Below are 938,713 nucleotides of genomic sequence, written 5' to 3'. Positions count from 1 at the left end.
GACAATCTAAATTTCGTCCACCCACCATCCCAAAATGTATTTCTTCCACTTTACTGATTCTAATGATCTGAAAATTACCTGAGTTTCTAGTAGGGACTGAGCACTACACAATCCTGGAATAATAGAGAATTTTATTTAAATTTGTTAAGTAGTAGCACCTCCACCCGAACGCCATCAGACAATTCAAAATTTAGTAAAAACGAAAATAAAAATTTATTTCTTCCAAATTTAATGATTCTAATGATCTGATATTTGCCACAGTTCTAGTAGGGAAAGAGCACTACACAATCCTAAAGAATATAGAATTTTATTTCAATTTTTAAGTAGTAGCACCTCCACCCGAACGCCATCAGACAATCAAAATTTAGTAAAAAACGAAATAAAAATTTATTTTTTCCAAATTTAATGATTCTAATGATCTGAAAATTACCTGAGTTCTAGTAGGGACTGAGCCCTACACAATTCTAAAGAATATAGAATTTTATTTTAATTTTTAAGGAGTAGCAGGTCCACCCGTACGCCATCAGATAATCAAAATTTAGTAAATACGAAAATAAAAATTTATTTCTTCCAAATTTAATGATTCTAATGATCTGAAAATTACCAGAGTTCTAGTAGGGACAGAGCACTACACAATTCTAAAGAATATAGAATTTTATTTCAATTTTTAAGTAGTAGCACCTCCACCCGAACGCCATCAGACAATCAAAATTTGGTAAAAACGAAAATAAAATTTATTTCTTCAAATTTAATGATTCTAATGATCTGAAAATTACCTGAGTTCTAGTAGGGACTGAGCACTACACAATCCTGAATAATAGAGAATTTTATTTCAATTTTTAAGTAGTAGCACCTCCACCCCAACGCCATCAGACAATCAAAATTTAGTAAAAACGAAAATAAAAATTTATTTTTTCCAAATTTAATGATTCTAATGATCTGAAAATTACCTGAGTTCTAGTAGGGACTGAGCACTACACAATCCTGAATAATAGAGAATTTTATTTCAATTTTTAAGTAGTAGCAGGTCCACCCGTACGCCATCAGATAATCAAAATTTAGTAAAAACGAAAATAAAAATTTATTTCTTCCAAATTTAATGATTCTAATGATCTGAAAATTACCAGAGTTCTAGTAGGGAAAGAGCACTACACAATCCTAAAGAATATAGAATTTTATTTCAATTTTTAAGTAGTAGCACCTTCACCCGAACGCCATCAGACAATCAAAAGTTGGTAAAAACGAAAATAAAAATTTATTTCTTCCAAATTTAATGATTCTTATGATCTGAAAATTGCCAGAGTTCTAGTAGGGAAAGAGCACTACACAATCCTAAAGAATATAGAATTTTATTTCAATTTTTAAGTAGTAGCACCTCCACCCGAACGCCATCAGACAATCAAAATTTGGTAAAAACGAAAATAAAAATTTATTTCTTCCAAATTTAATGATTCTAATGATCTGAAAATTACCTGAGCTCTAGTAGGGACTGAGCCCTACACAATCCTTAAGAATATAGAATTTTATTTTAATTTTTAAGTAGTAGCAGGTCCACCCGTACGCCATCAGACAATCAAAATTTAGTAAAAACGAAAATAAAAATTATTTCTTCCAAATTTAATGATTCTAATGATCTAAAAATTACCTGAGCTCTAGTAGGGACTGAGCCCTACACAATCCTAAAGAATATAGAATTTTATTTTAATTTTTAAGTAGTAGCAGGTCCACCCGTACGCCATCAGATAATCAAAATTTAGTAAAAACGAAAATAAAAATTTATTTCTTCCAAATTTAATGATTCTAATGATCTGAAAATTACCTGAGCTCTAGTAGGGACTGAGCCCTACACAATCCTAAAGAATATAGAATTTTATTTTAATTTTTAAGTAGTAGCACCTCCACCCGAACGCCATCAGACAATCAAAATTTGGTAAAAACGAAAATAAAAATTTATTTTTTCCAAATTTAATGATTCTAATGATCTGAAAATTACCTGAGTTCTAGTAGGGACTGAGCACTACACAATCCTGAATAATAGAGAATTTTATTTCAATTTTTAAGTAGTAGCAGGTCCACCCGTACGCCATCAGATAATCAAAATTTAGTAAAAACGAAAATAAAAATTTATTTCTTCCAAATTTAATGATTCTAATGATCTGAAAATTACCTGAGTTCTAGTAGGGACTGAGCACTACACAATCCTGAATAATAGAGAATTTTATTTCAATTTTTAAGTAGTAGCACCTCCACCCGAACGCCATCAGACAATCAAAATTTAGTAAAAACGAAAATAAAAATTTATTTCTTCCAAATTTAATGATTCTAATGATCTGAAAATTACCTGAGTTCTAGTAGGGACTGAGCACTACACAATCCTGAATAATAGAGAATTTTATTTCAATTTTTAAGTAGTAGCAGGTCCACCCGTACGCCATCAGATAATCAAAATTTAGTAAAAACGAAAATAAAAATTTATTTCTTCCAAATTTAATGATTCTAATGATCTGAAAATTACCTGAGTTCTAGTAGGGACTGAGCCCTACACAATCCTAAAGAATATAGAATTTTATTTTAATTTTTAAGTAGTAGCAGGTCCACCCGTACGCCATCAGATAATCAAAATTTAGTAAAAACGAAAATAAAAATTTATTTCTTCCAAATTTAATGATTCTAATGATCTGAAAATTACCTGAGTTCTAGTAGGGACTGAGCCCTACACAATCCTAAAGAATATAGAATTTTATTTTAATTTTTAAGTAGTAGCACCTCCACCCGAACGCCATCAGACAATCAAAATTTAGTAAAAACGAAAATAAAAATTTATTTTTTCTAAATTTAATGATTCTAATGATCTGAAAATTACCTGAGTTCTAGTAGGGACTGAGCACTACACAATCCTGAATAATAGAGAATTTTATTTCAATTTTTAAGTAGTAGCACCTCCACCCGAACGCCATCAGACAATCAAAATTTAGTAAAAACGAAAATAAAAATTTATTTTTTCCAAATTTAATGATTCTAATGATCTGAAAATTACCTAAGTTCTAGTAGGGACTGAGCACTACACAATCCTGAATAATAGAGAATTTTATTTCAATTTTTAAGTAGTAGCACCTCCACCCGAACGCCATCAGACAATCAAAATTTAGTAAAAACGAAAATAAAAATTTATTTCTTCCAAATTTAATGATTCTAATGATCTGAAAATTACCTGAGTTCTAGTAGGGACTGAGCACTACACAATCCTGAATAATAGAGAATTTTATTTCAATTTTTAAGTAGTAGCAGGTCCACCCGTACGCCATCAGATAATCAAAATTTAGTAAAAACGAAAATAAAAATTTATTTTTTCCAAATTTAATGATTTTAATGATCTGAAAATTACCTGAGTTCTAGTAGGGACTGAGCACTACACAATCCTGTATAATAGAGAATTTTATTTCAATTTTTAAGTAGTAGCACCTCCACCCGAACGCCATCAGACAATCAAAATTTAGTAAAAACGAAAATAAAAATTTATTTTTTCCAAATTTAATGATTCTAATAATCTGAAAATTACCTGAGTTCTAGTAGGGACTGAGCACTACACAATCCTGAATAATAGAGAATTTTATTTAAATTTTTAAGTAGTAGCACCTCCACCCGAACGCCATCAGACAATCAAAATTTAGTAAAAACGAAAATAAAAATTTATTTCTTCTAAATTTAATGATTCTAATGATCTGAAAATTACCTGAGTTCTAGTAGGGACTGAGCACTACACAATCCTGAATAATAGAGAATTTTATTTCAATTTTAAGTAGTAGCACCTCCACCCGAACGCCATCAGACAATCAAAATTTAGTAAAAACGAAAATAAAAATTTATTTCTTCCAAATTTAATGATTCTAATGATCTGAAAATTACCTGAGTTCTAGTAGGGACTGAGCACTACACAATTCTAAAGAATATAGAATTTTATTTCAATTTTTAAGTAGTAGCACCTCCACCCGAACGCCATCAGACAATCAAAATTTAGTAAAAACGAAAATAAAAATTTATTTTTTCCAAATTTAATGATTCTAATGATCTGAAAATTACCTGAGTTCTAGTAGGGACTGAGCACTACACAATCCTGAATAATAGAGAATTTTATTTCAATTTTTAAGTAGTAGCACCTTCACCCGAACGCCATCAGACAATCAAAAGTTGGTAAAAACGAAAATAAAAATTTATTTCTTCCAAATTTAATGATTCTAATGATCTGAAAATTGCCACAGTTCTAGTAGGGAAAGAGCACTACACAATCCTAAAGAATATAGAATTTTATTTCAATTTTTAAGTAGTAGCACCTCCACCCGAACGCCATCAGACAATCAAAATTTAGTAAAAACGAAAATAAAAATTTATTTTTTCCAAATTTAATGATTCTAATGATCTGAAAATTACCTGAGTTCTAGTAGGGACTGAGCACTACACAATTCTAAAGAATATAGAATTTTATTTCAATTTTTAAGTAGTAGCACCTCCACCCGAACGCCATCAGACAATCAAAATTTAGTAAAAACGAAAATAAAAATTTATTTTTTCCAAATTTAATGATTCTAATGATCTGAAAATTACCTGAGTTCTAGTAGGGACTGAGCACTACACAATCCTGAATAATAGAGAATTTTATTTAAATTTTTAAGTAGTAGCACCTCCACCCGAACGCCATCAGACAATCAAAATTTAGTAAAAACGAAAATAAAAATTTATTTCTTCCAAATTTAATGATTCTAATGATCTGAAAATTACCTGAGTTCTAGTAGGGACTGAGCCCTACACAATCCTAAAGAATATAGAATTTTATTTTAATTTTTAAGTAGTAGCAGGTCCACCCGTACGCCATCAGATAATCAAAATTTAGTAAAAACGAAAATAAAAATTTATTTCTTCCAAATTTAATGATTCTAATGATCTGAAAATTACCTGAGTTCTAGTAGGGACTAAGCACTACACAATCCTGAATAATAGAGAATTTTATTTTAATTTTTAAGTAGTAGCACCTCCACCCGAACGCCATCAGACAATCAAAATTTGGTAAAAACGAAAATAAAAATTTATTTCTTCCAAATTTAATGATTCTAAAGATCTGAAAATTACCTGAGCTCTAGTAGGGACTGAGCCCTACACAATCCTAAAGAATATAGAATTTTATTTTAATTTTTAAGTAGTAGCAGGTCCACCCGTACGCCATCAGACAATCAAAATTTAGTAAAAACGAAAATAAAAATTATTTCTTCCAAATTTAATGATTCTAATGATCTAAAAATTACCTGAGCTCTAGTAGGGACTGAGCCCTACACAATCCTAAAGAATATAGAATTTTATTTTAATTTTTAAGTAGTAGCAGGTCCACCCGTACGCCATCAGATAATCAAAATTTAGTAAAAACGAAAATAAAAATTTATTTCTTCCAAATTTAATGATTCTAATGATCTGAAAATTACCTGAGCTCTAGTAGGGACTGAGCCCTACACAATCCTAAAGAATATAGAATTTTATTTTAATTTTTAAGTAGTAGCAGGTCCACCCGTACGCCATCAGATAATCAAAATATAGTAAAAACGAAAATAAAAATTATTTCTTCCAAATTTAATGATTTTAATGATCTGAAAATTATTAGAGATCTAGTAGGGAAAGAGCACTACACAATTCTAAAGAATATAGAATTTTATTTTAATTTTTAAGTAGTAGCAGGTCCACCCGTACGCCATCAGATAATCAAAATTTAGTAAATACGAAAATAAAAATTTATTTCTTCCAAATTTAATGATTCTAATGATCTGAAAATTACCAGAGTTCTAGTAGGGACAGAGCACTACACAATTCTAAAGAATATAGAATTTTATTTCAATTTTTAAGTAGTAGCACCTCCACCCGAACGCCATCAGACAATCAAAATTTGGTAAAAACGAAAATAAAAATTTATTTCTTCCAAATTTAATGATTCTAATGATCTGAAAATTACCAGAGTTCTAGTAGGGACTGAGCACTACACAATCCTGAATAATAGAGAATTTTATTTCAATTTTTAAGTAGTAGCACCTCCACCCGAACGCATCAGTCAATCATAATTTGGTAAAAACGAATAGTCCGGGAGCTAGCGATCAAAACAACTATCTCATTTCATACCGGCTGAAAATTTGAGTATAGATTACTGAAGACATGTAATTAACAGAAACCCACGTCTGGCAGGCCAGCGCTGGGGCAAGGGGCGTGGGGGGGGGGGCGAATAGGTGAAAAATAATGTAAAATTTTCTCATTTCATACCGCTTAAAACCTTCATAACTCGAAAGTTGACATCCACACGAGTGTAAAAATGTGCGTCTGGCAGTTCCGGGGTGGGTCAAAGTACGTCTGGCAAGGGTTAATCACATAAAAAATCATAAAATTTAATCTCATTTCATACCGATTAAAACCATCATACATCGAAAGTTTACATTTAAACTAATGTAGAAATCTACATCTTCAAAAGGCCGCCAGACGTACATTACCCCACTCCAGAACTGCCAGACGCACATTTTTACACTCGTGTGGATGTAAACTTTCGAGTTTCGAAGGTTTTAATCGGTATGAAATGAGAAAATTTTACATTATTTTTCACCTATTCGCCCCCCCGCCGCCGCCCTCTGCCCCAGCGCCGGCCTGCCAGACGTGGGTTTCTGTTATTTACATGTCTTCAGTAATCTATACTCAAATTTTCAGCCGGTATGAAATGAGATAGTTGTTTTGGTCGCTAGCTCCCGGACTAGAAAATAAAAATTTCTTTCTTTCAAATTTAATGATTTTAATGATCTGAAAATCACCATAATTCTAGTATGGACTGAGCCCTACACAATGTTGATGACTGGAGAATTTTATTTATTTTTTTAGGTAGTAGCACCCTCACCCGAACGCTATCAGACAATCAGAATTTGGTAAAAAAAATTTTTCTTCAAAATTTAATAATTCTAATGATCTGAAAATTACCAGAGTTCTAGTAGGGACTGAGCCTTACACAATCCTGAAAAATATAGTATTTTATTTCAATTTTTAAGTTTAACATTTAAAAACGAATTTTTAGTTGAATTTTTATATAATAATAATAATAATAATAATTCATTATTAAAAGCGTTATATGTATTACATTTTTTTTTAAGAAATAACTAAATTTTAAAAGATTATTAATTTGAAATCGTTGAAAATTATTTTCTTAATTCCTGTGAATAATTTAAATTTAATTGTTCACTCTTAAAATAATTGTACTTTTTATAGGATAAAAAAATTAAGAAAATAATTGAATTTTTTAAAAATTTAGAAGCAGGATTAGAATAAAAATAAATATTTTTGATTGCAATCAGAAAGCAGTGAGGGAAATACTGAATCAACTAAAAAATATTTTTTCGGATTTTTATTCGTTAAAATTAATTTTCGATTAGTACTTTTTTCAGATATTAAAGTATTTTGATACATTTTTAAAATTAATTATTGAGTGTGAAGGTTTTTTTTACCTTTGCGAAGTTAAGGAAAAAATACACAAAGAAAAGGGTAGAAATAAATAACAAGAAATTTTTTTTTGCACGTATAAATTTGGATATTGTTATACAACACGTTGAGTCTTTAGGTACAGTGATACGTAGACGTTAACAGTCTGATCGTGTATGAAAAAACAGTCGTTACAGAATGAATAAATAAATTTATTGCTGTACAACGACTTGATTTTAATTTTCGAGCTTTAATTTAAAGACTCTAGCACCCTTTTTCATTCAATCGACTTTTTATCTCTTGTTTCTGTCATTCATTGCAATTTGATAAAGAAATACAATCTTTTTTTTTATACACGTGATAAATTATTTTCTCACAATAAATGTTTTTGTAAGATTCGTTTCTTGTTACAAGAGCGGAAAATAATTAATAATTAATAATTAAAATTAGTGGGATTTGCTTATAATAACTTAAAGTTTGTAGAAAGTAATTCTTTTAAATTTATAATAATGATACTTAATCGTAATAAAATTAGTAAAAATTTAATAAATACTTAGGCTGTGTTTTGACTCTTTCTTTTCAATCAAATTTTCGTTTAAAATATTGTCCTGTGAATTTATAACATGAAGTGGAAATACTCGTGGTTTTTGGATTTTTTTTCCAGTTCGCTTATTGGTGTTTGGACGAGTATAATGAATGTAATATGATGTATATCCCAGATAAAAGTTTTTTTTGCATATTCAAGAAATGTCCCAGTTCTTTCGTCATTTTAACTTTCAGTTTATTTTTCTTGTTTTTTTGATTAATGGAAAAATTTTTATTGAAATAGAAAATTTTGTACAAATCCCTCTTCTAATGAGGTGTAAAGAAATTTTAGTTTAAATACTTTCTACTTGTTTAAATTGTCTAAAAAAATTTCTACGATATTGAAATATTGAGAGTGAGGTACTTTGGACTTTTTTTGAAAGTTTTTTTTAAATGAAAGCATTTCTACTAGAAATTTCTTTTTTACTTTATTGGCTATTGTTATTTTAAAGGCAGACAATTTTTCTTTAAATTTGCAAAAAATTCTTTGGGATATTTATTCTGTGCGCGTCTATTTTGCGACGCATCGCAGTACCATATATTCAAAATAATAACTTTGTACTTATGATTATTATCTTTTCTACGATATACATTTACATTTATTCTAATTGTTCTAATACCTACGGTGTATAAACAGAGGAATCGCTCGCCTATTTTTTTTTCTTGCACAAAAACTCGTGGTCTTTGTGACACATTAACAAATTTCATAAAATGTTGTTCCAGGCGGATTCTTATACATTTTTTGGTTCTTCTTATTTAAGAGCAAAAAGCATATTTTAACTTAATAGCAAAATTACCAAAATGGTATTTTTTTAACATCGAAAAGAAAGATTGAAAGGAATAATAAATGCCTTTCAAGTTACTAGAAAAAAATTCCAATTTTATCACATTTTTTTACATTTGGTATTCAATATTATTTTTTTTTATAAGTAGTTCGAGTTTTGTGCTGATTGAAATTATTAAAAATTAGAAAATTGTAATTTTTCTTTAGCATTTTTTGTTAACAACTGAAATAAATGGAAATAAATTTTTTTTTATAGAATAGAGAGCAGAATTTGCATTTTTTTTTTGGTTTACAAAATAGATATTTTGCTAAATTTCTATATGAAAACGTCAAAATTGAATTAAATCTAAACGTGCAATTATAAAAGGTGCGCCAGGACATCTTCAATGGACGCATACATGCATTCTTTCTCTCTTATTTTCTCATCCTATTCACTTTTCTCTGCTTCACAATTTTCAAAAATTTATCACTATACGATAATGAAAAAATTTTATCACCTTTGCAAAAATAGTTTAAATTTTCTAAAAATAATAATTACACTTCTTATTTTTATTTTGTATAATACTGCTTTACTCCTCCTTAAAAATTAATTTACTCTGTTGAATGAAGAAATTTTTTATTCTCAATAATTTAATTAAATCATTATGTTAATTATTTAAAAATTTAATGCATTTTCGAAAATAAATGTAAAAATAAATTTTCATAATTTTATACTGAAATAAAAAAAATAATTGTATAACAATCTAATTATTCTAATTTTAATTATTTTTATTTGAAAGTAAAGGCATTGAAAAAAAAGTTGAATAATACTGACAAATAAAAAAAACCACGAAAAATTTTCTTAAATATTTTTTTTCGTCATCGTTGTTTATGTTTAAAAAAAAAACTTCCGCTTTTTTTCTTTTCTTTGGACCCAATTGAATGCCCGTCCAGTATGGTTAATCGTCGCACCTTCTTTCGTACACAATAATTGCTGCAATTTTTTAACTACAAATTATCCATTATATAATCGACAAAGTCTTCGGTCGAACTACATTTCTTTTATTTTTTATTTTATTTCATTTTTTTTTTTTGATTTTTTTTGCCGGGGGCGAGGGTAACAACATTAACGCCAACGTGTAATTTATTCTAAAAACGACATTTCTTTTTAATGCATTTCTTCTAAAGCACTAAATGAAGGAATGATTAAACTGAAATCATTTACTTTCATCGCACCTGAACTTGATACTTTGAAAATAAGGCACAACAATTTTCGACTCATATTGTTGGAGTGAAGTTTTTTTTTCTTTTTTTTACAAGAACAACAAATATTTATATTCTATTTATTATTTTTTTTTTATTATTATTCTCAGTGAAAAGACAAAAATTTTATTTTGCAAATAGAATTTATTAAATTTTGAATGTAGAAATGGAGCTTTTAATAATATTAATATTAATAGTAAAGAATAAGACAATTGAATATTTTAAAAAAATTTATAAATAAAAAAAATTACAAATTTTAATAAAATAAGTTTTGAATTACGATTAAGTGGCGAATAATTATAAATTCTGTCCTCTCTTGAGAATAAATGCGTGACACGCTCTGAAGAAAGGAGAAGCACAAAATTTTAGGTTATGTTAGTAATTTTTAAAATGAAAATACAAAAGGAATCAACTCTTAATATGAAGCACTGATATTTAAGAATTCTCTGCACTTAAAATAATAAAAACTGATTTTAGTATTAAACAATTAAGGAAACTTTTAATTAAGATAAAAATAACACAAACATAACCTTAAAATTTTTTTCTAGTTCTTTCTTCATTGTTCGTCGTCACATATCAGCAACAGTTCATTGTCTATTATTAATGCCGGTTTAATTAAACTGGAATCAATGGATATGAAATTGTGCCATATAGTAAAATAAATATTAATTTCTTTTTGTCGAAAAAAATTCCAAAAAATATTAATTTTCATCAAAAAGAAATAATTTTATTTTTTCAATTAATTTCTTTCAAATAATTTCTTTATATTTAAGATATATTTTAAAGACAAATAATTTACGACACGTAGGCTTCTTAAAATTTTTTTAATACTTTTCTTTTTTTTTGCAAATTATCATCATCTACTTACAATCTTCTTTTATAAAGAAGTCTGAAAAAAATTTTTTTTTCTCAACCCCCAAAAATGTTTTCAAGAATTATCATTAAGACAGTGTCGAAGAGCAATTTTTCCTTTTATTTATTCAATTCAATAAAAAAATTGAATATATAAATTTAATTGTATTATATAATTATTACACAATTTGTCAATTGAATAAAATTATATAATCTATAATTTCAAATCGAACAGTCTTTTTTTTCTAAACAATCACTTTAAGACGAATTTGTATTCTTAGTTATAAGTCTTATTTTTCTAACTTCATTAAATGAGCACAAAAATGATATTGATCATTTCAATGAAGCATCGAGTATAATTATTTTTTTTTCTTCACGATAAATTTGATATAGGGTGACGTATTTCCTATTGAAATTGACTGGTGACGATTTGATGAAATTTTTTTTGTTTTTTGCAAAGCAAGGATTAAAGCTTTTTTTACATATAGGAAATAGATAAAAATAATTATGGGAAGATAGAATTTTTTTTACAATCATGTGACAAATAATGAATTTCTTATTTTTAACTGTTTTTGAAAAACTATTCTTTCATTTATTATTTTGTAAGAAAAATTGATATTTTTTTGTCTATAACTAATTTTTTCTTTACTAATATTCTAAATTTGAATTACAAATATAAAGTAAAAATTTTTACTTTATCTTCCGATTGAATTTTCGTTTTCTTTAATAAATTATTCGTTTAAAAAATTTTCCTCTTGTCTCAACGCGTTGAATTTTTGTTTGTTTGTTATTTGTTATGAATAACGAATGTTAATTTTTTTTCTAAATATATTACAACTATGATTCGATTGTACAAAAATTTATTAACTCGTGTTGAAAAAAGAACTGTATGTATTTATTTTTATATCGTAAATTATTACAATTTTCATTGTATTAATATAATATATAAAAAAAAAAAAAAAAAAAAAATCTTTACTCTATTAATAATTATAATAAATTTAGAATAATAAAATTAATTATAAATAATGTTAATATTTAAATTTGAGTAAATTGTAAAGAATAACGAATAAGTTTAAAGAAGGAGTAACTTTTTTTAATTAACACAAAGGGTAAAAATGGCGATTTTATTGTCATTCGTCAGTGATCCGTCAGAATTATTATTATTTCAATGGTTTCTATTGAAACATTTATTAATTATTAACATTAGTAAACATTAATAACGAAGTCAACTACTGTTTTAAATTGTAATATCAGTCATTTTATTAACATTTATTCATTATTTATTGTTTCCTTGTCCAATCACTGTTTAATACTAATTACTATTTTATGAACTTGTTTTTTTTAATTGTAAATAATTAAATTAATTTCAATTACTTGTTAGCCATAAATCAGCTTTTTTCGAATATTTTTCATTTTTTCACTCTTTTCACTCTTTTTACTTTAATCGAATTTGAAAATTAATTAATAATTTAAGAAAATAAAACTCTTTGCCATACTTTTCTATATTCAAAATTAAGTCTTATTTGAACAGTTTCAATGACAAATTTCTAGCAGCAAAAAAAAACAACTGCTGACTAAAATTCAGTTGAAAATTCAAAAGACATTTCCCAAATTTAATTCATTTTTATCTAGTTCTTATATGTACGCCTTTCATTTTTTTATTCTCTCGTAAGACTGCCCCGCCTTAATTGAATGAATCGGATTTTTTTTTTGATTCTTAAATCGGGACATTAGAGTGTGAATATCATTTTGACATTTATTGATATTTTTTTAAGGACTCTAGAGACTCGATGGCGAGTCAAATTTTTCAAAGAGTCGATCCCCTGTGTTGTCCTAAAAACGCATTAACAATCAATGAACAGTGTTTTTTTATGTAGTTTTACTTTTCCCTCTGACTTTAGAGAAAAGTTTTTTCATTTTAAGATCGTATTCTTTTTTTTTGTCATTTTTATTTATAAGAACCGATTTTTTTTATTAATCTATTTAATCGGTTGTCAAACAGATTCCTCGGTTATTGATTTTGGCAACACCATTTTATTGCTGAAAATTAAAAAGTTCTGCAATTTTAAGAATGAAAGTGATAAAGCGAAACAATTTTAAAAATCGGGTTTATTAATAAATTAGTTTTGCACAAGATGCAAGGTTTTTTTTTATAATGAAAATATGTTAGTAACAATTTTCTAAAATTCTGTACGGTTATGTATATTCTGATATATGAGAAAAAATTATAAATCTAGCTTTGAAGATAGCAAAAATCGATCGCGATTAATTTACCGATACTTGATAATAATATTTTTATACTAATTGAAAAAATTTTTTTGCTATTTTTACCATTAGTCGGTAATACAGATTTCTTTAATGGCCCATAACCATCTGTCGGTAATTTATACCTCTTGTTTTATCGACACTCAACTAGATTACTAGAAATCTACATTACCGATCGATATTGAACTGCCCTAATTTAACGACCGTACTAATTAGTGCCTTATTACCATCGGTCGGTAATATATAATCGACGAAAAAGATCCGAGCTGTCGCATGTCGATTAGAATATACATAACCATATAAAATTGATCCCCTAAGTCTACATGAAAATGAGACGCATTGAGGTGTATGTAAAATTAATTAAATTTGACAAAATAAATAGAATCGATATAAAAGTCGACAATTCCCAGAGACAAGAATTGTAAAAAAACTAAAAACACAAAATGAAAATTACTTAATACAATAACTGAAGGATGAATCTTGATAAATTAAAATTTAAATAAGCAAATTTCATCTCTTTAGTGAATATTTGTTTTTTGAACTAAAATTGGGCTTCAAACGGTTTCCAGTAGAATTTAAATTGAACTTAATTAAGGCGACTAAATTTCTTTTTCAATTATTTAATAAAAGATTTTTAAAAAGTGGGTATAGTTTTTGTCTTAACATTATTTTCGCTTGTATATGAATGAGTTATGATATTAGAGCGAATGCAATACATGAAGCAACAAGCATGATGGCTTGACTTATTGTGTGTGATATAATTTGAGTCTAGCCCTACCAACAAGATATTTTACTTGGCGACGCCGGATATCCTTGAGTCGTCTTGCATTTCAACCACAATTGTGTCAGGATCCGGTACCCTATTTGCTGAGATGCATCCATTGGCAATAGTTGTTGGCAGGATAGTCTCAGACTAAAATTAATAGATTGCAACTGTAGTGGAGAAATTAATTTCACGGAATGGAAGGAAGGGATTTATTGGTAATTTAATTTTTTTAGAGGAGGGAAACGACATTGAGATTGTGAAGCAATTGTTTTTTTGGCTTTATTAATAGTGATAGGTGAAGGCCACAAAGAAATTAGGGACAAGTGATGACTATAAAAAAGAATTGACCACTTTACGAGAAGGACAATTGATGACTTTGCGAAAAAGGACAACTGACCACTTTAGAGGACAAGTGGTCACTCTCAATTGTTTTTATTAAAAAATAATTTGCTTTAGATTTTGTTATACAGATTTTGTTATATTCTGTAAAAAAAACAAGTGTTCACTTTGGACTTTGACATGTTAAGAAGACAAGTGGTAACTTTAAATTTAAACTGACCACTTTGAAAAAACAAGTGATTGTTCTTAATTTTTGGGGTAAAATGATGTACATTGACATATTCTTTACAAAAGACAAGTGATAACTTTACAACAAACAAGTGACCCCTACCAATTTGGAAGTGAACACTTGTTTGTTGTAAAGTTACAATAATAAGTCTAATTATTATCAAAAGGACAAGTGTTAACTCTCAAGATCTGAGAAATTATTTGGAAATAGTCTTTTTCTAAAGAAGCTGTGAAGACAAGTATCAATTTTGCCTTGTAACGACTACTTTAAATTTGATTTCAAATTATTTACATAGATAAATATTTATTTTTACTTTTGGAAGCCTTTATTAGTTTGTTGATTATGGAGCACTATTTGGAGATTCCCCCCATAAGTGTCAATGCACCTGACCATTTGTCGCGGTACACTTTTTTTGTCGATTTGGATCCTTGTCGGTATGGTAATGCTATGGGTCGGATAGAAAACTAAGTTGATCATTAGGGTTTTTGCAAAACTGCATTTTTCAAAGGAATTGTGTTCTTTATCCAGAACATAAAATTTAATTAAAATTTACTTATGGAAATGATTGAAAAGAGTATTTTTACTAACTTGATATGCTGCGGCATCCAGGGCCATTAATTCCTTTTTCGATAAATGTTCTACAACGGCAGCTGCGTAACAATCTCCTAGCATGTTATTTGTTGTCCTCACTCGATCTCTGTAATTAATTATTGGAAATTTAGTTCTTTCGAGAGGATGCAATATTTTATCAAACGTAGGAAGTACATTTTAAGACTTAGAATATTATTATTTTGACTTAGCTAGGTTTGACAAGTCTGCCAAAGAGAATAGTTACAGAAAGTAAAGAGAAAATATTCAAAGACGAAGTTGTATTTTATTACTTACACAAACCAATCAATGGCAAAGAGAAGAGAAACGTCTTGTACTGGTGCATCAATGGCACTGAGGACAACTAGAAGTAAAACCAACGCTGCGCTTGGTACAGAAGCAGAAGATACCGATGCTGCAGTCGAGGTTAAGCTGCAATTAAAGAATTCAATTAATTCAATTAATTACCTGAAGTTAAAAAGTTCGGAAGTGACAATAAATGAATAAATACTAACATGACAGTGATAAGTTCTCCAAATCCAAGAAAAATGCCATTCATCTGAGCAATGAAGATGCTTGCAACAGCCACAAACATGGCAGTACCATCCATGTTAATATTGCATCCAATGGGCAAAACGAATCTTGTGACCCTTGGGTCAACCCTCAATTTATCCGTCATCAGTCGAAACGTCACAGGAAGTGCGGCAGCCCTGTGCAAACCTCGATTAGAAAAAATCACGAAAATTCCTTTCGTTAAATTAATAAGGATGAGGCTTCCTCGTACACGTTGCACACCGCTTCCGGTCATTCTGGCCATTTATAACTATTTATTATATATTCTCAAAAGTGAATCAACAAATTACTCAAAATATTGATATTCTAACTTTGAATTCTCTCCAAATTTTGTATCAAAGATTAGACTAATAAAAAGTGTGCGCAAGAAAACTTGGGGCCAAATTGTGTAAAGAAAGAAAAAGTTGATTTTAGCAAAAATTTTGTTTCTCAGCCAGAATGACCAAATTGTGGAAGGTACTGAAAATTAAATGCAATAATTAATTTGTCGATTCGATAGTGGGTTGTCGTCCTCATTTATTAAAAAAAAATTTACAAGTCGATTCTGAAACAGAAAATTTCACATCTTCGTTTGCGGCCATCGTTACTTACCAGGACCCCTAAAGAGAATGGACCACCTGCAAAAGGCCGCGTGCCGCGCGTTCTAATACATCATCATGATATCAAACAGTGAGACAACACTGTTGAGACACACAGTCTCTCAGGCACAGTATAACAGAGTATTCTTTCTGGAAAAAGTTAATCCACACACAAGAAATTTTTGAATTAATGTACCTTGCTTGCTGTGGTTATAATAAACTCTTCGACTCAAAGTTTTTTTTTTTTTGCAAATACCCTCCTCCGATCAAAATTTACGAAAAATCTACTGTCGTCTTTTGTCCTTCAATCAAGTTGGGTAACAAAATTTTATGTGAGAATCAATAAAAAATTTCTCAGTAGTGGTTTCCTGGATTTCCATTCTCGGGACTTCTGTCTCCTCCGGCGAAAATTCTCCCGTGGTATATAAAGGTACTCTATGTTTAAATCGTCAGTTTTTAAACGAAAATTCTAACAGACGTCATTCCTGAACAGTCTTGTAGTTTGGGTATTTTAATTAGTTGCTCCTTTTTCTGAAACTGTCGATATAATATTTCTTCGACCATTTTGACCGGAGGTTGACAATTCCGTGAAAGATGATAAAAAAATATTTTTCTTTATCAATTTGTTCCAAAAAAATGATGATAATTTAAAGGGATTGAAAAGGATAGGATTTAGACGGACGAAATTGCGTATTTATAAGTTCTTTTTTCTACTTTTAAAAATTATTTGTTTAGATGTAGTTGGAATGTGGGTTTAGTTTTTTAGAGAACGCTTACTGTTTTAATCACTCTTCAACTGGGAAAATAATCGTTCGTACGCAAAAAAGAAGAATTAGAGAATTATTAAAAAGAGATTCGATTAAGATAATTAAAAGTAAACGTTCCGCTCGTTCCATTCTCCTCTTACTGGACATCCTCCTCATCATCATCATCATCATCATCATCATAATTCCTGCAAGAATGAAATCGACGCGAACAAACGATATTTTCCCAGTTCATCATCGATCATATAATTATTTGAAAGACTTAAAAACGACATTTTTTTTATTAAACTGGAAGCCTCTTCCTGCCACCTATCAAATTGGCAGCAGGATGACGAGGTGAACCTTCTAGGCTTCCACACTTTTCAGTCCAGCTAACACGGAGTCAGTCGACTCGCGATGTTACTTTACCAATTCTGGTTTCGTAACTCGCCTCAGTCATGTAATTTGTCATCCATATTTTTAGATTCATAATTCACTTTGGTTTTTCTATTTGAAGTCAAGCATTATTTTATTGCGTTATTGTTCTGTTACGTAAAACTGGACTCTATATTCTTTTGCTAATAATTTATTTAGAACTTTTTTGATTTGAGTTTTAATTACAATTAAATAGAAATCACCAAATTAATCTTAGTGATTAAATTAATTAAACCACAGAACGAATTGAATTATTTGATCTCTTAAAGAAATTCCAGAACAGTTAGAATTTAATTAAAATTTTTAGCTTTAGAAAAAAGGTTCATTCTATTTTCTGCATAAGAAGTAAAATATATCTTCAGTTAATCTTTCCATGGCTCTAAACTCTTGACTAATTTTTAAGTACGTTTGGGGTAATTCTACTTTCTAGGGTAACAATTTTAAAAAGAAAAATTTCAAAGAAGAGTCCAGTTTTGTCGAGATGACCATTACATTACTGATTTAATATTCATTTTGACTCCTATTGAATAGGATCGAATATGGAGACGACATCCTAAGTGCCAGCCGGGCTGCATACCTCTCTCGTGTTCTCTGGGAGATGGCAAACTCCCATGGTGAGCAATGCGAATGCCTGGGAGGGTTTTTCGTTAGTGATAGACAGGATCAGACCAATTTTCACAGCAAAATGCAATGAAAACAAATTTTCATTGCAAAATTAAATTTTCCCTCTGTTATTTATTTTGTTCGTACGAGAATAGTAAAAAGAAAGCTGTGAAAAAAAGTCCATTCGATAACTGGAATGGAATTTAAGGACCGCCATGGCCTCGCAAAGCCTCCTCTTGGCTGGCTGAAACATACTCTCTCTCATCAATCGTCTCTTATGGGCACACTTCAGCGTGTACTCCGAGAGGACCAAGGAAAATTAGACCGGGGATTTTAAAGAAAAAAACTTTTAACGAAAAATTGAATTGACTAATTCAAAACAGAAATTAAAATTATAGATCTTGATTGAAAACGGATTCAAAAAAGGAAAAATTAATTACAATTCGAAAGAAAAGTATTGCTCGTTGATAAATTAATAAATAAGGAAGAAATACAAAAGTAGAAGTTTATGGAGAAGATAAATTATAGAAGTATATTGAAAAGAAAAAGAATTTAATTAAAAAGACTTTGTGACGTGGATTTAGTAAAGGAGTGATAGAAGCAAAGGTTAGATTAGAAAAGTGTTAATGAAGATTAATTAGGGTCATCAATGAAAAGGAATGATAATTGTTTTTTTGAAGAGGTGTTTGGGGTGTCTTTTTTTTGGTGAAAAGTGGAGGATAGAATCGAGGCCCTGAGAGGTTTCGGCGTGATGGTATCGAAGGCAGGATGGGAACCGAAGGTCGTCGACTCACGTTGATGCCATGGCGAAGGCGGTGAGAGTACCCTGCGCGAGGCCTGTGTAGAACTTAAAAGGATTCTTCCTCACGATCGACAAATAGATCAGCTGCATGAACACCAACTGATATAAGAAAACTCCAATCACAATCGTCACAATGAACCATGCCAATTGAGACATCACTAGACTCAAGTCATTCACTCCTAAAATCTTGCCAGCGATCACAGACGTTATTCCAATCGGAGTCATCCTGTAAAGAAAAAAGTTTGTTTAGGGTTTTGGGTGTTTTTTGGATAGGAGAAGTTATGAAGATTATTGTGAATGAGAAAAGGTTTGTTTATTAAAAATAGTTATGCAAAAATTAGGCAAAGAGACTTTATATTAGGGAGACAACTGACAACTTTAGAGAACAAGTGATCACTTTTAATTTTCTTGGTAAAAAATGATGCCCTTTATAAATTTTTTATAGTCTGTAAATTATAACAAAAATATGATTGATCAACTTTACGAAAAAGACAAATGGTGACTTTGTAAAAAGAACAACCGACTACTTTACGGAAAGGACAAGTGATGACTTTGTTAATAGGACAATTGACCACTTTAAGAAAAGACAAATGGTGACTTTGTGAAAAGGACAATTGATCATTTCACGAAAAACACCAGTTATGACTTTATAAAATAGACAATTAACCACCAGGAAAAGACAAATGGTGACTTTGTAAAGAGAACAACCGACCACTTTACGAAAAAGACAAGTGATGACTTTGTAATAAGGACAACTTACCACTTTAAGAAAAAGACAAATGGTAATTTCATAAAAGGGACAACTGACCACTTTACGAAAAATACAAGTGATGACTTCGTAGAAAAGAAAATTGACTTAGGTTTTTTTAAGAGTTTCCCAAAAGTAAATGGAGCTTTTCTGAATGATAATGTCTGCACTAAGGTTAAAAAGTTTCCAGAAAGAAATTTTTTTTTCTTTTGAAAAGTATTTCCGGCTTTGATCCTAGTGAGACCTTCATTGGTAGGTTCCTCCCATAAGTAGCAATGTATAAGACCATGTATCGCGGTACACTTTTTTTGACGATTTGGATCCTTGTAAGCACAGCATTGTCACGGGTCGGTGTCTAAGACCAAATGGCCCTTATGTGACAAAAACATAACTGTCTCGTTCGACTCATTGCATAACTTATTTGCAAATAGAAATTGAATTTAAAAATAAAATAAACAAAAAAAAACAAAATACTTAAACATTTTATAAATTCAATCGTTTTAGTATAGCAGCAAAAAATTAAATATTTCGTCTCTTGACGTAATTTGTTTTTCAAAGATTTTTTTAAATCAGCACTTATTTAGAAAATTACAAAATAATATAAAAGCAAAAAAAGTAGATTTTTTTGGCGATAAAATAAATAGCAAATAATACTTGCCACATAACGGTTGAAACCATTCTCATGATGACCTCGAAGACAGCCTTAAAAAAGTCTATAACAACTTGACCCTTTTCACCCAAAGTGCCAAGAAAGGTTCCAAAGACCAAGCAAAAGAAAACTATTCCTAAAGTATTGGTTCCACTTCTGTATTGGATAACCCTCATCAATTCCTCATCCGGTGGTCCTTCAGTACTTTCAAGTCGTTCTGAATAGTTTTGAAAGAATTGTTTCTTTGGAACATACACTGTATGAGCCTGAGGAAAAAAATTTTTTTTTTAATTCTCGAATATCTAAAAGAAATAATAAATTTTTTTTATTAGAACATATATTTTTCTTTTATTTCTCACCTGTTGAAAGGCTGCTTGAAAGAGATTTTCTGGAAACATATTTCTGAAATAAAAAAAATTCTAAATTATATATTTAGAAAAAAAAAATTTCAATTGAACGATTTTGCAAATAATGTTCAGTCACTTACGAATAAGATACTTGCGATCGATGATGTTGTGTCTATTTTTGTTACCTCTTTTAAAGCTTTAATTCAATATCATAAATAATTCCGCTTGAAAAATTCGAAAAACGCATAAATAAAGAGATGTGATCATTCTTCTCTTAACGGGAATATTTAATCAGATTTCTATCGCACGAAAATGGACAATTGAATTTTTGGTGTAGAACTAATTTACCCAGCCATTCATCTGGAAAGTGTCTCTCGAAATTTCCGGGCTATCATTTTGTTTCACGTTAAATGTTTTGTATACTTCAATTTTTTTTCGTATTTTTTGTCAACTCTTAATATTTATCAAAAATTGGAAGCAAGTTCATTATTTTATTTTGTTACCAATAATTATTTTATTTATATTTATCTAGAGAATATTGTCACGATGGTTCTAAGATTTTCATTCAGAAATCTTAGTGTTACAAATTTAAATATTAGCTAACTTTCAATTTTCCTAAATTCTCTTCTATCAATTTGTCAAAAAATATTTCCCTCTTGTTTTACAATTTCCCGAGAAATACTCTCTCAAACTCCATCAAAACTTTCTTATTACAAAACTTTTAATAACATTTAAAAAAAACGTGATTTCATAACATTTTTAATCCAGTTATAAATAGACTACTTGGCTCTTAATCTATCAGTGCAAAAAAAAGTCAAACTAAATCCAAGTTCACGAACGTGAAATTGCGCGCAATTAAACCAGAAAGTTTAAGGTCAAACGTTGGCGTGATTCGATTTTTTTCAAAAAAAGTTTTAGATTGTATCTTAAAATGTGCAGAGAGATAGCTGAGACTTCTTTCCTTAATGGAGTTGCAAAAAGAAAATAATTCTCTCTAATGTCTAATATTGACAATTTGGATGATAGAGAAAAAAAAATTACAGAGAAAATATTTTTTTTTTGGTTTCTTGAAATAGGGCCAATTTGGCACTGAAATGTGATCGTACCTTCCAAGATCTAAAAGACTGTCCAAAATGTTGACCGCCCTCGCTTGCGTTGAGGGTGCAATCGATTCTTTAAGACCAGGATCGCCAGGATGAATAAGAATCACAAGAATGACGCCAATAATTGCATTCAGTAATGACGTCAGAATAAAATACACGAGAGTTCGAACGGCAATCATTCCATTCATTCGAGCATTTAAACTCGCAGAACCTTAAATAAAAATTATTTACTTCATTATTCAATTATTATTCAATTATTTTTTATTCAATTACCTATTTTTTTACTTATGGGTTTTTTTATCTTTATTATATTTACTTATTTTTGTTTTGAAAAATTAAATATATTATAAAGACTAGAATTTATTACAATTTTTTTTCATTGAGTCCAAGTTTTTTTTGCACTGGTCCATGTAATTTGTATGAGGAAAATTGATTTTAAGATTGAAAATTTTGGCACAAAAGTTATTTTTTTTTATTCTAAGGACAAAAATAGGTCGAGTTTGAAAAAAAATATTGAATTTGCGTTTTAAAAATTTTTTAGTGTTGATTCTCTAAAGGGGTTGTTAGGTTTATATGAAAGATATATGATCGTACTTACCAGATATGAGACTGGCTATAACTAGAGGTAAAATCATCAATTTCAGTAACCTCATAAACAGCTCACCCGGATAACTAATTAACATCACAGCATCATCACCGAGGCCCAAAGGACGCAGGCCAAACCCTGTAAAATAAAACAAGAACGCAATTTTAATAATAATTTTTAATTTTTTTAATATTAATTATTTTTATACCTAATTAATTTAATAATATTTATTTTAACACCTAATTATTTTAATAATTATTATTTTAATACCGAAATATTTTAATATAATTATTATTTTAATATCCAATTATTTTAATAATTATTTTTTCAATATCTACTTATTTTAACAATTATTATTTTAATTTTAAAAATAATTAACTTAGATATAGAAATAATAAAATTTTATTGAGTTTGTAAATTAATTTTTTTTTTCAATAGAAATTTTTCTAACAATAGTTGCCTTAATAATTTGAATTAAATGGACTCTTGTTTTCATTCGAATTTCATTTTTCTAATTAAATTGAAAAAATATCAGCGAAACCAAATTAAAGACCAGAAATTTGCTAAATGCTACATTATTTAATGTACGTTAATTAACAACTGCGTATAATTTTTGTTACTTTCTTTATTAACTAAAACGAAAAAAAATAAAGAGAAAAGTCATTAAAGTAAAATGTTGAAAATAGAAAAGAAAATGGAATTTTTTAATATCTTAATAGTTTTCAAGGTAAAATGTCGTCAAAGAAGGTTTAAAAATCAAGGTTTCGCGTTTCAAACCAAGCGGAGAGGAATAGTTATAGTGCGCGAAAAGGAAATTGTATTCATACTTCATTATTTGTTTGAGATTTTTGATATAAAGCTGTCAGTCTTTGTCATTTTAAAGATTAATATTCTTGGACACGAGTGGACAAAAAAAAAATATTTAGAATAATTTTTGCATGACCTATTTTATGCCACGTTGACCATCTACTATCCTTCTTTTTATTTTAATGTCGAGGAAAAAAAATGATTTTCTATTTTAGAAAGAAGAGAAGAAAATAATGGATAGCATTTTTCTTTTTTTTGGTATAATTTTAGTTAAAAAGTCCATTTAAAGATACATTATGTGTGTATTACATAAAGCTTTCAGAGTTCGTAAAAAACATCTCGTTTCTAAAAAAAGCTTTTTTTTCATCACAAAAAAAGGAATGAGAATATCTCTCAAAGAGAAACGTTCTCTGTACTTTTATTATTTCCTCATTTTTATCATTATTATTATTATTATTATTATTGTTTTACTTTACTATTTTTGTTTCTTTACTTTTTCTTTTAGTTTACTATTCATATTAGTCTACTTTTTACTTTTTTATCTTTTTTTATATTACTGTATTTATAAAACTTTACTTTATATTAATTTACTTTTTATATTAGTTCACACGCCTCGGCATAAAAATATCCATAAGGAAAGTAAATTAAAAATCCGTTTATAGTAATAGTCAAACTTTTTAAATTTAAAGTCTGATTATAAATAATTATAGAATTACGAATATTAAAGAATATTTTAAGATTCAATATGGAGATGCAGGCTTCCACCTGCGAACGCCAAGGTCACCGCCAGATGGCAGTTTTCTTCTTGGAATTTATTTATTTCTTGGAATTTCTCCTGACACCTGGTGGCGACCTTGGCGTTCTCAAGTGGAGAGATTCAATCTCCATTTTATTCATCTGAAACTATTTTATAATTACAATTCATCTATATTACTTTATTCTTGATATTACTTAACTATTTATATTATTTTTCTTTTTATATTAATTTCATATTTCTCTTTTGAAAATTTTTAATTTTTAATATTCTTTATCACATGCACAAAAAATTAAAAATTAAAAATACTAAGTGTAGAGAAAATAATAATAATAATAAAGATTCAAAAATTAAAAAAAATAGTTAAAAATTACAAATAAGAAAAGCTGCAAGGGAAATAAAAAATTTAAAAAAATAATTAAAAATTAGAGAAAAAAATTAATGAATGGAATGTGAAAACAAATGAGTCAGTGTATTTTAGAGAATTATCGTGTTAGGCACTTGGAATCGTTTCGTGCTTGAGTAGTGATTGGTAATTAGATGAGAGACTTTGGAATGAAACCCTGAAAAATTGATTGACACCTTTTAAAGAGATAGCGTAACTGGGTTTTACGTAATCAAGACTAATTTCGAACTGGGTCATGCGTGTCGGAAAATTCACTAGTATTCTATATCGATATTGAATGTGTATTTATATATAACAATTTTTTTTCGATTGTAACTCGAAAAGGACGTTTGGGGTGATAGGAAACGGATATGTGCGGTATATAGATTGTTATAGTTGAGGGGTTTGAAACGGAAATTTAAAAGGGTATAATCGTTCGATCTTTTGCAAACGAAGGCCTTTGAATCGTCAGAAGCCTGTGATTAAGAAGCCCTCCTTTCACAATAGTTTTAAAGCCAACAAACTTTAACCTACGATCTTTAATGTTTTACGAAAGAGTTTTTTTTTCATTCAATCATTTTTTTTTCTTTACTACATTATATGACAGTATAATTTATTTTTATTTTTAAAATTTAAATTAATTAATTTTATTAAAATAAATAAATTAATTAACTTTATTAAAATAAATAAATTTTATTAAAATTAATTAAAAATTTAAAGAACATTTTTTGTCAGTGTATGTATAATTAATTTTTTCTTAATTTACTGCTACTTTGCTGGTTTCTGTAGATTTTCTAGTGAAAATAATATTTTTCCTTTTAACAAGAACTCATTAAAAATTTCATTAAATTCGGATCAGGTTAGCTAATAAAAAACTGCAAATGCTGTTCATAAATCGTGTAAATTCTCTGCAAAGTAAACTAGTGAGAGAAGAAGATAAATAAAAAATGTTAAATAAATAATAAATAAAATATATTTAAAAAAATATAATAAATAAAATAGTAGTAAATAAAAAAATATAATAAATACAGAAATACTTCCTCTATGAGGAGGTAATAAAACAATAGTTAAATAATAAAAAAATAAAAAAAAAGTAGAAAAGAAGGAATAAAAAATACGTAAAAAATATTATAAGAGAAACTTTTATGAAATTACCAACAATTAATAAATAGTAAATAAGAAATGGTAAATAGCAGAACAATTAAACACAAATAAAATATAATAATTAACCAATAAAAAATTAAATGAGTAAAAAAATAATAAATAGAAATTTTATAGAAATTAAAATAAATTACTTACATAAATAATAATATAGAAATTAATTAAATATGAAAGTAAATAAAAGTCAATGATTTGCAATTGTGTTGACAATGTTTGAATGCAACAATATTTATCTTTCTATTATTTTTTTTTATTTGTTTTGATCTCATTAAGTGTCTACTGTAGGCATTCATTATATTCACGTTTCGTTATTTTATGATGGTAATTATTATAGTTTTTTGTAATTGTGTACTTTACAAACTTTATTGCTGTTTATTTTTCTAATCTACGATGTTTACTTCAATTTATATATTCTGTCATATAAAAATTATATTGACAGCTTGTTGAATCAGTTAACAATATTAATAATATTAATAAATAATAAAATAAAAATTATAAAATTGATTTACTATTAAATTCTGCTATAAAAATTTCATTTGAAAAATTTAAGTGATTATATTGATCATTAATTTTTTTTTTATTTTTGGATTGCATTTTCAGTTTAGGATAGTCACGCGAGAAATGCTCTCTCATATTATAGGACTAAATTTATTAGTCATAAACGAATTTATTAGACATATTGAATATATGAGTTGAATATATGAGGATTATTTTTTTTAAATAACGATAGGTTGGGAATTTAGTGTTTTAACGAAGGTTAATTGGTTTGCCGAATATTGATGATTAGGAAAATTAAAAACGTACCATTCTTTCGGGTTAGTATATAGATACAGTACTTTTATGAATTTTAATTTTTTTAACCTTTCGTGAATTTTTTTCATTTTTATATTTGTTTGTTAATTTAAATTTATTATTTATTTATTTGCCATTTAGGCCCTTTTTGTATTTCTTCTTTAAAATAAAAAAATAATACTTTAAAAGAATTATGAATGGGAAAAAAGTTTTTAAATTTTTAGTACTGGATTTTTTTTGCAATGATACATAGTATTTTTTTATTTAAAAAGCATATTGTTAAAAATGTTAATGAAAATTAAAAAAAAGGAAAATTCAGTTCATTTTCATGCTGGGAATTAATTAATTTAATTACATAAATAAAATTACGGGTACGTGGATATGAATTTCATTAAAAGTGTACTTGAAATTTTAATTACGTAAATATGTAAAGAGGGAAAAATAATTCAATTTTAGATTTGAATTTAATAATATCTTGAATATTTTTAGAACCTACTTTTTCTATATTTTACATTTTTTCTTATAGAAATATTTTTTGAAACACGTAAATGTCAATAATTTTTAGTAATTTATTAAATTTTTATGCTTTTATTTATTTTTTTTATTTATTTTGAAATTTTTTTTTATTTACAACATTGAGTAATTTAATGCTTTTCAAAAATCGTCATGTATCACGATTTTTAAATTATTTTTATATACTTTTATGCAATTGTCAGCTATATTAGATTCGCCATTTTAAATTCTTTAAACGGGTGACTCAATGTCTAAACATCTATCAATTTTTAAGAAATTGTCGCACATATTTTAAGATATATTAAAGATCTGTCATTTTTAATTTTTTCAAAACGTTAATGTTAATCCAAGTACAAATTTTAGAGTCGATTTTCAAAAAAGCGTCGCCATATTGGATCCGCCATTTTCGATTTTTAAAAATAGTGACTCAATGTATAAAATTCTATCAATTTTCAAAAAATCGTTGCCATGTTCAATTTGTCCGGAACAGGCATTAAAAAAATGTCCAATATGCAATGAAACATTTGTAAAAATGTTTAAATGTTTTGTAATCTTCATCTTTATGAGATCCGCCATTTTGAATTTGAATATTCTGACATCAAATTCCTAATCAGAGACCCCAAAAACCTCTGAGTTCCAGGCAAATTATATCTATTTTTAAAAAAGTTGTCCGCCATATTGGATCCGCCATTTTGAATTTTGAAAAACTGACATCGAATTCGTAATTAGCGGGCAATCATGGTTGATGCTCAATTTTTTTAACCTCAGGAAAAAATTCAGGATTTAATTTCTAGTTGACATTTATATTTGCATAATTAATATATACAAATCTACTTTTTTATGTATTATAATTTATAATTTCATTCATGCATTTGAAAAAAATTTTTACTATGTTTTGTACCTATTTTAACGGGTATAGTTTCAATTTTTATTCTTCCGAATGAGTAAAATCCGTTAAAAGTTTATTAATTACTTATCAACTACTTTTAGTAAAAGATTTTGTATCATATAATTAAATTCCATCAATTTTCGTCATTAAAAAAATTATCAATTGACATTTTGGAAATATTTTGACGAGGAAAATAATGTATCTATATCAATAGAGCTCTTATATTGAAAAAAAAAAAACTGAAAACAGATTATTTCCTGTTTTAGAATTTTTTACTTTAAAGGATAAAATAAAAGTGTTCTTTAATGGAAAAAGAAGGGTTGCGAAGCTTTATTAATTTAAAAACATTGTATCTACTTTACAAAAGCATTTATTTACAAATGGTGGAGATTTTTATCATTTGTTAGTTTTTTGGTAAAGATTTTTCACTTCTTGGGATGATATAGGGGTGGTGCTTTTAATAGGGTTGTTTTTTGCTTGAATTATGGGATTTATATTTGTAAATAATAGATACAAATAATTTTTTAAAATTAGATTATTCGTTTGATTAATTTTTTTATGAATGGCTCTGTTTAGAAACATGATCAAAGAAAGGGATGATTTTACCCTTTTCCCCACTTGTATAGGGTGAATGAATATTTATTTCTTGTTCCTTATGAAGTAATGAGAGAATTGATATGCGAATTTTCCCTGTCGGATCGAAAAATCGACTATTTTTAACATTGTCCTTTGAAGAGTACATACTAAATGAAAAGAGATAAGAATGTTTGTTAATCAGATAGATTTTTAAAAATCCGTCGCCATATTGAATCCGACATTTTGAATGTCATTAGAAACGTATCTAAATTAAGAAAAAAGAAAAAGAGATAAGAAATATCTCACCAAGAATCACTCCAAGGAGGACTCCCGACAATGTAACCAATAACAGTAGGTTTTCCCGTATCCATTGGGTGGTATCTGCCGTCATCTTCCTGGGACCCTGCGAGGCGGAGACGTCCTGACCACCCATTTTGGCGAAGAGGTACTCAGAGAACCTGGAGGACGACTTGTCCTCCATCTCTTCACCAGGCGCCCTGGCGGAAGTCGAGGATCCCGCGGACCCTGGCTCCTCTTTTCCCGATTTTTTCCGGCGTACTGCTGGGCCCCGGCAGAACCACGATGACGAGAGGTTGCCGTTTTGGGGATCTTGTTGTAAATCCGCACGAAAGGACCAATCACGACTACCCACCAGGCGTCGGAGAAGCCTCACGGCCTTCCACGATCCTATTGACTCGATCGTCGTACCGGTTTATCGATCTCCCTACAAGGTTCAACACACGGGACTATCTAGTCCCAACAAATTTTTTTTTTTTGGGAATCGGCAAAAAAAAGAAAAAAAAAGTTTAGAAAAAAGAAAAATTCCTCCGAAAAAGGCAACTGGAGAATAAATCTCTCACTTCTCCCTAATTATTCGCGGACCCGAAAAATACACTTTTACTCGAGAGGACAAAATTTTTTGAGATGCGAGAATCCTGCCCAGGTAATCTCACAACCGGTCGAAGTACTTCACACCGGTGCTGAGAGAAAGAGATTCGTTGCGCAGGGTCAGTTACCCCTTTTGAGAAGATTTGTATATTTGGTCGTTAAATTTTGTCTAGTGGTAAAAATATTTAAATCTTTATTTCGTTTGTAAACACCGTTGACTCTTTTCTTTTGCAAATTCGTAAATTAACGTTCTTCCTTTTTTTGATGAATCGATGAGTTAAATATTTTTGATTAGCGAAAAAAAAATGTAATGAGGTTACGCGACGTGTACCTCGCGAAGGATGAGCCCTGACTGGCCATCAAGTGTCGGCCATTGCCGTATTGATTGGCAAAGCTGGCTCTGGCTCACTCTCAGATTTCAAGAAAGTTCTCTCGCATGCGCCAACTTGACAAACTCGGTCGCTATCAGAGAGAGAGGATACCCCAAGGTATAAACGTGTACCACGCATTGCATTCAACCAAAGTCGCTCGATATCGTTGATATCACAAGGACGAATCGACAATTCATAGAGAAACAGGAAATGGCAACTTGCATTTTGAGATGGGAACACATCAAGGGTAGAAATAATTGATAAAGTCTTTTCGTAGATAACAATTTTCCTCGTGTTCTATTGAATATTCTATTCGTCGTTTGCTTTCTTCTATTTACTATATTTCCTTCAGTTTAGAATTATTACAAATTTTATTCTTCTTGCAAAGTAAAATTAAAAATAACTTTACATGGAATTTTCTACTGAGCCGATGCTCTTAAAATTCAGTATCTATTAAGATACCAAATTTAAATTCAACGCCAAATTCAATACCATGTATTTAATGTATTTAGAAAGAATTAAAATCTAGGAAGAAGGGTTCGTCGATACAAATGGGCAAAAATTAAATATATTTGTGAAGCGGATTCGAAAACATAGTTACAATTGAGTATTGTTACAGTGCCATCAATCATTTTGCTCTTGTTTCTTGAAAATTTAACCCAATCGATGTATATTGTATAATCTGTGAGTTCAACAGTCGATAAAAGTAGGTCACTTGCTCCAAATATCTCAAGGACGGATGTAATCGATAAGATTTTATCAACCCCATCTTTTTCTGCGAAGGGTTCCACTATCTCTGGATAGAGGGAAACATACGCCACACTCGAAGCTTATAGACTATTCTATTCCACCCCCATAACATTTTAAAATCTAAAGTAATATTTTTAAAATTCAAAAATGGCGGATCTAAAATTGGCCTAGATGTCAATTTTTTCTTGAAAATAAAGAAAGAAGAATTTAATTTGTTAGGCTACTTTAGAAATTAACAATTTTTGGTAAATTTATTCTTTAAAACAGATTTTGTTTTAGTTTAAAGGTATTCAAATTTAAAGTATTTCAATTTGTTCGAAATGATTATTTTATTGACAGTTTGTGATTACATAACCTGTTATTTCTGTTTTAGGTTTGATGATACTCGGGAATTTAAGCTATTTACTTAAAAGAATTATTTATTTTCAAATTGATTATTTTATTGACAGTTTGTGATTACATAACCTGTTATTTTCCTTTTGGGTCTGATGATTCTTAGGAATTTAAACGATTTACTTAAAAGAATTATCTATTTTCGAATTGATTATTTTATTGACAGTTTGTGATTACATAACTTGTTATTTGCCTTTTGGGTTTGTAAATCCTCAGGAGAAAAAAAGCTAATGTTCACTTAAAAACATTTTGCTTTCTTCATTTTAAGTGCACACCATAATTTATTGTAATAAATTAAAAATTATTTTTGTTTTGAATTAAAACTGTAATTGAATGAAGATTTTTCAATTTTCGTCTCCTATAAGTTGGTGAACTTTGTGCTTCTCATTGGATTCAAATAAATAAAGTTAAGTTTTAATTTCCTGCAAAAATAACCTTTACCCTTTTCATCACTCTTGTTATATTTCAATCAGATGATTGTATTGCCTTCAGCCAGAGTGTGAGAGAAAAATGCGAGAAATTGAAGTTCGAAATTTTAAACCATGGGAAAAGTAGGAAAAAAAGAATTCCTGAATAGACCCCTTCGGCAAACAATTTTCACTAGCGGTGTATTGCGAAAGCAAATTGAAAATAAAAATTTTTTGATCTTGATTCAAAATCGATGGAGTGAGAGAAAAATAAAAAATAGGACAAGTGCACTCCTGTGCAAATGTATATCTATAAAATATATTTTCCAAAAGTCCCTAAACAAATTATATAAAAAAAATTATTCTGTCGAAAAAATAATTAAAACACATCGGAGAATAAAAATATTTTCAATAGAATTTTATACATTTTTTACGAAGTTGACTTTTTATCACAAAACCCTATTGTAATTTAAAATACGTTTTCCGAAAATAAAAGTTTGTATTGTTATAATAAATAAATAAACTCCATTTGTTAAAATATTATGTTTTACGGTATTTTAATTGTTAAGAAAATGGTTACCAAGCACTCCGTTTTATTGTTTATTTATTATTATTCAGTTTCAACCAATATCGTTCAAGTCTTTTGTTACCAGTTATAAAAAAATGTAAAAAGAGAGTAAAATTTTAAAAAAATTTAATTATTTCTTGGTAGATAAAATAATGTTGTTAGTGAATAAAATTCCGCTACTTCTGATTAAACTTCTTGCAGAGTGAATTTTTCCATATTCAGTTAGTTTGTGATAATTTCTAACAAATTTTAAAATTTATACTCTCAGGTTTCTCTTTTTATCGAGTTTTCATGTTTGCACTATAAACATATAATTTTTATTATACTTTTATTTATGAATTTTAATTTGCTTTTTAACTTAACCTATTTATATCACGATTTTTATTATTATTAATTTTTTCCGATTAATTTTATTACTGAATTTTAATTTTATTTAGTTTATCCATGTATGAATGTTGTTGAATGAATTTTTAAATTTCGTCCTAGATGCCAAATTTTTTTGTGGAAGTAAAGAGAGTAGAAATTAATTTGTAGGGTAAATTTAGAAATTAACCATTTTTTATTGTTTCTTAGGAGTGGTAAACTATTTGTGATTACATAACCTGTTATTTCCCTTTTGGCTTTGATAATTCTCGGGAATTTAAGCTATTTACTGAAAATAATTATTTATTTTCGAATTGATTATTTTATTGACAGTTTGTGGTTACATAACCTGTTATTTGCCTTTGGGTTTGATGCTTCTCAGGAATTTAAGCTATTTACTGAAAATAATTATTTATTTTCGAATTGTTTATTTTATTGACAGTTTGTGATTACATAACTTGTTGTTTGCGTTTTGGGTTTGATGTTCCCCATGAAATATGATTAACATCGACTATACTGACGAAGCACCAAATCTAGAATGATGACGTGTTGTACAGAAGTAAGAGCGTCGATTTTTAAAGACAGTCGCGCCCCTAGTGGTCGATTTGTGGACTATCTTTACGAAATCGACGGTCGATAATACATATTTATCGCTGTAGTGTTTTTTTGATTATTTTTTTATATATTAACCTAAATTTTATTATTCTGGAAAATTTTACCCTCCCACAATATCTAGATTAATAGAATTGATTCACAAAATGAATTTCGCGGAAACAAGTATGCCATTGAATAATGTAGGGGTGTCTTGTAACAGGAGAGAATACGAGTTTGAGAAATCTGATTCCTCCCGTAAATAATTGACAAAGAAGAATTAGTATTAGGTCGAGTTCTCAATGTACCTACGTTGTGTAAGTTATGTCACGCCTGAGAAATGAATAGCGCAGTACTACTAATCATGATTGTTTCACATTGACCTCTTTCAATTTTAATATGTTACCGGAGTTTCAAAGTTATGGTTTTTTTAAATCAAAATAATAAATATTATTTATATTAATATTAATATTATTATAAATATTAGAAAAATAACTAAAACGATTCCTTTTTTTAAATTGGGATCAGAAATATTCTCATTTAAAATAAAATCAATAATTAATTTTATTACTCGAATTTTCATCAAATTAGTTCCAAGTCTTCTAATTTCTGTAAATTTCTAGTGTAGAGAGAAAATATGTCGAGTGAATAATTTTTGACGAGAGAGATTTCTCTTTAATCATTTAACAAACAGGTTGTTTCTCGGTTTACATGTGACCCAAAATTAATCAAATGTTGAGGAATTTTGTCCTAATAACTCGGGAGATTTGTGATGAGGGACCAACGACATTGATTTCCTCTTGGTTCTTAATGTCACGTTGGAATCTCAAGGGCCGATCTCCAGAGGAAATTACGTAAAGGCACAGATGCAATTCGTATTCCCGACGCAAATGGGATGGCTTTGAATCTGTTTCCCTTCAATCCCATACTCCAAATCAAAATCTCAAGGACGGCGCTCTTCTTCTGCAAGAAGTAATAAAATAACAGTTATGTAATTGAAATTTCTTGCTTAAAACGAAAAAAATATTTATTGGTGTTTCTAAACATATTTCGAAAAATAATTTTACTATTTAAAGATTTCTAACTAAAGTTTTATTATTTGTTTTACTATTTACTTTTTTATTAAGTTCTGCATCAAATGCTTAGTAAACGTTAAAATCGAAATTAACTGAAAAGTAATTAAGAATTTTTAATTTTAATAATTATGTAAAATAATTTTTTTTCGCAAGGTGGAAATGAATTTTTTTCTAGGTAATTAGCTTTTATGAATACGTTAAATAGAGCATGTTATCAAGAAACGTAATTATAATTTACAATCTTACTCTCTAGAAACGAGCACTTTAATATAGGCAAATTTACGAAGTCTTAAGATTTCAAGCTTTTATATAATTAACTCTCTATGTAAAAGTCTCCTTCAAAATTGACTTTGAAGAACCATTGGAAATAATTTAAATTATTGACTCAAAATGGAATTAATTATTTATGAGAAAATTAGCAAATGAAATAGAAAAAACAAGTTCAATAGGGAAACGTAAATAATTATTATAATTCTGTATTTCTTTTGATATCTTTTGATATTTTATAATATAATTGTGAATATATTCAACGTTTTTTAATTCCTTCTTGTCGATAACGAAAATCATTTAAAAGCAGATAAAGAAGTTGCTTGATAGATTAGCATAATTTATGAAACGTCTGTCAACCGTGCTGGAGATGTTGAATTGGAAATTTTTAAATTGACGACAAATGTTACGGACAGTTAATCTTTAAAATAATCTTCGAGAACGATAAGGTAAATTGATGAGCAACGTGCTTTTAATTCTAGTGCTTTAGAAATAGGGCTTTATCTAAATTTAACAGGGTAACATTAAAGGTTTAAATAAATATGGGTATTGGTCCTCCAAAATTATTATTTATCGTAGGAAATAATTAATTCCCTTGAATTACTTTCGAGAAAAATGTAAAGTTTGGTAACTAGCATTCCTCAAGTTAAAATTTAGAGTATTTCATTAGAATTGATAATTTTATTGACAGTTTGTGATTACATAACCTGTTATTTGCCTTTTGGTTTTGATGATTCTCAGGAATTTAAGACATTTACTTAAAAGAATTATTTATTTTCGAATTGCTAATTTTATTGACAGTTTGCGATTACATAACTTGTTATTTGCCTTTTGGTTTTGATGATTCTTAGGAATTTAAGACATTTACTTAAAAGAATTATCTATTTTCGAATTGATAATTTTATTGACAGTTTGCGATTACATAACTTGTTATTTGCCTTTTGGGTTTGATGTTTCTTAGGAAGTAATGAAGTAAGTAACTTTATTTTTAAGTTAGCACCAAAACATTTAAAATCAAAAATATTTATGTTATTTTAAATAAATTGAAAAAATGAAAAATGATTTCAATTATGAAGTTGACCTATTAATCTAAAAGATTGTCGATCAAAATCGAAACAAGAATCAGAATAAAAAGGCACTTTTGATATCGAGGTCTGGCCCCTCATATCTGCACCTGACCTGGTAACTTGGGGATTAAAAAAAAGAGACGTAGCACTTGTTTCGTAAAGAGACGAAAGAGGATGTAGGAGGAAAAGAACGAACACTTAAGTAGGGGCTGACGCGGCTTTACGTGCTGACATAATGGCCCTTGTCTTGCTTCCATCATACAGTCTATTGCAAGCCACCTACGATTGTACCGACACTTCCGTTCACATCTTTTGGCGGCAAGATTTTATCCCTTATTTCCCCCGTCACCAACTATTTCACATCTTTTTTTATCACTTCTTTAACAAGTCCCCTAAATTTTCCTCATAATGTAACACTCTTCTTTTTTTAAGTATTTGCCTTTTTCTCGTTATTTATTTGTTCATTTTTTTCATCATTATTTTTTAATCCATTTATTATGAAAATTTTTAATATTTTTTTGATTGGTTATTTAACATTCTTTTGGGATGCAACTCGAGATGCAATATTTAAGAGAGAAAAGTATTTTCTGACAACTGCCGAGTAAAGTGAGTGGTAGAAACAAGTAGTATGAGTGGGATTTTGGTCAGACGAACGCATGTCAGCGCCATGTGGAAATAATGAAGAGTGTTTTAGACTTGAGTTTAGATTTGCTAAGAAGAATGAAGATTTTAATTTTTTAAAAATTTTAGACGCTTTTGATTAGGGTCTTGTATGAAGTATTTAGCATTTTAAAAGGGAGAGTAAAGTTATTTTTACGATCAGCAGAAAAAATGAGCTAATGTATACAACAGGTGGATGACGATTATCAGGTCGATGGTAACCACACGGACTTTGTAAAGGTATTTAGGAATATTAATAATGGGATTCTGCTAAAAAAAACTCTCCTTGTTATTTTTAAGAATTTTTAATACTCATTTACTTGGACCATTTGTATAAAGTTTTTTTTTAAATCCTTATGTGAAAAGAGTAGATATGGAAAGTAGGTAAAGAAAGACATTGTCTAAATGTTATTGAATAGAGATAGAAAGAAAAAACGAAAGGCCTGACCCTTAATACGGGTAATAATGGTTATAAAACCATTTGTAATAAAATTTGGCTGCAGTTTTCTTATTGTTGTTATTTTTTATTTTAATATCAACGGCAACAAGTAAGAAGCACCTAGAAAGTATGAATAAATACCTAGTAAGTAAATACTTAAGATTGTCATTTTCTCGCTTTACGAGCACATCTTTCGACACCTGTTGGATTTCTTTTCGTTCAAGATAATCGAAGACGTGGATTTCGAATGTTACCGTTTGATCTACTCAAGTACTTAAAGATACTTGCGGATCGCTTTGGTTACCTTTGTGGTACGTTGTTAAAGCTACTTTAGATTTTAATGAATACGCATTGATTTTACAACTCTCGTTCGGTTGATGTTTGATGTTCGAATTAACTTCCTTTGAGGGGTTTGATGATAAGTTTCTTTGGCGACGCTGATCATTGTCTAAGATCTTAAAAGTTGCTTTGCACTTCTATTCTTTTGGAAGCTTCTTCTAACTTTTGGGGTTACGATTTTCAATCAAAATAATTTTGGTGAAAACTAACTTCGGTTGGTTTCCCTCTCCTAATCCAACTTCCAATATCTCACTGATCCTAATCAAAAGCGCTTAGATAACCCAGAAGTTTATCTGTTCTGAGGGAGAGTTCCGAGTAAGAGACACTTTATATTTCATTCAGTGAATTGCAGTACTAATACTCAGGGGTGTTCTATCTTAGTCACAAGGGATTAGAAAACTCCCGTGTCAAACCGAGAGGCCACATGGGGACATCTATCCTTGCGGAAATTGCCACATAAGTAACATCAGCTCTTCGACGTTGGTCCAGAGTAACCGCATCCCTTCGAGAGACGTAAAAAGTAAATATATCAATACTGGAACACCGATTATACGGAGTATTTCGTCACATGAACCTTGTCTAGTTTTCTTCATTAAGGGACGTAGTATTTTCGTGGATTGCATTTCAATTCATTCGAAATGCTTATTTTATTGACAGTTTGTGATTACATAACTTGTATTTTTCTTTTGGGTTTGATGTTTTTCAGGAACAGTAAGCCATTTACTGAAGAGAATCTGTGTATTCAGAAAAAAATCACCGATTTCTATCCAGACGCCTATCTGTGAATCTAGATCAACAAAACGGATTCTACTCTTATATTTCTCATGGGACTATCTGACGAGAAAATAATTTTCAAAAATAAATGAAAGAGTATCATATATTCTAACAATAATTCCAATCCATCCCAATTTACACATTTGTACAAAGTAATACAACTTCATATTCCAGAGATAACTATTTCCACAAAATATTTCCAATCTAAGAGAATCAAATATCTCTTAATTAAAATCAATGAAATTGAAATTTAATATAAATTCTCCATCTCCACAGAGTTTGACAAAAAAAAATTACAATTGAATAATAGAAAAACTTAAAAAAGAATCAGAGTTTAGATTGTAAAGAAGCCTTTTGTGATCCTTTGACGATTTTCAAAAGTAGAGAATTGACGGTAGTAAACAGATTAAATTGTAGTATCTGTAACATTTGTTGGCATCAACAGTCCTTCTCGAATTTCCAATTCAATTTTCAACAGTGTGGCTTTCTCGACAATGTCTCTAAGGGACCACTTTCCAGCCGTCCATTCCTTTCCGTCTCATGTATATGCCCAACTGTGGCAACTCGTTTCAAACTTGCTTCTAATTAATGGCAGGTGAAGAGAGAATATCAGGGTATAGAAGAGAAATGGGAACTTAGGTAAAGTGTTTAATATCATGTTTAATTGAAAATAATACTTTTAATGAAATCAACAATCAAGAGGGTTGAGTTTAAAATCTTTTCATAAAAGCAATGAGAATATAATTCCATGTTAAATTAAAAACTAAATTAAATTAAAAAATGTAATACTATCTCGAAGAAGGAAAATTAAATTTCAAAAGTATAAATAGTTAAAAAAAGCCTTGCAAATGCCAAAATCTATTTTAAGTTTTCACAAAAAAAATGGATAGCTTTTGTTTTAAATTCGTCTAGATAGCAGTTTTTTTTGTTTTACTTTTATCTTCTTTATTTTGTTTTTAATTGATTCTGGGATAGGAAAACATTTATTAAAATCAATGGATACTAATTACGTGGTGTAATCAATTTTACAGCGTAATTTTTTTTGCAGTATCAGAGAAATTTTAATGAGCTCTAAACTTTATTTACCTTGAAATTTTAAATTAAAATGTTCATCAAAAAGTAAATTAAGGAATTTTTTTTATTTTCAAATTTAAAAGACCTTTTGAATAAGAGACTGAAGAAAATAATTATACGTCTGAAAATAGCTGAAAGAATTTCTAACAACGAATAATAATATATATAAAGTTTAAATTTTACTCTTTAACTATAAAGATTAAATATAATTACATTTGTAAACGGATTCTTTTGTTTTCAATAAGAATTAGATCATTTTCGGTAAATTGGGTTTGAAATAATATTCGGTTATATTTTTTTATATAGAATAAAAAATTATTGAATATTGACAAAATAAAGGCATTTATGTTTTACAGTAAACAATGTCAGTTTTCCAATATTCTTAACTAGGTTTTCTAATATGTAAGGTGCAAAACGAAAATTGAATAAGGAACGTTAAATTTTAGTGCACTTTTATTTTTTAAGGGTTTACAGTACAATGAATGCACTGATTATAAAAGAATTTTTTTACGCAACTATTAAACGTTGTTACTTTTTCCATATTCATTTTTAGTACCTACATCTAGAAATTCTCTTTATACTTTTATTTATTATTTATACTATTTTACAGTTTTAACAATATACCAGGCCCGCTAATAACAGCATAAAGAAATAGATTAATAAATGTTTTTAAAAATTGCAGAGATATGTTGAATCTCGTTTATCAGTTTTTGGGTACAAACAAATGTTTTTTTGTAAGGATACCAAATAGATTTATTGACAGTTTGTGACTATATAACTTGTATTTCTCTTTTGGGTTTGATGTTTCTTAGGAGAAGTAAGGTGTTCTGATTGAGATTTTGTATAATTAAAATAGTTTAAGTTAGGATGCAGTCAATAATGGCACAAGTAAGTAACTATATTAAATTAAAGAGGAGAGTCTATTAATTCGGAGAACTATCCCCAGTGACCGTTTACCTCAAAGGTTGCCGGTCTTCTATCACTTTGAGATTGAGACACCAGCTTCTACATTCTAAATACCGACCTTCCTTGGTCCTCAGTGAACCGCATGAATTAAGGTGCTTTTCTTTTATGTTTTTTTCCACAAAGTGAAAAGTAATAATAGAAAACAATATAATAATTTAAGGGCTTTGTTTTCATTCGAAGTGATTCTTTCAATTATTGACAGTTTGTGATTATATAACCTGTTATTTGTTTTGACTTTGAAAATCCTTAGGTCAAGTAAACAGTTAGAACCGTTCACCTTAAAAATTTATTAGGGTTTGGTCAGTTTTTTCCAACGCAGAAAGATTAGGACTGATTGTTGACATTTTCTTCTCACTTATTTTCGTTACGGTCACCAACAAAGATAATATTTCTTTTCGATTATCGTCAAATTGTCTTCCGCTTTATTTCGAGGTGCATCTCCGACTAACTGGAACAAAAAACCTTATTTCTTTTAAAAGAAAAAGTTTTGAAAATAAATCTAAAGCAAATATAAAATAAAACCTACTAGAAAACCCAGATAAATATGGAGAAAAAAAATTAATAACATAAAAATATAATTGTATATAAATAAAAAAATGACATGATGGACCCGATAAATTTTCATTTTCAACGAATGATTTTGAAAGTGCAATAGTAATCTCGATCAAATCAGTATACATCCCATGGGATTTTTTCGTTTTCACCTTTACGTCCACTATATACATGTAATCGTGTAGATTATCACACGGGAATTTCAGTCACGGCGAGCTCTCGTTCATAAATATGAAAAAGGTAGAAACGAGAACAGAATATGTCGCGTCGCAAAAAAACTCTATAAGTGGATCTGTGTCAGGATATAGCAGATTTGATTGCGCTTTTTGCAAAAATAACTACTTCTCCCGAGGTTCTTTTTTTCACTCTCTTAATACATACTTCTAGTTTTCTTATCATCTGTAATTTTCATCCGAAAATAAAATTCAACTTCTATATATATATATATCTGTATGTATAGTAGGATCTCTGTTCGGGCGTATCTTGTACGTTTTTTTTACTATCTTTTTTTCGTAACATCTACTTCGTTTTATTAACTTTTTTTTAAAGACAGTATAATAAAGGGAAAATTACTCACGAAAATGGGGGGAAAAAATTGCTGTAAAATATTTTAGAGATAAGGGGAAATTTTTTTTGGGATCTTTATGATATTTTTGGAATTGTAGAGTAAAGGGAAACAACCGTTGTATATGGCTGCTGTTAGAATAATTATAATATAATAATTATAACCTAGCAACTGCTAGGTTCACCAGCGTGTAAGCGACAAAAATTAAAAATCTACATTCAACATCAGTTTCAATTTAAAACAACTAAATATTAGTTTATAACAAGAAGTTATGGTGTAAACTTCAAATGGAAAAAACAAAATGTTTTAAAGTGAACATTAGTTTTTTTCCCCTGGGGATTTTCAAACCCAAAACAAATAACAAGTTATGTGATCACAAACTGTCAATTAATGAAGTAATCATTTAGAATGAAATCAAATTTTTTAAATTAGTAAAACACAGTTTATCAGTTATGGTGTAAACTTTAAATGGAGAAAACAAAATTTCTTTAAGTAAACATTACATAGTTTTCTTTTTCTGAGGATTTTCAAACCCAAAACAAATAACAGGTTATGTAATCACAAACTGTCAATTAATGAAATAATCACTTCGAAGGAAATCAAATTCTTTGAATTAGTAAAAATTTAAAAATTCAGCTAAGGCTTATGAAAATTACACAATTTTTAGTCGCTATTCTGAATTTTTCAATTTTGTCTTCAGACTAGGATTCAACAACCCTAAAAATGTAGGGGAACATAGTCAGGGTTGGACCACCTTTCGAACTTAGTTTATAACTTTTATTAAAGAAATAAATTTTGGCAATTGAATTATATTGTTGCAAAAGAGGTAAACTTATATGCGTCTTATTTAAAAAATAGTAGTGGTCCAACCTTGACTATGTTCCCTTCTAAATACGGTAATACCGCTATTTGAAAAAAAAATTTTGTTTTAACATTCTCGGCACAAAGAGTGATTAGAAATTTAGGAAATAAAAAAAAACTTAGAAAATACAGAAAGTAAAATGTAAAAAGTAATTTAGACAAAAAAAAAGTTTCGGTCATTAGTGTACTTAAAATAAAAAAAAAAACCCCGTTTCTTTGACTATATTCTGTTTTCAATTTTCTTTTTGTTTCTTTTTTCTCCTTTTCTTTAAATGGGGTGGGCTTTTATCTTTATCAAAAATAGAAAAAAGGAGAGAAAGAAAAAAAAATCAGTGAAACCAGATAAGTCGCGTCTGCGCTTGATAAAGCTTCCAAATAGAAGAGGCCGTAGAGTTTCCTCATGATATCAGTGTGCGGACCGCCACCACGCGTCGCGGCTGCTTTCGTGCAGTTTCCTGTTGCCAATTTTTTTTCCTCTCTTCGCGCGAGTTTAAAAAATATGAAAATTTTTCAAAAAATTGAAAGAAAAACGAGAAACAATGAAAGTTACACTTAACATCGAGAAATGTTGTTAAAATTAAAAAATACCTAGATACAATTAAAATTCAGTTTTTAGAGGAATGCAAAAAAAAAATGTTACTTAATTTTTAGGGTACTAATAATTAAAACAAATAAAGTAGAAAATAATAATTATTTAAATTTTGTAGAAAATTTACACTTGAAATGATGAAATTTTTTTTTAGTTGATAAAATTTTTTTCGGGGGAAATTTTTATCCTTTGACAATTATATTGAAAAAAAATTTCAATTATTCAAGATGTGTCACAGACAATTTTTGTTTTAATTTTTAAACAAATCGATGGGGGAAAAATAATGTGAAATACTCGGTGGTAGTTTTAACTCTGATGTCCGCTAATTTTATTTAAATACGTTTTTTCTCATTTCTTATTTCCGAGGATAATTATTTTTTTGTAATTATTTTTTTTATTAATATTATAATTATTATAACTAGTTTTATTATTATTTCTATAATTTTTAATGTTATTATTATTATTTATATAAAATTTTTAATTTTTTTTTTTAATAGTAATATTATTATTTCTATTGTGATTATTATGAAAAATCGTAATAAAAATAATGGTAAAGAAATCTTATTAAAAATCTTTAAAAAACATTATTTTGTGATTAAATTAAAAAGAAAGTGAAAATAGAAGAAAAAAGAAATCTTTGGCATTTCAATCTGAATGATCTTTTTATTCGATAAAATCGAAAATAGGGCTAAAGTTATTAAATGTATTAAAGCTAACAAGAAAAGGGAAGAGATTCACTTGGAGAGTAATCCTTTTTGGTCGTTTCTCATCAGCGATATATATCCAAGAAGCCTCCCTCTCTATCTCTTGCCCCCCCCCCCCTCGAGTCTAATCCTTACGACAAGATTATTATAATGCTTTTTGAAAGATAAGCAAAAAGAGAATAAGATAAAGAAAGTTCTGTTTCTTAAATTAAAAAAATTTTATTTTCAACATTTTTAATGCGTCTTTCAAAATATGAAACATCTCAATAACTAATGACCCGGAAAAATGTTGTTGAATTTATTTTTAATTCCAACTTTTGAGGCACATACTGATTTTTTTTAGATTAAACTTATTCACCTTAATACTAAGAGAGTAAGAGAGATCCTGCTCGTTCGCCAACTTAGGATTACTGCGCGATTTATAGAGTCTTTTCTGAAAAGCTCCTCTGTCACTAAATTCCTTACGAAAAGTTTAATTACCTTGAAACTCGGGGAGAATTGTAATTATTAATTTAAAGAATCTGAATTTAGGGATTTTGTTTAAATAAATTTTTCTTTAGGAGAATTTATAATATCAATGAACTGATTTTAGGGAAATTGGTATAAAAAAACAAAAAGAGATAAAAAAAGAGGGAAAGAAAGAAAAGAAAGAAAAAGAAAAAAAGAAGGAAAAAAAAAGGTAGAAAAATATATCTAAATCCAGAGAAAAGTTTTATCTCTAACGACTATGACAGAAATTCTATAGCCATCCATATATGTATATATGTATGTGACATAATCTTTAAAACTTTGGAAACTGTTCGAAGCATATTCACAACTCTGAGTAGCCCAAAGGTATTTTCACAATTTTTTTTCCAACTCCCACCATATATAGTATCACAGATTTGAGAACGCAAAAAAGTGCAACTTTAGCAGCGAACAATTGCAAAAACTACACGTGACAAAAAAACTGGAAAAAAAATTCTTCTCACCTTCTATTGAAAAATTGTATTTCTTCTTATTGCGCCTCTTCTTCAATTTAAAGAGAGAGGATTTTATACTTTCAATTGTTTTCGTTTCAATTCAGTAAAAAAAAAAACTCAATAATCGATTTGCTTGTCGCAGTTTTTGTTCTAAAGAAATGTAAAATTAAATTTTATTTACAATTTACTTCATCTTTATTTATCTTTATTATTTCTAGGGTCTTATTTTGTATATCTGTGTTTAGATTTTGCGGACTGTGAAATGTTAGACTACCTGTCGCACTGTTTGCCTGGTTAATTATCTTCCTGTCTATTTGTCAGTGATTTCCTTTGATGAATTCCACTTGTGTTCGGTCTTTAGAGGAAAAAAATACTCTTCGAATTTTATTCTCTAAAGTTTGCGCTTCTTTTACGAGATAAATTGAATTTATTAATAAATTCCATTTTTATCTGATCCCTTAAAATAATTTCGATTCCTTTAGAACATTCGATAGATAAAACCCTCGATAATTTGAATATTTTCCATGCCCCTTCAAATTCAAATTATCGAGAGTCGACTGTAATAATTGTTTTTTCAATTTTGACTGGAACAAGGAAATATTTTTATTATGGAGTCTAGGGTTAATTTCCCTTTTTTTAAAAAAATTTATAGACAAATGTACCACTATAGATACGCAAATAATCTCATTTATATTCTATGTAGTGATGCACGTTTCTATCACTATTGATACTTTAAGTGACATCATTACTTACTCACGCCAAAGTGCTTTGGTATCAAACCAAACTGTAAACATGCATTATTACTAAATATTCTAAAATTAAAATCCTTTCGCACTTATTTCGAGAACATTTTCATTTTCAATTATTTTATTCATTTCATAACCAATCCTTAAATATGGATAAAATGAATTTTACGATACTTTTTTGGTAAAACTGTTTTTTTTTTTTGCTTTTTCCAAAAAAGCGAATTTTGATATTTTTAAACTAATACTTTGTAAATAAATAAAAAGTTTATTTTTTCAGTGTTTTCTATTAAAACAATTATTTCGTATTCATAAATTTAGATTATCGTTTCTCTTTCCGAAAAAAAGAAAATTTTCCCTCTTGAAGGATTATTCATTTATATATTAACGAATGGAAAATTGTGTAAGATCATAAGGATTATAGATTCGAGAAAAGGGCAAGAAGCGAAGCGTAATTCGCTGAAAGGTCAATGAAATTTACGAGCTTATTTTGCAGCAATCCGTCAGGAAGCAGTAGCTATTGACTGGGAGTTGCATTTAAAATTAAATTATAAACATGAATTTGATGTTTAATCGTCAAATTACTGAATTATAGGCAATCTTGCTTTTTAAATAATAACTACTAAAGTGAAAAAATCTTTTTTAAACACTGTTGAGAGTCAATTATTGTTTTATTAATTCTAAGGTTTAAAATTAAACTTGACGACTAAAAAAAATTGGTTTTAGACACTTCACCAAACTGACAAAAATTACATTCCAAATTTTTTATTCTCCTCACTTTTTCCTAATTTTCATCAGAAATATTTACTTCTTTCTTATTCTACGCTAATAAAATTGAATTCCTGCGACGAATTTTATTATTCATCAAAGAATTTCAATATTTAGAAAAATAATGTAATTCTCGCAAAGAATTTTATTAAACTTTTTAAATAATTTATTTCTTTCGACTAATTTTATGCAAATTCTTATTTAAATAATTGAATTCCAGAGAAATTTTTATAATTCATAAAAAAAAATTGAATTCTTACGAAGATTGTTAGAAATTTTTTTTTAAATAATTCAATTCTGTTTGGAAATTTTATGAAAATAGTAGATTTTGAAAATCATTGAATTGCGAAATTTTTGACAATAATTGAATGTCTGTGTGGCATTTTATTAAATTTTTTTTGAAAATAATTGAATTCCTAAAAAGCATTTTATTATTTATGAAAATAATTGAATTCTTACAAACGATCTTAAAAGGGAACTTTTACCATTTAAAATCAATGCTAAAAATGCCCTTTTAAGATCCGGAGCCTCAATTGTAGTTTGCAAGGAATTTTATTAAAATACCCCAAAATAATTTAATTTTTGGGAATAATTTTGTTACTTATCTATATAATTGAATTCTTTCAAAGAATTATTTATGTAAATAATTGAATTTTTGAGAAGAATTTTATTAAAATCTAAAAGAATAATTGAATTATTATAAAAAAATTTTATTAAAATTTTATTTAAAATAATTGATTTCTTTCGAACAATTTTATTAAAATATTTGAAAATAATTAAATTCATGTGAAAAATCTAATATTTTTGTAAATAATTGAATTCTTCTAAAAAAAGTTAAAAAGCAACATTTTTTTTAAATAAAAAAATTAAGTAATTAAATTTAATTACTTTTGATAAATAATTTAATTCCTGTGAAGAATTTTATAAAAAGTTTTTAAACAATTGAATTCCTGTAAAGATTATACTAATTTTCAAAAATAATTTAATTTCTGTGAAAAATTGTATTGTTTTTTGCAAATAATTAAATTTCTGCCAAAAATTTGATTGTTTTTTGAAAATAATTGAATTTCTGCGAAAAATTTTATTGTTTTTTTCTAAATTAATTGAATTTTTGCAAAGGATTTTAATAAATTTTGAAAATAATTGCATTCCAGTGTAGAATTTTATTAAAGCTTTCAAAAATATTTGAATTCCTAAGAAGAAATTGATTTATTTATTAAAATAATTGAATTATTGCAAAAATTTTATTAAAATGTTTTTAAAAAATTGAATTTCTGTGAAAATTTTGTTATTTTTGAAAGTAATTAAATTCTTCATAAGAATTTTATAAACATTGTTTAAAATAATTAATATTTTCGAAATAAAATGAATATTATATGAAAATTTTATTTTAAATAATAATTGAATTCTTCTGGAAAACTTTATTTATGATAATAATTGAATTTTTTGATTAATTAATTTAAAGTAGTATTAAAAATAATTGAAGTTCCTTGTTAAACTTTATTATTAATGAGAATAATTAAATTCTTGCTTAGAGAATTTTATCAAATTTTTTTTTTAGAAATAGAAGTTCCATGAAAACTGTTATTATTTGTAAAAGTAATTGAATTATTGTGAAGAATTGTATAAAAATTTTGTTAAATAATTCAGTTTTTTGACATTCTTTTGAAAATGCAATTCTAAATTAATTGAATTCCAGTGGAAATTATATTATTTATGAAAATAATTGAATTTGGAATATGTTTTTGAAAAAATTGAATCTTTTTAAAGAATTTGATTATAATTTTTGAGAATTGTTTTTTGATTTCTAGTATTAACGAATATAAAATAAAATAAGCAGATGTTGTTTGTCGACTTTACAGAATTTTATTTTATTTATAGTGATTATTTTATTATTTGACAGTTTGTGATTACATAACTTGTATTTATTTTTTGTTTTTAAAAATTTCCAGGAATAGTAAAAAAGATGTTGCTTTATTAATTTAAAGAATTTTTAAGAAACAATACTTGACAGTTTGCGAATACATAACTTGTTTTTATTTTTTCGTTTTGAAAATTCCCAGGAATAGTAAAGAAGACGTTGCTTTACTAACTTAAAGAATTTTATTTTATTCAAAGTGAATATTTTACTATTTGACAGTTTGTGATTAAATAACCGTTATTTATTGTTTGCCTTTCAATTATCTTTCACGGCATAGACAGGACATAGAATTTCATATACTTTCACGATTTTCCATGAGGAGCGCTGTTCACCGTTTGTCTAAAATACAAAATGTCGGTGTCCATAGTCTAAACAGCTGATAACGTCGCATTTCACTCTTTTTTGTGTGTCTTTCATAACATTCTTGTGAATATTAAGAAGTCTGGTATCCAATTAAACATAATTATACGCCAGGAAACACTTCCCTTGATGACTTTTGTATTTTCATAAATGATAGGTCCACTGATATGGTCGGCTTAATTATACGAAAGTGGAAATACCTTCCTACTTGCGAATTTACACTAGAATTGAATGCAGGAAAAGCAAAACTTGTTGATCTCACGTTCTGATGCAATTCTCTAGTAAATTTAGATTCTCTTTAATTTGTGAATAAAATAATTTTTATTTTACTATTAGAATAAAATTCTAATTCTGAAATTAATTTTTCAATTTTTGTCTAATTTGCTCGAATAAATAAAATATTGTCACTATACTCTGAAGGAGTTAAAGTAGATGTACCCAGACAGATTAATACCAGAGTTGACATTTTTTCATGATTTTAGTAGGGAGAAGTTTTGTAAAATCGTTGAAAAAAGGTATTTTGATATAGTTTCGAGAAATTTTTTTATCGTTTCATATTTTAATAATAATTTCAACAAGTTTGGATTTTTTATTGATTTGAGTTTTAATTTTGAGTACAGGATTTTTTTGAACGACAAAAAAATAGTTATACTTTTGTTAAACAAAGAGGAAATTTTCTTTTTGAGGTTCTTGAATACTGGTAAAAGGCATTTGAGGCAAGGTGAAAGGGGAAGAAAGGGGGTTCATTGTTTTATCTGCTGTGTCCCAAGCAATTGGAGATAGAGATACAACTATTTTAGATACAGATATTCGTATAGAGTAATAGCCATGACGTAATGGCTCTTTTACCACGGCTTCAATACACCTCGATATAGTAATACGTACAATGATCTTTATATACATATACAGTACCTGTAGAACCTACAACCCAAGCTACATATTCCAGACTATACGATATTCTGTTTTCAACATCGATAAACCATGCCTGTCTAATCCTTTGTCTTTGCCCATCTTTTAGAATTAGGTCGACCCACATGAAATCTATACGTATATATTCCGTTGCAAAAACTAACTACTTCCAGTCAGTGATTTGTCCCAAAAGAATAAAAAAAATAAATAATAACAGAGAGCGGAATTTTTTTTTTGTTTTCCTTTTTATTTGGGATTTTAATGTCGACTTTTTATTCTTGATACGTATTTTTTCATTTTAACAAAACGACTGTTTTTTTTGTTTTTATTTTATATAAAATGAATTGAAACGCTCTGTGATTTTCGGAAGTACTTTTTCCTTACTTTTAGGAGATTGGTAAATTATTTTTAATTATTAGGTATTTAGAAATTTTTAGTATTAACTTCTAATGGAATTGGTAATTAATAATTAATAAATTATATCAAGTGTGGCGTTTTAACATTTTTAGCTTCTTCTGATTCGCTACTGAAACTGGAAGGCGTGGCTAAGGGGGAGTGATGGTAATGAGAGAAAGTGAGAAGCTGCGGAACCTTTCACTCGCACTCATTGACCCCACTCCTACGCAAGGCGTGGCTTCATAAGAGTGGGGCAATAGGAGAGAGTGAGAGCCAGTGGAACGTCTCACTCACTCTCATTGCCTCCACTTGTCTTCAAAGCTTTCGTTATGCTAACTCTTCCAAACCCGTTAGTTAATATAACGTTAATTAGAACCAAAATTAATTAACACCAGAAACTAAAAACAACTCAATAAATTATTTAACATTGGTAAAAAATTTTAAACACAGAATATTAATGTAACTCTAGTATTACGTACTATTCACTAATTCACTTACTTAACTTTATATATTTACTCAGATTCAGTGAGTGAATTTACCAGTAAGTTAAGAATGTTTTAATTCACTGTAGAACGTGTCGCATCGAAAATATTCTACGATATGATGAACTTAAATTTTCCTTCTTATTTAGGAGGTGTAGGCAATATTATAATCGAAGTATACAATATGGACAATACAAACCATCTGTACCATAGTTCCTTTGTTAATGAAGAAAACTTTGAGGACTTAGGTAATAATATCGGAATATTACCATCGATTTAACGCTAGTCTTTTTTCCATCACCTTTTATATCAATTTCAACAGTAAAAAATAAATTCTCTTCTTGTAAATTCTCTTTTAAATTTGTTTTCTATTTTCCCATGTCTTTAAAGTGTCATGTATACCGGAGACTCCATCAGTACATTATATTCCTGCCACGCGTCTACTGGGTACAGACATTATTAGTATCTCCTGACAGGAAGAGAGAAGAAGGTACCATGAGCACGTGCGAGAAAGTGTCAGTAATCGAGTAAAGCCATTAAAGATACTAAGATAGGAAGTTCGTGTGTGTGTGTGTTAGGGCACTAAAGAACTAAAGATAGCTATGGACCAAAAACATCCACATGGACTTACTTTGTGAATTGTTGCTTCATCTCTATACCATCTGTGGCATTCGTAATGTTACTCTCTAGGGTCATCAAAAATAAAGGAAAAAAGCAAAACAGTTTTTCTTATTCATTAAATCGTTATTGCAAGAAGCTGTAAATTTTCTCTCTATCTTTCTCTTCAAGCTAGTAGGAACCTTCCAGGTAGATATCTTGAACCAAATTAGTTAATTTCACGACCCAATTCTTTTACCTTGGTAAATTTTAGAAAATCCCATTAAGTTAAACTTTGCAGTCTTTGACAAAAGATCACTAATAATTATCCATAAAAAAAGAAAAAGCTTGAGAGAAATATACTTATAAGAAATTTTCGTATTATTATTCTAGAATTTTATAGAATATATATACACAGTGAACAAGCGGAAGTCCTTCACGGTTGACGATCTCAAACACCATTGGTTTCCCGGAAATTGAGCCATTTGCCACGTCGATGTTTCTGCTTGCGACAAAGTACTCTTTGTGAGCAAGTTTTCTAGTCAACCCCTATTTCTCTCTCATGTTTCTGTAGAAAAAACGATTTCAAACGAAAAACAATTTTCAGCAATGCTTCTTCTTTTTTTTAATATAAACTTGAATATTATTTCTCACTTTTGCATATAATGGAGTATTAATTTGTCGCTTTAGTAGATTCTAGGTGAAAAAAATACCATATCTCTCTTTTTTTCGATTCACAATTTGTGGAATCATTTTAATCCATATGAAGTATTATTGGATGAAATAAACGTAAAAAATTTGATTTCCTCGTTATACGTGTGCAACTGTTATTCGTATATTTTCCCCCATCCAGTTGCGATGAGAGGGAAGCTTTTGCTAAAGTTCTTTCATTAAAAGAATGAAGGAAAAAAGGTTTTTTTTCGCTTATGTAGAAAAAAAATTTTTGCGTTAAAATTGGAAAGAATCGTAGAAATGGAAAATAGGTGCGTGAAGGAGGAACTTTTTTCTTTGCAGAAAATTACCAGATAGCACGTAATCTTGTAAATTCATCATGCAAATCTTCTCAAGGTGTCATAACGAGATTTAAAAACTCAAAAGACTAAAAGTTTTTGTTTGACAGTTTGCGATTACATAACTTGTTATTTATTTTTTGAATTTGAAGATTCCTATGACTAGTAAAGACGTTCCTTTACTAAATTTTAAGATTTTTATTTTATTCAAGGTGATTATTTCATTAATTGACAGTTTGCGATTACATAACTTGTATTTATTGTTTTGCTCTTTGGGTTTAAAATTACCGCTTTTTTTGTTCAACTTTTCCCATCAATATTTGCAATTAAAAAAAATTTTTTTCAAGTGTAAATTACTATTATAAAAAGAAATGGTGAATATAAAAGATTAAAAAAAGTCCCCTTGACAAAAATAGGAAAAAAGAGTGTATAGAGAACTGTGACGGAGGATAAAAATTGTGGACAAAGGAAACAAAGTGAGAAGGTGAAAAAGAAGAGGAAGAGGAAAGGAACAAAAAAAAGATGAAAAAAAGAAGTGAGAAGGACAAAATGAAGAAAATGTCAAGAACGTTGAAAATGGAGAATATTGTGATGTTTTTTGGTAGATGAGAGCGACTAGTTGGGACGGAGTTGTTTATTTTTTGGTCGCTTTAAACGCGACTGATTATGTCGCGTGCTTGTAAGCATTTTTTTACAACGTTTCCCTTCGTGATCCTCTTCTTGCCCTTTCATCGTCCACACCTCATCGTCCTACTTTTTAATCTTCTCTGTTTCTCAAGTCAAGTCTTTTCGAGCGAAAGGACAAACAGTACAAACAACACTAACGGTATCTCACTTTCTATAACTGAAAAGATGGGAAGATACGAAGGAAGAAATGTTGAAACTTTAGACAATCGTAAGAATTTAGCCGAGGACAATGTACTTTCATATAGAAATGCCAACAACAATAATAATAATAACAATGATAATGATAACAACAATACTATTGATGATGTCGTCGGGAATAATGATAACAGATCGTTACTTTCTTTGGAGCAAACGACAAAAGACTTGACAAACAATGATCGATGTCGTTTTAACAATTGTTCGGAAAATGTCGAGTATAACGGATTTCCGGTCACTGTTCTCAACTCAATTTCCAACGTTAATGTCAGCAATGTGAATTCTGAGGATTCGAGCAGTGAATTGCCGTTCACCGGTTTTGAGAGTCTCCACAAATTTCCCATTAAGGTAAAAACGTAATGTTAGTTGCACTCCTATTCAACTAATGAGAGTGATTTTCGATCTCATTTTTTTATTGGAATTTTCAGGGACACTAATTGGGGAAACAAAATACCAGTTAGCACGAAAAGTTGATGTAAAAAATCATTGGGAATTTTTTTCCCACTTCTAATTTTTTAGGAAACAGTACAGCTTCAGCAATGATAGAACTTTTTAGAACTTTTTGTTCCACTTGGAAAATTTGCTTATAAAAAAGAATAACTCTAAAAAGTGCAATTTTTTTAAAGAAGTTAATCTAAAATGGTAAAAGTTTATAAGCTCTTACACAACTTTAGACATTACTTAAATATTATAGAAAGTTTCAATCATTTTGGCAAATATAATCTTTCGTGAGTTGAAAAAAACTTTCGTCTTAAGTGTAAATACAAGCAAGTTAGAATTTATCTTTCCTGATTTCTTTCCTTACTGAGAAATACGAGAAAAATAATCATATTTTTCTGACGAAACCCAAATTTACCTTCCTAAGAAAAAGGATTCAATAGTTTTGCAAAAATTTTTTAAAGAGAACTTTTGGATTAGTAATTTTGCAACTTTCATGATACTGAACTAGTTTTATCCTCTTTAAATCGAAGATGAGAATTTTCTAACTCTCTCGCTCTCTTCTTTTTTTGTTTGCAGATAACTCAGAAGCCCCCTTATGGCGCGAGTGGAGAAAAGTTTGACAGAAGGCACTTTGGCCCTTCAAAGTTGGAAATTACAAGGCAAGCGTCAAATATATCAACATTAGAAGCCATAGAGGCATTGCCGGATTTGCCGATGAGTCCAAGTCGTGATGTTGTGCCCCATCGAAGAAAAGGCAGCACTAAAGAAATTGTTGATATCGGTGAGAATAAGGAACTAAGGGAAGAGGTCAATGGGGAAGAAGATAACTTCACCCTCAGCTTTAACGACACCTCGGAGACCTTTTCCACTGAGGACATTGTTAACTCGAAGAATGCTCAAGTGTCGACAATTGCAAGTGTTCCGATAACAACCAGAAAGATGTCTTGGTTACCTAACTTTCACAAGAACTTAAAAAATGATGGTGATGATAATTATCGGAATGGAAATTGGTCCAAGAATTTTCCTCACCGAAAAGTTAATTTAACTATTTTGGGTCTTTTTGAATTGACACAGAAGAATGAACCAAGACCTGAAGGTCCTAGTGAATTACAAGCGGCTAAATTAGCGATTGACAAGATTAATCAAATGGAGCTACTTCCGAGGTTTCATTTACGACTTCATCATAATGATACTCAGGTTAGTGATTTTATTTTCAAATCTGTTACGATATTTTAAATAAAAAATTTGACACCGTACAGAATATTTACAAACTTATGGTATTGTAAATAAAATTGTTTTAAAATTGGGATTTGCCAGTATGAAAACTTTGACTATAGTCTTCCATGCGATAAAGGGAGAAGGAAAATATTACCTGGGTTCTTGGAGTTAATTCTCAGTTACAAAGGCTATTTTTTAAGGGTTCGTATTGTTTGAGGTAATAAATATATTATAAGGACTTTTAATAAAGATGTTTTGGATTGGAAAATTTTTAGGACTAGTAAAGAACTTGTCACTGATTTAAAAAATTTAGTTTATCCAAAGCGATTATTTTATTATTTGACAGTTTGCGATTACATAACTTGTATTTCTTTTTTTATTTTGAAAATTGACAGCAGCTTGCAGTAAATCTCAGAATTTTCGCACAAATTGGAACTTGAATTCTTGCTGAACAGATGATTTGGGATAATTGCTGTCTCAACAGTTGAGCAGTTTTCTGCAATAAAAACCAAGTGACGTTGCTCTACTTACTGTAATACTGCTAGTATCTCAACAATTTTTTCCTTCAGTGTCCCTATTGATGACCATCACTCGACTGTTAATAAATCAGTTGTACTTAGAAGAGGTCCTTCCTAAGTCGAATACAACTCCCAAAAATAGATTAGGCAAAGATTACTAATAATTTGTTTGTAAACCTAGTACTTAAGTTTCTTCAGAAAGCTTTTAAATGCGTTAGGCGTTAGTCCATAGTCAATAAGGCGATAATCCCATCAATCATAAACTGACACTGCGGTCATCATTAACCCTCACCAGCCCCCAAAAGAAAAGGGGGATCCTAGAAAATTAAATAGTCCACAAATGTCAAGCCTTTATTGTACATATTAATCAAACAAATGTAGGTACATTATTAATACTATTCTACAATAATTTATTAATTCAAAATTAGATTTCAAATTAAAATCAGAAATCTAAATTTATATTTCAACAATTAGGGATGATCCATTTTATCTATTTCATACTAAAGCTTTTACAAAAGTAAATTATAGTATGAAGAATTTAATTATAAAATTATATTAAAGTAGAAAATAAATGAAAGTAAAGGATATACTCATACTACACTTCTCAAAGTGAAAATAAATTAATTAAAATAAGTTGAAAGTAAATTAATTAAAAATAACTAATATTAAAAAATAATATCGACAAGTCCGATGAGTTTTAAAAAAAGGTACCCAGGAATAACAGATAATAAAAAAATTTCGAAAAATTATTAAAAGAGGTAAATCATATGCGAATAATCTTTTCTTTTTCAAAGTTCCTCGTGTGAAACATGACTTTTCATCTATGAAACCCTTATAACTATACAGACGTGGGGTTGTTCTCGTAACAAAACCTCAACCTGGTTTTAGTTAGAAACTGCTGTCGAATGCACATTGTGGGTGGGAAAATTTGAAGACCTTTTCAAGCTTGACCTGTGACTTATAGGGGCGCTAATTAACTTGCTTTATTTGTTTGATCAAACATATAATTAGTTTGATGGAAATATTTAATTAACTCATAGAATTAGTAGATTCTTTTATTAAAAAAATGCAATAACTCGTACAAATATTCTTATCTAACAAATTTATTTTTACAAATAAGAATTTAAAAACAATTATATTTACATAAAATACTTCTTAAAGAATTAAGTTAAGAAATTTATTATATTGAAAAGTTGATTCATTTTTCAAAAGAAAGTGAAATTTTTATAAAAACTTTCTGTTAGGGTTGAGAGTGAAAATACAATTACGAGTTTTATTATTTATTTTTAATTATTACTACTTTGATTTATAAATTATTATTAATTAAGGATAATTAAATTAATAATTAATTTAAATAACAGTTTGAGAATCTTTACTTAATGACGTATTGAACTTTGTTAAGAAGGTGGCTTTCCCTGGGAGTCACTTGGAGCTTTAGAAAGTCACTTCAGAATAGAATAATTTAAAGCTTTACATGCGATTCGTTCTAGAGGATTCAAATTTGAATGATGATGAGGTCAACTAATTTCACTTGACTTCGCATATACTTTTAGTAATTTAAAAAATGTATATACGTTTCAGCGTTTTTTTTCTGTTAAATTTTGTACTATTTTACAGTCGGAATAATTTTTAGAATTTTATTTTATTTTCATCTGATATTTTACTACTTGACAGTTTGGGATTATTATTTATTTTTTAGGTTTACAAATTTTTAGGACTGGTGAAGCAGTCGTTGTTTTGCTAATTTGGAGAATATTATTTTATTCAAAGTTATTATTTCACTAATTGACAGTTTGTGATTACATAACTCGTTATTTATTTTTGGCTATGAAAATTTATAAACCTGGTAAAGCAGACGTTGTTTCTTCATTAAAGGAAGTTTATTTTCTTCTTGATTAATTGACAGTTTGTGATTACATAATCCGTTATTTATTTTCATCTTCATGAATTGACAGTTTGTGATTACATAATCCGTTATTTATTTTCATCTTCATGAATTGACAGTTTGTGATTACATAACCCGTTATTTATTTTCATCTTCATGAATTGACAGTTTGTGATTACATAACTTGTTATTTATTTTCATCTTCATGAATTGACAGTTTGTGATTACATAACTCGTTATTTATTTTTGGCTATGAAAATTTATAAACCTGGTAAAGCAGACGTTGTTTCTTCATTAAAGGAAGTTTATTTTCTTCTTGATTAATTGACAGTTTGTGATTACATAATCCGTTATTTATTTTCATCTTCATGAATTGACAGTTTGTGATTACATAACTTGTTATTTATTTTCATCTTCACGAATTGACAGTTTGTGAGTACGTAACCTGTTATTTATTTCTTGATCATGAAAATTAATAAACTTGGTAAAGCAGACGTTGTTTCTTAATTTAAAGAATTTTATTTTATTCAAAGTTCTTCTTCATTAATTGACAGTTCTGTAATCCGTTATTTATTTTTCGAATTTGAAATGTCTTTTCCCTGTGAAACCAGACATTACCCTAATTTTAAGAATTTCATTTCATTCGAAGAGATTACTTTTGTAATTGACAGTTTGAGACTACATAACCGTTATGTACACTTTGATGTGAAACTTTTTATGACTAATAAGATTTAATAGAGTCCTCAATAGGATTAGGTAGTAGAGCGAGTAATAACAACGTCATTCGGGAACAAGCACGAAAACGGGAATGAAAATAAAATGGCCGATTTCTTAAGATCTATAAGCGACCTCCCTTCATGAACGATGATTGTTTACCATCCGTCGATAACATTGTGACCACTTATCATGTACGACACTTTGGACGTTGTTAATTTCCATAAAGTATTGTTGAATTTTTTTTCTGAACTTTCACATTTATTTCCTTTTTTTATTGTTTTCCCGTATGTTCTCCCACTAAAAGTAGACCTTGAAGTGCTCTAAAATGTTTTCTGCACATATATGTAAAATTTACATCTTCTATATTCTCGGTGTGGAAAATCAACCCTTTACTTTATTTTTCTGTCTACTTGAAGTATGCATGGATTTGTGAAGAGCGAATAATTACGAGAACTTCCGTAATTTAAGCAATCTTGGCGATCCAGTTCTCTAAAATGTTCATCTAACCGCATGTTTAAATAGAAATTTTAATTTCACATTTTTTAATTTGTATCTACAATTTTTTTTTTTTGGTAAATTCTACGATTTTATCTACTTTTTGTCGGAATATTTTTTTAAAAAACATTTTGTTTCATTTGTTACGGAATTTATTAAAAAATGTTTCCTTCTGCTTTGTAATTTAATATAACGCAGTTCATTTTTTGGAATGTTTGCTTTTATAGAGACAAACAAGACTACACTTTTGTGTTACTTAAAATAAAAAAATAGTATTTCTTTTAATAAACTATGCAAGAATTTTTCTGTAATGTTTAAAGAAATATAATTCTATTTTCATCTTTAAAAAAAACTAAACACTTTTTGTCAACTCGGAAATAGAAAATTTTCATTTTTGCAAATTTTCGTACATTTTAATCTCCAGCTTGTTTCTACAGGCGAGAGAGGAAATTTTTTTTTAAAATGTGTGTATATATAATCAATGTAAGCAGAACGATGCGATGCGCGTTGATGTGCCTGCAATCTAACAAAAAAAAATAAATAGTACATACATTATGCAACATATATAGGAGGGAAAAGTAAATGTTTGTTAAAAGAGGGAAGAAAAATAATTTTTTTTCTTCAAAGGAAGAGATCAAAAGTACTCAGATTTTTACGTTGTTCTCTGATGCATAAAATATACATGCATTTTGAAATGTGAATAATTATCTTGTTAAATTATTCATTTCTGTTGTCTGTTGTAAATTTATTCGGCTTTTACCAAGTTGTTTCTTAAAGTAAATGAAATATTAAATGAAAGAGTGATAATAGAGCTCTTTCTAAATTATGTGTGTTAATTCTGTTTTATGGGGTTTATGTAAACTTACATAATTTTAAAAAATGGGTTTTATGAGCTTTTTCTTTTCTTTAAATATTTTCAAAGAGACTTGTTGAATGTCGTTAGGTGTTTATTTGATAAACGCCTGCGAAAATAGTTTCTGATTTTTCCTTTAGTTTATATTTTACATACTACTTAAAATTGTACTTACAGTTATGTTTTTAAGAAATGATATAAATTTTATATTATTTTAATTACTTTAATTTACTTTAATTATTACTTTAATTATATTTTGTAGTTAAGTGAGGAATTTTCTGCTTTTCAAAAAGGGGATTTGCAAAACAGTTTGCTTTGCAGACATGTAAAAAAATTAATTGCTTCAATATTCTGCCTATTCGACAGGATGTATTAATAATTAATATGTAACAAGTTATATACAATTTATTGATCAATAAATTAAATCGCAATATGATTTAATTGATTGGAAGAACCTTAATTGCATTTCGTGATAGAATCATTCAAAATGCAAATATATGTAAACACTTCAGTCATATGTAGCTTAATAACCCTAAAGTGGTATTACCATCGTTTTCTAGGGTAATACCCTTTCAGGTGCACTTTTTTTGTAGTCGAAAGTGGAAAGTCTGCTAATCTAGATACCTGGATTAAAATCCAAAGTTATGTCGAGCTAACAGCTCATGTTCTGGTCGACCCATTAAAAACCACTCTCGTCTTAGACTGGACTATTCTTTAACATACGAAACTGGAAGCAGAACCTCCGCGAGGTCTGATTAATTGACAGTTTGTGATTACATAACCTGTTATTTTTTAGTTGATTTGAAAATTCCTAATCCTGGTATAACCAACGTTGTTTCACTAATATGAACAATTTGATTTTATTCAAATTGATTCTTTCATTAATTGACAGTTTGTGATTACATAACTTGTTATTTATTTTGTAGACCCAAATCAGAAATCCTTAAAGACACTCTTCAATTCAGTATAACTGTTCTTTTTCCATACTTTCAACCTCTTGCCCCTGGAACACGCGAGTGACTAACATCTGGGTTCTCTCACTACAATCTTGCTAATTCTCTCTACTTCTATTGCTTGGCGCTTTCTACAATTGTTTTATTTCTATTTATTTTTATTTATGTCTGTTTTTATATACTTTTACATATTTTTATTGATATTTTAGACAAATTTAGATTAATTGTTAGACAAATTTAAAATGAGAGAATGAAAATGAAAACCCTGTGGGCATTAGGATAATAAAAGGATGTTTGTCGTTACAATTTTGTTCAATTTTTTATCTTCCATCAGTAAACGAACATTTATATTGATAAACTTTTGTTTTAAATTTATATTCAACATATCACGAAGAATAATTAAATTGAAAACAAAATTAAATGGAAAATATATATTTGAGAAAAAGAAATGTTCTTTCAAGCTGTTAAGTTAAAGTAAAATTCCACTTGAGTTTTATTTTGATCGACACAAAACTCGATACAAAACTAATTATTTCCTACTCGAGTTTCATGCGAATTGGAAAAGTACTGATATATAGTAATAAAGAGCATTACTTATAATTCTATTGTAATTGTTTAGGAAAGCTTTTATGTTTATTGCACTTTTTTTATTTTAAAAGGCAAATCCTTCATTTATAACCAATTTGTTAAAATCTGATTGTAAATAAAATCTTTTATAATTTCTTTTTATTATTCTTAAAAATTGTAATTTTATAAATGGAAGACAATGAATTGTCAATTACTGTTAGGGAGGTCCACTTTTTATTTTAGGTTCACCCTAAATAATTATTATTACCCCAACAGTAAGATAAAAGTTTTTTTTCATTTTCAAGATGCTAAATAATTAACACTGCAGAAATGTCATTATTAGAAGGTAAAAAAAATTGTTTACAATTGGAAAACAAATTTTTTTCTATATATTATACAGGTCGGGAAATTTTATCATGTATTTTTAAGAATACGGTTAATTTATTCTCAATTAATCTTATATTTGGAAAAGATTATATTCACTGTTAGGAGCATACGTACTGAAATCTGAAAGTTTGACAGAATGTCACGTACTTAATGTATAGTGCAAGTTTACATATTAAGTTACTCAATATATGTGGATGAATATAATCTAAACAAGATCTAGTATTATAATATATGATTTTAAAAATTTGAATAAAAAATTATGTAGTCGAGGAGGATTTATTTAATTTAAACACGAATTTATTATAAATTAATAAAATCAAATTCCGTACTATTTTACTGTTTCAGTAATTTTAAAGAATTTTAATTGATTTTTATTATTTAATTTTTTCATTAATTGACAGTTTGTGATTATATAACCTGTTATCTATTTTTTGGATTTAAAAATCCTTAGGACTGGTAAAGCAGACGCTGTTTCATTATTTGACAGATTGTGATTACATAACCTGTTATCTATTTTTTTGGTTTAAAAATCCTTAGGACTGGTAAAGCTGATTCATTAATTGACAGTTTGTGATTAAATAAACTGTTATTTATTTTTCGAATTTGAAAATCCTCAGGACAAATGGTTTCCGGAATCGTGTAATGAATCTTCGATGATATTAGACTGTCTCAAATATATTGACGCCTAACACTGGTCTATCGACTAAGTCTGGTTATTAGCGACTGCTGCGGGCTATCTACCTTCGAGGGTCAGAGAGCCCTTCACTAATTGTTGTATATCTCGAAAACTATTAATTGCATTTGCCTGGGATTTTTTGAGAGTAATTTCAAAATATGCTACTTTTAGGAACAGCAACAAAAAATGAATTTTTTTAAAATGCTGGCAGCCCCCTTTCCCTTAACATCATTGACTGTTTGGAATTTTTTTTTACAAATTTTCGATAAACTTTTGTTAAATCCGAATCCAACTAATTTCTTGTTTCTCCCTTTGTCAGACCACATTCTTTTATGGGAGAGCTTTTAACCGATTCTGTATTCACGTTGAACTACAAATTCCAAAATAGAAATCTCGTGTGATGCATGGAATTTAACGTTCTCGGAATATCAATTCAGAATCATTGACGTGTAAGTAAATCTTCAGGATCGTAGAATCTTTGGCCTCTGAATTCGCTTCAACAATTTTGCCTTCACCTTTTGCTTCCTCGACTCTGTCTTTCTTTGTTTCCTAAGCAAAAATTTTTCCACTAACATTACAGAACGACAATCATTTTCAAAGCATGAAAAATGTACTTGTTTTCATAGGAAAAGAAATTTATTGTAGATTTTGAATTCTTCGATCTGCTTATTGAAAGGCTGCTGTTATATTCTCCTTTTGTAGAAAAAAGTAAATATTATCTCTTTTAAAATAAATCCCATCGCACATGCATAAAACGTCATTTTTTTTGTTGATTTATTTTCGTTTTATCCTCTTGTATAAATTTAACAAAAATAAACTTGAATTTTTATTATGAAGGGACTATCGCCTAGAAAATGAAAAATTTAATATTCCATTTCAATTTTTCAAGTGATGCATACGATATTCTTCAGCGGAAAGAAAAAATCTTTACACAAAAATGATTTGAACTCACTGGCAATGAAAAGAGTAATTTGAAAAAATTCATAAAACATTTATTTCTACAGAAAGAAATGCAATTTAATCTAAAGAGATTTTTATTGAATGAGACGTGTCTGGGAATCTAGTGTTGTTGTAATTTTAATAAATTTCAATTTTAATAAAGGGATTTCAACAAAATGAAATTGCATGGTGTAAGTACTCACACTGTACATAATGTTTTCTTGAATGTTTTTATAAATATTTCATTGGGAAAATTGAATTATTGTTTTGTTATTTGATATTTGTAATTTAAAATCAAAATTTTTTCAAAAAAGGGGAATTACTTTATTTGACAGTTTAGGATAGTTAACCGTCATCTGTATTATTTTATTATTTGACAGTTTAAAATAATTAACCGTTATCTAAATTATTTTATCATTTTACAGTTTAGGGTAATTAACCGTTATCTAAATTAATTTATTATTTGCCAGTTTAGGATACTTACCCATTATCTAAATTATTTTATTATTTCACAGTTTAGGATACTTAACCGTTATCTGAATTATTTCATTATCTTTAAAAGTTTAGAATACTTAATTGTAATCAAAATTAATTTATTATTTGACTGTTTAGGATACTTAAACGTTATCTGTATTATTTTATTGCTTGACAGTTTGGAAAACTTATTCGTTATCTAAATTATTTAAAACTTTAGGATACTTAACCGTTATCTAAATTATTGTATTATTTGACAGTTTAGGATACTTAACCGTTATGTAAATTATTTTATTATTTGACAGTTTGGGATACTTAGCCGTTATCTAAATTATATTATTTCACAGTTTAGGGTAATTAACCGTTATCTAAATTAATTAATTATTTGACAGTTTAGGATACTTAGAGCCAGTTTCACCAACTTCCGATTAAAAGTTAATCAATGATTAAAGACACTGTAAAGGCTTCTGATTGGTTAATCAATCAACGGCCCTTAACCGTTATCTAAATTATTTTATATAACGTGATATGTCCGTCATTTAACATAAAAATGAAATAAGTAATTAAAAAAGTAAACATAAAAATGTATTTTAATTGAAAAAAGATAAGATTCATTCTTTATATAGAAGTGGAAAACTATAAACATTCTCGCTATCACGAGATAAGTTGAATGTTGTACCTTTCCTGGAAAACATAAACTTCCTTGAAAAACCGATATCATTCAAGGTACGACACACGCTTAAGCGACGATGAAGTTGTCGATAAAATTTTACATAATGACGGCGTTGGAACCATTGAATTTCTAACAAAAGCTACAGTCGATACACACTCCAGAATCATCAAATGAAAAGAAAAGGTCACAGTTATTATTTGTAAGTTTCAATTAGGTCACAGAATACAACTGCAATTGTATGTGTGTACATAGCATCTATCTGAGTTTTTAAATAATTGTAATATATTCTATTCTATTATTTTTAATCATTACAATTTTTATTATGCTATTTACAATTTTTTGCATTATTCAATGATTATACTTAGTTACCGTATATAAAAAATCTGTATAATTAATTATTTTTTATTATAAAAAATTAACACTAGTTATTTTTCTAGATTTGAAATTTTTTTAGGGAATTTAATTAATTTCGTTACAATTGGATATTATAATTAAGGTGAAGGCGTTAGGTTGTTAAATCTTCAAGTTTACTGAAATTGTCCAATCAAATAAAAAACAGAGTAAATCCATTGACTTTGTGAAGTTAAAAACACAAGGATATTTGAAATCGTGTCAAAGAGTTTTGTTAACCTATATCGAATGCATTGAATTAATAATAAAATTATTCAACCCATCTGAATTTGTTTTATTATTTTTAAACTGACAGTCTATCTAATTCTTTTGTTGAATGTTTTCAAAATATAATTTTCCAGTCCATATGAATCAAGTAATAAATTAAAAATAAGTAAACTAATAATTGTAATTAATTTGAAATTTTCTTCTTGAAAAAAGAAGTTGACAATTACTTAAAATTCTATTTCTGTAACAATATAGACTACTGTTATTCATTTAATTTCGCGGCAGTTTGATCGTCAAAACTTTTCGATTATGTGAAACAAAGTTCTAGAAAGTGTCCAAGGTTCTTTGGAGCTAAAACAAGTTGAAAGTAAAACAATTTCAACAGCTTTGAGCATTACGGACATCTATATATGTATTTACTAGAGATATCCTCCAAGCGACGGATAGGAGAATAGATGGGAGATTATAACCCCGTTTATTGTATTATGCGCTTGTCTTGCGACTAAACTTTTAAGCGCCGAATAAATTGTTCCTAACGTACATAGAACATATTTGTAAAAAATGTATTCAATAGGAGATTTAAAGTTGGTTTAATGCACCGAGATTACACATGGAAGTGACACTTTTTGTTGACCTTTTAATACCCATAACTTTAAAATTATATCAAAATCATTATTTTACTTAATTTGTTTGGTTGCCGGTTGATCAAAGATTTCTTAAATGAAATATGGCTGAGGTAAAAACGGTACAACAATAATTTCCTAAATGAAACGTAAAATTGATAATTCAGCAGAGCCGTATTACCTCGTTGCCTTATTTGAACAGATTCAGTGTTGATTACCTTAAGAAAAAAAGAGGGAGAGGTTTTATCAGCAGCAGGGAGTCGAAGCCCAGCTCTTAATGATAAATCGTCCAAGCGCCCATCCTGCCGGAAGGACGTTCCGAAAAAAAGGCTTTTAAAAAAAGGGAATTCAACTTTTCTTTTCTGGCACTCTTTGGGGTTAAAGTAGACGAAAAGACGAAAAAATACATATTTTTGACTTTTTAAAATAATAATATTAAACCATTTTTCAAAGCCTTCAAACTTGCTATGTTTTTAAACAGTGAAAAAAACATTTTTTCGTAAATTTAATGTAAAATCCCCAAAAATCAATATTTTTTGACCGGACAAGTCTCTTTCCCTTCAGAAACGTTCAAAGAATGAAACCTAATTGTTCAATTAAAAAAAAATTCATTTTTAATATTGTTCAGTATATCTGAGTAATACTCAGGCGCGAGTCCCTTCGAAATTGCTCTATAAAATTAATATGGAAGCAGATAAATATAAAACTAAATATATCGTTGGAAAGGTAATGAAACAAGCTTTCAAATGATGTAAATATCGAGTCTTTAAATTTATAAACCTGGGCTAGGCAGTCTCTTAAATAAAGCGAAAAGCGTCCTGCCGGCAGGACCGGGCTTTGTCATTCTGTGACTAAAAATTATGTGAATTTTTGAAACATGTAACTTCTTCAAACTACCCAGCCCTTAGTTTTGAACTTACAAGCTCGATATTTATATGCGCTGAAAGCTTGTTTCGTTACCTTTCCAATGATATATATCATTTTTTATTTATCTGAATCCATGTTAGTTTTCTTTAGTGATTTCGGAGGGACTCACCTGAGTCTTTTTCGTCCTGCCGGAAGGACGTTGGACTATCTATCATTAAGAGCAATCATAATTACAAGCAGCAGAAATTAACATACCAAATTATTATTCTCCTTCTGTTAGCACTCCACGATCAAAATCATCAGAAATTTTTCCTCATGTCAGCAGCTCAACCTTTGAATGAACACTGTCCCTGTCTGTCCGTTTAACTTCTTAATCCATTCTCATCCCCTCCAGTTTTTGTCACAGAGTTATTTGGAAAAAGAAGAAAAGGAAAAGGGGGTGGAAGATATGAAGCGAGAAGAAAAGAGAGTGAGAGATATTGAACTATAAGGAATGAGAACAATACCTCAGGTAGAGAAATAGTAAATAAAAGAAAATGTAAACAAACTAAACTTTGGGCAAATTATCATTGTGCCCTTCAAGACATTCAAACAAATAATGGATTATATTAAAAAATGTTTAAACAATATATAAACAGAGTATTTAAACCGTTACTGTATTTTATTACCTTAGTTGGTCCAAAATCCAAATCATCAGTAAATAATTACATCTTGAAAAAATTTTATAGTTTATGCTAAAGTTCTCCTTCCATACTGTCAAAAACAGAACTTATTCAAAGCAAGCGTTTTGTAATCTATCATTCGTCCCCCTATTGACAACTTTCTGAATGTCGTAAGATTTGACCGTCTTTGAAATTGCATCTTCGATCCTTTGAAGACTTTCTGCTTTCTACGTTTCCAACTTAGTGTAGGATTTGCTCTCTTTATTGATTATCTCGCTCTCTATGCCAGAAGGAATAATACTGTAGATGTTTTCTCGCTGCTGAAGCAAAAGCAGGAAAAGGAAGCACTTCTAGATTGTTGAATACAAAAGGCTAGGTGTGCTTCCTCTTTTGTTGAAATCTATCCTTTCCGCGATGACCTACGCTACTGCAATTTGTCGCTCACCCTCATAATCCATGCTCCTTTAATCATCCAAATACGACTGGTGATGAAACTTCCCGTCCACTTTAAATTGTAAATTATATTAAAATTATAATATTTATATTTAAAACAAATAACCATAAAATTGTATCAAAACCATTATTCTACTTAATTTATCTCCAGTTGATATAATGACAGCATGATTAAATTTTTAAAAACCATACAGTTTGATAGTAAAGTCGATAAAACAAAATCAAAATCCACTTTCCAAACCTCCGGACTTCTTATCTAATCATTAACATTAAGAAAAGATATTTATTTCCAATCTTTTTTATAAATCATAATATACAGAATAAAGTTATTTCAAAAAGATCAATTTCAGTGAAGCGTATATTTACATCAATAAATTTTTAAAAGAAACGTCTCAAAATGGTAGCATTTGCCATACGAATCTGAGATTTGAATTTCAAAATAAATATTAAAGAATAAAGTCGAGAATCTTTGACAAGTACGAATTTGAATCCTTCTTTGAAAGAGAATAGAGGAATATCGATAAAAATCCCTATTGGTTTCCTCTACTTTTAAATCTAAGAATCCTGTTCCACATTTCAAAGTGATGGAATGTCTTTTTTAAACTATACCTTGTATAATTAATTCAAACTAAAGAGGCGGAAAAGAATCCCTTGATACAAAAGAATATCTCACAGCTGGTCATTAAAGCCACCACCACCACCACTACTACTACTACTGCATTTAACTTTGCACCTGTTTTTATGCTTTTAAATACTTATAATCAGAAAGAAAATTTCACAAAATTTAATAAAAAAAACTAAACGTGTTTAACAAACCATTTTAATTCAGTGGGGAAAGAATTTTCAAAGAAAATAAAAAGTTTATAAAATATTGCTACTCTAGGATTCTCGTTTGTCAGAAACTGTAAATATAAGATAAAATTTATTCTCGTTTAAAAAACTTTTGTACAAAGGTAACTTTTTTGAATTTTACTCATGTTCCTGATATTTTCTCACCATTCTTTTAATTGTATATATTAATTTTAAAAAGTTTGTGACATTTATATAATTGCTTAATTTTTTTGCTTCTAAAGACGGAGCATTATTAATTATTTATAGAAGAATAAGTTTTTGGATTTATAATTTAATGATTTAGAAGAGATTTTTGGCCAAATAATGAAAATGACGTAAATTTTCAAGTTATTAATTATTATTAGAGGAGGAGCACAATCAATAGAGTTTATTGAATGAATTTCAAGAAACACCTTCTTTGAATTAATATTGTCTCTATGTGTTCAATGGTCACTTTGATTAATTAAATTTACCAAACTTCAATAACATTGAGTTAAATTCCACACATTGTCACCTAGATTATTTTATTATTAGACAGTTTGTGATAATTATCCGTCACATATACTATTTAATTATTTGATAGTTTGTCATAATTATCCGTTACATATATTATTTTATTATTTGACAGCTTGGAGCAATTAACCGTTATCTACAGTATTTTATTATTTGACAGTTTAGGATACTTAACCGTTGTCTAAATTATTTTATTAGTTGACAGTTTTGTGGCATTTAACCGTTACCTAAATTATTCTAATATTTGACCGTTTGTGGTACATAAATGTTATCTATATTATTTTCATATTTATCAGTCTGCGCTAATTGAACGTTATCTCTATTACTTTAATACTGTTCAGGTTAAGGATGTGGTTAAAAACACGATTTAGAATATTTCACTCAGTGGCTCAAAATTTTCAAAACTAGGCGAAAATAAAATAAATTCCTGTTTAGGTAGTTTTAATATCCAACATAGGTCGATATGTCTGCTGATGAAAACTAAAGTTTCTGTCGGTCAAAGTGAGAAGCTGGATTTGAAAACCAGTTTTCCCATCGTGCATCATATTCGTTGTTTATTTCGGAACATATGGAAGGCAATTTTGAGTAGTGCCTCATTTTGTTAAATTGGTTCGAATATTAAACTTGCGATATGGATTCTCTAACTAAAGTTAATAAATTTAACGTATGTTAAGATAGTTTAATTAAAGTTAATAATTCCTTTGTAGAAAAATTGCAAATCTCTTGTTGGGTTTTGCTTAAGAAAAACAGTAATTAAATCAGAATCCTAAAAATTCGTTTAGACAGGAAATATATATTCTAAAATGTTCTACTTTCGAAGATATTTAAAAATTAACGGGCAAATGATAGAGAACTAAAACCAGTGATAATAGAGACAAAAAGCATGCTCACTTGTGTTTGATAGCAGAAAAGTGGAATATTAAATTTTGTATTATCTAGAATATGGTCCATTGTGTCTAGTTGTAGAGTCAGACGTCAGTATTTAAAGTTCACTGGTTACTTGGCAGATGGAGACGAATATATATAGAGCGCATACTACGGTAGTTTAGCCGATGTCGACTACAAAGGGAATAATCTAATAATTCCACAACGATATTCATGGTTGCACATGTTTATGTCATATCTTTGGGTTCTCTAGAAATGATAATAAATCCTTAGTTTACAGGCAGGCGCGGTCATCCATATACTTTAACGCTGGTGTCTGTCGTTAGTTAACTGCACAATACACGAAATCTACTGTATAAAGATACATAAATTGCTTTCTCCACTAAAATACACACTCGCTCATTAAGCTTTCCTTATATACGATACTCTGAAATTACTTTGCTATTGCAAAACAATCTGTACATGTATATAAACTTACAATTTTCCTCTCAAGCTACTTGGATGAAGCTTCACGAAGGGATTATTTGCTTAAGATGGATTACTAAAACGAATAGTTGCCTATGGAAAATTTACTGCTGAACTTAATTCTCAGCAATTAGTCACGCTGATCAATTGTTTTGAAACAAGTTTTCCATTACATTCGGTTTTGTTTTACATAAAGAAAATCCAAAAATTTAAATACTATTTATTGACTTTTAGAATTTCTAGTGACGAAAGTAAATTGAAAATTAAATCGTATTTATTTACAGTTTATTGTTTAAATTATAAAATACAATGTAACTAGACAGGTTCCTAAAGGAAAATTCTATAGTAGTTACATTTTCTTTATCCAGTTTACCTTTTGTTAATTTCATGCTTCGGTTTTCAGAAAAAATGTAGTTATTAAGCGGAGAAAAATTACTTCCGAGAACATCTCATTTTTTATGAGTCAAAAGCATGTAATAACAAGTCGATAATCTTCTAGAAAAATAAAAGGAGAAAATTAAATTTCTCAAACTTCAAATTTTAACAAAAGAATTTTATGTTTTGTATGATATTCTACACCTTCCTTTAAAGTTTCAAAACGAGAAGAATATTTGATTTTGAGAAATCAGAAAACCAGATAAAGTAGTATGTGTTTTTGTTCTCTTTGAAAAGGTAGTAAAAAAGGAGAATAAAAAAAGACAGTAATATAAGAAGAGCAGGGTCCGAATCAAGGTTGGATATGGGGTTGAAAAACAGAAGAATGTAGGGAAAAGTGTATGTACACGATACTAGAATCGATGCTGACCCAGCAGGTGTTGTGTTAGTTGTTAGCGTGTTGATATTCCTCTTCTCTTTTGTACTCTTAGCTAGTAAAAATTCTGATATTTTATAGACGCTCATTCGTTATTCGCACAAAATTCAACATAACCGAAGGAACTGAAGTTGAGGTAATTTTTATACTTGAAACAAAAACGGCTAGTCAGCACAAGGAAAACATAGATGCAATATCATTTGTATGCTATAATAATGCTACTGCAGTTTATAAGAGACAAGCTAATGTAACATAAAGCGGAAAAATGGACTTCAAATTTATCTCTAGAAGTAGTATCTTACTTTTTTTGACAAGTTAGAGGAAAATGTTTTTGGATTTATTTTGTTTTCATCATTTCTACAAATGAGTAAAATCATAAATAACAGAGAGAAGAAACTAATAAAATAATTTAGATAACAGTTAACTATCCTAAAGTGTCAAATAATTTAGATAACGCTAAAGTATCAAAATCTGTCAAATAATTTAGACAACGGTTAAGAATCCTAAACTGTCAAATAAAAAAATAATTTAGATAACGGTTAAGTATCCTAAACTGTCAAATAATAAATTAATTTAGATAACGGTTAAGTATCGCAAACTGTCAAGCAATTCTTTTAACTAATCTAATTGATGTCCATTATTGTAAGTAGAATAGAAAAATAATTAAATGACAAAAAAATACCCATTTTAGTATAAATTAATTAAAGTTTAAGAATATTAAAAATTAACAAAAGTTTGTTAACTCCTAACTTACTTTCTGGCGTGCAGTAAATTTTGTATGTGTTTTCATGTTAATTTTGAAAACATTGTAATTAGTACTATGGCAAAGTTGCCTAACATTTTTTTTTATATTTCATTTGTCCCTTGATGGTTATAATGATTTTTCCATAAAAATTGAAATAGAAAATTATAAATGAGTAAAATAAAATTCCACTTTGCCTAATTAGATTAATCAGTAACAATATATATAAAATGTACTTTAATGAATTTAGAAGTCTATTAAAAATAGTCAATGACAATGATAGATTGTCAGAGTTTCAAAAGATTTCGAAGTGATAGGAAGAAATATTCGTCAGACTAACAGCCTTGCGAGTAGAACGAGTACATCTTTAGTCAGACATTAACTATCCTTTATTCTACGTCCCATGACTATAATTTTATTCAGATTAACAGATATCGATAATATCTTTTCTGAATTTAATATAGAAATCTTCTATCACAATTTCACATTTTCTTTCATAAAAACTAGTATTTTCTCTAATATCTTCGACTCGCACTTCCTCCAAACTGCTCTGCTGCAATTGAGAAAGAAATAAAAATTTTCTCCTATTATCAAACGAATCAAAGAAGTAATAAATCTTTTAGCTATAAAATTACTTCGAAAATGACAATTACACTGCAACTGAATTCTGACATTATTAATAAAAAAAAAAAAATTTCCAATCCACTGAATAATGAAAACATAGTATCTTAATAAATAGACAGACTCTTGATTTGTTTAATTAAACTTTTTCTTTTATAACTAGCATGATATGTGTTTGGTAATGGGAACATTCTGTATGTAAATACGATTCAAAATACAATCAGCAAAACAAGACTGTAGCGAAAACAGCAGAACTAACTAACAGAAATGTAAATTATAACAAACTCTGTGAAACAGCTTTTGTTACATGTTCCTTTTTACATTTTGCTTTTTGCAAATTAGTAAAAATGAAATAGACGACTGTTAAAGTTTAATGTGAAATTTCTTCATTTGCAATAATCATTTACCTGATGTTATAAATAGCAAATTGTAGAAAGTATTTTTAGTTAAGACGAATCTGAAATTTAGGAGTATCACAGTTCAGTATCAAAAAACGCAAGTACTAGCAACAATAATAATTTATTTATACGATTTGTTATTTTAATAAAAAAGATCATAAATCTATAGGCAAGAAAACTTTACTAAATTGCTCGTATCAAAATTGAGATTCTCTATTTGTGAAAGTTAAAATAGTAGCTATGAACCAGCGTTTGTTCTCGTAACTTTCGTTAACTGTTTCCACTATATGCATCCAAGCGACATGACATACGGTCCACTATTGCAAAGCAGTAATTAACCGCGAAACTATACAAGTGAGTAATTATTGCTGAAACATTTTGCCATAAATGAAATAATGCAGAAGGAAAAATAAAATCTTACCCTATATTTATAAATTAATCGTTAACGAAAGAAATAAAATTACTAATAATCAGTGATAAATATTTTTTAAAAAATAGTCTCATAGAAAAGAATAAATCTGAGTACATCTGGGATTTTACTGTTTTTTCTCATAATTTATAAAAATGTTTCATTTATATTCGTAATTTTATATTTTGCATTCATTGCATAACTTACATTCCGTTTTTTATGGTGAGGAAAAACGTACATAACTGTTTTCTAGTATTTGGTTAAATTCAGCATTCGAGGGGAATTTAACGCTCGCTCGAAGAGAGTGCAATTTTACTGTTCTACAATTCAGGTATTTACAAGAGGAAATGGAAGCCAGCTAATGGAAACATGTACACTGAACTTCTAATGTGTTACGCGATAGTAAACATAAAACACTTTTCTCTAGTTTTCTTTAAAATAAGTCCTTAAGTAGACTTTCTATTTTCTTTTGACTTCCCTTTTTATATTAAATAATTTTATTATTTTTTAAATTACGAACTTATATTAAAAAATAAAATGAAAATTATAATTGTTTTTTTTAAATGGTGTAGAAAATAAAGAATCAGAAGTTTTATGGTCCATCTTATCCCAATAGACTAAACTTTAAGAGAACTATTTGACTCAACAGTGATATTTTTTATCGAATCTTTTTTTCTATAAATAAAAGAATGATCTTACATTTTAAACCAATGTCACGTACACTTTTTTTTTATGAATCGATATTTTACTTTAAGAAAAAGGGTGTTTGGACCATTTCAAGAGACACATTTTCTTCTCTTCTCGGGACATAATACGTTGTACCATCGCACCTTATGTGAGGTTTTTTGAAAAAATTTGTTTCTATTCTACCATCTACGACCACACACATACAAACGAGATTCAATTCGTAACCATAAAGGATAGTACAGTTGCCTAAGCATTGAAAGTTTCCGGAACATTTTTCAAAGTAATTGGAAGAGTATTTTATCTTAGAATAATCCCTCAAAGGAAAATAAATCGTACAATGGGAGGTTGAAATTAGATGGACAGCACTTTATAGTGAAAAAAAGATTTTTGAGTACGCTTTTAGGTAAATTGTGAAAAGTAAAGTCTTTAATCTTTTAGCAGTAAAATTATTATTATTATGACATGTTGCAACTTCATTTTAAACGAGGAATCAAAACGATAACGTTTTGATTCCTCGGTAAAAATGAAGATTCCTGAGAAATCTTGGGATGAGGATAAAAGTTCATTATTCTTATTTAAATGTCCTTATTATTATAACAATTAAGTATCCCAAACTGGCAAACAATAAAATAATACAGATAACGGTTAAGTATCCTAAACTATCAAAAAATAATGAAATAATGCAGATAACGGTTAATTACCCTAAACTGTCAAATAATGTAATAGTATAGATATCGAATAAGTGTCACAAACTGTCAAATAATATAATTAATTTCTGGTTCCGACCAGGTGGTTGAACCCATATATATATTCGAGTGACGAATTGCTATTTAGAATATTTGGTCATCGATGTTCAGATGCAAAACTGTTGAATCGATTTTGCTTAGGCTTCACAAGAGAGAAGGTTTCAAATAATTATGTCGACTTGCATAAATATAATCTCATAAATATAAATATAAATACAAAACACATCCCAATTACGTTACATATAATTTGATTTTTACGGATCCTCGAATTTTTGCAGTCAGGGTCTAAAGTCATTAAAAGGTCACGTATGTGACATTTTCTTTGTGAGAATTGAAAATAACTTTTTAATTTTAGTAATTGAGAAATCAAAGAGGTAAAACTTTGTTGCATCTGGAATTCCACTTTTTTGCTTTATCACATGTAAATATGTAATAGTAACAAAGAATTTCTTTCATTCACAAATAATATATATTTTTTTTAATATTGTTAATTAATTTTGCATGTTTTCTTCTTTATCAAATATGGAAATAGAATTATTTCTTTTTGATAACAAATTATTCACATTTTATAATTTTGTTAATTGTGGGACGGAATTAGGACGCTTGACAGAGGTGCATGTCCCCCATGCGCAGGAGACACAGTCACACTAGGGACATAGGACAGAGCAAATCGTTGGTTCTTCGATGTGGTCCTTCATTTGACAAATCATATAAAAAGCAAAAAAAAAAAAATTATTGTAGCCGGGATTCTACTATCCTAATACAAAACCAAAAGTGAATGGTTTTCATTTTTATTTATTTCCAAACATAGTTTCCTAACATTTTAAAAATTCTCTAAGAAAAATAAAATTTTGATTGGTTCTAATGTACCTTTTACTTAAAAAAGAAGATATTTATTAACATTGTTAATACAAAATATATGTTATGTATTTAGGATCCCTATTTTGTTAAGTAATCGTATACATTTAAAGGGTAGGTAAAAATATTGATTAAGAAATGTAAGCTCACAAACATCATCTAATGTACCGTTTAGTGGTCCTTGTAGCACGTTTAGTCCATTTAGACTCTTGACAGAACGTATTTTCTTAGGAAATGAGTCAGCAACTACTAACAAAGCTTCAAGAGAAATGGGCATTGCTATTCTGTCACTTTGAATGAGAATTAATCATTAATCACCATAAAGGATATTTAGTACCGAAATGCTTCCAAAATTATACTATATCTTTATTAAATAAGTTACTAATGGTTCTAAAATATCAATTTCTATAACAAAACCGAATAAATCTTTTAGACATTACAGCCAAAAAAACTCGATCATTTATAAAAAAAAAATATTCAGACGTCAAACAGTTGATTCAAAAATAAATCAATCTTAATTTTTTTCCAGAATACTCCCACACAGTAGATTTTTTCTAAAATTACTTACATCGAATAGGCAAGAAATTGTTAAACTACTATAAAAAAAAGAATTCCACTTCATTAAAAACAATGTTTTCTTGGAAAAGAATTTGAAAATTGTTCATCTACAAATAGTTTTATGAGAAAAATCAGACATAAAAATTTTTAGCTATAAAAGGAATAATTTACCAGCACCATATGTTTAGGAAATAAAACAGAGACTGGCTTGTGCTGGAAAATTGGGCACGGTTGATTTTTATATCTTTTGTTACAAAGTTAATATTGCTTGAAAAATTTGTAATAATTCATAATAATTGGATGGGATAATTGATTTATATGGTAAATAGGAAAATTTATGAATAATAAAATTTTACATCCGTTTACAAAATTTGATGGTAGTGTTAATTATTAAGAAAATATTTTTCATAAATTTTTTGTCCATAAAGTATTGTTATAAAAAAATATAGAAAACCCCCATTGTGTAATTTCACGGTAATATATTGTCTCTTCTTGTGCGGTCGGAATCGAGATTTTGTGTTTTCTTTTTGCTCTTATAGTTTTATAGGTCAATAAATCTACTGAGCAGTATCCATGAAAAAAAAAGAGGCGGATAAAACTAAATATACAAATAAATCAGATAGGAATAATTTTTCTTCATTAAAAATTAAACAAAAAGAGAGAGTAGGATATAAGAAATACCGGAAGCACATGAATATTTCATAGCAACATGTGACAAAAACAACAACAAAAAATGAGGGGAAAAAAATAATAATTAGGAGACACTGTTATGGTATACTGTGAAAAGTTCATTTTCAGTTGTATATGCAAGAGAAAAGATCCTCGACCTCGTGCGAAGAAAACGACGAGAGGCAAACTTTTGGCCTGCAGCTCAACGTTGAGAACAACTTTGATTGCTTGAAACTTTGCTGGATGTTCAAAGCCTTCTATATACGTAATATGTTATTTTACCCACCTTGCACTAGCAACAATTGTCTGTAGTAGATAAGCAGTGCCGGTTCTATATACAGATCCCTGCACCGACATGTTACCGACACTTTTAGCCCAGACTCAAACCATTTATCCAAGACTCAAACCCTTGGGTGGGGGTAAGATCTTGATGATTAGGCGGAAATGACGTCATACACATTCCTGCACCGACACTTTTAGCCCAGACTCAAACCATTTGGGGGAGGGTGCGATTCAGAGGCGGATATGACATCACGGGGGAGGGTGTGATTCAGACCATGATGCTGAGATGGATATGACGTCACACTTCCTAGAATTTTTGCTTGTGTAATTTGATATATTCTTATCTAAGGAATTTTTACCATTTACTTGTTGTTTATAATGTCTTTGATTTATTGCTTCCGGTTTGGGATTTATCTAAGGAATTTTCCCCACGTGTAATTTGATGCCTATTTATTTCTTGGAATTATAGTCTTTATTTAAGCTATTGTTTTACATGTAATTTGATATCTTGTTTATTAGATTCTTATCTAAGGAATTCTTCCCATGTACTTGTTGTTTATAATATCTTTGATTTATTGCTTCCGGTCAACATTTTTAGTACTTTTCATAAGAATGCTTTTGATCTTACCGCAATTCTATTTTTACCATTTACTTGTTGTTTATAATGTCTTTGATTTATCTAAAGAATTTTTCCCACATGTAATTTGATACCTATTTATTTCTTGGAATTATAGTCTTTATTAAAGCTATTTTTTTACATGTAATTTGATATCTTGTTTATTAGATTCTTATCTAAGGAATTCTTCCCATGTACTTGTTGTTTATTGCTTCAGGTCTTATTATACAGTTTATTTATTTTGTTTTGACTAAGTTTTATCTAAGGAATTTTTTTACAAACATTTTCGGTACTTTTCATAAGCTTTTAATCATACCTCAATTCTATGAAATATATAATTAACTTCAAGGTCAAATAAGTCATATCTTGTGTATATAAAGAGAGCAATTTTTCTAAACGAAATCATTCCTTCAGTTTAAATCGGCTGATAAACATATTATTAGCAAAGCATAGTGAAATTCAAGTGCGATTAAACAAATTAATACAAGAAATTGATAAAGTTAAAAGTTTTATTATAGTCTGATCAGAGTTAATCATTTTAGCAAAAAACTAAAAGTTTCAATTCAAGTGATAAAAATGAATTTCGATAAATTAAACAAAGCAAGCAAAGTTATGGAAACTGATAAAAGCTCCAGTTATTGTAAAGATTTTGTGAAAATTATGAACGATGCTTTTAAAACATTAAGTAAAAAAACTACAACAGAGGAATTAAATTTTTGGATAAATAATAGTGTAAAGAACATTAGATTGCTGAACAAATTGTTAAGAAATGGATCCGTGTCATGTGGAGAGAAAAGAAAGATTTTGTCAACTATTGGACTACTGAAAGCAAACAGCAGAAAGTTTAAGAAATTAAGAAGAACAGGAACGGGCTTATTTAAAAAGGATGAGAGATGGATCAGGTGGGAAGAATTAGAGAATGCTTTTGAGAATCGAATTAGAACAGGTGTAGTTATAAATTTAAAACATAAAAATATAGATAGTTTTCTAAGTGATGCAAAGAAAATGATTATTTCTCGATTAAAAAATGCATTTAAAAAGACGGGAAACATGAAAGTTAATGTTATTCTTGCAGCAAATTTTAGTGCTCTAGAAGAGGGTAGGGAAATTGAAGATATTAAATATTTCAATACTAAAAATTCAAAAATTTTAGAATCAACAAACTTTGATGAATGGTTTGATCATAAAATTCGTGAAAAGCTTCTAGTTAAGATTGATGATTTTCAACAAAAAAAGTCAGGTTGGTCTTTAAATGAAATTATAAATTTAAGTGTTAATATAAATAAATATGTCCCTCTTGCGGCTGGATACTCAACTTTTATTAGAATGCCAAAGTTTATAATTGATAAAAGAGCTGTGATTAATGTTAAAAATTTTGATGAATACTGTTTTTTATGGTCTATCATTGCACAACGATATCCAGCTGAAACGAACCAGAATCTTACAAGTTCATATCCTCACTTTAAAGATACTGATTTAAAGTTTGATGATTTTGAATTCCCCATTTCTCTGAAGGATATACCAAAATTTGAAAAATTAAACAACCTGAGTATTAATGTTTATGGAATTGATAAAAGCAGTAATAAAAAGAATGAAATTGTTCCACTTTATTTAAGTAAAAACAAATCAAATGAACCTACTTATCATTTGTTAATGATTGAAAATACTGAAATTGATTTAGACGATGATGATGATGATAATAATTTTCAAAATAACAAAATTTATCATTTTGCATTAATCAATAATTTATCTCGATTAGTAAATTCACAGATCTCAAAAAACAGTCATAGAATGTTACTTTGTGATAGGTGTTTATGCCATTTTGTACACGAAAAATCATTTAATAATCATAAATTGGATTGTGATAAAATAAACAAGTGTCGAGTAATTTTGCCTAAAGAAGAGGATAAAATTTTAAAATTTAAAAACTATAGAAATAAAGAAAGTGTTCCCTTTGTCGTGTATGCTGACACTGAAAGCCTCTTAGAACCTATAGCAAGTACACACACAAACACATCAACATACCAAAAACATATCCCGACAAGTTTTGCTTTCTATGTACATTGCAATTTCGACGAATCACTTTCAGAATTTAAATCATATCGGGGTCCAGATTGTGTTGATTGGTTCATGGCTGAATTAAAACAATTGGCTGAAAAAGCAAATACTTATTTTACAAATATTATTCCAATGGAAAATTTAACTATTTTACAACAAATTCAATTTGATACAGCAACAGTTTGTCATATTTGTGAAAAACCTTTTGAAAATGATGACATTAAACACCGCGACCATTGTCATTTCACGGGAAAATATCGTGGTCCAGCACATCAAGGTTGCAATGTAAATTATAAAGATTCGCATGTTGTTCCCATAATTTTTCACAACTTGTCAGGATATGATGCACATTTCATTATTAAAGCTTTAGCAACGTCTTTTGAGGGTGAAATGAAACTGTTACCAATAAACAAGGAAAAGTACATTTCATTTTCAAAGTATGTCAAAGGCACAAAAGTAGTATTAAGATTTCTGGATTCATTTAGATTTATGCCCAGCAGTTTAGACAAATTATCCTCCTATCTTGAAAATGATGAGAAAAAAATTACTAAAAAGTATTGTAAAAATATGGACGAGTTTAATTTATTGACAAGAAAAGGAATATTTCCTTACGAATATGTTAGTAGCTGGGAAAAATTAGAAGAAGGACAATTGCCAGTAAAAGACTCTTTCTACTCTAAATTAAATGACGCTTATATTTCAGACGAAGACTATGAACATGCTTGTAACGTATGGAAAACGTTTAATTTAAAAACAATAGGAGAATACTCTGACTTGTATTTACAGACTGACGTTCTACTACTTGCCGACATTTTTGAAAATTTTAGAAAAACCTGTTTTACAACTTATAACTTGGACGCGTTACATTACTATACTGCCCCAGGACTGGCATTTGACGCTATGCTCAAGTACACAGACATAAAACTTGATTTGTTGACAGATGTAGAAATGTTGCTTTTTATTGAAAAGGGAATTAGAGGTGGTGTTTCACAATGCTCAAACAGATACGCGAAAGCTAATAATAGATTTATGGAAAAAGATTTTAATCCCTTAATACCAGAATCTTATATCATGTATTTCGATATAAATAATCAGTATGGTGCTTCTATGAGCGAGAGCTTGCCATATACAGATTTTGAATGGTTAGAAAATTATAGTAATGACTTTTTCCTAAATATTCCAGATGATTCTCCTGAAGGATATATTCTTGAAGTAGATTTAGATTATCCAACTCAACTTCATGATTCACATAAAGACTTGCCCTTATGCCCTGAACATTTCATACCTCCTCTCGCAAAATGTACAATTCCTAAATTGATTCCAAATTTATTACCAAAGAAGAACTATACAATTCACTATAGAAATTTAAAGCTATATTTATCTTTGGGAATGAAATTAACTAAAATACATAGAGTTTTAAAATTTAAGCAAAAGCAATGGTTAAAACCCTACATTGATTTAAATACCGAGCTTCGAAAAAAATCGAGTAATGAATTTGAGAAGAATTTTTACAAGCTAATGAACAATTCCGTATTTGGCAAGACAATGGAAAATGTTAGAAAACACAAAGATGTTAGATTAATAACAAAATGGGAGGGAAGGTATTGCGCGAAAAATTTAATTGCTCAACCAAACTTTCATAGTTGCACCATATTCGATAAAGATATGGTCATTATTGAGATGAATAAAACAAAGGTATACTTTAACAAACCAATTTACATAGGATTCACTATTCTAGACATATCAAAAATAATAACATATGATTTTCATTACAATTACATTAACGAAACTTTCAGTGATTCTGCAAAATTACTCTACACAGATACTGACAGTCTTGTTTATCACATTACAGTACCAAATTTTTATGATTATATTAAAAGAGATTTACATAAATTCGATACATCCGATTATCCTGAAAACAACATTTATAATATACCACTTGCAAATAAAAAAATCCTGGGTCTTATGAAAGACGAAAATAACGGTAAAATTGTAGACGAATTTATAGGTTTAAGATCAAAACTATATGCATTCAAGTTATGGGGTGATGAGGAAGCTAAAAAGAAAGCAAAAGGGGTAAAATATTCAACTTTAAAAAAAATAGGTTTCGATGATTTTAAGCATACTCTCAATGAAAATGAAAACCTGATCCGATCTCAGCACTTTATACGCAGCAAAAAACATGAAGTATTTACTGTCAAACAAAATAAAATTGCTCTCAGTTGGCAGGATGATAAAAGAATTTTGATACCAGGGAAAACTGACACCTTTCCTTGGGGTTACCAACAGCATGATCCAATGGAAATAGATGAAATTGATGTATAAAATGTAAATATTTATTTAAAATGTAGTTTGTATTAGTTCTCTGCTATTCGATTTATACAATTTTTACAATAAATTATACTTAAAAAATATTGTAATTTATTATAATAAATAAATGTATTTAAAATAAATGTCGTTTCTTATTCCTGAAAACAATAAGGTTAGGTTAGAAATAATAATTACAGTGCAATTGATATTTTATAATTTTATTGAGGAAAAAAATAGAATACATTTTCAACTAAAATACTCAAATATTACAGTTTTTGCAGAACCAAGTTTTTAAGTTTATAACATTCTGAAGAGCACAAGTAAAAGTTTTCTTGTTGATTAAATGTTTTGAACAAGTTCCAATACATGTTTCAATGTTTAATTTTTTTAATGAAGGACAATTTAAATCATTCATATCGATAATTTCTATACAATGTTTTTCATCGATTAAGCTTTTTAACCATTTTTTCTTCTCTAAACCTTTAACATAAATTGTCTTTGCTTCTTTAAACACATTTTCTAAAATTTCTTTTAAATAAACGTACGGTACATCACCAGCATTCCAACGAATACCATGGAAATTATTTTCTAACCAACGATTGATATATTTATATTTGTTTGTGACGCAATTCCATGGACAAGGAGGTTGGAAAACCATATTTATTGGTATTGAATCATTATTTACAGAAACTATAGCTAATTCTTTTAAAACAAATTTATTAATTGGCAATTTGAATCCTTGCACATCTATCAAGTACTGCATTTTTAAATCAACTAATCTCATTACGCGTAAAGAGTTAAATATATATAAGCTTAAAGTTAAACAATTTTTTTGACAATTCCACTGATTGGTTTATATTCAACGATGCGGTCATGCAAAACTAAGCAATAAGCTGAAGTATTGGCGGGAAAATTTTCTTTTGATTCAAATTCTAAGCGGATATCAACTGGTCCACTTTTTAAAGACTCATTTTGTTTTGAACAATCTACTACAACTAAAGGAGCATATTGTAAAAATTCTTTTTTTGATAAAATTGGTTGAGACTCTTTACTATAATAAGATGCTTGAAAATTTGTAAACATTTCATATAAAGTAGAGTACTGATTTCTACCAATATTCAGATTCATGTTACCATAAGGATAACATTGTGAATTTAAAAATAATTTTACATCAGATAAATCACAATGATCGAAACAACTAGAGTTTTGAACTGTATTATTTTTTCTGTTTCTCTGAAACCCTAATACAATAAATCTAGGTTTCTCTAATTGACTTGAAGTTTTTACACTCCAAATATGCTTAGGAGTAATTGGTAATAAAGGATATTCATACAATTCCCAAGTTCTAAAACTTATTGGAATAGATGGATCTTTTTCAATATATTTTAATAATTTAAACTTTCGAGCATCTGATAATTTTATGTATGGTAATAACCATTCAATTTTTTCAATGACAATTTTAAACTCTTCTAAAGGTGCTACTTGCAACACTGCGTTAGCATCAGTTCTTGATCTGATTAAAATAAGCTCATGTTTAGCGTTAATAATAACTTTTTGGTAATCTTCAGCAAAACCAAAAATCATACTCAGAGGAATACAAACATCAAAATAACCTTGTGCATTTGTTAAGGTTGGTTCATTGGTAAATTCTAACCAGCCAACATTTTCAAGAAATTTATTTTGACTAGCATCCAGAGAAATATAATTTTTCATTAAACTTGTAAGACCAACATTTTTATTTTTATCAATTTCTACACCATTAAGTTCATACTTTGCTTCTTCAAATAAATGACATATGCCATTAGAAATTAAATTTGTACGCTCTAGAGCTGTTCCATCAGGTTTCACAAGTTTTCCAGTGATGTGAATCGAGCTTTTGCTTGGAAATAAGCAATGATCCTGATTCTGTACCGTGATGCGGATTTCGTCACTATTGTTGTATGTGATGATGTGTATGGTTGTTGCGCATGAACTTCATAATGAGCAATAGATTCATCAAAAATTACTGGTGAATCAATATTTAAAATTTCCCCTTCCATAGCAAATAATAATACGTTGAAATACAAAGGCACAAATACAAGTAAAAATAACCTTAAATCTCTTTTTTACTCTTTTCCTTTTTTTACAATCTTTAGACCGAGATTTTTCAGTAGTTGCAGGTTCTGAGGTGTTAATCTCTTCAAGATTCGCCGACGACTGATTTGCTTCTGGCATGGTGTCTTAATTTTATAACCAAAACCAATCCTTTTTCTATTATTAAAAACAATACCCATTATTTTAAGGATTTAATATGAAGCCTTATTGTTAAAGTTTCCCCTCGAAAATTAACTAAATTTCCGTCTTGGTCTACAATTCGCAACTGAATATAGTCTATTGTCTTGACAGCGACTGGCAAGTAAATGACGTGATTTGGTACTTCCACTATTTTATATCTTGGTGGAACAATAGGAAAAAATTCATGAATTGTATGCACTTTTTCACCATTAATGTATGCTCCCGTTGTTATATTACATTCTACTCTTAATGAATTTATTTTAATGATTGATACTGGTTGATCAGACTCATGGTATTCTTGAGCTTTTAATTTGCGAGGAGAAAATCCTAACAAACTACCTATAGAATCATTGGGTTTAAAATTAATTTCTTCATCACAATAAACTGTACATTTCAATGTATTATTGTTTGGTTTGATTCTAAAATTAATTCCTTTATTTTTTAAAATTAAATGCAAAACTTGATCAATATCACTAACTTCATAACTTCCTGTGGGTATAATAATTTCTTCATTTCCTACGTAAAATTTATTCTTTCCAACATCTATATTAGGAATAGAATTAAAAGTTAAAAATTCAACAAGACCAAGAGCATAATTTTTAAAATTAGACAACTCTATTGGTGGAAAAAATTGAGATTCTAAGATGGAAGAATTTCCAGACAACGTTAAAATAAGTGAATCGTCCATGATGAGGTCAAAGTAATAACTAACGTTTAAACTAAGAATATCATTTATTTATATGCAGAGTATACAAATCAGGAATATTCAATTGTTTACATAAAAATTTAAGACATAAATGTCCGCATACATATGTATTATAGTTTTGATATCGTTTATGATTATATTTTATGCTACCAACACCAAAATATTTAACAAGATCCGAAGGTGGTCGAAGATTACCAAAGCTATCAAAATATATGATTTTATCTTTATTCTTTTTATATGCACACCAATGTGTACCGGGACCATCTTTATCATCTAGATTTATTATTGCAAATTCATTTTCTTTAGGACCACGCATAGGTAGTTCATTTCGCATAAAAACTCCTCGAAAATATGGAATTTTAAACTTTTTGCAAATTTTAGTAAATCTAAATCTGTTAGCGCACGGTGAGGTAGCTTTACTTCAAGTTTTTTGACTGGCATCCTTGTCCTAATTTGTAGGGTTTTAGATGAAGGCCTAGTCCTGCTTTATATGGTTTTAGAAAGAGACCTTTTCCTAAGGCAATAGATTCCATTGTTTGATTATGTCGCTTGCTTTCCTCTAGTTGACGTTTTGCAGAATTTGCATCATTTACAGCTTTTGCTATGCCAGCTGCTCCCCCTGCTAGAGCCCCTGTTGCACTTAAACCCGCAAACAAAGGAATAAGAAAAGGTAAAATTCCTCCCACTTTAGAAGGTATCGGTAAAATGCGAGGTTTATTAATTTTTCGCCTGCCACCAGCAATTTTAACTGCCAAACGTGCACCTTCAAGTGCTGATTTAATAGTAGACTGGGCATTTGTATCCAATTTCATAGATTTTTTAGCTGCGGTTACAATCTTCCTCAACGTTGATTTTTTATTTTCTCTCTTTTTCTTCATATTTTCTTTTGACTTGATTCCCATACCCAATTTTGATTTGACCTTCATTGCATTTGTTATTGCGTAAGCTGCGGCTCTTTCACTATAATTTGCGTCAGGAGCAAACACACGATGCCAAGCTTTATCAGCAAGTACTCTATCAGCTGCGTTTCTCGCTTCTACACTTTCCCTATTTTTTGAATAAGAAATATCGTGCTCTTTACAAGCAGCGTCAAGAGGGTTGACTTCTGGATCACCTCGTGCTAATCTCTTTGCTAATTTTGTTCCTGGACCACAGTATTGATAGCCAGGTATATGAAGTTCGAAAGGTAATTTATTGATAATTTTATTCAAGACACCTCTACCTCGTCTTACTCTTTTCGAAGTTTTCTTTAAACTAATTTGTTTTTTATTTACACCCATATTTATATTCTTTTCGGTAGGAAAACTTTTTCAAGACTAAAGTGGAAATCTATATAACCAATGTATTTATAGTTTTTTGTCATTTGACTACAAACAGTCAACCTTTAATGATCTAACAAAAAAATTATGACAGTAATAGTCAATTATCACAGTAATAGTCAATTATCCCAATTGCCTCCGACAGTAGGAAACGTGGACCTTGCCCAAAGCATGAAAGAGTTGACGATCGACACCAAATCGCAAACCTCTCCTAAAAAACTAGACCTAGCAATCAGATGCTGTAAAGTAGCATGGACCTTATTTTTGGACTTGCATGCAAACGTTACAAGCGTCTACAGTGAACTGACATTGAAACTATTAAAAACCTTGTATTTATAGTTTTAACCTCAGTTATCGTAAGAATGGAGTTCGAAGCACAATCGATTAAATTACCAGTTTACAATTTTGACACTCTTGTTCAAGATTGTAATAAAAAAACAGATAATCGTCATGGTAATTTATTGCCAAATAGTGTGCGAGCAATATTTTGTGGACCGTCAAATTGTGGAAAGACAAATGCTTTACTTGCTCTTCTAATACATCCCAATGGATTACGATTTGAAAATGTTTACGTGTACTCAAAATCGTTATATCAACCAAAATACAAATTTTTAGAAAGCATTTTGCAACCAGTAGAGGGTGTTGTTTACTTTCCATTTAATGAACATGCGGATGTTGTAGAACCAAACAATGCGTTACCAAACTCAATATTTATATTTGATGACGTAGCATGTGAAAAACAAGATAATATTAAGGCCTTTTTTGCTATGGGAAGACACAAAGCTGTGGATTGCTTTTATTTATGTCAAACATATGCGCGCATTCCAAAACATTTAATACGTGACAATGTTAATTTACTAGTTTTATTCAAACAAGATGAAATGAATCTTAGACATATTTATGATGATCATGTAAATACTGATATGACATTTATGGAATTTAAAAAACTTTGCAACTCTTGTTGGAAAAATAAGCATGATTTTATAGTGATTGATAAAGATCGTGATATCAATGAAGGCAGATATAGAAAGTGTTTTGATTGTTTTATAAAATTAGAGAAATGATATTCTTTATAAACAGTTTCATTCAAGGCATTGGTCAATCAACATGTCTTCTACACACTTGAAACATTTGCGAAAACAAAAAGATATTCTTGGTCAAATTGCAAAAGCCAGTGATGCTATTCGACGAAAGCATAGACTGATGAAATTGGGCAAGGAAGAAATTGAACAGACTTTAAATAATACCTTTAAACCTATAGTGACACCAATTCAGAAATTAGTTGACGACATTGAAATTGTTAAACAAATTCGACCAGTAAAAATTGAAAGAGAGGGAGACCTTCCTTTAGAGTTTGAAGAAGATCAAGAAGTTAAGAGAGAAAATGATTCATTTTTAAGAGATGACTTATCATTTGCAACAGCTGCTGATGATGATGATAACGGTGATTATGACGATGATGATGATGGAGATGATAATGGAGATGGAGATAAATCAGAGAAAGATGGTGCTATTTTATATCTTCAAATGTTGGATGAAAAGGGAAAAGATTTAGATGCTTCATATGGAGTTCGTAAATTATCTAAAGGCCAATTAATGATTGGTAATTCAGGAATAAATTTTGAACAAAATAATATTAGTGTAGCTAATAAAACATATCCTGCAACGAAAGGTTTACTTAAGCTTTTATTCAAAAAAGTTCCAGAAGAAGCTGTTTTAAGTGTAGTTGATCGAGAAAATTATAAAAATATTGTAATATCAACTAATGCTCATAAAAAATATTACAAAGCAGATGGCGCTGTTAGAGATAAAAAGAGTTTAAAATATCTAAACTATATAGCAGTACATTCTGGTGAAGGTTTAATTCCAGAATATATGACTCAACAAGAAGATACAAAAATTGATTATGTCTATTGGGATGATCCTAATGAATTGGTTGATCGTTTAAGATTGCTCTTGGCATCTCAAGCAGCTGGAAATCCCAGTCATAATAATGAGATTATATCAATTATTGAAGAGTTGAGAGAAGCTGGAATTGTTTATTAATTAACAGTTGTAGAAATTTTTATCATTTTCATGATGAGTATTGACATATTCGGACGTCAGTTTAAAAGCACAGAAACTTCAAATCGAGGTCCACCAGGACTTGGTTTTAAGTTGACTGGTGAAGGAGATTTTAATATTGAAAATAAGAAACTTTGTAACGTAGCTGATGCTGAGAGCAACAGTGATGCAGTAAACTTGAATACTGTAAACAAAGTTATTGAATCTAAAACGAACGCCATCTATGATGTAATCGGTTCTGTGAGAAATGATATAAATGACAATGTTGTAAAGATTGCAGAGATAGAAGATTTGATAAAAAAATATTTTGAAAATCTAAGAATCAGTATTGAAAGAAATATAGAGATGATGTCTACCAGCAAAGAGATTATTTTACAATTAGACAGCAGACTGCGCACACTTGAAGGTAATTAACAATGGAGGATCAAAAACTACAGTTGGTGAAAGAGTTACATAAACCAGCGAGAAGAAATTATAAGCGAAGAAATGTTGACATTCGAGGTATTGACGAGACTTGGCAAGCTGATCTTGTTGAAATGCAACCTTATGCTAGAGAAAACAAAGGTTACAAGTACCTGTTAACCGTCATTGATACATTTTCAAAGTTTGCTTGGGCTGTTCCAGTAAAGTCCAAAAAAGGTGAAGATGTGACTGCGGCAATGAAATCTATTTTATTTAAAAAACGTATACCAAAAAATTTGCAAGTAGATAAAGGAAAAGAGTTTTATAATTCACAGTTTGAAAATCTCATTAAAAGTTATAACATTAACTTGTATTCTACGCATAGTAATTTGAAAGCGTCAATTTGTGAGCGATTTAATCGTACTTTGAAGAATAAAATGTGGATGCAATTCAGTTTACGCGGTAATTACAAATGGATAGACATACTAAGTGATTTAGTAAATGCGTATAATAATAGTAAACATCGAACAATAAAAATGAAACCAATAGATGTAAATGCTGAAAATGAAAATAATTTGTTGTTTGATGTATTTAAAAAAGTTGCAGTAAACAGGAAATATAATAAGAAATTTAAAGTTGGAGATAGAGTACGTATAAGTAAAGTTAAGCATGTTTTTGAAAAAGGTTATACGCCAAACTGGACTACGGAAATATTTACTATAAGCGATGTAAAAAATACTAATCCAATAACATATATCTTGAAGGATTATCAGGAAAATCTAATAAGTGGATGTTTTTACGAGCAAGAACTTTCTAAAGTTAAATATCCAGATGTATATTTAGTTGAAAAAGTATTAAAAAAACGAGGATCTAATGTATTTGTAAAATGGTTAGGTTTTGATAACTCTCATAACAGTTGGATAAACGAATCTGAATTATAATATATTTAAGGAAGGTTAAAATAAAAATAAATTGAATTGTATGCATTCTTGTATTTATTTATCCTCTCTTTACAATAATTTACCATTTATACATTGAATATTTGACATTTGTTGAATAGCTTCATTTGATATTTGTTTACAGTGAAATGTGACAAGTTCCAGCAATAATGTCTCTAAATTTAAAACATTAGTTCTTCCCATCATTTTTTGAAGTATTCTACTGTAATGTTTTTTAATAAACTCTGTGGCATGTTTTGTAGACTTTACATTATTTTTAAAGATTAATTCTGCAATAAACTTTACAATTATATCTTTACTATACTGCAAATTGAATTTTGATAGTTCTACATATTTTTGTTCAACACAAGGAATAAGTTCATTAAATATTGCAAATGAAGTTTCACTAAATGTAAATGATTGATCTAAACGCTCAATTGATATTAAACGATATGTAACACTAAAACGTATTGTAAACGTTTCACAATCCAGCACTGTTGCATCACAATATCCGTTGAAAAATCGTATGATATGTTTTACTGCATCACACAATAGACGCCATTCTTGAAGCTTCAAAGACAAACCTTCACCAGAATGTACTGCTATATAGTTTAGATATTTTAAACTCTTTTTATCTCTAACAGCGCCATCTGCTTTGTAATATTTTTTATGAGCATTAGTTGATATTACAATATTTTTATAATTTTCTCGATCAACTACACTTAAAACAGCTTCTTCTGGAACTTTTTTGAATAAAAGCTCAAGTAAAAAACCGGAAGCAATAAATCAAAGACATTATAAACAACAAGTAAATGGTAAAAATTCCTTAGATAAGAATATATCAAATTACACAAGCAAAAATTCTAGGAAGTGTGACGTCATATCCATCTCAGCATCATGGTCTGAATCACACCCTCCCCCGTGATGTCATATCCGCCTCTGAATCGCACCCTCCCCCAAATGGTTTGAGTCTGGGCTAAAAGTGTCGGTGCAGGAATGTGTATGACGTCATTTCCGCCTAATCATCAAGATCTTACCCCCACCCAAGGGTTTGAGTCTTGGATAAATGGTTTGAGTCTGGGCTAAAAGTGTCGGTAACATGTCGGTGCAGGGATCTGTATATAGAACCGGCACTGCTTATCTACTGTCTGTCGTTTCGTTTTCAAACTTCTGCTATACAAAATGCGAGTTTTACGATATACAAAAGCTAGTTTTACTACATACGAAAGTATTCTAATTACAGTCTTAATATATTTTTAATTTCATTTACTTTGAATTGAATTTTAAAGCAGATGTAAAATATACTATGACTTTTAAATCTCTCCTAGTCTTTGTTTTAGAAATTGTTTTTTATCTAATTAATTTTTTCTAAGGTACATCTAATTATTTTAATTTTATTCTTAGGCATATCCTCCTGATTAAGCACCACATGAATTATAGGACTTTTTGGGTCCTGAGATCCAAAAAACAAAAAGTCGACTAAAGGGGAAAACAAGAACCTTTAATTATATTAAAACCATTATTCTACTATATTTCCTTAATCCAAGTTGGCTAAACAATTGAAGAATGTTTCTGAAAGGATAAAAAGAACCATTTTTTGCGATAAAATAAAATTAATTCCTAATTTAAACTAAAACTGATTTTTCAATCAATCTAACATGAAAATTAAATTTTTATTGCTGTGAAAATATAAATTTTATCTCTCGTATGTTTCTCTTCCCCATTCCTTATTTTCTCTGTGCTCTTACAAAAGTAACGATTAGTGTAAAACCGAAAAGTCCACTATATTTTATCGTATTTTCTTTTCTCCTTGTAAAGCACTTTAAAAGAGGAAAAGAAGCTTGTAACATTCAATAAATAGAAGAGCTAAAATGTTTAAATATTTTTTGAAACAATAAAGTCAAAAGTAATTGTTTTACGTAAATTGAAAAAAAATCCATAAATATAGCAATCTTTTGATAAAGTTAATAAATTTGTTTCTTATAGACATAAAGGGAAAATCGAAATTAAATCATGCACAAAAGGCAAAGAACATTTTTATACATTATAAGATAAATTCGCTAATTTTCTTTCATTTTTTCTGATTTCCATATAAATTAAATATCACAGGATTATCATTCTGGATATTGGCATTGCAATTCAGAACGAGAGATTTAAAAATTGCAAATTAGATACTCGAAAAGGGACAAGTCGATAAATTGAATTATACCATTTGAAAAAAACTTTTAAAAGTAAAATTCATTTTTTATCATCTGCTGAGAGTTTTCTAGTAAATTATTCGTAAGGGAAATAGTTGCTTTAGTAAGAAAGTTGAAAATATAAATTTTCTTAGAAATTTTTTTTTTAATTTCATATAGCTTATCAGAAAGGGTAAAGCAGAAAAGTTTTGTTATTCAACCACAAAAAAAAATCTCGTTAATCTTTATCGCAAAACAGTGCACATTCATTTATCACCATTGAAAAATAAATTGCATGTAACAAAAGATAATTGAGCATTTTTCTCTCTCTCTCTCATTCCTCTTTCTCTTTATATCTTGTTCAACGAATTTATTTTTATTGCTTGATATTAAAATGCACAAACTTGCCTTCGGACGATACAATTTTATTTCGTGCACCGTCAGCAGCTTGAAAATGTTCGGTGAAAATAAATCATTTGTCTGCAATATTGTTTAAAAAGGTGCTCTCATGCGTATATTTTCTACAATTTGAGAAATTTTTTTTTTATCTATTTATAAATCACGGAATTCCAATCAACCTAACGAATATATGTGAATTTTCCCCAAAAAAAGAGATAAAATATATAGTTGAAGCGAAACTTTAAAAAGCGTTGTAAATTATCTGACGTAAACAATACTTAGATTGCTTCTGACATGGGATGATTTTGTTTGTTGTCTACCGATAGTTTTTTTGTATGCAAGATATCAAGTTCCGGTTGGTACCAAAATGAAGCTTGACTCTTTCCCTAACTTTTATCTCATTACGAGTATAGGCTAGGATAAATATTTAAGAACGCATTTTATGACTTTAGGAATTTGATAATCTTAACATGTAAACTTTGTTTGAATTCAAATGGCCATAAGTTTTTTTGTATGCAAGATATTAAGTTCCGGTTGGTACCAAAATGAAGCTTGACTCTTTCCCTAACTTTTATCCCATTACGAGTATAGGATAGGATAAATATTTCAGAAAGTTTTTTATGACTTTAGGAATTTGATAATTTTAACATGTAAACTTTGTTTGAATTCAAATGGCCATAAGTTTTTTTGTATGCAAGATATTAAGTTCCGGTTGGTACCAAAATGAAGCTTGACTCTTTCCCTAACTTTTATCCCATTACGAGTATAGGATAGGATAAATATTTCAGAAAGTTTTTTATGACTTTAGGAATTTGATAATTTTAACATGTTAACTTTGTTTGAATTCAAATGGCCATAAGTTTTTTTGTATGCAAGATATTAAGTTCCGGTTGGTACCAAAATGAAGCTTGACTCTTTCCCTAACTTTTATCCCATTACGAGTATAGGATAGGATAAATATTTCAGAAAGTTTTTTATGACTTTAGGAATTTGATAATTTTAACATGTTAACTTTGTTTGAATTCAAATGGCCATAAGTTTTTTTGTATGCAAGATATTAAGTTCCGGTTGGTATCAAAATGAAGCTTGACTCTTGCCCTAACTTTTATCTCATTACGAGTATAGGCTAAAATAAATATTTAAGAACGTTTTTCTTGTTCGATGTCATCTTTGAGCACTAAAAAACACTCACTCGCGGTTATTCAAATTTATCCAAAAAATGCAATTTCGTTAAACTTTTCAAAAAATTTTATCCAAAAATGTCTATAAATATTCAAACGGATACAAAGGACTCCAACAGCGAGGTGTTACACGACCCGAGATAAATTCGCAACTGAAGAAATATCTGTCCCTTCGTTGACTATTAACGTTAATTGATTTTTAATGAGTTTTTAATTTCTTAGAAACTCTAAAAAATTATTTATCAAAGATTAAAAAACTGTCGTGATAATATCAAAAATCTTAAAATACTGCTAAGCTTACTGAATACCCAATTCTCCGTAAAATATAAATGTATAGATATTTTATTTAAAACCAAAATCTATCTCAGTTCCTTCTGTCGAGAAAATATTCATTGACTGAAAGTAACGAAACAATGTTTTCTGCTCTTTTAAAGCAGTTTAAATTTTTTATTTCATAATTGGTCTGGTTTTAATGCTCTCTGCTTTGGGTACTTTTTAAAAATTTACTCTCTACAATCATTCTCCTGCAGTATTCAACGATTCAAGTTCTTTTTTTTAAGGTAATATGAGGCAAATGAAATTATAACTGCTTACGGTAATTTATTAATTTACTGAATACGTAAAACTTTATTCAAGTATTAAAAATTGATGGCAGAATCTTAATTATGGGCATTACGTAAAAATTATTCAAATATTGAATGACAAAATTTCAGAGTGTTTAAATAAATAGTAAATATTTACTTAAATACTGTAAAAATTTGCATTTTCATTAATTGCATATTTAAAGGATTGTATTTTATTTTCATGTTTCAGTGTGATCCGGGAGTTGCGGTTGATCGTTTTTTTCATGCGATTTATTCGTCGAACAAAAATAGTTTAATGCCCCTTCTTCTTGGAACGGCGTGTTCGGAGGTCTCGGAGACCCTTGCAAAAATTGTTCCCTACTGGAATGTCGTTCAAGTTTCATTTGGGTCAACGACACCTGCTCTTTCAGATCCAACAGAATTTCCACTTTTCATACGAACCGTTGCTCCCGACTCGAGTCATAATTCTGCAAGGATAGCGCTCATCAAACATTTTGGCTGGGACACTGTTTCCGCTTTCTCGCAAAATGGAGACATGTACGCTTTGGTATGTAAAAAAAAATTAAATAATTACAATTTTTAGTATTTAGAGAACGGTGAAGGGATATGAAAAATTTTATTTAATTAATTTTACAAACAAGAAATTCCTATAAATTATTAATATTTAAATGGAAGTAAAAATTTTACAAATGCGGAAGAATTATTAATTTTCGTGTAAATAAAATAACTTTTTGAATATTTGTCACATTTGGGGCGAAATTTTTTCTTGTGCCACGCCTGACTTAACCGGCCAATCAGCGCGCGAGCGATCCCCACTACCGGACGTCACTCGGTTCCCGGTATCCCCTTCCTGACGGACTATAAATACTGACGCGTCGCTCGAAAACTCTCAGTAGTCGACACAGTCTTACCTGAAACGGTACTCCAACAAACCGTGGGTTTAATTCCTAAAGGTTATTGTCACCGACGAGGGAATACGCGATATTATCGCAAGAGGTAATTTTGCAACAAATCGTTTGTGCAAAACGAGGTAATACCGCCAACATTAAAAATAATTTCGTTTTCGGTTCATAGAGGACGTTAATTTAAAAAATAAAAAATGTAATCTTTGGTATATCGTTGGTAATAACTTTTATATTGTATCTTTAAATTTGAAATTTTTTACTTTCTTAGGTCTTCTCATTTCATAAATTAGATTTCTACCGTTAAAAACCAAAAAGAGAACGTGGAGAAGCACAAGAAGTTAAAAGATGATAAAACAATTATAATGACTTCTCTTGAATCAAACGAAACACAATAAAATACCTTCATTAGTTTTCAATTGTCTTTCCATCCGTCTTGGAATTGTTTCATTATATACTTCGTTTAAATTCTACGGGATAAAGATCAAATATAATTATCCTGATTTTAATTTGAAACTAATAGTACTTCACAATTAGGTAGAAAAAAAATTATTTTCACCGTAAGAATATTATTTATTAATCACATATTGACATACCCTAATGAATATGTATCTGAACTTTTTTAAAATTCTGCTGCAAGCAAATTGATATTTAATTTCAATTAATTAATTACACATCGAAATGCATGGTGACAATGTGAATTTATTTAAATTTTCCTTTATTAAAATGAAAATAATTGAGTGATGAAATAATGTATTTTTTGATCTACATTTACAGTAATTATTAATGTGAATGTAAATCATTTTATAAATTTGAAATAAAAGATAGTAATTATAAATAGAAGGGAGTAAATAAAATAATATAAATGATTGAAAAAACAAATCTCCAATTTCGAGAAGGTTAGGAATGCACATTTGCCATTTGATAGGAACTGCTTACTAACCTAACCAGGGAAAATGCTTTGCATTCTCTCTTTGTAGAATTCAGCATGTCCTCCTTTACAAGTGCGGAAAAGGTCACTGAGGTTGGCTCTGAATAAAGCCACCAGTTGGATTCTATTCGAATGGGAATTATGCTTTTTCGAAACTTGTGTGCACATCTCTACCTCACACCCTCTTTTATTCTGATCTCGTTTTGTTACAGGCTGTGAACGATCTGGTCACAGAATTGGAACAGGCAAACATCACGTGCACTGCTACTATCACGTTTGCTGAAAATGATTATAAGGAACAGCTGCGGACCCTCAAGGTATGATACGTAAGATAAAAAATATTTCTATATCATATAAATTTAATGTATCGTAAATTTCTTTTATTTTTTAATAGTACAACCCCTAATTATAACTAACAATAATAAAAGATACAAATCATTCGTTTGTGATGAAAACTGAATATTCAAAAATCTTCCAAGAAAGTGTGTAAAGATTTCTTAAATTAAAATCTTGATAATTAGTTTATCTTTTGCTTGCCAACGTTGCGAGAAATAGTTCTTGAAAGATAATTAACCAGGCAGAATCCTTGGCACCGAAATACCGTGATGAATTTCTATTGTCATCAGAGGAGCAATTTTCTGATGTTCATTCAACAAGCAGATGTTGTATTTTAACTAATAATTTCAACAAGTTTTCGTCTGAAAAAAAAATTAAATTAACTAGAATAATTAGTGCAGACAATCACAAGTTAACAATTTCTTTCAATCACTAAAAATTTTCTTAGAATCATAAAATACTTTCTTTTTCTTTTTATTATACGATTTGTAAGAAAAGTTTCTCATTTACTTGCAGGACTTGGATACGAGAATAATCATTGGAAGTTTTTCACCTAGGTTAGCGCCGCACGTTTTTTGCGAGGTGAGTTGAATTCATAATACTCTGTAATTAGTTTTCAAAGTTTCGAGTTAATAAATTAACCGATAAAACATTGCAAGAACCAGTGATTTCAAAATCAAAATAAAATGTGTACGTTAAATGATTTAAATAGAGGGGAAAAAATTTAAATTCTATTTAGAGAGATATTGCTGCAATATTCAAATTGTATCAAAACCATTATTCTACTATAAATTTTTAAAACCTGTATTGTTCTCTTTGAATTATTAATGATAAATAAGTGAAAAACAAAGAATAGCAGCAATTATTAATTAATTAATTATAAATACAAAACTTTGATGCTAAATTAAATTTACAAACACTGAAGTTCGCGTTTCATCCATAAAATATATTTTAATTCCAATGGAATAGAATTTAAATGAAATAATAATAGTAGCTTTTCAAAATATATTCACTGGTTAAATAAAAAAATATTCGGAATAAAACTATATATGAATAAATATTTTTTCTCTGGTTCAACACATGAAAAGCAAATTCTTTGTTGCAGTTTAATTTTGAAGCTGAATTGGTGATGTAAAAACAGTCAGTTACAAACTTGTCAAGCACTCTTTGAATGAAATAAAATTTATTATATTTATGAACTTGTTTTTACTATCAGGAACATTTTATCTGCTGCAATATTTGCAATGTTTATAAAAAAAAAACTTGTGCTTCGAGATAAAAATGAAAAAATTATATTCTTAATTAAATACATTTTTTTAAATTTTCATATCGGGACGAAAAAATCGCGAATCCCTGAAAATAAAATATTTAAATTAAACTTCCCTTAAAATGAAAGAGTGCACTGAATGTCAGTTTAAAATACAACCGGAGTGAATTTATTTTAATATATAATTTATATTAACGTCTATTATAATTTATTAGATAATGAGGGCACGTAGGAGATTTTGATTTTATGGTTTTAATATTATTACCACTAGTCCTGTGCTCTATGCGTTATTACCTGTCCAATGCAGGTAGTAAATTTAAGTGGACCAATGAATACCAGAGACAGGCAGTTGATTATCTCATAAATAGCAGCTTCTCCAAATACAAAATAGAGTTAATATTATTCTAATATAATATATTCCGATATATAATTTGTTCATATATGTGACCGCGTCAGAGAAAATGGACCTTATGACCAAAAATTTTTTTTTGCATTTTGTTTTAAGGACCTTACAATGTTAAAAAACATCTAAATCTGAAAATCGATTTTATTTGACATAAGGTCCCTTTTCACAGAAGCGGTCACATATACCTGCGAAAGTTTTTTAAAAATTCACCAGTTTAATAGATGACTTTTAAAAATACCTAATAGAATAATCATCACTGTAAGAATAAACATTATTTGATAACTGAGGTCAGAGTATACAAAGAAGTGAAAATATTTCAATGCTTTAGTTACTATCTAAAAAAGGTTGATTTTAACTAGGTCAAATATAATTAAATCTCTTGTTTCATCTATCGCGGTTTACTGACTTCTTTCACTTCTCTCTTGTTGTTATTTTTGCTTTTGCTGTTGTTTTTTCTGATTTTGCTTCCTCATGAGGAAGCTTTGCATTGGTGACGATTTTCAATTTTTCAAAAGAAGGCTATATGGACTCATTTTCATCTAGAACATATGTATATTCAATTATGAGCAAATGTCCAGATGTATGTTGTTGTATTTTTTGAAATCATTTTTTTATTTGTTAATATTTTCATTAATTATTCTCAAAATTACATTCCTGACAAGAAAACGAATCGATTGATGTATACGAAGTATATATGTAATCAAAATTTATAAAATTAATAAATATTTTTCTTTTTCCCAAAAAATTCAAATTTTGTATTTTTTTCATAATTTATTTAATATTAATAACCGATTCTATGGGATAAATTTAATTTTATACATATGTTTAGATGGAGATTGCTAAAATTTTGTGCGTGAATTACGTCACGAATTTCTACTTATATATTGAGGAAGCTAAATGGTCATGAAATAAACAACTTGTTTATTGAAGTAGACAGTGAATGAATTTAAATAGTTTTCATCTGTAATTGAATTTTTCAAGTATATTGTACACCCAATTTTCAAGCAACTGAATTTATTTTCTCTCAAACGCCGCACAACTCTCGCTTGTAAATTAAATCACCAAAATGCTATTTTATGATGCGAATCACTGATAACCACAGATGTTTATTGAAAAAAAATGTTATTCTGAGAAAAAATATATTTCAATGAATGGAAAAATAGTTTTATAATAACAATTTTGTTATTATTATAATTGTAAATTAATTTATATTTGACAAAAAATAATTAAAGATATAAATTGTTTATATATCAGATGTTTAGGGAAGTAATGTATTCTTGCTAAAATAGTAAAAGAAGAATGAAAGTACACACGCTAAATGATTTGCACAATCCAATAACTAAGCGATTACCTACGCCCATTGACATCCAGCTATCGAAAGCTATTGGATTAGTGCCACTTTCAACCATAATGGCTTACGTGAGACAAATCGATTGATTCGTTTGTAATATTATTTGATTTTAATGGAAGATAACGAGAGGTAGTGTACACATTTGTTTGGCAAATATTATCCAAAAAGAGTTAATTGCACGAGCTTTACTAACATTTATTTAGTCAATTTTTAATCACGCTCTGTTGCGTAGGGGTTTGAAATTACCATAAAAATTAAAAACGCTATTTTATATTTTCACGACATAGAAAATTGTTTTGCAGATAAAGATTTCAATGATTAATCTTCAAATTGTTGTAAGTGTCAACTAAAGGGACCAACAAGTACCTTTGAATTGTATCAAAACCATTATTCTACTACATTTGGTTCGTCAAAGTTGAACATCAAGAAAATACCAAGAAAATAATTACTTATTCTGTAATTTATCTTTATTTAACTAGAAACATAATTCCCCTATTTAGCAGAACTTAATTAAACTTAATAAATAAAAAATATTTAGTAAATATTAGTGGACAGAAGCCCTGACAATATATCGGAATGTACTGTCAAATGTGACTTTTGAATTGGATAAATCTGGACATTTGTAAAGCGTGACTGTCTCATTAACCTGGTCCGTATTCGATTTTCTGTCACAAAAGGTCTGACCACTTTAGTGGTGAAATCAAGTGAAACAATGGCAGGAATTGCGGTAAACTATCGACCATCGGCTGACCGATAAGCGGATAAACAAATTGATTAATAACGATCCCAGAAGATTGCTTACCATACAGATTGAAATACAAACCATAACGATGTTTATCCTTGATAATTACTTACAGTTTCGATATTAAACTAATCAACTTAATGATAATTAATACCACTAATAATCTACACTATTAGAAATAATTATTCTACCATTTTCAGATTATTTTAAATTAGAAAACGATACTTATTTTCTGTTCTATTTAAAGAGTATAAAGTTGTTCCTACAAAAACAATATTGCGAAGTAATCAATATAAACAAATTTAGACTAGATCAAATTTTTGAAAAAAAAAATCTATTAGTGTCGATCGTTCCTTTTTCTCGTATTGAAACTAAAAGAAATGTCAATCAGCTCTTTAACATTTTTTTCTTCTTTAAACGTTCCATTTTTCAGCCCTCGGTAGTAAACGTTTCTGAAGTACCGTTACCTGCTGAGAGAACTATTATTATCAAAAGAAGGGGGTAAAAAGAGATGAAGAGGTTTCTGAAAGAATGACGATACTTGGCAAAGAGTCACAACGATAGCGGAAAACAATACACACATAGACATGCGTATATTTTTCAGAAAACGTGGAGAAAATTTTCCTCTTAACGCCTTCGTATCATTACTCTTCTATGACACCTTTATCTCCCACACTTGTCAGCTATTAATATTTCTGAATTCTCGTCACTTTTTCAAAGAAAAGATAAATACATATTCTCTGCCAAAGAATATATCTTGTGTTAAAAATCACTTTCTAGAAAATTTTAGATCGTCAGCTATTAATATAATATTCTTATGTTGAATATTTACAGTTCTGAATTCTTTATGCAGTTCTGAAAAGACAAATTTATTTTATCATGTTCTCTCCAAAGACGGGTATAGTAAAAACTTGTTTTGCAGTTTTTAAGTTAGTATCGAAATAATTTTCGATAAATAATTAATAAATAATTTTGGAATCATAAATAATGTTGGTATTTACCTGTAGGAATTGGTAACTAACAACTAACTAACACTGCTGTTAATTTGTGCGATTAGATTTTAAAATGTTAGAAAAATGATACTAGGCGTCATGATGGTAATTTCCGATAATAGGCTACGCAGGGTTATTTGCATATTAATACCTAACGTCATTAAACATGATCTAATCGGAGAGGGTATGATACTATATTTCTGTTTTAATTTAATAACAGTTTAGATTCATATTAGGTGTATGTAACACAATGGGAAAATGGAATCGAAATTCGTTATTTATGTAATGTCTGTAACTTCTCAATTTGTGCACCCTTGTCTTTTGCTGTATGGACTAGCATTACAAGTGTCACTCTATAGAAATACTCTTAAAACCATCACTGTAAAATGCTAATCAACTTTGAATATTAAATCATCATTAGGTTCCATTTTAATCATCATTTATTTATCAGTCTTTTTGTTGCATTTGCGAAAAGAATTTGTCAGTTCTGTTTTGTCAGCGTCCCATTAGGATACTGTTCCGTCGAACTAACCTAAATGTGTTTCCGGATTTAATTTTAATTACTAACAATCAAAATTGGGACGGGGTTTGGTAAATAATTAAGAAACAATTCTATTTTGAAAAGATGGAAATGATGCACGAACTTTCTAATATCTGAGTCTAGTGGTCTCTTATTACCTTGGAATAGCGGGTGGTAGTTCTTAGCTTGCGTCGTCCAAGTACAATAGGATTTGCTCTCTAATGGTCCTTTTCACAGGGAAATGACTCCTTAAGTGGTGGCAGGTTAACAAATTATGACTTATGTTCCTCGTAAATTTTCTTTTACGTGAATTATGTATTCACAAAACTCGAACAGGATTTCCGAACACCTTTAAAAATTATATTAAAACCATTATTCTACTATATTTGATTGGTCAAAATTGGCCCAAACCATCAAAAGATATAATTACATCATTCTAAAAGAATATTCAATCCATTACTATAGTTTAAAATATTAATTGTAATCTACGACTTCAAAATTAGGTGTACTCGCATTTGCCCGAACAATTCACTATACTGGGTTTCAATAGTGGAACAAAGTAGACGGGAAAATCTCTTTTGAGTACACCCGGTTTTATCGACAGCCAAGTTCTAATGGTGTGTATTGAACAATAATCGACAGTGCACATCATTATCCCTTAACGTCAGACCTCCCGCTTGATATATCTCGAAAGTAGCGAAAACACCAGGCTATAGTGACAGTCGAGGCGGGGTCACCCATCTGAGTACTAACCGCACTCAATTGAGTTGAACCCTCATGATCGTAAGTCACTGAGTTTCACTACCGAGCTATAACCATCGGTTATTATTATTTTACATTAAACTATACATTATATTGTAATCTCGTTAAACATAATAATGCGGGGAAAATAAGAAAAAATGCCAATATTTAAATATGGTTTACATAAAATTATTATAATGAGGCGCGATAACGATTATGCGTCAATTACACCGAACCTAGTATCACGTACAGAAGAGCGTGGATTTTAAATAAAATTAAAATTTATTTAAAATAGATTTTAGACAGTTAGCTTGATTAATGAAGTTGGTGAGGTCTGACTTATTTTTATTGTATTAGGTTAGGGAACTTTGTCACAGTTTTTATCTAGTAAGCGCACAAAAAGATCAAACCTTTATTCCTGTCATAACATTTAAAAAAATTAAATTTGAACTAAATTTATTTTCAAACTGTTAAAAAAAATTCATTCGAGTATTAAATTGGAAGGATATATTCTAATATTCTAGGCCTGGAAATTGGGTATGCACGGAGGAGATTACGCTTGGATCTTGCCAGGAGACACGATAGACCTATCAGGAATGACAGGCGATTGGTGGCACATTAGGCCAGACAACTGTTCTCCATCTCAACTATTACAAACCTTGGATGGTCTCATTATTGTAAAGAGCCACGGAGCGATATTGAGTGACGATATTAGCCATTCAGGACTGGTAATTACTTAAGATTTTCTTTTAAAATTAAAACATATTTCAATCAATGTAACTGCTTGATTATAAATTGAAATTTGAATTTTACAAATTACAAGTAAATGTCAATATGAAAATTAGTTGTCACTGGAAATTATTGTATAATTATTTCCATCTAGTTTCTAAATAAGTAATAATGTAAAACGTATCTCAATTTTCATCTAATACAACAATGAACAGTAATTGGGGTATTGCAGTGCAATAATTAACCTACGCTTATTAGTTACAGTAAATGAAACCAATTTGCTTTGTTTATGTATATATGTTTTAATTTATCTCAGCTACTATTAATATGAATGTTTAATACAAATTACACTGAAAACTCGAAAAATCATAGTGGGAAATATTTCATTTTTTTAGCACTATAAACCAAACTTTATTTTATAAACTCGAAACAGTTCAGATAACAAAAAACTTTTCCTCTATCCCAGAAAAATAACTCGATTCTCTATTCTTCCTTTATCTAATTTGCATATTTACTCGTTTTCAGTACAAAGTTTGTAAAATTATTATTAGATATAAATATACCAGATAATTTTGAACGAAATAATAATACGAATCCTTACTGGATATTCTTCTATTCATTAATTTCTAAGTCTTTTAAAATAATTCTAAGTGTCGATATAAAACAAAATCTTGAAATGTGTACCATTTTAGCCCAGTTTTTCTCGAGATTGTTTCAAATTTCGACAATTTCTCTGTATCATCATTGAGAGTACAAAGAGAATCCCTCTCTGAGAGAAATTAGAGCAGTAACGTCGGCCAAGCATATATAGACTGACAGTGGTGCATTGTTGGTAATGTCGGTATTGCTATAAGGGATATGAAACCATCGCCACTTCGCGCGATTAAAGCTTGAAAGAAGCGACGAAAAATGCCGAGGGCCATTTTCAGTTGAAATGCTGCCCAATTAGGCTAATGAGGAACATACCTGTCTGTAAAACGAATTCCAAAATCTCACAATATAGTGAATCACTAAAATTTAAAGCTCTCGTTGACTTTTTTTTTTTTGATCAGAATATTGCAATTTGCTTTTAGACATAGCACTCCAATTCGTAATTCAACTTGACAGCCGATTTCCTGAAGACAAATTTATTGACCATTGATACAAATAAGATATCGCTTTTGCACTGCTCGTTTCATTTCATTGAAACTATTTTACTGCTAACCATAAATAAGCTTTGAAATCAATGATTATTCTCTGTTTGCTTTCTAATTTTTCTTTTTTTAAGTTTGTAATTTTTTAGCGCCAGGTTCTTTTTAAATAAATTTTTGATAACCAGAAATTATTTGTTTAATGAATAAAATTTCTTGCTTTGTACAGACGAGTTCAGAGTTTACAGCTGAATTGGCAAAGCGAGGTGTCACAGTGTCACAATACGCTGCCCAGACGTACGATGCTGTTTGGGCTGTGGCTGTTGCTATGAATAAATCCGAGGCTTTCCTGAACAAGAAAAATGTCAGCTTTGCTCAGTATTCGCATAAACGACAAGACCTCGCATATTATCTTCTTGGACAGATGAAGGACTTACATTTCAATGGAGTTTCGGTAACTACACAAATATTAGAGTAACAATTAATATCCTTCAATATTTTTCAATAAATGCATACGATACAAATTTGACTAAATTTCTGAAAGCAAATAAAAAACTAGTTATAGCTCTAGGTGTGAATTTGAGAACGAATCCCTTTAGTGAGCAATAAAATGTCCATCAAGTTGTGAAAGACAAAAGAGCTTACTTGAAGGAAAATATAGGATTAATAGCAGACTTATTTTAAACATTAAACTGTGTAGTGTGCATTCATCTAGAAATAACGAGTTCCGTCAAGAGCTTAAGAAAGTTCAAAGTAGTCTTCTTCGGTATTAACTTTGGGAGTAATTAATGAAAGAAAACGTAAAATGAGAGTTTGCAGACTTATTGAAGGAGAAATTATGATCTCATTCGAACGATTATTTAAGAGCATTTAAATATCGTTAAGTATCATAGTAAATAATTCTTAAGTGACAAAATTCTTTAGAATGATTGCAAATAATTGCATACGTTAAATATACTTATTCATTTTTACATTTACCAGTGGATGGAAATATTAATTTGAAATTAATTACAAATTTCAGGGTCCAGTATCGTTCGATGGCGCGGACCGTGTGGGAATAACAGCTTTCTACCAAATGCAGGGTAAGTCCTTAAATTTGTTACGTCTAAATTGGTGGTGGTTTCGAACCTCTAGTAATTATCTCCATTAGAATTAATTCCAAGAACGAAATGAATGAGAATGCCATTCAGGAAACTGATTCAATTTTCAGTATAAAACAAAGTACACAATGCAGTATTATTATTTTAAAAATCCATATTTCAAAGGCATAACTAAAGAAGACATCAAGTACCTTTAAAAATTGTATCAAGACCATTATTCTACTATATTTGCTTGGTTCAAGCTGGCAAAACCATTTCCATTAAATTGGGTTGCAATTTGTAATAACGATCAACGTTCAATCACTAAACAACCTAACTAAGTTGAGAAGCATCCACGGATTTTAAAAATTATTTTTTGTCAAGAGAATCATATTTCTAATCTAATTTCGAAATCTGTTCTTGTCCACTAATCCAAAATCTCTTTCACCGATAGGCCACTAATCGATCCAGGGTCAACAAATACTTGACCCCAGTTATGTTCTCTAACTGCTGGTTCTGCTCGGGAGGGACATAAAATATGAATAATTTAGAGATCTGTTCTTTTCCGGAAGTCCAAAATCTCTTCCATCGATAGGCTGCTAATCCAGACCCAAGTTATGTAGTCTAACTGCTATTAGCGCTGGTCAGTGACATAAAATACAAATTAATGATTAATGATCTAATCGGGTTTTCGGTTTCTCACGAATTATTTTTAAATAGAAATCCGTTTGTGTCGAATATATTTTCAAATTAAATACTTTTTAAAGTATAGATTTCAATCCCCTTCTCATAGTAATATTTTTTAGCGATTAGATACAAACTAAAATTTAACAGGAACTGGATTTTTGCCATTAAATGTAGCTAAACATAAAGGATGTTGATTGTCACTCACACGTGTAACTGTATATATTGATAAAGGCATAGGAGGCATACAGTGACAATGTGGCCACGTAACGATGTTACAGTTAGTGCTAAACGGAAATACGGTCGAATGATTCCATTGAGACTTCCATTGAGAAACTCATAGTCGTTCGATAATGAGCTTAAACAGAGCAGAATCAGATATCCTGAACGCAGCTGGCAGTTGAGATTAGTAGCTAGTCAATATCAGAAAGACGCCATTTTCTATTGTGAATCAAGCTTTCAATGTCGAAGTTCAAATTGCAAACTCAATTCAAAACAAAAGGGTTTATTAAGTTCACGAACACTTAATGCAATCAAAGAGTTTTATTTCTCATCGAAAATTTTCACAAAAGAGTTAAACTTCAAAATCGAATTTCCATTGTTATCATTTTCTTAAGTTTTTTTAAAGGGATGATATTAGAGCTAAATAGTAAATATGTAGAGAAAGCAAGGAATCTAATAAAATCTTCATATAAGAGGGAATGGGAAAAGCTGGCAACAGCTGCGGCGGGAAAATCTTCTTATAAACGTATAATGATACAATTACATATTGATAGAAAAAAAAGTATCAAAATTCTTTTTAATAAAGTATGATATACTTCCATATTTTCGAAATCTAACAAAATATTAAAAATATTACCACGCAGTCTCATAAACAAATCATTAATAAAACAACTTTGTAGAAATATAAATTCAAAAAAGTGTTAGACACTATATTTGAAAATGAATTTAAAACTAAAATAAAGATCAGAGTGTTATGTAATTAAAAATAGTTTGTTAAAATTGTTTCATAAAGTTGATGGGAGTTTTAAACATTCTCTAGTAACTTAACAAAGTTTAGAGTATATCTAATAGGTTTCCTGAGGTAAACGATATACGTACTATCTTAGTAGATAGACTTATGGTTTCAAAGTACAGAGACGATGAAGTTTATCGCAAACTTCATTTGTATGTGAATGGACAGATCTAACTTTATTTTCAACACATTCATCAACCATTCACAAAGTCATTCAATTTCACACTGCCATTCAATTTAATTAAACAAATCCTTGATAAAATCAAGTGGACCATTTTATTCGTGAATGAATAAAATTTTACAAAATGTACAGACTCATTAATTGACTTTAGATTTAGGGGTAAATTAAGAGAATGTAACATTTAGATCTTCAAATTCAGTAACTGATGATATTGCTTGAAAGCTGATGGTCTGTGGTCAATGTGGTTGAGCAATCTTAATCAGAGTTAGGAGTTTGATGTGTTGTAGTTAGGAAAGGTTTTCCACAGTTTCCGTATTCTCGAGTAATGAAGTCCTATAAGGGTGTGACAATTTCAACATGAGATTTAAATTATACGCTGAGAGAGACCGTTTTGATTGCAGAAATCTTTCGATGTGGGGCTTACTGTTCTGATGAAAAGTTTAGGAAATGTTCATTGGGATTACTAGGTTTCAATTTTTGGATGAGAATAACTTTTCCTTCAAACGGGATAGTCATCAATCTGTAATGTTTATGGCTTCTAAAGTTAAATTCAAAAATTTTGCATCACTTTTAAATTAATAGTTACTTTAATTCTTATTTTTTAGGAGTACAGCAGTGATGGTCCTGCAATTAGGAGATGTAATGTTTAACCTTACACGGATTGTAAGGGACGACTAAAGTGGACAAGTACCTTTAAATTGTATTAAAACCATTATTCTACTATATCTGCTTTGCTCAAGTTGGCAACACCATTAAAATAATGAGAACAATTCATAAAATTTGATTACAAATATGTTAACGTCTGCCAATGGTCTAATATCTAATTATTCGATTGTGCAAATTACAAATGCATTTTCTAATTAAAATTGAGAATTAGATTGTTTCATTTCGGATCTTCCATCTGGAATAAAAGATGGTTGTTGACAGTAAGGGGTATTGTATTGTAAGGGGCAACTAAAGGGAAGAAAGTACCTTAAATTATATTAAAACCATTATTCTACTATATTTACTTTGCCCAAGTTGGCAACATCATTAAAATAATTAAAACAATTCATAAAATTTGTTTACAAATATGTCAACGTCTAACAATGGTCTAATATCTAATTATTCGATTGTGTAAATTACAAATGCATTTTTTTCTAAATGAAATTGAGAATTAAATTGTTTCATCTCGGATCTCCCATCTACAATAAAGAATGATTGATGACTGTCACAAACATCAGTACATTATTTCGATATTTTCAGAAACTACTTTACCTAATTTCTAAGATCATACAACAGAACTTAGAAAATTAATTTAAAAAGATTCAGAACAGGAAGTAGATATTAGTCATAAAATTCAAATCACTGAATGGGGATAAAAAGAAGAAAAGCATTCTCTCAAGAAGAGTCAGGATCTTATTTCTGAATAGATGGTATGTTTTTCTTTTTCCTGCATAAAATAAAGATTGTCTCACTGTGTCTAGTGAAGTGGAGTTAGTTGATATCTGTCTGTATGTGGCAACTTGTTCTACTGTCGCGCGACTCAAGCAGATTCTGTAGTAGATCAGAGAAAGGGAGAGGAGAGGAAAAAGGATGAGCGCAACAGTCGATCCAATTTGTTGAAATATCAGAGGCTTTTCACAGACCTACTACTACTCCCCATCCTTGTTTATAGAGCTTGTGTCAAATCGATGCTATCGATATTGTATCTTATTTACATCACTTTCTCGCCTATCCAAATGTATATAAATAAAAATAAAAACAGTTTTATATATCTACATTTTTCTTTAAACTTTCTTTTCACTTCATCTCGATTTGGTGACACAAAAGTCCTATTATTATTTCTTACTGAAATGAAAAAAAAATCAAAAGTGATTTTAATTTTCTCTTTTGATGATTATTCGTAAATTTTTTGTTGCTTTTAATTTTGATTGTATCCTTTAATCCTATTACCGAAAAATTTTATTAAATTACGAATATTTAACATTCGGGAAAAATTTTATATCCTGATTAATTGGGAACAATTTCAGTTACAATTTTATAATTTACTTTTCTAGATTACAATTTCTCGTTTCAAAGATATCCCTTACTGCTTTTAATTGAACAAAAAAAACTTGCAATAATTTATAATTGGAGAAAATACGGATACAGGTGAAAAGGATAGAATGTTCGTCCATTAATTAAATAGTAAAAATACCGTCGGAGAATTATCTTGTAACGAATGAGGTACAAATGCTGTTTAATTGCAGACTTGTTTTAGTTGTACATATCTATCTTTTAATTGAAAAAAATTCGAAATGACACTACATAATTTGACATCATGTTATTGATGAACTATTTTTTACTTTTGACAGTTTGTGATTACATAACTTGTTTTTTTTACTCATGTTTAATTAGAAAAAATATTTTATTCAAAATATTAAATCTATTGGCCTAAATTATATTTCAATGAACTTGTCATAATTTGAAGTGTTGCTGACATTACGAAATTCTACATCATCATTTTGTGCGATGGTTTCATTTCAAACTATTGTTATCGTATTTTGAAATAAATGGAACCGAATATTAGATTTCAGTAATTATGGATAGCGATGTAAGTTAGAATTATTATCGATTGATTAATAATTTATAAGTTGAGGAATGTGCTGTAAGAATTTTCGCTAATGATCGTTCGACCCAGAATTATAAAGTGAAGTTTTGACAGTTTAAGGGCACGAACACCGGAAAGTGTTGCGAAAATCTTATTTCACACCACTTCCGTCTTGGAATTGAGCGCTTGAACTCTAATTTAAAACTTTAAGGGGAATACAGAGTACAATAGAGGCAAAAAGTTACTCCAATTTTTTTCCTGGTTAGTTTCACACTGAATTTCACATTGAATTTAAAATCGGAGAAATAATTTTGGGAAATTTATGAAAATCAGAACATGTGATTTAATCGCCATCATTCTAGACGTTTTGGAGGAAATTTCCTTTACTGCTACAGTAGTGCAGGTCGGTGAAGAAATTTTCTTTTCAACGTAAGTGGAAGAAGCAATTTCTTGCTGATTCATTTTTTTTTCTTCAAGCTTGTAAATTATGTTAAGCATATCAATTTCTCTTACAGTTACAATATGAGACTCCTGACCTTTAGAAAATTTAATTTTTCACATACATATTTCATTTTTTTTCTTTTTCTTACTCTTGGCGCCACTTCTGGTATTTGGATTTTTTTCTGCGTAAAATGAAATTAACGATCTGTTCAAAAAAAATTTTTAGGCAAAAAGAGAACAGTGATACTTTTTCAGCGATCATTAAACTTTGAATTAAGCTTAAAAATTGTGACTCTCAACTCTTTATCGGTCCGATGCACCCTCTTGATTTTCATTGAGCCCGCATATTCCCTTAAAAGCTCGCTAAATTTTAGTACGAATATTCGCAGTACTCTTTAATTGACCTAGATTTCACACTGGCTAACTTACCTTGTTGAGCGGATACGCGTTTACGCTTTATACTCTTTCAGACAAGTTATGGGTATAGCTAAAATTCATTGTTAAACTTAGACTTTTGCATTGCAATTATTAAGTTTCCTGTACGGTAATTCAATATCTCATTTATTTTAATAATTCAAGTTGAAATGATTTTTTTTCTATTCTACTTATAATTTTATTTATTTCAAATATCACAATTTTTTTTCTCCTTTCCATTTGCATAAGTCTTCAATTCATGAGTGGAAAATTTTAATGAAATATATACGATTTAATGACAGTTAATTAGGGGGAAAAAAAATTTGCAAGCGATGAAAATTTAAATTAATGAGATGTTATTCAAGATAGAATAAAAGTTCACTGAATGAATAAATAAATTTTGTATTAGAATTATGAATACGCAGAAGGAAGAGAGTTGAATATTTACTGTTTTTCGTCATTGAAATTAAATACTAAAACATAGATTCAAGTGTCGAGGAAATTGTGAGAAAGATATGTGAAATTCTGAATTATTTTTAGTTTGGATTAAAAAATTAATTTCCTGAAATAAAAATGTTGGGAGGTAGCAATAATATTAAATTTTCGAATTTACAAAGAAATGTTTAAAGTTATTTTTTTGATTATAATTTTATACACTAATTAACTGAACTTCTTTCATATTAATCTGAAATTCATTTTGATTTGCTTGGAAATCAATTTCCCAAGGGGAATGTGTTTTGGAATTAAAATCCAATCTGGTCTGTTCAGTATTATTTTGAGCTATTGTTTGATGCAATTTACAAATCTGTTTTCAACTTGATTTGTGCAGCCATTCCCCATTGATCCTTGTGGTCAATTTAAAACCCACTTTCCGACATAAATCGAATTTACGACTTAATTCTTTTTTTGATTATTAAAATAATTCGGTTTTTTTATGTCCTACTATTGGGTTGTTATCAGTTCCTTTTGAAACACAATACAGTCGGGCCGCAGAACTGTACGGTATCCTAGAAATAACCCCTCCACTTGATTTCAAACTGTACGCTGAAAAAAAATTGTTTTAAAAACTTTGTAGCATTTCGAAATGTTTAAGAAAAAAGACTAAATTTATTTAAACATCACCATTATTCTTTTCTTAAAAAATGATACTACCTATAAAAATGAAAATTCAATTCGAATTTGAATTCCTCACAAAATGGAAACGTAATTTCTCACAGTGCAACTTTAGCTCATAGAATACATTTTCATCGTTAACGAATTTTCTATGTTCAAAGGATAATGATATACAGTAAACATCAGAAGATGTTAGGAGTAGAGAATTTTAGATGTAAATGCAATAGAATAGAGAGGACTAACTAGTCAATCACTTAAAACAATTTCGGTACTGTATGTACATTTCGTTCTAAGTAAATCTAAAAATACATTAAATAGAAGTAGTAATAAAAAAAAGAATATTTATTTTCCAAAAAAGCATTTGTAAAACATTGTATACGCAAATAGAAAAAACCGAAATTTAAGTATCTTTTTTCCCTCGCATTTTTAAATCTCCAACCTATGTAAATTGCTTCTGCAATTTCGATCAGTGAAATGAAAAATTTTGCTTGAAAAGCACTCGATAAATCGAGTGGATTTTGCGATATCCTTCACCAAAAGGAGTACAACGTCCATTAGTCCTTTTTCTGCTTCTCTCGACGATTTTAAAAGCAATAGCCGCTTTTCATTTTAAAACTACACTGATACTTTTCAAGACTTTGAGATGCAAGATAATTGATTTTACTTGAAATGGTTCGTCTAGTAATTCTCATATATGGTACTATTAAAGGGATCTGTCATCAAGTCGAAACTGTAATACCTATTCCCGCGGAGAGCTATCGATCAATTGCAAATCCTTTTTCAACAAATTTTATTCATCAATTTCTCCACACCACTTCTATGTGCAGAAAATATCGAATTCAAAGGAGAGAAAATTGTTTTTTTATTTTATTTGTTTTTATTTAGAGAATAGACTTTTGTAATTGATATCAAATCAATTTTGTGGTATTGTAAATAAAGATGTTTTATTTATATAATTAAAATTTTTCCGAAATTAAAAAATTTAGTTACACTTTTGAGAATATAGAAATTATATTAATACAATTCCTTTTTTTTAAATAACAGGTTCCTAAAGATCTGTTTGATTTTTGTAATTATTCGAAGTGTTCGTAAAAATTCTTTTAACAGGACAAAATTAAACAGACTTGAGATAAATTAATGACTAGGGTGCACATCTTGATTTTCAAAAGTCAAGAGGAACTAAAGGGGACAACAAGTCCCCTTTACGACAAATCCCAAGTATATTAAAACCATTATTCTACTATATTTGCTTAGCACAAGTTGGTGAAAGTAAAGAAAATTACAGTACAGTACACTTACATTTGTGGGACACTACTATGTCCCACATAATATTGACGTCCAAAAGTTAAATAGGTTAAAATTTTCATTAAGTTTATGAAAAGTTATCTAATACTTTGTTTTTAATTTATGATCAAACTTGCCTTAAATTTCCATTTGTTATTCTACTTGCCATAGTTTATGAATTAATTCATAAATTGTCGACAAAGTGGGGATTCAATTTGTCATACCACACTAATCCTAATATGAAAGTAAAAAAAGGTTTCACTTTAAATTTCCAAATTTCCAATATACAAGAACTTAATGGATATTCCACATCTAATTTGTCGATAGGAACACGCTATTACGCCTGGGAGGCAAAAATGTTTAAAAGTCCCATGAGATATATGACGATATGTGAAACGAAATAGATGTGTTTCTTTTGGCGAACAATTTTATTTATCTCGATATCAATATTTAGATTGGAATATACATGCATAAATCTATATTTATGATATGTCATCTTCTAGAATCTAGGTCTGAAGATTATAGTAGTGTATCTAGTTGAGTCGAAGTAAAAACTTTAGAACTCGAGTCAGAGTGCATTCAGAGGACTTTTACAGGATTCCAGGTTGCATTTCATGATTCGAATAAATATATGGTTTCTCTTGATATTTGATAAGATTTTATACCTTTTCTATTCTCTATTCAAAAAGATTTAAAGTGTAACAGAAAAAAAACAGCTTCTCTCCTGAGGAAAAAAAAATTCCATTTGCTTAAATACGTGGAAATAAAAAGCTATCTTTATATAATTCTCTTTTATATCTATTTAGAGATATAAATTGAATGAAAAATTAGATAATAATGAGGGTATTTTTATAGTAGTTTAGCATATTTGAAATGCAAATATTTGTGGCAGGAAATATTGATGATTATGCTGATCCTCTTACATAATTAATTAACTTAGTGATTCAAGAATATTTAATTCTCTAGCATTTACTAAAAATAATATAAACTTTTTAGGAGGAATAACAAAATTTTGACCTCTCGAATTTTTCTGTTATTTTTGTTATTAAATTCCATAACTAAAACTTTAGATCAAACTAAAAATTTTAATTTCACATACAGGATTAATAATCTTTTATATTCCGAAACAAATTAGATTTTTTGGAAAAAGGAGAATTTAATTAACGTATGAAATTAAAATTATCAAATAATGTAGTAGAATATAGAGTGAAATTAGGAATATGATGCGTTGCACATGTTCATGAAGCGATTTTGATGCCAAAACAATAGCAGTTCACAAGAGCATTATGATTAATTTCAATTGAAATAAAGATCTGTGTAGGTATTCCATCATTGTTAATTATTTCGTTCCTCTTGATTGGTTGTCAGAAAAAAAGATGATTTGCAGTGAGATAAATGTTTTTTTTTTTTTGGCCACAATGAAAACTACTCTGGCGAAAATAGTCTTATAGGTTTAAACATAGAACTAGGTCGTTCGATTTTTCTCTGTACGTGAGAGGTTCCAATACACCTGCTCATGAATCTCTAAGAAGCATTACATCCGTTTTCCCTTCCCCCCTCCGCTCTTTTCCCTTTGCTTTATCTTGTCTAGGTTTCTATTCTATTCTCTCTGATACACATACATATAGAACTTATCTTCCAGATGAGATTCTAGTGCTGGAAAAATCTTTCGAAAATGCTGATTAGCAATCTCGTCACGTATGTCGTTTGTTGTCTTTAAAGAGTCAGAAAACGTTTATATAGAAAACGAAATTGGAGCTTAGTGCTTCCAGTCATCCTAGGTGAATTTTTTTTACACCTTTATCTAGACTCGAATTCCATTAAATGAATTAGTTCTTAATTTAAATTACTGCTTTTAATTCTAATTACTTCTTCCATTTTTAAATATGATAAAAGTTTGGTTAATAATAATCTGTAGCGAATTACAATTGTTGTGGTGATTTAATCTAATTTCATTATAATTTCTGGCACTCTTCTATCGATAAGTTGCCAACTTGCTCAGGGTTAATAAATGTTTGGACCTAATTTAAGGATAAGATCCTATTTAATGCTGGGCATTTAGATAATATGTGAGCTACTGTTTCGGTACTCATCTTACACAATCTGCACATAAGTGACATTCGTCTGTCTATTTTATGCTGATCCTAGTTCAATAGACAATGACCCTTGAGTGTTGGGTACTGGCTCCAAAAGAGTTCGCTTGCGTTTCCACCCCAATTCCAATATCTCCAATTAGTGAAGACGCGGAAATCTATTAAAAGGATGAGTTACGGAGAGTCCTGAATCTGAACGGCTTTTTTCAAATTTCCCTACAGGTGGTTGATGTGCGTGGGAGAAAGCGAGAAGAGATTCAGGTACTATACGACAAAGGTGGACGTAGGAGGAAGCCAATTGTAACAGGAGACTATGTTCAGCAGTTCTAATAGTTCGTTCTTCTGTATTGGAGTGTTCTATATCCATTTTCAATTATAGACAATTGCATATTGTATTTTCGAAAAGGGATGCTGTAACAAAGGTTTGGTAATCAGTTTGAAAGTAGATGTTAAACCAAATACTTATAGTTTTATAATTTGACACTCCAACCTGATTTGAAAATCCGCTTCTCAGTTTTAGCATGAATCTCTCGTTATGTGAACTCGAGTCCATAATTAAATTTTCTGCAGTGTATCAACCGTTTTACTTATTTTATTACCAAATTATGTTTTGCGGCTCTTCTATTAATTATATCAGTGCATTTTTGCCGTTTTGCTGAAATTAATTCCTCATGAGATAATTATTATAAATTCGATTACTTTTGATATCGGTTATTAATTAATTAGCCGAAGAGAAGTAACAAAGAATTATTTCGTTGTACACTAATGCTAGATTATAAATAAATCTATTAATTATTTTCAATTAATACGCCACGATGATGTGTCAATTGAGAGAAAAAACTTATTTTTCAGGTCACGATCAAAGAAGAATAGCCATATTTACACCTGATGACGGACAACTAATAATGAACTGCCCGGGGTGTGCAATCACACGATGGCCAGGCGGGCATCCTCCAGTAGCCAGGAGAGTTTTTCGGTATCTCCTTTATTATTCTATTAAATTTAGCAATTAGAATTAACCTATTTAATATTAATTGTATATTAAGATATTATTTTGTTTGGATTTGTAATTTTAGTTAACGAATTTCATAAAAATCCATACTGTCTCTTTTATATATTATTTATTAGCTTTTCCGTCGACGGTTTCCTCAGATATATTTAAACTGAATTTACATACAATTATTAGTGAACGATTTGCACCTAAAATTATTCAGAAGATTATTATTATTCCTAGTAATTAAGAAATCGATTTTTTTTATAACTTCCATTAGATTGAGAGTTGTGACCGTAGCACCAGCGGCTTTTCTCGTCGTCACATGTCTCTCCAGTGTTGGGGTCACTTTAGCTCTTGCTTTTTTGGCCTTTAATCTACACTTTCGGAAACACAAGTACGTAAACTTAAATTACAAAAAAATGCATAACAAAATGTGCGGTAATTTATAATTTAACTTACCCCCCAAAAAATTGCCATTAAACAAAGTTTTATACCATTTTAAAAAAAATTAAGACACGAAAATTTCTTTTCTGGGAAAAATTCACAATTAACTAAAATGAGATTTATACAGCAATGTTGTAAAAAATCTTTTTTTCCCCATTAGCTCAATTTTCTAATTTAGGAAAGTTAATTCAGTACTGAAATTTAAAAGGATGATGAAGAAAAAAAACAAAGTATATTCCTAAGGTTATCTAAATGTAAATTAAGCTCTCGCTGACAAAATTATTGTCCCCGAAAGGAAATTCATCTGATCATTATCAAGTGCTTTAAAGGATCTGAAATATATCTAATGCACTTTGGAGCTTTATAAAAGTAAAAAAAACTCTTCCTTTTTTTTCCTTGCGGAGGAGAAATTGCACTCAATAAGTTGCATATCTGAAATGCTTTTCTTAATTTATTCCACATCGTGTACTTTTTGCGAAAAAAAAACATCAAAGGAACAATTAGGGGAGTAAAAAAAACTGTTACAAACTTTAAGGAAATCTTGTTAGATAGAAATTTATGTATCAAAATATAAAGTAGACTGAGATAAGAGGTTTGGTACAACGAGATACTAAACAAGATATTAAGCAATTTGGATAGTTTTATAAAAGACTCCTCCACTGTTACCTTTGGAATTTCGAGTCTGTTTCCTCCTTTTAAGTAATTATAAATGTCGTAATATTTTTAACTGATTAAACCCTAGTCTTCGTGCAGATTAATTATGAAAAAAAGTTTATTCACTTTAATTAATTATTTGTTTACAAAAAAAGAAAATATTGTGCAGCAGCATTTAATAGAAAAGGAAAAAATTTAAATATTTAAATAAAAACTAAAATATTGAAACTTTCGTGGAATTGATGAAAAGAAAAATATCTAGTTAAAGATAAACTCTTCAAGAAGAAAGTTTTAAGTCAATCCGTATAAAAGAATTTCATTAAATTCACAAAGAATCAATATATAGTTTCTTATCTTCTGTCTCAACAGGAGTATAAAGCTTTCAAGTCCAAGATTGAACAATATGGCGGCAGTTGGTTGTGGTTTAGTCTATGGAGCAGTGGTTTTACTTGGTCTCGATCATGCAACTTTACCTGACAGTGATGATTATTTTCCCGTAGTCTGTACAGTTAGTATTATAAATTATTTTCCCCCACTAACCAATTCCCTAAATAATTTACAAATCTTTTCAAAATAAGCATCTGATTTTTAAAATAAAATTTTCCTTTTAGGCAAGAGTTTATCTTCTATCAGCGGGATTTTCTCTAGCCTTCGGTTCAATGTTCACTAAAACTTATAGAGTTCATCGAATTTTCACCAGGAGCAGAAGTGGAGTCGTGAAAAATAAGGTGAATATTTAATAAACTTTTCAAAAATATTATTATTGGCATGAAATAATATTAAAGGAACAATTTTGAAAATCAATATAAGTGAGAGGACTTTTTTAATTAGAGAAAAATTTTTAATTAAGAACAACAAATTTACAGATTGTAATAAGAAAGTTCAATTAAAAACTAATTCGATGTCAATTAAGTACTATAGAATGTTTTACTAACAAATATACACAACCCAAGTTAAAAGTAATAAAAGTAAAAAAAACCAACTAGAAAATCTGCAAACTCTGAGAAATAAGAAAATTTAATTAGAATTTCTAACAAGATATTTCTTTATTCAATCGTGGGAGTAACGAATGAACATTGGTTAAGGGTGTAGATTTCTTTTCATGTGCTTCCAGGTCATTATTTTCAAACCGTTAAATAATAGTTGTATATTTGAATTGAATTTTATAAATTATTCTCCAGTTGATTGTTTATATGAACAATAATGCGAGTATTAAATATATATCCCCTTTGGGCAAACTGGTTTTAACCTTCATTTCCAAAGTAGCATGTAATCAATAATTCCCGGTTAACAATAATTACAGGATTATACGTTTCATTTTACAATTAAAAAGCAATTGATTTAGAGAAAATCATATTTATTTACATAGTTGTTTTTTTCCCTCCGTTGTTGAAGTTAGTTGATATTCTATTAATCGATTATCGGAAGAGTAATAAATGAAACAATTTTATTTGTCGATTGAAAGATGGCTCATCCTATTTAGGCTCCGGACGTAGAACATACAAGTCACAAACTTTCTTAAAAATAAATAGGTTTAAATTTCCATTAAGTTTAGGAAAAGTTGTACTAATAGTTTGTTTTTAATTGATGATCAAACTTGGCTTTCATTTCTATTAGTTATTTTACTTTTCATAGTTGCATTGAATTAGAAGTACCAGCCGATAGGGAACATGAGTTCTTGTTCCATTCCTGGTGGAACCTTCAAGGTATTCACAATGAAAATTATATTAAAACCATTATTCTACTATCTTGGATGGATCCAAACTAATCCCAGTAAACAAAAACTAATTGAAATAAATTAAAAAGAATTCACAAAGAGCTTCAGTGAATCCCGCTTTGTGACAAATACGAATTGCAGCTATGTTGCAATTTTCCTGAATTCGTCAAACTGTATTGAAATTCCAAACCTTCTATTCTTACTAATTCAATGGACAAGTTTTGGGGCCTTTAATTTTTTTTAATTCGCCAGCACGAATTCAATGCATGCCTTGGTCATTTCTTTCGAATGCGAATTCGTTTGCACAAATTCAGGCAAATTCAATCGAATTCAATCGAATATACAAAAAGCTTGAATGAATCCCGCTTTCTACCAAAAATCTTAATTCATTTCAATCCGTTTGAATTAGTTTTTTTTTACTGGGATGTAAATCATCAAAGGATTTTCTGAAGTACACTACTGATCTAAAACCCAAAACATGTATTTAGTGATAGTTCTCTTTTAGTCCTGGTGCTTTTTACTACAATCGAGATACAACAGAAAAGTTTGACCTCTAGGATACATTTCCGCATTTATTTGATAACTATCCAAATGTACATTTATACCCCAGGAGCCAATAAACCAGCAGTTTAGTAGAACCTTTGCATACTTTTCCTTCTACTTTGATTGAAGATAGCTTAGGCGAACGGAGCACTAATAAAAGTGGGCTGCAATCTAAAATTGCGATTACCAACCAGATAGGCGAGAAATACCTAAAAGGGTTTTAAAAATTTATATTCAAAATTTTAAGTTACATAAGAAACCCAAACATATTGACCTAATATATACCCAAAATTGTAAAAATTAAAGAAAAACAAATCTAAATATTATATTTAAATTAGATCTTGTTTTGTTGCAGCTGCTACAGGACACTCAATTAATTAGTCTAATTTGTGTATTGCTTTTAATTGATGGACTCGTGGTCACTTTGTGGGTTACGATGGACCCAATGCAACGGCATCTTCGTAATCTCACTCTCGAAATTAATCCACAGGAAAGGGGTGTCGTTTATCAACCTCAAGTTAGTCAAACCTTTCAACTATAAATTTTTTTCACTTCCTTAATATCGACTGTAATCTTATAAAAGACCGACTCTAATTTTACGTCACATTTAGGTATTCTTTCTTTTATAAAAGTGGTTTTACTTTCAGAGGTAATTTTTCCCTTGTGGTATTCTTCTATTTCAAAGGGAAAAAATGTTTTTCTTTGAAAAATGAAGCATTACCAACTGAAGGTTCTAATTATCCCACAATTTGAGAAATAATAATAAAATATATTTTTAAAAGGTACCTGCAAAAAAGGGGGTTCTTGAGGTTAAAAGTAATTAAACTTAAAGGGGAAACCAGAAAACAATTTGGAATTTTGTGAAAGTAATTAATTCCCTTTCACTCTTTACTGAACACGAATAGAAACTTGTAAATTTGACACTTGTCCCTGAAAACTATGTGACTTTGTGAGAACATCATGGTAATTACTCTTAATGAGCAGCGGCAAATTAACCCTTTTCAGGTGGAGGTCTGTCGATCTCAACACACCAATGGTTGGTTAGGGGCACTTTATGTCTATAAGGGTTTACTCCTCGTTGTCGGTGTCTACATGGCATGGGAAACAAGGTAAACATTTTTTCTATTTAAAAAAAAAGTATTTTTCTAAACTACCAAACATTGTTTTGAAATAAGAGTTCAAAATCTTGTTTCCATACAAAAAAAAATTCTCGAATATTTTAAAAAACTGAAAAATCTTTAAAATTGAAAGAATACAAAATTGAAAAGTTTTGGAGAAAAAAATACATAAATAATAAAGGTATCAGAGAGTTAAATCGTTTAAAAGCTCGATCGCCTTAAACTTTAAAAGTGGAACGCTTTACCTAAAAGTTAGAAACATTTAAATTTAGATGTGTTGCAATTTCATAGCGTTTAAACTTTGATTTGATTTATTTGTGACAAAACTTTTGACCTTTCCTGTTCAAAAGTGATGAAATGCAAAAAGTTGTAATACAAAATATAGTTCCCGACGATAACGGCAATACGAAAGCTTTTAAAATACACTACTTTAAAAGTCCATAAAATTCAGTCTTTTTGTACATACATATCAAAGGATAAAATTTTCGAAAAAAGAACTTTTTTATAAAAGCCATTTTAATAGTTGACTTGTTACGAATTAATAAACTTTTTTTAAAAATTACTCACAGATTTTTTCCAATGCAAAAAAGAGGACTAAGATAAAGTGTATTACAAAAGTTTTTTACAAAAGTTTATTAAATATTTTATTTAAAAAGTTCAAGTTTATTAAATATAAGAATATATATATATAATAGTTAAGGATATCAAGTCACGTCGTAAAAAAAGTTTTTTAAAAAAGAAAGGTAGGTACAGGGACATTTAAAAAAAATATTTACAAAGGTTTTTTAATTAAAAATGACCAATTGTAATTGTTCAATTTTTAAAAGAGTTCAACATTTGTCAAATAATTGTTTGATTTCAGACACGTGAAAGTTCCAGCATTAAACGACTCGCAATATATTGGAATGAGTGTTTATTCAGTAGTAATTACTTCTGGAATTGTAGTAGCTTTAGCGAACTTGATATCCGATCAGGCGACACTGGTTTTCGTCACAATCACTGCTTTAATCTTGGCTTCAACGACAGCCACACTAGCTTTACTATTTCTACCACAACTAACGAATATCTTGTCCGGCGAAAGAGCGGATCCTGTCATTCAGAGTTTGGGTCTCAAAATTGAATGCAACACTAGAAGATTTGTCACTGATGATAGACGGTAACTTTAGGTTTTTTTTTAATCCTACTTGTATTACTCGTTTTTACTTTTAGTAAAAACTAAAGGGAACAACCCTTTAAATTATATTAAAACCATTATTCTACTATATTTACTTTGGCTAAGTTGGCAAAAGCATTAAAACAATTAGAAAACAATTGTAACATCGTTACAATTTTTTGATTCTTAGTACACATTATTATATTTTTTCGAATTTTTCATAAATCCTTATTTCCGCGTATTATTTCTGCAATTTTTTTTCCTTACGCTTCACGTTTCTTGTGGCTCGTAAAATGTATCCAGGATTAGAAAAAATTGTTTCCGTCAAATTTAATATTTTTCATGAGCGGATTTAAGGGAACTCAAAATAAATAAATCCAAACAAGAGATTAAGTTGAAAAGATTTAAATGTTTCTGATTTTTTTCTTTACTCGTGTTATTGCTTTATTTCCAGTTAGTCTGCAGGAAACTCGATCATTTCTCTTTCCTTTGAATATATTTTTATATTAAAAATGATCTCGGCAGGAGTTTAACTTAACTTAACTTTAATAAAGAAGGGTACAAAGGAGTAATTGAAAACAATTGATTAAAAGTGGGAAATATGATCTTTCTGTTAGGTTCTATTTTCAGTTCCTCAAATCAGTGCTTCTAAATATAATATGTTTGACCTTTAGGGAACTGCAGTATCGAGTAGAAGTGCAAAATCGAGTTTATCGAAGAGAGATGGCTCAGCTGGAACTTGAATTAGCCAGATTGGAGAAACAATTAGGCCAGGAGAATGTTGATCCTTCGCAAGGTTCCTCCAGTGCCTCGATTCCACAAAGGAATCCAAGCATAAGTGGTGGCCTACCTCTTCTATTACTTAGCGTTCTACCACCAGTGATTCCAAGAGCTAGCTGGCCATCTGCCGATCCTTCTGGTGAGACCACTATTCCTTTCAATATATTCTCTTTAATCAATTTTGTATGATGCTTCTCGCTATATATACTGATGTAACTCTCAATATCGTGCAAACGTGAAAAAAAAGATAAATCAATTACACAAAGAACCAATTACCCTAAAAAAAGTATTATCAAATTCTTCTATTCGGATTGTAAATTTAATCACTCTTCTAAAAAATATTTTCAATAAAACTATTTTTTCCCAAAGGGAAAAGTATTAATACTGATTTATTAGTAAATATTGAAAATTAATATTTCTTGAAAAATGATTAAAAAAGACTTCTTTACTTTTTATTTCCAATTGGGATTAGGGTTAGAAATTGTCATCCATTATTCGGGAGTAGTTAAGGGGAGATCTTCTGATTATAATTGGAGACGAATCTGACAAAGAGTCTTTCACCAGGAAGGTGAATGGGAAACTCATGATATTTGCAACTTGAATTTACTTACAAAGGGAGAAATTCAGCAGACGTTGAAATATGTTCTCCGGGAGGTAACAAACCTTACATAGGTGTTATCATACACAAATGATATTTGTCATATTTTTAGGGAAACATATTGACGTTCAACAAGAGCTTAATATGTCAAATTATTCGATTGTATAAATTACAAATCTTTTTTTTTTTAAATAAACTTGAGAATTAGATTGTTCCATCTTGAATATTTCTTCTTCATTGAAGGATGGCTTCTGACTGACAGAAACATTTGACGTCTAACAATGACCTAACTATCTAATTAGGATTGGAACTTTCAAGTTTTTATTGAATTAAATTACATATATTCCGGTCTGCATGATTCAGCTCGTAATTTTTATCTGAAATAAAGAAACCTAATTGTTTTTGAAAAAAATACTGTTTTTAGTGATCAATTTAAAATTACTGTCCCGTTGGTATAAAACTGATTATCTTAATCTAATAAAAATCTTCAAACATCGTTGCCTAATTAATTTTTTTTCCCCATTACAAACGAAGGAAATAAAAAGTAAAGTTAGCAGTGTATCGAAAAGTATATATGATGTGAGAAAAAACAATATTTCATAAAACTTAGACACACAAAAAGGAAGCAATTTAAAAATTCATCTTGATTCTTAACATTAATCATGTCTAATAATGCGCGAAGTGAGAAATTTTTTAATTTCACGTCTGTACGATGTTCTTTTTTTCTTTTTTTGTTAAAACAATTAAAAAGTGGGATAATGGTTGATTAATGCTATTTTCACTTATTCGTCGTTTTCCCATCATTTAGGTATCACAAAAAGGTGACATAATATTCGTATATTGCACGCACTTGCCTGCAATTTCATTATAATTTCTCTATTAGATCAGATATCACAAGTCACACTCTAATAAAAATTGATTGCTCGGAAAGAATTTTATTACATTTTCCTTTTGGCAAAAAATTTGCAAAAGTAATTTTTTACTCTATTCGTTTTAATTTAATAATAAATTCTTTGTCCCTGTGACAAAAAACGAAATTTCGCTTTTAATTCTACATTCCGAAATGTCGATTCTTTTATTCAAACGCATATTTAGAGTGTGTGCAACAAAAAATTACTATCTATATTAGTATGGCAATTTGTATAATAAACAAAAAGAATATTAATAAAAGTTAGTTGGTAGTAATCAATATAAATTCTTATTTCTAGTATTAAAAAATTCTTTATTAATAATAATTAACTTCTTAAATTATTATTAATTTATTTATTCAACAGTTTTATTATACATTTTTGCTATTATAAAAATATGCAAAACATTAATTATAAGATGCATCGAACATTTTATGCTATGTTCGAAAATGTGCATGCTACAAATTTGTACTATTAATCTCTTTGACTGATAATTTAGTCTCATGATAATTTATCATTTAAAACAAGCAATTAATATTTACAAATAAAAAAATCAGAACCTAATTATAATTTATAATAATCATATAAAAAAAATTTCACAATGAAATTTTCAAGGGATTAAAAGTATAAATCGTTACATGATATAGAGGATGAATATTTCACATAGATAATATTATTGCACCAGGGCATTTCAGTAGTTGAGTGATTTGGAGAGAATTTTAGAAATTTGTAGATAATGAACATAAAATTAATTTAACTAGTTCGAATAAAAATCTTCACTTTGTCTTACGAATTTTCAGTGGATTTTATGAATTGTTTCAAACCGTAAAACAATGAACAATCAAAAACTTTGCATCTATTTCCACTAAAATGCTTACAATTTATAAACAGTTTTTTTTTCTAAACTCAACAATGCACGTTTGCCAGAGTTAATAGTGGGAATTGCGATTATCTTTCTACATGTAAATAACCGAAACACTGAATTTAAAAATACTGAGAAAAATTTAGTTCTTTTTTGGGAATTTACGAATTACGAGAAATCAAAATATTAATTTACAAAAATTCTTTGCTCTCAGGAACGTTCATAAGTTAATAATTAATTTACTTTATTTCTAATTTCGAAGATGGAAAGAAGGTGACATATAGGAAATTTTCCTATAAAGTAGCCCCATGGAGAATTGATCGGAATTTAGAGAATAATTTCGTTGAAATGCCAATGAAAATCTAACGGAATTCCGATGGAATCTTCATGGTCACTTTCCGAGGAAAGCTCCATTGAATTGCATGGATCGCTTAAATTCCTGTTTCTGCATCTCATCACCATTTCAGAAATTATGATTCATTTTTTTGAGAAGATAACTATTCTGACTTAATTATTTCTTGTGAGATATGTTTTTGCTTCCGCAAGAACTAATTGTTTTAAATTAGTGTCACGTGGAATCGCAACCTTTTGGATGGTAATAATTGACACAATGTCACACTCGATAGGGATTACTTTGTTAGACTGGGTATAGTTTAGTTTTTTTTTATTTGCACAAATTTTTGTTCTTTTGCAAATCGTGTCTTTTAACGGCACTACACGATCACGAAAATTACTCCCCGTGAATGTAGGCATGCGACGAGGTACCGTAGCGTTTAGCAGTCAACCAGATCTCCCAGACGGTGGTCCCAGGAGAAGTTTGGCCGACATTTACAAGCTTCACCAACGAAGGGAAACAGAGGGACCAACTCGTCTTGGAGTATTTCAACGCCTAATCAGCCTCTTTGGCAGTCGACCATCCAGCAGAAAAGCTTCTACTGCATCATTTACTGGTAATCAAATTTACGCTTTTGATTTTTTTCTGCATAAGGACTTTTGGGAAATCCAACTACAGATACCTTGAATTCAATGTTGGGTTATGTTATTGACGTTTAACATCTAATTATTCGATTGTGTAAATTACAAAAACCTTTTTCGAAATAAACTTGAGAATTAGATTGTTCCATCTTGGATCTTCTATCTTGAATAAATGATGACTGATGACATGTCACAAATATATTGACGTCTAACAATGTACTATCCTCTGAGACCGGTTATTAGCAATTGCCGCCGGCTACCTGTCCTCGAAGGGCAGTGAGCCCTTAAGTAATTGCAGTACATCTCTAGACACATTAATTAAATTTACTTTACATTACTAATATTTTCCAAACATACTATTTTTGGAAAATGTAACAAGAAATTTTATTTTTTGAAGAAACTGACTACTCCCTAAACTCTTCATTAGGGAGTAATATCGATTCACTAGCTTTTCAAGTAAATCAATTAAGACATAATCTTTAACTTATTGTAAATTAAATGATTATGAACCCACCACGCAACTCGGTCCGAAACACAGTGAACGGTATGACACGATTTCGGCTGTAACTTTGTCATTTATTGAGTTGTCGACTTGAAATTTTCAACCACACATTCATGAGACGTCAGACATCAAGAAATTTGAAAACTCCGTTTTTGATCATACTAGGTGCTCCCTGAAATAAAAATTGTTAGCCATTATTTCTCAATTTACAAATATAAATTAGAATTGATATTAAATAAAATTTAAAAGAATCTCGAAGCAACGGAATTAAAACTGAAATTCTATTTTTAGAATTGTTTCTAGCGAAAATACGAGAGGATTTTATGATAATTTTCAAGTATCTCTTGTCACTGAATGTCGAAGCCATTCCGAGTAGTATTAAAACGTTGCCCATGTGTCTCTCCCTCTCACACTCTCACTTGAAATAGAGATCTACTATTTTGACCATTAAGCCACTGGGTCAACAGTATATTGACATTAGTGTATGGTTTGTAGGTGTTGCATCGGCGTTGAGAGTTCATATGGGATACATTGCTGGTTTAGTACCAGGGACGAAAGCTGCTTCAACTTATCAAGTGGACGCCCAGGGCACTCGTTCTCATCTTCGATGCGGGTCAGGACCAATAATTAGCATTACAAGTGAGGAAGATCGCCGACTGAGCCTCGGGCTTCGGCGTAAAGAAAGCTCCGAACCAAGGGTCAACTTTATCCTTCCCTCTCGTAAGTTTACAAATTCCCTTTTACTCTTTACTTCGCTTAATTGACTACTCCAACCTCACAGGTTTGGATATGAAAAAAAAGGAACGAAAAATTTAAAGCTAACTACCTACTGAATATAAAGTGATAGATGAATATCAAGGAAAAATTAATTGAAAAAAATGTGTAGAAATAAAAATAACTTTTTTTCTTGAAAATTCGTTATTGATGTTAAAACAGTTAGTTGTGTTAGCTAAGCTGATAAAATTTACATGTCGGAGTATTCAATTTGTACTGTTTCGTCACAGAACCTAGAGGTACCGTTAATTATAAATAATACATTATTCATCATTAAAAAATAATACCTTTTTTAAGGGAAATCCTACTTTAAGGGGCCTAACAATAGCGGTCCGGGAACCTTTACTAATTCGTTTAATATTTAAATTTTTATGTGAAGCTCCGTCTAGTTATCATAACAGAATTTATTTGGGAAATGATTTGGCAACTCTGGCTTCTAACGTATCCTACTAATTAACGATCAAGGTTCGGTGACAATTCCGACAGATGGAAGCACAGCCAGACAGATAATGAATAGATTTATTACTTTACGGAACTAGTCTAGAATTCATCCCATGATCTATCGTGATAGATGTCATTAACACTTACCGGTGATGATATCTGTTGAATTAATTTTCCAATTCGTGGATTTTAATCCTACATGAAAATTTCTAATGTAGAACTGTATCAACAGATTCGAGCACGAACAATTTTTCGTCACGTGAGAAGATCCGAGGCTCCCCTCGATTTCCCCATCGGATAGTACCTGCTAACAGCCTCGGGGCAATTTCCTCATCCTCCGCAATTGTAACATCAGGACCCCATCGCTGGCACTCAATGGAGGACGCATGGAAGCCTAAATTTACAGGTACACCTCGTGGATCATTTCATCAAAACAGTGACGTCTGGGCAACACAAGAAGTTGGAATTCCCCTCAGTGAACTGGGCAATACCTTCCGCGGTAGACGACCTCCGGACTATCAGTCCCTAAACCTGACAATTCCAGCAGACTCTGACGTCAGTCCAGAAGACGCAAGACTAGGTAGCGATCTTCGAAATCTCTTTCAAGAGAATGATGCATCAGAAATTAGTAGTCCCATTGAAATGGAGCAAAAACATGTCCTGGCAGTGATCACATCACCAACAGCACTCAGGATATCAAATGTAATTGCTGAACTTTCAAGAACCAATGGATCAGTTGTGACTGTAAGTAGTGCTCAAGAAAATGGTTTGAGTGTTTCGAATGATGAGTGTACATTAAATCAAAGTTCAAGATTAACGCGAACTAATTCAGAGAATCAAATTTATGAGACAGTGGATTTATCCACGTCAATTGAGGATCATGGACCCACAGCCGTTTAATTTTAATGAGTGTGTTCCTTAGTCGACGTGCCAAAAAATTAGGTTCACAGAAGATATTCTCGGATGACAGTCTATTAGGAATAATTCCTAATATTTATCTTGCATGAGGAATTCTGAGGGACCAAGGCGCTTAATACTCGTAAGCCACTGAATGTTACAAGTCCAAATTTTTATTTCTTTCATTTTTTTTGTTTTACACATTATTTTATAAAATAGGATTTCATTTGACGACCAATTTCCCGAATATAAAAGTTGAGACAACGATGAGTCGCGTCGACTTTTTTTTCAATTAACAACCGGACGGGAATTGAGATGATTGCGCTATTAACCTCTGACTCGACCCCAATAAACAGGTAATGAGAATTTCTACTTTATCAACTTACGATAAAAAAATTTTTACTTTATCAACTTGAGATAAAAAAATATCTAAATTATCTGGGAAAATGGTCAAGTACCATATTTTTATTTTCCCATTTCCGAGAGCGCATAATAATATTTTTAAATTATCCTTGAAGTACTTCTGTGAACCAAAAAATAAATGTGTTCAATAGTACCAAAAAATCCACCGTTTTTAGTACCTGTGCTATTCAAGTATTTTAAAAATGTAAAAATTTGTGAAAAGAATTTTTGCTCTGCGTGGTACGCAACATGAGTAAACATTCAATATTTTCATGCTTCTCGATAAAAAATGCATAATTTCATTATAAAAGACTATAAAATATAAAATCGTAACTTTTTCATGAATCTCCGGAAATGAATTTAAAAAATTTAATTTCTCTCCTTTTTTCTCAAAAATAGAATATTTATGTTTACAAATAAAGTAAGAAAAAATAATCAATTTTATCTAAATTTGATTAATTTAAATATAAAAAAATTTATTTTTCGAAGATTCAGGTAAAAAAAGAACAATCAAACTATAAAATAATTACTATTAGATATTATTTCTGGACTTTTTCACATTTTTTCATCAGTCTCATAATTAATTATAAAATTTTATTGTAAAAATATAATATAACTAAAAGGAAAATTGTATGCATTGTAAATTAGAGAAAGCAGAGACAATTTAAATATTGCGAAAAGATAATTTAAAAGAGAATATTTCGAAATATTAAAAATTGAGTGAATAGAAAAGTAATGTACGATAAAAGTGTTATTTGGAAGTTATGTTACCCTGATGCGAAAAGAACGGTCTGGAAAAATTCAACCGTTGTTCTTCAGATTTATTGCACAAACAGTATTCAAATAAATAATTAAGTTTCATTTTCTATTTAATCATTTTTACTCTCTAAATTTGAATCAGCGAAAAGTCGCTGATTCACCAGCCCAGAGTATGCAGCTGATGAAATAGCGTATATACACTGATGAAACAGCGTATATGCACTGATTTTCCAGCGTATATACGCTGTTTCATCAGCTGCATACTCTGGGCTGGTGAATCAGCGACTTTTCGCTGATTCAAATTTAGAGAGTACTATTTAGAAAAATTGAAGGGTTCCATATAATTAAAAAAAATAATAAATAGCGCAACGCTAAGTGGCGATTTTAGGGTAACATAACCTCTCAAGTAATTATTAAAATGTACTAGAAAAATAAACTGGAAGGATAATAATTTATTACAAATACTGAAAGGAATTTAAATCTGAATTATTTTGGTAAGAGTTCTAGAGATTTAACGGATTTAACAAAAAAAAATTGAATTTTGAACCATGTAAATTAGGACCCCCTCCACTTAACATCAAAATCTGATTCTTTGCGCATGTGCCACACTGGAAAATGACGCTTCGGGAACTTTCGTCCGTTTCCGGCATCAACCGCCAAACACTCGTGAAACCCGGGAAATTTGAAAATTTTTAAACTAACTTTCACTCTAATTCTGTTATTTAAATTTCTCTCAGTGTAATTCTACAAAAAAATTATATTTTACAAACAGTGAGTCATTAAAAAAAGCGATTCAACATTTTCAAAGTGTATAGTATTAGAAAAAAATGTAATCATTTTCAAATAGTCTCAATCATAATGCTCCATTCATTTCTCTCAATCATCAAAACTCAAAATAATTTTGTTGTTAATTTACAAAAAAAAATTCTCATATTCTTGCTCGAAATGTGTTTAATAAAAAAAATCTGAAAATACAACATTTTGCAAAAATGTCTTCTCATTTTTCTTCACTGAAAAAAATGTTAAAAATCAAAAGACCAAGTTTTGTTGAATTAAAATTTTTTTTATTTACTTTATTTTCATTTTAATACCTCCTTAACTCTATATCTTAAAATTTCCAACAAATACCTAACTAAATACAATAATGGTTTTTTTTTGTTATTATATACACAGTGCGAAGTGGTGTATAAAATTGGATATCTAATTATGAAATAAAAACATTCACTCTCTAGCAAATATAGAATATATGTACAATGCTTTTTGAAATTAAATCGTGAAAAATATATCAACGTGATAATCACGATTTTTTCTGTTCCGTATTTTTTTTTTCTTATACAGTTTACAGATATATTTTTTCATAAATATCCAAAATAATGCTATTCCAGCTTAGAATCATTTAACATAACAAAAATTCAGTATGCAGCTTAAATAAAACTATGACAAAAATATTGTTCGTCATATTTTTTTTGTTATAACGAAACACAAAAACCATGAATGTACAAAAGAAATCTACTTCTCTGAAAAATAGAAAAAAAAGAAAAGGAAAATTTCTTAAAATTCTGCACATAACTTAACAATCATTTATAATATATTTGAATTTAAGGAATTGAATATATCGCAACAATTTTTTTTCTATATTTATAAAAACAAATTATTGTGTAAAAAATAAAAACAAAAAAGAAATTAACTTAACTTTTTCTTAAGTATAATATTCTATAAAACATTATATGATCATCCATTTACAACATTTACGCAATGTTTTTTTTATTCATACAAAATTTTTTAAAGAAAAACAAATGTCCTTTTTAAATCGTCAAATAAAAAAAAGGCTTTTAAAAGATAACTATTAAAAATGTACATGAAAATTTAATAGCCTTTAAACTTCTGTAATTCCTGTTATTCTTCTCCAATTCCCATCTGAACGATAATTTTTGTTTTGCTGTCGCTTTAATGAACCGACACCTGAAAAATTAGAGGTTTATTTTTAAATTTATGTAGGTACAGAATAAAAATTTTTTCGTAAATATCGTAAAAAAAATTTATGAATTATAAACTGTTTTTTAAAAATTAATTAATTTTTTTAAAAAGTAGTAATAGTTTGCGTAAGAAAGTTTTTAAAGATTGTATTTTATTTGAAAATAATTAAGAAATTGATATAATTTTTTTTCAGTGTCTATATTTGTCAGTAGAAAATTGATCAGAGTTGTAAGAGTTCCCCTTTTACGAAAAAACGTCTAAAATTGCAAATGGCTGACAATTTATACGATTCGTGTTTGTTCGGGCGGACTCGTGTAAGCTCGTGACTGATTCGTCGCAAACACGAACATGCACGAACCTTGAAAATTATTTACCGTCCGCGTCTACACATCAAATGTGAGTACATTAATTTTATGATTTCTTTAACTTACAATTATTACTTTAAACTAGCAAATTTTACGTAAAATTCTTTGCAAAAATTTAATTATTTTTAATATTTTAAAAATTTTGATTAAATTCTTAATGATGTTACGTCACCGTAACCTATTTTCAATAATAATAATAATAATAATTTGTAGAATATTAATTAATAATAATTATCATAATAATAATAATAACTATAATAAAAGTTAGTAACAAAGATTGTTATTTACATATTATTATAAATAGTAACTATAAATAATAATAGATAAATATAACAAATAACAATAATAAATAATAACATAACAAATTGTAATAATAAATATTAACAATAACGAATGAATGAATGAAGAATTCTACTTTATCAACAATTAGTGACATCTATCTGATGTTCTTTAAACTCTTTGGTTTAAAGTTAGGTGTTTTCGATAAATAATTATCAATTTAAATTAATTTTGCACTGAAGAAATAAGCTGCGTATAAGAATGCACTGAATGTCTGCGAGGATTTTTATTATCCCTGAAGAAATGCGTTCAAAACCGGAAAAATGTCAGGTCACTTAGCAAAAACTAAGATAATTTACCTAGGTAAATTATCTTAGTTTATTATCCAGTAAGGGTCCTAGTGGCATTTTGAAAGAACTAAAAAATCACATTAGTAAGAAAAGGCTAGTCATATCTTCGTCTTTTTCTTACTCATGGGATTTTTTAGTTCGTCCAAAAGCCACTAGGACCCTTACCTAGATAAATTATATGTTAGGCGGAAATAACACTTTCTGAAATTGCCAATCCTGAGTTTGAGTCTAATAAAACTGGAAATAGAGAAAAATGATTAATTATAGTAAATAGTAAAAGAATACTTTACCTCAGTCTCTAATGAATTAGTAGCTAAAATCTGCTTATCGTCCTGATGTTTCGTGGGGTTTAAAGAAATACTCGCACTTCCACAACAAGCATCATCAGTCTGTGTAGTCATTTTCAATTTCTTCTCCGTAATATTTAAATTCTTCTTGGCCTCCATTCGTTTTCGATTCAAAAATGCCATACCATGAACCCTCAGGTGCTTATCAACAGCAGCTTTATTTTCAAAAACAGCCATACAAACGAAACATTGATTCTCATCAGCGATCACTTCCTCCTCCTCTTCTTCAGTGTCCTCAAGATTTTCCGGCGCAAACGAAGTATTTTGCAATAAATACGTAAGTGGATCGTCAATAGCATGAAATGCCTTCAAATGCATTTGAAGACTCGGTGCAACAACAAAATTTTCACCACACTCCAAACACACCAAATATCGCCCCTTTATTCGATGACTCTTTGAAATATGTTGCCTCAACTGATCCATATCAATAAATTTCACATCACATTTTCTACACTTAAACATACCATCATCTTCCAAAACTGATTCGGCTTTAACGCAAATACCAATTGATTTTTGATCAATTTTCTCCGGTGATTTCGGTGTAAATCGACTGCGTCTCTTTCGTTTCCTAGGGCTGGTTGCATCGCACTTGAATTTTTTACAGAGAATCTCCTTGTAACCACCGTCAATATAATCGGAGGAAATTTTCAATAATTGTGGATTAAGTTCAGCGAATATGTATTCATTCGGATGCCAAATATCGAAGTGTGCTTTTAAAACGGGCCATGAGGAATTTATTAATTTACTGCATATATGGCATTTAAAATCTAAAGCAGTCTCTTCGTAATTCAATGGTCCGTTAAATGCAATTCTACTCTGTTTCCGTTTTCTCACACGTCGTGTTGTTTCGGTAATTGAATGATTCTTTAAAATATGCTGTGGAATTCTCGCCAATGGTGGTGGTGGTTGAATGATTTCTATTTTAAAATCCTCCTTTAGATCACCATCTAAACGAATATTTTCCATAAGGTTATTTCTTCGTTGGTAATTTATTATCTCACTAGAATTACTACTATCATCATCGTAAAGAATCTTCTCCTTAAGATTAAATTTTTCGTAATTATTCTCATAAACATTGCTTGTTAATTTTTGCCAATTACTTCTTCGCCGCTTTTGTCTCGTTCGGGTCCTAACTTCATTTATAAAATTCGAACCATTTTCCATATTTTTAAAACCTTTTAACATTGGTAATGATTTTGAGCACTCCTGTTGTAACGTCGTTGTTGTTGCTTCCATTCTTTTCGCCAGTGTTTTGAAAGTTCGACTCATTTTTGCCTTGAGGTCTTCTAATGCACTAAAATCGTGGACTTTACTCGAATTTTCCTCCGACTCCAAAAGATTCTTTTCTCCCTGACAAGTATCGTCAATTTGTTCTTGTTCTGTACCGACAATTGTATTCGAATTTCCAATCGAAAATTCAATTTGTTCAGTTGATGATTGAGTATTTGATGGATCATCCATAATTGGTGATTGATAATCAAGAGTTTGTACATTTGTTTCTTGTGAATATTCACTATCATTTGATGATTCAACAGGTGGAAATTGATAATCTTCCGAAGATTCATTTTCTTCTAGAGATTTAGGTTTATAGGATTCTTTACATTTAATCGAACACTGAATATCTATTTTTAAATTTTGATTTTTATTACCAGCACTTTCGTTTGTCAAAAATTCTTTGTCTTTGGTTAAAAATTGTTTATTAAGAATTGAAAAATTGTTTTTTGGTAAAATTTCCTCGTCCTTATGCCTGAGAATTAATTCGTTACTCTTGTTAGTAACTCGACTGTAATTTCCAGTGGCAATGTTATTATCATTAATATCCTCGTTATCTCCAATAGATGAAACTTCTTCAATTACTGCTAATCTGTCTTTAATTACAGTCGTATTATCACAAAGAAAATTCTCATTATCCTTAATAACGTTTTCATAATCATTTAAATTCTTATTAATATTATTATCTTGTTTTAAAAAATCACTGGAATCTTCATTTAAATTCTGCAAATTATTACCTTTAGGGACAGTATTATTTAAATTTTCAGGATCATCAGTTTTGTCGTCCTCGTTCTTATCTCTAGTGTTCGTTCCCAAATCTTCTGTAGATGGAATGAGAGGGTTAACATTCTTACATTTATCGATAATTTCCTTTGGAGTGTTTGAATCTCTATTAGCTTCGTTTGTACTTGACGGTCTGTTGAATTCCGTTCGGATAATTTTCTCACCCTCGTTAGAATCTTGTGAATCTTCATCATTATTGGAATTTTTGATGCTGCTGCCATCGGGAAATTTGTCCTGTTTACTTTTATGTTCAATGTTCGTGTCGAAATTATCATTACCATCATCGTCATCAATTGTGTTGGGTTTATCATTAGTAGGGTCTTCGTTAATATTTATTTTTTCTTTGTTGACGTAAATACTAGTTTTACTGCTGCTAGTACTATTGTTACTGATGCTAATACCATCTTTACTGCTATTGGTGTCTTCCTTGCTAAAGATGTTAATTTTAATGATGCTGTTGTCTCTGCTGATGATATCTCTACTGCTGCTGTTGGCACTATTGCTGCTGTTGTCTCTAATGATGGTGTTGTTTTTACTGCTGTTGTCGCCACTAACATTGTTTTTACTGCTATTGTCACTAATGCTGCAGCTGTCTCTACTAATATTGTTTTTACTGCTGTTGTCGCTAATGCTGCTGCTGTCTCTACTGATGATTTCGTCTTTACTGGTACTGTCATCTTTAGTGCTATCATCTTTACAAATAATGTTGCCTTCACAGACGCTAACAGATGCTTTACAGATATTATCGTCACTGTTGGCAGTATTTTTACATACCTCTTCTGGGTTCCCAATAAAATTCTCGTTATCCCCACAAATGTTTGGCTGCCTTTTATTAACTTGATTCCGTTTCGAAGCATCTGTACTCTGCTGATTGACACCTTCCGTTTCTTGGTCATCTCCTTTCTCCTGATTATGGTTTCCTTCAATACCTTCCTTTCCTTGGTCACCTATTTTTACTTGGTTGGCATCCCCTTCATGTTCCTCTTTCTTTTCTTGATTAGCTTCCCCTACTTTGTTGGTTTCTTTTTCTCGATTAATTTCCTCCTCTCGATGAACAATTTCTTCTTCTTGGTTGGCATCTCCTCTTTGGTTGACATCTAATTTCCGTTGATGGAAATTCTGCCTATTTTCACCAACAACTTGATTACGTTCATCCAAACAAACATTGCTTGTAATTTCTTTGGTCTTTGGAAAAGTTTCTCTACTTCTGATGTCCTCTGTACGTTCTCTAGAGATTTTAGAACACTCACTAACAGTAGTTACCTCTTGTTCTTCACCACCTTTGTTAGGATCTCTCCTTTCTCTATTAGTGCTAATTCTGGAATTGTCGTCTTCTGTACTTTTATTTACATCTTTCTGGTAGTCATCAATCTTTTTATTTTTCTCGTCAGGCTCAGCTTCTTGGGTGTCTTTTTTGCTGACATCTTTATTATTGCCTTCTTTACTCTTATCGCAAACATTTTTCTCATCTCGATTGCTATCATCAGCAAACTGAGTCTTAGCAACAATAGATGCTTTAGCAGTACCAGGTTTATCAACATCCGTAACAGAAACCGTTTTCTCCAGTTCGATAATTTCTACATCAGCCAAACCTCCTTTTCCTCCTCCGGTCAACGAACGTTTCTCTAGTAAAATTTCCTTCACCTGCGAAAATCCCTTTACTTCACTTTTCTTACCCGAATCATTAGCATCCACTTTACCATTTTTAATCTCAACACTAGATATTTTCTTCGGCGACAATGTAATTTCAATCACCGTATTCGCCTTTCTCTTACGCGACTCCTGTGACTTTTTCAATAAAGAATCATTCGCGATCGATTTCACCTCAAGTATCTTTGGCATCGTATCATTATTCGTATTTAAATTGGCAGCTTCCGATCTTACGTCAACAATCATTGGCATACTTGACAATCCTCTATCCGTATCAAAATCCTGAGTTCCCTTTTCAAAAGCCTCGCGTGCAATTGTTCGCGTATTGATTATCATCGGCAGTACCTCCTGATTAACATTCACCTTCAGCGCCTTTTGCACTTGATTAATAATATCCTTCGTTGCAAACCGTGACAAAAGTAAACGATGATTCGTCATCACATGTTCTCGAAATTCTTCCATTACAAATTTTGATGCATGTCGTTTGGTGAAGGGACAAAAGGGACATTTGTGAAATATCTGATGCTCAACACCGACATGATCGATTAGATGCTTCGTGTAATTCTCCTTCAAAACAATACAATTACCAATCTTACACATTATTATCTCAACCATTTCCAATTGATTATCGCCTTTTAACATTGCATCATGTTCCATTGTCAAGTGATTTTGATAATCACTTTCCAAAAACGAAATCGCTTTACAGTCCGAACAGACATATCCCCGTTTGCTGTGCATCAGCAGGAAATGTTGGGTTAGCGCTTCCAGAGTTGTCAGACCATCGATTCCACACACTTTACAACCAAAGAACCAATTTTTCATTAGTGGGTGAAAACATTCCAACCAAATGTGCTTTTCAACTTCTTGGAATGTGTCAAACTTTCGACAACAGTCGGGACAGACGAAAGGGGAGATTTTCGAATGATAGTTACGATGTGCTACGAAGCGGGGCAATGTTCCCTGGTGGGTGTTACATTTCGAACAGAAACAATTGTAGCACTGACAATAGAGTGCTTCGTTATCGGACAATTTAGAAAACCCCGGTAGATAATTCTTCGGTTTCTTTAGCTTTGCACACTGGGGGCATTTTTGCATAGGTTGTGATTTCCAATTGTCGAGAAATTTATTATCAGACTCGTGTTGAAGTTCAAAAACATGCTGAAGAGAAACATCGTCGATATTTTGAGGGATGTTGAGAATCTTTGCCTGTTCGACGGAATCGGTTAGAAGGGCGATAAAACGCTCATGATCGTCGATTATTTTATCGTCGGTTAATTTCATAGCTTTTAGGAATTCCTGACTTAGGGCGTTAACATGATCGATACGTTTTTGTATATCCTTCGTTCGGAGATAGGGAAGAGTGTCCAATAGGTTTTGTTTGTACTTCATCAGATTGTTTTTTGTATTCTTGACACTGGGTAATGACTCGAATAGGTGGAGGTACAGCTTTGATGCTACGACTTTGATCGTTAGGAGTGCCTCTTCACTTTCGGAGATATTTTTCATGTTGAAATCGCTTCGTGATTTGATATTGTCATAGGGTCTTAGGAGCGATAGATCTTCGTCGAATATTTTCGAAAGGGATTCGCAGCTACTAGTGGATAGTTCAGAAGGTGAGGTGGATGGAGTCAGAGGGGAAGAGGCGATATTCGTCACTGATCTGTGGAGTTTTTTTGTCGTCAAAGCAGGGAGGTCGAAAAGATTCGGAACCTTACGAGCCTGGGTGGTGGGTTTTAGAACACTTGCCGAAATTCCAGTTGGTTTTAGTTTATTCGTCTGTTTGATGACGAATTTCTTGCCTGATTGGAAGAAGACTTTACCGTCGTATGGTTGGATCTTGATGTTTTTGGAGTTTTTGGAAGCTATGGGAGTGAGGCTCGGACGAAGTTTTGGCTCCGGGGGGGTTTTTGGTGGGTACGTCGGATTTGTAGGGGATTTCGTTGTTTTGAAGACCTGTTGGGAAACTACTTGTGTTCGGGAAGTGACGGAAGGTTTTTGATTTTTGTTCGCCTGGGGAACGTTGACTTTGACGCAATTGGCGCTTAGGGTGGGACCGGTTGTTAAAGTTTGGGGCGAATTCTTTTGATACTGATTTATTTGATTGGAATTTTGTTCGATGAAGACGATTTTCTTGCTGTTTATGACGTCGGGCGGTAATTGGCTGATGATGGAGGAAATATCCAAACATTTCTCACTGTGCACGGTGAGAATTTTGGTGTTTGCTTTATCAGGACATTGCGCCCAGTTTGATACCGGTTCACTGGCGAATTTCTTGACGGATATTTTTGGACCACTGGCATTAGTATTAGTACTGACCGTATAGACCTTATTGCTTGTCGTTGACGTTGAAACGGGAATTATCGGTTGTTGCGAAGCCTGCGTCGACTGTTTGATAAATTGTCCAAAAGCGTTTCGCCTTCTTCCGCTGGAATCCAATTCTTTGGATTCAGAACTTGAATTTAAAGACCCATCATTTTTTGAGACTGAAAGTGGACTTAAACTTGGTGGCGACAAAAGACTATTCGATTTATAAACCGAATGACTCGGACCACAATCCACAAATGCAATATCAGTTGGAGGTCGATACGGAGAATTGCAATATCTCACGGGAATATTATTCGCAGGTACGGAAACAGAATTAATACCCAAACGTAAGGAATCATTACCCGCTGTTTTAAAATTTACCAAAGAATTTTTATTCGGACTCGGAAGTTTTCTACTCACACTGTCAGTAAAATCGCGTTCACGAAAAGTTTGAATAATAATCGATAAACTCAAGGGTATTTGATAATTATTGGTATTCTCGTCGATCACTGGTGGATCCCACCATTTACCGTCGAATTTCTGATCGCGTAGGAATTCCATAATGTGAATACGATTGAGAAATGCGTATTCCATGATTGCCTTGCAGGCCTTCTCTAATTTTGGATGTTCCTCTTTTTTAATGTCCCACGGTAGTGGCATTAGCATTAATTCGTTAATTTCGACAGTCGACACGTCGTGTTGCTTGAGATGATTGAAAAATTCACACTGATTGTAAAATATTTTAATTATTGCGGCTTTTTGACCTTTTTTCATACCCTTCGAGCGTAAATAAGTGCGACGATTGTATTGTGTTGAGACACAATTTCCACACATTGGACTATGCAGTGGCACGTGATCGCATTTTCCGTGAAAACAAGATTGACACCAGTAGCCTAAGATCCAACTGCGACGGGACATGTGCTCTTCTAAGGTACTCGGAAAACGAAAGCTGAAAAATTTTTAGCAATTTGGACATTTTATTTTTTATTATTAAACATAATTGAATTTTTGCGAAGAATTATATTACTTTTAAAAATAATTGAATTCTTGAGACGAATTTTATTAAAATTTTTTTTAAATAATTGAATTCTCGTGAAAATTTTTATCAATTACAAAGAATTTCATTAAAATTTTTGAAAATAATTTACTTCTTTGAAGAAATTTAATTTAAAATGTATTGAAAATAAATAAATAATACTTAAATTGTAATAAACAAATCGTAGCAAAGGTTTTGAAAATAATTAAATTTCTTTGATGAATTTAATTTTAATAAAATTTTTAAGAATAATTACATTTTTCGAGGAATTCCATTAAAATTGTATTAAAAATAATTGAAAGTCTGCGATGAGTTTTATTATGAATTTATGAAAATAATTGAATCCCTGCAAAAAATGTTATTATTTATGATAATAATTGAATAATAATTTATGAAAATAATTTGTAAATAATTGAATTCCTGTGAAATTTTTATTATTTATGAAAATAATGAAATGTTTGCGTTGAATTTTATTAAAATTTTGTTGAACTAATTGAATTCTTTTAGGAATTATTATTAAAGTATTAGATATTGAAAATCATTCAATTGAGTAAAGTTTTTGAAAATAATTAAAATTTTGCCAAGAATTTTATTATTTATGAAAATAATTGAATTCTTCGGAAGAATTTTATTTAATTCTTTTCAAATAGTTGAATTCTCGTGAAAAATTTTATTATTTGGAAGAATAATTGAATTCTTGCGAAGAATTTTATTTAATTCTTTTCAAATAATTGAAGGTTCTCGTGAAAAATGTTATTGCTTGTGAAAAGAAAATAATGTAAGTATCCAAATTAGTAGCAAATTTTCAATATTTGTTACTTGGAAAATCGTCAGATTTTACTTTATTGTTTATAAACTTCAATTCAATCAGACTTCAAGTAGGTCTGTTGATTTTTAAAGAACTAGAAACAAATTGATAAAAAGTCTCCTATTAGAAAATTTCTCTTTTCTTAAAGAAAAAAAACGATAAATTTTCTAAAAGATTTTCTTAAATTCATCCCATTTGTGGGATTAATTTCTCGCCCTTATTTTTGAGGTTATGTTAATACTTAAAATCTTGAAATCCATGAAATTGAAATTAGCAAATTAAAATAGGAAAAATTCAAAGACTCCTCACCTATCTTTACATTGTAGACATGGATGAAATGTTTCCGATTGATAGTCGGGTAATCTTAATGGTTCCGGAATAGTTTGAGGCAAAAATGGAGCATATGGAATTTCAAATACAGCTTCTTTCACACTATGAAAGTAAGCAGGACCAAAAGCATGAGCTGTTTTATTACTCTTTTTTAAAACAGGAGTAGAATTTGAACCCCTGTCCTTCTTTTTTTGTGTCGAAGAATCATTTTCCGTATTTGCGGATGAATTGTTCTTCGATGTTGGTTTAGGGGTCAATACAGTGGAACTCTGCGAAAAAAATACTTTTAGATTAAAATAGTTTATTTCAATTTATTTTAATTTACTTATTATAAACTTCTATTTATTCTTAAACTATTCAAATTTGCTGATAAGAAATTTTTTCGGTAGGATTAACTTTTGGGTAGTACTTTTAATTTCCCCAAAAGAGTTTTGTTTTCCGCAAATTAAAATTAACATAATACGTACCATTTTTAAAAGATTTATTATCTTATTGTTGTTATTAGAGGAGAGACCTCTTGGGAAATGTACTGTTCTTCATTTCTTTTTTTTCCTGCTGTTTTTCCCCCGAAAAAAATCTGGATATAACTGTAAACGAAAAAGAATTTTTTTAAATGGACAATATTATCAAAGTGATTATGATCGAAAGGATCGAATAATAATTTAAACTTACCGATCCAGATTTCTCTTTTTAAACACACGGGAATATTGAAATACTCCTGCGTTGTGTGTACAGTTTTTTACTGAAAGTAATAAAAGCTTATAAAGCCATTACACCATTTCGAGCCAGAGGAGAGAAAAATAATGTTGTGTTGAATTTCTTTAACACCCGTTATAATCGAGAGACACAAATATAACGAGTGTCTTGTTGGAAATTTAAATCAATATCTCCTTTAAATTGACTATTAACTATTACCTGATTAACGTGAAATTCTACTGAATTCAATATTATTCTTTTTTGTATTACACATTCACATCAATGTTATACACGTTATACACTAAACACTATACTCTCTCTCAGCGGCGTGAAGTTAGCACAACACAAGACCAAAAATGCGCATGCGCAATATTAGCAGCCATATTAAAAACCAAACTCAAATTTTACATTCTAATAAAAAAGGCTAATAAACGCTAACTTGTATTTTTTAGTTAATGCAAAACTTTAAAATAAATATTAATTTTACAATTAAATAAATTAAACCTTGTGAAACTTTGAACTTGAATAAATAATTAAATATTACCAAACGCTTGTGTCGTGTCTTGTGTTGTGCTAACATCACGCCGAAATAAATTTTTTCTTGATCCACTTTTAATTATTTTATCAAAGACAAAAAAAAAGAAACTGAATAAGAAAAAAGTACCTACAATAAATTCTCTGAAGCAAAAAAAAATCTATTGCGCCAATAAATTTATTTCACTCCATTTCATACAACTTTTACAAACATCATATTATTTAGAAGCAATATAAAAAAACACAGTATTAAAATCCAAGAAAAAAATGTACAAAGAAACTTATTGCTAAATATTATATATGTATTTTTCGATTGCAACTTTTAATTTTCACGTCCTTTTCTGTAGAGGCTGTAGAGCAATTATATTTATTGAGAAAAATGTCCATCTTTCGATGTTAATTAAATAAATACAAATAATAATCAATTACAAAGAAAAATTAATAAAATGTAAAAATTAACCATATATAAATCTTAAATATTTCGGAAATAATTATTATACATTGTAAATTACAGTCGGGGGTTTTTCTCGCAATAATGCTTTTGACATAAATTTTGTATATTAATATTTACACATGAAGCGTGATTATTATTTGAAATTCGTCAAAAATTATTTACCAAGCAAACTAAAATACTTCTCGATCGAATTTTACTAAATTATTTTATTTATCATAAAAGAAAAGAAATTTTTATTAATAATTAATAAATAAAACTAATAAAAATTAGAAATTTGGCAAATTATTAAAAATTTTATTTATTTGTTTAAAAAAACGAAAGAAGTGGAATTAATAAAAAAGGCTTATTATTCCTACACGAGGTAAGAGTTTTGTTAATGTAACAAATCTAGGAAAATTAGAGAACATTCGATCGAGTCGCATTGATTTTTACTTATTTTAAATTGTATATTTATCTCATTGGCATCGAGGACATGGAGGACATTGAAGTCAAGGATGATGGACCAGAACTTAAATTTAATTTGTCCAACTCCTCGTCTGCCTTGTTGTTCTTTAAATCCTGTTGCGTGTACAAAAATTTGTTCCATTCATCCATTCTCGGATGCGCCAAATGCTGAAAATTAAAAAATTTATTATTTATACAAAACAATTCTTGTTTCATTTGCTGTTTCATTTCTGTTTAATTCTTATTATAAGAATTATTATTTTCCTTTATTTCATTTTTTTATTTTATATTTATATCCATTTTTATTATTATTTATTTTCTAAATAGTAATTTTACTTTTTATGCGAATTTATAAATTCCACCTTTTTTGCTTATAAAATAAATTCGTAAATTTTGTATTTTCAGAATAATAATTTCATAATAGTATTTTAATTTTTTTGAAAATAATTGATTTTTGAAGAAGAATTTTACTACCTTTAAAAATAATTGAAATTTTCGCGAAATTTTCACCAGAATTTTTAGAAATTTTTGAACATAATTGAATTTTTTTGAGGAATTTTAATAAAATTTTTAAGAATAATTACATTTTTCGATGAATTCGATTAAAATTAAATTAAAAATAATTGAAATTCTGCGATGAGTTTTATTTTTTATGAAAATAATTGAATTCCTGAGAAATTTTGATTATTTTTGAAAATAATTAAAATTTTGCCAAGAATTTTTTTTAAAACTTTTGAAAATAATTGAATTTTGGAGAAGAATTTTATAATTTCTAAAGATAATTGAAATTATGAAGAGAATTTTTTTTTAATTTTTGAATATAATTGAATTTCTGCGAAGAATTTTATTACTTTTAAAAATAATTGAATTTCTGCAATTATTTGTAAATTCTCCAAAATTCAATTTTTTTAGTGTTTTTAACTAAAATTCTTGTATAAACCAATTATTGTTACTAATTAATTAAATATATATTAAAAAATTTAACTAATTTCAGAAGAATTTGAATTATTAAAATTTTTTCAAAAAATCTAAGTTCTTTAAAATTTCTAATTAAATTCATTCAAAATTGAAATTTTATAAAATTTTAAATTGAAACCAATTGAAGATTATTTATTTATGATAATTGTAAACGCAACTCTTTTAAAATTGAATTAATTTTGAAATATTTAAGTAAAATTATTCTTTAAATAATTTCTAAGTACAATAATTTTAGGACAGTTCCTCAAGAATGAAGTTATTTAAAAAGAAATGATTGGGTATAATGTAATATTATTAAAAATGATTAAAAAATAATTGTCTTACTTCTGCAACATCATAAACCCAAATTCTTCCAGAATCGTCGCCGACAGTGACGTGAAAACCGCTTGGCATCCAGGAGACTCGATTCAATGCGGGACAGCCGTCGACAATGACACTAGCGGCAGGAACTTCCGTGTCCTGATTCAAGTTCCACAAATCGAGTCGTCCCGAGTCGTCGACAACCGCAAACAGAGCCGGATGTGTCGGGGACCATGCGACATCATAAACATAATCTCCATTATGCTCGAACGAATAAAGTGGTTTATTCTCCTTTAAACTCCAGAGTTTTATGGTCCAATCGATCGACGACGTGAGGAACAAATGTGAAAAATCAATTCCACCCTGAACAGCGTGAGCGTCGATTCCCGTCACTGGTCCTTGATGTCCCTCGTACATTTCCGTCACTCCTGCTTTTGTTCCATGACGACATGCTGAAATTAACATTTTTTTTTATAAATTCCCTTCTTTTTTGCTCATTCCTTCCTTCTACGACTTTTTTTCTTTACTATTGTAAAGAAAAAGAATTATTAATTCAATTTTTATTTTCCAGTCACTCACCCGAATAGACCATTCCGTCTTCGCTTCCAACGACAAAATTATTGACATCGCCGTGAGGAAATGCGAGACACGTGACGGCAATTGATTTCGATTGCTTCGCTTGTAATTCAAGTTTCTCCTGCGGTTGTGACAGCATATCTAAACTCCAGGAACACATTTTTCCATCGGTCGATATGCTGATTAAATTGTGAGCATTTTGTGTACCAACCACACTTAGACAATAAACTGGATGCTGTAAATAATTCCACATCTCTATTAATTTTATTTCTATATTAATTGTATATTTTTTGTAATTAATTCCCAACTTATTTAAAATTACACCTGAAATGACTCCATTTTTTTAAGTTACTTTTTACATTCTTTTCTAATTCTAATTTAAAAAATTTACCGTGTGAGCACTCGCAGATAATGGCGTGCGTTGAATAGGCGTTCTCTTTTGCACTCTATTGTCCCAAAGTACAATTTGCCCCGAATATGTACCGCCTAAAATTAAATTTGGATGAAATCTAGCGAATGTCGTCGACATCACTGGCGATTGACAATGAAATATAAATTCGGGTGTTGTCTTTTTAAATTTTGTGTTCCAAATTAAACAAACGCCATCGGGATCATTGGGACTCTCGTCATTATTGTGATAAGACGCTGCCAATAATTCCGGAAATTGTGGTGACCAATCCATCGATGTCACACAACGATTTCGCGACCAACGCTCACAATAAAATGATCTGTTTAGCCACAGTCGTTGATGACTCTTCTCATCCCTGTAAAATTTAAATACAAAAAAATTGTGTTTAATCAGGGTTGCCACAAATATTTAATTTTATTTTTCCCTGATTTCCAGACAAAATATTCTCACTTTTTCCTGACCCTAAAAAATATTCTGATTCACTCTAAAAATTATTGGAAACTCAAAAGAATGTTCTATTACATTTATTTACAAATTTCATTAATTGTAAAATTATTCAAAAACATCAATACTTTTTTTTTAAATAAATATTTAATCATTATTATTTTTCCGTAGAAATTAAAATTCTTCAATACATTCAAATTTAAATCTTTTTGAAATTCAACAATTTATAAGAATATTATTACAAAACATAAACATATTATTATAAACATAAAGAATTCAATTATTTTTAAAAAGTAGTAAATTTTCTCAAAAAAAAATTCAATTATTTGAAAAAATTGTAATAAAATTCGTTGCAATAATTCAATTATTTTCATAAATAACAAATCGATTATTCGGTAAATCATTTTTTTAATCAATTTTTATTAGAAAATTCTAAAAGAATTCAATTATTTAAATTAAAAAATAAATAATTTATTGAATAATTGAATGTTTGTTAAAATTGAATTCTCATAAAGAATTTTATCAACAAATTTTTAAATAATTCAATTATTAACAAATTTTAATGAAATTTTTAAGAATAATTACATTTATCGAGGAATTTGATTAAAATATTGTATCAAAAATTAATTAAAATCCTGCGATAAGTTTTATTATTTATGAAAATAATTAAAACTTTTCCCAAAAATGTTATTAAAATTTTTCTAAAATAATTGAATTTCAGTGAAGAATTTTATTATTTATAAAAATAGTTGAATCCTTGAAAAGAACTTTGTTAAATTTTTTTTAAATAATTGAATTCATGCGACGAATTTTATAAAAATCTTTTTAAATAATTGATATTTTTCGAAAAATTTTATGAAATTTTGTATATTAAATAATTGAATTCATGTGAAAATTTTATTATTTATGAAAATAATTGAATTATTTCAAAGAAATTTATTAAAAATTTTATAAATTATTGAATTCCTGTGAAATTTTAACAAGAGTTTTATTAATTATAACAATAATTGAAATTTTGTCGAGAATTTTTAAAGAAAATTTTTAAAATAATTTAATATTAAAGAATTTTATTATTTATAAAGATAATTGAAATTTTGACAAGATTTTTTTTTAAATTTTTGAACATAATTGAATTTCTGCGAAGAATTTTATTCCTTTTGAAAATAATTTAATTCTTCCAACGAATTTTATTCAAGTTTATAAGAATAATTGAATTTCGGTGAAGAATTTTACTATTTCTAAAAATAATTGAATTCTTGAAAAGAACTTTGTTAAATTTTTTTTAAATAATTGAATTCCTGCGACGAATTTTATAAAATTCTTTTTAAATAATTGATATTTTTCGAAAAATTTTTTGAAATTTTTTATATTATATAATTGAATTCCTGTGAAAATTTTATTATTTATGAAAATAATTGATTTATTTCGAAGAAATTAATTAAAAATCTTGTAAATTATTGAATTCCTGTGAAATTTTGCCAAGAATTTTATTAAAGTTTTTAAAAATAATTGAATTTCGTAGAAGAATATTGTATTATTTATAAAGATAATTGAAATTTTGACGAGAATTTTTAAAAAATTTTTGAACATAATTGAATTTTGGAGAAGAATTTTATTATTTTTAAAGATATAATTGAAATGGCCAGAATTTTTTTAAATTTTTGAATATAATTGAATTGTTGCGAAAAATTGTATTACTTTTGAAAATAATTGAATTTCTGGAATTATTTGTAACTTTTCCAAAATTCAATTTTCTTTTAGTATTTTTAACTAAAATTCTGTTATCAATCTAGTATTTATGAAAATTGTAAAAATGATTCATTAAATAATTTATAAGTCATAATTTTATGATAGTTCTTGTAAAATTAAGTTATTTAAAAAGAAATTATTGTCTGAAATAGAAAAAATTCAAGGTTTTGTATTAAAATTCGTGGTAATTTCATAGTTTACGAGGCAAACAAAAAAAACATCAAAATTCAGAGTTTTTTCATGAATTTTTAAAATTCAATTTTTTCCAGTACTTTTACTAAAAATCCCTGACTTTTCCCTGACCTGTGGCAACGCTGTTAATTCAGAAAGAAAAATTCAAAAAGAAAAATTCAAAAAGAAAAATTCAGAAAAGAATAGAGAAACTAAATTTGAAAAGAAATTAAACTCACATTCCATCGTCTCCGTCCATTGTTCCCGTGTAATCCGTGTAAATATCAACCGATTCTCCTAGAGCCCTCTCGACAATTCTACTCGTCCGGTCCAAGAAACGTTGAAAATCTTCTGACAAAATTATCATCTGCTTCTCCTCTTCACTCAGTTCTCTCACTAAAATATTTTCAAGAAATTTTCGCATTAAATAAATTTTCTAATATCATGAAAAAAGAAATAATAAAAAATTAACAGAAAGAATAATTTTCTTCATACCCTCTTTGGATTTCTCCTTCTCCTTTTCCTGTTCGACTTGTGTGACTGCTGGCTGAACTTCCTTAACCTGCGGCAATCCATGGGGCAGTATTCCGGGTGGCAATTTGCTCTGGAAACCGTCGAGGTGCGGCAGGCTGTTCTCCTCGTCCTCGGCTTGGCCATCATCATATGTCAAAACTGTGGTGAATAAGCTGGTCCCACAACAAGTACCCTAACTTTGCCACGACCCTACACTACTATTTCTAACTCGACTAATTTTTTTCTTTTCTTTCGTTTTATTTTTCTTTTAAATTCAAATCCTACACAATTCCTAATTAAAACTACAACTACTTTATTTATTCGAAAAAATAAAATAAAAATAAATTCAACAATTTCTGGAATTCCAATATCCAAATTTAAAAAATCACAGAAAATCGTAACTTTATTTATCTAACTCTAGATTCAAAAATATAATTTACTAAAGTTAAAAAAAAATATACAGAATGCATGCTAAGGAAATTTGTATAATAAAATATCTAAATATTCTTACATATTAAATTCACAACAAGCATTAACAATGAATAAAAATTTCATCAACAAAAATACGAATAATTTTTTTGGGGAAAAAGAAAAGTTTATTTTTCTTTATAAAAATACTGATAAAACACTCGGTATGCAAATTTTTCAAAGCAAAACTATTTAAAAATGAGCATTATTTATTATTAATATTTTTTTGTAATCAAAAATGGTCACAAAAATCATGCTACCAAGTCTATTTGAATAAAAATGATCACAAAATTTTTCGAAAATTAAATAATGAAAAAAATTACTTTCAATTATTGTTAAATAAATAAAATCAAATAAAAATCGAGCAACATTAAAAAAAAATTAGTGGAAAAAAATCAGCGAACTAAAATTGAATCACTATTAATTACTTAGATACTTTAGAATTAATTTACGATTAATTAATTTGTTTATTAATCAACAATTAAAATTATAAATAAAAATAAATAAATAATTTACTATAATAATCGAAAAAGGATAATTATAATAATAAATAAATAATATTATGAATTAGCGAACCGAAATAAAATCAATAGAGATAATTAAAATACTAAATATATTTTAATAATAGCAAAAAAAAATTGACGAACTCAAGACAGTGAACAAACAATTTTTTTCGTGAGGGCATGCATCAGGATTTGTTGTGCACGTAAAAGATATAAAAAAAAATAAGAAAAAAATGAAATCTTTCACATTCTCTCTCTCCACCCTTATTGTCGAGTCATTTTTATAAATATAGTTATTCATATAAATAAAGTTATTTTTATAAATGTAATTTCATTCATAGAAATAAAATTATTATTCATACAAAAATTTTGGAAATGAAAATAAAATATTTTCAATTCGACAATTTTGTGCTTGTGGTATTTTTTAATTATTTAAATTCATTCGAAGATTTCTAAAAAAAATTATGTTTAATAATTAATATAGCATTAATTATAGTTAATGAAAATAAAAAAAAATAATTTTTGGAAAAATTACCCTCATAAAGAAAAAAAATTATATTTTTTTCGAATAACGCAGCTTCCTGAGCCTCATGCACCATAGAGGAAAAAAACTTGTATACAAACAACTAAAGACTAATTTAAGAAGCATTCTATAGATATTCAACACAAACACTTGCAAATTTTTTTTTTTTAATTTCTTCTAACTACTTAGTATCTACGTGATATTTTTTATTTTATTTAATTTTAAAAAATGCAAAAGAATTTTTTTTTCTACGAATCTCAATGCATCTAGATAAATTAAATTTAAAGAAATGTTTGTTTTTTTTTGCTTGAGAATAATAATAATAATAATATTGAGGGAGGAAATTAGAGTGCAAAAATATTGTGAAAAATTGAATAAGTTAAAAAGGCGATTCAAGAATCAAGGCCAGATAAGATCACCTACCTGTAAATTCGTCCTCCCATTCTAAACCAGGATTTAGATTGTACTCGTCTTGAAGGAAGGAAAAGAAAATGTCGATAAGTTAATTTTTATGTTTTCTTTCAATAATTTCTCAAATAAAATCCAAATCAGAGGAAAACTATCGCTGCATATAAATATTTTTTTAAATATATTTAAAATTATTTTTTCATGAATTTATTTTCCTTTTTTGAAATTTTAATTTTTAATGACGAGGAAAATTCATTTTCTGGAAAGAAAAATTCGAATTTTTCAAATTCTCCAAAAATATTTGCAAATATTTTCCAAAGGAATTTTTACGATAAAAATTTCAAATAAATTTCTATAATAAAATTATAAATAAATAAAATAATTAATTAATTATTAATTATTAATTATTAATAATTAATAAATTTTGAGCCTATCTCTAAGAATTTGAAACGTAAATTTTCATAACGAAATTTTTGAATTAAATTTTCATAAAAAAAGTTTAATAATAAAATTTTTAAATCAAAAAATTTCAAAGAAATTCAAATATAAATTTTTATATAGAAAAAATTATAATAAAATTTCATTATAAAATTTTCAAATAAATTTCCAATTTTAAAAATTCAGGTAATGAGTGAATTTTTTAGACAGATTAAAATAATGAAAGTGATTAGAAATTTTATAAATTGAACGAAATGACAATAATAAAATTATTAATTAAATTCGAAATTTATCAAAATAAAATCAATAAAAACAGTTATTTGTAATTAATAATTATAATTTTTTCTATAATGAAGCGATAGTCGACCAGAGAATTTTGGAATAAAATCGTCAATAGTCAGTGCTAAATATCTAACTACGTGCAGAACGTTTCCCCTGTAAAGCGATTAATTAGCATTTTCATCCCAAAAAATCAGCTCATTGCAAACTCCCAAAAAATCGGTTAATAAAGCTTTTCTTCTTTTTTTTCTTTTTTCTTATCAATTCTATTTTTTTTTCTTCTTTACTATTTTTAGCGAAATAAAATTTTCCTCTCCACCATTTACAATAATATGCAAAATTAAAGCCTTAAATATTGTATAAATACTTTTTTCTTGCGCCAATTAAAGAAATTAATTTTCTTTTTTTCTTTTTCTTAGTTTTCAAAGTTCGAGATTATTTTTTATTTTTAGGCTCAGTCTTTGAAAAACAAAGGAAATGTGGAATAAGCCAAAACAGAATTAACAGAACACAAATAAAAAAAAGGATTGCAAGCGAAGGATGCATGAAACTCTGACATCTGGATGAAAAAATATTCACAAGAAATTTTTTTTAACTCATTTTCATTTTAGTATTTTCTCTTCTTTTTCCCTTTTCTCTATCAAGGAAAATTCATTTTTAATTCAATTTCTCTGATGATTTTTTTTATTTTTCTTGCAATTAATATTTAAAGAAAATTTCTCAATTCATTTTTAATTCAATTTCTTTTTTTTCGGCAATTTTTTTTTTATTTCTCTCGCAATTAATATTTAAATAAAATTTCTCAATTCATTTTTAATTTTTCCCTTGTTTTTTTTTGGCAATTTTTGTTTAAAAGCAAAATTTTATTTTTCATTTAGAAAATAAAGTTTGTTTATTTATTTATTTGATTTAAAAATTATTTATATTGTAAATAAATAAATAAATGAATTTGCAACCGAATTTCGATTTTTAGAAGAGAAAAGAAATAATTTTTTCTTCCCAAACATTTTTCTTTTTGGAGACAAGGAAAGCAGTCAAAATACCTCGTTTTGAGAAAAGTTTTTCCAAGATTTTTATTCCTTTTGAAAAAAAAATTTGTAAAAAAGAATAAGAATTCAACATTTCCACCACTGAAATTTTGAGTGAAACAAAAGGAAATAAAAATAAGTCCCAACACCTTAAATAATTAAAAAATGGAAAATTTTAAGGTCCCATTAAAAAAACCACTTTGAGAACTCTGGAAGGTGCGTTAAGTTGTGACAAGATTTGCCAGATGGATATTTCCTCAAGGAGATATTAAAAACATTGTGTTGTGTGAACATTAAATGAAATTTTTCGTTTATCTATTTACACACATGAAATAAATATTTTGTGAATATTTATAAATTTTCCAAATATTTTGTTAATATTTATAAATTTCCTAAATATTCCGTAAATTTTCTAATATTTCTAAATATTTTGTTAATTTTGTAAATATTTTCTTAATTTGTAAATTTTGTAAATATTTTCTTAATATTTGTAAATTTCCGTAAATATTTGTTTAATTAATTATAATTGTTAATTTACATTTTTTTTCTCTTATATCAGAGAATTTATAATTAAATTCAATTTGTTTCCAGATGTGTCGAAGGATGTAAATTGGATTAATACTGTGTGATGAAAAAAAGAGATGAAGTAAAATCAATAAAAAAAACAACAAATTTTTTTTTGGAATTTCTAATAGTACATAAAAAATAATAATTTTTGGTAAACGAAAAATTGAAGATAAGGACAAACAAATACTAATAGATAAGGACAGAGCCCAATATTATAAATATTTTTCTCTTTTTTCTTTATTATTAATTTATTAATATTAAAAATTGGGTGGAGAGTATTAAAAAATTTCTCTCATCATTAACGAAAAAAAATTGTTTCTAATATTTAATAAAAAAATTAGAAAAAAATTAATTTTCTTTCTTGACATTGGTAGCCAATCTCATGACTGATTAAATATCTCGTTCATTTATTATTAAAATTTCCATTTTACAGTGGAAAAATAAATTAGAATGTGAATTTTTTTTGTGCAAAGTGCAGAAATGATCGAAAACCTATTTTTAGAAAAAGAATCACAATATTTAAATTTTTATTGATGAAAACTTGTCTTTTAAATTTGTTTCTACGTTTAGTTTTTTTTGTATAACTTTATTAATTGTTAATATTTTCTTTTTATTATTTTCTCATTTTTTTCCTTATTATTAATATTTTTTTGGTAAATTTCTTTCACTAATCTATTTTCAGTTATTTTTCAAATCTATTTTCAATTCTCATTTTTTATCTAATGAACTTTTTTCTTATCCCATTTTATCTTATTGAATTATTGATAAAAAGACTAAAGAAAAAGTTTTAAAAAAAGTTGTTAATAAATAAAAAAATAGTTAATTTGATTTCTATGAATGATTTCTAAATCGAGCCTAATTTTTTTTTTTTTGGTGGAATCCAAGAGAAATTATAACTTACCGTAATAGTCGAATGCATGAGCTGAAGAGGGGAGGGAAAAAATCGCACTTAGTTAAAATTTGATACAAATATGTTACACACTAAAAAAATTACCTCTCTAAATTCAGAATATTTGGTAAATTTTAAAGTTTGAAATTAAATAATACATTTGGGATAATTTCAATAAACATTATAGAGAAAAATAAATCCTAATTAAATTCATGGTGAAAAAAATCTACAGAAATCGAAAAAATTATTTATTATAATTAAATTATTTAAAAATAATTTTAAGAAAAATTAATTAAATTATTTTAAAATAATTTAATTATAGGATGAATAATTTTTTTAACTTTACAGACTGAATGTAGAGAGGTGAATACAATAAATAATTTTTTTTTTCTTTGAAATAAAAGTGTTGATGAAGTGTCGAAATGTGACCTATGCATCAGAGGAAACGTACATATTCAATAATATTATATTTTTAAATTAATTTAATTCACTCTATGTAACCGAATTAATAATTAAAAAAAAATTATACATAATATTAAGTTACATAGAGCACAATATCTCACGTACATGGCTTGTCACACTTATTCTCCACCCCCCTAAGTTACTCCTATGTCAAACAGTTTTAAAAAAAAGTATTTAAAAAATCTAAAAAATAAAATAAAAAAAAAATTTTTTTCTAAATTTCCATAAACAATTTAGTAAATTTTCAAAAAAAAAATTTTAACTACCAATCGTTTAAATATCAAAAATGAAATCACCAAATAGAGAAAATTTTCCATAACCATTTTAAAGTTAATGAATCAAAAATAATAACTACTGATGAAATCTAATTGATTTTTTAGGCAAGATTGACACTTTTTATTTGTATTTTGCATAAAAAGGTAATATTAGTAAATATTTATTTTTTCTAATCTATCAAAAGCATAAAAGCATTTATCATAAGCAAGCATTTTAATTAGAATTGATAATTTTTTTTTACATGGAAGCAGTGGATTCAAAAAAATAAATTATCACTAGGACGACCGTGATTTTTAATATAAGAATGAATTTTTTTTTAATCAACGGTCAACCTGAGTTATTTACCAAAAACTGAACATAATTTTACTTTTAATTATTCTTTGTTTCAATTTAATTTGCATTATAGTGGAGGCAACTATATTTAAATTTTTTTCAATATTATGTGAAAATACAAAACAAAATTTTTTTATTTAAACTTAATAATATTTCATTTAATTTTTTCAAATTTTAAATTAAGAAAATATAAATATTTAGAATAATGATTAAAAAAATTAATGGAAACATGAATCAATTGATTAATAAAGAAGAAATAAATAAAAATACTTCCTCTATAAGAAAGTAATTAATGAAGTTAGTTATTAATTAATAAAATTATTAATTAATAACTGAATAAATAATTTGTAATTTTTGATTTTGTTAAATGAATAAATAATAATTAATAAATTATTTTAATGAATAAAAAGTCAAAATTTTAAGCCTCTCGTATAAATACAAAATAAATATAAAAATCTGTATAACCACTTCCATTAAAAAAGGAACAAAACAAAAAAAATTGTTATGTTATAACAGTTCATTTATTTAAGGGCCGTAAGTTCAAGTCTGATTTCACTGAAATTCATTTTCAAGACGAAGAAATTATAGAGAAATAATTTTTATCAATAGTAGAAAATTTTACGAAAATGGAAAAAAAATGAGAAACTCAAATTAAAATTAAGAAAAAAGTTCACAAGTTTTAATGGCAAAAATAAATAAACGAAGAAAGTAAAATCTAAAATCATTTAGGATCAACGTAAAATTAATCTGAAAAAATAAAAAGGAAAAAAATTCTCAAGCACTAAAGACAAAAAACGAGAAATTAAAACTCGAAATTATTGAATTTTAAGAATACATTTAAGGAAAATTAATAAAAAAAAATTTTAAATAATTATCTCAGACGAAAGTAGAAAAAAATTTTGATAAAATACGAAAAATGCAATAAAGTAAAAAGTAATATTGACGAAAAAAACAAAAATTCGTCAGTTAGGTAGAAATTTAAATATAACAAGTCGAATTCTATTTTTCTTCAGTGCTCCAAAAAAATATCCTCAATTCAGGCCTTGGATCGTTTTTCATTTCATTTTTTAATCGATTCAAAGTACAGAGTCCAAAAACAAAATCCAATCCAAGACCTGAAAATTCAACAAGAAACAAGAAAAATTAACGGCAAATTTAAAACAAATAAAACAAACTTAAATAAAAATGTAAATCTAAAAACAAGTACAGAAAAAGTACCAAAAAATTACAGACAAAAAAACAAAAAGAAAAAGTGCAGAAAAAAAACAGAAAAAGTGCAGAAAAAACAGAAAAAGTATAGAAAAAAAACGGAAAAAGTACAGAAAAAATACAGACAACACTGCAAATTGAAAAAAAATGCAAAACAAAAAAAAAGTTGGACAACGAAAGAAGGGTAAAATTCAGATTGAACTCATCAACCCTGAAAAAGTAAGAATTCCGGAAAAGGGTGACATTCACGTACCTAGGACTATGAGATTGTTAATAATATTTGTAATAGTTTACAGGGAGGTAAAAAAGTAGACAGAACATACATAGGTAGTTTGGTGCAGACCCACCTTTCCTGGGACGCCACCAGTCAGTCTCAAAGTATCCTGCGGAGCAAGAATGAGTTGGTGTTGATGTTGTACAGGAGTACGCGGAAGAGGAGGCGGACAGTCCTTGTGTCCAACACCAGTAGAATTGAACGATTGTAACGCAAGACAAGGGAAGACGCGCACATTTAATAACACCGCTTTTTTCAGTTGCAAAAAATACATCAACCCGATTTTTTCCTTTTTTTCTTTTTTTTTCTTTTTTGAAAAAAAAACATTCCAATAGGAAAACTTTCACAAAATCTCTGAATCTTCATTTTCAACATTCATAATCAAATAATTAAAAATTAAAATTAAAATCAACAATTAAATTTGCAATTAATTAAAACAATTGATAACTACTTTTTATTGATTGATAAGAATGAATTTAATTTTTATTTTATTAAAAAATTATTCCCCATTTTCTAAAATTTGTTGTCTTATTATTTTTTTATTAGCAATTTAATTAATTTTCATTAAGACGACAATGAATTATTTTTTACTATTTTACTATTCACAATCAGGAAAGATTAAGAAATATATTTTTAATTTCATGGATAAAAATTACTTTAAATTTTAAAAACGAAGATTTAAAATCTTCGTAAGATTTTAAAAAATGATTTTTTTTTTTGAGAAAAATGATAAAGAAGATGAAAATGAATAACAGCGATTAAATTTTATTTTCTTATGAAATGTTCAGTTTTCAAAAAAAATATTGTGCTGAAAATGTTTTATTTTATGAACTCTAGTAAAGTAGGTGGTTGACGATGAAGTTAAAAAAATACGAAAAGAATAGAACAACAAATTATTTCCTTCACAATGTCAATTTAAAAAAAAATTGTTTTTAATTCCACATTAAAATATGAAATTGAAAAATAAAATATATAAAAAAGTAAGAGAGAAATTATTTAAACAGAAAAAAAATTAAGACAAAAAATTACCATCTATTTTACGAATAAAAAAAATAAGACAAAAATTAAGAAAATAAACACAACAATCAGAAAAAAGTTAAAAACTTTAAAATATAAATTGTATAAATTGTATAAATTGTATAAAATGTATAAAATTATAATTTAAAGAAAAGAAAATTGACATTTTCGTTACGACAAATGTTAGAAGAAAATAACAATTAATTAGTTACTTCAAAAGACAAATTAGAAAATGCAACTGAACGGCAATATATTAAAAATAAGAAGAAAAGAAAACAAAACTTTTTCCTCTTAAAACTAAAATCCAAAGCGTTATTAGTTCCCAGAGCATTAAAACAAAACCAAAACCAATGATAATTTGTTATTCAAACATAAAACACAGCAATAAAAAAAAAAGTTATGTAGACGAATAGAAAAAAGGAGAAAAGGACAATAAACAATAAATTTAGGTGAAAAACATGTGTGAGGTATTGTGACGCCTTAAATAATCAGAAGAAATTTCTATTCTCATTTACTTTGGTTTGTTGATGATGTAAATCTCAAGCATTGAGAAATGAATATAAAAAAGACAGATGCATTTAGATACGTAAATGAATTATGAGAAAAACGAAATCATAATTATACATTTCTTATATGATATTAAAATAAATTATTATATTAGTGTCAAGCCTTGAAAATGCATTCAAGAAACAATCACTTTGTTAGTTACAATTGAAAACTTTGAATAATAAACAAATTTAAAAATATAAAAAATAAAAATACAAAAAAGAAAATAAAAAAATACAAAAAAGAAAATAAAAAAATACAAAAAAGAAAATAAAAAATACAAAAACAGAAAATTAAAAACTGCAAACAAAGAAAATTGAAAACTACAAACGAAGAAAATAAAAAATTATAAAAAAATAAAAATTCAAACTTGGAAAAATTGACAATATAAGAAACATTTAATATTAATAAAGAAATTTCTATAAATAATTCTATAAATTAACAATTACTTTTATTTTTTTACTACTTTTAAATATAAAAATATCAAATTATATTCAAGAAATATAAATTAAAAAAAAAATTAAAAAATAGAAAAAATCTGAGAAAAATTAATAATACAAAAAGTTTCTAAAAATGAATAAATGTTTAAGAAAAATTACATGTGAACATTTTTTTTTTGTTAAAAAACAAGGCTCAACAAAGGAAAAAATGGGAGTCAAGTGTTTATTAGACAAAAAGTTTTGTTGTGTGAATATGTAAGTTTCCTCGCCAGTTAAATAATACGAAAAAAAAATCAACGAAATAGGAGCAAAAAAAAAGAAAAATCAAAGATAAACTATCATTGAAAAAAAAATATCAAAAGTGACAGATGATTAGTCACTTGACAATTATTTGCAATTTTTGTTAGAATATTAATCATTAATTAAATAATTAAATAATTAATCATTAACATTAAACACGGATGCAGTTGAAATTAGTTCTCCTATTCTACGTGCATCCATTTTCAGTGCTCCACCCACTTTACCATTCTTTTTTTCTTTTCGCAGCGATTCGACTTTTCGAGTCAATTCGTTTTTTTTTTTTTTTTTGGTAAAAAAAACCGTAATTAAGTACAAGACTAGATTTACGAAAAGAGATTTTTAAAAAAATATCAGAAAACGCTGCTCTCTTCACGAAAGCAGCGTTTTCTGATATTTTTTTTAAATGAATTAAACGTACGTGTCTTGAAATGTCATCTTTATAAAATTTCGAATAAATAAAATGAAATAAAATGAAAAAAAATGAAGTAAAATTGGAGGAGAATTTAAGTATTTTTTTTCTTAAATGATACGATGCGAAAAAAGTGTTTTTTGGGAAAAAAAACTCACCGTCATGAGAAGCGTGAGCCACCTGAACAGTCTGTGTTTGTTTGCTATAAACTACCGGTTCCTTCGGGGGAATGTTCGTGTGAGCCACTGAGACGACAGTCAATTCTCGATTTTTCCTCCGGGTTGCGCTAATTGAAAATTTGATTTTATTACATCTTCGAGTATTTTTTAATTTAATTTAAATTGAATTTAATTAAACTTCAATTTGTGGATTTTTAATTAAATTTTCGTTTTTTCTACCTTTGAGCAGAATTAATACTAGATGGCTGTAGACTAACGTCGGGAGTTGCATTATTACTTTGTTCTGGTGTCGATGAATTCATACTCGACAGACTAGATAAAACGTCTAAAAAAAATGCATAAAAATTTTAATTATTTGAATAATTATTTTAATAAGTGAGTGTGGAATATTTATTTTACCTGAAACGGGCGCAACTCCAAGAGATGAAAGCATGGCATCCAATTCTTTGCGATGGTCCTTATCAGGTCCAGCTGCGCGAACCGTTGCTTCCTCGACCTAAAAAAGAAAATTGCAAATATTACTGTAAAATACTAATTAGAATAATATTTTACTAAAAAAATAATTTTAAAAATAAATTCACTAAAAATAAGTTTATATTCTTCTTCCCTAAGATAATTGTAAACCATTTTTGTAGAAAAAATGTAAAATTGGACAATTTTACCAAAAAAATAAAATTTTACCATTTTTTTTAGAAAACTAAGTGAAAAATAAAAATTAAAAACAATAATTTTACATCTTTTTGCTCCTTTTCTCTGCGGCGCCTTTCTTTTTCTTCTCTAATCGCCTGGAGCTTTGCCTTTTTTCTTTCCAGTTCCGCCTTTCGGTCGGACATCATTTTGACAATAAGCTGCTGAAAAATAAATTTTAATATTAAAACATTAAGTCTAAAAAATTAAATCTTTAAGAATTCTCCAAAATGTTAAAAATAATTCTAAAAAATGTATTATTTTTTGTGCCTATTTGAATTTTTTGAAATATGTAAGTGAAAATATTGACGTATTTAAAATTTCAAAAAATTAGAATGGAAAAATTCTAAAAATTTCTTTTTTCTAAAATATTTTTAATATAATTTTTAGAAGCAAATTTTCATTAATTTTCATATTCATAAATTTACACTTGATTTTTCATCAATTCTTTTTTAAAATTCAATTATTTTTACAAAATTTGCAATTAAATTTCTTCAAAAGTTGATTTTCAAAAATTGTAATAAAATACTTAAACAAACTAAACTATTTTCAATTAAATTTTACAAAAATTTCAATTATTCCAAAATTTTTTAATTATACGTATATTTTTTTTAAAATTTTTATTATCGTAAAAATATTATTCAAAAATATAATTTTAAAAAATTTGTCTATAGTTATTTTTCACACTATAAAAATCGAAATAAGTTGCATTTTATACTAAAAATATGGTACTTTGTTACATTTGGAAAAAAAGTCGAAAAAGTCGCCTTTTTTAAAAATAAGTTGAAAAAAGTCGCATTTTTTGAAAATAGTCGAAAAAAGTCAAAATATCCGAGACCTGAATTTTGTATCATTTTTGAAAAATCCAGACAGGTTTTTATGAACACTTAAAAAATAATTTTCGGAACAATTTTTTCATTTTTAAACGATTAAAAAAGAATTTTGAAAAATTCACCTACTTTTTTTATAAAAATTACAATCTGTAATGAAATAAAATACCACTTATTTTTTCAATATCTAGATATAGTCAAATTTATCCACACAAATAAATTGCACTTGTCTCGCGAATATTGATTCTTTTTCCGCATAGATTTTTTACTGCAAAAAAACGAATCTCAACTATTTTACACTCTTTAGAAACAATTAATGAAACGATCGTCGTGAGACAAATTATTTAATTGCAATGACCACATTTTGACCTCAATTATTGCAAGAATTCAGGTATATGACAGAAAGGAATGATTAATTATTATTCATAATGCATAAATCACAGGAATTAAATTTTTCCGACAAGGTGAACAGTGTTGAAACAATAACTGAATTCTACTTGACAAATTATGATTTTTCGGACTAATTAATAAAAAGATTTTTACCTGTTATTCACTGTTTGTAAAAAGAAAAAGCACCTGTTTGTTTTTTTTGATAAATAAAGCCGAGAAAAGAGGAGAAATGTCACTTCACATTCTACGCCCGATTATCAACGCCATTTTCACGAATCTTCTGACGTTTTACGACTCTAGTCAAAAGATCAACGTTATTATTAAAATATGGATTTTCTTTAAATGCTTTAAATTACATAATATTATATATATACGTAATTATTTATGGGAAAATTGTAAAAATATTTATGCCCATATTTATTAATCCTTTCTTACCTTTTTATTTACGATATTCTTGTTATCTTGTTTATTTTAAAGAAAATACACAAACCGGATGTTAGTGTTGCTGACATGCGCAAAGTTCGTTAATTGGTTCAAAAGCGCGCGCAAATTCGAAATAATTTTCATAATTTTCTGAAAAATTTACCATACAGTTAAATAAGAATTTAAAATAAATTAATTGCTGATGAATAAAACAAATAATTACGTTTTGTAAATATAAATTTTTATTTATATTTAATAAAATAAAACCTACTATTCATCGTTTTAAATTTCTATTTGAATTTCCTGCTTTTGTCTGTTTTGTCGTCTGCTATTATTGTAGCAAAAAGGACAGAAAACCAAAAACAATTGTGTTAAAATTATGGAGTGTTGAGAGTTTTAATTATTAATTTCTAATAAAGTGTATAAAAATGTTAACTAGAAGAGTTGCATTGTTACAACAATGTTCACGCTTAAAGGCAATTTATTTGCGACAATCGACAAAAGCAAAACTTGATGAAACAGAATTGGCCTTTCCGGAGAGGATACGATTTCCAATTGCAAAAGCAAAACTTCCAAAGATTAAACCTATGTTAAAAGAACTTTTCATTGGAAAATTTAATGCCGATTTATTGACTTATCCCGAGGTGAGCGATTTATTTTTACAATTATAACAAGTGATATTGTGCACTTGTCACACGTGACATAACCTCACTTTTGTTTTTTTTCCTCGAAAATGTAAATTTTTTTGGCAAGTCTTTAAATAAGTATGTATTTATTTACAAAATAAATCTTTTTATTTATTCTCTTTTCAAATGATTTCGAAAATATTTTTCGAAATTAATAACTACTCTAAAAAATGCAATCTTTTACATTTTTAATTGAAAAATCATTAAACTTTCAGCCCCAGACAGATCAGCGTGCAAACGAATTTAACGAGTGGTTGAAGACAGTCGAGGATTATGTTAAAACAATTGACGGCGAACAGGTGTACAATAGCCCCTCATTTTCCACCGAAATACGTGATAAATTCAAAGAATTGGGAATTTATGGCGGTCGAATACCATTCGATTACGATGGTCTCGATTTATTAGATTCAGAATATCTTCGACTCATTGAAGTTCTTTCAACAGTGCCAAAAGTTGGTATCAATTTTCTTGAATGCAACAATTTTCCAGTGGAATTATTAAAACAAGAAGCAACAGTAGAACAGAAAAATAATTACCTTAGGAAAATTGCACTAGGTGAATATTATCCAGTAATTTGCGCTAACGAATCTTCCGATCGTATCGATCCCGATAGTCTTAGTGCCACCGCTTATTTGTCCCACGATGAAAAAACATGGATTTTAAAGGGACAAAAACGATTCATTCAACAGGACAATAATGCAAATCTTTTTATTGTTTATGCACTTGCACGTATTGGTGGCGATGCACGTCGTTCACCAGAGACACTTTCAGCATTTTTGGTCGAGAAATCAGTTCCAGGAGTTGGTGAATTAATACCAATAAAATCGCCCTGGCTGGGTACGGAGAATATGTTTTCTGTTAATTTCAATGAGACAGTTATACCATATGGGAATTTAATTGGCGAAATCGGTGGTGGAGTGAAATCGTTGGAGAATTATTTCACTACAAATTTGCATTTCTCAACGGGCGTTTATATTAGTTGTTTAAGGAGTTTTCTAGATTCGTTAATTAAACATGTGATAAAGTACAATATGCACGAACGTGAGAGTGTGAAAAAAATTGTTGCAAATATAACATTATCGCTGTATGCAATGGAAAGTATTGCGTATTTAACAACATCATTTGCAGATTTGTACAATGATCAGGATTTAATTGTCGAGCAAGCCGTGGCAAAGGAATTTTGCAGCACAGAATGCATTGCAAGATTAGCCGAAGGTTTACAAATCTTAGACTCTCATCTCTGTGCAAATACATTTCCATTCGAACAGGTATTTTTTGAAAATTATTACTTCGCACTCGATAATTAATTTTAATTAATTTTTTAACGTAGAATTTAATTTGATTCCTAAAAAGATAAAGAAATTCGAATTTTTACAGGTGATGAGAAATCAAATGTTCGCCATTCAAGGAAATAATGATTTAAAAACCTATATTGGATTATTGGGCATTCAGCATGCGGGAGTTGTGTTGGGCGATGAAGTGAAACATATGCGTAATCCCTTCGAATATCCTGCGACATTAATGAGAAAAGTCTTTCAAATGGAAGAATCATTTCCAAAACTTCAATTGCAGGGGAATCTTCATCCTTCGTTTCAACCACATATTCACTTTCTCGAGGAATCAATTGGCAGAATGATGAAGGCAATTAAGGTAACTTTAATCAATTATGGTGCAGAAGCGGTAACAAAGGAAATTGATATGCATCAAGTAAGTGAAATTGCATCATTAATTTATGCAATTACCGCCTGCTTTGGACGTGCATCGAGATCATATTGCATTGGTCTTGAAAGTTCAGAATACGAAATGCAAACATCAATCGCATTTGCTTATAAATCCTATTATAGAATTAAAAAACTTTACGAGCAACTTCTGGATGGCGAAGCTAAAAATGGTAATCTATTCTATACAGCAGTTGCAAATCGTTCCTACGAATTGAAAAAGTATATCTTACAGAATCCTCTGACAAAAAATTGGTAAATTACTTTTTAAAAAATTTTTTTTTTTTTTGTAAATTTTCAAAATATTTTGAAATTGTGAAAATAAGGCAAATTGCATTTTAAAACAATGAATGTAAATAGTATATTAATTATGTAGCATTTAAGAAATTTCACGTAATAAATATGAAAAAATGATTTAATTTTTGATTTTCTTGGTAAAAACTAAAAAGAAGAAAAGTAAATTAGGTCAAGAAAGTATATTTTATTTTAATTACATAACAACACAGGTTGTAAATATCAGATGTAATTGTAATAAACTGCGCTAAAGTTTAACACGTGAAATCTAATATTGTATTTACGTAAAAATAATAGAAATGACGGCCTCTAAACAATTCTTTTCAAGACCAAGAATTGAAATATAGCTGATAATTGCTTTTAAATAAACTATAATATTGAATTCACTAGCAGTCACTAGAGAAAATAATTTTCAAGTCGAAAATTTCTCTTCTAAAAATTCAAAATTTTCAAGTTGTCAAAAAAAACTTTTTTGTATTTTTACTGGTAAAATAGAACAAAAGATTTCGATTTTGAAAGAAACGAATAGAAATTTATTTTTTTAAATAAAATATAGTTAAACAGCATAAATTCTATATCTTTTAAAATTCAAGTTCAGATGCTTCTGGAAGAAATTTTCTATTCCATTTATATTGGAATAAATTTTTGTTTTACATCTCTTGATGACAGAGAAAATCAAGCAAAGTTGAAATTCTTAATAAATAAATTTCTAGAAAATATCTGCCGTCAAATAGGAACGTTCCAAAAATTCAGTTTCAAAAAGATCTCTCAAAGTCTCAAGTATGAAATTTCTGTTTTTTTTTTACTTAGAGAATTTCGTTTCGATTATTTGTTTTAATTTTTCAATTCCTTTTCTACATTCAATTTTTAATTTTGCGAATATTCTTTATTTAAATATTTTTTTTCAAATTAAATTAATAGTAAAATAATTAAAATTATTTTTAAAAGAATTGAATTTAAAAGAAAGAAATTTTAAATAGCAACAGATTTTTCTAGAATTAAAAGCGAATAAATATTTATACAGAGAAATTTCATTGAATTAGTTTTGTTTTTCTCCCCAGATCCGTTGTACACTGGACGGAACTTGGTTTAATGACGGCAATATTGTAATTAACAACTCTTTTTTTTTTACTTTGTCTAATTTTTGCGTAAATTGAAAAACGTTGAAAATTTGTCTAATTTTTAATGTTATTACAGTCTTTCAGCTTGAACAATGACGTGTTCTTCCCGATAGGAATCGGTTGGCGACCAACAACTTCTCACACAAGTGAAAACCAAGACAGTTCCGAATTCAATTTGAAAATTCAATTTCGTCTCGCTGCGTGATTGTATTTTTAATTTTTGAATGATGGTCGGTAAAATTTGAAGTTCGAATGTCATTTCTTCGCCGCAATGTCGACATCTTCCCACACAACCGCCCATTGGATAGAGCAATAAAGGTGCGCTATTATTTCTCGAGTATCTTTTTGTTAAAGAAGAAAAAACAATTTATTATTTTATTATTTATTTATTTATTAAGTTATTTTAATTATTATTTATAAAATTACTAATTGTTCTTTTACCTTAAAATTTGTCCAGGATTTTCTTGTATTCGCGTAATGAGTTCGTGAAACATTTCGTCGCCATGCTTTGGAATGCTCTTCTCATATTTCTCGACACCAGTGTCGTTGGTGGTTTTTGAATCGGCCGATGATGATTCGGACATTAATGAATCGGGATCATTTTGTTGATACTCGAGAAAGAGATCGCGTACGTGTTGAGGCACTTCCGTATGGGAATATTCTTCAATCATTGAGATGAAAATTTCGACGAAACTTAATAAATTCCTAGAATCGCTGTGATGAATTGGTAATGGTGTGACTTCCTGTAATAAACTAATTAGGTCGCATTGCGGTTGTGTTGGTGTATCAATGCAAACAACTTCACTTTCTTCGCCTTCAATTTCCGCAGTTGCATGAAGAGAATCAACTTTTCCAACTGCTCCACCCCCCACTGGCGATTCGACACTTGTTGGACTGGAAAAAAAAATTATTTTACTTTCGTTAAAAAGAAATAATTAACAATTTTTTATTTTTTTGCCAGGTAAGTTATTGTTTTTTTGGTTTATAAGAAAATTTGTCGTAATTTACAAAATTACACAGTAATTTTGCATTTATTTCAATTATTATTTTCCGCAATAAAATTTTATTATGTGAGGTAAATTTTACTACTTTCTTAGTAAATTTTGGTGAAAAAAAAAATTCGTAAAATTCTTGTATAAAAATTATAAAATGTTATCTCCCTAAGTAAATTTTTGTTAAAAATAAAAAAATTCCTTTTCGGGATAAATTTTATTATTTTGGTAAAATTAGTAAATTATTAGTAAAATTTACCTTCCAAATTGAATTTTAGATAAAAATTAATAAACTTTACTTTGAACAATGAATTTTATTATTTTGAAAGTAATATTGATTTATTATTTATTATTATTTATTTTTATTATTATTATTAATTTATTTACTATTAGTCTTTATTTTTAATTATTCTTTTATTTATCAATTATTTACTGTTTGCTCAAAGAAATTATTTTATTCATTAATTATTATTTTTTTCATTAATTATTCACAATAATTTATAATAAAAAATAAGTACTAATTAAATTGAATATTATTTTAAGTAATTAGTTTATTTATTTAATTTAATTTCAACAAGTTGGTAACAATTGATTTAAATAGTAATAATTTATTTTTTGTTATTCCTTTATTTATTTATCATTACTCTTTTATTTGTTAATTAGTCAATAATTAATTAATTGATTAACAATTTTATTATTAATAAATCACTTTAGATACGAGAATAAATTTTTTGATTTACAAGTATCGAAACAAATTTTATTTTTGTATTTAAATTCAGAATTCACTGATTTGAATTTGAATTTTCCCGGTAGTTTGTCCAACCTAAGAAAATAAATTCAAAGATCCAATTCAAAATATATTTATTAATTCCGGTATTAAATACTTTTTTTCCTTTTAATTCTACAAAGTACGCAAGATAAATAAATAAAAGAATCAATAAAATTAATTTTTTTACTGTTTAATTTGTTAAATATAATTAGTGAATTTTGAAAAATTCGCCGTTGGCGTTGTACGGTTGGCTAGCCTGATTCAATTTTATTTCCGGTTTAGAACGCTTCTCTTTCCTCCCACCATCACCGCTCATTGTCTAACGGATTCTCGGAATACGCGGGCGAACGTGACGCACAAATCGTGAGTAAATTTTTCGATATTTTTCAATATTCTCATAAAATTACACGCTATTTTCATTATTTTTCCATTTTTTACTATTTCTGATTAAGAGACGAATGAAAATTTGAGAAAATCAACGCCATTTGAGTGAAACATTATTCCGTTTCCTTTTGTCATGGCATTTGAGTCATTTATTTTTGTGTGGACTTCTTGTTCTTTTTTGTCGCCTCTCTCGGCTATTTTTTCTATAATTCCATTAGAAAAATTGCGTCCAAGTTAATCAAATTTCGTTACTTAATAATTTATTATACGAATTTCATTCTTGACCTTGATAAAAAAAAATTTTTTCGACAACAGTTGATTTTGTCCAGAGTGGGGGAAGGCAACAATTGAAATTTCATTCTTGATTATTTTTTTATTGATTTAAGGTATTAGAAGAAAATTCATAATAAATGAATGCAAAAATACATTAAATAATCAAGAAAAAAATTATTTCCCCCACGAAATTGTTAAATTTATTAGAAATACCGTTATTTTACATTTGAAATACGTGAGTTTTGCGCGTTCATGTTGGCAAACCTGACCAGACCGACGCCATTTTAGTTTTGCTTCTAGTGTCTTTCGTCTCCAGTGCGTTCCCAGCATTTTCCGTTAGCATCCGCGCAATCGTAATCGTTATTTCATCAAGTTTTCTTTGTTTTTTGCAAAATTAAGTGTTATTAGTAATATATTTCGCGATAATTATGGTTTGGATATCAAAAACGTGAGAAAATTTGAGTAAAGCGACGCCAATTGTGAGCAATGTCCGCGTCTCATTGCTCATGGCGTACTTTCATTGGAATCCAAGAAAAAGGTTAACTTTTCCTAATTCTTTTTTCCATTGTTGATAGGATTGATAGAAATATTGTTGAATAATTAATTCAATTGTAAAAATGTAATAAGTTGGGGAAATTTGGAGTATTATTGCACAAAAATAATTTACATGTATTTTGAGGTTATTTGTCGTACTTTGTCAATTTAGCGGGATTGGAGTCAAAAGACAAAGACAAGTCGGCATTTTCTTGGTTTTTCGTTAGTAAAAGTAAAAAATAACTTTGAAAAATGATTAAATAAGTAAACGAATTTCGCAGTTATTAATAATTAGCTAAACGGTTATTAAATTTTGTCGAAAAAAAGTTTTCTCTGCCATCTTTCCTTTTTATGATGTTCCATGAGTAGATTTTGTCGAGTGGGGGGAAGGCAACAATCGTAATTTTTATACTTGTTATGGATGATATATGTTAACATTATTTGCTCAATTTTCCTATTAGTTTCGTTATTTAACAATAGAAACATTGATTTATTTAACGTCGCAACGAAAAAATTTTATTTCACGGAATTATTTTTTTTTCTCCATTTCTTCAAATTGAATAAACTATTGATTTTTCTCAAATTCTTGAAATCTAGAATTAGAATTTTATTTCAAAAAATTGACAGATGGGATAATTCGACAAGTAATATAATAAAAATTTATTAACTTATCTGCACATTGATTCGGGGAAAATATTTATTTTTATTTTACAATTCTTTTAACCTTGAAATTGTTTACTTGTTTATCTTTCCAATAATAATAATTAATATTTTTAATAATAATGTTCAATTAATAATTTTTATATTTATATTCAATTAATATTTTTATTATTAATGTTAATAATTTTTAATTTCAAAATAAATTACTGTCCGCAAAGGGATTTGGTATTAAGATTTTTTAAAATTTTTATTTTACAGACGGAAAATTCCTGATAGAAACAATTGGAAGAAAAGTAAAGTTTCATTAGATTAGAAATAGTGATTTTCAATTAAAAAGTTTATTTTAAATTAGTTTAGTAGTTAGTAGTAATTTAGACGAAAAAGTGGTGTTTTCCTCTAATATAAAAAAAAGTGTTGGAAGAAATTGAAGAAAAAAGTGATGTCTCATCAAGGATAATTAAATTTTACAAGGTTAGTGAATTTTTCTAATGAATTTTTAATATTATTTTTGTTATTTACCTGTTTGCGTTTGGATCGTCGACTCTGAGATCCGAAAAATCAACATTTAAATCGTCCTCGAAACTTGAATTTTGTCTTGTGAATTTAAATTTATTGGGATCATTTTGAAGCATATTATTTCCATTTTCCTCGGGTCCATTATCATTCCAAGTATCACCCCAATCGTCCTCGTCGGGCAACCAACTCGTTGTTGGTGGAATTGCTAAACTTCCACATTCCATTGATTCGGAATTTGTCGATTCATCGAGTGATTGTACTTTTAAACATGTCCAACTCTCATTATGATTCCAACAATTTGGATTTGTACAAGCGAAAATATAAAGTGTTCGATGATATTTGGAATTTTCTAATGGGGCGTAAATTTGCAATGCCAAAATTTGATGTAATCCACACAATCGACACTGGGGGGAGGTTATCGTTTTGTCATTGTGCCAATCCTGGAAATTGAAAATCTAATTAATTTTCTTTTAACGCAAGAAAAATTTTATTTTTCAATTTTCTCGAATTTATTATAGAAATAAAAAAATAATGAAACTTTAATTTGTACTTTGAAATTTCTATGAATTATAGTTTATTTTAATTATTAATTTAAAAAAAAATAACTTTTTGTACTTTAAAAATTTTACTTACTGGTTTCCCACCGATTTTATCAGTCATAAAATTGACTAGACTTCGATTTTTGTCAGTAACATATTCATCCTCAAAGCCAAGATAAATTTTCGTCCTTTTGTCAAAAGCCATTTGTTTCGGAAATTGTTGTTTCTTTTTGTTTGATTATTTAAAAATTAGAAGGAAAACAAAATAATTACGGAAGACTACGTTAATAACAATTGACACTTTGAATTTGTTTTCTTTTTTTTAGAACAAAAAGAGCTTGTTTTGCAAATGACAGCTGAGGAAATTGTGTATATTTTCTAAAAGTCTTGCGTCGACAGCAGGCGTTTACGCTTGCGCTTTTTCCTCTCGTGTCTTTATCGATTTTCTAAAGCTAATGGTAGAAAAACATGTCAAGGGATTTCACGTAATAATTTACAAAAGAAATTTATATTTTCTCTATGGGAAAACTTTTAATTTACTTTTCACCAAGTTTCACATTTTCGAGACTGAAAACATTTTTAATAGGTTATGTTCTCCACGTGTTTGGATTTTTTTCCCCTCCCTCTCTTCTTTCACTTTGGTGTCGATTTAAAATATCGAACTGACTTTGAAATCTTGAACATTTAAAAAATTTTGGTAGATGAACTTTTGACTTATGTTTAATATTTTCACTTTCGAAGACGAAATCGACGAAATAGATAAAATTGTATGATTAATAATAAATAATTTGTTATTCTTTTGAAACAATTTTTATTTGTTCAAAAAATTATCAAAAGCTGTCTTAGAAAATAAGAACGTTACATAAAAAAACTGAAATTAACGATAGAAAATAAACTTAATAAATTGTTTTAAATTTAAAAACATATTTACATTAGTTTAAAACATAAATTTTTACAAAGTCATAAGAGCCCGTTTTTGTGCTCGTTCTTTATTTCTTCTTATTTTTTGCTTCTCCTTTCGTTTATGAGTTGCATCGGTAAATAATTGAATTCCCTCTTTTTCCTCAATCGAGTGACGTGTGTGGAGCATTCCATAAAAATTAAATGCAGTCGTATCCTGTTTTTGAAGAAACGAAAAAATAAAGTTAAAGAAAATTTCGATAAATTCAGAATTTTAAATTTTAATATTTTTTATTATAGAATTCAATTTTTTAATTTTCTAAATTTTGAAAAATTGTCTTGTAAATTAATACTTACTCGAAGGGAGGTGATTTGTTGAATTGAAAGTGTCTTAATTTCCTCGACGATTGCCAAAAGATTGGCACTTGCCACAATTGGATTGTGATGTGTACGAATTAAAGTGATGGCTAATTTTGACACTATTTCCGCTTGATATTTTCTTTTTAGTAATTTTGGCAACATTTTTAGTATATCACATGCTACCGAAAATGGTAAAACATACAAAGCTTCCTCTAAATCGCTGAAAATTCATGTTTTAATTAATTATTTTAATTCGTGTTTTTTTAATTTAAGGAATACATAATATATTTTTAATAAGTTCTTTTTCTTACCTGGCACGAATTCTTTTTACTGTTTCTAAAAGATAGTCTTCCACTGTTTCGCACTGATACATTTGCATTTGCAAAGGTAAAGGAGGTGGAGGATTTGGAGGTTCAACTGCTAAAAGTTGATCTTCGTATTCTTTTGATAGTTCTATGCATTCCAGTAGTAAATCTGCCTGTAATTTGGTAACAATAATATGGTTGTAATAATATGTGGATTTAAAACTGAGAATCGAAAAATATTTTAAGTACAAATAAATATTCAAATAGAGAATAGAAAAAAAATATTTACTCCTTTCTCGCTAGAAACGGTTTTTCTTGAGGGCAAAATTTGTGCTTTCTGTCCCGGAACAACAGTATTTTCCCCCGTGGCCAATTCATTTTCCTGTCGTTCTCTCTCTTCCTCGGCCTCGTCTTCCAGAACAAGAGTTTCTTGCGATCTTTCATAAATTCTCACGACTTTGTCTGATCCGCAGGAAGCGGCGAAAACTCCATTTGGAGAAACTGTACAATTCCAAGCTTCGCCCGAATGTCCCTAAAAATTGTTTTTCAAAATTATTTTTTCTAATTGGAATTTAAATTTTATTTGAATTTAAATTGTTCTCTACCTGGAAGGTTATAATTTTTTGGAAACTGTCTGCGTCCCATTCCTTGAGTTTTCCGTCTTTGCCGCACGTGAAGAAATAATGAGTCTTGGGCACGAATGCCAAACCGGTGACGGAATCGTCGTGAGCGAATATTGACTTGTGACAATCGCCGTGATCCATGCCCCAAATTTTTATATTACGATCAGCCGAACCAGTTGCAATTAGAGTTGAATCGCTCGAAATGTCCATACAAAGCACTGGGAGTTTGTGTCCGTAAAGAGAAATCCAAAACTGAAATTATTTTTAAGTAATGAATTCGAAAAATTAATTAAAAACTTACAATACAAAAAACTACTTCTAAACTTCTATGTAGTAATAAAAAAAATGACTTGAATTAGAATAAAATTAATTAAAAATAGATAAAAAAAAAATTAGAAATATTGAATAAAAAATATTAAATTTGTAATTCACCTTGAATGTGTCGAGGAAAAATATCTTGACTGTCGAATCGAGAAGTGCGACAGCAACAAATTTATTGTTGGGACTGATTCTCACGCACAAAACGCTTTCTTCTAGTTTTAGTGTTCGTAAATGTACAACTGAGAGAATTTTTGCTTTCGACTCACTATCAGGATCGTTGATTAGTTCAAATTGCCAAAATTTCACTGTTTGATCTCCTCCACCACTGGCAACTCCTTTCTAAAAGAATAATTATCAAATAAAGTAATTTTATCCAGTTTTTTCTGTAAAAGTTTCTTATTTTCCTTACCATATCGGGAAATAAAGTAACACTCCAGAGTTCTTTCGAGTGAGCGGGAATTTCTTCTAAAATTTCGCCCGAAGCAATGTCAACAATGAGCATTTTTCCATCTTTCATTCCAACAATTAAATGTCTATCTCCGGGGACAAATGTCATTGTTAGCGCATAGCCACATGTCACTGTTCGTAAACACGCTAATGTTGGTCTGCAAATAAAAAAAGAAAAAATATTTATTTTGTGAATTTAGGACAAAGAAGAAATAAGAAATTAATTTCTACCTGTTCCATAATTTAATGGAATCGCTGCTTGCAGTTGCCAGTGCTAAATTATCAGAACTGAAGCAAATTGCCCGCACGTCTGTTCGATGTCCGTGACTAGTTAGAGAACGGAGGAAATTTATTTCGCCCTCCTTTTTTGTTATTATTTCGGTCGAATAAAGTTCGATGCTGTTGAAATTTCCTGCAACGCAAACTCTTAATTCGTCACTTCTTCCCATTACTAAATCGACACTCTTTACTTTATTAGTTTGCCTCATATTATTCGCGACTTTTATTTCAATTGTGGGAAGTCTTTTTAATTCGTCTTTTATACTGAGCTCTGTGGAGACAATCTCTGACAGTCCTTCTCTAAATAAAGAGAAAATAACAAATAGAAAAAAGTTAAATAGAAAAAGGAGGAATATATTTGGAAAAAAGAAAAAAAATAATTATTTTGGGAAAATATTTTCATTCTTACGCGACAGCTTTCTTCCTCGCCTTTTTCACTCTTTTTCCCAATTTCTCTTTTGCTTCCTCTTCCGACAGAATGTAAAAAAGTTCAACAGTATTGTCAGTGCCATGACAAGTAATTACCCTTTCTGTCAAATCCGTTCGAATCGAAACGAGTCTTCCTCTACCGGCTCTAGTGATGCTTCCAATTTTTTCACATCGTAATGGATAATTCTGAAGAAACGAACATTGTTAGCAAAAAAAACAATAACTAAAATAAATGAATGTAGAATTTTTACCGTGTCAGTTGTATCTTTATCGTCAGTTATCATTAAATTCTTCAATGTATTGGAAATTTCGAGTTCGGAGGGATCGACAAAATATATTTTCCAAACACGTAATTCATTGTCACTGCAGCCGGTTATTAAATATTTACCATCTTTCACCAAGACGAAGCCCCACACCTGAAATAAAGAATTTTAAATTAAATCTACCTATTAATTAAATTAAATTATTAATTAAATTAAATCTACTTTTCTATCTACTGCAATATAGAAAATTCTTAATTATTTTTTTACCTCTGAACCGTGACCGACAAGTGTTCGGAAATTGTGTTCCGTGTCAAGATCCCAAAATTTCACGAAAGTGTCTTTACTTGAACTTATGAGAATATTGTGATGGTTCATAAACGACAGGGCAGTAATAATTCCTTTGTGTCCTACCAATCGGCATATTCCCGTTTCTGCCACAACGTCCCATAAAATAATATCTGTGTCCTGAAGGAATTGTTTTCATTTCAAAATATAGAAGATAATTAATTTGATCAAGTTAGAAAACAATTAAAAAAGGAAAATTGAATCATACTTTTGAACCGGATGCTAATCGATGTCCCAAAGAATCATAAGCTAATGTTGTTATTTCCGAACGATGTCCCACTAGAATACTGATATTTTCTCCAGAGCGTAAATCAAATGTTTTTATTGTCCCATCTGCATATCCGACTGCAATGTGTCTTTTATTTGGTGACGCTGCCAAATGCGTGACATCTGATTTTTCTCCCGACAACACTTGAGCCTAGAATATTTTTACGTAATTAGATTAATTACAATAGATAAATTTATAATAGGTAGTTTAATAATTAATAAAAAGGGTGAATAATTCATTAAATAAATGTAAAAATAAATAAATAAATAAAGCTAAATAATTAAATAAAAACATAAGTAAAGAAAATAGAGGTAAATAAACAGTGAAAATAGAAATGAATAAATATAGATAAATAAAAGTAGATAAATAAATAAAAGAATTTGAAATACTTTTTCTCCAAGTCGAAGATCCCAAATAAAGACATGTTCACTTGCACCGGCAGCAACAAATCTACCTTCCTGTCCCTCTAATGTCACAAAAACAATATTACAATTTTGACTGGCGATAATGTTTAAATTTCCTGCTGGAATATAGCGTAAATATTGTTTCGTCAAACCCATTTTATTTCTTTTATGTAAACTTGTTATGAAAGTAAATTTAAAGCTTTGATTTCAACATTACTGGATGCTTTTAACTTAAGTTCACTCTTATTTCTTATTAAACTAAAATATTAAACTGTAGGAGGAATATTATAGTGATAAATTATTTATTGAAATTAATCAAAACACGTGTGTCCAAGACAAAAATTGACCACGTGCGTTTACAAACTTTTTAGTCATGAATAATTGATTTCTTTAAGATAGGAAACTTTGGTTAGAAATTCAAAAACTAATGGTGTGTACACACTGTAACGCTCACCAGGGTATTGAAACCCCTCTTCATCTTGGCGTGAAATTTAAATTTAGCAGTTGAACTAAAATCGTTTTTTTAAATAAATAATTTGGATATTGTTAATTTTCGAGTTAGAAGATATTAATTTAATTAATAATTTTTTTAATTAATAAATATTATTAATTATTAGAAATTATTATATAAATTATTGTTCAGCAAATTGCAAAAGCTTTTATTTTCAAATATCAACTTTAATCTTTGAATAATTTCAGATTCAACATTTTTTAAAATTCACTTATTAATTAACTAATTAATTATTATTTTCTAAATAATTTTTAATTAAATTTTTCGAAAGAAATCAATTATTAATTTAAAAGTGTTTGTTCAATTTTTTATAAGAATGCAATTATTTTTAAAAAATTGAATAAAATCTTTTCGCAAGAATAATTAAATTATTTTTTATAAATAATAAAATTCTTCACAGAAATCTATAATTATTTTTCAATACGATTTTAATAAAATTTCTCTCAATTATTTACAAAAAATTTAATAAAAATTATTTGTTTTCATTTTATTTCTATTTTTATTTAACATTTATTATCAATAATAAAAATATCAGTTTTTCGGAAAAAGTTGTATTTATTATTGTTATTACATTATTTACAACCGTAATTTCAGCGCGTGATATCAATAATATAAAAATTTACAACATTAAATGTATGTTTACACGAAGAGTTTTATTCATTATAATATTAATTATTAATAAATGTCGTTATCACATAAAAGATAATTTATAATATATCTTTTTGTCAAAAGAGAATAATATATTTGAATATAATAATTAAATATTTCTTGCAAACAAAAATATATAAAGCTACATTATTATTATTATTTAATGAATTAATTTATGCTTTTTCAATGATTTGCGTACTTCTAATTTCCGATAATGTAATATCCAATATTAAAGTTTTACATATTTTTAATTCACGTAGAAATAATTCAAATGATTTTGATGGACAATTTTTCACTGTATTTCCAATTTGAAAAACATTCTTTGCCCACGAACAATTATATTGTGAACAATTTATAATAATGTCGTCAACAATTTTATCTTCGGGACGACCGCCATCACTTTTCACGAACAACACCGGCAATTCTCTCCATACATTTTAAATGTATACGCAATGGTCCATTGTAATTTGGTAAATTAAATGCTCTCGATTTTAATGTCACTTCAAATGGTGATTCCTCCAATGTTGCAATCACAACATCCATGAAATTTAAATCCCAACTGATGTGAATTAATTTTAAATTGTCAATTACTGTCGTATTTCTAATGCTCCCGTACATTGTTGCGCTATTCTTTTCCTTTTCTGCTGTTTAATCAGCGGAGAAAATAATTTTTGTTTTAGTGATTCTTTAATTATTTTTAAGGAATTTCAATTTTTAATTTTAATTTTTAATTTTTAATTTTCAATTTGATAGTTTAAAATTTTTATTAAAAAAAAAATTATTTTTAATAACATTTTTCTTTGAATGCGATTTGTTTGTGAAAGAAAATAATTTTTTCTCGTATGAAATTAAAATTAAAATTTTAATTATTTTGCAACGTAAAATTAGTAAATTTATTCTTACCTCAGTTTCTCGTGAGTTTTGTAATAATTAATAAAATTGTTTGATTAAAATTAATTTGAGTTAATAAAGAGACGTTCTCAACGTTTAGAAATTTTGATCTCTCGCTTTTGTCAATAATTTCAATTATAAGTTTCTAACGTGACAATAATATAATAACAGAAATCTATCTCACTTTAAAATGGAATTTTTTTCTATCAACGAAAAGAGAGAGAGAGAGAGAGAGAGAGAGAGAGAGAGAGAGAGAGAGAGACAGAGGGTATCAAATGGTATAAATTGAGAAAATATTTTGTTTTCACTATTATGTATTTACAATCAATGAGAATGATAAATATAGGGGAATTAAAAATAATAATTCACGTCTTAAATTTTCGTGGGAATTTTAAAAATATTTAAGTTAATGTAATTGTTAAATTATTCAATTTTTGACAATAATGTTGAATTTAAAAAGAATAAAAATATTTATTTGTTTGGGAAAAAATTTGGAAAAAGTTTTTATTAATAAATAACTTTTCATATCGTATTAAAGAATAAATGGCATTTTATTAATTTATAACATTTATAATATATTTAAAAAATAATTAATTACAATATTTGAGAGAGAGACAGAGATTCCATTTGAAATTCACGCATGAGATTCATACATTATAATAAAATACAAGCACAATTTTTACATATTCTCATTTTCTGTTGTAATGCACCTTATTGTACTAACATTTTCATAAATCTTGATTTTTGTATTTTTTTGTCATTGTTTGATTTTTGTAATTGTGAAAACACAAATTTTGATAAAAGGGTAAATTTTTCTTGTGATTTCAATTAAAAATGAAGATATGACAATATTCTTGAGAGTGACCTTAAAAGCTATTGTGATTTAATTTAATTTAAAACTTAAAAATTTTTGGTATGGAAAATTATAAGTTTTTTTTTGGGAAAAAATTCTTCTATTATCCTTTGAGCTTGACGAATCGCAAGAACACTTGTTCTAATGTTGCTGATAGAATTGTGAAATCCGTTATACAGGAATATTTTTGTTGTAATCGTTTCATTAAGTCGTACATTGTTTTCCACGTTGTCTCTGAATTTTTCACGTAGTAGGTGATGTTACTCTGAAAAAAATTTTATTTCTTAATACAATTTATACAATCGTTAAAAATCTTAAAACAAATACAATCCTTCCTGTATCAGGAAGCAAGATGTATTTTTAAAATTAATTCTTCCACTATTTTTAGTGATATTATTATAGTATTATATCATAATATTTCGTATTGTATTACTAAAAAAAATAGTGGAAGAATAAAATTTATTTTTATGTAAATTCTTTTGTTTTCTTTTACCAAATGCACGTCGCGAATTTCACAGTTTATAGAATTTTCTAGATCATATTTTAGTGCGTTTGTTTGAGCATCAGCATGCTCTGGATTTAGTTCTATTATAATATTGTATCCAGTGCCGAAACGTTGTTTCAATTCCTCACTTGTACCGATACAAACTAGTTGACCTTTCGCCAATATGGCCAATCGTTTACAAAGAGATTCACATTCCTCCATACTGAAAAATAAAACTTTGTCATTTTTTGATTTTGCTCTAAATTATTAAACGTTTTTTTTTTGGTACATAAAAGACCACATCTCCAGAATAAAAATTTTCATTCTTGAAATTAAATTTTGAAATTTTGAACCTTAGTCTTAAGTCTTGATTCGCAAAATTAAAATTTCTTTTTAAACTCCACTGATGTTAACTTTTTTTTAATTCAAAATCGATCCAAGATTTTGCCATTAGTAAATTCAAATTTCTATTTTCGATTTTGAAAAGTTTATAAATTATAAATAGTATACCAATGAGATGTGAGAATAACAGATTGTCCGGCTCTCAAAAATGATTTGAGCATATTCCAGAATGATTTCCTTGACGCTGGATCAATTCCAATTGTCGGTTCGTCCAATAATACTAAATCGGGATGACCAATGAAGGCCATGGCAATATTTAAACATCGTTTATTTCCCTCACTGTACGTGTAACATGGTTCAGAGGCACAATCACTTAAATCTAAAATAGAAATAACATTTATTTTTCTAGAAATAATCGATAATTTCTATGTATTTAATGATTTTTTGTATACTTAATCTTTTGATCCATTCCTCAACTTCGAGATTAACTTGATTCTTTGGCATTCCTCTTATTTGGGTAAATAATCGAAGATGATCCCTTGCATTTAGTGAATCAATTAGAGCCGTATTTTGAGGGCAATAGCCTATTTGTGATAGATACTGTAAAAAGGTTAAAGATCTTGTATCTTAAATTTAAATATCAAAAATCAAAATTCTGAATTTGTCATAATAGTTTTTGATGCGTGAAAATGTATTTTTGGTTGTTTGGATGAAATTACCTCTTTTCTGTCAAAGTTTATACCGTATCCTTTTAAAAACATGTCACCATTGTCCGATAATTCTTCACCAGTGATTATTTTGAAGATTGTACTTTTTCCCACACTGTTAACACCTAATAATCCGAAACATTCGCCAGATTTAACGGAAAAATTAACGTCTTTTATTATTTGTTTTGTTTTCCAAGATTTATTGAGTTCGAAGGCTAGAAATGCAGTATCATCCTCAACTCTTTCGGTGACTAATTTGTTTGCTTTCTTCGAAGCACCTTTAAAAAAAATTGAAGAGAAATACAATATTTTAGAAGGATTAGAACATTTCAAAAATTTGTTTTCTAATTTGTTTTCTTACATTCTGCTTTTAATTTATTGACTTCAAATCCGACTGTATATTTTTCCTCCTTAACTTTTTCATCCACTTCTTCATTATTTGTTATTTGGGGCTTAATAAAGTATTTCGCGTACAATTTTTGAAAGAATTTATTCTCTATTGCTGCTAAAATGCCACAGTAGAGGAAAGGTGTTAAACACAAAAATGTTATACATTCTTCTAATGGTATTTCAGCGTGAGAGAATTTTGGATCTTTTCCGAAATATGGAAGACTTTTTTTACAGGAACCTCCATGGCATTCCAGATCTGTAGTTGATTATAAATTTTTATAAACGATAATTTTTTTTTGTAAATGATTTCGAGTTTGAAAATTTGGAACAAAAAATCAGTTTCTTCTTACCTTCGCAATACTCTTCAAAAAAGTGATCAGCAATGTCATGTTGCACTAGATAGCGACAATGGGCATTTTCAATTGCTGTCGTTAAAAATGCAACTTGACCGTGAAAGAAACTTATGTGAGGAATAAGTTGAAAGAAACGTTTCTGTACTTGTCGAAAATGGAAGAAAGTACTGTGCCTTCTTTCGTAACTTTCACTCTCGAAATTGTAGTAATACGGATAGGATTCAAATTCCAAGAGCCAAAAGAATCCCTCTATCAAAACTGTGAAAAATACATTTTTCTCCTGAGTGAATAATATATCAAGACGAATGTTTTTTAATGTGCCGGAAAAAATTGTTTTCAAAACTTACGTAATAGGAATGGCATCAATCCTAATGTGAAAACAACATTATTCTTGGACATTTTTGTGTAACTAAAAATATACGTCATTGGTAGAGTATTAAGGGCAAGCAATATTAACATCAATGTTATAATACCTGCAAATAAAACTTCGATTTCAGTATGCTGAAAATCTCATTTCAATTTTGATTTTCACCCAAAAATCAAAATATGGATCAAAATCTTTAATTTTTATTAAATAATTATTTTTAATTAAAAAAAAAGTATCTTACCCAATTCGGTGGACCAATAAACTTCCAGGCCAACGACATGGTCGACAATTGAAAGTGCAATGAGACAGAAAATAATTAAAATGAGAAAAACCACGAAATCGACGATAAATTGACAACCCCAGTAAATGTACGATGGAATTCCGGTCATTGTTTGCAGGTGTTTTAGGCCAGAGGAAATTTCTTGCGATGGAAATATTCCAAAGAATGCTATAGCCGGAAATAGGAAGAATGTGAATAATAGTGATAGTGTAAATAAATCGTACGAGGTGTATGATCTTAATTTTGGTAGAGGATGATCTGATATACTAATTGTATATTCATCTCCAGATAATGTTTTCAATAGTGTATTTGATATGATATTCATTCCAATCGGTAGACTGAAACCTGCCGTTTCTGAATAAAGAGCATTAGCATTTAGTGATCTTCCAGTCATGTTGAATTCAATAGCGGTCACTAAATTATTACGAAATGTTGTAACATCCTTTGATGAAAATTTTATCAGTGCTAAAAAATCATTTTATCGTTAAAATATTTTTCACCTATTTTTCTTTTTTTGGAAATGAAAGAATTTGTCTATTTTTACTCACCTTCGTTCATATTTGTTGTTTGATCAATTTCTTTCAATTTTGCACCAAAATGACTGATGTACGATATTGTTTCTCGACTAAAAGTCTTATTATTTGTGGCAAGCCAAACTTGTGGTTCATTATAGATATCTAGGGCCATGTATTTTAATTCTTTCTCTGTATTCATTGAGGAAAAATTCATTATCATGAATATGCAACTAATTAAGGGGAAAGCCATCTGAAATTAATGTTTTGATTATTCTTTAAGACAAGCGGAGGAAGGAATTATTTTATACACTAAATGATGCTCACCATTTGGAGGAAAATTTTCAAATTTCTTCTAATGAATGTGACATTTTTTTCTATTAGTGCAAATGCAGATTGTCTTAATAGTTCCCGGTCTTTTAATTTATAGGCTGAATTGACGAAAGGTCGAGTCAAGTCGATATCTTCTTCTTTTTTCGTTACTCTAAAAATGGTGAGAAATTTTTTGTTATTATTATTATTTTGTATATTAAACACTCCTTTTGAAATATTATTTAAAATTTGGAAGATTAAAAAATTTTTAATAGATACAGTTAACAATTAAAGAAGATAAAAGTCCTGTTAGTAATTCAAAGATACTGTTAGAATTTTTCCGGGAAGTTAAAAAATCGCAACAGGAATATTAAATTTTATGAAATAGGAAAGAAAAATTTCTTACTTTAGGACAACTTGTTCTAGTGTAATGAGTGAGACTTTTACGGATATAACACCAAATTCCCTCTTTTGATTTTCAATTCTGTCCAAAGATTCGAACAATTTTTCCGAACAGGGACAACAAAGTGTCATTATTTCATCTTCTAATTTCAAAAGTTCACTTTGTACACCCAATTCTTGTCTTATTGATTCTGTATTACACCATGTTGTTACTGAGAGTGTTACTTCAATATTCCCTTGACCTGTAAAAAATTTATTGGATACAATTTCATATTTTTAATTTTCTTCTCTTTTTTTCTTTTTGTTTTGTATGTATTTAAATAATATTGTAATAACATTGTATAAAAAATAGTTTTGTAGGAATATTCAACCGTATAATTTTTTCAAAAATGTCGATGTCCCGTAGCCTTTTAATATTCCTAGATGAAGAATTGCTATCTTGTCACTTAGTGTGTCTGCTTCTTCTGTATCTTTTGTACTGATTAAAATTGTTTTCTCCCCTTTCATATCCTGATTATTGTTAGAGATTATTATTTTATTATAAAAAATGTTAAATCATTTTTATGCAAATAAATATTTATAAGATGAAATGAAAATTCTGATAGTCACCAGTAGCATATTCCAGGTATTTCTCTTACTCTCTGAATCCATTCCTGATGTTGGTTCATCCAAAATTAAAATCTGTAAATTAAATTTTAAATTTGATTTTTAATTTGATTTTTTGAGAAAGGAGGGGGATCTTACTTTTGAATCGCATATTAATGAAATTCCAAGACACAATCTCCTTTGTTCGCTGAAAGATAATTCTTTGGGAAAAGAATGTCGTTTATCATAAATATTGAGTCTTTTCATTAATTTTTCAACGTTGAAAGATAACATTTTGCGTTCATCTTCTGATTTGTTTATTGAATTGAGCTGTGAAAAATGTGATTTTTTTTTCTTGAAATGGAATTTTTTTTGAAAATATAAACAATAATATTTATAATGCTTATCGTGCATGACTCACCAATCCAAAGAATTCGATTTGCTCCATCACAGTTAGATCAAGAAAAAACATATTTTCCTGAGGGCAAAAACTTAAGTCTGTTGAGGAATATTTAAAGAAATCGTTTATTCTTTTACCGTCTATAAAAACGACTCCTTCGTTTGGTTCGGAAATTCCTAATTCAGAAATGCGGAAAATTAGTTTTCTTTTGAAAGTTGAACAAAATCTTTTTCAGTTTTGAAGAGAATTTAAAAAAGAGGCATTCAGAGTTGCGTAAGAAATGAAAAATATTGTTTACGATAAGAACCTGTTAATATTGACATCAATGCGGTTTTTCCCGATCTATTACGTCCCAATAATGTTGTGATTTGACCTTTATAAACATCCAACGATATTCCATGTAAAGCATCATTTTCCTAAATATAATTTTAGAAAAATGTATAAATTTTCTGTTTTGATGAAAAAATTATAGTTTCTATAGGTGAAGAAGATTATGCTCTTGTTTGAATTTTATCGATACCTTTTTATTAAAGAAATTTGTTGTATATGATTTTTTAACATTTCGAACTTGAATACCAGGAGTGAAAATACCTTTTGGTACGTTTTCAAAAGGTTTTCCATCATCATTTGCATAATGAAATTCATCTAATTCTTCCTCTAGTTCCTTGTAAATATTCTCCTTTTTCTGTAAAAGAGAATTTTGATTATCTTTTTTTTTTTTTGTTCTTTTATAAAAATAGAATTAAAGCGTCGAAGAAATTTTGTTTTTACTTGTAAAAGATAAAATGGATGATGCTTGAGTCCAAATTTTCCGGGGAATACAACATTAACGTAAACAGATGAAACAAAATGCAGAACAGTGCCTAGTAGGGAAAAAATTATCATAACACCAATACTTCCTGCCGCCGAGTAAGGTACATCTGAAACTTTAAACATGCTGCTCCATTGAACCCCAATCGCTAAAAAAATATTTTTTATTAATTTTTAAATCTTGATTCATTATTAATAAAAGTGTATTAACACTCTTAGTAATAATTTGATATTTTGGAAAAGTTGATTGGTTAATGAAAAATTATTCATCGCTGCAAATGTGCAAACTTTGTGTTTTTAAATTCAATGAGGTTGGAAAAAAAGTTAGTGATTGTAATGTGATCAAATTTCACACTGCATAAATTTTTTTTCTGATAATTTTTTGATAGACGGTGCAAAATTACAGGCCTTGGATTGTACAACAGATTCTCGAGTTTAAAAATTGTTTAAATAATTTAAAAATTAAATCTGATCATTATTTTAGATTAATTTTAACAAAATAGGATACGATTTTTTTGAAATTTAATTTTTGGAAGGTTTTTTCAGTCTATTTGGACAAAACGCAATTTTTCATATGAATAAAGAACGTTTTGTAGGATTGAAACACCTTTTTTAAAACTTAAAGACGATTCGCGTAGGTTTTTCGAAAAATCCACGTTTCTCAAAATCAAAATTTGGATTTTCAAAATCAAAAACTTTTTTTTTTAGTGTCGTCATGGTACTCGTTTCCAACTAACATAAGATCGAAGATTACAAATTTTCTATCATAAGAAACAAAAAATGATAAATAAATAATAAATTAGTAAAATTAAAAATAACTTTTAGAACATTTTGACTTGAATAATTATTTTTACACCCGAGGCCTCATATTATTGCGATCGTGTATCAATTATTTTCTCTATAGAATCATTTTCATAATATTATAGAAATTATTTATTAAAATCTATACCTAATATTTCATAATTGTCCATTTCTTGAAACATTCTGAATAATAATATATTCGGAAAAACGATTCCCAAGTATGGTATCAATGCAAATATATAACTATCTATTAAATCCGCTTGAAACATAGAAGATCCTACGTACAAGATAGAAATAACAATTTCCATTGTTAGAGCTGTAATAAAGAGCATAGCAAACAATTACAAAAATACAATAGTTTTTTTATAATGACGTATATTTATATAGTATTGTAGTATATTTTTTTAATTCTACAAAAATTGTTTACTTATTACTTCCTAATAATTATCTTCTATGAGCATCTTTATTTAAAAAAAAAATTGCCTTATTTCAAAATTTTATTTTGTCAACTTTGTTAATATTTTTTTTTAATACAGGAAAATATTCTTTCTTCAAATATAATAATTTGATTAAAAAAATTTTCAAAAAAAAAATTAAAATTAAAAAAATTAAAATTTTTTTAAAAAAAATTTTAATTAAATAATAAGAAAGTAAAAATTCAAATTAAATTAAAAAAGTAATAATTGGATAAAAAGTATTGAAATGAAGAGAGAAAAAAAGTAAGAAACTTACTCTTTGAAAAATAAGAGGAGAAATGCATTCCAAATGCGGTTAAATGCCCAAAGTGGAAAATGAAAAATAGCCAAATAATGAATGAATTTCCATAAGAAAGTATTGGATTTTCAAAACATTGTGTCATTACGATTATAATTAGAGTTGAGAAAAATATTCCCTGCAATGTACCAGTGACTAGCCAACTGAATAAATTCTCATAAAACTGTATTCCCTTTAAATTCATTAATATCTGGAAAATCGGTAATTATTTTCATTTTTTTTTTGTTATAAAAAGTATATTTTTAAATTGTTTTTAAATAATTAATGAAGAATTTCCAAAAGTTGATTACTAACATTGACTCCAGTGTATTTCTCCCTAGCAGAAAATGAAGCTTCTGTAATTACAGTTATTAAAAATAGAACTACCGCTGATGTGGCGAAGAAAAATCTTGTAACTTCATCACTTGTACGTAATTGTACTTTATTGTAATCTGGAAATCGTTGTATGGTTACCTACGAAAACAATTTCTTTTTCCATAAAAAAAAAAATTGAAATTCTTTTGAAAATTCAATTTAAAAACTTTCAATTCATTTCATTTCAATTTTCAATACAATTTAAAATTTAGCTTTATGTTTTAAAATTAAAATTATAAATCAAACACTTTTACTTTAAATTAAAAATTTAATTTCAAAATATAAAATAAAAATGCAACAATATTAATTATATAAATTAAAATTACTATTTGAATAAAATGTTCAAAATAATTGTATTTTTTAAATAAAAAAAAAAAAAAAACGGAAATGATTAATTAATGAATTTTCGAAACAATAGAAACGTTTTTCAATTTTTACTTTGAAAAAATTCTTTTTTTATTCAATATATAAAACTTGTTTCTGAATGTAAAATTCGTATTTCCCGCATAGACGAGACACGTGCAATTATTATTTATGCTATACGGTCATTTTATAAAATGTTCAATAACAAAGAATTAGAGAAAAATAGTGTGAAGTTTATCTCTGGTCAAATGAATAGTAAACTAACACTATCAGAAAATAATTTTCTCTTAACGTCACACGTGCACTTTTTACTGGTATATAAATCAAAAATTATCATCATATTAAATTTCGAATATTATGTAAAATCTTGTTTCACTATTTTGTTTTTTTTTCTTTTAATATATTTAATGAACGTGCATTTTGCAGCTTATCACTATGAAAAATTTTTAATATCAGAATAAATCACTGATGAAATTCGTTATAAAACGTACATTTTATGGTATATTTTGAAATTTTTAAATTGTACGATTTTTTTAATTGTACAATTCTTTTAATTGTATAAGGAAATTTTAATTAATTTAATTTTTATCGCAAAAAGAATAATTTGTTTTATTTAATTTTCTGAAATTTGTTTTTTTTTTTTACCTTGGGTGTAAAGTAAGGATTTTGAATAGAAATATTAATGAAGGATTCATCGAGACACATTTGAGTTTGAATATATGGGATTCGATTGGTGAAACATTCCCGTAGATAATAATGACCGTAGCCTTGAAATATTCCTCCCAATGAATTAGTCGGTGTATCGAAAGATGTTCTCAGTACATAATCAAGTTCTTTTTCGTCGTATGTATGTAGAAAAACAATTGCAAGTATTTTTACATCATACATATCGAAACCGTGCTCGTATGAATAATTTTTCAACATCATTTCTTCTGAGCTAAATGAAGTCACATCTGAAAAACCATGTTTTTTTTAGTCTCGCTCTCATTTTATGGTTTAAAAATTTTTTAAATTCCACTTCAATCTTTTCTATTATTAAAAATATTTTAATATTTTAAATTTTCTACTATAATTTTTTATTATTTAAAAAATTTTAATTTTGCTTCCTCATAGAGGAAATATTTTTTAATCTTTTGTGATAATTGACTATTAATTATGTAAACTGAATTTTTAATTGTTTAATTAATTTTATTTATACATAAATAAAAACGCATCGATTATAAATAAGTAACAATAAATTAATTCATTTTCTTGGTTTTTAACAAATAATTAATAGTTTGAAAATACGTTTTTTTATTTGAATATGTAATTATAATTTAAGAATAATTATTATTTTCAATAACTATAATTTAATTGTAATATTTATATTAATTTATATTATAATAAAATTAATATTTTTAGTCAATATTTATAATTTATATATTCAGTCAATATAAAAATTACTCCAAACGGAGAAAGTGATAAAAATAGAAAAAGTTTTCCAAAACAATTTATTTTTCTGAGAAATATTTCTTAAATAAAGTATTTGAGAATAAATTTGCAAAACTAAGTTTTTGAGACTTTTTTTTAAATACAATATTTGGGGATTTTGACAAAGCACATTTATATAGTTTTAAAAAAAAAGTATTTTTTGTAGTGGAAAAAAATAATTTCTTTCATATCCTTCCTGCATTCGAAAGTCACGAAAAAATTAAATATAAACTTTCTATACTTTCACTTCCATTTTTTTTGTGAAATTTTGAAGAAATTTTTCAATTGACGATTTTATTTACACATTTACTGAAAAATATTTTTTTTTTAACTTTTAAACAAATAAAAAGAAATATTTTGTTTTGGAAATGATGGAAAATTATTTTATTTGTACTAAATAGTTTTATTGTTATTTCGAACATTTCTTATAAGATAATCGTAAGAAATAAATTTAAATATTAGAAAAATGAATAGAAACTGATTCAATTGAAAAAATAAAAAAAAATAAAATATGTAGTAAAAAAAAGGTGGAGATATTTTTTGTCTTATTGTTGAGAACTTTTCAATAATATTGTTCATTTTTTAACAGAAATTAAAAATTCTTGAAACTTGAATGAATTTATAAAAAAAAATTTTTGTGGAGGAATTTAAAAAATTTTTAACTCAAAACATTTTTCTTATTAGAAAATTTAAATTATTATTTGTACAGTGAAAAAAAATTTATTTTATTCAATTAACCGATTATTATCAATTAAATATTTACTTGAATCAAATAATATTTATTGGTTTCATTAAATTGTATTTGAACCAATAATTTCAGTATTTGAAGCAAATATAAATTATGAACCATTTAATTAACTCCAATAAATTTCATTTGATTTATGTAATTAAATATTTAATTGATAATAGTAATTTGTTATTTGAATCAAATAAATTTTTTTTCAGTGTGTAGTAAATAAAAAAGTGATTTTTTTGTTTATATTTTTTGTTTAATTATTTTTTTTGTTTATATACGTACTGTTTGGTGAGAGCGAGAGACATTTAACAGTTCGATCTATTAATTGTTTAGTAAAATTATTTTTTGGCGTATAATATAAATGAAAATCCTCTAAATCCTTTAGAAGACTTTGTTTTGTTTCAATATCATAATAAGTGACTAGTTCATCTTCCTTTGAATACCATCGTGGCGATCGTACTTTTTGCAATAAAACAAAAATACACAAGGGAAATAAAATTTGAGCAAAAATTATTTGCTTCCAATGCCTCTTACGAGTTAAATAATTCTTCCACAACAATGTACGTAAAATTCTCCACTTCACTTCCATGATTTTTTGTTTTAAATAATATTTTCACTCACTTGACACTTCTTTTTCTGTATATATTTTTAAATTAAAAAAACGAAAAAAGGAAAAAAAAGAAAAGAGGGGAAAACAATTAAAACGAAAGAAGTAAAAAACGAAATAGAAGAAAAAACATAACTTATAATTTCGCGGTGTTATTTTTAAAAATTTGAGTAACACACCGCGTTTTATCACTTCGAGTGCATAAGCACTACTGCCAGAACACTTCTCTAACCGATAACATTTATCTATATACAAAAAAAAACATACACATGCGTAGAGATTAGGGTGCCTTGAAATGCATTAAAAATATCCAGATTTAATGGGGGAATTACTAAAAAAAGATTTTTTTTTTCTAAATTTTGAAATGCGTGGAATTAATTAAGAGTGTCATTTTTTTGTTTTTTTTGAATGGTTGAAAGTTTTGTGTGCGAGAGTCTTCTTAGTCATAATATATCCCGGTGACCTTGAAAAGGCATTACGTCCGCAAATATATAGTATTACGACAATTGCGTAAGAACGTATTTTAAGGTCGCTACACATTAAGAAATTAGCTTAATCGCGAGATGAGCGTTGTGGAGAACAATTTTCTTCTATTAAAATTGGTACATCTCTTATATTAACTGTTTTATATATCTTATTCTTGGATATGAATTCTCGAAAAATTGAAGAATTACTGAATAAGGATAATAACAAATTGTGTTGATGATATAAATAATAAGAGCACGTTTTGTCGTTTTTTTTAAAGGGATACGTGAGAGAAATATTGCGTCGAAATATTTTGTTAAAGAGATAGGTCCATGTGTTGGGAGGCACTGTGAGATAATCGAGAGGGCGCCTTCAAACTGATAATTTTCTTTAATTATTGATACAATAATTGTAATTAACGAACCGCATTTTTATTTATTATTATAATTTTTTTTTTTAAATGAAAATTTTATTTTTATTTCTATTATTTTCTTTTTCAAATTTTTGATTTTTTTACTTTTGGTTCTATATACTTGGAAATTTTAATTCTAACCACTCTGAGGAAAGGAGTTTTATTTTAAATTTAATTAGTTGTTGACAAGGTTAGCAAGTTATAACAAAAATGGAAAATTTTTTTAAACTATCACGATTCATAGAAAATTGTAATTGTTGAAATTATTCTCAGTATTAAATTTCTAGCAAAAATTATTTAAATTTAAGGGAAAAAATATGAAATTTATCAAAAAACGATCAAATTGATATACTAAATAGCATTAAAATACCAAAAAGCATTAAATTGATAGCAAAAAGTATGAAATTGATGAGAAAAATATTAAATTGATTTTCATTAAAAAAATGTAGATTAATTTAATATTTTTCGTGTCAATAATTTGGTAATTTTAAAATTATAAGCAGAAACCGCGGGAATGAATAAAAATTAAAGTCTGTTGATAAGTTATCACCAAAAGTTTATCCAGTGTTGGTAATAATTTTGAATTTTGAAAAATAACACAATTTTTTTCGAATATTTATTTAATATTATATTTAATAATAAAAATCAATATGAAATTTTAATTTTTTTTTCTTTTTCAGGTTTATCGTTATTGGAAAAATTAAAATGGAATCGTTCTCTTCAGATGCAGGATGCATAAGATCTTCAAAAAAAAGGTAGGATTTTTAAATATTAAATATTTATTGTAGTATCTGAAATTTAAAAAAAAAAGTAATTATTCCTAATTGCAATAATTGTTATATGTATGTATAACAGTTTTTTTTTTTGTTAGAGACAAATTATTTCTAATCATTTTAGATTTTTTTGAAAAAAAAATGAATTTTTTAAAAACGATTATTTCGAGATTTTGGCGATAGAAATATTTCTTTATTATGGAGAACAGATTTTGTTTTTTGATATGATTTTCTATATGACTGAGAAAAATATTTAGGTTGTATAGGTATTTATAGATTTAAAAGTGCAATAGTTAGTTGCCATTCAACTGTTTTTTATCCTTTGAAATTGATTTTCGTTTTTACTTTCAATTCGCTGGAGGTTGAATTTCTCGTTCCCAAATGTGATGTGTTCCATCGCCTCTTTTCAAGCACGTTGCCTTTATTAATTCTTGACTTGGTTTCTTCAAATCATAGGCCCAGCCGATAATTGCAAACATATCAATTAAAAATGTTGTCACATTAACGCCATAAGTTGGTAATTCCTGTGCACGATAGTCCCATGGAAAAACGTGGTGATAATTGTGCCATCCTTCGCCTAACGTTAGAATTGCTATTGCTTTATTTTCCACTGGTGTTATGTTCCTAAAAATTTTATTATTATTATTATTTGATTATTGCTTCTTCATGGAGGAAGTATTTAAATTCTTTCTCACATTTTTTCTGCGAATATCAAAATTGAGACGAAAAACGAATCAAAAGTGTAACACTTTTGATTCGTTTTTCGTCTCAATTTTGATATTCGCAGAAAAAATATGGTGTTTTAAATTTGACACATTTTTATATAGTGAAATTTTCCTACTTATCGTAAGGTTTCATTCCCCAAAAATGTGCGACACTATTTACAGTGGACGTTATGTTTCCCACCATAACGAATCGCATAATTACTGACATTATTGATATACGCCAAGTTTCGTTCCATAAATATACGGGAAGAATTGCGGGTACGAGAAAGCTGCACGTTATCATTATCGGATAAGCAAACCTTTATAAATAAATTTGAAATTAAATTTTTTTTTGTTTCTTTAAACGTATTTATACGTGTGCTCTCTAAATCTGAATTAGTATTTTTTTTTACTAATTGCAGAGTGCGGATTCGTTTACCAAATAAATAGCAAAGATTTTACTCATTTTTGAAAATAAGTCGAAAAAAGTGGCATTTTTTGAAAATAGTGGAAAAAAGTCGTAATATCCGAGGACTGTAAATATTAATTTGTAAACGAATCCGCACGAACTCTGTTTAATTAGGAAACTAATTACAAAACTAATAATTCAGATTTAGAGAATGATAAGTCTTTTAGTTTCTAAATTTGAATATACTTTTCACCATATTTTAGAATCCAATCATTTTTCAAATCGCTCAAATCTTGTTTCTTAAGTTGTTTAATGAATTCCGGATGTTTTCGTAAAAATAGCCAACCCAAGTGGGAATAGAAAAAACCACGTTTTATATTGTGTGGATCGGCATCAGTGTCTGTAAATTTGTGATGAATACGATGAAATGCTATCCACTCCATTGGTCTTAACTGCAAAATTAATTTAATTAAAAAAAGTATAATTAAAATCAATTAATATTAAAAGTATTACAAATTATTTTAATATTAAAAATCTAAAAAATTTAATTAAATTGCAAGTAAATTTAGAAAATAATAATTTTTCATACCACTCCATTTGTGCAGTAGCATAATAGTAAAATTAATCGAAGAGGCCATCTAGCTTTGTAAGCACGATGAGACCAGAGTCGATGAACACCTCCTGTCTCCCCAAATTTTGCCACATTTGCTCCAAGCAGAACTTTCATTCAAATGGAAAAGAAAATATTAAACTACAATCTTTTATACATTGAACAAATTTAGAATTCAAATTTTAACTAAAGTATTAGTATAATTACTAATGAAAAATATTACTCTAAATTTGAATTAGTTAAATGTTTGCTAAGAATTAGTGATTGATTTTTTGCTTTTGAATTAACAAACTTTATTAATAAGTATTAATTTCTACTAATTTAATTAGTAATTACTATAAATAAATTTACTAATTAAATAGTAATTTCTACAATTAGTAAAGTTTACTAAATTAAAAGCAAAAAAGTCTGTCGCTAGATCCAATTAGTAAACATTTTTAGTTTTTACTAATTCTTTAGAGTTTAGAAATATACATTTCAAATTAATTTTTAATTATAATTAGTAATTACAAATTACTAGTAATTATCTAATAAATAAAATTTTTCGATTTTTGAAAGACGTATAAAAGGTAAAAGAAAAAGACTCTTTTACTTTTTTAGAAGAAGAATTTACTAAATATTGAATTACTACTAATTATCATTATTACTATTCTAATTACTAATTAAATTAAATTATTAAACTCCGAAATGTCGTCTTATTAAAAAAAGATAATTTTTCCTTTTTTAATTTTTTCTATCATCTTCCAAAAATCGAAAAAAATTTCTTTACAAATATTATAATGGAAGGAAAAGCTATTTCAAATATTAAATTATTAAAATTATAATAATTAAAAATTAATTTGAAATTTATGGTATTATTTTTATATTTTTTTCCTCAGTATACGAATATTTTTCTTTCGTCGTATTTCAATTAACTTACGCCACAAAAATGTCATTTTCGATGACGTGTAAGGAAAAGTGATGAATCCATAAATTGCGATAACATGAACAATTATTAAATATATAAAATGTGACCAAACAATTTTTGTCTTAAATTCAAACAGTCCAAGTGCTTTCTCGACTTTTTCATTAGTTTTATGATTATTATTATTATTATTGGTCTCAGTAATTGCTGTCATTCTTTACTTTTTGCACTGCTGTTTTATTTTTTCTCTGAAAATTTTTCTTTCACTTTTTTATTCGCATTAAAAATTATTTTCTTTCACTGTTAGAGAATTTTTTTTGTTAATTTTATTAGTACTTCGAAGGTACGCATTTGAATAAATATTAATAAATTAATAGGTAATAATATTAATAAAATAAGAAAATAATAAAAATATTAATAAACTAATAGTAATAATAATAATAAAATAATAATAAATAAATAATAATATTTATAATATTTAAATGAATTATAATAGTTATTTAATTACAAGTATTTAATAACTTCTTTTTCAATGATTTGAAACTTATTAGGAAACAATTCCTCAACTAACAAGAATTAGTTATGTCGATAGTAATTATTCAAGTCGAAAGTTGTACCTTGCTGATAAGCGCACATTATAATTTTTTTTCAAGTATTTCGCGTCTCTGATAAGTGAAAAACTATTTTAAAAATTTATTTGCGTTAAACTTTACGATACAATATTTGTATTAGCTATTAACCTTTTTCAATAATTAACGAAAATTTTTCGTTTCTCAAGGATTGTGTTTTTTTCGTTCGATATAAAGAACACTTTTTTTTTATAATGAAAAACATATATTTTCTAAATAAAGCGTTTTATATAAAGTACGATACATATAAAAGAATTGTATAAATCGCTTACCTAATTTTTAAACATTGATGCTTTTTAAAAAAAAAATAAACAAGAATATAGAAAACTAATTTTTTTTTTAAATAACTTGAAATAATTATTTTGAAATATTTTGAAATATTTAAAGCGAGAATCGGACGAAGAATCATTTAGTCTAATTCCTTTTTTTCTTTGCTTATTTTATTTAAATTAAAAATTTTTAGTTTGGAAATTTTTTCGAGTGTTTTTCTCAAAAGAAAAAGTGCAAACTTTGAATGTGTTTGTCCGATTCTTTCTTGGAATTAAGATAAATCGTGATGATTTCGTCGTCATAATAATATATATATTTCTTTTAACACATTTAAAATGAACTAATAACAAACAAAAAGAAAATAATTTGTCGATAAATGCGGAAGTCTTGTTAATAAAATGATAAACGTAACGAATTACTCCTTTCTAGATATTAATCTTGTTTCTAAAAGTTGATTTTCGTAAACTTTGATTATATCAGATTGTGTTTCTTCTTCATCTGTGGGAAGGGTTAGTTTTCCTTTCGGCTCTTCGATTTCTTCTAGGCCACCTATTTTTTTTGGAAATACGTACAAGTTGGATTATTTAATTATAAACAGATTCTCTCAATTGCTTATCAAAATTTTTTAATCTTAAATTACGAATTTCTTAATTTAATTTAAATTAAATTTTCATAACTATAAAACATGAAGATATCGATAACTCCGAGTCTTCGACTCGGAATCATCGATTTCTTCATGTTTTATAATAATTAAAGACGACAGAGTATCATTATCAATTAAATTATTATTTTAAAGAATTTTTAACTAAAATTCTTCAAATCGATTATTTTTAATAATTTTCGAAAAAGTTTTTTAACAATTTTCAAATTCATTTGTTTACAATATTTAATTTTACGAAATTTCAATTATTCGTTAATTCTTGAATTAAATATATATTAGAAAATAAAAACTTGAAATAATATTAAAAAAATTCAATTAAAAAATTTTTATTAGAAAATTCTACTAGAATTCAATTATTTAAATATAAATAAAATGCAAATAAATAATTTATTGAATAATTGAATGTTTCTTAAAATTTAATTTTCATAAAGAATTGAATTTTATTTTATCAACAAATTTTTAAATAATTGAATTTTTTCGACGAATTTTAATAATATTTTCTGTGTAATTTTATTTTATGTAATTTAATAATTATATTTTTCGAGAAATTCAATTAAAATTGCATAAAAATAATTGAAATTCTATTCAAAATAATTAAAATCCTGTAAAAAATATTATTATTTATGAAAATTATTAAATTCTTGCAACAAATTTTATTACATTTCTTTTAAATAATTGAATCCCTATGAAGATAACTTTTGCGAAGAATATGAAAATAATTGAATTTCTGCAATGATTTGTAACTTTTCCTAAATTAAATTTTTTTTTCGTGTTAAAAATAGGAAAAATTTAGATTTTCAAAGATTTTTATTTGAAATCTTTTCAAAATCTAAAATTTTAACTGAAATCCATTTTTAAATCAATTTTTATTAGAAAATTCTACTAGAATTCAATTATTTAAATTTAAAAAAACAATTTTTAAATTTAATTTAATTTAATTTGATTTAATTTAAATTTTAAATTTAAAAACAAAATTGCATGTTTTTTAAAATTTGTAAATAATTGAATTCCTGTGAAATTTTTATTATTTTATGAAAATAATTAAATATTTGCGTAGAAAAATTTTTTTTATATAATTGAATTCTTTTGGAAAATTTTATTAAAATAGTAGATATTGAAAATCATTGAATTGAAGAAAATTTTTAAAAATAGTTGAATTTCGGAGAAGAATTTTATTATTTCTAAAGATAATTGAAATTTTTGTAAACTTTTGAACGAAATTGAATTTCTGCGAATAATTGTATTATTTTTGTAAATAATTGAATTCCTGTGAATTTTTATTATTTTATGAAAATAATTAAATGTTTTGCGTAGAATTTTATGAATTTGTTTCTAAATAATTGAATTCTTTTGGAATATATTTTATTAAAATAATAAATATTCAACATAATTGAATTGAGGAAAATTTGTGAAAATAATTGCAATTCTGCCAAGAATTGTATTAAAATATGTATTTTTTATTGTATTTTTTGCAAATAATTGAATTTTGGAGAAGAATTTAATTATTTCTAAAGATAATTGAAATTTTGATGAGAATTTTTAAAAATTTTGGCACATAATTGAATTTCTGCAATTATTTGTAATTTCTCTAAAATTCTCCAAATTATATTGTACAATTTACGAACTTTTCGTCCTTTTTCTATCAAATTTGCATTTATTTCATTGTTCATTAATTTTGCATTTTATTTATTTTTATTCAGTTATTTATTAAATAATTTTCTGTATTTAAGAAATAACTATTAATGGTAAATATTTCAATAATTTCTCCATTTGGAGTAAAGAGAAAAATGGAAATATTAAATTTAACTCACGTAAAATTTGAATCGTGTACTGTTTTGTAATCGGATGCGAATCGACGACTCTTCCGAAGATAAAGTTCGAAATTTGCGGTGTGTAGTTCTCTCCCATTTTGAACATCTAGAAGAGAAAAGTAATAATTATAAAAAATGATCTTAATTCAATTTGGAATGTAAAAAAGAAAAATTATTACCTTGAAAGCAATAATATCCCTCACTTGTGCACCTTTCAGTAAAGGTGGACATTTTTCCACATCAACATTTTCGAAATTAACATCAAAACTCTTTTCAATTTGCGTCACAATGTTTCTGTCAGATTCCGTAAGATTTTCGACATCTTCATTAATAACAGAAACCATTTTTGAGGGTTTCATAACTTGTTTATTAACTTTCGCACATGAAAATGTCAGGGGTGTTGAACATTGTTTTAAACTTAGGAGAGCATCCAAACTGTTTGATGATGATGTTTTACTAATCGGAGATTCGATGCATTTATTTTGAAATTCTGCTGTATTTGAAACATTATTAATTGGTGATTTAATTTCTTCGTCTTGATTACTGAAACGAATGTGTTTACCACTACCTAATACAATTTGGTCGATGATTTTTGGTTTTCGTTTATCCTCCAATGGAGTTTTGTCAATTTTTGATGTTGAAGTGTCGAGTCTCTTGATTCTCTTTCGTCGTGATCGTTTTCTTTTTGCTGGTGTTGCTGTATCGAAACTGTAATCTTCTGTCATCATACTGTCAGTTTCTTTTGATTCCGCCGGACTACCGGCTTCTGATTCTTCTAGAAGACTATGATACATTGTATTGTTTGTCGTTGTCCCTGAAAGAAAATTATTCTTTATTTTTTCCTCGGGATTTCTTGTTTTCTTTACGATTTTTAGTTTTTGAAATAAAATTTAATTAGAATAAATCCAAACCTGGTATTGTATTTCCAGAGAGAACGGTCATGTTGGCATCTTCGTTTGAATTATCTGTTTGTACTTCTTTCTCATCGAAGGTGCTGACTGAATTGTTATCATTATTTACTACAGAGGTTCCGGGCATAAGGCTGTAAAATTAAGAATTTTTTTTCGAAACTTAATTGAGAAATGTTGGTAAAAAAAAGGGTAAACTTTCAAATAAGAGTGTATTTTAATAGATTTTTTTAATGCATCGATTAATTTTAGAAATTAATTTTTATTTTTATAATTATACTGAAAAATGTAATACGCCCTTAATATAGAAAAATGATGATAAAAATGTCTGCCCGGCTCGTGTAATTTTTGGAAAGAGAAAAAAAATGGCGACTGGAAAATTTATTCACTGGAAATGGGAATTTTTTTTTTTTTAATAAAAATTATACGCACGTTATGAGATTATCATATTGTACAATGCGAACGTCTTCCTTGCATGGTAGATACGTTGATTCGCATGAAAGATAAAAAGATTCCTGAATATCGAAGACTTTTGCAATGTGATCTTTCAATTGTTTGATGCATGATGTCCTTGATGTGTCGACAAAAATCCAACTGATTTTACGAATATCTTGAAAAAACTTGGAGAGATCAACTTTAACGCGAAAATTAACTTTTGTTTTATCCATTATTTTTTTTCTTCTCTTTTAAAATGAAAAGAAAATTATTATATTTAACAAAAGAAGGAGAAAGAAAATCGAAAGACTTGACTGCTACTACTGCTAATAAATACCGGTAAACTAACCTAAACTGACGAATGAAAGTTGTTTCTTGGTCACGTGACATTAGGTTCTGTTCACATTGTCGCATTTAGTTCAAAATTTAAAAATCAAATTCAAAGAAATTATTTTTTGATTTTTTTAATAACAAATTAATTTTGTTCGATTAAATTTTAAAAAGGAAATTATTCAATTTTTTTAATTAGGATTGGAAATTAATTTATACTCAGCAGTGCAGGAGATAATAAAATTAGTTTTTATATATTAAAAAATTAGAAACGGTTTTTAATTTTAATGTAATAATTTAATTAATTTGAAAATATTTTTAAAATTTTCACGTAATTCTTTAAAATTAGTAAAATAATAAAAAAAAAGTAAAACAATATTAAATAAAAAATTGAAAAAAAAATTAAATAGAAGACTATTTAATTTTTTCTTATCTAATTTTTAAAAATATAAAAAAAGTAAAAATTATAAATAAACAAATAGAAGAAAAAATCAAATAGAAAAATATAAATAAATAAAAATTTTTTTTTATTCATGAACATGAAGCTAATATTTATTTTTTTCACATCGTATTTACAACAAGAAATTACAAAGTCATAAATTACAATAATGAATATTATATTATAAATAATTTCCAATTATATTTTCATAATTAATTTTTTTTTTTACAATTTTTTTTTATCCTTACGAATTGTTTATTGTAACAATAATAAAATTGTACTATTGAACAAAAATATTGAGCTTTAAATTAAATTAAATTAATAAATTGACAAAAGACAAATTTTTGTATTTTTAATTTTACAGATTTTTAATTAATTAAAATTTTTATTATATCGTACAATTTCTTTAATCGTGAAAAATGTTAGTCAATATTGGCGAAATATTAATTAAATAATTTTCAAGTAACATTTTTTATAATTTTCATAATTATTTATTAGTAAATTATTTTATATTATTTATTTAAAATTAATTATTAATCTAATTTATAGACTAATTTCTAATAATTTTTTTTTATTTACACACATAGTTGTATGCGTATAGTCTATTTTTTATAAATAAGGAAATTAAAATTTAGAATTAAATAATAAATATGTTTAGGTAAAGTTTATCGATGTCATTATTATATCTATCTTTATTGAAAAATTAATTAATTAATTTAAATTATTTAATTATGTTACACATAAATATCTTATATGTTATTTTTTTGGATTTTTATATTTCGAAATAATCATTTATGGGGCTGTAAAAGATGTCCATATTTTGCAGTTCTAATTTTTTTTTATTTTCTTTTTGAAGATTAAATTATACAAAAATATTGTGGATAGAAAAAATATTTGAATTCTCGTAAAAATAATTAAATTCCTTTTTTTATTATTGTACTTTAAACAGGTAATCGACATCAATATTTTATCTTTGAATTTTTAATTGTATAATGTATAATTTAAATTAAGATATGAAATATTGGCAGTTTTTCAGTTTTTGATAATATTTGACAAATTTTATAAATTGATTATTAAATAAAAATATTCAATTTGTTTTAATATGAAATAGTCTGTTGAGTACAAATTGATTGAAAAAAGGTATTTTATTAAAAACAAAAATTTTTCGATATTTAAATTAATAATTATATTTTTTGAACGTAATTATTAATAATTCAATTATCAATCAACAATTGATCGATTAATAATTCATTATTATTATTAGGATAATTGAAAAAGTTAATTATGAGAATAATAAGAAATAAACTCAGAAAATAGTGGGAAAAAAATTGTAAAATGATAAAATAATAAGAAAATAGTAATAAAATAATAGAGATATTAACTATTTAATTAATAATTTCGTTAAAGAAGTAGATTTGGTTTTTAAATTACCATATGAGATTTTTTTTTTTCTTTTTCTTTTTTTTGTTCCAAAATGACCGCTTTTATGAGAAAATTTTGCGACCTCGTCTATATATATTATGTATATATGTTTCTGAAAGACTTTTTATTTGAAATTTTCTAAGGAAGTTTGGTGACAATAGAATAAGTAGTTTCATGTTAATTAGAAATGCTTTTTAGAAGCCCGCATATATATTTATTTGAAAACAGGTAATTTTTCAAGAGTTTTTTTTTTAAAGTAGTCAATTAGAATAATGAAAATAATTATTTTAGCTTATTAAAAAAATAAATATTATATTTTAACGCTCAATTTAATTTAAAAATACTTTTCTAAATTACACTATAATACATTATCCACGCAGAGGAATTTTTTTATTTTTAAATTTGTTTAATAATAAAAATAATTATAAAAATAATAATAAAAATAATAATAAAAAAAATAATAAAAATAATAAAAAAATAATAATAATAAAATAATGATATCTAATAATAATTATAATAATTGTAATAATTATAATAACTAATAAAATTATAATTATTCTATTTATAATAATTGCTATTGTAATTTTAATAATTAATTAAACATAAAGAAAACATCCAGAAAAAAGATTTATTAATAAGAGTACCTCTATTTTTTAGTAAATTTTGGGGAAAAAAATATACAATAAGATTTACGCAGAAAATTAAATAATTTTTATTAACAAAATAGAAAGAAAATCACAGAGATCGTAATGAATGTCAACAGTATTAATTTTTTTATATAATAATTACTTTTTCACACGTTTATATAATTTTTTAAAATTAAAAATTTGATTATTTGTAAGAAAAAAAAGTTTATACTGACTTTTCTTCCAATATAATTATTTTGCCTTCAATATAAATAAAAAATTGTTGATAATTTTCTTTAGATTTTAATAAATCTTTTCTCTGGGGTTGGTCCACGTAGATTTAAATATTATTTATTCTAACACATTTGATTGCGATTGCAATTAATATATTTTATGTTGCGCGTTTGTGTTCCCGCTCAAGTATATATTGACTTTTTTTACATCTCTGCTAATAAAGTTGAAAAAAATTTTATTCGAAAAAAAAGATCATTCCAGTTTGGAGTATTTTTTAATTTAATTAAAATTAATTCTTTGAAATTGAAAATTTTACATTTGTCTAATTTTAATTTCTTTTAAACATGAACTTCATAATAATAATACGATTATAGAAAATTGATAAACAAAAATTCTCTAAAAAAATTACCTGCATTTTCAGTGTCATCTCATTTATTAAAATTGAAAATAAATTTATTTATTTAAATAGGCGAAAATAATAATTTTTCTCTTGGTTGTATTTTTTGAACTTTTCTTTAGCAGAGCATTTATGCTATATAGAATAGATTTTTATTTTTTAAAGAAATTTCGTTTCTTTTTGGTATTTATTTTTATGTTGAATTATTGAAATGAAAAAAATGAACGATTGATTATAATTTAATATACATTTCTATAATTGTTAATAATGATTAATTATTATTATTTGTGATGTCGAGAGAGAATTTTAGATTTAATGCAATTTACACTGTTAGAAATGGTTTACATCATTTATTCTGCTTTGATTCAAATTTAATAAATTAATTTTCATCGTAGAAGTAATAATTATTTTTATGTTTAGCGTCATTTTCCCCACTCTTCATTTTTTGGACGATTTGATTGCGTGCGCTGTTTGGGAAGGGGGGAATTGACCAATCGTACTTTGCGACTTGCGCGCGCAATATGGTAAACAAAATTATGCTTTTTTCGGTCTCTGATTTTTAAATTTATTGAAAACGAGTTTTTAATTAAGATTAGAATCAAAGTATGAATTAAAAATATTCGTAGGTTAATATTAAAATAAATGTTATTTAAAAAATAATTTTTTTGTTTGATTAAAACTTTCTGACAGTGTAAGATGTTGATACTGACGTGACATTTATTCAGAATAATACTCTAATTGTGCTTTCCTGTAAATTTGTATTTTATTCAAAATTAATTTTTCGTTAAAGTTAATGCAGTCAATTTATTTATTTATTTTTTGAAAATTTACTTTACATGTAATTAATAGTCTTTGAAAGTTCTTGTATACAGTTGAGTTGGAAATTTTGAAAAAAATTCAAATTTTGGGGAAAATTTGTTTTATGGGCGGTATGTATAATAATGTAGTTGTTTCTTTTTTACGATAGAATGCATGAGTTTCGTTTTGAATCCGCTCGTTCGCTAATTTTTTGTAAATGTTGTAATTGTGTGGCTGTTGGGACTTGAGCGCTACTTGTTCTCGAATTAAGATGCTGAGGTGGCGGAAGTGATTGTCGACGTCGTCGTTGAAGTGCCGGACTTAAATTGTACTTGACTTTTGCTTGACTCAATAGCTCCTTGAAAACAGTGGAAATTTGTAAATTATCCTTCGCTGATACCTCCACAAATCCATTGCTCCATTCGACAGTCACTAATTCTCTTGTGTGCTCAGTCTCCATCTGAAAAGAATAGCATTTTTATTTTTTATTTTTCAAATTATAATTTAATTTGTTTATTATAATTTAGATTGTCTATTATAGTTTAGTTTGTTTATTGTAATTTACCTCTTCGTCGTCTTCTCTCAGATCGATTTTATTGCCGACAACAACAATGGGGACATTTTCGCCCTTCTTATCGATAATTCTTTGTCGAAGGGCCACCAACTCGGTGAATGTGTTTTTATCATTGACATCGTAAACGAGAACAAATGCATCTGCCGATTGTATGCGCATGTCAAGCATTACGGGAAATTCGTGAGTTCCCGAGGTATCGCGAATATCAAGAATTAATTGAATTCCACTAACATCGAATTTGGCTCGATGCATTTCTTCAACTGTACTCTTGTATTTTGGCGTGAATGTGTTGAATAGAAATTGATGTATTATCGCTGATTTTCCAACTTTAGGCGCTCCCATTACAATTATTTCGTGTTTCAATTTACTCTCCGTCACCTTTCTTCCACTATCGGCCTCTGATAGTCTTTCATGCCTGAAACAAAGTGTCTTAATTGAGAATTCAAAACAACTTTTTTATTTTTATCCAAAGTCTCAAAATTTGCAACTTGCACATGATTTATTTTGGCCACAGAGTTTTGAGAAAAAGCCAAATAAAGCTCAAATAAAAGTCGTGTACAAATTCGTGACCTGAATGATATAGAATAAACAATGAATGATTATTATTCTTGAAAAGAAGAACTAAGTCTACCGAAAAATGATATATTTTCCGATAAAAATGGACTCGATCAGAAAACGTGAGGAAAAAGATATAAAAGTTTAATGTATATAGCACACACATAATACTGATCGCAACGGGGCTTGAAATCCTCGTTTATACCCTTCCTATAATCCTGAAACGACTCTTGATTACCACCTTTACTTTTCCCTTCCTTATTCCATTGAAAGGATTATTCCATACTTGACAGACTTCGCTTTTATTCAGAGAGAATATTTTTTCCCCACCTTTCGCACTTCTCGTCTTTTCCATTACCCACACAAGTCTATTTTTCAAAGACAGTATAACTTTAATTTCGAGGTGTATTGAGAGGCTGTATCATCAGAAATGAAAGCACATCTTTTGTGCGAGGAACTTGTAATAAGGAAGAAGGTCGGCCTCTTTAATAATAAACATTCGACATAAGATATAAAGGAAAAGGGGTAGTTTTTTTTTCTCCCTCCTCTAAAACTACCGAGGGAGGCGAAAAGAAAGAAAGAAAGAAAGAAAGAAAGAGGGTTGACGAAGTATGATGCCGGGGATATACTGTTACTCGAAGCACGTAATTCCCTGGCGTCGAACAACCTCGGTAGTACGACGGTCTTCCTCGTTCCCTTTTAATTAATTGAATTAAATTAAACGAGCTCCGCATGCAAATACCGTCACAGTTTAATGCGTCGCCCGAGATACTGCGATTTGTTTAACGAAGGGAGAAGAGAGAGAGAGAAAGAGAGAAAAACGAAAAAAAGAAATTTCCTGAGAAACAACTCAAGGGGAAAAATCCTTCACTTGTTGCTCTCTTTTCCAGTTTTACGACGCACAGATTTTTATTTTAGCTTCATACCATAAATACAACCATTCCTCGGGAATATTTCATGCGGAAGGAACATTCATTTTTAAATTAAATCCTCTGTATAATTTACTTTTCACTTTCATATCTCTCTCGGTTCTTTTCATCCCCGGAAAAATAAATTCCACTAAAAAATTGTCGTCTCATTACTAAATCCCTAGTAGAAATTTGTCGTGGCATGACTAGATTTATTCAAGTTACTGTACAGTTTTAGTCATGGAAGTTTAATCTAGCTTAACTGGCGAATTACTAGACAGCTACTGTATAACACTGTTAAAGAAAATATAAAGTTGAACTTGGTTATTACTGCATAGAAGTCCTGTACAGTTATTTTCATGGCACTGTCGAGGCGTTCCGAGAAATGATGTTCCAAAGTTTGTCGTGGCGTTAGCGCTACCGCCAGTTTCAGTAACTAAACAGTTGTGTATTGACATTTTCGAAATATTTTCTATAAAATAAATCTTTTGGTTTTACAGTTTATAGTTTTTATAATTTTAATTTTGTTCTTTTATTTTACTGTTGACAACTAAATAACAAATTTTTTAAATTATTTAATATTAAAATTTTGATTTAATAATAAAAATTTCTTTTCAATCAAAATTTATTTTTAATGAAAATTCCTTTAGAAAAAAAAAAATTTTTTAAAATTCGCTTCAATTAATTGAGTTAATTAAAATAACTAATTTTTTAAATTCAGAAGACAATTTCTTTTCAAGATTATATACTCTTATTATATGTATAAATATTAATTTAACAAACCTGTTACATACAAAAAGTTAGAATTGGTCCAATAAAGTGAGGTTATGTTTTACATTGATGAATTGACGTTGACATATGTATAGCTCTCCGATCTGAATAACAGAACTGTCTATAATTAATGACAGTAGACAGTAACAATTTATTACTAATTCCTTACGGAAAAAATAGACATAATTCTAGTTACACCCGCGAATTATTTCTTTCAGTGTATACTCTGATGTATTTATGGAAAATGTCTACACAACACTGTTCAGTTGCTGGACTGACGGTAGCGCTAACGCCACGACAAACTTTGAAACATAATTTCACGGAACGCCTAGACAGTACCATGAGAATAACTGGACAGACAGAACTTCTATACAGTAATAATCAATAAGTTCAACTTTAGAGTGTTATGCAGTAGCTGTCCAGTAATTCGCCAGTTGAGCTAGAAAAGATGAAAAAGGGAACTGCTTTACCTGCCGGTAGAGTATGGTTCTTATTTTTCCGGAATCGTCCATCGACTAGAACGGCCGTGATGCGTAAAGCGTGCGTTTAGGTATTTCGTCCCAGTGTGACCCGAGTTCGCTCCCCGAAACCGCTAGATATTTTTCGTTTGAACTGAATTAATTCTTCATATTAGGGTTTACTTATAAGTTTGTAGTGTGATAAAATAATAATATTTATTTCAGTGTTGTGCTTAATTAAAGGAAAAAGTGAATGTTGTTTAATGTAAAAAAATGACATGTGTTCAAGAATCAGTAATTTTTATATTTTTTTTTAATTATGTAGTTATTTAAAAATAATTTTACAGATAATTTATTATAAATCATTTATTATACGGAACAATAGATACACCAACAGTAAAAATATAGTTTCGTAAAATTTTAATTTATTTAATTTGTTGACAAAAAAATTTAACGTTATATTTTCAAATTTGTACGTGTTTAATACGTAACGTCAATATAAAGAAAGTTTTGACATTTCCAAGTGAATTATTTTGTATAGTTTTTCTACAGGACTGATGATCAGAAACTGTAAAATTTGACTGGACAATAACTTGAAGAAATTAGCGTGACATCACTTTATAGTTTTTAGCCAGTTTAACTGTAAAGTGCCTCGAAATTTTCCAGTGGAACTGTCCAGTGCCCTTAAAGATACTATGACAAATTTCTACTAGGGATGTGATATTCTATTTTTTTATTCAATACCAGGGTTGACACACAAATTTACTTTTGTTTTTCCCTGATTTCCAGTCAAAATTTTGACTCAAAAGAAAACAAAAAGAATTTTGAATATGTTTATGAAAAATTTATTTTTAATTATCAATTTTTTTGTGGTGGATAATTTTTTAGTTCTTCAAATATGCATATATATTGGCCCCCCTCCTTCCCATTAAAGCGTTACGTTATTTAAGTACGGCCCCTTAAACTGTAGGCTTAATTTTAAATATTTTGAAAATCAAAATTTGGATTTTCAAAATCAAAATATGTATTTTTTTAGAAACTTCATCGACATGGTACTTGTTTTCTACTAAAATAAGGTCGACGATTTCGAATCTAACATAAAAAATAACGAAAAATAACATTAATAATAAAATTTTAACAAATTAAATTGAGTAAATGTAAGTTAAAGAATTTTTCGACATTTGCTGTTCGGTTTAAGCACTTATTTGATGTCAGATTCGAAATCGTCAACCTTATTTTAGTAGAAAACGAATACCATGGTGGTAGAGTTTATAAAAAGCACCAAATTTTGATTTTTAAAATAAAAAATAACGGAAAATAACATTAATAATAAAATGTTAACTAATTAAATTGAGTGAATGACTTATTTGATGTCAGATTCGATATCTTCAACCTTAGTTTAGTAGAAAACGAATACCATGATGATAGAGTTTATAAAAAGCACCAAATTTTGATTTTCAAAATTCAAATTTTGATTTTGAAAATAACATTTCGAAAGCAAACCTACAGTTTATAAGCAATACTTCATCGACATGGTACTTGTTTTCTACTAAAATAAGGTCAACGATTTCGAATCTGACAACAAAAAGATCGAAAAATAATAATAATAAAATTTTTCTACTTTTCCTGTCGATTTAAGAAACTAATTTTTAAAATTCTATTCTAATTCTTTTATATTTACGATTCTTTTTTTTTTTGCAAAGAAATAAATTTTTGCCAATAATAATAATTGTAAAATTAATTATACTAATATATTTGAGATGACTTTAAAAAAACTGTCAAAAAATTGAAAATATCTAATGTATTTTTGAAAATATCTTCAATGTCAATAGTTTTCTGAAAAACATTTCTGTGGGAATCTGAAATTAAAAATATATTTCTTCTGAGTAATAATTCAAGGTAAAGTTAATTTAAAAAGACATTTGAGATATGTATTATGCAGAGGCTTTTAGGAAATAGCTGACTCCTTAGATTTTATTAGCGCGGTTCTGTAAAAAAACCACTTTAAATTGCATCCATAAAATGGTTCAAACTTTCTTCAAACTTAAGAGGTAATCAGTAATTCTTTTGGATGGATCAAAAAAATTATTTTTAACTTTTTCTTTTCTTTTACATATAAATGAATAAGAAAGAATGTAATTATTGAAATTTATTCTCATTTATATATGTAATTTTAAAACTTTCTCGTAAATCTAAATGATTTTTTTTATATTTTAGAATTCGAAAAATGTTGTATTAGAAAAAGACTATAATTGTTTTATACTTAGTAGAAAATGTATACAATCTAAATTATAAGTTTTCTACTAATTAAAGAGTGGTGCGGATTCGTTCACCATTTAAATAGTAAAAATTTTAGTAATTAAATTTTACTAATTTAGTGGAAATTTCTAATATAATTGTTGAAAATTACTAATTTGATAGTAAAATATCTATTAAATGAAAAAGACAGAATTTTAGATAAAAAATTATTATTTATTTGAATTACAATTTTTTGATAATTCAATAATTATATAATATTATAATAATAATAGTAATATATTATACAGTATATAGTAAACAGTAAATGATGGGAATTGTGAGAAAGTTTCATGCTTTTACTTAATGAAGGTTTTAACTGATTAAATTTCTCATTAACCGGGAAAATTTAGTACATAAACTTGTGCGACGTAAAAGCCAGTAAAAAATTGAATTATTTTCCCCTCCAAAAAAGAAAAAAGTTGCATTAGATTCACATAATGAGAAATCTTCCCTAAAGTGCGCTAAAAATAATCTATAAGTATTAAGAAAAGGGTCGAATGTGTTATATACAAAAAAATAAAAGGCTTATCCTTTCACACCCTTGGCTTTATTTTTCTTCTTTTATCTTTTTTCTTCTAACAAGCGGTAAAAAGAAAAAAAAGAAATGAAAAGAAAATGAAAATGCGCAACTAAAAGAAAAGGAAAAAAAATTAATAATTCAACTTTTATTATAAACAAAAGTATTTTTAAGTGACATTAGTAAATAAATTTAAAATTCTGATAAGTTTTCCAAAGTCTTAAATTCTTAAAGTCGCTGCGGGTTTCTAGGTTACATTTTGCAAAAAAAAAAAAAGAAAAGAAGCTTTATAGAGAGAATATTAGATTTCTGCTTGAATAACTTAATTTCTCATATAAGACGCAGTGCCGAGATTTTATATAATTGAAAATTCTCTTTGTTAATGAAAAATCTCTCTCTGTTTTTCGATGATTATTCAACAAAATTAATTAGCGATTTAATGGTATTATAACATTTTTTGTCTAATTTATTTCATTATAGTTCCTTAATAATTTTATTATATTAATAAATATTTTTTATTAAACAAGTAATTAAATTATTTTTTTTACATTTCAATATTAAATATAATAATAAATATTATTACTTAATAATTATTAATATTATAATATTATTACCAATTATAATTTTATTATTATTTCATTATTATTTCATTATTATTATTATTTTACGATTATTTTTATTATAAATAATAATTGTTAAATACTCTACGCAACATGCGAAATAATTTTTTGATTGTATAATTTTTTTTCTCATTTTTTTTTATTCCTTTTCTAATTCACAGTTTTCTAAGGATATCAAATTGAGACAAAAAACGAATCAAAACGTTGCTTCGCAACAATTTTGATTCGTTTTTTTGTCTCAATTTGATATCCTTAGAAAAACTGTGAAATAATGAAAATTTGAATTTTGAAAATCAAAATTTGGTACTTTTTATAACCTTCACCTTTCGAAATTTTATTTTCAAAATCAAAATCAAAATTTTCAAAATTAAAATTTGGTGCTTTTTATAAACTCCACCATCATGGTATTCGTTTTCTACTAAAATAAGGTTGACAACTTCGAATCTGACATCAAATAAGTTCTTAAACCGAACAGGAAATGTTGAAAAATTCTTTAACTTACATTTACTCAATTTAATTTATTAAAATTTTATTATTAATGTTATTTTCCATTATTTTTGATGTCAGATTCGAAATCGTTGACCTTATTTTAGTAGAAATCAAGTACCATGTCGATTGAGTTTGTAAAAAAAAATACATATTTTGATTTTGAAAATCCAAATTTTGATTTTCAAAATGTTTAAAATTAAGCCTACAATTTAAGGGGCCGTACTTAAATTACGTAACGCTAAGGAGAGGGACCAAGATATCCGTATTTGAAGAATTAAAAAATTATCCAACACAAAAAAATTGTTAATTAAAAATAAATTTTTCATAAAAATATAATATTAAAATATTATTTAAACTATTTTTTTGAAATACACTTACCTAGGAGTTCTGTTTGGCGGATTATCTTGACCGTCTTTAAAAGAAGCTGGTTGCAGACTGAGACGTCGCCTAAATTTAGGGTGACCCTTCATCACCCGTGCGTTTTTTGTCCTGTGAAAAAGAGCAACTCATTTAATACGAATGACCCTCTATTAGATAACAAAAAGTTCCTTTATCATTTGTTGAAAGGAAAGTCTCTTTTTCCCATTTAGAGTCACACAAATATTAATCACCTTAATAGTGCAAATACTTCAAAGTCTTATATAACACAGAGAGAACGAGTTCAAAATACGCAGAAAAAAACTTTTTTTTTCAAATTTATAATAAATTAAATAAACAAGAATTTTTTAATTTACAATTGACTATAGTAATAATTAAACAATAAAAATAAGTCGAAAACTTCTATTAATTTTTAATTTATGAATAAAATAATAGTCCCTAAGCAAAAAAAAAAAGGTCGTAAATAAAGAAAATAAAAATGACGTCATATAGATTCATAAAAATCAATTAATGTGCACGTGTGCAAAAAGCTTTTTGAAATTTATTATATTATTTAATATTCGATAAAAAGTGCAAACAAACAAATATTTGCTCTTGAACAAAATGTAATATAAAAATATATATATAAATTGTATAGAGATATTTTACATAAAAAGGACTCATATTCATTGTCAAAACTAGAGTTTTATATATATGTGTGAAATATCTTTTATCTCTCGATTTTGTCCATATAGGAAAGGATTTGGAGCAGAAAATATCGATAGGAAAATGCTTATTATGGCGGCACGTGACGGGAAAAATACATAAAATTGCCGATATATTTGGCAAAAGTATGAAATAAAGTATTCTGACCTTCCTCAATTTTTAAACTCCTCTAGTGGGTAAATTTGTAGCTTTTTTCTTCTTTTCTTTTTAGTCGTTTGTCAATAACTTTCCCTCGCTTTTGATAATTAAAGTTTGTTATATAAAAATGATGGTATTTAATTATTATTTTTACAGTAAATTTAAATTAGTGTGAGAAAATAGTGATTCAAAAATAAATTAAATGGTCAATTTACACTACTTTAAATTCGCTAATACTAAAAATTAAAAAACTATTCTCAAAAATTATAATCAAATTATTTAAAACGATTCAATTATTTTCAAACAATATTCGAAATTCAATTATTTTCAATAACTAGTATTTTCATAAAATTTCGCAAAAGAATTCAATTATTCATTAATAATAACATTTTTCATAGAAATTCAATTTTTTAAAAAGAATTTGATAAACTTCCAAGCAAGAATTCAATTATTTTCATAAATAATAAAACTCATCGAAGATTTTCAATTATTTTTAATACCTATTTTAAATTAATTAATCGAAAAATTCAATTATTTTCACAAATAAAGTTTTCTACAGGAATTCAATTATTTTCAAAAATAACAAAAAAATTTCACAGAACTTCAATTCTTTATAAACTTTTTAATAAAATTTTTTGCAATAATTCAATTACTTTCATAAAAAATAAAATTCTTCTTAGAAACTCAATTATTTTTGAAAATTTTAATAAAATACTTTTCAACTATTCAATTATTTTCATAAATAACAATATTCACAACAAGAATTCAATTACTTACAAAAATATTAGAATTTTTCACAAGAATTTAATTATTTTCAAATATTTTAATAAAATTGTCCGAAAGAAATCAATTATTTTAAATTAAATTTTATTAGATTTTTTTTGAAATAATTCAATTATTCTTTTAGATTTTAATAAAACTCTTCCCAAGAATTCAATTATTTCGATAAATAACAAAATTATTCTCGAAAATTTAATTATTTTGAGGCATTTTAATAAAATTCTTTGCAAAATTCAATTATTTTCATAAAATACAATATATTCATCAAAAGAATTAAATTATTTTTAAAAGCAATTAATTTCTTCTTGGAAATTCAATTATTTCAACAAATTTTAATAAAATCGTTTGCAAGAATTCAATTATTTTCATATAAATAATAAAATGCTTTTTAGGAATTCAATTATTTTGAAAAAAAATTCAATATAATTTAATAATTCTTTGTAAAATTTAATTACTAATAATAACTTTTCACAATTCAATAATTTTCAATATCTACTATTTTCATGAAATTTTCAAACAGAATTCAATTATTTAAAAAATTTTTTGTAAAAATTTTCGTAAGAATTCAATTCTTTTCATGAATAATAAAAAATTTCTCAGGAATTCAATTATTTAAATTAGAATTTTGCATAAAATTATTCGAAAATGTGAAATAAAAATCCATATTGTGAATATGGAATAAAGTATATATTTTTGATAAAAGAATGATCGTAAAATACTGTCAAAATGAGTAAATGCTGAAGCCAAGATTCTATCTTTTTACTGCTGCCGCTCGAGTGGTTAACTGCGTATATGATGTTGATAAAATAAGGGTTTGTGAAAATGGACAGATGAAATGTTTTCTCATCTCTTTTCTTTTCATCCGAAATAAAGTTTTTCCTGATTTATTTTTAGTTTGAGTGCATGCCAATGTCTTGATGTAAATTTTTGCTCAGGTTTTATTGGAAATTAAAGTGAGATATTTTGTAGTAACGAATTTTTTCCAACGTTCATAAATACTCAATAGAAAATATTATTTAATTCGTTATTTTTTAATAGAAATTTTCGATTCTTTGTGTTTTTGGTTTCTAAATAAAAAGCTGTTTAAAAATACCTATCTTTATTCTAAATTTGTTCTAAATTTATAATTTTGGTGGCACAAAAGTAACACTATTAGAATTTTTCTAAGGATATCAAATTGAGACAAAAAAAAGAATCATTCAATTTTGATTCTTTTTTTTGTCTCAATTTGATATCCTTAGAGAAACTGTGTAATTTTGGGGAATTTGGAAAATAATTTCAAAAATTCAGGTTATAGTTAAACATTTTTCACTTATTTTTTTAGAAAAAAAAATTCTTTCGATTGTTCTATATATTACATAAATTGTAAGAAAAGAAATAAGATTCTCTCACGTTTTTGACTTTTCAATTATTGGAAAACACTTGAAGAAAACGTGATATAGTTTATTATTTCCATTTTTAATAAGATAAATCAATTTTTCTTTTTTTGGTTTTAAATCTGCGTGATTTTTTTTATTGGTAGCATTTAAGAAATGAAGATATTAAAAGTTTATCTCTGGAAAAGTTAAGATTTATTTCTTTTTTTTTTTTATTAGAAGAACCGTTTAAAGCTTCACTTCAATTATTTTTCTTGTTAACCTTTTTCTCTCGTCTATAAAAAGCGTACGTTGAATCGGTTAAGAAAACGAATTTCCTTTTATTGACACTCTGCTTAATAACGAGCGAGGTTAACGTTCTTTACGGTTTTAGCACGATTCAACGGAGAGATTTATATCATGCGAGACCAGAGACAATTTCGAAAAGAATGCGATACGTCATAAATATACTATTATAAGAGAGAGTCTTTCTTTTTTATTTTATGAGAGGGATACTTGATTCACGTTAATAGTAAAAAGTCATGACAAATTTATCGCACTATTTTTATACTGAATTTTACGCTTTTTACACTATTTCACACTATTTTACACTATTTTACAAAACTATTGAATATTTATTAAGTTTATAAGTAATTAAATAGTAAAATAGTAAAAAAAGTACATATTTGGCATTTATGTTTTCAAAAAAAAAAACCTTTGCCCTCGACGGGATTCGAACGCACGACAAATTTACGCTTTTTAATGCTTTAACGACTACGACCAACATTAATAGTACGAATTAAAATCAATTAAAATACAATTATTTAAATATTTTAATAATCGAATATAAAGTATTTAATTACCTATCATTATCTAATTGTAATTTAATAAATTCAAATCTTTATAAATAAATAGCATTTATTTATTTATTTATTATTTAATAACAATTTATACCAATTCGATTCAAGAGTAATATTTCGATTCAGGAGAACAGTGCGATAAAAATAAACTGTATTTTAAAATGAAAAAAAATGCTTCGATTTAAAAATATATATATAAAAATATATTCAATAAGAAAAAGTGAAAAAAAGAATTTAAGTGCAGGTGACGTTAAAATTTTCAGTAAAACAGAGCCGGGAAGATCTGCATTCAACATCAGATTGAAATACAAGAGATCGAAAAATCTTCATCCGGAAATGTAAATTAAATTGGTACGCGAGAAAATCTATTAAGTTTCAATGAAGATCGACCTTTTCTTAATGCATCGCGAGATAGAAGAATGAAAAAAGCAAAGAAAAAAAAGAGAATAGCGAACGGCATACAAAAAAAATTAAGGAATAAAAGGAGAAAAAAAATTAAGGAATGAAAGGAAAAAAAAACTTATGGATTGAAAGGAAAAAATATTTTTTTAAAAAGGAAAGAAGAAAAAAAATTTCAATATTCTTTATTATTGAATCTAATCAAGTTTTTTTTTTTGATCAGAAAAGTGTATTAAACATCTAGAGAATTCAATATAGATGATATTTTAAAGGGAAAAAAATTGGTCCTCTGAAATTGTAAATTATTGCAAGATTTATATTTTTCCAGAGGGGGTGAGGATTATTTTATTGTTAATTAATTATTTAACACGTTTTTGTCTGTAAGCAGTCTTCTACGTTATTAATTATAAGCGATATTTCAAAAAAAAATAAGGAATAGGGTTTATAAAGTTTTTAACGTTTTACAAACTAGAAACTTTTATCCATAGGAGAAATTATGTTTACTCGGCTTTCCAAGCAAGTAGTAAAGAATATAAATTTATAAAATATGCTGTAGACTTTTTAAAACAAAAGATTTCAATATGTGGCTCAATATGTGGCTTTTTGCAATTTCTATTCGATATATCAATTTCCCAAAGTAAACATTAAAGTATTAGTTATGTAAAATAAAAAATTTGGTAGAGATTATAATGCTATTGTTTTTAAATTGCTGATTTACAATTTTGTTTACAAATTTTACAAAATATTCTACGTGTTTTCATAAAATTTCTCAAAGGAATTCATTATATGTTTTTTACTTTTGAAGAAATTTGTAAATAAATGTAATATAACATTTTTTTGAGTATCTAATAATTTTTGGAGTGAATCAAAATATTCTGCAGGGTCAGGGAAAAGTCAGGGAAAAATAAAATAAAATTTTTGTGGCATACCTGATGAATATAATATTCCATTTATTTTAAAGAAAGTCTTTTTGTACAAAAAAAAAACCAAATTTTGGGTCTTGTATGTGAAAAGACTAGAGAAGTTGAAAATTTTCGAAAATGGAAAATATTAATTACACAACTTGAGGATGTTGGAGAAATTCACATTTTTCTCGTTTATGTAACCCAATTTTTAACTAAAGAGTAAAGAAATTAAATCCATGAATATAGAAAGTTCATTACTTGTAAAAATAACTACATTAATTTTTATGTCCCTCATGAACTTTAAATGCAATTTCGAAGTTTAAAACTTTGAGAATTGATTGACTTGATTAGCATACTTTGAATATTTCCAGTCACGTTAGCATCTCTTATGCTTTGAATAATTAAAAGTAAAATTATTTTCTTCCATCCAATTTAATTTTTAGAAAAATGTATTAACACTAAACTCCATGGGTCAAAATTTCCACGACTTTTTACAATCATTCTTCATTATTTACAAATTAAAAATAAATCTTTTTCTCCCTAAAATAATTTTACAAAAAATATACTCTCCAGATTCCAATTGGGAAAAATGTTTATTAATTTGAATTAATGACTGCATTTTTTTAATTTTGACTGAATTAGTAAATTTTACTAATAAATTAGTAGAAAATGCTATTTCTTAGCACTAATTCAGTTAAAATTAAAAAAAGGCAAAAATAAACATTTTTACTAAATTAAAATTTAGAGAGTAGAAAAATATTTTCTAAAAAACCTCCCCAATAATGAATAATTAATATCTACACGATTAAATATACAAAATTATTGTCTCTAATGCGAATATATAGAAATTATCAACATTTGAGATGCATCAGGAAATTGACGTATATTTCATATTCAAATCCTTTCGTCAAGTTGATCAACGATTCAAATGTATAATTTCAGTCGTCAGAGACAAAAGCTTTCAAGTCTTTACTGTTCATTTTAATATCAAATGTTTATTATAATTTTATATTATTATTATTATTATTATTAAAAATATTTAATTATGTTAATAATAAATTATAATCATAATATTAATATTCTACCCATATATTGATTACATAAAAAAGTTTAAAAACTTACAAGAGTACAAGAACTGAATACTACATGGTGCTACATGGTTTTTGTTTTTCCTCATTTTGTTTGATATACGGTAGGCGGGAAATTTCATTTTCAAACAAATAACTATTGTACTAGATTTAAACACAATATACTTCATCAGTCATCCTCCAGAGAATATTATTGACGCACATAAATCGTTCTTTTCAACTTCAATTACCCATGGGTATAAAAGTGTTTCTCAAAAGTTTATTTTTAAAGTAGTTTTCTCATTTTTATTATAAAGAAAAATCGCATTATCGGCAATTTTAAAAATAGAAAATCAAACTTTAAGATTATTTTTGATAAATTATGACCTTTATATCAGGGATTATAGTTTTTCTCCCCTTTCCAATCTAATTCTCATTTTTTTCTTCCCCCCTCTTCTTCTAAATTTTATCAATCCTACGATACAGAAAATAGTCTTATTATATTTTCTCCCTAGAAAAAAATCTTCTTTGTCCCTTTTTTAAGTTTATCCTATACTTTAATATTTTTATATTCTTATTAATTTATTAATTTAATATTGGTAAAAATAAATTTGGAAATTATGAAAATTCATTAAAATTTATATATTCTTTTTGGTAGTCAATTTTCTAAAAAAAAGAAATTAAATTCTTTGTTGAAATTTAAAAAAAAATAATTGTTTTTTGTTTATGAACCGTACGAGCAGTAAGAAAGTTTATTTTTTTCGACTACTTGATTGATAGTTTGATTGATTGATATGCGTTAAATGATTGTAGTGCGACGATAAAAACAGACATGTTGATCATTTTCAAACGTAATTGAATTTTTAATTGGTTCACTCGGAATGATTGTTGGTCCATTGTGCTCGGAGTTTTAATTTTCTTCAATTTTTATTATTTATTCTTTTTTTTCTTTTTGAAAAAGAGTGGAGCTTTACCAAGAACAATTAGTCATATTTTACTAATGAAAAATAGGAAAAGTTCTTGAAAATTACTAACAATTAGTAAAATTTTACTAATTCATATAGATGAGAGAGTCTATAGTTGTTTGATAAAAGGACTCAAGTATGTAGTGTGTCTATAATACAGGTAGTCGAGAAACGATTATGTGCAGCATCTCGAGACTAATTCTCTCTGAAACGATCTACACCACAATATTATGACATTATGATACACGCGTCCTCACATATTATTATGTACATACAATTTGTTGGAAACATCTGCTGTCAGCATGTTTCAATCAATATATAAACGCAAAATACCTATAAATTTTCAAAGAATTCAATTCTTACGAAGATTTTTACGAAAAATTTTTAAAATAATTGAATTCTGTTTGGAAATTTTATGAAAATAGTAGATATTGAAAATCATTGATCATTGCGAAAAGTTTTTAAAGATGATTGAATTTTACGAAGAATTCTATTAAAAAATTTGCCAATATTTGAATGTCTGTGGGAAATTTTATTAAATTTTTTTGAAAATAATTGAATTCCAAAATAGCCTTTTATTATTTATGAAAATAATTGAATTCTTGCGAACGATTTTATCAGAATTTTTTAAAATAATTGAATTTCCAAGAATTCCAAGAATTGTTAATAATTGAATTCTTGTGATGAATATTGTTATTTATGAAAACAATTGAATTTTGCAAAGAATTTTATTAAAATTCCTAAAAATAATTGAATTTTCGAGAATAATTTTGTTATTTACCTTTATTAATTGAATTCTTTCTAATAGAATTATTTATGTAAATAACTGAATTCTTGGGAAGAATTTTATTAAAATCTAAAAGAATAATTGAATTATTTCAAAAAAAAATTTAATTAAAATTGTACTTAAAATAATTGATTTCTTTCGAACAATTTTATTAAAATATTTGAAAATAATTGAATTCCTGTGAAAAATTCTAATATTTTTATAAATAATTAAATTCTTCCAAAGAATTTAAAAGAAAACATTTTTCTAAATAATTGAATTCTTCCAAAGAATTTAAAAAAAACCTTTTTTTAAATAATTGATTTTTTTGAGGAATTGAAATTCAATTGTTAGAATATACATTTTTGAGAAACTCCTGTAAAATTGTATCAAAAATAATTGAAATCCTGTGATGAATTTTATTATTTATGAAAATAATTAAATAGTTGCGAACGATTTTATTAGAATTTTTTAAAATAATTGAATTTTCAAGAAAAAATTTATTAATTTAAAAATAATTGAATTCTTGTGATGAATATTGGTATTTATAAAAAAATATTGAATTTTGCAAAAGAATTTTATTAAAATGACTCAAAATAATTGAATTTTCGAGAATAATTTTGTTATTTATCTTTAATAATTGAATTTTTTTGAAGAATTATTTATGTAAAGAAGAATTTTATTAAAATTTAAAAGAATAATTGAATATTATTTCAAAAAAAATTTAATTAATCTGTATTTAAAATAATTGATTTCTTTCGAAGAATTTTATTAAAATATTTGAAAGTAATTGAATTTTTGTGGAAAATTCTAATATTTTTGTAAATAATTGAATTCTTCCAAAGAATTCTAAAAAACATGTTTTTTAAATAATCGATTTTTTCGAGGAATTGTAATTAAATTTTGAAGAATAATTACATTTTTTAAGCAACAATTCCTGTAAAATTTTATTAAAAATAATTGAAATCCTGCGATGAATTTTATTATTTATGAAAATAATTGAATAATTGGTAAGAATTTTATTTAATTCTTTTTAAATAATTGAATTCTCGCGTAAATAATTTTATTATTTTATAATTGACCCTATAGGGTCAATTAAAAGCATTATATATAATGCTTTTAATATTCAATTATTATCTCAAATTTTTACTAAAATTCATTTTTAAACGAGTTTTAAAACAATTTTTATTAGAACATTTTAAGAGAATTCAATTATTTAATATACAAAAATGAAAAAATTATTGAATAAAATGAATGTTTCTTAAATTCCGGAATTTGGTTAAAATTGTGTTAAAAATAATCGAAATTCTAATGATGAGTTTTATTATTCATGGAAATATTTGAATCTCTGTAAAAAATTTTATTATTTATTTAAATAATCGAATTATTGCAAAGAAATTTATAAAAAAAATTTGTAAATAGTTGAATTTCTGTGAAATTTTTATTATTTATGAAAATATTTGAATTCTATTATTTTTAAAGATAATTGAAATATTTTGACGAGAATTTTTAAAAATTTTTGAACAGAATTGAATTTTTGCAAACATTTGTAACTTCTCTAAAATTCAATTTTTTAGTGTTTTTAACTTAAATTTTTCTATAAATACATGATTTTTAATAATTAATTAAATATATATTAAAAAATTATATAAAACTAATTATGAATCCTGAAAATTTTATTTTTTCTAGTACTTTAATAAAAATCCCTGACCAATTCTTTTTTCCCTGACTTTTCCTTGAATTCCCTGTTTATCATCGAAGTTGTATTTATAGTTTTTGGAAAAGATTTCAATTTTCAATTTTGATTTTCGAAAAGAAATTTTCGAAAGTGGAAACATTAGATGTAAAAAAATGTGAAGAGAAGTTTTGTAATTTAGTTGAACTTCCTCTAGACATTTCTAGTTGATTAAAGAATTTGCTGTAAATGCTTTTTCCATCTAACTTGATAAATATTCAGTTAAATGGGGATACAAAATTTGAGATGAAATGCAGGAAGCGAAGACAAGGGTGTCATTGAAGATAACGAGTTCCTATTACTCAGGGTCAGAGAGACAGAATCTCTGTCCGTTGCGGGAGTTATCTTCATTGATCTGAGGGTAGAAGAGAGTTATAGTGGATTCATTGGATAAAGGGCAAGATGAGACAAAACCACAGCAAAGAAAATTACCACAGCTCAAACTATGCAATAAGAGTTTTCTTTGACAAAGTACTTTCAACAAGAATTCGTTTTACGAAAAATTATCATTTTTATTCTCTATTTTATTTATTAATAACAAAAAATTTAGTTTTATTTCGGTTTTAAAATTTTTCTGGTTATATTGATTCAACTAATTGTTTGAAATTTTACTTTTCAAGTTGTACAGGAAAAAGTCTGTAGACAATTTTAAAAAATGCATATTTTCCTACCCGCAGGGACTCTCTCTCTTTTCCTTAGTTTCAGTTTTCTCAATTTTCAAGTCGTGTGGTTATGAATAAAGAACTATAGAAGTAGGAACAATGGTTTTGGCGAGTATAAAAAATTCGGTCAAGTCCATACGTCCTTTGTATCCTTAATCTTAACTTAAGGATATTTCGAGTTAAAGTATATAAAAATTTCATTAAGAAAAGTGCTGTTTAAAATTCCTCTTTTTTTTATTGAAAATCGCATATATACTTGAGATTGGAATTTTTTCGAAAATTTTATTTCTAAACAGAAAAGGAAAAAAATAATATATAGTAGTAATAATAATACAATTAAAAATAGTAATTGCAGAAGAAACGTGAGAGAATTATATTGATTTTCTATAGTTTCATCAGTTTAATCAAGTGTAGCATAATATCCAAAAGGTGTTTCTCGTGAAAGCTTCGTATATAAGGACCCTAAAGTTTTGAACGTTCATTTGAACGAAATTTTTTTTTCTTCATTTAACAAATTTTTCTCAATAATCCTGTTTAGAATAGTAAATAAAACAAATATCAATCAAAAAATTCCAAAAATATTAATATTAAGGGTGAAAAACCACCCTTAATCAAATAACCCATATATGCATAATAATAAATTGCACAATATCACTACTATGCGTTCGGATATTTTTCTAACAACAATTCCAAAAATTCTCTAAAAATATACCAATCAATTTCCAAGAAGTTAGAATGCTCGCTCGGACCCCCAAAACCCACCCCTAATTTAACATACTTAAAAATAATATATAAAAGCCCAAAAGCGAGAGAATGCGTTCGTCTTTCTTTCTGAAAATAATTTTAAAAATTCCCTAAAAATATACCAAGCAATTTCCAAAAGGTTAGAATGCTCGCTCGGACCCCCAAAACCCACCCCTAATTTAAAATACTTAAAAAAAATACATAAAAGTGCAAAAGCGAGAGAATGCGTTCGTCTCTCTTTCTGAAAATAATTCTAAAAATTCCCTAAAAATATACCAAGCAATTTCCAAAAGGTTAGAATGCTCGCTCGAACCCCCAAAACCCACCCCTAATTTAAAATACTTAAAAAAAATACATAAAAGTGCAAAAGCGAGAGAATGCGTTCGTCTTTCTTTCTGAAAATATTTTTTAAAATTCCCTAAAAATATACCAAGCAATTTCCAAAAGGTAAGAATGCTCGCTCGAACCCCCAAAACCCACCCCTAATTTAAAATACTTAAAAAAATACATAAAAGTGCAAAAGCGAGAGAATGCGTTCGTCTTTCTTTATGAAAATATTTTTAAAAATTCCCTAAAAATATACCAAGCAATTTCCAAAAGGTTAGAATGCTCGCTCGAACCCCCAAAAATCACCCCTAATTTAAAACAATTAAAAATAATATATAAAAGTCCAAAATCGAGAGAATGCGTTCGTCTTTCTTTCTGAAAATATTTTTTAAAATTCCCTAAAAATATACCAAGCAATTTCCAAAAGGTTAGAATGCTCGCTCGGACCCCCAAAACCCACCCCTAATTTAAAACAATTAAAAATAATATATAAAAGTCCAAAATCGAGCGAATGCGTTCGTCTTTCTTTCTGAAAATAATTTTAAAAATTCCCTAAAAATATACCAAGCAATTTCCAAAAGGTAAGAATGCTCGCTCGGACCCCCAAAACCCACCCCTAATTTAACATACTTAAAAATAATATATAAAAGCCCAAAAGCGAGAGAATGCGTTCGTCTTTCTTTCTGAAAATAATTTTAAAAATTCCCTAAAAATATACCAAGCAATTTCCAAAAGGTAAGAATGCTCGCTCGGACCCCCAAAACCCACCCCTAATTTAACATACTTAAAAATAATATATAAAAGCCCAAAAGCGAGAGAATGCGTTCGTCTCTCTTTCTGAAAATAATTCTAAAAATTCCCTAAAAATATACCAAGCAATTTCCAAAAGGTAAGAATGCTCGCTCGAACCCCCAAAACCCACCCCTAATTTAAAATACTTAAAAAAATACATAAAAGTGCAAAAGCGAGAGAATGCGTTCGTCTTTCTTTATGAAAATATTTTTAAAAATTCCCTAAAAATATACCAAGCAATTTCCAAAAGGTTAGAATGCTCGCTCGAACCCCCAAAAATCACCCCTAATTTAAAACAATTAAAAATAATATATAAAAGTCCAAAATCGAGAGAATGCGTTCGTCTTTCTTTCTGAAAATATTTTTTTAAATTCCCTAAAAATATACCAAGCAATTTCCAAAAGGTTAGAATGCTCGCTCGGACCCCCAAAACCCACCCCTAATTTAAAACAATTAAAAATAATATATAAAAGTCCAAAATCGAGAGAATGCGTTCGTCTTTCTTTCTGAAAATAATTTTAAAAATTCCCTAAAAATATACCAAGCAATTTCCAAAAGGTAAGAATGCTCGCTCGGACCCCCAAAACCCACCCCTAATTTAACATACTTAAAAATAATATATAAAAGCCCAAAAGCGAGAGAATGCGTTCGTCTTTCTTTCTGAAAATAATTTTAAAAATTCCCTAAAAATATACCAAGCAATTTCCAAAAGGTAAGAATGCTCGCTCGGACCCCCAAAACCCACCCCTAATTAAAAACAATTAAAAATAATATATAAAAGCCCAAAAGCGAGAGAATGCGTTCGGCTTTTGATCTCAAAATATTTTTAGAAATTCCCTAAAAATGTACCAAGCAATTTCCAAAAGGTTAGAATGCTCGCTCGAACCCCCAAAACTCACCCCTAATTAAAAACAATTAAAAATAATATATAAAAGTCCAAAATCGAGAGAATGCGTTCGTCTTCCTTTCTGAAAATAATTTTAAAAATTCCCTAAAAATATACCAAGCAATTTCCAAAAGGTAAGAATGCTCGCTCAAACCCCCAAAACCCACCCCTAATTTAAAATACTTAAAAAAATACATAAAAGTGCAAAAGCGAGAGAATGCGTTCGTCTTTCTTTCTGAAAATAATTTTAAAAATTCCCTAAAAATATACCAAGCAATTTTCAAAAGGTAAGAATGCTCGCTCGGACCCCCAAAACCCACCCCTAATTTAACATACTTAAAAATAATATATAAAAGCCCAAAAGCGAGAGAATGCGTTCGTCTCTCTTTCTGAAAATAATTCTAAAAATTCCCTAAAAATATACCAAGCAATTTCCAAAAGGTTAGAATGCTCGCTCGAACCCCCAAAACCCACCCCTAATTTAAAATACTTAAAAAAAATACATAAAAGTGCAAAAGCGAGAGAATGCGTTCGTCTTTCTTTCTGAAAATAATTTTAAAAATTCCCTAAAAATATACCAAGCAATTTCCAAAAGGTAAGAATGCTCGCTCAAACCCCCAAAACCCACCCCTAATTTAAAATACTTAAAAAAAATACATAAAAGTGCAAAAGCGAGAGAATGCGTTCGTCTTTCTTTCTGAAAATAATTTTAAAAATTCCCTAAAAATATACCAAGCAATTTTCAAAAGGTAAGAATGCTCGCTCGGACCCCCAAAACCCACCCCTAATTTAACATACTTAAAAATAATATATAAAAGCCCAAAAGCGAGAGAATGCGTTCATCTTTCTTTCTGAAAATAATTTTAAAAATTCCCTAAAAATATACCAAGCAATTTCCAAAAGGTTAGAATGCTCGCCCGAACCCCCAAAACCGACCCCTAATTTAAAATACTTAAAAATATTGTGTAATTGTCCAAAATTGAGAGAATGCGTTCGTCTTTCTTTCTGAAAATATTTCTAAAAATTCCCTAAAAATATACCAAGCAATTTCCAAAAGGTTAGAATTGTTATTTTTGAAAGTTTATTCTTGAAATCTAATTTTAAATAAATATTTCAAAATTAATTAAATTTTAAATAATTTGCGTTTACAGTTATCATAAGTACAGATGATTTTTAAAAGATTTTAATTTGAAATTTTGTAAAATTTCATTTATGAATGAATTTAATTAGAAATTGTCTTAAAGAACGTGGATTTTTGAGAAATTTTAATTACCTATTCCAACTCTTCTGAAATTAATTAAATTTTTTAATATATATTTTTAATTGATTATTAATAATAATGGATTTATAGAAGAATTTTAATAAAAAACACTGATAGAAATTGAATTTTAAAGTAATTACAAATGATTGCAGAAATTCATTTATTTTTAAAAGTAATGAAATTCTTCTGAGAAATTCAATTATTTCCAAAAATTGTATTAAAATTCATGGCAAAATTTTAATTATTTTCAAAAACTTCTATTAATTCAATGGTTTTTAACAAATCTACTACTTTAATAAAATTTTCTAAAAGAATTTAATTATTTAGAAAAAATTTTAATAAACATTTAACATTTCATTATTTTCATAAATAATAAAACTCATCGCAGACTTTGAATTATTTTTAATACAATTTTAACAGAATTCGTCGAGAAATGAAATTATTCTTAAAAATTTGATTAAAATTCCTCAAAGAAATTCAATTATTTTAAAAACCTTTATGCTACAATTCATTTATTACAATTTAAGTATTTTTTTCTATATAAAGTTTTAATTAAATTGATTCAAAAAATTTAATTATTTTCAAAAATTTTAATTAAATTCTTTGTAATAATTAAATTTTTTTTCAAAATAATTTTAATAAAATTCTTCATAGAAATTTTAATAATTGAAAAAAATTTGTGAAAATTAAATTCTTTTTAATGTCTAGGGGAATGTAGTCAAGGTTGGTCTACTTTCTAGGTAGGCCATCGCGATTTTTTGGACAAGTTCACTAGCGCCACCTACGCGCATGCTTGTCGAAGCTTGTCTTAGTAAAACCTAACTTTTTGTTCAATTACATTTTCGGAGAATCGAAAATTGTGTTTTCTGTGACGTCGGTACAAAAAAAGCTCAAAAAAAGTTTTGTGCATAATGTGAAAAACCATTAATAAAAGATAAAAAACAAATTGAATCGTCAAGGCAAGTATGCAGAAAATTTGTGGGACTCATGGTTGAAAGGAAAACAAAGTAAAAAATCGAATCCCGAAACGTATTTCTTTATGGTTACAACAATTCGGTAATGTTACTTACTGTCAAGGTCGGCCACTATGTGTTTAAAATGCGCAAAGATGACGACGAGCTACTTCATTTGCAAAAACTGCAATTCTGTATAACTCATAATATAATTGATCATCTTATTAATATTTTTATTTAATTTTATTAATATTATAGTGCAAAATTTTTTTTATTTATATTTATTTTTTTATATTGTTTATTTGTATTATTTTGTTATTTCATTAAGTTACAAACTGTAAACAATAAAGAATCAATTTTCCGTAACTCCAAACATGTTATTTTATTTTTTAAAGATTAATGCCCTTTGAATTTTAAACATGGCCGACCTTGACTGTAATGGCCAACCTGGACTACAAATTTTTTTTTTTTAAATCTTTATAACTTTTTCATTTTTAAACCTGTCAATTTACTTTGTACAGAAAAAATGTTCCTATTAAACAGGACTTTCCAACCATATACTTCAATTGTCCAAATTCTTTTTTAAAAAAAAGTTATAAACAAAAGTCAAAAAGGTGGCCGACCTAGACTATGTTCCCCTACTATTTCAATAAAATTTTATAAAAGAATTCAATTATTTGAAAAGACATTTTAATAAAATTCATTTGAAGAATCCAATTATTTTCAAAAATTAATAAGATTCTCCGCAGAAATTTATTTTGTGTTCAACAATTTACAAAAATTCTCGTCAAAATTTCAATAATCTTTATAAATTTTTCTCTAAAATTTAATTATTTTCTAAAATTTTATTAAAATTCTTTTCAAAATTTCAATTATTTTCGAAAACTCTTATAAAATTCCTTGTGTACTTCACAATGTTTTAAATTTAAATTTTTTATAAAAATTGTTTTCAGCATTTGTATAGTAGGGTAGAGTGGGGTAAAAAAGCCATGGTGTAAAAAAGCCATTTGAGTTTTATTTAAAAACTATTAAGCCGATTTATCAGCTGTTTAGAATATAAATACTATTAGGTAATACGCAACTTTTGAATCTAGTTTGAATGTTGTACCTAGATTAATATTGTTTTTATTGTAATTTTAATTTTTTGTTGCTTTTTTGAAAACATTTTGGTGAACTTTTCAAGCATATTACAATCTGATTAAGTGAACGAATAATAAAAATAAATGTTTGTACATAAGGAGAAAAGTATACCGAAAACGTATACAATGTTAATTTTTGGAAATTGAACTGAATTAACAATTTATTTTTGCTTTTTTAATAACTGGTCTTGGGTGTAAAAAAGCCAGGGCAAAAAATCCATTGAATATTTTGTGAAATTCACTTGTTTTCTATTTAAACTAACCTTCTTATTTTACAAAATTTCTCGTGTTTATTTAATAAAATTAATTAAATACGACGAAAAAGTAGTTCAAAGTGCATTAAAAAAATAAACAATGAATAAACGGTTGCAACGAAATATGTTATCTGTGGTGAAACTTAAAGAGAACTTCTAAAAAAGGTACGAAAAATTGGCAGTGCAAATCGAAAACAGGTAAACTCAATATAATTTTCAATTTTGCTTGCTAAAAACTCTTTCATAATTATTAAAATATTTTTCAAATAAGACTATTTGTCATATAAATAAAGGAAAACTATAAAAATACCTAAATTGATAACATGTTTTGCTAAAATCGTAGGGTGGCTTTTTCACCCCACCAGGTGGTGCAAAAAAGCCACTTGCAGTGCTTCCGTAAAACTCTTATAACTTAGTCCTTTCATGAGATAAAAAATATTTCCGTCAAGAATTTTCAAGCTTAATAACTAAACTTTCAATAACAATTGGAAATTTGAGAAAAAAAATTTAAATACAGATTTTACAGCATCAAAAGTAAAAATGTGGCTTTTTTACCCCACTCTACCCTAATCAAATATTTTCAAAATTTTATAAAAACTTAATTAGTTTTTTAAATTCCTAATTTTTTTTAAATAATTATTTTCAAATATTTTAATGAATTTTCTGACAATTATTTAAATTTTTTTAATCATATAATACAGATTTAAAAATTCTTCAATAATTGTTTTAAAATATTTTTAAAAATATAAAAATTTAAGAAGATATAAACATTTTATTAAAGCGAGTTGGTACTGAGACAATTCAGCGACTTTAAAAACGCGAAGCTGAGCCAAGCTGTGCCGAACGTACTCAAGTTATATTGTGTCCTGTTTCGAGTATATTCGTCAAAGCTCGACTTCTGTCGGCTTCAAAGCCTCGACACTTTCACATATACCGCGAAGTGAAAGGAGAATCGTCAGCGCTTTCAACAATCAACGTGTGCCGCATGGTGGGGGAAGGCTACATTCTCTCGATTCCTTCACGCGGGACTTTCTTGAGCATCGTGCCTCTCGAAGACTCGACAAAATCAAGTCTCCCCACTCCGCTCTGTAACCAGCTGTTCTGGCAGACAACGGAGGCAAACGGCTCCCACTCTCGCGGTAGAATTTCTCCTTCCAACATGCTTACTGCTTACTCCCACAATCATATGCCAGACTTTCGCTCTTGTCCGTGAGCCTCTTTTTCGCTTTTCTTTAAGCACTAGCAGAGATGCTATTCGGCGAAGGAAATCGTGTTTACTTATTCCAAACTTATTTCTTTTTGAAAAAAATAATACTTTGTAATAAACATTGTAATTGTCTAATATTAATCATGATAGTTTTTTTCATTTCTTTCAATAAAAAATTTAAGTTTTGTTAAAAAGTAGGTATTGTAACAAAAAAATTGAAATTATGAAGATTGTTCTATATTTTCATTAAAATTGTGAATTAAAAAATGAGTCGCCGGAAAGTAAAACCACACAAAAAATTTCCACAGACGTTTCAGTTGGCCTCTGATGGTTGAGGTTGACAAATCGATTATCAGAAAAAATAATTTTTGAAATCGCTTCCTTATTGGAAATTGGATTCCACATAATTTTTCTTCCATAAAAAAATTGATAACTTACCATTTTCAAGAAAAATGAAAAAAATGGATTTTTTCAAAACACATTTTTAATTGAATTTTTGACTTCAACTCGCTGTAAAACATAAAGTTATGAATATTTTCTTTTTATATTTTCAGGGAGTATAGTTTAAACTATCTTTAAAATAACAAACTTTGGAAGAAAGTAAAATATTTTATTTAAAAAAAGTTATTAATTTTTATCATACACATTGTCAAAATTATTACTTACAATGTTCGAGAGCTTCGTTTATCTGAAAAATTTTTAGTGGTCGAAAACTTCCAGTGAAGAAAATGTTCATTAAGGTGTAATAAATATTTTTGCCTAGTAGTTTCACTCTAGAATTAACCGTTTTGTAAATATTATTAAAAGACTGTTTTCTGACCAACGCGAGCGGCTATACATAAACAACCTAGACTCCTGACTCGCGCGCGTTTGTCAGAAAATAGATAAGCAGTTTAAACTATACTCGTTATAAATATCAAAAGAAAATATTCATAACTTTATGTTTTAGATCAAGTTGAAGTAAAAAATTCAATTAAAAATGTGTTTTCAAAAAATCCATTTTATTCATTTTTCTTGAAAATGGTAAGTTATCAATTTCTTTAAAGAAGAAAAATGATGCCCAATACAACTTCCAATACACGGAGAAAATTTGTTCCTTACATTTTACCGAATTTTTCAATAAAGTTGGGATAAAGTAGCATAATCGTAATTTTTAATAATTTTTATATTATTTTTTTGGTAACAATATTTAAAATCTAATGTTTATTATGTTTATTATGTTCTTTATTCCTTAAGAACTAGTACTGTAAAAGTTTTAAAAAAATTGAAAATGAACGTTTAATGTAAATTAAATAAATACCTCCTTGATGGGCACTAACGTTTCAGGAATAGTTCGGTAAAACTTTCTTGACTTGCCGAAAGTGTTAATTTTCAGGAATAGTTCGATAAAACTTCCTTGACTTGCCTAAAGTTTTAGTTTTCTGGATTAAAATACTTTATTTCAAGTGTCCCGCAGTCAAATGTAAGACTTTCACACTAATAGTTGATTTTTCCATCTTATTTAGACTTAATTAATAATCATTTTATTATTACACGGAAAAATGTTTGGACTATCGTCTGAACTATGCATAGTAATATAATTATATCTTAACCTGCAGATAACAGATTTGTCACTTTTGGGTTTGATGTTTTGTGAAATCTTAGTAATTGTTTTCTCTTATGCGTGGGGTACATATGTTGTACCAAATTAAAAACAACATACGCTCAATACATATTTTAATTGCGAATATGAAAATTGATTAATTAATACAAAATAAATATTTTATTAAGCAATTAATTCGAACATAAAGTTCAGGTTAAAAAAATTAATTCAGTCTTTGAAATTATTAAAAAAGGACTTCATTAAAGGTTACTAAAAATTTTGTAAATTACAATTTTTATTTTACAAAAAATCTAAATATGGTTATTTATTTATAATATAGATTTTTTGTATATATTATTATTTTTATTACAAAAAGATTAAAAAATTTTTGTATTTTTTTAACAAAAATAATGTTATTAAAAATTAGGTTAACTTCTATAATTTAAAATATATAATTTTTGAAAAATTAATAACGTGCTTATTATAAATAAATTATAGTAATTATATAGTTTTGCATATTATACTATTGTCCTATATTAGTCTTTCATTGTTGACGGAAGCTCCTTTAAAATGTTTTTTTAAAAACATAAAATTAAATCTATTATTGCGTTATATAAAGTGGAATTAAATAAAAAAATAATTAGAATAATTTTGAATTACCTTTAATACTTAAACGAAACCTTAAAAAATTAGGGAAATTGTTTAAATTTATAAAATTTATCTTTTAAAGTTTGCAATTTCAAGTACTCTGCACAATTTGTCGAAACACTGTTATTATAAAATTAATATATATTTATTTTCAACTTTAATGTTTAATAAATTTCCACAGATTCTTATTCAGCAAGTTAAGGAAGTCCTTTTATACATATTTGCAATATAAATAAATTTTAACACTCAACATTTTTAATAAGATTTATTTGAAATTAAATTATTCTTAAATACAAAATGAATAACAGTAATATAACATTTCGTGATGCCAGAAATGATAAATATTAAACTATAAACCGTAACGAGGAACAAGATAGTGGGTTTTATTTTTGACAACAAACAGTAATGGGGCTATCTTGGGTAAATCAGTATATTTAAGTACTCTATTTTCGATGCTATTTTCGTTTATTATATACGCATGGAAGTGATGATCAAAAGTTATTTCTTCAAATACTTGCATATCAAAATAAATGTCATTTTGTGAATAAATGATGTTATTAATTTTGCCAAATTCAATTTCGCTATTTTCCATGTTTAAGACTAAATACGTTCCGATACGATATAAAGTGTTTTGAATTTCCACCTGTTCATAATTCTCTCTATTATCATTTATTTCCTTTAGTGAACCAAACTTAATTGTTTCATCAAATGTTAGAGAATGAACCATGTGACCCATTTTTAATGCTTGCTTAGTAACAATAGTTTTCAACAAGTTTTTTGTGCAAGAAGTTGATTCTGCAGTAGATTTTAATAATCGATGATATGACTCGAAACGCATACCCCAAAATTTGACAACCGGCCCATGAGTTAACAGAATTTCCGGATAATGTGTTAAATTATGGAACTTTGGTTTTAATTTACCATACAAATTAACATAACCATCATTTAAATTTTTAATAATGAATTTTAAAACTTCTGCATCTGTACGAATCACTCGTGGTGACATTAAAATATCTAAAATTTGACGTAAATTTTTAAATAAGTTCCAGTGTTCATCTGATTGTTTAATTAAATCGCCTATAATTAATCCTAAGTATCGGACAAGACAAAGCATTTCTGATGCAGAGAAATACATATTAAGTTTCTTTTTGCCTTGTTTGACTTTAATTAACGGGGGCCTATTTGAGTTTTCTAATCCAAAATCAAAATTCCTGACTCTATCATTTAGATTCTCTAAGGTGAAGTATTTTTTTTCAAAAATAAATGTATACAATATACCGCCTAATACATATTTACACACGCCTTCCAGAAAATCATGCATCAGGTCAACTGAAATATTTTCAGTAACATGAAATCCACGGATTTTATTAAAAACGCAAGATTCTTTAATACCAGTTTTTCCTTCGTCATGTAGTGCAGTATCTTTTTCGTAATTACTTTTATTTCGGAGCTTCGACCTATCTTCACTTGTAAATTTAGCGTAATCATCAGAAGAAATTGTACAAATTCTACAGCAATATTTAGCGACAAACGATTCAACAAAACCTAATATTCCATTTAATCCCAAGTTATCACCTAGAATCAAAACTACTTGAAATTTGACTCGCTTCGCTACATTTCCAATAGTTATTGTAATTCCTTCTTCCCATAAAAAGTTTAATTCATTAATCAGAGTTTTAAAAACGTTTTCATTGGTACTTTCTTTTTTTTCTGAAGAATAAAATAGGGTTGAAAAAATTATACTTTGCAAGCGACTAGCTATATGGGGAGGTAAACAAGCGATAGTTACATAAACGGCACCTAATTTATTCACACCACGGTGACTTCCTAATGCATTACCTAATTCCAGATCATCAAAGAATATGTAGAGGGGCAAAATTGTGTCAACAAGAGAATTTAACGCATATTTTTTTTTCCAAAAATCACCCTGAATTATGTTTGTAATAATTTTAGTTTCTTTCGACAGATTTTTAACGTATTCTGTTATACCATTAAATATGCCAGGTATTTCAAGAAAAAGTTTTAGACTATATCGAAGGGGAATGTGAACACCATACATTAAATTCGGAGTTAAAATCTCTTCATTTTCGACAATTGTGGTTGTGAAAGTTTTGCCAATTGGAAATTCATGAAAATCAGGAAAAAGGCCTCTCCTTTTTAAAATTGTAAAGCGTTTCACTTCAGTGTCAACAGCGTCAAAAACATTAGTGTATCTTTCGAAACAATTGTTTATCTTATCAAGAGAGTTCGGTGAAATATTTTCGTTTTGAAGTATATCTAATAGGTCCTTTTTTAAAGATGGTATGTAAGCATTTTTAATGAAAGTTTTAAGATAATCAATAACATCTTGCACAATTTTCCTTGGAAATCCTGGATCGCCATAAAGTGCCAAAATAAATCCCAAAATATGATTCAGTATAAAAATATAATCCATTTTTCTTTTCAATTTAAAATTGAAATTAAATTTCAACAATCAACACGACAGCTTGCAGAAGTTATTGGATTTTTTTGAGATCTGAAATAAATTTTATCACAAAGGAATTAACTTTTTTGAAAGTTAAATTATAAATCGCTTGATCAAAGAATGACCACACAGAAGCACAGAATGGTGATTGTCTTTGCAAAGCTATAAGGCATTTATAACAGTCTTCAATTGCTTGGGTGCAATTCGCGTATACGTATTTTTCGTTATTTAACGAAATGTAGAATTGAGCATTGTCTAATTGGCCAACGCAAATCACATACGGGAGAACTTCGACATCACGCTTTGACAACCATTCTTCGAAATCTTTTTGAGCTTCTTCTAAATTATGTGCTTCCTTAACATGTAAAATAAAACAATTTGAGATCTCTTCTTTAGTTACTTTTTCTTCTTTTTTACTCAAAACTGTTCTTATGCACAGAGGTAACAGAAAAAAGGCAAGGATGTCATTGTGAGTACCTTAAAAAAAATTCAATATTATTTTAAATATTCTTTTAAATATCTAATACAATTTCAAAGCATTTTACGACTATCAAGTAGACTTATTATGCTTTAAATCTTTTTCAATCTAGCTGCACTTATATTTTTTCAATTTTATTTGTTTTTAAACAATTTTATTTATTTTATTAATTTTATATTTAAAATATTTATTATTTGTCAATTTAAATATTTGAATTTATGGCATTGATAATCCAAGTCATACCAGCCTTGATTAAATCCTCGTATTCAATAAGAAATTCTTTAATTTGCAAAATTCTTGACTGCTTGCAATTAAGAAGAATTTTTTTTGCTAGTTCAGGCCATTTAGTGGAAAACAATGTTGATAATTCCGGAATTATTTTTTTTGGTATTAAACTAGTGTTAGCGTATTTTTCAATAATTTTTTGAAAATCTGCTTCCAACTATCATGAATAAAAAAGTACAATTAGTATACTGTTAAAAACAAATTTTATAAATTATCAGGGAAGTATATATTTCAGTTAAAAGGTGAAATATTTTAAAACAAAAAATTAAAACAGTATAATATATTTACTAATAGGATCCCATGAGGTGAGCACAAATTCAAAAAACTTCTAAAGTATTTTTTAAGTGTCAAAGTATTTTTTTTGTTCTCTTTATGGGATAGTAAATGAATGCGCTTTTCATGTGTCTCGTCCCATAATTTTAATTTTGTTGCCAATGTACAATTTGGAACATTCACGTCAGTTGTACAGTTTAAAAAATCTTCTTCATTATAAGTTGATTTTTCCTGAATTGGCTTATTTCCGATCAAAAGTGTTCCAGCAATTCTTAGATCTTTCCTCACTAGTTTATAATGGTTATAAAGCGATCCTCTTGCGCTTAAATTCTCATTACTCTCGCCTTTAGAATGCGGAATATAAAACAAATTTATATCTTCTGTTGGGAATAATTGGTGAATTTCTGATGCCAGCTCCAAAAATCGAGAAGGTTTTATCCTAGAAACAGTTTTTTCAATAAATATTGTTATAAAGACTTTTTAATATTTCCATAATGAAATGCGAAATTCTATGTTAAAAGAATGCTTATAAAAATCGACATGTTTTTATTATTTAAATAATAATAGTAACAAAATAAAAATAAATAATAAATATAAATATTTAGATAAATAAAAAATATTATAAACATATTTCATCTCCTAATCTTACTTGTAATTTATTGGATCGTTCTTCAGTTCATCATAAATAATTAAATTTTTAAGTCTACCGTGATCTAAAGCTTTCGAATTTTTATACACCCCAAGAATAGTCTGACCCTCCAAAGTAGAATTTAATAATTGGAAGATATCATTCTTTACAAAATCTAAAATAGTCGTTAAAATTTGTGACATTTGTAGATAACCAAAAAATTTAACAAATTTTTAATTATAGTAATGAACTACCTGAAAAAGTAACTTCTGAAGTGGTAACTACACTATTTGTAATACCAACATTCTCTTCAGAATTAACAGTAGTACCTAATATTTCGCTTGTATTTTGTGCCTGAAGAATATTATCCGTCTCAGATTCATCAATGAAATCAACTTCCATTTCTTCTATTATCAAATCTATATAGTAATAAATTAATACTTTATTTATTAATTTATTTAAAATTGACAAGAATTAAATTATAATAGTAAAATAATTACAATATAATATATATTTCATAAAAAAACATGTGTATAAATTAATCTAAGTTTTATTTATTATTTATAGATATTTTTATTTAATATTCAGCTTATTATTAGTAAATATAAAAAAAAATATCGATCTTAAAAAGGTTTTGCTATAAATGTATAGAATTTTGCATTTCATTTCGTAAACAGAGAAGAAAATATGGTTATGTTTTATTCCAATTTTTAGAATGTCATTTAGGAATTTTCAACATTTACTAAAAATACTTACCTTTGTAAAATGGATTTGATTTTTCAATCTTATTTTTTAAAAAGTTTTCCATCTTTTTTATTGCGTATTGTCCACAAGTTGATTTCTATGTTTTTGCACGGTGGTTAGGATACACAACTATTTCAAAAAAAATAATTGCTGCAGTCATTTGTTGTTGGTAGAGAATTTACATTGCTTCGCGGGCAATATACGTACCAAACAGGACATCGAAAGTCCTAAAGTGACGTTTCCATATCTGTCTTCTGTTTTATGCAACGAGAGTACTAATAAATGCAAATAATACACAAAACATTTTTCCGTGTATTTAAATTAAAATTCAATTAATTCATTATTTTAAAATTTAAACACTTATTAATTGCCAAATATGTAATAAATGCTTTTAAATCATGTAAAAAGAAAATATAAAATGGCAATAACATACTTATTTTTTTAACATATAATTTATTCATTTTAATTAAATATGAATAATAGTAAGTAAGTAAGCAAGCAATCAAGAAAGCAAGTAAGTAAGCAAGTAAACATAAGTAAGTAAGCAAAAAGGAAATAAATAAGTAAGCAATTAAACATATAAGTAAGTATGTAAGTAAGTAAATAAGTAGGTAAGCAAGTAAGCAAAAAGGAAATAACTTGCTTGCTTACTAGCTTACTTTCTTATTTGCATACTTACTTGCTTATTTCTTTCTTGCTTACTTTGCTTACTTGCTTACCTACTTATTTGCTTACTTCCTAATTTCCTTCTTGCTTACTTGCTTGTTTCCTTTCTGCTTACTTACTTCCTTATATGCTTACTTGCTTACTTTCTTATTTCCTTCTTGATTACTTTGCTTACTTGCTTATTTCCTCCTTTCTTACTTTGCTTACTTGCTTATTTCCTTCTTCATTACTTACTTTCTTATTTGCTTACTTTCTTACTTGCTTATTTCCTTCTTGCTGACTTGCTTATTTCCTTTTCGCTTTCTAATACCTCACAATTATTATTTAATACTTGCACTTTTAATATGCATATTTTTAATTTTAAACACAAAAATTTGAGAATAATAAGGATTTTCATAAATTATTGTTTTATTCCATTAAATACAAATTTAAACATTTTTCTTTATAATAAAAAAAGCATAATTTAAAAATATTTCATAAATTGACCTTGAATATAGTTAGAAATGATTCATTAATATAAATAATTTTTAATTTTGTACAACGATAGTTTATTAATTTGAATCTTTCTCACAAGCGGTGAGACTTTATCTTACGTTTTACCGAACTATTCAATACATTGCAACTCGTCAGTTTTACCGAAGACTTTATCTTACGTTTTACCGAACTATTCAATAAATATGAATGTAGCGAGCACTTGGCTTACGTTTTACCGAACTGTAAGTGAAGCGCTAATACATGTATCGTGAGCTTTATGATTTTTACATTATTTTTCAATGCAATTTCTTTTACAGTCTAGTTCTTGAAAAATTACTGTTTTGACACTTCATCCCAGTTTTACCGAACTAAATTCAGTAAAATTTCAGGAATAAATTTTCTCCGTGTAAGGAAGTGAATTCAAAAATTATTTTTTATCATAATCGACTTGTCAACCTTCAGAGACCAACTCAAACGCCTGTGGAAATTTTATATGTGGTTTTACTTTCCGGCAGCTCAAATTAAGCTCAGGAAAACGGAAAATATTCCAATCTCGTGTTTTTCTATTCATAAATAATACAAATTAATTTTTCGTAATTAAATTATAACATTAAAGAGAGAAGAAAAATTTTGTACAATGGATAGTAAAAAATTATTTTGAAAAAAAGAAAAAAGTTTCTGTTATTTGTTCTCTTTAATGAAGAGAAATTATAATAATTTTTTAAAAGTAAAGGAAAAGAAAAAAATTTCATATTAAAAACATTAATTTTATTATTTAATTTAAAAAAGTATACTGTTTTATTAAGATGTAATAGATTTTTTAAAGTTTTTAAAGAAAAATTTTTTTAAACAACATAGACAAAAAAAGACTATTGCATTCTAAATCGGCCTTAAATATTTAATGAAATTTATACCTAATATTATTAAAACTTATTTTTTAATTTCTACTACAAATTTTATGTATCACAAATTAATGCATAAATATTTATAAATTGTAAATTTAAATTGATAATTATATGCCCTCTATGAATACAAACTAAGAATTAAAACTAATTTTAATATACTTGTTTATAGGGTGGAGTACAGAGACATAATTTCTTCAAAAGATTTAGAAATACGTTGATTATTGAAAGCGTAGAAGATTTTCTTTTCGTTCTTAACCATAGACATATTAGAATAGACTGCGCAAGAGGATTCAAATTCAGCTTGTGATATAGAAAGAGACATCAATGCGTTCGACCGAGACGGATAGAGCAGAAGAACCGATTGTCAGACTCTTTCTAGCGCACGGCATGCTTTGGAGTGAGGGAGAAAAAAGAGAGTTCTTACGCTCTATCCGTCTCTTTTCATACCACCGGCTTGCTCCTCTCATGGGAATCATGAAACTCGCGCAGTCTATTCTTATATGTCTATGTTCTTAACCTTCTTAACTTCTGGGGAGTGTGGCGGGGCTTCAGAGTCGACAACAGTCGAGCGACGCCGAATATTACCGAAGTAGAACCTAGTACGAAATACTATCTCTGTCGACACTCGACGGCCGCCTCCTTTCCTCGTCTCTCATTCTCTGCTATCTCAGTTCAGTTCCCTGCCTCATTTTTAATTCATTATTACAAATTTTATGTATTTTTTGTGTATTACATATACAATTAAACTTACACAAACATAAATATAAGGAATCAGAAATTCGGGAACGAATTATAATCATTAAAAATTAGTATCTAAAATTCGGTTAAAAATATTTTTTTTTACAGTTACAATTATTCATCCCAAATAATGCCCCGTCGATCTAAGACTTGAGAGCAATAAAAAGCGTTTCATTCATTCCATGCAAGACACCTTTCCTTCGGTGTATATGCGCAAGTGCAGACAAAGAGAGAGACTACAGAGCCGAGCTTTGCCGAAAAAACCCGATGGTTGCTTGTTCTTAACTACAATTTTTGACTTTCCTATCCGCTTTTCTCGACAAAATTCATCTCACATTATAGACTACAAAATCAAAATTTACTGCAATTATTTGACATACACATTTAAATTTTCAAAGATATACAAGTGAAAATATTGATAATATAATTAAATTTTAAAAAAATTTCACTGAAAAAAATGACAACGTCAATTTTGACATACAAGTACATGGTTAGGATGTATAGCTGAAACAGCAATACTGTATTGCTATTCCCATTAAAATACAGTATTGGTGTTCTCCACATACATATTACTGCCTCTCACATACATATGGCCGTTCTACGCTGCGTATGGCTGAAACAGCAATACTATATGGCAGTCCCATATCCACCAAAAAAATATGTGATTTTAATATAATGAGAAATTTTAGAAAATAGTATATTTTTAAGGAATCTCAATTTTAGACAATTACACAATATTTTTAAGTATTTTAAAATAGGTGTGGGTTTTGGGGGTTCGAGCGAGCATTCTAACCTTTGGAAATTGCTTGGTACATTTTTAGGGAATTTTTAAAAATATTTTGAGATCAAAAGCCGAACGCATCCTCTCGCTTTTGGACTTTTATATATTATTTTTAAGTATTTTAAATTAAGGGTGGGTTTTGGGGGTTCGAGCGAGCATTCTAACCTTTTGGAAATTGCTTGGTATATTTTTAGGGAATTTTTAGAAATATTTTCAGAATGAAAGACGAACGCATTCTCTCGCTTTTGGACTTTTATATTTTATTTTTAAGTATTTTAAATTAGGGGTGGGTTTTGGGGGTTCGAGCGAGCATTCTAACCTTTTGGAAATTGCTTGGTATATTTTTAGGGAATTTTTAGAAATATTTTCAGAATGAAAGACGAACGCATTCTCTCGCTTTTGGACTTTTATATTTTATTTTTAAGTATTTTAAATTAGGGGTGGGTTTTGGGGGTTCGAGCGAGCATTCTAACCTTTTGGAAATTGCTTGGTATATTTTTAGGGAATTTTAAAAAATATTTTCAGAAAGAAAGACGAACGCATTCTCTCGATTTTGGACTTTTATATATTATTTTTAATTGTTTTAAATTAGGGGTGGGTTTTGGGGGTCCGAGCGAGCATTCTAACCTTTTGGAAATTGCTTGGTATATTTTTAGGGAATTTAAAAAAATATTTTCAGAAAGAAAGACGAACGCATTCTCTCGATTTTGGACTTTTATATATTATTTTTAATTGTTTTAAATTAGGGGTGATTTTTGGGGGTTCGAGCGAGCATTCTAACCTTTTGGAAATTGCTTGGTATATTTTTAGGGAATTTTTAAAAATATTTTCATAAAGAAAGACGAACGCATTCTCTCGCTTTTGCACTTTTATGTATTTTTTTAAGTATTTTAAATTAGGGGTGGGTTTTGGGGGTTCGAGCGAGCATTCTTACCTTTTGGAAATTGCTTGGTATATTTTTAGGGAATTTTAAAAAATATTTTCAGAAAGAAAGACGAACGCATTCTCTCGCTTTTGCACTTTTATGTATTTTTTTTAAGTATTTTAAATTAGGGGTGGGTTTTGGGGGTTCGAGCGAGCATTCTAACCTTTTGGAAATTGCTTGGTATATTTTTAGGGAATTTTTAGAATTATTTTCAGAAAGAGAGACGAACGCATTCTCTCGCTTTTGCACTTTTATGTATTTTTTTTAAGTATTTTAAATTAGGGGTGGGTTTTGGGGGTCCGAGCGAGCATTCTAACCTTTTGGAAATTGCTTGGTATATTTTTAGGGAATTTTTAAAATTATTTTCAGAAAGAAAGACGAACGCATTCTCTCGCTTTTGGGCTTTTATATATTATTTTTAAGTATGTTAAATTAGGGGTGGGTTTTGGGGGTCCGAGCGAGCATTCTAACTTCTTGGAAATTGATTGGTATATTTTTAGAGAATTTTTGGAATTGTTGTTAGAAAAATATCCGAACGCATAGTAGTGATATTGTGCAATTTATTATTATGCATATATGGGTTATTTGATTAAGGGTGGTTTTTCACCCTTAATATTAATATTTTTGGAATTTTTTGATTGATATTTGTTTTATTTACTATTCTAAACAGGATTATTGAGAAAAATTTGTTAAATGAAGAAAAAAAAATTTCGTTCAAATGAACGTTCAAAACTTTAGGGTCCTCGTATATATCGCGTTTCTAAAGCGAATAATCGATCGTATGTCAAGTGCTCGTGTGTATTTTAGCGTTAGAGACGATATACCATAGCTACCGCGTTCTCTAATCTTTGTTGAAATCTTTCCCCAGAATGCAACGTCAATTTCAAGAATTTTTTCATGCTTTCCTGTTAAAACAGAAGGTTTGAAGGAAAAAAAAAAATAGAAAATTGCCGCAGTAAATTTCTTATTGGTTCAGCACCAAGACAATCATATAATATTCTCTCTAATATATGTGTAGGTGTATTCCTTCACTGAACTCTGTACTTTTCAAACTTTTATATTTTACCCGGAAGAATGTAAAAATAATCGTGGTTAAATATTATTCACGGAAATATTTTAGTTATTTCTCCATAAATGTAATGTTTGTTTAAAATTATGTATTTAATTAAACTTTTCTTCCCTCTCTTCCATAAAGTATAATTATGAGACTAAATGTTCTCCTCCAAATGTAGGATTGCGAGAAAAATTTAATTTTGTTTCTCCCTGATGACTTTTCCCTGATTTCCAGATAAAATTTTCACTTTCTCTGTCCCAGGGCTTCGCACATATATCTACTAAAACCAACTATTTACTACTTTTTTACAGTTTCCCATGTAGAAATTTCCCTACTTGTCCCTACCAAATGTTGGATTCTGATTAGAACCATCCTAGAAAATCTAGTCTAGAAAAATCTGTCAAGAACCTCGCTAGATTCTGACTAGAATCTCTAGTCTACAAAAACTAATCGGTTTCCAATCAAATTCTAGTTAAAGAATTATTATTACTAATTTTGTTTTATAAAGAATTATTATTAATTGATATTATTATTTATTATTTTAATAATTTAAATAATTTAATAACTTTATAATTTTTTAATTTAAATTATTATTAGATTATAAAGAATTATTATTAATTGAAATTATTAGATAATTCAGACTAGAAAAACTCACTAGGACCTTATTGATTTCCAACTAGCGACAAACTAGTGTACAAGTAATATACATAAATTGTCTTTCTATAAATAAATATTTTTATGAATTGTCAAAAACATTTTAAAGTATAATTGCACTTACATATATTTTTAAATAATTATTTTTACGGATAATATTACAATATTTAGGTAATAAAAATTAATTATACTCACATAATTAATATTTATTTGTGTCTTATTCTTTTAATTTACTTATTAAATAAAAGATTTTTATTTAATAAAATTGTTTTATTGGAATTTTATGTAAGAATGTTCTACAATATTAAAAATTGGGTTTCAAATATGTTAAAAAATGAAATAATTAAATAGTATGCAAAATTTTTTAAAAAATAATGCTGGTAAAAATTATTTAACTAGAATTTGATTGGAACCCGACTAGTTTTTCTAGACTAGAGATTCTAGTTAGAATCTAGCGAGAGCCCTACTAGAGATAGGGGCAAATGGTGAATTGCTGCACGGGATGTTATTTAAGCGGAGGTGCTTCCAAGCTATCACGGCCGGGAGGTATGTGTATCCGACTGGAGTCCCCAAGGTCCAAGGTTCGATCCCCCATGGGCACGAGATTTTTCAACTCAAGTTTCAGGTTTTTCGTGTACAACATTCATTAATAACGTTAATATGAATGAAGAATTCAATTATAAATAGGTTAAGTTGAAAAATAATAATTTTTAAAAGTCAACTAGAAAATTCTAGTCGGGGCCCTATCAACACACAGCTAGTTTTAATACTAGTTCCCGACTAGATATTCTAGCCTGTACCCCATCTGCCGACCGTTATGAAAGTAGTTGGGTTCTAACGATTTTCTCTAATCAGTTCCCCACTACAGATAGGGAATTCTGGCTAGGACCCCATAAAATTCCAATCTCAATTTCTGCATGGGTTGCTATTAGGATACTTTTTTACTACTATTTATAATATTTCATAAAATTTCTCGAAAAAAATCAATTAAAAAACTTTTTATAAAATTCTACCGCAAGAATTCCATTATTTTCACAAGCAATAACATTTTTTACGAAAATTCAATTATTTATGAAAATTTACGCATAAATAATAAAATGCTTCTTAAGAATTCAATTACCTACTTATTTTAAAAATGTTAATAAAATTCTTCACAAGAATTCAATTATTTTCCCAAATAATAAAATTTTTCACGAGAATTCAATTATTTAAAAAGAATTTTTAAAAAAATTCTTCGCAAAAATTCAATTATTTTTATAAATAATAAAATTATTCTCAGAAATTCAATTATTTTTAAGGAAATTGATACATTCTTGAATTCATTCTTCAAAATTATTCAATTATTTTCACTGATGATAAAATTCTTCACAAGAATTCAATTATTTTCCCATTACAATAAAATTTTTCATGAGAATTCAATGATTTAAAAATAATTGAATAAAATTCTTCGCAAGAATTTAATTATTTACATAAATAATAAAATTCTTCTTAGAATATAGAAATTCAATTATTTTTCAAAAATTTGATAAATTCTTTGAATTCTTTCTTCAATTTTTCACAATTATTCAATTATTTTCTCAAATAATAAAATTTTTCAAGTAAATTCAATTATTTAAAAAGAATTAAATAAAATTCTTCGCAAGAATATAATTATATTTCATAAATAATAAAATTCTTCTCAGAAATTCAATTATTTTTTAGGAAATTGATACATTCTTGAATTTTTGTTGTTAATTCTTCGCAATAATTCAATTATTTTCCTAAATAATAAAATTTTTCACGAAAATTCAATTATTTAAAAAGAATCAAATAAAATTCTTCTGAAGAATTCAATTATTTCCATAAATATAATTAAATTCTTCTCAGATATTGAATTTTTTTTAAATTGATTAATTTTTTCTTTAATTCTTCACAATTATTCAATTATTTTTCCAAATAATAAAATTTTTCACGAGATTTTAATTATTTAAAAAAAAATTAAATAAAATTCTTTGCATAAATTCAATTATTTTCATAAATAATAAAATTCTTCCCAGAAATTGAATTATTTTTTAGAAAATTGATAAATTCTTTATAAGAATTAAATTTTGAGAAACATTGAATTATTCAATGTATTATTTATTTTTGCATTTTAATAGTTGAATTTTCTAATAAGAATTGATTTATAAACGAATTTTAGTTAAAATTTTGAAATAATTGAATATTAATTTAATTTTATCAAAAAATTTTGAAATAATTGAATTCTTACGATGAATTTGGATATAAAAAATGTTAAGAATAATTTCCTCGTGTGTGTGTGTGTGTAAAATATCAGTGAAATCGTGCGTGAATTTTCTCGTTGGTTGAAATCACAATTCCTACAAGTAGTTCCTTTCCTTTCCCCTATCGTGCTACCGCCTCGCTCGACAATGTGTAAAATAAAGGTTCAACTTGTAGAAAGAAAGGACTGAGGGTATATCAACCACTCAGTCGGACAAGTCGATAAATCCCAAAGGAATAGAAAAAGAAGTTGAGTGAGTTTTATGGAAAAGCGGTGAAGACGATTCTTTAAGGGGGTGAAAAGTGGGACGGGGATTATTCACGTCTAGAGAAGCTTATTTCGTCTAAAAAAAGGGGGAAAAGCGAAAGAAAAAAAGGGGAAGCAGAAGAAAATAGGAGAAAAAGGAAGAGAATGCAGGAGAAGAAAGAAGTGAATGCTGAAGAAAAATGGAAAGAAAAGAAGGAAGAAGAAAGAGAAGAAAAAAAAGAAGCAGGTGAAGAAATCAGAGAAAATGAAAATCAAATTTTTGTAGCAACTCTGCGAGCAAAGAAGAAAAATAGAAAAAAGAAGAAAAGGAGAAAAAGTTTTTGCGCCTTAGAGTCGATGCGAGACCTGATGGAAAAAAAGTAGAAGAAGAAGAAGTCGATCCCTCCTCGCAGTAACAAGTTTCATGAAACGAAGAAGAGAAAATAAAATCATGAACAGCATCGAAAAGACAGTCTCGAAATCTACTACCACCACCACATGACGTGGAGTAAAAAAAGAAGAGAAAGAGGAGGAGAAGAAGAAAGGGTTGTGCATCGTTCCAGTGGACACGCTACGATGCGACACGACGTCGCATTGTCTGCTTCTGGGGAAAGAAAATCCCCGTTTGCCCCCCTTTTTTAAATGGATCGGTTGCAATACGATGAGCCCCGAGCCCCGACAGTGTGGAGCCAACCCGAGTCTAACTTCCCGGTCGTTGCTCTACTTTTTGCCTATATATGCATCGTAACGTCACTGCATACACAAACTTACGATCCTTAGAGTCACGCCAACGTATATTTACATTTTATGTACTACACAAAAGGTTTTCATTTTAAGTACTTCGTTTCGTCCAAATCGATTAGCGAGCATGTTTATGTATATGTGTGTGTGTGTGCTGCTATTTTTTATCTTCTCTTCTCTTATTTTCTCTTTTCCTTTTTTCTCTTGAGAGCCAACAAAAGAGAGGGAAAATTACCCAAATGTTTCTATTAAGCGCAACGCACTCTATTCCATAGGTCAAATTTCACTTGAATAACATTTCATTTTGTTTAATTATTATTTAAGACTAGGCCTAGTACTAAAGATGTTTATAGTAAAAAATATTTGCATATTGTATATGTTTTTGACTAATAAACATCGTACAAGGCTTTTTAAATAATTAAACAATTAAATAATGACAATTCAATTACAACAACAAAATTTAATTTTACTACTCTAAATAATATTTGTGAGTGAGTTTCAATTTATTTCAAAATTGGGAAATAGAATAAATTTTTCGATTTCAAAAAGTAAAAATTATTCAATTAACTACAGTGAAACCTGTCGGAATGCAACTCGATTTTTCAAATTTTATTACAGTAAACAATCCTTAAAAAAAGTGTTTTATAATTTAATTTTGTAATATTTTTACAATATTCTGGAACTAAGTGAAAATAATTCTTGTTGAACATTTTTGAACACAAAAAAAATATTTAAAATATAGTTCCATTCTGACAGGTTCGACTGTATCCGTATTCTTTCAGCGAGTAATCGATATCTTCATGTTTTATAATAATTTAATAATTAAAGATGAATGAGTGATAAAATCATTATGTTATATTACAAGAATATAGTTACTGTAACTTCTAAAAAATTATAAAATATTCAATTACATATTATCTAAAATTTATTTTCAAATCAACTTTTAATTAGAAAATTCTAGAAGAATTCAATTATTTAAATGCAAAAGTAAATTATTTATTGAATAATTGAATGTTTCTTAAAATTTATTTCTTATAAAGAATTTTATTAACAAATTTTTAAATAATTGAATTTTTTTGAAAAATTATATGAATTTATTGAAATTTAAATAATTTTCCGAGGAATACGATTAAAATTGTATTAAAAATAATTAAAATTCTTGCGATGAGTTTTATTATTTATGCAAATAATTGAATTTCTAACGAGAATTTTATTATTTATGATAATCATGAAATATCTGTAAAAGTTTTTAATATTTATGAAAATAATGTAATTGTTACGAAGAAATTTATAAAAAAAAATGTAAATAATTGAATTCTTGTGAAATTTTTATTATTTACGAAATAAATTGAATTTTATTGAAACTGAAATTCATTTTTAAATTAATTTTTATTAGAAAATTCTACGAGAATTCCAATTATTTAAATAATTGATTTCTTTTGTCAAATTTTAATAAAATTTTTTAGAATAGTTCCATTTTTCAAGGAATTTGATTAAAAATGTATTAAAAATAATTGAAATTCTCCAATGAGTTTTATTATTTCTGAAAATAATTGAATTATTAAGAAGAAACTTTTAAAATATTTGTAAATATTGGTAGGAGGACAAAAGTTCCAAAAAAAAAGTTCCAGAGAAAAAAAGTTCCAATAATTCTTTGTTCCAAAGTCAAAAAGTTCCAATAGTTCTTTTTTCCAAAAGCCAAAAGTTCCAATAATTCTTTTTTCCAAAAGCCAAAAGTTCCAATAATTATTTCTTCCAAAAGCCAAAAGTTCCAATTATTTTTATTTCCAAACATTTTTTGTAAAATTCAAACTTCGAGTTTGGAAACATTTTCATGCTATATTCACGGCATTCTACTATTTTGTTTACATGTTGCTATGTGAATTTTATGTTTATTCAGTTTTTCAATTCATTTGACGTTTAACGTCGTTGTAACCTGTATTTTTATATTATATATTTTGTTTAATTTTTTTATAAACGTACATACAACATGGGGGTTTTTCGATTTTTTTAAATATATTTTTACTGATTGTATTATTTATTTACATGTATTAAATTTTTATATTTATTTCTAAATATATTTACGTTGGCACTTGTGTACTTTGGTGTTTTCAAATTTGGAAATTATTGATATTGGAAGTTATTATTTTGGAACTTTTTCACTTTGGAACTTTTTTAAATTGGGAACTTTTGGATTGGAACTTCTGGTTTGGAACTTTTAAATTGGAACTTTTGTCCTGTGAAATTTTTATTATTTAGGAGAGGAATTAAATGTTTGCGTAGAATTTTATCAAAATTGTTTTTAAATAATTGGATTCTTTTGGGTAATTTTATTAAAATAGTAGATATTGAAAATCATTGAAATGTGGAAAATTTTTGAAAATAATTGAAATTTTGATAAGAATTTAATTAAAATTTTTGAAAATAATTGAATTTTGTGATAAGAATTTTATTATTTTTGAAAATAATTGAATTTCTGCAATTATTTGTAACTTCTTGAAAATTTAATTTTTTAAGTGTTTTTAACTAAAATTCTTCTATAAATCCATTATTTTTAATAATTAATTAAATATATATTGACAAATTTAACTGATTTTAGAAGATTTTGAATTATTAAAATTTTTCAAAAAATTTAAGTTCATTAAAATTTCTAATTAAATTCATTCAACATTGAAATTTTATAAAATTTTAAATTGAAACCGTTTGAAGTTAATTTATTTATGAAAATTGTAAACTCAACTCTTTTAAAATTGAAATAATTTTAAAATATTTAAGTAAAATTATTCATTAAATTTATTTATTTTATGATAGCTGTTCAAGATTTAAGTTATTTAAAAAGAAATTTTTGTCAGAAATTAAAAAATAGGTTTTGTATTAGAATTCGTGGTAATTTTATAGTTTATAAGTCAAACAAAAAAGACACAAAAATTCAGAACATATTTATTGCTCGCAATTTGTTAATCGATAGAATTCTAATTTTAATAAACAATTACCGAACTAAATAAATTGAAGCATAGATGATTTGTAAATATATTTTTATTGTTTATTGTTACATGTTTGACTAGATTATTTCCTATATGTTAAATATTGTCGGAGGTTGAGAGAGTAAACATTGTAGGGAACTAATTTTGACTTTGTAAATGAGTAAAGGTTATTCCTTAAGCTAATATATAAGGCAACTTTCAAACTCATTTCTATTTCCAAATTTCATTTACTGTAGTTAAACATTTAGTGGGAGTTTTGAAATATAATTTTCAAAAATTTTCAATCCTTCTAAGGTAAAATTTATGAAAAAACTATTTTAAAACTTCCTTTACTTGGAATTCTTTCGGGAAAATATTTCTAAATATTTTCATTTACAGTTTTTAGAAAAAAAGAAACACAGGATATGGATTTTTCGATTTTTAATAAAACAAAAATTCATATTCTATAGATGAATTTTCCACCACATTTAAATTACATTTTCAATCTATAGACGTAAATGAATTTTCAAACTACTGTAACACAATTGATATTTTGAGGGATTTAGACACATAGGTACATGTGTGGGGTATATGTGTGGGACAAAGTTGAACCGCTGTAGTTGATGTTTAAATTTAGTTTATCGGATTAGTTTTAAAATAAACCGAGAAATTTTCATGTATCCTCAAATTATATTAAATATTATATTTAGTGTAGAAAAATTATAATTTTTTATTACATACTTTTTTATATATAAATTATTATTAATCTTTAAGTTCATAATTTCCCATCATTTAAAAACTTTTCAATTTAAATAATTTTTTTAAGTTAAAAGTATAAAAAAAAGAAATTTTAAGAAATTTTTTCCTTTATAAATTGTTATTTATAAATAAATAATTTAATAATTTAATAATTTATAAATTATTGAATTAATTTATTTATATTAATTATATTATAATAGAAAATAATTTTTGAATTATAAATTGTAATATTTATATTAAAGACAAATTTATAATTTTATTATTTTTTCATTATTGAAGTATTGCAATCAATGCTATTTATTAATCATTAAAGTATACTGTTTAAATAGATAAATAAATAATTTTTATGAAATTCAAAAAAACGGAAAGAATTTAATTATTTTGATAAATTTGGTTTTTTTAAATTTTAATAAGTGTAATATAAGAATAATTCATATTTATCAAGAATTTATCACTCTAGATGAAAGATAAAATAGATTAAATTAATAGATCGATAAATTTACATCCTAAATTAATAATAATTAATGAAAATAGTAAGAGTAGTAAATTAGTAATAATATAATACTACAGTAATAATCATAAAAATAATAGTAATAATGATAATAATAGTAGTAATAATGATAATAATAATTATAATCATAATAATGATAATAATAATCATAATCATAATAATGATAATGATAATGATAATAATAATAATAATAATTTAAATGAAAAATTAGAACATAGAATATTTCTCGGGGGCGTGCAGTTTATTTTAATTAAAAATCATAAGACTGCCTTTTTCTTGTATGTGTGCAATCACGTCTATACAAAAAGAAACTACATAGAATATATTTTTTTTATAGCCAAAGGCATTTTTTGCGTTAATCCTCTTCTTCGTTATTTTTCTCTTTTATATCTGAAAATCGTCGATACTATAACGAGTGAACTATATTAAATTCAAAACGTCTTTACGAATTTTTGAAAATATATTGCAAGATGTAAGACAATCTTCTTTGAAGTTATCTATTCAGATTTCTTGTTCCATGTAAAGTGGAAATTTATTGTTAGCGATTATATTCGAGAATTATTATTATTATTTTTATTATTATTATTATTAATAAATTATTATTTTTTATTTATTTAACAATTTATACGGACTTACAAAAAGAAAAACGTCCTTTTATTAAATCTAAATTACAATTTATTATATTATTAAATTATTATTATTTTTGTTGTATCTTTGAATTTTTCTATTGTTCTTTTCTTTTAATAATTTTTTAAAAAACAAAATTCTTCTATTCAATGTAATACAAAGTTTATGTTCGATGTTTTCTCTAATTTGAAAAAAACGAAAATTTTAACAAGTAAATCGTTGTTTTTTACGAGGAAAAAAAATGAGAAAAGTAACTTTTACTATATATTATTTTGTAGTAAAATTTAATTCTCTCGTGTTTTTGCTCTCATTACGTCAGCAAATTTTTATTGTTTCTAAAATTAAATTTTTCTATTATTTCCAAAGTAAATTTTCACATATTTTTTTAAGAATAAATTTTACTAATCTTGAAACGTAAATTTTTGCTATGTTCGTAGTAAATTTTTACTATTTCCAAAAGTAAATTTAATTATATTTTTTAGAGGAAATTTTCCTATTTTCGAATGTAAATATTACTAATATATTTTCGGAGCGAAGTATAATAAATTTAGTATAAAACTTAACAATAATAATAATAATAATAAAAAATAATAATAATAATGGAATTTCATATGGAATTTCATTTTTTTCAGAAAAGGAAATTTTAACTCTTGGAAAATTAGACTTTTATAATAGAAAGTTATATATATATATAATTTATGAGAAAAATATTGAATCAAGACATTTATTTGATTTCAAATTCATAACGCGAAATATAAAAGGGAGAAAAGTTGAATGGAATGAGATGAGAAGAGGATAAGCCTAAAACTTTTCTCCTGCAAACTCGTTAATAAAACAAAAAAAAAAAACAAAAAAATCAGATCAACTCTTAAATCCATTAATCTTTTCAACTGTGAGTTCTTTTTTTTAAGAGCTATTGAGTATATTCTTTGTATTGACGCCATTTTATTAAATTCAGGAAAAATTGTTTATTTCAATGCCGAAAGAAATTGCTTGGCAAAAGAAAAGTTTTATTATCTATGTTATTGCGCATTTATTTCCTTTTGAAAATCCATCGATTTTAAAGTTACTTTTAGTTACAATAATGAAAAGAGAAAAAATATTATTTGAACCATATAATCGATTTGTTGACTATTATAAAGAAAATTACTTGAAGGCTGAAGAAAAATTTATTTTATTCAAATAACCGATTCAAATAACCGATACACTTTATTTTGATTCAAATATAAATAATTTGACTCAAATAAATATTTATTTGATAATTAAAATAAACTCAAATAAATATTTATTTGAGTCAAATTATTTATATTTAATAATTTTTATTTGAATCAATTAAATGGTATTTGTTTCAAATATAAAAATTATTGATTCAAATACACTTTATTTTGATTCAAATATAAATAATTTGACTCAAATAAATATTTATTTGAGTTTATTTTAATTATCAAATAAATATTTATTTGAGTCAAATTACTTATATTTGAATCAAAATAAAGTGTATTTGAATCAATAATTTTCATATTTGAAACAAATACTATTTAATTGATTCAAATAAAAATTATTTAATTCAAGTAAATATATTTAACTGAAAATAGACAAGTAATCGATTGTTTGAATGAATAATTAATTTTTTGTCAGTGATGAAGCGAATAATTTTTTATAATTTAATTAGTTGGTTAATTATAGTTATGTTGGATAAGTATATCAAAAAATCAACGAAAGAAAATATTTATTATTATAATTTTCCCTAAATATAAGAGGAAATTAAATTTTTTTTCTATTTTACTATTTATAAAAATGTTAGAAAAATGGATATAATCTTGATTTTATTCGGGTCATGCTTCTATCTTTTCATGTGCGGTTCTTTCTTTATACCCAAGGGACTATCTTGGTTTTATAGCACGTCTGCATTTTGGGAATACAATAAAAATCTCCGAAGGCCTGTTTCTTTTTTTCTTTTGCTCTCTCTCTCTCTTAAGTTTGATTTAAATTTTCATTCAAATCGATTTGGTGTATATTTTTCCTTTCTTCGTTTTGTTTTCAACGACTGTATAAAATACTTTCATCATCTTCATTTTATTCCCTTCGGAATTTTAATTAAAAAAAAAAGAAAAAAATTCAGAATTTTTCAAATTTTTTTTTTAACTTTACATTTTTTTTACTCAAAAATTATAAAATTTATCGGTTGGGAAAAGTTATTTTCATCTATGATTCTTTTTTCTTATGAAACGAAAAAGTTTTTTTATTTTTTAATCTTTTCATTTATCATCGAACACTTGGGAAATTTTTCATTTCGTAAATATACTTGAGTTTGAAACTTTGTTTTGATTAAAATTTATTGAGAAAGAATCTGATGAAACGGAACGAAAGATTTGAATTCGAATTCGAATTTTGTATTTTAAATGAAAAAAAATTGTATAAGTATTTTATTTAACTTTTAAAATTCTTTGAAGTTTGGAAAATTAAATTCTTTAATCAAATGGATGAAAATTTTTCTTTTTTTTTAAAATACGAAACAGTCGAATCGGACTTACTTTTTACCTGACGCGACTGATTGTCGTTTGAAAAACATTAATTGTGGTTTAAAAAAATAATTACGAAAAAAATAAAATATAGAAAATAAAATTTAAAAAAAGGACGAAATTTTATCCTACATTTTTTTGAACTTGAATAAAAATAGTTCTTTTTTATTTTGATACATAAATAACACAGCCACACAAAAAAAAAAAAAGTTCTGATTTGGGGGTCTCACTATGTAGACTTTATGTTTTTTGGGTCGCTGAATCTGAATCCGAGGTCCATTTAACCTCATCAGATCAGGATTTTGACATAACCTCAAAAAACCAATATGGCGGACACATTTTTGAAAAGTTCATTGGATTCGCTTCAAATTCGTTACTCGGGGGTTTTTGGGGTCGCTGATTACGAATTTGAAGTCAGATTTCAAAAATTCAAAATGGCGGATCCAATATGTATGTGTCAGCCATATTGGATCCACCATTTTGAATTTTTGAAATCTGACTTCAAATTCGTAATCAGCGACCCCAAAAACCCCAGAGTAACGAATTTCAAGCGAATCCGATGAATTTTTCAAAAACGTGTCCGCCATATTGGATCCGCCATTTTGAATTTTTGAAATCAGACTTCAAATTCGTAATCAGCGACCCCAAAAACCCCCGAGTAACGAATTTGAAGCGAATCCAATGAACTTTTCAAAAATGTGTCCGCCATATTGGTTTTTTGAGGTTATGTCAAAATCCTGATCTGATGGGGTTAAATGGACCTCGGATTCGGATTCAGCGACCCAAAAAACATAAAGTCTACATAGTGAGACCCCCAGATCAGAACTTTTTTTTTTTTTGTGTGGCTGTGTAATTCTTGTTTTGATTAATGAGTTTGTCTGGATCCCTTATAGAAGAAAAATTACTTTGATAAAAGTTGTTTTCCTCTCATTCTTTATCGAGGACTTCTTTATTGTGTGTTATCTTGCCCTTTCTTCTATTCTTCAAACTAAGGGATCAAAGTTCTTATCAGGAATTGCATTTCACTAGGAAACGTATCATTTTCCGGTGAAACTTTTGCACGCTACTCAAAAGCAGTGTGTGTGTGTAAAAGTTTGCATTCTTTGCGTGCTTTTTTTTCTCCCTTTTTTTATCTCAAAAACATTTATGGGATAGAATTTGATATACGAGAAGTGAGGGGAAAATACGATTATTGGCTTATTGGATCAATTTTCGAATTAAAAGTAGAAAAAAAATACAGACCATCTTGTTTATGAGTAGCGTCTTTTTTGCGCCATCTGTTGGACAGTTGGGGAAAAATATTTTGGCGCGAAATTCAAACTCAAATTAAATTTATTTAAATATTTAAATAAATTAAATATTAAATTAATTATATTAAATTAATTTGAGTTTGAATGTCGCGCCAAAATATTTAAATTTGAGTTTGAATTTCGCGCCAAAATATTTGAATAAATTTAATTTTGAAAACTAAAAAAAGAAGTAATAAAAAGTAAAATAAATAAAAACAATAAGACGCGGAATAATTACGACTTTTTTTTAATCGCCTCCTTGAGATAAAAAATAAATTCTTTCAGAATTTGGTAAAAATTTAAATGCCAACTGCATAATAATGTTTTATATTCTTTTCTCCCACAAAAAAAGAGAAAAAAATGGTAAAAGATAAAATATATCGCGCGGTGAAAATTTTCTTTGAAGAGATTTTTTTCCATTTAATTTTAACAGAAGAAAAGACCGGCTTTTAAATATGCATACATGTGATAAGTGCAATTTCACTGAAAGTAGTTTTAGCTAATCTTTTCTCTTCAAGAGAAACTTCGCATGTTCTAAGAAAAAGTTTCTTTAAAAGATTGTATTTTTAAAAGAGTTTGAAAAACGTATGTATTAAATTATATAAAAATGTGAAATACACTGAGAATAATGTATGTGCAGTTAATTCTGTGAAAAAAAATTTTTTTGGGGGGTAAATTTGATTCTTTTTTAATTTTTAAAATTTTTATACTTTTATTTGTTTGACTGCTGTAATTTTAGCTGATTCGAATAGTAGTAAAAACGAAACGACGATTTTTTTTCATTTTAAAGTCGCCACGAGAAATATTTTTAATTTCCAAAAATCAAAATTTGAGATCTCAAAATCAAAATTTGAATTTTTTCTAAACCCCATCGATATGGTACTCGTTTTCTACTAATATAAGGTCGAGTATTTCAAATCTAACATCAGAAGGTTCGAATAATAACAATAATAATAATAATAATAATAATAAAAAAAATAATAATAATAATATTAATAATAATGAAAAATGTTATAATAATTTCAACATTCGGAAAAAAATTTAGATTGAAAAATTATATTGGTTTAGATTAAATTTGTCTTGAGAGTATATATATGGAAAGTGTGACAAAAAAAAGAACAAATATATCTGAAAAGTTTACGTAATATACAAATTGAAAATGGCGTGAAAACAAAATGTACAGATTTGTAAAATTGAGTTTGAAATTTATACATTTTGTTTGAGAACAGTTTCATGAATTTCAAATTTATTTCTGGGTTTGTATATAAATTTATATAGGAAAGTGTATATATAGTTGTTAGTCAAGGAAGGGTGGAGAAGGGTTGAGAGGGGGGGTGGGGGGAGGGAGTATTGGATGAAAGCTTGAACAGATAGCTGTCAAATAAATAAAAATGATTCAGATAAACATGCTTTCGATACAAACTGACGTTATAGTTTCACTAAAATGAATTTTCACTTAATTGGATTTTCATTAATTGAATGATAATTACCCTTCTATTATTACTCGCGCGCACACTCTTTATTTTCCATTTCATTCATTTTTGATCATTAAAATTTGCGTGCTTCAAACGTGAAATGCTCTTTCTTTTTTTTTACTAATAAAAATGATGTTTTTATTTATTTTATTATTGTCTTTTTATTTTTATTCTTTGTATTTATTTAATTATTTTCTATTATTATAAAATTGTATTTACTTCTACAAATAAAATTAAAATATCTTTGTTATTTATTAAATTTTGTTTTGTTGTTTCGATTAAAAAACAGTGGTAGGAGAAGAAAAAACAAAAAGTAATTATTTTGACACCTTTTTTTTTAATTATACCAACTGCAATCGAATTCAAATAAAAAATAAAATTGAATGACACTTAATCCCTAATCGAATGCAATCTAAAATCTGAAAGGAATTCGTACTTTCTAACTGACAGTATAATTGAACTCGATATTGGTTTACGGGTAAATAAATCTTCTCCCAAAAAATTGTAGAACGAAAATAACACTAAAAAAAAGAAGAAAGTTAACAAACAAATAAATAAATAAATGAAAAAAAGAGAGAAAAAGATTAACGGTTGGGAGAGGAATGAAAATAGTGTTAGAGAGATGGAATAATTGAGGGAAGGGGAGAGGTTGCCTTTGTGATAGTATTTTTTTATTTATTTTCTTTTTTTTCGAAGGGACGTGAGTTTCCTTCTCGTGGAATGACAAATTGCATTTGGTGATTTTAGTGTTAAGTTTTCCTTTCTGATAAATCACCAGGATGATTAAATCGATTTTTTTTATAGAAAAAAAGGGAAAGAAATTTCTTTACCTTTCCATTAGTATAATGGGGGTTCTTTTTATATTAAAGGGACACTTTTCAGGTGAATTTAAATGTATTTACAGTTACGTCAATTAATCATTCTTTTTTACTCTGGAAAATTTTTTATTAAATTTGGAAAAAGTTGTATTTTTGTAAATCTATTTTTTTTCTTCACGTTAAAAGAATTTTTTTCATGATTCGACAAATTATTATAATTGCTATTAATTATTATTATTATTATATTAAGTATTATTAATTTTATTATTATTATTATTATTATTATTATTATTATTATTATTATTATTATTATTATTATTATTATTATTATTATTATTATCCAATTAAGGTTCTTAAAATAAATTTAAATAAATAAAAAATATTTAAATAATATTTGCTTAGATAAAAATATTTTTTATTTTAAATCATAATAAAAATTAATTTTTCAATTTGCAGGTGTGTAGAATTTTTTCGATGAGAGAGACAGCTGCTAATGTAAGTTTTTAAAATTTATTTATTTATAGCATTTTTTAAATTTATATTGAAAAATTATATAATTAATATTTGTCGAAGCATTATTGAGATATTATATATAATTTCTCTATGTGTTCTTTTTCACTCCTGACAGTAAATCGAACGTTATAAAGTAAACAAATTGATATGTCAATTTGTATGAAATTAATTATTTGCGTAAATTTTTTTTTCTCTCGGTAAATTTTGAATTTAAAGGGAACATTAAATGGCAAATATTGGATTTTGAAATTATCATATTAAACAATAAAGTCAATTAACAGTGAAGTTACTTGTTCAGTAAACTAAACTTATAATTATCTGTTTCATAATAAAAAAAAAAATTTTTCAAGTCTTATATTATACAATGCGAATATATAGACAGTTAAAGGGACATTTTGTCGATTATCAGTTTTAACTCATTATTGACGTTGAAAGTAAAAAAGTTTTAATCTTTTCTCACCATCTTCTGCACCTGTTGCAGCAATTACAGTTGTATATCGCGTTTATTATTGATTAAATCTTTTTCTTTTTGTGTCCTTGAATTGAAATTGAAAATTATTTTCTAAGGGAACAATAAAAATATCTAGTGTAGAAATATTTTCTTTTTAAATACTATATACCTACGTGTAGGACATTTTTTTCAAATTTTTCAATGAAAATTTGTGACGAAAATTTATTTTTTATTTTTCCGTAGTTTGAATTGAAATAAATAAATAAAAGCGGAATATTAAAATTATTTGTGCAATAAAATAATTTAAATTAAATAATTTTATTTTATTGTTTTATAAAATGTGTTATATTGCTGAATTTTTCATGACTGCAGAAAATTTTTTTTCGTATTTTTTTCCAATAAAAGCCGAAATATCAAAATATAATAGTTTTTTCTACTTGTTTTAAACAATAGAATCGAGCAATTAAGAGTAAAAATCAAGTTTCACGGCAATAATTATTTTATATTTGTATACTATTTAAAGAAAATTGTTTTTTTTTTGTTATTACCAAAATTATTCTATATTTTTTTTTGCTTTATATTTGGAGTAGAAACCCCTAAAAATTAGATAGGTATAAAAAAGCAAAGAGCGATTTGTTTGCTTTTGAAAAATTTCAATTTCTCCTCTCGTTCGCTTTTTGAATAATAATATAAAAAAATGGGTTTGAAATTTTTAAAGAATCGATTCGCGACGTCATAATTTGCGTCATACATTTTTTTTGTTTAAATTATTATCAGAAAATTGTTGAATAATAATATTATTAATTAATCAATTAATGTATTATTATTATTTCTTATTTATTTTTTATTATTTTTATTTTTTTTATTATTTTTTTATTTTTATATATATATATATTTATTTTATTTTTTTTTATTTATTATTATTTTTGATATACATATTGTAAATTTACGTATGTATGTAGGAATATATCAATGTCTATACAAGGGGTAAAAAAAAGAAAACATTTCACCAGACTTATGGTATTAAAAAAGAATGCAGACATAAGATTCTCATCACGTAGACTGAACATTTGATGGATACCATCAGCTTTGGTATAGCAGCTTGTATGAAATTGCACTGTGTGTAAAGGGAAATATTAATAAAGAAAAAGAAAAAAGAAAACAAAACTTTATTTCACGAACATTACACAATCGAAAAGGAATATATAGAATTTAAATTAACTTAATAAATATTAATAAAATAAATAACAAATAAAGTTTTTGTATTTTTTTACTATTTTTATTTATTAAATGTTTCATTCAATACAAAATATTTAATAATTATTAAACTATTGAATATTAAATAATTATTCGAATATTAAATATTAAATTAAATAGTTATTCGTTGGGGTAATATTGCACAACTACATAATTATTTTATAAAGCTCGAGAAAATTAAAATGTGAATAAAATTTTCTGAGAAAAAATACGAAAATTAATTATTCATTGGAACAAACAGAGATATAATAAAAATAAAAGAATTGAGTCTTTAAATTATAATGAAATAGAGAACGAAGAAAAATGTGTAACTTTATAATTATTGAACATTGTTAATTTCAATGAAGAAGTTCGTTTGAAATTATTGTCGCTGTGAATATAAAGGTGTGAATAAAAAGTTTCATAATAAGAGCAATTTTTTTTTTTCGTAACCTAATATCAACGTGAGGGAGAATATAAAACATGGAAAATTTGAACTCTCTTGACTCGGAATACAATCTGAAGTTTATATATTTAAACTCTATGTACATATACATCTACGTTTATGGTTCATGAAATAACATGAGCAAAAATAATAATATAAAGTCTACGGTTTTTTTTGAGAATAATGAGAAATTGGAGGAAAAATTTCATTGCTGGTCTATTTTATTTTCAACGTTGAAATAACATTTTTCTGTGTTAATATACAGTTAAAAATGAAGCTCTCACAAAAAAAAGTCAAATATTGCGGTCATCTATTTTATTCTTTTATTATAGAGGAGAATGAAAAAAGAATTGTCTGAATGACATTTGGTTCTTTTGTTGAAATGTTTCTAATTTTTTCTTTTTGTTTTATATAAAATTTCTGCTTTAATTAATCTATTACAGGTTGAAAATATTTTCTTCTTTGTTATTGCAGAAATATTTTCTTTTTTGTAATGGCAGCAAAAAAAATTCGTTTTAGTTAAAAATATTTTTTTTATGCAAAATGATTATAAAATTTTTACAGTTTAAATGCAATTTAGTAGCTTAAAGTTTTAACCTTAATTTTATTAAAAGTATATAAGCCAGATAAAAGTTTTTACGAAAAAATTTCAGTAGTAAAAAGAAAATTTAGTCAGCCAATAGGTATTTTAGTGATAATTCAGTAGTAAAAGGCGTTTTTAATCAGACAATATTATTTGCTGATATTGTTCAGTAGTAAAAGACGTTTTTGGTCAGACAACATTAATTGTTGATATTATTCAGTAGTACAAAATAATTTAGTCAGCCAATAGGTTTTTCAGAATTTATTTAGTAGTAAAAGACGATTTTGGTCAGACAATATTATTTGATGGTATTATTCAGTAATAAAAGGCGTTTTTGATCAGACAAAATTATTTGCTTATATTATTCAGTAGTAAAAGACGTTTTCGTCAGTCAACATTAATTGTTGATATTATTCAGTAGTGCAAAATATTTTAGTCAGACACAAAAGTTTGCAAATATAATTCAGTAGTAAAAGGCACGTTTAGTCAGACTAATGTTTCATCGATTAATTTCTAGCAGTATAACATAAATTTAGTCAGACTCAAGAATTTACAAATAAATTTCAGTAGTAGAAAGCAAATTTAGTCGGACCTACAGATTAATAATTAAATTCCAGTAGTGTAAGATGAATTTAGTCAGACAAAATAAATTTGTAAATATCCTGTAGTAAAAAGCAAATTTAGTCGAACTAACAAATTTGTGTGTATGAATTTCAGTAGTATAAAATATATTTAGTCAGACAATACTGTTCCTTGATTCAATTCAGTAGTAAAAAGCATATTTAGTCAGACAAAAGACAAAATTTTCTAAATATTATTCAAACATTCCCGAAACATTTTTTTAATGTTCAAAAAAACATTTATTATTATTATTATTATTATTATTATTATTTTTATTTTTTTTACTAGTTAAATAAATAAATAAATACTTATTATTAATTTTATTTTATTATTACTCACATGCTTTAAAATAGTTTCGAGTTAGAAATAAATAAATAAATATTAATTAATTGAAAGCTAATATTTATTCGTTATTAAACTCGAAACAATTTTGTTTATTTGTTTATTGTAAAAAGAAATTAGGTAATTATTTTTTAGGAATATTTCTAATGAACATCAATCGTGAAATACATCAGTTAATTTATGCCTCGTTGAGAATTAGTGAAGCGGAAATTTCACTGTATTAGCTTGTAAATATCTTGAAAGTTTGTAGTGCTCTTCAAAAAAAAAAAAAACAAATTTACTTTCCACATGAATAATTTTTGAAAAGCCTAGTAGTTTACTGATCGCCAATTACATTATTTTATTTTCCGTATTCAATGTTTGTATATTTTTCAATAATTTATTTCATTTACATTCATTTGCTTTCCTTTGAATATTTTATTTAAAAATATTTTCTAAATTTTCTTATTCCCTCTCATTAGAAATTAATTCTATTAAAATTTAACTAGAGAACCAAAAGAAAAATCTTTATGATCTTGAAATAATTCAAAGAGAATATAAAAAAATGGAAATACATATTTTTATTTCTAAAAATTGATATTCGATCTTAAACATGAATAAGACGCGCATATATGATTGAGTAAAATTCACGGCAGCTGATCCATATTCTATCAGCATTTAGGATGCAAGCCAATCTATATACCTGTATATATGCATAATGTAAGTGCCCCACCCGTGTAGAAATGGTGGTCGGGTTCTAGTGGGGACCTCACCAGTTTACCCCATTTGAAAAAGGGCTCCAACTAGAGAAACTGGTGGGGTTCTAGTCGATTTTGTCACGCTCTAGTTGATAGGGCCCCGACTAGAAGTTCTAGTTCACTTCTACCGGTTTTAAAAATTATTATTTTTCAACTTAACTTATTTATAATTGAATTCTCCATTCATATTAACATTATTAATGATTGTTGCACACGAAAAATCTCGTGCCTATGAGGGTTCGAACCTTGGACCTTGGGGACACCAGACGGATACACATACCTCTCGGCCATGATAGGTTGGATGGACTTCCGCTTAAAGTACATCCCGTTTGGAAATTCCGCCATTTGTCCCTATCTCTAGTAGGGCTCTCGCTAGATTCTGACTAGAATCTGTAGTCGAGAAAATCTAGTCGGGTTCCAATCTAATTCTAGTTAGATGATTCTTACAAGCATTATTTATTAAAAAAGTTTGCATATTATTTGATTACTTAATTTTTTAATTATTTAAACAAAATCTTTTATTTATTAAGTAAATTAAAAAAGAATAAACCATAAATAAATATTGTAATATATTATTTATTATTATATTATTTATTATTATTATTATTTATTAAAACAATTATAGTAAATATAAAAATATAAAAAGTAATGTAATAAATTAGTTATGTTTAATTTTTCAATAACGTTATAGATATAATTAATTCATAATATTTTGAATTTTAGGGAGTTATTATTCATCACTCTTATTTAACTCTGCATTCCTAATGATAGTTAATAATAATTAATTATGACATTATTGAAAAATTAAACATTACTAATTGCAGTGCTTTTTATATTTACTATAATTATTATAATTATATTATTCAATTTATTATTGTAATTATAATATTATAGCATCTTTTTAATTATTATTAAATACTTGCATTAATTGTGAAAAACATTTTAAAGTATAATTGCACATACATATCTTTTTAAAAAAAAATTATTTTTACGAATAATATTACAATATTTAGGTAATAAAAATTAGTTATACCCACATAATTAATATTTATTTATGTTTTATTCTTTTAATTTACATATTAAATAAAAGATTTTTATTTAATAAAATTGCTTTATTGGAATTTTTTGTAAAAATATTCTACAATATTTAAAATTTTGTTTAAAAAATGTTAAAAAATTAAATAATTAAATAATATGCAAAATTTTTTAATAAATAATGCTAGTAAGTTTTTCTATCTATTAATCTGAATTATTTATATCTATAGAAAGATAATTTATGTATGTCATACTTGTACACTAGTTTGTCTAGTTTGAAATCGATAAGGTCCTAGTGAGTTTTTTCCAGTCTGAATTATCTAACTAGAATTTGATTGAAGCCCGACTAGTTTTTCTAGACTAGAGATTCTAGTCAGAATCTAGCGAGGTCCCTACTAGAGATAGGGACAAATGGGGAAATTTCTACACGGGCAATTATAAGCCACATACCAATTATTGACCCCTGAGCGTAAGGTGAACTAATACAGTTAAAATGATTAGAATTTAAGATAATATTATAGTTGTAGAATTTTAACCTGTTTTTATTCCAATAATCTTTCTCTAATATTGATAATGCTAAAATTTAGAATAACTATAAAGGTACGAAAAAAGAAAAAAAAAATAAAGGAAGAAAGCGGAAACTTGAAAATTAACTTATCCATTGGGAGTATACAAATTACTTCATTTATGTTTGTAATTTATTACGAAACATTTAATTAGATACGTTATAGGACTGTTTAATCAACACTTTGTTTAAGATACACGGTATTAATTTGCATTTTTAAAATAAATTGCTGTAATTTAACACAGTAAAATAAAACAGAATCAACGCGGGAAAATAAATTTATGTGCAAATGCTCCTTTTTATAATTTATTATAAGATGTAATTATAATAATTTGCAATATTATATTATTCAGTAATATAATATTATTATTTTATATTTTATATAATACATTATATTATAATGTATATTATAATAACAATGACAATAATTTAAAAGTAATATGTTGATTGCACTTGTTTTAATTATCTCTTAAGACAGGAAAAAATAAGAAATTCTAAAATCTTTTAATCTGATTTTTTGTACAAAGTGAAAAAAATTGTAAAATCACAAGTTTTCTCTCCTCTTAAGTTTCATTTTATATACTTTTAAAACACGAATTAGTTGAAGATTAACATATAATTAAAAGTCTTTTAGTTTTTGCTTTCTCTAATAATGTCATCGTCTCCATTTACTCGTGGATTTTAAAGATTTTCCGAAAGAAAATTCAATTTTAAAATGTCAACAAAGTAGTTTTTTTACTTTAATTTACATTTTGAACTCTAGAAATTTGAATTAATTTTAAATAACTAATTTGATAGGAAAAAATCTATCATTGAATTAAATGAATAATTAAAATAATATTTAAATCTTGTTTACGATAAATAAATAAATAAATAAATAAATAAGGCAATAAATAAATATTTTTACTACATTGCAAAAAAAAAATTTATTTTGATATGTTTCAAGTACTGAAATTATAGGTTCAAATACAATTTATTTGATCCAAGTAAATATTTATTTGATAATGTAATCTGTTATTTTAATCAAATTTTTTTCAGTGTAATTATTAAATGAGTCAAATTTAATTATTTTCTTATTTATTTACTACACTGAAGAAAAATTTATTTGATTCAAATAACCGATTACTTGACTATTATCAATTAAATATTTAATTGAATCAAACAATATTTATTAGTGTCAATTAAATGGTTTAATTCATATTTGCTTCAAATACTGAAATTATTGCTTTAAATACCATTTAATTGATAATAGTCAATTAATCGGTTATTTAAATCAAATATTTTTTTTTCAGTGTAATAATTAGTTATTAATTTATAATAATGAGTTATTTAATAATTATTTATTTTCTACTACTAAACAGCCATTTTTTACTAGTATTTTTACTTACTACTATTTTTTACTAACTTAGTTTTCACTAATTCAGATTTAGGAAAAAAAAGTTACAAACACTTTTCATCGAAAAAAGGGTGACATTTACTTGAAAGTAACCATAAAAATTTATATTATATACAAATTTTTTTTCCCCTCAAATGCGAAAAACGTGTAAAAAAATATTTATCGTCTGAAAAAAAATCTCGTGAAACTAAAAACAAAAAATAGAACAATAAAAATTCTTCTGAGTTTGAATAAAATTTTTTATGTATTTTAATAAAAGTTTTGACAAATTTTGACAAGTTTTGAGAATTTTTGTCAATTTTTTTTTTATTTACTGTGTGTACTAAAAATGTTTATCTATTTTCTGTCAGTGCTGACGATTAATAATTAAAAATAGGCCCTTACAGTTTTTTTTTAAAAATAAATTTCGAGATAAATTTTGAATAAGTGAAGTTGAATAATTGAAAGTGTAAATATTAGTTCGGGGGTGTTATTAAGCTTATGAAATTGATAGTGGATTTTGACCGTAAATTCGAGATTGATGGGAGATTAATGTCAGGCGTGAAACAAGACTGCTATATAGAAGTTGTAAATTGAAAATCCATATTGCATTTTATGTAATTCCTTCTAATACTATGGATCGTTCACTTTACACGATTTTCTCACAATCGCCGAGTGAAAAAAGTAATAATACCACGAGAAAGTCCACTTCAATGCGGGATAATCCTTTATTTTATCAAAAAAAAAAGAAATTTGTTTCTTGAAATGTAAAACAAAAAAAAAAATAAAATTTTACTAAAATTTAATTTACAATTTAATTTACAATTTAATTTACAATTTAATTTACAATTTAATTTAAAATTTAATTTACAATTAATTTACAATTAATTTACAATTTCAAGACAGTTATTAGTTGATTTTTCAAATTATTTTATTTCAATTATTTTATCTATATTATATTTTTTACATTTTTTTTACTATACTTTTTATTTTTTTACTTTATAATTTTTACTCTATATTTTTAGTTTATTTTGTACTTGTAATTTTTTATTTTTTTGCTTCATTTGTCAATTTTTATTTTTGCTGTAAATTTTTTTGTTTATTTTTTACTTCGCAGTTTTTTTAATCAAATTGAGACAGAAGACGAACCAAAATGTTGCTTCGCAACACTTTTGATTCGTTTTCTGTCTCAATTTGATATCTGCAGAAAAACTCTGTTTATATATTTTACTTCATTTTTTACTTTATTCTTTTACTTTATTTTTCATTTTATTTTTTACTTTTTTTACTTTATTTTTTACTTTATTTTTTACTTTATTTTTTACTTTATTTTTTACTTCAATTTTTACTTAAAAAATGTACCTGATGTAAAAAGTAAAAACAAAAATGTAAAATACAAAATATACCTAAAGTAAAAATACACAAAAGAAAACAAAGTCTGAAACCTTTTTCATTTTAAAACAAAAATAATTGAAAAGAAAATTATTTTTAAATTTAAAACTACTGAAGTCCTGAAGTAATAACTTTTGGACTTAAAACAATACTCTCAAGGCTAAGATTCAGTCGAAAATGTTTCTAAAGTAAACGATTTTAGTCAAAAGTGGACTGAAAGTAAGATTTATTTTTTATAAATAAAGAGTAAAAAATGAAGTGAAAAATGTAAAGTAGATAAAAAAAAGTAAAAAAAAGATTTTTAAAAAGCTCCTAAATTTCAAATAGAGAATTTTCTTGTATGTATATATTTTAATTTTCTTTTTTTATAAATAAATAAGTAAATAAATATTGCAAAAGTGAAAAAAGCAGAAAATTGGGATAAAAGAAAAAAAATTTTCTTTTTTTATAAATAAATAAATAAGTAAGTAAGTAAATAAATAAATATTGTAAAAGTAAAAAAAGCAGAAAATATAGTTAAAAAAAAGAAGAAAATGTCCTTTTTTATAAATAACTAAATAAGTAAATAAATATTGCAAAAGTAAAAAATGAAGAAAATTGGGAAAAGGAAAAAAATAAGTAAAAAAAAGTGGAGCAAGTGTGAGAGTCGAAAAGGATCTAATCATCATAGTTGAGGTAGGATTGAAAGGACCGAAGGAAATAGTTCATTCGTCCACGTTATTTCCGGTGGCGGACGAAAGGACAGACTTTGCGTCGCATCGCAGAATTATAAGGGATAGGGCAGAGGGAAATGAAACGATCGACTGCTGCACTTTGAAAACAGTAAAGATGTATTTATGTATGTATATTTATGTACAAATATATATTTCAAAAACATATATAAATTCGTCGTCCAAGTAAAATCTCTGAATTTCAGTCAAATTAACGCAACATTAATTTTACTAATTTAATTAAGAGTCTACACATTCGAGTCTCAGGTCGTTAAAAAAAAGACAAATCACTCACTTAATTACCTAATGAATATACAAAAAAAGTAGGAAGTAAACAAAAGTTTATTTTTTATCACGCTTTTCTTTTTTTCTTTTATTTATAGTAATGAAATTTGTAAATTTTTTACTGCTTTGAATATATATAGAAATTAATTACTCTTCATTTATGTGTGGATGTAAAAGTCTTTCTGTCAAATGTACACTTTGAATTGAACGCATTATATTTTTTATTAATTTTTTATTATTGTTGTTTATTTCATTATTTATAAATATTAATATTATTGCTATAATTATTATTGTTCTTTTTACAATTTTGATTTTAATTATTGACTATAATAATTATTATTGTTACTATTATTATTACTATTGTTGTTGTTGTTTATGTTGTTATTCATTTATTAGTATTTATATGGACATAAATAATAAATATTAGTAGTAGAGGTCAGTTTTAGTCAGACGGAATTATAGACAGTATACTTTAGTAGTTGAAACCATATTTAGTCAGACGGACTTTAGACAGTAAAATTTAGTAGTTGAAACCATATTTAGTCAGACAGGTTTTTAGACAGTAAAATTTAGTAGAGGACACCATATTTAGTCAGACGGAATTTTTTACTGTAAAATTTAGTACTTCAAACCATATTTAGTCAGGCGGGCTTTTAGGCAACAAACTTTAGTAGTTCAAACCTTTTTTAGTCAGACAAAAGGTGTAACAAATAATTTCTAGTAGTATAAACCAAATTCAGGCATAAAAATAATTTTTTAATATTTAGGTAAGTGGTAAAAGAGAAATTTGGTCGGACAAACCATTTTTGAGAATAGAATTAAAAAGTAAAATTTATATTCAGTTAGACCAACGTTTCAGCAAACGAACTTCAGTAGTAAGAAAGGAATTTAGTCAGGCGAAAAGTTTCGCAACTGTTCTTTTAGTAGTAAACGACAATTTTAGTCAGACGAAACTTTTAGAAAATCAAATTAAGTAGTAAATTACATATTTAGTCAGACGAAAAAAAAAAAAAAAGAATTTCAGTAGTATAAGACAAATTTGGTCAGACAACAAATTTTGCAACAATATAATTCATCAGTAGAATAAAAAATGTAAGACCAATGGTTTCGTAAATTTATTTCAGTAGTATAAAATATATTCAGTCAGACGATATTGTTTTTTGCGGAATTCAAGAAGTAAATAGCAATTTTAGTCTGTTAAAATGTATTTGTTTGAGAAATAAACAGAAAATTGGTGTAAAACAGAAAATTCAGTTAAAATGGTTTTGTAATCTTAATTTCAGTAGTAAAAGACAGAATGAGTGAGACAAGTTACTAACAATTTTAAATTCAGTAGTAAATTATTAATAATTTAGTCAGACAGTACTCGCAATATTATGGAATCAGTAGTAGAAGGTTAATTCAGTCAGACAATAGTTTTTAGAAAGTAGTCCAAATCAGTAGTAATAATCAAGTTTAGTCAGACAAATGTTACAATTCCACTTTTTTCAAGTAATATTTAAATAATATAAATTAATTACATAAAAATTTAATTAATTTTTTTGAAATATTGTCCTCTTCTGTCTCTCTGTATTAGAAATATACTTTTCTTTGCACCTAAATTTATTTCTTCGCAGATTTATGAAATTATGAATTTTAAATATAAAAATAAAAATGCTAAGATAATAAAATATTTTTAAAATTTTATAATTTAAATTTGTTTGTATAATAATTTTATAAAATATGATTACAAAAAAATTGTATACTTAAGCAGTGTTTTTTTTCCATTTTTAGTGTGTTGAACGTGTAGCCATAGAATATTTTAAGTATCTGTATTTATTAACAGCTTAATATCAGGGCGGAGAAGTAGCATTTATATCAACAGAATTATAAATTTAGTTGGAGAAGTTTTATCGCTCATGAATAAAATATTTCTCATTGGCATATTTTGACTCTATCTAAAAGGAAGTAGTTTCTTGTTGAACTTTTTTTATTCGCCTTATGTGCTTTATAATTTCTTATTAGTAATGTACATCGTACATATTATTATTATTATTATTATTATTTTTATTAATTATTAGGATTTTTATTAAAATTATTATTATTATTATTATTATTATTATTATTATTATTATTATTATTATTATTATTATTGTTATTAATTATTAGGATTTTTATTAAAATTATTATTATTATTTTTGTTATAATTATAATTTTTATTACAAAGTATAATAATAGTAAAATTTGCAATTTTTATTATTTATCTTAATTTAAATTATAATTAAATTATGTTAAATTTTGTTATTGTTAGTATTGAATTTATATATAAAATTTGGTTTAAAAAGAAACGAAAATTAATTATTACACAAAGTATAATTACGAGGCAATGTATAGTTTAGATTATGGAAATATTAATTTTATTGCATAATCAGAATTTTCCTTCTACGGTGTATAATATTAATTAATTTTACATGTGGAAATTTTGATTTTACATTATTATGAAAATTTATCCTCTCATCTTTATAGTCGAATTTTATTTAGTACCTAATTAATTATCAAAGGGCATGTGTAGATAATTATAAAAATGAGGATTTTAAAGAAAAATAAAATTTTTACAATTTCTGATATTGTAGTTTTTTCTTGTTTTGTTTTTTTCTCACAATAAAGAACTTGTATAGTGTTGTTTTTAACTCTTTTCTTATAAACTGTGTAACAAAACAGTAAAAAAGTTTATTTCTGTACCATCCGCACAACTTTTCTAATTGCTTTAGTAATTCCTTTTTTTTCATCGTATTGTAAGTCATCTCTGATTTTTTTTTTATTTTCATTTGTTTTTAATCAAACGAACTATTTTCTGTTCATTAAAATCAGTTGTCGTGTTCGTTTATTTGAATTATAAATTAGTTGTAATTTTCTGTTTACAAGAAAATTAAAGTGACAGTATAAACACAGGAGAATAGAAGTAAATTGTCAGGAGAGATTGGAAAAATTATTTTCCTTTTTTTAAAGAATCTTTTTCTGTGATGAATAAACAATATTTGGTTCTAATGATGTGCAACTATCGTTGTTAAATAAATATTTATATTTGTATAGGATAACTTTCTATTTAAATTAATTATTATTTGCATCAAAAATATTGCTTTTAATATTAATTTTAATTTAATTAAATTTCGAGTATTTTTTTTTTATAATTGTATTTAATTTTCAAAAATTAATTTTATTAGGTACTTAATTACGTAACAAAAAAAGTACACGTTTGGAAATTTTCTATTGAAATAAAAATCAATAAAACTGTCAATATTTACATTTTGATAATGATAAGAGAGAAAAGGGGATTTATATTTCGAAATATAAACTTATAAATGCAATTAATATTTGATTTCCAATCTAGAATGAGTGAAAATTTTGATAAATTTAACAATTGGTATAGTTTTCATACAATCGGCGATAAAATGTAATCTCATAGTTAATAATAATCAATTGATACGTGCGATATATTTGTTTATAAAGTCATTTAATTAAATTTATCAATTTTCGAAAGAAAATTGAAAAAATATGATTTTAAATTCAAAAAAAAAATATTGACAATATTTATAATAATAATAATAATAATAATAAAAGCAATGATTAATAATAAAATAAAAAAATAAATATTTTTGTAAAAAAGAAACCCGAAAATAGTTTTATTTCTTTTTTTTTGTTCTTTATTCGAAAATTTTCTGGAACTCAATATTTTCGTCGCTAGTGAGGTTTCTTTATAGTATAAGTTTTTCAAACATGACAAAATATGAACTTTCAAATTTTCTGTAAAATTTTTATTTACATTTTATTATTTCAATATATTAAATTCTCTACTTTTTTTATCTCTCTACACAAATGTTTTCCATTACTTTAATATATTGTATATTTAATGAGGAAAAAGGAATTTTTAACTGCAGAGAGAGTATAAAAAATCGATAATTCAAGTTTTATAAAATCACCATAAATATTGATATTGGATTTTATAAATAATGGAAAATTTTTATTTAAAAAATTTTAAATTCAAAAAATTTTCTAATATGTAATTTAAATTTATTCGATAATATTTAAATTTAATAATAAATTTGATAAATAAAATAGTATTAAGTAAAAAATTTTAATTATTATAAGAATATTCATTAATTTTATAAACAAAAATTAGTTTTTTAATAGTTTTAATTTTTTAATTTAAGTTTTAGTGAAAAAAGACTAAAGATTCGTAAAAATTATTATTACTTCGAATTAGAGGTTCAATTTTTACTAATTCAAATTTAGAGAATCAACGCAAAAAAAATTTAATTTATTACTAACTTTTACTAATAAATGAAACAAAAATTTCCTAACTTACTACTAATTTTAATAATTAAATACCAAATGAAAAAGGAATTTTCTTTTTATTAAATTTATATTTATTATTATATAAAAATTTTACCTAAGCAATTGTTAATTATATTTAATCAGAACGTACGAAGATTTTTATTTGTTGGAAAATTTTTTTTTTTTTTTTTGAAATTAAAATTTTATTTGTACCAAAAAACATTTTTAAGTTAAAACAAATAAATTTATTTGCATCAAATAATTTTTATTTATATCATAAATAATACTTATTAGTATCAAATAATTTTAATTTTTATAAAAAAATGGTTAGTTGTGTCAAATATTTTTTAGCTTGTATCAAATAATTCTTATTTCTGTCAAATAATTTTTATTTATATCAAATAATTCTTATTTGTATTAAATATTTTTTAGTTTTTATCAAATAATTCTTATTTGTATCAAATAATTTTTATTTATACATATAAAAAAATTGTTAGTTGTGTCAAATAATTTTTATTTATATAAAAAAATTGTTAGTTGTGTCAAATACTTTTTATTTATATCAAATAATTCTTATTCTTTCAAATAATTCTTTTATATAAAAAAATTGTTAGTTGTGTCAAATATTTTTTAGTTTTTATCAAATAATTCTTATTTGTATCAAATAATTTTTATTTATATAGAAAAATTGTTAGTTGTGTCAAATAATTTTTATTTATATAAAAAAATTGTCAGTTGTGTCAAATACTTTTTATTTATATAAAAAAAATTGTTAGTTGTGTCAAATACTTTTTATTTATATCAAATAATTCTTATTTCTGGCAAATATTTTTTATTTATATCAAATTATTCTAATTTGTTATTAATTATTTGAATCAAATAATTTTTATTTAACTCAATAAAATGATTTAATTCTAATTTGCTTCAAATACTGAAATTAATTTGAAATTAATTCAAATTAAAAAAATAGAATTTATTTTATTGAAATAAAATTTGATTTGTGTAAATAAAAATGACTTAATTCAAGTAAATATTTACCTAACAAGATTATTTTAATAAAAGAAAATTTTTCTTTTACTTTTTGGATACCCTACTTTTTTTTATTTATAAATTTTGTCTTTGAGACAAATTCAGAGTGTTATAAAACTTTGGAAAATGCACGCGCATTTGTGTTTACATTCGAAGAGTGAGTGAATAACAAGAAAAAAAATGAACTCGAAAAATTGAGCGTTTGAAAATTTGCAAACTGGGAAAGAAGAAATCATAAAAGAAGCGAGTGTCGAACTTACCTGAGCGAGAGGGTTGAAGAACCTGTTGGGGGTCAACAGGTAGCGATGTAAACAGTGGAGGATTTTATGTTGACAGGCTTAATAGGAGGCCGGTGCGCCGTTATAAAGTCACAATTAATGTTTTCTTATCAAATCCTGGGAGTAGATTTTATTTGGAAAAATAGTGCAAGAATTATGTTGAAACTATTGTGTGTTTGTGTTTTCTAACGTGGTTTTTCTGTGTGTTTCTGGTGAAACTGTCGAACCGATTTTTCGACCAAGTCAGTAAAACGGACGAGCTAGCTCTGTCCGGTTCTCCTTCGCCGTACCGGGTGCTATCCTCATAGAACGCAGCGGCTGCGCTTTATCGTTGGCCTCCTCTGCTTCCTTGCCTTTGCTCCTGTTTATCTTTTACTTCTTGTATATATCTGCATACATTATATTGTATGACCTGATACGATTATGACACCTGTATATATACACAAGGTTTGTCTGTTGTCTCTCTGGCTCATTAACATTTTTATCTTCTATGTTCGTTGTGAGGAAAGGGGAAAAAAAGTGGATGGCTTTTTTTTCACCTTCCACTCCTCCAGGCACCTTTTTTTTACAAGTTGTTAGTGATTTAGATTCTTTGTCTTATGTAATTCAGGAATTTTCATACAAAATAAACTTCCGTAGTTGCCGAAGGTCCTGACTTGTGAAAAGTAATTTTAAATCCCTGACTTTTCAGGGATTTTTATATTAAAATTAGTGGAAAAAATTAAATTTTCGTAATTCATTTTGTGTCGGTCACTCACAAAGAGACGTGAACTTTTTGTGATTTTTAAAAATATCCTACTGACTAGTCGACTTTTTTTGAGCCTTGTCGAAATATCGATCCGTACGATTTATATCAAGTATCAACTTGACAGTTCCCCATACAGTTAACTATATTATCATTTAATTGTTGTAATGTGCAACCCATTATATATCAGCTTCTCTCCTAATATTTACTCACTACTTCATGGGGATATTCTATTTTCTCTCACTTATGCTATACAATTAAGTTGTTTTTTTTCCTTCCCCTCGAGAAGAAATTTTATCTTCAACTATAAAACTAGAACTAGGTAAAATAGCATTATTCCAAAATTATCTTAAACATTCCCTTGATATTTAACTCTTTATTCAAATATATATTTATTTCATTAATAAATAAATAAAAAAAAGAGAGTAGCTTAAAGTGCTAGAAATAATAAATTCTACCAAAACCTACTATTTACTAATTTTTACGTTATGCTACTATTTGGGTATTTTTCCGTTTTTTTCAGAATTTCAACTACTTTTAATTCGTTAATACTAGAAATCAAAAAATTATTCTCCAAATAATTATAATCAAATTCTTTAAAACAATTCAATTATTTTCAAAAAATATTCGAAATTCAATTATTTTCAGTGTATTTATAGTATTTTCATAAAATTTCACAAAAGAATTCAATTATTAAAAAAAATTGATCTAAAATTCATTCAAAATTCAATTATTTTTTTAAATTTCCATGCAGGAATTTAATTTATTTAGAATAGCATTTGAAACTACATAATTTTGAAACAATCAATTATTTAACAAAAATTTTCATAGAATTCTTCAAAATATTCAATTCTGGACTGCGGGGAATAAATATAAATAAATAAATAAATATTTCAAATAGGTACCTACTTTCATTAATAATAATCATTTTCATGGAAATTCAATTTTTAAAAAAATGTTTGTTAATATTCTAAGCAAAAATTCAAATATTTTCATAAATAATAAAACTCGTCGAAGAATTTCAATTATTTTTAATACTACTTTGTATTAATTAATCAAAAAATTCAATTATTTTCACAAATAAACTTTTCCACAGGAAGAATTCAATTATTTAAAACAATGTTTATAAAATTCTTATAAAGAATTTAATTATTTTAAAAAATAACAAAATTTTTCATTGCAATTCAATTCTTTTTAAGCATTTTAATAAAATTTTTCGCAATAATTCAATTATTTTCAAAAATAACAAAATTTTTCACAGTAATTCAATTATTTTGAGGCATTTTAATAAAATTCTTTGCTTCCATTATTTTTATAAATAACAATATTTATTACAAGAATTCAATTATTTTTAAAAGTAATAAAGTTCTTCTTGAAAATTCAATTATTTAAAAAAATTTTAATAAATTTCTTTGCAACTGTTCAATGATTTTCATAATTAATAAAATTCATCGCAGGATTTCAATTATTTTTAGTAAAATTTGACAGGAATTGATCAAAAAATGCAATTACTCTTAAAAATTTAATTTCGATTCCTTGAAAAATTCAATTATTTAAAAAAAACGTTTTTTTTAAATTCTTTGGAAGAATTTAATTATTTACAAAAATATTATAATTTTTATTATGAAGAATTCAATTATTTTCAAAAATAACAAAATTTTCCACAGAAATTCAATTCTTTTGAAACATTTTAATAAAGTTTTTCGCAAATCGCAATAATTCAATTATTTTCATAAATAATAGAATTCTTCTCAGGAATTCATTTATTTTTAAAAATTTTAATAAAATTCTAAGCAACTATTCAATTATTTTTATAAATGATAAAATTCATAGCAGGATTTCAATTATTTTTAATATAATTTTACTGGAATTGCTCGAAAAATGAAATTATTCTTAAAAATTTAATTTCAATTCCTCGAAAAAATCAATTCTTTAAAAAAATGTTTCAAAAAATATTTTTTTTAATTCTTTGGAAGAATTCATTTATTTACAAAAATATTAGAATTTTTCACAGGAATTCAATTATTTTTAAATATTTTAATAAAATTGTTCGAAGGAAATTAAATTTTTTTTTAAATAATTAAATTATTCTTTTAGATTTTAATAAAATTCCTCTCAAGAATTCAATTGTTTACATAAATAATTCTTCGGAAGAATTCAATTATTAAAAATAAATAATAAAATTATTCCCGAAAATTCAAAATATTTTAAGCTCGATTTTGAGGCATTTTAATAAAATTCTTTGCAAAATTCAATTATTTTCATAAATATCAATATTTATCACAAGAATTCATTTATTTTTAAAAGTAACAAATTTTTTCTTGGAAATTCAATTATTTAAATAAATTCTAATAAAATCGTTCGCAAATTTTCATAAATAATAAAATGCTTTTTAGAAATTCAATTATTTTCAAAAATATTGAATAAAATACTACATAGAAATTCAATTATTGTCAAAAATTTTAATAGAATTCTTTGTAAAATTTAATTATTTATAAAAACTTTTCACAATTCAATGATTTTCAATATCTACTCTTTTCATAAAATTTCCGAACAGAATTCAATTATGTAAAAAAATTTTTGTAAAAATCTTCGTAAGAATTTAATTCTTTTCATGAATAATAAAAAATTTCTCAGGAATTCAATTATTTAAATTAGAATTTTGCATAAAATTATTCGAAAGAAATGAATTATTTAAAATTTTCTATAAAATTCTTCTTAAGAATTAATATATTTTTATAAATATTTAAATTCTTTTATGAATAATAAAATTCGTTGTAGGAATTTAATTTATTAGCAGGATAAGAAAGAAGTAAATAATTTTGATGAAAATAAGGAAAAAGTCAGGAACAAAAAATATAGAATGGGATTTTCGTCAATTTTGTAAAGTGTCTAAACGAGTTTTTTTGGTCGTCAAGTTTAATTTTTCGATAGTTACTTTTTTACTACTTTTTTTTAGTCTGAAAGGTACTTTTTTTAAAATTAATTATCGGGGTGCAAAGTCTGTAAATTGCTTACTTGTCCCCATTAAAAAAAGTAGAAAAAAAATAATAAAAAGAACGAATGAAAACCAAAATTGTTTTCATTACTTTTAGAAGTAGTATTTATTGTTCCTCTTCACTGTGTAATTCTCATTGTTCCACGAAGTGAAATTGTTAAAAAAGAGTAAATTTCCTTTTTTAAGTATTAAGATATACTTGTCTCTCCAGTTTTCTGGAAAAATAACTAGAGCTGGAAATTTAATTATCTCTGTCTAAATGTATAAAAGAAAGAATTTTTATATTTAAAAAAAGTTCCCAAAAAATAAAAAAAAAGTCTTTTATAAAAAAGATAAAATTTTCTATAACAAAATTAAAAAAAAGTACATATTACAATTTTGAATATCAGAGTGATTTTAAACTTTAAATGAATAGTGACTGCAATCAGGAAATTATTATCGGTGACATTGAAACATTAACCCTTTCATCATCAATTTTTTTTTTATTTAAATAAAATTTCAAAGCAAGAACTTCGCTGCATAGAATTCATAGTGAAATGTAATTTAGAAAACTCGCACATCACACTAAACGTATCATACGCTAAAAAGTAGTCTTTTATATTGAGAATACAGATAAATGTTCATAAAAAAAATATTTTTACATTACAGATAAATATAGTCTTTTCTTTCTTTTCTTAAAAATACCATCAACAGAAAATTATAGTAATTTTTTTTATAAGACAGAAAATTACATTTAGACAAAAGAATTTTTAGATATATGGAAATATTTTCTAATCTTTTTATTTTATTTATTTAACATGTAGACAAATAAATTTAAAAATATAAACATAAAAAAATAAATTAAGACAATAAAAAATGAATGAGAACAAAAAATAAATAAAGAGAAAAAAATACATAGAAGTAAATAAATATAAATTAAACTAATAATTTGGTTAAAATAACGATAGTAATTTAATAAAAATACAAAAAACTGTAAAAGACAGGAAAAAACGATTAGACAACAAAACAAAATAAAATACTTAATTAAAGTGATTAAAAAGCATAAAAACTTTCGAGTTATTAATTTTCCAGTATGAAGTTAATTTCTTTAATTGTTTTATGCGCGTACTTCTCTCTCGTTTGTTTCGTTGATTAAAGCTTTTAAAACCGTTTTCCTTGTTTTCATCGCATTTTAGACGCAATTTCCCCATTTTGATTGAATTTTTTTCAATTTATCCTCCTCGCGCATCATTTCTGTCGCAAACACTAATAATTTACATATACAATGTATATGTACCACGTACCTATATACACTGCATATATAAATTTCAAAAAAATAAATTTCCCTTTTATCTATTGTACTCGAATTCCTCCATTATACTATACACTCGTTTTTTATAGTTTAATTTGGAAAAAATTGAAAATATACCTACACATTTTTCATCTCTGTAAATTACACGCGAATGTAATAAATTTATTATTACAGCAACATATATTTTATTTTCAAAGTTCAACATCAGAATTTTTGAATAAATTATTATTTTCAGATTCAAAATTTTTAAAAAAATTGTTAACTATACTAAATAATTTTATTTTTATAATAAAGGCACAGATTATGTTTAGTGTATGGTCATTATGGAAATTAAATTCAGTGTGTAAAAGTTATATGTCTGTGATCGTAAAATTAAAGTCGTGTAAATCACGTTTAGTGAACTGAAAGTTAATATATTTTATATGTTATATGACGTAATAAGAGTGCACTTTAGGGACGAAGAGAATATCAAACTTTCTATAAAGTAAAATAATTTTTTAAAGTCAAATTCACTATTAACATTAATAATAATAATAACGATTAAGAATAAAGGAAGTTTCAATTAAAATTTTAGTAATGAGGTTTAATATTCATTACGAAAGTTTAAAACTAGTTGCCAGAGTTGTAAATATAACATTATAACTCATTACATTATAAATTATAATGTTTAAAATTACGTTAAAAAATATATTGATTTTTCTCTCTCCAAGAAAGAAATAAAAATTTTTTTTTTATTTATCATGCGCAATGTAAGCTTTAAGGGGACGAAACTTTGCCATTAAAGTTCAACTTTAATGGAAGGTCTCATGTTGGAAAAGAATTTTAATTATTATTATTATTATTACAATTTTAATTACAAACATTTATTTCGCCTCTTTATATTATTAAATATAGCATAATGTACTAATTATAATAATTTAATTTAATTATAATATAATATAATTATATAATTAATATATAATTATATAATTATATAATTATATATAATTATAATATAATTTATATACAGTTTAACAGAAACGAAGATTCATTTTTTTCACCATTAAAAATGTAAAAAGAAGTTTTTCCTTTTTTGTTGATGGAAAAAAAAAAAATTTTCAAAAGAGCAAAACTTTGAAGAATTGAAATAAGCTTTATTATAAATTGATTGAAGGTAAATTATCGAAAGATATTAATGGAAGGTAGTATACCTTTGCTTATAGAACATGTTTCATCAGGTTCTTTTTGATTAATGATTCCCTCACTTTTCTTGAACCCCATTTCTTTTCTTTTTTTCATATGATCTCTTTTTTTCTCTAATATTTTCTGCGATTTTTCATTTATAGGTACCAATCTCAATGTATTTAGACCAAAAAAATAATAATAATAATAATAAAATCAAAAGTAAACGAAAATTTAGAATTAAAATTGATTATTATTAATAATAAGAACAACAGTAGTTAAAAATAACAATAAAATAATAAAAATCAAAAAATCAAAAATAATAAAATCAAAAATAAACGAAAATTTAGAATTAAAAGTATATTTTTAATAATAATAAATAAATAACAATAACAGTAGTTAAAAATAACAATAAAAACAAAATTAAAAATAAATGAAAATCAATAATAAAGTTATTAATAATAACGACGCAATAACAATAGCTCAAAATAACTAATAAAAAGAAAATAAAAAGATAATGAAAAATAAGAGAATCAATAATAAAGTTAATGATAATTAACAAAAATTTACAACAATAAAAAATAAATAAAGTAGAAAATTAAAAATAAAGAGAATTGAAAATCAATAAATTGAAAATAATAAAATTTCCCAACAATAATTGTGATAATTATATTATTAACAAATTAATAATTAACGAATACAGAAAATAAGTTTAGAAAAGAAATTTGTTGTCCTCTCTATCCAAATTTTATTGCAAGTACATATCCATTAAATTCCTAGAAAATCGTATATCTAAGTTTTCCTCTCTTTTTGTTTTTAAAAGAAGAAGAAGAAGACGAATAACTCAATCAGAGTTCTCCGAAACAAGTTTCACTATTACACTTTGGAAAAAGAGTAGCTTCTGAGTTGTTAAAAAAAAAGAAAAAAATGCCATCCACTTATTTTTTTCCTATCTTTATGAATATTTTAGTTTCGAGAGGAAAAAAGGGGCAAAAAAGTAGGATAAAAATGTTTTGGCTGACTAAAACTGAGTTTTACTACTGAATAATATTAGCAAAATCTATTTGTCTCACTCAATATTGACTTATACTACTGAAAGTCTTTATTGAGCATTTCGTCTAACTAGATATGTAATTTACTACTGAATTTTAAATTGCATTTGATTTTTTTTTCTAGGATTCTGTCTTTTACTACGGAATTAATGTTAAATGTTATTTTGACTAAATTTTGTTTTTACTGGTGAAATTTACTCGTTACACCTTTCGTCTGACTTAATATGCTTTTACTACTGAAATGCGTAAAGAAACAATATCGTCTGACTAAATATGTTTTATACTACTGAAATTAGCAGAAAAATAATATCGTCTGACTAAATATGTTTCATACTACTGTAAAGTAAATTTTCAAAGTCTCTGGGTCCGACTAAATTTATTTTTTACTACTGAATTACATTTGCAAGTTTTTTTGTCTGACTAAATACGTCTTAGACTACTACTGGAATTTAATTAAGTTTGGAAAAAAATTGTCTGACTATATTTTGACTTTTACTACTGAATTATATTCCTTAAAAGTTTCGTCTGACTAAATCGACTTTCTACTACTTTATCACACGACATTTTTGAAAAATTATTATCACAAGTCTCTTTTTAACGAAAGTGAAGAATTTTTTTTCTTTTTTTTTTTTGTTGCGTAAAAAGAAGGAAATGAAAGAAATCTCAAGTTTCACTGCGTGTATATATATCGTATGTGTAATAGTCATTGAAACAAATGGACAAACAGAACAAGCTTCATTTGCGTATATGATCAATACACAATGCTTTCATCCTCTAACGATATGATTCGACAGACAGAAAGTGGATACTCAGTGATTTGTCCATCAACTATCGAATTCTACGTTACGATACATACTTCACGTTGTTTCAATTTCAAAGCGAGATTACGTATATCAAGATCCTTAACATAATTTCAAATCCCATTTATATATATATGTATGTGATTTTCAAATTGAAAATTATGATGGCATAGAAAGATGGACATTTTTCTTAAAGTCTATTTAGTTATTTAGAAAAATAAAATATATATAAAATCTACTTTTTAAATTTGAATTCGTAAAAATCTTTACTGACTTGAAATAGTGACTGATTGAATTGTTTTTGAATTAGAATTTTATTAAAATTGTTTTTAAATAATTGAATTCTTTTGGGTTATGTTATTAAAATAGTAGATATAGAAAATCATTAAAATGAGGAAAATTTTTGAAAATAATTGAAATTTTAACAAAAAGTTTATTAAATTTTTTGAAAATAATGGAATTTTAATGAAGGATTTTTTTTATTTATAAAGATAATAATTCGGATTTTGACGAGATTTTGTTCTATCATTTTTAAAATTGCTAATTTTATTTTAAAAAGTGAGTGAAAAGACAGCTCAGTAATAATATAATAATAAAAATGAAAATAATAAAAAAGTATAAAGAAATTTTAAAAAAGTGCTTGAAATTAGCAATAGACTACTATACTGTAATTACACACATTATTGTATGAAACAATTAATAAATTAGCCGCATGTAAATTTGCGTTTAAAATTAATTAGTTGAATATTTGTGATGAGAGACATCCACTTTATTCTATTAAAATAATGATGCGACTAAATTCGAAAATGCGAGACGAGCGAATGTTTAGGTGCCTCTTGAATAGACACATAATTCCCTTTATGTAAAGTATATCAAGATACATTTCTCAAAGGTTTTGCATATAAATCGCAATTCTAACGAGTGTTTACATTATCAACAATTATGAATGCATATAATTAAAAACAGTAAACAATTTCCAGTGTATATAATTACTGAAAATGTTTTCAAATGTAAATAAGTATCCACACATACAAATCATGCATTAAATTTTATGAATTTATGATTCTATGATTAATGGACGTATTTAAAATTGGTCAAAACTTTAAATACAAAATTTCTGTCGCGTGTAAAATTTAATTTTTCGAAGTGTATAAAAAAAGAAGAATTCTTTAAATATTTATACTTTTAAAATTTGAATTAATAAAAATGTTTACTTAATAAATTAATAATAATAAATTAATAAAAATTAAAGACAATTAAAGGTAGTCGACTTTTTTTAATTTTGACTGAATTAGGAAATTTAACTAATAAATAATAACTTGTACTAATTTATTGGTAAAATTTACTGATTCAAAAGCAAAAAGTCAGTCTCTGATTAAAATTAGTAAATATTTATTAATATTACATTCTTAATAATTAAATTCGGGTAAAATATTTACTAAAATAATAAAATATTAAAAGTTAAGTTAAATAAAAGTTTGCGTAGAAAATAATTTTTTAAAAAAACACTTTTTCAGTAGAAATTCCAGTTAATTTCAATTAGTAAAATGCACATTTTCAGATTTCAAGAATAATTTTTCTCTTTAAAAGTAAAATTTTCTCACGTGAATTTTGACCTAAATTTGTTCATTTCAACAATCATCCACTTTTCTCACCGCGTGACACACTTAAAATGAAGACGAATTTTAAGTATGATAAATTGATACTTAAGATTTTCAGTGCCGGCTTCTCAAAAGCTTCCTTTTATCTCAATCAATTTTTAAAATTAATTAGAAGAGAAATCAAATCGATTATTAGTAAATTACATCAAAGTTCATAAATATAGAAAATAGTAAAAATAAATGGAAATTAATTATTTTGTTTGATTATTAATCGTTTATATTATTTATCATTCTTTATATAAGAAAAATTATTAAATTATTATTTATTGAAAAATAATTTATTAAAAAATATTACAAAATTATTTATTAATAAATAATTAAATATAATTTATTAAAAAATATATAATTTAATTAAATTGAAAATGTTTTCGGGCAAAATTGTCTTTTTTTGTGAAATTATCTTCTTTGTACATAGAAAAAAAATTATTCTCTTTCGAAAATCTCATTTAACATTGCAATGATTATTTCCTTCGAATTGTGTGTAAAACTAGTGTAGAGGAAGAAACTTTGAAATGTAATTTACCTCGTTGGTTTTTATATACTTTTGACTTTAAGTATTTTCAGTTTACAACTTTGTCCTTTTAAAAAAAGAGAATAGCAACGTTTAAGAAAAAGAACTCTCAGTATAATATATATCATTTCAGTATTACAAAGAAGGAAGTTTTATGATTTAATTTATAAAGAAGAATCGTAAAGGAAATTTTTGCAACGTGTACTCTTTTGCGAATTTTAATTCATTTTTCTTCTTTTCTTATTATTTTATATAAAATTTATCATTTTTTAGGTCAGTTTTATAATAATAATAATAATAATAATAATAATAATAATAATAATAATAATAATTATTTTGATCAACAAAAGTTAATTGTATTGAAAAAAAGTAAAAAATGAAGAATTTTACGGAAAATTTAGAAAATATTTTTTATTTTCAAACATAACTTTGCTATTTTTTATTCGATTTTTTTAAAATTTAAGGAAAATTATATTATAGTTAAATTAATTAGAACTTATCGTATTTTGAAAAAATTGAAATTTAATAGTATAAAAATGGTGCTCTAAACCAAATGGTCCAAATTTTATTGTTAAATACTTTATAATAAGAAGAATTATAATAAGAAAAATTAAAAAGCGATTACGAGGAATTATCATGTTAATTACGAAATCATTCCCTCGATGAAGATTCAGGAATGGAGAAGAGGGAGCGTGGGTGGAAAGTAATCCAGTATATTCTGGGATTACTTGATATATTGTTAAATCTGTCAGTGAAATTTCCATTACATCATCACAGATTGTATACTATTTCGATTGGCAAAATTCCTCTCGAAATAAGTTTCTATTTTTATTACTAATATACATTGACATCATTTTTGTATGATGAATAGTTTATTTTAATTTAGAAATTAATTCGGGAAAATTGATTCAAAAAGAAATATTCTTTACTTGATCAACTAAAAGTATAATAAGATAGAAAAAAGTATAAAAGATACTTGATCTAATAAAAATTGTAGTAAAATAAAGTATTGATCAGACAAAAAGAAATTTCAGTAGTAAAAGACGTGTTTAGTCAGACGAAAAGTCTTTTGAATTTAATTAAGTAGATTAGAGTGAATTTAGTCAGGCGAAACGTTTAGGGTATAACATTAAGTAGTATAGATCATGTTTAGTCAGACAAATGTTTTATCAACAAATTTCAGTAGTAAAAAGTATATTTAGTCAGGCAGTAGGTTTTAGAATTAAATTCTATTCATATTTTTTCCAAACAATTCAGTAGTAAATGGCCTTTTTGGTCAGACGAAAGATGTCTTCTGACTTAAATTCAGTAGTAAAGTGAAAATTTAGTCAGACAATAGTTTTAATAATTAAATTCAGTAGTAAAAAGTACAAACTTTTTGCCAAAAAATTAAAAAGTTTAGTTAGAGAAAAGTTTGTACTAATAAATTTCAGTAGTAAGGAAAAAATATATCCAGACAAAAGTTTGTACTACTAAATTTCAGTAGTAAAAAAAAATTAAGTCAGACACAAGTTTTTACTAATAAATTCCAGTAGCAAAAGTACGTTTAGTCAAAAATATGTTAACTAACAAATTTCAGTAGTAAAAAAAAATTTAGTCAGACAAATGTTTTTATTAATAAATTTTGGTAGTAAAGGAAAAATTTAGTCAGACAAAAGTTTTTACTAATAAATTCCAGTAGCAAAAAACTATTTAATCAGACAAAACTTTGAAATAACAATATAATTCTACTTTTGCTAAGATAAATATTTTAAAAAATTATCAAGAGCATGGAGAAATATAATGAAATAAATCAGAAGAATATATGAAAACTAAGTAAATAAATAAAACACTGAAATAAGATTTTGAAAAAATAATTAAAAAATAATTTTTATCAACAATTCTTATAAGTCCAAAAAGCGAATTTTTGAATAGCAGGTTCATTTACTAAGATGTTTTTATATATTTTGAGAGACAAAACTTGAAGATAAAAAAAAAGCTCAAAACTTAAGAACATCGAAAAATCTCCTACAGATGTATAACAAATGAATGAGGTCTGACCTAGTTTTATCCTTTGTACTACTTTAAAATTGGGACGATTTTGTTCTGGGTCTGTGTTCAAAAATAAGTTTTTCATATATGAGATCAAAGTGCATTATTCTTAAATCCTTCGAGAGCAAAATTATATATCGAGTTGGTGGTGCTGCTGCGTGTAAGTGACAAATGTTGTTATTGTCCGCGCGCGTAGCCAAAAAATAAACTTTAATTCATTTAATTCTCTACATAATCCGTATGATACCCGGAAAAAAGTAGTTTTACAAACAAAAGTTGGTAGTACTTTAATAGAATTTAAATATTTTGTCCTTTTCTATTATAAAAATATAATAAATATTATATAATTATTTAATATTTTAATTAAGTGTTTAATATTTTAATTTTAATTAAGTTAATTTTGTACTTCATTACTTTTGATTCGTTTTTTGTCTCAATTTGATATTTGCAGAAAAACTGTTTGACTATATTTCCCAAACGTTTTACAAATTTTAGTTTTGAATTTTACTATAAAAAATTGTTTGTCCGACTAAAGTTGGATTTTACTACTGATTTTAAGAACCCTAATGACAGAATTCTGTTTTTACTACTTAAAATAATTCGTTAACTCACCATTCGTCTGACTAAATATGCCTCTTACTACTGAATTCCGTAAACGAAATATAATGTCTGACTAAATATGTTTTGTACTCCTGAATCTATAAACACAGTTTTACGACTCAATTTATTGTGTACTACTTAATTTTTCTTGTCAAGAATATTTTTTCTCACTATAAATGACTTTTACTACTGAATTGAATTGAGAAAAAAATTCGTCTGACTAAATTTGCCTTTTACTACTAAATAAATAATAATTACAAAGCGTAGGTCTGACTAATATGACTTTTACTACTGAACAACATTCAGCTGACTAAAGTCGTCTTCTACTACTAAATAATAATTGCTTAAAGAAATAAAAATAGAAAAACGTATGTCTGACTAAAATGACTTTTACTACTAATTAATAATAACAAGAGTTTTGTCTGACTAAATAAGCTTATTACTATACTGGGAATCATGTTAGCAAATTGCATTAATTGCATTTGATTATAATTACACATTGATTGAAATTAAAAATGATTTGATATCTACAAATAAATATTTTTTTTACTATATCAAACAATTTTGCTTCTATATAAATTAAAAATAAAAAAAGGTTAACAACCCAATGGGAAATTTACAACTGGCGGAGTACTGCGCCAGCACTGGCAGTACTGGCAGCTACGCTGACAGACAGCACTGGCATAACTCTGGGATGATAACGCTGTCTAACGCTGGCGAAGTACTGCCTGCCAGTGCTGCCAGACAGCGCTGGCGCAGCACTGGACCAGTGCTGGCTGAGAATATTGCCGCAATAAATGACGTATTGTTATTAATTAGTCGTAAATTAATAATTATAAAATAATTATTAATAAAATAATAAATAATAAAAAAAATAATGAATAAATAAATAAATAAATGCCGCAATAAATGACGTATTGTTATTAATTAGTCGTAAATTAATAATTATAAATAATTTAACAACAAAATGGTAAATAATATTAATAAATAGTTATTATTCATAAAATATTTCTCTTCTTAAAGAAATTGTAGTAAAGATGTAGACTAACAATGGATATAGTAAAGGAAGTAGAAAAAAATTGTTTATAACATTTAAAAATTAAATAATAAACCATTACAGTAAGTGTGCATTAGATTTTTATATTTTAGTACCTAACGATTGGAATCTAGAAATATCGCAAACCTATGAAAATAAACAAAATTGCTGACGAGGGGAATCGAACCGACGACCTACGGACTAACAGACTAACGCTCTAACCACTACGCTAACGACACATGTGTACAGTAAAGTATTAACATCTCAGTATCATTCAGACATACAATTATTGAGTCAAAGATGAGAAAAAAATAGGGATACGTTAGAAATAATAAATTGAAATAAAATAAATTAAACTAAATTTTTAATAATTAAATTAAATTACTTTACTTATTGCATTTAACATTTTACGTAATTCTTAAATTACGTGGTAATTTTTTAATAATTTTTTATTCATAGTAAGAAGTATAATAGTATTTTAATAGGAACCAAATTATTATTGAGATTAAAGTTTAAATTTTGTTTATAATATTAATTTGTTTAAATAATTTATTATTTACAAAGTTAGACAATTATGTTAAATTAATATGATTAAATTTATTAAAAATAAAAAATGAACAACTGGAAAGTAAAATATTAATTTTTTTCAATAAATTTATATTTATAAACATTCATAAACTTTTATTTTTTATAATTTTTTTCAAGTTTATGTCAAAAAAGCAATGATGGCAAAGAGCGTTGTAAACAATTTTTCTATACTCAGCCAGCACTTGCCGCCGTTGCTTGTCCAAGCTTTGGCGAAACAAAAATTCTGTACTGCGCCAGCACTAATTGTCGAGGCTCGGCTAGACTACGCCGAACAATCGTCTGAGTACTAAGCCAGTGGTGAACATCGGCACTACACTGGCATTTCCCATTGGGAAGAGATATTTCAAAAATAAAAAAAATTAATTATAAAAATTGAAAAAAAGTGTTCCTTTTACTTTTCTTTCCACTTGAGCACATTATACGAGTAATTTTGATGATAACATAGAACCACAGGCTTTCACTTATTTACCAAATTCATATTTAGTTCTGGAATTAGCAATATTATCCGTGGAATTTCGATTGCCTCCTCTATAGTATATTAATAAATACATAATGAGAAATAACCACTGTCAAAATGGCTGCGACCTAATACCTTTTATATATATATATAACTTAGAATTGTGTTTCAGAGACTAAAGGTGTAGAATTTCTATAGTACCTTCCTCGATAAGGAGTAAAATTTAACACGTACTCCAGGAAGGATTTCCTTTCTTTCAATATCGAAAATAATAAAATAATATTTAAATAAAATAACTAAGTTTTATGAAAGGTAAAATTTTTTTTTTATATTGACATAATTTTTTATGATGAATTGTATTTTCATTTTAAACTCATTCGGAAAAATTAATTCAAAATGAAATATTCTGAAATAAACTTTATCAAATAAAAGTAGTAGTAAAATAAAGTATTGATCAGACAAAAAGAAATTTCAGTAGTAAAAGACGTGTTTAGTCAGACGAAAAGTCTTTTGAATTTAATTAAGTAGATTAGAGTGAATTTAGTCAGGCGAAACGTTTAGGGTATAAAATTAAGTAGTATAGATCATGTTTAGTCAGACAAATGTTTTATCAACAAATTTCAGTAGTAAAAAGTATATTTAGTCAGGCAGTAGGTTTTAGAATTAAATTCTAGTAGTACATATTTTTTTCTACCATAATTCAGTAGTAAATGGCCTTTTTGGTCAGACGAAAGACGTCTTCTGACTTAAATTCAGTAGTAAAGTGAAAATTCAGTCAGACAATAGTTTCTGTAATTTAAATAATCGTATGATAATTATTTAACATTTTCTACTATTTTTTTCCGTAAAGTTAGTTAAAAATTTAAAAATATTTTTTATCATATTTCTACTCGTTTTTCTATTTGAAAGATTCTCTACAATTGTGCGATACAGCGAAACAAATGATTTATGATTTTTTTTTCCTTTTTTTTTTTTTTTTGAAAGAAGAAAAATATGTAAATGAGGAGGAAGCATTGTTGACTGAATGGGAGAAGAGTTTTATAAGAAATGTGAAGTGAAAAAGAAGTTTTAAAAAGAGTTTATCTTGGAGATTTGAGAGTTTGGTTCCCTAATGGGAGGAGGAACATTGGCTCACAATGTTTGAAGGAAGGGAAAATTCATTTTTCAAAAAGCAACTTCATGCACGTGATCCTATCAAAAGTTGCCTTAACTTTACTGGCAAAATAAAAAAAAATACATTTTTATTCTTCAATTCTTGAGTTTCTAATTTTTATTTCCTATTTGTAAAATTTACAAATTTAAAAGCGAAAAAGCCAGTCACTAATTCAAATTAGTAAACATTTTCAGTTTTTTCCACTTTAATATGAGCCTCCGGAAAGTATAACCACACATAAAATTCTGACGCCCATTGAATTAGCATGGCGGTCAGAATTTTATGTGTGGTTATACTTTCCGGAGGCTCATATTTGGAGAGAATTTTTCTATAACTTCAAAATAAAGAAATATTAATATTTCTATAATTCTATATTTTCTGATATAAAGAAATATATTAAAAATATAAAAAATATAAACAATATAAAATATATTTAAATATATTTATAAAAAAATACCTTTTTAAAATCGTCGGATCTTTTTTTGCCTAACTTTCCCTTTTTTAAGATATAAAAACTCGTTTTTAAAAATTTTTGTTTCCCTCTAAAATATTCTTTTCATTTCTTGTAAGTTTCGCGTGAGTTAAAATTAATTTCACTTTATTTTAAAGTTCCACACAAAGTTGTAGCAAGAAATTTAGATTTTAATTGAATTCAAAATAAGTTTCTAACTTTGCCAACATATCTGTAATAAAGGCGAGAAGCTCCAGGCTAAACTCGAGAGTTCAAAAAAGGAAAAAAAATAACAAATTTATTGTCTTTGAGTGTAAAATCTTTCTTTTTCTCTCTCCCTCTAAAGCTTTTCTCTTTGATGAAAAGAAACAATTTTCTTTTTTTAGTTGCAACTATTACTTCTCCTTTTCACTCAACAGTTAATATAATTTTAATATAATGGAGTAAAAAGAAGTAAAATTAATCTTTTTTTTAAAGAAAACTTTAAATTTTTAAAGGTAAGGAAGAATTTTTTTTTTAAATATAAAGTAGGTAAAAATTTAAAAAATTAGGTATTTTTAACATAGTTATAATTTAGAGAGTATATATAAGATTTATTGTTTACTGTGATGGACATTTTTTTTTTTTTAAATATTCTTTTGTTTTCGCTTTTTTGCTCTCTAACCCGTGTAGAAATTTCGCTGGGGCCCTGATCAGGGCCGGATAGGGCCGACCTATTAGGGAATGAAACGCCGCGCCCGATGTGGCCCTGATCAGGAAATCCACATTTTCTTGTCGCCCCGATCTGGCCCTGATCGGGCGCGGCGTTTCATTCCTTACTATGGCCCTAGTAGGGCAATTTCTACACGGGAAGAAGCGAAACTGTCAGTTTGCGTTGTTTACGTGTTCTCTATAATCGTGTAGGCTGCTGGATGCTAAAGGGATTTTACATCATATAAGCATTGTAAAGCTCCTCAAGCCACACTCTGCTAAATGTGCATCAAAGGAACAAAATGAAATGTCTCGAAGCTTGACGAGAATTTAACGATATATTTTATCCGGATATAATAATGCAATCAAGCATTTGAGATTTTTGTAGTTTATCTTTAAATACTTTCATAGAAAAAAAAATAATATTATTTTTCGCTAAATTTATAAAAATAAAAAAATATAAATATTTATAAAAATTTATTTATATTATAACAATAATAGGTATTTAAAAAATTTTATTCGATATTTTTTCAAATAATCGTTACTTATCTTATTTGCTCCATATAACAAATAATTCCCGAGTTAGTCCATTTCACCCTCGAGTGATCTTCATTTATCTCATTTTATCTCGGATTATTTCCCGTTACGGAAATTTATTATTGTGATTTATTCAAAGAATTAGGAGAGTTACCCCAAAAGTCTCTCTCTCTCTCTCTCGCTCTCTCTTTTCGTTTCTCTCCTTTTCTCTCTGCAACTTCGATGATATATTTTCAAAATCAATGATAATTCTCTTCTAAAAATCAATATTTACGCTGTAAAATCACAGAAAAAACTTGGACTCATTTTTGTTGCAACTCAAAATGAGTCCATGTTAAATGAAATTCAATATTGATTAATATTAAAAAATATTGAATAATTTAAAAAAATTTCAAAAACTATTTATAATTATATGAATTAAAAATAAAAATTAAAAAAAGGTAAAAATGGAAATTAATTGAAAAACAATAAATGTCAATGGGGTGAATAATGTTCGTGCTGTACGCGCTTATAACGAATAGTTTAATTAAGGATATAGAATTCGGTTTTCCGCATAAGAAAAAGAAGAGAAAATGTAGTGCGCGGAAGAAATTTATAGGAAAAGTTTTCCTTTACAATCCACCCGCAGTAACAAGTGAATTCGATAAAGGGAATATTTCCGTTTACAAATTTTATTTTCTTCTTTTATTCGACTTTTTTTTTAAAAATATTTCATTAAACTTTCAAACTTAAAAATATTACGCAATCATTTATTCTGGAAACAATAAAGTGAATAATAAGCAAAAATTTAATAATAAATGCGATAAAATACAATCCTTCCTCTATGAGGAAGCAATAGGCAAAGAATAAAATAATTAAATAATGAAATTAGTAAATAACAAACTAATTGATAAATAGAAATATAAGTGAAAATCAACAATATAATTATTTTATATAAATAAAAATATATAAATGAAAATAAACAATAAAATAATAAAATAGAGAAAATAAAAAAGAGGAAATGTAAAATTGTCTCTGGATAATTTTGAAAATTCTTTCCAAGTTTCATTTGCGAGAATATAATAAATTTACAAGCACTTTCATGTCGAGGTCGTCACAAGAATTAGACTCAGGACAACAAAACTGAATTTCCATCTTGTTAAAAAGTCACCTCTTTATTGCAACAGGTATATAAGCTTCTCTCTCTTTCTCTCTCCATATAAACACAACTACTGCGAGACTCAAACCAGATGTCACATACCATTTTACGGATCTCGCAACTGACTTTCTCACTTTGCACAAATTCGCATAATAAACAATAAAGTTTCTCAATTTTCTCAATTTTCTCATATTCTCTATAAACCAAAAATTAAAAAAGAGAGAATTTTTTATTTTACTTCAAAATTTCATCATCAATAGGAAAAAAAAGTAATTATCGAAAATTGTATAGGTACAAAATTTGTTTTTGTTGTTTTTTTCTAGAAAATTAAAAAAAAAAATTAAAAGCTAATGCGTTTAGAATCTGTCCCCTTTTTTTCGATATTTTTTTCAAATTTAATTCTTTTGGAAGTTGGAAAATTTCTTACGTTAAAACTTTTTTAAAATAACGTACTTTATACTACTAGTATTAATTAGTAGAAACTTCTGTCTGACTATAATTTCCCTTTACTACTGAAATTTATTAGTACAAACTTTTCTGACTAAACTGTTTTCTTTATACCTTTGCAATTTTTTGGCAAAAAGTTTGTACTCTTTACTACTGAATTTAATTATTAAAACTATTGTCTGACTAAATTTTCACTTTACTACTGAATTTAAGTCAGAAGACATCTTTCGTCTGACAAAACAAGCCATTTACTACTGAATTATGTTAGGAAAAAATATGGCCTACTAGAATTTAATTCTAAAACCTACTGCCTGACTAAATATACTTTTTACTACTGAAATTTGTTGATAAAACATTTGTCTGACTAAACATGGTCTATACTACTTAATTGTATACCCTAAACGTTTCGCCTGACTAAATTCACTCTAATCTACTTAATTAGATTGAAAAGACTTTTGTCTGACGAAATATGTCTTTTACTACTGAAATATATCAGAAAAAAAATTTACCTTTATAAATTTATCTTTTAACTACTGAACTGTTTCACAAATATTTTGTCTGACTAAATATGAATTTTACTACTGAATAACATTCGGCTGACTAAATTCGACTTTTACTACTGGATAATAATTGCAAAACGTAGGGCTGACTAAAATGACTGTTACTACTGAATAATATTTACAAATCGTAGGTCTAACTAAAATAACTTTTTACTACTAAAGAATAATTGCAAGAGTTTTGTCTGAATAAAATGACTTTTACTACTGAATAAGATTTGCCTGACTAAAATGTCTTTTACTACTGAATAACATTTGTCTGATTAAATTTGCCTTTCACTAATAAATAGTATAAACTTTTAATTTTTTAATCTTCAGTTAGGAAAAATTAAAGTTAGTGAAAATGTGAAAATGAATTATTTTAAATATTTGTTTCGCTTTTTATTTTGCATATTAGTTTATTTTCAAGTACAATTTTTTTTTTGTCGCCTTTTTGGAAAATAATTTACCATTTCGTTTATATTTTCCAAGAAGAAACTCTACTGTGTGTTATTTAAATTTAAAAGTCATTTAAATTCTTCTCCTGCGTTCTTTTTATTTTGAATTTTTAATTCCCAAGATGAAAGCAAGCGCATCATTATTATTATAAATTTAATATTTAAAATTTTCCGACTTCTCGTTTCTATATTCTTTTGTTTCTCTTTCTGTACATTGACTATATATATATATATATATATATATATATATATATATATATATTCGTATATAAATATATAGATGAGTACAACTTGCAGGTAGTATAATAATTTTCACGAAAACGCAAATTCCCAACATCTGGCTCAACTCGCAAGTGTAAAATATGAGATTTAGTTTCGTATCATTCTCCGCATACTCTTCTCATTCCTTTTTCCAATTTCTCTCTCTCAAACTTGACTGAACACACACACTCACTCACACTCACACACCTAACCAAACTGACAGATAAATTTTTCTTTATTTACTTTTCTACTCGATAAACGACCCCATATAATAAGAAAGTGGAGCTTCTCATCAAGTTCGACATACATTTCCTGATGTGTTCCTCGAAAGTTGGAAAGTCAATAACAAGAGTCATCGTCTCGTACGTAATTCAACTCCTACTGATTATTATCACACTGTGAGTTATCGTAGTTTACAAGTATATATGGAAGTCAATTCACACACTGTATGTAAAAAAATATTTTTCATCATTTCAAATCTTTTCTCAATCTCATGCAAATCGGAATTTTTTTTCTCATTTCTACTCTGAATCTATAAAAGAATTGACACCAAAGTTCAAAGACAGGGGCAAAGCTTGACAAAAGAAAATTTTTTTTTTTTTATTATTCTGATATACTCTTCTCTTTTTATAATCAGAAAGAAGTACTGGAAGAAATTGAATTATCTTGGTATATAACAAAATTCTTCTACAAAATTCAATTATTTTTAGGAATTTTAATAAAATTCTTTGCAAAATGCAGTTATTTTCATAAACAACAATACAAGAATTAAACAAAGAAACAAGAATTAAATTATTTTCAGTATAAAGTAAATTTAATCTGACAAACTTTTTACCAAAAAATTTCAGTAGTAAAAATTTAATCGAAGGAAAGTACTTATAAATTTCAGTAGTAAATTTAAAATTAGGTCAGACAAAATTAAGTGTATTAAATTAATCCAGTAGTAAAAGTCATTTTCAGTCAGACAAGGAATTTGACAAATTCCAGTGGTACAAGTAAATATTTAGTGACACAAAAGAATTTATTAATAGTTTTCAGTAGTAAAACATAAATTTAGTCAGACAAAAATTAAATTATTTTCAAAAGAAATAAAATTCTTCGAAGAAATTCAATTATTTTAAAAAATTTTAACGAATCTCTTGTCAATAATACAATTATCTTTACAAATAACAAAATTTTTCGCCAAAAATTCAGGGAAAAGTGAGGGAAAAATAAAGTTAAATTTTTGCGTCAACCCTGACAGATCAAGTTTTTATTTGAGCAAATAAAATTAATTTTGAAACAAATAAAAAATTTGGTAGACTGTAAATACATATCTTTATAAGGGAAGATTTGATCCATTTATTTATTTTTTGTTTTTTGAAAATGAGTAAATATATGCTAATGGAATAAAATGTGTGGCAAGCCGCATATTTTGATTAATTTTGATTCAAATTATTTGATAAATTTTGCCAGTGCAAGAAATTTAAAAAATTGTTCTATCACTGTTGAATTAAGGAATAATTTTACAGAAAAAGAGAAATACTCCCTAAAAACTACTTTTAAAATTTTATTTTTCATTTTTTTCTTACTATATATAAATAGTACGTCTATAAATAGGAGAAAATAAGAAAAATTCAACTTTGGTCCAAATTTATATTCTCGTTCTCCTCTTGGATTTCTAGGTATACATACAATAGATCAAACAATAATGACCATAATCCGAGAGAAAAGATTTTAGTATCCGCATGCCAAGAGGCAATTTATCACATAACAAACTACGTCATGATCATTAAATATAGAAAATAAGCTAGACGATAAATAACACAGTCGAGATTTTCATATATTATTATTATTACTATTACTATTACTATTATTTCTTCAGAATCGTTTCTATTGCCAAAATGCCAGATGTAAATAATTTAATTCTTATTTTATTTTTAGTCACACAAAAATTATTTATAATATTTATAAGACAAATTTTTGAAGTGGAAAAAATATAATTAGTCTTTGGTCAGAAAAATCTGTTTGTCGAGTAGAAGAAAAGTTTTATGAAGTTTTTATTATTCACCTTTAATTTAATATTTAATAGATAGTTTGAGTAAAATAATTTTTTAAAAATCCGCATTTATAGAAATAAAAAAAATTCTACTTTTCAAAAAGGAAAAAAATGGTTACGAAAATGAATGTATAGAATAGAGAATGTTTATATTTGCCTAAGGCGTGTAACTGGCAGTTGTGTCAGTTACTGTTGTGTGGTATTCACTTGGAGTTTACTGGTTATCAAGTTTCGCCCGCCTCTAAAATTTCTGAACACCAAGTTGTACATACATGCTTCATTCTCATCACTGATACACACTATTAGTCACTGTAAACACAAATATTTCCTACTGAATGTGTCAAAAGTTGCCAACTATTCAATTGATGACCTGTTATTTTTTCCCATTAATTCTGTTGACAAAAAGCAGCTTTTATGAGTTAATTTTAGTTTAAAAATAATTTAGTATGAGAAAAAAAATTAACCGCTACATTTCAGTAGTGTGAAAAAAATTTGGTCAGACGAAATGAATCGCAAATGTATTTTAGTGGTAGAGGGAATATTTAGTCAGACAAATGGCTTAGAATTCTATGGTTAAGTAGTTCAAACGGTATTTAATCAGACAATAGTTTTACAAATTAATTCTAGTAGTGTAAGGCATATTTAGTCAGACAAAAGGCTTGAAATTATTAATTAGTAGCAAAAGTCATTTTAGTCAGACCTACGTTTTTTAATTTTTATTTTGTTATGCAATTAATATTTAATAGTAAAAGTCGAATTTAGTCAGCCGAATGTTATTCAGTAGTAAAATTCATATTTAGTCAGACAAAATGTTTGTGAAACAGTTTAGTAGTTAAAAGATAAATTTATAAAGGTAAATTTTTTTTCTGATATATTTCAGTAGTAAAAGACATATTTCGTCAGACAAAAAGTCTTTCGAATTTAATTAAATAGATTAGAGTGAATTTAGTCACGCGAATCGTTTAGGGTATAACATTAAGTAGTATAGATCATGTTTAGTCAGACAAATGTTTTATCAACAAATTTCAGTAGTAAAAAGTATATTTAGTCAGGCAGTAGGTTTTAGAATTAAATTCTATTCATATTTTTTCCAAACAATTCAGTAGTAAATGACCTTTTTGGTCAGACGAAAGATGTCTTTTGAATTAAATTCAGTAGTAAAGTGAAAATTTAGTCAGACAATAGTTTTAATAATGAAATTCAGTAGTAAAAAGTACAAACTTTTCGCCAAAAAATTGCAAAGGTATAAAGAAAAAAGTTTAGTTAGAGAAAAGTTTGTACTAATAAGTTTCAGTAGTAAAGAAAAAATATAGTCAGACAAAAGTTTGTACTACTAAATTTCAGTAGTAAAAAAAATTTAAGTCAGACAAAAGTTTTTACTAATAAATCCCAATAGTAAAAGTACATTTGGTCAAAAATATTTTTATTCATAAATTTCAGTAGTAGAGAAAAAATTTAGTCAGACAAAAATTTGTACTACTAAATTTTAGTTGTAAAAAAAATTAATCCAGACAAAAGTTTTTACTAATAAATTCCAATAGTAAAAGTACGTTTGATCAAAAATATTTTTACTAATAAATTTCAGTAGAAAAGGAAAAATTCATACATCAGACAAAAGTTTATATGAATAAATTTCAATTGTAAAAAATTATTTTAGAGAAAAGTGTAACAAATATAATTATGTTTGTTTTAATTATATAAGTGGAAAAAATATGTTTAGTCAGACGAAACTTTCTAATAATGTAATTTAGTAGTAAAAACATTTTTAGTCAGACGAAACTTTCTAATATGTTAATTCAGTAGTAAAAACATTTTTAGTCAGACGAAACTTTGTAATATGTTAATTCAGTAGTAAAAACATTTTTAGTCAGACGGAACTTTGTAATAATGTAATTCAGTAGTATAAACAGTTTCGAGTCAGACGAAAGTATTTAAATTAAAATCATCGCCGAGAAATTAAATCTCCTTTTTTATAAATATTTCTACAAGTAAAAATTTTACTTTTATATGACTTATTGTAGTAAAACTACATATATATAATTTTACTGAAATAAAAACGATGACGCCTGGATTTTTTAAGTATTTTATCATCAACGTTTTTTTGCCTATTACAACACACATCAGGAAGCTTGGTATGCGCATACCAACCATCGGTATCGTGATTGTGATTTACATACTTTGAGTGCTTTACTCACAGCATGTAGAAAAATAGAAAAAAAAAATTCCCCACTCAAAAAAAAAAAAAACGTTTAACGATAAATCTCATTTTTCACACTCAGCAAAAAAAAAACTATTTTTTTTCTCTATTCTTTTTTTGTAATTATCAAAAACGAATTCACCAGAAAAGGCAAAAATAAAAATTAAATTCGAAATAAAAAAAAGAATTCTCTTTTTCCCCATTTCAAATAACACTTGAACAGTATTCAAGGAGGTGAAAAAAAGGTGATGCGAGAATTGTGAACTGGTCATATGGATAAACATTGAATTTTTAAAAAGAAGATGGCAAAATATTTCTGAAGAGACTGAGAGAGAGAGAAAGAGAGAATAAAATTTTACGCTTTATTCAAAATGCCAACGATGTGAAAAGATGTCTTCAAATGCCATCAGTAAAATTTCTTATAATATTCACGCTTCAGAAAATTCAATATTCCACTCGGGAAAATTTTTTTTCTCCTTTTTTTTATGTATATATAATAAAAAAAATTATCAAATGATTTTTCGGTGATTCGGATAAAATTGAAAATTAAAATTATTGAACTCAATTTCTTTTATTTTAGAATTTTCTTTATATATGATTTCATGTGAAAGAAAATGAAGTTTTGAAAGAAAACTCATAAAAATGGGGAAAGATTGCAAAAACTCTTTTGTTCTATTATATTACCTATACTCTTTTTTTTTGTTCCGTAAATCGTTATGCAATTCTTTTGTTATAAATCGTTTCAAGTACTTTTAAAATCTCCTATATCTCTGAAATTGATCAAATCGTTTTTGATTTATTTCGCAAAGGAATATTTTTCTTTCTTTTTTATTTTATTGTCGCGCACAGTTTCAATATACACAAAAAATGTGTATTGATTTCAATTTTTTATTATTTTTTAAACTTCACTTTCTTATCATTTATTAGTATTTGTATTATTTTTTTTTTATTTTTATATTGAATTTTTCTATTATAATTTATTAACAATTTTTAATAAATTTGTTCATTATCATAAGTTTTAAATTAAAATAAAAGTGTAAAAATTGATAGTTTTTTTTATTCGAAAATAATGAAAAAGCAGATAACAAAGGAAGATTTAATGGGCAATATTTTAAGAACCAAAACACTGGAATTTGAATATAAAAATAATAAAATCCATTTTCGTAAAATAATATGTCTGCGATGGACACAATTATTGAAAAAGTTTTAAATTATTTTCTTATTTGGTGAATAATAAAATTTTCTATTTCAATTTTTTGTATTTTCTACTTTTGAAAAAAGAAATATTTTGAAATTAATCACCGCACTGGGGAGGAAAAAAAATACGTGCGTAAAAGAATAAATTCAAAATCGTTAAAAAAAAGTTAAAAACTTTAAAACTGGGTGTACACAATAAAAGGAGGAAATAAAATGCTGAATAAAATATAAACAAAGTATTTAGAATTCTGGTCTGTGGGAAAAGTTTGAGAGCCTCGTTTATAAGGAACTTTAACTCTTTTACGTTTCCTCTGTTGATCGTAAGCTTACAATGTCCCTAGACTGCAGTTTCTAATCCAAAATTTTGTCTCAGGAAATCTCACTGCTGAAAGTTTATCCTTAACCTAAAGTATCCTTTTGCGAAGTTGCGCGGTAAATGTTTCTTCACTTATAAGCCTTGACAATTTAAAAAGAGCATTCGAAATTTTTATTATTATCCTTTCATGCGGAAAATATTTTATAAATACCTAGTCGGTTACTATTTCTTTCGAGATTATTTTTTCAACTTTCCTCTATTTTTGGTTTTATCATTTAAAGCTATAAAAGTTTTCGAAATTATTTTTATGTTTATTTTATGTCTCATTTTTTTTTAAATATAATTTTTCTAGATGAGAATTTTTCTTGAATAGTTTGTAATTTAAACTAGAATTTTTTTTAAATATTGTTTTTCAAACTAAAGTTATTTTTAAACCACAGTTACTTTTAAAATAAAATTTTTTCTAAATATTTCATTTTCTTGAAGAAAATTTATTATATATATTTTTTATTTAATTTAAAAATAAAGCAACTTTTACTAATATTGACTGTAAAATTCACCACTTTGGAAATTGAAAGTCGATTTCTCTAAAATATTAAATATAAGAAAAGTTAAAATAATAATAAGAAATTCTGACGAGTTTAGAGCGCGATTTGTAATATAAGGCAATGTAACAAAGATGAAACGAAATCAAGACGATTATTGGTAATTAGTTGCGTGCTTTATCGAACTTGCTAATCACTGTGAGCGCACAGACAAGCAATGTCTGTGTATATAAATTTTCTTGAAGCGATATCTAAGTAAATCGATAGAGCAAAGTTTGACGAAGCAGCAACTGGGGTTTACGTGTAGAGAAACTTTGGAAAGTTTCACTTTGTCCTCTCTCGTATAATCTAATTGTCGATGATGCGCGTGGATTGAAAGGTCCATGGCTTGCTTGTGTCTATTCCTACGCCAATGTGGAGGAACCTAAAACCTTTCGTAACAAAATTAAACCCACACAAAAGAAATCATTGTCATAATATTCTCCTGTTCGATAAACAAAAATGTTATTGCCATCATTTTCAGAATACCCAGTTACGTCATTTTAGTTTTTTGTAAAAAAAATTTTTCTCTTCTTTATTCAGTTACTGTAAATATTTATTTATTTTGTTTATTATTACAAATTTTATTATATTTCTTTTATTTTTATTTATTATTACAAAATACTCATAAAAACGTACAAATAACCACAAATAATCACAAATAGTGTAAGAGTAATACTAAATTTACTATTTGTTAAGAATTGTCCCCTCTTTTTGTTTATTTTGATGGTAGATTTAGAATCGTCGACCTTATTTTAGTAGAAAACGAATACCATGAAGGTGGAGTTTATAAAAAGTACCAAATTTTGATTTTCGAAATCCAAATTTTGAATTTGAAAATCTAAGTTTTGATTTTTTGAAAGCTCTCAGATCGAAACCGTTTTAGTTGATTTGAAGTACAAGAAAAGTCAAAAAAAACGATTAGTTTGTTTTTATTAAATTTAATAAGTTAATATTTTGTTATTATTGTTATTATTATTATTTTACTTTTATTCTAATGGCAAATTTGAAATCTTCAACCTTATTTTAGTAGAAAACGACTACCATGAAGGTGGAGTTTATAAAAAGTACCAAATTTTGATTTTGAAAAAAGTTTTGATGTTTTGAAAAAGACATGAGCTCTTAGATCGACTTTGAGAAACCGGTTTGGTTGATTTAAAATACAAGAAAAGTAAAAAAAAAGATTCGTTTATTTTTACTAAATTTAATAAGTAAATATTTTGTTATTATTGTTATTATTGTTATTTTACTTTTATTCTAATGTCAAATTTGAAATCGTCGACTTTATTTTAGTAGAAAACGAGTACAAAGACGGTGGGGTTTGGAAAAAATTAAAAACTTCAATTTTGAAAATGTAAATTTTGAATTTGAAAATTAAAATTTTGATTTTTAGGATTTAAAACTATATAGCCGACAGTGGATTATTAAAATAAAGATTAAATTTTTATTATTTTAGTAAAAATTGAACAACAAACAAACAAATTAATTTAACGTATAATTAAAAAAAGATTTTTTTGTTTATTTATTGAATAAATAAAAATAAAATGAAAAATTTAAATAATAAATATTGTGTGGCTAAAAATGTATATGTATAGATTGGCAAAATTGAAATCGAATCAAGTAAATATTTACAATTTTTCCATAACGCATTTCTCGAAAATATTTTATTCTCATCGCTTTGATCGGAGAACCAGGAATCCACAAGCGAGAAAATTGACCATGAATACGTGTTTCCATCTTGGGAACCTATTTTCCACAAAGTTCAATTTGAATATGATAATGCAATACGAAAACAAACGGGAATCTGTTTCTATTCAAAGTTTACGAAAAAAACATCAATGTGTATTACAAAAATTTTCGTTTTATTACATTTTTATTAACTTCCATTGAAAATAACGAATAAGAGAACAATTTTTGTTTCAACTTTATTTCACATTCATTTTGATATATTTTTTTGTATTTTATAAATGATTTTATATATTTTTTAAAAATTTTTATAAAAAATGAAATTTTTTTTTATTTATATTACCTTTCCTATTTATAATACTCTTGGTATTAATATTATCAGACATTATTACATAATATTATTTAATATAAAATAATTTTTTTTTTAATAAAATTTGAATAAAATTTGAGTAAAATTTGAGTAAAAAAATATTTATTTCAAAAAAATTTGTCATTTACAAAATTTATACAAATCTTTTAATGCCGCGAGATGAAAATATTTAATCGAGATGTTTTATCTCGCATTTGGAAAGCCTCGATGTTATATTTTATATAGAAAGAGACCTCAGCTGCTGGGTTGACCCTTTTTTTCTCTCCTCGTTTACACTGTAAAAGAAAATTTATATCTCATATTAAAAAAAAGAAAAGGAAAATTTTATTAAGAGTAAAAAAATTTTTTACTTAAAAATTTTGTAACAAAAAAGTGTAATGTATTTTTTATTAATATTTACATCTTCTTTCCCCTCGGTCTATACAATTAATAAATAAAATAATTTAAAAAAATATATTTTTGGAAAAATAAAAAATTATATTTTCTAAAATTCTTTTATTTATTAATAAAATAAATAAAATAATTTGGAAAAATAAAAAATAGATTTTTTATAATTCTTTTATTTATTAATTTCTTTATTTATATTCGTTGAAATAAATTTTTAAAATTTTCCCGTTGTAAATATATTTTGTAATCTTTTTTTTTTTGTCTTTGTTTTTTGGTAATTGTAATATTGAAACCAGAATGTTCACTCCTAAGAACATGTACAAATGAAATCCAACAATGGTGCACGTGAATGTTCCAATTAGAATTTTTTATTTGCTCGTAAAAATTTCCCCCTAGATTTATGCTTACTCGAAAGCACTTCTAAAACTTCTGTGTAAAAATTTTCCCCGGAGAATTCTCTAAACGCACATTTTTTTAAAATTAAAATTCTCATTATCCACGCCCACGCTTTGAAAAAGAAATAAGAAAAAAGAGAAAAAAAGGAAAGGAAGTAGAAAAAAAAGTATTTAATAGAAGTTTGCCATTTGTGCATTTGAATCTAGATCGGTGAACTCTTAATTCCTTTTTTTAGTTTTATTACACTTTTAGTAATTTTCAAAAAAAAAAAAACATTTGAAAGCAAAAAAAGGGAAAAAGTATTTTTCTACTTAAATTCGATCGACTTCTGTAATTTTTACAGAAGGAAAATTATTTTTTATTCTTTACTATAAAAATTAACTTCAATATTGGTAAATTTTACTCATTGGAAAACAAAAAAAATTTCGAAAACTGCTTTATAGAAAAAGTATAGATTTTACTATACAAAGTAAAAAAAAGATGAAACTAGAAAGTGAAAAAGGAAAGTACAGTAAAAATTTAAATTTAAAAATAAAAATTTTCTCGTGTATGATAAAATTATTCATTGACAAATTTTCTCCCACACACAAAACATATTATAAACCTAATGAAAATTTAAAAATTGTCAACTAATTTGTTAATCATGAGGAAATTAAAATTCAACGTTCAATTATGAATGATGAAAAAAAAACTAATGCTCACTTTGTATACTTGAACGAAAAAAATTATTCTTTCGCGTATACCAACACGAAGTGATGAAAAATTGCAGAATAAGCGAGAAAAATTCATGTATGCAAATTTTTGGAAAACATTTAGTAAAACAAAATAAACAAGAATTTTCTTTTGTAGAATAATAGAAAAAAAGTGAATGATAAGTTTCTGAGTGGATACTTTATGTACCTAAGTGAATTTTTTTTTCTTTCTTTAAATTAATTCAAATCCTAGTACCTACGTTTAAAAGTGATCTGTCTAGTATTTGCGGAAAAGGCAAAACTTTAAATTGGAACAGCACAGCATGTAATTTATTCGTTCGACCTAATTTTTTTACCGCATTCGAATTTCCATTCTTCGTTCTTTCATCGCGTATATAGATATCATATACTAGAAACCATTGCAGCACTGTTATTATTTATTTAAAAAATATTAAAAAATAATAGAGTGCAAATTAATTAATAAACGAAATAGATTCTGAAAATAGTAGAGAAACAATGAATTGAAAAATATTTAAAAATATTGAAAAACATTAAAAATCAATGAATTGAAAAAAATTGATAAATGCAATAAATAAATGAAAATATTTATAAATAATATTTATTAATATTAATCGTTTCGTAAGGGAACTTTTACTACGAAGTTTTAAAAAGAAATTACATTTTTTGTCCAAAAATGGTAGACGGAAGACGTTTTTAAATTGAAAATAAGGTTCGGCGGCCCTGAAGGAGTGGGGGTAACCAATCACTATACGCTATTCCCCACCACTCCTCAAGTACCGACAATTAAGAATTAAATAATTTAAATATTAAAAAATATGCGAGTGGAAAATAAAATTATAAATAAAATACTCGAATAAAAATTGGTAAATATAAATAGTAAATTGAAAAATAAATTAATAAACAAAAATTAAATAAGTAAAAAAAATAAGGTGGAAAAGAAATTAATAAACATAAATTAAATAAGTAAAAAAATAAGGTAAAAAATTAGGTGGAAAATAAATTTATAAACATAAATTAAATAAACAAAACATAAATTTAAAAACAAATTAATAAACAAAAAAGTAGGTGGAAAATAAATTAATAAACATAAATTAAATAAACAAAAAATTAGGTAAAAAAAAATTAATAAACATAAATTAAATAAACAAAAAATTATAAAGTAAAAAAAAAATTTATAAACAAAAATTAAATAAACAAAAAATTATAAAGTAAAAAATAAATTTATGATAAAAAATTAAATAAACAAAAAATTATAAAGTAAAAAATAAATTTATGAACAAAAATTAAATAAAAAAGAATAAGGTGAAAAAAATAAGGAAAAGAAATAAAATAATAAAGTAGAAAATAAATTAATAAAGAAGAATAAATAAAAAGTAAAAACAAATTTTTTAAATTGAAATATAGTAAAGTAAAAAAATTTAATAAATAAAGTAAATAAATGAGAAACAATTGCGAATAAATAATGAAGCGAAAAATAAAAAAATTATCGAACAAAAGAGAAAATTTGAAAAACAAATCATATTCTGAATTTTGTAAATATTTACCCAGTGAATTAAAACGTTACATTTACCCATTTTTAAAATGCAATATTGATTTTATCCTTTCTTTCATTTTTTTTGAAAAAACATTTTCTATTTTAATTTTTGTTTACTCATACTTACACTACTACCCTTTAGGTATACTTAAAATTAAATGCTTCAAGTGGAAAAATATGAGACTAAGAATTTCTTTTTCTCTACAGTAATTATTTTCTTATTTTTTTTATAAAAAAATAATTCTAAAAGATTTATTTAAAGAAAAATGTTTTTAAATAATATAATTTTTCTAAAAGGTGTTACCGAAATACATATTTTTTGAAGGATTAAAGAAACATATATATATATATATATATATATATGTTGTGTGACGTGTTTTGAGTTTTTGTGTGAAGGATTTCTTGTGTAATGAGCGTTTTAAAGCAAAAGAGGCTTATTATTCACACACGGGTGACGATAGATTTAAAACTCTTCTTTGCACTTGAAAGATTCTAAAGGTGATGGAATATTCTTAAAAAATGTTTAAAGAATCGTATGTACAATTTTACTATTTTCGGAAAAATTTTTATTTTAATTTTCAAACAATTTATTTATAGTTGAATTTTAAAAATTTATGCGGTTGTTGACATTGTATTTTTTTAAATTTTATTTTTAAAGAATTTATATTTATTTAAAAAATAAAATGAACTACGTAGTTTCTTCCTTTCTTAATTCTTCTCGATAATTATTAAAATTTATTTTTTTTTCATTATATTGTTTCCTTTTTATTATATTTTTTCTTTTTTATTATATTTAATTTTCTCCATTTGAAAATTTTTTTTCTGTATTGTTATTTCATTCTTTTTTGACTTAAAAAAAATACTTTTCCTTTCTAAGTTTTTCTCAAGTTTTTAAACTTGAGAAAAAGGAAAAGTATTTTTTAAAGTTTTTTTAAACTTAGAAAGAAAAAAATATAAATATTTGTTTTCGAATTGTTTAAAAAACAAAAAATTTTTGATGAAAAAAAACATTTCTAGTTTTTATTTTTATTTTGAAAAAAATTATAAATACCTTTAGTTTTCTACTGAACACATTTCGTCAAATTTACATTCTTCGTCACTGTCGGGATAAATGTCCTTCATATTTGAAACAGGACATGGTAAATTTTCGGGACAATTTGGAAGTTTAACGATACGCTCTTGATGCATAAAAAGAATACTCGGTCCTGCTTCGCAACTAAACACAGAAAAATAATAATTAATTCTTCTCGATAATTATTGAAATTTAGTTTTCTATTTGTTACATTTTTTATTTTCTTAATTATATTTTTTATTTCTTATTTTATTATATTTTTTTTATATGTTTTCTTTCTTATTATTTTTTTGTTTTATTATATTTTTTAAAAATATTTTTTCTTTTTTTATTATTTTTTTGTTTTATTATATTTAATTTTCTCCACTTGACAATTTTTTCTTCTTAATTATTATTTAATTCTTGTTCGTCTTAAAAAAATAATTTTCCAATTAAAATGACTCACTCGTAGAAAATAAAAGCGATGTTAGATCCAAAAGTGTCGATCAAACTCGTTCGCCAAAAACGATTATTTTTGTGAAACAAAAAAGATTCATTTGTAAGAGGAATATCGTCTTTTGCCAATCCGAGTAAGCAGAGAAATTTTACAAGAGCCCCAGAGTGTGTGAAATACGATACAACAGAGAGATTTTTGTCGGATCTAAAAAGAAATTTTTTTTTTTAGTTAATAAAGAAATTATAAAAGTTATAAAACGATTATAAATTATAAAAACGAATTAATATTTGAATAACGTACTCGAAGAATTCGAACATATTTTTTAAAGTTGTACAAGATTGGTCGCAATTTAAGGAATGTCCATAGCCATCTTTCCAAAAACTTTTCAAATCCTCCGAATATTCCATGACCTAAAAAGAGAATTTAAAATTTTCAAATAAATTCACCAGTTTCTGCGAACTGAATTCAAAAAATTCTTGTGAATAAAAGAAAAAAAAGGTTTAATTAAAAATTTAATAAATTCGATTTGAACATTTTTTACACTTTTAATCTCTTACCTCGAAATCATTCAGAGAAAATAATTCACACCAAGGTGAATCTTGACCCAACGCTGTTTCGAAGCAACACGCGAGATAAATAATTAAAACCGTTTCTGCAAACATTAAAAAACTAGTAAATGTATAAAGTATTAATTAATAAATAAAAATTATCAAAATACAAAAGCTATACATTATAGTAATAATTGTTAAATTATAATAATTGAATTATAATGATTAATTAAATTAATAATTAATTAAATTAATAATTGAATTATAATAATTAATAATAAATTACAATTATTATTAAATTTTTATTATATTTACATAATCACTAAATTTTTTTTTGTGAATAATAAAATATTTACTGAAATCTAATTTTTCTCCAGTTCGTTCTGAAAATTCGTGAAGCATATTTGTTACAGTTCTACTTTGTATAAATTTGTCTCTCTCTTTTGTTGATGCGGGTTTTTTGTGAATATCTTGCTTCCAACGTTTGCATTTTTTATAAAACTGAAAAAATAAAATAATTTTTTTTACCTTCGTATTTTTGTGAGTAAACTTTAAAATTATAATTTAATTTTTCATACTCTCTGCATATTATATTTTTAAATTGCTAATAATAATAATTTTAATAACCTACTCTCAATATCAAATCATCTTTCTGTGCTTCCTCGTAAAAAACATTTTGACTTTTTTTAAGTCCAAATAATCCCAGTGCAAAATTCTTTGCACTCGATTTAGTTCGTTCAGTCGTTGTGTACTTAAACTGAAACATTTTTTTTATTACTTACTTTATTTATTATTTATACTTTCATTCAAGTTTTGATAAAAAATTTTGCTTGCGATAAAATAATAATATACAAATAAATAAGTAAAAAAGTAAAATATTATAAAAATAGAACAATCAAAATTTTTTTTCAAAAACTTATTTTTTGAAATAATGTTTCGTTTATAATTAAAATAAAATAACAATAAAATATACCTTGTATGTTCTGTTATCATAATTCTGGTTCAAAATTCTTGGAAATCGGGATTGAAATCTTTCGGCCAAATCAATCATTTCATTTTCTCCTTCCTCGGCCAATGCCTTTGAATAATCTGGACCAAAAGTTATTTTCCATTTGGAAAGTTTTGCAATTTCCGGCTCATTCAATTTTGTTTTATTGTTGTGGAAATTTTCAATTATGAAATTTTGAATTTTTGGCAGTTCCTCGATAAAGTCGAGAATTTGTTCTCGTCTTGGATAACGTGTTCCATGACGAATTAGAAACCATATCTTCTTTTCTCTGCAACCTGAATTTGGAAATTAATTTTTTATTAATAATTAATAATTTATTTAGAAAATTAATTTTTATTTATTAATTTTTCTATTCAACAAGTTAATTTATATTTATATTATAATAATAATTTAAATAATGAGTTTTTTTGTTTTTTAATTAATAAAAAGTCATAATTTATCATTTTTTTAAACATAATTTTAGTAACGAGTTTTCGATGCAGTAAAATAATAGTAATAATAATAGTAATAATAATAATAATAATTATTATTATTATTATTTATTTATTCAAAGTAATAATTTTTCTTAAAAAAAGTTACATACCAGAAAATTTAATTGGAGAATCTTCATAATTTGCTATAGTTCGATACGGAGCTTTAGAAGCAAATTTACAATAAAAATTATTGTTGTCATCGAAACAGTTTTTCAATCCAGAAATCGAAAGGAATTTAATTAATAGAATTAATGTAAACAAAAACGATAGCCATGAACTCATTTTTAATAAACTTATCAGATCTGAGCTTGAAAAAAAATTAGAATGTAAATTAAATTTATTTTGTGCTATTTTTTATTTTTACTATTTTCGAATTACTATTCAGCATTTTTAAATGAAATCAATTAATTTTTTATTAACAATTATTTTTTATTAGTAATTATTTTTTAATAAAAAAATAGGAAAAACAAAAACGTTTTATTTGAAAAAAAAAATTAAAATCAAAACAGGAAGAATTTTTTATTTATAAAAATAAAGAATTATTTATTAATTAATAATGACAAATTAAAAAAATAAGATTAGGTATTGAATAAAAATTAAAATATATTGTAAATTAAATATGAATATCTTTTCGAACAAAAATTGTATTGGAAAATAAAAGCACAAAATTAAAACTTGTTTTTAAATTGTTATTACAATAATTATGTTCTTATTAATTAATTAATGAAATTAATAAAATTAATGAAATTAATAACAGAATATATAAAAAATTATATTAAAAGAATAAACACGTAAAAATAACAAAAATAATTTACTTTAAATGTAAACATGTCAATAATATTAAAAAAAACTGTAATTAAACTCGAAAAACAAAATTACAGAAAAATATTTTTTTTAAATTTGTTAGAAAAAAACAATTATATTATTGTCAAATAATATTTTTCTAAAATAGAAACAATAGTGTGTTACCTTTATTAATTAAAATTTAAATCATGTTTCCATTTTGTTACTAAAGTGCCAAAAGCATTTTGTTAAAAACAATTTTGATAAACAAATATTTATTACTCCTTATTATAAATATTATAAATATTTTCACAATAAAAACACGGCGACATTTTGACGACGTATGTATTTACCAAGGTATTTACATCGATTCTGACGTTTCTTGCATGTATGAATGGCTGCTATTTCACAGGAGTTAGGTTAGATTAGGTTAGGTTAGGTGAGAATAGGTCAGATTAGGTTATATTTCTCAGTGGCATGTTCGATATGTATTCTGACAAGATTATGTATTTTTCGCCGTATTTATAATTAAAAATATTAATATAAAAAGAAAAAAAGTGAAAAATGGCTTGTAGATTATCAAATTTATTCCGTAAACTTTATATTAATTCACGAGGTAAATATATTTATACTGTTATCATTAATTTTTAAGGAAGGCACTTTGTTTAGGTTTAGCTGTTGAAATTTGTGATTTTTGAATTATTTTCAATTTTACTGATCTGTTATTATTACTTAATTAATTATACAATTAAGGTTGATCGTTTAATTTATTACATGACATAAAAGTAATTTTCGTTGTGATTTTATTTTTATTTTCTTGGACTTAATCGATTTTGGTACATAACCTCAATTTTTAAAAATAGAAAAACAAGTAATATTTGAGGTTATAGTTAATAATATTTTGTATTTTTAAAAACGAAAAAAAAGTAAATTATTTTAAGTCTTTTTAATAATTTTTGTTGATTAGTAATTTTTTACTTAATACATTTTTCTTAATAAATTAATTTTTGTCTTAAATTATTTTTATGTATTAAAGTTAATGACAGTCTCTTCAATATTGTTTATAGATAAATAATTTCTTAATTAGCCAATTTTTAGAAATAATTAAATTTTGAAAAAATTCTTTTTAAGATCTGATTTTTTTTCATTAAAATTTTAATTAAATTCGTCAAAAAAATTTGGTAAGAATTCAATTATTCTTATAATTAACAAAATTCTTCGCGTAAATTCAATTATTTTCATAATTAATAAAATACTTTAGTTAAATTGGTTTTAATAACTAAATTAATTAATTTGGCCTTCTTGATACTTCTTATTAATAAATAATTTTTTTTGGTGACTAAATTAATAATTTTTATAAATTTTATAAATAATTAATAAAATTAATAAATGGATAAATCTTAAAGAAATGGAAATTTAATTATGTTTTAATATATTTATTAAAATAACATAAATTAAAATTTTTACGCTGTGCAATTTTGTTTATATGGTCAAAAAAATTTGCAAAATTAAATTGTAAAAGTCTGGAAATTTAATTTCACACATTAATTATTACATTATTAATTATACATTAATTTAATTTAATACAAGTTCTGAACGTACAAATGAACGAAATATTTTTCATTAAAAGTATTTTCAAAAATAAAAAAAGACTAAAAATAATTGATTAATAAAATAACAGATGTAAGAAAATAGGTTTTTCAATTATAAAATTTATTTCCGTGCTTTTTAGAAGCTAATTAAATAAAATTAGTTTTGAATTTAAATTTGATTTTTTAGGTGTTTCCACCTCAAGTCAACAAATAAATAATCCATCGCCCGTTGCAGTGTCAATATTTCAAAATTTAACAAACAAAAATTCATCATTATCGCAGGAATGGAATTTAAAATTCTCACCAAGAATTATCGAATCAGAATTAAAAATTCAATCATCGCCATTATTATCGGAAACGCCAAGAATAAGTATAATCGATACACCGATATCAATAAATCGACACATAATTGAACCCCTTGGAATAAATTACAATATAAATAATGTTGATGACGATAATGGGAAATTAAATGAAAAATCCATAGATCTTCCAACTTATGGTGATGTGTTTGAAAAATTGGCAGTACGAATGATTGTTATTCGTAGGAGAAAAATGAAGAAACATAAAAGAAGAAAGTTACTCCGAAGAACAAAAGTTTTACGTCAAAAAAGAAGGAGTCGACAGAAGGCAAAAAATGAAAAGCAATTAAAAATTGAAGTTAAATATTTGATTAAAAGAGCCGAAACATATGATGCAAAAAAATTTGTTGCCGGAAAAATTGCAAAACTCACTCAAGAAATAATACCGACAAGATATCGTGGTGAAATATTACCCGAGGCGACGATTCGACAATTTATGGAGGCTGATAAACGAAGGAGGGAGGAGAAAAGAAATCGAAAGCGTTTAACTTTAGACTAAATTTTTTTCAATTTGTAGAACATTTTTTCAATTCGAATAATTACTCTAAATATCATTTAAAAACTGTTCTTTTATTTTTATTATAAAAAAATACGTTGATTGAGATCTATCTATACAATTAGAATACAATTTAACGCTATTTACACTTTTGTTTTCTTCTTGGCACTCTTTTCATGTTCGTAAAAATTAAAAAAAAGGAAAGAAATACGAACATAACTATTTACAAACATAATTTTTATAACATAATTTCATACTGCTTTTTTACACATAAATTAATATCTTGGCAATCCTTTTTTTTCGGTAAGAGACGATTACTAGTTTTTTAATACTTAAAATTATCTTGCCGCTTAATATATATAAAAATTTTATATAAATAAATAAAGGAGTACATTATTTCTGTTCTAATCAGTTTGGAAAAATATCATTTTTCAAATATTTTGATCAGTTCACTTGAACACTAATAATTTTATTTACATTTGTTATTATATAGTAGACAAATAAAAAATAAGTACTAAAGGCAATTTGATTATAATTTCTAATGAAACTTTTAAGTCCATTTTTATTCTGGATATATTTCGCAATGGCATTAAATTCTTTGTGTGGAAAAAGAAATAATTTCTATTTTCTTTTCGTAAATCTTAATCTAATATCGATGGCGACGGTAAATTTGCGAGTACGATTCTATCACAAAATTGAACGTGACAATGTCACAATTTTTTTTTTTATGTAGTTAGTGATTAAAATTGTTATTTTTGTTAAAATGTGTGCCTTGGATAGTTGAAAAGGAATTTTTCATTTGGGTTTCAATGTTAGTTTCTCAAAATTCGAAATTGAAGGTTCAAGTAAAACAAAATCAAATGTTGCATTTTTTGTGAATTTAGCTAATCTTACACTAAATTCGTAATCAGTTTACAATTTTATACCAAAATTCTTCTCCGAAATTTAACTATTTTCAAAAATTTGAATAAAATTCTTCTCTGAAATTCAATTATTTTCAAAAGTTTGAATAAAATTCTTCTCTGAAATTCAATTATTTTCAAAAGTTTGAATAAAATTCTTCTCTGAAATTCAATTATTTTCAAAAATTTTCCTCAATTCAATGATTTTCAATATCTACTATTTTAATCAATTTTTCATCAGAATTCAATTATTTAAAAAAATTTTAAATAAAATTCTACGCAAGCATTTAATTACTTTCGTAAAAAAAAAATTTCACAGGAATTCAATCCTTTACAAATTTTTTTTATAAATTTCTTCGCAATCATTCAATTATTTTTATAAATAATAAAATTCTTTTTTGGAATTCAATTATTTTTAATCAAATTTCTCGAAAAATGTAATTATTCTGAAAAATTTTATTAAAATTCGTCGAAAGAATTCAATTATTTAACAATTTGTTAACAAACTTCTTTATGAGAATTCAATCTTAATAAACATTGAATTATTTATTTATGTATTTAAATAATTGAATTCTCGTAGAATTTTCAAATACAAATTGATTTAAAAATTAATTTCAGTTAAAATTTCAGATAATAATTGAATTTTAAAAGTATAGCTTGAATTTTTGAAAATAATTGAATTTTAAAAGAGGTTTCAAATTAAAATCTTTGAAAATTTGAATTTTTCATACTTTTAACTAACAATTTTGTAGAATTAATTTTTTTTGAAAAATTTTAATTGAATTTTTTAAAATTATTCGAAGTTTTTATTTTTTAATATATATTTTATTGAAGACTTTACGAATAATTGAAATTTTGCAAAATTGAATTGTAAACAAAAGAATTTGAAAATTCTCAAAAAACTTTTTCAAAAATTATTAAAAATAATTGATTTAATGAAGAATTTTAGTTTAAACTTTTATAAAATAATAATTGAATTTGAAATGAAGAAAATAATTTTGAAGAAGTTAGAGTAATAATATTCTTAGAATATAAAATAATATTGAATAATTTATAATATAGAATAATATAAAATAATTTATAATATAAAAAAATATTAAATAATTTATAATATGAAAAAATATTAAATAATTTATAATATTAAATAATATTAAATAATTTATCACTCGATCATCTTTAATTATTATAAAACATGAAGATATTGATTATTCCGAATAGAAGACTCGGAGTGATCGATATCTTCATGTTTTATAACAATTTTTTATAAGTTTAATTTTAAAAAGATTTGAATTTAAATGTTTTGAAAAATTTTAATTCCTTCGGAAAAATAATAATGATTAAATATTAAATAAAATTTTTGTGGCAACCCTGATAGCGTCAAAGCTTAAGCGTCAAAAAAACTTTTTTCTACAAAATCAAAAAAAAATGTAGGCAATTTTTTTTCTAATTTTATTTTAAAATTTTTAAATCGAAAAGTTTTAGAATTCCAGGTTAATAAAAATAGTAAAATTTATTTTATCATTTTTATCACTAAAAATTAATGAAAAAAAAAATAATAATTTTTCCAAAAAAAAAAATAGTTTTTGACGCTAGCGTCGAGGCAGGTTCGCTTAATTAAAAAATTAATCCACTATTTTGAATTTTAAATTTTGAAAAGTAGTGAGAGAACTCTTAACACTCCAAGGCACAGATTATACTTTTTCCCTAAAATTAAATTTTTTCGGTAATATTCTGTTTTTTCCTTAAAAATAATTATTAAGTTCGATTGACAATGAAATTTATCACGATAGATGGAGGGGGAATAGGGTTTCCATTCTCAAGGCATAAAAGTGTGTGATCAAGGCAACACTTGTCCCTTCTCGACATTTAATTTTCTGCTCATCCACATTTTACTGTTAAGTCCCGTTTTCAGTGTATCGCTTCTGCCCGAGAAATAATCCTCAATTTCCTGCAGGGTCTTGCCCTTTGTTTCCGGTAGACACAAATAAAAGTACACCATACCGAATATTGATATAAAACCATATAAAAGATAAGTACCATGAATAGTGATGGTTTCAGTTAAGAGGGGAAATGTTTGAACCACAGAGAATACAAAGGCATGCGCTGACATTGTTGTGAAACCACCAAGAAGACCTCGCACCTGAACTGGATACAGTTCTCCAATCATTATCCACGGAATCACCAGAAAGCCGAGGGTGCAAGCTGCGGTGTAGAAAATGAGGCAGAACAGTGGAAACCAGGTCCAACTATGCTCCATGTTATTGTCACTCCAGTAGACTTTGATCCACTCGTAAATTCCAAAGGCTATCATTGAGATACCACAACCGAATGCGGAGATCATTGTCAATGGTCGTCTACCACATCGTCTGCAGAGGACACAGGCGACAATTGTGAACACTAGTCGAACGATTCCAATAATCACGGTTGCTAGGTATTTATTTATCGTTGCACCGGAGTCTTGGAATATTTTCGCCGCGTAAAATGTCACGGCATTCGTTCCAGTCCATTGGTAGATGAGAAAGTAGAGCATTAGAATCAAGAATGGTTTGACGGCGTTTGGTTTCAGTAGGGCGCTGGTTATTTCCCTGAAGCCCGTGAGTCTTTTGATGTTATTCTTATTGGAGAAGTTGAGTAGAAGATTCATTTCCTTGTCTAAATTGTAATTGCTGTCGCGGAATTTTTGCAGGGATATTCTCGCTTGTTCGGGTTTGTTTTGTGAGATGAGGAACGATGGTGTTTCGGGAAAGAGGAACATTAGGAGGAGTGCGGCGAGGGGGAGAACGGCACTTATTGCGGCGCAAACATTCCAGGAGAGGAGACTTCCCAGGGAGTATTCGATGAGAACACCGGTACTGACGCCGACACTGGCGAAGGCCGTCAGCATTCCTCGTAGATGAGGTTGGGTGACTTCGCTGGCGTAGACGCGCGCTGGGGCACCGACCATTCCTGAGCCGAGGCCGGTGAAGAATCTTCCGGCGTAGATCATGTTCACGTTGGTGGCGCAGGAGATGAGGATCCAGCCGATTAGGGCCGGCACTTCGGTGACGATGAGTGAGGCCTTTCGGCCGAATATGTCCATTAGGTAGCCGGACAGGAGGCAGCCGATGGGGGTTCCAATCGCCGAAGTGCTGGCTGTAAAGAAATTAAGGTTGTTAGTCTTTTGTTTAGTCTAAGATGTGGTAAATTGGACATTAATACTGAATCTTAAAAATAGAGGTCTGTGGGTATTTTTTGGGTGGGTTTCGTATGAATATCAGTTTAGTATGGTCTTGACCTGTGTACAGATTACTTTTATTCTTGATGGTAACTACTTTATATCTAAAACTGTATTATTTCTTGATCCTCACAACACTACATTACAGAAACAGTGTACTTTAGTGCTGTGGAGTTTAATTTCAATCCACTTGGTGCACTTCAGACAATTTTTAGACGTTTTAGGAACATTTCTAGAACAAACACGTTTCCGTGCCCCCTCTGGGCACGGAAACATATTTGTTCTAGAAACGTTCCTAAAACCACCTAAAACGTTTTTGGAACGTTTCATGTCCTCCACATAACGTATTAAAAACTTTTTATGTTCTAAAAACGGTATTAGAACATTGGACGTTCTTAAGTTGTTATGTAGCGGAAATAAAACGTTCCAAAAACGTTTTTTGGAACATAAAAATGTTAAAAGAAAAATTAGGGACAAAATTGAATGTAATGTGCTTAGAACATTTTACTAATTGCCACCTAAATACTTTTTAATTCCAAAGTTAACAGCTTTATGATCTAAAAATGTTGTCTGTTTCTGGTGCTATATTTGAAGTAGTCGCAGCATTAAAATTAATCAGTACCATTACTAATGCTACAGGTCAGGGATATCAGGGAAAAATCAACGATTTTTATTAAAAGTACTGGAAAAAATTAAATGTTTAGAATTTATAAAAAAATTCTGAATTTTTAGTTTAATATTATTTAATTATTTCAAAAGTTGTTAATTATCTTAAAAAATAACAAAATTCGTCACTGAAATTCAATAATTTTTAGGAATTTCAAATAAAATTCTTCGCAAAATTCAATTATTTTCTTATAAATAATGATATTCATGACAAGAATTCAATTATTTTCAAAATTAATAAAATTCTTCGAAGAAATTCAATTATTAATTAAAAATTTTAACGAATTCCTCGTCAAGAATTCAATTATCTTTATAATTAACAAAATTTTTTTCGCCAAAAAGTCAATTATTTTTGAAAAATTTAAATAAAATTTCTTGCAGACTTTCAATTATTTTTAAAAACTTTTCGTAATTCAATAATTTTCAATATTTATTTTCATAAAAATTATAAAAAGATTTAATTATATTGAAAAACGTTTTTTGATACAATTCTACGAAAACATTCAATGATTTTCATAAATAATAAAATTTCATTTAGGAATTTGAATTATTTTCATCACAGAATTTTAAATTTCAATTTAAATTTTAATAGCATTTTAAATAAATTCCTCGAAAAATGCAATTATTATTCTTAACAATTTTATTAAAACTTGAAAAAAGAATTCAATTTAAAAAAAAATTGAATTATTAAAAAAAAATAATAAAATTCATTGAAATGATTCAATTATTTTCATAAATAACTTTTAATTCGTTGCAGAAACTCAATTATTTTAAAAAAATTTGAAGTAATTCTACAAAAGAATTCAATTATCTTGAAAAATAACAAATATGTTAGTTACCATTTTTTTAGCCCAAGAAAGCAGAAATAAAATTAGTAAAAAGTCAAGGAATTATTTTCTCAGTCCTTGTTAGACACACTACTTAAATAAGTAAAGCGTTTTTGAAAAGCCCAAAAATAATGAAACTAAATGCCATAAAAAAAAGAAAAAATGTTGATTTTTAAAAAATTCGGTTTTTCGAATTTTTGATAATTTTAAACAAATTTAAATTTTTTACCAAAAAGTGGAGACTATTAAATAAGTGAAGTATTTTTAAAGAGCACAAAAATATTGAAGCTAAATGCCATAAAAAAGAGAAAAAAATGATGAATTTTAAGAAATTCGGATTTTTCAATTATTGATAATTTTCGATAATTTTAGATTTTTTACCAAAAAGTGGAGATTATTTAATAAGTAAAGTATTTTCCAAAAGCACAAAAATATTGAAACTAAATGCCGTAAAAAAGAAGAAAAAATGTTGAATTTTAAGAAATTCGGTTTTTTGAATTTTTGATAATTTTAGATTTTTTACTAAATTTTTAAAAATAATTGAATTATGAAAAAGTTTCAAATTAAAATCTTTGAAAATCTAAATTTTTCGTACTTTTAACTATAATAATTGATTTAAAGAAGAATTTTAGTTGAAAATTGTAGAAAATAATAATTACCGATCCACGTTCTTTGATCGCTGGTGGTCACCAAAGTGTCGTTTGAATCTTGAAGTTGAACATTGGCGATCGCTGCAAAGCCAAACACCATTCCAGTATTAATTGTTCCTAATTGTGCGACAAGTGCGGCTAAAATTTGTCTAAATGCACTGCCCCTCGCTCTTTTATCTTCATGATGATGGTGATAAACATAATTTCCATTTTTTGTTCCTAAGGAATTTTTTTCACTCTCCAGGAGTGTTGAATTCTGTATCGATGGAAGACGTCCTGAATCGACCAGTGTCGCTTTTTCTGGATCTTGAATCTCTGCAGATTTTCTGAAAATTAAAACAAAAATTTAACATTAGGCTTTTTTTCTACATAGAAATTATTTTTAATATTTTCTAAATTCATTTTCTTATTGTTTTTATCGTAACCTTTAAAAAAAAATTATTATTACTACTATTTATTTTTAATATTGAAATTTGACAAGAGACAATAATATAATGTATTATTGGAAAAATATGTTTGGAACTTGAAAAATAAATGAATTTTATTTTCTGAAATGCGGTTTTCAATCTCAACTAGAATTTTGCAACTCGGTAAAAAGTCATTGTGACTGTTCATTGTCGCATTTGTTCGTCTATCTGCTGACATTCAGATAACAGTTTTAAAATGAGATATTGAATGTAAAAAGAAATATCAAGGAAAAGTAATAATAAACAAAGTGAATGTTTCGCTACTTTGAAAATTATTCTGTATAAAAATTAATCGGAAAAAAGTGAGAATACAAAGATGAAATAAAAATTTCATTAAAAATTCCCTTTTATTTTTTTTAAACATTTTAGCAAAAAAAAGTATTAACTAATTTATTGAATTGAAAATAATTAGAAAAGAGATATTTTCTCTCTTTTTACATCATTTGATATTATTATTATAAATTAGGGAATTAGGGAAAAACTTTATTTAATTTAAGGCACACTTGAACCAGTAATAATTATAATTAATGTTAATAATTATTTTATTATTAAAAATTAATATTCAACCAAAAGTTAACGTTGTATAATAAAATTTATTTCATAGCTTGGAAATAATATATTTTTCAATATTATTGACGTAACAAAATTTTCATTAATTTTTAACTTTCTAATTTTGACAAAAAAAAAGTAATTTTTTTGTTTATTTATTATCCTTGTCATTGTCGGGAGTTTTTTTTTAAGAACTGCGTTATCGTCATCTCAAAAAACCGGTTTTGATTGATGAATCCTAAAGTCCATTTATTAACGCTATTAAATTAGTATTTAAATTAATATAGAATTTTAAAAATATTTTTTGGAAAACAATATTTTCAATTTTTTGCAAATTTTAAAAATATTTTTATGTATAGTTTGTTTATAATAATTTTTATATTTCAAGATTATATTTTTTTTTAAATAATTATTTTCAATTTGATGCAAATTTGATTCTTTTTATTTAAAATTATTTTATTTATTTGGTAAATGAATTTGTGAATGAATTATTTTTTTTCTATGACTTGTCTAATAAACTTTCCTATACTTTTTGTGATTAAAGCCATGACCGTAACCCTCAAACCTTGAAAAGAACGTTTCTCATATTCTATGTTTAGACGCGCGTGTGGAGTTCGATAAATGCGTTCCAACTAATTGCTATTAAACTCATAAACTTTTATAATATTTAATATAAGTGTAAAATATAATAAAAAAAATTATTTATAGAAAATGAAAATATTCGTAAAAGAAAGAATTTGAACTCATCTTTTTTTTAAATATTTTTTTGTAGTAAATTTTGCATTTAAAGTTAAAATTGCTTTTTGTTTCATTTCGCATTTTATAATAAATTAAATTTTCATTTTCATTAAAATTATTAAAAATTGTTTATAATAATATATTATTGTTTAATTATTTAAGAGGCCTTGTACGGTTTTTTTTTATTTATTTTTTTATTTTTTATTAAGTATTACTTTAAAATACTATTATTTTATTTTATTAATTACTTATTTCAATTAATGTAATTAATAAAAATGATTATTAAAATTATTTATTATTACATGTAATTATTAGTTTGACAAAAAACAAATTCTTTTCATATTGAAAGAAGCAACGCGGCAGTTAAATTGAAAAAGAATTGGAAAAAAGAGAATAATGAATAATGTTTACCAAGTAGTTTATGAAATGTTTTTGTTAACTAAAGAGTTAATTTTCTATTAGTTAATATGACCGCGTATTCTTAAGCTTCCGAAGAACTAGAATTTTTTTTCTTTTTTTTCCTTTCGAAATTATAACAGTTCTTATTTTCAAACACTAATGAAAATAAAATTATTAAATATTAATTTTTTCGCAAAATTAAAAAACGAAATCAGTACCAAAAAATTAGCAATAAAAAAAATAAAAATTGATTTGTATTAACAAATTATTAAATTAATTTATTATTCAACCTATATTCCAAATGCGAAATTTTAATTTTTCGGTAATTTTCCCTAAAATAATAGTAAGAAATAAATTGTTGACAAGTAATTGTTGACAACAAAGTGACTTAATATTTTAATCTACTCATCAGGTATACTATGTTTTATCAAGTGTAATTTTTTTTTCTATTTCCTTTTTTTATTTTTGCACAATGCTTTTGTTTATCGAAATACGAGAAAAAGAAATGTGGAATTTCCTTGATAAAGGAATATTCATCTATATATGTGTGAGTGTGTTAATAATATACAAAGAGAAATTATACAAAGAGAATTTGAAATTCGTACTGGAAATTTTTTGCATGAACGTGTCTCGTCTTGATTCAATGTGTATGCAATAATAATAAAAATATAAATAAATAAAATTCAAGGGCAAAAAGGAATTTAAAACCAGAAATATGTGACTAGTAAAAAAGATGAAAGAGAAGGCATTATTGTTTTATTAATAGAAATTGAAAAATGATTCTTATAAATATTTATCTTATAAATATTTTTTTTTATATTTTAATATTTTTTTAATACTTTAATATTTTTTCTATATTATTTTATAAATATTTTATTTTTATACGTATTATTTTGTTAATATTTCTGTATAAAGAAGAAAACGTTTGTCAACGTTAACTATTTTTTGATAATAAATTAAAGAGATGCATTTTTTTTTGTTTTCCAAATATCAGCCTCACTTTGCGTGTTTGCATGAGTCAAAACAACATTTAGTGAAAAGTGAATAAACTTTGCTTTCAGGAAAGTCCCAGACAGACAAACAAAAGCATTTGTTATACAATATTGAAGGAATATTTCTTTATACTTTCATAATTTCTGTTAACACTCAAATATTGAATATTGAACCAGTTTTTATATTTATTTTCAAAAAATTTCCAAATTTTTATTTCAGCATTTTATTTCTAGAAAAAAAAAAATTTTTTTCATGGCACAAAAGAACATTTTGTCGAAAAGAGAAATTTTAGAGGAAGAAAAGAAATTGCACGTGAAATTTGATTCAAGGTCTGTTACAGTATTATTTTTGAAAAAAAACGAAATTTTGAAAATCAAAATTAAATTTTCAAAATAAAAAAAAATTTTAACTCTATCGTCATGGTAATCGTTTTCTACTAAAATAAAGTCGACGATTTCAAATCAGACATCAGAAGGAACAAATAATAATAATAAAGTATTAATTAATTGGATTTAATAAAAGTAGAATCGAATTTAATTTAATTAAAAATTAAAATCGATTTAAGGTGTTGTAGAGTGGTGCATTATGAATAAAATTAAAAAGCAGAAAATAAGTGAAATAATTTGTAAGGAATAAAAGAGATTTTTAGATATGATTTAAACGCTATGCTTCTTTATTATTGTACGATAAAGTTGAATCCCACTCTGTCTACTTGTCTACTTGAAATGTCTAAATGTCTCCACGGAGTCTATCTTGACCGACAATTTGTACCGTTGCATATTAATAGATTATATAATTGCATCATGAACATTAAATAGATTCAGCGTTATCTTCACATACACTCATAAATTTAAAGAACAATTTATAGAAATATATAAAATACAGAATTTTCCATAATTATTTATTGCACTTTTTGCTATTTAAAACCTAAAATGAAATTTTACTTTTAAAAATATTTTTTGTTGGAATTTTTTATTCCCAAAGATAATTTAATTATTTGTCTAAAAATTTCTGCGAGAAATTGAAAATTTTGCTATGGAATATTAAGCTAATATTGTTGTATTATTACAACAATTATTATTACTGAAATAATATTGTTGCAATACATTGAGTATAAAGTGTTAATATAACTTTAATTCATAGAAGAATATTTAACTCTAAAGAAAAATATTTTCCAATTCAAGTTTTGTTAGCTTTGTGTAAAGTCTGTTTTAAAATTTAATTTTGTAACTAATATTTTGTAAAATCTTGAACGTATAAAATAATATTTTTTTTTATTGAGAAAATATTGAAAATAAATTTTGTTGAGAAAAAAATATTTTCAAAAAATTTATTTTAGAAAATTTATTTTTAGTATTTTGAACCTGTGGAAAATTGGATTTGGCTATTTTCAGATGTTTATTTATTTTTCTTTTCAACGTTTTCTCTGCGAAATGTATAAATAAATTTTCCTGATGGTAAAATTTTCTTATTTCACTGATTCAATTATTGTTTTAGCTGAATTTTCAAATTGAGAATAAATTCAGTGTAAATTTCAGTGAATCATATTCTAAAATTAATAAAGTTTATTATTTTGGTATTATTTATTATTTACTAATTAATAATTTTTAAAAATTATTATTATTATTATCATCATTAAAAATAAATGAACTTTGGCGAATAATCAGTGAATTTTTCCGCATTAAAATTTCAGTTAGATAAAAATTTATTGATCATTCTTTTTATGATGAAGTCTTTGTTTTCAAATTATGTTCGCTTAAACATTTTTATTGTTGTTTTTTATTGTAAATGTTGATGGAAAATTAATTTCTAAATTGAAATTTATCCTCTAATTGAATTTTAAATAAATTAAATCTTGAATGCATAAATAATTATTATTTATCTATTAATTATCAATATATTTTTTCCAAACACTATTAACAATTTTTTATTTTTTATTTCGTTGTTGATTTGTCGAATAATCAATTAATTAATTAATTCGTTTATTTGTCTGTTTATTTATTGATTTAGTTATAATATTTATTCAGTTATAATTAAAAAAAAAAAAGTTTTTTATAAGGTTTATAATTATTCAGTTACTTTATTAATTTAATTTTGTCTAAACTAACTATTTTTAATAATTTAATTACTTATAATTATTGGGCAATAATAACTGTTTATTAATTATTCACAAGGCCGTATCTTATTTTATGTTATTTTTTTCTATTGTTAACTGTTGTTAATAAAATTAATAATAAAATTATCTTCTTTTTTTTTAAGGCAAAAATGGTCAAAATAAATCAGTATTTAAATTAGTTTGCAGTAAAAAAAATCGCGGGGGAATAAAATTATTTCTTTTTTGTTTAACAATAAAATATTTCTCTCGAATCTTTATTGTAAGAAAATAAAAATTGTTTGTTAATAGTGTAGCTAAAATAAAAAATTCTCTATACAATCATTTTTCTTGTAGTAAAAAAAATCAAATTAAAAAATGTTTTTACTGAAAGAAAGTTCTATTTACAAATTGTCTCACTATTGAAATACTTAAAAATAATTTTTACAAATATAAAAAATATTTACAAAAATAATTTTAATACAAAAATAAATTATTAATAAAAATTTTATCACAAGAATAAAAAATAATTACAAAAATAATTTTAATAACAATAATAATATCTAGTAGGTAATATTAATAATTTAGGTCTCACATTTGTTGAACAAATAAATAATTAATAATATATATTACAATAAATTAAGTAAACAGAAAATAAAAATAATTTCTCAGAAAAAGAACATTTTTTTTCTCTTATAAATTTTTTTTTAATTAGACATATATATATATTTTATGAAATGTGATAAATTTTCATTTGGCAAAAATCTCATTGCTGATGATGGAATTAATTTATTGGCATTGCATCTTTTTTTTCTCGTTAAAAAAAAAATATAGTCAAAGTGTAGGTTGAGTCTATGAATAAAATTTTATTCATTACTCAATCGATCGAGTGAATGAGTAAGAGAGACAGAGAGAGAAGAGAGCTTTATAGAATCACGTGGAAGAGAAATGTACCGCATAAATTCAGACTACTTTGTGGTTCGTCATTTGTAGGATTCTGATGACGCAATTCCCGTAGAAAATAAGTTGTTCATCTTTTTAAAGTTTAATGCCCTCGTGGAGAAAGTCAATATTACACGAAGGTCATTATTCCTATTTCATTTCCACTTTTCTGCGATAAACAAATGCAGTGAAAAAAAAATACGAAAAAAAAAATTATTACACTTAATTTTTATTTATTTTTTCTTTTTTTTTGTTTTTATAACTTTCAGAATTTAAAAAAAAATATGACGAAATTTTTTTCGCTATTTTTGAAAATATAAAGTTTTTTCTATGCTGTCAATAATTTTTAAGTATAAAAATTACATTATCTTTTCAAAGTCACGTTTCTCCTTAAATTTTTATTTATTTATTTTATTTATTTAATTTTTGGTGAAATTTTTTTATATTTTTAATTATGTAATTTCGAATGCAAAGACAAAATTTGAGGAAAGTATAAAATGATGATAATAATAATAATTAAAATAATAAAAACCGTTTAAAAAAAAATCCGAGCAGGTGATAAACATTTGTCGTCTTAATTTTCAGTGTCAATACAGCTGATGATATTTTGATAGAAACGTGTTTGAGCATTTACATTTTGGCATAAAATTATTTTATTACATCACAAATTTGCAATGAGAGATTGTTAAAACTATAAATTTTTTTCTTTTATATTTTTCAATTTTCCCTTTTGTTTTTTATATAATTTACAAAAAACAAATGAAAAAAAATATTATAAACGAATAAAAAAATTATACATTTTTATAAAAAAAATGAATTAAAAATGAAATAGTAAATATTAGAGCAAACATCAAAAGTAAGTAAATATTAAAAGTAAAAATTATAAAAATTATAAAAATTATAAATATTATAAATAAATTATAAAGAATTAAATTTTGAATAATTAAATTCTAAATAATAAATGATTAATAAAGAATTTAATTTAATTAAACTAAATAATTAAATTGTAAATAATAAATAATTAAAATTGTAAATAGTAAATAATTAAATTATAAATAATAAATAATGAATTAAAAATGAAAGAGGACTCGAAATATGAAAGAGAATTAAAAAGCAGTTTTATTGGCATATGATGAACTATATTAGTGATTTTTTTCTATTTATAAAAGCAAAATGAGAATATATTCAACAGGTGAGACTTACTCAGCCATTGTGGAGTTCGGTAAGGTTGACAACTTAGTCTCAAGAAATTATATCACAGTCAATTATATTAAAATCACAATACGTCGACTTATAATTATGACTATTTTTTATTATTTTTCTATTATTTATTATTTCCCTAAAATAAATGACTTTGTGCTGTATTATTTACAAATATCAAATCTTGAACCAATTGAAAAATAAATTTTTCCCAATTCTCATAGAAAGAAATTGGAAATAAAAATTCTCTTTTTTTTTTTTTTAAATCACAAATTTGTCCAAATTGTCCGGCCAATTTCGTAAAACCCCGCGAGAAGTTTAGCACGTCTCTCACGATTCATCGGTACTGTTTTTTTTAACCGAGGGTTTATTTTATTTTGATGTAAACACAAAAATGTAGGCTTCGAATTTCTTTTGTGCGATTTTTTTGTCGACTTGTAAAAAAAAAAAATTCACGTCTTGTCGCGCTTCTGAATCGAGTGCAACTATTGCTTCGTGTGTTATACTCGCGAAGCGAATGTACTCAAGTGAGAAGCGGTCAAAGCTTTATATATAAAACGAGCTTTTCGTAAACGCTCAGTGGTAATGTGGAGAGGGGATGTGCGTATGTCATATAAGACATCTATATATACATATATGTATAATTTTTATTGTCCAACGAGTGAAACTTGAAAAATTTTCTTGATAATAAATCGTTGAACCTGCATCAAATTTTAGTTTTTTGATTTTTGATTTTTAATAGTTGGGAGAAGAGAATTTTTATTTTTTTTTTTTTTTGGTAGATTTTGACAAAAGGAGGGTGGGCCAAAAAAAGTTGCCAAAAAATGTATTATTTAGAAAAAATAGTATGAAGTAAATTTTACTATTTAGAAAGTAAAAACCAAACTAGGAATTTTTGCAACTTTTACTATTTCTAGTTTTTTTTTTATTAAATGATTACTTTTTCAAGACATTTTTGTTCCTTCTGACTTTAGATTTGAAATCGTCGACTTTATTTTAGTAGAAAACGAATACCATGTTGGTGGAGTTTAGAAAAACCAAAAAGTCGAAATTTTATTTTCAAAAATCCGAATTTTGATTTTGAAAATCCAAAATTTCATTTTTGGGAATTAAAAGTCAAAACTGTAGTATTTATTAGATCGATTGTAAGATGCAAAAGAATTGATTGAACAAAATTCGAAAAAGTCGTTTCTTTTTTTCTACCAAATATAATTTTATTATTTATTTACAAAAATAAAAAGAGACAAAGCGTTAATAATATTTTTTGTTCTTTCTGGTCTCAGATTTGAAATCTTCGACTTTATTTTAGTAGAAAACGAGTACAATGTCGATGGAGTTTATTTTTAAAAAATCCTAATTTAATTTTCAAAAATCTGAATTTTGATTTTAAAAATCAAAAATTTGATTTTTCGGAATTAAAAACAGCAAACATTAATTTTGATGGTTGATTTGAAATCACTGACTTTATTTTAGTAGAAAACGAGTATGAAGTCGATGGAGTTTATTTTAAAAGAAATCCAAATTTCGATCTTGAAAACCAAAATTTTGATTTTTTGAAATTTTTACATTTTTTGAAATTAAACATATAGAGAGACTTGAGTCGACTTTAAGGTACCTGAAAATCGATTGAAGGAACAAGAAAAATTGAAAAGATTTCTTAGTTTTATTTTCTACTAAAAATAATTGATTAAATAATTAATTAATATAATTAATTATTAATAATTTTAATAATTAGCTAATATTTTATTATTATCATGAATTATTAGATATGAAATAATCTTTAATATACTTTCTTAGTAAGGAATAGTTCCATAGAAATATTTTTAGTATAATACAAAATACAAAGAATGTTCATTGATAGTTTTTTCTTATCCCAATAATTGACCCATCATTCATAATTAAAATATTTTTTCGATTGTCTAATCGAATGAAAATTTTGTATGAACTAGAATGTCAACAACATTAAAAGAGGCGAGCGGTAAAATTATAGATAACATTTTTACTTATATGATTATAATTGAAGAGATAATCAAGATAAAATTATGAAACACGCGTGTATAAAATAGTTGCTACTGTTTTGTGCATACTTTCATAAAAATAGAACTGACATTATTAATTTATTCAAATTTTTGGCTACAATAATTAATATTAATTAATATTAATTAATTTTTAATAATTTTTCATATTTTCAATTTTTTATTTGTATTTTTATATTAATTAATTAATTTATATTGATTTATTCTTATTTTTTAAAGTTTTTTTTTTAATTTCGAATAAAATTAATTAATAATTATAAAAATCATAATTATAATTGTAAAAATTATTATTAGAATTGGAATAATTATAATAATTATTAATTATAGAATTATGAAAATGTAAAAATACAGAAATATAAAAATTGTAAAAATAATAAAAATTATTAAAATTAATAAATTTTGACTATGTTTTTTAAAGCTCTATTTAATTTTTTGTGTAAAGCTTTTTCTAAACTTGTTTTTTATAATTATTTCTATTGAAATTGAATTCGATCATGTATATCTTGATTTCTTTAATTTAATTAGATAAAAAAATATTTTTTTATTGACATGAAGAAATGTTTAGCCACACGATTGTCACGTAATGCTTTCTTCAAAGCTGGTTTTTTCTGGCAAAACTGGTTTTCAAGAAAATAAACATTGTTTTTTGTAAATTAATACAACATTTATTAACAATAATCAATTTTATAAAAAATAAAAAAGATTAATTAATTTAATCACATGTTAATAGTTATAAAAAAATAGTATTTGATCAAAAATAGATTATTTTTGGAAACTTTTTCAATTTTTTATTGTAAAATCAATGAATTTATTTTCATAGATGAAAAAAAAATTATTTAAATTACATTTCGAATATTTCAACTTTTTAAAAAGTGTAAATCGATTGTATTATTCATAATTATTATCAAAGAATTTGATAACGCATAACTTCTTTGTTTTTTAATATTTAAAAATTTATCGATTGATTAATTTGTAATTAATTTTCGATTATAATTTTATAAAAAGAATTTTTTTCTTTTTGCTGTTTTGCAGTTTTATTTATTTGCGGATAATCGCCTATCAACACTTAAATTTCGCATTATCATCGCTTATCATTTTAACTCGTGACTGTTTTTTCAAGTTTGGATTTTTTTAAAAAAAAATTTTTAATTAACCTACAAATAATATTAATTTTAAATTAATGTTTAGTTCAAATTGCAAAAAATTGAGTTCAAAATGTTTATTTTGCTCTAGCCAATAAAATATTTATTTTATTATAATTAATTATAATTACTTATAACAGTAAATTGTAACCACTTTTAGTATTAATTGGAATTAATTACAATATACTAATCTGATAAACTCAAATTATTTAATTTATTTTTCAATTCAATTAAAATTCTTTTTATTTAATAAATTGTAAAAAAAATTAAATAATATCATCACTATTATTATTTTTGACTCACTTGGAAATCTTATCGTGATTAAATTAGAGACAAATAAGCTGTATTATTACGTTAATAAAAATAGATAAGTCAGTTTTTCATTGTTGTTTGTCGCAAAAGAATAAAAGATAATCCACACTGATTTTCTCAATTTTTTTTTTATTTGGAATTTTTACGCTATCAACAGATGTTAGTTTGGCACGTGAGCGAATTCTTTTTTTTAAATGACAATGTAGATTGAATTATATTTGAAAATAATTAAAATTATAGTTTTGATAAATATTTATTTTACTTACTGGGATGTTGATTGTCGAGGTAAATTTGAATCGAATGTTGAGTAATTTATTTGATTTGACATTTTCGTGTGTGGTTCTCGCTGAATAATAAGTGCTGACTAAGTTTAATTAAATTGTTTCTGCAGGCATTATCAAAGCACGAGTTTCACTATCAATCGCGAGTCATGTGCTCTCAAGTTTAGTCAGAGCTTTTTTTTCTTTTTGAAAAACTATATGTATGTGTATGTTTACTATAACGCAACAGTTGGTATTTATTTCTTTCTAGAATCTCTTAAATTAATCTGAATTTATATTTAAATGCATTTTTTTTGTCATCGAATTTTCATTTGAGTTAACTTTCGATTAGGAGATTTAAAGAAAATTCTTTTAAACAAAAAGAGGGTCAAACAAAAAATTACTGTTTGACCCTCTTTTTGTTTAAAAGAATTTTCTTTAATTAATAATTTAAAAATCCATAATTAACCGAACGTTAAATTAGTCGAATTTTCTAAGTGCAGAATTATCACTTCGACGAATTTTTATTTTCACGAATTGTCTTTGAATTGCTTTGGGGAGAGTGGGGAGACGCGGGCGCATCTTTCTCGCGTCGTTTTCTCCCACCGTGGCGCCTTCCCCCACTCCGGACGGGCTGGTTATATAAAAGGCGTTCGCTACAAGTCTCGCCACTCCGCATGCTTCCTTCCCTCGATACGGATCGATATTTTAATTTATTTTTCACCCAAATAATTTATTTCACCATTTTTTTTAAATACGAAATAAAAAATCGTTTATAATAAAAAAGAAAGTTAATTAATAATTCTCCTAATTGAAAATTAAGTTAAATAAAAATTCGGCTACGTATAAATTTCTTTTAGTAAAAATTTAAATTCAATTAAACAAAAATTCTATCCAATGATCTTTACAGCAAAAACATGTAATTTTAAAAATACATAATAGTAATAATTATTAATAGAAATAATTATTAATATCAATAATAATAAAATTCATTATAATATATTTTGTATAAATATTTAAACCTCTCTAATTCAGAAATAATTCTTTTTATTCTAGAAAAAAATTTTCTTCTTTCCTGATAATATATATAAATAAAAATAATTTGTGTGCAACTATAAGAATATTTTAATAACATTTTAGAACATATTTCGAAATATTGCGCTGCAATGTAAAAATAAAGATCTTGTTTTTTTCTGGAAATTGTCAGCGAATTATTTACATGTTCTGAAAGAATTTATTTTTTAGAAATAATTATTGTCTATTCTACTTAAAAATGTTCTATAATCGGCTGCGTTTAATTAACATGTATGTATGCGCATTTTTTTTGTACTTATGAATTCTTCAATTGCACTCAATCCTTGACGAATAATTAATGCTTTCTTATAAAGGAAGTAATTTTTTTTGGCACAAAGTGCAATATAGTTAGTTTTTTTTACATTCTACATTTACTGTATTTTATAAATAAGAAAACAACCGAAGAATATTTAATTTGCGAAATAAAAAAAAATGGACATTTCTTTTATTTAATAACTCGAAGGGTGGGACAAAAATAGTTTCTACCAAGAAGCTTGAAAATGAAAAAAAAAATCGACAGGAATTTAATGGTAATTAATTAAATTTTAAAAGTGATTAATATTTAAAAATTGCGGCTTGAAAAATTGTATAATATTTTACCTATAATTGCAATGGTTACATAAAAAGTTTATTTTTTCTAAAATTGCTCTTTAAAATAAAAAAAAGAGAAAAAAAAACTTTAGTTGAACGAGTTTTTAACCAGTGGAAAAGCACTCATGTTTAATTTATTCTGAAATCAACTGGTTGACTAATCGCTGAAAATAATTTTCATTATACAGATGTATCATTTCATTAATAGTTTTTTTTAATTCTTTAAAGGACTTTGGAAAATTTCCCTTTCTCAGACCTTGAAATGAATGATTACTTTTTTTAACCTTTCTACACATATTTTAATGGAAATAAAATTTTTTTTATTGTACAAAATGCAAATTATTTTGACTTTTAGTTAAAATCAATAAAATTAACTTCTCCGCCTTAAAGTCGATATGAGACCTATTGTTTAACAAAAAAGCTGCATTGGGATCCATAAAATCAAAGTTTTAATTCTGAAAATCAAAATTTTGATTCTAAAAATCAAAATTTTGATTTTTTTCAAAATAAAAATTTTTTTTATTAAACTTCATCGACATGGTACTTGTTTTCGACTAATATAAAGTCGACAATTTCAAATCCAACAGCAGCAGGAACTTAAAATAATAATATTAATAATATTCGGTAAATAGGATAAAATTTCTGAAATAAAAAAATAGAAAATACATTTTTTCGATATAAAAGATTATTTCGTATTAGGTTACAGAAGTTAAAGTAATTCAGGTTGTCTGAGGTAAAGTTAGATTAGAAATGAAAGAAGGAAAAGAAAAGGAAACTTCAACTTAGAACAGATTAGATATTAACTTGGACCTAGGTGAGATTAATTGTTTCATAATTGTAGCAAAATTATGTTTATTTCTCAATTCTTTAATATTACCAAGTAAATACTAAATATCTGGAAGGAATTACTTTGAAAATTATTTACAAAAACTAAAAGTTAGAAAATAAATTTAAAATAAGTAAAATTCAAAATAATATTGAAAATTTATTTTTATTTCATTTTTAATTTATTTTCGACAATAATTATTCTAAAAGAAGAGAGCATTCGGAGAAATTGAATATGTCAATAAACTTAATTCTACCGAGTAACATTAGTATATATTGAAGAAATTACACTTTGGAATAGATTAATAGATCTTACAACTGTCGGCTCACAGAAGAATTATAAATTGATCTGAATCAACAGATGTGCGCACGCGACACAAATTGATATTATAAAGTCTGCATTCTATAAAAGGACAATATTCCACCAATCGAAATTAGAATTAAAAAATTCCTTTGTAAAAATAATATTTTTATGAAAATATTTGAATATTACAGATGTTTTTCAGTATTTTAAAAAGATGTTTAATTTCTTCTCTAAACAAAAATTGCTAAAAATATTTTTTTCTATAAGTTTCTTCTTGTTTTCCTCGAGAAAATTATCGTCTGATAGTAATAATTCTAATTTTAATGTATCAACATCTGGGTGATAATCTTGATAATTATTGCCTCATCACTTTTGTCAAATATTGATTTTCCAAATTTAAATGGCATGCGCAATTTTAATAGTTTATTGGTATAAACTTTACGGATTTGTTTGTTGTATATTGTCCTTAGGTGTGTAATATCTTTTTTTAAATATTTAGACAATGAATTCGTAGTTTTTATTATTTTTATTTTATTATTTATTAGTTTATTTAAACCTCGTTTAAAACTGTTGTATTATTTTATTAAAAATTTTATTTTTACTTCGAAAATAAGATTCTTAAAACCCTACTTAAGTGCTTATAAACAAATTAATTTTAAAAAAATTAATTATTTTTTATTTAATTTAACTTAATGGATGGCTTTTAATTCTCTGAAGGACTTTGGAAAATTTTCCTATCTTGACCTTAAGCTAAATGATTTTTTTTGACTTTTGTCAACGAACTTTAACAAAATTCCATTTTTTTGGTAAAAAAAATCAAATTTTATTTTGGAAATTTTGTTTTCCTTATATAATTTTAAATTGACTGGATCGACTTTTTTGCACCTCAAAGTCGAGCCGAAGCTGGTCCTTTTTTTGTTTAATTTAATTTAATTTCAAAAAATCAAAATTTGGGTTTTCAAAATCAAAATTTTGATTTTTTTAAAAATTAAACTCCATCGACATTGTACTCGTTTTCTACTAAAATAAAGTCGAAGATTTCAAATCTGACATTAGATTTTATTATATTGTATTATTGTAGCATATTATCATTTGATACAATTAAAATTTATATAAAATTAATGTAAAAATAAAATTCATAAATTAAATTAAATTTATGAAGTCAATAAATTATGGAATTAAATAAATTAATAAGTATACTATCAAATGGAAACATGTTGTTATTATTATATACTAATTTGACAGTTAAATTTTATTTCTTTTGTTCGAAAATTTGATACTTATTTCAAAAATTATACATTCACTTTAAAGTAACTAAGAGAGTAATTATAATTTTTAATTTCATATACTATCGCCTGACAAAAATTCTCTCCTACTTAAAAATTCTATTTTCGAAATAGCAATAAGTCAATTTTTACTTCATTTAATCTCTCTAGGCATATAATTATAATAATAAAATTACAAAAAAAAAATAAATGTATGAATTAATGTTATATTAACAAAATAATTAAATAATAATAAATTAATGAAGAAAATTGTATATAAAATTTTAATATTAACATATTATGAAAATACGTGAAAAATAAAAAAAGGTGAAAATAGAAAAAAAAGAGGAATGAAGTAATTGATAAGTTTTGTATAGAAATAAAAAAAAAGTCGAGTGAAAATTTTATCATCAAAAGATGGAAAATAGCCAGAGGCACGCGGACATACCATGTGCCTTATCAAAGCTCTGTATTCGCAAAAATAATATATATATAGTAGAATAAAGTAATAGAGAATTTAATATCACGCCTTGTCACGAGACTGATAACATTCTTTTTTTCATCTTTTTTTATAAACAATAATTCTGTTTATTTGTCCTTCGAAAAAAAAATTTTGATTTTAATTTTAATAAACAAGGGAAAAATGATAAAATTGCAAATTTAAAAAAAATAGTATTTAATAGAAAATAGGACTAATTTTACTACTATTAATACTACTACTAATATACTAAAATACTACTATTAATACTATTACTACTACTACTAATACTAAAATACTATTAATATTAATAATACTACTACTACTATTACTTTTTGCGAAAGAAGAGATTCTTTTGAAATAAGCAAAAAGTTTATCTCGTCTGACGAATAACACTCGTTTGACCATTGAATTATGCACATGACTGATTAAAAAGATTATTTCATGTAAAACATGTGACTGATGATCATATGACTGTAATCTATATAACTCGTGAGAATTCAGAATCAGCAAGAAAAAAAAACAGAAAAAAAATAATAAAATGAAATACTCTTTTTCAAAGGTCGTTGTGCAGCTGATTTGTTTTTATCGTGAAAAAAAGAAAATGACAATGAAAATTAGAACACTTTGATAAATAGTCTCGTATATACTCATCAAGTGCCTTTGGTGCAAATACATACCTATTTTCTTAATTAACTCCCTCTCTTTCGCTCCTCTTTGATGCTAATTAATATAAATTTATTTATGGACTCGAATTTTATTATTTATTTAATTATTCATTTACTTATTTACTTATTAATTTATTTATTCATTTATTTATTAATTTATTTGTTCATTTATTTATTTATTTATTCATTTATTTATTTACTTTATTTATTTATTCATTTATTTATTCATTTACTTTATTGACGACACTAGCTCTTTCGTACAAATAGTTTATAATTTATACAATTATTATTATAATAATTAAAAGTTTTGCAAGTTTGTTATAAATATTTATGGCAGAATTTTTTTTTTTTTGCAATTTTTCTTAATTAATTTTTTAAAATGTTTTTTTAGAAACAAATTATAAAATTTTTCGCGGTGAAGCGAATTTTCTGCGTAACGGCTTATGTATGTGGAAGTACTTGAGAATCTTTAATCTTCTCGAATTGCTGTAATTTTCTATTTTCATTTATTTCCTACAAGGTTTTTTTTTTTGTTTAATTTAACAAAAAATATTTTTCATTTAATTTTTCATTCCTACTAATTTTTTCAATTAGAATATTAATAAAATTAAAATGGAATATTATAATAAATATAATAACATTTTTAATTTTTTACTTAATAAATTTAAAGAGTTTCCTAAAGTTTACAAAAATATAAAAATTTATAATATAAAATTACAAAATTTTAAATACAATTTGAAATATAAATAAAATGGAATTATAATAAAATTGTGATAATAATAATAATAATAATAATAATAATATTAACAACAATAAAACAAATAAATATAATAAAAATACTTTGACAGTAAAGTAAAAGAAATGGAAATGAAAAAAAACTTGTAGAATAGAATTTTCGAAATTACTTTTTTAAGTTTATTTTATGGAATTTAATTTCTTGTGGGGGGATTAATTTATTAAGATAAGTATATATAATTTTACACAATCTTTTGAAAAGCTTAAGTGAATAATTGTCTATATAATGTTTTTAAGAGTTTAGAACATGGCACGCAACCTATGACGTTTTACTCCTCGTAAAAGTCATTTAATTAAATTCGAGAACATTTAATGTTACTTTTATATATATTTTGCTATTTTTCACAGCATATTACCGTTTTTTTTTACTATTAAAAAAAACTAACCTCTTGTTGAAAAAGTAAATTCAGAAAAGTCGTTTTAGATTTTTTTTATTAGTTTATAAAATTTTAATTTACTTTTTTTTCTATTTATATTTTCAGAGAGAACAAGTTTTACCAATTTTTACTAAAAATTTACTATATACAATCTCTGGAGCAATTTTATTTATTTTTACATTAAAAATTTACAAATTTCGTGGAAGATTTTATTAATTTTTCCTCAAATTTAAAATTTCTGGGATGAATTTCAATAATTTTTAACTGACATTTTCTTTTATTGAAATTTACTATTTTCTATAGAAAATTGACTATAATTTCAATAATTTTTTACTGACTTTTTTTTTATTGAAATTTACTATTTTCTGTATAAAATTTACTATAATTTTTACTCAAATTTTTACTACGTTCTGATAAAATTTACTATTCCCAAAGTAAATTTAAATAATTTTTACTTATTTTTGACTGAAATACTATTTCCGGAATTTTAAATTAAATTTTCATTTCTCTTGGTGTATTTTTAAAATAATATTCAATGAAACAGTAAAAATTAAAGAAATATTTTTAAAAAAATAAAGAAAACTTAATAATAATTATAAATTAATAATCCCAGATTGAAAAAAATTAAAAATCCGAAACACTGTATTTTTGTTACAATAAATGACACATGAGTTTTTTTTCTCTTATTTTTTTCATCGACCCCCACGTGGTATACATTAATTTGATAAATGTAATTTGTAAATTGGTGAAAATTTAATAATGAACAATTAAAAACATTACGTCATTTGAAGCGAACATCAAAATGAATTTCGTTCATTTGTTTTATTTTAGTACATGAAACTTTTGTGTAAACACTTTCATTAAAATGAAAATTTAGTGGATGGATATTAAAAAAAAATGTATCATACAAAACGGATAAAATATAGTTCCGTCCTGATATATTTATTACTGCGAAGAGATAAGTTGTAAATTATAATGTTTTGACCATTATATGAGTCAGAATTACATTTCAAGTTTGTGCTCCATGTCACGTAGATGATTAAACTAATTATTTTCTCCCCTATTTTAATTAATTTTTACACTCGTTTTTAATAGAAAATTTTGTTCTGGAAATATATTTTTTTATTCGCAGCTTTCTTGAAATTATCAAATTGATACAAAAATGGATAAAATTGATGATAAAAATTTATGGATCAATTTTTGATTTTATACACACTTTTGGCATCAGTTCGTTGTAATTTGATACTATTAAATTAAGTTAACAGTGAATGGAAAAATTATTTTGTTCTATTAAATGAAAAAGAAAAATGTTAAAATAATTTAACGATAATTGTGATAATTAACTTCTTGATATTTAAAAAAAAATAGTTTTTGTTTTACGAAGAAAAATAATGACTGTATTTTAACGAACAAAAAAATGTATTAAAAAAATGCAAAGAAGGTTGAATTTTGCAAAAATAATTTTTTTCTGTAAGAAAATATAAACTACAGGTTTAGAAATTGCAACTCTTTATCTTACTGTTTGTCAGCTGATTACATAGAAGGTGCACAAAAATGAGGTTAAGATTCTATTGAGTAATTTTCGTTTTTCCTTATTGAACATTAAAAAAATGAATATTGAATTAAAAGAATTAAATTTAAAAAAATTATTTTTAAAAGTATAAATTTTTATTATTGCAATAATAATTTTTGAAGAGAGTAAGGAAATTTTTTTTTCCAATATTGGAAAATTCTTTTTTCGAGAAAATATTGTCTTTTGTTTCTTTTTGTATAATATTATTGTGTACAAGCGACGCTCCATGTGACAAGTCTTGTCATTTTTCAGCACGTGACTGAAACGTGCTAAGAACATGCTTTCGATCTGCACATTATTAAAACGTTTGCGACTGTATTTATTTGTAAGACTATCCCTGTACGGGCACTTAATGAGATTCAATGTCTTGGTAAACGTAACTTATGTCCGGTAACAATATAATGTCTAAGACAATATTCATTCATCTAAAACGGGTCAAATTGTCACAATTGGCACAATAATAAAACAAGACTAAATAAAAAACAAAAAAACAAACTGAAGTAATAAACTTTTGTGTCAAAATACACAACACTAAAAATGATTTATTTATTTATACATTTATTAGGACTTGGAAAAAGAAGAAACAAATAGTAAGCAATTGTTTTTATTTCAAAAATTGTTCGAAAATCGAATAAAGAAAATAAATAAATGGTTACAAATTAAAAATAAATTGTGACTGGTTCTTATACTTCGGTCAGATCATCTCGCTTGTGAGAGAGTTTTCCCGTTCAGACCGCAGCTGTCTGTCTGAACGCGCCTTAACGGACGCTTGGAGAATTATTTTCTGGCGCGAAATTCAAATTCAGTTAAACGAAAATTTGTTTTAAATTGGGAAATGCGTAACTAAGTAGTAAATGCGTAATTAAGTAGTAAATTAATTAATAAACAAAGTAAATTACATTAAATAATAATAATATTTATTTTACTCTCCATGAAGTGAATTAAATTGTAAATTAAATAATAAATGAAATTGTGAATTACATAGTGCGTTAAATAATAAACTAAATAATTGATTAAAAAACTAAATAATAAATTAAATATAAAATTAAACTGAATTGAAAATTAAATAGTAAATTGTATATTAAATTAAACAATTGGTTAAATAATAAATTAAATATAAAATTAAACTGAATTGAAAATTAAATAGTAAATTAATTAATTAGTACTAAACAGTAAATTAATAAATTAATACTAAATAGTAAATTAAATACTTGTAATTCACAATACAGATTTTCTCTTTGTTCATTAATGAAACAACTTTTTCGACTTAATAATAATAATAATAATAATAATAATTTTTTTCTTTACATGTTCACGGACATTAAACAAAGTGTTACAAGTTATCACTTATGAATTATTTTTTACAAATTTTTGTTCACATTCTTTTAATTTTTTTTCTTTAATTAAATTTTAAGGAACATAGAAATTATTATTTATAAAGTTTTTAAAAAAATGGAAAAAACATTTTTTTATTTTAATTTTTTTCTACATATTATATGAATAAATATTTTGTAATATAATAAAATAATTTTGTTAAACAATTTTTTTAAGGATATCAAATTGAGACAAAAAATGGAGCAAAAAAGCTGCAAAGACATTTGAAACAAGCAAATAGAAATAGCCTATACAAAATGAAAATAAAAAATTCAATTTTTGTTTGAGAAAAAAAAATTTAGGTTTTTTTTAAAAAAAAAAAAAAAAAATTGTGTCGCGATTTGATTTTTTTTAACAGAAATAACATTAATAATATTATAGGCAGAAGGTTATAGATTAAAGAGCCAAGAAACATTAATTTTTCGCCTGGTTATTGCACACATAAAGTCCTTGATAAATTGCCAACGTTTTTGTTCACTAACTTAAATATATGTATATATATATAAATGTTAGTTGTAAAAAAGTCTTACTCGTCCAACATGTTGATTATTGTAGCACTCATCTTATTCTTAAACTATGTCAACAAAAAAAATTTATTAATTAAAAAAAAAATATTGTTATTTAAGAAAAATTATTTATTATTAATTTATTTATATTATTTTGCTAATAAATTTTTTTCTTTTCTAATTCCAGGTATGCTTAGAGATAGTGCTGATTAATAGGTGTCGAATAAGGAGAATCAGGTACGAATTTTATTTTTTAGTAATTCTGTTCGTAAAATTATATTTTCACAGGTAAAAAAAAACAATTTTTTTAAAAATTTTTTAAAAAAATTAATTAAAACCGAAATTAAAATTAAATTAAATTATCAACGAAACAATTACAGAAATCAACGAAACTAATGTGAATCAGTGACGAAATTAATTTTGAATTAGTAACGAAATTAATGTGAATAATCAGTAACGAAAAATACTTTACAAACAAAATAAATTATTATTATTATTATTTTATTATTTTTATTATTCGTAATATTTTTTAGCGCACTAAATTTTTCCCCTCAGTTGAAAAATTGAAACATTGTCAAAAGAGTCATACGAGGTATTTATAAATATAAGAGAAAAATAACTCCTTTTTTTATTTTCCCCTGTTTTTTAACATCTCAAACTATATGCTAATTGGCTGACTAAAGAAGTCGATCTATTAATGCATGGACCCAAACAAAACGTCTTCGTTTGGTCCCGTTCCGAGAAATAATAATAATAACATATTTTTCACAAAAATTGTTTTTCTATTCGAAATTCACTTATGCGAATAACAATAATATTTGAACTCCCAATGATTCTTTATTCTTATTTTTCTTTCTTCTTACGGTAAAAAATTTGTTTAAGATGTTTTTTTCTCCTTTTTCGTTGAATTCTCTTTTTTTATATTCAATGTCAAGGTATTTTGCCTGACCCTGAATATAATTCAGTTGAATTTCAGATTATCATTCAAAAACGGTATTAAATACTTAATTATATCTTTTTGAGACTTTCTATATACGGGAGGTAAGGTATAATTAAATTTTGCTAGTATTTTCAAAAAAGAGTCGAAAAATATAATTAATTTAGAAAATAGAAAAAAAAGATGAAGAAAACATCAGTTGGTTTACAAAAAATCAGCACAATACGTAATTACTAAAATTTGTATAGCAATTTTGTTTTTTTGCACTTTTCCACTTCATTATATTCTTAAATTGAAAAATAATTTCAATGGTAAATAAAGTTAAATTGGTGTGAAGTATATTAGAAAAATTATTCATTGTTCGATAATACGATGATGTCAGTGTGGAGACAAATTTATGGCAAATATATATTTGTGATTTCATTTTCTTTTGTTATTCAGACATTTTACTTGAGAAAACAAATTTAAACATTTTTTTATTATTTATTTGTTTACTTATTTTGATACTTTTGTAAAACAAAAGATTTTTGCTCTTCTTTTCGTTTTACAAAAATTTTTTTTATTACCAAAATATGTATTAATTATGTTAATTAATTAATATTCGTTTTTAAATAATTGTAAATAATAAAAATAAAAGTAAAAGAGTGTTTTTCTTTTACCTTTTATGTACGTTTTCCAAAAATCAAAAAAATTAATAATTGGAAGAATTTACTGAATATTTAATAAAAAAAAATTTTTTTAAATATTATTTTAAATAAATATATTTTATTTAACATAAAAAATAGTTAAATGGAAATGTAATTTACATATTTATTGAAACGAAAAATTGTTTGTTTCATATAAATATTTACTCGCTAATGGTCAAGTAATCGAGATTAGTTGATTCGAGAAAAAAATTTTTGTTTTCAGTACATTTATATGCGTTTTATTTGCATTCGTTGAGTACATATAAAACGTTGAAAAAACGTTTAAGCAGAAATTGTTAGCTTCTTTATAATATTATATTGATGTATATGGATAAATAAGACTATAAAAATAATTTTGAATAAAAATTTTCCATTTTCCATTTGATTCAAAGCTATAAACAAACTAGTTTGTCTTATTGGATATCGGACTTGGCACATAAATATATATAGTATAAATCTGATAGCTCAACAACGACTTTAATTGATTTAGAAGTTTCTGAACTTTTTTTTTCTACTCGGCAAATTTAATCCGTAACCTTAGGAAGGCCCACACGTGATTTTATTTATTATCGCAAGGTTTTTTCATTATTTATTGTGTCACATTTTATTTGGATATCGGAATATTGTTACTATTATAAATTATTGCTAATAAAAATATACGAAAATTAGCTATTACTTCGAGTCTGGTATTATTATTATTATTTTTTTGTATTTTTATTTATTAATAACGACCGAGTGGTAAAAGATTCAGATTATTATTACTATTATAACATTATTATTGTATTTTTTTTTATTCATTATTTATTTATTATTTATTTATTATTTTATGTATTTATATTATATTTTATTTATTTTCATTATTAGATTTATCCGATTTTTTTAATTTTGTCGATTTTGTACATTGGCTTAGTGGCTTAGTTACTTGGCTCACAATAACAAGGGACAGGGTTCGATTCCTCGCGACTTAGAAATTTATTTACTTATTTATTCGTACACTTTTATTGCAGATAAATTTCTATTTTTAATATTCTTCTTCCGCCTAATTGAAAAATGAAAAAAAAAATTTTTTTTTTTAGTAGGTACGATACGATAGAATTAAAAAAATTTTTTGTTTTTGAAAAAAATATGAATTCATAAATAAATAATTACGAAAATAAAAAATATTTAAATTATTAGTAACATTGATGCTTTTAATGCAGAAATCCATCATGTGGCGCATTCTGTTTGAGTGTCGTATTAAATAAATATTGAAATATTTATCGATAAGTTAGATATCTTCTTTGAGTTTCTTGGAGAAATACCTAAAGAGAGTAAACATATCTTTATTAAAAAAACTTTTTTTATTTTTTTTTAATAAAAAAAATGTATTTTTATTAAAAAATATTTTTATATTTCTCTCTATAAATTTTGATTATAATATAAAAATATAAATATTTTTCCTTTCTTTTCGAAATACAGATTAGAAATAAATAATTTTAACAATAAGCGAAGAGGAAAGGAAAAAAAACAATAAATGAAAAACAAATAAGAAAAATCTTGTTTTCTGTTTAAAAAATAATACAAGTCAAATTAAAGTTAAATTATTTGTGATAAATTTTTGAAAAGTAAGGGGTAGAAAATTAAAAAGTTGTCAATAGACAGAAAAAGAATAAATAAAAGAAAAATGAGAAATTGTATGTGAAAGAAAAGAATATGAATTTTAAAAAAATATATTAATATGGAAAATTTAAAACTAGAGAAGAGAGAATACTAATGTCAAGTTCAATATAAATCTCTCTCGAACCCCTACCTCTATAATAACTATATAAAGATATATACCTTTTTTAATAATAATCTTTTAGTTGATCCATTATTCTGAAGGGATACGTATCTTTTGCTATAAAATATTTATAACTAAACTTTTCTTCCAACAATGTCATGTAAAAGTTTTTTTACTTCCACAAAAACAATTTGGGAATTTCCCACATCAAACGAAGTTAGTATTGACAAAATTAATTTTTAAGAAACGATAAAAAAAAGATTCTCAATGTTTACGAAATTATTTTTTTATTTATTTATTACTACTATTACTATATTTTTTTCATTAGATTCTTTTTTCTTTTTTAAAATTGTAACAACTAATTTCTTAATTTAATTAACTAATTTCTTCTTAATCGACCTGTATTTTTATTTACTTATTTATATATTTTCTATTTTAAAAATAAAGTAAAATGTTAATTTGTTAATATAATAGAAAAAAAATTAATTGTAGTCATTTTTACTATAATTTTATAGTAAAATCCGAAATGTCTGAAATTTCTTACTTCTACAACAAATTTTGCTATTTTCGAACTAAATTTTATTTACTTATTAAAATATGTATTTTTGTTGTTGACCAGAATAGTTTGTAGTAAAAATTTTATTTATTTTATTTCATAAAAATATATTTTTTTTATTTTTTATATAAAATTAAAAATTATTTAAATTATTTAAATTTTATTTCATAAAAATATAATTTTTTTTACTTTTTATATAAAATTATATAAATAAAATAATAAATAAAGAATAAACATTGAAAGAGGTATTTAGATAAGAAGAGAAAGAAAATAAAAAAAAATTATAAAATAAAAATTTATTTTTTCTATTTTTATTTAGAATAACAAAAATAATTAATAAGTTAATATTAATATTATTGATTCAAAAAAAAAAAGTATTTTTAAACTGAATTACAAAAACAGTGAATTTTTCCCTGCTTCTTTATAAAAGAATGTCGAAAGAATAGTTTTGTATTTCGTCATTCGTTAAATAATAATAAATATATAGTTAAAAGAAAATGCAAACTGTTAAAACATCAATTCCACGTGCCATAGGCGCACGTGGTTTGAAACCTAAATAATTCGAATTGGTTGACAATAAGGTTTCAGTCACTTGCACTTTCTGCTAAAGTTGATTATAAACCAATGCCTTTTAAGGTCAAAAGGCCCGCGTGCGACCGTCATTCAGTTACTGAAGGTGGACACAGCAAATAATTGATTTTGCATAGAAAATAAAAAAAAAACAAAAAATATAAAAGTGACGGAAAAAGCAAAAATTCACAATTTTAATATAGAGAAATAAATGTTTATAAATTAACGTAACTTTACAATATATTTACAATAATGAAACGAGCCAGATCAGAAGATGATTTTCAACCATCAAAATGGAATGTTATTCGTAATTTGTTGAGTAAAAATGGATTAAATCTGAATAAGTCTCAAAGTCAAGATTTTCAAGTGAGTTTTGATTTGGAAATTTGTTTTTTTTGTCCACGTTATTTTGAAATTCATTTTTTTGTCGTGAATTTATTTTTACTTATTAAAAACAAATTTATTTAGTTCAAGCAATACATTAGCTGAGTGATAAATAATTTTTTATTTTTTCCAATTTGTTATTTATTATTTGTTTGAGAAGTAGGTAAATATTTTTTAAATAATTGAACCGAGTAGTTGATTTTTTAAATTTTATTTATTTAGTTTGTTTATTTATTTTTTTTTCCATTCTAAGAATCACGTTGCGGAGGGTAGAAAAAAATTAAAAACCAACGAATCGAATGAATCGGTGAATCTCTATCCGAATTGTGATGGTTCCATTTGGACAAGATCGTGTGAAAGGGAAATAATTGAACCAATTTTTGGTAAAGTCAGTGGCAATATTCCAAAATGGCTAAATGGTTCCCTATTGAGAAATGGTCCAGGCTCATTAAAAGTTGGTGAATACAGATTTGATCATCTCTTTGATAGTGCTGCTCTTTTACATCGGTAATTATTTTCCTTATTTTTTTTTTTTATCTATTTTGTAATTTAGAAAAAAGGTTAACAAATTTTTGGTAGATTTTACAAATAGATATTTTACAAATATTTTTCTATATGCTTATTTATAATTAGTTTTGCAATTTCCGATGGAAAAGTAACATATCAAAGCCGATTCGTTCAAACGGAAGTGTTTAAGAAAAATCAAACGGCAAAAAGAATTGTTGTCTCAGCTTTTGGAACTAAAGCAGTGCCAGATCCTTGTAAAAGTATTTTTCAAAGGTTGGTATCTTTGGTATTAATGGGAAGAGAAAATAAATTGTAATTTCTGTTTAAGTTTTATAAAATTAAATATAATTAATAAAATAAATAAACAATAGGACGAACTTTCATTGAAAAAGAAAATTATAATTTGCAGAATATCCACAACATTTCAACCTGAAATGACCACTTCTGATGATAATTCAATGATTTCGATTTATCCATTTTGTGACGAATTTTATACGTTCACTGAAAGTCCCATTATTCATCGAGTCGATCCAAAAACACTCGAGACGTTAGGAAAGGTATTTTCATTTTTTAAGGGATTTGAATATTTTGTTTTTATATTTACTTAATTTAATAAGTAGTTAAAAAAATGTTTTCATTGTATTAAAAAATTATTAATAAAATAATTACTTTTGAAAAAAAGGTAAACGTATCGAAACATGTATCGATAGTAAATCACACGTCTCACCCCCATGTAATGAAAGACGGTACAGTTTACAATGTTGGATTAAATATTACATCACGTGGACCAGTTTATACTATTGTTTCCTTTTCGCCGAGTAAAATTATCAAAGGTAAAAAATTATTAAAGTAAATTTTTTTTTTTATTTTTTTTTTTTAATAACAAATTATTATTATTCTTTAATAATAAAATTAGTTTAAATGAGTGAAAATGAAAATTATTTTAATTGAATAAAAGAATTATTTTTGAAAAAGAAAGAAAGGGAGAGAAAAAAATGGAAATATAGTAGGTAAAAATTGTCTGTTGGCTAAAAAATTGAGTTGAAGATTGTAACAAAAATGTTTAGATGAATTTGGAAACGAAAGAAAGACATCAATGTTCGATGAGGCTAAAATAGAAGCAACTGTTGCATCAAGATGGCTTTTAAATCCCGCCTATATGCATACATTTGGTATCACGGACAACTATTTCATTATTGTTGAGCAACCATTATCCGTGGCATTAATGTCGGTAATGAAAAATCGTTTGAAAAACGAACCAATGCGCAGTTCGTTAAAATGGCACAAAGACGAAACTGTAATTATTATTCAAATTCAAATTATTAAGTAAAAAGTATTTCAATTTTTACATTTTTAGTAATGTTACTAATTTTAATAATTTTTATTTCATAATAATTTTAGTAATTAGTGAAACTTTGATTTTTCTAAAATTAACGAATTAAGTAACTTTTGAATGATTTAATTAAACAATTTAATTTTTTTTAATTAATTAATAATGGACTAATTGATTCATTAATTAATTACTAAAAATTGAAAGTATATATTGACAAAAAAAATAGTACGTAATAATTGTTAACGAAAAATAATATTTTTAATTTACAGACACAAATTCATGTGATCTCGAGGAAAACTGGAAAAATTGCAAAATCATTTTTAACCGAAACATTTTTCTACTTGCACATTATTAATCAATTCGAAACATTGGACAATGATTATGTTGTTTTAGACATTTGTGCCTATCGAGATGCTGCAATGCTCGATTGCATGTATATAAATGCAATAAATGTACGTAAAAATGAAAAAAAAAATTTATAAGTAATTATTCATAATTAATTTATTATACAACTCAAATGATTAATTTTTGTCAATTATTCTCAATTAATTATTAATTTAATACACAATTATTACTAATAATTATTTTCTATAAATTTGAATTAGAAAAAATGTTTACTAACTTGAAATTAGTAATTAGTAAATTTGACTGAAAATGGTCATTTTTATTATTCATTTATAAAATATTTAATAATATTTAATTTACTAATTCAAAAGCAAAAAAGTCAGTCAATTTATAAATTTTACTAAACAAAAAAGTAAATTTGACTGAAAATGGTCATTTTTATTATTCATTTATAAAATATTTAATAATATTTAATTTACTAATTCAAAAGCAAAAAAGTCAGTCAATTTATAAATTTTACTAAACAAAAAAGTAAATTTTACTGAAAAATAGTAATTTCTACTAAATTATTAGTAAAATTTACTAATTCAAATGCAAAAAGTCAGTGACGAATTCAAGTTAGTAAACATTTTTTTCCAATTCAAATTTAGAGAGTTAGGTAAATAAAAAATTATAATATAATCTAATTATTAACAATTAAATAATTATTATTAGTATTTTTAATTCACTGTTAACATTAATAATCATTTCTAATTAATTTAATTAAACTAAATAATACTTTTACACATTAGTTACAATTGATTATTAATCTAATTATTATTCAATTTAGTAGTTATTAATTATTAATTATTATTTAGTTATTCGATTTAATATTTTTATTCATAAATCAAATTAAATATATAATTAGAAAAGGGAAACTAGAAAAAAAAATTTCCTTTTCTAGAACATGCAAACAAATCCTGATTATGCAAATTTATTTCGAGGGAGACCATTGCGATTTATATTGCCAATGAAAAATACCGGAAATAATGATTCATCGTCTGATGAAAATTTAATAAAAACAGAGACAGTTAATCAAAGTTTTATGAAAAATTTATCGAGCAGTGAAATTTTGCTGAGGTGGAGGAGAAAAAATAAAAAAAGTCTTCTCAATGAAAAAGCAAGTGCCCATAAATTAATTAATGGAAAAATTTTCGTTAAACCAGAACTTTTGTGTGATCTTGGATTGGAAACGCCGAGAATAAATTATGATTATTTTCTTGGTAAAGAATATCGTTATTTTTATGGTATATCGAGTGACGTTGATCTCGATAATCCTGGAACGGTAAGAATTTTTTCTTCTTCTTCTTCTTCATACAAAAGAAAAAAAATCTTAATAAATTGGAAAATATTGATTTTAAATTAAAAAATTCAGAATAAAAATATTTAGGTAATAAAATTATTTCTGTTAAATAAAAATAGATAATCAAAGTTGATATTGTGAATAAGACACGAAAAACGTGGTGTGAGAAGAATGTCTATCCAAGTGAACCAATTTTCGTTCCGTCCCCAGATGGAAAGGTAAAAGTGAAAAAATGTTTAGTTAATTTTTAATTAAAAAAAAAAAAAAAAAATTTGGAATTTGGAAATTGGAATTTTTTTCTAGAATGAAGACGATGGCATTGTTTTGAGTGTCCTAATATGGGGTCAGGAGCGTGAAACAGAAGTTGGATTATTAATTTTAAATGCCGCTACTTTTGAGGAAATTGGACGTGCGACGTTTGTAACTTCTGGTCCAGTGCCAAAATGTCTGCATGGCTGGTTTAGTTCTAACGTATGAACCATTCGAAATTTCGAATTTTGTTTAAATATTTCCTTAAAATTTATATTTTAAGCTCAAAACTTCTATTTTTAATATTCAATGTAAATTTCTTTTCATTATATTGTGGATGGTAAAATTTTTTACTTCTGTAAATAATTTGTTTTCAAGTGGAAAAAATTTAGTACAATAGAATAAATTATTTTGCAATTGCAAAATAATTTACTTTATTGTACTAAATTTTTTAAATTATAACGAAATAATAAGTGATAATAATAAAATTGTTTGAATAACTTATTTTCAAGTGGAACAAATTTATTGTAATAAAATAATTTATAATTAAATAATAAATAATCAATAAAATACAATTCTTCCTCTATGAGAAAGCGTTAATTATAAAATGATAAAAAAATTAAAAAATAATAAAGTATTAAAAAAAAAAATATTAAATATTAATAAAAAAAGTGTGGCTTGGTTTGGTGGTTAAGGTACCTGTTTACTAATCTTTAGGGTCTCGGGTTCGATTCTCGGGGCTTTTGCAAATTTTTTTCAATTAACGGAAATTGTAAAAAACGTAAAAGACCAAAAAGAGTTTACGAAAGAAAATAACAGAATAATAAATAAAAGAAAATAAAAAACAATGATGAAAAAAATTCCTGGCTTTTAATAATCAGAACAAATAATAAATGAATTAATTAATAATTCATTATTAGAATAATTATTATAAGTATTTAACATTATTAATTATAATATTCAGAAAAAAATAAATTAATATTTATAATTACTATAAATTAATCACTAATTTAATTATTTAAACAAATTTATTTTTTTAAACTATCTTTTCAATTATACAATATTTATTTTCATAATTTGAAAATCCATTTTTTTTTTTGCGTTAATCAAAATAAACTCGGTGCGATTTTAGTAAGCACTTACTTTTTTTTAATAATAATTTTCTCTCGACGATATAATTATTGTTTACAGTGATTTAATAATTATTTAATTTAATAATAATTCCCTAAATTAATTAAAAATAGAACATCTAGATACAATAAATTATACATATACTGTCTTTTTTTCCTGTGATAAATCAATTATTTACACAATTACGCAGGGAAATTAATTATTAACAATTTTTTTAAAAAGTTCCTTTTAACTCATTCTAGTGGATATTTACAAAATAAAATGAAGATTTTGTCGCGCACTATTCGAATATGGAATGTTCGAAAAATATGAAAACACAAACACACATACATACGCAATAAGGATGAGGGAAAAATTTTTAATGTAGAAAACTAGACAATTTTCTTTTTAAAATTCTAAAATATGAGAAGAAATTTTTCATTTTCTTCTATTTTTTGATTTTGTGAAAAAAATTTTTTTTTTAATTTCGATTTACAATCTTGATCTCAATAATCCCTCTTTTTGATTCTTGATTAATAAATAAATTTTTAAATATTTGCAATTTAGATCAAAATGAATAAATAAAAGACAAAGTCGAATTGATTTTACGAAATAAAATAATAAAACCGAGCAATTAATATTATTTTTGCGATTCATATACATCTGTTAGGAATGATAGAATATTTTCTTATAAATTTTATCAAAATATCTCCGCCAATTAAAATTTATAAAATTCTTTTTTTTTTGTATTTTATTTTCTCTCCCTCGCTTAGTGTCGAATCGACAAATTTTTCCCCCTCCCTAAAGTTTTCTTAGCGACGACTTTCGCAATGCGCGCGCCGAATTTTTTCTATCGTGTCGCTATTTAAAATTAATTACAATTTTTTTTTAAATCTTTCTTCTTTCGCTCATTTTTCAATCAAAATTGAAAAAGAATTTAAAACATTGTTATGGAATAATCTAAGATTTTTAAAACTCGTATTTGACAATGATCTTAAAAATATAAATCACTCATGACAGTAAAATCATATATACAATACATATTGTTTTACAAATTAACATGACAAATACTACACTCAATTATTTAAATAAAAAAAAATTCACATTCATTTGAAAATGTAGATCACAAATTTAATATTTTAAAAAACTGAGATAAAAATTACGATGAAATTTACTGATTTTAGTTTAAGAGAAATATATTTTCGGTTTAAAAATAAATAGAAGAAGAAACTCATCGTAATTTTTTTTCTAGTAACTTACGGAATTTTTTGTATTTTTTTAATATGAGATTTAGGGATTTTCAAAGTCGGTTCAAGCAAAAATTAATTGAAAAATACGTCTGGAATTTCTATTTTTTTCAATTTTGACTATTTTCGAAGTAAACTTTATTTTACTTTAGAAATAGTAAAATGCTTCGTACTCTTACTCTTGTAAAATTTACTCAAAAAAAATTTTCTTCCTAAATAGTGAAAATTAGTTCGAAAATAGTAAAATTTACTTCGGATAGTACAAATTTTGTATAGGATTTAGTAAAATTCACATTGAAAATAGTAAACATTACTCCGGGTATAGTAAAATCTTCGTGTACGATTTAGTAAAATTTACTCTTCACTTTCTCGCCAAAAATTCCAGACAATTCAAAATTTACCATGCAAGTATAGTAAAAGTTACTTTACTCTCTCTTTCCTGTGCATTATTGAAAATTAATTCCAAACTGAATAAATTAAAAAAAAATCCAAAACTTGTTTCAATTGGGGAAAAATTCATTCCTATAGGTGTATATCATTCGTTTGTTCATAAATATTTAAGTACATCGCAAGTACATTTTTACAAATTAGAATTTGATTCTTTGATTCCTTTGAATTTTAAAATTCTTTCCCTAAAATCTCACCATTTTTTTTTACATTTGTACATTATATTTTCGTGCGTCACAATATGAAAAATGAATAATAAACACTCTTTTATAGGTTGCGTTACGCAAAAAAAATATGATAACGCAACTATCACAATTGACATCTGGTCGATTTTTTACTTTACAAAAAAAAAATCTCTTTTAGGCCTTTTCGATTTTATTAATATTTTCAAAACCTATTGGATTTAATGCCACCGAATTAATGTGATTAGTACTATTTCGATTGACGTTCGGATCAATTTTAAAGAGACTTGAATTTGAAACTGTGAGATTTGACTCGTTGTGTATTGGTAGTATTCCTGAGTTGGCGTCTTCAATTGCTTTCCTTAACTGGAATTTAAAGAAAAAAATAGTTCAATAAAAATATTATTGGTACTGTTTGTGTTTAAGGTTCAAATAACTTGGAAGTTTACAGAAAACTGTTTTGCTCCAAATTGCAAAATGGTTTGCGTTTGTACTGACATTTTGCTACTTGTAACAAGCTAACAGTGTAAGTTTTCTGCAAACTTCCAGAGAATTTGAGAAATTAGAATTTTTTTTACTTCTTTGAGAGCGACCACACCGACAAGTCTGCCGATTGCAGTCACATAGGCATGATTGACCCCAACCATGCTGAAAAGACTGTGAACTTTCAGTAAGGATGTCCGTTCGACTAGCTGGAATGGAGCTGGGTCAATATGACAGACTGAGAAATCAACTTCAAGTGCCATTTCACTCTCCTCCCATATTTTCTGGTCCTCTGCTGACATGTCAATCACCCTTTCACGAGGCTGAGGATGAAATTATTTACATTTTTTAATCTAAGATTAATCGAAATAATTAAAAGAATTTTTAATTTGCTTACGAGTTGAACTTTCTTCAAAGTAGCAGGACTGGGGACAAGCATCGGATGATGTGGTTGAGCATTAATTCCATCCTCACTGTCCCGCCTGCCTCTTGATCCCATTTCTGGATCTGGATCAACATCCTGTAATGTTGCAGATTTCCTAAAAATTGCTTCGAAAGCTAATCTTATTCTGTGGAGGGGAAAAGGAAATTATTATGACGAGAAACAAACGGAATTCTATTTTTTTTCGATAAAAACGAACCTGCTTTCTGCTCCCGTGACTGTTGTGTACGGAGTAACGGCCGGACTGGCCAAGGGACTGAAACCCTTCAGAGTGAAGGAATTCGTCTTCTTTAATATCGACTTTTTCGGTTGGGTTCCAAATACAGGAGCGTGGAAAATGTGCTGAAATTTTTTTCGAATTGTGATTAAGATTCCTCTGAAAATGTAGTACTGAGAGAAAAGCTGTTAACTCTCTTTAACAAGGAGAAAATGATATTACCATTATATTGGTACTACAATATTACTCGTAAAATTTGAAAATGTAAAACACTCACATTATCAGACGCACTTCCATTGTTTCCCGACGTGGACAAATCGGTGGCACTTTGCCTCTGCATTTTGAGAATGTCAGGCGCTGGTATCACCTCAAATCGCGATGGTCTCCTCGATCTTTCTTGTTCCCTTAATTGTCTCTCCATTTCTTCTCTCACTCTCTCTTCAGCCTCTTTCTGCATTTTTTGAGCAACCTACATTTTTTTCGCAACATAATTTTTAGTACACTACATTGAATTTTCTTGTTAATTAATTATTGTCAATGACTGCAGAATTAAACTCGAAATATCTAACCTGTAATCTTCTTTCCCTGCCAATATGCTTTTCAATCAACTTGATGAGTTCGAGTCTCTGTATTGATCCAAGAAGAATCATCGATTCGGGATTATCCACCAATGGAAAGCCACGAAGTTTTCGATTTTCTTTCAAAATTTCCTTCAATCTCTGATACGATATTCCATGCCAAATGTATCTTGCATCACGTACCATAAAATCTTCTACGTAAACATTATACATACCTGGAAAAAAAATTTACTAATGCAGATTCTTTCTCAAATTACAACTAATCAATAAAACTACCCGTTACTAGAAGGTAAAGTTTCTTACCCTAAATTCCAGAAAGATGGCTTTTAAAAACAGTTGCTTAGCATTAGGTATAATTTACAAAAGGTAGATTCATTAAAATTTAGATATTAATAATTTACTATTTATTTACTAGGAAGACATGCAAAAAATGTAAGAGGGAAAAATAATGAAAAGCAGTAAGAGACTAATAATTAGGAAATAATGATGATTAAAGTTTAATAGCCTACCGGAACTTGATGGCAAGAGATCCGGAAGGTACGGTAGCTTTTTAATCAAAATTATACTGTCGTATATGCTCGGCTGTAATAGAGCGGCAATTGCGTTACTAATTAAAACAGCTATCATAACAGGAACAATATGAGTGATTTGACCAGTCATTTCAAATATGATGACGCTCACTGAAATTGTATGCGTTACAGCTCCTGAAAATGCAGCCGCACCAACCGTTGCATATCCACCTGAAATTTCCCTTTTCTTTAATCTTTCGTCAACAATTTTTTATTTTTGTTAAACTTTTCATTTATTTATTTATTTATTTATTTATTCAAGACATAAACGGGTAACAATTAAGACCCTTCAAACAATTCATCTTCAAAACTTTTAAAGAGTTTCATTTTCCCTTTGCCAACAAACAGTATTACAAATCCTTCTTTACCTGGAATGATTGGAGTAATAATTCCTCCATAACGAACACCAGTTGGAAACCAAAGAGCCATTCCCTCTCCCACACATCGTCCAAGTGCTGCTCCTATTTTGAAAACAGGAATAAATATTCCCGATGGTACCGGTACGGTAGAACTTATAATGGAAAAAATGAACTGAAAATAAATTCGTTAGAGAATATCGTTTTATTATTCATTTTAATTGTTGTAATAGAAACCAGAATATAGAAAGTTGATTCATACCGTGAATAATGTGAAACTTAAAAGTCCGATAAATACATCTGTATGTTGTGTAACCCAATGTTTAACGATGTTCACTTCCTCAACATTGAGATTCTCCTTTGTCCATGTGAAATTAGTGAAGAGTCCATGAACTTGATCGTGAGTATTTAAATCACCAGCCATAAATTGGCCCAATCCTAAAGGAAACGATGCTGACGATACCATTAAAGACACTATCCCAGGGTACAGGAAACGACTGAAAAAAAATTTACATTCTGTCAAGTTGTTTTTTTCATGATATTAGAAAAGTTGTAAGGGATCTGTTATTAGAAGTGGAGGAGGAATGTTTGGATAATTTTGTTGTAAAAGGTTTTCTCTTGGCGTAGAGAACATTCAGCATTAGGATTTGTAATTTAGGATTACAAATCCTAATGCTGAATGTTCTCTACGCCAAGAGCAAACCTTTCAAACTTGCAAATACAAATGCTGATACTATTAGTATTTGCATTAAAATTTGTATTAGTTTTAGCATCATTTGTATTAGCATCAGAAGAATTATCATTAGCATTTATTTTAGCATCATTAACATCATTATCATTAGCATTTGTTTTAGCATCAGAAACATTATAATTAACGTTTGTTTTAGCATCAACATCAGCATCATTGTCATTAGCATTTGTTTTATCATCTTCATCAACATTAGCCTCAGAAACATTAAAATTAAAGTTTGTTTTAGCACCAACATCAGAAGTATTCTCATTAGCTTTTGTTTTAGCATCACAAGCATTATAATTAACGTTTGTTTTAGCATCAACATCAGCATCATTGTCATTAGCATTTGTTTTATCATCTTCACCAGCATTAGCATCAGAAGCATTATTATTAGCATTTGTATTATCATCTACAGCAGCATTATAATTAACGTTTGTTTTAGCATCAGCATCAACATCTTCATGAGCATCAGCATCATTGTCATTAGCATTTGTTTTATCATCTTCACCAGCATTATCATTAGCATTTGTTTTAGCATCAGAAACATTATAATTAACGTTTGTTTTAGCATCAACATCAGAAGCATTATCATTAACGTTTGTTTTAACATCAACATCAGAAGCATTGTCATTAGCATTTGTTTTAACATCTTTACCAGTATTAGCATCAGAAGCATTATCATTAGCATTTGTTTTAGCATCAGAAGCATCATCATTAGCACTTGTATTACCATCAGCATCAGCATTATCACAAGCATTTGTTTTAGCAGCAGCATCAGTATTAGTATCAGCATTATTATTAGCATCTGTATTAGCAATAAAGGAAGGATTTCCGCTCAAATAATATTGGATAAGGTTCGAAATACAACAGATAGTAGAGGACTTTTGAAAAAACTTACTTCTTCTGTAAGAAGCTGTTCATGCTCTTGTTCTTCCTCATAAAGATGACGTACTGCCTGTGCAACCAGACGTAAAACGCCCCACCAAGTCCACTACCAACTCCAATTAAAGCAAAAACAAAAAGCTCCTGCGGATCAAATGGAAAGTCATTGGTGAAATTAGTGAGGAACATTGCCGTTATCGTCTCCTCTCTCTGAAACCATATTGCCAGTAGACGAAACATCGTTGCACCACAGACAGCAGTGAAGAATCCTCGCCAATAATTTCTCACAGCAAAATAGACAGTTGTTACTTCAATACTGAATAGAACACCGCCAATTGGTGCAGCGAAACACGACGCAACACCAACTGCACACGCCGCTGCCAACATTTCACAATTTCTACTCTCATTCTCGTAAATCCCCTGAAAACTTGTCACCAATTTTGAGAGTAGCGTTGCCACAATACTGGCAATGTGAACAAATGGACCCTCCTTGCCGAGCGGTAGACCCGAACCCAATGTTGCCGTGAGTCCAATTACCTTCGCAACCAGAGTACGAAATGTGAGATATTCCTTCAAGGCGACGCCACGTAAAATTGTCTTCATCTCGGGAATTCCCGATCCTATACTCTGTGGTGCAACTATGTGAACGAATCCCGCGCTGAATAGAGTCAAGCATACCGGAAGTGTCACCCAGGCGATGTATTGCAGAGCGGGATGAGTCGTGAGTTCTCCAAAGAGCCATATCCTAGCTGGCGGAGAGAAATATTTTTCATTATTCGGGGTTGTTACAGGTCAGGGAAATCAGGGAATTTAGGGAAAAGTTTGAAGAACTTTTTCAAAAATTATTAAAAATAAAAAAATAATTGATTTAAAGAAGTAGTATAGTTAAAAATACTAGAAAATAATAATTGAATTGAAATGATGAAAATTTTGCAAATTGTTAGTTTTTCTTTAAAGGAACAAAATTTAAAATAAAGTTTTAGAATAAACTGACCGTTGTTGCACATAGAAATGCCACGATCCATGACATAGCTGATGAGTGCCATTATCACGCCGAGCAATGCAAGAAAGACCCAATCTTCGCCGAGTCTTGCTCCAGTGTGCTTCCAGGCGAAGGCCAATAGTGACACCAATTTTCTGCATAGTGGACCTCTTGTTGATTTTCTAAGATCCTCAGCTCGAGCCTGCTCCAATTTTCTCCTCGACTTTTTATGTGATTTGAGCCTACGTGCCTCTTCTTTTGCATATTCACCCAGGTCCTTCGTATAGCGGCCATACATCTACACGACAAAAAAATTATTCAAAAACTATTCTCCTTTTCAAATCTCTTATTATTGCTCGATCCAATGCAGAAATTAAAATTTTAAGCATTTTTCTGGTATAAGACGAAAATTGAAGCATTAGCATGAATTAAGGCACTTTTACAAGTTTTTTTTTACACTTTTACAATTTTTTTAAAACTAACTTCATGGATTTTTTAAAACTAATTGTAAAGAATATTTTATAAGAAAAATGTTTAGTTCATGAGTTGTATACATACTAATTTTACGTTTCTTCAAATCCTCGATATTTTTTTTTTTTTTTTTTTTTTTTTTTTTTTTAAATTATTATTATTTTATTATAGTAAAAGGCAGCAATAAAAATAAATGTTATGACAATATTGCGGCAATATAACATGTCAACATTGCCAACATTGTCCTGCAATTTTTAGGCAAAATTCGATGATTGGCGAACGAAAATAAAGAAAAAAAATTTTAATAAGAAAAATAAAAAAATTGTCTTATTTAAAATTTAAAATAATTTGACAAACTTTTGTTTCGATTGTTTGTCGGTTTTTTCATTGAATTTAAAATTGTTGAAAAAAATTCAAAAGCGATCGATAATTTTTTTTATTAAACAAAAGCGAGGTGGTAAGTATTTTTTTTTTCAAAATTAGAACGTGTTAATTTTTTTTTCGTTTTAATTGCTCTAATTTGATTTTCTAAGGCGACCCAGGCTCAAATCAGGGCCACCGTGATGAACAGGCCTAGATTCGAAAATGATCCTTACACTTACAACGTAGTCATCGTTGCAAACAAAGTAGGACCTGTTTAAAACGCAGGCCGGCATATGTTTTCAAATCATCAATCAAGTGCAGTTTAACTTCCAAAATAAAAATTCCCCCTCTCATCAGTGATAATTGTCGAGAAACGTAATTTCACTTTTCTTGAAAAAAAAAAAAAAAAAATTTTCGCAAACAAATTTCGATTAAAATAATTAAATTAATAATAATAATTAAAATTTATTCTTAAACAAATAAATTGAAACGACAAAAAATTAAAATAAATAAGTATATTAATACAGTGGAAAAAAATTATTTGATTCAAATAAATAATTACTTGTGTATTATAGAAAAAAAAATTTTAATGTCAAAAAAAAATGATAACTTTCTGTTCATACAGAAATTTTCAATTAAATATTTAGGATTTTATTTAACTAAATATTTATTTGAATGAAGTAAATATTTATTTGAATGAAATAAATATTTATTTGAATGAAGTAAATATTTATTTGACTGAAGTAAATGTCTGTTTGATTCAAGTAAATATTTATTTAACAATAGACAAATAATCTGTTAATTAACTCGAATAATTTTTTTCCAGTGCATATAAAACAATAAAATTTAAATTAAGAAAATTTGCGAAAATTCTTTATTTAAAAAAAAATAAATAAAAAACCATTGTCATTGATGGAATATTTCAACTGGTAAAATATAAAATTCTCGTGCGACACTTTATTTTCAGTCCATGGGAAAAATTTATTTTTTTCTATCATTGTCCTTCGTGACGAATGATGTTAAGGATGAGTTGTTTTTTTTGTCTTTTTTTTTAAATTCTCATCATCCGAACACGAAAATCGAGAAACTAAACTGCGACATCTCTTATCCTCGCTGATTTAATTTGAATTTATTGCAATTTTTGGCAAGGAGCAAAGAAAATTCCTATTTTTAAACTCTCCACACAAGACGGCGACATAACTTGCATCCTATTGTTTAAATAAATAAACTCTATTTGACGATACATATTGCCACGTGTTCACAAGCAAAAAAAAAAATAAATAAAATAAAAAAAGTGCACAAAGGTGCCAATGATCTGGCAACCCGGAAAAACATACACACTTTTGAACAAAAGTGATGTAATACTAAACAAATTATTTTACAAGAAAAGAATAATTTTTTTTACTTCATGAAAATTTTGAAGAAAAAATTATAAAAATAAAAATTATTTCTCAAATTTAGAGACTAAAAATTAAATATTAAATGAATTCGACAAATATTTAAAAAGTTGATATCCTACGTCTAAGAGAGAGTAAAAATATAATTATAAATTATAATCGATGTAACGAAACAAATTTCCTTTTTTGGAAAACAAAAAAACATTTATAAACAAACAAATAGTAAATTAGAGTTAATTTACTCTTATGTCAGTTAAAATACTTCCTTGTTTTTTTCCGCCCGTTTAAAAGTAAATTTGCGAATAATGAAAAAAGTATAAATTTCAATGTCTTACAACTTCTATTAAGAACATTTTTTTTTTTGTTAAAGCTTAAAGTTTATAAATTTAATTCAATAGAGAATTTAATGTTATATTAATTAATTCAAAGTGTAAGTAAAATAGTAAAAAAAAGTAAAAATAGTAAAAAACGAAAAAATAAAAGTAAAAAATAGTAAAAAAAAAGAAAAAATATTTTCCAAGTTTGTGAAAATTTGTATAATCTAAATACATCAATTGAAATCAGAGTGCAATAAAAATGATTAAAGTTAAAAGTTTTTTAACCCTATTAGTGTAAATTGCATTCAGAAATAATGACAATTGACGCTAAAATAGTTGGCAATGACTCGTGTAGGTAGACAGTGAACAATTAGCGATTTTCATCAAGGTCGAGTTTTAATTATTTCAAAAATACTCATCACAGTGATTTGTTAACAAAATAACAATAAACTTTTTCGAGCAATTAACAATTAAGTTTTGAATTAATTTTATCATCGCAGTAAGATCGTCAATTTTTTTTTAATTCCAATTTTGCCTACAATTTATTTTTATCCTATTCAATTTTTTTTTATTCCAGTTTAAAAAAAATATTTTTTTTTCTAATTCGAAATTTTATTTACTTTTATTTATTTTTTAATTTTTTAAAAACAACAATTAATTTTTATTCAACTTTAAATTGTATTTGCTTCAAATACTGAAATTGGTTCAAAAACCACTTAATTGATTTAACTAAAAATTATTTGATTCAAGTAAATATTTATTTGATAGATAAGTAATCAATTATTTCAATCAAATAATTTTTTTTTTTTAGTGTAAAAATAATAATTATTATTTTTTAATTGACTCAAATAAAAATTATTTGATTGAACAAAATTTTTCCACTTTTTTAAAAATTAGGTACTTTACTTATAATAATTTGGTATAAATTTTTTTTTTAAATTGGTAATAATTTACTTTTACTATTTAATGAAAAATGTTAATTATTAAATATAAAATGTGATAAATAATAATAAAAAAAAAAATTTTTTTTTAAAAATATAAATAATAATAATAATAAATAATAAATAATAAATAATAAATAATAAATAATAATAATAATAATTTTTTTTTAAAATTTTTTTTTTAAATAATAATTAAATATTTAATTGATAATAGTCAAGTAATTGATTATTTTAATCAAATACATTTTTTTCAGTGTAATAATAATAATTATTATTTTTATTGACTCAAATAAAAGTTATTTTATTCAACTATAAATATTTAATTGTTAATAGTCAAGTAATCGATTATTTGAATCAAATAAATTTTTTTTCAGTGTGAGAGAAAAATTGCAAACCACCTGTTGGTCGAGTATAAAAAAAAATCTTGGCGGGAAATTGAAATTACAAAATGTTAGGAAAATCGGAAAAATGAATAGTTTTTTTTAATAGTCGATATAATGATGAAACGTTTATAGTATGGAATTTAATAGTGTATGAATTTGCAAATGATCGGTTTACTAAAAAAATGTTTGTTTATTGATCAAGTCAGTCACGAGGTTTAACTGCAAATCAATTCCTTTCGAAACGCAGTCATATGACATGGATGCCACCTGTCTCTGCGTATTTAATATTCGACGAGGTCGCCTCACACTATCTGATTCAAGGCTAATTTAAATAAATACGTGAAATTCACTATCCAATTTTTTTTTAATTACTAGTCTTTTCATCAATCGGTAACTATTTTTTTCTAAAGCAACGACAATTTGGAATAAAATCAATTTTTGCAAAAAAAAATGCACCAATCTTTATTTTTTCAATGATGTTTTATTTTCGAATCATTTTTTTTTTTATTTCTTTATATTTTTCTTAATTTCCTATCATTTATTAATTTATTTTTTATTTTTATTTATTTTATTTGTTAATATTTTTTCGTAAGGGAAAAAAATACTAAAATGATTATTTTTCATTTATTTTTTGTTAGTTCATATAAAAAAAAATATAAATGAAAAATAATTTGCAAAAAAGCAAAAGACAAAAAAATTACTAAAATGAAAGTTTAGGGGGAAATTAGAAGATGGACAGTTTTTTCCCCATCGGGGTAAATTTGAACTCGATTAATTCATTTTGAGACTAATTCGAATATTTTTACTTCTTTTTTTCAAAAATTGAAAAAAAATTTTTTACTCTGAATTATTATAAGGAATTGTTATAAAATAAGGAGAAATTCGATAAAAATATTAAGAAGATGCGTGACTGAATTTCTAAACAAGCACTACCTTTTAATTTATCACAAAGAATTGCTTTGTCGAAATCTGGTATAATCTCGTAAAATTCGAGAATAAACCGGATTTTTTATTTTGTAAATAATTTTTATTTTTTTGGGAAATTTGTTATGCTGTTTAATTATATACACAAAATTCGATAAGAAATTATTTTAAATTAACTCTTTAAAATTGAAAGCATTCTTTTTAAATTTGAATACTTTATGTTAAGTAATAGAAAACTAAAAAAAAAAGAATAGAAAACAAAAAAATACTGAGAGAATTTATTTAGTTATTCCTCACTCGATTTTGGCAAAGATTCAGGAACTTTAAATGCCTATTTAGTTTGTTGTACGTCTGTAAATGTCACGTGAACAAATAACGAGGCAGTGAACTCTTAAATCGAATTAAACCGGTATTCTAAATTTTCGAAAAATGGTTTTTAGTTCCTATTTTAAGGAACTTTGGTTCTTACTTTAATTCATTTTTTTCTCAGGCATTAATTCTTTCTAAATATAAATTAGTTAAAAAAAATAAGTAATTTTTAATAAAAAAAAAAACTCGAGTGATTTTTTGCTTCAGCAACTGGTAAAAATAAGTTAATACAATAACTAATTTTTAAATAGAAAAATAACTGAAGAAATATAGTATTTGAAATATAATATTTGCTTCTATTTGCTTCAGTAATTAATGAAAAAAAAATAACTGCGAAAAAAATTGTCAAACAGTGGAAAAAAAAATTAATCAATTTTTTGAAAAGAATTGAACAACTGAAGAAATAGTCAAAATTTTATTCGACTTTTTGATTCAGTGATTAATTAAAAAAAAACTGAAAAACATTGTCAAAAAGTGGATTAATTTTTATAATTTTAATAACTGAAAAAATAGTCAAAAATCTCTATTGGCAAAAAAAAATTATTTCGTCTTTTGAAGCATCTAAAGATGCTTCAAAAGACGAAATAATTTTTTTTTGCATTGTATTCATTCATAAAAATATAAAAAAAAATTTTCTTTGGAAATTAATAATTTTTATTTTTTATGATTTTAATTTCAATTGGATATTTACAATAATTGTGAAAGCGAAAAAAAAATGTTTTCATGCAGATGTTAATTAAAAATTAATTATTTCTTACAACAGAGTTAAAGTAGTCGAAGGGGTCGAGGAACTGTTGATCATCGTCATTATTAGATGGAGGACAAGGGTAGAACGCTTGAGAAGGTCTTGCAAATTAATAATAACAAATAATCAGTTCAAAAATTTAGTCAAAAATTACAATTACAATTTTTTAAGGAAAATTAATTTAATTTCTTTTGGCAAAAAAAAAAGGAAATGTAAAAACAAATTTTCCGTTAATTATTTTTTTCGAATTTTGAAAGAATTACCTGGGCTGACTTCTTCTTTCTTTAAACTTTGTCAAGAGTCGCGAGAATTCCTCCCACTCTTTGTCAACTTCCTCTTCAGTCCCTTCTGGATGAAGATGAAGAAGACTCTCTTCCCGGTGTTCTTTTTTCGACGTCTGAATCGACATTTTCGTGGATTTTTTTTCAAATTTCAAATTTCTCAATTTTTATCTCTTTTTTGAATTTTAAATCTTTTTAATATTAATTTTTCCAATTTTAATTTTTTCAATTTTGAACTTTCTAATTTTTATTTTTTCAATTTTGAACTTTTTAATTTTAACTTTTTCAATTTTGAATTTCTCAATTTACAACTTTTCAATTTTGAATTTTTCTATTTGGAATTTATTAATTTATTATTATTATTATTAATTTAATTTTTTAATATTGGATTTTTCAATTTCAATTACTTAAATTTTGATTCCTACAATTTTAATTCTTTCAGTTTTGAACTTTTCAATTTTATCTTTTTCAATTTTTAACTTTTCAAATTTAAATTTCTCAATTTTGAATTTTTCAGTTTAAAATTTTTCAATTTTGAATTTATAAATTTGCAATTCTATAGATTTTGGATTTTACAATTTTAATTACTTAAATTTTAATTTGTTTCAATTTCAATTCTTCAAATTTTAATTTTTTCAAGTTTGAACTTTATAATTTTAACTTTTTAATTTTAAATTTCTCAATTTTGAATTTTCTAGTTTAAAATTTTTCAATTTTGAATTTATAAATTTACAATCACACAATTTTTGAATTTTAAATTTTAATTGCTTAAATTTTGATTGTTTTAATTTTAATTCTTTCAATTTTTAACTTTACAATTTTTATTTTTCAATTTTATCTTTTTCAATTTTTAACTTTTCAAATTTAAATTCCTCAATTTTTAATTTTTACTTTAATATTTTTCAATTTTGAATTTATAAATTTACATTACAATTATACCATTTTGGATTTTTCAATTTTAATTTCTTTCAATTTTAATTCTTTCAATTTTGAATTTTGAATTTTTCAATTTTAACTTTTACAATTTTGGAATTTTCAATTTTACTTGCTTAAATTTTTATTGTTTTAATTTTAATTCTTTCAATTTTGAACTTTCAAATTTTAATTTTACAATTTTGAATTTTTCAGTTTAAAATTTTCCAACTTTGAATTTGTCAATTTCGAAGTTTTATTTAACGAAAATTGAAGTTTTTTTAATTTAAAAGAAGAAAATAACTTCCTGAAGGAACTCGAAATATGATTCTATTATTCGAAAGTAATTTTAAATTTTAATAAATTTTAATAAATTTTGACAAATTTTGATAAATTTTGATAAATTTTGATAAATTTTAATAAACTTTAATAAATTTCAATAAATTTTAGATAAAATTTAATTTTCCTATAATCGAGATTCTCATATTCTCAGTCCACAGTAAACCGGTATTTCTTTTTCACAGAAAAATTATAGAAGACAATTCACGACTCTTGAATATCGTGCGAGAAGAGAGGGAAATTGAAAACTTTGGTAATTCTTCGGTATTTCCTGTTTATGAGCAACTTCCGGTTCAACATCTTAAGTCTTTAGAGAGAGAGAGAGAGCTTGTCTTTAGAAAAGATGACGATTAAATATTTTCATTATCTGAAACTTTTATTTTTTTCTTTTTGGCAAAAATTCTTCTTTTGAAAAGTGCGCGAAATTGTAAAATGTAAATAGTGAAAATTTCTGTGGGAAATGGTAAAAAGGAGAAAAAAAATTAACCGCACGCCATTGTCACTGGAGGCACTGAGTCACAAACTGAATAGACACTAGTAGAACACAGTCAGTGAAGCCTGTGGGTCAATTTATAAACTCATTAGCTTCACCATTACAATGGCAGTAGATAGTAATTTTCTCTTACGACTTAAATTGCCAGACCAGAGTATCAGCGGACACCCCAAATCGCGAATTCAATTGTTCAGAAGGGAAAGAATTATTCTTCTCAAAATACAACACCTGAGGGAGTGGACGCACTCTTCGGTTCAATATTGCGAGTCAATAAACAAGAATGGAAAAGCTCTGCATTTTTTTTCTTTTTTTTTCAGTAATACAAAAATATTATTTTTATCTTTCCATTTTGTGCAGAATCAAATTTTTCAAAATTTGGTTTTAATTTCCCAAATTTTTAACTCTCTCCAATTTTAGGCAATTTTTTTTTTAATTTAAATTTTTTTGTTTTTAATTCTAGACAATTAATATTATTTCTTTTTGCAATTTTTTTCTTTTTGTAATTTTTTAAAGCAATTTATTTTTTTCTTTATTAATTCGAGTCAATAATAATTTAATTTTCCATTTCAATTTTCATTATTTCAAGATATCGAGTAACATTCAAGGGCTTTTTGCGGCTGTGATATTTTTAGAGGAATTAATTAACTTTGTGGTATTTTAGCAACACGTGTATTTAAATTTTATTTTTATAGTATCTTTCTCGAGAAAAAATATTCTTTCGTCATTTTTATCTACTATTTCCTGGAAAATATTACTATTATTTTTACTATTCCTACTATTTTTTACTATTCTTACTATTATTTTTACTCTTCCTACTATTATTTTTATTATTCTTACTATTTTTTTTACTATTCTTACCATTACGATATAAAATAATACCAAATAATATTGCAATTGAATAGAAACGAGAACTATTTTGATATGTTTTTTGTCTCAATTTGATAACAATAATAATTTATTTATGACAATTATAATTTGTTCTTATTTTCATTTAGTTAAATTCTAATTTAATTTATTTTAAGTTTAAAAAAGTAAACAAGTTTTTTACTTTACTTTTTAAATTTAAATTCATAACTTATTTTAATTTCCCTACTTTCATGCCTTCCGGAAAATTTGAATTTTTTCTGTTTTGATTTGACAAAATAAATTGTTTATTTTGTGTCAGTGTTGTAAATTTTTTTTTTTTTTTTTTTTTTTTTGAAAAGATTTGTTGCGTCGACTGTACAAATGGCGTTCAGTAATGGGCGACTTCCCTCGATGAGGGCTCGTAGGAAGCTAACTTCAAAGTCACGAGTTATCATTGACAAAAATTACCTCGTAATTGAACTCGTCTTACCGACCCGTTAGACCCAACTTCAATATTTCACGTGATATCGAACACATGTCTTCTCTCACGTAAGAAAAAGTATTCGACGAAAAATTCAATCATTTTTTTCACTCACATTTTTTTTTCCTTTTCTTTCCTCTCATTTTCCCCGATTTCAATATTTTAATTCAAAAATACCGGAAAAATGTTACTTTTTTTCATTTTAATATTGAGTTGACTGTTTTTTGTCGCCTTCAATTTTTTGGCGAAATAAAAATTCGTGACAAAAATTTAAATAATAAATTTTAATTAACATTAGAGATAATTTATCGAAGAAAAAATGAACTCAAATTGCAAGTGCCGAAATTTTTTTTAGTTAAAAACAAAAATACCTACTGTCTTAAAAAAATAAGTTCCGTGTACTAATGACAGTACTGACAGTATAGTAATTAAAACTCTTCTCGTCGAATGTTTCTAAGAGACTAAAAAGATTTTTCTCAGTAGACAATTCGAAAGACAAAAAAAATAAAAAAAGAAAATATAACTTGACTTAGCAATAAATATTCTGGTTTACTTTTTTGTCAAATATGTCGTCAGATTAAACATTTAGTGAATGAAAATGCTATGCAAGATAAGAGCAAAAGGGAACCGCTGCACAAATTTACAGAGAATATGACGCAGAACCTTTTTGGCATGAAAATTATTGCTTCCATCAATGAGAAAAAAAAACAAATTTCAAATTTTCTGATTTTGAAAATTTGAATTTCGCGCCGTTTTGATCTCATTGTTTCTTCAGTGGAAGGCAATTTTCGTTTACTGCGCACTGACTCCGCGCTGAATTGGAACCGCCCTCTCGTGACTCCGAATCATTTTATTGGTTGCTTCGTGACCTTCAAGCCCGTAATGAACAATTTTGTTATTTTTATTCTTAATGTTATATTACATTCTATCATTTTATCGCACTTTTTCTATTTTTTTTAAATTTTATATTGTTTCATTATAAAAAAAAAAATTTAATTTATTATTTTTTATTACTATAACTAATTTATTTGAATAGTTTTCATAGTTTAATGCATAAATATTGATAGTAAATTAATAACAAGAGGAATAATAATACTAATAGCTGTAATAATAATTTTTTCTACAAAAATCTAAAAATAAATTTTTTTCCAAATTTCCTAATTAAATAATTTTTTTCAAGCGCACGTTTTTGAACCAAAAATTGATTCAAGTGGAAGTTGAGATTATAGGCTAAATGCAAATGAAGAATCTCAGAAGTAGATTCACAGACGTCCCATGGGTTCCATGACCCCACGTGGAATGAGCTTTAGTGAATTAGTTAATTTAACGATGCATTACACTGGCTCTAATGCATAAAGAGAGTGATTGCATTTTGGACATATCGTTTGTTCAATTAAGCTTTCTTCCTCTTTAAATTTACTAATCATATTATTCACACTTGATAACAATTTATTTTTATTTATTTTCATTTATTTTTATCTATTTTTATTTATTTTTATATTTATTCTCATTTCTTTATTTCCTATTCTTATTCCATAATTTACATTTATTCTATTTTATTACACTCGAAAAAAGAATTTCAATTCAAATGAATTGTCCATTTCAAAATAGTTTTTTTGTCTCGATTTCGTATTTTCTTCAATTAATTCTGTAATTTCGTTATTGTGAACTGTAATTCATTTAATTCAACAAAAAAAATCCAATTGATATAGAAAAGGGAAATAAGTGGAAAAATTTTCATAAGTGTCTTTTCATTTTACCGCACGAGTAAATTTATGTTCCAATTTAAAAGTAAGAAAATTTACATAAAGTAGAACAAAGTGTGTTTAACCTTGTCGTTATATGGCAGCACTAAATGCAAAGTATCACGAAATAATCAGTAAATGTTTAACGGAAGGTTTAAACATTTACAGTAGATATTAAAAAAAAAATACTAATATTCTCAAACTTCTTGACATTTGGCCATTATTTTAAAAAATGGCGTTCAAAAATCAAATCGTTTTGTATAATTTAAAAATATTTTTAAAAAAATTTTTTTCCATGTACCTAGTTTTTTTTTATTAAGTTTTACTGTTAATTGTAAAATTTATTGAAATATACGAACAGTGTTAAACTTAAATTAATTTAAATATTTAATTACTAATTAAAAAAAATCTTAAATTAATTTGATTCACTAGATAAATTAAAATTGTTTCATAAAAAAATAATGAAATGACATATTTGATTACGTCAATTACAATATTGAGTGATTACAGATTTTTAAAGGTACTAAAAAGAATGAAAACAATACTCTCATTTCCATAGTAATAATAATTGACTGGATAATTAATTCACTACGAGTCTGTCTATAGTAATTTCCACATTTTTGCATTTTGAATGAGAAAGAAAACGGAATGAGTCAATTTCAATGACAGTTGCAATATTTCTTTTTTATCCTCTTTTATTTTCGAATCGAGATAAATAAACGCAGGTCAGTAAACTATACTTTATAAATTCTGTAGATTAATACTGAACATCAAATTCAAACATTTCTGTCAAATCAAAATGATGAATTAAAAAAAAAAAGAAAAAATTAAAAAAAAATCTGTGATAATTAACATTTAACTTAGTGGTTAACATCTGGCTTTACGGTTCAGTAGGTCGCAAGTTCAATTCCCACCAGTGTCAAGATTTTTTTTCGTGTAAATTTTTCTAAAAAAATTTTGAATCATAAAATTAAAAAAAAAAAAAAAACCAAAACTGCGATAATTAACATTTAGCTTAGTGGCTGGCGTCTAGTTCTACTGTTCATTGGGTAGCAAGTTCGATTCCCACCAGTGTCGAGTTTTTTTTCCTATAAATTCTTATAGAAAATTTTTGAATCATAAACTTAAAAAAAAGCGATGAAAACACAAAAAAAGCAGACGGAAAATGAAACAAGTTTTTTTAATTAAATATTCAAATTAGCGATTTGATTAAAGTATAAACTCGAGATGAAGAATGAAAGTGCGAACTTTGACGTTACACTTCCGTCTAAGTGGCAGTCGCGGCACGTAGGAAATACCATTCGGAGCAGAGAGGCAGTAACGTAATCGAGATTTGTCGTGCAAAACCAAGGTCATCATCTCTTTACTAACGATCGAACCGTAGATGATTGTTACATCACCGTGTCGAGACGCATTCATGAGCCTCGTTCTGCTATATAACAAATTTATTAGATTACTCCTGAATTCGATCATCGATTGTCAATATTTTCTAGTGATGATGATGATGATACTGATGATGATGACGTCATCCACTAACCGGTATAAATACATTCTCATCTTTCAAGTGTTATTTCTTTTCATTTTTCTCCCCAAGTCTAAAAAAATTCAGCAAAGAAAAATTTTTTTAAAAAAGTATTTTTTTCTTTCACCTTCTTCGTTTTTCAAAAATCGAAAAAATAATTTACTAAATATTTAATGTAAATAATTTATGAAATATTTGATTATAGAATATTTTATAACAATATTTAATGAAAATAATTAAAATTTTATGACATTTCTTCAAGAATTAAGTTATTTGATGATTGGCTATGGGGAAACATCCAAAGGAATATGGGATTTAAAGAAAGACAACAGTTCGCAGAAAAATATATTTTTTTATAAAATTTTAACAGACTAATAAATATGTAACATTACAAATATATTATACAACAATGACATTGCAGTTCTTTTTGACAGAAATTTCGATTTAGGAAAATACGTGAATACAGGAAAATATGAACGGATCATTAAAAAATGTACAGTCTTTACAAATTTCTAATTTTTGAAACACTATTCAGTATTTTGTGTACTTTTTGTTTTCGTTCTGTACAAAATGAACACACGGTCCAAAAGTAAAAGGTCAGAGAGAATTTGTGATTTTTTTTTAAAACAAAAGTTTAATATCAACAATCAGCCTTTTTCGGAATTAGTTTCATAGGTTCAACACCAATTTCCCTAGCGAACTCCTCGGCGTGTTTAATTTGATTCTCATGATACGCGATACCACCATTAGCATCAACTTTCGCCATCGAATTTCTCTCCGGATCACCAGCGACCATAATCGGCTTCTCATCATCAACGTTCGGAAGATCCCGCAATTGTTGAACGAGTTGCGTCAATCGATCCTTAGATCCTGGACAGAACACTTCCGGATTGATGACAATGAAACAATGTCCCAAATCGGCAGCTTTTTCACTCTTCCTCCAGGCCCTGATATTTGGTCCAAATTGACTACCACTCAAGACACCGCACAAAATCTCCACCATTGTAGCGAGACCATAACCCTTGTAACCCGAATTCTCTTCAGTACCACCGAGAGGCATTAGAAGTGCATTATCATAAGCGACATGAGCATCAGTCGTCGGTTGTCCATTTGCATCCAAAGCCCAACCGTCGGGGATTTTCACCTCCTTTCTCATCGCCAGTTCAATTTTCCCCAAAGCCACTGCCGTTGTCGCCATGTCGAGGACGAATTCTTCATTTTTCGAACCTGCCATACCTAGCGACAGGGGATTTGTGCCGAGACCTGCGCGGGCACTTCGCGTTGGCGCCATTAGGGGACTGGTGTTGGTGCACGTGAAACCGATCATGTTCCGTTGCATTGCCATTTTGGTGTAGTATCCGCAAATTCCGTAGTGATTCGAACCGTTCGCGGTCACCAATCCTATTCCGAATTGTTCCGCTTTGTCGATTGCAAGTTCCATGCAGTATTTTCCGACCACCTGACCCAGAGCGTTGTGTCCACATACTAGAGCCGTGGCCTGTAAACATAAATTGTTGTAAAGCAGGAGATGAAAAATTATTCATTGATCGAACTTTATCATTTCACTAACAACTTTTAATAAAATACTGCTAATGGTCCTAAACTATTACTAGAACGATTCCAATAAAAATCCGAGTCATCAAAATTAATTTAAATCAAAATTAATAAAAAGTAACCACAGCCGATAATCAGCAGAAGATGAAAAATTATTTTTTGATCGAATTTTGTCATTTGTTTATTAACAATTGTTGGTAAATAATTTTTTACTGGTCCTAAACTATTGCTAGAACAATTTCAAAAATTATCCGGGTCAATAGAAACAATTTAATTCAAAATTTCGGAAAAGTAACCTTAGCCGATAATCAGCAGAAGATGAAAAATTATTTCGAGCGAACTTTATCTTCTGTTTACTAACAATTGTTAGTTGCAAAATTTTTTACTGGTCCCAAACTATTGCTAGAACAATTCCAATTAATATCTGGGTCATCAAAATTAATTTAATTTACAATTAATAAAAAGTAACCACTGCCGATAATCGGCAGAAGATGAAAAATTATTTTTTGATCGAAATTTGCCTTTGTTTATAACAATTGTTAATGAACAAATTATTTATTGGTTCTAAACTGTCGCTAGAACATTGAAGTTAATTACATAACTATAATTGAAAAAAATTATTAAACTTTTAAATAATTTTAATTCAAAGTTCTAGAAAATAATTGAATTTTGGAAGAATTACCGCTGAATTGTTTAGAAATATTTAAAAAGTTTTTTAAAAATTTTAATTCCTCTGGAAAAATAAAATTATCAGCAAGTATTTAAATATTTATTCAACAAGATGATTACGCTAAGAAATTCTGAGAAAATTTGTTTTTTTTTTTAATATTTTAATTAAAGTTTTTATCAACATTTTTTAAAAATAATTAAAACAACAAAATTTGTGTTATTCCAAATATCAATTCTTACGCTTTCTATTTCCAACCAGTTTCGAAATTCGAATTAGGTCGTGAAAATTATTTTCATTTTCACAGTACGGACTTTAAAAATTTGTTCCTAACGGTACACAAATATCTTCAGTTCCTCCCGAACATATTCGGATAGACTTAAACTTGAAATACAGAAACAACTTGATTAACACAAGACAAATAACAATAAGAATCATACTTTTAATGACAACAATAACTGATTATAAATTTTTGACCATTTAACTGCAATTAATTAATTAACAACAGTACTGAAAGGATTAAGTAAAAATATGCATCTTTACCTGAAAATCAGTGATAATTTCCGGTTTTGCAGTTGGATCAGTGATTCTCTGATTAATTTCATGAACATACATTGTCATTCGATTTAATCCATGACTGAAATGTCCCCGATAATCAGCAGTCATTAAATGATGTGCAACCGTATCAGCATCCTCGGATGTTGTTCCAGCTTTCTTCATACATTCACTGATAAATCTTTCGACTTCTTCCTTTGGCACAACCATATCAACAATCTTACTCGACGACAATGTCGACATTTCACAATTATTAATAATATCCTGATTAGTAGTTTTTTTCAATAATAAATAATTTGTCGATAATAACGAAGATCTCTCCTCCAGTGCATTAACAACTGAACGAACACTATTCACGTTCCTGAGAAAGTGTCTGAGTGCCATGATGAGAACTGATTGCCTAATCAATCTAAGTTTATAAGAATGGGTTAATCAATTTTTATATTAGAAAAAAGAAGATAAAAAGGGGATAGAGAATTTGTACACTGGAGAGACAATTTGATTTTGTGTGTGTGTGGTTGTACAAATTGTGTCTTATAATCTCGAGGCAACTTGACACTCCCAATAGAATGTAATAACTGAGCACACAAGTTTTATAAGTCTTAATGAATGTTTCTAAGTGTGTGTTTTACGTCATCAATGGAACATTCTAATTTTGAATACAACAAGGGAATTTTCGTTTGATTATTAAATGATAATAGAGATAAATACAAGAATGTATTTTGATAAGAGAGTGACAATAATTGTATTACTATTATTACAATTATTATTGTAGTGCCAGGGAAAATTTATTTCTTATCGAATATTTTTAATTCTCTTTAAACAAATGAAAATTAAATTGGATCGTTATTGGAAAGGGCTTAGAAAAGCTCGATTTTATTCTTACTCTTTACTTTTTGGCGTAAAAATCACATATTTTTATCAATTTAGTGTATTTGGTATCAATTTTACTTCAAAAAAATCAAATTGGTCCAAATTTTAATTTTTATATCAATTTGATGCTTTTGATATCAATTTGACACTTTTTGATATCAGTTGGATCATCTTTGGTAATAATTTGGTGCTTTCAAATAAACTACTATAAAAGAAAATGCTAGTAATTTTTTTTTATTTTTACAGAAAAACAAATTGCTTTATAAACTGAGCAGAATTAATAAAACAAAAAATATTTTTAGGATGACAGAGAAAATTTTCGGATGGTTAATAAGATGCAAAGCTGTTGTTTTTATCTTCTTTTCGAACACATTTTTATATTATTTTAAACCAACTTAACAATGAAATAAGAGCTTTGCATATATCACCACTCAATTAATAAATTAATTATTAGTAGATAAATAATAATAATAAAAATAAATTCTAACATTAATAATAATAGTAATAAGAAGAAGAAGAAGAAGAAGAAGAAGAAGAAGAAAATGAAAAATAAAAAGAAGAAGAAGAAGGTAGTAGATAATAAGAAATAAGTTTCTCCAATTTACAAAAATCACTTTTTATTAAAAAAAAAAAAAAATCTGGATAATTCTGCAATATTTTTGTTACGTTATCACAACTGTTATTTATCGACTAGATTTTAATTTGTACAACTCACTATAAGTGTGACTGTAAATAGTGAAAATGAAAACTAGAGGTCAACGCATCTTTCGCAGGTCTACATGCATGTCTAAGCACTTTTTAGTCGTTAATCATTTTGACCTTCGTATTTAAAAAGGAAAAAAAATTGTTTAATGCGTAAAAATTATTTATTAACGATAAACAACGTCGAACGAAACGTATATCTAATATTCCACAAATCACGTGTAAATTTAACCGCATACACTGTTTTGAATTCAAATAATAATAAGTTTTCAATTATTTTCTACATATAGTCCGTGTATTAAATTTCCACTTCATCAACAGATAAAAATATTGATTGACATCTTGGAAAATTCAATTGACTAATTTCAATCAAAATATTATCACTGTGATCAATTTTTAATGTGGAGGACAAAATTTTATTTTTTTTCGTTTTTTTTTATTTTTTAATATAAAAAAAATGATCTCATGTTGTAAATAAATAAATAAATAATAGCAAAATTAGCAAGTACTGAGTATTTTAATGTTAAAATTAGTAAAAGTATTTAAATAATAAATTAGTTAAAGTATTTTAATAATGAATTAGTAAAAGTATTTTAATTATAAATCTAAAATAGTAATTTTTTTTTTAAATTTTTATGTGTGAAGAAATTTTTTATTATTAAAAAACACTTTTTATTACCGTAATTATAAATAAAATAATAATGAATACAAAATTATATTAGAGACTTAATAGTTTATGTTTATTAATTATCCACATAATAGTTTTTTAATGAAGGCTTTTGTTATTACTTATTAAATAGTTATAAATTATTACTTTTAAAACAGTTAATACAGTGAATATTATTAATAATTGTAATAATTTTATTATTATTATTATTATTATTATTAATTTATTTATTTACTCTTTAATAATTAGTTTATTACGTTTTTTCTTTTTTTTTGTTCTCTTTTTTTGTTTCATTTTGTATCATTTTATTTAATATTTTTCATAAAAACGATAAAAGTTTATTACCAAAATTTTCTTAATTTAAATAATGAAAATATTTAAATTAATGTAAAAATTTCTTTTTTACATTTTTTTTTTTTTTTTTGGTAATAAAGAAGAAATTGAATTTCTCTCTTTATTCATTATCAAAAATTAACTGTCGATAAAATGGAAAATATCCGACAGACGTCGCTAGACGATGGTGTGATATAATTTGAGCGGGATTTTTAAATAATTGACAATATTATTTTATTATTAATTTAATGATTTCTTCAACAAAAATTTTATTGAAAAATTTCTATGATAACTATTAGGAGTATTTTGAAAATTTTTCGAAACTTTAAGATAATAGAAAATAATCGTTAATAATCTCTCTGAGAGGTCGAACTAGAAATGTTGCACTTGAGGTAATTTTATATAAAGTTGACCTAATTTTTACTCGCACTCAAAAATAACTAACCAATCAAAATTAGTTTATTCCATCTCTCATAGAAAATGCATTTTGAAATATCTTGACACATGAAAGAATTATTATTTTTAAACATTATAAATTTATAAAATTAAAAAATTATAATACCTATAATTTATAATTTTTTAAGAATTTTGAAGAATTTAAAAAAAAAATATTTTTCTAAACTTTGGTTGTGAAATTATAGTTAATTAATTCGATTATTATAAATATGTGTGAAAAAAATTATTATTCCCGTCAATCATCTCCATTTGATCGTGTTTACACGCACAATTAAAATAATTTCATTTCAATATAATTACAATAAATTATAATATATTTTCCGTTTCATCGAATGACCTAATTTCAGTCTCTATTGTTTTAAGCTGAATATTTTTTTAATGTCAATTTTTTTAACGAAAAATGTTATATAATAAGAAGACGTGTTTTTGTAATTCGAAAAAATAGTCTTTTTCGAAAAATTAATTTATGAAAAATTTAATATTAAAATTATTATTATTAATATTAATTATTAAAATTATTATTATTAATTACTAAAATTATATTTACTATTAAAATTTGAAAATTAAGTTTTAAAATTTGGAAATTAAAATTGAATAGTAAAATTTGGAAATTAATTACTGCAATTAATTATAATTAGAAATAAAGTCATTGAAATTAAATATTAAAATATAAAAATAAAATTAAATATTTTTAAACATAACCTTACTTTTAAAAACGAGAGAATTCATAAAACGTGTCAATAACCTTTCTGAATATGTTTATAAATTACAAGATTGGCAAAAAATCTCAGTTAATTACATACGTACCCAATTAATTATTACTGAAAAAAAATTGGTCCTAATTTAACACTAGTTTCAAATTTTACTGACAAAAAAAAGAAAAAAATTTCTCTACTTGAGTACTTATTTTTAATAATAATAATAATAATATAACTGTTACTGACATTCACCACAGTTTACGCTTCAAATTATTCTGATGAATTATTCGCATTTTAAATTGCATTAAATTAAAATGCAAAACTGATATTAATTATTAAAAAAAAATTTTTTAATATCTAAATTATTATTGTAAATATCGAGATAATTTATTAGTAGTTGAAATTTTTTTTTTTTTGTCAGGGAAATACAAGTTCCTTTTGTTATAAACATTTTCAATGGTGCGTTTGGCAAAATGATAAATATGCAATTACGGTGATTTTTCAAACAAAACAAAAAATATATATATCACACAATTATAATTGCTTCTAATTAGAATATATTAGAAGAATGTCAAATACTTTTTTTATGAGGTGGTTAAAATAATTGCAGACTTTGCTATTATTTTTTAATAACTCAAGACAATTAAAATTGGAAATGAAAATAAATTTTAAATGAACTAATGTACGTTGAATGAAAGATATGTAAATAAAATGAAAAATTAATAAAATAAACAAATGGAAAATAAAATAATTAAATTAAAAAAAATACAAAATTAATTTTTTATGTATAAAAATATAAAAAAATATAAATAACATAATATAAAAAATAAAAATAAAAGAAATAAAATTAACAAATATACATAACAAACACAATTTTTCTAAGGATAACAAATTAAAACAAAAAACGAATCAAAACGTTGCTTCGCAACATTTTTGCTTCGTTTCTTGTCACAATTTGATATCCTTAGAAAAGACTGTGATAATTAAATTAAGTATAAAAAATAATTAATTACTTTTTATGCCCGTGAAAATTTGAATAAAAAAAATAAATAAAAAATTAAATAAACAAAAATGAATGAACAAAATAAAAAAAAAATAAAATTAAAAAATGTTTTCATTTTTTGATTTTATTTTTTTCGAAAAAATTTTTTTTGTTGAACTTGAAGAAACTATGTTTTTCGAAAGTTAATAGTCATATTGTAAATTCTATTTTGATTAAAAAGCTCCCCATCGAAGACACGATAAAATTACGTCTGGAAACGAAAAAGGTCAGAGTTCAATACTCATGATAACAAAAATACTCGTTTACAAACTATAGTTCAAAACTCGACACTAATAAATTCAAACTTTCATTTATATATATATATACATGTGTATATGTAGATTTTTTTTCCGCAACAAAATTGAAAACAAAAAGTTTTTTTTTTCTCCGCAAAATTGTTTAAAATTTAATATAATGCTGTTTTGGTCAATAATTAAATTTATGTCCCAAAAATATTGAACGTTCAAAAAACCACCAATATTTTTTCTTTCTACTGTCAATTTTATTAAACAAATATTATTTTCTATATTAAAAAAATTGTTAATTTTAAAAAATGTTATATTTGTATTTGTTTTTTTAAATTTTAAATAAAATTTTATAAAATTTAAAAAATTTTCAATTCAGTATATAATTTTAGATTTTATGATAAATAAAATTTTTTAATTAAAATTTTTTTTTCTGTTTGGAATTTTGAATATAAATAATTAAAATTAAGAATACATATTACTTATAAACAAAGGTGCAAAACAATTTTTTATTTTCAAATTATGACACCCGTTGACAGTATAATATCTGGATAATAACAGTTTGAGAAGCAATAAAATCTGAAAGTGCATTATAAATGGAACACAATTAACTATATGATCATGTGACTCTGTTATAGTAGAGAAAAATTTTTTTTCGAAAACGCAAATAGCAAATACAAGTCTAAGTCATTTACAAACATTTCTCCTTATAAAATACAAATACATAAAAAAAAATTTTTTTTGAAACAATATTTCATAACGATTTTTTTTTTTTTTTTTTTTGAAACTTCTTAAGTCAATAGTGAAATCCAATGATAATCGGATTTACAATACACTTTTTGAATTACGTCACTTACGAATATGACACACATATATATCAGTTTTCCTTCATTACACCTCGGTATTAATAATAATAAATATTTATTTGTTTTTGAGTAAAAAAAAAATTGTTTTTTAATTTTTATTTCAATATTAATATTTATGAGGAATAATTTTACTATTTAACATTCAGGAAAAAATATGTTTTATTGTCAGAGTCTACTGAACTTATATTGGGTTCAAAGAAAATTTATTTGTTTCGAATGAATATTTTTTTGCGGTTCAAATAAAAATTTCGTGTCGAATAAATTGTTTTGCGGTTCAAATAATTATTTTTACCTTATTTAGGCTTTATTGTAATATTATAACTTTATTATAATAAATAATTATTATTAATATTAAAGACATAAATAATTTTTTTTAACTCAATTCAATTTTTTCGATCTTTTCCAATTTTTCAATAATATTTTTTCGAATATTGACAAAAAGAAAAAGAATATCGAATGGTCGATATTACAAGTGAAAAAAAAGTGTCGCTAATACTGAGATTTTTCTCAAAAAATGCCAATGTTCTATATTTGTTAGCCGGAGGTAAAGCTGCCGTCTAAAAATAGTGACGAAAATAGAACTTTTATGAAAATCTGAGTTCCTTTCTTCAAAAGAAATCATAATAAAAAATTAATTATCATTCGAGTAATAATCTTCAATGTAATAAATATATTAAAAGTATAACTGAAAATTAAAATTTTTTTGCATTGCGCCAATTTTGCTCGCATACAAATTACATCGAGACAATTAATTATTTCCAATATCGAGGATTTGATAGAAATTTAATAGTAACTATAACTTAATTAGCTAAACTTAATTAACTAAGAGTATTATAATAATTAAACTTCTAATTGACTTTATAGTAAGCAAATTAAATTTATACTTTTGTAATACAATTTTTTATTTATTTTGTATTTAATTTTTATAAGCAAAAATATATTACATTCTAAAAATTTTTTTTAATAATAATAATAATGTTACGATTAAATATTACAATAAATAAAAGTAATAAATTTTTATTTACTAATCAGTAAAAAATTAATTAAAAAACTTGTATTAGGTACACTAAATAAAAAATAAAATAAAAGAAATAAAATAAAAAAAAAATAAATAAAATGAAATAAAAAAGAAAGAAATAATAAAGGCAACAAAATAAATTAAGATTATAACAATAAAAATTAGTAAATTAAAAAAAGGAAAGCATAACTTTATATTCAACGAATTAATAATTAATAAAAATGAATTAAAAAAATATATAATTAACTCACCAAAGTATTTTGATAACCCCAAGAATTACTCTCGTCTCCTTCGCCAGTTAAATGCATTTTTGTGCGTTTTCTTGAAATTAAATTTCACAGGGAGAAAAAAAACCTTTTTATCAATCACTCGGTAATTTTTTTTTCTTTTTTAAAATATAATAATTCTCACGACAAAACACAGTCACTTAAAAATTGTATTATTATTAAATTGTAATTTTGTTGAAAACCACCTTATTAACACCTGCATTTTGCGATTTGCGCATTTCCATTTTTTGCGCTCGCTAAATAATAATGATGATGGTGATGATGATGAACTCATTTGAAGTGAATGTTTCACGCACAAAATTTCGTCGACTGAAAGAAAAACGATTTTAAATTCACTATTTAGATTTTTGTTCTTATCAGCAGTTGGGAACTCAAGTTCATCTGCATCTCAGTCTTTTCAAATAGATAACAACACTCTTCGTTTTATGTGTATCAAATAAAAAAAGAGCTTTTTATTCACCTTGGACGACATTTTTATTTTTTTTTGTTAAATTAATTTTTTAATTTTTTTAATTAATTGTTTTTTATTTATTAATTACGAAAGTCGCAATAATATTTAAAAAAATGAAATATATTAACAAACATTACAAATTTCAAAGAAAAATTTTGTATTTTATTTATTTTTTAAAATACTGTTTTTATTGGTTTTAATTCATTTTATTAAAATTTTGTTTATAAACTGAATTTGTTTTAATTAATTATATTATCAATTAAATGAATATTCATTAACGTTTCTATTAATTAAATATGTTTCAACTTCTAAAAAATTATAATTTATTTATTTAATTACTATCGTATAATAATTTATTATAATATTATAATAATAATTATTGTAGGAAATGGCATTTTTTTTTGAAGCCCGTTTACTACTAAAAAAATTAATTAAAATTTTTATATAATTATTTATAAATTTTGTTATAAAAAAAATCTTTACTCTATAATAATTTATAATAATAATAATAATAATGATAATAATAATAATAAAAACAATATTTTTTGAGAGGAGAAGGTGATTATTTGTAACTAATTGAACAAATTAATCTACTTATGGAAAAATGAGACAAAAATTAAAAATTATAATCAAAAGGATAAAATTAGAAAAAATTAATAAATAAAATATAAATGAAGGAAAGATTCTTTTTTTTTTTAGTAAATTGAATTGATTTTGGCATCATGAATTTATTTAATGATCTCATGAATTCTTAGGATGAAAAACCTGCTTAGCAATTTCAATTTAAAGACTTTGTTGTTTGCTCGCCGTTTTTATCTAACAAGAATTTTTTTTCCTTTCTTTTATTTAATAAAATGAATAGATTTTTAGGAAATATGTTTATTGAAATTCTTAAAAAGATATTACAAATATAAATATTGGTTATACGATTTCTCATTATAAATGCTGATAATCACGTGATTTTAAAAAAAAAGTGGAATGATGTAAAGAGATTATAATAAATTTTTGCTACATATAGTTAAATATAACATTTCTTTTTTCCCAATGTAAGTATTTTAGTTTAAAAAAAAATTAAAGAAAAAAAATTTTTTTCATTAAAAAATTTATGACAAAATTGTTTAAAAAATTATTTATCAGTAAAAAAAAGTTAATTATTAGTTAAAAAATATGGAAATGATAAAAAATATTTTTTTTTCAAAACATATAATTTGTTAATAATAAATATAAATTTGTAAATAACAATTACAAACATTCAGTTGTTGATAAATAAATAATTCAAAATGTTTTTTGAAGAAAAATATTCAAAAACAATTTTTTAATCTTTTTTTATTTTATTTCTTTTAATTATTAGAAAATAATTAGCAATTTTTCTATTTATTATAATTAATTAATTTTTTCATTTTCATTTTTTCTACTTATATTTTTATATTAAATTTTGTATAATAATTGTTTTTTTATTCTAACAATTAAAATTATTTTTACTATTATGATTATTATTATTATTATTATTATTATTATTATTATTATTATTATTATTATTATATTTTTATTATAATTATATAATTATTATTACCATTGATAATATTTTTCTCATTAATTTCTATTATATTTAAAACTTTGAAATTAATTTATTATAATAATTAATTAGTTACTAACTGTCAGTGAACAACAATTTGGTTTATTATTATAAACAAATTTCTGTTGTAAATCAGAAAATAATTTTATAATAAGTGTTTGAATAAATAAATAAATAAATTTACTGATTAATTAGTAATATAATATAAAATTTTAAATCATGTAAAATATAATGTCAAATACTAATTAATTAACTAATAATAAGTTAAATTATGTAATTAGATTATTCAGAAAAGCATTAATTTTTCATAGCAATTATACAACGTAATTAAATAATTATTATACAATATTATATTGTTTACTTTGTTTTTTATTAATTTTGTTTCATTTATTTATTACTTTTATTAATTAAAAGAATAATTTCATTTTTCTAGTAACGATGATAATGAAAATTTTTTTATTGTCAATAATAATATGAACTTTAGAAAAAGAAAAAGAAATTTTCGCAGAGAAAAAAATCACCAATTATAGGAAAGAAAAATGGATCAAATTGATTTCCGCAAATTGTGTTATCATTGCGATAAACGCACGTTTTTTATGACACCTTCGATAATTTCTGATAATAATAAATAATGACTTCCGGTTTCTAAGCATTTTCTCAAACTCAATGTAATTTTCATCGAAGATAACAAATCATATGAAGGTTAAAGAGAGACGATTTTTTTTTCTTTTTCGATTATTATTAGGTATTATAAACAATGGAGCTCTGTGTGCAGTAAAAGAAATTTTTTTTGATTCGTCACATTTATAATCGATTACTTGACTATTATGAAATAAATATTTAATTGATAAATTAAATATTCATTTGTATCAAACATTTGGTTTCATATCTAGATAAAATATAGAAATTACGTCAATTAAATTCTATTTATTTTTATTTTCTTTTTTATTTCATTCATTTAATTGATAAATATTTATTTGTATTAGACATTTGGTTAAATGTTTAGATAAAATATAAATAAATGAAAAAAATAAAAATTACAACAATTAAATTCTGTTTGTTTATTATTTTTATTTTCTTTTTTTCAATTTTATTTTTATTTCAATATTTAGTTTATAGTGAAAATTGCTTGTTGCTAATAATAAAGAAAAATATAAATAAAAAAATATCTATTTGAGTTAAAAATACATTTTTGTCTATTACCTACGTTTATTTTCGTTTTGACTTAAAATAAAAATTGTTTTTATTTTAAAGATTGACTGAAAATAAAAAAACCTAGTAATAAACAAAAATATTAAAAGTTAACAGAAAATATAAAAAAATATTTAAAAAATAGAAATGAAGAAGAAAATAAAATTATTATTTGATAATAGTCAAGAAAGTGATGAATTTTATTAGATGGAACATTTTTTTCGTTTCTTTTTCTCAAATGTGTGACTATTAACCTTGAAAATGGCACAACCTTGGTCTTTGGACATGGAACATTTTTAATAGAATTTCGAATGTCACGTGGTTAAATAATCCGCTACCACTTTTCATTCAAGGAAGACAACTTTCTTGAAATTTTTGACGATAGAGAATACCGGCAAAAGAGAGTGAGATACACTTTATATTTATTATTGTCTACAACCGTCTGTCCGGCAGGACGGTCGTGAAGCGACTGATATAGGTGTTTGAATGAGGCTCCGTGATTTCTGCGGTTTACACGGAAAATGTAAAAAAAAATCTTGAGACTCTGTCGGATTGTAAAAAAAATACAATTTCTCGTCTATGTCTATAAAAAAAGGGGGAAATCCAATAGAAGTTCATTTTGTTTTTTTCACAATTTTTAGTATATTTAAAAATAAAAATAAGAGAATCATTTCGTATTACTTTCGCGGAACATGAAATTGAAGATGTCTGCGGGAATTGAATTTCGCAAAATTATAGAAAATTTATACATTTTTTTTCTATAATGTACGAGTATTTTTATTTTACAGTCAGTTGTCCCAATTATCAAGTTTTCATTGTATTTGATAAAAAAAAAATTTTTCGAATAGATTTTTGATGAAATAGTTCCAAAAAAATATTTTGTACTCACTTCACTGGAACCTCGATTATTGATACAGTTAAAAAAAAGGAATCAAATTACAGAGGTTTCGCATTATTGAATTTTTTCTTATTTTTTAGCCAATTTTTACTATTATTATTATATATTAAAAAAATTTTTGTTTATTCACTTCAGTATAAACTCGAGTATTGAGATCATCAAGAAAAAGTGTCTCAATTATAAAGGTTCGAGTGTATTTAATTTTTCCAAATTTTATTATTTTATTTTTACAATTAGATATTATTATTATTTTTACTATTATATTAAAATAAATTTTTGAAAATAATTAAAATTTACAAAGAATTTTATTAAAAACTCCTGAGGACAATTGAATAGTTTAGAAAAATTTTATTACAATTTTTAAAAATAATTGAATTTCTCAGAAACATTTTATTATTTATGAAAATAATTGAATTGTTTCGAAGAATTTTTTGAAAATAATTGAATTTTTTGAAGGAATTTTATTAAAAAATTTGAAAATAATGATTTTTTAAAAAGAATTTGATCAAAATTGTTGAAAATAATTGAATTTATATTGAAATTCCTGAAAATAGTCGAATTTATTTAATATTTTTAAAAATAATTGTATTCTTTCGAGAAATTTTATTTAAATTTAAATATTAAAATAAATATTTTTTGTTCTCGATTTTTGAGACAAACTAGAAAGCAGTCCCAATTATTCAGGTTCCAGTGTATTTTATTTTAACTGCACGGAAAAAATTTCGGGCGCGCATCCGTATTACCTATGGTAATGCTGTTCTACCTTATCCCTGGTGCATAAGGAGAACAAGAGTGGGAACTAATCGCTCTCACGAGTGGGAGCCTCAGAGTCCCACAGCTGAGAAAGAATATACTTTAGACAAGTATATATATTACGTATACAGAAAAGCTGTTCTACACCACATGCAGAGGGCTCTGGGCTCTGCCTTTGGTAGTTCCACTTTATCTCTGTGGGACTCCTCAGCTCCCACAATGAGAACGCAGATATCTCACTCTTAGAACATCGGCGTTCTTTCATTTAGCACTGCAATCGTACGCGTAGGTAATGCTGCGCGCCCGAAATTTTTTCCGTGTGAAAAAAATATCAAATTGAATTTCATGACAATTTTTAGCATAAAATTATTCTTTCTGAAATAATTAAAAATTTAATTTAAAAAATTTGTAATCAAATAAAAGTATTATTTGTAATATTTAAAATATTGTAAAATTGTTAAATGAATAAAAATTAGTTTAATGCAAACAATAGGGATATATGAGGTAATGAATTATGAATCAGTGAATATATAGAATTTGAAATTTACGATAATAGGCAAAGGAAAAAAAATGACACGAGTTGCATGATAATTTTAACATTAAACGAGAATTTAACATTTATTTAAAGTCACATGATTCTAAACGATCACAAGATCTTTCTCAAACTTGTTAATGAAAGTAAATCCAAAGTTCAATTTGAAAACTTTCCTCAAAATTCTTGAAATTATTTAATAGTTAATGTGAGGCGGAAAATATCGATAATTATTATTTGCTATTAATTCCATAACAATTATATTAAAAATAAATAATTTTTTTAATTATTGGGAAGTATAAAATAAGTAAAAAATAAAAATACTTACTCTCAAAATATTTTAGAAGTATTAAAAAAAATTCTAAGAGTATTTTAAACGTATTTGGATAGTAAAAAATATTTTAAATAATACTCTAAATGGTGAGTAAACAATCAAAAAAAAATCTTTGGTAAAACGAAAAAAATTTTCATTTGTATGCAAAAATTCGTAACAATAAAGTACATAAGAGATAAGAGAACCAGAAAAATGTTAAAAATAGAAACGTTTATTTAATTATCTTTTTCACCTAGAAACATTTCTATACAAAAATACTTTGAAGATATACAAGATCTATAACTTTAATTTACAGGAATAAATTCCAAAATAATTTTCTTTCATCTCTATAATCAAGAATCAAGACAATCTCGTAAAAATTCTTTTCCATTTCATTTATAAAATTAACAAGCATTATTTATAACAATTAATACGAAAGCAAACATGTTTCACACAATTTTTTTTACTGTTTTACAATGAAAATTAATTTTCTGTTAAAAACAATTATTATGAGATGGTCCCTTAATTCTTGAAAAATATTTTGTGCCATTATTTACTCAGTCGATTAAAATTATATTATAGAGGATATATAGAAATATTATAAAGAGGAAAAAAAATATATAAGAATTAAAATAAGAAATATTTTTTCTTTTAAGTAAATTGAAAGCAGTACAGAAATATATAATATATATTAAATATCAAACTTACAATAATGTTCTTTTTTTCTTATATTTGTGTGAAACAAAAATTGTCTCCCCCCAAAAAAAAATGTAGAAATCTTTGGGAAATTATTAACAAATTATTAACAAAAAACTGGTTTTTTGTCCAAAATGGAAAATTAGATTCTATTTCTTCCATTTTGGAACCACACCATCTCAAAATTCTTTCTAATTATTGTTTTTTTCGTGCACGTTTGGCACTTTTCAAAAAACAAAGTCTCAAAAATATAATTCCATTTCTAAACCAATTTTTTTTTTCGTTAAAAACTTACATTTTAGAGAGACACAATTGTTTTCTTGTTGATTTTTTCTTTTTTTCTTTTTTCATTTTTCATTTCGATGGAGTTCCTAATTTTTGTTATTAGGAGAAGAATCGTCGCTCGGCAGACACGATACTGAAAATTTGAAAATGTATTTATTTTTAATATTTAAATTCTGTAAGTGAATAAATTTAATTAGATATTATAAAAAATACTAAATTATTTATTTAGTATTTTTTGACTAAATAAATTTTAACTTTTTAATATTTTAATTATTTTTGGAATTTATTTTTTTCAAGCTTGAATTATTTTTTTGGTCTCTAATAAAAAATTTCTTAAAAACTACTTTTTCGTCAAATTTCTAAGAGTTTCTCTGAAATACTGACCGATAATAATGATGAGAATAACGACTGCAATTGTGCCAATAATGATCATCATTTTGAGATTTTTCCACCAATATTTTCGTTTTAATTTCCCCGCTTGCTGCTCGAATTGACTGGCACCAACTTGCAATGCGTCCGCTCGACTATTTAATTCGGAAAGTTTTTGATCTCTTTCTAAAACTTTGTCTACATTTACTTTCATTATTCCCACGACCTCATCAACTTTAGCCTGCGTTTGCTGTAACTTTTTGCCCGATTGATTTTGTCCATTTCTCGAGCCTCCCAATTCTCCGTCTCCAGAATATCCACCTCCCTCCATAATAAATCTGTACAAAAAAAGAATAATTTCATTTTTAAATCAATTCATTATTTTTATTATAAAAATTTAATTTTTTATATTTTTTTCAAATTTATAATATTTATAATATTGAATTTTAAACAATTAGAATGCAAAAATTCTAAGAATTATTTTTTTCAAAAATATTTTAATATAATTTTTAAAAGCTAATTTTTATTAATTACCATTTTTTAATTTACACTTGAAGATTATTCATTAAAATTTTAGAGAAATCAATTATTTTCAAAATTTGCAATTTAAAAAAAAACAATTATTTTCAATTAAATTTTACATTATTTCATTTATTGAAACTCTTTTTAATTGTAAATTTTGAAAATTTAATTAGAAAAAATATTAAAAAATAATTTTTGTTTTCATAATTAAAATTTAATTGTATCAATAATTTATATACTGATTTTAATATAGAGAAAAAAATGTATTTGGTTCAAATAAACTTTGTGTATTAGCAAATATTTATTTCTATCAAATAAGACAATTAATAATAATAGTAATAAAAATTATAATAATAATAAAGTTCTTAATAATTTTAAACATTAAAATTTGCAGTTAATTTATTAATTTTAATAATTATTACAAAATTAATATATTAGAGTACATTAATTAATGTCTGTGCATTAATTAATGTATATTAATTAATGTCTAATCCAGTACATAACGTATAATATTAATTACATAATTGATATAATTTTACTCCAAAAATGCAGTGACTTTATTTTTTGCAAAAAAAAATTGCTAAAACTTCAGAATATTAAGGAGAAGATTTAAGAAAATTTACATGTAGTGCCTTAACAATCACATGTCCTTAAGGGTTTAGAAATATTTTTAAAAAAAAATATATGTATACTTTACAACTATAATAAAGACAATTTCAGAGACAATTATAAAGAAAAATTGTAAAACAATTCCTAATTCAAACAAATTTCTGTTTAGAATATCAACAACATAAAGACACTTAAATAGCATAATTATTCGCGACGTGACAACTAATTTTAAATAGTCTTTAAAATTTTTTCAAAAAGAAAAAGTTGTACACGCCCATAACCTCAAAATAAGAAACTCAATAAAATAACCTGAATTTCGTATCAATATTGTAAATATTAGAAATTAATAAAATGCAACTGAAAAATTGAACATTACACTAAGAATCCTGTACATTGTACTATTTTTATTCGTTATCAAATACCGGATATTAAGCCTGTTTGACATTTCATTATAAAATATCAACATGTAAAAATTTGAGAATATTTCATTTGTTTTTGTTTGTCTACAATTACTTGAATACACTTGTGTTTTAAAATACTTACGTGAAACTTTTTAAAAACGAGAAAAACACAATTTATCTTGAATAATTCAAGTAACTAATCTTTCTTTCTTTCCTTTTTTTTTTATTAATTAATTTGTTTCAACGATGACGAAGATACCAGAAGACACGAATACCAAGACAAGTCACAAATAACGGAAGTGATTGAAAATATGGCAACACTGTAATAGAAAGAAAACTGGAGGCCATGGAGGTAAAAAAGTTTTTTTTTCTTTTTCTTTGTATTTAAAAATTTATATATAATGCAGTGGGGTTTTTAAATATTTCCTTGATAGTTTCCTTTTGGAAAAATGTTTATAATTACAATTATTTAGGATTTCTTAAAAGTTTTCTTAGGTGTTTATTTCATTTTTAGGTAATGAAGAAAACTGCATTGCCTTCGATAAAGAGAAAAAGCCTCTTAATTTTTAATGTCATATGGAAAATGTCAAGTTTCTTTCAAATTTTGATTATTAACTGTTGATTATTTTAGGGAAATTGAATTTTTTTAGTGGAACAGGAATTTTGATGTTTTGTTTGTAGGTTTACATTGATGTACTACGGGTTGCATACAATTCTCCTGCAAAGATGCAACCAATCTTGCTTCTGCTTGAATATAAAAATTGAAGAATTTAATTTCCAATCGAGAAATGTATTTTCAAAAATTCAAAATGGCCGATGCAATATGTCAGACAAATTTTTAAATGTCCTCTTTATTTACCTAAAACTAGTTCCTTGGAGGTTTTTTACCTCGTTCATTATGAATTGAGTATCGAACTTTCAAAATTCAAAATGGTGGATTCAATATGGCGGATGAATTTTAAAAAAACATTCGAATTTTTCGATAATTTTAGATTTTTTACCAAAGAGTCGAGACTATTAAATAAGTAAAGTATTTTCCATGAGCACAAAAATAATGAAACTAAATGCCATAAAAGAGAGAAAAAAATGATGAATTTTAAGAAATTCGGATTTTTGAATTTTTGATAATTTTCGATAATTTTAGATTTTTTACCAAAGAGTCGAGACTTTTTAATAAGTAAAGTATTTTTGAAGAGCACAAAAATAATGAAGCTAAATCCCATAAAAAAGAGAAAAAAATGATGAATTTTAAGAAATTCGGATTTTTGAATTTTTGATAATTTTCGATAATTTTAGATTTTTTACCAAAGAGTCGAGACTATTAAATAAGTAAAGTATTTTTAAAGAGCCCAAAAATATTGAAGCTAAATGTCATAAAAGAGGAGAAAAAATGTTGAATTTTAAGAAATTCGGATTTTTGAATTTTTGATAATTTTCGATAATTTTAGATTTTTTACCAAAGAGTCGAGACTATTAAATAAGTAAAGTATTTTCCATGAGCACAAAAATAATGAAACTAAATGCCATAAAAGAGAGAAAAAAATGATGAATTTTAAGAAATTCGGATTTTTGAATTTTTGATAATTTTCGATAATTTTAGATTTTTTACCAAAGAGTCGAGACTTTTTAATAAGTAAAGTATTTTTGAAGAGCACAAAAATAATGAAGCTAAATCCCATAAAAAAGAGAAAAAAATGATGAATTTTAAGAAATTCGGATTTTTGAATTTTTGATAATTTTCGATAATTTTAGATTTTTTACCAAAGAGTCGAGACTATTAAATAAGTAAAGTATTTTTAAAGAGCCCAAAAATATTGAAGCTAAATGTCATAAAAGAGGAGAAAAAATGTTGAATTTTAAGAAATTCGGATTTTTGAATTTTTGATAAATTTTGATAATTTTCGATTTTTTACCAAAGGATGGAGATTATTCTATTTATGTAAAGTGTTTTTAAAGAGCCCAAAAATTGAAATGTTGACAATTTTTTTTAGATTTTTGAAAAATAATTGAATTTCTCCAAAGAATTTTATCAATTTTGAAAATAATTGAGTTCTTGTAATGATTTATTGTTATTTATGAAAATAATTGAATTTTACAATAAATTTTATAAAATTTTCTGAATATAATTGCAAATTTCCACGAATAATTTTGCTACTTATAAATATAATTATAATATAGTTAACAAGAATTTTTAAAAAAAAGTTTTGATAATAATTGAAGTTCTCGAAAGAATTTTAATATTCATTAATAGATAGTTGAATTCCTTTAAAGAATTGCGTTAAAAATGTTTAAAATTGAAACTAATTTGAACAGAATTGAAATTAAAATCTTTCAAAAATCCTCTCGTTCTGCATGAAACTCGTTATTACTCCAAGATTCTTATAATCGCTAAAAACGTTAAAGAAGTTTACAAAAATTGTTGTTTAAAGTAAATTGTCTTCTGTTTAATTTTAAAAACAATGAAAAATGCTAAATTTCTCAATTGAACGTAAGTTCAATTAAGAATGTTAGCATTTTTAATTGTTTTTATAATGTTGATTAGTATCTTTGAGGGTGAACCACCTTAAAAAAAACAATCGCCCATCAGAAACCGAAAATAAATTCTCATTCTCGAATTACAACCCGCAAGTCTCTTTCATTCAAGGTAAACTTCCTCCCACACAGAATTATAACAACCTTTCCATGCGTCCAACAATCCTCCCACTCAACTTATGTGTATTTTATATCAACCCTCTCGACAAAATTGGCTTTAAAAAAAAAAAAAAAAAAAAAAAAAATTTCCTCTATTATCTATATTTAAGAAACTTATTTTCTCTCTTCTACTCACTTTCACTCCTCGCCATTGTCGTCGATTCAAAGCCGATTTTCCCAAGTACAATATAATTACCACTGATTTCCATTGTCACTTTCTTATATTTCTCCATTTCGTTAATTTTAAGGGTGGTAGAATGCTACAAATAAAATATGTAGCATTCCTACTTGGCGCTCGTGTATCGAAGAAATGATATGCGCCAAAGCGCAAGGACTTGGGCGGACCCTGTTTATTGACTGAGGGCGTTCGCGCTTGCGCCCAATTAACCACCGACAAAAACTACCCTCTACAAACTCTAGTTCGAGGCGTCGCTACCGAACAATTTTATTTCGATCGCATCCGTAGTTGCATTGCGATAAAGCGCATTTCCTGTCTCTCTCTCTCTCTCTCTCATTTTCGCTTAAAATTATTCTTAAAATTCTCCCAAAGAAAAATTTATCCCCCAGTGTAAAAAAGAAAAATTCTCTCTCACAAGTGGTATACATTCTAATTAGTTTTTCCTTACCGTGAGTATTTATAGTTTTTGGTTCCATAATCGATTTCTTTTTTTTCTTTTTTGAAATTTCCCGCGCCTACTACCCTTGTGGGCGAAGAAATAAACGCGACGTCGCGCTTTTAATGCCCGACAGTGGCTGGAAAATTTATCAATACCAGCGCACCTAGTCGACGACAGGGTCGCTTCGAGAGTCCGCGCTCCAATTAAAAGCGCCTTTAAAAAACCAGAAAAAAACAGGGACGAAAACATGTGAGTAAAAACTGGTTGAAAAAAAGTGATGTTTTATTCTAAATTAAGATATTGACCTACTATCATTTTAATTTAAAGAAATCATTTCTAAATGTTTGATAATGTGTCTATTCGCGCTTCGCACCCTCTTTATTGGTTTTTCCGACTTGTTCTCTCATATATGTATATATTGACGTTTGTCGCTTTTTCATCGTGTCCTGCTTTCCAATCGCGTTACTCGATTAAATTTTTTTTATTTCGTTATTATTATTTAAAAAAAAATTTAGTGGGAGTGAAGTTTTTCACGTGAAGTTGGCTACAAAAAAAAGAGAGAGAGAAGGGTAGGGGTAGAAAGAAAGGTTGGTGTTTCCCTTTTTTCCTTTCTCTCTTTCTCTCTTTCTCTCTCTCTTTATATTTGGGGAGAAAACATCGATTGGTGAAGGTGCCATTCGGATTGGGGGTAGAGTATAGCGTGCGTTTTCCCACTTTTCCACTAGATTATCGATATCGTTGATGAAATGTGAAATTTTCTAATTTTCCAAAAAAAGTGGATTTTTTTCGCAATTTTGAGATATGTCTGACAAAGGGTATGATATTTTTACTCTAATACTTTTTTTCACATTTTATTCACTGTTTTTCATAAATTTATCAGTTTTTAACAAAAAAGAATATATTTTCATCAGTTTTCTATTTTATTATTTTATTATTGTAATACAATATTGTAATATAATAATTATAATTATATAAAATTTATCGTGGATAAAGATTTTTAATTTAATAATTTTATTTTCTTTGAATTTGATTATTTTAATTTTATTTTAATTATTATATTTATGGTTTTTATTTCTACTATTCTAATTATTGTAATATAATAATAATAATTTTTTATTATTAATAACAATATAAATAATAATAATTATAACAAGAGCGATCATTTCCACATAACCTTGGATTTAATCCAGGTATCTGAATTTAAAGATTTTTCACTTCTGACTACAAAAAAGTAAATAAATTATAATTATTATCATAATTATTCTAATTATTATTTTTATCATTTTCATTATTTGCTCTTTATAAAAACCGTTTGATTAATTATTTAACATTAAAAAGGACCAAATACGAAATTGGCCTTTTTAATAAAAAATAATTAATTTAAAAAGATGAACGTTTTTTATAGACTTTTGTTTATATCAGAAAGCTGAAATTTATTATTATTTTTATTGTTATTATTATAGTTACTTTCATTGTTATTATTATGTGTATTGAGCACAATGAATTATATTAATTGTCCAGTGTAATCCTGATTTTTAATTTTCTTTTTAAAAATAATACAGTTATTATTATTATTATTTTATATTAAAAGAAGATGTTATAATTACAATAGTTATTATTATAATCAATTCAAATTAATATTATTATTAATTTGTATTTTTTTGTCGTTATAAAAAAAAATTATTATATTACAACTGTATCACAAAAATAATAATACAATAGATAACTGATGAAAATATATTCTTTTTTGTTAAAAACTTATTATTATTATTTATTTATTTTTTTATATAAAAATAAAAAAAATAAAATTATTATTTATAATAATTTTTATTAGTATTATTATTATCGACGTTATTTTATTGTATTCCGTTGAATTTATTATAAACATTATACTTTATTATTTATAAATTTTCATCGAGCAACTTACTCATAAGTAAAACAGAGGCAATAGTGAATCGATCGGGTAAATAAAATTAAAGTGCATTATATTTATTAATAAAAAAAACCGAAGTGCGACATTCGTAAATTGTTATTTTTTGCAAGTAAATATTGATTATTTTTTATTTATTTCAAAATGTGTGTTTACAAAATGATTTTTTAAAAAATGTAAAGAAAATTTATAAACTTGTGGAAAATAAAATTTTATTTTAATTTCTGTTAAAAAAAATCGAAAATTTTTTTTTAAATTAATGCAATTAAATTGATAAAATTTAAACGTTTTAATAATTTTTTTCTTAAATTTTAATTTCATATATAAAAAAAATATAGGTGAAAAAATATAAAAATATACTAAATTTCACATAAGTTTTTTTTCACATAAGTTTAGTATTTTTTATATCAAAATTTCGATTTGTCGCATTTTACCCCAAATTATAGAAATGTAAGAATATAAAAATGTAAAAAGATAGAGGAAAAAAAATTGTACCTGGAACAGCAATAAATTTCTCTGGAATAGCAAAAGTTTTAACTGAAATAACTAAAAATTTCGCTAATACAGTGATTTCGCTAATTTGCAATTGATCTGGGAAAAATTTTTTTTCAGTGTAAAAATACAGAAATGTAAAAATTAAAATATTGAAATATAAAAATATAGAAACAAAAGTAAAAAAAGTATAAAAATATAAAATTGCTTTTAAAATTGCATAAATAAAATTAAAAGAAAGACTTCTTAAAGTTGCCAATATTGATGTTTAGCAAATGACAGTAAAAAATAGTACTTTTTGTCATTTTACGACAATTTATGACATAAATGAAGTTTCGCGAAAAAAAGTATTAAACTGTGAGGTCATATATTACTTTTTATGAACGCGAACAATGAAAAATCACATAGAATCTTGCATCCTCTGTTTAAGTTCATTTTTGTTGCAAATCAAGTTGATACACTTGTATAAAATTTATCAAATTTCAGTTTTGAATTTATATTTTTCTCTATGATATTTATACAATAATTTTCTTTTTATCATTTATGACAATTGAGTAATAAATTCTAAAGAATTTTAAAACGTTTTTTGAGTTCTTCAAAAATCCAGGATACTTTATATTATTGTTACTATATTATTTTTGCTGCATTGTTATTTTAACTGCTACTATTGTTATTAATATTATTATTATTATTATTATTATTATTATTATTATTATTATTAATTTTTCTCTTCATTTATAATATTTATTTCTATAATCTAACATTTATTTATATTTATTTATATACCTTAATCTCTATTCACTCATTTATTTATAAAATTTAATATTTATTTATTTTGTAAATTAATATTCAGCATAAATTTTTTCCTATTTACGTTTTGTTACTAATTTAAACAATTAGCTCATTAAAAAACGAAACTTTTCTATAATCTACTTTTGTCTTCTTTTTTTGTTAATATTTTTGCAAAAAATTTAATTAAAAAATCTTTTTTTTGCCACTTCTTTCATTACACAATATTTATTCATTGTAGAAAAAAGTAAGTCATTCTTGACGTCATAGATTGATACATTCTTCGAAAATAATTGAAACTGCCCTGCCCACGCCAGTCACAATATATTTTTATTTCTTAAATGTAGATAAACTATTTTATTCTTTTTATTTTTAATTTTCGGAAAAGGAATTATAAATTACTTTTCGTTTAATTTATAAAGTTTAATTTATTATAGTAAAAATTAAAAAATTAAAAAATATTTATCATTAAATAAATTAAAATAAAAAAAAATAGAAGAGCAAAAAGGCAGAAAAAATTAATTTGGTTGAAAAATGTCAGTTTTTTTTAATTTAGCGATGCAAAATGTCCAAAGGAGAAAATTTCGAAAAAAATTAAAGAAAAAAGATCGAAAGACACATATTTTAAGCAGTAAATTTCTTAGAGCTTTGTTAAAAAATCGATTTTCTTATTCATTGTCAGAACAGAGGAATTTCCAATAGTTCAACGAAGCTAAAACTTTCTGTCTCCACCCAAAATATACAATTAAATAATATATTTTTAAAACTTATTTAAAATTCACTTTTTTTATTATATTTTTACATTACTTTTCATTACATTTTTTATGTACATAACAGACGTAAAATTAATTATAAATTATAAATTAATTTTTTATTGTCTTAAAATAATATAACAACAAAATATCACCCCCATGAAATTTAACACTTCTTTTATTTATATTTTTCTTTACTAAAAATTCTTCATGAATTTCAATTAATCATAAAGCAAAGAGAAAAGTTATCAGCATTTTAATACATATTCAATTCTATATTCCGAGAAATCCGAGCTCAATTCTAATTAAATGGAAAGAAAAAAAATATTTCCAATATTCTCTCTCAAAAAAAAAAAAAAATTTGAAAAAAAATCAATTCTACTTCAAGTCTTATTTCTTTATAGCAGAATCAGAATGCAAGGCACAAAAATTAAATTTTTCCTATAGATTTAATTTTTCTTCTTCCCTAAGTCCTTTACCCTTAATAACTTAAAATTAAAGTCAGAAACACCTACACATCGTCGCAAAGAAGTGGAGTAAATCCTCAAATTCAATATATAGTTCATATGTATTGTGCCCGCATTTCTATATTTAGATAATCAATGGACAACCGCAAGTTTGCACAAATGTTTGACTTAGCACTAAATTTAAATGGAAAAAAATTGCTTCCGCCATTGTAGACTTTCAATTATATTGCGACATAATTGATAGTGTTTCTAGAGTGAAAAATTTATGAGTTTCCTTTTTTTTTACTTTAAAAAAAAAATTCCATAAAAATTTCATTCCTCACTTCAATGTAAATGATTTAGAATTTATTTTTTATTTACAAATTAATAAAATTATTATTTTTTTTATTTAAAACTTAATAATAATTATTATTTTTCTATTTAAAACTTAATAAAATTATTATTTTTTATTTAAAAATTAATAAATTTTTAGAGAACTAAAAAATGCGCTTTCTTTGAAATTAAATAAAAAATTATTACTTCAATTTATATGTTAAATTTTATCCTCAAACAGAATATTTATAAGAGTCGTGTAATTTTGATAACAGTGGTAAAAGACAGTTTTCATCAGACTCAGAAGCTTTTTTAATTAAAGTATAAGTAGTTAATGTGATTTATAGTCAGACTTTCTTTTTAGAATTTTTGTCAGTAGTAAAAGTTCGCTTTAGTCAGACAAGCTTTGATTTTGATTTTACAATCAGTAGTAAAGGTCGGTTTCGGTCAGACAATTTTTCTAAAATCTTATTTTATTACGGTCATTATATTAATGTAAAAAAAATAATTATAATAAAATAATAATAAAAAAGAGAAATAATTTTTTTTCAATTTATAATTTTTTTTATTATTTATTTTATTTTAGCACTTATTATAAGAAAGGGGCTTTATTTTATAATCGGTTAATTCTTTTAAATATAAGAAGTAAATAATAAGAAAAGTAATAATACTTAGGTAATGATAATAATAATGATGATAATAATAATAATAATAATAATAAAAATAATAATATTTACTTAAATCCTAGTGAGAAAATATTCGTCATTAAAAAAAATGTGCGCAGGAAAATAAAGATTTTTTCCAGAATTCTATTTCTACCAAAATAGTTCGTCTCCTTAAGAAATGTAAATTTGCTTTACACGTACATTCTACTTAAATGATTGATATTTCTAAAGCCATATTTTGTTTACATACCCCGTTTTCTTGAGCGACTATACTCTTAATGATGGTAATGAATTTTCCTAAGTGTACGCCTTATCGATTCAAAAACTTAATTATAAAATATTGATATAAACTGACAATTTTTCATTCTCACCAATCAAAAACTAATCAAATTTTTAATAACAAAAAACGAAATAGATTTTTCACATTATTAAAAAGTCAATTTTCTTTTAAATTCCAGAGAAAAAAGTAATTTTTTCAAATTCATATTCGTCATATTTTTCTTTTCAATTTTTTAACATTTCCTATATTTTTCCGACAAGCACGTTTTTCACTATATTTTTCCATCACGTAACAATTGATTATTGTATAAGTTAACGCGACGTAAAAAGTATTTCTTAAGAAAATTGAGTTAATTTAATAATAAAAAAAAAACAAACAAACAAACAAACTTTGTTGTGAAAATAAAATAATAATCTAATGAAAAAATGAAGAAAAATATAATCTCTCGGTAAAATTTGTCTCAGTAATTGTAAATATGACAATTGTTTTCATTTTACGAGAGAATTTTATTTTTCTATCGTACAATCATAAAATTCTTATTAACTGCGTGAAATTTCAAATCTTATTTTTTTCATCCCTGTAGTAAAATAATTCGTATAAATAATATATAAACTTGTATCTCAAAAATATAATATTGCCAGAGGCATGTTGATTCGATATACACTATTTATACGAATAACGCAATTTCATTGATACATTTTCGTTCAGAATTTTTTCACTATTATTATGTGAATGGAATAAAATAAATACATGCAATCGTAAATGTACTACAATCTTCAAAATAATTCGAAAAAAATGATTAGCAAGAAATTTCTATAGACTTTTGATAATTTTTTTTAATGATAATAAACTAAAAATATAAAAAATTAATTATAAAACTTCTAAATGTTACACCTTAACTTTTAATTTTTATTACAAACAGTAAGTTGTAAAATATATTACAGAGAAGGAAATTTAAAATATATTTTACTCCTATTAATTTATGAAATAACTTCGTAAAACAATTTTCACTCTAATATTTTGCAAATCTAATTAAAGTGATGCAATTTCTTGTCAAACGATTAAAAAATATGCATTAAATTTTATTATGTTGTAAAGTTATATAATCAATGACCAGATAGTAAAATTGAATCAATATTGGGGTTCAATATTGGCGCCTAATATTGTCAAGGTCCATAGAAATTTCTTGCTAGATTCAATCATTGCAAACTATTGGTTACAGTGTGCAATGATTGAAAGGGAAATTGAACTATTTATCATTTTCAATTGTTTAATATTCTGTCGATAGTTTTCTTCTACTGATTTTTAATAAGTTTTCCTTTTGGAAAATATTTACTTTTAGCATAAGCCAATGATTTTTATTGAAAGATTTTTTTATTATTATTCTTCTACTGATTTTTAATAAGTTTTCCTTTTGGAAAATGTTCTAATGTCGATAGTTTTCTTCTACTGATTTTTAATAAGTTTTCCACTTGGAAAATTTGTACTCGTAGCATAACCCATAATGATCTTTATCCACTTTTTCCTCACTGGAATGTTTTTCTTTTTCGTTTGCCACTTTTCTATTTTCCTCAACCTCTTAACCTGTGGCATTCAAAGAATATTATAGTTTATTCCGGGAAATATCGCCTTTTTCGACATTTGAGGAAAAAGAAAAATGAAGAAAAAAGTAATGTAAACAGAAGATCTGCTTAACTGGGGGATGTGTATCAGATATTCGATTTTGAGGTGAAACTCATCGTGATGATTCGAGAGGGAGAAGGAGAGAGAGTATAGCTAGAACTGGGACGCGAACTCTGGCCTTTCGTGTCATTGGTCTCTGACACCGCGCAGAAAAGGGATTATAAACCCTTGCCTAGGAAACGCAGACAACCCGGAAAACAATTTTCTTCTTCCTCTTTTTCACTCCCACAATCCCACGCACTATTTATTTATAATTAACGCATCGTAATTTTTGACTGACATTTTCAAAGATGCGTGTGTCAGGCTCTCTAACAAATGAAACGCCCACTATCGTTAGAGGCGTAGAGTTACATTTTATTACCATTTCCTCTTTATCTTCTTTTAGCTTAAACAAAATATTTCCTTCGAAATACGTTGTCAATAAAAACTAAACCTATTTCTGTTTCCACCAAAATCTTAGAAAACATTTCTCTAATCTTTATCGTAAAGAAAAATGATTCTGGATTTTCGAAAATGGAAAAGGAGAGAGAAACTAAAAGATTTGTATTTTTTGTAGGGCATCAGAAGGTGGGCTTGCGCCAGATGCAGCAGGAGGTGCAGGTAGCGATGGAATCGTCGGAGGTCCAAGAACACCCCAACAGATCGCATCGCAAAAGCGATTGCAGCAAACGCAAGCGCAGGTCGACGAAGTCGTCGATATTATGAAAACAAATGTCGAAAAAGTTCTCGAACGTGATCAAAAATTATCGGAACTTGACGATCGAGCAGGTAAATTTTCTTGAAAAATTTCTAATCTCCTAAAAGAAGGAAACGATTATATATTCCCAAAAGGCTCTTGTGGATTCGTGAATTCTATCAAACTGAGTTTCTTGGCCTACATTAGTAGCCTATTTACTAACGACGATCATAGAAAATATCGATTACTTCCCAACCTGCCTTTTTAAGTTTAAAAAGGCAAAAAAAAATGCCTCAATCAATAAATATTTAGTAATAAAAATCGCCACACGATGTCTAAAAATTAACGTTTCCATCTGTATATCCTACTACTTCTGTATATTCAAAAATATCCAAAACAAATTTTAGTATTTTATATTTTTTTAGTGTTGACCAGAATAATTATATAAAATTTTCCTCTATTGGTCATGTAATTCTTTTTATTTACTAGAACATAAGGACAAAATTTACCACATCATTTAATTTAATTTTTTAAGGTTAATGTCTCGAATCATTGTTTAAAAAATGTTCTCCGTTATTTAAATAAGTTCTTGTCTTAAATATAAAAATTTAATTATTGTACCTAAATATTAAAAGAATCTCAGTAAAAATTTAAAAAAGTAAAATTATAATAAGAATATTAGTATTTATTTTCATAAATAAATAATATTCTTTCTGCATTTAGATGCGTTACAACAAGGAGCCTCACAATTTGAACAACAGGCTGGAAAATTAAAAAGGAAGTTCTGGTTACAAAATCTAAAGGTGAAGAAAATTTTTAAACTAAAAGAATTTACTAAATAAGCTAAAAATTATCGATAATAATCTTGCGAAATCCCAGGCCTTGGATCGACTTTAAGGCACAAAAAAGTCCATTTAAAATAGAAAAACAGTCGAAAAAGTCGTTTATATAATTCAGTGTTGTCACAAAATTTTTTTAATTTTTTACCAAATTTCTATTTAATACCTTTTGAAATTTAATAACTTCTAAAAATTAAGACTGTAATTCTCTTAAAATTCAATTTATTTTCTACAATTTTTATTTAAACTTTTTCTCGAAATCAATTATTTTTAATAAATTTCCGAAAATTTTTAGAGAATTCAATTATTTAAATTCAAAAATTCAGTTTTTTACAATAATTGTACTTGTCCATGTTTTTTAAGTTATTAATTAATTTTCAAAAAATTATAGTAAATTCTTAAAATTAATTTCTTTGAAATATTTTAAAAATAATTCATGAAAGATAATAGTTTTCCAATTATAAGCAATTGATACAATTGAAATTTGATAAATTCTATTTAAAAATAATTGAATTTTTGAAGAATTTTAATTATTAATAAAAACGTGATTTCTCTACAATATTAATAAATCTAAAAAAGTAAATTTAAAAAAATTTTAATTTACTTTGTTCAAAGTTAATTGAATAAAAAAATTAAGATAAAAAAAATTACAAGAAAAAGCTTTTTTTGGTAATTTTACGAAACAAATTGAATTTCTTAAAAGAATTTTTGTATAATTTTAGTAAAATAATTTTTTGAAGAATTTTGATTAAAAATTTTGAACATGATTATGTTAAAATGCTAAAAATAATTGCAAACAATTTCAATGTTATTATTTTTTGTATGTAGATTGAATTTTTGGAAATTTGTATTTGAAAATATTGGAAATAATTGAATTTTAAAAAATTAGAATGCAAAAATTCTAAGAATTATTTTTTTCAAAAATATTTTTATATAATTTTTAGAAGCTAATTTTTATTAATTACCATTTTCAAAATTTACACTTGAAGATTTTTCATTAAAATTTTTGAGAAATCAATTATTTTCAATTAAATTTTACATTATTTCAATTATTAAAACTCTATTTAATTGCTAATTTTGAAAATTTAATTAGAAAAATTATTAAAAAATCATTTTTGACGATTTTTCTATTAGTTATTTTTTTAACACTATTTAAAAATCGAAATAAGTTGCATTTTATACTAAAAATTATTGCAATATTTGGAAGAAAAGTCGAAAAAGTCGTAATTTTTAAAAATAAGTCGAAAAAAGTCGAATTTTTTGAAAATAGTCGAAAAAATCGAAAAAATAATATCCGAGGCCTGAAATTCGTAAAAAATATAAAATTGGCTAGTGCATGAAAAATTGCATACTAACGATATAAAATTAATTTCAGATGATGATAATTATGGGAGTCATCGCGTTGATTATATTAGCCATCATTGTTTGTAAGTAATCATTTTATAATTTTTAAAGCTATAAATACTGCCACTTAATTGTTTGATGTCAAAAAATAAATGTTTTGTGTACGTCGATGTATCTCGCCGTACTTTCAAACGACAAATTCAGGACCAATCGATTCAAATTTATTTAAAAAATTTCAATTTTTACTTAATTAAAAAAAATTTATAAACCTTTTCTATAAAATAAATTCTTTATTTATAATTTACTTTTTTATATTTTACAAATTTATTAATGTCTCTAAATGTAAAAAATGCATATATTTTCCGAATAATCTGCGGTATTAATTCATTTTCTTCTACTGATTTTTAATAAGATTATTTATTAATGACCATAAATATAAGACACGAAAATCTATTTTTAAAAAACATTTTTAATTTTGAATTTAAAAATTGTAATTACGTCTTGAATTCGTCGTCTCTTTGCTATCATTCTGTTCTAATCTATACATCTTCTGTGCTCATAAAGGACTCAAAATGTATGCACGATGTAAAAACTAAAAGTAATGCTATTAATTACAATAAGGAAAAAAGCAAAATTATCTCTTAGCATTGCAAACGCTAAATGGTTCGCTTAATAACTTCATTTCAAATGTGCAATTTTTTATAATTACGGAAAATTTTTATCGTTATTACATTCTATGCGCTAAACAATTTTTTTTCATAAAAATAATTTAATATCCATATAGAGCAGGCAATAAAAGATTTACATATATATGCAAGAGATAAAAATTCAGAAATAAAAATAGAAAACAAAGAATAGTTTAAAAATGGAAAACATTTCATGAGAGATTAAATAATATATGTGTAAAATTTTGAACAGTTTAGAAAATTAGTAATCTAGAAGAATTAATAATAATGAATTAATTAATAATGAATTAACTAATAATTAAATTATAATTAACTTAGCCTAGAATTTAATATTAAAGTTTATCTTTATGATTTATAATTTATTTCCAATTTTGTCATTGAATTAACATTAATATTCAAAAATTAAATTATTTCGTATGAATTATTTTTGAGTCCTCTATTAATATCTTTTTAAATGTTCGATTTAAGCATTTAACATTTTTTTAAATTTAAAACTACTTTTTCAATTTATAGCATTTGCTATATAATTATTTAAAATTCCTTTTTACTGATATAATTACATTGAATTGCAATCAATTATTATGACAAAAGTGATTATCCAAAGGGACCACCACTCATCATTTGGTTAGATGTACATTTATATTTAATTATTTAAAATATAAACATTTTGCTGTAAAATAATTTAAATTTTCTGACTTTACATTTTAGGATTACAATTTTAATTGAAAGTAAAAAATTATATAATTTTATGATCTCATTTCTAGATAAATTACAACAATCGTAATGTGAAATTAAACATATTTTCGTTATGCAACAATAACATCCAACCCTGTCTGTTAATATTTAACAATAAGCGAAATATTTCCCTCTACCTTCAAAACTGTTATGTAAAATATGAATTAATTCAAATATGCAGCTAATCATATCAATTAAATTAATCTTTTTCTATTGTGTAATTATTTAATATAAATTTATCATTTATTTTGATTCTCAAAATCTGTGGAATTAAATGTGTACATTAAAAACTTGACGAGTGGTGAGATCCCTGAGACAGTATAATTTAAAATTTATTAACAGAACAAAACACAAAAAAAAGTTCTATTCGAATTAGATAAAGAAAATTGAATTTGTCATAAAGAAAGATGACAATAATGATGATTCGTGCCAATCATTTCTAACGTGTATAACTTTCTATGTTTCGTTTAGCGAAATTCATGTAGGCGCGCTGATGATTGGTGGAAGAAATTTGTTGTGTGAGTGAGTCAGGTAGCAAACGCGATATTGTGTTTCTATGTAGTCTGTTGAAAAACTTGAACTGATGTTACCGATTTTTCAGTTACAATTATTTTCGTTGAAAAGCATTTTCTTTTAGGAGACACTCAATCGATGTTTATTATATCCTTGTGTTTGTATAGGTTTGCTAATGTACTGTTACTATCTATCTGTATTCTTCACAAAAAAAACTCCTTTCAAATTTTAACAAAAAAATTAATCTCAAACATAAATTTCTATTTAAATTCTCAATTTAAAAATTCAAGTTAGAAATTAAATTTAATAACTCAAATGAAAAATTTAAATTAGAATCCAATTTAAACAGTTTAATATTTAGTGTTTATTAATCAAACTAATATTTTTAGTGAAAGTATAATAATCGTTTCTTCTATTAATCGTTAATAAGTTTTTTTCAACTAATAGTTTCTTCTACTAATCTTCAATAAGTTTTTCGAAAAAATGATTTCTTCTACTAATCTTTAATAAGTTTTTTAAAAATACAAATTTTTAAATTATTTTTACAAATTTAACTTTATTGAGATAATTTTAAATTGACGTAAAATTGCAATAAGATAAATTAAAATTCTGAAAGAAAATCGTAATGATTTTAGTGAAAAAGAATAATGTTCAAGAAACACTTTTCTCAAAATTGAAAAAGAAAAATCAAATTCCAAAAAGAATACGATTTTACAGTTTTACGACTCTTTCCAGCCTAAACTTAAAATGTTGTTATGTGTCTGTCTGTTGTATTGTCGTGGTTCCCTGTTTTACGAAGCTTGTCCCAGGAGATCTAAACATGTATATAAACTATGGGATTCAAAATATAAATACTCGTTTTGAGTTTAAAAATCAATCAAGTATTTTTCTTATCAAACATTTTTTAAAAAACTGAAAAAGTAGCGTCGTTTGTGTGTGATGTACTCTAGGGTCTTACGCGCAGTATGGTAAGAGTGGGGGTAGCGAGCAAAGTCCAATCGGAATACGCCCTCCCCCACTCTTTTTTCTACTGCGCGCGCACGTTATTTTTAATGTCAACACAAAAACGACGCCTCTGCTTATATATTTTGTTCTAAAACTATTTTAATTATAGATATTATTATAAAATAGTAGAAAAACAAAATTATTACTTTTACTGATGCAAATAAAGATTTATCTATTTAAAATAAAAAATTATTTAAGAGTTAAAAAATATTTTGAACCCATAGGAATATATTTCATGAACTAACTGAACCACAGTACATCGACAATATATTGAACTCTTAAACAATGCACAACACTATTATTAACTGTATTAAAAAAACAGTGTCTTGCTGACATTTTATTTCGATATTTCTACTTTCTGATTCTACTTGACTACGGTAAGCTTACATTCTATATTTTTGCATACTATCGATTTTTTTACTCTTTTTTCCTCTCTCTCTTTCTTCTTTACTATTATACGACTTCTACCAACTTGGCGGATTCTCTTTCACTTCTATTTGACAATGAACAAATAATATTCACTTTGCATTGTTCTATTTTTTTATGTTAATGCAACTGGATACAAGGTCCTTGTGCTATAATTTAATAATAAAAACCATGTCCTTTATGGTTTTAAACAAAACTGTTATTATGGTTTTTTTCATAAATCTTTCAAAGAACTTTTTTTTTTGTTTTGAAGAAAAAATCATTCTAACGTAATTATTCACTTGTTATTAAATTATTTTTTAAAATTCAAATAGGGTTTTTTCATAATTTTCTAATGTAAAGAAAATTATTTTCGGCAATTAAATTATCCGCTTAGAAAGAATAAGTGGATAGTTTATAATAAATAATTTTATCATAAACAATTATATCACCTTTGACTGCCTTTGAATTTCTCTCCGAGATGCTTTTCTTTCTCTCTCTAAACATTTTTTTTTGTCTTTTCAATGGATTTTTCAAGTGAATTTTTAACTTATTTAGTGTTTTACTTTTCTTTGAATTGTTTTTTAAACAATAATATTAACGACTTTGTACGACTGCACAATTTTTCATTGCCCGTTTAAGTAAATAAAGGAAACAAAAATATGAAATTTTAAACAATTTAAAAACAAGTTTAGAAGTACAAAAAAAATAATTCGTAGAGAGTATGAAAATATTTACAATTTAATTCTTTTGATTAAATAGGAAATATTTTCAAATTATCTTTAATGTTGTTTTAAAAATTAAAAACTAATAAATTCACAAGAAAAATCCAAATTTTATTTTGCATGACTTTCTTATCTTTAGACTCTGCGATTAAATTTTTTTGTTATTACTTCTATAATCTGTAAAAGACAATTCAACAAGAAAAAACTCTAATACACTAAAATAGCAATTAATAATTATAATTATAATTGTAATTATAGTTATAGTCATAATAATAATAATAATAATACTAATAATAATAAAAATAATAATAATAGTAATATTAATAATAATATTAATATTTATATAATATTAAATAAAAACAACGAAATTTGAATCTGGGACGATCTTCAAGCTTCGACTCTGGCTTTTTCCAGTGAGCAACAAAATGTTTGCATGGCTTGGATTTTGAAAATTACTATGACAATAAGATTTGAAAATTGCTATTGTGTTTTTTTGCATTTTGATAATTATTATAGTTCTCTTGCATGGAATGTAAGTTTTAATAAATTTATAAATATTATTTATCACTAAATCTAAGAACAAAAATTATTTTTAACTTTTAGCAATATTGAATTTTTTTAATATTAAACGTTTTCTCTTATTAAATACAAAATTTTATATTTTGGAAAATTTATGTTATAAAATTTCAGTTAAATTTAAAACTTAATTTTTCAATGGAAGTAAAATTGCATGATATTATTCTATTTTTTTTTTTATTTTAATTGTTACCTATTTTTTGTCAAAAACAATATTATTTTTATTAGAATCAGAATTTAAAATTAAGAAAAAATAAATTATTTTCAGTTTGGGAGAAATATTGTTTCTAACTCGACTACAGTTTTAGAAAAATAATACAAACAAAAATAGAAATATAAAAGAAAATGTTTTGTTTTCAAAAAATTGCAAATTTTTTTCTTTAAATTGAAATAAAATAATAATAAAATCTATGCTAAAAAGTAAATAAAAATAAAGAAAAATAAAAAATTGGTCAGTTTAAAGAAAATTATTTTATCGTAAAATTGTAAAAATTGATATGAAAGTGCGACCTATTTTTGACTTAAAGTTGGCTGACCTCGTTGCATGAAATTGATCCCTTAAAACTACATACAAGCAAACTGTTGGACGTGGTCTCGTTAGAATAAAAATTTCTCAAAAACATATTCTCACTCACGTCTTCATTGTCAGTCGACTAGAGAACTACTTCTATTTTGCATGAATATTATTAATTAAATAAAATTAATTCTTTTTTTTTGCATATTTATAGTGTTTCTTTTGTATAATAAAATAAATAAATTTAAAGAGAAAAAATTATTTTTTAATTTCTAAACGTCAGTACAATTCTTCACTCAGGGCTAATCATCTAAAATCTCTGGAACTACCTTCTTTTCAGCGAGTACAACGGGAGGAAGCAACACTCAAAAGTGAATATAATCATCAAATTCACAAAAGTTAGAGAAGATGAAACGGGAACATTTATTGGACAATTTATTAAATCACCAAGGAAAAGAATAATAATTAATTGCATCCACTGTTATAATAATAAAGAAAATAATAATAAATAATTATCAACTCGACTGGATGTTCCTTAATACAATAACTCCTAATTGGAAGAAGCAGATAAAAAAATGAAAAAAATAAAAGAAAAAAGAAACGAAATAAAAAAAGAAAGAAAAGAAATAAAATTAATAAGCAAATTAGAATTGAGAAATAATATTGACAACAAGAAAATTTCCTCCATTTAAGTCTCGCCGAGAAACATCTTGCCAGCACAACGATCTAGATCAATATTGTGTAAAAAAATTGATCCTCCTATTCTCGGAAAATTTATCTCATTTCATTTCATTCAGCGTGACTATCGGAAAAGCCTGATAAAACGACCTCTACTCCTGAATGTTCGCAAGTTCTCTGCATTTCCAAAGACAACCACACATCTTTTCCGTTCAAAAGACAGAAACCATTATTAAAACGGAAATTCGAAATTTCTCACTTTGAAGATTACTATTCGATACGAATATAGAAAAAATAATTTCTAAATTACACAAAAATATGTCTTCGATCAGATGTGGGTTCGAGACTTTTGAATTAAAAAAAACCCAATATAGGATTGTTATATAACAGTCCTATTCACAATGTATAACAATTATTTACATAACAGTTGTATTATATTGTATAACTGTAAACAATATTTTCTCGGACTCGATAGCAAAGGCAAAAAAATTGTATTGGAACTATTTTATTTAATTCGTTTCCTTTTTGTTAATTATAGTCACAATCGACTATTCTATTTTTATTTTTTTTTAAATTTTTCTTTGACATAAATAAAATTCTTTAATAAAAGAAAGAAAATAATTCTAATTGAAAGACACAAAATAATATAATTTAAACAATTAAATGTCTCGTAAAATTGATCTAAAAAATCACAATTTTAGATAAATGAATCAATTTCTATTAAATTTATTCTTTTCAAAAATATGCCTACAAAAATGCTTTCTTTTCTTAAATAAAAATTACTTTTTCAAAAAAGAAACTCAACAATTTTTAATGTGACAAAATTAACTTTTACCTATTATTATTATTCTTAATAATTAATAATTAGGTAAAGTATAATTTGTTATACCAATTTATATTTAATAATTTAATAGAAAAATTAATTTATATTTACTTTACTACAATAGTTTTTTCTTCTATACTGTTCTTTTAATATTTTTTTAAATTATATAAAGAAACAAAGTTTATTATTTAAGTCATAAAAGAGTGTTCAAAAACATTTTTTTTCCAAAATAGTTTTATCTTCTACTTTTCTTTAATAAGCTTTTACCTAAAGACAGAAATTTATTATTTCTGATAGAAAAATGTTCCAAAATATTTTTTCTTCTTCTACTGTTCTTTAATAAGTTTTTACCTATCCAAAAAAAAATTATTATTTGTAATTAGAAAATGTTGCAAAACATTTTTTTAACAAAATATTTTATTTCTTCTACTGTTCTTTAATAAGTTTTTATCTATACAATAAATTTATTTTTTGTGATAAAAAGAAGTGTTCCAAAACATTTTTTCTTCGCTCTCATGACAGAAGAGACACTAATCAATACACTGAAACTTTCAATATCAGACAATTGTTACTGTCCCTTCTCGATCGAATCTAAGGAAATTAAATGACAGGGAAAATTGTAAAGAGAAGGTATACAAAGTGTTCGTAAAAAACAATTTGAAAAAGATTTCTCGTCGAAATAATTTTTCCGGAATGGTAACATAAATAGTAATTAATATAAATTGTTAACGCCAGTGTAGACAATTATTATTTGCATTATTAGAATTATTAGTATTGTTATCATTATTGTTATTACAATTATAATAATTATTATTGTAATTATAATAATTATTACTATTATTTTAATTAATATAAATTCTAGAAATATAAGTAAACAAATAAATTAAACTATATTAGCAATTTTTCAATTAGTATTTTTACGAACAGTTTGTATAAAAAAGTTTGAGCAATTATATATATATATATATAAATATAAATATAAATATATACATATACATAAAACTAGATATGTTTTAAGGCTTAAATATTATCTACCAATGTTATAGAATATATTTACATGTTAATAATAATAATTGACGAGAAATAAGAGACGATAAGGGTATGATGATTAAAAAAAAAATTAAGAGACGATAATAATAATATATAAAAAATAAAGTGTCATGTCAAGAATGGCTTGCACTTTGACGAATATACAGGTAAACGATAATTACTAACACAATCCATGCAAGCATTAATGTAGATGATTGTAAAAAAAACACATACATACACATATAAACAAACATAAACACTGAGATCTGTATTATTTATTAATTATTAATTATTAAAAAAAAAATAAGACGCGTCCTAATGAATATAAATTCTCGGTTTAAGGTAATCATTATAATTATTGTTTATTAGAAAAATAAAAATGTCACTGTCATTGGCTGTAAAATTAGCACACCTGAACCTGAATATTATTATCCGCAATGTACGAAATAAACGATGGCTACGAGCCGATTTAAAAAAAAAGTAATTTTAATTCATTATGATGTATATCGTCGAAAAAGTATCATTTTTCTTTTCTTATTAATCATTAATTTTAAATTATAATAATTTCATAAATCATTTTAAAATTTACTATATCAGACAAATTATAAGCAAAGTGAATAATTAAACAAGTTTCAAAAATAACTGTTTGAGAACAAATCAAGGAACAAATTCCTTCAGTCTTCAATTCAATGAATAAATTTATATTTTATTCTGTTTTTAATTTAATCTAATTTTTGATAAGGATATATTCTATAATTTTAAAAAAAATTTCTCAGCGTATATACAATGTAATAATAATATTTATAATTGTATATATATAATGCAATCTGTAATATAATTATAAAAATATTTTTTCGTTAACAAAATGTCAAAGAAGAATGTTAAACAATTTAATATTGGATGGAATTTTTATATTTCGATCCACAAATAATGATTGAAAATTTACTGAGGTAAGAATATTTATATAAAGCAAACCTATGAATGTGCATGTCCTATTATTATTATTATTATTATTATTATTATTATTATTATTATTATTATTATTATTATTATTATTATTATTATTATCATTATCCTTATTATTATTATCATTATAATTATTATTCTTATATTTATTATTATTATCATTATAATTATTATTATTATGTTTATTATTATCATTCTATTTATTATTAAGATTATAATTATTATCATTATAATTATTGTCATTATAATTATTGTCATTATAATTATTGAGATTATAATTATTATCATTATAATCATTACGAATATAATTATTATCATTATAATTATTATTCCGATCATAATTATTATTCTCATAAAATTTTTGCATGTTTTTTATTCTCCACTTCTTAAAATTTTTATTCATTACTATTTATTTTTTAATACTATTGCAAACTGTTTCCTATCTTGTTCTATAATTTTTCATTTTATGTGAATATGGCTTTTTCTAATTTATCTCTGCCTATATGTGTACTTTAAAAATTCTATTTTTTAAATATTTCAAATTCCAAACTCTTTCAAAAATATTTTCATTTTTGTTTAAATGAGAATGGAAAAAATTTTTGTTTTGAACTATTATTATGTTGTAAATTCTTTTTTAATCTGTTTTTTATTATATGACACTATTCATAAATTTTTCACTTTATTCCATAGTAGAAAAAAATTATCCTAACTTTTTTTTTACTTTTTTTTAAACACGGAAAAATAGAAAAAAGTAACTTTTACTAAATTGAGAAAAATTTCAGATTAGTTTGTTAATAGTAAAAGTTACTTTCTAATTTTTCCCCATGATTTTTACATTCAACTATATAGATTATTTGCATTTTTATTAATTAATGATTAATACTTAAAAATTTGAAAATTAAAAAATTTTTTAAATATCATTGTGTGTAATGTTTGATATATTCTTATTCTATTTGATGTTTATTATTAAGAGTGTCTAAAGTATAAACTTTTCGGTAAAATAATTTCTTTTGTAAAAATAAATTATTTTTTTAATTTACAAAAAAGACTCAATGATATATTATTGAGATTTTTTACTAAAAAAAATAAATAAAAATTATTTCCTACAGTGACTCTTCAACAACATGAAAAATGTCAGACAGACACATAACATAACACGAAAATTAATGAAAATCAATTCTTTTGTTAATAAACAATAACTCACAGCGCTACTGAATACATGAAATTTGCCAATACTCAAAAGAAAGTTATTCAGCAAAAAAAAAACTTTTTTACCGTTTAATAAATCACCAATGCCATTAGGAACTACAAAACAATTTTTCATAAGATAAACATGTCACAACAAAATTTATTTCATGTGACATTTATTTTTATTCTTATATATATTTCTCGCATCTTTAGTTATTTTTTTTACAAAAAAAAAACAACAGAACTTTTGTTTCTTAAATGTTTTATTTAGATGTTTATTATCTCTGTGATGTTTTGTTTCCAAATAAAATGGATTTTAAAAATCCATTTCTTTGTTTATAAACTTTTTGTTAAATGTTCTTAGTTACTTCTACTCTGTGCTTCCTTTTATATTTATAAATAATTGTAGTACTTTTTAAAAATGTGGGTGTATTAAATAATTAGTAAATTTGTGTTATTTATCATTTCTATTATAACAATGTTTTTTTAAATTAAACCGAAAAAAGTAACAAACAATTTGTATATAGTAATATTATTTTTTCTCGTATTTTTCTTTATGTAAAAAATGGAAAATAATTTTTACTATTTTGCAAAGTAAATTTTACTCCGAAGTATTTTTAATTTCTTCTACTGTTCTTTAATAAGTTTTTATCTATAAAAAGTAATGGAAATTTATTATTAAAAAAATGCCTTTATTCATTTCTTATGTGAGAAAAAAAAACAAAACAATGAGAAAAAATAATATCTACATTACCAGTTTGTTAAATGTATATAAATGCATAAATAATGTGTTTGTATAAAAAAATGCAAATATAAAAAAAGATACTACTAAAAAAAATTAAATAATTAAAGAAGGAAAAATCTCAAAAATCGAAATGAATTTAAAAAAAGAAAAAAATTTCTCCCGTGAAAAAATTATTAATATTTTTCTTGTTATTTGCAGCTAAATTCACACCGGATTCGGCACCAGTTGCACAGCCACCAATGTACCAATATCCACCACCGCCACCACCACCAGGACCAGCTCCTGCTGGTGGCCCTCCACAAACAGCACCAGCTGCTTTGGTCGACGCTGCAAATCTCCCACATGGAGTTCGCAATTTTATCTAAAAAATCGTTTCTCAACGAAAAATATTGTCGAAAAAAATAAATATATAAATAACCTCCCTCTTTGGAATTAACTAATTTTAATTATTCTTCAAAAAAAAGACAAGAAAAAAAAATTTGCGCCTCGGTCTCAGGGATCTCCAAAATTTGTTCATAAATTAATTTTTTCTATTTTTGTTTCACATTAATTTTTTACTATCAATGTTTACATTATTTTCAAACAAATTTTTTATGTTTAAAATTGTAATTATTTAAATTACAGAATTTATTTAAATTGAAAATTTCATTTCCATTTTTTAAACTTTTTTTTTAACTGTTATAATTAATATTAAAATTAATTTCCATTGTTAATAATTAATTTGATAATAATTTATAAATTAACATTAACAATAATATTATTATTAATAAAAAAATTTTTAATAATAATATTAATAATTTTAGCGATTGTAAATAATCATTTTTATTACAATCGTTAAAATTATTTAAAATTTAATTCAATTGATCAAAACTATTTTTTTTATAATTATTATTTATTTTTAATGATAATAACTTTTATTCACTTAAATGAAAAAATAAAAATAATACACACAAATTTAAGTGTTAAAAAGAAAATTTACAATTTTTCCGAAAATTCATTTATAACGTAAACAAATTTTTAACTGCTGCAGAATATATTATAAATAAATTATAGTGTAACATTGCATAGAGATCCCAGTAAAAATAAGAAAACACACAACTTTTGCAAATACTAAAAAAATATATAAATATAATTGTTGGGGGGTTACAAAATACATCTAATTGTTCCGCTTCTGATTTTAACATGAAAATTTTTGTCAAAATTGAAAACAAAATTTTTTAATTGAAAAAAATAAGTCTAAAAAAATTCTTTTTGTTTATTTAAATATCAATCTGAGAAAAAAAAATTTTGTTCGAATTTAAAAAAAAATTTGAATTGTGTAAATTTTTGAAGAAATAAATTATTAATTTGCGTCCATCTCAGACAGACAATTTATTAAAAAGAAAAAAAAATATTGTCCATCTTTTAGATGTACATAAATATACGTATCTAAACGTATATTATTGTACGTGTATATATGATGAATTATAAATCGTCAATGTATCATAACATTCTTATTAATACATGATTATTATAAATCAAGCAAGAAAAAAAATAGAAATAATAATAATAATTATTATAGCAACTCAAATATTATTATAACGAAATGTGAAAGATAAATTATAATTGATATATACTAATTATTACAATATTGCTAAAATAGCAAAAAAAAAAAAAGAGAATATATTATAGTTTAAAAAGTGATTCTAATTTTAATTTTCATTTTAAATATAGTTGTTTATTAAAAGTAGTAAAAGTTCCCAATACTAATAATAATCAGAATTTTGCTACTGATCCTTTAAAAACGAATAATTGACTCCTTTATTAATAAGAAATACATACAAACCAAAAAAAAAATTGCTAATATTTATTTGAAAGCACCAGATTCTAATGAATTGACCTTTTGAGCCTTAAAAGGTGGTAAGGTTCGGATTAATAGGGTTTTAGCAATGTAAGAAACCACGTTGTAATTAAAAAAAAAGAAAAAAAATTAGGTATAATAAATAAAACGAAATTACATAAATTCATTAATATTTCTTATTAAGATTTTCCTTTTCTTCTTTTTTTTCTTATTTCTTAAATAATATTACTCTACGTGTAATTTCTTTATTAAAAAAAAGTTCCTTAATTTTTCTGATAGGAACCGTTTAAAAAATATTGTATAGCAAAGATACTTATTGTACTAAAAATTGTATTCATTGTAGAAATTTAATAATCTATTAATTTTATGTTAAATTATATTATATATAGGAAGAAAAATGTAATAATTCAAATTATGATGTACAATAATGAGAAATTATTTCAATCTAGGCCTACTTAACCGGAAACTGCTTCTATATATATAAAATTATATGAATTGCTAATAATAATGTAACGTTATTATGTCGTAATTAAATATAAAGATGACTGGAGATCTGCATTTTTAGTTTTACATTTCGAATAATTTTATTCAATTTTTGTTTTACAATTTTTCTGTTTATAAAGAATTCTTTTTTTTCTTTAAAAAAAAAAACGTTTAAATGCAGGCCTCGGATCGACTTTAAAGCGCAAAAAAGTCGATTTAAAATAGAAAAAAAAGTTGCATTTTATACTAAAAATTATTGCAATATTTGGAAGAAAAGTCGAAAAAGTAGTAATTTTTAAAAAAAGTCGAAAAAGTCATAATATTCGAGGCCTGTAAATGTTTAAACGGCTTAAACAGAAATTTTAAACAAGTAAATAGGGCAAAATGTTGTTATAGTCAAGTTTCGAAAAATCGTTTGAAAATTGAACGGAAAAGATTTAAAATTATATTTACAGTAAACATAATTAAGAACTAGTTTAATAATATATTTTTTATAGAATTTTACTTACAGAACTTTATTTTAATTGCAAAAGATGATTTGCCGGGGTTGCCGCAAATTTCTGAAACCTAACCTCAAAATTTGCAAATTGGGAAATATCGTAATAATCCACTATTTTTAGTAAGTTTTTCAACTGTGTTTAGTTCTTTTCATTCTTCAATTCTTGAATACTTTAATTCATTATCACAATAATAAAATCAATATTTATAATAACTGCAAAAAAGATAAAATAATTCAGAACTCAATTGATCGATGCAAAATGTCAATCTCAATTGATCTCAATAAAGTAAATAAAGGTTACTTCACACTTTGCAAGTGCGCATGCATTAGTGAAAATTGGCGCGCTAATTTGAAATTTTTGAAAGTAAAACGTTTCAAAATATTTTGCATAATTATAAATTAATTAATAATTTTCTAATTCCAAAATTTAAAATATAAATTTATAATAGATACCAGCAGACGTAAAAGTAAATAAACTAAATAAATCCAGTGAAGAAATAAATATTATATTTATTTATTATAATATATAACTAAAAAATTTATTATTGAATATAAATAATAATAAAATAAGAAATAATAATTATTATTATTATTTATAATAAAATAATTCAAATTTTATTTATTTTTTAAATTACTTTTATTTTTTAATTTTAATTATTTTAATTACTTTAATTTTTTAATTATTATAATAATAGAATAAAAAAATAAATAATAAAAAAAAATTTTTAAGAAAATGGTATTAAATAAAACAGCCGATATATAAAATATATATAATATTTATATATAATTTATGTACAATAGTGTATAAAATACAATAGATATTTGTAGATGAAATTATTTTTCATTCGAGTTATTTCTAATTTCTCTAAAATTCACACACAATTAAACAATAGAAACAAAACAAAATAAAAATTTGTATTTATTTATTTTGTCATTAGCTTCGTTCAAAACTCGAATGTAATATAATTGCCTATTAATATACAACTTGAAAAATTTACTATCCTTAATGACAAGACAACCATAAAGCTTTTTTCCAAAAAAAAAAAGAAAACCATTTGTAAAATTTTAGTCGTTCGTGCGATTTTCCAAATGGCTCTTTTATCGAAATTCACCTATTAAGGAAGTTTCCCTTATTACTTTCTTTACCAAAATTTTATACTCTAAACGAAACATATAATTAATAAGAGCAAAATAATATTTTTCGACTGAACAATATTTTATTTAAACAATATAGAAACAAAATTGAATGTAATTTATTTATATAATAAATTGAAATTTTTACGCTTAAAAAAACGTCCTATTTAGTCTTCAATTTTCATTATTAACTTGTGCGAAAAATTGTAGCCGGTGAACAATCTTAATTTTTTGTTTTTTTAATACAATTCAAACAATTGTAATTAATGTAATTAACTGCTCTTGCCAGGAGAAAACAAGTATTAAGAAACAGCATTTTTTTTTCTAACTATCTTTCGTACGCTTCAATATTTAAAATATAAAAACAATATTTTAATAACATCCAGTTCTTTGTTAGCGATAAACTTCATAACTAATTTAAAAAAAAAGAAAAAAAAATTTATATTTTTTACAGTCATTTCAGTTTCCATTTTTAAAATATATCTCTTTTCTAAATTTTTTTCTTCTTTTAATACTTTTTTCTTATTATAATATGGTCAATGAAAAAATTGTCTTTTTATGCCTATGTAGAAAAATTAAATTCGAGCACAGTTTTTTTTTATCAGTGACCAATTTCTTTTTTTTTTAATTGGACATTTTGGCAAACAATTATTATTGCTGAATACCTTGCAATAATCGTCATTTTTGATCGTTAGAGATCGTTAAAACTACAAAATTTAATAATTCTTAGGAACAAAAAACTAAAATGAGCATTAAATGTATTGAAAAACGAAACTATTTTACGTCAAGTTTTTCAATTTTTCAAAAAAAAATAATGCTCATTGAGTATCATAAAATTATTGCACTAATTTTCATACAATAACACCACGAGAAAAAAAATAGTATTCAATATAATACCGATTTTGAAAAAGAAATTATCCTATATTTAAATCTTGATTTTCGAATAGACAGAAAGAGAGAGAGAGACAGAGAGAAAGAATTCGTTTAATTCGATTTTTTAGGTGTTTTCACGTCGCCATTGACTTTTAATGGTGGACATCGAGTTGATAAATTCAATAGAAAATAATTCCACGTTTCTCGAATTGTAAATATTAAATTAACAATTATCACGGACGGGTTTTCATATTCATTTGGTACAATACCATCGACTGATGATTCAAAAAAGCTAAACAAAGGAAACCATATTCTCGTTCGATTTGAATCGCGTTGCATTAATGCCTGATTATTTGCCAATGTATGATAATATAAAAATAATCGCGATGTTATATAGAATGCAACGAACACGTCAATTGAATAATGCTCGTGTGCAGCTAGAATAAAAAATATACCAAACATATTGAGCATCCACGTGAATGTATGAAGAAAATATAATTGTCTCGGTGTATCTGAAAAAAGTCAATCAAAATTTAATATTTCGAACTTTAAAGAAAATTTAATTTAATTAAAAATCAAATAAGTTAAATTTAATTTAATGAAACTAAAATTTTTTAGAAACTCAAAGAAAATAACTATTTGAATGTAAATTAAAATCGGACAAAAAGTATTCTTGTACTTACATTCAGTAATAAAAAAGTTTAACATAGTTAATGCCACAGTGTGTCCGCTAAACATGTAATCACCGCAAGTTCTTACTCCTTGAATTGACATTCCAGCACCTCTCCAAATTTCGTATGCCATTGCTATTTTATTATAAAGTTCTCCGTACGCAGTCCTGTTAAAAAACAATTTTCAAATTTTATTTATAAAATACAAAATTAATAATTAATAAAAAAAATAATATTGGTTCATCAATATTTTTTCTATTTTTATTAATTTTTCTATTACTACAAATATTTTTTGTATTATTCTAATTATTATTATCATTATCATTTTTAGTTTACTAAAATAATAATAATTATAATTATTATTATTAATTATTAAAACTGATTTAAAAATGAAACTGTTTAAAAATAATACTATAGTTTCCGACAATAAAAAAATTGTGCTTTTAAAATTTACATACAAAGTCTCCCGCTGATAAGGAATAATATTCGTCATCAATAAAAATTTTCTTTACTGAAAAGATTTGTTTTCGAAAAGAAAAATAATATTAGCAGAAAGTTTTTTTATTTACATACCAATTCCATTCTTCATGAGTGCTTCTTGGATGACACTGCAAATGAGCACCTGGTACTGACAATGAAGTGATAAGCATTGTAACACATCTCAATAGGAAGACTGTGCCAGAAAGAGCGAAAAACCTTCGCAATAAAATAAACCTGAAAAAACAATTATTTCATTAAAATAAAGTAAATTAATTATCCAAACAATTTTATACAATTATTTAATTAATTTTTGTTAATAACTAACAAATGTTACGCGCGAAACGTAATATTCAATTTTTATTATTGCAGTTTTTATTATTATACAAATTGCAAAATTTTTTATTTTCAAATATAAATTTTTCAATAATTTCAGATTCAAACTTTTAAAAAATTCAATTATTAATTAATTAATTTAATAATTAATTATTATTGTTTATATTTAGAAAAATTTTAATATAATTCTTCGCAAAAATTCAATTATTTTCATAAATAATGAAAAAAAAAACATTCTTTGAAAGAATTCAATTATTTTTATAAATAGTAGAATTTTTTGTAAAAATTCAATGATTTTCAATACATTAATTTTAAAATTGAAAATATTAAAAAGAAAAATTATTAAAAAAGTTAATTAAAAAAGAAACAAAAATGCAAACAACAACTAATTTCAAACTGCGGAATACAAAGATTACCGGAATACAAAGATTTTTAATATAGATTTTATTTTTTTTAATAAAAAATATAATTTCAAATTCTATAATAAAAAATATTGTTAATTTAAATTCTTTTCTTTTCTAAATTTAATTGAAAAAATTAAATATTATTTAATTTCTTTTATGAAAGTATTCGAATTTAATTTTTTTTGTATAAATTTGTTAACTTTTTTTTTCTAAATTCGTGAATTTGTTTACTCGCCTATATTTGTGAAAAATGAGAACAATCAACCAAATGGCAAAAAGTACCGTTCCGGTAACTTCGCACATATCGAAAGCCCATGGAATATGGGGCACATTGTCCAAGAAGATATCAGGTAAAGGGGGATATTTCTTCATGTCAGGCACACGATCATGTACAATCACCATCACAAAGGCAGTAATCCAAGTGACAATAAATAAATATGCTAAACTAATGAACGCCTTCCATATTTCCGGAGGTAGATGAGATGCGTGACCGTCTTCCGAAACGGAAGCTGAGTAAAATTCATGTTCCATCGAACCCTCATTATTTCCACCACTTGTACTAGGAATCTGGAGAAAATTCAAAATTTACATTTTTATCAACTTCACAAAAATTAATTATTTATTTACCTCTGGTCTCTGTTGTGAATAAAAATTAGTCGTTGAAAATAAGTCTATGTGACCCAATTCAAAGAGAAGGGCAATATTATCTCTTTGCAATTGTTTGATACTGATATATAGCCTCTTAATGTCGCCAATTTTATTGATATTCATTGATTTTAAGTCTTCTTCCTTTATTGTTAAAAGTGCCTTTCCATCGATGTCGTGAATCTCGTGAAAAAGATTGGAAAATCTTCCTTGGCCAATTTCTCTTAACCATATCGATACATCCTCCGATGTCCACTGTGTTACATTCTTCGTTGGCATCTTCATTTTCCTTTTTTTACAAAATAATCCGTTACTTCAGCCTGCAGAAAGAAATTCAAAATTAAAAACTATTTTTTCTATATTTATTATTTTACTATTAATATAAACTAGAGAAATATTTTTATTTATTTTATTAAAAAAAGAAAAAAATATAAAATATTTCTTTCGCGACTGATATTGACTACGTGCTTCTTAATAGCGAGTATTTTTTTAACGATTTTTTAAAACAAAGCTTATTGACATCAAACTATCTACGAGTGCGGACAAAAAGAGAAAAAAAATAACTGCAAATATCAAATCATTCTTTGTATATGCGCTCTAGAATAGAATTATCGTAAATTAATATCAGTTCATAAAATGATATTTAATAATAATGACAAAGTTATTTTTTCATTTTTAAGGGATTGTAATCAAAAAGCTTAAATACTTTTTTGCTAAAACTGAAATAAATTTTCTATTCTTTTGTAATTTAATTTTTTTCTCAAAATAATTATTAAACAATATATTAATTTTAATGTTTTTAGAATATTTTATTTCATTTATTAATAAATAATTTATTATATATGTAATAATATAATAATAATATAATAAAGTAATTAAATAGAAAAATCGACATAAATATTTTTATATTTTCAATTTTTTGTTTTAAATATTCTTTGAAAATTATGTTCAAAATGCAAAATTTTAATAATAAATGTAGATATAGATAAATAATTACAATAAAATGGACGTGATTTAACAAAGAAAAATATTACAAAGAAAATTTTATTTATAAAAATGTAGAATGTTTAACTCCATAAATTATTATGAAATTTCCCATTGAAAAAGTAATTTCCTTTCGAATATTTAAAGTACTCACCTTTAAAAAAATATTCGTATGAAAATATTTTTCTAAATAGATTTTAAATAATAATTGTAATCTTATCTACTTGAGCGAGAGCATTTTCTTCCACGTTTCTGCTCACAAAGTAGGACGTAACTGTATATTTTTGTAATAAATCGGTTTATTGAATTTTCACAGCACGCATTTTTTTTATATTTAAATATTGAATAAGTTTGTAAATAAATTTTTAAAATAAATTTTACTATGAACGAAATTTGTCTTTTTTTCCTTTTCTTTTTTTAAAAAAAGGGACACAACAATTATAACATAACCTCAATAAATTAGAATTATATTGTGACACTTCTACTCTTCTGCTTGATTTTCGTTACTGTTCTGTAAGAATAAAATAACAACAAAAAGCCTTAAGTTTCTTTTTTATATAGTAATTTCTCGCAGAAGAGTCAGCAAGTGTCATTAGACTTTTTTATGTGCGATAATAATGATGATGATGACAATTCAGTGGAATGGAATGTCAATATCCTAACCTTATTAATTGAAAGAAAGATTAATTACCTTAAGTCTTGTATATTTAAAATTGCCATCAGAATATTTTCGTCTTCTTAAAATTTCTCCTGCGCTGCATTCTTTTATCGTTTATCGCACTTAATTTTGATGTTAAAATTTAACTTCTCTTTTAGGAGTTCATAGTGAAATTTTTTCATCTATACGCATATGATAATAATATACAATATACAATAAACATAAATACATATATACAATAATTATATACACATATTCTTCACATTCTCTTTCTTAAAATATCCCCAGATATTTTCCGAGAAATATTTGCAATAATATTTTTATTGAAAATATGTCAGAGATGTCACATATACATAAAGCAAAAACCGGGTAAGTTGTACTTGTACAAGTGCCTTAAATAGTTAGGCTGTGTTCATATGCTTGCGTTTTAGGTTAAGTCCACAATTCACGCCGCCAGGAAGCCGCAGAACTCCGGTTGCAATTTTATGAAAAAATAGTCGTTTTGAAATTATTTTACACTCTATTAAGTGGCATTTATGTCTTCTTTAGGTATATACATTAAAAATAAATGATTAAATCAATAAAATTTCTTTATTTCCACGAGATTTTGTAAAAGTTGAAAATTTATATTTAATATTTTTAAATAAAGACAATTTTCCACCCTAGATACATGAAAAAAAATTCCCTAAGTAAGGAAGGTGTACCCAGGGATGGGTACGTATTATACATGATGTATTATACCTGGTTTTCTACACGTATAATACGTGGTATTATACATCTTTAGTTTTCTACGTATGTCATGTATTTTACATACATTGCGTGACGCGCGGGATTTTTAAATTTTAGACAAGAAACATGTGATTTTAATAGTATATTAAATAAATTTTAAACATAATTTCAATTTAAAAATTTATTAATTAACATTGAAAAGTTTTTTTAAAATTTATGTTTTAAAGAAATAGCACACAAACAAAGTTCTAACTGTTCGTGGTCAGGTCAGGTTGTCTGCTGCCGCCAGACCCATTTATAGGTTATACATCTCCATGTGCCAGGCCATGTGTCAGTGATTGTTGTACAATATTGCTTTTTTTAAAATAAAAAAAAATTAACAAAAGAGGTGGAAGGCCGAAACACAATTCCTGGGAGGAATTGTGTTTTATTCCCAAAAATAATAAAGGGAAAAATGTTGCCCTGTGTCCTATTTGCAACAAAACATTGCAAAATACAGCTATAATAATAATTTAGTACTTTTGTATGAAAAAGTTTATTTGAAACCCGTTTATTTTCAAATAAATAATAAATTAACGTGTCTTTTTAAAATTGTTCTATATAAATATATAATACAAGTTATGAAAAAATGTGTGTAAAAAACCATATGAAAAATCAATAAATATATATTATACGCATTTTTTTGTAAACTTACCTTATATGTAACCTTTTTTGGTTTTTTCTTGGTATTTTTAGCAACAATTTAGTAATGAAAACCAGGAAACAAATAAAAAATAATCAAACATATGATTTTTATTATTATTGTGAGGTTTGTACGCATGCGCAGAACTGGACATGTATAATACCAGGTTTTCTACAATTTTCTACGTATTATACGTCATTTATGTATTATACGTAGAAAACTCCGAAAAAAACACTTTTACCCATCCCTGGGTGTACCCCTGTTTCCTAACCTCAAATTTGTGTTTACAGTATTTTTATTATTTACCCTCTATTTGCACATGGATTTGTGACCGGTTTTTCTTAAACATTTTCTAATATATGTAAATAAAGTAATTAATATTTTTATATACACTATGTGCATCGTTCTCTCTAATTCCGTAAGATTCATTGCAAATTTCTCTCTATAAGGAAGATTAAAAAAATAAGCTCAAAAATGAGATTGGTAAAACCAAATTGGGTTACTCATGATGGTGAGAATTTTACGCATTATTAATTATTATATACAATATTTTTGTTTAGAGAAAAGTATTTGATCTTTAATAATCAATTTTTGTTTCTTCTCATCTTAAATCGTATATAGATAATCCGATATTTTCGATTGATATTCATCCGGATGGGAAAAGATTCGCCACCGGTGGTCAAGGTGAGTTTTTGATTTTCTATAAATTCGAGGAAAATTGTTAATTGAAATACTTAATTTGGATAAATGGAAGTGAAATATGAAAAAATGAAACGAAAATCAATTCTAGAGAATAATTTTTTATTTATTCGAAAGACTTATTGAATTTATTATAAAAATATTTCCTTTATATGAATGTTTATAAAACTGTTTGCTTTGGCTAATTTAAATTGAACTTGGATTTGACTTATATTTTTTGTAGTTCAAGATATAAGCCTTCTTTGCCGGCTGTAAAATATACCTTTGGATCCACTTGTACCGAACTTTTGTCCGATAATCTGATCATGTAATTTGATACGAAATAAATAATACCAAATTTAGCTTGATTAAGACCTTGACGAAGTGCTACAACAACAAAAAAAGGGAAAAACTTTCGAAATTGTTGATAAAGAAAATAAAGAATAAAATGTTTCTCTTTCTAAATAAAAATTTCACTTACCGATACAACTTCGTGGACCGATTCCAAAAGGCATGAAGGCCAAATTTTTCGAGTCAAAATTGTCCGGATTAAATATTTCCGGATTTTCAAAATAATGCTCGTCATAATGAATACCTGTAATAGGTATTATTATTGGTGTTCCCTTTTTAATGCGCAGGCCAGTTTCTTGAATTACAACATCTTTTGTTGCAACTCTGTCAATTGTTGGAACTGTGGGATGTAATCGGAGAGTTTCCAAAACAACTTTTTCTAAGAATGGTAAAGTCGTTACCTGCGAAATGATTAAAAATGTTTGAAACAAGAAAATTATACACTAAAAGCTACTTTTTTCTTTATTTTTCTGGGGACATTTGCATCACTTCAAATTCGCTGATAGTTGAAATGACAAAAAAAAATCTAAAAAATGTAATAAAATTCTTTAAAACGATTCAATTATTCCCAGGAACTTTTCGTGATATCAATGATCTTCAATATCTATACAATTTTACTGAAATTCCACATAAAATAAATGTAATAATAATAATAATAATGAATTTAATAAAATTCTTGGCAAACTTTCAATTTTTTTATGAGTAATAATAATTTTCACAGGAATTGAATTATTTAAAATAGTTCATAAAATTTTTCGAAAAAAATTAATTTAAAAACTTTTTATAAAATTCTGCAGCAAGAATTGAATTAGAAATTAGAATTGTAAAAAAGTATTTACCATATCAAAAGTTACAACTCCACTTGTTTTCTCCAAATACTTATTTATTTCGGATCTCAATTTTTGTTGAATTTCCAAATTCGACGCCAATTCAAATAAAGTAAAAGACATTACCGTAGAGGTGGTATCGAATCCAGCCGTAAATAATACAATTGCCTGGGCAATTATGTCATTCATTTCTAAATAAAATAAATTAATTAAAAATTAAATAAAATAAAAAAATGTTTTTTTTGTAAATTCCAAATTAATAGTTTTATAATTCACAATAATATAATTAATCTCACCGAGTGTTGAATCCTCCTTTTTTATTTCTATCAAAATATCCAATAAATCGTTTCTCACGATTTTTGATTCTTCTCTTATTTGAAAAATTTTCGTAAATTCCTTACGGAAAAATTCTCCACTCTCCTTCTCGAAGAAACGATAATCAAATATATTTTTGATATATGATGGCGATAAATAAATGGAGGTCAATTCTACTTTCCGTCTATTTGTAAAATCGCCAAACATCATTTTGCCATATTTACGAAATTCAGCGTTGGGATTATTTAAACTATTTAAATTCAACCCAAATCCAATTAAACCAACTAAATCTGTCGTGTATTTTCCACAAATTTCCTTAACATTTATTGTTTTTGCAACTTCTATAAAACAAATGGAAAAATATTTGTTATAACAAAATTTTTCTTTTTTAAAGAGAAACAATTTTTTTGCAGAGAATTAATAAATTAAATATTTATTAATATTAAATTTTGATGTATTTATTTATTGATTAATAAATAAATTATTAATTCATAAATTCATAAATTCTTACCCAAATTCAGGGAATTTAAATATTTATCCAAATGTTGCGTCACTTCCTTCAAGTAATTAAAATCGGTTTTCAATTTGGAGGGCGAAAAAGCGGGGGTTAATTTTTTTCTTAAAACGCTCCATTTAGCGTGCTCCAAAAATGGTAAACTTCGATTACTCAAAGGATCTTTTGAGCTTGATTTCATGAATTTATCGGAAAAATCGAGAAAATTTGTCACTAGTATAGATTTGATAATATTGAGATCTATTATTAATAGAGTCGGTTTGTCGACAATGTAAATTCCCACATACGGATCTTTTTTATGTTGATCGTAATAATTTTTTATAATATTACTCGGCGATTTATTTTTGAAAAAATAATCGGCAAAATTTCCAAAAAATGGAAAAGGAGTAATTTGTTTTACTCCCAATTTTGTCCAATAGCAAAAATTTCTCGACATATAAATTGTCAACAGAACAAAAAATTTGAAAATTATTACTAACAAAATTGCTAATAACTCCATTTTTTTCTTCTTTTTATTTTTAAACAGAAAAAAAATGTATTTTTGATTCACTTTTCACTGATGCTTTGAAGACGACTTTCGAAATGAAACTGAAAAGGAAGTGTCTTTTTACGAATGATATTTAATATTACAAGTAACAAAATGTCCCTCCCATGAATTACCAAAGCTTATCAATGAAATTGAATATTTAATTGTAAAACAAGGGTAAACGTTTAAACACCGGAATTAAAAGAATCAAATATGACACTGATTGAAAATTTGATACTGAATTTATTTTCTATTTTTAAAATAAAATTTTTCAGAATTATTAATTATTAGATGATAATTGATAATTTGTTACCAAATTCTATTTTCTATGAAATAGCATCTGGTACTTGAATAAAATAATAAAAGAGATTTTACAACTATTTATTGAAGTGAAAATTTTATATCAGAAGATAAACTTCATTCTTGGAAAATATTCAAGCAATTTTTTTTTATCTTTAGGTACTTTTTAAAATTATTTCATCACGAAGTTAAAAAATATTAATACTAACTATTTATTAAAAGTAAAAATTTTATATCATTAGAAGATAAACTTCATTCTCTGGAAAATATTCAAGCAATTTTTTTTATCTGTACTTTTTGAAATTATTTTATTACCAAGTTAAAAAATGTTTCTTAAAATTTAACAAGTCTTGCTTTACAAAAAGAAAACGAATTAAAAGCAATGACGCAAGGGAAATTATAAAAATTAGTAAAAAAAATGTTCCAATGAGTTGATTGAATCCTCTTCGGAATTTCACTAAAAAAATAATAATTCCGTGAAAGAACTAAAATTAAATAAAATTTAATTAATACTTTATTTGTTAAATTAGTTTATTAATTAATGATTAATAATTCATACTGTTTAATACTTTTTCAGGTGCTGATTCAGGGCGAGTTGTAATATGGAATATGGAACCAATAAAAGATGAAACTGCCGAAATTGATCAAAATATTCCAAGAATGTTGTGCCAAATTGACAATCACCTTGGTGGGTTTTTTTTTCTCTAGAAGATATAATTTAATTTTTCAAATATTTATAACAAAAATCTTTTTGAATAATTGAAAATTTCTCAAATTTAATAGAAAATAATTAATTTTTGTTTCAAGTATTTTGTTACAATTTTTAAAAATCAAATTTTGAAGAATTTTAATTGTAAATTTTCAAAATAATTGAATTATTAAAAGATTTAATGAAAAATCTTTAAATGTAAACTTAAAAATGAAAATTAGCTTCATTTTAGAATTATTTTTAATATTTTGGAGAAAAAAAATCTATGATAAAAATTTTTAATTAAAATTCTTGAAAAAATTAATTAGTTTTTTTAAATTATACAAAAATTCTTTTAAAAAATCCAATTATTTTCGATAAATTTCATTAAAATATTTTTCAAAACTTATTCCTTAGAATTGCTTTATCATAATTTTTTAAGATTAAATTATCTTCGAACAAAGTAAATAAAAATTTACTTCTTTTTAGAAATAATTTAATTCTTGTCAAGATTTGTATTAAAATTCTTTAAAGAATTGAATTGTTATGAAGAATTTATTTCAATTTTCTTGAAAATAATGGAGTTTTTTTACTAAAAATTTTGAAAGTAAAAGAATCTTTTGAAGAATTTTTTGTAAGTTTTTAAAATAATCGCGTTTATTATTAATTGTAATAATTAATTTTTCCTATTAAATTATATTAAAATTATTTATTGAAAATTCAATTCTTTTAAAGAATTCCAGTAAATTTCGTAAAAATAATTAAATTTTTTAAAATAATTTTAATTGAAAATAATTGAAATTTTACAAAGAATTTTATTAAAAGCTTTTGAGAACAATTGAATTGTTTAGGAAAATTTTATTACAATTTTTAAAAAATAATTGAACTTGTTAGAGAAATTTTATTAAAATTATATTGAAAATAATTGAATTCCTCCGAAACATTTGATTATTTATAATAAGAATTGAATTCTTACTAAGAATTTTAATAATTTATTAAAATAATTGAATTCCTGCGAAGAATTTTATCAGAATTGTTGAAAATAATTGAATTTATATTAAAATTCTTGAAAATAATCGAATTTAATTAATATTTTTTAAAATAATTGTATTCTCTCACGAAATTTTATTAAAATTGTATTGAAAATAATTTAATTGTTCTAAAAAATATTATTATTTATGAGAATAGTGAATTTTTTCCAAAAAATTTTATTAAAACTTTTGAATAATAATAAACAATAATATTTAATATTATGTACTTATTAAGTGAATTCTTTAAATTATGAATTTGTACTCATTCAAAATTTGATGTTTATTCTTGAAAATATAAAATTTTTTAATTTACAAAATAATAATAATTGTAATTTTTAGAAATTATTAAAATTCATAAAGTTTACTCATTTTCCGTAAACTTTCATAAATATTTTCCTGTAAAAGAAGAATGTTTTCAGGGAAAATAATTTTAATGTCAGTAAAAGTTGTCAGGGAAATTGATAAACTGAAACTTGTGACCACCCTGATTAGGAATACGAAGTGAATTGTATTTTGATACTATAATATTGCTGTTTGTTAATTTGTTAAGTAACGAATTATTTTTTTTTCCACAGCTTGCGTAAATTGTGTGCGATGGAGCAGCACCGGCCTCTTGGCATCAGGCGGCGATGATAAACTGATAATGATCTGGAGATTCGCAGGAGCGAGCATCGGCGGAAGTTCAATATTTGGAGGAAAAGCTGGAGTCGAGACGTGGCGATGCATCGCAACATTGAGAGCGCACGAGGGCGATATTTTAGATATCGCCTGGGCTCCTCACAATCCATGGCTGGCGTCCGCCTCAGTTGACAACAGTATCATTATTTGGGACGCTACGAAATTCCCCTCGATTGTCGCCGTCCTCAAAGGACACACGGGTCTCGTCAAGGGCGTCACCTGGGACCCAGTGGGAAAGTACATTGCCTCGCAGTCTGACGATAAGACGTTACGCGTCTGGCGCACCAACGATTGGGGTGAGGCCACGTTAATTTCGGAACCATTCGACGAGTGCGGTGGGACGACGCACGTTCTCCGCCTCTCATGGAGCCCCGACGGACAATATTTGGTCTCGGCTCACGCAATGAATGGCGGTGGACCAACCGCACAGATTATCGAGAGGGATGGATGGACCACTGATAAGGATTTTGTTGGACATCGAAAAGCCGTCACTTGTGTTGTCTGTATATTTCTTTAAAGTCAAGGTTGCCACGCAACCTGGAAAAGTTCTTTATTTTTGTTTCTATTTTTTCGTTTTCAGAGATTTAATAGTAAAATTCTGCAAACTAAACAACCGGGTTCTTCGAAACCAACGCAGTATTGTTGCGTGGCAATGGGATCCAGGGATCGATCTCTCTCCGTCTGGTTGACATACCTCAAGAGACCATTGGTTGTAATTAACGATTTGTTCAGGAATTCGGTTTTGGACGCAAGTTGGTCGCCATGCGGAATGCGTCTGGCCGCATGCTCCTGGGATGGTACGGTTGTTTTCATTGAATTCTCCCAAAAGGAAATTGGACAACCTTTGGACCCCGTAGAACAAGTAAAGTTGAACAATTGTTTTCATTATTTTGTTATTAATTTTGTGTCGAAAATAAGCATCGTTTTCTTTTTAGAGTAAAGTTCATGAACGCATGTACGGAAAACCGTTGATCCAAGGGGGCGGTTGCACAGTTATGGAATCGCCGGAACTACTCAATCTGAAACCCCCGACTCCGAAGAGTCAGACTCAACCAACTCCAATGAATAATTCGATACAAACCGCGACCATCTCGACACCTGTCAAGGCGCCTATTAATAAACAAATCGAGACCCGAACTTCCGACGGGAGACGGAGAATCACTCCGATGTTTATTCCCCCACCAGCCGATACAACGTGGGTTCCATTTTTTTTCATTTTCATTTTCTATTTTTTTGAATTTTACTATTCATTTTCTATTTTTCTTTTTGATTGAATATAACTTTTGATTTGTATCTAAAGGGACATCACGACTGGAATAGGAGTGAGTGCTCCAACATTCTCGAGCACATCGCAAACAAAGAGTTCGATAGTCATTGAGAAACGTGACGACATTGTCACTCCGAATGTGAGTTCAACAGTGAATGCGGCAACGAATTCTTCAGGGTCAACTCTGACCCTGAAGCGTCGCGAGCAAACGACACTGAAACCCCATCATCATTCGACTCCACACAAAAAGTTAAAATTTGCTTCGGAGAGAAGTGGATCGCAGATATTCCTGCCGGCATTGAAAGCTGCGAGTTCAATTTCTCAGCAGGCTGGACATTACGCCGTCACTGTGACGAATAGTCAGGGCTTGGCTCATCTGCAAGTATTCCATGGAACGGACACCGAACCACTGTGGAATCTTTATTTGGGGTACAATGCAGTTGCTCTATCGGCCACACCGTCCATCATTGCATTGGGTTTAATTGACGGTAGTGTTCACACCTTTCATCCTGTGAAAGGAACGCGGCCCGTTCCACCATTGGCTCCGCCTGCGCCCTTGGCACGTCTCCACGCTGTTGGCAGTGCGGTAAATATTTTAATCAGACTTTTGTCTCTTCAGAATTCATTTTGTATTTTTCATTTTTAACAATGTATAGTCAGAGGTACCTATTTATGTACCTATTTTTGATAATTCAGGGAAAAGTCAGGCGAATTTCTATTAAAAGTCCTTAAAGGTTGTCACAGGTCAGGGAAATTAGAAAATTCAGGGAAAATTCAGGAAAAGTCCTGTACCTGTCCTGGAGAAATATTAAATTTTTAGAATTGATATTTGAATTTGAATCGAATTTTTTTTTAGGTGATGGTGATATCGAGTTGTGGAGCCGTGCGAGTTTGGGAAATTGGAAACGTCTGTCGATTAATAGTTTCCACGTCGGCTGAACATTTAGCGGCTCCAGGAACTTCTTTACTATCCTGTACATTGTACAATGGAATGCCTCATCTAGCTTTCACGAATGCAAGAGCTTACATTTATCACAAAGAAATGGGTAAGATTTTTATTGCATTTCTTAATTAATAATCATCTGTGAAATTCAATCGTTATTATTTTCAATTAATTGTTACCTGTTACCAGGAACGTGGATGTTGATTGGCGATAGTCAGGACCCGGTTTGGCGTTGGTCGGCAAACAATGCCTCGAGCACTTCTGGAACTCGCGTTCCCAGAGGACCTCTTTCAGCATTACAAGAAGGACTTCACAGAACTGCTGGCAGTAGTCTAGCAAATCCTAGATTACCTCACAGTGCTCCTTGCGTTGTTTCTTATTTGGAACAACAATTATTGGCTTCAAAGGCACTTGGAAGTGCGACGGAATATATTCATTGGCTCATGGCGCTAGTCTCCTTTCTACTCACTCAAGGTTCGTTCAAAACTTTTCAACTCTCCCCTCCTTTTTTTAATTTTTTAAATTTTCTACAAAATTTATTCGCCTATTTTTCTCTTTCTTCAGATGGTTTGGAAAAGCGTCTAAGAATTATTCTCGATGATCTTATGGGCCCGAGTCATACTACAGCTGGCAAAAGTGTCTGGGAACCATCAGTTCTGGTATCATTTATTTTTTTCAAATAATATTTCATTTTTAATTTTTTTATAAAAATAGTGTTAAATATTCAGGGGTTGCTAAGGTTCTGGAAAACCAGAAATTTTCTTGAAATTTTTTGTTACTCAGTCAGGTAAAACCTGAAAGAGTCAGGGAATTTTATGTAATGTTTTTAAAAATTAATTTCTTCAAGTTGAATTTATTAAAACTTTAGGAAATAATTAAATTTTATGGAAAACTTGAAATGTCGTAAGCTTGAAACCGTAGCCACCCTGATAATATATTTAATATAATTATTTATTATTAAAAAATAAATTATAATTAGTAATTAATATTAAAAGAAAATTCTAAATTCCAGGGCATTAAAAAGCATAAAATATTAGGAGATGTTCTAGTCGTACTAGGTGGACATCTCCGTTGGCAGAGACTTTATTTGGAGTACTGTGAACAATTGTCAGCTATAAAACATTCCGCTAACCCTTAAGTTAAGTTATTTTCTACATAGTGTATAAGAAAAATTATATATGTACATTATATTACAATTTTTTTTTTTTTTTTTTGTAAAAGAATTGTATTTTGAAGTTTTTTTTTGTTTAAAAGAAACATGTGATTTATACCAATTTATATTTTATAAAAGAATTTAGTTACTGAATTTTCGACAGTAATATTGATCTGTCGCTTCTTAAAGAAGCTGGATGTCAAAATATGCCACAAAAAAAAGGAATTTTTTGATAATAAAAACGAGTTTTCATAAACTGTATTGTATTTTTTTTAATGTTCATAGGAATATATTATGTCATCAATTTTTGACTTTTACACCACCTTCTAAGCTCTGCTTTTTTTTCTTTTATATAAAAATACGTAGTAAAGCACAATGTGCAATAAAGCGAGAAATCTATGAATTTTAAAGCGAAAAACCCCGAGATTTTCAAGCTGAATAAATCAATTTTTTCTTATTTAAAAAAATCTGTGCGTCTGTCTTGTAAACAATTTTTTTTCGTTAATGAAATAGCACCAGCGCTTTTTTCATTTTTCAAATACTTACGTTTCAACATAAGTATCAAATACATACATTAGAAAAAAAATGTTCTTACATAATTCCATTCCATGCGCTTGTGAATTTTCATTTTGAAAACGACTTCAGTTTTATACACACACCATTCATAATATACAAAGAAACATTAATTAAACATTCTTAATTAAGGCTTGATTATTTTTTCTTCTTTTCGTTTACCAATTGGTCCATTCAAGTTATATGTACAAATTCGTGATTTTCCTTTTTTTAAAAAGTAGATCACTGGCGATATATTTTTCTCACTACTAGAAATTCTCACTTTCTTCGAGTTTCTTTTTTTGACTAGGAAAAGTTTTCTCTTAAGTTTTGAAAATTGTAAATCGTAAATCGTAAATACATTACAAAGGCGGAGGTCCGTTGGGATATTCGACTAGAGGTGTGAAACTTCTCGCAAGATTATTTGAGAGCATACAACTATAATCTTCCTCGGCTGAAGGAACCAACGAGGCAGCTCCCAAGAGTAACAACATCATTCCTTGAATTGGGAGAGAGGCGCGAAGAACTCTTCCCAAAAATCGGCAGCCACGAATTAATTTTGTCTCCTCCTCGTCACCACTGAAACAGGGAAAATATTACATTTTTTTTATTTTTGAAACTTCTATTAATTTGAAAATTAGACACGGATATTTTTCTTGCTTTAGAACATGAAATATCAATTTCGAGAAATATTTAACATTTTAGTGTGCAAGACAGTTAGAAAATAATGTTCAGGAGAAAACAAAGAAGAAACATACTCTGTGGATGTTGTGTCGTTGAGTTGAGAAGTTCCAGATGCGGCCTCATCGAGAAGCTACAATTAAACAAAAAGAGAAAACACAAACAATAAGATACTGTGCAATGTGAGTGACGGCTAAAAGAAATTTTCAAATTGTGACTTGTTCTTAGATCTTTTTCTTCAGAGTTCGTCACATATTTATAAAATTTGTGCAACAATCTACAATAGCAAACCAATATTGTGTTTACAAAAAAACAAAAAAACCTATTAATTTTCGAAAAATCTGATAATTTTTTTGAAAAATCACAATTTTAGTTTAAAAAAAAGACACTTACGTCGCGAGACAGAGATGCCAGTGAGGACGTTGATGAAATGAGACCAACATCGCGTGCGTCTAAACCAAGAGTGGCTCCAATTTTAACCACATAAACACCAGTCAGTCTCCGTAGTGATTGTAATTTGAGTCTTAATTCTTGTAATTTTTCTCGAGCTTCATTATCGTCGTCTAATAAATGATCGGCCGATTCCTTAAGTGACAAAACGCGGGGTTCACATCTTTCCAAATCGTTCTTTAGTTCCCTGAAAGTAGAAAAACAATTTTTTAACAATGTTAAAATTTTTCGCTGATTGAGAATTTTTAATTACGAATGAAGATTTCGACTTCATCAGCAATAATTTAATTTTTCTCGAAAGTAAACAAAAAAAGAAAAATTCCTTACTTGAATTTCTGATATTTAAGTCCTAGGAGATTGGAGTCTTCACTCAAATCGATTGGTTCGCTGGCTCTTATTGCAGACTCTGTTTTTTCAATCCACGAAAGAAATTCATCAATAATTAGATAAAATTGTGAATTATCCATTAATGTGCTTTTCAGACTCGATTGCCATCTATCAGCCGCTTTGCAGATTTTCTCCCATTTAACATTGGCCTTTGCCAATCTCTTTTTCAATTCTTTTCTTCGTTTCTGCAGTTCAATTTCTTCGGAGTGTTCTTCGAGATGTAGGCCGACAATATTTAAACTCACGACAATACTCTTGTGACTGTCGAGATCCAGAAGGAATTCCTTGTGATCCTGAATGACATCCTCTAATTGTTCAATGTCACTGGGTGGTGAGTATTGTTCACTTTGTGTTCCCTCGGCGAATTCCAACCATTTCTCCAATCTCCACAGATCGTTATCCAATTGCGCCCAATTTCGACGGGAGCAAATTGGACACGTTAGTCTGCCAGCGTCACTATAAACGAAAAAAGAGAATTTATAATTATTTACGAATTAAAAATAATTCTGTCTTGCAAAACTGAAACACCTTAGGTAATTGTTTACTTTTTATTTATAGGTTAGGCTCAAAAATATGTTTGTTTATAAATTATAAAGGTCAAAGCAGAATAAAAACGTAACTGGAATCATTAACACGGAATACGGAAGAATGAGTTAGAGAAGGATAAACAATATACCTATCCTTTTCTCACTCATTCTTCCGTTAAGATTACGGTTACAATTCCGGTTACTGTTTCTATTCTGCTGCTTTGGCCTTAAATCTCTATGTTTGTAAATTGTAAAAGTACAATACAATCATAAAATTGTTAATAACCTAACCTATGAGTAAAAGTATTAAAGTTACGGTGTTTCAGTTTTGCACAACAGAATTTAGTATTCAGAAAAAAACAGAATGATAGTGGATGGATTGTAAATTTGTCAGTGCAAATCTATTTCTTTGTATACTATTTGATTTTTATAGCTATTGATAATAGAGATATGTACATTATCTGTATTTATTTACAGTTGTTTACATAATCTGTCACGTTGCCGTCACTTTACAAGCATTCGAGAGAAATTCGTCGGTGAATTTCGGATCGAGGAATATAGCAGAGTGTCTACAAAGGATTGGAGAGGAAAGCAAATGTGAGTAAATTTTGCAATATTTGAAAGAATTTGGCAAAGGATGATCAAATCCTTCAGGAACTTGTCAAAGGGCGACAAGATTATCGACGTGACACGGGTGGCTTTTAGGTTCTGTTGGAGCCCTCCCCTTATCTGAATTCCGGATTAATTCCAAAATAATAATTATATTCGGTAGACAAAAGGATTTTTACAATTCGGTTAATAAACTAAAGGAATAAATGTCAAAAGATGGAGCAAAAGCTTCTGAATGAGTGACAGATGAGACAGAAAAGGATGACACAAATATATCCCTGTCCTTTTCTAACTCATGCTTTGCGTTCTCGAAGCAGTTTTTGATTGATTTTCGTCAATTTTTGTAAATTCTCTAAGAATGCTAATAATTACAATATTACGATTGGCAAGACAGTGATTGTTCTTCAGATAAGAGTGATTATTTTGCTAAAGTGAATATGAAAGTGCAGTGGTGAAAATTGGTTTATTAGTTGTTTCTTTTTTGGAGACTCACTGTGCAGAGAAAAGTTTAATATATCTGCAGATGAAAGATGATTTACCAAGACGTTTTGGTACTTAGTACGTGTCGATTTAAAATGTTTCTACTGAAACTGATATGATCCTATCATCAATGATGATCTTTAGATAGACTCGCTCCGAAGAAAGGTAGAAGCATTGATTTTAGTTTATTTTATAATAATTTAGAATGAGAATAAAGAGGAAAAACAATTAGAAAAATTTAACGTTACAGAATATGAAACAGAATGTTTCAATGAAGCTATAAGGTAAAAATAACACTAAATAAAGTTAAAATGACTTGCTACCTTTCTTCAGTGTACGTCGAATTTTTTAATTATAAAACATTCCGATTGCAACTTACTTCATCTCTCGAATTTGCTGTTCTCTTGCTCTTGCTTGTGAAAGTAGATTCTCGTGCCTAGTGACAAGATCATCTATTTCGGAAACTTTTGCACATTCCCTGTCAAATTTCCCATCATTCAAGAGTAAATTGTTCAAATGCTTTGCCAGGTCAATTGTTGATTGGGAACTTCCGATTAATTTTGCCTAGGGAAAACAAAAATTCAATTGAATCAATAAAACTTGATTATTCGCTCAATAGTTTTGCGGTATTTTCATCAGAATGTTAATTTTAGGTTAAAATACCGAGGGAGAAGAAGAAGAAGAAGAAAACTTACGATTGTTTTGCCAGCATTAGTGAGACCAGAACCGGGCGTCGGCTCCGGAGTGACAGCATTTTCCAAAGAATTCAAAGCCGTTCGACATTCGTTGATGGCGGATTCGAGTTCGATGAGGTAGGCATCGCAGGAAGTCATTCGCACCAATTTAGGCAGAGTGTCGACCTGAACAGCCGAGTCCTGCTCGAACTTGAGTGTCTCGACCTGAACCGCTTCATCCACTTCCACTCTCTCCTGGTTCTCGATTTCTGACCGCAGCATCGCCACTCGACTTTTTATGTCCCTCCAGAGTAATTGGTACTCGTCCACCAACTCCTGGAGCGTATTAACGTCATCCGGATGACTCTCCCTCATGACCACCAGAGCCAGTTCGTCCGCCTTCTGAAGCGTGGTATTCTGCGTCTCTAGGTCGTTCTCAATCGAAGCGAGTTGCTGCAGTTTCTTCCTAGGCGTTGTTTGCTTCGGCGACGTCAAGTGTTGTAATTCAGTGAGACGAACGTCGACTTGGGTGAGTCCGACGACTGCAGCTCCATGGGCAGTGATGAATTCCCTGTAGACCTTTTGCTCTTGTCTCAGAGCTGCTGTAATAACATTGACTCTATGATTCAGGCCATGCCACCAGTCGATTAGGTGTCGAATCCTGCTCGTCAGGGACTTTAGGTTCTCGGGCTCAAGTCCACTTTTCGCAAGACGACTGTATGTTTGCTCGAAGAGTCGCAAAGTAGGCTCACGGGTTTTTATATCCTCGGATATCTTCTTGGCCTTCGCTATCGCCTTCTCAGTGTCTTCTTTCGAAATATCTTTTACCGCATTCTCTAGTTCTAGGACACGACTATCGATGTCGGTGAGCCAAAGTTCGTGATTCGATCGTCCGGCCTCCAGGTCCTGAAGAAGTTTCCAAATTTGAATAATCTGGCGCTTGCGGTCCGCTAGGCGGATACAGGTCGCTTTCCATCTTTTCTCCAAACCCTCCATTCCTGTCTTGATCGCGTCTGTATTGAACGAAGCCTTCCACGCGTCACAATCGCTGAGTAGAATTTCACAAAGATTCAACACCTCCCCGACATTTCCACTCTCAGTCTCGATCATCTTCTGCAATTGCTCATGATCTTCCAGTTTCTTGTCCACCGCACTTTGACTCACCGCTTCGATCATAAAAGGCTCTGACAGTTGACACTCAATCCCCCCTAACCAACTTCTTATCTCCGCAATTCTCCTCTCGAGATTGCTCATAGTCTGCACTAGGTCCGTCAATTTATTCGCTCTCGTCTTTCCCGTCGTCAACAACCTGGACCATCTCTCCTTCAGATCATCCAGTGATCCTTTTATTCTCCCCTTCTCACCATCTTCCGCTACTTGCATCAAATCCAGACCAGTATTTTCCAACCACTCGAGTTCGCGTTGCTTCAGAGCCATTTCGGCCTCAAGTTCGCACTCGATTCGCTTAAGAGCCGCGTCCGGCTCGTCCAGCAGTCTTGTGTCACAATTTGTAATCTTCGCGTCTGCGTCGTCGAGCCAGACTAACAATCTTCCTAACCTGTTTCTCCATCTTGAATGTAGACCACATCTCTCGCCTAACTTGTAAACTAGGAGGGCGAGCTGGTGCTCGAGATCGCCGTGTTGCTGCCACAGCAGGTAACAGTGTTGATTCAATGATTTCATGTCCGTGGGACTAAGGCACTCGCGCAGTTGTTCTGTGGTAACGCCAAGGCATTCGAGATCAGTCGTTGTGGTCACGAGTTTGGTTTTCAGATCTTGCAGGGAGTCCAATTGCTGCTGGGTTTGGGAGAGAGTGCAGGGTCCGGCGTGGAAGGCAGCGCTCAAGGCTTGACTCACTTCTTGGAAGGTGGCAGTGATCTTGCTGGATTGCTCCACATGTCGATCGTTCAATCTGAAAAAAAATATTTCGATATTAAATCTGGTGATATTTATTGACAAAGTGATTCTTTCCTTATAAAGTGGTTCTATTTATAAAAATTCTTCGCCGAAATGCAAAAATTATATTCAGGAATTTTTATAAAATTCAATTATTTTTATTAATAATAATATTCATCACAAGAATTCAATTATTTTCAAAATTAATAAAATTCAATTCGAACGAATGGAACACGAACGAATTTGACACGAAGTGTCGCGTTTATTTGTATTTTGGTCGACATAACCTATATTGGTGACGTAATTCGATAAATTGACATGATTGGTTGGTTTTGTTTGAACTCAACCAATGGAAATGTAAGTATCTTTCCATTGGTCGCGTACTTCGCATGAGCAAAAATAAGTGAGGTTAGGGCGGATTCTAACTAAAAATAACTGAAGCAAAAACGGGTTCAAATAAACGCGACTTTAAGTAAACGAGACTTTAAATAAGTGGGGTTTCAGTGTATTTCAATTACAATCTTTATAAATAGCAAAATTCATCGCCGAAATCCAATTATTTTTCGGAATTTTAATAAAATTTATTGTAAAATTCAATTATTTTCATAAATAACAATATTCATCAAAAGAATTCAATTATTTTCAAAAGAAATAAAATAAAATTATTTTCAAAAATTTTAATAAAATTCTTCGCAATAATTCAATTATTTTCATAAATCAGAAAACTCATTACAAAATTTCAATTATTTTCAATACAATTTTTATAGAATTCATGAAAAAAATGTAATGCCCGGAAATCAAGGGAAAAATAAAATAAAATTTTTGTGTGAACATACCTCTTTATCCTGGTAATAAAGTCCCTCCACGTCTCAAGACTGGCTCTCAAATTAGTAATCCTCTGCATATTCGCAGCGTGCTCCATTCTCACCGACACGGCCAAAGTTTCATCGCAATTAATCAACAATTTCTCCTGCTGCGCCTGCAAAGACTCCGCCTGGCTCTCTCCACTCGGTATCCTATCCAGCAAGTTCTCAATCCTCTTCAGAATCTTATCGATTCTACTCAAATGAATGAATCTCAACTGCAGTCTTCCCTTTTCCCTCTCAATCTCCTTGAGCCACACCAAGAGTTTATTCTGATCAATTCGATATTTATCCCAAGCCGAGAGACGATCCCTGACGGCCGCATGCCTCTCCATTATTCTCGCGAGTGTCTCATTATGAAGATTCGTGAGTATATTGAAGTGCTCCGATACGGAGATGTCGCGTCCCTCGCCGACACGCACCATGAGGATTAAATTTTGCTGATCGGTGAGAAGATTCTTGTGGACCTCGCACAAATTGCGATGTTCCGAGAGTCCGTTGTAGTCGCCTGGCACGTCGTTTGAGAGGAATTCCTGGACGTGTGTTAAGTACTCTTGCCAGAGTCTCAGGGCAGCTGCGACGTCTTGAGTTTTGACGAGGCGCGCCGAAAGTCTGTGATATTGTTGGAAGGTTTCTCGGAAGACACGTTGCCATAATTGGAGGACGTCGACGATTGTTGGCTCTTGAGGGGAAGTGTCCAGAGTTCGTTCCTTGATGGAATGCAGTTGTGGTTCGGTTCGAGTTAGGGCCAATAGGTGATTTCGGAGAAGCTTCAGTTGTTCGTTGGATTCTCCATGGCCCACTGATGTTATGCTCTGAAATAAAAGGAATTTATTTAATGCTCGCACTTCTTCCGAAGTGGAATTGGTTTTGTATTTTCGGAAATTAGAAACAGAAGGTTTTATATAACAGGAGATTGAAAGGAATCCGGAAAAGCTATTCCTTGGTTCAAAATTAATCTTCTTGGAAGACCAACTGAAAGAATAGCAATTATTGAATCGAGGGAGAAGGAAAATTGAAAATCGAGTGCAGATGACTAACGCCTTTATCTATCTCTCACCAAGGAAAATCAGCTTGATGGCAATGAGAGCCACGAGTTTGCCTTTAGTGTATGTTCAAGTTAAAAGTTTCCCAAAGTAAAACTCGAGGCGGCTCGCCATTCAGCTGTTGCGGATATCGTGACTGATGTAATTGTTAGCGGAAAAGCCCTTCGACCTTGACATAACAAATTGTTTTGAAACTACAATTAAAATATAAGCGCGTGCCGCGATGATTGAGTTGTGCCAAGCACCGCTAGCACCTCTCCATTAATCCGAATCAAGTGCAAATTCAAAATCCAATACAAATATCGTCACTTTACTGCGATAAATTATAATGTTGGCAAATATATTTTCAAACCCAATCAATTGCCACTTGAAAGTTCCTCTACTAAAAAAACTTGTTTTTAATTTATTAACTTTGCTATAAGTATTTTTTATATTACATTCCATGTTACTACTTGTTTTTGATATTTTTTTAGGGGAAATTGTATATGCAAAATTACCTGTTGAACGGAGTCGAGGAAATTTTTCGTCTGATAAATATCTTCTCGGGCGAGTTCTTGATTGAGAGCTCTTGCATCGGCAGTATCCGCGAGTGCTGACAGCGTTTCTCGAACATCCTCGAGACGTTTTCCAAGAGCCTCGACTTCACAATGAAGAGGTCCATTTGCATCCAAGCCAACGTCCGAGGCAATTTGTGCCACCAAACCTCGAAGTTCAGCTACTCGTTCTTTATGCTCTGCCAATGTGTTCTCGCAAACCTATTTTCAAAAAAAGAACGCAAGATTTATCTCAATGTTTCTAGAATCATTAATTTCTACTTATGATCCGTCTCAGGAATTCAATTATTTTCAAAAATTTTAATAAAATTCTTTGCAAAATTCAATTATTTTCATAAATAACAATATTCATTACAAGAATTCAATTATTTTTAAAAGTAATAAATGTTTTCTTGCAAATTCAATTATTTTAGAAAATTCTAATAAAATCGTTCGCAAGAATTCAATTAATTGTTTAAAAAATTTTGTTGTAAAAATCTTCGAAAGAATTCAATTCTTTTCATGAATAATAAAAATGAATTAAATTTCTCTGGAATTCAATTATTTAAATTAGAATTTGCATAAAATTAGTCGAAAGAAATGAATTATTCAAAAATTTTTCTAAAATTCTACGCAAGAATTAAATTATTTTTGTAAATATTTAAATTGTTTCGCATGAATAATAAAATTCGTTGGAGGAATTCAATTTATTAGCATCAGGATAAGAAAGAAGTAAATATTTTTGATGAAAATAAGGAAAAAGTGAGAAAAATAAAATATAGAATGGAATTTATGTCAGTTTTGTAAAGTTTCTAAACCGAGTTTTTTTGGTCGTTAAGTTTAATTTTTCGATAGCTACTTTTTTAGCTTGAAAACTACTTTTTGCTACTTTAAAATTAATTATCGAGTGCGAAGTCTGTTTTTTTTACTGGGTTTATTTTTTTTTAATAAATGGCGCAATAGAATTGCAATAGAATTTTAATTTGATGAAAAAATAAACAAATTTTGTTTGTTTACACTTTTTGTATTTTCTTTCAAAAAAAAAAGAAGAAGAAGAAGAAAATTAAATATTAATTTGAAAATTTAAATTCTCTGTTTAAATATAAAAGGGGATTTCATTCATATAACTGGAAATTTAAAGCTTACAAAAGAATTTCCAACATGTGCTCTCAGACGATATTTATAGAATTTCGAGACTAAGTTCCTTGAATCACTAAGACTGTAATTCCACGCATAGTTTTATAGCAATATTTTTGTCTTTTTACCATTATCTTCATCAATTTTTCATCAATTTTCTTAATAAACTATATTTCTTTTCTCTAAATTATATATTTTTGAAATATATATAAAACAGTTTGAAAAAAGTTAATAAAAAACAGAAATATTATTTTTCGTTAAATACAAATATTTTAAGCTAATTAAATTTTAGACAAAATACTAATTACAATTTTCTAGAAAAAAAAATAGTTTTATCAAGTAATTCTTAATTAGTGTTCGAATTAACTTGTTTAAAGTCACTAAAACTAATTACATGATAAAATTCTTTTAATTCTTTTCCCACCGCAATTAAGAAAATAAAAAAAATCATATAGAAATAAAAAGTAAAAATTTTCCCAACTATATTATTTATATTTTTAGATTAATTTGTGACGCTATTTACAAATTAATTTTTAAAAAAATTAAAAGAAAGGAATTAATCATTCGGTATTAATTTTTAAATTAAAACAATTAAAGGAAAGGAATTTATCATTCGGTATTAATTTTTAAATTAACTTCTTCCTCTAATTTAAAAAAATGGAATAAAAATGAATAAACAATTCGAATAAAGAAAAATATAACAGTTTAGAAATAAAAGTTTACTAAAAAGCGAAATCTTACTCTAATTTCTTCTGGTGTACACATAATGGCAATTTCTTTCCAATCACATTTTTCAAAATTTTTTTTGTATTTACAAGTTTTTTTCGACTAAAAGGAGCAAAATTCATTGACAACTTTTTCGTTCAGTGTCATCGCGCACATGGTTACAATAAAAATACCGGCAGCCGACCCCATGTGACCGTCACTATAAATATTATGACTCACTCATTTTCGAAAAATACACTGTTTTCAAAAATTTTCCAAATTTACACTATAAAAAGAAATTAAAATACAAGCAAATAAACGGGGTTTTGTAATTTAAACATAAAAATTTTATGCAAAAAATTCTAAAATAGTAACAATAAAAAATTTTACTAAAACAAATTGAAAACAAGCAATAAAATTGAGAAAATAAATTTTTAAATTAATTTCGTCAACAAATAATATTTATAATTATATTTATAATTTTAATATTTGAGTGGAAATATAAATTTAGAGTAAAAAATTTGCCACTCTTTGCAGATTAAATTGTATATAGAACTGAAGTGATTGAAGATATCAGAAATTAAAAAAAGAAAGAATGTGATAATAAAGTTTTTAGTTCTATCGTCATTGACTTTGATCTTTGTAACTTGTGAGTGATAAAAAAAAAGATGAAAGGGTCAGAAAAAGTCACACTCAAAAAGCACATGGAAGACGCGAGAGAGTAAATCCAGCCAGCCTCTGGTTATGTTCTGGACCAGACTGGCGTCTCTCTCTCGTTTCACTGTATGTATAAAGGAGATCGATGAGAACGTCAGTAACTCCCTTTTCTCTCCCTTATCCCTCTCTATTTTATCTCACGAACACACCCTCTCTTCAAACTTTTTGGGGTAAAAGTCCCTTTATCTTTTCTTCAAAAATTACAAATTTTTTCCCAAAAAAAAGGTATAAAATTTCCCGAAACAAAATTTTTCGTAATTTTTGTTATAATCACTAAAAAATTATCATTTTTTAGTGATTTTAATAAAAATTAATTCTCAATTCATTTTTGTTCTAATTCTCAATTAATAAAAATTAATTCTCAATTCATTTTTATTCTCATTCTCAATTAATAAAAATTAATTCTCAATTTATTTTTATTCTCATTCTCAATTAATAAAAATTAAATTCTCAATTTAAGAGAAAACAAATTTTTTCTTATTTTTATTATAATCACTAAAAAGTTAGAAAAAATTTGTTTTCTTTGAAATTGAGAATTTAAGTTTTATTAATTGAGAATTAGAATAAAAATGAATTGAGAATTAACAAAGTGAATACTTTTTGGAAAAAAGAAATTTAATTCAAAATTTAATACTAGTTTTCAATTTGTTGGATTTTGGGAATATTTTCTTTTAATTTGGAATGTAACTATACTTTTTGTACTCTAAAGTCTAAAAATGTAGACAAAGATACTTGAGATTTTATCGAAATCTAATCTGGGAATATTTGTGCGTTCAAATATAAACGAAGGAGGGAAACTGCAATCCATGTACGAAGCCTGAAGCTATGACCAGATGTTAAATAGTAATCAGAGCCTTCTCATTAGTGATACAGTATGAAAACAGATTATCGACAACCAGGAATTTCTTATCTTAAAGTTAAAAATTAAGTTCCTGTGTTAACAAATGCGTTTATGAGACTAACAATGTTTTCACGGCACTGATAATTTAATTTTTTTTTTAAATTTTAATAATTTGAATAATAAAATTAAAGAAATTGAAACAAATAACATTCAATAGTTATTAAAATTTCAGGGTTGACTAAAATTTGAATTTTTGAGAAGTTACTTAAATGTTTGCAGAAATTCAATTTTGTTCAAAAATTTTTAAAAATTATCGTCAAAATTCCAATTATCTTTAAAAAATAATAAAATTCTTCTCCAAAATTCAATTATTTTCAAAAATTTTTTATAAAATTGTAAGCAAACATTAAATTATTATCATAATTAATACAAATTTCACAGGAATTCAAATATTTACACATTTTTTATAAATTTTTTCGCAATAATTCAATTATTTTCATAAATAATACAATTTTTTTACAGAGATTCGAATTTTATTAAAATTTGATGATAAATCACCGAAATAAATTAATTAATTAAATTTAAGAATTCAATTTTGAGAAACATTCATTTATTCAATAAACTATTTATTATTAATATAATATTATATAACGGATTTTTAGAAATAATTGAATTTTGAAAAAGTTTATTTGAATTTTTTTTTTTTTGAAAATAAATAAATTGAATTGTAATTCTCTAGGAACTTTTGCAAAAATTATTAAAAATAATTGAAAATTGTAAATTTTGTTTCTGTCGAAGAATTTTAATAAAAGTTTTGAAAATAATTTACATTCCGCTATCTATTTATAAAGATAATTTAATTCTTGACGAGAATTTTAAAAATATATTAAAAATGATTTAATTTCTGCAAAGTATTTTATTAAAATCTAAAAGAATAATTGAATTATTTCAAAAAAATGTAATTAAAATTGTATTAAAAATAATTGAAATCCTGCAATGATATTTTATTATTTATGAAAATAATTGAATTACTGTGAAGAATTTAATGCCAAATTTTAAAATATTTACTTTTTTCGAAAAAATTTATGCAAATTCTTTTTGAAATAATTGAATTCTTTTGGGAAATTTTATTGAAATAATAGAATATCGAAAATTATTAAATTGTAAAAAAACTTTTGAAAATAATTGAACTTTCGCAAAGAATTTTATTTAAATTTTTGAAAATAATTGAATTTTTGGCGAAAAATTTTGCTATTTGTGAATTCTTGATGAGATATTTGTTAAAATTTTTAAAAATAATTGAATTTCTTCGAAGAATTTTATTACTTTTGAAAATAATTGAATTTCTTTGAAGAATTTTATTACTTTTGAAAATAATTGAATTCTTGCGAAAAATTTTATTAAATTTTGTTTAAATAATTGAAATTTTGCAAAGAATTTTATTAAAATTCCTAAAAATAATTGAATTTCTGTGAAGAATTTTGTTATTTGTCAAGATAATTAATTTCTTGACGAGATATTCTTTAGAATTTTTGTAAATAATTGAATTTCTTCGAAGAATTTTATTACCTTTGAAAATAATTGAATTCTTCCAACGAATTTTATTCCATTTTTTTAAAAATAATTGAATTCTTTTGAGAAATTTTATTAAAATAGTAGATTTTGAAAATATTTGAATTTCATCGAAGAAAAATTGCATTATTTGTGAAATGTAATTGAATTCTTGCAAAAAAATTTTGAAAATAATTACATTTTACGAGAATAGTTCATTTAATAAAATTTTATTAAAAATAATTGAAATCCTATGAAAAATTTTATTATTTATGAAAATAATTGAATTCTTTACAACGAATTTTATTACATGTTTTTAAATAATTGAATTAATGTAAAAAATTCTATTACTTGTAAAAATAATTGAATTCTTGCGAAGGATTTTATTAAAATTTTTGTAAATAATTTAATTTTTTTTTTTGAAAAATTTTATGTAAATTTAAATTATTATAAAACATGAAGATATCGATTACTCCGAGTCTCCGACTCGGAGTGATCATTATCTTCATGTTTTATAATAATATTCTTATAAGTTGTTGAATTTCATAAAGGTTTGAATTTGAAATTTAAAAATCTTAATTCCTTTGGAAAATAATAATGACAAAAAAATTTATTTAAAAAAGAAGTTATTTATGTTTTCGAATAATTTTACAATTAGAGAAAGTCGTATAAATAAATATAATAGAATATTTTTTTGAGTATCTAATTATTCTTAGAGTGAATCAGAATATTCTTTAGGTTCAGGGTAAAATGATGAATTTTGAAGAATATTTGAGGATAATACCTTGACTTGCTTGAGGGCTTCTTCCGGTGGTAGATTGGCGACACTCCCCATTTGAGTGTCCACCCAATTTTTCACCGTTGAACTTGCGTCACGATATTGTTGCCAAAGTCTAACGGCGTGCTGATATTTGTTGCAAAGGGCATCCAACTCGGCCCTGGTGTCTTCCCAAGCCTGGACAGCTTCATTTACCGCAGCTTCAACTCTCTCGCTCACTTCTGCAGCACACGACTCGCGCAACGGTTCCGCAGCTTCTTCAAGTTCGCTGATCAGCACTTGACGAGATCCCAAATCACCATTCAATCCCTGCGAATTTTCACATTTTACTTATTTTTTTTTATAAATTTTTTTATTTCAACTTATTTTTTAAAACATTAGAGAATTTGGTTTCTAAACAGAAATGTTTTTAAGAAATATTGACAGATATTCTTCAGACACCTAAAATCGATTTAGATTTACTTTCATTTGCCTGAAGGTAATGCTCGTTTCAAACTATGTATAATGAAAGTGAACTTGAAGTGTTTATATGTATTACATATGACTTCTCAGTATATATAGTCGTTAAGTGTTGTATCGATTCTCACAAAAACTAGGTCTTTCCTATAAACAACAAAGTATTAAATACCAACGAGTTCGGAAAATCGCATTGGGTTAACGAACCCCCAGTGTCGTACTCCTAAGAAACTCTGACCGAATTCATGTGCGACATGTCTGAAACATACTTAACTCGCAGAGTTCATGTATTTATAGATTTGGCATTAAATGGCTACTATTTACCTTTTCCTGATTCTTCACTTATCAATTCGCCAAATTTTCCTCTTAAACAACTATATTGACAAATTCTTTCATTCTATTTACTTTTCTATATTCAAATTTATCATATTTTCAACGCATTCCAATAATTGAAGAAATGTGACTCTTGATGAAGAAAGGGACCAAGCCTTTCCTCAATCTTTCTTTTTCACTCTCAATTTAAAAATATCAAATATTCAAATTGCACCTATGAATTGATACCAAAAAGGTGGACCAAATAAAAATTGATAAAATCCAAGAATCTGAATAACTTTTAGAAAAGTTAATTTCTAAAAGTGATTCAAATTCTTGGTTTTTATTTAAATTGTCTAGAAATCCAAGACCCCCTCGTCATGTGGACCTGCGGAGTTTTCTTGAAGAAAAATGTACGAAAAGGAAATTAGTGTTTAAAAAAATAAAACTGGTACAAATATTGAACGATTGACTTCGAAAACAATATACAATTATGCACCTCCATTGTTCTTGGAAAAAATATTTTATCACTACTTTGCTGAATTGGTATTTCAGTTTCTGTTGTATATTAAAATATATGGAACAGTTGCGCGCACAGAAGCCTGCTAAAAGCGTCCGTTATTCCACTGACTTACATTTTGAGATAAGAAAACTTTTTACGTACATAAGCTAGTGGATAATAATTTTACTTTAAAGAAAAAAAAATTCTATATAATGCACACACGAAATATGAAAAAATTCAATGAATTTCCCAGCATTTGTTATATTTGAAGCTATAAAGAAGCTTTTTCAATTTAACTCGCAATTTTCAACGAAATTTCATCGATTATTCGGGAATTCTTCAAACAAATTTTATATATTAGAAAATAAAAACTTGAAATAATTTCAAAAAAAGTTCCATATTAAATTTAAAAAAAAATTAAATCTACACAATTTTTAGTTTAAAAAAAATTCGAAAAACATTATATTAAATATATAATATTATTAATATTATTATATATTACTATTATATTATATTTAAATAATTGATTTCTAGTAGAATTTTCCAATAAAAATTAAAAATTGATCTAAAAATGAATTTTAGATATAATAATGAATAATACGCCGCACTATTACACACGTTAATTTAAAACCTTTCATTGAGAGTCTCGTTGTAATGGTTCGCAATATTATTATTATGATTATCATGAAGAATGAATGGGAAGCAAAAAAAAGTAGATTCGACGTGAGTTGGGTGTGTAATCACGATAAAGTTTGTATAGTAACCGGAAGAGCAAAGCATCAAGTTTGAAATGATCGTTTCGTTCGACTGAATATGAAAATTGCAAACTCGGTTCTTCGCATCCTTTATTGTATATAAGTACTAAACAAATTCTTTTCTTTTCCGATTTTACACTGAAAACTATTTTATAAAAAGTCTGGTTGCAAATTGCAATAACCAGAATTCTGATTGTTTTAACTAAAATTTCCTGACTTTGTTCTTTCTGTGTTATAATAATAGTAAATGAAAAAAATTTATTTGATCGTATTATTGTAATACCGATTTCCAATGTTTTTATAATATAATAAATATTCAAATTAAAAAATCAAACGTTTCCACAAGACGTTCAGCGTAACAAAACGATGATACCAATATAATCGTAAAATTAGCCTTGCAAATTTAATTCATCAACTTCCTTTAGAAAAATGCTATTCAATTTGACCCCCAATAAGTATAGCTATTATAATAAAATATTTATAGATTTTAAATAATTCCTTTCGATAGTTTCTTTCTTTGGTATAAAATAATTTTACATTTTTTTTTATTTTTAAGATTTTTCTTTCGAAATTTTTGACAATGTTATGTCAACTTCTTGGTCTCCTTTCGCATAAAGAGAAAAACAATTGGAGTAAGAGATTGAAAAATAGAAAATTAATGACTACAAAAAATTTTAAATTTTCAATTTACATGTAACATGTGATTATTATTAAATCAAGTTTTATAGAAATATAAATTAAGAGGGTAACATTTTTCACTCGGCGTGTTTCTTCCACGTGCCATCGTTTACATACCGTCAAGCCACGTCATCGTCTAAAGTGTTTCTATTCTCTCTTTTGTCACTATTTCTTCTTCTTCAAATTCTATACCCATATTGTTATATCATTTAATTTCATTATCTGATTAAAGATGAGGAACTTCAGTTATCCAATAATCAATATAGTTCAAAGTATATTTCTTTTTTTTTTCAAAAAAAATTTAAATTTCAAGAGATTTTCGTTTATTTTCTCGACTCATTATTTCTATTATCAAATAAATATTTTTTCTTTAAATAATTTTTATTTCAATCAATTGAATATTAGGATTTGCTTCGAATACTGAAATTATTCGTTCAAATACAAATATAAAATTACATTTATAAAAAATATTAGACTTGAATATAAAAAATATTAGATTTAAATATAAAAAATATTAGATTTAAATAAAAATTACATGATTCAAGTAAATATTTATTTGATAAGCAATAATAATAATACAAATAATAATGAAACATAAAAAATTATGTTCACTAGTAAACAATATGAAATCTGTGTTAGTCCCAACGGTCTCAACTTTAATGAACTCTTATTTATGTATTATTCATTTTCCCCATGTGCGTTAAACAATGAAATGCAAATTAGCAAATTTATATATTTTTAAATTTACATACAGTCATACACAAAATGAAAAGTTGAAAAAAACAATTGAGAAGCATGCGCACAGCATAAATAAATTATTATTTCTAAAAAATAGTTATAATTCTTAACGCACATTTTTTCACAATATTTTTATTCACAAAAGAGAAATTATTTATTTTTTGACCTAAATCTTGTGAGATAATTTATTTCCATGTATATGCGTATATTCTTTACTCTCTGCAAAGAAGTGGTCATATGCATTTACTGATATGAGCTTTATGTGTTTTTCTATTTTTACAAAAGAATATAATTTTAGCTTTTCTTCTATTGTGTGAACACAATTTTTTTTATCTTCTCTTTTTGCGATAAAAAAACTTTTAATTTATTTTTATATATCATCCACAGAACATTTTTTTTATACTCTCTAAACTTGAATTAGTAAAAATGTTTACTAATTAGAATTAGTGACTGACTTTTTGCTTTTGAATTAGTAAATTTTACTAACAAATATATTTATTAGTAAAATTTACCAATTCAAAAGCAATTTACTAATAAATATATTTATTAGTAAACTTTACTTATTCAAGAGCAAAAAGTCAGTCACTAATTCAAATTAGTAAACATTTTTACTAATTCAAATTTAGAGAGTAAACCAAATATAATTTAACAAATAAAAAAATATTTTTCTTTGACTAAATTATTTAGTTGAAACAAATAAAAAGTTCAGATGTGTTTGAGTCAAATTTATCTTTTTTCTGAGTGCACGTAAATCAATTCAAGATGAAATTCATCAAATCACTTTTATTTTGCAAAGAGCTGTGAAATCGAAGCTTAAAATAAAAACGAGGGGCAACTGTATATTTATAGCTTCGAGGAATTTTCAATTTTCTGATCGAAAATTTTATATGGAAAATAAATTTCTATAAATTCCATTTCGAACACTAGAACAAATTTTAAAATTTTTGTCAATATTAAAAAAACTGATAAAATAGAATAATTTGTCTCAGCAAAAAAATCTAAATTCTTTTTTAAAATATAATTTTCAGAATATGAATAAAGTATCATTTAAATTTAAAATTTCAGTTTTTTTCTAACTTTTTTAAAAAGTTGAGCATTGTACAAAAGTTACGAAAAAGGGAAAACATTTATTTAAAGAGAAAAGTGTCTTATCTTTATATAAACCAGTAATGCTACAAAGTTTTAAATTAAATTTTACAATAACTCACTTAAAAATTTTCAAACAATTTCCGTTTCTGCAAAATATGTTTTTTACTCACACGCGACGCTATTCGTGCGATTTTGCACAGAGAGCTTATTATAAATTTATTTCATGTAAAAATAAAAAAAAAATGAACTTAATTCATAAGAAGAAACTTGTTCAATATATTTGCGAAGGAAAAAAAAGAGAGAAAAGAGCTTCGTCGGCAGTTACCTTGAAACTATATTTGATATTCAGCTCATCTCCAAAGCAAAATAGGAGCTTTCTTCAAAAACAGATTTCTTCTAAATAAATTCCAATTTTAAATATTTTCAAATATTCAACAAAATCACATCATTCTAACACACTCGAATTGTATTTTTTTCGAAAATTGTACGTTTACAATTTTTTTGTTTTTAAATGTTGTTTTATTTTTCGGTTAAAAAATACAAAAACACGTGAATTTTTTGAAAAAGAAAAGCAACGTTTGAAAATTTGTGACACTACTTGAACAAGAGTTCGCGGCTTACTGCTACCGAACTGATAGGTAATGTACGATAGCATTTCATAAGTAGGTCTGAATACTTAAAGCGCGTGCGTCAAATCTCTAGAGTTTTATTTTCTCGGAAAATTTGAAAAAAAGGATTTTTTTGCAAATATTTTAAATTCGCCAATACTGGAAATCAAAAAACTAATCTCAAAAATTATAATCAAATTCTTTAAAACGATTTAATTATTTTCAAAAAAAAAATTCTAAATTCAATTATTTAACAAAATTTTGTATACAATTCTTCACAATAATTTAATTACTTTCACTAATAATAACATTTTTCATGGAAATTCAATTTTTTAAAAAAATTTTTGACAAAATTCTAAGCAAGAATTCAATCATTTTCATAAATAATAAAACTCCTCGAAAAATTTCAATTATTTTAAATACTTCTTTAAATTAATTAATCGAAAAATTCCATTAATTTTCACAAATAATGTTTTCCACAAGAATTCAATTATTTAAAATAAAATTTCCAAATAGAATTCAATTATTTAAAAAATTTTTTGTAAAAATCTTCGTAAAAATTCAATTCTTTTCATGAATAATAAAAAGAAATTGAATTTCTCAGGAATTCAATTATTTAAATTAGATTTTGCATAAAATTAGTGGAAAGAAAAGGAATTATTAAAATTTTTTTATAAAATTCTTGGCAAGAATTAAATTATTTTTTATAAATATATTGAAATTCTTTGATGAATAATAAAATATTCAAAAACAAAAACTCACCTCAAGACGTTCAGTTGCCTTGATCAGCCTATCGTAATCAACAGATCCCTGAACGGTGAGCAATTCCATCATGTAATCAGCCTCCTGAACCGACTGCTGGACCATTTCGAGTTGCTTCTCAAAACGCCTCCAAAGACCAAGTCTGCTTCTCAGCAAAGCGAGAATTCGAAGACAACGAGCTTCCAAATCCGTGTGATAATCCTGAATATTCGAAATGTCCCTCTCGACACCAACCGGCGACACTGAAACCCTCATTCCCATCGGCAGAGTGTGAAGCACTTGCCGAAGAGCCATTATATTCTGCCAAAACACTGCCAACTCTTCGGAAACCAATTGACATCTCTCCACCGCGCCAGCGACAATGTCACTGCCCTGCTTCTCGCAATTCTCACACTGATCAAGAATTGCCGACTGCTTCTGATGATCTCTTCTCACTCGATTCAATCCTCGTTCCAGGGACTGTAATCGCTCCCTTAATAATTGAGCCGCATCCAATTCTTCACTTATCAGAGCTTCTATTCTTCTCGCTGTTGATAGGAGAATTCCCACTCGTTCACTCTCGCCGGCTGGCAGGAGGCCCAGTCTTCCCAATTCCTCCTGTAAATTAAATTCATTGTAATAAAAAAATTAATTAATTAATTAAAATTATTAGGATGCTATGACATCCTAATAATTCCTAACATCCTAGCATCCTAGCATTGTTGTCTTTTCTTCAATTTAGAGTTGGAGGCTCTTACCTGAATGACACAGGTGCGATCGAAGAGTACGGAGAGTCTTTCAACGTAGAGCTCCAATTCCTCTTCTGTCTTCAGAACTCCATGGAAACCTTCAATGGTCATTCTTAATTCGTGCAATTCTCTTTCCAAAAGATTTAGTTTGTCATTAATCGAAACTTCTTCAGACGATATATTCTTTCTAATCGAGCTTTCTATTTCGGCTATTCCATTCGTCAGTTGATTCCATCGCTCCTGAAGTTGACCACGGAATTGTCTCTGCAGCATCTCGTCCGACAGGGGCACTATTCTCAAAGCTTGCTCGAAACAATTGTCCGACTCATTTCTGATATTATTGTGCACCTCGTATTGTGCCTTCAGCTCCTGGAATTTAGAATTAAATAGACGTTACAACTTTTTGAGTCAGACTTGATGTCATTAAGACATCTTTAAAGAAACATCCTAACGACGTCTTTAGATTTCTTCCGAGAAACTATTTCCAACGGTTTCCCATCTTCCAAGAAATAATTCGAAAAGGATTTGCATATTTTTTTCATCGGCGTGGCATTCGGCCAAAGCCGAGATTTATTATTAGGAGCATCAAAGACCTATTTTTATCGGTAAAGGAGAATTATTGAAAACTTACCCAGAATTGACGCATATGTCCACCAGATGGATCTTTAATACTCGAGAGTCCTTTTTCGGCAACCAGCATCCAATGCTCCAGTCTGTCCAACAATAATTCTTGAGTGCCCCAACTTTCCTTGAAAGCCAATAGACGTCTTAATGACGACTCCACCGTTTCCTGCAATTTTGTTATCACGTCCAATGCTTCATTGTAATGATCATTTGGATCCTCGACGTTTATCATTTCCTGCAGATTCTGCGATATTTTTAAAAGCTGCAGCAGACGCGCATGATGTGTTCCAACATCTGACGACAATGACTGTTAAACACAAAACTTTATTATTAACAAAATAAATTAATTTCCTTCAGAAGAGATTTGTGTCACTTTAGAAAGGGATAAAAGAGTCCATCGACCCGAAAGTTAGGAAAGTTAGAATAGAAATAAAAGAGTCCATTGACCCTAAAGTTGACCTACCTGATAAAGAGAAATATACTGATCATAATCAGACGAAGTGACAGTCTGAAGATCCGGAACTCTCTGATGAGCCACTTGCATCCAACCCCTCTCCTCCTTCATCCCCTGTTCCAGTAAAATCCACCTAGAAGCCGCAAGAGCCATCTGTTGAGCCTTAAAAGCCGCCTGATCCAATAAATTATTCGCTCGTGCATGCAACTCTTCGTGAAGAACCGAATATTTGGCCCTCGTCTCACAATCCAAATTCCCTTCCAAAGATTCTAAAATAGCACGACAGTGATTTAGGTTCACAAAGAATTTTCTATGCTTCTGCATTTCTTCCTGAAGATGTTCGACACTAATAACCGAAATCGGACTATCGACCAATTCATCAGCGATTTCCGTAATTTGCGCAAACTCCTGCAGTGTTTCCTCATACTCCTTAGCTAATGCTTCAAGTTGCAAGAGACGCTCCCTTTCCACATTGATATTGTGCTCAATATTTGTCGTTGTATCCTGAGCAAAATAAATCTCATCCGGAATCGTCTTTCCTGGATAGTCCCTCAATAATCCTCGAGCAGTTATTAGAATCTTCGATGTCTCCCACATTAGCGATTGATTTATTGTTTCCTGTTTGTCGAGTTCTTGTAACTTCCATTTCGTTGGCGCATCACTGTCAATGGTATTCTCTAGTTGCTTTCGTTGCTCCTCGACGAGTCTGGAAAGTAAAAACAAAAATTAAGTTCCATGACCAAATACCTGAAAAAAATGTCGGCGTTTCAAAACTGCGGGCACCGAATTTTTTTTCCGTAAAGTGCATTTGGTAAACTCACCTGCAAATGTTGTCAACGCCGTTTAAAAATTCATCCCACCTTGTTAGTTCCTCAGCGATAAAATTCTCTCCCTCTTTCGTTACTTCCTCAATAGCTTTCACTTGATTCTCCAAAGCTGAGACGCACTCGCGAATTCTCTCTCGATCCTCCTCGGGATAATTTTGTTCCACTCCTTTCAGAATTTTGTCAAGTTCCTTGATACTCGAGTCCACCTGACTAACTTCTTCTTTAATTTGCAGGTACTTTTGTTCCTCTTCGTGTTGCGGTCCACCCGGATTTTGGTGATTTAGAAAAACCCTGTACTCTATTGTCTCGAGCCATGTGGAAATAATTTCGACAATTGTGATGAAATTCTGTTCGGCCCGAACGGCATCATGAACCTCGATGGCGATTTTCATGTGATCGAGGTTATTCTGTACGGTGGCGAACTTTTGCTCGGCTCCCATTTCGTCTGGTTGATCCATAGTTGCGATGTGTAGACAGTTGGAAAGGTAGGAAGATTGTTTGGGACTTGGCGAACTTTTGATTCGCTTGAACATCAGCTTAGAGGCTTCGGTCTTCAGAACAATCGGATTGGATGATTTTTGTTTCCTTTCTGTCGGGACTCTTGTCTCTTTTTCTACCATTTGCTCTTCGGCTGTGTCCATTGGTTCAACAAGCGGATCACTGGAAATTTCTCCTTGTGCTCCAAAAAGTTGATCGGTTGGTTTACTAGATAGGTCGACATCTTCAGAGGATGACACCTTACCTTCTTGTTTCGTTGCTAAATCGGTTGATTTCGGTGTTTTTATCTCGACCGTCTTGTTTCTTTTCCGTTTTCTTCCGATTTTGTCCCCTGATGATGAATCCGGGGTTTCGTGACGTCTAGATTTGCTTACATTGACCGATAGTTCGGGTGAACGTCGTTCGGACATTTTGAGGGTCGCTTGGAGATTTATTTCGTAGGAGTTGTCAGTGGACTCGGTTTCTGATAACGAAGTCGATCCTCCGGTCGCTATCGACCTGAACTTATCACCTAATTCCAGACTCTCAGGAGGAGAGTCTCTAGCTCTCTGATGTAGGACCGGACTTGACGCGACTCCTCGAAATTGTTCCAAGTTTTCCATTTCTCCTCTGGAAGAGCCTTTTCCGGCATCATTCAGGTGAGTATCATCAGTTTGAGGATTTTCCGAACTTTCCTGTAAAGGAACTATAGACTCAATTACAGTCTCCTCGGGAATAGTTGTTTGAACCGCTTCTTCGACACAAGGAGTCAATTCCTCCGGCTTCGTCTGAATAAATCTAGAAGAGGTTTCCTTCTCCGGTTCGGGACTAGTTTGCGTCTCTTCCTGACTCATTGGTGCTTTATCGAAGTCCTCTCGTACCTTTTCTGCCAAATCGGGACTAGTCTGTGACACGACGTCCACTTCTTCCTTCGCGATTGTTTGAATCTCGGTTTCTTGAACATCCACCACTCGAGGACTGTCCTTCGGCGTTGTTTGAGTCTCCGAACTGTTGACCACAATTTCAGTCTGGGTATCAAAGTCCTTCGATTCTCTAGTTTCCGGCGAAGGTGGTTTACTAGTCTGCACGTCTGTTTCGATAGTCGCCGGGACTTCTGGCGTTTGGGTCTGCATGGCGATTTCGCGACCTTGAACTTTTTCGGGAACCGATACCGGTTCCGGTGACGTCTGTTGCTCTACGTTAACAACCGTCGACGAATACGACGTTTGGACATCAATTTCCGTAGTTTCTTTCGGAGTTGTCTGAATTTCGGTTGTGTTCATTGGGATTCCGATCGTTTGAATGTCAACTTCTTCCGATTGAATGGGTTTAAGCTCAGTTGTTTGGACGTTTATATCTTCGGTTTCTACCGGTTCGGTTTGGACTTGACTCTGCTCGGTTGTTGACTTTGTAGGTGAGTTGTGAGCAGGTGAGGTTTGAACACCCATTTCCTGCTCCACAAGTTCTGTTGTTTGCTGTTCGCTGTCGATTTCTTCGATTTTCACTGTTTGGACCTCGAGATCGACAGTCTGGGGAAGTTCTTCTAAGGAGGTTTGTACCGATATGTTGATATTCGGTTGGTCGGATTCGATTATTTGTTGGTCATCAGTTTCGGTTGGAAATTCGTCACTACTTTTCATGAGTACTTCAATCTCTTTCTTTCGTTTTCGTTTTCTTGATTTCTTCGGGAGCTTAGTGCCCTCGGCTTCTGTGGGGAGAATTTCGTCGGTAAAATCAGCGTCATCTGTGGTGCTCTTTGGAAATTCGGTGACGTCCTCCTCTCTTGAGAGTTTTACCTTTTGTTTCTTCTTCTTCTTAATTTTCTTCTTGGCTACCTCCAAGTCGACGGGGCAAGTGATTGGAATTTCCTCGACAGTTGTGCGGTCATCTGGCTCGTAGCCAATGTCTCTGTCGAAGGTCTCGTCTTGTAGGGAGACTGATTCGGATGTTTCGGTAATTTCCGCAACGTCGGGGTGTGGGGTTTCGGTTTCGCGAATTGAGGAATCGGAGACGGGGATGTTGAGGTCGATTGACTCGGCAATTGTGGTTGTTAGACTGGATGAATTCTCGGGGCTTTGTTCTTTGGGGGTTTTTTTGCCTTCGCTGATGCTGGTGGCTTTATCGGTTGTGCTTCTTTTGGGGACGGTTTTTCTAGGTTCGGGTTCGTCGGTTTGGATTTGTTCCGAAGTGGTTTGGATTATTTTGTCGTTGCTGATCTGTAGGTTCTCCGAGTCGACCGGCAGTTCGATGGCAACTGCTTCTTGCACTATCTGGTAGTTTGCGTCTTCCGGTTTTTCGACCCTGGTTTTCACCGTTACAGACGGACCTTGATCACTCTCTTGAACCGAGAGGTCAATTTCGACTTTCTGCATCGACGTGTACTCTGGTTTTAGCGCAATCTCATGGAAGTCTGCGTCTTGTTTTTTCTTCGGAGTAGAAGCTAGGATGAAAGATTCCGTGTATTTCATTCTGTCTCGCTGAAGATCCGATTCCTGGTCCTCTTCCTTGGGGGCTAATTCCGAGGATTGTTTCTCAGGTTCGGATTTCTGGTCATCATTTGTTTTCGCATTTCCTTGTTCCCCACTTTCTGAAACTGTCAATTTCGGTTCTGTCGCTGGTCGTTCTTCGTTTTCGGGTTGTTCGGGATCAACTATTCCCAAGTTTGATGCGTCACTTGGTTCAGATTTGCCTCCATCAGAATCGGCTTCACTAGGTATGATTTGTTTTTCTAATGCAATGACAGTGGGTTTGTGATGATCGTCAGAGTCTACTGTGCTGGAGTCAACGTGCTCTTCTAACACTACTACTGTGCCTGATTCTAATTCAATACTGTGTGTCTCTTTTTCGACAGGTAAAACTTGAGACTTACTTCCTTGAGTGGGAGCAAATTCCTCTATTTCCGGCTCTGTTGCACTTTCCTTTGTCGATTTCAATTTCCCACCGTCAGTTGGTTTTGGTCCTACAGCAGAATTCTTGGTATCGATCGATTCTAAGGAATCATCTTGCAAGGTCTTGGAATGTTTCTTTTTGGACTTTTTCTCGATGACTGTTGCCTTTGCCTCGGAACCTTCCGCTTCCTTGACTGGTGTTTCAGTCTGGGTGCCGGCTTTCTCTGACGTAGGGAAAGTCTCCTTTTTAGGATCAGTTTCTTTATCCTTTTTCGCATCAGCTTTCGGATCCTCGTTCTTGACGACGTTGATGCTGATGTGTGGTATGTCCTGCTCGTCGATCGACACCTCCTCGGGTTCCTCGATGACCTCCTCGGTGACGGTCTCCTTGCCGTCGATGATGGTGACTTTTCGGATGATCCTGCGCGTTTTGCGAATGACCCGTCGGGTGACTTGTTGGACCACGGCGTGAACTGTCGACGTCTTGGTTTGGTAGTCGATATTCTCGTCTAGGGCCTCTCTGAGGGCGAGTGGTTGCTCTATGGATTGGATATTCCCCTGGACAATACTGTGAGTCACTTGGGGAGGGCTGTCGTACTCCTCGACGTTGACCTCCGCTCCCGGGGCTCCGGTGGTGACGCGACCACCGAAACTTTGCTTCGTGGACATCTCAATGGTCCCGTCGGGTTTAGTCGTCGAGACAGTGACCTGCTGTCCTCGCATAGTGGCTTCGGAGAAAGCCTGAAGAACCGGTGGATTGTCGCCAATCGCAGCAGTCAAAGAACTAACATGCTGCTGAGTAGTGTGCCTACTGGTGACCAACGTGCGCCTCAATTTTCTCACAATAATCCTCTTAGTTCCGTCACTATCAACAACCACCTCTGTAGTCACATCATCCGGCTCAACGAGAACCGTTTCGAAAGACTGGGGAGCCGCGTGCTGTATATTCAATTCCGATGTGACGCTGTCAGTCTTCTGAGCATCCTGGTACTTCATATCAACGACAATGTCCTCTGGATTGATTCCCTGTTCGCGTCTAATTAACTCCTGACTGGGAACATTCTTGGTGGCTATTTCGATGACATCATGATTGCCATCGGTTGTCTTCAGGACCTTTATTGACTCCTGGGTCTGGCCACTCTCAGTGGACGCTGCCACTGTCACTGGTTCGACTATTTGTGTCGTTGATGTCTGCTTGGTGAGCTGAAGGGGTTTCTCATGAATCGGCAGATCTTCGAATAGACTCTGACCAGTTTGCAGGGAGACGTCTGCCAATGATGGTGAACTTGATCTCAACGATGGTGCTTGATCAAGTGTTGCGTCTTGATCTTCATCAAAAATTTCCTGGAAAAAGCAGAAAAAAGAATTCTTTTTGAAGGGAGATAAAGATTGTTGGTGAAGCTATGCTTACTTGAAACAAAACATTAAAAAACGCTATCTTTATCTTTCTTCATGAACTATTTAAATACGCCAAGAAAATATTTTTCTATTACTTTAATACTAGAACCAAATTTACTAAAAATTGTATCAAATACATAAATGGAAATTTGAACTTGATTCTAAAAAAATTGACATAGTGACAGAAGTGACAAAAAGTAAAATTATAAAATATTATATGCTAATTATTATTGCGAAAAATAATAATAATATTAATAATAATTAATTACGTGGTTAATTGCTAATTTATTAAACACAAATTAACAAATACTATCTTAATTGATAAAAAGTAAATAAATATTTGAATAGAAATAAGTAATTGTTATTTAAAAAATGTATTGTAAATAAAATACGCAAAATTAATAATAATAGAAAAAATAAAGTAAAAATGATGATGATGACAATAATTAATAATAATATTAATATAGTAAATTTTTTTTTTCTTAATAATAAATAAAAATAATAAAAATATTAATGGTAATTGTCAGAAATAATTACACAGAAATATAATAAAGTATATAAGTTAATTAAATAATGAAAAATAGAATAAATAATGAACATTCTACAGGACTAGAAAAAAAATATCTTAAAGAGTGAAAAGCTTAAATCTAATTAAAAAATGTGGTGCAAGAAATAATGAATGAGAGAAAATAAAGAAATAGGATGTAAACTGATAATACTTTAATGATGCTCAAAAAATACAATAATTTAATAAACAATCCTGAAGTACATGCAAAAAAATTGTTTTTTCTTTTTTTTTTTATACAACCATCACCTTAAATACAAAAGCACAACGATTAAAAAGAATTATAACAACTAGTGTGTGACGATGATATTTGTATAGTAGGAGAATAATGAAAGAATACACAATGACATAATGAGTTAGAAGAAAAATTATGGTAAAACATTATTTATAAATTATGAGTGTGGACGATTTGAAAAAGTAATAACAACGATGTTTTTGTAAAAAAGACAGAAAAAAAGTAGAAGAAGAAAAAATATTAAAAATTGGTCGCTTTTTCTTTTTTTAACAATGAGATTGTAATATGTTACATCATGAATTAAAAATAGAAAAAAATAATAAATCTATAGATTAGTTAATTATTTATATGTAATTAGTTACTCAACAGTGATAGAAAGATTTTTTTAAATATCCCATTTTATACATTTGACTTTGTTTTTTAAAATTGATTTTTTATAAAAAATATCTTTTTATGACGTAGAATTCTGACTAGAAAGAATTTCTTTCTTTTGATGAGCGAGATAATGTACAAGATGATAAAGCTTTCTAAATTTTTCTTTAGATATTAAAATTTGAGAAATAGAAAATTCCTATCAAAAATTGAAAACAAAATAAATTTACACTAAAAAAAGAAATTTATTTGATTCAATGATTACTTTGTCTTTAAATAAATTTTTACTTGAATCAAATAAATTGGATCAAATTGGATTTGAACCAATAAATTCAGAATTTAAAACAAATGCACAATTTATTTGAAATAGTAGACAAGGAATTTTTGAATAAAATAAATTTTGTTTTCAGTGCATTAGAAATATTTATTTATGATTAAAGAAAATTTTTTCTGAACAATATTATTATTATTTGGAGTAGAGAGAAGAAAAATTTTTCTTTATGCATAAATATTTTGGTATCAGAGAGAAAAAATTGAATTGAATTTTATTTGAATTTAATTTAAGCAGTTCCCTTCACCGAATTGTAACGAGAATGAGATAAAATTAATCCTGAGTTCTGGTAAGTGATGAGTACCTGCTGCTTTTGTTGAAGACGTATTGCAAGATCGAGTAAAGCTTCTTTCAAATCCTTCGCTAAATCGCAAATAGCCGGAAGTTCTTCAAGTTCAGTGACACGTTGTGTTCGATTCAATAATTCCGGTTGTAATTCCTGCGAAATTTCAAAAAACAAAAATTGGTCAGTTTTTTTTTACATTGTAATTTAAAATACTAAAATATTTAAATATAAGTTATTATTTATTTTTTCTTTTTTTAAATTTGCTAAAAATTTGAAAAGGTGAAACAAACCTCACAGTCCGAAGCTGAAAAATTGTTAATTGTTAAGACAGTGCTCTCCAGCCAATTGCTCGTCTCGTCCAAAAATTCTTTGTAGGCCTTTATTTCTTTGTCCCTTTTTTCTTCGATTGTGCAAGCTTCCTCAAGTACAGCGTGACTCTGTTCAGTCTGCGAAAGAAGAGTCACAATTTTCGTTCGGATTCCCCCTAAAGAGGCGAGTAGTCTTTTGATTTCTAGATCGCCTGGAATTTCGCTAATGTCTCGATTCAATTTTTCCGCCTTTTCATTGTACGATCTCAATTCCGTCAATATTTCCTGGGAAAATAGAATAAAATAATGTAAATAGGCAAAAAATATTTTTTGAAAACTAAAATTTCAACCATAGTTGAAAATATTTAAAAAATAAATTTAGAAAAATATTTAGAAAATAAATTTAGAGAAACATTTAAAAACTAAATTTAGAAAAATTAAAATTTCCAAAAAGAAAAAAAAACAGAAAAGATAAAAATTGATCTTACCGACAATGCGGTAAGCATGGATTGTAAGTTGTCTTTCGGAAGATTTCTTAAAGAATTACCAAGACCTGCGACAGCATCTCGTAATTCATCAACGCGTAATTCCATTGTTTCCTAAAACAATTGTTTTACATATTTTTTTTAAAATTATTATTTTTTAATATTAAAATTATAATTTTCATTATTATTATTATTATTATTATTATTCAATTAGCATATTCTTGTCATGCTGAAACTTTAAAAATTGTTATTAATATTTATTAGTTTTAGGAAAAAAAAGAATGCCAACAAATCTGTGACAAAAAACTTGTAAAAACTATAAACAAAAATTATTATTTATCAAATCGTATACATAATTATTAACAAACTTAAAAATTCAAACATTTATTTTCACTACTATTTTCCTTAAAATTATAAACAAAATTTTCTTTTACTGAAATAAAATTAAAAAAAGAAAAAAATAATTTTATCAGAAATTTACTATATTTACCTTAGAGAAAAAATAATTTACGAAAAATTTATCCATCTTTTATTTTACATTTCACATTCCATTTTTAGTAAAATTTCTATTAATAGGAAAAAATTATTATACAATCATAGAGAGGCCGATTAGGAAAAAATTGCTTAGATTTTATTTCTTAAGAAACTGTATAAAAAATTTAAAATATTTTCAATTCGTGGAATTTTTTAAACTGAAAAATTATTTTTATTTGAATAGGGGTCATTCACAAATTACGTCACGCTTTTGAAAAATTTCAAGTTTTGCAAGCTTCAAATATCCCTGGTAAGCTTGCCAGTGCCACGTAAACTCTCTGCAATATTGTGGTAAAATTACCGCAAGCTAACGTTGTACTGGCAACATTAAAAGTTAAAAAAAACATTTAAAAAAAATCCCACAATTCATTTTTCACACAAAAAGCATTTTTTTCTGTAATTAAAGAAAAGCACATTTCTCGATTAAAAATCAAAGCAATTTCTATTTTTTACTTAGCACCTTAAAATGTAAACATGCAGGTGTTGTGCGACCCAAATGAGAATAAAAAAATTCGAAGCGAAAAATCTTAGCGCTAGCAACAATATTTTAACAATATTTAAATAAATAATCAATGTCAGGAAAAAGGAAGAAAAATGAGAAGATGATTAAACAGAGCCAGAGACAAAAGAACGAGATAAAAAACTCAACCAACCAATAGAAACAACATGACCTGTTATAAAAAAAATTGCATCTAATAAATATAAACAAAGACTGAGCACTTTTTGTTTGTTTTGGCGAAAAATAGTCGCACCTTGATCCTTTGGTTGTTAATAACTTGGCTCTTCATTGTCACATCTCTCTCCCCCTCCAGTAAATTCGGCTGCTGCTTCCATTCGCTTTTCTCTTTACCTAAATAGATCTGGAATTCTGGATTGGATTCAGGATTTGCTTCACATTCAGGATTAGGATTGGAACAAATGTCGTCTTCTGCCGAGGAATTATCATCGGATGATTTTAGCTTTAATGAATCAACATTGGATGCTTCCAAATTGGACGCTTCTCGTTTGGACGAATCCAAGGCTTCTGCATTGGAAGATTCCAATGTGATGGTTTTAGAAGAATTTAATGAATCTACTTTCAAACAATTCTCGGATTCGGTATTTAAAGATTCCACTGTTGGGTTTGATTCTACATTTGTCATGTGATCCTCGGTCATCCTATCAACATTCTGATTCTCATTTTGATCATTGATCTTCTCTTGGGACAAATAGGTACTATAATCACTCCAGCTGCAAATGCCACCTGGCAAGTCAGCCACCAATCGTTCGGTATGGGGTACGTCGCCTTGGGAATTTGCTTTACCACTAAAATCACGATCACGACCATCGGGTCCAGCGGAACCGTTATGATCGTCGTCGTCATCAGGGGGAGTTTGATCGAGGTTTTCAACGAGAGATGATTTTTTCGACTGGGCGGCTAGTGCTTCGAATAGTAATCGCTCGGCCTCATGGTAGGAGCGTTTGTCAATCCAGAAACCTCCGTCGAGGGATGCGAATTGAGGCCAAACACTTTCTGCAACGCATGATTCCTGAACGAGTTTCATAAAGTTCGCCTCCTTCTCCAAGTCTTTCTCTTTGTGCTGGGGAATGACGAGGATTTCATCGGCGATGTAAAATTTAACTCGAGACTTGGATTGTCCCTCGGGCACTGTCGAGTCGACTGAATCCGAACGCATTGATGGTAGGGATGCTGTCTTTGAGGGGGTTTCTATTGTTTCGGTGTAGAGAATTTTTTTGGGATCGGGAGTCTGACGAGTGTCCTGATTTGGGGATTCCGGATCTTGAGAAGATTCTGTCGGTTGGCTTAGAGAGGATTTTAGATGTTTTGATTCGACTTTTGGTTTTTTGGGTTCAGTTTTAGCAGCGGGAGATTTTTGTGCATCAGGCGATGTTTCTGCTTCGGGAACGGTTTCCACGACGAAGTGTTTTTTCGATTTTTCGGCAGGAGGTTGGTTTTTAATTGATGATTCCTTGGCAATTGGTTGTTTAGTTTCTGCTACGTCAGCGACAATTGGTGACTTTTTGTTTTGATCTTTAGTTTCGAATTTGTCTGCTGGTTTCTTTTTAGTTTTAGGTTCTTGTTTAGTTGCAGATTGCAGATCTGTAACAGCAGATTGACTTTCGATTCCACACATTTCTACATTAGGTTGTTTTATTGTTTTTCCTTCACCAGCAGTGCTTTGTTTAGTTTCTTCTTTTTCAGCTCCAGTTTGCTGTGTAGCTGATGACTTTTCAGCAGCTTGTTGTTTTTTAGTCCCTAAATTTTTAGGAGTTTGTTTAGTTTGTAACTTTTCAGCACTTGGTTGTATTTGAGTTACTGATTCCTTAACAATTGTTGTATTAGTTTCTGGTTTCTCAGCCGCAATTTGCTCCTTAGGTTCCAGTTTGTCAGTTGGTTTCTTTTTAGTTATAGATTCTTCAGCTAGTTTAGCTTTAGATTGCTTCAGCTCCAGATCTTTACTAACAGGTTCTCTGTCATGTCCAGACTTTTCAACAACAGGTTCTTTTGATACTTTTGCTTCGCTAGCAGCGCTTTGTTGTGTAGTTTCTTGTTTCGTAGTACCAGATTGTTGTTTAGTTGATGGTTTTTCAGTAATTTGTTTCTTAGTTGATGATTCTGTAGCAATTTGCTGTTTAGCTGATGGTTTTTCAGTAGTTTGTTTTTCAGATGATGATTCTTTATGAATTTGCTGTTCAGGTTCAGGTTTTTTTTTAGTTTTACATGGTTCAGCATCTAGTTGTTGTTTATCTGCTGAATGCTCAGCAATTTTTAGCGCAGGGTCTTGCGGTGTTTTAGCAACAGAAAGACTTTTGTCTTCAGATTTTTCCACATTTTCTGTTTTTGGTTTTTGTTCATCAGAAACAATTTGTTGTTTAGGATCTGATTCAGTAACAACTTGCGGTTTAGGTTCTGATTTTCCAGACACAATTTTCTGTTTAGGATCTGTTTCAGTACCAACTTGCGGTTTAGGTTTTGATTCGCCAACAACAATTTGCTGTTTAGGTTCTGTTACATCCCCAACAGTTTGCTCTTTAGTATTACTTTTTTCTGGTTTCTTTTTAGTTTTATGTTGTTTAGATGCCGAATGCTCATTATTCTTGAGGTCTTGAGTCATTTTGCCACCAGATTGACTTTTGGTTCCAGATTTTTCCACAACTGGTTGTTTAACTTTTGGTTCAGCGGTTTGCTCTTTACTGTCTGGTTTCGTAGTAACAGTTTTCTGTTTGCTTTGTAACTTTTCAGGAGCTTGTTGCTTTGCAGTTTTTGATTCTGCAAGTTGCTTTGTTGCATCTGGCTGATCGGAAATTGGCTTCACATCATCAGTTTTCTGTTTAGGTCCAGAAATCTCAGCAAGTGGTTTCTCTTTTGCTTTAAGTTCTTCAGCAGCTGATTTTTCATGAGTTAATTGTTTTTGGTTCTTCTGTGACACATCCGTTGATTTATCAGCTGTAAATTGTTTTCCCATTTCAGAAATTTTAGCATCAGTTTGTTGTTTATTTGCTTGATCAACAAATGGTTGCTTCTTAGGTCCAGATTGCTCAGAAATTTGCTTCGTAGATTCAGATTGACCAACAATTTGTTTTTTAGATTCAGATTTCTTCTCATTAGTTTGCAATTTTTCAGCAATTGGTTGTTGCTTAGATTTTGATTTTTTGGGACAAGTTTGTTCTTTGCCTTCCAATTGCTCATCAACAATCTTAACAGCCAGTTCTGTTGAGTCTTCAATTTTAGTTGCCATTTTCGCTTCTGATTCAGGTTTACTTGCTGATTTTGTCTTATCACTTTTCTCAGAATCCTGTTGATTGTTAACTTCTGCTACCGGTGTTTGTTTACTTTTCACTATCTCGGCACCTGGTTTCTTTGATTTATCAGTTGAATCAGGATGGATTAATAATTCCGGACTAGAATCATCAATCTTCTTCACTTCTCCCTGAGTTATTGCCAATTTTTCCGGCAGAGTGATAGCTTTTATAGGCTCATCTGTTTTTTCCGGTTGCGATGAACCCTTCTGAGAGTTTTTGAACTTTAACTTTTTGTCTTGAAGAGAGGAATTTGATGTTTCTTCCAATAAAGCTTCCACTTTTGTTACTAGGACTGCGGTTTGGCAAATTATATTTTCTTCCGGTGATTGTTCACTGGTCTTTTCTTCTTCTTTCGATAACAACGGTTTTGATGACTCCTTTTGGATTCCTTCTTTTTCCTTAGGCATCTCGACATCTTCTTTTGATTTCTTCGATCTGGATTTTGATTTCTTTTTAGCTGATTTGGTTTCTTTCTCTTCCACTTTTTCTAATTTTTCACCTTGAGTTTCCGTCTTCGAATCGCTCGATTCTACTTTCACCTTTTGGCTTTCAGTCTCAACTTTATTCACCTTTTCTTCATGTGATAATTTTCTTTCTTTTTCGACATCTGCTTTTGAGGATGATACCTCCTCTACTATCTTCTCCGATTTTTCATTTTTCTTCTTCTTTTTATTTTCAGCTTCTTTAGATTTGTTCATCGAATTCGTATCTTGTTTCTGGTTTACAACTTTTGCATCTTCTTTTTCCTCCCGGTTTTCTTTCTCGCTAATTTCTTTTTGGTTAATTTTTTTCTCTGTATTCTGGTTCACTTCCATTTCCTTGGTAGTTTCTGCTTTTCCTTTTTTACCTTTTGATTTTGATTTCTTGGTTTCACTGCCTTTAGTAGGATGAGTTTTTTCTTCAACCTTTAATTTGCTGTCATCTTCCTTCTTGATTCCCTCTTCCTTGTCTCCTCTCGTTTCGGATTGGAATGGTGTTGACGATGAAGATGATTCGCATCTCTTCGGCGACGAATTATTTTCCTTGTGTTCTTTTGTCGAACCATCGGGAATTTGTGATTTACTTCTGGAACGAGATCTTGATCGTCGGGATCGTAATTCCTTTCTATTGACAAATTCCATAAAACCTTGATCATCAACTTGAACTAAATTTTCAATTGCTTCTACGTCTGACACTTGTTCAACGTGAATTTGTACTTTGGGTGTGGGACGCTGAACCGGAATATGAATTGGAAGAGTAGGGGTTTTTTCAACTGTATCGTCTTTTTTGTTTTTGGCAGCAACAGCAGCCCATGAATTGCTTTCTGATTTGTGATCATTGTCCACTGGAATCTGTGCTTTTTTATCAACAATTTGTTCTTTTTCCACTTCATCAGCCCAGAGTGTTTTATCTGAAGAAATTGTGTCATGAACGGATGTTCCACTTTCAACAGTACCTTCATTCTCTTTTCTATCTTCAGCAGTTCCATCATTTGTTGTTCCACTATCAGACCTCTGATCAGTGACTACATCAGGAATTTGTGTTTCCTCAACTTGTAAAGCAGCCTTTACTGATGTTGGTTTGCAAATATCGTGATCATCATGATCGAGCTGAGGTGAGACGGAAGCTGTAACCTGAGCGTATGATGTCTTTGCATCTCTTGATAAAGTTTCCTGGAGAGAATTATCTACATTTACTGACTGATCGGATGTCTTCTCCACAACAGTTTGTTTAAATGAAGAATTATCATGTTTCCTCTTCTTCCTGGATTGCTTTTCCGGTTCCTGTTTTGTCTCAAGGGGTTTCATCACTTTTTCGGTAGATTTAACTGTTCCTTTAACATTTTCTTTCTGAACAACCTGATCATCAGGACCGGGTGTTATTAAATCCAGATTCATTGACGGATCCTTCATTCCAGATTTATCTGTTTCTTGAATTTCCGAATCTTTCAGGATTGATGCCCAGGATTTAATATTTGGAACCATTTCAGAAATATGTTCCTCCGTTGATGAAGTATCAATTTCAGATGTTCGAATTGAAGATTTTTCCTTACTTTCGGAATGTATTTCGGGAATATGTTGATCTATTTTATCGCCATTACCAATCGATTCCTTTTGTTTAGGTGATTTTTTGCTCTTCGATTTTTTCTTTGATTTCCGTAAATGTTCTTGAGGACTTAATGATGGAGATTCAGCTGATGATTCCGATTGAACGACGTTTAGTGAAGAAGTAGATTTCGAAGTTTCTGGTTTCTCTACTGTAGAAGTTTTAATTTCTTCTAATTTAGAAAGATCTGTAGACTCTGGCTGATCTATTATTCTGGCTTCTGGCTCTGGTTCCTGCTTCTGATCCTTATGGAGCTTTGTATTCTTCTGTTCCTTCTGATCCTTCTGAACTGCAACTGGTATATCTGTCTGCTGTTTCTGTTCTTTCTGCTCCTTTGGAATCCTTTCTGCTTTTTGAATTTCTTGCTTTGGTACATCCTGCTGATCCTTTTGATCTTTCTGAACTTTTTGACCTGGTGGATCCTTCTGCACTTTTTGTTCTGGTAGATATTCTTGATCTAATTTTGTAGATTTCTCACCCTCTGGTATCGTACATTTTATTTCAGTAGAATTAGTTTTTTGGCTTCTAACGCTAGGTTTTGACGAAGGTACTTCAAAGTCATCGTCATCATCAATGACTAAAGAATCGTCGTCTAAAATATCCATCCAGGAGTCATCAGATACTAAATGAACAACTGGTGACAAAGACGCTTTCTCCATCTTCTTCGTTCTATCTTCCTTTATTTCTTTTGCTTCATCAGACTTCTTAGTCCTTTCAGTCTCTCCAAGCTCTTGAACCTTATCACTTTGATCATCAGATGGTTTAACAATTACTTCATCAGCCTTGGGCAATTTGATATGAGCTTGATCAGTTGATTTAACTTGAGGCTTATTAGTCGATTCATCTTTAGACTGAGCGATTGGTTTCTCGGTAGATTTTCTAATCTGTTGATCTACAGTTTCGACCTTTGTTTGATCTTTCCGCTTAGTGTCTAGTTCATCATCTGGTTTCATCAATTCTTGTTTTTGTTTCCCTGACTTCTCTCCAGATTTATTCACTGGTTGATCTTTAGTTGAATCAACAACGTTTTTCTGTTTCTTTCCTAGTTTACCTTTAGATTTACCGATTTCTTGTTTTTTGGCGTTTTCAGTTTGAACCATATCATCTTTCTTCTTGGTTTTATCAGCTGGATCTTTTGTTTTATCTTTAGATACATCTTTAGGTTCATCTTTAGATACATCTTTAGCCAAATCTTTAGGTTCATCTTTAGAAACATCTTTAGATACATCTTTAGGTTCATCTTTAGATACATCTTTAGGTTCATCTTTAGATACATCTTTAGGTTCATCTTTAGATACATTTTTAGATACATCTTTAGATACATCTTTAGATACATTTTTGGATTTATCCTTGGGTTTATCTTCAGATTCATCTTTAGGTTGATCTTTAGATTCATCTTTAGATTTATCTATATTTACATTTTTGGATTTATTCTTAGCTTTATCTTTAGACTCATTTTTAAGTTGATCCTTAGATTTATCTTTAGCTTGATTTTTAGGTTGGTCTTTAGATTCATCTTGAGATGTATCTTTAGGTTCATCTTTAGATACATCTTTAGATTTATCTTTAGATTTATCCTTAGGTTTATTTTTAGATTCATCTTTTAGTTGATCCTTAGATGCATTTTTAGGTTGATCTTCAGATTTATTTTTGGATTGAGAACTCGATTTACCATTTAATTTACAGGTGGATTTATCAGCTAATTCATCAAACGACTTATTTAATGTTTCATCCGATAGTTGAGGTGTCAATTCACATAGAGGTTTATCAACCACCTTCTGCAATGATTCATCAGTCGATTCTTTATCCTTTGATTTAGTCTCTACATTCCTCTCTATAACAGTCATTCGCCTGGATCCACTGGCCGAATCATCATTGAGAGTTTCTTCCAATTCCACTGTAGTTTTCTCCGGAATTTTCATTCTTGATTCCATCACCAATTTCTCGATATCCACTGATTTAGATTCAGTGTTACAGACGGGAGTTTTCGGCTCTTGAACGATTCTCTCAACTCTATAGAATCTGTGAAAGTCTACTTCTGCTTGAGCGTAGGTATGATAATCGAGCCAGTAGGGTTTAATCAATTCCTGAAGATGCTGTAGATCCCCTAGAGTTGTTTTCTCACTATTTTCGTTTCCATTATGTTCATCTTCTGCGCTTAGTTGTTCTTCTGAACTGGTAATTGAAGTGATTTTCCGTTTTGGATCCGGTTTGATTACCTGATCACTTTTATCAGTTGTTGTTGTGGGTCTAGAAATTGTAGACGTTCCCCTGTCTTTGACGCTACCGAATAAGGGTTCCTCGTCGACTTTCGGTTCAAATCGATTTTCAATCCAAGTGTCGTCCTTTTGTCGTCCTTTCTCATCTTTCTCTTCACTTAATTTTTCCTTTTCATTTTCACTTCCTTTGTCAGGAAAACTTTCAACCCCTTTTCTAGCGTACATTGTCACTATACTAGCTTCAGCCGTACCTGGTCTTAAACTAATAATTTCATTCTTGATTTTTCCTTCCTTTGGTTCTTTCACAGGATCTGGTTTTTTAATTTCTTGCTTAGAAATTTGTACTTTTTTCGATTTTGAACTTTTCTGATTAACATCACTATCATCAGTTTTCAATTCTTTAGTGTCTTTAAAACTTTTTTCCACTTTAGCCTCTAGTTGTTTTGGTCGATCTTTTCCACTTTCCTTAGAAACTGGACTTTCCGAAGTTGAACTATTTTTATAATTCTTCATTTCTGGGTGACTCGTTTCCTCCTGGGTGTGTTTAACAGTCTTCGGTTCTTCTTGGGAATCCTTAGTTTTGATTTCCATGACAGCTAAATTTTTAGCCTTTTCATCATCAGTAATTTCTAGGCTTGCTTTCGAAACTTGTTGGACTTTCTTCTCTTTTTTGACTTTAGGTGATGTTTCCGTTTTACTCGCTGATTCAATATTTGAAGTTCCAGTAGCTTCTTTAGATGGAACCTCTTTAACAACTTTTGCTGATTTGCTGTTTTCTAATTCCTGCTTTTTAGTTTTCGAAACTTGTTGCGAATCTTCTTTTTCCAGATGGGCATGAGGAATTTTTGTTTCTTTTACCGCTTTACTCTCGGGTTTCTCCGATTTTTTATCTTTTATTTCGGATTTATCGGGACATTTACCATTCTTCTCGATTTTTTCCTCCTTGGACTTTGGTGTTTCCTTCACATTTTTGTGTTTGTTTTTCTTGTCCATGATTTTAATTTCCTGAAGAGCTTTATCAATCTCGTCCACTTTGTTTTTCTCCATCTTCTTCTTCCGTTGCTTCCGCTTCTTCTCCCCTTCGTCCAACTTTGGATTTTCGGTGCTTTCCGCTTCAGTCGGTTTTTCTGTCGTTTTATCCGTAACTTCTTTAGATCCTTTAGGTTCTTTAGATTCTTTAGATCCTTTAGGTTCTTTAGATCCTTTAGGTTCTTTAGATTCTTTAGATCCTTTAGGTTCTTCAGATTCTTTAGCTTCCTTCGTTGGTTTCGTTTCAGCCAAATTTCCAACCTCTTCCAGTTCTTTTTCCTCAGTATCAATTTTCGCTTCTTTTACTTTTTCCCTAGGATTTTCCTTCTTAGGCGTCTTGACGTCTTTACTCTTCGGTTCTTCCTTCTTTATTTCCTTATTTCGTTTCGTATCCTTGCCGTCCGTCGCCTTTTGACTCTTCTGGTCCAATTTCTTTTCCTTGTTCCTTTCAACTTTCGGAGCACTTTTTTCGTTTTCAGTATTTCTTGCCTCCGGTTTTGGGTTCCGAGCGAAACCAGAAGTTTCGGTTTCGATTTTCTTGGTCCTCGGACCCTTTTTGGAATTAGACAACTCCGGTTGCCCGGGCACAACTGGAGGAGGAGTTGACCTGGGGCTCAGACCCTGGGATAATATCTTGGCGTAGGAAATCGATGCACCCTTTTCCCCACTGTCGATTTCGATTGTTAATTTCTCCGTTGTCGAGCCTTCGACAAGGGGTTTAATTTGACTTTCTGCTTCTTCTAAATATACTTGTTGGATGACATCGGACTGTGGGAGTACGTCACTTATTTCGGACTGAATTACCATGGAGGATGATTGAACCGGGGGTTGTAGCAAGTCGGGATTGTGGATCTGGACGAATTCCTCTGAAGTGCCGGAGGAATAGAGCTCCCCGGTTGGTAAATAATTACCCTGGGCTACAAACTCTTCGGGATAGTTCGAGGAAATCGAGCCCAGAATTATGGGTTCGATTCCTTGCGGATGAGTTGGAGTGTAGTATGAGGGATAGTTTCCCAAACGGGAATTGATGAAACCTACTAACTCTGACGATGGGTAATTGTAGATTTCGGTCTGTGAAACGACCGGTCCTTCGTAGGGGGGTGCGGACCAGTTGGTCGGTTTGCTCCATTCTTTGTCGATTCCCTGGGTGTCGTCAATCGGAGGATTCATATCGGAATCACTTTCGGTTACCTTTTCGATTTCTTTTGCAGTATTCTTCGTGTCGGGATCGTCTTTCCTAATCTCGACTGATCTCCTGGAGAGTGGATTTTCGATCGGAAACTTTGTGGACTCGACTATTTCTACAGGTTCGGATGATTCCCTAGACAAATTGCCCTGCATCCGTCCCCTGAGGATGTCAGCATACGAAGTCGATCCAGGGATCCAGATCGGACTTGGCGATCTGCCTCTCGTAGTTTCTGGAGCGAGTCCAGCACTCTTCTCCAAAAGTCCCTCGTCGAATACTTGTTCACTAACACTGATTTCGATCCTAACCGGAGACTTTCTCTTCTCCTTGCGTTCGGAATGTTTCGTCGGCGATCTTCCACGACGAACTTGATCGTCGCTCCTTTTCGCCAAATGTTGAGTTTTCAGAGATTCGTTGGGAGGAATTACTGATTGTTCGGTAAGACTCGTAGACAGTTGATGGGAGGAAGGAGGAGGAGGTTCTTCGCGAGGGGTCCTGAAGGGACTATTGCATCGCGAATTCGAACGTGATCTTCCCGCAGCGATGTCTGCGTACGAAACACAACCAGGGACTCTGACAATCGTCTCATTCCCATAGTGTGGATCCACTGCATGAATCTTATCCACAAGTGTTCTCGTGCGTTGCCTCCAACTGTCCATTCGTGTCTGCAAGGTCTGCTCAACAAATCGAGCAGCCAAAGAACACACATGTCAATTGGATTTTTGATTATTTGGAAAAATTTGGGTGGGAGGGTGTGTACACTAGAATTTACATTTAGAAAAAAACTTGTAAATTTTCTCTTTTATTCGTAATAATTAAAGTTTTCATAAAGATACATATTATCAACATTCGTATATTAATAAATCTGCAGAAAAAAGTTTTTCTTCTCTCTCTTAATTTTAATATACAAGCTCTCGAATAAAAAGGCACACGACTTTATATTGTGACGCGTTCTGATCCTTTTTCAAAAAGGATGTCGATCATTATCATATGACCGACGATCTTTAATTTAAGTGATGGAATATTTTGCCTACAACTTCCAAACACTGATTTTCTTTTTCACGGCGGATCATCGACTTCCGATGAGAGAGAAATCTCCCATTGGAATTCGTAATCCCCCTCCTATGGCTACGGATCTAATGATTCGATATCGGGCGTTCCTCTTTGGACCAAAAGTTTTGAGCGTTCCAACCGGGCTTGAATTTTACTCTGTAACGACTTGATTTTCTCCACAAATAACTTTCGACCCGAATTTAGAGATTCAAAAATTGCAATGGAATTAAAATTAAATCAAAATCGAATTAAAATTTACAAAAAAAAAGTGTAGAAATAGTATTCGCGTGATAATATTCAGCAGATTAAAAGTGACATGAAGATAGATAGAGAGAGAGAGAGATGAGAAAGATCCGCCACAATGATGAAAAAAATGGAATGAATTGTATGATAAAAAGAATCCCATGACGTGTTCCATGTGCCAAAAGGATGACAAAGGATGACCATAAATGACAATCGCGAGTTCGAGCAAAAATGACAAATATAGGGTAACAGGTACGGTGAGAGGGAGAAGGGAATGCAGCAAACATAAGTCATAAATAGAATGCTAGTCAACAAAATGAGAAATAAAAAAATGAAAAATTTTGTTTGTTGCGCTTTTTTTCTTTGAGAAATAAAATGTATGTCCCCACTGATGGAGTTTAATTGATTACTGCAGCATTTGTTGAGATTTTCAAATAAAATAGAAATATAATTATTATAATAATAATATTATATTTATCATATAAATAAAAGCGAAAACTGATTTTTCTTAGGTGTGCAAAGCAATTTATGTGTTTTGTGCTAATAGAATTTTGTGTTCTAGTTAAACTTAAAGATAATTTATATAACAGTGAAGCAAAATCAAGTAATCCCCTTGTAGTTTTTACAGAGAAATAATTATTATCTTATACTAGGTAAGAGGTGAGTGTACAATAAGGAAATAAACGAAAAAGTTAAGTGACCAAGATACCAACCAACACCATATGTAACCAAAGATTAATCAAGAAAAGGAGAATGTTGTAGTTATTTTAAAGTAAGGATTGGAAATGGAGAAAGCGGTTTTTTAAGCCAGGAGTAAGATTCTGAAGCTCTTTTTACTTCAGCTAATAATTAAAAAAAAATTAAAAGCAACCTGGCAGAATTAAAGATGTTGCTGAAAACTTTCTCTAAATTTCCAAGGAACCTTCCCAACCCTCCTGTTTAATGTTAAGGTTTGGAAAATTTCCGTCTTAGATTAGGCGAAGTTTTCGGCAAAATTTATTCTGCTAATGGGGGGAATATTTAAAGCATTTAGTAATTTTTAATAGGAAATGAAGGTATGACAGCTGACGTATTATCAATTCTAAATTGTTGGGAGTAATTAGTCAAAAACATCCATCGACTTTTATTTTTTTTTGTGTTAGATCGTCGATCAGTTATTAGTGGTAATTAGGTGTTTAATTAGGGAGGTAAAGACTAAACGGTTTGTCTAATTCGTTAATTGGTAAACATAGTCAAGATCAATTAATAAATTAATAAAATTCTGATGGTGGTGGTGGTCTTGAGTTGGTACCAATTTTGACAAGTGAAAAGATCAACGCTTACTGCTTTAGTGCACGGTGCAATAGATAGAAATTAAATTAACTCTATAGAATATTATGGAAACATACCTGCTGCTCCTCGAGGGCCTTCTCTCTCTCGTTCGATAGATAAGTTGGGCTCAGCACTGCTCTCAGTTGTTGTTCAGCTTGAACAATTTGCTGTCTCATTTGTTGTATTTCCTGGAGCAAAAAGATGAGTTAAACGGTAATATTTATTCATTACGAAAAGTGTCTGGTTAACAAACTAACTAACTAACTAACAAACTTAGGTTTTAGAATTTGTTTGTTGTATTGTTAGATAAAGTTGGGGATGAATTTGAAACACACCTGTTGGTACTGATCGATTTGATGAAGACAAGCCTCTAGTGCGGCTGTTTGATCCTTAACGGTGTTCATCAGCAGATCCAGTTCCACAAGCAATTCGTCGGCCGCTTCACTAACTCGACTGTCGCCACCGATTCCGGAACGGAAATGAACCTGTAACTTCTCCACGGACATGCTGATTTTCGTCTTCTGGATTGTTATGTCACTCAGCATCTTTTCTCTAATTGCGTGTTGATCCCTCAAGGGTTTCTTCTTGTTCTGCGGCGATTCGAGATTCTGCTGGGCCTTCTCGATCCAGTTCTTCACGTCCTTCATCTTTTTCTCGCATTGCTCCCATTCTTCGCTCGTTTCTTGCAGCAGTGCGTTCTGAAATCAATTGTACATCAAATAAGGAATTGTTTAGCAAAAACAATGGGTGCAAAAATAATTGTCTGGGGTCAAAAACAATTTCTCACCCTCTCCAAAAGCTGTCCTTCAACTTCGGCCTTTGCTTCCTCAACGCCGGTGAGTTTCTCCGGAAGGTCACCGACATTCGTCACTTGACCGATGTTCTCCAATTCCTTCCCCATGTCGCTGAGATTCTTGTTCACCTGCTTACAACTCTTGACTGCGGTCTGAAAACAAAAAAACCCACTGATTATCAAAAGAGGAAGACTAATCTCTAAAATGCAGAAAAAAAGTTAAAGAAGTAAAAGAACGCACCGAATAGTCGTGGAGTCTCTGCCTGGATTGATTCAAACTACTCAGCCTCAACGGTTCGACGAGGAAAACCCTCTTCTCCTCAATCCACAATTTGACAGCTTCATGTAGAGCGAGGAATCTCTGCCACGCGTCGAGAACATCGCCAATCAATTGCTTTCTCTCGTCCAACCACGATTTCACCTGATTCATCTGCTCCGTCAAATTTCCAATCGTACCCCGAAGCACCTCCTTCTCACTCTCGTCCCTAGTATTCTCCACAATCACCCCTCCATTCCTCGTCAATCTCTCCAGCCTATCACTCATCGGACCGAGTTCACTCTGTATTTGCCTAAGCTGCTCCATCAATTTCCCAGGTTCTATCGAACGATTCTGAATCTTCAGCTCCGCTTGCTGAATCCACGCTTGCACCTGCTCAACGTCAGTCAAATAATCGCTGCGCATTGTTTTCGCCCTCTTCTGCTCCCTCTGCTTTTCCTCCATTGCTTGACTAATTCCCTCAACTGGAAATTCCAAAGATGTCAATTGTCGATCAATATCGATTGGCACCAGCTGCTGACTAGCTTGATACCGCGCCCTAGTGTTCGATGAAAAATCCCTCAACAAATCGACGAGTGTGTCGACACGTGATTTCAGTAATTTCAAGTCAGTCTCAGTTGCCTCCTGATCAACACCGAAGACATAGAAGGAGGAAATTTGACCCTCAAGCTCCTCAAGTTCAACGCTCAACCGTTTCTCCTCCTCTTGAAATCTTTCAATGTCCTCGAGATCGGCTCTTGATTTCTCCAATTTATTCCGGATCGAGTCGAAAAGCCTGGGCGAAAAACAAAAAGAATGGTCTTTTTAGATACGAATCAATCAATTAATCAATCAATCAAACAATCAGTCAATCAATTAATCAATCAAACAATTAATCAGTCAATCAATCAATCAATCAATCAAACAATTAATCAGTCAATCAATTAATCAATTAATCAGTCAATCCTTTAATCATTTGGACGTCTTTTCAAATACCAGTCAATCAATAAAAGAAAAATAAAGTTTTGAAATTGTTTTGAGGAATTTAAAATTTTTTCAAAGGGGTAAGAAAAATGAGAATGAAAAGAAAAAAAAGAAATTGTTTGCCACTATGAGAACGGACGAATTTAGAATTGAAAATACGTGTCGCGTGTTCTCGGTAGCCTATGGTGACTCTGGCTAAGATCCCAGCCGTTTGTAGAGAGGCCTTGGCTAAAAGTAGATAAGCGAAGTATGTATGAATGTCTCTCTCGAAGCATCTCAGTGGAGCAATGTAGTATTTTTCTCACCAATAATTTCAAATTCACATTTAATCAAATTTTATTTCTTAAACAATTTTCTAAAACACAATTTTTCCTCAAAATTCTTCCGAAAAAAGAATTTTCAATTTTTTATCTGTATCTTAAAGGAATTTAAAAGTTCGAAACATAATAATTTTTTCGGAAAGTATGTACTGAAAAAAATTTGTGGCAAAAAATTCTAAAAAAACTAGTTTTAAATTGATATTTTTTCTCTTTCTTTTCAGAATGTAAATTTAAATGTTTATGTTCACATTCTGAGATCATCGCACTCATTTAAGTCACTTGTGCGGCTAAAAGTAGAAAAACGGAGATTTTTTTTTACTTTTCACTCGAGAATTTCTAGTTGTGAAAGAAGGATGTCATAACGTTTCGTGTGAGATATAAAAAAAGTTCACTGATAGAATTTTTCTTTTTCTTTCGCAAATTTTTTACATCATCGGAAAAAAATAATATTTTGAGAAAATAGGGGAAAATTTTAACGAAAAAAAAAGAAAATACATTGTACCTCTTGTTACGCGGATTAATATTCTTCAACTGACGATTTTTCGCGATTTGTTTCACGCAGAACTGAAAATCCACGTGATCATTATTTCTCCACTGCAATAATTGCGAAAATAAATCAGAAAATTTCTAATAATTGAATTTTTTTAAAATTCAAATAAATTTTTTATAATTTATTTATTTGAGAAGTAAACAGAAAAAACTATCAATATTAGAAACTAAAACTAAAAAAATAAGTTTTTAGAAACCTTGGATCAAAAATTTAAAAAAATAAGATTTATTTTCAGTTAGAAAATTAAAATAAAAATTAATTTACTCTTCTTTGTAGAAAAAAAATTAATTTTTACTAAAAAAATTTCAGGGAATAATATTAAATAAAAAAATTCAAAGTGTAAGAAAATTTTTTTTAATTATTTGGGAAAAAAAAATAAATAAAAAATTCCAAATGAAAGAAAAAGATTTTAAAAAATTGGGGGGAAAAATTAAACAAAAAATTTAGAGTACAAGAACAATTTTGAAGAATTAAAAGGGAAAACAATTTTTTTTAAAAGAATTTAAAAAAAACTAATAAGAAATTTTGGCAATTTAGAAAATTTTGTACCTTAAAACGATAGCTTATAAAATGTTGTTTCAGTTCCGGTATTCTTATTCTACTTTTTTTTCGTAATAAATCCTCTTAATTTGCTGATAGAATAAAATTTCGTTTCCTTTTTTCTTCGTTCAAAAAATTTCGAAAATAAAATTTTTTTCGAGAAACAGAAAAATGATAATTTCTTCTTCTTTTCTTTTTTGTTTTGAAAATAAAATAAATAAATAAATAAATAAAGTGTGTGGCGCGGCACAAATCAAGCCAAACAGCAGCGGTTCGTGGTTCGAAACGTATTGAGGAGAAGAAGGAGAAAAACAGCCGGTTAGTTTATTCTGGCACGACATTTAGACGCATGCGGAATGATTTTTTGGTTTCTTCAGTCACAAGAGACACACGTCTCTACAATTGGTACACAAGTGCTGGAAAAAAACGCAAAGGAAGAAAACCAAAAGAAAAAAGACCAAAAAAAAACGAAAAGAAAAACAAAACAAAAAAAGTACTAACAGAAAAAAAATCTCAAAAGAAAGAAGAAAAAAAGCTTCCTAAAAATAATTCAGGAGCTGAATCTATTCTTTTCTATTCTTTTACTTTTTTCGAAAAAATATATTTTTGAAAATTATCCGAAAAATCATATTTTTATTTAATACAATTTAATTACTGTTAATTATGATTAATTTTTTTTTTAATTTGAAATTTCTACACATTTTTCAGTATGGTAATATTTACTATATTTCTGAAGTAAATTTAATCAAACTTTTCAGTTTTAGTCAAAAATTTTTCGGACGTAGGAAAATTTATTTCGAAAATAGTAAAAATTTAATAGTTTTGCTAAGACACTCGAGACAATTCGATAAATGATAAAAATCAAAATTTATATCCTCAAAAAAATCAAACATTACTTTAAATAAATGTTTAGAATAAAATAAATGTTTAAAATTCAAATCGTCTGTCATAATTTTTTTAATGGCATAATTTCTGTTTTTTAATTTAAAAAAAAAATTCATGAAAATAATTTCTTAACATTGTGTCATAAGAAAGAATTCTATATATATAATATGTAGCTATATCTCATCGTTCTTGCGCATCCGGTCCATCAGTTATAAACATACGCTTTCACATCATCAGTTTACTTGCGGTCATTCAAAAGAATTTTTATATTCAAAAAATTTTTAATAATTATTTTTAAAATCTTTTTATTATTTTAGAAAATTCCTTTTTTTATTTTAATTTCTTTTAATTAATTAGATTATTTAAAAAAAAATGTAAGACCTTCTCATTTTTTATGAGAATGTAAAACATTTTTGTTCATTAAATTCTGTTTTTATATTAATTAATTTTTATTTTAATTAACTAAAAATGAAAAGAAGAAAATTTTTGTCTACTTTAACTAAATCGTTGAATTTACATCAAATTAATTACATTTTCATTTTAAATTCCATAATTAAAAGTGAATCGTGATTTACGAGCTATTTCAATCATATTTTTCATTGACATAATATACAAAAAAAAATGTATGACTGTTTTAAAAGATAAATTAATTTTCTTCTTCATTTTTACAAGAGAATATAAATTATCTTTAAAAAAAAATTCATAAATTTAATAAAAGAAATATTGTATTAGATATAAGAAAAAATAAAATTTTTTTTTAAATTAATTAAATTATATTTTTGTCAGAATGAAAAAAAAGAAAAACAGTATATGACCTTTAGAGAATGGAAGGGAGTTCTTGCACTAATGAAATTCAGAAATGGAACATGTAGTTATTTTTAACATCGTAGCTATAAATACACAGGCAATTGAATTGGCAGAAAATAATACTTAATTTCAAAGTATAACTTGAAAAAAAGACAATTTCATGATTTCTTTTTTATTTTGAATGAAAAACAGTATAATTGAAAAATTGTTACTAAAATATCTGATTGTGAGAAAAAAGGGTTTCAGTTATGTAATAACTAAAAATTAGGAAATATTTTTTCTTACTGTAAAATTTTCTAAAATTTATAAAATTTATAAATATAATTATTTATATTTATTACTTTTATTATTGTTATTATTTTTTCGAAAGTTTGTTTATTCAATTTATATTTTTTTATTTAATTGATTATTTTTTTATTTATTTATTAAATTAATTTAAATATATTAAAATATGGAGAAACATAATATAGCGAAAAATTAAAAACATTTTAAAAGCACAACATTTCAATAATACCTTCAGTGACAATAATTTTTTTATCATTATTCTATTGACAAGAAATATGAGTAATAATGTATTTTTGCCTGTAACCTGATAATTTTCAATTATAGTTATCGTCAGGCGACAAAATATGACTTAGATTTAATTGTTTCCTTTCTATTTTTAAATGTCTTGGAATTTTACAATTTTTACCTAACTTTCTTGTTTTTTTTTAATTTTTAATTTAGGAAAAAATCAGTCATTTTGTAACAAAAATATCCAATCTTACTTTTTTTTATTCACCAATAATTTATTAACTAATTTATTTATAAATAATATGAATAGTGTTTTTGGAAAACAACATACCTTTAACGATCTTCATATCCAAAAACCGCTAAATTCATAATGTTAAATTTTAAACACAGAAAATTTTCATCCTCATCACTAATATTTGTTTTTGGTCTAGTAATAAAAAAACACTTCGATATAAAATTTAACAATTATAAATATTTAAGAATATAAAAAAAACATTGTTTTTTTTCGAAAAGTGTCACTTTCTTCATTACAAACAGAAAGTGTATAAAGTTATACGATCAAAATTTACGTGTGTCTTAAAATGAGAACAGATGCATGCGGAATTGTTCTATTGATCGAATTTATCACTTGATTATTACGTTTGTTCGTTACCGTGGTCAGTGATTCGACGCGCAATGTTTGATCGACATGAACTGACTAAATAACAAAACGCCGGCACACCGGTAAGAGAGTGAGAGAGACAGAGAGAGGGAAAAAGAGGTAATCAGTTTTTGATGATAATGAAACGAGTCTCTCATGACCTTCAATCATCAATTTCATACATTTTCCTTTTTTTAAATTCTCTCCGTTTCTCCCGTCAATGCATTAAAACTATTTATTTCTGTTTACGTTGTTTACGTCATGCTAGACGAATCCATTTATGACGTAGTCCAAAGTGTATAATGATGATGTAAACTCGAGTTAGGAGAGAATAAAAATCATCTAATCGAATAGCACGTGTGAGTATTTGCAATTCAGCAGACACATGTGTTTTTTTCTTCTTCTTAGAAATAAGAAGAGATGTCATCATCGCTTCAGAATACTTTCATCATTTTTTTGATGCCAGGAAACGAAAGTGTTTGAAATTCAATTTTTGCGACCGAAATAGAACATGCTGTTCTTGCGAATAGCACTCGGAATATCGTTGTAAAGCTAAAAAGTTGAATTAGAAATTTGGTACTCACATTTCTACAGCCTTCTGTAATTTCTCGATTCGTTCCTCAAGAGTACGAGCTGCATCTTCTGTGAATGCAGCCAAGTAGGCAAGAACGGGTCCAGCTAGTGTTTTCATTTCCGCCACTGAAGGTTTCAAGCTCTCCACGTCCGACAGCATTTCCTTTGAACAGTAAAAAGATAATCTAATCAACCGAACTTGATCCGGACTTTTTTTTACCCAAGTATTATTTTTGAACCCAACTTCGGCACAACATCCAGTTAAATACAACGATTTTACTACTAATAAGTGAAAACTAAAGAAGAATTAATTTTCAAGTACAAATTTTACTAATAATTTCAAGACCTAATATATAAACAGTATATCTAATTTCGAAGTATCGAAATTTGCAACAGTCTGGAAGAAAACTAAATTCCTAAGAACACAATACACTAAATCCATTAGTGTAAACAAGGCTAACATTCAACTACTAAAGACACCAATTTTGATTGTTATCTCGATTACCGATCTGAAGTATAACCGCGGTTAAACTTCAAATCGGAAATCGAGGTAACAATCACCAGTTAGAAAATTAGCACTTACGTTAAGAATCCCAATTGTATCCAATAGATGTTCCTTAGATCTGACAATCGGTTGAGTAAATTTATTCCGTTCCTCAATTTCATTGAGTCTGGCTTCAACATTCGTCCACTGGGTCTCGAATTCTTCCCAATGTTCATAAAGTGCTTCCAAAGTGTTCCGACGTCCTTCCAAACCGGAAACAAGTTCACGCCAACTGGAGTTGACTTCCTCCATTTGGCCTTCAATTCTCTTTCTATTCGTTTCGTCAGCTTGGCGTAGAATTTCACTCCCTCTCTCCGTTAGCAGATCTAGTTCGAACTGCTGATTCTGAAAATAATGCGCAAATCGTTATTTGGAAAATTCTCAAAGATGCAAATTTCAAATTACTCGAATGTCAAGAATCAAGAGAATCAAGAGGAATCAAGAGAATCAAAAGGAATCAAGAGATAATTACTTGAATATTGTTAAGAGCGTGGACGATTTTCTGAATATTGAACTGAAGACCAGCCAGGGTTGTCACAGGTTCATCGGTAAATTTACTTCTTGCAATTACAGCTCTAACTCGTTCTAAAGTTTGAGTATAGTCCCTCCAGGTCTCTGCTCCTTGTTCGAGTCGAGCTTTTTGGGATTTTGCGGTGTTTAAAGTATTCTTTAACAACTGGGTGTGTTGTTGTTGTTCGGCACTTAGCTCCTCTTGCTCTGCAGTGTTCAGAGATGGCCAAATTTTGTCAGCTGCTTGCTGAATTTGTTGGGAGACCAGTTCCCTCATTGACGGTTCACTGCTGAAGAAGATCTGTGGAGAAATGGTTAAGTTTTATGAAATCGACCAGTAAATTGACATTTTTCGGCACTAGGTAAGCGCAACCACTGCGGTTAGGCTACACAAGTATCTACTAACCTTATACTCTTCCAGGTCCGTCAAAATATTCTCAAAATCGAGTCCGTCCTTATCGCTCTGAAGTCTGATCTCAGCCTCCTTGACCCATTTGTCAAGTTTCTCGGTTAGGGCAGAATAATCAATTCTCAGTTGTAAGTTGTTTTCTAGATACTTTCGTCCTTCGTCCATTTCCCTAGGGAGGGAACTAAGAAGAGAGACGGCTTCGCTTAGCATCTCTTTTAAGGACCCTGGCATGTCGTCTTCATGCCTCACGGACTCCTTTAGGTTTCTGATTCTCTCGAGATATTCATTCACTTCGTCGCAAAGTTCTTGATGCTTCTTTAGTTCATCCTCCACATTCTGCGAGTCCCTTTGCAGCAAAGGCCTGGTCTTGACTTCCTTTTCCTTTGACTCTAGCCAACTTAGAATATCGGAAAGTTCACTGGCAAGTCGTCTGTGTTCGGCAGCTGTCAGTTCGTGTTGTTCCCTTTGCGACTCAACGGCTCGTCTCAACGTTTGAATCTGCTGCTTTAGTGATTGCAGTTGTTCGGTTATGTTATTTTTATCCGCAGTGGAACCTTCCGCGGCAATTTGCTGTCCCTTATCCGTAGCACTGGCGAGGGTAGCTTCACATTCCTGTATTTTTGAGATAACATCATCGTAGCGTTTGATCTTCTCGTCGGTGGTTTGACCGCCTTTCTCAATGTCTCGGATAATTTCCGTGTATTTGGTGATGAAGGTCATTATTTCGTTGATCAAGGCGATGAATTGTTGTCTGAGTAGCAGGAGTTGGCGCAATTTGGCTATTTGGCCTTCTAGCGAATTGATCAAGTCGTTCTGTTGTGTTATGACACCGTGAAGATTGCCGACATTTACATTCTGTAGATCGGAAAGTTTTGCCTTATTTTGCTTTAAATTGTCTAAGATTTTTTCGTAGGCGGCTAGCATGCCCTCAACGTCTTCGACTCTTGAGCCAATTGGTTTGTTCAGTTCTTGAAGTTCCCTTTGGATGTCTGTCATGAACTGGACAGCTTCCGCGACTCTAGCTGCTGCTTCTTCCATTTCGTTGATACTCTTTTGAAGAGCCGCTGCCCTTTCATTGATGACATTAGCAACTCTTCCATGAGCTTCCTTCATGTTCTTTAACTGTTCACTCAGTTCAACTTTGTCCACGTCACTAACAGTTGGGAGTATCGATTTTCCTTGTTGGGATATTTTTTCGATATCGTCAGCAAATTCTTTAGCCTCCTTCTTCAAGCGGTCGTACTGTAAAGAAAAGATCAGTATAATTTGATTTCTATGGAAGTAGAATTTTTTTACTTTACCTTTCCAAGTTGTTCGCGAAGAACATCGACACTTGATGTTCTGATTTCGGAAGAAGTAGCGACCTCAGCTTCCTTTATCCATCGTTCGCATTTGCTGATCTCGTTCTCGAATGCTTTACGTCCTTGAAGGAGATCTCGAAGTGCGGCTTGTTTTTCCTCAGCCTCTTTTTGGAGGTTCTCGTATTCTTTACTCAGATCGTTCAACATACCTTGAAGTCGTGCTTTATCTTCATCGTTACATTCTCTAAGCAGAATATCACCTTGTTTCAGAATGTCCTTCAGGTCCTTCTCGTTAAAACTTTTGATGTCTGCTTCCAAACCGCTATGTTGGGTAATATCTTGCTCAACCTTGAAGGCCCTCAGTGGCAAGTAACTACTCAGCTTTTTTAGATCATTACTCTTCGCTTTTATCCAGACGTGCGCTTTCTCCAGATCATTTTCCAACTTTCGGCGTGCTTCAGCAGCAGAAGTTGCTGCTGCGATCTCCTCCTTGAGAACCGAACACAGAGTAACCTGTTCTCCCCTTAAAGCTCGTGTATCAGCCTCCAACTGCTTCTGCTCACTGGACTCCAATTCGTTCTGAATGTTACCTACCCGCTTCTCCAGGGCGTTGATAATTACCTTCTTTCCCTCCACTTCTTTCAGTGTTGCCTAAAAAGAACAAGAATTAAATATTGCCTACCTACGTGTTTTTCGGATCAATTACCTTTAGGGCCAAAAGTTTCTCCTCTGCCACTTTGCTTTCAAAACCAACCGGTCCGGAAAAACCAGCAGTCTGTATGTCGTGAATCCAATCCCGATTTTCTTGTATTTCCTTTCTGGTGGCCTCAATAGCTTGTGCTGTCATATCTAAAACTTGTGATTTCCTCTGAATTTTCTTGCCAATGTCTGCGTGTCTCCGCTCTACAGATCTGATTTGTTCCTCAATTTGTTGGGAATCAAGATTACTGACCGAATCCATTACCTGATCTCCCAATTTTTTCACCTCGTCCAACTTCTCCGGACCTTGTCTTTCAAACTCCTGAGTAATATCCTTAATGTAGGAGATTTTCTGTCCAATCGTCAGACCAGATCCCTTCTCAATATTATCAATCTTATTCGAGAGTGTATCAAACCATGTGTGAATATCCTGAACATGATTTCTGAATTTCTCAATCAAATCCTGTGAAGCCTGTTTACCAGCAATCGCTTCAAGCAATTCGGTTTCTAACTTATCGAGACTCTCCTGAATATCGTCGTCATTTCCTGGAATTAGGGACAATTCCAATAGAGCTCGTGATCTTCGTTCTCCGACATTTGACAATAAATCGTTCATTGCCTGAAGTTCTGCCTGTGCGGCTTCACTGCGCAATTTCGCTGGTCTTGATTTCCATTCGGCGCATATTGCCCGTTGTTGATTCACCCAGGCACGCAGGGCATTCTTTTGATGATTTTGCTCCTCTAGCTCACTCACTGATTTTGTAACATTCGACAAGTGTGTTTGCATCTGAAAGAAAAGGAGAAAACGGTTTCTTACTTTCTACTTTTTGATTGATTCGCTGAACATTGACAAATAAGACAAACCTCACAACACAAGTGATTAAGTTTCGCTAAGAAGCCACTGCGCTCGATATTTTCAATCAATGCTTTTAGCCTGTGAGCTGATTCTCCAATATCCTTCTGCGCAAATTAGAGCCAAATGATAGTAAAGAAAAAAGCTTGCGCTGGGATTAGAACAAAAAAAGGGTGCGCAAACAAAAAATAATTGGAAAAAATCATGCTGTAAAAATAATTTCCTGGAATTAAATACCTGATCAATGAGGTCTTCGAGACGATTTCGAACATCGATTTCCCTGGCTGGAATTTGCACTGGCGGAGCGTCGAGGGGACTTCCGGGTCTTGAGAGACATGCAGCAGCTGCTTCGCAAGCTTCTACGGCCACTGCGAGTCGTCCCTTTTCGGCTTGAAGTTTATTGTGGAGAATTCTCGCTCGCTCCAAACTCTCCTCGGCTGATGGGAGACTATCCAAAGGAGCTTTTAGTTCTTGAGCAACTTCCGGCTCGTATATATCTAAATTCTTCATAATACTCTCCAAAGTATTCTCATATTCTTGGAATTTGGCGTAACTTTCAGCTAATCTGCCCTTAATTTGCAGAGCAGTGTTCAAAAGAGAATTGTAACTCTCCTGAACATTTTGAAGTTGCGTCTCGATAGTTTGCCTAATAGCAGGCTTAGCAGACTCGTACCGTTCAATTTGTCCCTGACCCTTAAGTTTCAGTTCATCCAGTGCCGACTGATAGCTTTGTATTTCCTCCAACAAATTCTCGTGTTGCTTCATCTGTTCAATAGTCTGCTCCTTATTCGTAATGTACAAAGAATTGTGAGACATCAACTGGAAGGATATTTGTAGGAGCCATTTTTCCGTCTCCTGAAGTGCTGAATGGTAGGCGTTGTACTCGTGAACCTCGCTCTCGATCATTTTCTTCTGTTGTTCCACTCGATCACCTAAACATTGCCAACGCTCTTGAAGAGACTCGGTGCATTTTTTGATTGTCTGATCCTTGGCCCATGTGGCGAGTTCTTCGGATTCGGTTAATAGATGATCAAGGTCGGAACGTTTGCTCCTAACTTCATCAGCCAAGTGTTTGCATTTTTCGACAAGGGTTTTCATTTCGCCGATTTCGCCTTTTGTGTCCTGTAGAAACTTGAGATTCTCTTCGGTTTTTGTCAGCCATTGTTCGAAACGATTTTTAGCATCATCATAATCGTCCCAACGATTTTGAACGGATTTAATTTGGGCTTGAATTGTGTTCAAATCGAGACTCAATTGCTCCCAGCTTAATCTCAAGGCTGCCATGTCGTTTCTGAGTTTGTCCTGCTGTTCCGGTAGGGCTGTATTGATGGCCTTTGCGAAAGCTTTTTGGAGTGTCGACAACAAGTGCTGACCCTCTGTCATTCTTGTTGATACCAACTGAAACATATTTTTGATTAATGAACCCAAATAGTATGTATCAGTATTTCTTGGACGGGATTTGATGCAAATGATTCGAACTGAATATTTCAATATATTGATTTGGATCATCAAAAATATGAAAGCTTACCTTTATCGTTTGAAGTTTGTCCTTAGCCCAGAAAACGTCGCCAACTCCAACGCAGTCTTGGACCGATCCGTGAGCCGTCTGGAGCCACTCCTCTAGGTCGCTTTTCGCCTTGAGGAACTCGGTGTGATCTGATAGATTCTTTTCGACCCTGGACACTAGACCCTGGGCGTCCGTCAAGAGGCAAGTGTAGGCCGACTGAAGATGAACTGTGTTGTCTCTGGCCCAACTGCACGCACTCAATTCCATCAAATTTTCGCACTTGTCGTTCAAATCTTCCAGAACTGTCTTCTGATTCAAGGCGTCTTCAACTATTTTCTTGCACCTCAATAAATCCTCCGGAGTTTTGTTTTCCTTGACTTGCTCCTCACTAATCTTCCTCTGAAATTGCTCTACCCAGTTTTTCATACCCTCCAGAGAATTTGTAAATTGGGACCATGAATCCAGACAATTTGAAAGATTATTCTCTGCTTCGTGACATTGAGCTTGGAGGGTATTCCAATCGCCTTGGAGTTGTTGCATCTCTTGGTTAATAAGTTCCTGACCCTCGGGTCCAGTTGTCAGGAATACGGCTTGACTTTGTTCGATGACTTTCGTAATTAGGGTTTGACCTTTAGGTAGGGATTGAATAATCTGCTGGATTTTTTTCTCGCGTTCTAGAACTTTGTCCTTCTCACCATGAGTGTCATTATTGTGCTGTAATTCGACTCTGGTTTCTCGAACCCAATCAGCGGCATCATTGTACGATTGTTGGTAATTTTCGTGCTCCTTTACCTGATTCTCGAGACTCTTGACTTTCTGGGCTACTAATTTTTGCAGATATTCATATTTCGCCAGGGTTGGTTCATAGGGAGTCGTTGGGATATTCCCGTCTTCGACTAATCTGCTCTTTAGACGATCAATATTCTCACCGTGCGCCTGAACGTCCCTTTGGACTGCTTTGTATTTTTCGAGTAGAGCCCTCTTTTCACTGAGGTCGTTCCTATAAACCTCTTCTAGCTGAACTTTGCTTTCCACCTCCTCAATCCAGTCGACAATTAACCTGTGCATTTTATTTAACTCTTCCAGAACAGCAGCCCTAGAGGCTAGTTTCTGTCTCACCTCCTCAACGTCATTCAATAGTTTTTCGAAATCTGCTTTTAGATTTTCAGTGTTCTCCTGGATTTTAGCGGCGCCATTCTGCTCGGTATTCATGATGACCTTCTCCTTCAATTCCAGAGCGTAGCGAAGTTTATTTTGTCCCTGTTCCAATGTCTGACGGATGGTCTTACAGGTCTGTAGTTTGTTATTCACTTCGGTGAGTGTATTTGGAATGTCCTTACACTCAACCAGTTTGTCTCTTGTTCTCTCAATCCAGTCTTGACATTCCTGATACAACGTATTGTGTTGTTGATGCTCCTGATAATGGAGTTCGAGTCTCCTCATTATTTCCTTAGCGAGGGACAAAATGGCATTGTACTTTGTTGTCAGTTGGGTGATTGCGTTCGAAATTCTTGTATCAGCACACGTCTCCAAAAGAACTTGCGCCTTCATGTTGAGTCGATCGAGTTCCCTCTGCCAATCAAAGAGTGTCTGCAGATGAACTTGAAATTGTTCGAGGACATTTTTCTTCTCCTCTAAGCTGTTCTGAAGTTTGTTGAACGATTGTACCAATTGTTCGGTTTGGTTCAGCCACTCGACAGCTTCGGAATACTGATCCTCATACTCTGTCCACTTGACAATTCCAATTTCCAACAGACTCTTGGTATTGTTCAGTGAATCGATGTAGTTGTCGTATTCCTCCTGAAGGAGAGCGACTTCCTCCTCGATTATTTCCTTGTCGTCCGCATCGGCTATTTGACAGGCCAAATTTCCCTGTTCGAGGGCGTTCTCCAATTTCTTCTGACCCTCGGGTAGATCACTTTGGAGAACTTTGAGTTGAGTTATTTTGCTGGCTAGGGATTCTTTGTCGCCGGTTGGTTCGGAACACTTGCCTAGACGTTCCTTCGCTACACGGATCCATTGGATGAATTCGTTTCCACTGTCAATGAATGCTTGATGTTGTTCTACGGTTTCCTTTTGTTTGGCATAAAGTTCCTGGGCTTGTTTACTGAGGGTTTCGTATTTGATGGATATTTCCGTGGCTGGTGTCGCTTGCTGAAGGTCCTCGGCCTTTGTGGTTACTGACTGAATCATGGGCTCGAAAGCAACGATATCCTGGACGATGCTATTCGTTTGACGGAGATTGGCTTTTCGTTCGCCAATCGCAAGCGAGCTGAGACCAGCTAGACCTTTTCTGGCCTTGGATACTTTTTGCTCACAGACTTGTTGTAATTTCGCTTCTCGATCATTAATCCACTGTTGTAGTTGCGAATACGATGAACTGTAGTCCGCCCATTGGAGAAGACTCGTCTCCAAATGGACTTTTGTTGTCGAAATTTTCTTCACCAAACGCTCCCAATCGTTTTGGATCTCCTTGAGTTGGTTTGCGATTTCTTCCCGTCCGTCAGATCTTGTGTTTCTCATTACCTTTTCGCCGCAATTCACCGTTAGATGCACGAGATTTTGTCCCTCTTCCCGCTTCCTCAGTAGTTCCTGAATTTGGTCCAATCGACTTTGGAATTCTTCTCTACTACTGGTGGATACGGCTTCCGTCCCTTGACGGATTATCTGCTTCGCGTTCTCTATCCAGTCACGAGCTTTGCCTAGATTCTTCTCGTACTCTTTATGTTGCGCCAAATTTGTCTCAACCTTGTTCAGAACATCTTTCGCCAGGTTCACTTGAACTTGATATCTGGAGTTGAGGTGACGAAGTTGGTTGTTGATGTAGGTGTCCAGCTGTGTTGTGAGAAGGCAAGAAGCGAGTTTATTGAATTTGTCAATTTGGTCCTGACCCTTCGTTAGGTCGTTCAGAATATCCTTGACCTCTTTCACTTGTTTTTCCTTCTCCTGAATATTCGGTAGGAGGGCATTTTTTTGTGCTTTGATTAAAATGTCAATTTGTTGCAACCAGTCGCTGATTCGTTCGTACTCGTCCTTGTAATCTCGCCATTTACTCACTGTTGCCTCGAGTTGATCCTTTTGATGCTTCAGGTCTTTGAACAGATTTTCGAAACTCTCGGTCAGGGCGCGCATTTCGTTGTTAATGACCTGTTGTCCTTGTGGACTGGTACTTGCGCAGACAACATTTCCGGTGTGTTGAAGATGTTCAACCAGAAGTTCGCCTTGAGCTTTCTTGTTCAATAAACCTTCTAGTGGGGTGACGGCGTTTTCGATAGCCAACTTGTCACTGAGAGGACGTTGCTTCATGGAGGGTATTTTCTCCCTCGCTCGACTCAGCCAACCGATTAGATCATCATGAGCTTCCTTATATATTCGATGATCCTTGTACTGATCCTCCCGTTCAGTTAACAGTGATTTAATTCTCTCCGACAAAGTGTCGAATTTAGAAAGAATTTCCTGAGCCTCTGACGTTGCCAAACTTTGCTGACCACTGCTGATCATTTCAGCGACTTTAGACTTGAGACTATCGACTTCGATATTTTCGCAACGGACCTTTTCCTCAAGGGCTTTTACCCTTTCCAATTGGGAACGTTTCTCTGTCATTGTTCCCTGGAATTGGGAGATCTCATCAACGGATGATTGCATGTACTCCACGGTCCTATTGATTGATTGTATTTGCTCCAACAGTCCAGCCCATTTGTTGATAAGATCATCGAGATTCGTCTTGGTTTCAATCATCTTCAAGGCTAATGATCGCCACTGTTCTTGAACTTTTGTCAAAGCGTCATTGATCGCTTGATGTCCGGTTGGAGCCGTATTGGCCAAAACAACTTGAGCCAATTCTACAATACATTGAACTTTAGCGAAACCATCATCTTTGTAGAGCAACATGTCTTGGATCATGTCCAATTTCTTCTCCAAATCCTTCTGGGTGGATGTACTCAAATCCGAACAGTAAGCTAACTTTGTCTTGATATCCTCGAGCCATGCTGAGCATTCGGAAAGTTTGTTGGCAAATTCTTGATGACTGGTGACATATTGCTGCCAACGATTGTTCAACTCCTTCACTTTGGAGGAAATCTGTTGATACTTGACTCCCAACTCTGATGTTTGCGACGAACGGGAAGTTAGATTCTTGTGCAATACTTGCGCCCTCTCGGAAACGGCATCGATTTCAAGTTCCTTGGCTCGAACTTCACCTTGCAGGACTCTCAATTTTTCTAATTGATCTTTCTTCTCCGTTAATGCTGCTTTTAAATCAATCGCATGTAATTTCGTATCAGTCTCACGAATCCAGACAAGACACTTGTCTCTAGAAATTTCAAATTCATTCCACTGTTGTAATTTTTGTTCTAGATTTTCTAGAGTCGATTTAACGGTTGACACAAGGCTTTCCCATTCCTGTTGTGATGAATCAATTTGTGATCTTATGTTAATCTGTCCACTTTCTAGAGTTCCGGGAATTACTTTCTCTCCAAGATTGCGGATTTGTCGTATTCTCGGCTCCTCCTCGGGCAAAGTTTGCAGCAAGTTTCTCAAGCGATCCAAATTTGTGTGAAGTGATACTCTCTCAATTTCTGCGTCACCCCAGAGATTGACTGCATTTTGAGTCGCGTCCAGCCACTCATGAGTGTCCAGAACAGCCTTACTGTATTGCTGATGATCACTGACAATCGCTTCGTACCTGGAAAAAGAAGTATGAGTAAAATTATAAATCCACAAATTGAATTACATTTCAATTCTAAATCCACAAAATTAATTAGAAACTTACTTTTCTACAAATCCGGCAGCACATTTTAAAACAGCAGCGTGACGTTTGCCTAATTCCTTCAGGACACTGTCAATTCTCTCCGATCCGTCAGGTAAATTATCGGCCTTATCTCGAAGATTTAATAAATCTTGCTGATGAATTTGCGCATCATGTAAGAATGTTCGATAGATTTGCAACTGAGCTCGCTTCTCGTCGAGTGTATTTTTCAATTCCATTTCCGGTTTAAGATGAGTTTCGGCAATCTTGAGCCACTTATCAAAGGCCTCACTGCACTCATCGAATCCAGACCAGCAGAAGATTTTCGCTCTTATTTCTCGTTCGGTGGAAGTGACTCCATCGAAAAGCGTTTCGAATGCCTGCTGGAGATCAATTAGCTGTTGACGAATTATTTCTCGTCCTTCCTTTCCGGTTGTTGGATAAATACGTTCACCAGCTTCAACAGTGGAATTCACGAGTAAGGACAGTGAAGCTTGCCTCGAGAGTAATTCATTCAGAGTTTCAACCAATTGAACTAATTCTTCGCGCATTCCAGAAATATTGTCACGTATATTTTGATAACACTGCTGAGCAGTTGATAAACGTTCCAAACATTCTTTATATTTATCTAAATAGGCCGCGTGATCGGAGGTTGCTTGATCGCACTTTTTCACCAACTCCTGTGACAAATTTAGAAAAAAGTTAATAAAATTAGTAAGACCGTAGATTTAAATCTTTAGAATAAAGCAAAATTACAATCACCTTAGCTGTCGTTTGAATTGATTGAAATCTAGAAGTCACTTGTTGAACACTAGCAGAAAATCTCGTCTCGCCACTAATCTGAACCAAATCGGATGAATCGTCACTCATTTTATCGAACTCAGCTTCATTTTGCCTCAGATTCACCAACAAAGACTAAAAAGAAAGAACACCATTTGTAATCTCTTTTCAGAAAACAAAAAAACCCTACTATAGCTCTCAGATGAAAACAAAATGATTATCGACACATCATTTCTTAACAGTGCGCTTAGAGAGGAGCAAAAAAATTCTCTTTCCAATAAAATGAAAGACGTAAGAAATAATCCCTTGAAAAACCAATGTCATTCCAGCGATGAAGAAAGCTTTAAAGAAAATAAGAAGCTTTGATCTAAAAAGTGATTAAAAGTAATTTTATAATAAGAGAAATTTAATAAGTTTTTGAATTAAAAGAAAATAAAATTAAATATGTTGAGAGGCAAAAATGCAAATGTTTTTCTGTCCCAAGCATTTTAGGGATTCTGTCTGAGATCTTACTTGATCAAGGTGGTCACCAAGAGCCACCAATTCCATTGCATCAGTGTTCCGTACTTCCATTATTTTTAGTAGATCCTGAACAAGGTATTATCAGAATTTGTTTTACCATTTTTTGTTTCGAAAAAAAGGAAAAAAAACCCATTTTGATAAATTAATTTTATGAAAAAAATAGTCAATAAAATCTACCTGATATTTTTCCAGTTGCTCCTGCTTCTCTTCGATTGTATTCTTAAGGCTGTAGTTCTTTAAAGAACCTTCGGCATCCGCCAGCCAGATGAGTAGACGTTCGAGTGAATTTTCGTATTCACTCCACTGTTGTATTCGTTCCTCGATATTGCGCACGGCGTCACTCACGGCGTTTGTGAATTTAGTTTGTTCCAGTTTTAGGTTCGTCAAATCTCGCTCCATGGACTCTTGCGATCTTGGAGAGAGTGTGTGGATATTTTGTGAGACGTGCTTCTCGAGGAGGTTTAATTTCACTTCACCTTCGCTAAGGTTGTCCTGAATTTCGATGATTTTGAGTAGTCTGGCTTGTAGTGCGGCTTTATTGCCCGTGGAATCGTTGTAATTCCCCAAGGACTCCCATTGCTGCTTCTGGTAATTTTGGTACGATTTCTGTAGGTCGTGAAACTGTTGCAGAAAATCGAGAATTGATTCTAGATTACTGACACTCTTTTGTGACGTTTCCAACAGGTTTTGATATCGTTGGGATATGGAATCGATTTTTTGGATTGATTCGTCGATCGCCGTTTGGGATAATTGAGCCATGGAAGATGCTTTCTCGGTGAGGCCCTCGATTATTCGCTTGTGGGACAGTATCTCCTGGTGAATAGCTTTGTTCTTTAGTAATTTTGATCGCACCTCCTGTAGAGATGTCCAACCAGTGGTGGAATCTTGCTTTACGGTTCTCTCCATTCCCTCCAGCCAGGACAAAATTTGTTGTAAGTTTTCCTGATAGTTGGACCACTGAATACTTTGGGCGTCCTGTTTTTTCTGTTGCTCGACAATCCCTTCGTTAACGTTGTCCCATCTTTCTCTAATTTTCCTCACCTCTTGTCTAATTTGCTCCCGACCTTGAGCAGATGTTGTTGGAAATACTCTCTCACTGGTTGCGATTAATTTCGATAGTCTGTGTTCCGCTTGGTCTTTCTCGGCAAGCAGGACTTGTAGTCTTGAACCTTTAGCTGTTAAATTCCCACCGACTTCCTCCTCTCTAAGGGCGATGAGTTTTTCCTCGAGGGGCGAGAGCCAGACTTCTGTTGCTTTCAGCTCTTCATCGTAGACTTTGTGTTCGTCGACAATATCTTGACGTTCGTTAATTACCTGCTTGCTCCTTGCTAGTAATTGACGATACCTATTGTCTACACTCAGAATCAGAGGCTGGATCCTCTCGACTCCACTCGAATTTAGGAGACCATGCGAATTGTCGACAAATTCATCGATTTGCTTCTCACATCTGACGAGGATCTCTCGTTTCTCCTTAAATTCCTGAAGACGTTCCTCCTTGTCCCTCAAAGTTGGTTGTAGCATTTGGTCCCTAAACGCTGCTTCTAGAGGACGGAGCCAACTTGAATGGGCTTCCAACTGATCTTCAAAGTCTTGCCATTTCCTGAGTGCTTCATTTTGCCTGTCTCTCGTCGAATCTAGACAAAAAACCGTTTCGTAAAAAAGCTAATAAAACAAATTAGTACTGGATTACAAATTACGAAATTGATATTTACAGAATAGGTAACTATCCGAATGGATGGGTAACTTACCAATTTCCCTTCGATGTTGATTCAGAGCCTCCTCCAATTCCGCTAATTCCTTATTAACAAATTCCTGACCCTTGGGAGCAGTACTCTTGGCAACAGCATTAGCCAATTCTTTCAATTCCCTCAGCATGTCGTTCCCTTGATTCTTCCTCTCGGACAGAACAGCCAAAGTTGCTAGTCTTCTAGAAATCTCACTCCTCTCACCAGAAACATCATTACATTCGTTCAGCATCTCAATCTCAAGTGCCAGCCAATCGTTGAAAGCGATACATCTCAAATTGAATCGATTATGCTTCTCGGCACAGTCCTCCAAGTTCTCCAATAAATCCCGTGATTTGGAGACTATATTCTGAAACAGCTGCTTTATCGACTGTAGGTAAACATTCAACGATGTGTCCTTGGTCTGATCGACCAATTGCTGCGCCTTATCGCAAACCGACTCGACCAGTGTTTGATGGGACATAATTTCCTGATGCATAATTTTGTGGTTTTGTAGTTGTGCCCTTTTCTCCTCGAGTGTTGACTTTAGTTCCGTGTGCTGGTGCATCGCTCTCTCGACGTCACGCAACCAAGCTGTTAATTGCTCCTGAGACAATGAGAATTCGGCGAATTGCATTAGGCACTGATCGAGTTTTTGTGTCGAGTTTTGAAGATCCTCGGAGAAACGATCCCAGAGTGTTCGGAGATTTCTCAACTGTTGGCGAACTATTTCCCGACCCTCTGGCGATGTGTGCGAGTACAGTTTCTCACCAAGATCGATTATCGACTCGAATTGAGAATTCTCTTTCGTTCTTGTGTCACCGAGATTGCGGATGCTCTTCTGACGATTTTGGAGTATGGAAAGGTCGCCGACAATTTCACTGTGTTTCGATAATTCGTCCTCGAGTTCCTTGATCCACTGGATGAATTTATTGTAACGTTCATTGAAGATTTCGTGCTCCTTGAGAAACTCTTCGTAGCGGGTCACGGCTTCCTTTACTTGATTCTTGATCCCTTGGTACTTGGTCGCTTGTCTTGATATTCTATTCACGAGTTCCGTTTCAGCCTCGACTCTCTGACTCTTTTCGATCGCTGCGTTCAGATCCGGTGCTTTGGAAGCAATCTCGACTTCAAGACTCCTGAGTTTTTGCAAATGGGACTTTTTCGCCTCTTGGGTGCTCTTTAGACTTTGATCCTTGACTTGACTCTCTATCTGCTTGGTCCAATTCTCCAACTCCTGGATCATTTTCTCGAATTCTGACCAGTGATCAAAGAGGCCGTTCAATCTCTCCCGGGATATTTGACACTTGTTGAGGAATTCTTGCCAAATTTTCTTTTGATCGTCAAAGGATTTTAGAAGAACTGGATGACCGGCTATCGAAGTCTGTTCGAGAATAATATTCAATTGTTGATTACAGTCATCAATTAGACGATCGCCTTCGAGTTTCTGCTGGAGAGTATTCTCGATGAGAGTGATCTTGGCTTTCGCAGCTTCCCTCTCGATTGGCAAGTCATCCAGAAGGGGATTCGACTCACTGACGATTGTGTTTATCCAGTCACGCATTTTATCGAAAGTTTGGAGATAAGCTTCATGATTGGCTACAAATTTCTCGGCGACATTCACTTTTCCCTCGACGCTCTCGGCAAGTTTGTCGTAACTCTCAATGACGCTAGAGAGCATATCAGTAGACTCGTCGTCAGGAACACTGTCCAAGCGCTCTTCCAGTTGTTGTAAAATATTCTTATGAATACCCACATCATGAGCGATCGTCTTGTAAGAATTGAGTGCAATTTTCTTCTCCTGGAGATTTGGTTGGAGATCCTGCATTTCGTTGAGTTTTGATTGCGCGTCTATTACCCAGCGCTTCACTTGGGTGTACTTGTCCTCGAACGATGATCTATGCATCATGTCGCTTTCGATTTTCTTATAAGCTGCATTCCCTCGATCAGTTAGGGCATCGACTCTATTTCTCAGATTACGCAGATCCGAGCGTATAATTTCCCGATGATTGGAATTTATTTTCGAATACAAATTCTCACCTGCCTCGACCGTTCGATTTAGGATCACTAATCCCTCTTCTCGTTTCTCGTTAAAGATCTTTAGTTCCTTGAGTTTGTTCTGATAGAAACTGATTGGCTTGGGTCCGGTGATTTCATCAAAACTGTTCAGTTGTTTCTCCTTGATTGTGAGCCAGTCTTCTAGTTCCGACACACTGTTCTTGTACTGATTTCTAGTATTCCGGAGTTCTTCCAATTTCTTCAAGTGCTGAGACAAGAATTTTCGAATTGATTGATATCTCCCATTGAGATGACCCACGTACTGTCCGACTCGAGACTCGGAATTAACTCTCGTTATCTGCTCCCCTAAGTTGGTGAGATCCGTCAGATCCTTTTGGTATTCATCGACCTTTCTTTGTAGGTTCTCCGTATCCTTGATTTTTTCCTCAATTTCCAAAGGATCGATCAAGGAACCTTCGATTCTGATCTTGTTTTCCAAGTCCTTGAGGACTGCTCCTAAATTTTTGGAAAGTGTTTCATAGTTTTGCCACAGTTCAATATTTGACTCGAGAATATTTTTAATCTTCTGATAATTAGTCTTGAGATTATCAAGATCATTTGTCACTTTCTCACGTTCTGCGTGTAGGTTCGACATTGTTTCGAAGCTCTCCACTGTTTCTAGCAATTTGATGAAGTTGTCACTGTCTTCTTTCCTAGTTTCACAGTCGGCAATTCCGGTCGCAATGTCCTTTAGGGAAGACATTTTAACTTCGAGATTGTACTTGTCACTTGTTTGCTCGGGTTCACACCAAGCAATCTTCTCCTTGTGGACGGCCACCATTCTTTGGAGGGCTCCGAATTTCTCGTGGTAGAGTTTAGTTAGGAATGCGACCAAAGTTGCGTTTACTTTATCAGCGTGGTTCGCGACTCCGTCTCTTCGGAGCTGCAGTGCCTGGAGTTCTTTCGGTAAACTTGATCTCGAAATCGAGGGATAGGTCGACGTCATTTCGGTTAATTTCTCATTGATCTTGGATAGGGAATAATCGCATTTCTCTAGTTCTTGCTTTAGTTCCTGGCATTTGTTGATCCTGCTCAAAATTTTCGTATTCTCGCCAGTGAGATCGTCGCACTTGATGATGTCCTCTCGGATTTTGGATACAATTTCCCCTGCTGATTTTAAATCGTGTCGAATCATTTTTTCCTTTTCGCTCAAATTGGTTGTTAGGGATTCTAACTTCTCGGCTGATTCCTTAACCAACTTGAACTGATCGTCCAGGAGCTGATTCAAGGAATTCAGAGTCGGGATGTCGACACCGTTGTTGAGTTTAACTAGTTGTTGGATCTTCGCATAAATTCCCTGACGAATCGTCTGATACGATGGTAGTTCCTCTTGGTACTTGGCTAATTTGGCTTGTCCCGATTCAGCGTCCGAGAGACGTTCAATAGCCGACGTGATAGCATCGTTAGTGTCGCTCAACCATCTTGTTAGGTCATACTTCCCCTCGTCGAGTTGCTTCCAAATTGCGACTTGGGTTTCGAATATCTGCGTTTTTTCAATTACGTTCGAGTAGATCTTTTGATACTCTTGTCTGATGCCAGTAACGTCGGATTCTATCGACTCGGTTTTGAACGAAGGCATCAGGGATGCTTCCTTGAGGATTTGCTGGGTCTTCACCTCCATTTTCTCCAGGAACTGTTTTCCTCTTTTTAGTGTATCAAGTTCTCGTTTGTATCGATCCAAAATTACCGTCGCTTGGGTTATGTCGTTTGGCACTTCTTTTGCTGATTGGCACAAATTTCTTGACTCTTCGAGCAGGATGTTTAATTTTTCCCTTGATTCCTGATAGTGTCTCCAATCATTTTCCATCTCCTGGTACTTTTTCTTCGATTCTAGGAGTAGATCGTTTACTTTCTCCCAATTAGAGTCGACTGACGATAGAACGACTTGAATATTGGTCATTGCTCGTTGATCTTCTTTCAGGAGTGTGTCTCCTTCCCTGTGGAGTTGGTCTTTTTCGGTAACACACTCCTGGTGTTGTTGGATGAGGTCATTGATCCTCTCGATAGTGGGGGAAAGTTTTTCACAAGTGTCAACGTCGAGAGTAATTTCTTGAAGTACTGTCTGTGTGGTGACAATGTCCTCATTTATTTTCTGTTGTAATTTTCTGAAATTGTCCCACTTTGCTCCAAGACTTTGGAGTTTGTCTCTCTTTGTGGCTAATTCGGTTCTTAGCGACAAGGCCTGACTTTCTAGTCGGTTTACCAATTCGGAAGCAATTAGGGGTTTGGATTCCTTATTCTGGATGCGAATTCCAAGAATGGTGTCCATCATGGGAGTCTGCTCTTTCCAGGAGTTTATTTTCGATTGAATGATCTGCAATTCTGAGGAGATGGTCTCCAAATCGGTGATTGTGGGTTTTCGCGCTTCGGATTGATACTTGCAGTGGGTCAATTGGGCGCTTGCTTCGTTCTGCCAATTTAGAAGTTCGACCCACTTCTCTAGACCTTTCTTCTTTCGCTGCAGATCCTCCTCGAGGTTATTGTACTTATCCGCCAAGGAACTGTATACATCGTCCAAAACCGCAGCTTCCTGGGGAGAACTGGAGTTCGTTAGGGTTTTCACTTCGTCATAGATGATCGTAAAATTGGATTGCTTTTCAGAGTGTTCCTGCAGTAACGCATGAACTGCTTGCAGACTGGTGTCAACATTATCTACATCAACGTTGCTAATTTCAGCAATGTACGTCCTTAGTCTACTCATCCAATTATCGAAATCGGTTATCTTGATCTGGAACTCTTGTCTCGCGAGCAAAGCATCTGATAATTTGTTTATCTGATGACGAACAGTGTCCGCGAGTTTGTTCACTCGGGTCTTCATTTCCGAAACTCTGCCCTTTAGATTCGTTGCTCCTTCAATAGACAGACCGTGACTGATGTGATCCGAGACTTGAGTGAGGGAAACGAGTTGAGCTTGATGATCGGAAATGTCCTTGTTGAAGTTCTTCATTCTGGAGAGTTCTTGCTCCAGTTTACTGATTTCTGGTGTCTGGATATTTGGTTCGATTAGTGAAGCCTTCTCGCTTTTCTGCAACCACTCATTGAATTGTTTGGCGTCTTGCTCGAGCGTATTCCATGATGATACCAATTTGTCCAGTTTGGTTGTCGTTTGGACAGCAATATCGTGAACCGCATTCCAACGAGTGTTGACCGCATCGACTTCATCGGGTGCTGCACCCTTACCAGCGATATGATGACTCTTTGTCGTGAGTTCCTGAAGTTGAGGTAAATATTGGTCGCACTTTTTCTCGAATTCCTTGGCCGTACGAAGCATTTCGGTCGCTTGAACCAAAGTCGCTGGTTTCGTCCCAATCATTGCTACTTTACCCTCGGCTTCCTCTATCCATGGTTTTAGTTTTTGAATTCCAAGCTCGTATTCCTTCCAAGCTTGTAAATTTTCCGCGGCTAAATTTCGTTGATCAGCAATGCTTCCGTTTAACAGTTCCACTTGTTTGCGGATCGTCATTATTCTATCCCTGAGAACTATCGCCTCTGGATGATCATCAACTGGAACAAGGGTCTTTGATTCCTTTTCCAGAACTTTGACAATTTCCATCTTCTCCTGAATGTGTTTTTGCAAATTCTCCGTTCTTCGCACTCTCTCCTCGGGAGATGTTGACGAATCGATACTGGCGATCGATTGCGGAGCGTTTTGTGTCCAATTTTTAAGATCCGTAAGTTTTGTCTGAAAAGCGTTCCACTTGACATTGTATTCCTTGAGTTCGACCACCTTTTTCTCAACTCTCTCGAGCGTTGTTTCTAATTTCTTCTTTGTCTCCTGAACTTCTATTGTCAATTGCGGTTGTCTTTCGGAAGAGGTCACTGAACACAGACTCTCCTGAGTCTCTCGCAATTGTCTCAACATTTCCGCGGCGTCCTTTCTTAGAGTTTGGCTCAATTTCTCCTGTTTTTGCAAATCGGTTTGAATTTTTGTGGTGTCGTAATATCCTCCCAGTCTAGAGTTCTTTAGATCCTCCTCAGCTTGGGCGATTAATTTCAAAATTTGCCGTTTCTGCTCATCGTAGGCGTTCCACAATTTCTCGGAGAGTTTCAAATTCTTCAGTGCTTCCATACTCTGTCCGTAGGCATCATTCCAACTGGACTCTAATTGTTGCACTTCTGACGAAATGAACATTGGGACGTGTTGATCCTTGAGAAGATCCTTTCCTCGCTGTAGCATACTGACAATGTTTGCCCTCTGCTGCTCTAGTTGCGTGATACGAGTCTCCTGGTGTTTGACAGCATCTTTTACCTTCTCTGGACTCTCGACACTCACAGGAACTGTGGATTGTTCCCAAACTTTTCGAAGGAGGGTGCAAACTTCTCGAACCTCTTTTCTGTAGGTATAACTTTTGGAGTAAATTTCGGTCTTTGTCATTGTAATCTCGATAGTTGGGATTAGATTTTTATAGCGAGTTATCAATTGTTCGAGGTGTTTTTGCTCCGTTATTGCTTCATGATCCGATCTGTTTGATGTCAAACTGTCTAGAGTTTGGACCAACCACTTCATCGCCTCGCGTTGATTGTCAGCCTCCTGGCAGACGTTCTGAAAAATTAATTTCATCCTGTATTCAAAGAACTCATAAAACTTCTGACATCGGTGATACTTACCGTTAATGTCTGTAGCTATCCATTGAAGCAAAATAAGTATTTCGATAAGAATTTTAATCTCCAAGTACAATAAGAAAATTTTCTAGTTCCACTCACCTGGAAGACTGTCTTCTCCCTCTCGAATTCCTCCACTGATGTCACTTCTTGCAAAATGGATCTTAGCGTACCGTCCACTTGATCCATCCAACGAACCATTTCCATGAATCTACAAAAACGATGACGATGATGATGTTTAATTGGGTTTTCAGAATTTTAGTTGAAGGTTTTTGCAAAGATTTTAGAAAAAATGTTGGCAGAAGATAGCAACTTACTTTTGTCTGTAAGCAGCCCATTGTTCGGGAACCTGACGAAGTTGTTGCTTGAGATGATTGACACGTTGATGAACGTCGTGCCACAATTTTTCAGCCCTCTTTGTTGTTTCATCCAGGAAATTATCATTCGGCTCCAATTGACTGTAAGCGGATGTAATTTTTCTCAACGACTCCAAACTGTGTTCGACTTTGGCAATAATTCCCCGATTGATGAAGAATTCCTTGTTCCTCTGAAGAATCGTACCAACGTCTTCGTTCTTAATGAGAGCCTGTTGCTCGGCATTGATTTCCATTTCAATTTCCTTGAGATACTGCGTGAAGGCCGTTTCATCGAGTCTGAATTCGAGCCTCATCAAGTGCAGTGGTGCAAATGATAGAACCTCCTTCCAACGTCTCTGCAGTGCGTCAACGGCTTCAACAACCGGTGCCTGTTGTTCCGCAGGTAGCGAATTTCTCAAGTCATGACCAGCATTAACAAGATCTTGAATCCATTTTTCATTCACTTTACCAAAGAAATTTTTGTGATATTCAACGGATTGGCGATTATCGATATGTTTGTCGTTGATTAGCGTCTCGGCAGTGAGGAGCCATTCGGAAATTTGTCTCTCGCATTCGCGATATTTTGTCCAACAACGAACGGCCTCCTGGAGTTTTTGCTCCCAGATTTGGGCCGATTGGAAGACATTGGCGAAACGATCGTTCAGTTGTCTTAGTTCGACTCCACCCTCGGCTTTGTTGACATCGGCGTGAGCGTCGACGGATTTGACGATACTGGAGAAGACTTTGTTCTTTGATTCGAGCATTGATTTGTAGTATAAAATTCTTGAGAAGAAGGCCTTGTGTCGATCGAGTTGAGCGAGGGCGGAATCTCTGCCACCGGAGAGATTGTAACTCGCTAGCAGATGTTCGGCTTCGTCTAACCATGAGGATATTTCTTTTTGACCTGATTCTAGTGATTCCTGTTGCACCAGTAGTTGGTGATAGAGATGTAGTTGCATTGGAATTAGAGCACGGACACGGACCAAGGTTTCTTTCTCCTTTTTCAATGTGTTCATCATTTTATCCACCTCGTCTCTGGAGAGATCTTGAATTAGGGTTTGGAATTTTTTGCTGATGTTTTTGAAGAGTTCCTCGATGCCTTCGACTTGATCGTGGAGGATTTTCAACCGTTCGCCATAGTTTTTTATCTTTTCGGTCGATGTTAGCTGAGTTGTTGATAGATCAGAATCGGCTTTCTTTAACCAGGCTTGGAGTACTTCTACCCCTGATCTGTAGTCTTTTCTGTTTCGCAACAAATCCCCAGCGTGCATGTACTGCTTTGCATCTTGGAACAGTCTCTCCCATCTTGATGTCAAATTTAGGTATTTGTCCTTCAGTCGCAGTGCAACCTGATTAGGGGAATTAATTCCGTTTAGTAATTTTAAATTCTAAAACTAAAATTTAAACAGAGTTTATCAAAATTGTTCCAAAATCATTATTCTACTAATTTTTTTTTTGTACACCTGACATTTGATTTTATTTTCAGATTGCAGTGGAGTCAAAACATCAATCAGAATTGTTGGTACACATCACGTTTTGAAATTTAGAGAAAAGTCAAAGACTCTAATTCAAAATTATATCAAGATCGTTATTCTACTAATAATAAACCACTGAACAAAAAGAATAAAATAAATAATTCAGATTATATAAAAATTTAAAACTGCATCTTAACTCTTAATAAATTTGGCATAAAATTTAATTCGAAATATGGTAGTGGAAACAAGTGGGATTTTTTTCTAATTACAATTTTAATTTCACAAGTAAGATAAATATTTTTCGTTACGAATAAATAAGACATAATAATGTGGGTGGTCTTGAGAAAAGCTGTTAAGCATAACAAGATATTGATAAGAAAGTCAAACGCATATTTGATAAATCATTTATAATTTTTTGCTCTACTTTTAAACAAGTGGTCTTTGCGAACGGGGTCGCATTCGTAAATCTCATACTGTGGAGCACTTTCTTGCAAACGCTCTAAAAGTAAGTTTCGCATTTTCATAACTATCCTAAATTTTCCAATTAGTAAATGACTAAAAATTTTATTTAAACAAATTGAGACATTTGCTTTAATTTCTTTCTACGCTTTTTCGATTTAAATTGGGAAATTAAATTTGCAAGGATTGTCAAAAATGAACAAAAGTGAAATAGAAACCTGTTCGTCGGAGGTGGCAATTAGAAAACTGACGGTGTCCGACATCTGTTGATATTTATCCTTCCAAACGCTGATGTCCTGGAAGAATTCCATTTTCTCTTCTTCAGGTAAATTCAAAGCCGGTTCAGCTTTTATTAACCAATTTTCAAATTCGTCTGAAACCAATTTCCAGCGTCGCCAATAGGCAACAACTTCCTCCAGCATACTCTGCACGCAACGAAGATCCATCGACACATTTTTCCATTTCTCACCAGTTTCCCTCATAAAACGATCAATACAAAAACTTTCCTCACCATCTGAAAAATAATTGACAAAAAATTTGTAGCCCCTAATTTGTTTACAAAGGAGACAAAAAGAAACTTGAGAATGACACTTACCAATATCTCCTTCTCGTTTATATTCATCAACAACCTGTTGCATGTCCAAATAGGCCTTTTGAAACTCCTGAAATATTCTATTTCTAGAAACAAAATTTCTATATTGCTCGAGCATATCGTGGACCTTTTCCTCACTACCGTACTTAATACTCCAGCCTTTGAGTTTTGTCTCGACAAGAAAGAGGAATGCAATTAGGCAACATTTGTGCTCTAAAAATTTGAGTCTTATTCTTCTTTTGGCAGCACGCGTTGGAAGACTGTCAAATCTGAAAGCCATGTTTTCGAGTTGTTCGGTAGGCACTTGTCTCACTAGGGGTGACGATCTTAATTGATGGAACTTTTCCCCAACTGTTGGTAAATCGAGGAAGAATTTCTTATGATCTTCCAATTTTCTGGAAATTATACTCGCTGTCTCTTCGGTCATCTCCTCGGGTATGTCGTCATCTGAATTTAACATCATCTCACCCTGAGCTAGCCACCTACCCAATTCACCGAATTCTCCCGGAAGTGCTGAATCCAGCAGCCACAACCATCGCAACATCTGTGAAAATGTTAGTACATAACCAAGATTGTAAAGTTTGAAAAATTAAAAATTATTACCTGTAATTCTAGTTTCTTCCACAAAGTTTGTATATGTCGCCAGGAATCACGAGTAATGCTGATCATACTCGGCGTGTCGACTAAACTTTGCAATTTCTTGTATACAGGCAATTTATCGTCAATTTCACTCTGACAAGTTGTGTAGTCCTGGAAAATTTAATCATTATTCCCATTATTCCTTCAACTTTTAAAATTCTTCCCTCGTTAATTGCAGTAGGAGACTAAAAAGTACTCACTGAATAATTTGGAGGATAGCTGTTGGTTCTATCGAAGTGCTCCAAATGTCTGGTTCTCTCATTAAGCCATCCCAATAAAGAATCATATTCGCCTTGAATTGCAGCAAACGAATCGGGTCCAGTTGATTTTGGTTCGGGATATTTGTGCAAAAACTGTGCCACGTAGGTCATAATTGATTTCTCATCTGGTTGGGGAACATCGACGTCCTCGGGATCTAGAAGACGAGCGATTCCCAATTCCGTTTCGGCGACTTGAAAAGCCGTTTCTAAACGAATTCGATTTGTAGCCGCTCGCAATTCGGCCAAGTTGATTAAATTTGCTTTTATTGCGTCGATTATTGCTAGAAATGCGACTCCGTCCCGCCAACTTGCTCCAAAGTCTCTCACTTGAATCCCCAAATCCCTAGAAAGAAAGGGAAACAACAGAATTGATTATTTTTTTCATTCAGTAAAATATCGCTTTTTAGTTTAAATATAAAAAAAAACTCACTTTGGCAGGGCATTGGTGACCCACTGAAGAAGAGTCTTTCGCGCTCCTTGCTTCCATTTCTCACTACTGATCCGCTTCCTTTCGCTGGCCGCTGAACTTTGAGTTCCAATACTCTCGAGACTGCTCTGACTGCCCCAGGTTTGTCCCAAATATTCCAGGGCTCTGGTATTCTCCTCAATCTACGAATCGGTATTTTTCTTTTTAATATCAAGTTTCTATCAATTTTTCCTTAAACATTCAGCGTGCTCACTATAGTGTGACGCCATTGATCATTGATTTTTCATGCAGTGATTAAATTTTTGCAAACTAATTTTAATGATCTTCAACCTCTAATTGAATTACTCACCCTAATTCGATCCTTCGATCGTAGCTTGTTTACATTGGAATACATTTGGTTAGCAGAATGTAGTTTTTAATTTTTTTAATGAGATTTAAATTTATCAGTAACAAAACCAAAAAAATATTTCCCATCATGGTAAGTTATTCTAGTGACAAGAGTAAATTATTCTCTTTTTTCGATTAGACTCAAGAGAAATTTACATTTCTGTATTATATTTTTGAAAGTGGCTCATTACTGATAAATTAAATTAATGAATGAAAATTAAAATTAAAATGAACTTTTAACTACCAAGCTCATCTTTCAACACTATTTCAGATATAAGAATTGATTTTAAGGTAATTATCAAATGGTATTTTCCGTGAATTCAAAAAAGTTACTTGTGTGGGAATTGAGAAGAAATGTTGGAAACTGTTATTAGGATCGTAGTGCAAATTTGATTAGTTTAGGTGTTGATTCTTTTACGTAAGCAACTACATTACCAAGACTCTGGGTGTACTTGTTATAGTTTTTAAATGAAATAAGTGGTCTTTCTGTACCTGGAAGTAAAGGATTATGGTCCAAATGAGTCCTAGGACAACTGGAGGGCGACCGTCAACAAGGTCCGATGAATTTATATTCACGAGTTTAATCTGAAATTTAAAGGATATTTTTATCATTGATAACAAATTTGATGCTAGATTTGCAAAATTTAAAATGGCGGACGAATTTCTTAAGAATTGTCTAAATGCGCTTAAAATTGGTTTGATTCTTTTTAAAATCTTTTTAAAGATTTTCCACAACCTTCTTAAAAAAAACTCACCTTTTTACTCTGTAAAAATTGTAGTGCAGTATTGGCATTGCTGAGGAAGTGCGGTCTCTTCAAATTTCGTCCCCTTTCCAAAGGCTGAAAATAAAAATGAAAAAATTTGTAAAATTGAAAAAAAGTACCGATAAAAATAACTATCATTTGTTACTTACTAATTTTTCACCCGAGAGGACTTCTAATAAGGCAAGTAGACGTGTACCGTCTTTCAAATCTTCAATCAAGTCGTCTATTCGAAGAGGAGGGACGCGCTAAAAATAATTGAAAAGCAGATTAAATTTCCGACAGCCATAAATCTATAAATGCTTATTAAACTGATCTTCATTTTAAATTCTAGTTCTGTTTCGAACTTTGGGCTTTTTTATGCTCTTTAAATGCAGTAATGCAGTTGGACAATTGTAGAAATATATTGAGCAATAAAATGCAAAGATTTATTAATGTCGGTCAGGAGTCCCTTGTGAGAGAGATAAGAAAAAGATCGATAAGCATGTTGCGATATGAATAACAAGAAAGAAGCAGGGTATGGGGTATGGGATGGAATTTAATAGTTTGGTGCTTTATGTGCCTGCATGTCACGACGATAAGTTCAGTTTTGAAGGAGCCGGAAGTAAGGAAATCGAGAGCCAGGCACGGTTGTTCTCCTACGGTTAACAAGTTTGGGAGTCTTCCTTCTCTCCATTGTTGAATATCACGTCACGTCGTGAATGGTCGTGACGTATAGCCAAGCATTTATCCCAATTTTAAATCATTACATACAACTATAAAAGTACTGAAACTTAAGGATAACTTTTCACCAGAAGCAGCTAGGCAATTATATAAACTTTCATCGGCAATTAAATTTTTCTTTTTTTTTGTGTACCTAAATTTCCTGCCCATAAAGTAAACCATCTTTTCGTTTAGCTAAATAAAATATTATATCGTGATGGTATTTGTAATTATTTCTCTTTAATAGTCTAATATGTCTGTTTACCTTTAGGAGAAACGAATTAATCCAGTTTACAAAAGTTTTTTTCTGCACTCTTTCCTGCTCATCTGAAACAGAAAAGTTTTTATTTTTTATTTAATCATTCAGAGATGTGTTTGGAAACAAATTTTTATTTACTGAATACAGGGTTGCCACAGATCAGGGAAATCAGGGAAAAATCAGGGAAATAGTAGATAATTGGTCAGAGAAATCATGTGAAAATTTGCATTCTAAAATTTCATTTAGTATAAGATTTAAGAAGGAAAAAAATGAAATAGTACCATAAAATTATAAATAGAGGCAAATTTAAAAACATTTTTATGAGTATAATTTCGTAAACGAAAATGTTTAAAATTGTGTGAGAATAAAATTTTTAGGGCGCAGTAAAGAATTATTTTGTCACGAAAATAGAAAGACACATGGCTTGAATAAAATGAATAAAATGGACCGCCAAAACTTACGTTTTTTAAAATAATTTTTCTAGCATTTTTTGTCACGTCCTTAAACTAAATTTGTATTATTTAATTCCACAGTTTTTCTCCGAATATTTTAAATTGAGACAAAAAACGAATCAAAACGTTGCTTCGCAACATTTTTGATTCGTTTTTTGTCTCAAATTTAATATCCTTAGAAAAAACTGTGTCAAGATTACGTGCGATCTTGCCGAGCTTGCAGCGTAAGATTGCCGCAAGCTTGTCGCAGGTATCAAAATGTCCTTATGCACTTCTGAAGAAGCTTTTGCCAACAGAAGACAATAATGAGAGAATAATGCATGAAAATGTCGCGAAAACAATTACAATTCTTTATTTTATTTATAAACGGACAATATAAGAAATACAACGCGTGTATATAAAATTGACGATCGCGTGTCCGATCATTTTGCCCCTCGCATCCTTCCGTTTCTTCTTAGCATGTTTTCTTTTTTCTCCATTTAATCTTTCCAGTAAAAGAAAAGAAGTGTTCGTCGGTACCAAGGTACCGTTATACATTATTTTCCGAATGAAAATAACCATAACGTGTTACTTGTACATTTATTTGCGGAAAATAAAGCACACGCGACATTGCATAAAATTTCAGCTTTCTTCCTTATTGTGTCATCTGACAAATAATAGTAAAATTACCATTACAAGACAAGTAAGAATAGAATGAGAAAAACTAAGAGTTGAACACTATAATAAATCACAGTCTCCAATACCAATTTTCAAGCAGATCTGTGAGATTCTTAATTAATTCTTCCGCCATGTTGCAACCGCCATTTTGAATTTTGAAAGTCCGACTTTTGATTCGTTTCGGAGAGCCCAAAAATGATATTTAAATTATCTTTCACAATTGTGTTTTGACCATTATCTTAATTGCGTGACTGAAAGAGTTAATATTGTCAGTTTGTAAACTGTTTTTTAAATCCGTTAAAAAAAAGTCGTCTGAAGGCTGTGACATGATATAAAATGCAAGGTAACCGATTGAGATAAAGCAGTAGTGTAAAGAAGCATCAACAAACTTGCATTCATAGTATCAAATAGAATGTCATCAATCTTGCTAGGTAATTGGATATTTTAAAGCATCTACCAAACATTAAAAACCGAGAAGAGTATTCCAAAACTTTTAAAAAATGGACCAAGCAAAGGAATATTTAAATCAAACGAATGGAGTCCAATATGAGGGGATAACGTCATTACTAGATGAATTCGAGGATGAAATTAAAACTATGAGAGGAACAATTATGGACATTGGTTGTGGGCCTGGAAACCTTACGAAAAGTTTACTTCTTCCGAAATTTACCAAAGATACAAATGTCATTGGTAAGTATTTTCATGATTAATTTCAAAAAGTATATTATTTTTTCCGTTAATGACATTTAATGGACAAAATATTTGCCATCGGCACTAACAAGTTTTTCACTTTTTGCAATGTAGGTTTAGATGTGTCAAAGAACATGATTGACTGTGCCCGAACAATAAATAAGAGCGAAAAGCGATTAAGCTTCGAGCAACTGAATATTGAAACCAACAAATTGCCTGCTGAGTATATAGAGAGATTTGATAATGGATTTTCATTCTTTTGCCTTCAGTGGGTGCATGATATGAAGTAAGTTTCTTTATTTGCAAAAATAATAACAATTCTAAAAAGTAAACTATAAAGGAAACAGTATTTCCTATTTAAAAAAAAACTGGGTTTTTTTAGGGAAATGTGAAGGGATTTTATCAAATTGTAAACATATAAAATTCCTAAAATAACTACAAAAATTTTGATTCTTGGTGTCTAAAAACATTTTTGAAAAACTTAGATCATCCTTGAATTCTTGATTATCTTAAAAAATTTTTAATGAAAATCAATTTTGAAATTTTGAAAATCAATTTTTTTTTTTTTTTTTTTTTGGTCCGTAAAATTCGTATTTTTAAATACTCTCACAATTTCGAGCCCTGAAATGGCAAAATTTGCAGTATTGATTTAAAAAATAAATTTTAAAATAATGTCCACTCCTTAGGCTCGGCTTTGGAAATATTTACAAAATGTTACGTCCAGGTGGAACTTTTATAAGTTCGCAAATCTTATCATTCGGCATTTATCCAATTTACATGAGACTTGCAGAAGATCCACGATATAAAGAATATATGAAGGTAATTTTCCAATCGTAAACAATAATTACTTCTAATCTATCATAATAAGTTTTATTAGCTTATTGATTATTCCTAGAAAACAATTAGAAAAAATTTTTTCTAAATTAATGTAAACACATCTATTTAGGACGTCTTACATGTAATTAATCCCCTCTACTTCGATAAAACACCGAGAGCAACATTTAAAAAATTATTACGCGAAATTGGATTCGAAGTGATTCATTGCAGTTTGAGAAAGGGAATTGGTGGTTACGATGTTAATGATGATAGAAGAGGTACATCGATGAAATTAATTACTATTATGACAAAAGTGTGAAAAAAAAATTTACTTTCCTTTTTTCTTTCTCAGAACTCTTGCAAAGTATAAATCCGTTCATACTGAGGATGCCGAAAAATATGCAAAAAGAATATTTGGATTATATTGTCAACGAGAGTTTAAAGGAAGAATCAGTTTTATTCAAACCATCCGGAAATTCTACGGAGGAGGATCAAGTTTTCGATGTCTATAACTTATTTACTCTTTGTCTAAGAAAGCCCATGAGATAGTTTTCTGTTCTGGTCCAAAGTATGCCTGCTTATAAATTATTCTTTTACAGAATATAAATTTCGAATAAAAGGTTTAAATTTACCTCTCGAAATTTTTTTATCCATCGAAGAATTTATATTTGGAAACTCGATTTTATTTTTTAAAAAAACCAGCATTTTGAGAAAGGAACGTATAGAAAATAAATTTCTGATATGATAATTATCTTGAGAAAAATTCGGTGCCTATTAGCAAAAAAAGGAAGAGATCCACGTGCGTTATAAAAACTTTTTCTTCTCTACGAAACGTGTATTAGATATTTTTTTTATAGACATATAGGTATAATTTTAGATTATAATTTCAAATTGCACCTTTTTTAAAATTACTCAGAATTTCACATAAATATATGGAAGATGATCTTTCGTTTCTTCAGGGTCATTTCATTTTCAGCGTATAAATATAGTTGAGAAGCTCCTTCTTCATCTTCTCATTAGAGCCATCGAATATGTCTAATGAACTTCCTCAGTTTACATTTGGAGAATAAATAGGTGAAAATTTATTATTTTTTTAATTATTAATTAGAAAATCAAAATTATTATTTACCTCATTAAGTTCCTTTAAAATAAATTAAAATTATTAATTAAAAGCGGAAAAAAAATAAATTGAATTAGTGCAATGGATCAAGCTGCTGAGTATTTAAAACACTCGACAGGCATTCAGTACGATGTGATTACATCCTTATTGAGGGAGTTTGAAAATGATGTTTGTCAAATGAAGGGAACAGTGATGGACATTGGATGTGGTCCTGGAAATAATACAAAAAATTTAATATTACCAAAAATATCTAAAGATGCAGTTATGGTCGGTAAGTATATAATTTTTTTGGTTATTTTTTAATTCCCCCTTTTTATTTTTTATAAAATAAACGGTTTTTCAATTTTTATATTATTTTTTTAAATTATAAAAGAAATTATTTTTTAGAATAAAGAATAAATATTTGTAAATGTAGTAAAAAAGTAGCTATCGAAAAATTAACATTGCCAACTCAATTTGTTTATCATTTTTTTTAATTACATTCAAAAATAGAAAACTTTTTAAAAATAAATATTAAAATACCGAATTTATTTTGTCTACAGGAATTAAAATATTTCAAATGATTTCAATTTACCTAACGCATTTTTGAAAATTTACTGTTTCTAAAAATTACAAAAGTTATTCTTTTAAAATCCAATCATTTTTTTCTTGAAATTTATAAATAAAATTATTCAAAACTTTAATCATTTTATTTTATTCAATTCTAAATCAATTCCTAATAGAAAGTTCTACGAGAATTCAATTATTTAAATAATAAATTATTTATCTGAATATTTAAATATTTCTTAAATTTGAATTCTTGCAACGATTATTATTTTTATTATTACTAGGATTTTAAAAAATAATTGAAATCTTGCTATAGGTATAAGTTTTAATATTTATAAAAGTAATTGGATTTTTGCAAAGAATTGAATTATTTTCAAAAATTTTAATACAAATCTTAACAAAATTTCAATTATCTTTAGAAATATATATTAAAATTCTTCTCCGAAATTAAATTATTTTCAAAAATTTTTAAATAATTCTTGTCAAAATTTCAATTATTTTTAGAAATATTAAAATTCTTCTCTGAAATATAATTATTTTCAAGAATATTAATACAATTCTTAGCAAAATTTCAATTATCTTTAGGAATATTAAAATTCTTTTCCAAAATCCTATTATTTTCAAAATTTTTTTTAAATTCTCATAAAAATTTCAATTATTTTTAGAAATATTAAAATTCTTCCCCAAAATTCAATTATTTTCAAAATTTTTTTTACATTCTCGACAAAATTTCAATTATCTTTAGAAATAATAAAACTTTTCTCCGAAATTCAATTATTTTTAAAACTTTATAAAAATTCACGTCAAAATTTCAAATATCTTTAGAAATATTAAAATTCTTCTCCAAAAATCAATTATTTTCAAAAAATTTTTTAAATTCTCGTCAAAATTGCAAATATTTTTAGAAATATTTAAATTCTTATCTGAAATTCAATTATTTTCAAAAATTTTAATAGGTACAATTCTTCGCAAAATTTCAACTATCTTTAGAAATATTAAAATTCTTCTCAAAAATTCTTGCAACGACTATGATTAAAATTAATTATTTGAAAAAATAATTGAATTCGGAAATACAATTTCAAATCAATTTTTATAAGAAAATTCTACGGGAATTCAATTATTTAAATACAAAAATAAATAATTTATTGAATAATTGAATGTTTCTTAAAATTTAATTCTAATACAGAATTTTATCAACAAATTTTTAAACAATTGAATTATTTTAACGAATTTTAGTAAAATTGTCAAAATAATTACATTAAATTTTTCGCGAAATTCATTTAAAATTGTATTAAAAATAATTAAAATCATGCAATGAGTTTAAATATTTTAAAAAATAATTGAATTCTTGAGAAGAATTTAAAAGAAATCTTTTTAAATAAATGATTTTTTCAAAAAGTTTTATGAAAATTGGGTGTTATGTAAATGTATAAAATGTAATTTTTTTATTTACGAAAATAATTGAATGTTTGCGAAGAATTTTATAAACATTTTTTTTTAAATATTGTTCAATGCTTTTGGGTAAATTTTCAAACATGGAAAAAAGTAGCTTTTAGTGTAACAAATAAAAAAAAACTATCCAAATAGTATCAAATCGTTAAAAAAAAGTAGTGAATAGTAGGTTGGCTTTAGTGGATGTGTGTGAGGCCTGAAATTTATAAAATTTGTATTTTATAAAAAGTTTCAATTTAAAATTTTAGAAAATTTGTATTTTATACAATTTTCAGAATTATTTTTGGTGATCTTTTTTTTTCTTTAAATAATTTATTGTATTCTCAAAGAACTGTCTCAAAAACTATTAAAAATAATTGATTTAGGAAAGAATTTTAGTTATATACTAAAAATAATTAAATTGAAATCTGGAAAATAATTTTGATTCTTAAAAATGTTTAGGAATTTTAGAATTTCAGTCTAAATTCTGTCTTGAAATCAGAAAATTCAGGAAAAAACAAAATCAAATTTTGTGGCAATAATTAGGTATTTCCCCAAAAAAATTTATTATTTTTCGCATTTGTTACTAAATACAGGACTTGATGTCTCGAAGAACATGGTCGATCGTGCAAGAATTCTAAATGCCGATGAAAAAGAACGGTTGACTTTCGAACAACTAAATATCGAATCAAATGATTTTCCTATCGAATTTAAGGAAAAATTTGATCACGGTTTTTCTTTCTTTTGCCTTCATTGGGTTTTTGATTTAAGGTACGTTCCTCCTGTCTCCTTATTTTAAATTTTTCGAAATTTTTCAAAAATTTATCGAAAATTCATAATTAAAATTTCTTTTTCTATTCAATTAACATTTAGATGCGCTTTTGAAAATATTTACAAACTTCTAAAACCTGGAGGAACACTGCTAAGTCAACATATTTTATCGTTCAATGCCTACAATCCCTATTTAACACTGTCAAAAAGGACAAGATACCAAGAATATTTAAAGGTATTTAACTAAAAGCTTAAAAATTTAATCAAAATATTAAAAGATTAAAAATTTAATTCAAATCGAAATCAAAATCGCATAAGACTTGTAATTATTTTTAATTTTAGGATGTTAGGCAGTTCATAACTCCTCTTTACTTTAGCAAAGATCCGAGGGAAACTTTAATAAAAATATTAGAGGATGTTGGTTTTCAAGTGTTGCATTGCAGCATAAGGGAAAAAATAACGGGCTACAAATCTCAGGAGGACAGAAAAGGTCATTTTATTTCTAAATACTATCGCAGTTTTATTTCAATTAATCTTTAGAGAGCCAGTAAATTTGCACAAATTTATAAATAGAAATATAAATAGAAAGTCAATTCGATAAAAAGATTCTTCAAAATAAATGGTGGCCACCCCGGCCCTCTAAAGGTTAATTACAATCTTCTTTAATATTATAAAGAATTATTTTTTTTTTTAAATAATAATATTTTCAACTAATAACAAATTGAAAAAAAACCAAAAAAATTGTTGCAAATTTTCAGGACTCTTTGCTTCTGTTAATCCTTTCGTGACGAGAATGCCAAATGATGTAAAAAATGATTTCATGGACAATTTAATGGAGGAAACATTAAAGGAGGAATCGGTGTTGTTTAGAAAGAATGCTAATCCATTGGATGAGGAAAAAGTATTCGATCTTTATAGATTAATAATGTTACATATTAAAAAGCCAGAGAGGAATTTTTAAAAATAAGTTAATGTTGCTTATTGAAGTGCAAATAATCTGAATCCAGTTTATAAATAATAGATATTAATAAAGAATGAAAATATTCTTTTCATTTCCTGGTACCTTTTGTCATTTTTTACTTTTTCTATTAATAACATTTTCTTTATGACAAAAATTTCCGTGCGCACGTGTTCTAACACGAACATCTTGAATTCTAATCTATTTTTAAAAAAAAACTTGTACAAAATTCCAGAATAATTATAATAAATTACTTTATTTCCCCCTTTTTTTATGATGAAACCTCTGAGGCAATATATTTATATTATAGTCATTAGCAATTTTTCTTGGAATCCCTCTCGAAGAAAGGGGATTTATTTTTACTTAAATTTTAATAAGAACAAAATTTAAGTATTAAATTTAAATTGTTTAAAATTGAACCCCGGCTACCAAAAGGGCTTCAACGAGAAATAGCGTCGTTTTCGCTAGTCAGAATAGTTTTTCATTAAAATTTAAATTTTTTATCATCACAATTAAACCTGGCGAACAAATACAGTATATATGGGGAATTTATGTATTTAGTGCAACAAAAAGAAACTGGATAGACAACACGGTTACGCGATATAGTGACACAACTTCTTTTAATCTTATTTCTAGGTCATGTATTGAATTCATTGACGGCAGACAGATGATATCCGTAACAATCTAATATTTCCGTGACCTTGCTCAAACTACCCGAGTGTACCCGAGCACACACAAACATTATATTTCTTTCATTTGCTTCAAAATTTTATAGAAATAATTATTATCAAAAATTAAAATAAAGAATTTCAAGTACAGGGCTCGAACCAGTTAAAGTATTTAAAAATACGGACTTTATGGACCAAAAATAAAAAATTAGGGACCATTTACGGACCAACTGACAAAAATATAACGAGTCAAATAAGAGAACATTTTACTTCAAACTATAAAATAAATTTTTCATAAACCTATAAATTTTTAAAATTATAAATTAAATTGTTTTATAATAATTAAAGATGGCAAATTGATAAAATAATTTTTATTTATTATAAGAATATTGTACTTCTTAAAAATTATTATCATCATTTCAATTAAATTATTATTATTAAGAATTTTTAACTAAAATTCTTCTTTCAATCAATTATTTTTAAAAATTTTCGAAAAAATCAATTTTTATTAGAAACTTCTACGAGAATTCAATAATTTAAATACAAATAAAATGCAAATAAATAATTTATTGAATAATTAAATGTTTCTTAAAATTTAATTCTCATAAAGAATTTTATCAACAAATTTGAATCCTATCGACGAATTTTAATAAAATTTTCAAGAATAATTACATTTTTCGAAAAAAATCGATTAAAATTGTATTAAAAATAATCTAATATCTCTAATATTATAAATGAAATTCATTTTTAAATCAATTTTCATTAACAAATTCTACTAGAATTCAATTATTTAGATATAAAAATAAATAATTTATTGAATAATTAAATGTTTCTTAAAATTTATTTTTTACGAAAAACTTTGTTAACAACTTTTGAAAAAATTTAATTTCTTTTAAGGAATTTAATTTAAATTTTACTGAAATTTATTATAGGTAATAAAGAATTTTATAACAATTATTGAAAATAATTGAAATCTTTTTGAAGAATTTTATTAAATTTTGTTTAAATAATGGAAATTTTGCCAAGAATTGTTTTAAAATTTTTGAAAATAATTGAATTTCGGAGAAGAATTTAATTATTTACAAACATAATTGAAATTTTGACGAAAATTTTAAAAAAATGTTTAAAATAATTTAATTTTAAAGAAGAATTTTAATATTTTTAAAGATAATTTAAATTTTGACAAAAATTAAAAAAAAAAATTTTTAAATAACTGAATTTTGGAGAAGAATTTTAATATTTCTAAAGATAATTGAAATTTTGAATAGAATTTTTAAAAAATTTTTAAAATAATTGAATTTTTGAGAAGAATTTTAATATTTCTAAAGATAATTGAAATTTTTTCTAAGAATTGTATTAAAATTTTTAAAAATAGGTAATTGAATTTTGGAGAAGAATTTAATTATTTTTAAAGATAATTGAAATTTTGATGAGAATTTTAAAAATTTTGGAACACAATTGAATTTCTGCGAAGAATTTGATGACTTTTGAAAATAATTGAACTTCTGCATTCATTTGTAATTTTTCTAAAATTCTCCAAATTATATCGTACAATTTTCGAACTTTTCGTCCTTTTTCTATCAAATTACGGACTTTTTTTCAAAAAACCTGACTTTTACGGACCTTTACGGAATTTACGGACCTAGTTCGAGCCCTGCAAGTGGAATAAGTTCAATATTGGGAATTAAAAACGTTTTAGCCTTTTTTCGTAGTGTAAAACTTTTAGTCTCTTGATCTCGGGTTTTTTTGTACCAAAAAAAACAACTATTTCTAAAACTCGCTATCAGTGACCTCGTGAAAGAAATAATTTATTTTTTTATACTTACACACAACTAGAAACTGTTTTTATGGCTGCCTAATCTATATACGCAAGATAACAAGTTCTATTCGACAGTTTTACTACTTTTCAATTTATAATTTTACACAACAATGTCTTTTGACACTCAATGATTTATTTCAGCAACATAGCTATAATAAAATATGACAGGTTCTTTGTGTTTTAAACTGAATAATTGCAAACTTGGATTTCATAAAAGAGGATAAATTGTTGATTGTAATAGCTCGGTTTCACTTTCGCTAATTTCAGTTCTGTTTGGTCTGTCTTTGCTTGGACTTACCTACTAGCGCCGTTTGAAATTTCAACCATGTTAACTTAAAAGTATCAAATTGCAACGAATTGATACCAAATATGCGGATCGAATCAAGAATTGATCCAAATTTTTGACATCAATTTGATCCACTTTAGTATCAATTTGATACTTTTAAGAAAACTGTGAAGTGACAGATAAATTAGAAATTGTTGTGTGGTCCTTTAGCACTATTTTAACCGTATACCAAATTTCCAAATCTATGCCAAGTGTGTTCCAAACTTATTATTTAGAAAGAACAAAACGTTTCCAAGTTTCAATAAACTAAAGCCTTTATTTTCAGCCTATTCTCTTAGTTCGAAACCCTATTAAAATATTATTACCCTAAAAAGTTGAAAGAAAGAGAGTTTTTTAAATGAATTCGCAGACTTGCTCCAAAAAATAAAATTTCAAAAATACTCATCAAATCCAGTGTTAATACTGCCAAGTGTATAGTATTATGCAAATTTCCTCTATTGATCCGCGCCTGGATCGAAAACCTCATTTAAAAGTACCTTTGGTATTTTAATGAAAATTTTTGAAAGAACTTAATTAATTAAAAGCTAATAATTATAGTTTAGGGTTTTTTTTGATAAAGGGCAACCTAGCCTTTAAATAATGCAGTGCCTTAATGACCTCTATTTTACAGAATAAGAGTATGAAGTCACTTGCGATGAAAGATTAGCAAATATGCCCTTGACATTAGCCATCACACTTGCAGTGTGTACATAAAACAAATTACTTTTCCTGCACATTGTACAGTAGTCAAGAGACACAACAAACGATAATTTTAATTCAGTCAATTTTTCAAAAATCCCAATACCGACTTTTCACTTATCGTTTATCACTATAATTTATAATTATTAAAAATTGACGGGATTAAAAACACATTTTGTGTTTTTTTTTTTTGTTAATGATTGTGAACGATAATGTGAACGAGAGAGAGACGAAAAATTGGTAATTTTAGGGTTCCTATTTTGTGGAAATAATGTAAATTGCGTTTGAGTCCATCTGTTCGTTTTACATTGAAGCGAGCATTAAAGTGACGGCTTTAACACCCCTGATACTAAGTCGTCTATCATTCTCCATTAGAGCGGATCAAATGCTATTTGTACGCGAAATTGTTTGATAATTACTTTGTAATTAGTGTTGCATGGCAGATGAGGTAAGATCGCATGTGGTGCAGGCGAGCACGTGGACGTCAGCATCTGTGACAAGTCTGAAAATACCATTCTCACGCAAACACAGTCATATTATCATTGAGAACTAACGGTTTGCAAATTTATGCTCAGAAAAGAAAATTTTCTTTTTCATCCTAGAATATGTATCATACGAAAAAAAGGTTTTGGGAACGAATATTATAGCTTTAGCATAGCTTTAGCATAAGTAAAATATTTCTTTCCCTTTAAATAATTAATTATGCAACTCAAAAGATAAAAAAATTGTCTTAACAATAATTTAAAAGCATAAAAATTAAGGTCGTTCCGCATCTGCCTTATCTTGTGGGACGACAGAGATTTTAGTACAGAATCTGTCCAACTGAATCGCAGAAGATATCACAACCGATGATGCTCGAAAGATTGGTACAAAATCTGTAATGTATTCAAATTTGTGCTAAACTTTGTTGTTTTATTTATTTTAACTCCCTTGTTTCTACAACTTTTAGTAATTATAACAAGTGAATAAATAAAAACAAAAAAAAATGATATAAACCGAAGGAAAAATGACGACGGGGCAACTAAAGAGGATCAAGGCAGCGTAGAGTTGAAGAAAGAAGAGGCACTAAGGTCACAAAATAAACAAAAGTGGAAAATGGTGGAAAAGTTATCAAGTGCGACAATGATAACCATTTCACAAAGTAAAAGACATTATTTAATACTTTTTAGGTGAAAGTCCTCAAAGTCTTAAAGAACTTTTTCCAAAAATTAATATAAATAATGAATTTAAAGAAGTAAGTTCACAATTCAGTGGATGAACGAAGATGTCATATTTTATTTTCGAAATAAATATAATTGCGAAATAATTTCACGAGTCGTTAATTTATTCCTTCTTTAACATCATCTCCAAATCTAGACTGAAATATTTGCACACATCTCAACTCTGACATTTTTCCTCCCAATAGCATTGAATTTAAAATTATTAACACTTACAAAACCGCTTTGTTTGCACTATTATTTAACAAATTTTAAAAGCATCTTCAAAAATCTTCTCTTGGAAAATTAAAAAAAAGTTTTTTAAATAAAAGTAAAGCCCACTTAAATGACAAGTGGAATTAGTAGGTACAAATTTACATAATTTAAAAATCATCTTCGTATATTAAAAAAAAAAAAACAAATATTTAATAATCTCTAAACTGTTCTTCTATTTATTACTAAATTATGCGATCGAAGTTTATAATATTTTAACAAGCAGCGCAAAATATTGCATATAAATTATTTTTTTCTATCATAATGTTACACAATTTATTACAAAATTATGCAATCGAAATTTCAACATAAATATTCGTATAATAATATAAAAAAGCCGAAATGATTAAGTAAAGAATACCCAAATGTTCAAGTTGTGAAGTGTTCATCATTATCTGTCTGATAGTGTCAATAAGTAATTGACCGTGAAATTAGGATAAAAGGTGCGCCAGTCTTTTATTATTTTTTTAAATGCTCCTATCAATTTCCTCTCGTTAAAAGAAATTCGAAAAAAATGTAATTAGTTAATTTTATCCATTGGGAAGAATTAAGCATGAAGATTAAAAAAATCGTTTAAAATTTTTTTTAACGTTTTTTTTTAAACATTTCGATTTTTGATTAATTTACTTTTTCGAGACTTTATTTAATAATTTCGTACTGTCAAATATAGAGTTTTAAATTCTAGTACAATATTGATTACTCTAGTCTCTAGTGTAAACGGTGTAAACGCACAACAGCAGGACTGAGTAGAACCACTTTTCTTTTCGTTTCGAAAACGAAACACAATTACGGGGTGGACATTTGAATATTCATTAAGTGGACATATAAAGATCGATCGGTTCTTGCCACGAAAAAAATTATACCATGAATGACTCACAAGTCCTCCCTTTTCATATTATAGTTCCCCTTCCTCAATTTCTCTCCGATTTTCTATTAATGAATTAGAAAAATAAATAAAAATATTTCCAAATGAAAATTTTCTCTAATATTAAAATGCCAAATTTTAATTAGAAATCGAATTTTGTGTTCTGTATAATTATAAGAACATAATTATAGTGATCGAATGTAATTATACTAAAAGTAAAAATGATTTATAAATGCAATGAATCAATATGAAGAATATCCGAGATAAAGTTATGTCAAAGTCTGCATGATTATGTAATAGACTATCTTCTAATTTAATAAAAATACTAAATTAAAATTAGAAACTTAATGATAATTTGCGGGCGCGAATAGTAATAATTTTTTGAATGATGATGTATCCTGATATTAATTACCAATTCTTTATTACTATTAAAATCAATTATTTTCAAAAGTAATAAAATTCTTGGCAAAATTTCAATTATTTCCAAAAATTTTTAAAAATTCTCGTCTAAATTTCAATTATTTTTAGAAATATTAAAATTATTCTCCGACATTCAATTATATTCAAAAATTTCACTACAATTCTTGGCAGAATTTCAATTATTTTTAAAAATATTAAAATTCTTCTCCAAAATTCAATTATTTTCAAATTTTTTTTTAAATTCTCGTCAAAATTTTAATTATCTTTCAAAATATTAAAATTCTTCTTTAAAATTCAATTATTTTCAAAAATGTTTAAAAATCCTCGTCAAAATTTTAATTATCTTTCAAAATATTAAAATTCTTCTACAAAATTCAATTATTTTCAAAAATGTTTTAAAAATTCTCGTCAAAATTTCAATTATCTTTAGAAATATTAAAATTCTTCTCCAAAATTCAATTATTTTCAAAAATTTTTTTAAAATTCTATTCAAAATTTCAATTATCTTTTGAAATATTAAAATTCTTCCCCAAAATTCAATTATTTTCAAAAAATTTTTAAATTCTCGTCAAAATTTTAATTATCTTTAAAAATATTAAAAATTTTCTCCGAAATTCAATTAATTTCAAAATTTTTTCAATTCTCGTCAAAATTTTAATTATCTTTCAAAATATTAAAATTCTTCTTTAAAATTCAATTATTTTCAAAAATGTTTTAGAATCCTCGCCAAAGTTTCAATTATCTTTAGAAATATTAAAATTCTTCTCCGAAAATCAATTAGTTTCAAAAATTTTTATACAATATTCTTGGCAAACTTTCAATTATTTCAATAAAATTTTCCAAAAGAATTCAATTATTAAAAAAAAATTTGATAAAATTCTACTCAAATTTTTAATTGTTTTCATAAAATAATAAAAATTTCACAGGAATTCAAATGTTTTCATAATTTTTTTATAAATTTCTTCGCAATAATTCAATTATTTTAATAAATAATAAAATTTTTACAGAGATTCAATTATTTTCATAAATACTATAATTCTTCAGAGAAATTAAATTACGTTCAAAAATTTTTTTAAATTCTCGTCAAAATTTCAATTATTTTTAGAAATATTAAAATTCTTCTCGGAAATTCAATTATTTTTAAAAATTTTAATACAATTCTTGTCAAAATTTCAATTTCTTGCAAAAATTTTCCTCGATTAAATGATTTTCGATATTTATTATTTTACCAAAATTTTCCAAAAGAATTTTAAGAAACATTCAATTATTAAATTCTTTGCAGAAATTTAATTATTTTCATAAATAAGAAAATACTTTAGATAAATTCAATTCAATTATTTAAAACACAATTTTCTTATAATTTTTCGAACAAAATCGAATATTCAAAAATTTTTTTTTAAAATTCGTCGCAGGAATTTAATTATGTTCAGTAATAATAAAGATTATTTAATTATTCAATAAATTATTTATTCTTGTATTTAAATAATTGAATTCTAGTAGAATTTTCTAATAAAAATTGATTTTCATTTCATAAAAATGAATTTCAGTTAAAATTTTAGGTAGTAATTGAAGATTTATAGAGTGAATTTTTATAAATAATTGAATTTTGGAAAGGTTTCATATTGAAATCTTTAAATATTTGAATTTTTCATATTTTTAATTAAAAATTCTATGAAACTAATTTTTTTCAAAAGGCTTAATCGAAATTTTAAAAAATTATTTCTTGTTTTTATTTTCTAATGTATATTTAATTGAAGAATTTACGAATAATTGAAATTTCATAAAATTGAATATTGTAAACCACTGGATATGAAAATGTCAAAGAACTTTTTCGAAAATTATTAAAAATAATTGATTGAAAAAAGAATTTTAATTAAAAATTCTTGAAAATAATAATGGAATTGAAATGATGAAATAACGTGAAAAAGTTCCCGGGAATAAACCCGAAAAATTGCCTGAAGTTTTCACATGGGGTAGTAAAACTTTTATTGCGCAAGCATCCTAGAAAATTCTACATAAATGTAAATTTGAAAACTGTTTTTAAATTACCGAAAGAACAATTTGAAAAATGCTTCTGTCAGGCGATAAATTATGTCCTACAGTCAATAAATTTTTTTGACGAATGTAATATCGAATTGCGGTTTCAAAGTACGCGCAATATTCTGTAAACAGCGTCTCCATCTCCAGTAAATTGTTATTAATATTAAATGAATAATTTATTTTCCTCAGAACATTGTTTATCAGTGAAATTATCACACCTTGACAAAAAAAAAAAAAAAAATTTGCTGATTACGAAATGATTGGATCATCGATCGACAAAGATCAAGAGTCGTTGAGAGATGAAAAGAGAAAGCGAGAGAATCTTTTTTTTTAAAGTCTGGCTTCACTATTCAAGGTTACAAATATATCAGTGCAATGTATTCACGCGTTCCAATTGCCATATTACATTGAAATCGTTTATTGCGATTCATGCGGTAATCATTAATAATAAATGAATAAATTGATTAATAAATAGATCGCGCGATGATCAATGTACATGTGAGCAAATAATATATGAAGAACTAACTCTGCTCTTAATTTTTTACCAAATTATGTCATTAGAGAAAAGAAGCAAGAATCGTGCAAATTTCACTAAAAGAAAATAATTGAGGAACTAACTTTGCGGTTAATTTTTGACCAAACTTATGTCATTAGAAAAAAGAAGCAAGAATCGTGCAAATTAAAAGTTGTATTAACAACTTTTAATTTGCACGATTCTTGCTTCTTTTTTCTAATGACATAATTTGGTCAAAAATGAAGTAAGTTGACACATTGCACGATTCAACTTGAAGATGTCTTCAAGTTTAAAAACTGTTTAAAAACATTTCGTAAAATTTAATGACTTCTCCTGGTTTTTGCTGCTTAAAAAAATTCCATGACAATTTTAGGCTCTCCAGGACCGAAGCAAAAATTTACCCGAAATTATCGAGCGTTGGATACTATTTCAATATTGAGAAAGAATACGAGGGAAGTAAATAAATAAGAAAAAACAAAAATTAAAAATCAAGTTCAGCATAAGAAATGGAGAATGAAGGCAGAACCTTGAACTAACTAACTGACTGACTCGTACTATATGTGACCAGTGACTGTTATAAAAGGAATGATGATAAAAGACGAAAAGTGTAGAGACCAGACGAAATTTCGTTTCTAACTTTCCCACCGCAATTCTTGCTTTTATATGTATAGCGTGAATTGCCGTAATATCCGGTTTCTATTCCAATTCTCACTTGTTTTATTATAATTTCTCTGTTTCCGTATTCCAAAAAACTTTTACTGTCTTCCTCGTTGGTACAATTGAATTTTTTTTCTTTCGCGTTTCATTTTATTACAATTATGTCACAAGAACAAATCCTAACTATCAGCAACATTGCTGCAACCTTCAGAATATTGAGGCAAAGCTGCTAATTTTGCTCCAAGTTTAGATGCTGTTGGAGCATCATCAAAACTTGCTGCAATGTTTCAGTGTTTTTTAGTTTGTTTTAGTGGATTTTGTTTCAGTTTTGTTTCAGTGAATTATTTCGCCAAACATATCTTCTAAAAAATAATAATAATAATTTAACGACATGATGAAAAGTGTGTTATTAATTGTTGATGAAAATTTAATATTCTGTTTTGTTGTTGAGATTTTTGATATTCTATAAAAAGTGAGGAAGAAAAAGAAGAAATAAATTCCTCAATGAAATATAGAACAAGTATTCGTTGGAAAGTGTAATTATACTGCCGACCTATTGGTTATTCTAGGATCAGCTACTTTTTCGGGGCGTGTAGGTGTTTAAACTTTAAAGTTGTTTTGAAAATTGTTGAAAATTACTTGATTTAACGTTATTGCTTGTATCCTCAAAGGCTTGAGTGTAAGATTTGCCAGAGGGAAATTTTTGATAATCTATTATGAATTTCATAAACACTCCAATATAGTATATGAGAAAATAAATTAAATCCAAAGAGAATTATACTGGAAAATTAACTTCAAAATTTATTTTTTAATAATAAAAAATTATTGTTTTTTTGATTTCAATAGAAACTTGCTCCTTTGCAGCAATTGCAATTGCTCCTATGCAAAACAATAAATTTTTTTATGGACATATTTATAGAAATTCTGCCATTTGTAATAGAAATGTAATTTCTGTTAATAAAATTTTAAAGTTTAAATTAAGAAAAAAAAATTCACATCGATTTTAACAAAGACATCGCCAGGTGTCTAATTCTTCCCCCCATGTCCTATATATTCTCCCATATTGCGTATAAGGAGGACTAGGTTAACTGAATACTACACATGACATCACATGTGGACGCATCTTCTCTTGTGAATTAAATCTACTCAACATTCTTATTTCAGATTTATTTATTATTTATCTTCCTCGCCGCACTCATCGAACTAAAGATTAACTTGACGATATTTACAAAAAAAATGTATAAATATATGACGAAGAAAATCTTTTGAAAAATTGTGATTGAAATGTTAAAAAAAAACACAAATTAGTTAATTTTGAAAAAGGAAATGAGAAATTACTTATTATTACCCTTTGATAGGGTCTTCTTAAAAATCATTCCTATAGAAGGGTCGTCATATTCACGTTAAAAATATTTTAAAAAATGTACACGGAAAAAAAATTTTACCCAGAACAGCTACAAATTTCATTATATTAGCGAAATTCTTAGTTATTTTAGTTAAGACTTTCGCTATTCTAGAGAAACTTATCGCTGTTCCAGGTAAAAATTTTTTTTCCCATGATAAGAGCAAGTATTTAAAATCGAATATTAAAAGTATTTCAGATCAAACAGTAGATCTGAAGAAGGTATAATCTTTCTACAAAAAAAATGTGTACAATCTCTAAAAACATGTCCAGATAAAACCAATGAAAATACCGATAGAAATCAATGAATCGCCGTACCTTTGATCTCAGCAATATGTGCGTCATATTCACTGCGACTTCTAACATATTCCATTCTCGATCCAATATTTTGAAAACTCTGATTCCGATACTCGGCGTACCATTCGGATGGTGCTTTGTCATCCATTGCACTCGATGGTCGTGGGCTCGTTCCTCTTCTTTGAAAAAGACTCTCCTCCGATGGAAACTTTGCGAACGATGTCACCGAACTTGATTTACTTTGACTTTGACTTTGTATTCCATGACTGTGACTCTGATACGCTGAATCCTCGAAAACATGCTCCTCACTCGGTGTGCTTGCCTCCGTCAACACTTGTCCCGGCGACAAATTACTGTTTCCATTGCTTCCAATCATTCCACTTGACAATGATGATGTGATTTCTCGAATGCTCTTTTTCACTGTGATCTTCTCAAATTTCACCACCTTTGTACCAATTTTTAAAATTTTACTCTTTTACACCCATTCTTAACTTTCAAGTATCAAATTGCCACCAAAAATGTGGATCAAATCAAAAACTGATCCAAATTTTTCGCATCAATTTGCAATTGCCACGAAAAATGTTGTCAAATCAAAAATTGATCCAAATTTTTCGCCTCAATTTGATATTTAGTAGCATTTTGATACTTTCAAGAAAATTGTGCCCCAATGTTGTACGATTTTAAAAAAGAAATTCCCAAAATGGATATTGGTTTTATCTGCGTTATGAAACACTTCTAAAAATTAATAATTACTGTACGGAACGACAATTCAATACTTTTGTGGAATTTATTTTCAATTGCATAATTCTGACATTGATACGTTTTGTGAATAATCTTCAAGTCTTTTTAGAAAAAAAATTATTATTCAACGCATAAAAATAAAAATTGTTGGATATGTGGAAAATATTTAAATTAAGAAACTTCCGTAGTGAAATTCATCATTAATTTTTTGATCGTAATTCAAATTTTATAGTATAGAATAAAAAAAATTTATAGTCTTTACAAAAAAGGATTCGCAATTGTATTTAAATTTTAGATTATATAATCGAAAATAAAATAAAAGTTTAACAACAAAATACGTTTATTAATGAAAATAAAAGAACTTGGCTCAGGTGTTAATTCCAATCCGGAAGATTAAATTTACAGAATGAGATTTAAGAAAATCGATCCCAGGAATAATTTAATCCAAATCTTATCACTTTTTCTATGTACTGTATAATAGACTTTTTTTCCAATTTCGTTCTTGTATTTGAATTTAATGTCAATATAAAGAGCAGTCACTGATAAAACTATTTTCAATTACTTTTCCATTTTATTATCTCTGTTATATTTAAATTTTTTCCTCTTTGACTAAATTAAGAAACAAAAATTCTCTTTTTTAAACAAAAAAAGTTCCAAATTCTTCCTAAAATGAGAATGTAAAAATCAGAATTGTTACAAAAAACAAGACCTCATTTTTTACAAGAATGTAAAAATAAATACTTACTACACAGAGTAAAAAATCTTTAATTCATAAAAAACGATTCAAAGAACTGTTTCCATCATCATTGAAACAGATTTATTAATCTTTTTGCACTTTATAGAAAATTACATCAAGGTTTTTATTATGTACTTGAGAAGATAATTTGCCTCTCTGAGTAAATTAGTAGAAAGATTAATGTTGATAATGATGTAAATAGAAATGTAGCGATAAGAATAATTACAATATTGACAAAAGCGCATCTTCATTTCTCATTAGTTTGTTATCTTATTTATTTTAGTTGCATATTAATAACTTTTTAAAGTTTGTTTTAATAAGTCTGGTACAGTTGTTTTTAAATGTTTCTAATATTTAATAAAACTAAAATGCTTTTAGAAATTAAATTTTTGAATGTTTAACCTTTTGCAATTTTTATTCTATTCCCACTTTTAATTTTCTTCTCGAAGATCATCTTTAATGCTTTATTTTCTTAAAATATTTGCATCTAATCATATTTCCTGTTTCCTACAATAATCATCATTAAATGTTACATCAACAATTGTAAATACTTCTCTTACATTGTATGTTCCTTGAAGTATTTTGATTTTCAATATTCATTGTAATAAACTAATTATTTCATTATAAAGATCAAAGTTTACAACGTTATTCCTGCATGTAAACCAATATCCATTTTTTAATTCATGATATCAAAATTAGGAGTGTTTGTGCTAAAAGTATTTGGAAAAAGAGAAAGACCCAAACTACCTTTGCTCCGTTAAATTCCCCCTCCTCGACGAGTCGTTCGAAACTTTCTTCAAATGATGAATTATTACTGGCCCTAGATGACGATCTGGGAATATTAATGGTCAAATTGGAAGAGCTCCGATTCGCCTGACCATCATCAACTTCATCCCTCTGGAGATCGTCCATGCTTGCAGATCTACTGCCACTTCTGGACCACATTTGCTCGAAAAAGTTAACCCTCTCGCTTAGAGCTTTGCCACGTGGTGTTTTTGGACTGCCACTGGGGGTGGATTTCCCGGCACCACCCCCACCACCACTGGGCGGGGTTGATCGCGACATCCTTATGCACAACTTTTCAAATATCAATACAACACTTCTATTCTCATCAACATCATTAAACTCTTGGGTTCAACAATTATTCTCCACTGTCACTATTATCATCACCGTCAACTTATGACACTCCAAGTGTTTGAAAAAGCAACTCCCATGATTTGATAATAGAATTCGACCATTCGACGCACGTGTTTATGGAGAGAAAGGTTTTTCAAATGTATTTGTATTCGTATGGGAAGGTTAAATTCCGTTTAGGGACATGAATTGTAGCATTAAAAGATATATACGTGATGTAGGTTCAGACGCCGGTTCGATACTGGTTAGGTTGGCTCGGTGGAGAGTCAAGTTTTCTCCTTCCAGTGCCTTTCCATCGTCGACAATTGTTAGGGACTATAGTGTGGATGATGCAGTTTGTAGAAACCAACTGCTTTTAAACAGTTCTCCGCCGCTACCATCAAAATCAACCCCCTATATATCCGCAAGCGCCTAGCCTTTTCAACCCCACAAGCACATGTTCCACAATCGTTAATACCAACAGACTTTATAGTTCCAATACTTGAACCAACGTACCACCACTCGATCAATCTTTTATTTCGATGTCTTATTTTCATAATTTCTTTACTTAATTTTTACACATCATATCCGATGGGCTCGAACAAGTGAAAGTATTTCAAAAATACATACGCGGAGTTTACGGACAAAAAATTAAAAATTGCGGGCCATTTACGGACCACTTATTACTGACAAAAATATAATCAGTCCGAGTCAAATAAGAGAACTAAAAAATTTTTAATTTTAACTAAATTTAAAGTTAAAACTATAAAATTAAATTTTCCATATAACTATAAAACATGAAGAAATCAATCAATCCGAGTCTTCGACTCGGAGTGATCGATTTCTTCACGTTCTATAATAATTAAAAATGGCAAATTGATAAAATCATTATTTTATATTATAAGAATATTGTTATTGTAACTTCTTCAAAATTATTTTCATCATTTCAATTCAATTATTATTTACAAGAAGTTTTAACTAAAATTCTTCTTTAAATCAATTATTTTTAATAATTTTCGAAAAAGTTCTTTGACAATTTCCAAATTCATTTGTTTGCAATATTCAATTTTCCGAAATTTCAATTATTCGTAAATTCTTCAATTAAATGTACATTAGCAAATAAAAACTTCAAATAATTTTTTTTTTTAAATCCACAATTAGACTTTTTCAGAAAAATTAATTTCAAAATTCAATTATTTCTTAAAATTCACTTTATATTGCTTTTAATATTCAATTATCTGAAATTCATTTTTTTATCAATTTTTATTAGAAAATTTTACGAGAATTCAATTATTTAAATACAAAAATAAATAATTTGTTGAATAATTGAATGTTTCTTAAAATTCAATTCTCATAAAGAATTTTATCAACAAAGTAAATAATTAAGTTGATTCGACAAATTTTAATAAAATTTTTATGAGTTTTTTCGAGGAATTCGATTAAAATTGTATTAAAAATAATTGAAATTCTGAAATGAGTTTTATTATTTATAAAAATAATTAAGTTCCTAAAAAAAATTTTTATACGAAATAGTTGAAAATTACGAAAATAATTGAATCTTTGTAAAAATTTTATTATTTATGAAAATAATTGAATTCCTAGAAAGAATTTTAGTATTTACGAAAATAATTGAATTCTCGCGAAGAATTTAATCAAAAAAATTGATAATAATTGAATTTCTTCGAAGAATTTAATTATTTATAAAAGTAATTGGATGTTTTCGAGAAAATGTAATTAAAATTGTATTGAAAATAATTTAATTCTTAGCAAGATTTTTTATTAAAATTTTTTAAAATAATTGTATTTTGTTTTGAAGAGTTTATTTCAATTTTCTTGAAAATAATAGTTTTTTAAAAAAAATTTTTACTGGAAATTTTGAGAGCAATTGAATTTTATGAAAAATTTCTTTCAAATTTTTAAAATAATCGGTTTTCATTATTAATTGTAATTATTAATTTTCCTATCAAATTTTAATTAAAAATTTTGAAAATAATTGAAATTTACAAAGAATTTTATTAAAAACTTTTGAGAACAATTGAAAACATTTTTTTAAAAATTCTATTGAAAATAATTGAATTCTTGCCAAGAATTTTACAAATTTATAAAAATAATTGAATTGTTTACAAGAATTTTACTTTAGAACTGTTAAAAATAATTAAATTTAAATATTTTTTAAAATAATTGTATTCTTTCGAGAAATTTTATTATTTATGAAAATAATTGAATTCCTTTGAAGAATTTTCTTATTTATCAAAACAATTGAATTCTTGCGGAGGATTTTACAATATTCATGAAAATAATATTGAATTTTTTGATGGAATTGTATTGAAATCTTGAAAATAATTGAATTTCGGAGAAGAATTTTAATATTTCTAAAAATAATTGAAATTTTGACGAGAATTTAAAAAAAATTTTGAACATATAAATAATTGAATTTCGGCGAAGAATTTTATAACTTTTGAAAATAATTGAATTTCTCCAATCATTCTAAATATTTTGGAAAAAAAAGTACGAAAAATAAGAAATTAAGTCTGACTAAAGCTTGTTTTTACTACTTATTTTGGAAAAATACGAAAAAATATTTGATTAAAAATTGTTTTTACTAAATAAAATTCTCCAAATTATATCGTACCTATAATTTACGAACTTTTCGTCATTTTTAGTTTTTTTTTATCAAATTATACGGATTTTCGACTATTAATTTTTTAAAATAAATTTTTTGTCCCTTTTTCGTCATTAATAAATGAATCATCCCCAATATGCGCAGTGAAGAAAAATCAACAAAATTGATCATTAGAATTACAAACAGTAACATTCGAGTTTATAATTTATTTATGTCCCTACACTCATGAAAAAATAGCTACTCGAATGAAATATTAATCTTCATTTTATGTTATCAGCGTTAAATGATAGATAAATTCCAATGTGACTAAATCGAATCAAACTTTCTGACCAACGACAAGAGCTGATGTCTTGGCGAGATTGAGATTCGAGCGCAATTAACAATGTTGGCAATTAAGATCGTTGTGTTAAATATTTTAATATTGTTTATCATCCACGAAACTGTTTAAAAAAAAAAATTGTCTGAAAAATATTTCTGTAAAAATTAATAAATTTGCTGATTGATGGAATTAGAAAAAGAGGAAGGAAGACTTTCATCATCAATTAATTTTAATCGATGGCTTGAGTCATAACTTTTGCATACTTAAAATCATTCTCTCAAGACTGGAATTCAGTCAAACAATAAATGTTTTATTGTTTGATGTTTTTTTTTGATTCTCTAAGTAAAGTTTATATTTTGTTGAAGGGGGGAAAAATTCATTAATACAAAGCACACTTTGAGGCTCATCGCGGTTCCTATTTGGCGTGCGTGCGGACATGTACAAAATGTGCCCTCCGAACACCTGCTTGACCTGCTTCCTTAGCCCAATACACTAGTAGTCAGGTTCATTTGTACGTGTATATTCGCTCTTTACATCATTAACAGCATTGATCCTGGAGAAATAATACTTCGTCTACTGAGGCGTAAATTCTATCTTCAAAATCGTACACACGTCAATCGATTGTTAGTTCATTCAAAACACATTTCCTGCTCTTCTGCACTACATATGTATACATAATTAAACGTTCATTCACACGAAAATTATCGATTTTCCCAAATCTCTACATTTCTCATTCGACTGAAAAAATTTATTTACAATTAGATTTTTGAATTAGTTTATACTTCAATTTTATTCTTAAAATAAAAATTTATTCTTGCTTCGCTTTGTCACAAAATTATTATTTTTTCTAAATCGGAATCATTGAATCTGAAGCCATCGGAAGCCATAGAGCGTTCTTCACCCTAATATGATCAGACTTTGATTCATTCACCTAGGCATTCAAGAAGAATTGATATTTGAGTAAAAAATATCTTTCTTAGTTTTTAATTTATTTAAACTCGAAATTAATTATCTTGATCTTTGCCCATTTCTTAAAAGTTTACTTACTCTTCACATATCTCCAAAACAAAGCAGAAAGCACATCTCAATAATCAATTTTTTTGACCAACATTCATAAAATATTTCCTACCCACAAAATTTCCACTGATACTAATTAAAAATTCGTGCCTATCGATTAATTTCGACGTCTCCTCTCGATATTCAACGAAATAAACCGTTAACTCAAGATTAGAAGCTTGTGCATGTCGATAATGGGGCCTGTTTAATAATCTACTGCCATCATTAATGGTAAAGTACTCCAAATTCTTGAGACGAATCATAAGAATGATTTTAAATTTAATTCTCTCCTTAATTCGTACACTGTGCTTTATCACTTCCAACGTATGCGAGATTCCCCAATGTTGTCGTAAATAATGTACAAGAGAATTGAGCCATTTGGTTTCGTAATTTATTGTTTCATTGTCAGCGACAATTACAGTCACTAATAAAACTGTTAGAATTGTTATACTTTTCATTGCTAGAGAGTTTTGTATCCGAAAAAAGACATGTGAAAACTGCACATGGTTGTTTTTTAAATGACATACGATAGTACAAACTTGGCCTTTGCGGAGGTCTAAAGCTATTTTTCTGTATTCCCATAGCAACATTTCCACAAAATGACAAAACAATGCAAATGAGGTAAATATCGATTTGAAAAATACTATTTTTTTACTGTTCGGGTTAGACATTTGGTCAGATTCTGTCTTTTGTCGGAGGATCGGAAAGGCTCATAGTAACAAAAGTAAATGAATTTGACTATGACTCTAGATTTGATTTTGATTTTAACATTGACCTTGTCTCTAACTTTGACCTCAATTTCTTTTTTAAAGTGATTTGAGTCAAAACACGAATGTCAAACTCAAAATCGAATCAAAAGTCAAAGTCAGATACTTCCTATTACCCCGGAGAAAAGTAAACAATTGGCAAAATTAGGTTTGGTGAAAATTTTGAGTAATAAAATGCAAACTTGGTTGCGTTACATTTAGTCGGATTGTTTATGATGTTAGCTGCACTAGGAAGAAATTGGCTTCATCCTTTTGAGATGATAAATGGCAAACTTTTTCGTTTTTAGATATCCCGGAGCGTATAGCAACATATCTAATTCCTCACTGGACACTTGATGAATCATTACGACAGGGCATCTATTTTTAGCAGAATCGAGTATCTTATATACGAAAAAAGCACCTCCGGGCTTCAGCCTACTACTCCTAGGGCGAGAGTATAAAATCTTATGCAAATAAACTATTCATCGTAACTATTCATCACAAACAGTGAGCAGACGAATTCCCAATGATGCTGCGAGAGAATAATCCTCGATTATTTACTTGTCTGGAAAAACCCTTTTATTCTTTTTAAATCTACTTGCGGATCAAATTATCATCCAAGTGTATAAATTTCTCTATATGTGACAGGGACCTACAGTTCAAAAAAATCAATTTTTTTTATTGATATTAAGTGATTATGATAGAGACAATTTTTTTCTATCAGAATCACTATAAATAATAAAAAATTGATTTTTTTGAAACCGTGGGTCCCTTTTAACTGCCCCTGTCATATTCATCAGCATTAATTTACTTAAAAGAAATCGGTCCTAAAATTCTTGGCCCCCCTTTCCTTTGAAGTGTGACGTAATATGTGGACATCCTAGAAATTGTCGAAATAAGTATTAACTAACTTACTACTGTCGTCATCAATCAATTTTACATCCTTTCGATATTTGACAACTAGATGGAAAATTTTCTGCAACGCCGGCGAAAATTAACAGCTGTGAGAAGACTATTTCTGTTTTTGTTAAAATTACTTCACAGAAAACCTTTTGCATCAAAGGAAAAATCTTGCCAGGAGGAGTGAGTAAATTGATTTGGAAATTTTTTTTTTTTTGGAAAAGCTGCAATTCCTATTATTACCAGTCCAAATCAAGTCAGAGAACTTTTTCGAAAATTATTCAAATTGATTGAAAGAAGAATTTTAGTTAAAAATTCTTGAAAATCATAATTTAATTGAAAAGATGAAAATAATTTTAAAAAAGTACAATATTCTTATAATATCAAATAATGATTTTATCACTCCGAGTGATGATTGATTTCTTCATGTTTTATAAATAATTAAAGATGGCCCAGTTATAATTTAAAAGAAGAATTATATAATTCTTTATAATTTATAATTATAAATTATATAATAATATTGTACATCTTCAAAATTATTTTCATCATTACACAAAAACCAACAAGAAATTTAATTTTCTCCCCTAAATTAAATTAATTAAATTAAACTTAAATCTGAATTAAGTCTAAGTTAGGACTTGAAATAATACTCTCAAGGTTAAAATTCAGTCAAAAATGTTTCTAATGTATACGGTTTTAGTGAAAAGTGTACTGAAAGTAAGATTTATTTTTTTACAGTGAAAGTAAAATGATTAATGACTCTAAGGGGCCATCCATAAACTACGTTACCAATTTAGGGGGGAGGGGGTCTAAAAAGTCTGAAAAATTGGTAACGTAGTTTACGGACAGCCCCTAAGAGTAACCGGATATTCAGGATATTCTTAGGATATCCGTAGGATACTAGTAATATTTAGGATGTCTTACAGATGGAGGATATTCTAAAACATCAGGTTATTTCATAAGTTTATCCTGAATATCTGCGGCTGCTTTTATGGAAACAGCACTATAAAGAAATGACGACAAAAAAGAATGACCTAAAGATCGTTCCTTTTAAAAGAAGGAAGCGAATAATATTGAATGGCTGAAGCAGTTGCTCGTCACTTCTATTTATAAATACATTGGCCGCTGTCTCGCGGATTCTATTCTATTTCCCTTGCATAGACAACTAAAAGCAATGTGCGCGGGAATCACGTTTACGAGTCTAGTACATCGTGGCATGTGACGACTTACATACGACTATGTGCATTCATTCGCGTTGTAAAATTACGCAACGCCATATGTATCCGTTTAGTATGTGTGTCAAAGACCACACACACACTTGACTACATCACTTTTTTCATTTTCTATTTACTTAATAATACAAATTCTATACCCTTCGGCAAATTATATTATACAATAGAAGAATTTGGATCAAGGAGTATTGTATTAATTTACGAGCGGCGTTTTCTTTCAATTCTTTCAATTGAGAGAAGCTGTATCTAAAGAATACGCTTGAGATTTATAGAGAACTGTTATGTTCTGTAATAGAGTTTAGGTTTACTTTATGGTAAAGATTACGTAAGTAAATGCGTAAGTACTATAACAGGAGTAAATATCAAGAAAGTTAAAGTTGTACTATGATTTTTTATTATTTCTTTTCAGTTATATTTGAAAGTCAGGACAGCATGGTATATTGGTATTCTTAAGGATGATGTAATAAAGTGTTAAACAAACTAAAATCCCTCAAAAGTTTCGTCCTTATGTAATTCGTTAGCGGTTTCCAGTGTTATTTATACAATTATTTCTTTGCAGAGCAAATACAAAATTCATACAAAAAACAGGTTCTGTATAATCTATGTGACAAAATTTGCATATTTAGTATTGCACCTTCGGCAAAAATGAATCATTTTCTTTGCACTTTCCTGTTTTTGAATTTCAAATCTTTCTGTTTTTAAACTTTTACACGATTGTGAAAGAGCTTTCGATCCTTTTTTCATAAGTTCATTTTTTATTATATGAAAATATTTCTTTATATAATTTATAATATAACTGATAATAACAGATATTAGTAATATCAGTAATTATTTAAAGAAGCAAAAAGAAAAAAATATTAATAGCAATTGTCTATTCTGTATAAAATAACGGAAGAATATGCAAAATTTGATCCGTAAAAATTCAATTAAGTATAAAAAGAGATTCGAAATAAATTGAAACCTTTTTGTTTTCGTTAACCTTTCAGAGTGTTTACATTTTTCAAAAACTACACCATAATCCCTACTATCTCTTGCGTAATCGGTAATCTCTTCCCCTTTATCTTTCCAATTATTTTTAGCTTTTAATGAACTCAGTCAGTGTTTAGATGTTGAGGGTATTCTGTGACATTTTTAACGTTTTAAAGGTTCTTCCGACACCTCTTGTTTTGAAAATAAAGAATTCATTTTTCATTTCCCCCACCAAAACAGAAAAACACGTGCGGTACGTTTATAATTGTTTTCTTTGCTACTGAACATCAATAACAATTATTAGGGTCTTCCAAGACGAATAAAAATTCGTGTCGAGATGGCGAATTTTGTCTGCCAGTTCGGTATCCGAAAATTAATTTTAAAAAAAGAAGAACATTGTAAATAGCACTTACCTTGCAGTTGATGAATAGTCGCTTGATACTCGGCAAGTTTCTCGTCCACATAATCCTGACTTTGACTGGCAATAATTTCTGCTGTACTGGGGCCTGATTCGTCCTCCTCTTGATTAGGTTCCAGTGGAACACCGACGTACTCGTATTCCCCCGGTCTGTACGGGGCAATTAGGTATTCGGGTGGTCCACAAGGTACTGGAGAAGTTGTTCCACTACCCACTGGGCTCTGTGCAATCACGATTCGTTCACTTTATTATTTTAGTAATAAGTTGTGTGCTTTATTGGGCATAGTAAAAGAATAATATTTGGCCCATATTATACTTTTCCACATTTGGGTCATAACTGCAATGCCCAACAGCATCTGAACTATCAGCAATATTGACAATATTGCTTCAAGGTTTACAATTTTGTTGATGTTGCTGAAAGTTTAGATGCTGTAAGGGACCCAGGTGGAAAAGTTAATGTTAATTTAACGACATTTTTTGGTCACTAATGTCAGATTATAACGTTAGCATAACGTTAGTCCAACGTTAGTACCATTAATAGCATTAGTCTAACGTTAACCTAAGGTTAGTAGCATTAGTCTAACGGTAGTCTAACGTTATTAACGTTAACTTTTCCACCTGGGAATGTAGTTTGTGATTCAATAATAATTGGATCAATTTCCACACGGGTCATCATTATTCAGCCCCTAATGCATAAGTAGTAGAATAATATAAGTAGTTTGAAAAAATATAGTTACCATCATTTGTGTGGGTATGTACGGCCTGGGTGCAGCGTTTCCTGAAGAAATGGACGAAGGCCAACGTGGTCTTGGACACTGAATAAAACCGGGCGATGGACAACCAAACACCGGCGACATTCCCGGTGAAATGGGCATCCCAATCGGAACCGGACTCATTGGATGATGCATCGATCCCAAATATGTCACTGGTGACATTGGACGAGCATGAGACAATGGAGTCGATGGAGCACGCGGTCGGTGTTGTTGTTGTTGTTGTTGTTGTGAACCTGGCGATTGAAATGGATGTGGCGACGAGGACATCGGACTGTATGGTGACGCAGGCCGAAAGGGACTCGGCGCACTTGGTCTCGCACTCCAATTCCCAGGTGCTCCATATCCCCCCGGTCCACCTCTCTGTGGATGCTGTGACATCTTCTACGAGTCAATCACTCCCGCATCGCCCATCACTGAAATTATTACATTGTTCACGTCTCTTCCAAATTAGGTCTAATCTCTAATCAGTAGTAACATTCTGCTAGTCTAGCCAATCACAATTAACCCAGTTCGCTCACCCTGAACGTTGAAAACAGTTCTGGAAGTTTATAATATTGAGAATCCCTACCAAAAATAAGGGAATCTGTCGAGAGAGAAAAATGGATCAGTGGTAGAAAAACGTTAATGTGACTCTGGGTCGCCTAATGACAGTGAATATATAATTCGTTTCTGTGGCTTTAGGCCAAATCCTCTATGGAAATAGGTGATACGTGTGTTCTAAAACGTATACGCATTGAATGTAACTGACAGCTACACCTGATATATACAAATTTGAATCACGCACTAAATTTAACATAATTCAATGTAGAAAATACCAAACTTTAAATAACTGTAGATTAGGGGCCAGTTACACCAAATCTGATTAAAAAGTTAATCAATAATTAGGGTCAGTTTCATCAACAAAGATCAAAAATTAATTTATGATCGGACCAGTTTAACCTACCCAGTTAATCAAAAATTAAATCCTTAACCGACCAATCGTGGGAGGTTAAAATGACTTTAATCATTGATTAACTTTTAATCGGAGTCGAACATAATAATTTTCGGACACCTTTAGGACACCTTTAGGACACCTTTAGGACACCTTTAGGACGTTCGTATGATATCCTGGAGTAACAATTGGATAAAGTGTCATATTTTTGAGTTGACGGATTTTCGATTTAAATGAGTCCGATGCTCCCAAAGATTTTTGTCCGGATACCGAGTGTAGGACGTTTAAATTTAGTCTAATTTCTATTTTTATTCAAGCGCCGCTACACACTCATATATTTATTAGAGTATAATGTACATATATTCTAAATGTCCCCAAAGAGGGATATTTCAGAAGTTGACACGATTATATTTACAGCCGCAAGAATGCCCTCTTTGTGGAAATTTGTATTTTACGACCCGCTTAATTCCTCCAGCAATTAATTATTTTTTTCCAAAACAAACTATCAAGTATGTTTCACTACATCTTCTAAATTATTATTATAACAATAATTGTAATTGTTATTATTATAATAATAATTGTAATAATAATAATTATTACTTTAGACCCTATAGAAGTTTATAATAATAATGACAATGGGAGAAAATGGTAAGTAAATAATCGTCGGGGTTAAGCAGCGCTTATGGCGATTAACGCTCTGATGGATGTAGCGCCCTTGACTTTTCTTGTTGACCGTGAATTTTTTTAATATTTAAAAATAAAATTTTTCGAATAAGAATAATTTGTATTCTCTAATATGGCTTTGCTCCTAATACGAAAATCTCTGTCGATTTTGATTTCAATTGCTTTTTTACCATCAATTAGTAATCGAACCATTTGGCTCGCCATTTGGTCATAAGGAAAAATAAAGATGAAAAATTTACCGATTTTTACTTGAAGCGGACAATTATTAACTTAGCTGGTACAACATGAAAAATGCTATCAAGAATATTTTTTTAAAGAAAATGAAAATTAAGAGCCTCAACTGAAGGTAAAATAATGGAAAAAGAAGAAAAAAGAAGAAGAAGAAAAGGAAGTACCGAAACTCACCTCCCAGAAATCGAAGTATTGAAATTATAAATCCAAGAAGTAAAACAATTTTCGTTCGATTTTTTGTAATTAAAGAATTGTCGAAGCACTTCTTCGGTACCCGCGGCGGACTCGAGGAGTAATTACCCCCCCTCAAAAAAAAAAAAAATAAATGCCAATAAAAAATGTTAAAAACCACTATCACATAAAATGATCAATGACCTATTAAAAATTTTTTTTCTCGATAGGAACCAGCCCACAACGAAGAACACGAAGAGACTAACTACTGGATCATTGGTCCAGGATGGGCGTCGTGACACAGGCGTCGGGACGCCACATTTATATTTAACTTTGGCATCACTCGACATTCGACTTCACGCACCTCTTTCTCCACCTCCAACATCTTTTTTGTCTCTTCTTTCATGATTTTCTCGAAAAATCATCTTCTTTTTCTCTCTCTCTCACTTTTTATTTTCTTTACCTCCCTTTTTGCTTTTATTCTATTTTTCTTTCATTCGTTTTAAAAGTTTGTTTGAAATATGTTTACAAGCGCATGCAACAGATCAAAGTAAAAACTTCCATTACCATTACTCGATGAGGTAACGATCTAAAGAGACGAGAATACTGTCAACGGGTTATATACTCATCGATAATTTTAATTTTTGGCCAAGAATTATTGCAGGGAATAATAAAAATTAAGGTCGTGATCTTAATTTTCTAATCTGTAAATTAATAATACTAAAAAATTAGGTGCAATGCTTTCAATATAATTTAAGGATTGGATCATTTTCGAAAAAGTATTCATTAAATAAGGAAGCTAGTAATTAAAAAAAGTTTTTGACACTAGGAAGCTAACTCCCTTAAAGTATTTTTAAAATTAATTTATACCTTTTCTTTAACAAGCTACTTAAATTTCTCTCTTCCGCTTCTGTACCATGTGTTTAATTTCCCAACTATAGTAGATCATCGTCAAACTTTGACATCCAAGATTTTGACCTTGTTTTTCGGCTCTGTAAACAGATTTTAAATAATTATTAACCTTAAAACTGCTACGTGCTGAAAAATCACGCTCAGTGCTACCCCCCGTCTGTCAGACCGCTATTCTTTTTTTTACGGCATTTTAGTAATTTATAATTTTCTACAGACAACCACTATTTTGATATAAAATTTTAATTATTTTGATTTTCAGCCTGTGAAGTGCTATCTGGCTACCTAAGAAGCTGGTTTTGTTTGTAATTTTTGATCATCTTGAGGGATGATAATTAATTAAGTTTCAAAAAAATTAATGAAAACTGATTTTAGTTTTAATTACGACAGAAACAATTAAAGAATTAAATAGAAACTTTCAATCAAGGTAAAGATAACTCAAAGATAATTTAAATGAAATCCGTTTGAAAAGAAATTGAATATTAAAGTAGAATTAATTTTGTTTGACGTGTTATAATAAAAGAACAATACAAACTTGTTTTTTGTTCGAGTTGAAAACTGTCCCTTCGTCTGATGAATAAATCCAACGCAATGGTGCTGACATTGTTATCAGGCCAATGGAAACGATTAATTGGTGTATACTATAAACGTTGTTCCTGAAGTCGTGCTCATACTTCAGTCCTAACTGGATAATGTGAACGTTCGGTCGCGCTAAGATGAATCAAAATACATTATCATTCTCCACTGTTACTTTTTTAATATTTTTCGCGAGTTTCACATTAATTGATTATGATGTTCATGCTGCCGGATCTATATGTGAGTGGGGGATATATTGTAATTTTTAATTACAGCTATAGAATAAAATTCTATACCTCAACATTGGATGAGTGTACCTATTTTTGATAGTGATTATTTTTTCTGATACAATGCTTTTGAATATATTCTAAATTGACTTTTCTTTAATCATACGACGATTTCTAGTCAAATTCTCATTTATGCTGGTCTTCAATTATAATTGAATCATGAATTTCGATAAGGGCTCAATTCTGAGAATCGTAAGTTAATCGCTCAAGTTGAGCCCTTTTTGAAATGCTTAAGGATGCCTTTTTTGCTTAAGGATATTTTTCAGCGGGTGTTATCAACTATCTTCAATTCATGAAAATGATTTAAAGAAATGTTTTTACATTTTTCGTATACTCTACGATAATTGACTGTCTATATATTGTATATCGAATTTATAATCTAATAGTAATAAAATTTTGATTTTCTTTTAATTGGAAGAAATTATAACGTAGATATTGAGTTGCATCGAATCTGAATAGTTAATGAGGAATGAAAAGCTAAGTGTCGATAATGCACGAAGCTTCCGCGCTAGTTCGTCTCACCACGACCTCCATTTGTCTTTCGTCATTATAATACACGAGATAAAATCACCGGTATAGACTAAAGCTTCAGACTACTGGCAAAGTACTCCAGTTAGGTATGGCCGTTTATCCACTTACGAACCCTATTCAAGTTTCAGCATCTCGTTTATACTCTTACTTATGTACCACTTCTTCTATTGTCTTTTACTTTCAACCATTTTCACAGTATTCTATCATTATTTTTTCGACCCTTTTTTTCGAATGACTGTAAATTACTGTCACCATTAAATTAAAAGACTTGTTTTCTTGCGCTATGCATCTTCTTAAATGTTCTTAAATGACTTCTTAATAAAGGAAAATTGTAGAAAATCTCCTGAGTACAAACGGAATATCGAGGTTTTAATCGTGTACATCAAACTACTAATTACTTCTGAGGTTCGTTCTTTCGCAATCATAAGTTTTATCATATGTTTAGATACACCGTTTTGGAACGACACATGGACTGACAAATTGAAACGAGATCTTCTTGTCAAATATGACAAATTCGCAAGACCTGCACATCACTTTAATTCAACTGTAGTCACTCTTGACATAGAAATCCATCATGTATCATTGGCAAGTTTTGTTTGCTTTTAAATTGAATAATTAATTATTACACGGAAAAGTTTTTGGTACATCAGACGTTCCTATCCCCACAGCATCTAAACTTGCAGATTTGCAGAAACATTGACAATATTGCTACAAGATTCAAAAATATTGAGGCTATGTTGTCAATGTTGCTGCAGGTTTATGGAGGTAGGTTAGTTGTTCTTAACTAAAGATTCATGTACTTAAATTTTTCCAGTATAATTTTATCATTGAAAATATAAAATCCAAAATTCAGGATAACAAGAAATGTTGAATTTCAGGACGATATGCAATCCGTTCTGTCTGTTCATTGCTTCCTCAGAATGGTAAGTTGCATGCATTGAAGTTAAATGATCATTTGGAAATTAACTCTTACTCACCGAAATTAAATTCATCTTAGGCCTGGAAGGATGAGAAATTGAAGTGGAATGCTTCGGATTATGGAGGACTGAAGCAGGCTCACTTGGGCATTCATGAAGTTTGGCAGCCTGACGTCGTTTTATATAACAGGTTAAATACTATTTTAGGTTAATAATAATTAACAGGTATCAAGTGGTACATGGAAATACTTATCTTAGTTTTTTTAGTGCGATGTTTGTGGATTTACTAGGTTTGAAGAAATTTTCATTTCAGTGTGGTCGTGAATGCAGTCGAACACTATGGAGACAGCCATTGCATTGTGGACGACGATGGAACAGTTTTTTGGGTTCCACCGGCTCAATTTCTTGCATTCTGCGATTTGGACCTACGACTCTGGCCCTTCGATACACAATCATGTTCTCTTAAATTGGGATCATGGACATATTCAGGCGATCAAATCGATTTACATCTTTTTAAGAAGCCTATGAAGGTGGAAAGTTGCTTTCTTCAATTTATACTGCACCTCGTATTAATGTATATCTCTTATATTACCGCATGCTCAAAACCTTTAAATATCTTAATGCAAGTTTTTCTACGTTTTACCCTCTCATCAAAGTATTTCCTTTTTTTTTTTTTTTTTTTCTTCTTAAATGACTTGAAGCTAGGCCAACTGTCAGAACACACACTCTTATATACCAACTAGTTTTGCGTTTCTACAGAACGACTTTTTGAGATTAGGAGTACTCGCATTTGCCTGGACCACCCGTCAATAGGTTTTCTCGCCAGAGAAGAGGGAAACTGTAGAAAACCTCTCCTGAGTACAACCGGTTTATCGACAGCCGAGTTTTAACGGTGTGTACCGGACAATAATCGACGGTGCACATCATTATACTTCGACGTCAAACCTCCCGCTCAGATTATCTCACGTGCCGGAAAAATCCCAGGCTAATGGGCGCGAACCAAGTACCCTTGGTCCGCCCACCGAGCCAGGCAGTATTTCCTTTAGAAAAAGACATGAGTGAGAAATCTCGAATTTAAATCGAAAATAATCGAATGTACTCTCGCAGTTAGCAATGAAAATGAAACATAGAAGGGCACACTCACATTTCCAAATCTAAATGAAATATAGTACCTTAAAAACTCACACATAGTTAGAAGATGGAGCTGCAGTCGCTCTATTCAATATTATTAAGAAGTAGCAATTTTTATTTTAATTAACTTAACTTTGGAGAAAGTTGAAATTATAATCCTAATTTATATAAGGATGGCCAACTTGCATTCCTTATGGTGTAAAGAATCAAAAAGTACTTTTGATTGAGTCAATAAGATTTGACTAGTTAAAAATTTAGGGGGTTCCCTCAGGATTTACATTTATATAGCTAAATACTTGAGAATTTTTTCTTTGTGCTACTAATTGGTAGCTTTTGATGTTTATAATTTTCTTGAACGAAATTGAAATTTTAGCCAGACCTTCTGATTACGAATACAGAATGGAAATTGGAGGAGATGACTAGAGGGCGTACTGTCGTTCACTACGAATGCTGTCCGGAACCGTACGTGACACTGGTCTTCAATTTGACTTTGAAGAGAAATGCTCTACTTTACTACAACATCATTTTTACACCGACTATCCGTACGTAATCCTATCATGTTATTCGTTTTTTTATATAAGAAAATTACCATAAGGAATATACTAATTACCACTTTTAAAAATTTGTAATTTTTATTTATATTCAGCAATCGTTTTTCTCACTCTCATGGCCTTTTGGTTACCACCTCAAAGCGAGGTAAGAATAGCAGTAGCTGGATGTACGGCTCTGATAATCTCGATATTTTTAATCTACTTCGGCTTTAAAATACCACCGGTAGCTGAAAATTTGCCACTTATTGGTAAGATAAACTTAAATTATTTCCGTTTTCAAAATTTAATCCCTTTCAAACTCTTTTTACATATTGAAAAAATTTGTTTTCAGTAAGATTCTATAGTGGCAGTCTTTATCAAGTGACAATTTCTCTAATTATTTCAATAGTAGTTTTGAATTTATCAAAAAGAGCAAATTGTTCACCAATTCCAAGAGGAATCAGGAATTTCCTGATGGGATGGCCAGGATCTTACTTAGGACTCTCAGATCACATTAATGCGGTATTTTCCTAATTTTATCAATTATTCTAAAAAAACTTTCAATTCGTCACTACTTTCTAGATCAACACTGGAACTAACATTAAACAAAAAAAAAAAAAAAAATTTCAGATTCATCAGCACAGACCAAGTGGTTGTCAAGAATTAAGAGAGAGCCACGTTGGAGATGTTTCAGTCTCGAGTCTCTCATCAAATGGCTTTGACGATTGTGATCGAGAAAATATAATTACACCTGAAAAGAATGTCAATCAACTTGAGTGGATTTTATTAGCCACAGCACTTGACAGAATATCTTTTTTCGTTTTTTGTATTATATTCAGTATCATGGCATTAGCGTGCATTGCATAAAGTCTGTACTGAAAATTTACAATAAATACACCAAAAAAAATTCAAAAGATCTCATGACAACATTAGTTAAAGATTTGATGAATTTTCAAAGTATTCTTTTAAATTATCTTAACAATTTATTCTAATTTCGAAATATAGTTTTCAAGTGCAAAAACATCGAATCTTCATAATGTTGCTCACCGTTGAAATTACAAAACATTAAATTAGATAATGATTATTAAAAGATGTAATGTAGAATAATGTTTAAACAGCTAACGAGAGGCGAATAAAATTGAAAATATCATTTCTTTGTATAAAACACATTTATTTATGTACTCTATTTTATTGTTTTATTGTGATTCAATAAATATAACATACGTTAATAAAAAACGTTTCATAAAAAAAAATCCAGAAGGAAATTACAAAAACTGGTTCGGAATCACTTTGTTTGTTAAGGAAAAATATTAGAACTTCAGTCTTAAAAACAAACCCAACAGAAATGAATACAAAACTATGTTGTATTTCTATAGCAAAATATATCTTCAGGATATCCTTATCCTGAGGGTGGCTTAACTTTTTCTTTTGTTAAACTTAACTATAAAGTACTTGTGGAAGAGCGTCAGTATTACAAAGCTTTCATAAAATAAGATTATTTCTACATATAACAATTTTTACATATAGAAGAATGTTACCTTTAATATAAACTTTTTGGACGTAAGCGTTATTTTATTGAAAAGTTGTAAGGCAATCATCAATAGTTTCTTTCTCTTCATTATGATGAAGATAATTTCTATCATTTTTTTCTTGTTGTTGTTGAAAAACAAACCTCTAGTCATTGTACTTAATGGCTAATTGATTTAAAGCCAAATCTCCACTTATTCGTAAAGTGTCGACTATCGTTGGCTTCATTCGATGCTTAAATTCGCCAATCATTTTACTTCCCAACCAGATTGTATAGGATTCAAATTCAACTCGTATCCTTAAATAGAAAAAATACAAAGATTTTACATTTTCCGGCAAATTAATTATCATTAATTGTCATTAATTATCATTATAATTTAAATTCAATTAACTATCATTGCGTGCTGTAGAACCACTAAATAAGTGTAACAATTACGTGAGTAAGAAGTCGCGTCCAGGACCCCAGGAAAGGAAACCTTCGTGTCTTTCTTCATTGGACCATTTTCCTTCTGTCCAGCAATTTATAACGACACATGCTGGAGCATTGCCATAATGAAATCTCGGATTAATATGCAATGCAATTTCCGGATGCGGATAGATCAAGTTCCCTCTCTGCAAATTCACGTAGAACCTACAATTATTTCAGTTGAAATATACCGCGCGTCCCCTTGAAATTTAGTGTTAATTAGCAATTTTCACTATGTCGATTTTAAGAATTATGTACTGATTGGGGCATTCACTCTGGCTCAGCAGGAAGGTTCCTGAGAAACAAAATTTTAAGGTTATGTTTATATTATTTTCAATTATTTTTCTCTTGTGTATAAACATGACAATTTCATAACAAATTTTTTTGTATATTGACATAATACATGTGACAATAATGAAACTTTAGGATGTAATCAAGACTTAACATCAATGGTTTTATATTTTGAGTTTGTGTTTGAGTTTTCATTCTAAAAATCCTAAAAATTAAAAACATAACCTTAAATTTTTTGCTTCTTCTTTCTTCGGAGCGCGTCACATATTTTTACCCGCACGTCAGCAAAAGTTTTCTAAAAGTTGAAATTAACTTGACGCATAATCTTAGGAATCTTTAGTTCCGAAGCTCATTAAAGTTCAAGTTCTTTAAATTTCGACTGTTTTTCATTATATTTCTTCAACTCTTTCTTTCTCTTTCTTCAATGCTGAGTCAACTTTTACGTCAAACATTAAATAACATTGGGCATTTAAAAAACAACTTCAAGTTTCATGAGCTTCGCAACTAAAGATTCCGAAAGTTGCAGTCAAATTAACTTCAACTTTAAGGAAATTTTCGGTGCTGTATGAGGAAAATACTTATACTAAAACGTATGTTAAGAATAAAAAAGCGAACCGAAAGCATAAAAATCAAATTATAGAAATAGAGGAAAATTATTTCTAAATACTCACGAATAAGGGAGTAATTTCAATCTTCCCTGGATGAACAATCGGGCACCAAATTTTAGGCCTTTCTTCACATTAATATTCACTGGTACTTCCTAATTGAAAAGGGAAAAATAACATAGAAATTAATCAAAATTATAACTAACCTCGAAATTATTACTTAACGCGATTATTACTTACGAGGTTGTTACAGAGTAATTCTTCATCCGTTAATTCTAGTGATCTTGTAGGTTTGCATATTTTCGGATCAGGATAGATGTCAAGAAGAATTTGCCTCGCCTTTATGTCTTCAATGTCTCCATCAACTTCCAGACAGACTACTTCTGACAATGGCATTCTGTAGTGAAACGAACAAAAATGTTCTCCATTAATTGCTATCTGAAAAAATTCATTTTTTATCCTCTTTAAAGTCAAAAACTTTCCTGGTAAATTTTTTGACAGTCGATAGTTTATCGACAATATCAACAGCACTGTGAATAACTTAATTTTTACATGAGAGAGAAAAGGATAAAAATATCTTCGGTCCTTTTCTGGAAAAAGACAAACGCTACATCTATCCTTCTTTCTCTTATGCAAAAATGAAGATATATAAAATTTAGAGGTTACATTCCATACAGGCGCTTATAAACAAAAGGAGTTGAGTTCTAATTTAACAAACCTGGAAGTCATAAGGAGCACAAAAAATCATAAGATGAAAGTACTCATTTCTTTGAAAAATATAACCATTCGACAAGCGTGGCGAGCATGTTTCTTCCTTCTGCCAATGACCCTTTACTCTCGTGTTTCTTACGACATAACCACGATCCAGCCGTGGATTAAAATGAAGCGCTATGTTTCCATGATTTCTGCATGTTAAATTAATTGCAAATCTGCAAAATAATATAAATTATTTTAAAGATCAACTATCGTCTCTTAATTATACGGTTTACTATACAAGGATTAATTAAAAAATTAAAAAATAAGTGTTATCTATTTTAGAAAAATTGAACACACCTCGAAGCTTTATGAGGAACATAACCAGTTACAATAATTGCATTTAAAGGTTTAAGTTCATTTAATTTTAACGGCACCGAAACACTCTGTAACCAAAAATATACACTTAACTGAAACAATTATTTGCGAAATTCCATTTTGTTTACAATTTTGGCAATTTTTCTTTCAAATTTTTCTTTAAAATTTTTTCCTAAGACAAATTCTATTTATTATTGAAAAAATAATTGCTCTTTTACGTATAAAACTGTCAAGGTGTTAATGACAATGCCAGGTTTCATCATGTATTAAAAACGTTAAAATTAAAAAATGCATTAATCTAATTTTACTTTTGACTCTCATGTTGTTTGACAATAATTTTTTATTGGTTAACTTTTTAACAAAGAAATTTACTGTTTACAATTTATTTTTTTGTTTTCTATTTATCAAAGTGGCGGCATTGTTCTGCGGCCATAAAACGTTTAGAAAATTGACATTATGGAATCACCTTTATAATTTAGTTCATGATTTGCTCACTGAGGAGAGAGGCCGCTGGGGTCGCTGCAAGCAAAGCGACGCCAAAACTCGAGCAAATCGGCCATTTAATTTTCTCACCATTTCTCACACAATAACCTATTGATTGCTCATTGATTCTTGTGGAGTTTTTTTTGTTTGTATAAAATTCAAGTTAAATTATAGTAAATACAAGTGAATAGTAAAAATAATGAAGCCATTCTTGTAGCGAGGCTGACGAAAAATTCTACTAACTATAAGGTGAGTCTCTCTTGTAATTAGTTAACCAGATTTTAAGTTTTTTTATTCCTTTGTTCAAATGGTTCAAATCTTTGAATTATAACATAACGTGGAATTAATTTTAATCCTTGGATTACTTTCGAATCAATCAAATTGAGTAAATTTAGATGATTTAGATCAATTCCGTCAATTATTCTTGTGACTTTTCTTTAATCTCCTCTTTTTGAGGTTAGGTTTATTGTTTGAAAATGTAGTAAACAAGTAGAAACAATTACAATTATGAATAAATAATTCTAAATTCTTAATTACAATAATTTTCAACTATTTTTAAATTATTTACAAATAATTCATTGTTTAGATATTTAATATTGTCAACAACAATTAGTTTTTTTCTAGCAAACAAGTTTTGTTTCCTATAACAATTATCAATACTAAATTAGTATTTATAATTTAATATTTAACAATAATAATTAATTTTAATTTATTTAAAGGACCTTAATACTAATAATTGTAAATTAATATTGTAAATTGAATGTATAAAAATAACTATTTCTTAACAACAATTTTTAAATGACCTGAATTATAAATAATTCTCCCATCAACATTGAAATGTCTCATTACTCATAATGATATAATCTTGAACAATTGTTAATAACAAGAACAACTGTAGGTTAAATTCCCCTTAGAGAATTTTACATTTATTTAAACAACATTTCAATAATTTTATTATTTTATCATAATAATAATAATAATTATTATTATTATTATTATTATTATTATTATTATTATTATTGGTTTTATAAATAATAAATGTAATTTTTTAAAAATATATTATATAATTCTTATAAAATAATTAACTTTATTTAAATTTAATTGTTTTTATTTATAACATTATGATTTATTTTATTTTCTAAATAAATTTAAATTGAAACAGTAATATAAATTTATTTAAAATATAGAATAATATTATATTAATATTATAAATTGATTTTATATTAATAACATTAAAATTTATTTTATTATTTTAAATACTGTGACAACTTGAATGAAACATATTACGAAACAGTCCGAAATAATCCGAAATTACCCGAATTCTCAGTCTCTTTGTAGATTATGTTTAAAGAATGAAATATAATACATTGGGATTAGAAATGCATCATTTTTCACTCTATTATTGACTGTGAAAAATCATTCGAAAAGAAAACTCGTATACAAGTGATTTACGAATAAAGTTACTATTTGAAAAAGTCGAAAAAGTTTACATACCAAGGCCACTGTTTTATTGTCAGATAATCGAAAATCATCGAAAGCCTTCTGTCGATCAGTGTACATATTTTGTGACGACAAACACACCCGAGACATTTTCTATGTCTACTCTGCCCACACTGTTGCCTAACATTACCCCTGAAACTTCAAACCATTCTATATACCCGGTGATCGTATTTTTCTCTCCAATAAATATTAAGCCGGCAGAACATAATATAAAAGTAAATATAAAAATGACTCACTTTTATATTCGAAGTTTAACATAAATTTACAACACACAAATAAAACTTTTTCACTGATAACGATACAAATGTAATGTAAGATAAGAGTTTAATGTTTTCTATAAATAACCGAAACAACTAATTCAGTTAGTTTTTTATAGTTATAGTTTTTTATATTTAAAAAAAACAATTTTTTTATCAGAAATAAGGCTCTTCGTCCCTCCTCTTATTATCATAAATACAAAAATTTTCACAGGAATTCAATTATTTAAAACAAAATTCTTCAGATTTACAAAATTCTTTTGAATATTATTTTTAAAAAATATTCTTCACAACAATTTAATTATTTTCATAAATTTCCATGAAATTCTAAAAAAACAATTCAATTATTTTCAAATTTGTTGATAAAGTTGTTTGTAAAAATTGAAATTTAAGAAATATTCAATTATTCAGATAAATTATTTATTTTGTATTTGAATAATTGAATTCTCGTAGAACTTTCTAATAAGAATTGATTTAGAATTGAATAAAATAAAATGATTAAAGTTTTGAATAATTTTATTTATAAATGTTGAAGAAAAAAATGATTGAATTTTGAAAGAATTACTTTTGTAATTTTTAGAAATAAATATTATTTCCAGAGGAAGGCCAAAAAATGACAAAACGATTAATAACAACGTTTTTTATTTCACTAATTCGACATGTGCGATACACTAACAGTCAGATGATAATTTCGTAAAACCCATAAAGATAATTATTAAACACTAAATATTTTTTATTCCCTGTAACAATTAAAAAAAATCATTATACATTTTCTATTAAAATTATCCATTTATCTGCGTAAAGTCAATTCTGATATCGATACAAATAGAAAAACGTTTGAGCATTTAATTCTCATATATGTAAACGTTCAAAAATATGCTACTAAATGTCTATAATTAATCGGAGTATAATATAGAGAATGTATTTTTATTTTTGAATTTGGAAAATATTTCCAAATATATATATCGCTCTTTTTAGGCAAAGGAAAAAAATCATTTTCTCCTTATTAATATAAAAAAATGTATATTAATAAAGAAATATCCCTTAGCATCGAAAAAACTATGGGGTTTTTTTTAGAGATAAAAATGGCACTATTTTTACTTCGGAAGTTAAAGTAAGTTAAAAAGCAGTTTAAAAAAAGAAACTTTTTAATTTAAAAAAATTGTCTCAAAAAGGAATCGTTTCGATTACTTTTTTCGACACTCAGCATTGAAGCTAAATTCAAAAAAATGAAGAATAGAAAAAAAAATAGTGAACTTGTTCGATGTACTCCATTTAGTCCTATAAATTTAACGCTGTATTTTCTATTATTGATTTAAGGCGACTAGACCGATTTAAAGCAGTATTCGTTTTAACAGATAATTGAGTTTTCTTTTTAAAAAAAGAAAAATAAGAAAAACTCGTCAAACGAATAGTAAAAACGGCAGTGGAGATTATTTTTCTTTTACAAAAAAAAAGTATATGTACATTAGAAGTAAAAATTAAGCCTCTCGAGAAAAATAAAATTTGATTAGTATAATGATTCCACTGAATCGCAATATTTGTTAGGAGAACGATATCTCAACAACGTCTTCAATATATATATATAATATTTTTCTTCAATTCTCTTAAATTTAATCAATCTTTGAAACCAGCCAAGTGAATAAAATAGTGAATAAAATATATTATGAGATTTCAAGCTGTTTTGTACTATTCTATAAAGAGAGCTTCGAGCACTCCGCACAAAAATATTTTTATATTGTTGCGAGGTAGACGCTGGTGGACGTTCATTTTCTTTTCTTTTTTTTTTCTTGATGAGAAATATTTACATATCACGGGGTTCATGTGGGTCGGGAAGTTTCTGCCAGTTTGGTTCGACGCCCCAGATTTCTCGAGCGTATTCCGCAATTGTTCGATCTGATGAAAACTTTCCTGAAGATGCGATATTGTGAATTGCCATTTCTACCCATTTTGTCTCGTCCTGTAAATTGAATGTTGAATTTAATAATGAATTTAATAATGAATTTAATAATTTACTTGACATTTAAAAGGAGTAGCCTTTTTTTCTTACCTGATAGACTTGACTGACACGATCTTGTACTTTGATGTAACTCTCGTAATCAGCAAGAAGGAAGAAGCGATCCCACTTCATGAGAACATCGCCGATGTCTTTGAATTCATCGGGATTATTGGGACTGAAGAATCCACCTTGGATTTGATCGATGCACTGCTTCGCTTCCGGTAGTTTATTGTAGTAATCGTAGGCATTGTAGCCTCTCCTCTTCAAGTCCTCGACTTCATCGACAGTCATGCCGAAGATGAAGATATTGTCGTTGCCCATTTCTTCGGCCATTTCGACATTGGCGCCATCGAGAGTGCCAACTGTGAGTGCGCCGTTCAACATGAATTTCATGTTACCAGTGCCCGAGGCCTCAGTTCCGGCAGTGGAAATTTGTTCACTTAAATCGGCAGCTGGGATAATTTTCTCAGCGAGTGTCACTCGATAATTCTCCAAGAAGATGAATTTCAATTTATCGCCAACAATTGGATCGTTATTGACAACATTCGCAACGCTGCAAATGAGTTTGATGATCTTCTTGGCTAAATGATAACCTGGAGCGGCTTTGCCTCCGATCATCACTGTTCTGGGAACAAATGGTGCCGATGGATTTCTTTTAATTCGATTGTAGAGAGTTATCACGTGCAAGCAGTTGAGAAGTTGTCGTTTGTATTCGTGAATACGTTTCACCTAGAAAATCAAGTTTTTTATATATTTATATAAATATAAAAATAAAATTAATAATTAAAATAATATTCATGAAAATAATTGAATTTTTTGAAGGAATTTTATTAAAAATTTTGAAAATAATGATTTTTTTAAAAGAATGTAATCAAAATTGTTAAAAATAATTGAATTTATATTATAATTCTTTGCGTAGAATTTTATCAATTTTTTTTAAATAATTGAATTTTTTTGGAAAACTTTATTAAAATAATAAATATTAAAAATCATTGAATTCCGGAAAATTTTTGAAAATTGAAATTTTGTCAAGAATTGTATTAAAATTTTTGAAAATAATTGAATTTCAGATAAGAATTTAATTATTTTTAAAGATAATTGAAATCTCGACGAGAATTTTTAAAAATTTTTGAACATAATTGAATGTTTGCGAAGAATTTGATAACTTTTGAAAATAATTGAATTTCTGCAATTTCTCTAAAAATTTTCCAAATTATATTGTACAATTTACGAACTTTTCATCCTTTTTCTATCAAACTACGGACTTTGCGGACCTTTTTTTTTTTAAAAAAACTGACTCTTACGGACTTGAAACAAATTTACGGACCTAGTTCGAGCTCTGAATTGAGCAAGCATTTGTATTTTACCTGGATATCGTAAATGGAAGCCGGATTGATTTTGACACCGTATTCCTTTTCCAGAAGTTCGGCCAAACGGAGTTTGTTTTCCTGTTTAACTTTAACGACACTTCTTTGGAAAGCCGGATCCTTCGCCCATTGTTTTAATTGCTGCAATTGATCCAAGTGAACCGCCCATTCGCTGCCAATTTTCTACAAAAAATAAATAAGAATGTCGATTGTAAGAATATCTTTTTACAAAAATAATAAAGTACCTCCTCGATGATATCGGACAAATTCGGATTGCAAAGCAAAAGCCATCTTCGGGGTGTAATGCCGTTCGTCTTATTCTGGAATTTCTCTGGATTCATCTCGTAGAAGTCGCGGAAGCTGGAAGAATCAAATCATGAGTATTCGCTTGTTAAAATGAAAAATACATTCTCAAGTAGAACTGAAGAAAACTTACACAGTGTCTTTCAGGATCTCGGAGTGAATTCTAGCGACACCGTTGATGGCGTGACTTCCGACGATGGACAAATGGGCCATGTTGACTCTCTTCTCGCCCTCCTCCTCAACCAGGGACATTCGACGCATTCTGTCCAAGTCTCCGGGCCATTTGGCTGCGACTTCTTGCAGATGCAGGAAGTTGATGTGGTAAATAATCTGCAAGTGTCTGGGCAAGATGCACTCGAGCATTGACGTGGGCCATCGCTCCAGAGCCTCCGGAAGAACGGTGTGATTCGTGTAGGCACAGGTTCTCTTTGTTATTTTCCAGGCCTGAAAAGACACTTATTGTTAGTTTTATTCCACTTCTTCCTTCGTGAGATGAAAATCCTAAATTAATTCAGCACAAACCTCGTCCCAACTGAGACCCTCGATATCGATGAGAATCCTCATGAGTTCAGGAATTGCCAACGAAGGATGAGTGTCATTCAACTGGATGGCAACTTTGTCCGGGAAGGCATTGAAATCCGTACGATGATGTTCCCTGGATCCGAATTTGCTCGACTTGTAACGACGAATGATGTCCTGAAGTGTTGCGGCGCACATGAAGTATTCCTGCTTCAGACGCAATTCCTTGCCCTCGAAGAAGTTATCGTTTGGATATAGTACTCTCGAGATATTCTCGGCGAGATTACGATCAATCACGGCCTGAATGTAGTCTCCATCATTAACTGCAATAATCCCAAAAATTTATTTATTTATTTGATTAAAGTTCCTAGGGCTAATGAGTTAATTTCTAATCTAAGCTTAAAAACACTTGCAGACTTCGCACTCGACAATTAAAGTACCCAAATAGTAGCAAAAAGTAAAAAATGAGTAAATACTAGGTTTTAGTAGATGAATGTGAAGCCTGCACTTGGCCTTAAAATTAAGAACTAATTATTCCAACCTACAGAATTTCAAATTAAATTCAATCGGCGATTTGGCGGACCACAGTCTTAGAGTGTTGACCACATTATTTTTGTATCCAGGAATTGGATTATCATAAGGCATGGCGAACACGACCTATAATACAAAAATACTTATCAAGTATCAAGTTTAACGAAAAATTATTTATAATTTCTCATGGAATTTGAAATGGAATCTTTGGAAACGAACCTGCGTGTTTACCCATTTCTTGCCATCGGGAGTATCAATGACATGACCGTAGAAATTAACCGGAAGCATGAATTCGGGACGAGCTTTCTCCCAAGGGTTTCCATATCGGAGCCAATCATCGGGCTCCTCCACCTGTTCTCCATTCTTTATTTTCTGCGCGAAAATTCCGTACTCATAGCGAATACCATATCCGTAAGCTGCCAGACCCAGAGTCGCCATACTGTCCAAAAAGCAGGCAGCTAAACGACCCAAACCTCCGTTTCCAAGACCAGCGTCCTCTTCGAGCTCCTCCAACTCTTCGATGTCGAGACCCATCTTCAGTGGAAATCAAAATCAGGTCAAAATTAAATACAAAAGTCTCTTTTATTTTTTATTTTAAAATGGTATTGCAGATTACGCACCTGGTACATAGCTTCATCGCAGGCTCCCTGAATTCCTAAATTGATCATTGTATTTTGAAGAGATCTTCCCATGTAGTATTCCAAAGAAAGATAGTACACTCTCTGCAAAAAGAAACAATTTTATGAATAAAAACTTTCAATTTTCCATAAATGTGACGCGATCTGAAGCATTTGAAGAAAGGGACTTAAGAAGCAAAAAATTATAGGTTATGTTTGTAATTTTTTAAATGAAAATACAAAAAAAGAATCAACTGTCAATAACAATCATGGATATTTAAGTCTTCATTACAAGTACAGTATTTAATAAACACTAGTTTTAATTTGTAATAAGTAAAAAGAAACTTTCAATTAATAAAAAACTAACACTAATTAATTAAATTTAGAAATCAGTGAAGAATCAGATAAGAATTATTATCTATTTTTATTTTTAAACATTAAAAAAAAACAGAAGTAGAAACCTTTTTGGATTAGTAAAATGTGAGTGTAGTATCAAAAATTTGAATACATTCAAAATGTTCATAAGCAAATAGAAAGATACCCATCAAAATTAAACATTTGCCAAAAATTCTAATGCTTTTAGGAAAGTTTCCAAAACTTTTCTTCTTGGCTTTATAACAAAAAAATATTTTCAATTATTGTTCCTATTATTTCCTGTCATTAACAAAGACCGAAAAATATTGAAAAAATGTATTTTTTATTAGAAAGGAAAATTGTTTCATAACAGTGGAAACGAGTTCATTCATATCAAGGATTAAAAATCAATCGGGGAAAAATGAAAATTAATAATAGAAACATATAATGATAAGATATTTCAAACGATAACGGTTATTAATAACAAAAGCGGACGATTTTAATTATACCGAACACTATACAATCTTAATGATTAAAGATGAATTCAATAACAAGAATTCTAATCATTTTAGTAATTATTATCACCAAGTGTTAATTAATCAATTGTTGAAAATTTGCCAAAATGAACCTCATTTATAATTGTCAACAAAACAAAATTTAGTTACAAAAATGATAGTGTAATATTATAAATTATTTCTTTTCTCTCTTTCTCTTTTGCAGTAAAAGCAGAAAGTAAGGAAAGACGAAAATTACTTTTTTTGAAACTTTTAATACGAATTATTATTTAAAGAAGAAACATTAAACCGGAAGTTAATAGAAGAGTCAAGAAATGAAGTTCAAAAATAATCTTCATCTCTCGACAATTGCGTAATAATTTTCGACACACGTTCGAATTGTGTAACAGTCAATATAATTAAAATTAAACTTTAACAATTATGTAAATAATAATATAACTTTCGTTTTATTTCGATTCGAAATACACTTAATACAGACAAAAGCACTTTATTGTTAAAAATCATTTTTTGGTAAATTAATAACTTAAGACAAAAATTAAAATTTAAAAATAAAACTAATTGTTTATTGTAGACGAAAAAAAATTGCAATATTTTATTCTGAACATAAAAGAGAAGAGAGAGAAATTATCTAACGCCTTCAAATGTGAACTTTGCATTTAACCTTTTTACAATTATAACATATGAGGCAAATAGACAACAAACAGTCAATTTTATATTACTCTCGATTTTTGCAGATTAATCCAGAAATGATATTGACAAAACTTATTGTTTATATTTTCAAACTGACATTTATTAAACATGTTATCTCTTGTTTTTACAGTCTAACGATATTTACAAATCATTTCATTGAATTTGTTGAAAGGAAAGATTAAAAACATAAATATTTTTCTCTGTCTGTCTATATTTATAAAAATCTCGATAAAAATTAAAATATTTTAAAATAAATGAACAGAAAGTCAAAAAAGAAGTAAAATTTAAATTAGAGAAAGTTTTTTTATCTCTAGAAAAATTTGGTAACTTGTCATATCAAATTACATAATTTAAATGTCATTTTATTTTATTTTATTTTATTTTATTTTTTTATGTTGAACAAAAAAGTGTTCTACATTTATTAGTATAAAATGTATAACATTTTTTTTCTAGAATTAGTATTCTTTTGATAAAACAACTTTTTTGGGCAATAATTTTTTCTATTTTTCGTTTTCAAGAAATTGAAGAAAAAGTTCGTTGACACTAAAAGAAAAGAAAAAAAACTCGATTGGCAATCTTCACCTAAAAGAATCACGTGCTAAATAGCAAGAAGCATTATCGTTTTAGACTTAGACAACATCCAGGGCAAGGTTGTGTACCCTTGATATGTGAATTAAAAGAGGTGACGATCCAAGTGCAAAACAAAATTTTTTTTCGACCTACGATTTAAAATTTCATTTTATCCAAGTTCGATACTTGATTTTACAATATAACTTACGAAATTATTGAACAATACAAGGTCAGAATGCCATTCAAGAAAAATTTTCTTTTATAAACAATTCTTGAAATATAATTATGACACTTGTCAAAACCTCGGTCGAAACTCATAGATAAAAATATGTTTTCAAGAAAAAATCTTTTCTGATAAAACACAAAGCTGAAATAACAAACTATTGCAAATACATAGTTCAATTTATATTATTCTCGATTTTTTCTCTACTCTAAACTTGAATTTGTAAAAATGTTTACTAATTTGAATCAGCAAATTTTAGTAGTTTTTTGTTTAAAAAAATTAAATAAGAAGAACTCATTATTTTTTGGACACTCCAAACTGAAAAGTATCAAATTGCAACGAATTTACACCAAAAATGTGGATCAAATCAAAACTTGATCCAAATTTTTGGCATTAATTTGATCTACTTTAGTATCAGTTACCTTCAAGAAAACGAGATGAATAAATAAATAAATTTCTTGAAATGTTTTTTTTTCTATTTCTAAATTTAACCTTTTGAAGCGTGTCGAGAATTTTTTTTGTCCCGTGAAAAAACTTTTTGAAAAAGAAAACGTACTTTTTTTACATAGTACAAAAATAAAAGTTTCCACCTTGTAAGAACTTAATTTTGATGTTGCTAAAAATAAATATTTTTGAGAAATGGTAAAATTAAATTCTTCGAAAAAGAAACCTTGGAAGTAAAATTTTACAGGAAGAGAAAACATATATTAAATTTTTATAAAAGTATTTTACAAATAACTTGAACCAAAGTTTTCAACATTTTGTGAACATTTAATGTTCTAGAAAAAAAAGAAAACTTTTTTTATTATCTTATATAAGTCATTTTTTTAAAACATGAGAAATTTTACAACATTTGGGAATAAAATTTATTAACATGTTTAGGGCCTTCGAACAATTGTAAAAAAGCATTTCTTGACCATGAAACTGATAAAAATTTGAAACATTTGAGAATATAGTTCATAAACATGTTCGTGACTTTTACTTTCGAAGAAATAGTTTAGGAATAGCTGATTGATCTATAAGATAAGAAACAAAATATTTTAGAACATTTGTTAAGATAAAAATGTTTAGGATTCGTTTAGCTTTCGTTTTAGAAACAAAGAAAGTTTTTTAAGTATTTTAAAAAAGTGAAGAATCTATTGTTGCTCTTGTACCAAAAATTATGGAACATTCAACAATTTTTGATTCATGAACATGTTCGAGACTTTCTTTGTTCTATAATGTAAAATAAGTTTCTGAACATTTGTTGATTTTGTATATCGTAAAATTTTATAAATTGCAAATATTCTTCAGTAACATGTTCGGAACATTCCTGAATGAAACATGTTCATGAAACTTGTAAACATTCACTACTTTTTGCGTAGAAAAAAAGAAAATAGAATTAAATTAAATTCCTGCCAGGTGTAAAATTACATTGTCAAAAAAAGAAGTTCTGCGTGGCTGCGCAGAACTTCTTTTTTTGACAATGTAATTTTACATCATGATGCGCGTCAACCTGATCCAAATTTTATGTTAATACATGTTCTGTTTTCAATTTTTTCTTCGATATGTTCGACATAAAAAATGACTTCCAGTCAAATTAATTAGAAAGCATTTCCTTCTAATAAAAGGTAAGTTAAAAAGGGTTATTTTTGAAAACAAGAAAAGACAATTTATTCGAAATGAGAAAAACTTGATAAATTTTTAAGCCGGTCGGACTAAATTATTTAACGTTTCGAGTAAAGAAATTAACTAAATCACTTTGTGTAATACAACCGGCACTTTGATTATGAACTTGTAACAATTAACACAACAATTAATATTATAAAATACAATAATAATGATTAATTAATTACCTTTGGATCTTTTTCGTAATAATATTGCTGTGTACGAATCCATCTCGAGACAAGATTGTCCTTAACACTGTTTGCTAGGGCGAAATAATAATCTCGAGATGTTGCGACATTACGATCCTTGACAAGAGTATAATGCAGATGCCTATTAAATGTCTTCTTAAAATTTCCAACATTCTCAACATCTACAATTCCCCGCACTGAGATTTGCTTCCTCTTCTCATGATCAACATCATTCGCAGACATTTTTTTTTAATTTAAAAAAAAAACAAACAATCCGAGTTTACAATTTATTAAAATGGAAAAAAATACAAATCTACTTTCTATTTCTCTCAAATTTTTGAAGAAAGTCAATACAATATATCTATTTTCACGAAAAATAACGTCGAGGATCGAACGACACTGTAGTCCGTCCACGAATGATACACAAGTGAGATGAAATGTCACCTTGTCTCAAGGTTACAACCATTACGGCTGCGCACTATTATTTCCAAATGCCTCCTCTTTGATTTTTCACTTTAGTGCTGAGAATTTAAATGGCGCCAAAATAAATGGATTTGAACCACGAGACAAAATTCTGGCATAGTTTCAAAAAAAAATTCCTTTCTGAAAGTTGAGAAAAAAAAGGTTAAGTTTTTTGGGAAAAAGAATTTTTTTAATATTTTGATCGTAAAACATTTATTCTAGGTAAGAATTATCACTTACACTACTTAAAAATTTTAAAGGCTTTGTGTTTTACGTTCATTAATGAAAAAACGGAAAATAAAAAATTTTATTTTTAAAAATTGATAGTCGAAAATTCGTAATTTGATGGAAAAAAGACGAAAATCGTAAATTGTAGGTACGATATAATTTGGAGAATTTTATTTAGTAAAAACAATTTTTAATCAGATATTTTTTCGTATTTTTCCAAAATAAGTAGTAAAAACAAGCTTTAGTCAGACTTTGTTTCCTATTTTTCGTACTTTTTTTCAAACTATAAAAAATGATTAAAGAAATTCGATTATTAGCAAAAGTAATAAAATTCTTCGCAAAAATTCAATTACACGTTTAAAATTTTGTTTAAATTCTGAAAATGTAATTTTTCTTAAAAATTTTATTAAAATTCGTCAAAACAATTCATTTATTTAAAAATTTGTTGATATAAAATTCTTTATGAGAATTGAATTTTAAAAAATAATTGAATTTTGAAATTATTTGTTTTGAAAAAGTTTAATTCCGAATTTTTTTTTTGAAATTATTTGAAGTTTTTATTTTCTAATATACATTTAATTGAAGAATTTACGAATAATTGAAATTTCGGAAAATTGAATATTGCAAACAAATGGATTTGAAAATTGTCAAAAAACTTTTTCGATAATTATTAAGAATAATCGATTTAAAGAAGAATTTTAATTAAAAACTCTTGAAAATAATAATTGAACTGAAATGTTTTAAATAATTTTTATAAAATTACAATTACCATATTCTTATAATATAAAATATTGATTTTATCACTGGGCCATCTTTTATAATTTTAATAATTATATTATATAATATAATAAATAATTGCAAGAATAATTTTCTTTTTCAAAAATATTGCACACTGTATGAACGTAGCGTATGATTTAAGCCATATTCCTCTGCGCAGTATATCAAGCGCGCATATTATAATATCGGTCGTCGACTCTCTTCTCTATTCGCGAATTTTAGCCAATTTTTTATACACAACTTTTTTTCTCGCAAGCAGTATCGGTTGATGGCATATTTTTGGCATATTTTTGATCAGAGATTTTTACAAAGTAAATAATTGAAAATGCCTGCAATGTTGGGAATGAGTATGAAGAGTGTAAAAGCTCATCCGTCTGTAAGTAACAGCGACCTAATTAATATTTTAAGCTTCTTTTCTTTATCCTTAAAAAAGAAATGCGAAATAAAACTAATTCATTTTTTTTCTGATAAATTTTTATCATTTTAACTTCGAAATAAATTCCAAGGTCATGTATTTTTATAAAATTTTGAAACTTTAAATTCAAGTTATTTTCATTAGTAGAAATATTATAATAATATTTCCATTGATGAAATTAACTTGAATTTAAAGATTTTTTTATTCTATCGGAATGTTATCAGAAAATTATTTTTAAAAAGTTTTTATTCACTTTCTTTTAGTCGGAAATTAAGATTTATGAATGAAAATAAATTGATGTTTTTAAAAGTCCAGATGGCAATCTGTTCGAGTGAAAAACTTTCCTCAAAACTATTTTTAGATACAGGATTTATTAATAAAAACAAAAAATAAATTTGTTTCATCTTTTTTTTAATGCTTAAGAATAATTTTCTTTTTCAAAATATTAAATATTAATTTAATAATGAATTTTTGACTTCTGTCTTAAACGAGAGTGAGAAGTAAAAAGTTTGTTTCGTTACTACAGTTGATTCCACTTTACGTTTGCATTTTTGCGGGAGGTGCGGCTGTTGTTGGTTACATGTCGAGATGTGCATTAAAAAATCCCGACGTATCATGGGACCTGAAAAATAATCCCGAACCATGGCAAAAATACGAAAACAAAAGATATCAGGTAAATCCATACCTATTTTGAAAGCTGTATTTGGATGTCTAGGTATTTCAATTTTCATCTGAAAATAAATACTTTACTATTTACAGTTTTTGGATCCTGTTGGTGCTAAAGGATGGACTACTCCCAAAAGAATGAATAGCATTTGGGAGTAAAAATTTCGAAGTGAGAAAGAGGATCAATGATAGAAAAACTATTCAAAAAAGAAAGCTAAGCTTTGTTAATCATTGTTTTAAAAACAAAAAAGTTAGCGTAAAGTCTGAAAAAGTAAATAGATTTACTTTACACTTTTATAGCATTTGTCAAAATGATAATCCGTTTGTTACTTCGTATACTCTTTCTATACAAGTAGAAACAAATTTTTTGTATTCAACTACATTTATATTTTCTGTAAATTTATAATCAGAAAATAGGTAATTTACTACGCATTTTTTTTAAAGATGACTCTATCTCTTGATGAGCCTTTGATAAAATTTTACTATCTACATTTGATATGTCTAAAAGATTCCATAATTGTGTTCTAATAAAAGAAATTTGTATCAAAGCAAAATGTGGATTTTATTGTTGACAAAAAAACCAGTATTACTGATGATTATTATTCAGCATGATAAGAGACCTTTTAGTATATAAAATTAGCGTCACAAATAGTATTTACATTAGTTTCGGCTCTCAGTCGATTTTTTCTAATTTTGGGATTTTGCAGTTCATTTTTAGAAGTCAAGAACTAAAAAATCCTAAAGTTAGAGAAAACTAATGTAAATCTAGCGGGGTTCTTTTAAATTTTTTTAAAAATGGCAGCAGTCTCTATATTTTACCATTAAGCAACAATTTCCCTTTTACAATTGTGATCTATGTATATTTCCGAAGAACTTCGAATTAATTTGAGAAATTTTTTTAATTGCAGACGGCGCTGGCAGTCCAAGAGGTTAACACACGGACCAAAACACATAACTGAAAAAGTGACAACTATTCCTGCAAAAAGGAAGGAGTTTTCAGGTGAATTTCTGAGCTATTATGATTCTTAATCACTTTGCAATTAAATAATTGACAAATATTTCATTTATCGGCATTTTCAAGACAAGAATTTAATTTTTGCTTGTGCGCCACAATTTTTGAAGATTTAAAACTAAATCGGACATTTTAAATTTCTTTTTTTACATTAGTTTCGGCTCTCAATCGATTTTTTTAAAAATTTTGTATCAATTAAAAAAGAAGACACAGCTTTATCAGGTTTTTTCACATCAAATTTAAATTTATTTGATTTTGAAAATAATTAAATCTACAAATGACTTTCAAAATTTTTATTAGAGTTTTTATGAATAATTCAATTCTTTTGACAAGTTTTTGAAAATAATTGAATTCCTGAGAAGAATTTTCTTATTTATAAAGATAATTGAAATTTTGACATTAGAATGTGACTCTTCATAAAATTCAATTATTAAATTAAAATACTTTGAAAATTCGATTTGTTAAAAAGCCTTTAATGAAATTCTTTAACAAATTGAATTATTTTCAGTTGAATTTTACAAAATTTCTATTAATTCGATAATTTTTTAAAATTTATTTACCTATTATATTTGAATCAGTGACCAAATTAATTATTTTTAACTAATTAAAATTTAGAGAACAGTATAAATATCTATAAAAATTGAAATAAAAAGCGATTTATTTTAAAACAAATTAAAATAAAACTTTTTTTAATTTGGTTTGGCATAAAATTCCTGGCTTGGCGAATAGGTTTCGACAAAAAGAAGTCGTTGAAAATGTTCTTAATGTCATTTATTTATAAATAAATCGTGCGAATGCAGATGCAATAATGAAAACGTCAAGAAGCGGTATTACAATTTTTTTCTGATTTTCTTAACATTTTTACCACCCTCTCGATAAAAACACGTGATTTGGTAATAATAGTTAGATATTAGGTTACAATATAATATAAAGTTGCATCTTCATCGTATATTTTCTCATTACGACTCAACTTTCATTTACCGATTAAAGTTTTCTATTTATAATTCGACGTCGCTTTTTATATTATATAATTATATAATAATAATTAATAATAATAATAATTTATTATAGATGTATAATTGCAATAATCATTATTATATAATATAATAGCAATATTTCGCAATCAACATCATTTTTAAGAGACAAATACGACAATTTTTCATTTTGTATATTCGCTTTATTTTTATTTTTTTTTTTTATTCTTTTCTTTTTTTATCATATTAAATATCTATTTAAGTTAACAACTAAAACACGAGGGACCGCTGGACATTAGACGACATCTTAATACCTAACAATAAAAAAAAGAAACAACCTCCGTCAAGCGCTTACTCCCTATCGTGTTCCGTTTAAAAATTTTCTCAACTATTTATGAATCTCACTCACTTCTTTTCTGACTATCCGACAATTCTCGCGTTGGCCACAAAACGGAACACCTCGGCGTCCTACATTTAAAAAAAGGGGATGAGTAATGATTTTTTTTTAATGTTATCGATAATTAAGAATTGATGATTTCAAATTGATTAAATGGTCATTTTTTGTTCAATGTACCTTAAATATGCCTTTTTTCGATTTGAGGATTATGAGTATCGTCGAAAGGAGGATGCTGGAGAAGGAATGAATTTTTTTCGGAAAGGAAAGGATTTTGAGTTCATAATGCAAAATCGTTTCCGCAAAATATAAATGATTGCAGACTCTTATAAGTTTACTACAAATATTTTACCGTTTGCTAATTGGCAAAACGGTTTCTTTTTTCTTTAAATTGTACGCTACGTTTTGTTTACTGATTTTTCTTTTTCCGTTTATTTCTTAGAGACATATTTTGATGAAAATATTAGATATCGATCAATTGGATCTTGATTCTCACTCGAGTCAATGTCCTCGTAAGTAAAAATGTTCACAGGATGATGAGTTTAAAGAGTTTGTTGATGGATTTTTTGTTAAATACATTTTATCTGTTTGGGAAAAAATCTTTTTCGCTGGGTGTTTTTTTATTATGTTTATTCTTCCATTCGTTTTTTTAAAAATTACTCGCCGAAACCAACCGCGATGTCTCGTATTCGTTGCCTTCTTCAAACGCACTCTCAGCGATTTTCTTGGTTCGCTGCTAAAAAAGCCATCTCTAGAACACTTTCTTGCTCTCTTCACCCCTCCCTCTCCTCTTCGCTGTCGACGCTTTATTTTTTTATTTTGAAAAAAGCGTTTGCTTATTCCTCCTTCGTAGGCTCAGCCTTCTTGCCCAGAGGAATAGCGGCCTTTACTCTGTAATAATTTCGGGGGAAATTGAATTAGAACTTTTCTCAAAACAGAAGAATAGAATATAGAAGATCTAAACAAAGAAGTGAAAAATATACTCACTTGGTTGTGATGTCGTTAATTTTAGTTTGGACTAAAGCTAAATTTTGGTCGATTTGTGCCTTATTCGTTTCGTAGACTTTCGGCAATGTGAAAAGAGCCACCACTCCTAGAAAAATAAAAAATTAGATTGTTGCAAGACTAGTTAGAACCCGAATGTTTTTTCAAGAAGCAAAGTGTTCTTGAAATGATTACAAGAAATTACAGTTGCCAAAAACGAATATGTGCAAGGTAGTAAAAATTGGCAGTGGATTTTCTTATATAAATATTATATTATCTAACGTACCAATAATTACGAGCGTCATTCCATTGAACCAAGATCCAAGATAGGTTAAACACCATAAAACACCACCGAATTTCAGTGTGTCTACCAAGTCTTCAACCAAGAACAACCTGCGAAGTTCACTAACTGCGGCATTTGCGTTCGCGACAGCAACGTCAGCGACTTCGTGCACCTTCTCAGCTGGTAACTTTAAATCCAGATCTAAAATATTTCTGAAAGAAAAAAATTATATTCGTTAATTATTTTTCTACTACTAGTCGAGTAAAGTTTTTGGAAATTTGAAGCAACTCACTTAAAAGGATGACCATCTGATGTTTTTTGAACTGCCTGCATCACAGCTTTGTAAATACGGAAAGCTACAGTGCCAGTGAGAGTGAGAAGTGATGTATATGCGAGGACGCTGATCAAACTGAAGTAGGCCAGCGATAGAAGCACTCCTAGAATTGCACCAAAGACGATTCCAGACTTTTTGGGATCGCGCCAATAAATGAGAGCAGCCACTAAAAGTTGAAATAAATAATTGCTTCATTAGAGTCATATTTCAGGTACAAATTAAAGGACAGACAGTTGGTTAAAGAAAAATAAAAGGTGGATATTGCTTTAGCAGGTAGTAGGTCCCTAAATCCCGTAAAAGTCAGTAGCTTTGCTCAAAGTACGTAAAAGTCCGTTGTTTTTTAAAAAAAAGGTCCGTAATTTGATTGAGAAAAGACGAAAAGTTCGTAAATTGTACGATATAATTTGGAGAATTTTAGAGAAATTACAAATGATTGCAGAAATTCAATTATTTTCAAATTTTTTTTAAATTCTTGTCAAAATTTCAATTATTTTTAGAAATAATTAAATTCTTTTCCGAAATTCAATTATTTTCAAAAATTTTAATACAATTCTTGGCAAAATTTCAATTATCTTTAGAAATATTAAAATTCTTCTCCAAAATTTAATTATTTTTAAAAAAATTCAATTATTTTCATAAATAATAAAATTTTGTAGGGATTCAATTATTTTCGCAAATAATAAAACTCATTGCAGAGTTTCAATTATTTTTAATATAATGTTAATCGAATTTCCTGAAAAAATTCTTTAAAATTTTCCAAAAATATGCGCGAAATCGCGAAATTCGTTCTACAGGGGAAGTTATGAAGAAAAGTCAAAACTATGCTCAACTCTAACAACACTCCCTTATTCAATAAATTTTCTCAAAAACATTCGATTTAAAAATGGATTTTAGTTAAAAGTTTAGATTTTTAACTAATAATTCTGTGGAATTAATTTTTTTTTGAGAAACTTTAATTGCTGATTTTTTAAAAAAATTAATTTAAAGTTTTTATTTTCTAATATTTATTTAATTGAAGAATTTACGAATAATTGAAATTTCGTAAAATTGAATATTGTAAAAAAATGGATTTGAAAATTGTCAAAGAACTTTTTCGAAAATTATTAAAAATAATCGATTTAAAGAAGAATTTTAGTTTTAAATTCTTGAAAACGATAATTGAATTGATAATTTTATTACTCAGTCTATATTATATAAAACATGAAGAAAACGATGATTCCGAGTCGAAGACTCGGAGTTATCGATATCTTCATGTTTTATAGTTATAAAAAAGTAAGTAAATTGATCAGTTAATTTTACCAAAGATTTAAGTTTTTTCTGTTGAGGATTGTACGCAACTCGGAAAAAAAGGTTTGGGGTTCGGAAAAGTGTGACAATTATTGGGAAAAAAATAAAATAAAAATACCGGAAAAAAAATTTTCCGGTGGGTTCTAAGTCACCAATGGTGTAAATTCTCGGTATATTTGTTGTCACTAAGACATCTTAACAACAAGAATCTAATTTGTATTTACAAAAGAAGGTGGATCATTGAACAGGTGTAAAAAATTTCCATATTCTAGAAAAGTATGAACTGTTTTCCCTTAATTTTGACCTTGTCAGTTACACGGAATGGCGCGTGATCATTATAATTGCCATTTATCGGTCCGAAAATTTAAAAAGCAAAGCACTTCCCACGTACAATTTTAACTACGCCTCAAAAAAACGTATTCATCTATTCAGAATCTTTAATTGTCAGTGATGAGTCAGTGAGATCGAATCATCAAAAATACAGGCAACCTATATGCATTTCTAGATAACATCATCATATTCAATGAACTTGACTACAATGTAGAATGTACGCATGACAAACGGAAACGAAGGTTGCCGGATATAGTATTTCACTTCCGGGTACACGTAAAACACACCGATTATTATTTTTAATTTTTTAAATTAGTTTCAGAACAATTTAAAATTTTGAAAATAAAAGATATTCTACTTTTATTTCACTTCCTAAACGTGAAATCCTTTTTTATCCAAAGTGTGCCTTTCGCTTTTGTCTTTTCCACTAATCATCCTTTTAGATAATTTCACTATTATTATTATTTTTATCATTAATGATTGAAGCTATCGTTCGGCAAAATTTTTATCATTATTTTCTAGAAAAATTATAATTCCCGGGGAATAAAACTGAATACATTGATTTATTATTTTTGACTTGATGAATTTAAATAACTTAAGACCTGCTTTATCTGTTCCTGGCTTGTCACGAAAGCGCAACGTAAGAGACAAGTTTCTGACAAAAGAATTTAATAAACTAGTTTCGATCGAATCAGCAAAAAAAATTAAAATCTTAGCTAAATTTACTTTTTTCCCCAATCTAAAATTTATTAATAATCATCATCAAAAAAAAGTAAATCTATGACAATACGACCAAATGGCAAATAAGATAAGTTTCCTACAATAAATTATCTTTATCAAATGATTCGAATTTTTTCTAAATTTACACACCTAATCGGAAATTTAATCAAAAACTAAACATGCTTTAGTTCAAAAAAATATTTTAAAAAACTATTTAAAAAATAATGTTGGAAAATAAAAAACAATTTTTTTCTATTGCAATTCATTCTTTTCTCAAAATTCTTTTGTCAAGAAATTCATTGTTGAATTTTTAGTAAAATAGTTTCAGCTTTGCATTTTGTGCAACAGTAAGTGAGAGTTAACACTGAACTATGAAAGAGACAAGGCCAGGCGTCATCCTTGTGCGGACGATACGATACTTCTCAAGTGCATTTCGTTTCTCCTTCTCTCTCTCTATTCAACGAGAAATCTTCTCTACTCTTAATTTCAACGCTTTTACTGTCAATAACCCGTGTAACTGTTACGAAACTCAAAACACTTTTTTATTACTAAACGATAAAAAAACGATGAAAAATAATAATTTTCACGTTTACTATCAAAATTTAAAGAAATGGAAATCCTTTTTTTCAAATAGGTCATCTTTTTCTTTTTTTGATTCAAAATATTCACTTTTTTATCTAAATTCCTCTTTCCTTTCAAATATATTCAAATCTGATAACTAGGACAAAAATTTAAATTATTAAATAAGAACTTTCTTTTTAGAAAAGCAATCTCTTTTTTTGATAGTAGCATTAAAAGGACTCGTAGTTTTCTTTAAAGTATCAAATTGATACTGAAGTGGATCAAATTGATGCCAAAAATTTGGATTGATTTTAAGTTAACAACAGTGCTATTTAATGATTTTTTACATTTCACTATGTTAACAAAAAATTTTCGTAGGTTCGTCGAGCTAGCAGATTTAGGGCTTTAGGCACAAAAATTGTAGACGAATGAACTTGAAAAAAAAATTCTTTTCTAATTTTTCGTTTTTAAAACCGTTTTGGACTTCTGCCTCATTTCTGTACAGCATTAATATTAAACTTTGGAACATTTTCTTTAGAAAAAAACTCAAATAATAGTATCAGTTCCTAGGTTTCATTTTCTAGCAATATGAGCAGTTTAGAAAAGTTTTGTTAATTTTTAAAAAAATAATATAACAGTTGCAAGAGGGACTACAGCATCTCTTTTTGATTCTCTCCCTTAAATAATGGGTTAAATTGTATTTATTATTTAAAAAAAAAATTATACTTCTTAGCTGACAACGTGTAAGAATGAAGTAAAAAAGATTTACTCAACGTCAGTATTCATAGCACAAAGTTGCTTTTTGATCAACCAATGCCGATGAACGAATACCGAATGTTACGCAAAAGTGTAAAATTACACCCCATCAAAAACTCTACTGTTTCACATATATTTTTACAAATATTTACAAAATCACACAACATCTGGACCTAGTCTATCATTCACTGGAATTTGAGAACTTAGAATTTAGAGAGAAAATAAATAAAAATGGAATCAGAACAAGTTCTGTACATTTTTAATTTATAATTTAAAAATAAAATTTCATTCGATGATTCGAAGGTAGTTTAAAATGTTTTGCAAAGCGATAAATATGAATAAAAGACTACAATTGAGATAATTGAAATTATCTGGAAGAACTTTGGAAGATATCTGGGTAAAATTTCGTACAACAGATGCTAATAATCTTTAGGAATGACCTTTCGGGTCACAGGAGATATTTTATCGGAATCATTAAAATTACTCCTGGAGTATATTTATAACTGCTCACGATATTACAAATAAAAGGATTGAGGAATGAACTTTCCATTCAACTATTTAGCTCCAAATTATAAGACAGCATATTTGCATAATAGTACACGTATCACGAATAGAACCCATTTAAAAAAAATACCTAATAACAATATGGTAAGTGAAAGAATTGAAAAAATGCAGAAATAAAAGAAGCAAGAAGTTGAAAAATCAGCAAAAATATTCATTGGAGAGAGAGCGAAACTTTGTGTGCAATTCGAAATGTTGTTGCTCACCACGTGTACATCCGTTAACCATATGTTCCACATGGAAGATTGGCATTGCCGAACAACGGTATTTTCATTAAAACTGATTAAAACTTTGAAGGTGCAAGACTTGTTTTTAACAGAAAATCAAACTCACCAGGTCCTCTCTCAGGTAACTCTTCGACAAAGTGTCGTGGATTATTTCTTCGCACCATGTTTCTTTTTGTGTGAAAAAATTTCTCTAGTTTTTGATACTGCTGATCATAAACACAGAGTTTGTCGTTGCTCTCGTCGAGTTAAGGAACGCACGACTAACCTGACTGGTGAATTTAAGAGTGCCTCCAACTCCACAACTACTTGGAGGGCAGGTTTCGTGAGAAAGTGAATATGTGTGAGTGGACGTTGCTTGATATTTTCGTATTGGTGCGCAAGTGGATTTAAAAGGAACTTGTGTGGGTGTGCGTGTCACACACACACACACACACTCCAGAGAGAAGAATAAAGAAAGAGAGTTGTGTGGAGAATAACGAAAGGAGAGAAAAGAAAAACTGGAAGGGACCAGACGCAACGTAGAAAACGTGGAAGAAATCTCTTCGAGGAGACATTTAAACACGTTCAAGGTGGCAGCACCTTACAGAAAACGTGTTTGTTGTATTGTTTCTTGAAAACTTTTTAAATTCCTAATTGCATACAAATTTAGGGCTGACAATGAATTTTCGTTTCTTTTTTTCTTACTGTGACAAAATGTTCACTTTTTCCCTGAATTCTATTTAAAAAAATAATAAATAAATAAATTAGTACCTATTCCAAATATTTGTTTAAATTTCATGACCTAAGGAATTATAAAAAAAATAATAAATAAATTGGTACCCATTCCAAATTTTTGTTTAAATTTCATGACCTAAGGAATTATAAATTCCAATTATAAAAAAAAATAATAAATAAATTGGTACCTATTCCAAATTATTGTTTAAATTTCATGACCTATAAAAAAGTCTACATTGAAAAAATTAATTTAAAAAAAAAATAATATTTAGAAGCCAATAATTTAAAACTTTAAGGGTGTCTACCTATTTTGGAAATAAAACTAATTATTGGCAAACTTGTCTTGATTTACAAAAATTTAAAACAGAATTCTTGAAAAGATTTTTTTTTTTTTAAAAGATTTTTAATAAAATTTTGGGGAATTTCAATTATTTGTTTATAAAAATTCAAATACCTAAATTTTTTTTAAATAATTAAATTCCTACGATGAATTTTATTATTTATGAAAATAATTGAATTTTTGCAAAGAATTTTAATAAAATTTTTTTAAAAATAATTGAATTCCTAAGAAGAATTTTATTATTTTAAAAAATAATTGAAATCTTGGGATGAGTTTTAATATTTATAAAAATAATTGAAGAATTTTATTATTTATAAAAATAATTGAATTCTTGCAAAGAATTTTATTAAATTTTGTTTAAATAATTGAATTTTCGTGAAAAATGTTATTACTTTTTAAAAGAATTGAATTCTTGTGATGAATTTTGATTTTTATCAAAATAATTGAATTTTGGAAAAGAATTTTATTAAAATTCCTTAAAATAATTGATTCAGCAAAAGATTTTGCTGTTTATTAAAATAATTGAATTCTTTTGCAGAAAATTACTTGAAAATTTTTGAAAATAATTGAATTTCTAAATGAAATTTTATTATTTATGAAAATAATTGAGTGTTTTCGTAAAATTGTATAAAAAATTTTTTTCAATAATTAAATCTTTTGAAAAATTTTATAAAAATAGTAAAGATTGAAAATAATTGAAATTTTGCAAAGAATTTTATTCAAATTTTTGTAAATAATTGAATTTTTGGCGAAAAATTTGGCAATTTATAAAAATAATTGAATTCTTGAGGAGATATTCGTTAAAATTTTTAAAAATAATTATGAGTTTCTTCCAAAAATTTTATAACTTTTGAAAATAATTGAATTCTTCTGATGAATGTTGTTATTTATGGAAATAATTGAATTCTTGTAACGATTATTATTAAAATTTAAAAAAATAATTGATAAAATTCCATAATACATATACACCGTTAGAAGGTCAAAAAATCCAATGACCTAAATAATTGTTACATAAAGCAAGAATCATGAGATATAATGATTGATCTCTGTGAACTGTGGTCAGGTGTCTACCAGGTGTAAATTACAACCTGGTAACTTAATAATAATGCATTTCTATTGTTACTAACTTTAGAGTTAAAAAATAAAATGTTTTTATACTATATGTTAATAAATAACAACTATCATTCCAATCCAAGAACGCAAAATGATTAAAAAAGAAAAAACTTGCCGCAATGCGGACATATTAAAATAAAACTTAAGTTGCTTTAAAAAAAAATAAGTAGACACATTTCAAACTGACAAAACTTTATCGTTTATGAAATTAATGGAGTTTTTTTAAATTATTTAAAATCAACAAAATTGTTTAGTCTCAATGAGGAAAATTTTTCTTTTCTTTCTTCCTTACGGTTAAGGAAAATGTCGTTTTTCAAACATTATGTAAATGACAAATATGAGCCTTGACTTCTTCAAGTGTGAACCAAGTTTCACTTTTATCGATTTCATTTGACTATAGGAAAGAGCCACTCCTTATTGGATGAGTATACTGTAATAAAGAGTGTCAATTTATTTTCCCGTATAGTGAAACGATGAATTTTAAAAAACATATTTATAGATTTCTCAAACATTATTTGTAATTTTTCCCAAAAAATGTTGTTCAATCAACTGTTTTTTTTAAAAGAACTCAACATTAGGCTTTTTAAGGACAAAGTACCAGTTTCAACAGAAAAATTGTCAAGGTCAACGAATTTGTCAAATTTTTTTCAAATGAGCGAGATGGTCGAGAGGTTAGCCGACTAGATTTCTAACAACAAGGACCGGGGTTCGATTCCTTTTAACTATGGATTTTTTCAAAGCCTTCTATAGACCTTTTAAGCGCACAAGAAATGTTTCCCTTGTATGATCAAGAAAAGTATTAACACTGGTGAATAATAAAATAGAAATTAATTAAAAGATAAGAATAATTTTAAAAAGAATAGAAAACTTACTGTTTGAGAAATAATAACTATAAAGATAAAATATTAATATTCACTCAATTGTAAAAAAGGTATTTCAAACTCTTCAGTTAATAAACATTCTAAAAATATCGTGAAGCGACAGAAGATTATTAATAAAAGCTTTACTTTCTCTTAATTGATCAAAGTCCATCCTCTTAAGGGGAAGTATAAGGGGAGAACAAAGTTCATTCATCTTTTCATTTAGGAAAATAAAAAATCCTTTACTCCTCTTTCTCTAAGTTTTTCAACTTTTTAAAAAAAATTCTTTTATTGCAAAAAAATAGCCACGAGATTCTAAAGAGTTGAATAATAAACAACTTAATTTTATTAATTTTAAACACGAAAAAAGAATTTTTTACAAAATCTTAAATAAATTATTCAATCAAATTGTCCTTAACAATTGTGTAAATTTTCGCTAATAATAATCACATTGAGAACACATGTTTAACTATGCACGGTGGATTCAAGTGTTCTTTGTTGGCTTAAATCCAATTTGACATAATCGCGATTAAAAACGTTCAGTGTCAGGAAACTAAGAAAAATTTGATTGGATGCAAATTTTCTTTTTTGAAAAAAAAATTATTCTAAAAGAACATAGTAGTTTGAAAACACTTATAAAAAATTATAACTTATAAAAATATATTATAAAAAGAAATTATGTTTAATAACAATTATTAATTTTGAATAATAATTAATTATTGTCATTTTTTCAAAATAATTGACAGATTATTAGAAAATAATATTGAAATTAACCCAGGTGCGAAAAGTTGGTCGGGCCATGGTCGCGCCGACCAAGTGGATAGTCGTGCCGACCTTGGCAACCAAAGGTCGGCCGAACTAGCGAATTGTAACACCCGCCGTCCAGTGGCTGACATGGTCGGGCCGACTATGGCTGCCAAAGTCGGACCGACCAGGGGTGCCAAAGTTTTGCCAACCATGTGAAAGAATGTCGGCTTGACTTTGGCAACCATGGTCGTGCCGACCTTGGCAGCCAAAGGTCGGCCGAACTAGCGAATTGTAACACCCGCCGTCCAGTGGCTGACATGGCCGTGCCGACTATGGTTGCCAAAGTCGGGCCGACCAGGGGTGCCAAAGCTTTGCCGACCATGAGAAAGAAGGTCGGATTCACTTTGGCAACCTTGGTCGTGCCGACCTTGGCAGCCAAAAGTCGGCCGACCGATTGCAAAAAATTATTAATTATTTATTATTATTATTAATTATTAATATTCATTATTTATTTGTTTATTGTATACATCTTAACACTAAACGCAATCTTACACATAAATACAAATTAAAATTTCTAACGCTCGCAGGAATCGAACTCGCAACCTAACGCACCGAAGTCTAACACGCTAACCATTACGCTACGCTTACATGAAAGCCTAAGAACAAAAATGATTTTATAAGCTGCAACTTCAAACTGACCATCGGCCCGACTCTGGCCAAAGTCGGCCCGACCAAGTGAAATTAGGTTTTTTGCACTCTGGCTGCCATAGTTTTACCGACCGTCGGCCCGACTCAGGCCAGAGTCGGCCCGACCAACTAAAATTAGGTTCTCTAAACTCTGGCTGCCATAGTTTTACCGACCGTCGGCCCGACTCAGGCCAGAGTCGGCCCGACCAACTAAAATTAGGTTCTCTAAACTCTGGCTGCCATAGTTTTACCGACCGTCGGCCCGACTCAGGCCAGAGTCGGCCCGACCAAGTGAAATTAGGTTTTTTGCACTCTGGCTGCCATAGTTTTACCGACCGTCGGCCCGACTCAGGCCAGAGTCGGCCCGACCAATTGAAATTAGGTTTTTTAAACTCTGGTTGCCATAGTTTTACCGACCATCGGCCCGACTCAGGCCAGAGTCGGCCCGACCAACTAAAATTAGGTTCTCTAAACTCTGGCTGCCATACTTTAGCCGACCATCGGCCCGACTCAGGCCAGAGTCGGCCCGACCAACTAAAATTAGGTTCTCTAAACTCTGGTTGCCATAGTTTTACCGACCATCGGCCCGACTCAGGCCAAAGTCGGCCCGACCAACAGAAATTAACCTTTTTAAACTCTGGCTGCCATACTTTAGCCGACCATCGGCCCGACTCAGGCCAGAGTCGGCCCGACCAACTAAAATTAGGTTCTCTAAACTCTGGCTGCCATAGTTTTACCGACCATCGGCCCGACTGAGGCCAGAGTCGGCCCGACCAAGTGAAATTAGGTTTTTTGCACTCTGGCTGCCATAGTTTTACCGACCGTCGGCCCGACTCAGGCCAGAGTCGGCCCGACCAATTGAAATTAGGTTTTTTAAACTCTGGCTGACATACTTTAGCCGACCATCGGCCCGACTCAGGCCAGAGTCGGCCCGACCAACTAAAATTAGGTTCTCTAAACTCTGGCTGCCATAGTTTTACCGACCGTCGGCCCGACTCAGGCCAGAGTCGGCCCGACCAACAGAAATTAACCTTTTTAAACTCTGGCTGCCATAGTTTTACCGACCGTCGGCCCGACTCAGGCCAGAGTCGGCCCGACCAAGTGAAATTAGGTTTTTTAAACTCTGGTTGCCATAGTTTTACCGACCATCGGCCCGACTCAGGCCAGAGTCGGCCCGACCAATTGAAATTAGGTTTTTTAAACTCTGGCTGACATACTTTAGCCGACCATCGGCCCGACTCAGGCCAGAGTCGGCCCGACCAACTAAAATTAGGTTCTCTAAACTCTGGCTGCCATAGTTTTACCGACCGTCGGCCCGACTCAGGCCAGAGTCGGCCCGACCAATTGAAATTAGGTTTTTTAAACTCTGGTTGCCATAGTTTTACCGACCATCGGCCCGACTCAGGCCAGAGTCGGCCCGACCAATTGAAATTAGGTTTTTTAAACTCTGGCTGCCATAGTTTTACCGACCGTCGGCCCGACTCAGGCCAGAGTCGGCCCGACCAATTGAAATTAGGTTTTTTAAACTCTGGTTGCCATAGTTTTACCGACCATCGGCCCGACTCAGGCCAGAGTCGGCCCGACCAATTGAAATTAGGTTTTTTAAACTCTGGCTGACATACTTTAGCCGACCATCGGCCCGACTCAGGCCAGAGTCGGCCCGACCAACTAAAATTAGGTTCTCTAAACTCTGGCTGCCATAGTTTTACCGACCGTCGGCCCGACTCAGGCCAGAGTCGGCCCGACCAACAGAAATTAACCTTTTTAAACTCTGGCTGCCATAGTTTTACCGACCGTCGGCCCGACTCAGGCCAGAGTCGGCCCGACCAACAGAAATTAACCTTTTTAAACTCTGGCTGCCATAGTTTTACCGACCGTCGGCCCGACTCAGGCCAAAGTCGGCCCGACCAACTAAAATTAGGTTCTCTAAACTCTGGTTGCCATAGTTTTACCGACCATCGGCCCGACTCAGGCCAAAGTCGGCCCGACCAACAGAAATTAACCTTTTTAAACTCTGGCTGCCATACTTTAGCCGACCATCGGCCCGACTCAGGCCAGAGTCGGCCCGACCAACTAAAATTAGGTTCTCTAAACTCTGGCTGCCATAGTTTTACCGACCATCGGCCCGACTGAGGCCAGAGTCGGCCCGACCAACTAAAATTAGGTTCTCTAAACTTTGGCACCCATAGTCGGCCCAAACTTGGGTGGAAACAGTAACCAAAGTCGGCCCGACTTTGGCTGCCGACCTATTGGCAGCCATAGATGGGCCGACCTGCGCCCGACCTTCCAACTCTGGCGGCCGACCAAAATTCGCACCTGGGAATTTAAAAAATCTTTTTATTTTTTTAAAAATAGAAAAAAGGAGAAAAATTCTTTTACTGCTAACGGTCACGGTCGTAGAATTTTGACCTGACTTAGAATAACTGAAAAAATATTTGATTTATCACCACAAGAAAAGATAAGTAAAAAAAATGTCGTGTTGTAAATTTCTAGTATTGTCACTAAAGTAAATGCCAGTAATAAACCTTCTTGACTTTTTTGAAATAATTCCAAAAACAATCTTGTGAAAAAATTTTCTTTTCAAACTTAACTTTTAACTCATTTGTAAAGTTACTTATACTTTAAGTATAATTTAAAAAATTTTCAACACACTGAGAGAAAATATATATTAAATTTTGTAAAACTATTTTACAATTTGGAGAAAAAATGCGACAAAGACAAATTTTCGTATAAAAAATATTAAACATTAAAAAAATTTATTATAATATATAATAATTATATTTAGTGTAATTATGTCAAATATTAAAAATATTAATTAAATTTTAATATAACTTTACTAAATTTCACATAAGTTTTTTTAAAGTTTAGCATATTTTATATCAAAATTTTGCTTCGTTACACTTTTTCTCCAAATTGTAAAATACTTTTACAAAATTTAATATATATTCTCTCTGCGTGTACATTTTATGTTTACAATTTTTAAAATACAAAATTTTATCACTAAATTTATTTCTCATAATTTAAGAAAACGATTTTTGTATTTTAAAAAGAGGGGACAGTATTTGTACATATCTCACAACAATATGTATATAAGATTAAGCAATAGCAGTGTAGCTTTAGACAAAATTATCATCAGGGATCTATTTTAAAATTTTTAATGCCTTCAATGTCGTTGAAAAGAACAATTTCCCTTTAACTGATCCAAATCCCGTTTTTCTGGGTCACATACTTGCGCATTAGTTTGGCCGAATAAAAAAATCCCGGCCGTTTACTCACGTTCTTCTCTCGTGATGGCCATTTTTTGATCAGCGCACGCACAGTGGCGTCAGCAGCCGACGAATCTGATTTTAAATAATATCCCCTTTTGAGAATTTGAAAAAAAATTAAAATTTCTGCCAAGTTTTCCCCTCCCAATGTGGAAAAAAAAGAAAATTTCAGAGAAAGGAAACTCCAGAGTAGAAAAGTAAAGAAGGTGAGAGAAAATTTGGAAAAAAAGAAAAATGACAAGGGCGGTTTTTAAAAAAGCGCGACAGAGAAACGCGTGCCACTTGATAGCAAAAGGGAACTGCTCGTCTGAAAGCACAAATCCCAAGGAGTCTCTGGCAAACTACCAACGAGAACCTGGCTGGGCGTTATATTTAGTTGTCCGAGGAGCCACGAACTCACATTTATACAATCGCATCTCTCTCTCTCTCTCTCTCTCTCTTGTCTCCCCGATCTTATCTCTTGAAGCACCTTTCGCGGTCAATCATTAGGTCGCGAACTTTCAATTGTCACGGATCACGAAGTAGGTGAAAAAAAAACATTTTTTCCCCTAGTACGGAAAGTACATCATTTCGGACAGTCAATGCGGGCGTAAAAGACTTCCTTTACACCCGCATTGACTGCATTTACTTCGCACTCGATAATTAATTTTAAAAAAGTAGCAAAAAGTAACCTACAAACTAAAAAAAGTATAGCTATCAAAAAATTAAACTTGACAACCAAAAAAACTTGTTTTAGACACTTCACAAAACTGGACAAAAATTCCATTCTATATTTTCTTTTCCTCTTTTTCCTAATTTTCATCAAAAATATTTACTTTTTTCTTATCCTACTGCTAATAAATTCAATTCCTACAACGAATTTTATTATTCATGCGAAAGAATTTAAATATTTATAAAAATAATTTAATTCTTGCCAAGAATTTTATAAAAAATTTTAAATAATTTTATTCATTCCTTTCGACTAATTTTATGCAAATTCGAATTTAACTAATTGAATTACTAAGAAATTTTTATTATTTATGAAAAGAATTGAATTCTTACGATGATTTTTACAAAAAATTTTTAAATAATTGAATTCTGCTTGGAAATTTTATGAAAATAGTAGACATTAAAAATCATTGAATTGCGAAAAGTTTTTAAAAATAATTAAATTTTACAAAAAATTCTATTAAAATTTTTGACAATAATTGAACATCCGTGGGTTTTTTATTAAATTTTTTTGAAAATAATTGAATTTTTAAAAAGTATTTTATTATTTATGAAAATAATTGAATTCTTGCGAACAATTTTATTCGAATTTTTTTAAATAATTGAATTTCCAAGAAGAAATCTATTACTTTTAAAAATAATTGAATTCTTGTGATGAATATATTGTTATTTATTAAAATAATTTAATTTTGCAAAGAATTTTATTAAAATCCGTGAAAATAATTGAATTTTCGAGAATAATTTTGTTATTTATCTTTAATAATTGAACTCTTTTAAAGAATTATTTATGTAAATAATTGAATTCTTGTCAAGAATTTTATTAAAATTTAAAAGAATAATTTAATTATTTCAAAAAAATTTAATTTAAATTGTATTTAAAATTATTCACTTCTTTCGAGCAATTTTATTAAAATATTCGAAAATAATTCAATTCCTTTGAAAAAGTCTAATATTTTTTTTTTAAATAATTGAATTTTTCCAAAGAATTTAAAAAAAATATTTGTTTAAATAATTGATGTTTTTGAAATATAATACCTAAATAATGAAAATTTTATTTTAAATAATTAAATTCTTGTGGAAATAATTAAATTTTTCGATTTATTATTTAAAAATAGTATTAAAAATAATTGACTTTCTTCGACGAGTTTTATTATTTATGAAAATAATTGAATTCTTGCTTTAAATTTTATTATTTGTGAAAATGAATTTTATTAAAATTTTCAAAAATAATTGAATTATTGCGAAAAATTTTATTAAAATGTTTAAAAAGAGTTGAATTTCTGTGAAAAATTTTGTTATTTTTTTAATTGTCAAACTCTTCCGATTTGATTCTAAATAAATATAGAAAGAACATTTTGGGTCCGTTTATTGGACAAATGAAACAAATTTCATTTGCTGGGTATTGATTGTATTGTTCATAAATTTTCATAGATATTCAGTGTTACCATAGGTGTTAGAAGAAAAGCAAATAAGATTGCACTACGTACGGAAAATACTTTTCCAAATTCAGAAAACTTATCATTGAAATAAAAAACAAGATCATCCCTTTCAGAAATAGAAACATCTTATCGTCGGGTTAGCGCAATATCAGACTTATTCGACAAACAAAGCAAGAACATACTTATTCAGAAAAAAGGCAAGAACATGCTTATTCAAAATATAAAGTAAAAACAAACAAATTCGCAAATTAACCTTTTTAGTCAGATTTTAAATTTTACTTTTGTACAATTGTTTTACGAATAATAACTTTTATTTAGTTCCATTGAGAATAATTTTTTTAATATTTTGTTTTTCTAATATGAAAAGTATTATTGAAATAAAATTATAATATTCTTGATAATTTAAAGTCTGACTAAAAAGGTTAATTTGCGAATTCGTTTGTTTTTACTTTATATTTTGAATAAGCATGTTCTTGCCTCTTTTCTGAATAAGTATGTTCTTGCCTTGTTTATTGAATAAGTATGATATTGCGCTAACCCGACGTTATGCAGTATTTTAATTTTTGTCACTTATATAATAGAATTGTTTTTTAATTTCAAAAATATGTTTATCTGCACTTGAATAATTACAGAAAGAAATTTTTTTAGTTTTTATAGAGTAAATTTTAGAATCATACCTTTTGGATTCAGTCTTTCTGGGTTAAACCATGCATCTGTAAACAATATAAAGCAATTGCAGAGTTAATAATTTACACTCCATCACCGGAAAATTAGGAAATAGAAAAGTATCAGATATTAGGATAGAAAATGTCATAAATATAGAAAAAAGCAGTTAGAAATGCAGCGTCAATATTTCTCGTTTTAATTCTAAATCGCATCAATCAATAAATTATAGATATTAGTACCTTAAATAATTTATCATACTTCAAAATATTTATAAATATTAGTATTTCTATTATATACATATATGGTATTTATTTATTTATTATTATAGTATATATTTTTTTATTAAAGTGATTGAAGGTTCATTACAAGAAAGTTTTGTTTCTAAACAGCAAAACCCAATTTAAGTTGATAAATAATTTTTTCTAACTTCCAAGAAATTAGTTATAAGAATTCGAATCTCTTGCTTACAATTTATGCAGTACACAGTAAAAAATAAATCTTATGTTGCACACTGCATTTTAACCATTTTTTTCATTCAGTTATTTATTTACTATTTAGTTGTATATTGAAAATTAAAAGCCCCTAAAATTCCAGAAGGTTCAAATGAGCGAAACTTATTTGTTTCTTTTAGAAGTTAAAATTTTATTGCAATATGACGTCACGCATAAAACTTGTAAATGTTTAACAATATTTTTGCTTCTTCAGTCAGTAATTTTGTATAAATATTTATAGAGGCAAAAAATTCCACTCATTTGAACGTTTAGAACTTGTGCGGATCATGAAAGTAATTAAAATAGAAATAAAGAATTCAAGGTATTAAATAAATAATATTATTATTTTTTTTATTATTAAGTATTTATAATATAGTTTTAGTGGATAGAAGAAGAAAAAGAGAAAAGTTTACAAACTTTTAATTATTAGAAAGAAAATTGGATGCTTCTTTACTAAGATAAATGTCCCAGAAATAGTATAGACAACTAGGAAGTAAATTAGGATATAAAAATAATAAATTTTGGTAAAAAGAAATATAAATTAAGGCTTTAAATAAATTAGAAGAAGGGGATTAAAAATTGTTTAAATTGACATTATGAAGCGTTACACGTGAGCGCCCATTTGAACACGTAATACGCGCACTTGACACACAATATAGCTGTACATATACATATGTACACAATAATGTCCCTGAATAACGTCAAGATTCAATCTCTCACTTTTATAACACTGCTTTAATTTTATTCAATTTTACTTTTTTCCATTTCTGTTTCCTCTTATTTCTTCAATTTTCGTTTTTATAGATAAAAGCTAATTTCTTTATTTATTAAATATAATTTTCTTTTTCTTTCTGCTTTATACTTTTTATTATATTTTTGGTCCTTTTTGGAATGATTGTAAATGGTAACAAATAAATAGTCTGCAATCCTTCTTGGACTGCAGAAATGAATCTCAATAAATAAATATAAATAAAAATAATAAGTAATTAATGTAAATTAATAGACAAAGAATTTAAAGACATTCTTTTATTGCAATAAGAAAATGATTAGTTTTAATAATAACTGACAATAACAAAGCCTCTCACCTCGACATCTTTAGAAGTGTTATACTTCTGTCAGTGTTACATTATTAAAAAAGAAAAAAAATTACTATCAAGTGGGCCCAAAACTTTTATTTCAATTAATGCTTTTGCGGTACCAATTTGATTCTTGTTGGTACCAATTTATCAAATTATTTAAAACTTTTGGTACCAATTTAATTCTTGTTGGTAACAATTTAATACTATTTTTGGTATCAAACTTAATTATTTTGGATACGAATTTTTTTAATTAATTTCTGATGGACAAAAATTTTAACGCTTACTGAATTTTCAAACCACTTTTAAGGGTAGATTGCAATGAGGTCAGTTACCTACCACAAGAACTAGAGACTATTTAATCGATACCATTTACAATCACAAAAGCGAAGAATTTTTTATCACTTTTCGGAACGTTTATAAGTTTATTTCTTAAATAAATATACGAGACAATTTATTTATAAAGTAGGCAAAAGTTAGTTTTACTAAATATTAAACTTAAACAAAAAACTTTAAAACCTTTAAACAAAAAGCTTTGAAACCTTTCAAAAAATAAAAAAAAAACTTGTTTTATATGAATTTTACAATTATAAGAGAAAATGCCAATTGAAAATTGAAAAAATTGATATAAAATGTAATAGAAAAATAATAGAAAAATAATTTCCTTACAAATATGCGCACTAAAGTTCTTTCTAACGTTGAATATTGTTTTTAAACTGATTACGAAACTTTCTAAATATAGATTGCAATTAGTTCAAAGTAGGAAAAAATAAGTGCTATAGAAGAATAAAATAATTAAAGCCTCATCTGATAGATAAGATTTTTAAAGATTCTCTAATGTTTAACAGTAGGAATAGAAAACTAATTATGAAAATGAAAAATACTGATAAAATTAATTTCTATTTGATAGAAGTACAAAACAAGGTTATGGAAAATATGGAATAAAAAATAGAAATAAAATCAGAAATAACATAATTATAGGACTCGTATCGACTATGAGGCGCAAAAAAAGTCCCTTTAGTCGATATTAAATTCATAATTCTAAAGGATAAAAAATTGTTATTAATAAATTAATTATGACTTAAGACTTTCATTTTCTTAACTGAAAATACGAAAATGACTCATTGAATAATTATTACGATAAATAGAAAATCATCTCTACTCCATAGTTACAGAAAAAAAAATTTGTCATCCTTCGTTCATTTAAATGGCAATATTTTTTTCTAATAGTCACCCCATCTTTCAGTTTTTACTCAAACTTTAAATTTTTATTGATTTTATTCCATTTATTTCGCATATTCCGCAAATAATATATGAAATGTGTATAAATAAATAAATAACTAACTAAATAAAAAAAATAAATAAATAAGAGAAAGAAAAACGAAAACAAAGAAAAATAATCAAAACAAAGTCTAGAGACATAGTGGAAAATAGAAGAAAAATATTTGCCATGCAATTGACTCAAGAGTTTAGGTCAATTTTTTAAAAATGACCATATTCTCCACAATTGTGAAATTAAAATCTGTATTTGCAGAGTTTTCGCGAAAAAAAAGTGAAAAAAATCGAAGAAACTAGCATTTCTGTCAGCACCATATTAAAATTCTCCAGTCTCCCAGTTCTCTCTCGATTCTCGTATGAACGAAGATAGCAGGTCACAAAAATGAGAGAGAAAGGAATAGGAGAGTTATGATTCTGACAGCTAGGTGGTTGCCCGACCTCGGTCAATTCTGCGCGACGTTTCAACCCCAAATTGACCCTATTAAACTCTATTAAAGAAAAAAAGAAAAAAGAAAACAAAGGAAGCAAAAAGAATTCTTACGAGGATCGAGAATATTCCAGAAACATGGAGTATTTCCATTGCAGACTTGATCCTTTGCCGGTGCAGTTTCCGAACCCATGTTTACTCCCACAATTATTTTTTTAAACTCTTCAATCCAGAATCGCACTGTTTTTTTTCTTTTTTCGACACTCCCGCAGACAACCTCTTTTTTTTGGAAAAAAGGATGCTGACCGGAGACTGACACGCAAAAGATTAACAAAAACAGAATTTTCAAAACAAACAATATCCGTGCGCAAGATTATTGATGATCAATTTCTCTCTCAACTGCCACAAAAATTTCTCTTTTCTCACTCACACGTCACACGTGCAGGAGAGAAAACTGCGAAACTTTTACCAAAAATAATTTTCTTTCATGCACGAAAGAGGATTTTTTTTGTGGTGGAAAATGGTTTTTCCGAATAGAGGTAAAAATATCAACGTGACGACGAGTTCACGTCGAAGAGAGAACTGAGGCTGTATCGACCCATGAGAATGGCTCCCCACCAGAAGTAAACTACGCACGAGCAGAGCTGAAGACGAGTCAAAACTATATAGATATACTAAAAATCAGCCATATTGCTTTGTGAATTTGTGATTCACTCCTGACATTAAGTGTGACAACCAATGATGATGAAGAGTTTGAAATTCGAATTTCGAATTTCATAATTTACAAATGGGAAATAATTCACATTTCAAGATTTTTTTTCTTCTTCGAGTGTTGCAAGCCAAGACGAACAGCAAAAGAAGCAAAAAACTAGTATTGACTCTAACGTTTCTTCTTCGAGCGCCATTTGCATTTTTCCTTTTCGCCGATAATTGTCAATTTTGATTTTTAAATTCGGAAACAATTGCATGGGGCAATTCTTGCCATTCGAGGGAAACTACCTCAGGAAAAAATAATTGTTTTTGTCAATTATTTGAAAATTTAGAAAGAAAATAAATTTCCAGGTGGAGGGCCGACAGGGGCGTAAGTAAAATTAAGCGCGCCCGGGAGCAATTAGAAACAATTAATGTTCTAAGTTTTTAGATTCTGTTTAGAAATTATTCAATTCATTATTCAAATATAAAAATTCAATTCTTTTACAAAAATTACAAGCTTTTTTTGAAAAATTCATTTTCGAATTAGAAATTCATAAACCTTTCGCGTTAGCTAAATGTAAGCTGAAACTTTTTTTTTATTTAACTAAATTTAATTTCTTATGGCTTTATTATAAATATATCGTAGTTTATTAATATGTTATTATGGAAGGTTATAGATCGAGTACTTTTTAACGCCCTCTCGCATTGTTCTGACGTCTTCACTCCTAATATATAATATACAATTATTCTCGGATAGAAAATTCATTTTTAAAACAATCAATAATGTAAAACTAGTATTAATATATGAATAATATTTAATTCATTATTATTTTTCCAAAGGAATTAAAATTCTTCAAAACATTCAAATTTAAACCTTTTGAAATTCAATAACTTTTGAAAATATTATAAAACATGAAGATATCGATCATGTTCGATATCTTCATGTTTTTTAATAATTTATTTACATAAAATTTTTCAAAAAATTAAATTAAAATATTTACAAAAATTTTAATAAAATCCTTCGCAAGAATTCAATTATTTTTACAAATAATACAATTTTGCACATCAATTCAATTATTTAAAAAAGTAATAAAATTTGTTGTAAGAATTCAATTATATTTTCATAAATAATAAAATTTTTTAACTAAAATTCAGTTTTTTTTTATTAAATTCATTGTTAAATTGAAATTTTCTAAAATTTCGAATTAAAACCTTTTGAAGTTTATTTATTTATGAAATTTGTAGACGTAACTCTTTTAAAATTCAATTAATTTTGAAATATTTAAAAAGTAAAATTATTCATTAAATAATTGCCAAGTAAGAATAATATAAATTTTATTGAATAATTGAATGTTTCTTAAAATTCAATTCTTTCTTCGAGTTTTAATAAAAATTTTTAAGAATAATTGCATTTTTCGATAACTTTATTTTAAATTGTATTAAAATTTGAATTGAAATTTGAAATTCTGCGATGAAAATAATTGAATTCCTAAATGAATTTTTATTATTTATGAAAATAATTGAATGTCTTCGTGGAATTGTATCAAAAAATTTTTTTTAATTATTAAATCTTTTGATAAATTTTATGAAAATAGTATATATTGAAAATTTATTGAATTGCAAAAAACTTTTGAAAATAATTGAAATTTTGCAAAGAATTTTATTTAAATTTTTTGAAGATAATTGAATTTTTGGTGAAAATTTTTGTTATTTGTGAAGATAATTGAATTTTTGACGAGATATTCGTTAAAATTTTTGAAAATAATTTAATTCCTTCGTTGAATTTTATTACTTTTGAAAATAATTGAATTCTTTTGATGAATATTGTTATTTATACGAAAATAATTGAATTTTGCAAAGGATTTTTATTAAAATTCATAAAAATAATTGAATTTTGTCGAAGAGTTTTGTTATTTATCAAGATAATGAAAAACTTTTTAAATAATTAAGTAATAGGTATTAAAAAATGCATTCTTGTCAGAAAGAAAAATTTTTGGCAGGTTTTCTATTAAAATTAGAATTAGAATTCTAATAAAAATCCCTGACTTTTCCCTGACCTGTGGCAACGCTGAAACATATCAATTGAAATATGTGTAAAAATAATAGAAGACGCAAGAAACTAAAGATTAAAAACTCCTTCGAAAAATACGTTTTCTCATATATATATATATATATATATATATATATATAGTAAAAATACAAAAAAAATTGTATAATTCTTTAGATTAAAGCAATAAAGTGACATGCACTTCTAAACATGGAAATTTACATAATACCTTTGTTATTAACCTTGAAAATTAAAAATAAGAGAAAATGTGAAATGCTCATATTTGAAATTAAAAAAAATACAGAATAAGCCAAGTTGAAAATTTTAATTTACGCGGGAAATTCAAGAACAGAGGAAAATGTAAGTTCGAATTGTCATTGAAGGGAGTGCATCAAAAGTTCGCGTCAAGTATCGAGCAGACTTTATGGCGCCCACGCAAGCGTGCTTCAACCCTGTACTTTTTGCTTGTATGTATTAAAGTGAGATTACAACCGTTACCTGTGCAACATATACACGAACATTGATATATATATATATATATATACACTTAAAAAAGAATAAATACACTCGTTCATTTATATTTACGATACACGCGATTTCTACGTCCACCAATTTTGCAGTAGCATGGCGAGACCTCGACGAAAAAATTATTTTATCGATTTGCTTATTTCTCGACCCATTTTTCTTAACTATTGGCAAGAAATAGAAAATTAGTTTCAAATTTCTCAATACTGTCCAAAAAATTTTAAAAAATGCAATCGTTGAAAAATATCCCGAATAGTATACGAGAAGTGAAATGAATCTGCACTGAAAAAAAAATTTATTTCATTCAAATAACCGACTATTATCAATTAAATATTTACTTGAATCAAATAATATTTGTTGGTATCAATTAAATTGTATTTGAACCAATAATTTCAGTACTTAAAATTTTAAAGCAAATATGAATTATGAACCATCTAATTGACTAAAATAAATATTACTTGTCTGAAGTAAATATAATTGATAGTCAAGTAATCGGTTGTTTGAATCAAATAAATTTTTTTAGTGTATTACCGGATGTGACTAAAAATACTTTTTATTCTAATTAAACTTAATATTTAGAAGCAAAACTAGCCTTAAAGGTCCTTGGTGTTAAAAAAGCTCTCGTATAGATCGCTTTTCAACCTTTACTATTATATGCACCTACTATTCCAATGAACGTATAGAATAAGTCAGCCTTAGAAAAGGACTTATATAAAAGTAAGTTCTATTTATAAAAGCAACGAGAATAATTTTTCATTTTATATCTTTTATTTCTAAAACCCCGCATAGGATTTTATTTTATCGTGATATTTTAAATTTGAAACTACACTCTTTTGAAAATATTGTCTAGAATTTTCAAGAAGAGTCATAGATGGTATGGTAGGAAAGAAACAATTTTCGCTTGAATACACTCAATAGACTGAATGATGGAAAAGCTTTTCTCCCTTGCAGACTGCACTTAATTATTTATAGGATGGCGCGGCGTTGGTAGCCATGTTAGAACGCACTATGGATCAAGAAACAAATATTTAAATAAAAAAATTCCTCTATAGAAAACTTAGGACAAGAAAAGTTGACTAAAGTCAAATTTGGTGAAATCAGACCTCGGATCGACTTTAAGGCGCAAAAAAAGTCGAAAAAGTCGTTTATTTAATTCAGTGTTGTCACAACAATTTTTAAATTTTTTACCAAATTTAATAACTTCTTTTATATACAATTGAAATTTGGTAAATTCTATTAAAAAATAATTGAATTTTTGAAGAATTTTAATTATTATAATATAAACGTGATTTCTCTACAATTTTCAAATTTTTGAGAAATCAATTATTTTCAAAATTTGCAATTCTAAAAAAAATCAATTATTTTCAATTAAATTTTACATTATTTCAATTATTTAAACTCTGTTTAATTGTAAATTTTAAAGATTTAATTAGAAAAATTATTCAAAATTATTCAAAATTAGAAAAGAATTTAAGGGATTAGTAAAATAAAATGCAGTTCTTAAACAAAGAAAATTATTTCTTTATTGCTGGCTTTCAGCCCAAAGCAGAATAATGCAATCGACTGTATTAAATTGAATTTGGCGCCATTCCACTGACACCGCAGAATAAGATGTGTATTGAGAAGCAGACAATAATGAACTTGCGAACACTTTGAAATCTTTATTTTCTAATTAAACAAAATTTAATTTAATAACAATTAATTCATAATTTTTCTCCATAGGAAATTAAAAAATTATTAATTTAAAATTATATTATATTATATTATTTATTTAAAATTATTAATTAAAATTCTTCATAACATTCAAATGCAAACCCCTTGAAATTCTTTCCTTCGCAAGAATCCAATTATTTAAAAAACTGTAAAAAAAATTCGTTGTAAATATTCAATTATTTTCATAAATAATAAAATTTTTCATTGGATTTAAATTATTTTTATTACAATTTTAAATAAATTCCACGAAAAATGTAATTATTTTCAAAAATTTTTTGCAAGAATTCAATTAAATTTCACAAATAATGAAATTCTTGACTGAAATTCAAATATTTTTAAAATCTACTATTTTAATAAAATTTCTCAAAAGAATTCAATTATTTAAAAGAAATGTAATTGAAATTTTTGGGAATTCAATTATTTTCAAAATTCGCAATACTAAAACTCCTGAAAAGTTAATTTTCAAAAAGAGTAATAAAATACTTGGAAAAATCAATTATTTTTAGTTCAATTTTACAAAATTTCAATTATTGAATAATTTTTAAATTGTACTTCTAATTTAATTAGAAAAATCATTCAAAAATAATGTTTTAAAGATTTTATTAATTGTAACTAATTTTCATTGACGACTTTTACCTTTTGTTTATTATTAAAATATTACTAATTTTAATTATTAATTTTGACAATAACAAAATAATCAAATTATATTGAAAACCTTCAAAAACAATTTAAATTGTCTTTGAATTCTCTTTCTCATCTTAAAAAATTTAAAAAAAACACCATAAATAGTGGAACAGTTGCAATTTTTAAAAGTAATAAATTATTTCTGTATTTAAAAAAATTTCAGTAAAAATTTTAGAAAATAATTGACTATTAAAAGCATTATAGCGTGAATTTTTTGAAATAATTGAATTTTAGAAGGTTTTTGAAATCGAAATCTTTGTAGAAAATATAAATCTTGAAATTAATGTAAAATAAAATAAATGTAAAATTTAAATTCTGTATTTTATTTTATTCTTCATTCAGTGGAGCCATCTTCAAATGAAAGTTGCAATTTGTAATTTATCAGCACAGCTTTATATTCAAGTTACCGGTAAAGAAGGAATTTAAAAAAAAAGTTTAAAATGTATAAAATAAAATTAAGATAGAAAAATCGGAAAAGTTTGCTTTCATGAAAATATATTAAATAATCGTCAGCAGATAAAGTAGTTTTACTACTGAAATTCAAAAAAAAAAAAGATACAAGTTATTTTAATTATTGGAGAAACAATTCTTCTTATAAAGGAAGAGAAAAGTGCTCTTGATTTTATCAAGAGTAATTTCACAAATGAGTTTCTGCAATTATAGTCATAGAGAATAAAAATTATGACATTTGCACTATTGAAAATATGACAAGGCAACAGAATATTAAATATTTAAAATATTCTCTTTTTTTATTCCCTATCAACGCAGTTATCTAAAATCGCCACGTTCGTGACTTTTTAATAAATCGTGTTGCAAGTAATATGGGAATAAAATCAGTCGGGTTTTATGTTTAATATTCTATTCAGGTAGAAAAAAATAGCAAAAAACTTTTGCCAAAAAAAAGACGCAAAGGCGCAGAGAAGCAACTGCATCGATCAATACTGACTTTAATGGGATTTATTTCATATAATTATTATTAAACTGTAGCAAGAAATACTCTCTCTCTCTCTCTCCTACAAAAAATTTTACCAGAACAATTCAATCGAATTTCTTCATAAATTCCAGTAAACATTGGGTGGAAATTTATACAATTTTTTTTCAATTATTTTGTATTGTTTTATTTATTTTATAATAAAAAATTATATTTTTATAATTAGTACCTAATTAATTGTATGTATATTATTAATATCTATGTATTATTTAAATGTTCCTTTTTGAATTTCGCGCCAATTTAGTTGGTTGAATTGCCGCCTAGACGGCATGAAAATTCTCTCACAAACGCAATGTTTCAGTTTATCAATTTTCCTGACAATTTAATGAGAAAAATTTTGTTTTACTGACATTTGCCTGACTTTACTGACTTTACTAAAATGTGGCCTCTGTGTGAATAAAGTTTAATTAACCTAAAGAAGTCTTTATTTGATTTAAACAAACATTTCCTTCAGTTTAATAAATTTTTCACTCGAAGAAAGAATGTAGTCACCCGAAGGAAATATTTATTTGAAACAATCAAATTTTACGGTTGAATCAGCCAAATAAATGTTTGATAGCAATTCATTTATTTGGTTGATTCTATTAGCTATTCATTATCATTGCTAATAAATACGATTACATTATCGCAAAAATGAAAACAATTCATAATTAAGTCAGTAAATTCGTAATATAATGCAAGAAGCAACATTCACTCCAACATTTTTGAACGTTCAGTACAGGTTTCAACTTCATTTAAACAGGTTCTTGTGAGAATCCAGTTTTTACAAACTTTTCCAAAAAAATTTCAACCTCTAGTTTGTGTTATTTATTTAAATTTATAAGAAGAAATTTTTAGTGACAATGGCAAAATTTTAGACTTGAAAAGTCTTAATGATGCTACAAGAGGAGCATAGAGAAATATTTAATATTATAAAGGTAAAAAATAATTAGCTTGATAGAGAATTTAATATAGGTCAAGTGTTGCGCCTGCGCACTGTGGGATTAATTTTAATAAACAAAAATAAATTTCTATTAAGAAAATACTTTAAAACATTTGTTTGGTCTAGGCCCCAGCATCAATTTTAAAGGGAAAAATTTACTATAGAAAATAAAACACATGTTATATCTAATATAATAATAGAGTATAGAAAATAAGAGTTCGTAAGCAATATGAGTCACACAGTTTTATTACTAGTTTTGTACAATAATGTTTCCTGTGCGACCAATTGCGTTTTATGGCAAACTTGATATTCCTTGTGTCATTGAATCATGCAAACCTATGCTTCACTGAAACTAAAAGTGGCTTTTCTTTGCTAAAAGTGGCTTTTCACAATGTCAATACAAAGACTGAAATCTTCTACACTGAAAAAAAAATTTATTTGATTCAAATAACCGATTAATTGACTATTATCAATTAAATATTTTGAAGCGAATATGAACTAAACCATTTAATTGACTCCAATAAATATTATTTGATTCAATTAAATATTTAACCTTTAGAGGGCCGGTAAATTTGCACAGATTTTAGTAGTTTTTTATTTAAAAAAATTTATAAATAAAAAGTCAATTTGATAAAAAGATTCGTCAAAATAAATAAACCCTGGCCCTCTAAAGGTTAATTGATAATAATCAATTAATCGGTTATTTGAATCAAATAAATTTTTTTTCAGTGTAAGATTTGTTCCCAAGATACATTTTTTTAAAAATAATTAATAAAAAATGGTCTGAAAAAAATATAAAAGCAAATGAAAAATAATGAAACTGTGAATGAAGTAACTAAATTTTGTGATGAATAACAATATGCTAATAAAAATTGATATGTCCACTGTACTTTTTTCCAGACTCGGTTCTAAGGTTTCAAGACTACAATTAAACAGGGAAAAAAGGTGTTTTCTCCATGACGGTGGGGTTCTGCTACCCTACGACATTTGTATGTGTACTAAAAACGCACGTTAAGGGGTTTAGGATCGATATGATACTACCAAGGGAAAAGATAGTTTCGCTCCAAGTAACAAGGTACACGCATGTTTATTGTAAAAATTGCAATGTCCACTTCAATTAACATCAAAAAGTTAACATCAAATATATTTCCAAGAATACAGGGAGAAAAATATAAAGTAACTTTTATTATTTTGATAGTAAAACAATTCTGTTAAGCATTTCTGGTAACTTTTACTACTTTTGGAGTAAATTTTACTAATTTTTACAAATATTAAAAATTAGTTAAGTGTTTTTGAAGAGCCCAAAAATAATTAAGCAATTTGTCTTGAAACAAAAGAAAAATGTTGAATTTTAAGAATTTTCGATTTTTCGTACAAGTAGTAAGGACAGTTTAATATTATTGTCTTGGAGTATAAGTATTAATTCACGTAACACATTACTAGCATTTGATTATTCTACTGCTAACCTGCTAAGATCCTCTTTTCCCAAAAATGTTCTAATTCTTTGTCTGTTATCACAAAATGTTTCTCGACATCCACTCGGAAATAGACGTGTTCTCTTCTAATCGTCTATGTACATACATTAATCGTACCACATCATTAAGTTGTCTAGGCAATGAACTATGTTAACGAACTCTGTAAGTCAACAAGTTTTTCCATGCAGCACGCAATCAACAATTTACGTATCTATAAATTATTTCCTAATTTTAACTCTTTTTTAAAGATTTATTTCTTTTTTTTTAATGCTCCTATTAATTGTATAGTTATTTATTAGAGATATATTTATATGCGTTTACTTGACTATATAATTTTTGCGTGCCGTATGAATAAAATTGAATAAAATGAAAACAACAATTAATAAAAGCTAATTATGTAAATTAAAGAGAGAAATAAATGTTTCGTTCAATGTTGTATCCAACCGGAAATGATACTTTCGACACGGTAGAGTAAAATTATTATTAACAGGATCCTGATTAGCACTACAGCGACTGCCACTTTTGGTTTAGCTTTAGACTCGTTAATAAGATACGTGCGAATTCTTAACGAATACAAAGTAGAAAAATGCAGATGTCTTAATAATTCTTTTACAAAAAGAAACAAACATTTATCTAGAAATAATTATAATAATTCAGGTAAATTAGAACCTTCATTATTATTATTTCATTATATTAAAACATTATTCTCAATCCAACCGTAATTTAAAATTCAGATAACTCTTTCTCTTTAGTGGAAATGGGTTTTATTATTATTATTATTGTTATTGTTATTATTAAATGAGTAGTACAATAAAAATTCTATACACTAAAAAAAGTGGACCAAATATTTTCAATAGTCTCTAGCAAATTCATTCACTGTAAATAAAAGGTTCTAAATTAGAGCGGATTTTCGGTATTAAAATAGAACCAAATGACGATTTAGTATACCAAAATTGGTACTAAATTAGTACCTTTCTTTTTTACAGTGTAGCAATTGAAATAGTGGAATTGGAAAGAAAATTAGAGGTAACTTTATAAAGAAACGTATCAATTCTCTTGTGTGTTCTATAAATAGAGATTAACACCTACGTAGATTCACTGGAATATAATTATATTATGAAGATCCATGAGTCACGTTATTTCTAATGCGATTGCTTTTCCGCCATATCACACGCTAGATAATATAATATATATTTCTGTCATTATAATTATAAGAACAATGGTTTAGGTAAACTAATAATTTTACTCCAAGACAACAATATTAAAATATTTTTAAAAACTAATTTAAAAAACTAAAACATTAAAAGAGAAATCTTAAAAAATAGACGAGTACTGAGACATCGACTAAATAATTATTAATTAATTCAACAAATTCTTTTATTTTTAATAGTTTTAAAGAATTTAAATTATTTTTTAAACAAATTTAAACCTATTTCTCGAAAAATCTAATTTTTCCAGAATTATAAATAAGATTGTTTAAAATTTAAATAAATATTTAATTATTATTAGCTTCTCAATGATTTGTGACAACCCTGTTGACATCATAAGGTGTAAATTTGAGAAAGAATGGCCCTAAATAGGTATTATTTCAATGAGTATGAATAATCTTTACATTAACAAACTGATTATTATTCATAGAAGAATCAAGAAACACTTGACATACGTTCTGCATAATAATTCACTTCTTTTTCTGTTCAAAGATATGATTCATAAAATTACATATACATACATTCATTGAACAAAATTTTAATTCTTCGAAAAAGCTATTATTATAATGATAAATTCGAAAAAATATCTTTTCTATTTTAATGCTGATGAATTTATTTAATTTGCGTCAAATTTTTTCTCATGCAGGCCTCGCAATCATAAATCCTACTATTTACTATTTTTTTAAAATTTGCTACTATTTGGATACTTTTTTTTATTTGTTACACTAAAAGCTACTTTTTTCCATGTGTTTGAGAATTTACCCAAAAGAATTGAATAATTTTAAAAAAATGGTAATAAAATTCTTCGCAAACATTCAATTATTGTTATAAATAAAAAAATTTTCACAGGAATTCAATTATTTTTATAAATAATAAAATTCTTCTCGGGAATTCAATAATTTTTAGGAATTTCAATAAAATACTTTGCAAAATTCAATTATTTTCATAAACAACAATATTCATCACAAGAATTCAATAATATTATTTTCAAATGTAATAACATTCATTGACGAAATTCAATTATTTAAAAAAAATTTAAAGAATATCTCGTCAAGAATTCAATTATTTTTTTCAAACTTTAATAATAATCGTTACAAGAATTGAATTATTTTTATAAATATTAAATCTCATCGTAGGATTTCATTTTTTTAAATACAATTTTAAATGAATTCCCTGAAAAATGCAACTATTCTTAAAAATTTTAATAAAATTCTTTGAAAGAATTCAATTATTTAAAAAAATTTGATATAATTTGTTTCTTAGAGTGCAATAATTATTTCTAATTCATGTTTAATTACATTTCTTGAATGAATTTAATTATTATAAAAAATTTTAATGCAACTCTTCGTAAAAAATCAATCATTTTAAAAAATGTTGATAAAGTTCTTTATGAGAATTGAAATTTAAGAAATATTCAAATATTTAATAAATTATTCATTTTTGTATTTAAATAATTGAATTCTCGTAGAAATTTCTAATAAGAATTGCTTTAGAATTGAATAAAATAAAATGATTAGAGTTATGAATAATTTCATTTATAAATTTCAAGAAAAATGAATTGAGAAATGATTGAATTTTGAAAGAATGACTTTTGTAATTTTTAGAAACAGTTAAATTTCAAAAATGCATTACATTGAATTCATTTAAATTATTTTAATTCCTGTAGACAAAATAAATTCGGTATTTTAATATTTATTTTTAAAAAATTTTCTCTTTTTGAATGTAATTAAGAAGTTATAAAAAAATCAAGTCATTAAATTTAATTTTTCGATAGCTACATTTTTACTACTTTTTCTCTGTCTGTAAGCTACTTTTTTAAAATTAATTATCGAGTACGAAGCCTGCTTCTGTTTTTACCAAGTATTCAAGTCAGTAACAATAATAATAATAATTGAGTTCTGTGAAATAAAAGTAAAGGTCGCGGTGGAAATAGTAAATTGTCATCAACTGAGAGAATGGCAACGACCTGGTTAAGCTTCACGAAACTTGAAGGTCGAGGGAAATGAGAGAAATTTAAAATACGAGTTAAAAAAGCTTTCATGTCATTTAGCACAGACGTGTTTTGTGCTTTGGAAATAGTTATTTTAAGAATCGCGAATGAGTTAACGCACAAGAAATGCGTGATGCATGGAATTATCTCTCTGTTGTATGATGAAAAACAATTTTTAAAAAAAGAAGAAAAACTTTGAAACATTTTTTAGAACTTAAAGCTGTACCGTTCGTGATCGTATCCCCTTTTGAATTTTTGTTGAATCAAGTTCAATTAACAAAGCAAACGAATAATTTGATGATTCCAATCTTGTCACACTGTTCGAATTTCTTGTCGAGATTGTAATAGTTTTATACGAGAGGGCATTTAAACAGAATAGAACAATTAGGAATAATAATTTTTGGAGAATTGTCGAGATTGTAATAATTTATTGATTTCTAATTAGTGTTTTGTTTCTGTACAGAAACAGTTCTGAACAAACTTTGATCTGTACAGAACAGAACAATTAGGAATAATAATTTTTGGAGCATTGTCGAGTTTGTAATAATTTATTGATTTTTAGTTAGTGTTTTGTTTCTGTATTGTAATGTTTGTTTCTTTATAACATGTGTAAATTACTTACCGAGTCCTAGACTGCCGAAGATATCACCAGGAGCAACGACTTCGATTTCCCTGTTCTTCTCCTCAGGAGCACGTCTACTTGTATCCTCGACTTGACGAATCTCAGTCTTGTTAGTGATACTTCGCACCGGTGATGGTTCCGGTTCCGATTCAAACTCCGAATCACCAGTTTCATTTCCCTTCTTCATTGCTTCGTCGTTTAAAAATTCACTGGACATTTCGTATTTATCGTGATGAACGGAAGACGATTTGTATGGATCGAAACTATCAAATTGTGGCACAGGTGGAAGTGGTTTAGTCGGGGCCTCGTCGAATTTACTCTTCCCAACCAAATTCCATGACTCGTCGTCATCATCCTTAAACTCTCTCACATCCCGTTTCGTCACATTCGCATCCAGGGATTTCATAATATCAAAATCGTACTTCTCCGAAACGTCTTGCTTCAAAATCTCCGGTATCTCTTTCGTGAGGAAGTCTTCGGATTTCGCTGGTGGATCGTCATCCTTCGAGGGAGCGAAATCAAATTTGCCAAGTGGATCGTCCTTTGGGAGGAAATCGTCATTTTCCTTAATGTCAAGACCCCTCTCGTTGGCCATAAAAGCCATTGATGCGATTTTTGGATCCATTGGTATTTTTGAGTCACTCTCGTCTGAATTGGCCGATGGTGGCGGAGTCGCTGGCACTGGACGTAACTCCGGCTCGAATGCAGGAACACTTGTGTCGAGAAGATTCCTCGTTGCTTCGACTACGTCATTAGTTGCATCAAGACAATGCGAGATCGTCGAACTCGAATCGATCTCCAAGTTCGGAGGCCGGGACGATTCACGCATTGAAAATTCCTGTTCAAGATGCTCGAAATCATCTGTCGAATCTTGATCACGTTTCATTGGTCCCCTCGCATTTGGAATTGATGGTTGATCATCGAAATTCCCACCCAAAAGATCACCGACCGTATCCTTGCGAATTGTATCCGGATAAAAATCACTCGCAAAATCATTCGACATTTTCAAAAAACTTTGAAAATTCTCGCCTAGAGGTTATAAATAAAATCACTTCACTTTTTTTTTGGTTGTTGTTGACTTGTTGTGTACGTTTATTATTTTTGATTAATAGTAAAAGTAGAAAAAGGATTGTCCACTCGCTAGGACAATGCGCGATTGACAGATACTCCTGAAGAGGAGAGGACGGATTTTAGCCTCCACCTACGCGTCCTCCTCCACCTCTTCCTCGTCTTCCGGCAGTTTTCGGTCGACACTCGAGTACATTCGCTATTTTATGTATTATAAAATTATGATCTTCTTATACTTTGTTTGTGCACTATAATTCGCGCACTATTTAATCTTCTTTGTTGTTGTTTAATTGGGGGAAATGAGAATTGTAATGATGGATTAAATTCCTTTTTTAGGATGGAGAAAATTTCTCTTGTTATATTTTAACTTGAACAATCGGTCAGCTGTCAAAATGCGGAATTCTGCGTTTATCAGCGAATGCCGTGACGCGACCATGAACAATATACAGAAGATGAAATGCGTCATCGAGACGCGCGCAACTTTCACCCTAAAACACTGTTCACAGTAAAACTGGCGCTAAATGTTTTAATTCTGCATAAGTTCCAAGGGTTCCAGGAGAAATTGCATATTAGTTGGAATTTTATATTTTTTTAGGAAACAAATTAAATCTTGATAACAATTTCTTGACAACAATTAACAGTTAATTGTTGTCAAGACTGTTGTTAAAATTCTATCACTTATAGTTACTATAGATGATAGAATGTTAACAACAGTTGACTACGGATAACAAAATATTAACACTGGTTGTTAAGAAGTTGTTAAGCAATTCTTAAATGATTCTCTGCTGTTTAGTCATAACTCAGTTGCTAAAATGACTGTTGTTTTAAATTTGCTGTTTGTTAAGAACTAAGGAACAGTTTGCTAGGAAATGGTTGTTAGGGACAAAAGGCAAACAAACATTTAAACTGATGCTTAAAAATATTTAAGGATGGTTGCAATAATGCTGTTTGTATGCAGCAGATGATTAACGTCGGTTTGCCAATAGATGCTAAATAACAGAATTTAAACAACAGTTGCTAAGGAATAATTTCTTAGAAGTCTTCGTTATGATATGGATTTCCATAGCAATAGAATATTTAAGCTAAGTAACATATCAGAAGTATCAAGATAAAGTTTTGATGCTTAACAATGTTTTCTAAGGAGCAGTTTATTAGCAACATAGTATCTTTTGATGCTTAGCATTATCAGTAGTTAAACTACATGTCAATCTTCATTATTATCATCATCACCAACATAATAATAATAATTATTATTATCATCATCATCATCAGTTCTCAACATTTCAAACAATTTAAAAATGCATTTAAATAAAAATTACAATTTGTTAAATTTTAGATTATGTTACCTAAAGTGCAGGATTCGAACTCAATAATTAATTTTAAAAAAGTAACAAAAAGTAGTTCAAAAACAGAAAAAAGTAGTAAAAAAGTAGCTATCGAAAAATTAAACTTGACTCAATTTTTTTTATAATTTCTTAATTACATTCAAAAATAGAATAATTTTTCAAAATAAATATTAAAATACCGAATTTATTTTGTCTACAGGAATTAAAGTACATATTTTAAAATAATTGCATTCTTGAGAAGAATTTAAAAAAAATCTTTTTAAAGAAATGATTTTTTTCAAAAAATTTAATGAAAATTGTGTTTTAAGTAATTGAATAATTCAATTCTTGCAACGATTATTATTAAAGTTTTTAAAAAATAATTGAATTCCTAAGAAGAATTTTATTATTTATTAAAATAATTGAATTCTTGTGATGAATTTTGATATTTATCAAAATAATTGAATTTTGGAAAAGAATTTCATTAAAATTCCTTAAAATAATTGATTTTATGGGATGAATTTTGTTGTTTATCCAGATAATTGAATTCTTTTGCAGAATTACTTAAAAAATTTTGAAATTAATTGATTTTCTGTGACAAATTAAATGTTATTTATAAAAATATTTGAACTATTGCAACGAATTTATTTATTTAAAATTGTATTAAAAAAATATTTGAAATTCTTTGATGAAAATAATTGAATACCGAAATGAAATTTTATTATTTATGAAAATAATTGAATATTTTCGTAGAATTGTATCAAACATTTTTTTCAATAATTAAATCTTTTGATAAATTTAATGAAAATAGTATATATTGAAAATTTATTGAATTGCAAAAAACTTTTGAAAATAATTGAGATTTTGCGAAGAATTTAATTGAAATTTTGGAAAATAATTGAATTTTTTGTGAAAAATTTTGCTATTTGTAAAGATAATTGAATTTTTGAAGAGATATTCGTTAAAGTTTTTAAAAATAATTGAATTCTTTCAACGATTATTATTAAAATTTTTAAAAATCAATTGAATTCCAGTGAAGAATTTTATTATTTATAAAAATAATTGAATTCTTTACACTTCTATCAAATTAAATTTTTTTTTTTATTTTTCTTTTAAAATACAGAATTATCACATATTAACTAAACTTTTGTTCTTATATTGTTTGTCGGATTCTTCATCCATAAATTATAGAAATAAAAAGTACTACAGTAGAAATTTGACTAAATTGAAATTTTGGTACATTAAACCAAAAAATTGGATAAAATTCACCTTTATGGTGAAAAAAATTGGAAATTGGTTAAAAGAATTCATGAATCCAGTTAAGAAAAAATTCTACTGGAGTGTTTGTCAATGTAAAGTTGTCTATTTTACCATAATTAGATATATCAAAATGAAAAATCGAATTTAAAATTTGAAAAAGTGAAAAATACTTGAAAAACTGATGTCAGTTCTTTTCTTTTTTTCCACCAAAGAGAAAGAAAAAAAATGACAGTAAAAACAAGCAAGTGAATGTAGAAAACAAAATTTTTTTTTCCAGATCGCTGGGAAGGAGAAGTTGATGAACAGGTATTGGGAAATTTCTTCCTCAGAATTCGGACAGCGCTAGTGCTGTAAAGTTGCTGTAAATACCAGTAAATACAATAAACTATAGTAGTGTCGGTGAAAAGGGAATTTTGCGAGGGGTACGGAAGGAGGAAAAAGTCAGGCGATTGGCGCGTACGCACAGGGCGCAGGCCTCATTTTGCTGCAGACATCGTGTCGCACGACGACATCGTCGTCGTTGTCGTCGTTGTCCTCATCTTCAAAGTCGCTTTTTGTATCAAATAAAAAAAACAATTTTTTCTTAACTTAAAATTACCGCGTTTTCATTTATTTATTATTTTATTTTTTTTCTCTCATTCAAAAATCGACTGAAAATATGGCCACGACAAAGGTACAAATGAAAATTAACACAACTCAAGAGGATGATTCATTAACGCTTAAAAATGGATTAACCTCCAATTGTGACACGATCAACCGTAAAATCAACGGATTTTCTAAACTTCAAACCAACGGCCTCGTACAGGTAAGTACACGTGCACTTAACTTGCACTCAATTATTATTATTATAAAAACCGTTCGTTCTGCTTTTATTATGACACAAAAATTTTATTTTCTTTGGAAAAAAGTTCTGATTTTCTATTTTAAATAGTGCAAGTTTTTTCTGTGACTTTTTTTTGTTATTAAAATTAGAAGTCTTACCAATTTTTTGCTTGAATTTTACTACAAGTTCATGTTGATTGCATTCAATCGCTTGATAGGTTTTATTATTTTTTGTCATGTTTTCCAGGAAATGATAAGAAATTGTGGATAATCCCGAGGAAATAGTTTTAATACTTATCGCACTGCTCGTGTGTGTTCTTCTTATCAAATTAATCTAGAGTTTTGAGTTATGATTTATTTTTGCAAATTTCTGCTGAGATAAACGATTATATGAATAATTGGATTTATTTAATTTCTTGATAAATTGTTTCTTTCGAATAAATTAATGTTTGATTGCTGACAGCGCTACCTGCCCGTTTTTTTCAAAAATAGAAAAATTGACAATCGATTTTCAAAATCGATTATCTATTTTTGAGCGGCAATTTATCTTTTTTTTCAATTTTACATAAAATTTATTTTATTTCTTTCTTTATTTCTTTACTTCTTTATTTCTTCTTTTCTTAGAGAAACGAGTTTTCAATTAATTGAAAATCTAATTCGATTTTGCTCAATCTTAATTTAAATTAAATGAATGGCCGAATGCCACACAATAGTTCCAAAGACCTAGAAATTAGATGTAAATTTAGTTTCGCTAAATTATTTCCTCAAATTTATTTATAATCTTTTTTTTTAATTTAAATAATTCAAATTTTAAGAAAATGATAGTTTCAATAAAAAATTGTAAACAAATTTCAATGATAAATAGAAAATAAATTTTAATGAAAAATAAATGCGAATGTAAATAAAATAAAATTTTAATGAAAAATAAATGCGAATTTAAAGAAAAGAAACACTTGATAGTTTTTTTAAGAGAGCAAAGACTGTAATAAGAAATGGAATTTTTTATTAAAGTATTCTGACGTCTACCACGTTCATTGAGAGGAATTTAAAGTAATTTAAGATCAATTCATGTAGATCGTAAAATATTAAGATTTTTATTTACAAGCAATAATTACACATTTTTTTATTATTCATTTATCGTTAATTTTTTATTTTTTAATAAAATATTTATAGTATTCCCATTTTTGTTTAAAAAAAAATTAACATTGGATGTTTAAATAAAAAATACTATTTAATTAACACTGAATACTTTTTTCCAGTGAATTCAAATAATTGAAACTAGAAATAGAAATAGAATTAAAAATTAATTAATTTGATTTATTTAGCAATTTAAATGGTAACTAAAGAAATTTTCTTTTAGCATCGGACTCTGAAAGAAACTGTCATACCAAAGTCGTCAGTGCACAAAGAATCATTCGAAAAAGAGTCACTTATTACAACAGCCCTAACACATTTTGGTTTTTATATTCTTATGTTCTTGGGATTCGTTAATCAATTGCTGTTTACTCCAAAAGTAGCCCAGGAGAAAAATAGAAAGGTATACAAATTTTAATTAAAACATTTTTAAAAATTAAAAAATAAATGTAATTTCTATTTATTTATTTATTTATTTATTTATTTATTTTTGTTTAATAGGGTTACGCTCCACTTTACGAGAGTTTCGAGCTATTTTACTTGCGCTATGTTTACCGTAGAATAAGAGATTGCTGGAATCGTCCAATATGTTCAGTGCCTGGAGCAATGGTCACGTTAAAGGACAGAATTACAAAAGATCATGGCTGGACTTTCGAGTCAGTATTTTTTAAATTTCTATATATGTATAATTTTAGCATGAAGAAAATTAAATTTTTCTATATTTGAAAAATATTTTTGATTCTAGATTTACTGGAACTGAAACACCGTGCATAAATTTGGGTTCCTACAATTATCTTGGATTTGCAGAATCAACAGGTCCATGCGCAAATGAGAGTATAAATACACTTAAACAATTTGGTTGTGCAAGTTGCAGTTCTCGACTTGAATTAGGTAAATTCATCAATTTTTATTGGCAATTTCCCTTTGGAAATTTTGCACCTCTTGATAGGTTTTCAACTTTTATTTGATTTACAAAAATTAATTGAATTACTGCGGTGAATTTTGATATTTATAAAAATAATTGAATTCTAGCAACTATTATTATCAAAAATTTTAATACAATTCTTGGGAAAATTTTAATTATTTAAACAAAATTTAATAAAATTCATCGCAGTATTTCAATTATTTTTAATACAATTTTAAATAAGTTGCGCAAAATATGCAAATATTCTTAAAAATTCTAATAAAACTCTTCGAAACAATTCAATTATTTAAAAAAATTTTTAATGAAATTCTTTATAAAAATTGAATTGCTTTCAATATAATTTTAATAATTAATGAGATTAAAAATTGTTATTTTATTTCGAAGGGAGTATGCCAATTCATGACGAACTGGAGAAATTAACAGCAAAATTTCTGGGCGTTGAGGATGCTATTGTTTTTGGAATGGGCTTTGCGACAAATGCCTTAAATCTTCCTTCGCTACTCAGTAAAGGTTGTTTGGTTCTTAGTGACGAGAAAAATCACGCTTCTCTAATTCTCGGCCTAAGATTATCCGGAGCAACGACAAGGGTCTTCAAACACAACAGTGAGTTTTCAATATTCAGAAAATATTTCCCTTAATTTAATGTTTACTCAATTCTTTATTTTGCCTATCCTTTTAATATAGAGAGAACAAAAAATAGAAAATTCGATTTTTAAAGAATAAGAAATAAAAAGAAAAGCACCTAACTAATGAAATAATTTTTCCCAAAAAAAATAGATGTGAAGCATTTGGAGGAAGTTTTGAAAAATGCAATAGTCTCCGGTCAACCAGATGGCGGACGACCTTGGAAGAAAATTGTAATCGTTGTCGAGGGTATTTATTCAATGGAGGGTTCGATTGTCCACCTTCCCGAAATAATAGCATTAAAAAAGAAATACAAGGTAAATTTGATTATTGATCGAATATTTCCACCCTAATCATTTTTTCTAATGCACTCACACAATTGGTGAGTGAAAAAAGAAAATTGTTCTATAGGGAAAATAATTTTTTTTAATTTCAGGCCTATCTTTATTTAGATGAAGCACACAGTACCGGTGCAATGGGCAAACGAGGTCGAGGAGTCTCGGATTATTACGAAATTGATCCACGTGAAATCGATATTCTTATGGGGACTTTTACAAAAAGTTTCGGTTCTGCCGGCGGTTATATTGCTGGCACAAAGGTTAACATTAATTAATATTAATATAATTTTATGGCTTCCAAAAAATATTGAATTATTATTATTATTATAAATATTAATTGTTGGTAATTATTTCAGGAACTTATAAATCATATACGGATTTATAGTCACGCGCACACGTACGCTGTCGCAATGTCACCGCCAATTGCTCAGCAGATTATCACATCGATGAAAATTATTGCTGGTGAGGACGGAACAAACGCGGGTAAAAACAGAATTAAACAACTTGCGAGAAACACCCGTTATTTTCGAAAACGTTTAAATCAAATTGGAGTTATTATTTATGGAAATGAAGACTCGCCAGTTGTACCAATGCTCGTCTACCTCTTCTCAAAAATTGGGTTAGTTTAATTCTATAAATTCAAATCTGTAAAATCACTTTTTTGATCAAATAAAATATGTATTTTAATAAAAATAAATTTTCTTCCAGATCTGTTGTTCGTACACTAACTACAAAAAGTATAGCCACTGTTGGCGTTGGATTCCCAGCAACTCCCGTCATGGAGGGTAGAATTAGATTTTGCCTTTCAGCCGCTCACACAAAGGAACAATTGGATTATGTAAGAAAATTAATTTTATTCCTACGATTTAAGAATTAAAATATTAAATTTAATTTTAAATAATTAAATCGTGTTTTCTAATTTTCTGTTTTTTTTCAGGTATTGACGCATATTCAAGAGATTTCCGAAAAATTGGGACTCACGTACTCAAGAAAACCACGAGACCCAAATCCAATTGAGTATTATTCAGACACTGAAACCGAATGACCGAGAAACTCTTTTTCTTGAACTTATATCTCCAACAGACAGCTGAGTCTCTCAGAACCAAAAAACGAAAAAAGAGAAAAAGAAGTTGTATAAATAATTATTCACCAAGATATCTCTCGAAAACGCTTTTTCAAAACTAATTTTAATAAGAGCTCCTAGTGGCTTTTAGAAATAGACGACAAAAAAGAAATAAGCCTTAATAAAAAGTAGGGTCCAGATAAATTTTAAAGAAAATTATAATCTCACGATTTTTCGATTTTTCAAAATAGAAAACAAGAGTGTGATAATCTCTAAAATTCAAACTTTTTTTGAAGAAAAAAAAATAGAAATAAGAAGACTTGGGAAAATGTAGCATTAACGATTCAGAAAAATAGAATAGCTTTGATAAAAAAAAAAAATTAAACTACAGAAAGAATTAATTTTCTGTATAAGAAAAAAATTAATAATAAAAAAATAGTTTAGGAAATTTATAGCAATACAAACTGCCTTATTTTCATTGTTGAGTCTATCGAAAAATTATTAATAAATCGATGATCATTTTTTCTCTCCCCTACAAAAAGTATTAAATAATTTAAGAAACAAAAATTTCTCTCTTTTAAAAAATATCAAAAAACAATGAAAATAGAGAAATTTCACTATCAAAAGTATTTTATAAATTAAAAAAAAAGGTCTACGATTTATTACGTATAATTCTCAACATTAGTTCAAGTTTTTTTCAACTACTTTCTTAAAAAAAAAAATAGTTACAGTTTTTGAATGTTAATTATTTTGTATCTCAATTTCGACGATCTCAGTGTTATGTCATTTTAATCATTATACATTTCATTGCACATTTTATGTTTTTTTTCCTTTTAGTCAACATTAATCTCTAGTCGTTAAAGCAGTTACTTATCATTTTTTTTTAATTTCGCATTTCGTTAAAATGATGGATAAAAATTATCACCAAAAAAAATTCAATTTCTGTATAAATAATAAAGAAAAAAGGCAAAATGTAGCTATTTTTTGGTGTTGCTGTTGAAAATCGAAATAATTTATAACTCACAATCAGCAAATTCTAAATCATGAAATCACGTGAGATAAATAAAGTTTTTAGTAAAAAAAGAAAGAGATTTAATATGTAAATTAGAAAATCGAAAATATTAGTCACTTGAGAAAATTCAATTTTAAATTTACATTAAAAGAAAATTTGTAATTCCTTACAATGAAAATACAACAAATTTTTTACCGTTTGGAATTAATATTAACTTTTTAAATTTCAAATTTCATATCTAAAAACTAATTTAAAATGTTAACTTACAAGTTCTGATTGTATTTTAGAAAAAAATGAAAAAAAGAAAGTTTTCCATTACAAACTTTTAATTATCGATTAAATAAAGTTTTAGAGCTTATTAAAAATTTACGATTTAAAAATAATTGTAAAAAATAAAATTACAAATTACAAATAGAAAATATTCAAGAAAAAAATTACAAGAATAATTATTGCATATCAAATACGAGAATTAATCAAAGAAATATTTTTTATTTCTTGTCGAATTTGTTTTATTACTGAATTATTAATTAATTTAACAATAAGTTGAATTAAAAATTATCAATTATTATTTTTAAATTATAGAGGAACTTTGCAATTATCACAAATTGAGAATCAATATTAAGAGAAAAATAATAAAAACTGATTATTCATGTTGACAAATAATTTTATTCACTAAAGTGAATATTTTAATTTGTGTAAAATGTCCTGTTTTTTCTTTCTCTTTTCTAACAGAGAATTCATAACTCGCATTTGTCATAACTAATAATAATAATAATAAATATACATAATCAATTTTTATTATTTTAAACATCGATGGCTGTTTCTTCTCGCACAAGCGTACATTCCTCACAATTTATTTTTGTAATAATTATTAAAATAAACCGATTTACATCAAATAAATTAACAATTATTAGTATAAAATTGTATTTTTAATATCAACCATAAATTCTGTAATGCACTATTTTATTTTTCAGGAAAAATGTCTATTTTTATTTGATATTAATTAAAATTATTTATTAATTTTTTAATAATAAATTTAAATCTAGTCAGTGATTAAAAAAATGTCTTCAAATTTAATTACTATTGAAAATGATACAAATTACAAATATTAAAATGGAAAATTGGTACAACTTAAATTGGAAAGAATTCCTTATGTAAATTACTTCACATTTAAAAATTTCACTAAGAAAATTTTTGAATTATTTAATTATGGAAGATAAAATTGCCTGTATTCTAGTTAAAACATTACGATTGTTACAGATAAAATTTTCTAATTCATAGGGCGGTTTAATTGCGAGTACATCTTCTATTTGTAAAACATCATTATCCTCTGTAAATGGAATACGACTTTCATCGAGCAATTTTTTAATTGCATTTTTTCGTTCAACTATTTTTTTTGCTGATAAATTTCTCATCGAAGGAGAAAATAATTCCGGTATTATTATCTCAGGTTCCGAGAACAATTCGATTTTTTTTACAGCATGTCCCATTATTATTTTCATTCGATATGTTGTTTCAGCAGGTTGAATCAAAATTATACTATAAAAACAAACAGATTTTTCCTGTTTATTCGCCCACTTTTTAAAAATATTCGCAAAGAGTAAATATATTAATTATTTATTAATATTTTTTATCCATTGAGGTTCCCAACTGCTTTCGTTTTCAGAATATTTAAATCTTAAATGTATTTATTAATTATATTACTAATAATTACTCCTGATTAAAATAATACGGACAAATTTTTGATAATTTAGGGAAAATTAAAAACGTAAAAAAACGGAATAGTGAAACATAAAACCTCAAACCAACAAAGTGTCAATATTTACGATATTAACTATCGCTTTTATTATGTGATATAATTATTATTGTAGTCGTGAAAAATAGTATTAAATTCTAAATAATAATTAATATTAACGAGAAAAATGAATAATTTGCAAAACCTAACCTTTCCGACACCGGGTCAACGGTGTAAATAATTCCGGTTTGTGAGTTTCCATCCTCTGTTAATACAGATACTTTCTTGTTGATATAACTTTTAAAACGAAGAGGATCAGTTTGGAATATATTATGTGAAAACTGTTGACTTTCTGCCATAATAATTATAATAAAATCTATTTACAAAAACAAACGAACGGCACAACAGTGCGGCCGCCACAATAAGTATAGTGAAAAACCGTTACGAATTCTTGGAAATTTTACTTCGCAAAGGCGGCAGAAAACAAAAAACAGTTAATTTACACTTTTTCTTTAAATTTATCTAACTTATTAATAGATCTTAATTAAAAACAAAAGCATCTTTATTTAAATATAAGTAGTTAATTAATAAAACATTAATAAAGAGGATATAAAGTGAAAGAATAGATTTGAAAAATTTACCGACTGTCACCCACTTTACTGACTGAAAAACCGCGAAAATAATTTTTATTTAAATTTCTAATCATTTTTTTCCGGAGTTTGTTTTTTTTAACAAAAGTTTATTTAAGAATAAACAATTATTTATTATAATATAATATTATTAATGAAATAAATAATTAATTAAAAGAAATTAAAGAGTAAAAAAAATATTTAAATAAGAACAAAAAAAATTATTTATTAAAGAAGAATATTATTAAAAATTATTTATTTCATCAAGAAATAAAATTCTATTTTACTTATTTTTATTATTATTATTATTATTATTATGATTGATACAAATTAAAAGTAAATAATAAATTTCTACAAAAATTATTAATAAAAAATTTGATAGGTTTTGTAGTAAAGTAATAAAAAATACAAAATTTTTAATTCTTTTGCAACATTTATTAGAATAATTCACTTTTTGTAACTATTTGCACCATTTTCATTTATTTAAAAAAAATGTCCTTCCTTTTCCTTTATTATTTATACTTGAATAAATTTCTAGACAATTTGATTTGGAAAAAAGTATCATAAATATTTCTTATTATCTAAAAATTATAATAATGAAAACAATTAATTTTAAACATCGTATTATTGCTATTATGAAAAATACAAATCTAAAGCATTACATGTACTATATCTGGTACGATAATATTTATTTACAATAAAAAATAAAAAGTTTTTCTTGTATCTCTTAAACAGAATTTTATCTTATTTGTCGCAATTGTAATTTTCATATTTTTATCAATTTTATTAATTTCAAAAGAATATGATAGAAATTTTTTTTTTTTCAAATGAAGTCTTGCAAATAATAATTGACAGAATTTTCAAAAAAGAAATTTAAAATTTATTTTTTTGAAAAAAAATTAATAAAACAGAAATATTTCTCTACTTTTTCAGTTAAAAGTTGACATTTTTCAAAAATTATTCTTGTAAAGAAAATTAACACTCGATTTTTTTGTTTCTTTTATTGCAAGACTTCAAAAGTGTATCTACAAAATATTTATATTAAATCTAAAAAATATTTATTACTAATATGATGAAAATAAAGTTTGCCCTAAAAGACCATTTTACAAGATTTTTTATACGAAATGCAAAAAAAAAAAAAAAAAAATTATCAAGAGGTCGCACCTTCTTTTTCTATTTGCTTAATTTAAAATTTTTCTCTTTCAGAGAATACTATATTAATCATTAAAACTCACGAGTGTATTTTTCAGGGACAATATCACAAATTGACAAATACACAATTTTTTTTTTTTATTCGGAAACAGTTCTCTCAAGGTTCAACCTCTTTCCGATCGAAAAACTATTTACAGGAATCAAAGGACACACAAATCGATTTGGGTATCATGATTATAAAAAGAAATCAAACATTACGATAATTTTCAGCATTATGAGAAAAACAGTGGGGTAAAAAAAATATTTATATACTTTTTATCTTCCCCAGGAAAAAAATAAAAATAATTCTTCTTCGAGAGTACGGAAATATTGGAGCATATGCCAGTAAGACTCTATTTTTTTTTACTAAATATTTATACTTGAGTATATAAATATTTTTTCGTGCAATTTTAGAGTTCTCTCGAAATATTATTCATCAATTTTTTTCTCTCTGTCTCATTGTTTTTACATACCACAGCTGACAATAACTTCACGAGCAAGTCGCTTTATCAAGTCGTATGGCAAATCAGATTCTAATAAATTCTTTAATTTCTCTATTCCGCCTTCCGAAATGACTAGATCGCAATATTTGTGAGCTGTGGAAAAATCAAGTATTGATTATTAATATTAATATTAATTTTTATCAAATATAAATTAATCAAAATATGTGACGCGCTCCCAAGAAAGATACCTAAGAAGCAACAAATTTGAGGTTATGTTTTAAATTTTGTAAGTAAAAATACGGAAAGAGAATCAATTATTAATTAAAAATTGTTGGTCTTCAAGTCTTCACTATATTCAAAATATTCAATGAATGTTGGTTTCAAATTCAAATAATTAAAAATGAACTTTTAATCAAGATAAATCTAACTCGAACCCAACCTATAATTCGTTTGCTTCTTAGGTACCTTTCTTGGGAGCGCGTCACATATAAAAAACGTAAATTGTAGAAAGAAAAAAATAATTAACAAAAAATAATTAAATTAAAATTAAATTAATTAAATTATATTAAAACAGAAAATCAATGTTTTCTAAAAAAAATTCTAGATTTGGTAAAATATAGAATAGAAAAAAATTACTTACGATAAACTCTCGTGAGATTTGCTAAAGCCCAAACTGCCCAATGTTGACATTGAGGAGTATGATAAACATCCAATAGTCGAAGGAGCGGTAAAAATGATCTATAATTTATATTACGCTCGGAATCTAAATTCCAGCGATTTATCGCTTTTACCATAAGACCGAGAATTTCGGTTCTCGTTGGATTTTCAATTGTCCAGGCGTCAACGCCATCAGACACCATGTGAGCCAAAATACCAGCTGCATTGTATGACACCTGCAAAATTATTTTCAATTAAATGTTTTTTTACACGTTCAATCTAAATTCATTTATTTCTTCTTCAACTCTTTTTTTTAAAACAAAATACAAAGTTAAAGGAATATTAATACTTACTTCAATTCCATCGCTTTTTGAGCGTAGCAAACGAGAAAATACAACAACATATTTTTCCTGCATTAATTGAGAACGAAGACTTTCTACTTCGGCTACATTTCCTAATAATCCCATCATATTTCTCAATAGTTCTTCCCTACTTGGATATTGCTGAAAAAAACAAAATGTAATAAATTGCAAAAATTTAAATGAGAATTTTTAATTTTTTTTAATTTTTTTTAATTTTTTCCCTGACCGTTAAGAATATTCTGATTCACTCTAAAAATTATTAGATACTCAAAAAATGTTCTATTACATTTATTTACAAATTTCTTCAAAAGTAAAATTATTCAAAAACATCAATAACTTATTTTTTAAATAAATATTTAATCATTATTATTTTTCCATAGGAATTAAAATTATGATAAATTTTAAATTCAAACGATTTGAAATTAAATAACTTGTAAAAATCCCTTACTTTTCCCTGAATTCCCTGACCTGTAGCAACCCTTTAGTAAAAAAGAGTCAAAATTTCGATTTTTGTATTCATTTTATCAACTTTTTCATTAAGATTTTCATTTTCTACAAATTATTAATTAAGAAAGCCAAAAAAAAAATGGAAAATCTGAAAAATACTCACTTTTGCACATTCCAGGAATAAATCCATTCCCTGTGTGTTTAAAAATCTTTGACAATTTATATCAGTTTCATCGGTCATGTTCCACATTGTTGACCAGGCAACTTCCAGGACATCGTCGAATATTTTTGATTTTACTCTATATTTAACCAAATGTAACATTGTTTCGACACAGCCCAATTTTCCAAGTAGCCGCTTTTCTTTTCCTTCCACTTGACATGCCAAAGAATTTAATAAATATATTCCAATTCGTTGCACAAAACTTTCTGGCTCCGAATTCTTCGCCGAATGCAACAGCAATCTCACTAAGGACTCGTAACCCCACATCTGTAATTAATCATTAGAAAAAATTTGCATTAAAATTTCATCGACATTTTTCAACCACCAAACTTGTACTGGATAATTTAAAATTTTAGTTTTGAAAATATTTAAAATTCTCAGACTGCAGTAAAATTTCATTTTTCCTATACACGGAAAAAAAGAGAATTAGTAATTGAATTGACGAACCACATCTTGAGGTATGCGAAATTGGCAAAGAGCCAAACAGCCATTTCGCATCATTGTCTCTTCATCTTTATGAGCGCTCATGCCGGCGAGTAAAACGCCAATTATTCTTTTTTTCATACTGGCATTAACAGGATTTTCCCTCGAGCGAATAATATAAAACAAAGTAGCGCTGCAAAAAAAGAAAAGTTCAATAATATAGGGAATTAGGGAAATAAATTAAATTAGTAGATACTTTTTGGGAAAAGAACGAACCTTCCGGATATTTGAATGTGCTTCTCGGAAGGATGCTTTTCCATTGCTTCTAATACTATACAGAGCGCTTGATCCATACGCTTGCAATTTTCAAATCTGAACACTTGATATAAATCGTTAAGAATTTTCTGCAATAATTCCTCCTTGTTATTCATGCAAACTAAAGCTGCCGCTAAAATTTGATCTTCATTCGCGTCTCCGGCAATCTGTAAACATAAATAAATTCTCAGGGAAATTTGTTTATTTCATTCAATAAAATTTTATAAAATTCAATAAAATTTCATAAAATTCAATAAAATTCAATAAAATAAATAAATAAATACAACTTTTTTACATTAAACTTACCACTAAAGCAGGAATATCATGCCTCGTGCAAGCTTGATGAGACGTTCCATACAAGCCGAGAAATTGTAATGGATTTTTCACTCTTGACGCAAGTCCCGGAATATCACTGAGTTGATCGAAGAAATAATTCTTCTTATCAAGCGATCGTTGAATGACACCTCGACCCGCGAGATTTGTACCACCAATATCCAATGAAATCAATTCCGGCAATCCAATAACAATTTCGCCAAGAATTGTATCCGGCATCTCGAATTCACCGTTCATTGGATTCGACTGAGAAATATCCAAATACCTATAAACAAAGAAAATTATTAATAAATTATTAATCTAAAATCATTATTATTACAGGGTGGTCACAGGTTGCAGTTTATCAATTTTCCTGACATTTTACTGATATTAAAATTATTTTCCCTGACAAAATTCTATCTACAGAAAATGATCTGTATTATATTAAAATTATTAATCTTTTCCAAGAAAAATTACCTCAATTTTTTCAAATGGGTCACATTTTTCACGAAGGCAGGTGCATCATTGGTTAAATTAACATTGTAAAGCACAAGAGACACCAAATTCTCCACGAGATTGCAGAAATAAAAACTTTTGATATTCTCATTCTCGGATAAATCCAAGTGACTTAAATTTGGAAGTGTTAGCAAAATAATTGTATACTCCGAATATGGAATCGAAATATTTCCCAAAGTTAAACGTTTCAAGTTCGGAGCATTAAACACATAACCCCTCTTGTAATATTTCTCATCCAGTTTTCCATTTTCTGAAACAAAAATTTTCTTAATCTCAATCTCAATAATTGCTTGTCTAGAAAAGGAAATATTTTGATGAATGAAAATATAAATAGTAAACAAACAATATATATGTCTTACCGGTGCGAAATTTACTGATACATCCATGAAAAACGAGACTCTGTAAATTTTCCGAATTCTCATTTAAATATTCAATGGACAATTCAGTAATATTGGAGCAATTATTAAACTCCAATTCGGTGATCTTATGAGCGACAATTGTCAAAACAGAAGAATCGGTGAGACTGCAATTACTTATTTTAACACGTTTTAATTTTGTGACGAGAACATTTTTAAATATTGAGAAAAAATAATCATTCTCCTCAATTGCCTCGCTCTGTTGTGAATGTAAAATAATTTTATCGCAAATTTCACTCGGCAATATTAATCCCTTTTTAAGTGTACGATGACCGCGTTTTCCCTTTGTTGAAATGATATCCAAATTTTCGCATATCACCTTATAGCAAAGATTTGTTAAACTCTCCACACCCAAATATTGATTGACAACAAATAGATCGTCGAGATTCCACATGGCTTTCATATTTTAAATCAAAATAAGAATAAAATTATAGTCGTAATAAAATAAAACGACTCCTTTTTTTTCCCTTAAATTACGCAATTTTTAACTGTCAAACCTGTCAAACGAATCAGCTGGGTCATTATTCACTGACGCAGAAAACCCTTAACTGTTCAGGTTTTGCGTCATAATCACTCACACAATAAAAAAAGAAAAATGACGTTTCAACTTTATATCTTATTTAAATGTTGACACTAACGATACCCAAATAAGAAAATTTATTCTCCACTCTTGATTCTATATCTGAAATAAACTATAATTTGGGAAAATTTATTAATACAACGCATAATGGATGGAGCAACTTTACTTCACTACATCACGCATGTTTTTTAACAATATTTGACTCACGTAGTTTTTTCACGTTCTACTTTTTTTTTTTACTTTTTTTCCCCAATCTTTTGAAAAAAAATATTTCCCAATTTTGTGCAATCAAAACTTTTCTTTTATAATTAATTTTTTTCTATTTTTAATTTGGAAAAGAGGAAAAATGAAATTGCGATATCCAATATATTTTGAGGTTAGAATGCAATTTTTAATTCTATTTATCGTATTCGTTAACTGATTTGATTCTTTTCCATAAAAAAAAAATATTTCGATTTTAATCACAATTTAAAATATAGTTTATTGTTAAGAAAAAATTGATGAGAAAGGTTTTTGTGTATTTTGTTTTTGTTGACATGACAACGCTTCCAGTTTTCTCCAATCGAAATAGAGAAAAATTCAAAAGAAATAGAGATTATTTCTATTATTGTAGATTTTAATTACTTTCTTTGAATTAATTTTGCTGTATGAAATCTTTTTGAAATAAAATGCTAAAATTGTAAATACGACTTTAAAAATCAAAACAAATAAACATTGTTGTTATTTACAGACCTCCCCCTTTTTATTTCCACTTCCCTCATGCATTGTATCTAAACTTTAAATCGCATGAGATATTTTAAACAAGAAAAAAATGTAATTTACTATAAATATGATAGTTATTTATTATAGTTAATATATATTATTGAATAAATATTATTTGAAATATAAAGCCGTGTTCATAGGCTTTGAATGCCCAAGTTGGGAAGGCACCCTTAATCATTTAAAATTAGCGGGAAATTTAGAAATTTGTCCAAAAAATATACTACCTGACCCTGCTTTCCTGTTGGGGAGTTTGGAGTTTCCCGTTTATCAGAATTATTTTTATGGAAATATAAAGCATTTTGTATTTGTGCACGAGGCCGGTGAAAACCGTTGAATCTTGAAAAGTTCTTTTTATTTTTTTTATATGAAAAAAAACTAAATATTTTCATCCATGGCTCAAGGAAATCCAGGTTAATTATCAAAACTATCAAAACAAAGTGTAATATATACAAATAAAAGGTAATAAAAATAAAACATTTATTTTTCAGATATGGAACAAAAGCTTCGAGAATTAAATTGTCTCTTTACATGGGACACAAATGAGTATTCCGAAGATCTAAAGAAAGTCACTTGTGAGTCTGATGGTTATATTTATTTAGTGCCGCAACATAATTTGATGAAACAATTGGCATTAAACTATCAGCACATTTTAAATGAGGATTATGATAAGGCCGATGAGACCATAAGAGAAATGGAAAAAATAATTCCTCACTTTATCGAGTAAATATGAATAAAATTTGTCTAATACTGTGAAAATTACTAAAAATTAATCAAAATTAAAAAAAAAAATTAATATAGATATTGAGAAGCAAATTTTTGAAAGAATAATTAATTTTTTTCAGCCTAAGGAAGGAAGTGGCGGAGCATTTTTTGGAATCGACGAAAGTATACAATTTATTAAAAAAGGGAAATAATGACGAAGTTAATTTGTTATTGGAAAATATAAAGGATATTGAGGACAAAAAATATTTACCTGTAATCACCGAATTTAAAGCTATGTTGTTGTCACTTTGCAAACACTCGGACAGAGCGATAGAATTAGCTAAGATTGCACTAGAATATGATCCCGATATTTCTTTGTGTTATTTCATTATAGGAAAAAACTTGAGATCAATAAGAAGAAATATGTCATGTTTCACTACACCCAGTGACGAAGAGATCTCACATTTCTCGAAAGCTTATGAACTGGAAAAAAATCCGCAATACGGTATATTCCTTGGGCAAGCCTTCAAGGAGAGTAATTCGAGGCAAAAAGCTAATACGATACTTCAAGAAATTCATGAAATGAACATTCCGTGTCCGAAAATTAATCTGCGTCTATCTTTATATTTTCTCCAAAACCAATTTTTGGATGAAGCAGAAAAATGCTTGGACTTCGTTGAAACTATCAGGCCAGAAAGTTCCTGGTTCCTTCACTATAAGGGACTTTACTTAATGAGAAGACAAAAGTACCAGGTAAAAATTTTTCTATAATTATTAAAAATAAATTAAGTTCAACTTCTTCCATCTTTAATATTAAAAATACTGTTCGGATATTTTTAGTTTAAATAAATTTCCAAGTCGACTAGAGAACGAGTAGCGAAAAAAAAATATTTTTCTAATATTTATGAATTTGTGTGTTCTTATATAGGAGGCTGCAGAATGTTTTAAACGAACAGAAAACGAGAAAAACTTTGGCGCCGATTTAGGATACGCAAAATGTATGCGAATACAGCGAAAACGATTTGACTATGTCAAGTATTTTTTGGAGCTTTTGGAAAAATACAAGGGGGACGAGGAAGGATATAAGCAGAAAGAACTGCTTTTGCATATTGCTTTCTCCTATTTTAATATAAAGAGAGACATTCGAGAGGCAATTAAATATTTCCTTCAAGCGTTTCAAATGGACTTGCCTAAATTCGATATGAGCGTATGTAAAAATTTTATTTTTCTTAATAATTCTTTTTCGACTTTCTCGACTAATTTTCAAAAAATACGAATATTTTCACTTTTTTACCACAAACAAAAAATTAATTAATACATACATTTTTTTCAAATCTTTTCCATGCGAAATTAATTAAATATTTTTCGAATAATCAAAGTTTCGTAAAATGAAATTGAATTTTTAATAGTTAATAGTTAAGTAATATTACTATAAAACAATACTATTAACAATTCTGTAGAATTAATTTTTTTTGAAAAAAGGTTAACTTTTTCTGCATTTTAAAGTCGATCTGAGCTCTGATTTGCTTATTTTCGAAATAAGATACTATTTAAATCAATTGGTTTTGTTCTTGCAGAGGTACCACGACGTTTTCACCGGCCAAACAATAAATGTATATTTATTCTTATGTAAGGAAGTATTTACCAAAGTTGAGGAATACAGGGAAAAGAAGATTATAAATCTACCGGAAGAAATTGTTGAAGCGAATGAAACGCTGAAAAAAATCTGTGATGAGTACCAAAAGTCTTGTCGTCGAGACTTTAGAAATAATCACGCAAGTGTATAATATGCGTTAATTTCTGAAGTTAAAGAGTTTTACAATTATTGAAACAAGATTAGTATTATAAGTGCTTTTATTATTTTGAAAAAATAACTTTACCTTTAATCATTGGAAAGAAAATGATTACAATAAGTGTTAAACTTACTTTCATAAACGTTTATTTTATAAAAAATGTGATTGTACCTGAATTAAAAGTAATTCAATAATAATTATACTTTTTTCTAAAGATTAGAATTTTTTCTACAATCCCACTGTGAATTTTATAGAAAGAACAAAACTCAAGTCAATTCAAAGGTACTGAGAAACTATTCGATTATTTTTTGTTGCTGCTGAAATTTTGTTTTATTCTCTTAGGTGGGCTTGCGCCCGAAAAAGAAAGATCCGAGACTGTAAGGAATCACTTCCTTATACTCAGCCTCTCGAAACACTCGAAAGTGTTGGCTTCATTCGCCGCAACTTGCTTCTTCAGCAAGCCCTGGCAAATGTTGTGCAAATTTTTGCCGCTCGACTTTTCAGTACTTTGAGTCGGCTTTTTCTTCTCGTAGAAAGCTTTGAAGCCAAACATTTGTCTGATGTTCTCCATTCCAAAAACCAAAAAACCAGGAATGTTTACTCAAATGTTCTGTTCAAGCTCAAAACGAGGGATAATTTTTTGCCTCTCGGACCTTGTACTTATATACTGAAAGAGATTCGATTCCCTTGCGAGAATTGTAGACGGCAGCGCACCCTCGCCACAAGTGATCAAACTAAACACGATGTTCAACAAATTTTTATGTAATTATGTTCATTATTTTTTAACTGAATTTACTAATGAAGGTTTACTAATAAAAAAAGTTTCACAGAAAAGGAAACCTAAAGGAAAAACCCGACAAAGAATTGTACAAAACAGTACAAAATTTTTAATTTGGAACAAAAGAAGAGCGAAAAAGTTTAGATTTTCTTTTGTTTAAAAAATTTTCAGAAATACTAAAAGACCAAAACAGACAAAAAGTTTAAAGTGAAAATAAGATAAAAAAAAGCTTTGATAAAACAGCTTGATTACAAAATGTCCACGAAATCCACTGACACTGGTAAGGAAAAATGATTGAACTATTATTAAAAAGCAAAAATTTCATGTGATAATAACTTAATAAATATTTTTTCTCTGCTTCTCTTCAGATCGGGAACAACTACTTCGTGAATTACAATGTCCCTTTAATTGGGACATGTTCGAATGTAACAGACGAAATTTCCCATAATTTAAATGAAGATGATAGTTTTGTACCTGAATTAACATTTACAAGACTTTTGATGTCGGCATTTGTTCAAGTACTGAAAAAGGATTACAATCAAGCCGATGAAAAACTTGGGATAACGGAAATCGTAATCGACAAATTCAAAAGGTGTTTATTCTAATAATAGAACAGAAAATAATTTCGTATTTTAAAAGAAAACAAAAATTTTTGATGAAGAATTTAAAAAAATGTTCGAAATTGCATTATTTTGTAAGAAACAAATTAATAATAACCTAAAATTGAATAAAAATAAACAAATTTTCTTTCAATAAGAAATATTGACAGACAATTGCAATTTTTTACTCAAATGGAACTTTAAATTATTATTAGGACTAACTTTCTCATTTGTTTTGATTATCTATCCTTGAGATTCTTTTGTAATAATTTGTAAGTATTTATTTTGATTATGATACACAAATATTTGCTTTGATTTTCTTTCAGTCCAATAAAAAAGGAAGTGGCGAGACATATTTTTGACGCAACAAAAGCTCATTTATTGTTGCAGAGGGAAAGCAATTTAACCCAAGTTGATGAACTGCTAAAAAATATTAGGGACATCAGTGATAAAATTTATCAGAGTTCACTTAATCAATTCAAAGCGGCTATTTGGATACATTGTAATCATTGGAATGCAACAACGAAGAGAGCAATAAAATTTTCTGAAATTGCAGTCGAATATGATCCTGAAGATGCGACAGCTCACTATTTACTAGCGAAGAATTTGAGGACAGACCGAAGATTTATTTCAAAATCGATTTACCCTAGATCGGATGAAATCTATCATTTTGGAAGAGCATATGAAATCGAAAAGAATCCACAATTTGGAATTTTGTTCGCACAAAGTTTAAGAGAAAATCGAGATAATAGAGATTCAATGAAGATATACGAGGAATTGAGCAATATGAAAATTGAAAATGTACCGCTACAATTGCGAATGGCAGCAGCATTTATAGCATTTCGGGATTTTGGAAATTCGAGAAAATGTCTGAATTATGTCGAATCTGTTGAACCGGAAAACAACACTTTCCTACATCACAAAGGGAAATATTTTATGGAACTAATGCAATATGAGGTAGAAATTATTCTAGTTATTTTGAATTATTCATTTTTTTATTATAAAAAATTATTGCCAACAAATTGGTTCAAAGTATTTTCAATTTTCGTTTGATGCTCCAAATTTTGTCTGTTTGACCGAGTGACAAAATCATTATTTTATATTATAAAAATATTGTTACTGTAACTTCTTTAAAATTATTTTCATCGTTTCAATTCAATTATTATTTTCAAGAATTTTCAACTAAAATTCTTCATTCAATCAATTACTTTTAATAATTTTCGAAAAAGTTCTTTGAGAATTCTGAAATCCATTTGTTTACAATATTCAATTCCACGAAATAACAATTATTCGTAAATTCTTCAATTAAATAAATATTAGAAAATAAAAACTTGAAATCATTTTAAAAAAAAAAAATTCAATTAAACTTTTAAACAAAAATTAAATCTACAGAATTGTTAGTTAGAAGTACGAAAAATTCCCATTTTCAAAGATTTGGATTTGAATCCTTTTCAAAATTCAATTATTTCTAAAAATACATGCTATAAAGGTTTTAATATTCAATTATTATCTAAAACTTTATACAAAATTCAATTTTAAATCAATTTTTAATAAAAATGTTCACGAGAATTCAATTATTTAAATAGAAAAATATATAATTTATTCAATAATTGAATGTTTCTTAAAATTTAATTTTTACGAATAAATTTTATGAAAATAGTAAATATTGAAAATTATTAAATTGCGAAAAACTTTTGAAAATAATTGAAATTTCGCAAAGAATTTCATTTAAATTTTTGAAAATAATTGAATGTTTGGCGAAAAATTTTGCTATTTGTAAAGATAATTGAATTCTTAACGCGATATTCGTTAAAGTAATTGAATTTCTTCAAAGAATTTTATTACTTTTGAAAATAATTGAATTCTTGTGATGAATACTGTTATTTATGAAAGTAATTGAATTTTGCAAAGAATTCTATTAAAATTTCTAAAAATAATTGAATTTTTGTAAAGAATTTTGTTATTTAGCAAGATAATTGGATTAAAACTTTTGAAATAATTAAACAATATTAAAAAGTCCGTTCTGGTCATAAATAGAAAAAATTGAAGGTTTTGTATTAGAATTCGTTGAAGTTTCATAGTTTATGAGGCAAACAAAAAAGACACCAAATATTTAGAATTTTCTTATGAATTATAAAAATTTAATTTTTTTCAGTACTTTTTATAAAAATCTCTGACTTTGGAATGTAAAATAATTTTTAGTTATTGTTTATTATATTATAATAAATTACATAAGAACTAAAAGGATTATTGAAACAGCGCAGGTCGAGGTCAGTCATCGTGTTTAGTTTGACCACTTGTGGCGAGGGTGCGCTGCCGTCTACAATTCTCGCAAGGGAATCGAATCTCTTTCAGTATATAAGTACAAGGTCCGAGAGGCAAAAAATTATCCCTCGTTTTGAGCTTGAACAGAACATTTGAGTAAACATTCCTGGTTTTTTGGTTTTTGGAATGGAGAACATCAGACAAATGTTTGGCTTCAAAGCTTTTTACGAGAAGAAAAAGCCGACTCAAAGTACTGAAAAGTCGAGCGGCAAAAATTTGCACAACATTTGCCAGGGCTTGCTGAAGAAGCAAGTTGCGGCCAATGAAGCCAACACTTTCGAGTGTTTCGAGAGGCTGAGTATAAGGAAGTGATTCCTTACAGTCTCGGATCTTTTTTTTTCGGGCGCAAGCCCACCTAAGAGAATAAAACAAAATTTCAGCAGCAACAAAAAATAATCCAGTATTAAGTTCAATAATACTGAAAAAATGTTAAATTTCTGAATAATTAATTTTTATAATAATTGAATGAAATTTGTTTCAGGAAGCTTCGAAATGTTTATTAAAATCTGCAGAAGAAGGGAATTTCGGTGCAGATATGTTATACATTAAATGTATTCGGATGTTACAAGTGCCTTTTGATTATACATCCCATTTTTTGAAATTGAAAGAAAAGTATTCAGATTACAATAGTCCAGCGAAGAAAGAAATTCTCATAAATCTGGCATTTTGTTATTTTGTCTTTAAGAAAGACTTTGATGAAGCTGTAAAACACTTTGTGGAATTTTTCGAAATTGGCGACTCTGGCTATTTGTTATTCAAGGTATACACCTTTATATTTTCATTTTCTTTTTGATAAGTAGAAAAAATAACTTCTTTGATTATATTTTTACAATCATCAATTGTCTATTGTTTCTGATTATAAATTTTCATTTGTTTCAAGCACTTTCAATTCATACCGTTCCTAAGACCTGTCAATATTTATTATTTTTTGGAAGATGAGTTTTTGCCAAAAGTAAATTCTTACATCAATAGTAAAAGAAACATTGTTTCTAAGGAAACTATTCAAGGATCTGAAACATTAATGAAAATTGCTAAACAATTTTCGTTAAATAATCCCCGAACAACGAACAGAACTTTTTACTATTAGTCATAGGAGAATTACTTTATTTGTTTCTCCTTGTGTGTGAAAACGAAGTTTTAAGTAAACAATTTTTATACTATTTACTATAGTATCGATAATAAACAATCAAAATTTTAATAAATGACTTCTTTTTATTTACTTATTCGCACTTTTAAGAATTTTTTTTAATTAATTAAATTAACATATATTTTTAAAATTATATATAAGATTCGACTTTCAAAAGACTATTATTTCGTCGGCTTGGTGGAAAACTGTACATAATTCAAGAATTCGTTATAAACAATAGAAAGCTTGAGTATGCAAATACATTGAGTCACTGATAAGATGAACAAAAAGAAACTTTTTTTTAAAAATGCATAAGCTTATTTTATGTCCAGCAACAGTGTTGATCAAGTCGACATAAATTGTTAAAAATTAAAAATAGCAGTTTGCATCGTTTGCATTATAGAGTTGAAAATTGAATTTAAAAAAATTGTTCCAATTAATGAAGAGAGAAGGCGCTGCTAATACATTTGCCGATTATCGTTCAAGAAGTGAAGATCGTTCCCAAAAAGAGAAAAAATTGACAGGAATTAAAAAATCAGAAAGAAAATATATTCGGCTCAATATAACAAAAGGTTTTCATCATGAGTGAAGGTAAGTTTTTCGTTAATCATCAATCAAACTTAAATATTCATAATTATTTTATAGATATAATTTTATAGTACACTTTCATGAATTTAACTGCCTTTTTAATTAATTTAATTCAATCATTGAGGTAACATTTTTTGCATGAAATATATAATTAAATTGTTAGTAAAACTAATTAAATAATAAAATAGTGCTTTAGATTTTATTAGAATTAAAAATAGTGAAATATTTACACGTTCACCAGTCTTGTGACAGTTTTGAAGAAAAACCCCCGTGTCCTTGAGAATCAAAATATTGCGCAATTTCTCCCGTCGCACTCAAAAAATAAACATTGGTATAGGGTTTCTCTCTGTGAATTTATAAACAAAAAAGAAATCTAAAATTTCAAAGAAAATCTGATTCAAAACAAAGAAGGAAGTTATTATATTATAATAATTTAAACTTTTAATTAAAAATGCAGAAAGAAATGTTGGATACTGATTTTCTTTGCAAATTCGCTATTAATGATAGAATATGATTGATAATAATACGGAGATAGAAAAAAGTTTATTATTTTCAGTGCTTATGATAGATTTCAAAATAATATAAAATGAAAAAAAAATTGTAATAAAAGTAGAATTAGCTGGGAGTAAAAATAATTTTTTCACATTTCAGATTATTGTCAGGAAGATGTTGATCGTCTTCAGTGTCCCTTTACTTGGGACATGTCGAAATTTAATGTTGACAAAATATGGGGTTTGACTGATATTGAAGAATTTATTCCGGAACTGGAATTTACAAAAGCCTTAATTTCAGCTTACGTTCAAATAATAAGCGAGAAATATGATGAAGCTGACAATCAACTCAAGCGAACTGAAGCAACGTTGAAGGAAATAAAATGGTAAAATATTTACTAATTAACAAATTTAGGTGTTTAAAAATATGTGACACGCTCTAAAGAAAGAAGCAAATAATTTTAAGGTTATGTTTGTTGTTATCATTACTCAAAATCAGTTTTTTATTAATTATTTTAGATGTAGGTAATGAAGAATCAGTGGTTTATTTCGAGAGAGTTGGTTTTTTGCTTCTACCTTTCTTCGAAGCGCGTCACTTTCTATTCTCCGATTTTTCCTTTATTTCATTTTTCTTCTTTGCAGTCAAATAAAAAGGGATGTTGCCCGACATGTATTTTTGGGAACAAAAATTCATTTCATGATAAGGAAAGGAAATTCGAAAGACGTAAATGAAATATTGAAAACTGTCAATAGCATAAGCGATGCGTCTTGCATAAGTCCTTTAAATGAATTTATTGCCTGTACGTGGATGTATGCTAATTATTGCATGGAGACAACGAAAATTGCAATAAAATTCGCAGAAATAGCAGTACAGTATAATCCAAAATCGGCAACAGCTCATTATATTTTGGCAAGAAATTTACGAACGCTTAGAAGACAATTTTCATCAATCACTTTGCCAAAACCAGATGAAATGATGCATTTTCGAAAAGCTTATGAATTAGAGGAAAATACAAAATTTGCTCTCTTTTTTGCTCAGAGCTTAAAGGAGAACCGAAATAAACCAAAGGCTATGGAAATATTTCATGAGATTCATCGTAAGAAATTTCCCAGTGTATCAATACAATTAAGATTGGCATTGGCTTTTATTCAGGACAATGATCTCAGTAATGCAAAAAAGTGTTTGGATTATATCGAATCCGAAATGCCCGCAGAATCCATGTTTCTACACTATAAAGGATTGTATTTAATGAAGAAAAAGGAATACGAGGTGCGTTCTTTTTGTTTGCCTCATAAACTATGAAACTACTACGAATTCTAATACAAAACAAAATTCTTCGACAAAATTCAATTATTTTTAGGAATTTTAATAAAATTCTTTGCAAAATTCCATTATTTTCGTATAAATAACAATATTTATCACAAAAATTCAATTATTTTCAAATGTGATAAAATTCTTCTAAGAAATTCAATTATTTTTAATCATTTTAACGAATATCTGATCAAAAATTCAATTATCTTTACAAATAGCAAAAATTTTCGCTAAAAATTCAATTATTTTCAAAAATTTTTCAGTAATTCTGCATAAGAATTTAATTATCTTGATAAATAACAAAACTCTTCTCATAAAATCAATTATTTTAATGAATTTTAAGAAAATTCGTTTCTAAAATTCAATTATTTTGATAAATATCAAAATTCATCTCAAGAATTCAATTCTTATGAAAAATAATAAAATGATTTGCAAAAATTAAATTATTTTCAAAATTTTTTAAAAATTCTCGTCAAGAATTCAATTATCTTTACAAATAACAAAATTTTCGCCAAAAATTCAATTATTTTCAAATATTTTAATAAAATTGTTCGAAAAAAACAATTTTTTTTATACAATTTTAATTAAATTTTTTTTATATAATTCAATTATTTTAATGAAATTCTTCTCAAGAATTCAATTATTTATATAAATAATTCTTCAAAATACTTTAATTGTTTTGATAAATAACAAAATTATTTCCGAAAATTAAATTATTTTGAGAAATTTATTTATTTAAAAAAAGTTTTCTAATAATTTTTTAATTTTAGGAAGCTTCAAAATATTTATTAAAAGCCACGGAAGAAAATAATTTTCCAGCAGAAATGTGTTACATACAATGTATGATGCAATTAAACACAGAATTTGATTTTACATCGCATTTGTTAAAAGTCAAAGAAAAATTCTCGAATTGTGAAGATGCGAGAAGGAAGGAAATTCTTCTTCATATTGCTTTCAGCTATTTTTTCAATAACAAAGATTATCAGCAATCAATGACATATTTTTTACATGCATTTGAAATCGAGGAAAAAGATTTACCACTAAAGGTACATATTTTTCTATTCATTATTATTAGATGTAAAAATGTTAATAAAACTATATCAATTTTCTATACACGTTTAAAAATTAACCAATTTTGTTTCCTTTGTTGTAGAACTTTTCTTGTAAATTCAGCCGCCAAATTATCGACGTTTTTCATTTCGTGATGAGCGAATTACTGCCAAAGATTCCAGGCGATGTGAAGAGTGAACAAAAAACAATCGAGGTGAAAGATAAACTGAAAAAAATTTGTCAACAGCATTTACCTTATAGGCCTCCAAACTTTGATAAAAGAACAAAACTTTCGACTCAATTTCGAAAAATGAATATTTAAGTGCCGGTACCTATATACTTTCATTTCTTTATAAATACCTATTATTTAGGCACATTTTTTGTTATAAAGCGTGGCTTTATTTATAATTTTAGAGATACTACAAAGCACATTACTTAATTCAAAAATTTTTTGAAACAAAGAAACATTTATTTTCAAATAAAAACTTTCTATTATAAACATTATTGTTAAATAATTGTATTTTTCTATAATAAAAGATTTTTAAGATCAAATACAGAAATTGAAAAGTATATTTTGGACTCGATAAAAATTGACTTGCTCATGAGAAAAGAAAAGAAGAAAAGTGAACTCGTGGTTCTCATACAAAAAAGAGTCAGTAAATGCAAATAAATGCATTTTCCCAGCATTTTCCTTTTTGTTCCCGCGTTCTGCTTGCATACAGACAGATAGGATATATAGGAAACATGTTGTGACTGCACCTTAAGTCCGCAGTGGGTTTTCATCGCCATAAACTATACAAAAAAAACACACACACAATAAAGAAACTCGAATTTCCCAACCCTGCTAGATATCGTCTGCTTTGTTTGCTTGGTTTGCTTTCAACAACAACTGTTTTAAAAGCTTTCACACTTTAATAACAAAAAAATAAGTTTAATGATAAATTAAGAAAGCAAAGATGGATAAAATTTTAAAAATTAGAGAAAAACATAAGTTACCTGATGTTTCCGAATTAACAGAAAAAATCATTGATAATTTAAATGTACAAAAAAAGGAGGATGAAAAAAGAAAACAGAAAATTGAAGGTAATTACAAATTCCACTTGTCACAAAATATTAATCTTTAGTTAAAAATTCTTTTACTTAATTACAGAACAGGAAACCGAACTTCGAACAGTTTCCTCAAAACTTTCTTCACTCGTAAATGAATTGAGTAATTCCGATAGTATTTTAGAGAAAAAAATTGATGAATTGCAAAAGCACAAGGAAGAAGTTGTAAGTAGAATATTTGTATATTTGTAACAAAATGTACCAAAAATTGTTCTTTCTAGCATTTTTAAAAAAACATCTTTGTTTTTATATAGGAACTTTTAGAATCCGAATTAAAAAAAATTGAAGCTGAGTCGATGAAATTGCGTTTGAAAAGGGATTATTTAAATAACAAGAAGCCAAATCCCAAGGATCAATGTTTACTAGAACAAGGATTGTAAGTATATTTTCATGTATAGATAATAATTAATTCGTAAATACAGAAATTAGAAGGCGATTTCAATTTCAGGCAAAAATATGAATTGTTGAAAGAAATCACTGGAATTCGTTGGAATTATGAAACATTGGATGAAGGCACCAGTGGCTGTATCCTTTTTTCAAACATTTATTTTTCAGGCCTCGCATATTATGACTTCTTCGACTTTTTTCAACTATTTTCAAATAATGCAACTTTTATTGACTTATATTAAATCGTATTATATCGTGTCCTTAATAACATTTACAGATATTCATAATAAGAATACGAATTACATTAAACCTTTTAATTTTGATTCTAAAACAAAAGAGGAAATAGTAAGCGAAGGATTATGGGAGGAGATTGAAAAGTCAACTAATCCCCAAACGTCAGAAGAGGAAGGAAATAAAGAGAAGGAAACGTCAAACTAATTATATTATTAAAATAAAACTTCTTATATTTATAAATAATTCTCTTTTAATTTAATACAAATTTCCTAGCTAATTCTTCCTGAAAGTTTATTAATACTTTTTCTACTGTTTAGAAAAACTCTCTTAAACTTTACGTTTTTTCATCAAATTTACAAGATAATGAAACAAAAGATAAAATGTTAATATACTTAAACCAATTATTGCGACTGCTGTTGTGACGAAAAAGAGCGAACATGACATTACCGTAGCACCAATGATAAAAATTGTCACTGAAAATAGGAATTTATTTTATTTTTTATTACTCCCTGGAATTTATGAAAAAGAAATTAGTTTTCTTACCTTCGAGTATTATAAAACCAGCAATGACAAATGCAACATTGGCGATTACAAATAGAACAAAAATAATTATGGGAAATGCAATTCCAACCATAAGAGCGAACAAACCACAAGTGAAAAATGGATTTGCTTTGGAAAACTCAACCGCTTTTTTCATGTACTCTTGGAGTTCGGGATCTTGAAGAATTTCATTACATTGCCGTTTAATTCTCGCAACTGAAAATTAATGGAAAAAAGAAAAATAATTTAGTTGATGTAAACAATATTGTTTGAAAATCGATTAGTAATTACCAATTATTATTTATCAAGTATTCAGACAATTCGTTTTGATATTAAACAGAAAAATGTACTAAACTCTTGTCAATTAAACTTTAAAGAACATTAATTATTCAAAAATATAAAAAAGGCGAATATTATGAATAATTATTTTTGTACTAAAAATTATATTATTTGTACTTACATAATTTTCCAACTTTTCCTTTAGTGTGCATTTTTTCATCCACTTTTGATATACGTTCCTGTTTAGGAATTACAAACTGCTTTTCCTGTTAAATTAATTGTTTATGAAATTATTTCATAGCACGGCAAAAATGAAATGTCAGAAATGTATTTACCACAATTTCGATTGAATCCATTGCTAAAAAATTACAGTTCTAAATCATGTTTGGAATGTTTTTTTATTAAATTTTCCTCTGTCTAATTTAAATATTTAATCACTTGACTCGCTTGACTTCACATTAAAATTATGTATACACTGTTTACATATTCATTTTCAAAGGTTATATTACTTTCTGAAATTACCGAGAGCCGAGAACAATTTTTTCCGTTGTATCGGATTCGTAAAACAATCGGCCCAATGGAAATAAGTTTTGTCTCTTGATTCTGTCCAACAAAGTGAAAATTCAAATTTCCGTCTTTGACAACTTGACTATTGTAAAAAAAACTAATTTTCTTGATTTTCAAAAACATTCTATCATTCGTTTCAATTAATTTTTCTCCAGGCAATTAATAACAATAATTAACAATTAATCAAGGCAACTTTAATTAAAGAAACTCCAAATTTTATTTCTCACTTTCCTTTATTTTTATTTATTCAGTTATTTTATTGACATTTTGTATTTAATGTTCAGGTCAAAGTATAACAAGTCGATGTTGTTAAAATATAAAGAAAATGTGCGCCAATATTTTTTCTCATTTTTTCTTTCTTTAGATAATTGGATTATATACCTATTATGAAAAATAAAAAAAAATAACAAAATAGTTGTAAATTTCGGAAAATGAAATAACTTATTTAATATTGTACAAATCCTAATCATTTATAAAACGTAATCCAACTCGTATCTAATATACTGATTCTTTGGATCGTTCATTATTCGCGGATAACCAGCAACCAATGCATCTTGTCCTCCGATATAGAGAGAATTGTAAATTTTCCAATAGACATCTCGAACTTTTCGTGCAGGATGAAATAAACCCTGAAAGAAAACAAAGACACATTTTTTTTATCGTGAAAATTCACGTTTCAATTTTTTAGCAATTGAGAAAATTTTTAATTGATTTCGCAGTTTGGAAATCAAAATCGACAAATCAATGTCGTAATTGGAAGGTTTGGAAAATTATTCATGAAATAATAATAATTTATTTAGTTCAGTAGATAAGTGCGAAGCCTGGTAGTTTTTAAAATAAAAATTGAAATTGCATACCTGGAGTGTGTACTGCAGTATTTTTATTGGACCGAGTGCAACTCGCAAACCATCGACAGCGTCCATGAACGCTTGAACCAAATGTGGCGACGTTTCAAAAACATTAGGCCAAACATGATTCAGTAAATGTATTAATGCGTCCTCGCATCCGAAGCCATAGACACCAAGAGCCATGTGTTTAATTGCTGCACACGCCGTTTGCCTATGCACTAAATCTCTGAAGAAAAGAAGACAATTTTAAAAATATAATCGATATAAGTAAATTTCGTAATTCTATTCAATGAAAAACAAAATAGAAATAACATTTTAAAGAAATAGAATAAAAAGAATTGAAAATGAAAATTAATTCACCTGTCCATGAGAGCGTCCTCGAGTAGCGGACTGACTGCGTAAATATAGTCTTTTCCCATTTCGCCAATGTACTCAAATAAGAAGGACAATGACTTGAGAACACCATTTTGAACATTCAACTCAGGTACTCGATATTCATTCATCAAAGCGGGCAAAACTGTGAATGGACTGCACGTCTCGGCAACAATGGCAATCGCCACCGTTGTGCACACACGATTTTGTCTTTCTTGCACTTTCAAATTATTCAATAACGTTGCCAAAACATCGTGAGGTCCAATGGCTTTTGCAATATAACCGAATGTATTGACAGTGGCTCGTCTAATTGCCTTTTTGTGTGCTTTCAATAATTCCAAGAGTTCAAAGCAAATTCTCATCCATTCTCGCGCCGAGACATATTCAGGTCCTCGATCCGCTATCCTACCAACTAAATCAATACAATTCTCTTGTACCTAAAAAAATAGATTTCAAATTAAATCCAATTTTTATTTAATTTTAATTAATTAATTTCATTATCATTTTTAACTTGAAATTTTATTGTAAAAGAAAATTAATAAAACCTTTTCGTGTCTGTTTTTCAAAATAGGCGTTAATCTTGGTAGCAAATCCTTAATTGGTGGAGTCATTTTTGTCATGCCAATGACATTAACAATTGCTTTAAGAGCTCCCAAAATACTTCCTAATACTTCCGGGTATTCTTCACCTAAATATTCGTAGAGAACGACACCCAAGTGTCCCATTAATTTTTCCTGAAATCAGAAAAAAAATTAACATTATTTAAAATAAATGACAAACAAAACAATATCATAATTTCGAATTTTAAACTTTTGTTCCGATTCTTTTTCGAATTTTCCCTTAAAGGAAAAATTAGTCAATTACCTCTTCACATGTTTTCATGACGACAGCAATTCGAGAAATAAGATCCGCTGCTTGTTGACGAACTTTGGCGGATTTATTATTCAACCTCCATAAAATGGTACCGCAAATTTGAGGAAGATAGGCCTTCACTCTTGTGTTCAATGTATTCACTATAGTGCCGAATCCATTAAGCATAACTACATCCTATTTAAATAATAAAATTCATTAAATTTCTCATTATTGCAAATTTTCCAACTATTGCTTTATATTTTTAATTATAATTATTTCCAATTATAATTCAACTGAAATTGATTATAATTCACATAATTAAAGAATAATTCTCTTCTCTTTAAAAAGAAACAATTCGAATAATTTTAGAATTTACCTCGGTAGTTTGTTCCTGGAAAGCGTATAAAATACCATCAATAAGTTGCTCCTCAAGACGATCGTCAACATCAGTAGCACCTAAATTGCCCATAATTTTTTCAATTGTCTCCATAACCATTTTTCGATACTGTTCATTTTCATCTTTCAAATCGTCCACGACTCGATTAATAATTTCTTGCGCTCCAACTTTATTGGCAATTTCAACTGTTGTATCGACCAGCTAAATGGAAAATTCGTTAATTTTAAATTACAATTTTGCAAAATTTAAATATAAAGAAAAAATAAATACAATTTTGTTTTTAATTAAAAAAATTAAATTTTATGAAAATTAAATTATAAACCAAAAAAAATAAATTATAGACCAAAAGAAAATAAACGAACCTGTCTGTAGTTTCTTCTATCGAGTGCCATTCTGTGATTCCAGAAATTCTTGAAGAAATGTGGAAGAATTTCATCTTTTATGTATTGAGCTTCCACACCATCGGTTCCGCAACACTGCTTAACTACCTATATAATCATCAAATTTATCAAAAGAAATTCTATAACATCGACAATTATTAAAATTTGAATAGCAACATTTTTCTTTAAAACAGGAGAAACAAGGTGTTTAACTATGTGTGTAATTACCTAATTATTGTCTATAAAAGCTAGATTTTATTTTCAAATTTTTATATACATATAAAATTTATAAATTGTGTTAAGTTTTTAAGAAGAATTTTTCTTCTGTTCGATTATCTCCTGAATTTCCTCTATGCAAACAATATGTAATTTTGAAAAAAGTTGACAAGTTTCGGACCACTTCTTAAATTTCATGAAAGAATCTAGCGCTTCAGACACTGTTATTTCAGACTCTACAATTTGATAACGTTGTCTATTTCCTTCGGGATTTAAAACTCTTTTCGATTTATTATTTCGGCTTCCACTTTGAAATTCCCCACTACCACCAATTAGTTGACATTGTGCCAATTCGACACAATTATCATCAGTTTGTTCCGATTTAATATTTCCACATTCACTGTTAGGATCAATTTTTCCATGTTGAGCCAATTCGGCGTATTCATATTGTTCCGATTTAATATTTTCGAATTCGATTTCAACTTGTTCGTTACTATCCTCTTGGTATTCCATTTGCTCCACTTTGATATTCACAGATTCAATGATTCTGTCTTGATTACTATTCGTCGATAATCTTCGTTTATTAATAAACTGTGCTGCTATTTCATCATCCGTCAATGGTCGCCAACCACAATCGATATCATTCGTTTCAAACCACATTATAAGATCCTCTTTTGTAATTCTGCGGGAGGAATTCGATGTAATTAAAATTTGAAGAAATTGATCGGCAATTTTGTGGGGAAAACTTAACGATTCGTCGACAATCGAATCGTGCGATAAATCATTCGGATCACTTTCCTCGTGATTGCACCTGTCACCTAAAAGTGGTTTCCAGATTTTCCCCAGTGTTGTTAATTTCAGTTTACACCATATATTGCTTATGAGTCCAAGACTAACTGCTAGATCGAGAGTCTTTAGAAAATCTGCAATGCCTACAATATGCGACAATGCAATTTGCAATAATTTCGTTTTACATTGTTTTTTAAAGAATACCATTAAATCATGATTCATGGGTTGAATCATGGCCGGCACATTTGCCGGTAGATAAACAACTTGAACGTCTTTATTCACTTCATTCAGAGCATTCAAGGATGGATGTGATGGACAATTGTCGAGAATTAGAATAATTTTCCCACTCGAACGACAATTTTTTCGATGCTCGATAGCGTTTGGAATAAATATTTCCTTGTACCTAAAAATTATTATTTTCTTATTATCATATTGATTAGGTCAATTTGTTCAAACTAAAAAAAGTAGCAAAAAAGTAGCTATCGAAAAATTAAACTTGACGAACTCTTTTTAGAAACTTCACAAAACGCGACGCTAACTTCAGAGAATATATATTTAGTTAACTGATTTAGTTTTAGTTGAAATTTCGTTAAATAAAAGAAAAAAAAAATTTTCAGAATGTAATAAAACATTTGTAAATTACCAAAGTAAGAATATTTCTTTGTCCATTAACGATTCATGTTGATTGGTGTAAACAATATTGAAATTGGATAAAAATTGCAGACGCTTCATTCCAAAAGTTCGAGTGACTGCTTTTATCATAAAACATTCCGGCAATTTTTCCTTACAAATTGTCAATAGCGGAAGTTTATAACTGCCATTTGCGTTGGCACAAAATAAAGTTGTCATTTTGTCGTCAAATTCATTTTCACCAGTATTTATATTTTTCTCTTGTCCGAAAGAAATTAGCGTCTGCCAATTAATCTCACACTCATCCGCATTGTAAATATTATCCAATTGTAAATTTTCCATAACCATTTTCTCTTCTAGTATCCATGTGAAATCTTCCCTACTATCGAATTCGTAGGATTTAATACCGTGACGTCGTTTAAAATTCCGTAGCCAACCGTTGCTCGCCTATAAAAATTAACAAAAATAAATTAATAAAAAATAAATAAAATAAAAAATTTAGGTTAGAAAATTCTTTTCCACGACTTACTTTAAATTTTGGAGAAAATGATAATTTTCTATTAAAACTGCGAGCCTTTTCTTGAATAGCTAGACCGTTAATTGATTCGCCCCTGTCTCTGGCTTGTTGAAACCAAATTAAGGTAGCGGCTTCTAAACATTCGTCGGAACTTGTTTTCGATGTTTTCTTCTTCCTCGTTTCGTAATTATTGCAAAAATTTTGTAACAGTTTCGATTCTCGACTCAATAGTCGACAGCAGGTTGACATACTTATTCCATATTCACGGACAATTTCTTCATTCGACGTGCCAGATTTAATCTTTTTTATAACTTCGTGTTGCTCTTCGAACGTTAAAAAACGTTTTTTCTTTTTCGCCAACATTTTTTTTCCTTCGAACCAAAGTTTCAAACTTTTCTTTCAAAAACACTGGTGTAGAATTTTTCAATAAAATGGCTGATAGAACTCCAATCCAATTTCAATTTCAATTTCAATGTTCAGCGTTGGCACTTATACTTGCGTTACGCTGCGTATATACGGCCATGACCTGGTGACTAGTGAATACGGCTTAAGCCTGTGAACAGAGTAAAGTTTGGCGGCGCGAACGCCGACCGACCACGGTGTGCACGGCAACACAGTCGGAGAGCAAATAATAGCACTCCGTCTACGTTCCCGTGAACCAATGTAATTCGAGTAGATAATTATGTTTAAATTATAAAATATAAAAGCATGAGATTAAAGGAAGAAAGTAAATAATTATATTTTAATATTAGCGCGTTTTAAGAATCTAAAAACATGAGAGACGACTCTTGGGTTAGGGTTAGAGAGAAATTGTACACTGCAAAATGGAGGGGGACACTTTAAAGCTCTTGAAAGGGCTTTAATTAAGTCTGGACGAAATGTGTCGAATCTGGGACAAGACCAAAGAATGTGATCGAGATCTTCATCAATATTTGGACAGTGTGGGCAATCGCCAGACTGAATGTAATTTTTTCTAGCGAGACTAGCACCAAGGTTATAGTGATTACTTCTTGCACGACATATAGAAGTGATCCAGAGTCTGCGAGCCACGAAGTTCGCAAACCATGGTTTTCTTCTGGGTTGGTAAAAACATTGTGTGTATTTAGCACCTTTATTTTTGCCTACATCCAGAAAGTATGAGTTGCAGCTATCAGATAGCTGTTTTCGAGCAAGACAAAAGAAGTCAGAATAAGATAGAGGTATGTTTAGTTGTTGAGGATTGGTGGATGCGTCTTTCGCCGCCCTGTCCACTTCCTCGTTTCCATCAATACCTGAGTGACCAGGGATCCAAACGAGGGTAGATGGACGATTTAAATTAGAAAGGATTTTTAAGCGGTTTCTGATAGCAAAAATTATATAAGATTTAATTTTGTAGATGTTTTTAGAAGCTAGGTTTTTAAGAACACTAAGAGAATCTGAGAAAATGACCGTATTAGAAAGATTAGAATTTATAATGTAATCTAAAGTAAATAAAATTGCAAAGGCTTCAAGAGAAAAAATTGAAGCATGTTTTGAAATTTTGAATTTAGAGGTTAAATTTAAAGAAGGACAAACAAAGGCGCATCCAGCCAAGTGTTCCTTTTCTGATTTGGAACCGTCAGTAAAAAAGAAAGTGTGATTTGGAAAGTTAATGTTGGATAGATCCTTAAATAATATTGAAGGTTTAGGAGAGTTTTGAAGTGATTTGCCCCAATTAAGAATAATTTGGGGAGTAAATAAATGATCCTCAAAGAGGAATTCGAAGTAAGGGTCAAGGTCCTTGCTTCTGATTAATTCGCTGTAGGTTTTCGATTTTTCGAAGGCAATTAAAAGAGGAAAATTAAATTTGGTATTAGAATCAATAGTGAGTCGAGAGAGTTCTGCAAGCTTAGCTGGAAGAGGATGAGTGGAATTTGAATAAACTCTGTAGAGATATGTTTTAGCAAGGTAATTAAATCTACTTCTTAAAGGGGGTTCACAACATTCTGCAAGCATTACGTTAATTGGGGTGCTCTGTCTGTAGCCTATGGCTAGTCGCAGAGCTTGGTTACGAATCTTTTCTAAACGCGAAAAATTTTTATGAGACTTAAAGTTAGAGCCTTGTGAACCATAATCAATAGGGCTTCTAATTAGTGAGTCAAAAATGCGAAGTAAAAGTTGAGGATCTGCTCCCCACCAAGTACCTCGAAGCACCTTTAGTACATTTAAAATCTTTCTACTTTTATCACACAAATAGTTAAAATGAGTATCAGAGGAGGAAGATTGATGAAAGTGTATGCCGAGATATTTAACTGAAGGACATGGTTTAATAATATGATTATTTAAAGATAATGTAAGGGTTGGATCATTTAGATCAAGTTTTTTATTACTAAAGATAACAAATTTGGTTTTGACTGGACAAACTTCCAGACCTCTCTCAGACAAGTGATCCGAAAGGGAGTTAAGGCTATTTTGAAGGGAGTTAATTACTTGATTTAAATTTGGGGAACGACATGAAACTGATAAGTCATCAGCAAACTCGTAAATTTCACAATCCGCGGGAATAATAGTATTCAGATTCCTAGTGTATATTGCGAAATTAATTGGACTAAGAATGCTACCTTGTGGAAGGCCAACAGTGCTAGTTCTTGGACCAATAACCACGCCATTAATCTTGACATATATGTTTTTACATTTTATTGAATTGTATATAAAGCGAGATATTGATTCCGGAATGCCAATTGATTTAAGATCATTTACTAAAATATTTGGAACTACGCTAGGGAAAGCACCCTTTATGTCTAAAAAGAGAGCACCGACAAATTCGCGTTGAGCTAAGCCTGACCAAATTTCTGTCGAGATTAAGGCAAGATTATCCGTACAAGATTTGCCCTTCCGAAAACCGAATTGGTAAGGACTAAGGATTTTATCGCGTTCTATAAGCCAAGTGAGTCTATTATAAATAAGTTTTTCTGCGACTTTAAAGAGACAAGAGGCCAAAGAAATAGGTCGAAATTTACCAGGTGAAGATGAGGATTTTGGAAGGAAAAAGATAAGAAAATTGTTCCAAGAAGGAGGAAAAGTTCCGCTGGAAATTATTCTATTAAAGATTGATAAGAGGGGTGATAGGGACTCTTCTGGAAAATGTTGAATAATATTAAAATCAATTTTGTCAAGGCCTGGGGAGGATTTAGTTTTACAAGATTTAATTACTATTAATAGTTCTGATAAAGAAAAGGCTGATTCTAGAAATGGGTTATTATCGAAATTATTGGGAAAATTGTCGTGGAATACCGTAGGGGGATAGAGTTCATCCACAAGGGAGTGGAGTTTATCTATCGTTTCTCTATCTGCTGAGCATGAAGCTGTTGCAGGTTGAGTAAATCGGTTTTTAAAAGACTTTATTATGGCCCATATTTTTGTTAAAGGAGTATGTCTGTCCAGGGAATCGCAGAAGTTTTTAAATGATTGACGTCTAGCCTCACTAAGCGTGCGCTTAGCTATGGCTTCCGCTTTTTTATAATTAAGAAAATTTGAGTAATTAGCTAACTTTTTATAATTTTTAAAAGCTACTTTTCTATTATTAATGGCTTCATCGCATTTATTGTCCCACCAAGGTGCAGGAACAAAAGGTTTTCTGGAAGAGGTAGCATTCTTATTCGCGGGAGCGTTTTTCCGTTGAGGACATGCTGTTTTAATTGACAAGTCAACGAGTTCTACAAAATTATTATAATCAGAGATAGGATTATCAGTGTATAAAATATCAGAATTTGACTCCACGGATGAACGCAGTGTGGTGGAGAATAGGGTCCAATTTATATTTCTTAAATTATATTTGTGAGAGGAAAAAGATGCCATTGGTATTGAAATGCCCAATGACGAAAGAATAGGAAGATGATCACTACCCAGCGGATCGTCAAGGACATTCCAAGATGAGGATGTGAAAAGGTTTGAAGAGACGAGAGTAAGATCCAATGCAGAACCGGGATTAGGTGGCCGACCTACCATGGTAGGTGAGCCATCATTTAAGAGGATGAGGTCCATCTCATCCAGTTCTTCACATAAGTTACGCGCATTGGGACAGACATAAGAGCCTCCCCAAAGAGTGCTATGACAATTAAAATCTCCTCCGATAAAAACGGAGTTGAATCCAGAATTTTTGATTGAATTAAAGAAGCGTTTCCAATAATTAAGGGGGGTTTGTCTACCAGGGACTCTATAAACAGAAACTATTAATAATTCACCCAAAGAAGAGTCAATTGAGACAGCGAGTGATTCAAGTTCGTCTTCCTGAGTAAAAATTGTTGAAATTTTTGAAAATATCAAGCTTTTGCGAATGGCGATAATGAGACCACCACCCTTATTTACTATTCTGTCGCTTCTAATAATATTAAATTGTTTTAAAATTTTTAAATTATGGTTTTTATCGGGTTTTAAAAAGGTTTCGGAAAGAAGGAGGACGTCGAATTTATTAGAGAGACTTTGAATTTCGGGTGCCTTTTTAGAGACACCTCGGCAATTCCATTGCAGGATATTTATTTTAGACAATTGATCCATTAATGTTGTTGTTTACGGAGTTGAACAATAAGAGAATGCTTTCTATAATAGTATTAAGTAGACTTTCGTTGTGTTTTGTTTTTTCTGGTGAAGAACTGGATGAAAGTTGTGTGACATGATCTTTGATCATGGAGATTAGGAATGAAGGGAAGGATTCATGGTTGGAAGTTTGATCAATAGTGTTAGATGTTGAAGGATTAGACATGGAACGAGAAGCAGAGAGGGCAAAACCATTAGGAAGATCGCTACCGTCTCTACCATTGTTCCATTGTGTTGCGTAGAAGGAGTTAGTTCTTTTCCGTGACTGGGGCGTGCCAATTTTTTGGGTGGCAGGTCCAATCATGGGACTTCTCCGTTTTTGAGATGAGAGATTTGTGATGTCTGAAAAAAGTTGAGAAGAGTTTTGATTTGTCGAAGAAGGAGCTGGGATTTCTCCAAGCTGTGGAAAATTTGAGAAGTTGAAAGAGTTCGGGGTTGCACCTGTGTTTCTAGGTCGAAGGATAGCTTTTGCTTCAATGAAGGAGAGTCTGTGTATGGTAGCGTAAGTACGGATTTCCTTTTGAAAGGTGAATTCCGGACAATCCTTGGATGTAGCCAGATGAGGACCAGAGCAGTTTACACATTTTGGTGTCTTTGAAGTGTTTGGACAAGGGTTGGCTGTGTCATGGGTGGTGTTTTCCCCGCAGGACTTGCATCGTGGTTGAGAGCGACAGTGTTTGGCGATGTGACCAAACCTAAAGCATTTCATACATATACGAGGGTTCGGAAAGTAAGGACGAATGGGACTTGACCCTTTGTAGACCGCTACTCTTTGAGGAAGGACCGTACCCTGAAAGGTCAGTAGGACGGTTTTCGACGGAACGAACTTAAACTCCTTGGTTTTTTCGTCGTAAACTTTGCGATTAAAACGCCGCGCTTGGATAATTTTGATTTTATTTACGTGTGGGCCCATAACCTCACCATACTCAATAATTTCCTCAACTGTGATATCCGTGTCGACATCGTTCATAATTCCCTGACAAGAAACGAAACTTGTAGGGATAATGCCTATCAGACCGTGAGATGACAGCTGGGGGTGATTGAGCAGTTGATTCGCCACTTGACCCGATTTTACGGTAACTCTAACTTTACCCCGTCCACTTTGATTAATTTCGACGATTTTGTTTGGGAATAACGGATGAAGGATACGACCGACGGACATAGGGCCGAGGTCCTTTTTAAAATCAGCTGATTTGGGATCTCGTTGGATAAAAATTGCACAGTTGCTTTTTAGAGAATTATCATAGCTGGGTGTCTGATTAGTGTTTGTGTTAGTTTTGTCGGATGTGTCTGAGTTTGTTTGTTTTGTGCGCTGAGTTGGTGAAGGATTTTCCTTAGATGCGTCAGAGTCGTGAGTTTGAGATGGTTTAATAATATGCGAATCATTGTTGCAGTGTTTTTTCGCGGTGAGATTCGATAAATCGTCGCGATTTTCGTTTAAACCCTTTAAAAGAACTAAACTGTTCGCGGCGTTTTCGACATCCATTTGGGTTTGAGGGGAGAGGGGAGGACCATAGTCATCCCCAAAGCCGTCCATCATGTTTGAAGAACCGGAGGAAAACCCTCCGGTTAATATACTTTTATGCCAAGACAGAGCTTTAATGGAAACTACTCGAATTCAAAATGGCCGGTCGGTTGACACGCGGTCCGCGCGGTAGAGAAACGCTGACTTGGTCGTGCTAAGCAGCACGAAAACCTGAAAGCTTTCTCCACACTACACTACATAAATTCGACTACGCTTCGGTAGGAAAATCACGATTCACAAAAGACGGCAATATGCACAAATAGCGTAAACTTTCATTACGAATGTAACACACGATGCGCTCGGTATCACCGCTCGCGAGGAACTCCAGAACTCCAATCCATGAAGTTTCGATCGAAAGTGACGCCAGCCAGTGACGCACTTGGTTTGTGTATATCAAGGGGGGGAAGGGCAGTGAGAACAGGAGCGTATCACAAGGTTGCCACAAAAATGTAACTTTATTTTTCGCTGATTTTCAAACAGAACTTTGATTTTTTCCCTGACCCCAAAGAATATTCTGATTCACTCTCAAAATGATTAGATACTCAAAAAAATATGGTTTATTAAATTTATTTACAAATTTCTTCAAAAGCAAAATTATTCGAAAACATCAATAACTTAATTTTTAAATAAATATTTAATTATTATTTTTCCATGAGAATAAAAATTTTTCAAAAGATTCAAATTCAAACCTTTTGAAATTGAACAACTCATAAGAATATTATTATTGAATTGCGAAAAACTTTTAAAAATAATTGAAATTTTGCGTAGAATTTTATTAAAATTTTTTAAAATAATTGAATTTATGGCGAAAATTTTTGCTATTTGTAAAGATAATTGAATTTTTGACGAGATATTCGTTTGAATTTTTAAAAATAATTGAATTTCTTTAAAGAATTTAAATAATAATTACTTTTTAAAAGAATTGAATTCTTGTGTCAAGGATTTAAATTTTAGGCGCGAAAATATATCAATTTCCTGTTTAACGATAAATCGGAAGTGTGTGAATAGACTGATCGGATATGAGTTCAGGTTCAGTTCGTCTTGAGCGTTGTGACGAAAAACATTGTTCGGTAAAACGTGCGTGTGCGATATACGATTCACTGATTCAGAAATCTGTTCGATATAATTATTTACATTATTTCATTTTTGCTATTCTAAAGTTTATATTTTCATGTGGCAACCCTGTAACAACTCACAGGAACGTATTAAAAGAAAAATGTCACATAAATAACAAGAGAAAAGAATTTCTTACCTTGAGGACAATTTTCTTCATTTCCTCATCGGGCGACTGGAATTCACGAATGAGAATCAACATTACTTCACGGGTATAATAATTAGCGTATTCAGCGTCCATAAGTGGAATGAGATAACCAATGGCCTTTAAAAAGGCGGCGAGACCTTTTCCACGATGTGTTCGAATACCTTTCCACAGTGGTTTGAGAACCGAGTCAAAGCTCTCGATACCGTAGGGTGTCGCAGCTTCCGCCAATGCAGCAATAGCCAGAGCCGTGATGGTGCGAACTTTCTGTTGTTCGTCAACTAAACCGTGCTCAATAATTTCCACCAAACTCTTCAAATGCGGTAGAATAGCGCAGCCCATTAAAATGGCAATCTGCTGAACAATCTTGATACCCGTGTGACGTGCTTGCCACGATTTCTTACTGCGACAAACGGCCTTCAAGAATGGCAATAGCGACGGTATTCCCAGGGCCGATGCGACGACGGCGAAGGCTCTCGCCGTTGTATTCCGCACGTATTCATCAATATTGTCAATATCGGGTCTCATTGTCGAAATCATTGTCGCCAAACCGGCGGCTTTCGCTAAATTCGAAATAATTTCTCTGCCTTCAACGCGAGCGTAGTAGTCCTCGTCGATTAGGAGCGGTTCAATGACGACCAGAATCTGAAATTAAATCCAAATTTCGTTAAATTTGTCCTTTTTGAAAATTAAATATATAAATAAAATTAAATGTGCTCCCAAGAAGTAAATTATAGAAATAGAAAAAATTGCGTCACAAATAAAAAATACTCACTTTGTGAACGTAAGGTCTGACCAAATCGTCCAGTTTATAGAGAATTCTGTCAATGACTTTAACAAGAAGATGTCTCTCCTGATCCTCGAGAGTAGGCGACATGAGAAGAGGTAAAATTTGATTGAATAGTGGACCAGCGCCAAACTCCCTGGCCTTATCTGTAATTTGCCGAAGAGCAGCTTTTCGCATTGGTGGTGTGCCATTTTTGATTTTCAACAACAATTTCATTATTTTCCGCTCCTTCTGATCCTCTGGACTCAATGTCTCCTCATCGACGTCCACCAACAATTTATCAAAATACTGAGCATCTTCTGGTTTCATAAACGGTAAATTCCCTTTCGGTTGATTGTCCATGTACTTGGCATTTCTGTCCTCCGTCTGCATGAAGAAACCCTGCGGAGTGCCAGCAATTGGCGTTGGAGTTGCGGTCAACTTCCTCGCCGGTGTGCGAATTGGAATATAACCAGCAGGCACTTGCAGCACTTTATAGCCCGGGGGGAACATGGCGTCAAGTTCATCGTCCGTCAGCGGTTTGTTGCGCTCGTCGATTTCTCGTTCCCAGCGATATGCCTGCAATTGTTCCGGTGTCATGGACATTAGGTGACCGGGTGTCGGTGTGGCCATTCCCATTGCTTTTGGACCGGTCGGAGTGACTCCGGAGGGAGTTAGGATTGACGACTGATGTGGCGTTGCCAGAGGTGTGGCCGGTGTTTGCGGTGTCATTGAACCTGGAGTTTGATTCGATGGAGTTTCATCCCATCTGCTGCGTCGCTTACTCGCCGATGGTGTTGGCGTTTCTTGGATTAAATCACCGGCTACTCGGTCCGTTCTGGGGGTTTCGGCCCAACCGCTTCCATGACCTGGCGTCTCTGTTAATAAGAACAATGTTCTAATTAATTCTTTTAAGTCGAAAAAAATATAGAAATTTATCGCAACGTATAAATGTGGATATTAGAAAATAATTAATAATAATTAAATATAATTACCCCTCTCGGTTTTTGGTGTTTCATCCCAACGATTTCTTCGACTGGATAATTTCTCGTGAGACGGAGTTTCCCTTCCAGGTGTTGCAGCGCCAGGAGTCGCGTGTCCAGGAGTTGCGTCCCACATTCTTGTACTGACACCAGGCGTCGCACCAGGAGTTTCGCCGCCTTTTCCATGTCCCGGTGTCTCGTCCCATCTAATCGTCGCTGGTGTTGCCTAATTAAAAAAAAATTCGAGTCATTACGGACTTTTTTTTTAAAAAACTGACTTTTACGGGATTTACGGATCTAGTTCTAGTCCTGTAAATATGAATCTAAAATAAAATGTCAGAAAAATTTTCTTACGTCTGCATTATCCCAAGAAGTTGGAGTTGCAGCGGCGCTGGTCGATTTTTTTGGCGTCGGAGCGTCATCGGTCTGATCCCATCGGCCGCGTTTTTTCGGCGCCACTTTTGTTTCTCCATTTGATTTTAAAGTACCATCTCGAGCTTTTTCTACCAACTTTCTTCTTATCTAAGGAAAAGAAACAGTAAATTTTAATTCACGAAAACTTTCATTAAATAGATAATTCGCAAATGAAATAAATATTTTCAATTTAATAATTAATTTTTTCAAATAACAATAATAGTAATGTAATTTTAATAACGAAAATAATATAAAATTCACCTCTGTTTCTTCTCCTTTCAATTGCTGTTCTCTCATAATCTCGGTGTAAGTCCTGGAGCCGACATCGGGAGTTTTGCCACCTGCAATCATGAATCAAATGTCACGCAAAGCGCAACAGTTAGTTTCTTTTGATCAAAGAATATTTATAATTTCTATATTTTGAATTTGTTGCTGACCTAACCAACTTCAAAAAAAGTATTTCTTTTTTTGTTCTTAGAATATTTCAAATATATTCTAAGAAAGCTACTGAGATCACTCTCATTTTTGTTTTCAACCCTTTTGTCTTCTACCTGCGCGAATAATGAAAATTTATTTTTTGAAAAATTCTAATATTTTTTTTTGTCTCAGAAAAAGAGAAAGAAAAAAATGCAGGTAGGAATGATTCGTCAGTAGCTAGCTGTGTATCATACGTACGTGGAGAATTGCCGCCATTAGGGAGCATTGTCCTGCTCTCATCTCTTCCACATCGAAAAATACTTTAGCCATCTAAAAATCAACTCATTCTTGTTATTAATAATATTTGCATTCAGACCATTCATTCTATTCATTTGAAAGAACACGTTCTCCAAAAAACCTGCATTAAAAGCCAATAATCATTTTATTATAAAACTGAAAATTTAATTAATCGAAAGTCAGCAAATTTCTTTTCTTTGACTCTTTTTTGGAAAATTATTTTCTAATTTAAAAATTTTTTTTGTAAAATCTACAATTCTAAATTCGACTCACAATTTTTCTAATCATATTAATAATTAATTTTTTTAAAAATAAGAATTGCAATATTTAGAGCGTCAACACTTTTGGCTTATCAATATTTGAAACAGGTTTTTTGAATAGGGCTTTTTTTACATCTCAGTATCGTTTTGACCTTTGATTTATAGTACCCTGGATAAGTTGATGATTCCGAATGTGCAGACCGCCACTAAGATTGGAAAAAAACGGTAACATTAGTATGAGCTCGAACGAAACTCACTCATTCTTTACCATTCAATCCAGACTATCAAAAAAAAAAGAAAAAATAAATACATCAACCATAAGCAGATCTTGTCTACAGTATTTGAAAAAAAATTTTAATTGTTTCGTGGAAATTGTCCGTGTGGTATAATTAATTTTTGTCGATACATTTCAAAATTGAAATTGAATCGAAATAAAATTAAATATTTGAAATAGGCGGCTGTTATAAAGTAATATTTGCATTATTAATCAGCAAAAAAATAGAAAATAGCGAGAAAAATATAGAAGAGTAAAGCTAAAATAATCTTTTTCTCAAACTGATTTTTATTTTACAGTTTAGAAAAGCATCTTTAGTTGTCAATAGCAAAAAGTTACGAATGAGAAACAAAAGCAATACTTGAAAATGTTTAAAATATTAAATTTTCCATCGTCATATTTGTAGAAAATACTGGATCTTAAATTTAAAAGAAAAAACGTTTTACTACTAAGTAGTAAAAATTTATAGTAAACTATAAAATAGTATTTTTTTAATAATCTTTAATACTATTTTCCGTAAAAATTTATACTTTCCTCTAATGTGACGAAAGAAAAAAAATTAAATTAAATGTTTCATTATTTTTAAGTGAAGCAATTATGAAAAAATATTCTTTATATTTTGCAAAAAATATCTTATCTTTTAAAAAATACTTTTTCATTTTTCCTTCATATCATCGAATTAATACTAAATGAAGAAATAATGTGCTTTATGCTTTCGAGAAAATAAAGACACTGAGCCCCCAGGTGAAATAATTTTAGCATTGAATAAAATTTACGAAAAGAGAGAATAAAACAAGAACTGAATAATTTAAATTCACTGGTTTTAATATTTATTTTATTCATTTTGAAAGAATGAAATTAATTCCCCGGAGCTCAATTGAAAATTCTTAATATACAAATAAACGTACCTTCTTATATGAAAAGAAAACTTTTAATAAAAGAATACCAACCTTCGGCAAAAGGATCAACTCGTTCTGGTGATATTTTCATAAGACGTCTCTTCTGTCTGTAATCGTCTTCTCTCTCAATTATTTTCGCCGTTCGTCTGTCCGCAAATGGATCGTAATCTTTTTGGCTCTAAAAACAAACAAGAAAACTTTATACACAAAAGAAAAATACTTCCTCGAATGAAAGAAAGAAAATATTTTCTAAAAGTACAAAAGGAAATTTGGATTAAATTGTAAAACAAAGTGAAACTTACTCGAGAAACATCATTGAGTACCGAAGCAGGAGCCGTGTAACCAGGTCTGTTTTTGCTGAACGTAGATGAGTCGTAATCATCATCCTAATAAAGAGACGATTATTTTAGTATTAAAACTTCTTGTTAATAATAAATTTATAGAAAAAAAGATAACATTTAAATGCAAATTATCAAATATTAATATAGATATTTAAAAATTGTTTTAAATAATGGAACAAACCTCCATTTCATCTTCGACAACTGTCGTTGAATATTTCATGTTATCGAATCTATTGGATCTGTCATAAATATCTGTATCATAAAATCCAGTCGTTCCCAAACCGACTTGGTCATTTTCGCCTGCCATTGCATTGTCATTTTCATGATCTCTCTGATTGACAATTTCCTTCTTTCTAGACTGGAATTCACGAATTTGTGCTTCAATGTCTGAAATAATTCAAAAATAATTTTTTCACACTATAAAAATCGAAATGAGTTACATTCAACCCTAAAAAATATGTTTTGGTATAATATTTGGAAAAAAGTCGAAAAAGTAACAATTTTTGAAAATAAGTCAATTTTCTAAATTTCCCTGACTTTACTGACAAAAATGTTGGTTTACTGACATGCGGCCATCCTGGTTTTTTTTTGTTTAAGATAATCATAGTTTGAATAAAATATATAATTAAAAATTGTATTTCAATGAAAACTTTAATATACATTCAGATAATTCAAATTCATAATGATTAATATTAAATGTATTAAATCGATCATTTTTTATTTTAGGTTATGTCTTCTTCAACTTATTTATTTATATTTCCATGTATTTATTAAAAAAAATGTAATAGGCAAAAATGTCAAATGTAGATAAAGTTTAAAAACTTGATTGATTAATATAATACTTTCTACACTACTTTTATGGAAAAGGCGAAGTTTAATTACGTATTTATTAGTTTTTCTTTTTTTCAATAAGAGAGAATTTTATAGCTCGAGATTATGTTTAATGGTTGAGCATAAAATCCCCTTCTTGTGAATTTCTTTATCATTATTATAAAACTTATTAGTTAAAACTAATTATTATTTGCGTTTTAAACGAAAAGTACAGAAAAAGTTGTAATTCTATCGAGAAATATACAACTATAGTTACCTTCGTGTGTCCGTGGAATGGAATCCATTGTGGACTGTAGTGATAAACCTTAATTGAAATCTAATATATATTCTTCTTTAATCCGAAGTCCTGGCTCAATAATGTATTCGAAATTAAACACAATTAAACAGATGGAAAAAAATTATGCAAAACTGACAAATTTATAATCATTAACAACTCGGTCAATAGCCGCCATTTTGAAGAATATCGTCAGCGCCGCAGGGAAACCGCAATGCAGGGTTAGGTAGTTCGGAACTTCTTCCGCTTTAAGGCAAGTTCACAACAAAATAGATGAAAGATATCTGCGATCTCGATCTCCTCTCTAAACATTATATAGTCTAAGTTTTTTAAAATTAAATAATTCTCTTCTTGCCATTTATTGGGTAATTCTATTTTTATTGTGAATCTTATCTTAATTTTCCACAGTACTAATATTTGTTTACTTATTTTTAATAAAAGTCTATATTAAATTCTTTTATTAATTCTTTTCCAGTAATATAAACAAGTTGTTAATTTTAAGGTTATGTAAAAAGGAATTGTGGAATTGTATAAAATTGTATTCGACAAAGAATTGTTTTTACATAATATAAAAATTCTTTTATTATAGAAAAACATTAACAATGTCAGGACTGTTTCGCCTACGTGTTCTACAAGGTTTAACGAAAAATGTGAGTCTAGTTGCGAGAAGTAAGAATTTATGTCGCAAAATTGGCACCTCATCGAAAAAGAATGTTACCGAAGTGACAAGTTCGCCTGAGGATCTTTATCCAGTAAAGAAGAATTGGGTGAGCTGGGGATTCGATACCGAAGATAAAAGAATGGATCGTCATATTGCCCATCTCACATTTTTTGTTTCCGTCACAGTGTGCTTGGTTCTTGGAAGCTATTATTCCATGTTTTTGCCAAACAAAAACATGATCGATTGGGCACAACGAGAGGCTTATTTGGAGCTTAGGAGAAGAGAAGAACTAGGTCTTCCACCAGTTGATTCAGACTATTTTGATCTCTCGGAATTTCAACTTCCAACTGATGAAGAATTAGGTGATACGGAAGTTATTATTTAATTTGGTTTTCAAACTTCGAATCGTCGAAAAGTGCTGGTAGTACACACACTGCAATGTTTTATACAAAAGTAAAGGAAAATTGTAGTTTTGTTTCTTGATATATTAATTTATTGTTTTTGGAGAAATGAAATGAAATATTAAGAAAGTACAGTTATATCTCGAGTTCAATGTAAATAGGGTCAGAAAATAAAATGCTGTATTTATTGATAAAACATTTCTCGTTGTTAAAAGTCACTATTCAGTAGTTGAAACTCAAAAATGTAAAAACCACGTAATATGCATTTGATCAATTTTTAAAGTTATAAATACAACACGTCATCCGAGAAAACTGTAATTTTTTTCATGCCAAACAAACCCAAGCCTCGGATATTAAAAAATTTTAATTTATTTTTCAAAGATTTTATCAAATTTCAATTATTTTTCGAAAAATTTACCAATTTTCAATTATTTTTCAAAGATTTTATCAAATTATAATTATTTAATAAAGAAACAAAAGATTGAATTCAACTTGTTTATTAACAGAAAATTGAAAGAATTTTGAAATTCTATTCCAACAGAGGTTAAAATATTTCAGATAAGAAAAAAATGTTTAATGTAAAAAAAATTACATTACAATAATTAGTTACCACAATCGAACATTTACATATTTCAAATTCACGCTTTATTTTCGTCTCATATTATAGTTATCTACGAAAAAATTTCGTAGTACTTATATTCTTACACAAATACATAAATACCAATATTCAATAATCCTTTATCAAAATATTTTTATAACTTGTATTTGAATTTACAAATGAAAATCAAATTTTTATACAGATTGCTTATTTATATACAATTAAGCATTTATATAAACAGAAACAAAAAAACTAAAAAAACAATGCCATTTTCCATTTTCTTTTTATATTGTATACTTTTTTCTTTAAAATTACAATCGTGTTATATCTTACTTAGCAGTTTGTATTTCATTCAAAAAATTCACATATATATAAAATACAAAACTTAATAAAAATTGGTTAAAGCAGTCCACAAAATAAGAAAGAAAAAAAGAAATTAAATTTCCCTGAATTATAATAAAATTGATGTTTATTGTGTCGGAGGCACGGAATGAGACGTTGGTACTTCAGGTTGTCTCACTGGTTGATAAAAAGAGGGATTTTGCGGCATAGCGGCACTAACAGTAATTGGAGGCATTCCAGGCAGTGAAATCGGCGTGACAATCTGCGATTGCGGCACAACACCGTATGGTAATGTCGATGGAACCGTTGCAGTTGGTATTGGATTGTAAATTTGCGTTGGACTGCCGAGAGTCGAGACATTGCTCATTGCAGTGATGTCAAATGGAAGCGGTGGTAATGGTGAGGTTGGCGGCATCCCGGGAATATTCGGTGTACTCTGATATGTCGTGTGCTCAGTATCTAAAAAGAAATTAATAAAATAAATGAAATAAATGAAATTTTCAATTAGATTTGCCGTTAGTTTTAAAAAAAAATTATTTTACTTGGTAAAACTGTTTGTGGAGAAAATAAATGTGCGGTTGAATTTGTCGAGCCGGGTATGTCCACTAAAACCGAACTAATCGGAGCAACTCCAGGATTCGGTGGCGCAACTTGAAAAGCAACTTGAGCTTCCGAGGACAAAACTGGTGCTTGTGGTACGTGTGATACCTGTGGACCTGGCGCCAAACTCGTGGGTATTGTAAATCCGGTGGGAATTGTCACTGAAGTTGTTCCAACGTTAGACACTTGGGGCATTATCGAATTCGTTACTTGTGTCGTAACTACATTCGCCTGATTTGCCTACAATCCAAGTTTCAATTAAAATAAAGTGTCAACAATAAGATTAAAAAATAAGGAAACAAAAATAAATAAAGAACGTACGATATAAGAATTCATTGGTTTCGTGTCAGGTATACTTCTAATTGGAATACGATGCAGGTAACCATATCCTATGCCACAGCCCAGACTAAAAACAATTCATTTTTTATTTTAATTCAATTATTAAAAAGATACTTGAAATGAGTTTTAATTTTGACTATAATTTACCTTCCTTCACCACCCCATTGATTATTGGGAATAATCGTGACTTCTCGGCAAGAATCCAAATCCGTGTTGTAAACATAAAGTTTCAGTGATCGAGATTCATGAGCCTCGATTAAACTAAAGAGATCTTCGCTTTCGTGTAAAATCGAATCAGCACCAATAATGTAATCTGTGAATGATTGCAATCCAGCCAATTCGGCCGGCGACGAAGGATGAACTTCCTGGAAGAATAAGAATTACACACGCATTTAAAAATGCACAAAAATATTTTGTAAAAATGAACGAAAATATTGCAAAAAACTTACGAGTACGTGCCAAACATTTTCGTTCGCACCTTCAAAGGAGCAAAATCGAATGCTAACTCCAAGCAATCCTTGACCTCCCCAAGTGACACTTGGTACAATTACAGTTTCCCTAATACATTGTGTTTTACTACTATATACAGTAATTTGCAATTCCTTATCTATTCCATTTTTTAAAAGTTCCTTTAACGTGTCATTATCTTGATCCTGTTGATAAAACTTCTAATTACTATCCTTTTCTCCCCAAAGTCAATGGGATTTAAATTTCAAGTGTAAAATTTTAATTTGCTAGCAATTGAAATGGTTTTGGTTGTAATAACAATCAATTGTTAGCATCTGGTAAAAAATAAAAAAAACATTTTGTTTTTGATAAACTTACTAGTCTAGTGTTTCCAATAGCTACGATAAAATCGAAGAAAGCCTCGAGACCGGCTTTTTGACCTGGTGAACCATCTTGTACCTAATCGAGAATTATTGTCATTTTTGAAATTCAAACTTTTGTTTTTGAGAGAAGAAAATATTTTTTTTCTCTTGAAATTAGGTTAAGTGATTTTGACAGAAACGTACCCGGAGAACGTGATAACCTTCAGTGCCGCCACCGGGAATTTCAACGCTGTACGATGATCCCATATTAAAACAAGGAAGACCGCTTAAGCCCCTTGACACAAATAGTTAACGAACATTAAAAAGACAGACAGTTTAATTGTTAATCCAATAATAACTTTTTCCTGCAAAAATACGTGGCACAAGTGCCATATAATGACCATAAATTATATAAATCGATGAAGATAGGAAACATAACGTTTTTTTCTTAAGGACCGTTCATAAGTCAATTATCGAAATGTAAAATCATAAATGTTTTAATTATTCAAAAAAAATATTCGACATCGGAATTTGAAATTCGAGGAATTATTCAAGCTTTTGGAAGATTTCTATTTTTTTTTTGTTTTTATTTGCAGCGGCCGTAAAATAGTTTATAAATTTAAAAAATCGGCGCTCTTTGAAACAGCTGATTTCAGTTGGCCAACCTGTACTTCTTTACGATAACTTCAGTTCATAGAATGTAGAAAGAAAAGTAGTTATTTTAAATTTTAAATACACAATTTTTCATACAGAAAAAGACATTTATTATTAAAATAATAGTAAAAATAGTAGAGTAAAGAAAATATAAACTATTAATTCAGTGAAAAAGTTTGTTTGATCATAATTTAGTTACTAATCGATTGGAATTGGAGTACAGAGTGTCACGTGCGTAAAACCTGTTTGATAAACAAGAAAAAAAAACCAAATGTCAAAACAAATATCGAATATTTTTTTCAATTACTGCATTATCTTCGTATTGAAACACATTCCCAGATAGTTGACAAGAATAATTTCTATACACCAAAAAGCAAAAAGAAATGTACATACAATAACTTAACCTAAAAAACGAAATATTTTCGATATTTTCTCTCTAAAGAAAAAAAATAGAGTTTTATACGTTAAAAATAAATAAATAAATACTGATACTACTCAAAAGTTCGACAAAAATGATTGAATCCTCATCGTGGAATCCAAGACGAGACGAATCCGTGTACAAAGCGGCGGGATCAGCTCAACTTGCAAAATATGGACAATTCTTTGAGAAATTAGCCGAAACTGTTCATAATGAATTATCGTCATTGGAAAATATTATTGAGGGACCTATTCGTGTTGTTTATAGGCCTGTTGAAGATATTAGTTTATTAACATTAGTTGAAACGGAAAATAAAATGTTTTCAAAAATATTGGCGGCAGTCGCTGGCACATGCAGGGAAATAAGAATGCTCAAAATTGAAGCTGTGAATTTTCATAATAAACTATTTGCCCAAGGTGAAAAAAATTTAGATCCAAATAATTCAAATATTTCAAGTCTCATCGCCGATTTACAAGATGTTTCGACATACATTAATCGCATTAATACCGTTATTCATTTGACCGTTCAACAATTGTCGAGTTTATCCGAGAAACCACATGAAATTTATCTTCCTCTCCTAATGGAACATCTTTTGGATTTATTCTACATTTTGGTGAGTATACGACAGCAATTTTACAATTTAACAATTTTTTTTTACATATATTTTCTTATTTTTTCAGGTAACTCTAGACGAAATAATAGATTCACAATCATCGATAATTGCACGTTGGAAAAAGTATCGAATTCAAGTGCGTTCGGTATTTCACAATACGACACAAATTTCAATACAGGAAAATCGTTTAATTACATTTGAAAATCTCCTCAAGGATCTAAATCATCAACTATTGTCGAGGACAATATTTTTAAAGGCAATCGAACGTACAATGGATATTACGAAAAATTCAACAATGGCCGATCATTTTTTATCATTTCTAAGGAATACGGTGACAGATATTGAGACAAAATGTAATAATGAGAATTATTCATTGGAACGTAATTGGTCAAGGGTGAATATTGGTATTGTTATTGCATCAAAATTTTTTGGCACTAATGATAAAAAATTAATTAAGAGAATTTATGAGATTAATAAAAAATATTATGCACTGACAATATCTGGCAATGTACTGTGGATGCCGAATAAATTCCTCCAAGATTATTTACCAAAGGATAGTGTTAGTCAAATTAGTGCGCAAGTAGGTGAGAAGATACTTTTAATGAGAACACAAAAATTATCAACAATTGCAAATGCATTAATTCATCGTGCGACAATATGGTCCATTGAAATACAGAGTATACTTTATAAAAATGGTTTTCAAGTATTGCAAATTGAACGACAATGCTTTTTGCTTAATGAAGTTTTGATAATTATGAGACTGATTAGGGAGAATGTCATGTTTATTTCTAATTTACATGCGGCTTTATCGAAACCAATGACTCGTGGCACTGTGCAATTGATATGCAGGTAATTTCAATTTTGTTTCTATTGTTGTTCTTTTTTTGATCTTAAATTTGTATTTGGAAATGAAATGTTATTTTAATATTTCAGATTGATCGAAGTACAAAAGTGTTTAGAGACGAGTTTCCACACATTGGGCCCGATGATAGTGCAATCCCAATGTAAAGTCCTGCAGCAAGTGAGTTACTATATTCTTCGTATTTTAGACACAATTCGCAAAGGCCTAACGCAAAAGGACAAGGGTTACAGACGTGAGCGCCTCGACGCTCTATCACTAATTGGTCTGAGTATGCGATTAATGAGCGGTGCAGCGACAGCCGATCGTCGTCTAATTGTCCGCTGTTCACTCGCCTGCGCAAGTCAATTAACCGATGCTTTCAAAGACGACGACGTCATTAAATTACGCCTCTATCTCGACACCTACGACACAATCGTCGAACTCTACGATCGCGTCACTGAAACCTGCGACTATTCCATTCTCCTCCATCACCAGACAATGCTCGCCGCCTATTTCGCCACCGTTTTCGAGAGCAATCAAAATATATCCCACATCGTTCACATTTTGGACGCTTTCAACACGGCCGTCACTCGTCAATCGGAATTCGCCCAAATTGGAACGAAAATCGCCGATCAGAAGGAAATGCTGATGAAAAATATTCTCCAACCTGCCTGCGGTGGGGAAATCGAAACAAATCTCCGCCTCGACGTTCATACTGATTTCAAGCCGAATTCCACGAATCCGTTCAAAATCGGCGCGAAGAATAGTTTGAGATTCGTGCAATCACTGCCGTTGGCGAATGAGGATAGATTGATATCAGTGAAGAGATATATCGAACATTATTTGGACGATATTTTTTATAATCTGACAACAGTCGCTTTGCATGACTGGAAAATCTATGGCACGATGCACGCACTCGCGAAGTACAAATTGGGGTTGGATACCATAAGAAATCATTTGCCAACCCAAACTTTGGAGCAAGGAGTCGACGCACTGGAGATAATGAGAAAAATACAAATTTTCGTCTCCAAGTATCTTTATAATTTACATACTCAAACTTTTATTGAACACACAAGTACGAGCAAGCATCTAAACACGATCGGAATTCGCCACATTGCGAATTCGATAAGAACTCACGGAACGGGAATCATGAGTACAACCGTGAATTTCGTGTACCAATTCCTACGCATCAAGTTGCATACCTTCTCTCAATTTCTCTTCGACGAGCACATCAAGTCCCGACTAATGCGCGACATCCGCTTTATAAAATCCCAACGCGAAGGCAATTCTTCCCCGTATCCTTACGAAAGAGCAGAAAAATTCCAGAACGGAATCCGAAAACTAGGATTAACCCCCGACGGTCTTAGTTACTTGGATCAATTCCGCCTCCTGATCACCCAAATCGGCAACTCTCTCGGCTACGTCCGTCTAATTCGCTCCGGCGGTATGCACGCCTGCTCAAAAGCAATTTCATTCCTCCCCGATATCAATTCAAAAGTGAATTTTGAATCGCATTGCAAGAATTTAAATTATTCGGAAACAACGCAAAATGCAGCGAAAAGATTGGACGACGACATTGAGAATATTGTGAGAAATTTTAAAGAGGGTATCGAGTATTTTAAATTACTCGTCGATGTTTTTTCGACCGCATTTCGTGATTGTAAGAAATCGTATCATTTACAGCAGTTCTATGCAATTGTACCGCCGTTAACGCTGAGCTTTGTCGACAATGCGGTGTCAAATAAGGAGAAATTATTCAAGAAAGATAAAACTGGTGCGGCGTTCACTGACGATGGATTTGCAATGGGTTTGGCTTATATAAATGCATTATTAAATCAAAGCAATGAACTCGATGGACTCGAGTGGTTTGAGACTGTGAATAATTATATAAATGAGCAAAAATCACAAACTGAGAGTAAAGCCGATTATGAGGATGAAAAATTACAGCAAACGCGTGCATTGACATTGAAACGATTGTCGGATCGTAGAGATGAATTTCAATTGTTGTATTATAGTTTATCGGGTGCGAGAATATTTTTCAAACAAGATTCTTAATATTTGTAAGTATTTACATTTCAATTTCGATTTAATTTGGCAGAAATTTGATTCACAAAATTCAAGCACTTTGCGATTATTTTCAAATTATTTAAATAATAATATATTATTTCTATTATATTTTTTTATATTATTACAATTTTGTATATACTATTCATACTAAAAAAAATAAAATAACGTTCTAAGTTGAAAGAAATAAAATAAAAAAGGATTTTAATTTATTTATCTGATTGTGGATAATTAAAAAATCCGCAATGGCTTTGTACTGTAAATACTAGATTAATTAAGAAAATTCATCATTACGAAAATTAAATAATTTATTTTAATTACAGAGCTCGAAGCAGTGAAAGTATTTAAAAATACTGACTTTACGGACCAAAAATTAAATTACGGACCATTTACGGACTAATAACTGACAAAAATATAACAAGTCCGAGTCAAATAAGAGAATATTTTACTTAAAATCATTTTTTTATTTAAAAAATATTGTACTTGTTCAAAATTATTTCATCATTTCAATTAATCATTTTTAAAACAGTTTTTATTAGAAAATTTACTAGAATTTAATTATTTAAATACAAAAATAAATAATTTATTGAATGTTTCTTAAAATTCAATTCTCATAAAGAATTTTATGAACAAATTTTTAAATAATTAAATTATTTGGACGAATTTTAATAAAATTTTTAAAAATAATTACGGACTTTTTTTCAAAAGAACTGACTTTTACGGACTTGAAACAAATTTTCGGACCTTTACGGGATTTATGGACCTAGTTCGAGCCCTGTAATTATTAAATTTATAAATAATTCGTATCGTTTTTAATATTGTAAAATAATTAAAATTATAAAGAATGGTCTCGTTTGACGTTCAAAAAAAATTATTTTCCAAAGAATTTTATTATTTATAGAATTTATTTTTCATTAACATATTAAACAATTTAAAAATCGACACATATTTTAAATTTAAAAAAAAAATCAAATGATGAAACATAATAATTTTAAAAAAAATTAGTCATTCTCATTGTCAATATTTTTGCATGGTAATGAAGAACAATTTTTTTTAACTGTTCAGTTTCAGTTTATTTCTATAAATATAAATACATATAAATATTCATTATTCATATATTTATTTATATTTATATTTATGTATATTTATATACATATATATGCTCGATGCGATATAATTGTGAAAGGCTATGGCATTTATGATAACAGTATGTAACCTTGTAAACTGATTATATTTTATAAATCACAATTACTTCTAGATAGTTTTTTTAATTTACTATCCCGTTTTTTTGTTATTTTCTTTTATTTTATTCTTAAATACTATCACATTCTATTGTTTATGATCGCTTTCTTCACAGAACGACGATATAACAAAAAAAATTACCATATTTAGTTAATTACAAATTCACCATATTAGGAAAATTAGTATTAATAATCTTTTCTTTTTTCAAAATATTTAAATAATGATCATTCAGAAGAAAAGTTTTTTCAAACTCGTACCAGTCTTGTAAAATAATTTTCAAAAGCAGATGAAACAAAAAATTGGACATAAATATTAAAAATGAAAAAAAATATAAATAAAAAATTTCTAAAATAATTTTTTTAATTAGAAAAAATTGTCTTTTTTTGCGTGTAGTAATTCTATTATATACCTATATATTTATATAAATATCTATACCAATAATATGATTCGTGTAAATATTTCTACATTAACAGGTAATATGCCACGGTAATATTTATTTTAAAAACTAATTATTCTCAGAGATTTATAAACACTTTTTCAATTCTCAATGCATGAAAGAAAACAATGGATACCTATAACGATATGTTTCTTTTTTTTAAATTTACTTTTAATTAATAATGAGAATATTTCAAATAAAGAGAAATTCTTAATAAATTTGCTTCCTCATATTTTGTTTCTTTTTAATTTAAACTAAAATAATTTTTTTTAAATAAACAAAATCACTTTGTTATACAATTAATAATTTCGAAACAAAATTTATTATTGTGATAGCAAGGGAACTTTTAAAAGTGATTATTTTCTCTGATTTATGCAACGACTTAAGAATTAAAACCCTGTTCTACTTTTTAAAAAACGAAAAACAAAAAAACTGAAAAAAATTTTTCGTTGCGTTTTACCTATTATATAATTATGCATTATAATAAAATTATAATTAATTATTGAAAGAAAACAATAATATTGGCTACACACTCATTGACTAGTTTTTTGTTTTCTAAAAATCTAAAGCAAATTCCTTTTTTTTCATTAAATTTTGTTAGCCTCCACAATTTTGTTTGGATTTACTCTAAAATTTTAATTATTATTATTAAAAAGCCACCAATGAAATTTCAATTCATTTAATTTTATTGAAATAAAACCAAATCACATAGACTGCTAAATAATTTTTTCACTTTCCTTAGAAACTGAAATTTATACATACTAATTGTTAAAAAAATCATAACAATAAATTGAATTATTGGAAAAAATAAAAATGTAAAATTTGTTTCATAATTTTCATAATTCTAAATTACGATGGTTTGAAATTCCACTGGTGTAACTTTTTCGCTTCAGTGCTAATAATAATCGTACAAGTTAAAATTTTCTTTAAAAACGCAACTTTCCTATTCCTTTTAGCCTTTCATTTCATAAATCTATGGATCGTATTATATTATTTTGTATTTTTTTTATCTTCAATAAAAACAGATCATTAAAAGTTACAGTACAAATATGTAAAAAAAACAAGTAATTAAAAATCTTTAAAAAAATCAGTCAAATAACAATTCAATAAAAATTATCCTCTCACAATATCATTGTCATGGAAAATGTTTATACTTAAAAATTAAAAAAAAAAAATCAAATAATGTATATAAATAATTAAAACAGAAATAACAAAAAAACATTGTACTAATAAAAGAAAAATATACAAAAAATAAAAAAACCTTTTTTTTAAATTTGTTTTTTAAAATTAAAATTTGTTTAACTTACCTAAACATTTAAAGCTTTCAGAAAATGAAAATCACAAAAGTTTCCAATAACACCGGGATTCATGATCTTTGTATGTAAATAAAAATAAAGAAGAAAAATTTTGAGTTTGTCTCAATCGACGAATGGCACGTAACGCAACAAAAAAATTGAAAATTAAATCAATTTTTTCCAAGTCTTAAGTTCGTGGTCTAGATGATTCTTCGGGATCCAAAAGATCATCGCAAGAAGCTGTCGGTGGCAATAATTGGCGACCACCTCGTTTCTTGCTTCGTGTAAAAACTTTCGTCAGTTGTGCAAATTTGCGACGTGAAACTGAGAAGAAAATGTGATAAAAATGTTTAAAAAATAATTGAAATTTGATCAAATCTCTTAAAAATAATTTAAATTTGATAAAATCTTTTAAAAATAATTGAATTTTGGTAACATCTTTTTAAAAAATTTGAAATTTGGTAAAATGTTTGCAAAATAATTGAAATTTAATAAAATCTTTGGTAAATCTTTGAAAAATAATTGAAATTTGGTAAATTCTTTGAAAAATAATTTAAATTTGATAAAATCTTTTAAAAATAATTTAAATTTAGTAAAGTCTTTGAAAAATAATTTTAATTTGGTAAAATCTTTGAAAAAATAATTGAAATTTGGTAAAATCTTTAACACATTTTCGAAAATTAAAATACCTTTTCCCATGTTTCGTAATCTTTCTTTAAACAAATCCTCATCTTCATGACCGGCAGTGGTTCCGCATTTTGCGCCTTGTAATTTTGTATCTGAAAAGGAGAAAAGAAAATTGAAAGAAAAGAATAAGAAGAGAAAATTAGGAAGATAAATTAAATTTATTTATATATTTCAAGACGATAACTGTTAGTGATAAAAAAAATGTTGAAAAACAAAATTATCTTGTCTTTAAAAAAAAACACGAAGCTTATACACACCATTTTCTAGGGTAGATAAAAAGTCTTCGTTCCAACGTAATTCAGCCATAAATTCTTCATTTTGTAAAAACATTGCAATTCTTTCGTCTTCGAGCAATGAATTGTCAAGTTGTAATTCTTCAGTGCCCTCAATTATTTGCTGCGGAATACGAAGAAATGTTTCGGGCAATGGTCCCAATAATGGTGGTTTCCACTTTTGAATGCTTTTCGATCGACTTGATGCGTCTGATTTTATTGTTTTCACTGCTTTTGCACCAGGCACATCACCGTCGTCTTGTTCCAATTCACTGCGAATCTTTTCATTCTCATTATCTGTGCTCATTGATAATAACTGGTCAATCGTTGTATCAACTGCCCCCTGATTTGAACGCAATACTGCCTGTAAACAATAATATTCAATTCAGTTAAATATAAATTCACAATAAGACAAATTTATTTTAAAAAAATAAATAAAAAAAAACATTTCGAAATTTTTCCTTTTATTCTATTTAATTGTCTAGACAATAAAATTTTAATTCAAAATATTTTAAATATTGTAATTTGTTTATCAATGTTAATTTTTAATATTGTTAATCATAATAATTAATAATTAAGGCAAATCTCTTTTTTTTGACTCCTTGAAGAGGAAATCTGATTTCGAAACATTGGACTAAATAAATAAATTATTCATTGTCCGAATGTTTTCGTTTTATTTGCCTTTATTTATACAGAATCTCGGACGTTAAAGATTATTTAACTATTATTAATAATATTGTCAATTTATGACTAATTAATTTTCAAGATCCATAATTTTCTAATTGTAAATTTTAATTTCTATTCTAATTTATCGATCAACAATAAGTAATTTGAAAAGTAAGCAACATTTTGTAATTAATAATTTGGATTGAAATCGTTTTCTTAAACACTAATTTTTCGAATAGAATTTTAAATTCAAAAGTAAATTTTCTAAAATATTCAAGACAAAAAAGCAAAAGAACAGAAAGTCAATTGTTTTTTTGCATTAAAAACAAAGACAATGTAAGGTAATAGAAAAATTCAAATTACCTCAATTACATCATCATCCATCTCAGGAAACATAATTTTAAAGTCTGCCATAGCCTGATAGAAATTGAGGGTAGTCTGCTGTGGTTGTTCAGCTGCTGATGCCATGATGTCAAAGTCAAATTTCTTCTCTTTTCTTTTTCAAATATACAATTCTATCACAGCTTGAAAAATACTTGTTTCCTTTATATAATTATCGCAATTATCTCATTATTAATAGAAAAAACAATGTCGATAAGCTCTATGCTTTATAAAAGTGAATAAATTGAAGGTATTTCTATAAAATTGTAAATTCGCCGGGGAATTTGTTTTTCGAATAGAAAAATTATACACTTTTCGTGTGTCAAGAATCGCGACACATTTCTTAATTTTATTTCACGTTAATTTAGTTATTAGAGTTACTAATAATTGAACTATTCAGAATGTGTGTGAATAAAAAAAAAGAAAACACATTCACAATCCGAACTGTCATCATCTGTCAAATTACCAGACGAATTTATGAGAACACGACATGAACTACGAACTGATAAGAGACGCAAACTGTGTATGCTACTTTAGAGTCAATTTAACAATTTTCCCCTTGAATAATTTCTACTAAATTGCAGTTTTAGAGTAAAAAAAACATAACTCTTGTTTTATTCGTGTTATTCTTAAATGGGATATAAATTTTCTTGACTAAAATGTTATTTTCTAATAATATGTTTATTGTTGAAATCGTTGAAATTCACATATTCGAGTTACCCTTCTATGTTCCGTTACATACTTCAGACTGAAAGGTCACGTGATATAACAAAGATGGCGTCCCGGTGTTTACCACTAAATAGGTTAGATAGGTTATGTGTCAAATTATTTATTTATTAAATTTATTAAGAGCAATTGTTAAATATATGAGGAATAAAATATTTATAATTGAAGCAGAATAAAAAAATATCATTTGATACGATAAAAGACAATAAATTTTTCTCTATTTGAAAGATTTTAAATAAGCAATATTCGAATAGTACGGCACGAATATCAATTTGAAATTTTATTTACAAAAAAATATTTTAATATTTATACTGATTTTATAAACAATGGATTCGGATGATATTAGTATAGATTATATAAAAAAACAATTTTTCTCTTGCATTCCTCTTAAAAAATTTGATTTTATGGTAAGCTTATATAATTTATAATTACTATTGTTTTATTATTAACTAATTTACTAATTAATTATTCTTGTTTATTAATTTCGAAAATTTTAATAAAATTCTTCGCAAGAATTCAATTATTTTCATAAATAACATTTTCCGTAAGAATTCAATTATTTTTATAAATTAGTAAACATTTTTGCAAAAACTCCAATTATTATTTTTCAAAAAAATTTTAAAAATTGAATTTTATCACTTTTGAAAATAATTGAATTTTTGCAATTAGTTTATAATTTCTTCAAAATTAATTTTTTTTTAGTGTTTTCAACAAAAATTTGAAATAAAAATTTTTAAATTCTATTATTTTTAAAATTGCTAATTTTATTTAAAAAAGTAAGTAAGAAGTTCTTTTTTACTAGTCTACTTTTATCGTATATTTTAAAAATTATTTTTCAGTCCTTCGAGAAAAATGGATTTAAAATAGAAAATATTTGCGTTCAAGAGAAAATCTTTGATAATACAGTAAATAATGAGATTGTAAGGAAATATCCTTTAAAAAAATCGTATCTAAAAGCATTTCTAAAATTGCTAATCGATAAGGTGAAGAATTTTTTCCTCATTATTATTATTACTATTAATTAAATTGAATTTAGAATTAATTTTTCATTTCTTACGTAGTTGGAAGAAAATAACGACGAAGTTGACAATAAACTATATGACGAATATTGTAAATTGATATCATCGAAAGATGAAGAATCGTCGACTCATTATCGTCATTTTTTAATTGAAAAGAATATCTGTATCACTTTAGAGGAAAGCACAAGTATTATATCACAAGGAACAACTGGATTATGTACCTGGCAGGTATTTAATTTTTAATCATTCTTATTTAACTAAAAAATTGAAAATGAATAAAATTTATTTTTAATTTATTTTTTTACTTTATTTTTATTCTTTACTTTATTATTATTTCTCCGTAATAGGCAGCATCGAAATTAGCCGAATGGTGTCTAATGAATAAATCCGATCTAATTAATAAAAAAATCCTAGAACTTGGATCTGGAATTGGTTTAACGGGTCTTACGGTGATAAATACTTGTTCTCCGAAACAATACACATTCTCCGATTGTCATCCAATTGTTATGAATTTATTATTCAAGAATTTAATGACAAATTTTTCGAATAAGGAAAATTTCGAAAAATTATCAAATCAGGAAAAGAGTGACAAGAGATTTGAATTTGAGGGAAAATACAATCAGCAAACTGAAGTGCGAGCTGTAAATTTGAAATGGGAAGAGATGAATAATTATTTAATTGATTTAATTGACAATAATGATGAAGAGCCTGAAATTGTCATTGCTGCCGATGTATTATACGATAGTAGTAATTTTTCCTCACTCTCGAATGCCTTGAAAATTTTATTAATTCATAATCAATGTCATTACGCAATTATTGCGGCGACTGTACGCAATTCTAAGACGATTGATCAATTCCTCGAGCAATTGGGTAATTTTTTAAATGTCAAATTTAGTATATTTATATTATATAATTATTACGAATTATTTCTCGAATTACTATTATAATAATTATTTTTATTTTTTATATTGATGAATTTCTATTTATATATCAATGGGAAATAATTGATAAAATAACTATAAAAATATTAATTCTATAATTGGCTAATTTTTTCAGATAAAAATCTCAGCTACAGTGACGAAATAGTTCCAAAGTCGATAATATTTATTCCAACAGACGACACACCAATTAGAATAATCAAGGTATTTAAAAAAGAAGAATAGATTAATTTTTTAATTAGATTATGAAAATATATTTTAAATAAAATAATTTCCAATTTTGAATCTAATTATTTTACTTGAAATTAATCAAAATTTTTTATTTATAATTTAATAAATTTGAAAATTAAAATGAAATTGATTTAACAAAAGTTAAATCAATTAAGAAAAAATTGATGGAAGGAGTAATAATTAAAAAGGTAGAGAAACAATTTACTAATTGGATATTAACATTTTTATTATTTACTTCGAACTTTATTTATAAATAACAAAGTCGAAATTTTTATTTTTAAAAAAGAAAACATAAAAAAGTATTAAATTTGACCAGTCAAATGCAACGAAAAAAATTGTGATTCTTTTCTTCTTTAAACTTTATATATAAGTAAAAATAAGGGTTAAAAAAAACATGTGGATTAAAACCACTTTTTCTTGTTATGGCGTTTAAGTTTTAATTCGGCCTCATCGACATCTTTATCGGCATCCTTTTTATGGCTCTTCTTCAATTTTTTCTCCTTCAATTTCTCCTTGAGTTTTCCTTTCTTTGTCTTGGACGGACGATTTACATCATTATCACTACTCGTATCACTTTTACCTTTTGCTGCACAATTGCCCAAAAAAGAAAGAGGGAAAATTAAATTCACATTAACTTATAAATATCGATATATAAAAAAATACTTTTTAAAATTTTTAAATTAACGAAACAAATTTTGCAGAATCAAAAAATATTAAGTAATCTACTAGAAAAAGATCCTTTTTTACATTTATCGAAGAAAATTAAAATTTAGCAAAAAATTTTCGTTAATTTAATTTCGATATAAAATTATAGGAGAAAGTAATTACAATTATTTTCTAAATTTACCCGCGTATAAACCCATATGTTTATTAATACTGCGATCTTCCTCAACTTCACGTTTTCGATCCATTTCAAGGCACTCGACTATTTCATTTCTCCTTTCGACAATTTGTACCAACCTGCAAATTTTTAAATGAAAAATGTTAGAAAAGGAAAAGATTTTTTACGTTTTGCAGAAAAAGGACAGAATTATAATCTTTTAAAATACCTTTGGATTAATGTTTCCTCTCGTTGCTTATCAAAATCAGTTTTTGTAGCTTCAGGTTGACACATAAGGCACCTTATTTGATATTCAACATCAGCGTGTTCTTCCTCTAATCTCTGCTGTCTTCGTAATAACATTAATTCCGCTTGTCTCCTGAACAATTCATTCTTTTCGTTCACGAGGACAAATAATTCTAACACTAATTCTTCCACGTCTCCATCTAAATTCGAGTCTAAAGAGGCAAGTAATTAAAAGCAAATTAATAACAAAATTAACAGTCCACTATTAATTATTAATTGACAAAATTTGATAAATTAAATTCGATAATAGAAAAGTTAAAAGTTCTGCTTACGCGAAAATTATTCAGTTCAATGAAATAGAAAATAAATCAAAATTTATCTTCTAAAATAAACATTCGGAGTTAAATGAAAAAAGTGCATTGTATTGTAATTATTTTTAATTAATGAGGAAAAAAAACTATTTGGTTAAATAAAAATGGAGAAAAACTGATTACCTTCCCCGTTTGGTTTCGATTCGGATTTATCTCGAATTATTTGCTCCAAACGGACGCCTTGTCGTTCCAAACCTTGTTGTTGTAATTCTATTTGATCCAGTTCCAATTTTATATCTTTCATCGATAATACTTTGATCTAAAAATTTTTTATTTACTTGTGAGTACAATTTAGAGATTACCTTTTTCCTTTCCAAAATAAAAAAAAAGAATAAACAATAAAAAAGAATATATTTTAAAAATTTTAAAAGAAAAAGTAACAGAAATTAATATAGATTTAAGAAATTAATTTACCTTTCTGCGAAGGGGAACTGGTCGAGGGGGTGCCGGCCCCTTTTTTCTTTTCCATTTTCCCTGAACACTTTTGTCCGCGTATGAAGCATACGATTGACTATCGTGACAAGAGAGACTCTGTCTCGTTCTATTTACTTCATCTTTATTCGATTTTTGATCCTCCCACATATTTAATTTACATAAATCGTCATCGCTGATTAATTCTTGAATCGGAGATTCATTACAATTGATGTGCGATAAAAGTGATTCATTTTGTGGTGTACTAGTTAAAATTGGTGGAGGTGGTGCTGGTTTTGATTTTCTCATACGTGGCGTCATGTGTGGTGATGAGTTCTATAAATAATTAAATATAAATATTTATTAACTTATTATTATTATTATGTAAATTACAAAATTTTTTATTTTCAAATATAAATTATTTCATAATCAAAATTTTTAAAATTCCCTTATTAAGTACATAATTAATTATTATTGTTAATACTTTCGAAAATTTAAATATAATTCTTCGCAAGAGTTCTATTATTTTCATAACTAATAACATTCTCCGGAAAAATTCAGTCATTTTTCGAAATAATACATTTTTTTGAAAAAATTCAATTATTTTCAAGAAAATTTTAATAAATCCTTCGAAACAATTCAATTATTTTTTAAAACAGTAAAATTCTTTCTAGAAATTCAATTATCTTTATAAAAAATAAAATTCTTTTGAAGATTTCAATTATTTTCAAAAATTTTAATAAAATAATAAAATTCTTCGAAAAAATTCAATGATTTTTAATAGATTAATTTTAGAATTGAAAATATTTGAAAAAAATTATTAAAAAAGTTAGGAAACAAAAAAGCAAACAATGAATCGACTTTTAATTGAAAAAAATAGTTTTAAAATTAATACTCACAGTAGTGTTAATAGATGAATTACGTTTCGGTGTGGTTGGATTCGAATGGGGTGAAGAAAGGATTTCTTTGGTAGGTGGCTGTGGTGCAGGTTTTTTCTTTCGAGAACTTGCCCCAGGTGTGGATCCACAACTTGCCAGGGAAGTATTCGAAGCGTACATTCCGCTCCGTTCCAAATTCTGCTTTGATGTTATAAGACTGCAAAAAAGTTATTTCAAAATTAATACCTAGAAAATAACAAAAACCAATGAAATAAAATTTGCGAATTAAATAAAATGAAGCTCACTTGATTGTTCTTGGTTTAGGAACAGGGAAATTAATCGGAACATTTTTATCTCGTTCGATATTTTTTCCCTTTGTATTGTTATCATTATTATATTCATCGTCATCATCATCATCTTCACTGGAAAATGGATTCAAACTAATTTCCGGTGCTTTCAAACGTCTTTTAATTCTTGTCTCTTGGATTTTCATTTCTTCTTCATCATCACTACTGCCAAATGGATTTGTTGAAATTTTACTTGTATTCTTCTTCGATTCATTGACAATTTCCTCTTCTTCTACTTCTTCTTCTTCTTCATCGGCAAATGGATTTAAATCTTGCGGATAATTATCGACCTGGACATCACTCAAATTTATTCCTTTTGCGGTGAATAAATTCAATTCATCCGTTTCTAATTGACTTCTCGAATAATTTTTGTCGATTTCAACTTTTTCTTTTTTTTCTATTTCCCTTTCTTGAGATTGAATCGTGTCTTTTTGCTCTAATTTCAATTCTGGTTTTAGTTCTAGTTCCGTTTCTGGCGGATTGAAAATGTTCGATTCTTCGGTTTCGTTTAAAAATACTTGTTCCGATTCTATTGAATTTGACTCAAGGAGACGTTCAAACTCGGCTTCTAATGTGTCCATTCGTTTTAATTTTGTTTCCCTTGGGTTGAATTTTTCGGAAGGTTTTTTCGATTCGAAAATTGGGGAATCATTTCCATCATTTCCATCATTTTCATCACTTTCTATCTCATTATTCTCTTCTTGATTTGTTGGGGGGAAGAAGGATGTCAAATCCTTCTTGGACAAAGCAGGCTTGACGGTGTTGACTACTTTTAACTTTTTGTCCTGACTCTCGAACATTTTCAAACGTTGCTGAACGAGAGATGCAGTCGCAGCCTCGCCGTCTAAGTCTTTGGTATTTGTCTTATCATCTAGACACTTAAAATCTACGTCATGGGACGAAATGGCAGTAAGGCGCTGATCATTATCATCATTTATTACGGGGTCACTATTTTCAGCATCGCTCATCATTAATCTCCTCAATGCTGATGAATTTGGGGCTGCCGAGAGTTCATCATCTAATGACACAATATCATCATTAAAAATTGATAATTTTTCTGCTATTAAATTACTCTCGATGAATTTTAATCTCAATTGTTGTGCGGATGACGAATATGACGAAATATCATTACTGTCATCATCTGTATTATTATTATTATTATTATTGGGTGTTGATGCCGTCTGTGGTGTTTGTAAAATTTTTGGATCAATTGATTTGACAATTTTTTCTTCATCGCTGAGAGATTTTTGTAAAATATCATCATTCGCTGTTGTTGGTGATGAAAAACAAGTGGCTTCGTTATTGTATGCTAATGCTTCCTCGTCGGGACACGTTTCACAGCAATATTGTCCGTCCTCGGTCTCATAGTAATTGCCGGGTGTTAATTGATTTTTACAGCGGGCACAGCGAAAGCATGTGCGATGATAGTGCATACGGGAGATGACCAATTTCTCAGCGAGGAAAACAGGAAGACCACACACGGCGCAAGGATCCCTCCGCATCCCCAAACGTGACCCCATCTGAAAAACAAAACGAAAATAAGTTAATGGACAAAAATTACGAGATTAATCGCATGCCATTAAACTGACTTGTTCAGAGACAGAAAGAGGGAGAAGGAAAAAGAGAAAAATTCAGAATTATAAAAATAGCAAATTCAATAAGTTACAAATAATTTCAAATTTTCAATAAATAATCAAAAAAAAAAAAGTCTAAAAACCTAAATACAGAGTTGCCACAGGTCAGAGAAATCAAGGAATTCAGGCAAAAGTCAGGGAAAGTAAAATTAACAAAGTTAAATTTTTGTGGCCACCCTGTAAATAATAAAAAAGTAATTAATAAACAAAAATAAAAAAAGGTGATAAAAAAATTTATTTCACTTTTCACAAACTATTTTCCATCCTATTTTTCGCATGCCGCAGAGAAAAAAAAATGAAATGAATGTGTGAGAAACAACTTTTTCCTTTTTTTTCCTTTTTTTTTTTGTTAAATTCCTTCGGGTCATGCGAAAGTTATATCAAAAGTAACAATAGACAAAATAATAATTTGCCGCGAAACAATTTGTAGCCGCGTGCGCTTAGTAATTATTTTGTTAATTTCATCAACCTAATTATACCGCGGCCGCGTCTGTCATCTAATCTTATTTAATTACTAATTACTTTCATACAAAATGGATAGTTATAACGGAAAATTACACTCTGCATTTATTTATACAAAAAAAAAAAAAATTAGCAAAAATTTCAATTTTTACTTAATATTCACCAATTAGAAATATATTTCTTTATTTCTTCTTATTCATTATTTTATATACTTATTATTATTATTATTGTTATATTATTCCTATTCTAATTAATATTATTATTATATTACATTTTTTCTAAAAAATTAATTTTCATCATGTTAAAAGTTTGATATTTTTTCGTATTTCCGCTATTAATTACAGTCAATTAATTGCTTATAAGCATTTTTGTTTAGTAAATTATTAATTGACAGTTCCTTTATCGCAATCGTTTATTATTTTAATTAACTTTTGAATATTACAAAGGTCACTTTAGGAAAGTTTTTATTATCATTTTTGTTTCTTTTTCAAAAAATACTTTTCAAGACAAACAGTTATTTTCTTATCTTACAGAAAAAAATGTAATGACAACAAGTGTGCTGACTCATTAATAAACAAAACGCTTTAACAATAATGTTAACAATAATACCTAACAATAATATAATAATAAAAATATTTATAATAAAAATATTAATAATAATAATTATAATAATAATAATTATAATGATAATAACAATAAGTATGTTAAAAATTAATATATTCGAATTATTAATAAACATGTCAAAAAAAAAAAAAATCAAATTCCGAAGTAGAGGAGAAAATTGTGAAAATATTTTGTACCTTGATTTGAAAATTTTGATTCATGTTTTGCTGCGATATAAAAATATATTTGTGAGTTTGTAAAAATTTGTGCTTAGTTTTTCTTTGGCAAAAGACAGAAGACACTGAAAATACTGAAATTCAATAAGGGAAAACGTCGGGCGACTGACCGAAGTAATTATTTTTGCTCGCAGACATTCCAGGAACTAACGATGCAGAAGCATATAGTCTATTGTAGTTGTTGAACATACACTGTACATATACACCTATAAATATAACGCAACTCTATCACTTTTAAACGTACATAAATTATTATAAAAATATACTGTAACAATTCGTGACGTACTTGGAAGAAAAGCACAGAAAAAATAATTACAGGCCATGTTTACTTTGATTACAAACTTCGAAAATTCGAAAAAAATTACTTTCCTTTTTATTCGGACTTTACGGACCAAAAATGAAAAAGTATGGACCCTTTATGGACCAATTACTGGCAAAAAATATAAACAAGTCCGAGTCAAATAAGAGAACATTTTTTATATTAATAAAAGATGACCGAGTCATAAAATCATTTACAATTCAATTATTATTACTTACAAGAATTTTTAACTAAAATTCTTTTTTACAACGATTATTTTTAATAATTTTCGAAAAAGTTCTTTGACAATTTTCAAATCCATTTCTTTACAATATTCAATTTTACGAAATTTCAATTATTCGTAAATTCTTCAATTCAATAAATATTAGAAAATAAAAACTTGAAATAATTTTAAAAAACTTCCCAAAATTAAACTTTTTCAAAAAAATTAATATCAAAATTAAAATATTTTTTAAAATTCACGCTATGTATATTGCTTTTAATATTCAATTATTATCTAAAATTTTAACTAAAATTCATTTTTATGAAATGAAAATCAATTTTTATTAGAAAATTCTACTGAAATTCAATTATTTAAATACAAAAATAAATAATTTATTGAAGAATTCAATGTTTCTTAAAATTGAATTCTAATAAAGGATTTTATAAACAAATTTTTAAAGAATTGAATTATTTTGACGAATTTTCATAAAATTTTCAAGAATAATTACATTTTTCAAGGAATTTGATTAAGTTTGTATTAAAAATAATTGAAATTCTGCAATGAATTTTATTACTTTTGAAAATAATTGAATTCCTTAAAAGAATTTTTGTATTTACGAAAAGAATTGAATCTCTGTAAAACAATTTATTGATTATGAAAATAATTGAATGATTGCGAAGAAAATTACAATACATTTCTAAATTATTGAATTCCTGCCCCGAAATTTTTATTATTTTATAAAAATAATTAAAAGTTTGCGCAGAATTTTATCAAACTTTTTTTTTTATAAATTGAATTCTTTTCGGAAATTTTATTAAAATAATAAATATTAAAAATCATTTAATTGAGGAAACTTTTTAAAAATAATTGAAAATTTGCCAAGAAATGTATTAAAATTTTTGAAAATAATTGAATTTTGGAGAAAAATTGTTCAATTATAATTATAATCTAAAATTTTAACTGAAAACCATTTTTAAATCAATGTTTATGAGAAAATTCTACTAGAATTCAATTATTTAAATACAAAAATAACAATTTATTAAATAATTGCATGTTTCTTAAAATTGAATTCTCATAAAGAGTTTTATCTATAAATTTTTAAACAGCTAAATTTTCTTGACGAATTTTAATAAAATTTTTAACAATTTTTTTGAGAAATTCGATTAAATTTGTATTAAAAATATTTGAACTTTTGCAATGAGTTTTAATATTTATGAAAATAATTGAATGATTGCAAAGAAATTTATAAAAAAAATTGTAAATATTGAAATTCCTGTGAAATTTTTATTATTTTTTTAAAATAATTAAAAGTTTGTGTATAATTTTATTAAAATTTGTTTAAAATAATTAAATTCTTTTTGGGTAATTTTATTACAATAGTAGATATTGAAAATCATTGAAATGAGTCAAATTTTTGAAAATATGTAATTGAAATTTTACCATATGAAATTTATTAAAAATTTTTAAAAATAATTGAATTCTTGTGATGAATAATATTATTTATGAAAATAATTGAATTTTGCAATGAATTTTATTACAAATCCAGAAAATAATTGAATTTTGTCGAAGAATTTTACTATTTATAAAAATAATTGAATACCTTTGAAGAATTTTGTTATTTCTCTAAATAATTGAATTTTTTCAAGAATTTTATTCAAATTTTTGAAAATAATTGAATTTCAGAGAAGCATTTAATTATTTCTAAAGATAATTAAAATTTTTGAACATAATTGAATTTCTACAATCATTTGTAATTTCTCTGAATTTCTCCAAATTATATCGTACAATTTACGAACTTTTCATCTTTTTTTGAATTAAATTACGGACTTTAAGAAATTTAAAGAAACGGACTTTTACGGACTTGTAGCAAAATTACGGACTTTTACGGAATTTACAGACCTAATTCTTGCCTTGCTCTTCGGAATTTGATAAAAAAAATTGTGAAACGAATTTCGAAAAACTGAATAAATTCTGTTCATTGCTTATGCTAAGCTTTATTAACAGCCAAATCGGCTAATTTGTATTCCAAAGTTTCTATCATGATTACCGAGTCTTTGAACGTATATGCCGTACATACACCCAGTAGACGTGTACGTAATACAATAGCTCTCTGAATATTTAAATACAGTGTTTTTTTCTACTTTTTCTTCTTTTTACCACTTCTTGTTTTGTCCCGTTTTTTTTGCTTATCAAGTCTTTGAAGAAATCAAGTTTCTTTCGAATATAAACTAAATAAGGTTCTTTTCTTGAAATACGTTTTTTTTATTTTTTATACACAAAAAAATAGTTAAAGAGAGAGAGAGAGAGAGAGAGAGAGAGAGAGAGAGAAAGAATCGTGATTTGTTTATACAAAACTTTTGAAAGTGTGTAAAACTAGAGATAAAACGAGTGGCTCTATAAAATTTTTAGTACCCACAAAGATGTTAGATTTATGTTACTTCTTTCATTTTCATGGAAAAAATGTACAAAAAAAAGAAAGAAGAAAAAATCATCTGTTCACATACTGTTGCAAACCGTAAATGTCAAAAGAACGTATTTCAATTTTTTTTCTTTTTCCCCACAATCGATATAAATAATTCAGCCGAATATTTCAATAAAAACCAGTGAATATTACATTTTTTTTATCAAATAAATATAAAATTATTATTACATATAATAAATTATAAATTGTCGAAAATTTGACTGAGTCAAATGTAAATATTTATACGTTTAAAATAAATATTTATTCGATAAAAAACATGTTTATTAAAATTGGAGTTAAATAAATTTAGTTCAGTGTACGAAAGTTTGATTAGCAAAATTTAAATTTTATAATATTTATAATAATTAAAGTAAAAATTGTCAATTTTGTTATAAAAATAAAATAGTAAGAGATTATAATAATAAGTAAAGAAAGAGAAAGAAGAGAAAATTGATTAATTATATAACACTAATGGCTAAAAATTAAATTAGAGAGAAAATAGTTAAAGAGCATATTTTTTATTAATATAAAAATAGACATATTCATGCAAATGCTGATAAGCAAAAGACAAAAGCAAAAAAACAATAACAACAAAGCAATTTACCTTCTAGCAGAATATTTCAGGTTTATATTGCCCCATTAAGTCCAAGCTTTCCTCCTGCGGAGAACAAAAATAAATGATAAAGGAGTTAACGTAACTAATGAGAGAGAGACAGAGAGAGAGAGAAAATGAGAAAATGAGAAAGGGAGGAAGAGAGACAGTTAAGTAACGTGTGTGACAGATTAAATGCAAATTGATTGATGGATATCCAATATTCCAGTTTCCGGTTTATTGACGAAATAATGAAAGGATTTTTACTTCGTTAGAAAATTAAAATTTATCGTTATAAATAACACGAGGACGTAACATAATAAATTATTATAAACATTAAAAAAAGAAGTGCAATGAAATTAAATTATGTTCAACAAATTTTTTTAAATTCTTGTCAATATTCCAATTATCTTTAGAAATAATCAAATTCTTCTCCAAAATTCAATTATTTTCAAATATTTAAATAAAATTTTTGGCAAAATTTCAATTATTTTCAATTTCTACTATTTTCAAAAAATAATAAAAATTCCACAAGAATTTATTTACAATTTTTTTTTATTAATTTCTTCGTAATCATTATTCAATTATTTTCATAAATAATAAAATTTTTACGGGGATTCAATTATTTTCATAAATAATAAAATTTTTATGGGGCTTCAATTATTTTCGTAAATAATAAAATTCTTCTGAGGTATTCAATTATTTTCATAAATAATAAAACACATTGCGGAATTTCAATTATTTTTAATACAAACTTAATCAAATTCCTTGAAAAAAATTCTTAAAAATATTATTAAAATTTGTCAAAAAAATTCAGTTATTTAAAAATTTATAAATAAAATTCTTTATGAGAATTAAATTTTAAGAAACATTCAATTATTCAATAAATTGTTATTTTTGTATTTAAATAATTGAATTCTAGTAGAATTTTCTCATAAACATTGATTTAAAAATGGATTTCAGTTCAAATTTTAGATTATAATAATTGAATTCTTTCGAACAATTTCATTAAAATTTTTTAAATAATTGAATTTTATCGAGACATTTTTTTTAAATTGTTTTAAAAATAATTGAATTTCTGCTAAAATTTTGATATTTTTGAAAATAATTGAATTCTTGCCAAGAATTTTATTAAAATTGAATTTGCTGTTAATTTTTTTTTTTACATAGAATTCAATTATTTTTGAAAATTTTAATAAAATTCTTCGCAAGAATTCAATTATTTTCATAAATAATAAAACTCAAATTATTCTTAAAATTTTGATTCAAATTCGTTGAAAGAATCCAATTATTTAAAAATTTGTTGATAAAAATCTTTATGAGAATTCAATTTTAAGAAACATTCAATTATTAAATAAATTTTTTATTTTTGTATTTATAAATAATTGAATTCTCGTATAACTTTCTAATGAAAATTGATTTAAAAATGAATTTCAGTTAAAATTTTAGATAATAATTGAATATTAAAAGCAATGTGGTGTGAATTTTAAAAAATAATTGAATTTTGAAAAAGTTTAATTTTGGGAAGTTTTTTTAAAATTATTTCAAGTTTTTATTTTCTAATATTTATTGAATTGAAGAATTTACGAATAATTGGAATTTTGTAAAATTGAATATTGTAAAGAAATGGATTTGAAAATTGTCAAAGAACTTTTTCGAAAATTATTAAAAATACATAATTAGATTTAAAGAAGAATTTTAGTTAAAAATTCTTGAAAATTTGAATTTCTAGTTTTAAGTAAAATGTTTTCTTATTTGACTCGGACTGGTTATTTGAATCATTTTTTTCAGTGTATAATTTTTTATTGCATGATGGATTCAAAATAATGATATAACAATTGAATTTTCAATTCTTCTTTTTTTCACCCCTTTTAAAATTCAAAGACAAAAAAATTTTGTTCATTAAAAACTTTTTCCCTCAGAACACCAAAAATCACAAATTCATTTCACAGTAAACTGTCTACATTTCAATTTTAAATGCTCGAGAAAAATGAACGACATACAGAAAAAAGGGAAACAATTTGCATTCCGTCTGTCGAAAAAGAGAAAAAAATAATAGTAAATGTAATTTTAATTTTGTCATATGTATTTTTGCCATCGAACAATGAAAAGTTTAAATATTATAATTTACATTGTTATGTAATTTTTTTTTATTTTGAAAGGAGACAAAAAAAATTGAAATTCCCGTTATTCTAGTTCGCCTACGCGTGTTAAATATAAATATATAGATATGTGAATTATCCTTGAGCCATTAATATATACCACATGGAATAATAAAATATATAAAGTGGAAAGTGAAAATTTTTATTGTCAAAGATATTTTTGCCCATATTGATATTGTATATGGACTTATAGAAATTCTTTTGTTATTGTAATGTCGAAAGCTTTCAACTCAAATAGATGTATATTGTATAGTGCATTCTGATATGATTTATATATTTATTTTGATTTATAGTCTTATTTTATTCTTTTGCAAACGCAATTTCGAATAAATCTTGTTTAATTAATAAAGATAAGAAAATAAAGATTAATTTTTTCTGTATTATTTTTTTTTAAGTTAAAAATTATTTTTCTATTGCCTACGCATTTAATCTTTTTTACCAACGCATATTATGAACTAATAATTGCATTATCATACGGATTATAAAAAATAAAGTAACAACAATTGCCTTTTCTAAAGAAAACAAAATCTTAATATATAATTAACTTTTCTATTTAAGAATTAAATAAATTCTAGAAGACGAAGCAACAAAAATTCAGTACAAATATGAAAAAATTATTTAAACATCGAATTGAAATAACTAAACTGAAAAAAAATTTATTTAATTCAAATAACGGATTACTTGACAATTATCAATTAAATATTTACTTGAATCAAATAATTTTTATTTATTGAGTTAATTAAATTGTATTTGAACCAAGCAATATTTTCAGTGTTTGAAGCAAATACCATTTAATTGACTAAAATAAAAATTAGTTGATTGAAGTAAATATTTACTTGAATATTTACTTGAATTAGTCAAGTAATCGGTGTAATTTATTTGATTTGAATAAAATCAATTTTTTTACTATTATTATTTTGCAATAAAAAAATAAATTTTTTGTTTACTATTAATAATTATTGTCGCTGCTTATTAATTTTATAATGAATGGAATCTGATATATTAAATAAAAATTTATCATAGAAAACCTAATGAATTTTAAAAGGTAATAAAATGCAACTATAAAAAAATAATAATGCAATTAAAAGTCAATAAAGTGAGATAAATTCGTATATCGTATGTTAATACTGAAGATGATAAAATAGGAAATTAAAATGTGTATAGATATAAGATATAATATATGTGTACATGTAATTAAGAAAATGTGAAAGTTTCTTTATTAGAGTGAGACGGAACTATTAAAAATTCCATTTCAGTTCCAAAAAAGGGAAACTAGTAATTTTAATGAACTTCACTTTACAATGGCTTTGAGATTGAAAGTTGAGTTAAAAGAGATGAGCCTTTGTGAGATATTCTCGCCCACTCTACTACTACTATCACTACTACTATATCCGCTATGTCGGTGGCTCAGGCTGAATCACGATGATGAAACACAATGATTTCAAGAATGAAAATTGCTTAGGAACTACAAAAACGTTTTTCCTTCATATTACGTTCCTTTATAAACAGAATACTGTTCGCTTCTTGATTCTTGTGAAAAAAGAAAAATAATATTATATTTGTTTTTGAGTCAAAAATAATATACGAATGAATGAAAATTAATACACACTCTACGAAAAAACAATCAATTTTAAGTAGAAAAAACAGTAATTGTCAGACAATAAAACAGGGCTCGAACCAGTCAAAGTATTTCAAAATAAGGACCAAAAATGAAAAATTACGGACCAATTATTACAGATTTCTAAATCAATTTATTTACAATATTCAATTTTACGAATAATTGAATTCTTAAAAAGAATTTTATTTTTTATGAAAATAATAAAATATTTGCGTAGAATTTTATTAAAATTTTTTTAAATAATTGAATTCTTTTGAAAATTTTGATTAAAATAGTAAATATTGAATGAATCATTGAATTAAAAAAAATTCTTGAAAATAATTGAATTCTTGTAACGAATTTTATAACATTTTTTCAAATAATTGAATTCCTGAGAAAAATTTTATTATATTTAAGAAAATAATTGAATTCAATTATTATCTAAAATATCAACTGACATTCATTTTTAAATCAATTTTTATAAAAATATTCAACGTAAATTCAATTATTTAAATACAAAAATAAATAATTTTTTTAGTGTTTTTTTAACTAAAATTCTTTTTTAAATCCATTATTTATAATTATTTATAATAATTTTGGAAAGAGTTTTTTGTGATTTTTCAAATTCATTTCTTTACAATTTAATTTTAGAAAATTTCAATTATTAGAATATTTTTCTATTAAATATGCGAGAATTTATTTTTTGAAAAAAATTCAATTCCTGTAAAGAATTCAATTAATTTTGGTAAATAATTTAATTCCTGTGAAAACTTTATGGAAGAATTTATTGTTTGGAAAAAAATTCAATTCCTGTAAAGAATTCAATTTATTTTGGTAAATAATTTAATTACTGTGAAGAATTTCATTAAAAGTTTTGAATATAATTTAATTTTTACAAAGAATTCTCTTATTTTTAAAAAATCATTGAATTCCTCCAAAGAATTTTATTAATTTTTCAAAATAATTGAATATCTGCAAAGAATTTTAATAAATTTTGAAAATAATTGAATTCCTTTGAAGAATTTGGTTATTTTTTCTAAAATAATTGAATTCCATCGAAAAATTTTATTATTTTTGGAAAATAGTTGAATTCCTGTGAAGAATTTTATTAATTTTTGCAAATAATTGAATTTCTGCGAAGAATTTGATGACTTTTGAAAATAATTGAATTTCTGCAATCATTTGAAATTTCTCTAAAATTTTCTCAATTATATCGTACAATTTACGAACTTTTTGTCCTTTTTCTACCAAATTACAAACTTTTTTTATTAAAAAACTGCCTTCTACGGACTTGAAGCAAATTTACGGATCTTTACGGGATTTACGGATCTAGTTCGAGCCCTGCATAAAATAAAAACCAATTGATTAAATAGTTAATGAAAATTAGACTAGATGCTATGTTAATAAACTTTTTTTTCTATTTTTACACCCAGAGACAGATAGACAGACATTCACTATAAGTATTAAATGATAAGATATTATTTAAATATAATGTTATAAATATAAATATTACATTTAATAGCGCAAGAACTAGGAATCTGCTTTACCGATTGCCAGTAAAATAGTGTTTACCGGTCACCGTTAAAAAAAAGTTTTGCTTTATCGAACGTCAATAACTTTACCAATAAAACTCTTAAGAATTGATTTTCATAGTTCCAATAGTCGATAAAGAATTAAAATCCATTTTTATCGAGGAACGATAATAAAAAAAATGGGTTAAATTCACTTTACGCTTTGCAAATACGATATATAGTCAACTCATTAATCTATCACCGTTAAAAAAGACGAATATATTCTTTATTCAGTATAAATATAAAAACGTTTCACCCAAGTGGCCAGTAAAAAAAATCTACAGAATTGATTTCCAGAGTATCGATAAAATATTTAAATCTACTTTACCAAGGGCTACTTAAAGCAGTGAAAACTTTTTAACGATTACAGTTAAAATATTTAAATTTAAATCGATTCAACACGGGGAAAATTAAAACGAAAAAGTTTAGAATTCTTCATTACGTATTAAAATACGAAATGAAGAATTTTAAACTTTTTCGTTGGCATAGAAACCTATGTTATCGATAGTCGGTTTTATAGAAATCTAGGTTATCGACATCCGATTTTTAATTTTTATATTTATATTTACAATTGCAATTAGAATTAGAATTATATTTCCTTTCTTTAGAGAAAGTTATTAATTTATTAAAAAGGCAAAACTGTTTATGCATATTATATGAAAAATGGAGAAAATGCCAAGTATAGATTGGAGAGGGCAAAAGAGGAGCCAGGAGATAATTTATATTATATATATTATTATAATTATTATAAATATTATAATTTCGTGAAATATTAATATGCTATTATGGAGAGGGGGATCATAAATTTCAACGTAAATTGGTTCTTGAAACTTTCGTTGAAAATTAAATTCATTAGAGGATTTTCAAGGATTATACACACATAAGACTACATTGTATATAATGCATATATGGTTCAAAAGCCTGTTAATGAATTGGAAACATGAGCTGACGGCTTTTCGTAAATTATACACATATTCATATGTGTATGTGACTAAAATGTAATTTTTGCCTGCAGCATTTAATTGCACATTTCATTAAAGTGATGATACATTTACACACATATTTAAAGCCCAAAAGATCGATTAAACACTAATTAGTAATTAATTTAGCCGCTATTGTAAAAAAAAATTTTAAATAAAGTTTTTTCTATTTCTATTAAATGAAAACAGAGCAGTACAAAATAAAGCAATGTGATCATAATTTTAAAATGCCGGCAAAGAAAAAGTTAGAGGGAAAAAGCATTTTTTATTGAAATAAATTAAAATAAAAGAGGAACAGGGAAAAAATAATAATAAAATTATTGATAAAGTGCGATAATAATTACCTTCGGTTTAGGAGATTCTGGTACTGGTGCAATTCTTTCGGAGGAACTTTCAGTTGTTCGATTTAGGGCCAGTCGAGTTGGTGATGAAACTGAAAAATAAAAAAATAGTCAGTTATCCAGTCGCTTAATTAATATATAATAATCAAATTTTCTATTTTTTTGACATTTAATTTGTGAATTTTGACCTAAATCATTAGATTAGGTTCCTCCCGTTGACCTGCGCAGTATATTTGCTCTAATTTGTCTCTTGACATATTAATTAATTTTAATTGTTAAAATTAATATTCCAGATTACATCTATATTATTAATAATCGTTGATATTCCAGTAATATGTTCCCAGTTTGAAGGTAGTTATTGTTTGCTTTTTTGTTTCTTAACTTTTTAAATAAATTTTCTTTTTAAATAATTTCAATTTTAAAATGAATATATTGAAAATCATTGAATTCTTGATAAAAGAATTGTATCAATAAATTTCAGAATAATTGAATTTCTTCGAGAAAATTTTATTATTTATGAAAATAATTGAATTCTTGCAAAAAAATTTTTAAAAATCCTAATTAAATTCTTTTGAAGAATTTCCTTCAATTTTCTTTTTCGATTTTCTTTAATAATTTTAATTGAAAATTTTTACAGTAGGTAACTGAATTTTATAAACAATTTCTTTCAAGTTTTTAAAATAATCGTGTCTTCGAAGAAGTTTGGAAAATTTTAGAAAATAATTGAATTTTTGCAAAGATTATACTATTCAAAAAAATAATTATAAAAAAAATTGAATTATTTCGTGGAATTTTATTGAAAATAATTGAATTTTACCAAAGATTTTACTATTTATAAAAATAATTGAATTCTTGCGAAGAGTTTTATTAAAATTTTTGAAAATATAAACAATAATAATTAATTTTGTAATTAATAAGTGAATTTTTAAAATTTTTTATTATGAAATTATTCAAAAAGTTATAATTGTAAATTGAAAATTTTGTATAATAAAAATATTAGTTTTAATTATATAATAAATCAAGAGTTGAATTGTAATTATATATAAATAATAATATTAAATAATATATATTTGAAAATATGAATCAAATAAATAATTAATTAATGTATTATTATTATTATTATTATTATTATTATTATTATTATTAATTTCCCCTTTATCTGAATCTTGAAATTACGCAACGAATAATGAATTTGAAAATTTGAAGGCGAACAGTTCTTTTTATCTTGATATGTTACATAAGTTATTCCTTAAGCAGAAAAAGAATTCCTTTTTTTTATAGAAAAAAGATACAATAGGCAAAAAAGGAAAAATAAAAACACAGGGAGGGGGGGGGGGAATTTCATTATAAATGGAAGCTCTTGAGTTTAAATTGTATAACTTTCTCTGTGAAAATCAGGTTAGTAATGTGAACAATAAAACTTATTACAAAAAAAAATAAAAAAAAATAATTGGAAAGCTTGTTAATTATTAGAAATCAAGTATAATTTACAGAAAGCGATTACTATTTTCTGATGGAAAGTTAAAACTTTTTAATTAGATTACGAGAACAATGTTTTATATATATATTAATTTTAAACTCAAATTAGTTGCAAATTCTAAATCGGTCAACTTTTCTACACACCACAAGATTAAATTTTTTTTATTAAATTGATGATAATTATTATTTTACCCGATTAGTTGTTAATAGTTGTTGCAGTTTATTTTTGTCATTACAGTATTTTATTTTTATTTTTATTTCACAGTATTTTATTTTTATTTTTATTTTAACAGTATTTTATTTTTATTATAACAGTAAATACTTAATGATTAATTAACTAATGGGCAATTATAATCGCTTTTATTATTTTAAAAGAAGTATTAAATAAATGCTTTTTAAATTTCACGAAAATAAAAGGACAAAAAAATTTTAAATGAGAAAAGTTTAAATATGGATTAAGCGCGGCAGAAAAAGAAAATTGAAATAACTTTTAAAGTCTTTCGCCGTTTGCTTTTCTCTTTTCTTTATATATATTATATATATATATGTATATAAATCATCGCCGTTTTTTCGGTGGCGGAAAAAAGTTTTCCATGTTCAGAAAAGAAACTTTGTCTGCGGATCAAAAACTTATTTTCATCGTTTAGAGTGTAACAACGAAAAATACTTATACAAAACAGACATTTATTATTATTATTATTATTATTATATTATAAAATCGAAAATTTATTTTTGATTTTTATTCATTTATTTTAATTTATAGAGAGTGCGGGACTAAGTCAGATTTTATTTGTAAAATATATAATAACTCAATAAAAAAAAATTATACAGTCTGGCGCATGATATGTTAATAATTGACAAGAATGATTTTTTTAAAGTTGAAAGCCTTTTATATGTTAATTGAGCGTTGATTACGAGACCACAACGTCGACGACTCGGAGTAGAGCGTTTGGCAAAACTTTCGCCAATCAAAATGCTTATTATACCATCCTCCATATATGTATATGGCTAGGAAGTTTTTTTTTGTTTATTTTCTTTTTTTTCTTTTTTTTTAAAGGTTCGCGTGTTGTAAATAAATTCAGCTTCCGCCCTTTTCTCTTGTCGATCTGGTCGGTTGCATATATATAAATGCATAGAGGATGAAAGTGATTACGAAACGCTTGTGTTTTTTTTTCTAAAATAAATTTTGTCATTATCGACGCGGCGTCGAATAGGTGAGAAAAAATTTTTTCCATTTATTCCATTTATTCTTATTGTGAAAAGGAGACTTTACTGGGTGCATCTGTATTTTTTTTATTTCAACAACAAACTTGTTGTATATAAGTAAATAAATATGTATTGCATAAGGTCTCTCTTAATGCACTGAGAGAGAAAAAGAGAGAGAAAATTAACATCAGATAGATGTTTACATAAATCTTGCGCTTACTGAACGTGTGCCATCTAGACAGTTTTTCTTTCACAATAATTATACGCGAATAACCCTTCACTGCACGGATAATATTGCGCACCACAAATGGGCATTAATCCTGTTTACTGGACACGAATAAATAATTTATTAGATATTCGATTTTCTCTCTTTATATTTTCTATAGTTTCAATAAAACTATAAACTTATGACTTCAATTGTTTAGCGAGAGAAATTTCTCATATCTACGTAATTTAATTGCGAATTTAATTTTCTTTCGTCTTCATTCATGTGGTTAATTTATAGCTAAAGTAATTATTAAATATTTTATTTATAAATTTCATGATAAAAAAAAAAGATTAAAAAACTCCCTGATTTCTAGACTTTTTCCTGATTTCCATCCGAAATTTTGACTAATACCCTAATTCTAAAGAATATTCTTATTCACTGCCAAAATGATTATTAGATAAACAAAAAAATGTTCTATTCCATTTAGAAATTTCTTCAAAAGTAAAATTATTCGAAAACATGAATAACTTCTTTTTTAAATAAATATTTAATCATTATTATTTTTCCGTAGGAATTAAAATTTTTCAAAACTTTCAAATTCAATAACATAAGAAAATTATTATTATTATTTATTATAAAACATGAATATCTTCATGTTTTATAATAATTTAAATTTTCATAAAATTTTTCAAAATAAAAATTAAATTATTTATAAAAACTTTAATAAACTCCTTCGCAGAATTTTGACAAATTTTTGAAATTAACTAATTTTCTACGAAGAATTTTATTTAAATTATTTTGAAAAAAATTTGTTAGATTTGAAGAATAAACATAATAACTTTAGAATACAACAATTTTCCAGGATTTCAATGAAAATTCGCTGACTTTTCCAAGTTTTCCAAATTGCTTGGAAGCCCTGAATAATGATGAATGAATAAAATAATAAATAATACAATAAAACTGAAATAATAAAAAAGGGGGATACTTTGAAGAAAAATTAAAAACGTTTGAGTTGATTTTTGTTCTTTTATAATTTATATAAACGATTTTCTAGGATTTTTATTTAACTGAAATGAAAAAAAATTAGCCCCTTGGCTGTAAAAGTTTTTTTTGTGACAAGAAGAGAAAGTGAATGGAGCTAGAGGCTAGTCAATGGTATATATGAACTTTGGCCGTGTTTTTAAGTACACAATATACACGCACGATTTGAGAATAAAAATTTTTTTTATATATGCATTTGCATATATGATAAATCATCCTATAAATTATAGCGAATAAATACACGATGGTGCAATTAAAATTTTGTTTAATTATACGCAAGTTTATAAATTATCCTCGAATTTTCGTATATAATTTTAATTAATACATTTATATAATTTAGACATTTAATTGAAAATTTTGTTGCAAACTGATATTAGGTGTAAATTATGTATTTTAACTTTAACTTTATTTATTGGAGTAGAAACAATTAAATTGAAACAATTATCACGACTATAAATACGTATAAGTTTGATTAACTCGTTTGGAAATTGACCCATTTTTCTCAGTGTATTAAAAAATAAAGATAAAATTATTATTTTCAAGTGAATCTGAAGAAAACTAAATACGTCACTTGGCCAAATTTTATTGAAATAAAAAATTTTCCGTTTTGCTAAAATGTTGTTGATTGAAACTTTTCTTCAATTATATAAATTATTGGGTGAAATTTTGAATTTTGAAAATTATCTAAAATGGTATAGAATGACCAAAACTGGGTAAATAAAGTTTTGAACCTAGTGAATCAACAACTGGTTGAGATTGAAGAATCCTGTTTAAGAAAATGAAGAAACTAAAAAAGGCCAAAGAGTAAGGTTAAGATTAAGACTAGAGGAGTACACAGAGAAAGTATACGTACACGAGAGTAATTCTCAATGTGTACTGGACGAGTGCCAGTTTCTGCCCTATTTGGTTCGTTTAGCAACCCATTTACGGGATGGGAGAGTGAAATGTGCCAAATGTAATGTGATACGACGTTTTCACAACCTAAACTCACGTCCTTCCTATCTTCAATACAAAGCTTTAAAGTGTAATTTCAAGTTTTCCTCCTTAACCATCACCATCACTGTTACCTTTTTCTATTATCAGAGTCATTTTCCCAAAAACAGGATGGTGGTCACAAGTTTCAGTTTATCTCCCTGACAATTTACTGACATTCAAATTATTCTCCCTGACAACATTCTTTTTTACAGGAAATTATATAAAAGTTTACGGAAATAATGAGTCAAATTTATAAATTTTCAAAATTTCGAAAAATTACAATTACAGGCTTTTCACGCAAGCTGGAAACCTGCAAAAAAGAATTCAATTATTGAAAAAGAAATTTTCATAAAATTCGTCTCAAGAATTCAATTATTTTCAATTATTTTTAATACAATTTTCATCAAATTTGTATTATTTATAATTTTGTATTATTATAAGTGCATCACGTTAGGAATTGAGTTTAAAAAGTTTGTTGAAAGTAATCAATGGTATTCATCCAATTAGCAATTTGATTTGAATTTATTTAAGTTTCTCTTTTTTTTGCACCAGTAAATTAATTATTATTATTCGCAATTTTGATCGTAACGAATATTTCTAAAATTTATCTAATCTAAATTTTGATTTCGAGAGAACTTTACATGGTTGGGCGTTTATAACATACCCATATATAATCAAAAGTGACTAATTTAGATGCAAAGGGAATAATTACTTATTAAGAGAGTGGATTTACAGTGATTACAAATCTAACTACTATTAATGAGAGAAGAGTGAGTGAATTAATGATGTTTCAAATGTAAGCTATATAACATAATCTGCTGCTGCTGCTGCTGCATATAGAAGTGAAAAAGAAAAAAAAATCTTGTATTACTTTGGAGGGGAGGAATTTTTCATAATTTATATTCCAACTCACTTGCTGTAAATAGTGCAATTCAATTGAAACTTTCACATTTACGATGTAATTAGTTTGCGCACTTTGTCGCTCTAGAATTATGCGTTAGTTCTATAATAATATTCTCTCTGCTCTAAAAGAATAATTATTGCGTTGTCGTTGTCGTTTGTCGCGCGAGAGCTTGAAAATATTTTTACGATCAAGCATTGAAACAAGAAAAATAATTAGACTTTGAAAATTGTTGTTTTACTTTTATATGTGCGCACCACACCTGTTCATCATTGTACCTATAAATGATAATTTAATTTTATTTTTAAAAAAACTCTATTAAAACTTTATTTTTCTTACAATTAAAAACTCGAATTTTTCACTTTTTGATAAGTTTTCGAGTTCTTTTTTCGCTCTTTTATCGCACTGTTTCGTTTTCTTTTTGCTTTATCTTTGCTTATGTCTGTCAAAAGTTATTCGATTTGAAAGAAGTCGAGGGAACTGTTTGAAAAAATTTGTGTGGTAGCTTCGTGGTTAGTGCGTTCGATTCCCACTGTGTCAGTTTTTTTTAACGTCAATTTAATAGAAATCTGATTATAATTCATAAATTTATAGTTAATTAATTAATTTATAATGAAATACTATATTAATTGATTATAATAAAATACTAAATTAATTAATTTCCAATGGACTATTAAATTAATTAGTCAATAGAAAAATTTCAATTATAAATAGAAATAATAGAACATTTATCGTTAAATACAATAACAATTTGTGATTATTAAATATTAAATAATTGTTTTAAAAAATATAGTGAACCGAGTGAAGTTAATTTATAGCAAGTTTACAGTGCGGGAGCGTATGATAAAGCGAAAGTGAACCAGAATTAATTACAGGAATTAAGGGCGACCGAAACGATGTGAACGAGATTTAAATTTAAATGCCCATCAACGCTAAAATCTATTCTCTTCTTATTTTCATATTCCTGCTCTCGAACAGTATGCCGGCGAGAGTTTATGAGAAAACAAAATACATATTAATTCATCTAGATAATAAATGGGCCTTTGTTTTCTTTCAAAGAGGATTAAAATATATTTACCCCAAGGGAAAAAAGTCTTGTTTTTAACCCTAAAGAGTGAATTTATTTCAATTCTACTTCAATAAATGAAAATTTCTTTTTTTATTTTAGGGAGTAAAATTCTTCCTTTTGATTCTAGAATATCAGTCTTATTGTAAGAATATTTCCTACTTAATTTAAGTGTCCAGTGGTGGCCAGTCTGAAAAAGTTTATCTTATTCCCCACCAAAATTAACTACATACCCGGAATTACCATTGGAATTTCGACAATAATCTACCATCGTCCAATGGAATTCCCAGTCAGTCGTATTCTTCTAAATTCGATAATATCGTTATATTTACTAAGAATTAGCATTTCGAATTTATTGGGGGTAAATTTTGTCTACTTTGTAAAAAATAAGAGCACTTCGAAATGGTACTTTTTGAAGAAGTCATTCTATTGTGTACAGTATAGAATATTATTATCTTGGGAATTGCTTACCTCCAAAGGATTGATAGAATTGTGAGAGGTAGGTGAGAATCGATAGACGATCTGGCACAGCACACGAAGCCATGTCCTCTGCATCGAGAAGTGCTGGAATCCCCAGATGCTGCTCCGCAATCCTGAATGCCAACTCGTTGTTTCCGTAAATATCATCCTTGTTCAAACTATCGAAATCACTGTAATCAGAAAAGTAACGAGAATTACATTTCTTTTTCTTCTCTCCATGCAATAATAATTCAAGTAATTTCAAGTACATATAGTTTCAAATAAAATCAAATAATTATAATTAAATAAGATTTGTTTTGTGGTTCTTTAGGATCAGTAATTTGGAAAAGAAACTAAATTTTTTGTTCTTTAGACGTTTCGATCCTGGTTTGGATCCTCATCAGTAAATTTTATTAATTCTGCAATGTACATATTTATTTGTTTATATTTATAATATTTATGAATGGCAGAATTAATAAAATTTACTGATGAGGATCCAAACCAGGATCGAAACGTCTAAAGAACAAAAAATTTAGTTTCTTTTCCAAATTACTGATCCTAAAGAACCACAAAACAAATCTTATTTAATTGCAATACTTGGATCACAAAAGAGTCATACATCTTAATAATTATAATATTCGTAAAATTTATAATTAATTGTCTCAGGGTTCGAACCAGTATGAAAGTATTTAAAAATACATACGGACTTTACAGACCAACTGACAAAAATATAACGAGTCAAATAAAGGAACATTTTACTTAAAACTAGAAAAACTCCGAGTCGAAGTATAAACAAAAGACAACTTCAGAGTATGAGGGACAGAAAAAGTGAATATGAATGAAAGAACATTCAAATTATTATAAATTTATAACTTTGATAATAAATAATTTTTTTTCCTGTACAAGATCTTGAAGAATATGTGTAAAATTACAATTTTTGAAAATTTATACACGAGATTAAGTTTAAGTCGTTAATAAATTGTTCCCAGCAGCTTTCTTAATTCTCATATTATTATTCCGAGTGGGTTTTACAACAATGCCTTATTTATTCTTCTAAAAAATGTAAAAAATAATACAAGAACAAAAGCATAATACGGCAAAAAATGAAGAAAAAAAATAATGATAAAACGTCTGCTCACATTGCCGTGTATACATTATAATAGATATCCTTATTCTTTTGGATAAAATTTAACTTTTTCTTAAAATCTCTATAGGCCCTGGAGGCATTCTTTTCTTGATGTCTATATTTATATTATACTCTCTTGAAGAGAAATAGCAAAGTAATTTTTTTTAACATTTGAGAGCTTCTGGATTTGTCGCCAACTTTAGAATTTTTTTTTTTTTTTTTTTACTTTTTTTGCACAGCAAAGTTCTTTATTCATTATATATTATTCTGTGAGAAAAACTGTATACTTGAGGCAGAAACCTCTGGCGAGTATTAAAATTCCGACTTCAAATGACAATGCGTTTGAAAAATCATCCGCCATTTTGAATTTTGAAATTCTAACAGGAAAGTTAAAATAAGCGACGCACATTAACCGTTATATCCAAAATTTGTAAAAATTGACTAAATTCGCTTAAAAACAATTTTCAAATTTTAAATAATTAAATGCTTGTATAAAATTTTACTAAAATTTTTTTTAAATAATTGAATTCTTTTTGGGGAAATTTTATTAAAATGGTAGATATCCAAAATCATTGAAATTATAAACATGCATTTTATTTTTGAAAATAATTGAAATTAGGACAAGAATATTTTTTTTTTGACATTTATGAAGATAATTGAACTTTGGAGATATTAACTAATAATAGTTTAATAATAAACGATGCGATGTATTTTTGTTAATAATAATAATAATAATAATTTAATTTAGAAAAGTAATGAAACTTTTTTCTAGAAACAAAATTAGATTTGAAGATAGAATATACGGGAGTATTTTTATCAAAAGAAATATCGCATCTAGCAATATTAAGAGTTGTCACGTTTCTTAATAGCTGCGAAGAAAATTGCTCTAATATTAAATTGTCCGAGTTTTCAGTACACACGTACATATAGATTCTGGCTTTCACTTCTATGCGTCCTCGAAGTTGTTAAAAGTGAAAATCTGTGAAAATTGTTCACATTATATCGATACACATTATATAAAACTTGTCTCTCTCACGGTATCTTCTTGTCCGTTTCAAGATCAATTTCGTCATATAATTTAGCTAAAGAGAGAGAAAGGGATTTCTAATCAATTGAAAAACTAGTTTATTGGCCTCTTATTAATTTCGATTTCAATTCTAATTTCAAATTCCAAATCAACTTTTCCCTCCATTAAATTTACTTTCATCTGTAATATTTTAATCTCGTTTTTTTTCTACATTTACCGTACTCTTAATTTTATTAAATTGACGCATAAATAAAAAAAATTGAAAACTTATAATATACTGATATTACATTCTTTTTTAACACAGTTTTTCTGCGGATATCAAATTGAGACAAAAAACGAAATTAATAGAATGATAATTATTATTTTACTAGTTTTTGATAAGGAAAAATAATAATCAAGGCCAAAGGCAAATTTCGTTGCGTGGGCTTCATTCCTAACAATGGTTGGAGTACCATATATATAGATATATTGTATATAAAAGAGTGGGTGTGGCATGGGTGTCTGATTCATTGTCTGCAGGAACTTTTGGTTATATATTCAAAATTTACAGTCTTATCTCGAATCATCTTTTCTAATTAGTTCATTAATAAAAAATAATTGGACAATTAGCAGTTAATTATTAATTACCCAAATTTTCAAGTAAATTATTTTCATCTTCTCTTTTATCTTCTTTTTCAAACTGGTATTTTAATTCAATTTTACTTAATTTTTTTATTCAATATTTTTATTTAAATTTAATACAGGGCTCGCACTCATCTACTAAAACCTATTATTTACTACTTTTTACGATTTGATACTATTTGGATACTTTTTTTTATTTGTTATACACTAAAAGCTACTTTTCTCCATGTTTGAGAACTTACGACACTACTTTGAATTTATTAACAGTTGAAATAAAAAAATTATTTTCACAAATTTTAATAAACTTATTGGAAAAAATTCCAAAATTTTTAATAAAATTCTTTAAAAACGATTCAACTATTTTCACAAATTTTTCGTAATTCAACGATTTTTAATATCTATTATTTTAATAAAAAATTTCCCAAAAGAAATGAATAATTAAAAAAAAAAAATGTTTATAAAATTCTTCGCAAACATTCAATTATTTTTATAAATAAAATTCTTCTTAGGAATTCAATTATTTTTAGGAATTTTAATAAAATTCTTTGCAAATTCAATTATTTTCGTATAAATAACATAATATTCATCACAAGAATTCAATTATTTTCAAAAGTAATAAAATTCTTCGAAGAAATTCAATTATTTTTAAAAATTTTAACGAATATCTCGTCAAGAATTCAATTATTTTCAAAAATTAATATAAAATTCTTTGCAAAATTTCAATTATTTTCAAACATTTTCCTCAATTCAATTATTTTCAATATCTACTATAAAATTTATCAAAACATTTAATTATTGAAAAAAATTGTTGATACAATTCTGCGAAAACATTCAATTATTTTCATAAATAATAAAATTTCATTGAGGAATTCAATTATTTTCATCGCAGAATTTCAAATATTTTTAATACAATTTTAAATAAATTTCACGAAAAATGCAATTATTCTTAAAAATTGTATTATGAAAAATTTGCGACTAAAGAATTCAATAATTTGGGGAAATATTCAATTATTCAATAAAATAATAAAATTCGTTGCAATAATTCAAATATTTTTATGAATAACTTTTAATTCGTCTCAAAAAATTAATTATTTTCAAAAAATTTTAACTAATTCTGCAAAAAAATTCAATTATCTGGATAAACAACAAAATTCATCCCATAAAATCAATTATTTTAAGGAATTTTTATAAAATTCTTTCCCGAAATTAAATTATTTTGATAAATATAAAAATTCTCAAGAATTAAATTATTGTCTAAAATTTTAATGCAATTCTTCGTAAAAATTCAATTACATATTTGAAAAAATGTTGATAAAGTTCTGTATAAGAATTCAAAATTAACAAATATTCAATTATTCAATAAATTATTTATTTTTGTATTTAAATAATTGAATTCTCATAGAACTTTCTAATAAGAATTGATTTTGACTTGAATAAAATAAAAGGATTAAAGTTTGGACAGAATTACTATTGTATTTTTTAGAAATAGTTTAATTTAAAAAATGCGTTACATTGAAATCATTTGAAATATTTAAATTTCTAATGTAGACAAAATAAATTCGGTATTTTAATATTTATTTTTAAAAAATTTTCCATTTTTGAATGTAATTAAGAAATTATAAAAAAATTGAGTCGTCAAGTGTAATTTTTCGATAGAGCTATGTTTTCATTACATTTTTTCTGTCTCTAGGTTTTTTTTCTACTTTTTATAATTATATTTTTTTCAGTATTAGATTTTAAGGTTAAGGCATTTCTTCTAAATTATAAGTTACGTATATATATGAATATTCATTCATTATATTATATTCTTCAATGAAATACAGTTTCATAAGAAATTGAATTTGCCAGCAAAATTTTTATGTTGCATATTTTATAGTTGAAGAAGACAAGCTTTATCAGAGAAAAGTAGCAGAGAGAGAGAGAGAGAAAAGTAATCTTGTGAAAAAAATTGAGCAAGATTAGCAAAAGTGTACACTCATTTATTATACAAGTGCTCGCTTTAAGTAGGCTTTTACTTTTTCTCTTCTCTATTTCTTTCTTTATCTTTTTTCGCCGGTTTTGCACTTTTGCTATATATATATATATATATATAAAATTCAATCACTAAGCACCAACACATACGATTATAGATTAATCGAGCTGAATGAGCTACTGTGCAATAAATAATTGGAGCGAAAGTCACTTGAGAGGGATTTCCGTCAATCTTGATTATTATTCTAACAAATTCGTGGTTTGGCAATATAGCATGTATAACACCGAGTGAGAGAGAGAGAGAGAGAGAAAATCGAACGCAGTGTTGAATTGTAAATTGAGCGCGGTTCAACACTAGATGAATTTCAGGACAAACAGACACTCGTACACACATGTGCATATCCGGTTTTTGGTTCAATTTGACACGACTAATACGATCTATATAATGTCTGTTAGCAATAGACGAGATTTGGTTCAATTTCGAAACCCGAATCGGCTATGTAGTCACCTGTGTTAATTCATATACCGCAGTATTATTTTTATAGAGTCCGCATGTCAGGGTGTCTACTATTTCTGTTCAACAAAATTCCCGGCTTTGTCCTAATTTTTCTCACCAAATTTAAATTTATTTCATTTCGAGCGTAAATAAATCTACAAATTTCTTGCAATTCAGGAGAAGAAGTAAATACAAAATAATTTTCTTCATTCTTCTCTCATTGTGGAAATTGTTGTATGTGTGTTCTAGTATTTTATCGAAATTATTTCGAACGAACAAAATACTGTTTTTTTATTTTGACTACTCGTCAATATAAATATATAAATATAGAGTCGAACAATAGAGATTATATGGTGATCAATAGAACACAAATACATGCGAATGTGACAGTCAAGCGGCACAAACGCCTACACAATCCGACACTCTGTTTATAACACGCGCAACAGCGTAACTCGAAACAGGAAACAGAATTTCTCAGTTCGCTTCAATTTCAAACGTCCAATTGATATTGAACGCTCTCACAGCAAAACATACATCCAATTACAAACCACAGCTTCCTGAAAATACACTTTAGAACTATACCTGTATATAGCCAAATGGAAAATGTGACTGCGCCAGGAAATAAAGGAATATTGTCTTCAAATCCAATTATATTCCGGAAAAAAGTATATATATGTTTTGTCGGTTCAATTCATTTATACTGTGAGATCAATGATTATTGTGGAATAATAGCTGCGCTAATCATGCTCTTTATTCTGGCAAATTGTATTTCGTTGAGATTTGTTGGAATACCATTAAAAATCTGTACAAGTATTTTGTGTGCGATCACTATTTCCAAAATTTGAAATCTGTTTTGCAACTGATGCCATTCATTATCTAAGGATGGCACACAAGTTTAATGATTTTACAGATGCTACTCCTCACAATCTGCATTGGAACTGGTATTCTTTACCATCCAAGGATGATGCAAACATTTGTTGCTGTTGTAATTGCTACTCCGTACCATTTGGATTGTGCATGATACAATCTACCATTGCAGATGTTGTACAAAAATTCGGTGATGCTACAAAAGTTGAAGTAACTCTTGTAGCATCGCTGAATTTTTGTATAAAATCTGCAATGGTACAATTAGAATTGTAACTATTCAGCATTTAAGGATGGTACAAAAGTTTAATAAATATTACTCCATACCGTACCGTTATCATCTACCATCGAAGGATAGTACAAAAATTTAATGATGCCACAGATGTTAAGCCAATACAATCTGGGTTGGAACTGACAACTATCACTATAGAAATTATATCATCACTAAATTTTTATACCATCCTTGTGTATCCAAAGTTTTTTGAAATGCATCCAACATTCATTGTTTTTGGATAACAGTTTCTTTTTAGAAACTGTTATCCAAAATCAAAAAACTGTTCTATTCAAGCACGTACCCATTCTTGACAATAAAAAGAATACTCTAATTTTTTGCAACTCTCAATCTGCATGAGAAATTTTGCAAAGTCCATTCTCCATTTGCCAGAGAGCGATTTCGCGTTTGTTTTTCTCACTTTTTTTTTTGCATTTCTGTGTCTTATAGTGTGTTAGCCCATTAGTTTTGGTCGATGTTTTATACCATTAATCAGAAGCAGAGGTGAAAAATGAACACAAAGAGTAGACCAGAGTATTTTCTCATTATATATTCTTTATGTATATACAAAGTCACTCGCTCTATTTCTTATTGTATACATGTGATTCGAATGCTTTCTCTTTATTTTCTCTCTCCTGTGTGTTGATATCGACAAAACATTAGAGACAACAAAAAAAAAAGAAAGGAGACTTTTTTAGTTAAATAGATGAGAAAGATTTTACGCTCTTAATTCTATTTATTTATGATCGGATATGAAAAAGATGTTTTAAAAAAACCGTTACTATGTTTTTGAAAGTGTTTTAGAAGAAACAACTTTTAGTTTTTAAAAGATAACGATCCTTATTAATGACATTAGTGGCATATTTATTCTGGTGAAAATTTTTGCTACTACTATTGAAACCTGTTGCTGTTAAAGGTGGAAATTTTGTTCTGTTTTTTCCTTTTAATTCGTTTAGTTCGTTTATAGTTCATTTAACCTTTGGTGTTCTTATTTTCTCTTTTTCTGATAATAATATCAGAATTTAATAACAGCACTACATTTGTTCTTATTATTCATTTTTGAAAACACTAAAATTATTATTATTTTTACTTTCTTCAAATACTAGAGGCAAAAGTGCTTCTTGGTGTACCAGAAATATTTTGTGAATTGAGAATAACAAACAGTTTATTGAAATACTACAAATAGGATTATTTTAAGTACCTAGAGTATTTTTTTTCCAGAAAAAGAGAACAACATCAATTAGAATTGTGATACTAAAATGGAATTATTTTCAGCTTAAGGATTATGATTTTGGATATGTTTCAGTTAGAGAACAATTTGGATTACAAGATAAAATTAACATTCACTTATTCTGAAATTAAGAAATTTATCATTAGGAGTTTAATAAACATCATAAGAAGTAAAATAAACAACAGAATTCTAAAATTAGAAGCGCCGGAATTTTAAAAACGTTCTGAAAAAAATTTAGAACTAAATTTAGAACTAAATTAAGATGTTCAACGTATGATGTCCGAAATCAGGATTATTAGGAAATTAGAACTAATTTAGATTATAAATAGGATTTAAGATTAACAATCATCAACGATATACAAACGATTTAGAGTTTCAAACACACAAACAAAAGAAAGAATTTATCCAACTGTCACAGTGTATAATTTTCCCTCCAATTTTACTAAATTTACCACATTATTATTACTAATCTCGAATATCCGGGAAGAGTGTAATTTCAACAACCAAAAAAGAGAAAAAAAACAAAGTGAATAATACATTATCTCATCATAATTTTCTCTCTCTAAGAAAAAATACCTATATGAAGAAATTTAACGAATAATTGTACCCAAAAAAAAAATCGACGATATATGAAGAATATTTTCTTTGTATAATCTTTGTATATGTATGATTTACGATTGAGAAATGCATACACGTGATGTTTTAATTCGCGAATACAAAATCAAAAAGCTTCTGCAAACTTGAACAGGTTTTCTAATATCGCTTTATAAGTGCAATAGTCCGTACAACAAAATCATGTGAATTATATGTTAAAGGTATATTATATACACAAGTTGCGTGTTGAAGTATGTAATGACCGCAAGAGTCTCTCTTTCTCCGCAGCAATAAGAGAGCCCAGCAGTCAATGTGACTCGTTAGATATACCATATATACATTGAAAACATAGTGTGTATATAATGAAATAATATATATAATATCTTTGCAAATATTTCAGAAACAACATTCCACTAAAGGTTTATCTGTTCGAGAATGATATATGCTCACGAATTTCTGCATCATAAAGGATTATAATACTTGTTATTGCTTTTGGATTATTGTCATTTATTTTCCATTTTTGCACTAGGCAGAAAGAATTATGTTTAAATCAAACACACCATACCATTTTGTTGTATAAACAGGGTTGCGACCAAAGTTGCAACAATTTTTTGAGTTTTTAGTTACAGTGTAACTTGAAATTATAATAAATTTATATAAATGTGAAAAAGTTGTTAAAAAAGTTATTCTTAACGACGATGCTAATTAGATTAATAGTAAAAATATTGAATCTTATTTTTAGACTGTATATATATATCTTTGTCAGTGTAGTATTGCATTAATTTATCGGTACTTTCAAGGAAACGATTTAATTGAGTCAATTAATCATTTTGGTTGATGGAAGTTAAAAAGAGAAGGAAGAAAGGGTAAATTTACAAGGTAGTCCAGTAAATGACCATAACAAGATTTATGTACTGTACTAACTTAACAAGAAATTTTTAAGAAAATCTTATCAAGTGTTTGCGTTTAATTTTTCATCTGTGGAGTCGAATTCAATTTTTGTCGATGAAAATGAAACTATTAACAATTTTCTTTTTATTTCTCCTGCGAATAAAAAAGAAACAACTCTACCACAAAGAATGTATGAAATGTTAAATAATTTTGAAATGAAAAAACAGGACAAAAACAATTTTTCCAATAATGGAATATAGAGGAGAATTGCATATTGAAATTGATGAGAAGAATATAATATCGTTCATCATTAATCATTTTTATAAATCGTTAATCAGTTTTATCGCATGCCATATTCATAATACACAAATTAATCTTTCACGTCATTCAACGAGACGTAATGTACATGAGAATTTTCATTGATCTATTGTTGTTTATATTATCACTTCCGAATTTTTATTATTATTGCGTCCTCAAAATTTTATATTTTTAAAAAATAGAATTTTAAAGAATACTTTTAAAAGTAGAATTTACTTTTAGGTACAAATAGTTTTTTCTACAATCTGTAATTTTTGAAAATATGTTTGAACCATGATAGCAGATATTTTATTATCAATTTAATTATTGTTTGCTTTTTGTTAAAACCTGTTTTTAATTATTTCGTAATAAAAAGGCCTGAAAGCGGTAATTAGGCCTTCGCTTTACCACAAAACAATAATAATTATTTGAAAAAGAAAGAGAGAAATGTTGAAAACAGTCGTAATATGTTTGAATGCACTAATGCCCCGAAAGATTCATTCATTCTTTTTTTTCGCGATTTGAGTTTGGAAATGAGCCAACGAAGAGACCTAGAAGCGTTTTTCGAGGTAAAAGGGGGAGTGTCATGAATAATTGACAAGACATACGAGTTCTACCCGTTTGTAGATGAACAATAAACTTTGTTCATAAATCATCTCTAAAATGCAACACACGAAACCGTTCATTAATTCTGCCACGTTTTATAATTTTAGGTCTTACGATACATTGTACAACAAGAATATATTTTATTCTTCGACATTATTTATTAATTTTATTTTTCTGTCCAGTATTATCTAATACTGGAGTTAACAGTTTCAAACATAATTATAATTGAAAACGTGTAATTTTCTTGTTTTCGATAAATAATAGAAAAATTAGGAAGAATAGAAACTAAAATAATTTTGTCGAGAGAGGCAAGGAGAGAAGGGAGAAAAAGAAAAAGAGAGAGAGAGAGAGAGAGAGAGAGAGAGAGAGAGAGAGAGAGAGAGAGAGAGAGAGAGAGAGACGCCTTTGAGATGTTGAATTCGATTTAATACGGGCTTTTGTCAGAGGCGCGCATTGGCGCATTTTACCAGTTAAATCAGACTGTCGCGAAATTATACTTGAAAGACGTTCTCCAATCTCCAAGGATTCTGAGAGGATTTAACGTCACAAATCTGCCTTGCTCCATCAAGGAGGATGTGTAATCTCGCGACTACAATATTCACTTTTCACCTGGTCCATGAAATATTCAAAAGTGGCATTACCTCCCAAACAGTTTTCAAATATTTGCAATGAATCGACTTTGAAATACACTCTTCATTCTAACGCTGACAACAAATTTTAAATTAAATTCTTTTACCGTATTTACAGTGGCAAATCTTCTGCGTCAACTCTTTTACTATTTCTAATGTCAATTTCACCTATCTCTTTATACGTTTCAAGAGAATTTTATACTAATTTTTATACCAACATTTTCTTATTCCAATTTATTTAATGCTAAAATAATAAAATTTATACTTTTCAGGGGTCCTTTAAGTTTAACTGACAAAAACTAATTTTTATAATTAATAATAATTTTAATAATAAAAAAAATATTAAAAATATTAGAAATAATAATTTTATAATTTATATTTGTATATTAAATTTAACTATTTAAATAATTGATTTTTTGCAAAAAATATTAGAAAAATTCTGCTTTAAATAAATGAATTCTCGTGGAAAATTTTTATTTATGAAAATAATTGAACGTTTGCGAAGAATTTTATAAACATTTTTTTTTAAATTCTTCAATTCTTTTGGGAAATTTTTTATTAAAGTAGTAGATAATAAAAATCATTGAATTACGAAAAATTTGTGAAAATAATTGAATAGTTTTAAAGAATTTTAAGAAATTTTTTTGAATTCTTTCCATAACACAATAGTCGCGTGTATGAGTCGAAAATAGTGAAATTTATTTATTTGAAACTTTTGTTTTAATAATAAATAGGAAACTGTAGTTTTTCTCGGATTTTAAATTTATAAACAAGAAGCGAAACAACAATCAAAATTGAATTTAAATTTCGAAATTTACACTTGAAAGACAACATTGTAGATTAATTAAATTCTCTACTGCCATTTAACCAGAAACTATAAGTTCAGGATGTAATTTAGTTTCACTTCAAACGTAAAATTTAATTTCAACTCTACTTTAAAACGGAAAAGGTGCATTCAAAATCTTATTTAATTTCCTTCACATTGAAAAATAGGAATTAAATTTTAAATTTGATTTTCCTTTTTCAAAGAACGAAAACAAGAAGTGGAATTTCAAATTTAAATTTTTACTTTCAACATGATGAGTTTCCTAAATTTTTAAAAGAAATTTTTTAGAGGGAAATTAAAAATTTTAATTAATTAATTTGGTAGTTTCAATTTTTTTTTAAACTTTTAAAACAAGACCGAATTTTTAGTTTTAATCGTTTTGATATTTAAATTAGTTTGCAAAAACTTGAACGTGATTTTGCTTTGAAATCAAAAACAGAATATGTTCAAAGTTTAATTTCGGTTTGTTTCAAAACTGAGACAAAATTTCAAAATCAAGTTTTAAACATGAAATTCAAAATAATAAAATTTACATTGCGTTATAAGTTCGGAACTAAAAAGTTGAAATATATTATCAAAATTTAACCTTTAGAGGGCCGGGGTGCCATTTATTTATAAATTATTTTGAATAATAAACTACTGAAATTTGTGCAAATTTACCAGCCCTCTAAAGGTTCAATTCCAATTTCGTAGGAAAAATAAAATTTGAAAATTCTTATTGCTTATCAGAGGCTTCAAATAAAAATGATTCTCTTTAAACAAGAATGAAAGAGAAAAAATTGTTGATGCAATATAAGAATTTGAAAGATTGGACAAAATTCTCTCGACACATGTGAAAAGAGTCGAATCCAATTTTATTGCATTAATTGAGGAATATAGAGGGAATATAGTTGAATTACGTAATAGTAAGTGTTGAGTCAGAGTCAGAGAGGAGATGCAAACGGCAAAAGAAATGAGACAGAAGGTAAGTGCCAGCTATTGATGTCATTGACCGAACGAGCCACAGCCACACACTATACTATCTCTCTCCTTCTCTTTCCTAAACTATAATTTCCACAGCTACAAGTCGCCGTGTTTCTATTACTAAATAATGCGTATAGACAAGAGAAGCACGTGAGTGCGCTTCCTCTCTTGGCTCATTACTTGAGCCCTCACCCCAGAAGTCGCTCTTTGGCTGTTATGTTTCTTATCTCCTCACTACTCTTCCTTGCACTCAACAAGCACTTTTCTATTGCTCCTTCCCCTTCCCCTTCATCCCACATGTAAAGACTTTAATGATGACCACTTGTTTTCCAAGTCCAGAGTTTTACTTTTACCGCCTTTTATTTACGAGAAAGAGTCCATTTTTATTTTCATTTCTTATATGTATTTTTAACAATTGGAACATTTATAGAAGTTGGATATTATTTCTCTACTATACTTGGAGTAAAATTTCCTAATTTCTCAAGGTTGCCACGCTTTTCTCTATAATTCAAATTTTATCACATTTCCTCACTTTTCCAGGTTTTTAGAACTACAATTATAATTTACCAAATTAAATAACTCCCTGATTTCCAGATAAAACTAACTTTTTTCCTGACTCTAAAGAATATTTTGATCCACTCACAGAATCATTAAATATACAAAAAAAATGTTCTATTACATTTATTTACGAATTTCTTTTCGAAAACATCATTAACTTCATTTTTAAATAAATATTTAATCATTATTATAAAAATTATCATAAGAATATTGTTGATGTAACTTTTTTAAAAATATTTTCATCATTTCGATTTAATCATTCATTTCTAGAATTTTTAACTAAAATTCTTCCTTAAGTCAATTTTTTAAAATAATTTTTGAAAAAATTCTTTGAGAATTTACAAATTCTTTTGTTTACAATATTTAATTTTGCGAAATTTCGATAATTCTGATGACATTCTTCAATTAGATAGATTAGAAATTAAAAACTTGAAATAATTAAAAAAAAAATCGATTCAACTTTTTGAAAAAAATTAATTCTACACAATTCTTGATTATAAAAGTATGAAAAGTTCAAATTTTCAAAGATTTTAATCTGAAACCTTTTGAAAATTCAATTATTTCTGAAAATCCATGCTTTGCTTTCAATATTCAATTATAATCTAAAATTTTAACTGAATATTTTAAATTATATATAATCGACTTTTAAGTTTGAATCAAGCATAAAATTTTTAAACATATTTTTTTTTAAGGGGGTGTCAAAGTCGTATGGTGACAAGTAACCGGTTCATACATTGAAAATTTTTTGTTAAATATAATAGAAATAGTAAATAGAAAGGTAGGAAAGGATTAAATATTAGGTTAAAAGATATTTTTATTAATGAAAATAATAAAAAATTAAAAAAAAAGATTAATTTTTATTATACCGACGTACGTTCAGACTTTAGCTTTTTTCTTAGCTAAGCGCTAACAGATGGCGCCATGCAAGTCTTTCAGGCGATAGCTAAAAATAGCTAATACGAGTTTCGTACACTTAGTCAGTATCTGGGATTTTGATTTTTCATTTGGATAGGCGGATACCAAATATTGATAAACTTGTGTTGTATATGTAATAAAACATACAAACAATCAAATGAATTGACGAGAGAATTGTTATTATAACATTTCTTTTATGTAAAACTAATTTTTTTAGTGGTAGGATTATTTTGCTTTCATAATACAGTTTTACATAACCTAACTTGTCAAATCATTCGCAGATTGTTTTGTTTATCAAATAATCTTTTATAAATAAACCAAATATAATCTACAAATGAACATAATGTTATTAAAAGAGAGTTATTTTTCTCATATATTTACGATCTTTATTTTTATAGTTATTTTTCTTTGGTTTTCTGTAATTTATGAATTAAATTATTATTTTTATTTGTTTGTTTTTATATATACGTTTATACGTATATAAATTATGTTTTTTGTCTATTAATAAAACTGTCAAATAGAAATTTACAAAATATCTTTATTCCCTTTCAGTGCGTGTATACTTCTTTCAATATTCTAAGTATTTTTTCAAAAAAAGTACTTTTACACTTTAGTATGAGAATAATGTGTGTATTATATTTGCTTATAAATACAATTTTTAATTTGTGCATTTTATACACTTATTTACACGATTCCATTATTTCGTTCTAAAACAAAACTTGCATTCTAAGAAATTTATATGCAACACTTTTTATTAATATCCTTGAAATTTGAACAAGTGAATATTCACTTGTGAAAACTCGTCATTGTATTAACAGTGTAAGTACACTTACTGAAATTAAAGGACGAATTTTAGTATTTCTCAAAATTATAAAATAAATTATCACTTTAAAATTTACTATTTATAATAATAATAATTATATAAAAATAATTTTAATTTGATCAAATTTTTATTTTGTAATATATAAATTTTTAACAATTTTTAATATCAATGAATTTTCAATTAATGAAATATTTTAAAAATTGTCATTCATTTAGTAAAATTATTATTTTACATTTTCGTACTAATTTTTACTGAACCATGGAAATTCTAATTAGAAATATCAGAATATTTCTGGCAAATTATACGCCGAAAATAGCGATTGGTTACCACTTTTATTAAGTTATTAAATAAGATGTAGTTAAGATATTAATTATATATTCTTTACTTATTTATATTATATCTATATATCTTTTTCTTGAGATATATAATAATATAAATATACAGTAATTTTAAAATATAATAAAATATCCTGAAAATTGTGGAGAGACTCATACGAATTTAATTGTGTGAATTATTTGTGTATCAATTACATTCAAAATTATAGATTTTTTTTATTTTTTGAGATTTAATTTCAACTCAAACGCATGCAATTGTATAAGTCGAATACTTTGTAAAACAAAAAATTGTATAAATTGAATTTCTTTGTGATTTGGAGACAAAATTCATAGCCCTCTCTTTATCTTCAATTTTTACACAATATGAGTTTTTATTTCAACGCATACACATAGAATTGATTCAGTTTAAAACTGCTATGTTGGAAGAAAAATATTTTTCAGTAAACTTGATCACAATATTCATTTCATACACATGCAATTGTATGCATTGAATTTCTTTGTGATCTATAGACTAAATTTATTTTTCTTTCTAGTCCATATATGGAATTTTCACTGTAAAAAAAAGGTTTTCTAAATTAGAACTAATTTCGGTATTAAAATAGAACCAAATTCCGATTTAGTACCTTTTATTTTACACTGTTCATTTCAACTCAAACGCATGCATTTTTATGAGTTGTATTTATAATAGAAAAATATTTTTAGGCAAACTCACTCACATCATTCAATTCATACGCTACACATGCAATTGTATGAATTGAATTTCTTCGTGATTTACAGACAAAATTCATAGTACTAGCTCTCTTTATTTTTGAATTTTACCCTATTTGAGTTTTTATTTCAACGCATACACATAGAATTGATTCAGTTTAAAACTGCTATGTTGGAAGAAAAATATTTTTCAGTAAACTTGATCACAATATTCATTTCATACACATGCAATTGTATGCATTGAATTTCTTTGTGATCTATAGACTAAATTTATTTTTCTTTCTAGTCCATATATGGAATTTTCACTGTAAAAAAAAGGTTTTCTAAATTAGAACTAATTTCGGTATTAAAATAGAACCAAATTCCGATTTAGTACCTTTTATTTTACACTGTTCATTTCAACTCAAACGCATGCATTTTTATGAGTTGTATTTATAATAGAAAAATATTTTTAGGCAAACTCACTCACATCATTCAATTCATACGCTACACATGCAATTGTATGAATTGAATTTCTTCGTGATTTACAGACAAAATTCATAGTACTAGCTCTCTTTATTTTTGAATTTTACCCTATTTGAGTTTTTATTTCAACGCATACACATAGAATTGATTCAGTTTAAAACTGCTATGTTAGAAGAAAAATATTTTTCAGTAAACTTGATCACAATATACATTTCATGCACATGCAATTGAATACATTGAATTTCTTTGTGATTTGCAGACTAAAATAATAATTTTTTCGAGTCCATATAAGAAATTTTCATTTCAACTCAAACACATGCAATTTTATGAGTTGTATTTATAACAGAAAAATATTTTTAAGCAAACTCACATGCAATTGTATGAATTTAATTTCTTTGTAATTTTGAGACAAACTTTATGGTCTTTAGTATTTTCTCGAGTCATACTACAAAGTTTTTTATTTTAAGTATACGCATACAACTTGTATGAGTCGACCAATCTTCAAAAGAAGAAAAATATTCAGCAAACTCGTTCACGTCATTCAATTCATACGTATCCAATTGTATGAATTGAATTTTTTGTGATTTTCAAACCAAACTTATGGCCTTTTCTTTATTTGCAGTTATACTGTAGAGTTTTCCTTTCAACTCGCACATGTAATTTTATGCATTGAATGCTTTATAATATAGAAAAATATATTTTAGCAAATGTTATTACATTATTCTATTTATAGGCATGCAATAATTGCATGTTATATCCTTGTTTGAAAAAAATTGTCCTTTTTTTAACAAAATCTACAAAATAAAAAAATCATTTTAACAAAAACTGAATTAGGACACTTTTAAAATGGGATGCATATAAAAATACAAAAAAGTAGGTAAAGTAGGAAAGGATGGGATTTAATATATTTACCTAAAAATAGTGAAATATGTTATTTTTACATTTAATTGCTAAATTATAAAAAAAGTGATCAAAATTATATGATTTTAAGTAGGTACATTGTCCAACTAGTGGTGAAAATAAGTGATTTTGCGAGAGCAGCAAACACTAGCAAAATCAATTTTCACAACGAGTTCCACGCGACATTTTCTCCAACGCCTTGCGAGGAAAGGTTTCTTTGTTAGTTTTGAATAATTTTAATTTAGTATGTGATTGAGTTTTATAAAATAACAAACAAATTCTCTGAATGAAGAGCCAGTTGGACACAAAATAAATCTCGATAAAAGATAAAGAAAAAAAAGTGACGTTATAATTTATTTTCGCCACGCTAAATTTACTTTTACTACGACAAATGTTACTTTCACCACTCCCGTCAAAGTAGTTGAGAAAAGTTCTGCTTTCGACACACTTTTTTAATATGGAAAGTGCACCTTTCAGAACAAACGTTGGAGAAAATCTTTTACGTTTATCGTGTAAACTAATCACTACTCAGTTGCATAAATCGGATTGTCCTTTGTCAGAATTATTTTAGCGTTTATTTCGAAATGGGTTATTAACACTTTCTTAAAATATTTAATTTATCCATTATGAAATAGTTTCTAAAATAATTTTAGCATAAAGACAGTTACCATAAAATATAGGGTAAGTGTGGGTATTTCTGCAAATTTTTAGTGTAGGTTAACTTTGAGAAGCTCGTCTAAGTTTACGCAAAAATGTAATGCAGTTTTTTCAATTACAAATTAAAGTTCATTTATTATATTTTCCAAATATATTTGTAGTTTGTTACTTTGTATTTGTTACTTATTTGTAGTTGAAAAAGTAAACTCAAAACTAATTGTCAACACATGTATTATTGTTGACTCGCGAGTAATATTGTAAACGTATTTAAAAATCGCAATAATACTAACATGCAGTAAAAATTCTGCTACTAATATAGTTTTAAGTATTATTAATTGAATATCAATAATAGATAGGTAAATTAATATATTTTTCAAATAATAAAGTGTACTTCTTTGATAAGTAACACTGAAACGTGTATACTATAGTGAATATTGGAAATATCAACGGTTTTTAATATTCATTCATGACTGACATATTTGATAATTTCACAGAATTTTGTCATAATATATTTTAAATTCAAATAAATAAATTAATAATTTTCGGAATGTACATTTTTATGAGCTATTCTATCAAGTAAGATTTAAAATAATTTTTGTAATTATTTTGAAAAAATTAGGCGTATATTTCAAAATGAAAATAATAATTTTTTAAAAATCGCAATAATTGTGTCACTCGCAGGAATACCCACACTTACCCTATCTTATACTATTTGACCAATTTTTTAACATTTAGAAATTCTGCATTTTACTTGACGTTTTAAAGTAAAATTCATTGTAAATTCTCCAAATTCTCCAAAATACGTACCTGAAAAAAACAATTATTGCTTTAGTACACTTTCATAATAAGTTTGTAATATATTGTATATAATAATAATTATTATTATGCTTATAAAATGAGAAAATTAAATTTATTAACCTTCGTGCTACCAATCATCATCCGAAAAATCCAAGTAATACAAATTTTACAATGATTAAGCTTCGCACTCCATTATGAGTTTCAAAAAAGTAGAAAAAAGTAGCCTAGATGAAAAAAAAGTAGGAAATACTAGCCTTGGTGCCAAAAAAAATAGTATATATATATTCCAGGGTATTTAATATAATTGAAATTTTGCGATGAGTTTTATTATTTATGAAAATAATTGAATTTTTATTCAGAATTTAGTTATTTACTAAAATAATTGAGTCTCTATAAAAATTTTATTATTTATATAAAAATAATACAATTGTTGCAAAGAAATTTATAAAAAATTTGTAAATAATTGAATTCCTGTAAGATTTTTATTATTTTAAAAAAATAATTAAATGTATGTGTAGAATTTTATTAATATTTTGTTTAACCCTCCGTCCCACACATGGGAAAAAATTACGACTTTACACACGCTTAGAGAAAATCCCTCACCACATAGTAAAATAAGCAACATTACAACATAAACAAAGGAATCAACAAAAATTTAGTTTTAACACAAACTTACAAATATGTAGTAAATTATTCTAAATTATAAAATTAATAAAATTAATTTTCGGTCTCAAAAATAAAAATTAATTACACGAATGCACATCTTTGAAGGAATTCTACTTGACATGTAAAAATAATGTAACATTAACAAATAAACAAAAAAATCATTAAACAATTCATTTTAATAATATAATTATAATATAATTTTGTCATTAACCTACAGTGGAACAAAAAATGTTTTGAAAACTTCATTCTTTTATTTAACATAACCTCACTTTTTCGAGTTTTTTCTGGCTTTGAAGCTTTATAATTAAATATTAATTATGTTTAAACTAAATGTTTTTTTAGAAATGTGTTGAGGAGTAAATTGTCGAAAGGTATAGAAACTGATTTTATTTTGCAATGAGGAAAACAAAAGTTATTTAAAAAATACTGAAACCGTAGAGGGAATCCCTCCCTAGGTGTGTGACGGAGGGTTAAATAATAGAATTCTTTTGTAAATTTTTATTAAAATAGCAGATATTGAAAACACAGGCACACAAAAAAAAAAAAGTTTCGTGGCCGAGACACTACAGTAGTATATTCCCATGTATTTTTGGCCGCTGAATCCGAATCTGAAGTCCGAATGCTCAAATTGGTTCTTTTTTTTAAGTTATACTCAAAAAACGACTCAAAACACGAATTTGAACCACAAAAATTTAAAATTTTTTTCGTGACATGACAATAGCATATTTTCATGTATTTTTTCCCGCTGAATCCGGATTCGAAGTCAGAATTGACAGATGTGCTCAAAATTTTGAGCTAAACTCAAAAAACGACTCAAAAAACCGAATTAAAATGACGAAAATGAAAAATTTTTTCTGTGACACTGCAAAAGTATATTCCTATGTATTTTTTCACGCTGAATCCAAATTCGAAGTCAAAATTGACAGATTTGCTCAAAATTTTGAGATAAACTCAAAAAACCACTCAAAAAAAGACTCAAAAAACCGAATTAAGATGAAAAAAATTTTTTATGACACTATACTACTATATTCCGTACTCATGTACTTTTTCCCGCTGAATCCGAATTCGCAGTCAGAATTTTGAGTCAAAATTTGAGTCAAAATTTTGAGATAAGCTCAAAGAATTGATAAAAAAAGCGAATTAAAATAAAGAAATGGAAATTTTTTGCTATGACACTACATTACAGTATTTCCATATATTTTTACACTCGGATCTCGCATTTGAAGTCAGAATTATTCTAATGGCTCAAAATTTTGAGACACACAAGAAAATCTGTTAAGTTACAAAAATTAAAGTCAAGAAACTCTACTTTTCTTGCTAGTACACTACATTAGTATATTATCATGTTTTTACTTCTGCTTCTAAATTCAAAGTTAAAATTATTAAATTGGCTCAAAATTTTAAGTTAAATCCAAAAATGCTCAAAATTTAATTTAATGCAAAAGAGTTCATTTTTTTGGTATTCGGTAGTGTATTCTCATGAATTTTATATACGCTGAATACAAATTCGAAGTTAGAATTATCAGAATGACATAAAATTTTTTAGAACTCAAACCCTGGTTACAGGTACAAGCATGCATGCTTTTGAGCACTTTTAATGAAATCCAAAATTTTGAGCCACTTTGAAAATTCTGACTTTGGAATCACAGTGAAGAAATACATGGGAATACACTAGTGTAGTGTCATAGCAAAAAATTTCCTTTATTCATATTAAATTACATTTTTATCAGTTTTTTGAGTATATCTCAAAATTTTGAGCAAATCAGTCAGAAATCTGTCAATTCTGACTTTAAATGCGAGATCCGATATGGAAATACTGTAATGTAGTGTCATAGCAAAAAATCTCCATTTCTTTATTTTAAATCGTTTTTTTTATCAGTTCTTTGAGCTTATCTCAAAATTTTGAGCAAATCTGTCAATTCTGACTGCGAATTCGGATTCAGCGGAAAAAAGTACATGAGTACGGAATATAGTAGTATAGTGTCATAAAAAATTTTTTTCATCTTAATTCGGTTTTTTGAGTCTTTTTTGAGTCGTTTTTTGAGTTTATCTCAAAATTTTGAGCAAATCTGTCAATTTTGACTTCGAATTCGGATTCAGCGTGAAAAAATACATAGGAATATACTTTTGCAGTGTCGCAGAAAAAATTTTTCATTTTCGTCATTTTAATTCGGTTTTTTGAGTTTAGCTCAAAATTTTGAGCACATCTGTCAATTCTGACTTCGAATCCGGATTCAGCGGGAAAAAATACATGAAAATATGCTATTGTCATGTCACAAAAAAAATTTTTATTTTTTTTGGTTCAAATTCGTGTTTTGAGTCGTTTTTTGAGTATAACTCAAAAAAAAGAACCAATTTGAGCATTCGGACTTCAGATTCGGATTCAGCGGCCAAAAATACATGGGAATATACTACTGTAGTGTCTCGGCCACGACACTTTTTTTTTTGTGTGCCTGTGAAATCATTATTGAATTCAGAAAAAATTTTAAAAATAATTAAAATTTTGTCAACAATTTTATTAAATTATTTAAAAACAATTAAATTTTATTGAATTTATTGAATAAGAATTTTATTATTTAATAAAAATAGTTGTAATTTTCAAAAAAATTTTAAATACTTAAATTACTGCGAAGAATTTTAATACTTTTAAAAATAATTGAATTTTTCCAATCTTTTGTAAATTCTCTAATATTTAATTTTTTAGAAATATTTTCAAAAATTTTAGTTCTTTAAAATTTTTAATTTAATTCATGCAAAATTTAAAGTTTATAACTTTTTAATTTATTTAATATAGAATTATTATTATCTACAATTTTAACTGAAGTTTATTTTTAAATTAATTTTTATTAAACAATTCTTCGAGAATTCAATTATTATTTAAATTGTATTAAAAATAATTGAAATTCTGCGATGAGTTTTATTATTTGTGAAAATAATTAAGTTCCTAAAAAGAATTTTAATATTAACGAAAATAATTGAATCTCTGTAAAAATTTTATTATTTCTAAAAAATAAATAATTTAATTCTTGTAAAATTTTAATTATTTTATGAAAAAATTAAAAAGCTTGCGTAGAGTTGCATAAAATTTTTATTAAATAATAAATATTGAAAATAATTTTCTTGAGGAAATTTTTTGAAAATAATTAAAATACATAAAAAAAATTTTTGATAAATTTTGGACTTTTATGTAATATACAAAAAAACATGTTGGCTACTCGGGGTGGACATTGTTAGACATTATACAAAAAATAGTTGGTAGCGCGATTGTTAAAATAAATTTTTTAAACAAAACTTTGTAAAGTAGTACATATTTCAACTAACCTCATTTATCGATCAGGATGTCGATGTGGACACTTCTCCGAATCCAATATCCTTCATTCAAATTTTCCATCGTTGAAGCACTTCCTTTCGTGGGTTTATTTGTGTCAAATTTTGTTTCTCTGAATAAACTTCTGCTCCATGATGATCTTTTTACTTTCTAAAATACGTTAGCGAAATTAATAATTAAGTTGTTGATTAACTACGCGTAGTTAATCATATTCAATCATATTTTGTCTATTTAAATAATAATTTAAAAAGTATCGTAAATTTCATACGCGCTAATAAACCTGTTTCATAGTCATTCAACACTGCAATATTTTTAATTAAAAGAGTACAAGCTAAAAAATTTTCAAAATATTATATAATTTCCATCTCTTTAAAATATATCTAAGCATATTTTATATGTGTAGATACAGAAGAAAAGTAGTTTTGACTTTAACATATTGACATATTCACATAAATAGTAAGAAATAGTATTATTTAAAAGAAATTATAAATATTTTTGACAAATCTATAAAGACATGTTTTTTAGGAATAATTTTTAATATTACTAGATTCTGAATTAATATTAAAAAAAGAATGATATCTACTAAAGATATTCTTATATTTTAAAATTTTCATATTTTAAATTAATTTTCACTTGTTGCACTTTCTACATTATCTTAACTTTTGACTTAATTTAAAATTTATAATATTAATTTTTAGGTACAGTGTGTACTATGATGACATTTTATTAACAGGGTTGCCACAAATATTTAATTTTATTTTTCCCTGACTCTTCTCTGATACAAAATTTTCACTTTTTCCCTGACCATAAAGAATATTCTGATTTACTCTAAAAATTATTAGATACTCAAAAAAACATTCTATTACATTTACTTACGAATTTCTTAAATTGTAAAATTATTCCCAAACATGAATAACAAAATTTTTAATTAAGTATTTAATTGTTATTTTTTTATAGGAATTAGAATTCTTCAAAACATTCAAATTCAAACATTTTTAAAATTAAACAACTTATAAGAATATTATTATAAAACACGAAGATATCAATTACTCTGAGTGTTAGACTCGGAGTGATTGATATCATTATGTTTTATAAAAATTTTAATTCCCATAAAATTTTTCAAAAAAAATTAAATTATTTACAAAAATTATAATAAAATTCTAAGCAAGAATTCAATTATTTTTAATACAATTTTAGATAAATATCTCGAAAAATAAAATTATCTTCAAAAATTTTTTGCAAAAATTAAAGGTACATTTTACTAATAATGAAATTCTTCGCTGAAATTTAAAACTTTTCAGAATTTACATTTTTAATACAAGTTTTTAACAGAATATAATTATTTAAATAAAATGTAATAAATTTCGTTGCATAAATTCAATTATTTTTACAAGTAATACAATTTTCCATATCAATTCAATTATTTAAAGAACAATTTGATGAAATCCATTATAAGAATTCCATTATTTTCATTAATTATAACATTTTTCTGAGGATTTCAATTATAATAAATGAATTGAATTTTATTATTCATGAAAATAATTGAATGTTTGTATAAAATGTTATTATTTATGAAAATAATTGAATTATTGCGAAGTTTGCTTTGAATTTTATCAAAAAATTTTTTTTAAATAATTGAATTCTTTTGAAAAATTGTTTTAAAACTGTAGATAATGAAAATCATTGAATTGAGAAAAATTTTTTGAAAATAATTGAAATTTTGGAAAGAATTTTATTACAATTTTTGAAAATAATTGAAATTTGGAGAAGAATTTTATTATTTTTAAAGATAATTGAATTCCTATGAGAATTTTTAAAAATTTTTGAATATAATTGAATTTCTTCGAAGAATTTTATTAATTTTGAAAATAATTGAATTTCTCCAGTAATTTGTAACTTCTCCAAAATTCAATTTTTTCCAGTTACTTAAATAAAAATCCCTTACTTTTCCCTGATTTCCCTGACTTGTGGCAACCCTGTCGACAAAAGGTACAAGAAACTAAAGTACCATTTTGAGAAGGAGCGTCAAATTTATATAATTAAAATACCTTGTGCTCTATGGACGATTATCCCTTTTTGGTGGAAGATCAACGAACACTTTCAATGGAATTTTCTCTATTTGAAATGGTTCACATTCTGGTAAATTAATATTATATTCCTTGTGTCCCGATGATTCGGCGTCATCAATTCGTAATGTGAATCCACGCGATGTTCTCAATTTTAAAACATCATTTTTCGTTATTTGCAAACTATCACTAGAAATAATTAATTCTACATTCTGCACAAGACCGGCTAATAAATCCCTCGTTGAATTTAATGAAACTGTTGGTTGTGTTTTTGCCACTTGAAACAATAATCTCGGACCAACTTTATAAAAACCTGGTTGTTCAAATTTTCGTTTAATTATCAGTGCATTTAGTCCCGGCTCCACTATAAATTCATCACTGACAAGAGAATTATCAAAATCACATTTTACATTTGTGGACGGTTTTCGATGTTTCGTGCTGTCCGATCGTCTTATTGGTATTTTTACAATTTGTGGATTTATCTTGGCAAGAAATAAACTTTTGTCCTGTTGTTCTTCGAAAAATGAATTCATTGTTGTTAATAAACTCTTGTATATTGATTTCTTTACGTCTATTGTACACTTTAATAATCTGAAATTAAAATCAATGAATTAAATAAAATTTAAAGAAGAAACAAATAGAAATAATTTTTTAATAAATAATAAATAATTTTTTAATTTAATTAAAAATTTGATTTGAGATATTTACAAATCCTTTTGTGGTTCGATTGGTAATTTCGTTCCTTTTTTTCTATTAGGCACCTGGGGCTTCTGTATTTCTTCAATGGATGCTGAAGCAAGATTACATTTCACTCCTCTTGGTAGTGAACTTTGTACAATAATTTCTATACTAACTATACAATCTTGAACCACTTTGTCCGTAACATTAACTTCCATACTGAGTATTGTGAAACAGTCCATTAATTCACTGAGCAATGGTTTTTGGGAAGACAATAATTTCATATAGACCAATAATTCCTCGAAATGTTTGTGCCGCTAAATTTAACCATCCTTCGTCCGTATATTATGTTTGTAAGGCATCGGAGAAAAATGCAACGGCCTTTTGATTTTCATTTAATTCAGTATAAAAATTTGCAAGATCCTTGCCAATTAAACGCGCCGATCTTATATGTCCTATATGCTTATAAGTTCCCATTGCCAATTCAGCGTGCTCAAGAAATTGTCTTTTAAATGCCTCCTTCGAGGACAATGCCTCTTTTAATTTATCATTTGTTTTTGGTTTTCCCATTGCTTGTGGTTCTGAATCGCCAATTCCGGCAATTAAATAAACAACCGTGTGTAATTGTTCACTCGATGGTTCACTGCCCGGCATGAGACCACACAATTTTCCCAAAGACTCCAACTAAAATTTAAATATTTTCTTATTCTAAATAAATGTTACAAATGTCAAATTTTAAGAAATCAGGCCTCGGAACGACTTTAAGGAGCAAAAAAGTCGCTTCAGTCGATAAAAAATACAAAAAAATTGTTTATTTAATTCAAACCTTACCTTTGGCAACTGGCCATAAACTTGCGGTATGTACAGAACAGAGATCAACTTGTTGATTATTCTCTGAATTTGACATCGACAATTGACAGGCGTGAAGAACTTCTAAAGCACAGAGAAAAGCCCAACATTCGACAGCACCTTCTGGTTTTTGAATTTCCAAAATTTGAAGTTCGATGAGTGTATTGTCAATGAATGATAAACACCTTTGCGCAATCTATTGGGAAATTTGCAATTTTTTTTTAGATTTCGGTATTAATTATAATTTTTCGTAAAAGACTGTAAATTACCTCCCAAGGCATATTGCGTAGCAATAACATTGCCGCCTGTCTGCCGAACAAATAACTCCTTAGATCTAATAAGGAAGCTTTACATTCAGCCAACATCAGTCTCAATTGATGATCAACGGTGTACTGAGCCAAACCGCCGTGTCTGGAAATTAAAATAACATGGAAATTAAATTAAAAACATTCGAAAAGAAAGGAATTCAGACTTCATATTCGATAATTAATTTTAAAAAAGTATCAAAAAGTAGCTATATTTTTAGCTATATATTTTTTCTCTAATCCTGCTGAGAACTACAATTCCAAATTTTTGAAAATTATGATCTATATATTTATATAAAATTCTTCAAAAATACAATTGTATTTGAAAGTAATTTTTAAAGGAAAACAAATAAAACTAGTTAAAATATAAAATTTAATTTAAATTGTTTACAGGAATTAAAAAACAATAAATTAATAATTTTTAAAAGTAAAAATTTAAATATTATTAGTTTTACAACTAAAATTTTCAACGATTTCAATTTAATAATTGAATGTTTCTCAAAAATTTAATTCTTTTAAAGAATTTATCAATTTTTATAAAAATAATTGAATTTCTGAAAAATTTATTATTTATGAAAATAATTGAATAATTGTGAAGAATTAGAGAAAGAATTTATCAATTTTTTTTATAAATAATTGAATTTCCGAGAAGAATTTTATTATTTATGAAAATAATTGAATTCTTGCGATAGAATTTTATATAAAACTTTTAAATTCATTTTTTTCGAAAAATTTTTGAAATATTTAAAATAATTCAATTCCTGTGAAGATTTTATTACTTATAAAAAAATTGACTGTTTGCGAAGAATTTTATCAAAATTCTTTTATGGAATTTTATTAAAATTGTAGATATTGAAAATCGTTGATTTTCAAAAATCAATCAATTTCCTGAAATGTATATCGAGATTTTGACCTAATTAATAATATTCTAGAAATCCATTTAGGAGTTTACGCTCCACGTTTGTCTAAATCTCAAAAAATGGCTATTTTTTCGGTTTTCCTAGCTTAAATTCTATAAAAATATCAAAAATATTCAAATAAACTTGACAGAATTATTTCTTTTTTGATTCTTTATCCAACAAAAAAAGAATGAGCCAAATCGGTTAAGATTTACTCGAGTTATTCAATTTTATCGAAAAATAGCCGATATTTTTTTTTTACTTGGCGGCGATTCTCTACCGCGAATCTTGATATTTATTTCTGAATGTAAAATTTATAGGAATTATAACCGAATTCATTAGAATAAAATAAGTAAGAAATTAAAAAAAAATAGTTTTTTGGAAATAAAAAGAAAAAGCTCACCTCCGACATTTTAGTTGAGTTCAAACTGTGTGAAAAGTGCGTCTAATTCATCATATTGTATCAAAGTCCCGCCATGTAAACCTAAGACTTCTAATACAAATACAAGTTCTTCCTGCAAAAATACAAATTTCAATATTTAAATATACATTTTACTAAAAAATTCTTCATTCTTAATTTAGAAAAAAAGTCTCACTTGTAGAAGAAAATAATGGCAAAAATTCCAACCGAGTTGATTTCGCTTCTCGCGATGCTCCTTAATAATTTCTCTAAATCGTAAAAGTGCTTTGTCATATGCTGTTAGTGTTAAATGCCTTATTCGTATAATTAGACCTCTCCATGATTCAACCGATCGAGATTTAGATTTAATTGGATTTATAACTGATATGCACCTGCGAAAAGAACAAAAATTAATAACGTACAAAAAAATAGTAGCTAATCTAATCTTACTATTGTAAAATTGTATTTTACTATTTTAAGATTGTAGTTTACTATTTTGGAATTATAACTGTAAGAAAAAAACCACTGTATAGGGTTGCCAGAGATCAGGGAATTCAGGAAAAAGTTAGAGATTTTTATTAAAAGTACTGAAAAAATTATATTTTTAGAATTCAGAAGAAAATTCTGAATTTTTAGTGTTTTTTTTTGTTTGACTCATAAATTATACCACGAAACCTTCAAAACTTTTTTCTATTTTTGACCAGAATGAATTTTTTAATATTATTTAATTATTTCGAAAGTTTTAATGCAATTATTTTAAAAAATAACAAAATTCTTCACAAAGATTCCATTACTTTTAGGATTTCAATTATTTTTAATACAATTTTAAGTAAATTCTTTGAAAAATGTCACTATTTTCAAAAATTTTGTTAAAATTCTTTGAAAGCATTCAATTATGTATGTATTCTTAAAAATTCAGACTATAATGCTTTTAATATTCAATTATTATCAAGATCCTAAAGTTCTGAACGTTCAAATGAACGAAATTTATTTATTTCTTCTTCAAATTAAATTTTTATTGCAATTATTTTGCATCACTATCCAAAAAATTAATAACTGAGTTTCTAACCGTAAATATTTCAGTTTTAAAATTTTTTGTGATTAGTAATTTATAAAAAATGTCTTCAATAAAAAATATTTCGTTAATTTGAACGTTCAAAACTTGAGGATAATTTATTATCTCAAATTTTAACTGAAATTCATTTTAAAATCAATTTTTATTGGAAAATTCTACAAGTATTCAATTATTTAAATACAAAAATAAATAATTTATTGAATAGATGAATGTTTGTCGAAACTAAATTATCAAAAAGAATTGTATCAACAAATTTTAATTTTTTCCAGAAATTTTAATAAAATTTTCAAGAATAATTAAATTTTTCGAGAAATTTAATTACAATTGTATTAAAAAGTAATTGAAATTCTGTGATGAATTTCATTATTCATGAAAATAATTGAATGTTTGTATAAAATGTTATTATTTATGAAACTAGTTGAATTATTGCGAAGTTTGCTTAGAATTTTATCAAAAAATTATTTTTAAATAATTAAATTCTTTTGAAAATTTTTATTAAAACTGTAGATATTGAAAATCATTGAATTGAGAAAAATTTTTGAAAATAATTGAAATTTTGCAAAGAATTTTATTAAAATTTTCGAAAATAATTGAAATTTGGAGAAGAATTTTATTATTTTTAAAGATAATTGAATTTTTATGAGAATTTTTTTAATTTTTGAACATAATTGAATTTCTGCAATCATTTGTAACTTCTCAAAAATTCAATTTTTTCCAGTTACTTAAATAAAAATCCCTCACTTTTCCCTGACCAATTTTACTTTTCCTGACTTTTCCCTGAATTACCTGATTTCCCTGACCTGTGGCAACCCTGATGAAGCCTTGTGATAAACAATTATTCAATTTCTTACCTTTGATGTTTTGATTTCCACTTTCATTCGCACTATATGCAGTAAATATAATCATGCACGAAACTTCAGAAACTTAGTAGAAAGATCCTGTCACAACACGTTTTATACGCACGAAAATATGTTGTATGATTATAACTCCAGAGTAAAGTTTTTAAATATGAAGAAATTCTCCAATGACTAATATTCACAAAACACTTGTTGAACATTCAAAAAGTTCCACTTCTGTTTGTTTTTGTTATTGTTAGATGTTTCACTTGAGTTGTTTTGTCCACACGCACACGGATCATTTGCAATCACCAGTAAGGGGTTAAATTTGATTGGTTCTAACGAATCTAGTTGCGTTTATGGCGCATTCACACCTTTGGCGACTTCCTGCGCGTGCAAGCAGTCGCAACTAGAGTAAAGGAGAGAAATATAGAATTTGACTTATCTAACTCTCTTACTCTCATGTGTTTTCTGCAGGCAGGCGCCACCATAAAGTCCAACACACAATAGGTTCGCGAAAGTCGTTCGAGAACGAGACGCATGAGATAGACAAGGACACAAATATATCTCTGTCCTTTTCTAACTCAATAACGTATTACTAATTATGACAATAAAAAATGAGAAAAAATTAAACGTTTAAATTATGTTGTGAAATTAAAAATCTTATCAAATTAAAAAATAGTAAGCAGTAGAGCTGTGCAAAATAATTCGAACCGATGTCGAAAAATTCGACATTCGAGTTAGCCCAGTTCGGAAGTCGAATATTCGGCATTCGAGTTACTATAAAATTCGAACCGAACCGAGTTGTGTTCGGTTTTAGTACAAGGAGAGACCGAGATTATTAATTTTTGTATAAAATCACACTAGAATTTACAATTTTCACATTGCAACCACCGGAAATAAAGGGAACCTTTTGTATTTTTTACTATTTTCTATACACTAAGTCACTAATCCGACAAATGTTCACCAAATTAGCAAAGTTTCTTGACTAATGGAGACAAACTGGAAAATTTACAGTACTTACGAAAAAGCAGTTTACTTTTAACAACTTATTATAAGACATAGTTCTTGGGACAGGAATAAATGCAAAATTTATTAATTTATAATGGTCAATTTCTGAGATAACGAACGACCTACGTTTCACTTTATATTTAATTATTGTAGATAATATCCAAATTTATTTTACATACGCGAAGCATAGTCACTGTCAATGATCTAAATCTGAATTAGTAAAATTCTACTAATTCTTAGTAGAATATTACTAATTGAAATGGGGAAAAGTCGTCCACCTACTCTCTAAATCTGAATTAGTAGTTTTCTACTAATGAAATAGTGCGGATTCGTTTCCTGTGCATATATAAAGTACTAAAGTATTAGGCATAATAAAAAAAATTTTATAAATATGTCAAAAAATGGCAATCCAAAATTTTGCTAATACAAAGCTTCCTTTATGAGGAAGCAATTTAATAATTATACTAATTCATTAGTAAAACATTAACCTACTAATAAAAGGTAAAATTTCTACTAATTCAGAATTAGAGAGTAATAATAAATCTTATCAGAATAAAACATCTAATTATAATCTTTTACATGAGAGGAAAAAGAGTGGATCTTTTATCCTTTTCTCTCACTATCTTGTCAATGTTTATGATTAGAGGTTTCATTCAACTTGGACTGATAATAATATATAATAATTTTAATTATAAAAAATAATTAAATACACATGGAAAACGTTCAAAGGGGCTTCCCAGATAGAACTTTGATGCCTACAACGACTAAAGAAGTTAGTCACATTCGGGAAGTACAGTCACATTCGGGAAGTACACCCCAATAGCTTCTGAAATCTGCAGCTACAGAGGTTACAGGCATGACACGTGAGCAATCGACTGTTGTGATTACATCATGAATAGACCTAAAGGCCTTTCTCCAATAGGTTCACAAAACTCTGCGTTGCGTCGGTTGCTATGGTAACACAGACAGCCTTAAAGGCCTTTCTCCAATAGGTTTTAAAAAGTGTGCGAAGGACTGCGTCTGCGTCGGTTGCTATAGCAACACATGCTAAAATCAACGCAACGCAGTCATTTGCACACTTTTTGAAACCTATTGGAGAAAGGCCTTCACTAGAGTAAAGGTGCTTACATACCTTTGGTATTTGGGTTAAGCAATTAAGATGCTTGCACACTTCCAAATTTTTGGGCAAGCATCGAGTTTTCACGATCGTGAAACTCACGTCACGAAATATGATTGGCTCTCCTTAAAGCGGAGTAAAAATAAACTTTTGTCAAAGCCAATCATATTTAGTAACGTTAATTTTAACGACATCGCTCGCCAAAAAATTTGGAAGTGTGCAAGCACTTTCACTTCCTTTCTGTCGAATAGAAAAAAAACCATGAGTGTGAGAGAGATGAAGATACATGTTCGCTATATTTCCATTCATGGCCTAATTACAAAACTCAACTCAAAACGCTGTCATGGGACTGCACCCTGAGGCTGGAGTCCCATGGTAGCGTTTTGCGTTGCGTTTTGTAACTAGGCAATGAGTGCAAATAGAGCAAACATACAGTACGAAAACCTAGCACGTCAGTCATATCCCATGAGTGGGAGTGAGACAGACTTATGCGATTCCCATACTTTCCTATGACTGACGGATAGCTTTTCTTACTGTATATCTTTATCTCTCTCACACTCATGGCCTAGTTACAAAACGCAACGCGAAACACTATCATGGGACTCCAGCCTAAAGCTTAATAATTTTGGTTTTAACTGTTATTGAAATTGATCAAGTGTATTATTTTCTTTATTTAATTACAGTAAAATATTATTAATGTAATAATAATAACAATAAAAGTTCCTTTTCACTCGAATTGCAAATGTACACTGTAAAAAAAGTTGGTATAGAATAACACGAGGCTTGTAATTTCACACATCAAAATTATAGATTGTACGTAGTAAATTTATTTCGTTCCAAAATGTAGTTTTACTATTCACAGTATTTTTACATAATGTGACTATGTAATTTAACAAGTTTGTGTAAATTTACGTTGTCCAACGTTGGAAAGTATGGCCACACGTCCAACGTGTATTTTTACATTGCGTGTATTTTTACATTTTTACGTAATATTACGTCGCACGAACTGTACAATTACATAGCGAATGTAATATTCTTATTCCTTTAAAATTTTCAAAAAATTTTTAAGTTTCTATAAATAACTCTAAAAAAGTGCATATAATGTAAATTTACAGAAAGTATATGCTAATTTATAAGTAAATAATAATATTACAGAAAGTTTTGGGCTATATTTCATCAATACAAAAAGTTACGATTGAAAATATTATTTCAAAAATATTTGCAGGTTATGTAGATTACAGTCGGCGTGTAAAAATAACACGTCGGACTAGTGGCCAAACTTTCCAGCGTCGGACATTGTAAATTGACACAAGATTTTTTTACAGTGTAATTAATAAAAAGGTAAAACATTATTACTTAATGCCGTACTTTTTAATTATTTAAATAAAAATTTGTGTTGTGATTTTAACCTTATTAACTGAAACACAAGTTACTTTTTTTAAAGAAGCAATTACTTTGCGTGTATTGCTTTTGTTCTTAGGCAAAAAAAAATTGCCTAAGTAAAATACACATTATGCCGAATTTTCTTTTCAGTGTATAGGTATGTCATATATGTTTATAAGGAATGCTTCGTACGTACTTTAATATTACAAGTAGTATCTGGCAACACTTGTTTCATCACAATGTACAAAAAAGTAAGGGTTTTCACATTAACTTATATAAATAAGGAGTTGTTCACAGATGGCCACGGTGATATATAAGAGTGACAACTTGCAAACATGAGCGGTGCACGGAGAACTGTGATCGTACCATTACAGTATCATGCGAGCAAAAGCGTAATGTAACATTTAGGCTGTGTTTACATGCTTGAGTTCAAACACTACGTTTTGCGTTGAGCAGTGAGGCTTGAGTCCCATGGTAGCGTTTTGTAACTAGGCCATGAGTGCAAATAGAGCAAACATATATCTGTATCTCTCTCACACTCATGGCCTAGTTACAAAACGCAAAACGCTATCATGGGATTCCAGCCTGAGTGTAAAGCTGTATCTACATAGCGAAAAAAAGTGAGAAACGCGCAACGTAGACGCGAAACGCGAGAAAAATACATGGCAATTTCTCACGTTTCGCGTCCGCGTCGCGCGTTTCTCAACTTTTTTCTGTATTGTAGAGGCAGCATAAGAAGGACAGAAGTATATATCTTTCTTTCTCTCTCTCATTATTCAATGCAAAACACAGCGTTGATTACACCCTAAAGGTGCTTGCACACTTCCAAATTTTTAGGCGAGCGAGGTTGTGAAAATTAACGTTACCAAATATGTTTGGCTCTGAGGGAGCATTTACACCTTTTGTTAAAATTGTCCAGATCGGAAAATTTTTCATTGGAGTAAGAAAGACAGATATACCAGTCTATCTCTCTTACTCCAATACTCCAACTCAGTTCATTTCGGCCGTTCTAGAATGAGCTAAAACGAGGCAAAACGCAACGAAGACGCGACGCGTTCCCATTTGATTAGCATTGGGACGCGTCGCGTCTTCGTTGCGTTGTGACTCGCAGAATGAATACGGATACGGGAACAGGACAAAGCAAAAGAAAATGACAGAAGCCGTCTGTGTCCTTTTCTTTCTCATGCTGTTCATTCCGTTTAGGCCTAAACTATATGACGGCGGCCATGTTCATACATAGTATTCTAAGGGTACAGTCCCATGTTGAGAAGAAAGCACAATGCCGAGAATATAACAGACCACGAAGTAGTATAAGGAGACTTAACGCCCATGTAAAGTTCAAAAAAACATGGCCCCTAAACAAGGCGAAGCCTATCTCAAGTTTTCCGGTGTTCGACTGTTCCGCGCGACCTCCTCGGGAAAATTTACAACTAAATAGTGACGTCTGCTTTTAAAGCACTGTGAAGTGTTTACATTTGAATGACATAAATAATAATTTAAATAATTACTTATTATTTAATTATGGGAGCAAAATAAGACTATTTGACAGTACGTATGAAAGCTTACTTTCTTTTCAAATAATATTCAGCATTATTTTTTAAAGAGATCATGTTTTTTTGACTGTATTTACATTTATTGTTTTAGGTTATATTTATGTAATTGATTTTCACAGACACGAAAATACATAAATAATTTTTGTTTTTAGATAATATTAATTATTAAAAAGAAAAACAAAGAATCATGGAATATTCGATGGAAAAACTTACATTTGAAGAGTGTAAGATCAAATTTAATAAATCACAATTACCTTCTGATAAGTGGTATATTATTTTTTAAGTTTTTATATAAAATTGGAAGAAGATTGTGTTACCAAAAATAGAGTTGTCATTCTTAAAGATTTGAGTATAAAAATTTTCATTAATGATAAACTTTTTCCTCTATCTCAATTTATAACAATGAAAAATCATATTCTTACAATTTTATAAACGAAATAAATTCTTTGTTTCTTGTCATATGATACCACTTATCAGAAGGTAATTGTGATTTATTAAATTTGATCTTACACTCTTCAAATGTAAGTTTTTCCATCGAATATTCCATGATTCTTTGTTTTTCTTTTTAATAATTAATATTATCTAAAAACAAAAATTATTTATGTATTTCCGTGTCTGTGAAAATCAATTACATAAATATAACCTAAAACAATAAATGTAAATACAGTCAAAAAAACATGATCTCTTTAAAAAATAATGCTGAATATTATTTGTAAAGAAAGTTAGCTTTCATACGTACTGTCAAATAGTCTTATTTTGCTCCCATAATTAAATAATAAGTAATTATTTAAATTATTATTTATGTCATTCAAATGTAAACACTTCACAGTGCTTTAAAAGCAGACGTCACTATTTAGTTGTAAATTTTCCCGAGGAGGTCGCGCGGAACAGTCGAACACCGGAAAACTTGAGATAGGCTTCGCCTTGTTTTGGGGCCATGTTTTTCAACCCGTCAAGTCTCCTTATACTACTTCGTGTAACAGACGATAAATTCTACAAGAAATTAAGAGAATGTAACATAACCTCATTTTTGTCATTACACTGTGGTAAATTCGATTTTCCGACGTTGTGTTTTTATTTAGTAGTTGTTATTTTATTTATTAAATATTTAAAGATTTAAAAAAAGACAAAACCAAAGAGTGTAAAATGGAAATATTTGAGAAGCATTGAATACAAAAACAATTAAATTTTTCTGCAAATTTTGTAAACAAGAATATGACACAAATGCTATATATATTAAAGGTACTTGCACAGCTCTATTAACTGCAGGTTGTCATGGTAACACATAAGAGAAAGAGAGTCAGAAAATTCAAATTAAATGTTTTTCTCTCTTACTCTCGCAGCAGAGCTGAGCTGCCTTTATTCACAAATAATTTAAAAATATTTGTTTAAAAAATTTTATATTCATTGTATATAATGTAAAAAATAATCCGTATTCTTTATTATTGATTTATATATGTCTATATTCACAAGTATCTAAACTTTTATTCGTACTAAGTTACGCATATTTTATAAATCTTATAAACGTAAATGACCTTAAATTTATAAGATAAAAAATATGTGATTTTACTTTTTTTATTTACATATATAACATTAAGAATTCTTTATGGTAAAAGTAATCATCGCAATTGTGCTAAAATATATGTATATGTATTAATGAAAATAATAAATATACATTATTTAAATAAATAAACTTAAATTTTCAAAATTCTCATTTACGTCATTTTATGTGTCGGCGCTGCGTTATTAAAAGTATACATAACCTTTAGTAGTATTCTCTCGAAAAAATTATAATTTTTTTACAGTGTACACTCGTGCTCATCGATGCCTTCTACCAGAGAAGGCACTAATTTCACAAAGTTTGCCTACCTTCTATACTGTCTAAAAAATCAGCCAATGGAAAAGCCATGGAGAATAGACTACAGGAGACCAAACTGCTATGCTCGTACTTCAATATAGCCGATCACTTTTGCGTCGGAAGCTAATCTTAGTTCAAGAATAATATAGAAATTGGGCAAAACTTGTCAAATTTGTGCCTTCCCTGAGAGAAGGCATCGATGAACACAAGTGTACTGTATGCTATTATTATTATTATAATTATTATATACTGTATATTTTAATAATATAAATATAAATAAATATTTTACTAATTATACAGGAATTGTGCTTTTAATATTGATCATGAATATAATAGGGGGTGGGGGTTAAGATAATTGTTACACTTAGCATAAAAATGGCGCTAATGTATGTAAAAATTTGTTACATGGGGGAGGGAAGGATGTAAAATGGCAAAAATAAGCGTTACATAATTTAAGTATGGCCCCTAACGAATAAATGTTCATTTCAGTTGAAATAAGAAATTCTTTGTGATGTACAGATTAATTGATAAATTAATATTCTTTTTATTTTAAACATTGCTTCCCATGGTGATGTAAAATTTACATTTTAACATTCTTGACAGAAATAAATTTTTTGTCCTACCTGCACGGAAAGTATGTCATTTCGGGCACTTAGAGCGGGCGCAAAGTGACTCATTACCACCCAGGGGTAGGGGAAGCGGGCGCAAAATATTTGCGCCCGCTCACCAACCTCCGAGCGGGCGCAAAATATTTTGCGCCCGCTTCATCTACCTCCGAGCGGGCGCAAAATATTTTGCGCCCGCTTCCCCTACCTTCGAGCAGGAGGAAGAGTATTTTGCGCCCGCATGTTAATTATTCGATTTTCTTCATTAAAATGTGATATTTTCGAGTTTCTTCTTATGTTGACTATAAAAATGCAAACATTTTCAACTTGTTTTATTTTGTCTAGAAAAATGTGCAATTTTTTTTCGATTTTTTCTAAAAAAAAATTATGACACATTTGGTTTTGTTCACATTTCGGTTATAAAAATTGTCAATTACTATATTTTCAGAATACATTGTTTTCTTATTTCTATATTAAAACTTGTATCATTATAGACTTCAAAGAGTTAACATTTATATAGAGTTTAATTTTTAACTAATATGAGCGTTTAATCGTTCGTGCCCTCAATGACATACTTTCCATGCAGTTAGGACAAAAAATTATGTTAGCATCATGGGCGCAAAGGTGATTACGACTCTGGCGAAATTTCGGAACCTCGGGGACACTTTCGCTCCCTCGGCTTCGCCTCGGGCGCGAAATTGTGTCCCCTCGGTCCCTTCATTTCGCCATCGTCGCAATCACCTATTTTGCGCCCTTGATACGAAAATAACTATTTCTATCCTATCTGGAAAATCTATAATTTATATAATATAATATAATGTAATATAATAATAATAATAATAATAATAATAATAATAATAATAATAATATATTATACGTAATAATATAATATATTTTTTTCTATCTATAATTTCTACCAACGGTGTAAATGTACCTTTAGTCATACACTTCGTTCACAAATAAATTTTTTAAATAAAGTTTGCTACTTTTCAGAACAATATATCTTTTTATTTTCCCAAAATGTTATATTTGCGAATTATCGCTAAAAAAGATTTACATATATAGAAAATTTGAATTATTTTTATTTTTCTAGGGAATTTTTTCCCTATATAGACATAGAGGTTGTCAACCAACAAAAAATTGTTTACGAAAAAATAAAACTGTTACGATTTGACACAGTTTATAACCTAGAAACAGCAATAAAGTTACTGACGTTTAGTGCAGAATTGTGATTTAGCTGTGATCCTCGTTTTTCCAAAAAATAATTTTTGTAAATAGTTAAACTACTGTTATAAATGCACCCTAATCGATTACAGCGAATCGACACTTTGCAATCGATATTTGAATATCGAATCGTTCTCGAACTGACTGTCTCGCTCAGCTGTCACATTGTTTACAAAATGCATTTTACTGAAAAAGTAAATCAATTTGTTTATTTTTATGTCTAATAATATAATAGGTGTCATCTGGTGTAATTTTTTAACAATTTAGAGTTTCCCAACTCGGGAAAATTGTCGTTTTTGTAGTTTTTAAAACATGACTGTCATTTTTTTGGATAAAACATTTTTTTTATGAAATGTAATTTACCGACATTATATTTTATAAAACAAATGTTATTTAAAAATAATAACTTTACTTTTTTTTGATAAATAATAAATTTTTCAAAAGTTCATAATATTTTTGCTTGTAGTTGTTTTCACATCACGAATATTTACAAATGAATAATAAAAACAATTTTGACATGTTTTAATAATTTACGGTTGCTTTTTAGACGCGCCATCTCTTCACACTTTCTGGAAACATTTACATAAATAAAACCTATAGCACAGCTGTCAAATACAGTCATTATCTGAGTAATGGTAATTAGTTTAAAATAAAGTTTTTATTTATTTTTGAGTGTGTAATTAGTTTCATCCTGTGTGTTTGATAAATATATTCAATTTACGAAAAGGAAAAAATATTGTGTTTCTTCGTTTCAACGAAAAGGCGGTCGTGCTTTGCGATGTGGTGAAGGCATGGATAGAGGAAAACTGTACATATTTAATTCATGAAAAATAATTATTATTTAATAATTATTAAAACTAAAATATTCATCCTATGTATTTTTCTCTCAAAATCAATTTCCCATAATTAACAAAGCATTATATTACATTTTCTTTAAGAAAAGACGGTCGCAAGTTTTTCAATAATTTCAATCTACATGTCGATAAGTGGGATCCCCTTAAATCAAAACAGAAAATATGTTTAAATTAAACATAATTATTTAAACAAAAAATATTTTTGAATCAAAGCAGTAAATGTATTTTATATATTAGGATTAAACTTACAAACTAATTTTAGTTAAACAAAATCACATAAAATTATTTTTCTATTTGATTTAAGAATCAAATATGTTGGTCAAACCAACATTCAAATGATGAAACTTTATTAAGTATTATATTATTTAACATAATTTTTTTTAATAAAACACTAATGAACTTGATAAAATTGTAAATTAATAAAAATACTAATTAAATTGAAAAAATTAAAAAGAAAAAAATCGTTGAAATAATTATATTAGCGAAATTAAAAAACAGCAATTAAATCCGAGCGAGCGTTAAAAAATATTATGCATGATTAAAACCAACAGAACAATGAAATAATAATATTATTATTATTATTATAAGATTAACAGAATTTTTTTTAAATCATCAAAAATTGAATTATAAGAGAATTAGAAAATCAGTTAGGATTCGAAATTATAATTGATGTATTGAATATTAATTTTCAAAATATTGATACACACACATTAAGAAATTTAATAGATTTTGAACGTTTGTAATAAAAATTTTCTTTGAAGTAACAAAATAGTATTAAATAATAAACATTATAAACAATAGAATGAAATGTCAAATTAAAAAATTTTAAATTTATTTAAAAATAATTAATAATGTATTTTACCTTCTTACAAAAGATGTTTTATTTAATATTAAACTTCTGTTTAATTCATATAATTACAATGAGAATATAAATAGCTGTTTGTATTTCACTAAGTTACATACTTCTACATATACACAAATCACATACATATGTCTATTTCCATCTATTTTAATTAAAATCAAATTAAATATAATATAATAGTTACATTAAAATAATTATTGAAAAAATTTTTTAAATAACAATAATTATATATCAATATTAATTGAAGAAAAAAAAAATCATGTAACTTAATTATATAAATTAAACATTATAAGTAATTTCAATTTCTTAAAAATAAATTTTAATTTTAAAAATTCCCCTACTTTGTAATTCTTCCTCTCATATATCCCACTTCTATCAAAATAAATTATATTAAGAGTGAATGTTTGAAAATGATTTTCAATTATAAACACACATTTAGTATAATTTCTGAAATGGGTAAGGAAAGAGTAAAATCAAATTTAAAAAGAAAAATTGACGTAGATGATGATGATGATAATATAAAAAAAAATTAATAGTCGAGGAATTGTGTGAACAAAATGCACTAAAAAAAGAAAAAATTACATTCATCGAAATGGAAAATAAAATAAAACAGTAAGTTAAAATTTTTAATAATTAATAACACAAATTAATATATTAAATATTTAAAGTGTAATAATATATAATTAAAATTTAAAAAAAAAATTATTTGCACAGTTGGGAATTCGAAGCAAGAGTTACAAATAAATCTAAAATTAAAAACAATATTACTGAAAAATCGTTCACAGTGGATTTATTAGATGCATCGGGAGAAATCAGAGCAATTATTTATGACAACAATGTAGATAAATTCTTCAGTATTCTCAAGGTAGTTTTTACAACTTTAATAAAAAAAATTTATAATTAAAATTTGACATGAAATTAAACAAACACTATTTTAAAATTTAAAAAGCATTAAAATTAATTAATTGAACATCATTTTAAAGTATTTGAACATATTGAATCATGTACGTAATGTAAATTTTATACAATTTAATTGCAAACTATAATTTTTTAAAAATAAAATTAATAAACAATTCAGATCGGAAGAGTATACAAATTCTCAAATGTGTTAATATCACCAGCAAATAAATTATATAATAGTATGAAAAACACGTTTGAGTTAAAATTGTATGAAGAGACAGAAGTTGAAGAAATTGAAGAGGAAGATGAAGCATCAAAAAGATTAAATACTTTTAATTTTGTAAAAATAAAGGAAATAGATTTAATTCCAGCGAAAAAAGTAATTGGTAAATATAAAATTTATAATAATGATTATATTAAATACATTATATTTTAATAATTTGTATAATGAAAAATATTTTTAAGATACGTTTGGAATAATAAAAGTCATCTCCGATGATATTGAAGTCACAGTGACGGGTAATAAAGTAACAAAGAGACATGTAACAATTTCAGATGAAAATAATAAAACAGTAAGTATTAAGTTCAATGATACACTGAAAAAAAATTTTATTGATACAAATACTGAAATTATTGATTCAAATACCATTTAATTAATTCCAATAAATATTTTTTTATCAATTAAATATTTTATTGATAATAGTCAATTAATCGGTTATTTTAATTAAATAATTTTTTTTTAGTGTAAGAATAATAATTATTATATAATTAAAATTAATAGCAATTAAATTTATTCCAGATTGATTTGGTATTTTGGGGGGAATCGGCAAAAAACTTTAATGAGGAAATAGACTCAATTATCACTGTTAAAGGCGGCAAAATTAATGATTACCGAGGTGTCAAATCATTATCAATAATTTTGAATTCACAAATTTTGATAAATGATTTCGAAAATGAAGAAATAAAAAAGTAAGAATTTATGATATTGATTTTAAAAAAAATAATTATCTAGCTCAAAATCGATCATTATAAATAATATAACATTTTAAATTAATAAAAATAAGATTAACAAATCCTATTATTTCACTTATTTACAGTTTTCAATTAAAATTATCCACTTAAAGAAAAAAAAAGAAAATGAAAATAACTCAGGAATAATTAATAATAATCCATTTTTCCTAACGAAGAAAAATGATAATCGAATTACATTAAAATTATTTAATGTAAAAAATTATAATATACTTTCATCGAGACGAGGCAAGACGAATATTACCGAAGATACTCGAATACACAAAATGTCTTTTATTCAAAGTGTCTTACTTTGAAAACGTCTTAAATTAGCAAAAATGACTTAAATAAAGACACTTTTACCGTCTACATTACATGTCTTAAATTATAAGCACTGAAAGTGACTTGTTTACATTTGTAAGACGCAAGAAGTGTCTCTAATTTTTAGTCACTTTGCATAAAAGACAGATGAATTAGTCATTTATTCCAGACTAGACGTTTTCAAAACGTCTAATGTCTTAAAATAAGACGTTTTGAAGACGCTAGTTTTTGCAGTGATGTATTAATAAATAAAATTAAACAATATTGTTATTGAAAAATAAAAATTGTGCATAAAATTAATATATTTCCTATCCTATTTCTAAATTATATTTTTTTAACAATTAAAAATTTTCTGACACTTTTTTTAAATTTTATATGTTATTATTAAATTTAAAAAATTTTTAATTTTTGTAATTGAAAATATTATTTTTTAAAGAAAAAAAACATACACAAAAACTAACTTCAAAGTATAAATAAACATTTATCAATTAATTATTTTTGAAATTAATTAAAATTAAATTAATTAAATTAATATTAATTTTATTAAATAAAAATAACATTTTAACAAATAATAATTAAAAAAGGTTAAATAAAAAAAATAATGAAGAATTATAAATTAATAAATAACTTTTGTAATCATTTCTAATTGCTTTATAATTCAATTTGTTTTAGTGTTTTTAACTAAAATTTTTCTATAAATCCATTATTTTTAATAATCAATTAAATATATATATTAAAAAGTTTAACTACTTTCAGGTTTTTTTAAGGTTTATAAAATTCCCTGACATTTACAGGTTTTCCAGATTTTCAGGTTGCGGGGCAACTCTGAATTCTACTAAAATATATTTTTTTAGTAAAAAATGATTATTAAATCACTTGGTGGACGACTCTTCATCATTTTGTTAGTAACTTTCAACTAGTTTATATTTAGAGAGACTAATTTCAGTATTTGAGCCTTGATTTATCCTATAGTGGCCATTTATTTTGACGAACCTTTTTATCGAATTGACTTATTTAATTTTTTTTTAATAAAAAGCTACTCAAATGTTTGCAAATTTTCAGGCCCTTTAAAGGTTAAATAGAAATTATTTGATTCAAGTATAAATATTTATTTGAATGAAATAATTCCGTTTGTAGTAATAATAAGAATTGTACTCACATGAGATCAGGACGAAAATGATGAATCATGGCGCAAAATGCGAGACCATCCCTCCACGAAGTTGTCATATTTTGCACATTAACACCAGGATAGCCGTCAGTTATCCTTCTGCACCAGAGTTCAAGCGCCTTGGTACCACGTCGTTCACCCATTGTGCTTACTGCTAATGCCGCTGCTGCTGTTGCTGTTTTTGCTTCTACTTTGCCTGTCTATTTCCGGTCACCAGCTCCGAGTCAGAGCTTCTCTTACTTTACAATTTAACTTTAAGCCGCAAACACTCTCTACTCCTGGACGATCCGTTATCTGCGCAAAGAGAGAGAGAAAGAAAACATTAACTTGACACGTAACGTTTTACAAGCAAAGCAATGCCTCCCAAGTTATCTTTAGACGCAGTGCGCGCAAAAAACAAACCATTTTTATTCTTGCGCATTTATAGCGCAGCTCCAATTGTATATTTATTTTCTTTTTACTATGCAGCTCAAACTGCCACCCAGCTAATTTTTCAAAATTCACTGGATGCCAGTTTCAGCTTTACATCACGCTGTAAAAAAAAGGTTCGAAATTAAAGCTGATTTGGGTATTAAAATTAAAACAAATTACGATTTAGTGCCAAAATTTGTACCTTTCTTCGTATAGTGCACTCTTGTGATTTTTTCATTATTCGGATTAGAAGAAGAACTTTGGTTTCAGCGAATTAATGAAGTTATCTCGATATGTGACGATAAGGATGAAATAAGATGTTGCAAAAGATATCGCGTAACTGAGGTGCAAGTGTATTGTAATTGTAACCCTTTTCTTCGATATATAAAATATCTTATAACGAGTCTATAGTTTCAGCCTTGGGGCAAAACTGATTGTGTTCTCGTTAACCGCAATTTGTTTTTTGCACGCATTGAAAAATGTCGCAGTCGAACGACACGTGTCGCAATAGTTCCCTTATTTATTTATATACAATTTAATTAAAATCTCAGATATTTTATTGCTGCGTTTTTGTTATTCTTTCAGGCGTTTCTCTTTCAAAAAATTTGTTTCAATTCTTTTCTTGCAAAAAGAAGTTTCTTTATTTTTTTGGTCTAAAAATGAATTCACCTCGGGAAATACATGAATTTTAAATTTAATATAAACAAGGAAATGATTTGTACAAATATAAGTTATCAAAACCAGACGCAAAATGTACTTGAATATATATCTTCATTGCATTTTAAATGGCATGGCAAGAAATTCCAAGATAAGATTTCCGACTATGCGATTATAGCAACGGAGAGATCATTTTTCATATTCCACGCTCGTTTCATGTTATATACATATATATACACACAGAATCGGAAATGTAATTCGAGACATGCCCCGCAGCATAAATATCGCATCTTCATATTATAAAAAAAAATCTGAATTTTCTTTTCCACATTAATACAAATTGCTACCTCTCATTTGGTATTTTTCTTTACAATTTTCTTTTACATGAAAAATAAGAGAGAAAAAAAAGAAAGGTTGAAAACACTTTTTTTCGGAAAAAAAACTCGGTTAAATTTTTGCAATTATTCCTGATTATAGTGACTCCCTTTTTTTCTTTCTTTCTTCTCTGAACAATAGGAATTTCAAGTACTGAAACTTTGAAGAAACTATTGGACAACTGCCATTCTATTCGCACTGTATCTTTCTCTCACGGTGAACAGTGCTGAATAGCAGAAAACTTTGTATGTAAGTCCAAGTGCATGGAGAGGAACAATTCTAAAGATGGTGAAGAAGAAGAAAAAGAAGAAGAAAAAGAAGAGAAGAGGGAGGAAAATTTTGAAGAAGAAACATTATTAAAATGACTAATACTTTTTTCCTCTTAAGACCGAGGTCAAGACTTTCAAGACTTTCAAAACCGTTAAAATCGAGTATTTAAAATAAAACAAATAAAATTCCCGAATTTTCTTATTATATGGGGAAATAATAAACAAGGCTCTTGAAATGTGTCACGTGAACGTAAATTTAACCCGACTATTCAAAACTTGTTCAAAGGGAAACTGGCTCCATTAATAATGTGCCCTATTTAATGTAATCAAAAGCAACCTTCGCTATCGTTCTTCATTATACATATACTATAAAGTTCCTTATAGTTGGTCAGTTTGGTAATGTTGTGAGTGCACCATGAGAAATAATAGAATACGAAACAAAAAAAAAAATGCTGCATAAAACAAAACCACCCACTTTGTGATGAGCATGCAAATTGTAAAGACAATAAATTAAATTTCGAAAAAAAAATTTTTTTCCAATGAGTTTGCGAAAAATAAAAGTATGTCATTAATGAGGAGAAATTTTGCAAATGTACGCCAAGTATAATTGAATGGTGTAAATAATTATTAGGCAATGCTGCTGCGAATTCATAATTGTTAAAACGAAAAACAAAACCGCCTTTTTCCCATGATTGAAAAGTGTGCGATTTTCTCTTTAATAACATGTTCCAAAAATCATTATCATTTTTTATAGAAATTAAAATTTTCAAAAATTCCGATTAAGCTTTTCGAAAAAAATTAGTTCCATAGAATTCTTAATTAAAAGTATTTTTGAATTGAATGGAAATAAAATCCGGCATGATACTGAAATCTAGTTTTTAATTTGTGATCGCGGGTATGTTCCACATAATACAAACCTAATTGAAACAAGAAGAAAACTATCAGTTACTGACCGCAAGTGCCGGCAGATGATGAAGCTAAAGGTATTGTATTGAAAATCAGTCGGTTAAAGAAGAGAAGAGAAGGAAAAGATCAACAAAAAATAAAAAAGTAGCAGAAAAAAAGTAGAAGGATTAGTAGTTGTAGTAGTAATAGTAGAAAAAGAAGAAGAAAGACCCGTTAATTCAAAACTGATCATGTTCCAACAGAAGAAGAAGAAGAAGTATTCGGATTAGCATCAAAAGTTATACAATAATTAATGCCTCTTTACCCCGCGAGAGACGAATGGTACAAGTTGCAATGTAGGTGTGCGCACAGAGAGTAGGCATATGAGTAAAAGTTACATGTAGGGGAGCACAAGTGGTCGGCCTTGTTTGCCGGTTACGAGGTCATTCTGACGTTATTGTGTTTACTTGTGATGATGTGCCACAGACGAGGCGAATATGGAAAACTATGGTCCCACTACGCACAAATATAAATACCCACACAAACATTAGTAGATACCACGCATTTTACAATTCACTCCCGATTGAATAAATTCCCTTCTGTCAATTGCCATCCGTAACTTTCGCGCAATAGTTCATCCTACAAAAGTGCATTTTGCTCCAATTATATTCGCACAACCGAACCGTTCCCAATGCCTGCATCATCCATTACGGAAAACAATATCTCTAATAGTTTTCATAAATATTAACCGATTTGAATAAAAAATGAATTTCCGGTGACTTTCAGGTCGCAAACCATGAACCTAAAGGCAGACTCAAAAAAATCGAAAATAACAACTGTAAGAACTTAATATGTTCAGTAACTTTGGTCAATTTTATCCGATTTATATAAAAATTGGGTTTCTTGGTAACTTTTAGATCGCTGAATACGAACTTAAAGTGAACAGACCTTTTTCAAACATCTTCCAAAATTTACAGAAGCAGCTTAAAAATTGAAAGGATTCGCTGAATACAAATCTGATGATGAAATTCTTTTTCCATTTTCGCCCTTTGTTTGTCAAACTATACCCATTTAATGAGATATATCCTCCATAGAGTAGATAATAGCTATATTAATTTGATTGCACAATTTGCCACGCACAGGCATTTTCCATTATTATCCAAGTAGAATAAAGACAAGATCAATGATCATACGGAATTTATATCTCTACGTGTCACATAAATAAGGGAGACAATATAATTGATAAAGACATTTTCATTGCTCTAACTAAAAGACGTGCCAATAATACCAAACTATTATTGCTTTACTACTGTCATTTTACTATTATTTTTAATATTATAGTTGTACTAATATAGTTTTACTATTAATTTTACTATCAGTTTTACTATTAGTTTTACTGTCAGTTTTACTATTAGTTTTCCTATTAGTTTTACTATTAAACTTTTACTATTATATATTATTGTTCAGTTTGAGCTTCAGTTTACTGAAAAGTAAAGAGCTCTGGTACAGTTTAACTGTTACTAAACATTTATTATTATTATAGTGCTAACTTTTATGAAAGAATTACTGCATTTATAAAGTGAACATTTGCGAAAACATTTGATACACAATATATTATATTATATTATATTTGGAGTATGTATAAGTTTATGATCATACAACTAGTGCAATGACACAAGACGCTCCCTTAACGGTTTTATATACAATGCATATAAGGCGTTGTAAAATTCTAAGCAAAACTTACTCTACAACTGACCATTTACATAAAACGAATAAAGATTTATTGCCGAGATGTAACCGCGATACCTTAATTTATTTATGGTGCAAGTTTACCATTAATTTTTCCACACATATTTTGCAAGTTGTTCTCCTTGAAATCAATAAGAAAAAAGAGAGGGAGAGAAAAAGTTCATAAATCGTCAACATGTAATTAGTGATTTCAGAGATATTGTCAAATGGTATAAATCCTAAACTTTAACGGAAAGTAAAACTGTAAAATTAATCAATACGATTCCGAATGGGAAAAATAAGTCGGTAAGGAAGATTTGCAAGTGCAAATGCAGTGTTTAAGACTGAGTCCTCAACTATTTAGTAACGAGTACAATTTAAAAAAAAAATGGTACATAGACACATTTAAAGAGAGAGAGAGAGACCTTGAAATGAGCATTTTCTCACGTGAGGAGAAAGCGAAAGATACAAAGTGTGCCATATTCTTGAGAAAAAGAAGAGAAATGTGACGAGCAAGAAAGTAGTAACAAAAGCAAGAAAATTACCAAGCACTTATTGTGTAAAAATAAAAGAAACGCGAAAAACGTTTAAGATGTTGACCTCCTCTCTTCAGTCGAGATTATACCAAGAGAGAGACTTCTCTATAACCACAAAAGTCTTTTCTTTTCTCAAAAAAGCAAGAAATAAATAATTTTTCCAAAAAAAGAACATTTACTTTCTCCGCACTTTCAAAAAAAAATATTCAGCTGCGCAATAATAGTAAACAGTCAAAGAATGCCTTTAATTTTTAAGGAAGAATCTGACAATCAAAACAAAAGTAAGATATATTGGAATAAATTTTATTTTAAAAATCCGTCAGATTAATCATTAAATTAGAAAGAAGTTTCTTTTTGGTGTAATAATCAGAAGTAACCATAAGCTACTTTATGTTTCAATTTATAACTCAAATAAGTTCCTCCTTAATAATCTATTTTTAGACCTAGTTCTAAAATAATGTTTTTATTTTTAGTATGTTTCAGTACCTATAATAATATTCTTGTAAAAATAATTAACTTTCCCGCGAGCAGATAATTTAAAGAAGAAAGTTGAAGTACATATAATAAATTATTTATTTAATTTTTCAAAAGCAACTAACAGGTTGTAATTAACGAGAAACTAGAATTTTCAATTTCTTCTAAACTTGCTTTATAGACTAACATGTGTATATTTTTCTAACTGTAGGTGTATTGTATGTGTGCATTCAATTATTAAAAAAAGACTATTAATTATTAAACTAATTTAAATATAATAAAATAAACAATTATGAATAATTATTATTAATAATAATATATTATTATTGAACTTAAAAAAATAGTAAAAAAATAAATGATAAATAATAAAAAATAAAAAATAAAAATAATAGTTAAAGTAGAAAAAATAGAAAACTAATAGTCGAAAATAGCTAATTATTATTAGCAAAGATTAAGTAATTGTTAGTAAAAAAAGAAATTAGGGGTTTACTTCTTAAAGTGGTAAAAATATCACGTTGAGTCACCAACATATGTTAATGTTTTATTTATTTAGAAAGATGTAAATAAATTATTAAAGTCAAGGTGTAAACAAGATTTAAAACAGGTTATCAAGTGTTGTATATAAATAACCATTGAGTTTTTCTTTTATTCTGCTAATCAATTCTTTCACTCAATTAAATTTAAATAATTTTTTTTTCCTTAAAGAGAATATTTCATATTTTGATAATAAAACATGAATTTAAATTCATGAACATGAATTTAAATTCATGTTTCATTATCAAAATATGAAATATTCTCTCTAACAAAAATTAATTGACGGAAAAAAAGAGAGAGAAACAGAAACAATAAAAAATGAACACAGAAAAATGTCCAAGCAGTTAGCGAGGAGTCTGTGTTTTTTTTCTAATGAAGAGGCAATTTCCAAATGAATGAATAAACAAACTTTTAAAGAGAATGTGTTTTAATTAGCACAAAAAGAAAGGGAAAGAGATGAACTGTGAGAGAGGCAAAAAGAAAATCATAATTGAGGTTGATAATTTAATTATCCGCAAAGTTTTCTACTTATGTTTACCATCTCTCTCTTTCTCTCTGATTTAAAAAGCTGCAGTCAACGACTATAATGATTCTTTCATTCGTCGGTTTAAGCTTTCATCTGCATAAATTGACACTTCTCGCTCTCGACTGCATGTAAATGAAAGTGTTTGTGTGTATGTGTGTACTTCTCATGCCGGATTCTTTCGCGAGAAAACTGATGCCACACACGAATGTAAAACAAATGAACTGGCAGGCATAATTACCAACAGGTACTTTCTGTTGATGGGTTTAGTCTAAAACCACTCGAAAAAAGAAGAAACTAAACAATCTACAATTGCTAGTTAATATTCAAAACAAGTACAAAGCTCGCCTACTTTTTAACTAATGGATCGAAGAACCACTATTTTAGAAAGTTCGTTAAAAAAATCTAGAGAATTAAAAGAAGAAAGAAGAAACAGAAAGTCGACTTTCTTTTTTTTATTTTAATTCATTCGAAAAGGAACAAAATTTTAGGTTATGTCCTAACTCTAGCAGCGCCATGGACGTAAACTAAATTACCGCCAAAATTTTAATTAATTACCTTCTCGAAAAGGAACTGAAACTTCTTTTCGCTAATAGAAATTGAAGAAATAAACAAAACCCTACAATTTATTTTCTACAAAAAAATTAAAGTAGCTCTCGCGATAAAAAAACGTTTAAACTTTCATAAGGAGCACATTTGTCTCTGTAAGAGAAATTGTCGGATAATTAAAAACAAGTTACAAACACATTTTGTAAATTTTTTTTTTTTTATTTTTGAAGTCTCCTTAGAAATGATAATTACACATCCATTAACAAAATTGAGTTAATTTACCGAAAGCCAAGTATAGAGAAGATAATTATATCTAATTTAGAAAAAAAAAACTCTTGTCTTCCTCTAGAAATTTTTTTATTCCTCTGACCGTCGAAACAGAAATGGTAAACAACGTTTGGATTGATATTTACTAATAATTGTGAAAGAAAAAAAAATAGAAATACGCTTTCAGCCAGCGCCATCGCAGCGGTGGCGTCACTGAACTAACAGGAGAAATTAAACCTGAAGCCTAGACGAAACGAATAAAAGTAAAATTACCATTTTTTGAAATGCTAATACTACTAATGCTTATATTATTTTAGAAAAATAAACAGAATTCTAAAGTAAATTCAGAAGCACAACAATAAAAATCAGTAAAATAAAAAAGGACGTGTGTAAAAATTCAATTAATGAATCTTTACAGTCATTCTAACTTCTATTTTATCGCTGAAAATAAACTATTTTATTTTCGTTTTTAAAACGCTGTAAAATTACGTCCAGAGAACTCAAATAAAAGAAAAGTTTACTAAACTACTGGTAATTTGTAATATTGTCTTAATGGATTTAGAAGTTATATATTCTCCAGTGTTGGAAATTATTGGTTAATAACAATGCGGAATTGGGACAGAACTCAGGTGCAGAATACTGTAAAATCGATGAGACATATTCCATAAGGAGAATTAAATCACAATTGCTAAATTCTCTGTTCAATAATGGCTCTACATTGACTAAAACTATAATAGAATAATCCACCTTTTGTTTATTATATGAAAAACTCCCTCTTATCGTCGAATTCAATTATTCTAAATTTTACTTACAGTTAGTTTTACTATTAGCATTACATTTTTTTTCTACTGTCACTATATATTATTTTTACAATAACTGTTTATTATCATATTAGTATTAATTTTTAATACCTTTTTTGGATTTGTTTTCAATGAGTTTCAGTTTCCACGAAAGATGAACCTCGAGGTAAATTTTGCACGTTTAGGAAACTTGTGGCCCAGGATTATTCGTCTTAGTTCACTGACGCCATCGGTGCGATGGCGCTGACTACGCAACGGACATTGAACAGCCAGAGCCATCGCACCGGTGGCGTCAGTGAACTACCAGACGAGACTTTTAATCTTACGACCCAAATTTCACGTACAAAATATATAGATTATAGAATTAGAAAAACGAATCTGGCTCTAATGAATGAATTGAAACTTTTAATGAATCAGAGCTTATAATATTGAAAAAGTAATAATTTCTCACGTGAAAGAGAATGTAACAATTTATTATTAAATTAAGTTTAAAATTAATACAAATTAATTCCTTTTTTTAGTAGTCCGGTACATAGGAATTTACAAGACAAAGTCCATTAAATAGCAATAAATTTTTTTCGCCCACTGATTCATATTATTAAAAAAAAATATTTTCAATATTATCATCTCATCTTGTGCAACAATTACAATTTATAGAACATTTATCAAACACACAATACCCAATTTCCGCTTCTCGAGGTATTTAAAGCAATATTTTCATTGTCTGCCTATAAGATTCTGATTCTTTCCGATTCTCGACGGCGCAAAACTATAAATAAAACCCGTATCGAACGTTCACTTGTGTATTATATAGCGTACACATAGGGTATATATCAATATCAATATACGTTTACCGTCAGCGATAAGGTACACATAAATGCGCGATATTGAGAATCGATTTAACGCAGGGAGGCATTTAATAATTTCTTTTTTCCTTCCAACATTTTCTCTTCTCAAATCAAACATATTATATTTGTTTTGCATTTCTAAAAAAGAAAACCCATCACACATCTTATTTGTGAAACTTGATATTTGTTCGGAACTAACAATTATCGGTGGAAATAATTTAACGAACCGTTAGGAATGATATTGAAAGGTGGGTATCACTACTGACACCAATATGTGACGAACAGGAGAAGAAGTTGTCAGGTACTACTAAATACTTTTTTTTCTAATCTCAAAATGATTGGGTGAAAAAAACTGTTCATTCATATTATCGAGATGAAGATTGTGAGAGAGAGGGGGAAAGAGAGAGGAGAGATAAATGATGTACCCACAAACTATACTAATAACTACTGTAACCTTTCTATTATAGCTATCATCCTGTGCATCTTAAGACATGATAGATACAGAAATGTAATACGATGTTTACTACACACTATAATTCATTATTTAATCCTATATAAGAATAATGACCTTTCACCATCACTATATTGAAGATAATCACTAATGATTAAGAATATAAATGCAATGCAAGAATTTATATAAACAAATTGTCAAGTAGTATTAAAAAATAATTCTAAACTGAACTAAATTTTGTGAACTAACTTTCTTATTACAGTTCGGATATTTTTCCAAATAATTCCAACTCTGAACTTTCGCTAATATTCATCAATATTATTTCAATGTTTCTCTCAAAGTGGAATATTCGATTCAGCATATTTTATAGAAGAACACTTTTGTCAACAACGATGAAGACGGAGTACTAGGTTTTGCTGCTTTTTAATTAAAAACAGTTCAAATATTTTCAGTAAATAGTCTGAATATCCAATGCAGTACATGAATCTGAAGAAATATCGAAAACATTTTAATAACTTTAATTGCCAAAAGAACGGCAGTGGTTGGTTAAAATATTTGAACTATAGTCCGAACAATTATATTCAGCATCTAAACTTTCAGCAAAATTGGCAAAATTCTTTCTTTTAAAGTTTCAGCAATATTTAAAAACAAATAGAATGCAATGTTGTTTTGATTTAAATTGATTTGAGGTACAATAAGGATTTAACTACTTAAAGTATTTGGTTCAAATAGTTTAAAGATTCAAAGCAGATGGTCCAAATGATTCCAAAATATACACGAATTTAGATGCTTAAAATATTTAAAGAATTCCAATAGAATAATTATACGAATAGTTCAAATATTTACGGATCGTGTACCAAAGTTTTTAATTATTCAAATGATATGCTAAAAATAGTTGGAAATACTAAAAAGAACATTTGGTGTAAATTGTCTAAAAATTTATAAGAAGCATGCTACAAAGTGGTAAAAATTCTAAGAGACATGCTACAGATTCTTAACATAGTTACAAATAATTTAAAAATTTATGGAATACATTTTAAATATAAGCTAATTGCATAAAACATTGTCTAGCTTACGATAAGTCAATAGAATAAAGTTAAAATCGTAATTTCTTCTTCTGATAATTGATCTAAAAGCTAATTGCCCGATTTCTGATTGTCACTAAAAAAGAACTTTCATTTTCTGATTGGACGATTAAGATTCTCGCTAACATTTTAATTATATTGATTCAATGTTCCGTGAAGAAGTGATTTCCGCTCAAGTTGCGATCACTATTTCAAGCTTCATTTCAACTTTTAAAGAAGTTTATACGGTTCAAATATATATATACGTGTATTCTTATGGAAGAAAGAATTGATAAAAAAATTATATATATGAAAGAAAATAGAACTGCATAAAAAAATTAAATTACCAATTATTTCCGTAAATATTTAAATTATTTAAATTTAAAGTATTCATTAAAAAGCACGACATTAGAATTTTTAACTTTTAAAAAATCGTTTGCAAACTTCTTTTAATAAAAATGAAACAGAATATTTTTAAAAATATAATATTTATAATATTAATTTATTATGTATGCGAGTTTGTGAATTACGTTTATAATAAAAGGTGAAATTTCCAAGCGAGAAAGCTTTTGAAGGAAAATTATGCAATTCGTCACGTACATATGGTGACAATGTTATTTTCATGTTGCTCATTAGCATCGGTAATTTCATTAAAAGCCATTTGCAACTACTTTGTAATGATATAATGAATGAATATTCGAAATTTTATTTCGAAAACAAAAAATAGAAAATTATCATCAAAGAGAAAATGTTGATTCAAAGAAAATTTCTTTTTTTCTACTGCAAACTTTTCTATTCTAAAAAGTCATTATTTCCTTAATTTGAAGAAATTCTTAGAATTCATTTTATTTAAATTTAAAAAAGTTTTCAAGTTATAATTGGAATACATTTTTTATCGATCTTATTATGTATTATATATTATATAATTATTATATTGTTCAATTATATAATTACATATCGTATAATTGTTATATAATCATATGTTACGACCTTCTAGGATAGGTATACCTAAGAGGGTTCTCCCCAGGCGGAAATTTCCAACCGGCGCGGATCCTAGCCCGTACTGACGCCGGTGTAACTGTACTGGCTGGGAACCGCCTGCCAACCGAATGTGAACGGGCATTCTACCGAATAGTGACTAGGCCAGGAGCGCGCTGGCAACCGGCTCGGAACTGGCATTCTACCGCCCGCTGACCGGCCGGGAGAAGCCGTTCCGTGTATAATTCAACCGGCTGGGATCTGGCACTCTACCGACCGCGGATTTTTCATTTAATAGCCAGCCGAGCGCTGGCATTCTACCGACTGACAACCGGATCGGATCCAAATGATAATTTCAACAAATATCAATAAAAAAAATAATAATTAATTGCAAAAGATAAATACTGATGACAATTCATTGACAGTTCACTTTACACATTTTTTTTATTTTTTTATACACTTAAACGCAATTTTTTATTACATACACATTTGAAAAATCCTAACGCTTGGAGGTACGAACCTACGCCTAACCGAATATTTACGCACCGAAATCTCGCACGCTAACCACTATGCTACGCTCGCATGGGACTCTCAAATCTTAAATACTCTCAAGTGTCACAAGCTGAAATAAAACTTGTCCAATAACTACGCGTCAATGCTACAGCTATATTTTTATTATTATATAATATATTAAATAATTGTATCTTAATATAATAATATTGAACATAATAATATCAATAATTTTAATTAATATCACAATAATAATAAATTTATTATTATTGAGATATTATTAATTAACATTAATATTATTGAGAATTAATAATAAATTATTAACATGAATATTAATATTTATTAATATTAATAATTTATTATTAATTCTCAATATTAATTAATAATATCTCAATAATAATAAAATAATATTAATAGTATAAATTTATTTATAATAATTATAAAGTATAAGTGCACAACAAATTTTTTTAATTGTTTAATTTTGAAAAAAGTCTCAATAAATAATTACTTAATATTTTGATTAAATTCATTTATTAATTAATCATTATTTTCTAAAATAATGCAATTAATTATTGTAATAATTATTTAGTTATGACACATTTATTGAAAATAAATTTATAATATGATTTATAATGTGACAATAAATGACGACATCCGCAGTCGGATCCGGCCCAGCACCGACCCAGTACAGACTTAACATATCCGTCATTCTTCCGACGCCGCAGAAGAATAAGATCCGCCGGCGGAAGAAATCCAGTACCGAGCCAGTACTGACAATAGTGGGAAGACGGTTCCGACAGTCGGAGCATAATCTGTACCGCGCCGGTTGCTTTTTCAGATCCGAATCGGTACAGACCGTCGGTACTTGCGGTCTGTACGGGCGCGGATCCCAGCCGGTTGTAAATTCCGACATTCGTCCGACTTTTCCGCCTGGGTCTTTATGTTATTTTTACTTTAATTACTAGTTTTTGTGTTGAATTTAAAACCAAAATCAGTTTTATTTATTATTTTTATTATTTTAGTATTTCTTAACCATAAAATTATTAACATTCTTTAACCTTTAGAGGACCAGGCCAGGACACTATAGTGGCCACCATTCAGTTTGACGAATCTTTTTATCGAATTGACTTCTTATTTAATTTTTTTAAATAAAAAACTGTGCAAATTTGCCGGCCCTCTAAAGGTTAATTAAACAATTGAAAGCGAGAGAAAGGGAATATTTTTAGAAACAAAAATTTCTTTCCGGGCGTAAATATTACAATTCGAAGTACTACTGTTTGAAAAGAGACGAAACAAATAAAAAATGAGAAGACAAAATGAAATAAAATGAAATACAAACAAAAGAGAGAGAACAGTGTGTAATAATGGACTTTTCGTGAAAACAATATAAAATATTGTCAATAATAAATAAATGAATTTTGTATTGATTTTTACTGTCGCGTGTATGTAATAACAGAGAATGCCAATAAAACTTGTAATTCCATCTGTCAATAAAGAGTTGTAATGTTTCTCTCTCTCTCTCTCATTATTGTTATGTAATAACCTCCATAATTGTCCACTATAGAAGAGAATAAACCGATATTACTATTTTATACCAGAAACCTTTTTTCTATTTTTTCACCTTTTATTATTTCTTACCCGAATTTTACAATTTTCATTGTTTATTAACCTTTAGAGGGCAAATTTTAGTAGTTTTTTATTATAAATAAGTAGTCAATTCGATAAAAAGATTCGTCAAAATAAATGGTTAATTGAATTTTTAAGTGAATAAAAATATTTAAAAATTTTGAGATCTTGGAACGGTTTTCTTTTAGTGAATTTTAAAGCACCACTTGAAAATATAATTTTAGTGACATGACATGCGAAAATTTAATGGGGTAATTTTTAGGCGCCTCATATAAGAGATGAAAAAAAGTCACGACTCTTACGTGAGGAGATGATCCAAATTACGAGAGACAAAACACACGGTGTGAACGCGGGAACTTTCCTAGAAAGTAATTTTGAGTCAGCAGGTTGAAAACCATTCGGCTTTGCTTCAAAAGAAAAGGGGGATCGCTTCAATCTTGGACCACAAACTACTTTAAGGACCTAAACCTGTCCAATTCACTACACTAACTTTTGCTCTCTCTCACTCTCTCTCCTTCACGTTTGATATTTTCGCATCCTAAATCTTGTTTAAGCGTGTGTTTACTGAAATGACCTCGTAACTTTATATTTATGTAATACTGCACATATAAACAAATACGAACTTTAAATTATTTCTTTCAGGGTGTAAATAAAAATTTTCTATTTCAACAGATAATTTCGAATACAAATAATCAAAAAGTAGAAAAATATAAATAATAATTGTCTCATTCGATCGTCAGAATAATAAAAAAATTCATTAATTTAATTTGCTTCAATGAAAGTAAAATAAAAAAAGCGATTGTAAAAATAAAACTGACGACTAAAATATTGAAGAAATATAAAAATAATACCCTAAACAATCTTCACTTCGATTTTCAAATAAAAAATATTTATATACTACTGGATCACTCTGTATATATATTTATATATTTATATTTATGTATGTATAACATAGAACTACAGGTAAAAATCAGACCTTTTCAAGTATTCATCATAAATAATCGAAACAAAATATCTAAAACCTTATAACGCGAAGAGAATCAAGATCGAAATTCCGAGGTTTCTCGAGCATATCCCAAGATACATTTTCTGACACTATTATGTTACAGTTTCATGTTTCTGGAAAACAAGAGAAAAATTCTCTATTTTTTCCCTCCCCGCCTAAGTTTTCTTGAAAAACATTTCAACATTTTTATGCTACTTTGTTACTGTAACTTCTTCAAAAATTATTTTCATCATCTCGATTATTCATTTCTAGAATTTTCAACTAAAATTCTTCTTTAAGTCAATTTTTTTTTTAATTTTTGAAAAGCTTCTTTGAGAATAACTTTACAAAACAACAATTTTTCAGGATTTCGATAAAAATTCCTTGACATTTAATTTGAAGAAGAAATAAATAAATTTCGTCCATTTAAACGTTCGGAACTTTAGGATCATCCTTGATACTAAATAATCTTCTTGAATCCATTATAGTACAGATTTGCAATATCGACACAATGTATCACAAGATGATGTGTGATTGATGAACACACACCTCAAGTTTCTCTCGATTTAACGGATTATTCATCTTTTATATATTGATGTATATATATATATATATATATAATACCTAAAGAAAATTGTCGTTTCAATTCGATGATATCCGGGTATTTGCAACGCTTCATGTAACGCAGAGAAAAATAAGAGAGAAAGGTTTTATTATTTCTCAAAAGGATAGTTTATATATTAATTAAAACGGGACTTAATGATTCAAAATGAAAATTCTGCTTCTTCTACTATACTTCTTCCTCTTATTCTCTCATCCTTCTCTATATATGCAGTAAAATGTAATTCTCAATTTTATAATTTATAGTTTGTTCACAATTATGTCTAACAGTACACACAGTTTATAATATATACATGCGCGCTATAAACCTTCACTCTAATGCTTTCAAAACACCATGGGGTGACATATTCGACACATTTCTAACGCAAAATATTTACGCCAACAAATTATAATTGTTGTCATTATACCTCATTATTATAACGGACACGCACTAGCACTACGCTCCCAAGCATAGGAAAAGTATAATCTAATCGCAGGGGATTTTTATTTAAAGAAGCATTTCGTCTTTGGATATTACATCAATTTTGGACAATAGTTTTGAAGTCTGATTGAATTTTTGGAAAAGCTCTAAAAGTAGTTTAAAGGATTTATTTTTCAAAGTAGTGTATTGTGTGTAGGTTCTAAAATTGCTGATATTAAAAACTAATCCCGCTTTTTGTTTGCGATGGAAGAAATTTTATTATAAAGCGCATTACGGTGTGTACCAGTGGGATGGATGTGAAACCAAGAGATGAAACAGCGATGCTATCAAGGCACATGAACATCGCGCGCAAGCATTGCGCAATAATCTTCGTGTCTCGTTTATTCAGTTTGTTGCCCTCCATCTGTTATGTGTATAGATATATATGCATTATTCTCCCCGACCCAAAAGTATTTCAGACTTTCTGCTACCTTCTAAAATCCCGCACGTATCTTGTAATTACATACCTAATTTCCCAAAGTGCGATACGACAAAAATATCTCCCAACAATCTTTTATCCTACCTTTTACTTCATTTCATTCCAAGAGATTTTAAATTTCAGACCCAAAATTGTCCCCAAATTGTTAGAATTTAGAAGTGCATCAAAAAATGCAATATTGTGGAACAAAAAGTTAGTTTTCTTATATAAATTCTTATAGTTTATAATGGGAAAATAATTGGCGAGAAATTTCTAGTTAATGATAGGATGGCACAATAAAATAAAATGAAAAATATTTACAGTATTGTGTATACTGGGAGTGTATAGTCATCATCTTGCGGGCATTATTGGGAATACAGACATGTATCATGCATCTGACGTTAATGACTTCGAGTCGATAAACAACGATAATGATATGACGCGATATGTACATATGTATGTACACACAATATCCTTGACATAAAATGAACAGAGTGCCAATGAACCGGTTCAATTGACATATTATTCAAATCTTGATTTATAACATTATAACATTATAACTCTTTTCCCTATACTCTATACTGCTAGACTACTTTGCGCTTTAATTACTTTAACTACTTCCAAGTAACTGTTTCGCTCTGTTGTTCCATTAACTACAAAACTATTTTCATTCAAATGTCATTTTTATACACAAAGAATCTATGCATCAAACTTCTTTTTCACAAAGTATTCTGTTTTAAATGTTAATTAATTAAAATCCACTTTGGGGACAGTTTCATCAACTCCGGTTAAAGGTTAATCTAATAATTAAAGTCAGTTTAACCGCCCATGATTGGTCGGTTAAGGATTTAATCATTAACTTTTAATCGGAGTTGGTGAAACTGGCCCTTAATAATTTTCGAAAACAGAATCTTAAAATGAAGAGTGTCTACAAGACGACAAGTGGGATTGGGAAATATTAATGTTAATGAGTGACAAAATTTGGAATAAAAAAAGGTCAGTCACCTAGAGAATAGAAAGTGTCCCCTCTTGAGAATGATGATGATGATGATGATAAGGCCAAGATCTAGATTTTTTTCAAAAAGCATAAGCACTCATCGTCCGCGTGAGACGTGTATTATAAACGAGCAGAAAAAAGTATACACAACGAACAAGTTTATGTTTAACAGAAATGTATGTGTTCCCTTTCATTATGTACATATATGTGTCTCAGACAATTCGGCTGTAACGCTTCTCCTTTTCACACGAACCAGGTGAGCGATGCGTATGTGACTAACACATTGATCATTCACTGGCTACTCGACTACATATACATGCTCAAGAGTACCGTGGGAACGCTCCTGGTATAACTGGTATAACACTATATATATATATATATGCAATCTGTTGTTACTAGCAACCAAGAGAGAATCTACCACAAGAAGGAGAAGAAGAAGAAAAAGAAAAAAGAAGCAGAAAAAAAGGATTGGGTGAATTGTTATATACAGCAAGGATTTTGGAACCCTTCTCTGTCGGAAGGTTGTAGCCGATAGACGATATTAATTTTCGAATGAATTTTCGTTGCATGTTCGAGTTTTACTAACGTGGTTCGTGTACGAATTGTAACTGAAAGATTTTGTGCTTTTACAAAAGCAAAAATTGCTGTACTGATAATGTACTGTATCTTTAGTGTCTAGTTTAAATTCTCAGGGTTGTCACAAAAATTAAACTTTGTGAGTAATTGAATTTCTTGGAAGAATTTTATTACTTTTGAAAATAATTGAATTCTTCTGATGAATATTGTTATTTATACAAAAATAATTGAATTTTGCAAATAATTTTATTAAGATTCCAAAAAATAATTGAATTCCAATTAAGTAACTCTGATATGAATTCAATACTTTCCAAAAAGCTACAATTCTGACGAATTTTGAAACCAACTTTTCCTTTTTTTGGTGATGTATTCTAAAATAGAAAAATATCGCACAAATCGAATATATTTTTCATTATGATGGGAATTTAAAAAGAATTAACTGGAGCAATGTCGAGAATAAACAAGAGAAACTAGACAAATAAAAAATGCATACTAGAACAAAAAATTCGGGCTGCAAAGAAGAAGAAACGGTAAAAAAAATCTGTACAACATTCTAAAACATGACTCTGTAACTATAATGTATTCAAAAAAACACGTATAACTACTTTTGTGACACACGATTCAGGTATTTCATTTGGTATACGGTATTTTGTTTGTTGGTGAAATTACATGTAGTTATTTTAAATCATGAAATCAGTATACCGCTTAGGGAAAAAGTTAATATACTAATATTGTTTTTCGTGAAACCTGCCTTCTAATTTGAATCAGTTGAAATTCAATGTTTACGTACATAAAGAGATGCTATTTGTTCCTCAAGTTTTTCCACTGCCAGGAATAGTAATGTGATGAATTTGAAAATTTATGATAAAAACTTTTGATTCTTGAAAATTTGCTACTTCTTGTGAAAAGAAAATGACAGTAGCACTATATAGTAAAAATAGAACAAATACTATAAAAACTTTTAATATTGTTCTAAAAAAGTAAAATAAACTAAAAACAAAATTTTAATAGAATTTTTTATTTTCAAAATTCTATAAAAAAAATTGAAAAACTGTAAAATAACGAATCTAATTATTAGAAAAAAAAATTCATCGGATTCACTTGCGAATATTGTTCCTTTTTATATTTTAATTCATATACGTATGTATACTTTTCTAATTTATATTTCACGAATTTTTATTCACTCTCCTAGTTACGAAAAGAAATATTGTATACAATTATCCAGAATTTCTTCTCAAAATAATTTTCTTTTTTCACTCTTTTATATTATACATACAAATAGGAAAGAAATGTGTAAACCTGACTTGAAAAGATTTGTTTTTTAATTTAAATGTATACAATATAAACAGAGAGATAGAGAGAGAGAGAGAGGAGAAGAAAAATAATCTAAAGTGAAAAAGTTTCCCAGAAATCTTTGAAAATTTAATATCAAAGATATTTCTGCCATGTCGTTCTTTTATCGCGTTTTGTTCTTTTCCTTAATTTGACTTATAATTCCCCGCGAGATACTGAAATAAAATATTGAATTCGACTTCGTGTATAAATAATTTTAAATTAAAAATATTCTCGCATACGTTCAATTGCAAAATCGGTTCAAAAATTTTAATAAAATTTCACGAAAAAACTCAATTATTTTCTAAAATTTTAATAAATCCTTCTAAACAATTCAATTATTTTTTAAATAGTAAAATCTTTACAATCATTCAATTAATTTTATAAATTAGTAAAATCCTTTGCAGGAATTCAATTATTTTCAAAACAATTTAATTGAATTTCTCGGATGAATTCAAATATTTTTAAATATTTCCATAAATTTCAATTATTTCCTAAAAATTTGAATAAATTCTTCCAAACATTTCCATTATTTTTATAAATAGTAAAATTCTTTTGAAGGAATCCTATTATTATCAAATTTTTGGATAAAATTCTTTGGAACAATTCGATGATTTTCGATACATTAATTTTAAAATTGAAAATATTTGAAAAGAAAAATTATAAAAAAGAGAGTAAACAAAAAAGAAAATAACAACTATAACTTCAAACTGCGAACAGATTACCGGACCATGTACTTTATTATTATTAATTAATTTTCATAATTATATTCTTTTGTTTATATAAAGCAATGTGATGATTTCAGTCAAAACGGACAAAAAATGATCGCATCGAAAACGTATCGGAATAAAAAGAAATGCAAATGTTCAGTAAAAATTTTGCTGACCGAAAAATGTAAAATATTGAGCTAAAAATAAAATAAATGTAATATATATAGAAAGAGAAAGAGAAAAAGAGTTGGAAAAAATGCATATACCAGGGTTGTTCAATTTGAGGGCCATTGTTTTAAAACTCGCAACAAACGGTAATTTTCGTTTCTCTCTGCTGTATACAACAAGTCGCGGCTTCAAAAGTCATAAAATGACTGAAGAAAAAGGCGATATACTATTTTACAACCACACATTTCAATGATTACGTACATCTCGTGTGTGCCGATCTATGTGTGGAGAATTTAAATTACAACTTTTAAAACTATACAAATTATATTTAGAAAAACAAAACCAAAAACGCAGAAAAACTGTTATTATGTCGAAATGCACTTAATGAGTAATTAAAAATAACGTATTTAGCTCGCAACATATTGTTAAGTATTTCGATATTTTTCTTTCACTTATTCGGCAAAAAAGTTTTTAGAAATAAGTGTAACGCGAAAAGAAATATTGTAACGCGTCACGAATACCTTACAATTGTCAAAATCTTGTGTTTATGTTCCAAGTAAAAATTTATAGAGTTAAATATTCTTAAGTTCTCTTTTTTTGTAAAAAATATTTTTGAAATGTGGTCAACATGTTAGAAATCCATTGAATGACGACGAAAATCTATTTCATTTCTTCCAGAGAATATGTACAATATCAGCACTTGTATGCTCTCTATTATACAGCACAATGCAGCAAATCTTCCGGTAAGATAAACTATAGGTGGTCCATAACCTTCGTATTTCCGAAGATTTTCCTCTCTCTTTCTCATTCTCTTTCGAATTCTCAAAAAGACATTTCATTTTTACGGGGATTCTCTTTTGAGTGCAAGTCTACTGCAGGTCCCTAAATCAGGTTCGAAGATGATTGTATTTACGAGCAGAGCATGTGTATAAATCGAGCCGAACATCTTCCTTTCCTTAATACTTATTTTTGAGTTCAGTTCTCATTTTTAAAACATAAATGACAAGCACTCAAGGAAAAATTATTGATCCATCAAATTCTGAACATATTCAAATGAAGGAAATTTATTTATTTTTATTTGTGTAAAAAATAGTTTATAAAGTTCAGAACTTTAATGTCAAAAGAGTGAAAAATAGATTCGCGAATCGCAACGAGTTTATCATGTTTTAAACACAAATTATAAACATTCGAAAAAACGATTATTCAATAGAAAATGTTGGTTAAGTGAAAATTTTGTTTGCAGACGAGTAGCGTAACTAATTAGTATCCACTGGTGTTATATTACGTCCGCATACCTTGAAAGTATGCACATTGTTATAGAACTCTGTGTGGTAATTTTACGAAATATACGTTTCTAAAGTTTCAATTTTAGTTTATAATTTATTTCCCAAAAAATGCCCATATTCAATAACAATAATATAATAATTATAATAACAATAATATAAATAAAAGAGGTTTTGATTCTTCTTGAATAATAATAATAATAATAATAATATCTACAATTTTTTTTCTAAAAAATGTATTTTCAATAGAGTAATCAAAGATCAAAAAGCATATTTTTATATCCAGGATAATGTCAATAAACACGCAATTTTTATTGAAAAAGTAATAAAATCAACAGAATTTATTTTCTTGTATATATATATTTAAAAAGCATTCAAAAATGTGTACAATATTATTAAAAAAAAAATTATATTAAAGCGTAACATTGAAAAAATGTCTTTCAAAAAAATATATTCTATATATTCTCCAATAACTTTTCGCGTGAATAAAAATTTCGATTTAAATTCTTTTAAAATTTATTCACTGAAGCGAAAAACAAAATAAAGAACAGAAAATTCATGGAAAATGCTTTTTTTAGGAAAATATTTCCTTAACTAAATGTTCAATGGAAAAAAATATTTTTATGTCAAATTATTATTGAATTATTAAAATATCGATTATTTCATTACTAAATTATTATTATTGAAATTATTAATTATCCAGGATTCGTACTCGGTAATTAATTTTTAAAAAGTAACAAAAAGTAGCAAAAAAGTATTATTTTTAAAAATCATTGAAATCCTGCTATGAGTTTTAATATTTATAAACATAATTGAATTCTTTAAACGATTATTATTAAAATTTTAAAAAATAATTTAATTCCTGAGACGAATTTTATTATTTATGAAAATAATTGAATTTTTGCAGAGAATTTTATTAAAATTTTTAAAAAATAATTGAATTCCTGAGAAGAATTTTATTATTTTAAAAAAATAATTGAATTCCTGGGACGAACATTATTATTTATGAAAATAATTGATTGTTTAAAAAGAATTTTATAACCATTTTTTTAAAAATTATTTAATTCTTTTGGGAAATTTTTTATTAAAATAGTACCTAGATATTAAAAATCATTTAATTACGAAAAATTTGTGAAAATTGAATCATTTTAAAGAATTTTATTAAAAATTTTTTGAATTAAAATTTATTAAATTTAAAGGATAATTCTCAGATTTGAACAATTAAATTCCCACAATATTGTATAAATTCAGAAACAATTTGAAAACAAATTAATCCAATTTCAATAAAATTGACAGAGGAAATTACGAGAAAAAGGATATTTCCTATTTCTTGGAATAATGTATATTTTAAGCCTCTGTCGATAAATTATTCTTATACATATATATATATCGAAATATATACATATAGAAATCTACAAAAGTTTGGAACGACGATACACATGTAAGTCAATGAGACAGAAGCGGAATTATTGATTTACCTTAACTTTCTTAATAAAAGTATTATCTTTACAATAATACGAGCGAACAATGGAAAGAGTGATTTTAATATTATTCTTTTAACTGTAATTTTAACAAACAAGTTTAAAATATTTTAATACTTTAGAAGTAAAATAAACAATTAAACAAAAGAGAAAAAGTTGAAAACGAATAATTTTCCATTTTTAAAGAATTGAATTATTTCCTACAAATCCTACAAATTAATTATTAATTAATTTATAAGAATAAATTAATGCTGAATAGAGCGAAAGAATAAATTAATATTTAACATAAAGGAATAAATATCATTGAAAGGAATAAATTAACACTTCATTCATAAGAATAAATTACTGTAAAGTGTAAACATTTCCAGTTTTGCATACTTTGATAAGTTTCTAGTAAATAAATTAATTAATAATTTATGAAAATTAAAAGTAACAATTTTAATTTGTAATTGAGAGTACCTAAAATTAAATTTTTTCTAGTTCGACTTTTACGTGTATAAAAAATACTGTTCTTTATTTCAATTTCCTTTAACTGAGACCTAACCTTATTTTGAATGTGTATAGAAAAACAAACTATCGTCCATATTTCCGTCACGTGTAATGATAAAATCATTATAAGTACACAAACAGAAGGAAAGTAGAATAAATTCATTTTTCTCCGCTTCCGTTCGTCACGGTCTCTTTATAAAAATGTTAAAGCAAATATGCAGCTATGAAATGAAAGTTTCACGTATATGGAAAAATAATAATTGAAATTTCATATATAGCAAAAATTCGTTTATAAATAGACATTCTGACATTGTATATAGAAGAGTACAAAAAAATATTACATGAATCCGTTACCTTACGTCACTTGCATGACCTGCTCCTCCTCGCTCACCAACCGCTAAGCCGTTATAACCTTTCTTCCTTTTTTCCCCCTTAACATAACCTCTTTTCACACACAGGAGAATAATTCTCTAATAACTTTTCCTTTTGCAAAAATAATTTTCGTTAGATTTTCTCAAAAAAAAACACTTTTGAAAAGAAATTTTCCTTAGAGCACAATGTTCACAGAGTTCTTTTTGTTTCTTGTGTTCCTTGTCCTTGAAATTCTGTTAAATGTTTCTTTTTTTCGCCAACACTGCCAACACTTTTTTTATAAACACAAAATGTTTTAAGGAAAAATCTCTACATGAGAGAATCGCGCGTCTTGTCCACAATGGCGACCACTTGTTTACAAGCACGTGTGTGGATGAGAGGACCTTACTTGAACGAATGAATACGGTGAGTTTTGTTAATGTATTGGTGAGAAATGAGAATTATCTTTGAAGTAGTATGCAAGCCGGTTTCGCCGAGTTCGACCGAAAGAACACGAAATCACCACCGCTGGGTTGCGACTTACGCTTACGTTGCGCGTGCAATCCTGCGACTGAGACGCCACGGCCTTTACGTTTACATTGGCGAGCGAGTCTTTTTCCTCCTCCTTCCCTTTTTCTCTCTCTCATTCACTCTCTGGGTCCAGGTGCCCCACTCTTTTTTTTTCTTTTCCTTTTTTTGACCACCCTCGCATGAAACAAAACTTTATTGCATGTACACTTTATACACTTCATATACTTTGTTTAGTGTTCAAAGTGGCCCCAGTGGCCCCACCCAATTTCCTCTTCTTCTTCTTCTTCTTCTTCTTTAGCTTAGGTTCTCTAAATACACAATAACACAACTTGTCTATGTGCGTGTCTTGCATACATATTCACATGTAGAAAGCAAGGTTAGGTCGTTTAGATATTCTCAAACCGGATGACCGGATCGCTCAACCAGTTCGATAAAGAAGCACACACACTCGATAAGGACCCATCACAGTTTTCTAAATGGTGAAAAACAGAAACACCTGTTTCGTTTTCTTTCTCAGGGGGCTTTTTCCTGGAACTCCCGGGAAAATAAAACCAGGTATAAATGAAAGGTGACTTTCGTATGCATTTTTCTTTTCTAGATCCAGTTTTTTTGTTTTTGTCCGCCTTTTAGGATTATTATAATCTTGAGATCGTTATCCACCGACGCGAAAACAATAACTAATATCTAATTAACGCGAAAATTTTTTAATAAAAACGGGGAAAACGGTTTCGGTTTGTCTACTTTGCATAACGGTCGCTCGCAAGTGTACCAACTTATGCAATCTTGGTCCATTCAGTTGATTCACATACGAGACGGAGGGTTTTAATTTGGCACTATTGCTCGATCCGTTGGCAACTTCAAGTCATTGGGCCATAAGGTGCATTTAGTTTGAAACATCAGTTACAAGTTTTATTTTCGTTAATTTAAATCTATTTCTCTTTTTATTTATCACAAATAGTATATAATAACTAATTTTAAGTGTCATGAATGGAAATAAGAATACAAAACAGGAAAATCGGATCTGCAAAATGATAAAAATTGTAATTCTTTAACTCAACCGTACATAACCTCATTTTTTTGAAAATTTACATTTTTGTTCAACTAAGCGAGATATTTTAATATTATCCAGAAGAAGTGACAAAAAAATGATTAAATCGAGTTCATTTTTCATTATTCTTTTTTTTAATGTATTTTTTTGCAAATTTTCAGAAGCCAATGCTGACAAAGTGACAACAAAACCAAGGAAGCGAAAACTTAGAAAAAGACTTTGTCACAGAGAAAAAAAAATGGAATTTCCACAATGTAAGTCGTAAGAATTCTTGATTTTCTTTATTAATGCATATTTATTAAGAATTCGAACTTTATATTTTTTATGCAAGTAAATATTTTAATTTTTTTAAATACATAATAAATAAATAATTACAAGAAGACAACAGAAATAATAAATCAATAAATAAAATAATAATAGTAACAAAAATAAATTAGTAATAATTTTTTAATAAAATAATATTTGCATTTTGTCAAATAAAATTCAAAACTTTGGTCGGAGGAAAACTTTTAATCGGATTAGAGGAGCTTGTTATTAGGACACAAAAGAAAATTGAAAATATTCACCTTGTTCATTTTCATCTATGTAACTAAAAAAAAGAATATCACACACGTAACAGTATAAAATTCTTACCTATTTTTATTTTAATATTTTTTTCAAATTGTAAAATTTACTTTTATAATTATTTGTGTCTTTAACTAAAATTTTCAGTTAATTTTTACTGAATTCAAAAGCAAAAAATCAGTTAATTGTCAGTTCAACAGTGACTTTAAACTGATTCAAATTTAAAAAGGAAATTATTAACGTAAAATTATAAAAAGTTTAAATGAATTAAAAAAAAGTAAAAAAAAACATTAAATAAATAATTATTAAAAGTTATAATAAGTTCTTGTTACAATTAAAATTATAATTTAATTAATTTAATAAAAAAATGATAAAAACGTTTAATTAATGTTAAATTAATATTAATTATTATATTATTATTAATTTAATTTAATGTTTCATTTTGAAAAACATTGAAATAAATTAGAAAAAAAATCGAAAATTTTAACTAAAAAATAATAATACTTTTTTTCTATTAGAAGAAAATATAAAAGAAAGTTTATTACACGGGTAAAAATAGAAAAATTTTCAAAAAATATATTTCAAGGGAATTTTTTCGATCTTTCTAAAGCTAAAGTATATTAACGTGTTACAATGCTAACAAAATTATAAAAGACACATTTCAAAAATTTATTACATAGGATATTGGGATCAAAAGGAACTAAAAGGATTACTGTAGATTGCTATTGGATTGTAAACGATTATATACCGGGAATACAAAAGATAAGTGAGGGTTGATATCTCTCTTGAGCTGATAATATATATTTTCCCGTAAAAAAAAAGATTTGATATTTTCTATAGATTATATAAAATATATGTTCATTTGTTTAATTGATTTTAATTTTACTTCAACTAGATAATTATTTTTGTCATTTTTTATTTCTTTATTACTGTTCTTATGTGGTTACTATGTAATAATTATTATTTTTATTTTATTATTTAAATTAAATACTGCAAAAATTTCTGTAATTAATTATTATTTTTGACAAAAGTTTTTTTAATTTTAATCAAATTCCTCGAAAAATGTAATTATTCTTAAAAATTTTATTAAAATTCGTCGAAAGAATTCAATATTATTTCTAGAAACTGTAAAAACATTCTTCTGAAGAATTCAATTATTTTCATAAATATCATAATTCTTCAGATTTACTAAATTCTTTTGAATATTATGTATTTTTTAAAAAATTCTTCACAAGAATTTAATTATTTTCATAAATTTCCATAAAATTCTTATTTTAAAAAATTTAAAAAATTCTTTGTTTAATTTAATTATGTTAGAGGTTGAGATTGAAACAGGGAAACTATATTAATTAACTGAAATGTATTTTGGTAATTGAAAATTTCTTCAATAAGAAACTTTAGGTAAAACATAAAGTAAAATTTGCAAATACTTCTTATTTTCCCCAAAAAATTGTGCAACTGTTTAAAATATTAAAAAGTAAATGACGAATCGTCTTTTTCAGTTAAAAACTCAAAATACAGGAGATTTTGATACTGGACGTTAGATTGTTCCTCAACAAGTAAATAATGACTCTAATCATCTATTTCTGGCAGTATTAATAGTATTTCACACTGATAATCACGCAAAAGAGGAAAAATTCGATAGTTGTTGAGAGGGAACTTATATATTAATGAATACTTGGAAAATTGATCATCTCTTGAATGATTGACTCGCGGAGTAATTTTCTTATCGAAGAAAATCTTGTTACGTTTATATACCTATACATATATGGATATATAGCTTCTAAAGCCGGGCAATGTCGTTAAAAATTGAAAAAGCTCATCGCAATCAATTCTATTCGTGGCTCGGAAATGCCTGTACATTCGCGCTTCGTCGATAATGAACATAGGAGAAGAAGAATCGTTGAAGTTCGTGGAAGTGCCTGACTGGCATATATAGCAAAGCTTCTCTCTCTTGGGCGAAAAAAAGAAGAGAGAGAGACCTGTAAATGAAGAAAGGCAAGAATATAAAGAGAGAAGAAAAGTGATAGAGGAGGAAAAAAATTAGAGCGCCTATAGAGGTATTATCGATTGTTTAAGCGGAAGAACCTTTACGGATGATTCATTCTGTCTATTCGCATTTGAAAACGAGTCATATTTATACTGCGACTATGAGTGAAAATTTTTAACATTACACTTTAGCAGACAAAATTATCATTTATAATTGTCGTTCTTCTTGTATGTATTCGAATTCGAGGGCATAACCTCCACTTGTCACTTTTATACCTTTTTTTCAGTTTCACACTCAACTTGCAAGGTATAACCTTCAGTTGCAGTGGCGTAGGAACGGGCCCAGTAAATCTACAGAGATAATTCGATTGAGAGTCATTTTTAAAAAACTATTAATTTATTCAAAAAATTATTATTATTATTATTATTATTATTATTATTATTATTATTATTATTATTATTATTACCATAGCAGGGTTGCCACAGGCCAGGGAAAGTAATTCTAATACAAAACGTTCAATTTTTTCTCTTTATGACAATAATAACTTCTTTTTAAAGAGTTTTGAAGAACTATCACAAAATTATTACTTGTAAATTATTTAATGAATAATTTTACTTCAATATTTCAAAATTATAATTGAATTTTAAAAAAATTGCATTTTACAATTTTCATAAATAAATTAACTTCAAAATGTTTTAATTTGAAATTAAAGAAAATTTTAATTTTGAATCAAGTTGCTTAGAAATTTTAAAGAACTCAGATATTTGAAATATTTGAATAATTCAAATTCTTCTGAAATTAATTTTATTTAATTTTTTATTATAATATTTAATTAGTTATTAAAGATCATAGATTTGATAGAAGAATTTTAATTAAATACACTATAAAAGCAATTGAATTTTAGAGAAGTTACAAATGTTTGCAGAATTTCAATTATTTTTAAAAATATTAAAAAGTTCTCATCAAAATTTCAATTATCTTTAAAAATAATAAAATTCTTCTCCGAAATTTAATTATTTTCAAAAATGTTTTATAAAATTCTAAGCAAACATTAAATTATTTTCATAAAAAATAAAATTTTTTTTACAGAAATTCAATTCTTTTTATGAATAATAAAACTTATCGCAGAATTTCAATTCTTTTTAATACAATTTTAACTGAATTTCACGAAAAATGTAATTATTCATAAAAATTTTATTAAAATTCGTCAAAAGAATTCGGTTATTTAAAAATTTGTTCATTAAATTCTTTACCAGAATTGAATTTCAAAAATCATTCAATTATTTAGTTTTGTATTTAAATAATTCAATTATCGCAGAAATTTCTAATAAACATTGATTTAAAAATGAATTTCAGTTAAAATTTTCGATAATAATTTGAAGTTTTTATTTTCTAATAGAAATTTAATTGAAATTTTTCCCGAGAATTCAATTACTTAAAAGAATTAAATAAAATTCTTCGCAAAAATTCAATTATTTTCACAAATAATAAAATTCTTCTCAGAAATTGAATTATTTAAAAAAAATTGTTAAATTATCTATAAGAATTTTAATTTCAGCGAAGAATTTCATTATTTGTGAAATGTAATTAAATTTTTGCAAATAATTATATTTTTCGAGGAATTAATTTAAAATTGTATTAAAAATAATTGAATCCTATGAAAGATTTTATTATTTATAAAAATAATTGAATTCTTGCAACGAATGTTATTGCATATCTTTTAAATAATTGAAATCCTGTGAAAAATATTGTATTTCTTGTAAAAATAATTGAATTCTTGCGAAGGATTTTATTAAAGTTTTTGTAAATAATTTAATATTTTTTTGAAAAATTTTTGCGGCAATTTAAATTATTATAAAACATGAAGGTTTTATAATAAATATTCCTAAAATTTATTGATTCAGAAAGTATTCGTTTTTTAAATGAAAGTAACAAAATACAAACGCTGAACATATTTTAAATTTAAATAAATTTGACTCATTAATTAATATTTCTTGCATTTGAAATTTACAATAAAAAAAAAAAAAAATCGCGATGTGAAAGCGTGAAATATTTCTAAATTGCCTAAAGTTGTCTGTATATGAGAGAATTTTTTAGGATAGCATACTGAGAGAAATAAAAGAGGGTTTGTTGTAAACTAGGAAAGTGGACTCGAGAGTAGACAAAGTGAATGCTGGAGGCTCCCGCTGAGTTGCACTTTTGGAAATCTCTTATGGTCAATGTCGACCGTCTCTAAATTCTTGACAACCCTAATATGTACACCGTTTTCTTCCTTTTTCTCTCTTTTATATTTCACAAACTCCCTTTTGCATTGTTAAAAAAGAAAAATTCAACGAAAAAATAAAAACTCCACCGTTAACATGATTTCACGCACAGACACATGTGTCAAAAAATTGATTCAACTTTAAAATTTGTCACAAAAATAATTTTTATTAATTAATAATTATTTTTGTGGCAAAATCATTTTTATATTTTTACCATTTATTTGAATTTGTTTCAAGTCTTTTTTGTACCTTTTCAACAAAAGAGTTTTTAAATTCCACTTTATTATTTTATATATTCTCTGGTGCTGTGAAGATTATTTTAACATGTAAAATATTCTCCAATGAAAATATTAGACTTTTTTTTTATAAAAATACAGGTTAGAATAATATTATTTTATTATTATTCTAGAACGAAATATGAAAGTAGAGAAAAATGTATTTTAACGAAAGTACGAAGTATTTTTTTTAATATTTTAAAATCGTGTGTGTAATAAAGTGAGAGGCGTTTGTCCTTTAACGCTCCCTGACATCACACGCTCTATTGTCTATGGTTACATACCTATTCGAACATCTTCATAAAGGTCACAAAGGTACAAAGAAGCACGATTCGTAGAAACGTTGCGAGAAAAAAAAATGATAAATATTTCCCTTGCACCTTTTAATACTGCAAAAACAATTTATTTACAGTTTTTTTTAATGAAATTTTTTTGTTGACTCTTAGAAATTACTCACTGTGATAAAGCGCTCGGTTTTTTTCTTCGTTAGTCTTGTACTTCTGTCTCGCTAATTAATCTCAACCGGGGAGCATTATAATTATTAATTTTTTTTCCCTTTTCATTTGAACATGCGAAACTCGTTAGGTGGAGTTAAATTTTCATATAGTGATAATAACTAATAAGACGCGGTCGTGTAAAATTGAATTTTTTTTCTCTCTAAAAAGGAAATTATTACTCGCGACTAATTTCTTGAGAGAAGTAAGTGTTTAAAGTTCGCGGACGTTTAACCCTATCTTCTTAAGTGATGCTAATTGATGGTAATAGTTTTATTTGGACCACGTCCTCCTAACGAGTAGAGACCTCAATGTCGACTTTCAATGTTAACTTTATTCTCTCACGTGCAGACACTCTTTAAGAAGTGTGGATGGAAACTTGAAAAGTAGCCTTTAAACTTTAAAACAACTTTTATGGCGTGAAACTTTTCCCAAATTGTCTCTAAAATGCCCTCAACTTGTCGACTTGAATCTATTTTTGAAAGTGGAAAAAAATCTTTAAAAAAATTGAAATAAGAGAATTAGAGCATAGAAATTGAAAAAAAAATTAAACAAAATTAAAAATATTGTAAATTAATAGAAAAAGGATAATAATAGGTAGTATTAAATATGGATCGAAAATATATTTGAAAAAAAAGGAAGTAGAGAAATGTAGAGATTATTGCGTTATATTGCTATCGAGTGTAATATCACGAATCCTGCACTCGCGTGCCTATTTGCGTTGCCTCATTTGTGCAAGAATACTCACGGATTTTATTCCATTGAACAGTCGCGTATTTCACACCTTTATTTCCATATGCGATGGTTGCAAAATTGAAACATTCGAAATGGAGAAATAAATAACCAAAGATATAATTAGAAGTATTGTATCCACTACAAGCTGAATTTAACCCAATTGACCTTCCTCTGTTTCATATATAATTGTCTTACTCTTGTTCACTCTTGTTTACAAGGAAATTGAACAAAAATTTTTCAACTCTCCCTCTCCTTTAATATATACGAATTAAAAAATTTGTCTTTACTATTTTGAAGCATTTTTTGAAAAAACCTATTTTTTAGGTTGAAACTTGAAATATTTACTAATTTGAATTAGTGACTGACTTTTTGCTTTTGATTTAGTAAATTTTACTACCAAATAGTAATTTCTACTAATTTATTAGCAAAATTTACTAATTGAAAAGCAAAAGGTCAGTCACTAATTCAAATTAGTAAATAATTTAATTAATTTAAATTTAAAAAGTACGGAAAAAGATTCTGAGATAATGCAGGCTTTGTAGTCGATAATTAATTTTAAAAAAGTAGCTTAAAGATAAAAAAAAATGAGTAAAATTGTAGCTATCGAAAAATTAAACTTGACTCAATTTTTTTATAATAATTTTTTAATTACATTCAAAAATAGAAAATGTTTTAAAAATAAATATTAAAATACCGAATTTATTTTGTCTACAGGAATTAAAATATTTCAAATGATTTCAATGTAACGCATTTTTGAAATTTAACTATTTCTAAAAATTACAAAAGTAATTCTTTCAAAATCCAATCATTTTTTTCTTCAAATTTATAAATAAAATTATTCAAATTATTCAAATCTTTAATCATTTTATTTTATTCAATTCTAAATCAATTCTTATTAGAAAGTTGTACCAAAATTAAATTATTTAAATACAAAAATAAATATTTATTGAATAATTGAATGTTTCTCAAAAATTAATTCTTATAAAGAATAAAATTTATCAATTTTTTAAAAAATTATTGAATTTTTACGAAGAATTGCATTAAAATTTTTGATAATAATTAAATTTATTCAGGAAATGTACTTAAAATGAATTGAAAATAATTATTACACTCTAAGAAAAAAATTATATCAAATTTTTTTAAATAATTGAATTTTTTCGATGAATAATTGAAATCCTATGAAGAATTTTATTACTTTTTTTTTAAATAATTGAATTCGTTCGAGAAATTTTATGAAAATAGGTGATTAAAATTATCTTGAATTATAATTGAATTTCTCAGAAGAATTTTATTATTTACAAAAATAATTGAATTGTTTCGAAGAATTTTATCAGAATTGTTGAAAATAATTGAATGTTTACTAAAATTCTTGAAAATAATTGAATTCCTTTGAAGAATTTTATTATTTATGGAAATATTTTAATTCTTGACAAGAATATTACAATTTATAAAAATAATTGATTTCTTGCGAAGGATTTTACGATTTATAAAAATAATTGAATTGTTTCGAAGAATTTTATCTGACTTTTTGAAAATAATGGAATTTTTTGAAGGAATTTTATTAAAAGTTTTGAAATTAATGACTTTTTGAAAAGAATTTCATCAAAATTGTCGAAAATAATTGAATTTATATTAAAATTCTTGAAAATAATTGAATTTAATTAATATTTTTAAAAATAATTACCTATATTCTTTCGAAAAATTTTATTATTTATAAAGATAATTGAATTCTTGCGAAGAATTTTATAAAAATCTATTTAAATAATGGATTTTTTTCGAAAAACATTAGGAAAATTCTGTTTTAAAATAATTGAATTTCTGTAAAAATTTGTTTTTTTATGAAAGTCATTGAATAATTTAAATTAGTCAATTCTTTGAAAAATTTTTTATTAAAATAGTAGATACTAAAAATGATTGAATTACGAATAATTTGTGAAAATAATTGAATCATTTTAAAGAATTTCATTCATTTAATTTTTATTAATTTTGAATTATTTCCAATAACTTTATTAAAATTTTTTTCAATAATTTTTTTATTTCAACTGCTAACAAATGTAAAGTAGTGTAAATTCTCAAACATGGAAAAAAGTATCTTTTAGTGTAACAAATAAAAAGAAGTATCCAAATAGTAGAAAAAGTAGTAAATAGTTAGTTTTAGTAAATGAGTACCAGGCCTGCTAATGCTGAACTGAAACTGGCACCTAATGAAAATTTGTTTTGTTGAAATTAAAAAAGATCTTTTGTGAAAATTAAAAGAAAAATAGTAAAATACCTTCAAAGTTAAAAATCCATAGAAGTTTGGTGAAGATGAAAGAAAGTGTATACGTTCCTGGAGTAAATGTTAAGGACAGTGACGTTACTTAAGAAAATATATAGTTTTCCTCTGATAAACTGTTGTTTTATCTGACTATCCGTTATAAAATCAATCGCTCAATGAACCCGCTAAACTAATATTTCTTCAATCCCCCGTTAAAAGTCCGGTCTACACATGCATAAACGACAAAAGACCCTCTAAGACCATTTCCGTAGGGCATACCGTATAACCGTAGGGCGATCATTACATAATGGGTGTCAATTTATTGTCAAGTACTTTCCAAGTACTACAGATCTCAATATTTCATCCAAATTTGACCTTTTTTGAATGGACTTATTTGACTTATTTGAATGGTTGCGCATTTTAAAACGAACCTAAAAGTTAGTCCAGAACGAAAATACGAAATTGAACTTTGCCTGTCTGGTACACCCATGAAATTAAACATCTTGTTGCAGGCGAAGCCGAAAGCAAATATATCCGGTCAATGAACAACAGTGTCAAATACAACAATGGACAGGAATAATTTAATACTAGGCGACACTTGAGAGAAAGTTTATTTATCGCACCGACTATATAGAACGTTATTCATATTATATATACTCGCCACTGTGCGCATTAACTTAAACACGAGTTTATTTAAATATTGCTTTTTCATGAATGGAACATGAATGTTGATTCATGTGCAAGCATGAAAATAATTATCATTGAAAATTTTCATTAAAACGTCAAAGGTTTCTGGGTAAAGTTTAGGAACATGGTAACTGGAGCGCGTATATTGTGAGACTCCTGGAAGCGGAGTCAAATATATGTCAACGTGTGTAAATTGCACCACACAGGCACACAGTTTTTGTCAACAGACCAAGTGTTTATAATGAACTACGCAAAAAAATCAATATTCTTCAGTTTTTCATTTAAATCTCGATTTAAATTAATATTGTAAAAAATATTCCTTACAATTTTGAAGAAAGATTTTCTTGTCAGCTACAAATTTGAAATTTCATTAGGTTAGACAAATTTTTAGTTGTTTCAGTTAAGACTTTCGCTATTCTAGAGAAACTTATCGATATTCCAGATTCAAAAAATTTTCTTCAAAATCAAAGTATTTTAATTTAATTTCAGAATTTTTAATTTAATGAGTTATTGTAATTTATATCTTGATATTAATTGTCTGTTTTAGGAGGGAAGATTCAGCTGCAGACCTAAGGACAGAGGCGTCGCCCTTGGGGTAAGTTTATCAAAGAATTTTCGTGCGACAGTTAAACATTTCCAGTATTTAACTATAGCGTACAAATATTTAAAATGACTTAAATGAAAATAATCAGTACAATACAATTTATTTTGAACCATAATCGTATTTTTTAAATTCTAACCGAAAATTTGGAAAATAGTTTAATTTTACAAAAATCTAGACTTGAAGTTAGCAGGATAAGAAAAGAAGTGAATATTCCTTCTGGAAATGAGAATGACCCTCAATAAAATAAGTTACTTTTTTTGCACATTAAAACGACTAAAACGAGTTTTTTAAATCGTCAAATTGGATTTTTCGATAGCTACATTTTTACGAAAAGAAACGATAACCTACGAAATTTATTAATTGATTAATTGAAAAATATTAATGTTTAAATTATTTATGGTATAAAAATGAATAAACAGATTTTTACCAAAATAGAAATTTGCTATAAATCAATAGTTTTTTTTTTGCTGAAATTGAAACAGTTCTCTCTATACTTATCATAGAGAAAACATAAATTTCTTAATATAAAAAAGGGATATTTATCGCTGGTAAAGGAAATATCGAAAGTGTTCTTTTTTTTCCTTTTCTGATTATGTGAAAGTCTTCTAATGAAAATCAAGAATGTCATTTCTTTTCTTTCTAAAATACTATCTCTTATCTATTCGATCCCGATCCTCCCCTACCTTTGAAAATTGATACGAGGATGAGAGCTATTGATTTATTTTGACCAAGATGAATGGACCATTTCCTATATATATACACATATAAAGTCAATATCAACTCTTCACGGACATTTCGAGGGACGTCCACATACCGTCTTTTCGTTATGCCCTTGAAGAAAATAATTCTGATCTGAGAATTCAAAAACCCACGCATTTCATTATATTATATATAGATGTGTATTAACATTTCTACACATTTGTTTTTATTTTTGATTTGTGAATAATCACGAAACTTGTATTTCCTTAAATATTCTTTTTCTATTTTCAATTCTTTAGAAGGAGATTGGATTTGGTTTTAAGTTGCATTTGACGTTATTTGATTGCATTTGACGTTATTTTGGTTGTATTTGACTTTATTTGATTCGTATTTGATTTCTATTTGATTTCTATTTGATTTCTATTTAATTTCATGGCATAAGGTTTGTATTCATACGAGTTCGCGTAAAACGCATATATACCGATCGTTAATCAATAAGTTTAGTCCCTACGATATTCAGAAAGGTATATAGACGCATGCGTGGTTTTTGTCTGTGTGCTGTCGTCGGGCTCTATATACGATTCAAATGTTTTCGTCTCTTTTTCGTTTCTTTCACCTTTTTCTTATTTTCCTTCTTATCACTTTAAAAGGATTCGCGACATTTTTTAAAAGCAATGAACATTTATATGTTTTATTGATATCGTAGAAATTTTATTTTATATGCATATTTGATTTGATACGGATCTTGTATATGAATGCCTGATATCATTTTAATAATATAGTAATAATAATAATAATATTTCCTGAATATTTTATCAAATGCTTTTTTCAAATTTAAATACCAAATAAATATGTTCGTTTTTTATTTCTCTATTCAGTTTTTTCAAGGACTGTATCCTGTATCAAAATTACGAATCGATAAAGAAAACTAAAAAATGCCCCATTTGACCTATTTTTGTAAATAAATTTTAAGTTGCATGTAGAAAATTTTCCAAACTAGTACACACAGAAGCCAAACCTTCCCAAATATACCTTAAGAAGAAAAAATGTTAGAAACTCTTCTTAAAGTCAAAAAGTTTCATCTTTTGTTTTTGAGTTCCTCTATATTGAAAAAAGAATTATGTATTCCCAAGTGCGAAAACCAACGCGGCCCAACACTGGCCCAGTATTGGCAAAGCTGGCATCGAGACTTGGCAGACAATATTGGCCCGACTTTGCGCCGACTCTTGTGGTGTTAACCGCGGTTGGACGTCGGCAGCCAGATCTCGGCAGACATTACTGTCCCAATATTGGCACCAAATCTCGGCAGACATTAATGGCCCATTATTGGCAGCCAGATCTCAGCAGACATTAATGGCCCAATATTGGCTGCCATTACTCCCCTAGTGTTGACAAAATTAGAAAAAAATAAAAATAATTTTTTTTATTCAATTAACTAATTAATTTATAACATTTATACGGCTTATTTCCCTAATTTAAACGCAAACTTACAAATATTTGAAAAATTCTTACCTCTCGCGGGGATCGATACCTGAACCTGACGCTCCACAGCCTAACACTCTGACCACTCTGCTACTCTGACTTGAAGTCGAGGAAGCAAAAGGGTTCTTATAAGCTACACTACACTGGCCAATACTGTGCCATTATTCGGCCGAGCTACGTCCCAATATTGGCAATTATAATTTGCCATCATAGATACAAAATGATAGACATTAATGTGCCATTCTTGGGCCAAGCTACATCCCAATTCTGGCAATTATATTTTGCCATCAAAGATACAAAATGTTTGCCATTAAAGTGCCAACAATGAGCCATTAATGGACCGATCTTCGTCACATCACTGGCAATTGAATTTTGCCATTAAAGATTGATCAACTTTGCCGTGAATGTGCCGTTATTGGGACAAGCTACGCCCCAATACTGTCAATTATAATTTGCCATGAAAGATACAAATTTTTTGCCATTAAAGTGCCAATAATGAGCCGATCTTCGTCACAACACTGGCAGTTGTCTTTTACCATTAAAGATTGATCAACTTTGTCGTGAATGTGTCATTATTGGGCCAAGCAACGCCCCAATTCTGGCAATTATAATTTGCCATGAAAGATACAAATTTTTTGCCATTAAAGTGCCAATAATGAGCCGATCTTCGTCACAACACTGGCAGTTGTCTTTTACCATTAAAGATTGATCAACTTTGTCGTGAATGTGCCATTATTGGGCCAAGCAACGCCCCAATTCTGGCAATTATATTTTGCCATTAAAGATACAAAATTTTTGCCATTAAAGTGCCATTAATGTGCCTTTAATGGGCCAATCTTTGTCACATCATTGGCGATTGAATTTAAAAAAATTTTAATATCATAATTCATGGTATATTTTTAATATTTAATTATTATCTGAAAATTTGACTAGAATCCATTTTGAAATCAATTTTTACTACAAAATTCTACGAGAATTTAATTATTTAAATGCAAAAATAAATAATTTATTGAATAACTAAATGTTTCTTAAAATTAAATTATGAGAATTAAATTTTAAAAAACATTCATTTATTCAATAAATTTTCTTAAGGAAATAATTTGCATCATTTCTATTTCTTAATTACAATTGCTTTAAGAAAAATTCAAAGATTTTTAAAAAATGAAGGAAAAAAATGTTTATAAATTCTATTTGTCAATTGCAAATATTAATTGAAAGTGAAATTGAAAATTTCTTAATTTTTAGATAATAAAGGAAAAATTTTACTCAAAAAAAGGTTTCTGTAACATTTATTTACGAATTTCTTTAATTGTAAAATTATATGAAAACATTAATAACTTCTTTTTTAAATTAATACTTAATTAAACTTTTTCAAAAAAATTAATTCTTTAAAATTGACAGTTAAAAATATAGAAAATTCAAAGTTTCAAATATTTTAATTTGAATCCTTTTCAAGCTTATTCAATTATTTAAATACAAAATAAATAATTTATTGAATACCTGAATGTTTCTTAAATTTCAATTCTTATAAAAAATTATACCAAATTAAAATGGCATTAATGTGCCTTTAATGGGCCGATCTTCGTCACATCACTGGCAATTGAATTTTCCTATTAAAGATTGATCAACTTTGACAATAACGTGCCGTTATTGGGCCAAGCTACGCCCCAATACTGGCAATTATAATTTGCCATCAAAGATACAAAATGTTTGCCATTAAAGTGCCACTAATGTGCCATTAATGGGCCGATCTTCGTGACATCACTGGCAATTGAATTTTGCCATTAAAGATTGATCAACTTTGCCAATATTATGCCGTTACTGAGCCAAGCTACTCCCCAATACTGGTAATTATAATTTGCCATGAACGATACAAATTTTTTGCCATTAAAGTGCCAATAATGAGCCATTACTGGGCCGATGGTCGGCACATCACTGGCAATTGTCTTTTGACATTAAACATTGATAAACTTTGCCATGAATGTGCCGTTATTGGGCCGAGAGCTGGCCCAGTCTTAAAAAATTTGAAATTCTGACCATCGGCACCATCATTGGCCCAGTAATGGGACGTTTTGGTTACCAATAATGGCCCAGTAACTACTGCCAATTCTCGGCAGACATTACTGCACCAATGATGGGCCGTTTTTGCAGTCTTGGCATTTCGCACTTGGGTTACTTGAAAAACAATTTTCCTTGACAACTTTTTCTTTTCAAGACAACTATATTTTGTAATAAAATTGGTAAAAAAATTTTTGTTAAATAGTTTATTAGCAGGTTTCGCACTCATCTACCAAAACTTACTATTTACAACTTTTTTTACAATTTCCTACTATTTGGATAGCTTTGTAGATTTATAACATTAAAAGCTACTTTTTTCTTTATTTTTGGGGAAAATTTGTATCACTTTAAATTCGCTAATAGTTAAAATAAAAGAATTATTAATTATTAACTTTCCTAAATTCCTAAGAATTCTTCTTAAGTTTTTAAATCTCCGTTTCAATTTTAGTTGAAAAATAATTAATTAGGAATTGAACTCTTTCTCCGAAATAATTAACGTAAAATAGAATTTTTAAGATTCCGATGAAATCTATTGCACATCTGCATGATTAATTTTCTCTCGAAATGGATAAGAAAATTGACCCGGATACTTTTATATATTTTTTTTTCTTATTCTCAGAAAGGAAGAAGTTACTTTTTTTCGGAAATAGTGATGAAATTATTGCTGACAATGCAATATTTGAATCTCTCACGCGATAAATTCTTTGTGAAAAATATTTCTCTCTCTCTCTGGATGTGTTTTACTTCTAACCCTATATTCCATGAAAATCTCTTCTTCTCTTGTAGGAAAAACTTATTGGAGGGTAATATATGCCTTTATAACTGGAGTTAAAGGCGCCTTTAGGAGATCCCACCAGGCGCCTTCCAAGTAGTCGAAAAACTCCAAGTTATATAACATTTCACTTTTTTTTTTTATTTTTATTTTTTTTTTATTTTTTTACTAGCACCAACTTTATTTTTCTGCACTTGAGTTCCTTAATCCCCCTCATGGGAAACTTGGAGGAGTTCGATATTCCAAAATCCTTCTTATTCACTCAACCATTTTTATCTCAACATCATTAAATTTTTCTGTTTTTTCTTAACATTTTCGATTTTTCGAATTTATTATAATTTTTATTTCGGTATTTTTTTCAAGGACCTTAATTATAATTTTATTGAACTCTGGGAAAAACCGGGAATAAGCCAGGAATTTTATGCCAAACTGCGGGCATTTTTTCACCAAATTAAAAAAAGTTTTATTATTTTAATTTCTTTTTAAAAAATCGCTTTTTATTTCAATTTTTATAGATATTTATACTATAAATTTGAATTAGTTAAAAATAATTAATTTGATAGTAAAAAATCAGTCACTGATTCAAATATAATAGGTAAATAAATTAAAAATTATCGAATTAATAGAAATTTTGTAAAACTCAACTGAAAATAATTAAATTTGTTAAAGAATTTCATTAAAAACTTTTTAACAAATCGAATTTTCAAAATATTTTAATTTAATAATTGATAAACAGGTAATAAATAATAATAAAATTGAATTTTCGCAAAGTTTTTTTGGAAATTCTGAAAAATAAGATTTTTGAAATTTTTCAATTTTATTGTTTCAAAACAATTGAATTTTTATAAACAAATAATTGAGAATTTTTGAAACAATTGAAATTTCTTTACATATTCTATTAAAAATAATTAAATTCTTTTAAAGAATTTTATTTAAATTTTTCGAAAATATTTATTTTTAAAAATTTCTTCGCAATATATTCAATTATTTTCATAAATAGTAAAACTCATTGCAGAATTTCAATTATTTTTAATACAATTGTAATCGAATTCCTCGAAAAATGTAATTATTCTTAAAAATTTTATTAAAATTCGTCGAAAGAATTCAATTATTTCTAAAAACTGCAAGAAAATCTTCTCAAGAATTCAATTATTTTCATAAATTTCCATAAAATTTTTCGCAGAAATTCAATTACGTTTAAAATTTTTTTTAAATTCTTCCTCAAAATTTCAATTATTTTCATAAATAATAAAATTTTTCTCGAGAATTTAATTATTTTCAAAAATTTTAATAAAATTCCACGCAAACATTTAATTATTTTCATAAATAATAAAATTCTTTGTAAGGATTCAATTACTTTTATAAATAGTAAAATTCTTTGCAGAAATTGAATTAGTATCAATACATTTTAATAAAAATGTAGTTTTTTAGAAAATTAATCAAAATTTCAATTATAATTATGAACAGACAAGATGATTTTAAAAAATTGAAAAAATTCCTTATTTAATTCAATTATTTTCCAAATTTTCAATTGAAATTATTTAAAAAAAACATTATTTTCAAAAAATTTAAAGAAACTCGTCAAAAGTATTTAATTATTCATAAAAACTGTAATAAAATTTTTTTTTAAACAAATTGTAGATTTATTTATGTTTGAAATGAAATAAATTTAAATTTGATGAGAAAAAAAGAAGAAAAATTAGGAAAAAACCGGGAATTTTGTTGAAGGAAAATAGTAGACACCCTGAGTAAGTATAAAAGAAATGTCTTTCGATGAGAAAATTTGTATAGTTAAGGTATGAGAAAAACTGATAGTATTTGAAACGCTTGCAAATCGTAAAAGTTGAAGTTTACACACTCACAATTTCTCAGCACGAAAGTTACCCTCAGGGCTGACCACAGCCTTTTCTTTCCACTTGGAAAATTGTCACAATCTGAGGGACATGCTTGGTGCAAGTAAACCAAGTGGAGAAGAAATGCGATGGTCAGACGTGGGGTGAATTTTCAGTAGAGAAATTCCTCTCAGTCAAGTAGTCCGACTTATTTTCTAAATGATAAGGAGAAAATTTACTTTCGTTATTTATAACCTTTTTCTTGAAATTGTATTTAAAAAAAGGAGGAATCTTTATTTTAAAAAATGGTTTTCGAATTAATATTTAGGGATCATTATTTGTTTTCGCACTGCATAGAAAAGAGTTTGTTATTTTTAATTTATAAATTTTGTAAATTTTCTAATCTGTAGAGAAATTTCCCTTGATTTTGACTCGTTATTTGGTGGAATTTCCCTTCTTAAAGGGGTAGGAATAGTTGAAGTACAGCAGACACACCGCAGGGTCGTGCGGTTCTTATACACTCTATATATGGTCATTAAGCGGAACGAGTTGAAAAAGGGTGCTTTAAAAAAAAGTAATTCTCTAGGTCCATCAACAAACATCATCCATCTCTCGTTGTATAGCTCTTACAATTCCCTTTTTCTTTTTCCACTCTCCTTATTTCTTTTTCACATTGGCGTAGACTCCCCTATCATCATTTCCGCAACATCTAATACTCTAGTAGATAAGTTATTGAAAGCGTCAAACGATTATTTATATAAACCGTTGATGATTTATTGATTTATATTTTTCTTCTTTCATTACTTTGTGCATCGAAATTTATAATCTAATTTCAGTAAGTCGACATAATTTTACTATTTCTTTTTATTTTATCAGAATACAATTATTCTCTTGACAATGGGATGATGGTGAAGAGACCTTTGGACTCTGCTTCAAAGCGGATGTCAACAAAGTCAACAAAGCGATGTGGAATCATATGGAAAAGGTGCAGTCGATGAATCGAAAATAAGTTATGCTTGAGGTGCGCGACTTCGATTACAGAATGTCTTCAAACGATCGAACCCAACAGGCGGAGAATAAAGTTCACAGTTGTTACCAAGAAGAGTCTGCCTTGGTCGAGAAGTGCACAGAATTATAAGTGCTGTAGCTGATCTTCAGTTTGGCAGCTGTTGTTTCAAAACAAACCATTACCGCAGGGCTCAAACTAGGTCCGTAAATCCCGTAAAGTCCGTAATTTCATTCAAAAAGAATAAAAAGTTCGTAAATTGTACGGAATAATTTTGAAAATTTTGAAAAAGTTAGAAATGATTGCCGAAATTCAATTATTTTCAAAAGTAATCAAATTCTTCGCAGAAATTTAATTATGTTCCAAAATTTGAAAAAATTCTCATAAAAATTTCAATTCTCTTTAGAAATAATTAAATTCTTATCTGAAATTCAATTATTTTCAAAAAGTAATAAAATTCTTGGCAAAATTTCAATTATTTTTAAAAAAAATTCCTCAATTCAATGATTTTCAATATTTACTACTTTAAAAAAATTGTCCAAAATAATTCAATTATTTCAAAAAAAAAATTTAATAAAATTCTACGCAAACCTTTAATTATTTTCATAAAATAATAAAAATTTCACCGGAATATTCAATTATTTACAAATTTTTTTATAAATGTCTTCGCAATCATTCAATTATTTTCATAAAAAATAAAATTTAATAAAATTCATTGCAAAATTCAATTATTTTCGTAAATAATAATATTCTTTTTATGAATTCAATTATTTCGTAAATAATAGAATTCTTTTTTTAGGAATTCAATTATTTTTAATACAATTTTAATCGAATTAACAAAAAAATTTATAAATAAAACTCATTGCAGAAGTTTAATTATTTTTAATAAAATTTTAATCTAATTTCTCGAAAAATGTAATTATTCTTAAAAATTTTATTAAAATTCATTGATAGAATTTAATTATTTGAAAATTTGTTGATAACGATTCTTTATGGGAATTGAATTTTAAGAAACGTTCAATTATTTAATAAATTATTTATTTGCATTTTATTTGTATTTAAATAATTGAATTCTAGTAGAATTTTCTAATAAAATTGATTTTCATTTCATAAAAGTGAATTTCAGTTAAAATTTAAAAAAAAGTTAATATTTTTTAGATAATAATATAATTGAATATCAAAAGCAATATAGCGTGAATTTTGAAAAATAATTGAAATTTGGAATTAATTTTTTTGGAAAAGTTTAATTGAATTTTTTGAATATTATTTTTAGTTTTTATTTTCAAATATTTATTTAATTGAAGAATTTACGAATAATTGAAATTTCGTGAAATCGAATATTGTAAACAAATGGATTTGAAAATTGTCAAAGAACTTTTTCGAAAATTATTAAAAATAATCGTTGTAAAAAAGAATTTTAGTTAAAAATTCTTGTAAGTAATAATAATTGAATTGTAAATGATTTTATCACTCGGTGATCTTTAATTATTATAAAACATGAAGAAATCGATGAGTTATTGATATCTTCATGTTTTATAGTTTTGAAAAATTGAATTTATAGTTTTAAGTAAAATGTTTCTTTATTTGACTCGTTATAATTTTGTCAGTTGGTCCGTAAAGTCCGTATTTACTATTTTTAAATACTTTCACTGGTTCGAGCCCTGCGTTACCTGACTTTTTCACTTATTTTTGATAGTTTCAATATTAATTCACATTAGAGATTAAAGTTTGAAAATTCTGACAGTTCAGACGTCTTTTAAGTCTAGAAAATAGAAAAGAAGTTTAAAATTGTTAAAATAGTTGGGAATTTTACAGTCGAAAATTATTAAAACAGTTTTTGTTTATACTCTCTTTGTCATGTAACGAGAAAAAAATTAGAGATTACCGTTTTTTCATTTTGCTGACAACGCGTAAACAAGGAAAAGCTCTGAAGGAGCCTGAAACTAGATGATAGTGAAACTGTAATCAAAAGCTGTTGAGAGAATTTTCATCACTGTTGCACGAAAAAATCTCCCAATTTTCAAGAAAACATATTCTCAACGAAAAAAATAATAAGTTTCCTCTCGACAAAATAGTTTATTCTTTATTTTAATAATACTTGACAATTTTAATATTTTACTTCTATTCCCTAGTGAATTTAACTCGCCAATTAACCGCAAAGAGTCTTTCTGAATTAGAAAGAAATTAAAAATTATTTCATGACCTATTTTTTTTTTTTTTATTTTACCATGATGAAAAATACGGCTGTTTTTAGAGAAATTTTTATTTTCACTTCTACATAAGAGTCTTCGAAGGTGGAAAAAGCTCCCGTTTACCGCATCAGTGACTCATTTTGACCCTCTTCGTCTTTCCCCTTTTTTTCAGAAAAAACGTAGGACTGAATATTTCTCAAGGATAATGCAAGATGGAATTTCTTCCCCAATTCCTCTGCAATATGAGGAATATCGGGAAAATGACATACCAAGACACTAAGTGTTTTAATCTATGAAAATATTTTCTCACTCCCATTGATTTACTATAGACTAACAATAAGTTTTGATTGTATTGAAATTGAGATTAGTGAGAGTTCTTCATCTGAATGCTTGGTCTAAGAAAAATACACAAAACTACTCGCTTAGTTTTATCGGTTCTACTACTTATACTCACCAAGATGTTTCCTATCAAAATATTTGCTTTAACTTCTTGATGATTTTAAGATGCATTAATCCGAAGTTGATTGATAAACGAGATGATAACTAAATTCTAAATATAATTTTCATATCCTAATGAAGCGTTCAAACTGTACAATTACTATACAGTTACTATACAGTTACTATACAGTTTCGGTAGTAAGTGAATAGTAGTAGTAATAGTGCGCAGCTTAAACCTCGTCGGTTTAGGATGATAAGAAAAGTAATATACTTTGGATTTTCGCATGCCCAATCGCAGTTTTAAGGTCCTACCTTCCCACTATCTTCTAGTTGGCGTTCCGACCTATAAGATTAGGCTATAACGACGAAATGGGGTATTAAGGCCTTCTTCGTGGAAACTTGGACAGATCGCAATGGAGGTAATAAAAGTTAAGTCTTGTCGGGCCGAAAACCCTTAATTATTTTCATAAACATAGCTTAGATTATCATTGGCAATATCCATTCTCTAGGTATTGATTTTCCATTCCATTAGAAACAAAAGTCGGTTGCGTGAAACATTTTCAAATAATTCATTCGCCTCCCCAATAGGACACGAAAAAAAAAAGATTATCCTTAGGAGATTTTTTAACGAGAAAACTATCTCAAATTAGACTCAGAGTTTTTCTGCTTTGGAAACTATATTCAGAAATGGGGTACAATTGGAAATGATTCCTTATTTGTACCAATAATTTTGTCCTTGAAAATTAATTGGCTTAAAGAAGAATTTTAGCGAGTGAATCAGAATATACTTTAGAATCAGGGAAAAATTCATTGCTTTGTCTAGGGAGTTATTTAATTTTAATAAAATAGAAATGTAATTTTAAAATCCTGGAAAACTTCCGTTTTTTAAACCTGGAAAAGTCAGAGAATTTGAAAAGAGAAAAAGTGTGGCACGGTTTTTTTTATTTTTGAACGCAATACTTTCGGGTTTCTTTTTACGAGTCTTGTCCTCGGAACAATTTTATGTTTTAGTGCTGAAAATAGTCGTGAATTTTGAGAATTCGTATAAAATTTCCGGGTAAATTGAAAACAAAATTGTATTTATTTATTTCCTGCAGTCCTTCTTAGGAGCCAAATTAGGATCTAAGAAGATGTTCTAAAAACTTACTCGAAAACATCTTTGTATGATTATTAATATTTCTCTATATTTTAGAAATCAAAGTATCTCTCTAAAAATGAATTAGCGAAATTTCACATTTTACTAGGTTTTTACAAATATGTTCTTTGAACGTAATAAAATTTACTTGGAACATAGCAAAATTTACTCCAAAGTAGTAAAAGTTACCAGAAATGTTTTACTAGAAAAGTAGTAAAAATTGCTTTATATTTTTCTCCGTGTGTGAAATTTTTTGATTTAGTGAAATTTCACTAATTCACAGATACGCTAATTGGAATCAGTGGTATTATCGCTATTTCAGATTTAGAGTACCTTTTAGTCTGAGTAACAAAGAATATTTGCAGGAAGCAAAAAATAATGTTTGAAGTCGCTTCCAAATGTCGAAAAAGAGCTGAGAATTAAATTTCTTGATATAGTAGAGAATGTGCGGTTCTTAGCGTCGTCCAGACCTTCGCTTTATTCCTTTTCCTCAATATATAGGTGGTAGTATTCGACCACCATCATTTCAAGGCATGCCTGACGCTCGTACAGTTAACAAATACTGAGAAGGAAACACTTACACTTGTTGTGTGTGTGAGGCAGCAGTTCTCCCCCTAGAATGAGGGAAAGCTCCCGCGCGTTACCCTCCGTTTATTCGTTGGTGTTGAGCTTTTCCACACACACACATGGACACAGCGAAAGAGGAATTCCGAAGGACGCCGAACAGTGCCGAAGCTCGCCGGAGTGGCGCTACTGGACTCTCGGGGTTTTGCGACTGACGACGACATGTCTGCGGGGACAAGCTCCGCCGCTAAGCTCGCCGCCGAAATTTTCCTAGTCTAGTTGGTTCATCAGGCGCCCTCACCTGATGACATTCGCTCGGTGATGTGACGCCGCGAAGGCGCTACTTTTTTGTAAACATTACATTATTGTCGTTAGTGACGCGCGTCGCTATTTTCCCGTGTTGTGTATTCTCTCTGCTCTCGGGGTGTGGTGTGCTTCTCCCTGTGGCTGTGTTTTGTGCTTTCCTCAGGATCGTTCTCGTCGACCCCTTGTAGTTTCTTTTTTCTTTTTTTCTTTCCAAGAGGGAAGGTTTTATGCTTTCTTCTTGCAGAATATGAAACATTAGTTTGATTCTAAATTTCTGATTCTTGATTTCTGTTGTCATTTGTCATTTGAAAAATAAAAATAGTGTTTTAGAAATAGGAGACATGATGATAGGGAAGACAGCGTAAATTTTGGAGTGCAAGATCAACTCCAGAGTTCGATAGTGCGCGGAAGCTTGAGGCACGATGGCCTGATTCGCCTTTTCATGAAGCTCCACTGCCCTGACTCGTTGAGTGAGTATTATTATTATTACCTAGACCCGATGAGGGAGAGGGTCGAGAATACTGGGAAAAGTGAGTGGAATGAAAAGACTGACACGTTATCGAGAACTCGAGATAAGAGTGTGGATATGAAAAATACCCACTTGCCGATTGATGCTCCTTTTTTTATCAGCGATCGTAATTTACCTATAAAATCAAATTTTCAGTTTCCTCAAACATCATCTCGGCTCGTTTTCAGAATTTAAGGGAAACTATTCCGACATTTCAATTTTATTCGTTTTAGCGTTTCTCATTTAGAGTTTATTTCACATCCTGACCCCAAACTCTATGTTCCTCCAAAGTTTTCATATCCCTTAATTTGTCACTTCTAATGTGGAACATTTTTATTCTATTCTCTTGAATCCCTTATCGGATTATCCAGATATTTGAAACTTTGGAGCTGGTTTTTATTAAAAACCACATGAATTCGTTTCATTATTTTCCTATACTACAAGAAACTTTTCCATTTAATGAAAAATTTTATAGCTCAAATAATTAATTAGTGGAAACTGCTCAACAAAAAAAAACAACGATCTTTCCTAAATTTAACTAGTTCGGGGTATAAAGCGAATTCAAAACTTCTCTATCCAACAAAAATAACTTCTAATATCTTTGTATGTACTGAAAACAGAAGTATCTTAAGATACATTGTTGTCATCTTTAAGATGTTACATCTAAAAGATTTTAAGATGTTACATCCCAAAGATTTTAAGATGGTACATCTTACAGATTTTAAGATGCATCTTAAAGATTTTAAAGTGTTTTTGATAACTTGTTCGAAACAACTTAAAAGTGACTACTACTAGGTATCTTAAAATAAGATGCCTTCTTTTTATAGTGTGAAAATAAAAATAACATTAAAATTAAACATATAAAATTAAAGACGCGAGTCCTTTTATTGTTTCATAATGAGGATTAATTTTAAAGACACAATGTCATATCTCACGACCACTAATTTCGAAATTATATCAAGTGAATACTAATAATAACAACAACAACAACACATGTGTGAGGTTGCTAATAATGTTTGTAACGCCTCCACAATTTTGATCCGTTAATTCATCCACTAAACGTTCATAAACCAGATGAATTTCACAAATTTTAACAGATTTACTTTATGTAAACGATGTAAACCTATTAGAAACTAAATCTGTCTTGAAATCTGCTAATGTTTTCAACAGATTTAAAAACAAATTTTAAAAATCCTTCGATTTACTAAATCATCTGTTATTTTTCAAAATTCAGTAGGTACGTTCGTTAAATATCCACAACAAACTTTTAATACTTCCCCTCAACAATGTGAATCTAAATTAACAGATTTCTCGTGAAAAATGTTATTATTTGGGAAAATAATTGAATAGTTGGCCGAATTAAAGAAAGAATTCAAGAATTTATCAATTTTTTAAAAAATAATTGAATTTTATATAAGAATGATATTCTTCATGCGAAAATAATTGAATTATTGTGAAGAATTTTATTTGATTTGTTAAAAAATAATTCAATTTGTGAGAAGAATTTTATTATTTATGAAAATAATTGAATTTTTACGAAGAAATTTATTTAATTTTTTTTAAAATAATTGAATTCTCGTGAAAAGTTTTATTAAATGGGAAAATAATTTAATAATTGTAAAGAATTAAAGAAAGAATTTATTAATTTTTTTTTTAAAATAATTAAATTTTTGAAAAGAATTTTATTCTTCAGGCGAAAATAATTAAATTCTTGCGAAGAATTTTATTTAATTCTTTTTAAATAATTGAATTCTCCTTAATAATTTTATTATTTGGGTAAATAATTAAAGAAAGAATTCAAGAATTCATCAATTCTTTAAAAAATAATTGAATTTCTAAGAAGAATTTTATTTATTGGGAAAATAATTGAATAATTGTGAAAAATTAAAGAAAAAATTTTTCAATTTTTAAAAAAATAATTGAATTTTGCGAAGAATTTTATTTAATTCTTTTAAAATAATTGAATTCTCGTGAAAAAATTTATTATTTGAGAAACAATTGAATAATTGTGAAGAATTAAAGAAAAAATTAAAGAATTTATCAATTCTTTAAATAATAATTGAATTTCTAAGAAGAATTTTATTCAATTCTTTTTAATAATAATTAAATTCTCGTGAAAAATTTTATTATTTGGGAAAATAATTGTATAATAAGAATTAAAATAAGAATTTATATTTATATTAAGATTAACAGATTTACATTATTGAAGGGAACTATTAAAAATTTAAGGAAGACTTCTTCTTTTTTGAAATGTTTTCTTTTATCGACGAAGAGTTGTTGCACATTTACAATGTATATTCGCATTTCGCATATTGTAAAGATGCAGTTAATTTAATTTGAAAAGTTGAAACAGAAATGGAATTAAATTTTATGATCTGGAAGTGAATTGATATAAACAACAAAAATGGACCATTAATGAAGAAAATTTATGTTTTGAGTTATTTAAACTGAAATGCGAAAAGTGTTTTGTAAGAAAAAAGTAAAATACAGTTTACATCTTACATTTTATTGAGCTATAAATGCCAACATCATCAACTACTCGGCACTATGGTGTTTTATATATATTACGAGCGAGCGTATAACATACGTTTAATGTTTAATTTCCCCCGAAAAGAAATAGAAAAACAAAAATTTTTCATGTTGTTGTTGGGTAAAAAAACTTTTTTTTAAATTTATTATATTTATAGTCTGAAGAAAATGTGAAATTTAATAACAAATTTTAAAACTTATAAAAAAAAGGTACTTCTTTTTATTTTATAAAAAAGAAAAATTTTCTTCTATAGTTTTAAATTAGTTTCAGCCACAAAGTTTTATATCTGTACCTATATAAAAAATTTTTTTAAAATTTTATTCTTTCTTCTTTAATTTCAACATTTATTTCAAAGCAATAGAATTTAATTTTCATTAGACAAATAAAATATTTATTCACAAATAATTATGATTATTTTGGAGAAAAAAATTGAGAAACGTATATCATAGCTAGATATAAGACTTGTTGAATCAAATCAATAACCTTACATCTTCTTTACATGCGGAAAATTTAAAAATATTTACATATGTAATTCAATTTTATTATTAGACAAACGATTATTTTTTAATCCATTTTTTAAAATTACAATGCAAAATTGTTTTATTCAGCAGTTGTAATTTATCTACAAAAATTCAATATTGAATAATATTCTTTTTCTGGATCGTTATGCATTTTGAGAATAAGGGCTTTATTTCTATTTTATTTGCGCGTTACATGACTGATTTATCTGCCCTTTAGAGGAAACAGCAGTTAATTCTCTGAAGTGAAAATCTATCATTTCAGGGGCTTTGAATTAGTAAGCAATAATGAATGATTCATCTGCTAAAGTGATTATTTGGTCAGACGAAATAACTCATTTTTCAGTTAAAGCTTATTTCATTAATTAAATCGTACAAATTTTTAATGAGATCAAGTTTAGAGCGAGCTATTTCATATTTATAATTTAAAGTTGATTTGAACATATAATGGTTCAGGTGAAATATTAATTAAAATGGATTGAATATTTCTTTTAAGAGTCTACTGACTTTGTCGATTTTCCAACACAAATGCGGACTTTACGGATTAAAAATTAAAAATTACGGACCAACTGACAAAAATATAACCAGTCCGAGTCAAATAAGAGAACATTTTACTTCAAACAATAAATTCAATTTTTTCCAAACTATAAAACATGAAGAAACCGATCACTCATTTTATCAATCATTATCAATTCAATTATTATTACTTACAAGAATTTTTAACTAAAATTCTTCTTTAAATCTAATTATGTATTTTTAATAATTTTCGAAAAAGTTCTTTGACAATTTTCAAATCCATTTCTTTACAATATTGAATTTTACGAAATTTCAATTATTCGTCAATTCTTCAATTAAATAAATATTAGAAAATAAAAACTTCCAAACATTTTCAAAATATTCAATTAAACTTTTTCAAAAAAATTAATTTCAAAATTCAATTATTTTTAAATAAAATTTCAAATTCATTTGTTTACAATTAGATTTTACAAAATTTCAATTATTTGTAAATTCTTTAATTAAATATGTATATATATTAGAAAATAAAAACTTTAAATAATTTTTAAAAAATCCGCAATTTAAGTTTCTCAAAAAAAATTAATTCCACAGAATTGTTAGTTAAAAATATAAAAAATTCAAATTTTCAAAGATTTTAATCTGAAACCTTTTCAAAATTGAATTATTCCTAAAAATGTATGCTCTAATGCTTTTAATATTCAATTATAATCTAAAATTTGAACTAAAATCGATTTTTAAATCAAAGATTGTAAGAAAATTCTACCAGAATTAAATTATTTAAATACAAAAATAAATAATTTACTGAATAATCGAATGTTTCTTGATTTTCAATTCCCATAAAGAATTGTTATCAACAAATTTTCAAATAATTGAATTCTATCAACGAATTTTAATAAAATTTTTAAGAATAATTACATTTTTCGAGAAATTCTATTAAAATTGTATATTAAAAATAATTGAAATTCTACAATGAGGTTTATTATGTAAGAAAATAAATGAATTCCTAAAAAGAATTTTATTATTCATGAAAATAACTAATAAATAATTTTACAAAATAAAAATTTAGATGTTATTACAGTTTTATAACAATTAAAATTATCAGAAAGAATTTCATTATTTTATTATTAATTTTTTAAAAAATAATTCAATTTCTGAGAAGAATTTTATTATTTGGGAAAATAATTGAATTTTTGCGAAGAATTTTATTATTTGGAAGAGTAATTGAATAATTGTAAAGAATTAATAATAGAATTCAAGAATTTATCAATTCTTTAAATAATAATTTAATTTCTAAGAAGAATTTTATTATTTATGAAAATAATTGAATTCACGTAAAAAATTTTTATATATTTCAGAAAATAATTGAATAATTGTGAAGAATTAAAGACATAATTTGTCAATTTCTTAAAAAATAATTGAATTTCTGAGAAAAATTTTACTTTTTATGAAAATAATTGAATGATTGCGATTTATAAAAAAATTTGTAAATAATGAAAGTCGTGTAAAATTTTTATTATTTTTTGAAAATAATTAAAAGTTTGTGTAGAATTTGATTTAATTTTTTTTAAATAATTGAATTCTTTTCGAAAATTTTATGAAAATACATAGTAGGTATTGAAAATTATTGAATTGAGGAAAATTTTGGAAAATAATTGAAATTTTGCCAAAAATTTTATTAAAATTTTTAAAAATAATTGAATTTCGGAGAAGAATTTTAATATTTCTAAAGATAATTGAAATTTTGTCAAGAATTGTATTAAAATTTTTGAAAATAATTGAATTTTGGAGAAGAATTTAATTATTTCTAAAGAGAATTGAAATTTTGATGAGAATTTTTTCAAATTTTGGAACATAATTGAATTTCTGCGAAGAATTTGATGACTTTTTAATATAATTGAATTTCTGCAATGATTTGTAATTTCTCTAAAATTCTCCAAATTATATCGTACAATTTACGAACTTTTCTTGCTTTTTCAATCAAGTTACGAACTTTTTTTTTAAAAAACTGCCTTTTACGGACTTGAAGCAAAGTTACGGACTTTTGCGGGATTTACGGACCTAGTTCGAGCCCGTACATGTATAGGAAATATTTGCATTTTAAAATGATAAACTAGAAATCAACAAGAATTTACAGCAAAGATAAATCAAAGTTATTTATATTCTGAATTTTAATCAACAGTTGATTAGAAAAGTAGCGTTTTCCGTTTGCTATAACCACCCTGGTTGATATTTCCTTGTATTTTTAATATTCATTGGACTTCTTTTCGTGTAGGGGAATATAAAAAAAAATCAATTTTTTCTTTTGTTTTCTACATTCCGAGTTTTCTCGGATTGGATAAATTTTTTTCTCCACTTTTACACCGCATTAGAATTACAATTTGAAACAGTAGCCGGATGTTTACGCTCCTGTAAATGAAATTTCGATTTTGTGTGTGCATTCTAGAATTTAATTACAAACAAATTAATTCCATGAAGCAAGTTTGAAATTAAAAATTGTTTCGCAGTGTTGAAATTCGTTTATTTTGTTTGAATTTCAGTTCGCATGCAAGTGGACGAATATATTTGTTTTTTCAATCGGGCAAATTGAATTCGAAATATTAAATCTGTTTGTGTGTTGAGTTTTTCTTTTACTTCCCCGGGTGAAAAATAAATTATCCCAAACAAGTAATATCAATTCCTCAATTTTTCTTATATAGAGAGATGATTACATAAAACTTGAGCATCAGCCCCTTTTAAAAGGATTTAAATAAAAGTTCTTCAAACCCTAGGATGTTCTTCATTTCCCAGCGGTACTGTTTCCGTCGCTAGCGAAAATTGTGAGATATATGAAATGAATTTTATGACACAGAACTGGCAGAAAAAGCCAGATTTATACATCTTTCTCGTCGAGTTGAATTCTCTCAGGACGGAAAGCCTTAACAGTGCAGGACAAAGTTATATTCCGGAAACTTATTATGCGCTGCTATATCTATACTTATTTTTAATTTATATCTAGGTACTTTTATGGTATTATAGAATTATTATAGAAATTAGGAAGGAATTCCATCTCTTTTATTTTTATAATAAGTATTTTCATTAGTTTTCCGTACGAAATCCATATCTGTCAAATTTACCAATTTTCATCAGGCTTCACACTCGATAATTAATTTTAAAAAAGTAGCAAAAAGTAGTAGTAAAACAAAGTAGCTATCGAAAATTAATTTTAACGAATAAAAATAAACTTGTTTTAGTCGATTCACAAAAATTTCTGACTGTTTCCTGATTTCAATCAAAAAAAATCAAAAAAATAAAAATTAATAATTTTTCAAAGTAAAAAATGTATCAAATTAACAGAGTCAAAAAGTTACAATTGGATGGAAATCGATGGAAATTTCAGTTATATCGGGAACAATACAAATCTATCATTTTTATCCGATTGAAATATGTATCAAAGGTTCGTTTTATTTTTTTGATAAAATTGTTACCTTTTGCCTCCAACAAGTAAATTTCATTGAAACAATATTTGAAAAACTGTGTTTTTTTATCCGCTAGATCTCTATAAATATGATCAATAAGTAACTAATTTATCAGATCATATACGCAAATGGAATAAAAATATTTACGCTTCGTTGTGAAACGTAAAAATTGAAATTTAATTCCAGATGGAAAATGAATACGCGTATAAAGATTTAATTACACGTCAGTTCTATATTTGAGAAAAAGATGGAAAAATTTGTGGTTATTATTGTATAAATAATAAATAGTAAAGTTGGTGAAAAGTGAGAAGATGAAAGGATTTGTAATTGTTCTGGGAATATGGGTTGTTTTCAGTTGTATTGCATAACACAGGTCACATTAAACATTAAAACAGGTCAAAGGTTCAGTACTCCAGAACATTTTCCTTTTTTCCTTGTGTATTATTATTATTATTATTATATCAAAGACCGTGATTCAATCCATTGCGAATGAAATTCTATTCTTTTTTCCGTCTTCACTTTCTTCTTTGACATATCGATTATTACAATATTCCAATATTTTCATCAATTTAAACAATTAACGGACCAACTGACTCGGAGTCATCGATTTCTTCATGTTTTATAATAATTAAAGATGATCGAGTGATAAAATCATTATCAATCAATTCAATTATTATTTTCAAGAATTTTTAACTAAAATTCTTCTTTAAATCTAATTATGTATTTTTAATAATTTTCTAAAAAGTTCTTTGACAATTTTCAAATCCATTTCTTTACAATATTCAATTTTTCGAAATTTCAATTATTCGTAAATTCTTCAATTCAATAAATATTAGAAAATAAAAACTTCCAAACATTTTCAAAATATTCAATTAAACTTTTTCAAAAAAATTAATTTCAAAATTCAATTATTTTTAAAAATTCACGCTATAGGTTGCATTTTAATATTCAATTATTATCCAAGATTTTAACATAAATTAATTTTTAAATAAACATTTTTTTAGAAAATTCTACTAGAATTCAATTATTTAAATACAAAAATAACAATTTATTGAATAATGCATGTTTCTTAAAATTGAATTCTTTTGACGAATTTAAATAAAATTTTTAAGAATTATTTTTTCGAGGAATTCGATTAAAATTCTTCTAAAAATAATTGAATTTCTTCAATGAGTTTCATTATATTATGAAAATAATTTATTGAATATAATTTAATTCTTTTTAAAAAATTGAATTATCGTGAAAAGTTTTATTATTTGGTAAAATAATTAAATAATTGTGCAGAATTAAAAAAAACAATTCAAGAATTTATCAATTTTTTAAAAAATAATTTAATTTCTGTGGATAATTTTATTATTTAAAAAGTAATTAAATAATTGTGAAGAGTTAAAGAAAGACTTTAATAATTTATTATTTTTTTAAATAATAATTGAATTTCTGAGAAGAATAATTGTATTTAATTTTTTTTTAAATAATTGAATTCTCGTGAAAAATTGTATTATTTGGAAAAATAATTGAATTCTTGTGAAGAATTATATTATTTAAAAGTTGGTAATTGAATTCTTGAGATCCATATTTTATCATTTATGCGAAAATAATTGTATTCTTGTCTGGAATTTTATTTAAATTTTTATAAATAATTGTATTTTTATAAAAAATTATATTGCTTGTGAAAATAATTAAATTCTTGCAGTATAATTTTATAAAAAGTTTTTAAATTGATTTTTTTTGAAAAATGTTATGAATATTGAATTTAAAATAATTGAATTTCTACAAAGAATTTTAACAATAATGTAATTTTCTCTGGAATTCATTTAAAATTGTATTTAAAATAATTGAATTCTTAAGAAGAATTTTATTTTTTATAAAAGTAATTAAATGTTTGCGTAAAATTTTGTTTAATTTTTTTTTAAATAATTGAATTCTTTTGGAAAATTTTATTAGAATAGTAGATACCTATATTAAAAATCATTGAATTGAGGAAAATTGTTTTGAAAATAATTGAATTTTGGAGAAGAATATTAACAATTAATATTTCTAAAGATAATTGAAATTTTGACGAGAATTTTTAAAAATTTTAAACGATAATTGAATTTCTGCAATGATTTGTAATTTCTCTAAAATTCTCCAAATTGTATCGTACAATTGACGAACTTTTCGTCCTTTTTTAATCAAATTACGGACTTTTTTTTCAAAAAAACGGACTTTTACGGGATTTACGGACCTATTTCGAGCCCTGCTGTAATAAGATATTTATTAATTTCTCTGTAACGCTATATGCGCTATTATAATCCAAAACTGATAAGTTTTGATTGCAAGAAGTTAACTGTAATTAAATTATTGACTTATCCAACTGTGAGCGCAAAAGGGAGAGTAATTATCACTTAACATTTCAAGAGTAATTTCAATCTTGAACGATATATAGTTAAAGTTTGTCTGTTTCCTTCAATTTTGTCTTCCCTTTGATCGAGACTAAATTGATTCTACTCTAAAATTCTATCAGAACTTTCATTTATTCACGGGGAATATTGTTCTTTCATGCGAGACTAATCCTTTTTGACGCATTTCCAATTTTTTCTTTTCCTTTCTTTTTTTCTTTTTTTATAGAATTTTCAATCGCTATCAGTTCTCGAGAGATATGTATGTATGTACACATGAGGGAAACATAATCCTCAACATTTGAAACAATTTTTAATTCCAATTTGGATTTTTATGTTCCTTTATAAATATTGATATTGTGCATTCGGTTCAATCGCCCTCGGTATATTGGCTATTAATTTCTTTTTGTTGTTGTTTTTCGATTGCATTTAAGCGATAAATGCTATAAAACAATCTAGAGCGTGATGAATATCAATATTTTCTTTTTTTAGTTCAAGCGATAATTAAACTTTATACCCAAAACCCAAATATTTTAATATTTGGGTATTTAATTAAATATATTGACAAAGGAAATTAAATTATTCGATATTTAACTATTTTCAAGGTGTTTCAACCTCGGTTTCAATTTTAGCTTTGTTTGCGGTCAACATTGGAAATTCATTTCAATTTTCTAGTAGTAAAATTTTTCAAAAATTTTTTTATTTTTTATTCCTACTTCCGGTGGACTCTATAATTGCTCTAATTGCCTGAAAGAAAAATGATTATTTCCATAACTGAAAATGGAATTTGAAATTGAGTTTAGTGAAGCGAAATAATTCTGTTGATCAAACAGAAGCAGATTAGAGCGAGGTTGAATGATTCATGTCACGGAAGTTAGAAATTCTCGATATATATTGCAAGCAGATCATAAATGCCAAATCGCGTCTATTGTATTCATTTATAAACGAATTTCCACTTATTTTTTTCAATTTATTTCTAAAATGCAATTTTTTGCAGATTAGTGAATGCAATTTTTTTACATAGCACACAAAAAGACGTTCTATCGACAGTTTAAATTATTGAGGAAAAAAAAATTCGGCAATCTTCCAAGTTCCAAATCTGTTAGCTTGCGCAGCATAAAAAAACGATCAATCTGCACTCTGGCAAATTGATATGAAATACTTTCACAAATATATATTTTGTACTGATATTCCCTTGCGGAAGAAACAAAATACGTTTACGGTAATTCAATATTTGTTTAAAGTTCATTAATTTATCAATAAAGTTGAAGTAACAAGTTTCGAATGATTTGTAAACGCCTGCGAGGTGAGACAAATGTTACTCATGAACGTAAGTAGGCTAATCTTTCTTCAGGGGCCTGATATGTAGAATTCAGGGAAAAGTCAGGGATTTTCATTAAAATTACTGGAAAAAATTAAATGTTTAGAATTTATTAGAAAATTCTGAATTTTGGTCTCTTTTCTGTTTGCCTCAGAAAGTATGAAATTACCATGAATTCTAATACAAAACCATTTTTGACAATAATTTATTTTAAATAAATTAATTCTATTGAAGAACTGCCATAAAGTTATTATTTATAAATCATTTAATGAAATATTTTTTTGAAAAATTTTAATTTCAATTCTGTTGAGATTAGTTTCAAAGTTTCAATTTTCAAAATTTTAACGCAATTCTTTAAAAGAATTCAATCATCTTAATAAATATTCAAATTCTATAAAGAAATTCAATTATTTTCAAAAATTAAAAAAAAATTCTCGTCAACATTTCAATTGTCTTTAGAAATATAGCCAAATGCTTCGCCAAAATTGTCAACATTTCAATTATCTTTATAAATGAATAGCATAATTCTTCAACAAAAATCAATTATTTTACAAAAATTTTAATAAAATCCTTCGCAGGAATTTAATTTTTTTGTCAAATAATAAAATTCTTCTCAAAACTTCAATTATTTTTTAAGAAATTGATAAATTCTTAAATTTTTTCTTTAATTCTTTACAATTATTCAATTATTTTCCCAACGAATAAAAATTTTCACTTGGATTCAATTATTTAAAAAAAATTAATAAAATTCTTCTCACAAATTCAATCATTTTTCAAAAAATTGATAAAATCTTTGTTTAATTCTTTATAATTATTCAATTATTTTCTCAAATAATAAAATTTTTCACGAGAATTCAATTATTTAAAAAAAAATTATTAAATTCCTTCATAAGGATTCAATTATTTTTGCAAATAATAAAATTTTTCACAGGAATTCAAAAAATGTAATAAACTTCGTTGCAAGAATTTAATTTTCATGGCAAAATCTTAATTATTTTGAAAAATAAAAATTTCACAGAAATTCAATTTATTAAAATAGAAAATTTGCATAAATTTTTTAGAAAGAAGCAAATTTAATTATTTTCATAAATAAAATCATTCGGAGAAAGGTAATTATTTTCATGAATAACAATATTTATCACAAGAATTTAATTATTTTCAAAAAAATCTAAAAAAAATTGTTAACGTTTCAATTATCTTTATAAATGAATAAAATTCTTCGACAAAATTCAATTATTTTTAGGAATTGTAATAAAATTTATTTCAAAATTCAATTCATTGCAGGAATTCAATGATTTTCAAAAGTAATAAAATGCAATGATTTTTAAAAATTTTAATAAAATTCATTGCAAAGTTTCAATTATTTAAAAACAATTTTGACAAAGTTCTCTACACGAATATTCAATTATTTTCTAAAATAATGAAAATTTCACCGGAATTCAATTATTATGGTTATATTAATTTCTGTCAGTAATTGGTCCGTATTTTAAAATACTTTCACTGGTTCGAGCCCTGAAGAAGCAAATAATTTTTGATAAAAAAAAATTAATTAATTGTTGGTGCTAGAATAGAAGAGAAAGAAAAAGTGTAAATCTACAAAAACCTTTATCCCTGATCACTAAGCAAATCTTAAATATTGAACTAATTACAGTTCGACTAACACGTCTCATTAAAGTCTTACAAAATTACAAATAGCGATGAAACAATAGTTTTGGCAACAAGAGTACAGTGCGAATCCTATCTGAGGTTTCTAAAGTTTCCTTTAGTCATTTTAGTTGCATCAGCAAATATTGTTTTACAAGTCAAACACGGCGGAGGATCTTATGATATAATCAACCTATGTAAACGGACCTGGTTTACTACGTTACAGTGCAACTCTTATTGTCTCAACTGTTATCACTTATCTGTACAAATCTTCAGCTATTTATTATTGTTTCTAGTTTCTAATTTCTATACTTCAAGTGCCGATTATATTCATCATTTTTTCCCCCAATTCGATGGAAACTAAACTGCTTTTCATTACATCCCTTAACGAAGTATTTAAATATTAATTTTCATTCAAACTAAGAACAAAGAATCTACTTTGTCAAACTAGTTTTATAAAATCGATAATTAAATTAAGATTCAAAGTATAGCCTTTTTTTCGAATTTTAAACACTGAAAAAGTTGCCTTCGGCTGAAACAACAAATTCTGGAAAAAAAAGCAAACAAGTTAAAGAACCGCTAATGGAAGTAGAAAAGTTTTTTAATTTGCAAATTTTCTTTTAATAAAAAATATATATATATATCTTTTTTGTGGATTAATTTTTTTTATTACATGGCCTTAAAGGATATTAAATATAAAACTGGGATAAGGTCACGATAGTTAGCGCTCTTTTGAAAAATTATTTCTAAATTCGATAATTATTATTGATATTTTCAAGCCGATATAAAAATTTATTAAGTTTTTTTCTATCTTTATCACCCAAGGCAATTATTTATGATCAATATGTAATTAATTAGAATGAAAATACGAAGGGTCTCAATTATTTAGGTAGAAGAAAATAAATAATACACTTTTGGAATAATTTATGACCCAAAATGAAAATATAATTTTTCCAAGTTTTTTAAAATTAGAAAAAAAAGGATAAAATTAGAATTTTAATATTAACGAGACAAGCCCTAATGTTGTTTAAGAATAAATACATTTTTCGAGGAATTCGGTTAAAATTGGATTAAAAATAATTGAAATTCTGCGATGAGTTTTATTATTTTTGAAAATAATTGAATTTTATAAAAATTCCTGAATATAATTGAATTTCGGCGAAGAATTTTGCTATTTATAAAGATAATTAAAATTTTGGCAAGAATGTTATTAAAATTTTTGGAAATAATTGAATTTCTGCAATAATTTGTAATTGCTTCAAAATTAAATTTGTTTTAGTGTTTTTAACTAAAATTCTTCTAAAAATCCATTATTTTTAATAATCAATTAAATATATATATATATTAAAAAATTTAACTAATTTCAGAAGAATATTTTAGTTGTTAAAATTTGTTAAAAATTTCTAATTGTATTCATTCGAAGTTGAAATTTTACAAAATTTGAAATGAATTTTTTTTGAAGTTCATCTAGGTGAAAATTGTAAACACAACTCTTTCAAAGTTGAATTAATTTTGAAATATTGAAGTAAAATTATTTATTAAATAATTGATATATATGTAATAATTTGATGATAGTTGTTTGAGATCTTGATTGCAAATGATACTAATGTTTGAATTTTGGTTGTTTGTGTTGCAGTGGGTGTGCGGGGGTGACTGGAGTGATGGGATGGGGCCTGAGCCCCATGGAGTTCGGGTAGACCCGTCTCCGGCCCAGCTCCCCAGCCCCCTCCGCCATCGTAGGGCAAATTGGCAAAATTGCTCCTGCAAGAGACGCAGAGGGCCGCCTCGAACGCGATGGAGGCCTCCGGTGCTCAACAACAGAAGGAGAAGGAGCCACGCGTTCATAGGCCTTGCGCCTTCGACAAGGTATCAATTTTGTCATTATCAATATTATCAATATTATTATTTTATTTATTGACTTTTTTTATTTTATTTATTGACTTTTTTATTTAATATACAAATGTAGATGGAGGGGCTGGTGCGGGAGATGCAAGACCCTGAGAACGGGGTGCCCGTGCGCAGCCAGAAACAATTCCTTACCTCGATTCCTTCAGCATTCATGGGTGAGTGTCAACGGTACCTGAGTTGTGGGGCAAACAATTTTGGACTCAATTCTACAGTAGACTGCCTGCGTGTTGCAGGTTATGACCTGATCGAGTGGCTGATGGAGCGACTAAACATCGAGGAATCAGGTACGAAATTGATCCGATCACGACACAGGTAGGATGTCGTCATCTCCGTCATCTTCATTTCATTCTCAGAACCACTCACTTCATTCATTAAAACTTCATTTAATTCAACTAAATTGGTTCACGTTTTAGGAGAGATCCGTTACAATTTTTTCCTCCTGATGGGACTAAACTATAAAAAAAATTACTTGTAAAACATAACGTTCCTTGAAAGTCTGTTTTAAATTTGGTACTTTCTTAGATTTTCCATTTGTCATTTTAGATAAAAGTAGCTAATTCCCAGTGATCACTCGATTATAGTAACAGAAATATTTAGTATGCGATATTTATTAGTTTTAAAACAGAATAGGTAATTTGGGTTTCTATGCTCGAACTAGATCTTCTTGTCAAAACTGTAGACACAATATAATCCGTCTGTCCGTCTCTTCTTGGTTTTTAATAACAAAAAAATTGCAATTAGAAAAAATCGCCAATATTTCAATTCAATTATTATTTTCGAGAATTTTTAACTAAAATTCTTCTTTAAATCAATTAATTTTCGGAAAAGGTTCTCTGCCAATTTTCAAATCCATTTCTTTACAATATTCAATCTTACAAATTTCAATTATTCGTAAATTCTTCGCAATTAATATATATTAGAAAATTAAAACTTCAAATTATTATCTAAAATTTTAACTGAAATTCATTTTTAAATCAATTTCTATTAGAAAATTCTACGAGAATTTCAATTATTTCAATACAAAAATAAATATTTTATTAGACAATTGAATGTTTTTTAAAATTGAATTCTCATAAAGAATTTTATCAACAAATTTTTAAATAATTGAATTCTATCAACAAATTTTAATGAAATTTTTAAGAATAATTACATTTTTCGAGAAATTCGATTAAAATTTTATTAAAAATAATTGAAATTCTGCAATGATTTTCATTATTTATAAAACTAATTAAATTCTTCCGAAGAATTTTATGCAAAAATTTATTTTTTAAAAATAATTCAATTCCTGTAAAGAATTCAATTACTTTTAGTAAATAATTTAATTATTATTAACTAGCCAAACTATCCGCGCGCAAGCGCGCGGGAATGTTGTATGGGGCTGCTTATTTTAAACAATTTAAAAAATTTTAAAGAAATAATTATTATAACCTAACAAAGAGATTTAACTAACTAAAATTCAAATAATTTCACTCAATGGTCTCAATTTAAATAGAATTTACATTACTAGACTTAAACTACGGCTAGAACAATTACAATTAGTATCTGAGTCATCTTTTGCATTGCTTATTTTATAAAGCCATTTTAAATTAAATACTTTTTAAAGAAATAATAATTATTACACACTGAAAAAAGTTTTACTTGAAATAGCGATAAGTTTCTCTAGAATAACGAAAGTATTAATTGAAGCACTGAAAAATTTCGCTACTAAAGTGAAATCTGTAGTTCATCCAGCTAAATATTTTTTGCCGTGCATAACGAAAAAAGAATTAAATTAACATCAGATTTTCTACATTAAAAAAAAACGTTGGTTGGCAAACCTTAGCCAACGAAACGTCGCAATTTTGACGATACATTGAATTTTTTCAATTCTTCACCTTCCCATGATCATTTATTTTACTACTAACAATTAAACTATGGAAGGATTTAACGCTTATCACTCAAGAAATTAATCATTTTACAACTTAACCAAATTCACCCCAGAAATCACTGAATTCGATAAATTTAGAAGAAAGTCAGACAAAAGCAGAATTCCTACAGATTCTGGAAATCATGGAAATGGTATGGAATTTTTAAAAGGCTTCTGGAAATCAGGGAAATCATGGAAAAGGCCTGGAATTTTTAAAAGTTTCTACTTTTTTCAGTTTTCCATTTTTTCTCTTGAATAAAAATTCAAATAATAATAAAGCTAAATCCCATAAAAGAGAGGAAAAAATGTTGAATTTTAAGAAAAACGGATTTTTGAAATTTTTCGAATTTTTGATAATTTTAGATTTTTTACCAAAGAGTCGAGACAATTTAATAAGTAAAGTATTTTCCAAGAGCACAAAAATAATGAAGCTAAATCCCATAAAAGAGAGAAAAAAATGTTGAATTTTAAGAAATTCGGATTTTTGAATTTTCGATAATTTTAGATTTTTTACCAACAGGTCGAGACTATTTAATAAGTAAAGTATTTTCCAAGAGCAAATAAAATAATAAAGCTAAATCCCATAAAAGAGAGGAAAAAATGTTGAATTTTAAGAAATTAGGATTTTTGAAATTTTGATAATTTTCGATAATTTTAGATTTTTTACCAAAGAGTCGAGACTATTAAATAAGTAAAGTATTTTCCAAAAGCACAAAAATAATAAAGCTAAATCCCATAAAAGAGAGGAAAAAATGTTAAATTTTAAGAAAATCGGATTTTTGAAATTTTTCGAATTTTTGATAATTTTAGATTTTTTACCAAAGAGTCGAGACAATTTAATAAGAAAAGTATTTTCCAAAAGCACAAAAATAATGAAGCTAAATTCTATAAAAGAGAGGAAAAAATGTTGAATTTTAAGAAATTCGGATTTTTGAATTTTTGATAATTTTCGATAGTTTTAGATTTTTTACCAAAGAGTCGAGACAATTTAATAAGTAAAGTATTTTCCAAAAGCACAAAAATAATAAAGCTAAATCCTATAAAAGAGAGGAAAAAATGTTGAATTTTAAGAAATTCGGATTTTTGAATTTTTGATAATTTTCGATAGTTTTAGATTTTTTACCAAAAAGTCGAGACAATTTAATAAGTAAAGTATTTTCCAAAAGCACAAAAATAATAAAGCTAAATCCTATAAAAGAGAGGAAAAAATGTTGAATTTTAAAAAAATCGGATTTTTGAAATTTTTCGAATTTTTGATAATTTTAGATTTTTTACCAAAGAGTCGAGACAATTTAATAAGTAAAGTATTTTCCAAAAGCACAAAAATAATAAAGCTAAATCCTATAAAAGAGAGGAAAAAATGTTGAATTTTAAGAAATTCGGATTTTTGAATTTTTGATAATTTTCGATAGTTTTAGATTTTTTACCAAAGAGTCGAGACAATTTAATAAGTAAAGTATTTTCCAAAAGCACAAAAATAATGAAGCTAAATCCCATAAAAGAGAGGAAAAAATGTTAAATTTTAAGAAAATCGGATTTTTGAAATTTTTCGAATTTTTGATAATTTTAGATTTTTTACCAAAGAGTCGAGACAATTTAATAAGAAAAGTATTTTCCAAAAGCACAAAAATAATGAAGCTAAATCCTATAAAAGAGAGGAAAAAATGTTGAATTTTAAGAAATTCGGATTTTTGAATTTTTGATAATTTTCGATAGTTTTAGATTTTTTACCAAAGAGTCGAGACAATTTAATAAGTAAAGTATTTTCCAAAAGCACAAAAATAATAAAGCTAAATCCTATAAAAGAGAGGAAAAAATGTTGAATTTTAAGAAATTCGGATTTTTGAATTTTTGATAATTTTCGATAGTTTTAGATTTTTTACCAAAGAGTCGAGACAATTTAATAAGTAAAGTATTTTCCAAAAGCACAAAAATAATGAAGCTAAATCCCATAAAAGAGAGGAAAAAATGTTGAATTTTAAGAAAATCGGATTTTTGAAATTTTTTGAATTTTAGATAATTTTAGATTTTTTACCAAAGAGTCGAGACAATTTAATAAGAAAAGTATTTTCCAAAAGCACAAAAATAATGAAGCTAAATCCTATAAAAGAGAGGAAAAAATGTTGAATTTTAAGAAATTCGGATTTTTGAATTTTTGATAATTTTCGATAGTTTTAGATTTTTTACCAAAGAGTCGAGACAATTTAATAAGTAAAGTATTTTCCAAAAGCACAAAAATAATAAAGCTAAATCCTATAAAAGAGAGGAAAAAATGTTGAATTTTAAGAAATTCGGATTTTTGAATTTTTGATAATTTTCGATAGTTTTAGATTTTTTACCAAAGAGTCGAGACAATTTAATAAGTAAAGTATTTTCCAAAAGCACAAAAATAATGAAGCTAAATCCCATAAAAGAGAGGAAAAAATGTTAAATTTTAAGAAAATCGGATTTTTGAAATTTTTCGAATTTTTGATAATTTTAGATTTTTTACCAAAGAGTCGAGACAATTTAATAAGAAAAGTATTTTCCAAAAGCACAAAAATAATGAAGCTAAATCCTATAAAAGAGAGGAAAAAATGTTGAATTTTAAGAAATTCGGATTTTTGAATTTTTGATAATTTTCGATAGTTTTAGATTTTTTACCAAAGAGTCGAGACAATTTAATAAGTAAAGTATTTTCCAAAAGCACAAAAATAATAAAGCTAAATCCTATAAAAGAGAGGAAAAAATGTTGAATTTTAAGAAATTCGGATTTTTGAATTTTTGATAATTTTCGATAGTTTTAGATTTTTTACCAAAGAGTCGAGACAATTTAATAAGTAAAGTATTTTCCAAAAGCACAAAAATAATGAAGCTAAATCCCATAAAAGAGAGGAAAAAATGTTGAATTTTAAGAAAATCGGATTTTTGAAATTTTTTGAATTTTTGATAATTTTAGATTTTTTACCAAAGAGTCGAGACAATTTAATAAGAAAAGTATTTTCAAAAGCACAAAAATAATGAAGCTAAATCCTATAAAAGAGAGGAAAAAATGTTGAATTTTAAGAAATTCGGATTTTTGAATTTTTGATAATTTTCGATAGTTTTAGATTTTTTACCAAAGAGTCGAGACAATTTAATAAGTAAAGTATTTTCCAAAAGCACAAAAATAATAAAGCTAAATCCTATAAAAGAGAGGAAAAAATGTTGAATTTTAAAAAAATCGGATTTTTGAAATTTTTCGAATTTTTGATAATTTTAGATTTTTTACCAAAGAGTCGAGACTATTGAATAAGTAAAGTATTTTCTAAAAGCACAAAAATAATGAAGCTAAATCCCATAAAAGAGAGGAAAAAATGTTGAATTTTAAGAAATTCGGATTTTTGAATTTTTGATAATTTTCGATAATTTTAGATTTTTTACCAAAGAGTCGAGACAATTTAATAAGTAAAGTATTTTCCACATTAAAAAGTTTGACATTAAAAAATATATAAAAAATGCCAATACTTAACCCACAAAATTTAATTTTCAAAACAAACAAATGAATGCAGATAATTTGCTAACGGAAAGGAAACTTACGATTATTATAATGTATTTTTGCAAATAATTGAATTTCTGAGAAATTTTTGTAAATTTTTGAACATAAGTGAATTTTAGCGAAGAATTATACAGTCAGGTCTCGCCAAGTGTCGTTTTCAGTAAGTGTCATGACTCACAAAGTGTCATCGTTCAAGACCCAACAAGTGTCACTTTTCCCACTTTTTTTTACCCTCTCCAATGCTAAAAATGGACTTCCCCAAACCGGTTTGCAACATAAACCAATGAAATGGCCACTTTTATTAAAGGGGCGTGGCTTAGGCCACTGACACTTACTGAGACAGACGGTCTCAAAAAATTCCCAGTGACGACACTTAGCGAGACCTGACTGTATTACTTTTAAAAATAATTGAATTCTTGAGACGAATTTTATTAAAAGTTTTTAAATAATTGAACTCTTGTGAAAAAATTCAATTATTTTTTAATATAATTGGATTTTTTCGGAGAATTTTTACAAGATTTTTAAAAATAATTGAAATTTTTGAAGAAATTAATGTAATAAAGCTAATTGAAATTCTGTGATTATTTGTAAAAATAATTGAATTCCTAAAAAGAATTTTATTATTTTATGAAAATAATTGAATTCTTAAGAAGAATTTTATTTTCTATAAAAATAATTAAATGTTTGCGTAGAATATTTTATTATTAATTTTTTTTTAAATAATTGAATTTTTCTGGAAAATTTTATTAAAATAGTAAACATTAAAAATTATTGCGAAGAATTTTATTAAAATTATTGTGAATATTTGGATTTTTTCAAGAATTTTATGAAAATTTAAATAAATAATTCAGTTATTTTGTCTAATTTAATTGAAACAGTACTAAAAATAATTGAAATTCTGACATTATTTTTGAATACAATTGAATTTTTGAAAAGAATTTTGTTTTATGAAAATAATTAAATATTTGCCAAAAATTTTATTAAAATAGTAAATATTGAAAATCATTGAATTGATGAAAAATTTGGAAAATAATTGAATTTACGGGATTTACGGATCTAGTTCGAGCCCTGCTATTCAGGAAAAACGGGAATTTCCTATTTTTCACCTAATTTGCATATTTACTCGTTTCATAATAAAAGAAGATAAAACTATAGTTGATTGGGTGTAGTGTTCGAGTATAGAGACCGTTTCAGCATCCGGAAACAATCTATTGATTGAAAAATTTAATTAGCACATTAATTAATGATATTAGTTTATGAACAGAATGATATCGCATGAAACGATTTTCTTTCATAAATTATGTAATAATAGCGTTTTGAATGTATTGTCCACTTATTTTTTTTCTCTTGTAAAAATATCTTATTTGATATTAATTATTGAATAATTGCTTAGTGCTTTTATTTTTAATTTCTCAATTATTTGAGTGAATGTATAGTATTGCCTGATTTGAAAATTAAGTATGATTGAAATCACTTCAACTGACGTGCAATTGTTATTTTTGGGGCTCGAATTGTATTTTTTAGCGATTTGATGCGTAATTTAGTTGAGCTTGATTTAGAGCTTATTAAGATTTTTCTTTAGGTTTTATTATTGTTTATATTATAAAATGTCAACGATTCGAAAAGAAAGACGACAGTATTTGTTCTTTTTTGACAGTAGAGGCGGTTCATATTGCTAATCAACTTTGCCAATACGGCTACTTCTTCCCTGTAAATGACTCCAAAACTCTCGCCGTAAAAGATGACAGCTCTCTTTATAGGTTTCAAGTAAGAATTCAAATTCAAATTCAAATTAAAATTCTATTTTTATTTTATTGATTTTTTTCTTGAAAGTTGTAAATATCTTTCAATTATTTCTTATTTGTTAAATTGAATTCTAGATAAGTTTGAAAGATTGTAAACAAGTATTGCGAGGAAAGTTTTTTTTCATTTGCATTTAACTTGTTTTAGACACCCTACTATTGGCCATGGCAGCATAGAACACCGGACAATGTAGAGTATGCCATTTACTTAGCTAAGCGTACTCTCAGAAATAAGCAACGCCATGCTCTTGAAGATTACGAGATTGTACGTTCTTAAGATTGTTATTATTCTTGTTTCTCTGTTTCCCTCTTTCTTGTGAAAATTAACTTTTAAATTAAAACAAAGGAGGAAAAAACTCCACACCACAACTACCGCACTGATAAAGCACTGGAATTTCTTCCTTTTTTCTAAAAACAACCAGTTTTCCTCATTTTTCCTCAAAATTAATTTTTAATTCAATAATTATAAATTTATATATATAAATTATCCAAAATATTTTCTAAGAAATGATTGAACATGTTATTAATGTTTGTTTTCTCTTTTCCATGTGAACGCGAACAGGAGGCCTTGAACAGTTTAAGAAAGAATTTGCAAAACAAATGGGATATTATACAATTGCAAGCGGAGGAGCAGGTGCGATTATCGAAGGAGCGGAAGAAAGGAGATAAAATTGTAAGTGACTCGCAGGAACGTGCATTTTGGAGAGTTTACCGACCACCGCCAGGGTGTTCGAGTACCCTTGAGATAGTGCCTGTTCCGGCTCGTGCAAGACCGGGACAACGTGCTCTACCCCGTAAAAGAACTCTTACCGATTTGCAGCGTGAGGTACAATTTTTATTACATCTCTTCTCTTTTTAAGTTTTTTTTTTAAATATAATGTCCAGGCGACATTTCTTGAACTATTTTCTTCTCCTTTCGATTCGAAAACTAAAAGTTCAATAGTTTTCAAATCATTTTCCACAATCAGGCTTCACGCTCAATAATTAATTTTAAAAAAGTATCGAAAAGTAGCTTTAATACTAAAAAAAGTAGTAAAAAAGTAACTATCGAAATTTAATTTAAAGAAAAAAAAAATATTAGCGAATTTGCAAAATTCCCCAAAAATAAAGAAAAAAGTACTTTTTAGTGTAACAAATAAAAAAAACGTATCCTAGTAGTAAATTGTAAAAAAAAAACACTAAATAGTAAGTTTTAGTAGATGAGTGCGAAGCCTGCTATAAGAAATTTCAATAATTTTTTAATTTTAATTAATTTTTTAACCAAATTGTTTCTTTTTTAATTAAAATATTTCTAGGTTGATCTTTTAAGAAATAGTTTGACTCGTACCAGAGTTAAGGTTTCAGTCGCGATAGAAAATCTCAAGTCTCACTATGAAACTTATGCTGAATATGATTCCATGATTACACCACCACAACCTTCCAATCCATGGATCACTGATGATCAAACTTTCTGGCAACTAAACAGTCCTTTGTGAGTTCTTTTTTCTCATCGGCTTTTCAGTAGATTTTCTTATTTTTAAGACTGAATTGGCTAATTGGCTAATTGGCTGTTCTTGACAACAAAAATTTGTATAAAAAATTAATTATTAAATTCCAGACTTAGAGACAAAATGTATAAATTTTCTGACATAAATTTAGATAAGAAAAAAGTACATTTTTAAAATATTATTGCCAATCTTGAGAACTATTTTTGAATACACACGATTGTAGTTAAATTCCTTTAATAGACGCTTTGAATTATTAAATGAATTAAATTTATTATTTAATCAGGGTGGAAGTTCCTACTGAAAAAAGAGTAAAACGGTGGGGATTATCGATGGAAGAATTAATGTCGGATCCAACGGGTTTACTCGAATTCACAAATTATTTAAGGAAAGAATATAGTCACGAGAACATTCGTTTTTGGATGGCTGTGAAGGATTTGAGGCACAGTTATCAAGCACAAATTGCTGAAAAAGTCAATGAAATATTCAAGTTCGTATTGTATTTTTTTTCTCTTTCTATAATTTACTTTTTAAAAGGAATTTCATTTTTTACATTCGTAAATTAATATGAGATGATTTTTTTTTCGACAGAGAATTTTTGGCACCTGGTGCGCCTTGCGAGATTAATATTGATGGGAAAACAATGGAGAAGGTGCATCAGGAGATGAAGAATCCAAGTAGATTTACATTTGATTCGGCTGCTGAACACGTGTACGCTTTACTTCTCAAGAAGGATTGCTATCCAAGATTTATCCGCTCTGATCATTACAGAAACCTTCTAGCTTCCGGTGTTCAGCCACTTGTCAAAAAAAGGTATTGAAGAAAAAGACAAACACTTTTTTCGAATAACAAATAATTTTTCACTCTTTTAGGAAACTTGTGATTTTTTCCCATTTAAATCGATTGGGAAAATTCAATTGTTAACTTCTCTAAAATTACAAATCCTTTAAAAATTCAAAATTTCTAACAAAAGTTTTGTCTTCAAATTGGAATGTTAAACGAAATTATAAGTGAATTACTAAATTATTTTCCAGTGTGCAGTTTCGAGACATAAGGTAAGCGTTCATTATTGAAGAAGCTCCCTTTCCCTTGACAAGGTGTCTACTAACCGGGAAAAAACGGGAATAAACCTGGAATTTTATGCCAAACCGGGAATTTTTTCACCAACTTAAAAAAAGTTTTATTATTTTAATTTGTTTTTAAAAAATCGCTTTTTATTTCAATTTTTATAGATATTTATACTGTTCTCTAAATTTGAATTAGTAAAAAATAATTAATTTGATAGTAAAAAATCAGTCACTGATTCAAATATAGTATATAAATAATTTAAAAAATTTAAAATAGTAGACACCCTGAACTTGCGTGTTTTTCCTATTTTTAGATAATTTCCTCCTTTCCCCAAGTAATGAGCATGTGGAAACCTAATTTTTATCGTTACATGTATAATTTCTCCCGTGTAAAAAGTTCCCTTCTGATAGAATTTCATTTGTAAGATTATTCATGATAAAAATCACAATTGGGAAAATTGTGACATAAAAATGTTCTCTGTAAATTTTTGCAATATTTTTCTTCTTTATTTTTATTATTTTTCTTTTTTTGTTCTCTGAAAGTTCAAGTTTATCCAATGGGACATAATTAATTTCCAATAATCACTTATACCAAAAGACCTGTAAACTCGTAACTGCACACTGAAAAAAATTTAATCACAATAAATGTATTTTAGAAAGTCGTAGTTTAAACAATCCATTAATTTAATTTCTGCAATTATTCACAATGTACATAATTGTTATGATTTATTCCCTAGCAATATAATTATTGTAAGAAATAGAATAAATCGTTAGCAGAGTGTCCACAAAAGAATAAAAATAATAATATTGTGAACTACATTAGGAGAATTTATTGAAAACTCGAAAAGTAGGAAACAAATTCGTTATTAAAATGTAAAATGCCAATAATGGAAATTTTTTTTATGTTTTAGGAAGAGAATTTAAAAAAAATGTTAAAAATCGAGTAATAATTCGATTAGTTTAGAAGTGAGAAAAAAAAGTTGTTTTTCCTTTGTAGATTCTTTGTATTTGGTGGTCAGCCAAAAAAGAAGGCACCCTCGACATCGACGACGATGACTGGTCTTCAACAGCAGCACACAATCAGTAGCGGAGTTGGAAGACGAAGAGGTAGTGATCGCAGTTTATCAGGTTCAGCTCACGAGCTTGCAATCTGTGGTGTTCGTGATGTGACATCAGCTCCACGAGTGCCTCATTCTCACAGCCAATCAAATCTCACAGACATTCCCTACAGGTTTGTAAGAAAAAAAAACATTTTTTTTTTAAACTTTTAACCACCAGAAAATGGGAAATATTTGATGAAAGCTTTAAAAACATTTCTTAAAAGAAAAAAAGCAAAAAATAGAAAATACTCTCTTGTATTATAGACACATAATTATATACACAATAATACTTGTAAGAAAAGAACAATACACGGAAAAAAAAGTATAAAGCAACTTTTACATTTTTTATATAGTAAAATATAAACTTTTTGGGATTTTTGAACTTTTCTGTAAATTCAGAGTTGCCACGCAACCTGGAGAAGCTTGGATTTTTAGAAAATTTTAATAACTAAAATTCTTCTGAAATTAGTTAAATTTTTTAATATATATTTAATTGATTATTTGAAAATAATAGATTTATAGAAAAATCTTAGTTAAAAACACTAAAACAAATTGAATTTTGAAGCAATTATAAATTGTTGCAAAAGTTCAATTATTTTCAAAAGTAATAAAATTCTTCGCCGAAATTAAATTATTATACAAATTTTTTTAAAATTCACAGCGAAATTTCAATTATCTTTAAAATAATTAAATTCTTCTACGAAATTCAATTATTTTCAAAAATTTTAATAAAATTCTTATTGCAACATTTCAATTATTTTCAAAAAATCTAAAAAAAATTGTCAACATTTCAATTATCTTTATAAATGAAATTATTGATGTTTTCGAATAATTTTCCACTTAAAGAAATTCATAAATAAATGTAACAGAATATTTTTTAAACTGGATAAGTCAGGAAATTTGAAAAGAGCAAAAGCGCAGCAACCTTGAAAATTAACTTATCGAAGAAAATTTTTGTGAATATAAAAAAACGTTTAATAAGTAAACTTCACTTCCGGAAATAGTAAATATAAAAAAAATTCTACAAAAACTTTTAGACATTTATGAAAATATTAAAAGTTGCTCTATTAATTTTTTCCCACCTATAAATAATGGAAAAATTCTCACGAAGCCGCTTTATTTATTTATTTTTTGTTTTCTTTTGGATAAAAAGAAAAGAAGGTGAACGTCAATTGGTACTCAAAAGTCGGTCTTTTTTATCGTTCCGACGACTTTATTTTACAGGGGTGATCTGGCTCGCTTCATTAAGATTACCAGGCCTAGTTCCCATACTTATCAGTAAGTTCCCCGATTAACAGAGAATTTCTCTGGTGGTATTTTTTCATGTGTATTAATATATATAATGTGGAAAGAAAAAAAACCCTCTCTATTAATTTTTATTCGATATGACAATATTTATCGCTATTATCGTTTCTCAATGTATTATGGAATTTGGATTTTTCTTTAAATCTTTCTCTTCGTTTTCTTTTCTAGAACGAAAAAATATTGTATCATCCAAAATTCTCTTTGACGGGTGGAAAAAAAATTCTTTACTTCTTTTTTTTCGTTTTCTATTTGCAGTGTACTTTGTGCATTATTTTTCTTTTCTTTTTGAGAGTATTCTTTTGTTTGTCTAAAAAAAATAATGACGTACCCATCGATGTTAATCTTCTGCCTTTTTTTGTGACGCTGTATTTATTAGGATGTGTATTATTGAACCTAGAAAATTGATACTCTTTCTCTCTTATATTTGTTTCCTTTGAATGTTACCTGGATATTAATTATAAAAATGTGGAAAAAATAGGTGTTGTCTTTTTGCTTCGTCTCTTTAATTGCCTTGCTTTTATATTTTACTATTTGCTAGAATATCAGTTTGCTTCTATTGATGAGTAGAAAACAACCGGAAATTTCTTTCCTTTACGCAAATTAATTTCAAGAAAAAAAATTGATTATATCCAGTTTTATAAATTATTATTATTATTATTATTATTAGAAATTTATAGGAAATTTGAATACCTACATACAGTTTTTAATATAAAATTCCTTTATCTCGTTTTTTTTGCACGGCGCAATTCTTTTTTTCTTTTATCCAAGAAAAATAACTATTGTTGTTTAAAAATTTAACTCTCGAAACGCATCTCTTTGTGCTTTTAAACTCAATAGAGTTGCTTTTCCTACTCTCCTTTCACTTCTTTTTTAAAATATCACCAGTTTTTTAGAAAAATGGCAAGAGTTAAGATTTTGGTTTAAAATTGTTTTCTCATCATAAGAGAGGACCGAACTGATAAAAATACTGTTATTTCCATTGTGAAAAATATTTTTAGAATTATATTCAGGGCTCGAAATGTTCATAAATTGTACGATATAATTTGGAGAATTTTAGAGAAATTACAAATGATTGCAGAAATTCAATTATTTTCAAAAAATTTTAAAAATTCTCAACAAAATTTCAATTATTATTATAAATAATTAAATTCTTCTCCAAAATTCAATTATTTTTAAAACTTTTAATAAAATTCTTGTTAAAATTTCAAATTCTTGAGAAAAATACAAATATTTACAAAATTTATAATAAAATCCTTCGCAAGAATTCAATTATTTGAAAAAATGTAATTAAAATTCTTCTCCGAAATTAAATACGTATTTTTTTCACTGGTTCGAGCCCTGATTATATTAAATATGAAAGAATATTATTTTTGAGAAAAATTGCCTCTTTGGAAAATGTTAATAAAATTATTATTGTAAAATGTAAACGAGAATGATTTTTGCACGCAAAAAGTAATGAAAGGAAATGAATTGTTTTTATGAAATTGTTGACATTAATTTTTCTCGTTTTTGCCAGGGATCCTGGCGCGGCGGAAGCGACAGTTCGTCCAGTGGATGATGTTTGCCCATGGGATGCGGCGCCGGGACCGAATTCAGAGACATTGCCCGACATTGCAGCGCCAACGTTACTATCATCTGGAATTGGCGGAGGAGTATCATTTGACCATGGTCTATCGCAACCGCACGATTATCGTTCATCGCGAAAGAACTCGTCACAATTAGATTCATGCAGTTCATCATCGGATATTAGTATAGCAATTGCGGAAGTTTCCGAAAGACTGCATAAATTTCCGTTTCCATGTAGTTCGAGTAGTGGTAATAATGAACGTGCGACGACAGCAACAGCAACAACAACAATAACTCGCAATTATTCAATAAGTTCAATGAGTGGTAGAGTGAAACTCGCTGACACGAGTCGACCTTCAGTGTCATCGTACACTTGTTCATCGCCCCAGCAATCAATTGATTTACCATCGCACACTGTCGGGGATTTTGGAGCAAGTGCGGTTAGTAGAAACCTACCGAAGGAGGATTTGGATTTACAAGTTCGATCTGGTGTTAAATTTACCACTACTTCTATTACTGCAACAACAATAGCAACAACGGTTAAGTCGCCGGGTTTGGCGCCATTGATCAGCATAAGTGCAATTGTGGGTGACTTGTCGGGGGACGCGTTCGATTCGGAACTGGATAGTGTCGCAGGTTCTAGTTTTGAGTGTGTCTCGAGAGAGGAACAAGCGACGCAAACGAGTTGTCGTCAGGTCGATGTGGACGTGCAAAAAAATGAAAATGACGGTGTTGAGATGGAGGAGGAGGACGTTAATGACGCGCGGAAAAATACGTCGACAGTTCAAAGTGAACTGGTAACTGAGGAGGGAGCAGAGGAGGCACAAGTTGTTCCTGTCTGGGATCCGGACACCCAACAGGATCCAACGAATGTTCCAACTGCAACAACTCAGGAGCAGCGAGACAATAATGTTAACGAAGTATGCCCGTGGGAAGACGAGTGAGTACTCCATTGTTTTTTGTCTCCTTATAGTTTTAACGCTATTGCACTTTCACGATTGATTCGTAAAAAATAATACCTACTCACGAATTTTGGATTTCTTTCGCAGCGAATTTCAAAACAAGGATCCAAAAATCGCAGAGTAAAAGAAATTTCAACCGAGTTCGATGAATTTTTTTTATTTCCTTATTGTCTTTCGAATTTTCGAAATTCAACATCAATTTCGGATTCAGTGACAGAAATCTATGCTTTTATTTTTTTTCACTTTTCCAATTAGTCCATTGATTCTAAATTATATTTTCAGAGCTCGAACTGGTCCGTAAATCCCGTAAAGTTCCGTATATTTGCTTCAAGTCCGTAAATGTCAGTTTTTTTAAAAAAAAAAAAAAAAGGTCCGTAAAGTCCGTAACTTGATTGAGAAAAGACAAAAAGTTCATAATTTGGAGAATTTCAATTATCTTTAAAAATAATCAAATTCTTCTATGAAATTCAATTATTTTCAAAAATTTTCCTCAATTCAATAATTTTCAATATTTACTATTTTAATAAAATTTTAATTTTTGGAAAAAAATTCAAATATTTGCAAAAATTTTAATAAAATCCTTCTCAAGAATTCAATTATTTTCTTAAATATAATAAAATTTTTTACAGGAATTCAATTATTGAAAAAAATATTAATAAAATTCGTAACAAGAATTCAATTATTTTCAAAAATTTTAATAAAATTCATGGCAAAATTTCAATTATTTTCAAAAATTTTAATAAAATACAATGATTTTAAATATTTACTATTTTAATAAAATTTTCTAAAATTATTCAATTATTTAAAAAAAAATTTAATAAATTTAATCGAAAGAATTTCAATTATTTAAAAATTTGTTTATAAAATTTTTTATAGGAATTGAATTTTAAGAAACATTTGATTATTCAATCAATTATTTATTTTTGTATTTTAATAGGTAATTGAATTCTAGTAGAATTTAGTTAAAAATTCTAGGAAATAATAATGATAATAATTTAATTGATAATGATTTTGGTCCGTAAATTCCGTATTTTTAATTACTTTCACTGGTTCGAGCCCTGTTTACTATTTCCGGAGTAAATTTGAGTACAGTTTGAGAAATTTTTTGTAAAAATTAGTAAAATTTACCTTCCGAAATAAATTTTTGTAAAAAGCTCCTAATATTTAAATTCCATAGTGAATTTTATCAATTTACAAATTCATCATTCCCGAATCTGAATTTAATGCTGAATTTTGAAAATCCCACAAATAAATAAATAAATACGTGAATAAAAAATTTTGAAACAAAAATCGAACGAGATTTCGTTTTTGAAAAATTGCTGAGGGTGGTAGATTTTTTTTTCCCAATTATTTTGATATTAGAAATTTAGAAACAAAAAAAGATCAAAATGGCACAAAGAAAACTTGCTTCCTTATGACTGAAATATTATCTGTTCTTTTTATTTTCAATTTTTGCAGGGAAAATTGTAGAGTGGATCAGCCCTATGTAAAAACTTACGCGACCTTGGGTTATTTGTAAATTTGGACTTGGATTGATAATACGTTACATGCAAAAAGTAAAAAATGAAAAAAAAAATTGAATATAGGGTTACCAGAATTTTTTAAAGGGAAAAAAATTCTATATAATATAGAATGCGTACTATATAATTTTTTTATAAAAAACAAAATAATACTCGCCAATATATTGAATCATCGAATGCGATTGTTTTTTAAATATGTAGAAATTTTTTAATATTCTGTTTTTTTTTCTTTTTTTTAAACTGAAGTCCATTTTTCTATAATAATTACGTATAAAGAAAAAAAAGAGACACAAACTCATGAATCTCTGGTAACTCTACAATCTTTAGACTTGAAATTTTTTCCAAATAAAATCGAATTTCCACTTCTTCTACTTCGCTAAATGACAAGAATCCAGAATAGTTTGTGTTATATTTTTTTTTTTTTTTTGGAAAATTTTTTAAAGAAACTTTTTAATAATAGCAATCTTTTTTGTCTCTTGAAACAATATTTTTCTTACTATCTTTATACGTTCGAATCGTTCGAATTCGTAATAAATCTTTTAAATTCTCTTTCTCTCGACTTCTCGAGTTTTCAACTTTTCAAGAATTATTTATTTCCTCTTTTTTATCTCATCTTAGAAAGAGGGATTATTCTTTTCAAATGTATTTATTTTGATTATTATTCAGATTTATTCGCTTTTTTGTGTTCCTTTCGTTTATTTTTTGTTTATTTCTCACTCTTTCAGTTTTATTTATTTTTCCTTTTCTACCTGCTGAGATTTTCTGTTTTTTCTCTTCGTTTGTTTTATTTCTCAATGTTTGGATTTTTTACGAGAGAATTAAGAAATTGAAAATATATTCAGAGAATTTAGAACCATATGAATTCAAGTAAAATGGGATTTTTAAGGTTGTGATGAAAAAAAGTCGTCAAATTTTTTTCTTAATTAATGGAAAATAAATTAAATTACAATTTTTTTTAATGAAAATTCAGACTCACTCTGAAGAATTGATGAAAAAATTTGTTTTTTTATAATAAAATATTTGACACAATATTTAAATTCTGACACGATATGTGAATTAATTGATTATTATTTAGCAACAAGAAAATGCTAATAAATTATTAAATATCTATAAACAAAAAAAAAAGAAAAAGAAAAATGAAATATTGTCTACATTTCAAAGATAAGTGTTTCACATCAGTGTTATTAAGATTAATAAAATTAAACAATGCACCCTTCGAGTAATTTTTTTTTCACCGTGCATTCTTTAGACTCGTTCCCGGGGATTCAGTCAATCTTGAGCCCAATGACCTTTCCCTTGGAACTCAGTTTTCATAGAAGCACTTTTTTTTATTTTCGCTTTTTTCTTGCAGAATTTTTTATATATTATTTTTTTTACTTTTATTTATTTCAATTTAATTATTAAAAAAATTATTTCTATTTTTTTCAATTAATAATTTATAATAATTTTCTATTAATATTTAATAATTGTATATTTTACTAAATTCATAAATAATTATTTTAATTAAACAAAATTGATTATTTGTTAAATATTTTGAATTATTTTATTTATTTCGCAATATGTTTAGTATTATTTTTATTGTTACTAGTAAATTATTATTAATATTGTTATTATTAGTATTTTATTCATTTAAATAAATATTTTCAAAGACAAAATTGAAAAAATAAATCAAAAAGTTGAATTGTTGAAAATGAATTAAATTTTATTAATTGTTGTGAAAAAAAAATTTAAAATATTTTTGGAAAATTTTTTTCTTATAGAGAATATAATTAATTGTTAATTTTAAACACTGCACTATCTTCGATAGTTGTGAAGTTTTATGATAATAGCGTTAATTTATAAAAAAGAAAAAAAACACTATTAAAAATAGTAAATAGTTGAAAAGTGAGTAGTAGAAAAAAATAGATGTTCTTTGTGTGTTTAAAAAAAATATTAATATCTTATATATATATTTATCAATCGATGATGATTGATAATTCCTAATATATAAATATATATCTATTTGAAAAAAAATCATCGTCTAATAATCGTCTTTTCATTTTTATTCTTATCTATAAATATGACGTACTATATTTTTTAAGAAAAAAAAAAATTTTTTCTAGTTTTAAAAAAATTTTTTGCGTGCGCACATTTCGTGTTTACATGTTGTCAAAAACTTAGAGATGAAAAAATTTCTAAATGTTCAAAAATTCAAAAAAAAAATTCAAAATTCCAAAATTGTGACTGCCCCAGTGCTTGGAAATTTTGAATTTCTAATTTAAATTAAAATTCCCTTTCCCTTAATAATAATTATACAATATAATGTTTACCAATTCCTATATAGTGTTGATATTTAATCTATTTCATAAAAAAAAATACAAAAAAACATTAATAGATTAGGTATAAAATTAAAAAAAAAAATTGTTAAGATGTCAAAGTAATGTATTCATTAAAAATTATTCCAAGTTATGGAAAAGTCGAGTAAAGTGAGAAATTTGGAATTATTTTCTAAGGAGAAAAAAATTATAATGTTTTCTTAATTTCAGAACAAAATTTTTAATAGGTATTTTTTTATTTCTAAATTCTTTTTTTTTATTATATCATATATATTTTTATGGAATTTTTGTCTGGAGGAAATTTCGTGGGGGGAGAAAAGGAAAATTTTACTTGAATTCACTTATGGTTCTTTATTCCAAAAAAAAATGGAAGAAAAGTAAAAAAAACGCAAATTAATTCTGGATTCTTGAAAATATCTATATACCTTTTAAAACAAAATCCTCGTGTAAGAAATCTAAAAATATTAATATGATGACTGTATTTTAAGATTTTAAACGGGAGCTCAATTTAATTTTTAAATTTCATTCTTATCGTAATATATAAAAAATAAAACTAAAAATAATTATATTAAGATGGTTAAAAAGCAACACTTTTTTTCCATCAAAAATGTGAATGCGATTATTATAAAAAAAACTTGCCAGTGTTGTGACTCCGATTATTAAACAGAAAAAAAGCAAAAAAAAAAAATTTAATATAAGGGGTAATTAGGCAAGAAATAGTACTGATATTAATCTCATGTAGCTGTGAATTTTTTTAGACACGTAGAGAATATATTGTATGAAAAAAAAATGTTGGTGCGAATTTAAAAATTTTAATCGACAAGAAGCAGAGAAAAAGAAAATTGATACAATGAATTTGAAATAAAAAAACTTTGTTTTTTTTGTGAATATTTTCACAAAAAAAATACATATTAAAAAAAAATCAATCAAAAGAAAATTTAACTCTGGACGACGAGTTTTTCTTGTGCAATATAATTAATATTGCTTGTTGAGAAAAAATTGCTCGATGCGTTTTTATCATTTTCTCATATCGTCACATTTTGCGAAAAAAAAAAATATTTAAGTAGCCTCTAAGGCGTAAAAGAAATTGTAATTTTCTGTAAAGAAAAAAATTTGCCTCTTCGTCTCGTAGGAAAAAAAAGGCGAGAAAAATAATTGAAAACCGTAAGGTTTTGAAAATTTAAAAGAAAAAATCAGTGAAAGTAACGAAAACCACTAAAATCAAATTTAAGAATCAATTATGATGTTATATCTGTTTTTTGGCGAAAAATTATTCAAAAAAAGAAGTTAATAAAAAAGGCTTTTTAAAAAAATGTCTCTGGCTGAAAAAATTAATATAAAAAAAATTTTTTTTGATTTTTTTCGTAATATTTTATTGAACAAACGGGGCACACACAAATTTTTGTTTCTCTTTTTTCCTATAAGTTTACTTTCTCTAAAATTTCTTTCATAAAAATTAATTTTATAAATCCATTATTTTTTGTAAAATTAGTTTTTTTCTAACAATTAATTTTAGGTACTATTTATTAATGAGAATATAAACTATTAATTATTCTTTTTTATATTTTACGTACATATTTTTATACTTTTATATATTTTTGATATTTGTTTTTTCTATTTTTTTTTTGTACTTTAAAATTTTAGTTTTTATTTCTCAATTTTTTGAATCTATTTTTGTACCTATTTTTAATACATTTCTTTAATTCTAATTTTTTGAATTTTTATTCAAAAAATTATTATTATTTTATTGAAAATTGATTTTTGAAAAAAAGAGAAATTATCGCGCAAATAGATCATAAATAGCGATCAGAAGACTGAAAATGTACCTGAGATCTAAGCTTTCAAAATATAGGCCTCTCGTTTCCTATTTAAGAAAAAAAAACCAAAAAAGAAAAAAAAATAACTAAAATCACTCGTTCTTGCGCTGCACTTTATCTATTTCGCTATTATAAACTTGTAATGGAAGAAAAAAAATATATTAACAAATATATTAAAAATATATTAACAAATAAATATATTAATTTTAATTTCAATCATTTGGAAGATTTGATCGAAAATTCGAAAAAGATCGTCTCCCAAATAATGTATACAAAAATGTATAAATAATTTTTTATTTCTCTCTGTGTGTGCCCTTGAATTTTTCATTAAAGAAAAAAAATAATTCCTGTTTTCTTTTTTTATAGAAAAATATTCTTCGAAAAATCGAAAAACTTTTTCTTCTTTTTTCTCATTTATTATAATGAAGGGATAAAAAAAAATAATGAAGTTTTCCCCTTTTTAAGATTTTTTTCCTCACACAGTTCTTGTAAAAAGTTTTGGACTCTAGTTATTAAAGTGAGTCCAACAACTTCGAGTTCATTTTTTTTTTGTCAAAAATTATTTTCTCTTTTTTTGACTAAACAAGTTATTTAAAAAATTGTAAAAATTTTTTAAGTAATACGATTTTTTTTAGTTTAGTATTTTTTTTATTCTAAAATATGATAATAACTCCAAAGTAGTAGAATTATTTTTTATCATAAAAATATTTTTCTTTGAAATATAATTAGTTCTCTAAAAATTGCAAATAAAAAACAAATGGGACAGAGTTTCCCTCGTTTTTTTTTAGAATAAATAAGAGAATAAAAATTGTAAAGAGAAGTTTGGAGTAAAAAGAAAAATAAAATACAAAGGGGGAAAAAAAGAGACTACGTTATAATAAAGATAAAAAAATGCGAATCATACTAATGTGTTAAAAAAACGCCATGTTATTAAATAATTCACTAACGACTAATGAACGTTGAGTAGTTGCGTATCTAGTAAATAATATTTGTAGAAGAAAAAATAAAATTGTAATTATTACTACATTTATTATACACTTCGTAATACGCTAGTGGCCAAGTGCATCGAGCACCGTTTTTATTTTAAAAGCTGCGTTATTAAATAATGTTATACCAATTTAACTTCTCAACGATGACTTATTATATTATAAAAAGAAGAAAAAAATATCTATAATATAATATACTCACGAGAAAAAAAAATGTTACTAGCTAAAAAAAATTCGTTATTTAGAACGTATTATGAAACAAAAAGGCTTTAGTGTATATAGTTTTATAAAGTGTTGTTTAGTAATTGAGAATATAAATATAGTTGAATCCATATTATGCTGAAAAAAACGATAGTCTCGTTGAAACTAAACCAAAAAAAAAAAAATATTATAAAATTAATTAAAATTAAAAATACGAAGGAAATTTTAAATGACGAAAATAAAAATATTTGCAAAATAAAAACAACAAAAAGACAGCAAAACAACTTGATAAAAGAAATGAAGCTTATATATTATAAATTATATTATATAATCGACTGTTTCATTGATATTCAAAAGAATGAAAAAAATAACAAGAAACTGTAATATTGTATATTATTCAAAAAAGGTTGTTGGAAAGAAAAGAACATTTTGTGTAATATACCATTTACGGAATTATGAGATGTAAGCTGTCAAAATAGAAGTATTATAGTGCCATTAAATTGATTATAACTAGTAATGGAAAATTGTCTTCTTGTCTTCCTGTTCTAAAAACTCGCAGTCCTTATTTTTCTTTCTATTTTTTGAATTCTATTGTTTTTTATTTTGTATTCTGTTTTTGTATTTTTGCTTCATTTTATAATCAAATTTTTTCTATTTTCGTTCCATTTCGTATTCCATTTTTTGTGTTTTACTCTGTTTGTATATATAAATTCTTTGATTCTATTTTTGCTTCATTTTTTATTACATTTTTTGGTTATATGTTCGCCTTTTTTAATTTCTCGTTTTTTGCTTTTACAGTTTCGCTATTTTATTAATTCTTTTATTTATTTCAATTTCAGTCATTTTTGCTTTTTTTAAATTCCAATTTCTATTTTTTTGCTTTATTTCGCATTTTATTTTTTAGTCATTCGCTTTTTTGGTATTTTGGCTTTTTCCTGTTCCATTATTTATTTTTATTCTTATTCCAAATTTGTTTCCATATTTACTCTCTTTTTTTCTTTTTATTTGTGTGTATAGTTCTTTCCCGAATATTGCTTTTACTTAACAAACAAATTTTCTTTTTATTAAATTTTGAAAAATCCATCCATTTTTTTATGATTAGAAAATTCTTTTTTTTAAATATTCTTCATATTCTTCTTATGGTAATTTTTTTATTGTCGATAATAATAGAATAATAAAAAATATTACAAATATGAAATTTTTATTATTAATTACGAAATATTATATCCAATAATAATAAAAAATAGAAATTCAATTTTTTTCATAAGTTGACAATTTTTTACATAAAAAATAAAAATTTAGTAATAAGTCGAAAATTTTTTTTATTTAATTCTTTCGTTCTGCTATTGACTGTATTTATATTTTTTATTTCTTTTCTTCATTGAAGGAAATTTTAATGAGAAAAAATGAAATTGTCCTTTTTTTTATGAAAAATAAAACTTTTTTACGATGTCAATATTTTTTCGCTTGCTCATAGTCGTGAAAAAATATATATTGAATTAAAGGAACTTTATATATATATTTTTTTAAAGTTTATTTTCAGACATTGAAGCGAAAGCGCTTAAATCGATCCATGGAAGTGATAAGGTCTCAATTGAGGGACTCATGTTGTCAATATATATACCAAGTTATAGGAGCGATTTTGTAAAATATCGTCGCTATTCGCGAGAAACTTGGATGGTTATTGAATTTTATGGCAAATTGAATGGGGGACTTTAAATAAATTAATGTTATATTAATTTATTTAAAGACTTTATGTCCATTGAAATGAACAATATTCGTGTGAATAAATTGAATGGAAAATTCAGTAGCAACGACAACGATGAGAGGGACATTTCGATGGATATGCGAGACATTTGTCTAAACAATATTGGTCTGCACCTTCTTTTCCTTCTAGTTCTCCAATAGCGTCACAAGTTTGTCTGAAATTTTACAGAATTTTAATTTTTAAAGTTTCAAATTAAATAATTTTTCTTTTATTAATTTAATTCTTTTCTTGAAAATTAAAAGAAATAATTTCTTCTTTTATTTGATAATTTATTATACCAATGATTTTTTATTTTTAAACAGAAATAATAGTTATTTCGTCTTCAACTTACGGGCAATTGCATATCGATTCTGGACAATTTGGAGGATATCTGAGGCAATTTGTTTGACACCAACCAGCCATTCCAGGTAATCCTCTGTATAGTTTCGTTGCGACACAAACTTGAGATCTGAAATTTCATCAATTTTTTATTATTATTTTAATATTATTTTAATTCTATAATATTTTTTCAAAATTTGAATTAATTTTTCAGGTCGTCCACCTCCGCTAGGTTAGTATAGATAAAATTACAATTCATCATAATTATTGAAATTAAATAATTGTGATAAATTGTAATTTAATTTAATTTTTGTGAAAAAAATGATTTTATCTCCAAATTTTTATTTTTACTTTTTTATTGCAGAAATCTAAAGGAAATTTAGAAATTTTTGTTAGTTTAAAAAGTAAATTTTAAGTGAAAATTAATTAAAGCAGAAAAAGTGGTTTTATGAGAATGAAAAAAGCAACTTGTATATTATGTGACTTTTTCAGTAATGCAAAACTCATTTCAAAGTCAGATTTCTTTATAATATGGAACCATAAAACGTTATTAGCATAATATACGAAAATTCTGGGAAAAATCAAAGTCAAGAAATGAATATTTTGTTTCGCTTGTTACGAAAAAGTGGTTGAAAAAAATTGTATCATCATTATTATCTATAGTTTACATATTTTTGAATTTTTAATTAATTTTTTAAAGCTGAATTTTCATAGTTATTTTAAATTCAATATTCTTTTTTCATGGAAATTAATAATGAGTATAGAAAAAACTAGCCACAAAATTATTTTATTATTTTTTTTTTTGTTTAAAAATAGAATTCAAATTATAAAATAGAAATCTAGAAAATTTAGAGTAAATAAATGTTTATATTATATACTGAATGTTAAAAGAAGTAAGTACTTGAATGTAGAAAGGGATTTAAAAAAGAAACGTTTTAGAATAATTTTGATATTAAAATGCTTCAACAGTACCTGATAATTAAAGGGAAAATGTTATTCGGTGAATCGTATTCCCTATAGTAGAGAAGGAATGGATTGTCCTCTTCAACAAATAATGGAGGTACTCCACCAGTGCTTGTAATTATACTAACGTCTGCACAATTTCTAAAAGTTTCGGGTCTACCACATCCAACAGCTTCTGTGCCATTATCACAAGTTCCCCACATGTTCCCTATTATCAATGAAAAAAAGAAAGATAGCTTAACAATTTTTTTTTATTTTTCATTATTGCCACAAAGGGCAGAGAAATGGAAAATTTCTTTTCTTTAATCAAAATATAAATTCGAGTCAATTACGAAAAGAACAAAAAAATAAACAGTTTCAAAGTAAAATATTCCAACTTTTTAAAACACCGAAGAGAAAATTTCAAAGTAAAAAGAAAAAATTAGTTACAAAATTAATAAGGAATAAAAAATGTATTTAAACTCAAAAATTAAATTTCCAAATTAATAAGAAAAAAAAGGAATTTCCATTCTCGGGATAATTTTCTTCATTTAACTTTCATATCTCGTTAAATTTTATTCTTCCCTACACTCTCAGAACGTTAAATTAGTAGCGATTTTTCAATGAAATTTATCACATTTTTCAACGTCAATTATGTGTAATTTATATATATAAAGGAATGATTTTTTTATTTTTTTATTGTAAATTACCTGACGAAATTTAATTCCAGAAAATTCGTGTACATTTCTTTACCTGTATAATAATTCCATTGGATAACACATTGAGAGCAAGTGATGAAAGGCGGTAAGTCCACTTTGTATCGAAAAATTGCCTTTTTTTCCGTGTCAGGAGGAATTTCGAATCGGACGTCATTCGTGCCAGACACATAGAGAGGATACCTGTTGAAAAAGAAGAATTGTTTCTTTAACAAAATCAAAATTAATTAATCAATCAATTGTCAAATATTAAATTAATATGAAATTAATAATTTTCAAGTTCCTATTAAATTATTAATTAAAGAAATTATAATTTACTACAGAGAGAACATTTTTAATATCGTATTTTTAATTGAAGAATAAAAAACCAATGCCAATTTATAAATTAAAGAATTTATAATTAAAAGATTAAATATTTAGATATCAAATGAATTTAAAAGTCAAAGAACTTATTAAGTGAATAGTAGACCAATGAAATATTATTATGAAAATTATCAATGAAATAATTCATATATTTTGAGTAATTGATAATTAATTAAAGAGTTAATGGTTTAGTAATTAATTCAATTAAAGAATAATAGGAATTATTTAACTAATTTAAAAGTTAAGGATTGATAATTTTAATTTATCTATTTATGTACTGTTATTGAATGTTTTAAATTAAAATTAAGAATATTTAATTAATTATTTTTTCAGGATTGAGAGGAGAATTTTACCTATCGAAACATTCTTGGGATGCTTCTTTATGAGGATTGTTATTAGGGCAGAGATGTAATTCAAAATATCCCTGGTGATTGGATGTGAGTTCTATTTCAACATCGATTTCCTGAAAGGTAAAAAAAACATTTTTTATTTCTTAATCATCAGGCAGAAGAAAATTATTTAAAACTAGCAAATGATTCCATTTATTATTATTATTATTATTATTTTGTAAATTTAAAAATTTTATATTTTCAAGAATAAACATCAATTTTGGAATGATTACAGATTCAAAATTTAAAGAAATCACTTATTAAGAACATAATATTAAATATTCTTTTTTATTATTATTCAAAAATTTTAATAAAATTTTTCGCAAAAATTCCAATATTCTCTTATTGGCAAGAATTCAATTATTTCTGTACAAAAAATGTTTCGTTAAAAGAAATTTTTTCTGAATTTTTTCGATTAAAAAAAAATAAGTGGTAAAAATCGAAATTGTATTTAATTGAAGTTGAAATAGAAAAAAATGTATTAAATTGTCAATTATTTTAAAGTGAATATTTAATTTAATTTATTTAATTTAATGATTTTTAGATTGAAATTATAGGTTGTGGGAAGAAAAAGAATGAAATTTTGAGTTTCACCTCGCCAACGGTGTAGTGTCTAACAATCGTCCCTTTTGCATAATCTCCACCAGCTTCGTGAGGTTTCGGATCAGGCAAATGATAAGCATCTCCACAAATCCCGCATTCTCCTTTATTCTGCACCCATTGCACTACGTCGGATAATTGAAACATACATCAAGGTAAATTTTCATCTTTTACTGCTACGGCCACAAAAAATCTCCAGTCGTGCGAGCTTTAATTAACAAATTACTTTAAAGTACATAATAAAACAATTTTTTTTCATACTTTTCTTTCTCTCCTTTCTTTAATTTTTCATTTATTTTTTCTTTCTTTTAATTTTTTTGTAATTTTCTTTTTTTGATGTTTCTTTTTTATTTATTTTTCCGAAACACTTTTTTTTGCATTCGTTTTATATATTTGACAAGGAAAGAAAATTAATTTTCCTTTCCAACAAAATAAATTAAAATTCCATTGAAAGAAAAAGATTTATTTTGATATACACAAAATGGGATCGTAAATTAAAACAATAACTGTCAAAAGAAAAGTTGTAAAATAGAATCATAACTGTGTTACTGACTTTTACGAGGCGCCCTTAAAAAAAATATTTTTCCTTTTTTCTTTCCCCAGTGTAACAATTTTCGATTTCTCAATAATAATTTTTGCGCATGTACCACACACGTAAACAAAATGCGATAATTGGTCAATTTATTTTTTTCTTTCTGAAATGCTTTTTACTCTCATTGGAATTATAGTATGTTAGTGAAAGGTTTTACCCCAAAAAAGAAAACAAACGAACCTGCATAACCACCGCAGAAAAGTTCATTGTCGTTGTAATTGACGGGATTTGGAAAGCCAAATCGCCACATACTATTGCGAGCCGGTGGATCCATCAGTCTTCCATGGCCAGACACGCGAGCCTCCTTGACGAAAGATAATTTTTTTAAATTCTTTTTTTAAATATACAAGAAAATTGGACAAATTCTTTATTTTATCTGATGCAAATAATGTGACTTATTCTTTGCAGAAAATAAGAAGTAAAGAAGAAAAAAAAAAGGTGACGAGAGGTGGGGAATTGTAATCGGAGCAGCGAAAGGGACTGTGGCCAAAATACTTTCAATATGTACATAAACGAATCCGTATAATCTCTCGAGGGTCACGTTAAATGCGTGATTTGTAAATTGAGATTTTACTTTCTTCAAAATTGTCTCATTGGGAAAATTTGTACGCGACACTCACCTCAATGAGAAAGCACATTGTCAAAAGGTAGACGTTCCAACTTCTATGTCGTGTTATCATAATTCTGAAAAAAAAGAAAACATTTTTTTTATTTTTTTATTTTAATTCATATTAGCATAAAAATAGTTTTCGATAATTTAATTATTCTTTTACTTTTTATTTTTATTTATTATTTTTTTTCAAATTCAAAATTAATCAACTCAATTTTAATTAAAAATCAATAAATAATTTCGATTTTTTCCATTTACTTTTATTACTTTAATCGAAAAAATTCAGAAATAATTTCTTTTAACGAAACATTTTTTGTAAAGAAAAGTTTTCTTGCTTTTCCAAAAAATAATTATTTTAACGAAACTCGTAACATTATTGTTACTTTCTCCAAATTATAATTTTCTTTTCAAATAAAAATAAATAATTTTCCTTTTTAAATGTTTTGTATTTTAAAATTAATGTACTGAAAATCATTGAATTCTTGCAAAGTATTTATCAAAAAATTTGAAAATAATGGAGTTTTTTTTCATAATTTTTACTGGAAATTTTGAAAATAATTTAATTTCATGAAGAATTTTTTTTTAAGTTTTTAAAATAATCGTGTTTATTATTAATTGTAGTTAATAACTTTCCTATTAAATTATATTAAAATTATTCCTAGAAAATTCAATTGAATTGTTTAGAAAAATTTTATTACAATTTTGAAAAATAATTGAACCTGTTAAAGATTTTTTTTAAAATTGTTTTGAAAATAAATGAATTTCACAGAAGAATTTTGTTATTTACAAAAATAATTGAATTCTTGCCAAGAATTTTACAATTTATAAAAATAATTGAATTGTTTCGAAGAATTTTATCAGAATTGTTGAAAATAATTGAATTTAAATAATATTTTTAAAAATAATTATATTCTTTTGAGAAATTTTATTAAAATTGTATTGAAAATAATTGAATTCCTCCGAAACAGAATTTTTTTATTTATAAAAATAATTGAATTCTTGCGGAGGATTTTACAATTCATAAAAATAATTGAATTGTTTCGAAGAATTTTATCTGAATTTTTGAAAATAATTGAATTTTTTGAAAGAATTTTATTAAAAATTTAGAAAATGATTTTCTAAAAAGAATTTCATCAAAATTGTCGAAAATAATTGAATTTATATTAAAATTCTTAAAAATAATCGAATTTATTTATGTTTTTTCTAATTTAATACTATTCTCGATTTTAGTTAATTTTTCCTTTTCAATAATTTTAAAATAGCTCATTTTTTCTTAAAAAAAATACGAATTAAATTAATTTAAGTATGAAAATAAATTGAAAATTATTGTAAAATTAATATTGAAAATTAAATTATTAAGAAAAAAAGAAGATGAATCAATATTTGCATATCAAAACTGTATCTCCAGTTTGGAAGAATACGATTTACTGGCGTGTTTACTTATTCGTTTCGATCATTGTGGATTTAAAGTGAAAAAAAAGAGTTGTTGGCAAATTGGACATTTATGTACAGAGAAACATGAGAGGAATCGATGTAATAAAGATAATAAAAGAACCACAGGAACATATAAGTGTAAGGATTATAACATTCCGGTTTTTAATGCCATATCTCCCTGAAACTGGTTCACTTTAAAAACATGCTGTCTGAGTCTGCAAAATAAAAATAAAGTATATATAGAGAACTTTAACCTTTTGAATATAATTAACGTGTCTCAATTAAAATTTTTAATTTTTAATTATTAATTATTATTACTATTAGTCTTTAGTATGTATTTATTTACTGACAATACAAAATATTATATAGTATATAATAATTAGATTTGTAAATAAATAATTATTTTTTATAGAAATAATTTTAGATTTAAAGAGGAATTTATAATTAGTTTACAAATTCTTTCAAAAATTGATTCAATTTTCTCTCGAAAACTTTTTGGTATTTTGTGTTTGTTTTTGTAAAAAGAAGATTAATAAATCAGTTCCGAATAATTATTTTTCTTCCTCATTTCTTTTTTCAGGAATTTTTACCGCTTTTTAAAAGAGTAGAAGAGGGGAAAAAGTTGTCGAATCCATTAACGAAGTTCTTGAGAGAAAAAAAAGAGAAGAAAAAAAAGAAATAGAGAATAAAAATGAAGGAGCGAAGAAAAAGGGGAGAAAAAAAGGAGAATAAGTAAAATCGATGACAGTTATGCGGAACACGAATGATCCATTAGATGATTTAAGGACACTTGTTAAAAAAAAAAGAAAAGAAAAGAGATAAACGACACGCGTGAGGATCTTTTGTGTTTGTCAAGATCCGCGTAGTCTGTTTTAATAATGTGAGTATAATGATTTTTTTATATGCTCTTTTATCGGCACATTCTCTCTCATGCATAATAAAATCTTGTCTTATTAGAATTGTGTACCTGAATATTGCGGGTGAGTGCCCTTGGCGTTGTTTTATTTCAAGGTTTTGATGCCAAGTGTATTTTAAATCTTGCGTAACAATTATATTCGCCCAATATAATCAAATTATCGCACATATAACAATAATATTGAATCATTATCTCATTGATCAAAATTGATTTATTTATTTATTCCACTGGGATTGCAAAATAAATAACGAAAATCAATTTTATATTCATTGAAATAAATTTTTTCCTCTTTTTTTATATTTTATATTTTTACACTATTTGATGAAAATTTAATTAATCTATCGATTAATCTTTTCCTTTTTTTGTTTCAGTCGCTGTGAATTTGATGAAAAATAAATATACATAATTAACAATTAAAGTTATTCAATTATTTTTTGGTTAAGAAGATTTATTACAACTTCCGCAAATCATGATGAGGTGAGAAAAATTTATTGATAAAAAAGTGGTTTAAATTTTTATTTTCAATAGCGAAACCGAAGGTTGTTGGCCATGAAGAAAGTCAAAGTGACAATCTGATTTGGATTTGCGAACCGACCTTCAGAAAAAGAAAAAAAAATTGATTAACTTCTCGGATAGAAAAAAGAAAAGAAACAACAGAATAGATTCATTAATTTTGCGATCCAAAAGGAAAAAAGAAATTCGCATTATTGCAGAAAAAAGCACTTATTCACGAATTGAGGATAATTTTAGAATATTTCCAATATAAATTAATAAATAAATTTACTTCACTCTTGTTATTTGTTTAAAAAACAGAATTTTTGAGGAAAAAAGAATTTTTTTTGCTTTTTTAATAAGAAAATAATTTTTTTTTTTTGAGAATAAATAAATAAATAAAGAACGTTACATAAGCAAACGAATAGAATAGATTCATTTACGCTTTTCAGATATGGGATTTTGCAAACAAGACACGTTCAAGTTCACTTTTGTATAGCGATTGCTTATATTTTTAAGTGAGAGAATCTTTTTGCCAATTGAGTACAATTTCAAAAAAGTAAATTAACAAATAAATAAATTAAATAATTAAATAAAAATTTATATTCGCAGTAATAAAAAATCCCGAATTATGCTCTTCTCGTAAATTCTAATTTAATTTTTAAAAAAGCAAGTTTTCTTTGGCTTTTTCATACTCAAAGTCCAAAATTAAACGATTGAATTGGCATTTGATGAAAGAAGAAATATTTATTTGCAAAATAATGTTCTCGAAAAAAAGAATAACATTCATTCAAATTAAAGACAATAAAGTACCTTTAAAACTAAATAAATGCGAATATAAAGTAAATTTCTTCACTTTTATTGGCAATTTAGGATAAAAATACTTTTTTTCTCACAAAGTTGTTATATGAACTCAATATCCGGTTAGCCTCGGGCAATAAAAAACAATCGTATCACTTTTCTTTTTTCTTTTTCTATTTTTTAAAATTTAACTAAACTTCTGAAAATTTAATTTATTTTCTAACAAAAAATCGGTTTTCACAAAAAGCATTTGTAAAAACTGGTTTTTTGTTAGAAAATAAATTAAGTTTATATTTTTTATTAAATAAATGAGTAAATTTTATTTAATTTAGGTTAATTTTATTTAATTCAGTTTAATTTAATTTAGTTTAATTTTATTTAATTTAGTTTAATTTAAAAAAAAATATTGGATGAATTATTTTTTTATTTTTAAAAAATAAATTGAACTATTTTGCAAGTTTCAGAAAAATGTCAATGCCCGAAAAAAAGAGTCGAGATAAAGGGATCTGGACACGAACTGCAATCGAGTACATGCCAAACGAACGAGTCATAAGTATGGTTTAACTTTAACTATCATTTTGACATTCGTGACACAGGAGCAGTTAATATACCTTCATAAATATTTCTTAAGCCAAAATCATTTGCATCAAAAAAAGGTTGACAGGGTTTGTCGAGCAGAAAACCCGTTTTTTTTTATCAACTTCAATTCGAAAAAGGAAAAATTTACAAAAAAAAAGGAAAAAATTCGATGAAAGAATATTTTTTCGTTGAAATTAACTTGTAAATATAAATTTTCTTACTATTTAACTTAACTATTAATATTGAATGTTTATTAATTATTACTGTAAAATATTTAGTTAATTCAATTTTTTGTAATTTTCTTTTCATGTCCTTAAAGTTCTGAACGTTCAAATGAACGAATTTAATTTATTTCTCTTTCAAATTTTAATTTTATTGTAAATAATATTGAGTCACGTCTTGAAAAATAATTTTAAGTTTATGAATTTCTAATTAATGTTTTTCAATTTTATTTCAGTGAGTAATTTATCAAAATATTCATAATTGAAAAAATATTTTATTCATTTGAACGTTCAAAATTTTTGGAAAATTTCTTGATTTTTTGAGTATTTCTACCTAATTGTTTTGCTTTTCTTTTTTTTCATTTTGAAAATTAAAATTTAAAAGAATATAAAATTCAACTCTGGATGAATTAAATAAAAAAATATAATAATTATTTTCTTTTTCATTCTTTAGATAAATTTTTCTATTTCTTTTACCACGATTCATTCTCGAATTTTTAAATATTTTCAATTTGTTCCGCACTAAGGAAAAAAGAAAAAAAGACACTTGTTTTTTTTCTTAAATTTAAATTTTCGGTTTCTCTTTGACAATATAATTATTAACGCCTCTAAAAACGGAAATATTAAACAAAATCGTTTTGAATCTCATAAGAAAAAATTTCCATATTAAATTTGATGATAAATTTTATACTTCTTTTCAAGAAAACATCTTTCCTCTGAATTAATTCACGAAAATATTTGAAATTTCAAGATATCGAATAATTATTAATTACCTCATTAATTCAATAATTTTGAAGAAAATATTTCAGAAGCAGTAAAATATGTTAATTTTAATAAATTGATGAAAAATCGACTATTTAATTTAATAAAATTAATAGAAAAGAAGCGAATAATAATTTAATTAAATTTAAGTACTTTTCAAATTTTTTTTCACGTAAAATTAAAAAACATAATTAAAAATTGTCAAGCGTCTCAAAAAATTGCAGAATAATATTACAATTTTTTAAGTTTTTCAATTTTTTTTTTCATGTAAAATTAAAGAAAAATAATTAACAATTGTCGAGTGTCTTATTTATGATAATTGTTGTACCATTAATTTACAGATAATTTTCGTAATTTAAAATTAAATATATTTAAATGTCAGAGTAATTTAAAGAAACGAAAATAATGTGTTGACACTTTGTATTCTTAATAAAATTTGCATATTCTTCTAATTTAATTAATCCTGAGTGTATAGAATTTTAGATGAAAAAAAGAAAAAAAATCTCAGAAAGAGAAAAAAATTTGCTTAACACATTGAGCGGGAGATTGAAATCATTTTGAATTTCTAATGAAATCAAAAAACGCTGTTAATTATCCCAAATTGGTATTCTAATTAAAATTTAATTATAAAATAAATAAAATTTAAATAATAAATACTTATTTCGTAGATTAAATATTATATTTATTAAATATTTATTTTATATTTAAAAAATATTCAATTAAATAAATATAAGATCAAATAACTAAAATTTCTTTATTTTTATAAATATTTATAAAAATTGCTAGTACTTAAAAAAAATTGTTAATAAAACAAAAATTTATAACAATACTGTAAACATTTTAGTAATTATTCTTTGAATTTCTATATTTTATTTTATTTTATTTGATATTACTTCGATTTTTAAAAATATTTGCACAATTTTTTATTTTTACTAAAAGATTCAATTTTAAAAAACTTTCAATTTTTTTTATTGCAGAGAAAAATTGAAAAAATTAATTTAAAAGTTCCTTTAAGGCTATAATAAAAATTACAATTATTTTTTTCTATGATTTGTAATGACAAAAAAGGCAAATTAACGGTAATATAACTGGAGTTTTACTTACGAATTGTGTACGTGATTTGTATTTTGATAATTAAAGAAGAAAAATAATTAAAGAATAGGCGAGGAAACGATGTGAGGTAACGTTGGCTCCGGTAGTTTCACGACTGAATCAATTCGTTGAAAAATTTAAATTCTTTTACGTACGAGTCAGTGCTGCCAGGTACCCTCACCAAACGCAACTGCTTGCGCTACAAAAATGATCTTATTAGCGAAATGAACCGCGCATTTTAAAACGTTTAATACACAGTCGAGAGCGAACATATTTGATTGGGGCGCCTGTATATCCCCGTTTTTAAAAAGTCCAAAATGTAATTTGATCAAAATTACAAATTATGTCAAACGTTAAATCCATATAAATTTCATTCGATATAATGTGGCTTTACACAAACGTTTACTTAATAAAATGAGTTTATCCAAGAAATTGTTTTTCAGCAAATGGGCTAAATTATTCAAAATAATATTTTAGTAACCATTTTGTCAAAAAAGCAGCGAATCAAAGATTATCTGTTTAGACAAGTCACCCGTAGAGGAACTGTAATTTCTTTGGTTTCTTTGTCAACATTTTCTATTCTTCTAAGGTTAATTTTAAATTTAAAAAAAAATTTATAATAAAACAATGTTTCCATGAGAAGCCTACATATAGAGTTAGAAACAAGAGAAAAAAATATACCTATTTATTACTATAAACAATAATTAAACATTAAAACTAACCTCAAAATAAAATTTCAAGACAATATTTATCCTAATTAATTTTCCGAACTGGTGTCGCTCGTTTCCTTATGGTATGTGTCAAATTTATTATGACTTGCCGTATGGTTGGAATTTTTAACCTAAAAAATAAAAACAATTTCAATATACCTTTAATATTAATTTGTGTGATTATCAAGATTTATATTGATAAACATAAATTTCAATAAATTTTTTTTTAATATTGTTATTTATAATTAATAAATTAATTATTTGTTATTTACTATATATATTATTATATATATTTATAATATTAAAAGTAAAACTAACCTCAATGCACAATTTAATTTTCTTCTTCTCCTTACTGTCATATATTGCACCTATAATTTAAACCTGAAAAAAAAATTAATTCGCATTAAAATAATTAAACTATTTATTTACTTATTTATTTATTCATTAAAAAACAATACTTATCTTAATTAATTATACAACACGTTTGTATATTCCATTCTGCACAGATTATCGTAAACAAAACAAAACTGCTTTACCAACAAATTCTTTATTTTGAAATTTGACACAACTATAGGTAATTTCACTTTCTGCATTATCGACTCGTGGTACGAGTTACCGAAAATATGCTTGAAATAGTTTGTACATCACCACGGCGCTAGTAGTACAAGCGCGCACTGGTGGGGACGCTCGAAGTGGTGGGGACACGGGTATATAAGCAGGCGCCCGAGACGAGACTGGCACTTCATGCTCAACTGTGTTACAGGTAAGCAATAGTACCAAAGCCTTGTTAAGGCAGACCAACTTAAGCTGTATTACAGCAAAGCCTTATTAAGGCAAACGGACGTAAAGCTGTATTACAGCAAAGCCTTATTAAGGCAGACGGACGTAAAGCTGTTTTACAGCAAAGCCTTATTAAGGCAGACGGACGTAAAGCTGTATTACAGCAAAGCCTTATTAAGGCAAACAGACGTAAAGCTGTATTACAGCAAAGCCTTATTAAGGCAGACGGACGTAAAGCTGTTTTACAGCAAAGCCTTATTAAGGCAGACGGACGTAAAGCTGTATTACAGCAAAGCCTTATTAAGGCAAAACGTACGTAAAGCTGTATTACGGCAAAGCCTTATTAAGGCAAACGGACGTAAAGCTGTATTACAGCAAAGCCTTATTAAGGCAGACGGACGTAAAGCTGTATCACAGCAAAGCCTTATTAAGGCAGACGGACGTAAAGCTGTATTACAGCAAAGCCTTATTAAGGCAGACGGACGTAAAGCTGTATTACAGCAAAGCCTTTTTAAGGCAGACGGACGTAAAGCTGTATTACAGCAAAGCCTTTTTAAGGCAGACGGACGTAAAGCTGTATTACAGCAAAGCCTTATTAAGGCAGACGGACGTAAAGCTGTATTACAGCAAAGCCTTTTTAAGGCAGACGGACGTAAAGCTGTATTACAGCAAAGCCTTATTAAGGCAGACGGACGTAAAGCTGTATTACAGCAAAGCTTTTTTAAGGCAGACGGACGTAAAGCTGTATTACAGCAAAGCCTTTTTAAGGCAGACGGACGTAAAGCTGTATTACGGCAAAGCCTTATTAAGGCAAAACGGACGTTTTTTTTATTCGACAGTTTATTAAATAATCGTTGATAAAATAAGTCCCCGAGTGCAGTCCCATGGCATCGTTATTTGCTTTGCTTTTTGTAACTTGACTATTAAAAGAATTCATTTTAGAAACTTTATAAATTATTTATTCTCTACATTATATTATGCAGACTTTTTTCAAATTTCTATCAAAACTATAATTATTTTAATGAAAATTTTGTTAAATAATTCATCTTTTTGAAAATGATTTTCTCAAATAATTGATTATTTTCTAATTTCAAGACAATATAATTGAATTTCAAAGATTTTTTTTAAACTACTAATTGAATTTCGTTTTAAAGAATTTTATTATCATTTTTGTAAATAGTTGCTTGATCTCTAATAATTTGTAATTTAATGTAATGGAAATTCTAGAAAAAAATATATATAATTATATTAACACAAGTAGTAGCTTGTAGTTGCTAAAATTTTTTAAAAATACCCAAATAGCCTAATTACAAAACCCAACGCAAAACGATGTCATTAGATTGCACCCTTATTATTTTGTCTTTTTAACAAACTTTTTTTTTTTTACAGAAATTCATGTACCAGTATCTACTGTATTGACATAATGAAGAGAAAACGACAATTGAGTTTAAAATGTTAGTGTTTAACAGATGTATTTTAAAAATATTTTTATTTACATGTAAAGTTAACAATTGTAATTTATTTGTTTATTCTCTATTTTTTCAGCAACAAATGAATCTCGTGAAGGACATTCTACCAGATTCTTCTACGGTAACTCACAGACACAAAAATCTGACGAAAATTTGACATTTTCTTCATCGTCATCAACTCCAAAGACAGAAGAGGCAGAACATCGAAAAGCAGAGAAGAAAACTTTTCGCTCGAGTGGAATATTCAGATTAAAATGTAAGTTTTTTAAAATTATTTTCTTCAAGTATTTGATTTAAATTAAAAAATTATTATTTTTTATTTATTTGATTCCTTCTTTTCATTTTTCAGCACCAACCAGATCTCGCGAAGAAATTTCTACCAGTTCAATTGGAAAGACTGAAAATGTGAAAGCTGGAATTCCGGAGAAACAATCTTTTACTTCCAGTGAAAGATTGAGTTTAAAATGTTAGTGTTTAACAGATGTATTTTAAAAATATTTTTATTTACATGTAAAGTTAACAATTGTAATTTATTTGTTTATTCTCTATTTTTCAGCAACAAATGAATCTCGTAAAGGACATTCTACCAGATTCTTCTACGGAAACCTACAGACACAAAAATCTGACGAAAATTTGACATTTTCTTCATCGTCATCAACTCCAAAGACTGAGCAGGCTGAACCTCGAAAAGCAGAGAAGAAAACTTTTCGCTCGAGTGGAATATTCAGATTAAAATGTAAGTTTTTTAAAATTATTTTCTTCAAGTATTTGATTTAAATTGAGGAATTTTTTAATTTTAATTCTTTTGTTTCTTTTTAATTTTCAGCACCAACTAGATCTCGCGAAGAAATGTCTACCAGTTCAATTGGAAAGACTGAAAATGTGAAAGCTGGAATTCCGGAGAAACAATCTTTTACTTCCAGTGAAAGATTGAGTTTAAAATGTTAGTGTTTAACAGATGTATTTTAAAAATATTTTTATTTATATGTAAAGTTAACAATTGTAATTTATTTGTTTATTCTCCATTTTTTCAGCAACAAATGAATCTCGTGAAGGACATTCAACCAGATTCTTCTACGGTAACTCACAGACAAAAAAATCTGACGAAAATTTGACAGTTTCTCAATCACCAACAACTTCAATGACTGAGCAGGCTGAACCTCGAAAAGCAGAGAAGAAAACTTTTCGCTCAAGTGGAATATTCAGATCAAAATGTAAGTTTTTTAAAATTATTTTCTTCAAGTATTTGATTTAAATTGAGGAATTTTTTAATTTTAATTCTTTTGTTTCTTTTTAATTTTCAGCACCAACTAGATCTCGCGAAGAAATGTCTACCAGTTCAATTGGAAAGACTGAAAATGTGAAAGCTGGAATTCCGGAGAAACAATCTTTTACTTCCAGTGAAAGATTGAGTTTAAAATGTTAGTGTTTAACAGATGTATTTTAAAAATATTTTTATTTATATGTAAAGTTAACAATTGTAATTTATTTGTTTATTCTCTATTTTTTCAGCAACAAATGAATCTCGTGAAGGACAATCTACCAGATTCTTCTACTGTAACTCACAGACACAAAAATCTGACGAAAATTTGACATTTTCTTCATCGTCATCAACTCCAAAGACTGAGCAGGCTGAACCTCGAAAAGCAGAGAAGAAAACTTTTCGCTCGAGTGGAATATTCAGATTAAAATGTAAGTTTTTTAAAATTATTTTCTTCAAGTATTTGATTTAAATTGAGGAATTTTTTAATTTTAATTCTTTTGTTTCTTTTTAATTTTCAGCACCAACTAGATCTCGCGAAGAAATGTCTACCAGTTCAATTGGAAAGACTGAAAATGTGAAAGCTGGAATTCCGGAGAAACAATCTTTTACTTCCAGTGAAAGATTGAGTTTAAAATGTTAGTGTTTAACAGATGTATTTTAAAAATATTTTTATTTATATGTAAAGTTAACAATTGTAATTTATTTGTTTATTCTCTATTTTTTCAGCAACAAATGAATCTCGTGAAGGACAATCTACCAGATTCTTCTACTGTAACTCACAGACACAAAAATCTGACGAAAATTTGACATTTACTCAATCACCAACAACTTCAATGACTGAGCAGGCTGAACCTCGAAAAGCAGAGAAGAAAACTTTTCGCTCGAGTGGAATATTCAGATTAAAATGTAAGTTTTTTAAAATTATTTTCTTCAAGTATTTGATTTAAATTAAAAAATTATTATTTTTTATTTTTTTGATTCCTTCTTTTCATTTTTCAGCACCAACCAGATCTCGCGAAGAAGTGTGTGTCAGTTCGATTGGAAAGACTGAAGATCTAAAATCTGGAATTCCGGAGAAACAATTTTTCTCTTGTAGTGAAAGATTGAGTTTAAAATGTAAGTTTTTTAAAATTATTTTCTTCTAGTATTTGATTTAAATTGAGGAATTTTTTAATTTTAATTCTTTTGTTTCTTTTTAATTTTCAGCACCAACTAGATCTCGCGAAGAAATGTCTACCAGTTTAATTGAAAAGACTGAAAAGCAAATTTTGTCTTCGAGTAAAGGACCGGAAAGAAAAATTTCATTTCATAGTCAAAGATTAAGTTTGATATGTAAGTTTTTAATAATTAACCAAGGAAAAAATGATTCGTACGATGAATCATTTTCACCTGGGTACATTTTAAAAATATTTTATTAAAATAACAATTTAAAAATTTTAATTTATTTAATTCCTTTTTTTCTTTTTCAGCACCAAGTGATTCTCCTGAAAAGCTGTCACCGTGTTCAGTTTACCGTGTACCAACAGAAACATCATTATCATTATCGTCATCAACTGGACCTGATTTAAAAATCACTTCTTCAAAAGTAGAGAAATCGAAAAAGCAAGAAGCTAAATTTTCCCATTCAGCATCAACTTCAAAAAGAGATGGTAAAATTTTATATTCTTTTTTCTTCTTTTATATTTTCTTAATCTCTCTCAATATAAAATTAATAAAATTTTCATTTCTTCTAATTATAGGTGTTGACTCATCAATTGAAAGTGGTGCTGGCCCCTCTTCAAAACGAAAGAAATACAGTGTCGAGAAATCTACAATTGGTGTTTCTTCAAACAGAAAAAGAACGTCAATTACTTTGGATAATGAAAATATTGATAAACCGTTGCATCATAAAGTGAGAAGAAGATTGGAATTAATGGGAACAGAAAAGCATACGGTAAAAGTTTGTTTGGGAAAATTATGTAAATCAGCAAACATTAAAAATCGAATTGAAGAAGATGCAAAGGTTGTTTCATCAATGATGTATGAGGCAACAACAATGGCATTATTCGGCCTATATGAAGAAACGAATGTTGAAAATGTTGAAAATTGCCCATCATTGTTGGAGAAATGGACCAACAATGGTCCCGACTTTCTGTCATTTTTAATATCATTAAAGCAGAAAGTAAATGCTCAACGTAAAGTAACTGAACAGGATGCGAAAATAAATACAATGGTCAACGAATATAAAGAATTAAGGAATGACATTCCACTTTATGACGGAGAACATAGAACGGCAATAATTCAGGAGGCAGCTTTAGTGTTGAATCGAAACTTTAAAACAAATTTCACGACGCATGCAGCATCACGATTAAGAAGATATTTGCAGCTATTAATGGAAATTGAAGACGAAGAAAAAAATCATATGGAAGTAGATGAAATTCAAGAAATTTGTTCAGTTTACCATATCGAAAATGATAATGATGAAAAAATAAAAATTAGGAGTTTTAAAAATAGCATTAAAAATGAACAAAGAAAAGAATTTCAAAAATCTCGAAAACAATTTCCAGATGAAATGCGAGAAAAAAAAACATCAGACTACTGCGATGAAAGATATGTTCGACAGGAAAAATATCTCAAACATTGCGATAAAGTCTATTATAAAAAAAGGCCAAGAAGGCGAAGAAAAAAATCGAAAAAGGAAAAAGAAGAAGAAAAAGAGAAGAATAAGGAAAAAGAAGAAGAAAAAGAGAAGAATAAGGAAAAAGAAGAAGAAGAAAAAGAGAAGAATAAGGAAGAAGAAGAAGAAAAAGAGAAGAATAAGGAAAAAAAGAAATTTCGAAAAAGAAGGCCTTCATTTTATAAACAATCTGTTGCTGCTTTAAATCTCCTGCTGCAAAAAAATGAATGTCAAGTGAAAGGATTCCCTACTGATTTACTACTGAAAAAGGGTGATAATGATAGAAGAAAATTGGACTTTACAAAATTGACAAAAGATGAAGAATGGCATAAATTTTTGCCATTTTTCATTATGATTCAACAAGAATTTCATGATAAAAAGAAGAAGAATTTCACGTTAATTCCACAAATTTCATTAGGCGTGAAGCATGTGGTTTATACAAATACTGCTTTAAAAGAATTGCAAACGGCAACTGTTATTCAAGAAATTAAAGAAAAAAAGGCAATTTTACAAAAAAAGAAAAGAAAATCAGGAACGAATAAGGATCATCTTCAAAGAGCAGTTGATAAGATGGACGATGAAATGAAGCGCTTAAGAGAAATGAACAATGAAGAAAGGTGGAATTCAATGTTCAACTTTAAATCAATCCAAAGAGGTCGAAAAAAATTAAAGAATGGTGGTAAATTCTCTGGTACAATAACGACAAATGGTGTGGACGTGTCAGTAATTTTTGATTTACCCACAAAACATGATGTTGTGCAATCAAAGAAGAAAGTTGGAAGTTACAAAAAATTTTGTGGTTTTGATCCTGGTGCGAGGGCGACTCTGGCTGGCGTCAGTAGGGAAAACGATCCTAATCCAACCACTAATGTAAAAAAGGATTCAGCTATTTACATTGGTAGTTGGATGATGAGATGGCAGATGGGCGACTACAGAAGAAGAGAATTAATGAAGAAAAAAGGTATAGACATGCAAAAATATTACAAGCAACTTGCTGAGGATCCATTGATGGAAAATTTTTGCATGACTAATCCTCGAGATCGCCATCGCATAACAAAATATAGAATACATCTTTTACAAAATTTCCAATCACTTCATCAAAAAAGATCCGTAACGCGTTTACGAATTGATCGATATTCAGCACAAAAGCGACAAGTTGATCAACTTGTGAATTGGATAGTAGGTGATACAAAGAAGAAACCCTGTTTCGTTGCTATTGGTGGAGCTGAAATACCTAATTTTATCAAGGGATACACTAAAGCTCCTTTGAAACGTATTCAACAAACTCTTTTTCAAAGATCAGAAGAATTAGGAAAGGATAAATTGCAAGTCGTGAAAGTAAATGAGTTTAATACAACAAAAATGTGTAGTCGCTGTGTGAGACCACTTAAAATATCCAAGAGTCCCCATCGATACACTTATTGTGCGAAATGCAAAACAACGTGGGAAAGAGACGTAAATGCAGGGCGTAATATTCTTAATCTTGCACTTGTTCAAGAGAAAATCATACCAAAGGATTCCATAAAAAATCACCATCTATTTCGGATAAAAAATGATGACATTGAACATGAGGCTGCAGAATTGCAGAAATAATTTTTCCCATCACTTTCAACATTCATTTTTAAATGTAAGTTTTTAAAATTTATAGTTAAAAAATAGTTTTTTTTATGAAAAATATTAAAAAATTTAATTAATTTGTAATTATTTTCTCTTTTTCAGCACTAAGTAAATCTCTTAAAGGACAATGAAAAGGAGGAACCTCGACAACCGGAAATACAAATTTCTACGATGGACAATATACTGCTTAATTGCGGAAATAATTTAACAAAACATTATTCGGTCCTGGTGGTGATGGCTTTTTGCCATTGTACATACCGGGGATCTCTTGAGATCCGAACCAGCCTGTAAAAAGGCATACCAGGTTTTTTAAGAAATTAAAAAACATGCTACTTCTTTTATTGATTATTGTTTGAATTTTTCAAATTTTTTATAAAAACAAAAGCACATTTGTGTTTTTTTTTATAAATTAAAATAATCAATAATAGGAGGGGAGGTAATTTTGTAAAAGACATTTATTTCTTTAAATTTAAATCATTTTTCTCTTTTTTACTTATAATTTAGTTTCAGTTTAACGGTGTAATTTTTAAAATTTTAATTTTTTCAAAACATTTTAACTTGATTCAACATTTCACTTTAATTTTAAACTTTTTTTTTAACAATTTCAATTTCTCCTTTTACAAAATTACCTTCTAATCAGAAGTACCCTTACCAAATCAACTTAGCTTGCACTACAAAAATGATCTTATTGGCGAAATGAACCGCGCATTTTTAAAACGTTTTATATTATACATATAAAGTACTTTAGATGGACAAGTTTTATTCTACAAATAGAAGCATTTTTGTCGCGCAAGCGCAGTTGCGTTTGGTGAGGGTACCTGGCAGCTCTGGTACGAGTGCCGAATATTTGAATAGTCGTGAATGGAAGTTCGCGAAGCACTGAAGACTCTCAATTCTTTTAAATCCAAGCTGGGACCCCCTCCGATAAGGCCCATCATGAGTCCAACTAAAGAGGAAAATAAACGCAAAAAGAATATGTTTTTTTACTCCAAAAAAAAAAAATTATTCTACTTACCTAAGACTAAGAATCATAATAAAGAAAAATAGAAATTTAATTTGTCTATTTTATACATTTTATATTTTATCCACTTTATGTATTTATCCATTTAGACGTATTAGAAAAAAAATTACTTAACTTTATAATTTTCTAACCTACATTATCAATAATCAGCGTATTTTTATTATTTATTGTTTATAATTACCACACTATAAAAAAATTGTTTATTTTTCGTTCATTTTCGATTTTTAAGGTTATGAAATTTACCGCTGTCACATTGGACAAATACCCTGTCAACCCTGTAAAGTTGTCAGGGCCGTATAAAATAATTTTATTTTCCATGGAATAAAACTTTCTAAATTCTTTTTCCCTACATATAATTTTTCGTTTTTCATTTAAAAATCCCGAGTTCTTGAAGAAGGAAAAATAATTCCATGTTATGAACAAATGAACATATTTTATGACAATTAATTTTCTTATTTATTATTACATACCTGAATTTGTTCTGCCGACATTTTTTTCCATCAACCAATCAAATTCGCGCAATTCTTTGGCGTCTTCTACATACGTCTGCTAGGATCCGGTTTTGATCACGCGGGAAAAATTCAAATCCACCAAAACATCTGTTGTGCACAAACCATTAATTCAAAGTACATCGGGAATTTTATTCTATTCTTATAAAACCTGTTTGACAGTGTTTAAAATAAGTAATTTTATTTCAGATAATAATTATTAATAAAGTTCGGTATGTTAGTTTAAAAATAATGAAAAAAAAATGTTCCCGCCAAAATGTCGGCTGCTGTTCCGTGGCGGGCGGATTCAATGGCGCCACTGTCGTTGGACGCGATCACTGTTTCCCTGTGTTTTTCACCTTATTTGTGTCGGTGACGATAATTTTTCATGACGAAAAAATTAGATCTTATTAGAAATTTATTACCAAAGTGTAAATGGACATTATTTGATTGCAATTGAAAGTAGTTTCGCGAGTGTTGACTTTGGTGTATGAATATAGTGTTTTTTTTGTTTTGGGGTAAAAAAAAAGTTTTACACGAAACAGGAAATCAACAGAGTGGTGGTCGGGAAACTAGTGTGTGAGAGACGACCATCTTGACGAACATCGGCTTTGTCGGGTTCAAGAGACACAAGAGAAACGAAACCGCGGCAATGGCATCGTTCCAAGGAATATCTGATTTTAATAAGCGAATGCGACCCTTGTAGTCATTGAGTCACTAATTGTTGTTGAAATTTAAGTGAAGCAAGTGTTTTATAATAACAAAAATACAAGATTTTGTAAGTATTTTGTTTGTAAATTTTTTACAAATTTTGGTCGCGTTCAGAATGGTTTCCGTGCAAAATTGAACAAGTCCATGCTCTCTTCTCCTTTTTTCATCTATCTTTCTCTTTTGTAATGAAAAATTTATTTTTTCCATATAGACATATTTGTATTGTTAATGTTAAATAATAATTGCATTGACGACAATTTCTTTCGATTCTTTATTCTTGGGTCAATGCTGTGATTTTCAATAATCTCGTCAAGGCGACGCTTTTCGACGTGTCGGCGTTGATTGTCATTATAACAAAAATTCACTCCTTTTTTTCCTCTCATTAAAACCACGTGTTTTTTTCAAATTTTTTTACTCAAAAATATGTCATTTTTGTCCCGTGTTTTGTATAAAATTTGTAAATTTCACCGAAATTCTTTATCGACAAGTTGTTTTTCTCTTGTTTTTTTCTTCTCTTTTTAAAACTTTTTTCTTTTTAAATTCCACTTTTTTTGTGAGAAGTGAAAAGAACAGTTTAATCAGTTAGCTTAATATTTTTTTTTTTATAGAATATTTCTGATAAAATTAGATATTAAATTATTTTTAGGTTAGGAAAGATAAATTTTATAAATTGAAATATTAAATTGTAATTACTTGTTTTAATTAGAAACAATATTTTACATATTAACAGGTAAAATAATTAGTAATGAAAAATTTTTTCACCAATTTACAAATTTAAGAAATGTCTGTATATTGAAAATTTTGATATTTATTGATAAAAAAAATTTTAGAAAGTTTCTTGAAAGCCATATTTCATGATAATTAATAAATGGGCTTGTACAAATAATCGAGGCACAAGACATTTGTTTATTGAGACGTAAAATTTTTTAAATAAATATTAAATTAATTATGTATTCTGTTTATCTTTTTTGACAATTTTATTTCATTACTAACAAAGTCTGTGGTTCTTTTCGTTAATTAAATTAACCAGCTGGAAATACGCGATAATTGCAAATTCTTCAATATTCTTTTTTTTATTTATACTTTTTTTGATAATTTTTATTTAATTAATTTTCATTGATATTAAGATAAAAAAAACTATTCTAATTAGATTTTAATGAGAATAATTTTTGTGTTTTAGAATCAGTAATTTTGTGTGACTTTTTGAGAGACAAATACTTGTAAAAAAAAGAGAAAAAATGTCCGAGGGTGGCGGTTCGACGATACAAATCAACCCGAAAGTAATTAAAGGTATTTGCGCAAGAAACAAATTGAAAATTTATAATAATTCTTTCAGATTTTCTAATAATGATTTTTCAATTATTACTTGATTTTTTTTTATCAGTCGCTCAAGAGGAAATGGGCAGATTAGACGTTCTAGTTTGTGGTCAGTGTCACTCTGTATTTCATTTCGTCGAAGAATTCCAGGAGCATCGAGTCAAGGATGGTGCCTGCTCGAAAGTTTCCCAATTTCGGGAAAATGCCAATGTACGAATTTTTTCTTTATTTACATATTTCAATTTTATAATTAATTTGAATCAATTTCAATTAATTTTGAAATCTTTTTCATTAAATTTTGCTATTATTTCTAATTTAGTTAAATCAAGAGCAAATACGCAAAAGACGATATTTTGTATTTTGTTATTTAATTAAAATGAAAAAATTTAACTGAAATTAAAACTTTAATTTTAAAATTACAGAAGTTATTTTATTTATTTGGATTTTTCGTTTATAGAATGAACAAAAAGCACAATTGTGGGCGTTTTTACTTTGGAAGGACTCGCAAATTCATCAGGAAGGTGGCGACAAAGATGCGACAAATTCATGGAAATTATATCAAAAATGGTGTAAAATGGATACGCATATCAGAAATTCTTGGATCACTGCGGGGAAAACAATTCAAACATTTACAAAAATTAGTAATACAAAAATGCAAGACATTAGTCGGCAATCGTCACAAAATTCCTCTGTCGATGGTAAATTATATTAAATTTAATTTAACATTGGAATTTATAGGCTAATTTATAAAATTTATATAATACAGTCTTATAATTTTAATCCATTGTTTATAAATACGAAAAGGAGAAGTCTTAATGAAAATTATTATTTATTTTATTTTAGGATCAAAATCGGTTGTGATGCGAAAAGTAATAAGAAATGGACAACCCGAAGAGACGGAAATGAAAAAAGATATGATTAAAGGACCAGAAGCTAAAATGCAGAAGGTCGATATTGTTGAGGCCGAACAAGATAAGGATAAGAAGAATAAATTGAAACCCTCCGTTAAACCTAAGGTTAATAACTGTGCTTTTTTATTAGAAATTTACAAATAATTTATTTGGAAATTTCTTTAGTTCCACATATTTTTTAATGTGTAATTTTTCTTTTTCAACTTTTAGTCAAAAATGGGAAAGAGTTTAGCTGACAATGAAAATAGCGATGAGGAATATGTTGTGGAGAAAATTTTGGCTAAACGATTAAATCCGAAGAAGAGATGCTACGAATATCTTTTGAAATGGGACGGCTACGCGCAGTTAGTATTACTTTTTTTCAATCCTTTCTTTTTTGCTTTTTTGGTATTTTTCTTTTAAAAAATGCAGATTTTTAACCAATTTTTTCATTTTTAGTGAATATAACACATGGGAACCAATTGACAGTGTTTCGACTTGCAAATACTTGCTCGAAGAATTTGAAAGAAATCTTGCAAAACAGAAGGAACTCAAGGCACAACAGGCTGCTAAAAATGCCCTGAGAGCTGGAGGAACAGTACAGAAAACACTCGTTAAAGCTGAGAATGTGAAACCCGGTCCGAGTTCTGCGTCACAAGCTGGGTGAATATCCATTTTAAATTTTGCTTTATTATTTTACCTTCAAAGCTACAAATTCAAAAAAGAAAAAATCATTTTCTATATGATTAAGTAGTTTAAATAACTATAATTATTATTACTATTAATACAGATTATGTAGTAAACAAATAAATACTCACAAATGATTTTGTATTCGTTAGAAGACCTATGCGTTCGAGTAAAACTAAGGCAATGGATCAAGTGAAACAATGGTGCGGATCGATGAAAGACGAAGAAGCAGAATGTAAGCAAAAACTCAGATTTATCTCTTTCTATTCATTTTGTCCACCTTTTTAATTCATTTTAATTTTAATTCTAATGTTTTTACTTACTAATGAAATATGTTAATAAATTTAAATTCGTAAATTTCTATTAATTAGAATTTAAATACTTTTCTTTTTCTTAATTATTCCCAGGCTTCGTACTCATTTACTAAAACCTACTATTTACTACTTTTTTTACGTTACACTACTATTTGGGTACTTTTTTCACAAATAAAATTTTCCACAAGAATTCAATTATTTAAAATAAAATTTTCATATTTCTTATATTTCGAAACAATTAATTATTTAAAACAATGTTTAGGAATTTCTTATGAAGAATTCAATTATTTTCAATAATAATAGAATTTTACACAGAAATTCAATTCTTTTTAAACATTTTAATAAAATTTGCATTATTTCATAAAATTAGTCGAAAGAAATTAATTATTTAAAAAATTTTATAAAATTGTTCGCAAGAATTAAATTATTTTTATAAATATTGAAATTCTTTTATGAATAATAAAATTCGTTGCAGGAATTGAATTTATTAGCAGGATAAGAAAGAAGTAAATAAAATATTTTTGATAAAAATTAGGAAAAAGTCAAGAAAATAAAATATACAATGAAACTTTGATTAATAATAATTAAATAAGAGAATTTTTTCAGCAGTATTAGGCAAGAGAAAAATCCCCTACTCGGACAGTGATTCAGACAGTGCAGCGAAACGTGCAAAAGGCGAGACAGCAAGCGACGACGATTGGACTGCCGAGTCTGACGATGATAAATTACCAGGACGCAGTGACGTTATTCAACGAGCATTTCATCGTGCCAATGTACAATCCAATGGCTCTAATCGAACAATTGTCACCAGTTCGGATATTGGCGATGGCCTTAAATCGAATCAACCCGTATTGGTCGCTAATGCAAAAGGTGTCGTTAAAGTTGATCCGAAACAAGTGCCGAATTTATCCTCAGGCGTTTATGTGATGTCAAGAAAAGATGGAATAATAAAACTCGATTCATCGGCTGGCAATAAAATGGGAGTGAAAAGTGGCTCGCCAGCCCAACAGGGACAAGTTATAATGGTACAGGGACGTGATTCAAATATTGTGAGAAAGCAGGTAATTTCAGCCTCGCCTTCAAATTCAACGACACCTGTTAAAGTTATTTCAAAACCCGATGGCACACAAGTTTATACGCAAATGAAAGTTGTTCAATCGAAGATGACACCCACTAAGCAGCAGCAACAATCGCAAGTTACGTCGCCGAAATCTGAACCAGTGAAAATACAACCGAAACCCGATCTCAATCAAATGCAACAGATTCATGTTGTCACGGCCGTTCCGTCGCCGATTCAATTACAACCCAGAATTACTACAGGTAATTTTATTTTTAAATTCAGTTTTCTTATGTATTTCATTTTGATAATTTGTTATCTTAGATCACAGTTGGTCCCCTTTTCTCCTATTGCCCCCTTATTTCAATTTTATCACCTTTTCAGGTCACCTTTGTTAGGGAAAAAGAAAATTAAATTTTTGTGGCAATTCTGATTAAAATCGAATCATTTTTAAAAAATTTTATAGAAGCCATATGATACAAAATTTGAATTATATATGCAAGTTGTAGAAACAAATAAATTGTTGTCCCCTTTTTGAGGAAAAACGGTACTGTCATGCCTGTATCTTCTTAATTAAAAAGATACATTACACAAGATAAAAAAAATTAATTCAGTTATAAAAGTAAGAACTTAATTTAGACACTTGTATAATTGTAATTTCTTTCCCCCGCAGGAATTCGTCCGGGAGTGACAACAGTGCAACGAACTCCGGATGGAAGAACAATAATTCCACGCGGTAACGTTCGTCAGAATACACCGTCGAATATTGTCAACGTTGGGGGGATACGTTCACCAGTGCGAGCGCCAATGTCGCGACAAGCGACGCCACGTCAAGTTTTACAGAAACGTTCGCCAATGGTCGTGCAGCAGAGTACAGTGACAACACCAAGTCCCCTGGGTCAAATGAGACCGAAGTTCAACGTGACCCAGGGAAGCAGCGTTGGAAGCATGGTGAAGAAGGCGAGTCCAGTGCCAACGAAGCAAATACAAAAAGTAACACCCAACAAACCACAATCGTTAATTGCGCAGCAAACGCAGCAGAAGTTGCTAATGGCCAAGCGGAAAGCACAGGAGCAAGCAGGAATGAAGCCAACACCACGAGGCCTGCTAGCGGGTGCGAGGGCGTCGCAAATCCGCGGCAAACCGAAGCCAGAGCAGCTGAATCAGTCGAACAAGCCAAAGGAGAGTAAACTGGCCGAGGGCGACGGTCTGCACATGGAGTTCCACGAGGTGAATTCCGAGGAGAGCAGCAGTGAGGAGGAGACCGAGGCTCCAGTTGTCGAGACCGGGGCGAATGTCGCGTCGACCGAACCCGAGAGTCCACCGCGTGACTTCACTCTCTGTCCGCTGACCGGCAGGATTATCGGTCCGGACGGTGAGCCTATTGATCAACCGGAGCCGGAACCACAGGAGCCAACGCCACCGACGCCTGTACAGATTGTCGCCTCGGCCGACATCAATCCCGAAGGCGGCGCGTCCGTGACAACGGCCGAAATCGTCCTCCCCTCGCTCGACGGCCTCACCGACGGCTCCGGAATGATGAGGGTCGAAATGAGTCCCGGCGGAACGACCGGCACCATCGTGCAGACATCCTCCGACGATCAAATTGCCATCACGAACGTTGCACCCGATCTACCTTGTCTCGACGACAGTGGCACCGAGACCATCGTCCCGCTAACGACACAAACCGAAGCGACGAAAACAGAAACTGTCTCAACAGTCACGGCGACGTCGACAACAAGCAGTACGACCCAGTCAACGGAAGTTGCCAAGACCTCGTCGTCAGCGACCGAGAAAGCAACGGAAGAGACGGAGCAAAATGACGAGGAGAAGAACGCCGACGAGACGTCTAATCTGGTGACGATAACGGGCGACGATGGTGTTGTTTATCAAGTTGCGGGTCAAGCTGAGGATGGACAGACACTGTTGGTGACGCGTGGTGATGGGGAACAATTGTGTGCGTACGTGACTGCCGATCCACAAGAGGAGGGTTCGGTTCTAACGCTGGATCACGCTGTGGCTGAAGCGGTCGCACAGTTGTTGCCCGATCAGACCAATCTTGGATCACAGTTTTACGTCAAGGAGAGCGAGGGAGGCGAATCGGGGGAAAACAATGAAATGGTCATGTCAATTATGGATAATTCGCAGGCAAATGCCGTTGCTGGTTCACAGGACGAGTCTGAGGGACAAGTTGTTGCACAAGTTGTACAAGCTGATGATCCAACACCAGGTGAGTTGTTTATTTTCATCGTCTTTTTTCGAAAATTTATCGCATTTCTTATAATATTAAATATGACTTTTTCCACTTTTCTTCCACACATTTTACTAAATTGTAAATTTTCAGTCATTTAGGTTTCAAATTATTACATTATTATTCGAACTAGTGAAAGTATTTAAAAATACTTATAAAAATACTTTACGGACCAAAAATGAAAAATTACTGACGAAAATATAACCAGTCCAGGTCAAATAAGAGAACATTTTATTTAAAACTATAAATTAAATTTTTCGTAACTATAAAACATGAAGAAATCGATAACTCGAAAGCGATCGCTTTCTTCATGTTTTATAATAATTAAAAATTGCAAATTGATAAAATTATTATCAATTCAATTATTATTTTCAAGAATTTTCAACTAAACTTCTTCGATAAATCGATTTTCTAAAATTTTAATAAATCCATTGAAACAATTCAATTATTTTTCTCAACAGACTTTGAAAAAATTCAATTATTTTCAATAAAATTTCACAAAAGAATTTAATTTTTTTCTTAACTCGTTATAAATGTTTTCAAAAGAAATCAATCATCATGGTTGCCATAGAGCCTGGAAATCCTAGAAAAGATATGAAATTTAGAAAAAGGTATGGAAAACCTGGAAATAGTATGGAATTTAAAAAAATTACTGGAATTTTCACTGTTTTTAAAGATTTTTGAGAAAATTTTGTTCTAGCCATTGTTTAGGAACAGTAAATAATTTTTATAATAACAACTGTTAACAAACAAAACATAAAGTTCGCTCAAAAAATAATTTTTCATCTTCTGCTGATTATCGGCTGTGGTTACTTTTTATTAATTGTAAATTAAATTAATTTTGATGACCCAGCGATATTAATTGGAATTGTTCTAGTAATAGTTTAGGACCAGAAAAAAATTTGTTGACTGACAATTATTGTCACTAAACAGAAGATAAAGTTCGCTCAAAATATAATTTTTTAGAGCTAAAGCTGTGTTATTAGGCCAGAAAGTTTTTTAATTTTTAACCGGAATTTCATAAGTATTGAATTATCTTGATAAATATAACAAAATTCTTTTTAGAAATTCAGTTATCTTCATAAATAATAAAGTTTTTCGCAGAAATTCAATTATTTTTAAAAATAACAAAATTCTTCATAGAAATTCAATTATTTTTAAAAATTTCAAGAGATTGAAATTCTGCATTGAGTTTTATTATTTATGAAAATAATTGAATTCCTAAAAAAGAATTTTATTATTTACGAAAGTAATTGAATCTCTGTAATAATTTTATTTTTTATGAAAATAATTGTATGATTGCAAAAAGAAATTTTTAAAAAGTTTGTATGTACATAATTGAATTCCTTTCAAATTTTTATTATTTATGAAAATAATTAAAGGTTTGTGTAGAATTTTATTGTTTTTTTTAAATAATTGAATTCTTTTAGAGTATTTTATTAAAATAGTAGATATTAAAAATCGTTGAATGGAGGAAAGTTTTTGAAAATAATTGAAATTTTGACAAGAATATTATTAAAATTTCTGAAAATAATTGAATTTTTAAAAAAAAACTGACTTTTACGGACTTGAAGCAAATTTATGGACCTAGTTCGAGTCCTGTTATTAACAAGAAATTACAATTAATCAAAACTTGCCTAGATTAAATTATTTTTAGTTATTATATTGATTATTCTATTGATAATTTCTCATCTAAAAATAATTATTTTCAAACAGGCGGAACGAGAAGAGTCGTTTTATTACTTCCCGATGGAAACTTAATGATGACGGAAGTCGATGAGGAACAATACGCAGCTCTGGAGCTCGACAAGTGAACAGTTATTAGTGATCTTGGACTCAAATTTTAAAAAACAGAAGAGTAAACAAAAAAAAGATAAGTAGCTATTTTGCTACATTGAAATAACACTTTCATTTCAAAAAAGAAGAAGAAGAAAAGTGTGTACTTTGAAATAACAATTATCGTGAGTCGTCTATGTATATATATATAGGGACGTTCACTTTATAAAATTCAGTGACATTAAATTAAAAATGACAATTTCACACACACATACACACACATACACATCTTTTGTTTTATTTTCCAAAAAAAAATGAAATGACTTTGCTATTAAAAAAAAAACAAAGGAAAAGAAAAAAAATTGTAAAGAATAAGCAAAAGACAAAAAAAAAAGAAAAAAAGATGAAAAGATAAAGAAAGTCGATCACTTGAAATTGAATCAATCTATGTGCTATTGTAGATTATACACTACATTTATATACTGTAAAATCCATGTCTCAATGTATTACAGTTGGCTGACAATTTTATTTTTTAGGGTATATATATATAAAAAAAATAATAATAATTAATTTATGTCGATTCAAAAAATGTGTAAGGGGGAAAAATGAAAAAACAAGTGTTTTTGCTTTTGAAGTAGCAATTGTATCATCTTTAGCTACTACTGCAAAACAATTGTCAGAGAAAACAAATACACACATTTATATAATTATGTTTTAAGAAAAAGGAGAAGAAAACGTACCATATATAATCTAGGGTTTTATATTTCTCTCTTTCTCTTGTATTAATTTTGTTGTCCATTATGTTCGACGATTTCTTCTCAATATTCGAGAAATTTCTTATTGTGATTTTGCTGGCAATTATGGTATGAAGCCATGATGCATAATCGAGGAAAAAAATGATTAACTTGAAACTAGTTTAACTTGTCAATAAAATTTTTTTTTTAATTACGAGGAGTCTTTTCTTTCCTTTATTGTTAATATTATTTAAATTATATTAAAATTATTACTATTTTTATTATCACCATTAATATTAATAATGTTATATTATTATTAATAATAATATTGCTATTATTATTTATATAATATAATAATTATGAAAAATAATATAATCGATAAGTAAAATATTTTTGTGATAATATTAACTGTAACATAAAAATAGAATAATTGTTACTTTTTTATACGCTTGTAGAAATTATTTTTTGGGAGAGATTGTTTAAAATATTCTATTATATATTTTTTCTTGATGTAATTTCACGTATTATAATGATATAATTGTACATTTTTTATTAATATTAGCATTAATAATTATTTCAAAATTATGTTTCTTCCAATAATGAAATTTCCATTTAAGGAAAAAAATTATAATCTATGTGTTAAACTAGATTCAAGCGAGAAAAAAACGAAAATTATTTCTTAAAAACTTTGCAAAGAATGAATAAAATAATCTTACTTTTTGTAACAATTCTGTAAATACCGGAGAATTTTTTTTTATAAATTAAAAAAAGAAAAAGATATAAAATCCTAGTTAGGTACTCCAAGTATCAATATTATATTTCTGTAAATATTATTATATATATCTACCTAATGCTTAGAATTTTTTTTGCTTGAATTCGAGAAGAGAAATTCAAAATAAAAAATTGCTATCACATTTTTTCGTATGTTCGTAATAATGCCAAACTTCAAGATGTATTTAATGTGACATTTTTTTTTTTTAATTTATTCGAGAAAAAAATGTACAAAAATGTGACAATTGTGTTGAAATAAGAAAGAAAGTCCGTAAATTTGAAAAACAAATTTTTTTAAGGTAATGGACTTTATGAATCTAAAAAAGTGATGGCAAAAATATTTCACATGAATTTTCCAATAAATCTTGTATACTGTAAAGAATTTTTTTTTTAATTTAGAACAAAATCTTACTTTTACCTTCAATATAGGCTTTAGAATTTCTTTTGCGTAAATGAAAGGAAAAAAGAAAATAGTGGAAAGTTAGAAAATAAGTAAGAATTCCGGAAAATGAAAGAATATTTGTTTCAACTGTGCGATATTTTAAATAAAGAGAAAATAATAATAATAATGTAGGTCAGTTTTTACAAATGAAACAGAAATAAAGTGAAATTAATATTTCCATTAAATGTTTTTTTTTTAGAAATTGTTCGATGCATGATTATAATTAAGATCGGAAATGGACTCAAGAAAGCTAATGTACTAAATTTTTCAATTTACCTATATTTTTTTTATTATTTATTATTTTATTTATTATTAAATTTAGAAATAAAATTTTAATCGAAAATAGAAAATCGTTGGAAACTGTTGATAAATGTACAAGAAGAAGTTCAATTAAGAGTGAAAATGAAAAGACAATAATTTTAGCAACGCCAAATATTTTAGAATTTCGGAATTTTCAGTTGAAGAAAAATTATAAGGTAAACACAAATTTTTATAAAAAGAATATTATAAAAAAATTCTTTTATTCTTAATTATAAAATATTTTCTTTTTAAGTTAATTTGACATTTTTTTGGTTTATTTTCAGAAAATTGTGTTATTAAAAAATGTGAGTTCTAATTTGGCGAGATTTCAATTGGAGAGGCCAAAAGAATCGAGATTCAATATTTTTCTCGAATATGGAACCAATAAGAAAGGATCAATTGCACCGGGAATGACGGCAAAATTAATAGTCAATTTTCATCCCGATTTTTATGAAGAACCAGAGGAGAATATTGTTATTCGAATTCAAGATGGAAAAACAATTGTTTTGTTGGCTCGCGCCTTTCGAGATCCACCAATTTTGCAGGGTAAATCTTTTTTCCCCAAATTCTCATTTTAATTTCTTTAAGCTTTAAACTTTAATTTTAATTTCATCATTTTATTTTTAAATTAATTATAATAAAAAAATTATTGTAAAAATAAATTTTATTATAAATTAATTTTTATTATAAGGTCTTCGGACAGTTTTTGAATCGTGTTTGCGAACAAATTCATTGAGTACAATTGCATCATTAAATTCTACAATGACAGTGAATCGAGAAATTATTACAATTCATAAAAAGGTAATAAAAAAAATAATTTGAAGTGAAAGAAAATTTTGTTTTTAATTGTTTTCGTAGATAGATGGAGAAATAAAAGAGGATTTGATTTCTACGAAAGAAACATTGCAATTCGACGTGGTATCGAATGAAATTATTTTCGCCAGTTATTTTGAATGCGGCAAATGTTTCATTGGTGAATTAGTTATTGTCCCATTAATAATGAGAAATATCGGTGAAGATGGTAAATTTTTCATCATCAGTGAAGTCGATTGGTCGTCAATGAAAATTGAGGTGATAAAAAAAATTAAATTAAACTAATATTCTTACGTAATGTATTATTATTTATATTTTATATTTTTTCAGTTTCGGTTTTTATTTTTCAAACAGTTTTATATTTTTTTTTTAATTTTCCAGGATGTTACTATCAATAATATGGTTTTAACTCCGCCGTTCGCCATTTCTCCAGCCTATTTTATTTTGCAACACAATGAAGAGATAAAATTTCAATCCTTATTCTTTCCATCAACTTATGGAGTACAAGTATTTAGAAAAAAAAAATATTTCTTAAATAAATAATAAATAATAAATTTCTATTTTTCTAAAATATATTTAGGTCGATAAATATTTTATTATTGGTGACAATTGTTCCGTTCAACCAATTGAAATAATAGGCGATGGAATTACGTTCGAGGAAAAATTTATTCTTCTCAATGAGGTAAAATAAATTATAATTTATATACATTATTTACTAATTATAATTTAAATAATTGTTTTCTTTTTTTTGTTAAAAACTATAAAAAAAAGTAAAAGTATTATTAATATTTTTTTTAACAACAAATTTTCATTTTTTTGTATCAGCAAAATCTCGTTACTGAATTAAGTGAAGATAGAGATGCAAAATATTGCATTGAATTAAAGCTCGAAAAATGCGAAAAAAAATTTGAAACTTTAATTGAAATACGTAATACAAGGTAAATTGTAAATTGTAAATTGTATACTGTAAATTTAGCAATTTTGGTTTTTTTAATAATTGGTAAATTTTTTTTCCTAATTTCTATGTTTAGTGATGTAATTTTGCATTATCGCTGGGAACATCGTCAAGTGAGTGATGAAAATAATGGAGAAAAAAATTGGGAAAACTTATTATTGGAAAATATTTCCATTAATCCAAAGACGGGAATTTTCCAACCGAATTCTTCATCGTTATTTGTTATTTCCGTCGAAATAGAGAATTTAATGACTCTCGATGAATTTCGCACAATATTGCAGTATTTATTTAATTTTAAACTTAAAAACTCTTTTTGTTTTTTTCACAAGACAAAAAGCGACTTTTTATTTGACAAACAAGTTTCGAATTTATAAATTCTAATCATTAAATAAAAGAAAATTTATTTTTAGACTATGTATCGAGGATATTCCACTTGCAGCAATTAATAAGAATTTAAATTTAAATATTCAGGATAGTGCAATTAAGAGAAGAATGTGTAAAATTGTAAGAGTAAAATTTTATTTTACATTTTCTTCAATTTTCTCGTAGATAAAAATTTTGTTCACTAGGTATTTACAAAAAATAAAAAAAAATTTAATAAAATAATTTAATAAAAATAGTTACCAAAATTTGTTTTTTTCAGACGGTTGATGTTTTTATCTTTGACATAGAGATCGTAATCCGAGATTTGTTTTCCGATAATATTAGTTGCAAAAGTAAAGAGACAATTTCCTATGAAAAATATGAAATTGAAACAAATGAAAATCAGCAGAAAATTCCAAATAAAGAAGATGAAAATTTCCACTGTAACAAGGAAAACGACGACAAATTATCAAATTCAGTTCAGATTTATTTTTTCATGACAATATTGCATAATATAAAAATTTTATTTTTATAAATTCAAGAGAAAAAATGTCCTTTTCAGATAAGATCGATAATTGAATATCAAAATACGAAAAGTATTGAAGCAATTAATTGGAATCGTTTAAGTCGTTTAAAAAGTGAAGAAGATATTGCAGTTTTAAAACCTACAAAGTTTGCAATTATTTTTTTTAGTCACACAATTTTTTTATCGTTAAAAAATGTTTTAATATTAATAATATATTATCAGGCCATTTTATATTGGAATAAAGGAAACATTTTGTCTAATTCTGCGAAATTTGTCAAATCGTTTTATAATTTTCGAATGGGCTGACAGTTTTGGTTACGACAGAAATAATTTAAATATTGCCATTGAACCGAGGAGGGGTAAAATACATCCAAAGAGTATAAAATTATTACAATTATTTTGTGAACCAATTAAATCTGCTGGAAGTCGAAAATTAATAAATTTAAAAAAGAATTTAAAAATTTTAAAGAATTTAAAAAGAAAATTATTCAAAATCTTAATTTTTATCAATATTAACATTATTATTGAATAATATAATAATAGTGTTTAAAAAAAAACATTATTATTATTATTAAATTGAGAATAATAATAATAAGAATAAAATATTTTATATTATTGTTTTTATCAATAATTTCAGGGTTGGATCTCTTCATTTTTCATATCATGTCATTCGAAGAATATTAAAAATCTACTGACACTGAGAATAGAATGTTTCGTTGAATCATTAAATGTATCATTTCTATTTTCAACGAAAAATCTCGACATTTTATTGCCGGATGATGAATTAATAATTATTAATTGGAACAATTGTGGCAATAAAAATAATGAATTTTTCAAAAAAGTCAGTAACAACTCCAATTTATAGAAAAAATTAATTTTCAGAATAAAATTTTAGAATTGAAAATTAAAAAAAAGAGGGATTAATTTATGAAGTTGAAAAATTGTAAAACTTATTTGTTTTTGATTTTAGATAATAAGATACAGAGATATTGAGTCGAAAAGAGAAAATTCTGTGGAGAATGAATTTCAACCTATTGCCAGTGAAATGGAAAATTATTTAGAAGAAAATTCTTCCATCACTTCGTTTAGAGAGGGAAATTATTATAGCACCGAAAATATAGTTATTCGATTTACTGCACTTCCTCTTCAAAAAGGTTTGCAAGAGAAAAATTCATTTGCTATTTTTAATTAATTTTTTTTTAAATAAAAATCGAGACATCTTTTTTTTCCTATTAAATTTTTGAGTGATTTATTTTCAGCTGAGAAAAGAATTTTCTTTATTCAAAATAATTCTGGCATTGTTACGAATTTTACAATAACTGTAAAAAATTTTTTCTCATCCCATAAAGACGAAGATATGTTAAGTGGTAAATTATTCCACTCATTGATTATTAAGCATTATTTTAAGTAATTTAATATTAAAAAGGAAATACTATTTTTAAGATGAAAATTGGGAGAGAATTAAGCAGAACGAAAGTGGAATTGTTGTTCTCACGAAACCATCTTGTGGAAAACTTGAACCATTCGAAATAAAGACAATTCATATTTTCGCCTATGCAGACACCTGGGGAGAATATAATGAAGAAGTCTCTATTAATATTATCGGTTTAGAGCAATTTACATTTAATGTTCAAATTCAAGTTGAGGACTTACCAATATCGTATCCAATTTGTAGAAATTTACTCTCGAAACATCCATTTTTAAGGTGAATAATTTTTTCTCATTATTCTTAATTCCATTTAATTTTTTTTACGTAATTAAGAATTCCCTCTATCATATAAATTAAATTAATTAACTTGAATAAATTTATTAATTAACTTGAATAAAATTAATTTTTTTTTGCAGATTTATGAAATACGACGATTGTTTAAAATCGAGATCGCTCGCCATTGAGAATACGAGTTGTATTCCAATAATTGTCATGTGGCATTTGTTTAAAATTAAAAATGAAGAAACTGATGATGTTAAGCCATTGAAATTATTTCTTCACATTTTCAGTTCATTTTCATTTTCTGAAAATGACGATTCAAAAAAATTGTACTCTGAAGAGGAGAAAAATCGTTCACGAACAAATTTTAACTCTTTTTTAAAAACATGCGAATCAAACCCAAGCATCAAGGAATTAAATCATTTTAATTCACTCTCTGCAACTAACGGGTAAAATTTGTTTTTTATTTAAAAATAATTTATTTTAGAAAATTATTTTAAAAAAACTATAAAATTTTTTAATTATTTTTTTTTCTGACAGTTCGGCAAGTTCTAAAGAGACCGAATTTTCGGAAAATTGTAGTATTAGTGAAAAAGAGGAGACAGAGAAAAATCAAGTTAATATAGAATTATCAGTTCTTGCAGATTTTAGCGAAGTTGAGGAAAAACTTTTGAATGTAATTAAAATGTCTAATTCATTATAAATACTTTGATTTTGGAAATTTTTGAAATTTATTTCTTTTTTCTCGTCTTTTTTTTTAGATTCAACCTCGAGAATTATTTATTCCACCTAAAGAAAAGCGATTTTTAACTGTCAGTTTTAATTCAAATGCTTCTTTTAATTATACCAATAGTAAAATTTGTTTTCAAGCTCTAGGATTTATAAGAACTTCTCCAGAGCATAAGTACCTGTTAAATTTAATCATTTTATTTCTAAATTTTTGAAAAATAGAATTTTAATTTAAATTTTTATTTAATTAAAATTATTTGTTATTTTATTTAAATTTATAAAAGACAAGATGAATGCTTTTTGAGAAAAGATGGCTGCTCAATTTCTTCAACTAAAATTGACATAGAAATTATTAATGTAAGGCCATTTCTTACATTTGCCTCACCGAAATCACAGACAATCTTTAAATTCTTTGCCAACGAATTTGGAAATCAATCGAATCATAAAAAGACGTAATGATTAACAAAAGAAAAAAAGATTTATTTTATAAATATTATTGTTTTTCTATTATTTTTAATTTCCTTCATTATTTGAATGAGTGATAAAATTAGCGAAGCAATTTTTTGCAGTTTTCAGAAGCAAATTGTTTTAAAAAATGAAAATCAGGAAACATTAAATATAATTTTGAAAACCAATTATCCATTTCAAATAAAAAATGTAACGAATTTCGTTAATAAATTGTCGACAAATTTATGTATTCAACCTGGAGAGAGTATTGAAGTAAAAACGAATTATTAATTCATTAATTAATAATATTATTAATATTATATATAAAAGTAGAATATAAATAAAAATTAACGAAATTTTCTTTGCCACGAAAATGATTAATTTTTATGATTTTCTTTATATTTCATTTTTTATGTTAATTATTATTAACATTGCTAAAAAAAATTTTTATGGTCAATTTTTTGTCCTAGATTCTAATTGCCTGTACACTAAATGCAAGAATAATTCAAGAAATAATGAAGGAGAATGAAAAATATAATGAATTGTTAAAAAGAATAACTAGAAGCTTATTAATCTGTTATTCTGACGGATGCGTCCAAGTATGAAATTTTTATAACTAAGTTACTTCTTTACTAATTCTTTACTAATTCTTTACTAATTTATAACTAATGCAAAATTTAAAAAAAAAATAGAATAAATTTGTTAATTTTTAATTTTGTAATCAAAAGGAAATTGAACTTTCTCTACAAATTTACCTTCCCTCAATGAAAATTTCCACGGATTTGATAAATTTCATTGATATTTCTGTCGGAAGTAGTGAGGAATTATTTTTTACAATCGAAAATTGTGCAGGTATTTTTCATTGCAATAATTAATTAATTAATTAATATTAATTATAATAATTATAATAAAATTTTTACATAAATGTATAGAAATTTAAATAATTTTTTCTACAATTTTTTTCCACAAAAGCTTGGGATCAAAATTTTCAAATAGAACGTGCAAGTGAAAGAAGTGAATTTAAAATATTCCCGACAACTGGACTTTTATTAGCTGGCAGTAAAATTGCAGGAAGTACTTTAAAAATTTCCGTAATTTTTCAACCAATGTAAGTATTTTCTTTCTTTTTGTGAATTCTTGTTTGCATTCTTCTTTTCTTTCATTATATTTTTCATTCTCAATTCGATAACAAATAATTTACTTTCAGTGTGATATTTGTAAAGTCTAATTATTTATCTAGAAATTAATTAAAAATAAGTCCTTTTTGAAATAAAATTAAGAAAACTTCTATGAATAGGAATAACGAAATACTGACTGAGTGTTTGAAAATTACGACCGGAATATTAGGATATGAATTAAAATTACAAATTCACGGTCAAGGAATTTCGATAAAATAATCTGAATTAATTTCTGTACAATAAATCAGAAAATTGTTTGAAATGAATTTAAGTAACGCTAATAGTTTGAAAAATTGTAAACTTTCTAAATTAGTGAAATAAATTTTTTAAAAATGAGACTGTCTTTCAATTTAAAATTATGTTGCTATGATAAATTGGAATAATTATTAAAAATTGAAATTAAAAAATTAAAAATTTATTTTAAAGTCGTACTCACTATAATTAAATTACTTCTTTTTTAAAACAAGCGATAAAAAATCCAATACAATCACTTTCGGGTCCAAATCGAAGTAACGAATCAGATTCCTCAATTGTTAATCCATCGATATTAAAACCGGAAGTTCCATAATTTTTAAGATTCATTCGTGAAATTTTATTCCTTATCGATTGTAGTTTCAAAACTGGAAATTTCCTTAACGCCCAAGCAACAATTTCTTCATTTTCCGCTAAAGTAATGGTACAAGTACTGTACACCAAAGTTCCACCAAATTTAACAAGTTCCACAGCCTGTAAAATAAAAATTTTCTATAGAAATTTGTAAAAATTTATCTAAGGTTTTTTTTTAAATTTTCTAAATTTTAAATTCAAGTTTATGTTAATTTATATTCTTTAAGTAATAATAAAAAATAAAAAAACATTTTCCCTTAATGTGGTAAAAATTTCTGTTATGGTAATAAAATAGATTATTTTTTATTATCGTAAAAGATTATCGTCAATTTTTATCATTGAGGGAAAATTTTAAACTTACAGTAAAAAATAATTTCTTTTGTAAAAAAACATGAGAATTGAGTTGTGTAAGAGTTATTGTATTGAAAAATTGTGGTCTCTGTCCTAGAGCACTACAAGGTCCATCCAATAAAATTCGATCAAACGATTCCTTCAAAAATGGTGGTCCCAATGAAATTTCTCTTTCAATATTGTCATTAATTAACGCCATTGTTGAATCGAAACAGAAACAATCAACATTATTTGCATTGAAATTTTCACAATGCTTTTTCAAACGTTGCAATTTGTTTTTATTCTTCTCGAGAGCAATCACCATTCCCTGAAGAAAAAAAAAGTAAATTATCATTTACTCTGAAAATTGCAAAGTATTATCATTACTAAAAAAATAATTATTTTTATTTTACTTTATTTTTCATTAAGGCAGAAATGTGACTTGTTTTATGACCCGGTGCGGCACACATGTCAAGAATAATTTCTCCCGGTTGAGGGTCCAAAATTCGGGAACAAATAATTGATGGTAAATTTTGCAGTAAACACCATCCAGTTGGGAAATTTTTATCATTTAATTGTGGAAGTCGTGACACGACATCAATTAATTTCACTGCAATTCCACTGGAATTAAAGAAAACGAAAATAGAAATTAAACGATTTTATTCGTAACTTTGTAGGCTGAAATTTTCATTTTCTTATTCCAACCTTGCATTTTTAATTTCGTGTCGAAAAATATCATCTCTGGTCAATAGAACAATTCCATTGCCAAGAAAAAATTTATTTTCATTGGCGTATTTTTTAACGAGACCCTTTTTACAACCTTTAACAATATCGGCAAATACACTGACAATATCACCCACATTTAATCCTACAAATAAAAATCACAACATTTTTTATTTTCTAAAATATAATTGAATATTTTTATTTGATTGATTTGATTATTAATATAAATTATTTACCGTGGGGCATTCCAATTACGCCAGGAGCAAAAATATCTGCTCCTCGAATTACTGCTTCTCCACATTTTACATCGACTATAATTTCTTTTGATTGAATTTCTAAATTCAAGTCAATATCATCATTCCAGGAACTGACGAAAATTAATTCGGGAATATTTTCAAATAACTTGATTGATGGTAGTTTTCGACAATTCCCTTTTGTCTCGATTTGCTGCAATTTTATCAGAAAACAAAAAATTAATAAACATACTAAAAGTCCACAAAGTTTGATAATTATAATTTAAATTTCTAATTAAAATCATTTAATTACTAAAATAAGTACAATAAAAATATAAATAATAAAATACAATAAGTATAAAAATAAATACAATAAAATTGTTTACTCACTGAGTGAAGTTCATTTTCTATAGAAATTAATACTTGTTTCGAGTCAGATAATAATGTATTAATTCTATAAACAATATTTTCAGGCGCTGAAATTAACCATCTTTTTAAATTTGTTAATTTTTCCTAAAAATTAGTTTGCAAAGTAAATAAAAAATTCAAAAATGTTTAGAGAAATTGAAATTGTTTTCTTATAGAACGAACCGGTAAATATGAAACCTAACCTCAACTTCCCGAATATTTAAAAAGTTTCCATCTTTTTTTATCTTTTGAAATTCCTCTCTAAGTTTGTGTTCAATATCTTCATTTTTAAAGGGAGTGTTAATATCATAATATTCATTGACCATCATTTATTATTTAAAGATTTAAATCATTTAAATAATAATGTCAATAACATAACCTTTAAATCTCTTTTTTTACTTCTATGTTTTTGAAATAATTTTAAAAAACTGAAATTTAATTATAATTATTATATTTTATAATTACAAGAAGCACGAGGTAATACAAAATGTACAAACTTAATAATTAATTTCTAATTTCTATATATTCTAAAAAAGTAAAAGCAAAATTAAAAACATTAATAATTATTATTAAACAAAAAGAGTAGAACTTAGGAAAAGAAACGGAAATGAAACACACGAAACAATGGAACAATGACACGTGGTGCAAAACGAAATGAATAAAATTTATGATTGTAGGAAAAACTTATTTTTTTAAATTATATAAACTAAAAAAATTGATTAAAATAAGTTTTTGATTTCAAAAATTTAATCATTCTTTTTTAAAATCTATTTTTATTGAAACTCCTCAAATTCAAATATTCCTCTAATCATTAATTCCACTGGTTGGTTCAATTTCCTGTTTCAGTGTGACAAGCATTTCCGGGAGAGGATCTAGGACGCAACCGGTCAGCCATCTTGGTTCAAACGTCGCACATCATCTCGTCAAGCAGCGTTTTACATTTTTCACAAATACAGAATTTAAATTAAATTTGTTTTGCAATTATTCTCGTGAAAGTTGTGCATAATTATTGAATAAAATCAAGGCTATTGAAGTTGTCAAGAAATTATCAGGTAATATATGAAATAATTGTTGTTTTTCTTTCACGATTGTCAATGAAACAATTGTAAGCGGTTGAAATGGGGTGTTTGAGTATTGATTTTGTGGTGTATAATAATTGAGAGAGCACAACTTTTTGTGTATGAATGTACGGAGATTATTTTCTTTCCAAACGCCATAATTTTTTTTTTATCTTTCAAAATTAAAATTTTTCTTTTACTCAAAAATGGCTATTTTTGGTTTTTTCATACAAAGAAAAAGAGTAGTTAATTTTTCCAAATTTGGTGAAAATGGTAACTTCGAATTTTTAAAGACTTCCTTTTCTGAATAGAGAAATATATTTCTTTAATAATTTGAGAAAAGTTTATGAGGGAAATTTAAAAAAAAAATTAAATTACTTTTGTACTTTTCTATTTTAAAAAACAATGCGAATTGGTTAAAAATGTTAACAATAGAAATTTTAATGCACCGAGGACGAGATTCAAATGTTTTTGATAAATTTGCAAAGAAAATATATATATATATATATATTTTAATTTCTGTTAATTGTATTTTTACTTCTTCAAGATAATTAATTAATTTTCTTTGAAAGTTTGAAGTTTATTTTGTGATTATTTTTAAAAATGGCTTCAATTTACTTTAATTACACTCAATTTAAAAATTTGAGTATTAAAAGAATTTCGAATTTATTCATGAAAAAAGAAACAAAAATGGGATAAAATATCTATATTTATTTGTTCCCTAGAGCGTTGCCAAGATTTCTGACATCTTTTGAACAACAATAAACCATAATCATGAATTATGGTTATAATAAATACAGGTTCGTAATTTCATATATGCCATGAATGTTGCTTTGTAAAATAAATAAATGTTAATACTAAAAATATTTCGCCTTGACGTGTGATATTAAATTATTATCTGACTCAAAGCAAATAAAACTTAGAAGCACCTGTGGTTTACGTTGTTATCTTTTTCTTTTTTATAATATATAAATATAAAATAATTCCACCTTTCATGGACATCACAATTAGAATTTATTGTAATTCTGACTCTAGCGTTTTCTCTTCTTCAATTTTTAATATCGCGATTATTTCTATCTCTTGATTTTTAAAGAAAAATGGAGAAAAAAAATTGATAACTGAGAATGAAAATACTCGGTGATTAATATAAAAAATTGTCACAATAAAATGATATTGAGAAAATATTCTTTTTATCTATGCATGACAAACGAAAGCAAAAAAAGTGGTTTGTTAGTTTGTCATATTTCAAGTGAATAAAAATTATAGATTAATTTCCAATAAATAATTTTAAAGATCCGCTGGAAAGTATTTTTTTAAACTGAAAATTTATGTTAAAAAAAATCATAATTAATTTTTCAAAGTTGTTGGAAATATTTTACAAAAATAACTCATAATTATTTTACAAAAATAACCGAGAGTTATTTTTAAACAAAAAACCGTTAATTATTTTTAAACAAATAATCGTTAATTATTTTACAGAAATAACCGAGATTTATTTTACAAAAAAATAAAACTGAGATTTATGCTTTTTTCGAAAGAACTGACAATTTTTTCCGGAAATAATTAAGAAAATTATAATCTTTATACCTAGAAATTATTTTTTTTTAAGTAACGAGAAGCAACTTTTAATTACACTGTCTAAAATTTTATTGCAAAATAAAATTCTCATATGAGAAGGCGTCAATAATTAAAAACTTTCACCTATTATCGAACTGCGTAGAAAGAAATATATATATTAATGATTGAATATATAGTTTAAAAAATTTGCAAGTTATTTTATAAATTTGTCCTGTTTTAATATTTATTTTACAATAAAATTTGTCATATTATGAATTTATGATTTACGGATTTTCGAATTCACATTCCCGTCAAGAGAGTCAAAGAGAGCGAAACAATGAATTTTATATAACATCATTCATACTTCCGGAATAGAAATATTTCCTCCTTTTATATCTCGCACGTAATCACAAATAAAATGCGTATCTTTACATGAAAAATTGTATATATAACATAAAATGAAAACAATTGAAGAAAAAATTCTTCCCACAACATTCATTCTTTTTTTTCGATCAAAAAATAATAATGCATGTTAACATTTTTTGTTCTATACTTAAGTATATTTAATATGATAAATTAATTTTGTATGTGTAAAATAATTCCTTTATTTCTTGATAAATTAATAGAAAATAATTTGTTTTAACAGCTCAAATATGAGTCCACGCGGTCGAGGATTTAATTCTCGTGGTGGAAGTTCGTACAGGGGTCGTGGAGGCGGTGGAGGTGGAGGAGGAGGTAGAGACTGGAATAATTCAAATTCCAGTGGACGTGGTAATTACACATCTCGCGGTGGTTTCAATAAATACAATTCCAATTCGAACTATGATTCCCGCAATAAATACAATTCTGGTAAGTGTGCTTTAATTTTGTTAAACTGGACCCTGAAGTCGGCGGCGAAAACAATTCTTTTCCCGTAGAATCAAAAAAATAAATTTTTTTCCAAAGATTTAAGATCAATTTTTAATCCTTAAAGCATCGATATAATCATAAAATTCTGCATTTTCAAATGAATGGAAATTATTTATTCTTTCTTCAAATTAAATTTTATTTCTAATAGGTATATTTGATTGAAGAATGTAAGAATAATTGAAATTTCGTAAAATTAAATTTTAAACAAAAGGATTTGAAAATTCTCAAAGAGCTTTTTCAAATTCTAGAAATCAGTAATTTATGAAAATATTTCATTCATTTTGAACGTTCAAAACTTGTGGAACATTTTTCATCGCTAAGTTGAAAAAATCAAATTTACTAATATCTTGTTAAAAATATAAAACTCGTTTCTATTGAAATTCAAAAGTAAAAACGAATATTTTATCTATTTCAGGTATCAAGATTGTGTCAATAAGTTTTTAATTTCAGTCGATTAAGAAACTAAATAAATATTAATATAATATTTAATTTACTCAAATTGAAGTAAATGAAAAATTAATTATAATTACAAAGAAAATTGTTAGAAAAATATTAAATGAAAATTATAAAGATTAATTATTAAAGAAAATTAATTAAAAGAAAAATTGGTTTGAAAAATACGAACCAAAATAAAATTGAAATTAAAAATGTATTGATTCTAACAAATAATATTCTTTAATCTACAGGTGGATCTGAACGCTATTCAAATAGAGGTGGAAGAGGTGAACACTCGAATGCTTACAAGCGACCACGTGTAAGTTGAACTAATACAAAATAAAATATTTAAAAAAATATTAAAAGTAAAAGTAAAAAGCAGCAAAAAAAACATTTAAAATTAACTTAATTTACTTTAAGTTTAAACATAATTTTAAAATTATTTAACACTAAATTAGTTTCATATGCATTTTCGAAAGTAAATTACAATTTCAAATTATTTTTACAGGATTCGTATTCAGGACGAGATGATCACAGATCATCAAGTGACTCCGGTCGCAAGAGAATGAGAAATGATTCATATCAGGTATTTCATTTCAGTTTCATTCTATTCAAAATTATTTAATTGTGCTCACATCTATTTCTCAATCTGCTCTTTTCCAAAAACAAAAAGAAAAAAGCAAAAAGAAGAAAAAAATAGTCATTTTTGTAATTAACTTACTCATCACTTTAATCTTTACATGACTTTAATCGATAATAAATATATTTAACAGAAAAGAAGTAAAAAAAAGGTTTGAAGTAGAATTTATTAACATTCAAATTTTGCAGTATAATTAATATTCAAATTTTACAGTAGAATTAACATTCAAATTTTGCAGTAAAATTAACATTCAAATTTGAAGTGCAATTAACATTGATATTTGAAGTAGAATTAAAATTAATTTCAATTAAAATGTAAGAATAAAGAAAAAAAAATGAGTGAATTAATTTGGATCCATTTAGGAAAAAAAGGTTTATAAATAGTCTCTTGCCAAAAAAAGGTCTCTTAAAGTTATAAATTTTTATAAAACCAAGTAAATTTAAAAAATAGGGTGTCGATAAAAAATATAGATTTTTTTTTTGTTTTTTTAATATTAGGCATAAATGAAACTGAATAGATTTCATGATTTCCTTTTAAGCTACGAGTCTACGACAACTCACACACCTATTCTTTTTACGTTGGGACATAAAAAGTAAATAACAAAAAAAGAAGTGGTGGAACACTGCAAAGTATAAAAGTTAAAAAAAGTCATAGAAGTTGTTCTAGTCTTCCTATTTTCTCTATAATGTGGCTACCCCAACTAATTAACTGCTAATCATCGAAAGTCTTCTTAAAAATAATAGACTCAAGTCCTTCTAGATCAGAAGTATAAATATGTACAAGTTTATACATATACACGATTTCGTATATATTGTACGAAAAAAATGTATATATATCATTCCCTTGCGAAATATGCAAAACCAAAAAATGGGTGCAAATCTCTTCTTACGAATAGAAAATATAACAATTTTTCCGGTTTCATTCTCACTGCTCGGAAATGTTTATTTAGTTGCATTTTTTTGGGACACTAATTTTCGGCCAATCGCCAACTATTTCGTAAAAGAAAACTATTTCCCGTTTCATGTAAAAAAAATTGTCCCTGACGCTGATAGAAATTGGCAAAGAGGAATAGAGAGCGATATTGTATTCTTTCGAAAGGGATAAAAATTTGTTTCTAAAAGAAAGAGCGTGAGAGTGAATAGAGAGAAAGGAGAGAGAAAGAAAGAGAGAATACAAGATTGCGAAAAAATTGAAAGAAAATGAAAAATAAAAAAATTTGGTTATATTGAAAAGAAAGAGATTTGGAAAGGAGCACAATTGAATTTGATTTGGCAGGGTGGTGGTAGCAGCAGTTCGCAGAGGTATTCGGGTTCTTATGGTGGTTCATCGACGTCGGGACAATATGACGATAAGAGATCGTCGAATTCAACTTACGAGGACAAAAGGCAGAATGAACGCACATCGTCCTATCATCGTTCGGATGACAGCAGGCATTCTGCATCGAGGAATTATACGACCCCGCAACCACCACGAATTAGCGATATGGCCCCGCCAGCACCAAGATATACATCCAGTCGTGGAAGAATTTCCCGTCAAACCTCGAGTTATCGGGGTCGATCATCGACACGCGGGCGCGGCGGTGGCGGTATTCATCGTGGCTCACGTTCCGACATCATCTTGTCTCGGAAGCGAACCCTCGGCACGCTTGACTATCGACGCAAGCTGCTAGGTTCACGTTCACGAGACTACATCCAGCGTGTGCGCATGACAACAACAAAAATGCGCCGGAGGTAACTAATTAAAAAATAACTTTACAAAAAAACACAACCTCAAAATACCGTCCTAAAAAAATAGCCTGCTTGCTTTTCCATAAAAAATATTTATATACATATATATAAATAACCGATACGTGAAATGGATCTCCAAAAGTGTCAAAGACATGACCAAAAAAAATACAACTGTGAATACTGCCGAGAGGCAAAAATCAATCTTTTTCTTTCCGTATCGAAAACATATCTTGTTTTCTGACTATTCTTTCATAATCGATATTTCAATTCTTATATACATATATATCTAACATAATTATTATTCAGTCAGTCCAATCAGTTCAATATTTAAATCTTGAAAAATGAGAAATTGAAGAAAAAGGCAGAACGGTATATATATATATAAATATGTGTATAAAAAAATTATTATTACGATGATGAGATGAGTCAATATATATATTAGAAAAGGGAATTACGAAATGAAAATATCGCGAAAATATGTTTAATAAGTATAAAAAAACAAATGTCAACAGAATGCAAAATATAGATTTATATAAAATATAAAGTAAAAAAATAAAAAAAATTGTTGACTAAAAGACAAAAAAAAAGGAACTGTGAGAATGAAAGGGAAATAATTTAAATCAAAACCTGAATTGCTGTGCCAATAGTAGCGGTACTACTAGGCTCTCTGGTAGTAAAAAGGACTCTGCACCCAGTATGAAGGACAAGGATAGAATGGCCAAGGCTATTAATGCTGAATTTTCTGATGAAGACGACGACGACAACCGAAGTAACTGGGACGAAGATGAAAAGGTAATTTCTGCTTTATCAGAAAGTCTATTTTCAAAAGTTTATTCATTTTCGTTCAATGAATTTTCATTTTTTTTTGTTTAACAAATTTTCGTTTTATTAGAATTTAAATTAAATTTTATTTATATTTTTCTATTTTTATCATGAAAAAATTAGATTTCTTGTTATAGACAATATTTTGGTATATTTGCTAATATTTTGATTTTTAAATGTCGCTTTTGGAAAAAAAATTTGTCTACTAATTGAGAAAAATCCAGGCTTCGTACTCGATAATTAATTTTAAAAAAGTAGCTTAAAGACAGAAAACAAGTAGTAAAAAGTAGTAGCTATCGAAAAATTAAACTTGACGACTCAATTTTTTTATAATTTCTTAATTACATTCAAAAATAGAATAATTTTTTTAAATAAATATTAAAATTCCTATTTATTTTGTCTACAGGAATTAAAATATTCCAAATGATTTCAATGTAACGCATTTTTGAAATTTAACTATTTCTAAAAAATTACAAAAGTAATTCTTTCAAAATCCAATCATTTCTTTGTTGAAATTTATAAATAAAATTATTCAAAACTTTAATCATTTTATGTTATTCAATTCTAAATCAATTTTTATTAGAAAGTTCTACGAGAATTCAACTATTTTTGCGTTTTTAGCGGAATTAATTTAAAATTATATTAAACAATTGAAATCCTGCGATGGGCTTTTTTATTTATGAAAATAATTAAATTTTTGTCACCGAACTTTAATAAAGTTTTTAAAATAAATGCATTTTTAGAAAGAATTTAAAAAAAACTTTAAAGAAATGATTTTTTTTAATTTTATAAAAATTGTGTTTTAAATAATTGAATTTTATATTATTTATAAAAATAATTAAATTCTTGAATTCTGTTTTAAATAATTGAATTCTCGTGGAAAATTTTATTATTTGACAAAATAATTGAATAATTATGAACAATTAAAGAATTTTATTTAATTTTTTTAAAATAATTGAATTCTCGTGAAAAATTTTATTAATTGTGAAGAATTAAAGAATTTTATTCAATTTCTTAAAAATAATTGAATTTCTTATAAGATTTTTATTAAAATAAAAATAATTGAATTTTTGCGAAGAATTTTATGAAAATCTATTCAAATAATTGATTTTTTTCTAAAAATATTAAGAAAATTTGGCTTTAAATAATTGAATTCCTGTGAAGATTTTTTTATTTATGACAATTAATTGAATCGTTTTAAAGAATTTTATTAAAAATTTTTGAATATTTTTCAATAATTTTTTTATTTCAACTGTTAACTAATTTAAAGTAGTGTAAATTCTCAAACATGGAAAAAAGTAGTTTTTAGTGTAACAAATAATAAAAAGTATCCAAATAGTAGCGAATTGTAAAAATAACTAGTAAATAGTAGGTTTTAGTAGACGAGTGCGAGGCCTGAATCTGGAAATTTTTTTTTATTTTTTAAAATTTGTCTTTATTATTAAAAGTTAGAGTTAAAATTTCATGTCATAGTTGTTTTGTTCTATTTATATTTTACAAAAAGAAAAAATAATCAATTTGAAAATAAATTGTATCTATAGTTTCTTTTGAAGAAAGTGAGTAATAAAATAGTAATTTACGTTAAAAATTTATAAAAAAAGAAGAATTAATTACCTCTTACTTATTTGCTCAATTAAATTTATTTTTAATTTATTTTGGAATATAAATATAATTATTATTTCATATTATGTCTATTCCATTATTTATAATTTCGAATGTATAATCGTAAATATGTAAATATAAATTCGATATTCATTTACACTTATTTATAATTCAATTGTTTTTCTTTCTATCTTATTTTTTACTTTCTAAGATAGAAAGAAAAGAGAGTAATTTTCATTACAATTTGAGTAAATTTAGAAAATTGTTAATTAATTCTTGTCAGTTTTTTTAAAATGTATTAATAATGCACAATTGTTTAATATTGTAAAAATAGTTATTGTCGGAAAAAATAATTGTTTGAAATTAAATTAAATTGTGTGATTGAAATCGACTGGAAATTTTATTACTTTTTTCTTTTTCTAAACTGTAAAAAACAAACGTACAGCCACATGGTGAGGATGACGAAAACGCTGAAGAAGACGAGGACAAGACAAAGAAGGAGGAGAAAATTAAGCCTAAACAGGAGAGAACTACCGAAGACGAGGAGGAAAAGGACGACGTTGTAAAAGATGACGAAGAAGATCCAAAGCCAGACGTGAGTTTTATTTTCTTCCCTTTTTTTGATTTTGATTTTTTTTTATTCAATTCAATAATTTTGGCGAACTGTGAGAAGTTTGAATTGAATTATTGAAACTATTCCTATTATTTTAGGAAGACGACGAGGAGGAAGTGGAGGGTAAGGAGGAGGACGCGAAGGAGGAGAATGCAAGATCGGGCTCAGACGAATTGCCAAGCCGGCGTGACGGTAGACGTTTTATAAAATTAAATTGCGCACATTGTCAGCATAGAAGTGTAACATTTAAGGAATATACTTTGCATTTATATTCGGGTAAACATAATTCAGCAATGAGACGTGTCGCCGCCAAGCACAAGGCAATGTTGGCCCGCATGAGAATCATTCAACGTCAGGATCAACGACGACTGGAGGCGAGGGACGAGGCGCGCGGAACTTTACCATCAAGGACCATTTTCTGTCCAGTTTGCAAACTCAATTACAGATCTCTCAAGGCAGTACACAATCTATCCGATTCTCATCGACAGATCAAACGTTTTTTGACGCCATTCTGTCGGGTTTGTCGTATTCAATTCAAATCGCCAATGACATACGAGACACACGTGTGTTCACTCGATCATATCAGGGTAAATTTCTTTAACTTTAATTTCATTTCGTTCATTTTAAATTTAATTTCTTTTAAGATATCTACTCAGGGCTTGAATCCCGTAAAAGTCCGTTTAAAAAAAAAAGGTCAAATGATTGCAGAAATTCAAATATTTTCAAAAATAATAAAATTCTTCGCAAAAATTTAATTATGTTGGAATTTTTTTAAAAGTTTTATTTAAAAAAAAAATAAAAATAAAAAAGTTTTATTAAAATTTTTTGAATTTTTTGAATAACTTTATTTAAAATAATTGAATTTTGAAAAGGTTTCAGATTAAAATCTTTGAAAAGTTGAATTTTTCATATTTTTAACTAACAATTCTGTGGATTTAATCTTTTTTGAGAAACGTCTTTTTTTGGTCCGTAAAGTTCGTATTTTTAAATACTTTCACTGGTTCGAGCTCTTTATCTACTTATGTTTCATTTCTTCAAATTATTTTTAAAAAAAATTTTGTTGCATTTTTTTTTGCTTTTGTTTTTTACGAGTATTTTGCATTATTTTTTCTTTCAGAAGAAGAATCTTCAGGATGAAAAGAAAAGTCGCGAAGGTGATGAAGTTAATTCGAGCGGTGGTGAAGATGAGGATAAGGAAATGAATCTTGATAATTTTATGACTCTTGATTCTGTCGGCGATGTTGACGGTGAGAACTTTTTCTTTAAATTTAATTTTTTTTTATGTCAAATTTATTTATTGTGGCAAAACATATGTTTTTTTTAGCTGAAGAAGATGAAGAGAGTGGGGACAAGAAAAAGAAGGAAAAATCAGAAGGCGATGGAACTGATAGTGAGAAAAAAGCGAAGACAAAACAAATGATTAAAGTTGGCTCAGAATATATAAAACGTGTTGAAGTACAATTTTGCGAATTGTGCAAAGTTTACTTGCCACGAAGTGAAAATAACGAACGAGCAGTCGCTCTTCATTGTTCAACTCGCAGTCATCTTAAAAGGTAATTTCTATGAAAAAATAATAATGATTAAATATTTATTTAAATACCTGGAAAAGTCAGGGAATTTGAAAAGAGCAAAAGCGTGGCAACTCTGAGTTTAGAATTAATTAAAAATTTCTTCTCCATCAGATATGTTCGCGACAATGACGATAAAGCACTGAGACGTCAAGCGGAACGAATTCATCTTCAATCGTCATCGTCGACAACAACAACGAATTCATTGAACACAAGTGAAAATGCAAAAGGCTCAGTGAACGCAGATCAACCAAATTCAGATAGTGTCGCGTCAGGTAATGAAGAATCAACAAAAGCAAATTCCGATAATGGAACAATGCACGAGGAATCGAAAGACGATGAGGAGGAAGAGGAGGATGTTGATAATGAGAAGGCAACGAAAAATAATAAGGAAACGGAGAACGAGGAGGAGGATGAAGATGAATATGGTGTCGATAGTGGTGATAAATTATTTGACGATGTAGATAAAGATTTGGGTAATATATTGCGTGAAGCTGAAACTGGCGCAAGATCAAGTGACGACGAAGACTCACGTTACGATCGTTTTCGTAATACTGGTAAAAAACAACAACAGCAACAACAACAACAACAATCGCAACAAACTGCCAAAGAAAAGAATGGCGATGAAAAACAACCAACTGAGGAGAAAGAAACGATTGTAAAAAAGTCAGAAACAAAGCCGAAAACTGTGGCCTAAACATCCATTCTCAAGAAATATCGAATTTTAATCAATAATATTCAATACGATCATTATTTCTTTTCATCATTAAATTGTTCACACATCTATATGTGAACAAGCAATCTTTTCAAAGATTTATTGTCTTTATTATAAGTTCACCAATTTAAGAAATAAGGCATTTTAATATCTGGCCATGTATACAAATAGGGTACATTATTATTAATAACTTTTTATTATATACATAGAAATGTACTTTGACTAACTACTGAATTTAATTCGTAAAATATCATTTTCTTTTTGGCGATATTTTCTATACATGATTTATTTTTTCTTTTTTTTTTGTCTTTTTAATCAAATAATTTTCTCTACTAAAAAAAAGTTGTGTTTGGAATTTTGTTTATGTATATGTAGATATTTGTTTCAACAAAATGAGGAATTTGAATTTTTTTTCTTTAGATTTGACCACAGAAAAGAATCGATAGAGTAAAAACTTGATAGAATGTATCAAATTCTTTTGCAAATAGGAAATTTTACATTTGCATGATTCATTTTACTGGTTTATTATATATTTTTTTTTAATTTTATTTTAGTAAACACGTTTGTGAATGTAATTTTTCTTGCATTTTTTTAAAAGAAAAAATTGAGGAAACAATTTAAGAATTTAATGATTTCCTTTCATATTCTCTGTAATAAAATTAGTGTTTTTGGCCAATTGATATTGTTTAATTTATTACAATCCCTTTCTATTAATGATTTTGTTTTTTTTTCGAAAAAGCGTTTTTATAATTTTATTAGTTTTTAAACCATTTTTTTAAAAAGCGAAATTATATTCTTTAATTAGTTTTTGGAAATTTTTTTCAGAAGCTTTATAATTTTGTAACATTTTTTTATAACGATTTTTAAAAACCATTAAAATTCTTTAAAATTATTAAATTTGTAGTTTAACGAATTTAATTCTTAATTAGGTATGTACTTAATTTTTATTTTCAACCAGCAAATCTTATACGCGCGGAATGTGATATTCAATTTTTTATTATTATTATTATTATTATTATTATGCAAATTACAAAATTTTTAATTTTCACATATAAATTATTGAATAATTTCAGATTCAAACTTTAAAAAAATTCAATTACATTCTCATTTTTTATACAATTTCAATAAGATTAACTTCATGAAAGAATTCAATTTTTTTCTTAATTCGTTCTAATAAAAAATTTCATTGAAATTAAATTATTTTCTCAAATTATAATAAATCCTTCGAAACAAATCAATTATAATTAGTAAAATTCTTTGCAAAAATTCAATTTATTCTTAACAATTTCACGAAAGAATTCAATTTTTTTCTTAATTCATTCTAATAAAAAATTGGAGATTTATTTGCTTTGAAAATTTCAAACTTTGGTATTTTTGTCAATTTTTAATAAAATATGTTTCTCTACTTTTTTTCTTAAATTTTGTGCAAAAACAAACAACTTTTCCTTTAGACACTTTTCTGTACAACAAAAATTTAAATATGTAAATGAATTCTCGAAGGACTTTTGCAAAATTATTAAATGAAATTGTTTTAAATTGATTTAGAGAGGTATTCTTGAAATTCTAGAAAATAAAATAAAAAAAATGTTAATAATTGAATTCTCTTAGAACTTTCGCAAAATTATTAAAAAAAAGTTTATTTAAATTGATTTAAAGAAGAATTTTAGTTCAAAATTCTAGAAAATAAAATAGAAAAAAATTCAAATGTGTTATTGAATTCTCGAAGAATTTTTGCAAAATTAAAAAAAATTGATTTAAATTGATTTAGAGAAGAATTTTAGTAAAAATTCTAGAAAATAATTGAATTTTAGAGAATTTAGTGTTTGAATTTTTAGAAATGTTCAAATTTCAGAAGTTTTGAGATCGAAAATTTTAAATATGAATAAATAAGAAGTATATTTTAATATTTGTTTATTTAAAAATATTATTCAAGTCTCGAATAATTGAATTGAATTTAAAATTAAGGGAAATTTCAAGGAAATACAAATTTTTTCTGACAACTTTTCATTTTGAATCTTTAATCGACTAAAGCGCCTTAAATTTGAGTCAAACTCTGGTAATTGTAAAAATTGAAATGATTAATTAGAAAAAAATAATTGGAAAAATTGATTAGAAGAGAAAAAAATTCCTTATGGTATACATTACAGTTTATTATTATCGATACAAAGCTATTCTACAAGCGCTTTCAAAAAATGATTACACTCCCAATGCCACTGTCACACACCATTCATTCTGACATATTTTTTAATTTTTTTTTCTTTTAATTATTAAAAGCTATTATAATTAATCCGGAATGAACAAATTCGGTTTGAATTCCAGAGGCACAATCGCTTGTGCCATATATATATTTATATGTATAACTTAAATAATTATCACCCATTCATGACAATTTGTTAAATTCAAACGAAACAAAAAACAATACAACGAAAAAAAAATAATAAAAATCGAGTCCAGTCTGCATCTAGCACTACTATCCGATAATTCTGGATTTTTTTCTACTTTCATATTATAATTGACTGGATCCAGTCAGTCTTACAAGAATCTACGCTTCCGATGCTTTACTTTTTTTATTTTTATTACCTCGTAGATACAAAAAATTCATAAACTAACATTTGAATATAGGCAATATAAACATGGAAAGCAGTATCAACTTCTCAGATAAAATCTTATTTCCTCAATTATTTAATATTTACAAGATATCACGTTTTCCAAAAAAAAAAAGAAATATCATCACATTCAGAGTTGTGCATATATATTTAGTTAAAATGTCAAAGCTTTCTTTTAAATACAATTATATTTATCTCGCAAAAAACTTCCAATTCCTTTCATTTCTAATTCGTCTCTATTTGAAAGAATTCGAAGTCTTTTCTTCATTTTTACAATCATAGATTTCTATTTGAAGAGTCAATTTAATTAAAAATCAAAAAGAAAACAAAGCTGCCCAACTCTGAGTGCAGCACGTTAACAATAAATGGATTTTTTTTTATTTATTTCGATTATCCAACATTTTAATCTCAACGATTTTCTTTTTTTCCTTCTTTCGAAATAGCCAAAAAAGAAAATTCAATTTTTGGCTCATATTTTTTGTATTAAAAAACAGGACAAATATTTCGAGGGGTTACAATTTTAATTTAATTGTTTTATTCCAATAACATTTTTTTTAATTTGTCTCTCGTCTCAAGGGTCTAATTCCAAAATTATTTCTGTTTTCAAAAAAAATATCAAAACACAAATTCAATTCTTTGACAATCAGTTTTTGATGTTTAATAATAGTTTACGAATTTCATTTAATTTCATTTTAGTTTATTTCTTGTTAAGAAAGGATATATATATATTGATGAAAGGAATTTTTCTTTCCCAAAAAAGGGAATTTTACACTAGTTCAAGATAATGAATTAATTAAATGAATTAGATGAAAAATAATCGGACCCTCAAGACTTTTGACGAAAATTTCTCAATTTCGTCACAATGTGAAATTCATAAATATATATAATAAGAAACCCCTCGATTTTTCCACGCGATAATTTAATAACATTGACGAGCGTTTTTTTTTAAATATGAAATATACAGTTTAAAGTTATTGTAGCTCTTAAAGAAGCGAAAGAAAGAAAACGGACCGGAAACGCCGACATAAGAATGTTTCTGTATTTATTTTACTTTTGTTTTTCTTTTCCTTTTTTTTCTTTATGCCTTTTTCTCTTTTTCTTTTTTCCTTTTTTCTTTATCCTTTTTACTTTTTCCTTTTTTCGTTTCCTATTTTCTCTCTAAAATTTTTGAAGGGATTTCCGATCGGCTTTATCTCTCGTGAGACGGTTATCGTAGAAAGAGAAGAGATAAGACACTTGGAAGTCGGACAGCCCAGATAATTCGTCATCTGGGTTGGCTCGCGGTGACTTTGATTTCTTTCGTACATTCACTAGACAAACAGCTTTTTCTTTTTCCTTTTTTTCTTTTTTTCTTTCTTTTTTGCAGCAGCAGCAGAATTATTTATGTACAAACCACTTCCTTATAATTTACTTTATATTTATAATAATAATAATAATAATAATAATAATAATAATAATAATAATAATAATAATAATATGTATATTATTGAAAAAAATAAAAATATTTAAAAAGAAATGTAAAACAAAATATACAAAAGAATAATGTATGTGAAATAATAAAATTCTCTTATTCTCGCAGATGCGCATCGCTCATTTTCAAAACTTCTCTAAAGTTCGCTAGAAAAAAAATCGTCTTTCCTTGTCTCTTAAAAGAAATTTTCAAATTTCTCGAATACACTCCCACGATTAATATACGAAATTTATATACATATAGTATAATAATTATACTTATATATATATATATAAAAATCAGGAAATATTTTGAGTATTCGGCTCCTTTTTCCACGAATCCGCAAATTCTATCCTTCGGACTCTATTAGCTTAAAGTTTTTTTTTAATAAATTCAAATTAAAAAACGGTTTGTGAAAATATAATAAACAAAAAATTAAAAAGTCAGGAAAGTACTGAACTTGGAAAAAAGAAATTGGAAAATGAAATTAAAAATAAAGGATAAAATTTCAAATTTTAGAAATTGATTTAGAATCAATTTTTTTAAAACTTATAGTAAAATTTTTAAAAACAAACTTTAGAAGAAAACATCATATTGATATTTCTAAAATTATTTCTATATTTGAAAATAAAACATTTTTTCTAAAAAACTCTTTTTCCAAACCGTTCTTCACTTTGATTTTCTATATATTAAAAAAAACCCATCTTCGATTTGTATAATTAACAGAAATCTATCTAATTATAAACGAAGGGAAAATTCGTTTCTCTGTTGCGCGCAGTTTATATGTACAAATTTTTAACAAGATTGTCCTGCTCGGAACGTCGACAGAATTTTTTTCTTTTTCATAATGCGACCAAACGCATATTTGATTTCACTTTTTCTTCATCTTCTTCTTTTTTTTGCCGTTTTTTTCTACATAAATAAGGCACCTTTAACGAATTATATATTAGAAACTACAACGACATAGCAATCCAATATATTCAGTCCGCGTTAAAACGCTTCGATAATTTATATAAGATTTTTTCTTTTTCTCTTTCCACACACACACACACACACACGCGCGCAGACACAAACACACGAGAAATTACATATGACTATGTAAAAGTGAAACAAGAGAGGCTCTTAAACGTCACATGTCGTTTAAATATCGAGCTATTTTTTTACTAGATTAAAATTTATATCTATCAATTGAGAATTGATTAACAAAAAAATTCTCATCGATTGAGATTAGAATATTTTCTATAGTTTAATCGATGAAAAGATAATAATCATTTCGATATGAACACATTCGTTCTATTCATTATTAATTTGTCCTTAATTAATTAAGAGGATTTGAATTAAATTTTTAAACTCGAAAAGTGTACTTATTTTTCGAATTTTGCATATTTTTTTTTTATTTTTACTTTGTTTGGAATGCTATGAAGTGTATTTCAAAAGCACGGAAGGGACGTTTATTGAATTTAGTGTAGTTTTTCCTTTTATGCAAAAAAAGGGATTTGAAAGTGAAAATTGTTCTTTTTTTCATACGAATTAACTTCTATCTAAAAAAAAAGATGAAATTTCGATTATAGTGTACCGTTTGCGAAATACTGGTATCGATCGTAGAGCTTCGTGGACCAGGAATGAATGCTGCCTTCGACTAAATCCTCCACGTGTCGACGCAGTTGATCCTCTGTTAAGGTCAGATGGAATCTATTTTTTAAACCCTGAATTGTCGCTGCGCCACCGCTACGAAAACACGGGAGCTGAGACCCTGAGAATAAAAATAATTGTTTCAGTTATAATTTTCCATTTATTTTTTTTTATTAACTGTTAACATTATTTTACTAACTTTTACATTATTTAATTATATAATCTACAAAAACTTCCTCGAAAGAACTTAATTGTTTTAAAAAATGTTAATAAAACTCTTCTTTCATGAATTTGATTATTTATGAAAATAATTGAATACTTGCAAAGAATTTTATTAAAATTTTCAAAAATAATTGAATTCCTGAGAAAAAATTTATTAAAATTATTAAAAATAATTGAATTTTTTTTCTAGATTTAATTAAAGATTTAAAAATAATTAAATTTCTGTGATGTCTTTTAGTAAAATTTATGAAAATAATTAAATTCTTTCTAGAATTTTTTTTTAAATTTGCATTGAAAATTAATTGAATTCCTGTGAAGAATTTTATATTTATTTATGACAATAATTGAATTTCTGATTTATGAGAAAATATTTGAATTTCTGCGAAGAATTTTATTATTTTAAGTAACAAAAATTAAATTTTTATAAAGTATTTCGAATATTTTTTGAAAATAATTAAGAAGAATTTAGGAATAAAATTTCTGTTTCATCACTAGAGGTAAAAATTTCAGAAGATTGATAAAATTTAAATTTCTCCAAGCCGAGAGTTAAAATTAAGGCACTATTTGTTTATTTAACGTTTCGATAGCATCTTCGTCCACATCTGAAGACAAGGATGTCTAAAAATAAAATAATGAAAAAAATATGTCCACAAGGGAATATTATCGTCAAATTAATAAGAACGAGTTAAAAATTATCTTCTTCGGGCTATTTTCGTGGACTTAGCTCGACAACCGAAATAAATTAACTTTTCGATAATGTTACAAGTCAGCTAATAAAATGGTTCTTTTGTTCTCAATTCGTTTTTTTGGATTAATAAAATAAAATAAACTAAAAAGTCCAATTCAATATTAAAAGAAAGAAAATAAAAAAAATTAAGTCAATAAATAAATGAATAAAAACAAAAAATAAAATAAAACATAAATACAAAATTCAAAATAATTTTTAAAAAAAGAAAGAAAATTTAAAAAATGAAAGAAAATTCAATTATTAATTTTACGATTCAATTCAAAAGAATGGAATTTGTCAGAAAACAGAAAAAAAACCAACCTGAGAGCATGATTTCCACAAGATTGACAATTTTATCCATGTGTTTTCGTGCAGCAATGAGACCTTGAAGAATGAGTGACTTGAATTCTTGGAACATTTGGGAATTATTGCCACCCATTACCTCGACGAATTCAGGAGTCAATTTAAATGGACTCGTTTCAAATCCAAGATTTCGCGGCGACGTTGAAAGAATAAAACCAAAATCAATGTGCATTAAATGTCCATCTGTGTGAAGCAAAATATTGCCATTGTGTCGATCCTTCACTTGAATTAAATAACAAACGAGACAATAAGCCGCACAACTTTCGACAAAGTTCTTTTGAGCAATACGAAAACCCTCCGAATCCACTGGACCGAATTCACGCTCGAAATATTGTAATAATGTCAATTGACAATGTTTCTTCACTTGATGCAACGACACCGTATTGAGAATTGGCTCGATTAATCCACTGTCATTCGAAAGACACAAAATTCTGTAATTCAAAGAAAAAAGTTCATATTTAGTTTTCAAACAAAATTTGTATTTTCGGCTACTTTTGGAAAAAATTTTTCGACAATTTAAATCGAATGAAAGAAAAAATTACTTGTATGGTTGAAGCCAAAGAGGAACGTCTTCATCCTGCCAGGTTTTCTGCAGCATCGAAAGAAGCTGAGATGCGAGAAGTTCCTGCCTGAGATCATCGCCACATTTAACAATGACTGCCAGCAGTCGCCAGGAAGCTAAATGCCCATAAGGACTCGAGGCCCTTATGCGTTTCTGCTTCAGTTCCCAGGGTTCTTTGAGAACCGCCGCCGAAGGATCCTCCGGGTCGTGATTGAATGTCGTCTTTGGAGTCGCGGCCATTTCACTTAGTCGTCGCTTAATGTCACCTGGAATAAATATTGGCTCCCGACTGTCCGAGGACTCCTGACTCAACTGCGAAATCGTATCTCTGTCCCTTGGTTTGTATAACTGTAAATACTGCAACAAAAAATTACAATCACTCTGATTAAATTAAATTCGATCATTATTTTTTCTACTCTTCCCAGAGTAAAATTAAATTAAACCTGACGACCAAAAAAACTCGTTTTAGAAACTTCACAAAACTGACAAAAATTTCATTTTATAATAAATTAATTTTTTCGATTTTTGGAAGACGTATTCTTTCTATATTTTATTTTCCTGACTTTTCTCTGATCCCTAAAGAATATATATATATATATATATATATATATATATATATTCTTTAGGGATCAGAGAAAAGTCAGGAAAATAAAAAATATATATATATATATATATATATATATATATTATTTGACTCTAAAAATAATTGTATATGCAAAAAAAGAAAAAAATGATTGTTTTTATTAAAATTCCCTGACTTTTGCCAGACCTGTGGCAATAAAGATAGGAGTTAAAAAAAAGGTGGAGAATAATAACCTGTTGCGTGATTTCGTCATCTTCCTGACTCCAGCAGTCATTAGGATCGTCATCGTGAAAATGAAATGCGATATCGGAACTTTTTAAACAGCTCGAGGAGGAGCCCTTGACAGGAGTTTGTCTCGCGATGGGCGAGGGTGTGGTGTGCTGGCTCGCCATATTTGGAAGGTTGGACTGCTCTCCACCCGTCAAGTTTTCCTCGGACTTGGTGTGTCGTAAGGAACTACCCATAATTTTAGTTGGCACTGGCGAAGTGTAAAGATCCTCAACCTCAAGGACCTCGACATAGATTATATAAGGAGCCTGCAATTAAATTCACATTTAAGTTAATGAAAGCCGAGCGAATGCTTAGATTGTGTTATGACGCAGCAAAAGACAATAAAAATAGGCACATGTCATACTTTATCTTTACTGTTGAGAACGGCCGCATATTGTGGAGGAACTCGAACAATATGATGGGGCACTGTACTGTGCAAAGGAAGCCAAACTCTAGCCGGGAGATTCAGATTGAGAGTATTTAGTTCTGCTACAAGTTGAACTGTTTTGCTCTCCTTCGTGGGAATGGTTCCAAGTAGCTTTCCAATTGAGATTAATGCCTGAATGAACTCCAACTCAGGAGCCAGTCGGGGTGCCTGATAAACACACAAAAATTCCAATAATTTACAATAATTTCCAATAATTCAAATCGATTTACATTCTTCTTTCACTTTCAAATTAATTTCAGACGAGAAACAAAAGTAAAATTTCAAAATATATTTCATTTTCGCAATTATTTATAAGTAGCATAAAATTTTAACGTATTGTTATTATAAAAACTTTTCTTTTCGTTTAATAAAAATTCTTTATTTTATAAAAAATATATTTCGTACGGTTTTTTTTAAATTGTAGAAATCGACAAGTTTTATGTATAATATTAAATATTCTTGTTTATTATTATTCAAAAATTTTAATAAAATGTGTCGCAAGAATTTCATTATTCTCATAAATAATAAAATTCTTTAGAGCAATTCTGCTATTTTCAATGCAATTTTAATAAAATTTCTCGAAAGAATACATTTATTTTTTAAAATATTAATTAAATTCGATTATTTTCAACAAATTTGATGAAATTCTTTTCAAAAAATCATTATTTTCAAAATTTCAGGCCCCTAAAGTAAGCGTCGACACTCAGCGTCGAAAAGCATTTTTTTCCAAAAAAAAAAGAATAAAACAATTTTTTAAAGGTTTTAACTTAAAAAAAAGTGTTCTGAACACAATTTTCACTTCCGAGATAAATGAAAGTAGTAAAATTAGTGATATTTTCATCTCTAGAAAGTCTAAAAAATAATTTTCGATGCTAAGCGTCGACGCTAACTTCAGGACATAATATTTTTAATAAAATTTATTGAAACAATTTAATTATTTTCAAAAATTCATATAAAATTCTTCGAAACAATTCAATTATTTTTATGAATTGTAAAATCCTCGGCAAAAATTAATTATTTTCATAAATAAGAAAATTCTTCGCAAGAATTAAAATATTTTCATAAATATTGAAATTCTACAAAGGAATTCAATTATTTTCAAAAATAATAAATTTTTAAAAAATAAGTGAATTTTTGAAAAGAATTTTATCAAAATTCTATTTAAAATAATTGAATTTCAGCGAAAATTTCATTATTTATTATGAAAATAATTGAATTTTATTAAAAGTTCTTTAAATAATTGAACTCCTGTGAAAAATTTTTACAAGTTTTTTAAAAATAATTGAAATTTTCGAAGAAATCATTTATAACTTTATTAAAAAATAAATAAAAAAATGCGTTTTAAACGTCGGCATTTAAACTCGTGTCAATATTTACCTCTCAAGGTCTTTAAATTACGTGAAATTATATCTTTTATCTCGATATAGCTCTTTAAATGTGTGTTATCACCTGATTTTTCGTAATACGAAATTCGAAAACAAATAGAAATCTTCAACTCAATATTTTATTAATTAAAACACAAAAAGTCTTTTTATTGAAGACTAAAAAGAAGTATTTAAAAAAATGGAAATCAATTAGTTTTTTCACTTACATTACAGAAGCAGTCAGTCTTCTGTCCTCGTAAGTCATTTACAATTCCTTGGCAGGAATCAAAACAGGTACATCCATTATCGAAAGCCCGGCCAGAACTAAGATCGCCCAGGCTTACTTTATTTATTAATCCTGTAGAAAAAAATTATGTCAATAAAAAACATAAATAAATGAAAGTAAAAAATGAATTTTAAATTATTCTGAACATTTAATGAATGCAATTTTTCTTATTATCTTTTATTACTCTTTTCAGCAAATGATGATTTCGCGTGTTAAATAATTTACCTTTCTAGTAAATTACTTACTTACAGTAATTAAAATTACTTGACAGTCAATAAAAAAATTTAGAATTATTTTTTCTTCTTGCAAACAGAATAAACGTTAATTTAACTCTCTAAATCCGAATATTAGTAAAATTACTAACAAATAGTACTAAAAATTAGTTTGACTATTTTCAAGGACGACTTTTCTCGACTTTAATTAGAAAAAAATGACTAATTCTTAAATTAGGTAAATCAATTTTTTACTAATTCAAATTTAGGTGAGAGAAACTGTCATTTGAAATATTTGCAACTTTAGTAGGAAATTAGATTATTTTTTTCGAAAAACAAAAAAAATTTCCGTAAATATTCGAATAAATTGATCGCTAGAATAGAAGTTCAGAAATTAGATCATACAGAACTGTTTGAGAATTAATCATAGAATGTTATCTTTTTCATTAATCGTTCATTTACCGGAATGGCTACGACGAAGAGATTGAAAGAGTCCAGTGGCGTCAGACTGAGATCTTTGGTGGGTTTTTTTGTTAGGAGATGTAACGCATTGAGCAGAAGGCAGAGGTGGTGGCGGGGGAACCTGCAAACCCGATGCGCGATGTTTTCGCCAACCCGCGTTTCCCTTTGGCCTGAAAAAAAAGATTCCATTCAGAAAACAAGGAAAAAACTAACAATAATGCATCTTCAGTAATTAAAATAATAAATTACAATTATAATAAGTGAATAATAAGTAAATAATAATTATTCTACGAAATTAGCTAATTTATATTTTAGTCAAAAAAAATTCATCGAAATAAATTATTAATAATAAGAAAATAATTATTCTGCGAATTTTCAAGAATATTAAACAATATGAATAATATTAAATTTAGTACAAGGCTGGATTTTGCAAAATTTTCAAAAAAGAAATCGAAAAAATAACTTATTTTTAAAAATTGTTCTTAAAGTGACAATTTCCAAAAACAAAAATTAACGTAATAAATTAGAGATTTAATTGGGAAAAAAATGTTCTTTTGATTTTTCTTTTTTGAAAACTTCAAAGTGTCAATTTAGTCGGGAAAAAAATACACTTATTTGAGTACTCGCCTTAATTCATCTGACAGAATGAGATTTTTGAGCTTGGTCCCGTGAGACTTCTTTTTTGATGGTAGATGAGCATCGGAACTGTACGCATCCAATAACCAGGCACATTTTAAAGAAAAATCTGCCGACTGTCTACACCTGCGAAGAATAAATTAACGACTCATTAAAACGAGGGAAATACACTTTCTAATATTGATATTTGCACGATAATTCATCTAATTGAAAGGATATTTGCCAACATTTACTAATTACTAATAAAGCATTTTTCATTTTTGTTCAATTTCAAATCTGTGCGAATGAATAAATAAATGAATAAATAAATAAATAAATGAATAAAGAAAGAAATAAATGAATAAATTAATATATAAATTTATTTATTGTAATAAAAATTTAGTTTACAAAAGAAAGAAATAAATTTCGTTTACTTAAACATTCAGAACTTTAGGATTTGAAGAAAAGCCTAAAAATCGTTTTTATTTAGCAAATTAAAAACAAAAATTGTTGTAAACTACTTTTTCAAAAATTACACAGGCTTCGTAATCGATAATTAATTTTAAAAAACTAGCTTAAAGACAGAAAAAAAGTAGTTAATTAATTTAATTATTAATTTATTTATTGAAATAAACTAAATTTGAATTATTAGTGAAGAAGTTAATTAATGACAGTAAAAATTGAGTCTTACCTATGGACGAGATATGGATAAAGGACTTCGGTAACATCATATAACTGTATGTACATTAAAACCAGTTGCGGCAAGTAGAAATCCACATCATTGTCTGGGAAACTAAACAACTTGTTACCTGAAATCATAAATTGGATAAATGCATTACCGACTTGTTTCTAATGCAAGAATAAATTCTACGTTCTTAATACTAAGAACTGTAAAATATATATATATATATATGCAAATTAACTAACTGAAATACTTTCAAGGAAGTTACGCATCACTGTACTGTGGATTCACCTCATAATTTATGAATAACTTGAAATTTATGTCTTTACTTATTGTTGAAAAAGCGTAACATCTCTTATTAGTGATACATAAAACAATAAAGTTAATAAAATATAAATAAAATAAATAAGACAATTTTCGTTCGCTTTTCGTTTCGTAATTTTTTTTTTTATGTTTTATGTTTTTTATGTTTCTGCGAAGAATTTTATAAATTAATTAATTGAATTTTTTAAAATTTCAAATCTGAAATTAGTCCAAAACTGAAATTAATATTTGAAAAAAAAATTTTTAATCTGCATAATAATAATAATAAAATAGTATCAATAAAAGAAATAAAATAATATTAATAAATTAAATTACTTATAGACATGCAGGAAAAAAATTTGTTTATTCAAATTATTATTTTCTTTGCATCAATTACTTTAATTTCAAATCAATTGAATTCAATCTGAATTTAAATAAACTTAAATTTAATTAATTGAAAGTGAAGTGGAGTAAAAGCGTTTTACGTTCAAATTTCAATTTTCGCTTTTAATTAAAGAAATGAAGAGAAACAGAATAAAAGGGAATAAATTTTTAATTAAATGACAATAAAATAAGAGAAAAAAATGAGGGCAATAAAAATGAAAATGTTTCTTTTATACGTCACTTCATTGTAAATTACTCGGAAGAATTATTAATAATAAAAAAAATTAATAAAAGGAAATCAATAAAATATAAACAAAAAAATAATAATAAAATAAAAATAAATAAATAAATAGAAAAAATAGGAATAAATAACAAAAAATAAAAAAATGAATAGAAAAAATAAATATAAAAATACCTTGAAAAGTAAAAATCTCGTTATGAGTGACTATTGAAATGACGATCTTTACATCATCGGAACAAAGCGAGAAAAAAAAATTTATCGACCATGAAGAAAAATTTTAACCTAAATTAAGACAGTTGTGATTTTTCAATTTCTTTAAAGCTTTACTTTTATTTCGAAATAAGTGAAAAAATTATTTTCTGTATTCTGTAAGATATCTCGAAAAACAAATAATTCTATTTATTACAGCAAATAAATGAATAAATATTTTATTTTCTACTATAAAAAACATAAATAATATTATAAATATAAAGAAATAAATAAATTCAAGTTAATTTAAAGAAATTATTCTTTAAAGTAACTTCCTTTTTTTAATCCTTTTAATAGAAAACTTTGTATTTATTTACTGTTGTACTAATTACAATATTTTCTGTACATTTAATTTTTTTAAACTGGTATTAAAAAAAATGATACTTGATAAGTTTATATACATTATCTATTAAAATTATATATCATCATGGATCACCTTGAGAGATACAGGAATGAATGATCAATTTCAGTTGCATTCAGAGTTTGTTTTCTTTACTTTTCATTGAATTAAAGAAAAAAAAATGTTCATAGCAATAGACTAACATAAAAAATGTTGTTCCGTTTTCTATTTTTTTTTTTGTTTTATTAACTACTTATCAAAGATAAAAAAAATATCTTTCAAGTTTTAATGGAGTTTTCTCCATTAAAACTTGACAGATATTTTTTTTTATTTTCAATATTTTTTCGCTTTAAGTAAAAGGAAAATTTGAAAAGAAAAATCTACTTTTTCTCATTAACATTATTCAAATTTCTTAAAATAGATTATTGTTCACAGTGAAACATTGTGCGATAACAAGGAGAAATACAGTCTAAATGGTTAAACTATAGAGTCAGGAAAAAAATATGTTTTTTCCTTTTATGTCCAGAACTGGAATATTTTTCAAAAGTAAACAATATTTTTTTGTTTACATTCAATTTATTCATTTATTTGTTCTCTATGTATTTCGATTGTTTATTTTCATTTCATTCTTCCTGTGTGTATTTATTTTTTAACCAATTCGAAATACATGGAAAACAAAGGGAAATGTGTATATAAATCGAGAATTTTTTCTATTTAAATCTACGAAATCTTTATATTTAAATTTATTTTTAATATTTATTCTTAAAATCAGTTTTGCCACACTTTGATTTACTCTTTCCCTGATTTCTAGATGGAATTTTAATTTATTTCCCTGACTCTAAATAATATTTTGATTCACTCTCTAAACATAAGAAAATGTTTCTAATTTTGTTAAATTATTCTAAACATCAATTTTTTTAAGTTTTTAATTCAATTAGTTCTTAGAATATTCAACTAAATTTCTTTTCTAAATCAATTATTTTTAAAAATTTGCCGAAAGTTCTTCGAAAAATTCTAGAATTAAAATTCAATTCTTAGAATAGAATTTAAATTTAATAAAAATTTAATTATTTTCTAAAATTTAAATTGAATAAAAATTCAATTCTTTTCTAGAATTTTTAACTAAAATTTTCTCTAAATCAATTATTTTTTAAATAATGTTGAGAAAGTTCTTCGAGAATTCCATTTTTCAAATCAAATTTAACATTAATTACAAATATTAAAAACAATTTTTTTCTCCAAATCATAATATTTTAGTAAACATTTGAATTTTTAAAAATAAGTTAATAAAAATATTGAAAACAATTGATTTTAAAAAAAATTATGTAAAAAAAATTCATAATATAATATATTCATAATATATTCATAATATATTCATAAAATTCATAATTCCAAATAATTGAAAATTCATTTAGTTTGTTGCAAAAAATTGAATTTTTAAAAAGATTTTTCGAAAAATATTTAAAAATAATCATGTGTTTTTTAAGAATTTTAATTTAAAATATAAAAGTATAGTTATTTTTCCAAAAATTTTGATAATAAGTTAAAATAAGTAAATTTTTTAAAAATTTGCATTGCTTCTTTTGGAAAAAATTGATTTTTAAAAAATTATTATAAAATAATTCTAATTAGTTTTTTTTAAAAATATTGTATTGGTACAATTCTTTGAAAATAATTAAATTTTGTTAAAAGACTTTTTATGTAATAAAAAAATTAGACGATTTTTTGAAGAATTTTAATTAAAAATATTAAAAATGATTTTATTTACAAAATTTTAATTAAAAGTCTGAAAAAGTTAGATTTCTTAAAAATTTTTAATTACTTTTTTGAAAAATAATTGAGTTTTAAAAAATTATTATAGAAATAAGTAATTGAAAATAATTGAATTTACAAAAAATTATAACGAAAAGTAATTCTTCGAATTATAAATATTTGAATAACTTTTTAAAGCTAATTTTCACTGAATATAAATTCTTTAATTTTAATTTGAAGCTTTTTTTATTAAAATTCTAGTTGAGAATTGAATTATTTTAAAAATTTTGCTATTAACATTCTTAAAAATTTGATTTTATGATAATTTTATGACACACTTAAAAATAATATCAATTATTTTCAATAGAATTTAACAATATTTCAATTATTTAATAACTTTTAAATTATTTATTTCACAAAATTAATTTTGGGATCTTCAGACACTTAAAAATAATCAATTATTTTCAATAGAATTTAACAAAATTTCAATTATATAACTTTAAAATTCTATTTCGCAAAAATTTAATTTTCAATCTTCCGATTATCATTTTAAACATTTTTGATTATAATTCGTTGAAAAATAAATTTCTTCAAAATTTTGCTATTAAAATTCTTCAGAATTTGATTTTGTAATAATTTTATATTGTACCTAATAATTTGAATGAAATACTTAGAAAAAATAAAATATTCTCAATGAAATTTTACTTAAATTTCAATTATTCAAATTTGATTTTTCAGAGATTTGACTACATAGTTATTTTTCACATTAAAAAAATCGAAATAAATTGCATTTCATACTAAAAAATTGGCATTTTATTGGAATATTGAGTGAATAAAGTCGCATTTTTCGAAAATAAGTCGAATAAATTTGTCTTTTTTGAAAATATTCGGAAGAAAAGTCGAAAAAAAGTCCTAATAAAATATTTCTGTTTGCCTGACCTATGGCGACTTTGTCTGAAACTTTTGCCAATTAATTAAAATTTCGTAAATTTGGAGACGAAAATAAAGAAAGATTTCTTTATTTTCGTCTCTAAATTTGCGAAATTTCAATAAAAATAAAGAAAGATTTTTTTTATTTTCGTCTCTAAATTTACGAAATTTCAATGAATTGACAAAAGTTCCACACAGAGTTGCCATAGGTCAGGCAAATTAGGGGATTTTATTAGGACTTTTCTTCCGACTATTTTCAAAAAAGGCAAATTTTTTCGTCTTATTTTCGACGAAAGTCGAAGAAAATAAAGAAATCTTTCTTCATTTTCGTCTATAAATTTAGGAAATTTGAATAAATTGAAAAATAAAAGAATAGACACGCGAATTGTTGAGGTTCTCACCTAAATAACTTTGAACTCCAGGTTCCTTCGAGTTGAAGAGGTAAGAAATTGCCATGGACATGTCGAAGACTTGGCTCTCGAATAACCTAAGTAAACAGCCCTCGGATGGTTTCGGCTGCGCCGTTTCCTGCCTCTGAACCTGCGGCTGCTGCTGGACCAGTTCCTCTTCCGGTTCGCCGGTACCACAGCACAATGTCATCGCAGCCCCGGCCAATTCATTTTGCGTGACACTCGCGCGTTGAACTTGAAAGTCCATGCTCTCAGTCTGACTGTCGCGCAGCAGTTCTTTGGCAATGTAATAACAATTTTGCAGTTCTTTGGGTGAACAATTGCCATTCGGCAATGACAACGACAGCGACGACAACGACGACAACTCTTTGGCCAAAACACAATCACTGCTCGCTAACGACTGATTGGGAGGATCACAGTCACCGTTCCTGCTGAGGCCCTTCATCAGAAGAGCGTCGCTGAGTTGAATGTCGACGGGCGACGCGGACATGACACTCCCGTCGCCGTCGACCGCATCCACGCCGTCGAGGTCGCCGCCCTGCGACAACGACGAGTCGAGACTCTCGCGACTGTGGAGATGATCGACACTCGACTCCCTGGTGGTGGCGTTCGCCGTGTCACTCGAGCCACTGTCCGAGCCGCAGAGAATTCCCGAATCGTCGGAGCCGAGACTCGCGAGGTCCTCTCGCTCTCGGCAACGCGACTTGCCGGCCGACACGGCTTTCGTCGCGGGCGTCGGACTCGTCTCGCATTCGGGACTCGGTGTCACGTCCACTTCCGGTATTCGTTGTAGAGCCGAGTCCAGACTCCGGTTCCTGTGATGAAGAGTCAGGGTGACGTTCGTCTGCGGCACCGGTGGCAACAAAATTCCCATGGATCTGAAAAATCGACAACATCATTTTATTTTGACAATTTTAAATTCATTATTTTTAAATTTTTAATCAATCTTTTATGTCCGAGTAATATTAATTATACAAGAAGAATTAATTGTCCGAATGTTTTCGTTTATTCTATAAGACATGAAATAATAATTTGGTAAAACTATAAATAATAAAAATACCCATTCAAAATTATTTTTTATTCCTTATAATTTAACTATAAATTAATAAATAATAAATATAGGTAACTGGTTTCATAAAATTTAATTTCATAAAAATTCAAGTTAATTGATATTACGAAGAATTTTATTATTTATAACAAAAATTTAGTATTTCTGTAAAGTACATATTTTATTATTCATGAAAATAATTGAATTTTTGGGAAGAATTTTATGAAAACTTATGACAATAATTAAATTCTCAAAACAATTTAATTATTGTCACAAATTTTAATAAAAGCCTTCGCAGTAATTCAATTATTTTTCAAATCTTTAACAAAAATTCTCGAAAAAATTAAATTATTTTCAAAAATTTCAATTATATTATTTAATAAACAATTCAATAATTAATTTCAATATATTTTAAAAAAATCTAAAAGAATTTTAATTTTTTTAAAACTTTAATAAAATCTTCGAGAAAATTGAATTATTTGTAATTAAATTTTCCAAAAATTTAATAAAATTCTTTAAATTTATTTTTAATCGATTTTTTAAACAGTCTTCAAGTATTATTTCAATTATTTGTTATAGTTTCAATAAAATTTTGTCGTATAAATTCAATTATTTTTAATAGAATTCTTTTCCAAAATAATTATATTCTCAATTTAATTTCAATTTCAATTAAATATCTCGTAGAATTTAATAAATTTCAAGAAACTTAATAAAATTCCTCAATTTAATTATTATTTTTAATGAATAATTCAATTACACAGGTTTACAAATTAAAAACTTTTTTTTGCCAATCGAACAAAACAATTTTTTTTCGAATAGTAGGTGTTTTTTGAGTAAGAAAATCATGGTTTTAATTTTTTTCCCTCGTGCAGTTTTTCTGTAGCTTCAAATTTTGCATTTTCGAGGTGCGACGCCACTTAAACTTACCTGTAGGAAAGTTAGCTTGTCAAAATATAATAAATGAGGTATCATTGGAAAGGTTATTAAATTACCTTTCGATCCATAGGTCACAGAATAAAATTTAACAAAAATTGAGAGAGTTACAGTCGATTAAAGATGAAATTTCATGACAATTTTGATGATTTTTAGACATTTGAGTAACTTCTACTATTTTTTTCTACGTCAAACAGGAAAGAATGTTTAGGTTTTAATTTTTTTATTGATAGACTATATCATTACACAAATTTCGAGTCCTTGTGGACCTCGATTGGATTAAAAATGACAATTCTACACTAAATTTAGTGAACGAAACTACATTCTTCATTTTTAGTATCCTTTAAACATTTGCAGCAAAAATTGAAGTAATAAAATTTAGTTAAGCTCCAAAGTTACTAAAATCACTAATAAAGGATTTCTGAAATCGTAGATTTCGAATCCAATGTTAGTTTTCTAAATTTCAAAATGGCGGATCCAATATGGCGGACAAGTTTTTAAAAATCGATTAAATTCGTCTTAAATTCGTTACTCGGGGGTTTTCGGGGTCGCTGATTACGAATCTGATGTCGGATTTCGAAAATTGAAAAGGATGGATTCATAATGGTGAACGAGTTTTTTAAAATCCATCGAATTCGCACCTATTGGATCCGCCATTTTTAATTTTTGAAATCTGACATCAGATTCGTAATCAGCGACCCCGAAAACCCCCGAGTAACGAATTTAAGACGAATTTAATCGATTTTTAAAAACTTGTCCGCCATATTGGATCCGCCATTTTGAAATTTAGAAAACTAACATTGGATTCGAAATCTACGATTTCAGAAATCCTTTATTAGTGATTTTAGTAACTTTAGAGCTTAACTAAATTTTATTACTTCAATTTTTGCTGCAAATATTTAAGGGTTACTAAAAATGAAGAATGTAGTTTCGTTCACTAAATTTAGTGTAGAATTGTCATTTTTAATCCAATCGAGGTCCACAAGGACTCGAAATTTGTGTAATGATATAGTCTATCAATAAAAAAATTAAAACCTAAACATTCTTTCCTGTTTGACGTAGAAAAAAATAGTAGAAGTTACTCAAATGTCTAAAAATCATCAAAATTGTCATGAAATTTCATCTTTAATCGACTGTAACTCTCTCAATTTTTGTTAAATTTTATTCTGTGACCTATGGATCGAAAGGTAATTTAATAACCTTTCCAATGATACCTCATTTATTATATTTTGACAAGCTAACTTTCCTACAGGTAAGTTTAAGTGGCGTCGCACCTCGAAAATGCAAAATTTGAAGCTACAGAAAAACTGCACGAGGGAAAAAAATTAAAACCATGATTTTCTTACTCAAAAAACACCTACTATTCGAAAAAAAATTGTTTTGTTCGATTGACAATTTCACTGTAAACCAGTGTTATTTTCAATAAACTCTAAAAATATCTTAACTATTTAAAAAAATTTTAATAAACAATTAAATTATTTTCAATAAACTCTAAAAAAATCTTAATTATTTCAAAATTTTTTAATCAAATTCTATGTAAGCATTAAATTATTACTGATTCAAAATTTTAATTCTTACAAAAATCAATAAAAATTTTTTTGTATTGAAAAATTATTAGAAACATTTTTAATCATAAATATTTCGTTAATTTGTACGTTTTTAATTTTTATTGCAAATTTCATTTCATTTATTGAAAATACTTTTTAATAAAATATTTTATTGAAAATACTTTTTAATAACAAAATATTTCGTCCATATGAACATCAAAAACTTGTGGATCGTAATGAAAATTTTCTACACTAGTTAACTTTTTCAAATCGACTGCAATTAATTAAATACACCAAGAAAAAAATTTCTTGAATTGTGATAATTCCCAAAAAAATAAAAAATTAAAATTATTCACAGTAGGAAGTAAATTAGTGATTCAAAGAAAATATTTCTCTCTTTTGTAAAAAAAAAAACTTAACACACTCAGTTTCTTTATTTGGTCTAATTATTGAGAAATTTTGAAGTCGAAAAAAGAAAAAGAAAAAAAGATACATATTTTCGTATTCTGTTGCTAACAATTGGTAATTTTTTCGGTACACAAAGTCACGTTAAGAATGCGGTATATAAAGTAGAAAATTAGATTTAAACTATTGTAGCATAATTATGCGATGCACGAAACTTGTTTTTTTTCTTCACCAGCTTATGTGCGATGCAAAGTGTACTTTTAACATTCAACTTTTTAATTGACTGTCTTAAAAAGTTTTCCTTTTATAAACTAGACAGAATATATTAAGTAAAAAGAACTCTCTCCATATACTTGAATATAACATTAAATATATGGAGAAATTTCCCAAATTTCTCAACTTCGACTTTTCATTAGTGACAAAATTTACAAAAATTATCTTGTTAGTGATAATTTGGAAGACTTAAATAGAGATTGTATAAAATATGATCCGACAAGTTTTTTTAAAAACGTTCAAGTGAGCGAAATATTATTTGATTAAAAATATTTTCAAAAATGAATATTCTTCAATAAAAAAAATTTGCAATAAAAATGAATTTTACATTTAGAGACATTCTTTTTGTAATAAAAATGTAGAAATTTATTTTGAAGAAGATTCTAATAAATTTGTTCATTTCAATCATTTTGAACGTTTAGAACTTTAGAAACTTTTAATTTAACTTTAGAAACATTTATATTTTTAATTAACTACTTATAGAAAATTTTGTTTAAACTTTTTTTTGCTACGTAAACAATCAATAATGTTTTTTGTAAAAGAATGTAAAATGTTCGACAATATAATTAAAAGACTAATTGTATATATCTTATCAGAACGACAATCATTGTCAACGATATCTTGCATCAATCTTACGTCAATAATAAGTTTTTTTAATTATTTTTCTTCCATAATATAAAAGAGTTATAATATTTAATTTTTTTTAAATTTTCTATATTTTCCAATCTTATTATCATTAGATTAAAATTATATTGTTATATATTTTATTGTCATTATCTCGCTAATAATAATAATAACAACAATAATAACAATAAATTTCACCTTGAGTCCGAGTAATTGTTCATTATTATTACTTTTTATTAATTAAGACTATCGACTGAGAGATAAAATCGTTATTTATATTTTTTATTATTGTAAATAGAAATAAAAATACTATTAATAATAATATTGACAAATTTTATAATAATAATTAGTTATTATTATTTTTATTATTATAATAATTTAACGTCAAATTGAATAAAATTATAATTAAAATTATTTTTCTATACTGCAGGGTTTCTACAAATTTCTCTTTGCAAAATTTTATGATTTTTCCATAATTTCCAGAGTGATGAATGATAAAATTTTCATGATGCATTAAAACTCACTATAAACATAAACCAGATAGATTATGGAAAATTAAAATATTAAAAATGCATGGCACACACTGTAAACTATCAGAGAAGAACAAGATTTTTTTTAATTTTTCTTATGCTAAACATTTTTTTGACAAGAATTATTATTATTCATTTACAAAATATTATAAAATTCAATTTTTATGATCCACAAAAATTTTAAACGTTCAAAATGAACGAAATTTACTTATTATTCGTTTATTTGAATTATTTAATATTCAATTCAATTTCAATGAAATTCGCCAACAAAAATTTACAAGAACTCAATTGTTTATAATGTTGTCAATTTTAATTATTTTGTTCTCATTTTTATTTAGAAAAAGCAAATTTTCGTTTTCATTTATAAACATTAAACTAAAATTATGAGACTCAACAACGTTTTTCTCAAAATAAATTACAAAAATTGACATAAATTTCCGGTGCGCATAAAAATCATTAATTCCAATTTCCAGTGGATCGAATTTTGATAAAGTAGAATTATTTTTGGATAAACCGAATTTTATTCAATAAATTATATTTAGAAAAATATAATTATAAAATTGTAATTATATTTAAAAAAATATAATTATGAAATTATAATTATATATTTAGAAAAATCATATTTGACACAATTAATAAAATTTCACAACAGAATTCAAATATTTACTAAAATTTTTAATAAATCCTTCTAAATAATTGAATTATTTTTTAAATAGTAAAATCTTTGCAAAAATTCAATTACTTTTAATAAAATTTCATGATAGAATTTAATTTTTTTCTTAATTCATTATAAAATTTTTCAAATAATTCATCTATTTTCTAAAATTTTAATAAATCCATCGCAAAAATTCAATTATTTGTATAAATAGTAAAACTCTTTGTAAGAATTTAATTATTTTCGAAACAATTCTAATCGAATTCCTCGGCAGAATTCAATTTTTAAATACATTTCGAATAAATTAAATTATTTTCTAAAATCTTTAATAAATCCTTCGAAACAATTAAATTATTTTTATAAATAGTAAAATTCTTCACAAGAATTCAATTAATTTTATAAATAGTAAAATTCTTTGCAGGAATTAAATTATTTTTAATCAAATTTAAATAAAATTACACTAAAAAATTTAATTACTTTCAAAAATATCCATAAAATTCAATTTCAACAAGAATTTAAAATTTTCTAAAAATGACTCAATTATTCTGAAAATATTTTTAATAAATTCTATATAAAAATTAAATTACTTTCAATGCAATTTTTAAATATATTCGTTAAAAAAATTGAAAAAATTCAATTATTTTCAAAAAATAATAAAATTCTTGTGAAGAATTCAATTATTTTGAATAATGCTTAATTTTAATAAAATTCTTTAAAGAAATTCAATTATTTTCAAAACAATTTTAATTGAATTCCTCGGATGAATTCAAATATGTTTAAATATTTCCAGAAATTTCAATTATTTTCTAAAATTTTAATAAATTTTTCGAAACAATTCAACTATTTTTATAAATACTAAAATTCTTCGCAAGAATTCAATTATTTTCAATTCAAATTTAATAAAATTCTTCTTCATTTGTAAATTTATTTAGAAATAAATAAATAAAAGTAAAGTAATAAAAAAATAATTCCTTTGTGGAAAAAACAAATCAGAAGAAGTAGAAAAATCATCATTCATTTGAAAATTAAAAATTTTAGAAACAAAATTCAGAAAATTAAATCTTTTAATGAAAATTGTTTGATTTGAAAAATACGTCCTCCAAAGTCCTTTCTTTACAAAAATCTAAGAGATAAGGAAACTTCCGGTTTAACGGCTTTTGAGAAAGAAAAAAAAGAAACAAAAGGCTAGTTTCGCTCTTTGCTAAAAGTACATAATATAATGTTCGATAAATATTTGTCTTGCTTTAAAGATGAGTCAAGTACCTAAAATCCAAACTATGGTTTCGTTGGTGTGTTGTTAGCCTGTTCCGGATGTTGACCGGAGGATTTGGCCTCCCATGTACAAGGGGAACATTGCAGTTGGCTAATTTGTTCCTTTTGATATGTGTCAAATTTTCTTGACGAGTTTGTCCAGCATCGGACACTGGTGATACCGCTATTACTTTGCTCATATTAAAGTCAACTGAGCACTAGCTCGGCCAACAGTCATCTGCTGCTCATGATCAACTTCATATCTGTAACAGTCAAATAATCTTCAATCAATACCAATTCTCACCAAAAAAGAAAAAATAAATTATATTTATTCAAGCAACAAAAATATTCAAACAGAAATTCTTTATTCAATCTCTTTCAAATTCTTAACAAAAATTATATTTTTAATTCTTTCTATTTTTTATAAGAAAATATTGTTTAATAACAAATTATTTATTCAATCCCTTTCAAATTTTAACAGAAATTATTTATTCAATCTCTTTCTAATTTTAACAGAGATCCAAAAATTTAATAAAAAATTATTCTTTTCATTCTTTCTATTTTTTTAAAGAAAATATTATGTAACAACAAATTATTTATTCGAGGAATACAAATTTGAACAGAAATTATTTATTCAATCCCTTCAAAATTTAACAAAAATTATTCTTTTTATTTTTTCTAAGTAACTATTATTTTTAAGAAAAATTATTTTTTCAAGCAAGAATAATTCTTTTTCTAACAATAATTTATTCAAATAATAAATTTTTCATAAGATATTTAATAAAATAAAAATTTCAATTAATAAAGTAGAATTTTTATTTTCATTCAAATGGCAATAATATTGAAAAGAAAATATTTAATACTTAGAAAACAATTTTTTTTAGATTAATATTTTTTTATGGCAGGATTAAAAATAATGATCTAATTAATTTCCCCTTATGAAATAATTGTATGATTCACAAAATTTGTTTAATTTATTGTTTTTTAAGGTTTTTTTAAAAATGTTTTTAAATTGAAAAAATAATTAGAAATGAATCATTGAATATTTAAACTTTCTTTTCATTAGGAGAATTAAATTTTACATTCTTCTAATTAATATATAATAATTTCTAATTAATAATTCCCAATTAGTAATTATTAGTTTCTAATTCATATTTATTAATTGTTAATTAATAATTTCTCATTTCTAATTCATTATTACTGATTACTGATTAAAATATTTATTACCTAACTTTTATTTAATAATTCCTAATTAATAAATTAATTAATAATTTCTGATAAATAATTTCATAATTTATTATAATTGATTATAATAAATCAACAATATTAAGAAAAAAATACTTTTTACACGCAAAAAATATTTTTTTGTTTACAAATAATTTTTTTTGACTTGTTGATCAAGAAATATTGTAAAAAAAATTTTTTACACCAAAATTTGAATAGAAAAACATTTTTCAAAGGCATTTTCACTTTTCACCTCGCTTTTCACTAATATTTGTTATATAAAAAAACGTTTTAAACAAAAATAAATTCATTCACCCGATCGATTTAATCTTTTATAATTGAATTAAAAAGAGACTTCGTTTGCGTCTTCAATTACGACACACAAATGTTAAAAGTGAAAATGCGCAGATTTTTACGGTTAAAATATTAATAAAATCAAAAATATGTTTCAGAATTAATAAATATTAATTTAATATTTATTTAAAATAAAAAAATTAATAAATAAAAATGATACCAATGAAAATAATAATGATGATTATAATAATTTTAATAAATAATAATAACAATAAAAATAAAAATGATAATAATAATAATAATATTAATAATAATAATAATAATAATAATAATAATAATAATAATAATAATAATAATAATAATAAATGTGAAATTTGTAAAAAAAAATAAATAAAATACCTATCTAATAAAAATTCTAACAAATATTACAGATATTTTTAAGCACACATACAACTACAACTACTTGAAAAATTAAATCCCATAAAATTACAAAAATATTTAACGATAATTACAAATAATAACTAGTAATTTTTCAATATTATTATATACAGTCATACTATTAGAAATTTTATTACGACTGTCAAATTAAAAAAAATATATATTCAATAAAAATACGAACAGAACTTTTTGTCTCTTCTATTTGAATAAAAACACTTTTGCAAATAAAAATTATACGCGGCAATAATTAATTATTTCACCAGTGACAGAATAATTTAGAATAAATTTGAATTTAAATTAAACAAAAATTTGATCACTCAAACGTATAGAGTAAATAAAAAGTATTCCGACCATGAAAAAAGAATTTTTGAGTTCATAAAAACGTTAGGCACTCATAAAAATACGTTAATAACCGCACAAAAGGGGGAAAAAATTTTTTACTGCCTAAAATCATTCTTCAACACTTAGAGAAGAAAAAAAGTGTTTTTAAGAAAAAAGTTCTGTACACTTAAAACGATCTTTTGTATAATAATAAAAAGATGAAGAAAAAATGAAATGAGAAAAAAGAAAACAGAAATTTATTTATTTATTTACGTAGTAAACGGGCTAACAAAAAATGAGAACAAATTAAAAAAGAAAACAGAAAAATTAAATAAGAAAAGAGAAAAAAGGAAAAATTAAAAAAGAAAACAGAAAAAAGGAAAAACAAGAAAAAATAAAACAGAGAAAAAAATCATTAAATTAGGATTAATAAAGTCATGCCTAGTTAACACAATGATGATCTCGGCTTAATAACTATTTTTCTCATGTTAGTCGTGAGAATTAGAACACGTATTTTCAGCATTCTCAGTAGAATGTTTATATATACTAAAACACGTGTCTCAATTTCACAAAAATGTAAATACGAATTATTTTACGTCTTTCAATATTATAGATATATACGTAAAAAGTTAATTATCATTTCATGTAAAGGCACTAAGATAACACACATTACTGATTGTGTGGAAAATTTTTCAAAATCCGCACAAATTCAAAGATTTAAACATTTAAACTAACACCTATTATTATTATAATTACTAAAATAAATATAAAACAAAAAAAAAACTAGAAATTAGCAACACAGTAATTTTATTTTTGTCCAAAATTTATTTTTTACTCACTTTATTGTTTTATTATTTTTTCGAAGTTATCGAAAATATGTTTTACTTAATTAATTTCTTGTTTGTATTATTTTTTCAAAGTTATCTTAAATATTTTTTACTCAATTAATTTCTTGTTCTATCATTTTTTCGAAGTTATCGAAAATATGTCTTACTCAATTAATTTCTTTTTTTATTCAAGCTAAAACTGCTGATTTCTTTTGAAAACAAATATTTGAACAAAATAATATAATTAATATCAAAACTGTAAATAGATAAAAGTACTTGCATTTCAAAAACAAAGTTTAAAAAAAGTAAAGTTTACCTTATGACCTGATGTTTGTAAATTGGAAAATTGTCGGTAAAATTGTGGGTGTATTTTTTGAGTAAAAAAAAATTAGCAAATTGGGAATTGGCGAAGGTGTGTGAGTGGACAGGTACAAAATAGGTGAGACAGGTGTATATACATTTGTACAATGTGAAAGTCGAGAGGGGATTCTGAATGGAATCTAGGCTATGGCATTCCTCTCTTGTAACTTTTTTTTCTGATCACTCGTCTCACCGATTATTCTGCAAACTCTTCTCTATTAATTGGAAATGCAAAACTTTTTTCAAAAAAAAAAAAAGAAATACAAACGAAACACTAAAGCGCACTATTGACATTTATTCAAAACTCCAGTAGAATAACATTGTTATTACAACTACAATTTTCCAATTTGCAATCAATTGCCCACGAATTAAACAGAATCCTTGACCAAAAATGTTTTGACACTTAGCCGGAAAAAAGTATCTAAAATCATTTTTACCTTAAAAAAATTGTCGAATTTCAGAATCGATATAAAAAGTTAATACCGAAATTTGAATATTTCTTTCAACAAGGAGCATTATTTTCAAATGGAAATTTTAAGGTCAGAGATTATAATCCGGATGCAGAACACTAGAAACACTTAAAAAGACTTTGTGCGGACAATTGTTAACGAGCACTTGAAGCAATCGCTAATTTCCGGGATCAGATCGTATTTGATTTTCAAAACTTTACACTTTCAACATTTTCGGTAAAAAAGAAACCCCCCCGCATGTGATTATGTTTCCTACAAATAAATAGTATTAGACGCGATGGGTGTGCCAGACTGTTGACAATCAGATTCCACCCCTTACGATTCGCATTCATAAAATCAATCTGGCGCCCAAGTCGTGTGTGGGACCGTCGGACGGAAGGCTTTATTTTCCCATTCGCAAAAGATAGAAGAATGTTTTAATCCTCACCTCGCACTTGGAGCACATTTGTGATGAATCAGGATTTTAGCATGCTTCAGCCTTGCTCTTTTTCGTCACAGATAAAAAGGTGCACAACACTATAAACACGCGATATCCTTTCCAAATGGCTGACACGATTGCCTCGCCAGGGCTGTCACTGCTTCACACTGTGTATAAAAACGTTTTATTTATTTTCACTGCCCGATACACAATTTCACTCACTACACCAACACTTTTTATGCTTACAAATTCACGATAATCAGAGGTGTGAAAAAAGATTTTTCTTCTCGATTATATAGATACGCGCGACCTAAAATGTCAAAAAAAAAACTTTTCAGACATGAAACTCTATACGTATCTAGGCAAAAGTCGAGTCGAGACTCTTCTTCTGCTTGCTGTCTTTCGCCGCTCGGAGCACTGTGAGGACTGGCTCGCAGGCTTGCCAACTGAAAGGAGCGGCAATTTTGAATTCAGGGCCGTACAATGTATTCTTAGAACCCAAAAAAGACCTCCCAAACTCTTTTTTAGTTAAAAGCGTTGAAAGTTCGAAAAGTTCCAAATCATTAAAATAAATATAATTGTATTTCACTATCAGATAAATTACAATATTATTGTAATTACTCTGGTAAATTTTTTTTTCAATTCAAAAAATCCCAAAGAGTGGATTTTTTCTTGATACTTGACTGGTTGTCTGCTCTCTTCATTTACGATAACAGAGGAATCAGGCTGAAAATAAGTCTGGAACTCTGTGATTGATTTTTAATGTACATTTCGAATCTCGTGAACTAATTGTAAATATTAAAATGATAAAAATAATTTCCACCTCATTATTCAAGAATGTTGTTCATTATTCTTTGACAAATAATGAAAGGGCGGTCCATTGAGAGTGGGCTATTTTTTTTCGTTTTTTAGTTTTACGAGCCGGTAGGTTGGTATGCCTTTTTTTGACGATTGGGTGGGAAAGGTCGTACAACTGTGAGTACTGTGTGAGTACTTGGTGAGTACAGTTGCACTCCATCATTGGCTGCACACTTAAATGAAGGGAAACTGGCGCCAAACGAGTCTATGTCCGTCTATATACAATCATCTGAAATTTCCAATACCAGGAAATATTATAACTAGTTACATGATCGATTAATAATTTTCTGAATTTGTAGTAGTTGAAAAAGAAAAAAAATTCGAATTCGACAGAGGAATATTCAACATTTCGTCGTATTTTTAATATTTTTATTAAAATTTTTATTATTTTTGTTTTTAAACAAATTTTTGATACAAAAAATATAAATATTGAATTTTTAATATTATTTTTTTTAGTACTTTTACTGTTATAACTATTTTAATATTATTTTTTAATTTTAATTTTTCTTAATATTATTACTATTAGATACTTATTTATTTTGTTTTATTATTTTTTTTCTTTAATGTTATGGCAATTTTTTTTCTTTTATTTGTTATTGTTTTTATTGATAAAACTATTTTATTGTTATTTTTTTTACTATTATTTTTATTATTATTATACTTTTTTTTCTTTTTAGTATTTTTCTTTTTTACTATTATGACTAGTTTCTATTTTTTTATTATTTTTCATTTTAGTATTTTTATTTCCTATTATTTTTCCTTATAGTATTTTTCTTATTATTAAAACTATATTTTATTGTTATTTTTAAAACTTTTTATTATTTTTAAAATTATTACTGTTATTTATTATTTTTTTTATTGTTTTTCCTTTTAATATTTTTATTTTTAATATTAAAACTATTTTATTGTTATTTTGTTTCAATTTTTATTATTAATATTTTTAATATTATTGTCTAATATTATTTTGTTTTAATTTTTATTATTAATATTTTTAATATAATTATCTAATATTTATTAATTTTGATTTTCTTATTATTTTTCCTTTCAGTATTTTTATTTTTATTACTATTATTATTTTTCAGCAATTATCGTGTGTATAATAAATTTTTCATGACAATTTAAACTTTTTAATGTTGTTTATCAATCATATATTATTAGGATTTAAAATTTCGATAAAAAACCCCCACGTGCCATTTCCAAACTATGTGTATATATATATATATATATATGACTCTTGTGAACAATAATTATCTTTCTTGTAATTTTACACGCTTTCTACATTCATGAAAAGGAGAACGTACATGCAATTTTCAAATAAACTATTAACAACTTATTTTGTTGATGATATTGGAGAAAAAAATATTCATGTAAAGTTTGTTTAAACATTAAAATAAAAAAAGGAAAATTGATCATTTCGATCATATTTTAAATTGAATAAACTTCATATATTAATTTTTCATTGTAAATTATTTCTTTTTACTAATTACATGATAATTAGATTCAAAAAGTTTAAAAAGAAATTATTTTTATACATATTAATTAATTATTTATTGTTAATATTAATACATCATATTATTAATTAATTATACAATTATTAATATCAAAAAAGGTTTTTAAATATTATGTTTTTCCTATTTTGAATTTCGCGCCAATACAGTTCCTGAAAGTGCCGCCTAGACGGCATGAAAACTCTCTCACAAGCGGAATGAATGGAATAGGGTACAGTGAGAAAACACTATATATTTAGAGGAATCTTTCAATCTTGTGCGGATTTTTCTTTTGATATTTATTTATTTATCTCTTAGGACAAAAGGAATAGGATTGTTTTTGGAAATTTCCACAAATACTGAATCGAAAGGCACTAATTTATCGGCTTTGGAAATTTTAATGAGCCTTCGTGGTGTTCATGACACGGATAGAATTGGAGCAAGAGCTTTGTGAACGACCTTTTGCGGGCGAATTAAGTCCGGTAGGCCACATAGTGTGTTTGTATCCCCCCAGAGAATCAAGGTTCCAGACTGAATCTAAATTCTGTAGATACATTTATACACCTTTAACAATGCATTGTACATACACTCTGAAGTATATCCAAGACAAAATTGTTCTATTTAGAAAATTACCCGCCTTTATGTGTATTTTCTTATTTTCAATACGATTTGTAATAAATCCTATAAAGAAATGGAAAATCTACCTTCAGGGGTGCGATTTGTTCAATTCTTGTTTAGCGAGATTTGAAGACTCACAGGTGCAAAACAAACAAGTCTTTTCTAGTTAAAACACGCTTAAGTAGTTTGTACTTCACTAATAGTTTAGTAAATAAATATTTTTATTTCTATCAAATAATTTTTATTTAATTTATTTAAATAAAAATTTAATTCCTAATATCCAAGCAATCATTAATTTGAATCAAATAAATTTCTTTTTATGCACTTAATTCGGGTGAATAATAATTTCTCTACTTTATATAAAATGTAAAAATATACAAGAAAAAAATAGAAGAATAATTTACATACGAAAAATTCAAATTGCCCTTTTTTCTAACATAGAGTTATTGCCTCTGCTGCATAATTAGCCAAAAAGAAAAAATTTATGAAACACTCGTTTCCCGAAATTTATGAATTCATTATATATAAAAGTGTGATTATCTGATTTATATCTTATGTTAATGAATTGGAAGAAGATGACGAGAATAGCAATTTTTTTTAATCTTAGAATTTCTGTTATATTCTTTTTGAATCGGAGTCTTGTTTTCATTTCTTGGGCTTTACTCAAGAATTATTATAGTTGACAAAATTTATTTTTAAATTCGGACGAATTTTAAAAAAGAATTATTTACAATTTATTTATTATTGTATTATTACCGTATTTTTATTGTATTATTATTTATTTTATAACTGAAACGAATCAATTTTATATTCACCAGCAAGATTTATTTGTATTACTCTATTTGCATCATTCCGCTTGTGAGAGAACTTTCATGCCGTCTAGGCGGTAGTTGCAGAAACTGCATTGGCGCGAAATTCGAAATAGGAAAAACATAATATTTAAAAACCTTTTTAATATTAATAATCGAATAATTAATTGTATAATTAATTAATATCAATAAAAAAAATTCTGCAAATTACTGTCCATGCAGAAATTCCATCGAATTCGTTCGTTTGAAAAGAAGTAAATAGACGGTTTGTTGATTTACGCCTTAAACATTATTGCTTTCAACCGATGAAGCCGAGGACGTCCCTGATTGGAATTCCGCGTGTTGGAATGCGTTCAGGGGAATACGGTTTAAGTTTACAGTATTTACACGCACACACACAGTGAGTGACCAAATATAATATGTGCTGCATCTATGTGTTCTATGCATTCATCTTAATATAGTAGTAGTATAATTAAGTATACATACGTGAAACACACTCTCTACGGTCAGATGCGTGATCCGAGCACGTGATGCAAGATCCATCCATTCTATCCTTCACCAATTACTGAAAGTCAGTGAGCCTTGACCTCTTCCACGCATTCCACAGACATTTTCGTAGAACGTCCAACAGGACTGAAGTAACAACAACTGAAAATAAAAGAAAGGTTTGCATTACGTTTATGACAGTGCACTGTACGTTGTAATACCTACTTCTCTCCCGAGTACAATGACCGAAACGAATGCACCGCAAATATCCAAGATGGGTTTATTTATAAATCCTCAATATTTTCATGTTTATGTTTTGTTATTCTGCATCTCGAATCTTCGCACCACACTATTTTCACCATTTACAACTATTTGAAAAAACCACTATTTTTTAAAACTGTATTCAGTTATTAAAACTGATTCTATTCATAAATTACGAATTACGAATATTGACTAACAACTTGAGTCTCCACCTGAGAACGCCAAGGTCACCGCAAGATGGCAGTGGAGTTCTTTCTTGGAATTTTTCCTGCCACCTGGTGGTGACCTTGGCGTTCTCAAGTGGAGAACAAAGAATTTTTCTATAATAAAATAAAAATTACTTTGAACGCCGCGTTTGGAGATTCAGGATCATAGGACCAGGACTTGATGGTCACAAATAATACCCAAAAATATAAATAAACGTTCGTTTATTCATACTTAGCTATTGAAATACAGTTTCAATATTTTCTTTAACTTTCTGTTGACTCCATAACGTTATGTCCGCCTGCATCGCGCGTTCAAGAACTTTAAAACGACTCACTTACCGTTTTTGCTGATCTACCCTTATCGATAAAAGTATTTACAGAATTTTGAGTCGATCGAAAAATGAATTTAGTTACCGCCAGTGATCTGTAACAAAAACAAGAAGCACTTATGGATTTTTAATTTTGTAAAAACGAAATGTGACAACCTCCCAAGAAGTTGTTATGAAATATTACGGATCTAAGGAAGATTGAAAGTATTTTTACTCCAAAAATTATAAACATATCTTACAATTTTTTGGGAGAGCGTCACAAAGCATAAAATATTATTAAGTTAATCATTATTTCAACAGTTTAATAATAAACTTTTTTTAAAAATTACAAACACGAAAGCCATGTTGCTTCTATCTTTCTAAAAAAAAAGAAACGAATTTTGCAACAGTGAACATGATTCGACCTAAAATGATATGAAACATATGTCTTCTGTATTATCTCTGCGCTCAAAGCGCAAGATTTCTTGTAAAGTATTCTAATAATAATTGATGCAGATTTTATATGCACTCTGCTATAATTATAGTCGATTAAAATCTACTCTAAAAAAAGCTCTATAGTGGATTTTTAGAACTAATTTTATTTAATTAAAAGTACAAAATTTTTAGAAAAGACTTTGGTTAAAAATGCTATTACTTCATATTACAAAATTTCTAAAAGAAACTTTGGTTAACCATGCTACATCATATTTAACCAAAGTTTTTCTAGAAATTTCATACGTTTGGAAAAGTTTTGCACACCTGAAACCCCTTTGTAATTTTCTCTTTATAAAATTAAACAAATTTTTTGTTTCCAAAGAAACGAGAGATTTATTTGATAAAATGCGTCAAAAGTAAGAGAGAAAGAGAAAACAATAATGTACTTTAAACCGTCGACTCGTTTGCTGCCGGAAGAACAATTCCGATTAAACCATGCTTCACATACCAAGACCGATGGCGTAACGATCACGATGTTAAAATCACAAAATAACGGAAATATATTCTATCATTAAAAAAACCTTTTTTTCAAAACAATTATATTGTATATTATTATTTGCTCTTTCGATTCACAAATATTACGTTTACCGCTGCGCTTTATGATGTGCGCCTTTCGGATTATTTTTGAGAGAGAAAAAAAGTACTTTCTGCATTGCGAAATAATAAAAGTTACACGTAATAGAATTATAATAATAAATGAAAAAAACTAAATTTTGAAAAAATTCTACCAGAAACGAAAGATAAACGTATGTAAAACAATAAATTGTGACCGGCATGATTCGCTTCATTCCGCTTGTGAGAGAACTTTCATGCCGTCTAGGCGGCAGTTTCGAGAACTGCATTGGTGCGAAATTCAAAATAGGAAAAACATAATATTTAAAAACCTTTTTTGATATTAATAATCGAATAATTAATAATCGGTTACAATCGGTTGGTCCAAAAATTCCACTAAAACTGAAAGCAAAGTAAAAAAAGGTCTTTAACCATAAGATTGAAAGTGTTATAAATAATTACTACACTGAAATAATAAAAAAAGTAAGAAAATAAGTGTGACTATATATGGGCGGCTTGAATACTTGTCCCTGATATCATGAGTTAAACGCGTTTAGGCGCCCACCACAGTGCGAAATTGTAAATTGTAGAATATTGTCGATGACGCGTCACGTCGTAGAGACAGAGACTATTCGACGATGACCTCGTATTATGAAGGCAAATGCCGTTTCCAGCTTCGTGTTCAAAGCACATTAATCGAATGATGGGCCCCCCTTTAACGCACATTCTACATGCAAACTCAAACTGTCACCTCACACATGTAACACATTAATAAGAATGTCTAAAAGTCATCATAATACACGAGATTTTATCAAAAAAAAAAAAAAAAAAAAAAATACTTGAGGGGGCGTTAAAATCGATGGTATTTTTTCACTGAAGTATCTACTTTCACGTATTTTTTATGTTGCAACTGTGATTACTATGATCATCCTATCACTGTATTCCCGAACTTTTTCCTTACCGAATGTCGACCGAATTTTTAATTTATAGAAACGTTTTTTTCCGAACGCCGATTCACCGAATCTATCTTTACCAAATCTGCAACTTCCGGAAAGTTTAGTTTCGAAAAACTTGGCTTTTTATAAAATTAGAAGCGAATAACTTGAGATTCATCATGGAGATGACATTCTCCACATGAGAACGCCAAGGTCACCGGTAGATGGCAATGGAGTTCTTTTTTGGAATTTCTCTTGCCACCTGGTGGTGACCTTGGCGTTCTCAGGTGGAGAATTCAAACCACCATTTTATATCTTTTCTTTTTATAGTAAAAAGTACTTTTTTATAATAAAAAATACTCTTTTATAAAAACTAATCTTTTAAAATAAAAAAAATACTCTTTTAAAATAAAAACTACTTTATAAAAAACACTTTTTCCTCAAGGATTAAAAAAAGAAATTATCAATCGAGATGAAAATTATTCTTTTCAAGTAAAGTTTCTTTCAAATTTTCCAAGGAGGAGAATTTTTACATAAACTAGGGTTGCTGTTATTGTGTAATAAATCTTTTGACTCCCTAATTGTAAACTAATAAAAAGTCAGCAACTATTTACTGTAAATTAATTTGATAAGAATATTTGTGTTTATTCTGCGTCCTGGGGCTTGTATTTTTTCCTCAAAAAAAAATGTTTTTTTCCTTTTCTGAATGAATAGGGGAGAATTAGGTTGCGTTGAGTCCAATGAATGTTTAAGCAATCCTCCCTGTGGGTTCTTCACATCGTGCCTATACTGTGTCGTACTTGAGATTTTATCCTCTTTACTCAAAAACAGTTGCAGGCAATTTTCCTCTACTTAATTAGAGTTGAAAATTTTAATAACTGTGTAGAACGATGATTTGAGGAAAATAAATTTTTTTTAATGTAAAGAAGAAAAATTGTAATTAAAAACTATTTATTTACTTATTTTTTTTATTAATTTCCACATGAATTGAATAAATTATTTTATTATCTATTAAACTACTTAATATTAGGGTTAATATTAACTAATCAAATAAATAATAAATTATTTTTTATAGTTGCTTATTAATTAAATATTTCTTTTTTTAAATTTTGCGCCAATATAGTTCTTGAAATTGCCGCTTAGACGAAATGAAAACTCTCTCACAAGCAGTATAAAGTGTGAATCTTGTTGGTCAATATAAAGTTGATTCGTTTCAGTTATAAAGTAAGTATTATAAATTACATTACAATAATAAATAAGTAAATAAATAATTGTAAATAATTCTTATTTTAGAGGTTAAATGAAATTAAAAGTAAAATCATTACTTAAATTTTTTTTCCAAGGAAAAATTAAGGAGGGAATAATATTGAGCGTCTCATAAGTTTTCGTTTCTTCCTCTAATTTTTTCCCCAGTCTGGTTTAGAACGAAATGGTTATTTTTCGTATTTAATGGAAAAAGAGCAGCTTTAGACTTTAGTCGATGAGAGAGGAGGGGTAGTGAGTCGCACCCAAGTAATTTGGTTGCTGTATATTGGACACACCCTTACGGTCCTTCCAACAGAAGTTTATGTGTAGCATCCACTCTCTAAATATAACCCCTTTTCCATGTGTGTTGAAACGAACAAAATAGAAGGCACTTTTTTACAATCTCCTCGACTTCCTTCTTTAAAACCATATAGATATATATTTTAATCTTTATTTTTACAAAGAATATAAAAGTATGCTCTTGAGTATTTTAAAGCTTTTCTTTCATCAGCTAAAAATAATATAATTCTTTCATGAGAATATCATTATTCATTCGAGTATTTTTATAATCTTCCAAACAGAAAATAGAATAGAGAATATTTTCAATTGATCTGAATTAATATTACTTTTTAATGTATTAAAAAATATTTGTTTTATTTTTAACCCGAGTATATAAATAAATAAAAAATAGTATGGTAATTACTATTTAAATTAATTAATAACTAATTCAATAATTAGTTCAATTGTAATTAATTATAATTAATTTACTTTATAAAACAATTTTCTTTAATTTTCTTCTTCGTTTTGTTTTGATAGCATGATTCATGACCTACTCTATATTCGCTTCATTCATTCATCGCTTGTGAGAGAACTTTCATGCCGTCTAGGCGGTAGTTTTAAGAACTGCATTGGCGCGAAATTCAAAATAGGAAAAACATAATAATATTTAAAAACCTTTTTCTATATTAATAATTATATAATTAATTAATATCTACAGTCAGGTCTCGCTAAGTGTCGTCAATGGGAATTTTTTGAGACCGTCTGTCTCAGTAAGTGTCAGTGGCCTAAGCCACGCCCCTTTAATAAAAGTGGCCATTTCATTGGTTTATGTTGCAAACCGGTTTGGGGAAGTCCATTTTTAGCATTGGAGAGGGTAAAAAAAAGTGGGAAAAGTGACACTTGTTGGGTCTTGAACGATGACACTTTGTGAGTCATGACACTTACTGAAAACGACACTTGGCGAGACCTGACTGTATAAAAATTGTCTATTATAAGTAATTGTGTAAATTTCTTAGTTACTGCAAGTAAAATATAAAAATTGCGCAAAAAAACTTGTTAGAACTTTCATATTAATTAATATATAAACGAGTTGAAAGGAATTTTAAAAATATATTGTCATTTACTTACGAATAGTTGCAAGTGACTTTTAAATGAATATCTGACATTTTCCATTAAAATATCGAAAAAAATCAAACTGGATGTGCGTATAAATGTCGTAAAAATTGTTCTCAAAAATGAAAGTATATAACTTGATTGCTCTGATATATAATTTCTTCATAAAAAAGAAGAATATAATTTATTTCATAACGTGAGTTTAAATATATTTCTAAGACCATTTTTTTAAGCTTCTTAATACTAAATAAATAAAATCTAAAAGTATGTAAAACGGTATAAAAACGATCAAAACTAAAACGATATAAAAACGATAAAAACCAAAAGAGTTGATATAAAAAAATATAAAATTTTGAATGCATAAATGAAGAATTTGTTTCATTTACAACCATAATATATGATTTTCCCTGCAAGTTGCCAGTCAAAAATACTACATTCACCTCTCGGGGCCAATATTGTCGTAAGTCAGGCTCGTAAATTAGAAATATATGTATGTATATCGATTGTAATAACTAGCGGTTCAAAATGAGATCATTTACATGTCGAAAACATGTTCTAAGATACCAATATAGATACGTCATTGATTTAAAAGTCGATCGAACTTCATGGTCACTCGTAAATATATGTAATATTTTACAGAATTTACGAATTGCGAAAGGGGTTAATGCTACTGGGTATTTCAATATATTTTTATTCTCTTTCTTCAATTTTGTTTTCTGATATCCACGCTCCCTTACACACAAACAAAAGATATATATTTTATTCAGAATCGACAAAATTTTATTATTCGGTTCAAGTAAAGTATTTTCTTTTGTTCAAATAAATTTTATTTGGTTCAAACAAAAGTTTTATTTATATAACGAATATAAAATGTTTATCCAAAAAATAATTCAGTAGATTCTGAGACAAATAAAATAAATATTTTATTTAATTCAAATAAATTAAAAGTGGTTTAAATAAAATCTATATAATTAAAAAGTGATTGTTAATTTTCGTATATATCATGTCTTTAAATATATTCTGCATAGAAATGCAGCAGCTGCACATGCAAAAACGGGTTTTTGATTCTCTTTCCCTCTCTCTTTTTTTCATTTTTTTCACTCTCATGAGGTTATTAGCAGGATAAAATTTACATTTACTTCTGAAATTGTACATTATTATGTACACAATTGCCAACTAATTAATAAAAAGTAAATTGTAATCGACATTTGAAATTAAATAATTAGTTCGAGCCCTGATTATCAAATAAATATTTACTTTGAATCGAATAAATTTTATGTCAAATAAATTAAATTTGTATCAATAAATTCTGTACTTGAAGCAAATACCATTTTAATTGATTTGAATAAAAATTATTAGTAAATATTTATTTGATAATAAAAAAGTAATCAACTGAATTTTTTTTCATCGTATTATTAATATAATAAGTGGATCACTTATAATAATATTAATTTAACAATGTGTCACGTCTCTCCTTTTATGCTTTTCGCACCTATTTTTGTAAATTACGCCAACATAATGAAAATAAGTGTTATATGTTCGCGGAGCACATGAGAGAAAAGGCGACCAACACCTAATTTTAGCGCATTACGAAATTTTCAAATCGTATAATAAGCACATAAAGTACAATAAACGTGAAAAGGAGTGCAGAACTTAATACAAATTGCTTGTGGTATGTTCAACAACGAACAACGCTGCACGTTTATTATATGATGAATCGAAAATGCGAATTTCATGTTTATTTGACAATAATTGCCTGCACCTCATTTATTCATCATCATTATCACTATCTATTCTAATGGATAATTTTTCTTTACAAACTATTCCCTGCGCATATAGCGACAAATGCGTATATATTAAGTTATTAAAAAAAATAATATAGCTTTGTTGGTAAAAAAATTTTCTTCACAAAATTAGAATTTTAGTAGTAATTAATTAATTTTTAGTACAGTAGCATAAGTAGCAGTAGTAATGGTTTGTTGGAGGGTAAAAATTGAAGTTAATTTAAATAAAACTAAACGCTGAATTGGATTTAATGAGATTAGTAACACTTGTATAAGAATTATGTGTAAAGTGCGGAGAAAACACGTGAGAGGCATAAAGTCTTTTGAAAGATATGCCACGTCTCGTAAAACGTCATGATTTTTAAAGTCGTGCCAAAAATTAGACAGACACTTGCCGTGGCATCGGTTCCTGTGATGATGACCGACGAAATAAATTGGAAGCACCACTCACGTCCAATACAATTTTACCGCTAAAAACGTCACAAAGATCACGTTTGTCAGTCCTATTTATACCGTTTCGTCTGCACTTATTCACAAACATCCCTCGCCTCTTTATTTTCTCTTCTCCCAGGTAGACTACTGCTTCCCTTCCTCTCCTAATGAATCACAACTTTCCTTTCTTTCTTACGACCGGAAAAATATTTTCCTTATTTCATGAAAATGCATACAAATCGGCATGACATTGGTTTACAACCTATTGCTACAAAACAGATTTTCTTCTTCCTTTCATATTTTCCACTACATTCAGGTACAAACACTGAACAAAATTTAGTCGAAAAATTCAACTACCATCATGGAAAGTAGTTCAATTAATTTCTTTTTTGATTATGCTAACAATGTTCTGCAGTTGATTTTACTAAAATCAATTAAAAAAAATGTTAAAAAAAATTAAATTCATAAAAAAGAATTAGAAAAACACTACAAAATCTTATTGTAGTTTGTGCAACAACTACAGTCTTAGTTGTATTTTCGAAATTCAAAGGTATTGAGATTGTAAGTCGTTTTCCATGTATATCGAACTATTTTACATTTTTTGTGATAAGTTTAGAATCTTGTGAAAAGGGTTCGTGGTTTGATACTTGATATCGATAGACGATATGGTTTCGGTTTCTTTGGGGTTATAGTGGTAGCCGTGGTAGCTGTATACAGCGAATGTAACACATGAATGTTTCACATGTCGAGACGAAAGTGATGTCAAAACTTGAAGGGATAGAGAGTGTAGTCTGTAGTATGGGAACTGAGAAAAGTGTTTACTTATCGAATGCATTCCACGTTCACTTACATAATACACATATGTATATCGCAGATGCATCTTTCAAAGTGTTTCTTTTTTCCCTCATCTTATTTCCGAGATCCGTTAATCCATAAAAAAGGCAACACCAAACGGATCTCTAGACCCTGGTGTTTAATTATAGAAAATCGTTTCTTTAACTCAAGAAGATTACAAATTTTTAAAAAATAAAATTTTTAATAAGTAACAAGAATCAAATTTTCTGTTTATTAATGTTATGGAAGTAACATTAAACAGAACGGAGGGTTTCATTCTCAATAATTAACTTAATATTTATTGTACATTTTGTTAGTTTCTTGAGAGTAGGACTTTAAGGCATAAAGTCGATCCGGTTTAAAAATAATTCGAACAATATTTTGATAAAGAAAAAAGATGTTGAGCATATCGAATAAGTATTAGTGATGCAAGAAGTTTATTGGCACTTCTCCCAAAATGGAATGAGAATCTATGGGTATAGGGCGAATGTGAAGGCTTATAGTATTCCCGAAAGTTCATTTTGTGCAATCATTGGACATAATGTTAAATTATTTTAGGAAATGAACCTCTTTTATGGCGCTAAAACGGCCGAGGCGAATCTCCAAAGTGCACATTGAGGAAAATGGCCAGTATTCTGTGGTACAGATCGAGAAATACAATTCACATCATATCTCGAAATGTGAGCAAATTGAATTCTTCCTAGAGATCAAATAATCTAAGCGGACTTAACGTACTTGCAAGAGGAACCTTTTATGTTAAAATTACACCAGAAAGTATATCGTTCAGCATTAATTTAATCATCTGTAACTTGTGCTTCTTTAATATTTCATAGACAGGGTTACCACGCTTTTGCTCTTTTCAAATTCCCTGACTTTTCCATGTTGAAAAAACGGAATTTTTCCAGGTTTTGAAAACAAAAATTCTTCCACAACATTAATAATTTCATTTTTAAATAAATATTTAATCATTGTTTTTTATAGAAATTAAGATATTCAAAAATTTGATATTCAATAACAAGAATATTATTATAAAACATGAAGAAATAAAAAACATCTAAATAATCCTAAATAAAAATTTCATTTTTGCTTATTAAAAATTTCCACATGATTTTTTTTTGTAAAATTCCCTAATTTTCCAGTGATAAATGATTTCAAGAGATTGTATTAAAAGTTAAGAAGAATAGGATGAAAAGTTTTATCTAATACAGAACATTTAGTTTCTTCTTTCCTTTCTCGCCTTGAAAATTACTTGCCAATTTTTAGAAAACAACACAAAAGAAAGTTAAAAAAAGGCCAATAGATTTAAGACTCTTTCTCACATCATCGTTATACAGTTTTCTTTTTTTATTTATTAACGTTAGCATGTACGTATATAGATAGGCATTGAATGTGTCTCATGGGGAAAAAAATATATATAGCAAAGTCTAAAAATAACTTATTTCCTTTTTATCAAGATATTGGAAACTCTCGATAAATTCTTCAACTGAAGAAACTTTCTAGGTCGCTTCCCATGAGCATCATAAATTTCGTACATAGAGAATAGTGATGAGAAATTCATCAAATTAATTACAAAAACAAATTTTTATTGTTAATCTTTTCGTGAATAAAAAACCAATCTGAGAAAAAAAGAACTTGTCACGATAGCGAAAGAGACGATGACTCATCATGTATATAAACTTTATGGACAGAAAAGAAAGTAATAAGTTCGATATTGCTAATCACATATCTATAACACCTTGTTGAGCCCATTCATAGTAAAACATGTTTGACTCAACGTACTACTCATGTAATATTTATTATTCCTCCATGTCTCATCGTTATGTAGAAATTATGTAATATTCTAACGTGTGCGTATTTCCTATGAAACCTTTCAATAATACTTGGAATTAAACAGAGTAAGAAATGTATATTTCTACTTTTTATGACTCATTCTCATTTCAGGTTTCTCTAATTTTAAGAAGTTGTAATTACGTGTCATTTGTGTTTATTTTAATAATTACTCTGATAATTATAACAAAGTTGCTACGTTTTCAAGTTTTGAAAATTCCTTGCGCGAGTTTTCGAGGTTTTCAAAATTAGATGACTAAACAAATTTTTATCTTCTTGCATTGAGGAATGATAGAATTTAATGAATAGTGATCAGTTCTTTTCTTTTAGAGTTATTGGCACTTTTGACTTTGTTTCCCCTGATTTAAAAGCATTTGACTTTTTCATACATAAATATTCTGATTCGCACTTTAAAAATGATTTGACACCCCCAAAAAAATTGAAGTTTTTAAGAAAAAATTAAATTAAGTTTCTCCTGAATATTCCTGCAAGAGATGCAGTTGTGATTAAAAATTTCAAACTTGTCCCTGAGCTATGCATGAATTGCTCCATTGGTGTAGATTTCAGTTTTTGCGATAACGACTCTCGACTGAGGAATCTGATATTTCAACCACATTATAGTCATCTCGTCCTTTGCAACACGTACGTACAGTCATTTTAATGCGTATTTACCAGAAGTACTTTGCAAATTGTCATCTGAAAACATGACTATAGATCATCCTATGACTGTAGATTTTTGCATAAACCTTATTTAAACTTGAAATAATAACCTTCTTTTCTATAAGTTCCAAATTCCAAATTCAATTCAAGATTGCATAAGAAGAAAAATTGTTCTGAAAATTAGTTTAGACATCATCAAATGCACTGCATTTATTTTATGTTCGACTAATATCAGAGTTGCCACAAAAATTAAATTTTTTTTTCCTGATTTCCCTGACCATTTCTACTTTCCCTGACTTTTTCCAGAATTTCCTGACCTGTGGCAACCTTGTACTATTAATACTTTGTAGCTGACATAAAAAATTAATAAGATAGCACAGGTTTTATGTTTGTTTTTTCGTGTTTAAAAATTTATAAAGTCTTCTCAAAAATGCAGAAATTAGTGTCAGGTATTGTGTTATAAAAATCTGAGAACTATTCTTTGATTAGAAGTATAAAGGTTTTATTCCCGCAGAATGTGAATGGACTATAAAAGGAAATATAAAACTTTTGATCTCATTGTCAGGTGCAGAGTACATTTTCTGCTATCCTTCCTTTATGAATGTTAGTATTGGCTCTATATCCTGATGGAGAAGTAATTTTTCATTGACTGAAAGCCAGACTGAACCGTCGATGACCTGTGCAATAAACCAGGAAATGACAACCATAAATGGTTGATAGTGTAATGCCAGAATGAGAGATGGATGCAGTGCCATTTGCTCGACATGAGTCACGTCCGACTGAATCGACAACTCAGGTTGCGAACAAGCCAGATCGATGACTCGAGATGTTAGCATTCACTACTTTAATATTATGTCTTCCCAGTGTCGACTGTCGACTTTTATATTTAGCATCATCAAAATTTTCAAAATTATAATTTATCTGATAATCTAATAACTTATATCATCCAAAGAATCCAGAGAATCCAGAAACAAAGAGTTCATTTCATTATGGATATTATGCAAGGAGAAAATTCGAGGTCAATGTTGTAATTCGAGATATACGGATTTAGTCATTGGTATAGGCATAATGATAATTAAAATTACAATTTTTGCTATGAGTCTGACTGCATGTTTGATCTTTAGAGTTTGTACTCGATTTTGAATAAGAGCAATATTTATATAGCATATATCATCACTTTGTGTTATCAAAAAGCTGAGTTCGCAACTTTCGCGTGACTCTTTCTTTAAATATAAACAGTGACTTCATGTGCGGCAAAAATTTGCATACATCGTTCTCGTTGATTGTTTCAGAAATACGATGAAAATTGGCAACTATTTTAACATACTGTAAAGAATGGAATGTGAAAACTGCTCATAAATCATCTTCTATAGATGACGTTTAAACAGTTCTTGAAAAATTAGTTGAATCATTAGACATTTGTTATTTATTGGCAGAAAATTTTTCCCAATTTTCACCGTAAACTCGAAGAAAATTTCTAGTAGATCTGACTGCTTTTCCACTACTCTCAATAATTAATAAATAATTATTGGTCTAGTCATTATGTTCGAAAAATTAAAAAGAGAAAAATAAAAATTAACTCAATATTAGGTATTCAAGAATAGTCAAGTGAGGGGAAGTGATTCTCAAGTGGGCAGGGGAAGTTGACTTTAGGAAACAAAGATGCAATGTTACGATTCAAGAACAACAGCTTTGAAAATTTACCCATGACCCTGGACCAAAAAGCCTTGAACCTGGAAACCTGTGAACTTAAGTTCTTCAGACTGGAACGTCCCTGAAAGAGAATTTTAATGCTACAGGTGTATTGTATTCTTCGTTAAAGTCCACATTGGCACAGGTACTACGTGCACCTGACACAAATTATGGCCTGTACTCCACCCACCTTATTAACTCAACAAATTAGAATTGTTAATTGTACTCTTTCAGTCGGAAAATCACTTGATTATCTTATTCTGAATTTTATCATTTCTAAACTATAATACACTCTTTTCGTCTATATATACTCATGATTCGAGTTTCCATTATTTTTACCTAATTGACCATTATTCGTGCTTCATCCGTGAAACTATTTCTGAAATTGGATACATCTCTCGCAATATTTGTTTCGACATTAGGAATCTCTCCTCTTTTCAACTCCTTAAATACATCAAAAGAGCAAATTCCCAAAAAGCATCTAACGCACATTATTCTCCCTTTTTTGAACCGAGTTTTGAAAAAATAATTAAGAATCAAAAAATTAAACAACCAATTCTAAAAAAAGCTGCAGATTCAGAAAAAGAAGAAAATATTTAATTCCAGGCCATGGTCAATTAACAGTCTACAGCATAGTAGTCTTAATTTAGAGAGGAAATATTCTTTAAAGCTGTAATAATCATCACGGTATTTTGTATTTAAAAGCACATTCATTTTATTCGCAAACAGTAAATAAAATTGAAAATATCTTGAAAATACAATGGAATGTGTGGAGAAAATCTGAAATATAAACAATCATTGAGAATAAATGTTTTCGTAAGCGTTTAAAGGTCATAAAAAAAAGAATAATCATCGCGGATAAATGTTATTCTGAATTCGAAAATAACTAAGTAAGTCATATAAAGAGACATTGTTAAGGCATCGCATCGGTACTAATTTAGAAATCCCACAGTCGTGATATCAATATAGCGATTATAGTGATTCAGCGCAAATGTTGATGCATTTCATTATTACGCATTCTTTCGCGAGTCATGTTCAACCCTTTTAATAAGAAATAATGTAATGATTAGCATTTATCACTTCTATTTTAATGTTTCTCTTTTGTTTTAATTTCAATTTCAAGAGAGTGAACCCATTGTCCAAAAAACAACATTCAGTAGAATTTTTAATACTAGATTCTAATTCTAGTTCTAATTCCTTAAAATGATTCGTTGGAAAACGAATATTCGGAAATAAATATGTATTTCTGTAGAAAACTTTTAATAATAGAAAAAATGGGAAAAGTAGCAAAAATTCAATGTTTAAAAAGAAACAGAGAGAATTGTTTGTTGGAAAAGTTTAAGGAACCTAAAAAGACATTGCACGTCTGGAGATAACATGTTGACTTATCGATCTCAGGCACAAAGAAGCATTTCGATTCTTTCCTCTTTTATGAAATTTGAAACGAGAGAGCAAATAAAAGTGATAATAAAAAAGAGCGGAAGGACAGAAAGTTTCTGATAAAGAGACCAAAATAGGGAAACTGTTTCAAGACCAGTAAAGTATATCATACGGAAGCTACTCTCATGATCACTACTATTAGTCTGCTATTTCATTTTTATCGCGACTTCTTTTATTTATTTATGGAAATAGAAATAAAGAAACTGCAGTAGAAAAATCATCACATCAATTACATTATGCTTTGAAACTCATTAAAACTCTTTTCATTGAATCAAAGAGTTAAAATAATTAAACCGATCATTACTGTTGATTGGGATTGAAATGATAGTAAATGTATCACCAATAAATACATATAGTATTAAATGGTGGTTTTTAATATAATAACAGGGGGAATAATGGAAAAAATATGCAATTAAAGATTAAACAGAAAGGAATAAGGAGATATTTGTATTAAGTACGTGAAGAAAGAGCATTCATATATAAATATCGTGGGATTTATCTTTTAATTATATATGTTCTGTGCATTGTGCCACTGTTGCTACAGTTATTCATCGAGTTCCTCTCCCACATTTTATAGTTGCCCCTATGAATATCCACGCTATTGTTACTCAGTAATTCCACGAGCCTAAATCAAATCTCCACTCTCAGTGTGTACTACAATGATTTCAAGTTCCAATGGGGAAACGATGTTAATTTACTCTCTGCATATTAACCAAATCAACACTATACAATTTACACCATTATTTACTTATTCTAATTCTGATTTTTACTAATTTTTAAATACACCTAAACTGAAGGGAAATAGCCTTGTCCCTTTTGTGACATTCCTGCTAAGATCTGAGTTTCTTTTAGTGAGTCGCAATAATACACTGAGATCGAACAAAAACTAAAAAACAACGAGAAATGAAGCTGAAACTTTTTTAAGACCAACAAAGTTTTGAAAAATTAAGTTGGTGCTGATAACTAACTGCAAGTTGGAGCATCATGAAAAATATTTTATTTCCAAAATTAATTGGGTGTCTGTATCAGGTTCATTGAAAACACAAAATTGTCCCAATTACAACAGATGGCATACTATAATAAAAATTATGTGCTTCTCAAATAGAAAAATCAGATTGCTTTCCCATTACTAATACCATTCGACCATAAAACCGGTTCTCGATAAAAATATTTTTATCAACTATACATTTATTTACGAAACGAGTACATCTTGTTTGTTTTCTTTATTAGTCGACGCTAGTATGGAAATATTTTTTCCCTAACAAACACAAAACGAAGAATGTAAATATTTTAATTAAACTCCTAAGAAAAGAAATTACGATACAGAGTGGAAATGTTCGACAGAATGAAATGTTTGACAAAATTTCTCATTGATATGTGGACAACGTACTTTTTTACAGACTCAAGTGTCACTGAGTATATATCACTTCCTTCCTGAACATATAATATTGACGATCATTAAAACGGAAAGCAATAAAAAATCAACAGTATTACACAAGATGAATAAAAAATTAGAAAACTTTTTTTCATCTCTCAGGGATAAACGCGGATTATAATATTACAGAAAAGAAAAACAACATGAAAATTTAGCTCATTGCAATGGTAATAATTGTAAGTTGGTAATTAATAATGGAAATAATTGGTAATAAATAATGATAATAATTTGTAATAATGCACTTCCTAAAATAGACTTTCAAAGGCATTTGATTACATGTGGGGTCCTTTCACTCCTTTTATATTTCGCGACGTTTTATTACATGAATATTATACAGAAATTGGAACTTACGGATCTATTAAATTATATACACGTAGGTACCAATACACTAAAAAGAAAAATTTCGATAATATATGTGTATCATAAAGTCGACTTTTCAAACCCTATACTAATTTCCTTCAGACTTTCCCTTCAATTTCCTGATTTTTATACTGCTTTCCTATTACCAAATCGATTGCTGGCGAATTTAGAAAGGAATTCAGAAGGCAGAATAACAAAAATAAAATGTCATTTAACTTAGTATTTTACTAATTACTCTGAAAAACAATTTCAAAATAAACCGCGTTACTTGTCAAATCAAACAAATATTTAGTTGGATCAAATAATTTATATTTAAATGAATTAAATGGTTCAATTCCTATTTAAATACTTAAAGTTAACTTTCAGTATTTAAAAATAGGAAGGTTCGAGTATATAATAAAATTTATTTCAAAATAGAATTTTATTTAAATAAAAATTATTTGAAACAAGTATAAGTGTAAGTATTTATTCCCAAGATCAAAAAAACCTAGAGCGAAATGAAGAAATCGAGTTTGAAAATTTGCATATCATAAGGAAGCAACATTGATTATTACACTACAATAAAAATATCAATTGCTACATCGTCGCGAAGCACGAAAACTACAAAATGTAGCAATCTCTAAATTTAGATCTTTTAAAAATTTGACATACGAACGATTGCAAGATTTCAAAATATATTTCAAAATCACAGTTGTTGACCTTTTCCTTTATTTCAAGCTTCATATTTGGTTACTCAAAATCCGTGTCTTAACTTCCTACCTACATAATATATGTATACGTATACATTAAACATATCATTTACAGCAAATTGCATAAAAAAAATTTCGAAAATAATGAAGTTAAATGACTAATTGTAAGAAAATTTATTTATATACAAAAGTTTGAAATATTAAATTGCAAATATACTATATATATATTACTGTTAAATGTTACGGAAGTTTAGCCAAAGTTTCATTATGTGTGTTATAATTGAAATACCTTTTCCTAATGATGAATAATGATCCTTTACTGAATGTCTCTCATTAATCAATTTTCTCGTCTCTAAACAGTTTCCCCTCTTATTTAAATTTCACATTCTTAAAATAATACTTTTAAAAAATACAAGTCAAAACCAAAAAAAATGTTGAATTACATGAAAAAATCACTCTGATCCATGGAACTGATACCAAAAATGTGGATCAAATTAAAAATTGATTAAAATTTATGGTATCATTTTGAAACATTCAAAAAACCAAAATATTTTGTTTCCTCGCATTCTTCATAAATTGTAAAATTGAAAATTTAATATTTATTTTTCATTCCGTGTTAAAATAATAGCAAAAATTGTGCAAAATATAAATTGAAACAATGTTTGATGTTTGAATTCCCTCTTAATAGCGCTTTTTAATTTTGTTTCTCATAATTTGAAATTTATGAAAACTTTGGAAATTATTTAACTAATCCTTGTTCATTTAACGCTTCATAACTCTATAAAATTAATGCTAGTTTATCCCCTTCTCTTCTATTCCCATTGCTCATTAAAGCAAAATTAACTCGTTGTATTATAGCTTACAAAATCGATGCTCCAGTATCATAAATATATAACAATATTATAATGAAGATAAAAAAACGTTATTCTATTGAGAACACTCCATGGAAATTACACACTGTAATTATTGTTTCATCTGACAGCAAACAATTTTTAATTTAACTGTATATTAATTTACAGTAGTATACACGGAAAGAAAATTAATACTTTTATTTAAAAGTATTTTACAATTTTTGTCCGTTTTTTGAAAAAAAAGGTTCGTAAAGTTCGTAATTTGAAAGAAAAGGGACAAAAAGTTCGTAAATTGTATGATATAATTTTGAAAATTTTGAAAAAGTTAGAAATGTTTGCAAAAGTTCAATTATTTTCAAAAGTAATAAAATTCTTCGCAGAAATTCAATTATGTTCAAAAATTTTTAAAAATTCTCATCAAAATTTTAATTATCTTTAGAAATAATGAAATTCTTCTCCGCAATAAATACTCAAAATAAATACTTTCACTGGTTCGAGTCCTGCAGAAAGGGAAATTTTTATACGAAAAAATACAGAAATAAATAATAAATGCAAAAAGTTTAAAAATGGCTCCCTTTGTGATCTGTTGTAGGTGGAACGTTTTGAAATAGAATGCCCTTAATGTATAGTTTGCTGTTAATATTTGATTGGGAATAAAAAATAATTGTCAGGAATGCGTTTTCAAGTCGCTCAATGGTTGCATTTGTATACATATTTGAGGTTGAATGTGAAAAATTATAGTGCTGAATGTATGCGTGCACGCGCGTGCATATATGAGTTTGATTAACTAATTTATAATTGCTTTCAAGAGATAACTATTATTAAATCTTGCTGTCTGATGTATGTATAGTCCTGCATTTTTATCGTTCCTCTATTTTTCTTCGCTCAAGAATTTTTAACAAATTTCAGTTGTTTACAATATTCGCAGTTGCAACTAGAATTGCTCACAGATTTACAATTTATTTACTATTGTAGGTAATTTTATAATCGAAACGAAGCAATTTTAGATTCACCATAACCTGAGTTATGAATTCGATGTCGTTTGTGAGATAACTTTCATGCCCTCTAGGCGGTAATTTAAAGAAACGTTTTGGCGCAAAATTCAAGAAGAGAAAATTCTATATTTGTATATTAATAATGTATACAATCTAGGAAAAGGAATTCGTGCGCATAAAAATAGTGGGTTAGCGAGAATTCGCAATGCGATTCGTACGGTTTTTTCAGGCAAGGTCAGTTAATTGCTCGACCGCAAATCGATAAACTGTATTTCATGGTGAGTCTTCTCGTTGAACCTTTCCCTAGCAAGTGAAATGCCCTACCTTGAACCCCAGGTGCTGTGGTGAATCACATTTGCACGAATACGAGGGCTCAAGACTTACTTGGCGCCTAACTTCCTACAAGTCTCTGGCAGTTTACTTGTGCACACGTATACATATAATTTAAGATACACGTCTTTGGCGACTAGGAAATTGATTTTTCATTTCATCTTTTTTGCATTAGAGCCATCGGACGAGGATGTGCAATAACAATCATTTTCTTTATATTATATTAGTAGTCGAGTCTTCCCGGCTAGTCTTATCGTCTCGCAAAAACAATAAATACTCCACCTATTAGTTACAGACATCGCACTCGATAATTAATATTAAAAAAGTAGTAAAAAAAAGTAGCTATCGAAAAATTAAACTTGACGACCAAAAAAACTCGTTTTAGCCACTTTACAAAACTGACGAAACTTTCATTCTATATTTTATTTTCCTCACTTTTTCCTAATTTTCATCAAAAATATTCACTTCTTTCATATCCTGATAATAAATTTAATTCCTGCAGCGAATAAATGAATTTAAATATTTATAAAATAATTCATTTCTTTCAACTAATTTTATGCAAATTCTAATTTAAATAATTGAATTCCTGAGAAATTTTTATTATTCACGAACAGAATTGAATTCTTACCAAGATTTTTAAGAACATTTTTTTATTTATCGAAGTAATTGAATTCTTGGAAAAAATTTTATTAAAATCTAAAAGAATAATTGAATTATTTAAAAAAAAATTAATTAACATTGTATTTAAAATAATTGATTACTTTCGAAAAATTTTATTAAAATATTTAAAAATAATTAAATTCCTGAGAAGAATTTTATTATTTATGAAAATAATTGAATTATTGCAAAAAATTTAATTAAAATATTTAAAAAGAATTGAATTTCTGTGAAAAATCTTGTTATTTTTGAAAATAATTTAATTTTTCATACGAATTTTATAAACATTGTTTTAAATAATTAATTTTTTCGAAATATAATAAATATTATGAAAATTTTATTTTTAATAATTGAATTGAATTCTTTCAGATATAAGTAGAAAATAAAAGCAAAAATAGAATTTAAAAACCATTTTCTTCTCTCAATTAGTTTTCCGTTGGGAAAAACCACTTTAATGTATATATTTTCAATTCACTAATTTCTATGGAAATGAATGTATGAAAAGAAAATTCAAATTCTTTGAAACCAATAACGTGTTCAATTTTTGGCAAGTAAAGTATTGCCATCCTGGATTTATTATTCATCATCTACTATGAAAATCTGTCAGTGATACTGAAAAAAAACTGTAAAAAAATAATTGAATTATTTTAAAGAAATTTTTGGTTGATTGTTATCAATTTTCATATGTTTTTCGATATTTCTCTTGGAGTCTCTTCGATGATTAAAATTTTCTTCTTTTGTTTTTGTTTTCATTATTGAAAGGGTTATATATTCGATACTGTGTGGCAAAGTACTGCACGTGAGCATAAAAAAAATCCGATAAAGTGCATTACTGCGTTCTCGTCTAATGGTAATTACGATTTTCCCTGTTATTATAAATACAGACACGTGCGTCGAGTCAATATTCTTTCTTTCAATTTCTGAGGTATTTTTTATAATCTCCATATGTGTGTAGAATTAGAGAAAAATTGCAATGACTAAGAATATAAATATCCAATATCAATAAATAATTACTCATGATTGTTCCTAATAATTCAACCGCACAACTAAACTTTCATTTTTATATTGTTTCCATTCAGCGACCTTTGGAAATATATTAAAAACATGCAATTCTTCCTGAATCTTTTTTGTGTTCACCTTAGAAACTTTAAACTCACCACGAATTTTAATATGTACAAAACCTTGAAATTTTTTCTGATAATAATAATAAAGTTTAATTTATAAAAAAAAATACGTCAAGAATCTTTTTAAAAATTATTGCACTGAGAAAAGTAAAAATTTTTTCTTTAAGCATAACTAAAAAATTTTCTAACTAACAGAAAATGACAATTTTTACAATAAGTTTTTCTTAAAAACAAAGGGAAGAGAATTTATGATTTTAGGTGTTTTAGGAGATAAACAATGAAACTATTTGTGATCCCTAAACTACTTCAAAATGAACATAACAATTATATAAATGAAGTGCATCTAACTTTCGACTTTACTTCCACATTCGTAATTTATCATATTCTGTGGCGAAGATTGGAGACTATAACTTTTTCCTAGCCGTCAAAACATTACCTGGTGCTCTCATATATATAGATTTGCTATTTAGGTCGCCGGCAGCCTGCTTTTGTCGAGTTTAATAATTAATGATCTGAGATGATTTTCTTTTTGGTCCACTGGACATTAAAGATTGAACACATATATTAGAAATTCAAGATTTGCCTATTAAAGAGAAAGTGCCTAATCAATCAAGATAAATCTTTCTGCAATCACTGTGTGCAATTTAAGAGTCTCCTTTCATTAACCAGAGTCTAAAAGCATAATTTATATTTTCAAGTGAAACCATTCTGATCTATAACCAATGTTTCGCAGTGAAAAAATTTTAAAAAATTATTCCTAATATAGATGTTATCTGATTTCTTAAAAGAAACTGTTATTTAATTGTTTGCCACATTTTTTTTGAAGCTATAGTATTTTCCACAGTATAAACAAAATTTACACTTAAATGGTTATTGAATTATATAGCCAATCGGCTGTATATTCAGAAAGAAATGCCTGGCTACTACAGTTGAATGTCACTCTGAAGCGACAACAAATCGACTTTTCTATAACACATTCATTCCATACAGTTATTGAATATTCAATCTATATAATATCAAGTCAGGGGCTAATGGACTACTCGCTCATTGTCCAGACACATGAATACAGGGGTGTTGTAGCTTGCTTCTTTAATTTAATGCATTTCAATACTGTCAATTAATTAACTATATCCATCACATCAGAATTAATTTTTAAAAATTCATCACTACTTTTACTTCAATTTACTTTGTGATGTATTCAAATAAAAATTATTGTTTCTTAATAGAATTAACAATTCTTACACGAAAAGAAAAGAAAATTTTTTCAAAAATCGAGTCAAAAATTAAACTTGACGACCAAAAAAACTCGTTTTCGACACTTCACAAAACTGACAAAAATTTCATTCTATATTTTGATTTTCCTCACTTTTTCCTAATTTTCATCAAAAATATTTATTTTTTTTTAACCTGATAATAAATTCAATTCCTGCAACGAATTTTATTATTCATGAAAGAATTTAAATATTTATAAAAATAATTTAATTCCTGCGAAGAATTTTAGAAAATTTTTTAAATAATTTATTTCTTTCGACTAATTTTATACAAATTCTAATTTAAATAATTGAATTCCTGAGGAATTTTTATTATTCATGAAAAGAATTGAATTGTTACGAAGATGTTTACAGAAATAATTTGTTTATTTATCGAAATAATTGAATTCTGTTTGGAAATTTTATTACTGAAAGTAATTAAATTATTGTGGAAAATTGTATAAAAATGTTAAATTATTGAATTTTGCAAATAATTTTATTAAAATGCCTCAAAATAATTGAATTTTCGGGAATAATTTTGTTATTTATGAAAATAATTGAATTTTTGATGAATTTTATCAATTTTTTTTAAATAATTGAATTCTTTTGCGAAATATTATGAAAATACTAATAGATATTGAAAATAATAATTGAATTTCGAATATTTTTTGAAAATAATAAGATCGTTTTAAAGAATTTAATATTTGCAGAAAAACTCCGATTTAGTATTTTTATTTATGTCATAAAAATTATTTCCCATTAAAAATTATAATATGCCAACGAAAACAACTAATGAAAAATAATTGAAACTTATTTAGACAATAAATTCTCCTAATCGAAAAATTATTCACTATTCAGTTTACCTCTCGTTATACATAGAATAAATTCCGATCACTTTTAATAAGAAAGAATAAAAATTTAAATAACAATTCAGCTATACCATAAATTATTTAAGAAAATGAAAAGTCAACAATATCAATTAAAGGTCAAGTTTACAAGAAATTTAGACGAAAGAAGTTGCGTTGAACTGCGTCTACAAAACTATAGACATTATCGATCTTGAATAAATGCAAAATAGTTGGGAAAAAAAAATTCTTTAGCTTATAATCTCATTATAACTATAACCATCATATTATAAGTTATATATTATGTTATAATACAAAAACCAGTAACAGTATAATAATATTTACAGAAAATTTTAATAATCTTCGAATTTATTACTCTCGCAATATATCCTGAATAAGTTTTGAAAATAAATATCAATAAATCGTGGAATTGTTAACAACTTCCTATTTTATAGAAAATATAGTGAATAATTAATTATTTATTCCTATAATTAATTTTTCAAGCTTGAATACATTTTTTGTATAAATCCAAATAAATTTTCCTTTTATATTGATGTTTTTAAAATTAAATCAATGATATATTTCGTAACGAATTTGGAAATTTCTATAAAAGATGCTGTACTTTAGTTCCTTTTTCTTCTCTTTTTTTAACATAGTTTTGCATATTCAAGGCCGTTGTAAGGCTTGTTATTTGTTACGTACATTCTACGTACTTCGCACTGCTTGGTACCGACACCTGTGTGCATTAAGACTGTTGTATATCTCTACGTATTTTACAAATACTCTGTAGGAAAAAATGCTCATATATAGACGTGTCTTGGCACAGGTAAAGGCATTGAGAGAGAAAAAAAGAGAAAAAAAGAGAAAAAGAGAGAAATCTCAAGGAATCTTCAACAGGAATAGTAATTATACTGACTTTTGATCGTCAAGATTAGATCTCTAAGAATTGTATATCTCTTTGATTAATAGATTTTAATCCTAATTTCATTAAGACATTGTTTACTTTTTTTAGCTATAACACCTTAAAAAAAATTAAATAAGTTAAATTAAATTAAATGAGTTACGTACTTCAAAATTCAGATAAAAAATGTAAACTTTGATTTATTTATTTATTGAAATAAATATTTCATAAATATACCTATTGAAATTTATAATTTTCAATTCAATTAAATTCACATTCAAAAAAAAAAATATTCGAGTCAGAGCCTATTACTAAACTTTTTATTTGTTTCGGGTAATTTTTCTTTGGTTTAAATGAATTTTACTTGGTGCAAATAAATTTTACTTGGTTTACATAAATTTTATTTGGTTCAAATGAATTTTACTTGGTTCAAACAAATTTTACTTAATACAAATAAATTTTTTCGTTTTGTTTACATTTTATTAAGTTTAAATGAATTTTCCTTGGTTTAAATAAATTTTACTTGGTTCAAATGAATTTTACTTGGTTGAAACAAATTTTACTTTATTGAAATAAATTTTATTTGTTTTGTATAAATTTTACTTTGTTCAAATAAATTTTAATCGTTTCGAATAATATTTAAAGTAAATACACAATTTAAGAACTCTGAGACGAATATATTTTTATTTAACTCAAATAAATTATAATTTGTTTAAATAAAATTTTTCTCTGCTGTGCATAAATTTATTGAAAAGAATAATTAAAAATAAATAAAAAAAAATTATTGAAATCGCTCAATTAAAGAAGTTATATAATAATAATTACAAAAAAAATTCTAACTACTAATATAATTATTGGAAAAAAATCTTCATTTTTTAATTATTTAACCAGTTTCCACTTTAACAAATTAAAACAATTATTTCCTTATTTAATTTCAGTTAATTTTATTTGATTACAAATTATAGTACTCGAATCGACTTCAAGGCAAAAAACAGTCGTTTTTGTCGATTTTGTCGAAAAAGTCGTTTATTTTATTCAAGGCTATGATAAAAATTTGATTTTCTATTTCCCTGACTTTTTCCTAATTTCTAGCAATTTTTAAAAAAAAATTTTCCCCTATCTCAATAACTTCAATTTTTTTTTTTCGTAAAATTCAGTTATTTCCTGTTTACTTTTCTTCACAAAAAACACGATTTTGAAACAATTTTGTTAATTTTATTCAAATTATTATATTATTTGTAATTTTATTTAAAATGCATTCATCAGAAATTATAATTTGGAACTTAATTTTAAAATTTAATTATTTTTAAAAATTACAACTCTAATTCTTTCAAAATTCAATTATTTTCTAGAATTTTTAACTAGAATTCTTTTCTAAATTATTTATTTTTAATAATTTTGAATAAGTTTTTTAAGAATTCAATTAGCTATTTAAAATTAAACTTAAAATTTAATTTAAAAGTATTTTAATTTCAAATAAAAATTTAAAATTAACAATTGAAATAATCAAAATCTTGTAAAATAGATATTTTTAAGAGTATTTTTTAATAGTAAAATATTTTATGGCAAAAGAGTTTCTATATAATAAAATTATTATTATTATTATTATTATTATTATTATTGTTATTATTATCATCGCATTATATACATTATTTTATATTCGTTGACATTGATTTTTCTCTAAATTTAAAATAAAATGGTCCCGTATGATTTTTTTAAAACGGTTTCGTATTTGGGAAGTTATTTGAATTTTAAATTGAAGCAGAAAACCTTGAATCGGAAAAAAGACAAAGAACCCCCACTTTTTTCATTTTTTTCCATATAGACGATTTTAACATATTAAATCTAAATATAGTTTCGACAATTCAAAACCATTTAAAAAAACGTAAAAACTTTTTGTTCGGAATTTAATGAATTCTTTATAATATGCGACACTTTTTTAACACCATATAGAAATATTTTATGATAAAATCCCATTTTTTGTTTAAAGTTGAAACAAAAAAAATTTTTTTTTTAAAAGTACCTTTTTATAATCCCATTCTCTTAACAAGACTAGATTCCAGAAAATTGATCCTTCCGGAATAACTATCTTAGATTAAGCTCGTGCTCTTATCAAACTCGATTTACTCAACAATCAAGATTAATGAAAGTTAGTGAAGAAGGTAGTTATTTGACCTGAAAATCATTTGCGATCGAGTTACACATCTTTATTGGACTCTATTTTCTCTCTCTCTCTCAAAAATAACTTTCGAGTTTTTTATTATCATTTTATTCAAATATTGACAATTATGACAAGACGTCGGATAATTGAAATCGAAATATAAATTATGAATTTTTATTTATTCATTTATATTGCTATTATATTTATTGTTTTATATTTCAATTCTTTAAATTTGGATCTTTATTACAATATTTTGACTCGTACACTGAAAAAAAATTATTTGATTCAAATAACCGATTAATTGACTATTATCAATTAAACATTTAATTAAATCAAATAATATTTATTGGAGTCAATTAAATGGTTCTTAATTCATATTTGCTTAAAATACTGAAATTATTGGTTCAAATACCATTTAATTGACTCTAATAAATGTTATTTGATTCAAGTAAATATTTAATTGACAATAGTTAATTAATCGGTTATTTGAATTTTTTTTTTATTTGAAATTTTTTTTTCAGTGTAGTGAAAGTATATAAAGAATATATGTAAAAAATTTTCCGAGAAATTTCAAACCTCAATTTTCTAATCACACAACAAATTAGAAATTCGTTTCATTATTTGAACAATCAATGAAAGTGAAATTAATATTAAGAAAAAATAAATATAAATAAAAAGATGCGTTAGATGACCGTCTGGTCAGTTTGTTAGAAAGTTATAAGAAAGTGTTGGAAAGTACAGTAAATAACTACTTTTTCAAGACAATTTTTTCCAATCATGTTTTTTACTTTTTATATTTTTTTCCTTGTTTTTTGTAAAAAAAAACTATTTTTTCTATAAATAATTTCCAATTGATATTTTATCAATTTTGTAGTATTCTTTTTTTTATTTGTTTCTATTTCTTTTTATTAATTCCAGCAGTGATTTAATAAAAAATTTAATAACATATTTTTTTTAATTTTTTGAAAAAAAGCAAATAAAATAATAAAATGAAAAAAATGAAAAAACTAAAGTTAAAATTTAAATAAGTTAAATTTTATGGAATATTCGTGAATGTCAGTTCGTCGATTAAAAAGACTGGGCTTCAACTGAATTACAAACACATATTGGGCTTCGGACTCTCATGTCGTTAAATATTATCCTATATGCACGAGAATCACTCACTTAGCTCTATATATCGATCAACAAACGCCTTATGCACTAGATATAAAATTACATGATTTTACAAAGAAAAGATTAAACTTTCCAGTCTGAATAGCACAAGATTCCTTTTTTTTATTCCCCATATTATATTAAATAAATAATCTTTCAACAAAAGAAGAGAGAGAGAGAGAGAGAGAGAGAGAAATATTTTTCAATATTTTCACAAATATTCATAAATATTTTATGCAAAAAAGAAATATCGTTTTTCCAAAAAGATATCATTTTTTCTTTTTTTCAAAGAGATTATTTAGTAAAGATTTTCTATTAAAAGATAGTTATATAGAATTATGTGGTAAGTTTAATATCGAAATTAATAAAGAATAGTAAAGATAAGAATAACAGGAATAAAATTTAATTATAAATTCTTTATGAGAATTGAAAAATTTACAATACAATTTCAATTAAATTCCTTGAAAAAAATAAATTATTTCCTAAAACTTTAATAAAATTCATAGAAACAATTCAATTATTTTTATGAATTGTAAAATTCTTCGCAAGAATTAAATTTTTGTATAAATAATAAAATACTTCTCAGAAATTCAATTATTTTCAATAGAATTTTAATTAATAAAATTTTAGGAAATAATTCTAAACTATTTTTACAAATTTTTATAAAATTTGTCGACGGAATTCAATTATTTTCAGTAATTTTTTATCTCATTTCTCTATAAGAATTCAATTATTTCAATTTTAATTCTTGACAAGAATTAAATTATTTTTATAAATAACAAATTTTTTTAAAAGAATTTCAATTATTTTTAATAAAATTTTGCGAAAAAATTGAACTACTTTCAAGAAATTTGAGCAAATTCTTCAAAAAGAATTTAATTATTTACGAAGACTAATAAAATTATTTATAAGACTTAATTTTTTTAATTTTAGTAAAAGTTAATAATATAAAATTAGTTATTACAATTGTTAATAAACACGATTATTTTAAAAACATAAAAGTAATTTTTCATAAAATTCAATTACGTTCAAAATTTTCACTAAAAATTATTAAAAGAAACTCGATTATTTTAAAAAAAAACTGAAATAATTTCTTCGAAACAATTCAATTATTTCCCTGAAATTTTAATAAAACTCTTGCCAAGAATTAAATATTTTATTTTCCAAAATTTTACTAACATTCTTTAAAAGAATTCGATTTTTCATAAATAACAGAATTTTATTATTTAGGAAAATATTAATTTTTACTGTTTTAGAAAAAATCAAAACGATTCCCTTGATTATAATAGTGAAATTTCGACTTTCTCAATAATAAACAAGATACAATCTCATTCTTGCAAATACAAATAGAATAGACTCTGTACACCTGCAGTTTCGTTATAATGCAGTCATACGCAACCGCTACGCAATAGAAATAGAGAGCACTAGTTCAATTTCCAAACTGTATGTAAATTCAAGTAAACAAAACGAGATGAAAAAAATTGCCAAATAAAAAGAAAAAAGGAATATTTATAATTACCTATCAAAAAGCTCATAAACGTATTTTTTCAATCAATTTACTTTACACAATCGACATTTTTCCCTTCGATGAAAATTTTCTAAATAAATTCTATTTCCTGTATATATATATATATATATATATATATTTATTATTCAACCAGTTTTCACTTTTACTAATTACGACAACTATTTGCTTAATTTTCACGATTAATTTCATTGCAAATCTCCAATTATGGTTTTCATCAGGAAATAAAATTAAGATTCGAGAGAATAACTTACACACAAAAGTGTTGAATAATAATTAATAATCGTTTCAAGTGAATACAAAGAACAATTTTTTGAAAATTTAATTTTGAAAAAGAAATAATTCATTAAAAAAATGTTTTGTCAAAAATTGACAGTTTTATAGACTCAGAATATTGAATGAAGAGAGACTATCTAAAAGAATGTATAAGAGAATTCAAAAATTTTAAAAATGAGTTGAATGGGAACAATATTTAAATAAAACGCACAAAGACTAAAATAAACAATAACTTATAAAAAAAAATACAAAAGCCTTTATGAGATTATTTATATTCATAACGTGAAAGTGTTTGCTCTGAAAGACTTTCGCTGTTGTGCTAAAAAATACGACTTTGCTTTACTTGAAAATATATACGTATATATACCTTCTTTTCAAACGAAGACTAAAAAGAACTTGCATTACGAAAATCTCGTGACATGAAGTCATAAAAGTATCTATTTGACAAAAAAAAAAAAAAAAGAATAAGAATGCGAAAAAAACGTCTGAAAACGTAGAATAAAGGTTACAAGAATATATAAGCATTTAATTAAATGCGTCAATTGATATCACCTACATCATATATAAGCATATATCGTTCTGGCAACATTGGAGTATATCAAAGATCCTTTGTGCAAAATATCGAAAGACCTTGTCCCCTTAACACTATCAATTCATTCTATTCTATTCTTTTTATCGACATCTAGATACACTCTTGAAAATATAACACTAGAGTCTTTGCACCTCTCTTATGAAAGACCATTGACGTAATCAAACTCTCATTTTCTCTCCAACTCCTATAACAATTCATCGGAAAATTCAAAAAGAGAATCTATTCGAGGGAACAGATTTCGTTTTTCATCGAGTCATCCTTTCAATTATCTTGTCATTACTAATTATTCAATTATATTAATTCCAATTAATTAATTCTCTATTAATATTAATTCTTTTGAAATGTCATTCGGATAATAATTTATTAATTTTTAAATTTAAATAAAAAGTAATAAATACAATTATTTAATTCTTATGAAATTTAATAATAATAATTAAAATTAGAAGAATTTTAATTATTTATACTTAATTTAATATAAATTAAATAATTAATTACATTTATTACTTTTTAGTATTTAAATTTAAAAAATAATAAATTATTATCACAATTGTCAACAAGATTTTTAAATGAATTTCACAACTATGTTTCTGATAAAAGTAAAAAAATAAAAACAAAAATAGAATTTGAAAACAATTTTCTTTTCTCAATTAATTTTCCGTTGGAAAACCCACTTTAATTGATAATTATTTTCAATTTACTAATTTCGATACAGTGAAATGAAATTTGAAAGTCTCAATTAAAGTAAAAAATTCAAACTCAATGAAAATCTTGTCTCAAGCAGAAAAAGATAATAAAACAATGACAAGTTATTGTTGTTTCAACTATTTTTTAAATTAGCAACGAAAGAAAGGGAAAAACTATAAATAGAAAATTCAAATTCTTTGAAACTAAAAATGTGTTCATTTTTTGTCAAGTAAAGAATTGCCATCCACGATCACGATCACGATCACCATGAATTTGTTTATCTTTCACTATGTAAAAAAACCTTCTGCAATGTTCCCTCAAAGTTCCTTGGGACTAAAAGTGAAAGATCTAAACTAGAAACAAATATAAAGAAGTTAAATAAAATTGTAAATAGACAAAAAATCGATTACTCATTATTTAGTTAATTTTTTCGAATTATAGCCATTGATAAAAATAATTTTAATTTTCAATTATATTTTTTAATTTCATTAGCATTTAATTTCCACTTTTAATTAACGCGGTGTACTACATTTTCAACGAGATGATACCCCTCAAGAAAACTTGATATTCCATTGGAAAAAGTGGAATGTTCTTAAATGAATAAATGACACAATTTGCAGGAAATTTTCCTAGTCTCGTGAAATCAGGAAACTACGTCAGAGGACAATTAAAGCGTTCATAATCTAATCTAGATTATTTTCAGTTTGCGTGTGACATTTTCAAATAATAATTATTATTTTTCAACCCGAGAAAGCGGCTTTCGAGTACTCTTTTTACTTTTCAATTCGTATTTACATAATATTAAGTAATTTGAAAAAACAGTTCAAAACGAAATTGCAAAAATTAGCATGTAATTTCAATTTTAATTTCATTTAAAATATTAATATAATATTTCAATATAATATAATTATTAATATTATTATAATATATTTCAAAATTTATTTTATTAATATTTTAAAATAATAATTTGAACAATTTTTTTAAATTTCTTTCTGAATAATTTTTGTAAAAATTTAAAAAAGAAAATGTTAATTTCTCATTCGATAGAGATGTTATGACGTGTTTTCAAAATTGATAAAAAAAGTTATCAGTTTCCTCTCTCCTCCCACGGATTAATGACAGTAATAGATTAAAATAAAAAACTTCTGTCATTAATTGAAAAGAACAATTCATCTTGAAAGCAAACGACAAAACAAAAATAATCATTTTTCAACTTAAAAACTAATCGTCGATTTAAACTACAAAAAGAATAATGACTTGACTCACCCCTTTCCAAATTTATCGTCTTCCTCCTTTTTTCTGTCCACTCTTCCTGCCTTTTCCCTTTTTCTTGCCATTTCTATTTTGCTTCCTTTCGAGTAGTTTGCGAGCCTTCAAAATTTGTTCTGGTTTCTTCAGTTCACCTCTGACCTTGACCTTATCCTTCATTTTCTGATTATGCCGAGCCCAATGTGTATTCGCTCTGGTTTTCACTGCGAAATTCAATTAGTTATTAATTTTACCCTCTGAATTGAAAAATTAAAAATTTCTCAATTTTAAATTCGTTTGTATTGTATCTTTTATTTCTTTTTTAAAATTTTAAATCAATGACGTATTTAAAAACGAAAATTTATTTTACAATAAAATGTTTTATAATAAATAAATATTAATAAAAAATAGATTAATAAAAATAGAAATCAGGGGAATTTTGAGTAAACGGAAGGAAAGGAGAATTTTATTACGAAATCTCGATTTATAAATTATTTTTACAATCCGTATATTTATAAAGTAATTGAGATCTCTGATAAATGATATAATTTACAACATTTATGATAAGAACTTTTCAGTGTTATAAACTTTCTCAATATTTTACTGCATTTTTAATTTTTTTACTTCTAAATCGTAACTTTAAAATAAAAGTTTAAAAATTAAATTAAAGATTTTAAATACTAAAAATAATAAATAGTACAAATAAACAAATATTTGAAAACTGAAACAAATATTAATAGGGGAAATAGAAATATTTTTCCAAAGAAAAAAATTCTTTCTCACTGAAAATATTTTATTTATTACAAAAATTCATTTTATTGTAAAGCGAATTAGAGGGAGAGCAAATTTTTGAATTGTTACAATATTCGTCAATATTTTCAAGGACCATTATTCTTTCAATAACATCGCGTGTGAATTCAATAGTTGCAATAAAGATTGTATTAAATTTTTCAAGACATTGCATTATTATCAGAATGACATTTTGAAATTCACTTCACAACCACATAATAAAAGTAGAGAAAAAAAACCAAAAATAGAATTTGAAAACAGTTTTCTTCTCTCAATTAATTTTCCGTTGGGAAAAACCACTTTAATTGATAATTATTTTCAATTTACTAATTTTGAAAGATTTTTCTATTTCAGTGAAATAAAAAATGAAATTCAAATTAGTAAAGTAAAGAATTAACAGTTAGAGTAAAGAAATTCCAAACATATTCTACATTAAGTAAAAAATGAATTTAATTCCAAGTATTTCAACTTGAAATTAAAGGGTTTCATTTAAATATTTTCCCACTGAAAGGGAATCAATTAAAAGCGCCGCAAAGCAATTAAGAATCCCGTGGCTCAATTAACTTGGAAATTGTCTATCGAAATGAAATGAAAAGAAAATGCAAGAAAAGAGTTTTAAAAAGAAATCCATAAATACTTCCTTTGAATCTTTTCTCATTCTCATTCTTATCTTTTTTCCAACTCTACATCCTTGGAATTACCAGCTCTTTGCCTTTTTATTACCTAAGTAGTTGTTGACTCCTTTTATAAATTGTACGCCAATAAAAGAAGATTAGAAATTAAAAAAAAAAAATGTCATTTCCCTTTGCAAAAACAAAGTAAACTTGTTTTTCTACTTTTTTTCCCCCTGGTGGTAAAAATAAATATTCCTCTAAATCTTTCATTAAGGAAAAAATTTTTAATTGACATTAAAATCCTAGCCAAACAGATTTTTCACAATCAAGAATAATTTCTTTATTTAATAAATAAATAATTTCTCTTCCTTGAATTTAATTTAATGTTTAAATTTGAGAAATTGACGAAGAAAATATTTAATTAATAATATTTACAAATTCAGTTATTACATCATCGGATTGGAATTCAATCCACGAAGTTAATAAGAGAATATTTTGTCAAACAATAAGTTTCAGATACGTGAGTTGTTTTCTGATTGGAATTTTTGCAAATAGGACTGTTGGAGGGAAAGCCTCTCTGGAATGTCAACTATTTGCGCTTCAAGTTGTACCCCACCCGGTTGAATGAATGAGCACATTATATAGTGTTCGTACTTTGTAACTGAACAGTAACGACGTAGACGTGTTACTAGAGGTCATCTCAACATGTGCATCTAGAGACTACATCGAGAAGAATGCGGACAAGAAGAGATTCGTCCCTTATATTCGATCCGATAATATTCACTCACTCACTCTCTACAATTTATTCATCTCATTTTCAATTAATAAATCACTCACTTTATACGAATGGAAATATTTTTATTAAAATTCCCCAATTTCTATCATTTTCTCTAAAATTCTTATTGCAGGGATCACAGTCAATTTTCCATCTAATATTAGAAATTGCACGTTTCTTGAAAAATTTTTAAATAATTGAATTCTTTGGACGAATTTTAATAAAATTTTTAAGAATAATTACATTTTTCGAGGAATTTCATTAAAAATGTTTTAAAAATAATTAAAATCCTGCGACAAATGTTATTATTTATGAAAATAATTGAATCCTTGTAAAAATTTTATTATTTATGATATATATATATATATATATATATATATATATTATTTTTTGAAAATAATAATTTTACGAAATACGAAGTAAATTTCAGAAAGAAATTACTAAAATTAACTTGGGAGTTAAAACAAATTTCCTTAAAAAATAGTAAAATTTAATATTAAAAATCATTAAATTTTTAGAGTAAATTTTATAATAGCAGCAAATTTTATTGAAAATTAGTCAAATTATAAATCAAACTATGAATTCTATTAAAATTTATTCTAAAATTAATACAATTTGTCAAAAATTCCAAACAATTTGGATTTTTCTCAAAAGTAAAACTTATTTTATATTTGTTATGAAAAAATCTCCAAGTTTCAACACTAGGAAATAATATAAAAAGATTATAAAGTTTCAAAATACTAAAATTTGTTCCAAGTTTATGAAAATTAAAAATTTGTTCTTTAAGCCTAAATAAAAATTTTTCCAACTTACAAAAAATGACAATTTTTACTTTTTTTCTGAAAAATAAGGGGAAAAAGAGTGAAAATTTATGATTTTAGGTATTCTAGAAAATTTTATTTATTTAAGGGGATAAAAAAGGGGAAAAAGAGACTGGGATCCCTGTTATTGTCGAAATTTATAAAAGTAATAAAAATTAGAAGAATAGATGTATTAAGTTTAAGATAAATTTCCATCTTTTTGGTAATTTAGAGAATAGAGGATTCCAAGTGGAATAAAAGTTTATTCTCGCTGAGAGTATAACATCAACTGAGTAGATCAATGACCCGCTTCCTGTGTTTAACTTTAAACAGATTGCACTTGGCTCTTCTTAATTCATATTATTGGCGTGTAAGGATAAAAATATACCCACTGACTGTGTTCTTGTTAACTAAATTCAGACAATTAGTGAAACTGTCTACATAGCTCGGTTTTTTCTCGCTACATTTGCTCAGTTTTCTGACACTGCTAATCTACATGTTTTCTGACAAATGGAATCTTTTTTATAAACAGAAAAAAATGAAACTCATTCATAAAAGTGAGACAGAACTATCAATTTCTATGCACGTCCGATTTTCCTTATTTTCCTCTATTTTTAATTTTCGTTTTTAAATTAAAAGAATTAGAAAATTGTTAGAAAATGGAAAAACTTACATTTTTGCATTTGAGGCGATTCATCTTCATCGTCATTGTAGTCATTCAAAGAGGCAACTTTGCTCTTTTCCTTCCATTGTGAGTAACGATTTGTTTTATAGGAGGCAGGAATCCAAGCTCCAGATTCGGATCGTATTTTTCCAACTTTGGAATTCTGGACAAAATAGAATTTCGATTTTAGTTTTATGAGTGATTTTAAAAATAACATTAGTAAGTGAAAGTTAGTTAAAATTTACATTGTTTATCGTCACCATCTTCTTCTTTTTACGGTCCCATTTTTTTATTTGTGTTTGTAACCTTCTTGATTCTTCACTGTCCGCCGTCAAATCTAATTGCATTCTTTCGGCATCCTTCGCGAACACATTAACAGCCAATCTGAAAATTAAAATTTTTAATTTAATTTCTAATGACAATAAAATATTGACATAAAAATATAAAAAAATCCTCCTAATAAGGGTTTATTTTAATTTTCTATTTTAATAAAATTTGACAACGTATCCAATTGTTTCAATTTTTGTTAACATTTTCTAATTAATGAAATATTTGAATTGCTAATTAATCAATTAAATTTACCCGTCTTCTGTGTGTTTATCGGGAGCACTGTACGGAATGTAAAATTCATCGTCCCGTGTTACTTTCTGTTTCTTTTTCGAAGGTTTATAGAGATCGTCTAATTTTCTTTTCTTCGGAGTAATCACTTCATTGAAAGTGGCTTTTATTTCATCGGCACTGCTTGATGGGAGTGTTAATTTTTCCGATGATTTTCCAACACCTGCAAAAATACAAAAAATATATTGCAAACCTTATTATAAATAAAATAAATTATATTAAAAAATAATTTACGAAAGACAATTGTTTATGTGTGAATATGTTTTTTCTTACATTTCAAAGCGTCGTTTTCCCTCTCTTCTTTTTTTCGATGGAAATCCCGAATACTTTCCTTATGAAAAGCGCGTTTAGTTTTCATAACTTTGTAATCAGTTGCTGTATTCCTGCTGCATATTTCGAACACGGTCTAAACAAAAAAAAAACATTTCCATCCATTGTGTGTGATATAAAATACCAAATATCAGTAAGACTTTAAAACGAGGAAGATAAAATTTCACATTTTATTCCCCTATTTTTCTAGAGAAGTAAAACATGTCAAAATTGTTAATAGTTAAAAACATACACCGGGAGGTCTGTAATTCTTCATCCGAGATAAAATGTCCGATAGTGAATTTTCCGCTTCTCTTGTCTTTATATCACAAAATTCAGGACTAATTCCCGCTTCAATGATATTGAGGTTCTTGACGCGTTTCGAACTTTCGGAGGAAGCGGCAGGCCTGGATCGCAAATACTGTTGATAAGCGTTATTGCAAACGTTCTCCATATTTTCCTGAACAAAAAGAAAATTCAAATTTCTCACAAATTACACAATAAGTTAATTTAACAAAATTTCACTAAAAATTGAGTTTTGGTCTCTTTTTTAATAAATTTCGATTTATTTACTACTTACAAGATCCGTAGTGACATGGTGCCAATTAATAAGTTCAGCAATTTCTTCCTCAATCATTGCTTGTGGCATTTTCCCCACAGCTCCTTCGGGAACTTCTTCACTTCCTACATTCGGAACAATATGAAATGGACGTCCCAGGAAGAGATGCAAATCCAAAAGATAAGAGTATTCATCAGGACAAATTATATTGTAAGCAGTTCCGCTCCTTCCTGCTCGAGCGCAACGTCCTAAAGAACAAAAAATAATTAAATTTTTCGATTAATCAATTTAAAATAGTATTAAAAATAATTGAAATTCTTTGATGATTTTTATTATTTATGAAAATAATTGAATTTTGGTTGAATTTTATCAATTTTTTTTTAATAATTCATTTCTTGTAAATAATTTTATGCAAATTCTAATTTAAATAATTGAATTTCGAATACTTTTTGAAAATAATTGAATCGTTTTAAAGAATTTGATAATAATTTTTGAGAATAGTTATAATATTAATTAATTAATATAATTAATATTATGTTATAATAATAATTCAAGGATTATTAATATAGATAGTTTGGTGCTTAAATACTTTGTTTCTATTGTTTCACTCACCAACCCTGTGAACGAAGACTTTGCTCTTATCAGGAAAATGAAAGTTTATAACATAATCCAAATGGGGGATGTCGATTCCTCTCGCTGCAACATCTGTTACAACCAAAACTTTTACTTTTCCAGTTTGAAACTTTGCCGCATTAATTTTCCGAGCCGAGGGATCAAGATTCGAATAAATGAAGGTGTTGGAAATATTCGCTTTGTTTAAAATCTGAAAATAGAAAGAAAAAATCATAATTAAATACATCTTTACATTATTATCATATTATTACAACTTTACTGTTCATCTGATAAAAGAACTTTTTAAATACATTTTAGTGTCTCTACACTTTAAATTTCTTATTAATTAATTAAAATATAAAAATAGATAAAAAAAAGAACACAAAATTTCCGAAAATTTTTTCGTAAATAAAGGTTTGAGAGATTCGAGGATTTAAAAGAAATAGAATAAACACCTGATGAATGTAGTCGACATGATGCATCGTAGCGGCAAAAATCACAGTTTGCGAATCCGGTTTAATGACATTTTTCAAAAGACAAAGAAGAACGGCTAATTTTTCCTCAGGGCGACAAGTAACGAAAGAAAGTGTCAATTCCTCCGGCAGTTTGCTCTCGACATCGAGACGCAAGAGAACTGGATCTCCCAAGCCAGCTTTTGCAAATTCAACCAGTACTTTTGGTAGAGTTGCAGAAAACAAAAGTGTCTGCCGATTCTGAGGCAGTCTATTTGCTATTTCGTGAATTTGTTCTCCAAAACCCATCTCGAATAATCTATTAGAAAATTTAAAATAACTTTTAGAAAAGGAAAACAAAATATTCTGAAACTGGGAATTTAAAATTGAAAATTCAGAATATGTACCTAGGTTTAGAGTAAAATTAAAAATTTAGTTAACTCACCGATCAGCCTCGTCGAAAACAACGTAGGAAATGCTTTTGAGATTTAGCTCCATCTCAACGCAAATGTGTAAAAATCGACCGGGAGTAGCGACAATGACGTCGGGATTGCCATGAATTGCCGAAAATTGATTGTCCATACTGTCACCACCCAAAACAACTGCCGCTTTCAATCCAGTAAATTTGCCAATTTCTTTTATAAATCTCAAAGTTTGCAGGGCTAATTCTCGAGTTGGCGACAAAATTAAAGCCCGCGCGCCACTTTTCGCTTGACGAATTTTCAATTTCTCAAAAAGTGGAATCAAAAAGCAGGCTGTTTTTCCACTTCCAGTTCTTGCCATCGCCACAACGTCTCGACCCTCCAGGGCCAATGGGATTGTCTAAAAAGAAAATAATAATATTAATATAATAAATTCTTCTCGAAAATTCAATTATTTTTATAAATAATAAAATACTTTAGATAAATTCCATTATTTTAATAAAATTTTCCTCAGAAATTCAATTATTTTCAAAATATGATAAAATTTTCATTGGAATTCAATAATTTAAAATAAAATTTTTTTTTAACTTTTCCAACAAAATAAAATTCACTCTAAAAATAAGAATATTTAATAGCAAATTGTAATGTTCGAGAAAAATTTTAATAATTTTTACAAAAAAAAATTTACATTGAAAATAGTAAATTTTGCTATTTACCTTTCGTTGAATCGGTGTTGGAATTTTATAACCTCGTTTTAAAATTCCGTTCAAAACTGATTGACTGAGGCCCATACCTTGAAAACCTCCAGACTTTTTTCCGACCTTTTTCTTCGTATTAACCACCTCATTATCATCCTCAAAATCATCAGGATTCGCAAATCCTGAAATTTCATCTGTCTTCTCCATTCTGGAAACACTGCAGGAAACACAGACACAGAAGTATTAAGTTTCTTATTAAATACTTAATGAAACGCACTTTTCACAGAGTTTTGTTCACAAACAACCGGGAAATAAAGACATTTATTATTTCTAACAAGAAATAATATTTTAACAATATTTCTCTAAAACACATGGAAGAAAAACACGTGTACTGCGACCATTCGGAAAAGTCAGAAAACAAAAAATTTTAGGTTATGTTTCTCATTTTATAAATGTCTAAAGTCTAAACTCACGGCAAAGAGTATTTCATGTTTTTATAACAGTAAAAAAGAACAGACAGTGATTAAAATGTGTAATAAATTGAAATAATATTTCTATGAATCATTCTATTACTAAATTTCTTTAGAATTTATTTATTTAATTGATTTAATTGCAATTTGCAAAAAGTAAAAAGTATCAATTAAATCACGGAAATCGACAGCGCCACTAGTGGTGGAAATGATAACTAATAAATTTATATCGCGCCAAAAGAATTATAAAATATAAAAATTAGCAAAAATCCTTTTGTGTTTTAGATATTATTAACGATTAAATGTCGATTATGTATTTAAGTTTAGATTCTTTCGATTCTTTACATTAATGCAACTTGAATCGATACATCAGGAGATATTTTTATGTCAAGGAATAAAAGATGAAAAATTTGCAAAATTGTTCAAAAACGCGTTAAAATAAACTAACGGAGCAAAAGTATACATTTTATACAAAAATAATTACTAATCGGTATCAATAATAGTAAAAATTTCGTTAATTTTTGTCTTTAAATTGCTTTTAACGTCTTATTTTGAAACACTTTGTCGATATTTTTAGTTCAGATTTCCAGCTTTAGATTTTATGGATTTTACATAAATAAAGTAATAAAGGACTTACCAAAATACCTATTTTCGGATTGTTGATTATTTGGCTGCAGTCTAGTCTATTATAGTTTATAAAATTTGAT

The 938,713-nt window shown here is 27.4% G+C and overlaps 58 protein-coding genes and 2 long non-coding RNA genes across 140 annotated transcripts; 28 read left to right on the top strand and 32 right to left on the bottom strand.

Moving 5' to 3' along the window:
- Nucleotides 1-11,990: 11,990 nt before the first annotated feature.
- On the bottom strand, nucleotides 11,991-29,436 carry LOC122504254 (excitatory amino acid transporter). Its single transcript, XM_043615267.1, has 11 exons — nucleotides 28,489-29,436; nucleotides 22,318-22,443; nucleotides 21,723-21,930; nucleotides 20,629-20,671; nucleotides 20,279-20,535; nucleotides 18,865-19,098; nucleotides 15,654-15,848; nucleotides 15,436-15,570; nucleotides 15,139-15,247; nucleotides 13,995-14,129; nucleotides 11,991-12,991 (listed from the first exon to the last, which is right to left on the bottom strand). Exons 1-10 carry the CDS (start codon nucleotides 28,661-28,663, stop codon nucleotides 14,007-14,009), a joined length of 1,605 nt encoding a protein of 534 aa, XP_043471202.1. The 5' UTR covers nucleotides 28,664-29,436; the 3' UTR covers nucleotides 11,991-12,991; nucleotides 13,995-14,006.
- A 12,048-nt stretch (nucleotides 29,437-41,484) lies between these two features.
- LOC122504272 (gamma-aminobutyric acid type B receptor subunit 2) lies at nucleotides 41,485-127,056 on the top strand. 4 transcript variants are annotated; one of them, XR_006301821.1, is made up of 21 exons: nucleotides 41,495-41,805; nucleotides 51,011-51,824; nucleotides 52,494-53,114; nucleotides 92,228-92,545; nucleotides 94,044-94,148; nucleotides 94,684-94,749; nucleotides 100,711-100,914; nucleotides 102,275-102,499; nucleotides 103,067-103,127; nucleotides 113,774-113,897; nucleotides 114,193-114,309; nucleotides 115,383-115,521; nucleotides 115,625-115,741; nucleotides 117,629-117,790; nucleotides 118,279-118,382; nucleotides 119,254-119,547; nucleotides 120,219-120,463; nucleotides 123,442-123,642; nucleotides 124,665-124,889; nucleotides 125,617-126,423; nucleotides 126,501-127,056. XR_006301821.1 is itself a non-coding variant. In XM_043615300.1 (20 exons), the coding sequence occupies exons 2-20, from the start codon at nucleotides 51,261-51,263 to the stop codon at nucleotides 126,282-126,284; spliced, it is 4,560 nt and encodes a 1,519-aa protein (XP_043471235.1). In that variant the 5' UTR covers nucleotides 41,495-41,805; nucleotides 51,011-51,260; the 3' UTR covers nucleotides 126,285-127,056. The 4 variants fall into 4 exon arrangements, 3 of the variants coding, with proteins under 3 accessions (XP_043471237.1, XP_043471235.1, XP_043471236.1); XM_043615300.1 differs by having other exon boundaries at nucleotides 125,617-127,056; XM_043615301.1 differs by having other exon boundaries at nucleotides 50,942-51,824; nucleotides 125,617-127,056.
- Nucleotides 127,057-128,484: 1,428 nt separating this feature from the next.
- Nucleotides 128,485-139,965, bottom strand: LOC122504271. 2 transcript variants are annotated; one of them, XM_043615297.1, is made up of 6 exons: nucleotides 139,859-139,965; nucleotides 139,616-139,685; nucleotides 139,411-139,530; nucleotides 138,923-139,212; nucleotides 130,704-137,718; nucleotides 128,485-129,404 (listed from the first exon to the last, which is right to left on the bottom strand). In XM_043615297.1, the coding sequence occupies exons 3-6, from the start codon at nucleotides 139,411-139,413 to the stop codon at nucleotides 129,390-129,392; spliced, it is 7,323 nt and encodes a 2,440-aa protein (XP_043471232.1). In that variant the 5' UTR covers nucleotides 139,414-139,530; nucleotides 139,616-139,685; nucleotides 139,859-139,965; the 3' UTR covers nucleotides 128,485-129,389. The 2 variants fall into 2 exon arrangements, with proteins under 2 accessions (XP_043471232.1, XP_043471234.1); XM_043615299.1 differs by having other exon boundaries at nucleotides 139,616-139,952.
- A 368-nt stretch (nucleotides 139,966-140,333) lies between these two features.
- LOC122504251 (cytoplasmic dynein 1 intermediate chain) lies at nucleotides 140,334-158,962 on the bottom strand. 12 transcript variants are annotated; one of them, XM_043615264.1, is made up of 14 exons: nucleotides 158,820-158,962; nucleotides 157,494-157,610; nucleotides 157,159-157,255; nucleotides 156,979-157,084; nucleotides 156,739-156,866; nucleotides 153,942-153,977; nucleotides 151,327-151,347; nucleotides 148,129-148,176; nucleotides 146,194-146,370; nucleotides 145,938-146,094; nucleotides 143,317-143,689; nucleotides 142,929-143,160; nucleotides 142,374-142,801; nucleotides 140,334-141,239 (listed from the first exon to the last, which is right to left on the bottom strand). In XM_043615264.1, exons 2-14 carry the CDS (start codon nucleotides 157,593-157,595, stop codon nucleotides 141,078-141,080), a joined length of 2,067 nt encoding a protein of 688 aa, XP_043471199.1. In that variant the 5' UTR covers nucleotides 157,596-157,610; nucleotides 158,820-158,962; the 3' UTR covers nucleotides 140,334-141,077. The 12 variants fall into 12 exon arrangements, with proteins under 12 accessions (XP_043471199.1, XP_043471190.1, XP_043471187.1 ...); XM_043615255.1 differs by having other exon boundaries at nucleotides 146,194-146,346; XM_043615252.1 differs by lacking the exon at nucleotides 151,327-151,347 and having other exon boundaries at nucleotides 146,194-146,346; nucleotides 153,918-153,977.
- A 456-nt stretch (nucleotides 158,963-159,418) lies between these two features.
- LOC122504235 (very long-chain specific acyl-CoA dehydrogenase, mitochondrial-like) lies at nucleotides 159,419-161,907 on the top strand. Its single transcript, XM_043615219.1, has 3 exons — nucleotides 159,419-159,733; nucleotides 159,991-161,043; nucleotides 161,153-161,907. The coding sequence occupies exons 1-3, from the start codon at nucleotides 159,518-159,520 to the stop codon at nucleotides 161,750-161,752; spliced, it is 1,869 nt and encodes a 622-aa protein (XP_043471154.1). The 5' UTR covers nucleotides 159,419-159,517; the 3' UTR covers nucleotides 161,753-161,907.
- Nucleotides 161,908-162,957: 1,050 nt separating this feature from the next.
- LOC122504238 (programmed cell death protein 2-like) lies at nucleotides 162,958-168,191 on the bottom strand. The gene is made up of 4 exons (XM_043615223.1): nucleotides 167,670-168,191; nucleotides 167,040-167,476; nucleotides 163,350-163,802; nucleotides 162,958-163,249 (listed from the first exon to the last, which is right to left on the bottom strand). The coding sequence occupies exons 1-4, from the start codon at nucleotides 167,778-167,780 to the stop codon at nucleotides 162,979-162,981; spliced, it is 1,272 nt and encodes a 423-aa protein (XP_043471158.1). The 5' UTR covers nucleotides 167,781-168,191; the 3' UTR covers nucleotides 162,958-162,978.
- LOC122504234 (carotenoid isomerooxygenase) lies at nucleotides 163,849-343,633 on the top strand. Of its 5 annotated transcripts, XM_043615216.1 has the most exons (13): nucleotides 163,849-163,869; nucleotides 164,952-165,032; nucleotides 166,779-166,991; nucleotides 188,029-188,103; nucleotides 339,750-340,003; nucleotides 340,130-340,276; nucleotides 340,413-340,560; nucleotides 340,686-340,836; nucleotides 341,071-341,300; nucleotides 341,606-341,788; nucleotides 342,625-343,005; nucleotides 343,143-343,241; nucleotides 343,327-343,633. In XM_043615216.1, exons 4-13 carry the CDS (start codon nucleotides 188,080-188,082, stop codon nucleotides 343,498-343,500), a joined length of 1,791 nt encoding a protein of 596 aa, XP_043471151.1. In that variant the 5' UTR covers nucleotides 163,849-163,869; nucleotides 164,952-165,032; nucleotides 166,779-166,991; nucleotides 188,029-188,079; the 3' UTR covers nucleotides 343,501-343,633. The 5 variants fall into 5 exon arrangements, with proteins under 5 accessions (XP_043471151.1, XP_043471150.1, XP_043471152.1 ...); XM_043615215.1 differs by lacking the exons at nucleotides 163,849-163,869; nucleotides 164,952-165,032 and adding an exon at nucleotides 165,557-165,864; XM_043615217.1 differs by lacking the exons at nucleotides 163,849-163,869; nucleotides 164,952-165,032; nucleotides 166,779-166,991 and adding an exon at nucleotides 186,982-187,073.
- Nucleotides 168,389-172,884, bottom strand: LOC122504233 (WD repeat-containing protein 3). Its single transcript, XM_043615212.1, has 13 exons — nucleotides 172,505-172,884; nucleotides 172,056-172,265; nucleotides 171,770-171,967; nucleotides 171,491-171,655; nucleotides 171,220-171,425; nucleotides 170,763-171,110; nucleotides 170,494-170,689; nucleotides 170,196-170,423; nucleotides 169,746-170,015; nucleotides 169,430-169,672; nucleotides 169,147-169,313; nucleotides 168,833-169,055; nucleotides 168,389-168,692 (listed from the first exon to the last, which is right to left on the bottom strand). Exons 1-13 carry the CDS (start codon nucleotides 172,673-172,675, stop codon nucleotides 168,528-168,530), a joined length of 2,790 nt encoding a protein of 929 aa, XP_043471147.1. The 5' UTR covers nucleotides 172,676-172,884; the 3' UTR covers nucleotides 168,389-168,527.
- LOC122504231 (ATP-binding cassette sub-family A member 2-like) lies at nucleotides 175,102-186,663 on the bottom strand. Its single transcript, XM_043615206.1, has 24 exons — nucleotides 186,147-186,663; nucleotides 184,304-184,611; nucleotides 183,236-183,394; nucleotides 182,900-183,131; nucleotides 182,316-182,483; nucleotides 181,328-181,515; nucleotides 181,077-181,241; nucleotides 180,864-180,972; nucleotides 180,578-180,732; nucleotides 180,316-180,486; nucleotides 180,181-180,252; nucleotides 179,943-180,081; nucleotides 179,576-179,813; nucleotides 179,185-179,341; nucleotides 178,894-179,110; nucleotides 178,307-178,810; nucleotides 178,046-178,171; nucleotides 177,696-177,956; nucleotides 177,317-177,601; nucleotides 176,968-177,233; nucleotides 176,701-176,848; nucleotides 176,417-176,627; nucleotides 175,916-176,129; nucleotides 175,102-175,687 (listed from the first exon to the last, which is right to left on the bottom strand). The coding sequence occupies exons 1-24, from the start codon at nucleotides 186,451-186,453 to the stop codon at nucleotides 175,526-175,528; spliced, it is 4,962 nt and encodes a 1,653-aa protein (XP_043471141.1). The 5' UTR covers nucleotides 186,454-186,663; the 3' UTR covers nucleotides 175,102-175,525.
- On the bottom strand, nucleotides 188,163-191,295 carry LOC122504241 (acyl-CoA Delta-9 desaturase-like). 2 transcript variants are annotated; one of them, XM_043615229.1, is made up of 6 exons: nucleotides 191,257-191,295; nucleotides 190,764-190,996; nucleotides 189,824-189,954; nucleotides 189,481-189,686; nucleotides 188,963-189,145; nucleotides 188,163-188,745 (listed from the first exon to the last, which is right to left on the bottom strand). In XM_043615229.1, exons 2-6 carry the CDS (start codon nucleotides 190,960-190,962, stop codon nucleotides 188,469-188,471), a joined length of 996 nt encoding a protein of 331 aa, XP_043471164.1. In that variant the 5' UTR covers nucleotides 190,963-190,996; nucleotides 191,257-191,295; the 3' UTR covers nucleotides 188,163-188,468. The 2 variants fall into 2 exon arrangements, with proteins under 2 accessions (XP_043471164.1, XP_043471163.1); XM_043615228.1 differs by lacking the exon at nucleotides 191,257-191,295 and having other exon boundaries at nucleotides 190,764-191,087.
- LOC122504240 (coilin) lies at nucleotides 191,799-195,814 on the bottom strand. 2 transcript variants are annotated; one of them, XM_043615226.1, is made up of 6 exons: nucleotides 195,460-195,814; nucleotides 195,031-195,161; nucleotides 194,688-194,933; nucleotides 194,299-194,612; nucleotides 194,120-194,225; nucleotides 191,799-192,196 (listed from the first exon to the last, which is right to left on the bottom strand). In XM_043615226.1, the coding sequence occupies exons 1-6, from the start codon at nucleotides 195,693-195,695 to the stop codon at nucleotides 192,063-192,065; spliced, it is 1,167 nt and encodes a 388-aa protein (XP_043471161.1). In that variant the 5' UTR covers nucleotides 195,696-195,814; the 3' UTR covers nucleotides 191,799-192,062. The 2 variants fall into 2 exon arrangements, with proteins under 2 accessions (XP_043471161.1, XP_043471160.1); XM_043615225.1 differs by having other exon boundaries at nucleotides 194,299-194,933.
- Nucleotides 198,412-268,886, bottom strand: LOC122504242 (ras-related protein Rap-1). 4 transcript variants are annotated; one of them, XM_043615231.1, is made up of 4 exons: nucleotides 268,580-268,886; nucleotides 207,277-207,387; nucleotides 200,274-200,697; nucleotides 198,418-200,168 (listed from the first exon to the last, which is right to left on the bottom strand). In XM_043615231.1, exons 2-4 carry the CDS (start codon nucleotides 207,366-207,368, stop codon nucleotides 199,869-199,871), a joined length of 816 nt encoding a protein of 271 aa, XP_043471166.1. In that variant the 5' UTR covers nucleotides 207,369-207,387; nucleotides 268,580-268,886; the 3' UTR covers nucleotides 198,418-199,868. The 4 variants fall into 4 exon arrangements, with proteins under 4 accessions (XP_043471165.1, XP_043471167.1, XP_043471168.1 ...); XM_043615230.1 differs by lacking the exons at nucleotides 207,277-207,387; nucleotides 268,580-268,886 and adding an exon at nucleotides 201,843-201,980 and having other exon boundaries at nucleotides 198,412-200,168; XM_043615232.1 differs by lacking the exons at nucleotides 207,277-207,387; nucleotides 268,580-268,886 and adding an exon at nucleotides 202,077-202,132 and having other exon boundaries at nucleotides 198,415-200,168.
- Nucleotides 297,673-304,452, bottom strand: LOC122504237 (multiple inositol polyphosphate phosphatase 1). The gene is made up of 9 exons (XM_043615222.1): nucleotides 304,266-304,452; nucleotides 303,647-303,957; nucleotides 303,305-303,430; nucleotides 303,030-303,174; nucleotides 302,683-302,777; nucleotides 302,426-302,535; nucleotides 302,135-302,329; nucleotides 301,669-301,833; nucleotides 297,673-297,862 (listed from the first exon to the last, which is right to left on the bottom strand). Exons 1-8 carry the CDS (start codon nucleotides 304,435-304,437, stop codon nucleotides 301,671-301,673), a joined length of 1,317 nt encoding a protein of 438 aa, XP_043471157.1. The 5' UTR covers nucleotides 304,438-304,452; the 3' UTR covers nucleotides 297,673-297,862; nucleotides 301,669-301,670.
- On the top strand, nucleotides 305,388-307,531 carry LOC122504243. Its single transcript, XM_043615234.1, has 2 exons — nucleotides 305,388-305,554; nucleotides 306,718-307,531. Exons 1-2 carry the CDS (start codon nucleotides 305,503-305,505, stop codon nucleotides 307,386-307,388), a joined length of 723 nt encoding a protein of 240 aa, XP_043471169.1. The 5' UTR covers nucleotides 305,388-305,502; the 3' UTR covers nucleotides 307,389-307,531.
- Nucleotides 309,753-324,908, bottom strand: LOC122504236 (facilitated trehalose transporter Tret1-like). Of its 2 annotated transcripts, none has more exons than XM_043615220.1 (3): nucleotides 324,781-324,908; nucleotides 313,654-313,970; nucleotides 309,753-311,419 (listed from the first exon to the last, which is right to left on the bottom strand). In XM_043615220.1, exons 1-3 carry the CDS (start codon nucleotides 324,840-324,842, stop codon nucleotides 310,125-310,127), a joined length of 1,674 nt encoding a protein of 557 aa, XP_043471155.1. In that variant the 5' UTR covers nucleotides 324,843-324,908; the 3' UTR covers nucleotides 309,753-310,124. The 2 variants fall into 2 exon arrangements, with proteins under 2 accessions (XP_043471155.1, XP_043471156.1); XM_043615221.1 differs by lacking the exon at nucleotides 324,781-324,908 and adding an exon at nucleotides 321,028-321,564.
- Nucleotides 343,634-344,310: 677 nt separating the features above from the next.
- LOC122504232 (chloride channel protein 2) lies at nucleotides 344,311-377,699 on the bottom strand. 4 transcript variants are annotated; one of them, XM_043615207.1, is made up of 13 exons: nucleotides 357,674-357,891; nucleotides 357,424-357,511; nucleotides 351,513-351,798; nucleotides 350,535-351,267; nucleotides 349,166-349,400; nucleotides 348,916-349,078; nucleotides 348,488-348,718; nucleotides 347,970-348,193; nucleotides 347,678-347,869; nucleotides 347,383-347,525; nucleotides 347,139-347,310; nucleotides 346,837-347,064; nucleotides 344,311-346,624 (listed from the first exon to the last, which is right to left on the bottom strand). In XM_043615207.1, the coding sequence occupies exons 1-13, from the start codon at nucleotides 357,817-357,819 to the stop codon at nucleotides 346,436-346,438; spliced, it is 3,030 nt and encodes a 1,009-aa protein (XP_043471142.1). In that variant the 5' UTR covers nucleotides 357,820-357,891; the 3' UTR covers nucleotides 344,311-346,435. The 4 variants fall into 4 exon arrangements, with proteins under 4 accessions (XP_043471142.1, XP_043471146.1, XP_043471143.1 ...); XM_043615208.1 differs by lacking the exons at nucleotides 357,424-357,511; nucleotides 357,674-357,891 and adding exons at nucleotides 373,957-374,301; nucleotides 377,465-377,699 and having other exon boundaries at nucleotides 344,313-346,624; XM_043615210.1 differs by lacking the exons at nucleotides 357,424-357,511; nucleotides 357,674-357,891 and adding exons at nucleotides 373,957-374,301; nucleotides 377,482-377,699 and having other exon boundaries at nucleotides 344,313-346,624.
- Nucleotides 364,362-367,515, bottom strand: LOC122504239 (uncharacterized oxidoreductase YjmC). Its single transcript, XM_043615224.1, has 2 exons — nucleotides 366,794-367,515; nucleotides 364,362-365,527 (listed from the first exon to the last, which is right to left on the bottom strand). Exons 1-2 carry the CDS (start codon nucleotides 367,187-367,189, stop codon nucleotides 364,670-364,672), a joined length of 1,254 nt encoding a protein of 417 aa, XP_043471159.1. The 5' UTR covers nucleotides 367,190-367,515; the 3' UTR covers nucleotides 364,362-364,669.
- Nucleotides 377,700-380,576: 2,877 nt separating the features above from the next.
- LOC122504245 (synaptobrevin-1-like) lies at nucleotides 380,577-409,780 on the bottom strand. Of its 3 annotated transcripts, none has more exons than XM_043615240.1 (3): nucleotides 409,546-409,780; nucleotides 381,072-381,394; nucleotides 380,577-380,820 (listed from the first exon to the last, which is right to left on the bottom strand). In XM_043615240.1, the coding sequence occupies exons 2-3, from the start codon at nucleotides 381,385-381,387 to the stop codon at nucleotides 380,774-380,776; spliced, it is 363 nt and encodes a 120-aa protein (XP_043471175.1). In that variant the 5' UTR covers nucleotides 381,388-381,394; nucleotides 409,546-409,780; the 3' UTR covers nucleotides 380,577-380,773. The 3 variants fall into 3 exon arrangements, with proteins under 3 accessions (XP_043471175.1, XP_043471174.1, XP_043471173.1); XM_043615239.1 differs by lacking the exon at nucleotides 409,546-409,780 and adding an exon at nucleotides 385,416-385,568; XM_043615238.1 differs by lacking the exon at nucleotides 409,546-409,780 and adding an exon at nucleotides 382,731-382,891.
- On the top strand, nucleotides 386,003-407,331 carry LOC122504244 (synaptobrevin-1). 2 transcript variants are annotated; one of them, XM_043615237.1, is made up of 5 exons: nucleotides 386,003-386,145; nucleotides 393,823-394,034; nucleotides 394,666-394,745; nucleotides 396,157-396,208; nucleotides 406,912-407,327. In XM_043615237.1, coding segments are annotated over exons 1-5 (513 nt in total). In that variant the 5' UTR covers nucleotides 386,003-386,143; the 3' UTR covers nucleotides 407,079-407,327. The 2 variants fall into 2 exon arrangements, with proteins under 2 accessions (XP_043471172.1, XP_043471170.1); XM_043615235.1 differs by lacking the exon at nucleotides 386,003-386,145 and adding an exon at nucleotides 386,571-386,711 and having other exon boundaries at nucleotides 406,912-407,331.
- A 681-nt stretch (nucleotides 409,781-410,461) lies between the features above and the next one.
- On the bottom strand, nucleotides 410,462-417,315 carry LOC122504220 (sphingomyelin synthase-related 1-like). Of its 3 annotated transcripts, none has more exons than XM_043615184.1 (6): nucleotides 417,141-417,315; nucleotides 414,058-414,395; nucleotides 413,666-413,997; nucleotides 412,787-412,927; nucleotides 412,226-412,380; nucleotides 410,462-412,054 (listed from the first exon to the last, which is right to left on the bottom strand). In XM_043615184.1, exons 2-6 carry the CDS (start codon nucleotides 414,358-414,360, stop codon nucleotides 411,654-411,656), a joined length of 1,332 nt encoding a protein of 443 aa, XP_043471119.1. In that variant the 5' UTR covers nucleotides 414,361-414,395; nucleotides 417,141-417,315; the 3' UTR covers nucleotides 410,462-411,653. The 3 variants fall into 3 exon arrangements, with proteins under 3 accessions (XP_043471119.1, XP_043471116.1, XP_043471117.1); XM_043615181.1 differs by lacking the exon at nucleotides 417,141-417,315 and adding an exon at nucleotides 415,751-416,094; XM_043615182.1 differs by lacking the exon at nucleotides 417,141-417,315 and adding an exon at nucleotides 415,214-415,671.
- Nucleotides 417,316-417,442: 127 nt separating this feature from the next.
- On the top strand, nucleotides 417,443-426,655 carry LOC122504213 (protein HIRA homolog). The gene is made up of 11 exons (XM_043615165.1): nucleotides 417,443-417,639; nucleotides 417,750-417,812; nucleotides 421,217-421,327; nucleotides 422,934-423,535; nucleotides 423,617-423,898; nucleotides 423,972-424,231; nucleotides 424,337-424,889; nucleotides 425,160-425,349; nucleotides 425,436-425,720; nucleotides 425,811-425,905; nucleotides 426,259-426,655. The coding sequence occupies exons 1-11, from the start codon at nucleotides 417,603-417,605 to the stop codon at nucleotides 426,382-426,384; spliced, it is 2,604 nt and encodes an 867-aa protein (XP_043471100.1). The 5' UTR covers nucleotides 417,443-417,602; the 3' UTR covers nucleotides 426,385-426,655.
- Nucleotides 417,905-420,552, bottom strand: LOC122504217 (cytochrome P450 6k1-like). The gene is made up of 5 exons (XM_043615177.1): nucleotides 419,811-420,552; nucleotides 419,281-419,640; nucleotides 418,997-419,175; nucleotides 418,288-418,558; nucleotides 417,905-418,193 (listed from the first exon to the last, which is right to left on the bottom strand). The coding sequence occupies exons 1-5, from the start codon at nucleotides 420,310-420,312 to the stop codon at nucleotides 418,036-418,038; spliced, it is 1,470 nt and encodes a 489-aa protein (XP_043471112.1). The 5' UTR covers nucleotides 420,313-420,552; the 3' UTR covers nucleotides 417,905-418,035.
- LOC122504212 (nesprin-1) lies at nucleotides 426,654-536,723 on the bottom strand. 8 transcript variants are annotated; one of them, XM_043615161.1, is made up of 50 exons: nucleotides 535,865-536,723; nucleotides 533,809-534,257; nucleotides 533,067-533,292; nucleotides 503,609-503,670; nucleotides 502,794-502,889; nucleotides 502,636-502,719; nucleotides 502,373-502,465; nucleotides 501,497-501,675; nucleotides 501,007-501,409; nucleotides 500,771-500,917; nucleotides 500,171-500,711; nucleotides 499,794-500,089; nucleotides 497,603-498,990; nucleotides 497,388-497,496; nucleotides 490,650-497,226; nucleotides 489,079-490,535; nucleotides 488,893-488,967; nucleotides 488,362-488,514; nucleotides 487,624-488,279; nucleotides 482,874-487,536; nucleotides 481,583-482,743; nucleotides 481,357-481,452; nucleotides 480,500-481,279; nucleotides 479,794-480,444; nucleotides 478,490-479,734; nucleotides 478,046-478,384; nucleotides 477,613-477,918; nucleotides 477,041-477,192; nucleotides 471,203-472,013; nucleotides 470,956-471,114; nucleotides 470,504-470,866; nucleotides 470,246-470,356; nucleotides 457,991-468,235; nucleotides 456,708-456,818; nucleotides 456,202-456,504; nucleotides 455,930-456,064; nucleotides 449,354-454,068; nucleotides 448,542-449,238; nucleotides 448,086-448,385; nucleotides 447,464-447,823; nucleotides 446,727-447,323; nucleotides 440,833-441,135; nucleotides 435,062-435,319; nucleotides 433,492-434,333; nucleotides 430,781-432,671; nucleotides 430,465-430,649; nucleotides 428,410-428,925; nucleotides 428,026-428,269; nucleotides 427,710-427,765; nucleotides 426,654-427,530 (listed from the first exon to the last, which is right to left on the bottom strand). In XM_043615161.1, the coding sequence occupies exons 2-50, from the start codon at nucleotides 534,220-534,222 to the stop codon at nucleotides 427,314-427,316; spliced, it is 45,768 nt and encodes a 15,255-aa protein (XP_043471096.1). In that variant the 5' UTR covers nucleotides 534,223-534,257; nucleotides 535,865-536,723; the 3' UTR covers nucleotides 426,654-427,313. The 8 variants fall into 8 exon arrangements, with proteins under 8 accessions (XP_043471096.1, XP_043471094.1, XP_043471091.1 ...); XM_043615159.1 differs by having other exon boundaries at nucleotides 533,809-536,723; XM_043615156.1 differs by lacking the exons at nucleotides 533,067-533,292; nucleotides 533,809-534,257; nucleotides 535,865-536,723 and adding exons at nucleotides 522,240-522,663; nucleotides 524,443-525,321.
- LOC122504223 (juvenile hormone acid O-methyltransferase-like) lies at nucleotides 499,470-506,848 on the top strand. Of its 3 annotated transcripts, none has more exons than XM_043615188.1 (6): nucleotides 499,470-499,621; nucleotides 505,143-505,401; nucleotides 505,516-505,687; nucleotides 506,088-506,220; nucleotides 506,348-506,495; nucleotides 506,570-506,848. In XM_043615188.1, the coding sequence occupies exons 2-6, from the start codon at nucleotides 505,212-505,214 to the stop codon at nucleotides 506,764-506,766; spliced, it is 840 nt and encodes a 279-aa protein (XP_043471123.1). In that variant the 5' UTR covers nucleotides 499,470-499,621; nucleotides 505,143-505,211; the 3' UTR covers nucleotides 506,767-506,848. The 3 variants fall into 3 exon arrangements, with proteins under 3 accessions (XP_043471123.1, XP_043471124.1, XP_043471125.1); XM_043615189.1 differs by lacking the exon at nucleotides 499,470-499,621 and adding an exon at nucleotides 499,766-499,900; XM_043615190.1 differs by lacking the exon at nucleotides 499,470-499,621 and adding an exon at nucleotides 504,236-505,054.
- LOC122504222 (juvenile hormone acid O-methyltransferase-like) lies at nucleotides 506,863-511,080 on the top strand. Of its 2 annotated transcripts, none has more exons than XM_043615187.1 (6): nucleotides 506,863-507,291; nucleotides 507,415-507,608; nucleotides 509,911-510,085; nucleotides 510,188-510,320; nucleotides 510,428-510,575; nucleotides 510,844-511,080. In XM_043615187.1, exons 2-6 carry the CDS (start codon nucleotides 507,419-507,421, stop codon nucleotides 511,044-511,046), a joined length of 849 nt encoding a protein of 282 aa, XP_043471122.1. In that variant the 5' UTR covers nucleotides 506,863-507,291; nucleotides 507,415-507,418; the 3' UTR covers nucleotides 511,047-511,080. The 2 variants fall into 2 exon arrangements, with proteins under 2 accessions (XP_043471122.1, XP_043471121.1); XM_043615186.1 differs by having other exon boundaries at nucleotides 506,864-507,291; nucleotides 507,391-507,608.
- Nucleotides 536,724-536,807: 84 nt separating the features above from the next.
- Nucleotides 536,808-541,874, top strand: LOC122504218 (acetylcholine receptor subunit alpha-like 1). 3 transcript variants are annotated; one of them, XM_043615178.1, is made up of 9 exons: nucleotides 536,808-537,586; nucleotides 538,610-538,749; nucleotides 539,043-539,087; nucleotides 539,162-539,271; nucleotides 539,395-539,614; nucleotides 540,586-540,754; nucleotides 540,859-541,011; nucleotides 541,095-541,264; nucleotides 541,373-541,874. In XM_043615178.1, the coding sequence occupies exons 1-9, from the start codon at nucleotides 537,487-537,489 to the stop codon at nucleotides 541,607-541,609; spliced, it is 1,344 nt and encodes a 447-aa protein (XP_043471113.1). In that variant the 5' UTR covers nucleotides 536,808-537,486; the 3' UTR covers nucleotides 541,610-541,874. The 3 variants fall into 3 exon arrangements, with proteins under 3 accessions (XP_043471113.1, XP_043471114.1, XP_043471115.1); XM_043615179.1 differs by having other exon boundaries at nucleotides 536,810-537,586; nucleotides 539,395-539,611; XM_043615180.1 differs by lacking the exon at nucleotides 536,808-537,586 and adding an exon at nucleotides 537,606-538,530.
- Nucleotides 541,875-541,892: 18 nt separating this feature from the next.
- LOC122504221 (galectin-9-like) lies at nucleotides 541,893-546,967 on the bottom strand. The gene is made up of 7 exons (XM_043615185.1): nucleotides 546,680-546,967; nucleotides 544,685-544,770; nucleotides 544,350-544,560; nucleotides 543,872-544,069; nucleotides 543,698-543,786; nucleotides 542,706-542,900; nucleotides 541,893-542,567 (listed from the first exon to the last, which is right to left on the bottom strand). The coding sequence occupies exons 1-7, from the start codon at nucleotides 546,773-546,775 to the stop codon at nucleotides 542,417-542,419; spliced, it is 1,026 nt and encodes a 341-aa protein (XP_043471120.1). The 5' UTR covers nucleotides 546,776-546,967; the 3' UTR covers nucleotides 541,893-542,416.
- A 600-nt stretch (nucleotides 546,968-547,567) lies between these two features.
- LOC122504214 (glycogen phosphorylase) lies at nucleotides 547,568-556,900 on the bottom strand. The gene is made up of 10 exons (XM_043615166.1): nucleotides 556,466-556,900; nucleotides 552,282-552,383; nucleotides 551,881-552,195; nucleotides 551,676-551,787; nucleotides 551,134-551,453; nucleotides 550,745-551,055; nucleotides 550,554-550,668; nucleotides 550,309-550,491; nucleotides 548,993-549,670; nucleotides 547,568-548,902 (listed from the first exon to the last, which is right to left on the bottom strand). The coding sequence occupies exons 1-10, from the start codon at nucleotides 556,706-556,708 to the stop codon at nucleotides 548,747-548,749; spliced, it is 2,535 nt and encodes an 844-aa protein (XP_043471101.1). The 5' UTR covers nucleotides 556,709-556,900; the 3' UTR covers nucleotides 547,568-548,746.
- A 1,188-nt stretch (nucleotides 556,901-558,088) lies between these two features.
- On the top strand, nucleotides 558,089-559,567 carry LOC122504224 (cytochrome c oxidase subunit NDUFA4-like). The gene is made up of 3 exons (XM_043615191.1): nucleotides 558,089-558,308; nucleotides 558,874-559,020; nucleotides 559,107-559,567. Exons 1-3 carry the CDS (start codon nucleotides 558,258-558,260, stop codon nucleotides 559,170-559,172), a joined length of 264 nt encoding a protein of 87 aa, XP_043471126.1. The 5' UTR covers nucleotides 558,089-558,257; the 3' UTR covers nucleotides 559,173-559,567.
- Nucleotides 559,568-560,781: 1,214 nt separating this feature from the next.
- LOC122504216 (reticulon-1-A) lies at nucleotides 560,782-605,833 on the bottom strand. 8 transcript variants are annotated; one of them, XM_043615172.1, is made up of 6 exons: nucleotides 605,635-605,833; nucleotides 577,988-578,023; nucleotides 562,953-563,160; nucleotides 562,664-562,872; nucleotides 562,381-562,486; nucleotides 560,782-562,284 (listed from the first exon to the last, which is right to left on the bottom strand). In XM_043615172.1, the coding sequence occupies exons 1-6, from the start codon at nucleotides 605,684-605,686 to the stop codon at nucleotides 562,230-562,232; spliced, it is 666 nt and encodes a 221-aa protein (XP_043471107.1). In that variant the 5' UTR covers nucleotides 605,687-605,833; the 3' UTR covers nucleotides 560,782-562,229. The 8 variants fall into 8 exon arrangements, with proteins under 8 accessions (XP_043471107.1, XP_043471103.1, XP_043471106.1 ...); XM_043615168.1 differs by lacking the exon at nucleotides 605,635-605,833 and adding an exon at nucleotides 594,119-595,632; XM_043615171.1 differs by lacking the exon at nucleotides 605,635-605,833 and adding an exon at nucleotides 581,363-581,840.
- On the top strand, nucleotides 589,752-603,653 carry LOC122504215 (serine palmitoyltransferase 2). Its single transcript, XM_043615167.1, has 11 exons — nucleotides 589,752-589,898; nucleotides 598,049-598,576; nucleotides 599,954-600,130; nucleotides 600,229-600,383; nucleotides 600,473-600,618; nucleotides 601,037-601,255; nucleotides 601,430-601,593; nucleotides 601,713-601,874; nucleotides 601,971-602,233; nucleotides 602,323-602,452; nucleotides 602,552-603,653. Exons 2-11 carry the CDS (start codon nucleotides 598,430-598,432, stop codon nucleotides 602,657-602,659), a joined length of 1,671 nt encoding a protein of 556 aa, XP_043471102.1. The 5' UTR covers nucleotides 589,752-589,898; nucleotides 598,049-598,429; the 3' UTR covers nucleotides 602,660-603,653.
- Nucleotides 605,834-607,088: 1,255 nt separating the features above from the next.
- Nucleotides 607,089-612,446, bottom strand: LOC122504208 (protein zer-1 homolog). The gene is made up of 9 exons (XM_043615151.1): nucleotides 611,299-612,446; nucleotides 610,901-611,189; nucleotides 610,418-610,709; nucleotides 610,073-610,278; nucleotides 609,821-609,989; nucleotides 609,317-609,640; nucleotides 608,698-608,847; nucleotides 608,328-608,580; nucleotides 607,089-607,840 (listed from the first exon to the last, which is right to left on the bottom strand). The coding sequence occupies exons 1-9, from the start codon at nucleotides 611,756-611,758 to the stop codon at nucleotides 607,710-607,712; spliced, it is 2,274 nt and encodes a 757-aa protein (XP_043471086.1). The 5' UTR covers nucleotides 611,759-612,446; the 3' UTR covers nucleotides 607,089-607,709.
- A 500-nt stretch (nucleotides 612,447-612,946) lies between these two features.
- Nucleotides 612,947-615,406, top strand: LOC122504210. The gene is made up of 5 exons (XM_043615153.1): nucleotides 612,947-613,107; nucleotides 613,186-613,417; nucleotides 613,540-614,152; nucleotides 614,328-614,606; nucleotides 614,977-615,406. Exons 1-5 carry the CDS (start codon nucleotides 613,089-613,091, stop codon nucleotides 615,184-615,186), a joined length of 1,353 nt encoding a protein of 450 aa, XP_043471088.1. The 5' UTR covers nucleotides 612,947-613,088; the 3' UTR covers nucleotides 615,187-615,406.
- Nucleotides 615,407-616,083: 677 nt separating this feature from the next.
- LOC122504211 lies at nucleotides 616,084-620,591 on the top strand. Its single transcript, XM_043615155.1, has 5 exons — nucleotides 616,084-616,250; nucleotides 616,339-616,562; nucleotides 616,896-617,526; nucleotides 619,376-619,654; nucleotides 619,775-620,591. Exons 2-5 carry the CDS (start codon nucleotides 616,471-616,473, stop codon nucleotides 619,979-619,981), a joined length of 1,209 nt encoding a protein of 402 aa, XP_043471090.1. The 5' UTR covers nucleotides 616,084-616,250; nucleotides 616,339-616,470; the 3' UTR covers nucleotides 619,982-620,591.
- On the top strand, nucleotides 620,458-624,013 carry LOC122504209. The gene is made up of 5 exons (XM_043615152.1): nucleotides 620,458-620,611; nucleotides 621,260-621,485; nucleotides 621,742-622,369; nucleotides 623,182-623,457; nucleotides 623,565-624,013. Exons 1-5 carry the CDS (start codon nucleotides 620,602-620,604, stop codon nucleotides 623,781-623,783), a joined length of 1,359 nt encoding a protein of 452 aa, XP_043471087.1. The 5' UTR covers nucleotides 620,458-620,601; the 3' UTR covers nucleotides 623,784-624,013.
- Nucleotides 624,014-624,308: 295 nt separating this feature from the next.
- On the top strand, nucleotides 624,309-625,429 carry LOC122504206. Its single transcript, XM_043615148.1, has 5 exons — nucleotides 624,309-624,544; nucleotides 624,612-624,733; nucleotides 624,823-624,944; nucleotides 625,017-625,093; nucleotides 625,233-625,429. Exons 1-5 carry the CDS (start codon nucleotides 624,418-624,420, stop codon nucleotides 625,391-625,393), a joined length of 609 nt encoding a protein of 202 aa, XP_043471083.1. The 5' UTR covers nucleotides 624,309-624,417; the 3' UTR covers nucleotides 625,394-625,429.
- LOC122504207 lies at nucleotides 625,394-626,532 on the bottom strand. The gene is made up of 4 exons (XM_043615149.1): nucleotides 626,344-626,532; nucleotides 626,190-626,274; nucleotides 625,733-625,945; nucleotides 625,394-625,662 (listed from the first exon to the last, which is right to left on the bottom strand). Exons 1-4 carry the CDS (start codon nucleotides 626,362-626,364, stop codon nucleotides 625,517-625,519), a joined length of 465 nt encoding a protein of 154 aa, XP_043471084.1. The 5' UTR covers nucleotides 626,365-626,532; the 3' UTR covers nucleotides 625,394-625,516.
- A 257-nt stretch (nucleotides 626,533-626,789) lies between these two features.
- Nucleotides 626,790-644,870, bottom strand: LOC122504200 (splicing factor 3B subunit 1). Of its 3 annotated transcripts, XM_043615141.1 has the most exons (16): nucleotides 644,652-644,870; nucleotides 643,746-643,951; nucleotides 643,526-643,609; nucleotides 643,275-643,401; nucleotides 641,338-641,417; nucleotides 641,017-641,184; nucleotides 640,675-640,888; nucleotides 639,689-640,557; nucleotides 638,908-639,558; nucleotides 629,407-629,532; nucleotides 629,024-629,245; nucleotides 628,660-628,842; nucleotides 628,341-628,529; nucleotides 627,784-628,232; nucleotides 627,433-627,649; nucleotides 626,790-627,204 (listed from the first exon to the last, which is right to left on the bottom strand). In XM_043615141.1, exons 1-16 carry the CDS (start codon nucleotides 644,677-644,679, stop codon nucleotides 627,046-627,048), a joined length of 3,972 nt encoding a protein of 1,323 aa, XP_043471076.1. In that variant the 5' UTR covers nucleotides 644,680-644,870; the 3' UTR covers nucleotides 626,790-627,045. The 3 variants fall into 3 exon arrangements, with proteins under 3 accessions (XP_043471076.1, XP_043471078.1, XP_043471077.1); XM_043615143.1 differs by lacking the exons at nucleotides 643,275-643,401; nucleotides 643,526-643,609; nucleotides 643,746-643,951; nucleotides 644,652-644,870 and adding exons at nucleotides 641,752-641,823; nucleotides 642,203-642,217; XM_043615142.1 differs by lacking the exons at nucleotides 643,275-643,401; nucleotides 643,526-643,609; nucleotides 643,746-643,951; nucleotides 644,652-644,870 and adding an exon at nucleotides 641,752-642,203.
- On the bottom strand, nucleotides 629,654-632,018 carry LOC122504202 (jerky protein homolog-like). Its single transcript, XM_043615145.1, has 3 exons — nucleotides 631,589-632,018; nucleotides 631,073-631,506; nucleotides 629,654-630,832 (listed from the first exon to the last, which is right to left on the bottom strand). The coding sequence occupies exons 1-3, from the start codon at nucleotides 631,937-631,939 to the stop codon at nucleotides 629,731-629,733; spliced, it is 1,887 nt and encodes a 628-aa protein (XP_043471080.1). The 5' UTR covers nucleotides 631,940-632,018; the 3' UTR covers nucleotides 629,654-629,730.
- Nucleotides 644,871-644,927: 57 nt separating the features above from the next.
- LOC122504205 (NADH dehydrogenase [ubiquinone] 1 beta subcomplex subunit 11, mitochondrial) lies at nucleotides 644,928-645,929 on the top strand. Its single transcript, XM_043615147.1, has 2 exons — nucleotides 644,928-645,034; nucleotides 645,259-645,929. The coding sequence occupies exon 2, from the start codon at nucleotides 645,272-645,274 to the stop codon at nucleotides 645,713-645,715; it is 444 nt and encodes a 147-aa protein (XP_043471082.1). The 5' UTR covers nucleotides 644,928-645,034; nucleotides 645,259-645,271; the 3' UTR covers nucleotides 645,716-645,929.
- A 669-nt stretch (nucleotides 645,930-646,598) lies between these two features.
- LOC122504203 (Golgi reassembly-stacking protein 2) lies at nucleotides 646,599-648,831 on the bottom strand. The gene is made up of 7 exons (XM_043615146.1): nucleotides 648,624-648,831; nucleotides 648,436-648,516; nucleotides 648,060-648,263; nucleotides 647,758-647,975; nucleotides 647,593-647,677; nucleotides 647,214-647,511; nucleotides 646,599-647,130 (listed from the first exon to the last, which is right to left on the bottom strand). The coding sequence occupies exons 1-7, from the start codon at nucleotides 648,684-648,686 to the stop codon at nucleotides 646,799-646,801; spliced, it is 1,281 nt and encodes a 426-aa protein (XP_043471081.1). The 5' UTR covers nucleotides 648,687-648,831; the 3' UTR covers nucleotides 646,599-646,798.
- Nucleotides 648,832-649,096: 265 nt separating this feature from the next.
- LOC122504201 (WASH complex subunit 4) lies at nucleotides 649,097-653,047 on the top strand. The gene is made up of 3 exons (XM_043615144.1): nucleotides 649,097-650,104; nucleotides 650,172-650,953; nucleotides 651,038-653,047. The coding sequence occupies exons 1-3, from the start codon at nucleotides 649,586-649,588 to the stop codon at nucleotides 652,998-653,000; spliced, it is 3,264 nt and encodes a 1,087-aa protein (XP_043471079.1). The 5' UTR covers nucleotides 649,097-649,585; the 3' UTR covers nucleotides 653,001-653,047.
- Nucleotides 653,048-655,895: 2,848 nt separating this feature from the next.
- Nucleotides 655,896-658,469, bottom strand: LOC122504270 (CUE domain-containing protein 1). The gene is made up of 4 exons (XM_043615296.1): nucleotides 657,971-658,469; nucleotides 656,927-657,305; nucleotides 656,672-656,761; nucleotides 655,896-656,306 (listed from the first exon to the last, which is right to left on the bottom strand). The coding sequence occupies exons 1-4, from the start codon at nucleotides 658,073-658,075 to the stop codon at nucleotides 656,170-656,172; spliced, it is 711 nt and encodes a 236-aa protein (XP_043471231.1). The 5' UTR covers nucleotides 658,076-658,469; the 3' UTR covers nucleotides 655,896-656,169.
- A 264-nt stretch (nucleotides 658,470-658,733) lies between these two features.
- LOC122504266 (protein-lysine N-methyltransferase EEF2KMT) lies at nucleotides 658,734-693,125 on the top strand. Its single transcript, XM_043615293.1, has 6 exons — nucleotides 658,734-659,121; nucleotides 659,554-659,697; nucleotides 659,776-659,961; nucleotides 660,081-660,603; nucleotides 660,790-660,875; nucleotides 693,072-693,125. The coding sequence occupies exons 1-6, from the start codon at nucleotides 659,041-659,043 to the stop codon at nucleotides 693,108-693,110; spliced, it is 1,059 nt and encodes a 352-aa protein (XP_043471228.1). The 5' UTR covers nucleotides 658,734-659,040; the 3' UTR covers nucleotides 693,111-693,125.
- On the bottom strand, nucleotides 661,180-752,106 carry LOC122504264 (MICAL-like protein 1). 4 transcript variants are annotated; one of them, XM_043615279.1, is made up of 11 exons: nucleotides 751,368-752,097; nucleotides 728,000-728,302; nucleotides 684,483-684,661; nucleotides 677,139-677,227; nucleotides 663,934-665,495; nucleotides 663,650-663,845; nucleotides 662,754-663,086; nucleotides 662,463-662,598; nucleotides 661,952-662,180; nucleotides 661,750-661,862; nucleotides 661,180-661,488 (listed from the first exon to the last, which is right to left on the bottom strand). In XM_043615279.1, the coding sequence occupies exons 2-11, from the start codon at nucleotides 728,149-728,151 to the stop codon at nucleotides 661,304-661,306; spliced, it is 3,174 nt and encodes a 1,057-aa protein (XP_043471214.1). In that variant the 5' UTR covers nucleotides 728,152-728,302; nucleotides 751,368-752,097; the 3' UTR covers nucleotides 661,180-661,303. The 4 variants fall into 4 exon arrangements, with proteins under 4 accessions (XP_043471214.1, XP_043471217.1, XP_043471216.1 ...); XM_043615280.1 differs by having other exon boundaries at nucleotides 661,346-661,488; nucleotides 661,731-661,862; nucleotides 751,368-752,106; XM_043615282.1 differs by lacking the exons at nucleotides 684,483-684,661; nucleotides 728,000-728,302; nucleotides 751,368-752,097 and adding an exon at nucleotides 670,497-670,550 and having other exon boundaries at nucleotides 661,181-661,488; nucleotides 677,139-677,226.
- On the bottom strand, nucleotides 710,329-714,688 carry LOC122504269 (trafficking protein particle complex subunit 10-like). Its single transcript, XM_043615295.1, has 6 exons — nucleotides 714,160-714,688; nucleotides 712,430-712,625; nucleotides 712,237-712,348; nucleotides 710,899-711,040; nucleotides 710,612-710,825; nucleotides 710,329-710,464 (listed from the first exon to the last, which is right to left on the bottom strand). The coding sequence occupies exons 4-6, from the start codon at nucleotides 710,992-710,994 to the stop codon at nucleotides 710,421-710,423; spliced, it is 354 nt and encodes a 117-aa protein (XP_043471230.1). The 5' UTR covers nucleotides 710,995-711,040; nucleotides 712,237-712,348; nucleotides 712,430-712,625; nucleotides 714,160-714,688; the 3' UTR covers nucleotides 710,329-710,420.
- LOC122504267 (replication protein A 70 kDa DNA-binding subunit-like) lies at nucleotides 725,596-727,132 on the top strand. The gene is made up of 4 exons (XM_043615294.1): nucleotides 725,596-725,897; nucleotides 725,977-726,083; nucleotides 726,311-726,480; nucleotides 726,609-727,132. Exons 1-4 carry the CDS (start codon nucleotides 725,753-725,755, stop codon nucleotides 726,631-726,633), a joined length of 447 nt encoding a protein of 148 aa, XP_043471229.1. The 5' UTR covers nucleotides 725,596-725,752; the 3' UTR covers nucleotides 726,634-727,132.
- A 618-nt stretch (nucleotides 752,107-752,724) lies between the features above and the next one.
- LOC122504265 (regulator of G-protein signaling 11) lies at nucleotides 752,725-807,326 on the top strand. 9 transcript variants are annotated; one of them, XM_043615286.1, is made up of 16 exons: nucleotides 752,725-752,935; nucleotides 753,105-753,197; nucleotides 762,757-762,804; nucleotides 789,804-790,033; nucleotides 790,134-790,359; nucleotides 797,156-797,265; nucleotides 797,449-797,565; nucleotides 797,863-798,126; nucleotides 798,596-798,771; nucleotides 799,071-799,274; nucleotides 799,376-799,597; nucleotides 799,819-799,839; nucleotides 800,849-801,082; nucleotides 802,176-802,229; nucleotides 803,773-804,762; nucleotides 806,243-807,326. In XM_043615286.1, exons 4-16 carry the CDS (start codon nucleotides 789,962-789,964, stop codon nucleotides 806,301-806,303), a joined length of 2,751 nt encoding a protein of 916 aa, XP_043471221.1. In that variant the 5' UTR covers nucleotides 752,725-752,935; nucleotides 753,105-753,197; nucleotides 762,757-762,804; nucleotides 789,804-789,961; the 3' UTR covers nucleotides 806,304-807,326. The 9 variants fall into 9 exon arrangements, with proteins under 9 accessions (XP_043471221.1, XP_043471223.1, XP_043471220.1 ...); XM_043615285.1 differs by lacking the exons at nucleotides 752,725-752,935; nucleotides 753,105-753,197; nucleotides 762,757-762,804 and adding exons at nucleotides 775,112-775,481; nucleotides 775,620-775,767; XM_043615291.1 differs by lacking the exons at nucleotides 752,725-752,935; nucleotides 753,105-753,197; nucleotides 762,757-762,804 and adding an exon at nucleotides 775,119-775,767 and having other exon boundaries at nucleotides 790,134-790,230; nucleotides 790,309-790,359; nucleotides 797,159-797,265.
- A 5,634-nt stretch (nucleotides 807,327-812,960) lies between these two features.
- Nucleotides 812,961-825,382, bottom strand: LOC122504228. Of its 4 annotated transcripts, XM_043615202.1 has the most exons (11): nucleotides 825,247-825,382; nucleotides 824,941-825,059; nucleotides 824,231-824,417; nucleotides 817,932-817,995; nucleotides 817,492-817,615; nucleotides 816,714-816,844; nucleotides 816,084-816,193; nucleotides 815,405-815,550; nucleotides 814,682-814,880; nucleotides 813,723-813,839; nucleotides 812,961-813,545 (listed from the first exon to the last, which is right to left on the bottom strand). In XM_043615202.1, exons 4-11 carry the CDS (start codon nucleotides 817,989-817,991, stop codon nucleotides 813,428-813,430), a joined length of 1,005 nt encoding a protein of 334 aa, XP_043471137.1. In that variant the 5' UTR covers nucleotides 817,992-817,995; nucleotides 824,231-824,417; nucleotides 824,941-825,059; nucleotides 825,247-825,382; the 3' UTR covers nucleotides 812,961-813,427. The 4 variants fall into 4 exon arrangements, with proteins under 4 accessions (XP_043471137.1, XP_043471138.1, XP_043471140.1 ...); XM_043615203.1 differs by having other exon boundaries at nucleotides 817,492-817,612; nucleotides 824,231-825,059; XM_043615205.1 differs by lacking the exons at nucleotides 824,231-824,417; nucleotides 824,941-825,059; nucleotides 825,247-825,382 and adding an exon at nucleotides 820,323-820,414.
- Nucleotides 816,065-817,925, top strand: LOC122504230. Its single transcript, XR_006301820.1, has 3 exons — nucleotides 816,065-816,200; nucleotides 816,664-816,874; nucleotides 817,720-817,925. It is a non-coding gene; the product is annotated as an uncharacterized LOC122504230 (long non-coding RNA).
- On the top strand, nucleotides 819,941-822,347 carry LOC122504229. Its single transcript, XR_006301819.1, has 3 exons — nucleotides 819,941-820,235; nucleotides 820,643-820,748; nucleotides 822,023-822,347. It is a non-coding gene; the product is annotated as an uncharacterized LOC122504229 (long non-coding RNA).
- A 181-nt stretch (nucleotides 825,383-825,563) lies between the features above and the next one.
- LOC122504226 (tubulin glycylase 3C-like) lies at nucleotides 825,564-833,144 on the top strand. Of its 5 annotated transcripts, XM_043615196.1 has the most exons (16): nucleotides 825,564-825,691; nucleotides 827,098-827,162; nucleotides 827,254-827,433; nucleotides 827,527-827,643; nucleotides 827,734-827,913; nucleotides 828,004-828,120; nucleotides 828,212-828,391; nucleotides 828,482-828,598; nucleotides 828,690-828,869; nucleotides 828,960-829,076; nucleotides 829,168-829,347; nucleotides 829,441-829,557; nucleotides 829,648-829,773; nucleotides 829,911-830,090; nucleotides 830,181-832,724; nucleotides 832,817-833,144. In XM_043615196.1, exons 2-15 carry the CDS (start codon nucleotides 827,132-827,134, stop codon nucleotides 832,688-832,690), a joined length of 4,332 nt encoding a protein of 1,443 aa, XP_043471131.1. In that variant the 5' UTR covers nucleotides 825,564-825,691; nucleotides 827,098-827,131; the 3' UTR covers nucleotides 832,691-832,724; nucleotides 832,817-833,144. The 5 variants fall into 5 exon arrangements, with proteins under 5 accessions (XP_043471131.1, XP_043471132.1, XP_043471134.1 ...); XM_043615197.1 differs by lacking the exon at nucleotides 829,441-829,557; XM_043615199.1 differs by lacking the exons at nucleotides 827,527-827,643; nucleotides 827,734-827,913.
- A 1,411-nt stretch (nucleotides 833,145-834,555) lies between these two features.
- LOC122504225 lies at nucleotides 834,556-844,174 on the top strand. 4 transcript variants are annotated; one of them, XM_043615194.1, is made up of 11 exons: nucleotides 834,556-835,001; nucleotides 836,115-836,224; nucleotides 836,319-836,461; nucleotides 836,709-836,949; nucleotides 837,095-837,267; nucleotides 837,373-837,506; nucleotides 837,601-837,804; nucleotides 837,984-838,063; nucleotides 838,749-839,462; nucleotides 839,873-841,429; nucleotides 843,167-844,174. In XM_043615194.1, exons 2-11 carry the CDS (start codon nucleotides 836,173-836,175, stop codon nucleotides 843,262-843,264), a joined length of 3,396 nt encoding a protein of 1,131 aa, XP_043471129.1. In that variant the 5' UTR covers nucleotides 834,556-835,001; nucleotides 836,115-836,172; the 3' UTR covers nucleotides 843,265-844,174. The 4 variants fall into 4 exon arrangements, with proteins under 4 accessions (XP_043471129.1, XP_043471127.1, XP_043471130.1 ...); XM_043615192.1 differs by having other exon boundaries at nucleotides 837,981-838,063; XM_043615195.1 differs by having other exon boundaries at nucleotides 834,557-835,001; nucleotides 838,752-839,462.
- A 1,782-nt stretch (nucleotides 844,175-845,956) lies between these two features.
- On the top strand, nucleotides 845,957-847,874 carry LOC122504249 (deleted in lung and esophageal cancer protein 1-like). The gene is made up of 7 exons (XM_043615250.1): nucleotides 845,957-846,019; nucleotides 846,332-846,544; nucleotides 846,668-846,793; nucleotides 846,867-846,968; nucleotides 847,112-847,224; nucleotides 847,318-847,521; nucleotides 847,652-847,874. The coding sequence occupies exons 1-7, from the start codon at nucleotides 845,963-845,965 to the stop codon at nucleotides 847,788-847,790; spliced, it is 954 nt and encodes a 317-aa protein (XP_043471185.1). The 5' UTR covers nucleotides 845,957-845,962; the 3' UTR covers nucleotides 847,791-847,874.
- Nucleotides 847,875-849,064: 1,190 nt separating this feature from the next.
- Nucleotides 849,065-851,608, top strand: LOC122504248. Its single transcript, XM_043615249.1, has 7 exons — nucleotides 849,065-849,284; nucleotides 849,390-849,497; nucleotides 849,574-849,835; nucleotides 849,976-850,287; nucleotides 850,379-850,514; nucleotides 850,600-851,287; nucleotides 851,485-851,608. The coding sequence occupies exons 1-6, from the start codon at nucleotides 849,176-849,178 to the stop codon at nucleotides 850,780-850,782; spliced, it is 1,110 nt and encodes a 369-aa protein (XP_043471184.1). The 5' UTR covers nucleotides 849,065-849,175; the 3' UTR covers nucleotides 850,783-851,287; nucleotides 851,485-851,608.
- A 139-nt stretch (nucleotides 851,609-851,747) lies between these two features.
- LOC122504250 lies at nucleotides 851,748-855,498 on the top strand. Its single transcript, XM_043615251.1, has 3 exons — nucleotides 851,748-851,866; nucleotides 851,987-852,122; nucleotides 855,339-855,498. Exons 1-3 carry the CDS (start codon nucleotides 851,779-851,781, stop codon nucleotides 855,496-855,498), a joined length of 384 nt encoding a protein of 127 aa, XP_043471186.1. The 5' UTR covers nucleotides 851,748-851,778.
- On the bottom strand, nucleotides 852,592-854,931 carry LOC122504247 (tRNA (cytosine(72)-C(5))-methyltransferase NSUN6). The gene is made up of 7 exons (XM_043615248.1): nucleotides 854,696-854,931; nucleotides 854,475-854,597; nucleotides 854,088-854,298; nucleotides 853,834-853,996; nucleotides 853,542-853,749; nucleotides 853,160-853,456; nucleotides 852,592-852,918 (listed from the first exon to the last, which is right to left on the bottom strand). Exons 1-7 carry the CDS (start codon nucleotides 854,819-854,821, stop codon nucleotides 852,634-852,636), a joined length of 1,413 nt encoding a protein of 470 aa, XP_043471183.1. The 5' UTR covers nucleotides 854,822-854,931; the 3' UTR covers nucleotides 852,592-852,633.
- LOC122504246 (glutamic acid-rich protein) lies at nucleotides 855,393-866,814 on the top strand. 5 transcript variants are annotated; one of them, XM_043615247.1, is made up of 13 exons: nucleotides 855,401-855,544; nucleotides 856,276-856,350; nucleotides 857,754-857,956; nucleotides 858,703-858,770; nucleotides 858,960-859,037; nucleotides 860,367-860,821; nucleotides 861,466-861,610; nucleotides 863,688-863,837; nucleotides 863,954-864,047; nucleotides 864,147-864,442; nucleotides 864,973-865,102; nucleotides 865,180-865,408; nucleotides 865,538-866,814. In XM_043615247.1, the coding sequence occupies exons 2-13, from the start codon at nucleotides 856,325-856,327 to the stop codon at nucleotides 866,118-866,120; spliced, it is 2,457 nt and encodes an 818-aa protein (XP_043471182.1). In that variant the 5' UTR covers nucleotides 855,401-855,544; nucleotides 856,276-856,324; the 3' UTR covers nucleotides 866,121-866,814. The 5 variants fall into 5 exon arrangements, with proteins under 5 accessions (XP_043471181.1, XP_043471182.1, XP_043471177.1 ...); XM_043615242.1 differs by having other exon boundaries at nucleotides 855,402-855,544; nucleotides 861,469-861,610; nucleotides 863,954-864,442; XM_043615245.1 differs by having other exon boundaries at nucleotides 855,402-855,544; nucleotides 863,954-864,442; nucleotides 864,976-865,102.
- Nucleotides 866,815-870,189: 3,375 nt separating this feature from the next.
- On the bottom strand, nucleotides 870,190-895,240 carry LOC122504253 (phosphatidylinositol 4-kinase beta). 2 transcript variants are annotated; one of them, XM_043615265.1, is made up of 12 exons: nucleotides 894,838-895,240; nucleotides 890,489-890,739; nucleotides 883,202-884,088; nucleotides 878,611-878,728; nucleotides 877,932-878,066; nucleotides 877,305-877,474; nucleotides 876,572-876,702; nucleotides 874,918-875,148; nucleotides 874,517-874,819; nucleotides 873,681-874,057; nucleotides 873,097-873,569; nucleotides 870,190-871,947 (listed from the first exon to the last, which is right to left on the bottom strand). In XM_043615265.1, the coding sequence occupies exons 2-12, from the start codon at nucleotides 890,674-890,676 to the stop codon at nucleotides 871,760-871,762; spliced, it is 3,201 nt and encodes a 1,066-aa protein (XP_043471200.1). In that variant the 5' UTR covers nucleotides 890,677-890,739; nucleotides 894,838-895,240; the 3' UTR covers nucleotides 870,190-871,759. The 2 variants fall into 2 exon arrangements, with proteins under 2 accessions (XP_043471200.1, XP_043471201.1); XM_043615266.1 differs by lacking the exon at nucleotides 894,838-895,240 and adding an exon at nucleotides 894,378-894,795.
- Nucleotides 895,241-899,758: 4,518 nt separating this feature from the next.
- LOC122504256 (ATP-dependent RNA helicase DDX54) lies at nucleotides 899,759-937,955 on the bottom strand. The gene is made up of 12 exons (XM_043615270.1): nucleotides 937,555-937,955; nucleotides 936,862-937,238; nucleotides 936,420-936,735; nucleotides 935,965-936,175; nucleotides 935,374-935,600; nucleotides 935,047-935,253; nucleotides 934,758-934,890; nucleotides 934,449-934,647; nucleotides 934,112-934,250; nucleotides 933,876-934,029; nucleotides 930,243-930,448; nucleotides 899,759-899,977 (listed from the first exon to the last, which is right to left on the bottom strand). Exons 1-11 carry the CDS (start codon nucleotides 937,741-937,743, stop codon nucleotides 930,255-930,257), a joined length of 2,346 nt encoding a protein of 781 aa, XP_043471205.1. The 5' UTR covers nucleotides 937,744-937,955; the 3' UTR covers nucleotides 899,759-899,977; nucleotides 930,243-930,254.
- Between the last annotated feature and the right edge of the window lie 758 nt (nucleotides 937,956-938,713).

The sequence above is a fragment of the Leptopilina heterotoma genome, unplaced genomic scaffold (genome assembly GCF_015476425.1).
Source record: "Leptopilina heterotoma isolate Lh14 unplaced genomic scaffold, ASM1547642v1 Lhet_286, whole genome shotgun sequence".
Lineage (NCBI taxonomy): Eukaryota > Metazoa > Arthropoda > Insecta > Hymenoptera > Figitidae > Leptopilina > Leptopilina heterotoma.
Note: the sequence above shows the minus strand (reverse complement) of the source record. Positions and strands in the feature narration are given on the sequence as shown.

What these genes read in the sequence shown, in the direction of transcription:
- LOC122504214 (XM_043615166.1), bottom strand. Translation starts at nt 556,708, where the DNA reads ATGTCTGCGAATGATGTTGATCATGAGAAGAGGAAGCAAATCTCAGTG. An exon ending in TGAATTTAATTTGAAATTCT is followed by an intron (nt 551,454 to 551,675) that starts GTAGGTTGGAAT and finishes GGATTATTGCAG; the next exon opens with TTAATGATGGAGACTACATT. An exon ending in TGTCCGATATCATCGAGGAG is followed by an intron (nt 550,492 to 550,553) that starts GTACTTTATTAT and finishes TATTTTTTGTAG; the next exon opens with AAAATTGGCAGCGAATGGGC.
- LOC122504207 (XM_043615149.1), bottom strand. Translation starts at nt 626,364, where the DNA reads ATGGATTCAATCGAAATTGTG. An exon ending in TGGATTCAATCGAAATTGTG is followed by an intron (nt 626,275 to 626,343) that starts GTAAATACATTT and finishes TTAATTTAACAG; the next exon opens with GAAAAGCAGTTTGTAATTCC. An exon ending in AGGAAAAGTTGGAAAATTAT is followed by an intron (nt 625,946 to 626,189) that starts GTAAGTACAAAT and finishes ATTAATTTTCAG; the next exon opens with TTGCGAGAATTAAACGGCAA.
- LOC122504203 (XM_043615146.1), bottom strand. Translation starts at nt 648,686, where the DNA reads ATGGGATCATCGTACAGCGTTGAAATTCCCGGTGGCGGCACTGAAGGT. An exon ending in CTATTGGAAACACTAGACTA is followed by an intron (nt 648,264 to 648,435) that starts GTAAGTTTATCA and finishes TTTTATCAACAG; the next exon opens with GATCAAGATAATGACACGTT. An exon ending in CAATGGGGTGGTGAAGGAAG is followed by an intron (nt 647,678 to 647,757) that starts GTAAATTATAGT and finishes AATTGTTTTTAG; the next exon opens with TCTGGGCTGTGGCATAGGAT.
- LOC122504221 (XM_043615185.1), bottom strand. Translation starts at nt 546,775, where the DNA reads ATGTCTCGGGTGTGTTTGTCGTCACAAAATATGTACACTGATCGACAG. An exon ending in ACAATAAAACAGTGGCCTTG is followed by an intron (nt 544,771 to 546,679) that starts GTATGTAAACTT and finishes TTTTGGTTACAG; the next exon opens with AGTGTTTCGGTGCCGTTAAA. An exon ending in AATTACTCTGTAACAACCTC is followed by an intron (nt 543,787 to 543,871) that starts GTAAGTAATAAT and finishes CTTTTCAATTAG; the next exon opens with GAAGTACCAGTGAATATTAA.
- LOC122504236 (XM_043615220.1), bottom strand. Translation starts at nt 324,842, where the DNA reads ATGTCAAATCAAATAAATTACTCAACATTCGATTCAAATTTACCTCGA. An exon ending in CCTCGACAATCAACATCCCA is followed by an intron (nt 313,971 to 324,780) that starts GTAAGTAAAATA and finishes TTTAATTTTCAG; the next exon opens with AAAATCTGCAGAGATTCAAG. An exon ending in CGATCAAAGAACGTGGATCG is followed by an intron (nt 311,420 to 313,653) that starts GTAATTATTATT and finishes ATTTCTTTACAG; the next exon opens with CCAGCACTTCGGCGATTGGA.
- LOC122504266 (XM_043615293.1), top strand. Translation starts at nt 659,041, where the DNA reads ATGGATTCGGATGATATTAGTATAGATTATATAAAAAAACAATTTTTC. An exon ending in TCAATTCCTCGAGCAATTGG is followed by an intron (nt 660,604 to 660,789) that starts GTAATTTTTTAA and finishes TAATTTTTTCAG; the next exon opens with ATAAAAATCTCAGCTACAGT. An exon ending in CACCAATTAGAATAATCAAG is followed by an intron (nt 660,876 to 693,071) that starts GTATTTAAAAAA and finishes CAAATATTTCAG; the next exon opens with AAACAACATTCCACTAAAGG.
- LOC122504249 (XM_043615250.1), top strand. Translation starts at nt 845,963, where the DNA reads ATGGAAAAACAATTGTTTTGTTGGCTCGCGCCTTTCGAGATCCACCAA. An exon ending in CATCAACTTATGGAGTACAA is followed by an intron (nt 846,794 to 846,866) that starts GTATTTAGAAAA and finishes AAATATATTTAG; the next exon opens with GTCGATAAATATTTTATTAT. An exon ending in ATTGAAATACGTAATACAAG is followed by an intron (nt 847,225 to 847,317) that starts GTAAATTGTAAA and finishes TTCTATGTTTAG; the next exon opens with TGATGTAATTTTGCATTATC.
- LOC122504215 (XM_043615167.1), top strand. Translation starts at nt 598,430, where the DNA reads ATGGCCACGACAAAGGTACAAATGAAAATTAACACAACTCAAGAGGAT. An exon ending in CAGTTCTCGACTTGAATTAG is followed by an intron (nt 600,619 to 601,036) that starts GTAAATTCATCA and finishes TTTATTTCGAAG; the next exon opens with GGAGTATGCCAATTCATGAC. An exon ending in GTTATATTGCTGGCACAAAG is followed by an intron (nt 601,875 to 601,970) that starts GTTAACATTAAT and finishes TAATTATTTCAG; the next exon opens with GAACTTATAAATCATATACG.
- LOC122504267 (XM_043615294.1), top strand. Translation starts at nt 725,753, where the DNA reads ATGAAAAACACGTTTGAGTTAAAATTGTATGAAGAGACAGAAGTTGAA. An exon ending in CAGATGAAAATAATAAAACA is followed by an intron (nt 726,084 to 726,310) that starts GTAAGTATTAAG and finishes AATTTATTCCAG; the next exon opens with ATTGATTTGGTATTTTGGGG. An exon ending in GAAAATGAAGAAATAAAAAA is followed by an intron (nt 726,481 to 726,608) that starts GTAAGAATTTAT and finishes ACTTATTTACAG; the next exon opens with TTTTCAATTAAAATTATCCA.
- LOC122504224 (XM_043615191.1), top strand. Translation starts at nt 558,258, where the DNA reads ATGCCTGCAATGTTGGGAATGAGTATGAAGAGTGTAAAAGCTCATCCG. An exon ending in GTGTAAAAGCTCATCCGTCT is followed by an intron (nt 558,309 to 558,873) that starts GTAAGTAACAGC and finishes TCGTTACTACAG; the next exon opens with TTGATTCCACTTTACGTTTG. An exon ending in ACGAAAACAAAAGATATCAG is followed by an intron (nt 559,021 to 559,106) that starts GTAAATCCATAC and finishes TACTATTTACAG; the next exon opens with TTTTTGGATCCTGTTGGTGC.
- LOC122504242 (XM_043615230.1), bottom strand. Translation starts at nt 201,949, where the DNA reads ATGCCACGACAAATTTCTACTAGGGATTTAGTAATGAGACGACAATTT. An exon ending in GAGAGATATGAAAGTGAAAA is followed by an intron (nt 200,698 to 201,842) that starts GTAAATTATACA and finishes ACTTTGTTTCAG; the next exon opens with GCATGAAAGACTATCAGAGG. An exon ending in TGAGAGAAGACGACGAAGAG is followed by an intron (nt 200,169 to 200,273) that starts GTAAATTACAAT and finishes TATTCTTTTCAG; the next exon opens with ATGGAGACTGAGCACACAAG.
- LOC122504213 (XM_043615165.1), top strand. Translation starts at nt 417,603, where the DNA reads ATGAGATTGGTAAAACCAAATTGGGTTACTCATGATG. An exon ending in TCCACGCTGTTGGCAGTGCG is followed by an intron (nt 424,890 to 425,159) that starts GTAAATATTTTA and finishes ATTTTTTTTTAG; the next exon opens with GTGATGGTGATATCGAGTTG. An exon ending in CTCCTTTCTACTCACTCAAG is followed by an intron (nt 425,721 to 425,810) that starts GTTCGTTCAAAA and finishes CTCTTTCTTCAG; the next exon opens with ATGGTTTGGAAAAGCGTCTA.
- LOC122504206 (XM_043615148.1), top strand. Translation starts at nt 624,418, where the DNA reads ATGGATAAAATTTTAAAAATTAGAGAAAAACATAAGTTACCTGATGTT. An exon ending in AAGAAAACAGAAAATTGAAG is followed by an intron (nt 624,545 to 624,611) that starts GTAATTACAAAT and finishes ACTTAATTACAG; the next exon opens with AACAGGAAACCGAACTTCGA. An exon ending in AAAAGCACAAGGAAGAAGTT is followed by an intron (nt 624,734 to 624,822) that starts GTAAGTAGAATA and finishes GTTTTTATATAG; the next exon opens with GAACTTTTAGAATCCGAATT.
- LOC122504254 (XM_043615267.1), bottom strand. Translation starts at nt 28,663, where the DNA reads ATGGAGGACAAGTCGTCCTCCAGGTTCTCTGAGTACCTCTTCGCCAAA. An exon ending in CCTCCTTGGAGTGATTCTTG is followed by an intron (nt 22,444 to 28,488) that starts GTGAGATATTTC and finishes TTTATTTTACAG; the next exon opens with GGTTTGGCCTGCGTCCTTTG. An exon ending in TGGATGCCGCAGCATATCAA is followed by an intron (nt 14,130 to 15,138) that starts GTTAGTAAAAAT and finishes TATTAATTTTAG; the next exon opens with TCTGAGACTATCCTGCCAAC.
- LOC122504270 (XM_043615296.1), bottom strand. Translation starts at nt 658,075, where the DNA reads ATGGCATCAGCAGCTGAACAACCACAGCAGACTACCCTCAATTTCTAT. An exon ending in TTTATCTACCCTAGAAAATG is followed by an intron (nt 656,762 to 656,926) that starts GTGTGTATAAGC and finishes TCTCCTTTTCAG; the next exon opens with ATACAAAATTACAAGGCGCA. An exon ending in ATTACGAAACATGGGAAAAG is followed by an intron (nt 656,307 to 656,671) that starts GTATTTTAATTT and finishes TTTTCTTCTCAG; the next exon opens with TTTCACGTCGCAAATTTGCA.
- LOC122504237 (XM_043615222.1), bottom strand. Translation starts at nt 304,437, where the DNA reads ATGAGTTCATGGCTATCGTTTTTGTTTACATTAATTCTATTAATTAAA. An exon ending in TGGAGAAAAATTAGATTTCA is followed by an intron (nt 302,778 to 303,029) that starts GTAAATATTTTA and finishes TAATGTTTGCAG; the next exon opens with AAACGGTTTTAATTATTTAT. An exon ending in AATATGTTCGAATTCTTCGA is followed by an intron (nt 302,330 to 302,425) that starts GTACGTTATTCA and finishes ATTTCTTTTTAG; the next exon opens with ATCCGACAAAAATCTCTCTG.
- LOC122504205 (XM_043615147.1), top strand. Translation starts at nt 645,272, where the DNA reads ATGTCAGGACTGTTTCGCCTACGTGTTCTACAAGGTTTAACGAAAAAT.
- LOC122504250 (XM_043615251.1), top strand. Translation starts at nt 851,779, where the DNA reads ATGAAAATTTCCACGGATTTGATAAATTTCATTGATATTTCTGTCGGA. An exon ending in TACAATCGAAAATTGTGCAG is followed by an intron (nt 851,867 to 851,986) that starts GTATTTTTCATT and finishes TTTCCACAAAAG; the next exon opens with CTTGGGATCAAAATTTTCAA. An exon ending in TCCGTAATTTTTCAACCAAT is followed by an intron (nt 852,123 to 855,338) that starts GTAAGTATTTTC and finishes TTCCTGTTTCAG; the next exon opens with TGTGACAAGCATTTCCGGGA.
- LOC122504243 (XM_043615234.1), top strand. Translation starts at nt 305,503, where the DNA reads ATGGCTTGTAGATTATCAAATTTATTCCGTAAACTTTATATTAATTCA. An exon ending in ACTTTATATTAATTCACGAG is followed by an intron (nt 305,555 to 306,717) that starts GTAAATATATTT and finishes TTGATTTTTTAG; the next exon opens with GTGTTTCCACCTCAAGTCAA.
- LOC122504234 (XM_043615213.1), top strand. Translation starts at nt 339,365, where the DNA reads ATGAAACGAGCCAGATCAGAAGATGATTTTCAACCATCAAAATGGAAT. An exon ending in CTCAAAGTCAAGATTTTCAA is followed by an intron (nt 339,479 to 339,749) that starts GTGAGTTTTGAT and finishes TTCCATTCTAAG; the next exon opens with AATCACGTTGCGGAGGGTAG. An exon ending in AATGGCACAAAGACGAAACT is followed by an intron (nt 341,301 to 341,605) that starts GTAATTATTATT and finishes TTTAATTTACAG; the next exon opens with ACACAAATTCATGTGATCTC.
- LOC122504225 (XM_043615192.1), top strand. Translation starts at nt 836,173, where the DNA reads ATGTCCGAGGGTGGCGGTTCGACGATACAAATCAACCCGAAAGTAATT. An exon ending in CAACCCGAAAGTAATTAAAG is followed by an intron (nt 836,225 to 836,318) that starts GTATTTGCGCAA and finishes TTTTTTTATCAG; the next exon opens with TCGCTCAAGAGGAAATGGGC. An exon ending in AGTTCTGCGTCACAAGCTGG is followed by an intron (nt 837,805 to 837,980) that starts GTGAATATCCAT and finishes TGTATTCGTTAG; the next exon opens with AAGACCTATGCGTTCGAGTA.
- LOC122504218 (XM_043615178.1), top strand. Translation starts at nt 537,487, where the DNA reads ATGAATCAAAATACATTATCATTCTCCACTGTTACTTTTTTAATATTT. An exon ending in TTCATTGCTTCCTCAGAATG is followed by an intron (nt 539,088 to 539,161) that starts GTAAGTTGCATG and finishes AATTCATCTTAG; the next exon opens with GCCTGGAAGGATGAGAAATT. An exon ending in TGAAAATTTGCCACTTATTG is followed by an intron (nt 541,012 to 541,094) that starts GTAAGATAAACT and finishes ATTTGTTTTCAG; the next exon opens with TAAGATTCTATAGTGGCAGT.
- LOC122504269 (XM_043615295.1), bottom strand. Translation starts at nt 710,994, where the DNA reads ATGTTGGCTGAATGTAAAGCTTCCTTATTAGATCTAAGGAGTTATTTG. An exon ending in TACGCAATATGCCTTGGGAG is followed by an intron (nt 710,826 to 710,898) that starts GTAATTTACAGT and finishes ATTTCCCAATAG; the next exon opens with ATTGCGCAAAGGTGTTTATC. An exon ending in TTTATGGCCAGTTGCCAAAG is followed by an intron (nt 710,465 to 710,611) that starts GTAAGGTTTGAA and finishes TTTAAATTTTAG; the next exon opens with TTGGAGTCTTTGGGAAAATT.
- LOC122504202 (XM_043615145.1), bottom strand. Translation starts at nt 631,939, where the DNA reads ATGTTGGCGAAAAAGAAAAAACGTTTTTTAACGTTCGAAGAGCAACAC. An exon ending in CATTTTCTCCAAAATTTAAA is followed by an intron (nt 631,507 to 631,588) that starts GTAAGTCGTGGA and finishes TAATTTTTATAG; the next exon opens with GCGAGCAACGGTTGGCTACG. An exon ending in AAAGAAATATTCTTACTTTG is followed by an intron (nt 630,833 to 631,072) that starts GTAATTTACAAA and finishes AATAATTTTTAG; the next exon opens with GTACAAGGAAATATTTATTC.
- LOC122504272 (XM_043615300.1), top strand. Translation starts at nt 51,261, where the DNA reads ATGTCGCGTGCTTGTAAGCATTTTTTTACAACGTTTCCCTTCGTGATC. An exon ending in GTAGCCAGGAGAGTTTTTCG is followed by an intron (nt 113,898 to 114,192) that starts GTATCTCCTTTA and finishes AACTTCCATTAG; the next exon opens with ATTGAGAGTTGTGACCGTAG. An exon ending in CTACACTTTCGGAAACACAA is followed by an intron (nt 114,310 to 115,382) that starts GTACGTAAACTT and finishes CTGTCTCAACAG; the next exon opens with GAGTATAAAGCTTTCAAGTC.
- LOC122504209 (XM_043615152.1), top strand. An exon ending in ACGTTGAAGGAAATAAAATG is followed by an intron (nt 621,486 to 621,741) that starts GTAAAATATTTA and finishes TCTTCTTTGCAG; the next exon opens with TCAAATAAAAAGGGATGTTG. An exon ending in AAAAAGATTTACCACTAAAG is followed by an intron (nt 623,458 to 623,564) that starts GTACATATTTTT and finishes CCTTTGTTGTAG; the next exon opens with AACTTTTCTTGTAAATTCAG.
- LOC122504256 (XM_043615270.1), bottom strand. Translation starts at nt 937,743, where the DNA reads ATGGAGAAGACAGATGAAATTTCAGGATTTGCGAATCCTGATGATTTT. An exon ending in AGTCTTCGTTCACAGGGTTG is followed by an intron (nt 935,601 to 935,964) that starts GTGAGTGAAACA and finishes TTTGTTCTTTAG; the next exon opens with GACGTTGCGCTCGAGCAGGA. An exon ending in GGAAAACGACGCTTTGAAAT is followed by an intron (nt 934,648 to 934,757) that starts GTAAGAAAAAAC and finishes GTATTTTTGCAG; the next exon opens with GTGTTGGAAAATCATCGGAA.
- LOC122504253 (XM_043615265.1), bottom strand. Translation starts at nt 890,676, where the DNA reads ATGAGCAAAGTAATAGCGGTATCACCAGTGTCCGATGCTGGACAAACT. An exon ending in AGACTGACTGCTTCTGTAAT is followed by an intron (nt 875,149 to 876,571) that starts GTAAGTGAAAAA and finishes TGTGTTTATCAG; the next exon opens with GCACCCCGACTGGCTCCTGA. An exon ending in TGTGGAAATCATGCTCTCAG is followed by an intron (nt 871,948 to 873,096) that starts GTTGGTTTTTTT and finishes TTTTATTCTCAG; the next exon opens with GGTCTCAGCTCCCGTGTTTT.
- LOC122504228 (XM_043615202.1), bottom strand. Translation starts at nt 817,991, where the DNA reads ATGATAACACGACATAGAAGTTGGAACGTCTACCTTTTGACAATGTGC. An exon ending in CAATGTGCTTTCTCATTGAG is followed by an intron (nt 817,616 to 817,931) that starts GTGAGTGTCGCG and finishes TCTTTCGTCAAG; the next exon opens with GAGGCTCGCGTGTCTGGCCA. An exon ending in TTTCTGCGGTGGTTATGCAG is followed by an intron (nt 816,845 to 817,491) that starts GTTCGTTTGTTT and finishes TATCCGACGTAG; the next exon opens with TGCAATGGGTGCAGAATAAA.
- LOC122504238 (XM_043615223.1), bottom strand. Translation starts at nt 167,780, where the DNA reads ATGGCTTTTGACAAAAGGACGAAAATTTATCTTGGCTTTGAGGATGAA. An exon ending in GACGATCCAAACGCAAACAG is followed by an intron (nt 163,803 to 167,039) that starts GTAAATAACAAA and finishes TTTTTTTTCCAG; the next exon opens with TCCAACAAGTGTCGAATCGC. An exon ending in AATCCTGGACAAATTTTAAG is followed by an intron (nt 163,250 to 163,349) that starts GTAAAAGAACAA and finishes TTTAACAAAAAG; the next exon opens with ATACTCGAGAAATAATAGCG.
- LOC122504235 (XM_043615219.1), top strand. Translation starts at nt 159,518, where the DNA reads ATGTTAACTAGAAGAGTTGCATTGTTACAACAATGTTCACGCTTAAAG. An exon ending in ATTTATTGACTTATCCCGAG is followed by an intron (nt 159,734 to 159,990) that starts GTGAGCGATTTA and finishes TTAAACTTTCAG; the next exon opens with CCCCAGACAGATCAGCGTGC. An exon ending in ATACATTTCCATTCGAACAG is followed by an intron (nt 161,044 to 161,152) that starts GTATTTTTTGAA and finishes GAATTTTTACAG; the next exon opens with GTGATGAGAAATCAAATGTT.
- LOC122504200 (XM_043615141.1), bottom strand. Translation starts at nt 644,679, where the DNA reads ATGGATTCCATTCCACGGACACACGAAG. An exon ending in CTTCTTGGGATAATGCAGAC is followed by an intron (nt 640,889 to 641,016) that starts GTAAGAAAATTT and finishes TTTTTTAATTAG; the next exon opens with GCAACACCAGCGACGATTAG. An exon ending in GAGGACGCTCTCATGGACAG is followed by an intron (nt 627,650 to 627,783) that starts GTGAATTAATTT and finishes TCTTTTCTTCAG; the next exon opens with AGATTTAGTGCATAGGCAAA.
- LOC122504222 (XM_043615187.1), top strand. Translation starts at nt 507,419, where the DNA reads ATGGATCAAGCTGCTGAGTATTTAAAACACTCGACAGGCATTCAGTAC. An exon ending in TAAAGATGCAGTTATGGTCG is followed by an intron (nt 507,609 to 509,910) that starts GTAAGTATATAA and finishes TACTAAATACAG; the next exon opens with GACTTGATGTCTCGAAGAAC. An exon ending in GATACCAAGAATATTTAAAG is followed by an intron (nt 510,321 to 510,427) that starts GTATTTAACTAA and finishes TTTTAATTTTAG; the next exon opens with GATGTTAGGCAGTTCATAAC.
- LOC122504265 (XM_043615286.1), top strand. Translation starts at nt 789,962, where the DNA reads ATGGAGGCCTCCGGTGCTCAACAACAGAAGGAGAAGGAGCCACGCGTT. An exon ending in AAAGTCAATGAAATATTCAA is followed by an intron (nt 799,275 to 799,375) that starts GTTCGTATTGTA and finishes TTTTTTCGACAG; the next exon opens with AGAATTTTTGGCACCTGGTG. An exon ending in GTGCAGTTTCGAGACATAAG is followed by an intron (nt 799,840 to 800,848) that starts GTAAGCGTTCAT and finishes TTTCCTTTGTAG; the next exon opens with ATTCTTTGTATTTGGTGGTC.
- LOC122504212 (XM_043615156.1), bottom strand. Translation starts at nt 524,760, where the DNA reads ATGTCGCGATCAACCCCGCCCAGTGGTGGTGGGGGTGGTGCCGGGAAA. An exon ending in TCCTCTCGGGTGAAAAATTA is followed by an intron (nt 502,720 to 502,793) that starts GTAAGTAACAAA and finishes TTTTATTTTCAG; the next exon opens with CCTTTGGAAAGGGGACGAAA. An exon ending in ACAAACTTCAAACGATAAAG is followed by an intron (nt 482,744 to 482,873) that starts GTAAGCTTTCAT and finishes AATATGTTTCAG; the next exon opens with TTGGTATCAACAAGAATGAC.
- LOC122504241 (XM_043615229.1), bottom strand. Translation starts at nt 190,962, where the DNA reads ATGACAGCAATTACTGAGACCAATAATAATAATAATAATCATAAAACT. An exon ending in GAAAATGACATTTTTGTGGC is followed by an intron (nt 189,955 to 190,763) that starts GTAAGTTAATTG and finishes TTTGAATGAAAG; the next exon opens with TTCTGCTTGGAGCAAATGTG. An exon ending in ATTCTAAAATATGGTGAAAA is followed by an intron (nt 189,146 to 189,480) that starts GTATATTCAAAT and finishes TTATTTATAAAG; the next exon opens with GTTTGCTTATCCGATAATGA.
- LOC122504211 (XM_043615155.1), top strand. Translation starts at nt 616,471, where the DNA reads ATGTCGGCATTTGTTCAAGTACTGAAAAAGGATTACAATCAAGCCGAT. An exon ending in TGGAACTAATGCAATATGAG is followed by an intron (nt 617,527 to 619,375) that starts GTAGAAATTATT and finishes AATTTGTTTCAG; the next exon opens with GAAGCTTCGAAATGTTTATT. An exon ending in CTGGCTATTTGTTATTCAAG is followed by an intron (nt 619,655 to 619,774) that starts GTATACACCTTT and finishes ATTTGTTTCAAG; the next exon opens with CACTTTCAATTCATACCGTT.
- LOC122504210 (XM_043615153.1), top strand. An exon ending in TGAGAAGACAAAAGTACCAG is followed by an intron (nt 614,153 to 614,327) that starts GTAAAAATTTTT and finishes GTTCTTATATAG; the next exon opens with GAGGCTGCAGAATGTTTTAA. An exon ending in TGCCTAAATTCGATATGAGC is followed by an intron (nt 614,607 to 614,976) that starts GTATGTAAAAAT and finishes TTGTTCTTGCAG; the next exon opens with AGGTACCACGACGTTTTCAC.
- LOC122504223 (XM_043615188.1), top strand. Translation starts at nt 505,212, where the DNA reads ATGGACCAAGCAAAGGAATATTTAAATCAAACGAATGGAGTCCAATAT. An exon ending in GATATAAAGAATATATGAAG is followed by an intron (nt 506,221 to 506,347) that starts GTAATTTTCCAA and finishes ACATCTATTTAG; the next exon opens with GACGTCTTACATGTAATTAA. An exon ending in TGTTAATGATGATAGAAGAG is followed by an intron (nt 506,496 to 506,569) that starts GTACATCGATGA and finishes TTTCTTTCTCAG; the next exon opens with AACTCTTGCAAAGTATAAAT.
- LOC122504208 (XM_043615151.1), bottom strand. Translation starts at nt 611,758, where the DNA reads ATGAAAGCCATGTGGAATCTCGACGATCTATTTGTTGTCAATCAATAT. An exon ending in TATCAGTAAATTTCGCACCG is followed by an intron (nt 611,190 to 611,298) that starts GTAAGACATATA and finishes TTTTTGTTTCAG; the next exon opens with AAAATGGAAAACTGGATGAG. An exon ending in TATTCCTGGAATGTGCAAAA is followed by an intron (nt 608,848 to 609,316) that starts GTGAGTATTTTT and finishes TGTTTTTTTCAG; the next exon opens with CAATATCCAAGTAGGGAAGA.
- LOC122504217 (XM_043615177.1), bottom strand. Translation starts at nt 420,312, where the DNA reads ATGGAGTTATTAGCAATTTTGTTAGTAATAATTTTCAAATTTTTTGTT. An exon ending in TTTAAATTCCCTGAATTTGG is followed by an intron (nt 419,641 to 419,810) that starts GTAAGAATTTAT and finishes TTTGTTTTATAG; the next exon opens with AAGTTGCAAAAACAATAAAT. An exon ending in GAGTTGTAACTTTTGATATG is followed by an intron (nt 418,559 to 418,996) that starts GTAAATACTTTT and finishes ATCATTTCGCAG; the next exon opens with GTAACGACTTTACCATTCTT.
- LOC122504264 (XM_043615279.1), bottom strand. Translation starts at nt 728,151, where the DNA reads ATGGGTGAACGACGTGGTACCAAGGCGCTTGAACTCTGGTGCAGAAGG. An exon ending in CCTAAACCAAGAACAATCAA is followed by an intron (nt 663,846 to 663,933) that starts GTGAGCTTCATT and finishes ACTTTTTTGCAG; the next exon opens with TCTTATAACATCAAAGCAGA. An exon ending in ATTCATCTATTAACACTACT is followed by an intron (nt 663,087 to 663,649) that starts GTGAGTATTAAT and finishes AATTATTTATAG; the next exon opens with AACTCATCACCACACATGAC.
- LOC122504201 (XM_043615144.1), top strand. Translation starts at nt 649,586, where the DNA reads ATGATTGAATCCTCATCGTGGAATCCAAGACGAGACGAATCCGTGTAC. An exon ending in TGGATTTATTCTACATTTTG is followed by an intron (nt 650,105 to 650,171) that starts GTGAGTATACGA and finishes TTATTTTTTCAG; the next exon opens with GTAACTCTAGACGAAATAAT. An exon ending in ACTGTGCAATTGATATGCAG is followed by an intron (nt 650,954 to 651,037) that starts GTAATTTCAATT and finishes TTAATATTTCAG; the next exon opens with ATTGATCGAAGTACAAAAGT.
- LOC122504220 (XM_043615184.1), bottom strand. Translation starts at nt 414,360, where the DNA reads ATGAAGATGCCAACGAAGAATGTAACACAGTGGACATCGGAGGATGTA. An exon ending in ATTCACAACAGAGACCAGAG is followed by an intron (nt 413,998 to 414,057) that starts GTAAATAAATAA and finishes AATTTTCTCCAG; the next exon opens with ATTCCTAGTACAAGTGGTGG. An exon ending in ACTCATGAAGAATGGAATTG is followed by an intron (nt 412,381 to 412,786) that starts GTATGTAAATAA and finishes GTTTTTTAACAG; the next exon opens with GACTGCGTACGGAGAACTTT.
- LOC122504232 (XM_043615207.1), bottom strand. Translation starts at nt 357,819, where the DNA reads ATGTCGATTCAGACGTCGAAAAAAGAACACCGGGAAGAGAGTCTTCTT. An exon ending in TCGACTACTTTAACTCTGTT is followed by an intron (nt 351,799 to 357,423) that starts GTAAGAAATAAT and finishes TTTGTCGTGTAG; the next exon opens with ATGTATGGCCGCTATACGAA. An exon ending in GTCACGGGAGCAGAAAGCAG is followed by an intron (nt 347,311 to 347,382) that starts GTTCGTTTTTAT and finishes TCCCCTCCACAG; the next exon opens with AATAAGATTAGCTTTCGAAG.
- LOC122504244 (XM_043615235.1), top strand. An exon ending in GGAACTTGACGATCGAGCAG is followed by an intron (nt 394,035 to 394,665) that starts GTAAATTTTCTT and finishes TTCTGCATTTAG; the next exon opens with ATGCGTTACAACAAGGAGCC. An exon ending in TATATTAGCCATCATTGTTT is followed by an intron (nt 396,209 to 406,911) that starts GTAAGTAATCAT and finishes TGTTATTTGCAG; the next exon opens with CTAAATTCACACCGGATTCG.
- LOC122504246 (XM_043615241.1), top strand. Translation starts at nt 856,325, where the DNA reads ATGAATTATGGTTATAATAAATACAG. An exon ending in TTCTGTCGGCGATGTTGACG is followed by an intron (nt 865,103 to 865,179) that starts GTGAGAACTTTT and finishes TGTTTTTTTTAG; the next exon opens with CTGAAGAAGATGAAGAGAGT. An exon ending in ACTCGCAGTCATCTTAAAAG is followed by an intron (nt 865,409 to 865,537) that starts GTAATTTCTATG and finishes CTTCTCCATCAG; the next exon opens with ATATGTTCGCGACAATGACG.
- LOC122504251 (XM_043615264.1), bottom strand. Translation starts at nt 157,595, where the DNA reads ATGATGTCCGACCGAAAGGCGGAACTGGAAAGAAAAAAGGCAAAGCTC. An exon ending in TGGAGTTGCGCCCGTTTCAG is followed by an intron (nt 157,085 to 157,158) that starts GTAAAATAAATA and finishes CATTTTTTTTAG; the next exon opens with ACGTTTTATCTAGTCTGTCG. An exon ending in GAAGGAGAAATCCAAAGAGG is followed by an intron (nt 146,095 to 146,193) that starts GTATGAAGAAAA and finishes AAAATATTTTAG; the next exon opens with TGAGAGAACTGAGTGAAGAG.
- LOC122504245 (XM_043615240.1), bottom strand. Translation starts at nt 381,387, where the DNA reads ATGGAGGGAGGTGGATATTCTGGAGACGGAGAATTGGGAGGCTCGAGA. An exon ending in TATTCTCATCATTATTATCG is followed by an intron (nt 380,821 to 381,071) that starts GTCAGTATTTCA and finishes TCAAATTTTCAG; the next exon opens with TATCGTGTCTGCCGAGCGAC.
- LOC122504216 (XM_043615168.1), bottom strand. Translation starts at nt 595,121, where the DNA reads ATGTCGAATGATTTTGCGAGTGATTTTTATCCGGATACAATTCGCAAG. An exon ending in AATGACGCTCGTAATTATTG is followed by an intron (nt 562,487 to 562,663) that starts GTACGTTAGATA and finishes TTATTTTTCTAG; the next exon opens with GAGTGGTGGCTCTTTTCACA. An exon ending in ATTAACGACATCACAACCAA is followed by an intron (nt 562,285 to 562,380) that starts GTGAGTATATTT and finishes AAATTATTACAG; the next exon opens with AGTAAAGGCCGCTATTCCTC.
- LOC122504239 (XM_043615224.1), bottom strand. Translation starts at nt 367,189, where the DNA reads ATGGCACTCAGACACTTTCTCAGGAACGTGAATAGTGTTCGTTCAGTT. An exon ending in AAATTATCACTGATTTTCAG is followed by an intron (nt 365,528 to 366,793) that starts GTAAAGATGCAT and finishes TTATGTTTACAG; the next exon opens with GCCACGGCTCTAGTATGTGG.
- LOC122504231 (XM_043615206.1), bottom strand. Translation starts at nt 186,453, where the DNA reads ATGGAAGTGAAGTGGAGAATTTTACGTACATTGTTGTGGAAGAATTAT. An exon ending in ATCCTTACTTTACACCCAAG is followed by an intron (nt 183,395 to 184,303) that starts GTAAAAAAAAAA and finishes TTGTTTTCGTAG; the next exon opens with GTAACCATACAACGATTTCC. An exon ending in CATTAATATGCGATTCAAAA is followed by an intron (nt 180,253 to 180,315) that starts GTAAGATCCCCC and finishes TTTAATTTACAG; the next exon opens with ATTTTAATTTTGGATGAACC.
- LOC122504248 (XM_043615249.1), top strand. Translation starts at nt 849,176, where the DNA reads ATGGAAAATTATTTAGAAGAAAATTCTTCCATCACTTCGTTTAGAGAG. An exon ending in TGCACTTCCTCTTCAAAAAG is followed by an intron (nt 849,285 to 849,389) that starts GTTTGCAAGAGA and finishes ATTTATTTTCAG; the next exon opens with CTGAGAAAAGAATTTTCTTT. An exon ending in TCGAAACATCCATTTTTAAG is followed by an intron (nt 849,836 to 849,975) that starts GTGAATAATTTT and finishes TTTTTTTTGCAG; the next exon opens with ATTTATGAAATACGACGATT.
- LOC122504247 (XM_043615248.1), bottom strand. Translation starts at nt 854,821, where the DNA reads ATGATGGTCAATGAATATTATGATATTAACACTCCCTTTAAAAATGAA. An exon ending in TAAATATTCGGGAAGTTGAG is followed by an intron (nt 854,598 to 854,695) that starts GTTAGGTTTCAT and finishes ACTAATTTTTAG; the next exon opens with GAAAAATTAACAAATTTAAA. An exon ending in CTGCCTTAATGAAAAATAAA is followed by an intron (nt 853,457 to 853,541) that starts GTAAAATAAAAA and finishes TTTTTTCTTCAG; the next exon opens with GGAATGGTGATTGCTCTCGA.
- LOC122504233 (XM_043615212.1), bottom strand. Translation starts at nt 172,675, where the DNA reads ATGGGTTTGACGAAACAATATTTACGCTATATTCCAGCAGGAAATTTA. An exon ending in GCGAGGAAGAAAGCTGTCGC is followed by an intron (nt 171,111 to 171,219) that starts GTAAGAATGAAA and finishes CTCTTTATTTAG; the next exon opens with AGAAGGACTGTCAGAGATTG. An exon ending in TCCATTAAATTATGGAACAG is followed by an intron (nt 170,690 to 170,762) that starts GTAGAAATTAAT and finishes TTTTATTTGCAG; the next exon opens with ACCAACATTAGCGTGTTTAC.
- LOC122504226 (XM_043615196.1), top strand. Translation starts at nt 827,132, where the DNA reads ATGAAGAGAAAACGACAATTGAGTTTAAAAT. An exon ending in TGGAATATTCAGATTAAAAT is followed by an intron (nt 827,434 to 827,526) that starts GTAAGTTTTTTA and finishes TTCATTTTTCAG; the next exon opens with CACCAACCAGATCTCGCGAA. An exon ending in TGGAATATTCAGATCAAAAT is followed by an intron (nt 828,392 to 828,481) that starts GTAAGTTTTTTA and finishes TTTAATTTTCAG; the next exon opens with CACCAACTAGATCTCGCGAA.
- LOC122504240 (XM_043615225.1), bottom strand. Translation starts at nt 195,695, where the DNA reads ATGGATAAAACAAAAGTTAATTTTCGCGTTAAAGTTGATCTCTCCAAG. An exon ending in CAATATGATAATCTCATAAC is followed by an intron (nt 195,162 to 195,459) that starts GTGCGTATAATT and finishes TTAATTTTACAG; the next exon opens with CCTTATGCCCGGAACCTCTG. An exon ending in CTCTGGAAATACAATACCAG is followed by an intron (nt 194,934 to 195,030) that starts GTTTGGATTTAT and finishes ATTTTCTTTCAG; the next exon opens with GGACAACGACAAACAATACA.
- LOC122504271 (XM_043615297.1), bottom strand. An exon ending in TGTCTACAATGTAAAGATAG is followed by an intron (nt 137,719 to 138,922) that starts GTGAGGAGTCTT and finishes AAAATTTTTCAG; the next exon opens with CTTTCGTTTTCCGAGTACCT.